This window comes from Homo sapiens, chromosome 19, assembly GCF_000001405.40.
Source record: "Homo sapiens chromosome 19, GRCh38.p14 Primary Assembly".
Lineage (NCBI taxonomy): Eukaryota > Metazoa > Chordata > Mammalia > Primates > Hominidae > Homo > Homo sapiens.
In genome coordinates this window covers 57,309,472-58,413,072 of record NC_000019.10, presented here as the reverse complement: position 1 = coordinate 58,413,072, position 1,103,601 = coordinate 57,309,472, and the positions used below count along the sequence as shown (strand labels likewise).

General features: G+C 46.6%; 48 protein-coding genes, 15 long non-coding RNA genes, 3 other non-coding genes and 15 pseudogenes across 335 annotated transcripts in view, besides 131 other annotated features; 30 read left to right on the top strand and 51 right to left on the bottom strand.

Annotated features, from left to right (window-relative positions):
* Positions 1–11,515, bottom strand: part of ZNF584 (zinc finger protein 584) — a 16,770-nt gene extending 5,255 nt beyond the window's left edge. For 2 of the 8 annotated variants that reach the window (NR_134461.2, NM_001363680.1), the window contains exons 1-2: positions 3,908–4,424; positions 2,982–3,067 (exon numbers count right to left, since the gene is read on the bottom strand). Coding sequence is in view for 7 of the 8 variants with exons in the window: in NM_001363680.1 (NP_001350609.1) it covers positions 2,982–3,015 (34 nt within the window). In the remaining variant the exon portion in view is untranslated. Of the gene's footprint in view, positions 1–2,981; positions 3,133–3,907; positions 4,425–11,410 lie in introns of those variants that run through there. The other 6 variants (XM_047438392.1, XM_047438391.1, XM_005258630.6 and 3 more) reach the window with 3 other exon arrangements.
* Positions 4,296–4,355: a silencer, noted in NCBI's record as "silent region_11082". NCBI's record gives its function as "represses an Ori minimal core promoter by ATAC-STARR-seq in GM12878 lymphoblastoid cells {active_cell/tissue: GM12878}" and the evidence as "EXISTENCE:reporter gene assay evidence [ECO:0000049][PMID:35858748]".
* Positions 4,592–5,237: an enhancer, noted in NCBI's record as "OCT4-NANOG-H3K27ac-H3K4me1 hESC enhancer chr19:58919203-58919848 (GRCh37/hg19 assembly coordinates)". NCBI's record gives its function as "activates a minimal SCP1, AML or CMV promoter by ChIP-STARR-seq in naive H9 embryonic stem cells {active_cell/tissue: H9 hESC(naive)}" and the evidence as "EXISTENCE:reporter gene assay evidence [ECO:0000049][PMID:30033119]".
* Positions 4,592–5,265: a biological region, named in NCBI's record as "OCT4-NANOG-H3K27ac-H3K4me1 hESC enhancer GRCh37_chr19:58919203-58919848".
* On the top strand, positions 4,610–9,869 carry ZNF584-DT (ZNF584 divergent transcript). The gene has a single exon (NR_186337.1). It is a non-coding gene; the product is annotated as a ZNF584 divergent transcript (long non-coding RNA).
* Positions 4,616–4,665: an enhancer, noted in NCBI's record as "active region_15197". NCBI's record gives its function as "activates an Ori minimal core promoter by ATAC-STARR-seq in GM12878 lymphoblastoid cells {active_cell/tissue: GM12878}" and the evidence as "EXISTENCE:reporter gene assay evidence [ECO:0000049][PMID:35858748]".
* Positions 5,216–5,265: an enhancer, noted in NCBI's record as "active region_15196". NCBI's record gives its function as "activates an Ori minimal core promoter by ATAC-STARR-seq in GM12878 lymphoblastoid cells {active_cell/tissue: GM12878}" and the evidence as "EXISTENCE:reporter gene assay evidence [ECO:0000049][PMID:35858748]".
* Positions 11,274–11,403: an enhancer, noted in NCBI's record as "active region_15195". NCBI's record gives its function as "activates an Ori minimal core promoter by ATAC-STARR-seq in GM12878 lymphoblastoid cells {active_cell/tissue: GM12878}" and the evidence as "EXISTENCE:reporter gene assay evidence [ECO:0000049][PMID:35858748]".
* Positions 11,414–11,863: an enhancer, noted in NCBI's record as "active region_15194". NCBI's record gives its function as "activates an Ori minimal core promoter by ATAC-STARR-seq in GM12878 lymphoblastoid cells {active_cell/tissue: GM12878}" and the evidence as "EXISTENCE:reporter gene assay evidence [ECO:0000049][PMID:35858748]".
* LINC02560 (long intergenic non-protein coding RNA 2560) lies at positions 12,394–12,870 on the bottom strand. The gene has a single exon (NR_149054.1). It is a non-coding gene; the product is annotated as a long intergenic non-protein coding RNA 2560 (long non-coding RNA).
* Positions 12,871–15,993: 3,123 nt separating this feature from the next.
* Positions 15,994–17,417, bottom strand: RNF225 (ring finger protein 225). The gene has a single exon (NM_001195135.2). The coding sequence runs from the start codon at positions 16,981–16,983 to the stop codon at positions 15,994–15,996; it is 990 nt and encodes a 329-aa protein (NP_001182064.1). The 5' UTR covers positions 16,984–17,417.
* Positions 17,866–18,065: an enhancer, noted in NCBI's record as "active region_15193". NCBI's record gives its function as "activates an Ori minimal core promoter by ATAC-STARR-seq in GM12878 lymphoblastoid cells {active_cell/tissue: GM12878}" and the evidence as "EXISTENCE:reporter gene assay evidence [ECO:0000049][PMID:35858748]".
* Positions 18,269–25,804, bottom strand: RPS5 (ribosomal protein S5). Its single transcript, NM_001009.4, has 6 exons — positions 25,734–25,804; positions 24,828–24,936; positions 19,888–20,097; positions 19,586–19,714; positions 18,478–18,576; positions 18,269–18,391 (listed from the first exon to the last, which is right to left on the bottom strand). The coding sequence occupies exons 2-6, from the start codon at positions 24,933–24,935 to the stop codon at positions 18,323–18,325; spliced, it is 615 nt and encodes a 204-aa protein (NP_001000.2). The 5' UTR covers position 24,936; positions 25,734–25,804; the 3' UTR covers positions 18,269–18,322.
* Positions 19,627–19,709, bottom strand: MIR10394 (microRNA 10394). Its single transcript, NR_162103.1, has one exon. It is a non-coding gene; the product is annotated as a microRNA 10394 (primary transcript).
* Positions 25,494–25,543: an enhancer, noted in NCBI's record as "active region_15192". NCBI's record gives its function as "activates an Ori minimal core promoter by ATAC-STARR-seq in GM12878 lymphoblastoid cells {active_cell/tissue: GM12878}" and the evidence as "EXISTENCE:reporter gene assay evidence [ECO:0000049][PMID:35858748]".
* Positions 25,737–26,031: an enhancer, noted in NCBI's record as "tiled region #7872; HepG2 Activating DNase unmatched - State 1:Tss, and K562 Activating DNase unmatched - State 1:Tss". NCBI's record gives its function as "activates a minimal TATA promoter and a strong SV40 promoter by Sharpr-MPRA in HepG2 and K562 cells {active_cell/tissue: HepG2 | K562}" and the evidence as "EXISTENCE:reporter gene assay evidence [ECO:0000049][PMID:27701403]".
* Positions 26,215–26,303, top strand: MIR4754 (microRNA 4754). Its single transcript, NR_039910.1, has one exon. It is a non-coding gene; the product is annotated as a microRNA 4754 (primary transcript).
* Positions 27,094–27,163: an enhancer, noted in NCBI's record as "active region_15191". NCBI's record gives its function as "activates an Ori minimal core promoter by ATAC-STARR-seq in GM12878 lymphoblastoid cells {active_cell/tissue: GM12878}" and the evidence as "EXISTENCE:reporter gene assay evidence [ECO:0000049][PMID:35858748]".
* Positions 27,184–27,403: an enhancer, noted in NCBI's record as "active region_15190". NCBI's record gives its function as "activates an Ori minimal core promoter by ATAC-STARR-seq in GM12878 lymphoblastoid cells {active_cell/tissue: GM12878}" and the evidence as "EXISTENCE:reporter gene assay evidence [ECO:0000049][PMID:35858748]".
* Positions 31,782–32,291: a silencer, noted in NCBI's record as "silent region_11081". NCBI's record gives its function as "represses an Ori minimal core promoter by ATAC-STARR-seq in GM12878 lymphoblastoid cells {active_cell/tissue: GM12878}" and the evidence as "EXISTENCE:reporter gene assay evidence [ECO:0000049][PMID:35858748]".
* Positions 31,782–32,777: a biological region, named in NCBI's record as "H3K27ac-H3K4me1 hESC enhancer GRCh37_chr19:58891663-58892204".
* On the top strand, positions 32,043–45,450 carry ZNF837 (zinc finger protein 837). 2 transcript variants are annotated; one of them, NR_049780.2, is made up of 3 exons: positions 32,043–32,132; positions 43,145–43,356; positions 43,712–45,450. NR_049780.2 is itself a non-coding variant. In NM_138466.2 (3 exons), exon 3 carries the CDS (start codon positions 43,741–43,743, stop codon positions 45,334–45,336), a length of 1,596 nt encoding a protein of 531 aa, NP_612475.1. In that variant the 5' UTR covers positions 32,043–32,132; positions 43,145–43,254; positions 43,712–43,740; the 3' UTR covers positions 45,337–45,450. The 2 variants fall into 2 exon arrangements, 1 of the variants encoding a protein (NP_612475.1); NM_138466.2 differs by having other exon boundaries at positions 43,145–43,254.
* Positions 32,236–32,777: an enhancer, noted in NCBI's record as "H3K27ac-H3K4me1 hESC enhancer chr19:58891663-58892204 (GRCh37/hg19 assembly coordinates)". NCBI's record gives its function as "activates a minimal SCP1, AML or CMV promoter by ChIP-STARR-seq in naive H9 embryonic stem cells {active_cell/tissue: H9 hESC(naive)}" and the evidence as "EXISTENCE:reporter gene assay evidence [ECO:0000049][PMID:30033119]".
* Positions 32,642–32,701: an enhancer, noted in NCBI's record as "active region_15189". NCBI's record gives its function as "activates an Ori minimal core promoter by ATAC-STARR-seq in GM12878 lymphoblastoid cells {active_cell/tissue: GM12878}" and the evidence as "EXISTENCE:reporter gene assay evidence [ECO:0000049][PMID:35858748]".
* Positions 32,732–32,961: an enhancer, noted in NCBI's record as "active region_15188". NCBI's record gives its function as "activates an Ori minimal core promoter by ATAC-STARR-seq in GM12878 lymphoblastoid cells {active_cell/tissue: GM12878}" and the evidence as "EXISTENCE:reporter gene assay evidence [ECO:0000049][PMID:35858748]".
* Positions 32,732–33,319: a biological region, named in NCBI's record as "H3K4me1 hESC enhancer GRCh37_chr19:58891121-58891662".
* Positions 32,778–33,319: an enhancer, noted in NCBI's record as "H3K4me1 hESC enhancer chr19:58891121-58891662 (GRCh37/hg19 assembly coordinates)". NCBI's record gives its function as "activates a minimal SCP1, AML or CMV promoter by ChIP-STARR-seq in naive H9 embryonic stem cells {active_cell/tissue: H9 hESC(naive)}" and the evidence as "EXISTENCE:reporter gene assay evidence [ECO:0000049][PMID:30033119]".
* Positions 34,048–35,490, bottom strand: LOC105372484 (uncharacterized). Its single transcript, XR_936130.2, has 2 exons — positions 34,964–35,490; positions 34,048–34,288 (listed from the first exon to the last, which is right to left on the bottom strand). It is a non-coding gene; the product is annotated as an uncharacterized LOC105372484 (long non-coding RNA).
* LOC124904788 (uncharacterized) lies at positions 38,420–43,266 on the bottom strand. The gene is made up of 2 exons (XR_007067364.1): positions 43,179–43,266; positions 38,420–40,531 (listed from the first exon to the last, which is right to left on the bottom strand). It is a non-coding gene; the product is annotated as an uncharacterized LOC124904788 (long non-coding RNA).
* A 1,044-nt stretch (positions 45,451–46,494) lies between the features above and the next one.
* On the bottom strand, positions 46,495–50,447 carry ZNF497-AS1 (ZNF497 antisense RNA 1). Its single transcript, NR_136527.1, has 3 exons — positions 50,321–50,447; positions 48,474–48,537; positions 46,495–47,039 (listed from the first exon to the last, which is right to left on the bottom strand). It is a non-coding gene; the product is annotated as a ZNF497 antisense RNA 1 (long non-coding RNA).
* On the bottom strand, positions 49,501–49,575 carry RNA5SP473 (RNA, 5S ribosomal pseudogene 473; annotated as a pseudogene).
* ZNF497 (zinc finger protein 497) lies at positions 50,322–58,716 on the top strand. Of its 2 annotated transcripts, NM_198458.3 has the most exons (3): positions 50,322–50,396; positions 54,488–54,584; positions 55,424–58,716. In NM_198458.3, exon 3 carries the CDS (start codon positions 55,438–55,440, stop codon positions 56,932–56,934), a length of 1,497 nt encoding a protein of 498 aa, NP_940860.2. In that variant the 5' UTR covers positions 50,322–50,396; positions 54,488–54,584; positions 55,424–55,437; the 3' UTR covers positions 56,935–58,716. The 2 variants fall into 2 exon arrangements, with proteins under 2 accessions (NP_940860.2, NP_001193938.1); NM_001207009.2 differs by lacking the exon at positions 54,488–54,584.
* Positions 50,487–51,035: an enhancer, noted in NCBI's record as "H3K27ac-H3K4me1 hESC enhancer chr19:58873404-58873952 (GRCh37/hg19 assembly coordinates)". NCBI's record gives its function as "activates a minimal SCP1, AML or CMV promoter by ChIP-STARR-seq in naive H9 embryonic stem cells {active_cell/tissue: H9 hESC(naive)}" and the evidence as "EXISTENCE:reporter gene assay evidence [ECO:0000049][PMID:30033119]".
* Positions 50,628–50,757: an enhancer, noted in NCBI's record as "active region_15187". NCBI's record gives its function as "activates an Ori minimal core promoter by ATAC-STARR-seq in GM12878 lymphoblastoid cells {active_cell/tissue: GM12878}" and the evidence as "EXISTENCE:reporter gene assay evidence [ECO:0000049][PMID:35858748]".
* Positions 53,834–55,024, top strand: LOC100419840 (zinc finger protein 446 pseudogene; annotated as a pseudogene).
* Positions 57,890–61,103, bottom strand: A1BG-AS1 (A1BG antisense RNA 1). The gene is made up of 4 exons (NR_015380.2): positions 60,029–61,103; positions 59,599–59,694; positions 59,216–59,359; positions 57,890–58,704 (listed from the first exon to the last, which is right to left on the bottom strand). It is a non-coding gene; the product is annotated as an A1BG antisense RNA 1 (long non-coding RNA).
* Positions 59,581–67,890, top strand: A1BG (alpha-1-B glycoprotein). The gene is made up of 8 exons (NM_130786.4): positions 59,581–59,669; positions 59,746–59,781; positions 59,876–60,145; positions 60,518–60,790; positions 61,386–61,682; positions 62,422–62,703; positions 65,433–65,720; positions 66,044–67,890. The coding sequence occupies exons 1-8, from the start codon at positions 59,636–59,638 to the stop codon at positions 66,049–66,051; spliced, it is 1,488 nt and encodes a 495-aa protein (NP_570602.2). The 5' UTR covers positions 59,581–59,635; the 3' UTR covers positions 66,052–67,890.
* Positions 64,982–65,061: an enhancer, noted in NCBI's record as "active region_15186". NCBI's record gives its function as "activates an Ori minimal core promoter by ATAC-STARR-seq in GM12878 lymphoblastoid cells {active_cell/tissue: GM12878}" and the evidence as "EXISTENCE:reporter gene assay evidence [ECO:0000049][PMID:35858748]".
* Positions 65,252–65,581: a silencer, noted in NCBI's record as "silent region_11080". NCBI's record gives its function as "represses an Ori minimal core promoter by ATAC-STARR-seq in GM12878 lymphoblastoid cells {active_cell/tissue: GM12878}" and the evidence as "EXISTENCE:reporter gene assay evidence [ECO:0000049][PMID:35858748]".
* Positions 65,252–65,778: a biological region, named in NCBI's record as "H3K4me1 hESC enhancer GRCh37_chr19:58858661-58859161".
* Positions 65,278–65,778: an enhancer, noted in NCBI's record as "H3K4me1 hESC enhancer chr19:58858661-58859161 (GRCh37/hg19 assembly coordinates)". NCBI's record gives its function as "activates a minimal SCP1, AML or CMV promoter by ChIP-STARR-seq in naive H9 embryonic stem cells {active_cell/tissue: H9 hESC(naive)}" and the evidence as "EXISTENCE:reporter gene assay evidence [ECO:0000049][PMID:30033119]".
* Positions 65,779–66,279: an enhancer, noted in NCBI's record as "H3K4me1 hESC enhancer chr19:58858160-58858660 (GRCh37/hg19 assembly coordinates)". NCBI's record gives its function as "activates a minimal SCP1, AML or CMV promoter by ChIP-STARR-seq in naive H9 embryonic stem cells {active_cell/tissue: H9 hESC(naive)}" and the evidence as "EXISTENCE:reporter gene assay evidence [ECO:0000049][PMID:30033119]".
* Positions 65,832–66,111: an enhancer, noted in NCBI's record as "active region_15185". NCBI's record gives its function as "activates an Ori minimal core promoter by ATAC-STARR-seq in GM12878 lymphoblastoid cells {active_cell/tissue: GM12878}" and the evidence as "EXISTENCE:reporter gene assay evidence [ECO:0000049][PMID:35858748]".
* Positions 67,891–70,740: 2,850 nt separating the features above from the next.
* On the bottom strand, positions 70,741–86,079 carry ZSCAN22 (zinc finger and SCAN domain containing 22). Of its 6 annotated transcripts, none has more exons than XM_011526917.3 (3): positions 84,534–86,079; positions 77,868–78,321; positions 70,741–74,819 (listed from the first exon to the last, which is right to left on the bottom strand). In XM_011526917.3, exons 2-3 carry the CDS (start codon positions 78,268–78,270, stop codon positions 73,747–73,749), a joined length of 1,476 nt encoding a protein of 491 aa, XP_011525219.1. In that variant the 5' UTR covers positions 78,271–78,321; positions 84,534–86,079; the 3' UTR covers positions 70,741–73,746. The 6 variants fall into 6 exon arrangements, with proteins under 6 accessions (XP_011525219.1, XP_006723255.1, NP_862829.1 ...); XM_006723192.4 differs by having other exon boundaries at positions 85,689–86,079; NM_181846.3 differs by having other exon boundaries at positions 85,959–86,079.
* Positions 74,061–74,562: an enhancer, noted in NCBI's record as "H3K4me1 hESC enhancer chr19:58849877-58850378 (GRCh37/hg19 assembly coordinates)". NCBI's record gives its function as "activates a minimal SCP1, AML or CMV promoter by ChIP-STARR-seq in naive H9 embryonic stem cells {active_cell/tissue: H9 hESC(naive)}" and the evidence as "EXISTENCE:reporter gene assay evidence [ECO:0000049][PMID:30033119]".
* On the bottom strand, positions 78,322–78,385 carry MIR6806 (microRNA 6806). The gene has a single exon (NR_106864.1). It is a non-coding gene; the product is annotated as a microRNA 6806 (primary transcript).
* Positions 85,452–86,194: an enhancer, noted in NCBI's record as "H3K27ac-H3K4me1 hESC enhancer chr19:58838245-58838987 (GRCh37/hg19 assembly coordinates)". NCBI's record gives its function as "activates a minimal SCP1, AML or CMV promoter by ChIP-STARR-seq in primed H9 embryonic stem cells {active_cell/tissue: H9 hESC(primed)}" and the evidence as "EXISTENCE:reporter gene assay evidence [ECO:0000049][PMID:30033119]".
* Positions 85,779–86,108: an enhancer, noted in NCBI's record as "active region_15184". NCBI's record gives its function as "activates an Ori minimal core promoter by ATAC-STARR-seq in GM12878 lymphoblastoid cells {active_cell/tissue: GM12878}" and the evidence as "EXISTENCE:reporter gene assay evidence [ECO:0000049][PMID:35858748]".
* On the top strand, positions 85,825–98,123 carry LOC105372480 (uncharacterized). Its single transcript, NR_144444.1, has 3 exons — positions 85,825–86,250; positions 87,712–87,901; positions 98,037–98,123. It is a non-coding gene; the product is annotated as an uncharacterized LOC105372480 (long non-coding RNA).
* On the bottom strand, positions 92,584–93,796 carry LOC100887072 (zinc finger protein 470 pseudogene; annotated as a pseudogene).
* ERVK3-1 (endogenous retrovirus group K3 member 1) lies at positions 96,261–107,696 on the bottom strand. The gene is made up of 4 exons (NM_001396080.1): positions 107,628–107,696; positions 106,857–106,985; positions 100,611–100,907; positions 96,261–98,325 (listed from the first exon to the last, which is right to left on the bottom strand). The coding sequence occupies exons 3-4, from the start codon at positions 100,902–100,904 to the stop codon at positions 98,290–98,292; spliced, it is 330 nt and encodes a 109-aa protein (NP_001383009.1). The 5' UTR covers positions 100,905–100,907; positions 106,857–106,985; positions 107,628–107,696; the 3' UTR covers positions 96,261–98,289.
* On the bottom strand, positions 97,416–134,107 carry ZNF8-ERVK3-1 (ZNF8-ERVK3-1 readthrough (NMD candidate)). The gene is made up of 7 exons (NR_144447.1): positions 132,464–134,107; positions 127,230–127,356; positions 126,868–126,963; positions 117,492–118,975; positions 106,857–106,985; positions 100,611–100,907; positions 97,416–98,325 (listed from the first exon to the last, which is right to left on the bottom strand). It is a non-coding gene; the product is annotated as a ZNF8-ERVK3-1 readthrough (NMD candidate) (long non-coding RNA).
* Positions 102,076–102,370: a silencer, noted in NCBI's record as "tiled region #7439; HepG2 Repressive non-DNase unmatched - State 12:CtcfO". NCBI's record gives its function as "represses a minimal TATA promoter and a strong SV40 promoter by Sharpr-MPRA in HepG2 cells {active_cell/tissue: HepG2}" and the evidence as "EXISTENCE:reporter gene assay evidence [ECO:0000049][PMID:27701403]".
* Positions 106,990–107,490: an enhancer, noted in NCBI's record as "H3K27ac hESC enhancer chr19:58816949-58817449 (GRCh37/hg19 assembly coordinates)". NCBI's record gives its function as "activates a minimal SCP1, AML or CMV promoter by ChIP-STARR-seq in naive and primed H9 embryonic stem cells {active_cell/tissue: H9 hESC(naive and primed)}" and the evidence as "EXISTENCE:reporter gene assay evidence [ECO:0000049][PMID:30033119]".
* Positions 107,705–107,974: an enhancer, noted in NCBI's record as "active region_15183". NCBI's record gives its function as "activates an Ori minimal core promoter by ATAC-STARR-seq in GM12878 lymphoblastoid cells {active_cell/tissue: GM12878}" and the evidence as "EXISTENCE:reporter gene assay evidence [ECO:0000049][PMID:35858748]".
* Positions 110,282–134,118, bottom strand: ZNF8 (zinc finger protein 8). The gene is made up of 4 exons (NM_021089.3): positions 133,926–134,118; positions 127,230–127,356; positions 126,868–126,963; positions 110,282–118,975 (listed from the first exon to the last, which is right to left on the bottom strand). Exons 1-4 carry the CDS (start codon positions 133,989–133,991, stop codon positions 117,537–117,539), a joined length of 1,728 nt encoding a protein of 575 aa, NP_066575.2. The 5' UTR covers positions 133,992–134,118; the 3' UTR covers positions 110,282–117,536.
* Positions 133,523–133,572: an enhancer, noted in NCBI's record as "active region_15182". NCBI's record gives its function as "activates an Ori minimal core promoter by ATAC-STARR-seq in GM12878 lymphoblastoid cells {active_cell/tissue: GM12878}" and the evidence as "EXISTENCE:reporter gene assay evidence [ECO:0000049][PMID:35858748]".
* Positions 133,993–134,042: an enhancer, noted in NCBI's record as "active region_15181". NCBI's record gives its function as "activates an Ori minimal core promoter by ATAC-STARR-seq in GM12878 lymphoblastoid cells {active_cell/tissue: GM12878}" and the evidence as "EXISTENCE:reporter gene assay evidence [ECO:0000049][PMID:35858748]".
* ZNF8-DT (ZNF8 divergent transcript) lies at positions 134,331–155,800 on the top strand. Of its 7 annotated transcripts, none has more exons than NR_187494.1 (4): positions 134,331–134,550; positions 146,048–146,205; positions 149,640–149,737; positions 153,382–155,800. It is a non-coding gene; the product is annotated as a ZNF8 divergent transcript (long non-coding RNA). The 7 variants fall into 7 exon arrangements; NR_187492.1 differs by lacking the exon at positions 146,048–146,205 and adding an exon at positions 138,220–138,408 and having other exon boundaries at positions 149,644–149,737; NR_187491.1 differs by lacking the exons at positions 146,048–146,205; positions 149,640–149,737 and adding an exon at positions 153,168–153,284.
* ZNF544 (zinc finger protein 544) lies at positions 135,618–184,159 on the bottom strand. Of its 60 annotated transcripts, NM_001387416.1 has the most exons (9): positions 183,817–184,159; positions 183,503–183,605; positions 182,611–182,679; positions 170,765–171,110; positions 169,017–169,108; positions 166,646–166,772; positions 166,279–166,362; positions 136,644–136,750; positions 135,618–135,890 (listed from the first exon to the last, which is right to left on the bottom strand). In NM_001387416.1, the coding sequence occupies exons 4-9, from the start codon at positions 170,865–170,867 to the stop codon at positions 135,822–135,824; spliced, it is 582 nt and encodes a 193-aa protein (NP_001374345.1). In that variant the 5' UTR covers positions 170,868–171,110; positions 182,611–182,679; positions 183,503–183,605; positions 183,817–184,159; the 3' UTR covers positions 135,618–135,821. The 60 variants fall into 60 exon arrangements, with proteins under 60 accessions (NP_001374345.1, NP_001374348.1, NP_001374328.1 ...); NM_001387419.1 differs by lacking the exon at positions 170,765–171,110; NM_001387399.1 differs by lacking the exons at positions 136,644–136,750; positions 170,765–171,110 and adding an exon at positions 175,739–175,824 and having other exon boundaries at positions 184,127–184,159.
* Positions 183,457–184,283: an enhancer, noted in NCBI's record as "H3K27ac hESC enhancer chr19:58740156-58740982 (GRCh37/hg19 assembly coordinates)". NCBI's record gives its function as "activates a minimal SCP1, AML or CMV promoter by ChIP-STARR-seq in primed H9 embryonic stem cells {active_cell/tissue: H9 hESC(primed)}" and the evidence as "EXISTENCE:reporter gene assay evidence [ECO:0000049][PMID:30033119]".
* Positions 187,716–188,567, bottom strand: LOC100419847 (zinc finger protein 436 pseudogene; annotated as a pseudogene).
* Positions 196,252–197,039, top strand: LOC105372479 (uncharacterized). Its single transcript, XR_936125.4, has 2 exons — positions 196,252–196,341; positions 196,848–197,039. It is a non-coding gene; the product is annotated as an uncharacterized LOC105372479 (long non-coding RNA).
* RPS15AP36 (ribosomal protein S15a pseudogene 36) lies at positions 196,462–196,926 on the bottom strand (annotated as a pseudogene).
* Positions 197,040–199,510: 2,471 nt separating the features above from the next.
* Positions 199,511–230,012, bottom strand: ZNF274 (zinc finger protein 274). 13 transcript variants are annotated; one of them, NM_001278734.2, is made up of 8 exons: positions 229,631–230,012; positions 229,075–229,152; positions 227,235–227,376; positions 226,031–226,126; positions 205,871–206,353; positions 203,000–203,112; positions 201,387–201,513; positions 199,511–200,912 (listed from the first exon to the last, which is right to left on the bottom strand). In NM_001278734.2, exons 3-8 carry the CDS (start codon positions 227,266–227,268, stop codon positions 199,930–199,932), a joined length of 1,836 nt encoding a protein of 611 aa, NP_001265663.1. In that variant the 5' UTR covers positions 227,269–227,376; positions 229,075–229,152; positions 229,631–230,012; the 3' UTR covers positions 199,511–199,929. The 13 variants fall into 13 exon arrangements, 11 of the variants coding, with proteins under 11 accessions (NP_001265663.1, NP_598009.1, XP_047294032.1 ...); NM_133502.3 differs by having other exon boundaries at positions 227,235–227,361; XM_047438076.1 differs by having other exon boundaries at positions 227,235–227,361; positions 229,739–230,012.
* Positions 228,976–229,687: an enhancer, noted in NCBI's record as "NANOG-H3K27ac-H3K4me1 hESC enhancer chr19:58694753-58695464 (GRCh37/hg19 assembly coordinates)". NCBI's record gives its function as "activates a minimal SCP1, AML or CMV promoter by ChIP-STARR-seq in naive H9 embryonic stem cells {active_cell/tissue: H9 hESC(naive)}" and the evidence as "EXISTENCE:reporter gene assay evidence [ECO:0000049][PMID:30033119]".
* Positions 229,160–229,349: an enhancer, noted in NCBI's record as "active region_15180". NCBI's record gives its function as "activates an Ori minimal core promoter by ATAC-STARR-seq in GM12878 lymphoblastoid cells {active_cell/tissue: GM12878}" and the evidence as "EXISTENCE:reporter gene assay evidence [ECO:0000049][PMID:35858748]".
* Positions 229,600–230,019: an enhancer, noted in NCBI's record as "active region_15179". NCBI's record gives its function as "activates an Ori minimal core promoter by ATAC-STARR-seq in GM12878 lymphoblastoid cells {active_cell/tissue: GM12878}" and the evidence as "EXISTENCE:reporter gene assay evidence [ECO:0000049][PMID:35858748]".
* Positions 229,600–230,401: a biological region, named in NCBI's record as "NANOG-H3K27ac-H3K4me1 hESC enhancer GRCh37_chr19:58694039-58694752".
* Positions 229,688–230,401: an enhancer, noted in NCBI's record as "NANOG-H3K27ac-H3K4me1 hESC enhancer chr19:58694039-58694752 (GRCh37/hg19 assembly coordinates)". NCBI's record gives its function as "activates a minimal SCP1, AML or CMV promoter by ChIP-STARR-seq in naive and primed H9 embryonic stem cells {active_cell/tissue: H9 hESC(naive and primed)}" and the evidence as "EXISTENCE:reporter gene assay evidence [ECO:0000049][PMID:30033119]".
* LOC124904784 (uncharacterized) lies at positions 235,484–257,860 on the bottom strand. The gene is made up of 2 exons (XR_007067360.1): positions 257,096–257,860; positions 235,484–236,536 (listed from the first exon to the last, which is right to left on the bottom strand). It is a non-coding gene; the product is annotated as an uncharacterized LOC124904784 (long non-coding RNA).
* A 108-nt stretch (positions 257,861–257,968) lies between these two features.
* ZNF329 (zinc finger protein 329) lies at positions 257,969–286,825 on the top strand. Of its 12 annotated transcripts, none has more exons than XM_011527310.3 (5): positions 257,969–258,338; positions 269,875–269,968; positions 270,412–270,516; positions 280,397–280,434; positions 283,562–286,825. In XM_011527310.3, exons 3-5 carry the CDS (start codon positions 270,494–270,496, stop codon positions 285,193–285,195), a joined length of 1,695 nt encoding a protein of 564 aa, XP_011525612.1. In that variant the 5' UTR covers positions 257,969–258,338; positions 269,875–269,968; positions 270,412–270,493; the 3' UTR covers positions 285,196–286,825. The 12 variants fall into 12 exon arrangements, with proteins under 12 accessions (XP_011525612.1, XP_011525615.1, XP_006723447.1 ...); XM_047439443.1 differs by lacking the exon at positions 257,969–258,338 and adding an exon at positions 258,352–258,645; XM_011527313.3 differs by lacking the exon at positions 269,875–269,968.
* Positions 262,148–262,207: an enhancer, noted in NCBI's record as "active region_15178". NCBI's record gives its function as "activates an Ori minimal core promoter by ATAC-STARR-seq in GM12878 lymphoblastoid cells {active_cell/tissue: GM12878}" and the evidence as "EXISTENCE:reporter gene assay evidence [ECO:0000049][PMID:35858748]".
* A 7,821-nt stretch (positions 286,826–294,646) lies between the features above and the next one.
* Positions 294,647–329,231, top strand: ZSCAN18 (zinc finger and SCAN domain containing 18). 11 transcript variants are annotated; one of them, XM_011527239.4, is made up of 8 exons: positions 314,842–314,899; positions 319,675–319,845; positions 322,687–323,208; positions 324,236–324,385; positions 325,669–325,757; positions 326,065–326,167; positions 326,807–326,899; positions 327,694–329,231. In XM_011527239.4, exons 3-8 carry the CDS (start codon positions 322,806–322,808, stop codon positions 328,386–328,388), a joined length of 1,533 nt encoding a protein of 510 aa, XP_011525541.1. In that variant the 5' UTR covers positions 314,842–314,899; positions 319,675–319,845; positions 322,687–322,805; the 3' UTR covers positions 328,389–329,231. The 11 variants fall into 11 exon arrangements, 10 of the variants coding, with proteins under 10 accessions (NP_001139014.1, XP_011525539.1, XP_011525541.1 ...); XM_011527238.2 differs by having other exon boundaries at positions 314,842–314,958; NM_001145542.1 differs by lacking the exons at positions 314,842–314,899; positions 319,675–319,845 and adding an exon at positions 294,647–294,725.
* Positions 342,785–343,103, bottom strand: RN7SL526P (RNA, 7SL, cytoplasmic 526, pseudogene; annotated as a pseudogene).
* Positions 343,318–353,834, bottom strand: ZNF135 (zinc finger protein 135). 13 transcript variants are annotated; one of them, XM_006723362.5, is made up of 5 exons: positions 353,763–353,834; positions 353,038–353,104; positions 351,367–351,493; positions 349,532–349,627; positions 343,318–346,368 (listed from the first exon to the last, which is right to left on the bottom strand). In XM_006723362.5, exons 2-5 carry the CDS (start codon positions 353,068–353,070, stop codon positions 344,612–344,614), a joined length of 2,013 nt encoding a protein of 670 aa, XP_006723425.1. In that variant the 5' UTR covers positions 353,071–353,104; positions 353,763–353,834; the 3' UTR covers positions 343,318–344,611. The 13 variants fall into 13 exon arrangements, with proteins under 13 accessions (XP_006723425.1, XP_047295318.1, NP_001158002.1 ...); XM_047439362.1 differs by having other exon boundaries at positions 343,318–346,332; positions 353,038–353,099; NM_001164530.1 differs by lacking the exon at positions 353,038–353,104 and having other exon boundaries at positions 343,318–344,665; positions 345,506–346,332.
* A 2,736-nt stretch (positions 353,835–356,570) lies between these two features.
* On the bottom strand, positions 356,571–379,048 carry ZSCAN1 (zinc finger and SCAN domain containing 1). 3 transcript variants are annotated; one of them, NM_182572.4, is made up of 6 exons: positions 378,912–379,048; positions 377,062–377,103; positions 374,867–375,345; positions 372,529–372,623; positions 360,445–360,583; positions 358,442–359,644 (listed from the first exon to the last, which is right to left on the bottom strand). In NM_182572.4, exons 3-6 carry the CDS (start codon positions 375,234–375,236, stop codon positions 359,022–359,024), a joined length of 1,227 nt encoding a protein of 408 aa, NP_872378.3. In that variant the 5' UTR covers positions 375,237–375,345; positions 377,062–377,103; positions 378,912–379,048; the 3' UTR covers positions 358,442–359,021. The 3 variants fall into 3 exon arrangements, with proteins under 3 accessions (XP_006723212.1, XP_047294586.1, NP_872378.3); XM_006723149.3 differs by lacking the exon at positions 378,912–379,048 and having other exon boundaries at positions 356,571–359,644; positions 376,580–378,330; XM_047438630.1 differs by lacking the exons at positions 372,529–372,623; positions 374,867–375,345; positions 377,062–377,103; positions 378,912–379,048 and adding an exon at positions 365,767–366,114 and having other exon boundaries at positions 356,571–359,644.
* Positions 363,526–364,027, top strand: HNRNPDLP4 (HNRNPDL pseudogene 4; annotated as a pseudogene).
* On the bottom strand, positions 364,822–368,633 carry LETM1P2 (leucine zipper and EF-hand containing transmembrane protein 1 pseudogene 2; annotated as a pseudogene).
* Positions 373,704–374,586: an enhancer, noted in NCBI's record as "H3K27ac-H3K4me1 hESC enhancer chr19:58549855-58550737 (GRCh37/hg19 assembly coordinates)". NCBI's record gives its function as "activates a minimal SCP1, AML or CMV promoter by ChIP-STARR-seq in primed H9 embryonic stem cells {active_cell/tissue: H9 hESC(primed)}" and the evidence as "EXISTENCE:reporter gene assay evidence [ECO:0000049][PMID:30033119]".
* Positions 373,704–374,672: a biological region, named in NCBI's record as "Sharpr-MPRA regulatory region 748".
* Positions 374,378–374,672: a silencer, noted in NCBI's record as "tiled region #748; K562 Repressive non-DNase unmatched - State 23:Low". NCBI's record gives its function as "represses a minimal TATA promoter and a strong SV40 promoter by Sharpr-MPRA in K562 cells {active_cell/tissue: K562}" and the evidence as "EXISTENCE:reporter gene assay evidence [ECO:0000049][PMID:27701403]".
* Positions 379,049–387,483: 8,435 nt separating the features above from the next.
* Positions 387,484–400,988, top strand: VN2R19P (vomeronasal 2 receptor 19, pseudogene; annotated as a pseudogene). The gene is made up of 2 exons (NR_171678.1): positions 387,484–387,944; positions 399,647–400,988. The product of NR_171678.1 is annotated as a vomeronasal 2 receptor 19, pseudogene (transcript).
* Positions 403,010–403,069: an enhancer, noted in NCBI's record as "active region_15177". NCBI's record gives its function as "activates an Ori minimal core promoter by ATAC-STARR-seq in GM12878 lymphoblastoid cells {active_cell/tissue: GM12878}" and the evidence as "EXISTENCE:reporter gene assay evidence [ECO:0000049][PMID:35858748]".
* Positions 403,080–403,129: an enhancer, noted in NCBI's record as "active region_15176". NCBI's record gives its function as "activates an Ori minimal core promoter by ATAC-STARR-seq in GM12878 lymphoblastoid cells {active_cell/tissue: GM12878}" and the evidence as "EXISTENCE:reporter gene assay evidence [ECO:0000049][PMID:35858748]".
* ZNF606-AS1 (ZNF606 antisense RNA 1) lies at positions 405,867–410,179 on the bottom strand. The gene is made up of 4 exons (NR_036508.1): positions 410,027–410,179; positions 409,737–409,862; positions 408,373–408,690; positions 405,867–407,166 (listed from the first exon to the last, which is right to left on the bottom strand). It is a non-coding gene; the product is annotated as a ZNF606 antisense RNA 1 (long non-coding RNA).
* On the top strand, positions 409,727–436,020 carry ZNF606 (zinc finger protein 606). 5 transcript variants are annotated; one of them, NM_025027.4, is made up of 7 exons: positions 409,727–410,293; positions 411,703–411,784; positions 412,334–412,390; positions 413,177–413,265; positions 424,352–424,478; positions 424,771–424,866; positions 432,794–436,020. In NM_025027.4, the coding sequence occupies exons 2-7, from the start codon at positions 411,754–411,756 to the stop codon at positions 434,770–434,772; spliced, it is 2,379 nt and encodes a 792-aa protein (NP_079303.2). In that variant the 5' UTR covers positions 409,727–410,293; positions 411,703–411,753; the 3' UTR covers positions 434,773–436,020. The 5 variants fall into 5 exon arrangements, with proteins under 5 accessions (NP_079303.2, NP_001334951.1, NP_001334954.1 ...); NM_001348022.3 differs by having other exon boundaries at positions 410,253–410,677; positions 432,794–435,997; NM_001348025.3 differs by having other exon boundaries at positions 410,253–410,677; positions 424,352–424,483; positions 432,794–435,997.
* Positions 409,902–410,321: an enhancer, noted in NCBI's record as "active region_15175". NCBI's record gives its function as "activates an Ori minimal core promoter by ATAC-STARR-seq in GM12878 lymphoblastoid cells {active_cell/tissue: GM12878}" and the evidence as "EXISTENCE:reporter gene assay evidence [ECO:0000049][PMID:35858748]".
* C19orf18 (chromosome 19 open reading frame 18) lies at positions 438,539–454,636 on the top strand. Its single transcript, NM_152474.5, has 6 exons — positions 438,539–438,761; positions 438,870–438,974; positions 440,569–440,610; positions 446,441–446,543; positions 451,522–451,682; positions 454,356–454,636. Exons 1-6 carry the CDS (start codon positions 438,641–438,643, stop codon positions 454,469–454,471), a joined length of 648 nt encoding a protein of 215 aa, NP_689687.1. The 5' UTR covers positions 438,539–438,640; the 3' UTR covers positions 454,472–454,636.
* Positions 457,954–458,121: a silencer, noted in NCBI's record as "fragment chr19:58466320-58466487 (GRCh37/hg19 assembly coordinates)". NCBI's record gives its function as "represses an EF-1alpha promoter that drives an FKBP-Casp9 reporter gene in an ReSE screen in HepG2 liver carcinoma cells {active_cell/tissue: HepG2}" and the evidence as "EXISTENCE:reporter gene assay evidence [ECO:0000049][PMID:32094911]".
* On the top strand, positions 459,278–459,986 carry RPL19P19 (ribosomal protein L19 pseudogene 19; annotated as a pseudogene).
* Positions 465,129–465,218: an enhancer, noted in NCBI's record as "active region_15174". NCBI's record gives its function as "activates an Ori minimal core promoter by ATAC-STARR-seq in GM12878 lymphoblastoid cells {active_cell/tissue: GM12878}" and the evidence as "EXISTENCE:reporter gene assay evidence [ECO:0000049][PMID:35858748]".
* Positions 465,289–465,388: an enhancer, noted in NCBI's record as "active region_15173". NCBI's record gives its function as "activates an Ori minimal core promoter by ATAC-STARR-seq in GM12878 lymphoblastoid cells {active_cell/tissue: GM12878}" and the evidence as "EXISTENCE:reporter gene assay evidence [ECO:0000049][PMID:35858748]".
* ZNF256 (zinc finger protein 256) lies at positions 465,367–472,240 on the top strand. 2 transcript variants are annotated; one of them, NM_005773.3, is made up of 3 exons: positions 465,367–465,631; positions 469,013–469,139; positions 470,426–472,240. In NM_005773.3, the coding sequence occupies exons 1-3, from the start codon at positions 465,599–465,601 to the stop codon at positions 472,147–472,149; spliced, it is 1,884 nt and encodes a 627-aa protein (NP_005764.2). In that variant the 5' UTR covers positions 465,367–465,598; the 3' UTR covers positions 472,150–472,240. The 2 variants fall into 2 exon arrangements, with proteins under 2 accessions (NP_005764.2, NP_001362332.1); NM_001375403.1 differs by lacking the exon at positions 469,013–469,139.
* Positions 465,879–465,958: an enhancer, noted in NCBI's record as "active region_15172". NCBI's record gives its function as "activates an Ori minimal core promoter by ATAC-STARR-seq in GM12878 lymphoblastoid cells {active_cell/tissue: GM12878}" and the evidence as "EXISTENCE:reporter gene assay evidence [ECO:0000049][PMID:35858748]".
* Positions 477,386–478,268: an enhancer, noted in NCBI's record as "NANOG-H3K27ac-H3K4me1 hESC enhancer chr19:58446173-58447055 (GRCh37/hg19 assembly coordinates)". NCBI's record gives its function as "activates a minimal SCP1, AML or CMV promoter by ChIP-STARR-seq in primed H9 embryonic stem cells {active_cell/tissue: H9 hESC(primed)}" and the evidence as "EXISTENCE:reporter gene assay evidence [ECO:0000049][PMID:30033119]".
* Positions 477,671–491,191, top strand: ZNF418 (zinc finger protein 418). 38 transcript variants are annotated; one of them, XM_047438198.1, is made up of 8 exons: positions 477,671–477,738; positions 477,938–477,993; positions 479,171–479,256; positions 480,427–480,643; positions 482,516–482,645; positions 485,026–487,450; positions 489,784–489,881; positions 490,444–491,191. In XM_047438198.1, exons 4-6 carry the CDS (start codon positions 480,578–480,580, stop codon positions 486,921–486,923), a joined length of 2,094 nt encoding a protein of 697 aa, XP_047294154.1. In that variant the 5' UTR covers positions 477,671–477,738; positions 477,938–477,993; positions 479,171–479,256; positions 480,427–480,577; the 3' UTR covers positions 486,924–487,450; positions 489,784–489,881; positions 490,444–491,191. The 38 variants fall into 38 exon arrangements, with proteins under 38 accessions (XP_047294154.1, XP_047294163.1, XP_047294153.1 ...); XM_047438207.1 differs by lacking the exon at positions 480,427–480,643 and having other exon boundaries at positions 477,938–478,042; positions 490,444–490,608; positions 490,816–491,191; XM_047438197.1 differs by having other exon boundaries at positions 477,938–478,042.
* Positions 477,704–477,793: an enhancer, noted in NCBI's record as "active region_15171". NCBI's record gives its function as "activates an Ori minimal core promoter by ATAC-STARR-seq in GM12878 lymphoblastoid cells {active_cell/tissue: GM12878}" and the evidence as "EXISTENCE:reporter gene assay evidence [ECO:0000049][PMID:35858748]".
* Positions 495,561–496,416: an enhancer, noted in NCBI's record as "H3K27ac hESC enhancer chr19:58428025-58428880 (GRCh37/hg19 assembly coordinates)". NCBI's record gives its function as "activates a minimal SCP1, AML or CMV promoter by ChIP-STARR-seq in naive H9 embryonic stem cells {active_cell/tissue: H9 hESC(naive)}" and the evidence as "EXISTENCE:reporter gene assay evidence [ECO:0000049][PMID:30033119]".
* Positions 496,105–496,164: an enhancer, noted in NCBI's record as "active region_15170". NCBI's record gives its function as "activates an Ori minimal core promoter by ATAC-STARR-seq in GM12878 lymphoblastoid cells {active_cell/tissue: GM12878}" and the evidence as "EXISTENCE:reporter gene assay evidence [ECO:0000049][PMID:35858748]".
* Positions 496,435–496,724: an enhancer, noted in NCBI's record as "active region_15169". NCBI's record gives its function as "activates an Ori minimal core promoter by ATAC-STARR-seq in GM12878 lymphoblastoid cells {active_cell/tissue: GM12878}" and the evidence as "EXISTENCE:reporter gene assay evidence [ECO:0000049][PMID:35858748]".
* Positions 496,481–507,299, top strand: ZNF417 (zinc finger protein 417). 5 transcript variants are annotated; one of them, NM_001297734.2, is made up of 3 exons: positions 496,481–496,694; positions 500,887–501,013; positions 502,959–507,299. In NM_001297734.2, the coding sequence occupies exons 1-3, from the start codon at positions 496,662–496,664 to the stop codon at positions 504,521–504,523; spliced, it is 1,725 nt and encodes a 574-aa protein (NP_001284663.1). In that variant the 5' UTR covers positions 496,481–496,661; the 3' UTR covers positions 504,524–507,299. The 5 variants fall into 5 exon arrangements, with proteins under 5 accessions (NP_001284663.1, NP_689688.2, XP_011524775.1 ...); NM_152475.3 differs by having other exon boundaries at positions 500,884–501,013; XM_011526473.4 differs by having other exon boundaries at positions 496,481–498,469.
* Positions 507,300–507,944: 645 nt separating this feature from the next.
* ZNF814 (zinc finger protein 814) lies at positions 507,945–543,692 on the top strand. 3 transcript variants are annotated; one of them, XM_047439309.1, is made up of 4 exons: positions 507,945–511,416; positions 524,065–524,306; positions 536,031–536,157; positions 537,847–543,692. In XM_047439309.1, exons 2-4 carry the CDS (start codon positions 524,271–524,273, stop codon positions 540,249–540,251), a joined length of 2,568 nt encoding a protein of 855 aa, XP_047295265.1. In that variant the 5' UTR covers positions 507,945–511,416; positions 524,065–524,270; the 3' UTR covers positions 540,252–543,692. The 3 variants fall into 3 exon arrangements, with proteins under 3 accessions (XP_047295265.1, NP_001138461.1, XP_016882686.1); NM_001144989.2 differs by lacking the exon at positions 507,945–511,416 and having other exon boundaries at positions 524,036–524,306; XM_017027197.2 differs by lacking the exons at positions 507,945–511,416; positions 536,031–536,157.
* Positions 524,049–524,591: an enhancer, noted in NCBI's record as "H3K27ac hESC enhancer chr19:58399850-58400392 (GRCh37/hg19 assembly coordinates)". NCBI's record gives its function as "activates a minimal SCP1, AML or CMV promoter by ChIP-STARR-seq in naive H9 embryonic stem cells {active_cell/tissue: H9 hESC(naive)}" and the evidence as "EXISTENCE:reporter gene assay evidence [ECO:0000049][PMID:30033119]".
* Positions 524,326–524,375: an enhancer, noted in NCBI's record as "active region_15168". NCBI's record gives its function as "activates an Ori minimal core promoter by ATAC-STARR-seq in GM12878 lymphoblastoid cells {active_cell/tissue: GM12878}" and the evidence as "EXISTENCE:reporter gene assay evidence [ECO:0000049][PMID:35858748]".
* Positions 524,592–525,135: an enhancer, noted in NCBI's record as "H3K27ac hESC enhancer chr19:58399306-58399849 (GRCh37/hg19 assembly coordinates)". NCBI's record gives its function as "activates a minimal SCP1, AML or CMV promoter by ChIP-STARR-seq in primed H9 embryonic stem cells {active_cell/tissue: H9 hESC(primed)}" and the evidence as "EXISTENCE:reporter gene assay evidence [ECO:0000049][PMID:30033119]".
* Positions 525,160–525,892: an enhancer, noted in NCBI's record as "OCT4-NANOG-H3K27ac hESC enhancer chr19:58398549-58399281 (GRCh37/hg19 assembly coordinates)". NCBI's record gives its function as "activates a minimal SCP1, AML or CMV promoter by ChIP-STARR-seq in naive and primed H9 embryonic stem cells {active_cell/tissue: H9 hESC(naive and primed)}" and the evidence as "EXISTENCE:reporter gene assay evidence [ECO:0000049][PMID:30033119]".
* Positions 543,693–544,061: 369 nt separating the features above from the next.
* Positions 544,062–545,313, bottom strand: UBE2CP5 (ubiquitin conjugating enzyme E2 C pseudogene 5; annotated as a pseudogene). The gene has a single exon (NR_144562.1). The product of NR_144562.1 is annotated as a ubiquitin conjugating enzyme E2 C pseudogene 5 (transcript).
* Positions 545,314–547,955: 2,642 nt separating this feature from the next.
* Positions 547,956–563,214, bottom strand: ZNF587 (zinc finger protein 587). 2 transcript variants are annotated; one of them, NM_032828.4, is made up of 3 exons: positions 563,002–563,214; positions 556,840–556,969; positions 547,956–554,497 (listed from the first exon to the last, which is right to left on the bottom strand). In NM_032828.4, exons 1-3 carry the CDS (start codon positions 563,032–563,034, stop codon positions 552,933–552,935), a joined length of 1,728 nt encoding a protein of 575 aa, NP_116217.1. In that variant the 5' UTR covers positions 563,035–563,214; the 3' UTR covers positions 547,956–552,932. The 2 variants fall into 2 exon arrangements, with proteins under 2 accessions (NP_116217.1, NP_001191746.1); NM_001204817.2 differs by having other exon boundaries at positions 556,840–556,966.
* Positions 554,497–562,758, top strand: LOC124904782 (uncharacterized). Its single transcript, XR_007067358.1, has 2 exons — positions 554,497–556,056; positions 562,512–562,758. It is a non-coding gene; the product is annotated as an uncharacterized LOC124904782 (long non-coding RNA).
* Positions 561,573–562,772: an enhancer, noted in NCBI's record as "CDK7 strongly-dependent group 2 enhancer chr19:58361669-58362868 (GRCh37/hg19 assembly coordinates)". NCBI's record gives its function as "activates an origin of replication core promoter dependent on BRD2, BRD4, P300/CBP, MED14 and CDK7 cofactors, with strong dependence on CDK7, by STARR-seq in HCT116 cells {active_cell/tissue: HCT116}" and the evidence as "EXISTENCE:reporter gene assay evidence [ECO:0000049][PMID:35650434]".
* Positions 562,827–562,916: an enhancer, noted in NCBI's record as "active region_15167". NCBI's record gives its function as "activates an Ori minimal core promoter by ATAC-STARR-seq in GM12878 lymphoblastoid cells {active_cell/tissue: GM12878}" and the evidence as "EXISTENCE:reporter gene assay evidence [ECO:0000049][PMID:35858748]".
* Positions 562,967–563,206: an enhancer, noted in NCBI's record as "active region_15166". NCBI's record gives its function as "activates an Ori minimal core promoter by ATAC-STARR-seq in GM12878 lymphoblastoid cells {active_cell/tissue: GM12878}" and the evidence as "EXISTENCE:reporter gene assay evidence [ECO:0000049][PMID:35858748]".
* Positions 563,377–563,436: an enhancer, noted in NCBI's record as "active region_15165". NCBI's record gives its function as "activates an Ori minimal core promoter by ATAC-STARR-seq in GM12878 lymphoblastoid cells {active_cell/tissue: GM12878}" and the evidence as "EXISTENCE:reporter gene assay evidence [ECO:0000049][PMID:35858748]".
* Positions 563,507–563,616: an enhancer, noted in NCBI's record as "active region_15164". NCBI's record gives its function as "activates an Ori minimal core promoter by ATAC-STARR-seq in GM12878 lymphoblastoid cells {active_cell/tissue: GM12878}" and the evidence as "EXISTENCE:reporter gene assay evidence [ECO:0000049][PMID:35858748]".
* ZNF587B (zinc finger protein 587B) lies at positions 566,835–582,774 on the bottom strand. Of its 2 annotated transcripts, NM_001204818.2 has the most exons (4): positions 582,509–582,774; positions 573,924–574,050; positions 571,277–572,235; positions 566,835–568,817 (listed from the first exon to the last, which is right to left on the bottom strand). In NM_001204818.2, the coding sequence occupies exons 1-4, from the start codon at positions 582,542–582,544 to the stop codon at positions 568,731–568,733; spliced, it is 1,209 nt and encodes a 402-aa protein (NP_001191747.1). In that variant the 5' UTR covers positions 582,545–582,774; the 3' UTR covers positions 566,835–568,730. The 2 variants fall into 2 exon arrangements, with proteins under 2 accessions (NP_001191747.1, NP_001363152.1); NM_001376223.1 differs by having other exon boundaries at positions 566,835–572,235.
* Positions 582,775–585,610: 2,836 nt separating this feature from the next.
* Positions 585,611–587,793, top strand: FKBP1AP1 (FKBP prolyl isomerase 1A pseudogene 1; annotated as a pseudogene). The gene is made up of 2 exons (NR_024162.1): positions 585,611–585,636; positions 586,158–587,793. The product of NR_024162.1 is annotated as an FKBP prolyl isomerase 1A pseudogene 1 (transcript).
* Positions 590,408–590,908: an enhancer, noted in NCBI's record as "H3K4me1 hESC enhancer chr19:58333533-58334033 (GRCh37/hg19 assembly coordinates)". NCBI's record gives its function as "activates a minimal SCP1, AML or CMV promoter by ChIP-STARR-seq in primed H9 embryonic stem cells {active_cell/tissue: H9 hESC(primed)}" and the evidence as "EXISTENCE:reporter gene assay evidence [ECO:0000049][PMID:30033119]".
* Positions 593,164–593,393: an enhancer, noted in NCBI's record as "active region_15163". NCBI's record gives its function as "activates an Ori minimal core promoter by ATAC-STARR-seq in GM12878 lymphoblastoid cells {active_cell/tissue: GM12878}" and the evidence as "EXISTENCE:reporter gene assay evidence [ECO:0000049][PMID:35858748]".
* Positions 597,836–597,885: an enhancer, noted in NCBI's record as "active region_15162". NCBI's record gives its function as "activates an Ori minimal core promoter by ATAC-STARR-seq in GM12878 lymphoblastoid cells {active_cell/tissue: GM12878}" and the evidence as "EXISTENCE:reporter gene assay evidence [ECO:0000049][PMID:35858748]".
* Positions 598,160–605,991, top strand: ZNF552 (zinc finger protein 552). Of its 2 annotated transcripts, none has more exons than NM_024762.3 (3): positions 598,160–598,362; positions 599,653–599,779; positions 603,970–605,991. In NM_024762.3, exons 1-3 carry the CDS (start codon positions 598,330–598,332, stop codon positions 605,031–605,033), a joined length of 1,224 nt encoding a protein of 407 aa, NP_079038.2. In that variant the 5' UTR covers positions 598,160–598,329; the 3' UTR covers positions 605,034–605,991. The 2 variants fall into 2 exon arrangements, with proteins under 2 accessions (NP_079038.2, XP_005259324.1); XM_005259267.5 differs by having other exon boundaries at positions 598,160–598,540.
* Positions 600,893–601,544: an enhancer, noted in NCBI's record as "H3K27ac-H3K4me1 hESC enhancer chr19:58322897-58323548 (GRCh37/hg19 assembly coordinates)". NCBI's record gives its function as "activates a minimal SCP1, AML or CMV promoter by ChIP-STARR-seq in primed H9 embryonic stem cells {active_cell/tissue: H9 hESC(primed)}" and the evidence as "EXISTENCE:reporter gene assay evidence [ECO:0000049][PMID:30033119]".
* Positions 608,875–609,488: an enhancer, noted in NCBI's record as "NANOG-H3K27ac-H3K4me1 hESC enhancer chr19:58314953-58315566 (GRCh37/hg19 assembly coordinates)". NCBI's record gives its function as "activates a minimal SCP1, AML or CMV promoter by ChIP-STARR-seq in naive H9 embryonic stem cells {active_cell/tissue: H9 hESC(naive)}" and the evidence as "EXISTENCE:reporter gene assay evidence [ECO:0000049][PMID:30033119]".
* Positions 610,378–610,672: a silencer, noted in NCBI's record as "tiled region #649; HepG2 Repressive non-DNase unmatched - State 15:Elon". NCBI's record gives its function as "represses a minimal TATA promoter and a strong SV40 promoter by Sharpr-MPRA in HepG2 cells {active_cell/tissue: HepG2}" and the evidence as "EXISTENCE:reporter gene assay evidence [ECO:0000049][PMID:27701403]".
* Positions 610,469–610,518: an enhancer, noted in NCBI's record as "active region_15161". NCBI's record gives its function as "activates an Ori minimal core promoter by ATAC-STARR-seq in GM12878 lymphoblastoid cells {active_cell/tissue: GM12878}" and the evidence as "EXISTENCE:reporter gene assay evidence [ECO:0000049][PMID:35858748]".
* Positions 610,689–610,748: an enhancer, noted in NCBI's record as "active region_15160". NCBI's record gives its function as "activates an Ori minimal core promoter by ATAC-STARR-seq in GM12878 lymphoblastoid cells {active_cell/tissue: GM12878}" and the evidence as "EXISTENCE:reporter gene assay evidence [ECO:0000049][PMID:35858748]".
* Positions 614,085–614,632: an enhancer, noted in NCBI's record as "H3K27ac hESC enhancer chr19:58309809-58310356 (GRCh37/hg19 assembly coordinates)". NCBI's record gives its function as "activates a minimal SCP1, AML or CMV promoter by ChIP-STARR-seq in primed H9 embryonic stem cells {active_cell/tissue: H9 hESC(primed)}" and the evidence as "EXISTENCE:reporter gene assay evidence [ECO:0000049][PMID:30033119]".
* Positions 623,531–623,677: a silencer, noted in NCBI's record as "fragment chr19:58300764-58300910 (GRCh37/hg19 assembly coordinates)". NCBI's record gives its function as "represses an EF-1alpha promoter that drives an FKBP-Casp9 reporter gene in an ReSE screen in K562 erythroleukemia cells {active_cell/tissue: K562}" and the evidence as "EXISTENCE:reporter gene assay evidence [ECO:0000049][PMID:32094911]".
* Positions 626,077–626,695: an enhancer, noted in NCBI's record as "H3K27ac-H3K4me1 hESC enhancer chr19:58297746-58298364 (GRCh37/hg19 assembly coordinates)". NCBI's record gives its function as "activates a minimal SCP1, AML or CMV promoter by ChIP-STARR-seq in naive H9 embryonic stem cells {active_cell/tissue: H9 hESC(naive)}" and the evidence as "EXISTENCE:reporter gene assay evidence [ECO:0000049][PMID:30033119]".
* Positions 626,696–627,315: an enhancer, noted in NCBI's record as "H3K27ac-H3K4me1 hESC enhancer chr19:58297126-58297745 (GRCh37/hg19 assembly coordinates)". NCBI's record gives its function as "activates a minimal SCP1, AML or CMV promoter by ChIP-STARR-seq in naive H9 embryonic stem cells {active_cell/tissue: H9 hESC(naive)}" and the evidence as "EXISTENCE:reporter gene assay evidence [ECO:0000049][PMID:30033119]".
* Positions 632,457–643,397, bottom strand: ZNF586 (zinc finger protein 586). 3 transcript variants are annotated; one of them, NM_001204814.2, is made up of 4 exons: positions 643,195–643,397; positions 638,258–638,307; positions 636,404–636,530; positions 632,457–634,322 (listed from the first exon to the last, which is right to left on the bottom strand). In NM_001204814.2, exons 3-4 carry the CDS (start codon positions 636,435–636,437, stop codon positions 633,277–633,279), a joined length of 1,080 nt encoding a protein of 359 aa, NP_001191743.1. In that variant the 5' UTR covers positions 636,438–636,530; positions 638,258–638,307; positions 643,195–643,397; the 3' UTR covers positions 632,457–633,276. The 3 variants fall into 3 exon arrangements, with proteins under 3 accessions (NP_001191743.1, NP_060122.2, NP_001070894.1); NM_017652.4 differs by lacking the exon at positions 638,258–638,307; NM_001077426.3 differs by lacking the exons at positions 636,404–636,530; positions 638,258–638,307.
* Positions 637,182–637,231: an enhancer, noted in NCBI's record as "active region_15159". NCBI's record gives its function as "activates an Ori minimal core promoter by ATAC-STARR-seq in GM12878 lymphoblastoid cells {active_cell/tissue: GM12878}" and the evidence as "EXISTENCE:reporter gene assay evidence [ECO:0000049][PMID:35858748]".
* Positions 643,134–643,673: an enhancer, noted in NCBI's record as "H3K27ac hESC enhancer chr19:58280768-58281307 (GRCh37/hg19 assembly coordinates)". NCBI's record gives its function as "activates a minimal SCP1, AML or CMV promoter by ChIP-STARR-seq in naive H9 embryonic stem cells {active_cell/tissue: H9 hESC(naive)}" and the evidence as "EXISTENCE:reporter gene assay evidence [ECO:0000049][PMID:30033119]".
* Positions 643,163–643,412: an enhancer, noted in NCBI's record as "active region_15158". NCBI's record gives its function as "activates an Ori minimal core promoter by ATAC-STARR-seq in GM12878 lymphoblastoid cells {active_cell/tissue: GM12878}" and the evidence as "EXISTENCE:reporter gene assay evidence [ECO:0000049][PMID:35858748]".
* Positions 654,925–666,258, bottom strand: ZNF776 (zinc finger protein 776). Of its 5 annotated transcripts, none has more exons than NR_145327.2 (4): positions 665,982–666,258; positions 662,162–662,288; positions 657,382–659,782; positions 654,925–656,201 (listed from the first exon to the last, which is right to left on the bottom strand). NR_145327.2 is itself a non-coding variant. In NM_001348007.2 (4 exons), exons 1-4 carry the CDS (start codon positions 666,012–666,014, stop codon positions 656,022–656,024), a joined length of 429 nt encoding a protein of 142 aa, NP_001334936.1. In that variant the 5' UTR covers positions 666,015–666,258; the 3' UTR covers positions 654,925–656,021. The 5 variants fall into 5 exon arrangements, 2 of the variants coding, with proteins under 2 accessions (NP_001334936.1, NP_775903.3); NR_145326.2 differs by having other exon boundaries at positions 658,277–659,782; NM_001348007.2 differs by having other exon boundaries at positions 659,694–659,782.
* Positions 666,197–666,246: an enhancer, noted in NCBI's record as "active region_15157". NCBI's record gives its function as "activates an Ori minimal core promoter by ATAC-STARR-seq in GM12878 lymphoblastoid cells {active_cell/tissue: GM12878}" and the evidence as "EXISTENCE:reporter gene assay evidence [ECO:0000049][PMID:35858748]".
* Positions 685,071–685,296: a silencer, noted in NCBI's record as "fragment chr19:58239145-58239370 (GRCh37/hg19 assembly coordinates)". NCBI's record gives its function as "represses an EF-1alpha promoter that drives an FKBP-Casp9 reporter gene in an ReSE screen in K562 erythroleukemia cells {active_cell/tissue: K562}" and the evidence as "EXISTENCE:reporter gene assay evidence [ECO:0000049][PMID:32094911]".
* Positions 685,103–685,152: an enhancer, noted in NCBI's record as "active region_15156". NCBI's record gives its function as "activates an Ori minimal core promoter by ATAC-STARR-seq in GM12878 lymphoblastoid cells {active_cell/tissue: GM12878}" and the evidence as "EXISTENCE:reporter gene assay evidence [ECO:0000049][PMID:35858748]".
* Positions 685,250–685,750: an enhancer, noted in NCBI's record as "H3K27ac hESC enhancer chr19:58238691-58239191 (GRCh37/hg19 assembly coordinates)". NCBI's record gives its function as "activates a minimal SCP1, AML or CMV promoter by ChIP-STARR-seq in naive H9 embryonic stem cells {active_cell/tissue: H9 hESC(naive)}" and the evidence as "EXISTENCE:reporter gene assay evidence [ECO:0000049][PMID:30033119]".
* Positions 685,293–685,732: an enhancer, noted in NCBI's record as "active region_15155". NCBI's record gives its function as "activates an Ori minimal core promoter by ATAC-STARR-seq in GM12878 lymphoblastoid cells {active_cell/tissue: GM12878}" and the evidence as "EXISTENCE:reporter gene assay evidence [ECO:0000049][PMID:35858748]".
* Positions 685,449–693,322, top strand: ZNF671 (zinc finger protein 671). 4 transcript variants are annotated; one of them, NM_001321376.2, is made up of 5 exons: positions 685,449–685,682; positions 688,610–688,647; positions 689,733–689,859; positions 690,635–690,757; positions 691,376–693,322. In NM_001321376.2, exons 3-5 carry the CDS (start codon positions 689,826–689,828, stop codon positions 692,590–692,592), a joined length of 1,374 nt encoding a protein of 457 aa, NP_001308305.1. In that variant the 5' UTR covers positions 685,449–685,682; positions 688,610–688,647; positions 689,733–689,825; the 3' UTR covers positions 692,593–693,322. The 4 variants fall into 4 exon arrangements, with proteins under 4 accessions (NP_001308305.1, NP_079109.2, NP_001308304.1 ...); NM_024833.3 differs by lacking the exon at positions 688,610–688,647; XM_017027314.2 differs by lacking the exons at positions 685,449–685,682; positions 688,610–688,647 and adding an exon at positions 685,726–686,165.
* A 2,353-nt stretch (positions 693,323–695,675) lies between these two features.
* Positions 695,676–699,205, bottom strand: LOC124904783 (uncharacterized). The gene is made up of 2 exons (XR_007067359.1): positions 699,162–699,205; positions 695,676–695,906 (listed from the first exon to the last, which is right to left on the bottom strand). It is a non-coding gene; the product is annotated as an uncharacterized LOC124904783 (long non-coding RNA).
* Positions 703,642–704,281: an enhancer, noted in NCBI's record as "NANOG-H3K27ac-H3K4me1 hESC enhancer chr19:58220160-58220799 (GRCh37/hg19 assembly coordinates)". NCBI's record gives its function as "activates a minimal SCP1, AML or CMV promoter by ChIP-STARR-seq in primed H9 embryonic stem cells {active_cell/tissue: H9 hESC(primed)}" and the evidence as "EXISTENCE:reporter gene assay evidence [ECO:0000049][PMID:30033119]".
* Positions 703,689–703,748: an enhancer, noted in NCBI's record as "active region_15154". NCBI's record gives its function as "activates an Ori minimal core promoter by ATAC-STARR-seq in GM12878 lymphoblastoid cells {active_cell/tissue: GM12878}" and the evidence as "EXISTENCE:reporter gene assay evidence [ECO:0000049][PMID:35858748]".
* Positions 703,769–703,898: an enhancer, noted in NCBI's record as "active region_15153". NCBI's record gives its function as "activates an Ori minimal core promoter by ATAC-STARR-seq in GM12878 lymphoblastoid cells {active_cell/tissue: GM12878}" and the evidence as "EXISTENCE:reporter gene assay evidence [ECO:0000049][PMID:35858748]".
* Positions 703,869–716,798, top strand: ZNF154 (zinc finger protein 154). Of its 7 annotated transcripts, NR_110975.2 has the most exons (5): positions 703,869–704,134; positions 708,094–708,220; positions 710,285–711,835; positions 711,928–712,085; positions 715,232–716,798. NR_110975.2 is itself a non-coding variant. In NM_001085384.3 (3 exons), exons 1-3 carry the CDS (start codon positions 704,102–704,104, stop codon positions 711,436–711,438), a joined length of 1,314 nt encoding a protein of 437 aa, NP_001078853.1. In that variant the 5' UTR covers positions 703,869–704,101; the 3' UTR covers positions 711,439–716,798. The 7 variants fall into 7 exon arrangements, 2 of the variants coding, with proteins under 2 accessions (NP_001078853.1, XP_047295325.1); NR_110974.2 differs by having other exon boundaries at positions 711,928–716,798; XR_007066984.1 differs by lacking the exon at positions 703,869–704,134 and having other exon boundaries at positions 704,167–708,220.
* ZNF551 (zinc finger protein 551) lies at positions 722,425–731,096 on the bottom strand. Of its 3 annotated transcripts, none has more exons than NM_138347.5 (3): positions 730,829–731,096; positions 727,688–727,811; positions 722,425–726,592 (listed from the first exon to the last, which is right to left on the bottom strand). In NM_138347.5, exons 1-3 carry the CDS (start codon positions 730,907–730,909, stop codon positions 724,785–724,787), a joined length of 2,013 nt encoding a protein of 670 aa, NP_612356.2. In that variant the 5' UTR covers positions 730,910–731,096; the 3' UTR covers positions 722,425–724,784. The 3 variants fall into 3 exon arrangements, 2 of the variants coding, with proteins under 2 accessions (NP_612356.2, NP_001257867.1); NM_001270938.2 differs by having other exon boundaries at positions 730,951–731,096; NR_073102.2 differs by lacking the exon at positions 727,688–727,811.
* Positions 730,656–730,725: a silencer, noted in NCBI's record as "silent region_11079". NCBI's record gives its function as "represses an Ori minimal core promoter by ATAC-STARR-seq in GM12878 lymphoblastoid cells {active_cell/tissue: GM12878}" and the evidence as "EXISTENCE:reporter gene assay evidence [ECO:0000049][PMID:35858748]".
* Positions 730,781–731,404: an enhancer, noted in NCBI's record as "NANOG-H3K27ac-H3K4me1 hESC enhancer chr19:58193037-58193660 (GRCh37/hg19 assembly coordinates)". NCBI's record gives its function as "activates a minimal SCP1, AML or CMV promoter by ChIP-STARR-seq in primed H9 embryonic stem cells {active_cell/tissue: H9 hESC(primed)}" and the evidence as "EXISTENCE:reporter gene assay evidence [ECO:0000049][PMID:30033119]".
* Positions 733,921–761,597, bottom strand: ZSCAN4 (zinc finger and SCAN domain containing 4). 3 transcript variants are annotated; one of them, NM_001384833.1, is made up of 7 exons: positions 761,339–761,597; positions 761,191–761,255; positions 752,943–753,089; positions 742,506–742,828; positions 736,532–737,032; positions 734,994–735,159; positions 733,929–734,907 (listed from the first exon to the last, which is right to left on the bottom strand). In NM_001384833.1, the coding sequence occupies exons 5-7, from the start codon at positions 736,925–736,927 to the stop codon at positions 734,168–734,170; spliced, it is 1,302 nt and encodes a 433-aa protein (NP_001371762.1). In that variant the 5' UTR covers positions 736,928–737,032; positions 742,506–742,828; positions 752,943–753,089; positions 761,191–761,255; positions 761,339–761,597; the 3' UTR covers positions 733,929–734,167. The 3 variants fall into 3 exon arrangements, with proteins under 3 accessions (XP_016881947.1, NP_689890.1, NP_001371762.1); XM_017026458.1 differs by lacking the exons at positions 761,191–761,255; positions 761,339–761,597 and having other exon boundaries at positions 733,921–734,907; positions 752,943–753,611; NM_152677.4 differs by lacking the exons at positions 752,943–753,089; positions 761,191–761,255; positions 761,339–761,597 and adding an exon at positions 743,870–744,138 and having other exon boundaries at positions 733,921–734,907.
* On the bottom strand, positions 748,037–748,781 carry TPRG1LP1 (tumor protein p63 regulated 1 like pseudogene 1; annotated as a pseudogene).
* ZNF211 (zinc finger protein 211) lies at positions 769,032–779,905 on the bottom strand. 10 transcript variants are annotated; one of them, NR_049752.3, is made up of 6 exons: positions 779,637–779,905; positions 779,168–779,287; positions 779,012–779,050; positions 778,318–778,444; positions 773,006–773,161; positions 769,032–772,369 (listed from the first exon to the last, which is right to left on the bottom strand). NR_049752.3 is itself a non-coding variant. In NM_001265597.3 (5 exons), the coding sequence occupies exons 1-5, from the start codon at positions 779,724–779,726 to the stop codon at positions 770,892–770,894; spliced, it is 1,890 nt and encodes a 629-aa protein (NP_001252526.1). In that variant the 5' UTR covers positions 779,727–779,905; the 3' UTR covers positions 769,032–770,891. The 10 variants fall into 10 exon arrangements, 7 of the variants coding, with proteins under 7 accessions (NP_001252526.1, NP_001309235.1, NP_001252528.1 ...); NR_049753.3 differs by lacking the exon at positions 773,006–773,161 and having other exon boundaries at positions 779,168–779,360; NR_049754.3 differs by lacking the exon at positions 773,006–773,161.
* Positions 770,865–771,065: a silencer, noted in NCBI's record as "peak3574 fragment used in MPRA reporter construct". NCBI's record gives its function as "represses an SCP1 promoter by STARR-seq MPRAs in K562 erythroleukemia cells {active_cell/tissue: K562}" and the evidence as "EXISTENCE:reporter gene assay evidence [ECO:0000049][PMID:32103011]".
* Positions 779,586–779,655: a silencer, noted in NCBI's record as "silent region_11078". NCBI's record gives its function as "represses an Ori minimal core promoter by ATAC-STARR-seq in GM12878 lymphoblastoid cells {active_cell/tissue: GM12878}" and the evidence as "EXISTENCE:reporter gene assay evidence [ECO:0000049][PMID:35858748]".
* Positions 780,096–780,145: an enhancer, noted in NCBI's record as "active region_15152". NCBI's record gives its function as "activates an Ori minimal core promoter by ATAC-STARR-seq in GM12878 lymphoblastoid cells {active_cell/tissue: GM12878}" and the evidence as "EXISTENCE:reporter gene assay evidence [ECO:0000049][PMID:35858748]".
* Positions 780,216–780,305: an enhancer, noted in NCBI's record as "active region_15151". NCBI's record gives its function as "activates an Ori minimal core promoter by ATAC-STARR-seq in GM12878 lymphoblastoid cells {active_cell/tissue: GM12878}" and the evidence as "EXISTENCE:reporter gene assay evidence [ECO:0000049][PMID:35858748]".
* On the bottom strand, positions 788,349–798,831 carry ZNF134 (zinc finger protein 134). Its single transcript, NM_003435.5, has 3 exons — positions 798,570–798,831; positions 793,565–793,661; positions 788,349–792,913 (listed from the first exon to the last, which is right to left on the bottom strand). Exons 2-3 carry the CDS (start codon positions 793,602–793,604, stop codon positions 791,670–791,672), a joined length of 1,284 nt encoding a protein of 427 aa, NP_003426.3. The 5' UTR covers positions 793,605–793,661; positions 798,570–798,831; the 3' UTR covers positions 788,349–791,669.
* Positions 798,577–798,626: a silencer, noted in NCBI's record as "silent region_11077". NCBI's record gives its function as "represses an Ori minimal core promoter by ATAC-STARR-seq in GM12878 lymphoblastoid cells {active_cell/tissue: GM12878}" and the evidence as "EXISTENCE:reporter gene assay evidence [ECO:0000049][PMID:35858748]".
* Positions 798,757–798,936: an enhancer, noted in NCBI's record as "active region_15150". NCBI's record gives its function as "activates an Ori minimal core promoter by ATAC-STARR-seq in GM12878 lymphoblastoid cells {active_cell/tissue: GM12878}" and the evidence as "EXISTENCE:reporter gene assay evidence [ECO:0000049][PMID:35858748]".
* ZNF530 (zinc finger protein 530) lies at positions 800,351–813,188 on the bottom strand. 7 transcript variants are annotated; one of them, NR_135924.2, is made up of 4 exons: positions 812,939–813,188; positions 812,294–812,345; positions 808,667–808,796; positions 800,351–800,570 (listed from the first exon to the last, which is right to left on the bottom strand). NR_135924.2 is itself a non-coding variant. In NM_001387563.1 (4 exons), the coding sequence occupies exons 1-4, from the start codon at positions 812,966–812,968 to the stop codon at positions 800,490–800,492; spliced, it is 999 nt and encodes a 332-aa protein (NP_001374492.1). In that variant the 5' UTR covers positions 812,969–813,188; the 3' UTR covers positions 800,351–800,489. The 7 variants fall into 7 exon arrangements, 5 of the variants coding, with proteins under 5 accessions (NP_001374492.1, NP_001308910.1, NP_001374490.1 ...); NR_135923.2 differs by lacking the exon at positions 812,294–812,345 and adding an exon at positions 805,246–807,387; NM_001387563.1 differs by lacking the exon at positions 812,294–812,345 and adding an exon at positions 806,630–807,387.
* Positions 812,721–812,840: an enhancer, noted in NCBI's record as "active region_15149". NCBI's record gives its function as "activates an Ori minimal core promoter by ATAC-STARR-seq in GM12878 lymphoblastoid cells {active_cell/tissue: GM12878}" and the evidence as "EXISTENCE:reporter gene assay evidence [ECO:0000049][PMID:35858748]".
* Positions 812,931–813,140: an enhancer, noted in NCBI's record as "active region_15148". NCBI's record gives its function as "activates an Ori minimal core promoter by ATAC-STARR-seq in GM12878 lymphoblastoid cells {active_cell/tissue: GM12878}" and the evidence as "EXISTENCE:reporter gene assay evidence [ECO:0000049][PMID:35858748]".
* On the bottom strand, positions 819,183–828,928 carry ZIK1 (zinc finger protein interacting with K protein 1). Of its 9 annotated transcripts, none has more exons than XM_011526762.2 (4): positions 828,461–828,928; positions 828,083–828,121; positions 824,408–824,534; positions 819,183–823,062 (listed from the first exon to the last, which is right to left on the bottom strand). In XM_011526762.2, the coding sequence occupies exons 2-4, from the start codon at positions 828,095–828,097 to the stop codon at positions 821,798–821,800; spliced, it is 1,407 nt and encodes a 468-aa protein (XP_011525064.1). In that variant the 5' UTR covers positions 828,098–828,121; positions 828,461–828,928; the 3' UTR covers positions 819,183–821,797. The 9 variants fall into 9 exon arrangements, with proteins under 9 accessions (XP_011525064.1, NP_001010879.2, XP_011525063.1 ...); NM_001010879.4 differs by having other exon boundaries at positions 828,684–828,928; XM_011526761.2 differs by having other exon boundaries at positions 824,408–824,492; positions 828,684–828,928.
* Positions 828,888–829,419: an enhancer, noted in NCBI's record as "H3K27ac-H3K4me1 hESC enhancer chr19:58095022-58095553 (GRCh37/hg19 assembly coordinates)". NCBI's record gives its function as "activates a minimal SCP1, AML or CMV promoter by ChIP-STARR-seq in primed H9 embryonic stem cells {active_cell/tissue: H9 hESC(primed)}" and the evidence as "EXISTENCE:reporter gene assay evidence [ECO:0000049][PMID:30033119]".
* Positions 829,092–829,191: an enhancer, noted in NCBI's record as "active region_15147". NCBI's record gives its function as "activates an Ori minimal core promoter by ATAC-STARR-seq in GM12878 lymphoblastoid cells {active_cell/tissue: GM12878}" and the evidence as "EXISTENCE:reporter gene assay evidence [ECO:0000049][PMID:35858748]".
* ZNF416 (zinc finger protein 416) lies at positions 834,162–841,507 on the top strand. 3 transcript variants are annotated; one of them, XM_024451594.2, is made up of 5 exons: positions 834,162–834,401; positions 834,745–834,826; positions 834,975–835,016; positions 837,143–837,269; positions 839,372–841,507. In XM_024451594.2, the coding sequence occupies exons 3-5, from the start codon at positions 835,002–835,004 to the stop codon at positions 840,952–840,954; spliced, it is 1,725 nt and encodes a 574-aa protein (XP_024307362.1). In that variant the 5' UTR covers positions 834,162–834,401; positions 834,745–834,826; positions 834,975–835,001; the 3' UTR covers positions 840,955–841,507. The 3 variants fall into 3 exon arrangements, with proteins under 3 accessions (XP_024307362.1, NP_060349.1, NP_001340334.1); NM_017879.3 differs by lacking the exon at positions 834,745–834,826; NM_001353405.2 differs by lacking the exons at positions 834,745–834,826; positions 837,143–837,269.
* Positions 834,253–834,472: a silencer, noted in NCBI's record as "silent region_11076". NCBI's record gives its function as "represses an Ori minimal core promoter by ATAC-STARR-seq in GM12878 lymphoblastoid cells {active_cell/tissue: GM12878}" and the evidence as "EXISTENCE:reporter gene assay evidence [ECO:0000049][PMID:35858748]".
* Positions 841,508–848,963: 7,456 nt separating the features above from the next.
* Positions 848,964–853,131, bottom strand: LOC124904781 (uncharacterized). The gene is made up of 2 exons (XR_007067357.1): positions 852,955–853,131; positions 848,964–849,209 (listed from the first exon to the last, which is right to left on the bottom strand). It is a non-coding gene; the product is annotated as an uncharacterized LOC124904781 (long non-coding RNA).
* Positions 851,678–871,235, top strand: ZNF550 (zinc finger protein 550). 7 transcript variants are annotated; one of them, XM_047438312.1, is made up of 6 exons: positions 851,678–852,858; positions 856,716–856,842; positions 860,351–860,446; positions 865,080–866,616; positions 868,490–869,422; positions 869,830–871,235. In XM_047438312.1, the coding sequence occupies exons 2-4, from the start codon at positions 856,716–856,718 to the stop codon at positions 866,096–866,098; spliced, it is 1,242 nt and encodes a 413-aa protein (XP_047294268.1). In that variant the 5' UTR covers positions 851,678–852,858; the 3' UTR covers positions 866,099–866,616; positions 868,490–869,422; positions 869,830–871,235. The 7 variants fall into 7 exon arrangements, with proteins under 7 accessions (XP_047294268.1, XP_047294267.1, NP_001264020.1 ...); NM_001277091.2 differs by lacking the exon at positions 851,678–852,858 and adding an exon at positions 853,210–853,417 and having other exon boundaries at positions 868,490–868,836; NM_001277090.2 differs by lacking the exon at positions 851,678–852,858 and adding an exon at positions 853,210–853,417.
* Positions 851,903–853,102: an enhancer, noted in NCBI's record as "BRD4-independent group 4 enhancer chr19:58071339-58072538 (GRCh37/hg19 assembly coordinates)". NCBI's record gives its function as "activates an origin of replication core promoter dependent on BRD2, P300/CBP, MED14 and CDK7 cofactors, and independent of BRD4, by STARR-seq in HCT116 cells {active_cell/tissue: HCT116}" and the evidence as "EXISTENCE:reporter gene assay evidence [ECO:0000049][PMID:35650434]".
* Positions 852,849–852,958: an enhancer, noted in NCBI's record as "active region_15146". NCBI's record gives its function as "activates an Ori minimal core promoter by ATAC-STARR-seq in GM12878 lymphoblastoid cells {active_cell/tissue: GM12878}" and the evidence as "EXISTENCE:reporter gene assay evidence [ECO:0000049][PMID:35858748]".
* Positions 853,080–853,944: an enhancer, noted in NCBI's record as "H3K27ac-H3K4me1 hESC enhancer chr19:58070497-58071361 (GRCh37/hg19 assembly coordinates)". NCBI's record gives its function as "activates a minimal SCP1, AML or CMV promoter by ChIP-STARR-seq in naive H9 embryonic stem cells {active_cell/tissue: H9 hESC(naive)}" and the evidence as "EXISTENCE:reporter gene assay evidence [ECO:0000049][PMID:30033119]".
* Positions 853,589–853,638: an enhancer, noted in NCBI's record as "active region_15145". NCBI's record gives its function as "activates an Ori minimal core promoter by ATAC-STARR-seq in GM12878 lymphoblastoid cells {active_cell/tissue: GM12878}" and the evidence as "EXISTENCE:reporter gene assay evidence [ECO:0000049][PMID:35858748]".
* Positions 854,089–854,168: an enhancer, noted in NCBI's record as "active region_15144". NCBI's record gives its function as "activates an Ori minimal core promoter by ATAC-STARR-seq in GM12878 lymphoblastoid cells {active_cell/tissue: GM12878}" and the evidence as "EXISTENCE:reporter gene assay evidence [ECO:0000049][PMID:35858748]".
* Positions 871,236–872,196: 961 nt separating the features above from the next.
* Positions 872,197–885,717, bottom strand: ZNF549 (zinc finger protein 549). 3 transcript variants are annotated; one of them, NM_001199295.2, is made up of 4 exons: positions 885,467–885,717; positions 881,965–882,003; positions 877,803–877,929; positions 872,197–875,869 (listed from the first exon to the last, which is right to left on the bottom strand). In NM_001199295.2, exons 1-4 carry the CDS (start codon positions 885,497–885,499, stop codon positions 874,146–874,148), a joined length of 1,923 nt encoding a protein of 640 aa, NP_001186224.2. In that variant the 5' UTR covers positions 885,500–885,717; the 3' UTR covers positions 872,197–874,145. The 3 variants fall into 3 exon arrangements, with proteins under 3 accessions (NP_001186224.2, NP_694995.3, XP_047294519.1); NM_153263.3 differs by lacking the exon at positions 881,965–882,003; XM_047438563.1 differs by lacking the exon at positions 885,467–885,717 and having other exon boundaries at positions 881,965–885,463.
* An 8,918-nt stretch (positions 885,718–894,635) lies between these two features.
* Positions 894,636–913,135, bottom strand: ZNF773 (zinc finger protein 773). Of its 11 annotated transcripts, XR_007066799.1 has the most exons (7): positions 912,960–913,135; positions 908,287–908,416; positions 907,673–907,771; positions 906,480–906,715; positions 904,509–904,553; positions 899,922–900,051; positions 896,650–897,019 (listed from the first exon to the last, which is right to left on the bottom strand). XR_007066799.1 is itself a non-coding variant. In NM_001304335.3 (5 exons), exons 1-5 carry the CDS (start codon positions 912,990–912,992, stop codon positions 900,005–900,007), a joined length of 351 nt encoding a protein of 116 aa, NP_001291264.1. In that variant the 5' UTR covers positions 912,993–913,135; the 3' UTR covers positions 894,636–900,004. The 11 variants fall into 11 exon arrangements, 5 of the variants coding, with proteins under 5 accessions (NP_001291264.1, NP_001291266.1, NP_940944.1 ...); XR_007066800.1 differs by lacking the exon at positions 904,509–904,553; NR_130705.2 differs by lacking the exon at positions 906,480–906,715.
* On the bottom strand, positions 916,975–925,323 carry ZNF419 (zinc finger protein 419). Of its 10 annotated transcripts, none has more exons than NM_001098491.2 (5): positions 925,090–925,323; positions 922,888–922,926; positions 921,476–921,605; positions 920,862–920,960; positions 916,975–920,217 (listed from the first exon to the last, which is right to left on the bottom strand). In NM_001098491.2, the coding sequence occupies exons 1-5, from the start codon at positions 925,120–925,122 to the stop codon at positions 918,983–918,985; spliced, it is 1,536 nt and encodes a 511-aa protein (NP_001091961.1). In that variant the 5' UTR covers positions 925,123–925,323; the 3' UTR covers positions 916,975–918,982. The 10 variants fall into 10 exon arrangements, with proteins under 10 accessions (NP_001091961.1, NP_078967.3, NP_001278673.1 ...); NM_024691.4 differs by having other exon boundaries at positions 921,476–921,602; NM_001291744.2 differs by lacking the exon at positions 920,862–920,960 and having other exon boundaries at positions 922,888–922,942.
* Positions 925,035–925,535: an enhancer, noted in NCBI's record as "H3K27ac hESC enhancer chr19:57998906-57999406 (GRCh37/hg19 assembly coordinates)". NCBI's record gives its function as "activates a minimal SCP1, AML or CMV promoter by ChIP-STARR-seq in primed H9 embryonic stem cells {active_cell/tissue: H9 hESC(primed)}" and the evidence as "EXISTENCE:reporter gene assay evidence [ECO:0000049][PMID:30033119]".
* Positions 934,993–936,192: an enhancer, noted in NCBI's record as "MED14-independent group 3 enhancer chr19:57988249-57989448 (GRCh37/hg19 assembly coordinates)". NCBI's record gives its function as "activates an origin of replication core promoter dependent on BRD2, BRD4, P300/CBP and CDK7 cofactors, and independent of MED14, by STARR-seq in HCT116 cells {active_cell/tissue: HCT116}" and the evidence as "EXISTENCE:reporter gene assay evidence [ECO:0000049][PMID:35650434]".
* Positions 934,993–936,306: a biological region, named in NCBI's record as "MED14-independent group 3 enhancer GRCh37_chr19:57988249-57989448".
* Positions 935,507–943,487, top strand: ZNF772 (zinc finger protein 772). Of its 8 annotated transcripts, none has more exons than NM_001024596.3 (5): positions 935,507–935,796; positions 936,401–936,439; positions 937,287–937,413; positions 937,927–938,049; positions 938,652–943,487. In NM_001024596.3, exons 1-5 carry the CDS (start codon positions 935,764–935,766, stop codon positions 939,797–939,799), a joined length of 1,470 nt encoding a protein of 489 aa, NP_001019767.1. In that variant the 5' UTR covers positions 935,507–935,763; the 3' UTR covers positions 939,800–943,487. The 8 variants fall into 8 exon arrangements, with proteins under 8 accessions (NP_001019767.1, NP_001426146.1, NP_001137540.1 ...); NM_001439217.1 differs by having other exon boundaries at positions 936,401–936,693; NM_001144068.2 differs by lacking the exon at positions 937,927–938,049.
* Positions 935,783–936,306: an enhancer, noted in NCBI's record as "H3K27ac-H3K4me1 hESC enhancer chr19:57988135-57988658 (GRCh37/hg19 assembly coordinates)". NCBI's record gives its function as "activates a minimal SCP1, AML or CMV promoter by ChIP-STARR-seq in naive H9 embryonic stem cells {active_cell/tissue: H9 hESC(naive)}" and the evidence as "EXISTENCE:reporter gene assay evidence [ECO:0000049][PMID:30033119]".
* On the bottom strand, positions 952,953–953,162 carry VN1R107P (vomeronasal 1 receptor 107 pseudogene; annotated as a pseudogene).
* VN1R1 (vomeronasal 1 receptor 1) lies at positions 955,933–958,283 on the top strand. Its single transcript, NM_020633.4, has one exon. It carries the CDS (start codon positions 956,587–956,589, stop codon positions 957,646–957,648), a length of 1,062 nt encoding a protein of 353 aa, NP_065684.1. The 5' UTR covers positions 955,933–956,586; the 3' UTR covers positions 957,649–958,283.
* A 7,688-nt stretch (positions 958,284–965,971) lies between these two features.
* Positions 965,972–984,508, bottom strand: ZNF749 (zinc finger protein 749). Of its 5 annotated transcripts, none has more exons than XM_011526956.3 (3): positions 984,491–984,508; positions 971,062–971,188; positions 965,972–969,782 (listed from the first exon to the last, which is right to left on the bottom strand). In XM_011526956.3, exons 2-3 carry the CDS (start codon positions 971,180–971,182, stop codon positions 967,588–967,590), a joined length of 2,316 nt encoding a protein of 771 aa, XP_011525258.1. In that variant the 5' UTR covers positions 971,183–971,188; positions 984,491–984,508; the 3' UTR covers positions 965,972–967,587. The 5 variants fall into 5 exon arrangements, with proteins under 5 accessions (XP_011525258.1, NP_001308881.1, NP_001018855.2 ...); NM_001321952.2 differs by lacking the exon at positions 984,491–984,508 and adding an exon at positions 977,406–977,748; NM_001023561.4 differs by lacking the exon at positions 984,491–984,508 and adding an exon at positions 977,480–977,748.
* Positions 977,184–977,233: an enhancer, noted in NCBI's record as "active region_15143". NCBI's record gives its function as "activates an Ori minimal core promoter by ATAC-STARR-seq in GM12878 lymphoblastoid cells {active_cell/tissue: GM12878}" and the evidence as "EXISTENCE:reporter gene assay evidence [ECO:0000049][PMID:35858748]".
* Positions 977,864–978,163: an enhancer, noted in NCBI's record as "active region_15142". NCBI's record gives its function as "activates an Ori minimal core promoter by ATAC-STARR-seq in GM12878 lymphoblastoid cells {active_cell/tissue: GM12878}" and the evidence as "EXISTENCE:reporter gene assay evidence [ECO:0000049][PMID:35858748]".
* A 6,630-nt stretch (positions 984,509–991,138) lies between the features above and the next one.
* ZNF17 (zinc finger protein 17) lies at positions 991,139–1,001,912 on the bottom strand. Of its 3 annotated transcripts, none has more exons than NM_001330617.2 (4): positions 1,001,667–1,001,912; positions 999,437–999,477; positions 995,035–995,161; positions 991,139–993,438 (listed from the first exon to the last, which is right to left on the bottom strand). In NM_001330617.2, exons 2-4 carry the CDS (start codon positions 999,455–999,457, stop codon positions 991,592–991,594), a joined length of 1,995 nt encoding a protein of 664 aa, NP_001317546.1. In that variant the 5' UTR covers positions 999,458–999,477; positions 1,001,667–1,001,912; the 3' UTR covers positions 991,139–991,591. The 3 variants fall into 3 exon arrangements, with proteins under 3 accessions (NP_001317546.1, XP_047295267.1, NP_008890.2); XM_047439311.1 differs by lacking the exon at positions 1,001,667–1,001,912 and adding an exon at positions 1,001,593–1,001,639; NM_006959.3 differs by lacking the exon at positions 999,437–999,477.
* Positions 1,001,213–1,001,415: a silencer, noted in NCBI's record as "fragment chr19:57923026-57923228 (GRCh37/hg19 assembly coordinates)". NCBI's record gives its function as "represses an EF-1alpha promoter that drives an FKBP-Casp9 reporter gene in an ReSE screen in HepG2 liver carcinoma cells {active_cell/tissue: HepG2}" and the evidence as "EXISTENCE:reporter gene assay evidence [ECO:0000049][PMID:32094911]".
* Positions 1,001,659–1,001,718: an enhancer, noted in NCBI's record as "active region_15141". NCBI's record gives its function as "activates an Ori minimal core promoter by ATAC-STARR-seq in GM12878 lymphoblastoid cells {active_cell/tissue: GM12878}" and the evidence as "EXISTENCE:reporter gene assay evidence [ECO:0000049][PMID:35858748]".
* Positions 1,001,799–1,001,908: an enhancer, noted in NCBI's record as "active region_15140". NCBI's record gives its function as "activates an Ori minimal core promoter by ATAC-STARR-seq in GM12878 lymphoblastoid cells {active_cell/tissue: GM12878}" and the evidence as "EXISTENCE:reporter gene assay evidence [ECO:0000049][PMID:35858748]".
* Positions 1,006,399–1,006,628: an enhancer, noted in NCBI's record as "active region_15139". NCBI's record gives its function as "activates an Ori minimal core promoter by ATAC-STARR-seq in GM12878 lymphoblastoid cells {active_cell/tissue: GM12878}" and the evidence as "EXISTENCE:reporter gene assay evidence [ECO:0000049][PMID:35858748]".
* Positions 1,008,755–1,009,254: an enhancer, noted in NCBI's record as "H3K4me1 hESC enhancer chr19:57915187-57915686 (GRCh37/hg19 assembly coordinates)". NCBI's record gives its function as "activates a minimal SCP1, AML or CMV promoter by ChIP-STARR-seq in naive and primed H9 embryonic stem cells {active_cell/tissue: H9 hESC(naive and primed)}" and the evidence as "EXISTENCE:reporter gene assay evidence [ECO:0000049][PMID:30033119]".
* ZNF548 (zinc finger protein 548) lies at positions 1,010,081–1,023,219 on the bottom strand. 2 transcript variants are annotated; one of them, NM_001172773.2, is made up of 4 exons: positions 1,022,959–1,023,219; positions 1,018,850–1,018,885; positions 1,015,899–1,016,025; positions 1,010,081–1,014,643 (listed from the first exon to the last, which is right to left on the bottom strand). In NM_001172773.2, the coding sequence occupies exons 1-4, from the start codon at positions 1,022,971–1,022,973 to the stop codon at positions 1,013,184–1,013,186; spliced, it is 1,638 nt and encodes a 545-aa protein (NP_001166244.1). In that variant the 5' UTR covers positions 1,022,974–1,023,219; the 3' UTR covers positions 1,010,081–1,013,183. The 2 variants fall into 2 exon arrangements, with proteins under 2 accessions (NP_001166244.1, NP_690873.2); NM_152909.4 differs by lacking the exon at positions 1,018,850–1,018,885.
* Positions 1,022,962–1,023,441: an enhancer, noted in NCBI's record as "active region_15138". NCBI's record gives its function as "activates an Ori minimal core promoter by ATAC-STARR-seq in GM12878 lymphoblastoid cells {active_cell/tissue: GM12878}" and the evidence as "EXISTENCE:reporter gene assay evidence [ECO:0000049][PMID:35858748]".
* Positions 1,023,582–1,023,661: an enhancer, noted in NCBI's record as "active region_15137". NCBI's record gives its function as "activates an Ori minimal core promoter by ATAC-STARR-seq in GM12878 lymphoblastoid cells {active_cell/tissue: GM12878}" and the evidence as "EXISTENCE:reporter gene assay evidence [ECO:0000049][PMID:35858748]".
* ZNF547 (zinc finger protein 547) lies at positions 1,033,508–1,049,522 on the bottom strand. The gene is made up of 4 exons (NM_173631.4): positions 1,049,370–1,049,522; positions 1,044,494–1,044,529; positions 1,041,165–1,041,291; positions 1,033,508–1,035,945 (listed from the first exon to the last, which is right to left on the bottom strand). The coding sequence occupies exons 2-4, from the start codon at positions 1,044,515–1,044,517 to the stop codon at positions 1,034,888–1,034,890; spliced, it is 1,209 nt and encodes a 402-aa protein (NP_775902.2). The 5' UTR covers positions 1,044,518–1,044,529; positions 1,049,370–1,049,522; the 3' UTR covers positions 1,033,508–1,034,887.
* Positions 1,047,668–1,049,522, bottom strand: TRAPPC2B (trafficking protein particle complex subunit 2B). The gene is made up of 2 exons (NM_001355204.2): positions 1,049,370–1,049,522; positions 1,047,668–1,048,258 (listed from the first exon to the last, which is right to left on the bottom strand). Exon 2 carries the CDS (start codon positions 1,048,237–1,048,239, stop codon positions 1,047,817–1,047,819), a length of 423 nt encoding a protein of 140 aa, NP_001342133.1. The 5' UTR covers positions 1,048,240–1,048,258; positions 1,049,370–1,049,522; the 3' UTR covers positions 1,047,668–1,047,816.
* Positions 1,049,470–1,049,849: an enhancer, noted in NCBI's record as "active region_15136". NCBI's record gives its function as "activates an Ori minimal core promoter by ATAC-STARR-seq in GM12878 lymphoblastoid cells {active_cell/tissue: GM12878}" and the evidence as "EXISTENCE:reporter gene assay evidence [ECO:0000049][PMID:35858748]".
* Positions 1,049,890–1,049,969: an enhancer, noted in NCBI's record as "active region_15135". NCBI's record gives its function as "activates an Ori minimal core promoter by ATAC-STARR-seq in GM12878 lymphoblastoid cells {active_cell/tissue: GM12878}" and the evidence as "EXISTENCE:reporter gene assay evidence [ECO:0000049][PMID:35858748]".
* On the bottom strand, positions 1,053,175–1,061,802 carry ZNF304 (zinc finger protein 304). 5 transcript variants are annotated; one of them, XM_011527145.3, is made up of 5 exons: positions 1,061,376–1,061,802; positions 1,060,338–1,060,418; positions 1,059,222–1,059,348; positions 1,057,662–1,057,802; positions 1,053,175–1,057,043 (listed from the first exon to the last, which is right to left on the bottom strand). In XM_011527145.3, the coding sequence occupies exons 3-5, from the start codon at positions 1,059,253–1,059,255 to the stop codon at positions 1,055,224–1,055,226; spliced, it is 1,995 nt and encodes a 664-aa protein (XP_011525447.1). In that variant the 5' UTR covers positions 1,059,256–1,059,348; positions 1,060,338–1,060,418; positions 1,061,376–1,061,802; the 3' UTR covers positions 1,053,175–1,055,223. The 5 variants fall into 5 exon arrangements, with proteins under 5 accessions (XP_011525447.1, NP_001277248.1, NP_001316385.1 ...); NM_001290319.2 differs by lacking the exon at positions 1,057,662–1,057,802; NM_001329456.2 differs by lacking the exon at positions 1,060,338–1,060,418 and having other exon boundaries at positions 1,057,289–1,057,802.
* Positions 1,060,908–1,061,766: an enhancer, noted in NCBI's record as "H3K27ac hESC enhancer chr19:57862675-57863533 (GRCh37/hg19 assembly coordinates)". NCBI's record gives its function as "activates a minimal SCP1, AML or CMV promoter by ChIP-STARR-seq in naive H9 embryonic stem cells {active_cell/tissue: H9 hESC(naive)}" and the evidence as "EXISTENCE:reporter gene assay evidence [ECO:0000049][PMID:30033119]".
* Positions 1,060,908–1,061,809: a biological region, named in NCBI's record as "H3K27ac hESC enhancer GRCh37_chr19:57862675-57863533".
* Positions 1,061,500–1,061,569: an enhancer, noted in NCBI's record as "active region_15134". NCBI's record gives its function as "activates an Ori minimal core promoter by ATAC-STARR-seq in GM12878 lymphoblastoid cells {active_cell/tissue: GM12878}" and the evidence as "EXISTENCE:reporter gene assay evidence [ECO:0000049][PMID:35858748]".
* Positions 1,061,720–1,061,809: an enhancer, noted in NCBI's record as "active region_15133". NCBI's record gives its function as "activates an Ori minimal core promoter by ATAC-STARR-seq in GM12878 lymphoblastoid cells {active_cell/tissue: GM12878}" and the evidence as "EXISTENCE:reporter gene assay evidence [ECO:0000049][PMID:35858748]".
* Positions 1,061,767–1,062,626: an enhancer, noted in NCBI's record as "H3K27ac hESC enhancer chr19:57861815-57862674 (GRCh37/hg19 assembly coordinates)". NCBI's record gives its function as "activates a minimal SCP1, AML or CMV promoter by ChIP-STARR-seq in naive H9 embryonic stem cells {active_cell/tissue: H9 hESC(naive)}" and the evidence as "EXISTENCE:reporter gene assay evidence [ECO:0000049][PMID:30033119]".
* On the bottom strand, positions 1,082,303–1,092,601 carry ZNF543 (zinc finger protein 543). The gene is made up of 4 exons (NM_213598.4): positions 1,092,202–1,092,601; positions 1,089,265–1,089,391; positions 1,086,345–1,086,440; positions 1,082,303–1,085,369 (listed from the first exon to the last, which is right to left on the bottom strand). The coding sequence occupies exons 1-4, from the start codon at positions 1,092,217–1,092,219 to the stop codon at positions 1,083,808–1,083,810; spliced, it is 1,803 nt and encodes a 600-aa protein (NP_998763.2). The 5' UTR covers positions 1,092,220–1,092,601; the 3' UTR covers positions 1,082,303–1,083,807.
* Positions 1,092,503–1,092,652: an enhancer, noted in NCBI's record as "active region_15132". NCBI's record gives its function as "activates an Ori minimal core promoter by ATAC-STARR-seq in GM12878 lymphoblastoid cells {active_cell/tissue: GM12878}" and the evidence as "EXISTENCE:reporter gene assay evidence [ECO:0000049][PMID:35858748]".
* Positions 1,092,663–1,092,782: an enhancer, noted in NCBI's record as "active region_15131". NCBI's record gives its function as "activates an Ori minimal core promoter by ATAC-STARR-seq in GM12878 lymphoblastoid cells {active_cell/tissue: GM12878}" and the evidence as "EXISTENCE:reporter gene assay evidence [ECO:0000049][PMID:35858748]".
* Positions 1,093,708–1,094,225: an enhancer, noted in NCBI's record as "H3K4me1 hESC enhancer chr19:57830216-57830733 (GRCh37/hg19 assembly coordinates)". NCBI's record gives its function as "activates a minimal SCP1, AML or CMV promoter by ChIP-STARR-seq in naive H9 embryonic stem cells {active_cell/tissue: H9 hESC(naive)}" and the evidence as "EXISTENCE:reporter gene assay evidence [ECO:0000049][PMID:30033119]".
* Positions 1,095,298–1,095,592: a silencer, noted in NCBI's record as "tiled region #10022; HepG2 Repressive DNase matched - State 4:PromP, and K562 Repressive non-DNase unmatched - State 7:EnhWF". NCBI's record gives its function as "represses a minimal TATA promoter and a strong SV40 promoter by Sharpr-MPRA in HepG2 and K562 cells {active_cell/tissue: HepG2 | K562}" and the evidence as "EXISTENCE:reporter gene assay evidence [ECO:0000049][PMID:27701403]".
* LOC100288211 (PPPDE peptidase domain containing 1 pseudogene) lies at positions 1,095,323–1,095,858 on the top strand (annotated as a pseudogene).

Here is a 1,103,601-nt window from a genome sequence, read left to right as displayed (position 1 = left end):
AATTGGCAAATGTTTACCTAGAGTGACAAAAAACAGAGAGAAGACTCAATACTACTTTGAACAGGAATGGAAAAAGGACATCACTAGTAACCTTATAAAAATTAAAAAATAATGAAATACTATGTACAAATGTATGCCAACAAATTGGATAACTTAGATGAAATGGACAAATTCCCAAGTAGACACAAACTATCAAAACTGAGTCAAGAAGAAACAGAAAATCTAAATACAAATGTAACAAAGAGGGTTTTCTTGTTGTTATTAAAAAACATTCCCCCCAAAACACACACAACCCCAAGCCCTGATGGCTTCAAAGGTGAATACTAACAATACTGAAATAAGAATTAACACCAATACTTAAGAAACTCTTCCAGAAAACAGAAGAGAAGGAAACATTCCCAACTCATCCATTGAGGCCAAAATTACCCTCATACTCAATACAGAGACATTATAAGAAAACTACACCACTGGCTGGGTGTGGTGGCTCACACCTGTAATCTCAGCACTTTGGAGGCCGAGATGGGTGGATCACCTGAGGTCGGGAGTTCAAGACCACCCTGGCCAGGCCGGGCGTGGTGGCTCACGCCTGTAATCCCAGCACTTTGGGAGGCCGAGGCGAGTGGATCATGAGGTCAGGAGATTGAGACCATCCTGGCTAACAAGGTGAAACCCCGTCTCTACTAAAAATACAAAAAATTAGCCGGGCGCGGTGGCGGGCGCCTGTAGTCCCAGCTACTCGGGAGGCTGAGGCAGGAGAATGGCGTGAACCCGGGAAGCGGAGCTTGCAGTGAGTCGAGATTGCGCCACTGCAGTCCGCAGTCCGGCCTGGGCGACAGAGCGAGACTCCGTCTCAAAAAAAAAAAAAAAAAAAAAGACCACCCTGGCCAACATGGTGAAACCCCTGTCTCTACTAAAAATAAAAAAATTAGCCAGGCATAGTGGTGCATGCCTGTAACCCAGCTACTCAGGAGGCGGGGGCAGGAGAATCACTTGAACCCAAGAGGTGGAGGTTGCAATGAGCCGAGATCATGCCACTGAACTCCAGCCTGGGCGACAGAGTAAGACTCTGTCTAAAAAAAAAAAAAAAAAAAAAAACAAGTATTATAAGCCATGACAGGGAATTTATCCCAGTAATGCAAGGTTGAACATATGAAAATCAACAATTAGTGTTGGGAGGCCGACGGGGGCAGATCACGAGGTCAAGAGATCAAGACCATCCTTGCAAACATGGTGAAACCCCATCTCTACGAAAAATACAAAAATTAGCTGGGCGTGGTGGTGCACGCCTATAGTCCCAGCTACTTGGGAGGCTGAGGCAGGAAAATCACTTGAACCCGGGAGGTGGAGGTTGCAGTGAGCCGAGATCGCGCCACTGCACTCCAGCCTGGCGACAGAACAAGACTCCGTCTCAAAAAAAGAAAAGGCAATCAATTATTCTAATATACTACATTAACAGAAGAGAGGACAAAAATCACATGATCATTTCATTAGACATTGGAAAAGCATTTGACAAAATCTAGTGACCTTTCTTTTCTTTTTTTTTTTTGAGACGTAGTTTCACTCTTGTTGCCCAGGCTGGAGTGCAATGGTGCGATCTCAGCTCACTGCAACCTCCACCTCCCAGGTTCAAGCGATTCTCCTGCCTCAGCTTCCCTAGTAGCTGGGATTACAGGCATGTGCCACCACACCTGGCTAGTTTTCTATTTTTAGTAGAGATGGGGTTTCACCATGTTGACCACGCTGGTCTTGAACTCCTGACCTCAGGTAATCCACCTGCCTCGCCCTCCCAAAATGCTGAAATTACAGGCATGAGCCACTGCACCTGGCCATGACTTTTCTTAATAAACACATTAAATGAACTAGAAAGAGAAGGGAACTTCCTCACCTGAAATGGGCATCTGCAAAAAACCAACAGCTAACACCATACTTAACAGTGAAGAATAAAGTACTTAGGAATAAATTTAACGAAAGAAGTACCTTTGTGGCCAGGCGCAGTGGCTCACGCCTGTAATCCCAGCACTTTGAGAGGCCAAGGCAGGCAGATCATGAGGTCCGGAGTTCAAGACCAGCCTGGCCAACAAAGTGAAACCCTGTCTCTACTAAAAATACAAAAATTAGCCAGGCATGGTGGCGCGAGCCTGTAGTCCCAGCTACTCGGGAGACTGAGGCAGGAGAATCGCTTGAACCCTGGAGGCAGAGGTTGTGGTGAGCCGAGATTGCGCCACTGCACTCCAGCCTGGGCAACAGAGTGAGGCTCTGTCTCAAAAAAAAAAAAAAAAAAAAAAAAAAAAAAATTATATATATATATACATATATATATATATATACACACATATATATATATACATATATATATACACATATATACATATATATATACATATATACATATATATACACATATATACATATATACACATATATACACATATATATACACATATATACACATATATACACATATATATACATATATATACATATATATACATATATATACATATATATATACACATATATATATATATATATATATATATATATATATATATATTTCCCAAACCGTTCTGATTAAAATTCATGGCTCAAGCCTGGCCCAGGGAGGTCCCTGTAAAATTTCTTTTGTAGGGAGGCAAAACCCAGAGCACAGAGAAGCCATGTCTTCAAGAGAGTCACATGGCCAGGAAAAGGCAGAGCTTGGTGGGATTTGGTGGGCAAACTATGAAACATCTGACCCCCAAAACCTGCTCCACTAGCTCCTGGGGCAAGAGGTGTTGAGGCTGCCAACAGCATTGCTCAGAGAAAGGCAGGGAAAGAGCACACCGCCGAGTCCCACCACCGAGTCCCACCACCCACAATACCTACAACAGGGAATCTGGGAAGGAAAGAGCCCCCATGGTCTGGCTTCGTTATGGACAGAACTTCGCATGGGGAAAATGAGGGGGTAGTCAGTGTGCTGGGGGACAGTGTAAGAGACTTACCCAGTGAGCTAACGAGTGCAAAGTTCTCCAGCATCACATCCCGGTATAGGCCCTTCTGGGTCACATTAAGGAGCCCCCACTCCTCCCTGGAGAAATATACCGTCACATCCTCAAACATCACCAAGCCCTGCAATGATGGGTCCAACTGAGCCTTGGGGTCAATGATGGGCAGAAAAAAACAACCAAAATATGGACAGATGGACACATTCAGGCCCTTGACCTGTATCTCAGGGTCCTATCACATCTCCCCCTGACATTATCTTTCCCTATGAGCTCTAAACTCTTCCCCACCTTACTCCCTACACATACCCTTATACCTTCCTTCTCCTATCCCAGAGGAATATCAGAGCTGCTGGTGTTATTGATGCTTCTGGTGTTACTACTGGAAACTGTGTCCAGCCCAAAGCGACATCAGGTTGGTGACCAGACTGATGCCATCTATGTGCAGGGCCAAGGGCACAGGCTCCACTCTATCTCCTGCCTGCCAATTCCAGTCCCAGAGATCATACCTCTCAGACGCAACCAAACCTATGCTCATCCTTCTCCCTTAGGTCTCAAGTACCTGGTCCCAGGGTCCAGTTTGCCTCCTGCTCAACAGGCACAAAACTGGACAACAGAATGCCTAAAACTGTACACCCCCAGCACAACGTCCCCAGTTTACCCTATAGGCAATTGCCTGGCCTTCCACACGCCGTTCTGCACATGCGTCTCCAGAGGGCCTGGCACAGCAACTACGACCCCATCCTGTCCCAGTCCTGCGGCACATCTCCAATGGCTCCCACTGCCAAGGGCATGCCCCAGCCGTGCATCAAAGACCTCCCCCTGGAATCATACGCAGATCTCCTGCCCTCCTCCAACTCTGCCCTGGCACACGCCGCCCCCCACCTGGTGGGCCCCCTCATTCCTCGGAGGCATCCTCTGCTCACCTCCGCCTCCCCGGCCATTGGACCGTGCGGGCAGAACCCGTGGACTGGACCCACGGCCTCAGCCGAAACGCGTCCCGGGCGCGGAAACCCTCGGCCGCCGTGGAACCTTCCCGGGAAGCTCTCCCCGCGCGGGTGAAATGCGTCCGAAGACAGGGAACCGCTTCCCGGAGCCGCTGGGAAGGAGGACGGTACGGAGGCCCGGGAGACCCACGGCGCCTGTCCGCGAGCGATAAGTCTGAGGAAGATGGAGCCACTCGCCGGTGGGGCACGGCGCGTGGAAGGCGCGGCAAAGGTCCCTGCCCTTCACCTCGCGCAGGGGATCGCGAGGAAGTCACCCCGGCCCACGCAGAGCTGCCTGAGGCGCCGGGACAGCCTTCCCGCCGAGGACTGCGGACTGCCGGGCAACGCCGGAACTCCCGGAACTCCCGTGGCCCGCGCCTCCCCTCGCTCGGCGCCCCTCACGCCACGACCTCCATTCCCGGCTCTCCTCGCGGCGCGGCTGGGTCGTTGCCAAGGCGATAAGGGAGGGCGCCGCTAGCTCCTGAAGCGGGACGTGAACTACATTTCCCATAAGGAGCCTCGACGTGGGGCCGTTCAGACTTGGCCAATGGCGGCCCAGGAACGGGAACGTTCGGGCGGGCCCTGCGTGGGGCGGGGCTTCCGGCGTCGGCTTTCGGCGCTGGCTTTGGGGCGGTTTGCGGCAGTGGGATCATTGGGCGGTGGGCGGTGTGGAGGAGTCTCCGCTGGTCCGCAGAAACGAACGAAGGCGCGAGAATCGGGAAGTTCTGCCTCAGTGACCTGTACGCGTCCTAGCCGCAGTGAATGTTGCTGAACCCCGGTGACCTCACAGTGGAGGGGCGGCCCCATGGGGCCATCGGACCGCGCCGCGCGGGGGCGTTCGCCAGGGCCTCCGCAGAAGCCCGCCTGTGCCCGCAACCGCCCCGAAATTCTCTCCCTGGCACCGTGTCCGCTTTACGGAGCCCGGAGCAAGGCTCAGAAAAATGTCCCAGCCAAAAACATGGTACATGCCTGTCATCAGGCAAGTCTTCAAAGAGCGGCTGGGACCAGGGGCCGAGGGACCTCGTTTAGAGGCGGCTTAGGGGGAAGGTCAGCAGTTGTGTTTCAGTTGTGTTGGGTTTTCGGCGCCCCACAATGCGGGCGACGTATGGGCCACAGGTGTGGATGCCAGGGACAGGTCGCCCTGCACATGGCTGAGGCACGGTAGGCTTGTAGTCTACCCCATATCAGGCCATGGTGATCTCAGGTATGGGGGCCTGGGAGAGGAGAGTGAGTACATGGCTGAGTACGTCAGAGCACGGGGTCAGGGACACATCAGGGGAGGACGCTGGCAGGAGAATAACCGGGCTCCTGGGTGTCCTCCGCTGAATTCAGACGCGTTCATGTTAGAGCAGGTGGGCCTGCGTCCTCCCGGACGAACGGAGTTCTTAGGCAAGGTCCAGAGGAGCTTCTACCTGAAGTGGTGCTGGAGAACTTTGCACTCAGTGCTGGGTGAGACCACTGGCACCATAACTCTCCCCAGCCTCAACTCTGGTTTTTTTCCTCTGTTCTTTCCATGTTCCCCTTGGAAGTCGCTGTTGGTCGTGGCACTGAGGCCCAGATCATGCCACCTCCTCTAACAAGTGGCTGAGTGGACACCCCACACATTCTACCCAAGGGCCGTGAGTGGCCAAGATCGGGGCTCAGAAGTCTCTGAATCTTCACAGCTGGTCACGTTCAGCTCGGTCACTTCCTGTAAGATTCCAGGCACTGCATGCACTGACATGGGTGCGTGTGGGCCCACTGGGTCCTGCCTGGGAGCCTTCCCTGAATGTTCATTTTTTGCAGGTCTGTGTTTGTCTTGGAGTAAGGATTATTCTCGCTTGCTGGGGTCATGGTGTTTTGGCCTCTCCTGGCCTGGACTCTCAAAAACTCATCATCCTTCATAGGTCTGAAGGCTTCTACATTCCCACCAGCAGGTGGACCATATGAACTCAAAACTAGTTGTGGCAGAGGGACCCTGAAGAGATCTACCCCTGGTGAATGCCCCCAGGAGTGGGCTGTTCTCACACCTGGTGCCCAGCCTGTGCCCTCGCAGGTCTTGGTGCCTCCACTCAGCTCAATTCCAGTTTTCTGGCCATGCCCCGCTGTGTCCCTTTCTCTCTCCTTAGTGCCTAGCTGTGCAATGTTTGCCTCTCCTTAACATGTCCTCAGCTGACCCCATATCCTCAGTCCTTGCAACCCTGTTCCTCAGTGACACCTGTGTATTCTCTCCAGTGGAGACACAGGTGGGACACCCCCAAGCTCATGGTACATGCCTGTCATCAGTACCCCTGGACTGTCATGGTGGGTCAGTCTGCCCTAGGCTGGACTGACCAACCTGTTCATTCCCCCACAGGATTGCCCTTTACAGTTCATGAGTTCCCCCAACTGGAGTGCAGACAAGAGCACTGATTGATGGACCAGGTAGACTTGAAACCAGGAATAGCACAAAAGTTATCAAAGAGGCTCAGCCATGGAGATTGCAAGCTGGGGATGGAAGTATCCCTGGAATTGAGCTGTTCTCACACCTGGTACCTGAGTTATACCCCTGGTGTCTGGGTACCAAGGTCACTAGCCTTGCCACTTTTCTATGTTCCTGATCCCCTACTAAACAGTCCACCTTTTCGCCTACTTCCCCTGACTCCTGTACCCTGTCCCCTCTTTCTGCCTAGTTTGAAGACACTGGTCATCCCATAACATGTCCTGGGCTAATACATATCCTCAAATCGTTCTTGAAAATCTGTTCCTCTTCCCTCCTCCCCCTCCCCCTCCCCCCCCCCCCGCTCTTTCCACGGTCTCCCTCTGATGCCGAGCCGAAGCTGGACGGTACTGCTGCCATCTCGGCTCACTGCAACCTCCCTGCCTGATTCTCTTGCCTCAGCCTGCCGAGTGCCTGCGATTGCAGGCGCGTGCCGCCACGCCTGACTGGTTTTCGTATTTTTTTTGGTGGAGACGGGGTTTCGCTGTGTTGGCCGGGCTGGTCTCCAGCTCCTAACCACGAGTGATCCGCCAGCCTCGGCCTCCCGAGGTGCCGGGATTGCAGACGGAGTCTCGTTCATTCAGTGCTCAATGGTGTCCAGGCTGGAGTGCAGTGGCGTGATCTCGGCTCGCTACAACCTCCACCTCCCAGCAACCCGCCTTGGCCTCCCAAAGTGCCGAGATTGCAGCCTCTGCCCGGCGGCCACCCCGTCTGGGAAGTGAGGAGCGTCTCCGCCTGGCCGCCCATCATCTGGGATGTGAGGAGCCCCTCTGCCTGGCTGCCCAGTCTGGAAAGTGAGGAGCGTCTCTGCCCGGCCGCCATCCCATCTAGGAAGTGAGGAGCGCCTCTTCCCGGCCGCCATCACATCTGGGAAGTGAGGAGCGTCTCTGCCCGGCCGCCCATCGTCTGAGATGTGGGGAGCATCTCTGCCCTGCCGCCCCGTCCGGGATGTGAGGAGCGTCTCTGCCCGGCCGCCCCGTCTGAGAAGTGAGGAGACCCTCTGCCTGGCAACTGCCCCGTCTGAGAAGTGAGGAGCCCCTCCGCCCGGCAGCCGCCCCGTCTGAGAAGTGAGGAGCCCCTCCGCCCAGCAGCCACCCCGTCTGGGAAGTGAGGAGCATCTCCGCCCGGCAGCCGCCCCGTCTGAGAAGTGAGGAGCCTCTCCGCCCAGCAGCCACCTCGTCCGGGAGGGAGGTGGGGGGGTCAGCCCCCCGCCCGGCCAGCCGCCCCGTCCGGGAGGGAGGTGGGGGGATCAGTCCCCCACCCGGCCAGCCGCCCTGTCCGGGAGATGAGGGGCGCCTCTGCCCGGCCGCCCCTACTGGGAAGTGAGGAGCCCTTCTGCCCGGCCAGCCGCTCCGTCCGGGAGGGAGGTGGGGGGGTCAGCCCCCCGCCCGGCCAGCCGCCCTGTCCGGAAGGGAGGTGGGGGGGTCAGCCCCCCGCGCGGCCAGCCGACCCGTCCGGGAGGGAGGTGGGGGGGTCAGCCCCCTGCCCGGCCAGCCGCCCCGTCCGGGAGGTGCGGGGCGCCTCTGCCCGGCCGCCCCTACTGGGAAGTGAGGAGCCCCTCTGCCCGGCCAGCCGCCCCATCTGGGAGGGAGGTGGGGGGGTCAGCCCCCCGCCCTGCCAGCCGCCCTGTCCGGGAGGGAGGTGGGGGGGTCAGCCCCCCGCCTGGCCAGCCACCCCGTCCGGGAGGTGAGGGGCGCCTCTGCCCGGCCGCCCCTACTGGGAAGTGAGGAGCCCCTCTGCCTGGCCAGCCGCCCCGTCCAGGAGGGAGGTGGGGGGGGGGGTCAGCCCCCCGCCTGGCGAGCCGCCCTGTCCGGGAGGTGAGGGGCGCCTCTGCCCGGCCGCCCCTACTGGGAAATGAGGAGCCCCTCTGCCCGGCCACCACCCCATCTGGGAGGTGTACCCAACAGCTCGTTGAGAACGGGCCATGATGACAATGGCGGTTTTGTGGAATAGAAAGGGGGGAAAGATGGGGAAAAGATTGAGAAATCGGATGGTTGCCGTGTCTGTGTAGAAAGAGGTAGACGTGGGAGACTTTTCATTTTGTTCTGTACTAAGAAAAATTCTTCTGCCTTGGGATCCTGTTGATCTGTGACCTTACCCCCAACCCTGTGCTCTCTGAAACATGTGCTGTATCCACTCAGGGTTGAATGGATTAAGGGCGGTGCAAGATGTGCTTTGTTAAACAGATGCTTGAAGGCAGCATGCTCCTTAAGAGTCATCACCACTCCCTAATCTCAAGTACCCAGGGACACAAACACTGCGGAAGGCCGCAGGGTCCTCTGCCTAGGAAAACCAGAGACCTTTGTTCACTTGTTTATCTGCTGACCTTCCCTCCCCTATTGTCCTGTGACCCTGCCAAATCCCCCTCTACGAGAAACACCCAAGAATGATCAATAAAAAAAAAAGAAAAAAAAAAAATCTGTTCCTCTGTGAGATGGGCCTGATCTCTCCCACGGGTGGAGCAGAGGAGTAGAGGGTCCAGGGCCTGAGTCTCCCATAGGCTAAGTATTTGCCCTGAGTCATAAAGCCAGTGGGAGGCAGTGCTACAGTTTGATTCCAGGAAGTCTCAGACCAAAGTTCTCTCTTAACCACTTACCTTTCCTGGGCTTAATAGTTAGTTCATTTATGTTTTTCCTGGCACTACTTCATTGGACCTCATTTTAGTTTCTTCTTTTTTTTTTTTTTTTTTGAGACGGAGTTGCTCTGACACCCAGGCTGGAGTGCAGTGCCACGATCTCACAGTAACCTCCGCCTCCCGGGTTCAAGCAATTCTGTCTCAGCCTCACGAATAGCTGGGACGACAAGCGCGTGCCACCACACCCGGCTAATTTTTGTATTTTTAGTAGAGTTGGGGTTTCACCATTTTGGCCAGGATGGTCTCCATCTCCTGACCTCGTGATCCGCCCCGCTCAGCCTCCCAAAATGCTGGGATTACAGGCATGAGCTACCGCACCCGGCCCATTTGTTAACATTGTAAAATGAATATTAGTACATTATTATTAATGTACATTATATGGGTTTTCACAAATGCATAAATTCATGTATCCACCATTACAATATAGTACAAAATACTTTTACTGCCCCCAAAAATTACTTGTGCTACTATTCATTCCTCCCTCCCTCCCTCCCTCCCTCCCACTGAGTCCCTGGCAGTCACTGCTTTACTGTCTCTATAGCTTTACCTTTTCCAGAATGTCATAAACTTGTAATCATACAGTATGTAGCTTTTTCAGTCTGGCTTCTGTCACTTACCAATGTGCATTTCAGACTCCTCCATGCCTTTCATAACTTGGTAGCACAGTTAATTTTATTGCTGAATGATATTCCATTGTGTGGATGTAACACAGATTAGCCATTTATCTATTGAAGGACATCTGGGTTGATTCAAGTTTTGAGCAATTATGAATAAAGCTGCTATAATAATTTGTGTGGTTTTCGCATGGACATAAGTTCTCAACTCATTTGTGCAAATACCCAGGAGTGTGATTGCTGTATCATATGGTAAGACTATATTTAACTTTCTGTAAGAAACTGCCAAACTGTCTTCCAAAGTGGCTATACCATTTTGCCTTTCTATCAGCAGTAAACGAGAGTTCCCATTGCCTCACAACCTTGCTAGCATATGGTGCTATCAGTGTTTTGCATTGTAGCCATTCTAATAGATGTATAGTAGTATCTCATTATTGTTTCAATTTGCAGTTCCCTAATGGCATATGATGTGGAGCATATTTTCATGTGCCTATTTGCCAGCTATGTATCTATTTTTCTTAGGTGAGGGGTCTATTCAGACCTACGGCCTTTTTTTTTTTTTTTTTTTTTTTTTGAGACGCAGTTTCGCTCTTGTTGCCCAGGCTGGAGTGCAATGGTGCAATCTCGGCTCGCCGCAACCTCCGCCTCCCGAGTTCAAGCGATTCTCCTGCCTGTCAGCCTCCCGAGGAGCTGGGATAACAGGCATGTGCCACCACGCCCAGCTAATTTTGTATTTTTAGTACAGATGGGGTTTCTCCATGTTGGTCAGGCTGGTCTCGAACTCCTGACCTCAGGTGATCCGCCCACCTCAGCCTCCCAAAGTGGTGGGATTACAGGCGTGAGCCACCGCGCCCAGCCTTGAATTGTACACTCAAAATGGGCAAATTATATGGTATGTAAATTGTTTTTTAAAAAAATCTGTTATGTTTTGAAAGAACAAGTAGATGTCTGGGAGATTCTTTGGAGAAGTACTTAATGTGAAATTTTCCACAACGATAAAAATGAAAGCACCCATCCCCCTGGTGGGGGGACACAGATCACAGGTAGCTTGTGGCCCCTCTTGGGCACTTCTTCTCCCACCACCCTCTGCTCCTTCTGCAGAGGCTTACAGAGCAGAGGAAACCCCAACCTAGGGCGAGACTCCCAGCTTTGCCACGCCAAGCCGGGCCCCAGGGGAGCCAGTGCGAACTCTAGCCTACTCCCTGGGATGAGAGGACCTCAGCACTAACCAGGTCTGCAAGTGGGTGTGGGGTTAGAGTGGATCAACTATGTGATCCTATCAACCTACGTTCGAATTTGACTGCATTTAAAAAAACACTTTACCCCCCCAAACGGAGTCTCTCGCTCTGTCGCCCGGGCTGGAGTGCAGTGGCGCGATTTCGGCTCACTGAAGCCTCCGCCTCCCGGCTTCAAGCGATTCTCCTGCCTCAGCCTCCCGAGTGGTTGGGACTACAGGCGCCCGCCACCACGTCCGGCTAAAAAAAAAAAAAAATCTTTTTTTTTTTTTTTTTTTGAGGAGTCTCACTTTATATAGGATCCTCACGTTATACTATGTGTTTGGATCTGCGTTAAAATGTATTCATAACTATATGATCTGTACTCAAAGCGACAGCCCCCAGACAACTTAAGCCCGCGGGGCCGGGGACGAGTCTGTGCCACAGACTCGTCCCCGGCGTGGCGTGGGGACAAAACGCGTGAGGGCGCTCGAAGGGACTGGTCTCTCGCTTGCTGCTCACCTGAGGCCCCGCAGCCTCCTGTCCCCCATCCTGGGGTCCCGCAGCCTCGCTCTGCGCGCCGCAGCCTTTCCTCTCGCCAGCGCCATCGGAGTGCTGGTGCTCACTGTTCTCACCACTCGCTCCCCGAGTTCCCCGCGGTTTCAGCCCCCGTCGCAATCTCCAGCGCAACGTGGTCGTCATGGCAACATCGCCCTCGGGTCCCTGATTGGCCGTCGAGTCTGGCGCGCCTTCCCTACCTCACGTAATAGGGCTGCGGCACTAAGGCGACGCGCGCGCGCAGCACAGGCGTGATGAGTTGTTATGGCGACCAGAGTCCCGCCTCTTCAGCCCTACATAGGGCCTCCGATTGGTCCGCGCTTCCTCGAAGGCCTCTCCGCATTCTGGGCGGGGCCCGCCCGGGGCAAGAGGAGGGAGAAGGCAGGGCCGTGACTATGAGGGCGGAGGAGAGAAGTGCGGCTGTGATCTGGGGAAGGAGGGAAACCCAAGGATGCCAGCACGTGCGGTTGAGGTGAGAAGGGATCTTGCAGAACGCTTCCAGGACCCAGATTCGTATGCACGCCCTGCCCAGCTGGTCAGCCTCAGTTTCCCCATCTGTCAGTCTGGACAGTGACGCTCCCAGCGTCCGGCGAAGCCCCGCTCTTGGCCCTTGGTCCCTCCGCCTGATCACAAGAGGGTGCCGCGACGGCCGGGGACGGGTCTGGCGTGGGCAGGGACCTCTCCGACCCTCATTGAGGAAAGAATGGCGGAACCCGAAAACCGGGCCCTGGCGTCCCTCCTGCAAGGTGGGGAGGAGAGCTGGACGGCAGGATTTGGGAAGGGCTTGGGGAGCAGGGCCCCCTGAGGGTGGCGGGGGAGGCAGTGCTACCAGAACCATGGTTCGGTTGGTTCAGCCGCCTGGACCTCATCTGCTCCCTGAGGTTGGTCTTTGCTCCGCACCCTGGTGCGGCCTGGTACACAGAAGGCGCTCAGTAAACACTTGTGGATGAAGGAAAAAGAGAATTTATTGTCGTCGATTTACAGAAAACAGAATCAAAGGCCGTGCCGTGCTGGGCCCTCTGGCACCCGGCTTCACAAGCACCCAGGCCTGCCAGGAGGAGCAAGTCCGGGGCCGAAGTGCCAAGGGGCAGGGTGTACAGCAGTGATGGGGTGGGCAGAGAGAGGATAGGAGGGCACAACTCCAGCTCTGAAGAAGAGAAAGAGGAGATTGGCTGAGGCTGGGCAAGGGTGGGAGGCGTCCCCCTGGGTGGTGTCAGGCAGCCTCTTTGTTTGAAAGCAGTGGATAGGCAGGCAGACATTGGGCACCAAGGTGGTAATCAGCAGACCAGATGCCCAGCAACTCCTAGGCTCAGTCATCAGCCTCATTTTACTGCAAGAGAGAATGAGGCCCCTGGCTCCAAGCTGGTAGAGTGCAGAAGCCACAAAAGCACCTAGGAGCGAGCTGGTTAAGACGGAGAATGCGGCCAGCCCCACCCAATACCCCCAGCCCCACCCCTGGCCTCCCCAGGTCCTCCTGTATTTGTGCAGGCTATGCCACTGGCCTCAATGCCAGCTCCTGAGCATCCTTTAGGATACAGCTCCCTCCTCCAGGCAGCCTTCCTGGTCTACCCTCAGGCACAGAACATCCTCTCCCTCTTCTGTGCAACACCAGGCAAGGGCCCCTTTCTGACTCCCCTGCTTGGCCTGTCTGGGTCAGAAATACCATTGCACACCCCCACTCCCCTAGGTTGGGTGGGAGAGGGAAGCAATGAGGAGGATCTCTGAGACCCTATGGTAGGCAGAATAATGGCCTCCAAAGATATCCCGGTCTGAATCCCTGGAACTTGTGAATCTTTTACCTGACACCACAAAATGGACTTTGCAGGTGTGATTAAATTAATGATCATGAGATGGGGAGACTATCTTGGATTATTCGGGTGGGCGCTATGTACTTGTAGTGTCCTTATAAGTGAAAGAGGGAGGTAGGAGGGTCAGAGAGATCTGAAGATGCTGCACTGCTGGCTTTGAAGGAGCCAGGAGCCAAGGAATGCAGCCCTAGAAGCTGGAAAAACTAATGAAATGAATTCTCTCTTAGAGCCTCTAGAAAGAACTAGCCCTATGGGCAACTCAACTTTAGCCCAGTGAAACTGATCGTTGACTTCTGGACTGCAGAACTGCAAGATAAGAAGTGTGTGTTTAGCCAGGCATGGTGGCCCATGCCTGTAATCCCAGCACTTTGGGAGGCTGAGGTGGGTAGATTACTTGAGACCAAGAGTTCAAGACCAGCCTGGCCAACATGGTGAAACCCCGTCTCTATTACAAATACAAAAAGCCGGGTGTGGTGGCGGGCGCCTGTAATATCAGCTACTTGGGAGACTGAGGCAGGAGAATGATTTGAACCTAGGAGGCAGAGGTTGCAGTGAACCGAGGTTGCGCCACTGCACTCTAGCCTGGGCTACAGAGCGAGACTCTGTCTCAAAAAAATAAATAAATAAATGAAATAAGGCCGGCTGCGGTGGCTCAGGCCTGTAATCCCAGCACTTTGGGAGGGCAAGGCAGGCAAATCACGAGGCCGGGAGTTTGAGATCAGCCTGGCCAACATGGTGAAACCCCGTCTCTACTAAAAATACAAAAATTAGCCAGGCATGGTGGCGGGCGCCTGTAATCCCAGCTACTTGGGAGCCTAAGGCAGGAGAATCGCTTGAACCCGGGAAGCGGAGGTTGCAGTAAGCCGAGATCATACCACTCCACTCCAGCTCGGGCGACAGAGTGAGACTCTGTTTCAAAAATAAATTAAAAAAAATAAACGCGTGTTCTAAATAATTAAGTTGGGGGTATTTTGTCACAGCAGCCACAGAAAATGAATAGACCACCAACTCTGCGGCTGTCTGACCAGGTTTCTTCCCTATGAGGCTGGGCTGTGGCTGCCCAGTGACCCAGTACACTGGTCCCAGCCCCTGTGGGTGACATCGGCATGTGGGTGTGGGCAAGAACTGGTCTGGGAAGACACACTGTGGACTCCCTAGTGTTCCTCCTCTGGCTCCCACCTGGAAGCAGCAGCTCACACCAGAGCTAGCTCTAGACAGTCCTGGGCCCAGGGTGCATTCCCAGGCTGCCTGGGTCACCTGCAATTCTGTCACTCCCTTGTTTGGCACCTACTGTATGCTGGTGCTGAGGACACACGTTAACAAATCAAACAGGAGCCTCCAGCCACATAGAAGTCACGTTTCGCTTTGGAACATGCTGGGTGCCCATTCCCAAAACACAGCACTCCATCCCAGAGTGAGGTGAGGCAGGATTGGGGGGGTGGTGTGCAGGGCCTGGGAGGAAACAGAAGCCCCAGGTTCAGTCTGCACAGAGAATAGCTGCCATCTACCCCCATAACTAACCCAGGAAGACTTCTGGGAGGAAGAGGACAGGAGCCCATATGCCACCTTCCCTGGAGGCTGCTGTCTATTGGGAAGGCTCAGGGTTCACCTCGAGGTACAAGAAAGGAGGCTGGGCAGGACAGATGGAGCCCTGGAGGAAGAAGTGCAGTAACTGGCATCAAGATATTAATCGGGGGTGATGGGGACTCTGGTGGCCAGGGAAAGGGACTAGGATCCCTCTGGCTAACCAAGGAGGTCCAGGACTCCCACCCCCACCATTGTCTGCCTCTGTCTGACCCCTGGGGTGATGTTGGCCTCTGAGCCATGATAAGCACAGCTGCACCACAGCATATTGGGAGGATCCTAGAAGCCACGACCCAGGGGGAAGTGGAGGCTCCCAGAGCAGTTTGGGACTTAGGATTGGGGCGGGAGCCAGTCTTTAAGGCTCAAGTTCCTCCCCAGCCCTGGCCAGGACACCCTGTTACTTCAAGCCTGAGCCCCAGCCCCAACCAGGTGTACAGGATGGCAACTCTACACCCGGGACCAGCATGTAGACAGCTGGAGCCCACCCAGGCCCAGCCTGCAGGCAGTAGAAAACAAACTCCACAGATGGGTGGAGTGGTGGGACGTCCCCTGCAATGAGCCAGTTGGGGAGGAGGTGACCAAGGAAGAATAGCAGCAGCAGCTCTGCCCTCCAAAGATAGGCGGGCCCCTGCAACCTATGGCCAATCCGAAGGATGAGTGCTTTGGCCTCCAGTGCTGGCAAGGACGCTCCCCCAGGAATCTGTGGTGAGGATGACTGGGGGCACTCCCAGCAAGACCCGTTCAAGGATCCGTGTGGGGCTGCCCCTGGCTGGGCACCTGCATGGATGTCAGTCGGGGGCGTCCACAGCTGGACTCCTACAAGGGATGAGGATCAGGGATGCTTCCAACTGCACCCCCACGGAGTAGGGGTTGCGGAGCAGGAGCAAGCCCCAGCAGGACCCTTATAGAGGTCACGGTCAGGGCACCCTCCGCTGGACAGCCACAAGAATGGGGGTCAGGGGTGTTCCCAGAGGATCCTTGTGGGACGACTGCGGTGCCTGCTCCTTGAGAGGGTCCAGCCCCATGGTGACAATGCCAAGGATGCTTGCCCTAAGCCCCAATCTGGAGAAACAGGTAAGTGCTGCGCGCCCTACTAAGGGCCCCAGATAACACGGAGGTGCCAGGCCTGGAGGCAGGACTGCAGTACTGGCGCACTTATTGTGAGCCCCACAGCCTCCTCGCGCCCCGTGGCCACGGGGCCCAGCCGGGGCCAGCCTCTGTGCCCCACGTGCCATCCGATCGCCTGTCCAGCGTCCTCTCGGCCTCCGCCGGGTCCTCGGGGCCCGCCTCGGGCTCCAGCGCATCTTCTGCAGTTCCTGGCAGGGCCGTGTCCAGGTCAGGGCCCGTGGGGCGCGGCGTCCAGGCGGGGGCCCAGGGCGACCCCGGCGGGGGCCTCGGCGGAAACCAAGAGAAGCCAGGCGCTGGAGCGAGCGCCACGAGCTGGGGCCGCGGGGGGCCGGAGGAGGTGGCGTGCGGGATGAGGAAGAAGATGTAGACGCCCGAGACCACGAGGCCCGCGGCCACCAGCACCGCCAGCGCCACGGCAGCGTTGAAGACCCAGGCCGGGCTGGCCAGCGACAAGCGGCGCGACAGCGGGCGGCCCAGGCGCAGAGGCGGCGGGGGCGGCGGGGCGCGGGCCTTGCGCGGCCCGGGCGGGGGCGGCGGCGGCCGCAGGTAGAGAAGGCCGCGGCGCCGGTCGAAGCGCACGGAGCCCTGGCGAGAGGGCGGTGCGCGCGCGTCGCGGGGCAGGAGACCGGACTGCGTGGGCAACGCGGGGAGTCCGCGGCGGGGGGCCAGGCGCGTGGGCGCGCGGCACACCGGACAGGCCACCGCGTTGCCGCCGCCCGCCGTGGCCAACGATAGGCGCGCCAGGCACTCGAGACAGAAGACGTGGCCGCAGTCCAGGCGCTTGGGCAGCTTGAACACGCCGTCGAAGGACGACACGCAGATGAGGCACTCCACCGGGGAGGCGGGGGGCAGGATAGGGCCGGAGCCTGGGCTGCCGTCCCCTTCCTCCTCCTCCTCCTCCTCCTGGTCTTCCCCTCTGCTTGGGGAGCGGGGCGCAGAGAGCGAGCCTGGGGAGCTGGGACCCGAGCCCTGGGGGGCCCGGGAATGGCGGAGCCAGAACGGCCGAGGGCAGGGCATCCGGATGGACCTGGGAGGAGAGGAGGTCAGGCAGGGAAGGAGGCGGTGGAGCCTGGAGCGGGTTCTGAGACCAGCAGGGAATCCAGGGAAGACTGGGGACTGTACTTTAGAGAGGATCCCCCAGTACAGAGCACCCCATCCCGAGAAGGGTGTAGCTAGCGTCGAGGAGCAGGGGAGATGGGGAGGCCCGAGGCGGAGACTGGGGATAGGAATGGACCCACGGGGTACCAGTTCCTGAATTGGAAACGGAGAGACAGACCGCAGTTGAACACGGAGATGGGGAGGACCCCAGACAGGGATGGAAAGGACCTGACCCACAGAGGAGCAGAGATAGGCACCCCCCACAGAGTAATGACAGACCGCAGCCAGCCTGTGGGCGCCTTCCTACCTGTGGAAGCCTCCTCCCTCTGGCCAGTGGCGTGTCCCTGTCTGTTCCTGGCCTGCCAGCAGCTGGGCTCAAAAGTACCCTCCCAGGGGGAGGGTGCTCAACCGGCACCACCCCTCCAGGTCCCAGGTACCCGCTGGACCCGTTTGACTGCCTGCCCCGCCCCCTGGGCCAGCCCCACCAGGATGAACACCAAGCCTGTCTTGGCCAGATGTTGGGGGCGGTGGAAGGGTGATGGCACACGGTGGGTGGGCTTGGGCCCACCCCACCCTTCAGAACCTGATGAGTCTTCTACCAGAGTCACCAGCCTGTGGCCCTGGGTGGGTCCCAACCTGTCCCCAGCAGCCTGATGACACTGCATGGACACTGGCAGAAGGGAACCCGTACAGCCCACAGAAACTGGGTGTGCAGGCCCAGGGTGCAGCCACAACCAGTGTAGCCGGGGAGGTAACCAGGAGCACAACCTCGCCAGTGTGAAACCACCCCACACTCCAAGAGGGGGGTGAAGCTAGGGGTCTGAAATCGTGTGCCCTAAACAGCTGAGCTTTCCTCCTCTCCCCAGTGCTACTTCAAGGTGACAAGCCTCTCAGGATGGTCTTGTGACTACCCAGACCTCACAGGCACCCAAGCCACCCATCCACCCAGACCACAGCAACATCTCATGTGCCACGCCCTCAGAAGTTATGGATAACCCCATCTCATTTCCAGTACCTGCTGGGACACTCCAGGCAGCCTGGCCTGCATCCAGTGCCCCACCTGCTAGCCCTGGGGTGCCATGGTTCTGAGTCAGCAATACTTCCAGGTCCCCACAGGCCAACAGGTCAGGAAGGTGAGCAGCTCCCAAGGCCACCAGGGCTATGCCACCCACATCCCCCCACCGAAGACAGACAACAGCACAGGTGGCTGGGACTGCCCCAAAGGGCAGACAGGTTTATTGGGCAGCAGCTGGGAAAATCAGCGGTTGGACTTGGCCACACGCTCCAGCTCGTCCTTCTTCTTAATGGCATAGGAGTTCGAGGAGCCCTGCAAGGAGACACACAGCTCTGAATTCTGAAGGACCCCCACAAATGCCCAACTTAAGACCCCCCAACCGGAGTGCCCTCACCCACCTTGGCAGCATTGATGAGCTCATCTGCCAGGCACTCAGCAATGGTCTTAATGTTCCGGAAGGCAGCCTCACGAGCGCCTGTGCACAGCAGCCAGATGGCCTAGGAAGACAGCAGGGGTCAGGCTAGAAGGACAGACTGCGGTCCTCCAGCACCCTGGGGCCACTCCCAACTGATGCTGCCAGCCACGTTGTCACCCATAGGCCCACTGAGACAAGAGGTGGTGGCATCATGCCTGATTTGCAATCAGATAGAGGGTCACAAGAGCAAGTGTCCAGACACACACACACACAGGCTGAAGTTGCGTCCCCAGTGACAGGAGATTGAGACCTGCCTCAACAGCAAACTGCTAGACGGCCGGGCACGGTGGCTTGCGCCTGTAACACTTCGGGATGCTGAGGCAGGAGGAACACTTTGGCAGGGAGTTTGAGACCAGCCTGAGCAACTTGGTGAAACCCCACCTCTACAAACAAAAAAACCGACGACAACAAAAAAGGCGGCCAGGTGTGGTGGCTCATGCCTGTAATCCTAGCACTTTGGGAGGCTGAGGGGACAGGATCATTTGAGACCAGGAATTCAAGAACACCCTGAGATTCCATCTCAATTATTTCTAAAAAACAAGGCAATATATTTGCTTTTAACTTGGACCCAATTGACAATGCGCCACTATAAAGGGCATTCTGGCATTCTGGGGACAGATGCTAAATGGAACAACGACTATTGCTGTGAATATAAATTCCTTCCTGGGGGTGACGACGGGGGTAGGTCATCTTTGTTTTTAAAGACACCTGCAGTGTTCAGGGAAAACACAATCAAAATGTCTGCAACTGATTCTCAAAATGTCCAAGAAAAAAAAAAAAAGTACATATACACACAGTGTAAAAATATACACCCAAAGGAAAGAAAGAAGACCTCTGCCAAATGTGTTCCCGAAGAGGACCCAGAGCCTGGATCAGCCCCTATGCAGGGTGGGAATCCAGGAAGGCTTCCTAGAGGAAGTGATGCTGCAGGTAAAACATGCAGACAGAGAGGAGCCTTCCTGCCCCAGGCAAGACCCCACCCACTCCCGTGGCTGTGTCCACCCTGCCACGTGCATAAGCCCCAGGCTCACCTGGTTCACACGGCGCAGGGGGGACACATCCACAGCCTGTCGTCTCACAGTCCCGGCGCGCCCAATGCGTGTGGAGTCCTCCCGGGGACCACTGTTGATGATGGCGTTCACCAGGACCTGCAGAGGGTTCTAGAGAGAAGGGGGATATGAGCCTGACATCCAGCCCCATGCATTCCTCCCCTTTCCTCATACCTAAAACAAGAGTGACCACACCACACAGGGGATAAGCCTGACATACACTCCGTGGGGCTTTCGGGTGTACTGAGGGCACAGCCTGCCCTCACCAGGCCACAGAGCCCTACCTCGCCTGTGAGCAGGTGTATGATCTCGAAGGCATGCTTGACGATGCGCACAGTCATGAGCTTCTTGCCGTTGTTGCGGCCGTGCATCATCATGGAGTTAGTGAGGCGCTCCACAATGGGACACTGAGCTTTGCGGAAGCGTTTGGCGGCATACCGCCCTGCACTGTGAGGCAGGTACTTGGCATACTTCTCCTTCACTGCAATGTAATCCTGGGGCAGCAGGGAGCAGGAAATGAAGGGAAAATGGTCAGGAGCAGCATGGGCGTTGGCCAGACACCAGAGGAGAGATCAAGTACCCATTCGGGGTAGTCCAACAGCTGTCTGGGATCCTGGTATGCCTCAACAGGGGACTTGGATGTAAGCCCCATCCACCATGAGGAAAAAAACCCTGAACAGGTGACTTTACCAAGTCGCTAAAAAGTACACTTCCTTCGTAATGGAAGAGTGGGAATCTAAGGAGACTAGATTTTGGACCAGATAATTGTCTGGGGGGCTGTCCTGCACACTATAGGATGTTTAACAGCCATCTGGTATGCCACTGGCAACCCCTTCAGTTTTTTTTTTTTTGAGTCTCTCACTGTCACCCAGGCTGGTGTGCAGTGGTGCCATCTTAGCTCACTGCAACCTACGACTCCGAGGTTCAAATGGTTCTCCTGCCTCAACCTCCCGAGTAGCTAGGATTATAGGGGCCTGCCACCAAGCCTAGCTAGTTTTTTTGTATTTTTAGTAGAGACAGGTTTCACTATGTTGGCCAGGCTGGTCTTGAACTCCTGGCCTTGTGATCCGCCTGTCTTGGCCTCCCAAAGTGTTGGGATTACAGGCATGAGCCACTGCGCCTGGCCTAGTTTTTTTTTTCCCCCCCTTGAGGCTGAGTCTTGCTGTCACCCAGGCTGGAGTGCAGTGGCGCAACCTCGGCTCACTGCAACTTCTGCCTCCTGGGTTCAAGTGATTCTCCTGCCTCAGCCTCCTGAGTAGCTGGAATTACAGGCACGCGCCACCAAGCCCAGCTAAATTTTTTGTACTTTTAATAGAAAAGGGGTTTCACTGTTTTGAGCAGGCTGGTCTCGAACTCTTGACCTCAAGTGATCTGCCTGCCTTGTGCTCCCAAAGTGCTGAAATTACAGGCATGAGCCACAGTGCCTGGCACCACCCCGGTCAGTTTTCACATCTAAAAATGTATCCAGGCATTGCTAAGTGTTCTCTAAGACAGGAAACCAACCACCCCAGAGTAGGAACCACAGTTTTTTGGTTTTTTGTTTTTTGAGATGGAGTCTCACTGCCTTCCAGGCTGGAGGGCAGTGGTGCAATCTTGGCTCACTGAAACCTCCGCCTCCCAGGTTCAAGCAATTCTCCTGCCTCAGCTTCCTGAGTAGCTGGGACTACAGGTGCATGCCACCATGCCAGGCTAATTTTTGTATTTTTAGTAGAGCTGGGGTTTGGACATGTTGGCCAGGCTGGTCTTGAACTCTTGACCTCAGGTGATCCGTCCGCCTCAGCCTCCCAAAGTGATGGGATTACAGGCATAAGCCACTGCACCTGGCTGAGAACTTTTTTGTTTTTGGGTTTTTTGTTTGTTTGTTTTTGAGATGGAGTCTCACTCTGTCACCCAGGCTGGAGTGCAACGTTGCAATCTTGGCTCACTGCAACCTCCACCTCCTGGGTTGAAGCAATTCTCCTGCCTCAGCCTCCCAAGTTGCTGGGATTACAGACATGCGTCACCATGCTCAGCCCAGTTTTTTTTTTTTTTTTTTTTGAGATGGAGTTTCGCTCTTGTTGGCCAGGCTGGAGTGCAATGGCATGATTTCAGCTCATCCCAACCTCCACCTCCCAGGTTCAAGCGATTCTCCTGCATCAGCCTCCTAAGTAGCTGGGACAACAGGTGCACGCCACCATGCAAGGCTAATTTTTGTATTTTTAGTAGAGACGGGGCTTCACCATGTTGGCCAGGCTGGTCTCAAACCCCTGACCTCAGATGATCTGCCCGCCTCAGTCTCCCAAAGTGCTGGGATTACGGCGCCCGGCCCAGAACCACAGTTTTAAAACAATCATTTAACAAGTCTTCTTATACTTACATAGCCATCCCCACACAAAAATCTAGAAAAATGCCAAAAAGTTAACCTTGAGTATGTAAAGGGGAAGAAAGGAGCTATGTGCATTCGAAGGAGACTGCTGTTGATAGTTCCATTACAAAATGTACCCAAGGCCATTCTATCACTTGCCTCTGAGAATATACACAAAATACCTGTTTCTACAAATACAAGGAATGATGGGAAAAGAACACAGGACACTGAAACTCTCAGTACTATTTCATAGTCTGGCTGCAAGAAAAAAAAAACTCACAGTCTCGTGAAGGGCATTCACGCAGGGCTTTCACTATGCAGCAAAAAATTGCAAACACCAAATTCCCCAGGAAGGGTTTGGCCCAACAGTGGAGCCCTGCACAGGTGTTTAAAATACAGTGAACTCCCATTGATGTTTATTTCCCTAGTGGAACAGGCACTTAACAAACGTTTAATAGATCAAGGAGTTCAAGGCCAGCCTGGCCAACATGGTGAAACCCTGTCTCTACTAAAAAGACAAAAATTAGCCAGGTGTGGTGGCATGCACCTGTAGTTCCAGCTACTAGGGAGGCTGAGGCAGGAAAATCACCTGAACCTAGGAGGTGGAGGTTGCAGTGAGCCGAGATCGTGCCACTGCACTCCAGCCTGGGTGACAGAGCGACTCCATCTCAAAAAAAAAAAAAAAAAAAAAAAAAAAAAGTAACAGTGGCCAGTGTGGCCCACAAAGTCTAAAACATTATCTGGGCCTATAATGAAAATGTTTGTGGGCTGGGCGCAGTGGCTCATGCCTATAACCCCAGCACTTCGGGAGGCTGAGGCAGGAAAGTCGCATGACCCTGGGGAGGCAGAGGTTGCAGTGAGCCGAGATCGCACCACTGCACTCCAGCCTGGGAGGCAGAGAGAGACTCTGTCTCACAAATAAATAAATAACGCCAGGCGTGGTGGCTCATGCCTGTAATCCCAGCACTTTGGGAGGCTGAGGCAGGCTGATCACCTGAAGTCAGGAGTTAAGAGACCAGCCTGACCAATATGATGAAACCCTGTCTCAACTAAAAATAAAAAAATTAGCTGGGTGCGGTGGCATGTGCCTGTAATCCCCGCTACTTGGGAGGCTGAGACAGGAGAATCGCTTGAACCCAGGAGGCAGAGGTTGCAGTGAGCCAAGATCGCACCATTGCACTCCAGACTGGGCGACAAGAACGAAACTCTGTCTCAAAAAATAAATAAATAATTAAAATGTGGCCGGGCAGATCATGAGGTCAGGAGTTCGAGACCAGCCTAACCAACATGGTGAAACCCCGTCTCTACTAAAAATACAAAAATTAGCCAGGCGTGGTGGTGTGCGCCTGTAATCTCAGCTACTTGGGAGGCTGAGGCGGGAGCATTGCTTGAACCCGGGAGGCGGAGGTTGTGGTGAGCTAAGATCGTGCCATTGCACTCCAGCCTGGGCAATAAGAGCGAAACTCCGTTTCAAAAAAATAAATAAATAAATAAACAAACAAAAAATAATAATAATATTTAAAATGTTTTTGGACCCCCCGAAATAAACCCCTGAAGGAAAGAAAAGCCAAGATCTACAAGATATTCAGAGTGAAAAACAAGGCTGAATTATCCATTAGGCATAGTGCCTAAGTCCCCTGACATCTTTACAGACAACAAAAAAGTTTTCATTCTTTATAAAACAAAAGGTAGCAGGTTTGGTGGCATGCATCTTTGGTCCCAGCTAGTTGGAGTCTAAGACAGGAAGATCCCCTGAGCCCAGGTGTATTGAGGCTGCAGTGAACTGTGATCACACCACTGCACTCCAGCCTGGGTGACAGAGAGTGATCTTATCTCAAAGATAAAACTTTAATGATTAAAAAAAAAGAGGAGGAAAGTGAATAAAGTGCAACCCAAGTTATATTCATCTTTATATCAATGCAGTCACAAAATATAATTTCAAACACTTTCTTTTAATGGAGGAAGGGCTCACAAAAGCTAAAGTTCTTAAGGCCCACAAAATTCTTAATGATGCCTTCATGGGGAGGGGAAAAAAAGGGTATGTGTAAAACCGTACGGAGTAGGAACAAAGTAGGACAACTCACACTTCCCAATTGCAAAACTTAATACAAAGCAAGAAAGTGTGGTACTGGCATAGAGACAGACATATAGACCAGTGGAATATAACTGAAAGTCTGTAATGAAACCCATACATCTGGGCCGGGCGCGGTGGCTCACGCCTGTAATCCCAGCACTTTGGGAGGCCGAGACGGGCGGATCACGAGGTCAGGAGATCGAGACCATCCTGGCTAACTCGGTGAAACCCTGTCTCTACTAAAAATAAAAAAAAAAAAATCAGCCAGGTGCAGTGGCGGGCACCTGTAGTCCCAGCTACTCAGGAGGCTGAGGCAGGAGAATGGTGTGAACCCGGTAGGCAGATCGCGTCACTGCACTCCAGCCCAGGGAACAGAGTGAGACTCCGTCTCAAAAAAAAAAAAAAAAAAAAAAAACTACGGCCAGCTGATTTATGACAAGTGGCCAAGGCCATTCAATTGAGGGAAAAAAAACATCTCTTTAGGAGATGGTACTGGATAACTGGATATTCACATGCAAAAGAATGACACTGGATGTTATGTATTTTACTACAAAAACAGTAACAAAAATACCATATGTGAGATGTGATGCTCCTTCTGGTGAAGGAGTCCTCTCATGACAGAAGTTGTAGTCATCTTTGAACAGGACGTAAGAGCAGATGTGGTAGATGTGGTGGTCAAGGGATCCCTTCTTTACCTGTTATGATCTCTATTCTTGACTTAATGGCACAGCAACAAGTTTGATGTGTGCCTTCCTGGAATAATGTCCGCCCCCAGCCAGGAAGGCCAATCACCAAGTTCCCCTCACCTGCAGGGAAATGTCATTGATCTGCACATCATCGGTGCTCCACTTCCCAAAGAGCTTGATGTCTGGGGTCTCTGCCACCGCTGGTGCTGCTGTCTCCCACTCGGTCATCCTGGGACAGGGTGATGACAGGAAAAAAACGTCAGAGCTCAGCTAGCATGGAGCAAAGGCGCACTCATTCCCAACTCTGAGGCTAGCCGCCATCTAGTGATGAACTGGGGGGTCGCAAAGGACCAAGAAAGGCCGTGAACGTGTTTTCAAGCACTAGAAAAATTACTCAGCTGTCAGCAAGAAGCATCTGTCTTTCACCTAGAACCCCTGGGCCCAAGACTTGGCAGCCACCAGTCAACAGCTGCTGCACTGGGACCAAGGTATAATGGCTCAGCAGATGCCATACGTCCTCACACTGCATGGGCTGTAATTCAAACCACAATCTCGCGATTTACATGGTCTTTGACCCAAGTCAACGTTCCGTCTCGGACTGTTTCTTTGGCCGTGAGGCGGGACCGTTATATGACATCAAGGACCACGGTAGGTACCGTGTGGCACAATCAACCCAAAGGTTTCGATTCTTGACCGACAGTATGAAGGCTCTAGGGGCTGCTATTACGGGGGGAAAGTTACACAGAGCAAAAGAGGGCATCGTGTCCCTAAGAAATGGAAACTTCCTATCTCAGAGTACAACCGCATAGTTCAAACCAAGTTCCCCAAGCCCCGCTATGGGGAAAAGCTAGAAGCGGCGGAGCACCAGAAAGAAGTCAAGAGTAACTCGGCCCGCGCCCGTTTCTTCTACATTTTCTTTTCCAGAGACAGAAATGAGACCTAATGAGAAAAGGCCCAGGCCGCGGGGCACTATCCCCGAAAGACCATGAACCGTCCCTAGGATCCCCGGCCCCGCGGCGGTCTCACCTGAGAACACAGCCTGAGCGTCTCTGTCACTCGGCGTAGACCACGCGCCGCCCTGGTACAGACAGGAAGAGGCCGCGCGCCGCGGGCCAACACTTTTAACTGGGAAGAAAACTTCCGGGTCAGCACGGGTGACGCTTGCGTAAAAGGCCATCGTGTCCCTATAGACCAATCCGGAGGAAGGTTGTAGAGGAACCTTTTGGGCTAGACGGAATGGGTGCAGCCCAAGCGCATGCGCAGTTGCAGAAGCGGCCCTAGAAGCGTGCCTGGCGGATGTCCGCTACCCCGTAGTTGCCCTGTCTTGTGGGCGCCTGCAAAAGCGCAGAGATTTCCGTGAGACCAACGCAGCCATGTCTAATAAAGAAAAAAGTCTGGCCAGCGCTCGCTTCTTTGTTCAGCTGCTGACCTTAAATCCCACCTGCCGCGGGAGTAGCCAGTTCAGTTCCCTCTGACTCCTCGCCGCGGCCACAGCCGCCTCACCGGCACGCGCCTGATGCGGACCTGGGTTAGCGGAGTGAGGCCCAGTGGTCACCGCCGCCCTCCGCAGGTCCAGGTTGCCGTGCGCATGTGCCTGCCACACGCGGCCCCTCCCCCACCGCCCGGCCCAGGAGCACCACGCTCGCGAGCCCCGGATCCCGAGCCTCTGGCTGGGCCTGTTTCCCTGCTCGACCTTTCCTGCCATACCACGCTGGGTTCCCCCACAGCCTCCGCGCCCTTCACCTCTGCTATGCAGTAATCTCGCCCGTGGAAGAGGGGAGACCGCCGGCACGAGGGCCCGGGGTTGCGGCGGCGGGAGCAGCGCGACCCGTCTCTGGGTGGAGCGCGGAGGTAGCCTACAGGCTACGCGCGGTGTCCGGGAGGAGGGGGTCGGCAGGTCGGGGACCCTTCGTGTTTGTCCTTGTGTCCTCCACGGCCGGGGAGCCCGCGCGAGGGGTTGCAGCCCCCTGCCCTCAGGGCTCACGTCACGAGGCCCTCGTGTCTGCAGACGTGGCTCTCAGGGGTGCCTCTTGAACTGGCCGACCTCTCCAAGGGTCAGAAACGTAGGTTTCTGGCCAAAGGTTGAAAGGAGGGATGGAAGATTTAGCCATGAGATGAAGGAGATTATTCCCGCCAGCACACAATCCCCTGCCCCCCAACTTCTGTCCCTTCCCCCAGCTGCCTCTGAACAGGTAGGGCCTCTGAACAGCTCAGCCCTGGCTGGGAGCAGACAGCGAACCCTCTCACAGGGCCTGAACTATTGCGTGGGATTGAGGATGTGGGCCTTCGACCCGGGGTCCTCATCCGTGCGTGGGGTTGGCACGGTAGTGAGTGCCCCAGCTCACTCTACTCACTTGGCCACCCTGGCAGCCAGTGTGGACAGTCTGCCTGCCCATGACCCCTTCATACCCCTCTGCCTGTCCCAGCCTCTTAGATCTAGGCTCATGAGCAGAACTGGGACTTTCCAGAGGTAGCAACTACTTTGACTGTGTCTCTGCCTGCAGCAGGCATAGACATAACCTTTACGAGGCGACTCCAGGACCACCTGGGGCCGCCCTGTCTCTGATGCCCATCTCTGCCTCCAAGGGGTTATCCCTCCAACTCGGGATCCGAAGGGCCCAGCCACCTGACCCAGGTCCCAGGGCTGGGCCTGCCCCCTACTCCCATCCCTGAGGCGTGCACATAGCAGGTGCCCAGCAGCTGTGTTTCTTCACTGCCTGACTGTAAAGGCTCTTCTTACCCCAATTCTGGGGCGTTTCTGTCCAAATATGCTGAGGACTCCCCACAGTGGGCCCTTGGACTGTGGTCAGTCACAGCTCATGAAAGGACACATGCCCTGAAGCTGGGCTGGTCAAGGGGTCAGACCTCAGCCTCTGGTGAGGGGCACGGCCTACTGCCACCGCCTAATGGCCTTTACCCCTGCCCTCCATCCTGTGCAGAGTAGCAGCCTTGGGGCTCCCACTGGGGTCTGTGTGGTTGCAGGAGGGGCTAGGTGGGCTTCTCCCTGGTCTTGAGTGAGGGGCATGGGGGTGCTGGTTGTAGGGAGGGTGGGAGAAAACAGGCAGCACTCATCAGGACAGTGAGCCCACCCCTCTGAACCTGTTTTCCCCTTCAGTGTGGAAATGAGAATGCAATGAGGCAACGTCAATGTGAACCCTGTGGCCTGGCTACCATGGTCATTTGATAATGGACATCTTTACAGACCTCATGAGAATGACTCATCGTGCTGCAGAGGGCAGGTGCCCTCAAGTGTGGCGTGGTGAATACTGCAGAGCCGAGACTCATGCACCCCCCACCCCCGCCACCAGGTCCAGGGTGGTCCAGCCTCCCCAGGTCCCCAAGGTGCTACGATAAGATGCAGAGTCTGACCTCATAGATCTAGGGCTGCTGGTGCTGTGTTCTTCAGACTGGATGAGGACCCCAGAGACTCTGCAGAGATCTACCTCACTTCTGGTACATTGTGTCCATCCTGAGTGGCCGGCCCCAGACTGGACTCCTCACTTCTGGGAAGGCACCCTCTGGGCCCTGCTGGGCCACCTGCCCACTCTCCAGGCAGTCACTTTGCCTGTCCACCCTACCAGCCACAGTCTTACTGTTAGCTGATCTTACATCCTTGTGATGGCTCCTTTTTTTTTTTTGTGACGGAGTCTCACTCTGTTGCCCAGGCTGGAGTGCAGTGGCGCAATCTTGGCTCACTGCAAGCTCCGCCTCCTGGGTTCATGCCATTCTCCTGCCTCAGCCTCCCGAGTAGCTGGGACTACAGGCGCCCGCCACCACGCCCGGCTATTTTTTTTGTATTTTTAGTAGAGATGGGGTTTCACTGTTAGCCAGGATGGTCTCGATCTCCTAACCTCGTGATCCGCCTGCCTCGGCCTCCCAAAGTGCTGGGATTACAGGTGTGAGCCACCGCACCTGGCCGTGATAGCTCCTTAATGCCTTTACTGGCACCTTGGTTGTCTGTTGAAGTCCCCAGCCTGATTATCAACTCGTTTGGAGTGTGCTGGATTCAGTCCACCCAGTTGCCTGGCAGAGCCAAGCCTGGCCCTGCCGCATCCCAAACTTGATCTTGTGCCCATGGCTGATACTTCATGGGCTACTTTGGCCTAGCCACTGTCTGCTTCTATGGGATGCCCACCTGTAATGGATTGAATGGTGGCCCCCAAAAAGGTAAGTTCATGCCCTAATACCCAGACCCAGCGAATGTGACCTATTGGAAAAAAATCTTTGCAGATGTAATTTAGTCAAGGATCCCAAGATGAGAGCATCTAGGATTAGTAGGGTGGACCCTAAATCCAATGACAAGTGTCCTTATAAGAGACAGAAGAGGGCCGGGCATGGTGGCTCATGCCTGTAATCCCAGCACTTTGGGAGGCCGAGGCGGGCACATCACGAGGTCAGGAGATCGAGACCATCTTGGCTAACACAGTGAAACCCCATCTCTACTAAAAATACAAAAAAATTAGCCAGGCGTGGTGGCGGGCGCTTGTAGTCTCAGCTACTCGGGAGGCTGAAGCAAGAGAATCACTTGAACCTGGGCGGTGGAGGTTGCAGTGAGCCAAGATCGCACCACTTCACTCCAGCCTGGGTGACAGAATGGGACTCCGTCTCACACACACACACACACAAAGATTCTTAAGGAAATGTGGCCGAGTCATCCAGGATGCTTCAGCCACTGGGGTTTGCTTTCGTGGCTCACCAGCACCTTCTCCCCTCCTGGGAACTGCCAACTTCCATTTCTCCTCTGTTCTTCCAGATCCTACAACCAGGATTCTGTGTTGGGGGCCAAGATGCCCTGCTGAAGCCTCTATTCCCTGAGGCTGCTTCGCAGTAAGCTACCCCAGGCCCTCAGGAGAGGTGTGAAATGGAGCAGAGGCCCTTTGCTGAAGACAGCATAGAGCCAGAGGGGGACCTCTGCGGAGGGATGGCCGGTAGCAGGACAACTCTCCTGGGTGCAGGGTCCCAGGCCTACAGACATAGAATGAGCCCCAGACTGGGGACCTGTGGGATTGGTAAAGTTGGACCCCTTGGGTGGGAGCCCCACTGGAGCTTCCTCTCCAGGTCCTTGCCTGATTCAGTCTCATTCCTGAAATCGCTCCTGTGTAACCATTGTCACAAGATGCTTCTCTGGTGCTGCCCCTGCATGAACCCTGCAGGGTCCACTTAGACAACAGGCTTGTGTAGAAGTGAAGAAAGCCTACAGACTGTCACAGCCCCCATAGCCGGTCCCCTCCAGACAAGTCCCCCGCACCTGTGCCTGCCAAGTGGTTAGGCCTTTCATTGGTGCTTCAAACTCCACTCCAGGGCTGCCAGTCACCCCATGCCAGCCCTGCAGGGACAAGGCCTTTGTGTGGTGGCCAGGCCTGTGGTACCACCAGAATCTTCACTCCAGAGGGAGGCCCTTTCTGTGCCTGGGAGTGGGAAGTTCTTCCACATAGGCTCAAGACTCCTCCAGTAGCAGTGCATCCACAGGTGTGAGAAATCCTACTTGTGTCAGGCCGGGTGCAGTGGCTCATGCCTGAATCCCAGCACTTTGTGAGGCCGAGGCGGGTGGATCATGAGGTCAGGAATTCAAGACCAGCCTGGCCAAGATGGTGAAACCCCATCTCTACTAAAAATACAAAAATTAGCCGGGCGAGGTCGTGGGCACCTATAATCCCAGCTACTCGGGAGGCTGAGGCAGAGAACTGCTTGAACCTGGGAGGCGGAAGTTGCAGTGAGCTGAGATCGCGGCCACTGCACTCCAGCCTGGGCAACAGAGCAAGACTGTCTCAAAAAAGAAAAAAAAAAAGAAATCCCACTTGTGTCCCAATTGGGGCCAGTGGCTGAACCTGTCAGACATCTGCACACCCACACAGAGCCAGCAGCTGCACTCCTTTCTCTGTGACAATTGTCAAGGCCTTCCTGTGCAACTCTCTTCAGCCACCAAGGGACCCACAAGGCGGGCAGCCCTCCAAGTGCCCTTCAGCCTCCTGCTCGCCCTCAATTAGCTTGGTAAGCCCTGAGTTTTGTACTTGGGCAGGGAGATAGACCTCCTGACAAGGCTTTCGATGTGCAGACACCCAAAGGATGGAGAAAGGGAGTGGAACAGTCCCAGCATCCCTGAAGCAGATGCAGTGGAGGCAGAAAGGTGGGGCAAACTGGGTCGTTACATGCAATATATGTGCTGGACTGGCCAACAAAATTAGATGTCCCTATTGAGGGCAGGAGCCACACAATAGATGGGGGCAAGAGCTGGGGGTTACAAATGGGTAGGAGGCGTGACCAGTTCATCCTACCTGGGAGGGCCCGTAGAGTCAGCAACACCCAAAGGGGCTGGGGAGGCTGTGGTTCCCCAATGGGGCCGCACGTGTTAGAATCAACTAGGAGCCGGACTAGGGGCCTGGCGCAGTGGCTCAAGCCTGTACTCCCAGCACTCTGGAAGGCTGAGACACGAGGATCGCTTGAGCCCAGGAGTTCCAGACCAGTCTGGGCAACATATGGAGACCCTATCTCTAAAATAAATAAATAAATAAAAATAAAAAAACTATCCAGGCATGGTGGCTCCCACCTATAGTCCCAGCTATTCGGGAGGGTGAGGTGGGAGGGTCGCTTCAGTACAGGAGTTCGAGACCAGCCTGGGCGACATAGTGGGAGGAGGAAGGGAGGGGGAGAAGGAGGGGGAGGGAGAGAAGAAAGAAAATTAGCCGGGCGTGGTGGCGCGCGCCCCTGTTAACAGCTACTCTGGAGGCTGAAGTAGGAGGATCGCTTGAGCTCAGGAGGTCGAGGCTGCAGTGAACCGTGATGGTGTCACTGCATTAGCCTGGGCGACAGAGCGAGACCCCGTCTCAAAAAAGCAAACCAAAAAAAATACAAAAAAATAGACTTAACTGAGGAGTTTTGACGCGCATATGCTCGGGCCCAGTCCCAGATTCTGATGTTATCGGTCTGACTCGCAACGCGCTCACCAAGACACTTCAGAGCTCCCCAGGTGCTTCCCAGCCCAACTCTCCCACCCGAGGGGAGCCTGCGAACCGCAAGTCGGTTCCGGGTTGGGACCTCTTAGAAATCAGATTGGGAGAGGAGGCTATCAATCATAATCATGACCAGTCACCCGCTTTCACGAGAAGGAATGGGCGGGACCCTACGTCCCCGTCCAGAACGCCGTTTCTTTGGCGACGACTTAGGTCCACGCCCCGCCTTTTAGGTGTAGCCGGCCTCTGTTTCTATGATAACCGAAGCCCAAGCCTCTCCCTACACCGCTTTCTCCGCAGCGTCAAAGCGGGACATGACGGGACTACGTTTCCCAGCAGTCCCCGCGCGGGTTCCCGCCTGCGCTTGCTGTGGCCCGGGTCCCTCAGTGCCGCGGCGGCCCGGAGGTGGCGGGAGGACGGCTCCGCGCTGCATGCGGGGCGGGGACCAGGGACCCGTGCGGGCCGCCTCCAGAGAGTAAGTGGCATTCTGCGCGGACCCGCAACCTCGGCCTGCGAGGCGGGGACCTCCCGGCGCATAGCGCGGCCACCACCCCAGTCCCCTCTCCACCTCCGCGCGCGGGGTCCGGGGCAGAGGCGTGACGCCGCGCACTTCCGGTCCTCGCGCTCCGGGTCCGGACCGGCCACACAGCACTCGCGACCTTGAGTTCCGGGCGGGACGGGCTTCTGTAGTTCTGGCCCCCGCGTTTCCGTGCTGGGTGTCATTGAAGCCCGCGAGGGGAGGCTCCAGGCCCGGGACCCATCCTGGCGGCCTGCGGCTCTCGGAGTCAAGCCCACCTGCTAGCCGAGGCCGACGCCGGCCTCCCTACCGTCTCTGCCCCCGCATCCTGGCCTTTGCACTTTGCTCTTTCCTTGTCTGCAGACCGGTTTCATGCCCCCTCTTCACAGAGGCCCGAAGAATCCGCTGCCTCCCTCCCTGGCGCCCTCGCGCTGCTCCCTGTCTGATGTTCTTCACGTCTTTTTCTCTCTTAAACGGTCTCTTGTTCATTTCTTCTTGTCTGCGGTCCCCTCCTTCACTCACTATTAGAGCAGGATGCAGCACCGTTTGGCCCTGACACAGTGGATGTCCTGCGAGGGTTGAAGCTTGCTAATCCTTGAGGGTGGAGGCACTGTCGGGAGGACAGACACAGAAGGGAGCTGTGCCTGCACTCAGAGGACATTTCTTCTGCTGTACAGTGCATGATGCACTGTTCTTCCCATTGCGTGCACAGTGTAGAATTGGACATAGGGGCTAGAGTCTGTGTCCCCTGGGACTGTCAGTGTGGGTGAGGTTGGTCTGTGGCTCAGAGAGGTGGAGCCACGCTGAGCTGGGCACTAGCCTGTGTCCTCCACACCTCAGAGCCACCAACGTTGACTTCCCTGCACATTCTGTTTTTGTTGTTGTTGTTGTTGTTGTTGTTTTGAGACGGAGTTTCGCTCTTGTTGCCCAGGCTGGAGTGCAGTGGCGCGATCTCGGCTCACTGCAACCTCCGCCTCCCGGGTTCAAGCGATTCTCCAGCCTCAGCCTCCCGAGTAGCTGGGATTACAGGCATGCACCACCGTGCCTGGCGACTTCCCTGCACATTCTCTTGGGCAAATAAGACCTCATTGTGCCGTGTGCAACCTCCATGAGGATGTTGAACCTCACTAGCTTTCCTGTGTGTGCTGTTGCTCTGCAGTTCTGCAGGGCTCAGCCTTGGCCACGTTAACCTCTCAGTCCCCCTAAATTGGTAACTCTGCATCCTGTTCCCAACACCAGAAGCCCTAAGGACAACTAGAAAGGCTGGGCGAGCACCCAGGTGCAAGCATGCTCACCTGGGGCAGGTGGGAGGTCACTGTAAGAACAGCCTGGGAGAGCTGTAATGCACCATCAAGGACGGGCTCCTGGGACCTGGGACCCAGAGCCTCGATTGTGTTTGCTGTGCTCAGCCTCAGATCATGGGTCCATGGCTGGAATGCCACCCACCTACAGGTGGGATAGTTGGACAGTGCATCCTGGGAGCAGATCAAGGAGACGAAGAGACTCGGCCATGGTCCACAGCTCCCACCTGCTGTGTCTGGTGCTGGGAGGCAGGTTCTTGTTGCAGCAGAGGAGCCACCCCTGGGAGCAGGGCATCTGGGGACCAATCCGAAGATGCTGTTAGCACATGGCTAGCAGGTGCCCCTCAGCCCCCACCTCCCACAAGTTCAGGGTCCCTTTCTGCCAAGTGGGGACTGCTGGTTCTTCAGGACAACCCAGCTTCCCCAACCCTCTGTTCAGACACTAAGCAGTCCTCTGACTCCCCATCACTAGGGATCAGGAGAGCCCCTTACAACACACACATTCTGTCGAGGGTGCTAGACCAGTCTCTATTAGTTTCTGTGGCTGCTATAACACACTACCACAAACTGGGCAGTTTAAAACAACAGAAATTTACTCTCACAGTCCTGGAAGCCAGAAGTCTGAAATCAAGGTGTCAGCAGTACTGTGCTCTCTGACGGCTCTGGGTGGGGGTCTTTCCTTGCCTCTTCCGGCTTCTGGCGGCTCCGGGTGTTCCTTGGAGTGTGGCTGCATCACTCCAATATCAGCCTCCATCTTCACATGGACCACTCTTCTCCGTGTCAGAACTCCCTTTGCCTCCTTCATAAGGACACCTGTCATTGGAATTAGGGCACACCCAGGTTATTCAGGGTGATCTCATCACAAGATCCTTAATTATGTCTGCAAAGACCTAATAAGGTCACATTCTGAGAGTTCCGGGGTTAGGACATTGGATATATCTTTTGCAGCCTCCTTCAGTGGAACCTGCCTGATCCTGGGTGACCTCATGTGCCCATCCATTCTTGGGCCTGTCCACTGATTCCATGGTGATCAATTGTCCCTGTTTGGCCAGGCTGTCCCAGGTATGGTCTTTCACCCTGGGAAGTCCTCAGCCCCTAAGTCCCTAGAGTTCTAGGAAGTCATGCTGAGTGCTGGTCCTAGCCCTGCTCATGCCACCAGCTGTTGTACAGACTGTGACATGAAGCCAGCAGCCTTGGAGCTAATAGCAAGGCAGGTGCCCAAGTCCCTCCATCCCTGACATCTGGGTCTCTGTGACCTGGAGTTGTGTCAGAGAGGTCCAGATCCTGGCTGTGGGGCTTCTGGGATGGCACATTGTGAAAGCGGGGCCCCTGACCTCCTGCTGCTCAGCATCCATAGTGGCATGCTCCCTCCTCCGTGTAAAGGGCTGGAGTCCACACTGGTACCCCCATCAGAGTCTATGGCTGGGGAGTTCCCTGCCCTATGTGTGGGGACCTCAGATCCCAGCCTGGCAATGACCCTGGACCAACCCCTTTAGCAGTGGGTCCTGGTGGCTTTCTCAGGAGCTCTTCAGTCAGCCTGGCCTCTCAGAGGTAGACGAGGGAACACTACAAAACCTGCAGTGCTCAGAGACAGAGGCTTGAGAGAGTGTGGGGAGGTGGGCAGGATGGGCCTGCCCCGAATAGCCAGGTCCACGGCCAGCAGATGGACTCGAGAGAGAGAAGCCGACACCTGTGAGAAACGCCAGATACTGTGTGTGGTGGTTGGGAGCCAGCAGGCAGCCTGGGTGTGGACAGAGCTCCATGGTCAGACAGACCAGAATGTGTGTCTCCATGTCTTGTGTCCTGCCCTCAGTCTCCTCCCTCCCGTCACAACTTCCCATGTGGTGGCAGCAGTGCCCTTGGGTGTGTGCCCCTGTAAGGAATTGCCCTGTGCCCTGAATATCATTCCCAGCGAGCATGTTCAGTTTCTAATGAAGAGTTTTCTTTGCTTTCTTTTTTTGAGATGTGGTCTCACTGTGTTGCCCAGGCTGGCGTGCAGTGGTGCAATTGTAGCTCACTGCAGCCTCAATCTCCCAGGCTCAAGCGATCATCCCACCTTAGCTTCCTGACAGCTGGGGCTACAGGCTTGCACCACCACACCTGGATAGTTTTTTTTTTGAGATGGAGTCTCGTTCTGTCACCCAGGCTGGAGTGCAGTGGCAAGATCTCGGCTCACTACAAGCTCCGCCTCCCGGGTTCACACCATTCTCCTGCAGGCGCCCACCACCACACCTGGCTAATTTTTTCTATTTTTTAGTAGAGACGGGATTTCACCATGTTAGCCAGGATGGTCTCAATCTCCTGACCTCGTGATCTGCCCACCTCCCAAAGTGCTGGGATTACTGGTGTGAGCCACTGCGCCCAGCCTTTTTTTTTTTTTTTTGACGGAGTCTCGCTCTGTCGCCCAGGCTGGAGTGCAGTGGCACGATCTTGGCTCACTGCAACCTCCGCCTCCCGGATTCCAGTGATTCTCCTGTCTCAGCCTCCCGAGTATCTGGGATTACAGGTGCGCGCCACCTCGCCTGGCTAATTTTTTGTATTTTTAGTAGAGATGGGGTTTCACCATGTTAGCCAGGCTGGTCTCAATCTCCTGACCTCGTGATCCACCCACCTTGGCCTCCCAAAGTGTTGGGATTACAGGCATGAGTCACCACGTCCGGCCATTTTTTTTTTTTTTTTTAATAGAGACAGGGTTTCACCATACTGCCCAGGCTGGTCTCTAACTCCTGGGCTCAAGCCATCCACCCACCTTGGCTTCACAAAGTGCTGGGATTATAGGCATAAGCCACTACACCCAGCCAAGTTTTCTCTTTGATATGAGTGAATTAACAGACACCTGGTTAAAGAAAATGCTTTTACCCCAGAGCTTAAGCCTCTGATGTGGAAACTATGCTTGGTACTCTGGTATGCAGTTGACTTGGCTGTGTGTGAGAAATTATTTTATTTTTACCTAGAGATTTAAAAGAACTTGTTTTTCTCTTTTTTTTTCCTTTTTTCTTTTCTTTCTTTTTTTTTTTTTTTTTTTTTTTTTTTTTTTTTTTTTGAGACAGAGTCTTGCTCTGTCACCCAGGCTGGAGTGTAGTGGCCTGATTTTGACTTATGGCAAGCTCTGCCTCCCGGGTTCAAGCCATTCTCCTGCCTCAGCCTCCGGAGTAGCTGGGACTACAGGCGCCTGCCACCACACCCGGCTAATTTTTTGTATTTTTTTTAGTAGAGATGGGGTTTCACCGTGTTAGCCAGGATGGTCTCGATCTCTTGACCTCGTGATCCGCCCGCCTCGGCCTCCCAAAGTGCTGGAATTACAGGCGTGAGCCACCGCGCCCGGCCAAGAACTTGTTTTTCTCAATACAAATGTATTGCTTAAAAGAAACCACCTTCGGCCGGGCGCAGTGGCTTGTGCCTGTGATCCCAGCACCTTTGGGAAGCTGAGGCAGGGGGATCACTTGAGGCCAGGAGTTTGAGACCAGCCAGGCCAACAGGGTGAAACCTCATCTCTACTGAAAATACAAAAATTAGCTGGGCGTGGGGGCAGGCACCTGTAATCCCAGCTACTCGCCAGGCTGAGGCAGGAGAATTGCTTGAACCTGGGAGGCAGAGGTTGCAGTGAGCCGAGATTGTGTCACTGCACTCCAGCCTGGGCAACAGAACGAGACTCTGTGTCAAAAAAATAAATAAATAATAAAATAAAAATAAATAAATAAACCACCTTCATCCCATGCAGTGCTTTCGTGTGACCAGGGCTCAAATGACATCCTGGATGTTGCAGGGTGGGCCGACGCCTGACAGGCTGCAGGAAGGAGCACTGTGGCATGGGTGCATTCTGCTTTAAAAAAAAAAAAAAAGATATAAATCAGCTGGGCGAGGTGGCTCACACCTGTAATCCCAGCACTTTGGGAGGCCGAGGCAGGCGGATCATGAGGTCAGGAGTTCGAGACCAGCCTGACCAACATGGTGAAATCCCATCTCCACTAAAAATACAAAAATTAGCCGTTCTTGGTGGCACATGCCTGTAATCCCAGCTACTCAGGAGGCTGAGGCAGGAGACTTGCTTGAACGCGGGAGGCAGAGGTTGCAGTGAGCTGAGATCACACCACTGCACTCCAGCTTGGGTGACAGAGGGAGACTCCGTCTCAAAAAAACAAAACAAAACAAAACAAAACAAAAATATATAAATCATGTAACAAATGAACCATTTTACAATTCAGGTTGGGTTTTAGTATATATATATCTCTAATATATATTTACATTCTATATAAATATATACTCTTAAGTATATATGTAATTTTATATATATATATATATATATATATATATATATATATATATACTTTTTTTTTTTTTTGAGACAGATTCTCGCTCTGTTGCCCAGGCTGGAGTACAGTGTTGTGATCTCGGCTCATTGCAACCTCCTCCTCCCAGGTTCAAGCAATTCTGCCTCAGCCTCTCAAGTAGCTGGGACTACAGGCGCCTGCCACCACACCTGGCTAATTTTCATATTTTTAGTATAGACAGGGTTTCACCATGTTGGCCAGGGTGGTCTCGAACTCCTGACCTCAAGTGATCCACCTGCCTCAGCCTCCTAAAGTGTTGGGATTACAGGCGTGAGCCACTGTGCCCGGCCATGTTTTTGTGTGTGTGTATATATATATATAATTTTTTTTTTTTGAGATGGAGTCTTGCTCAGTCGCCCAGGCTGGAGTGCAGTGGTGCGATCTCGGCTCACTGCAGCCTCCACCTCCCAGGTTCCAGTGATTCTCTGCCTCAGTCTCCCAAGTAGCTGGGACTACAGGAATGTGCCACCACACCCGGCTAATTTTTGTATTTTTAGCAGAGATGGGGTTTCGACATTTTGGCCAGGCTGGTCTCGAACTGGCCTCAAGTAATCTTCCCACCTTCGCCTCCCAAAGTGCGGGGATTACAAGTGTGAACCACCGCCTGGCCAGGTTTTAGTATATTTTTTAGGTTTTAATATATTCACTATGTTGTGCAACCATCACCACTATAATTTCCAGAACATTTTAATTACCCCAAAACTTGATACCCGTAAAGCAATTACTCCCCACTCTTTCCCCTCAGCCCCTGGCGACCACCAGTCTACTTTCTGTCTCTGTGGATTTGCCTATTCTGGATATATCGTATAAATGGAATTATGCAATATGTGGTCTTTTGTGACTCACTGCTTTTACTTTCCATGTTTTCTAAAGTCCATGTTGCAGTATGTGTTAGTACTCATCCATTTTTATGGCTGAATAATATCCCATTCTATGGATATACCACATCTTATTTATGCATTTGTCATTTTATATACTTGGCTTGTTTCTCCATTTTGGCTACTGTGAACAGCGCTGCTCTGAACATCTGTGAGCCAGTGTTTGCTTGAATGCCTGAGTTCATTTCTCTTGGGTGGATACCTAGGGGTGGAATTACTCGGGGTGTGGTAGCTCCATCTTTACCTTTCTGTGGAGCTGAAGGTTTCCACAGCAGCTGCACTATCTATATCCCCACCAGCCAGGTGGGAGTGTGTTCTGTACTTTCCTCTTTTTTGCCATGTCTTCTTGTCCTCAGGGCAAACACTGAGCATGGATGGTGCCAGCTGAGGCCAATCAGCTCACCTGCAGTGGGGGAGCCCCATGATAGAGCTTACTGCCAGCAGCTTTGCCAGTCCTGGGTGTATGAGTGGTGCTTTTTGAAATCTTGTCCCGCCCCCTCCAGCTCATTTACTTTATTCACACAGTGAGTCCGTACTCCACATTCTGGAGAAAGCTTCCCTTGTCTCCCTGTGGGGGCCTGTGAGAACCCCATCCAGACTCAGGGAGCCCAGCTCCCTCTACTCTGGTGTCTGTGGGTTAGATTCATGTCCACCTGCTGTTGGGACGGTCAGTGCCCATGAGCAGGTGAGGCCTGTGGCTGCTTGCCTCCCCATGTGCCCATATCATTCCCCATCCTGTTCTTGGGAAGCTGCATGGTCAAGACCTGAGGGCAGAAGGGACAGAAAGAGAGTAACAAGCTACAACAGCAGCCAACCCCTCACCTGGAAGGAGTAGCCTCAGACTCAGATCCACAAGTGTTTGGGAAGGGGATGTTTGTAACTGAGTGCCCATTCTCTCTCACACCCTTCCACCTGCGTGGGAGGTGACAGGTCACTCTAGGTGCCCTGTGCACAGTCCAGGCCACGGGGCAAAGCATGCTGGTGTTCAGCACCACCCAGATGTCCTCGTACTCAGAGAAGTTCCTTACTTCCAAGCATGCCTCCTTGAGTCCCAGGCTCCAGCTGGCTGATAGGTGGAGAGACCAAGGCATGAAGTGGCAGAGCCCACAGTGGGGGGAGGTGATGGATTTTCTCTAAATTAGACCTGATTAGTGCCACTCTTGAGGGAGGGAGATCGAGGAAGGATCGGCGCCTTTGGGAGTCTGCATCTGGCTCCGGGAAGTCTCAGGAAAACCCAGACCCCGAGTGGCTTTAAGGTGCAGAGGGAGAGGCAGCCTCACCTTTCCTGTCTCACACAGGCCTGGAGGGGACAGGAGGGTTGTGCAGTTATCACGTGTGACAAGTGAGGCTGAGAAACCTCACATCACACCAGAGTCCCCTTGTCCTTACTGTCACCCTGGCTTATTAGCAAATGCCTGGCCTGGGACTGGTACTTGCTGAACCCTTGGCACTGGGCCTTTCTGCTCTCCAGCTCAGGCCAGCAGCCTCCCATACAGCAGAGCAGGAACCGGGCCTGGCTGCTTCAAAGGCCTTTCGTGACCTGCAGAACTTGTCCAACTCTGCATTTTTGTCTTTAACCAGTTTGGTATGTTTCATTTCCACTCAAAAACATTCATCCCCAGAGTGCTGGCCATCAATGCATTTCTGCCATTGTGGTCATGATGTCCAAGAAGGAAATAACCCCCCAGGGGCAACTGGCAGCAGCTTCCTTTGGAGAACTGCAGCCAGTCGCTCTGAAGTGTCCTTGGCTGAAAAGTCAACATGTAGAGTCTTGGTTAAATGCTTCGTGAGTCCTTTTAGTTCCCGGTCAAGTTATTTCAGGCCACCAGGTGGCCCAGGGCAACTGCCTGTTAGAAATCTGCAAAACAGACAGAAAAAGTGACATCAGGTCAAGGACGTCTCACCATGTTGGCAAGGATGGTCTCGATCTCTTGACCTCGTGATCCGCCCCCCCCGGACTCCCCAAGTGTTGGGATTACAGGCATGAGCCACCACACCCGGCCCTCTGAGACATTTAATAAATGGATATCGGCTGGGTGCGGTGACTCACGCCTATAATCCCAGCACTTGGGGAGGCCGAGACGGGTGGATCACCTGAAGTCAGGAGTTCAAGACCAGCCCCGTGAACATGGTGAAACCCCGGCTCTACTAAGAAAAAAATACAAAATTAGCCGGGCTTGGTGGTGAATGCCTATAATCCCAGCTACTCAGGAGGCTTAGGCAGGAGAATTGCTTGAACCCAGGAGGCGGAGGTTGCGGTGAGCTGAGATTGTGCCACTTCATTCCAGCCTGGGCAACAAGAGTGAAACCCTGTCTCTAAATAAATAAAAATAAACAAACAAACAAACAAATAAATAAAGGGATATCTGGCCAGGTACGGTGGCTCACGCCTGTAATCCCAGCGCTTTGGGAGGCCGAGGTGGGCAGATCACAAGGTCAGGAGTTCAAGACCAGCCTGGCCAGCATGGTGAAACCCCATCTCTACTAAAAATACAAAAAATTAGCCAGACATGGTGGCAGGCACCTGTAATCCCAGCTACTCAGGAGGCTGAGGCAGGAGAATTGCTTGAACCCAGCAGGCGGAGGTTGCAGTGAGCTGAGATGGCGCCACTGCACTGCAGCCTGGGTGACAGAGAGAGCCTCTGTCTCAAAAAACACCAAAATAAATAAAATAAAATAAGAGGATATCTGCCTTGCACAGAATAGGGAACACAGGACAAAAGGAGAAGAATCTGAGCTCCTGTGCCGAGTGAAGCAGTGATTTACGAGGGTGCCACAAGTGTGTCCATCTCACGCTCTGCATATGATGTTAGCCATCCGGGATTCAGAGTCTAAAGGCTGTGCTGGACAGATCCATCTTTGTTCTGGAAACAATGAGATCTAGGGAGGGGACAGGAGGATTGTGCACTTATCACGTGTGAGGCTGAGAAACCTCACATCACATCACAATGAGGAAAATATTTATTTATTTATTTATTTTTGAGACGGAGTCTCGCTCTGTCGCCCAGGCTGGAGGGCAGTGGCCCAATCCCAGCTTACTGCATCCTCCACCTCACAGGTTCAAGTGATTCTCCTGCCTTAGCCTCCTGAGTAGCTGGGACTACAGGCATGCATCACCATGCCCGGCAATTTTTTTTTTTTTTTTTTTGAGACAGAGTCTCGTTCTGTCGCCCAGGCTGGAGTGCAGTGGCGTGATCTCGGCTCACTGCAAGCTCCGCCTCCCGGGTTCACACCAGTCTCCTGCCGCAGCCTCCCGAGTAGCTGGGACTACAGGCGCCCGCCACCACGCCCAGCTAATTTTTTGTATTTTTAGTAGAGACGGGGTTTCACCGTGTTAGCCAGGATGGTATCGATCTCCTGACCTCGTGATCTGCCCACCTAGGCCTCCCAAAGTGCTGGGATTACAGGCGTGAGCCACCGCGCCCGGCTCCCCCCCCCCGGCCTTCACCCCTCCCTCCCTCTCTCTCTCTTTTCTTTTTTTCCTTTTCTTTTTTTGAAAGAGTTTCACTTTTGTTGCCCAGGCTGGAGTGCAATGGTGCGATCTCGGCTAACTGCAACCTCCATCTCCCGGGTTCAAGTGATTCTCTTGCTTTAGCCTCCTGAGTAGCTGGGATTACAGGCACGCACCACCATGCCTGGCTAATTTTGTATTTTTAGTAGAGACGGGGTTTCTCTATGTTGGTCAGGCTGGTCTCAAACTCCTGACCTCAGGTGATCCATCTGCCTCGGCCTCCCAAAGTGCTGGGATTACAGGCGTGAGCTACCGTGCCCGGCCGTCCTTTGTTTTCACTTGCTATTCAATTGCTTGCTTAGGAGATGAATATTTATATATGCACGTGTGTGTATCTCAGCAAAGTCCACTGTTGTAAGCAGAATAATGGCCCCCTGAAAGATCTGCACGTCCTGTTTCCTAGAACCTCTGACTATGTTACTTCACAAGGCAAAAGAACTGAGTGTGATGAAGTTTTGGATCTTGAGATGGGGAGATTCCTGGATTATGTGTGGTTGGCCTAGTGTGATCACAAGAGGCAGAAGGGTCAGAATCCTATAAGGAGTATAAGGAGATTTGACAACAAACCCAGAAAGAGAGAGATGAACATGTCTTACTGCTGGCTTGAAGATGGAAGAAAGAAAAGTAGGTGGCACCTAGAAGCTGGAAATGGTCAGCAAACGTCCTCCCCAAGAGCTTCTGGAAGGAACCCACACTACTGAAACCTTCACTTAGGACTTACGACCTCCAGAACTCTGAGATAACAAGTTTGCACTGTCTCAAGCCACTATGGGGTGGCAGTTTGTTAAAGCAGCTTTAACAATAGATAACTAATACAGCCACAGTGTAATTTTAAAATAGTAATAGCAGGCGCCAGGCGTTGCTAATGTTCACACTTGCTTGAATGATCTGGGCTGCCTGTCTCCCTACTCAGCTGGTTATACTTACCGTTATCATACCCATTTTGTAGATGAGGCTGCCAGCCTTGAGAGCACCACCGTTACCTGGTTGAAGAGGGGAGGGGAAGTCCAGCATTGGCCTCTGCAGCGTGGATCTCCCGGCCAGGCTCTCAGCTGTCAGGTGAGTCTCACCTCACACCTCTCAGAAGACATGGACAATGGCAGTGAATGGAGCCAGGAGGACCCGGAGTGTCGGCTTGCCACTGAGAAACGGAGGGCAGGAGTAAGTGAGATTTTGGGGAGCTGGCAGCTGAGCAACGGGGGAGTCCCTGTTGCTTGGGGAAGGGGGACCAGGGAGGGCCTTAGCCAGGGGCACAGTGTTTTAGGAGCTAGTGTTGGGGAGGAACGGTGATGGCGGGCAGGCAGAGCCTGGGAAGCTGTTCTCTGGGGTCTGGGTGGTGACAATTTGAAGAGGGGCAGGACGGGCTGCCTATGTCACTCCATTTACCCTTTCGCATCTGCAGAGAGCTGGGGGCCGCCCAGTAGGTGCCAGCTGTGGGGTGGTCGCTCGTTGGCCCAGTTCTCCACTTCTCTCCTCCTGGGAACCGCCAACCTCCATTTCTTCTCTGCTCTTCCAGATCCTACAACCAGAACTCTGCGCCCCAGGATGGAGGCTCCAGCCCAGAAGGCTGGGCAGGGAGGACTCCCCAAGGCCGATGCCCAGGGTGCCTCCGGGGCCCGGGAGAAGAGGCCCGAGGAGCCGAGGCCCCTCGAAGAGGACCGAGCTGGGAGCCGCCCCACTCAAAAGGGGGACCTGCGTGGAGCGGCGGGCGGTAGGACGACTCCCCCAGGCGGGGGCTCCCGGGGCTGCAGCCTCGGGGTGAGCCCCGGCCCGGGGACCCGGCACAGCGCCGGGACCAGACCCCTCGTGCGGGAGCCGTGCGGCCCCACCTCTTCTCAGAACCCTGAGCTGGTTATCCCCGAGGGGCTGCAAGCCCGGGAGGGCCCCTGTAGGAGCCCAGCGCGTGGCGGGGACTGCAGCAGGAACTCCTGCCTGGCGTGGCATCGCGGGGCGCCCGCTGGGGAGACGCCACCCGTGTGTGACCCCTGTCCGGAGCGGATCCAGAACCACCCCCGGACTCAACTGTGTGAGGTCCACACGGACTGTTGGCCGTGCCAACCAGGGACTGGCGCTCCGACCTGCCCGAGGACCCCAAAGCCGACCTCCCGCGGGAGGAACCCCTTGGTGGAGCAGCCCCGGGCTTGCGCGTGCGGCGAGGCCTTTGCGTGGAGGGCCCTGCGGATCCCCCAGGAGAGGCTGCAGGCGACGGAGGAGCCCCGTCCGTGTGCCCGGTGCGGGAAGCGCTTCCGCCCCAACCAGCAGCAGCAGGCGGGCAAGAGTCCCCCAGTGTGTCCTGAGTGCGGCCAAACCTCGCGACCTCGCCCTATTGTCCCCGACCCCCCGGCCCAGCGACTGTACGCTTGCGACGAGTGCGGCAAGGCCTTCACGCGCACCTCCAGCCTGCTGCAGCACCAGCGCATCCACACGGGCGAGCGGCCCTACGAGTGCGCCGAGTGCGGCAAGGCCTTCGTGCGCTGCTCCGGCCTGTACCGCCACCAGAAGACGCACTCGGCCGAGCGCCACCGGCGTGGCCCCGTCCTGGCGCGGCGCGCCTTCCGGCTGGGGTGCCCGCCCTGCGGGGACTACAGCGAGCGGAGTCCCCGACGGGGGTCGGGAGCCGGGGAGAAGCCGTACGAGTGCGCCGACTGCGCCAAGGCCTTCGGGCTGTTCTCGCACCTCGTGGAGCACCGGCGCGTGCACACCGGCGAGAAGCCCTACGCGTGCCCCGAGTGCGGCAAGGCCTTCAACCAGCGCTCGAACCTGAGCCGGCACCAGCGCACTCACAGCAGCGCCAAGCCCTACGCGTGCCCACTGTGCGAAAAGGCCTTCAAGGGCCGCTCGGGCCTGGTGCAACACCAGCGCGCGCACACCGGCGAGCGGCCCTATGGCTGCTCCGAGTGCGGAAAGACCTTCCGCGGCTGCTCCGAGCTGCGCCAGCACGAGCGCCTGCACTCGGGCGAGAAGCCCTACATCTGCCGCGACTGCGGCAAGGCCTTCGTGCGCAACTGCAGCCTGGTGCGCCACCTGCGCACGCACACGGGCGAGCGGCCCTACGCGTGCGGAGATTGCGGCCGCGCCTTCAGCCAACGCTCCAACCTCAACGAGCACCGGAAGCGGCACGGGGGCCGCGCCGCGCCTTGACTGCAGGGAGCCGAGAGTCGACGCGTCGCCCAAGCGAACCCTGCGTCGAGGAGGGGCCTTTGTCCCGGAAAACCCACCAACGTTTGTAACTTTGATTAAACTTCACTTTGTACACATGGCGTCCACAGGCTTCCCCTAACTCGAGTTTTATTTGACCTTTTCTAACCGGGCGCACAGCATCCGGTTGCAGGCATAAGCAGTAATAATCTCGAGTGGGCGCTGATACGGCCCAGACGCTGTGTCCACGATCTCTAGGGTCTTTTTCTCCGCAGAGCCGCGGAGCGTGTTACTGGGCTCTCTGGTATGCGAGGAAACGGGGCAAAGTGACTCTCCTGAGGCACGAACATAAGACGATGGAGGCAGGATTCGAACCTAGGGTCTCTCATATCCCTTAGGCAGCTTCAGGAGCCTTGGGACCGCGGGGTATTTGCACACCCTCTACCGTAGCCGGCCTGGCACAGCTCGTAACCCTCCAGAGGTGAGACCTCGGGGCAGGCTTCTGCCTGTCCCGGCCCTGGCAGCTCGGTAGTCGCGGCAGAAAGGGTTCCCTTTGGTGAAGTGTGAAGCCCTGGCAAGCTTGCCCTGGTCTGACTGACGAGCGGGGTCGCCTTTATTGTCGCCCCCCGCTGGACTCCAGACTGAACCGCATCTCCCCAAGCCTCCGCGGTGTGAGTGGAAGTGGGTGCCTGAGGTGTCGGCACAACGTCCCCAGCACCGCAGAGGTGAGAGTCCACCGGGATCTACCACAGCATGCCTCTTCCCAGCTATGTGAGTGGCTGTCCATGGCTATGATTCCAGTTTCTCCCTGCATTTCATCCACACTGGTTCCAGACAGACCCAAGGCTCCCACTCCAGAGGCCGAATGGGGCAGGCTGACTAGGGACATATCTGTGTGGAGCACCTTGCCCTTTGGCTGTGGTTTCCTCCTCACACCAGCTGGGAGGGCCGGGAGGATGCTTGCACGTGGCTCAGCTAGAGCCCTGGAGAGGGCAGAGCCCTGGGCCCTCAGGGCCTAGACCTTGTTGCTTCCAATAGGGTTCCCCAAGTGTGGCCTGGGACCCCGAACAGAAGAATCCTAAGTGGCCCCTGCAGCCACACTGGGGACCGCATGTGATGGTCACTGACATTTACCACACTCTGTGGCCCTCATGCTACTGTGCAGATGGGCACCGTTTACGCCCCAGACCTTGGTGACCCTCCATGGAGTACCTCTTATTTGCCCTTGCCAAGGTCAGACCAGGGAAAGCGTCCCTGAAGGGTAGATGCTCAGAGCTTCCAGTGGGGCAGCCAAAGGGCAGGGCCTGAAACCAGCCTCAGAGGCCCCTGGGGAATCCACCCAGGAGAAACTCACCTCACAGTGTCCTCTGTCCTCTGCACCCCCCAAAAGGCTCAGGTCTTGGTTAATCCAGGACTCACCCACCAGGGGCTTAAATCCCTCTGTTGTGGGGAAAGCATCCTGATGAGGGAGGCCCTGCCCATGGTTCCTCCTACCTGGTAGTCTCCTTGATGCTCTCCCCAGCCTCCAGGAGAGGGAGAGCAGTGCTTGCCCTGCCCCTAGTCCCCCAGGACTCTTCTCACACAATTTCCCCAAGCAGCAGCCCTCCTGGTGTTCTGTCGCTTTTATGTTCTGCTCAGTCAGGTGTGGCCAGAAGAGGAGACACAGGACAAGCTCAGGAAAACAAAGTTCATCATGCTCACAGATCCTGGAAACAGGAGGCACGGCCCACAAGGAAGGACACATGAGAAAAGCACCAGCATCTGTCAGAGGCAGCAGGGGCAGGACCAAGGGGGAGCTCTAAGCCAGAGCCTTTACTGGGGTTTCCAAGGGAAAAGCAAGGCAGAGCAGAGCCTACAGCACAGGACTGGCTAGCTGGAGTAATTCCTGTGGGCTTTCAGCTGTGGGAGTGTTCCCCAGCTGCTTGGCTCCTGTTCCGGGGATGATTAAGACAGAGGAATACTGTCTCCTGCGGTGTGTGGACCAGGTAGAGGGGTGAGGCTCTGGATTGGTTAGTTTGCACATCAAGGGCATGCTCCAGGCCAAGCGTGGTGGCTCAGGCCTGTAATCCCAGTGCTTTGGGAGGCTGAGTTGGGCGGATGGCTTGAGCTCAGGAGTTCCAGAACAGCCTGGGCAACATGGCAAAACCCCGTTTCTACTAAAAATACAAAAATTAGCCGGGCATGGTGGCATGTGCCTGTAATCCCAGCTACTTGGGAGGCTGAGGCACAAGAATCCCTTGAACCTGGGAGGCAGAGGTTGCAATGAGCTGAGATCGCGCCGCTGCACTCCAGCCTAGGTGAGAGAGCAAGACTTTCTCAAAAATAAATAAATAAATAAATAAACATTTATCATCGCAAACATTTTCTGGGGGTGGGGAATTCGTGACCAGCTTGGCCTGTGGTTCTGGCTCAAGGCCTCTCACGAGGTTGAAGTCAACATGGCAGCCAAGACTGCAATCATCTGAAGGCCCCACTGGGCTTGGAGTATGCACTGCTCCACTGCCTCTCCACAGGACTGCAGACCTGAGTTTCCTCATGTCCGGGCAGCTGAATTCTTCCAGCATGGGTGATCCAAGACTACAGGCGCACACCACCACGCCTGGCTAATTTTTGTATTTTTGGTAGAGACAGGGTTTCACCATGTTGGCTAGGATGGTCTCGATCTCTTGACCTCGTGATCCCCCCGCCTCAGCCTCCCAAGTGTTGGGATTACAGGCGTGAGCCACTGCGCCCAGGCCTCCCCCCCTTTTTTTTTTCTTGAGACGGAGTCTCGCTCTGTTGCCCAGGTTGGAGTGCAGTGGCATGATCTCAGCTCACTGCAACCTCTGCCTCCCAGGTTCATGCGATTCTCCTGCCTCAGTCTCCCAAGTAGCTGGGATTACAGGTATGTACCACACACGGCTAATTTTTGTATTTTTAGTAAAGACGGGGTTTCACCATGTTGGTCAGGCTGGTCTCGAACTCCTGACCTCAGGTGATCCGCCCACCTCCACCTCCCAAATTGCTGGGATTACAGGCCTGAGCCACCCCACCCGGCCAATAAAAATTTTTTTAAAGCTAAAATTGACTCTCATGCAAATAAGATAAAATGAACATATGTTAAATATTTTAACTTAATGAGAGAAATAGTAAGATGTTACCAGTTACTTGATGATGGAGGAAAGGACGAAAAGCCAAGGAATACATGGAATGCAGCTCTAGGTGCTGAAAAAGGCAAGGAAAGGTTCTACGTTAGAGCTTCCAGAGGGAGCTCAGCCCTGTCAACATCTTGTTTCAGCTCAGTCATATCGATGTTAGACTTCTGGTCCCCAGAACTGGGCGGGAATATATTTCTGCTGTTTTAAGCCACCAAATTTGTGGTAATTTGCTGCATAACCACAGGAAACTAACACACCATCCCTCAGTTCTGCTTTTCTGTATGGACTCCATTCTCTTAACAGATTCATCCTTCAGCGGGGCAAGAAGGCTGCAGCTGCCCCAGCTGACAGATGCTCACAGCCTCAGGTTCAAAGCAGATAGAGGCCCTAACAGTTCAGAGAGAAGTCCCACGATGCTCACAGGTCCAAAGTGACCACTGCCAGGGCCAGAGGGATGGACTGCCCTGTGCTGTGGACCTGGGCCATGTACCCACACCTGCCCAAACCACCTGGGCTGAGGTGAGAGCTCCCTAGTACAAATTGGGAAAAATTGGTACAAAAAGAGCTCGTGGAGGCCGGGTGCAGTGGCTCGGGTCTGTAATCCTAGCACTTTGGGAGGCCAAGGTGGGAGGATCACTTGAGCCCAGAAGTTCAAGACCAGCCTGGGCCATATAGCGAGACCCCGTCTCTAGCTATTCATTTATTTTAGCTTACAGCATCTGGTCTATGTTGTTTTTTGAGACGGAGTCTTGCTCTGTCACCCAGGCTGGAGTGTGCAGTGGCACGACCTCAGCTCACTGTAACTTCTGCCTCCCCGGTTCAAGCGATTCTCCTGCCTCAGCCTCCCGAGTAGCTGGGATTATAGGCACACGCCAACAAGCCTAATTTTTGTATTTTCAGTAGAGACGGGGTTTCACCATGTTGGTCAGGCTGGTCTCGAACTCCTGACCTCGTGATCTGCCCGCCTCGGCCTCCCAAAGTTCTGGGATTACAGGCGTGAGCCACCGCGCCCGGTTTATTTATTTATTTTAGCCAACAGCACTCGGTGTTCCCAGACGGTCTCCCAAGTACTAACCAGGCCCGACCCTGCTTAGCTTCTGAGATCCCGACTCAATTTTTTTTTTTTTTTTTTGAGACGGAGTCTCGTTCTGTCGCCCCAGGCTGGAGTGCAGTGTCGCGATCTCGGCTCACTGCAAGCTCCGCCTCCCAGGTTCAAGCGATTCTCCTGCCTCAGCCTCCCGAGTAGCTGGGACTACAGGCGCCCGCCACCACGCCCGGCTAATTTTTTGTATTTTTAGTAGAGACGGGGTTTCTCCGTGTTAGCCAGGATGGTCTCGATCTCCTGACCTCGTGATCCGCCCGCCTCGACCTCCCAAAGTGCTGGGATTACAGGCGTGAGTCACCGCGCCCGGCCCCCGACTCTATTTTAAAAACCGCGTGGATTCCAGCTTGGTGGGTGTTCCACAGCGCGTGGGTGTGAGACGCAGCTCAGTGGCGTCAACTCAGCAAGGTTCCAGGGTGGTAAAGACGGCCTGGGGCCGGAGGAGGACCGCCAGGGAGAAGCTACGTTGGCCCGACTTGCGTCCGCGACCCGGGCAGCCCCAGGCGCCTGTGTAGCTGTTGGGTGTGTGCCGCAGAGGCTGGCCGGGTGCAGGAAGGGGCGGAGCGCATCCATGGCAACGCAGGACGCCCGAGTAGCTTGGCTGTGGCGCCGTCCCCATGGGAACCAGAAGGCGCGCGCCCGCAGCCGCGGCATAGTTACGCAGGCGCAGTGGGGAGAAACGCGACGCCTTGGGCCGCTCTGCCGAATGCAACCGCGCCCCCAGGAGACCCGGTGCCCGCCCTCCTACCATTCCACGCGGCTCGAGCCCGCGTGCGGGCCTCTTTCAGGCCGCTCCTAGTGGACGCAGAGGCGGGCCGAGGACGGTGAGTGACGCCGACGGACACCCTCGGCCAGGCACAGATCCGCCCTCCGGCTCCAACCACTCCCGCCGCGCGGGGCAGGACGGGCCTCGGCCCTGAGCTGGGCCCTCTGGGACCACCGAGAGATAGGCCTCCGCGCCGTCCAGAGCGGCCCGGAAGTGGCCCTGCACGGGCCAGAGGCGACCGTGGTCGGGACGGAAATGGCTCCCGTTTGCTGTTCTCTCGGTGAACGCGAGCCTTATGGCGATCAGTTCTGTGGCATCGTTCCTCCTGCTCGTTTATTCTTTCACTCATTCACTCATGCCCTGCCGCGCCATCATTTCTTCCCACATTCATTTATTCGTTCATCAGTCCCCAGCCCCGGGTAGTTTCGGAGCTCACCAGGCTGGGCTCGCCTCCCAGCCTCCGGAGCTGCCCGCACAGGCCTCGCGCCACCTGGCCGCAGCTTCCTCCCCTTTATCCACTCCGTATTTGTTTGTCCAGCCTAGGCCTTGGGGGTTGTGGGGGAGACACAAGTACCCGTGACTGGTCGGACAAGTGCCCGTTGTTGGGGGCGTGGGCGCTGGGACTGACGCGGGAGGTGGCTCTGATCATGTCGAGGTGAGGAGGAGGCGTTGAGGCTCAGAAAGGGCACGCAGCGTGGACGTGAGGACGTCGGGGAGGCTGGAGCAGTGAGGCCGACAGGAAGGACCTTACGGGGCTCACATGCTATCCCACGACGAGGACGGACTCAGGACGGCAGCCCTGATAGATGCGGCTGGGGGCTGGCGGGTCGGGGTCGCACACCACAGGATGGAGGGGCAGCGGTGCCTGGCTCCGCCTTAAGAAACATGGGCCCTTGGGGGACCCGGATTTCTGATACTTCAATACACAAATATGGATTTTTATTGAAATCAGATGTCGTTTTTTTAAAATTTAACTTTTGATTTGAGGTAATTATAAATTCACATGCAGTAACAAGTAATGCATACCCTATGTACGCTTTACCCAATTCCCCTAAAGGTGGCATCTTGAAAAACTAGAGGCCAGGTGCGGTGGCTCATGTCTGTAATCCCAGCACTTTGGGAGGCCAAGGCGGGTGGATCCCTTGAGCTCAGGAGTTAAAGACCAGCCTGAGCAACATGGTGAAACCCCATCTGTACTGAAAACACAAAAATTAGGCGGGTGTGGAGGCTGGTGCCTGTAATCCCAGCTACTCGGGAGTCTCAGGCAGGAGAATCGCTTGTACCCAGGAGGCGGAGGTCGCGGTGAGCCCACATCACGCCACTGCACTCCAACCTGGGCAACAGAGCGAGACTCTGTCTCAAAAAAAGAGAAGAGAAAGAAAAACTAGAGTACAATATCACAACTGAGATGCAGAATATTTCCATCACGAAGGATCCCCGTGTTGCCCTTACAGAGCCGCATACCCTTCCCTCCTACCTCTGCTCCCCGTTAACCTCTTTTTGTCAACTAGTAATCTGTTCTCATTTCTACCATTTTGTCATTTTACGAATGTTGCATAGGCTGGGCGAGGTGTCTCGCGCCTGTAATACTAGCACTTTGGGAGGCCGAGGCGGGTGGACCATCTGAGGTCAAGAGTTCAGGACCGGCCCACCGGCCGGGTGCCGTGGCTCACGCCTGTAATCCCAGCACTTTGGGAGGCTGAGGCGGGCGGATCACGAGGTCAGGAGATCGAGACCATCCTGGCTAACACGGTGAAACCCCGGCTCTACCAAAAATATAAAAAAATTAGCCGGGCATGGTGGCAGGCGCCTGTAGTCCCAGCTACTTGGGAGGCTGAGGCAGGAGAATGGTATGAACCCGGGAGGCAGAGCTTGCAGTGAGCCAGGATAGCGCCACTGGACTCCAGCCTGGGCGACAGAGCAAGACTCTTCTCAAAAAAAAAAAAAAAAAAAAAAAAAAAAAAAAAGAGTTCGGGACCAGCCTGGCCAACATGGTGAAACCCCATCTCTACTAAAAAATAAAATAAAATAAAATAAAATAAGCCAGGCCTGATGGCAGGCATCTGTAATCCCAGCTACTGGGGAGGCTGAGGCAGGAGAATCGCTTGAATCCTGGGGGCAGAGGTTGCAGTGAGCCGAGATTGCGCCACTTCATTCCAGCCTGGGTGAAAGAGCGAAACTCCGTCTCAAAAATAGAAAAATAAAAAATAAAAAAATTAGCTGGGTATGGTGGCACGCACTTGATGTCCCAGCTCCTTCGGAGGCTGAGGTGGGAAGATGGCTTGAGCCTGGGAGATGAGATTGCACCACTGCACCCTAGCCTGGATGACAGAGCCAGACCCTGTCAAAAGAAAAAAAAAAAGAAAAAGAAAAAGAAATGGAGTCATACAGTTTTTAAGCTTTTGGGATTGGGTGGTAACTTTTTTAAAAAACATAAATACCATACAATTCATCCTTTTAAAGTGTGTAATTCAGTGGTTTTTGGTATATTCAGTGTTGCACAGTCATCACCACTAATTCCAGAATATTTTCATCACTCCCACGGCTGTATCTCCCATTTCTCTCTTCCCTGCAGATCCTGGCAACCGCTGATCTACTTTCTGTCTCTTACAGACTTATCTGTTCTGGACATTTCACATAAATGGAATAACATAATATGAAGTCTTTTGTGTCTGAATTTTTTCATTTACACTTAGCATAATATTTTCAAGATTCATCCATCTTGTAGTATGTATCAGTATTTATTCTCTTTTTTTTTTTTTTGAGACAGAGTCTCACTTTGTCACCCAGGCTGGAGTGCAGTGGCGCGATCTCGGCTCACTGCAACCTCCACCTCCCGGGTTCAAGCAGTTCTCTGCCTCAGCCTCCCGAGTAGCTGGGATTACAGGCGCCTGCCACCACGCCTGGCTAATTTTTGTATTTTTAGTAGAGACGGGGTTTCACCATGTTGGCCAGGCTGGTCTTGGAATTGCTGACCTCGTGATCCACCCACCTCGGCCTCCCAAAGTGCTAGGACTACAGCCGTCAGCCACCGCACTTGGCCTAACTTAAATTTTTAAAACACTTCCTGGAGGGGACAAACAGGACCCATCTGCTGGTCTGACTCTGGGTGTCCTGTTCACAGTCTCTGTCTTAGTTGTTCTGTGTGTGGGATGAAGGGTGCCAAGGAGACAGGGCAGGGCAGGGACCCTCAAGAAAAGCGGGGAGGCGGGGGGAAGGGATGGTACAAGCAGCCATGGCACCTCAGTGTGTCCCTCAGGCACCTGGACACACAGGTGGGCAAAGATGCTGACACTGGGGGCCAGAAACGCCGATACCCCCATTCTTCCATTTTTACTCAGTCTCAGGTGGTCCCAAGGAGGGGACCTTCGTGGCCTTGCTGTGCTCACAGGCTCACCTTTGTGTTTCCAGCTGCAGAGAAAGTACCCTGGGCCATGCAGCTGCACTCCCCTCCCAGGAAAGGGGCAGGATGGCTGCCCAGATGAGTGAGGCATCAGCCCTGGCCCCCCAGGTCTTCCCGAGTCCACTGGAACTGATGGTGGGTGAGCCCAGCTCCAAGAGCCCTGGCCAGTGCTTCTGGGGGTTCTGCTATGAGAAGGCAGCAGGGCCCCGAGGGGCCCTGGCTCAGCTGCGTGAGCTGTGTTGCCAGTGGCTGATGCCTGAGGCCTGCTCCAAGGAGCAGATGCTGGAGCTCTTGGTGCTGGAGCAGTTATTGGGCACACTGCTCCCAGAGATCCAGGCCTACACGCAGGAGCAGTGGCTAGGCAGCCCTGAGGAGGCCACTGCCCTGGCAGAGCGGCTACAGCAGGAGTCAGCTGGGCCAGGACTCCAGATGAGTGGGGGCTGGTCTGGGGGCTGGGTGTGCTTCCCCTGCTCACGACCCCAGCTGAGCCAGCACTGGGGCCAGTCGTGGGTTGGTGGCTGAGAGGGCCTGGGGGCTGTGGGAAAGTGATGGTGACAGGTGGGAGTTTGGTGGTCTTGGCTTGGACGGCAGAGTCAGAGATCTCCAGTCCACACCTGTGTGCTCCGCATTGTGTCCTGAGAACTGAAGGTGCAGAGAAGGGTGGGTCATGCCACCGCATGCCCCTTGTTTTCTCAGATCTGCTAGGCTGAACACCTCACCCTGCCCTGCTGCCTTCCTGTCCCCAGGTGCCAGCCCCCAGGCCCCAAGAGGAGCTGGTCCCCAGGACAGAGGAGGGAGAGGAGCAAGAGGCTCCCCTGGGCCCCTTCCAGGCCCCACCTCCAGGTATGGCACCATCTACACACTTGTCCCTGCCCTGCCTTGGCAGCGGGGCTGGAGACTACACAAGGATGATAAGGTGCTCAGGGCAAATGAGGATGGGTTTTGCTCGCTGTAGAGACTTCGCTGTGGGAAGGATCGGCTGGACAGGCAGGCATGGCCTTAGGACCAAGGAGGCCCTCCCACCCTTGGCCTCTCTCTCTCTCAGGGATCTGGGCTGCACAGCCACCCCATGCCTTGGACCACCTGGTCTGACCTGCACAGAGGCCTGGTGTGGACATTGCCTGGGTAACAGCCACTGAGATCCTCCAGCCTGGACATGCTGCCCATACTGTGTGGAGGGGACTACCCAGGGATCCGGCCAGGGTGGAGTGGGTGAGGCAGACATAGCTGTGTTTGGGTCAGGCGGTGTCCTCCAGCCTTCAGGAATGGAGACGGGTCCATCGTGTTCCTCACAAACTGGAGTCTCCACCTTCTTGACACTTGGGGCCCCACCCTGTGAAGCAAGGAGAGGAGAGTGGTGCCACAGTAGGGCCAGTGCAGGTGCGTGGGCAACTTTGAGTCCTTCTGCGATGCTGGCGCCCCCTCCCCTCCTGCTGGGCCGGGCCGGGTGTGGGGATGTGCACGTGGCCCTGTCAGGCAGGCCCAGAGTGCTGGCCCATCCCCCGAGTGTCTAGCCCGCCTGCTGGCCTTCCTGCTCCAGGCTCCAGAGGGCATTGGGCATCCAGGGACCTGGAGGAGAAGAGTGGGGGATGACAGCCCACCCACCGTCGTGTCCCCCTCAGGCCCTCTGTCTGGTGTTCTTTGTATTCTCTAAGGTACTTGCCTTTTCTCTCCTGTTTTAGGTCACAGGCGCGAGATGGAGTCCCCAAGAGGGTGGACCCTGCAGGTGGCCCCAGAGGAAGGCCAGGTCCTCTGCAATGTGAAGACTGCCACGAGGGGCCTCTCTGAGGGGGCTGTGTCTGGAGGCTGGGGGGCCTGGGAAAACTCCACGGAGGTTCCGAGGGAGGCAGGGGACGGCCAGCGGCAGCAAGCCACACTGGGGGCGGCGGACGAACAGGGAGGCCCCGGCAGGGAGCTGGGCCCCGCAGACGGTGGGCGGGACGGGGCTGGGCCCAGGAGCGAGCCTGCAGACCGGGCGTTGCGCCCTTCGCCTCTCCCAGAGGAGCCGGGCTGCCGGTGCGGGGAGTGCGGCAAGGCGTTCAGCCAGGGCTCTTACTTGCTGCAGCATCGGCGCGTGCACACAGGCGAGAAGCCGTACACGTGCCCCGAGTGCGGCAAGGCCTTCGCCTGGAGCTCCAACCTCAGCCAGCACCAGCGCATCCACAGCGGCGAGAAGCCCTACGCTTGCAGGGAGTGCGGCAAGGCCTTCCGCGCGCACTCGCAGCTCATCCACCACCAGGAGACACACAGCGGCCTGAAGCCCTTCCGCTGCCCGGACTGCGGCAAGTCCTTCGGCCGAAGCACCACGCTGGTGCAGCACCGACGCACGCACACGGGCGAGAAGCCCTACGAGTGCCCGGAGTGCGGCAAGGCCTTCAGCTGGAACTCCAATTTCCTGGAGCACCGGCGCGTGCACACGGGCGCGCGGCCGCACGCCTGCCGGGACTGTGGCAAGGCCTTCAGCCAGAGCTCCAACCTGGCCGAGCACCTGAAGATCCACGCGGGCGCACGGCCACACGCCTGTCCCGACTGCGGCAAGGCCTTCGTGCGTGTGGCGGGGCTGCGGCAGCACCGGCGCACGCACAGCAGCGAGAAGCCCTTCCCCTGCGCCGAGTGCGGAAAGGCTTTCCGCGAGAGCTCGCAGCTCCTGCAGCACCAGCGCACGCACACTGGTGAGCGGCCCTTCGAGTGCGCCGAGTGCGGCCAGGCTTTCGTCATGGGCTCCTACCTGGCGGAGCACCGGCGCGTGCACACGGGCGAGAAGCCTCATGCGTGCGCCCAGTGCGGCAAGGCCTTCAGCCAGCGCTCCAACCTACTGAGCCACCGGCGCACGCACTCGGGCGCCAAGCCCTTCGCCTGCGCCGACTGCGGCAAGGCCTTCCGCGGCAGTTCCGGCCTGGCGCACCACCGGCTTTCGCACACGGGAGAGCGACCCTTCGCCTGCGCAGAATGCGGCAAGGCCTTCCGCGGCAGCTCCGAGCTGCGCCAGCACCAGCGCCTGCACTCTGGCGAGAGGCCGTTCGTCTGCGCCCACTGCAGCAAGGCCTTCGTGCGCAAGTCGGAGCTCTTAAGCCACCGGCGCACGCACACGGGCGAGAGGCCCTACGCTTGCGGCGAGTGCGGGAAGCCTTTCAGCCACCGTTGCAACCTCAACGAGCACCAGAAGCGGCACGGGGGCCGCGCTGCGCCCTGACCCGAGGACGCCCTGAGCGGGAGGTCGCGGACACACGGCATTGCGGGGTCTCGGGCGTGAGTGCGCTGTCTGCTGGCCCAGACTTTTTCGGGCCGCCGGTGCGGGCGCCCTCCTGCTGGGAGTGCAGGGGCGGCCTTGGGTGTGGAGAACCCTGGCTGCACAGTCCCTTTGACGATAGTCCACCGGCCACCCAGGCCTGTCTGGGGACATGTAGGATGGGCTCTTACCCCAGGGAGGGCGGCAGGCTCCACTTCGGCGAGAGGTTCGTCCATGCAGAGGTGGGCAAGAACTGGGGTCTCCGACAGGTGTGGCTATTTCTTTGAGTTCTCTGGCACTGTCAAAAGCAGCCAACCCACCCCCCAGTCCACATGGTCACCACTGCTGCTACCAGCTGCTCAGTGCAGTGGCCACTGTGTCTCCTAAGGTGCTCGCTTCAGTCAGCACTTCATCTCAGGCAACCACAGGTGACAGTTAAACATGATGAAACCGCATGCTATGGCTTTCTAGTGTCTCATATTCTGTTGGCAAGAAGCTCAGCACTGCATTCCTGACCGAGGTCAGAACCAGATCAATCTCAGAATCTCACCTGTGTAGGTCTGTTTCATGGGACTTTTCTTTTTTGGGGGAGGGGGCAGGGTTTCACTCTGTCACCCAGGCTGGAGTGCAGTGGTGCAATCACTGTTTATTGCAGCCGCGACTTCTTAGGCTCAGGTGATCCTCCCACCTCAGCCTCCCAAGCAGCTGGGATGACAGACTTGCGTCACTACACCTGGCTAATTTTAAAATTTTTTGTAAGGACAGTGTCTCACCATGTTGCCTAGGCGGGTCTCAAAACTCCTGGGCTCAAGTGATCCTCCTGCCTCAGCCTCCCAAAGCGTTGGGATTATAGGCGTGAGCCACCGCACCTGGCCAGGGAACCTTCTTTATACCAAGTACCACACCAGTCAGAGTCAAGTCAGGAAATAGAAACCACACTAGGTATTTCAAACAGAGGGGATATAAGTTAGGGACTGATTGTGCAGGTTTTGCAAGGCTCAGAGAGCAAAAGTGGATGTTGCAGAATCTCAGAGCTGGATACTTGCAGGAAGCTGCTACCACCCTTAGGGCTGGAGAACCCAGGGAAGCTAAGAGGAGGGTGCAACGAGGCTGGTGTTGGGACTGCCAAAGGAAACACAGAATGACAGCTCCATCTCTGCAGACCTCAGATTTGACCAGGCCTCTGGCTGCCTGGGCAGCCTCATTGCCAATGGGCTGAAAGGTTCTGTCACTGTTCAGTGGTCTGACTTCTGAGTTCTGTGCACACCCTGAGCTCTGCTCCTCTGGCCTGGCCACCAGTCCTTGTCTGAGTGCCCCAGGTCTGGTTATGACTTCAGGCCTCAGCACCTGGTTGTCTCTTCTGCAAAGAATGCATTCTCCCCCAGTCCACCCAGAACACACAGCCTCCATCCAGGTACTGGCTCTGAGCAGGACAGAGAGCATGCAGCAGGTGCTCAGCAATATGGAAATGGGACCAAACAGAGGGAGTCTCCACAGCTCCCCGTCCCTCACAGCAGAAGCCAGAGCCGCTGCAGTGCCCAGCTGGTCTTCATCACGTCTATGAGCTCTGCAATCGCTCTGCAGTCGCCTCAACTCCTGGTCTCCTCTGCTCCTTCTCACTGCACCCGCATCTCCCATGTTTGCACTGGCTGTTCCCTCTGCCTGGAATGCTCCTTGCCCAGTTATCCCACTGTCTTCTTTGCATCTGGCACACAGTAGATGCTCAATAAATGCCTGTGGAATGAATGAGTGGGGAGGATGCAGTGCAGGGGGCAGATGAGGGCTAGGCGGTTGCCCTGGGCCCTCACACTCGTAGCGGAGCTAGGCTGGGACACCCAGGGTGGGGACCAGACCTCCCCGGGTGGGAATGACAGGATGTCCATGGAGGCTGAGTGTGAAAGCACCACGGTCTCACCCCTGTCCTGTTCCATCCCAACAGGCTGTGGTGAGGAGAGGGGGAGGCAGGGGAAGCGGGAGGCCTGGCCTCCAGGCAGCAGGCTATAGCCACATGAGTGACCACCAGCAGCTCAGGTAACTGAGCACATGTCACGGGTAGGCCTGGGAAGCGCAGGTCTCAGCTGAATGACCTGGGTGGAAATCCGACTCCAGAGCCGTGGTGGGTCACACCATGCAGAATGAACCAGTGATGGAGAAGGAACCACAGTCCTCAGGAAGAGTGAGGGTGCACCTCCAGACAGCCCATGTGAGGGCAACCGCAGAAAGTCTGAAAAGAGGTGAACCCCACCTTTGGTGTCACATGTGCAGTGTGGTGTGACAGGGAGGGGCTCGCTGGGCTTCAGCCCCGGCACTCTCCACTTGACCTCAGCAGCTCCAGGTAGAGTGGGGAGAACTCAGCGTCTCCTTCTAGAACAGGTTCTAGGATCCATCACTGAAATGAGGATGAGGTGGTTTTAACATCATTTTATCACTCTTGATTTAGTTTATTAATCATACATGATTATTGATTATAATTGTTGCTGGGCATCCTGAGGCCTCAGAAGTTCACCCTTTGCCCTGACCCCATGGGGGCCCTGCCCCCGCCTTCCGGGAAGGACAAACACGGGAAGAGGTCAGTGCCCGAGCCACCCCACCGCCCTCCCTTGGGGCCTCATTGCTGCAGACGCTCACCCCAGACACTCACTGCACCGGAGTGAGCGCGACCATCATGTCCATGCTCGTGGTCTTTCTCTTGCTGTGGGGTGAGGCCTCCTGGGGTCTGGGTCCCTGGGGCGGGAGGGGGCGGGAACAGGAGCCTTACGGGGGCTGTCTCCGCAGGTGTCACCTGGGGCCCAGTGACAGAAGCAGCCATATGTGAGTGCAGGGGTGAGGTCTGGGAATGGTGGGCCCAGGCCGGGGGGGAGCCCTGTCTCTGTGGCACTGAGCTGATCCCAGCCACCCCTTGCAGTTTATGAGACGCAGCCCAGCCTGTGGGCAGAGTCCGAATCACTGCTGAAACCCTTGGCCAATGTGACGCTGACGTGCCAGGCCCACCTGGAGACTCCAGACTTCCAGCTGTTCAAGAATGGGGTGGCCCAGGAGCCTGTGCACCTTGACTCACCTGCCATCAAGCACCAGTTCCTGCTGACGGGTGACACCCAGGGCCGCTACCGCTGCCGCTCGGGCTTGTCCACAGGATGGACCCAGCTGAGCAAGCTCCTGGAGCTGACAGGGCCAAGTGAGCCGGGGCATGAATTGGGGGCCAGGAGGCAGTGGGTAGGTTGTTGACTGGGGGGTCTCCCTTCCTCCAAGTCACCCGATGTCTCTGAGCCCCAAGCCCCAATCTTCCCATCTGTCAAATGGGGATGATGTCTGTGTTGTAAGGAATACATGGTTGTGTCCCCAGCAGGCCCGGCATGCCGTACAGCTCCCACACACTCTTTTTCTCTTGCCGTATGCCTTGTTTCCACTGGTGCCTGCCTGCCTTTTCCCAGCAATGCCCTCCATCCCTGTCTCCTTCACAGTCTTATGAGTGTGGGGCCCAGGTTCTGCTGGGCTTCCCACGTCTCCTGTTATGCAGAAGCACTCTTCAACTCCACCCCACCCACAGAGTCCTTGCCTGCTCCCTGGCTCTCGATGGCGCCAGTGTCCTGGATCACCCCCGGCCTGAAAACAACAGCAGTGTGCCGAGGTGTGCTGCGGGGTGTGACTTTTCTGCTGAGGCGGGAGGGCGACCATGAGTTTCTGGAGGTGCCTGAGGCCCAGGAGGATGTGGAGGCCACCTTTCCAGTCCATCAGCCTGGCAACTACAGCTGCAGCTACCGGACCGATGGGGAAGGCGCCCTCTCTGAGCCCAGCGCTACTGTGACCATTGAGGAGCTCGGTGACTGTGGGAACCATCTCTGGGGGCTGCTGGGGGAGGAGGATACAGGGGGCATGACCACATTCATCCTGACCTCCATGCTGAATGTCCTTGCCCAGGACCAGGTCCAGGAAGCTGGCCACACGGTTGCCTGGGTCTGATGGTTGCAAAGGAGTTTGGGCAGAGGATGCCCAAAGAATGGAAGGGTGAGGCCGGGTGCGGTGGCTCACGCCTATAATCCCAGCACTTTGGGAGGCTGAGGCCAGCGGATCATGAGGTCAAGAGATCGAGACCAGTCTACCCAACATGACGAAACCCCGTCTCTACTAAAAATACAAAAATTAGCCAGGTGTGGTGGCAGGTGCCTGTAGTACCAGCTACTCAGGAGGCTGAGGCAGGAGAATCCCTTGAACCTGGGAGGCAGAGCTTGCAGTGAGCTGAGTGGCGCCACTGCACTCCAGCCTGGGCAACAAGAGCGAAACTCCGTTTCAAAAAAAAAAAAAAAAAAGAATGGAAGGGTGTTCCTGGGATTGCCACCCGGAGGGCAGAGGTCTGGGGACTGGGCAGAGGGCAGCTCCAGGGATGGGGCAGCCTAGTAATGCTGCCTGCATTGCAGCTGCACCACCACCGCCTGTGCTGATGCACCATGGAGAGTCCTCCCAGGTCCTGCACCCTGGCAACAAGGTGACCCTCACCTGCGTGGCTCCCCTGAGTGGAGTGGACTTCCAGCTACGGCGCGGGGAGAAAGAGCTGCTGGTACCCAGGAGCAGCACCAGCCCAGATCGCATCTTCTTTCACCTGAACGCGGTGGCCCTGGGGGATGGAGGTCACTACACCTGCCGCTACCGGCTGCATGACAACCAAAACGGCTGGTCCGGGGACAGCGCGCCGGTCGAGCTGATTCTGAGCGATGGTGAGCCGGGGCCAGCAGGGACAGGGACGCGGCTGGGTCCCTGGGGAGCAGGAGCAGTACCAGGTGTAGAGTCTGGGGAAGTGCAGTGCTCTGGGCCAGGGTCCAATACCAACTTTATCCGCCCACCCGCCGATTCAGGGTCCTAAACTGCAAATATGATGATGAGCGTGACAACCTTCAGGCCCCACAGGGAATAACTGGGTGAACAGGTCTGGCCCAGGCCACAGGGGGCACCACCTGGCAGGTCCCATCCCAGCTGCCAGGTCTAGGTGAGCACTGAGGGCCTCTGCTGAGGCAGCTCCTCCGCTCGCTTGCCTTGGACCTGATGGTATTTAGCAAACTCTGAGCACCGGACAGCGAACCCCATGCCCAGCGGACCACAGGGGCCCCTCCGTGGGGCGGGCATTGGGGCGGTGCTCAGAAGACGCTCGTGGAGCAAATCCACTACTGAGCGGCATCGTGCACCAGGCATCAAGCCATGCACAAAACATGTCCCCGTCCCCGCTTCCCGTCTGTGTCTGTAGACAAACAAATTACTAAGAAACAGTGAAAGGGTGCGTGTGAGATATCCAAGGACTGGGATGCAAAGGTGGGGCGGGCCCGGAGGAGGCGAGGGAGGAAGCTGGCCAGGTCATTGCGGGCAGAAGACTCAGCCAAGGCAAAGAGCGCGAGGCCAGACCACGCGTTAGGGCCGAGCCAGCCGCTGGGCGCCCGGGTCAGCCCGTGTGCTGCTCCGCAGAGACGCTGCCCGCGCCGGAGTTCTCCCCGGAGCCGGAGTCCGGCAGGGCCTTGCGGCTGCGGTGCCTGGCGCCCCTGGAGGGCGCGCGCTTCGCCCTGGTGCGCGAGGACAGGGGCGGGCGCCGCGTGCACCGTTTCCAGAGCCCCGCTGGGACCGAGGCGCTCTTCGAGCTGCACAACATTTCCGTGGCTGACTCCGCCAACTACAGCTGCGTCTACGTGGACCTGAAGCCGCCTTTCGGGGGCTCCGCGCCCAGCGAGCGCTTGGAGCTGCACGTGGACGGTGAGCTGGCGGGGCACCAGCGAGGGCGGGCGCGGGTTCAGTGCCCCTCGGGGCCTCCTGTCTTTCCCCTCTTTCCTTGGGCGTCCGACGGCGGCGCTCTGGGCCTTGGTTCAGCCCCCATCGCCTACCCCGGCGGGGAGCAGGCGATCGGTGGTCGAGGGTCTGGGGACGCCTGGAATTTCGGCTTATTTCCCACGGACGCAAGCCCGTAGGTCACGTGTAGCGTGGTGGTCGGCAGCAGGGAGGCTGGCCCCAGGTTTTCTTGTTCAGATCCCTGCAGCTCTGTGGCTGCCTTGTTTTATTACTGGCCATGTCAGTCGTCATACTGGACCCCCCGCCCCGGCCCCGGTCCCGCAGGCGCACGGCTGATGTGTCCTTCTCCCCATCCCCGCCGTCCCCAGCTCTGTTTGTCCCTCTGATTTCCTCATCGACGTCTCCAGGACTCAGAGCCCAGCAGAGCGTGAGGGCACAGGTCTGACCTCCAGATCTTGAGGTCGTACCCTTTGCTGGGAGCACCGTTTTCTCTTTTCTTTCACTTTCTTTCTTTTCTTTCCTGCCTTCCTTCCTCTTTCTTTCTTTCTCTTTCCTTCTTTCTTTCTTCCTTCCTTCTTTCTCTCTTTTCTTTCTTCTTTTTTCTTCTTTCTCTCTCTCTCATCTCTGCCCCCCAACCCCATCTCTCTCCTTCATTCCTCCCTTTTCTTCTCCTTTTTGTTTTTTTTTTGGATAACTTACTTTTATTCTTGCAGGCCGGAGTGCAGTGGTGCAGTCTCAGCTCACTGCAACTTTCGCCTTCTGGGTTCAGGCAGTTCTCCTGCCTCAGCCTCCTGAGTAGCTGGTATTAGAGGCGCATGCCACCATGCCCACCTAATTTTCGTATTTTTAGTAGAGACCGGGTTTTGCTATGTTGGCTGGGCTGGTCTTGACCTCCTGACCTTGTGATCTGCCCGCCTCTGCCTCCCAAAGTGCTGGGATTACACTTGTGAGTCACCATGCCCAGCCTATTCTTGCAGTGTTATAAGCCACCATCCACAATTGATGAAAAATGTTTAATCTTGGCCAGGCAAGGTGGCTCACGCCTGTAATCACAGCACTTTGGGAGGCCAAGGCGGGTGGATCACAAAATCAGGAGTTCAAGAGCAGCCTGGCCAACATGGAGAAACCCTGTCTCTACTAAAAATACAAAATTAGCCAGCTGTGGTGGCACATGCCTGTAATCCCAGCCACTTGGGAGGCTGAGGCAGGAGAATTGCTTTAACCCGGGAGGTGGAGTTTGCAGTGAGTCCAGGTCATGCCACTGCATTCCAGCCTGGGCAACAAGAGCAAAACTCCATCTCAAAAAAAAAAAAAATGTTTAATCTTTAAATTGTACATCTATATCCTATGACTCCAAATTTTATTTATCACTCTCCTTAAAGTCTGAAGAAAATGATTAATTTACTAAGCTCCAAAGACAACACAGTCCCACTGACATAACATTTAGTATGATGTCCTACTCTCCTGTTAGAATTAAGAACAGCCAGTATCAAACTGGCCTGAAATCTGATTGGGTTCCTGGGCTCAGAATAACTGTAGTAAATTTGTAAATCCACACTAAGACACAAAATTAAACTAGGATGTGTATATCTATCTTACAAGAAAACGTTTCACAGTAAAAATTAACATTATGATTTTACCAAATTTCAACATTATAGTTTGTTAATCCAATCAAGCTTTCAAAATTCCTGATTAGCTTACAATTAATTGCAAATAACTTCATGTAGTTTGGCTAGCATTTCAAAATGGATAGGGAATATAACTTTTAAAATGCGAAAGTATATTATACATATTGCACTTTTCTGCTAGGCTGGGCTAGTATCTTCCATGGCAAGATACTCAAACTATTGAATAAAATACACATTTAAATCAAGCACTTACATGTACTTCATTAATTTCCCTGAAATTATCAACAGCATTACCAAAATCTTCCAGGATTTTGTAACATTTGATTCCTTACAGTTTTGTTTTGTTTGTTTGTTTTTGAGACGGAGTGTCACTCTGTCACCCGGGCTGGAGTGCAGTGGCGCAATCTTGGCTCACTGAAACCTCTGCCTCCCAGGTTCAAGCAATTTTCCTGCCTCCACCTCCCGAGTAGCTGGGATTACAGGCGCACGCTGCCACGCCCGGCTAATTTTTTGTATTTTAGTAGAGACGGGGTTTCACCGTGTTACCCAGGCTGGTCTGGAACTCCTGAGCTCAGGCAATCCGCCTGCCTCGGCCTCTCAAAGTGCTGAGATTACAGGTGTGAGCCACTGCGCCCGGCACCTTAAATACACTTTTAAAGTTAAACTTATGGAGGGAAAACCCTCATCTATTGACATAGATTGTATGTCCTTTTTTGGTCCCTCCATGAAGGAGCACCGTTTTCTCCATCATTTCTTCTTCCCTTCACCCGTCAGAGTGACCGAGGCTGGGGACCCCAGAAGCCCCAGAGCAGGCCCGAATCTGGGACTTCCACGGTCCTGGGGGAGGGGTGCGGGGACACTCACGTGTGGCGCGGATGTCCGGGGTGTGAAGGCAGCGGGCGCAGCTCGGCGGCGCCGGAGGAGCCCTCTGCGCCCAGGAACAAGACAGGGAAGATGAAGCCGGGGCTGAGGCGCAGGCGCGGGCGCGGCCTGGGGTGTGGCCTGGGGTGTGGCCTGGGGCGTGGCCTGGGGCGTGGCCTGGCCCGACCACCCGCCCGCTCCGCCCAGGACCCCCTCCCAGGCCTCAGCTCCGGGCGACGTGGAGTGGGGCGGTCCTGGCGGGCCGAGATGCCGTCCTGCGCTGCGAGGGACCCATCCCCGACGTCACCTTCGAGCTGCTGCGCGAGGGCGAGACGAAGGCCGTGAAGACGGTCCGCACCCCCGGGGCCGCGGCGAACCTCGAGCTGATCTTCGTGGGGCCCCAGCACGCCGGCAACTACAGGTGCCGCTACCGCTCCTGGGTGCCCCACACCTTCGAATCGGAGCTCAGCGACCCTGTGGAGCTCCTGGTGGCAGGTGACGTTTCCCTGGGTCCCGGGTGCTGGTTCCGTCTGCTGATGTTTGCCTGGGCTGTGCCCACCTCCAGGAGGGCCTCTCCCGGCTCCTCCCTTGGGCACCCCTGGTTAGCGCTGGGTCTCCCCAGGGCTCGTGGGGGAATTGCGGGCGAGGAACCGCCCAGCAAAGGCCCTGCAGCTGGAGGCGCAGATGGGGGTCTCGGCTGGCAGCCGACCACGCGCTTCCTTCCGGGGGGGCGTCAGGGAGGTCGGCCTTGATTTCCGCGAGGAGGAGGGCATAGGATTTCCCCTCCTCCACCATTTCTCTTTTCTCCCGTTGTCTAGAAAGCTGATGCAGCCGCGGGCCCAGGGTGCTGTTGGTGTCCTCAGAAGTGCCGGGGATTCTGGACTGGCTCCCTCCCCTCCTGTTGCAGCACAAGGCCGGGGTCTCTGGGGGGCTGGAGAAGCCTCCCTCATTCCTCCCAGGAATTAATAAATGTGAAGAGAGGCTCTGTTTAAAATGTCTTTGGACTCCCAGGGCTGAGTGGGCTGGGATCTCGTGTCCTCAAAGTGGATGGGTTCTGGGGTGGCTCCTGAGGTAGAGGAGTGGAGAACTGGCTCTTAAGAGCACAGTTTTCTTTTCTTTTTTCTTTTTTGAGACAGGGTCTCACACTGTCACCCAGGCTGGAGTGCAGTGTTGCAGTCCGGCTCACTGCAGTTTTGACCTCCCAGGCTCAAGCGATCCTCCTGCCTCAGCCTCCCAAGTAGCTGGGAGCCTGGGCATGCATCGCCACGTCTGGCTAATTATTATTTTTTGTAGACAGGGTCTCACTGTGTTGCCCAAGCTTGTCTTGAACTCCTGGCCTTAAGTGATCCTCCCACCTCAGCCTCCTGAGTAGCTGGGACTACAGGCATGAGCCACCATGCCTGGCCAACTCACATTTTTCTTTCTATTATTTATTTTTTGTAGAGATGAGTCTCACTATGTTGCCCAGGCTGGTCTTGAACTCTTGGGCTCAAGTGATCCTCCCGCCTCAGCCTCCCAAAGTGTTGGGATTACAGGTGTGAGCCACAGCACCTGGCCAACCAACACTTCTCAGGGCCTCTTTCATCTGTGCTCTTCCAGGATGCTGCCTCTTACTCCCTGGGCACCTCGGCCTGGTCCCAGCAGGTATGGGCAGTTGCTTGAGGCTCCAGACATACTCACCTCTACCTCGACCACATCAACCCCATCACCAAGAGGAGGTTCAGGGAAGCTGCATTTTGTGGTCTTGTCCTCCCAGTCCAGGGTGGTAGTGCTGGGCTGTTCCCAGCCTCCCACAGCAGAGCTGGACGCTGTGGAAATGGCTGGATTCCTCTGTGTTCTTTCCCATTATCCCTCAGCTCTGAGTCCTCTTGTGCCATCTGACATCTGATGCCTTCCCAACCACTGCCGAGTTTCTGCCTGGAGCAGGGCCTCAAGGCCCTGGCACACAGAAGATGCGTATCAGTATTATCAACCAATAGTTGATGAATTGTGTTTTTCAACGAATTTGCTAGTGATCTGGTTTACTGCCTTAGTAATATCTAGTTCCTAATATGCCTATGCCTTTTAATGTCTGCACAGTCTATGATGATGTCACTTCTCTCAAGCCTGATGTGTCCTCTCTCTCTTTCTTGCTAGTGGTTTATCAATTTTTAAAACCTTTTCTTGTTTATTTGTTTTTGAGACAGAATTTTGCTCTTGTTGCCCAGGCTGGAGTGCAATGGCGTGATCTTGGCTCACAGCAACCTCTACCTCCTGGGTTCAAGTGATTCTCGTGCCTCAGCCTCCTGAGTAGCTGGGCTGACAGGCACCCACCACCACACCCAGCTAATTTTTATGTTTTTAGTAGAGATGGGGTTTCACCTTGTTGGGTGGCCAGGCTGGTCTCCAACTCCTGAGCTCAAGTGATCCACCCGCCTCAGCCTCCCAAAGTGCTGGGATTACAGGGGTGAGCCACCACGCCCAGCCCCAGCTTAGTTTTTTAAAAAGTTTATTTTAGCCATTCTAATAGGTATGTAGACATATCTAATAGTGGTTTTCCTTGCGTTTCCTTAATGTCTGATGATGTTAAGCATTTTTTCCCCAAGTGCTTAGTTGCCATCTATATAGCATCTTTGATGAAATGTCTGTTTATATATTTTGCACACTTTAAAATATTGGGTTGTTTTCTTTTTTCTTCTCTTTTCTTTTTTCTTCTCTTTTCTTTCTTTTTGAGAGAGTCATGCTCTGTTGCCCAGGCTGGGGTGCAGTGGCATGATTTCAGCTCACTGCAACTTCCGCCGCCCAGGTTCAAGCGATTCAACTCCCTCAGCCTCCTGTGTAGCTGGGATTACAGGCATGTGCCACCACACTGGCTGATTTTTGTATATTTAGTGGAGAGGGGGTTTCACCATGTTGGCCACACTGGTCTTCAACTCCTGACCTCAAGTGATCCACCTGCCTCAGCCTTCCAAAGTGTTGGGACTACAGGCATGAGCCACCGTGCCTGGCCTGTTTGTTTTCTTACTATTGAGTTTTGTTTGTTTGCTTTTGCTTTTTTTTTTTTTTTCCCGAATCTCACTCTGTTGCCCAGGCTGGAGTGCAGTGGTGTGATCTCGGCTCACTGCAACCTCCGCCTGCCAGGTTCAAGCAATTCTCCTGCCTCAGCCTCCGGAGTAGCTGGTACTACAGGCACCCACCAGCATGCCCGGCTAGTTTTTTGTATTTTTAGTAGAGATGGGGTTTCACCATGCTGTCCAGGCTGGTCTCAAACTCCTGACCTTGTGATCCCAACCGCCTCAGCCTCCCAAAGTACTGGCGTGAGCCACCGCACCCGGTCATTTTTTGTATCTTTAGTAGAGACAGTATTTCGCCATGTTGGTCTCAAACTCCTGAGCTCAAGTGGTCTGTCCACCTCAGCCTCCCAAAGTGCTAGGATTACACTGCACCTGGCCTCCAGCCACATTTTTTTTCTTTTTTTTTTTTTTTTTTTGAGACAGAGTCTTGCTCTGTCGCCCAGGCTGGAGTGCAGTGGCGTGATCTCGGCTCACTGCAAGCTCTGCCTCCCAGGTTCATGCCATTCTCCTGCCTCAGTCTCCCAAGTAGCTGGGATTACAGGAGCCCACCACCACGCCCAGCTAATTTTTTTGTATTTTTAGTAGAGATGGGGTTTCAACATGTTAGCCAGGATGGTCTCCATCTCCTGCCCTTGGGATCCGCCCACCTCAGCCTCCCAAAGTGCTGGGATTACAGACGTGAGCCACCGCGCCCAGCCGCCTCCAGCCATATTTTAAAGATAAAATAATTGTGCAATCTCTATTACTATCATTTAATTCCCAAAGTTCCCGCTTTCCCTCTGGTATCATTTCCCTTCTACCAAGAGTTTCCTTTGGCATTTCTTTTCAGGCAAGTCTGCTGGCAAGAAATATATATCTTAGGTTTGTTTCATTTGAGGATGTCTGTATTTTGCCTTCGTTCTTTAAGTGTGTTTGCACTGGATATAGAATTCTGGGTTGACGGGAGGCGGAGCTTGCAGTGAGCTGAGATCACACCACTGCACTCCAGCCTGGGCAACAGAGCGAGACTCCATCTCAAAAAAAAAAAAAAAAAGAATTCTGGGTTGAGTCTTTTTTTTGTTTGTTTTTGAAATGGAGTTTTGCTCTTATTGCCCAGACTGGAGTGCAATGGTGCAATCTCGGCTCACTGCAACCTCTGCCTCCTAGGTTCAAGTAATTCTCCTGCCTCAGCCTCCTGAGTAGCTGGGATTACAGGCACCCGCCACCACGCCCGGCTAATTTTTTGTAGACACGGGGTTTCACCATGTTGGCCAGGCTGGTCGCAAACTCGTGAACTCAGGTGATCCACCCACCTCGGCGTCCCAAAGTGCTGGGATTACAGGTGTGAGCCACTGTGCCCAGCCTTTTTTTTTTTTTTTTTGAGACAGAGTCTCACTCTGTTGTCGAGGCTGGAGTGAAGTCACCCAATCTCGGCTCACTGCAACCTCTGCCTCCCAGGTTCAAGCAATTCTCCTGCCTCAGCCTCCTGATTAGCTGGATCTACAGGCGTGTGCCGCCATGCCTGGCTTTTTTTTTTTTTTTTTTTTGAGACAGAGTCTCGCTCTGTTGCCCAGGCTGGAGCGCAATGGTGTGATCTTGGCTCACCGCAACCTCCGCCTCCTGGGTTCAAGCGATTCTCCTGCCTCAGCCTCCTTAGTAGCTGGGATTACAGGTACACACCACCACATCCAGCTAATTTTTTGTATTTTTAGTAGAGACGGGGTGTCACCACGCTGGTCAGGCTGGTCTCGAACTCCTGACCTCGTGATCCGCCTGCCTTGGCCTCCCAAAGTGCTGGGATTACAGGCGTGAGCCACCGTGCCTGGCCAATTTTTTGTATTTTTAGTAGAGAAGGGGTTACACACCATATTAGCCAGGATGATCTCAATCTCCTGACCTCGTGACCTGCCTGTCTTGGCCTCCCAAAGTGCTGGAATTACGTGTGATCCACTGTGCCCGGCCCAGGCTGGCTAATTTTCGTATTTTTTGTAGACAGTTTCACTATGTTGCCCAGGCTTGCCTCGCACTCCTGACCTCGTGATCCGCCTGTCTTGGCCTCCCAAAGTGCTGGGATTACAGGTGGGAGCCACCGCACCCGGCCTCTTCAAATGTTTTCTATCATAAAGAACGTGTTAGCACTTCCAAGTACACTTAAGGTTTCGTCAGTTTCTCACTGTGATTCTGTTCTACAAGACTCATATTATGTGCCTGGTTTTGAACTATTACATCTTCCTAATAGATTGTTTCTTTTATAAAAACATAGTGACCCCATGATTCTTAAAATGCTTTTATACCTTAATGTCTGTTTTGCGCGACTAATGCAGCTCCATCAGCTTTCTTCAGTTTCATGCCTACCTTGTATATCCTTTTCTATCCCTTTGCCCTCAACTTCCCATATCCTTGTTTTAGGTGTATCTTTTCTAAAGAACATATGGCTGGTCCAAAAAGAAATTCAGTCTGTTAGAATTTGTCTTTACACTTGGTTTGTTGAGTACAGTCATGTTTATTGAAATTGCTGACATATTTGGATATGCTGTCAAATCCTAGTGCTTCCAGTTCCTGGCAGTGTGACTTTGGTCAGTTACATTCTCTAAGCCACTTCCTCCTCTATAAAACAGGGATGGTTGTGTGAGGACTGAGATGTATATAAATTATTTGGTAGACTGGGCAGCACACACAGGCTCTGAGTAGATTCCCTTTTTTCTCCCTCATCTCCTCCCCTTTTAGACAGACATGGACAGATATGTCTCAACGACCAAATGGGTGAAGATGCTCAGAGCATCAAGGGGATGGAGATCCAGTTCTTGTGACAGAGACTGAGCAAGTAGGAGGCAAAGAGAGGTGCTGATGATTGCTGTGAGTCAGAGACAGTGTGCAGGGCCAGGCTTTGGGTCAGGCACTACACAAGGTGGGTCCTGTCCCTGGTTTACATATGAGGAGGTCATGGAGGTTCAGGAAAGTCACTTATCTTAGGTCCCAAAAGTAGCCACAGGGAGGAGTCAGGCTCTGCAGCCTGAATTCAGGCCCATGCCTTTTCTGTTCCCTCCAGCATGCTGGAAGCCTGTGCAATTTCACTAGGAATGTGCATCTCTCCTCTCTGAGTTTTCCCCTAAGCCTGTCATCCCTCTCAGTCTCTCAGCCTCTGGCACACGATATGTGGCCCTCTCTGCCTGTGTCTGGGACTCCCTCAGAGATACTTCCACAAAGTCTCTGTCTCCCTGAGTCTTACCTTCATGTTATGAACGTTTCTCATCAGTCTCTGTGCCTCTATTTACTCTTGACATAGAGGGAATGGGCCCGAAATACAGGGAGATACATATGGAGAGATGGTGACGGTGACTAGTACACAATACGCCAGGTCAAATGGTTCACATATGATGAGACCATCACAGAAACAGAGGCATGAAGAATGATACACTAACAGTAATGAACAGAAGCTGCAGCATCCAGTGATAGACAGGGACCCTAAAAATGGGACAGGGATGCAGCATTGTGAGAGAAGACCAGAGAACACATGGACAGAATGCTGGCAAAGACTAAGTCCATGACACCAGGGGATCTGGGGCCCTAGAAAATGACTCAATACAGTCACATTTTATTGAGGCCACTGCATGCCAGGCTTATTTGGGTGCTGGCCCCCAGGAAAATCAGATTATTCTTGCTCTCCAGGGTTCAAGCTGCTGGGGAGACATCCATGTAAACATACATAAGGACAATGTGGGGCAGAGACAGCACGGTGACTGCCTCCTGGGGGCACCAGTCACATTCATGTAAGAGACATCAGTCAGGGCCTACTGAGTCTTGTGTGTTGTAGATACTGAGAGTAAGACATGGCCCCTGCTCTCAGGAGTTTATGGTATCCTTGGAAAAGGCAGCTCTACAAGGAGCAAATAAGTAAAACAAGGTGGCAGGAGTTGTAAGAGAGGTATCTAGGAGGTGCTCTGGAAGCAGAGAGGGCAAGCTGAAGTCTGCTCCCGGAGAGCAGGGAGGTTTCTTTGGGCAACATTTGAAACACCTTAGATGAAAAAGGAGGGCCAGGTGCGGTGGCTCACGCCTGTAATCCCAGCACTTTGGGAGGCCGAGGCGGGTGGATCACGAGGTCAGGAGATCGAGACCATCCTGGCTAACATGGTGAAACTCCATCTCTACTAAAAATACAAAAAAAAAAAAAAACTAGCTGGGCGTGGTGGCAGGCGCCTGTAGTCCCAGCTACTTGGGAGGCTGAGGCAGGAGAATGGCATGAACCCGGGAGGCAGAGCTTGCAGTGAGCCGAGATCGCGCCACTGCACTCCAGCCTGGGCGACAGAGCGAGACTCCATCTCAAAAAAAAAAAAAGAAAAGAAAAGAAAAAGAAAAAGAAGAGGAGGGTTCCAGGCACAGGTACAAAGGCACATAAGTGGGAAAATGTATGGCTCCTTCAGGGACCACAGTAGTTCCGTGTGGCTGGTGTATGGAAGGTGGAGCCATGGTATGAGATGAGGCCATTTTCACTGCACGCACAGAAAAATGACAGTATTCATACATGCATATGAGGATAACTGGAGAGGTTGCTCGGGGCCCAGAGCAGCCTGCATCTCAGCATACTTATACCCTGTTCAGGAAGCTGTGCTGTAGAAGATGGGTTGGAGAGCTTTCCACCTTGGAGTGACACAGTCAGATCTAAGTAATATCAAGAGTCCCCTGGAGAGTGATACAGGGGCAGAGAATAAAGGCAGGAAGTGGTCAGGAAGGAGACCCCGGCTATAATCCAGGCAAGAGGCAATGAGGGCTCACATAAGGTAGCAGTGGTGGAAAAGGAGGTGAATTACAGATAAGCTTTAGGTTAAAACAATAGCGCTGGTGACTGGTGGGATGTGGAAGGAAAAGGAGAGACAGGAACATGCTGGGCAGGTGTCAAGCAGCACCACTGATTACGACAGGAAACCATGAGAGAGGCAGAGTGTAGAAAAGGCATCGTGGAAGAGGCAGTCTCAAAAGTCAGCCTTGCAGTTAGGCACAAAATAGTCTGGAGTGGAAATAGTAGGTGCCAAGGCACAGAGGTGGGCATGGCAGGTGTCCGTTCTGGGCTAAGCAGCAGAAAAGCAGGCAAGAAGAACCACATGAGAACAAGCTACAGTTGGCCCGCCCAGAGCGTCTTGGGACGCTGAGTTCTGAGAGACATGCGCCTTCATTTGCCCTGGCCCTCAGAACCAGTCTAAATCCTCAGTTCGGCTGCCTTCTCTCTGGGACAGCCCTGAGTGGGAAATAGAGGGTAGCAGTGCAGGGCCCTTCTGGAAGCTTCTCCAGCTGGCCTGAATCACCTTGTGCTCATCAGGGTTCCTCAAATGCAGAGTGGTTCCTAGACAGCCCGAGTCTGCCCTCAGGCACCTATCATTTTGACAACTCATCAATCACCCACCCTGTCTGTGGCTCTTCAGGAACTCAGCGTTTCTCTTAGACCTCGAGCCTCCGAGAAGACGCTGTGCTACGCCCCCAGGGGCGACTTCCGGTCATTGCAGCACCGTGATGTGGATCCGCAAGTGAACCATCAGGGCTGAGCTACGACTGAAGGCCTTCCCACAGTCGCTGCACTTATAAGGCTTCTCTCCCGTGTGGATCCTCTGGTGCTCAATGAGGGAGGAGCTCTGTGCAAAGGCCTTCGGACAAACCTTACACTGATATGGCTTCTCTCCAGAGTGGATTCTCAGATGTCGGATCAGGGCTGAGCAGTCGCTGAAGGCTCGGCCACACGCGTCACACTTGTAGGGCTTCTCCCCGGTGTGGATGCGCTGGTGTTGAGTCAGGTGCGTGCTCTGGCTGAAGGCTTTCCCACACGCGTCACACTCGTAGGGCCGCTCCCCCGTGTGCACCCGCTGGTGCTGGGTGAGGTGAGTGCTGCGGCTGAAGGTTTTACCACATTCCCCACATTTGTAGGGTTTCTCTCCAGTATGAATCCTTTGGTGCTGAGTCAGGTGGGTGACTCGGCTGAAGGCCTTCCCACATTCCTTACACTCATGGGGCTTCGCCCCTGTGTGGACAACCTGGTGCTGGGCGAGGTGAGTGCTCCGGCTGAAGGCTTTCCCACACTCGCTGCAGGCATATGGGGTCTTCCGAGAATGGGTCTTCTGGTGTGCCTCGAGCGCCGAAGCACTCTGGAACATCTTCCTACACTCGCGACACTTGGAGGACCTCTTCCCTGAGTAGGTGTATGGAGGCTCTGTCCCATAAGCATCCACCAGATCAAATTTGTCTTCTGAAGGAGGCTTCTCTTGGGAGGTGAGGTTTGGCCACGCACTAGAACTGTTCCTCGAGGCACCAGATTCACGGCCACGCTGGTCTGTGGGGACATCCTTGTAAGGCCCTGAAGTTTTCTTGAAGTGGATCTGTTGGGTGACAGACTTTGTCCAGATCTCCCCTGATAGTCCAGACCTCTCTGAGCTGCCCTCAGGTTCACATGCCTTGACAAAGGCGGGTCCAAGGGAAACACCTCCCATGAGGGTCTCAGTGACATTTGATGGCTCTGACTCTCCCAGGTCACTCTGCTTGCAGCTTGCCTCTGTGGGCTCGGCTCCTGGATCCCATCCTGAAACAGTCCGAACCACACTGTCACTCCTCCTACCACACCAAGCCTCCCCTACTCTGCCGAGGGCCCCGGTCACACTTTGTAAGGGGAGATGTGGCCCGTTCCTAACATCTGGCCCCAGTTCCAAGGGGAAGTTTCTCATTTGGTGTCTTGGATGACAAAGGGTGCAGGGCTGTCCTCCCACACCATCCAAAACTACACCATGGGTTCTGATTTCTCCTCCTCCCACCAAACTCGCCATCTTTCAAGGCTCCCAATTTTGGCTCAAGAGTCAAGAGGAGAAACCCTGATGTGGAACTGATCTGGAGACAGAGAGAGAGGGAGGGTCTGTCCTTGTCAGGACCCTGAGCACATGCACCCCTGCAGGCTCTGATCTCTGTGGGGTTGCAGTTCTGTCCCTCACACTCAACACCTTGCGTCTAGGCCTGGATGTGTCCCCTGCAGGCTCTGATCTCTGTGGGGTTGGAGTTCTGTCCCTCACACTCGACACCTTGCGTCTAGGCCTGGATGTGTCCCCTGCAGGCTCTGATCTCTGTGGGGTTGGAGTTCTGTCCCTCACACTCGACACCTTGCGTCTAGGCCTGGATGTGTCCCCTGCAGGCTCTGATCTCTGTGGGGTTGGAGTTCTGTCCCTCACACTCGACACCTTGCGTCTAGGCCTGGATGTGTCCCCTGCAGGCTCTGATCTCTGTGGGGTTGGAGTTCTGTCCCTCACACTCGACACCTTGCGTCTAGGCCTGGATGTGTCCCCTGCAGGCTCTGATCTCTGTGGGGTTGGAGTTCTGTCCCTCACACTCGACACCTTGCGTCTAGGCCTGGATGTGTCCCCTGCAGGCTCTGATCTCTGTGGGGTTGGAGTTCTGTCCCTCACACTCAACGCCTTGCGTCTAGGCCTGGATGTGTCCCCTGCAGGCTCTGATCTCTGTGAGGTTGCGGTTCTGTCCCTCACACTCAACACCTTGCCTCTAGGCCTGGATGTGTCCACAGGTGCTCAGTGAATTCTGGCTGAATGAGGGAATCCATCCAGAAGCCCACGATGGTGAAAATTTCTGCAAGTAGAACCCCAGGTAGAATATGGCTGCTGGGGGTGAGTACATGAGGTACCCATCTGGCCTCTCAAGCCCCTACATTGTAAAGTACTATGAAGGCAGAGTGTGGCGGAGGTGCTCTTGGAGATCAGAGTGTGCATGAGGTAGAGGAATGCTCGCACTGACCTGCCCTGCATGGGTGCAAAGGACACATAATCTGGCACATCTACTGGATGGATTCCAGGGAGGAGGCAGAGACAGGTGGAATACCCACTGCTCAAGTCCACAGTGGGGCTCAGCAGTGCAGAAACTGGACTCAAACCCCAGGTCTACCACCTTAATCAGTCCTGCCCTCATCTGGGACTCAGTCTCCCCATCTGTAAGCCATGGATGCTGTGCCGCTGGCCTTCCAGGGCCACTAACCACTATCAGGCTCTTGTCGTGCTGGGCCCCAAGCACAGTGGGTGACTTCCATCGCCTCATTTCAGCTTCGACCTGCTCTCAGAAGGAGGTACTGCTGTGATTCTGTTGCAGATGGGGAAACTGAAATCCAGCTGAGGGAAGGTGTTGAGTAACTGGTACAGGATCACAGTTAGCTAGTGGCCCAGTTGGGATTTCAGCTCCAGAATGTTCTCCTCCAGGTCCACAGGCAGTCTCCCCTGCTCCCCCAGCCATCTGCTTGGCCCTGTCTCCCCCTTCCTTCCTCTATCCAGAAACATCACACCACCTGCTTTTACCAGAATACACCAGTGCAAATCACACTGCCAGGCCTTTGACCCCACCATTCCCTCTGCATTTTACCCTTTCTCTGAGCTTTGGCCAACCCTGTGGGAGGATGGGGCCACTCCCTCCTTCCTCTCCCTGTCTCTGTGACATCTGCTTGGGCATAGACCAACCTCTGTTCCAGAGAGGCCTGTTTCTCCCAGAGCTGAACAAATTATCCTAACAGTTGCAGTTACCATTTATTTAATCTGTGCCAGGCACCATTTCAGGTGCTGCACGGGTATTGCCTTGTATCTCGCAACACCACTAAGGTGGGCGTTTTTATTACAATCCCCATTTTACCCATGAGTAAACTGAGGCACAAGGGAGTCACATGGCCAGGAAGAGCAGCAGCGGTTGGATCTACTGAGCCTTGATGATGCAGCTGTATCCAGACTCCACATTCCTCCTGCACACTGCACGTTTCCTCCCAGTGTGTGGTATGCCCACCTCCTATCTGTTGCCAATAGGCCAGGCCAAGCCCATCTGAGACGAGCCACCACTCCCTGCTCTGGATTGTCCCAAGGCTGGGTCTTCCCTGCATCCCACTGGACCTCCCTGGGTTGGGATGTTTGTGTGGGTCTCTGTGAGTAACAGTGCCCAGCTGAGCCTGGGGCAGGTCTGACCCACCCAAATCCTGGAGGCCAGCCCAGGGTGGGCATAGAGAAGGTACACAGGGACATCTGGTATTTCCGTCACCCCCAACAGCCACCCCAGGCACCCAGGCCCTCGTCTGGTTTCCTCTGAGAAACAGCCAGTTGCTCACTGTTAGTCCCTGGGATTTGGTTGGCCAAACACAAACATAAGATCCCAACCAGGCCAGTGGGGGCTCAGACCAGGGACCTCTTATTGTTATTACCCCGGGGTTTCTACATTGGTAAGACATAAGCCTGGGGTTCCTGGCTATCTTTAACCCCTTTGGAAAGAGAACCTAAAATAAGAATGAAGCTAACACAGAAAAAACCAACTGAGAAACAGAACAAGAGAGGAAGAAGAGAGTTCTGATGCTGTCAACAGATCTTCTGGATATAGCCGTATCTGCTGCCTCCTTACCCTTCTTTGCTTCAGCCCATTTCAGCTCGCTTTTGGTCACCTGCAACCAAAACACACCTGTCTACAACAGTGTGTGAGAGTTACGGTAAAGTACAAATGTGAGAATGGGTGCATGAGCAACCCCAAACCAGAGCCCTGTGCTCCCATGTTCCTGTCCAGGGTGTATCTCTGGTGTGCCGTGAAGCTGCCCACGGCGCCCCTTTACCTCTCTTGTCCAGCACCTGAGTCAGATCCTCCACCAGCACAGCGGCTTCCTCTCCGCTCTTGGGACTCTGGGCTCCCACCCAGGCTTGGATCTCTGGGGGCAGCGCACCCAGGAACTGCTCCAGCACCAGCAGCTCCAGTATCTGCTCCTTGGAGTGCGCCTCGGGCTGCAGCCACTGACAGCACAGCGCTCGGAGGTGGGCCAGGGCCTCGTGTGGACCAGATGCCTCCTCATAGCGGAAGTGCCGGAAGCGCAGGCGTGCAGCCTCAGAGTGAGCAATGTGGTCATGGCTGGATTCTCCGCCCTGGGAGAGGCTGGCTTCCTCTTCCTCCTCCACCTTCACTTGAAGGAAGCTGTCCTCTTCCCACGGCACTGGGCTCAGGGAGTGCTTGGGGATGGCCATCGGGCAGCAGTGCTCAGTGAGACACAGGATGCCGGAGCCTTGGAACTGGGCCTGCAGGAATGTCAGAGCTTCAGCATCACATGGAACCTGGGCCCTGCCTCATGCCTACAGAGCAGGGAAAACACAGGCTTGTGGCCCGTGAGATGTGAAAGACTCTCACAAAGACATAGACAATCCTCATAATTAGGACAGCACCCACTTGGTGCTGAGCACTGTTCTAAGCTACTACTGCTTGCATGTAGACTCATTTAAAACTTACAACAAACACCATCCTGGCTAACATGGTGAAACCCCGTCTCTACTAAAAATACAAAACAAATTAGCCAGACGTGGTGGCGGGCACCTGTGGTCCCAGCTACTCAGGAGGCTGAGGCAGGAGAATGGCGTGAACCCGGGAGGCGGAGCTTGCAGTGAGCCGAGACTACGCCACTGCACTCCAGCCTGCGCAACAGAACAAGACTCTGTCTCAAAACAAAAACAAACAAACAAAAAACTTACAACAAACTCAGGAGGTGGGACTTTCTACCTATTTTATGGATGGAAAAACAGACACTCAGGAGGAAAATATTTGCCCAAAGTCCCTCAGCTAGTGAAGGGTTAACAGAGAGCTAAGCTACAAACCCACGCAAACCTACAGCCAGCCTGTTTAAGGCGTGCTCCTCCCCAACAGAGCCAAGTCTTTCTCCCTCTGTTCCCCAGGTAGCCACATGGTCATTCTCTCACTTTACTTGCTAATTATTTTGTAGTGTTTGAGATTGATACATAATTGACTTTCGCCTTTCCTCTTTTCTAATGCACATATTTAAGGCTATAAATTTCTCTCTAAACACAGCTTTAGCTATACATCACAAGTTTGATATGTTGTATCTTCATTATCATTTAGTTAAAAATATTTTCTAATTTCTGTTACAATTTCTACCTTACTCATTAATTATTTTTTAAAATTTATTTTATTTTTTTGAGACGGAGTCTCCCTCTGTCGCCCAGGCTGGAGGGCAGTGACGCTATCTCGGCTCACTGCAACTCCGCCTCCCGGGTTCAAGCAATCCTCCTGCCTCAGCCTCCCAAGTAGCTGGAACTACAGGTGTGCACCACCATGTGAGGCTAATTTTTGTATTTTTAGTGGAGACGGGGTTTTGCCATGTTGGCGGGGCTGGTCTCGAACTCCTGACCTCAAGCGATCTGCCTGCCTCGGCCCCACAGAGTGCTGGGATTACAAGCATGAGTCACCATGCCCAGTCCCATTGGTTATTTATTTAAAACTCTCCTGCTTCATTGCCAAACAACTGGGGGTTTTCTAGTTGTCTTTTTATTACTGATGTCTAGATTAAGTCTGTTGTGGTCAGAAAACATGCTACAATGGATTTCGATCATTTAAAATTTGCTGAAACTTGGTTTGTGACCCAGTGTATGGTTAATTTTGGTTAATGTTCCATGAATACTTGAAAATAATGCAAAGCTGTCTTAGCTATGACACCAAAAGCATAAGTAACAAAAGAAAAAATAAATAAACTGGACTTTATCAAAATTAAAAGCTTTTGTGATTTGAAGGACCACATCAAGAAAGTAAAAAAGCAGCCCACAGAGTGGGAGAAAATATTTGCAAATCATATATTTGATAAGGGACCTGTATCTAGAACAACTCCATAGTAAAAAGATGAATAATACAATTTTAAAATGAGCAAAGAATGTGACTAGACATTTCTCCAAGGAAGATACACAAATGGGCAATAAATACATGAAAAGATGCTTAACATCACTAGCTACCAGGGAACTGCAAATGAAAACCACAATGAGATAGCACTTCACACCTGCTGGGATGCCTATAATCAGATAACATGTGTAGGCAAGGATATGGAGAAACTGTAATCCTCATATGCTGCTGCTGGGAATGTAAGATGGGATAGCCACTGTGGGAAGTACAGTCTGGGAGTTCCTCAAAAGCTTAAACAGAGTTACCCCATGACCTAGCAATTCTACTCCTACGTATAGACCCAAGAGAAATGAGTATATGTCCTCACAAAACTTTATACATAAATGTGCATAACAGCATTACTCATAACAGCAAAAAAGGAGAAACAATCCAAATGTCCACCTGATGAATGGATAAAATGCTGTATATACCTATAATGGAACACTATTCACCATAAACAGAAATGAAGTACTGATTAATGCTACAACATGGATGAACCTTGAAAACATGATGCTAAGTAAAAGAAGAAAGACACGGCAGGGCACGGTGGCTCACACCTGTGATCCCAGCACTTTGGGAGGCCGAGGTGGGTAGATCACCTGAGGTCAGGAGTTCAAGACCAGCCTGGCCAACACAGTGAAACCCCGTCTCTACTAAAAAATACAAAAATTAGCTGGGTGTGGTGGCAGGCACCTGTAATCCCAACTACTCAGGAGGCTGAGGCAGGAGAATCTCTTGAACTTGGGAGGCAGAGGTTGCAGTGAGCCGAGAGTACACCACTGCACTACAGCCTTGGCGACAGAGGTAGACTCCATCTCAAAAAAAAAAAAAAAAAAAAAAAGCATATTAGTGTTTGTCAGAGGCTGAAGAGAGACAAAAATGAGAGTGGTTGCTAATAGGTTTGGGAATTTCTTTTGGGGATGATAAAAATGTTCTGGAGGCCAGGCGCGGTGGCTCACGCCTGTAATCCCAGCACTCTGGGAGACCGAGGCGAGTAGATCACGAGGTCAGGAGTTCAAGACCAGCCTGACCAATATGGAGAAACCCCATCTATACTAAAAATACAAAATCAGCCGGGCGTGGTGGTGCATGCCTGTAATCCCAGCTACTTGGGAGGCTGAGGCAGAAGAAACCCTTTAACCTGGAAGGTGGAGGCTGCAGTAAGCCGAGATTCTGCCATTGCACTCCAGCCTGGGCAACAAGAGTGAAACTCCATCTCAAAAAATAAAATAAAATAAAAATACAGCTTTTAAAAAAATAATGTTGGCCAGGCACGGTGGCTCATGCCTGTAATCCCAACACTTTGGGAGGCCAAGCTGGGCCGATCACAAGGTCAAGAGATCGAGACCATCCTGGCCAACATGATTAAACCCCGTCTCTATTAAAAATACAAAAAAATTAGCTGGGCGTGGTGGCGTGTGCCTGTAGTCCCAGCTACTTAGGAGGCTGAGGCAGGAGAATCTCTTGAACCCGGGAGGTGGAGATTGCAGTGAGCCGAGATCACGCCACTGCACTCCAGCCTGGCAACAGAGACTCCATCTCAAAATAATAATAATAATAATAATAATAATAATAATAATAATAATAATAACGTCAGCTGGACGCGGTGGCTCACACCTGTAATCCCAGCACTTTGGGAGGCTGAGGCAGGTGGATCACAAGGTCAGGAATTCAAGACCAGCCTGGCCAGCATGGCGAAACCCCATCTCTACTAAAAATATGAAAACTAGACAGGCGTGGCAGCGGGGGCCTGTAATCCCAGCTACTTGGGAGGCTGAGACAGGAGAATTGCTTGAACCCGGGAGGTGGAGGTTGCAGTGAGCAGAGATTGTGCCACTGCACTCCAGCCTGGCCGACAGAGTGAGATTCTGTCTCAAAAAAAAAAAAAAAAAAAGTGCATTTGATAATTGTTGGGTGTTCTCTCCCTTATTTAAGTCAGGCCTCTACACAAAAGACGCCTTATCAGTAAGTCTCTGTGCTTCTACACTGCTTTATTTGCTCTTTACCACCTGATGTGTGATACACGTATGTGGTTACTTGTTTATTATTTACTTGTCCCTGTTGGAGTATCAGCACATTAAGGGCAGGGGTTTTTGTTTAGGTCTTTGCTTTATCCCCAGTGTCTACAGCATTGCTGGGCACATACATCAATAATAATACTTTTGTTCAGCACAGCCCCATTAGGTGCCTACTCTGTGCCCAGCACTGTACTAGGAATGCAAATACGGGGAAGGCATGGGTGCTGGGCTCAATGGCCTCAACGGAAGGACAGCGACCAACACATGATAAGATAATTATGATGATGGATATGGGTATAGTGTGCAACAGGAATAAAAGAAAATGGGAACAGACAGTCAGTGGGAACCTACCGGCTACCAGGCCACACTAGCCTTTGGCATCTGTTATCCCATTCAAGCCTTAGCTCCACCCTGTGAGTCAGTATTACCACTCCCATTTTCCAAGTTGGGGAAAGTCAGCTGCTAGAGTCATCTGGTCAGTAGGAACAAAGCTAGTGTTTGAGCTCAGGCTATCTGCGATCTTTCCTCCACACTCAAAGCCTTTCCAAATTCTAGAACTGTGAGCACTGAATGCTGGTCAGGGACAGCAAAAAACTACTTTCATGTACTATTGGTGAGGGCAATCAATTAGAATATCTTTGGCAAACAATTTGGCAGTATGTTGTAAGAGCTTTAAAATGACTGTGCTCTCTGCCTCAATATTAATTCTACTTCTCAGAATCTAGCCCCATTTCTAGATGGGGGTGCTACCGACATTCAGAGGGAGATAATACTTTCTTTTTGAAAAAATTCTTTTTTTCTCCAGACGGAGTCTTGCTTTGTCGCCCAGGCTGGAGTGCAGTGGCGCAATCTTGGCTCACTGCAAGCTCTGCCTCCTGGGTTCACGCCATTCTCCTGCCTCAGCCTCCCGAGTAGCTGGGACTACAGGCACCCACCACCACACCCAGCTATTTTTTTTTGTACTTTTAGTAGAGACGGGGTTTCACCGTATTAGCCACGATGGTCTCGATCTCCTGACCTCATGTTCCGCCCACCTCAGCCTCCCAAATTGCTGGGATTACAGGCATGAGCCACTGCGCCTGGCCGCATGTAGGCAATGCTTAACTTTTTAAGAAACTGCCAGGCTGTTTTGCAAATTGGCTATACCATTTTGCATTCCCACCAGTTGTGGATGAGGGTTCCAATTTCTCTACATCCTTACCAAGGTATTTTATACTATGGTAGTTCCCCCTTATCTGCAGGGGATGTGTTCCAAGACCCTCCAGTGGATGCCTGAAACCATGGATATTACTGAACCTTATATATTCTATATTTTTTTCTTATTATATACCCTTGATAAAGTTCATAAGTTAGGCATAGTAAGAAATTAACAACAATGACTAATAAAATAGAACAATTATAACAATACACTGTAATAAAAGCTATATTAATGTGGTCTTTCTCTCTCTCTCAAAATATTTTATTGTACTATATTCACCAAAACTGAAGATGAGGGGTGACTACTGTATTACTTTTCTTGACATTCTCTACTTCCCACAGTGAATTTGTTTTCTCTTATAGTCAGGAAGAATACCCTAAATTAAGTGTAACCTCTCCTAGGAGACCTCGACACTTTGCTTTGGCCACATACTACTCCTTACTCAAAGACTTAGCCTCTCCCTCTCCCATCCACGACTCCCACAGTTTTAAGTATTTGGAGTTCTTTTTCCTTTCCTTCAATGTCAGCCAGGACGCTCAGTGTGCCTGGAGTCTCTGCTCAAGGAAGTCACCCTGGACAGAGATGCAGGAGGCCTGAGAAAGAGCAATGGCCTTGGGCACAGGAAGAAGAGAACGTTACTCTAAAACAAGACCCCAATCCTGAAACCTTTTGGTGACCGCTGGTGACCTCTGGTGGCCTCTGGCCAAGCTGCGTTTAAGCCCCTTCGCCGCACTGTAAAGTTCTCCTGGGTCTCTTGTGGCCTTTCTAAGCCCCTTGTCGCCCCTGCTGCTCTCGAGTTCTGAAATCCGTCTCTGACGGATTCCTCTGGGCTCTCTAGGCCTCATCTTAGCTGCCACTTTCCTCAGGTGTCATCCCAGATACCTGGTACTAGTCTAAGTCCTCTTCCCAGAGTGCCCTGGGTAACTCTTTGCTAGTTCTGTACTGTTTCCTCAGAGAGGCTGGGCTGTCCTGGAGCCACAGCACACAGGACTTGCCCTATAGCAGGTTCACAATAAGCAGGCATTAAGCAAATGGAATGACCAGTAAAGGCTGAGCATGGTTACCCAAGAATGTAGGGAATCATGAGGGGAAGGAGGAGCAAGGGTGGCAGGGATGACAATAGATGCTGCAACAGCTTCCAAGTTCTCTTTTGCACCCCTGGAACACCTGTTCTGGAGAAATCCCTCATGACGGTCTCTGAAATACATGTATGTGAAACTTCCTCAGCCTCCTCAGCCAACCTCAACTCCTATCAGGTTGAGGTTCCCCATCCACAGCTGCTTTACCAACCAAGGAGGGTGGTTCTTTTCATTTCTCACACATGGATTATACCAAGCCTGATAATGGTACCTACCTCAGAGGGTTGCTATGAGATTATGTGAGGTGATTTATTATAAGTGTCCAGCACAGGCCTGGTGCACAGTAAACATGCAGTAGATGTATGGATACCATAGCCCCCTGCTACACGTAAGCAAACACTGGGGGACATATCCATAAGCCCAGCTGAATGACCACTAGTCACTCAGTTTCAGCTGCAGACATGGCAAAGCACAAATCCTCTCTCATATGCTTGGTAAACTGTTTGTGGATCACCCAAGTTTTAGTCTCCCTGATAAAAATCTCAGTCAATCAGATATTAACACATATTATCTCAGGTACAGTCTGTCAGCCACAGCCTTCAAAATACCCAGACACAGGAAATATCTCAATGTCACCTATAATCAGTCAAATAAACACAGGCCTGGCCAGGCATGGTGGCTCATGCCTATAATCCCAGCACTTTGGGAGGCCTAGGCAGGTGGATCACCTGAGGTCAGGAGTTCCGGGCCAGCCTAACCAACATGGTGAAAGCCCGTCTCTACCAAAAATACAAAAATTAGCCAAGTGTGGTGGCCGGTGCCTGTAATCCCAGCTACTCGGGAGGCTGACGCAGGATAATCGCTTGAACCCGGGAGATGGAGGTTGCAGTGAGCCGAGATTGCGCCACTGCACTCCAGCCTGGGCAACAGAGCAAGACTCCGTCTCAAAAATAAACACAGGCCCTCGCAGCATTTCCATCACACAGTATTATTCTGATCACAGTCATTCATAATCTTAGTCACCATCTCAAGGACACACAAAGAAAATCAGTCACACTTGAAATCCCACCGTCACACGCTCACCCTCTCACAGTATCTCACAACCCACGTAGGAAGTCTCAAACGGCAACCATCTCTGTCAGTCACACACTCCATGGTTAGTGTTACACTCAACCTATCAGAATCACACACTCCAACCCGTCAGATACACACACCCAAGAGGTGTCAGACACAGAACCGCCTATCAGACACATAAACGGGTCCGCCCCACACCCTCCCAGGCCACTGGTCCTACATTTTATCTGTTATCTGTCCGCCCGCTCCACACTTCGTCCGCCCCACACCCGGTCAATCAGTCCATCCGACACACACTCCGTCAGTCCGACACATTCTCCGTCGGTCCGTCCGGCACTCAGTGTGTCATTCCGCACCACATTCGGTCCGTGAGTCTGTCCACACCGGGTCCGTCAGTCCGTGCACACACGGTCCGTCCACGCCTGGTCCGTCAGTCCGTCACATCCTCTGCGCGTGTGTCCGGCACTCGCAGTCCGTCTACTCACGTCCCCTAGTCAGCCTCTCACTCTCTACCCGCTGGGCGGTACCCCGCATCTCGCTCTGGCCGCCCCAGAGGTTCGCGGCTTCTGGACCTGCTGTGCCCCTCTCCAGCCTGGATCAGGACGGAGAACACCCCCGAAACCCACCTCACCAGCACAGCCGGCGGACCCTTCCGGAGGTGGCCGCAGAGACTAGCCAACTTGCGCGCCCGCCGACCCGGACCACAGCTCCCAGCACACCTCAAGGGCCCACGCCCGCCAGGACTACAATTCCCGGCGTCCTCCGGAAGCTCAAGTGTACCCAGGCGCGGTGCCTGCTGGGAATTGTAGTTGACGTTGGTCAGCACGGAGGCCACAGGATCCCAGCCCGGCCTTTGTGGGACTGAGGTGGCGCTGAGTGGGAGAGCAGCAGGCGATGCGCGAAAGGCGGGACTTGGAGGTGAGGGAAATGTGAAGGCTGAGGGTGAGAGTGCCTGTGTGAGGCTGAGGGTGCCTGTGTGAGGGTGAGGGTGAGGGCGGCTGTGTGAGGGCTGAGGGCTGAGGGTGCCTGTGTGAGAGCTGAGGGTGCCTGTGTGAGGCTGAGGGTGCCTGTGTGAGGCTGAGGGTGAGGGCGGCTGTGTGAGGGCTGAGGGTGCCTGTGTGAGAGCTGAGGGTGCCTGTGTGAGGCTGAGGGTGAGGGCGGCTGTGTGAGGCTGAGGGTGGCTTTGGGAGGGCTGAGGGTGTTTGTGTGAGGGGTGAGGGGTAAGGGTGAGGCAAGAAAATCGGGTCTGGAGGCAGGGAACCTAAGGACTTCCTAGAAGTAAATCAAATGGAAACTGCAGCTATGGTAGGAAATATCCTCTCCATTTATGCAGGGCGTACATGGAGTAAATCACTTTGTAACTTTACTTCGTCCTCTTCATTTACATAGGGCATATACCAAGTAACCAATGGAAACCTCTAGAGGGTATTTAAACCCCAGAAAATTCTGTAACCGGGCTCTTGAGCCCCTATGCTCCGGCCTGCTCCCATACAGTGGAGTGTACTTTCATTTTCAATACATCTCTGCTTTTGTTGCTTCATTCTTTTCTTTGTGCATTTTGTCCAATTATTTGTTCAAGATGCCAAGAACCTGGACACCCTCCACCAGTAACAAGGGTACCTGGGTGAGAGGTGAGGGTGCCCATGTTAGGAGTGAGGGGAGAGGGTGCCTGTCTGAGGGCTTGTGGGTGTGAGTGTCTGTGTAAGTACTGAAGGTGCCTTTGTGAGAGGTGAGCGGTGTGGTTGCCTATGTCAGGGTGTGTATTGAGTGTAGCTATGTGTGGCTCTCTGTGAACACATGTAATCATTTTTATAAATGTGTATCATTTTTTACTGAATTTGAGCTGGGCGTCTGTCTGCATGAGTCACTCTGTGACCAGGTTTGTGGGTTGTTCTGTGTGCTTACTCTGCGTGTGTGTGACCTGTGATTTAATCATCATATGTGATAATCATGCAGCTGTGTTTGCCTGCACCAGGTGTAATTGTGTCTGAGACAGATACTTAGAGGTAATGGGGTGGACCTGACACAGTATAAAGGCCCTAGACTGTGTGTGATGTTGTTACGGTGACTGTGAATGGTAGTGTGATTGTGTGATTCAGTCGATGCCTGGACTGTGTGTGAGAATGTATCTTCTCTGTGTGTGTGTGTATGTGTAAGAGACATTGAGCAGGAGACTCTGGCTTGGGGCCCGATACATAGAGGTTGGTGGCCCAGCCTATGTTCAGGTGAGGCCTTTTTGAGGCAGGGTGTGTATGATTGCTTGGTGGTGCTGGTGGTGTTTCTTGGCCCCAGCCTGTGCTCACATCCCCTATTATTCTCAGACTTTGCCCTGCAGACTGCTAGCAGCTGGAATGAGCATATATTCTTTTCCTTCCACAGATAAATACTGAGCACCCACAACAGGCAGCCAGCACCACTGCAGATTGGATACTGCAATGATGATAAGCATGGCCTGCCTTTATGGAGGTGATGTTATTGTGTGGGGAGGCAGATGGTAAACAAAGAAGTCATTTTTCTGAGAAGTTGGTATTTAAGCTGAGGCCTGAATAGAGCGAAGAACTCAGGGAGAGTAAGTTCAAGGTAGATGGAACACAAATGCCCACGTCAGGAGGAGGCATGGATGAGGAAGACTGGCTGGGGTGGATTAAGGGAAGGAGATGGGAGGGGACAAGGACAGAAAAGGGAGGCCTGTGGGGGCAGATCTTGAAGGGCTTGTGAGCCACATACGACTTTGTTTATTTATTTTTTGTAGAGACAATGTCTCACTGTGTTGCCTAGGCTGCTTTTGAACTCCTGGCCTCAAGCAATCCTCCTGCCTCAGCCTGTCAAAGTGCTGGGATTACAGGCGTGAGCCACCACACTTGGCTCACATACAGACTTTGATTTCCACCTTGAGAGAAGTGGGAGCTATGGGAGGCCTTTGAGCAGAGGAGGGCTGTGCTGTGACTTAGCTCTTCATAGGAATTCTCTGGCCGCTGCAGGAGAAGACTGTCAAGATGAGAGTGGAGTCAGGGAGACCAAAGATGCAATTGCTTTGAGAGTACTGGCACCTGAGGCAGGTAGCTCAGATCAGGGTGGTCAAACGGTGGTGTGGTAGAGATGCTAACAGGTGGTCAGATCTGGATCTGTTTTGAAGGTGTATCAGGGGTGTCCACTCTTTTGGCTTCCCTGGGCCACATTAGAAGAATTGTCTTGGGCCACACATAAAATATACTAATGATGGCGGATGAGTTTATTAAAAATCGCAAAAAAAATCTCATAATGTTTTAAGAAAGTTTATGAATTTGTGTTGGGCTGCATTCAAAGCTGTCCTGGGCCACATACAGCCCGTGGGCTGTGGGTTGGACAAGTTTGGTATAGATGATAGGGTTGATGGGTTGAACTACAGTGTCCAAGGGGTGAGCAAGGCTGACCCAGGTGCCTGATAGTGCCCTCTGATTATGGGTGGGAGGAGGGTGTATTAGTTTGCTAGGACTGCCATAACAAAATACCACAGATTTGGTGGCTTAAACGATAGTTTAAAGTTTATTTTCTGGGCCAGGCACGGTGGTTCATGCCTGTAATCCCAGCACTTTGGGAGGCTGAGGTGGGCGGATCATGAGGTCAGGAGATCGAGACCATCCTGGCTAACAAGGTGAAACCCCGTCTCTACTAAAAATACAAAATAAATAATAAATAAATAAAATAAAATCAGCCGGGCGTGGTGGCAGGTGCCTGTAATCCCAGCTACTAGGGAGGCTGAGGCAGGAGAATGGCGTGAACCCGGGAGGTGGAGTTTGCAGAGATCCGAGATCACGCCACTGCACTCCAGCCTGGGCGACAGAGCGAGATTCCATCTCAAAAAAAAAAAAATTTTTTTTATTTTCTGACAGATCTGGAGGCTGGAAGTCCCCAGATCAAGGTGTCAACAGGTTTGGTTTCTCTTGAGGCCTCTCTCCTTGGCTTGTAGATGGCTGCCTTCTCACTGTGTCCTCACATGGCATTTCCTCTGTTTGCACATGCCCCTACTGTCTCTCTCTCCTTATAAGGACACCAGTCATGTTGGATTAGGACCCATCCATATCTTCTTTAACCTTAATTACTTATTTAAAGGTCTTATCTTCAAATACAGTCATATTCTGAGGTATACTGGGGGTTAGGACTTCAATATATGAATTTTGGGGGGACACAATTCAGTCCATAACGGGTGAATGGACAGTGGCATCAGTGTGGGGATCCTTAGACCCCTTTTCAGGGAGATTCTAAGGAGGAAACGAGCGAGATAGGGCAGCAGCTGGAGGGGACTCTGGTGTCAGGGAGAGGAAGAAGAGCCCTGGTTGACATTTAATGGGTATAGGGTGACTTGGAAAGCCAATGGAATCTCTCCTCATTGGCTCCTTTTCTGCCTAGATTGTGAGTCTGTGCTGTTAGGCCTGAGAGGGGTCCTGCCCTTTACATAGCCGAGGCCAGGGTATCCTTGATGCCTTGTACAGGGCTAGGTACTAAGAGTTGGCTGAGGAATGACTGAATGACTGGCAGACCAACAATGTTCCCTTGCCTGGAGCTGCATAGCTGGATTCTCCTCATTCATCTCCTGCACCCACCATGGCACCTGTAGTCAATACTGCAGACCTTGGAAGGCCCTTTCCCTTGGCCACCCCTTTTGTGCTTGTGCTCTGTTCAATCAGCATTCTGGCCTCTGGACTCTCCTGAGTGGATGCTCCTCCTTTCCTCTCTCCCTTTGTCTCTTTCTTATCCTCTCCCCAGATTTCAAACCTTATCTTTTTCAGGGAGTATTCACTTTAATTTGGCAATTGTATCAGCTATTGCTCTGTAACAAACAGCTACGACACCTCTGTGGCCCACAGCAAAAAAAGTGCTTATTTTTGTCATGTGTCTGAGGGTTGGCTGATCTGGGCTGGGCTCAGCTGGGCTTGGCTCTAGGCTGCAGTTTGGGTCCAGGTCTGCTGTATTTGTCTTGCAAGGCTCACAGGAAAAATTCTTCTCATCCTGATGGCAGAGACACAATGGGCTTTAGGCCTGGACTCAGGACTAGCATGCTATCACTTCCACTTAGATTCTGTTGGCCAAATCAAGTCACATGGCCACACCCAAACTCAAGGAATGGGTGGGGACATCAAATTTGCCTTTACTGGGAAGAACCATAAATATGGCCGTGGGTGTATATATGCAAGGAGCAGTGAAGAATTGAGCTAGTAATTCAATCCACTACAATAATACTTTTGGTTTCTTTTCCTTCCATGTAGAAAGCCAACAAAATCATTTGTGACCCTGGTTTCTTTCAGTTCAAGGCATGTGGTGATCATGCTGCCTAAGAGTATCTTTGTTTACCTGAGGACCTTGGGCCATGCCAAGTATTTGTCAACAATGTGATTTATGGTGAGGATCTTAGGCCACACTGTAACAGTCTGACCACTAGAGGGGTGGGAGACTAAGTGACTAAAGTCAGTCAGGTGGGCACTCCATGCCCACTAGATCATCACCTAGTAAATGTCCTGAACACCAAGGCTTGGGTGAGCTTCCTTGGTTGATGCTACTCTATATTGTCACTCAGCGCTGGGAGAATTCAGCAGTCTCTACAACAGCTGTACCTCCTCTCTTCTGGTTGCTGCCCTACGCATCTTTTATCTTTGTGATTTTAATCTGTATCCTTTGACTATAAACCGTAAATGTTAAGTATATCAGTTTTCTATGTTCCTCTAGTGAATCTTCACACCTGAGGATCTTGGGGACCCCCGCATAGAGGCCAGCTAGAGGCTAGATCTCAGCCTGACAGCCAGAGAACCCCTGAGCAATGTTACAGGGGAGAGTGGGAACACATGCAGGGCTCCCAGGAAGCATTTAATCAACATCTGGATTGAGCAGTGGCTCCCAGTTACTACTTTGCGTTTGCCTCAAGTCAGCTAAATGGGTCAACTTGCTTCTTCAGGTGGAACCCAATCATTCCATTGTCTCCCATGCTCAATAGGACTTTATATTCTAGAACTGCCTCCTCAGTTCTAGAATTCCAGTAAATACCTCTGGGCATTGGTAAAAGGGAAGGAAATACTTCTGCCACCTTGGCCTTATCCATTAACTCAAGTATTTTCGTCCTGAAAAGTGAGTGCCTTTTAGCTAGGGGCACTGGGCAAGTGATTTAACCTCTCAAAGTCTCAGCTCCCTGATGTATGAAGTGGGAATAAAAATACATCCCAGGCCGGCTAAGAGGATGGAATGGGACAATCTACTTAAAGTGCTTCTAAAGTGCTCAGTAAAATCTTAACGAACATCATCACTGTCTCAACTAGTTTTAGTGACGTCCTCATGCTGAAGCTGAGGAACACACAAAATTTTCTTCTTAAAGAGCTAGACTCTGTGACACACACTTCAGCATATAAATTTTACCTTTTTGGTTCTGGGCAATAAAACCCCAAACTATATGGTCTACCTTAATACAAGGCACAAACAACTGCAAAAGCATCTTTTAAAAATATGTATTTTTTTGGGCGGGCGCAGTGGCTCATGCCTGTAATCCCAACACTTTGGGAGGCCGAGGTGGGTGGATCACGAGGTCAGGAGTTCAAGATCAGCCTGGCCAAGATGGTGAAACCCCATCTCTACTAAAAATACAAAAAGCTGGGTTTGGTGGCGGGGGCCTGTAATCCCAGCTACTCGGGAGGATGAGGCAGGAGAATCACTTGAACCCAGGAGGCGGAGGTTGGCAGTGAGCCGAGATTGCGCCACTGCACTCTAGCCTGGGCGACAAAGCAAGACTCCGTCTCAAAAAAACAAAAAAACAAAAAACAAAAAAACCCACATTTTTTAAATTTCATTTTTGTCTTGGCAAAAACTGAAATAAAGTCTTCTAGGACTGCTGAGAGGAAACCTGTTCATACCTGTGTACCTCCTACCACTTGGTTAGCATCCATGGGAATCTAATTAAAGTGGAAGTGGCCATTGTGCCCCTTGATAATTATGGAGAAGTATCTCCATGTGACATCTGAAAGACATATCCTAGGCCCACTCCCAGCTTCCTCACCCGCCCCGGTGACCCTGAAGGGAGAAATGTATAATAGGGGCTTCTCACACTGACCCTGATTTCCTCACACTCACAGTCCCTCTTCACCTGCCACCCCGGTGCAAAGGACAACACACCAAGGATAGATGGGAAGATCTCTGCCATATTTGGCACATGCCCAGTTCACTGACATACAAGAACCAAAGCGTCACTGAGGGCTTTCTGATATCCATGTATTCACATGGTTTTCCCTGGGAATGAATTCTCTGGTGCTGGGCCAGGAATCTGCTTTGGCGGAAGGCTTTGCCACACTCACAACACTCAAAAGGGCTTCTCTCCAGGGAATCCTCTCATGTAGTACAAGAGTTGTGGCCTCCTGGAAGGTTTTCTGACATATATGGCATATGAATGGCTTGGTACATGCATGCACATGCTGGTGCTGCGTGAGGTGTGTGCCACGGCTGAAAGGGTCGTTCCCCAGCGTGTACCTGGTAATACTCGGTGAGGTGTGACATCTGGATGCAGGACTTGCCACACTCATTCCACTTGTAGGGCTTCTCCCCATTGTGAGTCCTCTGATGGAGGGCGAGGGATGAGGTTTGCATGAAGGCTCTTCCACAGTCACCACACATGAAGGGCTTCTCTCCCATGCGGACTTGCTCATGCTGGGTGAGAAACTTGCTGTGGCTGAAAGTCTTCCCACATTTTCCACATGCATAAGGATGCTCGCCTGTGTGCACCCGCTGGTGTAGGACCAGGGCTGAGGAGTCACCGAATGGCTTCCTTTACTCACCACGTATGTACGGCTTCTCACCGCTGTGGATCTTGAGGTGCTGGGTCAGGTAGGACCCCTGGCTGAAGGCCTTTCCACATTCTGCACACACATAGGGCCACTCACCTGTGTGTACCTGCTGGTGCTTGCTGAGGGATGAGCTGTGGCTGAAAGCTTTCCCACATTCCTGACACGCATACAGCTTCTCTCCCGTGTGGCAGCGTATGTGCTCAGCCAGGGACAAGCTGGGGCTGAATGCCTTGCAGCATACCCGGCACTCGTAGGGCCTCTCACCCGTGTAGGTTCCGTGGCATGCAAGGAGGGCCGAGAAGTCAGCAAAGGCTTTGCTGCTCTTGGCAGGCAAATGGCTTTTCCCCGGTGTGGAATCACCAGTGCTGTACAAGGTGTGTGCTCTCGCTGAAGGTGCGTCCACACTCACCACACACGTATGGCTTCTCACCTGTGTGCACACGCTGGTGCTTGGCAAGGGATGAGCTCTCTCGGAAGCACTTGCCACAGTGGCCACACATGTAGGGCTTCTCGCCTGTGTGGACGTGCCAGTGCTTGACTAGAGATGAATTGTTGCTGAAGGTACACCCACATTCCTGGCATGCATACAGCTTCTCACTGGTGTGCTGAACAAGGTGACTTCTCTGTCCAAAGGCCTTGCCACACTCTTCGCACGTACAGGGTCTCCTTTTGTTGGGAATCTGCTGATAGCTCACAAGGCACGTGTTCTTGCCAAAGGTATCTTCCCACCCACTACATGGCAGTACACCCTCCCCAGCGTGGACTCCTTGTGGCTGATTAAGGTCTGGGAAACAGCTGCAGGCCTCCCCACATACACCCTCTCCTTGGCAGGAGCACCCCTGATCTAGGACGGAAACACACGTGAGATCGTTTTCCAGAATGTGGTTAGGGGTGGCTTGTGTCTCTGGGGGAGTGCCCTGATATTCAGTAACAAATGGATGCCAGCTGGAAATTCCTGCCAGGCTCCACTCTCGGCTCTTCATGCCACTGACTGACCATATCCCAGCTCTGGGCCTGTTTCCTAGTTTCCTCACTAAGCTGAGCACATGTACGTCTGTAAAAAATATACATGTATTTTTGAAAGCACAAAGTTTCACATCTCTGCCTGCCAGTCACTTACCAAACAACCTTTGGTTTAACTTTTCTGTGCCCCAGTTTCCCAACCTGTAAAAGAGGGTAATGATGATAGCTCCCCTTTGATTGGTTGAGAGTACCATCAAAGGTGTTTGCTGAGCAGCCTGACCTGCAGGAGGTGCTCAGGAAAGGGGAGCTGCTGCTGTCATTTGGTGGAAGTGGGTCCCCTTATTTGGCTAGCAGGGCCTGAACACTGCCACACTCCAACACATTGTCTCCACGTTAAGGAACTCAGCATCACACAGCAAGCCCTCGAGAAGCCCACAGCCAGAGGCAGTGTGGGGGCAGCAGCATAGATGGCTGTGGCTGCCTGTGGGGACCCAGCCTAGGTCCAGAGGAGGTACCCAGATGAGGTGGGGTGTCTGTGTGGACGGCTTTCTGTTTTAGAGGCAGGCGTCTGAGGCACAGCTCTTAAGCATCAAATCAGGAAGCCTCTTTCTGTGGAGCCCCAAGCCCAGTGACCCCCTTGCCTTCCTGGGAGTCAGGAGCAGAAGGAGGGTGTGCAAGTGGCATGGCTCTAGGCAGCAAAGATGCCATGAGGTGTTCGTGTTCTGTTTCACAGTCTTTCCACAGAGTGATGCCATTCCATCCTCCTGGGAGTCTGTCCCCATCATACTCACCATAACTCAAGGCATCTGCTAGCCAGATAAGGGGACCCACTTCCACCAAATGACAGCAGCAGCTCCCCTTTCCTGAGCACCTCCTGCAGGTCAGGCCACCCAGCAAACACCTTTGGTGGTACTCTCAACCAATCAAAGGGGAGGTATCATTACTCTCTTTTACAGGTTGGGAAACTGGGGCACAGAGAAGTTAAACCAAAGGTTGTTTGGTAAAGTGACTGGCAGGCGGGGACGTGAAACTTTGTGCTTTCAAAAATACATATACATGTTTTACAGAATTACAAGTGCTCAGCTTAGTGAATTTGGTAAATGCACAGCCCTGTGTAACTAGCATTCAAATTAAATTCTAGAATGTTCTGTGAGGATGGAAAAGTTCTGGAGTTGTGCTGTCCAATATGGCACCATCAGTGTCAGGTAGCTCCTGAGTACTGGAAACATAGCTGGTGTGACTGGGACATGGAACTTGTAATTTTATTTGAATTTAATCATAACTACCATATTGGACAGCGCAGGGCTAGGACATTTCAGCACCTTAGACAGCTCCCCTGTAGTAAGTAGCCCTTCCAGGAAAGGTGTCCCAGCCTAATTTTTTTTTTTTTTTTTTAAGACGTAGTTTTCCTCTTTTGTCCAGGCTGGGGTGAAATAGTGCAATCTTGGCTCATTGGAAGCTCTGCCCCCCGGATTCAAGCGCTTCTCCTGCCTCAGCCTCCCGAGTAGCTGGGATTATAGGCACCTGCCACCATGCCAGGATAATTTTTGTATTTTTAGTAGAGACAGGGTTTTGCCACGTCAGCCAGGCTGGTCTCGAATTCCTGACCTCAGGTGATCTACCCTCCTTGGCCTCCCAAAGTGCTAGGACTACAGGCATGAGCCACCGCGCCCAGCCCAGCCTCTTCTTGAACTTCATGAAAATTATGTGCCCTGTTATAGTCTGAGGCCTCAGCTCCATGCTATCAGGCTTCAAGGACAGCAGCCACAGGATACCTCTATGAGGACTATGTGAGAACAAAGTGAGATGTCAAGTGGGTGAGTGCTCTAAAGAGAAAAATTGATCATTCCTGCTGTACTGAATTCAGGTCCTAACAGAGACTCCCAGGAGGAAGGGCAGATGTGGGGCCTTTTGTTCCTTCCCACGAGACAAGAGTACTGAACAGACTATTTGGGCCCTGATTTGCCCATTACCCACACCTTCCTCCCCATCTTATTCCTAAGCTGAGAATGGCAAGTATGATGGTAGAGGCTGTCAGATCTAGGATCAAATCTTCACCACTCTCTGCTGTAATTCTGGGCTGCTCACCTCCCTTGGGGTCTGTTTCCTATCTATAAAATGGAACCTCCTGTGAAAAGCTTTTTGCTCATTAAGGAATGAATTACATTTAACAAAGTTTTGGATTTTATTAATAAAATGTATGGACATGTTTTTCTCTTGTTAGATAGGTACCTTTGTAACATTCTTGGTTTTCTCTCTGAGCCTACAAAGCTGACATTTGCTGCTTGTGTGTTTTTTGTTTGGTTTTTGAGACAGAGTTTCGCTCGTTGCCCAGGCTGGAGTGCAAAGGCACGATCTTGGCTCACCACAATCTCTATGTCCTGGGAACAAGCGATTCACCTGCCTCAGCCTCCCGAGTAGCTGGGATTACAGGCATGCATCACCACGCCCAGCTAATTTTTTGTATTTTTAGTAGAGACAGGGTTTCACCATGTTGGCCAGGCTGGTCTCATAGGCCCAACCTCAGGCCTGCCTCAGCCTCCCAAAATGCTGGGATTACAGGCATGAGCCACTGCGCCCAGCCTGCTGCTTGTGTTTTACAGAAGAGTTTGCCAACCATACTCTGATGGCCTGGGCAGTGATGGAGGGTTTAAAGAGAGGGGTGGCCTCATCAGTCAGGGGTAAAAGACCCTCTCTACCCAATGCTGAGTGGAGAGTGATGAAGGGGGCAACGGGAGGCAGGAGAACCATGAGGAGGTAGTGGTGTAGAGCAGGCTGAGGAAGGCAGGGCAGTGGAATGAAGGCAGCAGAAGCAGGGTGTGTTTTAGAGGGATATCTGGTTTCTGAAAACATCTAGCCCTGTACCTGCCTCCTGTGCCACTGTGACTGCCACCCCACCATCTACCTCACTCGGCACCTCAGGCTCCATCACCTCACCCTCTCTCTGTCTCCACATTGCTTGGCCTCAGCAGCTACAGGGTAGGGGGCACCCGAGGTCTCAGTCCTGGGCAGAGGTCCCAGGTTGCTAGTGACTCTTGCAGAGACAGGTTTGTTTCCAGGGCCACTGCCGCCTTCTCTTTGATCCTACACATCAGTGTGGCTCTAGGCTCCTGGCTTTGACTTCAGGGGCCCAGGCCTGGGATTCTGGAAAATGAAGTATGGCTAATGAGCACAGGCAGCAAGGAGTGGGTGTGGTCATGGCCATGCATACAGGCACTCCTCGGACAAACAGATACACCCAGGCCAGGCTCTTCACAAGCCTAGGTCCCACCCATGGCCTCCCCTTCCCAAATTAAAAATATACATCCACACAAACACCTGTACATGAATTTTCACAGCAGTAGCATTTATAATATCAGAGAGTTGGAAACAACCCCAATGTCTATGAACTAATGAGTAAACAAACTGTGGTATATCCATACAATGCAGTATTATTCAGCCATAAAGAGGAATGAAAAACTGATACATGCTACAACATGGATGAACTCTGAAAACGTTCAGTGGTAAAAAGCCAGACACAAGAAACCACATATTGTATGACTCCATTTATATGAAGTGTCCAGAAGAGGCAAATCTAGACATATAACGTGGATTAGTGGTTGCCAGAGGCTGGAGGAAGAGCGAATAGGCAGTGATGATAAGGGGTATGAGGGATACTCACACACCTGAGGTCACACCTGCACATACAGGTGGCATCAACACATGCAGGACTGTCGCGGTTGCTTCTGGACCGAACGAAGGACGACGAATGCAGAAATGAGACAGACAAAAGGATCTGTTTGAAAGAAGGGGTCAGGGGGCTCCTTGATATTAGGGAACAGGGACCTGAGCTTTTACAGCCCTTCATATTTATTAGGTAGAGTGAATAGGGAGGAAGGGATAACTGTCGGTCAGCTATTTGATTTAACACAGGCCCACATGATTCCTTTCTTTGTTCAACAGGTTCTGGATGTTCCTGTGGATAACCTCAAGGAGCACGGGACCTGGGACATGACTGCCCCCAGCATTCCTTCTGGCGGCAGACAGAGTTTGTCAGTTCGCCAACATCCTGCTTTCATGAGAACAGTTTGCTGTTTGCTCACAGAGCCTCCAGTGGTATACTGAGTTGGTCACGACCCTCATTCCTTCGGCCTCCAACATCTCCCCTTTTGTTTTTGCATTAATTGAATAAAGGTAATTTCAGGCTGTGCAGCTTTCAATTGCCGGTTGGTGGTTCACCCGATCCTATAGACTATGAGCAAAAAAACAGAGACATAACAACATTATTCTTGTAATTATTATAAAAGAGACATTGAAGTTATGTTTAAGGTAGGTCCAAGGGTTGAGGCTTTTTTTTTTTTTTTTTTTTTTTTGAGATGGAGTCTCGCTCTGTCACCCAGGCTGGAGTGCAGTGGCGCCATCTTGGCTCACTGCAAGCTCTGCCTCCCGGGTTCACGTCATTCTCCCACCTCAGCCTCCTGATTAGCTGGGACTACAGGTGCCCGCCACCACACCCAGCTAATTTTTTTGTATTTTTAGTAGAGATGGGGTTTCACTGTTTTAGCCAGGATGGTCTCGATCTTCTGACCTCGTGATCTGCCTGCCTCGGCCTCCCAAAGTGCTGGGATTATAGGCGTGAGCCACCGCACCCGGCCAGGGTTGAGGCTTTCTAAGCCCTGCTGGAATTCTGTTTAAGCTTCTAAAAAGGGCTGTTATTTTTGAGTTTGCTTATTCAAGTTAAGAATTTTACTCTGTAAGTTACTGATATCAAAAGTAATATTGGATGTAAAAGCTCCCTGCAAATGAGCTTTTACAAGGTTCCATGGATATTCACTTTGGTTCTATTCCAAATTGGTCACACAAATATGAATATGATTGAAATGACAGTGCAATTGCTGCTACAATTGCAAACTTTGTACCTGCTTTCCCAGCCACAGAACAGTAGCCTTTAACATTGCTACCTTTGTTTGTAATTCGGTATTAATTTTATTTTGAAGCATCCATGCCTGGTTGGCTGTACATGTCCAATTTTCTACATATTGGGCTGTTTGAATAGAACTATGTAGTGCTACTGAGGACACTACAACCGAGGTTATTAGTGTGACTAAGGAGATTACAGTAAAAATTACTATGTTTAAGGCTTTACGTGCACGATGAGTGAGCTGGGTAAGAAGGAGTTTTACAAAATGTAAAGCAGGGGTGGCAGCCCAAGGTTTGCACAAATTGACAGGGATCCATAATCCAGGGATACGACCCAGAATTATTAGAGTGGATATGTTGTGTGTTTGTATTGTGCTATGATTGAGGCAGTGATACAGTTGACAAGAGTCACAAGTCAACTGGGTGATGTTTACGTGGAGTTGGTCCTTCTTAGATGCTAGAAAAACATAGGGATTAAAAACACAAACTGGCCGGGCATGGTGGCTCACGCCTGTAATCCCAGCACTTTGGGAAGCCAAGGCGGGTGGATCACGAGGTCAGGAATTCAAGAGCAGCCTGGCCAAGAAGGTGAAATCCCGTTTCTATTAAAAATACAAAAAACAAAAAATAGCCTGGCACGGTGGCGGGTGCCTGTAATCCCAGCTACTCGGGAGGCTGAGGCAGACAATTGCTTGAACCCGGGAGGCAAAGGTTGCAGTGACCCGAGATTGCGCCACTGCACTCCAGCCTGGGCGACAGAGTGAGACTCCATCTCAAACAGTTAACAACAACAACAAAAAACCCACAAACCGTAAATTGAGTGGTAATATTTTTTACAAAGGTGATATTAAAACTGTGTTGAGTAATATTACTATTGTTGGATAATGTTCTGACCCAGATGCTGTTATTCATAAATGGGAGTGTTGCCTTCCATATCGATTCCTGAATTGGGCCTCTGTTTCCTAGATGACGTCACTGAGGTAAGGGCGGGTTAAAGCCTGTCCTATACCAAGCAAGTTGTGCAGCCAACTGGGGGACTGAATCCCAGTGTGATGTGATGAAGAGGTGTTGAAGGTCCACCACCAGTGCCAGTGAAGTTTGTGCCAAGAGGTCTGATTTTCATCTCTCCCCTCTAAATGGCCACGGGGACCCCAGTCAATGTTTCCCATTAACATAGACTGTTGTCTGGCCAAGGGGCCAAGACACTGGGTCCAAGGAGGGGGGTGAGAAATATCAAAGGGAGCCCATTCCATATAATCCATACAATTTGAGTGATGGGGCTAGGAGTGATTGGTGAACACGCCAGTAACATTAATAAAGCTGAGGCCTAATAAATACATAATTTTTCCATGGTGACTTAACCATGCCTGAGATTGGACTGCAAGACAGCTGCAGTTGAGTGACGTATCCATGGTGATACATAAAGGGAGTCCTTCCAATGGGCCGGTGTAATTGATGCTATTGCTCTGTGTCAGACGGAGTTAGGGGTCCTGGTGCCCACGCTCCCTGATCATAATATATCTCAGGAGGAGTGTCGCTCCAGAGTACCAGTCGTACTACCAGTGGGTTAGGAACATATGCCCAATATGTTTTTGCCTCTACACAGGGGAAACATACCGCACAGGACACTACAGCTAGCATGGCCAAGAACATGGAGTCAGGGGTTTTTGCCTGACCCTGGCGCTCCAGTAGTTTCTCAGCTTCTTGTGTCGTTTTCTTGATCTGTCCCCATGTTATGGGGTTGGATGTCATTGTGACTCCGGTCGGCCCTTGTTCTGTCTTTGCATTCAGATTCCGCTGGCTCATGGCTCGTACTGGAGGTAACAGGCCCACGGTTGAATACCATGGATCCCTCCGGTCTCCCGTTCCATGGTCACACACACCTGGAGGGCACCCACACGGTTTGTCCATCTCCTGTAAAAACACAAGCATACCCTCGTCCCCACGTCAGCAAATCCACCGGACCTTTCCATTGTCCTTCTTCTGGGGATTTCCATAACACTTTTGGATAAACTTGCCTCTTTTCCTCTAGCAGTTGCCAGTGTCGTTCTGCTGGGGTCTTGCCATCCGTACCAGGAGTCAAACAATTTAAAGTAAACAAGGCTAAATGTAATTTTGTTTGAAGTGGTAATTGGTCCCCTATTCTCCCTTTTTGTTTTTTCAGCATGCGTTGTAGTGTTTGATGTACCCGCTCAATAATGCCTGGCCCTCAGGGATTGTATGGAATTCCTGTTTTATGATTGATTGCCCACAATTGTAAAAAATTGGGAAAGCATGACTAACATAAGCGAGTCCACTGTCAGTTTTAAATTGTTTAGGGACCCCCATATGGGCAAATGACGACAGACAGTATCGTCAGACATGACCAGCTGTTTCCCCAGTTTGGCATGTGGCATGTAACATATGGGAGTAAGTGTCTATATTACATGAACATAGCGGAGTTAGCCAAAGGCTGCTATATATATGTAACATCCATCTGCCAGATTTCATTTGGAGCCAAGCCTCGTGGGTTGCATCCTTCCACAGGTGCAACACCAGGGACATGCTGGCAAGTGGGGCAGGCTTGCACAATAACTCAAGCCTGGCTGCGAGGCAGATGAAACATACGAGTAAGGGCAAGTTGTTCTGATGCAGTAAAGCATGGGAAGCTTGGGCTTGTTGAAATATAGAACTGATGAATTTATCTGCTCTATCATTACCTAGAGATAGTGGCCCCAGGAAGTTGTGTGTGAGATCGGATATGAGAAATATGAAAAGGGGCAGCATGAGAGCGAACAGCTTTTTGGAGTCTCAGAAATAGGTTAAGCAGTTCTGGTTTTAAGGTGCTCTTGTGTGGGCGGCAAGCCATCCAGGCGCCGAAGCAAGAGACAGAGGACACGGGCTGTTCCAGTATAATAAAATATAAAACAAGAATAGTTATACCAGATATAGATCTTAGATATGATTATATATGAATATCATTAATCATTAGTTTGTAGCAATTACTTTTTATTCCAATATTACAATAATCCTTGCTCTATAATCATAGCCTAGGAAAAACCAGGCCATACAGAGATAGGAGCTGAGGGGACATAGTGAGGTGTGACCAGAAGACAAGAGTGCGAGCCTTCTGTTATGCCCAGACAGGGCCACCAGAGGGCTCCTTGGTCTAGTGGTGACGCCAGCGTTTGGGAAGACCGTGGTCTAGCGGTAGCGAAAAGTGTCAAGGAACAACACCCGCTACTTAGCAGACCGGGAAAGGGTGGGGGGCGGTCTCCCTTTCCCTGGGGGAGGTTAGAGAAGACTCTGCTCCTCCACCTCTTGTGGAGGGCCTGACATTAGTCAGGCTCGCCCACAGTTATCCGGAGGCCTAACCGTCTCCCTGTGATTCTGTGCTTCAGTGGTCACGCTCCTAGTCCGCCTTCATGTTCCATCCTGTACACCTGGCTCTGCCTTCTAGATAGCAGTAGTAAATTAGTGAAAGTACTAATAGTCCCTGATATGCAGAAATAATGGCGTAAGCTGTCTTTCTCTCTGTCTCCTCTCCCTCTCTGCCTCGGCTGCCAGGCAGGGAAGGGCCCCCTGACCAGTGGACACATGACCCACGTGACCTTACCTATCATTGGAGATGACTCACACTCTTTACCCTGCCCCTTTTGCTTTGTATCCAATAAATAAGAGCGCAGCCAGACATTCGGGGCCACTACCGGTCTCCGCGCATTGGTGGTAGTGGTCCCCCAGGCCCAGCTGCCTTTTATCTCTTTGTCTTGTGTCTTTATTTCTACACTCTCTCGTCGCCGCACACAGGGAGAGACCCACCGACCCTGTGGGGCTGGTCCGTACACTCTTGATAGTGGCAGTTTTAATGCAACTAGCTACATTTACGACATAGGCTGAATTACAGACAATATTAATAGGAAATAAAGCTGTGAGCTTTAAAACTTGAATAACTGCCATTAATTCAGAGTGTTGAGCTGAAACTCTAGGGGTCTTTATTATTTAAGTATATTTAGGTCCATAAATGGCTGTGTGGCTTTTGGAAGAGCCATCGGTAAAATAGGTCTGTCCACCTGAAATGGGTTTGTGATGAGCAATCACAGGGGGAATAAAAGGGTGAATTTTATAAAACTGCAAAATTTTGTCTGATGGATAATGGTTATCTATTATTTCTACAAAATCTGCGAAAGTGATTTGCCATGCAGTGGACATCTCCCAGGCCGCAGCCTGTTGTTGGGAATCCAAGGTAACAATAATTTTATCAGGATCATATCCTGTAAGCATTTTTGATCTATGCCTGCCTATTGTTATAAGTTGTGTGACTAAAGCAAGATAAACTTGCAAAGATTTTACTGTTTGACTGGATAAAAAAAGCCATTCTATTACCATTATAGTTTTGTCTATGAATTGAGCTAAAAGTCCTGATGGAGAATGGGGGGTAGGAAGAATAAACAAAACCAAAGACTTTTGTGGTTGTAGCCAGGAGGCATGTCGTTGCTGAAGCATCTTTCTACAAGCTGTAATTCAGCTTCTGCCTCCTTAGTAAGTTGCCGAGGGGAATCTAATGAAGAATCTCCTTGGAGGGTTTGATAAACATGAGTGAGTTGATAAGAAGCAATACCTAGCATTGGGCGCAGCCAATTAATATCCCCTAAGTTATTCAGAGTTTGTAATTTGTTCTTACGAAGAGCTACTTTCTGAGGCTGAATACTTTTTTCAGTAACAGTAGTATCTAAGTATTGGTATGAGGAGGTTGTTTGTACCTTTTCAGGAGCTATTTTGAGATTCCATTTAGTTAAAGCCCATTTTATTTCTCTGAATAACTGGTATAATACTTGATCTGTAGGAGTGGCCAAAACAATATTATCCATATAATGAATGATGTAGGTGGTGGAAAACATATTCCGAGGCTCCTTCAATGCTTTTCCTACAAAATGCTGACATAACGTAGGACTGTTGAGCATGCCTGGGGTAATAAAACTTTTCATTGATCACAAGAGACAGGCTCTCTCTGATTAATAGAAGGCACAGAGAAGGCGAATTGAGGCTTGTCCTTCTTGTGTAATGGTATAGTGAAAAAACAGTCTTTAAGATCTATTACTACAAGAGGCTAATCTCTTGGAATGGTTGCCGGGGATGGCAGACCTTGCTGTAATGCACCCACTGGTTTAATTTGTGCATTAACAGCTCTCAAATTATGCAGCAGTTGCCATTTTCCTGACGTTTTGGGGGTCACAAATACTGGTGAATTCCAAGCACTAACTGATACTTTTATATGTCCTGCATCCAATTGCTTTCTTACCAGCTGATGGAGTTGAGTCAGTTTTCTCCTGTGATAGGGGCCATTGATCCACCCACACAGGTTTATCAGTCAGCCACTCTAGCAGCAAGGCAGTGGGTGGAGAAGAAGTATCAATGACCCCTATCAGAAATCCTGATGACCTAGCCCTTTCCTATCTGTTTGCCCAGTTACCGATACCGGACCGGGGTTTCCCTGTAGGAACTTTCCCAAGCCTTTCCCACTCTGATATCCCATTTCCTTCAATATTTTAAATCCTGGATTATCAACCTTTTCATTTGTAAGTCTCACATCCCATGCTGTAAGTAAATCTCAGCCCCAGAGATTAACACGTATATTTGCAACATAAGGTTGAAAAGTACATGGCTGTCCATCTGGACTGACACAAAGTAAAATTTCAGCACTCTGTTAAACACTTTGAGCTGTTCCTACTCCCACTAAGGATGCAGAGGTTAGTAGCAGGGGCCAATTGTTTTTGGATATTACTGAAACATCTGCTCCTGTGTCCATACACCCACAACACTTCTTTCCTTTAATTTGCACTGCACAGGTGGGTCAATTAGAAGCTATGGGTTGGGATAGGTAAATTTCCTGTGTAGTTGTACTCCCAAATTCTTGATTTCCTCTTTTCTCCTTTCGTGAAGAAGGGTGTAATTTGCAGAGAATAATAATAAGCAATAGCTGAGCAATATATTTCCCAGGTTTAAAAACCCAAAGATCTTGTGACATTACAATTACTTGAATTTCTCCTTCATAATCAGAGTCAACAATCCAGGGATCACAGTAATGCCCTGTAAGTTCAGATGGCTTTGGCCTAAAATTAATCCTGTATATCCTGTTGGCAAAGGTTCCCAAATGCCTGTGGGAATTCTGGTGGGTTTGTCTCCTCCAACTAACGTGACCCATTCTCTGACTGAGCGATCTAATCCTGCACTCCCCGGTGTTCCAGAGGAGAGGGAGTCAATGTTCCTCCAGGAACCCACCCCTGTAGCAGGGTTGTGGCCTGGATGGGGAATGCCCTCATTGTTTGAGGGGCCCAGGCCCCATTCTCATTTCCTGAGAGCGGGGTGCCATTCTGATGAAATTTTGAGCAACACTGATTAGCCCAATGATTTCCTTTATTACGGCGAGGGCAAAGTCCTGGTGTTTTTTTTTCTGTGTGTGTGTGTTGGGGGGAGCGGGGCGGGGAGGGGGGGGCGGTATTGCATTGTAAGATCCCTTCTGCCCAGAGGTCTGATGGTATTCTTTTTTGAAATGTCCAATTTTTCCACAATTATAACATTTTCCCACTTTAGGGCTCAACCCTTGGCCCTTTTCAGATTTGTTCACTACTAAATTAGCTATTACTTGAGCTAACACAGTTGAACGATGGAGTTCAGTTCCCACATCCTGACAGGCTTTGAGAAAATTTCCCAAGCTGTTTGTACATCTCACGGGTGCTAATGCACATTTACAATCTGCATTTGCATTTTCAAAAGCTAGGGTCAAAGTAAGCATTTTCGCAGGAGCAGTATGAGGAATCTGATGCCTCACTGACTGTTGTAACTGTGCAATAAATTGTGCAAAGGGCTCCTGTGATTTTTGCATGATATGCGGAAAAGATTTTATTGAGACCCCTTTCTCAGGAATGGTGGCCCAGGCACGCTTAGCGGCCAGGCGCACTGATGGTAAGCAGCATCTGGAAGTGTCAATTGTTGCACCAGATCTGAATAAGAGTCACTACCCAATAGCATTTCCTCTGTAATGTTCCCATGTCCAGCGGTGAGATTCTGTCTAGCCTGGTCTGCACACATTTCTTGCCAATTTAAATTCCATGTCAAATATGCACTAGCAGAGAAACAAGTGCAAGCTAAATGCTTTATATCCAAGGGTGGGAGGCGCATAGTGCTGAATACAGATTCTAACAATCCTAAAGTAAATGGGCTCTGTATTCCATTATTAACCACACTAGCTTTTAATTCTTTCAATAATTTAAATTTTACTGGAGTGTGTTCATGAATAAACTGCTGTGGATTATTTGGATCAGGCCTTAAGGTAATAGGAAAAGTGCAAGGTCCTAGTGGCTCGCCAGCTATGGCCACAGCATGTAGAATTTTTTGTACTGGGGTCTCTATTTCTGCTACTGGAGGGGACAGTACAGGCCAGTTCTCATCCTCCCTCTCCTGTTTATCATTTTCAATGGGCGCTGCTGGTGAGACAAAAGATTCTTTCAATTTTTGAGATTCAGAACATAGCACCTGCTGTCTGGCAGAATAAGAAGAGGACAATGGCAGGAGGACAGTACAGACCAAACCCCAAGCAGAGAAAATAGAAGGATCCACTTTAAGAACTTTCTGATGAGCTCGTTTCAATCTTTCTCCTACTCAGTCTCAATTTTCCACAGCAAGAGTACCTGTCTGCAGAAACCATGGGTTATGTGTAATAACCTCCTGCAGAAGCTTAATGTTTGAGAACTAACCCGAGCACCAGATTGTTTAAGTAAAACTTTAAGCAGCTGCACATAATGTTGCTCCTCAACAGACAGATTCTGCCCCATGTTACCCTGATTCAGAAACCTCCCGCTCCCGATACCTTCTCAGGGAACTGACCTTATATTCTCCGCCGGCAGACTCTCCCGTCCAGGGGTTCGTAGTTCGTCTGATCAGTTTCACTTTCTCTGCTCTGGCAGACCTTCCTCGTTCAGGTCCCTGGTCGGGCACCACTTGTCACGGTTGCTTCTGGACCAAACGAAGGAGAACGAAGGCAGAAATGAAGACAAAGACAAAAGGATCTGTTTGAAAGAAGGGGTCAGGGGGCTCCTAGATTCTAGGGAACAGGGCCCTGAGCTTTTACAGCCCTTCATATTTGTTAGGTAGACTGAATAGGGAGGAAAGGGTAACTGACGGTCAGCTATTTGATTTAACACAGGCCCACATGACTGCTTTCTTTGTTCAGCAGGTTCCAGATGTTCCTGTAGATAACCTCAAGGAGCAGGGGACCTGGGACATGACTGCCCCCAGCATTCCTTCTGGCGGCAGACGCAGTTTGTCAGTTTACCAACATCCTGCTTTCATGAGAACAGTTTGCGGTTTGCTCATAGAGCCTCCAGTGGTATAATGAGTTGGTCACGACCCTCATTCCTTCTGCCTCCAACACAGAATGCTCCCCTCCCACGGGCGCATAAGCGGTGACACCCGGCAGGACATGGCAGGTCGCGCCCTCACGCACCGCGCGCCTCTCTGCCCGCGCCGACCCGGGGTCGCGTTCCCCTCACAGGTCCCACCCGTCCACTCATTCACTCCCACCATCAGCACACTTAGGCCACGGGCGCCTCTCCATCCCTCACAATCACCCTCGCCTCTCCTCCACACACCACTCACCACTGTGGCAGCCTCCTCAGAGAGCCTAGCCGCCCGATAGTCCGCGCGCCCGTGAGCGTCTTACACACTGCCGCCGGCACTTCCGGTACGCACTTCCGCCTGGTGGCCAGCGGCCGCCCAGGACCTCACCTCCCAGAAGGCCCTTCGCCTTCCTGCCTGGAAACGGCCATGCACGGGATACAAGGCCTTCTGGGAAATGGAGTTCACAGCGCTGCGGGGCCGGAAGGGGAGCGTGGGAGCTGCGGATCGTCAGAACCTCTCGGTTCTGCGCAGGCAGCGCACCGGAAGGGAAGTATATTGACATCCATGGTTTTATATGTTCTTTGAAATATACAGCGTATGTACTTTTTTCTTTCTCTACGCGCACACATGTACACACATAGATATAAAAGTATATCGTTTGGAGATATTTTTCCCCCCTGAACCTTGTATATCCTTAAGCAGATGTCCCCTAAGAACACGTACATTCTTCAACTCACCCAAGTAACGACATTGAAGCCTGTACCCAATCCCCAGCCCATATGCTAATTTCTCCAGTTGTCCCAATGTCTTACGTAGTTTTCGTCTTTTATTCAAGCACAAACTAAACACGCATTACACTCTACTGTCTCATTTCAAGTTGCTTTCAATCTAGAATGGATCCTGTTGTTTCTTTATAATGATCTTGGCAGTTTTCATGTATCCAAGCGAGTTTTCCAAAATGCCCTCCAATTTAGGCTTGTCCGTATAGAGTATAAAACAATCATAATATAATTTTACAGGTTTTCTTCCACTGACCCTGCACATTTCTCCACTAAACATTTTTTGAAAACTTTCTGAAACATGGCTAGTATTACACCGTATGAATGCCATTTCTTTATCCCCCACCTCCAGCCATTTAGCTAGAAATTGAGCAACAGGTGTATGCAGTCCCTGTACATTCCTATTTCTGTATGTCCAGGAGACTCTCTGATAACAGGCAGGCCCTGCATGATGCAAATCACCTTAATCGAGGGAGGTGCCGGGGTACAGTGTGGGACATGATAATTCCATCTACACGCAGAAGGCCTGTATGACCTAGTGGAGGAGGCTCCCAATGTGCATACTGACTCGGGTTACACCTCCCTACTCCTACCACAGTCAGATCATCACAGGGGGACTTTAAAAATTCTATCAGCTCTGGGCCGGGCATGGTGGCTCACGCCTGTAATCCCAGCACTTTGGGAGGCCACAGTGGGAGAACCACTAAAGCCCAGGAATTCGAGACCAACCTGGGCAACACAGTGAGTCCCTGTTGCTATAAATGAAAAATTTTTTTAATTAAAAAAATTTACATCTAAATAGCTATACATGACTAGTGGCTACCATGTTGTACAGTGCATTCTGGAAGATGTCCATGTTGGATCTCCTTACAAAAGACCTATGGGAGACTGCTTTTCAGACTGGATGCTGATTTCTTCCCAGTTACCCATTGCAGAAACAACTTGAATACCTTGGAGGACATGAAGATAACACTGGAAATGGGGGACTTGGCTATTGGCTAAAACTTGTATGTAGGGGGCTCTCATAATTGGGGCTCATTGATACAGGAAATTTAACAAAGTAACTTGGAAATGTATGTGTGCGCTACAGCCACCCTCCAGGGACCTTTATCTTGTATCTTTGGTATCATCGAGTTGAAGCTGTTTTACACTCAACTGTTTCTGTCAACTGAACACACACACACACACGAGTATATATAGAACAAGTATGAATATGACCAAGACACACACTCTCTGCTCATGTGAACACTGTATGGGGGATGCAGACAGTAAACAATGAAAGAAATTATCAAACTTACTTTAATTTGAAACAGTTAAGATTTTTGTTTAAATTTATTTTTTGAACTGGTAATAATTTTACATGTTTCAAAATTCCAAAAATATAAAATGATAAAGAGTGAAAATTATTCCTCATCACTGTCCTCCCAATTCTTCTGGCCAACCAGTATGCCACTTTTACCCTTTCAGAGATTATGTGTGTACATATAAACAAATGTTTCTTATTTATTTATTTATTTTTGAGATGGAGTTTCGCTCTTGTTGCCCAAGCTGGAGTGCAATGGCACAATATTGGCTCACTGCAACCTCCACTTCCTGGGTTCAAGCGATTCTCCTGCCTTAGCCTACGGAGTAGCTGGGATTAGAAGTGTGCACCACCACACCCAGCTTTTGTATTTTTAGTAGAGATGGGGTTTCACCGTGTTGGTCAGGCTGGTCTTGAACTCCGGACCTCAGGTGATCCACCCGCCTCGGCCTCCCAAAGTGCTGGGATTACAGGCGTGAGTCACCTTGCCTAGCCTGTTTCTTCTTTACATAAATGGAAACATACTCTACAGTTTGACACCTTGCTTTTATCTACTTAACTATCTTAGAGCTCTTTCTCACATTAGTATAGTTTGAGGATCCCTAATTCAAAAATCTGAAATCTGAAACACTTCTGGTCCTGAGCATTTTGGATAAGGGATACTCAACCTGTATATAAAGAGTCTTCATTTTTAAGGCTATGATCTCCATTCCACCATAAATGACTTAGCCAGTTCCCCATGGTGGACATGGAGGGTTGTTTCCAAATTCTGACTTTTAAAATCAATAGCATAATGAAAACCATGTACAAACAGTCTGCACACATACAAATATATGTGTAGGATTTATTCCCAGCAAGTTTGCTTAGACAAAGGGTTTATGTATGTGTAATTTAGATAGTGGCTGATAAACTGCCCTCCACAGAAGTTGTATCAATTCACATTCCCACTGTAAATGTATAAGAACCCCTCCAATGCCCCCTTTGAGAAAACTCAAGGCTGGTAAAATACTGGGTGGAGAGCACATTGTTACAATCCTCCTGAAAGTTAATTTAAAGAGCTACATGAAATTCATAGAGAAAATCCTCAAAATAGAGTAAGCACATGTTACAAGACAACTAGAAGGGATTCCAAATTTCTAAACACAAGATAACTATACACATATATATTCCTCTGTGTGTATGTAAAATTTAGTGTACACTATGTATGTGTAGACACACGTGTATATTTTAAGAAAAAGCTGCAAGGAAAATTAGTAAAATCCTAATGGTAAGGACCATCTATGGATGGCTAAAGTATGAGGAATTTTACACAAGTTTTCATTTTTTTTTTACTTTTATGCATTTTCCAAGTTTTGCTACAAAGAACTCGCATTACTTTTATGAACAGAAAAAAACATGTCTTTTCCCTAGTTAACAGTAATTTCCACGGAGGAGTTTCTTATCTGTTTCAAAATATCTACAAGGAAATCAGTAGGAATATCATGCTTAGAAAATGTGAACTGAAATGAGAAACAGAAAATATGCAAAGATCTGAAACACTTCTGGTCCCAAGCATTTCGATAAGGAATATTCAAGCTGTATATAGAGTCTTCATTTTTAATGAATTTTTATGATCACCATTCCACCATAAATGACTTAGCCAGTTCCCCATGGTGGACATGGAGGTTCTTTCCAAATTTTTACTTTTAAAATCAATAGCATAATGAAAACCATGTAGCCTGCACACATATAAATATATATGTAGGATTCATTCCCAGCAGGTTTGGTGAGACAAAGGGTTTATGTATTTGTAATTTAGTGACTGATAAACTGCCCTTCATAGAAGATGTATAAGAACCTTCCCACACCCCCTTTGAGAACTCAAGGCTTGTTGAGTTCCAGTTGATTGCTTCATCCCAGCTTACCACCCTGTGGGGCTGCTATAACCTCAGCCAACCCCATGCCCCCTCAGAGAAGTATCAACTGTGACCCCTTCAGGACTGGCCATTTTGGGGGCCAAGGTGGAGGGAATGAGGCAATCACAGGCCTGACTTCCAGAGCTGTCTAGAACCATGCTGTCATTTTTGGTCCCACTGCTTCAGAGGGGAGGAGCTTTCCTGTCTGGATTCCCAAGCCTGTGCCCCAAACTGCTGGTGGAGCAGAAAGGAGGAATGATCCAGAATAGGGTTTTGGTACCAGACTGTTTGGTTCACACTCTGGCTGGGCCACTTGGTAGCACATTACTTCTCCTCTTAGGGCCATCCTGCACTGTTGGTGGCAGTGGGGATGAAGTAAGCAAATCCGAAATGTTTACATGGCAAAATCAACAGGACCTCTAACTCCATGGAGTGGGGAAGGGGAGAGGTCAAGAAGACTGGTTTTCTGGCTTCCATGATGGGATGGCAAGTGGAAACAGCCTCCAGGAAAGGGATCAGGGAAGCAGAGACTAGTCTGGGTGGAAAATGAGTTTTGTTTGGGGTAGGCTGGGTTTGGGGAGCTTTCGGCACACCTCGGGGAGTTGCCCAGTAGCACACAGCAGTTGTTTGGGTCTGAAGCCCAAATCTCAGAAGCACCAGACTGATTTGGTGGTGAGCAGCACAAAGCTAGGGATGTAGATGACACCTGGGGAGGGCGTGGAGCACAAGGTGGACTCTAGGACCCCAGCATTTAGGAAGGGTGACGGGAGGTTGAGAAGTCCCTGAAGAGTTAGAAGGAACCCCACAATGCAAGGAGATGGAGCTCTGCAAAGAGGTTAGCAGGCTTCACAGTCCTGGGGATGAAGAGAGACGACACCAGAGGTAGTACCTTGGACAGTGGTTGCAGTGGGTTCTGTGAAGCAGTGGGGGCGGACAGCAGGTCTGAGGTGTGAGCTGCCACCAAGGGAATAGGGAGCACAAGCGATTCTCCCAAGAGCTTGAAGGAGAAAAGCAGCAGATACGGCTAGCTGCCTCCATCATCCACCAAGGGAATAGGGAGCACAAGCAATTCTCCCAAGAGCTTGAAGAGAAAAGCAGCAGCTACGGCTAGCTGCCTCCATCATCCACTTCCCAGGACTTTTCTCTCCCACCTGTCTCCACCACAGAGGTTAGAAAGGTAAATACGAGGTTTCTAAGCCCCGTTGTTATTAGGGGTGGCCCCCTGACCCATCTGTGGCCAGTGAGACTAAGGGGGGCATGTGCTGCAGGCTTCTGGGAATGTTTTTCCTTTAAACACCATCAGCGGTAAGTGTTGGCCTGCCCATTCCCCCTTCTTTCAGTCTTCACTGTGGATGCAATGGCTGGAGCCATAGGAGTCTCCTCATGACCACAATGGAAAGGTTGAGAGATTGCAGAAAACATCGACTGTGACACAGCTGAGCCACTGAAAAGACAGCCTTTGAACAAAGCCTCATCTGTTTAAGCCATGGTCAGCTGGGTGCTGACATCAAATTCTAACTCCACCACTTCCTAGCTTGGGCTGGTTACTTTTGTTCTAGTTACCACTAACTTTTGTCCTGTGCCAAATTTTGCCTATCTATAAAATGGTACTAACTCACAGAACTATTATTGTGGCAGTGTCGGAGGGTGCAGCATTTAGCTATGCGAATGGAGGTTATCTAAGGAGACAGAAGTGGCGCAGTCCAAGGTAGGAGGCCAGAGTTGCTGTGAAAAGTGAGAGCTGACACGGCAACGTTTTGAGGACAACCCCGAAGAGGTAAGTGCAGAGAAACGAACTTGGGCCATCCACAGGGTCCTGTTGAACCTCTAGAGATGAACCACAAAGCTCTGGCTCTGGCATCCTGGAGGCCAGCTCTGCCTTGATTGGATAGCTGAGTTGTGACACTCCCAGCATCCAAAAAGCAAAAACGGACACGGGAAGTTCTTTTATTTTTTTCGAGATGGAGTCTAGCTCTGTCACCCAGGCTGGAGTGCAGAGGCACTATCTCAGCTCACTGCAAGCTCTGCCTCCCAGGTTCACGCCATTCTCCCGCCTCAGCCTCCCGAGTAGCTGGGACTACAGGCGCCCGCCACCACGCCAGGCTAATTTTTTGTATTTTTAGTAGAGACAGGGTTTCACCGTGTTAGCCAGGCTGGTCTCGATCTCCTGACCTCGTGATCTGCCCATCTCGGCCTCCGAAAGTGCTGGGATTACAGGCGTGAGCCACCGCGCCTGGCCTGACACGGGAAGTTCTGATGCTAATGCGTTCCAATGCTCAACCATTCCAACATGGTTATTCAAATTGCTGTTTTGGGGCCAGGCGCGGTGGCTCACTCCTGTAACCCCAGCACTTTGGGAGGCCGAGGCAGGTGGATCACGAGGTCAGGAGATTGAGACCATCCTGGCTAACAGGGTGAAACCCCGTCTCTACTAAAAACGCAAAAAATTTGCCGGGCGTGGTGGCGGGCGCCTGTAGTCCCAGCTACTCGGGAGGCTGAGGCAGGAGAATGGCATGAACCTGGGAGGCGGAGCTTGCAGTGAGCCGAGATCGCACCACTGCACTCCAGCCTGGGTGACACAGCGAGACTCTGTCTCAAAAAAAAAAAAAATTGCTGTTTGGCAGGGTGCATTGGCTCACACCTGTAATCCTAGCACTTTGGATGGCCAAGGTGGGAGGATCGCTTGAGCCCAGTTTGAAACTGGCCTAGGCAATGTAGTAAAACCCCATCTCTACAAACAATTAAGAAATCTGCTGAGTGTGGTGGTGCATGCCTGCAGTCCCAGCTACAGGGGCGGCTGAGGCAGGAGAATTGCTTGAACCTGGGAGGTTGCAGTGAACCACGTGACAGAGCAAGTCTCCATCACAAAAAAAAAAAAGAAAAAGAAAAAAGAAAAATTCCAACCAAATGCACTGTGTGGATCTTGTTTAGATTATGATTACTATGAAACAAATAGAAAACAAAATTTATGAGGCAACCCAGAACATCTGAACACTAGGTATTTGATGATATCTGTTTAGATGTGATAATGACAATATAGTTCTACTTGAGATTTAACAAAATTAATTTTTCCCGTTTCATCACAGAAATTCAGTGAAAGTAGGCCAGGCACGGTGGCTCATGCCTGTAATGCCAGCATTTTGGGAGACTGAGGCGGGCAGATTACTTGAGGTCATGAGTTTGAGACCAGCCTGGCCAACATGGTAAAACCCCATCTCTACTAAAAATACAAAAATTAGCCGGGTGTGGTAGCGCACACCTGTCATCCCAGCTACTTAGAGGGCTGAAGCATGAGAACTGCTTGAACCCGGGAGGCGGAGGTTGCAGTGAGCCAAGATTGTGCCACTGCACTCCAGCCTGGGCGACAGAGCAATACTCCATCTCAAAAAGAAAAAGAGGGCCAGGCGCAGTGGCTCATGCCTGTAATCCCAGCACTTTGGGAGGCCGAGGTGGGCGGATTATGAGGTCAGAAGATCGACACCATCCTGTCTAACATGGTGAAACCCCATCTCTACTAAAAATACAAAAAAGTAGCTGGGCAAGATGGCGCACACCTGTAGTCCCAGCTACTCGGGAGGCTGAGGCAGGAGAATGGCGTGAACCGTGGAGGTGGAGGTTGCAGTGAGCCGAGATCACGCCATTGCACTCCAGCCTGGGCGACAGAGCGAGACTCCGTCTCAAAAGAAAAAAAAAAAAAAGAAAAGAAAAGAAATTAAGTGAAATTAGCTTTTCTTTTTCTTTACTGCATTTCCCAGTGGAGAAGAATATGAACAACCAACCTCAGGGCTACTGCCCTGCTTTGAACTCAGGCTCAGCAGTTTTACCTGCCATTGCTTTCACACTATCAGTGCACAGCAAAAATGTGAAATGACAGCTTAGTATGATTGTGAAAATGGTTTTGTCCCAGTGGACAAACATGGTTATATATATATCCAGGGAAGGAGAATGGTGGGGAGGTAGATGGGAGTACCAGCAAAAATATATGACTCATGTTTGAAAATGTCCACAATACATCCTTAAAGGTTACTCAGAAAAATAAGTGGCTGGGCACAGTGGCTCATGCCTATAATCTCAACACTTTGGGACGCCAAGGTTCGAGACCAGCCTAGGCAACACAGTGAGACCCTGTCTCTGCAAAAAATAAAAAAAATCAGGAATGGTGGCACATGCCTGTGGTCCCAGCTACTTGGGAGGCTGGGGTGGGAGGATCACTTGAGCCCAGGAGGTCGAGGCTGCCAAGTGAGCAGTGATTACAACACTGACTCCAGCCTGGGCAAAAGAGTGAGACTCTGTCTCAAAAAAAAAAAAAGGATTATCTTCCTTATTTCACATCAATTATGAATGCTGCAAAACCGTAAAGGATGTACTAAAAAGTACATCATGTATAAACTAGCTAATGATGCCATCTGTTAAAATCAAGCTTATATGATTTCTAGTCTAGTCCAGCCCTGATTAATCAATTTGAAGGTTTTTTTTCTTTTCTTTTTTTTTTCTGAGACAGAGTCTTGCTCTGTCACCCAGGCTGGAGTGCAGTGGTGCAATCTCGGTTCACTGAAACCTCTGCCTCCCAGGTTCAAGCGATTCTCGTGCCTCAGCCTCCCCCAGGTAGCTAGAATTACAGGCGCATGTCACCACACTTGGCTAATTTGTGTATTTTTAGTAGAGATGGGGTTTCGCCATGGGCCCAGGCTAGTCTCAAACTCCTGACCTCAAAGGATCCGCCCTCCTCAGCCTCCCACAGTGCTGGGATCACAAGCGTGAGCCACCACAGCTGGCTGCAAGTTTTAAAAATGTCAGCTACATTTCTGGGCTGGGTTTATACCCAGGTGGCTTCTCCACCTTGGCACTATTGACATTTGAGCTAGAGAATCCTTTGTTGAGGAGCTGTCCCGGGCACTAAAGGATGTTGAGCAGCGTCCCTGGCCTCTACCCACTACATGACGGCGGCACCCTTCCTCCAGGCACAGCAACCAAAAATGTCCCTAGATGTCACCAAATGTGCCCTGGAGGCAAAAGCACCACCAGTTAAGAACCTCTGGCTCAGCTGGGCATAGTGGCTCATGCCTGTAAACCCAGCACTTTGGGAGGCCGAGGTGGGTGGATCACGAGGTCAGGAGTTTGAGATCAGCCTGGCCAACACCCCATTTCTACCAAAAATACAAAAATTAGCTGGGCGTGGTGGCAGGTGCGTGTAATCCCAGCTACTCGGGGGACTAAGGCAGGAGAATTGCTTTAACCTGGGAGGCGGAGGTTGTGGTGAGCAGACTGCGCCATTGCACTCCAGCCTGGGTGACGGAGCGAGACTCCATCTCAGACAAAAAACAAAAAAAAGAACTTCTGGCTCATAGCAACACCAGATGTTTTTCAAGAGGAGCTGTGACACTCCCCTGCACGGAATGCTGTGAAATTTCGTGGGGGCTGGTCACGTAATTGGGTTGGGGGTGTGGTTGAAATGTGGGCAGGAGCCATGCATGCTGCCAAGATGGTGAGGAACAGAACTGCCCCCAGTGGACCACATCAACAGATGTGGAATAAGCAGTTTTCAGGGTATGAACTGAGAACCTAACTGGACTTCACACATAAGCACAAACTAATTGCTGCATGCTTGGAATTTACCCAGAATTTCCCAGAAATGCAATAGCATATTATGTTGTTAAAAACTTTTCCAAGAGTTAGTCACTACTTTGGAAGGTCACGTTCCACATGGGAAGGCCCCTCACAGTATTGCCATGGTCAACATCATACCCTCTACCAGTCCACAAGCAACAGGCTATTGCCCTAGGTCTCCTGGCAAAATTGGGCCCACAGTGACAAGGAGAAATACTGCACCAAGTCAGTACACGTTACTCTACAATTTACTCTACCATAAATTACTTTCATTTTAATGATCCTTTACAAAATGGGGCCGCATATTGATTTTTTTTGACATTACACAGGTGGGTAGGTTATATTACCTGTGAACTCACTGTGGTGTAATGGAAGGAATGTCACAAAATATGTCGCTAAAGAGGGCACTGAGTTTGATAGATTTGGGACCAACCAACCTCGGGTGCTTGGGAAGCATCATTTCCTTAGAAAGTCAGAAGTCACCCATGACATTTCTACCCCCAGCCCCTCCTTCCATGAGTACACTATGTGGACTTACCACATTTTTTACTTGTGGTTAAAAGTCATCAGCAAAGTTTCTCTCCTATGTGGATTCTCTGATGTCAAATAACATGGAAGCACCCACAGAAGGCTCTTCCACCCCAATAACGTGCACAGGGTTTTTCTCTTGCATGATTTTTTGGATGTCAAACAAAGCCAGGGCTCTGCTTTCCGGCTGCCCTGCCTTTGCTCCGCCTGCAGAGCTCTTTCTGGAGTTCGGGTGTTGATGCTGAACCAGGTGTGAGTTCCTGCTCGAGGATTGTTCACGCCGCCGGCTTCGCCCATGGGGCTGCTCCTCTCTGGTGTGAGTTATCTGGTGCCGGATGAGGTGAGAGCTCTGAATGAAACACTTCCCACACTGATTACATTTGAAGGGTCTGTCGCTTCGGTGAGTCCTCTCATCTTGACTCAAAGGTGGGTCACAGCCCAGGGCTTCTGTCCATTCATGCTTTGTGAGAGCTGGCGTCTGCTCAAAGATCAGCCTCTGGCGGCACTCAAAGGGCTTCTCCCCCGCGTGCTTCCGCTGGTGCTGGGCCAGGGATGAGCTGTGCCTGAAGCCCTTCCCGCAGTGGTTACACTCGTAGGGCCTCTCCTCGGTGTGAGTTCTCAGGTGCAGGAAAAGGCAAGTGGTCCGAGAGAAGGATTTCCCACACACACTGCAGGTGTATGGCTTCTCCCCAGTGTGTGTCCTCTTGTGCCGCCCCAGGGAGGAGTTCTGGTTGAAGGCCCTCCCACAGTCCTGACACTCATAGGGCTTCTCCCCAGTGTGAATCCTCCGATGGACGGTAAGGTGTGTACTATGGCAGAAAGACTTCCCACATTCGGCACACTTGTAGGGCTTGTCTCCAGTGTGGATGCGCTCATGCTGGACGAGGGAGGAGTTCTGGCTGAAGGCTTTCCCACACTCCTTGCACATATAAGGTCTTTCTCCCGTATGAATCCTCTTGTGCACGGTGAGGTGTGCGTTATGGTTAAACGACTTCCCACAGTCAGTACATTTGTAGGGTTTGTCCTGCACCTGGCTTTTTGTGAGTTCCGTAATTGGAATGGCCTGACTGGAATCTCTGTGACAGTCACTGTTTTCACCGGGCTGTTTTCCTGGGGAGCCTGTCTGCTGACTGACTAAGCTGGAGTTATGTTCTGAGTCTGTAATCTGTGAGTCGTAAGTATACAAATACTCCCCTCTAGAGATCTCTGGGAATGGATTTGGGCTTGAACTCAGGACGCAGTTTTCCCTGAGTCTGAGAGTTTTGTAGCCTTGATCTTGAACTGGTGCTTCCTTGAGGCCAAATTCCAACTGCTTCAAGTTATTCTGCTCCTTGAGTGCCAGACTCTGGCTCTGACACTCCCTGTCTTTCCCTAACGTGGTGGGATAAGGAGCATCTGTCGGGAATCCTTCCCTTCCCGTGACATGGGATGGCTCCTCTTCAGGCAGGCCCTCTTCCTTGCGTGATGCTTGGCTTTCAGATCGAGGCTCCCAGGCTGAAAGAAAACCCAAAGATCTCTGAGCTGTTGGGAGAAAAAAACGGAAGGGGGACAGGCCTCCAACACCATAGGCCTGATATTGAAATGGGGTCCTAACCAGCTGCCCTGGCAAGTCCCCTGATTCTCCTCTTATTTTAACATCAAGTGCCCTCAGACACGGCTCCACTCATTCAACAAACATTTATTGAGCACCTGCTGTGGGCCATGCACTGGCAATGAAGTCAAGGTATATGAGTTCCCTGTTTGCTGCTGTAACTTAAAACACACTTATTATCTTATAGTTCTGGAACACAGAAGTCCTAAAATCAAGGTGTTGGCAGGGCTGGTTTCTCTTCGGGAGGTTCTGGGGAAAATCCTTGCATCTTCCCGTTCCTAGAGGCTGCCTGCATTCCTGGCCCTTTCCTTCACCTCTAGAGCTGAGCACAGCATCTTCAGATCTCTCTCACTCACCTCTGCTTCTGCTGTCACATCTCCTTGTCTGATTCTGACCCTCTTGCTCACCCAGTATCCAAGATAACCAGTTCTGGGGATTAGGACAGGGACTCTGTTATAAGCCAGGCTTCCCGCTTTCCCCAAGCCCTCTTCAAGCCCCCTCATCTGCTCTTGTCCTGACCAAAATACAGGTCATGTGTTCATTCATTCTGGGTACACCTCACCGCACTAGAATGTTCACAGCCAGTGCCTAGAAATGACAAGTAGTAGAAGCTCAAAAATATCTCTCAGTGAATGCTGAAGGAACGTATCGAGGGAATGAATGAATGAGAGCTTGACAACGGGAGAGATAATGGAGGAGCTGAGGCTGGCCAGGTGCCAGGCTTCCTGCTCTGTCACCTCTGGCCCCCAAATATGACTCTCTGGCTAGGCCCGGTGGCTCATGCCTGTAATCCTAGCACTTTGGGAAGCCGAGGCTGGAGGATCACTTGAGGTCAGGAGTTCAAGACCAGCCTGGCCAACCCTGTCTCTACTAAAAATACAAAAATTATTCGGGTGTGGTGTTATACACCTGTAGTCCCAGCCACTCAGGAGCCTAAGGCATGAGAATCGCTTGAACCTGGGAGGCGAAGGTTGCAGTGAGCCAAAATCACACCACTGCACTCCCGCCTCGGCGACCAAGCAGAGACTCTGTCTCAAAAAAAAAAAAAAACTGACTCTCTACATAGCACCCAGAGGTTTATTCTAAAATATAAGTCACTTCACACAAAAATTTATACACTAATGTTCATAGTGGCACTATTAATTAATAGCCAAAAGTAGAAACAACCCAAATGCCCCTCAACAAATGCATAAACAAAATATGGTCTATCCATACGACGGGATATTATGCAGCCACAAAAAAGAACAAAGTACTGACATACGCTACAACATGGATAAGCCGGAAAACATTCTGCTGAGTGAAAGAAGCCAGATACAAAGGTCACAAATTGTAAGATTCCATTCGTATGGAATATCTAGAACAGGCAAATCCATAGAGAGAGAAAGTAGGTTACTGGTTGGCAGGGGATGGGAAAGACGGAGAGTGACTGCTATGGACTGAATGTCGATAGCAAAATTCCTATGTTGAAACCCTAATCCCCATTGTGAGGGTATTTGGAGATGAGGCCTTTGGGAGGTGATTAGGTCACGAGGGTGGGGCCTTTAAGAATGAGATTAGTGATCTTATAAGAAGAAATACCACAGGGCTTGCTTCCTCTCTCTGCCATATAAGGGCACAGAGAGAAGGCGGCCTTCTGCAATTGAGGAAGGGGCCCTTACCAGGGCCCGAATCAGCTGGCACTGTGCTCTTAGAATTCCAGCCTACAGAACCGTGAGAAATAAATGTCTGTTGTACAAGACACCCAGGCGGTGGTATTTTGTCACGGTACCCCAAGCTGACTAAGATGGTGATGAAATGTTCTGGAGTTAGATAGTAAAGATAGCTGCACACAATCTGAGAATATACTCAAAACCGCTGAGTGGTACATTTTAATAGGTGAACTTATGGTATGTCAATTTTATCTTGATAAAGCTATTATGCAAAACCAAACAGACCCACCCTCCTCCCCACTGCAAGCCAGCCCTGGTCACTCCTCCATTCACTCTGCAGTCACTTCTGAGGATGGACACGACCCTGTGCCCTTCTCCACCATGCCCTGGCTCGTCTCACCTCCTGACTCTTGCCCCACGCCCACTCTGCTCCACATGGCTCCTCACATCCCTCTAATGCATCCCCCATACTCCTTCCTGGGGCCCTTTGCACCTGCTGCTCCCTCTGCCAAGAACCCTCATCCCCAGACATCTGCCCACCTTGCTCCCTGTGCCCCAGTTTGAGTCACTTTCTCAGAGAGGCCTCCCTGCCAGTCCCGGGGCATGAGCACCCCATCTTGCCCTCCCCAGGTGCATTTCCTTTACGGCCTCATCACTGCCTGGCACTGGCATCCATCTCTCAAGACTTCCATCTCCCAGATGCTGAGTGAGGGCTCAGCCTTTCCTGTCATTCTTTGCTGCATCCACAGCACAAACAGCAGCACATGGCAGGTCCTCAGGAACATCCATGGAACAGGCTCGTGAGCTGGGAGACTGCCTGAGAGACAACACGGACGAAAACACAGAGACTAAAGACAACACTGTGACCCCAGCCAAGACTAACGCTGCCTGCTGGGAGAGTGCGGAAGAACATCCGGAGGAGGGGGACTTGAGAACACTAGTGAACTGGCCTGGCCAGGAACAGCAAAGAGCACTGAGGTTGAGACAGGCTCCAACTCCAGCCTGACTCCTGGCTGCCCAGAACAACTCACTGATCCTGGCACATGGGAAGCCATGGAGTCTCCGAGAGAGAGGGTGAGCAGTTGATGAAGAGAGGAAATGGGAGAAGAGCTGGGACTGTAGTCAGCCAGGAGGTGACCTGCAGCAGGTGAAGCTGAGCAACCGCAAGAGGGAACCAGTAAGGAATGATGCCAGACGAGTGACAGGGGCCAAGGAGGGGCTTGAGATCGCCCAGCCATCCCTGAGCCCACAAACCCCTGTGAGTGCACTGGGAGTGGGATCTGCCTGGACAGGGATTCTTCACCATTATTTTATTTTATATTTGAAATAAGGTCTTACTCTGTCACCCAGACTGAAGTGCAGTGGCATGATCTCAGCTCACTGCAACCTCCTGGGCTCAGCCTCCTGAACAGCTGAGACCACAGGCATGCACCACCACACCCAGCTAATTTTTTTGCATTTTTTGTAGAGATGTGGTTTTGCCAGGTTGCCCAGGCTGGTCTTGAACTCTTGGACTCAAGCGAACCACCCGCCTCGGCCTCCCAAAATTCTGGGATTACAGGCGTAAGCCACCATGCCTGGCCTCTTTTCCTTTATTTTTTAATGCTCTGTTGCTCAGCCTGGAGTGCAGTGGTGCAAATTGTAGCTCACTGTAGCCTTGAACTCCTGGGCTTAAGCAATCCTCCCCGCTCAGCCTCCTAAGTAGCTAGGACTACAAGAACACACCACCATGCCAGGTAATTTTTAAATTTTTTTGTAGAGACGCGGTCTTCTTCTATTGACTAGGCTTCTTTTCCTTAAAAATAATAAAAAAAAAATTTACTCTCTATTTTAATCATGTGGTATGCTGAATAACGGCCCCTCAAAGATGTCCCCATCCCAATCCCTGGAACCTTATGTGGCAAAAGGGATATTGTAGCTGTGATTAAGAATCTTGATGGCCGGGCGCGGTGGCTCACGTCTGTAATCCCAGCACTTTGGGAGGCCAAGGCGGGCGGATCACGAGGTCAGGAGATAGAGACCATCCTGGCCAACACGGTGAAACCCCGTCTCTACTAAAAATACAAAAAAAAAATTAGCCGGGTGCAGTGGCGGGCACCTGTAGTCCCAGCTACTCGGGAGGCTAAGGCAGAATGGCGTGAACCCGGGAGGCGGAGCTTGCAATGAGCCGAGATTGCGCCACTGCAGTCCAGTCTGGGGAAGAGAGCGAGACTCCGTCTCAAAAAAAAAAAAAAAAAAAAAAAGAATCTTGAAATGGGCCAGGCGCGGTGGCTCACGCCTTTAATCCCAGCACTTTGGGAGGCTGAGGCGGGCGGATCACAAGGTCAAGAGATTGAGACCATCCTGGCCAACATGGTGAAATCCCATCTCTACTAAAAATACAAAAAATTAGCTGGGCATGGTGGCACGGCCTGTAGTCTCAGCTACTTGGGAGGTGGAGGCAGGAGGATCGCTTGAACCTGGGAAGGCGGAGGCTGCAGTGAGCCGAGATCACACCACTGCACTCCAGCCTTGTGACAGAGCGAGACTCTGTCTCAAAAAAAAAAAAAGAATCTTGAAATGGGAGATTATCCTGGGGCCCTAAATCTGACCAAAGAGTCCATATAGGAGGGAAGCAGAAGGGTCTGAGTCAGGGAAGCGGTTGTGATAATGGAAATGGGTCAGAGTGAAGCACTCTGAAGATGGAGGAAGGGTCTATGAACCAAGGAGTCTGGGCAGCCTCCAGCTGCTGAGAAAGACAGAAATGCATTCTCTCTGGGCGCCGTCAGAGGAACTAGCCCTGATGAACCATTTTGAACTTCTGACCTCCACAACTATAAGAAAATAAATCTGTCCTTTTTTTTTTTTTTTTTCTTTGAGACAGAGTTTTGCTCTGTCGCCCAGGCTGGAGTGCAGTGGCATGATCTCAGCTCACTGCAACCTCCACCTCCTGGGTTTAAGAGATTCTTGTGCCTCAGCCTCCTGAGTAGCTGGGATTACAGGCATGCACCACCACACCTGGATAATTTTTGTATTTTTAGTAGAAACGGTGTTGTGCCATGTTGGCCAGGCTAGTCTCGAACTCCTGGACTCAAGTGATCCGTCTGCCCTGGCCTCCCAAAGTGCTGGAATGATAGGGGTGAGCCACTGCGTCCAGCCAAATCGGTGCTTTTTCAAGCCACCTAGATTGTGGTACTTTGTTACAGGAGCAACAGGAAACTAATACAAAGCATTACATGGAAAATATGTTTCTGTCTTAACATAAAGCCTTGAAAACCTTCTGCTTCTGGAGTATTTATAACTGTCTAGGTATTAAGTTATTGAAACTGTCCATCATGATTTTGACCCCATACTCCTAATCCATGCAAGCACAACATTTTGCTTAGTATTTATGGGCACACGTTTTAGATCCTGGATTTGGTTATGGCATAAGACTTGTGAGTGACAGGCATATGTCCAGGGTGATGAGAATTTGCTTCCGACATACATGTCTGAAGTAACAGCAGTGACAACCGATGAAAGGGGCAGGAAAACAGGGTCTGCAGCAGATTCACCCGACTCCCAGTTGATAGGTCATACGCTATCATGGGGGCATATGTGTTTTTCTGCAGAATCAGAAAGCCCTGGGTGGCATCAGAAGTATTTGGGTGGGAGGCTAATCTGCAGGCATTGCTGGTTGTACATCCCATGGCCAGATGCTATTTACTCTAGAATGTGGTCAGGGTACCAACACACAAGCCACAGCAAGGGGACCATGACTCGCCCAAGCCAATTATGACAATCTAGACACCCCTAGCTTTCCAGCCTCTCTAGCAACTAGGGTCAGTGCAAGAGGAGGTGACCTAGTTCTGGCTAAAGAGACCCCAGCAGGTGACATCTAGAGTTCTGCCAAAAGGGGACAGATGTGGCTGGCAGAATTCTTCCTACCTCTTCCCCTCCTTCCTGCATGGAGCACAACTGTGATGGCTGGAGCTGCTGCAGCTGCACTGTAATCCCAAGGACAGCCTGGGAAAATCACAGAACAATCAGCCCTGGCACCTCTGAGATGCCAAGACAGTACCAGCAGACTCAGGGCTCCTGTTTTACAAGAAAAATGCTTCTTTATTTTGAGCTGCTCCAACCTGGTTTTAGGGTATTTATAGCTAAACACAATTCTTCCTCATAAGAGAATAAAGAAGGGTGTGGGGAACAAGTTTACAGAATCTAGACATGTGACCAGGTACAGTGGCTCACACCTGTAATCCCAGCACTTTCAGTGGCTGAGGCAGGAGGACTGTTTGAGCTCAGGAGTTTGAGACCAGCCTGGGCAGTGTAGAAAGATCTCATCTCTATTAAAAAAAAAAAAAAAAGGACACACAAACAAACAAAAAGTCAGGCATAGTGGCTTACGCCTATAATCCCAGCACTTAGGAGGTTGAGGCAGGATTGCTTGAGCCCAGGAGTTAGTTTGAGCAGCCTGCAGCCTGGACAAGATGGCGAGACCCCATCTCTAAAAAAAAAAAAAAAAGGAAGAAAGAAAGAAAAAAAAAGAAAAAAAGTAAAATAATTTTTAAAAAAGAAAAAGAAAAAAATCAAAAAAATCAGCTGGACATGGTGGTACACACCTGTAGTAACAGCTACTAGGGAGACTGAGGTAGGTGGAACACTTGAGCCTAGGAGACTAAGATAATGCAACTGTACTCCAGCCTGTGCAACGGAGTGAGACTGTCTCAAAAAAAAAAAAAAAAAAAAAAAGGCCAGGTGCAGTGGCTGATACCTGTAATCCCAGCACTTTGAGAGGCCAAGACAGGAGGATTGCTTGAGCCCAGGAGTTTGAGACCAGCCTGGGCAACACAGTGCAACTGTGTCTCTACAAAAAAATTTAAAAAGAAAATTAGCCAGGTGTGGGGGTACACACCTGTAGTCCCAGCTACTCAAGAGGCTGAAGCAGGAGGATCATTTGTGACAGGAAGGCTGAGGCTGCACTGAGCCATGATCACACTGCTGCCACTCCAGCTTATGCAACAGAGACGGTCTCAAAAAAAAAAAAAAAAAAGCTGGGCATGGTGGCTCACGCCTGTAGTCCCAGCACTTTGGGAGGCCAAAGTAGGTGGATTGCTTGAGCCCAGGAGTTCGAGCCCAGCCTGGCAAGATGGCAAAATCCCATCTCTACTAAAAATACAAAAATTACCAGGGCGTGGTGGTGCATGTCTGTAATCCCAGCTACTCGGGAGGGTGAGGTGGGAGGATCATTTGAACTAGGGAGGTCAAGGCTGCAGTGAACCGTGATTACGCCACTGCACTCCAGCCTAGGCGATAGAGTGAGACCCTGTCTTAAAAACAAAACAAAACACAAAGAATCTGGACATGCAAGAATGAAATGGAGAAGATGAAGGGCAGGTTCACATATTAGAAATGATGCCACAGAAAGGACATGCTGAGAAGGATGGTGAGAGAGGGAATGACCTGGAACCTATAAGGGAAGATGAAGCAGAGAGGGAGGAAGGGGTGGGATTCTCAGCACTGGAGCACAGGTGATGACCTCTGAGCTTAGAAGATGGGGAGCACAGGTGAGAAGGCTATGGAGCACTGTGCAGAAAAGATTTAACAGGGCAGGCCTGAAACCAGCATTCTTAGGAGAAGCCTATTCACAAGGTTAGCCTTTGGCTGCAACTGAGAATTTGGATTTGGGGATGGTTCCCACAACCCTAACTGATGAGAGTGGTTTACTACACCCACACTGCACACACTATGTGGTTTATTCCAAACACTGGCTTTCTCCTGGTAGTCTGGAACCTTGGTCTGTGCTAGGCAGAGAGTGTCTATGTGGCAGCCTCAGTCAAAACTCCTAGCACTGAGTCTCTTAACAAGATTCCCTGGTAGAGCTCATGTCTCATGAGGTGTCACACCTGAGTGCTGGGGGAGCCTGGCACATCCTGAATGACTCCACAGTGAGGGGACTCTGGAGGCTCATGCCTGGCTTCCTCTGAACTTATCCCCACGCGCCTTTCCCCTTTGTTGGTCTCATTATACTGAGAGCTGTCAGCATGACTCTATGCTGAGTCCTGTATACTCCTAGTGAATGGGGTGGTCTTCAGGACCACCAACCACCACCCTTTCCATGAAGTGCATCTCCAGTGACCTGCTAGGCTGCTCCCATTAGCTGCTCCCACATAGTGGGTTCTCACCTGGATGGCAGCCCTGGGTGGTTCCTCTCTCAGCCACCCATAGCTCGGTCCCTTGCTCCAGCTGGGAGATGACTTCAGGCTTCGGAAGCTCAGGACCTGGAAATGGGGAAAAACACAGGAGGTGAGGGGCTGCTCAGGAGAGAAACAACAAGCCCAGGCTCCAGACCAGACTCCCGACTGTGAGGACACGTGGGCACCTCACAACATGGTGAAGCTCTGCATGGTGATGGAAAAGGGCAGACCTCCCTCTTCATGCACTCCCCATAGGGAGTGAGGACCCAAGGTCAGGTCCTCACACCAGAGGCCCCATGACTTATAACCCAGAGAGAATCAGCTATCACACCTTGCGAAGCAGGGCTTACCTATGGAGAGCAGGTGACCAAAGGTCTCCAGCATCACGTCACGGTAGAGGATCCTCTGGGTAGGGTCCAGCTGCCCCCATTCCTCCTGGGTAAAGTCCACAGCCACATCCCGGAAGGTCACTGGTTCCTGAAACATCACACACATTCTCAATCAGCTGGACTATCTCCATCAGTGCTTTCTGGCAGAGGAAGAATGGAAAAGGAGAAAACAGGCAGGCCTGTGTCACGAGAGACTGCACGTTATGAATGATGGGAGTCAGGTCTCACTGGGCACCTATTAGGCCACTACACATAGGTGTGGGTTGTACAGTGAGGACATGTGAGAGGACTCACCAAGATCAACAACGCCAGGCAGAGCTGACCTACATCTAACAAGACAGACGAGGGTACCAGCAGAGACTGGCCTAAACCACTTATTTGCAGGTTTGTGAGCTAAAGAAACAGTTACTGTTTTAAGTAAAACAGATACTGTTTTAGGACAGTGTTACACAGCAGCTAACTAATACACTCACTAATACTTAGATACAAAGTGAAATTGGCTGGGCCACATGCCTGTAATCCCAGCTACTTGGGAAGCTGAGGCAGCAGAATCGCTTGAGCCCAGGAGGTGGAGGTTGCAGTGAGCCAAGACACCACTGCACTCCAGCTGAGGCGACAGAGTGAGACTCCATCTCAAAAAAAAAAAACAAAAAAACAGGTTCACCATCCTTCCTGAAAAGAGAAGCACACAGGGCTGGGGTCAGAAATTCGCCTGCTTTCAGGGCAAGGCAGGCTCACATGACAGAAGTGGGCCAGTTTAAGAGCCCACAAGGACACTTACCTATGAGTGGTGGGACTGGAGGTGATGGGGAGCATGGACCCTGTCTGAAGGAGCAGCAGGGACTCAGAACTCACTGATTACGGGAAAATACAGGTCCCTTTGTCAGAACTGCTCATCTCTGAAGAGAAGCTGAAAATTAGGTCAGATTTTTATGTGAAAAATTATTTTTCTTTTTGAGGTAGAGTCTTGCTCTGTCACCCAGGCTGGAGTGCAGTGGTGCCACCTCCACTTACTGCAACCTCTGCCTCCCAGGTTCAAGTGATTCTCCTGCCCCAGCCTCCGTAGTAGCTGGGACTACAGGAGCGCACCACCACGCCCGGCTAATTTTTGTATTTTTAGTAGAGATGGGGTTTTACCATGTTGGCCAGGTTGGTCTCGAACCCCTAGCCTCAAGTGATCCACCCGCCTCGGCCTCCCAAAGTGCTGGGATTACAGGCGGGAGCCGCCGCGCCTGGCCTTTACGTGAAAAATTCTGATTTTTATAAGTTGATGCAACATTACCTAAAATGTGTCCCATAAACAAAGCCCTTCTGCAGCCATGCTTGAAAGCCAGATATTTCTGGATCAGAGTCTTGGCTCAGTCACTTCGTCCCCAAGAAGCATCTTTGCTTCCCAGTTTCCATGTCAACAAAGCATCACCCCTTGGGGGCTGTATAATGATTAAGTGGTTTACAAACACTTCCTACAGGACATCTGGATAGCCACATGGAAAAGAGTAAAGATAGTCCCTGTCCCAGCATATTTTCTGTTGCTGTAACAGAATATCACAGACTGAATAATTTATTATTTTTTTTTTCTCGAGATGGGAGTCTCACTCTGTCAATCAGGCTGGAGTGCAGTGGCACAATCTTGGCTCACTGCAACCTCTGCCTCCCGGATTCAGTTGATTCTCCTGGCTCAGCCTCCTGAGTAGCTAGGACTACAGGTGCACGCCACCACACCCAGCTAATTTTTGTATTTTTTAGTAGAGACAGGGTTTCTCCATGTTGGCCAGGCTGGTGTCGAACTCCTGACCTCAAGTGATCCTCTCGCCTTGTCCTCCTAAGGACGAAGTAATTTATAAAGAAAGTTGCTTTTTTTCTCTCTCTCTCTTTCAATAACTTTGATGAAGACAGTTTATTTGTGGGCTGGGAGCGGTGGCTCATGCCTGTAATCCCAGCACTTTGGGAGGCCGAGGCGGGCAGATCACGAGGTCAGGAGATCGAGACCATCCTGGCTAACACGATGAAACCCTGTCTCTACTAAAAATACAAAAAATTAGCCGAGCGTGGTGGTGGGCGTCTGTAGTTCCAGCTACATGGGAGGCTGAGGCAGGAGAATGGTGTGAACCCGGGAGGCAGAGCTTGCAGTGAGTCAAGATTGCGCCACTGCACTCCAGCCTGGGCAACAGAGTGAGACTCCGACTCAAAAAAAAAAAAAAAAAAGAGTTTATTTCTTACAGTTCTGAAGGCTGGGAAGTCTAATATCATGGTACTGGCATCTGGTGAGGGCCTTCTTGTTATGACATAAGATGGTGGAGGGCATCACATGGCGAGAGGGCAAGAGTGTGCCAGCTCAGGTCTCTCTCTCCTTCTAAAGCCACTAGTCCCATCAAGGGAGTCCAATCCTGATAACCTTATCTAATCCTAAATTTCTCCCAAAAGTCGCCACCTTCAAATACTATCAACACATGAAATTTGGGAGACACATTCAAACTAACACAGACTTCTATCTTATATCATATATAAAAATTAACTCAAAACAAATTAGGCTGGCTGGGCAGAGTGGCTCATGCTTGTAATCCCAGCACTTTGTGAGGCTGAGGCAGGCAGATCACTCGAGTCCAGGAGATCAAGACTGGCCTGGGCAACATGGTAAAACCCTGCCTCTACAAAAAAAATTTGAAAAAAATTAGCCAGGCTGCCTGTAGTCCCAGCTACTTGGGAGGCTGATGTAGGAGGAGTGCTTGAGTCTGGAAAGTGGAGGTTGCAGCAAGCCAAGATCATGCCACCGCACTCCAGCCTAAGCAACCAGAGTGACATCCTGTCTCAAAGAAAAAAAAAAGAAGAGAAAAAAAAGAAATAAAATAAAATAGAAACAAAGCCATAAATGTAAGAGGCTGGGCGCAGTGGCTCACGCCTGTAATCCCAGCACTTTGGGAGGCTGAGACGAGTGGATTGCCTGAGCTCAGGAGTTCGTGACTAGCCTGGGCAACATGGTGAAACACCATCTCTACTAAAATATCAAAAATTAGCCGGGCGTGGCAGCGTGCTCCTGTAGTCCCAGCTACTTGGGAGGCTGAGGCAGGAGAATTGCTTGAACCCAGGAGGCAGAGGTTGCAGTGAGCCGAGATCATGCCATTGCACTCCAGCCTGGGCGACACAGTGAGACTCCATCTCAAAAAAAAAAAAATTAAATTAAATTAAAAGTAAGAGCTAAAACTATAAAACTCTTAGAGGAAAACAGAGAGATAAATCTTTGTAACCTTGGATTTGGCAAGGGATTCTTAGATATGAAACCAAAAGGATAAGCAACTAAATGTAATCAATTGGACTTCATCAAAACAAAAACTTTTGTAGTTCAAAGGACATTAGCAAGAAAGTGAAAAGACAACTCACAGAATGGGAGATAATAATTGGGAATCACATATCTGATAAGAGACTTGTATCTAGAATATGTAATGAACACATACAACTCAGTAATAAAAAGACAACCCAGTTAAAATAGGCAAAGAATCTGTATAGTTATTTCTTTGAAGAATATATAAAAGAAGATACACAAATGGCAAATAAGTACATGAAAAGATGTTCAACATCATTAGTCATCAGGGAAATGAAAAATCAAAACTATACACCACCAGTGTTGCTGCTAGGTTAAAAAACAAAACAAAACCACATATACTAAATACTTCAATTTTTTTATTTTTTATTTTGAGACAGGGCCTCACTCTGTTGACCAGGCTGCAGTGCAGTGGTGCAATCTCGGTTCACTGCGACCTCCATCTCCCTGGTTCATGTGATTCTCCCACCTCAGCTTCCCAAATAACTGGGATTACAGGCATGTGCCACCAAACCCAGCTAATTTTTGTACTTTTAGTAGAGATGGGGTTGCACCACGTTGGCCAGGCTGGTCTTGAACTCCTAACCTGAAGTGATCCATCTGCTGTGGCCTCTCAAAGTGCTGGGATTACAGGCATGAGCCACTGCACCAGGCCCCAAATACTTCAATTTTAAAAGGACATTTCCTTTTAAGAAAAACATGAGTAGATTAAAAAATAAGAAAGAAATTTTAGTACAGGTAGCAGGTGGCTCTAATAGGAAACATACAGAAAGATGCCTTTGGTTGGGAACTGAGGTCTCTGCTCCTGTCTCTGTGTCTTCGCTTTCCTCCACTCAGAATGCCCACCAATTTTGATTTGTGCTTCCCGTGCCTCCTGCCCCCACCTCCCATCATCACCCATTCTGCAAGAGTCACTGGTGACAGCCTAGACACCACGTCCACTGAGTACTGGTCTGTCCAAGCCATGAGAATTCTCAGTGGCATCATACAAGTCCTTCATGCCTCCTCTTGGCTTCCTTCTTGGAATTCTAGCAGAAGCCCACTCCTTGTTGTCTCATGATGTTCTTTCTGCCCTACATCAGATCCCTGCAGCCTTCCCTCTTGTCTTGCACTTCTGGAGCCTGAAGGGGTGGGGCTGTGCTCTGATGTTTCTCCTTTACATATTCTTTTCACCCCAGCATCAGCCAACACCTGGTCACTGGGCCTAACCACTCCTCTCTTTTTCCCACTGCCTTAGTTGAGCTGCCAGTATCTCCCTTCCCACCAGCCCCTAATGCATAAGTGGATTTTTTCAACCCTATGCCAGTCCTGCTTAAAACACGTGAATGGCTCCTTCTCATCACTGAATACTGGATGGCTCCTCTCAGCCTGGCTATGGTAGACTGAGATATATAATGGCCTCCAAGGATATCCAGGTCCTAGTTCCTAGAACCTGTGAATATTACTATATATGGTAAAAGGAACTGTGCAGATGTGATTAGGATTTTCAAACAGAAAAATTATCCTGGATTATCCAGGTGGGCCCTAAATGCAATCACAAGTGTCTTTATAAGAGGTAGACAAAGGGAGCTATGACTATAGAAGACATAAGGCAATATGATCACTGAAGCAACATGCTACAATGCAGGCTTTGAAGACAGGCAAAGGGCCATGAGGCAAGGAATAGAAGGTCTGTACCTCTCACAGCTGGAAAAGACGAGGAAACATTCTACCCTAGAACCTTGGTAGGGAGGGTAGCTCTGCTCATACCTTGATTCCAGACCAGAAAACCGATTTCAGACTTCTGACCTCCAGAACCTAAGAACAAATGTTTTAAGCCACAAAATTTGTAGTGAATTGTTACAGCAGACACAGATAACCAGATAAAACACTGGACCTTGAAGCTCTCCATTCTGGTCCTTGTCTCCTGTGATGGACAGTCTCCAAGATGCTCCCCCACCACCTCTGCCAATGACCTCCAGCCCTGGTGTGGTCCCCTCCAACACTCAACAAGGTTGACTTTGTAACCAGTAAGACACCGTGGAAGTGACAAGAGTGTGAATTCTGAATCCAGGTCATGGAAGGTGTTACAGTTTCTACCTTGCCCTCTCCTGGATCACTTGTTCTGTGGGAAGCCAGATGCCATGTTGCAAGGATCCCTAGCAGTTCCAAAGAGAGGCCTACATGGAGAACAACTGAGGTCTCCTATCAACAGACATGTGAGTGAGCCATCCTGGAGGTGGATCCTCCAGACTCAGGTCTCAGGTGACAACAGCTATGCTGACATCTTCACTGTAACTTCATGGGCCTGAACCAGAACCACCAGCTAGGACATTCCATTACTCCTGTCAGAACTCGTGAGATATTTATTGTTGTTCCAGGTCACGAAGTTTTGAGTTACACAGCAACAGGTAACTAATACACTTTCTCTCAAGCCTTTCTTACGACTCATTCCTTGTCCCCCATCCACAGCAAGAACAAAATAAAACGTGGTAGCATTTCATGCAAATTTGGAGCAACACACATCTGAAAACCTGCAACCTAAGATTATCAAGTCTCACTTTGTGTACCAAATCTGAAATAATGCAAATCCCCATGAACAAACCAACGACAAAAAATAAAAAAAAGTATAATTTCAAAGTTGCAGAGCTTGAGGAAGGATAATTATTGTTGTTTCCTGCCACGCGAGGCAGCTTTATGGAGAACACAGGCCGCAACCACTTTGTCTAGAAAGTGGAGCTCTGATGGCCAGATGGCCCTGCAAACACTGACCGCCCTGCACTGCAGTTCTCCCACAGTCTCGCAGGGGACGACCCTGGTGGTCACTCTCATCACACTCAGTGCGTGGTGACCCATCATTGCCCCCAAGAGGTTGTGCCCAAGCCCCAGGGCAGGGGCTCCGCGGTGCTGGGGTCCCGGTGGGTGTCCGCTGACTCCACGCGTTAAAGCATCTCTATTCGATGATTCTTGCCATCTGGGCACCCGGCCAACGCTACAATTACTGTTATCAGTCAACACGAGGACAGACCTTCCTGGAATGGGCAAGGGTGTCGGCGGGGCGGAGCAGAACGCAGGAGATGGGCCTGCTCGATTCTCTCGGGAATGACCGACCCCAGCCCTGGGGAGGACAGAGCCGCGTGGAGCATGCGCATTCGGGGGCCAGGCGCCTGGTTGGAATCCCGGCCCCCTCTCTGACCAGCCAGGACGGTCACCACGCCCCGACCCGCGTCTGAGTTTCCCCACGTGTCAAGGGCATTAACAGCGGTGCCGCTCTCATCGCGCCGCGAGGTGAAAGGGTCAGTCTGCGCGGGAGACGCTTGCCCGGAGCCCGCCGCCGTCGTTATTGTTGTTATTGTTACCTGAAGCCGGGCCGCCGGCGGCCCCACAGACATCACTCCCGCTACCCCTTCGTCCTCGGGGTCCATGCTGGATCGCCCAGTGAAGGACAGCGCCTGAGGTGATCCCCAGACCAGAGAGGCACTCCAGCCAAAGGGACCACCCGACTCGCCGAACGCCGGACAATGGCGGCCGCACCGGCGACGCGGCGACTACAACTCCCAGTAGGCCGTGCGGCGAACCACAGCCCTCGGCCAATGGGAGTCTCCGCTGGTCTGGCCTTCGACCAATGGAAGCATTATGGCCGATGGCCAATGGGAGCCCCCACCCGCTGGCCTCTGGCCAATGGGAGCACTCAGCTAAGGCTGGTGGGGGCGGTGTTGCTCGGGGCTGCGATGCCCCTTAGGTTGCGGGCAACCAGAGGCCTCACTCGTGGGCAGGAAGCAAGGGCGGACCCCGAGAGATGACTGATTGTGGGGGTGGGGACCGTCTGCTCCTCCTAATGGCTGGGGACCGTGCACGTCTGCGCGGGCCGGACCTGCTCTTCTCGGGAACTTGCGCGGGAGGAGGCCCGGAGCTGCGCCGCTTTACCCTCTGCTCCCCGGTGCCTAAAACGCACACGCATCAAAGTCACAGGACGAGTTAGAGGTTTGTTCATATAAAAGACTTTGGGCTTAGCGGCTGGAAGCGGGGAGGCTGGGAGCGGTGGTTGTGTTACAGGAAAGGGGTCCGATTCAGACCCCAAGGGAGGGTTCTTGGATCTCGCGCAAGAAAAAATTCAGGGCGAGTCCGCAGTGCAAAGTAAAAGCAAGTTTGTTGAGAAAGTAAAGTTGTGAAACAGCTACCCCATAGACAGTAGGACGTTCCTGAAAGTAAGAGGAACGTATGCACCCTAGGTACAATGCTTGTGTATATTTGGGCTAAAAATAGATTTTGGGGAGATGTGCTCTGCTACAAGGGTTTGTGAAAAAGGATTAATTTTCTTACTGTATTTTTCAAGAATCGATATTATTTTTAAAGCAAAATTAGGAATGCCTTTGTTCTCTAGATACCGGGATATCTGGACACTCCCAAGTCTGGGTCTGTTTTAGTACCCATTATTAATTTGTTCCCTTAACCGTAAACATCTAGAGGTTAGGAATACCTACTTTTCTGGGAATGCAGCCCAGCCTCATTTTCCTAGCCCTCACTCAAAATGGAGTCGCTCTGGGTCGAATGCCTCTGACAGCCCTATTGCTTCTCCCTGTGGGTGTTCACTTTGTGATGTGTCTTTTTCTGTGGGTCTGTTGTAGTCCATTAAAATGTTTATTAAAGGTCGGGCGCGGTGGCTAACGCCTATAATCCCAGCACTTTGGGAAGTCGAGGCGGGTGGATCACGATGTCAGGAGCTCGAGACCAACCTGGCCAATATGGTGAAACCCCGTCTCTACTAAAAATACAAAAATTAGCCCGGCGTGGTGGCGGGCACCTGTAGTCCCAGCTTCTCGGGAGGCTGAGGCAGGAGAATCGCTTGAACCTGGGAGGCGGAGGTTGCCGTGAGCCGAGGTCAGGCCACTGCACTCCAGCCTGGGTGACAGAGCAAGACTCCGTCTCAAAAAAAAAATAAAAAGTTATTAAAAAAGAAAAATGGGGAAGCAGATTTCCATTCAAAAATGTTGCATTCAAACCACAACAATTTTTAACTTTTTTAAATTTTACCAAGAGCCAGACACATAGCAGGGAACAGTATAGTTACTTGTTATTTGCTCACCCCCATGGGGCTGATGGTGTAGTCTGAGGGACTGAAGATCAACCATGACATGGCCCTTCACACCGTGTTGAAGGGGTGAAGACGTTACCAGTGGGGACGGAGGAGCTGACTCCCGAGGGGCTCAAGCTGGCCACACTCTCTCAGATCCTTCTGGCCGACTCCTGAGGGCTCAAGCTGGCCACACTCTCTCAGATCCTTCTGGCCCTGTACCGTCTCTGCTTTTTGCTGGGCCTCGTTCCTGAGAAGGAGCAGGTGTTAGGCAAGTTACACAAAATTATGAGAGGACATGGTTTTGGACTGAGCTCCTGCTCTAGGCCTCATGAGACCAGACCAAACCAAGACAGAGTCACTTAGGCTAAATGCCACATAATCAGACTGATACTTTAAGCAGGTAGATCCCTAAACAAACCAGATTTCCAGTCTACCTGAGCAGCATAATAAGGAAGTCCCCTCTGCTTTAATCCTTACAAGAAAAGTAACCTAGTGTTAACTAATTAGCCTTTTCTCTATCTTACAAAAACCACTATTCTACCATTTGCCCCGTGGGAGCTCTCATTCCGTTTTGCAGAGTGGAGGCTGCCCAGATTCATGAATCACAAATAAAAGCCAATTCGATCTTTAACCAAATTTGTTAAAATTCTGTCTTTTGGCTGGGTGTGGTGGCTCACGCCTGTGAGTGAATCCCAGCACTTTGGGAGGCTGAGGTGGGTGGATCACCTGAGGTCAGGAGTTTGAGACCACCCTGGCCAACATGGTGAAACCTTGTCTCTAATACAAATACAAAAATTAGCCAGGTGTGGTGGCGGGCACCTGTAATCCCAGATACTCAGGAGGCTGAGGCAGGAGAATCGCTTGAAACTGGGAGGCGGAGGTTGCGATTAGCTGAGATTGCGCCACTGCACTCCAGCCTGGGCGACAGAGTGAGACTCCATCTCAAAAATAAAATAAAATAAAAATAAAATTCTGACTTTTGACAGATGTCTTCACTCACCTGAGCAAGTGGCAGCTGCTGTGGGAACTGGATCAGGCAGCCTTCCAGGAGACTAAATCTGTCTTCTATTGGGAGTCCCAAAAAGCTCCCAGGCAGCATCCCCTTCTCTGTAGGCAGAGAAGGTACTAGGAGGATCTATTGCCTTCCCCTGCACAGTGGCCACCAGTGTTGGAGAGGTAGGGGCAGGTGTGCAAAGATCTATTCTCTTTAGGGGAAACCTGTGTGTTCTTTTTTTGTTGTTTATTTGTTTTTTGAGACAGGGTCTCACTCTGTTGTCCAAGCTGGAATGCAGTGCTGCAATCTTGGCTCATTGTAACCTCCACTTCCCAGGCTCAAGTGATCCTGCATCCTTAGCCTCCTGAGTAGCTGGGAGCACAGGTGAGAGCCACCACACTGGGCCAATTTTTGTAGAGACTGGATTTTGCCATGTTGCCCAGGCTGGTCTTGAACTCCAGAGCTCAAAGCAATCTTATCTGCCTCAGCCTCTGAAAGTGCTGGGATTACAGGAATGCGCCACTGCACCCGGCCCTGTGTATTCATTTTGGAGCCAGTCACTGGGCTCAGCTTTCCTCCTAGTTCTAATGGTGTGGAATCTGTGATTTTGATGTCCTATTATTTCCTCTTTCCTTTTTTTTTTTTTTTTTTTGAGACAGGGTCTCACCTGTTGCCCACTCTGGAGAGCAGTGGTGTGATCACAGCTCACTGCAGCTTCAACCTCTTGGGCTCAAGGGATTCTCCCACCTCAGCCTCATGCTACCATGCCTGGCTAATTTTTGTATTTTTTGTAGAGACAGGGTTTTGTGATGTTGCCTAGGATGGTCTTGAGCTCCTGATTTCAAGCAGTCCATCCGCCTTGGCCTCCCAAAGTGCTGGAATTACAAAAACGGTGCCCAGCCTATTTTTTTTTTCTTTTCTAGTTCTTGTTTATCTCCTTGATTATAAGGTAGGAGTTTGTCTATTGCAGTAGTTCTTAAAGTGTGGGTCAGGGAGCCCTGGGCGTTCCTGAGATCCTTTCAAGGGATCGGTGGGTTCAAAACTAAATTCATAATAATAATGAGATGTTGGCTTTTTCTTTTGTTGCCAGAGGGCTCAGGAAGGTCACCGGATGCCAGTGCCAGTTGGTGTCCAGGTTCTTGAAGCCATCACAGGAAAGAATTCAGGGATAAGTCAGAGTAAGCAGAAAGGCAAGAAGCTTTCATTGCAAAGTGAAAGGAAACACGGGAGACAAGTGTGGGGGGGCTCCTGGCTCCTGAGTCACACCCAACATTGTTTGCATTTCTCATTTTATGGGTGTTTAATTATGGGTGGAATAGTCATTCGGTATCTGGAAAAGGAGGGGATTTCAGGCACCACCCTCCCCCTGCCCCACCCCAGTTACCACCCCCTTTCTCCCTTATTTGGGTTTGCCTGGAAGAGTCATGGACCTGTCACCCTGACCAGGGTTTTGGCTGTCTTCTCTCCCTTATTTTGGGTTTTGTTATTCTGTGGTTTCTTTGCCTACTGCTTGTTTTAGTTGTCGTTTGGGTTTTTCCATTCTCCTGGACTACCCAGTGCTATTCCTCTCTCATTTTCATAGGAATATACAATAGAGTTTTCCAGAGGCTGCTGGATGAGTCATATTGTAACAGATGCAATGGGAACATGGAGCTATGGGAACTCAACTGCCTTAAGTGAAGCCAGACATTAAGGAGATTTGAAAAAATATAATACAATGCCACTCTTCTCCCTATTTCTGTTTTGGAAAATGCTGTTTTTCGTAAAGTAGGTGCTTTTTAAAAAATATGTTGTATTAGTCATGAGGGCTCTGGTAACAACATACCACAAATGGGGTGGCTTAAACGACATAAATTTATTGTTACAGTTGTGGAAGCCAGAAGTCTGAGATCAAAGTGTTGGCATAGTTGGTTCCTTCTGAGGGCTACAAGAAAGTATATGTTCCATCCCTTTCCTTAGTTTTTGGTGGTTTGCTGGCAATCTCTGGCATTCCTTGGCTTGTAGATGTCTGACTTTGTCTTCAAATGTCATTTTCCCTGTATGCGTGACAAGTTGTCTGTCTCCAAATTTCTGTTTTTATAAGGACAACAGTCATAATGGACCAGGGCTCACTCTAATGACCTCATTTCAGCTCTTTAAAGACACTGTCTCCAAATAAGGTCTGAGGTACTATGGGTTAGAACTTCAACATATCAATTTTGGGAAGAGACACAGCTCAACCTATATATTAACATAGAATAGATTTTGAAAAATTATATTAATAAAATATATTAATTTTTTTCCGTTTTAATTCCTAATACACCAAATATTGATAGGACCTACATAAACAAAAACTGTTTAGGAGCCGGGCACGGTGGCTCACACTTGTAATCCCAGCACTTTGGGAGGCGGAGGTGGGCAGACCATGAGATCAAGAGTTCGAGACCATCCTGGCCAACATGGGGAAACCCCGTCTCTACTAAAAATACAAAAATTAGCCGGGTGTGGTGGCATGCGCCTGTAATCCCAGCTACTCGGGAGGCTGAGGCAGGAGAATCACTTGAACCCGGGAGGCAGAGGTTGCAGTGAGCTGAGGCCACGCCACTGCACTCCAGCCTGGCGGCAGAGCAAGACTCTGTCTTGGGGGAAAACAAAACAAAACAAAAACTGTTTAGGGTCTTCAGTGACTTTTAAGAGTGTGAAGGGGTCTTGAGACAAAAAACGTGAGACACACTTGTCTACAGAATAGGCTTTTTTTTTTTTTTTTGAGACAGAGTCTCACTCTGTCGCCCAGGCTGGAGTGCAGTGACACGATCTCGGCCCACTGCAATCTCCACCTCCCGGGTTCAAGCGATTCTCCTGCCTCATCCTCCCAAATAGCTGGGATTACAGACACCCGCCACCACGCCCGGCTAATTTTTTGTATTTTTAGTAGAGACAGGGTTTCGGCCTGTTGGCCAGGCGGGTCTCTATCTCCTGACCTGGTGATCCGCCCACCTTGGCCTCCCAAAGTGCTGGGATTACAGGCGTGAGCCATCGTTCCCGGCCTAGGCTTTAGGCAAGCTTTGGTATTTTGTATTCATGTTGATCATTTGATACAGAGTACTTATTTTTACTTAAACAGATGTAGTATTTTTATTTCCTCTTTGACCAAATAGCTGTTTCATATATATTCTAAAATACCCACAATTATTAATTTGTAATTTTGTTGTGCTATTAAAGTATATGATAATATGATTTTCTACTTTTTTGGTTTCTTTCTTCTTTTTTTTTTTGAGACAGAGTTTCGCTCTTGTTGCCCAGGCTGGAGTACAATGGTGCGATCTTGGCTTACTGCAACCTCCGCCTCCTGGGTTCAAGCGATTCTCCTGCCTCAGCCTCCCAAGTAGCTGGGATTACAGGCATGCGCCACCACACCCGGCTAATTTTTGTAATTTTAGTAGAGATGGGTTTCACCATGTTAGCCAGGATGGTCTCGATTTCCTGAACTTGCAATCTGCCCAACTCGGCCTCCCAAAGTGCTGGGATTACAGGCATGAGCCACCGCGCCCGGCCTTTTTTTCTTTTCTTTTCTTTTTTTTTTTGAGAAGGAGACTCGCTCTGTAGCCCAGGCTGGAGTGCAGTGGCACGATCTCAGCTCACTGCAACCTCCGCCTCCCAGGTCCCGGTTCAAGCAATTCTCCTGCCTCAGCCTCCTGAGTAGCTGGATTTACAGGCACGCACCACCACGTCTTTTAGTAGAGACGGGGTTTCACCATGTTGGCCAGGCTGGTCTTGAACTCCTGACCTCATGATTCTCCCGCCTCAACTTCTTCTTGATAAGAATTCTGGAAAATCAAATCTTCAAGGACTAACCCACTCCCTTTAAATCCAAGGGATTATTTTTATTTTTATTTTTAAAGAAACAGGGTCTCACTCTGTTGCCCAGGCTGGAATGCAGTGGTGCAATCTCAGCTCACTGCAGCCTCAACTTCTCAGGCTCAAGTGATCTCACACCTCAGCCTCCTGAGTAGCTGGAACAACAGGCGCGTGCCACCACACCTGGTTTTTTATTTCTTGCAGAGACAGAGTCCTGCCATGTTGCCCAGTCTAATCTCAAACTCACGGCCTCAGTTGATCCTTCCACCTGGGCCTTGGTCTGTTAGGATTACAGGTGTAAGCCACCACACCCATCCAACTCCAGGGGATTCTAGGAAGCCAAGGAACCTTCCTGCCCTGCCTGCTGAAATAAACTCAAACTGGCCAAACAGACAAGTCTGACATCTTTTCTTTATGCTTTTTTTTTTTTTTTTTCCTGTCAAGGAGTCTCACTCTGTTGCCCAGGCTAGAGTGTAGTGGGGCAATCTCGGCTCATTGCAATCTCCAACTCCCGGGTTCCAGCGATTCTCCTGCTCAGCCTCCCAAGTAGCTGGCATTACAGGCACCCACCACCACGCCCAGATAATTTTTGCATTTTTAGTGGGGACAGGGTTTCACCATGTCGGCCAGGCTGGTCTTCAACTCCTGACCTCAAGTGATCCGCCCGCCTCGGCCTCCCAAAGTGCTGGGATTACAGGCATGAGCCACTGCGCCCAGCCTGCTCTTGCTTGATTTTTTAAATTGTCAGATCACTAATACAGAGACACCGAATCAAAAGGAGAGTAGGACAGTTGTTCATAATCCCACAAATCAAATGCTTACCTCCTCATGTACCATTGCTTCTCTCACCTATAGGCACACATTTGAAATAATTTGTTAGTTATCCAAATAAGAAGTGAACCACCAGGGAATTAAATGCTATGGGCTTAAAAGGGAAAGTACTCATCTCCTGCCCCAGTCACTCATCCTCTCAGCCTCCCGACATCACTTTTTTTTTGAGATAGGGTCTCACACTGTCACATAGGCTGGAGTGCAGTGATATAATAACAGCTAACTGCAGCCTCAACCTCCTGGGGTCAAAGAATCCTCCCAACTCAGCTTCCTGAGTAGCTGGGACTTCAGGTATGTGCTACTATGCCCGGCTAATTTTTGTATTTTTTGTAGAGACCAGGTCTCGCCATGTTGCCCAGGCTGGTCTCCAACTCTTAGGCTCAAGTGATCCACCTGCCTCAGCCTCCCAAAGCACTGGGATTACAGGTGTGCACCACCATATCCACTGCACCCACCTCCAGCCACTTTTAACCATATCTGTTCCAATTCTTCTTGAGGACACCTCCGTAATTCTAATCTTTGATCATCTTTAGTCTTTTTTTTTTTTTTTTTCCTGGAGACGGAGTCTGACTCTGTTGCCCAGGCTGGAGCACAGTGATGCAATCTCAGCTCACTGCAACCTCCACTTCCTGGGTTCAAACGATTCTCCTGCCTCAGCCTCCTGAGTAGCTGGGATTACAGGTGCCCACCACCACGCTGGGCTAATCTTTGTATTTTTAGTAGAGACAGAGTTTCACCATGTTGGCCAGGCTGGTCTCAAACTCCTGACCTCAGGTGATCCACCCACCTCAGCCTCCCAAAGTGCTGGGATTACAGGCATAAGCCACCGCATCCAGCCAATCATCTTTAGTTTTCACTAACTTCCTGCTCTGACAGGTGAGGATCTGACTCACATCCGCTGCCAATTCCTCTCATATTACATTTCAAGCTTTAATTTTCATCTTCTAAATAAACTTACATATCATGTTTAAAAGCCTACTTCCTAAAAGGATGGTAAGGGAAACCTCTACTCTCCACTACTACTTTCCCCATCTACTCTCCCACATCTGCAGGTGGGGCTGACATTGTCAGTGACAGGAATAATGACAACAGTGCCCTACCCTACGGCCACTATGAAGTTGTCAGGTCACAGCCATGTGTTACTTCCTAAAAATTAAAAGCCAATACAGGCCGGGTGCAATGGCTCATCCCTGTAATCCCAGCACTTTGGGATGCCAAGGTGGGCGGATCACAAGGTGAGGAGTTGGAGACCATCCTGACCAACATGGTGAAACCCTGTGTCTACTAAAAATACAAAAATTAGCTGGGCGTGGTGGCACGTGCCTGTAATCCCAGCTACTCAGGAGGCTGAGGCAGGAGAATTGCTTGAACCCGGGAGGCGGAGGTTACAGTGAGCCAAGATCGCGCCACTGCACTCCAGACTGGGCAACAGAGACTCCTTCTCAAAAAAAAAGAAAAAAAAAGCCAATACCTAGGGTTCACGTCACAGCTATGCAAATGCCATTCCCTGAAGGGTCAATCAACAATCTGACTGCATCTCCTCCTCCTTTATTCAAATTTCATGAGCTTTTTGCCCCCTCCAGCAAGAATTACTCACATCAGTGTCAAGTGAACACTACTTTCTAAAGTTACCTTCACATAGGAACTATAACCATCTAGCAGAATTTGTATAGTTTGAGCACAATTTACCTTGAAGCCTTCAATTAAAATTACCTTTTTTTTTAAGTTATGGGTGAATAAACATTCCTTTTCTTGCCCTATTCCTTTTCTAGATTAAAGCTATTCCTTTCTTAGATTCAAAACTATTTTCTCTAGAGAAGGTTCTGCCATGCCATTTGCTCTGTTTTGAGACAGAGTCTCATTCTGTCGCCCAGGCTGGAGTCCAGTGGCATGATCTAGACTCATTGCAACCTCTGCCTCCCAGGTTCAAGTGATACTCCTGCGTCAGCCTCCTGAGTAGCTGGGATTGCAGGCATTTATCACCACACTTGGCTAATTTTTGTATCTTTAGTAGAGACAGGGTTTCACCATCTTGGCCAGGCTGGTCTCAAACTCCTAACCTAGAGTGATCCACCTGCCTCGGTCTCCCAAAGTGCTGGGATTACAGGCGTGAGCCACCATGCCAGCCCTGCCATCTTTTTTTTTTTTTTTTTTTTTGAGACAGAGTCTCGCTTTGTCGCCCACGCTGGAGTGCAGTGGCACAATCTTAGCTCACTGCAACCTCCACCTCCTGGGTTCAAGCAATTCTCCTACCTCAGCCTCCCAAGTAGCTGGGATTACAGGTGTGAGCCACCATGCCCGACCCTGACATTTTTTTTGTTTGTTTTTTTTTGAGACAGAGTCTCGCTTTGTCGCCCAAGGCTGGAGTGCAGTGGCACAATCTTAGCTCACTGCAACCTCTACCTCTCGAGTTCAAGCGATTCTCCTGCCTCAGCCTCCTGAATAGCTGGGATTATAGGCGGCTGCCACCATGCCTGGCTAATTTTTGAATTTTTATTAGAGATGAGGTTTCACAATGTCGGCCAGGCTGGTCTCAAACTCTTGACTTCAGGTGATCTGCCTGCCTCAGCCTCCCAAAGAGCTGGGATTACAGGCGTGAGCCACCACGCCCAGCCTGCCATCTGTTTTTAGTCGTGGTGTTCTCAGTTTTCCACGATGCATGGGTCTTATTAATTCTGATAATAATGGCATGACCTGAAAATTTCCTTTCAGCCCTGGGGAAGTTTCCCTTTCTTTTTCTTACTTATTTGTTCAATGTGGAAAGTAAAAGTTCCTCTTCAAAGTTTCCCTTCTTGTTAAAGAATAAATCATAAGTGTTAAAAAATAATAGTTTCTTTTATAAACTAACTTCCTTGAAACCTCCTTGCTTTGTGCTAGTAAGTCTTTGTTAGGCCCTATCCTATGTAGCTGGTAAACATGCTCACAGGCACGTAGTACGTTCTATGTCCCTGTACCTTAACCAAGTTATTTGTGCTGGACATGCTCATGGTCACGTTCCAGCTTACAGCCTATGCTCCTTCCATATCTGGCATAAGCAACTTCCTCTTTTCCTTCGTCTTTCCACTACTTTTACCTATTTAGAAAAGTTTTAAACTGTTAGCTAATCTAGTTTTAGTTTAGATTGTGCAGGCTGGCTCCAGCCAACGGAGACAGGACACAGTAGCAGGGACAAACTGCCTAAGGAATAAAAATTGCTTCCCTCCTTTGTTCAGGTGTGCTCTTGCCATTGTTCCATCTGTGATGAGCACCCTTTCTGCAGAAAGTAAAAACGGCCTTGCTGAGAGAATTAAATTTATGTTTTGAGTGCTATTTCTTTGCAGCACCAGGCAACAAGCATTCTGTTTCTCACTAAACATTGTATCTATAACATTGAACAATCTTACTTGTAATTTCAAAGAGCCTGTTCTGGTTCTCATTGTTCTATTTTATCAAAGTATCTTATTTTTTATTTTTATTTATTTTTTCTGAGACGGAGTTTCACTCTTGTTGCCCAGGCTGGAGTGTAATGGCACTAGACCTCGGCTCACTGCAATCTCCACCTCCCAGGTTCAAGCGATTCTCCTGCCTCAGACTCCTGAGTAGCTGGGATTACAGGCATGCACCACCATGCCCGGCTAATTTTGTATTTTTAGTAGAAACAGGGTTTCTCCATGTTGGTCAGGCTGATCTCAAACTCCCAACCTCAGGTGATCCGCCCGCCTCGGCCTCCCAAAGTGTTGGGATTATAGGCGTGAGCCACTACGCCCAGTCTGTCTTATTTTTTACTGGTAACCCTCTTTTTTTTTTTGAAACGCAGTCTCGCTCTGTTGCTCAGGATGGAGTGCAGTGGCGTGATCTCGGCTCACTGCAAGCTCCTTCTCCTGAGTTCACGCCATTCTCCTGCCTCAGCCTCCCGAGTAGCTGGGACTACAGGTGCCCGCCACCATGCCCAGCTAATTTTTTGTATTTTTAGTAGGGACGGGGTTTCACCTGTTAGCCAGGATGATCTCGATCTCCTGACCTCGTGATACGCTTGCCTCGGCCTCCCGAAGTGCTGGGATTACAGGCGTGAGCCACCGCACCAGACCTTTTTTTTTTTTTTTTTTTTTTTTAGATGGAGTCTCGCTCTGTCACCCAGGCTGGAGTGCAATGGCATGATCTCGGCTCACTGCAACCTCTGCCTCAGCCTCCCAAGTAGCTGGGATTACAGGCGCCCACCACCACACTCAGCTAATGTTTGTATTGTATTTTTAGTAGATATGGGGTTTCACCATGTTGATCAGGCTGGTCTCGACCTCCTGACCCCACGATCCGACCGCCTCGGCCTCCCAAAGTACTGGGATTACAGGCATGAGCCACCACACCCGGCCTTGTAACCCTTTCTTGACTCACTTTTACGTTAACAAAATGCTTTAAATATTTGATTCTGCTGGGTGCGGTGGCTCACACCTGTAATCCCAGCACTTTGGGAGGCCAAGGTGGGTGGATTACTTGAGGTCAGGAGTTTGAGACCAGCCTGGTCAACATGGTGAAACCCCGTGTCTACTGAAAATACAAAAAATAGCTTGGCATGGTGGCACGTGCCTGTAATCCCAGCTACTTGGGACATTGCGGCAGGAGAATTGCTTGAACCTGGGAGGCAAAGGTTGCAGTGAGCCGAGATCGTGCCACTGCACTACAGCCTGAGCAACAGAATGAGACTCCGTCTCAAAAAACAAAGAATATTTGGTTCCTCTGAATATCTGTCTTTTCTGCTGTCTTAGATACCTTCTCTCATGATGGAGACTTTATCTTTTGCTCCTTGCCTCCCACCCATATTGAAGAGACTATCAGAAAGCAGACAGGAAGCTCCACAGACAGGCGGGGCTGCTTTAACAGTACGCTTTGCTCGAGGGTGAAGAGGGCGAGAACCAGCTATCAGGTAAAAAGTTCTGAAATGCCAGAATAAAGCAGCCCTTGCTGCAGAGCAAAATACATCAGATTCCCTTGTCCCCTGAACTAATCTTTTAGCACATGACTCCTTCCCTACTTTAATTTTTGCTACCCACAGCCAGATAGGTAATGCCAGGCAAGAAAAAAAAATGGGGAAGAGTCTGAGTTTCATGGACAGACCTTCGATTAACCCACTTTCTGGTCTATCAGTCTATGGCTCTGCTGGGGCTGCCACATCTGCTGCCACAGCCTCTCCTCGCCTGACCCTCTCCAGCCTTCCTCATTCTGTATGTTTCGCTATTGGCTATACTTCCATCTTTTTTTTTTTTTTTTTTTTTTTTTGAGACCGAGTCTCACTCTGTCGCCCAGGCTGGAGTGCAGTGGCATGATTTTGGCTCACTGCAAGCTCTGCCTCCTGGGTTCATGCCATTCTCCTGCCTCAGCCTCCCTCGTAGCTGGGACTACAGGCACCTGCCACCACACCTGGCTGATTTTTTGTATTTTCAGTAGAGACGGGGTTTCACTGTGTTAGCCAGGATGGTCTTGATCTGACCTCGTGATCCACCCTCCTTGGCCTCCCAAAGTGTCGGGATCACAGGCGTGAGCCACCGCACACAGCCCTTTTTTTTTTTTTTTTTTTTTTTGAGACAGAGTCTCGCTTTTCGCTTTTTTGCCCAGGCTGGAGTTCAACGGCGCAGTCTCGGCTCACTGCAACCTCCACCTTCTGGGTTCAAGTGATTTTCCTGCCTCAGCCTCCCGAGTAGCTGGGATTACAGGCACATGCCATGACACCTGGCTAATTTTTTGTACTTTTAGTAGAGATGGGATTTCACCATGTTGGCCAGGCTGGTCTCGAACTCCTAACCTCAAGGGATCTGCCTGCCTCGGCCTTCCAAAGTGCTGGGATTACAGGCATAAGCCACCATGCTCACCCTCCCATTGGCTCTTATCCTGCTTAAATGTGCAGTAATAGTATGCACTATGGCTCATGCCTGTAATCCCAGGACTTTGGGAGGCCAAGGCTGGAGATCACTTGGGCCCAGGAGTTCAAGACCAGCCTGGGCAACATGGTGAGACCTCGTCTCTAAAAAAATAAATTTAGCCAGGCTTCATGTCACATGCCTATGGTCCCAGCTACTTAGGAGGCAAGGACAGGAGGATCAGTTGATCCAGGCTGAGGCTGCAGTGAGCCATGACTGCGCCACTGCACTCCAGCCTGGGTGACAGAGCAACAGCCTGTGTCAAAAAATAAAAATAAATGCGGCCGGGTGTGGCGGCTCATGCCTGTAATCCCAGCACTTTGGGAGGCCGAGGTGGGCGGATCATGAGGTCAGGAGATCAAGACCATCCTGGCTAACATGGTGAAACCTTGTCTCTACTAAAAGTACAAAAAATTAGACAGACGTGGTGACGGGTGCCTGTAGTCCCAGCTACTCAGCAGGTTGAGGCAGGAGAGTGGCGTGAACCCAGGAGGTGGAGCTTGCAGTGAGCAGAGATCATACCACTGCACTCCAGCCTGGGCAACAGAGTGAGACTGTCTTAAATAAATAAATAAATAAATAAATAAATAAATATGCAGACATGGCCTCTTCTAGTCTCCCCACTACTGTCAATTTACATTTTTTTCTTTTAGGAAACATGTTGCTGAGTGGACCAATTTAAATTATGTGCTTGTAACCTTCTGTGAACATACTACTTGGGCTCCTGTTTTCACATCCCCTGATAAGTATTTTCCATATTAACATGCTGCCAGTTCTGATTACAATCAAACCAACTGAGCAACAAAGTTAAAGCACAACCGAATCCCTGAAATATTCAGAGTCCAATATTTTGTTGTTTTTGGAGACACAGTGTTGCTCTGGTGCCTAGGCTGGAGTGCAGTGGTGTGATCTCAGCTCACTGCAGGTGAGACCATCCCCCCCACCCCCAGGCTCAAGTAATACTCCTGCCTCAGCCTCCTGAGTAGCTGGGACTACAGGTGTGCAGCTCCATGCCCAGCTAATTCTATTTTTTGTAGAGATGGGGTCTCAACATGTTGCCCAGACTGGTCTCAATCTACTGGGCTCAAGTGATCTGCCTGGCCGCTCGGTCTCCCAAAGTGCTGGGATTACAGGCATGAGCCATTACAGCCAGCTCAGGGTTTTTTGTTTGTTTGTTTGTTTTTTTGAGACACAGTCTTGCCCTGTTGCCCAAGCTAGAGTGCAGTGGCATGATCTCAGCTAACTGCAACCTCTGCCTCCCAGGTTCAAGCAATTCTCATGCCTCAGCCTCCCAAGTAGCTGGATTACACATGTGTGCCACCACACCCGGCTAATTTTTGTATTTTTAGTAGAAATGGGGTTTTGCCATGTTGGCCAGGCTGGTCTTGAATGCCTGTCCTCAAGTGATCCACCCACCTCAGCCTCCCAAAGTGCTGGGATTACAGGCATGAGCCACCAAGCCTCACCAGAGTCCTTTTTTTTTTTTTTTTTTGAGATGAAGTTTCCCTCTTGTTGCCCAGGCTGGAGCACAATGGCTTGATCTTGGTTCACTGCAACCTCTGCCTCCCAGGTCAAGATTCTCCTGCCTCAGCCTCCCGAGTAGCTGGGATTACCACCACCACACCTGGCTAATTTTCGTATATTTCGTCGAGACGGGGTTTCTCCATGTTGGTGAGGTGGGTCTCGAACTCCTGACATCAGGTGATCCGCCTGCCTTTGCCTCCCGAAATGCTGGGATTACAGGCATGAGCCATTGTGCCTGGCCTGTATTTTTTTTTTTTTTTGAGACAGTCTTGCTCTGTTGCCCAGGCTGGAGTGCAGTAGTGTGATCTCAGCTCACTGCAAGCTACGCCTCCCATGTTCGCGCCATTCTCCTGCCTCAGCCTCCTGAGTAGCTGGGACTACAGGAGCCCGCCACCATGCCTAGCTAATTTTTTTGTATTTTTAGTAGAGACAGGGTTTCACCATATTAGCCAGGATGGTCTCAATCTCCTGACCTCGTGATCCACCCACCTTGGCCTACCTAAGTGCTGGGATTACAGGTGTGAGGCACCGTGCCCGGCCCCTGGCCTGTATTTTTAATAGAGACAGTTTTGCCATGTTTGCCAGGCTGGTCTCAAACTTCTGACTTCAGGTGATCCACCCACCTCAGCCTTCCAAAGTGCTGGGATTACAGGCATGAGCCACCATGCCCACTCACCTGTGTGATTTTAGAAACTGCAGACTCCTGGATTTTACTGCCAGAGATTTTTATTTAGTTGGCTAGAGTGAGCTTGGTAATACACAGTTTCAGTGCACACTCCAGGCAATTCTGATGCACATGGTCATGAAGCCCCACTCTGAGAGTCATGTTTTGGCCACCTGATTTCTAGTAAACAAGGTCTGGCAGGGAAATTTCCCATCTTGGTTATTATTTATTTAGAGTGTCTCAATCTCTCACAAGGCAGCGGTGTGATGGCATGATCACAGCTCACTGCAACCACCGCCTCCCAAGCTCAAGTGATCCTCCCACCTCAGCCTCCTGAGTAGCTAGGACTACAGGTATGCGCCACCATGCTAGGCTAATTTTTGTATTTTTTGTAAAGACAGGATTTTGCCATGTTACCCAGGCTGGTTTCAAACTCCTGGGCTCAAGTGATCCACCTGCCTCGGCCTCGCAAACTGCTGGGATTACAAGTGTTGGCAACTGCACCCGGCTCCATCTTGGTTATTCATAGAGTTTCTTGCCCATGAGCTTTCTCATGTTGAATAAGGAAAGTATCATAACTGGAAGCTTTTCCACATTTGTTAACATTCACAGGGCTTCTCTCCAGTATGAATTCTCTGCTGCCTAGTAAGTTGACACCGTTGGCTAAAGGCTTTCTCGCAATGGTCACATTCATAGGGTTTGCCTCCAGTGTGTGTCCTCTCGTGTTTACTAAGGGTTGAGCGATCATTGAAGGCTTTCCCACAATCAATGCATTCGTAGGGCTTTTCTCCAGGATATGTCCTCTGATGTTCAATGAGTCACAACCGCTGGCTTAATACACGTCACACTGATAGCTCTTCCCACCGACATGCGTCCTCTGGTGCATGATGAGGGGAGACCTCTGGATGAAAGCTTTCCCACAATGACTGCACTCCTAAGGTTTCTCTCCAGTATGTGTCCGCCGATGCACTACAAGTTGAGATTGCTGCCGGAAGGATTTCCCACAGTCACTACATTCATAGGGTTTCTCTCCAGAATGAATTCTGTGATGGGAAAGAAGGTTAGAGCTCCCTGAAAAGGCTTTCCCACACTGACTACACTCAAAAGGTTTCTCACCAGTGTGAGTTCTCTGATGCATCACAAGGTAGGAGCTCCTTGCAAAGGCTTTATTGCACTGATTGCATTTGTACGGCTTCTCCCCAGTGTGAATTTGCAGATGCCTGATGAGCTGAGTGCTTCGATTGAAGGCTTTTCCACACTCGTTACATTCATAGGGCTTTTCTCCAGTGTGAGTTCTTTTATGTGCAACTAACTGATAGCTTTGGCTGAAGGACTTTCCACAGTGAGTGCAATCGTACGGTTTCTCTCCAGTATGAATTCTCTGATGTATGACGAGGTTAGAGTTCCATCTGAAGGATTTCCCACATTCAATACACTGATACGGTTTTTCTCCAGTGTGAATTCGCTGATGCGTAATAAGTTTGGAACTCTGGGAGAAGGATTTCCCACACAGGTTGCACTCATAGGGCTTCTCTCCAGTGTGTGTCCTCTGATGTACAACAAGGTCATACTTCTGGCTGAAAGATTTCCCACACTGAGTACATTTGAAGGGTTTTTCTCCAGTGTGCGTTCTTTTATGTGTAACTAACTCATAGCTTTGGCTGAAGGACTTTCCACAGTGAGTGCACTCATACGGTTTCTCTCCAGTATGAATTCTCTGATGTACAATGAGGTTAGAGTTCCACCTGAAGGATTTTCTGCATTCAATACACTGATACGGTTTTTCTCCAGTGTGAATTCGCTGATGTGTAATAAGTTTGGATCTCTGGGTGAAGGATTTCCCACACAGGTCACACTCATAGGGCTTCTCTCCAGTGTGTGTCCTCTGATGTATGACAAGGTCATAGCTCTGGCTAAAAGATTTCCCACACTGAGTACATTCGAAGGGCTTTTCTCCAGTGTGTGTTCTCTGGTGTATGAGCTTACAACAGCTGAAAGATTTTCCACACTGATTACACACAGATGGCTTCTCTGTAGTCTGAATGATGTTACAGTCAGAAAAAGATGAGGCCATGGGGAAGGCAGCACAGCGTTCCTCACATCTGAAGGGGGTCTCTCCAGGGCCACTTCTTTCTGTTTGTACAAGGCACAGACTCTCAGAACAGGTTTCCCTGCACTCATCACACTCATACTGACTTTTCCCAAAATGCACTGGCTTCTGTTCATTCAGAGACACACTGTGACTGAAGAGGTTTCCATAATCCTTACAGTCATCACTTTTCTTCACTGAAAAAGTTCTACCATGAAAACAAAGGGAGGAACCATAGTTGAGAGAGTCACCACTGACAATATATTCATAAGGGTTTTTCTTTCCTGTTTCAACGTTTCCAAGTTTACTCAAGTAAATACTCTGACAGAAAGCTCTAGCACACTGATGACTCTCACAGTGCTTCCCATCTGCTCCATTTTTCTCATGATTAATGAAAGCTGAATTTTGTTTCAACTCTTTAACTTGTGAGTTGGGCTTAGGGAAACCTGTACTTGTAGGTAATGTTGTAGGTAGAAGGCTTAAAGTAGAAGGTAGAGAATAACCTCCCCCAAGTTCAAGCTCACAATGTTCCCTTTGAGCAAACAGTCTCTCTGAGGTGAGTACCATGAACCTCAAGGAGTTCTCCTGGTGTTCCCTTAACTGGTTGCTCTGATCTTGCACTTTTCCTAATACCAAAGAGGGTGGCTCCTCCGGTCCACTCCTGTACACTTCCACGTGGTGGGATAGTTCTTCCCTAGCTCGATCTTTTTCAGAATTCAACCTATTCTCCTCAAGGGTAGCTTTCCAGTCTGAAAGAAATCCAAAATGCCTAAGTTACTGGAGAAGCATCAGAGGGGGAGGGGGAGGGGGAGATGAAGGAGACAACTGTTTAATGGAAGTGTCTCTGGTTTGTTTCCAAACTACAAACTGTAATCCGTATGCAGGCTGTGAAAGGGAGGGATGGATCAGCAAACATGGTATCAGTGGTAAAGTGCAAAATACAAGCAAACATAATAAAGAAGTGACTAAGTAACACTAGTCCCCAAATAGAGGGCAGAAGAATAAGAATAAGCAGGGAGGGGCCAGGTGCAGTGGCTCACACCTGTAATCCCAGAACTTTGGGAGGCTGAGGCAGGTGGATCACCTGAGGTCAGGAGTTAGAGACCAGCTTGGTCAACATGGTAAAACCTCATCTCTAATAAAAATAAAAAAAAAATTAGCCAGGTGTGGTGGTGGGCGCCTGTAGTCTAAGCTCCTCGGGAGGCCGAGGCAGGAGAATCGCTTGAGCCTGGGAGGTGGAGGTTGCAGTGAACCAAGATCGGGCCACTGCATTCCAGTCTGGGTGAGAGAGTGAGACCCTGTCTCAAAAAAGAGAATAAGCAGGGAGGTGAAGATAAAAAGAGAAATCCACAGAATGAACTGGGTCTGCAGGATATAAAGCCATTAACCATTGCAAAAAGTATGTATGTTCTAAGCCCCTGGACTCTGTGAATGTGAACTTTTGGGAAAAAGGAACTGTCCAGATGTGATTAGAATTTTATTATTATTATTTACTTAGTTTTCTACAGTCAGGATCTTGCTCTGTTGAACAGACCGGATAACAGCACAATCATGGCTCACTGCAGCCTCAAACTCCTGGGCTCTTGTGATCCTCCCCGACTGGCCTCCCAAAGTGCTGGGATTACAGCCAAGCCAATGTACCCTTCTGTGATTAGTATTTTTATTTTATTTTGTTTTGTTTATTTTTGAGACAGAGCCTGGCTCTGTTGCCCAGGCTGAAGTGAAGTGGCATTATCTTGGCTAACTGCAACTCCACCTCCCAGGTTCAAGTGATCCTCCTGCCTCAGCCTCCTGAGTAGCTGGGATTACAGGTGCCTGCTACCACACCCTGCTAAAAATTTTTAAATGGGGATTTTTTTTCTGTACTATCCAGGGGGGCTCTAAATGTAATCACAAGTGTTCCTATAGGAGAAAGGCAGAGGGAGATTTGAAACACAGAGGAGGTGATGAGAAGACACAGCAGAAGATATCTGAAGACTGGAAAGAATGCTGCAACCAACAGGAGAAGGAAAAGACAGAAATGTGTTTTCCATTTGGAGCATCCAGAGGGAGCACAACCATATCAACACCTTGATTTTGATCCAGTGACATTGATTTTGGACTTGTGGCCTCCAGAACTTTTAGAGAATAAATTTGCATTGTTTTAAGCCAACAGGTTGGTGGAAATTTTTTACAGCAGCCACAGGAAGCAAACACAGACTCCTAACTGGTGCTTAGTCCTAGAATATCAGTTTCTGTTCCACTTCTGGATCTCATAATTGCATCTCAGACATCAACACTGACTTCATATTCTTAATGCACCAATTCTACCATTTCTTCAGGCTGCAAACAGAGAAAAACTTATTTAAGCATTCCAGAATTGACCCAATAGAAGACTCTCCAGAAAAGACTGCATGGTCTCTGAAGCAGCATGATCAGCATGACTGGCTGCATCTGGGCTCCACCGTTTGCCACTTCAGACAGGTCCTTAGCCTCTTAGAGGTTCATTTTCCTTGCTGTAGCCCGGAGTAAGAATGTTTAGCCTACAAGATTTATTTTGAGGCATCAATGAATCACTATGTGAGCCTCACACAGTGTCTGGCACTGATATTACAAAATATGGTTGATCTTGCCATCCTTGTTATTGTCCTGGTGGGGATTCCTCTCTGTTGAAGATACGGAGCCTCTAAAAATGAGTGGCAGAGGCTCCCAGCTCAGGATCCTTGTCCAGGTCCTAAAGATCCTCCACTCTGCTTGTCACTCTGTTCATTATGTTTGCATGGCCACCACGGTCAACACTACTGCGGCCTACCTCAAGTTCTCATGCCTCACTCTCTGAGCTCATGAGGACACAAGGATCCTTTGGCAACACATTAACTACACTCTGTGGCCATCCCTTGACTTCTGAGAGGATGTTTCCCTCCTCTCAATCAAAAGCTCTCTTCCCTCCTGGGCAAGATCCTTGCATGCACCCAGCACCCTCACACCTGGTGCCCTCACACCCAGCACTCTCACACGTGGTGCCCTCACACCCAGCACCCTCACACCCAGCACCCTCACACCTGGTGCCCTCACACCCAGCACCCTCACACCTGGTGCCCTCACACCCAGCACCCTCACACCTGGTGCCCTCGCACCCAGCACCCTCACACCTGGTGCCCTCGCACCCAGCACCCTCACACCTGGTGCCCTCGCAACCAGCACCCTCACACCTGGTGCCCTCACACCCAGTGCCCTCACACCCAGCACTCTCACACTTGCACTGTCCTCATCCCAACTCTGTGGTTCCTCTGGGGAATCACTGTGGAATCCCTCATGGGAGGATGTTTTCAAAAGAAACAACAGCCCAATGAAGGGTATTTGAGGATGAGAAGCAGGAAAGAAGTCAGTGGGTGGCTGAGTTGTGTCCAGGTTTTGCGTGGCCATGGAAAATCAGGTGAAGGACATTAAATATCTTGCAGTGGCTTCTCCATTAGGAGCATGAAATGAGGAAAGGGGCTGTCCTCACAGGCCAGCCAAGAGGGATGCCTATGCCAAACAGAAAGACTGACAGTAAACAGAATCCAGGATGACATGACTGAGGTATGGTGTGCAGGGCATGGCCCAGGGAGGAGGGTAGATAAGTAAGCCTGGGTGCACCTTCAGAGGAAGAAATAACAGAGGCTGCAGGCGAGAGAGTTACAAGGAAGGAGGAGCAGGAAGACACGAGAAAAATTCAGATAAACTCAACATCTCCAGCCTGGGGGAAACGTGAGAGGGTGGTATGAAGATACACACGATGCATGTTGCTTAGTGAAAGCAGCCAGTCGGAAAAGGCTACGTAGTGAATGACCCCAACTATGACATTCTGAAAAAGGCAAAACTATGGAGACAGGATAAAGATCAGTGGTTGCCAGTGAGGCAGGAGAATAGGGTCTGGGGGCAGGGAGCCTAAGGCTGATTCATGCTGACTTCATGAACGGAATCAAAAGGAAAACCCTAAATTTCCATGCCCACGTAACAAAAGGATCAGAGGCTACTCCCTTTGCAACTCCCCCCAACTTTCTGTGTTGCAGATGAAAAATGGAAAGTGCCTCGGATTGGTCCCCTCCTGCAACCAGTCAGACATCTGCATAGAGCGTAACTTTGTAACTTCACTTCAGCCTCTGCTTGGTCACCTTCCACAACCAATCAGACTGGTCATGGGCCACTATTTCATAGGGTGTAAACCAAGTGACCAATGGGAAACATCTAGAGGGTATTTAAACCCCAGAAAATTCTGCGACCAGTGCTTTTGAGCCTTGCTTGGGCCTGCTCCCACTCTGTGAAGTGCATTTTTGTTTCAATACAGCTATGCTTTTGTTGCTTCTTTTGTTGCTTTGTGTGTTTCGTCCAATTCTTTGTTAAAAATGCCAAGAACCAGCCAGGCGTGGTGGCTCATGCCTGTAATCCCAGCACTTTGGGAGGCCGAGGCGGGTGGATCACGAGGTCAGGAGATCGAGACCATACTGGCTAACATGGTGAAAACCCGTCTCTAATAAAAATACAAAAAATTAGACGGGCGTGGTGGTGGGTGCCTGTAGTCCCACCTACTCAGGAGGCTCAGGCAGGAGAATGGCGTGAACCTGGGAGGCGGAGCTTGCAGTGAGCAGAGATCGTGCCACTGCACTCCAGCTTGGGCAACAGAGTGAGACTGAAATGCCTAAGCTTGTTTTTACTCTAACTGGTTACTTTGAATTTTGTCCTGCTTGTCTCTTTAATCACCTAGCCTTGCTTCTCATGTAAATAAGACTCTCTCTAGCTGGGAAGGCCGGACAAACTCCAATTGACCCCTTAATTTACAAGACACTAAGGGCTCCTTACCCAACCCCCTTTCCTAAGGAGTTGGCCTGGGTAAACAGATCCTCAGCATTTCAAAAGAGCCCAATTAACTGATAAGGCACTAACACCAACAATGTATGAAGTTCCCAGGATTTTTCTCAAAGAGATAACAACAGAAAACCTTGAGTTTGTGTCCGGCATAGACCCTATATATCTAATTATAATGAAAGATTTAGAACCTTGCACGTGGTACCGTTGCTCTTCTTGTAACCGTTTAAGTTGTTTATCTCTCTGTAACCATTTTGCTTCTGTTGATTCTTGCATGTTTTTACTTCTGTAGACTTATTGCATTTGAGTCCCTCTCCCCTTCCTAAACCTAGGTATAAAAGTTAATCAAGCCCCTTCCTCGAGGCCGAGAGAATTTTGAGCATTAGCCGTCTCTTTGGCCGCCGGCTTAATTAAGGACTCTTAATTCGTCTCAAAGTGTGGCGTATTTTTAACTCGCTTGGGTACAACAAGACTCCATCTCAAAAAAAAAAAAGTAAAAGAACACAATGCCAAGAACATAGACACCCTCCACTGGTAACATATTTTGGTGAGCCAGCCAGGAGGTAGGCTCGAGGTTTGGGATTTCTTTCTTTTCTCTTTTTGTTTTCCCTTTTCCATATAGGGGAATCCTTTTCTCTCTCTCTTTTTCCCTTTCCAACTTACGGATCCTTGGTGGACAGCACATAAGCATGCAAGCAACTGTAAGTTTCTGGCCGGAGCCACTCTCTGGTGAAACGGAAAGATTTCTGTGTGGAAGTGCCTGACCGCTACCACCCAGTTCGGGTGAAGGACCTTAGTCCTTTTCCTTTTTCTCTTTTTCAGAAAATCTTTCAGCTGCCGTTTCCTACTAGTTCCTTGGTAACTGAGGGCAGCTGGCCAGGGCCACCCTCTGGTGTTGCCTGAAGGCCAAGGCGTAAATGGGGATAGCTGCCCTGCCCAGAAGGGGAAAAGACTCTTTTCTCTATTTTCCAGTTACAGTCCCTGATCCCTATCTGTGATGCAACTGGCAGCGGCAGCTCATCCAGGGCGAACTCACGCATATTTCAGGTGACTTAAATCCTCTTTTCTTATGCAAAATTCTCCTTAAAGTCAGCCTGTAAGGGCAAAAGATAATGTATCTCATGCATTTGACTTACCTTCTCTTACTCGATTTGACTGTCTGAAGACCTTTGGGATCCACAAGCTTCAGTAGACATTCTACATCTCAGACTTCACTGAGGGGATCCCATAGGTTGACGGTCATTGCTTCTGCATCAATTTGCTTTCCCTGAATCTCACAGAAATTCTCAACCCCAGCCAGGTGCAGTGGCTCACACCTGTAATCTCTGCACTTTGGGAGGCCAAGGCGGGTGGATCACCTGAGGTCAGGAGTTTGAGACCAGCCTGGCCAACATGGTGAAACCACAGCTCTACTAAAAATACAAAAAAATTGGCTGGGCATGGTGGCACACGCCTGTAATCCCCAGCTACTCAGGAGGCTGAGGCAGGAGAACTGCTTGAACTCGGGAGGCGGAGGTTGCAGTGACCCGAGATCATGCCACTGCACTCCAGCCAGCCTGGGCAACAAGACCAAAACTCCGTCTAAGGCTGGGCGCTGTGGCTCACACCTGTAATCCCAGCACTTTGGGAGGCTGAGGCGGGTAGATCACGAGGTCAGGAGATCGAGACCATCCTGGCTAACATGGTGAAACCCCATCTCTACTAAAAAGTACAAAAAATTAGCCGTGCGTGGTGGCGGGCGCCTGTAGTCCCAGCTACTCAGGAGGCTGAGGCAGGAGAATGGCGTGAACCCGGGAGGCGGAGCTTGCAGTGAGCCGAGATCGCGCCACTGCACTCCAGCCTGGGCGACAGAGTGAGACTCCATCTCAAAAAAAGAAAAACTCTGTCTCAAGAAAAAAAAAAAAAAAAGAAAGAAAGAAATTCTCAATCTCAGTCTTTCACATACCGCTGGATCCTTCCTTCACAGAGAATACCCCACCAACCTTGGTACTATTAACTCTGCAATGTTTCAGAACCTCCTTAGTCCTGTGAGGAATGCAGGAAGATACATCACACTGAAATTAGTGGGATACTAAAAGTCTGGGATTACGCCCAGGAACCAAAGGAAAGCTCACAGTAGACCATCGCCACTGGAGGGAAAACATATAAAGCAGCACTGGTGCCCACCTAAAGTCAGAGATGTCTGACACTCTAAGATTGGACCCCAAAGGGGGATCCTCTAGGGGATCCAACTCCAGACCTCAACCTCTCCAAAGGGGACACCCTAGGCTGAGGTTCTGAGGAATAGTACTACACCCTCCCTAGGATTTTCTCTCTTACAGACAATAATAGGAAACACTCCATCTATTCCATCTGACTCCCTGCTTGGCTGCATCCTCAACGACTGGAATAAATTTGACCCTGATAATCTAAGGAGGAAACACTTGATATTCTTTTGCAATACTGTTTGGCCCCAACATTGTTTGGAATCTGGAGTTTGCTGTTGAATGGGAAAGTGAGATGGAGTTGCATGTATCCAGGCATTTGTGCTGCTGTTCCTTTTTTTTTTTGAGATGGAGTCTCGTTCTGTCACCCAGGCTGGAGTGCAGTGTCGTGATATCAGCTTACTGCAAGCTATGCCTCCCGGGTTCACGCCATTCTCCTGCCTCAGCCTCTCAAGTAGCTGGGACTACAGGTGCCCGCCACCAGGCCTGGCTAATTTTTTGTATTTTTAGTAGAGATGGGGTTTCACCATGTTAGCCAGGATGGTCTTGATCTCCTGACCTCGTGATCCGCCTGCCTGGGATTACAGGCGTGAGCCACCGCACCCAGCCGACTTAAGTAAATCTTTACTAAAGAAGTTGGCTTTAAAATTATTGGTAAAATGAAAATAGAAATGTCTTCAGAATTGTCAACATATATGGTTTTATATTTGTCTTTGCAAGATATTTTAAGGTGTCAGTGTTTGGCACAGAAGGTTATAAAGGTATTAACCCAGCCAAAACAAAAAATGGTCCTGGTTTGTATGCTTTCTTTGACAAATGAGACTAGTTTGGCCGGGCATGGTGGCTAGTGCCTGCAATCCCAGCACTTTGGGAGGCCAAGGTGGGCAGATCACCCGAGGTCAGGAGTTCGAGACCAGCTTGGCTAACACAGTGAAAACCCATCTCTACTAAAAATAAAAAAAATTAACTGGATGTGGTGGTGCATGCCTGTTGTCCCAGCTACTCAGGAGGCTGATGCAGGAGAATCACTTGAACCCAGGAGATGAAGGTTGCAGTGAGCTGAGATTGTGCCTCTGTACTCCAGCCTGGGCAAAAGAGCAAGGCTCTGTCTCAAAAAATAAATAAACAAATCAGACTAATTTAATGTTGTTAGCTGAATCTTCTGAGTTATTGGCAAAAATACCTGTGTATTTAACTTTGAGGCTTTTTTTCAGTGAGCAAATGATATTCATTGGTAATAAAAAAATGGCTAACAAGGAAATAACTTTAGAGGATGGTGTCTACTATCTTAGTTTTCAGAAGTAATCTAGATAAAATGTTAAAATGAAAGAATTGAGTAAATGAAATTGGGATAAATGTTTTAGGTAAACTCTTTGTGTAACTTAAAATCTTAAAATTGTTTTTGATGTTCATTGGATATCTGGGTCATTTCCAATTAAGAAAGGATTATGGGTTGGGTGCGGTGGCTCACGCCTATAATCCCAGCACTTTGGGAGGCCAAGGTGGGTGGATCACAAGGTCAGGAAATCGAGCCCATCCTGGCCAACATGGTGAAACCCTGTCTCTACTAAAAATATAAAAGTGAGCTGGGTGTGGCGGCACGTGCCTGTAATCCCAGCTACTCGGGAGGTTGAGGCTGGAGAATTGCTTGAACCAGGGAGTCAGAGGTTGCAGTGAGCCGAGATTGTGCCACTGCACTCTAGCCTGGTGACAGAGCAAGACTCCGTCTCAAAAACATAATGATAATAAGTAAATAAAAAGGAAGGATTATGATACGGGGAAATATGTTTCTAAAAGTTGTGGAATTCTTCTCATCTATAAAATGCTCATATCTAATAGTTCAGGATTTCTTGCTTTTTAGGGTTTCACTAAAATTTAAGGTTACTAAGGATAAGAATTCTAGTTAACAAATGATTCTGTATACAAAAGGTGCCAAAAAAGATGTGCTATTGGTAAGAAAGAAATGATTTTGTGTAGTTCAGAGGTTGTCTAAAGGTTGATTCAGGTTGTTGACTTAAAAAAAAGGGTTATTTATGAAACAAGGTAGTAAGAAACCAGTAAGTACGGGAGAGAGAGGTGAAGAAAGTTATGTATATGAAGATGTATTCTTGGTAGGGAAGGATGTAGCAATAATAATTTTGTATGAGACAGGATCCTGTATGGTAAATTCTTGCCCTAAAGTTAAATGAATGGTTGTTTAAAGAGGGATGTTTAGGACAAGTCAGAAAGTCCAGGCATGTCATAGAAGGTCTGTGTAAGTCGTGAAAAGGATTCATGTAAAAAAAGTAGAATGTACTTTTGGTAAAAGGCATGAGAATATGGATTTCTTGCCAAAGTTTGGAGGGTTAAAAGACAAGCTGTAGAAGGTTTATGAAAAATTAATTGTAGAAGGGATTCTGTGTGTGAATATATTGGCTAAAGTTAAAGGGGAAGACTGGCAATTAGACCTCACTGATATGCCAGCTTGCAAAGGATAAAAGTTTCTGCCAGTACTAACAGACACCTTTATTGGCTGGGTTGAAGTGTACCCTACCAGAACAGAGAAGTTTAATGAAGTTATAAAGGTTCTCTTAAAGGAAATAATCCCCTGGTTTGGGTTACCTCAAAGCCTCCAAAGTGATAACAGCCCATCTTTTGTCTCCCAAATAACTCAAGGGGTTGCTAAGGTTCTCAGAATCAACTATTATTTACATTCAGCATGGAGACCTCAATCCTCCAAAAAAGTGGAAAGAGCTTAGCTAACTCTAAAATAGGAGTTCCTATGTCAGGAAACATCAGAAACTTGGATCTGCTTACTGCCCATAGCCCTCTTAAGAATCCATAATTCCCCTAGAGAAAAAATTATTATGAGCCCACACAAATGTTATACAAAAGGCCATTTTTAACTAATGATCTAATCTCTGATCCAGAAACATCCAGTTTAGTAAAATACCTAGTTAACCTGGGATTATTTCAGCAGGCTTTACAAGAGTTTGGAACTCAAAAGCTCCCCACACCAGGAACTAACCACCAACCCAAAATCAGGCCAACAGACAAGGTACCTGTTAAAACATAGAAGGAGGGATCACCTGCTCAATAATTACAATCAAAGTGGAAGGGACCATTTTCAGTACTGGCCATGCCTTCTGGGGTCAAAGTACTAGGATTAGATAGTTGGATACATCTTTCTGGTGTCAAGCCTGTGTTATGTGAAGTCCCAGACCGGGAACCTGAAGCTCCCATCAGCCACTACACCTGTGACTTGTGAAAGACCTGAAGTACCTGTTTAAAAGACAGCCAAAAGATAAGTAAAAGCCTACCAACTTTCCTTGGTGTCTTTGTTGCTTAGTTACTTTAAACTGGATAATAGTAGCCATTGTTATACTTCTACAATTTAATTGCTTTCTTCTAAACAAATGGAATAACTTCCTTTGTAATAATTAAGCAAAGTGTTTTAATTAATTCTTATAACAAGCATTCCTGACAGCATAGGTATCCACCCCTGAAGTTCCTATTCTATAGCACAAAATAACAAATAAGTATTTTTTGGTTCCATAATGGTCACCCACAGCCTGTGTATACAGGACCACGCATAATGGGAATCAGCTTTATTTTACAACAGAGCTTCACTTTACCCCTCCAGCAGTTAATGGATTCTGGGTATTTATTAAAAACTTTACATTTAACTCAAAGACAGTTAAATACCACCAGCCCAGCTCTGGCAAAGACTGTTGGCTTTGGTTATCTCCAGCATCATTCAAATACACTACCACCCCAATCCCAGCCCAATCTTTGGCCTTGGGGAAAAAAACATGAACTACGATGACAGGACAAGCAGTAAACCTTCTCCAGTACTATCAGAGTACCCTTTCTGGGGTTGCATCCCACAGAAACCCATTTGGGGCCCAATATCAATGTACACAGAGCTAAAATTCCAGGTGCCACTTTGTATTAAGAGAAGCCAAAATTTTGGTCAGGCCCTGGGAACCTTGAAAAGTCATCAGTGTAACTACACCCTAGAGATTATTAACCCCTCACATGATTACATAAGCTAGGCAGTTACCCAGACTGTGTCATTTAGAAAACCTGTATGGTTTTCATGGAAACCATCCCTAGATAAGGACACTTCAAAGGATACACAGTCTAAGTACTGCCAAGGTAAGCCCACTAGCTATGATCATATTTTCCCTTGGGAAGACTGCACTAATCCTCAGACATCTAGTTATCTTTTGGTTCCCCAGTACGAAACACCTCTGGATGCTTGTTGGTAGACACTAAGCCTAATTACCTCCAATGGGAAAACAGAACTGCTGGGGCAACTCAGAATATTTCCCAAGGTCCTTTCCAGCCTTTAACTGGGGCCACCTTCATAGGGACCTTAACCACTTGGGAAAGTGAAAACAACAAGCTAACCCACATGTTTACCATAGAAAATTCTTGTCTTGAAAAACTAGGAGCCTTTTACCTGTGTGGAACTAGTTCTTACTTATGTTTACCAGCCAATTGGACTAGAACCTTTACACTTGTTTATTTAGCCTGTGAAATTAATATAGCTCCCAAGAACCAATCCCTCATTATACCTTTAACTGCAATTGCCAGACACAAATGAACCATCCAACTCACATCCCTTTTGGTAGGACTACAAATAACCGCGGGACTGGGAATGGGAGTCAGCCGGGTTGTAACATCCCTATCCTATTACCAATGCTTTTCCAAGGATTTTATGGAAAGCTTGAATGACATTGCCCAAAGTAAAAAAGAAAAAATAGAGACATTGGCCAAAGTATCATCACCATACGAAATCAAATAGATGCCTCAGCAGCAGTTGCTTGGCAAAACAGAAGGGGATGAGATCTCCTAACTGCTGTAAAGGGGGGCTTAGGTCTTTTTCTAGAGGAAGAATGCTGTTTTTATGCCGAACAATGAGGATTAGTAACAAATGCCACCCAAAAACTACCCAACTGGGCCTCTAAAATACAACAACAGCTATCTGAGTCATGGGGCTCCTGGTCAAAAATGCTAAGTTGGGGTTCATGGCTCCTTCCTCTGGCCAGCCCATTAGTAATGACTATACTTGCCTTGGTTTTTGGACCATGTTTGTTAAACTCTTAACCAAATTCATTTCCTGTCACCTAGAGACCATCAAGCTTCAGATGATCATGTGACAATGTTTCCAGCCAGTTCCAGGTGGAGACACCACCCCTGGCCATCAAGAAGCTATCCTGTCTCCACTAGACAGGGCGGGGAGAGAGTCCTGTGATTCCCCAGTACGTAGGGACTGTGCCTCAGGTCAGCATAAAGCAGTTACAGAAGAAAGACTATCAATCCCTTTACCTCCCATAAAGATTTATGAGGATCATGTCTTTCGGGGGGAAATGAGGTATGAGAACAGGGTATGGAGGCAAGAAACCTAAGGGTGATTAATGCTGACTTCCTGGAACTGAATCAAAAGGAAAACCCAAACTTTCCATGCCCCAAATAACAAAAGGATCAGAGGCAACCCCCGCCTTCTGTGTCGCAGATGAAAAATGGAAAGTACCTCTTCCTGCAACCAATGAGACTGGTCACTGGCCTAGTTTTCATCTGCATAGAGGTGTAACTTTGTAACTTCACTTCAGCCTCTGTTGGTCACCTTCCCCAACCAATCAGACTAGTTATGGGCCACTACTTCATTTACAGAGGATATAAACCAAGTAACCAATGGGAAACCTCTCGGGATTTAAACCCCAGAAAATTCTGTAACCAGTGCTCTTGAGCTGCTTGCTCCAGACCACTCCCATTGTGTGGAGTGTACTTTCATTTTGATAAATCTATGCTTTTTTTGCTTCATTCTTTCATTGTTTTATGCATTTTGTCCAATTCTTTGTTCAAAATGCCAAGAACCTGCACATCCTCCACCAGTAACACCAGGGGCTGGGGATGAGGGAGGGATGAATGGGTAGAGCACAGAGAATATTTAGGGTAGTGGAACTACTCTGTCTGATACTATAATGGTGGATACATGACATTGTACATTTGTCCAAATGCACAGAATATACAACATCAGGAGTGAAGCCTGGCCAGGTGCAGTGGCTCATACATGTAATCCCAGCACTTTGGGAGGCTGAGGTGGGAGGATCACTTGAGCCCAGGAGTTCAAGACAAGCCTGGGCAACACAGTGACACTCCATCTCTACAAAAAATTTTTACATTAGCCAGGCATGGTGGTGCATGCTGTGGCACCTGAGGCTGGGGTGCAGAGAGGTGGGAGGATCACTTAAGCCCAGAAGGCTTAAGCTATGACTGCATCACTGTCTCAAAAAAAAAAAAAAAAAAAGAAAAAAAAAAGCATGAACCCTATCATAAACTATGGACTTTGGGTGATAATGATGCCTCAAGGGCAAGGGGTAGTGGCTCACGCCTGTAATCCCAGCACTTTGGGAGGCTGAGGGGGGCGCATCATGAGGTCAGGAGATCGAGACCATCCTGGCCAACATGGTGAAACTCTGACTCTACTAAAAATACAAAAATTAGCTGGGCGTGGTGGTGCGTGCCTGTAGTCCCAGTTAGTTGGGAGGTTGAGGCAGGAAAATCACTTGAACCTGGGGGGCGGAGGTTGCAGTGAGCTGAGATCACACCACTGTACGCCAGCCTGGTGACAGAGTGAGACTCTGTCTGGGAAAAAAAAAAAGGATGCCTCAAGATAGGTTTGCCGATTGTAACAGATGTACAATACAAATCCAAGTTGTTAACAGCAGGAGACACTGCATGTGTCTGTAGGACAGCAGACATGGGTGGGAACTCTGCACTTTCTCGTCAACTTACCTATAAACCTAAAACTGCTCTAAAAAATAAAGTCTATTAGCCTGGGCAACATGATGAAACCCTATCTCCATTAAAAATACAAAAATTAATGGCCAGGTGCAGTGGCTCATACCTGTAATCCCGGCACTTTGGGAGGCTGAGGCAGGTGGATCACCTGAGGTCGGGAGTTCGAGACCAGCCTGACCAACATGGAGAAACCCCACCTCTAATAAAAATACAAAATTAGGGCCAGGCGTGATGGCTCACACCTGTAATCTCAGCACTTTGGGAGGCTGAGGCGGGCGGATCATGAGGTCAGGAGATCAAGACCATCCTGGCTAACACGGTGAAACTCTGTCTCCACTAAAAATACAAAAAATTAGCCGGGCATGGTGGACATGCCTGTAATCCCAGCTACTTGGGAGGCTGAGGCAGGAGAATCACTTGAACCTGGGAGGTGGAGGTTGTGGTGAGCCGAGATTGTGCCATTGCACTCCAGTCTGGGCAACAAGAGCGAAACTCCGTCTTAAAAAACAAAAACAAAAACAAAAGAATTAGCCAGGTGTGGCAGTGTGCACCTGTAGTCCAAGCTACTAGGGAGGCTGACGCATGAGAATTGCTTGAGCCAGGGAGATGGGGGCTATAGTGAGCCAAGACAGCGCCACTGCACTTCAGCCTGGGCAACAGAGTAAAACCCTATCTCAAAATAAATAAATAAATACATACATTAATTAAAAAAAAACAAATCAAGTAAAGAGGCCTAAATGGTTGGGATGATGAACATGTTCTAGAACTGATTGTGGTGAGGGTTCCACACTCAGGGAAGACACTGGAAGCCATGAACTGCATACTTCGAATTGGTGAACTCCTTTGAATGGGTGAACTGCTGCAAAGAGCACCCAAGGAGGCTTCCTCCAAACAAGGCTCCCTCCTTGGCCCCTGGGGCCCTGCGGAGAGCTCTCTGTCCAAGCTTGTTAAACGTTGAGCTGCTCACCACAAGGTCTGCTCTTACCTCGGGGGGCCTCCTGCTCTGCCCTGCACAGGTCCTCTTCTTGCTCCAGCTGAGAGATCACATCAGATTTGGAAAGGAAAAGCCCTGGTCAAAGACGGAAAAAGGACTTGCCCCTCTGCTTGGACACCAAGAACCATGTCCTGGGTCCAAGCTTCAGCCCCTAGTGCTGTCCCGAGGAAACTCCCCACTGTTAGGACTACAAGTCACAAACCTGTCCCAGAGATAGAATGAAGGGCAACCCCTGGGAACTGCACCTGAAAGGGACCTGCTTCCAGTATCTTCCAGCACATCCCAGAACACCCTTCAGAACTTGGTACAGCTTTGAGTCCTAGGGGTAGAACCTCCTTCCATGAGCACAGCCACTTACCCAGGGAGACAATATGCTCCCAGGTCTCCAGTGTCACCTCTCGGTACAGTGTCCTCTGGGCCAGGTCCAGCTGTTCCCACTCCTCCTGTGTGAATGCCATAGCCACATCCTCGAAGCACACAGATGCCTGAAACAGGGCACTTGTTACTGCTCAGAGACCCCAGGTCCTCATGCCCTCACGGAGGTACCTGTTAAGGCCTAAATGTTGGTGTCCCCCCGTAAAATTCATACATTGGAACCTAATACCCAGTGAGATAGTGTTAAGAGGTGGGGTCTTTACAAGGCAATTAATGTCCTCATAAAAGAGGCTTGAGGGAGCCTGTGTTCACCTTCTACCATATGAGGACATGTAAGAGGTGCCATCTATGAGACAGCAGGCCCCAACCAGACCAACTCTGTTGACACATTGATCTTGGACTTACCAGCCTCCAGAACTATGAGCAGTCAATTCTGTTGTTTGTAAATTGCTCACTCTAAGGTATCTTATTATAGCAACCCAAACGGACTGGGACAGCTCCATGTATGTGGTCTGTACCATTCCTTTTCTGGGCATCTCACCTCTTGCCAGTCACAGCAGTGGTCCTGATTTCTAGACTGGAAATGACAGGAACTCCACTAGGAGATCCTCACCCACTTCCTCTCTACAAAAATCACAGATTCGAAATGAGGTAAGAAAGACACTCTAAATCGGGGTGGGAAAACTGCAGCCTGTAGGACAAATCAGGGCTGTGGTGTGTTTTCAAAAGGCTAATGCTATAGAATAAACTGTGTTCCCAAAATTCACATGTTGAACCCTAACTCCCAAAGTGACTGTTGAAGAAGGTGATTGACCGGGCACGGTGGCTCACGCCTGTAATCCCAGCACTTTGGGAGGCCGAGGCGGGCAGATCACAAGGTCAGGAGTTCGAGACCAGCCTGGCCAACATGGTGAAACCCCGTCTCTACTAAAAATACAAAAATTAGCCAGGCATGGTGGCACATGCCTGTAATCCCAGCTACTCTTCCTGGCTGCAGCAGGAGAATCGCTTGAACCTGGAGGCAGAGGTTGCAGTGAGCTGAGATCGCGCCATTGTACTCCAGCCTGGGTGACAGGGTGAGACTCCATCTCAAAAGAAAAAAAAAAAAAAAACCCCACAAACAAGGTGATTAATTTTAACTGTTTAAGAACTGTTCAAGAAGGTGACAGGGGGTCGGGCGCGGTGGTTCATGCCTGTAATCCCAACACTTTGGGAGGCCGAGATGGGTGGATTACTTGAGGTCAGGAGTTCGAAACCAGCCTGGCCAACATGGTGAAATCCCATCTCTACAAAAAATTAGCTGGGTGTGGTGGCGGGCACCTGTAATCCCAGCTACTTGGGAGGCCGAGGCAGGAGAATTGCTTGAAACCAGGAGGCGGAGTTGCAGTGAGCTGAGATTGTGCCACTGCACTCCAGCCTGGGCAACAGAGCGAGACTCCGTTTCAAAAAAAAAAAATGGTGATTAAGATTAAATGAAGTCACAAGGGTGGGACCCTAATCCAATAGGACTAGAGTCCTTATAAGAAGAGGAAGAGGCTGCGCATGGTGGCTCACGCCTGTGATTCCAGCACTTTGGGAGGCCGAGGCTGAAGCATCTCTTGAGTCCAGGAGTTTGAGACCAGCCTGAGCAACATGGCAAAACCCTGTCCCCACTAAAAATATAATAAATTAGTCAAGCATGCTGGTGCATGCCTGTAGTCCCAGATACTGGAGAGGCTGAGGTGGGAGGATCGCTTGAGCCCAGGAGTTCAAGGCTGCTGTGAGCCAAGATCATGCCGCTGCACTCCAGCCTGGGCAATAGAGGGAGATCCTACGTCAAAAAATAAAATAAGAAGAGGAAAAGACACTAAAGGGCATGTGTGCTCTCACTCTCTCTCCTCACTACATAAAGACACAGTCGGACAACGGCTGTCTGCAAGCCAGGAAGAGAGGGCCCTCACCATTTACAGGGGACTCTGCAGGTAGGTAACTACAGTGCTTTAAGGGGACACTCCCCCAGCCAGGGGTGTCCGTGAGGATTGAGGGCCCAGTGTGGCTGTCGGGGTGTGGGGCTAGCTCCATCCACCCTCAAGGGCCTGAGGAGCAACCACAAGCAGAATGTCGGAAGCACAGACCTGGCCTGGTGGAACAGGCATGGGAGACTTGCGCTGGGTCTAGTGCAGGGAGCTCTAGGCTCGTCCATGCTGGTGACGGGTGCCGCGCTTTACTGCAGGGAGCTGGAGCATTTCACTGGGAAGCACTGGCCAGCACTGCGGAGCGCTCCTGTGTGACAGCCTGCAGGGGCGGGTGCTATTCCTGGACCCATTTTACATCTATGGAGACCAAGGCACTGAGAGCAAAGACCCCCCACTCACCTGGGGTGGAACCAGCATAGAACGTGCTTCCATTTCCTCCCTGCACCTGAAGAGGCCGCTGTGTAGAGGGCAGAGGTCCTCAGAAGACCAGTCTGGGGTGGAAAACAAGCAGAGATTCAGCCCCTCGGCTCCTGCAAACCTCCAGGGCCAACACCCACCCTAGAGAACGCGGGGCCGGCCACAAGCAGGGCTTCCCAGGTGCGGGAATGGGCCTCACGCCTGGGGACCTGGGCTACCTCAGGCTCGGGGATGTGCCCAGTCATGTGCTGGGCGTCTCAGCTGTGAGTCCAGACACGCAGCAGCCCCCTCAACAGTCAAGGGCAAGGAGGGGCATTTTTCCTATCATTTCGTGACTAAGGAAGGGAGGTGGAGGCCAGGTGTCTAAGTAATTGTACATTTAGCATATCACAATGGATCATAAGCTGTTTTCAGAAATGATGACAATGGGGGTGTGGGGACAAGGAGGATGTGACACTCCCCAGCAGGGCGGCGCAGGGAACTTCCCTCGGCTCTGGGAGGGGGTGTTGTACAGGGATGCCCTCCCTCGGTCTCAGCTGGAAGTACCAGGATGCTGCCTACTGCCAGGGCATGCCTGTCACCCTCTCTACTGAACTCAGTCACCAAACCCTTCATATCTTCTGCTTGTCTAATCCCCTTGCAGCAGTCACATCACTGTCCTACCGAGAGTTTGGCAAAAACCCTCTTGAATGTGGCACCAAACCCTTCCACACATCTGACTCCCATCGCCACATCGGCACTGAAGCACACCCTCTGCAGGCACCAACAGGTTACTCGAGACCACTGAACATTCCAGAAGCGCATCCTGTATCTCTGCCTTTGCTCATATGACTACGCTCACTCGACCTGATGGTGCCTTTCATTTGCACAATGCTTTCTAGTTCATGAAGAGCCTTGAACTCTGACCCCAAAGGCCAGCATGGTGGCTCAGGCCAGGAATCCCAACACTTTGGGAGGCTGAAGCAGGCAGACTGCTTGAGTCCAAGAGTTCAAGACCAGCCTAGGCAACAAAGTGAGACCCCCCTCTCTATAAAAACGTTAGCCAGCCAGGTGCGGTGGCTCACGCGTGTAATCCCAGCACTTTGGGAGGCTGAGGCGGGCAGATCACAAGGTCAGGAGTTCAAGACCAGCCTGGCCAAGATGGTGAAACCGTCTCTACTAAAAATACAAAAATTAGCCAGGCATGGTGACGTGTGCCTGCAATCCCAGCTACCCAGAAGGCTGAGGCAGGAGAATCCCTTGAACCCGGGGGGCGGGAAGTTTTAGTGAGCCGAGATTGCACCCCTGCACTCCAGCCTGGGCAACAGGGTAAGACATTGTCTCAAAACAAAACAAAACAAAACAAAGAAAACACAAAACGTTAGCCGGGCATGGTCTGAGGTCCCAGCAACTGGTGGGGGTAGGGGCTGAGATGAGATGATCGCATGAGCCCTAGAGGTCAAGGTTGCAGTGAGCTGAGATCACACCACTGGACTCCAGCCTGGGCAACAGAGCAAGACCCTGTCTCAAAAAAAAAAAAGCGAAACAACTCCCATTTGGGCTAGAAGAGCAGATAAAGGCAGCCCCTGCAGACGCTGAACACTTATCATTCTCCCAGGTTTGAACGCTGGCATTTTTCTTGCCCCATAGTCTCAGACAAAAAAAAAAAAATTCCCTGGAATATCAAGTATCAAGCCATGAATTGCAGAAATCTTGCTTTCTCTGTGCTGTATTTTTTAGGCAGTTCTCACCTTTCCCTTCAAAGGCTTGGGAAACCTCTTCCACCAGCATCATCTCCTGCAGATGTTGCGGTGCTGGGGACTCACTCTGGCCAGGAACACAGAGCCTAAGCATGGGCCACCTCACAGCAGCCTCAACACTCGCAGCTGCTGGGACTTCACCCCAGCGATGCTCTCATTTCCCAGGCAATCTCTTCTGAGAACTCTCCTGCTCTCAAACACTTCTGGTGCCTGAGGCCTCCTTTCCTACGCTGAATTCTGCAGGAATACTCTCCCCTCTAGGCATGAGCTTCGCAGGTCCTAATCTCTCTTCTGAACAGACACATAACATTCTTCAGGCAAATCAAGCACTCAAGTCCTCCAAGAACAAGCACAAAGAGAGAGAGAGAGAGAGAGAGAAGTGAACAGCAAATTCAGTGCTGAAACAGAAGACAAAGACAACGCAATGCCAAGAACTGCATGCGACCTCAGTGCCAGGGGGAGGACAGACAAGGCACCAACATACACAAAAGACATGGAATGTAGGCTGGGCGTGGTGGCTCATGCCTATAATCCCAGCACTTTGGGAGGCCGAGGCGGGCGGATCACGAGGTCAGGAGGTCGAGACCATCTTGGCTAACACGGTGAAACCCTGTCTCTACTAAAAAATACAAAAAAATTAGCCGGTGTGGTGGCGGGCGCCTGTAGTCCCAGCTACTCAGGAGGCCGAAGCAGGAAAATAGCGTGAACCCAGGAGGCGGAGCTTGCAGTGAGCTGAGATCGCACTACTGCACTCCAGCCTGGGTGACAGAGCGAGACTCCACCTCAAAAAAAAAAAAAAAGAAATGGAATGTGAATGATTAGAATTGCTATCAGATGACAAGTTTGGGGAGGAGGCATTCACACCCTACCAAAAAAGGTTTAAAGTATAACATAAGTTATGACAAAATATTCAACTTGCAAGACAGAGTTGGTGTATGTACACATTTACCTGACTCCCAACATTAAACTTACTCAAAAGAACAAAGTGGGCCAGGCACATTGGCTCACGCCTGTAATCCCAACATTTTGGGAGGCCAAGGCGGAAGCATCGTTTGAGCCCAGGAGTTCGAGAACTGCCTGGGCAACACAGTGAGACCCTATCTCTACAAAAAAAAAAAAATATATATATATATATATTTAAATATATATATATATTTTAAATTGGCTGGCCATGGTGGTGCATGCCTGTGGTCCCAAGTTCTTGAGAGACTGAGGCAGGATGATTGCTTGAGCCCAGGAGGTTGAGATTGCAGTGAGTAGTGATCGTGCCACCACACTCCAGCCTCGGTGACAGAATGAGACCCTGTCTCAAACAACAACAATAACAAAAAGAAAAGAAAAGAGAAGGAGAAAGAGAAACAGAAGGAGAAAAAGAAAAAGAAAAAAATGACCCCTACCCCAAAAAGGTAAATGCTAAACCCATCATTCCATGATACTGGAATGTTCACACTGCCACATCACACACACATTACAGGGAATGTGCAGGGCTGGTTTAGTAAGCCTGGGTTGTCCACACCCTGTACTTTCTTTTTTTTTTTGAGATGGAGTTTCACTCTGTTGCCCAGGCTGGAGTGTGGTAGCACGATCTCAGCTCACTGCAACCTCCGCCTCCCAGGTTCAAGCGATTCTCCTGCCTCAGCCTCTTGAGTAGCTGGGATCACAGGCGCGCATCACAATGCCCAGCTAATTTTTGTATTTTTTAAGCAGAAGCGGGGTTTCAGGATGTTGTCCAGGCTGGTCTCAAACTCCTGACCTCAAGTCATGCCTATAATCCCAGCACTTTGGGAGGCTGAGGTGTGCAGATCACGAGGTCAGGAGATAGAGACCATCCTGGCTAACATGATGAAACCCCATCTCTACTAAAAATACAAAAAATTAGACGGGCGTGGTGGTGGGTGCCTGTAGTGCCAGCTACTCGGGAAGTTGAGGCAGGAGAATGGCGTGAACCCGGGAGGCGGAGCTTGCAGTGAGCAGAGATCAGGCCACTGCACTCCAGCCTGGGCGACAGAGCAAAACTCTGTCTCCAAAAAAAAAAAAAGAAAGAAAAAGAAAGGTCTGATCCTTGACTGGCTGTAACCTCTGAGCCCTTGGGATATCCCGCCTGTTAAAATGTCTCTGCCTGCCAGGGGCACTGGGCCATGGTGTATTAGGGGGATCTCTGGAGGGCCTGAGTAACCAAAGTAATTTATATAGGCTCCATGCCTACATAACACATCCCTCAATAAAGAAACCTAAGCACCAAGGCTTGGGTGAGCTTCCTGGTCCACATGGTCGTTTGGAGAATTAAGCACTGTCTACGCAACTCCACTGGGAGCTGAATGAGCTGAATGCTGGTCCTGGTCTCTCCCGGACTCCCGTTTACATGCGTGCCTTTGACCACTGTAATTTTTTTTTTTTTTTTGAGATGGAGTCTTGCTCTGTTGCCCAGGCTGGAGTGTAGTGGCGCAATCTTGGGTCACTGCAACCTCAGTCTCCTGGGTTCAAGCGATTCTCCTGTCTCAGCCTCCCAAGTAACTGGGACTACAAGTGCAAGCCACCACACCTGGCTAATTTTTGTATTTTTAGTAAAGACGGGGTTTTACCATGTTGGCCAGGCTGGGCTCAAACTCCTGACCTCGGGCGATCCGCCCACCCCGGCCTCCCAAAGTGCTGGGATTATAGGCATGAGCCACCATGCCTGGCCTTGTAATTTTAATCTGTATCTTTTCAATGTACTAAACTGTAACTGTGAATATAAGAGCTTTTCAGAGTTCTGAGTCCATCTGGTCAACCTGAGAATGGTCTCAAGGACCCGCACACAGTGAACACCAGGCTTACTTAAAGAAACAGGCCTTCAGGAATTTCAAGAAAAGTGGGCCATTTCTTCACAGCAGAGGTCCTCAACTGGGGGCAGTTTTGCTTTCCGGGAACATTGGCCATGTTTGAAGACAGTTTCCAGAGTTTGGTGGGAGTGGAGGGGGGAAGAGGTGTAGAAGGGGACAGCTACTGGCTGCAATCTGGTGGGCAGAGGCCAGGAAGGTGTAAAACATTCTACAGCTCATGGGGCAGCCCTAGAGGATGATCTGGCCCCAAATGCTGACTGTGCTGAGCTGAGAAATGGCTTTACAGGGAGGAAGAACCTTGCGGGCAAGCCTGTGTCAGGCACAGGACTCTTAAGCCTGAGGCCAACCTCACACATCAGCAGATGTGAAGAAAACCTGCAGCCACAGAGCACCCAGCCCTGTTTATTTTCACCACCTTCTCTTCCTGAACGCGAAGGAGAACTCAGAGGCCAGTCAGGACACACTAACAGCAAATGCTGAACACTCTTGCCTCCCCTGCACAAGGAGAAGAAACTCACCCTGATGCCACCAAACCTGTGTCCTGTGTCCCCTCCCTGTTCTGCCTGTCCCTTTGCATGCTGATCAGGGCATTGTAATTTTTTTTTTTTTTTTACCGTGACTTAGTGGGTTGAATGATGGCCATATCCTAATCCCTACAACCTGTGAATATGTGACCCTACATGGAAAGGAAAGACCCACGTTGAGGATCTTTAGATGGGGAGACTGTTGGGGTCACCACAATGATCCCTACAATGAGGGAGGTGGGAGGACCAGAGACAGAGGAGGAGAAGTGACAACAACGGGAGGCTCCTGAGCCAGAAACCCACACCCACTCTGTACTGAGCGCACAGCAGACCCTCACGTACGCACTCCTCTGCCTGGAAGCCTGTGACATCGATGCTCACACGTGTACTGAGCAGTGAGAGGGGAAGTCCTTCCTGACGCCTCCTGCGTGCTCTCCTCACATTCAGCCAAAACCCTGTGTCCCCGTCTTCCAGGCACTATGCACCGCTCCACAAGCCTGCCCCATGCCTGGCTCAGCCACTGTTTCTTGTGCGGGTTACCACGGTGGGTTTGATGGGGTCCTGCCTTTGACTTTTCTCCTCTCTCCCAGGAAGCCGCAGGGACACCACAGAATGAAGCCTGTGTCACAGAACCCTGTGGAGTGCCAGCTTTTCGCTGCCCTTAGGAGAAAGCCCAAATTCCTCCACAATCTCCAGATATCCCTTCCCAGATTAAAAATCTCAGCCAGGCGTGGTAACTCACACCTGTAATCCCAGCACTCTGGGAGGCCAAGGCTGGTGGATCACCTGAGGTCAGGAGTTCAAGACCAGCCTGACCAACATGGTGAAACCCCGTCTCTACCAAAAATACAAAATTAGCCGGGCGTGGTGGTGCACGTCTGTAATCCCAGCTACTCAGGAGGCTGAGGCAGGAGAATCACTTGAACCCAGGAGGCAGAGGTTGCAGTGAGCTGAGATCGTGCCATTGCACTCCAGTCTGAGCAACAAGAGAAGTTTTAAAAATCTCCAGACACTCCCCACAGACCTTGTGACGTCTGTCAGTCTCATGGAACACCTTCCAGCTCCCCGGCCCCACAACACCCCACCTCCAGACGCATTTTCAGGCTTCTCTATCCTCGGGTGGCTCCGCACCTTGCTGCCTCCCCAGGCCCTGCCTCCATGCCGAATACTGGCCATGCCAACAAAGCTCCAGGCTTCTGGCACAGGTCACACACTGGGGTGTCTGCTGCACTCCAACAGCATTTAAGACACAAAAGGAAAATATGAGGAAGACAGGGAAGATAAAAAGCAGCTTGGAAGTCTCCATGGATGAGTGGGGAAAAAAAGCAAAAAGAAGGTGGGTGTGAGGGTCCTACCTGTAGCTGGAAGGGCCCCTCGGACCGCTGGCGGGGCAAGGGTCTGGCTCCGTCAGCCCGTGAGGTGAGCCGCCCTCCAGGCCAGGCTGTGCCTAACACTAGGCCCCAAGATGAAATCAGAGCCACAGCACTCGCAGAGGCTGCCAGGACCAGCAAGCTGCCGGCCTGGAGCGGCTCAGTGTCTTGTGGCCCCTGTAACCAATTTCCACAAAATTGTTGGCTTAAGATGAACAGAAGCTTGAGGCCAGGCGTGGTGGCTCATACCTGTAAACTCTGGGCAGCAGAGGCAGGCGGACTGCTTGAGCCGAGGAGATCAAGACAAGCCTAGGCAACATGGCAAAACCCCGTCTCTACAAAAAATACAAAAATTAGCCAGGTGTGGTGGCGCACACCTGTAGTCCCAGCTACCTGGGAGGCTGAGGCGGGAAGATTGCTGGAGCCTGGGAACAGACGCTGCAGTGAGCCAAGATCACACCGCTGCACTCCAGCCTGGGTGACAGAGTAAAACCCTATGTGGGGAAAAAAAAAAAAAAAAAGGTAAAAAGTTTCATAGAATGAGGCCAGGTGTGGTGGCTCACTTCCGTAATCCCAGCACTTAGGAAGGCCGAGGCGTGTGGATCACTTGAGGTCAGGAGATCAAGACCAGCCTGGTTAACATGGTGAAACCCTGTCTACTAAAAATACAAAAAATTAGCTGGGCATGGTGGCGCGCACCTGTAGTCTCAGCTACTTGGGAGGCTGAGGCACGAGAATTGTTTGAACCCGGGGAATGGAGGTTGCAGTGAGCTGAGATCCCGCCACTGCACTCCAGCCTGGGCAATGGAGAGAGACTCTGTCTTAAAAAAAAAAAAAAAGTTTCACAGAATGATACATACACACAAATGGAGGCTTAAAAATGCTAAATAAGGTCTACAGTCTAAGTAACAATATGTATCGATGTCAATGTCTGGCTTGTGAAAGATGTCACTCTCTGGAAAAGCTGGGTGAAGGGCACACAAGATACTCTGTACTATTTTGCAGCTTCCTATAAGTATATATCTCAAAATGATGGCTTTTTGTTTGTTTGTTTCTGTTTTCTTTCTTTTTTTTTTTTTTTGAGACACAGTTTCACTCTTGTTGCCCAGGCTGGAGTGCAATGGCGCCAAGCGATCTCGGCTCACTGCAACCTCCGCCTCCAGGGTTCAAGCGATTCTCCTGCCTCAGCCTCCGAGTAGCTGGGATTACAGGTATGCGCCACCACCCTGGCTAATTTTGTATTTTAAGCAGAGACGGGGTTTCTCCATGTTGGTTAGGCTGGTCTTGAACTCCCGACCTCAGGTGATCTGCCCGCCTCGGCCTCCCAAAGTGCTAGCATTGCGTGAGTCACCGTGCCTGGCTGTTTCTGTTTTCAAAATAGAGATGGGGTTTCATCATGTTGCCCAGGCTGGTCTCAAACTCTTGGGCTCAAGCAATCCACCTGCCTTGGCCTCCCAAAGTGCTGGGATTACAGGCATGAGCCACTATGCCCAGACATGAAGTTGTTTTTTTGTTTTTTTTTTGAGACAGAGTTTCACTCTTGTTACCCAGGCTGGAGTGCAATGGCATGATCTCGGCTCACTGCAACCTCCACCTCCTGGGTTCAAGCGATTCTCCTGCCTCAGCCTCCCGAGTAGCTGGGATTACAGGCATGTGCCACCATGTCTGGCTAATTTTGTATTTCTAGTAGAGACAGGGTTTCTCCATGTTGGTCAGGCTGGTCTCAAACTCCCGACCTCAAGTGATCCACCTGCCTCAGCCTCCCAAAGTGCTGAGATTACAGGCATGAGCCATCAAGCCCGGCCTATGAAGTTGTTTTTTAATCACACAAATTTTAAAGTTAATTTATTTTTTAATTGACAAATACAAACTGTATATATTTGTCATGTACAATATATTTAGAAATACATATGCACTATAGAATGGCTAAATTGAGGTAATTAACATATGCATTCACATACTTTTTTGTGGTGGGAATATTTTACTTTCTTAGCAATTTTCAAGCATATAAGAGATTATTAACTATAGCCACCACGATGTATAAATCACACACATTTTAGGTTAATTGCATAAAAAGTCAAAGATGTAAATAGCTAAAAGTAACAATAATAAATAATCCAACATCTTAAGAGACAGCCACTGTTACTATTTTGTGCCTACCGTCATGTGCCCCATAATGACGTTCTGGTCAGTGACAGACCGCAGATATGATAGTGGTCCCATATGATTACAATGGAGCTACCCTATACAGGTGGGCCATTTTTTATCTTTTATACCATATTTTTACCGTACCTTTTCTATGTTTAGATATATTTACATATACAAATTCTCACCATTGTGTTATAGTTGCCAATAGTATTCACTACAATAACACGCTGTGTAGCTTTGCAGCCTAGCAGCAAGAGGCTGTACCACATAACTTGTATGTGTATTAGACTATAACCATGTAGGTCTGTGTAAGCACACTGATGATGTTCACACAACAAAGTCACCTAACGACACATTTCGGAACATATCCCCATTATTATGGACTGGTAACTGCATGTCCTTTGAGAAATCTTCCTTAAAACAAACAAACAAAAAACAACAAAAAGAGAGAGAAATCTTCCTGTGTCAATACACACATGTTCACTAATCACCATAATGCATTTCTAGAAAAATGTGATTATAATGTAAACACTCTTTTGAAACTTAGCATTGTAAAGTATCTCCCAATGCCAATAAACAATTTTTGTAATAGCTGTAATCACTGTAATAGCTGAATTTGATGAATGGACTGTAGTTTATTAATAGTCCCAGCTTTAAAGAGTTTAATGTTTCTGAATATTTAGGAGTTTTCCAAATTTCACCCTCACATCAGCCCTATAATGGCCACTCTTGCTTTCATACATGCCTCCCTTTCTGCATGTGTATGTTTAGGTTAAATATTCAAAAGCAGAATTGCCAGACAGCTCGCAGAATGCTGCACGCAGGTACACAGGCAAAGGGAAGAACTGCTCCTTGAGCTATCCTAACACAGTAAGAGAGGAAAAGCAGCAGTGTCACCATCAACGATGATTAACTCTGGGCTCACTCCAAGTGCCAGGCTCCAGGCCAGGGATGTAAGTGGGACCCAGACCCAGCAAGGGCACAACCCTGGCCTGTGGGGCCTTTTCCCAGGTAGCAGGGAGGCCACATGAGCAAACAGGCAACAACAATGAAGTGCAGTCAGCATGGGATCAAGGAAAGACAACAGTTCTAGGCCCACAAGATGAGGTTAAGGGAAGGGAGGCACCCCAATGCACAGGCAGAAGCTGAGGCAGATTGGAAACCTCACCCCAGAGACTGGAACGACCCTGGCCCATCCCGTGACCTGAGCATAGAGAAAGGCAAGGGCCACAGCTAGAGAAAGTCCCATACAAGTTTAGATTCTATCTCAGAGAGAGAGAAGGCATTGCTGGGCTTATGTAGATGTTGGCAGGCTGGAGAGTGGACTGTGGGGAGTAAAGGTGGAATGAGGAGAAGAAGTGGCTATCACCAAAGGCCAGGACTCAAGGGACAGCAAAATGGAGAGAAGTGGGCAGATTCATTCTTTACATTGGAAGTATAATCAGTTATGCAATAGAATTGGGAGTGGAGGCTAAATAATGACATCTCTTTCTAGATTCAAGAACTTGGGAAAGTTTATATCTTTTCCCAGAGTGAACAAGTAGGAGGAGGGGAATCAAGACATGTTAAGGCTGGACACAATTTCCAAGTGGGAATGTTACACAGGCAGTTACGTTTGCCAGCCTGAAGCCCAGAGAAGATACTGGGGCACCACAGTAAAGATATTTAAGTCCATGAGACTCAGCAGCACTTAAACTAAACAGGAACAATCAAGTTACAGAGAGGGAACAGGACTCAGGACCAAGGGAATTCAATGATTTACAGATCTAATATAGGAGGGGCCTTGTGTACACAGAAGAAAATCTGGGTCTTTAAATTTTCTGTGGGCAGAATATATTACAGACAGAAGTGTGTAGATAAATCTATAACCTACCTTGACACCATACTTAAAATAATTTATTATACTCTATTTTGTCTTCCTGATCAAATTCTAAGACATGTGTTGAAGTTTCTCATATAGTCCTTCTCATATTTCCTTTAAGTACACAATTTTTGCTTTATATCTATGCTATGGTGTCTGGTCCATAAACATTCAAGATTAATGTATCTTGTTCCTATAGCCTTTTATCACTAAAGAGGTGATAAGGCCAGGCCTTAATCCTGTAATCATGCCTGTAATCCCAGCACTTTTGGAGGCTGATGTGGTTGGCAGTGTCCCCACCTATATCTCCTCTTGAATTGTAGCTCCCATAATTCCCACGTGTCATGTTGTGGGAGGGACTCAGTGGAAGGTAACTGAGTCATGGGGGCAGGTCTTTTCCTTGCTGTTCTTATGACAGTTTCACGAGATCTGACGCTTTTACAAAGAGGAGCTCCCCTGCACACACCCTCTTGCCTGCTGCCATGCAAGGTGTGACTTTGCTTCTCCTTCGCCTTCCGCCATGATTGTGAGACCTCCCCAGCTATGTGGAACTGTGAGTCAATTAAACCTCTTTCCTTTATAAATTACCCAGTCTTGGGTATGTCTTTTTTTTTTTTTTTTTTTTTTTGAGATGGAGTCTCTCTCTGTCGCCCAGGCTGGAGTGCAGTGGCACGATCTCGGCTCACTGCAAGCTCCGCCTCCCAGGTTCATGCCATTCTCCTGCCTCAGCCTCCAGAGTAGCTGGGACTACAGGCTCCCGCCATCACGCCCAGCTAATTTTTTGTATTTTTTTTTTTTTTTTTTTTTTTAGTAGAGACGGGGTTTCCCCATGTTAGCCAGGATGGTCTCAATCTCCTGACCTTGTGATCCGGCCGCCTCGGCCTCCCAAAGTGCTGGGATTACAGGCGTGAGCCACCGCGCCCGGCCCGGATATGTCTTTATTAGCATGAGAACAGACTAATACAGAGGTCAAAGCAGGAAGACTGCTTGAGCCTAGAAGTTGGAGACTAGCTTGGACAACTAAGTGAGACCAAGTCTCTACAAAAAAATCAAAAAGTTAGCTGGGTGTAGTGGTGTACACTTGTAGTCCCAGCTACTGAGAAGGCTGAGGTGGGAGGATCACTTGAGCCGGGAGGTCAAGGCTGCAGTGAGCTGTGATGGCATCACTGCACTCCAGTCTGGGTGACAGAGTGAGACCCTGTCTCAAAAAAAAAAAAAAAAAAAAAAAGATAAAATTGTCTTAATGCTGTTGCACTAAAGGTCTACTTTATCTGATATTATCTTGCCACCCATTTCCTTATTTGTTTTCACTGATGGATCTATGCTCATCCCACCACCTGTTTGTCAAAGCCTGGATCATCTGACTCTTCTAAGTAGAGCGTATCTTTAACTTTTTATTTTCAGTTCAATTTCAAAGTGTCTACTAAAACAGAGTTCTACCCATCACATTTACTGTGAGAACTAGTCTTATTTCTGGCATTACATATTATATTTTGTATTAGTTTTCAAGTTCAAGACCAGCCTGGACAACATGGAGAAACCCTGTCTATACTAAAAAAAAAAAAAATTAGCTGGGCGTGGCGGCACACATCTGTAATCCCAGTAACTTGGGAGGCTGAGGCACAAGAATCGCTTGAACCCAGGAGGCGGAGACTGCAGTGAGCCGAGGTCATGCCACCATTCCAGCCTAGGTGACAGAGCAAGACCTTGTCTCAAGAAAAAAACAAAACAAAACAAAAAACACACCAGGACTATTTTTTGAACTTGACAAAATATTTAAGCTTCTTTAATGAAAATAGAGACCTACGAAAAAGAGAGGTGACAGTCACAAACAGATAGTTCACAATAAAATAAACTACATGGCTGAAAAATGTACAAAGCTGCTCTGTATTAAAGACATATAATCCCAGCACTTTGTGAGGCCAAGGCAGGAGGCTCTCTTGAGGCTAGAAGTTCGAGACAAGCCTGGGCAACATGTGAGACCCCATTTATAAAAAAATAAATAATAAAGACATGAATTAAAACACACCGGGGCCTATGATCTCAGCTTCCTTCCCTAGCAAATGCCCCAGGCCTTCCTACCTTTCAAAATCCACTGACCACTCAGGCTGTACTTCCTACAGGCCAGGCACTGTACCCTGTCCTCTGCCTGAATTCATGCATTTGATCTTCCTTGTAACCCCACAAAGACAATTAACAGAATTTACCCTGCTTTCTAAATGAGGAAACCAAGGCAGAAAGAACTTGAGTAAAATTTAACTGAGGCCTCGTGGCTGGGGAGTGAGAAGGTGGGAGCTCCATAGCTCATGGCCCTAAGCACACTACCACTCAGGCTCCCAGCCTCCCCGTCTGGTACACCCCACCCCAGCCCAGCCCAATGCCCCTGTTCTTTTTCTTAACATCCTTGGCCTGAGGCCCACCTCTTGGCCTCTCTGATCTGTTTGTTCTGTGCAATCTGCCTATGCCCTTGACTGCCCTCTCTGCCCAACCCTGCTAGTTTCTGAGTTCTGGGTGGTATAGGAGTTCAGGAACACCAGTATCCACTCAGTCACTATCCCCTTACAGCTGCGAGCTCATGCTCTCACACCCTACTTCAGTCCCCTCCCACCACTGTCCTCTCTGTGCAGACAAATCGGCCTTTTAATTCACTCCAAGGGATGACTCTGGACTCTTTCAACCTCCTGGCACACAAACTCCTGCAGGCCTGCACTCATTAGTAGCTCCCTTCAAATTCTGAGCTGAGATGTCTTCTCCCTGGTCAAGATGAATCCATATCCCAGTGCCCCACCCCCTGCCTCTTCTCCTCTCAGGTGAGGCCTGAACAGAGTGACCAACACTCTCAGTTTCCCCCTCCTCATCTTGCCCATCCTGCTCTGCTCTCTCACTCCCAAACACACACACAAACACAAATGTAGACCACATCCAAGAGGTCTGCCCAATATCTTATGTGTTACTATCTTGTCCTGATGCTCCTGGCCTTCCCTGGGGAATCTCTCACTGCCTGTGTCCATCTTTGCTCTCTAACCCTGTCCTTCCTTGTCTGGAGGCATCCAAGGGCAACGGCTGAGAACACTCACTTTGCAACCTGCTGTCAAAGTACTGGCTCCATTACCTGCCACTGTAGGACTCTGAACGGGTCTCTTTAACCTCTCCAGGCCTCAGTTTCCTCATCCGTAGACATCTGGAAAAACAGCAAGACCTGCCTTGTGAGGATGCTAAAAGAATTAATTGAGTTGCATTTACAGAGCTTAACATTGTGTTAACCTGCAAAAGGGGCACAACACATGTATTCATAGTGATTATACTTGGACATAAAATTCCCCATCTGTTCCTCATACTGGACCTGTATGGTGGCTGATCTGGCAGAAGTCCCTCTGGCTGCAGGGCTGGGGAGGGAGTTGCTTTCTCTTTCCTTTTCCAGTTTTCTCCTTCCCTGCTTGTGGGGTGACGTTTCCAATCTGCTCCAGGTTACGTGTCCAGCCCAAACCTCCTGGGCTTCCTGCCACTGCCATTCCCTCCTCCACATTCAGCCATGTCACCCACATGCTCCTCAACTCCCATGCAGAGACTGACCAGGCATACCACATCTTCCTTGCACTGTGACTTCTACCCTGGCTCCACGCTGGAAACAGAAACACAGTCTTCCTCCACTCCTTCCTGTCTTTTGGCATCCCTCCTTACACGGAGTCATTTCCACAATCAGATGTTTCCCTACTCCCTTAGACTCTTGAAATCCAACCCCATGCCTTCCTCATTAGCACTGCCTTGTACGGTCCCCATCAAATATCACCCAACACAAATGGAACCCCGATCCCTAACTTACAGGCGTTACATACACATCCCATCCTGTTCACCTCTGTAGTCTCTCTATGGGGTGCACCAGCATCGCTTAACCAGTGCAGGCCCCCAACACCCCAGTTACCCCTGCCCTGCGTGGACTGGCCTTAATCTTCTGTTCACTTGGAAAATACACATGTTCTCTGCAAGGTTCAAGCTTCACGTACCATTGGAAGAAAATGTGTCCACGTCTGGAGCTGGGATGACCTCTGGGGTCCAATAGGCGTCACCTGCCTGGTGCCGCTGTGCCAGGAGGCTCTTGGCTGCCACCTGTGGATAAGCCGCAGAAGATGAGTTGAGGGAGGAAAAAGGAGCCGGGAGAGGCCCGCTGGGTCGGCAGCCCCAGAGCTCCAGACGCCAGCCTGAATCCCCCGCCCCTGCAGCCCTCGACCCAGGCACCCTCTGTCGGGAGGGCCCACCCAGTCCCACCCAGTCCCACCCAGTCCCACCCAGTCCCACCCAGTTCCACCCCTGCCCGTACCTGCGAGGTACTATAAGTTCCCTCCCAGCTCTGCAGCAGGAGAGCCTCCCGACAAGCTCAGACCCAGCCGGGCGCTCCTGCAGGGGAAACCTGACTGGACCGGCCTTCCCCGTCCCTGAGGCCGGAGAGATCCCGATCCCATCAGGCCCCTGCCCTTGCTCGGCCTCGCCGCATGAGGGACCCCCGCAGGCCCTGCTCGTTTCTCCGGCACGCCCAGATCACTTGGGGCGGCTCTGGCCTGGTCCTGCGCTCCGGCCGCACCCGGCTAACAGTGAAACCTCCGAGCCAACCTTGAGGCCGCCAGACTCACCTGCACGCACCGGCCAATGGCGGTGCTTCCGGTGGCCGGCGGACGTGCCCGCGCTCCGCGCAACAAACAACTCCCAGAAGGCCGCGCGCCGGTAGCCGTTGCTCCCACAGGCATAGTCATTGCCGGCGGGAGCATGGGGCCCCGCGGCGGCGGGATGAGCTTTTTCCTGTGTTCGCGACTAGCATTGTGGCTTAGGGAGTTGCTTCCCGCGGCTCTGCTCCTTGCAGCGCCTGTCCCCTCCCCCTTAAACGGGCCACGCTGGTTCTCATCCAGCAACCGAAGCCGAGACTGTGGAGGCGGCGGTCGGCGTCCAGGGCGGGACTAGCGCCTATGGGGCTCGGCGCTGTCATCTCGGGTGCCTTCCCGGCGCCTTGCCCTGCTGGGGAGAGAGACCAAGACTGAGCCATGAGAACAGTCCAAGGCCGTTAACCGGGAGCTCAGGGGCAAGGGCGCCCGCCAACATCTGCGCCTGTGGCAGGGACTCAGGGACAGCCTGGGCGTGGGGACGCGTCCTAGTGATAGAAACAAAGCCCCGGGAGTGCCCTGCTTGGAGCATTCCGAGTGGAAGGTGGAAGCACGCTAACTGGAGGCGATTCGTCCTAGGTGATCGCTCAGTCGAGCCTATTTGGCTTTCTGTGGTAGCTCCTAAGTGGGACAGGGAAAAAAATAGGGAGGCTGGCAGTGACCAAGTTCTGTTTTGTACCTATTGCTGCAGAAGTTGTGGGACAGAGTTCTGTTATTATAAATGGTCTGATGTTCAGTCTCAGTGCGTTGTGGGGCTCAATGTCTGAGACCCACCACCGCCTGACCCGTCCTGGCTCTTCAATGAGGGAGACCACAGGAAACTTTCCTACGAAGGCCAGGTAGGCGGGAACCACTGTGGCTCAGGCACCCTCAGCTCCTGGACTGTGCTTTTGTGTCTGGGGTGCATCTGTGACTAGCCTTCCTTGGCTTGACTGTTTTGTAGCTGACCTTGTCGATAGCTTTACCCAACAGTCATCATCTTTTTACTTGCTTATTTTCATACCTGGCTAGCACGACCCTGCAATTTTTAGATTCTTCCGGGAAATCTAGAATCTAACTCCCTAAGGGAGGATCTTGATGGATTCTAAGCTAATCAGAATGGACTCAAGCTTCTTGCTGTGTGAATTAGGCAAGGATATTCTGGCCAAGGAGAAATAAGGCTGCTAGGGGTTTCCTGGGAAGGTTCCCTCAGTCTTTTTTTTTTTTTTTTTTTTTTTTTTTTTTTGTGAGACGGAGTCTCGCTCTGTCCACCAGGCTGGAGTGCAGTGGTACGATCTAGGCCCACGGCACTCTCCGCCTTCCGGGTTCACGCCTTTCTCCTGCCTCAGCCTCCCGAGTAGCTGGGACTACAGGCGCCCGCCACCACGCCCGGCTAATTTTTTGTAATTTTTCTTTTTTAGTAGAGACGGTGTTTCTCCCTGTTAGCCAGGATGGTCTCGATCTCCTGACCTCATGATCCACCCGCCTCGGCCTCCCAAAGTGCTGGCATTACAGGCATGAGCCACCGCTCCCGGCCGGTTCCCTCAGTCTTAAAAGTGGACATAAGATAGCAATGTGTCTTCTTTTGCCCCTGGACCGTGATGTCTGTATGTGATGTGTAGGACAATTACAAGCACACTGGCACCATGAGGAAGCCACCCCAGGAGGTAAAGGCAACATGCTGAGAATGGCACAGCAGAAAAATGGAAAGAACCAGTATCCATGATGGAATGAATCCTCTTTGTGCCACTGAATCAACATTGCCTATGCTCACCTCAGGGACTTTTCATTATGAGATAATAAATGATCTTGTTTGTTTTTATTATAGAAAATTTCAGGCCAGGAGTGGTGGCTCACGCCTGTAATCCCAGCACTTTGGGAGGCTGAGGCAGGCCGATCACGAAGTCAGGAGATCGAGACCATCCTGGTTAACATGGTGAAACCCCGTCTCTACAAAAAATACAAAAAATTAGCCGGGCGTGGTGGCGGGAGCCTGTAGTCCCAGCTCCTTGGGAGGCTGAGGCAGGAGAATGGCCCTGAACCCAGGAGGCGGAGCTTGCAGTGAGCCAAGATCACGCCACTGCACTCTAGCCTGGGCAACAGAGGGAGACTCCGTCTCAAAAAAAAAAAAAGTTCAAGTAAATAAGAACTTTGATGTTACATTTCTGTTTACTGTTTCCATGTCTGTATCAATAATGGAGTCGTCTGAGGAACAACTTTCCCTACATCAGTGTTTATATTATTCAGTTTTAGGCTTAGTGCTTAAGCTTAGTGATCGCCTTTTGTAGGATTGTGTCATAAGAGCAAAGAATGACCATATATTGTTACATTAAAAATGTTACCTTTGGCTGGGCACAGTGGCTTATGCCTGTAATTCCAGCACTTTGGGAGGCTGAGACAGGTGAATCACCTGAGGTCATGAGTGCAAGGTCAGCCTGGCCAACATGGCGAAACCCTGTCTCTACTAAAAATACAAAAACTAGCCAGGTGTGGTGGTGGGCACCTGTAATCCCAGCTACTCAGGAGGCTGAGACAGGAGAATGGCTTGAGCCCAGGAGGTGGAGGTTGCAGTGAGCCGAGATGGTGCCACTGCACTCCTCCAGCCTGCCTCTGACTCAAAAAAAAAAAAAAAAAAAGTTACTTTTACCTTGATGTCTAAATAAAAGGGAAGAAAATCTTTTAAAAGTTATGGCTGGGCACAATGCCTCACACCTGTAACCCCAGAACTTTGGGAGGCTGAGGTTGGAAGATCACTTGAGACCAAGAGGTTGAGGCTGCAGGGAGTGATGATCTTGCCACTATACTCCAGCCTGGATGACAGAGTGAAACCCTGTCTCAATTTAAAAAGTTCATTGGCCAGGTGCGGTCGCTCACGCCTGTAATCCCAGCACTTTGGGAGGCCAAGGCAGGTGGATCACGAGGTCAGAAGATCGAGACCATCCTGGCTAACATGGTGAAACCCCGTCGCCACTAAAAAATACAAAAAATTAGGCCGGGCACGGTGGCTCACGCCTGTAATCCTAGCACTTTGGGAGGCCGAGGCGGGCGGATCACTTGAGGTCAGGAGTTCAAAACCAGCTTGGCCATCATGGTGAAACCCCGTCTCTACTAAAAATACAAAAAAATTAGCTGGGCATGGTGGTGTGTGTCTGTAATCCCTGCTACTCGGGAGGCTGAGGCAGGAGAATAGCTTGAACCCGGGAGGTGGAGGTTGCAGTGAGCTGAGATTGTGTCACCACACTCCAGCCTGGGCAACAGGGAGACTCCATCTCAAAAAAAAAATACAAAAAATTAGCCGGGCATGGTGGCGGGCACCTGTAGTCCCAGCTACTTGGGAGGCTGAGGCAGGAGAATGACGTGAACCCAGGAGGCGGAGCTTGCAGTGAGCCGAGATCACGCCACTGCACTCCAGCCTGGGCAACAGAGCGAGACTCCATCTCAAAAATAAAATAAAATAAATAAAAAGTTCATTAACAGTTTGACTCAAGAATGAGTTATCTGGTGCCTGACATGATTAGAATGCTGCCTGAAAGGCCTTTCTGCACTGATTATATGCATACAGTTTCTCTCTATTATGAATGATCTGGTGTTCCATAAGGTCAGATAGTCTCCTGAAGGCTTTTTCACATTTAGACATTCATGTTGGCTTTTGCCCATATGAATTTTTTGGTGCATACACAATAATAATTCTGTCTGAAAGTTTTTCCACGTTGACTACATTTATAGGCTTCTCTCCAGAATGAGTTATTTGCTGTTCAATAAGGTGAGAATTCTTGCTGCGGGATTTTCCACACCAGTGACATTCATGAGGTTTCTCTCTAATGTGAAATCTCTGATGCCATATAAGTAATCAGCTCCAGCTGATTTCCTACACTCAGGACACTCGCAGTTTCTCACCGGTATGATTTATCTGATGAGCAACAAGTGAGAACTCTAACTGAACCATTTCCAACACTGATTACAGTCACGAAGCTTCTTTCCAGTATGAGTTATTTTATGTGCAACAAGGCCAGAGCTGTATAGAAAGATTTCCTACCTTGACTACATTCATAAGGCTTCTCTCTATTACACTTTCCCTGATGCCAATTAAAATCAAGGATGTCACTGAAATATTTCTCACATTGATTACATGGAATTGTTTTTCTTCAGTATGAGTTTTCTATTGCCCAATTAGATGAGATCTCCTGCTGAAAGCTCTCTGACGTTCCCGATGTTCCCAGAGTCTTCAGTATACGTCTAACAAGGTGGGAGCACCAGGCTGAAAAACTTTCCACATTGATTACATTCATAAATTTTCTATCTGGTATAAGTTGTGATGTGCAACTAGGTGAGAGCTCCATCAAAAAGATTTACCATGTTGAATACATCCATGGGGTTTCTCTCCAGGATGAGTCCTCCCCCTTTGAGAAAGGCAAGAGCTATAAAAGAAGTTTTTCTCAAATTTATTATAATCACATGAATTATTTTATTTTTTTTTTTGAGTCTTGCTTTGTTGCCCAGGCTGTAGTGCAGTGGTGCGATCTCTGCTCACTGCAAGTTCCGCCTCCTGGGTTCATGCCACTCTCCTGCTTCAGCCTCTGGAGTAGCTGGGATTACAGACCCCCGCCACTATGCCTGGCTAATTTTGTTTTTGTATTTTTAGTACAGATGGAATTTCACCGTGTTAGCCAGGATGGTCTCGATCTCCTGACCTCGTGATCCGCCCACCTCGGCCTCCCAAAGTGCTGAGATTACAGGCGGGAGCCACCGTGCCTGGCCAAATTATTTTATCTTTTAAGATTCTCTGGTGTACATTTAGGGATATACTGGGGGTTGTTTTTTGTTTTTTCCTTTTGGCCAGTAGAGATCTAGTGTTGTTCAAGTTGTCTATATTTACTATAGTTATAAAATTTTCCTCCTGTATGACTTTTCTTCTGAATATTAAAGGGTAAAACATGGCAGAAATAAAGATTATTGTTGGCATGCTTATACAGTTTATCTTTTGTTTGCTTTCTTATTAGATGATTAAGGTGAAGCTCTGACAGAAAGTTGGTACACACTCATTTTTGCACAATTTTTCACTTCCATAATTTTTTTTTTTGAGACAGAGTCTCGTTCTGTCGCCCAGGCTGGAGTGCAGTGGTGCGATCTTGGCTCACTGCAACCTCTGCCTCCCAGGTTCAAGCAATTCTCCTTCCTCAGCCTCCTGAGTAGCTGGGATTATGGGCGCGCACCACCACGCCCTGCTAATTTTTGTACTTTTAGTAGAGTCGGGGTTTCACTATGTTGATCAGCTGGTCTCGAATCCCTGACCTCGTGATCTGCCAGCCTCGGCCTCCCAAAGTGCTGGGATTACCGGCATGAGCCACCGTGCCCGACTATAATTTTTCTAATGATTATTGAAATAAACTTATTTTTCAAACTTTTATTCTGTGAGCCAGGTTTATGGAAATATTATAGTATGAATTATCTGGAGTGGAAAAAAGTTGGAACTCAGGAAATAACAGAAAATTCAAATAGAAGATGACATAGACTCCCATCCTGAAATTAAATCTTATGTTTTCATTTTTGGATGACTCTCGTTTTTGCCCAAGTGCATGCTCACTTTTACATGTCTAGAAAAACTTCATACCTTGTGGCTGGGCTCAGTAGCTCACGCCTGTAATTCCAGCACTTTGAGAGGCTGAAGTGGGCAGACCACAAGGTCAGGAGTTCAAGACCAGCCTGACCAACGCGGTGAAACCCTGTCTCTACTAAAAATACAACAATTAGCCAGGCATGGTGGCGGGAGGCTCAGCTACTCGGGAGGCTGAGGCAGGAGAATTGATTGAATCTGGGAGGCAGAGGTTGCAGTGAGCCAAGGTCATGCCATTGCATTCCAGCCTGGGCAACAGGGCAAGACTGTCTAAAAAAAAAAAAAAAAAAAGAAAAAGAAAAAAAAAAACTTCATACATTGAACCTTACATTCATATTTTCTCTTAACTAATTATAGCAGACATCACTTTCAATTTGCTCCAGCCTACTTCTTCCCCCTCATCTGCACCTCTTTCAGTGTAAAATCCTAGCATTCACCTCCCACACTCTTCTCTATTTCCAAACACAACATAAACAATACTGTAGTAAACACCCCCGGACACCCAGAATTAGTGCCTTCATTTCTATAGGTCAGAGCCCCTCCAGTGGGACTGCACAAGTTGAAGGATAAGTGTATTTTTGATTCTCTTAGGTATTACCAAATTACTTTCCAAAGTGAGAATAATAGTCCCTATTCTTTCCAGCATTGGGTATTATCCTTTGTATTTTGCCAGTATTTTGGGTAAAAGTAACATTTTGTGTAATTTGTATTCCCTAGCTACTTGTGATTTCAGGATCTTTACATATTCTTACTGGTTATTTGAGGTTTTGTTTTCTGTGTTTTGTCTAATTAATATTTTTTTCTTTTTTGGCACTTTATAGGCGTTCATGATAGTTTATCAATGTTAATCTCGTCTGTCATTTGTGTAACAAATATTTTTCTCAATACATAGTTTATTCTCTTTTTAAATTTATGGTATCTATTTTAGCATACAAAAAATTCTTTTTAGGCCAGATGCAGTGGCTCATGCTTGTAATCTCAGCACTTTGGGAAGCTCAGGCAAGAGAATCACTTGAGGCCAGTTCAAGACAGCCTGGCCAACATGGCAAAATCCATCTCTACTAAAAATACAATCATCAGCCAGGCCTGGCGGTGCATGCCTGTAATCCCAGCGACTCAGGCGGGTGAGGCATGAGAATCGTTTGAACTCAGGAGGCAGAGGTTGCAGTGAGCCGAGATTGCACCACTGCACTCCAGCCTAGGTGACAGAACAAGACTTTGTCTCGAAAAAAAAAAAAATTCTTTTTATGTAAAGTATGTTGTCTACTCTTCCTTTATGAATAGATCTGAGTTTTTTGTCTTGCTTTAAAAAGTATTGCAAGCCACAGATTTTATGTTTATGTAGTCTTCTAAATTTTCTTTTGCACTTTTTAAAACATGCAAATCTGGCCAGGTGCGGTGACTCAAGCCTGTAATCCCAGCACTTTAGGAAGCCAGGGCGGGTGGATAGCTTGAGGTCAGGAGTTTGAGAACAGCCTGGCCAACATGGTGAGACCCTGTCTCTACTAAAAATACAAAAATTAGCCAGGGCATTATGCCACGCGCCTGTAATCCCAGCTACTAGTGGGGCTGAGCGGGGAGAATCGCTTGAACCTGGGAGGCAGAGGTTGCAGTGAGCCAAGATCTCGGCACTGCATTCCAGCCTGGGTGACAGAGCAAGACTCCATCTCAAAATATAAAAAAAATTTTAAAAACATACAAATCATTAGTCTATTAGGAATTACTTTTGTTTGAGGTCTGATGCAGGCATCAGCTTACTGGGAAAGCTAGAATTCTCCCAAAATCACTTTTCAAATAAGCTATCATTTTTCTTCCACACATCCATTTGTCAATTCTTATAATAATACCATTCTGTAGCCGGGAGTGGTGGCGGACGCCTGTAATCCCAACTACTGGGGACGCTGAGGCAGGAGAATCGCTTGAATCCGGGAGGCGGGGGTTGTAGTGAGCCAAGATCGCGCCATTGCACTCCAGCCTGGGTGAGGGAGTGAGACTCCGTGTCAAAAAAATAAATCAATAGGCCGGGCACGGTGGCTCACTCCTGTAATCCCAGCACTTTGGGAGGCCGAGGCGGGTGGATCACGAGGTCAGGAGATCGAGACCATCCTGGCTAACACAGTGAAACCCCGTCTCTACTAAAAATACAAAAAATTAGCTGGGCATAGTGGCGGGCACCTGTAGTCCCAGCTACTCGGGAGGCTGAGGCAGGAGAATGGCGTGAACCCGGGAGGCAGAGCTTGCAGTGAGCCGAGATCGTGCCACTGCACTCCAGCCTGGGCGACAGAGCGAGACTCCGTCTCAAAAATAAATACATAAACAAACAAATAAATAATAATATAATACCATTCTGTTGAGATTATAATGACATTTTAATATCAAGCAAGGCCGGTTCCTTGACTGTTATTTTGATTATAATTTTCTTGGCTGTCAGACTGTCATAAGCATTTATTTTTCCTTTTGATCTTTTAAATCATTTTCTTTTTTTTTTTTTTTTTTTTTTGTGAGACGGAGTCTCGCTCTGTCACCCAGGCTGGAGTGCAGTGGCGCAATCTTGGCTCACTGCAAGCTCCGCCTGCCGGGTTCACGCCATTCTGCTGCCTCAGTAGCTGGGACTACAGGCGCCCACCACCACGCCCAGCTAATTTTTTGTATTTTTTGTATTTTTAGTAGAGATGGGGTTTCACCATGTTAGCAAGGATGGTCTCGATCTCCTGACCTCGTGATCCACCTGCCTCGGCCTCCCAAAGTTCTGGGATTACAGGTGTGAGCCACCATGCCCGGCCTGAAGCATTCTTGCATTCCTGAGTTTAAATATACTGTCATCCTTTTGATAAATTGTTGAGTGTGATTTTTTTTTTGTTTTTTTTTTTGAGACGGAGTCTCACTCTTGTCGCCCAGGCTGGAGTGCAGTGACTCCATCTCAGCTCACTGCAACTTCCGCCTCCCGGGTTCAAGCAATTCTCCTGCCTCAGCCTCCTGAGTAGCTGGGATTACAGGCACCCACCACCACGCCTGGCTAATTTTTGTACTTTTAGTAGAGATGGGGTTTTGCCATGTTGGCCAGGCTGGTCTCGAACTCTTGATCTCAGGTGATCTGCCCACCTTGGCCTCCTAAAGTGCTGGGGTTACAGGCATGAGCCACCACGCTTGGCTCTTTTTTTTTTTTTTTTAAGACAGAGTGTTGCTCCATCACCTAGGCTGGACTGCAGTGTTGTGATCTTGGCTCACTGCAACCTCTGCCTCCCGGGTTCAAGCAATTCTCCTGTCTCAGCCCCCCGAGCAGCTGTGATTACAGACGTCTGCCAGCACACCCGGTTAATCTTTGTATTTTTAGTAGAGATGGCGTTTCACCATGTTGGCCAGGCTTATCTCGAACTCCTGACCTCAGGTGATCTGCCCGCGCCTCAGCCTCCCGAAGTGCTGGGATTACAGGCATGAGCCACTGTGCCTGGCCCTATGTTCTTTCATCCCTCTGAAATTTAACTTTCTGTATGGTATGATGGAGGTCTGACTTAATTTTCTTCCAGACAACTATATACTCTCCCAGCACATTTTCAGAACATTCCCTCTTTTCTGGATAACTTAAAAATGGCTGCTTTATCATATGCCACAAATGCCATCTCTACATAGCTTTGTTGCATTGCTCTGTCTCTGTCTGCTCCAGGGTCACAGTTTTAATTACTTCAGCTTAACAATACACACTTTCATTTTGGTAAGACATTCCGTACATTGTTCTTCCTGTTCAAAATTGTCTTAACTTCTGCCATTTTCCCCTTGTAGATGATGATAATGATGATGATTTTGAGATGGAGTCTCACTCACTCTGTTGTCCAGCCTGGAGTGCAGTGGCATGATCTCGGATCAGTGCAACCTCTGCCTCCTGTGTTCAAGGGATTCTCCTGCCTCAGGATTCTGAGTAGTTGGGACTACAGGTGTGCCTGGCTAATGTTTGTATTTTTGGTAGAGAACGGATTTCTCCAGGTTGCCCAGGCTGGTCTCGAACTCCTGACCTCGAGTGATCCACCCACCTCAGCCTCCCAAAGTTTTAGAATTACAGGTGTGAGCCACTGCGCTGGGCCTTTAACCAACTGTATTTAACTCACGTTTATTTTGGCAAGTAAATAACCAAAAGGCCCCACCCCCCCACCCCTCTTTTTTTGAGACAAGGTCTCCCTCTGCTGGCCAGGCTGGAGTGCAGCGGTACAATCACAGCTTACTGCAGCAGCCAACTCCTGGGCTCAAGCGATCCTCCCAAGTAGCTAGGACTACAGGTGTGTGCCACCATGCCCAGCATTTTTTTTTCCCAGATATGCAGTCTTGCTGTGTTGCCCAGGCTGATCTCGAACTCCTGGGCTCAAGCGATTCACCCGTCTGGGCCTCCCAAAGTGCTGGGATTACAGGCCTGACCCACAGGGCGCGACCCAAATGATCCCTTTTAAATCAGTTTATAAATTTTGAATTTTAACGCATGGATTTAAAAAAATTATTCAGCAGGCCGGGCGCGGTGGCTCACGCCTGTAATCCCAGCACTTTGGGAGGCTGAGGCGGGCAGATCACGAGGTCAGGAGATCCAGACCATCCTGGCTAACACGGTGAAACCCCGTCTCTACTTAAAAAAAAAAAAAAAAATTAGCAGGGCGTCGTGGCGGGCGCCTGTAGTCCCAGCTACTCCGGAGGCTGAGGCAGGAGAATGGCGTGAACCCGGCAGGCGGAGCTTGCAGCGAGCCGACATGGCGCCACTGCACTCCAGCCTGGGCGACAGAGTGAGACTCCTTATCAAAAAGTAAATAAGTAAATAATAAAAATTATTATTCAGCAAATAAGACTGAGGATCCTGGATATGGCAAAACACAAACTGGTGTAGTAAGCATCTCGATATTCCCCCTGCCGGGCGTGCCTAGAGATGCGTGGTCCCGGCAGAGCTACTCACATTTCTTTCAAGTTTCTGCTCAGGACACAGCTCGAGTCCCCCAGCACCCCTACCATCATCACCACTACCACAGCTGAGTGATGCGCAGCCCAACCCTTCACCAAGAGTCCGTGGCCAGGCCAGGCTGGGCGTCTAGGACCGGCAGGCGCTGGGCCATTCCCAAGGTGGGAACGGGATGCTTCTCACCTGTGATTGAGGACCAGGCCAGCTCAGCGCTTGTGCGCCTGAGCCTAATGAGGAGACCCGGGCGGGGCCTGGCGGTTGCACAGACCAACGGCTCCCTAGGGCCCCAATCCCCTAGGAGCCTGTGACCACCTGTCTCCAGTCTGGGCTCTCACTGTTACCGGAAAGGGAGTCCCGATCCAGATCTCAAGAGAGGGTTTGTGGATCTCATGCAAGAAAGAATTCAAGTCCAGTCCATAAAGTGAAAGCAAGTTTATTAGGAAAGTAAAGGAATAAAGAATGGCTACTCCATAGACAGAGCAGCCCCGAGGACTGCTGGTTGCCCATTTTTATGGTTATTTCTTAATGATATGCTAAACATCGGGTGGATTATTCACGCCTCCCCTTTTTAGACCATATAGGGTAACTTCCTGACGTTGCCATGGCATTTGTAACTGTCATGGCCCTGGTGAGAGTGTAGCAGCGAGGACGACCAGAGGTCACTCTCATCGCTATCTTGGTTTTGGTGGGTTTTGGGCGGCTTCTTTATTGCAAGCTGTTTTATCGGCAAGGTTTTTATGACCTGTATCTTGTACCGACCTCCTATCTCATCCTGTGACTAAGAATGCCTTAACTTACTGGGAATGTAGCCCAACCGGTCTTAGCCTTAGTTTAGAGAGTCCCTATTCAAGATGGAATTGCTCTGGTTCAAACACACCTGACACTACCCCCCAGGCCGAGGACGGGGTCCCCAGGGGCAGGCGAGCCTCCACAGATCCGGGGCCATTCATCTCTGCAGCGGCCGCAGCCAGCCGCCAGGGTGCCCTGCTCCCAGGTGTAGCCAAAATGGCCCTGAGTCTGTTTCCACCAGGCCCGGGAGCGAGAAGAGGCGCAAGACGCTGATTGGGCCAGGCACCGGCACACGCAAGTAGCGGTATGGAGGAGGCAAGAATCTGGTTGGGCAAGACAAGGAACTAACCGGGCAGGCGAGACGCTGATTGGATGAGGCAGGTTGCTTATTTGCCAAAGCGTGACTCTTACCCGGCAACGTGTGTCGCCGCTTGATCGCAGCGGTGCGGTGATTGGGTAGGTCAGTTCTGGCGGGCCGCGCGCGCGGGCTTTGGGGACGTGTCGTTTCCGGCCTCCAGCGTGAAGCCGACTGTGGGCTCTGGAATAGTCGGCGGTTGTGTGTCCTGGTGCTCGAAGCTTAGCCGGGCGACGCTTCGGGAGAGAGGCAGAACCAGCCTCCCAGAGTTGTGGGCTCGGCTGGATCGCGACTCCGCCATTAACCCCTCCGCCAACGTCCCCGCTTGTCGTCCTCCCTCGGGCCCTGGTCAGCCTCCCCAGGGCCTGCAGCCTTTGACGCACTTCGAGGTGGAGACCTGGCCTTGGAAAGTACCCGGGGAGCCACTCCGTAGCCTGTGCAATGAGGATGGACCCTCCTCACTCGGACCCATGCTGGCCATGCTGAATGGCCCCGCAAATTCTCGCGAGCTGCGAGGGAAGGTAAAATTTCGCACAGCATCAAATACCACAACCCCGAGTGTGGTTTTACACCTTAAGAAAGAAAGATCACACTATTGGAGGGTAACTTTTGTGTGGTACAAATGTCAGTTATTTTGTTTTTGGATGCACTGTAGTCCACGGAGGCATTTTTTTTTGTAAGCATTACACCCCTAGAAAAAGAATCCCAGGATTTTCCCTTTTGTGTATTTTTGTCTTGCTGCTTCGTGGTCCATGATGCCGGCTGAAGTCAGTACAATGAAACCAAACTGGCAGGATGGAAGCAGATTATTCTGCCGTTTTTCTAGAACTTTGAGTACATCAAATCTGGGGCTGATCATTCCACACTTGTTTAACATGCCTGTGAGGTTCACGACAATTTCCCCAGCTCTGTGATCATCAGTGATGTCAAATTTACCAATGTAACCATGCTTCATCATCACAATTAGAAACCGGAGAATGTCTTTGGAGCACCTCCTAGTAATAATCTGTCTTTTGCCTCTCTTCAGCATTGTTGATCCTCTTGAGAACATCAGACAGGATATTCATCCGCACCTTGACGACGGCACCAAAGGATGGTGGAAAGAGAGATTTTTAAAAAATCAAATCTTCTGTTACTTTGTATTCAGAAGAAAACTATGCAAAGATTAACATAAAATTAAAAGTATGGAAATCCAGATTTTAGTAAAACCTATTAAAATTAATCAGAGTTTGCTCAACTGGCTAGATCCAGGATACATAGTCTCTGCATTAAAAATCAGCCACAAAGGAACAAAGAGAACAAAATTACTTTTTAATCCTTCTTGGTAAATGATACAGACACTCTTGTTGAACAAATAAGTGGATGTGCTGGAATTAATTGGTCCCACTCTTTGGTTCATTCTTGAGAGGTGATATTGTAGAGTTCTGAATGGCTGAAGAGGCTGTTTTTACCAACATCCCTGGGCAAGTTCCTCAACTGCATGTGTTCTCAAAGAAGCTAACATCTTTGTAACCTCTTTTTACAATTTTTAAATTTATTTTTGAGACAAGGTCTCACTCCCACACAGGCTGGAGTGCAGAGGTGCTATCATAGCTCACTGCAGCCTCAAACTCTTAGGCTCGAGCATTCCTCCTACCTCAGCCTCCTGAGTAGCTGGGACTACAGGTGCATCACCACACCTGGCCTTTTTTTTTTTTTTTTTTTCCAGACAGGATCTTGCCATGTTCCCCAGGCTGATCTCTAACTCCTGGCCTCAGATGATCCTCCCAGAGTTCTGGGATTACAGGCGTGAGCCACTGTGCCCAGCGTCATGTACCTTTTCACTGGTGTACTGGATATATGGAACGTGGACCCTCCAGGCATTAATCTTCTTTCTGACAATCACAGACCCAGTGAGGAGCAGAGCCAGGATTTAAACTACATCTAATAATTGTGTCTAGTGGGTCAGCTCCCACATGTGCAGCCTCTCTCCCTGCCTTCCTCTTCCTGTCTTGCAAGCACAGGTGGGGATACACAGTATTTAAAGGTAAATGCTGGCATACTTGTAGACCTTTTTAACCAGAGTTGGCCACCACACTCTCCTGCCTTTCTTAACCTTGGTACTCTCCCTTCAAGAGATGGAGTTTAACCCCCTTCCCACTGAATCCGGCTGGCCTTAGTGACTGGCTTGTAAAGGATAGACTGTCCTGGGGTGACACCATGTGACCTAGGCTGGGTCAGAAAAAGCCATGCTGTTTCTGCCTAATACTGTTGGAACCCTGGCTCTTTGGATGAGAGAACCTAACACAACTGAACTCAGCCTTAGAGCCACCTCAAGCCCAGGTGCCAGCCATGAGATGAGCCATTCCATACCTTGGAATGGACCCACTGGCCTTGTACTTTGTAGTTCCAATCAGCTCTCCCATACCCTAGTATGTTCTCCCCCTTTCCTATTCCTGGGTCCCTTATTTTCCCAGACCCAGCTCAAACCATCATCTCAGTTCCTGAAGCCATCACTAAAACTTTGGACTCACCCCTCAGTCTAGGATTTGGAATCTGGGAATTTTTAGTTTACCAGGTTCTAATCTCAAGGGTCCCATTCTTTGGTTCATTCTTGAGAGGTGATATTGTAGAGTTCTGAACAGCTGAGGAGGCTGTTTTTACCAACTAACGTCCCTGGGCAAGTTCTTCAACTGTGTATGTTCTCAAAGAAGCTAACATGTGCCATATTAAAGTGCTGAAATGACTAGAAGCAACATAGCAACCACAAGCCCTGTGCCCAATGTGTGAATGGCAATAGGGCTGCTGGTGTACCACCATCATTCTCCAGGCACATGGGCTCAAGGTATCTACTCTGGTCCTGTCTCCAAGGGTTTTTCACTTCTGCAGAGAAAGGAGGTACTCTCATCCTAGATGGCACGACTGCACCTCACCCTTGTTGGCAAGACCCAAGGGTTCTAAAGAGGCTATGCAGAGTAGCACTCAACCAGTGTCTTGAACCTAAGTATTTTTGATCCAGAGTTTTATGTTAAATGTTACATGGAACTCAAGAGCAAAGGTGGAGCCTAGAACAAGGAATGGAGCGGGTCATATACTGTGGGCTATGTGACCTGGAGAAAGAATGTGAACTGTGGGCAAGTACATGCTCTAGTATTGCCAGTGTCTTTTTGCTTAACTTAGTGATGGGCTCCTGGCCAGAGCAGTTGCCTTCCTTGTGATAGTCTCTCAGGAAAAATGGAAACACAAACCAAATGAAGCTAGGCATGGTGGTGCATGCCTATAGTCCCAGCTACTTGAAAGACTGAGCCAGGAGGATCTTTGAGCCCAGGTGATCCTTTGAGCCCAGGTGTTCGAGGCTACAGTAAGCTATGATTCTACCTCTGCACTCAAACCTGGGTGACAGGATGAGATTCTGTGCGAAAAATAACAAAAGAAACATGAATATTCCCAGGAAGCCCCACACTTGCCTGGGGTTTCCAGCCCTTTGGGTTTAAATTTTCCTTACCTCCACCTAACCATATCATGACAACCCCCTAAGGAGCAGAAAGATTCAGTCATCCCAACTCACATAGTATCTTGTGCCCAAGGTGCTGCAGCCTTGCACAGAATCTTCTAGAACTATCTGATGATCTCCTTCCTTGTGTTTTAATGTTGCTTAAATATTAATCATTACTATAGAGATATTTAAGCAGGCAGGAAATACACAGGTTCTACACAGACATAGATCAATAGTTTATTTATCCACATTATCTTTTAATCCTTAATTCATACACATAAATACTGTGGTACTGTGGATGTAATATCAGTGCAGATTATTAATTACCTGGCTTTTTAAAGTTATTATATAACATTTTCAGATTTTATTAATCTCACTTTTAATGACTAAATGAGTGAACAAACAATATCAAGTGAATGGGAAATCTTTTTTCCAAATGATGTTAATAACTCCTCACTCATTTTCTTATTTATTCATTATGTGCTGGGCAGTCTCCTCAGTTGTCCTTTGGTTTTGGGAATGTCCTCACTCAATACTTCCCTTTCACATTCAGTCCTGATTCACAAGCAGGCCTGTGCATGTTATATTGCAGGGTCAAGCTGAAAAGGCAAGGTTTCTTCAACTGGCTTGAGAGCTATGAGGTAGGCTGTTTCTTCTTTCGCTTTGTCCTATTGTGGGTTCTCTGGTGCCCAATAAGGTGTGAGCTCTGGGTGAAGGCCTTTCCACATTTGTTGCATGCATATGGGCGCTCCCCGGTGTGAGTCCTCTGATGTCTGATGAGGTGGGAGCTCTGGCGGAAGGCTTTTCCACAGTCCTGACACTTGTAGGGCTTAGCGCCAGTGTGAGTCCTCAGGTGCTGGGAGATGGCTGAGCGATCATTGAAGGTCCTCCCACACTCCTGACATTCAAATGGTCTCTCTCCAGAATGAACTCTCTGATGCTGTGTGAGGGAAGAGCTCTGAACAAATCCTTTCCCACAGTCTTGACACACATAGGGCCTCTCTCCGGTATGGATTTTCTTATGCACAGAAAAGTATCTTGGGTTCCGGAATATTTTACCACATTCACTGCATCGGCAAACTTGGCTCCCCTTGTGAATTCTTATAAACGTAATCTGTTTAGTACTCCGACTGAAGGTTTTCCTACAACCATTGCCTTCCTTGGCCTTTTGCCTTTCACAGCTCTTCTGATGAATTTTTACACGTGAATTATGTTTCATACTTTTAACTTGTGAGTCACGTTTGCGCAATCGTTTTCTAGGAGGAATTTTGTGGAGCAAAACTTGGTTTGTGTCAAGAGCGCCACTGTTTGCCTGGGACTCAGGGTTGTCAATTTTCTGGAGCGAAACTTGGTTTGTGTCAAGAGCACCACTGTTTGCCTGGGACTCACGGTTGTCAAAGTGCTTCTTCTGAGGAAGGTCTTTTTCCTGAGCAGACTCCATCTGCTTCAACACTGTGTCTTGGACTTCCTGGACCCCACCCTGCAAGGTATCTTCTAATGTAGAGGACAAGGCACAATCCCTTGAGGATTCTTGTACTTTCAGGCTGGGGGCTGGTTCTTCCTCAGGAATGTCAGAATTTGGAGCTAACTCTTTATTTTCCAGTGTAGTCTCCCACCCTGAAAAAAATAAACAAAAGATGTGGATCCCATAGAGAGATGTGCTGGGATGGGTCTGAGAGCATGAAATGCATAATTAAGTTCAAAAGTCAGGATTTTTTTTTTCTCCCAAATAGAGTCATGCAACCTGGAGAGAGACTGAAAAGCAATGAAGCGGCAGGGAGGGGAGCACTGACCTTGGTGAACAAGGGACAGGAAGGGCAGGGAGTGTCCTCCGAGCTCTTCGAGTTCCTGTTCTCTCATACTCCCTCAGGAGATAGATAGCAAATCACTCCTTCACCGGACCTAAGGCTGCTTCTGGCCACCCAGTGACCTCACCCCTCTAGGTCTACAGTTCCACTTACAGGCCCTGGATGCAGCAAGGGCCCCTTGAGGGAATGCCCAGTGTGGAGTCTAGAGAAGGTGAACACCCCTGACTTGGGGCTCCTGTGGCCTACCAGCCCTGAGGTGGGTGAAGAGGGGGCACAGCCTTACCCACAGAGACCAGGTGCCCAAAGGTCTCCAGCATCACATCGCGGTACTCGGTCCTCTGTGTCGGGCCCAGCAGCCCCCACTCCTCCCGGCTGAAGTCCACAGCCACATCCTGGAAGGTCACTGGCTCCTGTAACATCACATATGTGTCTATGCTCAGCAAGAGGGTCAGAGGGTTGTCAATGAGGGCAGAAGAAAGGCCAGCTGGGAGGTTCTGACAGAGCTCACGGTGCTAGGGACTCTCCTGCTTTGGGGATTTGCTCAGAGACACCAACCCAGGGCCCACAAGAGTTCTACTGGGTCCAAACCAGGGTCTGGGTCTCAGGCTGGGAGGCAGAGCCCTTGCTTCATAAAGAGCTCCAAGTGCAACAAGCAAACAACTCCATCCTAACCACGGCTCTATCCAGCTTGCCCATTGCTGAAATCTTCCCACTGCAGAGGGTTCTCCATCTATTAATACTGTCTTCCCACTTGGTGGAAATGACAACCAAGCCCCTGCCTTTGTCGACAGGGCTGACCTGGGGGAGGGCAGTCACCCTGGCACAGCCATGACTGGTCCTTTCTGGGGAACTGACCAGGACTTTGGGAAGAAGAGGTACCCCCAACGCTGCTTTGCCAGGATCTGAGGCATTTTGCTTACATGGGGCAGAATCTGCCTAAGAAGAAAGGGGAGTGGCCACGCGCAGTGGCTCACACCTATAATCCCAGCACATTGGGAGGCCAAGGCGGGTGGATCACCTGAGGTCAGGAGTTCGAGACCAGCCTGGCCAACATGGTGAAACCCCGTCTCTATTAAAAATACCAAAAATTAGCCGGGTGTAGTGGCAGCTGTCTGTAATCCCAGCTACTCAGGAGGCTGAGACAGGAGAATCACTTGAACCTGGGAGGCAGAGGTTGCAGTGAGCTGAGATCGCGCCATTGCACTCCAGCCTGGGCAACAAGAGTGAAACTCCATCTCAAAAAAAAAGAAGAAGAAAGGGGAGAAAGCAGAGCCATGAAACAGGTTGGCCAGAGATTCTTCCCATCACCTGGGAGCACCTGGATGCAGCCTTGCCTGAAGCCTACCAGAGAATACATGAGAGCCAATAAATTGACTTCTACGCTTGAGCCAGTATAAGCCATTTGCAGTGCAAACAGGTCTGACCAATGACACATACATACCACTACCCCAGTGGTCAGCGCATCAGGACCAATCTTTTTCACCCACACCCCAGCTCTGGGTTATTCTGAAGCAAATCCCAGATACCAAAGATAAATACCTAAGTATGCATTTCTGAAGGTTGAGGGCTCTCTTGTTCTGACCTGGATACAGATGTGCCTGCCTGTGGTAGTTCCACCTCTCAAGTCTCTGTAAACACTTAGTCCCTTCCCTCTTGCCTCCTGCTTTCTCAGCTCCCGGGTCACCATGCGTTGTCTCCAGTGATGCCACAGTGGCTGGAGGGCAGGGCTGCTCTTCATACTCAGATTGCTTCAGCACAGACCTAAGAGCTCAGAATCTCAGAATGTCCCAGCCTGTGGGAGGTCTTAGGAAAGCCCAGGGCAGAGTGGATGCCTCAGGGGTGGGCCTGCCTCACAGGAGATGCTGTGACCAAAACAGGGTGATACTCCCCGCTTACCTCAGGGAGCACTGTCACTGGGCAGATGGCTGCATCCTCCTGCTTCTCCTCCTGCTGGGCAGTGACCTCGAGGCAGCAGGTGGTGCCCTCGGCAGGTTGTCCTGCAGGAAGTACTGGGAGGAGACACCAGCCAGAGGAGGTCAGCAGGTGTGGGGACCCTTAGGCAGGGCAAGGGTGGCCTCTCTGCAACCCATGGGGCCACCGCACCCCTGCATCGTACTGTGGCTCCATGACAGCCTCTGCTCCTGTCCTCCCTTCCCACCAGCTCTGCTCCCCTCACAGCACGTGCCCGAGTGCCCACACCTGGATGGGCCCGGGATGGCTCACCCTCCAAGGGTCACAGGGCACCAGTGTCCTCACTGCTGAGACTCTGGTCCCACTCCTTCCCTTTCCGGGGGCTGCTGAGGGCCCCAGCCCCTCCTGTGAGGCAGCTGACTGACGCCCCCTCCTTAGAGTCAAAGCCCCTGTTTCCGGCCTCCAAGCCCTGCACCCTGCCTATTTGGGCACCTCTTCCTTCTTCCCTCTCTCCTCCCACCTCATGGAAGGTGAGACTTTCCCTGGACCCATGAAATGCAGCCATCTTGAGGTGAACGTCACCAAGTCTCCTCCACCTAAGAAAACAACAGCTCCACCTGGCCCAAGGGCCCCTGTAACCACGGCTCCTTCATTCTAACCTTCCTCACATGACCCCAAATGGTCCACAGGCTTCCACAATGCTAATCTACCCCCACCATCAAGGTGGGCCACAAGATGACTTAGGCTGGCACACTGGACCATCCCTTTCTCTTGGCCACAGTGATTAGATCTGGGATGAACACAGCCTATAGCCAGATGATTGGAGCCAACAAGGCCTTAGTTGGAACATTTGGGAAAGAGAAATCCCATGCAGGGAGACAGCCTGCCCATGATGAAGCCAGTGGAGGGCAGAAGAGGTAAGAATGAGGGACAGGACAAGTCTGGAGGACACTATTGGAGCTCCTGGGTCCAGCCCTGCCTGATGCTCGAGCACCCTGGAACTTTTCCAATAAATTCTCCTTCTCCCTTGAGCCATTCTGTGCAAGGCTTTGCAGCAGTCACACTCAAGCGTCCCAACTAACACACTGATCACATAATGTGAGATTCTCAGGGTTCTCTGGAAAGCCTCTTCCCATTGTCTTCTGTGGCACTAATTTATTTTATTCACCCCTGAGGTTAAACACAGGGTGAATTCACTGACTTTCACCTCATTAACCCCACAACTGTCTCCTTGGCACCTAACTAACTAGTTTCCTATTGCTGTTATAGTGAATTGCCACAATGCCAGCGGCTCAGATTAATGCAAATGTATTACCTTATGGTTCTGGAGATGAGAAGTCTGGTTTGTGCCTCACTGGGCTAAAATGAAGGTGTCAGCATGGCTATGTTCCTTTTGGAGGCTCCAAGGGAGAATCCATTCCTTGCCTTTTCCAGCTTCTAGAGGCTGCCCCAAACATTTGGCTTATGGCTTCTTCCTCTATCAGCTGCTCCTATCATTACATCTCCTCTGACCCTCCAGCCTCCCTCTCCTAAGGGCCCCTGTGGTTATGTTAGATCCACTCAAATAATCCAGTGCATCTCTCCCTCTCAAGATCCTTAATTGTTTCTGCAAAGTCCCCTTTGTCATGTGAGGCAACTTATTCACAGGGTCCAGGAGTCAGGACATGGACACCTTTGGGGCAATTATTCTGCCAAGTACAGCACCCCAGACTTGGTGCATCTGACACAACTCATGCAAGTGCCTGCCCTGCTGCCTCGGATACCCGATCTCCAGGATGCCCTGGCCTCTTAGAATCCCACCATCCCCCTGCAGGATACCTTCCCCTTTCCTGCAATCACAAACATCAACCAGTCAATCATTCGTTCACATCAGAAACATCTTCTGGGCACCCGTGAAATGTGGAAAATGGAGGTGAGCAATGCAGAAGCATGCACGCTCTGTGAAACTCAGCCTGATGAAGAAACCAAGTCTTGCAGTCTTATTCCCAAATACACACTCCACACGTGTAGTCTCTCCCCAGTCAGACATCACCATCACTCCTATCCAAGACACCACCCCATCAGAGGGCATGGCAATAGCTGCGGGTAGCCTGTGTCCAGCCTCGCCCCCATCCTCTGTCCACCATCCACCACACATGCAGCCTGGTAAATCTCTAAAGGTCAAATCCAGTGGTGCCACCAGTTTCTGGAACTCAGGGATCGAGCCCTACTGTTTTAGAAGAACATTTTGCTTTGCTTTAGGACTAAAGTCCCCACTGGCAGTGCCAGCTCCAACCTCTGCTCCCTTCCATCACAAACATAACCGATTTTTCTGAGTTTTGCATTTACTGTGATCCCTTCCATCTTGGCCCTTACAGGCAGTGCTCCCCTCTGCATGGCACATCTTTCCTGCCCCCTTTCTTTACCCTGGCCAAGTTCCACTCCACACCAGGTGTCAGCTGCAGACCTTCATAAGCCTCACCATCACCTCGAGCTCCTCATAGTCCCAGCATTTTTCTATGCATTCTCATTTGTCAAATCCCTGTCTCTCCTGCTACTGCGGGCTCTCTGAGCTCAGTATTCCCATCTATCTTATCAAGTGCTACAGGGCTTATGGTGCAGCAGGGATGCCAGAGGGATAAAAATGAAGCACTTCATCTGTGTGCTTCCATCAGAAGCCCACGAAGGGCTAAAGAATGCAAGGGTTTCAGTGGCTCTGACTCAGGAACACGTGGGCAACATGGATGTCCTTGGTCTGTATGGAGCGGACACAATCCTTCCCATGACCTTCCTAGGAAGCCTGGAGTTCTTATCTCCCCCACAGGGTACTCCAAGACACCCTCATTAAGCTGTCCCTCTACCCACCCTTCTACTTACCTTCCTCCTCAGACATCCAGGTCACACCCTCTACCAGGGCCACCACCTCTTGGCAGTTCTCTGGGTGCTGCGATTCCACCCATGTCCGGAGCTTCACAGGCAGTGCACCTAGGAACTGCTCCAGCACCAGCAGCTCCAGGATCTGCTCCTTGGAGCGTGCCTTAGGCTGTAGCCACTGGTGACACAGCTCTCGGAGCTGGTCCAGGGCCTCCCGGGGACCTGTCATGTCCTTATAACGGAACTGCCGGAACCTCTGGCGCGCGGCCTCAGGGTCACCTGGATGCTTGCCCTGCTGTTGGACCTGCTCACTGGGGGCATCTGCACTCAGGCTTCCATCTTCAGCATATAGGGCCTGGATCTGGGCATTCCGGGGACCAGCCACCTCCTGGTTCAGTGTGAGGACCTCAACAACCTCAATGTTCATTAGGGGACTCTCAGCAGGAAGAGGATCCAATTTAGGGTCCAGCTGGAGCTCAGGATACTCTGTAAGTCAAAAGCAGAGCAAGACAAATGAGAACAAGCACATGAAAAGATGCTCAACGCCATTATTCACTAGGGAAATGCAAGTCAAAACCACAGTGGAATATGCTTCAAACCCACTAGCATGGCTGTTACCAAAGACAGATGATAACAGGAGAGGATGTGGAAAAACTAGAATGCTCACACACTGTTGGTGGGAACATAAAATGCTGTACCACTCTGCAAAACAGGTTGGTAAATCCTCAGAAGTTAAACACATAGTTATCCATGACCCAGACATTCCCCCCAAGTATATATAGCTAAGAAAATTGAAAGCATATGTCCCCAAAAACTTCTATAAGAATGTTCACCAAAGTGTTATCCATAATAGCCAACAAGTACAAATAACCCATTGTCTATCAACTGAGGGATGTATAAGCAAATTGTGATCTAGTCATATAATGAAATATTGGCAATAAAAAGGAATGAAGTACTACTAATATATGCTACAACACAGGTGAAACTTGAAAACATCATGCTAAGTAAAAGAAGCCAGACACAAAAGGCCACATATTATATGAAATGTCCAGAATATAAAAATCCACAGACAGACAAGTAGATTAGTAATTGTTAGGAAATGGAGAAATTGAGAGGATTGGTGGGAGACTGCTAATGGGTATGCGGTTTCTTTCTTGGGTGAAGAAAATGTTCTGGAATTAGACAGTAGTGACAGCTGTACAACCCTGTGAATATATTTAAAAACACTGAACTGTACACTTTACAAGAGTGAACTTTACAATGTGTGAATTATATCTCCATAGAGCTGTTATAGGGAAAGAACAAAAGGCAATGAGGGTTGAGAAGGGATCTGTGACACTGTACATGTATGCATGGTCACAGGAAAAAGAACCTTCTCCAACCTCCACTGGGGACAAGAACGAGGATATATGGGAAAGGCAGGGGCTCTGGGTCCTGGCACAGAGTCCACAAGAGCACATTGCTAAACTGAACTCCAGGACTGTCCTGAAATGCTGAGGAGGCAGCACAAAACAAGAGGAAACAAGAAAGCTCTCTAAAACTCCCCTTCAAAATGCTAATTCTAAATAATTTGGCCAGCGGGGTGGCTCACACCTGTGATCCCTGCACTTTGGGAGGCTGAGGCAGGAGATTCGCTTCACGCCAGGAGCTTGAGACCAGCCTGGGCAACATAGTGAGACCCTGTCTCTAAAAAAGTTTAAATTAATCAGGTGTGATGGCATACACCTGTGGTCCTAGCTACTTGGAGGCAGGAGGGCTGCTTGGGCCCAATAATTTGATTTTACAGTTATCTATGATTGCACCACTGCACTCCAGCCTTGGCTACCAAGCCTGATATTGTCCCTAAAAAATAAGGCCTTAAAAACAAATATAAAAGTATAAATAACTACAGATTATGACTTACTTTTGATATTTGTAATATTTAGTGGCAACGACAAGAGCAAACCTGCAATTTCACCCTTGCTGTTGTGAATATAAATGGTCAGCACAATTCTACCAGGAAGTAGCTCAGCATGAACTAGCAAAGCCACAGCAAGGAACCACAGCTACTTTCACGGGATGAATCTACTGGAGCTATTCGGAGATGAAGATAGGTATAGAGGCACCAAAGGAATGAATAAAAACACAACAGCCAAACCAAATATAGTTAACACAGCACTGACCCACAACCTCTGGCAACAAGCACAGCTCAGGACTTAGATGACTGCCAATATACCCTTTTACTGCTCCCCGCCAAGCCAATAGGGTTCTCCACTCAGAACCCTTCCTTATGAATGCACGTCTTCTCACTCCCTACCTGCCTTTGACTCTCTCTACAGAACACAAGGGACCGTGGCTGGCTCCCTACTATACCCGGCTCTGAGTCAACCTCTGGGTGTCCTCATCTGGACGGCCTGGTCTTTATTTCCACAACATACCTGGAATATTCCTGCCCCGCGCGGTGTTAGGACAAAACTGGAAGAACGGGTAGTGTTGTAACACAGTTTAAGAAAATTGTTAAAAACTCCCTTGTAAGCAGTAAAACCTGCACTACTTTTAGCGTGATTATTACAGCGCAGAAAAACGGTCGCAGAGCAGAAAATTACTAGTGTGCAATAGCTGCAGCTACGTTAAAAATAAAAAAGCTCGGGCGGAAGCATCTTTCAGAGCCCGGAAGCCGCCTGCACAGACCCCTCCTCGGCCCTGGTCTCTCACGCACCCGCCGAGTCCGTCATCGCGCACTCAGGAATGCGAGGCCACAACCATAAGCTAACCCTTTCGCCCAGAATAGCACCGTCCACACAAGACCCAGTCTCTCAGCCGACGAAATGGGTCGACGCCTACAACGCCTCTAGGCCACGCCTCGAACCCTGCCCCCCCTGGACCCGGAAAAGCGCCCAGAACTACGACACCCGCGGGGCCTACAGCTCCCAGCAGCCTCCGAGACACGGGCTTCCGGTACCGTTCTCCCTAGTCCCCGCTGACAGGGACACGTCCTGGGCCTACATGGGGCAACGGGGCAGTGCGGCAGGAGTTTCCACGCCTGCCCCACCTGAAGGTATTTCTCCGGACCTCGCGGGCTGGGGTAGACGTTCCGCTGAGGCCACAGCAGACGGCTCCCAACCCCTCCCCTCTCCCGTTCCTCGAGTACAAACCCTGGTCTGTCTGGGCTTCCCGTTTGCGCGCTGCACAGGTTTGGCTGGAGGTGCCCACCGCTGGCACGGGCCCAGGGAGTCAGCTCCGCGCTGGGATCTGCCCAGAGCCAGTGCCCGCGCTGCCTTCTCGCAGCCCAGGCCGTCCTTCCAGCGAGGTGGCGCAATTGTAGATCACGACCTGAGCCACGCTTTAAATTTTCGACCATTACCAGTCTACGCTTGAAGTGATTTTTCTTCTTGATAAGATTAATCAGACACACTTGTGCACCTAATTCCAACCTCTTCCCCCAAATAAGCTTTTGAGGTATTTTCATTTTGGGGGCTTGGCCTCTCCAACTCATTTATAAGTGCTCTGATCTGTATTTAATTCCCTTTCTGTTTCTTAGGACTTCTGGGGACTTACTTCGCCCCAAGTAACTTTTCTTAATTTGAAAGCATACTTCATTTATTTTCTTTCAATTACAGCGTTTTTTTCTTTTTTTTTTTTTTTTTGAGACGGAGTTTCGCTCTTAGTCGCCCACGCTAGAGTGCAGTGGAGGGATCTCGGCTCACTGCAACCTCCGCCTCCCGGGTTCAAGCAATTCTCCTGCCTCAGCCGCAGCTGGGATTACAGGCGCCCACCGCCAGGCCCAGCTAATTTTTGTATTTTTAGTAGAGACAGGGTTTCGCCATCTTGGCCAGGCTGGTCTCGAACTCCTCACCTCAGGTGATCCGTCCATCTCGGCCTCCCAAAGTGCTGGGATTACAGGTGTGAGCCACCGTGCCCAGCCCAATTACAGCTCTTAAGGCTTGAATTTTTCCTGAGAAGCAGCTGGGGATAAGATTTACTGGAGGCCCAGCAGCACCGGACTAAGTGCCTAGGACATGGGACATGCACCAACTGAATCTGTACTTCCTGGGGGGGGGCTAAGTGGCAGACCAGCACTGGGCCACCAGTACTATTTTAGGTAACCATGCATGACACTTAAACATCTTAAACGTTACTTCATAAATTTCTAAAATTTCATTTTTGTATTCCTTAATCGAGGGATTTTCATGCCTTGGCCCCTAGGAAAACAACTGTTGGATTCTTCTACTCCACCCCACCCCTTTCTAATGTACTTACTTCTGCTTTAATCTTTATTATTAACCCATGAGGCCCCACACTCTGTTCTGTACACAGTTATCATAAAGCACCTTTTGCATGCTGTGGAACCAAGGACACCACAGTGAACAGAGAGACCACAAACCCAGAAACTGGTGAGGAAGTGATGGACTCATTCTGTGCACCTCAGTCCTCCAAATGTCAACCCATAGACTATCCCAAGACCTTTAGGGCAATCCTTACCACTGTCTATTGCAGGAAATTAGCTGCTCCACTTCATGGAGGAGAAAATGGAAGCTCTTAAGTTCACCACCAGGCAGAGGTGGAACTGGATTCTCATTCCACCCATCTCATTCCACAGACATGACTGACCCAACCCACTCATGTGGAGCTGCATAATCCCTATCAGCTGGAGCTCCAAATGGCTTTCAGTCCAGCAACTGAATGAGCCCGTAGCAATGTAGTCACCTCACCTACAACTGTCTGTCTAATGGGTTGTGAAACAAATTCACTGAGGCTCAAAGCAAGGGGTTTAATCAAGAGAGATTAACTTCTTGAGCCTGAGTTTCTTCACCCAAAGTGATGAGATACCAAAGTCCAGGCACAGCATGTGGTAAGGGCTTGATGGGAGCTGCTGCTTTCTCCCTCTTGACACTATTTTCTTCTCTCAGGATACTTCTACCTCTCTGCTGCTTCCCTTCCAGGGTGACAAACAGGCCTTAGGCAGCTGTCTTCCTCACAGTGCTGTTTGCCAGTGAATGCTGATTAGCCAGGTATACCAGTCCAAAATATAACGAAAAGCAATGATCTTTTTAGCAGCTTGTGGGGGAAAAGTCAGAAGAGTACTTACCCTCAGCTCCCCTAATCCCTGGGCACAGTACCCCATCACTTTTCCTCCTTGTCTGGAAAGCTCTCAGCTCTCCTGTTCTCTCTCATCATTCCCTCAGTGCCCCTAAGCTCCCTGTTGGATTACCTTCTGCATCTGTCTCCTCCAGTGTACCACTGAGGCTGCCAACTGGGACTTGTGGATCTCACACCCCTAAGTAGAGGATCTGCCAAAGGCTGCTGATCATCTTTACGTTACTCAGTTTTTGAATCAATGACAGTACCATCATTTCACGAAGGCTGCCCACAGTCCCAGGAAGCAAATGTACACCATACACAAAAGAAATATGCCTGGTGCGGTGACTCATGCCTGTAATCCCAGCACTTTGGGAGGCCGAGGTGGGCAGATCACAAGGTCAGGAGTTTGAGACCAGCCTGGCCAATATGGTGAAACCCCGTCTCTACTAAAAACACAAAAGTTAGCTAGGCGAGGTGGCGGGCACCTGTAGTCCCAGCTACCTGGGAGGCTGAGGCAGGAGAATCACTTGAACCCAGGAGGTGGAGGTTACAGTGAGCTAAGATCACACCACTGCACTCCAGCCTGGGCGACAGTGCAAGACTCCATCTCAGAAAGAAAAAAAAAAAAAAGAAATTCATGCTGGGATAGGCTAGGAACCCTGCCCAGGGTTGCAGAGTGGATGATCCGGTTTGGTTCTGTGTCCCTACCAAATCTCAGGTTGAAAAGTGATGCTGTGTTGGAGGTGGGGCCTGGTGAACCTTCAAGAATGGCTTAGCACCATCCTCCTGGTGGTTAAGTTAATCACACGAGATCTGGTTGTTTAAAAAAGTGTGGCCGGGCAGAATGGCTCACGCCTGTAATCCCAGCACCTTGGGAGGCTGAGGTAGGTGGTTCGCTTGAGCCCAGGAGTTCTAGACCGGCCTGGGCAACATGGCAAAACCCCATCTCCACAAAAAAAAAAAAAAAAAAAAATTAGCCAGGCGTAGCGGCATGTGCCTGTAGTCCTGGCTACTCAGGAAGCTGAGGTGGGAGAATCGCTTGAACTCAGGAAGTCGAGGCTGCAGTGGGTCATGATCGCACCACTGTACTACCGCCTAGGTGAGAGTGAGACCGTGTCTCCAAAAAAAAAAACAAAACAAACAAACAACAGTATGCGGCACCTTCTTCCTCTCTCTGGCTGCTGCTTTTCCCATGATGTGCCTGCTCCCTGCCTTCCACCATGAGTAAAAAGCTCCCTGAGGCCTCCCCAGAAGCCAACCAGATGCCAGTGCCACCCTTGTACAGCCTGCAGAACTGTGAGCCAATTAAATCTCTTATCTTCATAAATAACCCAGTCTCAGGTATTTACAGCAATTTAAGAACGGCCTAACATAGTGGGCAACAAAGGAGCCGGGTTCCAAACCCTGTTATTTCATGTCCTTGACGCTAAAGGGGTCTCCCACAGCCACCATCTTAGTTTTCCTAGAATATGGCCTTTCATCCAGAGATCCACATGTGCACCACCCTCCTGCCTGGTATAGTCTTCCCCAACATCTTCGCCTGGTTCACCTTCCCCAACATCTTCACCTGGTTCGCCTTTCCCATTCAGGTCTGAGCTCAAACGTCACCTCCTCAGAACCATCTTCCTACTTAGTTCTGAACTACTGCTGCCCACCCGTACCTCGCTTGTCCCCCACCAATGTATCCCATTGTTTCCTTCTCTTTCCAACACTCATTACCATCCCAAATATCTGATTCATTAATTTATCATGTCTATCACCCTATCTAGAGCAGTGCTGTCCAATGGAACTTTCTATAAATGAGATGTTCTAGATCTGTACTGTCCAACATAGTAGCATTAGCTGCAGGGCCAATGAGCAGTTGAAAGGTGCCCAGTGCAATTGAGGTACTGAATGGGCAACTTCATTTTTGTTGATCCAATCAGCCATGGAATGGATGTAGGCCCAATGAAAGCAGGTGTAAGACCTGCCCCACTCATCACTGTGATCCAGCCCTGGAACAGTACCTGGAATCCTGGCAAGTGCTCAAGTAATATTTGTTGATTCAACACAGCTTCTTTGCAACATGAAAGCACACATAGTTTGCACCCCACTTGCTTCTTCTCAGCCAAGCCCATGTCAGGGACTTGTATTTCTGGTCCCATGGTAAAATGGCCCCAGCAGCATTTCTCCAGAGGTTGATGGCTAGAATGACTTCAGGACTCAGGAAAAGGACATCAGTACTTCTAGCCTTTTTAAGCCCTCAAAATAAGTTAATACTTCTATTTATCAAGTCTTCCACACTCCAGCACTTACAACTTTCTTCAAATAGGTCCTGCTCATTCTTTAATAATTTATTCTTTGGTATAACTTTTTAAAGGTATTAATGTATTTTGTATATCCATGTCAAATTTGATATTCCTGGTGTAAACCAAAGCTTTTTCTTTCTTTTTGAGATGGAATCTCGCACCATAAGCCAGGCTGGACTGCAGTAGTGCGATCTCTGCTCATGGCAACATCCAACTCCTGAGTTCAAGCAATTCTCATGCCTCAGCCTCCCGAATTACAGGTGCACGCCACCACGCCCGGCTAAGTTTTTGTATTTTTAGTAGAGACAGAGTTTCACCATGTTGGCCAGGCTGGTCTTGAACTCCTGGCCTCAAGTGATCCATTCACCTTGGCCTCCCAAAGTATCGGGATTGAGCCACTCCAGTACAGGTGTGAGCCACCATACCTGGCCAAGCCAAGCTATTACTATGAATTTATTTTGTAATGTCATTTTGCTGAATCTTTTTTTTTTTAGACAGAGTCTTGCTCTGTCGCCCAGGCTGAAGTGTAGTGGCACAATCTCGGCTCACTGCAACCTCCGCCTCCCGGGTTCAATCAATTCTCCTGTCTCAACCTCCTAAGTAGCTGGGATTACAGGCGCCCACCACCACACCTGGCTATTTTTTGTAGTTTTAGTAGAGACAGGGTTTTGACATGTTTGCCAGGCTGGTCTCAAACTCCTGACCTCAGGTGATCCACCTGCCTCGGCCTCCCAAAGTGCCAGCATTACAGGACTGAGCCACCGTGCCCAGCCAAATAGTATCATTTTAATAGTATTTCAGAGGTGCGCACCCCAGCACACATGGCTAATTTTTAAATTTTTTGTAGAGACCAGGAATTGCTATGCTGCCCGGGGTGGTCTCCAATTCCTGGCTCCAGCAATTCTCCCACTTCACCCTCCCAAGGTGCTGAGATGGGTGAGCCACTGCACCCATCCCTGTCTTTAATGGGAAGTTAAAAAATCTCCACTGCTCAGGGCAGTACTCAGATGCAAGTGGTCAATTTGTTCTAAAAAAAAAAAAAAAAAAAAGTCAAAGTTAATTTTAATATTTCTCCTAGGACTAATTTTGGCAACTCTACACTTTTCCAAAAATCTTTCCATGTTTTGTTTGTTCATTCCTACACTCAACAAATAATTACTGAGCACCTATACTGTGTCAGGAACTGGACCAGGAAGCAGTGACACAACAGGAAGGAGCTACCATTTCCATATGATCACAGTTATGGGCAGCACCTCCGAAAATTAATATAAAATTCCAAAGAAGTCTCCATGTCTTTCCACTGATGATCAACTGACACACAACCATGTTTGTGTGTTCGCACTTGACTATGTATTTTGTTATTTTTAAATTTTTATGCTCATCTTCTGTACTGTTCCAATTTTAGTATATGTGAAGCCAAAGCAAGCACACTTAAATTTTAAGAAATAGTTTATGTATATTTATATATTAAAATGTCATATACTTTAAGTACACACATGTGGTTTCAAATCAATACATAAAGAGGTTGCTCATTCTTTGTAACAGCTGTGCAAACTACTGTAACTAAAAACTACATGTAAAATATCTGTACAGGTTCTTTTCCCCTGTATAGGTTTACTGGTTGGTTATTTATTCTTTACTTACTCAAAGTCATTTTGGCATTCTGCCTATCCAGAAAATGAGCTCTTGGAATATTTTTTTCTTCTCTATTTCTGACTCATTTATTCTTCTTTTTTTTTCTTAAAGCCATTGTTCCTCTTTCTATAGGACTGTTGATGGTATTTTTCTTTCCCCCCAAAAATGTCTGCTTCAAACACTTAGTTCGTTTGTTTTCCTTCTTAATTACTACTTAAGACATTTCAGACTTTGAAGTTATCCCTGAGTACAAGCCCTAGAACACAGGGAGAGTGATCCCCAGATAAGAGGATCACGATTTACACAGGTCTTAGAGATCAGATATGTGGGAGGTGGCAGAGAATGTAAAGTGTTCTTCAATAAAAGATCACAAAGCATGAAATGACTCTGCTTCACTGAATTCCAGCCAAAACATGTTTGACAGCCACCCAACATTCCAGACTCAACCTAGTTGCCAAGAATGTGGGCCCCGCAGAGTTCTTTGTAGCACTCTCTCAAGATTTTCCTTTACCCTCTCTTACCTACCCTTTTGTTTCAAAGCCTGGCCTTGTATTCAGTCTTCTCTTTGAAGACATATTCTTGTCTCCTGCAACTTCTTCAGACATCTATTCACTCAACGTTATGTACTGAGTTCCTAGTAATTCAGTCATTGTGTTAGCAAATGGGGACATACAGAAGTAAAAGAACACCTGCTCTCATCCATATTTTAAATATTTGTTCTAGATGTTCAGGTCAGATAATAAGCAAATTAGAAGAGACAAGACTACATTTATATACTTATCAGTGTTTTATGTAGGGTTTGCCTTCTCTACGACATGATATAAAAATAGGATGAGACATTTCATTTTTATTATTCAACGGGGTTCTTTTCAGTGTATATTTTTTTCGTTCTGTCACATAAGGTGAGAGTTAAGGCTGGTCATTTGTCTGCACAGATTTCATTCACAGGATGTTTGCCCATATGAGTCCTCTGATGCTGAAAACAATGAGGACTCCTACTGAAGGGGTTCCCAAAATGCTGTGTTCAGAGAGGGATCCTTGCCAGTGAGTTCTGGGACACCCGAAGGCTTCCCAGCCCTATGTTCTCAGGTAATCTCTAGTACAACTTCTGTGATGCTGAATAAGGGAGCTATGCATAAAACCTTTCCCACAGCAATTATATTCTCATGGTTTCAGAAGCTCTTAGATGTAATACTCAATGTAAGAACTTTTCCAGTATGAATCCTCTCAAGATAAGACTGAGTTAGGCCAGAAGTCTTTCCTCACGTGATCATATTTCTGAGGTTTCTTCCCTGTGTGAGTTCTCAGATGGTGAAAAGTTCATGAAAAGGACTTACTTCATTTGGGGTGTTTGCTGGTTAATGTCCCGTGAAAGATGGCAAAGACATTAAAGAGGGCAAAAACATTAAAGAGGGCAAAGACAGGCTGAAAGTGAATTTTTTCAAACTAAACACATTTACTCCATCTTATTCTTGGATAAAAGAATGGTATGCTGTTGATCACTCTATAGCCTATGTGACCCTCTCAAGCTATACAAAGGATGGAATCTCAAGAAGAATTTGGCTTTCTTCCTCCCAATAAAACACTCACCTCATCAAACTTATTTTTCAGACTCATGTTTGGTCTATGTTTCAAAAAAGCTGCTAAGTTCTTATTTGTAGGACTCATTTCCTACTTAACTTTGTTTTTTTTTCTGCAGTGGCAGGATCCCAGCTCACTGCAACCTCCACCTTCCAGGCTCAAGCCAACCTCCCACCTCAGCCTCCCAAGTAGCTGGAACTATAGACACACGCCACCATGTGTGGCTAATTTTTTCTATTTTATGTAGCAATAGGGTTTCGTCATGTTGCCCAGGTTGGTCTCAAACCCCTGAGCTCAAATGATCTGCCCACCTTGGCCTCTCAAAGTGCTGCAATTACAGGCATGAGCCGCCGTGCCTGGCCTCTACTTAACTTCTTGACAAGTAAAAAATGTAAAATGCCCTGCAGGGTTTCCTAAATCATGACCTTCATAATAGTCTCTTCCCTGCATTCCTTTCCTAATGACTAAATCTGTAATAGTTTACATCTCAAGTATTCCACCCAAGAGCCACATATATGGCAATGGTTCTTGAAGGGACATTAGTGAGAGCTGAAGATTCGAGTGCCACCTATTTTCCCTACATTGCTTACTGTCACAGCATCATTCCTCATTCAGTGCTTTCCTGAGGATGAATGCCATTTGTCCTAGCATTTGTTTCCCTTCTACTTAAACCAGGGGTCCCCAGCTGCCAGGCCATAAACTGGTACCAGGCTGCACGGCAGGAGGTGAGCGGCAGGCAAATGAGCATTACCATCTGAGCTCCACCTCCTGTCAGATCCGCAGTGGCACTGGACTCTCACAGGAGCATGAACCCTATTGTAAACTGTGCATGAGGGATCTAGGCTGCATGTTCCTTATGAGAATCTAATGCCTCATGATCTGGGGTGGAACAGTTTCATCTCAAAACTATCCCTCCCCACCCCAAGGTCCACGGAAAAACTGTCTTCCACAAAACCGGTCCCTAGTGCCAAAAAGGTTGGGGACTGCTGACTTGACTGCCATTCTTGCTATCATGGGAAGCTCGAGAAGCACACAGAGTTGTCAAAATGGCCCAAGTCTAAACTCAATACCAGTTCTGTCCATTAATGAGATGCACAGCTATGCCACTGTTGGGAGAAACTGACCACTTTAGAAGACAGTTCCCCGTCTCACACTCACAGTAAAGCATTCCATTCTAAACACCTATGACTTCCACACGGATGTTTTTATGTGCTGTGTGGATCTCCTTCTTAGGTCTAAATAGGTGTATTCGACTGGATTTGCAAACCCTTGAGTGTCTCTATGGTGCCTTCTCATTCATCTGTCATTACAAGAATCAGTTAAGACATGGGACAATTCAAAAACTTCAATCAATGTGAAAGCTATTGAGTTATCCATACTATTAGTGTGTATATATATACACACACATATATACACACACATATATGTGTATTTTTTTTTTTTTGAGACAGAGTCTCACTCTGTCGCCAGGCTGGAGTGCAGTGGCACCATCTCGGCTCACTGTAACCTCCACCTCCTGGGTTCAATCGATTCACCTGCCTCAGCCTCCCGAGTAGCTGGGACTACAGGTGCACACCAGCATGCCCAGTTAATTTTTGTATTTTTATTTATTTATTTATTTATTATTATTATTATTTTTTGACATGGAGTCTCACTCTGTCGCCCAGGCTGGAGTGCAGAGGTGCTATTTCAGCTCACTGCAAGCTCCGCCTCCCGGCTTCATGCCATTCTCCTGCCTCAGCCTCCTGAGTAGCTGGGACTACTGGCGCCCGCCACCGTGCCCGGCTATTTTTTGTATTTTTAGTAGAGATGGGGTTTCCGTGTTAGCCAGGATGGTCTCGAACTTCTCAGGTGATCCACCCGCCTTGGCCTCCCAAAGTGCTGGCATTATAGACATCAGCCACCGCGCCCGGCCGAAGAAAAAGATTAAAAATTATTTCAACACAAAAAGTAAAAAACAGACCAGGTGTGGTGGCTCACACCTGTAATCCCAGCACTTTGGGAGGCCCAGGTGGGAGGATCACTTCAGGTCAGGGATTTGAGACCAGCCTGGCCAACATGGTGAAACCCTGTCTCTACTAAAAAGTCCAAAATATCAGCTAGGTGTGGTGGCAGGTGCCTGTAGTCCCAGCTACACAGAAGGCTGAGGCAGGAGAATTGCCTGAACCTGGGAGGTGGAGGTTGCAGTGATGTGAGATGGGGCCACTGCACTTTAGCCTGGGTGACAAAGTGAGAGCCTGCCTCAAAAAAAAAAAAAAAAAAAAAAAAAGGTAAAAAACAAAACACAAAAAACACAGAAAACACAAACCCCTTATTTCCTCCCCTCAGCAAAGTCTAGGTCTTTACCAGACATCCCCACATCCTTGGCTAATGCCAAAAACTCAGAAATAATTGTTCTCCCTTATCATACACACACACACACCCACACACACACATATTTTTGAAACAAAGGCTGGAGTGCAGTGGTGCACTGCAATCTCAACCTCCCAGGCTGAAGTGATCCTCCTGCCTCCACACCCAGCTAATTTTTGTTATTTTTTTGCAGAGACTTGTATTCACCATGTTTCCCAAGCTGATCTCAAACATCTGGCCTCAAGCAATCCTCCTGCTTTGGCATCCCAAAGTGTTGGGATTACAGGTGTGAGCCACCACATCTGACCCTTTTATCTCATATGTGATATAGATATATAGATATAGATATAGATATATTTTTTTGAGACCGTTTCTTGCTGTGTTGCCCAGGCTGAAGTGCAGTGGTACAATCACAGCTCAATGCAGCCTCAAACTCCCAAGCTCAAGCAATCCTCCTGCCTCAGCCTCCCAAGTAGCTGGGACTACAGGGATGCAGCACTGCATCTGGCTTATTATTTTTATTTTTAGTAGAGATGACGTTTTGCTGTGTTTGTCAGGTGGTCTTGAACTCCTTAGTTCAAGTGATCCTCCCACCTTAGCCTCCCTAAGTGTTGGGGTTCCAGTCATAAGCCATCACACCTGGTCCCTTTATCATATTTTTAAAAGAAGCGATGGACACATACAGGCACAGTCCTGTAGTCCCAGCTTCTCAGGAGGCTGAGGTAGGAGAATCACTTGAACCCAGGAGGCAGAGGTTGCAATGAGCCGAGATTGCACCACTGCACTACAGAAGCCTGGATGACAGAGCGAGACTCTCCAAAAAAAAAAAAAAAAAAAAAAAAAGGCCAGGCGCGGTGGCTCACACCTGTAATCCCAGCACTTTGGGAGGCCAAGGCAGGCAGATCATGAGGTCAGGAGATCGAAACCATCCTGGCTAACACGGTGAAACCCTGTCTCTACTAAAAATACAAAAATTTAGCTGGGCGTGGTGGCGGGCGCCTGTAGTCCCAGCTACTCGGGAGGCTGAGGCAGGAGAATGGCGTGAACCCAGGAGGTGGAGCTTGCAGTGAGCCGAGATTGTGCCACTGCACTCCAACCTGGGCAACAGAGCGAGACTGTGTCTCAAAAAAAAAAAAAGAAAAAAGATAGTGACAAAAAGAATGTACAGTTGGACCTGTATATTCTGTGGGTTCCACATCTGTGGATTCAACAAACTCTGGATTGAAAATATTTGAGGGAAAAAAAAAAATGAATGATGTGCCAAACATGGTAGCTAAAGACGGTAATCTCAGCACTTTGGGAAACTGACGCGGGGAGGATTGCTTGAGGCAAGCTCGATACCAGCCTGGGCAACATGGTGACAAAAAAATATAAAACTTAGCCAGGCGTAATGGCGCACACATGTAGTCCAAGCTACTCACGAAGCTGAGGCAGGAGGATCACTTGAGCCCAGGAGTTCAAGGCTGCAGTGAGCCATGATCATGCCACTACACGTCAGCCTGGGTGATACATAGAGTGAGACCTCAACTCAAAAAAATATATAAAAGATGGCTGCAAATGTACTGAACATGTGCAAACTTTTTTTCCTCGTCACCATTCCCTAAACAGTGTAACAACTACTTACACAGCATTTACATCATATTCGGTATTATAAGTAATCTAGAGATGACTTCAGCTATATGGGAGGATGTGAGTAAGTCATATGCAAACACTACACCATTTTATATTGGGCACTTGAGCATCTGTGGATTTTGTTATGTGCAGGAGGTCCGACTTTACGTATGAAATATGTTAGACGCAGTCACCTACGAGAAATTCTTGATGGCTTGTTCTTTCATCCCTCTCAATCACTCACCTAGGTCCACTGAGTCCACCTATGAATCACACACACCTGATTTTCCCCAAATGTGCTGTTACTCTCAGGCCACTTATTACCACATGTTAGCAGGTATTACCAAGTATAACTGCGGGCCCTGCCTGCCTCCAATCTGTGACATACCACAATTCTTTCTTCACAGCCACCCAGAGTGAGCTGTGAAAAGCAATGTCACATCCCTTCATTTTACCTACTCCTAGTCCACTAGGCTCGAAGTGGCCCTCGAAATGCTAAGTTCTTTCCCATCTGACAGTCACCTCAAATGGTGCCTCCATGCCTAGAAGCTGTCTTCACCACCAATCCTATATGTCCACGGACTTATTTTCCTTCAGGAATTGGCTAAAATCTCACCCCTGCAGTGTCCCCTGACTAGGTCTTCTGAAGTAATTCCCCACTGCTCCCCTTCTTTATATCAGGCTTTTTTCCTTCTCAGTACATTTATCACTGTATCTGTGTAACATGTTTGTAAAAGGCCATCATTGTTTAGACTATGAAGTCTAAGATGGTAGAGATTATGTAAGTGCTTTGGTTTATCACCGAAGTTTTTAGTAAGTATATTGCATGGGACAGAAAAGGCCCTCCATAAGTATCTGTGAGGTGGAAGAAGGAGAAGAGGAAGGACAGCATCTAATTAAGGACTCTTTCTGTGACAGAGCAGAGATGAGTTGGACACCCATCACCTCAGGCTGAGACTGCAACAGTACCTCCTGATGAGCCTCCCCTCATGTGGCCTCTGACTCTGGGACACCACCCTGAATCTGTCACCTGTGGAGTCAGCTCTCCCAAGATGTGTGGCACCCACAGTGCCCCAGACATCAGCCAGATTTAGGATACTACCAGATCATCCAGAAGTGTATGGCCTGGAGGTTTGCCCATTCAGGACATGAGTCCTCAGCTCCAAGAAGGATGAAACGCAGACTTGTCACAGCCTGAGTAATCCAGAGACATAAAGACCAAAAGGAAGATCAGGAGGCTGGGCCGGGGGCAGTGGCTCACGCCTATAATACCAGCACTTTGGGAGGCCGAGGTGGGCAGATCACAAGTTCAAAAGATCAAGACCATCCTGGCCAACATGGTGAAACCCAGTCTCTACTAAAAATACAAAAAATTAGCTGAGCGTGGTGGTGTGCACCTGTAGTCCCAGCTACTCTGGAGGCTGAGGCAGGAGAATCACTTGAACCTGGGAGGCAGAGGTTACAGTGAGCTGAGATGGCACCACTGCACTCCAGCCTGGCGATAGAGTGAGACTCTGTCTCAAAAACCAAGGGGCACAGAAACCACTGCAGGCAGATACAAAGTACTTGCATTGCTGGAGACTTTGCAGATGAAATAGTTTAGTGACCTCTTTTGCTAACAAAGATTTTCAGTGAAGGGAATGGAAGGAAAAACTTTGAATGTGGAAACAAAAACCAAAATACTAATGCTGAGCCAGGAAGCTGAAATACGAAGAAATCAGAAACAGGGCCCCCAGAAAGGTTGGGGGTTGGGGAGAGTCACAGAGAAAGACTCTAGCCCTCTATTCTGTGGCAAACAGGTCATCACCAAGGATGGGGGTTAGGTGCAGATGTCACAGCTCAATACTGCCAGAAGTGGGCAGTTCTGATGCCACTTGCACCACAGCACAGAAAACAAAGAGAAGGGAAAGCATTCAGCACACTGACAGAAAAGCTGACCAAGCAAACACACAAAGAAAACCACCTCCCCAACATAATTTATGAATACTGACACAAAAACCCTTTAAAAATTCAAGACTCCAGCAGCACGTTACAAAACTTCTACATCTATTATACTCCTATGTTAACTGCTCAAAGGAGAAGAATTGTGTGACCACTTTAGTATGCTCTAGAAGGGAAATAGAAGATATTACCGATTTTTATTCATCAGGAAAGACAACATGACTATTTGTTAATCCAGATAAAACTGATTTGAATCAAAGCAGAATCTAGCATTAAGCTCATCAAAACCTAGAAACTTTTCCATTTAAGTCAGAGACTAGATACCAACTCTTTAAACTCTGAGCTTCACACAATTTTGGATATACTATCCATGATGAATACAACTACATGATGTAACACAACTGTTACAGATGATTAAAAAATTGGCCGGGCATAGTGGCACATGCCTGTAGTCCCAGCTACTCAGGAGGCTGAGGCACGAGAATCACTTGAACCCAGAGGATGGAGGTTGCAGTGAGCTGAGATCGCACTGCCCTACAGCCTGGGTGGCAGAGGGAGACTCCATCTCAAAAAAAAAAAAAAAAAGAGAGAGATAAATTTTTTTTTTTTTTTTTGAGATAGAGTCTTGCTCTGTCGCCTAGGCTGGAGTGCAGTGGCGCAGTCTGGGTTCACTGCAACCTCTGCCTCCCAGGTTCAAGTGATCCTCCTGCCTCAGCCTCCCAAGCAGCTGGGATTACAGGTGCGAACCACCACGCCCAGCTAATTTTTGTATTTTTAGCAGAGACAGGGTTTCACCATGTTGGCCAGAATGGTCTCGATTTCTTGACCTCATGATCTGCCCACCTCAGCCTCCCAAAGTGCTGGGATTACAGGTGTGAGCCACCGTGCCCGCCCGGCCAAAAAAGATCAAAGAATTTAAGAGCATGACAGGTTCATCTGGAACAACTATGCAAGACCATGAGGCAGGATTAACCTGATCAGGTAATAGTAATAATGAAAACCTAATTAAATGTAATACACATCCCAACAAGATTTTCTCAATGAACACTGACAAGCTGAGAATAAGTGTTCATCTGGAGAAATAGATCGCTAAAGCCAGCTAAGACTTTTTCTTTTTTTTAAATGACAAGGGGAACTACTATATATCAAAGTACAGTAACATGGCATTTACTCAGAGACAGAAAAGATCAAGGGAGAGCCCATAGAGGCCAGTATATAAAGACAGCTATTTAGCCCATGACAAATATGATATTTCCAATAAGCAGAGGATGAACCCCACCCATATATAAAACGAAATTCCAGATAAACTGAACTAAAAAGAAAAAAATTTAAGTGCTGTGATCCCAGCACTTTGGGAGTCTGAGTCAGGAGGACTGCTTGAGCGCAGCAGTTCGAGGTATATAACAAATACCACAACACACTAAAGTGTTTGGATAATCTACCTATATATGATACAGAATCTAAAACAGAAACAAAGACATATTTGAAAAGAAAAAGAAATTATAAAACTTCTGTATAGAGACTACATAAAGGTAGACAATATATGGTCTGGGATATGATATTTCAATATTAACATCCAGAACATAGAGAATTCCCACAAACAAGAAAAAAATGAGAAAATATATGAACTCACAAAAGAAAAAATACAAACAGGCCATAGATTTATAAAATATGTCCAACTTGGTCCGTTGTGCGGAAAATGTGAACTAAATTGAACATATTGTATTTATCCCATCAGATCTGCAAACCTTAAAAAGACCATTACAAATTGCTGTTGATAAAGAAGAAAAAGAGTTGTCATTTACTTCAGCCAACTCTACGTAGGCTGAAGGATTTTTAATTTTTTTTTTTTGAGACAGGGTCTCACTGTCAACCAGGTTAGAGTGCAGTGGCATGATCACAGCTTACTATAACCTCAAACTCCTAGCCTCAAGCAATCCTACTGCCTTGGACTCCCAAATTGCTGGGATTATAGGCATGAGCCCCTGGTGCCTGGCCTATTTTTAAAGATTTATATATATATATATATATATATATATATACATATACATATATATATACACACACACACACACACATCTATTTTTTACATATATATATATATATATATATATATTTTTTTTTTTTTTTTGAGATGGAGTCTCACTCTGTCACGCAGTGGCATGATCTCTGCTCACTGCAACCTCCATCTCCTGGGTTTAAGCAATTCTCCTGCCTCAGCCTCCCAAGTAGCTGGGATTACAGGCACCCACCATGCCCAGCTAATTTTTGTATTTTTAGTAGAGATGGGGTTTCACCATTTTGGCCAGGCTGGTCTCAAACTCCCGACTTCAAATGATCTGCCTGCCTTGGCCTCCCAAAGTGCTGGGATTACAGCCATGAGCCACCGTGCCTGTCCTATTTTATTTTCTTTATAGAGACAGGGTCTCAAACAACCTCCCACCTCAGCCTCCCAAAGTGCTGGGATTACAGGTGTGAGCCACTGTGCCTGGCCTTAAAGGATTTGAGATGGCAATTTGTCACTACCAGATTTTTAGTTTACAACATTGGCTGATCTTGTAGTTCCATATTTAGAAATCCAACCTACAGAAAAACCAACTTGTTCGTGCAAAAAAAAAGTATGCAAGGAAGTTTTCTGCAGTAAATTTAATGTCCACCAAAAGAAGAAAAATCAAATGTGGACCACACTGAAGCTGTTAAGAATAAAGCAGAGGTCGGGCACAATGGCTCATGCCTGTAATCCCAGCACTTTGTGAGGCCAAGGTGGGTGAATCACTTGAAGTCAGGAGTTCAAGAACAGCATGGCCAACATGGTGAAACCGTCCGTTACTAAAAATACAAAAACTAGCCTGGAGTCATGGTGCACACCTGTAATCCCAGCTACTGCAGAGGCTGAGGCTGGAAAATCACTTGAACCCAGGAGGCGGAGGTTGCAGGGAGCTGAGATCACACCACTGCACTCCAGCCTGAGCAACAGAGTGAGATTCCATCTCAAAAAATAAATAAAATAAAGCAGACCAGACAGACACGGTGGCTCATGCCTGGAATCCCAGCACTCTGGGAGGCTGAGGTGGATGGATCACTTGAGCTCAGGAGTTCAAGACCAGCCTGGGCAACATGGTGAAACACTGTCTCTACAAAAAAACAATTAAACGGGCATGGTGGTACATGCCTATAGATCCAGCTACCTGGAAGGCTGAGGTCGGAGGACAGCTTGAGTCCAGGACGCGGAGGGTGCAGTGAGCTGAGATCATGCCACTGCACTCCAGCCTCGGTGACAGAGACCCTGTCTCCAAAACAAAAAGAAGCTGACTTGTCTGTATTATAACACCCCCAAAATGTGTATATATATTCACATACATTCACGTAAGCCTATATAAGAAAGTCTGGCTGGAAATACACACCAGGGTTACCAGTGATTATGAGGGGAGGGCAGTAGACAATGCGTGTAACAGACTAAGGGAGCCCCTACTGTCAACACAAGTATCACCTGCCACCAGCAACAGGTTCACTTTCAACCAAGTAGGACACTGCTGACTGTGGAGCCAGAGAAAAACTTCGAGTTTGGTTCTGCAACTGCTCATCACAGCATCCCACCTGGGGTATCCCAATGTCTACTGCTTTTCCAAGATACTGGTCCCTGACTCATCAGTTGGCCCCTTCCCTGTGGGGGCTTCCCATGTCTGGTTCTCACCTGGAATGGTGTCTTGAGGAATTCCTCTCTCCACTGGCCAGAAATCTTCTGCCTCCTCTAACTGAGATACCACATCTGGTTTGGAAAGCTGATGTTCTGCTCAAAGGAAAAGAGACAGGGCTTGTGGGGGTCTGTGTTCAGGAGAAAATGCTATCCTACTGCAGCACAAGCCGTCTCCAGCTTCTCCCCTGCTAAGGCACATGACTTCTGGCCTAGAGCAGTGAACACAACTCCATCCATCCCTGTTGTTGGCTTTCCTAGACTCCTTTGCCAAGCAGCTAAGGGGTCCAGTTCTGGTCAGCCAGACACAAAGGGAGATCGGTCAGCTGGGAAAGCTTTTGCTTTCTGGTTAAACATGACAGCTGTGAAAGGGCTACCCCTTCTCCTTGTTTCTGCCTTGAACACAGATGCAATGCTTGGAGCCACAGCTGTGCAATGACTAGGGGGAACATGGAAAGGTTCACAATAACCAGAGTTTGAAGGGACAGGCTTTTTTTTTTTTTTTTTGAGACGGAGTCTTGCTCAGTTGCCCAAGCTGGAGTGCTGTGATCTGATCTCAGCTCACTGCAATCTCCTCCACCTCCCATGTTCAAGCAGTTCTCCTGGCTCAGCCTCCTGAGTAGCTGGGGTGCTCGGCTAATTTTTGTATTTTTAGTAAAGACAGGGTTTCATCATGTTGGTCAGGTTGGTCTAGAACTCCTGACCTCAACTGATCTGCCTGCCTCAGCCTCCCAAAGTGCCAGGATTACAGGCGTAAGCTACCGTGCCTGGCAGGGACAGGCTCTTTGATGCTACTCCTAAGCTGTTGGGACACTGGCATCGCATTGTCTGGAATTTCTGTGGAGTTTCTTTTTTTTTTTTTTTTTAATAGAGACACGGTCTATGTTGCCCATGCTGGTCTCAAACTCCTGGGCTCAAGCAATCCTCCTGCTTCAGTCTCCTAAAGTGAGCCACCATGCCTGGCCGGAACTCTTGTTGCAAGAACAATAAGCATCCACTACTGCAGCTGAAAACATCCCTGACAGACCCATCTCCCTGGTATTCAGGGAGGGATGGACTAGGCAATGATTCAGAAGTCATACTGAAAAGCTGCCCTTTTCCTACTGGTGCCCCTGCAGTGTGAGCCCAAGCAGACACATACTTCAGAGGTGCTACATTTGTGCTACAAAGCACAGATCCTTCTTGACCTGGAGGCCAGCCTTACCCACTGAGACCAGGTTCCTGTAGTTCTCCAGCATCACTTCCCTGTACAGGGACTTCTGTTTGAGGTCCAGCAGTCCCCACTCTTCCGGGGTAAAACCCAGTGTTACATCTTCAAAGGTCACTGGTTCCTAAAAATCCAGATTCTTGTTCAGCCACAGGCCATCCGCATCCACGACAAAAGAAAGACAGGGGAGGCTGACCAGGCCAGTGAAAGCACAGAATGGTCTACAAGATGACCCAAGGGCATTTTGGGAGTCTCATCCTGAGTTCCTGTCTTTGTCTGAAACCCCAAGCAAACCCAAGCTTGACTCTATTCAGGTTACAATAAGGAGAGCAACACATGAGATCTCTGTAGCATATGAAAATCTGTCCATTTTATTTATTTATTTATTTATTTAATTTATTTATTTATTGTTTTGAGACAGAGTCTCACTCTGTCTCCTAGTGGAGTGCAGTGGCGCAATCTTGGCTCACTGCAGCCTCCACCTCCCAGGTTCAAGCGATTCTCCTGCCTCAGCCTCCTGAGTAGCTGGGATTACAGGCGCATACCACCATGCCCGGCTAATTTTTGTATTTTTAGTAGAGATGGGGTTTCACCATGTTGGTCAAGCTGGTCTCGAACTCCTGACCTTGTGATCTGCCTGCCTCGGCCTCCCAAAGTGCTGGGATTACACATGTGAGCCACCGCACCCGGCCCTATTTTTCTTTTCTTTTTTTTTTGAGACGGAGTCTCTCTCTGTCGCCCAGGCTGGAGTGCAGTGGCGCCATCTCGGCTCACTGCAAGCTCCGCCTCCCCGGTTCACGCCATTCTCCTGCCTCAGCCTCCCGAGTAGCTGGGACTACAGGCGCCCGCCACCACGCCCGGCTAATTTTTTGTATTTTTTTAAGTAGAGACGGGGTTTCACTATGTTAGCCAGGATGGTCTCAATCTCCTGACCTCGTGATCCACCTGCCTCGGCCTCCCAAAGTGCTGGGATTACAGACGTGAGCCACCGCGCCCGGCCCCCTATTTCTTATTCATTTGAAAATTCTGACTTTGGGAGTGGTGCGTATGCCTCCTAGGGAATTCTCTGAGCTGCACCATCACACCCAAGCCGTCAGCCCCTACCCAGGGCCCTGATGCTTCTTTCTATCTCCTTCACCTGTCAGGGATCCATCCTCACCTGTCTTTTCTACTTGTTATTGAACTCTGCTGCTGTCACCTCTTGCTTGATGCCAATTTATCTGCTGAAATCTAAACATAAGCCTGATCCCTGCATAGACCTTTGGGAGGCCGAGATGGTCGGATCACCTTAGGTCAAGAGTTCCAGACCAGCCTGGCCAACATGGTGAAACCCCGTCTCCACAAAAAACACACACAAAAAATAAAAATAAAAAAAAAATTAGCTGGGTATGGTGGCACACGCCTGTAGTCCCAGCTACTCGGGGAGGCTGAGGCAGGAGAATCACTTGAACCCAGGAGGCGGAGGTTGCAGTGAGCCAAGATCGCGCCACTGCACTCCAGCCTGGGCGACAGAGGGAGACTCCATCTCAAAAAACAAAAAACAAACAAACAAAAGACCTGTCAATTACTCTTCCCAATATAAAGGATACAAGCAAGAGCCTTAACCTGGCCTTCAGAAGCCCCTACAATCTGGTCTCTATTCTAACTACACCCTTGGAAAACCAAGCAACCTGCGGTTCCACCATCACGCAGGATCTCTCATGCCCAACCAATCTCTACCCCCTCCCCGAGGTGCTCTGGAGGATGGGGGTATCTCAGGGAAGGTGGTATCTCACCACCATCCGCATCCTCCCAGGTGCAGTAGCGGACTCAAAAGCTGAAGGAAGCCTCTACTCACACAGGACCAGGCCGTCGGAAGCCTGGAGGCCATAGTTTCCTCCTTCTCAATGTGTCTCTGGTGGAAGTGGGCAGAGTCCTGAGGAAACCGAAGTTGGGAGGGGAGGGAGAGGCTTAAGGTGTCCGCTGGGGAGCTACCGCAGCCTCCGCCCAGGAACGGCTCCCTCAGCGGGAAATGACAAGTCCACCCAAACTGGAAAACGCCCAGAGTGAGTCATAGGACTCCCACAGGACTGGATAGGACCAGTTTTCCCCTCCCCGAGAGGACACCGAGCCTCCTCTGTCCCGCGCATCGGAGGGGATCGCCTCCCTGGCCCAGACCCCACGCTTCCGGAGGCGATCTGTTCTCTCCACCGCGGCGCCCCGAAAGCACTGTCTCCCCTCGGGGTTCCGGGTCACCGACCCCATCCCACAGAGCGGCGGGAGGACTGCAGGCACGGCCGGCTCAGGGTACCCGAGCTCGGCGGAAAATGCAGAGGCCGCGCTCGCCCCCAACTAACGGTTCTGGACCCGCCCAGCGCAGCCCCCGACGGACGCAGGTTTCGCGCGGCACTCACCCGGCGCGCGCCGCACAATGGCGCCCGTCGGCCGGCGGCGAAGTGCGTCAGCCCGCCGTCCCGAACTACAACTCCCAGACGCCCCCGCGGCGCGCCAGCTTGCCTCACCCAGCGGCGGCCATCTTGACTGGCCGGTTAGGGGCGGCAGGCGAAGCCGGGGACAGCAGGAGGAGGATACTCGTCGATGTCCCTCGGCGGTCCAGCTAGGCAAGGGGAGGCCTCTGGTGAGGGACGCTAGGCCGCAGGGCCCCACACTAATGTGGGCGGCGACCCGAGCTGGGAGAGAGTCGTGCCCTGCCACGAAGGCGACCACTCTTGGGGCAGAGCAGAAGCTGGAGAAAGGAAAGGCGCTGGACAGGGGTCAGGCCGGAAGTGCTGGAATGGGTGATGCTTGGTTGGGTGGCGGTGGGGGCGGGATTAATTATGACGTCCCTTGGGAAGAGGAAGGGCGGGTAGGGCCGGAAGTGCAGGGGGCGGGCCTAACTGGCCGTCCATCTGGGTGGAGGGGCGGGGACAGGGAGGGCGGGGAGAATGTAGGAGGCGGGGCTAGAGTCCACGCAACTTTTGGGGAAGGAGGGGGACTGGAAGACGGAAGTCGCGGGGGGAGTGGGGAGAGGTACTGAAGTTCCACCAGTTTCAAAGTCGAGAAAGAAGGGGAGGACTGGGAGAGCCGGAAGTGTGCAGGAGTTGGGACTGACGGCACTTATGTTTCTGGGAGATGGGTCCTGCCTGAAAGTGAGGGTGGACAGGGCCAAGTGTCCACTCAAGGTCAGGGAGGGGAGGGAAACTCGGAGGACCGGAAGTGTGATGGGAACGTGGCCAAACGTCCACCCTAGTTCTGGGGATTAGAGGAAGGGAGTAGGAAGGTCAGGGGTGTGCAAGGGGAAGGAGGGAAGACTAGGTGGACCACAAGTGTGATGGGAATGAGGCCAAACGTCTACCCTAGTTCTGGAGAGATGATCAGGGCTAACTGTACCCCAGGCATTGGGGAGGAGGAGCAGGATCCTCTGCCTAGTGTCCCCCTGTGGTCCAGTTTGCTCCTGGAAGCTGAGGTGCTCATGTCTAGGGAGAGGAAACCTAAGTCTGTAGCTGTCCAGGACCTGGTGTGTGCCACCCATCCTTGGGCCCAGGGTGCTCTCATCTTCCTTGGGAGCTCAGGACAAGGAGGTATTCTCTTGGCTTCCTCAAGGACCGACATCTGGTGTTTTCTTATCTTCCTTAGGTCCCAGGTCCCAGTATGGTCTTGTCTTCTTGGGACCTGAGGGCCCTAATGATCTCTCTCAGTGCTCAGGACCCTGTGTCCTCTTTCTTGATATTTCCTGGCAGGTCTCAGCAGCCCTCTGCCTCCCTCTGGTGGTCGTGTACACTGCCTGCTAAACTTGTTCCACGGGTTGTTGGTTTTTTTGGTCACTGTGGAGGATCCAACCTCAGGCTACACATTGTTTAATTGTTGCTGTTAGTGTGTTGATTTTGGCATAGGAGTATTTACTCAGAGACTGTGCAGATATCTTATAGTCTAATAATATTTCATTGGATTTTTCGTGTCTATTATAGATACAACACCATCCCCAATTAATAAGTAATTTGATATCTTCTTTTTCCATATTTCAACTTTAAAAAATTAACATTGTATAGTCCTAGCTAGTATGACAGAGCTATGTTAAGTAGTCATGTTTACTAATAGTCTTGTTTTGTTCTGGATTTGAATAGGATACGTCTAGCCCTTCATAATCACAAGGAAGCAAACCCCCTTGGAAATTCTTTTTTTTCTTTCTTTTTTTTTTTCTTGAGACAGGGTCTTGCTCTGTCACCCCGACTGGAATGCATTGGTGCGATCACAGCTTACTGCAGCCTCCACCTCCTGGGCCCAAGTGATCCGCCCACCTTAGCCTCTCAAATAGCTGGGACAGGTGCACACCACCACACCTGGCTTTTTTTTTTTTGGAGACAGAGTCTTGCTCTGTCGCCCAGGCTGGAGTGAGGTGGCACAATCTCGGCTCACTGCAACCTCTGCTTCCTGGGTTCAAGCGATTTTCCTGCCTCAGCTGCCCAAGTAGCTTGGACTACAGGTGTGTGCCACCATGCCTGGCTAATTTTTGTATTTGTAGTAGAGACGGGGTTTCTCCATGTTAGCCAGCCTGGTCTCGAACTCCTGACCTCAGGCAGTCTGCCCACCTCAGCCTCCCAAAGTGCTGAGATTATAGGCATGAGCCACCCCGCCTGGCCTCTTTTGTACTTTTTTGTAGAGACAGAAACCTCACTATGTTGCCCAGGCAGGTGGAAATTCTTCTAATGATTTCTTTCTATTTATGTGGTATAGGATAAAACCTGATTTTTGATTAAAAGAATTTGTTTTTGAGACAGGGTCTTGTTCTGTTGCCCAGGCTGGAGAGCAGTGCTGCAGTCATGGCTTACTGCTGGCCCAACCTCCTGGGCTCAAGTGTTCCTCCCATCTCAGCTTTCCAAGTAGCTAGGACTGACTACTGGTGTGCATCACCACACCTGGCTAATTTTTAATAAATATTTGTGTAGAGATGAGGTCTCAGTGTGTTGTCAGGGCTGGTCTTGAACTCCTGGACTCAAGCAATCCTCCCGCCTTGGCCTCCCAAAGTGCTGGGATTGCAGGCGTGAGCCACCATGCCTGACCAAAGATGTTTTGTTTTTTTTTTTTTGTTTTGAGACAGAGTCTCGCTCTTTCGCTCAGGCTGGAGTGCAATGGCGTGATTTCGGCTCAACTGCAACCTCTGCCTCCCGGGTTCAAGTGATTCTCCCTGCCTCAGCCTCCTGAGTAGCCGGGCGTGCCACCATGCCCGGCTAATTTTTGTATTTTTAGTAGAGATGGGGATTTGCCATGTTGGCCAGGCTGGTCTCGAACTCCTGACCTCAGAGGATCCGCCCACCTCGGCCCCGCAAAGTGCTGGGATTACAGGCTTGAGCCACTGTGCCCAACCTAAAGATGGTTTTATATAAGCATATTATTGAAGATTGATTTATGAGAGCCATTTTAATTCAACTTTTAATAACTGCATACTCTTTTCCTGTTTAGCAAATTAAATATGCTGTTTATTGTAATTTGTAAAATAAAAATGACTTCTGAAGAAATGTTAACTATTAAACATGTAAAATGTTGAAAAAATTTATTCATCGTTGTTGGATTTAGACAGTGCCTCGATTGCTTGTTCAAAACCTTCTGAGCCAGATGTATTTTGGAATTCATGATCATTTGGATTTTAGTAGGATGGTAATGTATTTACACCATACAGTGTGTAAATCCCTAAGAGGTGTGGGGTAGCACCTGCCATCAAACACATGAGTATATCTGTAGCAAAATACAAGAAGATTTACACTAGGTGGAAGAGAGACAAAATATAAATAGCCTTGTTCATATAAATTTTGCAGACTCATAACAGGGAGAAATTTTCTGTTAGAAAATATCTGGAATTTTGAATTACATAGAAGGCATTATGGATCATAAGTGAAAATGTGTGTTGTAGAAATAGTAGTTATTTCATTCAATTGCAAAGTTTAATTTTTACTTTTTCTCTCTTAATATAGTCTGCATAGGGCCAGGTGCGGTGGCTCACACCTGTAATCCCAGCACTTTGGGAGGCTGAGGTGGGTGGATCACCTGAGGTCAGGAGTTCGAGACCAACCTGGCCAACATGGTGAAACCCCGTCTCTACTAAAGGGGGCTCCATCTCAAATATATATATATTCCACATAGTCAGGCATAGGTTTATTGAGATACTGAGTTATTTAAATATATTAATATTTTTCCATGTGCTTTTTTTTTTTGAGATGGAGTTTTGCTCTTGTTGCCCAGGCTGGAGTGCAATGGCACTGCAACCTCCGCCTCTGCCTCCCGGGTTCTAGCGGTTCTCCTGCGTCATTCTCCCTAATAGCTGAGATTACAGGCAGATGCCACGACGCCCAGCTAATTTTTATATTTTTAGTAGAGACAGGGTTTCACCATGTTGGTCAGGCTAGTTTCGAACTTCTGACCTCAGGTGATCTGCCCATTTTGGCCTCCCAAAGTGCTGGGATTACAGGAGTGAGCCACTGCCCCTGGCCCCATATGCTTTTTTAAATCAATGGTCTACTGTTGGTTTAAATTAAACAACATATGGCCGGGCGCAGTGGCTCACGCCTGTAATCCCAGCACTTTGGGAGGCCAAGGTGGGCAGATCATGAGGTCAGGAGATCGAGACCATCCTGGCTAACATGGTGAAACCCCGTCTCTACTAAAAATACAAAAATTAGCCGAGCATGGTGGCGGGCGCCTGTAGTCCCCGCTACTCGGGAGGCTGAGACAGGAGAATGGCATGATCCCAGGAGGTGGAGCTTTCAGTGAGCCGAGTTTGTGCCACTGCCTTCCAGCCTGGGTGACACAGCGAGACTCCATCTCAAAATAAATAAATGAATAAATAAATAATAAATAAACAACATATGACTAAGAATAAAATATGTAAAGCTATAAGTTGGCCCAAACCATTATGGCAGCTGGACCATTATGGCAGCTAGTGGTGTTCAACTGAGTCCTAAGCCAGCTGTGCAACTGAATCATGGACCCAGGATTTGATCTCCACTCATCATTCTCTGTCTCTGTTTCATCACACAGAGCATCTCAAATTGTTCCATGTAAAGGGGGATACATTTTAAAATCATTTTTAAAAAGAAGAAAGATGTGTCTTTCCATCTTTGAAATGTGAGCTTTGAGGACACCTCTCTGAACTTCTGAGAGCTTGGGAATGTAAGGTTACAGAAGTATGGATAAATTAATGTGCATTTGAACTATAAATTATTAATATCATAGCTTTTTTCCCAGAAAAGAGGCTCTTTGGTTACTGCTGCTCATTCATTCTTTGCCTGTTTTCCCCAACATCAAAGGTAAACTCACCATCAAGATAATCCACACTGGACATAACACATGGGGGAAAGGCTAAGAATTTGGGCTCTGAGCAGAGGCCGATCACAAACAACCTCCAGAAAACGGCCTGCCTCAAAGAGGAATGCAGGAAGTCCACAGAATGCCGGACAAACCAGTGAGGCAGGTTTGGAATAATCTAGTACATGCCTTTGCACCCTGTATCCGTTAAGGCATGTTTGGTTGGAAATAAATAAAAACCCAAATAACCAACGCCGTTTTCCCACAAAGAAAATCTGCAAGTATAGGTCTTTTCTGGTGCTGGTTAAGCTGCCCACTGAAGTCACGGAGGATGAGGCTCACTCTTTCCCTCTTGCTGTCCTTAGTGTGGGGCATCTTTTCTTTAGGCCATTAGGATGTAGACAAGGAACAAGCCAGCCACACACCTCCTGCTAGTCCTGAACACAACCCATCTCAATATTTCCTGCCTTAGGAAATCGACCTTTTCTTCTCTGATGAGAACTGACTCCTGTCTCTCTTCTTGAGTCTTTTTCTTGTTTATTCCTCCATTCAATAACCGTGGAGGATACACACATCGAAAATGACAGAAATCTGCTCTCAGCAATGCTGAACATTTTCCAGATATTCTTGTTACTACAAATAAAGTATGAGGCCAGGCTCATACCTATAATCCCAGCACTTTGGGAGGCCAAGGCGGGAGGGTCACTTGAGCTCAGGAGTTCAAGACCAGCCTGAGCAACGTAGCAAAACCTCATCTGTATTAAAGCAAAAAATGTAGCTGGATGTGGTGACACACTCCTGTAGTCTTAGCTACACAAGAGGCTGAAGTAGGAGGATCATGAGCTAAGGAAGTTGAAGCTGCAGTGAGCCCTGATTATGCCACTGCACTCCAGCCTGGGCGACAGAGCTTGACCTTGTCTTAATAAATCAATCAATCTGATATGAAATAGACCTGAGTGCTGTAATGATTGGGAAAGGAAACCTAAAAATGCATTTATTAACATTAACATACTTTAAAAACCCAATTGAAAACTTTAAAAATCAAGATTACAATAAGCTAGGCAGAATACAAAAGATGGACAAATCAACACCACAAAGCAATGCACAAAATCTATACCTGCAACAAGTATATTGAAATGGAGGTTCCTGTCACAATAGAATCATAAAAACAAAATGTCTGAAATTAGTTTGTTGGGAAATGTGAAGATAAGTTTTGGAAGAATTACAAGTAAACTTACATAAATGAAAATGCTTATCAAGTTCAAGGATAGATGGCCAATGAGTAAAGTGTCAGTTACCCAAATTCATCACTAGATACAATGAAAGAGCACATAGGATTATAACAGAGCCTTTTGGGAGGCTTGACCCTTGAACTTTCTTTTGTGCTTCCTCCTCCTCCAGTGTGAGAAAGAACTGATTGCTATTCTTCACATAACCAATTGGCTTCAAACTCATCTTAAGGAGAAACGCCTGCAGAAATGACTAGTTCAGGCATGTTCTTTGCTTTTGCCAATAAATTTGGACTTCAGAGCCATCAATAGCATACAGTTCTTATCACGGAGTTATTTAGGGGCCATGGCGAGGAAATCATTTTGTGGTTCAGCAAGTTGGCACAGTTTATTTTGAATGGAAGTGTGTGATTAATTCTGGGCACCTATTTTCACCCAGAGAGGACCCATGCCACACTCTATGAACAGAGAAAGAGAGACAGCATCCACATCTGCATGGATCACTTGAGTCCACCACATCCCAGAGTGTGCTTCCATGTCACACTCTTGGACTTGTGGAATATCTCCTTTCCATCGTTGCAGCCCCTTGGCTGTGCCTCTGAGGCTACCAGGCCCTTCCTTCTGACTGCAGTGGCCTCTGCTCTGCATGAGATGTCTGCCTTGCAGGAAGTGTCTCTGAGTCAGGGCAGCAGGGGCCATCCTGAGCCAGCAGAACTGGTTACCTGTGATGGCTGCTCCTAGGAGTCCCCAAACTGTGGCTTAGCATGACCAAACGAGACTTGAGAGCAAAAGCTGGTGGGGAGCAAGAAAGGGTTATCATGTAAGGTGTAGTTTTGGCAGAAGTGACAGTATGCCACCATTCATGATCTTAAATTTCACTGACTGGGCACAGTGGCTCACATCTGTAATCCCAGCACTTTGGGAGGCTGAGGTGGGTGGACTGCTTGAGGTCAGGAGTTCAAGACCAGCCTGGCTGATATGGTAAAAACCTTTCTCTACTAAAAATACAAAAATTAGCCAGGTGTGATGATGCATGCCTGTAATCCCAGCTTCTTGGGAGGCTGAGGCATAAGAATTAATTGAACCCAGGAGGCAGAGGTTGTAGTGAGCTGAGATTACACCACTGCACTCCAGCCTGGGTGAGAAAGCAAGACTGACTCAAAAAAAATGTTTGTTTGTTTGTTTTTCATTAAGTCCAGGCTGGGCACAGTGGCTCATGCCTGTAATCCCAACACTGTGAGACCAAGGTGGGAGGACTGCTTGAGCCCAGGAGTTCAAAACCAGCCTGGGGAACATACTTGCCCAGTTTTTTGTGTGAGATTCCATCCCTACGAAAACAAAACACTAGTTGCGTGTGGTGGTGTACACCTGTAATCCAGGTACTCGGGAGGCTGAGGTGGGAGGTTCGCCTGAGCCTGGGAAGTTGAGGCTGTAGTCGCACCACTACACTCCAGAGACTCTGTCTCAGCACAAATAAAACTAAAAATTACAAAATAAAAAATGTAATTAAATCCAGATGTAAGGGCTTCTACGGTTGACCCCTGGGCTCAAGTATGAGCTGTAACCAGTCACTGTCCCTCCTTTGGCTCAGCCCTCCCCAGTGTATGGCCTTGGTTCTTTCTGAGGCACACGTCTTTGCAGTCCTAAGATGGTGATTACAGTTCCAAGTCTAGCATTTAGCCGTGCAACATTTGGCTGAAGAAGTTGGCATCAGGAAGTGTATTTGCTTTCTATTGCCACTGTAGCAAATTACCAAAACTTTGTGTCTTAAAACAACAACAAATTTATTGTCTCACAGCTCTGGAGGTCAGAAGTCCAAAATGGGTCTTACTAGGCTAAAATAAAGATGTCAGCAGGACTGTGGTCCTTCTGGGGGGTCTAGGAGAGAATCCATTTCTTTGCCTTTTCCAGTTTCTAGAGACTACCTGCCTTCCTTGGCTTATGGCCCCTTCCTCCAATTTTAAAGCCAGCAGTGTAGCATTTTCAAATCTCTCATTCCATCATCACATCATCTACTCTGATTCCTGCCTCAAGTTATACAAAGACATTTGATTAAATAGGGCCCGCCCCAAGTAATTCAGAATAATCTCCCCATCTCAAGAATCTGGCCAGGCATGGTGGCTCATACCTGTAATCCCAACACTTCGGGAGGCTGAGGCAGGAAGATTGCTTGAGCCAAGGAGTTTGAGACTGGTCTGGGCAACAGAGCAAGACCGTGTCTTAACAACAACAAAAATAGCTGGGTGTGGTGGCATGCATCTGTGGTCCCAGCTACTCAGGAAGCTGAGGCAGGAGGATCGCTTGAGCCCAGGAGTTCCAGGCTACAGTGAGCCATGATCACACCACTGCACTCCAGCCTGGGTGACAGAGTGAGACCCTGTCTCTAAAACAAAAACAGATCCTTAATGGCATCTTCAATGTCCCCTTTGCCATGCGAAGGTAACATATGTATAGGTTCCAGGGTTTGGAATGAGGACATCTCTGAAGGAAAGGGGGCATTACTCTCCCTACCACAAAGAAGTAATACAACATTTTGGCCGGACGCAGTGGCTCACGCCTGTAATCCCAGCACTTTGGGAGGCTGAGGCGGGCAGATCACGAGGTCAGGCATTCGAGAACAGCCTGGTCAACACGGTGAAACCCCTTCTCTACTAAAAATACAAAAAATTAGCCGGGTGTGGTGGTGCGCGCCTGTAGTCCGAGCTACACAGGAGGCTGAGGCAGAAGAATCGCTTGAACCTGGGAGATGGAGGTTGCAGTGAGCCGAGATCGCGACACTGCACTCCAGCCTGGGCAACAGAGTGAGACTTTGTCTCAAAAAAAAAAAAAAAAAAAAAGTAATACAACATTTTCGGAAGACTTCTCTGTTGTTGACTCGCTCTGACCCTGTTAGCCAGGATTGACACATGCATCCATGTCCTGGCTGGGAGAAAAGCTGGAAAAGAGTGTAACTGGTTTTTTTGGCATCTGTAGAAGGCGCCAGACTGTGCTGCAATGAAGGTGGGTGGCACAGCCACAGTAGCTGGCACAAAAGTCTGCTTGGGTGGAGCCCATCTACCCCAGAGACCTCTCCTCACATTAAGTTATAAGGCCACAAACCAGATCCGGATGGAAGTTTCCGGACTTGCTGCCAGCAAAGATCTGGAACTGAGGGTCAACAGCTCATGCCTGCAATCCCAGCACTTTAGGAGGCTGAGGCAGGAGGATCACTTGAGGCCAGGAGTTAAAGACCAGCCTGGGCAACATAGTGAGACTCCATCTCTACCAAAAAAATTTAAAAATTAGCTGGGCATGGTGACATGTGCCTGTAATCCCAACTACTCAGGAGTCTTAGGTGCGAGGATTTCTCGAGCCCGGGAGATTAAGGCTGCAGTGAGTTATGATCAGGCCACTGCACTCCAGCCTGGGCAACAGAGTGAGACCCTGTCTCCTAAAAAAAAAAAAAAATGGAACTGAGTGAAGTCCCAACATCCAGGGAGCAGCTACCAGGACATGGGGACCCTGGTGGAGGATTGAATGGGGTGCTGGAAGGGAAAGATGGCATTTCGCTCAGGTAAGGGAGAAGTGTGAGCTCTCCCTTGGGTATAGGAGGGAAGCCAGAATTTCAAAACGTGACAGAGAGAGAGAGACAGAGAGACAGATTGTGAAATTGAGAGAAAAGTCTTTTTCACGTGAGGCTGCGCGGTGGCTCACGTCTGTAATCCCAGCACTTTTGGAGGCTGAGGTGGGCAAATCACCTGAGGTCGGGAGTTTCAGACCAGCCTGACCAACGTGGAGAAACCCCATCTCTACTAAAAATACAAAATTAGCCAGGCGTGGTGGCACATGACTGTAATCCCAGCTACTGGAGAGGCTGAGCAGGAGAATCACTTGAACCCGGGAGGCAGAGGTTGTGGTGAGCTGAGATCGCGCCATTGCACTCTAGCCTGGGCAATGCCCATCAAAAAAGAGTGAAACGCCATCTCAAAAAAAAAGAAAAAAAAAGATTCATTTGTGAGACCTTTCCACTCATCCCTTTCCTCAGATACACCCCAGAACACCCTCAGAACACCCCAGATACCCTTTTGGGCAGCTATGGGTGAAGCTGCCCCTCAATCTCAGCTCCAGTGGATGGCCCACTGGCCTCATTCTGTCTCCGTTGCTGCAGTGATTAATCCAGGGGCATGCAAGCACTCTGGTCCAAGCCAGTCAGTGCAAGGCACCCTCCTGTCCATGACAAGTGTCAAAGCAATGAACATGGACGGAGAGTGAAGCCCAGGACTTTGATTAAAAGTTAGGAGAGTGTGTTTGGCTGAAAAATGTCCCCCAAAGATGTCAGGCCTGAATTCTTGGAACCTATGAATGTTGCGTTATGTAGAGACAGGGGCTGCATATGTATTTAAAGATCTTGAGAGGGGAGATGATCCTGGATTGTGCATGTAATCACATGTATCTTTACAAGAGGGAGGCAGGGACAGATGTGACCACACATAGGCAGAAAAGGAGAAGGTGATGTGACCGTGGAGGCAGAGACTGGAGCTGTGCAGTCACAAGTCAAAACATGCCAGCAGGCCGGGCGCAGTGGCTCATGCTTGTAATCCCAGCACTTTGGGAGGCCGAGGCAGGCAGATCACCTGAAGCCAGGAGTTTGAGACCAGCCTGGCCAACATGATGAAACCCCGTCTCTACTAAAAATACAAAAGTTGGCTGGGCACAGTGGCTCATGCCTGTAATCCCAGCACTTTGGGAGGCTGAGGCGGGTGGATCACAAGGTCAGAAGTTCAAGACTAGCCTGGCCAAGATAGTGAAAACCCGTCTCTACTAAAAATACAAAAGTTAGCCAGGCATGGTGGCAGGCGCCTGTAATCCCAGCTACTCAGGAGGCTGAGGCAGGGAATTGCTTGAACCTGGGAGGCGGAGGTTGCAGTGAGCCAAAATCACACCACTGCACTCCAGCCTGGGTGACAGAGTAAGACTCCCTCTCAAAAAAATAAAAAAATAAAATAAAAATAGGCCGGGCGGGGTACCTCACGCTTGTAATCCCAACACTTTGGGAGGCCAAGGGGGGGTGGATCACGAGGTCAGGAGTTTGAGACCAGCCTGGCCAATATGATGAAACCCTGTCTCTACTAAAAATTTAAAAATTAACTGGACGTGGTGTTGCACGCCTGTAACCCCAGTTACTGGGGAGGCTGAGGCAGGAGACTGGCTTGAACTCAGGAGGCAGAGGTTGTAGTGAGCTGAGACGTGCTACTGCACTCCAGCCTGGGTGATAGAGCAAGACTCTGTCTCAAAAAATAAAAAAATAATAAAATTAAATTAAAAATAAAAATACAAAAATTACCTGGATGTGGTGACATGCGCATGTCATGCCAGCTAGTCGGGAGGCTAAGGCAGGAGAATCGCTTGAACCCGGGAGGGGGAGATTACAGTGAGCCAAGATCACACCACTGCACTCCAGCCTGGGCAACAGAGTAAGGCTCCGTCTCAAAAAAAAAAAAAAAAAAGCCAGCAGCCACCATAAGCTGGAAGAGGCAAGGAATGAATTCTCTCCTGGAGCCTCCAAGGCTTGAATTTGGCCCAGGTATGGATTTCATGCTTCCGGCCTCCAGAAATGAGAGAATCTATTTGTCTTACTTTAATATTTCTCTTATCTCTTGTTTTAAGACACTGAGTTTGTAGTAATTTGTTACAGTGGTGATAGGAAACTAATACAGAAAAAAAAAGCCCAGTCTCTTGAAAGAAGTTGAGCCATATTGGCCGGGCGTGGTGGCTCACACCTGTAATCCCAGCACTTTGGGAGGCTGAGGCGGGTGGATCACCTAAGGTCAGAAGTTCAAGACCAGCCTAGTCAACATGGTGAAACCCCCGTCTCTACTAAATATACAAAAATTAGCCGGGCGTGGTGGTGGGCGCCTGTAATCCCAGCTACTCGGGAGGCTGAGACAGGAGAATCGCTTGAACCCGGGAGGCAGAGGTTGCAGTGAGCCGAGATCGCGACATTGTACTCCAGCCAGGGCAACAAGAGTGAAACTTCATTCCAAAAAAAAAAAAAAAAAAAAAGAAGAAGCTGAGCCATAAGGCTGTCAGTGGGAGCCAATTTAAGAATAATCAATACTGCAGACCACTGAGGGGAAGGGTGGAAGGAAATTGAGTATTTGGAGACATTGTTGAGCTGCTGGCTCATACTGATCCTGAAGCTATTCTGGCTAACTCTCCAGGCATGTGAGTAAACATTATCTGATGACGTGGGTTAGCTGCTACCAGCCCAGCAAGCATCCTGACTCATAGCACAGCAGTGGCAGAGGCATTTGTTTTGTCTTTGTTTGGAGACTGTTTAAAATGGCAGCATAAGTCCTTTGGATCCCATCATCCCATCAGCTTGCATATAGGTCTTCTTTCCTTCTTTCTTTCCTTCTTTCTCTCTTTCCTTCTTTCTCTCCTTCTCTCTTCCCTCCTCTCTTCCCTCTATTCTTCCCTTCTTCCTTTCCTTTCCCTTCTCTCCCCTCCCCTCCCGTCTCCTCTCCTTTCCTTTCCTTCCTTAGATGGACTCTCACTCTGTCGCCAGGCTGGAGTGCAGTGGCGCAATATCGGTTCACTGCAACCTCTGCCTCCTGGGTTCAAGTGATTCTCCTGCCTTAGCCTCCCGAGTACCTGGGACTTCAGATGCTCGCCTCCATGCCCAGCTGATTTTTGTATTTTTAGTAGAGACGAGGTTTCACCATGTTAGTCAGGATGGTCTCCATCTCTTGATCTCACGATCCGCCCACCTTGGACTCCCAAAGTGCTGGGATTACAGGCGTGAGCCACTGTGCCCGGCCAGCTTGCATATAGTTTTAAAACTTTTATTTATTTCTTTCTTTATTTATTTTTGAGACAGAGTCTCACTCTGTCGCCCAGGCTGGAGTGCAGTGGCGCAATCTCGACTCACTGCAACCTCCACCTCCTGGATTCAAGCAATTCTCCTGCCTCAGCCTCCCAAGTAGCTGGGACTACAGGCGTGCACCGTCTCACCTGGCTAATTTTTGTATTTTTTTAGTAGAGACGGGGTTTCACCATGTTGGCCAGGATGGTCTTGATCTCCTGACTTCGTGATCCGCCCACCTCGGCCTCCCAAAGTGCTGAGATTACAAGCACGAGTCACCACGCCCGGCCGTTTTAAAACTTTTAAAATTAAAGTTTAGTCCAGTCACGGTGGCTCACACCTGTAATCCCAGTACTTTGGGAGGTCAAGGCATTAGGATCACTTGAGATCAGGAGTTCAAGACTAGCCTGGCCAACATGGTGAAACTCTGTCTCTACTAAAAATACAAAAACTAGCCAGGTGTGGTGGTGCTTGCTTGTAATCCCAGCTCCTCAGGTGGTTGAGGCAGGAGAATCACTTAAACCCAGGAGGCAGAGGCTGGAGTGAGCAGAGATCACACAACTGCACTCCAGCCTGGGCAACAGAGTGAGACTGTTGTCTCAAAAAATTAATTAATTAAATTAAAGTTTATATGTAACCTTTATATACATAAACTATATAAGCTTTAAACATATATATACACATAAACATATATATAGGCATAAAGTCCTCAACTTCACAACTTGATGAGTTTTTTTATATATGTCTAAATATATAAATATATAATGTCCATATATAAAAATCCATCACACAGGTCAACAGAAAATATATTTCCAAAACCCTGTACCACTTCCTGGTTAATATCTCCCAGAGTTAACCACTATCCTGATTATCATCATAAGTTTTTTTTCTGTCCTCAAACTTCATATAAATGGAATCATATAGTCTATGGTTTTCTGTGTCAACATAATGTGTTAGAGATTCATCCAAGTTGCTGCATGTATCAGTAGTTAATGTTTGGTAAATTGCTGAGTAGTATTCCACTATGGATGTACCACATTTTGTTTATACATTTTATTATTGATGGACTGCTGGGCTGTATCCAGTTTTGGCCCCTTATGACTAATGCTTCTATGAGTGTCCTTTTAGATGTCTTTTGGGGACATGGCTCATACTTCCATTGTAAGAAATTACTATTATGTTCTCTTGGGCAGTTTTTCCAGAAAGAATACAAATTTTGAATGCTAACAGGTCTGAAAATGCTTACTCTCTCCTCATATGTGTGAATGATATATTTGCTGAGCATCAAATCCTGAAATCAGAGTCTTTGTGTTTCTGGAATCTTCACTTATCTTCTAGTGTCCAGGGTTTCAGAAGAGAAACCAATGCTGCTTATACATACCCTGTGCTCTTTGTAAGGGATTTGCAATGAAACTTGTGAAGTTTGCACTAGTTTTGGAGTATGGGTACTTCACCAGACTATGATGTCTTTTTAACCCTGCCAAGACATTGGACATGCCCTTAGAAATGTGAAGATACGTACAACTCATTTTTTTTATTTTTTTGAGATGGAGTTTTGCTCTTGTCACCCAGGCTGGAGTGCAATGGCACAACCTTGGCTCACTGCAACCTCTACCTCCCGGGATCAACTGATTCTCCTGCCTTAGCCTCCCAAGTAGCTGGGATTACAGGCATGTGCCACCACACTCAGCTAATTTTTCTATTTTTACTAGAGACAGGGTTTCACCATGTTGGCCAGGCTTGTCTCAAACTCCTGACCTCAGGTGATCCTCCTGCCTCGGCCTCCCAAAATGCTGGGATTACAGGTGTGAGTCACCGTGCCTGGCCAACATACAACTCTTTATGATGCTTCTATTCAAGTAGATAGAAGAATGCTATTGGCAAAGTATTAGCAAGTTAGTATAAAGCTCTCTGATTTGTTTGGAGTGATAATATTTGGATTATGCAGAAAAAAATTGATAGCATATCCTTCAGCCCTCATCTAGGACTATCATAAAATTATACACATAAGGATCCCCATGATGCTAAAAGGTGTATGATTCCTGCACCATTCTTCAAGGTTGACGGTTCTTTTATTCATACGTGATGTAGAAAAATAGATACGCTGTTGCCATATGATTCCTGCACCATTCTTCAAGGTTGACGGTTCTTTTATTCATACGTGATGTAGAAAAACAGATACGCTGTTGCCACTGATAACATTTATGGGCAACCCGCTTGGGTCCCCTTCCACACTGTGGAAGCTTTGTTCTTTCGCTCTTTGCAATAAATCTTACTGTTGCTCACTCTTTAAAAAAAAAAAAATTTACATGTGATTACCTATGACAACCATTTCTCTTCTTTTCTTTTCTTTTAGACAGGGTCTCGTTTAGTCACCCAGGCTGGAGTGCAGTGGTACCATCTCAGCTCACTGTAGCCTTGACCCCCTCAAGCAGTCCTCACTTCCCAAGTAGCTGGGACTACAGGAATGCACCACCACGCACAGCTAATTTTTGTATTTTTATTAGAGACGGGGTTTCTCCATGTTGCACAGGCTGGTCTTGGACTCCTGAGCTCAAGTGATCCACCTGCCTTGCCCTCCAAAAGTGCTGGGATTACAGGTGTGAGCCTCTGTGCCCAGCCATGATTATCTATGGCAACCATTTTTTTTTTTTTTTTTGAGATGGAGTTTTGCTCTGTTGCCCGGGCTGGAGGGCAGTGGTGTGATCTTGGTTCACTGCAACCTCCACCTCCTGGGTTCAGCTATTCTCCTGCCTCAGCCTCCTGTGTAGCTGGGATTACAGGCATATGGGAGACATTTCTTTTTCTTTTTCTTTTTTTCTTGTTTTTTTTGAGACGGAGTCTTGCTCTGTCACCCAGGCTGGAGTGCAGTGGCACGATCTCGGCTTACAGCAAGCTCTGCCTCCTGGGTTCACACCATTCTCCTGCCTCAGCCTCCTGAGTAGCTGGGACTCCAGGCGCCCACCACCACACCCAGCTAATTTTTTTTTTTTGTATTTTTAGTAGAGACGGGGTTTCACGGTGCTAGCCAGGATGGTCTTGATCTCCTGACCTCGTGATCCACCCGCCTCGGACTCCCAAAGTGCTGGGATTACAGGCGTGAGCCACTGTGCCCAGCCGCATATGGCCAGACATTTCTATGAGACATTGTTCATCAGGCCTAGACCCTGAGTCCCCATTAAATGGTGTTTCTATGGCAAATTAGGGACATATGTAGAATAGAACTGCTTATCCCTGCTGATCTGTGGCTGCAGGGAGTCACAAGTTTGCAGTCTTGTTACATTCAGATACTTAAGAGTTAAAAAATAACTGGTGGCTTTTGCCTCCTTTATCCCTGATGTCAAATAAAATGGAATTCCAACCAATAGCTTTTCCACATTGATCTTTTTTCAATGAGTTTTTCTAATTTGTTTGAATTTCCTGGTGTCAAATAAGGTAAAAGCCATGGTTGAAAGCTTGCCAATACTGACTGCATTCATAGTGTTCTCCAGTATGAGTCCTCTTACGTTCAATAATATGAGAACAACTCCTGAATGCTCTTCCACGCAAATTACATGTATGGGGTTTTCCTCAGTATGAGTCCTCTGATGTCACATCATAAGGGCTAGGCTACGTCTGAAGCCTTTCCCACGATGACTGTATCCATCACTTTGCTCTCCAGTGTGTCTTCTGTGATTTTTGAGTAGTGGAGGAGCAAAGTGTAAAACCTTTCCCTGAATGATTCCCTTCATAAGGTGTCTCTATAGATTCTTAGCTATAGGGTAAAAGTGTTCACTTCTTTAGAAGAATTTCCTAAATTCACTGCAAATATATAATTTCCCACAAGTATAAATTGTCTCATATTGAATAAGGTATAATTTGTGTCTACAGCCTTTGCTACAGCGATTACATTTATAGTATTGTTCTCCTGTATAAGTTCTGAAACATACTGAAAGAAATATTTCTTAATAAAGACTCTCCAACACTCAACACATTTGTAAGGTCTATTTCCTGAGAGAGTTTGCTCATACATCAGTGGGGTTGAGCTCTGTTTAAAGACTTCTTTACACATACTACATTTATATGGTCTCTCTCCAGTATGACTTCTCTGATGTCAGAAAGTATTTACCATAAACAGGGATTTCTCACATTCAGAACATCTGGAGGGTTTGTCAACTGTGTGAGTGCTCTCAAAACAAAGATGAGAGGAGCTCTGAATACACTTTTCCACATTCCTTACATTCAACTCAACTCTCTCTAACATGAATTCGCTTACATTGACTGAGACTTGTGCTACACTTAAAAAATTTACTACGTATATTTCATATATAAGGCTTTTCTACACTGAACTGTTTGCAAGTCTAAGAAGTTGAGTGTTTTGACCAAAAGCATTCCCAAAATCATAATTTTCAGGGGTTTTTCCCTGTGCATTTATGGTTTATTAAATCTGAATGTTGTTTTACAATGAGTCATGTATGTAGTGGTATTCATTGATAAGAATATTGTTTAGTGGGCCAGGCACGGTGGCTCACGCCTGTAGTCCCAACATTTTGAGAGGCCAACGTGGGTGGATCACAAGGTCAGGAGTTCAAGACCAGCCTGGCCAAGATGGCGACACCCCTGTCTCTACTAAAAATACAAAAATTAGCCAGGTGTGGTGGCGGGTGCCTGAATCCCAGCTACTTGAGAGGCCGAGGCAGAGAATTGCTTGAACCCAGGAGGTGAAGGTCGCAGTGAGCCAAGATCATGCCATTGCACTCCAGCCTGGGTGACAGAATGAGACTCTGTCTCAAAAAACAAAAACAAGGCCAGGCGCGGTGGCTCATGCCTGTAATGGCAGCACTTTGGGAGGCCAAGGAGGGTGGATCATGAGGTCAGGAGATCGAGACCATCCTGACTAACACGGTGAAACCCCGTCTCTACTAAAAATACAAAAAATTAGCTGGGTGTGGTGGCGCGCGCTTGTAGTCCCAGCTACTCTGGAAGCTGAGGCAGGAGAATGGCATGAACCCGGGAGGCAGAGCTCGCAGTGACCTGAGATCCTGCCACTGCACTCCAGCCTGGGTGACAGAGCAAGACTCTGTCTCAAAAACAAAACAAAACAAAACAAAAAAGAATATTGTTTAGTGGAAGAAGGCTTGAATTCTACTTAACATTAGCTGTGCATTTCTTATTCTTGCAACCTCATTCCTGAATCAGTGTTCCTCAAGCATCATTTGTTTGACTCATCTCTCCTGGTCCTCCTTCTGCTTCTCTAAGTGGACCTTACAGTCCTGGTTTCTTCCAAATGTGAAGAAATGAAGCTCATTCTTTGTGAATCTTTCCACTTTCAGGATGGCATTTTTGTTGTTGTTGTTTTTATTTTGTTTTGTTTTGTTTTGAGACGGAGTCGTCCTCTGTCACCCAGGCTGGAGGGCAGTGGCGCAGTCTCGGCTTACTGCAACCTCTGCCTCCTGGGTTCAAACAATTCTCCTGCCTTAGCCTCCCAGGTAGCTGGGATTACAGGTACACGCCACCATGCCCAGCCAATTTTTGTATTTTTTTTTTAGTAGAGACGGGGTTTCACCGTGTTGGCCAAGCTGGTCTCAAACTCCTGACCTTGTGATCCACCCACCTCAGTCTCCCAAAGTGCTCGGATTTCAGGCATGAGCCACCACGCCTGGCCTGGCATATGGTTTTCAGACAAATGTCTTCCTTCCTGGTTATCTCTTTGCTTTTGATGATAGTTTCACAATCCAAAAAAAAAAAAAAACCAGATACATTTGTACATCCCCTACAGTTGTTCACTGAATAAATTATGGCTTGTTCAATCAATTAAAAAACCATAATTTTAAGAGCTGGAGAGAAAATGCTGGTATTAAGCACATCGAAAGCATGTTGATTTGTTTCCAAATCTGTCTTGCCAGGAGCGACTGAGCAAATAAGAATAAGCCCAGTCTCTCCAGGTGGCTGATAGGAAAATAGATCAATCTCTGCTAGTAGTCATTTCTCACTCTCTTTTCTTTTTCTTTCTTTCTTTTTTTTTTTTTTTCTTTTGAGACGGAGTCTCGCTCTGTCGCCCAGGCTGGAGTGCAGTGGCACGATCTTGGCTCACTGCAAGCTCTGCCTCCTGGGTTCACGCCATTCTCCTGCCTCAGCCTCCTGAGTAGCTGGGACTACAGGCGCCCGCCACCATGCCCAGCTAATTTTTTGTATTTTTAGTAGAGACGGGATTTCACCATGTTAGCCAGGATGGTCTCGATCTCCCAACCTCGTGATCCACCAGCCTCAGCGTCCCAAAGTGCTGGGATTACAGGCGTGAGCCACCGCGCCCAGTCTCCTCACGCTGTTTTCAAGATGCTCTTCTGGACCCCAGTGCTTTGGGGGCTTGTCCTGAGCCCTCTTCTCTCATCCACCAGTATGGTCTGTTTTATTCTGCTGGCTTCAAACACCATCTGAACATTGATGAATCACAATTTGTAGCTTCATTCCAGATTCTTTTCTGAGCATGGACATATTTCACCATATTCATACTGCCTGCTGGGAGTGTCTATTCATTTTACAACCATACCTTGTCAGTACTGAGTTCTACTCTCATGCTCTACCTCCTCTTCTCCCAGGTTTCTCCTGTCCATGGATTGCATCACAGTTGCTCATGCCAGTAGCCATGGACCCTTCCACTTCCATTTTGAATCAATCACCAAATTCTGAGCCCACCTTAAACATACATTGAAATGATCCCCTTTTTACTTCCATTGACTCATCCGGTTCCAAGTCATGACACTTCTTGACTGAACTACACAGTAGTGCTTTCATCATCATCTCCTCTTCTGTTCATGACACCATCCCAACACTCAACCAGTGCAACCGTTCAAACATGGAAATCAGGCCAGGTGTGGTGGCTCACCCTTGTAATACCAGCACTTTGGGAGGCCAAGGCAGGAAGATCACTTGAGTTCAGAAGTTCGAGACCAGCCTGGACAACACAGTGAGACCCCCGTCTCTACAAAAAAAGTTTTTTTTTAATTAGCCGGGTGTGGTGGTGTGCACTTATGATTTCGGCTACTTGGAAGGCTGAGGTGGGGGGATTTCTTGAGCCCAGGATTCCAAGGTTGCAGCAAGCTATGATTGCACCACTGCACACCAGCCTGGGTGACACAGCAAGACCCTGTCTCTTTTATTTATTTATTTATTTTTTTTATTATTTTTATTTATATATACTTTAAGTTTTAGGGTACATGTGCACAACGTGCAGGTTAGTTACATATGTACACATGTGCCACGTTGGTGTGCTGCACCCATTAACTTGTCATTTAACATTAGGTATATCTCCTAATGCTATCCCTCCCCCCTCTCCCGACCCTGTCTCTCTTAAAATGTAAACTAGATCATTTAATTCTCTTGCTTAAATTCAACGAGTGACTTCTCATTGCTCTCAAATATTTATGCTTTTTTGTAGAACATCCACATTCACTATGCTGATTGCTACATAAAGGCAGATTCCAAATCTGTTTGCTAATTTCCTTGGCAACAGTACCTAGCATGGCATCACCGTGACTGTTTCTTGGCCAATTGTTTGAGGTGACTTGTATCCCTCACCATTCGACTGTTATGTTGATGACTTCCAAGTCGAGATCACTAACCCTCAGCTTCTGAATTTCCAAAGCCTGTGACTAAATGCCTGCTGGAGATCTTCCCCCACACATCAGGCAGTGCCCTTCTAATGGTGCAAATTAGATCATGTCACTCCCGAGGTTAACTCCACCCCTTCTGGTTTCCTGTCTCCTTCAGGGTGAAGCCCAAACTCCTAATCAAGGTGCACAAGGCCTGGCACATGTCAGCCAGATTTCCCCTGACTCTTCTGCTCTCTCCCCTTGCCCATCCATTCTGTCTTCACTGCCTGCTATTGTTTTTTTTTTTTCCTTGGGGAACGAGTCTCGCTGTCACCCAGGCTGGAGTGCAATGGCGTGATCTTGGCTCACTGCAACCTCCACCTCCTGGGGTCAAGCAATTCTCGTGCCTCAGCCTCCCAGGTGGCTGGGATTACAGGCACGCGCCACCATGCCCAGCTAATTTTTGTATTTTTAGTAGAGATGGGTTTCACCATACTGGCCAGGCGGGTCTCAAACTCCTGACCTCAAGTGATCCGTCGGCCTCGACCTCCCAAAGTGCTGGGATTACAGGCATGAGCCACTCACTGTGCCTGGCTGGTTTCTTGATTGTACCAAATTCTCTCCACCTCAGAGCCTTTGCTAGTGCTCTCCTTCTACCAAAATGCTCTTCCTCAGTATGTTGGCTCCTTCTTTTACTTGAGAAGTCAGATTAACATTGACCTCCTCAGAGAGGCCTTCTTGGACTGTGTAGTGAGCTCAGTAATGGTTTCCAAAAGATGTCCACATCCTCATCCCTAGAACCTCGTGAATGTTACTTCACATGGCAAAAGAATTTTTACAGATGTGAATAAATTAGGAATCTTGAGATACAGAGATTATCCTGGATTATCTGAGTGGGCCCAGTGTATTCACAAGGATACTTAAATGTGGAAGAGGAAGATAGAAGAGTCAGAATCAGAAAACGAGTTTTGATGATGGAAGCAGAGGTTGGAGTGACTCAGGGCCATAGACCTAGCAATGTAAGTGTCCTTTAGAAGCTGGAAAATGGAAGGCATGTATTCTCCACTCATGCCTCCCAAAGGAAAGCCAACCCATTTTGGATTTCTGACCTCCAGAACTATAAGATAATAACTTTATTTTGTTTTAAGCCACTAAATCTGTGGTAATTTGTTACTGCTAGGAGTCAGCAAACTATAGTTTCCAGGTCTGGTCCCGTCTGTTGCCTTTTTGGGGAGGGGATGGCTTATGAACTAAGAGTAGTTTTTATATTTTTTAAAATTCTTTTTTTTGTTGTTTTGGCTGGTCAAACGAAGCAGTGGGAGTGGAGAAGAACAAAGAAATCTGTAACTGGTTGTGATCAATTAATTGTAGTTTTTACATCTTTTAATAATTGAAAATAAAGGAATAATTATATTTTGTGATGTGAAAATTATATGAAATTCAAATTTCAGTGTCCATGAAGTTTTTTGTTTGTTTGTTTGTTTGTTTGAGACGGAGTCTCACTCTGTCACCCAGGCTGGAGTGCAGTGGCACGATCTCAGCTCACTGCAACCTCCACCTCCTGGGTTCACTCCATTCTCCTGCCTCAGCTTCCCGAGTAGCTGGGACTACAGGCGCCCACCACCACGCCTGGCTAATTTTTTGTATTTTTAGTAGAGACAGGGTTTCACCGTGTTAGCCGGGATGGTCTCAATCTCCTGACCTCGTGATCCGCCCACCTTGGCCTCCCAAAGTGCTAGGATTACAGACGTGAGCCACCGCGCCTGGCCCATAAAGTTTTTTTATTTTTATTTTTGTAGGGATGGGGTGTCACTTTGTTGCTCAGGCTGGTCTTGAACTCCTGGGTTTAAGTGATCCTCCCACCTTGGCCCCCAAAAGTGTTGGGATTACAGGTGTGAGCCACCACACTCAACTGTCCATAGGTTTTACTGAAATACAGCTCTGCCCATGTATTATGTATAGTCAATAGCTGCTGTTGTGCTACAACAAGGTTGACAGTTGCAACAGAGACCATATAGTCCCCCAAACCTAAAATATTTACTGTCTGGTCCTTTACAGAAAAAGTTGTCTTCCCTTGTTGTAAGCTGCTATGTTTTTGTTTTTTGTTTTTGTTTTTGTTTTTGTTTTTGAGACGGAGTCTCGCTCTGTCGCCCAGGCTGGAGTGCAGTGGCGTGATCTCGGCTCACTGCAAGCTCCGCCTCCCGGGTTCACGCCATTCTCCTGCCTCAGCCTCTGAGTAGCTGGGACCACAGGCGCCTGTCACCACGCCCGGCTAATTTTTTGTATTTTTAGTAGAGATGGGGTTTCACTATGTTAGCCAGGATGGTCTCAATCTCCTGACCTCGTGATCTGCCTGCCTCGGCCTCCGAAAGTGCTGGGATTACAGGCGTGAGCCACGGCGCCTGGCCCGTTTTTGTTTTTGTGACAGTCTCACTCTGTTGCCCAGGCTGGAGTGCAATGGTGCAATCTTGGCTCACTGCAACCGCTGCTTCTGGGGTTCAAATGATTCTCCTGCCCTGGCCTCCCGAGTAGCTGGAATTACAGGTGCGCAACACCATGCTTTGCTAATTTATTTTAGTAGAGACAGGGTTTCACCACGTTGGCCAGGCTGGTCTTGAGCCACCGTGCCTGGCCTAAGCAGCTATGTTTTGGGGTAATTTCTTACAAAGCAGTGGATAATTAACACAGAACCTCTTCCTGTTCCTTGACTTGGGACTAAAACACATGAGACTAGCTTTAGCAAACAGGATGTTAGCTCATGTGGTGTGAATAGAGGTGTGAGGTATGCCCCCCAATAAACCTTTTGCAGTTCCAACTCCTTCTCAGTATCTACTGATCTTTTTTTTTTTTTTTTTTTTTTTTTTTTGAGACGGAGTCTCGCTCTGTCGCCCAGGCCGGACTGCGGACTGCAGTGGCGCAATCTCGGCTCACTGCAAGCTCCGCTTCCCGGGTTCACGCCATTCTCCTGCCTCAGCCTCCCAAGTAACTGGGACTATAAGTGCACACCACCAAGCCTGGCTAAACAAAAAAAATTTTTTTTTAAATTAGCCAGGCATGGCCAGGCACGGTGGCTCACGCCTGTAATCCCAGCACTTTGGGAGGCCGAAGCAGGCAGATCATTTGAGGTCAGGAGTTCGAGACCAGCTTGACCTACATAGTGAAACCCCGTCTCTACTAAAATACAAAAATTAGCCCGGCGTGGTGGCAGGCGCCTGTAATCGCAGCTACTCATGAGGCTGAGGCAGGAGAATCGCTTGAACCCAGGGGGCAGAGGTTGCAGTGAGCCGAGATCGCACCACTGCACTCCAGCTTGGGCGACAGAGTAAGACTCCCTCTCAAAAAAAAAAAAAAAAAAAAATTAACCAGGCATGGTGGTGCATATGCCTGTAATCCCAGCTATTTGAGATGCTGAGGCAGGAGAAATGCTTGAGCCCAGGAAGTTAAGGCTGTAGTAAAGTATGATTGCGCCACTGCACTACAGCCTGAATGACAAAGCGAGGTGAGGTTCTGTCTAAATAAATAAATAAATAAGAAGGCTTACTTACAGACTCTTGCTGGTGGCCTGAAAAAAGGAAGCTACTGTGAGCTCTACAGCTGCAAAGAAATGGATTCAGGCGGGGCGCGGTGGCTCAGGCTTGTAATCCCAACACTTTTGGAGGCCGAGGCAGGTGGATCACCTGACGTCAGGAGTTCGAGACCACCCTCAACACGGAGAAACCCTGTCTCTACTAAAAATACAAAATTAGCCAAGCATGGTGGTGCATGACTATAATCCCAGCTACTCAAGAGGCTGAAGCAGGAGAATTGCTTGAACCTGGGAGGCAGAGGTTGCGGTGAACCGAGATCGCGCCACTGCACTCCAGCCTGGGCAACAAGAGCTAAACTCCGTCTCATAAAAAAAAAAAAAAAAGAAAGAAAAAAAAGAAATGGATTCAGCCAACTGAATGAACATGAAAGTAGATACTTCTATAATCAAGTCTACAGATGGGAATGAAGCCAGCTGACAGCTTGATTGCTACCTCTGGAGATCCTAAACAGAGGGCCTAGTTAAGCTATGCCCAGACTCTTGACTCACAAGAACACTGAGATAATAAATACACGTGGCTTTCCCCACGAGGCGGAGCCCGCAGTGAGCCGAGATCGTGACACTGCACTCCAGCCTGGGCAACAGAGCACAACTCCATCTCCAAAAAAAAGAAAAAAAATGTGGTTTTTAAGCTGGTAATTTTGTGGTAAGTTGTTACACAAAAACAGTGAACAGGCCAGGCGCAGTGGCTCACGCCTGTAATCCTAGCACTTTGGGAGGCCGAGGCAGGCAGATCACGAGGTCAGGAGTTTTGAGACCAACCTGGCCAATATGGTGAAACTCCGTCTCTACTAAAAATACAAAAAATAGCAGGGTGTGGTGATGCGCCCCTATAGTCCCAGGTACTCGGGAGGCTGAGGCAAAAAAATTGCTTGAACCCAGGAGGCGGAGGTTGCAGTGAGCTGAGATTGTGCGTGTCTGGAAATGGTGGGTTCTTAGTCTCACTGACTTCAAGAATGAACCCACAGACCCTTGCAGTGAGTGTTACAGTTCTTAAAAGCAGCGTCTCTGGAATTTGTTTCTTCTGATGTTTGGATGTGTTCGGAGTCTCTTCCTTCTGGTGGCTTCATGGTCTCCTTGGCTTAGGAGTGAAGCTGCAAACCTTGGTATTGACTGTTACAGCTCATAAATGCAATGCGGACCCAAAGAGCAAGCAGCAGCAAGATATATTGCAAACAGCCAAACAACAAAGCCTCAACCATGTGGATGCAGACCCCAACACGTTACCACTGGGGGCTCGGGCAGCCTGCTTTTATTCCCTTATCTGGCCCCACCCACATCCTGCTGATTGGTCCATTTTACAGAGAGCTGATTGGTCCATTTTGACAGGGTGCTGATTGGTGCATTTACAATCCCTGAGCTAGACACAAAAATTCTCCAAGTCCCCACTAGATTAGCTAAACACAGAGCACTGATTGGTGCATCCACAAACTCCTGAGCTAGACACACAGTGCTGATTGGTGTGTTTACAAACCTTGAGCTAGATACAGAGTGCTGACTGGTGTATTTACAATCCCTTAGCTAGACATAAAGGTTCTCCAAGTCCCTACTAGACTCAGGAGCCCAGCTGGCTTCACCCAGTGGATCCCGCACAGGGCCGCAGGTGGAGCTGCCTGCCAGTCTCGCGCCTTGCGCCCGCATTCCGCAGCTCTTGGGCAGTTGATGGGACCTGGCGCTGTGGAGCAGGGGGCGACGCTCGTCGGGGAGGCTCCGGCCGCGCAGGAGCCCAGGGCGGGGGTTGCGGGGAGGCTCAGGCATGGCGGCCTGCAGGTCCCGAGCCCTGCCACGCGGGGAGGCAGCTAAGTCCCGGCGAGAAATCGAGCGCAGCGCCGGTGGGCCAGCACTGCTGGGGGACCCAGCGCACCCTCCGCAGCTGCTGGCCCGGGTGGTAAGCCCCTCACTGCCCGGGGCTGGCGGGGCCGGCTGGCCACTCAGAGTGCGGGGCCCGCCCAGCCCACGCCCATCCGGAACTCTAGCTGGCCCGCAAGCGCAGCGCGCGCAGCCCAGGTTCCCGCCCGCGCCTCCTCCCTCCACACCTCCCGGCAAGCTGAGGGAGCAGGCTCCGGCCTCAACCAGCCCAGACAGGGGCTCCACAGCGCAGTGGCAGGCTGAAGGGCTACCCGAGCATGGCCAGAGCATACGCCGAGGCTAAGGAGGCACCAAGAGCGAGCGAGGGCTGCCAGCACGCTGTCACCTCTCAGTGCCACTGCACTCCAGCCTGGGCAGCAGAGCAAGACTCCGTCTTAAACAAACAAACAACAACAGAAAACAACAGAGACATGCAAAGCTTAGAGAACATGAGTATCTGCTGGGTGAACGTGGGTGGCGGTGACCTTCTCACACTGATGGTAGAAGACGTATGAAAGGAAATTTCATAATATATAACTAAAACTATTTTAAATATTTATGCCATTCTCGCTAGCATCTAGGAATTGTACTTGTAGCAGTTCTTCCGAAATGTGCTTCAGTAATTAAACAGTGGATTTGCATTGAAGGTTTACCATGCAGAGCACACAGGTATTAGCTAATACAGTCCTCATACATCCCTGTATGTTATACTCTACTCTGATGGTTAAATGACAAAATTTTAGAGAAATGAAATCTTTTGACTCAGTTTATGTAACTAGAAAGCATATGTGCTAATAAGCAGATGCTAATTGGCTTGAATCCATTAGTCACTCATTTTTATTTTTTTCTTGTGAGACAGGGTCTCACTGTGTCACCTGGGCTGAAGTGCAATCACAGCTCACTGCAGGCTTGATCTCCTGTGCTCCAGTGATTCTCCTGCCTCAGCCTCTCAAAGTGTGAGATTACAAGCATGAGCCTCCACGGCTGGCCCATAGTCACTCAATCTCCTGTTTAATTACTATCGAAATAAATGCAATAATGGATACTTGGATCAAGCACATATTGTCGAATATTAATTATCTAACCCAGGGCCTGGGTACGTGGGTGTTCACACAATTTTTTTTTTCTTGTGAGACAGGGTCTCGCTCTGTCGTCCAGGCTGGAGTGCAGTGGTACAATCATTCCTCAACATCCCCGGGCTCAAGGGATCCTCCCGCCTCAGACTCCTGAGTAGCTGGGACTACAGGCGCGCGCCACGAAGCCCGGTTAATTTTTTAAATTTTTTTGTAGAGACGAGTTCTCACTATGTTGCCCAGACTGGTCTCAAACTCCTGAGCTCAAGCGACCCTCCCTTCCCAGCCTCCCAAAGTGCAGAAAGTACAGGCGTGAGCCACTGTGCCAGGCCCACACAATCGTTTCAAATTTTCTGCATGTTTGAAAATGTTCTTAATAAAATGTGGGGGTAAGATAAATGCAATATTTATCAATTTTGCAGTTCTTACCTCTTTGGCTGAGGGAATTGCTTGCTCCTCAGGGACTCTTTCTTTCTCTTTTCTTCCTTCCTTCCTTCCTCCCTTCCTCTCTCTCTTTCTCCCTTTCTCCCTTTCTTTTGAGACTGAGTTTCGCTCTTGTTGCCCAGGCTGGAGTGCAATGGCACGATCTAGGCTCACCGCAACCTCCGCCTCCCGGGTTCAAGCGATTCTCTTGCCTCAGCCTTCCTGAGTAGCTGGGATTACAGGTGCCCGCCACCACGCCCGGCTAATTTTTTGTATTTTTAGTAGACGGGGTTTCACCATGTTGGCCAGGCTAGTCTTGAACTCCTGACCTCAGGAGATCCGCCCACCTCGGCCTCCCAAAGCGCTAGGATTACAGGCGTGAGCCACTGCGCTCGGCCCTCCTCAGGGAGTTTCAAAACTAACTGTCACAAAGCCACTGGTTTTCTCTGTATTAATAAAAAAAACCTGGCAAGAACGCCCAGGATCCGAAAGTGAGCTTCAGTCTCAAGACAGTCAGCGACCGCCCTCCGGGCCAGCGTCGGGGCACTGAGGGGCCTCTGGAAAGTGAATCACAGGGAGCACCGCGGGGTTTCAGGATTTTGGCTGTCCGCTGCCCAAGCCTTGGCATCACGGGCGTCTTTCCCTCTCACGTTGGGGTCCCTTCAAGGTCGGCGCCAGGTATCCTCCCAGAAAACCTGCACACCGCAACGCCCAGCACCCCCACAGCCTCCCTGCTGCCACTGGGGGGCGCCATCGTCGCGGCTAACGCAACCCGAGGGCGGAAGCGGTGGAGCGCCGCGCCGCGGGGTTTTCTGGGAGATGTAGGCGGTGGAAGCACACTCATGCGCAGCAACGGCGCCGCAGTGGGCGCTCATGCGCAATGGAGGGTCCGGCGTCCGCCTTGGCGGGTGGGAGTGATGACCTGCACTCCCCAAACCACTGCGGGATAGAACGGGGCCGAGTGCTCTCAGGGGTGGCCGCTACCGGGGCGGCCCGAGACACGGCTGCGGGTTCCAGCCAACAGGCCCGGAGTCGCGGCCTCGGCTCCGCCGTGGGTGCACGGGCTAGGGCTGCGGGGACTCCTGTGGGCTCCGCGTCTGCGGCTGGGAGGAATGGGGATCGTCCCCAGATCCCGCCTTCCGGGCAGGGCCTCCGCTGCCTGCGATCCTGCCCACAGTCCAAGGATCCTCCTCGCCTCTCGCGGACTGCGGTGTCAGCCGCCCGAGCCGTTCCCCGGACACCTGGCCAGGTGACGGCCCCCGACCTCCGCCTGGGGCGGGGGGGGGGGTGGTCTGCGAGTCCCCCTCACCCCCAGCAGACGTTCCCGAGCTCAGAAGGAAAAAAAGGACGAGGAAGGGGCTGCTTATGAGTGTGTCGGTGTTGATTTAGTAGTTGTGGAATGTGAGCCCTGGGGAAATAAGTGGAAGAGGCATGGACCGTGTGGCTCCACTGGGGCGTTCGCGAATGCCTCCTGGAGGAGGAGACCAACCAGAAAGAAGAGGCAGCGTCCAGCAACTGGACAAAGGCCAGAGGGCCTTTCTGGCAAGAGGACTGGGGTGAGCAGAAGCTGATCCGGCTCTTTATCCCTGGGCGCAAGTGCTGTGTGGCATAGGTCAGTGAAGGCCTGAAAGGGATGTTGAGCCAGCAGCAAAAGGCCTTGAGTGCCCCATTAAATAAGTTACAGCTGTGGCTGACGCCTGTAATCCCGGCACTTTGGGTGGCCCAAGCGGGCGGATTGCCTGAGCTCAGGGGTTGTAGACCAGCCTGGCCAACATGGTGAAACCCCGTCTCTACTAAAAATACAAAAATTAGCCGCGCGTGGTGGCACGTGCCTGTAATCCCTGCTACTTGGGAGGCTGAAACAGGAGAATCGCTTGAACCGGGGATGCAGAGTTTGGAGGCTGCAGTGAGCTGAGATCACGCCACTGCACCCCAGCCTGGGCGATAGAGCAAGACTGTCTCAAAAAAAAAAAAAAATCACATATGTTGGCCAGGCAGGGTGGATCACGCCTGTAACGCCAGCACTTTGGGAGGCTGAGGATTACTTGAGCCCTGGAGTTTGAGAGCAGCCTGGGTAAAATAGTGAGACCCCATCTGTACTAAAAAAATTAGCCAGGCATGGTGGTGTACACCTGTAGTCCCAGCAACTGGGGAGGTCGAGATGGGAGGATTGCTTGAGCCCAGGAGGTCAAGGCTGCAGTGGGCTATGATCATGCCACTGGACTACATCCTGGACAGCAAAGCAAGACCCCATTTCTAAGAGAAAAAAAAAGTGCCATTTTGTAAATGACTTCTGGGATGCTTATCTTGATGTAGAAAGTCTCCTACCCCAAGAACAAACAGATAATTCCTGAACAGGGATTGGCAAACAATGGCCTCAGTGGGCCTTCTGTTTCTGTAAAGTTTTATTGGAATGCAGTCACACTTGTTTGTTTAGTATTATCTATGCTGCTATCTGGAAGAGTTGGGTAGTCATGGCAGAGACCTTATGGTCTGCAAAGCTGAAAATATTTATTATTGGGCTTTTCACAGAAAAAGATTGCCTACATGTGACCTACAAGAATATACACTTGTGGCCAGGCGCAGTGGCTCACGCCTGTCATCCCAGCACTTTGGGAGGCTGAGGTGGGTGGATCACCTGAGGTCAGGAGTTTGAGACCAGCCTGGCCAACAAGGTGAAACCCTGTCTCTACTAAAAATACAAAAATTAGCCGGGTGTGGTGGTGTGCGCATGTAATCCCAGCTACTCTGGAGGCTGAGGCAGGAGATTCACTTGAACCTGGAAGGTGGAGGTTGCAGTGAGCTGAGATCTTGTCACTGCACTCCAGCCTGGGGGACAGAGTGAGACTCAGTCTCAAAAAATACAAAAAAGAATATACACTTGTGCCAGCACAGTACTTAGCACTAAGGATTTCTCTTTGCCACTGAATGGAAAAAACACCCTTGTTATTATTAATGATGTTATGCTTTATTGTTAACTTTATTACTAGATTATTACTTTTACTCATCTCTTCTTGCATACTCTTCTATTCTTCTGATATTTGTGTCTGTATTAGTGCCTATTTGAGCCCATCTGCTTAATATGGTACATTTTAGTATCTAATAAAGGGTGCCTGACTTTTTTTTTTGAGACGAGAGTATAGCTGTCACCCAGGCTGGAGTGCAGTGGCACGATCTCAGCTCACTGCAACCTCCGCCTCCAGGATTCAGGCAATTCTCCTGCCTCAGCCTCCGGAGTAGCTAGGATTATAGGCACCCGCCACCACCCCCGGCTAATTTTTGTATTTTTAGTAGAGACAGGTTTCACAATGTTTGCCAGGCTGGTCTTGAATTCCTGACCTCAAGTGATCCACCTGCCTCGGCCTCCCAAAGTGCTGGGATTACAGTTGTGAGCCACCGCGTCCGGTCTCCGACTGTTCTTTTAACCAGATACTGTTGGACTTTTCTCCATATGATCTTTAAGTTGTTTTATTCTGTGAGCTGGGGGCGGGGGGAGTCTTTGAATTGGAATTGCTATACTTTTGTTTAGTAGTTTTGTGAAGATTTTTTTTTTTTTTTTGAGACCGAGTACTAGGATTGCAGGCATGAGCCACTGTGCCCAGCCAATTTTTATATTTTTAGAGATGGGGTTTCACCATGTTGGCCAGGCTCATCTTGAACTCCTGACCTCAGGTGATCCCCCCAGCCCGGCTTCCCAAAGAGTTGGAATTACAGGCATGAGCCACTGTGCCTGGTCTGATACGGCCTTCATGGAGAAATTAAAAAAATACTTTCCATTCAGGAATAATATGTCAGTGTGTTCTGAACTTAACTTCAGGTCTGTTAATGAGGTTTTTGTATTTTCTTCATGAAGATCCTTTATTGCTTTTGCTAATTGATTTCCAAGTTGCTCCAACCATCACTATTGTGAGTGACAATTTAATCACTATTATGGCTTAGAATTTTTTTTCTAATTTTCATTTCAAAATTGTGAAGTATTTCAACCTGCGGAGAGGTTCGGAGAGTAATAGAATAATCTATAAATAATAAAGATGACACCCATGTATCATCGAGATTTTACCTGTGTTAACATGTAGTCAGATTTTCAGGTTTTGATTTGTTTTTTCCTATCAAGCATCACAGGTGTAACTGAGGTCTCCTTTGTCTCCTCCCCAACTCTTTCCCCTCAGTTGCCACTTTCTTGAGGTTGGACAATCTATCTGGTCCATGTTATTGTTACTTTACTACTTATGTATCAATCTCTGTATAACATATAGATTTTGTGTCTTTTATTTCCAGGTAAGTTGTATCATGTGGATAAGTGCACAGTTTACTTTTCGAACTGTTTTTGGAGAACTGTCTATCTTGTATATAAGTTAGTCCTTTTTTTTTTTTTTTTTTTTGAGACGAAGTCTCCCTCTTGTCCCCCAGGCTGGAGTGTGATGGTACGATCTCAGCTCACTGCAACCTCCGCCTCCCAGGTTCAAGTGATTCTCTTGCCTCAGCCTCCCGAGGAGCTGGGATTACAGGCGCCTGCCACCACGCCTAGCTAATTTTTGTATTTTTAGTGGAGACGGGGTTTCACCATGTTGGCCAGGCTGGTCTCAAACTCCTGACCTTAGGTGAGCCCAGTCCGTTTGTTTTAACCACCCCCTATTGCTCCGTTGCACATACCACAGTTTCTCTCTTCCCTGTCAGTAAATATTTAGGCTTCCCCATGCTAAAGTTTAAGAGAACCACTGAAAGAATGAAAATGTGTAGTTTTCATTTTCAACCGGCTATTGTTACTACAGAGGAAAGTTACTGGCTTTGTTTACATTTCTTAGATCTAGTCATTTTAACAAATTAGGCCTCCCAAAATGCTGGGATTACAGGCGTGAGCCACGCACCCAGTAAATAATTATATTGCCAATGAATAATGAGTGTACTTATTCTGAATTTTAACATTATTATCTCAAAAAAAGATTATAGATAAAGAAATATTTTAGGAAATTATGCAGTAAATAAAAGGAAGGCTCTATAACAAAAGAATGATAGCATCGGGTTAAAAATCAGAGGAGACCATAGGAGAAAGTAAATGCCTGCGCGTCCGCCCCGAGGCAAGTCCACGCCAGGGTAATGAATAACCCGGTACCCGCGGCCGCCCCAGCGTTGGGCGGGGGAAGCTCGGGGACTCCGCGCACGCGCACATCCTTGTCCCGGCAGCCGCGCAAGCGCAATCGCCCGGAACATGGCTGCCGCCGGCCGCCAACCGTAAGTGCCGACGCATCCCTGAGCCCTGCGCTGCCTCCGTTTCCTGCGGAGGGAAGTCTTGGCGGGTGGAGGTCCGCCGGGTCCTTGTGGGGCGGCGAGGGGCGCGTCCGCGGGTGGGTTTCACCTGGGTGGTGGGCATGTCGGGCCCGCTAGGGCGAGGGTCTGGCCAGGGGCGTAGTTCTCCTGGTGGGTGGGGACGCTCCGTGGCGATTGGGGTCACTCCTCTGAGGACGAGGTCGCTCCGGGGCTGGTCTGGACGCCCCCGCTCTTTCCTTAGCGTCACCCGTGAGTTCCGCGCTCGCATCTCTAGCCCGCCCTCCCATAGAGACTGTTTTGCCACGCCTGCTGGGTGTCCTGGTCCGTCTCCGGGGGTAACCCCCGAGTCTGCAGCTTTTCTGTCAGGTGTGAGGGGCAGTGTAGGCTTGGGTCGGCCTCCGGCTGAATTGGCGGCCGTGAGCCAGTGGGCTGAGCCGCTTCCCCTTGAGTCTCGAAGGTGTTAGATCACCTGTGTGTTTTTCCATTTGATATTTGCAAAATCATGTTTTACTGCAATTCTCAGTGAGGGCCGCATTTTTGCACGTGTTTAGTGACCATTTTGCTGTCTTTTCCCTTGGTTTAGTGGCATATTTCCTTTGTGCAGTCTTCCAGTCTCAATATTTTATGACATAAAATGTTGGTTTAGATAGAGAAGCTGAAAGACTTGTGCAGTGAACGACCCGGTTAACGTCTGCTGAACTTACTGTATCCCTTATCTTTCCTTCTGTCCATCCTTTCAGCCATTCATTAATCCACCTATTTTTGGAAACATTTCAAAGTAAGTTGCAGATATCACAACACTTCTCCCTCAAACACCTCACTATGCTTACCATGAATTAGAGTTCAGTAGTGCTTTTTTAAATTTTTTGAGCCAAAATTGACTTTCAGTGAAATGCACAGATATTCCCTGTACCATTGATGAATTTTGACAAATGCAACCTAAACCTTTATTAAAATTACCATCAGCCTGAAAAGGTCCTTTATTTTTTGCCAAGTTAAAAAATTTGGCTATAGGAACTTGGGCTTGTTGAAGTACGTTTTGAATACCCAGTTTTTGTCTGTTTTTTCTTTTTTCCCACAGCAAGTGACTTTCCTCCATTCTACTGCTTGTTTACCTCTCTCTTCACCCAACTTTTCATTTTGAAAAGTTCCGCATTTGCATAGAAGTTGCAGGAATAGTTTAACACTTCTAAAACCATCCAGATTCTAAAATTATTAACACTTTTTGCCACATTAGCTTTATCTTTATCTTCTCCCTGCCTGAGACACATGCATAGGTGTTACCAGAAAGGGGGTCCCGAGCTATAACCCAACAGAGGGTTCTTATATCTTGGGAAAGAAAATTCAGGGCGAGTCCATAGAGTAAAGTGAAAGCAAGCTTATTAAGAAAGTAAAGGAATAAAAAAATGGCTACTCCATAGATAGAGCAGCCCCAAGAACTGCTGGTCGCCCATTTTTATGGTTATTTCTTGATTATATGCTAAACAAGGGGTGGATTATTCATGCCTACCATTTTTAGGCCATATAGGGTAACTTCCTGATGTTTCCATGACATTTGTAAACTGTCATGGTGCTAGTGGGAGCAGGACCAGAGGTCACTCTCGTTGCCATCTTGGTTTTGGTGGGTTTTAGCCACCTTTACTGCAAGCTGTTTTATCAACAAGGTCTTTATGACCTGTATCTTGTGCAAATCTCCTGTGTTATCCTATGACCTAGAATGCCTTAACTGTCTGGAAATGCAGCCCAGTAGGTTTCAGCCTTATTTTACCCAGTCCCCATTTAAGATGGAGGTTTGCTTTGGTTCAAACGCCTCTGACATAGGGTTTTCTTTTTATATTTTACACACACTTGTACACACAGCAGGTGTTGCAGAGGCAGGTGTGATACAGACATATATTTACATACACTTAGTTTTTTTGGCTGAGTTACTGGAAGTATGTTATAGATATCATACCTCACTCTGAAATACTTCAGCCAGGATCTCATAAGAAAAGTAACGTTCTTATTTTTTAATTTTGTATTTTTTATAGAGATGAGATCTCACTATGTTGCCCAGACTGTTCTTGAACTCCTGGTCTTAAGCAGTCCTCCTGCCTTGGCCTCCCAAAGTGGTGGGATTACAGGTGTGAGCCACCACACCCAGCCAAAAAGAACATTTGAACATTTAAACAAAACTAGTGTTATTATCACACCCAAGTATACTTTTTTTTTTTCAAAAAACTAATTGTTTTTTATTTGTAATTTTTTTTTCCTGCCAATCTGAACCTGGAAAAGAAGAAACAGGGAAATTTTTTACCTTCCTCTCTTTTTTTTTTTTTTTTTTTAATTGATCATTCTTGGGTGTTTCTCGCAGAGGGGGATTTGGCAGGGTCATAGGACAATAGTGGAGGGGAGGTCAGCAGATAAATAAGTGAACAAAGGTCTCTGGTTTTCCTAGGCAGAGGACCCTGCGGCCTTCCGCGCAGTGTTTGTGTCCCTGGGTACTTGAGATTAGGGAGTGGTGATGACTCTTAAGGAGCATGCTGCCTTCAAGCATCTGTTTAACAAAGCACATCTTGCACCGCCCTTAATCCATTTAACCCTGAGTGGACACAGCACATGTTTCAGAGAGCACAGGGTTGGGGGTAAGGTCACAGATCAACAGGATCCCAAGGCAGAAGAATTTTTCTTAGTACAGAACAAAATGAAAAGTCTCCCATGTCTACTTTCTGCACAGACACGGCAACCATCCGATTTCTCAATCTTTTCCCCACCTTTCCCCCCTTTCTATTCCACAAAACCGCCATTGTCATCATGGCCCGTTCTCATTGAGCTGTTGGGTACACCTCCCAGACGGGGTGGTGGCTGGGCATAGGGGCTCCTCACTTCCCAGTAGGGGCGGCTGGGCAGAGGCGCCCCTCACCTCCCGGACGGGGCGGCTGGCCGGGTGGGGGGGCTGACCCCCCCCACCTCCCTCCCGGACGGGGCGGCTGGCCGGGCAGAGGGTCTCCTCACTTCCCAGTGGGGCAGCCGGGCAGAGGCGCCCCTCATCTCCCAGACAGGGCGGCTGGCCGGGCGGGGGGCTGGCCCCCCACCTCCCTCCTGGACGGGGCGTCTGGCCAGGCGGAGGGCTGACCCCCCCACCTCCCTCCCGGACGGGGCGGCTGGCCGGGCGGGGGGCTGACCCCCCCACCTCCCTCCCGGGCGGGGCGGCTGGCCGGGCAGAGGGGCTCCTCACTTCCCAGTAGGGGCGGCTGGGCAGAGGCGCCCCTCACCTCCCGGACGGGGCGGCTGGCCGGGCGGGGGGCTGGCCCCCCACCTCCCTCCTGGACGGGGTGGCTGCCAGGCGGAGACGCTCCTCACTTCCCAGACGGGGTGGCTGCCGGGCGGAGGGGCTCCTCACTTCTCAGACGGGGCGGCTGCCTGGCGGAGGGGCTCCTCACTTCTCAGACGGGGCGGTTGCCAGGCGGAGGGTCTCCTCACTTCTCAGACGGGGCGGCTGGGCAGAGACGCTCCTCACCTCCCAGACGGGGTCGCGGCCGGGCAGAGGCGCTCCTCACATCCCAGATGGGGCGGCGGGGCAGAGGCGCTCCCCACATCTCAGACGATGGGCGGCCGGGCAGAGACGCTCCTCACTTCCTAGATGGGATGGCGGCCGGGCAGAGACGCTCCTCACTTTCCAGACTGGGCAGCCAGGCAGAGGGGCTCCTCACGTCCCAGATGATGGGCGGCCAGGCAGAGATGCTCCTCACTTCCCAGACAGGGTGGCGGCCGGGCAGAGGCTGCACTCTCGGCACTTTGGGAGGCCAAGGCAGGTGGCTGGGAGGTGGAGGTTGTAGCAAGCCAAGATCACGCCACTGCACTCCAGCCTGGGCACCATTGAGCACTGAGTGAACCAGACTCCGTCTGCAATCCCGGCACCTCGGGAGGCCGAGGCTGGCGGATCACTCGTGGTTAGGAGCTGGAGACCAGCCTGGCCAACACAGCGAAACCCCGTCTCCACCAAAAAAATACGAAAACCAGTCAGGCGTGGCGGCGCGTGCCTGCAATTGCAGGCACTCGGCAGGCTGAGGCGGGAGAATCAGGCAGGGAGGTTGCAGTGAGCCGAGATGGCAGCAGTACCGTCCAGCTTCGGCTCGGCATCAGAGGGAGACCGTGGAAAGAGAGGGAGAGGGAGACCGTGGGGAGAGGGAGAGGGGGAGGGGGAGAGGGAGAGGGACTACCTTCCTCTCTTGACCAGGTACCACCTACTTTTTTTTTTTAAAGATGGAATCTTACTCCGTCACCCAGGGTAGAGTGCAGTGGAGCGATCTCGGCTCACTGCAACCTCTACTTCCCAGGCTCAAGTGGTTTTCCTGCCTCAGCCTCCCAAGTAGCTGGAATTACAGGTGTGTGCCACTATGCCCAGCTAATATTTGTATTTTTAGTAGAGACGGGGTTCCGCCATGTTGGCCAGGCTGGTCTTGAACTCCTGACTTCAAGTGATCTGCCCACCTTGGCCTCCTACAGTGCTGGGATTACAGGTGTGAGCCACTGCGCCTGGCCCCAGATACTTTATTATTGATACAGAATTCCTGTCTGATATAGTTTGTATGCAGCTGATACAGTTTGTATGGTTTTTGGGTATTTGTTTTGATCCAGGATCCAATCCAGGATCCTGTGTTACATTGACTTGTCATGTTATTTTAGTCTTCCTCAACCTTGAATGGCACTCTCCTTTCTTTTTTTTTTTTTTTCATGAAATTGATATATTTTTAAAAGACCCAGCTGGTGGTTGTGTAGATTGTCACTTGATGTTCAGTTGACATTCCCAATATTAAATTCAGACTCTCGTCTTTGGCAGGGCATTGTCTAAGTGACATCATGTTCTTCTTGGTGTGTCGTGTCAGGAAGCATGTGAGGCTGGTGGTGATCAGGTTTTTGTCATGTGGTTAAAGTGCTCTCTGCCAGGATCCTCCGCTTTTTCCCCTCTGTAATTGATAAGCCATTCTAGAGATGGTACTTTGAATGTTCTTTTAATCTTATGTTCATGGTGTATTACTCATTTTGATATAGTAAGATGTTTCAAATCTTTTTCTTTATGTTTTGTGCCTTTTGTGAGTTGAGAAATTCTTTGGCTTGGCGCAGTGGCTCGCGCCTATAATCCCAGCACCTTGGGAAGCTGAGGCGGGTAGATCACTTGAGGTCAGGAGTTCAACACCAGCCTGGCCGACATGGTGAAACCCCATCTCTACTAAAAATATAAAAATTAGCTGGGTATGGTGGTGGGCACATGTAATCCAAGCTACTCAGGCAGCTGAGGCAGGAGAATCACTTAAACCCAGGAGGCGGAGGTTGCAGTGAGCTGAGATCATGCCACTACACTCCAGCCTGGGTGACAGAGTGAGGCACTGTCTCCAAAAAAAAAAAAAAAAAAAAAAAAGGAAGAAAAAAGAAATTTTTTTTGGCTTGATGTAGTGGTGGCTCACGCCTTAATCCCAGCACTTTGGGAATCTGAGGCTGGAGGATCACTTGAGCTCAGGAGTTTGAAACCAGCCTGGGCAACACAGTGAGACCCAATCTCTACAAAACATTTAAAAAAAAAAAATGGCCAGGCGCGGTGGCTCACGCCTGTAATTCCAGCACTTTGGGAGGCCGAGGCGGGCGGGTCACGAGGTCAGGAGATCGAGACCATCTTGGCTAACATGGTGAAACCCCGTCTGTACTAAAAATACAAAAAATTAGCCAGGCATGGTGGCAGGCACCTGAAGTCCCAGCTACTCGGGAGGCTGAGGCAGGAGAATGGCGTGAACCCGGGAGGCAGAGCTTGCAGTGAGCAGAGATCGCACCACTGCACTCCAGCCTGGGTGACAGATCAAAACTCTGTATCAAAAAAAAAAAAAAAAAGAAAAAAAATTATCCAGGTGTGATGGCATACTCCTATGGTCATGGCTCCTGAGCCCAGGCATTCAAGATTACAGTGAGCCATGATCATACTACTGCATTCAAGCCTGAGCATCAAAGCAAGACTCTGTCTCTTTAAAAAAAAAAAAAAAAAAAAAAATTCTTGGCTGGGCGCCATGGCTCATGCCTGTAATCCTAGCATTTTGGGAGGTCGAGGCAGGCAGATCACCTGAGGTCAGGAGTTCAAGATCAGCCTGGCCGACTTGGTGAAACCCCATCTCTATTAAAAATATAAACAATTAGCCGAGTGTGGTGACGCGTGCCTGTAATCCCAACTACTCGGGAGGCTGAGGCACGAGAGTCACTTGAACCCAGGAAGCGGAGGTTGCAGTGAGCCGAGATCGCGCCACTGCACTCCAGCCCAGCTACAGAGCGAGACTCCGTCTCAAAAAAAAAATATATATATATATATAGATAGATAGATAGATAGATAGATAGATATAGATGTAAAATTAGCTGCGTGTGGTGGCAGGTACCTGTAGTCCTGGCTACTCAGGAGGCTGAGGCAAGAGAATTGCTTGAACCCAGGAGGCGGAGGTTGCAGTGAGTTGAGATCACGCCACTGCACTCCAGCCTGGGCAACAGAGCAAGACTCCATCTGAAAAATAAAAAAATAAAAAATAACAACAACAAAAAAACCCACAATTTTTTTCTACTCTGATAACTCAAAGATATTCTTGTAGTTCTATATTTATTTATTTATTTATTTTTTGAGACTGAGTCTCGCTGTTGTTGCCCGGGCTGGAGTGAAATGGTGCAATCTCGGCTCACTGCAACCTCTGCCTCCCGGGTTCCAGCAATTCTTCTCCCTCAGCCTCCCGAGTAGCTGAGATTACGGGCGCCTGCCACCACGCCTGGCTAATTTTTGTATTTCTAGTAGAGACAGGGTTTCACTATGTTGGCCAGGCTGGTCTCGAACTCCTGACCTCGGGTGATCCACTTGCCTCGGCCTCCCAAAGTCCTGGGATTATAAGTGTGAGCCACTGCGCCCAGCCTAGTTCTATTATTTCTAATCATTCAAAAAAATTTTTTCTCACATACTATTTAGGTCTTATAAGCCTGTGTGTGAGCGTGAGTGAATTTGGAATTGTAATTATTTTTCCATCTGAAAAGACAGCACGAGATATACTTACTTTTGCTAATGTGTGAGGCCACCTTTATCACCTTTTAAATTATTAAATGCCTCCAAGTCTGTTTGGGGCTCTGTCCTTCCTGTACCTTCACTGGGTTGCTTGCTTACTGGAACTTTAAGGAGGAGCCTTGACTTTGGCAAAACAACTACTCCTAGCTCTTTTTCCTCTCTTCTTTTTGTTTTTTAAGGAGTTGTCATGGATATTTCAGGAAGCTGTCTTCTTCAGTGTGAATTTTGTCACGCATCAGTAAAATTATTCCAGAGATTTGCTTGGAAGGCATTGCTTTTACAGGTCTAGTGAGAGTTGTCCTGGTTTCAGTACCCAGCCCTTTCATCTGTGTACCTGGTCTAGCTCCTCTCTTACTCAAATGCCCTCTCAGGTCTTGAGTAAACTTTTTCAAGTTTTCACCACAAAGATACTATATAATTTTTGTTAATTTTTGTTTTCTTTTTTTTGAGATAGGGTCTTGCTGTCTCACCCAGGCTGGAGTGCAGTGGCACGATCACAGCTCACTGCAGCCTTGAGCTCCTGGGCTACCAAGTAGCTGGGACTTCAGGTATGCACCATCACGCCTGGCTAAAGGCATTTCACTACATTGTCTAAGCTGGCCTTGAACTCCTAGGCTCAAGTGATCCTCCTGCCTCAACCTCCCAAAGTGCTGGTATTACAGGTGTTATCCAGTGCACCCGGCTGTGGCTGGGCTTTCACTGTGATTAGGTAATGGGGTTGGGGTTGGGGCTTGCATAGTTTGAACTTCCTGCTGGCACCAAGGAGGAAACTCCCAGACTTTCTTGTTGGCTTGCCCAGATGAGAGGGAGAAGGAGAAAGGGGTTGGGGCTTGAAAGCTGTCAGCAACCATCCAAAATGGAGTCAGACTCTTTATCACACTTGTAATCACATGGCTGACTTTGTCAGGATGGGATTAAAGTTGGTAAATGATTTATTTTTGTTAATGAGTTGTGAACAAGTAAAGTAAACATTATTATGGGTGTCCCACAGAGATGGCTGGAGCCGTGTGGATGGGCATAAATGGCTAATGTCCAGCAACCATCGATGTCAAGTATCCACACACCTGGCCTGAATGGATCCCTCTGCCTTTCAGAGGTGAGTACCAGGGAATGGAAGTCTACATGAGCTCAGCACATCCCTGCAAGGACTGTTATTTCCTTTATAAAGTCCTAAAATACCAGAAATGTGGCAGATGGGGTCTAGACTAGTGGTTCTGACCCTTACAGACTCGACACATACTTACTCTTTTAAACAGCTTTATTGAGATATAATTCACATAGCATACAATTTACCCTTTTAAGTGTACAATTCATTGTTTTTTATTATATTAACTAGCTTGTATATCCATTGCCACAGTCAATCTTCGAATGTTTTCATCACCCCTGAAAAAGAAAACCCATACCATTAGCAGTCACTCCCCCATCTTTCCCAGCCCTAGGTAATCTCTAATCTACTTTCTGTCTTATAGATTTGCCTGTTATGGACATTTCATATAAATAGCCTGCAGTATGTGGTCTTTTGTATGTGGCTTGTTAGACTTAGGAAAATGTTTCATGTTATAGCATGGGTCTTTTTTTATTTTATTTTATTTTTGAGATGTAGTCTTGCTCTGTCACCCGAGCTGGAGTACAGTGGCACGATCAGGGCTCACTGCAAACTGCTTCCCAGGTTCAAGCAATTCTCCTGCCTCAGCCTCCCTAGTAGCTGGGATTACAGGCGAGGGCCACCATACCCGGCTAATTTGTTTTTTTTTTTTTTGAGATGGAGGTTCGCTCTTGTTGCCCAGGCTGGAGTGCAATGGCATGATCTCGGCTCACTGCAACCTCCGCCTCTTGGGTTCAAGCGATTCTCCTGCCTCAGTCTTCCGAGTAGCTGGGACTACAGGTGCATGCCACCATGCCTGGCTAATTTTTTGTATTTTTAGTAGAGATGGGGTTTCACCGTGTTACCCAGGCTGGTCTTGAATTCCTGAGCTCAAATGATCCACCTGCCTCAGCCACCCAAAGTGCTGGGATTACAGGCATGAACCACTGCACCTGGCCAAGAGCATTAGGCCAGGCCGGGCACAGTGGCTTATGCCTGTAATCGCAGCACTTTGGGAGGCCAAGGCAGGCTGATCACCTTAGGTCAGGAGTTCAAGACTAGCCTCACCAACATGGAGAAACCCCGTCTCTACTGAAAATACAAAAATTAGGCATGGTGGCACATGCCTGTAATCCCAGGTACTCGGGAGACTGAGTCAGGAGAATCACTTGAACCCGGGAGGAGGAGGTTGCAGTGAGCTGAGATCGCTCCACTGCACTTCAGTCTGGGCAACACAGCGAGACTCTGTCTCAGAAAAAAAAAAAGAGTGTTAAGCCAGGCGTGGTGGCTCACAACTGTAATCCCAGCACTTTGGAAGGCTGAGGTGGGAGGATTGCTTGAGCCCAGGAGTTCAAGACCAGCCTGGCCCATATAGTGAGACCTCATCTCTACCAAAAAAAAAAGAAAAATTTAGGCTGGGTGTGGTGGCTCACGTCTGTAATCCCAGCACTTTGCGAGGCTGAGACATGCAGATCCCTTGAGGTTAGGAGTTTAGGACCAGCCTGGCCAACATGGTGAAACCCTGTCTACTAAAAATAGAAAAATTAGCCAGGCATGGGGGCATGTGCCACTTAAGAGGCCAAGGCAAGAGAATCGCTTGAGCACAGGAGGTGGAGGTTGCAGTGAGCTGAGATCATGCCACTGTACTCCAGCCTGAGACAGAGTGAGATTCTAACTCAAAAAAAAAAAAAAAATTATGTGTGATGGTGTGCAACTGTGGTCCCAGCTACTCAGGAAGCTGAGGTGGGAGGATCACTTGAGCCCAGGAGATTGAGGCTGTGTTGAGCCTTGATTGCACCTTGCAGTCTAGGCTGGACAAGAGAGTGAGACCCTGTCTCTTAAGAAAGAAAAAAAGGGCTGGGCGCGGTGGTCACGCCTGTAATCCCAGCGCTTTGGGAGGCCGGGGTGGGCGGATCACGAGGTCAGGAGATCGAGACCATCCTGGCCAACATGGTGAAACCCCATCTCTACTAAAAAATGTACAAAAAATCAGCTGGGTGTGGTGGCGGGCACCTGTAGTCCCAGCTACTCGGGAGGCTGAGGCAGGAGAATGGCGTGAACCCGGGAGACGGAGCTTGCAGTGAGCCGAGATCACGCCACTGCACACCAGCCTTAGCAAAAGAGCAAGACTCTGTCTCAAAAAAAAAAAAAAAAGAAAGAGTTTTATAGTTGTAGCTTTTATGTTTAGGCTGATCCATTTTGAGTAAATTTTTATGTAATGTGCACGGTTTATAATCTGTTTTGCAGTGTACTCTAAATTTACTGGTAATATTAAATATCCATATAATTCTTTAAATTCTAAAGCCCTAAGTCTATGTAAAGAATCAATACAATTCTGGGGGCACTAATTCATTTCCCCCAGAACCGATCCAGTCTCATGAGAGCAAGAACTCACTACTGTGAGAACAGCACCAAGCCATTCATGCGGGTTCCACCTCCATGACCCAAACCCCTCCTGGTAGGCTGCATGCCCCAGCACCACCACAGTAGGGATTAAATTTCAGCATGAGATTTGGTGTGGACAAACCATATCCAAACCGTAGCAGTGGAATAGCTGGATCATATGACAGCTCCATATTTTCCTTTTTGAGAATCATCAGACTGGTTTCCAAATTAGCTACACTGTTTTATATTTGCACCGGCAGTGAAAAGTTTCCAGTTTTTCCATATCCTTGCCAATACTTGTTATTGTTTTTGTTTGTTTTTAAATATTGAACATACTAGTGAGTGTAAAGTGGCATCTCACTGTGGTTTTGATCAGCATTTCCCGAATACCTAATGATATTGATCATCATTTCATGTGCTCATTGGCCATTTGTATGACTTCTTTGGGGAAATATCTATTCAGAACTCCTATGGGGTGAATGTAGTGTCCCCTCAAAATTTGTATGTTGATGCCTTATCCCCACTGTGATGGTATTTGGAGATGAGGCCTGTGGGAGGTAATTAGGTCACGAGGGTAGAACCTTTTTGAATGAAATCAGTGCTCTTATAAGAGGAGACAGGAGAGCTCTCAGGAGCTCCTGCTTCCTGCTGTACCCTGTGAAGGCACACTGAGAAGGTGGCCATCTGCAAACCAGGAAGAGGACCCTCACCAGAACCAATCATGCTGACACACTGATTTTGGATTTCCTAGCCTCCAGAACTGTGAGAAATAGATTTCTGTTGTTTAAGCCACCCAGTCTATTTGTTGTAGCAGCCCAGACTAAGACAAGATCCTTCGCCCATTTCTAAAAATTGGGTTTTTGTCTTTTTATTATTGAAATGTAAGAGTTTTCGATATTCTAGATACACATAATATAAATATTTTCTCCCATTTGGTGGGTTGTGTTTTCACTTTCTTGGTGGTGTTTAAGTTTTATTTCAACAAAGGAAGTATCTGTTATGGATGAAATGGACATTCCTTTTGTTCCTCAAGGCGAGTTAGCCTCCCTACCCCCAAGAGAGACGTAATCACAGCCTTGGTTGGTGTCTTGCCAAGGCATCGTTATATTTTTATTTCTAAGAGAATATTTTGTGTGTCTGAAGAAATTCCATAAATGATATCACCCTGTATATGTCTGATTTATCTCATCTTTTATTTTCTTTTTTTCTTTTTTCTTTTTTTTAAATTTTGAGACAGTCTTGCTCTGTCTCCTCCGCCTCCTAGGTTTAAGCGATTCTTGTGCCTCAGCCTCCCGAGTAGCTGGGATTACAGATGTGCACCACCATGCCTAGCTAATTTTTGTATATTTACTGGAGATGGGGTTTGGCCGTGTCTGCCAGGCTGTTCTCAAACTCCTGGCCTCATGTGATCAGCCTGCCTCAGCCTCCCAAAGTGCTGGGATTACAGGTGTGAGCCACCGCACCCAGCCTATTTTATTTCTTTTAACTGTACGTGTGCATCTTCCCTTCACAAACGTGCGGGGAGGTGCTTTCAAGTCCCTTGTTTTCACAGGATGGCCACAGACCATGCCAGGCCCCAGTCTATCCAGAAGATTCAGAACAGGAAACATGTCATGCGGCAGGGCAGCTTCAGGAGCCCTTTCCACGGGAGGGGTCCTTGTAGCATCCAGGGGTGACAGCTGGGAGCATGGTCCTCCTGACTGGCTGGCCCCTCCACATCACTGCTGAATGCTGTGTACATAGCAAGTGTCTAAGGCCTTGGCCTGGACTTGAAAGTAAATGATTCTGATGTTTCCTTTTTTCTGATGTTTAAGGTGTGATGTTCACATTAATTTCCTATGACCCTAATTATTAAGAATTTTCCTTAGGAGTCTGAGGTTTCCTTAAAGTACTTTTTGAATTTTTGAGATAAAGGATCTATTACTTGAATCTGAGAGTATTTTGATCATGAGTCTTGGTGAGATTTTTTTCATATTACTTTCTGAATGTATTGGGATAAGGTGTAAGGGCGCTGTCTTCTACTTTAATCTGATAATATGGGGAATTGTGTTAATAGATGTTCCAATGTTTCCTAGTCCTTACATTCCTAGGATAAATCCAACTTTGCCATTTTGTTAACCTTACACTGTTAGTTAAACCCCTGTCTGACAATTAATATCACTTATGTGTTCATTTTTGCTTTTTAAAAAATTTTATTTATTTATTGAGACAGGGTCTTGCTCTGTCAGCTAGGCTGGAGTGAAGTGGCACTCTCTCCGTTCACTGCAACCTCTGACCCCCAGGCTCAAGCGATTGTCCCACCTCAGCTTCCCAAGTAGCTGGGACCACAGGTGCATACCAGTACGCCTGGCTTTTTTTTTTTTTTTTTTTTTTTGTATTTTTTGTAGAGATGGGGTCTCACTGTGTTGCCCAGGGTGGTCTCAAACTCCTGACCTCAAGCAGTCCACCTGCCTTAGCCTCCCAAAGTGTTGGGATTACAGGTATGAGCCACCATGTCTGGCCTTTTTCTTGCTGTTTTTTAATGGTCTCTTTCATTTGTCTTTTCAAATGACAGACTTGGTTTTCTTCATTTTCTCAACTGGTTTCTTGTTTTTAATTTCCATAATTTCTGCTGCGATTTTTTTTTTCCCCTGAGGCAGTCTTGCTCTGTCACCCAGGCTAGAGTGCAGTGGCACGATCTCGGCTCACTGCAACCTCCGCTTCCTGGGTTCAAGTGATTCTCCTGTCTCAGCCTCCCGAGTAGCTAGGACTACAGGCACCTGCCACCATGCCTGGCTAATTTTTATACTTTTAGTAGAGACGAGGTGTCACCTTGTTGATCAGGCTGGTCTCGAATGCCTGACCTCAGGTGATCCACCTGCCTCGGCCTCCCAAAGTGCTGGGATTATAGGTGTGAGCCGCCGTGCCCAGCCTCTGCTGTGATTTTTATTAACACTTTCCTTCTACCTCCCATTGGTTTAGTCCATAGTTCTTTCCCATAAGTTGTAAATTGAACAGTGAGATCACTAGTCTTCGGTCTTCTTTTCTTTTAGTCAATTATAATCAAGTTAATGGTGAGCCCTAAAAGTACAACTACATAAAAAGTCCCATTTTTTACATGTTTAAACTGTTTTTTTTTTTTTTTTATCTGTACTTACAAGGTGTTGAAGGTGGGACTTACTCCTGAATCTTCTTTCTAGTGGTGGAATAAGGTACATATCACTTTGAGTTTATGGCTTGTCCAATGAGTTTACAAGCAGTAGGTTGTTTATTGTTGGAGGATCATCAGTCATACAGTGAAGCCAACAAGACCATTCTGAGGGCACCATGCGTTACCCACATCCCAGAATGTGTTATTGCCATTCATTTCAATGATACATAGAACCCATCAGCGATGGCCTAAAGAAAATCTGTGGGCAGCCTTGGAGACCACCATGGCTGTTGACTTGCTGCCATCTGTAGCTTCAGGACCCACAGTAACTTCATCTTTAGTCCCTTTTTTTTTTTTTTTTTTTTTTTTGGAGACAGTCTTACTCTGTCACCCAGGCTGGAGTGCAGTGATGCGATCATGACTCACTGCAGCCTTGAACTCCTGAACTTCTGGGCTCAAGGGATATTCCTGCCTCAGCTTCCCAACTACCTGGGACTAAAGGCGAGTTACACCACCACACCCAGCTAACTTTTTTTTTCTTTCATAGAGACACAGTCTTACTATGATAATCAGGCTGGTTTCAAACTCCTGGCTTCAAGTGATATCCCTGCCTCAGCCTCTAAAAGTTCTGGGATTACAGGTGTGAGCCACCATGCCTGACCTAGCCTTCTTTTTAAAATATAGGCATTAAAGACCAGCATTTTCAATCTAGGAACTATTAGCTGCATTCTGCATTCTCATTTGCCACATGTTTTGAGATGTGCTGTTTTCATCATTGTGTAGTTGTAGGTGTTTTCCTTTTCTTTTTTTTCTTTTTTTTTTTTGAGATGGAGTCTCGCTCTGTCACCCAGACTGGAGTCAGTGGCATGATCTCGGCTGACTGCAACCTCTGCCTCCCAGGTTCAAGCGATTCTCCTGCCTCAGCCTCCCGAGTAGCTGGGAGTACAGGCATGCGCCACCATGCCTGGCTAATTTTTGTATTTTTAGTAGAGATGGGGTTTCACTATATTGGCCAGGCTGGTCTTGAACTCCTGACCTCGTGATCCACCTGCCTCTGCCCCCTAAAGTGCTGGGATTACAAGGCATGAGCCACCGTGCGTGGCCTGTTCTAGGTGTTTTGTAATTTCTATCAGGTTTTCTCTTTGATCTGTCAATTACTGAGAAACAAGTTTTTATTTTTCCAAATAAATAGGAGTTTGCTTTACTCGCTGTTTTATTATATTTGGTTTTCTTTCTGTTACTGGCTTTTAACTTGCTGCCTCGAAGTCAAGAGGCTGTAGTCTGGGCTTTGTTGAACTTTTTCTTTGACCTAGTCAGTGTTAGCAAATATTCCACTTGTGCTTAGAAAGAAAGCATTTTATTTTAATTTGTACGTAGATTTTCATCCAGCTGTGTGATCAGATTGGGTAACTACATTCTGTCCTGCATAACTCTTTTCCATTCTTCTGCGTTTTCATTTCTAAAAGAGGTTCATTAAAACCTCCCACCTGCCGGGTGCAGTGGCTCATGCCTATAATCCCAGCACTTTGTGGGGCCGAAGCAGGCAGATCACCTGAGGCCAGGAGTGCGAGACCAGCCTGGTCAACATGGTGAAACCTGTCTCTACTAAAAATACAAAAATTAGCTGGCGTAGTGGTGGGCACCTGTAATCCCATCTCGGGAGGCTGAGGCAGGAGAACTGCTTGAACCCGGGAGGTAGAGGTTGCAATGAGCCGAGATCGTGCCACTGCACTCTAGCCTTGGCGACAAGAGTGAGACTCCGTCTCAAAAAAAAAAATTAAATAGATAAAATAAAACCTCCCACTATGGCTGGTTGCAGTGGCATGTGCCTATAGTCCCAGCTACTCATGAAGCTGAGGCAGGAGGATCGCTTGTGCTCTGGAGTTTGAGGCCAGCCTGGGCAACATACTGAGACCCCCATTATAAAAATTAAACAATTACATTAAAACATTTTTTAAAATTTAAATATAATCTGAGCTACTTGATCAGAAAAAAAAACCTCAAAAAACAGATAAATAAAATTTCCCACTATCCTTAGATTTGCTGTTTTCTTCCTACAAACCTAGCTGGCTTTGCTCTGTGTTTTTTTGTTGTTGATTGTTTGTTTGTTTGTTTTTTGAGATGGAGTTTTGCTCTGTTGCCCAGGCTGGAGTTCAGTGGGTCAATCTTGGCTCACTGCAACCTCTGTCTCCCAGATTCAAGCAATTCTTCTGCTTCAGCCTCCTGGAGTAGCTGGGATTACAGGCATGTGCCACCATGCCTCGCTAATTTTTGTGTTTTTGTAGAGACATGGTTTTACCATGTTGGCCAGGCTGGTCTTGAACTCCTGACCTCAAGTGATCCGCCTGCCTCAGCCTACCAAAGTGCTGGGATTACAGGCATGAGCCACCGCGCCCGGCCTGCTCTGTGTTTTGAGGCATGTTGTTACTGTTACATTGCCCTGTGATCCTCACTTGAAATTTTTCTTTGGTTTGTAAAGAGCCACAAAACCCTTCTTTGTTTGGCATTCACCTGTCCCATCCTTTCACTTTTGGCTTTTATGTCCTTTTGCTTTAGGAATACCTGTTACAAACATGTTTTTTAATACAGTCTAATGCAGTCTTTATCTGACCCATCAAGGCCATTTATATTTATTGTAATTGTTGATACCTTACTTTACACTTTGTATTTAGTCTGTCCTTTTTGTGCTGTTTTTTACCCCTTACCAGCTTTCTGGATTGATCGGGTTTTTTGTCTGTTTGTTTTTGTTTTTAATTCTGACCTCCCTCTACAATGTTTTTCAACTTCAGTACTATGGACATTTGGGGCTGGATCATTTTGTGTTGTGGAAGTCCATCCTGTGCATTATAGGATATTTAGCAGCATCCGTGGCTCCTAGGAACATCTGCCCCCTAGTCAGACTGACAACCAAAATCATCTCCAGATATTGCCAAGTATCTTCTGGAAGTAGAAACATCCCTGGTTAAAAACTACTGCTCTGTGGGCTTAGATGTTTTATACTACATTTATTCTTTTAATTCTGACTTGAGCAGGTCTAACATGAATCATGAGAAACTTGAGGACTTCAGAACACTTGATTCTGTTGCCCCATTCCCACCTCATTGGCCACTGTTGTCTAGTATATTAGTCTATCCCATTAATTCCAAGTCGTGATTTCTGCATTTCATGTGGTCAGCATTGGATTTGATTTAAATATACATTCATCAGTTTTTTTTTTTTAAGAGATGACATCTCACTGTGTTGCCCAGACTAGTCATAAATGCCTGGGCTCAAGTGATCCCCCCACCTCGACCTCCCAAAGTGCTGGGATTACAGGTGTGAGTCACCACACCTAGCCCACATTCATCATATTCATCAATTCCTTTGTTTTTCCTTCCTTCGTTCTTGGGGTTTTTTTGAAGAACAACATTTTCTAATTCCTCTGGCTAGTATCCTTGGAAATGAACTCTGCTTTTGCTTTTCTGAATTTTTTTTTTTTTTGAGACAGTCTCACTGTTGTCCAGGCTGGAGTGAATCATAGCTCACCGCAGCCTCAACCCCTGGAGCTCAAGCAATTCTCCTACTTCAGCTTCCCAAGTAGTTGGGACTAACAGGCGCATGCCACCACACCCTGCTAATTTTTGTATCTTTTGTAGGGACGGGGTTTCACCATGTTGCCCAGACTGGTCTCAGACTCTTGGGCTCAAGTGACCCATCCACCTTGGCCTACCAAAGTGTTGAGAGTACAGGTATGAGCCACCACATCCAGCCTCTGAAACAGTCTTTATCTCACCTTTGCTCTTGAACAATAGTGTGACTGATAGATTTTTTCCTTCAGTGCTTTGAAAGTAGCCTTCCGTTACCTTTGGGTTTCCAGTTTTTCTATTAAGTGATCTATTGTAATAATTTTCGTCATTCACTGGTGGTTTCTCTTCTCTCTGCTGGCCTTTAAGACCATCTATTGGCCAGGCGCGGTGGCTCACGCCTGTAATCCCAGCACTCTGGGAGGCTGAGGCGGGCGGATCACGAGGTCAGGAGCTCGAGACCATCCTGGCTAACATAGTGAAACCCTGTCTCTACTAAAAGTACAAAAAATTAGCTGGGCGTGGTGGCAGACACCTGTAGTCCCAGCTACTGGGGAGGCTGAGGCAGGAGAATGGCGTGAACCTGGGAGGCGGAGCTTGCTGTGAGCTGAGATCGCACCACTGCACTCCAGCCTGGGTGACAGTGCAAGACTCTGTCTCAAAAAAAAAGAAAAAAGAAAAAGACCATCTATCTACGTAGGTATGGATTGATGTTCGTTTATCCAGCTTTCTGACTCTGAGATACCTACCAGTGGAACTGCTGGGTGGTAGAATATACCTAATTTATGTTTTCTTTTTTTTTTTTTTTTTTCAGACGGAGTCTCGCTCTGTCCCCCAGGCTGGAGTGCAATGGTATAATCTTGTCTCACTGCAACCTCTGCCTCCTAGGCTCAAGCGATTCTCCTACCTCAGCCTCCCGAGTAGCTGGGATTACATGCATGCGCCACCGCGTCCAGCTAATTTTTGTATTTTTAGTAGAGACATAGTTGCCCAGGCTGGTCTTGAACTCCTGACCTTAGGTGATCCACCTGCCTCAGCCTCCCAAAGTGCTGGGATTACAGGCGTGAGCCACTGTGCCTGGCTTAATTTTTGTATTTTTAGTGGAGGTGGGGTTTCACCATGTTAGTCAGGCTGGTCTCGAACTCCTGAGCTCAGGTGATCCACCCACCTCAGCCTCCCAAACTGCTGGAATTATAGGCGTGAGCCACCGCGCCTGCCCCCAGTTTATGTTTTCACAGCTGCCACTAAGGTACCCTGCCAAGCACGCTGACCACTTTCCAAGCCCTCTTCCCTTGTGACCTACCAAAGCTTTATATTATTGTACTTCATTTTATTTTTACTCACGTGAAATGTGTATATTTTGTGTTCTTAAAGTCGCAGTTTGGAATTGCCTGAATGATAGAATGAGAAAATAAATATTGATGTTTTCAGGACATTTCTTTTTTTTCTTTCTTTTTTTTTTTTTTTTGAGGCAGAGTCTCGCCCTGTTGCCCAGGCTGGAGTGCAGTGGCGCTATCGCGGCTCACTGCAAGCTCTGCCTCCCGGGTTCATGCCATTCTCCTGCCTCAGCCTCCCAAGTAGCTGGGACTACAGGCGCCCGCCACCACGCCTGGCTAATTTTTTGTATTTTTAATAGAGACGGGGTTTCACCGTGTCAGCCAGGATGGTCTCGATCTCCTGACCTTGTGGTCCACCTGCCTCAGCCTCCCAAAGTGCTGGGATTACAGGCGTGACCCACTGCTCCCAGCCAATGTTTTCAGGACATTTCTATTTTCCCTTCACGAAGTGCTCTTTGATTACTTTGCCCATTTTTTTTCTTTTTATGTGCTGTTCTGTAAGAATCCTCTGTAGTTCTTGGGCAGTAATTCTTTGTGCTTTTAAATCTTATTTTCTCTCTGTAAGAATCCTCTATAGCTCTTGGGCAATAATTCTTTGTGCTTTTAAGTCCTATTTTCTCCCTATCTGCCACTTGCATTTTGTCTCTTATTGTGTCTTTTATTGGATGGAAAATTTGAATGCTGATATCAGACTTCTTAATCCTTGTCTGTTTTTTATTTTTTGGTTTTTGTTTTTTGTTTTTAAGACATGGTCTCTTTTGCCCAATCTGGAATGCAGTGGCACAATTACAGCTCACTGCAGCCTCAGCCTTCTGTGTGGGCTCAAGTGATAACTCCCACTTCAGCCTCCCAGAGTGCTGGGATTACAGGCATGACCCCCAATGCTTGGCCATATGGTTTTTTGGTTAAGTTTTGTTGATCAAAGTCTGCCACACTTATGAAGGCATACTACATTATTTAAACTTTGACTTTATGTTGCAGCCTGTATCCTTCTGAAATGTAAATACACGCGCACACACACACACACACACACATATACACATATACATGTATATATATTTAAATTGCCTAGAATGTAGACATATATGTATGTATGTATTCTGAGGCAAGGGTCTATTTTCATTTTACCTTAAAAAATAGAAAGAAGGCTGGGCACAATGGCTCATCCCTGTATTTGCAGCATTTTGGGAGGCTGAGGTGGGATAATTGCTTGAAGTTTTTGAGATTGAGGCTTCAGTGAACCAAGATCACACCACTGCACTTCAGCCTGAATGACAGAGCGAGACCCGATCCCACCAAATGAATGAACGAATGAATGGACAACCAGTTGTCTTAATATTGTGAAGTCTGAATGGACAAGGATGGTGACAGGAAGATTGATATGCATGAAGACACATGCAACCATTTACAGAATGCCCTTCATCCCCTAGCCTTGGAGACTGCTTTGTACATGATCCAGTTTTTTTTTTTTTTTTTTTTTGAGACGGAGTCTTGCTCTGTGGCCCAGGCTGGAGTGCAGTGGCACGATCTTGGCTCACTGCAAGCTCCGCCTCCCGGGTTCGCGCCATTCTCCTGCCTCAGCCTCCCGAGTAGCTGGGACTACAGGCGCCCGCCACCACGCCTGGCTAATTGTTTGTATTTTTTTAGTAGAGACGGGGTTTCACCACGTTAGCCAGGATGGTCTCAATCTCCTGACCTTGTGATCTGCCCACCTCGGCCTCCCAAAGTGCTGGGATTACAGGCGTGACCACCGCGCCTGGCCGACATGATCCAGTTTTTATAACAACCATGCAGGGCAGTCTTTGACAGTTTTTGTTTTGTTTTGTTTTTTGAGATGGAGTCTCACTCTGCCGCGTAGGCTGGAGTGCAGTGGTGTGATCTCAGCTCACTGCAACCTCTGCCTACCAGGTTGAAGTGATTCTCCTGCCTCAGCCTCCAGAGTAGCTGGGACTACAGGCATGTGCCACCACGCCTGGCTGATTTTTTTTGTATTTTTAGTAGAGACGGTGTTTCACCATGTTGGTCAGGCTGGTCTTGAACTCCTGACTTCAAATGATCCACCTGCCTCCACTTCCCAAAGTGCTGGGATTACAGGAGTGAACCACTGTGCCCCGCCAGGTCATTGACAGTTCTAAGACTTAGACCCAGAACTTTTAGGTCACCAAGCCTGTGCTTTGTCCTATCCATGAATGCAGAACTTTGATGACAGAGCTGGGGTGAGAACTGTTCCTTCAGTGCTGTTGTAAGCTCATTGTGAAGTCAGAGCTTTGGAAATGTGTACTGATGGGCAGTGTGTGACAGGGACAAGAATGCAGTGGCTGGGATGGAATTCTAGGGGGAGCAGGGATGCTTGGCCTCTGGTCTCTCACATCTCAAACTAATCCTTTTGGTGATGATTTATCCCGAGGTCCATTCCTCCTGCCTGCTCTCTAGGAAGATGAAAATGCTACATGGCTCTTTTTGAATCTGTTCTTGGTTCCATTCCTTGGCTACGATTTTACCTCTTCCTTGTATAAATTTGAATTTAAAAGAGAAAACAAGTAAAAAAATACACATCTTTACACCTAGCCCATCATCATTGTCTGTTTCTCTTACAGATAAAGCTTCATATACCTAAGTCTGCATTTTTCTTCTTTTTGCAGTTTGGGATATGAGATTGAAAATGACGACTCGGAATTTTCCTGAGAGAGAAGTACCCTGTGATGTAGAAGTGGAAAGATTCACAAGGGAAGTTCCCTGCTTGTCCAGTTTAGGTGATGGTTGGGACTGTGAGAACCAGGAGGGACACTTGAGGCAATCAGCTTTAACTCTGGAGAAACCAGGGACTCAGGAAGCAATTTGTGAATATCCTGGTTTTGGGGAGCATTTGATTGCAAGCTCAGACCTTCCACCGTCTCAGAGAGTTCTGGCAACAAATGGTTTCCATGCACCTGACTCAAATGTTAGTGGTCTGGATTGTGACCCCGCCTTACCCAGCTATCCTAAAAGTTATGCAGATAAGAGAACTGGTGACAGTGATGCCTGTGGAAAAGGCTTCAACCATTCCATGGAAGTTATTCATGGAAGAAATCCAGTGAGAGAGAAGCCCTACAAATACCCTGAAAGTGTTAAGTCTTTTAATCATTTTACCTCTCTTGGTCATCAGAAAATAATGAAAAGAGGCAAGAAATCGTATGAAGGTAAGAATTTTGAGAACATCTTTACTCTGAGCTCATCGCTTAATGAAAACCAGAGAAATCTCCCTGGAGAGAAACAATATAGATGTACTGAATGTGGCAAATGCTTCAAACGGAACTCTTCTCTTGTTTTGCATCACCGAACTCACACCGGAGAGAAGCCTTATACTTGTAATGAGTGTGGAAAGTCCTTCTCCAAGAACTACAACCTGATTGTGCATCAAAGAATCCACACAGGAGAGAAGCCCTATGAATGCAGTAAATGTGGGAAAGCTTTCAGTGATGGCTCAGCTCTGACACAGCACCAGAGAATTCACACAGGCGAGAAACCTTATGAATGCCTAGAGTGTGGAAAAACCTTCAACCGAAATTCATCCTTAATTTTGCACCAAAGAACTCATACAGGGGAAAAACCATATAGATGTAACGAATGTGGGAAACCCTTCACTGACATCTCCCACCTTACAGTGCATCTCAGAATCCACACCGGTGAGAAGCCCTATGAGTGTAGCAAATGTGGAAAGGCTTTCCGGGACGGCTCGTACCTCACCCAGCATGAGAGGACTCACACTGGAGAAAAGCCCTTTGAGTGTGCAGAGTGCGGGAAATCCTTCAACAGAAACTCTCACCTCATTGTGCATCAAAAGATCCATTCTGGGGAGAAACCCTATGAATGTAAAGAATGTGGCAAGACTTTCATCGAGAGTGCGTACCTCATCAGGCATCAGAGGATTCATACTGGCGAGAAGCCCTATGGCTGCAACCAGTGTCAGAAACTTTTCAGGAATATCGCTGGCCTCATTAGGCACCAGAGGACTCATACTGGTGAGAAGCCCTATGAGTGTAATCAGTGTGGCAAAGCCTTCAGGGACAGCTCCTGTCTGACCAAGCACCAGAGAATTCACACTAAGGAGACCCCATATCAGTGTCCAGAATGTGGGAAGTCCTTCAAGCAGAACTCTCACCTGGCAGTACATCAGAGACTCCATAGCAGGGAGGGTCCCAGCCGGTGTCCTCAGTGTGGAAAAATGTTCCAAAAGAGCTCATCCCTTGTTCGACATCAAAGAGCACACCTGGGAGAGCAACCCATGGAAACATAATGGTTGGGGGCCACATGAGTCTTCCAGTTCACTCTCACTCCTGTGTTTAGGAGGCGTGTCTTAGATCTGACTCCTCTCTGGTCAGTAGAAAAGAATCCTTTAAGCTATCCAGTGAATTGATGAATGTGAGACATTGCTGAGCCACACTGTTAAGTCTGCTCATTGGGGAACTCCAGAGACAACTTAGGATGAGGGCAGAAAAGTCTTTGGGGATGATTCAGTCTGTACCAGACATGACAACACACACACTGGAATGAAATGTGCAAACATGGGGGTGACACCACAGAGAGAACCTGTGAATGCATTCAGAACATGATTGGAATGAAGAGCCCTGTAGTAGGGAGTTTCCACCTTGTACGTAAGCAAACACTGAATCAACTTTTTTTTTTTTTTCGGACAGAGTCTCACTGTGCAGTGGCATGATCTCCACTCACAGCAACCTCTGCCTCCCAGGTTCAAGCAGTTCTCCTGCCTCAGCCTCCAAAGTAGCTAGGATTACAGGTGCCTGCCACCATGCCTGGCTAATTTTTTCTATTTTTAGTAGAGACAGGGTTTCACTGTGTTGGCCAGGCTGGTCTTGAACTCCTGACCTCATGATCCGCCCACCTCAGCCTCCCAAAGTGTTGGGATTACAGGCATGAGACACTGCCTGGCCTGAATCAACCTTTTTTAAGTGTAATCAGAAAGAGAGGCTTTGGCAGGGGCTCTTACTGTGTTTTCTGTAACAACAAAGGTGTACAATGAGAGAGTCCACACAGTGCTGTACTGCACACACCACAGAATGTGTGAGATTTTCCTGTTTGAATGTATGTCTGCATTATACTCCTGCAATAATGCTGAGGACTCGTTGCAGGAGGGCAAACTAGGTGAATAAATTACCTGTGAATGAACAATGAAGTCGTTCCTCTTAAGACTGAAACAAGCAGGCCAGATGTGGTGGCTCACGCCTGTAATCCTAGCACTTTGGGAGGCCGAGGCGGCCAGATCACAAGGTTAGGAGTTCAAGACCAGCCTGGCCAGCATGGTGAAACCCCATCTCTACCAAAAATACAGGAAATTATCTGGGCATAGTAGTGTGTGCCTGTAATCCCAGCTACTTGGGAAGCTGAGGCAGGAGAATTGCTTGAACCTGGGAGGTGGAGGTTGCAGTGAGCTAAGATCGCACCACTGCACTCCAGCCTGGGTGACAGAGCGAGACTCCATTTCAAAAAAAAAGACTGAAACAAGCTTGTGCTAAGATGGAAAGGGCTGCTTCTAACAGATGTGGTTTGTTGCTTTAGTTGTTGAAGCAAAAATACTGAGTTGTTATGTTTATGTTATCACCCCACCACTACCTCCATGGTTGTTCATTTAGGATGCTTCTAATTCAGCCACTGTGAACCATTATAAAGGTTTTATTGCCATGTTGAAAATGTTTATAATATGGCAAAAAGGGGCATCAAATAGAAGATTTACTATTATTCCAGCCATGTAAAAATATGTGCACATATGGATGTATGTTGAAAGTGGATGATGGAGAAATAAAATGTGGTTTTCTTTGGGGACTGGAATTTTGTATCATATTTTTTTCTCTGTTACAGATACTTGTTGGCATAATAATTTGGTAATAAATTAAAAAGTGAAGCCAAAAGGAGGTTAATTTGGGGTTTCTTTGGACCTTTAGTAGTAGGGACTGGATCAGGGCAACAGGGAAGCTGTAAGTGTGGATGGAGGGGCATTGGGCAGTAGCGTCTCTGGAATCAGCATCCCAAAGCCCAGGGCATGAGAATAACTTCCTTCTTTGGGACTTGGGTTATAAGGGGTTGTCAGTGTAGAAGAGAGAGTGAGTCCCAGAGAATGGAGAACAGGAAGCCTGTAGAAAATTTGGGATGACTTTGGAGTGGCCCTTCCGAGGCAGTGCAGTACTGGCCGAGTGAAAGCCAGTCAAGGTGGATGACACAGCCTTGAAGCCCCATGAGTGGATCCCCTTGGGATTTTGCCTCTAGACAATTTCCTCTCCTGGGAGAAGGGACAGGTGTGACGATAGTGAAGATTAGTGATGAGTCAGTCCAGGACTGGGGTCAGCCAGGCCCATTGTATTAGCTGGATCAAGGTTCATGTGTGTGTGACCTGGTGTCTCCATGGTGCTGGTATTCTGAGGTCCGGACCCTCAGGCCAGCTCGTGGGGAGCTTCAAGCAGCCATGCCTCCTTCTCTGTGTGTGTTCTCTTTTGTCTGGCATCAGCTGTGGCCTCCATGGCACTTGCTGTCTCCCATGAGGCAGCCAACCTTGGTATGCCTCTGATAGCTGTGTCATGGGAAGGGTGGGCAGCCAGTCCTGAGAGAGGAATGAGTAGATAGGTAATGGAGGCACGGAGTGAAGAAGGGAAGAGTGGCCCTGAAAGAGCATTTAGAGAAGTAAAGCTCCCCCACACACATTGGGATATGGTGATCTCATGGTGAGAGGTGCAGGGGCATGGAGGACTAGCGGGGACCCTTGTTGAACCCTCTGGAGTCAGGATGGGATGGTGCTGTGTCCCAGGGTGTGGTGATGGATGAAAGGGGACCAGGCTGACTTGTCTTCTCCAGAGAGTTGCGTTTGAGTATAGCTCACATACAGAAAAGTGCACTGCAGACTCTCCTTGACCCAACTTAAATCAGGATCCCCTGAGCCCTCTGACCTTGGGCTTCTCCCTTTCCCTATAGGATCCAGTTTGAGCAAGATGTTTGGATGTGCATAGTAGCTCACACCTGTAATTTCACCACTTCAGGAGGCTGAGGCAGGAGGATTGCTTGAGCCTAGGCATTTAAGACCAGCCTGGGCAACATAGCAAGACCCCCATCTCTGCAAATAGTAATGTAAAAATTAGCCAGGTGTGATGGCATGTGCCTTTAGTTCCAGCTTATCAGGAGGGAGAGTCAGGAAGAAGGCAGAAGAATCTCTTAAGCCTGGGAGTTTGAGGCTACAGTGAGCCGTGATCACACCACTGCACTGTGGGCTGGATAATGGGGCAAGACCCTGTCTCAAAACAGAATCTGATATGGTTTGGCTCTGTGTCCCCACCCAAGTCTCATGTCAAATTGTAATTCTCTTGTTAGGGGAGGGACCTGGTGGGAGATGAATGGATCATGGGGGCAGATTTCCTCCTTGCTGTTCTCATGATAGTTCACATGAGACCTGCTTGTTTAAAAGTGTGTAGCACTTCCTTCTTCATTCACCCTCTTTCCTGCTCTGCCATGGTAAGACATGCTTACTTCTTCACCTTCTGCCATGACTGTAAGTTTCCTGAGGCCTCCCAGCCATGCTTCATGTACAGCCTGTGGAATCGTAAGTCAATTAAACCTCTTTTCTTCATAAATTACCGAATCTTAGGTAGTTCCTCACAGCAGTGTGAGAATGGACTAGTATAGAAAGTTGGTAACAGGAGTGGGGCACTGCTATAAAGATTCCTGAAGCTACTTTGGAACTGGGTAATGTGCAGATGTTGGAACAGTTTGAAGGGATCCGAAGAAGACAGGAAGTTGAGGGAAAGTGTGGAACTTCCTAGAGACTTAAATGGTTGTGACCAAAATGCTAATAATATGGACAGTGAAGTCTGGGCTGTGGTGGTCTCAGATAGAGATGAGGAACTTACTGGTAACTGGAATAAAGGTCACTCTCGCTGTGCTTTAGCAAAAAGACTGGCAGCATTGTGCTCCTGCTCTAGAGATCTGTGACAGACACAACTTGAGCTTGAGAAAGATTATTTAGAGTATCTGGCAGAATAAATTTCTAAGCAGCAGTGTTGGAGAGGTCGCCTGGCTGCTTCTTAAAGTCTGCACTCAATTGCATAATCAAAGAAATGACCTAAAACTATAACTTACATTTAAACTGGAAGCAAAGCATGAAAGTTTTGAAAATTTGCTGCCCATTTTCTGGCAGGAATCAAAGGCTGCAGAAATGTACATAAGTAAAGAAGAGCTGAAAGTTAATAGGCAAGATAATGAGCAAAATGCCTGCAGGGCATTTCAGAGACCTTCTCAGCCGCCCCTCCCATCACAAGCCTGGAGGCCTAGGAGAGAAAAATGGTTTTGTGGGCCAGGGTCCAGGGCCCCAGTGCTCTGTGCATCCTCAAGACTTGGCATCCTGCATCCCAGCTGCGTCAGTTCTAACTGTGGCTAAAGGAGGCCAATGTACAGCTTGGTCTATTGCTTCAGAGGGTGCAAGTCCCAAGCCTTGGCAGCTTACATGTGGTATTGGACCTGTGGGTGCACAGAAGGCGAGAGTTGAAGTTTGGGAGCCTCTGCCTAGATTTCAGAGGATGTATGGGAACACCTGGACGTCCAGGCAGAAGTCTGCTGCATGGGTGGAGCCCTCGTGGAGAACCTCTGCTAAGGCAGGGGGATGGGGGAAATGTGGGGTTGGAACCCCCACACAGAGTCCCCACTCAGGCACTGCCTAGTGGAGCTGTGAGAAGAGGGTCATCATCCTCCAGAGTCCAGAATGGTAGGTCCACCGTTAGCTTGCACCGTGTGCCTGGAAAAGCCACAAGCACTCAATACCAGCCTGTGAAAGCAGCCACAGGGGCTGTACCCTGCATTGCCACAGGAGTGGAGTGCCCAAGGCCTTGGGAGCCCAGCCCTTGCATCAGTGTGACCTGGATGTGAGAAATGGAGTCAAAGAAGATTATTTTGGAGCTTAAACATTTAATGACTGCCCTGCTGGTATTCAGACTTGCATGGGACCTGTAGCCCCTTTGTTTTGACCAAGTTCTCCCTTTTGGAATAGGGGAATTTACCCAATGCCTGTACCCTCCATTGTACCTTGGAAGTAACTCACTTGCTTTTGATTTTATGGGCTCATAGGTGAAAGGGACTTGCCTTGTCTCAGATGAGTCTTTGGACTTGCACTTTTGAGTTAATGCTGGAATGAGTTAAGACTTTGGGGGACTGTTGGGAAGGCATGATTGCATTTTGCAGTATGAGAAGAATATGAGATTTAGGGGTGGGACAGGGATAGAATGATATGGGTTAGCTCTGTGTTTCTGCCAAAATCTCATGTCAAATTGTAATTCCCAGTGTTGGGGGACAGACCTGGTGGGAGGTGATTGTATCATGGGGGTGGATTTCCCCTTTTGCTGTTTTCATGATAGTGAGTGAGTTTTCATGAGACCTGGTTGTTTAAAAGTGTGTAGCACTCCCCACTCCACTTTGATATCTGATCAAATTCCTTGTCCCCCACCTTCAATGTCTTCTTCCCTGGGCCTGCCTTTAGGAAAACTTCTCTTGAGTTGGTCTGGCAAGAATTCACCCCTTATCTCTGAGGTTTGCACTTAGTAATTTTTCATCCTCCAGACACCCTGCTGCTTCTCGGCTTTAAGCCCTCACTTGTTCTTGTCCAAGCTGGAGTTGAGTCTGGCCTCCCAAGCCCCTCTGTAGTAGCTTCTGGAATAAAGCCTGCCTCACCATGTGTTTGTATGAATGGAATTAGATGTCTGCCTGTTGCACAACATTGTGTAGGTTAGACTCATCCATGTTGCTGCAGGCAGCTGTGGTTTCTCCTCAGTGCTGTGTAATATTCCATGGTGTGGGCGCACTTGAACATGTGGATCTATTCACTGTGAGCAGTGGTTCTCATCCAGGGGCAATTTTGCCCCCAGGGGACATATGGAGACATCTGGGTGGTCATGATGAAGGGTGGCATCTGGCAGGTGGAGGCTGGGGCTGCTGCTAAACATCCTTCAAGGCTCATAATGGCCCCCACAGCAGAGTTATCCAGCCCAGGTGTGAGCTGTGCCAAGGCTTAAGTGTATACATTTCTTGTTCATACTTTCAAAAGAATGAACCCCATTATTGGGGAAAAGTCTTACATTCCCAGGATGTGTACAGTTATAAGTTACAGATTTATGTCTCTGTAGAAATGTGTGTATCATAAGACACAAATCCCTAGTGGACTGTCAGGAATGCCCAGGCTGGGCACTTCACTTTGGTGTCTGCAGCTCTCAAGTAAAATATGCAGGTGTTGCAGTTAGTGTCAGCAGCATCTCTACCTCTTGGTTCTACCTTTCAGATTCTGGGATGGACTCATCCCCTGACCAGTTGTGGCCAGAGAGTAAGCATTCTGAAGAAGTGGTGTCAACTATGATATTGGTATGAGCCCCATGGTTTTGTGTGAATTGTATTCCTCTTGATCTTTATTGAAAAAATTTTCTTAGGCTGGGCACTATGGCTCACACTTGTAATCCCAGGACTTTGGGAGGCTGAGGTGGGAGGATCACTTGAGTCCAGGAGTTTGGGACCAGCCTGGGCAACAGACAGAGACCCTATCTCTACAAAATGAAATGAAATAATAATAAATAAGCTTTTCTCAAATTAGCAGGAATCACTGCTGTAATGAACATGTAGTAGTCCTCCCTACCAAATCCAGGGGGATACATTCCAGTACCATGGTGGATGCCTAAAACCTCTTATGACACCAAACCGTATATACAGTTGTCCCTCTATATCTGTGGGAGATTGATTCCAAAACTGCCCTCAGACACCAAATCAGATGATGCTCAAGTCCCTCATATAAGATGGTGTGTATTTACATATAATCTACACACATCTTCCAGTGTACTTTAATGTCTAGGCTGGGCACAGTGGCTCAAGCCCGTAATCCCAGTACTTTGGGAGGCCAAGGCGGGCAGATCAGCTGAGGTCAGGAGTTCAAGACCAGCCTGGCCAACGTGGCAAAACCCCGTCTCTACTAAAAATACAAAAATTAGCTGGGTGTGGTAGCATGCACCTGTAATCCCAGCTACTAGAGAGGCTAAGGCAGGAGAATCACTTGAACCTGGGAAGTGGAGTCTGCAGTGAGCCAAGATCATGCCACTGCACTCCAGCCTGGGAGACAGAGTGAGACTCCATCTCAAAAAAAAAAAAAAATAGTAATGTTTAGATTACTTATGTTCCCTAATACAACGTAAATACTTTGTAATTTTTATACTGTATTGTTTAGGAGGTAATGATGAGGAAAAAAGTCTGCACACGCTCACTACAGATGCAGTGTTTTTTCAAATACTTTCAATCCAAAGTTGGTTGAATCTACAAATGTGGAACCCACGCATATGGAGGGCTAACTGTATACTATGTTTTTTCTTATACTTAACCTGTGATAAGGTTTAATTTATAAAATATTTTTTAAAGTAAAGGTTACTTGAACACAAGTACTGTGATACTATGATGGTTAATTTAATAACCAAGGTGGCTTCTAAAAGTAACTAATAGGGGGTATACAGTGTGGACACACTAGACAAATGCCTGGTTCCCATCCTGGGCGGGATGGTGTGGTACAGCATGGGATTTAATCATGCTACTCAGAGCAGTGTGCAATGTGAAACTTATGAATTGTTTATTTCTGGATTTTCCATTTAATATTTTCAGACCACAGTTGACCTCGGGTAACAAAGGTGGAGAAGTGAAACTGCCAATCAGGAGAGGCTACTGTAATTCAATCACAGAGGATAGAAACTCCTGACCAAAGAGAATATGAGATGTGGACTAGGTGAGTTCCAGATGGATTCTGGGGTAGCCTGGGCCATTGCAAGTTTGGCTGAAATGAGTGGGACATGAGATAGAGAAGAAGGTATCCTGGATTATCTGGATGGGCCCAATCTAGCACACATGCCCTTAAAAGCAGAGATTGTGGGCTGGAGTCAGATGCTGAGGAAGGAGCGAGTAGAGAGCTGAAGTGTGAGGAATCTACTCCCTGTTCCTGGCTTTAAAACTGGAAAGGGGCTGGGCACAGTGCCTCACACCTGTAATCCCAGCACTTTGGGAGGCCGAGGTGGATGGATCATTTGAGGTCAGGAGTTTGAGACCAGCCTGACCAACATGGCAAAACCCATCTCTACTAAAAATATAAAAATTAACCGGGCATGATGTCATGCACCTGTAATCCCAATTGCTTGGGGGTCTGAGGCAGGAGAACTGCTTGAACCTGGAAGGCAGAGGTTGCAGTGAGCCAAGATCGTACCACTGCACTCCAGCCTGGGCAACAGAACAAGACTCCATCTCAAAAAAAAAAAAAAAAAAACCAAAAAACCAACTTATGTTCATCAGAAAGCAATATTATGCAAGTGAAAGGGCAAGTGACAGAGTGGGAGAAGACCATTGTAGAGCCAACAAAAGATTGGCCTCCAAATATATAAAGAACTCAGCATCTCAATAAGAATGCAACTTAATAGAAAAGTTGGCAAATGACTTGAACCAGCCCCCTCATAAACAAGGAAAAGTCCAAATGGCCAATAAGTGCATGAAAGTGTGCCCAACTTTACTACTAATCAGAGAAACCACAATGAGATGCTACTTCACATCACACTAATGGCAAAAATGAAAACAACAGATAGTACCAAGTGTTGACAAGAATGGGGAGCAACTGGGAATCTTATACACCACTGCAGGGGGCACTGTAAACTAGTGTTATCTCCTAACCTGAACAGGTGCACCCATGAAGAGACAGCTGCAGTCCTAGGCATTCACCCAACAGAAATACAAACCTGCTTATCAAAAGATGCACACACAATGTTCACAGCAGGTTCCTTTGTAGTAACTCCCAACTGGAAACAGCCCAAATATCCACTGACAGGAAGGAAAATGAGCAAATGGTGTATTCACAGTGGAGCATTTTATACGATCACATAAAATGATTATTGTGCCCTGGAGGATTACACAACCAAGTGAAGTGGTTATTGCACCATGGAAGATTACACAACCACATGAAAGGGTTATTGTGGCGTAGAGTATTACACAGCCTTGTAAAGTGGTTATTGTGCCATAGAGTGTTATGCAATGGCGTAAAGTGGTTATTTTGGCACGGAACCTTATGCATGGCAATGGGTTTTTGTGCCATGGAGAGTTACACAACCGCATGAAGGGGTTATTGTGCCATGGAGTCTTACATAACTGCGTAGAGGGGTTATCGTGTCGTGGGGTCTTATACAACCGTGTAAATGGGTTATTTTCGATGGAGCATCACACAACTGAGTAAAATGGTTATTGTGCACGGAGCGTTAAACGACCGCATGAAGGTGTCAGCGTCCATTGGCGCGTTCCACACCCCTGTAGAGGAGTGACTCCAGGCCCCAGTCCCCGACGCCGTGAGAGGAAGGAGACACAGCAGCCTACGAGTGGGACCCGTGTGAACGAGATTCTGCCGAGACCACGCGCGCCCAGGGTGGTGCAGGCTCGCAAGCGGATATACGGCTGGTCAACCTGAGAGACAAGGTGCTCGTCCGCAGCGGCTCAAGGCAGCCCACGTGCGCTCCCGGCGTCTTTCCGTCTGTTAAACCTCACCTACCAGCAGAAGCGAAGGACAAAGAACCCCGAAAGGCAGCACTGCGAGCGCTCCCAGGTTCTGGCTGCCAGGCAGCTGCGGCCACGGCCCCGCCCCGGGCCGGCCCCGGCCCCGCCCTCGTCGCACTAGGCCCCGCCCCCAGCGTCCGGTGTCACCGGAATATCGCATCCGGGAACTCTGCGCGCCCATGCGGAGAGTCGGAGGGCGAGCTGACGAGGACGCTACGGCGGCGGGAAGTGAGTTCCGTCCTCTCGCGGCCTCTCGGGTCTGTTTCCTCCGTTCCCGCCCACCGGTCGCGGAGCCAAGGCCTAGTGAGGGTGGGGTCAAGGACTCCAGAGCGGCTGGGGCTGGGCGGTGGCTGCGTGGTCGCTCTTTCTGTCTGTGAGGGTACGCGGCAGCCCTGCTCTGGGCAGGGGCTTGTTAGGGGCGCTGGCTTGTGGTTCCCGGCGGGGCGGGCGTGAGGAACTCTCTCCGCCAGGCGCGGACCGTCCCGCGTGTCTTCTCCCCTTGGCGTGCGGGGCTGGTACGCGCATCTCCTCGCCGGGCGCGGACCCCCTAACGCCTCTCCCCGCAGGGCGCGAGCCCTCTACTCTCCTTTCGTGGTGGGGCGCGGACCCCTACTCCCTCCTCTTCGTTGGGCGTGGGCCCCCATACCCTTCTCCCCAGTGCGGTGCCAACTCCGAATTTCCTCTCCCTTCGCCCTGTGGAGCACGGACCCTCTAACTCTCTCTCCTAGTGGGCGCAGGCCCCCTTTGGGGCGGGGGCTCATTTCTCTTCCTCTACCCTCCCACTGGGGCGGATCCCTTTTTTTTTTTCGCCTGTCCCTTAACCTCAGCCTCCCCAATATTCTCTTTTTTTTTTTTTCCTGCGGGCACAGATGGCCTTTTCTCACCTTCCCAGGGTATGGACCCCTCCTCTCTTCCTGCACAGGTGCGGACGCCCCTCCCTTCTGCCTCTCCTCACAAGATTTGGGCTTGAACAACCTATTCTGCTTCCCGTGTCTTACTCCCAAGGACGCTTTCCCCACTTTTCATCCTACTCCTCCTAACAACCCTGTTCTTCCTCTCCTTTATCCCAAGAGATGGCTTCCTCCTCTGCCCCTTTAGGGTTGTGTGTTCCTTCCCCTTCCTACCCACTGTGAACATTCCCAGCCAGGCTTCCTCCCATCCCTGCTGGGTTCTGACTCCACTGACTTGCCCTTCCTCCCTTCCCTGCGGTTGTATACTGGGCTGCCCTCTCCACAAACCTCTGATGCCCGAATGCTGACCCCCAGGGACAGGCCTCTCAGACTTTGGGATCCTCAGCTGAGCATCTACTCTCCCCCAAACTCAGTCTTTCTAGTCTCTCCAAGTGGTGACTCCCTCCACCCACAATCCTCTTTGTCCACCTGGATATTTCTCTTTTCCCCAATCCCCACATCGTCTCTGTCCAAAATCCCATGGCTTAACCTTTAAGATATTTCCAGAATTCAGTTAGCTGGGCGTTTTACAATGACATAAATTAAAATTCAAAAGTAGTGTCAGAGGATCTCACATGTCCCCTAAAGCACGCGCTTTTAATCCCAGCTGCTCGGGAGGCTGAGGCAGGAGGATCGCTTGAACCTGGGAGGCGGAAGTTGCGGTGAGCCAAGATCATGCCACTGCACTCCAGCACTGACAGAGCGAGACTCTGTCTCAAAAAAATAGAAGTAAAAAAGATATTTCCAGAATTTAGCCACATCACCACACCTCTACTCTCTGGTACGGGCATCTCCTTGCTCCCGTGCCTCTGGCCTCCTCACGATTCAGTGGAAGCCTGTCAGGTCACATCTGTCCTCTAAACACTCTCCTTACTCAGTAACAGGCAGAATCCTCACATGCCCTAGGACTGGGGCTGCTAGGCTAAGGACTGTTTGCTGCTGGGTTGCAGGTGATGATGATGGAGCTTGCATCAGGTGAAATTCCGTGCCCTAGCTTCTTCCTTCGGCAGTTCATTCTCTGAGGTTGCTTGGCTTTTGAGTTGTGGGCAGTGGATAGAGATTGGGACGGTTTGGGAAAGGAGCTGTAACTCAGAAACTGGATTGCAGGTATGTGCTTCCTCAGTTTGCAGAGCGTTTGATAGTGACAGATTCTGCAGTTCTTTGCCTATTCCCATACCAGAATGCCTACTCTGTGAGGTGGAGGTCTTCATCTGTCTGATCCACTGCTGAATTATTGATACCTAGAACAGGTCCTGGCATACAGTACGTGTTCAGTAAATGTTTGCAGAATGAAAGAAAAAGAGCCATCCTTGTGACCACAGGAAGCTGGCCCTTTTCCCACAGACTTAAGATCACAGAGGGGGTGTGTGATGAATTCACTGCACATTTATCTAGTGTGCCCAGGCCGTTTTTTGGGGGTTTTTTTTAGAGTTTTTTCCTTTGTGATATCCAGTGCCTCGGGCAATATGGAGTATGGGGTGTTTGTGTGTGCATGCGTGCGTGTGTTTGAAATTGGCATGCTTTATGTGCTACAAGACTTTGCAACCTTCTTCTCTCCCCAACCTTGTACTAGGTGAAGCTTTCAGTACACCGGCCTTCACTGCTCTATACTATTCTACCTTGTGAAAATGCCACAGTTTTTTTTGTCTTGCCTTTCCTGTTGATGAACATCTTGGAAGTTTCCAGGTTTTCAGCGTTTCCACCAGTGCTTTAGGGAGGCAAGTTGAATGTGTATCCTTGTAAGGGTTTTTCTAGCCTGTAGGTTTTCAAAATTTTCACACAAGCATTGAGAGAAACATGTACATGATGACTTGCATGCATACTAACTGTAACAAAAGTTTGATGAAACCACGCTTGCTAAATGTGAGATCCTCTGATACTACTTTTGAATTTTAATTTGTCATTGTAAAAAGGATGCCAGTGTGGATCCACCACATCTCTTGGCATTTAGAATTTTTTATTTCAACCTAGTTCTTCTGAATTGTTCTTCAGAGAGGCTGTGGCATTTCTTATACTAACAAAGACATGTTAATGTTGTGGGAACTACCCGTAATATAATGTTAACTAGGAAAAACAAAAAAGGACCCAAGTTATATACACACGTTGACTCCACCTGTTTCAAAATGATTCTCTGTGAAGAAAACAGGAAGTAAATGCACCCAAGGCTCAACAGTGAGATTATAGATTATTTTTATTGTCTTTGTACTTATTTATGTTTTCCAGATTTTCTGCAATGAACATGCATTAATTCTGCAGTGATATCTTTAATATAAAATATTTAAATGGAATTTGAAGTTTTATTTAAATAGTAAGCTCCCTGTTGAATCCAGAATAGAATTATATTTGCCCTATTTTCACTTACTTGTCTTCTCAGAAACAATATTTAGCTCACAAACAGATTAAATAGGATTGAACTTGGATCAGCTGCCAACCACTGGGAGCAGCTAGAGGGCCAGTTGATTCCAGGGTTTGCCCCAGGAACCTGTGAGTGCTTTGGATAGCTCTGCCTTGCCCTGACTCCAGTTCTTAGTGGCTGACACTTCTGGCCTTCCTTTAGTGTCCTGCAACAAAACCTATTGCCTGGAAAGGGCCTTACAAACTAGCATTTTCCCAGTTGGTAACTCCATAGTTGTTTTTTAACAGCTTCTAGCGCTAGCATCATATTTTTCCCCCTTGAACACTTACAACCGTCTCTTGAATGCCTTTTGAGAAACCTGTTATAAGTTCACCTCACCAAGGTGTTAATGAATGATGATCCTGGAATATCTCTCCAGGAGGCATTTATATTTCCCCTGCCTACTTTATATTTTGACAAGTTTCTGAAATACTCTAACAGAAAAGTTGAGAAAAAAGAGTATCATGAATGCCCATCACCCACTCCGAGATTCACCAATTAATATTTTGCCATATTTGTTTTATGTGCCTGTAATATATAACACACTATATATTTATTAATGTATATTTGTGCATACGTGTATATATACATACTTGTTTATATATTTGGGGGCATATGTGTGTATACATGTATTTTTGTATGTATATATGTATGTGTATATTGTGTATATATTTATATAATGTACATTTGTATATTTATCTGTGCGTATATGTATTATGTGTGCATGTGTTTAAGTATATGTATGTCTACATGTATATATATTTATTACAAGTATGACACTTTACTCATAAATATGTTGGCACATACATTCTAAGAATAAAGACATTCTTTTGCATAACCATAATACTGTATCACACCTAAGAAAATGAGCAATAATTTCCTGTTATCATGTGATAACCCATCCTTTTCAAAATTTCCCAATTCCTAATTATATTATGACATTATTATTATCATCTTTTTTTTGAGACAGAGTCTCGGCCTGTTGCCCAGGCTGGAGTACAATGGCATGATCTTGGCTCACCACAACCTCTACCTCCCAGGTTCAAGTGATTCTCCTGCCTCAGCCTCCCAAGTAGCTGGGACTATAGGCACGTGCCACCATGCCGTGCTAATTTTTGTATTTTTAATACAGATGGGGTTTCACTATGTTGGCCAGGCTGGTCTTGAACTCCTGACCTTGTGATCTGCCCACCTTGGCCTCCCTTAGTGTTGGGATTACAGGCGCGAGCCACCACGCCCAGCCTTATTATTTTTTGAGCTGGAGTCTCTCTGTTGCCCAGGCTGGACTACAGTGGCACGATCTTGGCTTATGGCAACCTCTGCCTCCTGGGTTCAAGTGATTGTCCTGCCTCAGCCTCCCGAGTAGCTGGGATTTCAGGCGCATGCCACCACACCTGGCTAATTTTGTATTTTTAGTAGAGATGGGGTTTCACCATGTTCCCTAGGCTGGTCTCGAACTCCTGACCTCAAGTGATCCACCCACCTCAGCCTTCCAAAGTCCTGGGATTATAGTCGTGAGCCACTGCGTCCAGCCATTATGGTATTATTTTTGAGCCAAGTCTTACCACGGTTGTGAAAAGAAATTGAATTTTGGGACTCCAAACTCATTTAGTCAAAGAGAAAAGTCAAGCTGGAAACTGGGTCAAGCAAACCTGCCTCCCCTGTTCCTAAATAAGGTGGCTACAAGATGAAATGCTACATGCCTCCCCCATATTTTGCCCACAAAGAAATTCCTGGTGAGCTGTTGTGAAAACTTCACCATGGCAATGCAAATTGATAGCTTATCTTTACAAGTGCAGTCACCCCGGCATCCCAGACACAAATGCGTATCTGATTGTTCCCCTGCCCCATTTTGTCTGTGTTATCCTAATGCAGATTCCCCACATTTTTCTTCTGCCCCGCCTTTTTTTTTTTGGAGACAGAGTCTTGCTTTGTCACCCAGGCTTGAGTGCAGTGGCGTGATCTCGGCTCACTGCAAGCTCCGCCTCCCGGGTTCACGCCATTCTCGTGCCTCAGCCTCCCGAGTAGCTGGGACTACAGGTGCCCGCCACCACACCTGGCTAATTTTTTTGCATTTTGAGTAGAGATGGGGTTTCACCGTGTTAGCCAGGATGGTCTCGATCTCCTGACCTCGTGATCTGCCTGCCTCGGCCTCCCAAAGTGTTGGAATTACAGACGTGAGCCACTGCGCCTGGCCCTTGACCCTTTTGTTTATGTGAAAATTGTGTTTCTCAATATCCTGACCTGTCCCCTTTAAATTCTTTTTTTTTTTTTTTTTTTGAAACGGAGCCTTGCTTTATCGCCCAGGCTAGAGTGCAGTGGTGTGATTTTGGTTCACTGCACCTTCTGCCTCCCAGGTTCAAGTGATTCCCCTGCTTCAGCCTCCCGAGTAGCTGGGATTACAGTTGCCCGCCACCATGCCTGGCTAATTTTTTGTGTTTTTAGTAGAGAAGGGGTTTCACCATGTTGGCCAGGCTAGTCTCAAACTCCAGACCTCAGGTGATCTGCCCCCCTCGGCCTCCTCAAGTGCTGGGATTACAGGCGTCAGCTGAGCTTGGCCTAAACTTTTTTTTCTTTTTTTTGAGACAGTCTTGCTCTGTCGCCCAGGCTGGAGTGCAGTGGTGTGATCTCGGCTCACTGCAATCTCCGCCTCCTGGGTTCACGCCATTCTCCTGCCTCAGCTTCCCGAGTAGCTGGGACTACAGGTGCCTGCCAGCACGCCCAGCTAATTTTTTTGTATTTTTGGTGGAGACGGGGTTTCACTGTGTTAGCCAGGATGATCTCGATCTCCTGACCTCGTGATACGCCCACCTCGGCCTCCCAAAGTGCTGAGATTACAGGCGTGAGCCACCACGCCCAGCCTTGAGTATGTTTTTTAATCATGCCAGGGTGTTGGGGCTAGACGCAATGGCTCACACCTGTAATCGGGACATTTTGGGAGGCCGAAATGGGCGTATCGCTTGAGCACAGGAATTTGAGACCAGACTAGGCAAAGTGGCAAAAACCCCATCTCTGCAAGAAATACAAAAATTACTGGGAATCTTGCCTTGTGCATGTAGTCCCAGCTATGGGGAGACTGAGGTGGGAGGATCACCTTACCCCAGGGCAGTCGAGGCTTCAGGGAGCCATGATTGCACCACTGCACTCCAGCCTGGGTCACAGAGTAAGACCTGGTCTCAAAAACAAAAAAGTAAAATAAAATAAAAAGTAAAGAAAGGCAGGGGTCGGGTTTGGAATTTTGTCCAATGCTTTTAATGCATCATTTGAGATGGTCGTGTTTTTTTCTTTATCCTGTTATTGTGATGTCTTACATTAACTAATTTTCGCATGTTGAAATATCCTTGCATTCCATGAACAGTCCTACTTGCTCGTGGTGTGTAATCCTTGTAATACACTGATGAATTCAACATTTAAGGGATATGGTTTCTAGGTTTCTTGTAGTGTGCTTGCCTGGCTTTGGTATCAAGGTAATGCTAGCCTCATAGGATGAGTTAGGAAGTGTTCCCTCCTGTTTTGGAAGAGTCTGAGAGGAATTGGTATTAATTCTTCTTTAATTGTTTGGTACATGCTGGGCATAGTGGCTCATGCCAGTAATCCCAGGACTTTGGGAGGTCAAGGTGGGAGGATTGCTTGAGGCCAGGGGTTGATGACCAGCCTGGACAACATAGTGAGACCATGTCTCTATTTAAAAAAAAAAAACAAAAAAACAACTTTATAAGTAGCTGCACATGGTGGTGCATACCTGTAGTCCTAGCTACTTTGGAGACTGAGGCAGAGGATTAATTGAGCCCAGGATTTGGAGGCCACTGTGAGCTGTGATCACACCACCGCATTCCTGCCAGGGTAGCAGAATGAGACCCTGTCTTAAAAAAAATTTTTTTCGGGGGGTTCAGTTTTAACCATGCAAACAACCATGAGAGCTACTGTTGAATGACAAGTCCAAGACAAGAGCATGTGGATGGTGCAATCCTGCTCACATGGAGTTCAGGGCCAATCAAAGCAGTCTGTAGTAATGGAGGTCAGAGCAGCGATTACCTCCAGAAAATGGGAATTTTTTTTTTTTGAGACGGAGTCTTGCTCTGTCGCCCAGGCTGGAGTGCAGTGGCGCGATCTCAGCTCACTGCAAGCTCCGCCTCCCGGGTTCACGCCATTCTCCTGCCTCAGCCTCCCGAGTAGCTGGGACTACAGGCGCCCGCCACCACGCCTGGCTCATATTTTGTATTTTTAGTAGAGATGGGGTTTCACTGTGTTAGCCAGGATGGTCTCCATCTCCTGACCTCGTGATCCACCTGCCTCAGCCTCCCAAAGTGCTGGGATTACAGGCGTGAGCCACCGTGCCTGGCCTAAAAATGGGTATGTTTTATATCATGGATTGTCATACACACATGGAGTGTGCATACACATATGAACACTCATGAAAATACATCTAAAGACTCAGTGAGTCATCCACTTTGAATTTATTCTGTTTAAATTATGCTTCAATTTATAATAAAAGGGTGATTATAACTTGGACCACAGTGGTGGAGGAAGTGTAAATTGGTAGGATACTGTGTGTATTTGAAAGTCAAAGCTGATAGCTTAGGTGTGACTTTTGAGAAAAGGGAGAGTGGAGAATGGAGTATGTTCCATCCCAGTGGAGCAGGTTTCTGGCCTCTTCCACTGAGAAAATGGGATGGCTGTTTACTGGGATTGGGAAGACTCAGGGAGAAGCAGCATGGGCCATGCCACAGCTTTTGGTCTCTTCAGGGTGTAATGATGGGCAGATCTCTAAGGGTTGGGTGGCCTAGACAGTCCAGTATGCATGTCTGGATTCAGAGGGGCCGAGTGGGTTGGGAGGCCTGGACAGTCTAGTATGCATGTCTGGATTCAGAGGGGCCGAGTGGGTGGGACAGGTGAAGGAAGAATGGTAATGGGAGTGGAGAGGAGAGTGGAAGATGATTTCTGTTTGGATAGACAGAAAAGCAAAGCATCAGGAGACACTGAAGAAGCATCTTGGGGACAGTTGGAGATCAAGTTCTTCTCAGTGAAGGGACTTCAGAAATACAGCTAGAGGATGGGCATGGTGGCTCACACCTGTAATTGCAGAACTTTGGAAGGCTGAAGCCGGAGGAGCACTTGAGGCAAGGAGTTTGAGACCAGCCTGGGCAACATAGTGAGACTTGTCTCTACAAAAAATAATTTTTAAAAAATTTTCTGTGAGTGGTAACATGCACCTGTGGTCTCAGCTACTCAGGAAGCTGAGGTGGGAGGAGCCTAGGAGATTGAGTTCAGGCTGGGCAACATAACCAGAACCTGTCCCTTTTTAAAAATCATAATATCTAAAGTGATATTTATTCACTATCCTTCATCCATCTTTATATTCTCTTCCTACCATGCAGGTGTATAACTGAAAAAAAATCTATGTTAATTTTTTAAAAATCTGGCTAATTTATTTGGTAGGATGTGTGTGTGTGTGCACATATGATTTTGTAAAAGCTTTTCCTGGAAGTATACATGCTAAAAAATACATAAATGTAAAACTAGAAGTTTTCACAAAGTAAATATACTGTGCACTTTCAGTATATATACTTCCTCTTTCAAATAATATGCCTGAGAAATGTACCCATATTTTTGTGTACTCTTAGTTTATTCACTTTTGTTAATGTGTGGTATTTCATCATGTAAGTAAACCACAAGTTTTCCATTTCCCAGTTGGTGACATTTGGATAGTGTCTAGTCTCGGGCTATTAGAAAGAGTGTTTCTATGAACATACATACACATTTCTTTTGATTGTACCCTTGCAAGTGGAATTGCTGTGTCACAGAATGGGCACAGCATCAGATATAATAGATACTGGCCTGGCTGATTTTAATGTTTACACATTACCATTCTAACTCTAGCAATTTTTTCTCTAAGGATTCAAAAATTTTCCCCTTTTCCTTTCCAGCCTGGGAAACAAAAGTCAAATGGAAGCATCAACTTGGGATGGTGTTGGGAAGGAACTATCCAATTTGGTGAAAATAAAAAGGTTCATCAGGGATGATTCCTGTTTTATCTGCATTAGGAGAGGTCTGGGAATGTGAGGACCAGGTAGAAATGCTCCATAGAAATCCAGAGGTGCATTTGAGGCAAACAGCATCCACACACAAGGACCCAGAGCATCTATGAGGGGCTGTGGTCACCATGACCATTGTGGTCATCTGCTCAGTCCTAGCTTCATGTCAAAGAGGTCCTCAAACAACAGGTTTCTGTGAACATGACTCAAAGGTTAAACATTTTAGTTACATACATAATTGTCAGAAAGGCTCTAACGGTCAAATTCTTGAGGAAAATGATGACTGTAGAGCAGCCATCAGCCAGGGTGGACAACCTAGCCACCTTGATGAAGATCTAACAAGGAGATGAGCCTTCAAAATGTAACGAAGGTGGTAACTCCTTCAGCCTTTCTACACACCTTAGTGAACAACATGTAATTGCCAGAGAAAGGAACAACACAAAGGAGAAGGACACGAGGAGGTGTTTGATAGGGACACATGTCCTTATGAACACAATGGAAGTATCTCTGGAAATGAATACAATGACAGTGAATGTGGACTGTCCGTTAGACCGAAATCTCATTTCATCAGTCACCAGAGGACTCATACTGGAGAGAGCCCTTATACCTGTAATGACTGTGGAAAATCCCTCTCTAAGAATTACAACCTGATTGTACATCAAAAAATCCACACAGGAGAGAAATCCTATAAATGCAAGAAGTGGGAAAGCCTTCAGTGCTGGCTCCACCTTTACCAAGCATGAGAAAACCCACATAGGAAAGAAGCCCTGTGAAAGGAATTGGTATGGGAAGACCTTCAGCTGCCACTCTTCCCTTGTTTTGCATTTCAGAAGTCATACTGTGGAAAAACTATTCGAATGTAATGAATGTGAAAAATCCTTTTCTGATGTCTCCAACCTTATTGTCCATCTGAGAATTCACATGTGAGGGGAGCCCTATGTATGTACTGGGTGTAGAAAGGCCTTCATTGATCACACATAACTTATTAAACATGGGAGAATTCACATTGGAAAGAGACCCTATATGTGTATGGAGTGTGAAAAATTCTCCAACCACAACAGTCAGCTCTTTTGCATCAAAAAAATCATTCTGGAAAGAAATCTCATGAGTTAAACAATGTGAAAAAATCTTTCACTGAGATTATGTACCTCATCAGGCACAAGAGGATTCATACTGGTGAGAAGGTCTGTGGCTGTAACCAGTGTCAAACTTTTCAGGAACATCGCGGGCCTCATCTGGCACCAGAGGACTCATACTGGTGAGAAGCCCTACGAGTGTAATCGGTGTGGCAAAGCCTTCAGGGACAGCTCCTGTCTGACCAAGCACAAGAAGGTACATGCTCAGGCGACCTTGTGCCAGTGTGTCTAGTGTGGGAAAGTTTTCCCAAGTATCTGTGCTCTCGCTAGAAACCAGAGTTGACACATTGGACTGAGACCTATGGGGATTCAGTGAGCATCTGTGGCAGTGACTGATCTGATTTTCTTTGCCTCCTCTTTGTCAGAGACTTCATGTTGAAGAGTTTATGTTGTTTGAAAGTAACAAATATGTTTTTCCATCTATAAATGGAAGAAAAAATCCTGGATGACAGCACATGTGTTTACCGCATGGTGCACTCAATATTTTATTTTATTTTTGAGACAGAGTTTCACTCTTGTCACCCAGGCTGCAGTGCAGTAGTGTGATCTCAGCTCCCTGCAGCCTCTGCCTCTTGGGTTCAAGCGATTCTCCTTCCTCAAACTCCTGAGCAAGTAGCTGGGATTACAGGTACCCACCATCACACTAATTGTTTTGTATTTTTTTTAGTAGAGATAGGGTTTCACCATGTTGGTCAGGCTGGTCTTGAACTCCTGACCTGAAGTGATCTGCCCACCTTGGCCTCCCAAAAGTGATGAGATTACAGGCATGAGCCACCATGCCCGGCCTGTGCTGAATATTTTAAACCCACTGTTGAGACTTCCTCAGAATAAAGATTCCTTTCAAAATATGGCTGCTTGTTGACAAGAGCTGTGATGAAGATGTACAGGGAGATGAATGTTGTTCTCACACCTGCTAACACAACATGTATTCTGCAGCCCATCATAGATCAGGAGTAATTTTGACTTTCCAGTCTCATTATTCAAGAACAGATGTCTTGGCCAGGCACGGTGGCTCACGCCTGTAATCCCAGCACTTTGGGAGGCCAAGGTGGGCAGATCACGAGGTCAGGATTTCGAGACAAGCCTGACCAACATGCTGAAACCTCATCTCTACTAAAAATACAAAAAAAAATTAGCCAGGCGTGATGGTGCACACCTGTAATCCCAGCTACTCAGGAGACTGAGGCAGGAGAATTGCCTGAAGCTGGGAGGCAGAGGTTGCAGTGAGCAGAGATCGAGCCACTGCACTGCAGCCTGGGAAACAGAAGGAGGCTCCATTTCAAAAAAAAACAAAAAAACAAAAAAAACAGATGTCTTTTTTTCTTTCTTTCTTTTTTTTTTTTTTTTTTTTTTTTTGAGACGGAGTCTCGCTCTGTCGCCCAGGCTGGAGTGCAGTGGCGGGATCTCGGCTCACTGCAAGCTCCGCCTCCCGGGTTCACGCCATTCTCCTGCCTCAGCCTCCCAAGTAGCTGGGACTACAGGCGCCCGCCACTACGCCCGGCTAATTTTTTTTGTATTTTTAGTAGAGACGGGGTTTCACCGTTTTAGCCGGGATGGTCTCGATCTCCTGACCTCGTGATCCGCCCGCCTCGGCCTCCCAAAGTGCTGGGATTACAGGCGTGAGCCACCGCGCCCAGCCAGATGTCTTTTTTTCTTTTGAGACATGGTCTCATTCTGTTGCCCAGGTTGGAGTGCAGTGCTGCAACCATGGCTCGCTGCAGCCTCGACCTCTAGGCTCAAGTTGTCCTCTCACCTTAGCCTCCTACATAGCTGGAACTACCAGCATGCACCACCACGCCTGGCTAATTTTTTTTATGTTTTGTAGAGACGGCATCTCACCATATTGCTCAAGCTGGTCTTGAACTCCTGTGCCGAAGTGATCCTCTTGCCTCATCCTGACAAAGTGCTAGTATTACAGGTGTGAGCCATTGTGCCTGGCCTAGAATGCTCTTAATGGCATCTAGCATAGTGAATCATTTCCAGAAGGTTTTTAATTTACTTTCCCTGGATCCATCCAAGGAATCATTACTATCTATGGCAGCTATAGCCTTACAAAATACATACCTTTTTTTTTCTTTTTTGATAAGGATTCTCACTCTGTTGCCTCGGCTAGAGTGCAGTGGCGCGATCTCAGCTCACTGCAGCCTCTGCCACCTGGGTTCAGGCGATCCTGATGCCTCAGCCTCTTGAGTAGCTGGGACTACAGGCATGTACCACTATGGCCGGCTAATTTTTTATTTTTAGTAGAGATAGGGTTTCACCATGTTGGCCAGGCTAGTCTTAAACTCCTAAGCTCAAGTAATCCACCTGCTTCAACCTCCCAAAGTGCTGGGAATACAGGCATGAGCCACCACGCATAGCTGCAAACTGCATTCTTCTTTTTTATTTTTTATTTTTTTGAGACGGAGTCTCACTCTGTTGCCCAGGCTGGAGTGCAGTGGTGCGATCTCTGCTCACTGCAAGCTCTGCCTTCCGGGTTCATGCCATTCTCCTGCCTCAGCCTCCCGAGTAGCTGGGACTACAGGCACCCGCCACCACGCCCGGCTAATTTTTTGTATTTTTAGTAGAGACTGGGTTTCACTGTGTTAGCCAGGATGGTCTCGATCTCCTGACCTCGTGATCCACCTGTCTCAGCCTCCCAAAGTGCTGGGATTACAGGCCACTGCGCCTGGGCCAGCTAAACTGCATTCTTAAATAAGAAGACTGGAAAGGCAAAATTATTACTCCTTGGTCCATGGGCTGCAGAATACACGTTGTGTTGGCAGTTGCGAGAACAACATTAATTTCCTTCTATGTCTTCATCAGAGCTCTTGTCAGTGAGCAGCCATAATTTGAATCTTTTTTTCTCAGGAGGAAGTCTCTCAACAGTGGGTTTAAAATATTCAGTACACCATACTGTAAACACGTACTGTCATCCAGGCTTTGTTTACATTTATAGACAGCACTCAGAGTAGATTTAACTTAAATCTTAAGGCCCTAGGGTTTTCAGAATGGTAAATGAGCTTTGGTTTCAACTTAAAGTCACCAGTTGCATTAGCCCTTAACAAGAGTCGGCCTGTTCTTTAAAGCTTTGAAGCTAGGCACTGACTTCTTTCTAGTTGTGAAAACACTACCTGGCATTTCTTCCAACAGAAGGCTGTTTTCTTTACATTTAAACTGTTGTCTACTGTAGCGACCTTCCTCAGTGATCTTAGCTAAATCTGGAGAACTTGCTGCAGCTTCTGCATTAGCACTTGCTGCTTCACCTTGCACTTTTATGTTACGGAGATGACTTAAACTTCATGAACCAACCTCTGCTAGCTTCAGACTTTTTTATTTTATTTTATTTTATTTTATTTTATTTTATTTTATTTTATTGAGATGGAGTCTCACTCTTTTGCCTAGGCTAGTGTGCAGTGGCATGATCTCGGCTCACTGCCAACCTCTGCCACCTGGGTTCAAGCAATTCTCATGCCTCAGCCTCTTGAGTAGCAGGGATTACAGGCACTTGCCACCATGCCTGGCTAATTTTTTTTGTATTTTTAGCAGAGATGGGGTTTCGCCACGTTGACCAAGCTGTTCTCAAACTCCTGACCTCAGGTGATCTGCCCATCTCTGCCTCCCAAAGTGCTGGTATTACAGGCATGAGCCACCACACCCGGCCCAGACTTTTTTTTTGTTTTGTTTTGTTTTGTTTTGTTTTTGAGACAGCCTCACTCTGTTGCCCAGGCTGGAGTGCAGTGGCACGATCTCAGCTCACTGCAACCTTCGCCTCCCAGGTTCAAGCAATTCTCCTGCCTCAGACTCCTGAGTAGCTGGGACTACAGGCGCACGCCACCATGCCCAGCTAATTTTTGTATTTTTAGTAGAGGTGGGGTTTCACCATGTTGGCTAAGCTGGTCTTGAACTGCTGACCTCAGGTGATCCATCCCGCTTGGCCTCCCAAAGTGTTGGGATTACAGGCATGAGCCACTGTGCCTGGCCGGCTCAGAATTTTCTTCTGCATCTTCCTCGCCTCTCACAGCCTTCATAGAAATGAAGAGAGTCAGGACCTTGCTCTGGATTAGGCTTTGGCTTAAGAGAATGTTAGTTCTCTTTGGGTAGTTTGATCTCCTATCCAGACCATTAAAGCTTTCTCCCTATTGGCGACAAGGCTGTTTCAGTTTCTTGTCATTCACATATTCACTGGAGTCACACTTTTCATTTCCCTCAAGTTTTTCTCTTGGCCATCACAATTTGGCTGTTTGGCACAAGAGGGCTAAGTTTTGGCCTGTCTTTGACACGCCTTCCTTACTAAGCTTAATCATTTCTAGCTTTTGATTTGAAGTTAGAGGTCTGACTCTGCCTTTCACTTGAACACTTAGTGGCCATTGTAGGGTTATTAACTGGCCTAAGTTCAATATTGTTTTGTCTCAGGGAATAGGGAGGCCTGAGGAAAGAGATTGAGAGAGAGTGCGTACCAGCGAGCAATGGCAGGTTGGTGGAGGAATCAGGACACACAACATTTATCTGCTGAGTTCATTGTCTTATATAGGCGTGGTTCCTTTCACTCCAGAACAATTACAATAGTTACAACAAAAATTACTGATCACAGATCACCATAACAGATAATAATAATGCAATAGTTTGAAGTATTGTGAGAATTACCAAAATGTGACACAGAGACACAGAGAGCATATGCTGTTTGATAAATGGTGACAATAGACTTAATTGACACAGGTTGCCACAAACCTTCAACTTGTAAAAAATGCAATATCTGCATAGGATAATTAAGCAAAGTGCAAGAAAACAAGGTAATGCCTATATCTGGAAGTTAGTCGTGACACAGAACCTAAAGACTTACCGTATTTCCTTTATTCTGTGATACATATCTTGCCATATTTTAACATCTGAAAACAAACCAGGTTAATCAGTGATATGGTTTAATTGGCAGCCTTTTTTTATTTTTTTATTTTTTTTTAGAGAGAGTCTCGCTGTGTCACCCAGGCTGGAGTACAGTGGTGCTATCTTGGCTCACTGTAGCCTCCACCTGCCAGGTTCAAGCGATTCTGCTGCCTCGGCCTCCCAAGTAGCTGAGATTAGAGGTGCACACCACCACACCCAGCTAATTTCTGTATTGTAGTAGAGACGAGGTTTTGCCAGGCTGGTCTTGAACTCCTGACCTCAGGTGGTCCACCCACCTCGGCCTCCCAAAGTGCTGAGATTACAGGTGTGAGGCACTGTGCTAGGCCTCAGGCAGCCTTTTATTAGCACATAAAATGTACATGTTACCATCTGTTATCTTGGAATCAATGAAATAAGAGTAATATCAGAAGGAGGAATTGAATGACTAGTGAGAGTCCATTTGAGGAGAAATACAACTCTCAAGGAAAAAATCTTGTTGCTGAGATGACAATTAACATTGACATATCCGATGCAGTACAAAATGGCAAGTCTGTGTGCCATTGTAGTCCTTCCTACCTTGCTGAATAATCATTGTTACCTGCCTTCTTTCTTATAGCCTGTGTCAGCCATAATTGTTATTTTATTGCAAGATTTTTAAAGTTCATAATGTGGGGGGAAGCCAAACAGCACAGAAGAGTATATGGTTTGTTTGTTTGTTTGTTTGTTTGTTTGTTTTGAGATGGAGTCTTGCTCTGTCGCCCAGGCTGGAGTGCAGTTGCGTGATCTTGGCTCTCTGCAAGCTCTGCCTCCCGGGTTCACACCATTCTCCTGCCTCAGCCTCCCTAGTAGCTGGGACTACAGGCGCCCGCCACCATGCCCGGCTAATTTTTTTGTATTTTCTTGGTAGAGACAGGGTTTCACCGTGTTAGCCAGGATGGTCTCAATCTCCTGACCTCGTGAGCAGCCCACCTCGGCCTCCCAAATTGCTGGGATTACAGGCGTGAACCACTGCGCCCGGCTGAGTATATGGGGTTTTTTAGTAAGCTGCCTAAACAGGGAAAAGTCACCGTCCTTATGGAGCTTCTACTCTAGCTTTTATACTGAAATACCTTTTGGTCAGTAATCGTGTGTGTGTGTATGCATGTGTGCATTTTGAGGCTTTTATTTATAAAAGAAAACATAATATGCCTGGAAGCTAATAGGTGCTCATTTAAGTGTGTGATCTCTGGCTGCTTAGAAGGCCTATATAGGAAACTCAACCCTAATTAAAGAAAAAAGTTATGTGAAATTACATGAACACACTGGTGCAGGACCATGTAAATATTAGCAGCATGGTTAGGAGTGAGATTCTGTCTCAAAAAACAAAGAAAAAAAAAAGGCTGGGTGCGGTGGCTCACACCTGTAATCCTAGCACTTTGGGAGGCCAAGGTGGGCGAATCACCTGAGGTCAAGAGTTTGAGACCAGCCTGGTCAACATGGTGAAACCCCGTCTCTACTAAAAATACAAAAATTAGCCAGGCATGGTAGCACATACCTGTAATCCCAGCTACTCAGGAGGCTGAGGCAGAAGAACCACTTGAACCCAGGAGGCAGAGTTTACAGTGAGCTGAAATTGCATCACTGCACTCCAACCTGGGTGACAGAGCAAGACTCTGTCTCAAAAAAAAAAAAAAAAAAGAAGAAGATAAAGTATATGGGAAAGCACAAGACTTGGAATAGTTAAAATAACTTTGAAAAAGAAAAAAAGTGGCCGGGCGCAGTGGCTCATGCCTGTAATCCCAGCACTTTGGGAGGCCAAGGCGGGTGGATCATGAGGTCAGGAGATCGAGACCATCCTGGCTAACATGGTGAAACCCTGTCTCTACTAAAAATACAAAAAAAAAAAAAAAAAAAAAAATTAGCTGGGCATGGTGGCGGGCGCCTGTAGTCCCAGCTATTCGGGAGGCTGAGGCAGGAGAATGGCGTGAACCCGGGAGGTGGAGCTTGCGGTGAGCCGAGATCGCGCCACTGCGCTCCAGCCTGGGCAACTGAGCAAGACTCTGTCTCAAAAAAAAAAAAAAAAAAAAAAAAAGTGGGAGGAATAACTGCACCTGATGTTGTTACTCTGTAGCCGTGGTAACCCAATGTGGTATTGGCAGACACATAGATCAGTGGAACGGAATCGAGAACCCGGAAATAGACCTGCAAAGATATTCCTGACTGATTTTTTAAGGAGCAAAAGCTATTCAATGCAGGAAAGATAGCCTTTTCCAGATGGTGCAAGAACAATTGGCCATCTGTGGTGTAATAAAACCTACATTTCATCTTTTTTCTTTTTTTTTTTAGATGGAGTTTTGCTCTTTTGCCCAGGCTGGAGTGCAGTGGTGCGATCTCAACTCACTGCAGCCCCTGCCTTCCAGTTTCAAGCTGCCTCAGCCTCTCGAGCAGCTGCAATTACAGGCACCTGCCACCATGCCTGGCTAATTTTTGTATTTTTAGTAGAGCCAGGGTTTCACCATGTTGACCTCGTGATCCGCCCGCTGGCCTCCTAGAGTGCTGGGATTACAGGCATGAGCCACCGCGCCTGGCCCTTACATTTGATCTTTATCCCTGGTTCCTGGCACAGAGCTAAAAGCCTTGGAATTTTGTGAATAATAGGAATAGGGTTTGCAATTCATAAGGAGCCCGTTTCGACCACACCTGAGTTTATGCTAATGAGGTGACTCCAGTGGGACCCATAGATATCTTCAGGATGGGGATAGTCACCTTAAAGAAGGTATGGACCCTCTCTCTGCCCCACGATTGAGAGAGCTGGGTTGGTGAACACATCTGAGTGCTGGGAGGATGGCTCACCCAGACGGTACATGGATGCACTGCACCTTCAGTGCCCCTGACCAGACCTTAGCTGTGCATCTCTTCCATTTGGCAGTTCCTGAGTTATATCCATTAAAATAAACTGGAAAGACTGGGCATGGTGGCTCATGCCTGTAATCCCAGCACTTTGGGAGGCCATGGTGGGAGGATTGCTTGAGCCCGGGGGTCTGAGACCAGCCTTAGCATTATAGTGAGACCCCATCTCTTAAAAAAAAAAATTAGCTGGGTATGGTAGCGCACACCTGTAGTTCCAGCTACTCGGGAGGCTGAGGTGAGGATCACTTGAGCCTGGAAGGTCAAGGCTGCAGTGATTCATGATGGCACCACTGCACTCTAGCCTCAGTGACAGAGTGAGACCTTGTCTCAAAAAAAAAAAAAACATAGCTTTCAAAACTGAGCAATTTTTTTAAAAATTAGAAAATGGGCAAAAGATACGAACAGATACTTTAATGAAGAGGGTATACAAATGCCAAAAAAATCATTAAAGTGTGCTCAAACTTGTTAGCAATTAAGGGAAATGCAAATTGAAACCACAATGATATATCAGTACATACCTATCAGAATGGCCAAAATAAAAAATAGCAAAACACAAATGCTGATAAAAATGTGAAGTGGATTCACACATTCATTGGTGGTGGGAGTGTAAAATGGTCCAGCTACTCTGCATGAGAGTGTGGCAGCTTCTTACAACACTAATAAGCACGTGTTCATTGTGTGACCTAGAAACTGCACTCTTGGGCTTTTATCCCAGAAAAGTGAAAACTTACGTTCACAGAAAAATCTGTACACGAATGTTCATAGCAGCTTTATTTTTAATAGCAAAATACTTAAAACGATCCTAATATCTCTCAGTGGGAGAAGGTTTAAACTGCTATATACCATAGAATACTACTTCTCAATAAAATGGAATGAACTGTTGATACATACTACTTCAATGCCTCTCAAAGGAATTATGTTCAGTGAAAAAGCCAATCTGAAGAGGCCACATACTGTATGATCCCACTTATATGACACTGTGAAGGCAAAATTGTAGCAGTGGACTACTTAGATTAGCTGTTCCTGGGGTTATGGGTGGGGAGGGAGTGACTACCAAGAGGCAGCAGGAGGATTTTTGGGCAGTGGAGCTATTCTTTGTCCCGAGTTTGTTGGTGGATATGAGTTAAAATTCATAAAACTGAATACCAAAATGTGTGGTGTATGTAAATTTAAAATATATAAACTGTTCAGATATACATTTTAAAAATCAGTTCACACAAAAACGACCAAAATGGCATCCTCATAAGCGCCTCTATCTGGAAAACTGAAATGGGAAGCAGCTCCTGGCCCTATCCTGCCTTCCAGGGGGGCTACATTTATATGGGGCTTTGCCAAAGCCCTCACCCCAGCTGCCACTCACATTTCCCTCATTTCAGCAGCTCCTGAATCCCTGGGGTGGGTAATCTTTGAGTTCTATCCACTCCTTGAAACTGTAGAACCCATTTTAGCGCATCAGTGTCTCTGGGTCTCCACCTCTTGTCTCCCCAGTACTGGGTCTGCTGGTCCCTGTCTCTGTATCTCTGTCCAGATCTGTCTCAGCCTCGAGTGCTCCTTTTCTCTGGGTCTCTCTCTTTTCCTGAGCCTGAGCTGGTCTCTTTCTTTTCTTGAGCCCATGCTGGTCTTTCCCTTTCTTGATCCTGGGCTGGTCTCCCTCCTTTCTTAACCGTGAGCTGGTCTCTCCCTTTCCGTGTCCGACTCTGTACATCTCTGTTTCGGGGACCCCAGGGCGTCTTGGTCTGCCCCCGAGCGTCTGTGGGCCTTCATGCTTCTCTCCCTCCCGGTCTGCGCGTCTTTTTGTCTTTGTTTCTCCGTTTCTCACCGTCTTTGTTTCTCCGGGTCTCTGGCTGTCAGGGGTCTATTATTTACCCGCTTGTTTACTTCGTTGCCATGGTGCCCAAAATGACGCAGGCGCCGGAGTGGGCGGGACGCCGGGAGGCCACACTCGCGTCTGATTGGCCATGCGCACTGTCACCTGTCACGGCTCCCTTGCTCGCCCCGGTGCGCGGCACAGCCTCGCGGCATTGTGGGAGTCGTAGTCCGCGGTGAGGCCCAGTGCGCAGGCGCAGTTTGCCGGCCGCCATCGCGCACTGGGGCTCCGGGCGGCTGGGACCGGCCTGGGGTAGCTGCGCAGCAGGTGGGTCGGTCCCGGGGATGCAGCGCGGGGGTCAGAGAGCGACCCCAACAGGGTAGACGGTGAGGACGCCTCAGTGGGCAGCGTTAGGGAAAGGGGCCAGGGTGTTCCCGGGGTTGGGGTGCGAGCCCCCGCTGTGCGTCCAGGAGGCCGAGGGTCTGGCATCCCTTCGCGTGGAGTGCGGGGCAGGGGCCGGGTCCCCCCGGAGGTGGCTGAGATCCAGATCGGTGAGGGGCCCTGCAGGCAGGTAGGGAACTAGTGCAACCCCCACCCCGTGTAGGCTCGTGGAGGGGAGGCGCTTAGGGCACCCTGTGGGTGGGAGAACAGGAAGGGGCGGCTCCTGATGGGGGAGAGATGAGGGAGGGGGAGGCTCCTGATGGGGGAGAAAGGGGGGAGGGGAAGGCTCCTGAGGGGGGCGAAAAGGGGGAGGGGGAGGCTCCTGAGTGGGGAAGAGAAGGGAGGGGGAGGCTCCTGAAGGGAAGAGGAGGGGAGGAAGTGGGGGCTGAGGGTGTGAGGATGTGAGGGTGTCCGTGGTGGGGGGACGCTGGGCAGGCTGTGGCCCCAGGGGCTGGAGCAGGGAAGGGATGGAGGGTGCGGGGACCAAAGGGGTGCCTAGAATGGGCATTGTCTCTGCTGCCCCCACCCTTGGAATATCTCGCCTCTCCCCAGTCACCTGGGGGTGGGTTCTGTTTGAGTTAGGTGTCTGCGCCCACCCCGGAGACCTCTCTCGTGGAAGAGGCAAGAGTGGGTGTACTGGCTTCGGTCCTGACCCAGGGGGTTGGGGTGGGGGCCTGACTCACCCTCCCATCACTCCTTCCCCATTTCCTTTCTCTCACCCTCCTGGGCTCCTTCCTTTTCCCAATCCCCCTCTACCCCCGTCCAGACTATCTGGCTTTCCCTGCTCTTGCTCCTTCCTCTCCTGTCTTCTCTCTCCCTGCTACCTTCCCTCCCCGCTTCCCCCATTTCTGTCTGCCCTCCTTCCACTTTCCCATATATTCGCCTGTGTCCTTGCTGACTCCTGGGCGAGGCTGAGTGGCACAGTCACTTGGTTCCATGTCACCTCCTCGGTTCCATTTCACTTCCCCCATCCCATCATGTCCTGCGGATGGTTTCCTGCCCTGGAGTCAGAGCGGGACCACGTGTCGCATCGAGTTGCTGTTTTCTGTGCATGATGCTTGAATCTGTGACTTCCTGGGTATTTCTGGCCTCGGGTTTTCGGGGAGCCTAGGCCAGTTGCGCAGGACATCTCTCTGGTTCTGTCTGTCCTGGCGAGTGGATCAGGGACCACAAAAGGCAGCTGAGATGTGAACGACGACCCTTACTCCATGTTTTTTCATTCTTTTAAAAGCACTTTTACCCCTTTTTATAATGAGTAAGTGATCTGTGGATGAAGCCAGGGCAGACCCTGGGAATATCCGGCGACCCATCAACAACCACATCCCATGCATTGAGCTTCCCTGGCTGATCCTCAGGCCTGTGGCTGTGGGGTGGTTTGCTAGACCCTGCCGATGAGTGTGGTGGGATGGAGAGCTGCGATGAATATTCCTCAGGTGGCCAGGGCTGGGCCCACGGAGGGCCAAACCAGGCTTGAGCTCTGCTCAGCCCAGGATGAAGGGGATTTGCTGCAGGACTCTGGAGACCCACCAGGCTTGGGACCCCTCAGCTCAGCCACCCCTCACCCACCGTGGAGCTCTCTGCCTCAGCTTCTGTATTCCAGGCCTCTGGGTGCAGCAAAGCCTACAGGACTGGCTCAAGACTTGTGCAGATTGCTTCATTTGCTGAGGCTGGGGGGCTGGGCTCCAGGAAAATCCCATCTGAGGCAAATCCTGGACAGTCCCAAGATTAGGGGAGGGAGGTTTGCCCAGTGACCAAGCCAGACTCCAACGAGGTGTGGCCTCATTCAAGCAGGCTGTGGCAGGAAAGGGTCCCAGTGGTATCTCTATTTTGTTTGTTTGTGAGACACGGGCTCATTCTGTCGCCCAGGCTGGAGTGCAGTGGCCAATCACAGCCTCCAACTCCTGGGCTCAAGCAGTCCTCCTGCTTAAGACTCCCCAGGCTCTGAGATTATAGATGTACGCTGCCGCACCTGCCCCGGTGAGATCTCTGAGAGTCCTCTTGACAGTGTGGCCAGGAATGGGGCTGAAGGAGGCAAGAAGACACAGGGCCAGAGATTTCTGGAGGCTCTTGAGATGGCCTCATCCTCCTGGCTGTGAGCATCAGGGTCCCAGTAGGAAGGGAGATGAACAGGGAGAGGCTGTTTTCACAGGAGGCAGCAGCTTCCTTGGAGTTGGGCGTTTTAGGAGACCCCTGGTTCCATGGAAGCTTCTGCTTTGCAGGTGAATGGAGGAAGTGGAGGCAGAGGTGGCTTCCCAGAGAGGCTCACAACTTGTAATGCTGAGGGGGAAGGGCACAGAGGCGAGGAGCTCCCGTTCCTGTCCCCAGGGGCTGACATGTGTCCCCCACTGTCTTGGCCAGTGACCCAGCCGGAGGGTGTCCCGTCCTCCCCACGTCATCCCGCCCCTGCCAATGGCCGAGGACCCTTGCTCATTCTACCTAGACCCCGATGCCTCCACCATGCTCAGAGCTGGGAAGTTGGAGCAGGAGGAGAGGGGCTGGGGGAGCTGGCTGGGATCTGCCCACTGTGGAGGCCATGAGGGCTAGAGGGGAGGGCCGGCAGGAGGCCTCTTAAAGGGCAGGCTTATGGGCCTGGACGGGGAAGGATGAGTGGCAGCGTCACTTTGCAGGTGGGGTCCCAGCCTTAGTGATTGCCTGCCTCGTGCCTCTATTTCCCACTTGCACCTTGGGGCTGCATGTGGTTCCTACCCCTCTGGGATTGTGAGGTTCTGATGAGGGAAGGTTCTGTGCACACACATTATGGAGCTCACAGTTTGTTTTGTGGAGACAGGTTCTCTGCAAGGTGAACAAGCCTCTGGCGTCCTAAGAAAGCCAAAATTACATGCCTGCAGGACCACACCTCTGTCCATGCACCAAGTAGAGCTCTGTGCCTCCATTGCCAGGGGGTAGAGCTGGCGTCACGCCTCCCATCAGGAGAGGCTCCAGAACAGGGGTTAGCGTACCCACCTGCAGGCCAGCAGTGACCTGTTTTGTTTGTATTCATTAGAGACAGGATCTTGCTGTGTCGCTTATGCTGGAGTACAGTGGCACAAACATAGCTCACTGCAGCCTCCAACTCCTGGGATTAAGGGGTCCTCCCACATTAGCCTCCCATGTAGCTGGGACCACAGGTGTGTGCCACCACGCCTGGCTAATTTTTTTTTTTTTTTTTTTTTTTTTTTTTTGCGACAGGGTCTCACTCTGTTACCCAGGCTGCAATGTGGTGTTGTGATCACAGCTCACTGAAGCCTTGACCTCCTGGGTTCAGGTGATCCTCCAACCTCAGTCTCCAGAGTAGCTGGGACCACAGGCATGCACCACTGTGCCTAGCTAATTTTTCTATTTTTTGTAGAGATGAAGTTTTGGTATGTTGCCCAGGCTGTTCTTGAGCTCCTGGGCTCAAGCTGTCCACCTACCGTGGCCTCCCAAAGTGCTGGGATTACAGGTGTGAGCCACCACACCTGGCCACCTGTTTTTGTAAATGAAGATGCATAAGAACATGCCAAACCTGTGGGTACGCACAGGGCTCTGGTTGCTTACTTGCCACGAGGCAGAGTTGAGTAGTTGAAACTGAGACTGTCTGGCCCTTTATATCTGCTATTCTCTGTTCCTGGAGGATGAATAAGAGGATGTATTTCTTTTTTTTTTTTTTGAGACAGAGTCTCACTCTGTCGCTCAGGCTGGAGTGCAGTGGCGCGATCTCGGCTCACTGCAAGCTCCGCCTGCCGGGTTCACACCATTCTCCTGCCTCGGCCTCCTGAGTAGCTGGGACTACGGGCGCCTGCCACCATGCCTGGCTAATTATTATTATTTTTTTTTTTGTATTTTTAGTAGAGATGGGGTTTCACGGTGTTAGCCAGGATGGTCTCGATCTCCTGACCTCGTGATCTGCCTGCCTTGGCCTCCTAAAGGAGAGGATGTATTTCTAATCCCAAGGGAAAGAAACCCTTTTTAAGTGGGTTTCTGAACTCCGAAGTCCAATTTAAAAAATGGTTGAAGGCTGGCTGCAGTGGCTCACTCTTGTAATCCTGGCACTTTGGGAGGCCGAGGCGGGTGGATCACTTGAGGTCAGCAGTTCGAGACCAGCCTGGCCAACATGGTGAAACCCCGTCTGTACTAAAAATACAAAAATTAGCTAGGCATGGGGCAAGTGCCTCTAACCCCAGTGACTCGGGAGGCTGAGGGAGGAGAACTGCTTGAACCCAGGAGGTGGAGGTTGTGGTGAGCTGACATTGTGCCACAGCACTCCAGCGTGGGTGACAGGGCGAGACTCCGTCTCCAAAAAAAAAAGTGATTGCATTAGATAGTAAGAAACATTAGGACATTACCTGTGACCAAAAGACAGCGTGGAGTGAAAAGACAAGCCACAGATGGGGACAGTAGCAAGATAGAGCCAGACAGGGAACTCGTTAACTGGTTGACAGAAAGAGCTGTAAAGAAAAAGTCACGGGAAAGTGGGCAGTTTACCCGCCCTCAGAGATTAAATCATGAGAAAGCGCTCAGTCACAGAGCAGGCAGATGCTTGGGTCTGAGGGTCCTCTGGCAGCAGGTGGAGTGTGTGAGGAGAGAGGGCACCCCGGTGGGGGCTGCCATAAGTAGGTGACGGTCGTGAGGTTGTCCCCTGTGCCCTAGCTATCCTGCTTCTCCATATGTCCTTTAAATAGATCAGAAAGGACCCCACAGAGATGGACATGAGGGTCCACAACTGCCAAAAACAAATGAGGCACAGCCAGCATACCCCTCAGCAGAACTGCACTGTTTGCACAGTCCACACACACTGAGCCAGCTCTGCCCAGGCCAAGGGACCTGCCTGTGAAGAACCCTTACTCTCCTGGGTATGCATTCCAGTGGGGGAGGCGGTCAGTAGGGAGGTAAAAGGCGGGGGCAGTGAGCGGGTGTCAGGTGGGTGCGTGCAAGGAGTGCAGAGGAAAAGTCTCCCGGAGGGGCCAGTTGAGAGCTCAGGCCTATGAGGTAACAAAAGGGTGGGGGTGGGTGCAGTGGCTCACGCCTGTAATCCCAGCACTTTGGGAGGCCCAGGCAGGCGTATCCCTTGAGTCCAGAAGTTACAGACCAGCCTGGGCAACATAGTGAGATCCCTGTCTCTACAAAACAAATTAAAAATTAGCCAGGTGTGGGTGATGTGCACCTTTAGTCCTAGCTACTCAGGAGGTTGGGGTGGGAGGATCACTTGAGCTCAGGAGGTTGAGGCTGCAATAAGCTATGATCATGCTACTGCACTCCAGCCTGGGTGACAGAGTAAGACCCTGTGTTTAAAAAAAAAAAAAAAAAAAGTAGAGGTATCGTGGTGGTGGTGATGATGGCACGGCATGGCTCTGTTCTGCTTGAGGTAAGTGGAAGCTTGTGTAGAATGTCTTCCAACAGCACTTAAGAGTTCCGCACTTCCCTTTAAACTCTGGTAGCCACAGAGAGAGAGGTTGATAGTTGACTCTCTGCAAACTTCTGGTTCTTTTTTTTTTTTTTTTTTTTGAGACAGAGTCTCGCTCTGTCACCCAGGCTGGAGTGCAGTGGCATGATCTCAGCTCACTACAGCCTCCACCTCCCAGGTTCAAGCGATCCTCCTGCCTCAGGCCTCCTGAGTAGCTGGAATTACAGGTACCCACCACCACACCCAGCTAATTTTTGTATTTTTAGTAGAGAGGGAGTTTCACCATGTTGACCAGGCTGGTCTCGAACTCCTGACCTCAGGTGATCTGCCTGCCTCGGCCTCCCAAAGTGCCGGGATTACAGGCGTCAGCCACTGTGCCCAGCCCTGTTTTTTTGTTTTGTTTTGTTTTTTAAACAGCTTATTGAGTGTAATTTACATACTGTGAGGTTTACCTATTTAAAGTGGACAGTTCATTGGTTTTTAATATGCAGTACTCACCGTTGAGCATTTTCACCAACCAAAGAAGAAATCCTGTACCCATTAGCAGTCCCTCCTCATTCCCCCAAACCCCAGCCCCTGGCAACAGCTGATCTACATTTTGTCTCCATAGATTTGCCTGTTCTAGATGTTTCATTTCTGTGGAATCACACACCACACCCCACCCCACAGCGGTGAGGTCTTTGCGCCCCATATTCTGGTGGAGCACTGTCAGAGCAGAACTTGACGACCTGAGAAGGGCTCACAGCACCTGGCCTGGTGTGGTTTACTCTATGGTTTTCCCTATAAAACTGGGCTTGCTGCGGCTGTGGGAAATCCCCTTCCAGCTGTCTCTGTGGACCTTCAGACCCAGGCGGTTCCTGGGAGAAGGTGGACAGCTGCAGTTCACACCCTTGTGTGTCCATAGCCAGTGACATGAGAGCCCGAGGCCGACTGGAGGCCTGGACAGCTGTGACCCGCTGGGTTCTGTTTAGTGAGCTCATTGTTGGTGCACAGTTACAATCAAGAGAGTTCATCCTGAATACTGGCTTCACTTAATGATAGGGCTGCCCTGTATGTGGGGATTCAGCTGAGGGTGGGGCACAGGTTGGCAGGACCTGAACTCTCTCAGTCATTGTGGTCTCCCCCACCCCCCACCCCCCATTGTCCTTGCTCCTGGGTACTTCCTGCCCCTCCCGCCTGGTTCTGTGGATGCTTTGGTCAAAGCCTACATCCTGCACCATTTCCAGAAACGGGGAGGTGGGTGGTTGTTCAGTGGCCTCCAGAGGGAGCCCCCCGCTCCCTACGCTTTTTTCTAAATAATTTTATTTCAGATTTGTGGTGGTTTTAACTGGAGGAACAGTCTTGACACCTAGCTCCTTCATGTTATTAGAAATTGACATCCCTATAATCTATCTTTTTTTTTTTTTTTTTTGAGACAGAGTCTCACCGTTGCCCAGGCTGGAGTGCAGTGACGCAGTCTCGGCTTACTGCAACCTCTGCCTCAGGGTTCAAGCAGTCCTCCTGTCTCAGCCTCCCAAGTAGCTGGGAATACAGGCACCCACCACCACACCCAGCTAGTTTTGTATTTTTAGTAGAGACGGGGTTTCACCAGGTTGGTCAGGCTGGTCTCAAACTCCTGACCTCAGGTTATCCACCCATCTCAGCCTTCCAAAGTGCTGGGATTATGGGCGTGAGCCACCGCGCCTGGCCTATTTCAAGGTTTTTACATCCAGGTTTACATAGAGATTGTCAAGTAATTTTTCATTTTCATCCTATTCATGACTGATTTTTTAAAATTCTGGTAATGATGCTGGGCGCAGTGGCTCACACCTGTAATCCCAGCACTTTGGGAGGCTGAGGCGGGTGGACCATTTGAGGTCAGGAGTTTGAGACCAGCCTGGCCAACATGGTGAAACCCCATCTCCACTAAAAATACAAAAAGTAGCTGGGTGTGGTGGTGCATGCTTGTAATTCCAGCTACTGGAGAGACTGAGGCAGGAGACTCGCTTGAACCCGGGAGGTAGAGGTTGCATTGAGCCGAGATTGCGCCACTGCACTCCAGCTTGGGTGACAGAGGGTGACTCGGTCTCAAAGAAAAAAAAATTCTGGTAATGCACAGAATGAGTTACCCTCCATTTACATGCTACTTTTTATCTACATGAGTACAACACTGAGGTTCTACTGATGCCTAACAAGCGGGTTTCTTGGAAATCTGTGTGAACTCTGGGTGTGGTGTCTTTGTTCTCTGGCAGCTGGGGTGGCTGCGCCCTGGCCTTATGCAAGGCCATTGCCTTGTCCGTGTCCTCTGCAGGTCTGTGGGTTCTGGCACCACCTGAGCCCACTGGGCATCTGGTCATCCCTGGCACCTCTCCTTTGGAGCCACCTTGTCCCTGGCTAGACAGTCACATTTTCCAGTGCCGTTTTGGAAAGATGTTGCCTTTGGAGAAGGCGTTTGCCTCCCCCAGGAGCTCCCCAGCCCCGCCGGATCTGCCCACGCCGGGGTCAGCAGCCGGAGTCCAGCAGGAAGAACCCGAGACCATCCCTGAGAGGACCCCTGCTGACCTGGAGTTCTCCCGCCTGCGTTTCCGGGAATTTGTCTACCAGGAGGCTGCCGGGCCCCACCAGACCCTGGCCCGGCTGCATGAGCTGTGCCGCCAGTGGCTGATGCCTGAGGCGCGCTCCAAGGAGCAGATGCTGGAGCTGCTGGTGCTGGAGCAGTTCCTGGGCATCCTGCCTGATAAGGTCCGGCCCTGGGTGGTGGCACAGTACCCTGAGAGCTGCAAGAAGGCAGCCTCCCTGGTGGAGGGCCTCGCTGATGTCCTGGAAGAGCCAGGTGGGCTGTCACAGAGGAGAAGCATGGCTCAGAGGAGATGGGGAGGGGATCCTGGAAGGCCCCAGTGCCAGCCATGGCTTGCCTGAGATAGTTAAGTTCCCCACACTGCTGAGGCAGCTCCTTGGTCCTCGGGCCAGGACAGATGCCTGGGCTCCTGCCTTCTAGATGTAAGGAAGCCAGAGGAATGAGGGAAAGGGACCAGCCTCTTTTATTTACTTATTTATTTATTTATTTATTTTTGAGACGGAGTCTCAGTCTGTCACTAGGCTGGAGCGCAGTGGCGCAATCTCAGCTCACTGCAACCTCCACCTCCTGGGTTCAAGCAATTCTCCTGCCTCAGCCTCCCAAGTAGCTGGGATTACAGGCGCCTGCCACGATGCCCAGCTAATGTTTGTATTTTTAGTAAAGACAGGGTTTCACCATGTTGGCCAGGATGGTATCAATCTCCTGACCTCGTGATCTGCCCGCCTTGGTCTCCCAAAGTGCTGGGATTACAGTTGTGAGCCACCACACCCAGCCCAGCCTCTTTTTTTTTTTTTTTTTTTTTTTTTTTTTTTTTTTTGAGACGGAGTCTCGCTCTGTCGCCCAGGCTGGAGTGCAGTGGCGGGATCTCGGCTCACTGCAAGCTCCGCCTCCCGGGTTCACGCCATTCTCCTGCCTCAGCCTCCCAAGTAGCTGGGACTACAGGCGCCCGCCACTACGCCCGGCTAATTTTTTGTATTTTTAGTAGAGACGGGGTTTCACCGTTTTAGCCGGGATGGCCTCGATCTCCTGACCTCGTGATCCGCCCGCCTCGGCCTCCCAAAGTGCTGGGATTACAGGCGTGAGCCACCGCGCCCGGCCCCCAGCCTCTTAACAGTAAATATTCTGGGTACTTTGCAGGCTGGAGGTCTCCTGGTCCAAGATGAGGTGCAGGATGGGTAGTGATGTGGCCCTGGAGCCTGCAGGTCCCTGTGGTTTAACTGTGTGATTGTTGTTGGCACGTGTCCTGACCTCTTGGGGTCACAGGTCCCTCCACTGTTGACAGGGATGCTGCTGGGCTCCCCTGCGGGCTCATCCTCAATTCTTAGCGATGGAGTGTACGAGAGGCACATGGACCCTCTGCTGCTACCAGGCGAGCTCGCGAGCCCCAGCCAGGCCCTTGGAGCTGGGGAGATCCCGGCACCTTCTGAGACACGTGAGTGCCCAGCTAGCCTGGCAGCCTCTGCTGGGCCTTAGGTGGGGTGTTGGGCAGAGGCCTGTGGTTGGGAGAGGGCAGAAGGGCAGCCAGGGAGTCAGGGGCTCCATGGTCCATGCTATCATTGGGACTTCCTCCTGTAGTTTCTCTGAATGTTAGACATTGTTTATTAAATTAGTCTTCAGAGATTATGCAGATCATCCATACTTACCACAAATAGTGAAGAAACATCAATACATAAAGAAAAGAATCTCCCAACCCCCGACCATGAACCCTCTGAAAATAAAGGGTCTCAAGTGTCCTGATGCACGTCCCCTCATGTCTCCCTGCACATCACACATGCATAATCAGGGCCTGGGGTCGGGCTCTGTGTGTGTGGTGTGCTGTGTCTGAGTGCTTGCTGTTCGAGGGGTGGGTCCCCCAGGCTGTGGTTGGGTCTGGTTCTTTAGTTGCCCAGCATCGCGTGCTCAGCCCATCCCCATCCTAGAGGTGGGCTCTCTGCCCCTTGGAGTGAAGCTGCCCTGACACCTCCTGACTTGTGTGCCCATATGTGAGGCTCTGGGCACTGTGGGTGGACTCCTCAGGACCACTGGGCAAGTGGTGTGTGAGTTCGACATTTCACATAAAATAGAAACTTCCATGTGGTTTTCCAGAAGTTTTGTGGCTGTTCATTACCAGCACGGAAGGTGCCCACTGGCCTGGATACAGCCCAGCACTATGTGGTGTTGCTTTTTAGGATTTCCACGAAGGCCAGGCACAGTGCCTCATGCCTGTAATCGCAGCACTTTGGGAAGCCAAGGCGGGCAGATCACTTGAGCCCGGGCATTCGAGACCAGCCTGGGCAACATAGGGAGACCCCATCTCTACAAAAAATACAAAAATTAGCCGGGTCCGCACTTTTAGTCCCAGCTACTTGGGAGGCTGAGGTGGGAGGATTGCTTGAGTCCAGGAGGTGGAGGTTGCAGTGAGCCAAGATCATGCCACTGCACTCCAGCCTAGGTGACAGAGCAAGACCCTGTCTTTAAAAAACAAACAAACCAAAAAAAAAAAAGATTTCCATGAATCCAGTGGACTTGAATGGGCATCTCTGGGGCCACCCAAGCCCTGTGGCCACCGCGCTGCTTTGTAAATCAGGGAAAGGTGTAGTGTCCGTTGAGCCTTGGGTGCTGCTGTCACAGAAGCACACTGGGGCCTGTGTGGGAGGCAGCGGGGGCTCCTTGACCCTTGAGGGCACCTGGCCACAGGGAGCTCATTGCCTCAGCTCTGCCTCTCCTTCTCCCCAGCCTGGCTTTCTCCGGACCCCCTGTTTCTGGAACAGAGGAGGGTCAGAGAAGCAAAGACCGAAGAGGACGGCCCTGCCAACACCGAGCAGGTGGGTGGGCACGAGCAGGTGGGTGAGGGGCCTTGGCCTCAGCTTAGAGGCATCCCCCTCCCCATCACCAGTGCTCAGCAGAGGGCTGTGGCCCCAAACGTCCACAGCGCTGAGGCCCAGAACCCACCCTGGTGGGAGCGTGAGGGCGGAATCTTTGTGGTGCGAAGGGGGCTGCCTCCTGCAGTGCACCTGGGTTAGAGTCCCTGGCCAGGGCTGGCTCCTAGCCTGCTCCTGTGGCTGTGGGGCTGCGGCGGGTCCTCCCTTCTCTAGGGCAGGTGGGAGGTCTCAGCCACGACTAATGTTTCAGAAGCTGAAGTCCTTTCCAGAGGACCCTCAGCACCTGGGGGAGTGGGGCCACCTGGACCCTGCCGAGGAGAACCTGAAGAGCTACCGGAAGCTGCTCCTGTGGGGTGAGAGTCGCCTGCCTCGGGGTCACGCCCCACTCCCCATCCCCTTCCGCAGGGGTTGGTGCAGGAGACTGTGACCCCAGGGACTTTGGCTGGGACACTGTGATGTCTTACAGGATTTGAACTTGCACGTGTTGGAGCTTGAATTTATTCGCTGAAGCCCCCACCCTTTCTGATCTAAACATCTGAGTTCTGCCCAGGCCCTGCCTGTAGGACTGAAGCCTCGGAATTTGGAAAGGCCTCCTGGCCCCAAGGCGCCCACATTGCCACCCTCCTTGCCAGATACAGGGCCTCACCTGCATGGCCTGATCAAGGGTCTCCTCTTTTGTAGACGTTCTTGCCCCAGAAACCCTCCTTTTAGGGAGGCCCCCCGACTCAGACTCCTGAGCAATTTTTGTCAATGTCTTTCTTTAGCTTTGCTTTCTCTGAGTCCTGCCTCCGCCTGCCCCGTTGCCCTTCCAGCCTCGCCTTCTTCTTTGCTCCACTGTCCAGGGGCCTAACAGGGAGGTGGCCTTGGTGGGGGTCCCAGTACAGAGAAGAGGAGGTGGGCTGCAGCCTGCCCTGGCTGGCCCACGACACACAACACCCATCAGCCACTCTGTGTTGATGCCTTTTATTTCTTTGGTTTTTAACCCCACTCAGGGTATCAGCTTTCCCAGCCTGACGCTGCCTCCAGGCTGGACACTGAGGAACTCCGGTTGGTGGAAAGAGATCCACAAGGAAGCAGCCTCCCAGGTGAGGTTGGGTTGAATTGGTGTTAGGGCCGGGTGGGGTTTGCTTTTTCTTCAGAGGCTGAGGGGGCCCCTCCCAGCGCCATCAGCCCCAGCAAAGACCTCAGCATTGACTGCTTCACCATTCTCCCACCACCGTGTCTGAGTGAGGCAGGAATCCAGTTACGTCCATGGTCTCTTGCTGCATGACAGACCACCCCAAGACTTGGTCGGTGGAAACGGCAGTGGTGTTAGTTGCCAGGATCTGTGTATGACTGGTCCCGGGGGTGGCCGTTCTGCCCCATTGGAGGCTCTGTGCCAGCACACCAACAAGAACACCTAGAGGCGGACTTGGGCTGGAGGGCCCTGGGTGCCTGTCGCCAGGGGGCTTGTCGCTGGGGGGTTTGGCCTTAGCTATTGACCCCACTCTCTTCGCTGGCAGCCGGGCCCCTCCCTCCAGGAGGGTGCGCTCTGAGCAGGCTCTCCTTGCATCGTGCATCTTGTGGCCAAGCTAGTGGCCAGGTGGAGACCTCCAAAGGCGCGGTTTCCAGAACCCGGGCTCAGTGGGGCTGTCCTTCCTGTCCTGTCGGTGGCCTCCGTTGTTGGAGGCCTCCAGGTCCCACATCTGCAGCAGCAGGCGCGGGGCATGCGCTGCAGGGCTGCCTGGGAGGGACAGCGCTGCTTCCAAACAGCCGTGAGCCCCGCGGGGATCCAGAGCCCGGAGCCCTGTGCGCTGTTCCGGCAGCTGAGGCTCGGCTGGGTCCTCCTCTCCCTGGCCCTGGGCGGGGCGCTCACGCTAGGGCTCTGACCTTGTTCCAGAAGGCGGGAGGCGGCAGGAGAGCGCTGGGTGCGCCTGCGAGGAGGCCGCCCCCGCGGGGGTGCTGCCTGAGCTGCCTACGGAGGCGCCCCCTGGGGACGCCCTTGCCGATCCCCCGTCGGGCACCACTGAGGAGGAGGAAGAGCAGCCTGGGAAGGCCCCGGACCCGCAGGACCCCCAGGACGCGGAGTCCGACTCTGCCACCGGATCGCAGAGGCAGTCCGTCATCCAGCAGCCTGCCCCGGACAGGGGCACGGCGAAACTGGGAACCAAGAGGCCGCACCCCGAGGATGGGGACGGGCAGAGCCTCGAGGGCGTCTCTAGCTCCGGCGACAGCGCAGGGCTGGAGGCCGGGCAGGGCCCTGGGGCTGACGAGCCGGGCTTGTCCCGCGGGAAGCCCTATGCCTGCGGCGAGTGCGGGGAGGCCTTCGCGTGGCTCTCGCACCTGATGGAGCACCACAGCAGCCATGGCGGCCGGAAGCGCTACGCCTGTCAGGGCTGCTGGAAGACCTTCCACTTCAGCCTGGCCCTAGCCGAGCACCAGAAGACCCACGAGAAGGAGAAAAGCTACGCGCTGGGGGGCGCCCGGGGCCCCCAACCGTCCACCCGCGAAGCCCAGGCGGGGGCTAGGGCGGGCGGTCCCCCAGAGAGCGTGGAGGGCGAGGCTCCCCCCGCACCCCCAGAGGCGCAGAGGTGAGCCGCTGTGCTGTCCCGTTCCGGAGGGGCCGCTTTGCCGGCCGTGAATCCCAGACGAGGCATTGGGCCTTTCCACGCCCCTGGGTGGCGGCTTCCTGTGGTGTTTGTGGACGTCCTCTGCCTGTGCCCTGAATCCGCTCCTGAGGCTAAGCGCTCCCAACGAGAAGGGTCCACGGGAAGCCCTCACCTCTGTAAACACACCCTGGGCCAGCGCTCGCATCCGAGGGGAGCCGCCGGATGTGGAAGAAGACTCGGCTTTCCTGCAGCCATTTAGTGCCGCCCCATGCTAGGTTATTTGACATTGTGCAGTGTAGAGTTGCCTTAAAGTGCGTGATCTGCCAGTGCTTTCTTCAAGTCACCCTTGCCCCGATTCCTCCTGTTTGCGCTCCCCAGGGTTGCTCAAGTGGAAATTTTGTCAGCTGTTTAGCCTTTTCGTACTTGGCGTGATGTCAACTTCACTTCTAATCTGCAAAAGCAGAAGCTGTTTCCTAGTTTACCTCGCGTGTGTTTACCTATATGGAGTAGCTCGCAGAGATCACAGAAATGCTTGCAGCCTAAGGCAGGGTTTTCAGACCGTGGGTCCCAGCCCATTTAGTAAAATGGGAAATCAATTAGCAAGTGGTCACCAGCATTACACAGCAATGAAGCAGAATAAAGTAGGCCAGAATGCATCATGTAGTAAAGGCAAATACTGTTTTGTGAAACTTTTCACCCATACATCTAAATGTGAGAACTGGTTGCAATGTAAGACATTTCTTGCTGGGAAGTTGTGAGCAAAATAAGTTGAAAACACTAATAAAGATCTGTCTGTCTGAGCAAAGGAGACTAAACTCCTTGGGCTACATAAGGTGATCTTTTCATTGATTGCATTTATTCTCAAGATTACAGTATCATTCCCATTGCCTGCGCATAAACTTAACTGCTCCCTGCGCATAAACTTAACTGCTCCCTGTAGATACAGAAACTGGTGCCTCTTTTTCTGTCACTGTGTTTGAGCAGGCAGTCTGTTGTAATGACCCCCAAATCACAGAGACTTAGTAAGTACTTATTCATGGGCCGGGCGTGGTGGCTCACACCTGTAATCCCAACACTTTGTGAGGCTGAGGCAGGCAGATCATGGAGTTTGAGACCAGCCTGGCCAACATGGTGAAACCCTGTCTCTACTAAAAATACAAAAAATTAGCCAGCTGTGGTGATGCGTGCCTGTAATCCCAGCTACTCAGGAGGCTGAGGCAGGAGAATTGCTTGAACCTGGGAGGCGGAGGTTGCAGTAAGCCAAGATTGTGCCACTGCACCCTAGCCTAGGTGACAGTGCAAGACTCCATCTCAGAAAAAAAAGAAAAAAAGAAAAAAAAATTATTTACTAACAGTCGATTGTCCTGTGTTGGTGTTGCTGTTGCTTATATATTGGTTTGCACTCTGCTCCATACAGTGATTCAGGGATCCAGGCCCCATCTCTGTTGTAGCTCTGCTCTTCACTGTACCCTTGGAGCATGTAGGGAAGGCCGAACCTGTTCACCTGGGAGATGACACACATCACTTCTACTCACAAATCCTTGGAGAGAAATGATCCCATGGCTCCAGTCACTTGAAAGGGCCTGTGAACTGTCACCTGGAGTGCCTGTCTCCGCAACAGTTACAAGCTTAGTTCCCCTCTTAGCCTATCCATCTTAAGCCCCAAGCTGAGTGTGGTTCTGGTAAGAAAAAGGCTAAAATGGTCTGGGCACGGTGGCTCACGCCTGTAATCCCAGCACTTTGAGAGGCAGAGGCAGGTGGATCACCTGAGGTCAGGAGTTCAAAAGCAGCCTGGCCAACATGGGGAAACTCCATCTCTACTAAAAATACAAAAAATGAGCCAGGCGTGGTGGCAGGCACCTGTGATTTCAGCTACTCAGGAGGCTGAGGCAGGGGAATCGCTTGAACCGGGGAGGCGGAAGTTGCAGTGAGCCAAGATCACACCACTGCACTCCTGCCTGGGGGACAGAGCGAGACTCCATCTCATTAAAAAAAAAAAAAGAAAAGAAAAAGGCTAAAATGTACCCTCCCATTTCTCAGCCGAACCTGTGAGCTCACCTTCTTGCACTGCCACAGGGAGCATCCCCTGTGATGTGTCCCACTCAGCTCTCAGGCTGTGGGTGATCGTCATTTGTTATAGGGCTTCACCACCTTCAGTTTCCCATCTCCTGTCTCATTTAGTGCACAGCCAGATGTCTATGCCTTTTTTTTTTAAAGTTTTCTATTTGGAAATAATTACAAACTTATATTTTAAAAAGGCACAAGAATTAAAATAGTGCACAGATTGGCCGGGCGCGGTGGCTCACGCCTGTAATCCCAGCACTTTGGGAGGCCGAGGCGGGCGTATCATGAGGTCAGGAGATCGAGACCATCCTGGCTAACATGGTGAAACCCCGTCTCTACTAAAAAAATACAAAAAAAACTAGCCGGGCGTGGTGGTGGGCACCTATAGTCCCAGGTACTCGGGAGGCTGAGGGAGGAGAATGGCGTGAACCTGGGAGGCGGAGCTTGCAGTGAGCTGAGATCGCGCCACTGCACTCCAGCCTGGGTGACAGAGCGAGACTCTGTGTCAAAAAAAAAATCAATAAATAAAATACAATAGTGCACAGATCATCCACAAACCCTCATCCAGACCCACCTATTAACATTCGACCCTGCTTACCTGTGGCCTGCATGTGTGCGCCTTCCCCCATCCCATCCAGGGTGCACGGTGTCCACATTCCTCCTGTCAGTGATGTTCTCTTTGCTCACCTGGTTAGAGTGCAGTTTTTCCACTGTATGGCTAACTGGGCCAGATGCAGAGGCTTACACCTGTAATCTCAGCACTTGTGAGGCTGAAGCTGGGCACGGTGGTGCACACCCGTAGTCCCAGCTACTTGGGAGGCTGAGGTGGGAGGATGGCTTGAAACTGGGAGGTCAAGGTTGCAGTGAGCTGAGATTGAGCCACTGCACTCCAGCCTGGGTGACAGAGCAAGACCCTGTCTCAAAAAAAGAATATAGTTAACTTTTTCTCCTTTTAACGAATAAGAATCGGTGGGAAGATACTTTAAGATCATGCAAGTATCAATGATCTTCAGTTGTCACAAAAAGATTAAAGATAATGCAAATATCCTGCTCCTCATCAAAACTTCCCCCTAAATTTGGCTTTCATTTATGATTCTTGCCTGAATCCATCATTACCAGGGTGGTGATTTTCCAACACCAGCCCTCCCTCCATGCTGACCAGCAGGCCCTCAGCATCCTACTGCCAGCCAGCACTCTTCCTTCTCCCCAAGAATTTGTCTTTATTGTTGGAATGGACTCAGGATTTCTGTTTATTCAGTGGTTTATAACTCGCTGCTGATCTTATTTTGGTGCTCAAGTTGTCCTAGATGAGGCCAGTGAGACTCCCTTCAGTTGACTCCTGCATCCTTGTGACATGCCTCCATTTTTTTTTTTTAGCACTTATTTGCTTTTTGGTGTAGTAGGATGTTCCAAGCCCATCTCCTTTCTACCCTTCCTCAGCCCTGAAATTGGCCATGTCTTTGAAGAACTGGTTCCTTTTAGTGGGTAATGGCATTAGAGACCAAGATAGGGTGCCAGTTGAGGTGTCTTCTGCTGAGCTATGAAATATATGTGCATATGATTGCACACAGGTCACACACAAAGGTGTGTCTGTGCACATACACGTACATATCCAGTAAGACCTCCAACTCAATTCATGACTTCCTCCAGCCCATATTTTTATGTGTCTTCTTTAACACTGAGAACCCTGACACCCCAAAATTCAGCATTTTACTAATTTGATGAATCTTAAAATAACTCTAATATAGTTTCAGAATTTCCTTTCCCAAACCACTACCAAAAGTGAACTGATTGAGATTTCAGGATTTGTTTGCTGTTCTCCTACCACTACCACCCTGCCCAGGATGTAAGGAGCACAAATGGATGTTTTATTAAGCTAGACATTCCCACTTGTTAACCTCAGGGGCAGCTGGGCTGGTTCAGGCATTTGAGGCAGTGGGTCTCAGCTCCCATACAACAGTGTGGCAACGTGGACCAGCAAGAAAGATGGGTGGGGTGAGGCAGGAGAGGGTGGCTCAGGTCTGTCCAGTGGAGTTGGCAGGGATGGGATGTGTGCGAAAGGACACAGAGCTCTCTAGGGGGCAAGGGAAAACCCCAGGCAGGTTGGCAGTGAAGAGGGGTAGAGTTCAGGGTGGGTTTATACAGGGTGTCGGAAGGTAGCTGTGTTCTAAGTAAGTAGGAAAAGCAAATGAGAGATGGACACCTGGAAAGATGGGAATACATTTCAATGGGAAAATGCTTAAACACCCTCTGGTACGAGCTGAATTAAATGTCATATGTTGAAGCCTTAACCCACAATCTGATGATATGTGGAGACAAGGCCTTTGGGGAGGTAAATAGGCTAAATGAGGTCGTTGGAGTGGCGCCTGCATCCAATAGGACTAGTGTCCTTATAAGAAAAGCAAGAGGCTGGGCGAGGTGACTCACACTTGTAACCCCAGCACTTTAGGAGGCTGAGGCAGAGGGATCCCTTGAGCCCAGGAGCCAGCCTGGGCAACACAGCTAGACCTCGTCTCTACAAAAAACTTAAAAATTAGCTGGGTGTGGTGGCATGTACCTGTAGTCCCAGCTGCGTGGGGGGCCGAGGTGGGAGGATGACATGAGCCCTGGAGGTCAAAGCTGCAGTGAGCTGTGATACACCACGCACTCCAACCTGGGTGACAGAGCAAGACGCTGTCTCAAAAAAAGAGAGGGAGGACCACGCACAGTGGCTCACGCCTGTACCAGCACTTCGGGAGGCTGAGGCAGGTGGATTACCTGAGGTCAGGAGTTCGAGACCAGTCTGGCCAATATGGTAAAACCCTATCTCTACGAAAAATTAGCCAGGTGTGGTGGCAGGCATCTGTAATCCCAGCTACTTGGGAGGCTGAGGCAAGAGAATAACTTGAACCTGGGAGGTGAAGGTTGCAGTGAACTGAGATCACACCACCGCACTCCAGCCTGGGCGACAGAGCGAGACTCCATCTCAAAAAAAAAAAAAAAAAAGAGATAGCAAGAGACGCCAGAGATTGCTCCCTCTCCATGCACACACAGAGGAAAGGCCATAGGCAGGTGCAGACACAGCAGGATGGCAACCATCTACAAGCTTGGAAGAGAGGCTTCACGTGGAACCCACTCTGACTTCCAGCCTCCAGAACAGGGAGAAAATATTAATAAATTCCTGTTGATTCAGCTTCCCAGCCTGTGGTATTTTGTGATCACAACCCAAGCAGACAAATACATGTCTGCCATCACTATTTGAGTTGAGGAGAGTTTTATGAATCAGTGTCAACTAGTGCAATCATTTTGGAAAGCTAACAGTCCAACTGTATTCAGTAACAATACGGGGCCAGGCACAGTGGTTCACACCTATAATCCCAACACTTTGGGAGGCCAAGGTGGGAGGATCCCTTGAGCCCAGGAGTTCAAGACCTCCCTGGGCAACATAGTGAGACCCCACTTTTTCCTCCACAAAAAGGAAAAAAAAGGACCAAAAATATATATATACACAAGGATGCTGGTTTGCATGAAGTTAAATACTATGACTTAAATATGAATGGTAGAGCCATTCAAAGCAATAGTAAAAAGGCATAAATGATAATTAAGACTAGCAAAATCGAAGAATTTTTTTTTTTTAGACAGAGTCTCGCTCTCGCTCTGTTGCCCAGGCTGGAGTACAATGGCGTGATCTCAGCTCACTGCAACCTCCGTCTCCCAGCTCCAAGCAATTCTCCTGCCTCAGCCTCCGGAGTAGCTGGATTACAGGTGCGCACCACCACACCTGGCTAATTTTTGTATTTTTAGTAGAGACGGGGTTTCATCATATTGGTCAGGCTGGTCTCAAACTCACGTCCTCATGATCCACCCGCCTCAGCCTCCCAAAGTGCTGGGGATTACAAGCGTTAGCCACCGCGCCCGGCGCTGGAAGAGTAATTTGTAAGTGTAGTTCAAGTAGAATGTAACTGTTGATTCTGTTGCAACTGTGTAAACAGTGGGCATTAGTTGTCAAATCCTAGCAGACAAAGTATAGAAATGCAAAGAGTAGTTGTGTTAGGGTCATGAAATTATGAGGACATTTATTTCAGTTTTTTAAATTCCTTTGAAAGTTTTTTTTGTTTTTTTTTTGAGACAGAGCCTCGTTCTGTCACCCAGGCTGGAGTGCAGTGGCACAATTTCAGCTCACTGGAAGCTCTGCCTCCCAGGTTCAAGCGATTCTCTCGCCGTGGTGTACTGAATAGCTGGGATTACAGGCCCCTGCCACCATGCCCGGCTAACTTTTGTATTTTTAGTAGAGATGGGGTTTCACCATGTTGGCCAGACTGGTCTCGAACCCCTGGCCTCAAGTGATCTGCCCACCTCAACCTCCCAAAGTGCTAGGTGTGAGCCACCGCGCCCAGCCATGGGCTTTTATAATAAAGTTCATTTTTCACCATTTTAAAAAGAATTCTCCCAATTATGTAAAAGTTAAAAACACAGATTCGGCCGGGCACTGTGGCTCATGCCTGTAATCCCAGCACTTTGACAGGCCCAGGTGGGAGGATCACCTGAAGTCAGGAGTTCAAGACCAGCTTGGCCAACATGGTGAAACCTTGACTCTAGTACAAATACAAAAAAATTACCTAGGCATGGTGGTGCGTGCCTGTAGTCCCAGCTACTTCAAGAGGCTGAGGCACAAGAATCATTTGAACCCAGAGGCAGAGGTTGCAGTGAGCCGAGATCGTGCCACTGCACTCCAGCCTGGGCAACAGACTACTCCTTTTGACATCTCAGTGTATTTATGTCTCCCAGTCATTTTTCAGGGTATGAGATGTGAGTATAATGTGTTTGGTATATGTGTAGTCTGCGTACATTCTAAGTGTGTCTCTTGGGTATCATGAAAAAATGAGTGAGGTGTCTGATGGGTCTCGGGAATACCCTGTGGACTTCCTTCAGGCAGATACAGAACAGGATAGGGTGATGTGCTTTTGATGCAAAGAAAGGCAGATACTCCATTCTGCCTACCCTGAGTCCAGTGAAGTCAGTGATTTATTAGTAGCTGTTCCTTCAACCTGAGAGGCTCCTGGGATGGGGCCACACTTGGGAACTATGGGCTTCGCAGACAAACTGCTTCAGGAAGTTTGGGCACAGTTCTCACTTGAGGCTTCCGGGTCTGTTTCAGAATCACCCAGTGCCTTGGTGTGCAGATTACCAAACCCCCTCGGACCAACCAAAGCAAGGTCCCAGGTTTAACACCCTCCACCTTCAGGTGGTTTTCACTCACATCAAAATGGGAGATCCATTACCCTTGGCAGTGCTGGGTTCTGTCTTCCCAGTGTCCATGCAGAAGTCTCTAAGACGAGGGTTGCTGGAACCAGGGGTCGATCCAGATTTGTTGGGCCTAAGGCTCACACAACTGAGGGGTCCCTCTTCAGAAGAATAATTCAAAATTACAAAGATAAAATTAGGCGCTTGGTCTTGAAGGGATCCCTGAAAGTGAGGGACCTAGAGTTTCAGCTTACTTTCATGGCAAATCCATGAAGCCAGAGCCTCAAAACATAGTGCAGCCCAGCCTTCCCTCAACTCGAGAGAACATGAATTTGTAGAAAGGTTCCCAGATGTCTCAATGAAATGAACAGCTTTCCAAAGTCCAGCCTCTGGCTGACCAGGTAGCTCTTGAGACACAGGCTCCTGAGGGACCAGCCACATGCGATGGGGGCAACTGCCAGGGAAATCTGCTCAGTGAGAGGGTGGCTTCTGGGACATGGTAAATCTAAGCTCCCCAGCTCCTCACCAAGGCCCCAGTACTGGGGAGGTCTCTCCAGCTGTGGCTCTGCCTGTCTTTTCACGGAGGTTTGCCCTGATGCCATGGTTTTAATGTGACGTCCCTCACCCCATTCACCAAACACAATAATCCCCAAGTTGTTATCATCTCTGGGCTGGTATTCATCTTATCACTTTTTTTTTTTTTTTTTTTTTTGAGACAAAGTCTTGCTCTTGTCGCCCAGGCTGGAGTGCAGTGGCACAATCTCGGCTCACTGCAAGCAATTCTTCTGCCTCAGCCTCCCGAGTAGCTGGGATTACAGGCTTCTGCCACCATGCCTGGGTAATTTTTGTATTTTTTAGTAAAGACAGGGTTTCACCATGTTCTCCAGGCTGGTCTCGAACTCCTGACCTCAGGTGATCCACCCGCCTCAGCCTCACAAAGTGTTGAAATTACAGGTGTGAACCACTGCGTCTGGCCCGTCTTACTGTGTTTTCTCCGCTATGACTCACCTTGCTTTTCTTCTGATGACTTGCTTTGCCTATCTTGCCCACTAACTTGCAACCCACATAGGGCCAGGGGCATTTTCTGTGTGGTTTATACTTGTTTACTCTGGGCTCAAAGAGAAGAATAAACGAATCAATTCCTTTGACAGTAAACCCTGAGACCTTCCTTTAAAGCCCTCACTCTCCTAAAATAAACAGAACTTGGGGGTGAGTGTGTGACAGAAATGCGTGGACCATGGTGGAGTGGTGGCTCATGACTATAATCCAAGTGCTTTGGGAGGCCAAGGTGGGAGGATTGCTTGAGTCTGGGAGTTCGAGACCAGCCTGGACAACATAGTGGGCCCCTGTCTTAATAAAAAATAAAAAATTAGCTGGGCATGGTGGTGCATGCCTGTAGTCTCAGCTACTAAGGAGGCTAAGGCAGGATTGTTTAAGCCCAGGAGTTCCAGGCTACAGAGAACTATGATCACACCACTGCCCTCCAGCCTGGGTGACAGAGTAAGACCCTAAGGATTTAAAAAAAAAAAAAAAGAAAGAAAGAAAAAGAAATGGCATGGAGCGGCCTTTGAAGGCAGAAAAGCCTCCCAGCAGAAATCTAAATCACTGAGTTCAGATGTGAGCCAGCGATGTGTGGTTTCATGGTGTCACTCTTGGCTTCTCCTAAGGACAGCTAAAGCTTAAACCTCCTCCTCTCTATAAGAATGTATACGGTATCTAAATATATACATCTGTGTGCTGCTATATAAAGTATGTGTGTACTATAACAAAGAGACTGTCTTCAGAAACAGCCTCTTTTTTTGGGCATTTAATGGGCATGACAGTTTTACAAGTAACGCAAATGAACGGATGTTTTACATTCACTTTATACTTTGCCACACGCTTTGGGATTCCAGGAGCTCATTTAATCATCACTGCACTTTGAGGGGCAGGTAATTTACCAGTTGTGTGTGTGTGTGTGTGTGTGTGTGTGTGTGTGTTTTCTCTTTTTTTTTTTTTTTTTTGAGACAGAGCCTTTCTCTGTTGCCCAGGCTACAGTGTAGTGGTGCAATCCTGGTTTAGTGCAACCTCTGCCTCCCGGGTTCAAGCAACTCTCCTGCCTCAGCCTCCCAAGTAGCTGGCAGTAAAGGCACGCACCACCACGCATGGCTAATATATATATATATATTTTTTGTATTTTTAGTAGAGACAGGATTTCACCATGTTGACCAGGCTGGTCTCAAACTGCTGACCTCAAATGATCCATCCATCTTGGCTTCCCAAAGTGCTGGGATTACAGGCATGAGCCACCACACCCAGCTTACTAGTTGTGTTTCTTTAATTGGATTGAATTTGTGTTACCTGCCATGGGGCTAAACCAAAAAGGAATGAATTGGCTCAGGTAACTGAGAAGTCCAGAGAGGCTGTGCGCAGTGGCTCATGCCTGTAATCCCAGCATTTGGGAGGCTGAGACAAGAGGATCGCTTGGGCCCAGGAGTTTGAGACCAGCCTGGGCAACATAGCAAGACCTCATCTCTAAAAAAATTTAAAAGTTAACCAGGCATGGTGGCACATGCCTGTAGTCCCACCTACTCAGGAGGCTGAGGTGGGACAGATAGATCATTTGAGCCCAGGAGGTTGAAGCTACAGCCTTCGTGACAAAGCAAAACCCTACCTCAAAAAAAAAAAAAAAAAAAAAAAAAAAAAAGTCCAGAGGACTTGGGGTTTCCCTTCTTCTTTTTTTTTTTTTTTTTTGAGGCGGAGTTTCGCTCTTGTTGCCCAGGCTGGAGTGCAATTGTGCGAACTCGGCTCACTTCAACCTCTGCCTTCCGGTTTCAAGAGATTCTCCTGCCTCAGCCTCCCTAGTAGCTGGGAGTACAGGCACGTGCCACCATGCCCGGCTAATTTTGTGTTTTTAGTAGAGACGGGGTTTCTCCATGTTGGCCAGGCTGGTCTTGAACTCTCGACCTCAGGCAATCTGCCTGCCTTGGCCTCACAAAGTGCTGGGATTACAGGCTTGAGCCACTGCGCCCAGCCTGGGGTTTCCCTTCTTGGACCATTTTGTTTCTACATAACACTTACTGTGTAATGTGCCCATAACATCCTAATTTCTCTATTTTCCATTTCCCCACCAAAATATAAGCTCCTGAGACCACGAGTTTCATCAGTTTAGTTGCCAGAGTCTGGAATTGTGCCTGAGCTATAGTTGGTGCTTGGAAAATACTTGCTGCCTGAAAGAATCTCCCTCTCACATACAGTATAAGAGGAGACTCAGGAGGGACAGTGACTACCACACGTCAGTCCTACCCAGTGCTTCCACAAAACTTCCAACGGCCCTGGCTGTGTTAGTCTGTTTACACGGCTATAAAGGAATACCTGAGGATGGGTAATTTACAAAGAAAAGAGATTTATTTGGCTCACGGTTCTGCAGGCTGTACAGGAAGCATAGTGCTGGCATCTGCACTATGGGGAGGCCTCAGGAAGCTTCCAATCATGGCGGAAGGCAAAGGGGAGCTGGTGCATCATATAGTGAGAGAGAAAACAAGAGAGAGGGGAGGAAGTGCCAGGCTCCTTTAAATAACCATCTCTTGGGTGAACTCATAAAGGGAGAACTCACTCATTACCATGAGGACAGCACTAAGCCATTCATGTGGGATCCACCCCATAGCCCACATACCTCACACTAGGCCCCACCTCCAACACTGGGGATCACATTTCAACATGAGATTTGGAGGGGACAAATATCCAAACCATCGCACCAGCTTTCCTGACTTTTTTTCAGAAACACAATGGGAAGCCAAAGGATACTTAATTCTCTACTTTCTACGATTCTTCCACTCAAGATGCATTTTTGGCTGCCAGTCACCAGAAATCCAACTCAAAATTGTATACACTTTAGGATATTATTTACTTTTTTTTTTTTTAGAAACATGGTCTGGAGTGCAGTGGTGAAACCATACCTCACTGCAGCCTCAAATACCTGGGTTCAAGTGATAGTCCTGCCTTAGCCTACTGCGTAGCTGGGAGTACAGGCACACGCTACCATGACTGGCTAATTTTTTATCTGTTGTATAGATGGGGTCTCACTATGTTGCCCAGGCTGGTCTTGAACTCCTGGGTTCGAGCAAGCCTCCCAAAGTGCTGGGATTACAGGCATGAGCCACCACGCCCAGCTGAGGTTATTATTTATTTGCTGTGAAAGACCAGGATGCAAGGTCCAGGGTGGGGCCCCTGCTTGAATTGTAGATGAGTTTGGGCTTTGCTGTCTTCTCTGAGTTGACTCTGTACAGGATGGTCCTCTCTGTGCTTGCAGGTGGTAGGCAGCATACTTCTCCCTTTGCATCCAGAAAGAGACAGAACCTTTCCTTGCTAAAGAACCAGACCTTCCTCTCAGTCTCATGGCTGCACACCCAGAAACTGTGCTCACTGTGTTAGGCCGTTCTTGTGTTACTATCAAGAAATGCCTGAGATTGAGTAATTTATAAAAAAGAGAGGTTTAACAGGCTCATAGTTCTGCAGGCTGTACAGGAAGCAGGGCACTGGCATCTGCTCAGCTTCTGGGGAGGCCTCAGGAAGCTTTTACTCATGGTGGAAGGGGAAGTAGGAGCAGACATATCACATGGCCAGAGGAGGAGCAAGAGGCAGTGTGGAGTGGAGCGGCTGCCTGCACAGTTAAAAAAACAGACCTCAGGCTGGGTGCAGTGACTTGCTCCTGTAATCCCAGCACTTTGGGAGACCAAGGCGGGTGGATCACCTGAGGTCAGGAGTTTGAGACCAGCCTGGCCAACATGGTGAAACCTTGTCTCTACTAAAAATACAAAAATTAGCCAGGCACGGTGGCACACACCTGTAATCACAGCTACTTGGGAGGCTGAGGCAGGAGAATTACTTGAGCCCAGGAGGTGGAGGCTGCAGTGAGCCTTGATCATGCCATTGCACTCCGGCCTGGGCAACAGAGCTAGACTCTGTCTCAAAAAAAAAAAAAAGGCACATTCAAGGATGACTTTATGACTTTGGTCGGCTCCACCATGTGTGGGGCCTCAGCTGGGAACTTGAAGGCTGAGGTACCTTGAAAGCTGGGAGGCTGGAATCATCTGAAGACTGTTCTGTCACAGGCCTGATGAGGCTGGGGAGATTCAGACTAGGAGTGAACTGACACCCTGAGCAGAGCCTGTGTGGCTTCATCCTCACAGCATGGTGGCCTTGGGCCAGTGGGTTTCTCAAGTGGTGTCTCAGGGCTCCAAGCACAAGTGTTCCAGCAAAAAAAGACAGACGCTGTATGGCCTTTTCTGAACTAGCCTCAGAACTCTCCCTCATTCTTATTTCACCTGCATTCACCTGTTTTCCCACTTGATCTTCTACTTGTGTGCCAATAACTGAGGCGTAGTAAGCAAGGTCCTCTAGACTCAGGAGGGTGTAACCCCCACAGTGCCCTTCCACTGGCTTGGCACCATCAGGGAGAGGAATCTCATCTCTTTCCCTGGCTTAGGAGAGAAGTGATACTGTGGGCACCTCTCTGTAGTACCCAATCCTTGCTGTATTTCCCCTGTGTCGCTGAAGGAGGTCTGATGAAGAGGGGCTGAGTGGAGAGGAAAGAACTCACATTACCGTTTCTTGGTGATTATGCCAATCTAGCACTTTCAAAGGACTGCAAAAGTGCATGTGCCAGATTCCATTTTTACTGAACTGAACTGGAATAGACTGGCCATAATCTCTTTCCTGAATGTAATGTTCTGTGATAAGAATAATATCCTAGGGAGCCTGAAATGAGTAGGCACCTGTCATTCCAATTACCTAAAGCAGCAGATCTTCCTAGCACATTTGGTTTCCTTGAGCACAAGATGCTACACAAGGATAGGAACACAGGGAAAGGCAGGAGGACACAGGTAGTAAAGGGAAGGAGGACAAAACAGCTGACCAAAGACCAAACTGTTGAGCTGCACGTGTCAAATGGGCACTTGAAATGTCGCTATGGTCAACTCTGAGATGTGATGCAAGTATAAGATGCACACTAGGCTGGGAGTGGTGGCTCACGCCTGTAATCCCAGCACTCTGGGAGGCCGAGGCGGGCGGATCACATGAGGTCAGGAGTTCGAGACCAGCCTGACCAACATGGAGAAACCCCATCTCTACTAAAACTACAAAATTAGCCAGGCGTGGTGGCACATGCCTGTAGTCCCAGGTACTCGGGAGGCTGAGGTAGGAGAATCACTTGAACCCGGGAGGCGGAGGTTGCAGTGAGCCAAGATTGTGCCATTGCACTCCAGCCTGGGTGACAGAGGGAGGCTCCGTCTCAAAAAAAAAAAAAAAAAAAAAGATGCACACTAGATTCTGAAGATGTCACGTAACAGAAAGAATGCAAATATCTCAATAATTTTTCATATTGGTATGTTAAACTGCTAACATTTGAGATATATAGGGGTAAATTTTAGTTTCACCTGTTTCTTCTTGCGTTTTCTTTCTTTTTGAGACAGTCTTGCTCTGTCACCCAGGCTAGAGTGCAGTGGTGCAATCTTGGCTCACTGACGCCTCCCAGGCTCAAGCAATTCTCGTGCCTCAGCCTCCCGAGTAGCTGGGATTACAGGTGCATGCCACTGCACCCAGCTAATTTTTGTATTTTTAGCAGAGACATGGTTTCGCCATGTTGGGCAGGCTGGCCTCAACTGATCTGCCCACCTCAGCCTCCCAAAGTGCTGGGATTACAGGCATGAGCCACTGTGCCTGGGCCTCTTCTTGTTTTTTAAATGGGGCTACCAGAATATTTAAAGTTATTTATATGACTTGCATTGTTTCAATGAGACAGTGCTGCTATGCACTGTGTACCCTGGCTTTCTCCAGTGGCTTTTATTTTTTAGAGATGGTGTCTCGCTGTGTTGCCCAGGCTGGAGCACAGTGGCTATTCATAGGCACGATCCCACTAATGATCAGCATGGGAGTTTTTTTTTTTTTTTTGAGGTTGAGTTTTACTCTTGTCACATAGGCTGGAGTACATTGGCACAATCTAGGCTCACTGTAACCTCCGCCTCCCAGGCTCAAGTGATTCTACTGCCTCAGCCTCCAAAATTGCTGAGATTACAAGCATGCACCACCGTGCCCAGCTAATTTTGTAATTTCAGTAGAGACGGGGTGTCACCATGTTGGCCAGGCTGGTCCTGAACTCCTGACCTCAGGTGATCTGCCCACCTTGGCCTCCCAAAGTGCCGGGATTACAGATGTGAGCCCTACCAGCATGGGAGTTTTGACCTGCTCTGGTTCACCCCTACATAGGCAAGCTGGTGGTCATCTGCTCCCAGGAGGTCATCATATTGATGCCAAACTTAGTGTGGACACCCAATCAGTAGAGCACACTACAGCCCAGAACTCCTGGGTTCAAGTGATCCTCCTGCCTCAACCTCCCAAGCAGCTGGGACTAGAGGCAGGTGCAGCCATGCCTGGCTCTCCGGTGGCTTGTAAATGACAAAGGCATTTATCCCAAGAGGCACTCCACAATCATAATGAGAAGCAATATTGGAAGACTATCTGCAACATGGTCTCCCCAAGAGAGAAATTTCAAGTAACTGGAAATTTATATCCCAGCATTGGGATTAGAAAAATCAAATTGATGGATGTAACCACAACTAACAGCTAATAACCAAAAACAGCCAATGCAATTTTTTTTTTTTTTTCTGAGACAGAGTTTCACTCTTGTTGCCCAGGCTGGAGTGCAATGGTACGATCTCAGCTCACTGCAACCTCCATCTCCCGACCTCAGGTGATCCTCCCACCTTGGCCTCCCAAAGTGCTGGGATTACAGGCATAAGTCACCGCGCCTGGCCAGCCAATGCAATTTCTAATGAGGGCAGCAAGTCACCATTTAAAGGTTATAGTTGTCAGAAAGACTGCTATTTGTGGACTTAGGGTTTAACAAAATGTTAAATTGTATGAAAACAATGAAAAAGCAGTTTGAGAGGATTAACTTGAACATATCCCAAAAAAGATGAATCTTGCAAAACAGAAGTTTCTAACATGAATTTGCTATTGCTTATAAGACGATGGTTTAACAAAGGAAAAATCTCCCTTTTTGTAAAACAAATATCTGTGTTTCTAACGCGAGTTCTGCAGAGAAATGTAGAGGGAGAACAGAGCAGCAAAAGCCATCTCAGAATCAGTGAGACTCTACGGAAGCAGCTTTACATTTTGAGTCTTCCCATACAAAGCTTTTCAATCTCATTGCATATAAAGATTAATTGCAAAAATAATGCAGGGATAACTAAAAACCTGTTTATAGTACACTGATACTTTGTCATATGTAATTCCAATCTGTGACTGGCTGCCATGTACCCTGATCAAACAATATACACACAGACAAGACAGCTGTTTACTGAGACAGTCAGTATCCACAGTGATTCCATAAAGATGCCACTCTCATTTCTGGAACACTCTGCCATACTGTCATTTGGGAATGAATATCAGAGTCAACCTGCACCATTCATAAGCACTTTCCCCCCCAAAAATGTGATGTGCAATAATGGCAAATTCTGACTTCATTTGGTTCTCGTATATATGAAAGGCATTTGTTGGGTTTCTCACCAATTTGAACATCTCTGGTTTGGAATACGGTGAATCCTTGGACAAAAGCGTTCCCTGGATCCACTACATTTGTTCCATTTCTTTTTTGTAGGTTCTATAACATAGCACTAATGGGCGTTCAAGGCTGAAGGTCCTGAGTGTTGATTATCTCCACGTTTCCCTACTATTTGGATGCAGAGATGGATGACCTAGAGCTTGGTGGTCCCATGGTCATTTCCCATCAGTGTGAACTCTCTGAGGGTGTCTGAGGGGAGTGCTGTGTGAAAAGGCTTGTGTATGAATGTACGTTTCTCATGTGTATGATTGGGTCAAATCTAGAAAGGGATGAGCTATGGCTTAAGGTCTTCCTATGTCCCCAGCACATGTGGAGTGGGTTTATCCAGTGTGAGTTCTCTGGTGCTTGGTAAGGGAGGAGCTGTGGGTAAAGGCCTTTCCACAGTCCCTGCATGCATATGGCTTCTCTCCTGTGTGGATCCTCCGGTGCTGAGTGAGGTGGGTGCTCTGCCTAAAGGACTTTCCGCAATCGTGACACTCATAGGGCTTTTCCCCAGTGTGCGTCCTTTCGTGCTGGCTGAGCGAGGAGCTGTGGCTGAAGGATTTCCCACACTCATTGCACCCATACGGCTTTTCCTTGGTGTGAATCCTCTGGTGTTCGATGAGAAGGGAGCTCTGGCTGAAGGCTCTGCCACACTGGTTACATTCATAGGGTTTCTCTCCTGTGTGGATCCTCTGATGCTGAATGAGGGGAGCAAGCTGGCTGAAGGCTCTGCCACACTGGTTGCATTCGTAGGGCTTCTCCCCAGTGTGGATTCGCTGATGTTTGGTGAGGGACGAGCTGTGACTGAATGCCTTGCCGCAGTCATTGCATTCATAGGGCTTCTCCCCTGTGTGGATTCGCTGGTGTTGGGTGAGGTGTGTGCTCTGCCGGAAGGCCTTCCCACACTGACTGCACTCATAGGGCTTCTCTCCTGTGTGTGTCCGCTCATGCTGGCTGAGTGAGGAGCTGTGGCTGAAGGTTTTCCCACACTCGTTGCATCCATAGGGCTTCTCTCCTGTGTGAATCCTCCGATGCTCGGTCAGGAGTGTGCTCTGACTGAAGGCTTTCCCACACTCACCACACTCATAGGGCTTTTCTCCTGTGTGGGTCCTCTGGTGCTGAATCAGTGGTGTGATCTGGGTGAAGGCTTTTCCACACTCATGGCACTCGTAGGGCTTCTCCCCTGTGTGGATTCGCTGGTGTTTGGTCAAGGATGAGCTGTGGCTGAAGGCCTTGCCACACTCACCACACTGATAGGGTTTCTCCCCAGTGTGGATTCGCAGATGCTGGGTGAGGTGGATGCTTTGCCGGAAGGCTTTCCCACACTCACTGCACTCGTAGGGCTTCTCGCCTGTGTGAGTTCGCTCGTGCTGGCTGAAGGAGGACCTAAAACTGAAGGATTTCCCACATTCGCTGCATTCATAGGGCTTCTCACCTGTGTGAGTTCTCTGGTGCTGGATCAGTGGGGCAATTTGGTTGAAGGTCCTCCCACACTGAGTGCATTTATAGGGTTTCTCCCCAGTATGGATTCTCTGGTGTTTGGTAAGTGCCGAGCTGTTCCGGAAGCCTTTTAAGCATTCGTGACATTCGTAAGGTCTCTCTCCTGTGTGCGTCCGGTGGTGTTCGATAAGTGCTGAGCTGTGACTAAAGGCCTTTCCGCATTCCTGACATTTGTAGGGTTTCTCTTTTACACAGGTTTTCTGTAAAACATTTAGGTCTGGCTTCTCCCTTTTTCCACGTGTTCCCCATGTGTGGGGGCTTTGTCTTTCAGGAGTCATTGGTTGATGTGGGAGATCAGGGTTCAGACTTATGTTTTCCCCAAACCCATTCCTCTGCCACTGCTCCAGAACAGGCGTCTTCACAGGCGTGAAGGCCACCGGCACTGCCAGGCTCTCTAGACTCTCACAACTCCATTCCCAGTGGCCCTCAGTGTCCTCACCCCTGCAGTACCACAGACCATCCCACAGGAATCTTTCTACCAAGATGACACTGTTGGATATTTCTTCAGAGATGCCTTGCTTTAGAACTGACAGTTTGACTTTGGGTCTAGTTTCCAAGTCTGAAAGAAGCAAAAACTGGAAATGTCCCTTAATCTCTGTTCCACGGCAAAAGAGTTTGTGGTGAGATGGGAAGAGGAAGGATAAAACTAATTATTTTGAAACGTTCAAGGTTCAAGTGGCTTTGACCATTTAAAAATATAGTTTTGCAAACCAGGAAAGGAAGAGAGGGAAACACAGAATAAGGAAGAGGAAAATAAGGAATAAGGAAAGGAAGAGGAAAGAACAGAATAAGGAAAGGAAGAGGAGAGGGAGGAAAAAACAGTTGGCACAAGGAGTATGAATGGAGTCTGTGAGGGGAGCACAGAGGAGGATGCAGAGCGGATGCCCAGGAGAGAGCACTCAGACACACAGAGGCACTGGACTTGGAAGGAGCAGTGTGGCACCCAGGCTCCAGCTACAGTGGCCTCCACAATGCCAGGTGGCAACAGAGAAAAACGTGCTGCATGGGGAAAGTTGGCTGATACCCAGCTTCTTCCCGACAGCATATGCTGTTGTGCCACCTCACTCTAGATGTAAAGGAACCTAACTGCTCCCCACAAACAGGAATAGCTGCAATGTACATCACTAAGAGGAAGAAAAATGACCCGTGGCATATTAGAGTGCTTTGGTCTGCCTTATTTTGTCCATTTCACTAACTGGGAACCCCTTGAGGGTAGGGGTTTCCGTCCACCTTGCTTACCACTGTATCTATAGCCCACAGCAAGAGCTCAATATACATGCTTAATGAATGAACAAATGCATTCCCTCCTCCTCCTTCATGGCAGGACTCTCTTTTTGCCCTGGTACCCAGCCCTCTCTGCACAGCCATGACCTGGGTGTGTGCTGCCCCTACCCTGACCCCACAGTGGCCTAGAGGTGTGATGTGGGCACCTTCCCCATATTGTTATGTTTCAGTGAAAAGTTCAATTAAAAAAAAAAAAGTTAAGCCAGAGTGAATGGCAGAATAGTGGCTTCCCAAGATGCCCACATCCTAACCCTATAACCTGTATGTTTCCAATTACATGGGAGGGAGGAATTAAGGTTGCTAATCAGCTAACATTAAGATAGAGAAATTACACTGGATTATCTGGGTGGACCTGTGTAATCACGAGGGTCCTTAAATGGGGAAAAAAGGCAGAAGGGTCAGAGTCAGAGTGAATATGATGTGACTTGACCAGGCCTTGCTGACTGTGAAGATGGACAAGGCCATAGCCAAGGAATGTGGGTGCCTCTAGAAGCTGAAAAATGCAAAGAAACGGATTCTTAGCCAGGCACAGGGCCTCATGCCTGTAATCTCAACACTTTGGGCAGCTGAGGTGGGAGGACTCCTTGAGCCTAAGAGTTCAAGACATGCCTGGGCAAAATGATGAGACCTTGTTTCTACAAAAAATAAAAAAAAATTAGCTGGGCATGGTGACACACACCTGTAGTCTCAGCTACTCAGGAGGCTGAGGCAGGAGGATCACCTGAGCCCAGAAGGTCAAGGTTGCTGTGAGCCATGATCATACCACTGGACTCCATCCTAGGCAAGATAGCAAGACCCCATCTCTTAAAAAAACAAAAAGGAGAGAAAGAAATAGATTCTTCCCTTCCCTAGAGCCTCCAGAAGGAATGATGCCCTGCTGACATCTTTATTATATTCCAGCTAGACCCATTGTGGATTTCTGATCTCCCGAACTTTAAAATAATTTGCTTTGCTTTATGCTACGAAGTGTAGTATTGTTGACGCTTGAACAATGAGGGGGCTAGGGGCACTGACCCCAGTACAATCGAAAATCTGTGTATAGCCTTTGACTCCCCAAAAACTTAACTATTAATAGCTTATTGTTGACCATACTGATAAAATAAATAGTTAACACTTTGTTTTTTTTGAAACATGGTCTTGCTCTGTCACCCAGGCAGGAGCACAGTGGCGTGATCTTGGCTCATCACAACCTCCACCTCCTAGTTCAAGCAGTTCTCCTGCCTCAGCCTCCTGAGTAGCTGGGACTACAGGAGCGTGCCACCATGGCCAGCTAATTTTTTTTTTTTGTATTTTTTTTTTGTAGAGACGGGGTTTCACCATGTTGGCCAGGCTGGTCTTGAACTCCCGACCTCAAATACCACCTGCCATAGCCTCTCAAAGTGCTGGGATTATAGGTGTGAGCCACTGCTCCCAGCCCTTAATTAACACATATTTTGTATATGTATTATATAATGTGTTCTTAAAGTAAGCTAAAGAAAAAGCTATTTAAAAAAATCATAAGGAAGAGAAAATATATTTACTATGCATTAAATGGAAGTGGACCACCATAAAGATCTTCATCCTCATTGTCTTCACAGTGAGTAGGCTGAGGAGTAGGAGGAGGGGTTGGTCTTGCTGTCTCAGGGGTGGCTCAGGCAGAAGAAAATCCATGTATAAATGGACCCACACAGTTCAAACCCATGTTATTCACGGGTCATTTGTAACTGGTTGCAGGAGGAGCAATAGGAAGCTAATATATTGGGTAAGGGCTGTTATTGATGTGGAGGGACCCTACTGTGACCCTTTCCCACACTGGCCATCCCTCCTGGACTCTGGTGACAGGCCACTCTTCCCACCTGATGCCAATGGGAAATTGCCTGTCAGTGGGCTGGGATACCTCTGCTACCTACCAATCACCCTACAGGCACATGGCGTAGGGCCCAGCCTGGATCCACTGACCCACAGACACATGAATTATAAACAATTATTTGGTTTAAGCCACTGAGGTCAGAGTGTTTTCCTACACAAAAGCTGACTGATGCATGACTTCAGGCCTTTGCACCTGCTGTTTCCTCTGCCTGAAATACTACTGTTCACTCAGACTGCCTCATGGCTCAGGCTTCAAGTCACATGTCACCTCCTTGGAGAGGCTATCCCTCATCTCTCTGCTAAAGTCTACTCATCCCCCTCCTAGTCTACCTCATTGCTCATTTTCATTTTCTCGGCATTCATCACAATCTGTAATCATCCAACTTGTTTTATTATTATTATTTTACCGATTTATTGTTTGTTTCCCCCACTCCCTCACCAAGAATATAAATTCAGTGGAGATGAGGACGTGGTGTCGTCACTCACAGCAAAATGGGTGCTTGGTAAATCTTCACTAAGACTGAGTAGTAAATTTGCTCTGAAGAATTAGAGAGCAGATGCAGAGGGAGAAACCAGGAAGCAAGCATGGACAGGCTTCTCTCTGCCCCGAAGGGCTCCCATCTCACCTGGGTACACGCCTTGGGGAAGTCTAGACTCCACCGCCCACAGCTCTGCCTCTTGCTCCAGCAGGGAGATGACATTCGGCTTCGGTAACCAATGTCCTGCTCAGGGAGAGACCCATAGAGTGAGCATTTGTATCCCAGGACCCTTCCTGAGCCTCAGCCCATTCCACCTTTGGTCTTCCAGGTCCCAGATGGCTGGGGACCCCTGAGTGACTTCAGCTGTCATACCCACAGCCCTGGATGTTCCTCAGGGACTCATTCCCCTACTCTCAGTCCCTGACCCTACCACTGGTTCTGGGGTGGACATGTGACCCAAGCCTGGACAATCAGAACTCTGGTTCCTCCCCTGCCCACTGGCATCAATGATCACTGTGAAGAAGACCTGGCAGCCAAACCAGGACAACCCTGGGACACAGATCCTGTCTTTTCTGCTGGTCTTGGTTGCAGGAAAGGCACCCCAGGCAGTTGTCTTGTCACCTCCAGAGGAGCCTCTCTGGAAATGAAGCCAGAAAGAGATTGCTATGGTCTGAATGTTGGTGTCCCCCTAAAATTCAGGCTATGCATAGTGGCTTATGCCTGTAATTCCAGCACTTTGGGAGGCTGAGGTGGGAGGATCACTTTAGCCTAGAAGCTTGAGGGCAGCCTGGGCAACACAGCAAGGACCCGTCTCTACAAAAATTTTAAAAATTAGCTAGGTGTGGTGGTATGCACCTGTAGTCCCAGCTACTTGGAAGACTGAAATGGAAGGTTTACTTGAGCCAGGAGGTTAAGTGTGCAGTAAGTATGACTGTGCCACAGCACTCCACCCTGGGCAAGAGAACAAGACCCTGTTTCTTAAAAATAAAAAAGGTTCAGGCCGGACGCAGTGGCTCACGCCTGTAATCCCAGCACTTTGGGAGGCTAAGGTGGGTGCATCACGAGGTCAGGAGATCGAGACCATCCTGGCTAACACGGTGAAACCCCGTCTCTACTAAATATACAAAAAAAAAAAAAAATTAGCCAGGCGTGGTGGTGGGCACCTGTAGTCCCAGCTACTCAGGAAGATGAGGCAGGAGAATGGTGTGAACCCGGGAGGCAGAGCTTGCAGTGAGCCGAGATCGCACCACTGCACTCCAGCCCGGGTGACACAGCGAGACTCTGTCTCAAAAATAAAAAATTTAAAAACAAATAAATAAATAAATAAATAAATAAGGTTCAAATGTTAGAATGTAATACCTAATCTGATAGTGTTGAGGTGGGGCCTTGGGGAAGTGATTAATTCATGAGGGCTCCACTCATGAATGGGATCAGTGCCCTTATAAAAGAAGCTTGAGATAACTCCCTTGCCCTTATGGCATGTCAGGACACAGGAAGAAAGTGCCATCAGTGAGGAGCAAGCCCTCACCAAACACTGAATTTGCTGACACCTTGATCTTAGGCTTCCCAGCCTCCAGAACCATGAGCAACAAATATCTATTGTTTAAAATTACCCAGTCTAAGGTATTTTAGCAGCCCTAACAGACTAAGACAGAAGTGCAGAGGGAGGTGTTGAAGAAGGAGGGGCTCCTAACAGCTCTACAGAACACCCTGGTCTACCCTGGGATTCTGTAGTCTTCAGACCCAGTATGTTTCCCTCACCTCATGTTTCTCTGCTTCTGTTGATTTCAGGTTGAGTCTGAGACTTGCTAATATTGGTCTTAATTGATATTTCCTACATTAAAACAGTCAGGTTCTTAAAGCCCAAGACATACAGCCCCAGGCATTTGCTTTTAAAGCTCAGTCCTATAAATATTTAACCTGGTAGAATCAGAATCCGTGTCAGGGACAGATCAACAGATAGGACATGGGTGTGGCCTTACCCACAGAGACCAGAAGCCTGAAGGTGTCCAGCATTACATCACGGTACAGGGTCCTCTGGGCAGGCTTCAGCTGCCCCCACTCCTCCTGGCTGAAGCCCACTACCACGTCCTCAAACGTCACTTGCTCCTGAAACATCACACGAGTGTCCTCAGCCAAGCCAACCCTGGCACTGGCTGCTGGTGGGGTAGCTGGTAAATGCCAGCCAGGCTGGGTCGGATGGAGTTCCCTTTGGTCTGGGGTTTTGGGTCAGGTTTTTCTGTGGGGCCTGGATGGGTGCCCTGCTGATGAGGTGGAGGATCTTAGAATCTAAGGCATCATGCCCGTTTCCAATAATTTGTCTCTTGAAATAAGAAATGGAGGGAGCCAGCAATAAAGGAGTGGACCAGCCCAGCATGGTGTCGCATGCCCGTGGTCCCAGCTGCTTAACAGGCTGAGGTGGGAGGATCACTTGAGCACGTAAGTTTGAAGCACAGTGAGCCATGATTGCATCACTGCACTTCAGCCTAGGGGATAAACAAAGTTATAAAGCTAGTAGCAGAAGTCTAAAGACTGAATCTGGGTGGTTTTTTTTTTCCCCCGAGACGGAGTCTCGCTTTGTCGCCCAGGCTAGAGTGCAGTGGCATGATCTTGGCTCACTGCAAGCTCCGCCTCCTGGGTTCACGCCATTCTCCTGCCTCAGCCTCTCGAGTAGCTGGGACTACAGGCGCCCGCCACCCCCCCGGCTAATTTTTTTTTGTATTTTTAGTAGAGACGGGGTTTCACCGTGTTCGCCAGGATGGTCTCGATCTCCTGACCTCGTGATCCGCCCACCTCGGCCTCCCAAAGTGCTGGGATTACAGGTGCGAGCCACCGCGCCCGGCCAAATCTGGGTTTGTTTTTTAATTTTTTAGAGACAGGGTTCCACTGTCATTCAGGCTGGAGTGCAGTGGCACATCATGGCTCACTGCAGCCTCCAACTCCTGGGCTCAAGCAATCCTCCCCCATAGCTGGGATTACAGCTACAAGCCATCGCACCAGTCCCCTTGTACGGGTTTTCTGACATTCCTACAGGAGGCTGGTTTCTTCTGGTGGCTTATGGGTGGGGTTAATGTCATCATAAAAAGGCGAGTTCCGCCCCCTTGGCCTCCATGACGTCTGAGGAAGCGGCACTCGATGCGCCATCTTGGAGCGCAGAGCATGCTAAGGCCTTCAACTTCAGACTGCAGAGCCGGGGCACCTACAATTTTCTGACATCACCCAGCCTCAGGTATGCAATGACGGCCGCACAAACATAAAGCCCACTCAGACAGGGACCCGTGCCCGCTGACCTCCAGCGCGGCGTGGGCGGTCCTTTCAGAGGCAGGCTGTGGTTGGGGAGCTTGGCGCGGACTTTAGGAGGCCGGGTGTGCAGGTAGAGGCCGGACACGAGTAGAGGCTAGATGTGCAAATAGAGGCCGGGCACGAGTAGAGGCCGGGCACCAGTAGAGGCCAGGTGCGCGAGTAGAGGCCAGTTGTGCGAGTAGAGGCCGGGCACGAGTAGGGGCCGGGCACGCAAGTAGGGGCCGGGCACAAGGAGGAGGCTGAGCGCGAGTAGGGACGGGGTGCAAAGAGGAGGCCGGGCGTGAGAAGGCCGCGCGCGAGGAGGCCGGGCACGAGGTGGAGGACACGCGCAAGGAGGCCGAGATTCTCACCGGGTCTGTGGAGACGCGCACCCCAGGGGTCATGCCCTGGCTTCTGGCAGGAACGGCTGGCCCTGCTCTGTGGGAAAGGGGAGGTGAGCAGCTGGGGCAGGCAGAGGCGGTGCTCAGGTCCCCAAGCCGGGGAACTGCGCCAGAGCCTGGGGAGCTCCGCGGAGAGCCGTCCAGGGCCCCGCGTACCCGTTTAAGCGCCTGCTGTGTGTGGGGCGGCCCTCCGCTCGGAGAAGGGCAGCCTAGGGTTTTCCCGCCTGTCTGAGGGAAGCTGAAGGCCTGGCGGGTGCGGACACATATCTGCTGCGCAGACTCTGAGCCTTAACGCTACAGTGACAAGGGCCGGGTGGTTGCGGTCCCCTGGCCCTGGGCACTATGCCTCAGTTTCTCTCTTCCATCAACAAAGGTGGCGGCCCAGTGCCCGGTGTGGGGCAGAGGTGGGGCCAGGGGCGGGGCGCGCGTTCCCTCAGGGGCCGTCGGAGCAGCTCCTGTCCAGCTGGGCGTTGGGCCCCGCCCTCCTCTCAGACTAGGGATGCCCCGCAAAGCCTGCCCCCGCCAGCCCCGAAACGGCCTTCCCCAGGCCCCGGGCAGCAAAACGGACTCCACACAGACGCGCGCTGCTGGAAACTCGCCCCGCCAGGGCCTCAGGAAGATCCCCGGACCCCCCGCACCCGGCCCGGCCCGGCCCGGCCTGGCCTCCCCTCCCCCTCCTCGCCGGCCTAGCTCACCCTCCTGACTGCGAGACAAAGGCCGCGGCACCGGCAGCCGACACTGCGCCGGCGCGAGCCTAACTCCATTTCCCAGAGAGCCGCGCGCGCATTTCCGGCCGCCCTCCCCCACCTCGCTCTCGCCCTTGGCGTTCGTGAGCTCTCAGTGCTGCTGGAGCTGGAGTGACTGGGCCTGGTGAAACAGGGCGCGCGGGGTGCCTGGGCATCAACGCGGGATAAGTGCCGCTTGGAACGCCGTGAGCTCCCGGCGCGACCACACGGGCTTTCGTGTTGGAAACTCTACCGTCAGTTTTACTGCTGCAAACAAAGCAATGATTTTTTCAAAACACATACTTTCAACCAAAACATTCACCAAGATCGCACACACGGGAGTCTTTGCATTTTCCACACTGAGGCAGCCATGGAGACTTCACACTGTATTTATTACATGGTTATAAGGAACATCACGTGCAAGACACTAACAATTATGACGACTTTGGACATTGCTAGGTAATTGTCAAAATTGTGCATTTGAACAGCAGCAAAATATTCAAAGCTGGTGTGCCCTCGCTGACACGAAATGAATTGTCATTTTCTGAACATTCACCAAAGCCTGCCAGGCGCTAGGCCTAGGTTCAGCAGCACACAATAGTGAAGCCCCCATTCAAGCGGGCTTCGTTTCACCAGCGTACGTCACACGTCCGTGGAGCAGCGAGACCAGAGGAGCTGGGAAAGCCAGGGCTGAGCCTTGTGCTTTTGCCCTTTTAAGGGAGGACAGATTAATTCCAATCAGCCTGGGCTTGGGAGCTGTATTTGAAGCAGAGGAAAAGTTTTAAGACGGGCATTTTTTTTTCTTTGACTGAAACAACTCTGAAAACAGCAGAGAACACAATACGAATTCTCGTACCACACACAGACACTTGCAAAGATTTGGCTGGTTAACACACAAGTTAAGACTTTAAATTTCATAAGCCCTAAAACAGTGGCAATTATGAAGAGATATAATGGCTCAAAATCATAATGCACTGATGTAAACAAAGCAAAGGCAAGCTTCTTGGCTTTTAAGGGCGTCCTGTACATTCCAAGTACTGTAAAGCCCCACATTTGTGACCGTCGCACTGAAAGCCAGCCTGCTTTTCACTCTACAGCAGTAAAGAGGCTTTCCATTATACATAAAATGCCGTTTTTCAGTTCTCGAACTCACAAACCCAAATGCCACAAAACATCTTTTTGTGTATTTTTTCTTTCACAAAATGTATACTCTTGCCCCCCACCCCCACCCCCAACCGTTTCCTTTTACTGGATCAAAAGGTATGAACACACAACTCATGGTGAAGTCTTTTTCCCAAGCGGTCTGATAGTCCTGGTGAGAAGCTGTCAGTGGTGCCACACTGAGCCTGCTCAGCCCTGATGGTGGCCAGGCGGCCCTGCCCAGCTCCCTCAAACTTGCCCCTCTGTTTCCTCCCTCAGACCTTCTGATCCTCTGTTTTTCTCAGCCAGGTTTCTAAACCGTACATGCTTTTGCAGGGGCGGGCTCTTTCTACAGGGGCAAGTGCTGCTTGGCTCCAGCCAAGTGGGGTCGTGCGGACTGGCAAGCCCAGCGTCCCAGGTCTGGATTTCTCTAAAGAACCCAGAGATCAGGATTTCTATGTGAAATCTCTTGATTTTTAAAAGCTGGTAGGGATTTCAAAGGCTTTAATAACACTCTACCAGTCAAATAAGATGAGCTGGAGGCTACTCCAGTGCCACCCTTGCTGTGGTCTGAACCTCCTGCTGTCTCTTGTAACCACTGGCTGGGCCCCTCTCAGCTCCTTCTTGGCTTCCTGTACGAATCTCCAAGCAGAGCATTGCTGGTTGCCTCTCTGTGGCCTGGAACAGGACCCCCCACCATGAGCAGGTGGGCTGCACATCAGTACAGCTTCCAAGCAATCCTGCAATCACAGCATGGATAGCAGAACTGTGTCATGCTGTATGTTAATGTTCAAAAAGTTAATCTGTTCAACACATACATTTAAAATATACTGTAACAGTTACAGCTCCCTGGACATATTTCTCCCTTTAAAAAAAAAATCTTTTTGACAGCTTCAAAACCTGGCAGTGTCCAGGCCTCCTCTGACCCAAGAGACCCTGGCTGCCAGGGAGAAAGGTGGCGTCTGAGACTCCGGTCTTCCAGAGCGTGAAGTGCCCAGGGCTGGGCTCACAGCTCCTGTGACAAGGGCTGGAGGACAGGAGACTGGGGCACATCGTGATGGGGGTGTTGGAGTCTTTGGGGGGTGCTGGCAGAGGAAGGCACAGGGCAAGGGAGGCGTGCTGAGGTGCTGGGGCTTCCACAGCTGGGGTGAACCCAAAGAGAAGAGAGGGGCTAGTGCTCTGTCTCACTGCAGCTCGGGCAGGGGCTTGGGACTGGGCAAGTTAGGTGAAGAACACCACGTGGTGGCTTTCGTGAGTTGCAGCAGCTGCCACAACTGGTCCAGCACCCTGGGCCAAGTCCTTGCTTCTGTCAGCCAAGGTGTAGCACGTGAGAGTGGCCCTCCAGGACCCTGGGCCACGTCCTTGCTTCTGTCAGCCAAGGTGGAGCACACAAGAGTGGCCCTCCAGGATCCTGGGCCACGTCCTTGCTTCCGTCAGCCAAGGTGGAGCACACAAGAGTGGCCCTCCAGGACCCTGGGCCACGTCCTTGCTTCTGTCAGCCAAGGTGGCGCACACAGGAGTGGCCCTCCAGGATCCTGGGCCACGTCCTTGCTTCCGTCAGCCAAGGTGGAGCGCATTGAGAGTGGCCCTCAAGGGGTGGCCCACCTCCCCTCAGAGGTCGAGGGAGGCTTCCCCGGCTGGAAACTGCAGCCCACAATGGTGTCCCGGTGTCTCCACAGGGACTTCCCCTCACTCATTGAGTCACTCATCCCTTCACTCTGTAGGACCTGTTGTATGCTGGGTGTGGTCAAGTATGGCAGTGGAGACTGTTCTAGGCACAGGAGGAGGCCAGGGTGAGAGGCAGTGTGGAGTCAGGTGGAGACACAGTGAGTTAAGGACACCAGCCTCCACCATCCCAGTGCTGGGGGCTGTGGAGGCAGCAGGGCCACAAAGGACACTATAGAGCTACCCTGCTGGGCTTTGTCTTTTCAGTGTCTGCATTTTAGAGGGACCCTGTTGGCTGCAGGATGGGGATGGGGCAGAGGGAACGGGCTGGAGGCAGAGTTTGCTTAGAGGCAGCTGCAGGCATTCAAGAAATGGGGAGAGAGCCTGGGGCTGATGGTGCAGAGGAGAAAAGAGAACTGAGAGGGATTGGGAGCTGGGTTCCCAGGGCAATCAAAAATCCTTGTGGGGCCTTGGAAGGTGGTGGTCCCTCTGAGGGGAGTGGGAACCCCAGAGGGGAGGCAGTTTGCGTTGTTTTCTTTGTTGTTGTTTTTTGTTTTTGCACAAGGGAAGATGAGTTATTTGGACAAACTCAATTGGAGAACTGAGGGACACCAGATGGATGTCTCTGGGGCCAGCCCAGGTAGGCTGGAGCCTGACTGATGCCTCGTGTTCAATGGCACCCACTTTCTTGTGCAACTCTGGCACCAACAAACTGAGCTGTGATTGTGCCTCCAGCAGGTGGAGACCGAGATGGAAACAGCATGGAATGAGCCCCTGGCTCCCAACAAGTGGGGGCACTCGGGAGAGCTATCTCTACACATCCCGTTGTCTGAGACGATCAATCTGCGCCTGAGAGAAGGCTCAGGGGGGCTTCCGAGAGTAATGGGCTGACTGCGGGGCCAAGACCCCACCCTCCATCCTGAGCTCTGTAGAAGAAGCTCCTCCTTTGCAGGATGAGAGAGAAGGTGCCAGGAGGGGAGCTGGAGCCCACCAGCAATTAAGGCATAGGATAGAGCCAGGAGCCCCCAGTGGGGACTGCAGGGAAAAGCTGGGGATGCCTGAGGGAGCCGGGAAGCAAGGTCCGGAGGCGCGGTTAGGGGGCGCTCCGAGAAGGCAAGCGTGAGAAGGCAAGCGCGGCAGCGAGGATGAAGTGAAGGCAGCGGTGGGTCCGTGGGACCTGCACAGCCCGAGAGGGCCATCGGGGACAGAGGCCGAGAGTGGGGGCAGCTTGGTTGAGAAGCAGCAGCAGGCGGATGTGACGTGGGTAAGTCCAAAGGCTTTTGATTTAGAAGGCGACTTGGAAAAATGTCTCTGCCTGTGCGGATTCACAGTCAGCCCAACACTGTGTTTCCAAGTGAAGTCGGGAGGAGAAAAAGAAAAAGGCAAAAACTTTTAAGGCTTTTGCTTGAAAGGGGACGAGTGTCCGACAACAATGAGTTGGGGACGGGTGAGAAGCCGAGTCCGAGGCTGGCTCCCCGCTGTGACGTCACCGCCTGCCCACACTCTGCTCCAGCCTAGCAGGAGAGGCGGGCCCACTCTTTGGAGACCATCTGATCCTTCCTGGCAGACCAGAAAGCCAGATTTTTATGGTTTAAACAAATGTTGGCATCTATCTAAAAAAAAAATCCTTCTGTAAGTCAAACAAAATACAGGCAGGTCAGTTTTGGTCAGGCCTAAAGACTGCGCCTGAAATCCTCAGAGACAGGAAGCAGATTCTGGTTGTCAGGGCGGGCAGGAATGGCGAAGGCGTGCTGAGGACTGTGGGCTCTCTTTCTGGGCAAGACGAAAACATCTTTGGAGCTAGAGAGTGCTGGTAGTTGCACAGTGTTGTGAATGTGCTTAATGCCACTGAACTGTTCATTTTTAATGACTGAAATGGTAAATTTTATGTTGCATGTACTTTACCCAAAAAAGGAAAAAAACAAAACCCTGTTTATCTGTTAGGTTCCAAGGGGGCTAAGCTGGCAGGAGGGCAGCCGGGGTCAGCTGTACCCTTCTCTGGAGTTGGAGCTGCCCAGGCCGGCTCCCACCCTCATGGCCTCAGGGATATCCACAGTGAAATGAAAACCCAGCGGCAGAAGCTGCCGCTGAGTCAGGTGCTAACAGGGAGACCTGGACAAGGCTTCTGAAAGATGGGACGCGAATGAAACTCCTCTTCAAGCCACTTGCAAAACTATAGTGCGCAGGACTGACCAGGCTGTGCTGTGGAACTGCTGCTTCTCAGCTGAGACCCTGGGAAGCCCCATCCCGTGCTTGGCTTCGGAGCAGGTGTCCAGGGTCTTCCGAGAAACAGCTTGTGTCCTTCAAGAGGAGTCCCAAGGTGGCCAGGGGTTGGTGGGGCTGGGGGATGTCCCCCATCTTCTGGGGCCCATCAGCTCCCCCCAGGGACTCAGGGCCGGGTGGCCGAGGCCCGAGGCTGGCCATTCACATGTGGCCGTGGGCCGTGTGGAGCTTCTGGTGGTCAATGAGGTGGACCATCCAGGGGAAGGCCTTCCCGCAGACGCTACACTGGAAGGGTCTTTTGGGGCTGCGAGGGGCCACTGGGCCCTGGGCTCCATCCCTGGGTGGGACGGACTCCCGGGGGCCCTTGCTCCGGGGGGCTTTCTTCCTCGGTGGCTCCAGCAGGTGGATCTTGCCATGCTCAGTGAGGACGGAGTTGTGCAGGAAGACCTTGCCACACTCGGGGCACGGAAAGGGCCCTTCCTCGCGATGGGTCTTCTGGTGCTCGATGAAGTGGGTGACCCAGGTGAAGACCATCCCACAGTCGGCACACTGGAAGGGCCGCCCACCTCGGGGCCCACGCGGCACTACCGAGATGCCTGCAACAGCCTCTTGGGTACCACCTTTGGTGTGCTTGAGGGATGGCTGGTGGCGGCCGCTCTGGTCAGTGTTCCTGTTTCTCCTTCGGGGACTGATTCTCTGAGCACTTGGACCCTTGGGGCTCGAGATCACAGTCCCTTCTGCCCGCAGGTCTGAGGAGGGCCCTGCGAGAAGGTCCTCAGGCTCGTCCCAGATACTCGGCTTCAGAGGCAAGCGGGCCCGGGACCCTGTGGAGGGCGAGGGAGATGGGTCACCTGTAGTGAGTGGATGGCCTTGGCATCTCCCTGTGCTCCCCAGGGGCACGGAGGACCCCAGTGACTGAGCCAAGTCCAGGCCCTTCCTCTGCTCAATACGGCCCCTGTGTCCTCCGTTCTGTCCTTTAAGATACAAGGGCACATGTGGCCGGTGCAGTGGCTCATGCCTGTAATCCCAGCACTTTGGGAGGCCGAGGAAGGTGGATCATGAGGTGAGGAGTTAGACACCAGCCTGACCAACATGGTGAAACCCCGTCTCTACTAAAATACAAAAATTAGCTGGGCGTGGTGGTGTGCGCCTGTAATCCCAGCTACTCAGGAGGGTGAGGCAGGAGAATCGCTTGAACCCAGGAGGCGGAGGTTGCAATGAGCCAAGATCACACCACTGCACTCCAGCCTGGGCAACAGAGCAAGACTCTGTCTCGAAAAAAAAAAAAAAAGGCACATGTTTTGGGAGCAGATCCCACAGCACTGGCCCTTGTTCCTACCTGGCTGGCCCTCTGGGTAACCCCGTGCTCCAACACTCTCAGACTGTCTGCCTTGGCTGCCGTTCAGGTGCGGAGGCTGAGGCCCTTCTCGTAGGGTGAACGATGTACATGGTGGTTCTAGGGGCCCCAGATCTCAGTCCTCACAGGAGGTGTGCATGCTTTCTGGGGGAAGTGTGGAGTTCACCACCGAAGCACCCAACTCAACCCATTAACAAAGTCTGTGGCTTTGGGTTGAAGTCCCAAACTCCATTTCCAACCCTTAATCCACACAGGAGCCAGACTCACCCAGCAAGCCAGGGGCGCGGGGCGCTTCGGCCTCCGCCCTGGTGTGCAGACTCTGCTGGAGCTGGGTAGTCTCCAGCCACTCACTTTCCTCGGGGAGTGCTGGGGCTGCTGCCACTGCATCCAGAATCAGCTCAGACGCCTAGAATGGCAAGCACAGGACTGTTCGGCAGCTGCCCCTCAGGAGCCATCCTCCCCACCACCACCGAACAACCAAGGAACGGGCGTCATCCCCAAAGGCTCTGTCCCAGGGCAGTGCGCGGTGTCGCGCCTGTTGTTCCCGTGCTTTGGGATGCTGATGCTGGAGGATTGCTTGAGGCCAGGAGTTTGGGACCAGCCTGGGCAACACAGCAAGACTCTGCTTATACAAAAAATAAATAACCACTCCTAAAGAGCTCTTAACAGGACCTGAGACAGAATTCGAGGGGCCCCTGTACAAAATGGAAATGCAAATCCCCTTGTTCAAAGATCGTTGATCATTTCAGGACAGTGACAACAGAGCATTAGATGGAGCCAGGGGACCTGTGCCACAGCTCGGGTCACTGTTACAAGCTGGGGCTCCTAACTCCCGTCCCCCAAGGCTGCACTGTCCTTGCCCACAAGCCCAGAGGAAGTGGGCGACTTCACAGACTTCACATCCCACCTGCGACCTATGACCTCTGATGCACCTAACCGTGTCCCGCCCAAAGCGGGGATCACCACTTCCTGGGAGGAGACTGAGCTGTGGTTGAAGAGCAAGAATTCGAAACAGAGGGGCTTGGCTTGGTGTCCAGGCTCCAGCCCTGCTTGTTGTGTGGCCCTGGATGAGGAGCTTTAGCTCTCTGGGTTTCCAGTGAGGATGTGGGTGCTACGTGCCCAGAGCCTGGTACCATCAAGGGCTCGGCAAACTGCAACGGAGTCGTGTCAAAGGAAAACACAGTGACACTTATCAATGCAAATCAGGTTGTTGGAGGAGGTATGTTGAGTCAAACAAAGCATCAGAAAAGACCAGGAGTCAAGCACGCACTGACAAGGTCTGTCTTGAGTGGGTCTTCGCTTTCTGCTGCCCCAACCCTACCTGGATGCACAGGGGCCTAAGGAAGCTGTCCAAGATTCCCAATAGCTGGGCAAAACTGGAGTAGAGGGATTGCTGGGCTAGAGACGGAGGAGGGAGGGAGGGAGGGAGGGAGCTGATGGCAGGAAGGGAGTTAAGGCACAAGATTCTTCCTGCTCTCACGTTGGGAGTATGTGGATGGTGTGTTTGGCTGGGTTATTGATTTTTATTTCTTATCAAATGCTAGTTTTGATTGTAAAACATGTTGAATTCTGAAATCGTAACCAGAGGAGCCACCATCTATAGGAGTAAAGGCGGGACTCCCTTTTACGCCTCTTCCTGGTACCTGGCTACTGGGGGCCATTGTGGACAGTCAGGCTCTTCCCTACTTCACCCACCTTGGCGTCTGTGACTAATCAAGGGCAGCAGAGGGGCTGCGTGGAGAGAAGAGTGGGTGGCATGTATGTGTGGAGAGAGGGGCATGCTTAGTTCCCCTGACTCTCAGGGGGCATCAGAGGAGCTATCGACACACTTGGGTCAGGCACAGAAACCAAGACATTCCCGGGGCCCTATCTGTACCTTCAAATGCAAACACATCCCCATAGCCCCGGTGAGCCACTGGCCACAGATCTGGGTTCTTATCCTTCCAGAGGTGGACCCAGGTTTATTGTTTCAGGGATGACAGGTGGGGAGATTGGAGGCGGGAGGGAGATGCATGTCACACCCTGGGAGAGTCCTGATGCAAACCAAGCAACCAAGAAAAAGAAAACAAGAATAAGGGGCCAGGCGTGGTGGCTCACGCCTGTAATCCCAGCACTTTGGGAGGCAGAAGCGGGAGGATGAAGAGGTCAGGATATCGAGACCATCTAGGCCAACATGGTGAAACCCCATCTCTACTAAAAATACAAAAATTAGCTGAGTGTGGTGGCGTGCACCTGTAGTCCCAGCTACTCGGGAGGCTGAGGCAGGAGAATCGTTTGAACCCAGGAGGCGGAGGTTGCAGTGAGCTGAGATTGCACCACTGCACTGCAGCCTGGCGACAGAGCGAGACGCCGTCTCAAACAAAACAAAATGAAACAAGAATAAAGGAGGAAATATGAATGCCTGGCAACTTACTGTTGTTGAGGAATTATCTTAATAGCTCTATTTTATTTATTTATTTAGAGACAGGGTCTCACTCTTTCGCCCAGGCTGGAGTGCAGTGGCGCAATCTTGGCTTACTGCAACCTCCACCCGCTGGGTTCAAGCGATTCTTATGCCTCAGCCTCCCGAGTAGCTGGGACTATAGGCACGTGCCACCACACCCAGCTAATTTTTGTATTTTTTGGTAGAGACGAGGCTTCACCATGCTGGCCAGCCTGGTCCTGAACTCCTGACCTCTAGTGATCCACCCACCTCGGCCTCCCAAAGTGCTGGGATTACAGGCATGAACCACCGTGTCCGGCCAGGAATTATCTTAATGGTTTTAGTTGGGGCAATGGTGCTGGGTTATTTTGGAAAAAAAAAAAAGGAAAGAGTGGAGCGACATCACCAAGATGGTGGAGTAGGAGATACCAACCTTCATTTCCCCCTCCCACTACCCACACACAAATCAACTACAGACAGATATTCACAAGCCAGAATAGCCCAGAACGCTCAAGGACCCATTGAAGATCTGCAGCAACACAGTGGAGTAAAGTGAAAAAACCCGAGAATGCCCACAAGAAAAAGCTCACCGGTGAGATAATGCATACCTGAGATGCCAGGAGATCGCTATGCACAAAGAAGAAAAGCAGGGGCCACGAGTATCAGCTACGCGGTGGGAACCACCAGGGACCCCAGCAGTGTGTTCCACAGAGGACACTGGCATCACTTACCACTGAGGTTCCAACAGTCATTCCCGCCAGGGCCTCAGGGAGATACGCCCATGGGATCTCAGGGACCTTAGAGTGCTACCCTCAAAGGGCTTCGGGCAGCTACCCTTACAGGCTTCAGGCAGCCCCTCCCCATGGGGTAATGGTGTTTCAGTCAACAATGGACCACACACACCACAGTGATCTCGTAAAATTATAATGACTCTCTTCCACCACCATTTGAAATCCAACTCCGTAGCATAAGCTGCTGCCTGACCCTGAATGTGCACCAGCACCCCCCGCCTACAACTTCTCCACCAGCAAAGACCTGAATGAGTACCACAACCAATACAGAGGAAATCGCAGAGGGATCCAAGATCTGCCGGATGATGGTACAGTGTTACAAGCAAAAAGATCTGACGATGTGTCTTGACTTAGGGAAGTTGCAGATTGCACAGTTAAAACAGTTACTGGAAGATCAAGGGGATTTGTATCTGTGCTTTTGGAAAACGCTGCTAGTGCTCTTAAGGCCTTGGAACGGAAAGAACAGGAGCTGGATGGCAAATTGATAGGATCACCCCCCACCCCTGCTGCAAAGAGCCAAAGCTTGAAAAGGGAAAGAACCCCCCGAAAGGTTTTCGTGGGTGGATTGAGCCCAGCTACTTCTGAAGAACTAACTAAAGAATATTTTGGAGGCTTTGGGGAGATTGAAAATTTTAAAGGCCAGGCACAGTGGCTCACACCTAGAATCCCACCACTTTGGGAGGCTAAGGCTGAGGCTGGAGAATTGCTTGAGAACAGGAGTTCAAGACCAGTGTAGGCAACATAGCTAAGTCCCAACTCTACAAAATTAGAAAATTACCAGGCACTGTGGCTCAAGCCTGTAATTCTAGCTGAGATGGGAGGATCACTTGAGCCTCGGTGGTCAAGGCTGCAGTGAGCTATAACTGTGCTACTGCACTCCAGTCTGGGTGACAGAGTGAGACCCCGTCTCAAAAAAAGGTAAAAAGGGCCGGCCTCGGTGGCTCACGCCATCATCCTGGCACTTTGGGAGGCCAAGGCAGGTAGATCACTTGAGGTCAGGAATTCGAGACCAGCCTGGCCAACATAATGAAACCCCATCTCTACTAAAAGTACAAAAATTAGCCAGGCATAGTGGCGTTTGTCTGTGGGGCAGGAGAATCATTTGAACCCAGGAGGTGGAGGTTGCAGTGAGCCGAGATCATGCCACGGCACTCCAGCCTGGGCAACAGAGCAAGACTCCATCTCAGAAAAAAGAAAAAGAAAGTAACATGGTCTCGCTCCATCGTCCAGCCTGGTCTCCAACTCCTGGGCTTGGCTTATCCTCCGGCCTTGGCCACCTCAAGCAGTGGGATTACAGATGAAAACTTGGCTCAAACCACATCATTTACACTTACCTACATGCCCCAGGGCAGTTAGTATACTAATTAAGAAACACAGCTTGAAACACTTGCAGGGTTAAAGCTATAAAATGTCTATACATTGATTTTTTTTGAGAATTCATAAATATTAAGGATCTAAAACAAACTTCTTTCTCAAATAATTGAAATCTGAAAGGCTTTGGAAGCCAACTGTCCCTGCACAAAGGTTTACAATTGAGAAATATCTCCTGTTCCTATTTTGTCAAGTTTCTTTAATGGCTGAACAAAAAGAAGCTTCAAGTAATGGAGAAGGCATCGTCTGAGCGCAGCTGCTTTCCTGGCTGCCTGTGCCATTCCTATGTCTTCCAAATCCTATGCTTGGAGGCCCCCGGAGGGACATTTTTACCAGGAACCAACCTGACCTTAAAAATATGAGTGTGACACAGCCGGCTGGGCAGGAGGGTGGAGGTGGCCACAGGACACTGCCTGCCCACGCCCTCGCCAGCCCGACCATGCTGCCGAGTGCAGGGAGGCCACCCCACCCAGAGGGCACAGGGTAAACCCTAAGCACTGCGGGTGTTGCCCTTGAAGCCCCAGGGGATGCCCTGTGCCTCGTCTTCGTGCCTCGGTGACCAGCCTGCTTGTTAAAGGACCCCAGGGGCCTGAGCCTGCAACACCACAAGGGGTGAGAAGGGTATGCTGCTGTGGGTGCACTGGACTCAAACCTCACATTAGAAGCTACAAAGAACCCCAAATGTGCTTCAGAGCCCCACCAACCCGAGCCAGGCTCATCCCTGACACAGTAAATCCACTGCAGCCCCCGTGGCGCGCAGCCCAAGCACCACCCAAGGGAGTCCCATGGCTAGGGCTACGTCAGAGTTGCGTGGCTTGGGTCAGAGATGGCTCTTGGGGCAGGCCGACCAGCGTGGGAAAACTCTGTGCCAATCGACTGCTTAAAGAATTGGGGGAAAATAGAAAGTTAAGAAAGAGCTCCGATACACAAGGAAAACTGCAGGTGAGAACCGGCCCTGCCAGCAGGGAGACGTCACTCTCCAGAGGCCACAGAGATGGCAGATACCTCTGTCTCCACAGTGACCCAGATCCAACTAAAAGCATGCAGGAAGACAGGTCTATTGATGCTGAAATCTAGAAAGCAAGGTCCACAGGTGAATGGAGGCATCTTCAGCCCTGAGGGGGCCAGGCTGTGTCTCCTGACGCCTCTGAGGGTGGGCGTAGCAGCCAGCTCCGTGTGGGCAGAGTCCATGTGGTCCTCATTCTCCTCCCTGGGCACAGGGCAGCACAGTCAGACACTGAGACGTGAGGCCACACACAGGGGGGCACCTTCCTGCCTTGGCCCAGCCGCCTCTGGAGCCAGGAGGCCGTGGCAGCCACACCACAGTGTGGATCCAGACAGGATTCTGTGGAGGGATTCTGGGACTCCAGACAGATTGAAGCTCCGTGGAATGATGAAAATTACAGTTTACTTGATTATGGAAGTCTCTGATTTATTCCAGCCAAAGTATTAGATGAGCCACTAAGAATCACCGCAAATCGCTCTCACAGCCCTCACCAGGGTGGCAGTGCAGCAGGAGGACAGGTGCCCACGCCAGTGGCTCTAGCTCTTCACCTCTGCAACCTCCTTCTCCACCTTCTCCTTCTCCACCCTTTCTCCTCTTTTTCCAGTGTTGCTACAATCTCGGCCACCTGACTGGTGGAGACGTGAACATCTTCTTTGTCCACCAGCTCAATCACCTTGATGAGGTGGTCGACGTTGACCTTGCCATCCTTATTTTCATTCAGTGCTGCGGCCAGGCTGGTGAGCTTGCTTTTGGGAATGTGCTTGACTTGCTTCATGGCGTTGATGAGCTCGGCAACACTGATGACGTTCTCCCCCATGGGCACGCCCTTGGCCGGGGCCAGCTTGCTGGCCCACTGGTCCATCTCCAGCTGCGAGATCAAGCCGTTGATCTGCCCGATTATCTGCTGCACCCTTTTTGTCAATCTCTTGCTGGCTTTAGATCCTTCCATGTATTTTTCTTCACCAGTCTTTGAAAGTTCCTTCTTGAGCTCCTGCAAGTCCTCGCTGTAGTCCTGCATGTCCTCCTTCAGCAGCTCCAGCTCCTCCTTCTTCCTGGTGAGTGACTTCTTCTGTTCCTGCAGCTTAGAGCAGGCATTGCTGAGGATGCTGATCTCCTCCTTAGTCATCTCTTCCTCCTTCAAGCCCTCTAGCACGGGGGCAGTGTCCTTCATGGTCTCTGACTGCAGGACAGTGTCAGGCACTTCTGGCTGGGGCTGGGCCCCTGGCCTTTGGGGAGCGCCTTCCACACATTCGGGTTCAACATCCTTCGCCACCTCCGAATGCTTCTGCAGCTCCTTCTCGCGGTGCTCCTACTGCATGGTCGCCTTCTCCTGCAGTGTGGCCTCTAGCTTGGCCTTGTCCACCTGCTTGCCCTCCACCTCGGCCACTTTCACCTGTGCTTCCTTTGCCACAATCTCTGGGAGAGTCTGCAGTGTGGACTTGAGCTGGTCGGCTGGCAAGAGGGTGTCCGGGAGCTACATGGTCCGGGACAGGATGAGCAGCGATGTGGGGATCTCCTGATGCAGGTGCAGGTCCAGCCACTGCTTCAGCTGGCCCCTCAGGTGGTTTTCCCTGACGCCCAGGGCCCGCATGCCTCGTGCCCGACATGCCGCCTGCAGCTCCTTGACGTTCAGGCTGTCCACCCCTTCCTCAGCAAACAGCTTGTCCTCTGCCTTTATGGAGCGCAGCCGCATCGTGAGCTGGAAGCGCAGGAAGCTGTAGCTCCAGCAGCTTGCACAGGGCCACCAGCTGCGGCCGTGTCAGGTTGTCAAGGGTCAGCTCATCCTCAAATAATTTGGAAAAACCCATGATTTCCTCATTGCTGGGCCTCTCCCCCGTCTCCCGGATCTTCTGGAAAAACACAGAGAAGTCTTTGGTGGCACTGCCCTTGGCTGCCTCGTTCTTCAAGGCCATCTCCTGGATGGTGTCCTGGAGGAACTCGGCTAGCTCCAGCTTGACCTGAAGCTCCTTCAGCCTCTTCTCCTTGATGGACTGAGTCTCGGATGTGGATGGCAACATGTTGGGGAAGAGTTTCACAGCAACAGGCAGCAGAAACTCCACGAACGGCACCACCACGAACAGGAGGAACGGCACCAGGCGGAAGAGGTCGGCACAGAACCGGAGCAACTGCCTGCGCGCCTGGCGGGTCAGGGTGTGGCAGTTGAGGATGCGCCAGAGCATGCGTGCTGCGATCTTGGTGTGGATCCGTAGCAGGCGGAAGCCATGGTAGTAGTGCCTCAGCTCGCCCAGCACCCTCTCTGCCCCCGGGACTTCACCACCATCTCTGCGGGGGCGCTGTACACAGGGCCGCCTTCCTCCAGCTTCTTGTTCTTGTCCTTCAAGGACTTGAGGGACTTCTCTACTACCGAGTCATCACCAACAGGGCGCGAAGAGTGCCAGCCGCGGGCAGGAAGGCACCGAGGCCCCAGGACCACAAAACCCACAGAGGTGGAGGTCCATGGCGCTCTCGACACGGTGCGAAGGCACTCGGGCCTCAGAGTCCAACAGCTGAGGTGATCGCCTCTGAAGCACGGGTAGGCAGGGTGGGTGGGAGTGCAGCAGCCAAATGAAACTTTCGGGCAGCTCCTCAACCCCAGGGTGCTGGCAAGCTGAGATGAGCAGGATCCCCCGGACTACCCCGCGGGGCGGTGACCCGAGGCGGCGGCGGGAGGCTGGCGGGCGCCCAGCCGCGGCAGCTCCTCATTAAGATGGACGCCGTGTGTCCGGGCGTGGCGGCCGCTCGGGCCTCCTGCGCTGGCTCCTCCTCCTTCTCCGCGGCGGCCGCGGCTCTTCGCCGTCTCGGTGGCTCCTCAGGCGCCGTCCGTGCGGACGGTTGACGGCAGCGGTTGGCCTCGGACAGGAGGCGCCCAGCTTCGATGTTTTTGGTTTTTAAAAAGGTTTAATCCTTCTTCCGCTTCTTTAAAACAAAGCTTTTATTTCTGCTGCCCCCAGAGCATAACCTTTCTGTGGGATAATGATGTATCATTTATTTATTTTAAAATGACACAGGTTGTTTTTTGTTTTGTTTTGTTTTGAGACGGAGTTTCGCTCCTGTTGCTCGGGCTGGAGTGCAATGGCGTGATCTCGGCTCACTGCAGCCTCCGCCTCCTGGATCCAAGCGATTCTCCTGCCTCAGCTTCCGGAGTAGCTGGACTTACAGGTGCACACCACCACGCCCAGCTATTTTTTTGTATTTTTAGTAGAGACGAGGTTCCACCATGTTGGCCACGCTGGTCTCGAAGGCCTGACCTCTAGTGATCCGCCCGCCGCGGCCTCCCAAAGTGCTGGGATTACAGGCGTGAGCCACCGCGCCCGGCCCCAAGAGTCAGAAAGTTTTTTACGCCAGGCACAGTGGCTCACGCCTGTAATTCCAGCACTTTGGGTGGCTGAGGAGGGAGGATCGCTTGAGCCTAGGAGTTTGAGACCAGCCTGGGCAACATAGTGAAACCCCATCTACACAAAAACTAAAAAAATTTTAAAACATATAAAAATTAGCCGGTGCGGTAATGTGTGCCTGTGTTCCCAGCTACTCAGAAGACTCAGGTAGGAAGATCGCATGAGCCCAGAAGGTTGAGGTTGCGGTGAGCCATGATCGTGCCACTGCACTCCAGCCTGGGTGACAGAGTGAGAGTCAGTCTAAGAAAGAAAAAAAAAATGTAAAGCAAAAACTTACAGTAAGATAAATTATATTGAAGAAGGAAATATAGTTGCCAATTTAGTAGCCTAAGTGCACCATGTTTATGAAGTCCACAGCACAATAACCTCCCAGGCCTTCACATTCACTCACCACTCAGACTCACCCAGAGCAACTTCCAGTCTCACAAGCTCCCTTCCTGGCAAGTGCTTTATACAAGTGTACTGTTTTTTATCTTCTATTTTGTATTTTTACTGTACCTTTTCTATGTTTAAATCCACAAACAACATTGTGTTACCGTTGCCCACAGTATTCAGTGCAGCCCCGTGCTGTGCAGGTCTGTAGCCTAGGAGCCATGGGCTGTGCGTGTAGGTGTGTGAGTGCCCTCTGCGATGTATGCACGGTGACGAAACCGCCTAAGGAAGCATTTCTCAAAAGGCTTCCGATGGTAGGCGGTTGTATGCGCTCAGCGATCGCCAGTCGTGCCCACTCCACAGCGCCTCCTGGCGAGCCGGGCTGCCCCGCGCAGAGCAGCTCCACCTGTCCCTCACCTACGCTCCCGCTAATCCCCGGCGACTTCAAAAGCAGAGGTGCCTCAGGCAGTGTTAGCACCCTGGCAGCGGCAATGCCTGGGGCCGCGCTCACCAGCGCCCCGATCCCGGAGCTGCCGTCTCTCCACGCGGGCGCCAGGCCTCAGGCCTAAGGCCTCTCCCTCCACAAGTGCAGCTCGCTCAGGGACGTTGGGGCACCCTGCTGTGGCTGAGCCCCACAGCCTAAACCAGCGCCAACGAGGATCCTCTCAGCCACAGCGGCCCTGGTGGGAGAGGGGTGGGAGGACCTCAGCAGCCTTCCCCACCTACGACCCCCGCAAAAAGAGAGTCCTTGGAGTTGCCGTGTGGTGAGGGGATGGCCTGTGAGCGCGGCTGTGGTTTCCACGTGGCGTCTGGGATGGGAGAGGGAGTCAGATAAGCACATCTGCCGGCAGCGGCTGAGGAAGCCCGTGGCCAACAACTGTGGTCTACCCAGGTTAGATGCCTCCGTTAGATGCAGAAACAGAAACCACGGCCCACGAAACTTTGTTTTGGTGCAGGAGAGGGGCTCTCATGATGATCTTTAAATCTATTTTAGGGCCGGGCGCGATGGCTCACGCACTTCAGGAGGCCGAGGCGGGTGGATCACGAGGTCAGGAGATCGAGACCATCCTGGTGAACACGGTGAAACCCCGTCTCTACTAAAAATACAAAAAAAATTAGCCGGGGAGGTGGCGGGCGCCTGTAGTCCCAGCTACTCCGGAGGCTGAGGCAGGAGAATGGCGTGAACCCGGGAGGCAGAGCTTGCAGTGAGCCGAGATCGCGCCACTGCACTCCAGCCTGGGCTACAGAGCAAGACTCCATTAAAAAAAAAAAAAAGTAAAGTAGAAGTTCCTCTTCAAAGACTTTCCTCCCCATCTAATTAGGAATAAATAGTAACTTCTCTTAGAAGCAAAATTTATTCAAAGACCTGTGCTAACATTCTTATATATCTGCTAGCCATAATAAAAAAAATCAATGTACTTTATGTTCTTAGCTCCCACAATTTAGCCTAAATATTTGCCCTGGTGTGCCTATACTGGTCCAAGCAAGCATTAGGTCATAGCCTGTTCCTCTTCCTTATTTGAAGGTGTTTTTACCTTTCTCAGCATTCCACAAGTTACTTCCTTCTTCCTTGAACTCCTGAACTTGTGATCCGCCTGCCTCAGCCTCCCAAAGTGCTGGGATTACATGCGTGAGCCACTGTGCCCGGCTGTTGATGTTTTTTGAGTTAGGGTCTCACTCTGTCATCCAGGCTGGAGTGTAGAAACATGATCATAGCTTACTACAGCCTTGAACTCCTGGGCTCAAGTGATCCTCCTACCTCAGCCTCCAGAGTTGCTAAGACTACAGGTGCACACCCCTACACCTGGCTCATTTTTTTTTAAGACATGGGGTCTTGCCATGTTGCCCAGGCTGCTCTTGAACTCCTGGGACCAAGTGGTCCTCCCACCTCAGCCTCCCGTGAGGCCTCACTCAAAGTGCTGGGATTACCGGGATGAGCCACCACACCCAGCCGTATTTTGTTACAGCACCCAGAACGGACTAAGCCAGTGGGAGACACACATGTGCAGTCTTTCAGCCTGTTACTTGGCTGCCTGAGAGTGGGTCCTGGGCCTAGAACATCTCCTTACCAAGAGATAAGGGGTCCCCCCAGTTTGTGCTGGGTGTAGTGCCTCGTGTGGAGGTCTCTGTTTCCCAATGTGTGCCCCTTTGTTCTGCTCAGGCGTGTGCTTCACGTGGCACCTAGACAGCCCCACTGTTAGGTCAGGACCCCTCTAGGAGGGACCTGCTGGCCCCGGCCTGACAGCCACATGGGCAGATGGTGCTCTGGCCCGGTCTCTGGTCTGTGAGCAAAACCTTGCTCCATTCATTGTTCGACCGTGCTGTGTTTCCCTTGGCGGCTCCAATACCAAGATCCAGAGGCAGAAAGTGGTCAAACTCAGTAGCCCTGATCATACGAACACATGCTACTCACTTAGCAGTTCTTACTTTTGTTCTTTTGTGATTTACCCATTACCCCTGGATTTCTCTCATGTGTCTGCGTGTCCCCACCCCTGATTTTAATCTCTCCAGCCACACAGAGATCCGCTTGGCTCCCAACCGAGCCGGGCCCCTCCCGTCGCCTTGAGGCCTGCGCAACAGCAGGTCTAGCTGCAGGGGAGCCCTCAGCATTTCCTTCTGGGCCCGCCCAGAATCCTGGGTTCACTGAGGGAAGATGATCGGGGCAGCAGGACTTTCTCAACACACGCAGCATCTGGTGCGGGTGACACAGGAGGATGGGTCTTAACTGCGAGGCTGGGAAAGGACAGGAGGGGCTGGGGTGAGGCCCAGAGGCACACAGCAAACACACAGCTGCACTGACTGCCCTCGCCCAGCACTGAGCCCCAGGAAGCTTGGGGAATCTGTGGGGCAGGCGGGGAGTTTGGAGGCCGGGCTTCCTGGGAGCGCTGGGGACAACCTCACACAGTCCTTGGATGGGGCATCCTTGAGGCCGTCCCAGAAGCGGCACGCATGCCCTGGGGTGCAGGAGCACGGAGCTGGGGGCCCCGGGCTCACCTGCGATGGTTCTTTCTGGGACCTTGGACTCTTCCCATCTTCCTCCTCACCGAAACTCCAGTCCTGGGGTTCGACCGAGTCCAGAGATACCAGAACTGTGCGGGAGAAAGGGATCGTGAGAGGGGCCTGTTCTTCCCAGAGCCCCCAATTCTCCAGGCCTTCTGGGGAGGGCAGACTTTCCCCGAACATCCCTGCAGCACCCCTGAGGCGCAGGCAAGAGTGGCTGCAGGGCTGTCATTCTGTCCCTCCATGTGGCTGCTGGGCAGGAACCTGTGGTGACACCGAGGGCCGCTGAAGACAAGTACCCTCTTCACTCATACTCCACACCCCTGTGCGCCTCCAGAAGCCCACGAGGACACACACTGCAGCACTGACTAACTAGGGAGGCCCGAGCACTGTGAGCCCTCTGCTCCCCAAGCCCCCCGGGGCTGTGTGCACAGAGTGCACAGAGGACGACTGCTGAAGCAGGGTTCAGGACACCATTGACAGAAGGGTCAAGACGTGGGAACCAGGCCAGGCGTGGTGGCTCACACCAGTAATCCCAGCACTTTGGGAGGCTGAGGCAGGAGGACTGCTTGAGCCCAAGAGTTTGAGAGCAGCCTGGGCAACACAGCAAGACCCCCCCCTATTTATTTTTTAATTAAAAAAAGAAAAATTCAAGATCACGGCCACCTCTGGGGTGTCAGGCAGAGCGGGGGACAACAGGACTAGGAGACGTGCATGGGGGTTCAGCTGATTCCACTGGTTGTTCCTTTTTTTTTTTTTTTTTTTTTTGAGACGGAGTCTCGCTCTGTCGCCCAGGCTGCAGTGCAGTGGCGTGATCTTGGCTCACTGCAAGCTCCGCCTCCTGGGTTCAAGCGATTCTCCTGCCTCAGCTTCCTGAGTAGCTGGGATATAATATAGGCACGCGCCACCACGCCCGGCTAATTTTTGTATTTTTAGTAGAGACGGAGTTTCACCATGTTGGCCAGGCTAGTCTCGAACTCCTGCCTTGTGATCCGCCTGCCTTGGCCTCCCAAAGTGCTGAGATTACAAAGCATTTCCTAGGTTGGGCTTTGATAAGGGTGGGTGGCCGGTGCAGGGCTGTTCATTATACTTGCTCTACTGTTTCATAGGCTCAAAATATGGAATGTAGAAAGCAGACCACCGCTATGGAAGACAGATAGAGAGCCCTTTGCTCAAAAACGTTGAATTTTGAGAGTGACCATGGAACATTAAAACTAGCAAGGGTGGCTCTGGGCTGGGATGGCTGTGAGGTCCACAGAGCGCCAGAAGCCAGTGCTCTTGGGCCCTCTACCCCAGGATCAGAGAGTTCAAAGGGCCAATTCATCTGGCTTCTGCCTTGCAGCTTACAGGGCTACCCTTGAGCCTCTGGAAAGCTCAGCTGTCACAGCTTTCCTAAGTGTGGCACCGGCTGCCCTGGGGCAGTAAGGGGACCCTGGACCCTGTGTTCTGCAAACTGCTTATCACTGTTGGTCTACGGAAATGCTGTAGTGGGAGGGTGCAAAGGGAGGGCCTGTTCCTCTCCCTTGCTCCACCCCTCTTTTCTGTGAGCTCTGATGCAACCCTTCTCACTCCCAGCCTTTGCTCCTGCAGCGTGGCTGCCTGGCACCCTCCTTGCTGGGGCCCTGCTGGGGAAGCCCTCCCGAGGCCACAGTGCCACGACTGCTCTCACCATCCGTGGCTGCCTCTTTTGGCCTCCCAGTGTCCAATCCCTGCACTTTTGTCACTAGGAAAGAAAGAGCCCCACTCATGGGACTGGGCCCTGGGTGGATGGAATCTCGACGTGGGGTCACAGGGGCAAAGATGCAGAAGGACAAAGCCCTGTCAGGGGAGAGGGGAGCTGAGAGAGGAGACAGGGAGGGAGCCCAGTTTCAACCCCAAATTTCCCAGCTCCCAGAGTCGGGATGCAGACCTAAGCGTCTCTCCCCACCATCAGCCAGCGATGGGGCCTGCGCCCTGTGAAGGCTTAAGGATCTCTAGGATTCCTGAGTGTTGCAGGAGGCGCTGCAGGTGGCTGGGAGGAAGTGGCGAGGCAGCGTCCTTCCCAGAGAGCAGCCGTGAGGAGCAGCAGACACAAAGCCACAGGACAGATGGACGCATGGGAAATGGAGGGATCTTTAATCACCGACTGAGTGAGAAATTCGAGGCAGATGAGGCGTGCAGCACATTTATATGTAAAAATAATTAAAAACACAGCCGCGGGGCAGGAGAGGTTTGCTGGTCGGGAGGGGCCGGGCAGGGGTGGGAGCGATGTGGGCGGGAAGGAGGGCAGTTCGGTCCTCGGAGACGTCAGGCCCCCTGGCCCGGCCCGGGGCAGGAAGCCTGCGCCTCTCACCTTCCTGCTGGCACATCTGTGTGAGGTCCTCCACCAGGCTGGCGGCCTCCCTGCAGCTTCGGGGGCCCTGTGACTGCACCCAGGTCCGCATCTTGCTGGGCAGCGCGCCCAGGAACTGCTCCAGCACCAGCAGCTCCAGCATCTGCTCCTTGGAGCGCGCCTCGGGCCTCAGCCACTGGCGGCACAGCGTCCAGAGCTGGCCCAGCGCGAGGTGCGGCCCGCTCGCCACGTGGTACTGGAACTGCCGGAAGCGCAGACGCTGGGCTTCGGTGTCCCTGGGGCTTGCTGGCCCAGGGTCTGCGTCCTGCTCACTCGGGGTTGGGGTCTGGGGGCGTCTGGGGGAGGCAGGGGCTTTGGGCCGTGGAAGCATTTCTCTGGCCACAGTGCCCCTCTGAGGGGTGTGTGTGGACTGGATCCCGAGTCCCAGTGGCTCCGGACAGAGCCGGTGTGGCAGGCGGACAGAATCAGCAATCAGGGGCCTGCAGAGAGGGGCAGGGACAGAGGGGTCACATCAGATGGTGGCCCTCTGTACTCAGGATGCCCCTCGGCTCCTTACTTCCTTGTTCTGACCTCCAGCACCCCAAGGAACCAACCTGACCTCTTCCCACCTTCTGACCTAATCTTCCACATGCCTCTCACAGGCTACTTTGCACTGAGTTCAAGCCACTGGCTGCCCCAGGACCTTTGCACCTGCCATCCCACCCCAGCCCCTCCCCTTCCCACCCCAGCTCCTCCCCTCGCAGATGTCCTGGCCATCATCCTTATGGCACTGTCTTCATAACCTCCATGACTTTCTGAACACAACTTTTCCCCTTACTTAGTGTCTATCTCCCTCTCATTTAGTCATTCAACACACATTGACTGACGAGCTGCGGGAACAAGAATGCCTGCCCCGTGGTGTGGCCAGCACTGCCCAGTGAAGTTCCTACAGGGATGTAAAGATTCTCTACCCATGCAACCACCTACGTGTGGCTAGGAGCACCTGAAATAGGAACTGAATTTTAAATTTAAATTCCATTTAAATGGAAGCAGCCAGGTGGGCTACATAATAATGGATGACACCACCACCAGCAGCAGGTCTACCCATGGTGTTATCTTTGCTGTCTTCCTGACTTTCCTACCAGGTCCAAGCTGGGGGTGGAGACCAGGAAGAGGGCAAGGGAGACTGGAGACTCTGAAAAGAGAGGGAAAGTGGGAAGAGTAATTTTAAAATAACCTTTTGTGGCCGGGTGCCGTGGCTCACACCTGTAATCCCAGCACTTTGGGAGGCCCGGGTGGGTGGATCACCTGAAGTCAGCAGTTCAAGACCAGCCTGACCGACATGGCGAAACCCCGTCTACTAAAAATACAAAAATTAGCCGGCGTGGTGGTGCACACCTCTAATCCCAGCTACGTGGGAGGCTGAGGCAGGAGAATTGCTCCAACCCAGGAAACAGAGGTTGCAGTAAGCCAAGATCGCACCACTGTACTCCAGCCTGAGTGACAGCGTGAGATTCCATCCCAAAAAAAATAAATAACCAAAAATGAGTTGGGCGTGGTGGCACGCACCTGTAATCCCAGCTACTCGGGAGGCTGAGACAGGAGAAATGCTTGAACCCAGGAGGCGGAGATTGCAGTGAGCTGAGACTGTGCCACTGCACTCCAGCCTGAGCGACAGAGTAAGACTCTGTCTCAAAAAAAAAAAAAAAAAAGAAAAGAAAAAAAAGAAGTTACCTTTTGTACATTTTCCAAGCCGACTATGGTGAACATATAACTGAAGAAAACATTAAAAGTTGTAAAAATAAAAATAAGCAGGGAGGTTTCGTTTGTTTGTCTTTAACAATTGTACTCTGGACTGATCCGCTGGTGAGAATATAAATTGGCACGACCTTTCTGGAAAGCACTGTGGCCATTTATATATCAAGAACACTTGGTAGACTGCGTGCAAGATGCGAGATTCAGGCACCAAGATTCACTACAAAAGTGCCCAACAGTTGAACGTGGTGGGATCAACTACCTCCCCCATCATGTGATGGGAGTATTCAACCGTGCCCAGTACACAACACTATGACATGACCACGGGGAGTAGACACATGATGTACAGATGACATGAGGCACAGGGAACGTGGGATGCAGGATGATGCGTGAGTGTCATAGAAAGGGAGTCCTGGGAAGACGCCCATGGGGGGCGGCCAAGTGCTTTGTGCTGTTCATACTTCTCTGAATCTCCTCCAAATGGTGTCGGGCTCCCATGTGACCTTCATCAACATGGAAAAACAAAACAAAACAAGACATCTTTAGGAAGGATTTTTGACCATATGGGAAATGCTTATGACAAGTGAAAAGGAGGGATTCCATGGGATTTTTCCCTCTTCATCCTCTGCTGCATTTTTCATACACTCTGCAGTTCTCGTGCATCTGGTTTTACAATCCAGGAGAAAGGAGAGGTGCAGGGTGGCAGAAAGGCAACTCACGGGGACTGTGCCCAGCCAGCCATCTTCGAGTCAGCGTACCCGGCCACCTGCACCCTGATTGGGAAACTACCAGCTTGGTCTTCCCTGCCAAGGCCACAGGCAAAAATGCTCTCTTATGTTGTATTCACACTTTTATATATGTAGTTTTGAATAAGAAAAAAGGGCCTATTTTGAAGCTCCACAGGTTCAAGAAATCCCTTTGCCCTGGGGCCTCAGACCTTATACTCTCTCAGGTGCTCATGGCAGCTCACCCTGGAGACTCTAGGGAGGGGGGCTGTAGCCCCTCAGCATCCTCCAGGGTCCTGGGCTGAGGTCTGTGGGAGGAGATGCTAAGTTTATCAGGGATGAGGGTAAAGAGGAGGTCTTAGCAGAAGGCACCAGAGGTCCATGGGTGTGTCTGGGGTCTATATGGGGGCTGATGTGGAACACCTAGGCCAATGTGGGGGTACCTGAGCTGATGAGAGTCCTGGACTGATGGGTGGCTGTTTCTGGAAGATGAAGAGGGCCTGGGATGATGTGAAGGGGACTGAGGTCTACATGGCTGGTGAGGAGGATCTGGGCCCCCCCATGGGCAATGCTGTGGTGGCCCTGGGGTCCTAGAAGTCTACTTTGGTAGGGGTCTCTGATTAATGTTGGGGATGTGTGTGTGTGAGAGAGTGTCACTTGGAGGGCTCAGTGCCTGTGGAAGGGCCAGGTTCACCTGGCATGGGCACTGAGATCTGCAGCCCGAGCCCCAAATTCTATTGCGGGGATGGGCAGAAGGGCTTTGCCGCTGATGCCGGATGCTTAGTGACATAGAAGACGTGTTCACTGCGCCAGTCAGTGAATGGTTCTGGCTTTGAGAAGGGGGCTTACAGTGGGGAGGGCGTTGGGAGCTTAGGATGCCACACGGAGGAGTTCCATAATAAACGAGCTGGGGAAGTGTGCAAGGGCAGCGCACTGGGAATACAGGGGAGGGGCAGCGACGACGGCTGTGGACGGCTGGTTGGGGGGAGGATGGTGGGGTGATTGGGTGGGGGATGGGTCGGGGGCGGCTGTTCAGGAGGGAGATGGGCCTGGGGCGGGGAGGGGGAGCTTGTAGGGAGAGAGACGGGTCGGGGGCTGCTGTTCCAGTGGGGGATGGGCCCAAGGGGCCGGGTAGGGAGGGAGATGGGTCCGGGGGCGGCTGTTCAGGAGGGAGATAGGTCCCGGGATGCTGATCAGGTGTGGAAGGGAGAACTTGGACGCGGCCGAGCGGTGTTTGGGCGGGCAATGGGGGTACGTAGAGGGGCTTCGGCCTCAAACGGACAGGCGGATGCCAACAGGGGTCGGGGTCCCTGCGGAAGGGGCGGCCCCAGCCCCCCCAGTCCCCGCCCCGCGTGGCCTCTAGCCTTCCCCTTCCCTCCCCTACGGCGACCTCAGGACTCCCGATGGGCTCTGGAACCCCGGCCCGGCCCGCCCCCTCCCGGGCCCGGGCCCGCCTCCCCCGACGCGCGCCCCTGGACCGCGATCCCGGGCCAGCTCCCGCCGACGCGGCGCCGAGACCCTCCCGGGTGGGCGTCCCGATGGACGCTCTGGCGGGCGGAGGGACGGATGGGCCGCGGCGGACTCACCGCGCGCGGGCTTCGCTCGGGCCTGGGCCACTCGGTCATGGCGACCCCTGGGCTGGCGAGCGCGCCCAACGCCGCGGGCGGACCCCATCCCCGCACCCTGCGCGCCGCGGGCGGCCGCCATTGGTCCGCTGGATCACGCCGGGCGTCGGTGACAAGTCACCGCTGCGGGACTCCCGGGCAGGGGCGGGGCTGTGACGCACGAGGCGGCCGAGGCCAATCAGAAGCCGCCTGGGATGAGCGCCCCGCCCCCGCCGTGCCCTCCAGTTACCTCGGGCCGCGGTTCCAGTCGCCTTGGCAACGGGTCGCGCAGCGTCAGGGACGCTGCTGCGGAAAGTGGAGACGGTGGCGGCTGCGGGGATGCGCATGTACGATGGGGCCGCGGGGCAAAACGACGGCATTCCAGACACGCAACCGTTTTATACAGTGTCCAAGAGTAGTATGTTAAAACATTGTTTTTAATATAAATATGTTTAGTACAAGTATGTCCCAGACTAGGATCGCCACTCTTAGCAAATAAAAATACAGGACGTCGGCCGGGCGCGGTGACACGCCTGTAATCCCAGCACTTTGGGAGGCCAAGGCAGGCGGATCACGAGGTCATGAGTTCGAGACCAGCCTGACCAATATGGTGAAACCCCCGTCTCTACTAAAAATACAAAAATTACCTGGGCGTGGTGGCGCATGCCTGTAATCCCAGTTTCTCAGGAGGCTGAGACAGGAGAATCACTGGAACCGGGGAGGCGGAGGTTGCAGTGAGCCGAGATTGCTCCATTGCACTCCAGTTTTCCAGCGTGGGTGACAGAGCGAGACTCCGTCCCCCCACCCCCAAAAAAAAGAAAGAAAAAAGAAACCTCAGTTATATGTAAACTCAAGAAAAACAAGGAGGCCGGGCGCGATAGCTCACGCCTGTAATCCCAGAACTCGGGAGGCCGAGGCAGGCGGATCACCTGAGGTCGGGTGTTTCAGACCAGCCTGGCCAACATGGTGAAACCCCGTCTCTACTAAAAATACAAAAATTAGCCAGGCATGGTGGTGCGTGCCTGTAATCCCAGCTACTCGGGAGGCTGAGGTAGGAGAATCGCTGGAACTGGGGAAGCCGAGGTTGCAGTGAGCCGAGACCTGCCAACGCACTCCAGCCTTGCCTGGGCAACAGAGTGAGACTCTGTCTCAAAAAAAAAAAAAAAAAAAAAAAAAGAAAGAAAGAAAAAGAAAAACAAGGAATTAGTATCAATGTGTCCTATATTTCATATACTTTAACGAAACCTTACATAAGAACATTTCATATAAATAAGTTTTAATATTAATGTCTACAATGTAACCATGTGCCAGAATAGTAGGGTTCCACAGATACTCGTTTTGTATCTGAAATCAGGTGGGGGTGAGATCATGATGCAAGGAGGGTCCTCAGCTCTGGGACTGAGCTCAGGATAGCTGAAGCTGCTCATTGCTGAAGAAGAAGCAGGAGAGTGTGAGCTAAGAAAAGAGAGGAGGACCCACCTCCAGGGGGTCCAGCATCTGCTGGACAGCTGTTTATTGAGGGCCTATGTGTACCAGGCACTGTTCTGGACACTGGGGTGGGAGCACATCAGTGAGAGGGACTGATAGGGCTTTAGTCCCTTGGAAGCCCATGTTCATGGGGCAAACACCAGTAAACAAAGCAGATGCTTCATGGAAATATAAATACCTAGAATAAAATAAAACGAGGCCTGGAGATTAAGAGTCCCAGGAGTGGCAGGGAGGGGAGGGGCTGCCTCAGCTGGATAATCAGAGCCGTGTCTCCGCATCTTTGCTGCTGGCGGCTGGTCCCTGGAATGTTGTGTGTGAATGCCACTTTGTGCAGAAACCACTATGGGAAAACCAAATTAGGGTGCTAAGGGCTTATTATTCTCCTTCTTGAAAATTAGGCACTTGTAATGACATGGTTCATTTTCTTGGTAGCTGAAATTGGCGTGGCCCTTTGGGGCAGTGAAGGCTCATGTGTGCATTTATAACTGCCACCCATTTGGGAAATCTCCCTTGAGAGAACACTGACTTAGTCTGTCTCTAGAGTCTGGATCTAGACACCATCATAGGCCACCTGGTAACTCTAGATCCATTGGGAGGCAGCCTGGTGTCTAGCAGAGGTTTCAGTTTTTTTTTGTTTGTTTGTTTTGTTTTTTTTAAAAAGAGTCTTGCTCTTGTTGCCCAGGCTGGAGTGCAAAGGCGTGATCTTGGCTCACTGCAACCTCCACCTCTCGGGTTCAAGTGATTCTCCTGCCTAAGCCTCCAGAGTAGCTGAGATTACAGGTGCCCACCACCACATTCAGCTAATTTTTTTGTATTTTTAGTAGAGACGGGGTTTTACCATGTTGGCCAGGCTGGTCTTGAACTCCTGACCTCAGGTGATCCACCTGCCTCGGCCTCCTAAAGTGCTGGGATTACAGGCATGAGCCACCGTACCCGGACCAAAATTTTTTTAAGCAGTAGAAATCTTTGTCCCAAATTAAATCTTACTCGAAATCCCAATTAAAAGTAAATCAGCTAAAAGCAGAACTGTTATGGGTGCCAGGGGCTAGAAGAAGGGGCAAGGGGAATTCTTTTGGGGGCGATGAAAAGATGCTGGAATTAGATTCCAGTGATGATCGCACAATCTGGAGAATGTACCAAAAACTACTGAACTGTAAAAGGTTCGGCTGGGTACAGTCACTCACGTCTGTAATCCAAGCACTTTGGGAGGCTGAGGTGGGCAGATCACTTGAGGTCAGGAGTTCAAGACCAGCCTGGCCAACATAGTGAAACCCCGTCTTTACCAAAAAATTTAAAAAATTAGCTGAGCATGGTGGTGGGTACCTGTAATCCCAGCTACTCTGGAGGCTGAGGCAAGCAAATTGCTTGAACCTGGGAGGCAGAGGTTGCAGTGGGTGAGTGGGTGGAGATTGTGCCATTGCACTCCAGACTGGGCGACAGAGTGAGACTCCATTTCAAAAAAAAAAAAAAAAAAAAAAGAAGGGTGAATTTTATGCTGTGTGAATTATATCTCAATAAAAATGTTATTTTGGCCAGGTGCAATGGCTCACACCTGTAATCCCAGCATTTTGTGGGGCCAAGGTGGGAGGATCCCTTAAACCCGGGAGTTTGAGACCAGCCTGGGCAACATGGCGAAACCCCGTCTCTACAAAAAAATAGAAAAATCAGCCAGGCATGGTGGCTATTTCTGTAGTCTCAGCTCCTCGGGAGGCTGAGTCAGGAGGATGACTTGAGCTCAGGAGTTCAAGGCTGCAGTGAGCTATGATGCATTGCCACTGCACTCCAGCCTGGGTGACAGAGTGAGACCTCATGTCTAAAAAAAAATGCAGAACTGTTTGAGTTGAAGCTATGGGAGAAGACCTAGAATCCCAGTTTGAAGGACCCCTCTTTGAACCTTTCTAAGGAAGACCGAATGTCACCCCCTTACACTCAAAAATCAACTCCAGATGGAACTGGGCCCCATCTCTACAAAAAATTTAAACATTAGCCTGGCATGGTGGCACATGCCTGTAGTCCCAGCTACTTGGGAGGCTGAGGTGGGAGGATTGCTTGATCCCAGGAGTTTGCCAGCCTGGGCGACAGAGTGAGACCTCATCTCTGAAAAGAAAAAAGATAAAAAAGGAAAAAAAAAGCTCACCAAGCCTACCCCAAGCTTAGAAAGATACTACCCTCTTACATACATGGGGCTAACCAATGTGAAGAAAAGTCCCATCTGACTAGTTAGTGATCAGGGACACACAAATCAAGAACGTGGTGAGGTTTTTTGTTGTTGTTGTTGTTGTTTTGTTTGTTTGTTTGTTTGTTTTGGAGACTAAGTCTTGCTCTGTCACCCAGGCTAGAGTACAGTGGCACGACCTTGGCTCACTGCAACCTCTGCCTCCCAGGTTCAAGCAATTCTCCTGCCTCAACCTCCCAAGTAGCTGGGACTACAGGCATGTGCCACCACGCCCAGCTAATTTTTGTATTTTTAGTAGAGATGGGATTTCACCATGCTGGCCAGGATGGTCTCGATCTCTTGACCTCGTGATCCGCCCGCCTCGGCCTCTCAGAGCGCTGGGATTACAGGCGTTAGCCACCACGCCCAGCCTCCTCAGTTCACTTTTTAGTGTGGTATTTTCTCCAAAGTGATAAGGTCTGGAATTTTTTTTTTTTTTTTTTTTCTGAGATGGAGTCTTGCTGTGTTGCCCAGGCTAGAGTGCAGTGGGGTGATCTCGGCTCACAGCAACCTCCACCTCCCAGCTTCAAGTCATTTTCCTGCCTCAGCCTCCTGAGTAGCTGGGACTACAGGCGTGTGCTACTATGCCTGGCTAATTTTTGTATTTTTAGTAGAGATGAGGTTTCACCATGTTGGCCAGGCTGGTCTTGAACTCCTGACCTCGGGTGATCTGCCTGCCCCCGCCTCCCAATATGCTGGGATTATGGCATGAGCCACTGCACCTGCCCATATTTTGCTTTTTGCTTACCTGTCCCTTCACCTTGCTTCTGCTTTTACTCAGTTTGCCCTTTATTTAACCTCCAATTCCCTCTATTTTCCTGCCTCACAGCCGCATCTCCTGGGGTTGTAAGCACTATGTTAGGGAGTCACTTTGCAGCCTACCCTCCACCCTCCGCCTGGAACTGGACTTCCTGACCACAGAAACGCACCAGCTTAGCCTGGGCCAGCCCTCTGGGGGCTGAACATGCTTTACCCTTGCCTGGGACCCTCTGGGAGCCCCCAGGCAGGAGGTGTTAACCCAGGGCCACTGAAGCTCTGGGGATGTCCCTATCTCCAAACACTGCCAACTGAGGCAGGAGGGCTCAGGAGAGTCTTCGCCTCTTGTACCCTCCTTGGGCCTCTCCAAAACCAGTGACCTGGGGACCCTAAGTGCAGCTGCTCCTGGGTTTGCAGAGTCCCTGAGGACACAGTCAGGACTCATCAACCTCCCTCTCTGAAGTCTGCAGATGAGGCCTGGGGGCTGTTACCCCTGGCCTGGGCAGAGACAAAGAAACCACAGGAGGAGGAAGTACAAGTTTTAATGGCCCTGGGACTGAGTGGCCACTGTTCTCCCAGGGCCTGGATGCCTGGAGCTCCATCTGTGTCCCCAGCCCCCAGGTCCTGGATTGAGGGGTGAGCTCCCAGATGAAAGCCCCCCATCACTGTTGGAAGCAGCCCACACGGGGGCTGCCGTTGCTGGCTGTCAGCACACCACAGACATGTTGCTGTGCTCTCTGCTTCCCGCCCTTGTGGGATCTCTCTCTGGGGCTGCTGTTTCTGGCCCAATAGGCTGGCGGTTGCCAGGGAAGAGCCCCCGCTTTGACTGTCCAGGGGATGTGGTGGTCAGGGCCAGCTTCTCCATCTTCCACCTGTACAACATCACCCTGTTTGATTTCACTGCTCCACCAGCTGGCTTGGAGTCTTCAAGGTAAGCAGCTACCAGGGTGTTTGGTGGAGAGCCCCTGAAGGCTGGGCACCTTCAGGAGTGTCCTTCTAAAGCCTCAGGCAGCAGCTGATTCTCAGAATCCCTCCTGGATGGCCGGGACTCATCCTGTCTGTCTGGATGCTGGTCAGCCTGTCTCACCGGCCCTGCCTTAGCACCTCACTCCGTTTTTCCTTCTTGCTTTCTGTCTGTGTCTGAAGCATGGGTTGCTTGTCTCCTCATTGTGCTGCAGCGACTGCACAGGTGAGGCAGAGATTCTCCCCTCTCTTGTCCACCGCCAACCCTTGGCGCTTAGAGCAGCGCCAGGCACAGGTAAGTGTGTTTGTTGAATGAACAAGTGTTTGTGGAATGAACAAATCTCTTCATGAGTTGATCAGCCCAGGGAATTTCTCTTTACCTGTGTGTGCCATCACCCATTTCTGTCCCAGGTTCCCAAACTGTCTCTGCGGACAGTTCTTCACATAGTCCCTCCGGTGATTTTTTTCTTTTTTAAAAAATGAATATGTTTATCATTTTACTTTATTTTATTTTTGGAGACAGGGTCTGGCTCTGCTGCCCAGGCTGGAGTGCAGTGGCTCAATCATAGCTCACTACAGCCTTGACCTCCCAGCTCAAGTGATCCTCCCACCTCAGCTTCTGAGTAGCTGGCACCACAGATGCATGAGACCAGACTCGGCTAATTTTTTAATTTTTTATTTACTTTTCATTTTCTATAGAGACAGAGTCTCACGTTGTGACCTAGGCTGGTTTCTAACTCCTGGGTTCAAACAATCCTCCCGCCTCAGCCTCCCAAAGTGCTGGGACTACAGGCTAGAGCCACCATGGCTGGCCTGTTTACCTTTATTTAAACATTGCCACAATGTTTTCCAAAGCAACCATTTCATTCTGCATTCTCACCAGACATACACAAGACTTCCAATCACTCCACTTGCCATCACTTGATGTTGCCAGGTTATTTTTTCTAATCAATGAATAATAATTGTATATATTTATGGGGTACAATATGATGTCTTGATATATGTATACATTATGGAATGATTAAATTGGGCTAATCAACATATCCATATCCTCACATCCTTATCATTTTTTGCAATGTGAACATTTAAGATATGATCTTTTTGCAGTTTTGAAATATACATTAATTATTGATAACTACAGTTTCCATGCTGTGCAATAGATCTGGAAACCTATTCCTCCTTGTCTAACTGAAACTTGGAGCCCTTTGACCAACATGTCCTACCCCCCGCCCCCCACCCCTTTTTGGCTGTTCTGCCCATTTTGCTATGCACATGTCATGATCAGTGCAAGGTCAGAGATAACCAGGTCCACACGTTCGTGTCTTTCCGCAATGTCAAGTGTTTACTGATGTTATTTCTTTTCTTTTCTTTTCCTTTTTTTGAGACAAAGTCTCGCTCTTGCCCCCAGGCTGGAGTGCGATGGTGTGATCTTTGCTCACTGCAACCTCCACCTCCCAGGTTCAAGCGATTCTCTTGCCTCAGCCTTCTGAGTAGCTGGGATTACAGGTACCCTCCACCATGCTCAGCTAATTTTTGAATTTTTAGTAGAGACGGGGTTTCACCATGTTGGCCAGGCTTGTCTCGAACTCCTGACCTCAGGTGATCCGCCCGTCTTGGCCTCCTAAAGTGCTGGGATTACAGGCGTGAGCCACCGCACCCGGCCTACTGATGTTATTTCAATCACAAAAGCCATGAGCTACATGGAGTTCCCAAGGAGCCAATTATCCCTTGTGCTTCTCATTCACTTGGTAGTCAGAGCCACAGGCACGGAGGCTCAAGCCACTCCACAAGCAGTTAATATTGCAAACCATACATAATAGTATACTTAATATAGAAATGTTATAGGTTAAACATTCCACAACCAACAAAGTGACATTTAACATCAAGAGAAAAAAGAGATAGGAGAAAGAGTTAAGGAACCAGTTCAGAGGCAGCGAAGAAGACAAAAGGCATCCTGGTCTGGGCCAGGCGGTGGGTGGGTGGTCTGTGAGGTCGGTGGTCTGCCATCCTGCAAGGAAGTCTTTGAGGTGGCAGAGCCTTTGGCCACAGAGGCTGAGTTATCATGAGTGACTGCAAAACAGTGTCAGTTAAAACAGCCATTTTGAGCTCCTGAAGGCCTAATTTTCTTTTTCTTTTATTATTATTTTTTAAGACAAGAGTTTTGCTCTGTCACCCGGGCTGGTGTGCAATGGCACGATCTCGGCTCACTGCAACCTCTGCCTCCCGGGTTCTTGTGATTCTCCTGCCTCAGCCTCCCGAGTAGCTGGGATTACAGGTGCACACCACCATGCCCGGCTAATTTTTTTGTATTTTTATTAGAGATGGGGTTTCACTACATTGGCCAGGCTGATTTTGAACTCCTGACCTCAAGTGATCCTCCTGCCTTGACCTCCCAAAGTGCTGGGATTACAGGCATGAGCCACCGTGCCCGAGAAGGCCTAATCTTTTATAGTCACCTAGTAGTCCCCTGGTGAGAACTGGCAGTGGAAGAGTGTGCTTGTGTCCTTACCTGGTTAGGTGCAGTCTTTTTTTTTTGTTGTTTAATAAACAGAACATCCTATCCTTGATGGCAGAGTGTCCTATGAAATATAAAATGGAGTCTTTTGCTAAGATGTAGTTATGTCAAGTCTGATGTATAGGCTACATCGTGCACAAGCGCTTGTGGAGACTTGTGGCCTCATCCCCTTTGAGTGTGCATAAGCCATAGCCTCTGCAGCTACAGCATGCGGTAAGCCTGGGCTTCTCCTTCCCTCAGCGTTTCCACCTGGGGCTACTGGGAAGCCCAAGGATTCACATTTGCCATGGAGGAGATCAACAGGGACGCCCACCTGCTCCCCAGCCTCAGGCTGGGCTTCTCCATCCGGAACTCTGGGTGAGAGGTGAAACCGGTTGGGCTTCCAGGTAGGGTGGTGACTTGGAGAACTTTTCTGTCTAGCTAAAGGATTGTAAGTGCACCAATCAGCACTCTGTGTCTAGCTAAAGGTTTGTAAACGCACCAATCAGCACTCAATCAAAACGGACCAATCAGCTCTCTGTAAAACGGACCAATCAGTGCTCTGTAAAATGGACCAATCAGCAGGATGTGGGTGGGGCCAGATAAGGGAATAAAAGCAGGCCACCCGAGCCGGCGGTGGCAGTCTGTTGGGCTTTCCTTCCAGTTTGTGGAAGTTTGTTGTTTTGCTGTTTGCGATAAATCCTGCTGATGCTCTTTCTGTGGGTCTATACTACCTTTATGAGCTGTTATACTAACTGCGAAGGTCTGTGGCTTCACTTCTGAAGCCAGCAAGACCACGAATCCAACGGGAGGAATGAACAACTCCAGATAAGAACTGTAGTAACACTCGCCGTGAGGGTCCGCAGCTTCATTGTTGAAGTCAGCTACACCAAGAACCCACTGGAAGGAACCAATTCTGGACACAGGGGGACTTCGTGCACGCAGCACTCCATGAGACCATGAGCTTTCTCACCGGGCAGGAGGAGCCCATCCCCAGCTACACGTCTGGGCCCAGCGCTCTCGGAGCTGCTTTGGAGAAACATGCTTGGCGTTGTCTATGCCAATGGCCAGGCTCCTGGGACTCTACAGGTTTCTCCAGGTAAGTACTCAGAGCCGTACCCTCCCCTAATATTTGCTGTGGTATTGGCCACAATGGGGGTGACGCTGAGGCCCTACCACGGAGGGTCCTGGCTCCCCGCCAATGCCCTACAGCCTGACGCCATCCTCCCCCTCACCATGACCTCTCTGTAAGAGAATGGTGATCGCTGCTGCATTCACCAGGACACTGAGATTGAGGGAACTAGCAGTGACACGTTGCAGCTCACCCAGCACTGGGGCGCTGAAGCTGGGTTTTGAGTCCAGGCCATAGGGCTTGTGCCGCCAGCCTCCACACGGCCCCGCCCCGCTGGGGCCTCCTGACTCTCAGGCCCTCGGGTGTCATTCCCATAATAGTAGCTATGTCTAGAGGCAACTTTTTTTTTCTGTTTATTTTATGTATGTATGTGGGTGTATTGAGATGGAGTCTTGCTGTTTCCCAGGGTGGAGTGCAGTGGCACGATCTCAGCTCACTGCAATCTCCGCCTCCCGGGTTCAAGCGATTCTCCTGCCTCAGCCTCCCGAGTAGCTGGGTTTCCAGGCGCCCCCTACCACCTCCCGGCTAATTTTTGTATTTTTAGTAGAGACGGTGTTTCCCCACGTTGGCCAGGATGGTCTGGAACTTCTGTCCTTAGGTGATCTGCCCACCTCGGCCCCACGAAGTGCTGGGATCACAGGTGTGAGCCACTGTGCTGGGGCATTTTAATTTTTTTAGTGATGGGGTCTCTGTCGCTCAGGCTGGAGTGCAGTGGCATGATCACGGCTCACTGCAGCCTCGATTTGCTAGGCTCAAGCAGTCCTCCGGCCTGAGATATAATCCACATACCGCGTAACTCACTCATGGCTTTTGGTATGTTCGAGTTGTGTAGCCATCCCCACAGCCAATTTGAGAACATTTTCATCACCCCACAAGGAAACCCCAACCCCTTTAGCCAGCAGTTTCCATCAGCTCCACCTGCCGGCAACCACTAATGTATGTTTTGTCTGTACAGATTTGCTTTTTCTGGATACTTCCTATAAACGGAATCATACGCTGTGTGGTCCTTTGTGACTGGCTTTTCTCACTAAATATATTTTCAAGGTTCATCCACGTTGCAGCCTGTGTCAGAGCGTCGTTCCCTTCTATTGATTAATTTTCCATCATAGGCTGGGTATAGTGGCCCTGTGGGAGGCCAAGGTGGGAGGATTGCTTGATGTCAAGAGGTCAAGACCAGCCTGGGCAACATAGGGAGACTCCATTTCTACAGGAAAAAAAAAAAAAAATTAGTGGCATGCAGCTGTAGTCCTGGGTACTCAGAAGGCTGAGGCAGGAGAATCACTTGAGTCGGGGGGCGGGGGGGGTGGGTCAAGGGTGCAGTGAGCTATAATCGTACCACTATAATCCAGCTTGGGCAACAGTGCAAGACCCTGTCTTAAAAATCCGTTGTATGAATAGAGCATGTCGTGTGTATCCATTTATTAGTTGATGTATATTTGAACTGTTTCCATTTTGGGCCTACTGTGAATAGGGCTGCTATGAACATTTATGTATCCGTTTTTGTGTGTATGTTCAGTGTGTTTTCAATTCTCTTGGTTGTATGGGTAGAATTTCTGGGCCAAATGTTCATGCTATGATTAACTATCTGAGGAGCTGCTGGAGTGTTTTCCAAAGCAGCGCACCATTTTACATTCCCACCAGCATTGTATGACGAGTCCAATTTAATAGATTCATGTTCCACTGAGAAACCTGTAAATTTGGGTTTACAGGATTCCTCTGCCCTTGAACGCCTTAAATTTGCAAAGTTTGCTGGCCTGCTGGGGGAGAGGCCTGCCTTCCTACCTGTGAAGCAGGGGGCCCTGTAAATCACAGAACAGGTTGGAAGGGTTTTCCTGGGGCGGTGTGAATGTTGGGGCCACAAAGAAAGCTCACCCCTTCACCCCTTACTCCTTCAGGGTGGGTTGTCATGTATTGGGGAGTTTATTCTGAGGTGTGACACTTCAGGTATGGGCTTGATCGTACGATCAATTTAGTCCAGTCCTATCCTGATAAAAAGGAGAGTTGATTTCTATAGAACCTCTGCAAATAACCGCATAGCTATTCTAGGTGCTTTTAACCCCAAAGTATCAAGCCAGGCTGATTTTTTTCCAAGAATTCACCTTGATTACTTCCCACTTGGATTCTTACATAAAATGCTTCTGAACTAGAAGTTTCTATATGTAGACTTTCTTTTCTTTCCTTTTAATTCAAGCACATTTAAAGGATTAGAGACTCAATTTTTTTTTTCCTTTTTGAATTTTTTTGAGACGAAGTCTGACTCTTGTCGCCCAGGCTGGAGTGCGGTGGTGCGATCTCGGCTCACTGCAACCTCTGCCCCCTGGGTTCAAGCAATTCTCCTGTCTCAGCCTCCCAAGTAGCTGGGACCACAGGTGCCCGCCGCCATGACCGGCTAATTTTTGTATTTTTAGTAGAGATGGGGTTTCACTATGTTGCCCAGTCTGGTCTCAAACTCCTGACCTCAGGTGATCCACCCGCCTCAGCCTCCCAAAGTGCTGGAATTACAGGCGTGAGACACTGCGCCTGGCCTTTTTTAAAACAAAACAAAACAAAACAAAACAAAACTCTCCCTGTGTTGCCCAGGCTGGCCTGCAACTCCTGGGCTTGTGATCCACCTCAGCCTCCCAGTGTTGGGTTTACAGGCATGAGCCACTGCGTGCAGCTGCAACTGCATTTCTTGACTGCAGCTCAAGAAGCTGTTTTCCTGTACCTGTAGGGTTGCCAGATAAAACAGTACCCCCAGTGAAATTTGGTTTTCAGATAAACAATGAATAGTCCTTTTTAGTAGAATTTGGTCCCAAATATTGCACAGGACATACAAGACATACTTATGCTAAAATATTAGATGAATTTATCTGAAATTTAAACTTAATTGGGTATCCTGTTTTTTTATTTTCAAATCTGTTAGCTCTACCTGTTGCGTCAGCCTTATGGGTCTGTGTAAACCAATCAGACCAGAGCACCGTTCCGTTCAGACCCCATAACCTTTGCATAGCCTATTTCCTTACTACCCTCTGGCGGTAGGAGAATGTTTTGCACCCACACGAGGAGCGTGTTAAAGTCTCTGATCCAACAGACCCCAGAGACCGAGCAGTTTCATCCTGTGCCTCAGCCACAGGTCAGAAGCAAACACAGACACAAAACCTCGTTGACCCCGATTTCATAGAACTTTATCTTCCGGGGCACGAAGAGTAGTCTCTTCATTGGCAAATCGACAAGCAGGCAAAAACTGACAAAGATCACAGCGTGGCCAAACAACACAAGTAGGTTCCGAGTCATTGCCACTGCCAGTGAAGAACTGTCCGTCCGCGCTGTGTGAACCGTAACTAGAATCCGAACCCCAGGCCCGGCATGGTGGCTCCAGCCTGTAACCCCAGAGTTGTCCACGCTGTGGAAACCGGAACTAGAGTCCGAATCCCAGGCCCCGCACGGTGGCTCCAGCCTGTAGCCCCAGAGTTGTCGGCGCTGTGCAAACCGGAACTAGAATCGGATCCCCAGGCCTGCTGAGGCAGGAGGATCACGTGAGCCCAGGAATTTTAAGACCAGGCTGGGAAACATAGACCCCATCTCTACAAAATAATTTTTTTTAACTGGGGGTGGTGGGTGGTGCACATCTGTAGTCCCCTGAGGCAGGAAGATCTCTTGAGCCCAGTAGGTGGAGGATGTAGTGAGCTGTGTTCCTGCCACTGCACTCTAGCCTGGGTGACAGTAAAACCCTGTCTCAAAAAAAACAAACAAAAACCCAGCTTGGCAAAGGAGCAGAAACGTAAGTTTGAAGTGGGCAAAACGAGAGGAATGAACATTAAGTTCAATTATTCCTTGGGGCTGGGTGCTGCGGCTTACAACTGTAATCCCAGCACTCTGGGAGGCTGAGGCAGGCCGATCACGTGAGGTCAGGAGTTTGAGACCAGCCTGGCCTCAAGTGATCTGCCCACTTCTGCCTCCCAAGGTGCTGGGATTACAGGTGTGAGCCACCACATCTGGCCTTTTTCTTTCTTCCTTTCCTTTTCTCCTTTTTTTTTTTTTCTGTGCCTGCTTGGCTCGCTCTCTCTCCCCTCCTCCATCCCTCCCTCCCTCCCTCCCTCCTCTCCCTCCCTCCCTCCCTTCTTCCCTTCCTGCCTGCCTTCCCTCCTGTTTCTCTGTCTGACTCTGTCTCTCTGTCTCTGTCTCTGTCTGTCTCTGTCTGTCTCTTCCTCTGTGTGTCTCTGTGTCTGTCTCTCTCTCTCTCTCTCTGTGTGTGTGTCTCTCTTTCTGTGTGTGTCTCTTTAGAGTAGGGGGTCATACTGTGTTGCCCAAGCTAGTCTCGACCTCCTGGGCTCTAGCAGTCCTCCCACCTTGGCCTCCCAAAGCCCTGGGATGTACGTGAGCCACCATGCCCAGACTTATGTGGGAATTTTTTTTTTTTTTTGAGACGGAGTCTCATTCTGTCACCCAGGCTAGGGTGCAGTGGTGCGATTTCGGCTCGCTGCAACCTCGGCCTCCAGGGTTCAAGCGATTCTCCTGCCTCAGCCTACCAAGTAGCTGGGATTACAGGCACCCACCATCATGCCTGGCTAATTTTTGTATTTTTAGTAGAGATGGGGTTTCACTATGTTGTTGGCCAGGCTGGTCTTGAACTCCTGACCTCAAGTGATCTGCCCGCCTTGGCCTCTCAGTGCTGTGATTATAGGTGTGAGCTTTCAGTGACAAAATTGGGGGACACACCCAGGGCCACCAGGGACGTGTGGGTCAACCTGGCTTTCTTTTGAACCTGGTGGTCAGCAGGTGCCTGAGCTGCTCCTCACCCCTCCCCATTGCCCTGGCCTCTTCCTGCACAGGTCAGCCCCTCCTCCACACTGGCCAGCCTCAGCGACAGGACCCAGTTCCCATCCTTCTTTCAGACCCTGCTCAGTCACCTCACGACCACCCATGCAGTGGTGCAGCTGATGCTTCACTTCCGATGGTCTTGGGTGAGCGTCCTGGCGCAGGGGGACGACTTTGAGCTGCAGGGCAGGTCTCTGGTCGTCCAGGAGCTGGGCCAGGCTGGGGTCTGCATTGAATTCCAACTCTGCATCCCCACCCGGGAGTCCCTGAAGATGAAAAACATCATCTGGCTGATGGAGAACTGTACGGCCACCATCATCCTGGTTTTCCTTAACAGCTAGCACTTCAGACTCATCCTGCAGTGCCTGGCAGGCCGAGGCATCCTGGGCCAGGTCTGTGTCAGCTGGGACACTCTGCACATGGCGCTGGTCCTGACTGTGCCAGTGCCTTCTGGGTTCTGCAGGGCTCATTCAGCCTCCTGCTTTGCAACAGCCAGCCCCCCGACTTCCCTGCGCCTTGCCAGGACCCCAGAAGACATGTTCATATGGAGATTCTGGGAGGTCACCTTCAAGTGCACATAGCCCCATAGCAGCTGGGGGCCAGCAGGGAAAAGCACAGCGGCTGCAGGAGTCCAGTTCTGCTCAGGAAATGAGAGTCTGAGGGTTGAGCACTACCCTTTCCAGAAGGAAAGCAAAGTACACATCGCCTACACAGTGGTCTATGCCATCGCCCAGGCCCTGGCAGGCTGCAAGCATGGGGACCAGGGGTGTGCCGATGCCTGGGACTTCCAGCCCTGGCTGGTGAGAGGCGAACGTGTGGAGTGGGGCTGAGCATGGTGGCTCACGCCTGTAGTCCCAGTACTTTGGGAGACCAATGTGGGAGGATCATTCGAGCCCAGGAGTTCAAGATCAGCCAGGGAAACACAGTAAGACACTGAATCTACAAAAAAATTTTTAAATCAGCCAAGCATGGGCTGGGCACAGTGGCTCACGCCTGTAACCCCCACATTTTGGGAGGCAGAGGCAGGTGGATTACGAGGTCAGGAGATCTCGAGACCATCCTGGCTAACACAGTGAAACCCCATCTCTGCTAAAAATACAAAAAATTAGCCAGGCGTGATGGTGGGCGCCTGTAGTCCCAGCTACTCAGGAGGCTGAGGTAGGAGAATTCCTTCAACCTGGGAGGGCAGAGCTTGCAGTGAGCCGAGATTACACCACTGCACTCCAGCCTGGGTGACAGAGCGAGACTATCTTTAAAAAAAAAAAAGTCGTGATGGTGCACGCCTCTAGTCACAACTACTTGGAAGGCTCAGGTGTGAGGATCGCTTGAGCCCAGGAGGTTGAAGCTACAGCAAGCCATGATGGTGCCACTGCACTCCAGCCTGGGCAACAGAGTAAGACCTTGTCTCAAAAACAAACTGTGGAGTAGATGATTCAGGGAAGGGGAGACAGCAGGAAACTCACTTGGTCTCCTGGTGGGGAGGACAGGGGCAGTGCTCCTCAGTGAGGATATCTTGTATTCACAGCCCTAAGCCACATCTTAGCAGGAGCACTGGACGAAGATTTTTTTTTTTTTGAGACGGAGTTTCGCTCTGTCCAGGCTGGAGTGCAATGGTGTGATCTCAGCTAACTGCAACCTCTGCCTCCTGGGTTCAAGCAATTCTTCTGCCTCAGCCTTCTGAGTAGCTGGGATTATAGGCATGTGCCATCACGCCTGGCTAATTTTGTATTTTTAGTAGAGATGGGGTTTCACCATGTTGGTCAGGCTGGTTTTGAATTCCTGACCTCAGATGATTTGCCCACCTTGGCCTCCCAAAGTGCTAGGATTACAGGCATGAGCCACCGTGCCGGGCTGAGGAATTTTTTGTTTTGTTTTGTGTTAAGACAGTGCCTTGCTTTGTTGTTCAAGCTGGAATACAGTGATGCATTCACAGCTCACTGCAGTCTCAACCTCCTGGGCTCAAGCGATCCTTCAGCCTCCCGAGTAGCTGGGACTACAAGCATGCACCACCACGCCCAGCTAATTTTTGTATTTTCACCATGATGCCCAGGCTGGTCTCAAACTTCTGGGCTCAAGCGATCTGTCCACTTTGGGGTAAGTGTTGGGATCACAGGCATAAGCTACCATGCCTGGCCAGGATGAGGGGTCTTAAGTCCATGCTAGGTTTGTGACTGAGGGATCAGGATGTCTAGGTGTTCAGGGACTGACCTGTGTAGGTCCCGCCAGGATTTTACTCCACTTGGAGTGTGATGGGAAGGCCAAGGAGGAAGTGTTTGCTCAGACGGAATCCCTGGAGCAGGGGCCACACTGTGGCTTTTGTGCGTTCCTTCCTCCGTGGAAAAAAAAATTCTTAATTCAATTTTACCATTGCCTTGGTCTAAAGATGAATATATCCTGGGTTGGACTCATTATTATATGTTCATTATTACTTTTTTTTGAGACAGAGTCTTGCTCTGTCGCCCAGGCTGGAGCGTAGTGGCATGATCTTGGCTCACTGCAACCTCCGTCTCCCGGGTTCAAGTGACTCTTCTGCCTCAGCTTCCTGAGTGGCTGGGATTACAGGCGTGAGCCACCACGCCTGGCTAATTTTTGTATTTTTGGTAGGGACGGCATTTCACCATATTGGTCAGGCTGGTCTTGAGCTCCTGACCTCGTGATCTGCCTGCCTCGGCCTCCCAAAGTGCTGGGACCACAGGCTTGAGCCACCGTGCATGGCCCATTAATTACTTTTTAATTTTTTTCTTTGCTTTTACAAGCAGTTAACATTAGAACATTTTCATGGGACCCTGCAAATATCACAGCCCTGGGTCTCCCGTGCCTCATGGATACGTTGGCCCTGCCTGAGGCAGCCCCTGCTCACCACGGTGGCTGAGGACCTGATGCATTTTGCACAGGCCCTGGGACTGGCCCTGCCCATCTACAGTGTCATCCATCCTTCCCCAGCTGCTTCGTCCTCTCAAGAACGTGCATTTCAAGACCCCTGATGGGACAGAGATCATGTTTGATGCCAACGGAGATTTAATTACAGAATTTGATGTTGTCTATGGACAGAAGACCACTGAGGGCTGATTCCACTTTGTCCACATAGGCATAGTCAACCCGTGAGCCCCTCTGGGAGACAGAATGACAGTGCATGTGACAAAGGAGGACCTCTAGGTCAGTTTCCAGGGTGCAGAAATGATCCCAGTTCTGGTGTATTCGAGTCAGAGGGAAGCACAGAGGCCAGCGGTGTCCCTATTTGGTACATGAAGTTGGTGCAGCTCTAAATTAGGCCAGTCATAACTCAGCTATGCTGTTTAGGGATACTGAGCCCTTCTCTGAGTGAGGAAAGACATTTGCTCACCACCCAAAATGAAAATATTAGTGTCACACAAGCTGAATCAGAGTCTCCATCAGGAGTTTTTTCTGTAGTATTTTTCAGTGTGTCAGTATTCCAGGATCTGCCCAGTGAATACACTTTGCCAAACACATAGTTAATCTATAATCTGTAGAAACAATGCTTATCACTGGTTTGCTGTCAATAAATATGTGGGTAAATCTCTGTTGGAGGCTCTCAGCTCTGAAGGCTGTGAGATCCCTGATTTCCCACTCCACACCCCTGTATTTCTGTGTGTGTGTCTTTAATTCCTCTAGCACCGCTAGGTTAGGGTCTCCCCGACTGAGCTGGTCTCGGCACTTATTATTAACAGTGGCTGAAAGAGAATGAATAAAGGTCATTATTATTAGGTAAATGTTTTATTGAAATATATAGACAAATGCATAGATCATAAGCGTGCAGCCCAATGAATTCTCACCTGGCAAACATTCCGTGTCCCTGGTCCTCTCATCAAGAAACAGGGCACAACCTGGCCCTCCCAGAAGCTTTCATACCCCTCCCAGCCATTGTCTTCTCCCTGCGACCCATCCACCGCCCTGACTTCTATTGGTGTCAGTGGGTTTTGCTTGATTTTTAAACGTCCTATAAGTGGAATCACACAGTGAGTGTTCTTTTGTGTCTTGCTTTTTCCTCCCAGTTGTTTGTGAGATTCATCCTAGTGGTGGTTATGTGTGGTTGTGGATCTCTTGTTCTAATGACTGGTGAGATCCCATTGTGCGGACGCACCACGGCTGCTTCATCCACTCCAACAGGGATGGGGGATTTGAGAAGCCTGCTGATCAGCGGCTGCAATGAGCCGTGTCTCATTGTTGTGTCTTTTGGGGACATACAGGTGAATTTCTGTTGGGTGTGGCATTGCTGGGCCACAGGTAGACATACCTGCAGCTTTTTTTTTTCTTTTATTTGAGAAGAGGTCTCACTCTGTTGCCCAGGCTGGAGTGCAGTGGTGTGAACGTGGTTCACTGCAGCCTTGATCTGGGCTCAAGAGATCCTCCTACCTCAGCCTCCCGAGTAGCTGGGACTACACGTACATGCCACCCCACCATGCTTGGCTAATTTTTTAAAAAATTATTTTTATAGAGACAGGGACTCATTATGTTTCCCAGGCTGTTCTTGAACTCCTGAGCTCAAGCAATCCTCCTGCCTCAGCTTCCCAAAGTGCAGGGATTATAGGCATGAGGCACCATGCCAGGCCATACCTGTGGCTTTAACAGACACTGGTGGTGCTTCCAGTTCACACTCCCACTGTGAGTGTAGGCAATGCCCAGTTGCTCCCTGCATTAGTTTCTATAGCTGCTGTTAACAAATTACCACAAGCGTATGAAACAAAGCACATTTCTTATCTCACAGTTTTTATGGTTCAAAAGTCCGAGTGCAGCCGAGTGTGGTGGCTCAGACCTGTAATCCCAGCACTTTGAGAGGCCAAGGTGGAAGGATTGCTTGAGTCCAGGAGTTCAAGACCAGCCTGGGCAACAGGGTGAGGCCCCTGTCTTTACAAAAACAATAATAAAAAAAATAGCTGGGTGTGGTGGTGCATGCCTGTAGTTCCAGCTACTTGGGAGGCTGAGGGGGAAGATGGCTTTACCTGGGAGGTGGAGGTTGCAGTGAGCTGTGATCGAGCCACTGCTTTCCAGCCTGGGTGTCAAGAGTGAGACCCTGTCTCAAACAACAAAACAAAAAGAGCAGTTGTTGTTACTACTTGGAAAAAATTAACCATTTTAAAAAAACATGCAAACATGTATACGGGGCGTGTATTTTTCCTTGTGCCTCAGGATCTAATGTGGCCCATCCCATCACTGGTATCTCAAAATTATAAATCTGTGGGGGAAAGAAAGAGATCAGACTGTTACTGTGTCTATGTAGAAAAAGGAAGACATAAGAAACTCCATTTTGATCTGTACTAAGAAAAATTCTTCTGCCTTGAGATGTTGTTAATCTGTAACCCTAGCCCCAACCCTGTGCTCACAGAAACGTGCTGTATTGACTCAAGGTTTAATGGAGTTAGGGCTGTGCAGGATGTGCCTTGGTAAACATGTGTTTGCAGGCAGTATGCTTGGTAAAAGTCATCGCCATTCTCCAGTCTCGAGTACCCAGGGACACAATGCACTGCGGAAGGCCGCAGGGACCTCTGCCTGAGAAAGCCTGGGTATTGTCCAAGGTTTGCCCCCCTGAGACAGCCTGAGATGTGGCCTCGTGGGAAGGGAAAGACCTTACCGTCCCCCAGCCTGACACCTGTAAAGGGTCTATGCTGAGGAGGATTAGTGAAAGAGGAAGGCCTCTTTGCACTTGAGATAAGAGGAAAGCCTCTGTCTCCTGCTCCTCATCCCTGGGAATGGAATGTCTCGGTAGAAAACCTGATTGTACATTCCATTTACTGGGATAGGAGAAAACTGTCTTACGGCTGGAGGTGAGACATGCTGGTGGCAGTACTGCTCTTTACTGCACTGAGGTGTTTGGGTAAAGTCAAACATAAATCTGGCCTACGTGCACATCCAGGTGTGATACCATACCTTGTTTTAATATGAATACTCTCTCTTAGCTGAGAAAGCTGGATGGACTCCATTTAGCTCCTTCATTTGCAAGACCTCAAGGGCTCCTTACCCACTCCCTTCCTCAAGGACTTAACTTGAGCAAGCTGACTCTCAGCATATCAAAGAGTGCAATTAACTGATAAGGTACTGTGGCAGGCTATGTCTGCAGTTGCCAGGAATTCACTGGGGTAATAGTACCCTAAAGCCCCCGCGTTTGTGTCTGGCAGATAGCACCCAGAGCCCCCGCACCTATCACCTTGTGATGGATTTAAAGCCTCTGTACCTGGAACTGTTTGTTTTCCTGTAACCATTTGTCTTTTTAACTTTTTTTTTTGCCTGCTTTACTTCTGTAAGATTGCTACAGCTAGGTTCCCCCTCCTCTAAACCAAAGTATAAAAGAAAATCTAGCCCCTTCTTCGGGGCTGAGAGAATTTTGAGCACTAGCCATCTCTCGGTCACCGGCTGATAAAGGACTCCTGAATTAGTCTCAAAGTGTGGCGTTTCTCTATAACTTGCTTGGTTACATCACAGGCACAGCACCTTTCCTTAAACTTATTTATGACACAGAGTCCTTTGCTCACATGTTTTCCTGCTGACCCTCTCCCCACCATTACCGTGTAGTCCTGCCACATCCCCCTTGCCAAGATGGTAGAGATAGTGATCAATAAATACTGAGGGAACTCAGACTGCTGCTGGTGTGGGTCCTCTGTATGCTGAGTGCCGGTCCCCTGGGCCCACTTTTCTTTCTCTACACTTTGTCTCTGTGTCTTATTTCTTTTCTCAGTCTCTTGTCTCCACCTTGCGAGAAATACCCACAGGTGTGGAGGGGCAGGCCCCCTTCAATCAGTAATGAATAGGTGTGAAACGCTGGTAAGGCTGGTTTAGTGCATAGGGAGCCTTCCTTCACATGGCTGGTGTCATTACGATCCTGTGGCAGACGCAGGGATGTGTGTCTCCCACAGGTACGAAGAGATGTCTTCTGTGCCCAGAGGAGCAGTACTCAAGCCGCACCAGAGATGGCTGCCTGCCCAGGACAGAGACCTTCCTGGCCTTTGACGACCCCCTGGGACTCATGCTCGCCTTGGTGGCGCTCATGCTGGCCAGCCTGGCAGTGCTGGTCCTCAGACTGTTCTGAAGCACCGAGACACACCTGTGGTCGGGGCCAACAACAGAGCTCTCAGCTGCACGCCGCTCACCTCCCTGACCCTCTGTGCCCTCTGTCCCTTGCCTTGCCTTGGTTGTCCCACAGCTGCCACCTGCCGCCTCTACCAGACCACAGTTGCTGTTGTGTTCACCATGGCTGTCTCTTCCGTCCTGGCCTTCAGGGTCACCAGGTGACAGGGTCTGGGTGTGCCTGGGACCTGGCGCTTCCACCTCGGTGGTCCTTGCTGCTTCCTTGGTGCAGGTTGTTCTCTGTGGCATCTGGCTGGGCACTTCCCCACCATTCCCAGATGGGGACATGGCCTCAGAGCCCAGCCACATTGTCATCCAGTGCTGAGAGGGCTCTGCTGTCGCTTTCTCCTGTGTGCTGGGCTACCTGGGCCTCCTGGCTGGGGGCACCTTCTTTGTAGCCTTCCTGGCCAGGGGTCTGCCAGACGCCTTCAACAAGTCCAAGTTCCTCACCTTCAGCGTGCTGCTGTTCTGCAGCTTCTGGACAACCTTCCTGCCCCTGTACCACAGCGCACAGGGCAAGTCCACTGTGGCCGTGGAGATCTTTTCCATCCTGGCTTCCATGGCAGGGCTGCTGGGTGGCATCTTTGCCCCAAATGTTACATCATCCTGCTAAAGCCCGAGCGGAATGCCCCAGACTGGGTGAGGCGAGGACACTGGGATCGGTGGGAAACGTGGAGCCAGGAGCTCCTCAGACCTGCGCCATAAACCCACGAGCCAGGCCTTGTTGAAGATATCAGGGCCCCTGATTTGAGCTCTGGGCTTCTGTGTGGATTAAAAGATAGTTAAAGGATGGGCGTGGTGGCTCACGCCTGTAATCCTACCACTTTGGGAGGCTGAGATGGGCAGATCACTTGAGGTCAGGAGTTCAAGACCAGCCTGGCCAACATGGTGAAACCCTGTCTGTACTCAAAATACAAAAATTAACCAGGTGTCGTGGTGTGCACCTATAATCCCAGCTACTTGGGAGGCTGAGGCAGGAGAATCACTTGAACCTGGGTGGCAGAGGTTGCAGTGAGCCAAGATCATGCCATTGCACTCCAGCCTGGGTGACAGAGCAAGACTCCATCTCAAAAAAAAAAAAAAAAAAAAAAAAAAAGAATAAAAGATAAAATTCAACAATAAGAAAACAAGCAATTTCAGCTACTTTTTTTTTAAAGCCAAGCAAAGCATTTGAACACAGTTCACCACAAAATATGCAAATGGAAAGGAAGTATATGAAAAGATGTTTAATGTTAGTAATTAGGGAAATCAAAACTACAGTGCAATACCCAATACACACCTATTAGAATTGCAAAAAATAAACCATATCATGTTGCCAAGGATATGGAGGAATTACAACTCTTATACAGTCCTTGTCCATGATTCAACTTATGATTTTTCAAAATTATGATGGTATACAAGCTATACAAATTCAGTACTCTCCTCAACTTGACGGATTTATTTGGGTATTGTAAATCATTTGATTCATGGTATTTTCAGTTTACCATGGGCTTATTTGGACCTAACCCTATCGTAGTTCAGGAGCATCTGTGTATTGCTGGTGGGAATGTGAAACGGTACAAACACTTTGGAAAACAAATGGAGAGTTTCTTAAAATGTTGAACTTTCGTGGGGCATGGTGGCTCACGCCTGTAATCCAGCACTTCGGAAGGCTGAGGCGGGTGGATCACGAGGTCAGGAGATTGAGACCATCCTGGCTAACACGGTGAAACCCCGTCTCTACTAAAATGAAAAAATTAGCTTGGTGTGGTGGTGGGCGCCTGTAGTCCCAGCTACTCGGGAGGCCGAGGCAGGAGAATGGTGTGAACCGCGGAGGCGGAGTTTGCAGTGAGCCGAGATCGCGCCACTCCACTCCAGTCCGGGCGACAGAGTGAGACTCCATCTCAAAAAAAAAAAGTTGAATTTTCATTTCCTATATGATCCAGCCATTCTACGCCTAGGCATTTATCCAACAGGAAAGGAAATGCGTGTCCTTAGGAAGACTTGTACACGAATGTTCACAGAAGTTTATTTTTAACAGCCGCAAATAGAAAACAGTTTACATGTCCACGGACAGATGCGTGATAAACAATGGTGGTGCATCCATGAGATGGAACACCACTCAGCAATAGAAGGAATGAGCTACTTACATATGCAACAAAATGGATAATCTCAAAATAATTATGCTGAGTAAAATAAACCAGATCACAAAAGAGTACACTCAAATGTGTCACTGCATTTATATACAACTGTTAGAAAATCCAAACTAATCTGTATATATAACAGAAAGCAGATTGGCGGTGGTTTGAAAGCAGGGCAGAGAGGGGCGTGGAATGCTGAACGGAGGGGCTTCAAGGATCTTGGGAAACCAGAGCTAGTGATGGTTTTGCGGGTTTAGATATTTGCCAAAACGCATGCAGGCGAGCGCCGTGGGAGGGAGGGAGGGCGGGTGCACAGCCGCCGGCCGCCCGGGGCTGGAGGACGCGCTTGCTGCCTGACAGGGTTCCCCCAACATCCCCGGGGCCGCGACTGAAGTGGCTGAGGCCAACCGAGGGCCCAAAGCGCCCGTGGCTTCGGCTGGGCGGGTTCTTAATATTTTATTACATATATATATGCATATATATATTTACGCATATATTTATGTATGTGTACACATACATGTATATATTATAAACTATATACAAATTATACAAAATATATGTAATTAAATATACATACATATGTACATAATTTTATTTATTTTGGAGACAGGATCTCACGCTGTCGCCCAGGCTGGAGTGCAGTGGCAGGATCATAGCTCACTGCAGTCTTGACCTCCTGGGCTCAGGTGATCCTTCCACCGCAGCCTCCGGAGTAGCTGGGAAAACAGGTGGGCGGTAACCCCCCCCACGAATTATTTAAAGTTTTTTTAAGAGATCAGGCGGGAGGGCCATGTCTACCCATGCTGCCGGGGGTGGCGAAACCCCATGTCTACTAAAAATAGAAAAATTAGCCGGGCGTGGTAGCGTGCGCCTATGATCCCAGTTACTCAGGAGGCTGAGGCAGAATCGCTTGAACCTGGGGGGCGGAGGTTGCAGTGAGCCAAGATGGCACCATTGCACTCCAGCCTCCCATAATAGGTGCACCCAAGATGATGGTATGGCCCTGCCTCTGCCACCTCTCCATGCTGCCGGGGGCTCAAGCGATTCTGCCGCCTTGCCCTCCTAAAGTGCCGGGATTACAAGCGTGAGCCACCGCGCCCAGGCCTAGAGGTTTAGATCCACCTAGAGCAAGTGACTAAAGCGGGCGGGCAAGGTACTGCCGGTGGGTCTGGCCTGGTCGTCCTGGATTCGGCCAAGCCTGGATTCCACTGTAGCCACATGACCTAGGGGTCCAGGACCCGCTGGGCTGGTGTTCGGGGCGGCCTGGAGACTACACATCAGGGCGGCGCCACTACGCAAGCGCGGGTTACGTCATCGGCTGGGCGCCGAGCCCAAGCGGCGCGTTACCCAGGTAACCCTCGTGGACGCTGAGGCGCGCGGCTGTTGGCTGGAGCCAGCCTCTAGTCGCTCTGACAGGCTTCTGGTTTTCTGGTCCTCTGGTCTTTCTAGGCGGGACCGAATGAGGTGAGGCAGCCCAGGCCACAGGGTGCGCCACCATCGTCTGGTATTTTGATGCCAAAGAACGGGCAGCCAGACGAGCATCAGCGTCAGGGCGGAGAGGCGCTTGTGCCCCGGAGCCAGGATGCAGCGCCTGGGGAGAGTCATTGCCTCCTGCCGGCATCCCAAGCCCGCCCGCTTCTCCGGCCTAGAATGCGGGGTGAGTCTCCAATCCGTTTGGCCGTGGCACCTTTTCCACCACTGGGCCGCCGCTGCTTGGGCTGGGTGAAAGGTGCCGAGAGGAGCATGGGTGTGGAAGTCCTGTCAGCTAAGAAATAAAAGTTTACCTCAGGGCTCCAAGACAAAAAAACTTACATTACTCACTTCAAACATGTGCAGTTTATCTGCAGTGTGCAATTATACCACAATTAAGTTGATTAAAAAAACAATAGGTAGGATACTATTTTTAGGACCTAGATCTAGTTGGGATCTTGAAAGTAATACATAAAACACAAGCTATGAAAGAAAAAACATTTCTAAAGAATCTTTTTCTTCAAAAGACACCACGGATGAGGTAAAAGGCAAGTCCAGGCTGGGCACGGTGACTCACACCTGTAATCCCAGCACTTTGGAAGACCAAGGCGGGCGGATCACTTGAGGTCAGGAGTTTAAGACCAGCGTGGCCAACATGGCGAAACCCCATCTCTACTAAAAATAGAAAAATTAGCCAGGCGTGGTATCGCGCGCCTGTAACCCCAGTTACTCAGGAGGCTGAGGCAGAATCCCTTGAACCTGGGAGGCGGAGGTTGTAGTGAGCCAAGATGGCACCATTGCACTCCAGCCTCCCATAATAGGTGCATCCAAAATGATGGTGTGGCTCTGCCTCCGCTACCTCCCAGAAGAGAATAGGGTGCTGCCCGCAACACTGGGTAACTGGAGTGGGAGGGAGCTTGGGCCAGAAGGGAGCAGTATCTCCACACACTTGCAACTTACTTCCTCCCCATCAAGGCCCTTGGTGAATAGCTCTGTATTGAGAGGCCTCCTTTATTTCTTGACTCCTTCTGAACATTACAGGCTATATTGCCCCTTATGATGCAAAACCTTGAACCTACGGTCTGTTGGCTCTACCTTTAAAGTATCAGCATGTCCGCAATCCAGCCACTGATCACCAATCTGATCCGAGCGGCTATCATCTTCCACCTAATTACTACATTGGTTTCACACATGACTCTACTGCTTTCCTTGGTTACTCTCCATACAGAGGCTAGAGCTCATCAATGCTCTACTCAGAACCCTGCCAGAGCCCTCATGATGCCTTCAACTTTCTCTACCATCTGGCCCCCTTATTGCCTCTATGACCACTGTTGTTCCCGCAGCTGACTAGGCAGGCCCTCACACCAGGGCTTTTGTTCTAGCTCTTCCCTCCGATGTCTGCATCTCTTATTTTTATTTATTTATTTATTTAGACGGAGTCTTGCTCTGTTGCCTAGGCTAGAGTGCAGTGGCGCGATCTCGGCTCACTGCAAGCTCCGTCTCCCAGGTTCACGCCATTCTCCTGCCTCAGCCTCCCGAGTAGCTGGGACTACAGGAGCCCGTCACCACGCCTGGCTAATTTTTTGGATTTTAGTAGAGATGGGGTTTCACCATGTTAGCCAAGATGGTCTTGATCTCCTGACCTTGTGATCCGCCCGCCTTGGCCTCCCAAAGTGCTGGGATTACAGGCGTGAGGCACCGCGCCCAGCCATCTGCATCCCTTCTTTCCAGTCCTTGTTCAGATGTCACCTCAATGAGGTGACTCTGACTCACTCTTAGCACCCAATTTTATACGGCAACTTGCCCTTCCCATCTGGGCACTACATCACCTACTCTTTTTTCTTTCTTCCAAAGTTGTTGCCTTCTAACTACTCTTTAATTTACTTATGTTTATTGTTTATCTCGTGCTTCCGTAAGTGCAGTGTTTGTTTTTTTTCACTTTAGGGTCTGGCACAGAGCAGGTGCTTCATAAATGTTTGCTGATGATTGAGTGATGTATGATCCTTCTCTTGGGAAAGTCATTTCCTCCGCTGGTTTCCAGAGGATGAAGCACTTCTTGAGAGGCCTTCATCTTGCTGCTGTCTCCAGGGAAGGGGCAATTCTAAGGCAAAAACCCTCTCTCACTGGTCTCACTTGTCCCCCACCAGGGGGCAACAGCTTCATAGCCTCTCACTACTGGGCTGAGAAGTGGAAGCCTAAGGGAGCACCTTCCTCTCTGTTCCCTAGTGCTTCCAAATTCCCCAGTACCCAGTGACACCCAAGTGAGACAGTGGAGCTGGGCTTTTCTTCCAGCCTTCCTCTTCCTATTGCTTTTCTCCTCTTCTATTCCTCCTACCTTTTAATTCATCCAACCATTATCACGCAGGAGATACAGAAGCTGGGGCTACAAATGTGGAAGCAAAAGACACCCCCGTTTTTTCTTTCACATTTTAATTGAAAGACAGTGTAATGCCATTACAGTACACTAAGTATACAGCCTGATGATTTCTTAACACGCGTATACCTGTGTAACCACCACCCAGATCAAGATATAGAACATTTCCAGGCCCCAGAAGACTCCCTTGTACCTCTTTAGTCAATGCTGCCACCCCCAGAGGTAAGTACTTCTTTCATCATGGATTACTTGCCTGTTCTTGAACTTCATATAAATGGAATCATACAGTATTTATCACTATACCTGTGATAATGCAATATTGTTGTGTGGATATGTGGCTAATTATTATTTATTTATTTTTTTGAGACGGAGTTTTGCTCTTTTTGCCCATGCTGGAGTGCAATGGCGCAATCTCGGCTCAATGCAACCTCCACCTCCCGGGTTCAAGTGATTCTCCTGCCTCAGCCTCCCGAGTAGCTGGGATTACAGGCATGCGCCACCACCCCGGCTAATTTTGTATTTTAGTAGAGACGGGGGTTCTCCATGTTGGTCAGGCTGGTCTTGAACTCCCAACCTCAGGTGATCCACCTGCCTCAGCCTCCCAAAGTGCTGGGATTACAGGCATAAGCCACCGCGCCCAGCATGGCTAATTATTTTTATTGCTAAGTAGTAATCCATTAAATTGACGTATCAAAATTTCTTTATCCATTCTCTTGGTTACAGACATTTGGATTATCTCCTGGTTTGGACCGTCATAAATAATGCCACTGTGAGCATTCTTGTACATATCTTTTAGTGGACAGATGTTTGCCTTTCTTTTGAACAAACAGGAGTAGAATCTCTAGGTCATAGTACAGGTTTATGTATAATTTTATAAGAAATTGTCAAACTTTTTTCCAAAGTGACTGTACCACATTATACTCCCATCAGCAGGGTATGAGAATTCCAGTTGGCACCATGTCGTCCCATTTGATGCTGTATTTTTATTTTTGGTCATTCTAGAGGATGTGTAGTGGCAATGTCCTTTATTTTAGGATAAGAATCAGCAATAATAAGAAAAGAATCTATGTAGCAATTACCTTGCCCTTTGTTTATACAGAACAGTTCCAGCTCCTTTACTGGACTAAGATCGAAAACCCCAACTCTCATTGCATTTACCTTACCCCTTCCTATCTCGGGGGTTGTCTTAGTCCATTTGTGCTGCTGTAACAGAATAGCTGAGACTGCGTAATTTACAAAGAAATGTACTGCCTTACGGTCTGGAGGTTGGGAAGTCCAACATCAAGGTGCTCACATATTTGGCGATGATGAGTTCAAGATGGTGCCTTGGACACTGCATCCTCACCTGACAGAAGGTAAAGGGCAGGGTGGTGGAGGGTGGGGGTGGGGGGAGAGAAAGAAAGAGAGAGAGAGAAAGAGAATGCAAGCACATGCAGAATCTCTCCATGAACCTTTTACAATGGCATTGTTGACGAAGAGTCAAACTCTGTAAAATATTTGAAGAGATTTACTCTGAGCCAAATATGGTGACCAGTGGCCCCTGACGCAGCTCTCAGGAGATCCTGAGGACATGCCCAGGGTGGTTAGGGTTCAGCTTGCTTTTATACATCTTAGGGAGACATGAGACATCAATCAATACATATAAGATGTATACTGGTACAGAAAGTTTCCAGGTTATAGGCAGATTTAAAGATTTCTGATTGCCAATTGATTTAAAGAGTTATTGTCAATAGAAAGGAATGTCTGGGGTTGTGGAACTCAAGGTTTTACCAAGCAGATGAAACCTCCGGAGATAACAGACTGTAAATGTTTCTTATCAGACTTAAAGAGTCTGTTCTATCACTAATTCTAGAAGGGAGGAGGGTATAATGAGGCAAGTCCAGCTTCTGCTTCCCATCATGGCCCGAACTCATTTTTCAAATTAACTTTGGAATGCCCTTGGCTGAGAGGAGGGGTCTATTCATATGGTTGGGGGGTGGGGGGCTTAGAATTTTATTTTTTGGTTTACAACATTAATCCATTCATGACAGCAGAGCCTTATGACCTCCATAAATCCCATTAGACCCTGCCTCCCAACACTACTGCACTGGGGAGTAAGTTTCAACATGAATTTTGGAGAGGATAAAAACATTCAAATCATAGCAGGGGTGTTTTTCTTCATCTGGTTTCCTGACACCTTTAGGTCAAAGGTATCTCTCTCATTTGAGTTCCCTCTCAAAAGTGAACAGAGCTACCTCATCTCTCTTTAGAATATGAATTCTAGTCTTATTTTATATGAACATTGAGGTTTGTGTAGCAGGTATTTGGTGATTGCATATCTTAAAACTTGGCTTCTGTACTGTATGAGACTATCAGTTACGATACGAAGAAAATAAAAAGAGAGTAATACAATTGAGAATTAGGGAGATGAGTCACAGCTGGCTGTTACCAGGATGTGACATCTGTGCTGTGATCTGGATGAAAAAAAGAAAACCCTGGGGCTGTACAAGGAAGAAGATTCCAGGAAGAGGAAACAATACGTACAAAGGCCCTGAAGCAGGAATGGACTTACCCTGTTTGAGGAGTGGCTGGGGTCCAGAAATGGGCAGGAATGACAGGAGATGAGCTTGAGGGACTGAGGTGGGGTGTGGGATAGGACAGAGGCCAGTCCTGCTGAGTTTTCTAAGCTGTGAGCTGGAATTTGGATTTTACTTTAATTACTTGGGAAGCCAGTGCAGAATGTGAGGCAAGGACCTGATGTGAGATCCTAAAAGTGCCCTTGGCTGCCTGCTGGAGGATGAGCTGTAGGGGGCTGGAGTGGAAGTGGAGAGACACTCTCTTCTTACTTCTGTCACTCTTCCTTCTCCAGCCTCTCTTTCTCTGCTTGATCCTGAGATGGAAATTGTGGCTGTACCATCCATAGATTGCTTTCCTCTCAGTGCCCACTCTGACTGGGTTCACCTTCCTGCCAGCTGGGGCCTGTCCCAACACCTTGCCCCTTCCACCTTACCTCTCTCATGGTCCTCTCCCTCGAATTCAGCCTGTCCTACTTGAAATTTTCCTCTCCCTTGAATTCAGCCTGTCCTACTTGAACTTTTCCTCTCCCTCTGAAAGGGCTACTCCCCTTTGCCCACCCACAGTGAGTGCCAACACCACCCAACAACAAAAGCCCAACCCACAGGCCAGCTTTTTAAAATGATCCTCCATTACTAGTGGAAATATCTTCAAAATCTCTCTTGCCCACTGCTCACTCAAGTCTAGCTTCCTAAATGGCCATGCTTTCTTTGGTATCACCACCTACAGTCCCTCAGTCCCTTTTTTTGAGACAGAGTCTTGCCCTGCTGCCCAGGCTGGAGTGCAATGGCTTGATCTCGGCTTACTGTAGCCTCCGCTTCCCGGGTTCAAGCGATTCTCCTGCCTCAGCCTCCCAAGTAGCTGGGTACAGGTGCCCTCCACCAAGCCCGGCTAATTTTTGGTATTTTTAGTAGAGACGAGGTTTTATCATGTTGCCCAGACTGGTCTCGGAACTCCTGACCTCAGGCGATCCACCTGCCTTGGCCTCCCAAAGTGCTGGGATTACAGCTGTGAGCCACCGCGCCCGGCCCGTTTTTGTTTGTTTTAATGCCGGGTCTTGCTCTGTTGCCCAGGCTGAAGTGCAGTGGTGCGATCATAGCTCACTGCAACCTTGACCTCCCAGGCTCAAGCAATCCTTCCACCGCAACCTCCTAAGTAGCGGGGACTACAGGCGCGCGCCATCACACCGGGCTAATTTTTGTATTTTTTTTGTAGAGATGTGGTCTCGCTATGTTGCCCAGGGTGGTGTCGAACTCCTGAACTCAACTGATCCTCCCGCCACAGCTTCCCGAAGTGCTGGGACTACAGGAATGAGCCACCGCTCCCGAACCGCTCCATGCATATCGATAGAGGAAAACTCACAGGGTGCGTCGCTGGTAACCCATGCTCCCATAAAGCCTGGCCTCTGGAAAGAGACTTGGGAACGAGCCCTGACGTTCTCAGCCGTCGAGCTTCACAGAGAAGGGTAGCTCGAATTAGGTTCCTTATCTTAAAGAGAATAACAGCAGTCACTTTCTCACAATCTTGCGAACGCCAAATGGAAGGATCCCTCGAGAGCGCTGAGAACTCGCCGAGCTCCTCCCGGGAAACCCGGTACCACGAGGCGCCATTTTGCGGATGGGCAAACCGAGGCCCGCGGGGCCGCGACTTACCCAGGCCTTTTTGCAGTGGGAGGCGACGGTGGAGGAGGGTGGTCTGGGACCGGGACAACAAAGTCCATCCTGCCGCCGGCTTCGACGCAGGTGCCAGAAAGGTCCCAACCCCGCCCAGGCAGGGCGAGGCGGCGCGGCCCAGGAACCTGTCATGGCGGCGCCGCTGCCCGACGCCGGAAGTGCCCGCCTGGAACTACAGCTCCCAGCAGACCCCGCGGCGCGCTCCGGTCGACGCCGGGGAAGCAGCCGCCATTGTCCGCGGCTGAGGTGAGGCCTTTGCTCAGGCTGTGGGGCCGCCGTAGCTGCGGGGCTTGGGGGGTCAGGAGAGCCGGCTGGGAGAGGCGGCGTCAGGGTGGGTCCTGCGCCTGCCCTTTCCGCGCCGGCTTTGCGCCGTCGTTGCCGTCGGTTCTCCAGCCAGCAGCCTGCCTCCGGCCTCCCGCCTCCGGGCGTTCTTCGTTTTCTGGTCGGACGGGCCTGGGTGAACTCTGCTGCACGTCGGCTCCGCGGGCCTTTGTCCCCGAGGCCGCGCCGGGAGCTCCCAAGCGCACTCCTGGGCCGGACCTCGGCGCGGGACAAAAGCCAAACGCCCCAGGCGGGCAGACCCCGATCCTGCTGCGCCGCCTTCAAGGGGGACCGCCGGCCGCGAGCCAGGTGAGGCCGGGACGAGCTTTTGCAGCGTCGCGGCCGCGTCGGTCTTGAGGAGGAAATTTGGGTCGGGAGCTCTGGAAGCAGGTGATAAGGATGCTTCTGAGGCCATTGATGGGACGAATAACCCCGTTCGTTCCCCAGCCGTCGTTTCTCCCCCTGCCAGTTCACACAAAGCACTGTGAAGGACGTCAGACCTGGGTTGGAAACAGCTCCGGGTTCCCTTAAACATGCAGTGACGGCGGCGGTCACTGTCAAGTTGCAAATAATGGTGCAAAGTACGGTTTGCATTCTGCGTTTTCGCGCTGATTCCGGTGCTCCTGAGGCCCACTGTGTGTTCTAGTGCTTTATACACATACCCAGGAATCCATTCGAGAGGTTGCTGACTTGTACAAAGATCTGGAACCTGAGGAGTTAGGGGTCTGGGCGCCAGGCCCATCTCTAAGTCCTCCACACACACACAAGCTTAGGCTTAGTAAATCTTGGAGGTGAATTTTTTTTGGAGGTGGGATTAAATTTGCATAACATAATGTTCACTTTAAGCACTTAAAAGTGTGCAATTCACCGGTTTTATTGTATATTAATAAAGTTGTGCAATCATCCCCATTATCTAATTTTAGAACATTTCATCACCCCACAAAGAAACCCTTGTTCCCCTTAAGCAGTCACTCCCCATTTCATTTTTCCCCCAGCTCTAGGCAACCACTAATATATGAGGATTGCAAGTTGATTTTACAATAATTGTCAGATTAATCCAAAAGTTCCATCTGTGTTGTGACTGGCTGTCTCTTGGGAATAGCTGACAAATTTGTACCCTCTCATTCAGGATCATGCTCTTTTTTCCAGCTTATGCAAATTACCTTTCATTTCTCTCCAGGAATTGTGTTACTTTTTTGACATGTAAATTCTCTTTTCTTACGATGCTCCTTACAAGTTTTTTTGTTGCTTCGGTGGATGGATTCCCTTCTTTGTTCCCACTTGGTCTTCTGTGAGAAAGGACTAGTTTTGTCTTTTTTCACTTTTGTCACTAGGTTGGGATTTGCTGTGTTCCTGGGCAGGTGCCTGGTCAATCAGTCCTCGGGATGGCAGCCATCAACCCGTGGGCCTCCTGGGGTGAGTCCAAGTTGTGTTTCTCCTGGGCCTCCCCTATCATTAGCTGCTGCAGTCATGGGTCAGAGCTGGTGATGGGCTGAGGACTTTTGAGGATGGAAGGGGGTCTGTCTATCTTGGTACAAAATTAGAACTGATTGGTGGTAAAGGAGGAAAATTGTTGGCATAAAAGACACTAACTTTTATGTTTTATAGTCATCTCCTGAGAGGTGTCATTAGTTTTAAGGGATTTTTCTGGTGGTTTGTGGGGTTTCCTAAACAACAGTGATACATATAATAAAATATTGTCTCTACTGCTCTCATATATATTTTTACCTTTATTGTTTTTACTTATATAGCATTGGTTGGTAATTTTAAAACGGTGTTAATTAATAGTGACTCACCTGTGCATTGCCTGTGTGAATCCAGCTTATGTTGCATTTTTTTTACACACCCTTGGGCTCTGTTTATGGAATTTTGTAGTGCCCATTAGCGAGTCAGCCTCCTCTTGTATTTTGTCGCCTTGAATCACTAGGTTTGGTGTCACAGTCCTAACCTGATCCTTCTGTGCAGGTGCCCTTACGGACCAATCTTGGGGGATGACAGCTGTTGACCCATGGGCCTCCTGGGGTGAGTCAAGAGCCTGGTCAGCTGTGGGCTGCCATATTGTGGCCTCTGGCTGTAGTGCTCTGCCACAGCTGGGGAATAGAATGGGGACCAGGTGGGGCTTTAGGGCAGGTGGTCCAGATCTGTCTCTGTGCAGAGCTGGAACAAGGAGGAATCAGAAAACTAGTGGCCAGGCGTGGTGACTCACGCCTACAGCACTTTGGGAGGCCGAGGCGAGTGGATCACGAGGTCAGGAGATCGAGACCATCCTGGCTAACACGGTGAAACCCCGTCTCTACTAAAACAAAATACAAAAAATTAGCTGGGCGTGGTGGTGGGCGCCTGTAGTCCCAGCTGCTCGGGAGGCTGAGGCAGGAGAATGGCGTGAAGCCAGGAGGCGGAGCGTGCAGTGAGCCAAGATCGTGCCACTGCACTCCAGCCTGGGCGACAGAGCGAGACTCAGTCTCAAAAAAAAAAAGAAAACCAGTGAGCAGTAAGGTGATGGTGACATCTCAAGATGCATGAGAATTCATGTGTGGCCGTTTAGGGTTCAGGCCCAGGAAGGTTGTGACCAGACACTGCTTCTCAGAGATGGTACCCAATAGCACAGGGGGGGCCAATGAGAGATTCATGTGTTTAGGTACTTTCCTAACCTTCTCTGAGCCCTAATTCCTTCATCTATAGAATGAGGAAGTGGGTCTCTTTCCTCATTCAAGGGGGAGGGGCAGGGGCTGGTTCTCAGCCCCCCAGAAGAAAAGGTGAGCTCCTGGCAGCGAGAGCTGCCTCCATGACTTTTTTCTCGTTTCCTAGCTCTGTGTCCTCAGTATCCTGCCTGGCACGTGGAGGGAAGCCTGGAGGAGGGGAGGAGGGCCACTGGGCTCCCAGCAGCCCAGGTTCAGGTGAGATGGGGCTGTCCTGTTCCCAGAGGATGATGTCCAGGTTATCCCTGGTCATCCCAGTTGATGCGGCTCTCCAGTTTACAACAGTTGGAGTTTGGGTAGGGAAGGAAGCAACTGGAAGTTAATCCTTCCTGAGAGCAGGTAGGGAGAATTAGGCCGTTTTTAGTGATTCGGAGCCTTAGTGTCAACCAGTCTGTCCACAGTACTGAGCTCCAACTCTCCCTGGCTTGTTGTGGGGCATGAAGGGCAGCCCTTTTGGCTGGCAGCCCCACTTCTCTATTGCCACCTTCACTCATGTCTTTAGCACCCGATTTAGGCTGATGCTGTGCAGTGCCTGCTGTGCCTGCTGTGAAGGGAACAAGGACAGGTGTGAGCCTTCACCCTGAGGAGCTCCCAGACCCTTTTCCAGGGTTATTCACTCAGCTAAGGAGATCTCACGGCCTACCTGGAGCCACACGTGCAGTGTGGGACAGGAGAAACCTGAGACGGGTAGGGTAGGCCTGCAGGAGCACAGTCACCTGATGAGTCGGGAGATGGGACAGAGTCTGTGTGGAGCTCAGCTTTTACTGTGGAGGGGAAGGCTGCTTCGTAGACCTGGGCCAAGAGGTGAAAAGAATGCATCAGCCAGTTGGGCACAGCCTGGTGAGTGGGGGTCTGGCCTCCTGCAGCACCACAGGGGTCAGGGGTGGCAGGCAGCACACTGTGTGACCAGTGTTTGAGTGAGACTGACTCCAGTTAGATTTTAGGCTGGAGAGGCCAGGCCCTGAATGCTTGCTGCAGAACCTCAGAAGTCTTGGGATCAGGCGGCACCAGGGTCCAAAATGTGGTGATGGGTGTGGAAAGAAGAGGGCTGTGGGAAGCAGGCTGGTGTTTCAGGCTTCAGTCTGACCAGGGCCTTGGAGCTATGGAGGAGAGGTATAAGGAAATCAAAGCAGGGGCCTTTGTGATTATGGGGACAGGGTGGCTCCTGAGAGAAATAGGACAATGGAGTTACTTAGGAAAGGTGTCATCTCTCTGCCGTCCTCCTGCCCAGCCTCCTCACCAGATGCAGCCACTTAAAAAAATTTTTATAATAGCTTTATTGAGATGGTACTGACATATTATAAAGTTTATCCTTTTAAAGTGTGTAATTCAGTGGTTTCTCGTATAGTCACAGAATTGTGCAACAATCACCAGTATCTAATTCTAGAACATTTTCATCACCCTAAAAAGAAATCCTGTACCCATTAGTAGTCACTCCCTGTTTCCCCTACTCCCTCCCAACCACTAGTGTACTTTCTGTCTCTATGAATTTGCCTAGTCTGGACATTTCATAAAAATGGAATCATAATATGGCACAGCCTTTTTTGTCTGGCTTTTTTCACTTAGCATAATGTTTGCCTTCTCAAGAGTTACCCATATTGTAGCATTGTGTCAATATTTCTTTTAATGTAATGTAATTACAATGTAAATGTAATAAGTGTAATTACAATGTAATTACATTGTAAAAAATGACTGAGGCAGCCATTTTTAACTTCCTGTTTTCAGTTTTTTAGAGTTGTCTCTGTATTTCTAAATGGGAGATTTTTTAAATTGGTTTTTTCCTAATTCATTAAAGTTATATTTACTCTGTTAACTCCCTGCTATGAAAGATGAAGAAAAAGAGTTTCATTACTTATTTTTAGGTCTTTTATTTTTAAGTTAAGATAATGAATCAAGCAGATGTGAGATACTTGGATATAAAACAAGATTTAAAAATGATGTCTCTACTTTGTGCCTCCCCCTCAAATTAAAAAATATTATTGAAACCGCCCACAGTTTCAAATCTGGTGGGTGAAGTCCATCATAAGTATGCTGTTCCCACTTGGCAGTGTTGCTATCCCTGGTCCAGGTGAGATGGGAAGCAGAAGGGCCTGAACCATATGATGCAAGGTGATTGTTGCCTGGCATCAGAACTTGGGCAACTATGAGGTTTGCTGCTCTTACAATGTACAGTCATTATTAAATCCTAAGACAGAATAATCAGTAGTGAAGCTAGACTAGCCTGAAAGATGGCCCCTGAATCAGACTCTGAGGAGTAGAAGTTAGCTGTAATAAAACACTGCGAAGAAGCCCTGTTAACCACCATGCTACACTCTGCTGTTAATTTATGCTAGGCTTTCTGAGAATTATCTAAGTTAATGCTGAGAAAATAAAACAGAATTAAAAATAACAACACCCTCCAATGTCTGAAGAGTTGTGATTTCTGATAACATGCTCCTGGCTGGCCCCCCTCCCCACACTCTGGATTTTTTCCTGTGGGAAACTCGGATTTGACTGCTGTGTGTTTTTAACTAAGTGAGATCTTCAGGAATGCAAAAGAACCCTGTGTCCCTTTATTGTTCCCTCCAAGTTAAGTATTTATTGAAATAAAGCATTTATCTGGTGAAAACATCAAATGCTGTCATCCCTCATTATCTGAATAGTCCATTCATGGAAGTATGTTGAATAGTGAGGTTTTAACTACAGAAGCCCAGATCCCGTTATTTCTAGGAATAGGGGAAAATAATAATTGTAATGATAATATCTCATTTCATCTAAAAAACCCCAACCAGCCTTTCCAAATACGGAAGCATTCAAACCCCTCTGTTAACAGTCCACCTAGGATATCTGCATAACAAACATTATGTACATAAAACACCAATAATAGTCTGCACCCATGCTTGGTCAGACTTGAGGATGTGCACAATCTATTTATGTTTTCCTTCTCTGCAATGAAATCTACCACAGAAGCCATCTGAATTGCCCCAGGTTCCTTGAAGGGGGAGCAGTTGGGCAAGATCTGTCAGCAAACATCTGAGACCCAGCTCAGCACCTTTGGTCTCTCCTTCAGACTCTCAAAGGGTTTAAATGTGTGGCTGGTTTGTTAGCAGATTCCATGAAGTGCTTAGAATGCCTAGATAAATGCTTATATGTGTGTACAAAGTGATGTGTGCAAGAATGTTTATGAGAATTTGGGTGAAACACTTTTGCAAGTCATCCTAGGATGTGATTGGAAAATACAAATGCAGCTCATGAGGGTGACCTGTGGACCAGAAGGGTTTGCTCCTCCCTGTAGCAGTACTCTTCTCTCTTTAGCACCCTTTCCCCTTAGCATCAGGCAACAGTGAAACCTGCATTTCCTCTCCTACCCTTGAAGGGTCCCTCTCATCTCCACAGCCTGTGAGACTAGGTTCCTGTCTTCCACCATCTCTTCCTTCTGGCCTTTTGGTTTTGCATTTTCCTTTGCAATTCTAGGCTGAAGGTGTTTACTGTGTCCCCTTACCAGCCATTTATTTATTTTTATTTTTGAGGCAGAGTCTCATTGCGTTGTCCATACTGGAGTGCAGTGGGACGATCTTGGCTTGATGCAGCCTCCCCTCCCGGGTTCAAGGGATTCTCATGCCTCAACCTCCCGAGTAGCTGAGATTACAGGTGTGTGCCACCACACTGGCTAATTTTTGTATTTTTAATCGAGACAGGGTTTCACCATGTTGGTCAGACTGGCCTCAAACTTCTGACCTCAGGTGATTTGCCTGCCTTGCCCTCTCAAAATGCTGGGATTACAGGCGTGAGCCATTGTGCCCAGTCCCCTTACCATCCTTGAGGTGAGGCCTCCATGATTTGTGGGCCCAGACATGGTTACATATTCAGCTGGGGGCAGCTCTTTTTTTCTTCCTGTTTTTTAGCCCATGGGGCTTACAGTTTGAAAATGTCCCCTTTTTCATTTCTAAATTTTTAAAAATTTATTTTAGTTTTAATTTTGGCACATTTCATAATTACAGAGAAGTGTAAAAAGGAAGCAAATGGCATCACCATCAGTGAACAATATTACTGTTTTGTCGTATTTGTTGTTTTTCTTCTTTTACTCTTTGTCTTTCCACCATTTCTCAGGCAACCACTCATGGATTCAGTTTGTACACAGCTAATTCATTTTCATATGCATACATAGATGATAAACTATATAGACATAGACAGTCTTTTTCTTTTTTTTGAGACAGTCACACTGCATTGCCCATACTGGAGTGCAGTGGCATGATCTCAGCTCACTGCAGTCTCCGCCTCCCGGGTTCAAAGGATTCTTGTGCTTCAGCCTCCCAAGTAGCTAGGATTGCAGGCGTGTGCCACCATATCTGGCTAATTTTTGTATTTTTAGTAGAGGTGGGGTTTTGTCATATTGGGCAGGCTAGTCTCAAACTCCTGTCCTCAGTGATCTGCCTGCCTCAAAGTGCTGGGATTATAGGTGTGAGCCACTGCACCCAGCCCAACAATCTATTTTTTTTCCCAATGATTTTTTTCTATATGTAGTTTTCCTATAGTTTTCTTTTTTCAACTTTGAGGTCCATCCATGTTGATAGATACAGAGAAGTCAGGCTTGTTCCTTTTGCGCTGCCGAGTGTATCCATTAGAGAAGTGCACCTCTGTGTTCATAGTTTCTTTTATGGGCAGGTTTATAAGTTCCTCTTTCCCCCATTGTTTTTGCTGCTCCAGTGAAAGCTGTGTGAACATTCCTGTGACTTCACTTTGTGCACGTGTTTATGTAGTTTTTATCTAGGCATACCCCTAGAAGCAGAATTGTACCTGGTTTTAGGTATGTACTTTTTTTTTTTTTTTTTTTTTTGAGTCAGAGTCTCATTCTGTTGCCCAGGCTGCAGTGCAGTGGTGCCATCTCAGCTCACTGCAACCTTGCCTCGCGGGTTCAAGTGATTCTCCTGCCTCAGCCTCCCAAGTAGCTGGGAGTACAGGTGCATGCCACCACGCCCAGCTAATTTTTTTATTTTTAGTAGAGGCAGGGTTTCACCATGTTGGCCAGGATGGTCTCAATGGTCTCCATCTCTTGACCTCGTGATTCACCTGCCTCGGCCTCCCAAAGTGCTGAGATTACAGGCATGAGCCACCATGCCCGGCTAGGTATATACTTTCAGTGTTACTAGTGCTGCCGCATGTCTCTACAAGGGGGCGAAGCTACTTGTCAGTCTCCCCACTCTGGGAGAAAATACCCCTTTTCCTGCATGTTTGTCGACACTTGACATTATCAGGTCTTTTAAATGTTTGCTTACCTCAGGACCAGAAAGGTATATTGCATTCCTTTAATGTGCATCTTCTTGATTGCTAGTGAGCTTAAGTACCTTTTGATGTCTTTATTGGCCATCTGTATTTCCTTCTCTCTTTGTTTCTCTTCCCCCATCCCTAGATTTCTAGGGACTGACTTTAATATAGGTATTTCACATGCATTCTGAATCCTAATTCTTTATCACATATCAACTAACTCCTCCCAGTCTGTAGCTTGTCTTAACTGGTGGTGTCTTATCAGTCAGATATTTGAATGTTGGTATGTTTTTGTCAAATGTGTCTATCTTTGTTTATGGCTAGTGTTTCTGTGTGTCTTATTTTAAGAAGTCTTGTGTTATTTAAAAAGTAATAATTCCCTCTTGTCCTTTTCCTTTAGGTTCTCTTTCTGGGCTCTTCTGTTAGCTGCTGGACCTCCTGAACAAATTGCCGTGTCTCTGATCTCTCTATATTCCATGTCCTTTTCTTGGTGGGGGTTGGGGGCCTGATGATCATGTTCTCACCACAGCAGAACTCTCTAGGGCCTCCTGAACTAGTTGCTGTGTCTTCTGTTCTTTTCTTAGTCTGTGAAGGCTTTCCTATTCTCTCAGCCTCTCTTGTAGCATCCTGTCCCACTTTATACTGAAATCACTCTGGTCTGAGAATCTGAGAATAGGAATTAACAGGTCTTTGAAAGTTGAATGTGGCTGTTGTCTGGATTCTCTGGCCTTGTGGCTACTTAGTTCAGTCGCTTTATCTGTGCATCAGGTGTTTCTCATGTCCAGGAGACGTCTGGTCTGTGTGTGTTTCTCAGGGCAGGGCTGTGAGGCTGGAAGTCCTGTTCTACTTCAGCTGCATAGATCTGATTCATGATTGGTGCCTTCCACTCCGCTCTGTGCTCCTGGTGAGGCATGCCCTGGGTTTCGTGGGCCTGCATGGGCCAGGGTCAGCTGGTCAGTTCTGCTTCCAGTTTCATAGATATAGAGCTGTGAGGCCACAGACTCCCTTCTCTTCCCCACCTGGTGGGACTGAAGAGGTCTCCACTCACCTGGGCAGCCTGAGAACCTAGCCGCGGTCTCAAGTCTGAGGAGGCTCCTGGGACTTTTGCCCGTGTATAAGTACATGGCTGCTGGCAGTACTACCCACAGGCACTTGCAAAGCTGTGCGAGTGCAGACTTTCACCTGCCCTGTTTTCAGCCTGACTCACTCCTGCCTCTCCCAGAGTCCTCTTGCAGGAAGCACCTGCTTCACCGTGGTGCCTCCTAGTGTGGGGCTGGAATCGCTTCTAGTCTAGTTGGTCAGCCTTACCTTCATCTATCTGTTCTGCCTCTTGGAGGAATAAGTGGAATTCAAGGTGCTGACGCCCCCATTTTTTTTCACTGGCTGGGTTATTTCTTTAACGTTCTTTAAAAAAAAAGCCAACTGTTTATTTAGGAGATTTTTGAACCCCAAAGTAGAAGATGAACCCTGTATTAGTTTAGTTTTATGTCTTAGTTTAATGTTGCTATTGTAATAGACTACCACAGACTTTATAGCTTAGAACAACATGAATTTATTCTACTGTTCTGCAGCTCAGAAGTCTAAAATGGGTCTGCAGGGCTGTGTTTCTTCTGGAGGCTCAAGGGGAGACTGCTTCCTGACTCATGCCCTGTCCTCCATCTGCAAAGTACATCACTCTGACCCCTGCTTGCGTCATATCTCCTGTGACTCTGACTCCTGCCTCCCTCTCTCACTGATAAGGACTTTGGTGATTACACTGGGCCACCTGGATAATCCAGGGTAATCCCTCTAAAGATTCTTAATTATATCTGTAAAGTTCCTTTTATCATTAAGATAACAGTCACAGGTTCTAGGATTAGGACATGGGCATCCTTTGGGGGGTGTTATTCAGCCTGCTGCAAGCACCCATGTTGACCAGCTTCAGCAGCTGTCAGCTTTCCACTTTCTGCATTTCTTTTCATCTATTCCAACACAACCTTTTTTAAACTGGAGGATTTGAAAGCAAATCTCAGAATTGTATCATTTCACCTGTGAGTGTTTCTGTGTATCTAAGAGATATGTACCCTTAAGGAAGAAACCACAATACCTTTATCATACTCAGCAAATTACCAATAATTCCTCAATGTCACCTGATATCCAGTTCATATTGTTTTCTCTATGTGTCTCTAAAATATGTTTTTACAGTTGTTGGTTTGTTCAAATCAGGATCCAAACAAGGCCCACACACTGCACATGCTTCATATGCTGAAGAAACTAGGTCACTGGTCTTGTTGGTTTGCCTGATTTTTGCCTTCATGATGTCATTGAATAAGTTCCTCCATCCCCTCGTCTCCTGTTAGCTAGTATTTGGACTAGAGGCCTGAGTAGATTCATTTGGTATTTTTGATAAGAATACTTCATAGGTGGTGCTGGGTTCTTCATACTGCATTGCATCAGTGGGCACATGGTGTCTGGTTGTCCCATCTTCAGGTATGATGGGTTAGTGGGTGCAGGTATTGTCAGACTGACCCCTCCATTATAAAGCTCCCTGTCTGCCTTTCACCTGCAGCTGAGCAGTCATTGATGGTCATTGCCACTGTCCACTGTTTTATTAGGGACTGCAGAACTGCTCCAATGATTTCATTCCTCTTGTGTTTATTAGATGTAATTCCTCTATTTTTGAACATATAATGATTCCATTGGGGTCTTGGGAGGGGTGGGAAGTGAATTTGTGGCTTAGTCTACCAGCTGGTCAGCCATTAGGGTGTGGGTTTGCACCTTGTTAAGTGTAGGTGAACATTGAAGCCATCTAAGAAGGTGCCACCCCAGGGAGGTTAGGATGTGTAAGACAAGCACAGGGTCAGAGGCACCCTGGGCCATCAGCACAGCTGCCTAGCTGGTTCCCCAGGTGCCATTGCTCTGTGAAAGTGCATCAAGCATAGGTTTTGTGCACTTCTGTGGCCATATTACATTTATTTATTTATTTATTTATTTATTTATTTTGAGACAGAGTTTCACTCTGTCGCCCAGGCTGGAGTGCAGTAGTGCGATCTTGGCTCACTGCAACGTTTGCCTCCCAGGTTCAAGAGATTCTCATTCCTCAGCCTCACGAGTAGCTGGGATTATAGGCGTGCACCACCATGCCCAGCTAATTTTTGTACTTTTAGTAGAGACGGGTTTTCATCATCTTGGCCAGGCTGGTATCGAACTCCTGACCTCCCAAAGTGTTGGGATTACAGGCATGAGCCACCACTCCCAACTCCATGTTACATTTAAATAAAAAAACCTTACATTACCATAAAATGTAGAAACAGTAGTCATCAAGCATACTGAGGTCTGGGCAGTCTGTAAGAGGAAAACCAAGAAGTTGTCATTGACCATGGGGGTTGGGGAGTGTTTCATAGAGGGAGGTTGTGGCCAGCACTTCCAAATGCTGCATAGGCCAAGAAGGTAAAGGCAGAAATCAAACTTTGGACTTGACAATCACAAGACATTGGGGAGATCTTGGTGAGAGCTTGGTAAAAATAAGAATCATATAATTGTTGCTCCAAGATCCTTCAATATAGATCAGCAAAAATGATAAATATAAAGAAAAAATTTCCAATACCAAGGAACAGGAAAACGGATAATAAAGGCAGAGGAGGAACTGCACTGGGGTAAGGCTGGAAGACAAGGAAGGAGAGAAGGCGAGGGTGCACTGTACCTTGCAGGAGGAGATGGACTGTCAGAAGCAGTGGGACGAGGGTGCAGGAGGCGTCTCTACATGGGGTGTGAGGCTGCAGGAGGGATGATTCTGTGTCTTCGAGGTTGTGAGACACAGAGATGAGGTTCAGCCGTGGAAAAGAGGATGGACAGTCCTTGTCATGGGGCACAGTAAGGCTGAGCCTGGGGGGTCTTGAGCAGGAGTTGACTTTTCAGGGTATGGTATTTATTGGAGCAGAAGCAGTTCTTTGTTTTAAGCCCATCATGTGAAGGTAGAGGGGAAGCAATTGAGACAGAGTAAAAATGGATACACTGAAAATTCAGCAGGGAGGTCTGGCCCAGATCAGAGACAGCAAACTCAGTTCATAAGCTGTGACTAAGAGGGCCACAGGAAACGCTGTATTTGGGTAGAAGTGATATGATGTAGCTGTGAAGAGGAGGGGCACAGGTCCAGAGGACCCTTGGAGTGGGAGCGGTATACTGCACACGTGTCTGTTGAGCGGGTGTCTTGCGGTTGATTTTTTTTTTTTTTTTTTTTTTTGAGACTGGGTTTTGCTCTACTGCCCAGTTTGGAGTGCAGTACTACGATCTCAGCTCCCTGCAGCCTCCACCTCCTGGGCCCAAGCTATCCTCCCACTTCTTCAGCTTTCCCAGTAGCTGGGACTACAGGTGTGCACCACCACACTTGGCCTGAGTTGATTTCTTTTTTTTTTTTTGAGACAGAGTCTTGCTTTGTCGCCCAGGCTGGATTGCAGTGGTGTGATCTCAGCTCACTGCCAGCTCCGCCTCCTGGGTTCACGCCATTCTCCTGCCTCAGCCTCCCGAGTAGCTGGGACAACAGGTGCCTGCTACCACGCCTGGCTAATTTTTTTGTATTTTTAGTAGAGATGATGTTTTACCGCGTGTTAGCCAGGATGGTCTCAATCTCCTGACCTTGTGATCCACCTGCCTTGGCCTCCCAAAGTGCTGGGATTACCGGCGTGAGCCACTGCGCCCGGCTCTTTTTTTTTTTTTTTTTTTTTTTTTTTTGAGATGGAGTCTCGCTCTGTCATCCAGGCTGGAGTGCAGTGGCACGATCTCGGCTCACTGCAAGCTCCGCCTCCCTGGTTCAAGCGATTCTCCTGCCTCAGCCTCCCAAGTAGCTGGGATTATAGGCGTGTGCCACTGCGCTGAGCTAATTTTTTTGTATTTTTAGTAGAGACGGGGTTTCACCATGTTGGCCAGGATGGTCTCATCTCCTGAGCTCGTGATCCGCCCACCTAGGACTCTCAAAGTGCTGGGATTACAGGTGTGAGTCACTGTGCCTGGCGAGTTGATTTCTTAAAAGGACTCGAAGCTGGGTGCAGTGGCTCATGCCTGTAATCCCAGCATTTTGGGAGGCCAAGGTGGGCGGATCACTTGAGATCAGGAGTTCGAGACCAGCCTGGCCAACATGGCAAAACCCTGTCTCTACTAAAAATACAAAAATTAGCCAGGCGGGGTGGTGCACGCCTATTGTCCCAGCTACTCGGGAGGCTGAGGCAGGAGGATCACTTGAACCTGGGAGGCAGAGGTTGTAGTGAGCTGAGATCACACCATGACATTCCAGCCTGGGCGACAGAGCGAGACTCTGTCTCGATAAAATAATTAAAAAATAATAATAAAAGGACTTGAGGGATGTATTCATTGGAAAAATCAGACTTAGATTACCTTTCCTTTTTCCTTCTCGTTTTCCAGTTAGTTTTCTTGCTTTCATTAAAAAAAAAAATCAGTTTAGATTGCTTGTAACTAATGTGCTTTTAATGGCAGCTGTAACCGATTCTCCTTGGCCTGGGCTGCTCTGGGGCATCCTGCTCACCCTTAGCTTCAGTCCTTGGGACAGAGATGAACTGAGAATGGAAACCTCCCCACCATGGCTGGAAAGACAACTTGTGAATGTACAGATCACCCTTTCAGGTCCTTTATCTGGGTGTCGGAGCAAAGACTCCATCCTCAAGGTCTCGCTTGTAGCCAGTGCTCATAGCCTGTTGCTGCACTGGTCCAGGCCTTTTTATATGACTGCCTTTCCAGAAGAGGGGTGTTGCCAAGGTGGGGGACATAGCCAGTGTGCTGGAATTTGGCAAGAGTCTTCGAAGAGACCTGCTCAGCTTTGCTGTGGTTATTGTGGACCCAGGTATCTAATTCCCTAAGAGTATATAACAAATATGAGGTCTTGGGTGGTTCTCAATGAGACCTGACTCACATTAGTCAGACTCTTGAATAACCAGGAGAGTTTCTCTACATCCTGTCTTCTCTCCCCAGGGCTGTCAGCCTCACTCCATCCCTGGAAATATTGGAGGGGGTGGTCACAGGCTGAGAAGGAACGTTTGTGTTCTTTTAGGAACCAGTGACCTTCAAGGACGTGGCCGTGGACTTCACCCAAGAAGAGTGGGGGCAGCTGGACCTTGTTCAGAGGACCCTGTACCGTGATGTGATGCTGGAGACCTATGGTCACCTGCTCTCTGTGGGTAAGGCAGGTGCTGCCCAAGTAAACGAAGCTGTTCCCATGGTAATGCCTTCAGCTGCTCCATGTTTAGAAGCTCATTGCAGGGGCGAGGGTGGTGTCTCAGAAGAGCTGAGATGATCTTGGGCCCTGAGGTTCAGGGATGAAACTCCTAATGCTTAAAGAGCATGGAGTGGGAAGGACCTTGCATATTCTGCCCAGGTTGAGAAGTCACAGGGAGGAATAGGCAAGAGAAGCTTTCTTTGGCTGTCCTGAAGCCTCATGACATGATTTCCATGCTTTTCCTCCATGCATAGGAAATCAGATTGCCAAGCCTGAGGTCATCTCCCTGTTGGAGCAAGGAGAAGAGCCGTGGTCAGTGGAGCAGGCATGTCCTCAACGCACTTGTCCAGGTGAGGGCAGACCCCAGGCTGAACAAGGAACTTCCCCCCAAGCCCTCTTTGTTGAGAAATGGGATAAGGCCATGAAGAGTTACCTTCCTCAGATGCATTTAGAATTCCCTCTAAGGAGCTTTCTTCTCTTGCTGCTTTTGATTTAGAGCAAAGAAGCATCACCATCCTAATAAGGTAGCCATTTTCCCTCGCTGTCGGCTCTTGATGGCTCCTGTTTTCTGCGGTCCCTTCCTCTAAGGTTGCCTCTAAGGTTACCTCTTATCCATGTAGCTACTTCAAATATTTTCCTTATTTCCTGTATTGCCAAACTTGTAACCTATAGCTATAGATGCTTATTTCAAAAAAATAGTCTTTTTGGGCTTTTTAGTTTGTTTGTTTTGAAATAAAGTCTCGCTCTGTCGCCCAGGCTGGAGTGCAGTGGTGCGATCTCGGCTCACTGCAACCTCTGCCTCCCGGGTTCAAGCGATTCTCCCACCTCAGCCTCCTGAGTAGCTGGGATTACAGGCACCCGCCACCATGCCTGGCTAGTTTTTGTATTTTTAGTAGAGACGGGGTTTCACCATGTTGGCTGGGCTGGTCTCGAACTCCTGACCTCAAGTGATCCGCCCACCTCGGGCTCCCAAAGTGCTGGGATTACAGGCATGAGCCACCGTTCCCGGCTTGGGCTTTTGTTCTTTCTTACTTAGATCTTGTGGGTACCAAACAAAATAGATTTTTAAAATATAGGTAATGTTCAAATATCTGAAAGCTACTTAAAATGTATAAGCTAAAAAAAAAATCTCCTTTATTAAAAAACTTAGCTGGGCTTTATGGTGCATGTCTGTGGTCCTAGCTACTCAGGGGGCTGAGGTGAGGATTGCTTGAGCCTGGGATGTTGAGGCTGTAGTGAGCTGTGATTTCACCACTGCACTCCAGCCCGAGTGACAGAGCAAGACCCTGTCTGAAAAACACCACCAAAAATAACTCATTTTTACTCCCTGCTGTTACTCACATTACTGTTATTCCCCCAAAACACAGATACACAGAGGCATACACACAGGTAACTACTTTTCTTTTACTATAAAATCTTGAGTTATTTTCTTGGTAGTTGCCCTGGGGATTACAATTAACATCTTTTGAGACAAGGTCTTGCTCTTCTGCCCAGGCTGGAGTGCAGTAGTACAATCTTGACTTACTGCAGCCTCTGCATTGCAAGCTTAGGCAGTCCTCCCACCTCAGCCTCCTAGGTAGCTGGGACTACAGCCATGCACCGTCATGCTCAGTTAATTAAAAAAAAATTTTTTTTTGTAGAGACAAGGTCTCACTATATTGCCCAGGCTAGTCTTGAACTCCTGTGCACAAGCAATCCTCCTGCCTTGGCCTCCCAAAGTGCTGAGATTATAGGTGTGAGCCACCACGCCTGGCCCTACAATTAACATCTTAATTTATGACAATGTAGTTTGGATTAATACTAGTGTAATATTAATAGTATACCAAAACTTTGTGTATAGCTCTGCCCTCCTCCTTTTATGCTGTTTTGTCACAAATTACATCTTTATACATTGTGTGTTCATGAATATGGATTTATAATTATTGCTTTATGCAGTTGTCTTTTAACAGACTGAAAAAAAGGAGCTAGAAACAAGAATTTTACTTATATTGTCTTTTTATACTTATGTAGCTATCTTTATTGCTGTTTTTTATTTTGAGTTACTGTTGAATGTTCTTTCATTTCAGCCTGAGGAACTCATTTTAGCATTTCCATTTTGTTTTTTGAGATAGAAAAGACACTCTGTTGCCCAGGCTGGAGTGCAGTGGCATGATCTTGGCTTACTGGAGTCTCAACCTTCTAGGCTCAAGTGATCCTCCCATCTCAGCCTCCTGAGTAGCTGGGACTATAGGTGCACACAACCACGCCTCACTGTGTTGCCTAGGCTGGTCTTAAACTCCTGAGCTCAAGTGATGCCCCTGCCTCAGCCTCTCAAAGTGCTGGGATTACAGGCGTGAGTCACTATCCCCAGCCAGCATTTCCTGTCGGACAGGTTTGCTAACAGTGAACTGTGGCGTTTTGTTTATCTGGAAATCTCTTGATTTCTCCTTCATTTTTGAAGGATAATTTTACTGGGTATAGAATTCTTGATTGTCATGTTTTTTTGTCTTTCTTTCTGGCCTGAGTCGTTTCTGAGAAACAAGCTGTTAATCTTATTGAAGATCCCTTGTACGTGATGAATTTCTTCTCTCTGCTTTCAGGATTCTCTCTTCGGCTTTTATTTTATTTTATTTATTTATTTATTGAGACAGACTCTTGCTCTGTCGCCCAGGCTGGAGTGCAGTGGCGCGATCTTGGCTCACTGCAGCCTCTGCCTCCTGGGTTCAAGCGATTGTCCTGCCTCAGCCTCCTGTGTAGCTAGGATTACAGGGGCCCGCCACCACGCCCAGCTAATTTTTTTTTTTTTGTATTTTTAGTAGAGGCAGGTTTCACCGTGTTAGCCAGGGTGGTCTCAATCTCTTGACCTCATGATCCACCCACCTCGCCCTCCCAAAGTGCTGGGATTACAGGCGTGAGCCACCACCCCTGGCCCTAGTTTAATTATTATGGGTATGCATGTAGCCTTCTAGGTTGGAGCTTCTCAGAGTCCCTATAGACATCTCATTCCTCAGCTCTTTCATTCTATCTTTTTGACTCGTGTGTTTTGGGCCCCACCTGTTTGCCATCACCTCAGGCAGTGGTGACTTTAAAACATTGCCTGTAAATGTTAGAAAAGTACCTCCTCCCTAGAGGTTTTGTAACACTATGAGAGTTCTCTGTCAGGCAAAATAAAGACCAGCTTTTCCAGTGGAGTCTTCCAGGGAGCCACTAGGCAGGTCTAGTAATGAGTGTTCTTTGAGAATGAGGCTTTGAAAAAGCTCCAGCTTTGTTCTGCTCACTGAAGTACCAGAAGTGGGGGCTGTCATTTTTCCAAGGCTGTTACTGAGCCAGAGATGGGACCGGGGTAAGTTAGAACACCATATAGCTTACTGTTCTTATTAAAATTTACTTTTCTAGAATACATGTTTTCCTGGTTGCTGCAAGGCTTTGGTTAATTTTGTTTTTTTGTGTTTTTGTTGTTGTTGTTGTTTTTGTTTTTGTTCTGAGATGGAGTCTCGCTCTGTCGCCCAGGCTCAAGTGCAGTGGCATGATCTCAGCTCACTGCAAGCTCCGCCTCCCAGGGTCACGCCATTCTGCTGCCTCAGCCCCCCTAGTAGGTGGGACTACAGGCGCCCGACACCACGCCTGGCTAATTTTTATGTATTTTTAGTAGAGTTGGGGTTTCACCATGTTAGCCAGGATGGTCTTGATCTCCTGACCTCGTGATCCGTCCGCCTCAGCCTCCCAAAGTGCTGGGATTACAGGCATGAGCCACTGCGCCTGGCCTAGGCTTTGGTTAATTTACAGAATTTTGAAAAATTGCCTTCTGACAGTTTTGCCAGTTTTTTAGTTGGTTTTACAGAGTGGTGAAATTTTACATGTCTTTACTTGGCCATTTTCACTGACATTCTGCCTCAGGTAATCACTTTTAGTAATTTCTGTTACATGCATAACAGAGTTTCTTTATGCAGCTACAAGCATGTAGGAATTTGTAGTTATTTTTCATGTTTTCAACAATAGGAGATTATACACATTGTCTTTATCTTATTATTTTTGGCAATGTGCCACAGCCTCTTCTTGAGTCCTGAAGTTGGATTATCTTCCACCCACTCTAATGGAGGGGACTTTTGTGGAGAATCTCTCCAGTTGTTTTCCATTCAGATTGGAAACTTTCCCCTAAGAGCTCATGAATTCCAGGAGCTTTAATTCTTCTACCTTCAGTGCTGCCCATTCTTAGTTACCATCCAGAGCCCTGCAATTCCAGCACCTCTGTCCTTACACTTCTCCCATTTTACAAAGCATCTCACCTGTCTCCTTGATCACAGCCGATAGAACCAGTAATCTTGTCTCTACTTTCTAGATGTTCTCCCATCTTCCTGAGGTGCATTTCTGCATGTCCCCTAAGCTGGAGATTGAGAAGTCATCTTGACTTCGAGCTCTTTCCTCTCCAAGAAGTAATCTCTCTTCTAACTCCCAAGATTTTCTTCCTCTGAAATGTTAGTTACGTCATTCAGCTTCCATCATCACTCTCACAGTCCGGCCCCTTTCTCGTAAAATTCCAGCCCAAGTTGATGAGGAAATTCTCACTTGTTATTAGCCACCTCAGGTACTATTTCTAGATTTATATCCCTGAAATCTTTGATTATGAGATCCCTGTCAGTAAACCTACAGTGATTCTAATTGCCTTGTAACAAAACAACTGGATTTCAAAACCTTCTATTTTTTCTATTGTTTCTCTCATTTCCTGAATAGCTCCTGGAGTTTTATTCAGCAGGTATCCTTATCTTCCTCCTCACACACTGGTCACGCCATGCATGCCTCTGCTCATGCTGAGTGACTAGTCAGTCTGTACCCAGGTCGTGCTTCAAGGCTGAGCTCATGTTGTTTCTCTTGTGTGAACCATCCTCGATCACTTCAGTTAGTGCTGATGTCCTTTTTTGATCTCCCACCCACTTAGCATCTGTTCTATAACCCCACCATCTCAGAGTGATATTTCTTTTTCTTTTCTTTTTTTTTTTTTGAGACGGAGTTTTGCCCTTGTTGCCCAGGCTGGAGTGCAATGGTGTGGTCTTGGCTCACTGCAACCTCCACCTCCCGGGTTCAAGCAATTCTCCTGTCTCAGCCTCCCGAGTAGCTGGCATTACAAGCGCCTGCCACTATGCCCGGCTAATTTTTTGTATTTTTTTAGTAGAGACGGGGTTTCACCATGCTGGCCAGGCTGGTCCTGAACTCCTGACCTCAGGTAATCCACCCGCCTCAGCTTCCCAAAGTGCTGGGATTACAGGCGTGAGCTACCATGCCCGACCTCAGAGTGATATTTCATGTATATTCATCACTGTTTGGTAGGATCTCTCTTCACATAGATTCTGACTTCCAGGGAGACCGTACTTTCTTGCCTTGTCTCTGGTGCTGGAAACTCAGTAGACTACAAGTACTGAGTGAGTATAAAGTTGGACAAGAACTGTTCATTTGGTCTTTCAGTTGGTCTTTCATTTGGTCAGGGAATTGGTCAGCTTCCATTTGTAAAAAGCTTTTACTGGAAGGATTTAAAAATCTATATGAAGATAATTCAGTAACTTTTAAGAGCTGAGCTTGAAATTGATAATAAATGCCAGTTGTGCAGAGTAGAACCTCTGTTATAATGGTCGTGGGGGCCAGGGATGGGGGTTCACATTTGTAATCCCAGTGCTTTGGGAGGCCAAGGTGGGAGGATTATTTGAGCCCAGGAATTTGAGACCATCCTGGGCAACATGGCGGGACCCTGTCACTATAAAAAATTTAAAAACATTTAGCCAGGCATGGTTGTATATACAGGATTCATGCCTGTAGTCCTGTTACTCGGAAGGCTGAGGTGGGAGGATTGCCTGAGCCCAGTAATTTGAGATTACAGTGAGCTATGACGGTACCACTGCACTCCTGCCTGAGTGAGACCCTGTCTCAAAAAAATTAAACAAAAAATAATGGACTTGGGTGGTAAAAGGGGGGAAATTACATATAGTAAAGAGAAAAAAAGAAGCAGAGAGAGAGGGCAAGGTCTAGTTCTTGTTGGGACCTGCCTGGGGCTTTAGACCCTGTAGCAATCTGGATAATGACTTCCCCCACAAAGATATCTGCATCCTAATCTCCAGAATTTGTGAATGGGGCACCTTGTATGGCAAAAGGGACCTTCAGATGAGAGTAAATTAAGGATCTTGCTGTGGGGAGATTATCCTGGATTGTCTGAGTGGATTCTAAATGTACTCACAAGGGTCCTTTTATAAGATTGTGGTGGGAGGGTCAGAGACATGGGAGAGGATGTGATGACAGAAGCAGAGGTTGGAGTGATGAGCTTTGCAGATGGAGGAAGGAGCTGCGAGCCAAGGAATTGGGGCAGCTTCTAGAAGATGGAAAGGGCAAGGATATGGTGGATTCCTTAGAGCTTCTGGAGGGAGCACAACCCGGCCAATAACTCCATTTTAGCCCAGTGAAAGCCGTTTTGGACTTCTGACTTCCAGAACGGAAAGATCATAAATTTGTGTTACCTTAAGTTACTAAATGTGTGGTAATTTGTTACAATAGCAGAAAGAAACTAATATAGCCTCCTTTGGTTGTTAGAGGATTGATACTTAAGCAGTGATAATAGGCAGTTCCTGTGTATTAAACTTGCCAGGAGTTTGGCTGGATTCTGAGTCTCGACTTTAGTCATCAGAAAAGCTCTCTAAGGATAGCAGCAGGGCCATTGTTCACATACAGATTAGCAGACTGTAACTCCTGTGTCTGTTTTTTCACACTATGCTGTCTTCCTAGTCCATCTATCATTGCTCTAAAAATATTCTGTGGTGGATAGAAGTGTAACTTTAGGGGTATCCATAAACTCTGGTGATGTTTGCCCTTTGGGTTGGTGGATCTTGTGTGATTGACTGGATTCTGTGACATAGGAAACAAAGCATTTTGTCATAGATAACATCCTGGCTTGAAGCCTCGCTTGGTGATACTCTCTAAACACCCCTCTCCTCCTTTTTTCTGCACTTGTCAAGATATGGGAGTAGAAGGACATTATAACACAGAAGTGAGAGCACTCATGATGTAAATATTACTTGCTAAAGGCCTTGTGTGCTCATCTACCTAACTTTTGTTAAGATGAAAGGCTTTATTCTTTTTTTTTCTTTTTTAACCTTAATAACATTCACTGGGTCCTTTTGTCAGGGGTCTTCAAGACCACCTCCAGGTTCACTGATTCACTATGAGTACTTATAGGACTCAAAAGTCATTATACTCAGGATTATGGTGTATTACAGTGAAAGGATACAAAGCAACATCAGCAAAGGAAAAAGGTGCATGAGGTTAGACCAGGTGCAAGCTTCCAGTAGCGTACATGGGGCACACTTAATTCCTCAAGCAAGGAGTTGTGACAACACGTGCGAAATTTCTACTAGGAAACTTGCCTGAGTCTAGGAGTCCAGTGTGTTTATTGAGAGGTTGCTCATCCAGGCACACAGTGCCTGCGTGACTCACTGCCATCGCTGAAACTCCAGACCACCCTGAGGGAAAGCAGGTGATCACTATGAATGACATTGTTTGCACACATATCTAAATAAGTTAAAAGTAAATGTGCTTCAATACCTTGAGCATGCAAAACACTCTTACTAGTTAGAACATTCCAAGATCTTAATTCCTAGGAGTTGGCTAAGGGCCAGTTAGGAAACAGGCTACCTTTGCAAGGTTTGAGCACGTCAGGCCTGCAGAGTTAACTCTTTCTTGCACATTTTTTTTTTTTTTTTTTTTGAGACGGTGTATCGCTCTGTCGCTCAGGCTGAAGTGCAGTGGCGCGATCTTGGCTCACTGCAAGCTCTGCCTCCCGGGTTCATGCCATTCTCCTGCCTCAGCCTCCTGAGCAGCTGGGACTACAGGCACCCGCCACCACACCTGGCTAATTTTTTGTATTTTTAGTAGAGACAGGGTTTCACTGTGTTAGCCAGGATGGTCTTGATCTCCTGACCTCATGATCCGCCCGCCTCGGCCTCCCAAAGTGCTGGGATTACAGGCGTAGCCACCTCGTCCGGCCTCTTTCTTGCACATTCTTATACTGGTCTTCCTTTTCATGGAAAGTACTTTTAAATGGTTTCATTAGTTTTCAGTACACACTTTGTATTCTGGTTAACTGTTGTTTACTTTTCACTATTCTTTTCCCTATTATGATCTTTCTCTGAGTTCTAAGCCTGGACTTGAAAACAAATTTATACTAGTGTTTTTGATAATATGGACAGTAAATCTCACCATTCCCACTTTATTCTAATGTCTTTCTCTATGCTCTCATAGCTTTTTTTCTGTCTGTTTCAGAATGGGTGAGAAATCTTGAAAGCAAAGCATTGATCCCAGCACAGAGCATTTTTGAGGAAGAACAATCCCATGGCATGAAGTTGGAAAGATATATATGGGATGATCCTTGGTTCTCCAGGTTAGAAGTTTTGGGATGTAAAGACCAATTAGAAATGTACCACATGAACCAGAGTACAGCTATGAGGCAGATGGTCTTCATGCAAAAGCAAGTACTATCCCAGAGAAGCTCTGAATTCTGTGGACTTGGGGCAGAGTTTAGCCAGAACTTAAACTTTGTTCCATCTCAGAGAGTTTCTCAGATAGAACATTTCTATAAGCCTGATACACATGCTCAAAGTTGGAGATGTGACTCAGCCATAATGTATGCAGATAAGGTTACCTGTGAAAATAATGATTATGACAAAACTGTTTATCAGTCCATTCAACCTATTTACCCTGCAAGAATACAAACTGGAGATAATCTTTTCAAATGTACTGATGCTGTTAAATCTTTCAATCATATAATACATTTTGGTGATCATAAAGGAATTCACACAGGAGAAAAACTCTATGAATATAAGGAATGCCATCAAATCTTTAACCAGAGCCCATCATTTAATGAACACCCAAGGCTTCATGTTGGAGAAAACCAGTATAATTACAAAGAATATGAGAATATCTTTTATTTCTCATCCTTTATGGAACATCAAAAAATTGGTACTGTAGAGAAAGCGTATAAATACAATGAATGGGAGAAAGTCTTTGGGTATGACTCTTTCCTTACTCAACATACAAGCACTTACACTGCAGAGAAACCCTATGACTACAATGAATGTGGGACGTCTTTCATCTGGAGCTCTTACCTTATTCAACATAAGAAAACTCATACTGGAGAAAAACCCTATGAATGTGATAAATGTGGAAAAGTTTTTAGGAATCGCTCAGCCCTTACGAAACATGAACGGACTCACACTGGAATAAAACCCTATGAATGTAATAAATGTGGAAAAGCCTTCAGCTGGAATTCTCATCTTATTGTACATAAGAGAATTCATACAGGAGAAAAACCTTATGTTTGTAATGAGTGTGGGAAATCTTTCAACTGGAACTCTCATCTTATTGGACATCAGAGGACTCATACAGGAGAGAAACCTTTTGAATGTACTGAATGTGGGAAATCATTCAGCTGGAGCTCCCATCTTATTGCCCATATGAGAATGCATACTGGAGAGAAACCCTTTAAATGTGATGAATGTGAAAAAGCTTTTAGGGACTACTCAGCCCTTAGTAAACATGAAAGAACTCATTCTGGAGCAAAACCATATAAATGTACTGAATGTGGAAAATCCTTCAGCTGGAGCTCCCATCTTATTGCCCATCAGAGAACTCACACGGGAGAGAAACCATATAACTGTCAGGAATGTGGCAAAGCATTCAGAGAACGCTCAGCCCTCACTAAACATGAGATAATTCATTCTGGAATTAAGCCCTATGAATGTAATAAATGTGGAAAATCCTGTAGCCAGATGGCTCACCTTGTTAGACATCAAAGGACTCATACTGGAGAAAAACCCTATGAATGCAATAAATGTGGAAAATCCTTCAGTCAGAGCTGTCACCTTGTTGCTCATCGGAGAATTCACACTGGTGAGAAACCCTATAAATGTAATCAGTGTGAAAGATCCTTTAACTGTAGTTCTCACCTCATTGCACACCGGAGAACTCATACTGGAGAGAAACCATACAGGTGTAATGAATGTGGGAAAGCATTTAATGAGAGTTCATCCCTTATTGTACACCTAAGAAACCATACTGGAGAAAAGCCCTACAAATGTAATCATTGTGAAAAAGCATTTTGTAAGAATTCTTCCCTTATTATTCATCAGAGAATGCATAGTGGAGAGAAACGCTTTATATGCAGTGAATGTGGAAAAGCCTTTAGTGGTCACTCAGCCCTACTTCAACACCAGAGAAATCACAGTGAAGAGAAACTGAATTGAATTTATGCGAGTTTTTCGTTTCTTGTACATTTGACAACACATTGAGGAAAACCCTATAAACATAATCAAGAGGGGACATTTTTCATTAAGAGTTCAGTAAGACTTCTCCCACATTATTTACTAGAAAATATCATCTTAGAAGAAACCCCATGAAGGAAAAGAATAGGGAAAAGCTTTCAGCAGTTATTTAGCCCTTACTCAAAATCAGATAATTAACAATGAAGGAAACTCTAAACTCCCCTTATGGTCTACCAGTAATTCATACTTGAGGACCATGACTGTGGGGAATGAGGCATCTTTTAGCAAGAGCTCTCACCAATTGTAGATTGGTGTGAATTGCTAAGGGAAAAACCTTATGCAGAGAAAAGTTTTTGACTGGAAATACACTGTTTTGCATCAAGCTGGAGTACTGGATGGAAAACTCTACAATAACATTTTGTGCATAATTGTAGAAATACAGATTTTGTTGTTATAAGGGGAGGGTCTGGGTGCCCAGGAGTAGAATATGAAGTGCTAAATCTGAATGTAAGAAAAATAATAGTATTGAATGGGGTATTTACTGTTGATTAACCTCCTTAGAGAAAATTAATGAATGAGATGACTAACGGTAGAAAAGTTATTGCCTAGGAGTGTGAGACTGATGTTGCTGGACAGAAAGTGATCCTTAGCCCAGTGTGTCAGCGTCCATTGTTACTCATCACTGCATTGTTGGGCAATTAGTTTGTAATTTGTTTTAGGCAATCACTATAAATTATAATTATGGACACTGCATCAGTATACATAACATGAAGGAATAAAAAGGATACAGAATTGTATATACATACTTACTGTAACACATCTAAAAAAATGTATATGGGTAAGGACCTGAAAGATCCATGGAAAAGTTAACCCAGTTGAGATTTTTAAAAAGTTTTACAAATACATATAACACTTATGTGCTGGGCTTTCTTTTAAATGCTTTCCAAGTGTTAACTTGTTTAGTCCCCTTTACTCTGAGATAGGTACTGTTACCCCAGTTTTACAAATGGCTAAGCTGAAGCAGAGATGTTGAAGGATCCTACCTAAGGGGCACAACTAGTAAGGGAGTAGAGCTGAGATTGGCTCCAGAGTTCTTGTTTTCAGCCACCATTTTATGCTGCCTCTCCAGTGATTTTTTTTCCCATTTTCTTCAGTGTTTCTATAGCAGAGATTTGATAATAAAAAGAAAATCCTAAACAATGAGAAATAAAGTTACCTGGTTTCTCTGTCTCGAAGGATTTATAGTAACATGAGAACTAGTATCCCTTTGGAATATGAAGTCTGTGTTGGACATTCAGAATCACTGCATTTTCTGGGACCTGAGTTCCCTAGAACTTTGCTGCCTGCAACCCCAAGGATAACAGGGCAGCAGGGCCTGGAGGACTTGCTGGAGGACTGGGCAAGTCCCTTGGTGGGTTTAGAATGCCACTTACAGAGCAGAGGGCAGGGGTGTTTGTTCCTTTCCATAACTAGACACCACTGCACTTCAGAGCACCATTACCCAAGGTTTACCTTGAATTCGGTCTTTTATTTTTTTGAAATCTTCTGCAGATGAAAGGCTTACTTGAAGGAGCAGGATTCAGAAGGGAAGAGAGCTAGCCAGTCCACCTAGAGTAATGAAGTCTCAGTGTTCACAGGGGAAAAGGGGAAAGATGGATCAGAAGACTTGGGTGGCTTCTCTCCAGTTCATAAGTATTTCTAAAACTGGGGGCCAAGGATCCTTCCTGGATAGGCTTCAAGGGTATTGAGTGGAACTTGGGCTCATAAAGCTCATCTAATTTTTAAAGGGCCCATGGCTTCCCAGTGGTTGAGAAATGATGGCCTAGTGATGTCATTGGGAGGCTGTTATTTTCACCTTCTGACTCTTCTAGCTTGGGCTCACTTAGGTGTGTAACATTTGATTGTAGTCCTTTCAAGGCCTGACACATTAGTGGTCACCTGATAAATGTGGCAGGGGCAAGTTAGTTATTGATGGATTTTTTTTTTACATGATTTGTGCAAAGGCCCTTGGAGAGAATGAAGTTAGCAGTATTATCTCATCTTGGAGAAAGCAGCATAATATATCCAGAATCATACTACCAGTAGGATGTGGATATTGTATTCTAATAGCCAGAGTGAATCCAAATTATCTGATTTAGAGATTCCAAAGGATTTCATAAGTCATATGCAATATACCACAAGCATCCTGGTAACTTATAACCTTATTACTAAGATTATTATCTTGAAAAAATTTCTAGGCCGGGCACCGAGGCTCATGCCAGCATTTTGGGAGGGACAGGAGGATTGCTTGAGCTGAGGAGTTCAAGGCCAGCCTTGCAACGTAGCAAGATCCCATCTCTGTTTAAACAGATAAGAGTTTTTTTAATGTCTTAAAGGGCCTCCTGGCAGGGCACAGTGGCTCACTCCTGTCACCCCAGCACTTTGGGAGGCCAAGGTGGGTGAATCATGAGATCAGGAGTTCGAGACTGGCCTGGCCGCCAACATGGTGAAAGCCCATCTCTACTAAAAATACAAAAATTAGCTGGGTGTGGTGGCAGATGCCTGTAATCCCAGCGGTTCCAGAGGCTGAGGCAGGAGAATCGTTTGAACCCAGGAGGTGGAGGTTGCAGTGAGCCAAGATTGTGCCACTGCACTCCAGTGTGGGTGACAGGGCAAGACTCCATCTCAAAAAAAAAAAAAAAAAAAAAAAAGGGCCTCCTGTTGGTCAGGTCACATCACGAGTCAAAAGAAAGTCCCAGACTTCTGCTTCTTCCTGGAAGTATTCCCTTCCTCTCACCTATCATGCACAGCCTGGACAGTATTGATTTCAGTGGTCCCTAACATCCAGCACTCCCAGGTCCCCTCTGTCTCCCTCATACATGACATAGTTCATTGCCTTTTTTGAGCCCGTCTTCTATTCCTCCCATCTCTGAAGCCTAGGGCCCACTTTCAGTCATCAGGAGTCCCCCTTTACCTTCCTGCTGTGGGTCTCCCCTGTGCACATTGCCTCCCTTCTAAGGGTGACTGCTTTCCTTCCACTTTCTTTTCTTTCTTTCTTTGTGCAGTGGTACGATTTTGGCTCACTGCTACCTCTGCCTTCTGGGCTCAAGTGATCTTCCTGCCTCAGCCTCCCGAGTATCTGGGACTACAGGTACACGCCACCATGCCTGGCTAGTTTTTGTTTTTGTGTTTGTTGTTTTATTTTTTTGAGACAGAGTCTTGCTCTGTCGCCCAGGCTGGAGTGCAGTGGCATGATCTCAGCTCACTGCAACCTCCACCTCCTGGGTTCAAGTGATTCTCATGCCTCAGCCTCCCAAGTAGCTTGAACTACAGGTGTGCACCACCACGCCCAGCAAATTTTTGTATTTTTAGTAGAGATGGGCTTTCACTGTGTTGGCCAGGCTGGTCTTGAACTCCTGGCCTCAAGCGATCTGCCCACCTTGACCTCCTAAAGTGTTGGGATCATAGGCGTGAGCCACCGTGCCCATTCCTTTTTTCCTGAACATTTTCCAAGTGAGGTTGTTGGAAATCACGGATGGGGAACTATGCATGCGGAGGGCTGACTGTAATTGATTTCTTTCTGCCTCCTCACTAATCTGCACACTGCAGGCAGGGACCTGGTCTCATCATGCCTGCACCTCCAAGCACTGCCCTCTTACACTGTAGTCTCCCCATTGGTCAGCATGGTTCCATGAAGGAACTCCATTATCACAGCAAGGACTGACCTCACACTGGTGGCTCCAAGTCACTGCCCAAACATTCTGAAGGGAGTAGAACTTCTTGATTCCTCAGATAAATAGAGGACAGATGCTGGACTGTAGCTAAGTATTTCCTTTCATCTACGGGATAAAATACTGATAATTTGAGAGTGATGGACAAGGTTCAGAGTGGTTTCCTCATTTTGTTTTTGTTTTTAATGGAATGCCAACTTCATTTATGCTTGCCGTATGCAGATGGACTCCATCCCACTGGAAACATAACAGGCTTACCAGGTAGCTTCAACCACTGGTTTTATGTGACTCAGGGAGAATTGAAAAGCTGTTTCAGGGGAGATAAAAAGAAGGTAATTACATTTCACCGCAAAAAGTTTTCTTTTCAAGGCAGTAAACGGTCACAACCACCCAGAAACATCACCAAAGAGCCCAAAGTGTTCTTTCATAAAACCCAGTTGCCTGGGATTCAAGGGGCTGCCTCGAGATCCACGGGTGAGTCATTGAATTCCTCATTCAGTGGAGTGAGAATCGTAGCCTGGAGTCCTCTTATCTGCCATGTGAATGTGTACTGTGTGCTTGCTGGTAGAAAGGTCCATAAAATAGAGTATAATTAGATAAACATTTGCTTGGAAATTAGATCTTATGCTCTTCACTCTCTGTTAACTGCTTTCTCTTTAGGGATTGCCACTTTCTTCTCTTTTTCATTTCACTTTAATAAGCGCACACAAAAACCTTGATCCCATCCAGATTACACAGGTATGCCTGTCTGACTTGAATTTGGTGCACATTTGGCAGTAGAGCATGCAAGTCTAGACACAGAAGGTTTGTGAGTGTACAGAATTCTTTTTTTTCTTTTTTTTTTTTTTGAGACAGAGTCTTGCTCTGTCGCCCAGGCTGGAGTGCAGTGGCGCGATCTCGGCTCACTGCAAGCTCCACCTCCTGGGTTCACACCATTCTCCTGCCTCAGCCTCCCAAGTAGCTGGGACTACAGGCACCCGCCACCACGCCAAGCTAATTTTTTGTATTTTTAGTAGAGACAGGGTTTCACTGTGTTAGCCAGGATGGTCTTGATCTCCTGACCTCATGATCCGCCCGCCTCGGCCTCTCAAAGTGCTGGGATTACAGGCATGAGCCACCATGCCCAGCCGAGAATTCTTTATAAGCATTTTCTATGGTTCCCTTCTAATTTGAGTACTAGAGGATGTTTGTTTATCTTATAACAGCAAAACCAACCCCGACAATCTTTGAAGCTCAGCAACCCTTTGTGGAGATATATGATGCTTGTAAATAATCTCCATTCCATGCAAGGGAAATGCTGTCTGTGTGATACATTTGCATGTAATTTGTGTCCGAGGAAAGGACACTATTGTTGGTTCCCTGGCCTCTCTGCCTGGCTCTCTGATCCTTTTTTTTTTTTTTTTTTTTTTTTTTTTTTTTTTTTTTTTGAGACGGAGTCTCACTCTGTCACCCAGCTGGAGTGCAGTGGCGCAATCTCGGCTCACCACAACCTCCACCGCCGGGTTCAAGCAATTCTCCTGCCTCAGCCTCCTGAGTAGCTGGGACTACAGGCGCGTGCCACCATGCCCAGCTAATTTTTGTATTTTCAGTAGAGACGGGGTTTCACCATGTTGGTCAGGCTGGTCTCGAACTCCTGACCTCGTGATCTGCCTTCCTCGCTGGGATTACAGGCATGAGCCACTGTGCCCAACCCTTGCTGACCTTCTAATGAGGTCGTAGCCCCTTCAACTCTAAGTCTCTCCAGGTCCTTAATTTGGGCAGAGATTTCCCAACTTGTATGACTGCAAAAGGAGACCAGAAACCAAAAGTATCCTGTTCCTAAAGGTCATTCTTCATGACAGGAAGCACCAGGTGCAAAAAGAACAGCAGGCTCACCAGGCTTCTGCAAATTAACCCACACATTGCTGCCAGGCATTGGGAGGAATGTATTAACACATCCCATCTTAGATATTTGGAAGCTGTGTGTTCGGCGTCCTTCTCTAATGCTAAGTTATTTCCTTGTTTTCCCAAGTTCATCTTAAACCATCTTAAAGTCTCTTCTTTTTGATCCCCTTTGATGGCCTTTTAGCTGCATCCCCTACGAACCCCATGAAATTCCTGAGGAATAAAGGTAAGCCAAGGGATCTGGGAGGGCGGGTGGACCCGCAACATTCCTGAAGCTGTCGTGATGTGTGGCTCCAGAGGGTGCTGGCTGGTCACCAAGGAGCCTGCACACGTGGTGCCTTCATGTGTGTTAGACAAGGTGCCCCCTCTGGAGGGGGATGCGCAGTGACACCGCTTGGGGCAGGTGAGAAGGTGGCTCAACTCCACGGGCTGATGTTGTAGTGAGTAGAGCACAGGCTGTGTCTGAGATCTCTTTGTGGAACACACAAAATGCATGGGCACACACAGCGGCCCTGTCAGCAGCCTTTCTAGCAACTCTCCCCACTGTGGCTTGTCCTGGAACCTCCTCAACACCTCTCGCTTCAGAGTCCTCCAAAGCAGAAGGCACCTTGTGTCCTGCTGCTGCTCCCGCCCCAGAGCATCCTTCCTTCTCCTCTGCACATTTGCTAAGTGCCTGCAACAGGGCGGCTTCTGAGTCAGCTCCCCCACCACCTACCCATCTCCACTGCTTTCACATGTAGCCAGCATTTTATTTAATCACATATGCTGAGTGAGACATGCAGACACAGAAATGACTGTCATGAAGGAAGAAGCCTGATACTCACGGGTCCCTAGAAGCAGGAGTCCACACAAGGAAGCACCAGGGTCTATCAGAAGGCAAAGGGAGCCAGGAAAGTGTGAGCAAAAGCCTTTATTCTGGGCCGGGTGCGGTGGCTCATCCCTGTAATCCCAGCACTTAGGAAGGCCGAGGTGGATGAATCACTTGAGGTCACGAGTTCGAGACCAGCTTGGCTAACATGGTGAAACCCCATCTCTACTAAAAATACAAAAATTAGCCAGGAGTGGTGGTGGGCACCTGTAATCCCAGCTATTTGGGAGGCTGAGGCGGGAGAATCGCATGAACCTGGGAGGTGGAGGTTGCAGTGAGCTGAGATTGGGTCGCTGCACTCTAGCCTGGGCAACAGAGCGAGGCTGTCTTTTTTAAAAAAAACAACTTTATTCTGGTTTTTACAGGAAGGCAGGTAGGGAAGGCGGGCTTGGGATCAGCTTGAGTGATTTGGTGGCTGTGGGGCATGGGGTATGTCCCTGGTTGTCTGGGACCTGGCCCTGGGGTGGTTGGGGGCAGGGGATGGTGGCCTGGAGCATGAGGGCTCCATAGAGATTGTTGGGGTGTAGGCTTTGGGTGTGTCGGCTTGCACATGAAAGGTGCACTTGCAGGCCAGGGTTTACTATCTTCAGGAATTGGCTGGACCTGGGAGGGCAGTCTCTTCAAGGGTCAGTTAAGGCCCCAAGATGTCAAAGTATCAGGAAATACAGAAAATAAAAAACGTGATGAATACATCCATCCACGCCAAACACATTATCAATCTTCCTAAAGCTCAGCTATGACTGTTTCACCTGCCCATTGACACCACCATCACCAAAGCACAGAGCTTGAGTCCTGGCTGGGGTATCAAAGGCCTGCACACTGGTCCTTCTTTTGACACTAGCTCGTTTTGTGTGCTGGTGCTAGAAGGTCACTGAGACCTCTGCCACCCCTGAGCTTCAGGTCCCAGTTGTAGGTAGGATAGAGACGGGACAAAATTGTTTATCTAATAAAGTTGATGGTCCGGGTGCAGTACAGGCTCATGCCTGTAATCCCAACACTTTGGGGGGCTGAGGTGGGTAGATCACCTGAGGTCAGGAGTTTGAGACCAGCCTGGACAACATGGTGAAACCCCATCTCTACTAAAAATACAAAAATTAGCTGGGCATGGTGGAGGCCAGCTACTCGGGAGGCTGAGGTAGGAGAACCCGGGAGGCTGAGGTTGAAGTGAGCAGAGATCGCACCACTGCACTCCAGCCTGGCAACAGAGCGAGACTCTGTAACAAAAAAAAAAAAATTATATGGAAAGATGTCTACCTTACTCATAGTAAGAATTGTGCATTGAAACTGCCAAGCTTAAATAATGAAGTTCGACAAATATGATTAAGTACAGAGTTTATTTGAGCACAAAGCTTGAGGATGTCCACCCACGAGACACTGACTCCAAACTAATGGGGACAGCATTTCCAAAGAGGAGAAGTTATGGTTTCACTTATATGTGCAGAGACTGACATTGTAGCAGGATTGTAACATTTTCCATATGAGACGAGTGCATAAGTTACAGCTATTTGATTGGTTATAGACGGCAACGTTCCAAGGAAGATTATTGCTCTGTGAGGAGGGGAAGCCATCTGAGGGGGCTCTCACAGCTGGCACCTCTTGATCTTCTTATTTACAGGAAAAAAGGCAGAAGTTGCCACTGCATCCTTGTGATTCAGGCTGCATAGCCACATTGCTCTCAGGTTCAGAGTAGTTCAAAGTTCCAACAGCTTTAAGTTTAAATTAGTTTAAGTTTGAATAATTTAATTTCATAAAACTACACTGTAATTCCAGTTTTCAGCTATCCTGTTGAAAGTGGGCAAAATGTCTCATAACTGTATTGGCAAAGGAGCTGGGAAACATAATCTCATGTCTTGTTTGTAGGCTAGCAGTGAGCACAACTTCTAGAGAGGGCAATTGACAGTTCTCATAAAAACAATGCTATTACTTTTTTTTTTTTTTTTTGAGATGGAGTTTCAATCTTGTATCTTGTCGCCCAGCCTGGAGTGTAATGATGCGATCTCAGCTCTCCTGCCTCAGCCTCCTGAGTAGCTGGGATTACAGGCACCCATTACCATGCCCCGCTAATTTTGTGTTTTTAGCAGAGATGGGGTTTCACCATGTTGGTCAGGCTGGTCTCAAACTCCTGACCTCAGGTGATCCACCCGGCTCGGCCTCCCAAAGTGCTGGGATTACAGACATGAGCCACCATGCCTGGCCAAGGTGCTTACTTTGTTTTTTTTCTTGGTTTTTTTTTTTTTTTTTTTTTTTTTTTTTTCTGTTTTTTTTTAAGACAGAGTCTCACTCTGTCACCCAGGCTGGAGTGCAATGGCGCCATCGCGGCTCACTGCAACCTCCACCTCCTGGGCTCAAGTGATTCTCCTGCCTCAGCCTCCCAAGCAGCTGGGATTGCAGGTGTGCACCACCACACCCGGCTAATTTTTGCATTTTTAGTGGAGATGGGGTTTCACCATGTTGGCCAGGCTGGTCTTGAACTCCTGACCTTGTGATCCGCACACCTCGGCCTCCCAAAGTGCTGGGACTACAGGCATGAGCCACCGCAACCGGCTGGCAATTACTTTTTAACCTAGAGTGTTGAAATATACCTGGGGGATTTATTTTAATCAGTTATGGCAAGACTCCCAGACATGCAAATGATCTTCATGAAGGAAAAAGTTTATACTTATAGATTCCTGGAAACAGGAGACATGGCCCACCACACACGGGTACACCAGTAACCTCAGGAAGCACAGGGAGTGAGGGTGAGCAAGGTCCCCGCCTCTACTGGGGTTTCTGAGGGAAGGAATGGGTGAGGCATGGCAGGTACTCTGAGCAAATATAGATTTGAATAGTTTTGGTAAATCATAGGGATGGTTTCTAGTTGTCCAGTATTTGGCCCTGGGGTGATTTAGGGCAGGCAGGGAGAGATTGGCTTATTGTGTGAGTTTGAAAAGGAGATGGTTGGGGTGTGGGCTGTGGATTGGTTGGTTTGTATTTCAAAGATGTGCTTGTAGGGGAGTTATTCGCTGTCTCTAGGAAATAGCTAGCCCTGGGAAGGGAGGTCTCCAGGATTAAGGCCCCAAATGCCAGAGCATCAGGAATACGGAAAATAAGAAAATATAATAAATACACCCAGCAATTCCATTTCTAGTAAATTTTATTAAAAATATGCTATTCATTTTCCTAGTCTATTTCTCCCATCCTGCTTGGTGACTTTCTCATATATTTCTCTAGCTCTGTAAATATCTCAATGTATTCTACCCCAGCCTTGCTCTCCCAGAATGACCTTGTTTGCCTCCTTCACAAACAAAATACAAGCAGTTAAAAGACAGTATCCACACCCTCCTGTCTACCAGCAATCACACCTCCTTTCTCTGTCTCTTGCTGGAAATTGAACCGTCCATGCCAAGGCTGGCCTGTGTCCCAGCTTCCATCCTCTTAGGCCAACTCAAGGACTTTCCTGACAATTCCCTCTCCCTTTCCTGCATGCTCTGGTCTGAATGCTGGTGTCCCCCAACCCCATATTCAAGTATTGAAATCCTAACCCCAAAGGTGAGGATATTAGGAGTTGGGGCCTTTAGGAGGTGATGCGGTCTTGAGGGTGGAACCCCCATGACTGGGAATAGCACCCTTACAGTAGAAGTCACAGAGAGCTGTCTCACTCCTTCCACCCTGTGAGGACACAACAAAGAAGGCACCCTCTGTTGAACCAGAAAGTGAACCCTCGCCAGCCACCAAAGCTGCTGATGCCTTGATCTGGGACTTCCCAGCCTCCAGAACTGTGAGAAACCAATGTCTGTTGTTTCTTTGTTTCTTTTTCTTTTTCTTTTTTTGAGACAGGGTCTCGCTCTGTTGCCCAGGCTGGAGTGCAGTGGCACGATCTCGGCTCACTGCAACCTCCACCTCCTGGGTTCAAGTGATTCTCCTGCCTCAGCCTCCTGAGTAGCTGGGATTACAGGCGTGTGCCACCATGCCCAGCTAATTTTATTTTGTATTTTTATTAGAGATGGGGTTTCGCCGTGTTGGTCAGGCTGGTCTTGAACTCCTGACATCCTGATCCACCTGCCTTGCCTCCCAAAGTTTTTTTTTTTTAAGACAGGGTTTCATTCCCGTCACCCAGGCTGGAGTGTAATGGCGCAATCTCACCTCCCTACAACCTCCCACTCCCTGGCTCAAGCAATTCTCCTGCCTCAGCCTCCTGAGTAGCTGGGATTACAGGCACCTGCCACCGCACCCGATGAATTTTTGTATTTTTGTAGAGTTGGGGTTTCACAATGTTGCCCAGGCTGGTCTTGAACTCCTGAGCTCACGTGATCTGCCCACCTCGGCCTCCCAAAGTGCTGGGATTACAAGAGTGGGCCACCACACCTGGCTGTGTCTGTTGTTTCTAAGCCACCAAACCTGTGGTGTTTTGTTACAGCAGCCAGAATGAACTGGCACCGTAGTATCACGATTCACTCTTTCATTCCCATTCACGAACATGCTGCCAGTGTTCACATGTTAAAAAACAAAATCCATCTCTCGATCCCTTAGACTCCTCCAGGAGCTGTGCCCATTTCTCTTCTTTCTTTTATACAAAGTTCCCCAAAATAATTTTCAAAATTCATGGTCTACAGTTACTTTCTTCTCACTCCCTCCTGAAACTGCTTCAGTTGTGTCCCCACCACACAGCTAATATGGCCTCTGCCCAGGTCTCTAGTGACCTCTTGGATGCCCAATCCCCAATGGTCTGTTTCAGTTTTCTTTCTTTTTTTTTTTTTTGAGACGGAGTTTCACACTGTTGCCCAGGCTGGAGTGCAGTGGCATGATCTCGGCTCACTGAAAATCTAACTTCAGTATTTTCTAAAATTAAGAGTCCTAGCCTGAGCAACGTGGCAAAATCCCATCTCTACAAAAACACAAAAAAATTAGGCAGGTGTGGTGGCGCATGCCTGTAGTGCCAGCTACTTGGGAGGCTGAGGCAGGAGAATTGCTCGGACCCGGGAGGCGAAAGTTGCGGTGAGCTGTGATCATGCACTGCACTCCAGCCTGGGTGATAGAGCGAGACTCAGTGTCAAAAAAGAAAACAAAACAAAAAAAAACAAAACAAGCTATTTTTGAAAGTGTTTCTGGTTTTGACTTCCATTCCCCTCTGTAAGGACAAATATATTAACTGAAAGACATAGCTAAAATGAACATTTTTGAGCACTTCTTTTCTTTTCTTTCTTTTTAGCAATAATTCGGCATAGACCTGCTCTTGTTAAAGTAATTTTAATTTCGAGCGTAGCCTTCAGCATTGCCCTGATATGTGGGATGGCAATCTCCTATATGATATAGTAAGTATCTGCTAAGTAATATCTGCTGTCCTTAAATGAGACATAACAAGTCAACTGATTATTATTTAATGTCAAAGGATGATGATGATACATCTTATAATTGCTAAAGTATTGGTCATTATAAATTTCCAGATTAGTGTTTTTCAACATGTGGATTGTACTCATGTTGAGGCATGATACACATGAAAAAAAAAGAAAGAAAGACACAGGACAGAATACAATTCAGCAGAATAGAAAATATTAGAAAATATTACGCCGGGCATGGTGGCTCACGCTTGTAATCCCAGCACTTTGGAAGGCCGAGGCGGGTGGATCATGAGGTCAGGAGATCGAGACCATCCTGGCTAACACGGTGAAACCCCGTATCTACTAAAAATACAAAAAATTAGCCGGGCGTGGTGGCGGGTGCCTGTAGTCCCGGCTCCTCGGGAGGCTGAGGCAGGAGAATGGTGTGAACCCGGGAGGCGGAGCTTGCAGTGAGCCGAGATCGTGCCACTGCACTCCAGCCTGAGTGACAGAGTGAGACTCGTCTGAAAAAAAAAAAAAGAAAAAGAAAAGAAAATATTACTTAAAGTATTAATGTAAAAGGCTGATTTTTAAACTTTTCAGATACATGTGAGACATGCACACACACACAGACACACGGTTGTGAAATAAAATATATTTCTTACTGGGAGTCATGATCAAAAATGCTTGAAAGACACAGTTTGAGATGCTAGCATCCTCCCAAAATTCAGTATTTTATTTTATTTTATTTTTTCTACTTTTTTTGGAGGGGAGGGGACGGAGTTTCGCTCTTGTTGCCCAGGCTAGAGTGTAATGGTATGGATCTTGGTTCACTGCAACCTCTGCCTCCTGGGTTCAAGCAATTCTCCTGCCTCAGCCTCCCAAGTAGCTGGGATTACTGCAGGCATACGCCACCATGCCAGGCTAATTTTGTATTTTTAGTAGTGATGGGGTTTCTCCATGTTGGTCAGGCTGGTCTCGAACTCCAGACCTCAGGTGATCCGCCTACCTTGGCCTCCCAGTGCTGGGATTAAAGGTGTGAGCCACCATTCCCAGACCCCAGAATTTGGTATTTTAAAATAAACTTGAGGCCGGGTGTGGTGGCTCATGCCTGTAATCCCAGCACTCTGGGAGGCTGAGGCGGGTACATCACCTGAGGTCAGGAGTTCAAGACTAGCCTGGCCAATATAGTGAAACCCCGTCTCTGCTAAAAATACAAAAATTAGCTGGGCGTAGTGGTGGGCACCTGTAATCCCAGCTACTTGGGAGGCTGGGGCAGGAAAATTGCTTGAACCTGGGAGGCAGAGGTTGCAGTGGGCAGAGATCACGCCATTGCAATTCAGCCTGGGCGACAAGAGCAAAACTCTGTCGCAAATAATAAATAAATAAATAAATAAATAAATAAAATAAAAAGAACTTGCTACTCTGGAAGGAATCTCAATAGTGCACAGCAGAAAAGAGCGACCACTCTCCCTTTCACTAGAAATGTGTCAGTGCAGTCTGGGGTGATAGCAGCTTTGGGGGAAGTTACATCACCGTCTTCGCAAATAAAGCTTGGGGTCAAGCTGTTTTGAGTGATGTAATCATTTTGAAATTCACGGTAGAAAAAGGTGAGACACACTGTGATCTCATGCGGTTCTGACCAAACCAACAGATTCTGACTCCTACTGTATGATTCCGTGCTAGGATTCCATTGTATCCCACCAGAAACAGCTTGAGAAGTACAAAATTGCTTGCTTCGTTGAATTAAGTGTGAAAACAAGATATATTGCCATGTGTGAGATATTTTCTGAGGCAGCTATGTTAAGACCACCTTGGAGTAGGTCACATGAAGGCAAAGTGACATTAAAGGTAAAAGGGGAATTTTGCTAATGAGAGCGTAACCTGCGTGCTTGGTTGTGGGTTATCTCCACTACATCCGCTTAATTTATGTAAATGTATAGGCCGGGGGCATTGGCTCACACTTGTGATCCCAACACTTTGGGAGGCCGAGGCGGGTGGATCCCTTAAGCTCAGGTGTTTGAGACCAGCGTGGGCAACATGGTGAAACCGCGTCTATACAAAAAATACAAAAATTAGCCAGGTGTGGTAGCACGCACCTGTAGTCCCAGCTACTCAAGAGGCTGAGGTGGGAGGATGGCTTGAGCCCTGGAGGTGGAAGTTGTAGTGAGCTGAGATTGCACCACTGCACTTCCTCCTGGGCGACAGAGTGAGACCATGTCTCAAAAACAAAAATTATGTAACTGTAGCTTCTGTATATTTCATTATTATAACAAAACTATTAATAAATATAAAGTTTTGTAATGCAACTCAGTAAAACATATCTCCTGGACACTCAGTGTTGAATTGAGTTGCTGAGCTAGTCAATTCTTATTGTTTTCACATTTGTATTAGCACTAAGCTATAGTGGAGCCTGGGGCCAAAACCAAAACCAAAACGAAAACAAACAAAAAAAACAAAACCACCTGTTCAAAAGTACAAGTTTTATGTAATTTTTAGTGGTTCATTTTTTCCAGAAGTAGATTTTGAAAATACTATTGGTAAGTTTGCTTTTATTTAAACCAGGAAAGTAAAATTACAATTAATTTTGTTTAGGGTAGAGATAAAATATTTATTTTTATTTTTATTTTTTTAGAGACGGAGTCTTGCTCTGTTGCCCAGGCTGGAGTGCAGTGGCGTCATCTCAGCTCACTGCAAGCCCCGCCTCCCAGGTTCACGCCATTCTCCTGCCTCAGCCTCCCAAGTAGCTGGGACTACAGGCACCCGCCACCACGCCCGGCTAATTTTTTTTTGTATTTTTATTAGAGACGGGGTTTCACCATGTTACCCAGGATGGTCTCAATCTCCTGACCTCGTGATCCGCCCGCCTCGGACTCCCAAAGTGCTGGGATTACAGGCGTGAGCCACTGTGCTTGGCCTAGATAAAATATTTAAACTTAATGTTGTGACTTTTCATACACCAGTTTTCAATTATTAAATATATTCTGAACTTCTTAAGTGTTTTGGAAAAGAATAAGCATTTAAAAATACATTAAAACGTGTATAGGGACTCACACCTTTCCTTTTGACTCAAGCTCCCCTGTGGTTTAGCACAGCACTGTTTGGATCCTATCTCTGTTTACAATCTTGATATTTGGTATATCCTGGATTTTGTTTTTTTTGCTTCATTTCAATTTTTAAAAATACTGAGTTAAGGACCGGGCGCGGTGGCTCACGCCTGTAATCCCAGCACTTTGGGAGGCCGAGGTGGGCGGGTCACCTGAGGTTGGGAGTTCGAGACCAGCCTGACCAACATGGAGAAACCCCATCTGTACTAAAAATACAAAAAAATTAGCCAGGCATGGTGGCACATGCCTGTAATCCCAGCTACTCGGGAGGCTGAGACAGGAGAATCACTTGAACCTGGGAGGTGGAGGTTGTGGTGAGCCAAGATCGCGCCATTGCACTCCAGCCTGGGCAAAAAGAGTGAAACTCCATCTGCAAAAAAAAAAAAAAAAATTGAGTTAAAATACTCATCTTCATTTTTCACTGTTTGGGGTACCTCCTTACATTTCGCACTGAGGCGAGCACCTCCCTTTTGTCACTCAAATCTTGCTCCTGTCCCAGCCTTTTGAGCAAGAAAAACAAAAAATAAACTAACCCTAAAAGTTTTTTGTTTTTTTTTTTGAGATGGAGTTTCACTCTTGTTGGCCAGGCTGGAGTGCAATGGCACCATCTCAGCTCATTGCAACCTCCGCCTCCCAGGTTCAAGTGATTCTCCTGCCTCAGCCTCCCAAGTAGCTGGGATTACAAGCATGTGCCACCACGCCCTGCTAATTTTGTATTTTTTTAGTACAGACGGGGTTTCTCCATGTTGGTCAGGCTGGCCTCCAACTCCTGACCTCAGGTAATCTGCCCGCCTCGGCCTACCAAAGTGCTGGGATTACTGGCGTGAGCCACCGCGCCTGGCCCCTAAAAGTATTTTTTTAATATATAATTCACACAGTACTGGGAAGGTAAGTATGTTAGGAAAACACTGTCATCCATTTCCACACCAAACAGAAATAGCTGTTCAGTGATCCACTTCCAGGATTGGACCTACAGTGAGGTAGAAAAATCAGTAACACCCATTCTGTCCTATTTTGTTCATCACGGATTTCTTGACATTAATTTTTATTTTGTAAAATATTACACTGAAACATGATTATGGCCGGGCACAGTGGCTCACACCTGTAATTCCAGTGTTTTGGGAGGCCAAGGAGGAAAGACAGCTTGAGCCTAGGAGTTTGAGACCATCCTGGGCAACATAGCAAGACGCAATTTCTAAAAAAAAAAATACAAAAATAATTAGCCGGGCATGGTGCCACGAGCCTGTGGTCCCAGCTACTTAGGAGGCTGAGCAGGTAAGACTGTTTGAACCCAGGAGTTGGCAGCTGCAGTGAACCATGATTGTATCAGTTCACTTCTAGCCTGGGTGACAGAATGAGACCCTGTTCCAAAGAGAGAAAGAGAGAGAGAAAGAGAAAGGGAGAGATACAGAGAGAGAAAGGGAAAGAGAAAGGGAGAGAGAGAGAGAAAGGGAAAGAAAAAGGAAAGAAAAGAAGGGAGGGAGGAAGGAAAGAGAGGAAAGAAGAAAGAAAAAGGAAAAAAAAGAGAAAGAAAAAGAGAAGAGAAAGGAATGGAAAGAAAGATGATTTGTTTGATTATGGATTTTTTGTCAACACCTTAAGTTTGGAACCCAATGTGAGTGCCTTGTTCACGTCTAGTCCTGGCTTTGATCCATGCTTTGGGATGATCGGAGTTACTCCTTACTCCAGGAAATGGCCTGACCATGTAGACAGTTGAGAGCTGACCATGATTAGTCTGGTTTCAAAGTCTTATGTCTGCACCCACTCCACAAGCGACTCCTTTCCTGTCAAAAAGTGGCATGGTTGAGAAATGAATTATTCATCATGAAAACTGTGCTTCTAAATTCATTTATATCATTCTCCAGTCGACTGGCACAGGCTGAGGAAAGACAACAGCTCGAGTCACTTTATAAGAACCTCAGGATACCGTTATTAGGAGATGAAGAAGAGGGCTCAGAGGACGAGGGTGAGTCCACGCACCTACTTCCAGAGAACGAAAATGAGCTGGAAAAGTTCATCCACTCAGGTAGTGTGACCTGTAAGAGCTATTCGCAGGAAAGCCAAGCTGGCAGCGGCAGCTTGCGTTTCTTTTCTTTCTTTCTCAGCGGTGGCTTGCATTTCTTTTCTTTCTTTCTTTCCTTTCTTTCTTTCTTCCTTCCTTTCTTTCTTTCATTTTTTTTTTAAGACGGACTCTTACTCTGTAGCCCAGGCTGGAGTGCAGTGGCGCGATCTCTGCTCACTGCAAGCTCCGCCTCCCAGATTCACGCCATTCTCCTGCCTCAGCCTCCCGAGTAGCTGGGAGTACAGGCGCCCGCCACCATGCCCGGCTAATTTTTTGTATTTTTAGTAGAGACGGGGTTTCACCATTTTAGCCAGGATGGTCTCGGAAGGCAGCTATGCTCACCACTATACCACCAACGCTCGGGTGCCAGGATGGTCTCGATCTCCTGACCTCGTGATCCGCCCGCCTCGGCCTCCCAAAGTGCTGGGATTACAGGCGTGAGCCACCGCGCCTGGCCTGTGGCTTGGTTTTCAAAGGCAAAGATAAGTGGGAGTTAAGGGAGTTTGAAGTAAGAGAGACAAATATTCACAGCCACACTTACGGAAATGAACCTTTCTCATCAAATCTTACAGAGGGGTGAACAGCTGTGGGGTTGCTCAGTTCCTTTTGCAGGGCAATTCCACGGATCTAACAGAGTTCAGGAAACAAACTTTTCCCAGCACAAAACATGTTTCCGTTAAACATACTCATTACCGTGATGTTATCCTGCATTCAGAACACAGACACGCAGATGTTTCACCTGCACCATCTGTCTCCATCTGACGTGAAAATGGGATCCAGACCCACAAAATAGAGGTCACTACCCCAGGGTAAAATTTCCCAGCATGCCATGCCCACCACAGACATGTTCTGCTGTCCTTGTGAGAAGAGGATGAAATTGATTATTTAAAACTGATTTTGTAGAAGTTCTTTTTTTTTTTTTTTTTTTTGAGGCGGAGTCTTGCTCTGTTGCCCAGGCTGGAGTGCAGTGGCATGATCTCAGCTCGCTGCAAGCTCTGCCTCCCGGGTTCACGCCATTCTCCTGCCTCAGCCTCCCGAGTAGCTGGGACTATAGGCACCCGCCACCACACCCAGCTAACTTTTTGTATTTTTAGTAGAGACGGGGTTTCACCGTGTTAGCCAGGATGGTCTCGATCTCCTGACCTTGTAATCCACCCACCTCAGCCTCCCAAAGTGCTGGGATTACAGGCATAAGCCAATGCACCCCGCCTGTAGAATTTATTTTATTTATTTATCTTTTTTTTTTGAGACAGAGTCTCCCTATGTCACCCAGGCTGTAGTGCAGTGGCGAAATCTTGGCTCACTGCAACCTTTGCCTCCTGGGTTCAAGCAATTCTCCTGCCTCAGCCTCCCGAGTAGCTGGGATTACAGGCGTGCACCATGACCCCTGGCTAATTTTTGTATTTTTAGTAGAGACGGAGTTTCACCAGTTAGCCAGGCTGGTCTCGAACTCCTGACCTCAATTGATCCACCCGCCTCGGCCTCCCAAAGTGCTAGGAGTACAGGTGTGAGCCACCGCTCCTGGCCTTTTTTTTCTTTTTTCTTTTTTTTTTTTTTTTTGAGGCAGAGTTTCACTACGTCACCCAGGCTGGAGTGCAGTGGTGCAATATCAGCTCACTGAAGCCCCAACCTCCTGGGCTCAGTTAATCCTCCCACCTCAGCCTCCTGAGTTGCTGGGACTACGGTGCATGTCACTATGCCGGGCTCATTTTTGTTTGTGGTTTCTTTTTGAGATGGAGTCTCGCTCTGTTGCCCAGGCTGGAGTGCAGTGGTGTGATCTTGGTTCACTGTAACCTCCGCCTCCTGGGTTCAAGTGATTCTCATGCTTCAGCCTCCCGAGTAGCTGGGATTACAGGCACATGCCACCACGCCTGTCTTATTTTTGTATTTTTAGTAGAGATGGGGGGTCTCACCATGTTGGCCAGGCTGGTCTCGAACTCTTGACTTCAAGTGATCCGCCCTGTTCAGCCTCCCAAAGTCCTGGGATTACAGGCATGAGCCACTGCGCCGGGCTAGTTTTTGTATTTTTAGTAGAGACAGTTTTCACCATGTTGCCCAGGTTGGTCACAAACTCCTGGGCTTAAGAGATCTTCCCGTCTTGGCCTCCCAAAGTGCTGGGATTATAGGTGTGAGCCACTGAGCCCAGCCTAGAAGTTCTGAGATTCGTGGGTACCTGTTTAAAAAATTCTAGAGAGAAAACTATAGAGAGTGTAGTGTGTGATTCAGACATACTAACCATCCTCACATGGACTCACTCTCTAAAAACTCCAGACATAGCCAGAAAGAGGCAGAACAGCCACAGCAGGAGAGATCACTGATGCTCACTGAGGCAGAGGACTTTGTCATAACCTGTAGAAAACATTTTCCCAATGTCTCTTTACCACATTGGATTATAAATTTTCTACATTCTTCTTCTTCTTTTACTGGGCATTTATACAACTTGAATACAAAATATGGGAAAATAATTTTAAAATTTAATTTTCACCATCCTTGTCAGACAAATAACATTCATTATGAATCCTCTGAAAATTCCACTGTTGGTACCTCTATTTTTCCAGGCTTTTTCCCTCACCCCTTTTGTCTCCATTTTTATTCCTCACTTATTACTATCTCAATAACATCATTTCTACATTTTAGTTATTATATCAAAAAGAAGCAAAAATATTAAGAAGAAACTGAAGGAAGAGCAAAACTCAGTAACAGAAAACAAAACAAAGAATGCGTCACATAATGGAAAAATGGAAGACTTGTGAACGCAGACGACAGAGGTGCCGGCTGAGGCAGAGGAGAAACTATGGGGGTGCTGGGAGACTGAGCCTGTGGGCGTGGCTTGCTCCCAGAGAACCTTATGGAAGAGGACATCAAAGAAAGAAATGCCAGACCTGTATCCCAGAAAATAAAGCCACATGATATAGCAACTCTTGCTTATTGGCTCTCATAGTTGATGAATAATTATAACTTAATTGGAAAATAGAATAGAATCCAACTTTGTTAAGGGTTAAGAGAACTTGTCAGGATTTTCTTCTCTTGCTCCTGACCAGAAATACCGCACAAGTAGTTTTGGGGGGCCATCTCCCAGACTAGCCAGGGAATAGCTTTCATGAAGCAAAACTTTCCTGGTGAGATTACCTGTCAGCTCCATACCTTGTTTCCTTTGTACACATGAGGAAACTGAGGATGTTAAAATAAATATGACTCCGGATTAAAACACACTCATCATTAGTCAGGCATGGTGGCATGCGCCTGTAATCCCAGCTACTCAGGAGGCTGAGGCAGGAGAATCGCTTGAATCCGGGAGGCGGAGTTTGCAGTGAGCCGAGATCGCGCCACCGCACTCCAGCCTGGTTGACAGAGCAAGATCCTGTCTCAAAAATTAATTAATTAAATAAAATAAATAAATAAAATAATTAAATAAAATAAGTAAAACACACTCATCCAGGCCAGTCATGATGGCTCATGCCTGTAATTCCAACACTTTGGGAGCATGAGGCAGGCAGATTGCTTGAGTCCAGGAGTTCAAGAGCAGCCTGGACAACATAGTGAGTCCCCGTCTCCACACAAAAAAGAAATACACACTCATCGCCGTCAGGTTCCAGCTCTCTTGAGGGAAACAGGCCCACAGGCAAGGAGCTAAGAAACACGGCCAGAGGTAGCAAGTGGACACCAAGGGCTGTGGGAATGCAAAGAGGCAAGAGTGAGTGAAACGGTGCGGCTGTTTTGGAAAACAATCTGACGGTTCCTCAGAAAGTTAAACATAGAGTTACTGTATGACCCAGCAAGTCCACTCCTAGGTGTACATGCAAGAGAACTGAAAACACATGTACACACAAAAACCTGCACACTAATGTTCTTAGCAGCACCATTCATAAGAGCCAGAAGGTGGAAACAACCCAAATGTCCATTAACCAACAAATGGATAAACAAAATGTGGTCTATCTGTACAATTAAATATTTTTCAGCAACAAAAAAGAATGAAGTCACTCTGGGAGGCCAAGGGGGCAGATCATGAGGTCAGGGGATCGAGGCCATCCTGGCCAACATGGTGAAACCCCGTCTCTACTAAAAATACAAAAATTTAGCTGGGCGTGGTGGCGGATGCCTGTGATCCCAGCTACTCATGAGACTGAGGCAGGAGAATGGCGTGAACCCGGGAGGCGGAGTTTGCAGTGAGTCGAGATCGCACCACTGCACTCCAGCCTGGGCTACAGACCGAGGCTGTCTCAAAAAAAAAAAAAAAAGAAAAAGAAAAGAAAAAGAAAAAAGAGTGAAGTTCTTACGCACACTACAATATAAACAAACTGAAAAACATTATGCTAAGAGCAAGAAGCCAGACACATATTGTGTGATTCTGTTCTTTAAAAATGGCCAGAATAGGAAACTGTATAGATGCAGAAAGTAGATTGGTGGTTCCAGGAGCTGGGGCAGCAGGAGGGGGAAGACTGCTTGTGGGTACGAGGTTTCTTTATGGGGAATGAAAATGTTAGAGGCTGGGCACAGTGGCTCATGCCTGTAATCCCAGCACTTTAGGAGGCTGAGGCAGGTGAATCACTTGAGCTCAGGAGTTTGAGAACAGCCTGGGCAACATGGCAAAACCCCGTCTCACAAAAAGTACAAAAATTAGTGGGGCATAGTGGCATGAGCCTGTAGTCTCAGCTACTTGGGAGGCTGAGGTGAGAGAGGATGACTTGAGCCCAGGAGGTGGAGGTTGCAGTGAGCCAAGATTGTGCCACTGCCCTCCAGCCTGGGCAACAGAGCCAGACTCGGTCTTAAAAAAAAAAAAAAAAAAAAGAAGAAAAGAAAAAAGAAAATGTTAGAAAATTTGATAGTGGTGATGGTTGTAAACTTTGTGAATATACAAAAAGCACTAAATTGCATATTTTATTATTTTTTATTTTTTTGAGACAGAGTCTCCCTCACTCTGTCACCCAGGCTGGAGTGCAGTGGCACGATCTCGACTCACTGCAACCTCTGCCTTCCAGGTTCTGTTTTTTTGGTTTTTTTTGAGACGGAGTCTCGCTCTGTTGCCCAGGCTGGAGTGCAGTGGCGCGATCTCAGCTCACTGCAAGCTCCGCCTCCCGGGTTCACACCATTCTCCTGCCTCAGCCTCCTGAGTAGCTGGGACTACTGGCGCCTGCCACCATGCCTGGCTAATTCTTTTGTATTTTTAGTAGAGATGGGGTTTCATCGTGTTCGCCAGGATGGTCTCGATCTCCTGACCTCATGATCCTCCCACCTCAGCCTCCCAAAGTGCTGGGATTACAGGCGTGAGCCACGATGCCTGGCCCTCTGCCTTCCAGGTTCAAGCAATTCTCCTGCCTCAGCCTCCCAAGTAGCTGGGATTACAGGCATCCACCACCAGGCCCAGCTAATTTTTATATTTTTAGTGGAGACAGGGTTTCACCACATTGGCCAGTCTGGTCTTGAACTCCTGACCTCAAGTGATCTGCCCACCTCAGCCTCCCAAAGTGCTGGGATTACAGATGTGAGCCACCACTCCTGGCCTGAACTGCATACTTTAAAAGAGTGAACTTTGCACTAAATGAAATAAATCTCAGTCAAGCTGTTAAAAAAAAAACATTAGCCTGGGCCGGGCATGGTAACTCACGCTTGTAATCCCAGCACTTTGGGAGGCTGAAGAGGGTGGATCACGAGGTCAGGAAATCGAGACCATCCTGGCCAACATGGTGAAACCCTGTCGCTACTAAAAATACAAAAAATTAGCTGGGCGTGGTGGTGGGCACCTGTAGTCCCAGCTACTCAGGAGGCTGAGGCAGGAGAATCGCTTGAACCCGGGAGGCAGAGATTACAGTGAGCCGAGATCGAGCCACTGCACTCCAGCCTGGTGACAGAGTGAGACTCCGTCTCAAAAAAAAAAACAAAAAAAAAACCACAAAAAAATTAGTCTATGTTGAGGATGAACTGAACTCAGACTCAGGTCTTCTAACCCTTCCTTTCAGTTTCCATCTTTCCTAAATTAAATTTTAAAAATTAGAACAGACAATGTGAGAAGGCAAAAGTCAGTGTGTATATTAGAAATTGGGACAGTGCAAAGCATTTCTCAAGCCGACAGCTTGGTCCTGCCTGCACAGTGCAGCCAGTAGGAATCACACATGGGATGGGCAGCCCCGGGGGCACAGGACAGAGCGGCCAGGGCACTGTACCAAGGCACAACTCCCAGGTCCTGGACAGGCCTCCATGTCCCTCCCTGCAACTTCAATCCTTGAGGCAAGAGCCATGCCCAGCCCTTGAGGCTCTGAGATCAAATCCTAACTAGGGAGACACTAGCCTGCAAGACTGCAGTTTTAGTTAGCTTGTCTGCCACAGATTGTGTGGCCTAAACAACAAACATGTATTTCCGACAGTTCTGGGAGTTGTAAGTCTAGGATCAGGGTGCCAGTATGGCTGGGTTCTCCTGAGCACCATTATTCCTGAGAGAGAGAGGAAGCTCTTTTCTGTCTCGTCTTGTAAGGGCACTAATCCCATGCATGAGGGCTCTATCCTCATGACCTAATCACCTCCAGAAGGCCTGTTTCTAAATACCATCACATCAGGACACATGAATTGATGGCGGGGAGTTGGGGGGGGATACGTTCAATCCATAGCAACTGCTTTTAAAAACATTTTACTATGCCACAAATATTTGTTGGGCAGCATGTTCCTATGATTGACAATGTGGCAAAGCATGTGTGGATATTTCTCAGCAAAGATCGCGACTTCTAGGGAACCTCTCTAGAAGGCACAGTGTGTTTTAGGGGAGACACCAACCCCAAGAATGTCTCTGCCAGTGCCACCTGGTTTTGCCCACAATTCAAAGCTTTCCTGGGAGCCGGATGAGGGGCAATGGAACCAGCAGATGCAGGGGTAAAATCTATTCCTTCATTGATAATTCTCAGAGCAATTCTATTCCAGGGTCCTAAATCAGATGAGGTGCCCAGGCTGGGCATGGTGGCTCATGCCTGTAATCCCAGCACTTTGGGAGGCAGAGGTGGGCGGATCACCTGAGCTCAGGAGTTCCAGATGAGCAGCCCAGAGAGAGGGAAGACAGGGAGGAGCCTCCTGCATGCCTTGGTGGCTCTGGAATCCACCAGGGACTATAGACTGTGCATGGTCCTCCAGGCAGTGGTAGCCAGCATGGTTCATGCTCCAGTTCTAGTTCTGCTGGGAACATGCCATGCCATACCTAGCCTCCAGCGTGGACAGACTGGGCTGCTTTGTAGCAAATATCAAGTGAACAAGGAAGGGAAGAACATGGATCTTCGTGGGCAGATGTCTATTAGCAAAAACTGCAATGGGAGGCAGAATTATAAGATGGCCCCAAGATTCTCACCCCTCAGTGCACTCAGTTGCCTAATTTCCTTCCATTGAGTGGGGGCTGTGAATCTGACAGACGTCACTCTTGTGATTAGGCCAAGGCAATAAGATACTCCCCCCCTTCACTGTTCTATAAGACTGCCTCAGCACACGGGAGCGAGATCCTCCTGCTGTGAGAGGGCCACGCCACGGGCCCCTAGCAGTTGAGATGGCCCCCAGCAACAGCCGACAAGAAACTGGGAACCTCAGAGCTCTTTCCTTTAGCTGCTGCTGCAGCCGAAGCCATGAGTATGCGCAGGCTTCAGAAGAGGCTCACCTCTCATGTCCTTTGCTGTGGCAAGGAGAAGGTCTAATTGCACTCCAAGGAGACCAGTGAAATCACCAATGCCACCTCCCATCAGCAGATCCAGAAGCTGATCAAAGATAGGCTGAACATCCACAAGCCTGTGACTGTCCATTTCCGGGCTCGATGCTGGAAAAATGCCTTGGCCTGCTGGAAGGGTGAGTACATGGACATAGGTAAGCTAAAGGGTATGGCCAATGCCTGAATGCCAGAGAAGGTAACTTGGATGAGGAGAATGAGGATTCTGCACGGGCTGCTCAGAAGATCCCATGAAGTTAAGAAGATTGACCACCAAATGTATCCCAGCTTGTACCTGAAGGTGAAAGCAAATGTGTTCAAAACAAGCAGATTCTCATGGAGCACATCCTCATGGAGCACGTCCACGAGCTGAAGGCAGAAAAGGCCCAAAAGAAGCTCCTGGCTGCCCAGGCTGAGGCCCACAGGTCTGAGAACAAGCAAGCACACAAGTGGCTGAAGAGTACACTCAGGCCAAGAAGGAGGTGATATCAAGACTTTGTCCAAGGAGGAAGAGAGAAGCAATAAAAGCTCCCCCTTTCTTGTCTGTACATACTGGCCTCCGTGATTACATAGATCAGCCATTAAAATAAAACAAGACGGCCGGGCACAGTGGCTCACGCCTGTGATCCCAGCACTTTGGAAGGCTGAGGCGGGCGGATCACGAGGTCAGGAGTTTGAGACCAGCCTGACCAACACTGAGGAACCCCATCTCTATTAAAAACACAAAAATTAGCCAGGCTTGGTGGTGCATGCCTGTAATCCCAGCTACTCAGGAGGCTGAAGCAGGAGAATGTCTTGAACCCAGGAGGCGGAGGTTGCAGTGAGCAGAGATCGCCCCATTGCACTCCAGCCTGGGCAACAAGAGCAAAACTCCATCTCAAAAAAAAAAAAAAAAAAAAGCAGGAACCTTATTCTTGCAACAAGACACTGAATTTTGCCAACAACTATGTGAGTTTGAAAGAAGGCTCCGAGCCTTGGAAGAAATTGCAGGCTTGGTCAACACCTTGATTATAGCCTTGTGAGAGTCAGGCTCTCAGAAGACCAAGATACTCGGCTAAGCTATCTTTAGGCAATTGTGAGATAATAAGTGGGTATTGTTTTAAACCAATAGCTTTGCGGTAACTTATTACACAAGAGTAGAAAACTAATACACCTGCTTGGTCAGGCACAGTGGCTCACACCTGTAATCCCAGCACTTTGGGAGGCTGAGGTGGGCAGATCACTTGAACTCAGGAGTTTGAGACCAGCCTGGGCAACATAGACCCCCATCTCTACAAAAAAAATACAAAACTTAGCCAGGCATAGTGTGCACCTGTAGTCCCAGCTACTCTGGAGGCTGAGATGGAAGGATCGCTTGAGCTCAGGTGGTTGAGGTTGTACTGAGCTTTGACTGCACCACTGCACTCCAGCCTGGGTGACAGAGTGAGACCCTGTCTCAAAAAAAAAAAAAAAAAAAAAAAAGAATGAAAAGAAAAGAAAGTCATAGAGCTGGAATCACACTATGTAGCCTTTTCAGAATGGCTTCTTTGCTTATTAATACACATTGAAATTTCCTCCATGTCTCTGACAAAGATTTTTCACATCCTACTTTATGATAGTACATAAATAATAGAAAACAACATTTTGTTTTGTATTAGGAAAATAAACATGTATTGATTTGAGATTTGGTGGGTTTTCCCCCCAGTCGAAACTCAAAAATCCTGCAGATTTAGCAAATTTAGAAGGGATCCCTATTAATTGTGTGAAAGTTGATCATATGAATTGGGTCATTCTTGTCATACCCACCTAAAACAGAGTTGAAAGAGCTGTGGGAAAAAAAGCACTCAGGGCATATAACCCTGATCCAAAAATGTAATTCTCCAGAAGCCTGGCTGCTGAAACTCCCTGCTGTAACTTGAAACAAGTTTTATTTAATGGCTGCTGACAGGACACACTGCAACTCTAAAACTAGTTTTGTAACTGAACAGCCTGGCCTGAAAAAGTTTTTTTCCTTTTTCTCATTTTTCCCTAGTCTTGTGATATAACCTTGAACCTTACTGCAGAATCTTTTCTTCTCATTAGTCTTAAAATACAGCCTTGAAATGTACTTTCTTTGAAATACCATGTCCACCGCTTCTCACCATACACTCCCTTAGACCATGCACATTTGTCTAATTGTATGCTAGTATCTAATTATGTGCTTACTTAGAAGTTCCTGGGGATAATCTTGAGACAGACTTGGTAGGCATAGGGACCTATCTGCAAAATTCCAGAGATTACTTCAAGGCAGTTAGTCAACCACCAGGCCATTACTGAGATGCAGCTAGCCCACACTCCAGGTGGACCATGGCTTGAGACAGCCACCAGAACAAGACACGCAGACCTAGTACTCAGCACCCCTCCTGCACACCTCCCAGTCCAAGTTCACATCCTTGGACTCAAAAACTCCGTTTTGAGCGAAACTCCGTCTCAAAAAACAAACAAAAACCAAAACAAAAGAGTTCTGTGAGACCTTCACTTTTTTCACCATCCGATATTTCCCAAACACGATTCTGCCACCATTTTTGAATGACTACATAGTCATTATAATGGCAGCAGTGGCTGATCTGGAGGGGCCGCTGTGATGATGCCGGCTGCAAATGGGGAGGCACGGCCAGGGCTGCATGCTCCGTGGAGCCCACGGGGACTGGGAACAGGTGATCCCAGTGGGAGCCTCGAGCCATACCGAGTTGTCAGGACGGGAGCCCTGTGCTCCCAGGCGCAGCTGCAGCCACCTAGTCGTGGCTCCAGACAGGGCATCCCTGCACTCTTGGGGACCTGGGAAGCACCCTTTTCCCACAGGCCCAGAAGTGCCTGCTCCCACTCCCTGGCCTCTCCCCACTCTCAGCACCTGCTCCACGGCAGAGCAAAGTTGTGGACATGTCAAGATAGCCAAACCTGGGCGCTATCACAACCCAGCCAAATGTGTGTGCCCTCGGGGCAGTGACGACATGCCAGCCCCCCACCATCTCGATTTCCTCCAGAAACTGCTTTTGAGGCTGAAACTTTGGGCACCAAGAAGCATGGGAAGGAGGCCGGGTGGTGGGAGGGGGGCGGCTGAGAGTGGCTCGGGGCAGGCCTGCGGGCAACCTTCAGCATGGACAGCCTGGGCGTCATGGACAGCATGTTGATGGCCATGAAAGGCAGACAGGTTCCTACGTGGGAAGGGGTGGGTTTTCTGTGAAACCCCACCTTCAAGCCACGAATGGCCTGAAGCCTGGAGGCCACGCTGCCAGTTCCAGGTGGAGTCTGTGACCCAGAGAGAGAAATTCCTTGACGCCTTTCGGCCAATGGTATGGTGTTTTTCCCAGGCCCGCCCATGACTGCCCATGGGCCAATCAGCATGCACTTCCTACCACCCATGGACCAATGAGCACACACTTTCTCCATTCTGAGCCCATAAAAAACCTGTAGACTCAGCCAGACTCAGACATCGGAGACTATCTGTATGCAGGTGTGAGCTACTCCCTTCAGGTTTCCTGAGGGCTGTTGGGTTGTCCAATAAAACCCTTCTCTGCCTTGCTCACCCTCCAGTTGTCTGCATAACCTCATTCTTCCTGGACGTGGGATAAGAACTTGGGGGACAAGAACTTGGGACCTAACGAACAGCAGGAGAGAAAGGGGCTGTAACACATTCCTGGCTGAGTAGCCATGCTTCTGGGCTGCATGAGTGAAAAATGGCGACTCTTCTGGAGGCCCAGACTTTGGGATTCCCCGAGCCAGAGCTGTAACACTATAGCCCTCCTGCCCTCAGCCAGCACTGGGTGGCCGCCCCCCACGATGGGAAGCAGCAGCGAGCCAGAGCAGGGCAGCGGGACTGAAAGAGCTATATCACAAACAAGCTGAAAACACACCCCACCCAAAACACACCTCCCCGCTTGCCAGGCTGCAAGCAACGGGAAGGAGAGAAGAGCTGTGGCTCTTCCGGGAGCCCAGGCCTCGAGACTCCGGAGCCAGGGCTGTGACATGCTGCAACACCCTCTTTGGGGTTCTGCTGTTCTTGGTGTCTCCGAGCTTTCCGGCGCCACCATTTTTCCCTCGTCTAGATGCTGGTGCCTGCAGCAGAAGCCGCCTGCAGTATGTCTGGTCCAGTCGCAGACTTGCAAGGAGCCGGCGCCTGTGCCAGCGCCTGGAGCTGCCCGCCCCGCCGCAGCAGCCAGCGTGCCTGGCTGTGTGCACTGGCTGGACCCTTCACTTGCTCGCTCACACACCCCTTGCGGCTCCGCGCCTGGCTCGCCCTTGGTAGGTGTGGGATCCAGGTGCAGCCTGCTGGGCCGAGTGGGTGGAACAAGCCCAGCGGGTGTGAGCAAAACTCAAGCAGAGGCGCGACCACAGAGGTTTCTGGCTGGCGAAGCGACACCCATTATTAGTAGCTTTCTGTAATTTGTATTTTACAATTCTTTTTCTGATATCGTATCAATTTTTTATGCAGAACAGCCCTATAATAATGGGGGCAAAGGGCCGGGCACAGTGGCTCACGCCTGTAATCCCAGCACTTTGGGAGGCCGAGGTGGGTGGATCACCTGAGGTCAGGAGTTCGAGACCAGCCTGGCCAATATGGCGAAACTCCGTCTCTACTAAAAATACAAATACAAAAAAAAAAAAAAAAAAAAAAGATTAGCCGGGTACGGTGGCGGGCGCCTGTAATTCCAGCTACTTGGGAAGCTGAGGCAGGAGAATCGCTTGAACCCGGGAGACAGAGGTTGTGGTGAGCCGAGATCGCACCATTGCACTCCAGCCTGGGCAACAAGAGCGTAACTAATGGGGGCAAAGATAATCATTTCAGCGTTGAGAAGAGATCTTGAATTTAAGATACACCCTACATTTGGGATTCAGAGCACCCTTTGTTCCACCTGTTAATGCTCTAGCTAGCCATCATGCCTTTTCAAAATACCATTCCTTTTGTTGTTCTCTTTCTGAGCTTGATGTCAAATTATTAAAAAGAAGTGAATATAAAGGCATGGAGAAAGTGAGATTAGATTCATGCAAGTGTTGCTTAGTGAATTGGACACAATGTTTGACTACACAGGCACGAGAGGGACCCAGAGACAGGGATCTACTTATGTCCTGCTGCTGCAGGGTGCCTCCGCATCCCACCTTCATCCTCTTTGTCATGAACCTGTGTGGAGTGTTTTTTTTCTTGTCCCTAATCAAACATACAGAGACTGAGAAAACTGACTCCAGTGCTTGAGTGCATGCGTTTGAATTGCAACATAGTCTTTTTTTTTTTTTTTTTTTTTTTTTTTTTTTGAGACAGTGGCTCGCTCTTTCCCCCAGGCTGGAGTGCAGTGGCGCGATCTCGGCTCACTGCAAGCTCTGCCTCCCGGGTTCAAGCTATTTTCCTGCCTCAGCCTCCGGAGTAGCTGGGGACTACAGGCGCCCGCCACCACACCCAGCTAATTTTTCTTTTTTTTTTTTTTTTTGTGGTATTTTTTGTATTTTAGAGACGGGGTTTCGCTGAGTTAGCCAGGATGGTCTCGATCTCCTGACCTCGTGATCCGCCCGCCTCGACCTCCCAAAGTGCTGGAATTACAGGCGTGAGCCACCGCGCCCGGCCGCAACATAGTCATATTTATTTGCTTTCTCAACCAGTGGATATATTTTGTGACTGACTGACTGTATGTAATAATATGTGCATCTGGATATGTGCCTCTGGGAACACATGAAATGACACGTCTCCAAACAAACACTGGCAGACAGCAATCGGTAGAAACCTGGGTACGTCTCCTTTAAGAAAGAACGAAGCCTCGCCTCCGCCCCAACCTGGAGTGTCCATTTCCCAGCGCCCCCTACAGGGGTTTGGCCTTTACTTCCGGAAGGAGGTGGAGGCGACCCTCACTCTCCCGCCGTGCGCCTGTGGGAACATTACCCAGAATGGCCTGCGTTGGGCGACGGCGACCTTCAGCCAATGAGGCCTCCGAAAGGTGGTGTTTCCGTAAGCGCACGCGCGGTCGCGGCGGGACTTCCGTTGTCCTCCTTGTGGCGGTCGTTTTGGCATTTGTCTGGACTGATTACTTGGTAGAAAGCCCCGGAGCGCTGGGTCAGCATCATCCGTGACTGACTGAGAAGGCGCGAGAGGAGTCTTCCCCGCTGCACAGAGGCGTGGCTGAGGCTCGGCGGCGCCCAGGGTACCCAGGCCCGGCCCGGAATAAGGACATCCTCTCTGGCCCCGCTCCGCTCACAGAGTCAGATGGCGGCGGCCGAGCTGACGGCCCCGGCCCAGGTATGTGCCGCGTCCTCTGGGCCTTCCCCGCCCTCCCCACGCTAGTCCTAGCACCCCCGAGGGCGCTTGCTCGCGGCCCTGCTGCCCAGGACAGGACACGGGGGCTCGCCGGAGGGGCTCCCGTTTCCAACACCTGGTGTGCTAGGGAAGGGAGGGCGCGACTGGCAAGGAGCCCCTGATGAGAGGCGCCACTGAGCCCTGGGGCACAGAGGTGACACAGCCATTGCGAGGGCACCCGGCTCCAAGGCCAGGCATGGGGCTACGGGGTGGCTTGAGCCCATCTAATACCGCCATAGATGCTCTTCTCTGAGGCCTGGCTCTTTCTACGTTTCCCTTGGCTGTAAAGGGTTATGAAATCTACGCCAGGAAGGGGAGGGTTTCCCAGTCTCTCACTAGCCCTAACTCCCACCCACAGGTTCTCTGGGTTGTGGAGTGCCATTCCCCCAGCCCTTAGTTCTGAAGACCTTGGGTGAACCCCAAGCCCAGGGTCCTATGTCCATGTTAGCCGGTATATAGAGTTGTTCCAATTTCTGGCAGCCATGTGAACGGGTGTGGAAAGTTTTTCCAGAAAGGTACAAGATGTGCAAATGCTTAGGTGCAGTACGGAGCTGGGTGCATTTATGAAGCCACAAGTCTCCTTGCTTTCTGGTGGGAAGCAAAGAACAGGAGGATAGGCGTCAGGACTGCAGTGGCTGCCTGAGAAGTTGAGTGTGTTTTCAGGAGGTAATAGCAAGTTTGAATCAGAAAAAAGAGGTAATTTACCAAGGTCTTCACAGGCTTCATCTGTGTGCACAGTGGGGCACAAACTGGGGGGTTGAGGGAGGAGGAAGGAAAATCAGGGTAGACTAGTCCAAGTGAGGGTTACTGGCCCAGGATCGTGATTTAGGAGATGTGGTTAGATTCCGGATGTGTGGTTTCAAAAGGGACAACTAAATTACATAATGTAGGTGGTGAGGGAGTGAAACAGAGGGTTCAGAGAAGACTCCAGGGTTTTTGGTATTAGCAGCTGTAGGGAAAGAAGTTTCATCAACTAAGATGAACAAATTGGCAATAGGAGTAATATTCACTAGGGATATCAGGTTTGTTTATGCCATGCTAAGAGTCAGATCTTTCAGAGCCTACTAAATGGAGGCGTTAAGTGGGCAGATGAACGTGCCGGTCTTGAAATCTAGGGAGTGGTTCAGGGTGCAGATATTCAAGATGTGGCTGTTGTGCGCACCAAGGTTAGTGAGCTGTGGGTCACAGTTAGGCGGGGCAAGCTCCAGGTTTTGGTTGTAAAGCTGTTAGTGGGCCAAGACTGGGAGGATGATGATAGAGTAAGTGGTCATGAAGGCAAGGTATGTAAAAGACAGTGTAGTTTGGCAGTGGCCACGGCTCCCAAGAGAAGAATGGACATGAGATGGATGCAAACGCATAGGACACTCAGGCCAAAACTCGTGCTTATTCACCACTTTATGGGTATCCAGGATTTTGTGATAACTTGATGGGGCCTGGGTGTTTCATTCAGGCTGGAAGATTAAGTTAGTGTCATGTGGTCATTTGTGAGAGTCATTGTGTGTGAGATGAACGACCAGTGAGGCTGGGATTTAAATGAGCTTTAGGTGGATATATGACTCTCAAGGGGATGGTAAGTGCAGCACAGAAGTGGAATAGGGCCATGGTTATCTGTGATTCACCTGTGGTTCTGTGTGGCTATGTCTGAGGCAAGGAATACAGCCTGGCAGGGAGGCCTTCAAAGAAATTTTTGAGGCTGCTTCCACTAGTGTAAGCTGTGGGAAGTCTGGGATTTTGGATCCTGTTTATATCCACACTCTGGATGCTGCCTGCCAAGTTGCGGTATAAGGCCGGAAATTAAGGCCCAGTATGATATGTCGCCTTGACATCTGATGAAAACGATACAGCCTTAGATGGCCTGAGAACAAATTCCCCTTCCCACTTTGCTCCCATGAATAAGCTCTCTTAGCCAAATGAACCCTTCTTATCCATTCTTATCCAGGGAACCAGAACAGTTCCTGCTTATTACTTTGTAGTGGGTTTCAGTTCCCTATCAATTTTTTGAGTTATTCAAACAAGCCAGTCCCCTCCTCTGGGGACCAGTGGAGCTTCTCCATCTTGATGCTACAAAACTTACATTCTACAGCACCTGGTTGTTACTCTTTTCTGGAGTACTACCTCCGTATGGCCCTGTGTGGAGTGTGGTATTCTTTCACAGGCTATGAGTATTTGTCTTTAATTAATAAGCTGTTCAGCCAGGCGTGGTGGCTCACGCCTGTAATCCCAGCACTTTGGGAGGCCGAGGCGGGCAGCTCACAAGGTCAGGAGATCAAGACCATCCTGGCTAACACGGTGAAACCCCTTCTCTACTAAAAATATAAAAAATTAGCCAGGCGTGATGGCGGGTGCCTGTAGTCCCAGCTACTTGGGAGGCTAAGGTAGGAGAATGGCATGAACCCAGGAGGTGGAGCTTGCCCCACTGCACTCCAGCCTGGGCGACAGAGCAAGATTTCGTCTCAAAAAAAAAAAAAAAATTAATAAACTGTTGATCTCATTTGTCCAATGTCACGTGTCTTATATTTGGCTGTTGGTTATCCACTCTTTTTTTTTGTTCTTTGAGACGCAGTCTCGCTGTGTCACCACGCTGGAGTGCAGTGGCGTGATCTCGGCTCATTGCAACCTCCACCTCTCCACCTCCTGGGTTCTAGTGATTCTCCTGCCTCAGCCTCCTGAGTAGCTGGTACTACAGCCGTGTGCCACCACGCCTGGCTGATCTTTTGTATTTTTAGTAGAGATGGGGTTTCACCCTGTTAGCCAGGATGGTCTCCATCTCTTGACCTCGTGATCCGCCCACCTCGGCCTCCCAAAGTGCTGGGATTACAGGCATGAGCCACTGCACCCGGCCCAGGTTATCTACTCTTTCACTCAGGTAGCATGTGGGGAAGCCAGGATTTGCCTGTGGTATAGGACGTAGTGGTGGTCATGGTCATGTGGCAGTGGGATCTGGAGACCTGAGGTATGTGCAGTGTAATGAATGATATGCACTTGGAGAGGGAGTGTGCCTGATGGCCCCAGTGTCCTGATTGAGACTTACATGACCTTGGTCATATGAGAGGAATGCTTGTCAGGAAGGAGTGGTTGCCCTTATGCCACGCCCACAGCTTAGATACATGTATTTGTTCACCTGCCTCTTGTTACTGATGGCTGCAACCAGTGACCAAGAGCCCCATTAGGAGACAACAGCACCAGCTGACTGCTTTCTCCTCTGAGCTGGGGAGCTTGGAGAGCTTGGAAAGAGGATGAGCATGGGGTAAATGTGTGAGGGGAAGGATTATGGATCCTGAGAGGAGGAACCGTTTGTGGTTTCATGTGTCCCCATCCTGGCAGGGCATTGTGACCTTTGAGGACGTGGCTGTTTACTTCTCCTGGAAGGAGTGGGGTCTTCTTGATGAGGCTCAGAAATGCCTGTACCACGATGTGATGCTGGAGAACTTGACACTTACAACCTCCCTGGGTAAGGTCCTCACACCCACCTCTATGCCCCGAGCTAGCCTTTGCTCTTACCCTTTCCCCAGAGTCAGATGTGTCTTCACAAGAGGACTATTGACACAGCTTCCTGTTCCTGGGCAGGTGCTGCGGTTGGTAGGGCTAAGGTTGTATGTTGCCTGCTTTTCTCCTTGAGCAAGCAACACCTGCTTCCCTTTCATGTGGAAAGATTCAGAGTTAGGCTTCTTATAGTCGGCCTCATGGATCTCACCTCGTTTGCCTCTCCTGGCCAGGTGACATTGTCCAGATTCGAGGCTCCTCAAGGCCCAGGTTCTACTTCCTTCCTCTAGGGGACACTTCCTCATGCCTGCCTCTGCCAGCAATTATCATCACTGACATTGTCACCACTTATGTGGACTACGAGTGGCTCTTGCAAAATCCTCCTCTGAATTTCTCCTTGTATTATTATTTTTTTTCCTGTAGGCTATCATGTGCAGAGTCATTCTGGGCTGGTCTTGGGTGCTTGCATATTCCAAGTTCCGTGTTCTTGATTGTAGGGGTCAGATGGACAGGCCCTGTGGTTCTGAGGATGGCTGTGATTCCCCACAGCAAGATGGACTCAGAGGGAGCCTGGCCCTAGGGACTAACACCTAAAGGAGGACATTCTATAAGGGTTATGTTCACATCATACCAGAAACATATCCTGTTTGACTAATATTTTGGTGCTAATGACATTTGGGGCCAAACCTCATTACTGCCTTTTCTTTCCCATTCTTGATACTTAGCTTGCTTGTCAGCTGTCCACCTGGTTACTACGTCTCTTACTTCCAGCCTGGGGTTAATCCCCACATCTCTGGACTCCATGTTTCACCCATTTTTCTCACTGCCTTATCTGCAGTGCTCTTCAGTGTTGGCCTCTACATAATATGTTATGAGGTGTCCACGTATGTCAGCCGCTATTTTGTTGTCACATTTTCTTGGGCCTGGACACATACCTGTACACAATGCATGTGTTAGCAGGACAGCAGATCTCACTGAAAATTGTTCTAGAGGAATGAGTTGTATATCCTGCCTCTTCTCCATGTTTCTCATCCCATGGCTGTGTTTTTTAACTCATGAGCCCTTCCCAGTTCTGTGATCTTTAGAGGCCCAGTTCTGCTAGGCAGCCCTATCTTCAACTTGAACCCAACACCTTGGTCCTGAAAACAACCCCATGGACTCAGTTCCTGGGTTTGTTGGATGCACATTTGTCTGTGGGCTACCTCCACTCCACTAAAGTCAGCATGCTCTTCACCAGCATTTTCTTTCTTTCAGGTGGTTCTGGAGCAGGGGATGAGGAGGCACCTTATCAGCAGAGCACTTCTCCACAGCGGGTGTCACAGGTTAGGATTCCTAAGGCCCTTCCTTCTCCCCAGAAGACCAACCCCTGTGAGATATGTGGCCCAGTCTTGAGACAGATTTTGCACTTGGTTGAACACCAAGGAACACACCATGGTCAGAAACTGTATACAGACGGGGCATGTAGGAAACAATTACAATTTACTGCATACCTTCATCAGCACCAGAAGCAGCATGTTGGACAGAAACACTTCAGAAGCAATGGGGGCAGAGACATGTTTTTGAGCAGCTGCACATTTGAAGTATCTGGGAAGCCCTTCACTTGCAAGGAGGTTGGGAAGGATTTCCTGGTGAGATCAAGATTTCTTCAGCAACAGGCTGCTCACACCAGAAAGAAGTCAAACAGAACCAAGAGTGCAGTGGCCTTTCACAGTGTAAAAAATCATTACAACTGGGGAGAATGTGTGAAAGCTTTCAGCTACAAACATGTACGTGTTCAGCACCAGGGAGACCTCATTAGGGAAAGATCTTACATGTGCAGTGAATGTGGGAAATCTTTTAGCACAAGCTGTAGCCTCAGTGATCATTTGAGAGTTCACACTTCAGAAAAGCCTTATACATGTGGAGAATGTGGGAAATCCTATAGGCAAAGCTCTAGCCTTATTACGCACCGAAGAATTCACACTGGAGTAAGACCTCATCAATGTGATGAATGTGGAAAATTATTTAACAGGAAGTATGACCTTCTTATACATCAGAGAGTTCATACTGGAGAAAGGCCTTACAAGTGCAGTGAATGTGGGAAATCCTTTAGCCATAGCTCTAGCCTCATTACACACCAGAGAATTCATACTGGAATGAGGCCTTATGAGTGCAGTGAATGTGGGAAATCTTTTATCCATAGTTCTAGCCTTATTACACACCAGAGAGTTCACACTGGTACAAGGCCTTATATGTGCAGTGAATGTGGGAAATCCTTTAGCCAGAGCTGTCACCTCATTAAACACCGGAGACTTCACATTGGAGAAGGGCCTTATGAGTGTAGTGAATGTGGGAAATTGTTTACTTATAGATCTCGTTTCTTCCAACACCAGAGAGTTCATACTGGAGTAAGATCTCATGAATGTCATGAATGTGGAAAATTATTTAGCAGGAAATTTGACCTCATTGTACATGAGAGAGTTCACACAGGAGAAAGGCCATATGAGTGCAGTGAATGTGGAAAATCCTTTACCTGTAAATCCTACCTCATCTCACACTGGAAAGTTCATACTGGAGCAAGGCCTTATGAATGTGGGGAGTGTGGGAAATCATTTACTCATAGCTCTACGCTCCTTCAACACCAGAGAGTTCACACTGGAGAAAGGCCTTATGAGTGCAATGAATGTGGGAAGTTTTTTAGCCAGAGCTCCAGCCTCATTAGACATAGGAGAAGTCACACCGGAGAAAGGCCTTATGAGTGCAGTGAGTGTTGGAAATCCTTTAGTAACCACTCTAGCCTCGTTAAACACCGAAGAGTTCATACCGGAGAAAGGCCTTATGAATGCAGTGAATGTGGAAAATCCTTTAGCCAGAGCTCTAACCTCACTAATCACCAGCGAATTCACAGTGGGGAAAGGCCTTATGAGTGTAGTGACTGTGGAAAATTTTTTACCTTCAACTCCAACCTCCTAAAACATCAGAACGTTCACAAGGGATAAAGGTTAGGTAACACACATAGGGCTGTTACGGACTGAGAAGTGTCCCTGCAAAATTCACAGACATAAATAAATAAATACGTATTTTCAATAACCATGTTTTATATTTAGTATATGTTCTCTGAATTTTGTTTTATACAAATAAGTTTATATGTGTACATACTACTTTGTCTCATATCCACACAGAAAACCAAATGGTTTCTTTTTTTAAAAAAATTCTTTGTGTTTAAATGGACAAATTATAATTGTACATGTTCCTGGAGTACATAGTGATGTTTTGATACCTATAACTTAGAGTGATCAGAGTAATTAGCATATCCATCACCTCAAACATTCGTCATTCCTTTATATTGGGAACAGTCAGTCTCAATTGCCATTCTCCTAACAACTTGAAATTATATATTATTAACTTTAGTTCTCCTGTAGTGGTATAGAACACTAGAACTTATTCCTCCTGTCTAGTTGTAATTTTGTAGCTTGTAACCAATCTTTGTCTATTCCTGCCTACCCACTACCCTTCCCAGCCTCTAGTATCCTCTGTTCTACTTTTTACTTCTAAGAGATCAACTTTTTTTTGTGGGGGTGGGGGACAGTCTTGCTTTGTCTCCCAGGCTTTTTTTTTTTTTTTTTTTTTTTTTTTTTTTGAGATGGAGTTTCACTCTTTTTGCCCAGGCTGGAGTGCAGTGGCATGATCTTGGCTCACCGCAGCCTCTGCCTCCTGGGTTCAAGCGATTCTCCTGCCTCAGCCTCCTGAGTAGCTGGGATTACAGGCATGCACCACCACCCCGGCTAATTTTGTATTTTTAGTAGAGACAGGGTTTCTCCATGTTGGTCAGGCTAGTCTTGAACTCCCGACCTCAGGTGATCCACCCGCCTCAGCCTCCCAAAGTGCTGGGATTACAGGCGTGAGCCACCGCACCCAGCTTTTTTTTTTTTTTTTTAAAGCTTCCACATATGAGTGGGAATGTGCATGTTTATGTTCCTGGCTTATTTCACTTAAATAATGTCCTCCATTTCCATCCATGTTGCCTCAGGTGATAGGATTTCATTCTGTTCTTTGAATAGTATTCCTTTGTGTGTATAAACCACATTTTCTTTATCCATTTATCTGTTGTTGGACATCTAGGTTGATTCCATATTTTGGCTATTGTGAATAGTGCTGCAGTAAACGGGGTGTAGATGTGTCTCCAATGTGATGATTTTCTTTCCTTTGGATAAATTCCCAGTAGGGGGATTGCTGGATGATATGGTAGTTGTGTTTGTAGTTTTTTGTTTTGTTTTGTTTTGTTTTTTGAGACAGAGTCTCACTCTGTTATCCAGGCTGGAGTGCAGTGGTGTGATCTTGGCTCACTGCAACCTCCGCCTCCCAGGTTCAAGCAATTCTCCTGCCTCAGCCTCCTGAGTAGCTGGGATTACAGGTGCGTGCCACCACCCCTGCTAATTTTTGTATTTTTAGAAGAGACGGGGTTTCACCATGTTGGTTAGGGTGTTCTCGAACTCCTGACCTCGTGATCCGCCTGCCTCAGCCTCCCAAAGTGCTGGGATTACAGGCGTGAGCCATCGCGCCTGGCATATTTGTAGTTTTTAGAGGGACCTCAATACTGTTCTCCATAATGGCTGTACTGGTTTGCATTTGCACCACCAGTGCATGAGTTCCCTTTTCTTGTATTTTGTTGGGTTTTTTTTTTTTTTTGAGATGGAGTCTTTCTCTGTCGCCCAGGCTGGAGTGCAGTGGCATGATCTTGGCTCACTGCAACCTCCGTCTCCCGGGTTCAAGCTATTCTCCTGCCTCAGTCTCCTGAGTAGCTGGGATTATAGGCACGCACCACCACGCCTGGCTAATTTTTGCATTTTTAGTAGAGACAGGGTTTCACCACGTTGGTCAGGCAGTCTCGAACTCCTGACCTCGTGATCCACCCAGCTCGGCCTCCCAAAGTGCTGGGATTACAGATGTGAGCCACCGCACCTGGCCATTAGTTCCCTTTTCTCTGCATCCTTGCCAGCGTCTGTTTTTGTCTTTTTGATAATAATTATCCTAAACGGGGAGAGTGATACCTCATTGCGGTTTTGATTTGCATTTCCCAGATAGTGATGAGTGTGTTTTAATATATTTTTGACCGTTTGTATGTTGTCTTTTGAAAAATGCCTATTCAGATCGTTTGACATTTTTAAATTGGATTGTTTGAGGGTTTCTTTGCTGTTGAAATACTTCAGTTGCTTGTGTATTGTATTCTGGCTCTATTTTTTTTTGAGACGGAGTTGCTCTGTTGTCCACGCTGGAGTGCAGTGGCACGATTTCAGCTCACTGCAACCTCTGCCTCCCGGGTTCAAGCAATTCTCCTGCCTCAGCCTCCCGAGTAGCTGGGATTACAGATGTGCGCCACCACACCCACCTAATTTTTGTATTTTTAGTAGAGACGGGTTTTTGCCATGTTGGCTAGGCTGGTCTCAAACTCCTGACCTCAAGTGATCTGCCCACCTTAGGCTCCCAAAGTGCTGGGATTGCAGGCATGGCCACTGCATCTGGCCTCTTTCTTGATTCTTGATTACACTGTCACTGAGTGGGTTCTACATCAGAAAAAGATGAATAGGCCAGGTGTAGTGGCCGAATCCTATAATGCCAGCACTTAGGGAGGCCGAGGCAGGAGGATTGCTTGAACTCAGGAGTTTGATACCAGCCTGGGCAACATGGCAAAACCACATCTCTCAAAAATTAGCTGGTTGTGGTGGTGCATGCCTATAGTCCCAATTACTCCTGAATGCTGAGATGGGAGGATCACTTGAGCCTGAGAGGTTGAGACTGCAGTTGAGCCTTGATCATGCCACTGCGCTTCAGCCTTGGCAACAGAGTGAGACGCTGTCTCAAAAAGGGGAGAAAAAAATAGAATGTGGAGATAAGCAGATTTCAAATGTGAAGTGAAAAAGAAGCTTTTCATTGTTCAAACCATATTGCTAAGTGAGAAAAAGTACAGATGTGTATAGAATCTATGACTTTTTTCCTATAAGATGAAAAACTTGTAACATAATTGACACACAGAATAATGAAGAAAGGGAGACACAATTCTATGAGGATAATACTATACTGCAGATTTCACCTTCTGTTTTTACTTATTCATTAAATTATTTATTTGGAGACAGAGTCTTGCTCTGCTGCCCAGGCTGGCCTCAAACTCCTTTGCAGAAGTGATCCTCCCTCTAAGCCTCCCAAGTAGGTAGGTGAACAGGCACAATTTTTCTCCACCTTGGTATTGTTCAATGTTTTTAATAAAGAAAAAAAAATCTCAATGACAAAACCAACAAGGGGGACATTTTTAATCACATGCTGACCTTAATTCCATCTCTTCGTAGACATCACTGTTAAAACTTCTGGGCCGGGCGAGGTGGCTCACACCTGTAGTCCCAGCACTTTGGGAGGCCACCTCGGGTGGATCACCTGAGGTGAGGAGTTTGCGGCCAGCCTGGCCAAAATGGTGAAACCTTGTGTCTACTGAAAATACAAAAATTAGCTGAGTGTGGTGGCAGGCACCTGTAATCCCAGCTACTTGGGAGGCTGAGGCAGGAGAATGAATTGCTTGACCCAGGAGGAGGAGGTTGCAGTGAGCTGAAACTGTGCCATTGTACTCCAGCCTGGACAACAAGAGTGAAACTCCTTCTCAAAACAAACAAACAAACAAACAAACACCTGTAAAGTCAGCTGGGAGCAGTGACTTATGCCTGTAATGTCAGCATTGTGGGAGAAGGAGGCAGGCAGGTCAGAGGTCAAGAGTTTGAGACCAGTCTGGCCAACATGGTGAAACCTTGTCTCTACTAAAAATACAAAAATTAGCTGGGCGTGGTGGCAGGCATCTGTTATCCCAGCTACTTGGGAGACTGAGGCAGGAGAATCGCTTGAACCCGGGAGGTGGAGGTTGCAGTGAGCCAAGATGGCGCCACTGCACTCCAGTCTGGGACAGAACGAGACTTTGTCTCAAAAAAAAAAAAAAAAAAAAAGAAAGAAAAACTTCTGTGAAGTGTAAATTTTTTTCACCATCCACTCATGTTTCAATTGACCTATTTCTGTCATCGCAGTTATTAGATAGTCGTTGGTAATAAGTTTCTGTAACTGGCATTTCACCTGTTTTTCTGGTATCATATTAGTTCCTCATGCAGAACACTCCCCGCTGTCACAAGAGAAACAAATGATAATCACTTCCCAGGAAAGATAACAAGCTCGATAATTTAACATACGCCTAGTGTCTCCAGGTGGAGATTATCACCACCATTACCAATACCAAGCTGAGATTTCTCTTTCATTGTTCTTTACCTGAGACTGACTTCAAGTTCCTAAAATGAGTTGAAAATATAAGTTAGAATACCAAGTAAGGGATATTACATGAATAAATGTTTTGCTGAATGAATTGGACACAATAATTGACTATATAAGCAGGAGAGTTGTTTTTCCATGGGAACGACTGATTGACCTTTGTACTCTTTCTTTAGCCTCTCCTCTATCTTCCTTGGCATGGTCCTATCTGGATTAGTTCTCTTTTGTCCCTGGCAGACTGAAAAACCAACTCTAATGCCTCAGAGTGAGGCAGGAGAATAGGGAATTAGGGTAACCAAGAATGAAGGCATAAGCAAAAGAACAGCAGGTGCAGCTAGTTCTAGGCAAGATGAGGCAGCACACAGGCCACGTCCTCACTCCTGTGGTAACAAGACAGAAGTCTCCACTTCAGCCTCTGATTGGTTGTGCACCAGTCCTTCATAGGATTGGAGGCCTTTAAAGAACTCTTGGGGTATTATAAAATTCTAGCTTATTCATGGCAAAAACCGCAATTACTTTTGCACCAACCTAATAAAACCCTAAAAAACATTGTAATCGGGGTTCTTGAGCCGCTTGGTCGCCTGCTCCCACACCTACATTCCACTTCTGTGGAGTGTACTTTCCCCTCAATAAATCTGCGCTTTCATTGGTCCGTTCTTTCGTTGCTTTTTTTGTGTGTTTTGTTCACTTCTTTGTTCAATGCGCCAACAACTGGACAACTCACAGCCAAGACATTCTATCCGGTAACAAGAGTGCATTCATGTGAATTATAACAGAGTAATGTTTATCAGCCTCTGCTTCCAGTGCAAGCATTCTGTGTCTAAACGATTGTATAAAGTGATACACGAATTTGGATTTGTAGCCTTTGGGGGCCTTCACAGTATTTTTAGCGCCTGGGAGCTTGAATTTACAGAAATGTGAATTAATATTTTTGCAAACACTTAGGTGGTCAGTTACAAACAGGGATTCCCCAGGAATCTCAATATGGCCTCTAAGGAGGGGCGAGACCATCCTCTGCCCTAAAAGGGTACGCGCTTTAATGAACCCCCTGAGGTAGGGCTGGGACTTCCCTGCAGAAGCGCCTTTGGGAAGCGGCAGCTTTACTACCTTGGAACCTGGGGAACTACATTACCCAGAAAGCTCTACATTGAATGACAGCGCAACAGAACCAGTAAGGGCTCAGAATAAAGGCGTTTCTGTGTGCGCACGTAACGTAGTGGCGGGATTCTCAGCGTTCTCTGGTAGCGACCATTTTGGTTAATGTTGGGTGTGTTTCTGCGGTTTGTGAGGTGAGAGGCGCTGGAGCTATGGGTCCGAACCGCGGTGTCTGAACCCAGAAGGTGAAGAGTCCTTCTTGCTGCACAGAGGCAGATCTTAGGCCCCGTAACGGCGCCCGCCGCTCCCGGCAGTGCTTTCCCCGCGTACTCGGGATGGCGGCGGCCGCGCTGAGGCTCCCGGCTCAGGTAATTGTGCCTTCCCTGCCCTCAGGTCACCTCATCCTAACCCGAATCCTGAAGCAGCGAGAGAGCGGCGACTGTTCACAGGTCTGCAGCCCGGACCCGGCGTCGGGACACTGAGGCGTTCGCGGGAGAGGTCCTTGTTTCTGACACCTGTGGGATGCGGTGGGGAGAGCGACAGGCACAGGGACCGGCGCGGGCTATGGCCTGGAGGACAGACCCGGGAGGATGGAACCTGGGGTCCACAGGCGCCTGTAGGGAACAACGTGTGAGGCGAAGCTTCTCCTGGAAGAGCAGGCTGGGGGCTGTGTATTCGCTGTGAAGACGCTAGAAGCCATGGAGAGTTTCGAAGAAAGGAGGGATGCGATCCAAGTCCAGGCTTTTAAGGTTTCCCAAAGGCCAAAGGAAGAACATAGTAGAGGAGATGAGGACCTTAGGGTTCTGGGAGGTTGACTCCTTTGTTGATAGATCACATAGGTGGTAGAGATGACATTTTGCACTGAGACACGCAGGTCAACCAGTCTGAGGTCACCTGGCTCCAGCGATAAGAAAAGGTTCAAGGAGACCTGAGCTTATCAGATCCCCTTTGTAACGTCTGCTTTCCCCTCAGACACTCCTGGCTACAAAAGCACGTAAAGAACCCACTGAGGGGGTCGGGCAAGGTGGCTCCCACCTGTAATCCCAGCACTTTGGGAGGCCGAGGCGGGCGGATCACCTGAGGTCGGGAGTTCGAGACCAGCCTGACCAACATGGAGAAACCCCGTCTCTAACAAAAATACAAAATTAGCCAGGCGTGGTGATGCCGCATGACTGTAATCCCAGCTACTCAGAGGCTAAGGCAGGAGAATTGCTTGAACTCGGGAGGCAGAGGTTGCGGTGAGCCATTGCACTCCGGCCTGGGCAACAAGAGCGAAACTCTGGCTCAAAAAAAGGAACCCACAGAGGGAATTAGAGGGTGTTCCATTCCCTCACTGGCCTTATTCCCCATTCACATGTTCTCTAGCTTGTGATGTCCTGGGACTCTTACTTGCCATTTTTTCAGTCCTTTGATCTGAGAACACTGGAGAAACCCTAAACCCAGAATCCTAAGTCCATGACACAGGATGTATGGAGGTATTCCCATTTCTGTCAACCCATGTAAACATACTTTGAAGGTTAACTACAGAGTTGGTACCAGGTCATGAAATGCTTAGAGGTAAAAATTCGGTGGGGAGGCAAGAGGGCGGCGAGGAGGTGATGTTACCACAGTCCCATTTGTCTGCAGGCATCATCTGGCTGCAAAGAAGAGAACACACTGTGTTTGAGGGAGGAGGAAGGAGGATCAGAGTTTAAACTCCTGCCATAATGCAGGTGAGGGTTACTGGACCATATTAATGAGTAAGGAGCTGTGGCTGGATTCAAGATTCACAGTTTGTAAAATGGCAACTAGATTTTCCTTTTTTTTTTGAGCGGGAGTCTCGCTCTATCGCCCAGGCTGGAGTGCAGTGGCACGATCTTGGCTCATTGCAAGCTCTGCCTCCCGGGTTCACGCCATTCTCCTGCCTCAACCTCCCGAGTAGCTGGGACTACAGGCGCCCGTCACCATGCTCAGCTAATTTTTTGGATTTTTTAGTAGAGACGGTTTCACTGTGTTAGCCAGGATAGTCTCAATCTCCTGACCTCGTGATCCATCGGCCTCGGCCTCCCAAAGTGCTGGGATTACAGGCATGAGCCACCAAGCCCGGCCATGCCCGGCTAATTTTTAATATTTTTAGTAGAGATGGGGTTTCACCGTGTTAGCCAGATGGTCTTGATCTCCTGACCTCGTGATCTACCCGTCTCGGCCTCCCAAAGTGCTGGGATTACAGGCGTGAGCCACCAAGCCCGGTCGGTAACTAGATTTTCTAATAGACTGTGAGGGCATGAAAGGGGAATCAGGTATGACCACCAGGTTTTTGGTCTTAGCATCTGCAGTGATGGAAGCTGCATCAACTGAGATGAGCACATAGTAGGTATAATATTCATTGGGGATGTGAAGAATGTTGTTTTGACCATGTTAAGAGTCTGAGATAGTTTAGCCTCCATTATGACATTGACACACTTCAAATTTTCATGGTAAATCTTTTGTGGGGGCCAGGAAGGGGTGGTTGCAGGCTGAGGGCTGAATTTCTTGCTTGGGTCCCTGGCTGACATTGCCACAGGAGAAGGAGGCAAGGGCTCATGAAGATAGGGTATGTCAGACAACATGGTTTGTCAGGGGGCATAGGCTTTCCAAGGGTAGAATAGATAAGAGATGTAAGCAGAAGCATAGAAATAATTGAAGGAAGATGACACTTGGGCCAAGGCTGGTACTTATTCACCACTCTGTGGACTCACCAAGATTTTGAGAAAACTTTGTTGGTGCTTGGGGGTTTTCATTCGGCCTGGTGGATACATGCTCAGGGTAAATTTGGTTATCTGTGACAGACATTGGGCCTGGGGTGGACAGCTGATGGGCTGGGATTTTATTTATTTTTTTCTTTTGTTTTCCACTTTTCTTAGACCATTCTCCATAACAAGGGAGTGGGATTTAAATGACTCTAGGTGGACAGAGGAAAGTCGTCATTGTAGAGGGGTCACCAAGTGCAACACAGAAGTGGAATAGGGCCATGGATATCTAAAGCCCCACCTGGTTCTGTGGGGATGTGGAGCCATGCAAGAAGGCCTTCATAGAATGACTTGGGACTGCATTGCTATTGGGAGCCATGAGAATTCTGTGGTAATATTGGATCCTGTTTGAATTTGCCAAGCATACTCTGAATTCTGTCAGCCACATTGTGGCATAAGGCCGAAAATGAAAGGCCAATGTGATGTGCAACGTTGGTGTGTGGTGATACTGTATGACCTCAAATGGCCTGAGCACAAATCCCCTTCCCACTCTGTTCTATTGGATAATGTATCCTGGCCTAACAACCCTTTTCATTAAGGGATCAGGCACAGTTTCTGGTTATTATACTTTGTACTGGGTTTCAATTCCATTTCTACTCAGAATTATTTAAGCAAGTCAGTGGCACCCTCCTGAGAAATCAGGGGCTATCACACCCTCTTCATCCTACAAAGTGTGCATAACACTGTCCCTGGTTTCCATTTGTTGTCCACAGTGCAACCCCCATGTGGCCCTCTCTGCCAGGCTGTGAGTTATTTGATTTTGAAATTGCTGTGGATGGCATATGTACAGTCTCAGGTGTCAATTGTTTCCCCAACACTATAACCCTAAGGGGAGAATCCCACTCAGAGCAGTAGAAGGAAAAGAAGGGGATTAAAATACTTTGTTGGCCAGGCTTGAAGGCTCATGCTGTAATCCCAGCACTTTGGGAGGCTGAGGTGGGAGGATTGCTTGAGGCCAGGAGTTTGAGATCAGCCTGGGCAACTTAGCAACACCCCATCTCTTAAAAGAAAGTGGTTGATGTTGCACATACGTAAGATCCCATCTCCACAGAAGGCTGAGGCCTGGGGCTAAGGGGTTTGAACTTTCCATGAGCCATGATCACACTACTCCCCTCCAGCTTAGGCGACCAAAGGAGAACCTGACTAAAAGAAACCAAAACTGTAATTTGTGTTAAGGCTCAAAAGAAGCTGATGGTTGGGGGATGTCATGTTGGGCTGGCCGTGACATGTGCCTGTGCTATCTAAAGAATGATGTGTAAGGCCGGGCGTGGTGGCTTATGCCTATAATCCCAGCACTATGGGAGGCCGAGGTGGGTGGATCACCTGAGATCAGGAGTTTGAGACCAGCCTAGCCAACATGGTGAAACCCCATTTCTACTAAAAATACAAAAATTAGCCAGGTGTGGTGGTGGGTGCCTGTAATCCCAGTTACTTGGGAGGCTGAGGCAGGAAAATTGCTTGAACCTGGGAGGTGGAGGTTGCAGTGAGCTGAGATCCCGCCACCGCACTCTTGTCTGGGCAACAAGAGCGAAACTCCATCTCAGAAAAAAAAGAAGGATGTGTATTTAGAGAGGGAGTACGTCTAATGGACCCAGGCAACTGCACTGGGCTTTATGTGAGCTCGGATATACCACAGGCATTAGCTGTCAGGAGGGGGTGGACCCTTTTATGTTAAGAGTACAGCATAGCCGGGCACGGTGGCTCACGCCTATAATCCCAACACTTTGGGAGGCTGAGGCGGGTGGATCACGAGGTCAGGAGTTCAAGACCAGCCTGGCCAAGATGGTGAAACCCTGTCTCTACTAAAAATACAAAAATGAGCCAGAAGTGGTGGTGGGTGCCTGTAATCCCAGCTACTCGGGCGGCTGAGGCAGAGAATTGCTTGAACCCAGGAGGCAGAGGTTGCAGTGAGCTGAGGTCATGCCACTGCACTCCAGCCTGGGTGACAGAGCGAGACTCTGTCTCAGAAAAACAAAAAAACAAGCACAGCATAGATCCCTATTTTTCCCCTACTTCTTAATTGCTGATGGCTATACTGAGTGACCAGTGGGCCCACGAAGAGACAAAGGCACCAGTGGACTAGTTTCTCCTCTGTGCTGAGGATCTTGGGAGGAGGATGGGCAAGGGGGTGGGGGTGTGGGAGAGGTGGATTGTGGTACCTCAGCATAGGAGCTGTTTGTGGTTTCATCTGTCACCATCATAGCAGGGCACTGTGGCATTTGAAGATGTGGCTGTGAACTTTTCCCAGGAGGAGTGGAGTCTCCTTAGTGAGGTTCAGAGATGCCTTTACCATGACGTGATGCTGGAGAACTGGGTACTTATATCCTCCCTGGGTAAGTTCCTCACACCCTACCCTATTTCCTGAATAGATCTCTGCCCTTCCCCTTTTCTCCCATTGGCAAGACTGTCTTTTATCATGTCAGGACCATGGGCACAGCTTCCTTCTCCACTTCTCTGGGTAGGTTTTGTGGTTGGTAGGTCTGAGGTTTGTGTACTGCCTTTTCTCCTTGAGCAGTCCCAATACGTGCTTTGCTGCAGACTCTCAGGGAAGGAGTTAGAGTCAGGTGTCTCGTAGTCAATCTAATGCATTTCACCTTGCATGTCCCTGTGTTGCTGTTTGACTTTGTCCAGATCTGAGACTCCTGTGTGTCCAGGTTCTACTTCCTTCCTTTAGCTGACATTACTTGATGCCTGCCTGTGGCAGGAATTGCCATCACTCCCGTTGTCACTGCCTACATAGACCAAAGGCAAGACCCTCCTTAGAAATTCTGTTTTTAGGCCGGGTGCGGTGGCTCACGCCTGTAATCCCAGCACTTTGGGAGGCCGAGGCGGGTGGATCACGAGGTCAGGAGATGGAGACCATCCTGGCTAACAAGGTGAAACCCTGTCTCCACTAAAAAATACAAAAAAATTAGCTGGGCGTGGTGGCGGGCGCCTGTAGTCCCAGCTACTAGGGAGGCTGAGGCAGGAGAATGGTGTGAACCTGGGAGGCGGAGCTTGCAGTGAGCTGAGATCGCACCACTGCACTCCAGCCTGAGCAACAGAGCAAGACTCCGTCTCAAAAAAAAAAAAAAGAAATTCTGTTTTTAGTAATTAGTTTCCTTTCCTGTGTGTTGTCATGTTTTGAACCACTGTTGCTGAAAACTACCAGCACATATTGGCAGGAGGAAGAGGATAGGGAGTCCAGTGATGTGGCCTTTGTGACCAGCCAGCATTTCAATTTAATCAGGTGGAAATGGCCTTCCTGGCTCATCACTGTTTGCTGCCACAGAGGCTAGTTGCCCCAGTTCTGCCCTATCTTTGCCTTAGTACTTACATCATCCAGGTTCCATGTACTTCATCATTGTGATGGTGGGATGGAGAGTCCTCAGTGCTGCAGAAGAGGCAGTTGAATCCAGGCTCAGCCTGATGTTCTCAGAGGGAGCCTGTCACTGAGGAGTGGCACCTGGTGGGAGGGCATGAGTTCGAGATTTTCTTCAAATCGTATCAGAAACCTATTCTATTTGACTAGTATTTTTGTGGCCAGTAGGCACTGTTTCTGTCTTTTCCTTTCCATTCTTGAGAGCATCAGATTTGTCAGTTGTACACCTTGTCACTTGTACTCTGATGTCCATCCCCCAACGAATCTTCCAGTCTCTGGACTCCACATCTCACCCATTTATTTTCTCATGTTTACTTCTAGAGTGCTGTCCGATACTGGCATACACATTGTGTATTAGCAAGTGTGTACAAATTGTGTTTTGTTTTTGGTTTTTGTTTTTGTTTTTGAGATGGAGTCTCTCTTTGTCGCCCAGGCTGGAGTACAGTGGCGTGATCTCAGCTCACTGCAAGCTCCACCTCCTGGGTTCACGCCATTCTCCTGCCTCAGCCTCCCGAGTAGCTGAGACTACAGGCGCCCGCCACCACGCCCGGCTAATTTTTTTGTATTTTTAGTAGAGACGGGGTTTCACTGTGTTAGCCAGGATGGTCTCGATCTCCTGACCTCGTGATCCACCCACCTTGGCCTCCCAAAGTGCTGGGATTACAGGTGTGAGCCACCGCACCCGGCCAAGTGTGTGCAAATTGTTAAACTGTTCTGACCAAGAGCTGTTGTCTTGTAAATCATTTTCTTAGGCCTGGACATAGCCTTCTATATAGCATTAACATGTCATCAGATAATTTCCCGCAGACAAGTGGTTTGCAAAGGAAAGAGTTATACAGCAGGTGCATTGGCTTACACCTGTAATCCCAGCACTTTGGGAGGCCGATGTGGGTGGATTTCTTGAACCTGGGAGTTTGAGACCAGCCTGGGCAACAAGGCGAAACCCCACCTCTACAAAAAGTAGCTGGGCGTATTGGCCTGTGCCTGTGGTCCCAGCTACTGTGGAGGCTGAGGTGGGAGGATCACCTGAGCCCAGGAGACAGAGATTATGCCACTGCACTCTGTGCTGGATGACAGAGTGAGATCCTGTCTCTCAAGAAGAAAAAAAAAATTGTAGACCTTGGCTCAATTCTCTGTGTTGCATGTATGCTAATGCCCTTCATATCATGAGGCCGACATTCTGTGACCTTTATAGCCCAGTAATGATAGCCTCATCTTCCACGTGAAGCCAACTTTCTGTTCCTGCAAATATTTCCATGGAGTAATTCCTTGGTTTGTCAGACACGCTTGTGGGTGGGCTGTGCCTTCCCACCAGAGTTAACTTGAATTCATCAGCATTTTCTTGCTTTCAGGTTGTTGGTGTGGATCAGAAGATGAGGAGGCACCTTCTAAGAAGAGCATTTCTATACAAAGAGTGTCTCAGGTCAGCACTCCTGGGGCAGGTGTGTCTCCCAAGAAGGCCCACTCTTGTGAAATGTGTGGCGCGATCTTGGGAGACATTTTGCACTTGGCAGATCATCAGGGGACACATCACAAGCAGAAACTGCACAGGTGTGAGGCATGGGGGAATAAATTGTATGATAGTTCAAACCGTCCGCACCAGAATCAGTACCTTGGAGAGAAACCCTATAGAAGCAGTGTTGAGGAAGCATTGTTTGTGAAGAGGTGTAAGTTCCATGTGTCAGAGGAGTCATCTATCTTCATTCAGAGTGGAAAGGACTTTTTGCCCAGCTCAGGATTACTGCTGCAGGAGGCCACTCACACTGGGGAGAAGTCAAACAGCAAACCTGAGTGTGAGTCTCCCTTTCAGTGGGGAGATACTCATTACAGCTGTGGAGAATGCATGAAACATTCTAGCACCAAACACGTATTTGTTCAACAGCAGAGACTTCCCTCTAGAGAGGAATGTTATTGCTGGGAATGTGGGAAATCCTTTAGCAAATATGATAGCGTCAGTAATCATCAGAGAGTTCACACTGGGAAAAGACCTTATGAATGTGGAGAATGTGGGAAATCTTTTAGTCATAAGGGCAGCCTTGTTCAGCATCAGCGAGTTCACACTGGGAAAAGACCTTATGAATGTGGAGAATGTGGGAAATCTTTTAGTCATAAGGGCAGCCTTGTTCAGCATCAGCGAGTTCATACTGGAGAAAGACCTTATGAGTGTGGAGAATGTGGGAAATCTTTTAGTCAAAATGGTACTCTCATTAAACATCAACGAGTTCACACTGGAGAAAGACCTTATGAGTGTGAAGAATGTGGGAAATGTTTTACTCAGAAGGGCAATCTCATTCAACATCAACGAGGTCACACTAGTGAAAGACCTTATGAGTGTGAAGAATGTGGAAAATGTTTTAGTCAAAAGGGCACCCTAACTGAACATCATCGAGTTCACACTAGAGAACGACCTTATGAGTGTGGAGAATGTGGGAAATCTTTTAGTCGAAAGGGACACCTTAGGAACCATCAGCGAGGTCACACTGGAGAAAGACCTTACGAGTGTGGAGAATGTGGGAAATCTTTTAGTCGAAAGGGCAACCTCATTCAGCATCAGCGAAGCCACACTGGAGAAAGGCCTTATGAGTGTAGAGAGTGTAGGAAATTATTTAGGGGCAAGTCCCACCTCATTGAACACCAGAGAGTTCACACTGGAGAAAGGCCATATGAATGTAATGAATGTGGGAAATCATTTCAAGACAGCTCTGGGTTTCGTGTTCATCAGAGAGTTCACACTGGAGAAAAACCGTTTGAGTGTAGTGAATGTGGGAAGTCATTTCCTCAAAGCTGTTCCCTCCTTCGACATCGGAGAGTTCATACTGGAGAAAGGCCTTATGAATGTGGAGAATGTGGAAAGTCATTTCATCAGAGCTCTTCCCTCCTTCGACATCAGAAAACTCACACTGCAGAAAGACCTTATGAGTGCAGAGAATGTGGGAAATTCTTCTCCAGTCTCCTTGAACACAGGAGAGTTCACACTGGAGAAAGGCCTTATGAATGCAGGGAATGTGGAAAAACATTTACTCGAAGGTCTGCGCATTTTAAACATCAGAGACTTCATACTCGAGGAAAGCCTTACGAGTGCAGCGAATGTGGGAAATCCTTTGCTGAAACCTTCAGTCTTACTGAACACAGGAGAGTACACACTGGAGAAAGGCCTTATGAGTGCAGTGAATGTGGAAAATCATTTCATCGAAGCTCTTCTCTCCTTCGACATCAGAGAGTTCACACAGAAAGAAGTCCTTACAAGTGAAAAGAAATTTGGGAAATTCTTTAGCTAAACCTCTGTGCATCTTCTTGATCAGAGGGTTCTTACTGGATCAGGACCTTATGAGTGTGACAAACGTGGGATATTCTTTATGCAGAAGTCTTGTTTTATTACATACAGAAGAGCTCCCACTGCAGAAGGGCCTCTTGAGTGCGATGAATGTGAGAAAGCCTTCTGCCTTCTGTCATTGGATAACAGATTGTTCTCATAAGGAAAACACTGTACACGTACAGGAAATATTATTTCTTGTAAAACATAACACTGGAGGAGATGCCTTATGACGGAGCCATCTGCCTAAATTGACATACCTTCAGCATCTGCATAAACTCAATTATGTTGGAGCTGTGTGGCATTTTTCACCCTGCCGGGTTCCCTTGCCAGACATGATGTCGGTTATCTGGCAAAAGCCATTTTATGTCGGCCACGAGGCAGGTGTTCACTGTGCATCATTCATTCACCCCATGATGTTCTGGAAGTAAACCTTGGTTGTCTTTCGTTGGCCAGAGGAATTGGTGAGTAGTCTCAGCTGTCATTCCTTTCTCATTTCTTTCGGATGAGCGAGACCATGGATCTGTCTCAGTACTGGTCCAGAGGGGTCTTCTGTCAGCTTGAAAAGATGGACTACCTTTTTCAGGGACCTTATGGGTCTCATGTGATATTTTTTTTTTTTTTTTGAGACAGAGTCTCGCTCTGTCGCCCAGGCTGGAGTACAGTGGCGTGATCTCAGCTCACTGCAAGCTCCGCCTCCCGGGTTCACGCCATTCTCCTGCCTCAGCCTCCCGAGTAGCTGGGACTACAGGTGCCCACCACCATGCCCAGCTAATTTTTTTGTATTTTTAGTAGAAATGGGGTTTCTCCGTGTTAGCCAGGATGGTCTCGATCTCCTGACCTCATGATCTGCCCTCCTTGGCCTCCCAAAATGCTGGGATTACAGGCGTGAGCCACCGCACCCAGCGGGTCTCATGTGATTCTTTAGGCTCTTAAGTTCCAACCAAAGAACATTCTGCTTCCCATTGCTCTGATTTGTGCAATGAATAAGGCCTTATTGTTTAAGCTTCCTTCAGTCTTGAGAGTTGTATTTACTCTTTCGGGTGGTTTGGAAACAACTGGGTTCTGGTGTCATAAAGGGGCAGACAGCTTTTGTTGGGATCACTAGACTTTGTGTGCCTCAGAGGGGACAGTATGATGACAGAATATACTGTCTCTTCACTTGTGGCATAGTTTTCATGGCTGCCCAAGGCCTCCAAAGACTCCAGAACTTTGTGGTCCTTATTTGTTGACTAGATACTCCAATAATTTCTGGGTTTATAGATAAACCTGAGAAGGGAACAGTGTTTGTGACATCCTCTGATGCTTCTGAGATCGACACGAAAATTTCCTCTCTTTTACAAGGGATATTGCATTCTGCTCAGTACTGCTGAGGGAAATCTGTTCCCTAGGTCCTGGAATGCAGCCATGTGCTCTGATATCCAGAGTTTCGTAGTGTGGTGTCCCAGGTTATGAGATTATAACAGGAAGTCATAATTTATAGAATTTCTGCATTTATAGGCAGTGGAGGACACTGCAAGAACAGAGTTGGAATGCACGTCATCCACATTGATTCAGTTACTATGTATGTGGTGGACTGTCAGGTACAGAAATTCTCAGAACCTCCATAATTATGAATCTTGTGTAGCTGAGGCCATTGTCAAAGGAAATAATATAAAGGATTCGTGGATTCCTGTACCCTTTCTCGGCTGTTCACCTCAAGGCAATTCCTGCATTGGCAGGAGGAAGAGGATAGGGAGAAGGGAGATCTCTTAGTCCAGTGATGTGGTCTTTGTGACCAACCAGTGTTCCAATTTAATCAGGTGAAAATGGCCTTCCTGGCTTATCAGTATTTGCTGCCGCAGAGACTCATTGCTGCACTTAGGACATGAGGAGATTTTGTATAGTTGTCAAGCATGTTTGTCAAAAATAATAGAAAATCCATGTTTTTCTTTTTTTTTTTTTCTAAGACAAGGTGTTGCTCTGTGACCCAGGCTGGAGTACAGTGGCGAGATCATAGTTCACTGCAGCCTCGAACTCCTCAAGCAATCCTTTTCCCTCAGCCTCCCAAAGTGCTGGGATTACAGGCCTCAGCCATCATGTCCAGCCCACATTTTTCTTTTGAATCAATTCTTTAAAGCCATAATAAGGAATAAATGACATTCTGTAAACTATACATATTTAAACTGTACCATGTGGTAAGTTTAGACTTTCATAGAAACCCATGAAAGTGGCCAGGCACGGTGGCTCACGCCTGTAATCCCAGCACTTTGGGAGGCTGAGGCAGGCGGATCACGAGGTCAGGAGATCGAGACCATCCTGGCTAACATGGTGAAACCCCGTCTCTACTAAAAAAATACAAAAAATTAGCTGGGCGTGGTGGCAGGCGCCTGTAGTCCCAGCTACTCGGGAGGCTGAGGCAGGAGAATGGAGTGAACCCGGGAGGTGGAGCTTGCCGTGAGCCAAGATCGCACCACTGTACTCCAGCCTGGGTGACAGAGCAAGACTCGGTCTCAAAAAATATATATATATGTGTATATATGTGTGTGTGTGTGTGTGTGTGTGTGTATGTATATATATGTATATATGTATATATGTGTGTGTATATATGTATATACATGTATGTATATGTATGTATATATGTATATATATGTGTGTATATATGTATGTGTGTGTATATGTATATATATATATATTTTGCATCCCTTGGCATAAATGGGTTAGGTAAGTGTGTCACTAAATAGAAAAATACTCCCGTCTGCAATGAATTAGAAAGTTGCTTTTGATTCTTTCTTAATTTTTTTTGTTTTTGAGACAGAATGTCCGTCTGTCTGCCCAGGCTGGAGTGGCACGATCTCAGCTCACTGCAGCCTCCACCTCCAGGGTTCAAGCGATTCTCCTGCCTCAGCCTCCCGGGTAGGTGGGATTACAGGCATGCACCACCATGCCCGGTTAATTTTTGTATTTTTAGTGGAGATGGGGTTTTACCATGTTGTTCAGGCTGGTCTTGAAGTCCTGACCTTGTGATGATCTGCCCGCCTCGGCCTCCCAAAGTGCTGGGATTTCAGGCATGAGCCATAGTGCCTGGCCCTTTTTTTTTTTTTTTTTTTGAGACAGTGTCACTCTGTTGCCCAGGCTGGAGTACAGTGACACAATCACAATTCACTGCAGCCTTGACCTGCTGGACTCAAGTCATCCTCCCACCTCAGCCTCCCAAGTTGCTAGGGACAGGCATGTGCCACCACGCACAGCTAATTTTTAAAATTTTTCTGTAGAGATTAGGTCTCACTATGTTGCCCAGGCTGCTCTCAAAACTCCTGAGCTCAAGGGATCTTCCCACCTTGGCCTCTCAAAATGCTAAGATTACAGGATGAGCCACTGTGCCTGGCATGCTTTTGGTTTTTTTCTTGCAATTTAACAAAGTGGTGTCCCATATATTTAAGTATCAAATGTATAACTGAATTTTCTTTCTTTTCAGGGATCTCAAGGGCATTTCCCTTTGCCCACCTCACCTTTTCATATTTGGTAAACTGTATGCATTTGCCTCCAGCCCAAGATTATAAATATGAACTGATTATGATCTGCATGTTCTCTCTTTGGGTTCAAGCATTTCCTTACAGAAGAGCCACCGTGGAAGTCATGGGTAAATATGTGTTGAATTGGTAACTCCCTCTTGGAGAATTTCTTGTGAATTACACAGCAATAGGGGAACTCATTTAACTGGAGACATAATCTCAATTTGTAAAGTGTGGCCCATTTTCTAACATTTTTATTTTGCATACCCTCCCCTCTCTTCTCGATTGATGAAACTAACAAAGAGGTTAATAAAAGCCCATCTCGTCATGTACAGGGACTCATGCCTTTAATTCCAGTGTTTTGGGAGACTAAGGCAAGAACATCCTGGAGGCCAGGAGTTCGACACTGTATAACAGATATATCTGACAGCAGTAACTCAAGCACACCCTAAGAATGACCCTGTGGTCTAAGAAGAGTGTTGGTTCAGCGTTCCAAACGAAGAAATCCAGGAGTGGCCAACCTGGAGGTTTCTGAACCCCTGGCCTGTTCCTTGGAATGAGGCCCTTTGTTTTGAGCTAGGCGGAGGGTGATAAGTGAAAATACTATATAAACTGCATGCTTCTTTCAAATGATAGTGGTTTTTTTGTCCAGCCTGCCGCTCCTGGACTGCCCTGTATCTAAGTCCTCAATAAACCCTATGTCTCATTTTCTTTCTTTCTTTCTTTTTTGAGATGGAGTTTCGCTCCTGTTGCCCAGGCTGGAGTGCAGTGGCGTGATCTCGGCTCACTGCAACCTCCACCTCCCGGTTCAAGCGATTCTCCTGCCTCAGCCTCCCAAGTAGCAGGGATTACAGGCATGTGCCACTACACCCGGCTAATTTTGTATTTTTAGTAGAGACGGGGTTTCTGCGTTTTGATCACGGTGGTCTCGAACTCCCAACCTCAGGTGATCCGCCTGCCTTGGCCTCCCAAAGTGCTGGGATTACAGGCGTGAGCCACACGCCTAGCTCTATGTCTCATTTTCTAGCTCTGGCTCTCATTCAGTTCTTGGACATGGTGCCATCCTTGTTGAAGTCAACAGGGTAGGGATCAAGCATGATAGAGACCAGCCGGGCAACACAGCACAACCCTGTCTCTACCAAAACAGCTGGGCATGGTGGCAAATGCCTATAGTCCTAGCTGTGTGGGAGACTGAGGTGGGAGGATCATTTGAGCCCAGGGATTTGAGGTTACAGTGGGCCATGATTGCCCCATTGCACTCTATCCTAGACAGCAGAGTAAGACCCTGTCTCTCACCTGGCGAAATTAACAGAAGCTTTTCATATTACTTTGCTGAAAGCTCTTAAATTGGTTTTGCTTAACCTATAAACAACTCCTTTCAGAAAACAAGTATTCCGTTGTGAGAAAATTACCTATCATGCCATGAGGTTGGATGGAGGATTGTATGAACCAACTTAATTCAAAAGGGATCGACCAAGCATGGTGGCTAACGCCTGTAATCCCAGCATTTGGTAGGCCGAGGCAGGTGGATCGCCTGAGGTCAGGAGTTCGATACCAGCCTTGCCAACATGGTGAAACCTCGTCTCTTCTAAAAATCCAAAAATTTGCTGGGCGTGGTGGTGGATGTCTGTAATCCCATCTACTCTGGAGGCTGAGGCATCTTTTTATGTATTTATTTATTTTTTTGAGACATAGTCTCACTCTGTCACCCAGGCTGGAGTGCAGTGGTGCAACCTCTGCTCACTGCAACCTCTGACTCCTGGGTTCAAGTGATTCTCTTGCCTCAACCTCCCAAGTAGCTGGGATTACAGGTGTGCGCCACCATAACCATACCCAGCTAATTTTTGTATTTTTAGTAGAGACAGGGTTTCACCATGTTGGCCAGGCTGGTCTTGAACTCCTGACCTCAGGCGAGCCACCCGCCTCAGCCCCCCAAAGTGCTAGAATTACAGGCATGAGCCACCACACCCGGTAGGAGAATCGCTTGAACCCGGGAGGCGGAGGTTGCAGTGAGCTGAGATCGCACCACTGCACTCCAGCCTGGGTGACAGAGTGAGACTCTGCCTCAAAAAAAAAAAAAAGAAGAAGAAGAATCTCATTTTAAAGCCAAAACCATCAGACTGACCATTCCAATTATGTGCTGAGCATAATTTAATCTCTTGGACATTGGTGCTAACATTTCTCTGAGGTCCTAAGCTTTTTCACCATCTACTGATGTTTCCATAGACCCACTTCTGTCAAAACTGTTTAATAATTACCTAGTCAATGTTTTCTTGTTTTTTGCTTTTTATATTTTTGGGGGAGCGGGAGAGAGACGGAGTCTCGCTCTGTCGCCCAGGCTGTAGTGCAATTGCACGATCTAGGCTCACTACAACCTCTGCCTCCCGGGTTCAAGCAGTTCTTCTGTCTCAGCCTCCCAAGTAGCTGGGACTACAGGCACTTGCTACCACGCCTGGCTAATTTTTTTTTTGAGATGCCTAGGCTGGAGTGCAGTGGCGTGATCTCCGCTCACTCCAAGCTCCGTCTCCTGGATTCACGCGTTTCTCTTGCCTCAGCCTCCCCTGTAGCTGGGACTACAGGCACCTGCCACCAGGCCTGGCTAATTTTTTGTATTTTTAGTAGAGACGGGGTTTCACCGTCTTAGCCAGGATGGTCTCGATCTCCTGACCTTGTGATCTGCCCACCTCGGCCTCCCAAAGTGCTGGGATTACAGGCGTGAGCCACCACGCCCAGCCTACCTAGTCAGTATTAATAGGCTTTTGTATCTTGCAATTTACAACTGTTTCTCTTATGTAATATTAATTTTTCATGCAGAACACTCCCTCCTCTCAAATCAATGATAATCACTTCCCATCAATGACATGAACTCATGGCTTTTACAAATGCCCAGTATGAACAGATGGAGAGCACCAACTTTAAGTACTGTTTGAAATGCTTGTTCTTTAGTGCCGTAAAGAAATAGCACTTGACTTGGCCGGGCGCGGTGGCTCATGCCTATAATCCCAGCACTTTGGGAGGCCGAGGTGGGAGGATCACCTGAGGTCGGGAGTTCAAGACCAGCCTGACCAAGATGGAGAGACCCCATCTCTACTAAAAATACAAAATTAGCTGGGCATGGTGGCGCATGCCTATAATCCTAACTACTCAGGAGGCTGAGGCAGGAGAATCACTTGAACCTGGGAGACGGAGGTTGTGGTGAGCCAAGATCGCGCCATTGCTCTCCAGCCTGGGCAACAAGAGCGAAACTCCGTCTCAAAAAAAAAAAAAGAAAGAAAGAAATAGCATTGAACATAAATTTAATTTCCTCAGCAAGGCCATTTTTACTTTCTGCAGAAACGGTATACTCGCCAGCAGTTTTGCTGTGAGATTACACTGAACAAAGGAGACAGGGTCATTTATAACCTGCCTGACGCATCCACCTTACTGCTGTGTCCGGTTTCCACTGGCTAAATACAAATTCACATTCTGTATTTGTCCTGATTGACTAGCAACTTAGAACATTTTTAAAAGAGGCAAAGGCAAGAGGAAAACGAAGGAGGAATTAACTTATGGAATGCTAAGAAAGGCAAAAACACCTTCAAATAAGAGGAACAGGCTATGACAATGCTTGCTTGGACCAGTGTAAACATGCCAGGGCAAATATTTAGGCTAAATTGTGGGAGCTAAGAACATAAAGTACATGGATTTTTTTAATTACGGCTAGAAGATATTTAAGAATGTTAGCACAGGTCTTTGAATAAATTTTGCTTCTAAGAGAAGTTACTATTTATTCCTAATTAGATGGGAGGAAAGTCTTTGAAGAGGAACCTGTACTTTACTTTTTACAGACTGTAGCCATCACTACTACCAAGATACCATTTATTTTATTGTTTTTTGTTTCTTTGTTTGAGAGAGTCTCGCTCTGTCGCCAGGCTGCAGTGCAATGGCGCGATCTCAGCTCACAGCAACCTCTGCCTCCCGGGTTCAAGTGATTCTCCTGCCTTAGCCTCCCGAGTAGCTGGGACTACAGGCGTGTGCCACCACACCCGGCTAATTTTTTTTTTGTATTTTTAGTAGAGACGGGGTTTCACCATGTTAGCCAGGATGGTCTCGATCTCCTGAACTGGTGATCCGCCTGCCTCGGCCTCCCAAAGTGCGAGGATTACAGGCGTGAGCCACCGTGCCCAGCCTTATTGTTCTTTATAAGACTGATGTCAAATTACTAAAAGGAGTTGAATGTAAGTTAGAATATCAAGTAAAGGATACTAAGTGGGAAAAAGTGTTGTTCAATTAATTGAACGCTATAATGATTTGTGAACCCCCCAAATTTGAGACAGGTCTCAGTTAATTTAAATAGTTTATTTTGCTGGCCAGGTGTGGTGACTCATGCCTGTAACCCCAACACATTGGAGGGTGAGGCAGGCAGATCACGAGGGAGATCGAGACCATCCTAAACAAGGTGAAACCCCCGTCTGTACTGAAACTACAAAAATTGGCGTGATGCCACGTGCCTGTACTCCCAGCTACTCGGGAGGCTAAGGCAGGAGAATCACTTGAACCCGAGAGGCAGAGGTTGCAGTGAGCCGAGATCGCGCCACTGCACTCGAGCCTGACCAAAGAGCGAGACTCCGTCTCATAAAAGAAAAAGTTTATTTTGCCAAGGTTGAGGACACATGCCCGTGACACAGCCTCAGGAAGTCCTGACGACATGTGCCCATGGTGGTTGGGGTACAGGTTGGTTTTATACATTTTAGGGGGACATGAGACATCAGTGAATATATGTAAGAAGTACATTGGTTCCGACCAGAAAGGCGGGAACAACTCGAAGCAGGGAGGGGACTTCCAGGTCACAGGTAGACAGGTAGAGAGACAAATAGTTGGATTCTTTTTAATTTCTGATAAGTCCTTCCAAAGGAGGCAATCAGAATAGGCATCTATCTCAGTGAGGAGAGGGAAGACTTTGAATAGAATGGGAGGCAAGTTTGCCCTGAGCAGTTCCCAGATTGACTTTTCCCTTTAGCTTAGTAATTTTGAGGCCACAAGATTTTCCTTTCACAGATTCTATCAGCAGGAGAGTTGTTTTCTGTAGGAATCACAGAGATTCAGCTTTGCACTCCTGCTATAGGGGAGCACATCCCTAACTTCCTTCATTTGCCTTAGGCACTCTAAGGCTTCTGAGGGCCTTCAGACACATTATAACACAACAACGCTTATCAGCCTCTGCTTCCAGTGCAGGTATTTTGCGACTGAACGACTGTTTCAAACGGTGTGGTAATTTGGATTTTTAGCCTTTAGGAGAATCCTAAATAATAGTTTTAGCTTGAGCTCCCTATTATTTACCTTGCGCTCCCCGAAATCTGAAACAGTATTTTTCCAGATTCTTGAGTGATTAGTTACAGACACTAGTCTCCAGGAATCTCAATACGGCTTCTAAGGCTAGGTGAGACCCCTCCTCTGCCCTAGAAAGGCGCCTTTTTTTTTTTTTTTTTTTTTTTTTTTTTTTTTTTTTTTGAGACAGAGTCTTGCTCTGTCGCGCAGGCTGGAGGGCAGTGGCGCGATCCCAGCTCACTGCAAGCTCTGCCTCCCAGGTTCACGCCATTCTCCTCCAGCCTCAGCCTCCAGAGTAGCTGTGACTGTAGGCGCCCGCCACCACACCCAGCTAACTTTTTTTTTTTTTGAATTTTTAGTAGACACGGGGTTTCACCGTGTTAGCCAGGATGGTCTCCATCTCCTGACCTCGTGATCCGCCCACCTCCGCCTTCCAAAGTGCTGAGATTACAGGCTTGAGCCACTGCGCCCGGCCAGAAGGGTGCGCTTTTTAAGGAGAACCCCTGACCTGATGGCGGGCTTTTCCTGCAGATGGACTCTGGGTATCGCTCTTTTTAGCGCCATGGAAAGTGGGGAACTACATTACCCAGAAAGCTCTGCGTTAAACGACAGCCGGTCAGAGCCAATGAGCACTCGGAAAGAAGGCATTTCCACGTGTGCACGTAACGTAAGGCTGAGACTTCCGGGGTCTCTAGTAGCGGCTGTGTATCGGTGACGCGGGTGTTTCCCCAGTTTGTGGCCCCTGAGTGCTGGGGGGGGACCGCGGTGACTGAACCTAGAAGGTGGAGAGGAATCGTCCTCGGTGCCCAGAGGCGGCTCTGCAGCCCCGTGACGGCGACCACTGCTCCCGGGCCGTGCTTCCCCAAGTAGTCCGATGGCAGCGGCTGCGCCGAGGCGCCCGACTCAGGTAATTGTGGCGCCTTCTGTGCCCTCAGGTCACCCCATCGTCACCCAGGTCCTAAACCAGCGAGGGAGCGGCTCCTGCTCACGGGTCTGTAGCCGGTACCCGGCGTAGGAACACTGAGGCGCTCGCAGGAGGGGTCCCTGTGTAACTGTCCAGTGGGGGTCCCTGTGTAACTGTCCAGTGGGTTCACCTTGCCAGCTGCCTAGACAGAGCCGATTTATGAAGACTGGAGAATTGCGATGGAGAAATAGTAATTGACGCAGAGCCGTCAGGCTGTTCTGGAGACAGGAGTTTTATTATTACTCAAATCAGTCTCCATTAGCATTCCGGGATCAGAGTTTTCAACATTAATTTGGCGGTAAGGGTTGGGACCTGAGATGGATTCATAGAGGGTTAAAGTGAGTTTTTCATGCTGTTTTCTGTTCTGGGTGGGATGGCAGAACTGATTGACCCAGATTACCGGTCTGTGTGTTGTCAGCTGATCCATCCAGTGCAGGATCTGCAAAATACCTCAAGCACTGATCTTAGGTTTTACAATAGTGATTTATCTTCAGGAGCAACTTGGGGAGGTTCAGACTCTTGGAGTCAGAAGCTGCATGACCCCTAAACGGTAATTTCTAACCTTGTAGCTAATTCGTTAGTCCTGCAAAGGCAGGCTGTTCTCCAGGCAAGAAGGGGGTCTTTTCAGGAAAGGGCTATTATCAATTTTGTTTCAGAGTGAAACCATGAACTGAATTCCTTCCCTAAGTTAATTCAGCCTATACCCAGGAATGAACAAGGACAGCTGAAAGGTTGGAAGCAAGACGGAGTCAGTAAGGTCTGATTTCTTTCACTGTCATAATTTCCTCAGTTATAATTTTGCAAAGACGGTTTCACCTGTTTCTGACACCCGTGGGATGCGGTGGGGAGAGCAACAAGCACAGGGAGGGGCGCAGGCAATGGCCTGGAGATGGACGGAGCCGGGAGGATGGAACCTGTCTGGAACAAAGTGTGAGGTGGAGCTCTCCCTGGAAGAGTAAGCAGGCCGAGGGCTGTGCATTCAAGGTGAGGACGCTAGAAGCCATGGAGAGTTTTGAATAAAGGAGGGACATGATCCAAATCCAGGCTTTTAAGGTTTCCCAAAGGACATTCAAAGGAAGAATATCGTAGAGAGGATGAAGACTTTGGGGTCTTGGGAGGTTGAATCCTTTTTGTAGCTCACATAGGTGGTAGAGATGACATTTTGCACTGAGACAAGCAGGTCAGACAACCAGCCGTAGGGTTACCTGGTTCCAGGGACAAGAAAGGGTTCAGGGAGGCCTGAGCTTATCAAATCCCGTGACATGTTTGTAATGTCTGCCTCTCCCCTCAGGCACTCCTGGCTGCAGAAGCACTTAGGGAACCCACACAGGGAAGTGGAGGGTGTTCAATCCCCTCATTGGTCTTGACCCCATCCACAGGTTCTCTAGCTTGTGGTGTGCTGGGACTCTTAAGTGCCATTTTTTCAGTCCTTTGATCCGAGGACCCTGGAGAATCTCTAAAGACAGGATACTGAGGCCATGGCAGGTTATATGCAAGTATGCCCATTTCTGTCAGCCAGTGTAAACACTCTTGTAAGATTAACCCAGGATTTGCTACCAGGTTGTGAAATGCTTAGAGATAAAAAGGATCAAAGTCAGAAGGTGATATTACCACAGTTCTACTGGCTACCGGCTTCATCTGGTTGGACCTTGGTGCACACACTATGGGTTGAGGGAAGAGGAAGAAATGTCAGAGATAAGGCTCCTGCCATAATCCAGGTGAGGGTTAGTGGATCAGATACGTGGCAAATCACATGAGTCTGGATACAGGATTCACTTTTTGTAAAGAGACAGCTAGGTTTTCTTTCTGTCTTTTTTTTTTTTTTTTTTTTTTTTTTTGTGGAGTTTCGGTCTTGTTGCCCAGGCTGGAGTGCAGTGGTGCAATCTTGGCTCACTGGAACCTCTGCCTCCCGGGTTCAAGCGATTCTCCTGCCTCAGCCTCCAAGGTAGCTGGGATTACAGGTGCTTGCCACCACGCCCAGCTAATTTTTGTATTTTTAGTAGAAACGGGGTTTCATCATATTGGCCAGACTGGTCTCGAACTCCTGACCTCAGGTGATTCGCCTGCCTCAGCCTCCCAAAGTGCTGGGATTACAGACATGAGCCATCACGCCTGACAGACAGCTAGGTTTTCTAATGCGGATGATAAGGGCATGAAAGAGGAATCAGGCATGAGCCCAAGGTTTTTGATCTTAGCAGCTGTAACCATGGACGCTGCATCAGCTGACATGAAGTTGGTATTGACATAATATTGACTGTGGATATCAAGAGTGTTGTTTTGGCCATATGAAGAGTCAGTGACCAATAAATGGTGGCATTAAATGGATAACTAGACATACAGGATGGGGTATCTGGGAGGGTGTTGATACTGGAGACATCCAATATTTGAAAGCTAATGGGTGAACTTCAGTAAGTTAGTTATGGGTCCATTTAGGAGGACATGCTTCAGATTTTGGTGGTAAATCTTTTCAGGGGCCAGGAAGGTGTGACTACAGGCTGAGGAGTGGATCTCTTACTTACGTCCCTGAGTGATGTTATTGGGCTTCCTAAACACCTGAGAGGGTGTGAGTGAACATCATGGCAGGATGTATCAGACAGTAGAGTTTGGAAGGGGACATAGACATCCGAGGAGAGAATAGATGAGATAGATGCATGCAGAAGCATAGGAGTAAGGAAGATGACACTTCTGCCTGAGTTGGTGCCAAGTTGTAACTATTTATCACTGTCTGGATTCATAAACGTTTTGAGATGACTTTGGGAGTGCCTGGAGAGTTTCATTCAGCTTGGTGCATGTGGGCAGTGAAAAATATGCTCATCTGTGATAGTAGATGTGGTTTGGTTCACAAATCCAGGGGCTGGGCTTTAAACAGCATTAGATGGACAGAGGAGGGTTGCTACAGCTGAGGTCTCAGCTGGTGCAGCACAAAAGTGAAATAGGTCCATGGATATCTGAAGCCATATGTGGTTCTGTGTGGCTATGGAGTCATTCCGGGAGACGTTCACAGGATGATTTGGGATTACCACTGCTATTGTAAACCATGGAAATTCTGTGTTAATATTGGATCCTATTTGTATTTGTCAAGCATAGTCTGGATGCTTATCCACATTTTGGTATAAGGCCAGAATTGAAGGCCCAATATGATGTGTCACTTTGACATCTTGTGAAAGTGGGACAACCTTAAAAGGTGTGAGTACAAATCTCATTCCCACTCTGCTCTCTTGAATAATGTATCCTAGCCTAACAGCCCGTTTTATCAAGGTGATAAGGCAGGGTTCCAGGTTGTTATATTTTGTGGTGGGTTTCAATTCCATCCCTACCAGCAGAGTTATGGAAACAAACCATTGCATATTCCCAAGGGAATCATGGGCCGTTATACCCTCTTCATCTTGTGAAATAATTTTATTTGTGGGGGCTGGGTGCAGTGACCCACCCCTGTAATCTCACTTTTGGAGGCCAAGGCGGATGGATCACTTGAGACCAGGAGCTCAAGACCAGCCTGGCCAACATGGTGAAACCCCCTCTCTACCAAAAAAAAAAATACAAAAATTAGCCGGGTATAGTGGTGCGTGGCTGTAATCCCGGCTACTTGGGAGGCTGAGGCACGAGAATCACTTGAACCCAGGAGGCGGAGGCTGCAAAGAGCCAAGATCATGCCACTGCACTCCAGCCTGGGTGACAGAGCTAGACTATGTCTCAAAAAAAACCCCAAAAAACAAAGTTCTATTTGTGGGGATGCCAGAGAGAGGCTGATGGTAGGGAAAACTCAGGTAGGGGTGGCCATGGGGATGTGTCTTTGCAGTATAAAGAATGATGTATATTTAGAGAGGGAGTTTGTCCAATGGGCTCAGGCAGCTGCCCTGGGCTTTACATGAGCTTGGATATCGCTATTCAGAAGGGGATGGACCTTTTTATGTCAGGACCTCAGCATGGATACCTATTTGTCCACTTACTGCTTATTGCTGATGGCAATTGACCAGTGGGCCCATGAAGAGACAAAGGCACTAGTGGACATAGTTTCAACACTATGTTGGGGACCTTGGGAGGAGGATGGGCAAGTGTGGGTGTGTGGGAGAGGTGGGTTGTGGTACCTCAGCAGAGGGGCTGTTTGTGGTTTCATCTGTCACTATCATAGCAGGGCACTGTGACCTTTGAAGATGTGGCTGTGAACTTTTCCCAGGAGGAGTGGTGTCTTCTTAGTGAGGCTCAGAGGTGCTTGTACCGTGATGTGATGCTAGAGAACCTGGCTCTCATATCCTCGCTGGGTAAGTTGCTCACGCTCACCTTTGTGACCTGAGCTAGTGTTACTGTTCCCCTGTTTTTCATTGACAGGACTGTCTTTCTCACTTAAGGAGCCTGGACACAGGTTCCTTCTACACTTCTCTATGTAAGTTGTGTGTATTGCCTTTTCCTTTCCTTAAGCACCTCCAACACCTGCTTTGCTCCAGGCTCCCAGGGAAGGAGTCAGAGTCAGGAGTCTAATAGGCACCTAAGTGTATCCACTTTGCCTGCTCTCTGGCTGTCAGGTGACTGTCCAAATCGGTAGCTCTTGTGTGCCCAGGTTCTATTAACACTTCCTTCCTCTATCTGACAATGCTTTGTGCCTCCCTGTGCCAAGAATTGCCTTCATTGACATTGTCACTACCTACATAGACCATAGACCATAGACTCTTCTTGCAAGACCCTGCTTAGGAATTCTTTTGTAATACTTACCTTACTCTCCTGTGGGCTGTCAGGTGCTTAGTTGTCCTGAGCTAGTGTTGGCTGTTCATCTCTGCTGTCTCTCCCTTCATAGTTACATCGTCGGGTCCTATGTACTGGGTGTGAGATGGAGAGACCTCCATGTTTGACAAGATGTGGTTCAATTCAGGCTCATCACGATAGGCTCAAAGGGAGCCTGTCCCTCAGGAGTGCCATGCTGGGGGAGGGCATGACTTCAGGGGTTTATCCAAATCATACCAGAAACCATTTATATTTGCCAAGTGTTTTTGTGGCAATATGAGTAGGCACACACTATTTGTCTTTTTCTCCCCATTGTTGAGAGTTTCACACGTGTTAGTTCTGTACCTTTTCACTTCTACTGTGATATCCACCCCAGCACTAATACTCACATCTCACCCATTTTTCTTGTGCTTTCATCTGCACTTGTCTCTGATATTGGTGTATCGATTACATATTAGGAAGTGTATGCCCTATGTTAAACCATCCATGACCACCCTCTGCTGTGTTGTACTCATGTTTTCTTGGTCTTGACATATGCTTCTATATTTATATTTTTTGAGATGGAGTTTCGCTCTTGTTGCCCAAGCTGGAGTGCAATGGCACAATCTTGGCTCATTGCAACCTCTGCTTCCCAGGTTGAAGTGATTTTCCTGCCTCAGCCGCCCAAGTAGCTGGGATTACAGGCCTGCACCACCACACCTAGCTAATTTTTTCTTTTTTTAGTAGACACAGGGTTTCACCGTGTTAGCCAGGCTCGTCTCCAACTACTGAACTCAGGTTATCCACTTGCCTCACCCTTGCAAAGTGCTGGGATTACAGGCATGAGCCACCGCGCCCAGTCCATATGCTTCTACATAGCACTCACATGTCATTAGGAGATAAGGTCCCGTACACAACTTGTGTTTAGAGGAAGGAGCTGTGGACCCTGCCTCTACTCCCTGTGTTGCCTGTATGCTTGTGCTCTTTACATCATGAGGCCTCCTGGATTCTGTGACCTTTATAGCCCAGTAATGCTAGGCAGCTCATTCTTCTTTTTATTATTATTATTATTATTTTGAGATGGAGTCTCGCTCTGTTATCCAGGCTGCAGTGCAGTGGTGCGATCATGGCTCAATGCAAACCTCCACCTCCCGGGTTCAAATGATTCTCCTGCCTCAGCCTCCCGAGTGGCTGGGATTACAGGCGCTCACCACCACATCCAGCTAATTTTTGTATTTTTAGTAGAGATGGGTTTTCACCATGTTGGTCACGCTGGTCTCGAACTTCTGACCTCAGGTGATCCACCCGCCTCAGCCTCCCAAAGTGCTGGGATTACAGGCGTGAGCCACTGCGCCCGGCCAGCAGCCCCATCTTCAACTTGAAGCCAACATTGTGTTCCTGCAAATATTTCTATAGATTAATTCCTCAATTTGTGAGACGTACTTGTGGGTGGGCTGTGCCTTCCCGTCAGAGGTACTTTGCACTTGACCAGCATTTTCTTGCTCTCAGGTTGTTGGTGTGGATCAAAAGATGAGGAGGCACCTTGTAAGCAGAGAATTTCTGTACAAAGAGAGTCTCAGAGCAGGACTCCTAGGGCAGGTGTTTCTCCTAAGAAGGCTCACCCCTGTGAAATGTGTGGCCTCATCTTGGAGGATGTTTTTCACTTTGCTGACCACCAGGAAACTCATCACAAGCAGAAGCTGAACAGGAGTGGAGCATGTGGAAAAAACTTGGATGACACTGCATACCTTCATCAGCACCAGAAGCAGCATATTGGAGAGAAATTCTACAGAAAGAGTGTCAGAGAAGCATCGTTTGTAAAGAAACGTAAGCTCAGGGTGTCACAGGAGCCATTTGTCTTCCGCGAGTTTGGGAAGGACGTTCTGCCCAGTTCAGGATTGTGCCAAGAAGCAGCTGCTGTAGAGAAGACAGACAGTGAAACTATGCATGGCCCACCCTTTCAGGAGGGAAAAACTAATTACAGTTGTGGAAAACGCACAAAAGCCTTCAGCACCAAACACTCAGTTATTCCACACCAGAAACTTTTCACTAGAGATGGATGTTATGTGTGCAGTGATTGTGGAAAATCCTTTAGCAGATATGTCAGCTTCAGTAATCATCAGCGAGATCACACTGCAAAAGGACCTTATGATTGTGGAGAGTGTGGGAAATCTTATAGTCGAAAGAGCAGCCTTATTCAACATCAGCGAGTCCACACTGGAAAGACAGCTTATCCCTGTGAGGAGTGCGGGAAATCTTTTAGTCAGAAGGGCAGCCTTATTAGCCATCAGCGTGTTCACACTGGAGAAAGGCCTTATGAGTGTAGAGAATATGGGAAATCTTTTGGTCAAAAGGGTAACCTCATTCAACATCAGCAAGGTCACACTGGAGAGAGAGCTTATCACTGTGGGGAATGTGGGAAATCTTTTCGTCAGAAGTTCTGCTTTATTAACCATCAGCGTGTTCACACTGGAGAAAGGCCTTACAAGTGTGGAGAATGTGGAAAATCTTTTGGTCAAAAGGGCAACCTCGTTCAACATCAGCGAGGTCATACTGGAGAAAGGCCCTATGAGTGCAAGGAATGTGGGAAATCATTTAGGTACAGATCCCACCTCACTGAACACCAGAGACTTCACACTGGGGAAAGACCTTACAATTGTAGGGAATGTGGGAAATTATTTAACAGGAAGTATCATCTTCTCGTTCATGAGAGAGTTCACACTGGAGAAAGGCCATATGCGTGTGAGGTATGTGGGAAATTATTTGGTAATAAGAACTGCGTGACTATACATCAGAGGATTCACACTGGAGAAAGGCCGTATGAATGCAATGAATGTGGGAAATCATTTCTTTCCAGCTCTGCGCTTCATGTTCATAAAAGAGTTCATTCTGGACAAAAGCCTTATAAGTGCAGTGAATGTGGAAAATCCTTTGCTGAATGTTCCAGTCTCATTAAACACAGGAGAATTCACACTGGAGAAAGGCCTTATGAATGTACCAAATGTGGAAAAACATTTCAGCGAAGCTCTACCCTCCTTCATCATCAGAGTTCACACAGGAGAAAGGCCTTATGAGTGCAGTGAATATGGGAAATCGTTTGCTGAAACATCCCGTCTCATTAAACACAGGAGAGTTCATACTGGAGAAAGGCCTTATGAGTGCTGTCAATCTGGGAAACATCAGAATGTCTGCTCTCCTTGGTCTTAAGAGACTTCGCATTGGAACGGAGTCTCATTCTGTCACCCAGGCTGGAGTGCAGTGGTGCAATCTTGGCTCACTGCAACTTGGGCCTCCCAGGTTCAAGTGATTCTCCTACCTCAGCCTCCCAAGGAGCTGAGATTACGAGTACACCACACCATGCCCGGCCAAATACTTGGTTTTCAGTACCACAAGAGCTATGAGCTGGTTATCCACTTCATGTGGAATCATAAGTGTCCCCAAGTGACAATACGTATAGATTGCTGGGCAGTGAAACAGTTAAGATGTCACCGTAGCTTGCTTTCTATTCAACATCTTTCTAAGATTACCTTACTATTTCTTTTGTTCCAAGTTTGTATTTCCTCAGAGTTCTCACATATGGAAAGGATACACACTTTGTAGAAACAAGAACTTTATGTTATCCAAGTTCTGGGATAGCCATGAGCTCCAATTACCTCAGAGCTCCGAGTCCTCTACTCAGTACCCGTTGAGATTTATGTGTTCTGAGGCTTTTGTCTTCTAGCTACTTACTTCATTCTCCATGGGTAACGTCATTCATCCACATTAACTAATTTCCTCACTCCAAGCTCTTTTCTGGAGATAATCTCCAGTCCCTGTGCAGACACTGTCATTGCACTTTCTGCTGAAATGGTAGTTTCTTGCCAGCAAGGTGAGATTATGGAATCCAGAATCTTTTTTCAGGGGCCACATGCCCATTTCCCCACTTGCATGAATGTCGACACTGTAGCCACAGTTTTGGCCGTAAATGTGAATTTGGCAAGTAACCACTGTTCCCAAATTGGGAAATGTCCCAGTCAGAAGAAGATTATCTGGGACACTGATACTGACAGGGAGATGGGACATTCTGAGGGACCCGGAGGCAGGGAGCCACCTCCTCAGCTTCCCTGAGGGCTGCCTAGAATCTCTCTTGTTTCCTCTCACTCTGAATTATTCTTCCTCTCATGACTGACCAAACACATGGAACCTCACAAAGTCCATTTTAAGAGCTTTATCTTGTGAAGTGAAGAACATGAAGATAGTTTGAATCAAAGTTATTGAGTGGACACTTAATGTCTTTATAACATTTTTTACATATGTGTTTGTGTTTTTTGGGGAGCATAATTTGCAAATGGAATATCTGTTATTTTACTAAGATGCTTCATGGATACAAGAGTTAAAACTTCCTGTCCCATTTAGTGAAACAAAAGGTTAAGAAATGTGGATAAAGCTTGTAAGTTAGAAATGGCAAGATAATCAGCTATATGAAGAATCTCAGCTGGGTGTTTTGGCTCAGGCCTGTAATCCCAGCACTTTGGGAGGCTGAGGTGGGTGGCTTACAAGGTCAGGAGTTCAAGACCACCCTGGACAATATGGTGAAACCCTGTCTCTACTAAAAATACAAAAATTACCCAAGCATAGTGGTGGGTGCCTGTAGTCCCAGCTGCTTGGGAGGCTGAGGCAGGAGAATTCGTTAAACCTGGGAGGCATAGGTTGCAGTGAGCCGAGATTGCACCACTGCACTCCAGCCTGGTGACAGAGCGAGACTCCGTCTCAAAAAAAAAAAAAAAAAAAAAAAAAAATCTCAATCCCTAAATGTTACCTTTTATAACAGCAGGTTATATGGGCTTAGATATTATCCCTAAATTTTTTTTTTTTTTTTTTTTTGAGACAGAGTCTCACTCTGTCACCCAGGCTGAAGTGCAATGGCATGGTCTCGGCTCACTGCAACCTCCGCCTCCCAGGTTCAAGTGATTCTCTTGCCTCAGCCTCCCAAGTAGCTGGGCCTATAGGTTCCCTCCACCACGCCCACCTAATTTTTGTATTTTTAGTAGAGATGGGCTTTCACTACGTTAGCCAGGCTGGTCTCAAACTTGTGACCTCATGATCCACCCCCCTCAGCCTCCTAAAGTGCTGGGATTACAGGCATCTGCCACGGCACTCGGCTTATCCCTAGAAATCCTATGATAGCATGATGTATAGGCACCTAAAGGCATGGCACTTGAGAAATGTGAATAAGATTGTAAGTTACAAATAGCAAGGTACAGTCAGATGTTAACAGTCTCAGCCCCTAAATGTCACCTTGTATTACAGCATGTTATATAAGCACATACAGGCACATACATGAAATAGTGATACTTCATTCTCAGTAATATTTTTCATCCTTCTCACTGGAAAGATCTTTGATGATTTTTAATCAACATAGGAGTTTCAATGATATCTAGAAGTTTAAAAGGGCTCGTTCAAACAAATTATGACCATACACCCTGAAGAGTATGTGTCTGTCTCTTGTGGTGTAAATTTTTATTTTATTACACCCAATTATGTTCCCACAAAACCTTTATAATTGGGAAATTAAGGAGCCTTCCTCGGAAATGGAGGTTGCAATCAGCTGAGATGGTACCACTGCACTCTAGCCTGGGCAAAAGAGCAAGGCCCTGCCTCAAAAAAAACAAAACTTTTTTCTTCATAAACTACAGTTTATATAGGCAAAACTTTCAGTACTAAGCAATTTTAGTCTCTGCAGGCTCTTGTCTTGAATTAATACAACTTTTGTTAATTCTCTTATGAAGTTAAATCTTCCTGCTTGTATGCAACTTATATGTTGAAATTTTTTTGTACAAAAGATTCATACATCTTTCCTGTTTGAAATTATTTTACCGTGCTTCATCAATCTAATGTTTGTTATTTTTATTACACCAGTAATTTCCTCATTGTGTTGAATCTGAAAGTGGCATAGAAATTGATACGTACCTAGAAATGTTTAGCCAGTCGGTGTGTATTTGATGTAGCAATTTTTTCCTTTGAATCACATACTCTAAGAGAAGTAACTTCCTCTTGCTAACCTCTACTTTGCCTAAGTGATGAATTAATCCTCTTTAGATGATTATAGTTATCTTTTCAACACTTAGCAAGAAAGAATCTATAAAGAAGAACTATAAATCTGTAAAGAAGAACTTTCCCAGCCGGGCGCAGTGGCTTTGGTTCAGTGCTTCTCAGCCTTTTGGCTAAGATCAAGTGTGAGACGCAGTTTCACTCTTACTGCCCAGGCTGGAGTGCAATGGTGAAATCTTGGCTTACTGCAACCTCCGCCTCCCAGGTTCCAATGATTCTCCTGCCTCAACCTCCAGAGTAGCTGGGATTACAGGCACCCGCCACCACACCTGGCTACTTTTTTATATTTTTAGTAGTGACAGGGTTTCACCCTGTTGGTCAGGCTGGACTTGAACTCCTGACCTCAGGTGATCCACATGCCTCGGCCTCCCAAAGTGCTGGGATTATAGGCATGAGCCACTGCACCCAGCCCCCAGCATCATTTTCTTCAGAGAACATTCGAGGATTCTTCATGATGGCTGGGCTTTTTTTTTTTTTTTTTTTTTTGAGACGGAGTTTCACTCTTGTTGCCCAGGCTGGAGTGCAATGGCACAATCTTGGCTCACCACAACTTCTGCCCCCTGAGTTCAAGCAGTTCTGCCTCAGCCTCCCGAGTAGCTAGGATTATAGGCATGCACAATCACACCTGGCTAATTTTGTATTTTTAGTAGAGACGAGGTTTCTCCATGTTGATCAAGCTAGTCAGGAACGCTCGACCTCAGGTGATCCGCCCGCCTTGGCCTCCCAAAGTGCTGGGATTACAGGCGTGGGCCACCACTCCCGGCGATGCCTGGGCTTTCATTGGGTATTAAGTCTACAAACAGCACCTTCAATTTAAACTGTCAATTACAGTTCTTAAGATTTAGGAAGTGATGGAGCTTGGAAAGTTACGAGATTACAAAATCCGTGAAAGTCCATTAGAAAAACCACAAGATGGAAAAAAGTATAAACCAGGCCACAAAGAAGCTTCAGAGGTCCCTGCTGTCCCAGGGACAGATACCTGCAGTGTCCAGCATCTCAGTGAACATGACCTGCTTTCAAAGGCAGGGGCTTAAAGCGAGGGTGGCATGGGACCGGTGGAGGCAAAGTGTTGGGGTGATCAGACCCAACACCTGGTCACTGGGGCTATGAAGTCTGGCAGAGTCAAAGGAATGAGACAAGACAAGAGTACATAGGGTGGGTCTCAGGGGCCAACGCCAGTATGGAGGCTGCAAAGGCCCTGAGCTCTAGGAGCCCACACTATTTATTGGTAATCAAACAAAGAAGCAGGTGGAGAGGACGTGCGGATGTGGGGGCAGACAGGTGAGGATGTGGGGGTAGAAAGCGGTGCATCAAGCGTAGCTGTGATGGCTTAGCATATGCTCTGCTACTTGAGATAAGGGAGAATAGGTTCTTCTAATTCAAGATACAATCAATTTATGATCTTGGGAGAACAAAGTGCAAGGGGCCAGTGAGTCTGGACACACTCCAAAGGCTACAGAGGGTTTTATGCCCTGAGCCCTGGGTTCTCTCCAAGCCACAAGGGGTTTCATACCCTGGGTTTAGATTGTACTGCGGCAGGGCAGCCTTCCACCCTTTGGCACAGAGTTTGGTGTTCCAAAGGTCATGAGGGGTTTTAGACCCTGGACCCAGGACATGTTCCAAGACTCTTTTACATTATGTCAGAAAAACGAGCCCTGCCTCAGCTCTTCTGCCAACATGTCTCCCTTTTTTGTCCTGCAAAACCGCCACAGCTATCATTGCTTGTTCTTGGCAGCGGCTTTCTCTCCAGAAGCGGCTTCCGCATCTGTAGATTAAAAGGAGACAGCACAAGCACATAATTATTAGAACAAAATTTACAAGTGTAGAGTTTCCAGTGGTCTTAATCCATTTAAGAGAATTGATTGCAGACAACCCATTGGCTGCCTCGCTGAAAATATCAGTTCCAGGGAGCAGGGTTAAGTGAGCCTGAGAGGCTTCAAAAACCTGCTCTTTTACTTTTACAATATCAAGGGTGAGATTTTCCTCTCTGCCCACTAGATGGCATTTAATTTCCCATTGGTGTTCTGTTTCATTCTAACTATGAGGAGTAACGCAAAAATCGGATGTATTCCAGTCACATTGCATTTGAATTCTAGTTTCTAAACTTATGATGCAATCCCCCATCCAAATTACTGTCTGAGGGAGATCATTAATTTGACTAACTATATTTTGATCTGTTTGGGCCTGAGAGCTCCATAATTTCATAGAATTCTTTTTCCATTTATCAACAAATTTGACAGTTTGCACAGATGAGTGTAAAGCCACACTAGCTACTGCAGCAGTGGTGGTAACTGCAGTGAGGCCAATTATAGCAAATATAAGAGCAACTATAAATCTTTTTGAACGGGATAAGAGTTTTGTAAGGATCTCAGTTATAATGTGAATGGACGGTGATGCCTCCCATGGTCTATTTAGAGACACAGGGATCCAAACTCCTTCTCTGGCTCTAATTAACAAGATAGTTTGATTTTTATCAAGATGTCGTTAATGCAAGTAAACAAGTGACATTCCTGGCAGGTGATAAAACGGGTATTTATGTAAAGAGTAATATTTCCGGCCTGGCGGGGTGGCTCACACCTGTAATCCCAGCACTTTGGGAGGCTGCGGCGGGCGGATCATGAGGCCAGAAGATCAAGACCATCCTGGCTAACACGGTGAAACTCCGTCTCTACTAAAAAAAATAAATAAATAAAAAGCCACAAAAAATTAGCCGGGCATGGTGGTGGGCGCCTGTAGTCCCAGCTACTCGGGAGGCTGAGGCAGGAGAAAGGCATGAACCAGGGAGGCAGAGCGTGCAGTGGGCCTAGATCACACCACTGCACTCCAGCCTGGGGGACAGAGCGAGACTCCGGTCTCAAAAAAAAAAAAAGAAGAGTAATATTTCCTACTGCTAACGTAAAAGGTGGTCGGACACAATTTTGATTCCAAAAGGTCCTGTTAGAAAGAAAAGAGAGAACATATTTATATTTACCTCCCTCCCCTTTATACTTATTATATTTACCCTCCCAAATTGTGATTGAACTTTGAGCCATAGCTAATTTCCATAATCCTGAATGTTCCTGTCCTATGGCAGGAGATATCATTTTTGGAATAGGGGTGATAATGCCACCAGGGCTCCATATAATAGGAACATCAGCTTCCGTCTGAATGTACCGTGTATGGTTCTCTTTCCAATGAGTCCATCAGCTTATTTTATAAGAAGGCCCTTCAGTGCAATTTTTCTTAAAAATCCCCTTAGGGGACCAGTCAATGACGATTCCATAGGAATTATTTTGTAGCACCCCAGCCTTACTTGCTACACAATTTCCCCAATGCCAAGCGTCCACACCTTCAAACCAAACTCTATTTTGTTTACATTCGAGTTTGTCTGGTCAGAACTGCTGAGTTTCAGGGCTGGAATGGTTATATTTTAAACTTTGCCCTGAAATCATATATAAAGTAGCCTGTGATTTATTTTTTCCAGGGATTACTGCCAACCATACTTGTGTGCCAATTTGTAAGCATCCAGCAGCAGGTCCTAGGCATATTGGAGGATATTTATATCCTATTGATATATTCATTTTCATCCCTTCCTCATTAGGATGCATCGGCACTCTGTTATCTATGGGCTCAGGCATCGAGGTTCTGTCATTGTTGTACACCTCAATAATAGGGTCCATCCAACTCACAGACCTAATTAAAGGAGGAAATGGGACATAAGTCCAATAAGTAAAATTTTGAGTTGCTTTTACAGTAGGGAGGCTTACCGCCACAGTAAGTACCACCATCATAGCCACCATTAGGTTACTAGTTGTTTTTGATTTGTTCTGTGCTCTCAGATTGTCCTCTGCATCTGTGCCAGTTTCCTGATTTGTCCCCATGTTGGAGGGTCTGCCTGGTGAGTATTCTTGGTCTTTTCCTTTGTCTCTGAGATTTTCATTCATGCCATCACTCGTATAGGGAGTTCTGGCTCTTCCCAGAGTCCTCTCTTCCTGGTGTGGCTCATGATAGACCTTCAGATGTTTGGTGGGCACCCACAGAGGCACCTGATTGTCACTTGGAGAGACAGAAGCAAATCCTCTTCCCCATGTAATTATTTTTCCTTTTTCCCAACTCTTTGTATGTGCATCCCTCCACTGTATATCTTGTCTGGCATTTTTATTTTCCTTTTGTCCTGTTAAGTGTTGTTCAGCTGCTGTCATGGGCTGATCCTTTTGTAAATTTAAAAAATTTAATGTTAATAAAGCGAGGTGTAATTGTATATGTAGGGTTTTATATACCTGGTCTCCCTCTTTCTGTTTTTGTAACTGAGTTTTTAAGTTAACAATGAGCTCTTTCAACTATCTCTTGTCCCTGTGAGTTATATGGAATACTTGTAGTATGAGTAATATTTCACTGCTGTTAAAATGCAGCCATGGCTGCTGGGCGCGGTGGCTCACGCCTGTAATCCCAGCACTTTGGGAGGCCAAGGCGGGCGGATCACGAGGTCAGGAGATCAAGACCACGGTGAAACCCCGTCTCTACTAAAAATACAAAAAAAATTAGCCGGGCGCAGCGGCGGGTGCCTGTAGTCCCAGCTACTCGGGAGGCTGAGGCAGGAGAATGGCGTGAACCCGGGAGGCGGAGCTTGCAGTGAACCGAGATTGGTCACTGCACTCCAGCCTGGGCGACAGAGCAAGACTCCGTCTCAAAAAAAAAAAAAAAAAAAAAAAAAATGCAGCCATGGCTTTGCTGCAATACTCTGGGCCATTATCGGTTTTGGTTTTTTCTGGGATTCCCATAACTGCAAAGCAAAAAAAAGGTTTTTTAACATGAGCTGTAGCTTCCCCTGTTTGATATGTGGCCCAGATAAAATGTGAATAAATATCTACTGAAACATGAACAAAGGACAATTTTCCAAAAGTGGGAATGTGTGTTATGTCCATCTGACAGATGGAATTTGGAGATAGACCTCTAGGGTTAACTCCTGCTCCCTGATGTGGCAGATGCAGGACTTCACCGGCAGAAAAGTGTTTTACAATCTCCTTAACCTGCTTCCAGGATAAGCCGTATCTTTTTCTGAGGCCTGCAGCATTAAGATGGGTTAAGGAATGGAACGTTTGTGCATCGGCAAAAGCTGCAGAAACCAGTGCATCCGCCCTTTGATTAAGTTAAAAGGACCAGGGAGGTTAGTATGTGCTCTCATATGAGTAATATAGAAAGGGGAATGTCTTTGTTGTACTGCTTGTTGTAAAGAATGAAATAAAAGATTAAGTTGTTCATCAATATTTTGTGTGATTTGCACCACATAAGCTGAATCAGAAACAATATTAACTGGCTTTTTTAAAGTTTTCAGTACTGTAATTACAGCAATAAGTTCAGCCCTTTGAGCAGAAGCAAAGTCAGTTTGAAAAACTTGTTGTTGAGGTCCCACAAATGAGGCTTATCCATTACTAGACCCATCAGTAAAAACAGTAATGGCCCCTTCATTAGGGGCTTTTTGAGTAATAGAAGGCAATATCCAGGATGTTAATTTTAGAAATGGAAATATCTTAGATTTAGGATAATGATTATCAAGAATGCCAACAAAACCTGCCAAATTAACTTGCCATTCCTGGGAATTAATGTAAGTTTGCTGAATTTGTTGTTTGTTTACTGGAACTGTAATTTGATTTGGATCATATCCCATTAACTTTGTTGTGTGCAGCCTTGCTTGTCCTATTAGTACAGCAATTTGATCTGAATACAGAGTAAGCGTTTTGGTTGTATTGTGAGGTAGAAAAAGCCACTTCACCAGATCATTCTGTTGAACAATAACTCCTGTAGGTGAATGTTTAGTAGGAAAAACTAAAAACTGTAATGGCTGCATAGGGTTAATTCGTTTCACTTGTGCTTGTTGAATTTTTTCTTCAAGTAATTGAAGTTCCCCTAATGCCTCTTTGGACAGGGAGCATTTACTGTTTAAGTTAGAATCACCTTGTAAGGCAGAAAAAAGGTGAGACATAGCATAGGTAGGAATGCCTAAAGTTGGACAAATCCAATTAATGTCTCCTAATAATTTTTGAAAGTCATTTAAAGTTTTTAAATTATCTCTTTGAATTTGAACCTTTCGAGACTTAGTAGCACTTTGTTCTACCTTCATTCCTAAATATTGAAAGGGAGTAGAAGTTTGGATTTTATGGGGGGCTATGATTAGTCCTGCAGCAGTTACAGACTTTTCTGTTTGTGGCATAGTGTTAATTCCTCCCTAGTGTCAGCTGCACATAAAATATCATCCATGTAATTGATAATATAACATTTTTTAAATTGTTCTCTAACTGGCTTAATAGCTTTTCCAACATAAGTTTGACAAATAGTTGGACTACTTAACATGCCTTGTGGGAGTACTTTCCAATGGTATCCGCTGATTCTTTGTTATTTATAGCGGGAACAGTAAAAGCAAATTTTTCATAATCTTGGGTAGCTAAAGGAATGGTAAATAAGCAATATTAGAGGCCAGTATTTTGGAATCATTGTTGGAGAGGGCAGCCCTGGTTGCAGTGAGCCCATGGGTTGAATTACAGCATTAACAGCCCTTAAATCTGTTAACATTCTCCAGTTACCTGATTTTTTCTTTTCTTTTTTTTTTTTTTTTTTGAGACAGAGTCTGGCCCTGTCACCCAGGCTGGAGTGCAGTGGCACGATCTCAGCTCACTGTAAGCTCCGCCTCCCTGGTTCAGCCATTCTCCTGCCTCAGCCTCCCCAGCAGCTGGGACTACAGGCACATGCCGCCACACCCGGCTAATGTTTGTATTTTTAGTAGAGACAGGGTTTCACTGTGTTAGCCAGGATAGTCTCAATCTCTTGACCTTGCCATCCACCCGCCTCGGCCTCCCAAGTTCTGGGATTACAGGCGTGAGCCACCGCGTCCGTCTGATTTTTTTCTTAATAACAAACAGGAGAATTCCAAGGAGAGAAAGTAGGCTCTATGTGTCCCTTTTGCAATTGTTCCTGTACTAATTCTTTTAAAGCCTCCAGTTTTTTCCTGTTTCAGCGGCCATTGCTCCACCCAAACTGGTTTGGCAGTTAACCAAACAAGAGGAATGGGAGCTGGAGGCTCAGCAATAGCCGCTCCTAAAAATGATACCCTAATGCGGTTCGATCTGTTCGCCCTTTTAGTTCTAAAGGTTCTGGTTGGTCACTTTCATTCTTTCCTAATCCTTTTCCTGGGAGATATCCCACTTTTCTCATCATTTGTTTACTGTTATTACTATACTGATCCATAGGAATAGATATTTCAGCACCCCATTGTTGCAATATGCCCCTTCCCCATAAATTGACAGGAATAGCTGTAATAATAGGTTGAATCGTCCCTTCTTGGCCATCCAGCCCTAGACATGGCAAAATTAAGGAACTTTGAAAAACTTCTGAAGCAGCTCCTACTCCAACAATACCAATGGATGCCTTTTGTTTGGGCCAGTGTCAGGGCCATTGATTTAAAGCAATAATAGAAACATCAGCTCCAGTATCTACTAACCCTTCAAAGTCCTTTCCTTGGATGGTTACTGTACAAATAGGTCTCTTATCAGACATTCAATTAACCAAATATACAGCTTTCCCTGCTGAGTTAGTACTACCAAAGCCTCCTGTTCTTTTTACAGTGCTGTTTCCCAGTTTTGTATAAGGTAACAGCAACAACTGAGCAATTCTTTTTCCTGGGGAAACAGACCACAGAGTTGAGGAACTAACAACTAGTTGAATCTCTCTGGCATAATTAGAATCAATTATTCCTCTATGTACAGTGACACCTTTTAAATTTAAGCTAGACCCTCCAAGCAATAGACCAACTTTTTCTGAGGGTAAAGGGCCCCTAACACCCATGGGGACCTTCTTTGGTGGCTCCCCAGGAAGTAGGGAGTGGGAATTGTGCTGCAGAGATACATGGCAGCACTGCCTGCTGTGGCGGGGGACAATTGTTGTACGTTTGTAAGGGCACTGACTGTGCGGATATGCCTTGGTTTGTTGAGGGGCCTGAGGTGTGCCCCTCTTCCCTTTTCCCAAAAGAGGTTGTCCATCTTTACTAAATTTAGAATGACACTGTCTTGTCCAGGGATTGCCTTTCTTATACCGGGGGTATACATCGGGACTTTTCTGTTGATTGATGGTAATAGTTTTGCCTTTTGATTTCCTTTTCTACATTCCTTTTTTGTGTGTCCAAATTGCCCACAATTAAAGCAAGAGCCTGAAAAATGGGGCGTATTTTTCCCACCTTTAATCCAGCCATAGCTTGAGCTAAAAGAGTAGCCTTGTGTAAGTTACCCCCAATGCCATCACCAGCCTTAATATATTCAGCCAAATGAGCCTTCCCTCTCATAGGTCTAATAGCATTTTGACACTCTGTATTAGCATTTTCATATGTAAGAAGCTGTATTACAACATCTTGAGCTGTTTTGTCAGTTATGGCCTTATTCACAGCCTCCTGGAGCTGAGCAATAAAATCAGTATATGGTTCTTTAGGTCCTTGTCAGACAGAACTGAAAAAAGGATATTTTTCTCCTGTAACATTTATTCTGTCACATGCCCGTAAGCACACAGTGCATAACTGAACAATGGCAACATTCTCCATTACTGCTTGATTTTCTAATTGACCCCAATTAGGACTGACTCCCTTTAACTGTTGAAAGGAAACAGGCACAGATGGCTGTGCTTGTGTTTTTTCCCTTGCCTGAGTTTGAGCTTCATCAGCCCACCGGGTTTTAAACTGTAAGTACTGAGATAGAGTGAGAACAGATTTTGTTAAAGTATCCCAGTCATATTTTATCAATCTATTATTCAGAGCCACATTTTTTAGTAAAGTTTGTACAAAAGGAGAATTTGGCCCATATTGACTAATGGCTTGCTTAAATTCCATTAATAGCTTAAAAGAAAATGTGGCCCAACTAGCTATATTTTTCCCTCCTTGCTGGGTGATAGTAACAGGAAATTGCCATGCTTCAAGGTCTCCCTCAGCTCTAGCCTTTTGAATAGAATTTTGTATAGCACCACCAATTGCTCCAGATTTTAATGTTGCAACTACAGGAGCAGTAAATTTTACAGCTAATTCATTTTCTCGCCCATTATGGGGAGGGAAAGGAGGTGGCCATTCACTTAATTCAGCAGGTGGAGCTGATGGGTTAGTAAAACATACCCTTTTCAGTTTCCCTTTCTTAATTTCCTCTGGTTTTTGCTCCTCGCATTCAGAATCTGAAGTTAGTTTTTTACACACTTGTCTTCCTCATCTGAATCTGTCTCGTGATCTGTTTGAAATGGCTCAAGAGCAGCCTTTATCAATGCCCACACCAACCAATCAGAAACTGGAATTTTGGCTCCTTCTTTATAAGCCTTTTTAAAATCTCTGCCAATTCTTTTTTTTTTTTTTTTTTTGAGATGGAGTCTCGCTCACAAAAGTGGCTCGCTCAAAGGCTCTCGTGCCCCTTTTTTCAGGTGCGCTCTCATGGCGACTGGCCAAAGAGGCACCCCTCTGTGCAAACGTAAAATTTCTTTGCTAAAAATCGTTTGTTCGAGTGTTCAATTTCCTTAAAATTTTGAGCGTTATTCCTGACACTATGTATAAACAAGTACCTAGGGTGGACGCATTCCTCCTCTGACTTTCGGGAAGAGCCTGCTCTGTCTATGGAGTGGCTATTCTGTCATCACTTTACTCTCTTAACAAATTTACTTTTCTTTGCACTGTGGACTCACCCTGAATTCTTTCTTGTGTGAGATCCAAAGAACCCTCTCTTGGGGTCTGAATTGGGACGCCCTTTCTGGTAACATCTTTCTGGTGAACCTTGAAGGGATGATACTGAAGAAACCCACCGGCCCAAAGGAAATAGGCTGCAGCACTAATTGGCCGACTTTGGGTAAGTGGTGGGGCACCTGGGTAAAGGATGAGATTGGGTTAGAGGCCCAGCTTAGGGAGTTAGAGTCTCTCCTAAGACAGAGAGGGTTAAAGTTTCCTCTCAATAAAAGGCAAGGACGTGGCCAGGTGCGGTGACTCACACCTGTAATTTCAGCACTTTGGGAGGCCGAGGCGGGCGGATTGCCTGAGACCAGGAGTTCGAGACCAGCCTGGCCAACATGGTGAAAACCCATCTCTACTAAAAATACACAAATCAGCCAGGTGTGGTGGCACACACCTGTAATCCCAGCTACTAGGGAGGCTGAGGCAAGAGAATTGCTTCAACCCAGGAGGCAGAGGTTGCAGTGAGCCGAGATCGCACCACTGCACTCCAGCCTGGGCAACAGAGTGAGACTTCATCTCAAAAAAAAAAAAAAGAAAGAAAAGAAAAGAAAAGGCAAGGAGGCTTGACTGACCCTGGGTTTGAGGCCCAATTTAGGAAGGTTAGAGTCCTTCCTAAGATTTAGTCCTTCCTAAGAGTTAGAGGCCCCTCTCAGTAAAGTCCCTCTTGGCTAAGAACTGGTTTGGCACCACAGGATGTCAACTTTGCATTAATCTGTCTTGTCCTCTTTGCTGTATGAATCAATCTCTTGGTTGCTCTGCTTCACTGTCATTTTCAGGGGACTTCATTTAACTTGTCTTAGGGCTTTTATTATACTCTTCCCCTGTGTGCCTTCTGATTTCCATCCATTTGCTTGTGAAACATTGGGAACAAAAAGCATTGAAGGCTCCGTTTCTAAAATTGCGTATTCAGGTTTGGTATTTAACAGCTATGAGCAATAAGATTAGATAGATGTGGCTATGATTTTTTTTTTTTTTTTCTGAGACGGAGTCTCGCTCTGTTGCCCAGGCTAGAGTGCAGTGGTGCAATCTCGGCTCACTGCAAGCTCCACCTCCCAGGTTCATGCCATTCTCCTGCCTCAGCCTCCCAAGTAGCTGGGACTACAGGCACCCGCCACCACGCCCGGCTAATTTTTTTTTTTGTATTTTTAGTAGAGACGGGGTTTCACCGTGTTAGCCAGGATGGTCTGGATCTCCTGACCTCGTGATCTGCCCGTCTCAGCCTCCCAAAGTGCTGGGATTACAGGTGTGAGCCACTGCACCCAGCCGGCTATGCTTTTTGCAGCTATGCCAACTAGGTGTGATCAAGAAGCACTAGGATACAAATCAGGGGACTTTTCTCCTTGCTGTTTTGTTTCATTTACAGACTAAAAACAAAATGAAACAAAATAAGAAAACCCACTTCTTTTCTTTCTTTGATTTGGGCAAATCGGCTTCTTTTTTTTTTTTTTGAGATGGAGTCTCACTCTGTTGCCAGGCTGGAGTGCAGTGGCATGATCTCAGCTCCCTGCAACCCCCACCTCCTGGGTTCAAGCAATTCTCCAGCCTCAGCCTCCTGAGCAGCTGGGACTACAGCCACCATGTCCAGCTAATTTTTGTATTTTTAGTAGAGACGGGGTTTCACCATGCTGGCCAGGATAGTCTTGAGCTCTTAACCTCGTGATCCCCTCACTTCAGCCCAAAGTGCTGGGGTTACAGGCATGAGCCACTGCACCTGGACTTTTTTTTTTTTCGAGACAGAGTCTCGCTCTGTCACCCAGGCTGGAGTGCAGTGGCACCATCTCAGCTCACTGTAACCTCCACCTCCTGGGTTCAAGTGATTTCCTGCCTCAGCCTCCCGAGAAGCTGGGATTACAGGTGCACACCAACATGCACGACTAATTTTTTTTTTTTTTTGAGATGGGGTCTCTCTCTGCCACCCACGCTGGAGTGCAATGGTGCAATCTCAGCTCACTACAATCTCCACCTCCCAGGTTTAAGTGATTCTCCTGCCTCAGCCTCCCGAGTAGCTGGGATTACATGCATGCACCACCACACCCGGCTTATTTTTTCAATTTTTAGTAGAGACGGGGTTTTACCATGTTGGCCAGGTTGGTCTCGAACTCCTGGCCTCAAGTGATCTGCCCACCTCGGCCTCCCAAAGAGCTGGGATTACAGGCATGAGCCCCCGCACCCGGCCATGACTAATTTTTTGTATTTTTAGTAGAGATGTTGTTTCACCATGTTGGTCAGGCTGTTGTCGAACTCCTGACCTCAGGTGATCCACCTGCCTCTGCCTCCCAAAGTGCTGGGATTACAGGTGTGAGCCACCACACCCAGCCAACTGACTGGTAGGAAATTCTTGCTGGGTGCAGTGGCTCATGCCTGTAATTCCAGCACTTTGGGGGGCCCAGGCGGGCAGATCACCTGAAGTCAAGAGTTGGAGACCAGCCTGGCCAACATGGTGAAACCTTGTCTGTAGTAAAAATACAAAAATTAACTAGGCATGGTGGTGCGTGCCTGTAATCCCACCTACTCAGGAGGCTGAGGCAAGAGAATCGTTTGAACCCAGGAGGCGGAGGTTGCAGTGAGCCGAAATCACACCACTGCACTCCAGCCTGGGCGACAGTGCAAGACTCCGTCTCCAAAAAAAAAAAAAAAAAAAATCAATAACAAAAAAGAAATTCTTACCCTTTTGCTGGCATTCCAGCATTCCAGGCTTCTGGTTTGCCTTTCCCTGAGAGCCTCTAGTGACCCAGCTGGCTGCACCACACCCTTGGGGGCCAATCTGCAATACAAAGCTAAATTATCTTTTTCCATTCTGGCCAGAGCAAAATACGTGTGACAAAACATACACATTAGCCACTCGGCTCCGCCTGGAATATCTAACAGGCAAGGCTCAAACTTGCCCTGGTTGGGCCCCATCATCTTTAATCCAACCTCCGACCATGAGTTTCAACTTGGTCTCTGGGCAAGATGGTCACCCTGAATAACAGAAAAGATAAGAAAGGGAAAGGAGACAGAGAAAAACATTGCCTGTGGCAGGGTGGGGAAGGCCAGGAGCTTAGAGAGGCCAGAGAAGCCCCCCCCACTCCCATTGCAGTGACACTGAAAAGTTCAGGTGGCTGCTTGTCAGTAGCAAGGGGATCTTTTCCAGCAGTCCCATCAGCTCGCAAGTTTTCCCTTTTGGGGAGGAAAAAGCTCCCCATGTCCCATGATCCTGTACATTCCTAGTCCTGTCACCCATAGCCATCAGCAAGGCAGATTATTCCAAAGAGAACAGCAGTTAACAGCCCATTGTGCCAAACCCATTCCTAGCCAAGAGGGACTTTACTGAGAGGGGCCTCTAACCCCCTAACTCTTAGGAAGTAATCTAATCTTCCTAATTTGGGCATTGAACCAAAGTTTGGTCAAGTGTCCTTGCCTTTTATTGAGAGGAGCCTTTAACCAGGAGAGACTCTAACTCCACCAAGTTGGGCCTGTAAACCAATCTCATTCTTTATCTGGGTATATGCACCCCACTCACTCAAAGTGAGCCAAGTGGTGCACACAGATGATTTTCCTCTGGGTTGGGGGTTTCTTCAGTGTCAATGAAAAGAGTCAAACTCTGTAGACTATGTGAAGAGATTTATTCTGAGCCAAATATGAGTGACCATGGCCTGTGACACAGCCCTCAAGAGGTCCTGAGAACATGTGCCCAGGGTGGTCAGGGCGCAGCTTGGTTTTATACATTTTAAGGAGGCAAGAGACATCAATCAAATACATTAAAGAAATACATTGGTCTGGGCCGGGTGCAGTGGCTCACGCCTGTAATCCCAACACTTTGGGAGGCTGAGGTGGGCAGATCACAAGGTTGGGAGCTTGAAACCAGCCTGGCCAACATAGTGAAACCGTGTTTATACTAAAAATACAAAAGTTAGCCGGGCATAGTGGTGCGCACCTGTAGTCCCAGGTACTCAGGATGCTGAGGCAGAAGAATTGCTCGAACCCAGGAGGTGGAGGTTGCAGTGAGCTGAGATCATGCCACTGCACTCCAGCCTGGGTGACAGAGCAAAACTCCTGCTCAAAAAAAAGAAAAGAAAGTAAAGGAATAAAAGAGTGGGTACTCCATAGACAGAGCCGCCCGGCTAATTTTTTCGTATTTTTAGTAGAGATTGGGTTTCACCCTGTTGTTAGCCAGGATGGTCTCCATCTCCTGATCTCATGATCCTCCCACCTTGGTCTCCCAAAGTGCTGGGATTCCAGGGGTGAGCCACCATGCCTGGCATGGCTGCCCATTTTTATGGTTATTTCTTGATTTTTTTTTTTTTTTGAGGCGGAGTCTCACTCTGTCACCCAGGCTGGAGTGCAGTGGTGCAATCTCGGCTCACTGCAAGCTCCACCTCCCGGGTTCACGCCGTTCCCCTACCTCAGCCTCCCAAGTAGCTGGGACTACAGGCACCCGCCACCACGCCCAGCTAATTTTTTGTATTTTTAGTAGAGACAGGATTTCACCGTGTTAGCCAGGATGGTCTCGATCTCCTGACCTTGTGATCCACCCACCTCAGCCTCCCAAAGTGCTGGGATTACAGGCGTGAGCCACCGCGCCTGGCCCCTATTTCTTGATTATATCCTAAACAAAGGGTGGATTATTCATGCCTCCTTTTTTTAGACCATATAGGATAACTTCCTGATGTTGCCATGGCATTTGTAAACTGTCATGGCACTGATGGGAGTGTTGCAGTGAGGACGACCAGAGGTCACTCTCATGGCCATCTTGGTTTTGGTGGGTTTTAGCCGGCTTCTTTACTGCAAACTGTTTTATCAGCAACGTCTTTATGGCCTGTATCTTGTGCTGACCTCCTATCTCATCCTGTGACTTAGAATGTCTTCACTGTCTGGGAATGCAGCTCAGCCTCATTTTATCCAACCCCTATTCAAGACGGAGTTGCTCTGTTAAACACTTCTGACAGCTGTGGTTTCTTCCCACAAAGAGGTTGCAGATGGGGTTAGGTTCTTGTTCTGCCAGCTTGGCTCCTTCCCAATTCCTGTTAACTTACTGATTTATTAGGGCCCCATAGATTAGAAATTATCATTTAGGAGTCATGCAGCCAGGGGCCACAAGACTGTAAACATCCCCAGTTGTTCCTAGGGATGGTATCACCATTGCAAAAGCTAAGATTGGTGCTGGAGATATTTTTCAGACCCTGAACTTGATGGATCTGATGGCACCACTCAGATGGGTAAACTGGCTTATCTGGTCTTGTGCCTCCCTCTCCCCCAGAACCCACTCAGCACAAGAGAACAACTTTGACTCCCTATGATTTCATCTCCAACCCAACCAATCAGCATTCCCCAATTCATGGCCCCCTATCTACCAAATTATCCTTAAAAAACCCCAGTCTCAGGAGGCGGAGGTTGCAGTGAGCTGAGATCGTGACATTGCACTTCAGCCTGGGCAACAGGAGCAAAATTCTGTCTCAGAAAACAAACAAACAAATAAACAACAACAACAACAAAAAACCCCAGTCTCGCAATTTTCAGGGAGACTGATTTGAGTAATACTAGTAAGACTCCAGTATGCTGTTCATCCAACTCTGTGTGAATAAAACTCTTTTTCTTTTGCAATTTCCCTGTCCTGATAAATTGGCTTTATCTGGGCAGTAGGAAAAATGAACCCTCTGGGTGTTTACACGTTCATTTTAACAATACAATAATGGTTATTAATCTTTGCATTAATCTTTGCTTCCAGTGGAAGAATTTTGCATCTGAAGGACCATCTGAAATGATAGGTGAATTTGGATCTGTAGCCTTTGGGAACATCTACACTAACTCTGAAATAATATTTTTCCATACACTAGGGTAATCAGTTACAGCCAATAACCCCAAGAAATCTCAATGTGAGTTCTAAGGAGAGGCAGGATGATCCTCTGCCTAGGAGAAAGATCTGCAATCTTTTATTTATTTTTTTATTTTTATTTTTATTTTTTTTTCCAACATGGAGTCTTGCTGTGTCACCCAGGCTGGAGTGCAGTGGCAGGATCTCACTCACCGCAACCTCTGACTCCCATGTACAAGAGATTCTCCTGCCTCGGCCTCCCCAGTAGCTGGGATTACAGGCGCATGTCACCATGTGGGTTAATTTTTGTATTTTTAGTAGAGGCGGGGTTTCACCATGTTGGCCAGGCCAGTCTTGAACTCCTGACCTCAGGTGTTCCACCTGCCTCGGCCTCCCAAAGTGCTGGGATTACGGGCGTGAGCCGCCCGCACCTGGCCCTTATTTTTATTTTTTAGATAAGAGGTCTCGTTCTGTTGCCCAGGCTGGAATGCAGTGGTACGATCTCGGCTTACAGCAGCTTCGAACTCCTGAGCTCAAGCGATTCTCCCTCCTCAGGCTCCCTAACCCTAACCCCAACCTTAGGGCAGCTGGGACCACAGGCCCGCCCGACCACACTCCGCTAATATTTTTTATTTTTTGTAGAGACAGGATTTTGCTTTGTTGCTCAGGCTAATTTCTAACTCCTGACCTCAAATGATCCTTGTGACTTGGCCTCCCAAACTGGTGGAATTACAGGCGGGAGCCACCATACCAGTCAGGACGCACATCTTAAGGATACTCCCGAGGTGAAGCTGGGCTTTTCCTGCAGAAGCGCCTCTGGGAATTGCGCCCTTTACCCTCCTTGTTGCCTAGGGAACTACATTACCCAGAAAACTCAGCCTCGAATGATAGCGTAGAAGACCTCTGAGGGCTCAGAATAAAGGCGTTTCCTGTGTGCACGTGACAATGGGTCCGGACTTCCGGCGCCCTCTGGTGGCGGCCATTTTGATTGGTGTTGGATTTATTTGTAGGAGAGGCTCCTGAGCGCTAGGTCCGCACTGTGGTGACTGAACCCAGAAGTCGGGGAGCAGTTGTCCTCCGCTGCACAGAGGCTACTCTGGAGCTCTGTGACGGCGCCCAGCGTGACCCACTCCTGGGCCAGGATACGGACCGTCGTGCCCATATCTCCTGGCTGGTCGCCCTATCCTCCCGACTCTGCTTAAAACCACGTGGTTCGATGGCTGCCGCGGCTACGCTGAGGCTCTCCGCTCAGGTAATTGTGGGGCCTTCTGTGTCCTCAGGTCACCTCATCGTCACCCAAAAGCAGCGAGGTAGCAGCGCCTGTTCACGGCTCTGCAGCCCGGACGCCGGCGTTGGGACACTGAGGCGCTTGCGGGAGGGGCCCCATTTCTGACACCCGTGGGATGCGGTGGGGAGACCGGCAGGTACAGGGACTGGCGCGGGCAAAGGCCTGGAAGTGAACTGAGCCAGAAGGATGGAATCTGGGGTCCACAGGTGCCTGTTGGGAGCAAATTATGAGGCGGAGCTCCTCCTGGAAGAGCAAGCAGGCTGGGGGCTATGAACTCACGTGAGGACCCTAGAAGGCATGGAGATTTTCGAAGAAAGGAGGGATGTCATGAGCATTGTAAGGGTAGAGATAATCAGGTCCATGCATGTTTGTGTCTTTGCACAGTGTCAGGTGATATTTGAGTCAACAAAAGCCATGAGCTAAATGGAGTTCGAAGGAGGCAATTCTCTTGTGATTCCAGTTCACTTGGTAGTTGGCCATGGGCACAGAGGCTGAAGACACTCCCCAAGTCAGTCAATATAGCAAACAATACACAATAGTATACTTAACATGTAAATGTTAAAGGTTAAACATAACACTGTTGTACCCGGGCGAGTTAGAAAAACGCCACACTTTGAGACGAATTAAGAGTCCTTTATTCAGCTGGCGGCCAAAGAGACGGCTAACGCTCAAAATTCTCTCGGCCCCGAGGAAGGGGCTTGATTAACTTTTATACTTTGGTTTAGGAAGGGGAGGGGAGCTTAAATGCAACAACTCTTCAGAAGTAAAAACATGCAAAAAATTAAAAGGATAAATGGTTACAGAGAAACAAACAATTTAAAAGACAAATGGTTACAAAAAGGCAAGGTACCAGGTGTGGCGCTCTAAATCCTTCATAAGAGTTAGATATGGGCACTACGCCAGACACAAACTCAAGGCTTTATGGTGTTATCTTTTGAGCAAAATCCTGGGAACTTCATACATGGTTTGTTCCCAGTCCCTTATCAGTTAATTGGACTCCTTTGATATGTTGAGAATCTGCTTACACAAGTTAACTCCTTGAGGAAAGGGGGGTGGGTAAGGAGTCCTTAATGTCTTGTAAATCAAGGGGGCCAGGTGGAGCTCGTCTGGCTTTCTCAGCTAAGCGAGAGTCTATTCATGTGGAAACGAGGCTAGGTGATTAAGAGAGCAAAAGGGAGAGTCTAAAAACAGGATTAGTGAAAACAAGGTTGGGCATTACAACACAAGGAACAAAATAATGCTTAGCATCAAGAGGAAAAAGATATAGGAGCAAACGTTATGGAACCAGTTTAGAGGGAGCAAGGAAGACAAAAGGCATCTTGGTCTGGGCCAGTTGGTGGGCAATTGGCCTGCAGTCTTACAAGGAAGAGTCTTTGAGGTGGCAGAGCCTTAGGCAGCAGATGCTGAGTTTTGAGCTGCTGAAGGCCTAATCTTTTACAGTTACAGAATACTCTGGTGAGAACTGATAGTGGAAGAGTTTCCTTGTTTGTGACCTTACCTGGTTAGATGTAGTCTTTATTTTTTATTTTGTTTTGTTTTCTTGAGACGGAGTTTCGCTCTTGTTGCCCAGGCAGGAGTACAATGGTGTGATCTCGGCTCACTGCAATCTCTGCCTCCCGGGTTCAAGCGATTCTCCTGCCTCAGCCTCCCAGTAGCTGGGATTACAGGCATGCGCCACCACACCCGGCTAATTTTTTGTATGTTTAGTAGAGACGGGGTTTCTCCATGTTGGTCAGGCTGGTCTCAAACTCCCGACTTCAACTGATCCGCCCGCCTCAGCCTCCCAACTTGCTAGGATTACAGGCATAAGCCACCACACTCAGCCTATTTTATTTATTTATTTATTTTACTGAGACAGCGTCTCAGTCTGTCACCCAGCCTGGAGTGCAGTGGTGTGATCTCAGCTCACTGCAACCTCCGCCTCCCGGGTTCAAGAGATTCTCTTGTTTCAGCCTCCCGAGTAGCTGGGATTACAGGCACCCGCCACCACACCTGGCTAATTTTTTGTATTTTTAGTAGAGATGGGGTTTCGCCATGTTGCCTAGGCTGCTTTTGAACTCCCAAGCTCAGGCAATCCGCTCGCCTCGGCCTCCGAAAGTGCTGGGATTATAGGCGTGAACCACCGTGCCTGGCCGTCTTTTTTTTTTGTTTATTAAACAAAGCATCTTACCCTTGATGGCAGAGTGCCCTGTGAAATACAAATTGTCTTTTTCTAAGATGGAGTTAGTTATGTCAAGTGTGCTCTATACAAAGGACAGGATCAAAATCTGGATTTTAAAGGTTTTCCGAAGGCCAATCAAAGGAAGAACAGAGTGGAGAGAAGTGATGAGCACCGTGGGGCCCTGGGAGGTTGAATCTTTGTTGTAGATCACATAGGTGGCAGAGATGACATTTTACATTGAGGCATGCAGGTCAGACAAGCAGTCTGAGGTCACCTGACTCCAGGGCCAAGGAGGGGTACCTGGAGGTCTGAGCTTATCACATCCTATCAGGGACACATTCCTGTAATGTCTGCCTCTCCTCCAAGCACTTAGAAGCATTTTAGGAACTCAGATAAGGAAGTGGAGAGTGTTCCATTCCCTCACTGGTACTGACCCCGACCTATATGTTCTCTAGCTTGTGGTGTTGTGGGACTCTTTATTTTTTATTTTTAAAAATATTTTCTTTTTTAAATTTTAAATTTTTGTGGGTATATAATAGGTGTATGTATTTATGAGTTACAGGAGTTATTTTGTTTTTTTGTTTTTTTTTTTTTGAGAAGGAGTCTCACTCTGTCATCCAGACTGGAGTGCAGTGGCGTGATCACAGCTCACCACAACCTCCGCCTACAGGAGATATTTTGATACAGGCAAGCAGTGGGTAATAATCATACTAGGGTTAATGTATCCGTCACCTCAAGCATTATCCTTTGTGTTTCAAACAATCCAATTATACTCTTTTTGTTATTTAAAAATGTACAATTAGGTTGTTTTTACTGTAGTCACCCTGTTGTGCTACTAAATACTAGATCTTATTCTCTTTTTCTAGGTCTTATTCTCTTTTTCTAGATCTTATTCTCTTTTTCTAGATCTTATTCTTTGTTTTTTGTTTTTTTTTTTTTTGAGACACAGTCTTACTCTGTTGTCCAGGCTGTAGTGCAGTGGTGCAATCTCGGCTCACTGCAACCTCTGCTGCCCAGATTCACGCGATTCTCCTGCCTCAGCCTCTGGAGTAGCTGGGATTACATGTGCCTGCCATTGCGGCTGGCTAATTTTTGTAGTTTATAGTAGAGATGGGGTTTCACCATCTTGGCCAGGCTGGTTTTGAACTCCTGACCTCATGATCCACCCACCTCAGCCTCCCGAAGTGCTGAGATTACAGGTGTGAGCCACCACCGCGCCCTCACATTTTCTTTTCTTTTTTTTTTTTTGAGACGGAGTCCTTCTCTGTTGCCCAGGCTGGAGTGCAGTGGTGCGATCATGGCTCACTGCAACCTCCGCCTCCTGGGTTCAAGCGATTCTCATGTCTCAGCCTCCCAAGTAGCTGAGACTAAACACGTGTGCCACCACACCTGGGTAATTTTTTGTATTTTTAGTAGAGATTGGGATTTCACTGTGTTAGCCAGGATGGTCTCCATCTCCTGACCTCCTGATCCACCGGCCTCGTCCTCCCAAAGTGCTGGGATTACAGGTGTGAGCCACTGCGTCCGGCCTACATTTTCTTTATCCATTTATCTGTTGATGACCACTTAGGTCACTTCCAAGTCTTAGCTGCTGTGAACAGTGCTGCAGCAAACATGGGAGTGCAGATATCTCTGTGATATACTGGATTCCTTTTGGTTTATACCCAGCAGTGGGATTGCTGGATTATATGCTAGCTTAATGTTTAGTTTTTTAAGGAACCCCCAAACTGTTCTCCATAGTGGTTGTACTAATTTCCATTCCCACCAACAGTGTACGAGAGGTCCTTTTTCTTCACATCCTCACCAGCATTTGTTATTGCCTGTCTTTTGGATATAAATAAGCCATTTTAATGGGGTGAGATGATGTGCATTCTCTTATGACCAGTGATGTTGAGCACCTTTTCCTATACCTGTTTGCCATTTGTATGTCATTGTCTTTTGTTTGTATTTTTGAGACAGGATCTTGCTCTGTCACCCAGGCTGGAATGCTGTAGTGTGATGATGGCTCACTGCAGCTTCGACCACCTGGGCTCAGGCTATCCTGCTACCTCAGTCTCCCAAGTGGCAGGGACCACCACAGGCATGTGCCACCTTGCCTTGGCTAGCTTTTAAACTTTTTTGTAGAGATGGGGGTCTCACTGGTTAAACAGGGTGGTTATAAACTCCTAGGCTCAAGTGGTCTTTCTGCCTCAGTCTCCCAAACTGCTATGATTATAGCTGGGAGGCACTGCTCCTGACTGTATGTCTTCTTTTGAGAAATGTCTATTGAGATTTTTAAATGGGATTATTAAGGGTTTTTCCTATAGAGTTGTTTGAACTCTATATATTCTGGTAATTAATCCCTTTGCAGATGGGTAGTTTGCAGATATTTTCTCCCATTCTGTGGGTTATCTCTTCACTTTGTTGATTGTTTTCTTTGCTGTACAGAAGCTTTTTAACTTGATCTGATGCCATTAGTCCAATTTTGCTTTGGTTGCCTGTGCTTGAAAGGTATTACTCAAGAAGTCTTTGTCGGCCAGGCTCGGTGACTCACGCCTATAATCCCAGCACTTTGGGAGGCCAAGGCGGGCAGATCACCTGAGGTCAGGAGTTTGAGACCAGCCTGGGCAACATGGGGAAACCCCATCTCTACTAAAAATACAAAAATTAGCTGGGTGTGGTGGTACATGCCTGTAATCACAGCTACTCGGAAGCTGAGGCAGGAGAATCACTTGAACCTGGGAGGTGGAGGTTGCAGTGAGCCGAGATTGTGCCATTGCGCTCCAGCCTGGGCAACAGAGTGAGACTTCATCTCAAAAAAAAAAATAAAGAAATCTTTGCCCACTTCAGTCTTTTTTGGTAGTAGTTTCATAGTTTTAGGTTTTAGATTTAAGTCTTTTTTAATCCATTTTGATTTTTTTTTTTTTTTTGAGACAGGGTCTCTCTCTGTCACCCAGGCTGCAGTGCAGTGGTGCGATCTCAGCTCAGTGCAGCCTCCGCCTCCCAGGTTCAAGCGATTCTCCTGCCTCAGCCTCCCGAGTAGGTGGGACTACAGGTGTGCACTACCACATCCGGCTAATTTTTGTATTTTTAGTAGAAACGGGGTTCCACTATATTGGCCAGAATAGTCTCGATCTCTTGACCTCATGATCCATCCGCCTTGGCCTCCCAAAGTGCTGGGATTACAGGCATGAGCCATCATGCCTGGCCAGTTCTATTTTTTTTTTTTTTTTGAGATGGAGTCTCGCTGTCGCCCAGGCTAGAGTGCAGTGGCGTGATCTCAGCTCACTGTAGGCTCTGCCCCCCTGGGGTTCATGCCATTCTCCTGCCTCAGCCTCCCGTGTAGCTGGGACTACAGGTGCCCGCCACCTCACCTGGCTAATTTTTTGTATTTTTAGTACAGATGGGGTTTCACCCCATTAGCCAGGATGGTCTCGATCTCCTGAATTTGTGATCTGCCCGCCTCGGCCTCCCAAAGTGCTGGGATTACAGGTGTGAGCCACCACACCCGGCCAGTTCTGTTTAATTATTTTAATTTCTTTGCCAAATTTATCTGATAGAATTCTGAATTCTTTCTCCGTGTTTGTCTTGAGAAATTCCTCAAAATAGCTATCTTGAATTATCTGTCTGAAAGGTCATGTATCTCTGTTTCTCCAGGATTCGTCTTTGGTGCTTTATTTAGTTTGTTTGGTGAGGTCACGTTTTCCTGGATGGTGTTGATGCTTGTAGATGTTCATCAGTGTCTGGGCATTAAACAGTTAGGTGTTTATTGTGGTCTTCACAGTCTGGGCTCATTTGTACCTGTCCTTCTTAGGAAGAGTTTCCAGGTATTTGAAAGGACCCGGGTGTTGTGATCTAAGCTGAATCTACTTCAGCGGGAACCCCACACTCAGTAATGCTGTGACTCTTGCAGACTCAGAGAGCTATACCACCTTTGTGGTCTTGAATAAGATCTGAAATATTTCCCTTGATTAACATAACAGGTAGAGACTCTTGTTGGGTCTTCCCTCACTTTGTCCCAGCATGTCTCTGTCAGTGCTGAAGTGCCTGAAACTGGGGGTTGGGACAGAAGCACCCCTTTAGCTACCACCACTGGGACTGTGCTGGGTGAGAGCTGAAGCCAGCACAGCACTGGGTTTCACCCAAGGCTCCTGTGACCACTACATGGCTATCGCCTGTGTTCCCTCAAGGCCCTAGCCCGGTACAGTCAGCAGGTGGCAAAGCCAGACAGGCTTATGTCCTTCTCCTTAGGACGGTGAGTTCCCCAGGCCTCAGGTTGGTATACAGATGCCATCCATGAGCCAGGGATTGGAGTAAAAATCCTTAGAAATCTACCTGGTGTTCCTTTGCACTGCAGCTGAGCTGGCACTCAAACTACAAGCTAGAGCCCTTCCCACTCTTCCATCCCCTTTCCACAGGCAGAGCAGCCTCACTCTGTGGCCACCACCAGCACGGGCCCACAGGGAGTGCTGTCAGACTACCACTGAGGTTCCATTAAGGGCTAAGAGCTCTTCAGTCAGCTTGTGGTGAATGTTGCCTGGTCTGAGGCTGACTCTTCAAGACTCACCCAGGGCAGGTCCAGCAATGTCATCCACGAGCCAAGGCCTGGAATCAGGGACCCCAAGAGGCTTCTTGGTGCTCTATCCCTCTGTGGTTGAGCTGGCAGCTGAGGTGCAAGACAAGGTCCCCTTTACTTTTTCCTCTGTTATTCTCAAGCAGGTGGGGTCTCTGACCGTAACCACCACAGCTAGCAGTGTGCTGTGTTACATCTGAAGCTGGCATGTCTCAGAGTCTCACCCAGTGCCATCGCATACTACCTGGGTACTGCTGCTAGTTATTCAGGGTCCAAGGGTTGTTTAGTCAGAAGGTGATGGGTCCTCCCATGACTGAATTCTTCCCTTCAAGGCAGCAGGTTCTGTTTTGGTCCAGAGTGTGTCTAGAAATATTATCTGGGTGGGCCTGGAATGGGTCCTCACAACCCTGCCCAGTGCCCTATCCTGTGGCTGAGGTGACATCCAAAATGCAAGACAAAGTTCTTTTTGCTGTTCCCTCTCCTCTCCTCGAGTGGAAGGAAGGAGCCACGTAGCCTGGGGTTGCATGAGGGGTGGCACAAGCACACCCTTAGCTACCTCAACTGGTGTCTCAGTAGGTTGTGCTCCCCCAACCCAACCAGGTCCCCTGGCTCGGAGCCCAGCTCAGCACAGGACATGCCTAGGGGTTGCAGTCCTTGTGGCCTCGACCGCCTTTCAAGTTTATTTAGGACTTCAGAGCCCTCCAGCCCACAGTGGCAAGGCTTGCCAGATCTCAAGTCCTGACCATTGGGGTGGGCGATTCCCCTCTGGCTGGGCTGGTCGCTATGCTTACTCCCTGGGTAGGCGTCCGTTGAGTTCAGCCCAGTTTTGCTTTCTGCTATGACAGGGAAGCACTGAGTTCTGTGCAACGTCTGACAGTCACTGCGCTTTCCCTTCCCAGGAGCACAGATTCTCCACAACAGGCAGGCACTGCTGGGGGATGGGGAGGAGTGGCATTGGCAACTCAAGACTCTACAGCCCCTTTTAGTGCCATTTCCAGTAATACAAAATTAAATCCAGGTACTGTGAGTGCTCATTTGATTTTTGGTTCTTACAAAGGTGATTTTTTTCTGTGTTGACAGTGTTTAAATTTGGTGTTCTGGGCCGGGTGTGGTGGCTCACGCCTGTAATCCCAGCACTTTGGGAGGCTGAGGCAGGCGGATCAACTGAAGTCAGGAATTTGAGACCAGCCTGGCCAACATGGCAAAACCGTGTCTCTACTAAAAATACAAAAATTAGTCGAGTGTGGTGGCAGGTGCCTGTAATCCCAGCTACTTGGGAGGCTGAGGCAGGGAGAATTAGGGAGAATTGCTTGAACCCCGGAGGCAGAGGTTGCAGTGAGCCAAGGTAGCACTACTGGACTCCAGCCCTGGTGACAGAGCGAGACTCTCTCTTAAAAAAAAAAAGAAAAAAAAAAGGTGTTCTGTTAAGGGTATGATGGGTGCAGCTTTCTATTCCGCCATCCTGCTCTGTTGCACCTCTCGAGCTCAGTCCTTTCAACCGGAAACACTAGAGAAACCCTAAACCCTAGGCCCTAAGTCCATAACGCAGGTGGTATGGAGGTATTCCCATTTCAGTGAAACTGTGTAAACACTTAGAAGGTCAGCCTTGGATTTGGTAGCAGTATGTGAAATGCTCAGAGATAAAACTGATCAGAGTGGGGAGGTGATGTTACTTCTCTGCCTGGCTCCACATTGGAGAAAGGAACATGGGGTTAAGGGAGGAGGAAGGAAGACAGCGTTGAGGCTCATTCTGTCATCCAGGTGAGGTTTAATGGATGATTGTTGGCCAAGGAGATGTCGCTAGAATTGTGATTTACATTTGGTAAAGGAGCAGCTAGATTTTCTAATGCGGTCGGTAAGGACATGCAAGAGGGTTTCAGGTATGACGCTGGGGGTTTTTTGTTTTTGCTTTTTTTTTTTTTTAGGTGGAGTCTTGTTCTGTCACCAGGCTGGAGTGCAGTAGCATGATCTCTGCTCACTGCAACCTCTGCCTCCCAGGTTCAAGCAATTCTCCTGCCTCAGCCTCCTGAGTAGCTGGGACCACAGGAGGCACACGGCATCACGCCCGGCTAATTTTTGTAATTTTAGTAGAGACAGAGTTTTTCACCGTATTGGTCAGGCTGGTCTTGAACTCCTGACCTCAGGTGATCCACCCACCTCAGCCTTCCAAAGTGCTGGGATTACAGACTCGAGCCACCGTGCCTGGCAACCCTAGGGTTTTTGGCCTTAGCAGCAGCAGTGATAGAAGCTGTATCAGCTGAGATGAGCAAGTTGGGAGTAGGCATAATATAGTCACTGGGAATATAAGGAGGGTTGTTTTCACCATGCTCAGACCCTGAGATGCTTGTCCACATAGGTCGGGATATCTGGGAAGGAATTGATATTGGAGACATCCAGTATATGATAGCTAATGTGTGGACTAAGGTGCGTTAGCCATGGGTCCCATTTTGGAGGGCACACTTCATAATAAGGTAGTAAATCTTTTAGGGAACCAGAAAGGACTGGTTGGAGGCTGAGGACTAGATGTTTTGCCTGGGTCCCTGGCGGACATTATTGGCATTCATAACCTGTGTTATGCATTCACACAGGAGAGGGAGGTAAGTGACAATGAATGTAGGGTGTATCAGAGGGCATAGCTTGTCGTGGGGCAGACTTCCATGGAGATAATAGAGATGAGATGCAGGCAGAAGTACAGAAGTAATTGAGGGAAAGGTCATCATTGCTGAGGGGCTGGCAAGTGTAGCACAGAAGTGGAATAGGGTCATGGATAGCTGAAGCCACACATGGTTCTGTGTTTCTGTGGAGCCATGCAAGGAGGTCCTCACAGAATTACTTGAGACCACCGCTCCTTTTAGGATCCAATAGAATTGCAGTTCTGTGGTAATATTGGATCGGTTTGAATGGGCCATACACTCTGGATGGTGTCAGCTACGATGTAGTGTAAGGCCAAAAATTAAGGCCCAGTGTGATTTGCCACCTGGATGCCTGGTCATATTGGTATAACCACAAATGGCCTGAGTGCAAGTTTCTTTCCCATTTAACTCTCTTTTTATATATTTTAAATTTTTTTCCCTTGTGTGCATGTGTATGTGTGCGTGTGTGTGTGTGCATGTATGTAGAAAAAGACCTTGCTGTGTTGTCCAGGCTGCTCTTGAACTCCTGGAATCAAGCAGTCCTTACACTTTGGCCTCCCAGAGTGCTGGGATTACAGGTGTGAGACACCATGACTGGCCACTTCACACTCTTAAGTAATATATCTGAACAGGTGCAGCGGCTCACGCCTGTAATCCCGGCACTTTAGTAGGCTGAGGCGGGTGGATCATTTGACATCAGGGGTTTGAAAGCAGCCTGCCCAATATGGTGAAACGCCATCTCTATTAAAAATATAGAAATTAGCTGGGCATGGTGGTACATGCCTGTAATCCCAGCTACTGAGGAGCTGAGGCAGGAGAATTGCTTGAACCCAGGAGGCGGAGGTTGCAGTGAGCCGAGATTGCACCACCCCACTCGAGCCTGGTGACAGAGTGAGACTCCATCACAAAAAAAAAAAAAAAAAGGTAATGTATCCTAGCCTCTGAAGCCTTTCGATCAATGGGACCAGGCAGAGTTCCTGTTATAGTTTGTAGTGAGTTTCAATTCCATTTTTATGTCCAGAGTTATTCAAATAAGTCAATGGCATCCTCCTGAGGGAATCAGGCCATTACACTCTCTTCATCTTACAAAGCTTGCATGCCATGGCCATGGTTGCTCTCTCTTATCCACAATGCAACCCCCATGTGGCTCTCTGTGGTGAGTGGTGTCCCTCTTATCAGGCTGTTAATATATTTGATTTTTTTTTTTTTTTTTTTTTTGAGACAGAGTTTTGCTCTTGTTGCCCAGGCTAGAGTGCAACGGCGCAATCTCGGCTCACTGCAACTTCTGCCTCCTGGGTTCAAGCGATTCTCCTGCCTCAGCCTCCCAAGTAGCTGGGATCACAGGCGCCCGACACCACGCTCAGCTAATTTTTTGTATTTTTAGTAGAGCCGAAGTTGCACATTGTTAACCAGGCTGGTCTGAAACTCCGGACCTCAGGCAATCCACCTGGCTCGGCCTCTGAAATCACTGGGATTACAAATGTGAGCCACCGCGCCTGGCTCAATACAATTGATTTGTAGATTGCTCTTGATGACATGTGTAGAATATCAGATGTAATTTGTTTTACCAACATTATAGCCCTAGGGGTAGATATCAACCCACACTAGTTGAAGAAAAAGGAGGGAATTAAGATACTTTAAGCTGGCTGGGCGCGGTGCCTCATGCCTGTAGTTTTAGCACTTTGGGAGGCCGAGGTGGGAGGATTACGAGGTCAGGAGTTCGAGACCAGCTTGGCCAACATGGTGAAATCCTATCACTACTAAAAATACAAAAATTAGCCAGGTGTGGTGGTACATGCCTGTAATCCCAGCTGCTCGGGAGGCTGAGGCAGGATAATTGCTTGAACCCAGGAGGTGGAGGTTGCAGTGAGCCGAGATCATGCCACTACATTCAGCCTGGTGACAGAGTGAGACTCTGTCTCAAACAAACAAACAAACAAAAAAATATACTTTAAGTTGTTTAAAGGCCAGAGAGAGGCCAGTGGTGTGTGGCAGTCACCTGGGGATGGACATGGAATGTACCTGGAAGTCTAAAGAATGAGGTGTGTTCAGAGAGGGTATCTCTGCTGTGCTGAAGGTGCCACATTGGGCTTTCCATGACCTTGGCCATACTAGGGAAAGTGCCTGTCAGGAGGGGGTGGACTCTTACGTCACAACCACCACACAGATACCTATTTGTTCAACTATTGTTGGTGGCTATACCCCATGACCAGTGGGCCTAGTTTCTCCTATGTTTGAGGACCTTGAGAGGAGGATGTGCGAGAGTAGATGTGTGGGAGAGATGGATTGTGATACCTCAGCATAGGGGCAGTTTGTAGTTTCATCTGTCAACATCATAACAGGGCACAGTGACTTTTGAAGATGTGGCTGTGAACTTTACCTGGGAGGAATGGAATCTCCTTAGTGAGGCTCAGAGATGCCTGTACCGTGATGTGACGCTGGAGAACCTGGCACTTATATCCTCCCTGGGTAAGTTGCTCACACTCACCCTGTGACCTGAGCTAGTCTCTGTTTTCCCCTATCTTTCCCCATTGGTAAGACTTTCTCATGTCAGGAGCATGGACACAGCTTCCTGCTTCAGTTCTGTGGGTAGGTTCTTGGTTGGTAGGTCTGAGGTGTACATACTGCCCTACTCCTTTCTTGGAGCAGCCCCAACACCTGCTTTACTGCAGGCTCCCAGGGAGGGATTCCCAGTCAGAAGCCCACCTTGTTAGTCCTGTGGATGTTTGGGTGTCCTTGTCCAGATTTCAGGTTCCTGTGTACCCACAGTCTACTTCCTTTCTCTAGCTGCTATTTTCTTATGCCTTCCTGTGGCAGGAATTGCCTTCACAGACTACATCACTGCCTATATAGACCAGAGGCTGTTCTTGCAAGACCTTCTTTAGAAATTCTCCTTGAAATACTCAGTTTTTTTCTCTCATGGGCTGTCATGGGCTGAGTTGTTCTGAGACAATGTTGGCTGTTCCCTTGTTCTGTCTTTCCCTTAGTCTGTGCATCATTCATGTCCCATGTATTTGGTCATCATTGTGGTGGGAGGCACAGTCCTCCATTTGATCCAGAAGATGCAAATGAATTCAGCCTCAGCATAATAGGCTCAGAAGGAGTGAGTCCCTAAAGAGTGGCACCCTGGGCTGGGGATGGTGGCTCACTCCTGTAATCCCAGCACTTTGGGAGGCCCTGGCAGGTGGATCATGAGGTCAGGAGTTCAAGACCAGCCTGGCCAAGATGGTGAAACCCTGTCTCTACTAAAATACAAAAAGTAGTCAGGCCTGGTGGTACATGCCTGTAATCCCAGTGACTCGGGAGGCTGAGGCAGAGAATTGCTTGAACCCAGGAGGGGAGGTTGCGGTGAGCCCAGATCGCACCACTGCACTCCAGCCTGGGTGACAGAGCGAGACTCCATCTCAAAAAAAAAAAAAAAAAAAAAAAAAAAAAAAAAAAGCGGCACCCTGGAGGAGGTCATGGAGTCAGGGCTTTATTGAAAGCATACCAACAACCTGTTCTATTTTAGTAGTAGTTTTGTGGCAAGGCAAGTAGGCACACATAATTTGTCTTTTCTTCCTCATTCTTGAGAGCATCACACTTGTCTACCTTATCGCTTCTACTCTTTCTTTTTTAACTTTTGACCCACTTGTACATGAACTTGTACCCTAATGTCCATTCTCCTATCTAATCTTCATATCTCTGGGCCCCAGATCTCATCCATTTACATACGTCACCATCTACAGTGTTCTCTCCAGTGTTGGCATAGAGATTTGTGTTAGCGAATATATATACTTTGTTAAACTCTCCTCGAGTAGCTGCTGTGTTGTGCTTGTGTTTTCCTTGGCCTGGACAAATCCCTCTCTACAGCACTCACATGTCATGAGGACATAAATTCTGCAGATGAGTGGTTTGCAGATGCAGGGATTGTAGACCCTGCCTGTACTCCCTGTTTTACATACATGGTTGTGTCCTTTAACTTATGAGGCCTCCTACATTCTGTGACCGTTATAGTCCAGTAATAATACATAGCACCATCTTCCGCCTGAAGCCAACATCCTGTTCCTCCAAGTAGTTCCTTGGAGTAATTCCTCAGTTTTTCAGATACACTTGTGGGTGGTCTGTGCCTTCCCACCAGAGTTAACATGCACTTCACCAGCATTTTCTTGCTTTCAGGTTGTTGGTGTGGAGTGGAAGATGAGGCGGCACCTTCTAAGCAGAGTATTTATATACAAAGAGAGACTCAGGTCAGGACTCCTATGGCAGGTGTGTCTCCCAAGAAGGCCCACCCCTGTGAGATGTGTGGCCCGATCTTGGGAGACATTTTGCATGTGGCAGATCATCAGGGAACACATCACAAGCAGAAACTGCACAGGTGTGAGGCCTGGGGGAATAAATTGTATGACAGTGGAAACTTTCATCAGCACCAGAATGAGCACATTGGAGAGAAACCCTACAGAGGGAGTGTTGAGGAGGCGTTGTTTGCAAAGAGGTGTAAGTTGCATGTGTCAGGGGAGTCATCTGTCTTCAGTGAGAGTGGGAAGGACTTTTTGCCCAGGTCAGGATTACTCCAGCAGGAGGCCAGTCACACTGGGGAGAAGTCAAACAGCAAAACTGAGTGTGTGTCTCCCATTCAGTGTGGGGGAGCTCACTACAGCTGTGGAGAATCCATGAAACATTTTAGCACCAAACATATACTCAGTCAGCACCAGAGACTGCTCACTAGAGAAGAGTGTTATGTGTGCTGTGAATGTGGGAAGTCCTTTAGCAAATATGCTAGCTTGAGTAATCATCAGAGAGTTCACACTGAAAAAAAACATGAATGTGGAGAATGTGGGAAATCCTTTAGCAAATATGTTAGCTTCAGTAATCATCAGAGAGTTCACACTGAAAAAAAACATGAATGTGGAGAATGTGGGAAATCCTTTAGCAAATATGTTAGCTTCAGTAATCATCAGAGAGTTCACACTGGGAAAAGACCTTATGAATGTGGAGAATGTGGGAAATCGTTTAGCAAATATGCTAGCTTCAGTAATCATCAGAGAGTTCACACTGAAAAAAAACATTATGAATGTGGAGAATGTGGGAAATCCTTTAGCAAATATGTTAGCTTCAGTAATCATCAGAGAGTTCACACTGGGAAAAGACCTTATGAATGTGGAGAATGTGGGAAATCGTTTAGCAAATATGCTAGCTTCAGTAATCATCAGAGAGTTCACACTGACAAAAAACATTATGAATGTGGAGAATGTGGGAAATCCTTTAGTCAAAAGAGCAGCCTCATTCAACATCAGCGATTTCACACTGGAGAAAAACCTTATGGGTGTGAAGAATGTGGGAAATCTTTTAGTTCAGAAGGACATCTTAGGAGCCATCAACGAGTTCACGCCGGAGAAAGACCTTTCAAGTGTGGAGAATGTGTGAAATCTTTCAGTCATAAGCGCAGCCTTGTTCACCATCAGCGAGTTCACAGTGGAGAAAGACCTTATCAGTGTGGAGAATGTGGGAAATCTTTCAGTCAAAAGGGCAACCTCGTTCTACACCAGCGAGTTCACACTGGAGCAAGACCTTATGAGTGTGGAGAATGTGGGAAATCATTTAGTTCAAAAGGACATCTTAGGAACCATCAGCAAATTCACACTGGGGACAGACTTTATGAGTGTGGAGAGTGTGGGAAATCTTTTAGTCATAAAGGCACCCTCATTCTACATCAGCGAGTTCACCCTAGAGAAAGATCTTATGGGTGTGGAGAATGTGGGAAATCTTTTAGTTCAATCGGGCACCTTAGGAGCCATCAGCGCGTTCATACTGGAGAGAGGCCTTATGAGTGTGGAGAATGTGGGAAATCTTTTAGTCATAAGCGCAGCCTTGTTCACCATCAGCGCATGCACACTGGAGAAAGACCTTACAAGTGTGGAGACTGTGGGAAATCTTTTAATGAAAAAGGACACCTTAGGAATCATCAGCGAGTTCACACTACAGAAAGACCTTTTAAGTGTGGGGAATGTGGGAAATGTTTTAGTCACAAGGGTAACCTCATTCTACACCAGCATGGCCATACTGGAGAAAGACCTTATGTATGTAGGGAATGTGGAAAATTATTTAAGAAGAAGTCTCACCTCCTTGTACACCAGAGAATTCACAATGGAGAAAAGCCATATGCTTGTGAAGCTTGTCAGAAATTTTTTAGAAACAAGTACCAACTCATTGCACATCAGAGAGTTCACACTGGAGAAAGGCCTTATGAATGCAATGATTGTGGAAAATCATTTACCCACAGCTCTACATTCTGTGTTCATAAGCGAATTCACACTGGAGAAAAGCCTTATGAGTGCAGTGAATGTGGAAAATCTTTCGCTGAAAGCTCCAGTTTCACAAAACACAAAAGAGTTCACACTGGAGAAAAGCCTTATGAGTGCAGTGAATGTGGAAAATCTTTTGCTGAAAGCTCCAGTCTCACTAAACACAAGAGAGTTCACACTGGAGAAAAGCCTTATAAATGTGAGAAATGTGGGAAATTATTTAACAAGAAGTCTCACCTCCTTGTACACCAGAGTTCACACTGGAGAAAAGCCATATGAGTGTGAGGATTGTCAGAAAGTTTTTAGCAAGAAGGACCACCTCATTGCACACCAGAGAGTTCACACTGGAGAAAGGCCATATGAATGCAGTGATTGTGGGAAGTCATCTACCCACAGCTCTGCATTCTGTGTTCATAAGAGAGTTCACACTGGTCACACCACCTTATGAGTGCAGTGAATGTGGGAAATCCTTTGCTGAAACTTTCAGTCTCATTAAACACAGGAGAGTTCACACTGGAGTAAGGTCTTGTGATTGCAGCAAATGTGGGAAAAAAGTTACCTGAAGGTCTTTTCTCCTTGAATATCAGAGAGTTCACACTAGACAAATAAAATACATTTGGGCAATTTTGTAGCCACACCTCTTTGCTCCTTCAAGATCAGAGTTAACACTGGATCAGGGCCTTACCAGTGTGACATGTGAGATATTTATGTAGAAATCTAGCTTCATAACACACAGGAGACTTCCCACTGCAGAAATGCCTTTTGAATGTAATGAATGCAAGAAAGCCTTCAGCCTTTTTATTGGAGCCTCAAACATTGACATGAGAAAAACACCATAGATGTATATGGAATGTTATTTCTTTTTCAATGTAACCCTTTGAGAGTGCCACCTACCTAGATTGAATGTCATTTATTGAGCATCTGCAAAAGTTCCAAGTGTGTGGCAGCTACAGTGCATTTTTCACTATACCCAGGTACCTTGCTAGATTTTTTTTGAGACAGGTTGTCACTGTGTCGCTCAGGATGGCGTGCAGTGGTGTGTTCACATTTCACTGCACCCTTGATCTGGGCTTAAGTGATTCTGTTGCCTCGGCCTCCTGAGTAGCTGAAACCACAGGCATGCACTACCATGCTCCACTAATTTTTTTAAGTTTTGGAGAGACAGGGTCTCACCATGTTGCCCAGGCTGGTCTTAAACTCCTGGCTCAAGCGATCCTTCCACCTTGGCCTCCAAACATGCTGGGATTACAGGTGTGAGTTACTGTGCCTGGCCTTTTTTTTTTTTTTTTTTAACTTTTAATTTCTGATCGAGTCACAGAAGGATTTGTTGAGTAGCTTCAGCACTTCTTCCTTTGTCATTTTTTTCTGTCTGATAAGTCATGCCATGGACGTTACCCATTTTTATCCCAGAGGCCTCTTACGTTGACTTGAAAAGACGGACTATGTCTTTCAGAGATCTTGTGGGTATCACATCAATCTTGACAAATTTTCTACCCTCCAAGTCATGATCCTAAGAACAGCTTGCCTCCCATTTCTCCGGTTTGTGCTATTATGAAGGCCTTATTGTTTCAGCCTTCTTCAATCTTGAGGGTTGTTGTCACTGTATGGGTGGTTCAGAAATAAGTAGGTCCTGTTACTATGAAGGGGGTCACAGCTTTTGTTGGCATAGCTAAACTTTGTGGCTCATGGAACAGTATGAATGCAGAATGTAGCTTTCTCCACTTGTGGACTGCTTTGCATAGCTGCCAGAGGCCTCCAGAGAAGACCTTCAGGGCTTTGTGGTCTTTATCTGTAGCACGGATACTAAAATTTGTGGGTTCATAGGTCAGCTGGATACAGGGCATTTTTTGTGACAATTTCTGGCATTTTTTGAACAAGACAAAATTCTTTTACGAGGTATATTGCATTGTACTTGGTACGGCTGAGGGAAGTCTGTTGCCCAGCTCTTGCAATGCAGACACATGCCCTGATATCCAGAATTCTGTAGGATAACATCACAGATTGTAATGCTATCAGGTGAAATTATAATTTTATAGAATTACTTTATTTATAGGCAGTGGAGGAGACAGAATAATGTAACTGCAACTCATGTCTTTTTTTTCTTTTTTTTTCTTTTTTTTTGAGGCAGAGCCTCACCCTGTTGCCCAGGCTGGAGTGCAGTGGCATAATCTTGGCTCACGGCAACCTCTGCCTCCCAGGTTCAAACGATTCTCCTGCCTCAGCCTCCTGAGTAGCTGGGACTACAGGCACATGCCACCACACCCAGCTAATTTTTGTATTTTTAGTAGAGATGGGGTTTCACCATGTTGGCCAGGCTGGTCTCGAACTCCTGACCTTGTGATCTGCTGGCCTCAGCCTCCCAAAGTCCTGGGATTACAGGTGAGCCACCACGTGCAGCGTAATGCATGTCTTTTAAAAGGGCATCCACAATGATCCAGTCACTACGTATATGATGAATATGCAGATACAGGAATTATCAGGACTTCCATAATGATGAATATTGTATTGTTGAGGCCATTGTCAGAGGAAATAATCTAAAGGTTTTGTGAATTCCTGTACTCATTCTGGGCTGTTCTCCTCAAGGTCATTCCTGCATTAACAGGAGGAAGATGATAGGGAGAAGGGAGATCTCAGTTCAGTGATGTGGCCTTTGTGACCAGCCAGCCACTTAATCAGGTGGAAATGGCCTTAGTGCCACATCAATATTTGCTACCGTGGAGGCTAGTTTTCCCACTTAGGGCATGAGAAGAATTGGTGTAGTCAGTATAGAGTTGCCAAACCTGTTTTCCAAAAATAATGGTAAATCTATATTTTTCTTTTGAACTGCATTTTTTTAATTATTATTATTATTTATTTTGAGACGGAGTCTTGCTCTGTTGCCCAGGCTGGATGGAGTGCAGTGGCACGATCTCGGCTCACTGCAAGCTCTGCCTCCTGGGTTCACACCATTCTTCTGCCTCAGCCTCCCAAGTAGCTGGGACTACAGGTGCCCGCCACCATACCCAGCTAATTTTTTGTATCTTTACTAGAGATGGGGTTTCACCATGTTAACTAGGATGGTCTCGATCTCCTGACCTCGTGATCCGCCTGCCTTGGCCTCCCAAAGTGCTGGGATTATAGGCATGAGCCACCGTGCCCAACCTTTTTTTTTTTTTTTTGAGACAGAGTCTCACTGTCAGCCAGGCTGGAGTGCAGTGGCATGACCTTGGCTCATTGCAACCTCTACCTCCTAGGTTCAAGCAATTCTCCTGGCTCAGCCTCCCATGTAGGTGGGACTGGAAGCATGTGCCACCATGCCCGGCCAAGTTTTGTATTTTTAGTAGAGACGGAGTTTTGCCATGTTGGCCAGGCTGATCTTGGACTCCTGACCTCAGGTGATATGCCTGCCTCAGCCTCCCAGAGTGGTGGGAATACAGGTGTGAGCCACTGCTGCCAGTCTGAAGTATATTTTAAAGCTGTGATGAGTTATAAATGACATTCAGTAAGCTATGCATATTTAAGCTGTAGCATGTGATAAATCTTGAGTTTCATATAATCCCATGAAACCATTAACATAGTCACAATAATGAACTTAACACCTTTATATTTACTTGGAACCTTTTTATAAAGGCTTTCTTTCTGTTCTCCAGACAACCAATGATTTACTTTGCTGTACAGTAGAGTACTTTCCATTTTCTGGAATGTTAGATGAGTGATGTAATAAAGTGTTTCCTCTTATAATCCCTGGGTGCTCTCTCGTATCATTTTTTTTTTGTTTTTTAATGACCAAAATGTTTTCTTTTTGTCTTTTTTTTTTTTTTTTTTTTGAGATGGAGTCTTGCTCTGTGCCCAGCCTGGAGTGCAGTGGTGCAATCTCAGCTCACTGCAAGCTCCACCTCCCGGGTTCATGCCATTCTCCTGCCTCAGCCTCCCGAGCAGCTGGGACTATAGGCACCCGCCACCACGCCCGGCTAATTTTTTTGTATTTTTAGTAGAGACGAGGTTTCACCGTGTTAGGCAGGATGGTCTCGATCTCCTGACCTCACGATTCGCCTGCCTCGGCCTCCCAAAGTGCTGGGATTATAGGCTAGAGGCACCACACCCAGCCCAAAATGTATGTATTTAATATTCATCACAAGGGCTCCACCAAGGTTTAAATTAAAAGACAAAAGAAAAATAGTACCACAGCTCAAGATACAGAGTTCTACACAGAAATCACGGAAAGGGCAGACCATCTAAGGGAAAATTAAAAAGACAACACAAGGATAGGCTGGGCAGCCTGGGTCAGAGCTCCTGGCTGGTGACCTACTTTGAGTAGCTTTCTTGCAGGTACTTCCTTATTTTTATTTTTATTTTATTTTATTTTTTTTTGAGGCAGAGTTTCACTCTTGTTGCCCAGGCTGGAGTGCAATAGCGAGATCTCGGCTCACTGCAACCTCCACCTCCCAGGTTCAAGTGATTCTCCTGCCTCAGCCTCCCGAGTAGCTGGGATTACAGGCATGCGCCACCACACTTGGCTAATTTTTTTATTTTTTTAAATAGGGATGACATTTCTCCATGTTTGTCAGGCCTTGGACTCTCTACGTCAGGTGATCCATCCACCCACCTCGGCCTCCCAAAGTGCTGGGATTACAGGTGTGAGCCACTGCGCCTGACCCTTGCAGGTACTTCTTAAAGCTATGGGGTTTTCCCAGAGCTTGGTAGCATGTGTGTTCAAAGGGCTATCAATGTTGAGTTGTCCTAGCAGGCACTGGATAGAGAGCAGGATGGTCCTGATATCATACGGGGCAGACCACTTCTCCTTCAGGATGTCCAGGCATATGTTACCCTGGGTGTCCACGTTAGGGTGGTAGCAGGGTGTGAGGAACTTCACTGTGGGTGCATCGTAAAGGTGGGTAGTCATTGAGGAACTCCAGCAAGAGCTTATACCTCAGATCTTCATACACTGTGCCAGCTGCTTCATGGATGGTGTCCATTTGATAAGGCTTTCAGGGTAGGCAGAAATTCTTTTGTCACCAGGCATCATGAGGGTCATCAGCTCCTGCTGTAGCCTTTTGGCTACAGGGCCCCAGGCAGTGCCCCTGCTGGGCTCAGCTCCTTTATGGGCGGTGGCGACACTAACAGTGGCTGGGTCAAAGTTTTGTGAGGCTATCTGGGTGGCACTGGCAGAGAGACAAGAACTCAGAAAATGTGACTGCATCTGTGATCATCATGTTTATTTTTTATTTTTATTTATTTATTTTGAGACGGAGTCTTGCTCTTGTCACCCAGGCTGGAGTGCAGTGCTGTGATCTCGGCTCACCACAACCTCTGCCTCCTGAGTTCAAGCCATCCTCTTGCCTCAGCCTCCCGAGTAGCTGGGATTACAGGCACGTGCCACCACGCCCGGCTAGGTTTTTGCATTTTTAGTAGAGACGGTTTCTTCAAAGTTGATCGGGCTGGTCTCAAACTCCCAACTTCAGGTGATCCACCCACCTTGGCCTCCCAAAGTGCGGGGTTACAGGTGTGAGCCACTGCACCTGGCTGAAAAATAATGCGGTGGCTCTGGCCAACATGGTGAAACCCTGTCTCTACTAAAAATACAAAAATGAGCTGGGCTTAGTGGCACACACCTGTAATCCCAGCTACTTGGGAGGCTGAGGCAAGAGAATCACTTGAACCCAGGAGACGGAGGTTGCAGTGAGCCGAGATCACGCCACTGCACTCCAGCCTGGGCGACAAAGTGAGGCTCCATCTCAAAAAAAAAAAAAAAAGGAAATAGTTTTAAGTTCTCCCATCCAAGTAGTAACCAGGCCCGACCCTGCTTAGCTTCCGAGATCAGACGAGATCAGGCGCGTTCAGGGTGGTATGGCCATAGACGGAAATAGTTTTAAGTTCTCAATCAACTTCAACTGAATGGTTAGTGGTCAGTTTTGTAATCACAATGACATTCTTGCAAACAAATACAATGTGTGGCATCTCTCTTTGATATACTGGATAGTTAAAAATTGTTTTAAAGTTTTGCCTAATATTTTGCGATTTATCTCAATGTAATCTGTATAAGTAGTAAAATTATAGATGACTCCTTTCCTTTTTTTTTTTTTTAAGACAAGGATCTAGCTCTGTTGCCTAGGCTGGAGGGCAATGGCATGATCACAGCTTACTGCAACCTCTGCTCCTGCATTCAAGCGATTCTCATGCCTCAGCCTCCCGAACATCTGGGATTACAGGTGCATGATACCACATCCGGCTAATTTTTGGATTTTTAGTAGAGACTGTTTCACGGTATTGGCCTGACTGGTCTCGAACTCCTGTCCTCAAGTGACCCACCTGTCTTGGCCTCCCAAAGTGGGATTACAGGCATGAACCACTGCACCCAGCCTAAATGACTACCTTTTATGTTGCACATTTTAAGTAACTTTTGTCATTTCCATCTTGGGTTGTTGCTTTTTTGTTTTTTGAGACAGAATCTCGCTCTGTCGCCCAGGCTGGAGTGCAGTGGCCTGATCTTGGCTCACTGCAAACTCCGCCTCCTGGGTTCATGCCATTCTCCTGCCTCAGCCTCCTGAGTAGCTGGGACAACAGGTGCGTGCCACCACACCTGGCTAACTTTCGGTATTTTTAGTAGAGATGGGGTTTCACTGTGTTAGCCAGGATGGTCTCGATCTCCTGACCTTGTGATCCGCCCACCTCATCCTCTCAAAGTGCTGGGATTACAGGTGTGAGTCACTGTGCCCGGCCGTGTTGTCACTTTTAATGTGCTTTGGTTTTAATTTTCTGTAGAAAAGTAAAACAAATTTTTCCCTTTAAATTTAATCCTTGCTTTTAATGACTTGTGCACCCCAATTTACTAAGAAAATAAACCATTTAAAAAATAATCTTGAGTTGGGCATAGTAGTTTATTCCTGTAATCCCAACACATTGGGAGGCAGAGGCAGGCTGTTGACTTGAGCCGAGGAGATTGAGACCAGCCTGGGCAACATGGCAAAACCCTGTGTCCACAAAAAATGCAAAAATTAGCCAGGCAGGGTGCCTGTCTGTAGTCCCAGCTACCCAGCAGGCTGAGGTGGCACGATCACTTGAACCCTGGGGGTGGTCAAGGCTGCAGTGAGCCATGATCATGCTACTGCATTCCAGCCTGGGCAGCAGAGCAAGATTCTCTCCAAAAATAACATAAAAAGTATGTGTGTGTGTGTGTATATGTACACACATATATACGTATATATGTGTGTACATATACACACACACACACATATATGTATATATATAAAAAATGCCTTTATGTGTAGGCTTGATTTAATTTTCAATTTTATGTGAAGCATAAATTGAGCAGTTTTTCTATCTCAATTTTTAATCTATTTTAACATTGTATTACATTATCTATTATTTTCTCTCCAAATTGATAAGCAATGTACACCCCTCAGACATGGACTGTGATTTCTTTTTTTTTTTTTTGAGACAGAGTCTTGCTCTGTTGCCCATGCTGTAGTGCAGTGCCACGATCTTAACTCACTGCAACCTCTGCCTGCCAGGTTCAAGCAATTCTATGCCTCAGCCTCCTGAGTAGCTGGGATTACAGGTGCTAATTTTTGCATTTTTAGTAAAGACATGGTTTAACCATGTTGGTCAGGCTGGTCTGGAACTCCTGACCTCGTGATCCACCCACCTCGGCCTCCTGAAGTGCTGGGATTACAGGCATGAGCCACCACACCCAGCCAGGAAAGTTCCTTATAGATTCTTTCTAGCTATTGAAAAGAGAATTATAATCATCTAAAGAGGATTAATTCAACACTTAGGGAAAGTAGAGGTTAGCAAGAGGAAGTTACTTCTCTTAGAGTATGTGATTCAAAGGAAAAAATGTGCCACATCAAATATACATGGACTGGCTAAACATTTCTAGGTACATGTAGATTTATAAGCCACTGTAAGATTCAACACAATGAGGAAATTACTGGTGTAATAAAAATAAACATTAGATTGATGAAACACAGTAAAATAATTTCAAACAGGAAAGAGGTATGAATCTTTTGTACAAAAAAAGTTTGACATATATTTAATTCACATACAAGCAGGAAGATTAACTTCATAAGAGAATTAACAAAAGTTGTATTAATTCAAGACAAGAGACTGCAGAGACTAAAATTGCTTAGTACTGAAACTTTTGCTTATATAAACTGTAGTTTATGGAGAAAATAAAGAATTTTTTTGTTTTTTTTGAGGCAGGATCTCACTCTATTCCCCAGGCTAGAGTGCGATGGCACCATCTCGGCTGATTGCAACCTCCATTTTCCAGGAAGGCTCTTTAATTCCCCCTGATTACAAAGGTTTTGTGTGAACATAATTTGGTGTAATAAAAAAAAATTTACACCACAAGAGACAAACATACTCTTCAGTGTGTGTGGTCATAATTTGTTTGAACGAGCCCTTTTAAACTTCTAGATATCATTGAAACTCCTATGTTGATTAAAAATCATCAAAGATCTTTCCAGTGAGAAGGATGAAGATATTACTGAGAATGAAGTATCACTATTTCATGTATGTGCCTGTATGTGCTTATATAACATGCTGTAATACAAGGTGACATTTAGGGGCTGAGACTGTTAACATCTGACTGTACCTTGCTATTTGTAACTTACAATCTTATTCACATTTCTCAAGTGCCATGCCTTTAGGTGCCTATACATCATGCTATCATAGGATTTCTAGGGATAAGCCGAGTGCGGTGGCAGATGCCTGTAATCCCAGCACTTTAGGAGGCCGAGGGGGGTGGATCATGAGGTCAGGAGTTTGAGACCAGCCTGGCTAACGTAGTGAAAGCCCATCTCTACTAAAAATACAAAAATTAGCTGGGCGTGGTGGAGGGAACCTATAGGCCCAGCTACTCGGGAGGCTGAGGCAAGAGAATCACTTGAACCTGGGAGGCGGAGGTTGCAGTGAGCCGAGACCATGCCATTGCACTTCAGCCTGGGTGACAGAGTGAGACTCTGTCTCAAAAAAAAAAAAAAAAAAAAAAATTTAGGGATAATATCTAAGCCCATATAACATGCTGTTATAAAGTTATAAAGTATAACATTTATGGATTGAGTTTTTTTTTTTTTTTTGAGATGATGTGTCTCTCTGTCACCAGGTTGGAGTGCACTGGTGTGATATTGGCTCAGTGCACCTTCCACCTCCCAGGTTCAACCGATTTTCTGGCCTCAGCCTCCCGAGTAGCTGGGACTACAGGCACCCGCCACCATGCCCGACTAATTTTTGTATTTTTAGTAGAGACAGGAATTCACAATATTGGCCAGGGTGGTCTTGAACTCCTGACCTTGTGATCCGCCCACCTCAGCCTCCCAAAGTGGTGGGATTACAGGCCTCAGCCACCACACCTGGCCAAGATTCTTCATATAGCTGATTATCTTGCCATTTCTAACTTACAATCTTTTATCCACATTTCTTAACTTTCTTTTGTTACACTAAACGGGACAGGAAGTCTTAACTCTTGTATCCACCAAGCATGTTAGGAAAATAACAGAGATTCCATTAGCAAATTAAGCTCCCCAAAAAACACAAATACATATCTAAAAAATGTTGCAAAGACAAGAAGTGGCCAGGGCGTGTTGGCTCACGCCTATAATCCCAGCACTTTGGGAGGCTAAGGCGGGCGGATCACGAGGTCTGGAGATCGAGACCATCCTGGCAAATACAGTAAAACCCCGTCTCTACTAAAGAAAAGAATACAGGCCAGGTGCAGTGGCTCACGCCTGTAATTCCAGCACTTTGGGAGGCCGAGGTGGGTGGATCACGAGGTCAGGAGTTTGAGACCAGCCTGACCAACATGGTGAAACCTGGTCTCTGCTAAAAATACAAAAATTAGCTGGGTGTGGTGGCACGCACCTGTAATCCCAGCTAAAGAGGTGGCTGAGGCAAGGAGAAGTGCTTGAATCCAGGAGGTAGAAGTTGCAGTGAGCTGAGATTGCGACACGGCACTCCAACCTGGGCAAGAGAGCAAGACTCTGTCTCAAGAAACAAAACAAAAAAATTAAGCTGACGTGGTGGGCGCTTGTGGTCCCAGCTACTCAGGAGGCTGAGGCAAGAGAATGGCGTGAACCCGGGAGGTGGAGTTGCAGTGAGCCGAGATCGTGCCACTGCACTCCAGCCTGGGTGAAAGAGTGAGACTTCTCAAAAAAAACACAAAGTGTCCACTCAATAACTTTGCTTGAAACTGTCTTCATGTTCTTCACTTCACAAATATAAAGCTGTTACAGTGGACTTTGTGAGGTTCCATGTTTTTGGTCAGCCATAAGAGGAAGAATAATTCAGAGTGAGAGGAAACAGATTCTAGGCAGCCCTCAGGGAAGTTGAGGAGGTGGCACCCTGCCTCCGGGTCCCTCAGAATGTCCCATCTCCCTGTCAGTATCAGTGTCCCAGATAATCTTCTTCTGATTGGGACATTTCCCTGGGAACAGTGGTTACTTGCCAAATTCACATTTACGGCCAAAACTGTGGCTGCAGTGTCGACATTCATGCAAGTGGGGAAATGGGCATGTGACCCCTGAAAAAAGATTCTGGATTCCATAATCTCACCTTGCTGAGAAGAAACTGCCATTTCAGCAGAAAGTGCAATGACAGTTTCTGCACAGGGACTGGAGATTATCTCTAGAAAAGAGCTTGGAGTGAGGAAATTAGTTAATGTGGATGAATGACGTTACCCATGGAGAATGAAGTAAGTAGCTAGAAGACAAAAGCCTCAGAACACATAAATCTCAATGGGTATTGAGTAGAGGACTCAGAGCTCTGAGATAATTGGAGCTCATGGCTATCCTAGAACTTGGATAACATAAAGTTCTTGTTTCTACAAAGTGTGTATCCTTTCCATATGTGAGAACTGTGAGGAAGTACAAACTTGGAACAAAAGAAATAGTAAGGTAATCTTAGAAAGATGTTGAAAAGAAAGCTATGGTGGCATCTTAACTGTTTCACTGCCTGGCAATCTATATGTATTGTCACTTTGGGACGCTTATGATTCCACATGAAGTGGATAACCAGCTCATAGTTCTTGTGGTACTGAAAACCAAGTATTCAGCCAGGTACAGTGGCTGACACCTGTAATCCCAGCACTTTGGGAGGCCGAGGCAGGTGGATCACTTGAGCTCAGAAGGTAGAGAGCAGCCTGGGTAACATGGTGAAACCCCATCTCTACTAAAATAAATAAATAAAATTAGCCAGGTATAATGGCACATGCCTGTAGTCCCAGCTACTCAGGAGGCTGAGGCAGAATCGCTTGAACACAGGAGGTGGAGGTTGCAGTGGGCCGAGATCATGCCACTTCACTGTAGCTTAGGAGACAGAGCTAGACTCCATCTGGAAAAAAAAAAAAAAAAGAAAACCAAATATTCCTTGCAGCAAAGTGACATCACTGAAGAATGAATGAAGTCCAACATACGTCTTTGTTATTTCATTATTTTTAAATATATTAATGAAATGGGAAATAGATAAAATTCATTTTAAAAAACAAGCCTACAGGTGAGGCCAGGCAGGGTGCCTCACCCCTGTAGACCAAGCACTTTTGGAGCCTAGGCAAGTGGATCGCCTGAGCCCAGGAGTTCGCGATCAGACTGGGCAAAAAGGTAAAACCCTCTCTACAGAAAATACAAAAGTTATCCAGTTGTGGTGGTGCATACCTGTATTTCCAGCTACTCTGGAGGCTGAGGTGGGCAGAGTGCTTGAGCCCAGGAAGCAGAGGTTGCAATGAGCTGAGATTGTGCCACGGTACTCTAGCCTGGGAGACAGAGCGAGACTTTGTCTCAAAACAAAAAAAATGCAAAACATAAACCACTGACTCAAAAGTTATAACCACTTATTAAAATAATAAACAATTTCAAATACTAACCATACTCCCTCTTGGTAAGATAGAACAGAAATTCTTGGACACTGATGGTAGATAGATATACAAATGAGCAATAATTTCATTCTTAAGTCATAGTTTGGCATTGCTTAAAAAGTTGTACATTAGGCCAAGCACAGTAGGTCACACCTGAGAAGCTGAGGCAGGCAGATCACTTGAGGTCAGTTCATAACAAGCCTGGCCAGCATGGTGAAACCCCATTGCTAATAGAAATAAAAAAAAAAGTTATCCAGGCATGGTGGTGCACACCGGTAATCCCTGCTACTCGGGAGGCTGAGGCAGAAGAATCAGTTGAACTTGGGAGGCAGAGGTTGCAGTGAGCCGAAATCATGCCACCTAACTCCCGCCTGGGTGACAGAGTGAGACTCTGTCTCAAAAAAGAGTTGTACTTTAATCTATCACGTGACTCAGGCACTGCACACCACCATATTACCATAGTGAAACATACCTACATGAACAACTGCATTCAAATATAGCAGTTTCATTTATAACAGACAAAAACAAGAAGCATGTCATTCTTTTTTCTTTTTGTAGAGAGGAGGTCTGGCTATGTTGCCCAGGCTGATCTCTAACTCCTGGCCTCCAATGAACCACCTTGTCCTCCCAAAGCATCAGGTTTACAAGCATGAGCCACCATGCCTGGTTCAGCATGTCATATTCTAAGCAATACGAAAAGAATGAAGGCCAGGTGCAGAGGCTCATGCCTGTAATTTCAGCACTTTGGGAGTCAAGGTGGGTGGATCACTTGAGGTCAGGAGTTTGAGACCAGCCTGGCCAACATGGTAAAACCCCATCTCCACTAAAAACACAAAAATTAGCTGGGCGTGGTGGTGTGTACTCATAATCCCAGCTACTCAGGAGGCTGAGGTAGGAGGATTGCATGAACCCAGGAGGCCCAAGTTGCAGCGAGCCAAGACTGCACCACTGCACTCCAGCCTGGGTGACAGAACAAGACTCCATCTCAACACGAAGTCGCTTAAGACCGAGGACAGCAGACATTCTGATGTTTTCCACATTGACAGCACTCATAAGGCCTTTCTCCAGTATGAACTCTCCTGTGTTTAACGAGACGGGATGCTTCAGCAAACGATTTCCCATATTCACTGCACTCATAAGGCCTTTCTCCTGTGTGAACTCTGATGATGAAGGAGGGTAGAGCTTCGCTGAAATGTTTTTCCACATTTGGTGCATTCATAAGGCCTTTCTCCAGTGTGAATTCTCCTGTGTTTAATGAGACTGGAACATTCAGAAAAGGATTTTCCACATTCACTGCACTTATAAGGCTTTTGTCCAGAATGAACTCTTTTATGAACATGAAGCGCAGAGCTGGAAAGAAATGATTTCCCACATTCACTGCATTCATACGGCCTTTCTCCAGTGTGAATCCTCTGATGTATAGTCACGCTGTGCTTATTGCCAAATAATTTCCCACATACCTCACACGCATATGGCCTTTCTCCAGTGTGAACTCTCTCATGAACCAGAAGATGATACTTCCTGTTAAATAATTTCCCACATTCCCTACAATTGTAAGGTCTTTCCCCAGTGTGAAGTCTCTGGTGTTCAGTGAGGTGGGATCTGTACCTAAATGATTTCCCACATTCCTTGCACTCATAGGGCCTTTCTCCAGTATGACCTCGCTGATGGTGAACGAGGTTGCCCTTTTGACCAAAAGATTTCCCACATTCTCCACACTTGTAAGGCCTTTCTCCAGTGTGAACACGCTGATGGTTAATAAAGCAGAACTTCTGACGAAAAGATTTCCCACATTCCCCACAGTGATAAGCTCTCTCTCCAGTGTGACCTTGCTGATGTTGAATGAGGTTACCCTTTTGACCAAAAGATTTCCCACATTCTCTACACTCATAAGGCCCTTCTCCAGTGTGAACAAGCTGATGGCTAATAAGGCTGCCCTTCTGACTAAAAGATTTCCCGCACTCCTCACAGGGATAAGCTGTCTGTCCAGTGTGGACTCGCTGATGTTGAATAAGGCTGCTCTTTCGACTATAAGATTTCCCACACTCTCCACAATCATAAGGTCCTTTTGCAGTGTGATCTCGCTGATGATTACTGAAGCTGACATATCTGCTAAAGGATTTTCCACAATCACTGCACACATAACATCCATCTCTAGTGAAAAGTTTCTGGTGTGGAATAACTGAGTGTTTGGTGCTGAAGGCTTTTGTGCGTTTTCCACAACTGTAATTAGTTTTTCCCTCCTGAAAGGGTGGGCCATGCATAGTTTCACTGTCTGTCTTCTCTACAGCAGCTTCTTCTTGGCACAATCCTGAACTGGGCAGAACGTCCTTCCCAAACTCGCGGAAGACAAATGGCTCCTGTGACACCCTGAGCTTACGTTTCTTTACAAACGATGCTTCTCTGACACTCTTTCTGTAGAATTTCTCTCCAATATGCTGCTTCTGGTGCTGATGAAGGTATGCAGTGTCATCCAAGTTTTTTCCACATGCTCCACTCCTGTTCAGCTTCTGCTTGTGATGAGTTTCCTGGTGGTCAGCAAAGTGAAAAACATCCTCCAAGATGAGGCCACACATTTCACAGGGGTGAGCCTTCTTAGGAGAAACACCTGCCCTAGGAGTCCTGCTCTGAGACTCTCTTTGTACAGAAATTCTCTGCTTACAAGGTGCCTCCTCATCTTTTGATCCACACCAACAACCTGAAAGCAAGAAAATGCTGGTCAAGTGCAAAGTACCTCCGGCGGGAAGGCACAGCCCACCCACAAGTACGTCTCACAAATTGAGGAATTAATCTATAGAAATATTTGCAGGAACACAATGTTGGCTTCAAGTTGAAGATGGGGCTGCTGGCTGGGCATGGTGGCTCACACCTGTAATCCCAGCACTTTGGGAGGCTGAGGCGGGTGGATCACCTGAGGTCAGAAGTTCAAGACCAGCATGAACAACATGGTGAAACCCCATCTCTACTAAAAATACAAAAATTAGCTGGATGTGGTTGTGGACACCTGTAATCCCAGCTACTCGGGAGGCTAAAGCAGGAGAATCATTTGAACCCAGAAGGCAGAGGTTTGTAGTGAGCAGTGATTACGCCACTGCACCCCAGCCTGGACAACAGAGTGAGACTCAATCACAAAAAAAAAAAAAAAAAAAAAGATGGGGCTTCTTAGAATTCCTGGGCTATAAAGGTCACAGAATCCAGGAGGCTTCATGATGTAAAGAGCACAAGCATATATGCAACACAGGGAGTAGAGGCAGGGTCTACAGCTCCTTCCTCTACAAACAAGTTGTGTACAGGACCTTATCTCCTGATGACATGTGAGTGCTATATAGAAGAATATGGGCCGGGCACGGTGGCTCACTCCTGTAATCCCAGCACTTTGCAAGGCCGAGGCGGGCAGATCACCTGACGTCAGGAGTTCGAGACCAGCCTGGCTAATATAGTGAAACCCTGTATCTACTAAAAATACAAAAAGTCAGTCAGGCATGGTGGCATGTGCCTGTAATCCCAGCTACTTGGGAGGCTGAGGCAGGAGAATCGCTTGAACCCAGGAGGCAGAGGTTACACTGAGCCGAGATCATACCATTGCACTCCAGCTTGGGCAACAAGAGCAAAACTCTCTCTCAAAAATATACATATACACACACACATATATATATATACACATACACACATATATATACATCTATATATATATAGAAACATGTGAAGACCAAGAAAACATGAGTACAACACAGCAGGGGTGGTCATAGATGGTTTAACCATGGGCATACACTTCCTAATACGTAATCAATACACCAATATCAGAGACAACTGCAGATGAAAGCAAAAGAAAAATGGGTGAGATGTGGAGTCCAGAAATGTGAGTATTAGTGCTGGGGTGGATATCACTGCAGAAATGAAAAGGTACAGAACTAACACATGTGAAACTCTCAACAATGGGGAGAAAAAGACAAATAGTGTGTGCCTACTCATATTGCCCCAAAAATACTTGGCAAATGTAAATGGTTTCTGGTATGATTTGGATAAACCCCTGAAGTCATGCCCTCCCCCAGCATGGCACTCCTGAGGGACAGGCTCCCTTTGAGCCTATCGTGATGAGCCTGAATTGAACCACATCTTGTCAAACATGGAGGACTCTCCATCTCACACCCAGTACATAGGACCCGACGATGTAACTATGAAAGGAGAGATAGCAGAGATGAACAGCCAACACTAGCTCAGGACAACTAAGCACCTGACAGCCCACAGGAGAGTAAGGTAAGTATTACAAAAGAATTCCTAAGCAGGGTCTTGCAAGAAGAGTCTATGGTCTATGGTCTATGTAGGTAGTGACAATGTCAATGAAGGCAATTCTTGGCACAGGGAGGCACAAAGCATTGTCAGATAGAGGAAGGAAGTGTTAATAGAACCTGGGCACACAAGAGCTACCGATTTGGACAGTCACCTGACAGCCAGAGGCAGGCAAAGTGGATACATTAAGGTGCCTATAAGACTCCTGACTCTGACTCCTTCCCTGGGAGCCTGGAGCAAAGCAGGTGTTGGAGCTGCTTAAGGAGAGGAAAAGGTGGCTGGGCGTGGTGGCTCACGCCTATAATCCCAGCACTTTGGGAGGCCAAGGCAGGTGGATCACGAGGTCAGGAGATCAAGACCATCCTGGCTAACACGGTGAAACCTCGTCTCTACTAAAAAACAAAAAAAATTAGCCAGGCGTGGTGGTAGTCGCCTGTAGTCCCAGCTACTTGAGAGGCTGAGGCAGGAGAACGGCATGAACCCGGGAGGTGGAGCTTGCAGTGAGCCGAGATGGCGCCGCTGTACTCCAGCCTGGGTGACAGAGCGAGACACTGTCTCAGAAAAAAAAAAAAAACAGGAGAGGAAAAGGCAATACACACACCTTACTCCTACGAACCACACAACTTACACAGAGAAGTGCAGAAGGAACCTGTGTCCAGGCTCCTTAGGTGAGAAAGACAGTCCTGTCAATGAAAAACAGGGGAACAGTAACACTAGCTCAGGTCACAAAGGTGAGCGTGAGCAACTTACCCAGCGAGGATATGAGAGCCAGGTTCTCTAGCATCACATCACGGTACAAGCACCTCTGAGCCTCACTAAGAAGACACCACTCCTCCTGGGAAAAGTTCACAGCCACATCTTCAAAGGTCACAGTGCCCTGCTATGATAGTGACAGATGAAACCACAAGCAGCCCCTCTGCTGAGGTACCACAACCCACCTCTCCCACACACCCACCCTTGCCCATCCTCCTCCCAAGGTCCCCAACACGGAGTTGAAACCACATCCACTGGTGCCTTTGTCTCTTCATGGGCCTGCTGGTCAAATGCCATCAGCAACAAGAAGTAGGTGGACAAATAGGTATCCATGCTGAGGTCCTGACATAAAAAGGTCCACTCCCTTCTGGGCTGGGTGCGGTGGCTCACGCCTGTAATCCCAGCACTTTGGGACACTGATTCGGGCAGATCTTGCAGTCAGGGGATAGAGACTATGCTGGTTAACATGGTGAAACCCTGTCTCTACTAAAAATACAAAAAATTAGCCGGGCATGGTGGTGGGCACCTGTAGTCCCAGCTACTCGGGAGGCTGAGGCCGGAGAATGGCGTGAACCCAGGAGGCGGGGTTTGTAGTGAGCCGAGATCACACCACTGCACTCCACCCTGGCCAACAGAGCGAGACACCATCTCAAAAAAAAAAAAAACAAAAAAAGCCCACACCCCCTTCTGAACAGCGATATCCAAGGTCACGTAAAGCCCAAGGCAGCTGCCTGAGTCCATCAGACAACCTCGCTCTCATTAAATATATATCATTCTTTATACTGTACAGACACATGCCCATGGCCACCCCCACCAGAGTTTCCCCAACCTTCAGCCCCTCTCTGGCATCCCCAGAAGTAAAAGTTTATTTTTGGGGGATTTTTTTGAGACATAGTCTAGCTCTGCCACCCAGGCTGGAGTGCAGGAACACAATCATGGCTCACTGCAGCCTCCGCCTCCCAGGTTCAAGTGATTCTTGTGCCTCAGCCTCCCAAGTAGCTGGGATTACAGCCATGTACCACTACACTCGGCTAATTTTTTTTTTTTGAGACGGAGTCTTGCTGTGTCCCCCAGGCTGGAGGGCAGTAGCATGATCTCAGCTCAGTGCAAGCTCTGCCTCCCAGGTTCAGGCCATTCTCCTGCCTCAGCCTCCCGAGTAGCTGGGACTACAGGTGCCCACCACCACAGCTGGCTAATTTTTTGTATTTTTTTTTTTTTAGTAGAGACGGGGTTTCACTGTGTTAGCCAGGATGGTCTCGATCTCCATACTTCCTGATCCACCCACCTCAGCATCCCAAAGTGCTGGGATTCCAGGCTTGAGCCACCATGCCTGGCCTGTATTTTTTTTTTTTAGTAGAGACGGGGTTTCACCATGTTGGCCAGGCTGGTCTTGAATTTCTGGTCTCAAGTGATCCACCAGCCTTGGCCTCTGAAAGTGAGGAGATTATAGGGGTGAGCCACCACACCCAGCGCCTACAAATAAAATTATTTCACAAGATGAAGAGGGTATAACGGCCCATGATTCCCTTGGGAATATGCAATGGTTTGTTTCCATAACTCTGCTGGTAGGGATGGAATTGAAACCCACCACAAAATATAACAACCTGGAACCCTGCCTTATCACCTTGATAAAACGGGCTGTTAGGCTAGGATACATTATTCAAGAGAGCAGAGTGGGAATGAGATTTGTACTCACACCTTTTAAGGTTGTCCCACTTTCACAAGATGTCAAAGTGACACATCATATTGGGCCTTCAATTCTGGCCTTATACCAAAATGTGGATAAGCATCCAGACTATGCTTGACAAATACAAATAGCATCCAATATTAACACAGAATTTCCATGGTTTACAATAGCAGTGGTAATCCCAAATCATCCTGTGAACGTCTCCTGGAATGACTCCATAGCCACACAGAACCACATATGGCTTCAGATAGCCATGGCCCTATTTCACTTTTGTGCTGCACCAGCTGAGACCTCAGCTGTAGCAACCCTCCTCTGTCCACCTAATGCCGTTTAAAGCCCAGCCCCTGGATTTGTGAACCAAACCACATCTACTATCACAGATGAGCATATTTTTCACTGCCCATATGCACCAGGCTGAATGAAACTCCCCAGGCACTCCCAAAGTCATCTCAAAATGTTTATGAGTCCAGACAGTGATAAATAGTTACAACTGGCCAGGCACAGTGGCTCACGCCTGCAATTCCAGCACTTTGAGGCCGAGGCAGGCAGATCACCCGGTCAGGAGTTCAAGACTAGCCTGGTCAGCATGGTGAAACCCTGTCTCTACCGAAAATACAAAAATTAGCCTGCTGTGGTGGCAGGTGCCTGTAATACTAGCTACTTGGGAGGCTGAGGCAGGAGAATTGCTTGAACCCAGGAGGTGGAGGTTGCAGTGAGCCGAGATGGCACCATTGCACTCCAGCTTGGGCAACAAGAGCGAAACTCCATCTGAAAAAAAAAAAAAAACAAAAAAGTTACAACTTTGGCACCAACTCAGGCCTAAGTGTCATCTTCCCTGAATTACTCCTGTGCTTCTGCATGCATCTATCTCTTCTCTATTATCTCTTTGGATGTCTATGTCCCCTTCCAAACTCTACTGTATTAAATGTCCTGTTATGATGGTCACTCACACCCTCTCAGGTGTTTAGGAAGCCCAATAACATCAATTGAGGACGTAAGTAAGAGATCCAGTCCTCAGCCTGTAATCACACCTTTCTGCCCCCTGAAAAGATTTACCACCATAATCTGAAGCATGTCCTCCTAAATGGACCCATAACTAATCATAGTTCACTCATTAGCTTTCATATATTGGATGTCTCCAGTATCAACACCCTCCCAGATACCCCATCCAGTATGTCTAGTTATCGATTTGATGCCACCACTTATTGGTCTCTGATTCTTCATATGGCCAAAACAACCCTCTGGATATCCACAGTGAATATTATGTCAATACCAACGTCATCTCAGCTGAAGCAGTGTGCATGGTTACAGCTGCTAAGATCAAAAACCTTGGGCTCATGCCCGATTCCTCTTTCATGCTCCTATCATCCACATTAGAAAATCTAGCTGTCTGCAAGGCATGGTGGCTCGTGCCTATAATCCCAGCACTTGGGGAGGCAGAGGCCAGCGAATCTCCTGAGGTCAGGAGTTTGAGACTAGCCTGGCCAACATGGTGAAACCCCGACTTTACTAAAAATAGAAAAATTAGCCGAGTGTGGTGGTACATGCCTGTAATCCCAGCTACTCAGGAGGCTGAGGCAGGAGAATCACTTGAGCCCAGGAGGTGAAGGTTGCAGTGGGCTGAGATTGTGCCACTAGACTCCAGGCTGGACAAGAGAGTGAAACTCCGTCTCAAAAAAAAAAAAAAAAAAAAAAAAAAAAAAGCCTAGCTGTCTCGGCTGGGCGCATTGGTCCATGCCTATAATCCCAGCACTTTGGGAGGCCGAGATGTGACGATCACTTGAGGTCAGGAGTTCGAGACCAGCCTGGCCAACATGGTAAAACCTCGTCTCTACTAAAAATACAAAAATTAGCTGGGCATGATGGTGGGTGCCTGTAATGCCAGCTACCTTGAATGCTGAGGCAGGAGAATTGCTTGAACCTGGGAGGCAGAGGCTCCAGTGAGCCCAAGATTGCGCCATTGCACTCCAGCCTGGGCAACAAGACTGAAATTCCACGTTAAGAAAAAAAAAAGAAAACCTAGCTGTCTCTTTACAAAAAGTGAATCCTGAATCCAGACCCATGTGATTTACCACTTATCTGATCCATTAACCCTCACCTGGATTATGGCAGGAGCCTTATCTCTGACCTTTCTTCCTCTTCCCTCAACCCACAGTCTATGCAACAAGGTCCAGCCAGATGAAGCCTGTAGCCAGGTAGAACTGTGGTAATATCACCTCCTGACTTTGATCCGTTTTATCTCTAAGCATTTCACAACCTGGTAGCAAATCCTGGGTTAATCTTACAAGGGTGTTTACATTGGTTGACAGAAATGGGAATACCTCCATATAACCTGTCATGGACTTGGTATCCTGGCTTCAGAGATTCTCCAGGGTCCTCGGATCAAAGGACTGAAAAAAATGGCACTTAAGAGTCCCAGGACACCACAAGCTAGAGAACCTGTAGATGGCGTCAGGACCAATGAGGGAATGGAACACCCTCCACTTCCCTGTGTGGGTTCCCTAAGTGCTTCTGCAGCCAGGAGTGCCTGAGGGGAAAGGCAGACATTACAAACATGTCACAGGATTTGATAAGCTCAGGACTCCCTGAACCCTTTCTTGTCCCTGGAACCAGGTAACCCTAAGGCTGGTTGTCTGACCTGCTTTTCTCAGTGCAAAATGTCATCTCTACCATCTATGTGATCTACAAAACGGATTCAACCTCCCAAGGCCCCAAAGTCCTCATCCTCTCTCTCTATGATGTTCTTCCTTTGATTGGCCTTTGGGAAACTTCTTAAAAGCCTGGATTTGGATCATGTCCCTCCTTTCTTCAAAACTCTCCATGGCTTCTAGAATCCTCATGATGAATGCACAGCCCCTGGCCTGCTTGCTCTACCAGGAAGAGCTCCATCTCACACGTTGTTCCTGACAGATGCCTGTGAACCCCAGGTTCCATCCTTCCAGCTCTGTCCATCTGCAGGCCATTGCCTGCACCCCTACCTGTGCCTGTCACTCTCCCCACTGCATCCCACTGGTGTCAGAAACAGGTGAAACCGACTTTGCAAAATTATAACTGACGAAATTATGACAGTGAAAGAAATCAGACCTAACCGACTCCATCTTGCTTCCAACCTTTCAGCCGTCTTTTTTCATTCCTGGGCATAGGCTGAATTAACTTTGGAAAAGAATTCAGTTCATGGTTTCACTCTGAAACAAAATTGATAATAGCCCTTTCCTGAAAAGACCCCTTTCTTGCCTGGGGACCAGCCTGTCTTTGCAGGACTAACAAATTAGCTACAAGAATAGAAATTACGGTTTAGGGGTCATGCAGCTTCTGGCTCCAAGAGTCTGAACCTCCCCAAGTTGCTCCTGAAGATAACCTTACTATTGTAAAACCTAATGTGAGTTTCTGGGGTGCTAGTTGAGTTGGTCTCCCCTGTGTGAGACACCCATGGGAAGCCATGGGCGGCCTCTGAGGAGAAAAGTCTCCTTATTGCCTTCATGTCTTTATGCCCCGAGAGCATAACTCTTCAGCAGCATTCCATGGGTTGCTCAGGGAGATCACACTCCCTTGAAGCAGTGGAGCATAATCAAACATCTTGGCTCCTCCTGAAACCCGCAGCCACCCGTTTCAGTTAAGTTAAAGATCTTAAGTAGTTTAGACACACGCCTTTGTTCAAGGAAATTCACAGAAACGGCCAGTGCTTTACATCTTATGGAATGACTCACGAGTTCTCCTTTACTGATTAATCCTTTTCCTGATCGCTTCCTCCCCCTCCAATCAGCCATAAGAACAAAGAGCTTGTAAACCAATAAACTGGGTGGAGCCCAAGAGCTCTGGGCCGCCAGGAAGCCTCCAATGCTCTGGCCACCTGGACCCGCCTTTTAAATGCGTATTCTGTCTCTTTCTAACTCCTTTGTCTCCGCAGGACTCGGGGTATCTGCTGGGTGGTGTGGGGCTGGTTTCCCCAATATCTAAGATCAGTGCTTGGGGCATTTTGCAGATCCTGCACTGGATGGATCAGCGGACAACACACAGACCGGTAATCTGGGTCAATCAGTTCTGCCATCCCACCCAGAACAGAAAACAGCATGAAAAACTCACTTTAACCCCCTATGAATCCATCTCCAACCAGACTGATCAGCACTCCCCACTTCCCAAGCCCCTACCCGCCAAATTTTGAAAACTCTGATCCCAGAATGCTCAGGGAGACTGATTTGAATAATAAAACTCCTGTCTCCCGAACAGCAGGACGGCTCTGCGTGAATTACTATTTCTCCATCGCAATTCCCCAGTCTTCATAAATCGGCTCTGTCTAGGCAGCTGGCAACGTGAACCCACTGGACGGTTACAAGGAGAGGCCTCCTGTGAGCGCCTCAGTGTTCCTACGCCGGGTACCGGCTACAGACCCACGAGCAGGAGCCGCTCCCTCGCTGGTTTAGGACCTGGGTGACGATGGGGTGACCTGAGGGCACAGAAGGCACCACAATTACCTGAGTTGGGCGCCTCGGCACAGCCGCTGCCATCGGACTACTTGGGGAAGCACGGCCCGGGAGCAGTGGTCGCCGTCACGGGGCTGCAGAGCCGCCTCTGGGCACCGAGGACGATTCCTCTCCACCTTCTAGGTTCAGTCACCGCGGTCCCACCCAGCACTCAGGGGCCACAAACTGGGGAAACACCCGCATCGCCGATACACAGCCGCTACTAGAGACCCCGGAAGTCTCGGCCTTACGTTACGTGCACACGTGGAAATGCCTTCTTTCCGAGTGCTCACTGGCTCTGACCGGCTGTCGTTTAAAGCAGAGCTTTCTGGGTAATGTAGTTCCCCACTTTCCATGACACAACATGGTTACCAGGTTCTGAAATGTTCATGGCTCAGATGCACCTCCAAGCCTTTGTACCTATTGGTTCCTCTACCTGTATTACTCTAGCTGGGGTGAAGCCTGTAATACACAGCATTTACCTGAGCTAGGTCCCTCAGTGTGGCTGCTGCCATCAACTGTGGGTGGAGCAGGCATCACCCCAGCCAGTGCCTATGAGCCTCAGACCTGCCACTTGGGAGCAGAGATGACTACTCCTCTTGTGCCTTCTCAGTCCCAACCCAGTACTCCCTGGCCTGACAAGCATGCCCAGAAATCCCTCATCCTGGGCCTTGCAACTAGCGCCTTCTGGGTAAAGTACTTCCCAGAGCTCTCAGCCAACAATGGTGGTATCCTCCAAGAGCAAACCGAATGCAGACCATGTTACATTCTGAGGGCTGCTGGAAAGCCCTGCTCACACCTCAAAGGAGGAAGATTATTGATTCTTTGTAAAAGCATCAAATAGGTATCACATCAGACTCTAGGAAGCTCATCCTGCACCCAGAGAATAAAAATACTATTTGAGATGCTCCCAAACTTTACTTATCTAAGTGGCCATATCATTGGCATCATTCAGACTTACAATGTGTGCACTCAGAGCTGAGAACATTAAGTATTGATTGCTCTTTAAATTCACGTAGACTGAATCATTACAGTCAGTTTTGCGAGTTTCATTGTTTTGTTGGGAACAAAAGAAAATTCTCCATAAGACATGATGACAGGATGGGTACAAAAAACAGTGAGCAAAAATGAATAAGACCTAATATTTGCTACCATAACAGGGTGGCTATAGTCAAAATAATTTAATTATATATTTAAAAATAACTAAAAGAGTATAACTGGACTGTTTATAATACAGAGGATAAATGTTGAGGTGACTGAGACCCCATTTACCCTATGTGATTATCACATATGGCATGGCTACATCAAAATATCTAATGTAATCTACAAATATATACACTACTATATACCCACAAAAAATAAAAATAAAGGCCAGACATGGTGGCTCACACCTGTAATCCCAGCACTTTGGGAGGCCAAGGCAGGTGGATCACCTGAGGTCGGGAGTTCGAGACCAGCCTGGCCAACATGGAGAAACCGTGTCTCTACTGAAAGTACAAAATTTTCCAGGCATGGTGCTGCATGCCTCCAATTCCAGCTACTCGGGAGGCTGAGGTAGGAGAATTACTTGAACCCTGGAGGTGGAGGTTGCGATGAGTCGAGATCATGCCATTGCACTCCAGCCTGGGCAACAGGAGTGAGACTCTGTCTCAAAAAAAATAAAAAATAAAAAATAAATAAATTGCTGGGTGCAGTGGCTCATGCCTATAATCCCAACACTTTGGGAGGCTGAGTCAGGTGGATCATGAGGTCAGGAGTTCGAGACCAGCCTGACCAATATGGTGAAACCCCATCTCTAATAAAAATAAAAAAATTAGCCGGGCACGGTTGCTCACGCCTGTAATCCCAGCACTTTGGGAGGCCGAGGTGGACAGATCATGAAGTCAGGAGATCAAGACCATCCTGGCTAACACAGCAAAACCCATGTTAAAAAAATTGCTGGGCATGGTGGCAGACACCTGTAGTCCCAGCTACTCGGGAGGCTGAGGCAGGAGAATCGCCTGAACTCTGGAGGCAGAGGTTGCAATGAGCTGAGATCGCATGACTGCACTCCAGCCTGGCGACAGAGCTAGACTCCGTCTCAAAAAAATAAAATAATAATAAAGATCTAATGACAGGGAAATAGACGGATGTTGGTACACCCTGAAGCAGGTAGTGAAGCTGGCAGTTGGCCACTGGTTCCCACAGAAAATTGCTCTAGTGATGCTAGCAAATCCCAAAATTGGGGCTCAATCCAGGAGGGTTCCTGGCTTCATAAAGGAAATAATTCAAGAGCAAGCCAAGAGTGTAAAGTGAAGGCAAAGCAAGTTTATGAGAGCAAGAGAACAGGAAAATGGCTGCTCCACAGACAGAGCAGGGCTACTCCACAGGCAAAGTAGCACCCGTGGATTGTTGGCTAGCTATATTTATAGCTACTCCTTAATTATGTGCTAAATAAGAGGTGGGTTATTCATGAATTTTCTAGAAAAAGAGTGGGGAGTTCCCAGAACCAGGGGTTCCTTCTCTTTTAAACTACATGAGGTAGCTTCTGGGCATTGCCATAGCATTTGTAAACGGCCATGGTGCTGGTGGGAGTGTCTTTTAGCATGCTAATACATTATAATGAGCATATAATGAGCAGTGAGGCAATGAGGGTAACTAGAGTTCATATTCTTGCCATCTTAGTTTTACTGCTTTCAGCTGGTTTCTTTAGTGCATCCTGTTTTGACCAGATCCTGTTTCATCATGAGCAGGGTCATGACCAGTGCTCAGAACACAAGTCCTGCTGATCTATGTCACTATGAGGATCACTATGTCAATATGTTTCTTAATTCATATGCTAAGGTGTACTCAATTTCTTTAATCACATTGACATCTATCTCAAAGGACGAGCAACTTAGCCAATGCCATTGTGGTACACACATCAGTCGCTACAACTTTCACCATTAAAGCACAGGTTAAAAAGGCCATCTGAATAACAATATAAACACGGCATCTGAGCTCCAAAATTTCATCTCCTTACAAGAAAGTGGTTATTATTTTCCAGTGACTGCAGGAATAGTTTCACACTGGGAACTGGGATTATCTCAGAATAAATTTTTTTTTTTCTTTTTTGAAACAGAGTCTCACTCTGTTGCGCAGGCTGGAGTGCAGTGGTGTGATCTCAGCTCACTGTAACCTCTGCCTCCTGGGTTCAAGTGATTCTCCTGCCTCAGCCTCCTGAGTGAGTAGCTGGGATTACAGGCATGCGCCACCATGCCTGGCTAATTTCTGTATTTTTAGTACAGATGGGGATTCACCATGTTGGCCAGCCTGGTCTCAAACTCCTGACCTCAAGTGATCCACCCACCTGCGCTTCCCAAAGTGCTGGGATTATAGGCGTGAGCCATCGTGCCTGGCCTCAGAATCAATTACAGGTGCGGTGGCTCATGGCTCAGGCCTGTAATCTGAGCACTTTTGTAGGCCAATGCAGGCAGATCACTTGAGGCCCAGAGTTTGAGATGAACCCGGTAACACAGTGAAACCCCATCTCTACTAAAAATACAAAAAACAGCTGGGCATGATGGCTTACGCATGTAATCCCAGCTACGTGGGAGGCTGAGGTGGGAGACTCACTTGAACCTGGGAGGTGGAGGTTGCAATGAGCCAAAATCACACCACTGCACTCCAACCTGGTAGAGAGTCTTGAAAAAAAAAAAAAAAAAAAGTATGCAGCAACTAAAATATCCATAAATGGATGGATGAATGAATGAATATACAATGACATTTCACGGCAGACTATACTTCTCAGCAACATAAAACGAATGAACAACTCATATATCTACAATGACATCAAAATAAGCATGATGCAGGAGAGCACCCAGGGATTATAAGAGGAAACACTTTATTACATCAGTCAGAAAATTCCAGAAAATGGAAAGTACTCCATCATACAGCAAAGTAAATCAATGGTTGTTTGAAGAGCAGAGAGAAAAACTTTATAAAGGCTCCAAGTAAATACAAAGGTGATAGATTAGATAAATTCATTATGGTGACTCTGATGATGGTTTCACGGGATTATAATAAAATTCAAGACTTATCCTACAGCTCAAATATGTGTACTTTATTGGATGTCATTTATATCTTTATTTTATTTTTAAGATGGGGTCTCACTCTATCACCCAGGCTGGACTGCAGCGTTGCAATCTTAGCTCACTGCAACTTCTGCCTCCCAGGCTCAAGCAATCCTCCCACATCACTAAGACTAAGGTACATGCCACCATACCTGGCTATTTTTCCTAGAGACAAGGTTTTGCCATGTTCCCCACACTGGTCTCAAGGAATCTGGCCTCCCAAAGTGCTGGGAATACAGGCATGAGCCATGATGCTCAGCCTATACCTTATTACAGCTTTTATAACACGGTTTAAGAGAAAAATACAGATTTGCCATCATTTTTGGTGACAGGTTTGGCAATTTTATGTTGACTTTACCAATTCTTCTCATGCCCTAAGTGGGGAAACTAGCCTCCATAGAAGCAAATATTGATGTAGCAGGAAGGTCATTTCTACCTGATTGAACTGGATCACTGGCTGGTCACAAAGCTACATCACTGAACTGAGATCTTTTTCCCTATTCTGTTCCTCCTGTTAATACAGGAGTTACCTTAAGGTGAGCAGCCCAAAAGGTTACATGAATTCACAAAACCTTTAGATTATTTCCTCTGACCAAAGCTTAGCTACACAACATTCATTATTATGGAAGTCTTGAGAATTTCTGTATCTGCTTATCCATCACAGACACAGTGACTGGATAACTGTGGACACTCCTTTAAAAGACATACATTTCAGCCAAACACAGCGGCCCACACCTGTAGTCCCAGCACTTTGGAAGGCGGAGGTGAGCAGATCACCTGAGCTCAAGAGTTGAATTCAAGACCAGTCTGTGCAACACGGTGAAACCCGTCTCTACTAAAACCACAAAACATTAGTGGTGTGGTGGCATGCACCTGTAATTCTAGCTACTTGGGTGACTGAGGTGGGAGAATCGCTTGAACCCAGAAGGCACAGGTTGCAGTGAGCCGAGATGGTGCAACAGCACTCTAGCCTGGGTGACAGAGTGAGACTGTGTCTCAAAAAAAAAAAAAAGATATATTTCAAAAACTTTATTGCTGTCCCCTCTGCTGACTATAAATGCAGTAACTAAGTAACCATAAAATTATAATTTCATCCTATAGCCTTACAACCTGTGATGTTGCCTTACAGAATTCTGGATATCATGGCACATGTGTGCCTTGTAAGATCTGCTGAACAGAGTTCCCTCAACAGTACCGAGCACAGTGCAATATACCTCATAAGAGAGAATTTTGTCTGGTTCAAAAAAAATCACCAATCTTTCAGTGTGATATTGACACTAAAATAAAAAACCCACCAGAGGTTGTTATAAAAACTGCCCTGTACCCAGCTGACCTATGAACCCACAATCTGTAGTATCCATGCTACAGATGAAGACCACAAAGCCATGAAGTCGTCCACTGGAGGCCTTGGGCAGCTATGCAAATAGGCCACAAGTGAAGAAAGCTATATTCTGCATTCATGCTGTCCCTTGGGCCACGCAGTTTAGCTATGCTGTCCTTCAAGGTAGCAGGACCCAGGCTGGAGTGCAGTGGCATGATCTCAGCTCACTGCAACCTCTACCTCCCGGGGTTCAAGCAATTTTCCTGCCTCAGCCTCCTGAGTAGCTGCGGCTACAGGTGCGCCACCATGCCCGGCTAATTTTTATATTTTTAGAAGAGACAGGATTTCACTATATTGCCCAGGCTGGTCTTGAACTCCTTCCTGTCCTTGTGATCCACCCACCTCGGCCTCCCAAAGTGTTGGGATTACAGGCATGAGCCACCATGCTTAGCCAAAATAGTCCATCTTTTCAAGTCAGCACAAGAGTCCTCTGGGACAAAAATGGGGAAGGTCCATGGTGTAACTTATCAGAAAGAAATGAAAAAGCAAGAAGTGCTGAGGCTACTCAACAAATCCTTCTGTGACCAGATCTGGAATTAAAAATTAAAGAAATAAAAAAGTCCCAGCATGGTGACTTATGCCACGCCTATAATCCCAACATTCTGGGAAGCCAGGCAGAAGGATCACTCGAGACCAGCAGTTTGAGACCAGACTGTGCAACACAGCAAGACCCTGTCTCTACAAAAAATATAAATTTAAAAAATTTTTAAAAAGGCCAGAAGCAGAGGCTCACACTGTAATCCCAGCACTTTGGGAGGCCAAGGCAGGTGGATCACGAGGTTAGGAGTTCAAGATCAGTTTGACCAACATAGTGAAACCCCATCTCTACTAAAAGTACAAAAATTACCTGGGTGTGGTGGCAGGCACCTGTAATCCCAGCTACTCAGGAGGCTGAGAAAGGAGAATTGCTTGAACTCAGGAGGCAGAGGTTGCAATGAACCAGGATCACACCACTGCACTCCAGTATCGGTGACAGTGAAACTTTGTCTCCAAAAAAAAAAAAAAAAAAAACAAAAAAAAACAACCAACCAACCAACCAACCAACCAAACAAAAAACTTAAAAAAAAAATCTCTCGTGAATGGGAGACAACCAAAATATACTTCTAGAATACGAAATAGGTGAATGATGCAATGTGGGTACCTACCAAGTAGCTGAGATGTAATGGCTTTTGCCAGATAAGTGGCAGTCACATAAGTCTAGCAAGATAACAGGGCATAGTAAAAAATATAATACAGATGCCACATGCCTGGAGTTTTTTCAATTTGGGCACATGGTGCCCTCAAAGGATCTCCTCCCATGTTACACAGAAAAACATAATTGGCTGAGCACAGTGACTCAAACCTACAATCTCAGCACTTTGGGAGGCTGAGGTGTACAGATTGCTTGAGCTCAGGAGTTCGATACCAGCCTGGAAACATGGTAAAACCCTATATCTACTAATATGAGAAAATAGCCAGGCATGGTGGTGCATGCCTGTGGACCCAGCTACATGGAGGCTAAGGTGGGAAGATCACTTGAGCCTAGGGGGCGGAGGATGCAGTGAGCTACGATCGCAGCACTGCACACCAGCATGGGTGATGGAGTGAGACCGTCTCTCCAAAAAAAGGAAAAAATAATAACATTCCCTATATATCTAACCTATACATCTACAGTGTTTTTCTCATCTCAGTGTTCTAGGATTCAATGACAGAAGGCACAGTGCTTTTTTGCAAACATTACATTCAAAAGGCATTTCCGTAGTGACAGCTCTCCTGTGAGTTTTGAAGCCAGACTTCTGGATAAATAGCCTATATTTGCCACACTAGTAAGGCCTTCATTCAGTGTTAAATATAATCCTGAAGGAATACAGAGGTGTGGCTACAAAACTGCCAAATTTATTTTACTTGTAAGGACTTTTCTCTGGTGTGAACTCTCCAATGTCCAAGGAGAGCAGACTTCTTTTGGGTAAACATTTTCCACATTTGCTGCAATCACAAGATCTTACTCAGGTGTGTGCTCTCCTGTATTTAATGAGACTGGACTCATTCTCTGCACTCATAAGGCCTTTCTTTCATGAACTCTCTGATGGTAACGAAGTGAAGAGCTTTTCCTAAATTTTTTTTCACATTCACTACACCCATAAGGCTTTTCTCCAGTGTGAACTCTCCTGTGATTAGTGAGACTGGAGATTCCAGCAAAAGATTTCCCACATTCACTGCACTCATAAGGCTTCTGACCAGTGTGAACTCTCCTGTGACTAGTGAGATAGGAGCTTGCAGCAAAAGATTTCCCACATTCACTGCACTCATAAGGCTTCTGACCAGTGTGAACTCTCTTATGAACAATGAATGCACAGCTGTGGGTAAATGACTTCCCACAATCACTGCATTCATATGGCCTTTCTCCAGTGTGAACTCTCTGGTGTGCAGTGAGGTGGCACTTGTGCCTAAAAAATTTCTGACAAGCCTCACAAGCATATGGCTTCTCTCCACTGTGAATTCTCTGGTGTACAAGGAGGTGAGACTTCTTCTTAAATAATTTTCCACATTCCCAACACATATAAGGCCTTTTTCTAGTATGGCCATGCTGGTGTAGAATGAGGTTACCCTTGTGACTAAAACATTTCCCACATTCCCCACACTTATAAGGTCTTTCTGTAGTGTGAACTCGCTGATGACTCCTAAGGTGTCCTTTTTCATTAAAAGATTTCCCACAGTCTCCACACTTGTAAGGTCTTTCTCCAGTGTGCATGCGCTGATGGATCCTAAGGTGCCCCTTTGAAATATAAGATTTCCCACATTCTCCACACTTGTAAGGTCTTACTTCAGTGTGAATGCGCTGATGGTAACTAAGGCTGGGCTTCCGACTAAAAGATTTCTCACATTCTCCACACTTGTAAGGTCTCTCTCCAGTGTGAATGCGCTGATGACTCTTAAGGTTCACGTTTGAACTAAAAGATTTCCCACATTCTCCACACTCATAAGGCCCTTTTCCAGCGTGAACTTTTTGATGGCGCCTAAGATATCCTTCTAAGCTAAAATATTTCCCACATTCTTCACACCCATAAGGTTTTCCTCCAGTGTGAAATTGCTGATGTTGAATGAGGCTGCTCTTTTGACTAAAAGATTTCTCACATTCTCCACATTCATAAGGTCTTTTTCCACTGTGAACTCTCTGATGATTACTGAAGCTAACATATTTGCTAAAGGATTTCCCACATTCACAGCACACATAACATTCTTCTCGAGGGAGAAGTCTCTGGTGCTGACTGAGTATATGTTTGGTGCTAAAATGTTTCATGGAATCTCCATGGCTATAGTGAGCTCCCCCACACTGAAAGGGAGACACACACTCAGTTTTGCTGTTTGACTTCTCCCCAGTGTGACTGGCCTCCTGCTGGAGTAATCCTGACCTGGGCAAAAAGTCCTTCCCACTCTCACTGAAGACAGATGACTCCCCTGACACATGCAACTTACACCTCTTCACAAACAACGCCTCCTCAACACTCCCTCTGTAGGGTTTCTCTCCAATGTGCTCATTCTGGTGCTGATGAAAGTTTCCACTGTCATACAATTTATTCCCCCAGGCCTCACACCTGTGCAGTTTCTGCTTGTGATGTGTTCCCTGATGATCTGCCACATGCAAAATGTCTCCCAAGATCGGGCCACACATCTCACAGGGGTGGGCCTTCTTGGGAGACACACCTGTCACAGGAGTCCTGACCTGAGTCTCTCTTTGTATATAAATACTCTGCTTAGAAGGTGCCGCCTCATCTTCCACTCCACACCAACAACCTGAAAGCAAGAAAATGCTGGTGAAGTGCATGTTAACTCTGGTGGGAAGGCACAGACCACCCACAAGTGTATGTGAAAAACTGAGGAATTACTCCAAGGAACTACTTGGAGGAACAGGATGTTGGCTTCAGATGGAAGATGGTGCTATGTATTATTACTGGACTATAACGGTCACAGAATGTAGGAGGCCTCATAAGTTAAAGGACACAACCATGTATGTAACACAGGGAGTAGAGGCAGGGTCTACAATCCCTGCATCTGCAAACCACTCATCTGCAGAATTTATGTCCTCATGACATGTGAGTGCTGTAGAGAGGGATTTGTCCAGGCCAAGGAAAACACAAGCACAACACAGCAGCTTCTGCTTGAGGACAGTTTGTAACAAAGCGTATATACTTGCTAACACAAATCTCTATGCAAATACTGGAGAACACGCAAATGGTGACATATGTAAAATGGATGAGATTTGGGGTCCAGAGATGTGAAGATTAGATAGGAGAATGGATATTAGGGTACGAGTTCATGTACAAGTAGGTCAAAGCTTAAAAAAAGGAGTAGAAATGATAAGATAGACAAGTGACAAGTGTGATGTTCTCAAGAATGAGGAAGAAAAGACAAATTATGTGTGCCTACTTCTCTTGCCACAAAAATGCTACTAAAGTAGAATAGGTTCCTGGTATGCTTTCAATAAAGCCCTGACTCCATGACCTCCTCCAGGGTGCTGCTTTTTTTTTTTTTTTTTTTTTTTTTTTTTTTTTTTTTGGAGACAGAGTCTCGCTCTGTTGCCCAGGCTGGAGTGCAGTGGCGTGATCTGGGCTCACCACCTCTGCCTCCTGGGTTCAAGCAGTTCTCTGCCTCAGCCTCCTGAGTCGCTGGGACTACAGGCACATGCCATCATGCTCGAGTGATTTTTTTATATTTAGTAGAGACAGGGTTTCACCATCTTGGCCAGGCTGGTCTTGAACTCCTGACCTTATGATCCACCTGCCAGGGCCTCCCAAAGTGCTGGGATTACAGGAGCGAGCCACCATCCCCAGCCCAGGGTGCCACTCTTTAGGGACTCACTCCTTCTGAGCCTATTATGCTGAGGCTGAATTCATTTGCATCTTCTGGATCAAATGGAGGACTGTGCCTCCCACCACAATGATGACCAAATACATGGGACATGAATGATGCACAGACTAAGGGAAAGACAGAACAAGGGAACAGCCAACATTGTCTCAGAACAACTCAGCCCATGAGAGAAAAAAACTGAGTATTTGAAGGAGAATTTCTAAAGAAGATCTTGCAAGAACAGCCTCTGGTCTATATAGGCAGTGATGTAGTCTGTGAAGGCAATTCCTGCCACAGGAAGGCATAAGAAAATAGCAGCTAGAGAAAGGAAGTAGACTGTGGGTACACAGGAACCTGAAATCTGGACAAGGACACCCAAACATCCACAGGACTAACAAGGTGGGCTTCTGACTGGGAATCCCTCCCTGGGAGCCTGCAGTAAAGCAGGTGCTGGGGCTGCTCCAAGAAAGGAGTAGGGCAGTATGTACACCTCAGTCCTACAACCAAGAACCTACCCATAGAACTGAAGCAGGAAGCTGTGTCCATGCTCCTGACATGAGAAAGTCTTGCCAATGGGGAAAGACAGGGGAAAACAGAGACTAGCTCAAGTCACAGGGTGAGTGTGAGCAACTTACCCAGGGAGGACATAAGTGCCAGGTTCTCCAGAGTCACATCACGGTACAGGCATCTCTGAGCCTCACTAAGGAGATTCCATTCCTCCTGGGTAAATTTCACAGCCACGTCTTCAAAAGTCACTGTGCCCTGTTATGATGTTGACAGATGAAACCACAAACCACCCCTATGCTGAGGTATCACAATCCATCTCTCCCACACATCTACTCTCGCACATCCTCCTCTCAAGGTCCTCAAACATAGGAGAAACTAGGCCCACTGGTCATGGGGTACAGCCACCAACAATAGTTAGTTGAACAAATAGGTATCTGTGCAGTGGCTGTGACATAAAGTCCACCCACTCCTGACAGGCACTTTCCCTAGTATGGCCGAGGTCATGGGAAGCCCAATGTGGCACCTTCAGCACAGCAGAGATACCCTCTCTGAACGCACCTCATTCTTTAGACTTCCAGGTACATTCCATGTCCATCCCCAGCTGACTGCCACACACCACTGGCCTCTCTCTGGCCTTTAAACAACTTAAAGTATCTTTTTTTGTTTGTTTGTTTGTTTGAGATGGAGTCTCCCTCTGCTGCCAGGCTGGAGTGCAGTGGCACAATCTCGGCTCACTGCAACCTCTGCCTCCTGGGTTCCAGCAATTCTTCTGCCTCAGCCTCCTAAGTAGCTGGGGCTACAGGCACCCGCCACCACATCTGGCTAATTTTTATATTTTTAGTAGAGACGGGGTTTCATCATGTTGGCCAGGATGGTCTTGATCTCTTAACCTCATGATCCATCTGCCTCGGCCTCCCAAAGTACTGGGATTACAGGCTTGAGCCACTGTGCCCGGCCACAATTTAAAGTATCTTTTTTTTTTTATTTTTTTTTGAGACGGAGTGCAATGACACGATCTAGACTCACTGCAACCTCTGCCTCCTGGGTTCTCCTGAGGATTCTCCTGCCTCAGCCTCCTGAACAGCTGGGATTACAGGTGTGCACCACCACACCTGGCTAATTTATGTATTTTTAGTAGAGATAGGATTTCACCATGTTGGCCAGGCTGGTCTCGAACTCCTGACTTTGTGATCCACCCACCTCAGCTTCCCAAAGTGCTGGGACTACAGGCATGAGGCACTGTGTCCAGCCAACTTAAAGTATCTTAATTTCCTCCTTTGTCTTCTACTAGTGTGGGTTGAAATCTCCCCCTAGGGTTACATTTTTGGTAAAACAAATGACATCTGATATTCTACAGATGTCGTCAAGAGCAGTTTCCAAATCAAATGTATTGAGCCAGGCGTGGTGGCTCGCACCTGTAGTACCAGTGCTTTAGGAGGCTGAGCCGGGTGGATCGCCTGAGGTCAGGAGTTTGAGACCAGCCTGGCCAATATAGTGAAACTGCGTCTCTACTAAAAATACAAAAAAACTAGGCCGGGGGCGTGGCTCATGCCTGTAATCCCAGCACTTTGGGAGGCTGAGACGGGCAGATGACGAGGTCAGGAGATCGAGACCATCCTGCCTAACACGGTGAAACCCCGTCTCTACTAAAAATACAAAAAATTAGCTGGGTGTTGTGGCGGGCACCTGTAGTCCCAGATACTTGGGAGGCTGAGGCAGGAGAATGGCGTGAACCTGGGAGGCGGAGCTTGCAGTGAGCCGAAATAGCACCACTGCACTCCAGCCTGGGCTACAGAGCGAGACTCCATCTCAAACAAAACCAAACCAAAAAAAAAAAACAAAACAAAAAAAAAACTAGCTGAGCGTGGTGGTGGGCACCTGTGATCCCAGCTACTCAGGAGGTTGAGGCAGGAGAATCACTTGAACCAGGGAGGCGAAGGTTGCAGTGAGTCAAGATCGCGCCATTGCACTCCAGCCTGGGCAACAAAAGCAAAATTGTGCCTCAAAAAAAAAAAAGGTATCACATATATTAACAGCCTGATAAGAGGGACACCACTCACCACAAAGAGCCACATGGGGGTTGGATTGTGGATAAAAGAGAGCAACCACGGCCATGGCATGCAAGCTTTGTAAGATGAAGAGAGTGTAATGGCCTGATTCCCTCAGGAGGATGCCATTGACTTATTTGAATAACTCTGGAGATAAAAATGGAATTGAAACTCACTACAAACTATAACAGGAACTCTGCCTGGTCCCATTCATTGATCGAAAGGCTTCAGAGGCTAGGATACATTCCTTTTTTTTTTTTTTTTTTTTTATGACGGAGTCTCACTGTCACCCAGGCTGGAGCGGGGTGGTGCAATCTCAGCTCACTGCAACCTCCGCCTCCTGGGTTCAAGCAATTCTCTTGCCTCAGCTCCTCAGTAGCTGGGATTACATGAGTGTACCACCATGCCTGGTTAATTTTTGTATTTTTAGTAGAGATGGTCTTTCACCATATTGGGCAGGCTGGTTTCAAACTCCTGATGTCAAATGATCCACCCATCTCGGCCTCCTAAAGTGCTAGGATTATAGGCATGAGGCACTGCACCCGTTCAGATATATTACTTAAGAGAGTGAAGTGGCCAGTCATGGTGTCTCACACCTGTAATCCCAGCACTCTGAGAGGTCGAAGTGGAAGCACTGCTTGATCGTAGGAGTTCAAGAACAGCCTGGACGACAAGGCAAGACCATGTTTCTACATACATACACGAGAGAAAAAATTTTAAATATATAAAAAGAGAGTTAAATGGGAAAGAAACTTGCACTCAGCCATTTGTGGTCATACCAATATGACCAGGCATCCAGGTGGCAAATCACACTGGGCCTTAATTTTTGGCCTTACACTACATCGTAGCTGACACCATCCAGAGTGTATGGCCCATTCAAACCGATCCAATATTACCACAGAATTGCAATTCTATTGGATCCTAAAAGGAGCGGTGGTCTCAAGTAATTCTGTGAGGACCTCCTTGCATGGCTCCACAGAAACACAGAACCATGTGTGGCTTCAGCTATCCATGACCCTATTCTACTTCTGTGCTACACTTGCCAGCCCCTCAGCAATGATGACCTTTCCCTCAATTACTTCTGTACTTCTGCCTGCATCTCATCTCTATTATCTCCATGGAAGTCTGCCCCACGACAAGCTATGCCCTCTGATACACCCTACATTCATTGTCACTTACCTCCCTCTCCTGTGTGAATGCATAACACAGGTTATGAATGCCAATAATGTCCGCCAGGGACCCAGGCAAAACATCTAGTCCTCAGCCTCCAATCAGTCCTTTCTGGTTCCCTAAAAGATTTACTACCTTATTATGAAGTGTGCCCTCCAAAATGGGACCCATGGCTAACGCACCTTAGTCCACACATTAGCTATCATATACTGGATGTCTCCAATATCAATTCCTTCCCAGATATCCCGACCTATGTGGACAAGCATCTCAGGGTCTGAGCATGGTGAAAACAACCCTCCTTATATTCCCAGTGACTGTATTATGCCTACTCCCAACTTGCTCATCTCAGCTGATACAGCTTCTATCACTGCTGCTGCTAAGGCCAAAACCCCTAGGGTTGCCAGGCACGGTGGCTCGAGTCTGTAATCCCAGCACTTTGGAAGGCTGAGGTGGGTGGATCACCTGAGGTCAGGAGTTCAAGACCAGCCTGACCAATACGGTGAAAAACTCTGTCTCTACTAAAATTACAAAAATTAGCCGGGCGTGATGCCGTGTGCCTCCTGTGGTCCCAGCTACTCAGGAGGCTGAGGCAGGAGAATTGCTTGAACCTGGGAGGCAGAGGTTGCAGTGAGCAGAGATCATGCTACTGCACTCCAGCCTGGTGACAGAACAAGACTCCACCTAAAAAAAAAAAAAAAGCAAAAACAAAAAACCCCCAGCGTCATACCTGAAACCCTCTTGCATGTCCTTACCGACCGCATTAGAAAATCTAGCTGCTCCTTTACCAAATGTAAATCACAATTCTAGCGACATCTCCTTGGCCAACAATCATCCATTAAACCTCACCTGGATGACAGAATGAGCCTCAACGCTGTCTTCCTTCCTCCTCCCTTAACCCCATGTTCCTTTCTCCAATGTGGAGCCAGGCAGAGAAGTAACATCACCTCCCCACTCTGATCAGTTTTATCTCTGAGCATTTCACATACTGCTACCAAATCCAAGGCTGACCTTCTAAGTGTTTACACAGTTTCACTGAAATGGGAATACCTCCATACCACCTGCGTTATGGACTTAGGGCCTAGGCTTTAGGGTTTCTCTAGTGTTTCCGGTTGAAAGGACTGAGCTCGAGAGGTGCAACAGAGCAGGATGGTGGAATAGAAAGCTGCACCCATCATACCCTTAACAGAACACCTTTTTTTTTTCTTTTTTTTTTTTAAGAGAGAGTCTCGCTCTGTCACCAGGGCTGGAGTCCAGTAGTGCTACCTTGGCTCACTGCAACCTCTGCCTCCGGGGTTCAAGCAATTCTCCCTAATTCTCCCTGCCTCAGCCTCCCAAGTAGCTGGGATTACAGGCACCTGCCACCACACTCGACTAATTTTTGTATTTTTAGTAGAGACACGGTTTTGCCATGTTGGCCAGGCTGGTCTCAAATTCCTGACTTCAGTTGATCCGCCTGCCTCAGCCTCCCAAAGTGCTGGGATTACAGGCGTGAGCCACCACACCCGGCCCAGAACACCAAATTTAAACACTATCAACACAGAAAAAAATCACCTTTGTAAGAACCAAAAATCAAATGAGCACTCACAGTACCTGGATTTAATTTTGTATTACTGGAAATGGCACTAAAAGGGGCTGTAGAGTCTTGAGTTGCCAATGCCACTCCTCCCCATCCCCCAGCAGTGCCTGCCTGTTGTGGAGAATCTGTGCTCCTGGGAAGGGAAAGCGCAGTGACTGTCAGACGTTGCACAGAACTCAGTGCTTCCCTGTCATAGCAGAAAGCAAAACTGGGCTGAACTCAACGGACGCCTACCCAGGGAGTAAGCATAGCGACCAGCCCAGCCAGAGGGGAATCGCCCACCCCAATGGTCAGGACTTGAGATCTGGCAAGCCTTGCCACTGTGGGCTGGAGGGCTCTGAAGTCCTAAATAAACTTGAAAGGCGGTCGAGGCCACAAGGACTGCAACCCCTAGGCATGTGCTGTGCTGAGCTGGGCTCCGAGCCAGGGGACCTGGTTGGGTTGGGGGAGCACAACCTACTGAGACACCAGTTGAGGTAGCTAAGGGTGTGCTTGTGCCACCCCTCATGCAACCCCAGGCTACGTGGCTCCTTCCTTCCACTCGAGGAGAGGAGAGGGAACAGCAAAAAGAACTTTGTCTTGCATTTTGGATGTCACCTCAGCCACAGGATAGGGCACTGGGCAGGGTTGTGAGGACCCATTCCAGGCCCACCCAGATAATATTTCTAGACACACTCTGGACCAAAACAGAACCTGCTGCCTTGAAGGGAAGAATTCAGTCATGGGAGGACCCATCACCTTCTGACTAAACAACCCTTGGACCCTGAATAACTAGCAGCAGTACCCAGGTAGTATGCGATGGCACTGGGTGAGACTCTGAGACATGCCAGCTTCAGATGTAACACAGCACACTGCCAGCTGTGGTGGTTACGGTCAGAGACCCCACCTGCTTGAGAATAACAGAGGAAAAAGTAAAGGGGACCTTGTCTTGCACCTCAGCTGCCAGCTCAACCACAGAGGGATAGAGCACCAAGAAGCCTCTTGGGGTCCCTGATTCCAGGCCTTGGCTCGTGGATGACATTGCTGGACCTGCCCTGGGTGAGTCTTGAAGAGTCAGCCTCAGACCAGGCAACATTCACCACAAGCTGACTGAAGAGCTCTTAGCCCTTAATGGAACCTCAGTGGTAGTCTGACAGCACTCCCTGTGGGCCCGTGCTGGTGGTGGCCACAGAGTGAGGCTGCTCTGCCTGTGGAAAGGGGATGGAAGAGTGGGAAGGGCTCTAGCTTGTAGTTTGAGTGCCAGCTCAGCTGCAGTGCAAAGGAACACCAGGTAGATTTCTAAGGATTTTTACTCCAATCCCTGGCTCATGGATGGCATCTGTATACCAACCTGAGGCCTGGGGAACTCACCGTCCTAAGGAGAAGGACATAAGCCTGTCTGGCTTTGCCACCTGCTGACTGTACAGGGCTAGGGCCTTGAGGGAACACAGGCGATAGCCATGTAGTGGTCACAGGAGCCTTGGGTGAAACCCAGTGCTGTGCTGGCTTCAGCTCTCACCCAGCACAGTCCCAGTGGTGGTAGCTAAAGGGGTGCTTCTGTCCCAACCCCCAGTTTCAGGCACTTCAGCACTGACAGAGACATGCTGGGACAAAGTGAGGGAAGACCCAACAAGAGTCTCTACCTGTTATGTTAATCAAGGGAAATCTTTCAGATCTTATTCAAGACCACAAAGGTGGTACAGCTCTCTGAGTCTGCAAGAGTCACAGCATTACTGAGTGTGGGGTTCCCGCTAAAGTAGATTCAGCTTAGATCACAACACCCGGGTCCTTTCAAATACCTGGAAACTCTTCCTAAGAAGGACAGGTACAAATGAGCCCAGACTGTGAAGACCACAATAAACACCTAACTGTTTAATGCCCAGACACTGACGAATATCTACAAGCATCAACACCATCCAGGAAAACGTGACCTCACCAAACAAACTAAATAAAGCACCAAAGACGAATCCTGGAGAAACAGAGATACGTGACCTTTCAGACAGATAATTCAAGATAGCTATTTTGAGGAAATTCAAAGAAATTCAAGACAAACACGGAGAAAAAATTCAGAATTCTATCAGATAAATTCAGCAAAGAAATTAAAATAATTAAATAGAATTGGCCGGGCACAGTGGCTCACGCCTGTAATCCCAACACTTTGGGAGGCCAAGGCGGGCGGATCACAATGTCAAGAGATTGAGACCATTCTGGCCAACATGGCGGAACCCCGTCTCTACTACAAATGCAAAAATAAGCCGGGCATAGTAGTGCATGCCTGTAGTCCCAGCTACTCGGGAGGCTGAGGCAGGAGAATGGCATGAACCCGGGAGGTGGAGCTTGCAGTGAGCCGAGATCGTGCCACTGCGCTCCAGTCTGGGCGATAGAGCGAGACTCTGTCTCAAAAAAAAACAAAAAGAAAAAGACAATTTGTATTTCACAGGGCACTCTGCTATAAAGGGTAAGATGTTTTGTTTAGTAAACAAATAAAAAAATAAAGACAGCCAGGCACGGTGGCTCACGTCTGTAATCCCAGCACTTTCGGAGGCCGAGGCGAGCGTATTGCCTGAGCTCGGGAGTTCGAAACCAGGCTAGGCAACATGGCGAAACCCCGTCTCTACTAAAAATACAAAAAATTAGCCGGGCATGGTGGCGGGTGTCTGTAATCCCAGCTACTTGGGAGGCTGAAGCAGGAGAATCGCTTGAACCCGGCAGGCGGAGGTTGCAGTGAGCCGAGATCACGCCACTGTACTCCAGGCTGGGTGACAGACTGAGACTCTGTCTCAAAAAAAAAAAAAATAAATAAATAAAATAAGCTGGGCTCGGTGGCTCGCGCCTGTAACCCCAGCACTTTGGGAGGCCGAGGCAGGTGAATCACCTGAGATCAGGTGTTCGAGACCAGCCTGACCTACATGGAGAAACTCCATCTCTACTAAACATACAAAAAATTAGCCAGGTGCAGTGGCGCATGCCTGTAATGACACCTACTCGGGAGGCTGAGGCAGGAGAATCGCTTGAACCCAGGAGGCGGAGATTGCGGTGAGCCGAGATCACGCCATTGCATCCAGCCTGGGCAACAAGAGTGAAACTCCGTCTCAAAAAAATAAAAAATAAAGACTGCATCTAACGAGGTAAGGTCACCAACGAGCACACTGTTCCACTATCAGTTCTCACTAGAGGATTCTGTGATGTAATGCCCAACCTTGTTTTTACTAACCCTGTTTTTAGATTCTCCCTTTCCTTTAATCACCTAGACTTGTTTCCACCTGAATTGACTCTCCCTTACATAAGAGAGCCAGACAGACTCCATCTTGGCTCTTTCACTGGCAGCCCCTTCCTCAAGGACTTAACTTGTGCAAGCTGACTCCCAGCACATCCAAGAATGCAATTAACTGATAAGATACTGTGGCGAGCTATATCCGCAGTTCCCAGGAATTCGTCTGATTGATAACGCCCAAAGCCCCCCATCTATCACCTTCTAATAGTCTTAAAGCCCCTGCACCTGGAACTGTTTACTTTCCTGTAACCATTTATCCTTTTAACTTTTCTTGCCTACTTTACTTCTGTAAAATTGTTTTAACTAGACCCCCCCTCCCCTTTCTAAACCAAAGTATAAAAGAAAATCTAGCCCCTTCTTTGGGGCCGCGAGAACTTTGAGCGTTACCCATCTCTTGGCCGCCGGCTAAATAAACGGATTTTTTTTTAAATAAACGGACTCTTAATTCGTCTCAAAGTGTGGCGTTTTCTCTAACTCGCTCAGGTACAGTGACTATAAAAGATTAGGCCTTCAGCAGCTCAAAAGGGCTGTCCTGACAGTCACTCCTAATAAAAACTCAGCATCTGCTGCCTATGGCTCTGCCACCTTAAAGACTCTTCCTTGCAAGACTACAGGCTTTTGGGTGATGATGAGGTGACCTGAGGGCATGGAAGGCACCACAATTACCTGAGCAGAGAGCCTCAGCGTGGCCACCACCGCCATCGAACCACGTGGTTTAAAGCAGGGTTGGGAGGAGAGGGTGACCAGCCAGGAGATATGGGCATGACGGTCCCTATCCTGGCCCAGGGGTGGGTCACGCTTGGCGCCGTCACAGAGCTCCAGAGTCGCCTCTGTGCAGCAGAGGACAACTGTTCTCCGCCTTCTGGGTTCAGTCACCGCAGTGCCGACCTAGCGCTCAGGAGCCTCTCCGACAAATAAACCCAACACCAATCAAAATGGCCGCCACCAGAGGGCGCCGGAAGTCCGGACCCATTGTCACGTGCACACAGGAAATGCCTTTATTCTGAGCCCCCATGGCTCTTCCACTCTGTCATTCCATGCGGAGTTTTCTGGGTAATGTAGTTCCCTAGGTAACAAGGAGGGTAAAGGGCACAATTCCCAGAGGCGGTTCTGCAGGAAAAGCCCAGCTCCACCTCAGGAGTATCCTTAAGATATGCGCCCTGACTGGTATGGTGGCTAGCTCCTGTAATTCCACCAGTTTGGGAGGCCAAGTCAGAAGGATCATTTGAGGCCAAGAGTTAGAGATTAGCCTGAGCAACAAAGCAAAATCCTGTTTGAAGGGGGCCTGCCCCTCCATACCTATGGGTATCTCTCATCAGGTGGAGACGAGAGACTGAGAAAAGAAATTAGACACAGAGAAAAAGTATAGAGAAAGAATAGTGGGCCCAGGGGACTGGCACATTCAGCATGTGAGGACCTTCACCGGCGCCGGTCTCTGAGTTCCCTCAGTATTTATTGATCATTATTTTTACTCTCTTGGTGAGGGGAGTGTGGCAGGGCAACAGGGTGATGGTGGGGAGAAGGTCAGCAGGGAAACACGTGAGCAAAGGAATCTGTATCATGAATAAGTTCAATGAAAGGTACTGTGCGTGGATGTGCACATAGGCCAGATTTATGTTTCACTTTAAACAAACATCTCAGTGTAGCAAAGAGCAACAGAGCAGTATTGCTGCCAGCATATCTCGCTTCTAGCCACAGGGTAGTTTTCTCCTATTTCAGAATACAACGAATGGGAATGGTTGGCTTTACACCATGACATTCCATTCCCAGGAATGAGCAGGAGACAGAAGCCTTACTCTTATCTCAACTGCAAAGAGGCCTCCCTCTTTCACTCCTCCTCCTCAGCACAGACCCTTTAAGGGTGTCCGGCTGGGGGATGTAAGGTCTTTCCTTTCCCATGAGGCCATATCTCAGGCTGTCTCAGTGGGGGAAACCTTGGACAATACCCAGGCTTTCTCAGGCAGAGGTCCCTGCAGCTTTCCGCAGTGCATTGTGTCCCTGGTTAATAGAGAATGGAGAATGGCGATGACTTTTACCAAGCATACTGCCTGCAAACATATTGTTAACAAGGCACATGCTGCACAGCCCTAAATCCATTAAACCTTGATTCAATACAGTACGTTTCTGTGAGCACAGGGTTGGGGCTAAAGTTACAGATTAACAGCATCTCAAAGCAGAACAATTTTTCTTAATACAGATCAAAATGGAGTTTCTTATGGCTTCCTTTTCTACATAGACACAGTAACAATCTGATTTCTTTTCCCCATATCCTGTCTCTGCAAAAAATAAAAAATATTAGTGGGGTGAGGTCAGGCAGGCCAGTGGTCCCAGCTGCCCCAAGGTTGGGGTTAGGGTTAGGGAGCCTGAAGGAGGGAGAATCGCTTGAGCTCAGGAGTTTGAAGCTGCGGTAAGCCGAGATCGTGCCACTGCACTCCAGCCTGGGCAACAGAGCAAGACCTCTTCTCTAAAAAATAAAAATAAGGGCTGGGTGTGGGTGGCTCACGCCTGTAATCCCAGCACTTTGGGAGGCTGAGGCGGGTGGATCACCTGAGGTCAGGAGTTCAAGTCCAGTCTGGCCAACATGGTGAAACCCCGCCTCTACTAAAAATACAAAAATTAGCTTGGCATGATGGCATATGCATATAATCCCAGCTACTCAGGAGGCTGAGGCAGGAGAATCTCCTGAACCCAGGAGTCAGAGGTTGCGGTGAGCTGAGATTGTGCCACTGCACTCTAGCCTGGGCGACAGAGCAAGACTCTGTATTGGAAAAAAATAAAATTAAATAAATAAATAAATAAAAGATTGCAGATCTTTCTACTGGGCAGAGGATCATCCTGCCTTTCCTTAAAACTCCTATTGAGATTTCTTGCAATTATTAGCTGTAGCTGATTACCCTAGTGTATGGAAAAATATTATTTCAGAGTTAGTGTAGGTGCTCCCAAAGGCTATAGATCTAAATTCACCTATCATTTCAAGTGGTCCTTTGATGCAAAATTCTTCCACTGGAAGCAGAGATTAATGCAAAGGTTAATAACCATTATTGTATTGTTAAAATGAATGTGTAAACACCCAGCGGGTTCATTTTGCCCACTGCCCAGATAGAGCCAATTTATCAGGACAGGAGAATTGTAAAAGAAAGAGTTTGATTCACACAGAGTTGGATGAACAGCAGACTGGAGTCTTATTAATATTACTCAAATCAGTCTTCCTGAAAACTTGGAGACTGGGTTTTTTTGTTGTTGTTTATTTGTTTGTTTGTTTTTTTGAGATGGAGTTTTGCTCCTGTTGCCCAGGCTGGAGTGCAAGGTCATGATCTCGGTTCACTGCAACCTCCACCTCATGAGACTGGGGTTTTTTAAGGATAATTTGGTAGATAGGGGGCCATGAAGTGGGCAGTCCTGATTGGTTGGGTTGGAGATGAAATCGTAGGTATAGCAGGACAAGCTGCAGACTAAACCCCTCAGACACCGAGTTAAAGAAGGAAGGGCTTTATTCAGCTGGGAGCTTCGGCAAGACTCACATCTCCAACAACTGAGCTCCCCAGGTGAGCAATTCTCGTACCTTTTACGGGCTCACAACTCTAAGGGGGTCTGTGTGAGAGGGTCGTGATCGATTGAGCAAGCAGGGGGTACATGACTGGGGGCTGCATGCACTGGTAATTAGAACGGAACAGAACAGGACAGGGATTTTCACAATGCTTTTCTATATAATGTTTGTAATCTGTATAACATTACTGATTAGGTCAGGGGTCGATTTTTCTTTTTTTTGATTTGAGTCTTGCTCTGTCGCCCAGGCTGGAGTGCAGTGGCATGATCTCGGCTCACTGCAAGCTCCACCTCCTGGGTTCACGCCATTCTCCTGCCTCACCCTCCCGAGTAGCTGGGACTACAGGTGCCCGCCACCACGCCCGGCTAATTTTTTGTATTTTTAGTAGAGACAGGGTTTCACCATGTTAGTCAGGATGGTCTCGATCTCCTGACCTCGTGATCCGCCCGCCTCGCCCTCCCAAAGTGCTGGGATTACAGGTGTGAGCCACCGCGCCTGGCCAAAAAAAAAAAAAAAGTCCGGGCCCAGTGGCTCACGCCTGTAACCCCAGCACTCTGGGCAGAGGTGAGGGGATCACGAGGTTAAGAGCTACAGACTATCCTGGCCAACATGGTGAAACCCCGTCTCTACTAAAAATACAAAAATTAGCTGGGCATGAATCCCAGCTACTGGGGAGGCTGAGGCAGGAGAATCGCTTGAATCCGGGAGGCAGAGGTTGCTGTGAGCCAAGATCGTGCCACTGCACTCCAGCCTGGGTGACAAAGAGAGGCTCTGTATCAAAAAATAAATAAATAAATAAATAAATAAAAGCCAAGGGTCTAGCCAGAGCTGTGGAACCGCCGCCAGGTCGCTGTTGGTCCACACCGCCCGTCGCGCTACCCGCCCACCCAGCATCGGCCGCCGCCATGGGAGTGCAGGTGGAAACCATCTCCCCAGGAGAGGAGTGCACCTTCCCGAGGCACGGCCAGACCTGCGTGGTGCACTACACCGGGATGCTTGAAGATGGAAAGAAATTTGATTCCTCCCGGGACAGAAACAAGCCCCTTAATTTTTAGCAGGAGGTGATCCGAGGCTGGGAAGAAAGGGTTGCTTAGATGAGTGTGGGTCAGACAGCCCAACTGACTATATCTCCAGATTCTGCCTACGGTGCCACTGGGCACCCAGGCATCATCCCACCACACGCCACTCTCGTCTTCGATGTGGAGCTCCTAAAACTGGAATGAAGGGAATGGCCTTCTCCCTCAGCTCCCTGTTCTTGGATCTGCCATGGAGGGATCTGGTGCCTCCAGACGCGTGCGCATGAATCCATATGAAGCTTTTCCTGAGGTTCCACTACACTCTGTATAGACATCTGCCCTGACTGAATGTGTTCTGTCACTCAGCTTTGCTTCCGACACCTTCCATTTCCTCTTCCCCCTTCTCCTTGTGTGTGTGTTTACCTAAACTATATGCCATAAACCTCAAGTTACTCATTTTATTTTGTTTTCATTTTGGGGTGAAGATTCAGTTTCAGTCTTTTGCATCTAGGTTTCCAATTAAGTACATGGTCAAGTATCAACAGCACAAGTGATAGATTCACTTTAGAATAGGAATTGGTGTTGGGGGGGTGTTGCAAGAATATTTTAATTTTTTCGATGAAATTTTTATCTATTAGATACTAAACATTCTTTCTGCTGCGCTGCAAAGTCATAGCAGATATGAGGTGCTGTTGAGGGATTAATTATTGTCCAAGTTGAGAGATGTCCTTCAGTTAAATTAAAATCCCTACCTAAAACCAAGGTGGTGATGGGGAGAGCCTTTGCTTCCACCAGTTCCCCCCCTTCCCTCGCTTTAAGCCCCTGCCTTTGAAAGTAGATCATGTTCACTGAGATGCTGGACACTGCAGGTATCTCTCCCTGGGCCAGCAGGGACCTCTGAAGCTTTGTTGCCTGGCTTATTTTTTTTTCCATCCTGTGGTTTTTCTAATGGACTTTCCGGAATTTTGTAATCTCATAACTTTCCAAGCTCCATCATTTCCTAAATCTTAAGAACTTTAACTGACAGTTTAAATTGAAGATGCTGTTTGTAGACTTCACACCCAATGAAAGCCCAGCCATTGCCGGGCACGGTGGCTCACGCCTGTAATCTCAGCACTTTGGGAAGCCAAGGTGGGTGGATCACCTGAGGTTGGGCGTTCGTGACTAGCCTGATCAACATGGAGAAACCTGGTCTCTACTAAAAATACAAAATTAGCCGGGCATGATTGTGCATGCCTGTAATCCCAGCTACTCGGGAGGCTGAGGCAGAATTGCTTGAACTGGGAGGCAGAGGTTGTGGTGGGCCGAGATCGTGCCATTGATTGCACTCCAGCCTGGGCAACAGGAGCGAAACTCCATCTCAAATTAAAAAAAAAAAAAAAAAAAAAGGAAGCCAAGCCATAAAAAGATTCCTCGAATATTCTCTGAAGAAAATGATGCTGGGGGCCGGACACACTGGCTCATGCCTGTAATCCCAGCACTTTGGGAGGCCTAGGCAGGTGGATCACCTGAGGTCAGGAGTTCAAGACCAGCCTGACCAACACGGTGAAACCCTGTCTCTACTAAAAATATTAAAAAGTAGCCAGGTGTGGTGGCAGGCACCTGTAATCCCAGCTACTCCGGAGGCTGAGGCAGGATAATCACTGGAACCCGGGAGGCGGAGGTTGCAGTGAGCTGAGACTTCACCATTGCACTCCAGATGGGGCAATGAGAGCGAAACTCCATCTCACACTTGATCTTAGCCAAAAGGTGGAGAAGCGTTGAACCAAAGCCACTGTGCCCGGGTGGGAAAGTTCTTTATAGATTTATAGTGCTTCTTTATAGATTAGTTCTTGCTAAGTGTTGAAAAGAGAATTGTAATTATCTAAAGAGGATTAATTCATCACTTAGGAAAAGCAGAGGTTAGTAAGAGGAAGTTACTTCTTTTAGAGTATGTGATTCAAAGGAAAAAATGTGATACATCAAATATACATGAACTGGCTAAACATTTCTAGGTACATATCGATTTATAAGCCACTGTAAGATTCAACACAATGAGGAAATTACTGGTGTAATAAAAATAACTGAGAGAGTGAAGGGGTGGCCTGCCCCTCCACACCTGTGGGCATTTCTCATCAGGTGGGATGAGAGGCTGAGAAAAGAAATAAGAGACAGAGACAAAGTATAGAGAAAGAAAAGTGGGCCCAGGGGACCGGGGCTCAGTATACGGAGGAACCCTGATGGCACTGGTCTCTGAGTTCCCTCGGTATTTATTGATCATTATCTCTACCATCTCGGAGAGGGGGATGTGGCAGGACAACAGGGTAATAGAGGCAAGAGGGTCAGCAGGAAAACCTGTGAACAAATGTCTCTGCATCATAAACAAGGTAAAGAAAAAAGTGCTGTGCTTTTGATGTGCAGATACATAAACATCTCAATGCATTAAAGAGCAGTATTGCCTCCAGCATGTCTCACCTCCAGCCCTAAGGCGGTTTTCTCCTATCTCAGTAGATGGAATATACAATTGGGTTTTACACTGAGACATTCTGTTGCCCAGGGATGAGCAGGAGACAGGTGCCTTCCCTTATCTCAACTGCAAAGAGGCCTTCCTCTTTCACTAATCCTCCTCAGCACAGACCCTTTACAGGTGTCAGGCTGGGGGAACAGTAAGATCTTTCCTTTCCCATGAGGCCACATCTCAGGCTGTCTCAGTTGGGGGAGACCTTGGACAATACCCAGGCTTTCTCAGGCAGAGGTCCCTGCGGCCTTCCGCAGTGCATTGTGTCCCTGGGTACCCGAGACTGGAGAATGGCGATGACTTTTACCAAGCATACTGCCTGCAAACACATGTTTACAAAGGCACATCCTGCACAGCCCTAACTCCATTAAACCTTGAGTCAATACAGCACATTTCTGTGAGCACAGGGTTGGGGCTAGGGTTACAGATTAACAGCATCTCAAGGCAGAATAATTTTTCTTAGTACAGGTCAAAATGGAGTTTCTTATGTCTTCCTTTTTCTACATAGACACAGTAACAGTCTGATCTCTCTTTCTTTCCCCCAGAGGAACCCTGCCTCATTGCCTTGATAAAAAGGGTTGTTAGGCTAGGATACATTATTCAAGAGAGCAGAGTGGGAATGAGATGAGATTTGTGCTCACACCTTTTAAGGTTGTCCCACTATCACAAGATGTCAAAGTGACACATCATATTGGGCCTTCAATTCTGGCCTTATACCAAAATGTGGATAAACATCCAGACTATGCTTGACAAATACAAATAGCATCCAATATTAACACAGAATTTCCATGGTTTACAATAGCAGTGGTAATCCCAAATCATCCTGTGAATGTCTCCCGGAATGACTCCATAGCCACACAGAACCACATATGGCTTTAGATATCCATGGCCCTATTCCACTTCTGTGCTGCACCAGCTGAGACCTCAGCTGTAGCAACCCTCCTCTGTCCACCTAATGCCGTTTAAAGCCCAGCCCCTGGATTTGTGAACCAAACCACATCTACTATCACAGATGAGCATATTTTTCACTGCCCATATGCACCAGGCTGAATGAAACTCCCCAGGCACTCCCAAAGTCATCTCAAAACGTTTGTGAGTCCAGACAGTGATAAATAGTTACAACTTTGGCACCAACTCAGGCCTAAGTGTCATCTTCCCTGAATTACTCCTATGCTTCTGCATGCATCTATCTCGTCTATTCTCTCCTCGGATGTCTATGTCCCCTTCCAAACTCTACTGTCTGATACATCCTGCCATGATGGTCACTCACACCCTCTCAGGTGTTTAGGAAGCCCAATAACATCACTCAGGGACGTAAGTAAGAGATCCACTCCTCAGCCTGTAGTCACACCTTCCTGGCCCCTGAAAAGATTTACCACCAAAATCTGAAGCATGTCCTCCTAAATGGACCCATAACTAACTTACTGTAGTTCGCTCATTAGCTTTCATATATTGGATGTCTCCATTATCAACACCCTCCCAGATATCCCATCCTGTATGTCTAGTTATCCATTTGATGCCACCACTTATTGGTCTCTGATTCTTCATATGGCCAAAACAACCCTCTTGCTATCCACAGTGAATATTGTTGTCAATACCAACTTCATGTCAGCAGATGCAGCGTCCATGGTTACAGCTGCAAAGATCAAAAACCTTGGGCTCATGCCCAATTCCTCTTTCATGCTCTTATCACCCACATTAGAAAACCTAGCTGTCGGCCGGGCACGGTGGCTCACACCTGTAATCCCAGCACTTTGGGAGGCTGAGGCGTGCGGATCACCTGAGGTCGGGAGTTCAAGACCAGCCTAACCAACATGGAGAAACCCCATCTCTACTAAAAATACAAAATTAGCCAGGGTGGTGGTGCATGCCTGTAATCCCAGCTACTGGGGAGGCTGAGGCAGGAGAATCACTTGAACCTGGGTGACGGAAGTTGCGGTGAGCTGAGATCACGCCATTGCACTCCAGCCTGGGCAACAAAAGCAAACTCCGTCTCAAAAAAAAAAAAAAAAGAGAGAGAGAGAAAACCTAGCTGTCTGCCAGGTACGGTGTCTCATGCCTGTAATCCCAGCACTTTGGGAGGCCGAGGCAGGTGAATCACCTGAGGTCAGGAGTTCGAGACCAGCCTGGCCGACATGGTGAAACCTCGTCTCTACTAAAAATACAAAAATTAGCCAAGTGTGGTGGTTCATGCCTGGAATCCCAACTGCTCGGAAGGCTGAGGCAAGAGAATCACTTGAACCCGGGAGGCGGAGGTTCCAGTGAGCAGAGATCATGCCATTGCACTCCAGCCTGGGTGACAAGACCGAAACTGCGTCTCAAAAAAAAAGAAAGAAAGAAAGAAAGAAAACCTAGCTGTCTTTTTACAAAAAGTGAATCCTGAATCCAGACCCATGTGATTTACCACATATCTGATCCATTAAGCCTCACCTAGATTATGGCAGGAGCCTTATCTCTGACCTTTCTTCCTCTTCCCTCAACCCACAGTCTATGCAACAAGGTCCAACCAGATGAAGCCTGTAGCCAGGTAGAACTGTGGTAATATCACCTCCTGACTTTGATCCGTTTTATCTCTAAGCATTTCACAACCTGGTAGCAAATCCTGGGTTAATCTTACAAGGGTGTTTACATTGGTTGACAGAAATGGGAATACCTCCATATAACCTGTCATGGACTTGGTATCCTGGCTTCAGAGATTCTCCAGGGTCCTCGGATCAAAGGACTGAAAAAAATGGCACTTAAGAGTCCCAGGACACCACAAGCTAGAGAACCTGTAGATGGCGTCAGGACCAATGAGGGGATTGAACACCCTCCACTTTCCTGTGTGGGTTCCCTAAGTGCTTCTGCAGCCAGGAGTGCCTGAGGGGAGAGGCAGACATTACAAACATGTCACGGGATTTGATAAGCTCAGGCCTCCCTGAACCCTTTCTTGTCCCTGGAGCCAGGTGGCACTCAGGCTGGTTGTCTGACCTGCTTGTCTCAGTGCAAAATGTCATCTCTACCACCTATGTGAGCTACAAAAAGGATTCAACCTCCCAAGGCCCCAAAGTCCTCATCCTCTCTCTCTACAATGTTCTTCCTTTGATTGGCCTTTGGGAAATCTTAAAAGCCTGGATTTGGATCATGTCCCTCCTTTCTTCAAAACTCTCCATGGCTTCTAGTGTCCTCATGATGAATGCACAGCCCTCAGCCTGTGTGCTCTTCCAGGAGTAGCTCTGCCTCAAACTTTGTTCCCGACAGGTGCCTGTGGACCCCAGGTTCCATCCTCCCAGCTGCCTCCATCTCCAGACCATCGCCTAGGCCCCTCCCTGTGCCTGTTGCTCTCCCCACCGCATCGCACTGATGTCAAACACAGGTGAAACCGTCTTTGCAAAATTATAACTGAGGAAATTATGACAGTGAAAGAAATCAGACCTAACCGACTCCATCTTGCTTTTAACCTTTAAGCTGTCCTTGTTCATTCCTGGGCACAGGCTGAATTAACTTAGGGAAGGAATTCAGTTCATGGTTTCACTCTGAAACAAAATTGATAACAGCCCTTTCCTGAAAAGACTCCCTTCTTGCCTGGGGACCAGCCTGCCTTTGCAGGACTAACAGTTTAGCTATAAGATTAGAAATTACCGTTTAGGGGTCATGTAGCTTCTGGCTCCAAGAGTCTGAACCTCGCCAAGTTGCTCCTGAAGATAACATAACAATTGTAAAAGCTAAGATCAGTGCTTGAGGTATTTTGGAGATCCTACACTGGATGGATCAGCTGACAACACACAGACCGGTAATCTGGGTCAATCAGTTCTGCCATCCCACCCACAACAGAAAACAGCATGAAAAACTCACTTCAACCCTCTATAAATCCATCTCCAACCTGACCGTTCAGCACTCCCCACTTCCCAAGCCCCTACCCGCCAAATTAACTTTGAAAACTCTGATCCAGAAATGCTCGGGGAGACTGATTTGAATAATAATAAAACTCCTGTCTCCCGAACAGCCGGCTCTGCGTGAATTACTATTTCTCCTTACAATTCCCCTGTCTTCACAAATCGGCTCTCTCTAGGCAGCTGGCAAGGTGAATCCACTGGACGTTTACACAGGGACCCCTCCTGCCAGCGCCTCAGTGTCCCTACGCCGGGTACCGGCTACAGACCCGTGAGCAGGAGCCTCTCCCTCGCTGGTTTAGGACCTGGGTGACGATGAGGTGACCTGAGGGCACAGAAAACGCCACAATTACCTGAGTAGGGCGCCTCGGCGCAGCCGCAGCCATCGGACTACTTGGGGAAAGCACTGCCCGGGAGCAGCAGGCGCCCTCACCGGGCTGCAGAGCCGCCTCTGTGCACCGAGAACGGTTCCTCTCCACCTTCTGGGTTCATTCACCGCAGTCCCACGTAGCAGTCCGGGGCCACTCACTGGGCAAACACGCGTATCGCAGATCAACGTGGCCGCTACAAGAGGACCCCGGAAGTCTCGGCCCTACATTAGGCGCACACACGGAAATGCTTCTTTCCGAGCCCTCATTGGCTCTGACGGCATTCATTCAACGCAGAGCTTTCTGAGTAATGTAGTTGACCAGGTTTCAAGGCTGTAAAGAGGGCGCTACCCAGAGGTGCATCTGCAGGAAAAGCCCACCGTCATGTCAGGAACTCTCCTTAAAAGCGCGCCCTGAGGCCGGGCGCGGTGGCTCACGCCAGTAATCCCAGCACTTTTGGAGGCTGAGGCGGGCGGATCGCGAGGTCAGGAGATCGAGACCATCCTGGCTAACACGGTGAAACCCCGTGTCTACTAAAAATTCAAAAAAAAAAAGTTAGCTGGGCGTGGTGGCGGGCGCCTATAGTCACAGCTACTCTGGAGGCTGAGGCTGGAGGAGAATGGCGTGAACCTCCTTGCAGTGAGCTGGGATCGCGCCACTGCCCTCCAGCCTGCGCGACAGAGCAAGACTCTGTCTCAAAAAAAAAAAAAAAAAAAAAAAAAAGGCGCCTTTCTAGGGCAGAGGAGGGGTCTCACCTAGCCTTAGAAGCCGTATTGAGATTCCTGGAGACTAGTGTCTGTAACTAATCACTCAAGAATTTGGAAAAATACTACTTCAGATTTCGGGGAGCTCAAGGTAAATAATAGGGAGCTCAAGCTGAAACTATTATTTAGGATTCTCCCAAAGGCTAAAAATCCAAATTACCACACCGTTTGAAACAGTCGTTCAGTCGCAAAATACCTGCACTGGAAGCAGAAGCTGATAAGCGTTGTTGTGTTATAATGTGTCTGAAGGCCCTCAGAAGCCTTAGAGTGCCTAAGGCAAATGAAGGAAGTTAGGGATGTGCTCCCCTACAGCAGGAGTGCAAAGCTGAATCTCTGTGATTCCTACAGAAAACAACTCTCCTGCTGATAGAATCTGTGAAAGGAAAATCTTGTGGCCTCAAAATTACTAAGCTAAAGGGAAAAGTCAATCTGGGAACTGCTCAGGGCAAACTTGCCTCCCATTCTATTCAGTCATTGCTCTCCTCACTGAGATAGGTGCATAGTCTGATTGCCTCCTTTGGAAACACTTATCAGAAACTAAAAAGAATCCAACTATTTGTCTCTCACCTACATGTGACCTGGAAGTCCCCTCCCTGCTTGGAGTTGTCCCCGCCTTTCTGGTCAGAACCGATGTAATTCTTACAAATATTCACTGATGTCTCATGCCCCCCTAAAATGTATTAAACCAGCCGGCGCGGTGGCTCAGGCCTGTAATCCCAGCACTTTGGCAGGCGGAGGTGGGCAGATCATGAGGTCAGGAGATCCAGACCGTCCTGGCTAACAGGGTGAAACCCCGTCTCTGGTAAAAATACAAAAAAAAATTAGCCATCCTGGTGGTGGGCGCCTGTAGTCCCAGCTACTAGAGAGGCTGAGGCAGGAGAATGGCATGAGCCCAGAAGTCGGAGCTTTCAGTGAGCAGAGATCGCGCTACTCCACTCCAGCATGGTCGACAGAGCAAGACTCCGTCTCAAACAAAACAAAACAAAACATACAATCTGTGCCCCAACCACCTTGGGCACGTGCCGTCAGGACTTCCTGAAGCTGTGTCACGGGCATGCATCCTCACCTTTGGCAAAATAAACTTTTTTTTTTTTTTAGATTGAGTCTCCCTCAGTCGCCAGGCTGAAGTGCAGTGGCGAGATCTTGGCTCACTGCAACCTCCGTCTCCCAGGTTCAATCGATTTTCCTGCCTTAGCCTCCCGAGTAACTGGGCCTACAAGCGCGCAGCACCTTGCCCAGCTAATTATTATATTTTTAGTGGTTTCACCTTGTTGGCCAGGATGGTCTCAATCTCTTGACCTCGTGATCCGCCTGCCTCGGCCTCCCAAAATGCTGGGATTACAGGAGTCAGCCACTACGCCTGGCCGGCAAAATAAATTTTTCAAATGAACTGAGACCTGTCTCACATTTGGGGGGTTCACAAATCAATTGTAGCATTCAATTAATTGCACCACACTTTTACCCACTTAGTATCCTTTACTTGATATTCTAACTTATATTCAACTCCTTTTAGGAATTTGAAGTCAGTTTTATATATATAAACAACAATAAAGGATTTGGTAGCTTGATAGTGGTAATAGCTACAGTCCTTAAAGGTAGTGCTCTCCATCTGGTCATACTGGGCATTTGTTAAATCCATGAGTTCATGTCATTGATGGGAAGTGATTATCATTGATTTATCTTAAGAGAGCAGGGAGTGTTCTGCATGAAAAATTAAAATTACATGAGAGAAACAGTTGTAAAATGCAAGATACGAAAGCCTATTAATACTGACTAGATAGGCCAGGCATGGTGGCTCATGCCTGTAATCTCAGCATTTTGGGAGGCCGAGGCGGGTGGATCACCAGGTGAGGAGTTTGAGACCACCCTGGCCAATATGGTGACACCTCGTCTCTACTAAAAGTACAAAATTAGTTGGGCGTGGCGGCACGCACCTGTCATCCCAACTACTCAGGAGGCTGAGGCAGAAGAATCACTTGAACCCAGGAGGCAGAGGTTACAGTGAGCCAAGATTGAGCCGTTGCACTGTAGCCTGGGCGACAGAGCGAGACTCTGTGTGAAAAAAAAAAACAAAAAACACTGACTAGGTAATTATTCAACAGTTCTGACAGAAGTAGTTCTGAGGAAACATCAGTAGATGGTGAAAAAACTTAGGGCCTCAGAGAAATGTTAGCACTGATGTCTAAGAGATGGAATTATGCTCAGCACATAATTGGAATGGTCACTCTGATGGTTTTGGCTTCAAAATGAGATTCTTCTTTTTTTTTTTTTTTTTTTTTTTGAGGTGGAGTCTCACTCTGTCGCTGTATAAAATGGACCAATCAGCAGGATGTGGGTGGGGTCAAATAAGGGAATAAAAGCTGGCCAGCCAGTAGCAGCAACCCGCCCAGGTCCCCTTCCACACTGTGGAAACTTTGTTCTTTCGCTCTTCGCAATAAATCTTGCTGTTGCTCACTCTTTGGGCCCGCACTGCCTTTATGAGCTGTAACACTCACCGCGAAGGTCTGCCACTTCACTCCTGAAGCCAGCGAGACCACGAACCCACCAGAAGGAAGAAACTCTAGACACATCTGAACACCTGAAGGAACAAACTCCAGACATACCATCTTTAAGAACTTTAACACTGCCCGTGAGGGTCTGCGGCTTCATTCTTGAAGTCAGCGAGACCAAGAACCCACCGGAAGGAACCAATTCTGGACACAATACCTTTCAAACAAGGGACCTGTCCAGGCTTCCTTCTGATGACCAACCCACCTCTAATGCTGGCCAGTCTATTTCACACAAAGTTCTAAGTTTTCCTGGTGTCATAGTAACACTGTAATCTCCCTTAAATCCTTTCTTGAAATGTTTCAACATAGTTCCTAGTGAAGTGGGCTTACTTTGTGCCTGACCCATGCTTCTTTGAGACAAAACACCACGCTCACACCACACGCACACCACAAAACAAAGAACAGGTAAAAAGGGCACACATACACTTTTACCGTTTACACCAAACCAGAATCAAAATCCAAATCAGAGTATCCAGAAATCCAAGCCAGGTCAAAACCAAAACGAAAGTATCAAGCAATCCAAATCAAGTCAAAAACAAAAACCAAAGTGCCGGTACAGGCATGCCGTGGGTGATCAGGCCACCCTTCCACTCAAATGGAGTGGGCAAGTTCCAAAGACTAGTCTTACCAAGTTTCAGATGTCCGGACTCCAAGTGCCTGTTCCTTCCCAGTGTTCAGCCGCTGCATTGATCCTCTGTGGGGGCCTGCCACACGCCACTCTGGCGAGGTGTTCCACTGGGGCAATTGCCTACCCGGGAGTGCTCTCAGGTTCTGCGTCCCTCAAGCTGGCCAGAGTCCCCTGTAGGGATGCTCCACAGGGCAGGCCTAAGCTGCCTAAGGGGCTGCCTCGACTATCTGTTAATCACCTGGCTTCCCAGTCAGGGAACCAAGAAATGTAGCAGGACAAGCCGCAGGGCTGTATTCAGCCTGGAGCTTTGGCAAGACTCACATCTCCAACTACCAAGCTCCCCAAGTGAGGAATTCCTGTCCCTTTTAAGGGCTTACAACTCTAAGGGGGTCCACATGAGAGGTTTGTGATCGATTGAGCAAGCAGGGGGTACACGACTGGGGGCTGCATGCAGTGGTAATCAGAACGGAACAGAACAGGACAGGGATTTTCACAATGCTTTTCCATACAATGTCTGGAATCCATAGATAACATAACCGGTTTGGTCAGGGGTCGATCTTTAACCAGGCCCAGGGTTGGCACCTGGCTGTCTGCCTGTGGATTTCATTTCTGCCTTTTAGTTTTTACTTGTTTCTTTGGAGGCAGAAATTGGGCATAAAACAATATGAGAGGTGGTCTCCTCCCTTAACAGCACAAACGCTTAATTAACATTTCTTTTTCTTTTGAGACAGGTTCTGTCGCCCAGGCTGGAGTGCAGTGGTGCAGTCATAGCTCAGTGCAGCCTGGACCACCTGGGCTCAAGCAGTCCTGACACCTCAGCCTCTCAAAATTTGGGATTACAGGCGCGCGCCACCGTGCGGGTCAGGAGGCTTCCCTGAGGGCCCCGGAGGTGGAGCTGGGCTTTTCCTTCCGAAGCGCCCCTGGGAATCTCTCTCTTTACGGCCTTGGAACCTGGGAAACTACATTACCCAGAAAGCTCTGCGTCAAATGACAGCACGGCAGAGCCAGTGAGAGTTCACATTGAAGGCGTTTCCGTGTGCGCAAGTAAGGTAGAGGCGGGACTCCCGGCGCCCTTTAGTAGCGACCATTTCCATTGGCGTTAGGGAGTCCTTGGAGCGCTGTGTTGGGACCGTGGTGGTGACTGGATCCAGGAGGTCGAGAGTCGTTCTTCTCTTTGCACAGACGTGACTCTGCAGCTCTTTAACGGCGCCCGCTGCTCTCAACCCAGCTTACCCCACGTGGTCCCATGGCGGCGGCCGCGCTAAGGTTCCCCGTTCAGGTAATTGTGGCGCCTTCCGTGCTCTCCGGTCACCTCCTAGTCACACAAGTCCTAAAGCAGCGAGGGAGCGGCACCTGTTTACGGCTCTGCAACCCGGACCCGGCGTCGGGACACTGAGGCGCTCTCGGGAGGGATCCCTGTTTCAGACACCCGTGGGATGCGGTGGGGAGAGCGACAGGTACAGGGAGGGGCGCGGGCAATGGCCTGGAGATGGACGGATCCGGGAGGATGGAACCTGGGGTCCACAGGCGCCTGTAGGGAACAACCTGTGAGGCGGAACTCCTCCTGGAAAAGCAAGGAGGCTGGGGGCTGTGAAATCATTGCGAGGACACTAGAAATAGGAGAATTTCCAAGAAAGAAGGGACTGGATCAAAGTCCAGGCTTTTAAAGTTTCCTAAAGGCCAAATAAATAACAGAGTAGAGAGGGGATGACGTTGGGGCCCTTTGAGATTGAATCCTTGTAGATCATATAGGTGGTAGAGATGACACTTTGTGCTGAGACACGCAGGTTAGACAATAGTCCAAGGTCACCTGGCTCCGTGGACACAAAAGCGTTCAGGGAGGCCTGAGCTTACCAGATCCTATCAGGGACACAGTCCTGTAAAGTCAGCCTCTTCCCTCAGGCCTTTATGGCTGTAGAAGCATTTAAGGAACGCATACAAGAAAGTGGAGGGTGGGGCCGGGTGCAGTGGCTCACTCCTGTAATCCCAGCACTTTGGGAGGCCTAGGCGGGTTGGTCCGGAGGTAGAGACCAGCCTGACCAACCATGGAGAAACCCTGTCTCTACTAAAAATACAAAATTAGCCAGGCGTGGTGGCGCATGCCTGTAATCCCAGCTACTTGGGAAACTGAGGCAGCAGACTCGCTTGAACCCGGGAGGCGGAGGTTGCGTGAGCCGAGATCGCGCCATTGCACTCCACCCTGGGTGACAGAGCGAGACTCCGTATCAAAAAAAAAAAAAAAAAAAAAAAAAAAAGAATGAGGTGCGTTCAGAGAGGGTATCTCTGCTGTGCTGAAGGTGCCACATTGGGCTTTCCATGACCTCGGCCATACTAGGGGAAGTGCCTGTCAGGAGGGGGTGGACTCTTATATCACAGCCACCGCACAGATACCTATTTGTTCAACTAACTATTGTTGTTGGTGGCTGTACCCCATGACCAGTGGGCCTAGTTTCTCCTATGTTTGAGGACCTTGAGAGGAGGATGTGCGAGAGTAGATGTGTGGGAGAGATGGATTGTGATACCTCAGCATAGGGGTGGTTTGTGGTTTCATCTGTCAACATCATAACAGGGCACAGTGACTTTTGAAGACGTGGCTGTGAAATTTACCCAGGAGGAATGGAATCTCCTTAGTGAGGCTCAGAGATGCCTGTACCGTGATGTGACGCTGGAGAACCTGGCACTTATGTCCTCCCTGGGTAAGTTGCCCACACTCACCCCTGTGACCTGAGCTAGTCTCTGTCTTTCCCCCTCTTTTTCTATTGGCAAGACTTTCTCATGTCAGGAGCATGGACACAGCTTCCTACTTCAGTTCTTGGTTGGTAGGACTGAGGTATGCATACTGCCCTCTCCATTCTTGGAGCAGCCCCAACACCTGCTATTGAGCTCCCAGGGAAGAATTCAGAGTCAGAAGTCTTACAGGCAACTTAATGCAGGCTACCTTGTTTGTCCTGTGGATGTTTGTGTGATTTCATCCAGATTTCAGGTTCGGGATCTAATTCATTCCTCTACCTGTTATTTCTTCATGCCTCCCTGTGCCAGGAATTGTCTTCATTGACATTGTCACTGCCTACATAGACTATAGACTGTTCTTGTAATACCGTCCTTAGAAATTCTCTTCATAGGTCTGGTGCAGTGGCTCATGCCTATAATTTCTGCACTCAGGGAGGCCAAGGTAGGTGGATTACTTGAGGCCAGGAGTTCGAGAACAGCCTGGCCGACATGGTGAAACCCCATCTCTACTGAAAATATAAAAATTAGCCAGGTGTGGTGGCACACGCTTTTAATCCTGGCTACTTGGGAGGCTAAGGTGGGAGGATAGCTTGAACCCAGGAGGCAGGGGTTGCAGTGAGCTGAGATTGTGCCACTGCGCTCCAGCCTGAGCAACAGAGCAAGACTCCGTCTCAAAAAACAGAAATTCTTTTTGTAATATTGTTTCCTGTCTGCTGTCATGTGCTGAGTTGTTCTAAGCCAGTGTTGGCTGTTTCCTTGTTCTGTCTTTCCCTTTGTTCTTACATCATGTATGTCTCATGTACTTGGTTATCTTGGTGGTGGGATCATCTTCTGTGGTCAGAAGATGCAAATGAATCTGGCCTCAGCATTATGGGTTCTGAGTCCCTGAAAAATAGCATCCTAGGACAGTGGTGCATGATGTCAAGAGTTTTATTCAAATCATGACAGAAACCTCTTCTATTTCAGTAGTATTTTTGGGGCCAGACAAGTAAGCACACATGATTTCTGTATCGTCTTTTCTCCTTCATTCTTGTTTTTGGTTTTGTTTGTTTGTTTTTTGAGAAAGGGTCTTGTTCTGTTGCCCAGGCTGGAGTGCAGTAGCTTGATCTCTGCTCACTGCAACCTCTGCCTCCTGGGCTGAAGCACTTCTCCTGCTTCAGCCTCCTGAGAAGCTGGGAATACAGGTGCATGCCATTATGCCCAGCTAATTTTTTTTTTTTTTTTTTTTTTTGAGACAGAGTCTCACTTTGTTGCCCAGGCTGGAGTGTAGTGGTGCGATCTTGGCTCACTGCAACCTCCACCTCCCAGGTTCAAGCAATTCTTCTGCCTCAGCCTCCCAAGTAGCTGGGACTACAGGCGTGCACCACCACGCCTGGCTATGTTTTGTATTTTTAGTAGAGATGGGGTTTCACCATATTGGCCAGGCTGGTCTCAAACTCCTGACTTCATGATCCGCCTGCCTTTGCCTCCCACAGTGCTGGGATTACAGGCATGATCCACTGCACCTGGCCTTCTCCATTGTTTTTTTTTTTTTTTTTTTTTTTGAGATGGAGTTTCGCTCTTGTTGTCCAGGCTGGAGCGCAATGGTGCGATCTGGCTCACCGCAACCTCTGTCTCCCAGGCCCAAGCAATTCTGCCCTCAGCCTCCTGAGTAGCTGGGATTACAGGCATGTGCCACCATGCCCGGCTAATGAAGGGTGGCCTGCCTCTCCACACCTGTGGGTGTTTCTCGTCAGGTGGAATGAGAGACTTGAGAAAAGAAAGAGACACAGATCCAAAATATAGAGAAAGAAAAGTGGGCTGGGTGCGGTGGCTCATGCTTGTAATCCCAGAACTTTGGGAGGCCGAGGCAGGCGGATCACGAGGTCAGGAGATTGAGACCACGGTGAAACCCTGTCTCTACTAAAAATACAAAAAAATTAGCCAGGCGTGGTGGCGGGCGCCTGTAGTCCCAGCTACTCGGAGAGGCTGAGGCAGGAGAATGGCGTGAACCCGGCAGGCGGAGCTTGCAGTGAGCCGCGATTGTGCCACCGCACTCCAGCCTGAGCAACAGAGCGAGACTCCGTCTCAATAAAGAATAAAAAATAAAAAAAAAAAAGAAAAGTGGGCCCAGGGGACTGGCGCTCAGCATACGGAGGAACCCTGCCTTCCCCCTGCCGCCACCAGTCTCCGAGTTCCTTCAGTATTTACTGATCATTATCTCTACCATGTGGCAGGTCAATAGGGTAATAGTGGGGAGAGGTTCAGCAGGAAAACATGTGAACAAATGTCTCTGCATCATAAACAAGGTAAAGAAAAAAGTGCTGTGCTTTTGATGTGCATATACATAAACATCTCAATGCCTTAAAGAGCAGTATTGCCTCCAGCATGTCTCACCTCCAGCCCTAAGGCGGTTTTCTCCTATCTCAGTATATGGAATATACAATTGGGTTTTAACACCCAGACATTCCATTGCCCAGGGATGAGCGGGAGACAGATGCCCTCCTCTTATCTCAACTGCAAAGAGGCCTTCCTCTTTTACTAATCCTCAGCACAGCCCCTTTACTGGCGTCGGGCTGTCAGGTCTTTCCCTTCCCATGAGGCCATATCTCAGGCTATCACATGGGGAGAAACCTTGGGCAATACCTGGCTTTCCTAGGCAGTGTTTTGTGTCCCTGGGTCCTTGAGAGTAGGGAGTAGTGATGACTTTTAACAAGCATGCTGCCTTGAAGCACTTGTTTAACAAAGCACGTCCTGCATAGCCCAAAATCCATTTAACCTTGAGTTGACACAGCACATGTTTCTGGAGCACAGGGTTGGGAGTAGGGTTACAGATTAACAGCATCTCAAGGCAGAATAATTTTTCTTAGTACTGAACAAAATGGAGTCTCTTATGTCTGCTTCTTTCTACATCGACACAGTAACAGTCTGATCTCTCTTTCTTTTCCCCAAAGGCTAATATTTTGTATTTTTAGTAGAGACAGTGTTTCTCCATGTTGGTCAGGCTGGTCTCAAACTCCTGACGTCAGGTGATCCGCCCAGCTCTGCCTCCCAAAGTGCTGGGATTACAGGCATGACCCACGACACCTGGCCCTTTTCTTCTCTCTTCTCTTTCCTCTTCCCTCTTCTCCCTTTCCCTCCCCTCTCCTCTCCTCTTCTCTTTTCTTTTTTGAGACAGGTTCTCACACTGTCATTTTTGTTACCTGGAGTGCAGTGGTGTGAATATAGTTCACACAGCCTCAACCTCCTGGGCTCAAGTGATCCTCCAGCCTCAGTCTCCTGAGTAGCTAGGACTGCAGGTGCACACCATCACACCTGGCTAATGTTTGTAGAGAGGTTTTGCTGTGTTGCTCAGGCTGGTCTTGATCTCCTGGGCCTGAGTGATCCCTTTGCCTTAGCCTCCCAAAGTGCTGGGATTGTAGGCATGAGTCACCATGCTTGGCCATTTTAAAAATAATTTCTGTAGAGACAGGGTCTCACCATGTTTCCCAGGCTGGTCTTGGATTTCTGGGCTCAGGTGATCTTCCTACATTGGGTTTACAGCTGTGAGCCACTGGTACTGGCCTCTTCCCCATTGTTAAGAACCTCAGAATTGTCAGTTGTACTCCTTGTCAGTTGTACTTTTTTTTTTTTTAAATCCTTTAACTGATTTGTACATGAGCTTGTAGTCTGATATTTATTCCCCTGAATAATCTTCACATCTCTGGACCTCACATCTTAATTTTATTCACATCTTCATCTGCAGTGGTTTCCAGTATTAGCATACAGGTTTTGTGTTAGCAAATGTGTACACTTTGTTAAACTGTCCTCAAGCAGAAGCTGCTGTGTTGTGCTTGTGTTTTCCTTGGCCTGGACAAATCCCTCTCTACAGCACTCGCATGTCATGAGGACATAAATTCTGCAGATGAGTGGTTTGCAGATGCAGGGATTGTAGACCCTGCCTCTACTCCCTGTGTTACATACATGGTTGTGTCCTTTATGTTATGAGGCCTCCTACATTCTGTGACCATTATAGTCCAGTAATAATACATAGCACCATCTTCCACCTGAAGCCAACATCCTGTTCCTCCAAGTACTTCCTTGGAGTAATTCCTCAGTTTTTCAGATACACTTGTGGGTGGTCTGTGCCTTCCCACCAGAGTTAACATGCACTTCACCAGCATTTTCTTGCTTTCAGGTTGTTGGTGTGGAGTGGAAGATGAGGCGGCACCTTCTAAGCAGAGTATTTATATACAAAGAGAGACTCAGGTCAGGACTCCTATGGCAGGTGTGTCTCCCAAGAAGGCCCACCCCTGTGAGATGTGTGGCCCGATCTTGGGAGACATTTTGCATGTGGCAGATCATCAGGGAACACATCACAAGCAGAAACTGCACAGGTGTGAGGCCTGGGGGAATAAATTGTATGACAGTGGAAACTTTCATCAGCACCAGAATGAGCACATTGGAGAGAAACCCTACAGAGGGAGTGTTGAGGAGGCGTTGTTTGCGAAGAGGTGTAAGTTGCATGTGTCAGGGGAGTCATCTGTCTTCAGTGAGAGTGGGAAAGACTTTTTGCTCAGGTCAGGATTACTCCAGCAAGAGGCCACTCACACTGGGAAGTCAAACAGCAAAACTGAGTGTGTGTCTCTGTTTCATGGGGGAAAAAGCCATTACAGCTGTGGAGGATGCATGAAACATTTTAGCACCAAAGATATACTCAGTCAGCACGAGAGACTGCTCCCTACAGAAGAACCTTCTGTGTGGTGTGAATGTGGGAAATCCTCTAGCAAATATGACAGCTTCAGTAATCATCAAGGAGTTCACACTAGAGAAAAACCTTATACGTGTGGGATATGTGGGAAATTATTTAACAGTAAGTCCCACCTCCTTGTACACCAGAGAATTCACACTGGAGAGAAGCCATATGAGTGTGAGGTTTGTCAGAAATTTTTTAGGCACAAGTACCACCTCATTGCACACCAGAGAGTTCACACTGGAGAAAGGCCATATGAATGCAGTGATTGTGGGAAGTCATTTACCCACAGCTCTACATTCCGTGTTCATAAGAGAGTTCACACTGGTCAGAAGCCTTATGAGTGCAGTGAATGTGGGAAATCTTTTGCCGAAAGCTCCAGTCTCACTAAACACAGGAGAGTTCACACTGGAGAAAAGCCTTACGGGTGCAGTGAATGTGAAAAAAAATTTAGGCAAATCTCTTCACTTCGTCATCATCAGAGAGTTCACAAAAGAAAGGGCTTATGAGTGCAGTGAGTCCAGTCTCATTAAATATTGGAGAATACACACCTGAGTAAGATCCTGTGATTGCAGCAAATGTGGAAAATGTTTACCCAAAGGTCTGCTCTCCTTGGATATTGGAGAGTTCACACTAGAGAAGAGTCCTTACAAGTAAAATAAATTTGGGCAGTTTTGTAGCCACACCTCTGTATTCCTTCAGGATTATAGTTAACACTGAATGAAGGCCTTACTAGTGTGACAAATACAGGATATTTATCCAGAAGTCTGGCTGCATAACTCACAGGAGAGCTGTCATGTGGGAGGATTGCTACATGGGAGGATTTGCTTGAGCCTGGGAGGCAGAGGTTGCAGTGAGCCGAGATTGCAACACTGCAGTCCAGTCTGGACCACAGAGTGAGACCCTGTTTCAAAAATAAAATATATAAATGACATCCAATAAAGTATGCATATTTGAGCTGTAGGATAAGTCTTGAATTTTCTTTTTCTTTTTTTTGAGACAGCCTCGCTCTGTCACCCAGGCTGGAGTACAGTGGCATAATCTCGGCTCACTGCAAGCCCTGCCTCCTGGGTTCATGCCATTCTCCTGCCTCAGCCTCCCTAATAGCTGGGACTACAGGCAACCACCACCACTCCTACCTTTTTTGTATTTTTAGTAGAGATGGGGTTTCACCCTGTTAGCCAGGAAGTTCTCAATCTCCTGACCTCGTGATCTGCCCGCCTTGGCCTCTCAAAGTGTTGGGATTGCAGGCGTGAGCCACTGCTCCTGGCTTGAATTTTCTTATAATCCCATGAAACCATCATCAGAGTCACAATAATGAATTTATCTAATCTATCACCTTTGTATTCACCTGGAGCCTTTATAAAGTTTTTCTCTATGCAGACAACCATTGATTTACTCTGCTGTATAATACTTTCCATTTTCTAGAATTTTCTGACTGATGTAATAAAGTGTTTCCTCTTATAATCCCTGGGTGCTCTCCTGCATCATGCTTATTTTGATATCAATGTAGACATGAGTTAATTTGTTGTATATTGCTGAGAAGTATAGTCTGCCATGAAATGTCATTATATATTCATTCATCCGTTTATGGATATTTGAGTTGCTGCTTGTGTTTTTTTGTGTTTTTTTTTTTGAGGTGGAGTCTCACTCTGTCCCCCAGGCTGGAGTGCAGTGGGGCAATCTCAGGTCACTGCAAGCTCTGCCTTCCGGGTTCACGCCATTGTCCTGCCTCAGCCAGTCCTGTGGACTACAGGCGCCCGCAAACACGCCTGGCTAATTTTTTGTATTTTTAGTAGAGACAGGGTTTCACTGTGTTAGCCAGGATCGTCTCGATCTCCTGACCTTGTGATCCGCCCATCTCGGCCTCCCATAGTGCTAGCATTACAGGCATGAGCCATCGCGTGCGGCTGCTTTTTTTTTTTTTTTAAAGACTGTCGACCAGGTTGGAGTGCAGTGGCGTGATTTTGGCTCATTGCAACCTCTACCTCCCAGGTTCAAGCGATTCTCCCACCTGAGCCTCCCACATAGCTGGGATTACATGCATGAGCCACCATGCTGGCTGTTTTTTGATTTTTAGAAGAGATGGGGTTTTGCCGTGTTACCAGGTTCATCTCAGACTCCTGGCCTCAAATGATCTGCCTGCCTTGGACTCCCAAAGTGCTGGGATTACAGGCCTGAGTCGTGAGCCACTGCGCCTGTAATTGATTCTGAGGCCAGGCGTGGTGGCTCACGCCTGTAATCCCAGCACTTTGGGAGGCCAAGGTGGGTGGATCACTTGAGGTCAGGAGTTTGAGACCAGCCTGGCCAACATAGTGAAACGCCATCTCTACTAAAAATACAAAAATTAGCCAGGCGTGGTGGCACATGCCTGTAATCCCAGCTACTCAGGAGGCTGAGGCAGGAGAATCACTTGAACCCAGGCAACAGAGGTTACAGTGAGCTGAGATCACACCACTGCACTCCAGCCTAGGCGACAGTTAGACGCTGTCTCAAAAAAAATAAAACAAAAACATTTATTCTGAGATAATGCCAGTACCCAGTGTGAAACTATTCCTGCAGTCACTGGAAAATAACCACTTTCTTGTAAGGAGATGAAATTTTGGAGCTCAGATGCCATGTTTATGCTGTTATTCAGATGCCTTTTTTATCTGTGCTGTAATTGTGAAAGTTGTAGCCACTGATGTGTACCACAAAGGCATTGGTTAAGTTGCTCTTCCTTTGAGATAGATGTCAATGTGAAAAAAGAAATTGAGGGCAGGGCGTGGTGGCTCACGCCTGTAAACCCAGCACTTTGGGAGGCCGAGGCAGGTGGATCACGACGTCGGGAGATCGAGATCATCCTGACTAACATGGTGAAACGCCTTCTATAGGGAAAATACAAAAAATTAGCCAGGCGTGGTGGTGGGTGCCTGTAGTTTCAGCTACTCCAGAGGCTGAGGCAGGAGAATGGCGTGAACCCAGGAGGCAGAGCTTGCATTGAGCGGCAATTGGCGATCGCACCACTGCACTCCAGCCTGGGCGACAGAGCGAGACTCCGTCTCAAAAAAAAAAAAAAATTGAGTGCACTTTAGCATATGAATTAAGAAACATTGATATAGTGATCCTCATAGTAACTAAAAAGTAAAGTAGAGGTTCCTTTTCAAAGACTTTCCTCCCTAATTAGGAATAAATGGTAACTTCTCTTATAAGCAAAATTTATTCAAAGACCTGTGCTAACATTCTTAAATATCTGCTAGCCGTCATAAAGAAATCAACGTACTTTATGTTCTTAGCTCCCACAATTTAGCCTAAATATTTGCCTTGGCATGCTTATACTGGTCCAAGCAAGCATTAGGTCATAGCCTGTTCCTCTTCCTTATTTAAAAGTGTTTTCACCTTTCTCAGCATTCCACAAGTTACTTCCTCCTTCCTTTGTTCTCATCTACCTTTGCTTCTTTTAAAAGGTTCTAAATTGGCTGGGCGGTGGTGGGGGGTGGTGGCTCACGCCTGTAATCCCAGCACTTTGGGAGGCCAAAGCGGGCGGGTAACGAGGTCAGGATATCAAGACCATGTGGCTAACACATGAAACCCCGTCTCTAGGAAAAATACAAAAAATTAGCCAGGCATAGTGGCGGGAGCCTGTAGTCCCAGCTACTTGGGAGGCTGAAGCAGAAGAATGGCGTGAACCCGGGAGGTGGAGCTTGCAGTAAGCTGAGAACCTGCCACTGCACTCCAGCCTGGGCGACAGAGTGAGACTCCATCAAAAAAAAAAAAAAAATTCTAAGTTGCTCGCCAATCGGGACAAATACAGAATGTGAGGCCCCATCCCAGCCAGTGGAAACCGGACATAGCAGTAGGGTGGACGCGTCAGGTTATAAATGACCCTATCTCCTTAGTTGTGTACTCTCGTGCCAAAACTGCTGGCTGAGTGTACCCTTTCTGCAGGAAGTAAAAATGGCCTTACTAAATAAATTTATGTTCAAGTGCTATTTCTTTATGGCACCGGAGAACAAGCATTTCAAACAATTTGGTGGCAATCCGTACGGGGATACATTCTTCTCTAGGGGCGGTCTCCAGTCCTCTCTCATGGGGTAGCGCTCCCCTACTTCATTGCAAGGTCCTCATAGGTAAGAAATTGAGACCCACCCGGTGTGACGAATAAACCTGGGCTCTCAGCAATGGGGGCAAAAAAAAAAAAAACTGGCCAGCAACCTAGCTTAAAGATCCTCATGTAATGGAATGACAACTGTGCACAGACCAAGGAAGGAGAAGCCGCAGGAGCCGGTAAAGTATTTCCTTGGTGGTCGGGACTAAGGAAAAAGCCGGGATGGTAAAGCATTCCTTGGTTAGGACATACCAAAGAGAGAAAAACCGCAGGGGTGGTAAAGTATTCCTTAGGATGTCTTAGAGGTGAGAAATCCCTATTGTTGGGGGGGTTGAACCTCACACAAACCTCCAGTAGTAAGAAAAATATTCAGAACTCCCCTTTTCTTTCTTCTCAGGGAAAGAAACAGTAGCTCCACTCCTGCCGGTCCCTCCCCTAGGGGAGAGGGAAGCAGAGGAGAAAACAGCAGCATAGGTGGCTGGCAAAGACAAAGGAAAGACCAGTAGAAGAGAAAGAAACCAAAAACAGCAAGCGCAGAGCCAAACAGCCAGGCAGGCAGGCCAAAGGTTAAGTCCCTCTCCCCAGCCCTGCGGTTTGTGAAAAAGAGGGTGGGCACCGGCTCCGGGAGGAGAGCAGAGGAGGTGAAAAGGCGTAATTCTTGCAATTTGCGGCAGGCATATCTGCCAAGCCTCTAGGCTAGTGACTGCCCGGGGCCCAGACTGCAGCCACGCAAATCCCACTCAGCCCAAGAAACTAAGTGTAAAAAGAAAAGGAAAAAAAAAAAAGTAAGAGGGGAAATCAGGGGGAAAAAAAAGAAAAACAGCAGCGCGGGGTCGGGGGCGGGGCCTGTGCGGTGGCCCAGCCCTGCTTGCGGCAGGAGCGGGAGAAGTCCGGAGAAGAAAGGGAAACGGGATGAGAGAGCGGAAAATAGAGTGCAAATGAGAGAAAGAAATAGAAGGAAAGAGTAAGAGAGAAACTGGAAGAGACAGAAATCAAAAGAAGACAAAGGAGGTGAAACTAGGAAAAAAATAGTGTAAAAGGAAGGCAGAAAGTTAAGACATGTTGAAGATTGTGAAAGTCGTAAGAAAAGCTATAAAAGGGAATGTATGCAATAAATACTGTATAATTTAAAAGTAATTAGGCCTCCTGGATATAAAATTATTATTAAACAGTTTACAAGGTATGTAAGAAAAATAAAATATACTTTTAATAAGATTACAAGGAGGCATAAGAATATGGATTTTTACCTACACTAAAGGTTAAGACAATTTTTTTGTTTTAAAGGTTTAAGCAAGTTTTAAAATGTTAATTGTCAAGGAAATTCTGTGTGTAAACATACTGGCTAAAGTTAAGAGGGTATCAAATTCTGTGTGTAAACATATTGGCTAAAGTTAAAAGGGTGTCATCCAGTTTTTCTGTGAACTGGACGTTAAAATTAAAGCACGATAGATTTTTCTTAAAGCACCAACGTGCTCTTTAACAAAAATTATAAAAACAGTCTGTAAAAGTCTTGCCTTATAGTCAGACATTAAAATTAGATAATGTCTATAAGATCTTACTAAAATTAAGTTTAATATTAGTAGCATATTAATATAAAGATAAATTTATTTATTTATTTACTTTTTAGTTTTAGTAGAGGCGGGGTTTCACCATGTTGGCCAGGCTTGTCTCGAACTCCTGACATCAGGAGATCCACCCACCTCAGCCTCCCAAAGTGCTGGGATTACAGACGTGAGCCACCGCGCCTGGCCACTAAAGATAAAATTTAACTTATTTGATATAAAATCATACAAAAAAATTGACAAATATACAATGGTATTTAGCTTTCTTAAGGCCCTAAGATGGCCAGGTAAGTCACAAGGCCCCTCATCCTGAAGGCCACAGTGAGCAAGGGTGGTGAAGGCCACAAGAAGGCCAAGACATTAAGAAGGGGCAGGGCTGCAGCCTCCCCTGGGTGGCGCTGAACAAGAATGGAGCAGGAGGTGACACCATGACGCCTAAGGCCCCAGAATATGCAGCAAAAATCCTATACTTAATTTATCTTCCACTTTCACTTCCCTCGGACCTAAAAGTCTTTTAGCACAGGTACCACCCCTAGAATTTCCAGTACACCAGCACCAGCCTGAAAACCACGTCCTCATCAAAAGCTAGAAAGAAAAAACTCAAACCAGCCTGGGAAGAACCCTATTTTACGCTGTTAACCCCTGAGACTGCCGTCCACACAGCTGAGGAAAAAAAAAAATGGACCCACCACACTCAAGTCAAGAAAACATCTTCCTCTCAGAATCATGGGTTACTGTACTAGGATCAAGCCCTACTAAGTTAAAGAAAGATTAATTTTCATATACCTTCTATACTGCTTCCTTTTCTTATTCTGTTATTAGCTCCTTTGTTATTAATGTAACTAAGTCTGACTCACTCAGACTATTGCCTTTAATGCTTGCTTTGTCATACCTTGTAGAAATGTAAAAGATCAACAGCAGCTAGCCTTTTCACACAAATATTTATATCCCAGCCCTTTAATTGACACAGTTATTCCTAGCACTCATTGTTGTAATGACCTGCAGCCAAGACACCAATTTTCTGCTCCTACTGCCTGGCAACATTGTAGTAAATAGGACTGCATCACTCAAACTACCCAATAGCAAAGTTAGACTTCCACAAAAAGGTTTGTGCAGACCTAAAACCCCTCATCTATTTCACTAAAAGGACTACCCCTTCTTACTGTCAGCCTTGTCAATATAACCCTGTCTTTCTCTTTATCACCACCTCCACCTTAAGGAACTCTAGACACGCCCTTAGTCGCTTCTATGGTATAAAAATTAACATAAGTAGGCTGGGCGTGGTGGCTCATGACTGTAATCCCAGCACTTTGGGAGGCCGAGGCTGGTGGATCACCTGAGGTCAGGAGTTTGAGACCAGCCTGGGCAAGATGGTGAAACCCCATCTCTACTAAAAATACAAAAATTAGCCGGGCGCGGAGGTGGGTGCCTGTAATCCTAGCTACTTGGGAGGCGGAAGCAGGAGAATTGCTTGAACCCGGGAGGCGGAGGTTGCAGTGAGCTGACATCGCGCCACTGCACTGTAGCCTGGGTGACGGAGCTAGACTCCGTCTCAAAAAAAAAAAAAAAATTAACATAAATAAAAAAGACCCCCCAGTTATTTTAAAAATACACATTATTCCCTCATCTTTCCCTTCTTAAGCTGCCTCAGATCTAGATCCCACACCAGTTGCTCCTACATCTGGTAAAACTAAGGTGTCTTGTAAAAATAAGAGATCTAAGACAGACAGACCTTCGCTGTCAAGACAAAATATCAAGATGCAAATGCCTGGCTGAAATGGATTAAATAATCCATTAGCACTTCAAATAAAAGCGATTATTACACTTGTACGCACAGTAGGCCAGAATCCCAGATTATCCCCTTTCCACTCAGATAAGGACTGTATGGTGGCTCTTTTTCAAAATCCCATTGCTTGGGATAATCCAACATACTGAGCTCTCTCTGCTATTTCCTGAAATTTAACACCCTGCAGGTCAGCCCCCTATGGCAATCCGGCTTCCACCTCTGAATGCTGAATGCTGAATGCACAAAGTTTACTTTGTGCGTCTCAGGTCAGGAGGAAAATTTAGTGTTCCTTGGAAGCATTAAACGATGATGGAAAGAGCTCAAGCCTTTCCAAGACTTTGCCCATCAGTCCATGCTTAGCCATCCCCAAACAAATGTATAGTGGTAAGTGGAAGACCTTTACTGGACACTCTGCCAAATAATTGGAGCAGTACTTGTGCTGTAATCCAATTGGGTATCCCCTTCATCCTGGCATTTCATCAATCTACAAAGGTAAAAACAAAACACCACAGGCCAAGAAAAACGTATGAGTCCTTTAATCCTCAGGTTTACATAAATGCTATTAAGGTCCTGTGAGAAGTGCCCGATAAGTTTAAAGCACAAAATCAAATAGCTGCAGAATTTAAATCCACATCATTCTGGTAACTATAAAAAAATGTAGACTAAGCTATGTTACAATCACCAACAATTCATAAATTACACTGAGGATACCATCAAACAGATAGCTAAGCAATTAGGATCTACTAGCCAGATGGCGTAGAAAAATAAAATAGCTTTAAATAATTAGCAGAAAAAGGAGATGTTTGTGTCATAATTAAAACTCAGAACCTCTGCAGAAAGAATTGATTCCTCAGCAGTGTCATGAAAGCAAACCAATTAATGTTGGTGAAGCTACAAAATTAATGCCTCAGTTGTAACAGAGTGGTAATGCGTCTAATTCCCCACAAAGACCAATAAATTAAATGTTTTATACAAAACTCAGTATTGTACCTTTGTTCCTAATAATACTGCCCCTGATAGAACTATAACAAAAGCGCTACCAAGGTTAACAGCCCTATCCGATAAATTTGCCAAGAATTGTAAAATAAATAACCCCTTTTCTAAAATAATAAAACATTAGTTCAGTGAATAAAAAGAAATTTTAACTTCAATTCTCACCTTGTTCACTCTTGTTATTAGTGTACTTATTCTTGTAGGCTGTTATAATATTCCCTACCTTCAAAGTTTTATACAAAAACTTGTCTCTGCCACTGTTACAGAGTTAACTGCTAACTCTCCTCCTCCCTATTAAAAAAAAATTACTTCTCTTAGAAGGACAAAAAAAGCAATTAAGTCAAAACATTAAATAAGTTTGAAGAGGAATTATGAAATAAAAAGAGGGGGAATATTGTTAAAAGTAAAGTACAGTTTCCTCTTCAAAGACTTTCCTCCCCATCTAATTAGGAATAAATAGTAACTTCTCTTAAAAGCGAAATTTATTGAAAGACTTGTGCTAGCATTCTTAAATATCTGCTAGCCATAATAAAGAAATCAATGTACTTTATGTTCTTAGCTCTGACAATTTAGCCTAAATATTTGCCCTGACATGCTTATACTGCTCCAAGCAAGCATTAGGTCATAGCCTGTTCCTCTTCCTTATTTAAAAGTGTTTTTACCTTTCTCAGCATTCCACAAGTTACTTCCTCCTTTCTTTGTTCTCCTCTACCTTTGCCTCTTAAAAGGTTCTAAGTTGCTAGCCAATCAGGACACATACAGAATATGAGGTCCTGTTCCAGGCAATGGAAACCGGCAGGAGGGTGAACGCCTCAGGTTATAAATGACCCTGTCTTCTTTGTTCAGTGTGCTCCTGTTGCAAAACTGCTGGCGAGTGCACCCTTTCTGCAGGAAGTAAAAATGGCCTTATGAAATACATCTATGTTCAAGTGCTATTTCTTTCTTTTTTTTGAGACGGAGTCTTGCTCTGTCGCCCAGGCTGGAGTACATTGGCACGATCTCGGCTCACTGCAAGCTCTGCCTCCCGGGTTCATGCCATTCTCCTGCCTCAGCCTCCCCAGTAGCTGGGACTACAGGTGACCGCCACCACGCCCAGCTAATTTTTTGTATTTTTAGTAGAGACGGCGTTTCACCATGTTAGTCAGAATGGTCTTGATCACCTGACCTCGTGATCCGCCGGCCTCGGCCTCCCAAAGTGCGGGATTACAGGCGTGAGCCACCATGCCTGGCCTCAAGTGCTATTTCTTTATGGCACTGAAGAATAAGCATTTCAAACAGTGACATAGGTCAGCAGGACTTGTTTCTGAGCAGTGGTCATGACCCTGCTCATGATGAAACAGGATCTGGTCAAAACAGGATGCACTAAAGAAACCAGCTGAAAGCAGTGAAACTGAGATGGCAATGAACATCAATTCTAGTTGCCCTCATTGCTCATTATATGCTCATTATAATGTATTAGCATGCTAAAAGACACTCCCACCAGCACCATGGCCGTTTACAAATGCTATGGCAATGCCCAGAAGCTACCTCATGTAGTTTAAAAGAGAAGGAACCCCTGGTTCTGGGAACTCTCCAACCTTTTTCTAGAAAGTTCATGAATAACCGACCTCTTATTTAGCACATAATTAAGGAGTAGCTATAAATATAGCTAGCCAACAATCCACGGGTGCTACTTTGCCTGTGGAGTAGCCCTGCTCTGTCTGTGGAGCAGCCATTTTCCTGTTCTCTTGCTCTCATAAACTTGCTTTGCCTTCACTTTACACTCTTGGCTTGCTCTTGAATTATTTCCTTTATGAAGCCAGGAATCCTCCTGGATTGAGCCCCAATTTTGGGATTTGCTAGCATCACTAGAGCAATTTTCTGTGGGAACCAGTGGCCAACTGCCAGCTTCACTACCTGCTTCAGGGTGTATCAACATCTGTCTATTTCCCTGTCATTACATCTTTATTATTTTTTTTTAATTTATTTTATTTTTTTGAGAAGGAGTCTAGCTCTGTTGCTCAGACTGGAGTGCAGTGGCGTGACCTCAGCTCATTGCAACCTCCACCTCCCGGGTTCAAGCAATTCTCCGGCCTCAGCCTCCTGAGTAGCCGGGACTACAAGCACCTACCACTATGCCCGGCTAATTTTTGTATTTTTAGTAGAGACGGGGTTTCACCATATTGGTCAGGCTGGTCTCGAACTCCTGACCTCGTGATGCGCCTGCCCCCAGCCTCCCAAAGTGCTGGGATTACAGGTGTGAGCCACTGTGTCCAGCAATTTATTTTATTTTTTTATTTTATTATTATTTTTTGAGACAGTCTCGCTCTTGTTGCCCAGGCTGGAGTGCAATGGCACGATCTCGGCTCACCGTAGCCTCCACCTCCAGGGTTCAGGCGATTGTCCTGCCTCAGCCTCCCGAGTAGCTGGGATTATAGGCATGTACCACCATGCCCAGCTGATTTTGTATTTTCAGTAGAGACGTGGTTTCTCCATGTTGGCCAGGTTGGTCTCAAACTCCCGACCTCAGGCCTCCTGAAGTGGTGGGATTACAGGTGTGAGCCATGGCACCCAGCCTTTATTTTTATTTTTTGTGGGTATATAATAGTGTATATATTTGTAGATTACATGAGATATTTTGATGTAGTCATGCCATATGTAATAATCACATCAGGGTTAATGGTGTCTCCATCACCTCAAGCATTTATCCTTTGTATTATAAACAATCCAATTATACCCTTTTAGTGATTTTCATATGTATGATTAAATTATTTTGACTACAGCCACCCTGTTATGGTAGCAAATACTCGGTCTTATTCATTTTTTCTAACTGTTTTTTGTACCCATCCTGTCATTATGTCTTATGGACAATTTTCTTTCGTTCCCAACAAAACAATGAAACTCACAAAACTGACTGTAATAATTTGGGTAACATGAATTTAAAGAGCAATCAATACTTAATGTTCTCAGCTCTGAGTGCACACATTGTAAGTCTGAATGATGCCAATGATATGGCCACTTAGATAAGTAAAGTTTGGGAGCATCTCAAATAGTTTTTTTATTCTCTGGGTGCAGGATGAGCTTCCTAGAGTCTTATGTGATACCTATTTGACGCTTTTACAAAGAATCAATAGTCTTCCTCCCTTGAGGTGTGAGCAGGGCTTTCCAGCAGCCCTCAGAGTGTAACATGGTCTGCATTCGGTTTGCTCTTGGAGGATACCACCATTGTTGGCTGAGAGCTCTGAGAAGTACTTTACCCAGAAGGTGCTAGTTGCAAGGCCCAGGATGAGGGATTTCTGGGCATGCTTGTCAGGCCAGGGAGTACTGGGTTGGGACTGAGAAGGCACAAGAGGAGTAGTCATCTCTGCTCCCAAGTGGCAGGTCTGAGGCTCATAGGCACTGGCTGGGGTGATGCCTACTCCACCCACAGTTGATGGCAGCAGCCACACTGAGGGACCTAGCTCAGGTAAATGCTGTGTATTACAGGCTTCACCCCAGGTAGAGTAATACAGGTAGAGGAACCAATAGGTGCAAAGGCTTGGAGGTGCATCTGAGCCATGAACATTTCAGAACCTGGTAACCATGTTGTGTCATGATCACATAAGTCCAGAAGTTTAAGACAGGCTTGGGCAACATAGTGAGACCCCGTCTCTCAAAAAAAAAAAAAGGCCCTAGTAAAAACTGAAGATGAGCCAGAGTCACACCTGTATTGGTTGTCTTAGGGGTTGTGCCTTCAATCTGAGTGTCCTGGGATGTATGGAGATTTGTGAACAGAAGAGGGTCATGTCCTTGGTAGAACTTTAAAAGTTTACAAAAGCCTCTCAGAGAACAGACTGGAATAAGGATGATGAGGACAATGAGGCACTGAGAAGTGGAGTCTTCTTTCTAGGCCATAGGTGGTAAGAAGGAGCACTGAGGATTGAAATCAGTTAATTAGTTAGCCCCAGGGCCCCTGGCTTTACGGTTGTGTAGGGATCAATGGAGGTTTGATCAGCTGGAGCTGGTCACAGTTGCCTTATTTTCATGGGTTCTGAACACTGAAAATGCTTATGGTGCCAACACAGGGAAAGAGAAAGTGTCCCAGTCTCTCCCTGAACCTGACACTACCTGTGTGGTGTCTGAGATTATGGTGTCTTGAGTGTTCACTTGATGTTTTCCCAGTTCTTGGCGTGGAGAACCTGTGGATACACCAAGCTCAGAGTCCTGAGTACCAGCCAAGGATTAATAGAAGTGTTCTTATTTCTGGCAACCAATGGAAACAGGTGTAGAAAGCTATTTTAGGAATTCATACCATTTTGTGCAAATGCTTTGAGGTGTGACTGAGCTGGGACCTATGTACGACAGGCATCTATTCTTTCTCATAGGAACAAGAAGCCGGGTCAAGATTCAGGCCTGTAATGTGGTTGCCTGAAAAGCTGGGCATCTGTTTTGGAGATGCTGGGATGCTTGGATGGGGAAAGAGGTGGTCTAATCCAGATGTTCATAGGATCTATCTGGTTGCACACTGGAGGAGAACAGACTCCTGGATTAATGAGGAGGCAGTTAGCACGGAGGGAAGTTTACCAGCATAATTCAGATGAGTTGATGGACCAGGTGAATGCCGTGCAGATGGGAGAAAAGGAGACATTCTACCTATATTTTTAATAAAGGAACAAGTAGATCTTTGCATGTTGTAGGTGAGGGAGAGAGAGAGAAGGGTCAATGATGTGACCCCTGGTTTTTTTTTGTTTTTTTTTTTTGAGACGGAGTTTTGCTCTTGTTGCTGAGGCTGGAGTACAGTTGTGCCATCTCAGCTCACTGCAAATTCTGTCTCCCAGGTTCAGGTGATTCTCCTGCCTCAGCCTCCCGAGTAGCTGGGATTAGCCCGCCACCATGCCTGGCTAATTTTTGTATTTTTAGTAGAGATGGGGTTTCACCATGTTGGTCAGGCTGGTCTTGAACTCCTGATCTCAGGTGATCTACCCACCTCGACCTCCCAAAGTGCTAGGATTATAGGCGTGAGCCACTGGCCCAACCATATTTTATTTCTTAATGAAAACGGAAATAGGCAAAATACATTTGAGAAGAAGAAAATGAGTTGCCAGACATAGTGCTTTGAGAGGGTGAGGTGAGAGGATTGCTTGAGCCTAGGAGTTTAAGGCCAGCCTGAGCAACATAATGAGATCCTGTCTCTACAAAAAAATTTAAAAATTCGGTGGGTGTGCTGGCATGTGCCTGTAGTCCCAGTTACTCAGGAGGCTGGGGTGGGAGGACGCTTGAGCCCAGGAGGTTGAGGTTGCAGTGAGCTATGATCAAACTACTGCCCTCTTGGCTGGGTGACAGAGCAAGATCTTTTCTCTAAAAATAAATAAGAATTTAAAAAGCAAGCAAAATATATAAATAGACATTTTACTAAAGAAGGAACATCCACTTATAAAAAAGGGTAAAAATTTAAAAGACTATCCATATTCTCTGCTGGGCACGGTGGCTCACACCTGTAATCCCAGAACATTGGGAGGTTGAGGCGGGCAGATCACAATGTCAAGAGATTGAGACCATCCTAGCTAACAGGGTGAAACCCCATTTCTATTAAAAATACAAAAAATTGGCCGGGTGTGGTGGCCCACGCCTGTAATCCTAGCACTTTGGGAGGCTGAGGTAGGTGGATCACGAGATCAAGATCCTCCTGGCTAACATGGTGAAACCCTGTCTCTAATAAAAATACAAAAAAATTAGCCGGGCGTGGTGGCATGCATCTGTAGTCCCAGCTACTAGGGAGGCTGAGACAGAAGAATTGCTCAAACTCAGGAGGCGGAGGTTGCAGTGAGCCGAGATCACGCCACTGCACTCTATCCTGGGCGACAGAGAGAGGCTTTGTCTCAAAAAAAAAAAAAGACTATCCATATTCTGTATCGATAAAAACATGAAAGTGGAATTCATGGACACTGGTGACAGTAACACTAAAGGGAACAACCATATTAATTTTACAGTACACTTTGGTGTTGCCTAAAAAGCTATACATTTGCTGGATGCAGTGGCTCATGCCTATAATCCCAGCACTTTGGGAGGCTGAGGTAGGTAGATCACGAGGTCAGGAGTTCAAGACCAGCGTGGCCAAGATGGTGAAACCTCACCTCTACTAAAAATACAAAAAAATTAGCTGGGCATGGTGGCATGTGCCTGTAGTCCCAGCTACTTCGGAGGGTGAGCCAGGAAAATTGCTTGAACCCACGAGGCAGAGGTTGCAGTGAGCCGAGATTGCATCACTGCACTCCAGCCTGAGTGACAGAGCGAGACTCCATCTCAAAACAGACAAACAAACAAAAAGCTATAGATTTACCTATTCTGATTCAGTTATTGAACCCCCAGATAGTAACACATAAAAAAGAAACATATTTACATAAAGAACTGTACTAAAGTGTCTGTAGTTTTATTTATGGAAGCCAAAAATGAGAAATAGATTAATGATGTATAAACAGATGAATGAATATACAGTGATATTTCATAGCATGTCATCTCAGCAATATAAAAAGGAGTGAACTACTCAAGTATCATCACTGACAAATCTCAAAATAAATATACCGCACGATACCATCCAGGGATAAAGATTAAACACTTCACGACATCAAATCACGTATAAAAATGTAGAAAATGTAAAATAATCTATTATAAAGCAAAGTTATCAATGGTCATCTGGAAGGCAGAGGTAAAGACGTTACCAGACTCCAGGTAAATATGAAGGTGATGGATCATATTACAGGCTTATTAATGTCAAAACTTATCACACTTTACAGTTTAAATATGTGCAGTTTTGGCCAGGCACGGGGGCTCATGCCTGTAATCCCAGCACTTTGGGAGGCCGAGGCAGGCGGATCACATGGCCAGGAGATCGAGACCATCCTGGCTAACACGGTGAAACCCTGTCTCTACTAAAAATAGAAAAATTAGCCGGGCGTGGCTGTGGGCGCCTATAGTCCCAGCTACTCAGGAGGCTGAGGCAGGAGAATGGCATGAACCCAGGAGGCGGAGCTTGCAGTGAGCTGAGATTGTGCTACTGCACTCCAGCCTGGGCGACAGAGCCAGACTCTGTCTCAAATAAATAAATAAATATAAATAAAAATAAATATGTGCAGTTTTTTTGAAAGTCATTTATTTTGGCCAGGCATGGTGGCTAATGCCTGTAATCCCAGGACTTTGGGAGGCCGAGGTGGGCGGATCACCTGAGGCCAGGAGTTTGAGAACAGCCTGGCCAACATGGTGAAACCTCACCTCTACTAAAAATACAAAAAATAGCTGGGCATGGTGGCAGGTGCCTGTAATCCCAGCTACTCGGGAGGCTAAGGCAGGGGAATCGCTTGAACCTGGGAGGCAGAGGTTGCAGTGACCCAAGATCGTGCCACTGAATTCCAGCCTGGGCAACAAGAGCGAGACTCCATCTCAAAGAAAAAAAAAAGTGATTTATTTCTTATTACAGCTTTAAAAATGTAATTTTAAAAATCTGGACTTGATTTTTCCAAGAGGTTTATTAACTATTGCTGTATCATCTCCTCAACCTGAGTGAGGCAACTAGCCTTCATGGTAACAAAAACATGACGAACAATAAAGACCATTTCCAGATGATTCAGAAAGAATGACGGCTGGTCACATGATGGGCCACGTAGTGGTCTAATGGACATCCCTGCTCCCTTTCTTCTTCCTCCTGCCTATGCAGGAATGACCTTTAGGTCAATTAGACTAGAAGGACTACCACAAATAACAAAATCTTTAGGTTATTCTCTCCAGCAGTGACCTTAGCCACATAAGATTCAATTAAGAAGGTCCTGAGAATTTCTGTTTGTATTCATCCTTCACAGCCATGTCTGGATCATAGTAGAAGCCCTTTTAAAATGCAGTAATTCCGAAAAACTTATCATTTCCACTATAACCTCACAACCTGTGAAGGTACCCTCAACAGCACTGAAACATAATGCACCATCCCTTGTGAAGTAGAGAACAATTTCATGTTGCTCTCAGAAGCACCAGAGATTGTGATGAAAACTGCCACCCTTTCAGGTTGACCTATGAACCCCAAAATTATGGTATTTTTGAGATAGTTTCGCTCTTGTTGCTCATCCTGGTATGGGGTGGCATTACCTGAGCTCACTGCAGCCTCCACCTCCCAGGTTAAAGTGATTCTTGTGCCTCAGCCTCCCAAGTAGCTGGGATTATAGGCGAATGCCACGATGCCTGGCTAATTTTGTATTTTTAGTAGAGATGGGGTTTCAGCATGTTGGCCAGGCTGGTCTGGAACTCCTGACCTCAACTGACCCTTCTGCCTCGGCCTCCCAAAGTGCTGGTATCACAGGCATGAGCCACCATGCCCATCTGCAAATCCAGTGTTCAAACAATTCCACACTGTAAATACAGCTCTCAAGATTGAAGGTGTCTTAAGCAGCAGAGTCTTTATTATAATACAAACAAGGGAAATAGGCGGCAGGCAGGCTGTCTGATTTGTGACTGGCAGGCTGGAAAATTCTATCTTAAGAATGCTGTGAGGGCCGGGCACGGTGGCTCACGCCTATAATCCCAGCATTTTGGGAGGCTGAGGCAGGTGGATCACGAGGTCAGGAGATCGAGACCATCCTGGCTAACACAGTGAAACCCCATCTCTACTGAAAATACAAAAAAAAAAAAAAAAAAAAAATTAGCCGGGCGTGGTGGCGGGCACCTGTAGTCCCAGCTACTTGGGAGGCTGAGGCAGGAGAATGGTGTGAACCCGGGAGGTGGAGCTTGCAGTGAGCCGAGATTGCGCCACTGCACTCCAGTATGGGTGACAGAGCGGGACTCCATCTTAAAAAAAAAAAAAAAGAATCCTGTGAGATCCAAGAGATCCCTGAAAAAGGTAGTCCATCTTTTCAAATCACCAGAAGAGTTCTCTGCACCAAAAATTAGTCAGGTCCTTGGCCTACCTCATCAGACACAAAGAATTGAGAATGGAATGAGTACTGAGGATACTAAAAAATCCCCCTGGTGAATGAAAGAAAAAGTTACGTCTGGATCATAATGAGGTAGGGGAGTGATGAAACTGTGAGTACCTGCCAAGTGGTAAAGGTGAAATGCTTTTTGCAAGATAACTGGCAGTCACATAAGTCTGGCAAGGGACACAGGCAGGCTGAAAAATGCAATGGGGGCGGGGCGCGGCGGCTCATGCCTGTAATCCCAGCACTTTGGGAGGCCGAGGCGGGCGGATCACGAGGTCAGGAGATCGAGACCATCCTGGTGAACACGGTGAAATCCCGTCTCTACTAAAAATACAAAAAATTAGCCGGGCGTGGTGGCGGGCGCCTGTAGTCCCAGCTACTCGGGAGGCTGAGGCAGGAGAATGGCATGAACCCGGGAGGCAGAGCTTGCAGTGAGCCGAGACTGCGCCACTGCACTCCAGCCTGGGCGACAGAGCGAGACTCCGTCTCAAAAAAAGAAGTCTTAGATCTGCACAGTCACCCAGAAAGGCAGAAGACAACCAAGGTGGGATGCATTAGGGTGACTTTAAGACTCCTGACCCTAACTCTTTCCCTGGGAGCCTGCAACAAAGCAGACTGGGGCTGCTCAAGGAAAGGAGAGGGCAGTACATGTATCTCAGTACTACCAACCACAGAACTGATCCAGAGAATTGGAGAATGAAGCTGTGCCACAGTCCTGATGTGAGAAAGACGTTATTACCAAGAGGAATAAAGGGGAGGGGCAGAGACTAACTCAGGTCACAGTTAAGTATGAGTACCTTACCCAGGGAGGATATAAGTGTCAAGGTCTCCAGCATCACATCATGGTACAGGCATCCCTGAGCCTCATTAAGAAGACTCCATTCCTCCAGGGAAAAGTTTACAGCCACGTCTTCAAAGGTCACACTGCTCTGTTATGATGGGGATAGATGAAACCATAAATGGCCCCTGTGCTGAAGACCCACAATCCACTTCCCCAACATATCTACCCTTGCCCATCCTCCTTCTCCCAGGATCCCCAACTCAGAGGAGAAACTTTGCCCACTAGTGCCACTGTGTCCTCATGGGACCACTGATCATGACACATAGCCATCAGCAACAAGAGGCAGATAAACAAATAGATATCTATGCTGTGATCCTGAAATAAGGGGTTCCATCCCCTCCTTTCTAGCAATTCCCCTGGTATAGCAAAGGTCACATGAATCCCAATGCAGTGCCTAAGAACCTTCAAACATAATCCCTGTGTACCTATACATCCTTCCCATCTTTGGACACCAAAGACACATGTCAATTGCCACCAACACCTAACTCCCCCACACCATAGACCTCTCTCTGGCCTTGCCAGAAGTTAAAGTATTTTATTCCCCCTTTCTTCTACTGATAAGGGTAGGAGTCTTACCCTAGGGTTATAGTGATGGCCAAACACACAACACCTGATGCTGAACATAAGTCATCAAGAAAGTTAATTAATCAAATATGCTCACAACTTGAGAGAAGAGGACACCACTCACCACAGATAGCCACATGGGGGTTGCACTATGCATAAGAGAGAGCAACCAGGGACTGTGGTATGTAAGCTTTTCTGAATCAAGAAGGTGTGATAGCCCCTGATTCCCTTGAAAGGATGCAACTGGCTTGTTTTTAATTTTTGAGACAGGGTCTCGCTCTGTCACTCCTGCTGGAGCGTAGTGGTGCAATTACAGCTCACTGCAGCCTGAACTTTCCAGGTTTCAGGGATCCTCCTACCTCAGCCTCCCGAGTGGCTGGGACCATAGGTGTGCGACACCACACCCAGCTGTAACTGGCTTGTTTGAATTAACTCTGTGTGTAGAAATGAAATTCAAACTTGCTACAAATAAATAATAAACAGGAACTCTGCTTAGTCCTCTTGATTAAAAGGGTAGTTAGGCTAGGACACATTATACAAAAGAGCAGAGTGGGAAGGGGGATTTGTACTCAGACCATTTGAGGTAATACTAGTATCACCAGATATGAAGGTAGCACATGATATTGACCTTAAATTTAGGGCTCACACCATAATGTGGCTGACATCATCCACAGTAGTCTTGGTGAATTAAAAAGCAATCCAAAATTATCACAGAATTCCAATGGTTCCTAATAGCAGTGGTAGTACCAAGTCATTATACGAAGCCCTCCATGCATAAATCCACAGGAAAAAAGAACGTTAGTGTTTTCAGGTATTCATGGCCCTATTCCACTTCTGTGCTGCATTTGTTATCTTCAGAAATTATGACTTTCTTCTGTCCACCTAACTCCATTCAAAGCCTAGACCCATTGGCCGTCAATCTCGGGCCTAGTGACTCTCACAAGGTGACCTTATTTGCCTCCATATCCACCAGGCTGAATGAAACACCCCAGGCCCCACAAAAGTCATCTCAATATCGTGGTGTGGCCACAGAGTGGCGAATTAGCACAAGGTCCAGGCTGAGTGTCATCTTCCCTCAGCTACTCCTATGCTTCTGCTTGCATCTCATGTCTATTCATTCCTTGGAAGCCTATGTCACCTGCCAAACTAGGCTACCAGATATATTCTCCCTTCATGGCCATTTACCTCCCTCACCTGTTTTCTGAAGTACAATACCATCACCAGGTACACAAGCAGGCAACCCAACCTCCACTTCCTGTCTTCCTAGTAGTGTCACCACCATAATCTGAAGGTTGCCCCTTCCAAATGTGATCCATGACTCACTCATCTTGCTCCACACAGTGGCTACCATATATTGGATAGCTCCAATATTAACCCTTCCCCAGATATTTGCATCCATGGGTTTAGGTGCCCATTTGATAGCTCCACTAAGTATTATCTATTACATTTCAGAATCTTAACATGGCTGTGGTATTGTGAAATATATATTTGGTCATCTCCTTTCCTGGCATGGAACTCCTAAAATTCATGAAACTCTCAAATTTATAAGTGACTTTGAATGGTAATGAGTTGAATGATGGTTGGTAACCCCTAGATAACTTCAGGATGGAGACTGGTCAGGGAAAAGACTGTCAGGATTTGAGCATCTGGACTAGGGCAGTAGCTTCCAGTTTGATCTTCCTCCTCCCTCAACCCCACAGTCTGTTGTCCACTCTGTAACCAGACAGAACCTGTTAAAACACTGGTAACATCATTTAACCCCCTCCAGTTTCACTTTCTTTTTTTTTTCGCGATGGATTCTCACTTTGTTGCTCAGGCTCGAGTGCAGATTGGCACAATCTTGGCTCATTGCAGCCTCCATCTCCCAGGTTCAAGGGAGTCTTACACCTCAGCCTGCGAGTAGCTGAGATTCCAGGCACCCGCCACCATGCCCAGCTGATTTTTGTATTTTTAGTAGAGACTGGGTTTTACCATGTTGGCCAGACTGGTCTAGATCTCCTGACCTCAAGCGATCCACCCGCCTTGACCTCCCAAAGTGCTGGGATTACAGGCGAGAGCCACCACGCCCGGCCTCTCCAGTTTCACTTCTAAGCCATTTCCACATCCCAGTATCATTCCTGGGTTAATCCACCACATGTGTTTCCCACCGGTCGACAGACATGAAAACACTTCTCCATAGCCTGTGTCAGTGACTTAGGTTTGGGGTTTGAGGATTTTGCAAGATCCCCAGATCGAAGGACAGGAGAAATTGCACTTAAGAGTCCTAGGAGGCCTGGCCAGACCAGCGGCTCACGCCTGTAATCCCAGCACTTTAGGAGGCCAAGGCGGGAGGATTGCTTGAGCCCAGGAGTTTTCGACCATCTTAGGCAACATGGCAAAACCCCGTCTCTATTAAAAACACAAACATTAGCCAGTTTCTCGGGAGACTGAGATGGGAGGATCACCTGAGCCTGGGGAGGTCAAGACTATGCTGAGCCATGATCGCGTCACTGCACTCCAACCTGGGTACCAAGAGTGACACTCTGTCGCTAAATAAATAAATTCCCAGGACATTAAGATCTAGACATATAGGTGAGGATGAGGACCAGTGAGGGACTAGAGCATCCTATACTTCCTTCTGTGGGTTCCTTAAATACTTCCATAGCCATGAGAAGGTGTGCCAAAAGGCGGAGCTTTCAGGAATGTGTCCCTGCTGGGATTTGATAGACTCAGGTTTCTCTGTAAGCTTTTTTTGGCCCTGTAGCCAGGTGACCTCAGGCTGAGTCTCTAATCTTGTGGCCCAGTGCTCAATGTCACCTCTTACCAGCTACGTGACCTTGAGCAAATATTCAACCTCTCAATGCCTCACTGTCCTCATCACCGCCTTACACTCCGTTCTTCCTTTGAACATCTTTTCGGAATCTTTAACTCTAACACAGATTTCCTCCTTTGTTCAAAACTGTCCATGGCTTCTACGGTCCTCACAAAGATCAATCCTCAGCCTGGTACTGAGGAAATAACTCCGACTCATACTTTGTTCTCAGTGGACACAAGATGTCCCTGTGTTCCGAATCCTCCTGGCGCAGTCGTGCCTCCAGGCCTTTGCCTAAGCCGGTCCCTCGGCCAGTCTCGCTCTCCCGACCGCATCAACCGGTGTCGGAAACAGGGATTCCACCCGCCGGCGCCTCTAGGTCCCTGACAGAGGCCTGAGCTGCAAGGACGCGAGGAAGCGCCCCTCACAGTCAGGGGTCTCAGGGTCTGTGTGGGGATGGCGGGTGAGGCCTGGAGGTCGCAGGGCTCACTTGAGCGGCCGCCGCCACGACTTCATGCGCGGGCGGGGACGCAGGCCAGGCGGTTCCTGTGCTCGTCCTGTCCCAGGTCGCGACCAGCGGCGTCGCCAAGCCTCAGATCCGCCTGTGTGCAATGGGCACAACCACTCCTCTCGCGCGCTCTCGGTCCTGACAAAGAGGTACAGACGCAGCATAGGTGGATGGTCCCGACAAGCCAAAATGGCCACCGCGGCGAGGACGCAGGAAGTCCCTGCTTGACGTTACGTGCCTCCGCAATGGCGCGGCTTCTCTGAGGCTTCAATGGGCTTTCCAATTCACAGAGACGATTCCGGGTAATATTTAAGTTCCGAGAGACGCGCGGCGCTTAAAGGCCGCCTCCAACCTGACTTTCGGAAGAAGGGGCTAAGCTCCACCGCGACGGGCGTTAGGAAATGGCAACTCCAGGTCCAGTTGCAGAGGAGGCTCCCCCATCTTAGAAGAGGCCATACGCGCATTTCTGCGGGTACTGTGTGCAACCGATTACCCGTGTGTTTGGAGACTTATTTCAGAATTTGTGATGCTGAGCTTCTTCGCAGATCTAAGACATCATTTGAGATGCCATCAAGAGCCACGAATCAAAATGGACATTTCATTACATAGGGTCATAAAGACATAAATTGCATCTACTGGAAGCTAAAGCTAGTGTGTGTGTGTGTGTGTGTATATATATATATATATATATATATATATATATATATATTTTTTTTTTTTTTTTTTTTTTTTTTTTTTTAGAACGGAGTCTGGCTCTGTAGCCCAGGCTGGAGTGCAGTGGCGCGATCTCGGCTCACTGCAAGCTTCGCCTCCCGGGTTCACGCCATTCTCCTGCCTCAGCCTCCCGAGTAGCTGGGACTACAGGTGCCCACCATGCCCGGCTAATTTTTTTGTATTTTTAGTAGAGACGGGGTTTCACTGTGTTAGCCCGGATGATCTTGATCTCCTGACCTCGTGATCCGCCCGCCTCCGCCTCCCAAAGTGCTAGGATTACAGGCGTGAGCCACCGCGCCCGGCATAAAGCTCATAAATATTTTTAAAGGCTATATATACATATAATACATATGAATGTATATGCATGCTTTGTACTACACATAAATTTGTAAAAATTTCATTATGATTTGAAAATTAACCAGTTATTTTAAATGGAATGAGAATTAAAAAGTATTACAGTAACATTCTGACTTAGAATATTGACATAATATTCATTCATTACTTATATATATGTTTTGTTGAGACGGTGTCTTGCCCTGTCGCCCAGGCTGGAGTGCAGTGGTGTGATCTCAGCTCACTGCAACCTCCGCCCGGAGGGTTCAAGCAATTCTCCTGCCTCAGCCTCCCAAGTAGCCAGGATTACAGGAATGTGCCACCACACCCAGTTAATTTTTGTATTTTTTAGTAAAGACAGGGTTTCACCATGTTGACTCGGCTGGTCTCAAACTCCGGACCTCAGGTGATCCACCTGCCTTGGCCTCTCAAAGTGCTAGGATTACAGGCGTGAGCCACTGCTCCAGGCCAGTAGTCACTTATATTTTATCAGGCACATTTTACTGAACTGGATTTTATTATCTTATTTATTTGAGATGAGTCTCACTCTGTCGCCCAGGCTGGAGTGCAGTAGCACATCTCGGCTCACTGCAACCTCCGCCTCCCGGGTTCAAGCAAGTCTCCTGCCTCAGCCTCCTGAGTAGCTGGGTCTACAGGCACATGCCGGCTCGTCCGGCTAATTTTCTGTATTTTAGTAGAGACAGGGTTTCACCGTCTTGCCCAGGGTGGTCTCGAACTCCTGAGCTCAGGCAACCCGCCTGCCTCAGCCTCCCAAAGTGCTGGGATTACAGGCGTGAGCCACCGCACCCGCATGAACTGAATTTTTTTAAAGAGACTATGTCGCCCAGGCCTTACTCAAACTCGAGCTCATGTAATCCTCCTGTTTCAGCCTTCTGAGAAGCTGGGACTACAGAGCCATGGTGCCTGGCTTTAAAGTAAATTTCTTAAGAGTCTAAAATTCTCCAGCTTCCTAGTGCATTCAAATGAAGAATGATTGAAATAAAAATGCTACTTGTTTTCCCAAGTTATTCTCTGTTGCTAACATTTTATTAATTTGAAAAAGTAAAACTTGCATTAAAATTCTGGAAAGAAAAAAAAATGTCTCCTAATAAACCAGAAACTTAACTATGGAAACAGAAGATTCAGTATGTAGAATAATGTACTCTAACAGCATTTGCCACTGTGCATTTTAGGATCATGAATTGGATCAGTTTAAAGATATTTGAAAAATAATTAATTAGGCTGGGCATGGTAGCTCACGCCTGTAATCCCAGTACTTTGGGAGGCCGAGGCGGCTGGATCACCTGAGGTCAGGAGTTCAAGACCAGCCTGGCCAACAATGGTGAAACCTCATCTCTACGAAAAATAGAAAAATTAGCCAGGCGTGGTGGCAGGCACCTGTAATCCCAGCTACTCGGGAGGCTGAAGTAGGAGAATCACCTGAACCTGGGAGGCAGAGGTTGCAGTGAGCTGAGATTGTGCCACTGCACTTCAGCCTGGGCCACAGTGAGACTCCGTCTCAAAAAAAAAAAAAAGAAAAAAAAAAAAGAAAGAATTAATTAACCAGGTAGACCAAGTAGAGGTTAGTAAAGTTACTTGTTTTAGAGTAAGTAATTCAAGGAGAAAATATACTACAACAAATTTATTTATTTATTTATTTTTTTGAGACGGAGTTTCACTCTATCACCCAGGCTGGAGTGCAGTGGAGCCATCTTGGCTCACTGCAACCTCCACCTCCCAGGTTCAAGCAATTCTCCTGCCTCAGCCTCCCGAGTAGCTGGGACTGCAGGTGCATGCCACCACACCCGGCTAATTTTTTATTTTTAGTAGAGACGGTTCGCCATGTTGGCCAGGCTGGTCTCAAACTCCTGACTTCAGATGATCTGTCTGCCTCAGCCTCCCAAAGTGCTGGGATTACAGGTGTGAACCACCATGCCCGGCCAACAACAACAAATTTACATAAATTATGTAAAAATTTATCAGGGAATATATTGATTTATATATCACATTAAAATTGAACAAAACTAAGAAATTACTAGCATAATCAAAATACCAAAAAGTTAGAATGATAAAGCACACTAATATATTGAGAATAGGAAGGAAATCTAAATATTTTGTACAGAAATTTTCTTTTTCTTTTTTTGAGACGGAATTTTGCTCTTGTTGCCCAGGCTGGAGTGCAACAGCGTGATCTCGGCTCACCGCAAACTCCACCTCCCAGGTTCAAGCGATTCTCCTGCCTCAGCCTTCCCAAGTAGCTGGGATTATAGGCATGCGCCACCAAGCCCAGCTAATTTTGTATTTTTAGTACAGATGGGGTTTCTCCATGTGGGTCAGGCTGTTCTCGAACTCCTGACCTCAGGTGATCCACCCACCTTGGCCTCCCAAAGTGCTGGGATTACAGGCGTGAGCCACCAAGCCTGGCCTTATACAGAAATTTTCACATAAATTTTAGTCATATATAAGCAGAACAGGCCGGGCACGGTGGCTCACGCCAGTAATCCCAGCACTTTGGGAGGCTGGGGCGGGTGGATCACCTGAGGTCAGAAGTTCAAGACCAGCCTGGTCAACATGGTGAAACCTCGTCTCTACTAAATATACAAAAAATTAGCTGGGTGTGGTGGTGGACAACTGTAATCCCAGCTACTCGGGAGGCCGAGGCAGGAGAATCGCTTGAACCCAGGAGGCGGAGGTTGCAGGGAGCCAAGATCGTGCCACTGCGCTCCAGCCTGGGCAACAAGAGCAAAACTTTGTCTCAAAAAAAAAAAAAAAAAAAAAAAAAAGAAATGTTGTATTAATTATACAGACAAGAGCCTACAGATCCTAAAAGTGCTCTCATTACTAAAAACTTTGTCTTTATAAACTACAGATTTTCTCTGACTACAAAGGTTTTGTGGGAATATAATTAGGGTGTTATCAAGAAAATTTTGGTTGGGCGTGGTGGCGCACGCTTGTACTCCCAGCACTTTAGGAGGCTGAGGCAGGCGGATCATCTGACGTCAGGAGTTTGAGACCAGCCTGGCCAACATAGCAAAACCCCGTCTCTACTAAAGATACAAAAATTATCCGGGCATGGTGGTGGGCACCTGTAATCCCAGCTACTCTAGAGGCTGAGACAGGAGAATGACTTGAACCTGGGAGGTGGAGGTTGCAGTGAGCTGAGATCACGCCATTGCACCCCAGCCTGGGCAACAAGAGTGAAACTCTGTCTCAAAGAATAAAAAATAAAAGAGAAAATTTCACTCTCCACGGAAGTGACAGGAAGATATGTATCAGCGAGTGTGAGTGGTCATAACATGGTTAATCTGAATAAGCCATTTTATGACTTCTAGATGACATCCCACACACCTGTATTGATTCAGAATCACTGGACATCTTTCCAGCAAGGGAATAAAATACTAGTAACTGAAAATAAAATGTACCTATAAAACATGATGTCATTAAGTAACATTTAGGGATTGACATGTTTTACATCCTTAACTATCTTGCTATTTGTAATTTACAATTTTTATTCATGTAACTTAAGTATTTTTCCATTCACTAAATGGGACAGGAAGTTTTAACTCTTGCATTCAACACGTTAATGCAATAGCCCTGCAGCTCGCATTTGTAAATCATGTTCCCAAAAGGATAAAAATGCATATACAAAAAATGTTATAAGGACACTAAACATCTACTCAAAAAAGTCTTCTTGTTCTTCACTTTATGTGAGTAAAGCTTTTTTTTTTTTTTTTTTTTTGAGACAGAGTCTTGCTCTGTCGCCCAGGCTGGAGTGCAGTGGTGCGATAATTTCTCATCATCCACCCTCCATCACTTCTAAATTGTCTAAGATATGACAATTTCTTCTAAGATTTTGACACTTATCTGGGAATAGTAATTGTTTATTAAATCAATATTTGCCATGGTGGTTGCAATGCTGACATTCCTGCAGGTGTGGAATAAGACCATCTGATTCCTGAGAAATTATCTTGTATTCCATGATCCAACCTCCTTGCTAGGAAGTGATTATCATTTCACCTGTAGGTGCAGTGATAGTGTCTGCATGAAGACTGGGGATTATCTCTGAAAAACAGCTGAGGACTAAGCTAATTACAAAGTTATTAATGTGGATTCAGAGAGTTATCCATTGACAATGGCATAAGTAGCTAGTAAAGTTTCTGTGATGGCCAAGAACACATTAAGTCTCAGTGGATAGTAAGTAGAGGACAGTAAGCTCTAAGTTCTCAGATAATTAAGTGAAACTCATGGCTATCCTGAAAACTTGGCTAACATGAAATTCTTATTTCAATGAAGTGCGTATCCTTTCCATTTATGGGAACTCTGAGGAAGAACAAAAACTTGGAGAGAAAGAAATAGTATGGCAGGAGTTGAAAGATATGGAATAATAGAAGGGAAGCCATAGCGTATGTGTAGAAAAAAATAAACTTTTCCTCTATTGTCTGTCACACAACACAACAACAATCAATATGGAATAATTCTGTGACCAGATGTGCAGGGTGTTTTCCACACACACCAAGCAATCCTCCCGTGGACACAAGCTGGGGGTCCTCCAGTTCAACTCAGTCATTATCTACCTGCAGATAGCATCACATCCCCCAGTTTGAGGACTCAGTCACCAAGACTGAGGCTCCCATTTCTGATGACAATCAAAGCCCCAGAGCCTCTGCTTTTGACTGATGAGCTATAAACCACAAATCCCGTGGACCCCACAACTGGATTTGACTAATTTGATAGAATGGCACATAAAACTCAGGGAAAATAACTTACTGGTTAATTATAAATAGTACAAAAGATGCAGATAAAGAGATGCATAGGGTAAAGTATGAGAAAAGCACTTGGAGCTTCCATGCCCTCCTGCAAAGACTGAAGGTGTCTTAAGCAACAAGGCCTTTATTATAACACAAATCAGGGCAATAGGTGGCAGGCTGTCTGAGATTCATGACTGGCAGGCTGGAAAATTCCATCTTAAGAACTCTGTGAGATCCAAAAGATCCCTGAAAAAGGTAGTCCATTTTTTCAAGTTATCAGAAGAGTCCTCTGTGCCAAAAATGAGTCAGGTTCATGGCCTAACTCATTGGAGAGAAAGAAATGAGAATAGAATGAGTGCTGAGGATACTAAAAAATCCCTCTGTTGAATGAAACAAAATCAAAGTTACTTCTGGATCATGATGAGTTAGGCGAATGATGTACTGTGGGCACCTGCCAAGTGGTAAAGGTGAAATGCTTTTTAGAAGAGAACTGTAAGTCACAGAAGTCTAGCAAGAGACCTGGGCAGGTCGAAAAATACTATGCAGTTCCCACATACCTGGAATGTATGCAGCTATTTGATGTATGACATTCAATTTAGGCAGATGGCATCCTCATAAGGGGTTTCCTCCAGTGTTATATTGAAGAAAAAATAATATTACCTCCACATCTGTGGTATTTTCCTCATGTAAATATTGTGGTAACCAATGAGAGAGGGCTGAAGGCTTTCTCACATTCATTGCACTCAAAAGGCACTTCTTCAGTGGGAGCACTCTTTTATGTAAAGAAGCTAGCATTCTAGCTAAAGAATATTCCCCATTTGTCACACTCATAACACCTTGATCTGGTGTGAACTCTCTGGCCTTGAAGGAGCAAAAAGCCTGGGCAAGAGAATTTCCAAAATTTGCTTCACTTATAAGGCCTCATTCCAGTATGAACTCTCTGATGGCGACGGAACGAAGAACTGTGGCGAAATGATTTTCCACAATCAATGCATTCATATGGCCTTTCTCCAGTGTGAACTCTCAAGTGTTTAATAAGGCTGGAGTTTTCAGCAAAGGATTTCCCACAGTCACTGCACTCATAAGGCCTTTCTCCAGTGTGAACTCTCAGATGTATAATAAGGCTAGATTTTCGGCTAAAGGATTTCCCACACTGCCCGCACTCATGCCTTTCTCCAGTATGAACTCGCTGATGGTGAATGAGGTTGGACCTTAAGCTAAAGGATTTCCCACATTCACTACATTCATAAGGCCTTTCTCTAGTGTGAACTCTCTGATGCTGCAAGAGTGAAGAGCTTCGGCGAAATGATTTTCCACACTCAACGCATTCATAAGGCCTTTCTCCTGTGTGAACTCTCAAGTGTTTAATAAGACTGGAGTTTTCAGCAAAGGATCTCCCACATTCACTGCACTCATAAGGCCTCTCTCCAGTGTGAATCCTCCTGTGTTTAATGAGACTAGATGTATAAGCAAAGGACTTCCCACATTCATTGCATTCATAACGCTTTGCTCCAGAGTGAACTTTCCTGTGGTTAATGAGACTGGACTTTTCAGCAAAGGCTTTCCCACATTCAATACACTCATAAGGCCTTTCTCTAGTGTGAAGTGTCTGACGCTGCAAGAGTGAAGAGCTTTGGTGAAATGATTTTCCACACTCACTGCACTCATAGGTCTTTTGCCCAGTATGAAATCTCTCATGAATATGGAGTGTAGGCTTTTGGTGAAATAATTTCCCATATTTGCTGCACTCATAAGGCCTTTCTCCAGTGCGAACATTCCTGTGTTTGTGATCTCTTCTGGGTTCAGTGAGGCAGGACTTGTTCTTAAATAATTTCCTATATTCCCCACACTCATAAGGCCTTTCTCCACTATGACCTCCCTGGTCTTTGTATATATGTATACACGTGCTCTGCTTAGAAGGTGCTGCCTCATCTTCCCCTCCATGCCAACAACCTAAAAGCAAAGAAATGCTGGTGAGGTACATGTTGACTTTGTTGAGTATGCAGCCTACCCACAAGAGTATCTGACAAACCAAAAAACTAGTCTATGGAATTATTTGCACAAACAGGGAGTTGGGTTCAGGTTGAGGTTGGGGCTGCTTAGCATTATCACAGATATAGAAGGCCTCATATTGTCAAGGGCATGACTAAATGAGTCAACAGACAGAATAAAGGCAGGGTCTATAACTCCTTCATTTGCAAACAACTTGCCTGTGGAACCTTATTTGCTGATGACGTGTGAGTACTATATAAATATGTCCAGGCCCCCCCCAACATGACTAGAGCACAACATCCTTTGGTCAGGGACTGTTAAGAATAGGTATATACGTGGCCGAGAACCGTGGCTCATGCCTCTAATCCCAGCACTTTGCGAGGCCGAGGTGGGTGGATCACAAGGTCAGGGGTTTGAGACCAGCCTGGTCAACAACCAACATGGCAAAACCCCATCTCTACTAAAAATAAAAGTTAGCCAGGTGTGGTGGCATGCACCTGTAATACCAGATACTCGGGAGGCTGAGGCAGGAGACTTGCTTGAACCTGGGAGGCGGAGGTTGCAGTGAGCCTAGACTGTGCCACTGCACTCCAGCGTGGGCAACAGAGCAAACTGTCTCAAGAAAAAAAAAAAAAAAAGATTATATACTCCATAGAGGCTGGGCGCGGTGGCTCACACCTGTAATCCCAGCACTTTGGGAAGTTGAGGGGCGTGGATCACCTGAGGTCAGTTCAAGACCAGCCTTGCCAGCATGGTAAAACCCTATCTTTACTAAAAATACCCCAAAAATTAGCCGGGCGTGGTGGTGGGCCCCTGTAATCCTAGCTACTCAGGAGGCTGAGGCCAGAGAATCACTTGAACCTGGGAGGCGGAGGTTGCAGTGAGCCGAGATCGCACTATTGCACTCCAACCTGGGAAACAAGAGCGAAACTCCATCTCAAAAAAAAAAAAAAAAAAAAAAAAAAGAATGGGTATATACTTCGTAATACAAAATACATGAGCCAATATTGAAGACCACTGCAGACAGAGCCGTGAGAAAAATAGGTGAGACGTGGAGTCCAGATATATGAAAATTAGTCCTGGGCTGGATGTAACAGCAGAAGCAACAAGGTGTAGGACTAATAAACTGGCACTCTCAAGAATGGGGAAGGAAAGACATAAAGTGGGGCTACTTCTATTGGCATGAAAATACTAGTCAAATAGAAGAGGTCTATGGCATAATTTGAATAGAGCCCTGATGTCATGACCTTACTCACATGCTATTCTTCAGAACCAAGCTGCCCCAAGTCCTTGCTAAGGCTGGACTCATTTACATCTTAGGGACAACCACGGGCTCTTCATTTCACCACCAAGATGAGCAACTACATGGAAACTCGATAATGTAAGTACTAAGGGAAAAATAGGACAGACGAACAGCCAATGCTGGCTCAGAACAACTCTGCATTTGATATTCCACAGGAAAAGAAACTAAATATTACAAAAAGAATTCCTTCCTATATATTTTTAGAGATGAGGACCTGCTATGTTGGCCAGGCTGGCCTCAAACTCCTGGGCTCCGAGTAGCCTCTGAAGAGCTGGGATGACAGGTGTTATTGTGCCTGATGAAATACTACAAAAAGAATTTTGAAGTAGGGTATTGCAAGAATAGGCTGTGGTTCATGTACATAATGACCACATCAGTGACGACAATTCGTAGCATGAACAAATGTGAACTAAAGGAGGGAAACGGAACTTGAGACAAACAGAAGCCTTGGATCTGCACAGTCACCCAGACAGGCAGAGGACAACCAAGGTGGGAGGCATTAGGGTGACTTTAAGACTCCTGACCCTGACTCCTTCCCTGGAAGCCTGCAACAAAGCAGGTTGGGGCTGCTCAAGGAAAGGACAGGGCAGTACGTACACCTCAGTCCGACCAACAACAGAACCTCTCCAGAGAACTGGAGAATGAAGCTGTGTCCATGGTCCTGGTGTGAGAAAGAGATAAGGCATAAAGGTGAGGGGCACAGACTAACTCAGGTCACAGGTGAATATGAGTACCTTACCCAGGGAGGATATAAGTGTCAAGGTCTCCAGCATCACGTCACGGTACAGGCATCTCTGAGCCTCATTAAGAAGACTCCATTCCTCCAGGGAAAAGTTTACAGCCACATCTTCAAAGGTCACACTGCTCTGTTATGATGGGGATAGATGAAACCACAAATGGCCCCTATGCTGAAGACCCACAGTCCACTTCCCCAACATATCTACCCTTGCCCATCCTCCTCCTCCCAGGATCCCCAACTCAGAGGAGAAATTTTGCCCACTAGTGCCACTGTGTCCTCATGGGACCATTAATCATGACACATAGCCGTCAGCAACAAGAGGCAGATAAGCACACAGGTATCTATGCTGTGGTCCTGAAATAAAGGGTTCCATCCTCTCCTTTCTAGCAATTCCCCTGGTACAGCAAAGGTCACATGAATCCCAGTGCAGTGCCTGAGGCCTTTCAAACATAATCCTTATGTACGTACACATCCTTCCCATCTTTGGACACCACAGACACATGCCAATTGCCACCACCACCTAACTGCCCACACTATAGGCCTCTCTCTGGTCTTGCCAGAAGTTACAGTATTTTAATCCCCCTTTCTTCTACTGGTAAAGAGTAGGAGTTTCACCCTAGGGTTATGATGATGGCCAAACACAACACCTGACGCTGAACACAAGTCATCACGAAAGTTCATTAATCAAATATGCTCAGCGCTTGAGAGAAGAGGACACCACTCACCACAGAGAGCCACATGGGGGTTGCACTATGCATAAGAGAGAGTGGCCGGGCGCGGTGGCGCACGCCTGTAATCCCAGTAATTTGGGACGCCGAGGCGGGTGGATCACCTGAGGTCAGGAGTTCGAGACCAGCCTGACCAACAAGGTGAAACCCCGTCTCTACTAAAATACAAAAATTGGCTGGGTATGGTGGCATGCACCTGTAGTCCCAGCTACTCAGGAGCCTGAGACAGGAGAATCATTTGAACCCAGGAGATGGAGGTTGCAGTGAGCCTAGATGGCACCACTGCACTCTAGCCTGGGCAACGGAGCAAGACCCTGTCTCAAAAAAAAAAAAAAAAAAAAGAGCAACCAGGGATTGTGGTATGTAAGCTTTGCTCAATCAAGAGGGTGTGATAGTCCCTGATTCCCATAAAAGAATGCAACTGGCTTGTTTTTATTTTTAATTTTTGAGACAGGGTCTTGTTCTGTCACTCCTGCTGGAGCATAGTGGCACAATCACAGCTCACTGCAGCCTGAACTTCCTGGGTTCCAGCAATCCTCCCATCTCAGCCTCCTGAGTAGCTGGGACCACAGGTGTGCGATACCACACCCAGCTGCAACTGGCTTGAGTAACTCTGTGGGTAGAAATGAAATTGAAACCTGCATTGGGTGCGGTGGCTCACGCCCACGCCTATAATCCCTGCACTTTGGGAGGCCGAGGTGGGCAGATCACGAGGTCAGGAGATCGAGACCATCCTGGCTAACATTGTGAAACCCCGTCTCTACTAAAAATACAAAAATTAGCCGGGTGTGGTGGCGGGTGCCTGTAGTCCCAGGTACTCAGGAGGCTGAGGCGGGAGAATCATGAACCCAGGAGGCGGAGCTTGCAGTGAGATGAGATCTGCCACTGTACTCCAGCCTGGGCGACAGAGCGAGACTCCGTCTCAAAAAAAAAAAAAAGAAAAAAAGAAACTGAAACCTGCTACAAATAAATAATAACCAGGAACTCTGTCTAGTCCTCTTGATTAAAAGGGTAGTTAAGCTAGGACACATTATCCCAAAGAGCAGAGTGGGGAGGGAGATTTGCACTCAGACCATGTGAGGTAGTACTGGTATCACCAGACATGAAGGTAGCACATGATACTGACCTTAACTTTAGGGCTTACACCATAATGTGGCTGACATCATCCACAGTAGTCTTGGTAAATTAAAAAGGAATCCAAAATTACCACAGAATTCCAATGTTTCTCAATAGCAATGGTAGCCCCAAATCATTCTGACGCCCTCCATGCATAAATCCACAGACAAAAAGAACCACTAGCATTTTCAGATATTTATGGTTCTATTCCACTTCTGTGCTGCATTTGCTATCCTCAGAAACTATGACTTTTTATTTATTTATTTATTTATTTATTTATTTATTTATTTATTTATATTTTTGAGATGGAGTTTCACTCTTGTTGCCCAGGCTGGAGTGCAATGGCGCGATCTCAGCTCACCGCAACCTCCACCTCCCAGGTTCAAGTGATTCTCCTGCCTCAGCCTCCCGAGTAGCTGGGATTAGAGGCATTAGCCACCACGCCTGGCTAATTTTATATTTTTTAGTAGAGACGGGGTTTCTCCATGTTGGTCAGGCTGGTCTCCAACTCCCGACCTCAAGTGATCCGCCCACCTCAGCCTCCGAAAGTGCTGGGATTACAGGTGTGAGCCACCGCGCCCGGCTGACTTTTTTTTTTTTTTTTTTTTTGAGACGGAGTTTCACTCTTGTCACCCAGGCTAGAGTGCAATGACACAATCTCGGTTCACTGCAACCTCTGCCTCCCAGGTTCAAGCGATTCTCCTGTCTCAGCCCCCGAATATCTGGGATTACAGGTGCCTGCCACCACGTCAGCTACTTTTTTTGTATTTTTAGTAGAGATGGGCTTTCATCATGTTGGCGACGCTGATCTCGAACCCCCGGCCTCACGTGATCTGCCCACCTTGGCCTCCCACAGTGCTGGGATCACAGGTGTGAGCCACTATGCCCGGCAACTATGACTTTCTTCTGTCCACCTAACCCCATTCAAAGCCCAGAACCACTGGTCATCAATCTCATGCATAGTGACTCTCACAAGGTGACCATATTTGCCTCCACATCCACCAGGCTGAATCAAACACCCCAGGCCACACTAAAGTCATCTCAAAATCTTGGTGAGGCCACAAAGTGGCCAATAAACACAAGCTCCAGCCTGAGTGTCATCTTCCCTCAGCTACTCCTATGCGTCAGCATGCATCTCAAGTCTATTCATTTCTTGGAAGCATTATGTCACTTGCCAAACTAGTCTGTCAGATGTATCCTCCCTTTCCAGCCTAGCCAAGATGGTGAAACCCTGTCTGTACTAAAAATACAAAAATTAGCCAGGCATGGTGGCAGGCACCTATAATCCCAGCTACTCGGGAGGCTGAGGCAGAAGAATCACTTGAACCCAGGAGGCGGAGGTTGCAGTGAGCCGAGATTGCACCACGGCACTCTAGTCTGGGCGACAAAGCAAAACTCTGTCTCAAAAAAAAAAAAAAAAAAAGAAGAAGAAGAAACAGATGTATCCTCCCTTCATGGCCATTTACCTCCCTTACCTGTGTTTCTCAAATCCAATACCATCACCAGGTACACAAGCAGGAAACCCAAACTCTACTTCCTGTCCAACAGTGTCATCAACATAATCTGAAGGTTGTGCCTTCCAAATGTGAGCCATGACTCAATCATTTCAGTCCACACAGTAGTTACCATATATTAGATACCTCCAATATCAACGCTTCCCCAGATATTTGCATCTATGTGTCCAGCTGCCCATTTAATAGCTCCACTAAGTAGTATCTAATACATTTCAGAATCTTAATATGGGTGTGATATTGTGAAATATATATTTGGTCATCTCCTTTTCTGGCATGCAACTCCTAAAATTCATGAAATTCTCAAATTTATAAGTGACTTTGAATGGCAATGAGTTGACTGATGGTTGGAAACCCCTAGATAACTTCAGAATGGAGACCGGTCAGGGAAAAGAGACTATGTCAGGATTCGAGGTCTGGAAATTTCAGCCCCATACCCCAATCTCCAGAAAGGGGAGAGGGGGCCAAAAGTTAAGCTGATCAGCATTGACCAATGATTTAATTAATCATGCCTATGTAATAAAGCCTCCATAAAACCCCATAAAGACAGGGTCTGGGGAGCTTCCAAATAGCCAAACACATGGAAGTTCCTGGATGGTGGTGTGCCTGAAGATCATAAAAGCTCTGGGTCGCTTCCCCTTATGCATCTCTTCATCTGTAACCTTTGTAATAAATACTCTTTAAAATAAACTGGCAAATTAAAGCATCTCCTGAGGTTCTGTGACTGGCTCTAGCAATTTAATGGAAGCCGAGGAAGGGGTCATGGGAACCTGATTTTTATCAAGTCAGTCAAAGGACAGGTAAAAAAAAAAAAACATCCTGGGGCTTGTGATTGGCATCGAAAGGGGTTGGCGGACAGTCCCGTGGGACTGAGACTTCACCCTGTGGGATCTGATGTCCACTGCAGAACTACTTGGTGTATGAGGAAAACCATCCACACATTATCTAGTCACAGAAGTACTCTGTGTTGATTGTTGTGGGGGAGAGCAGAGCAAAAGCAATTTGTATTTTTTTCCACGCAGAATGGCCAAAACAAACCTCCTGATAGCCTCAGTGAATATTACACCTGCTATCAACTTGCTCATCTCAGTTGATGCAGCTCCCATTGCTACAGCTGCTAAGATAAAAAACCCAGGGGTGTTTCCTGAATCCTCTCAAGCTCTCACTGTTCACATTTAAAAATTGAGTTGCCAGGCTGGGCACGGTGGCTCAAGCCTGTAATCCCAGCACTTTGGGAGGCCAAGGCGGGTGGATCACGAGGTCAGGAGTTCGAGGCAGCCTGGATAATATGGCGAAACCTAGTCTCTACTAAAAATACAAAAATTAGCTGGGTGTGGAGGCGCGCGCCTGTAATCCCAGCTACTTCGGAGGCTGAGGCAGGAGAATCGCTTGAACTCAGGAGGCGGAGGTTGCAGTGAGCCAAGATTCCACTATTGCACTCCAGCCTGGGCAACAGGTCCAGACTCCATCTTGGGAAAAAAAAAATTGACTTGCCCCTCTAAAAAACACAAATCCAGATCTAGCCACATTGCCTAAGCCACAACTCTAGTCCATTAATCCTCACCTCGACTAGGGCAGTAGCTTCCAGTTTGATCTTCCTCCTCCCTCAACCCCACAGTCTGTTGCCCACTCAGTAACCAGACAGCGCCTATTAAGAAATTGGTAACATCACCTCACCCCTCTAGTTTCACTTCTAAGTAAGTATTTGCACACCCCAGTATCAGTTCCTGGGTGAACCCTCCACATGTGTTACATTAGTTGACAGACATAGCAACAACTCCCCATAACCTATGTCACTGATGTAGGTTTGGGGTTTGAGGTTTTTCCAAGATCCCCAGATTGAAGGACCGGAGAAATGGCACTTAAGTGTCCTAGGAGGTGCGGTAGTTCCTGCTTGGCATCCCAGCACTTTGGGAAGCCGAAGCAAGAGGACTGCTTGAGCCCAAGGGTTCGAGACTAGCCTGGGCAACATGGCGAAACCCCATCTCTCTCTCTCTCTTTTTTTTTTTTTTTTCAGACGGAGTCTTTCTCTGTCGCCCAGGCTGGAGTGCAGTGGCGCGATCTCGGCTCACTGCAACCTCTGCCTCCCGGGTTCAAGCGATTCTCCTGCCTCAGCCTCCCAAGTAGTTGGGACTACAGGTGTGTGCCACCAGGCCTGGCTAATTTTTTGTATTTTTAGTAGAGGGGGGATTTCACCGTGTTAGCCAGGATGGTCTCAAACTCCTGACCTCGTGATCCGCCCGCCTCGGCCTCCCAAAGTGCTAGGATTACAGGCGTGAGCCACCGCGCCCGGCCGTGAAACCCCACCTCTACTAAAAATACAAAAAGCCAGTTACTCGGGAGACTGAGATGAGAGGCTCTCCTGAGCCCGGAGAGGTCGAGGCCGTGCTGCGCCGTGATCGCGTCACCGCAACCCAGCCTGGGTGTTGAGTGAGAACCCGTCGCCGAAAAAAAAAAAAGATGCCAAGATCTAGACATGTGGGATAGGATGAGGACCAGTGAAGGACTAGAGCATCCCCTACTTCCTACTGTGGATTCTGTAAGTGCTTCTGTAGCCATGAGGTGTGCCAAAAGGCAGGGCTTTCACAAATGTGTCTGTGCTCGGATTTGATAGACTCAGGCTTCTCTGTAAGCTTTTTTTGGCCCTGCAGCCAGATGACTTCAGACTGAGTCTCTAATCTTGTGGCCCAGTGCTCAATGTCACCTCTCAATGATTCAACCTCTCAATGTCCTCATCACTGCCTTCAACTCTGTTCTTCCTTCGAACATCTTTTGGGAATCGCAACTCTAACACAGATTTCCTCCTTTGTTCAAAACTGTCCATGGCTTTTAGCGTCCTCACAGTCAAAGTTCAACCCTCAGCCTGGTACTGAAGAAACAACTCCGCCTCGGCCAGGCGCGGTGGCTCACGCCTGTATTCCCAGCACTTTGGGAGGCCGAGGTGGGCGGATCACCTAAGGTCAGGAGTTCGAGGCCAGCCTAGCCAACATGGTGAAACCCCGTGGTGGCGCATGCCTGTAATCCCAGCTACTCGGGAGGCTGAGGCAGGAGAATCGCTTGAACCGGGGAGGTGGAGCTTGCAGTGAGCCGAGATCGCGCCACTGCACTCCAGCCTGGGCGACAGAGTGAGACTCCGTCTCAAAAAAAAAAAAAAAAAGAAATAACTCCGTATCACACTTCTTTCCCAGTAGACACACGATGTCCCCGTGTTCCGCATCCTCCTGCCTCAGTCGCGCCTGCAGGCCTTTGCCCTCCGCCAGTCTCGCTCTGCCGACCGCATCAACTGGGTGTCGGAAACAGGGATCCCACCCGCCGGCGCCTCTCCGTCCCTGACAGAGGCCTGGGCTGCAGGGACGCGAGGAGGCGGCCCTCACGATCAGGGGCCTCAGGGTCTGGGTGGGTAGGGTGGGTAAGGCCCGGAGGTCGCAGCGCTCACCTGAGCAGGCGCCCTCAGAGCGGCTGCTGCCGCCATGACTCTGGGCGGGGGGGGAACGCGGGCTCGGCGGTGTTCCTGTCGTTGTCCTGTCCCGGGTCGCGACCAGCGGCGTCGCCGAACCTCAGATCCGCCTGTGTGCAATGGCCACAACCACTCCTCCCGAGCTCGTCCAGACCCAGCATCGCCGGATGGACCTGACAGGCCAAAATGGCTGCCACGGCTAGGACGCCGGAAGTCCTGGCTTGACTTTACGTGCCCCGGCAATGGCACGGCTTCTCTGAAGCTTCATTGGCTCAGCCACGTTACCATTTCGCAGGGCGGATTCTGGGTAATGTAGTTCCCAGACATGGGCAGCGCTTAAGGTGGCTTTCTTCCGACTTTCCGAAGAAAGGGGCAAGCTCCACTGCGAGGGGCGCTAGGAAATGGCGACTCCAGGTCCAGATGCGGAGGAGGGTCTCCCATCTTAGAAGAGGCCATACGCACATTTCTGGGGGTACTGTGTGCAACTGATTGCCCGCGTGTTTGGAGACTTCTTATTTCAGAATTTGTGATGCTCGGCTTCTTCCTTTTTTTTTTTTTTTTGTCTTTTTTTTAAGACATAGTTCTCTCTGTCACTCAGGCTGGGGTGCAGTGGTGTGATCTTGGCTCACTGCAGCCTATGCCTCCCGGGTTCAAGCGATTCTCGTGCCTCAACCATCCGAGTAGCTGGGATTACAGGCGTGTGCCACCATACCCTGCTAATTTTTGTATTTTTAGTAGAGACGGGGTTTCCTCATTTTGGCCAGGCTGGTCTCGAACTTCTGGCCTCAAGTGATCTGCCTGCAATGGTCTACCGAAGTGCTAGGATTACAGGCGTGAACCACCGTTCTCAGCCCATTAGCAACACTTTTATTTATATCTTTAACCTACAGATTCCTCTAGAAATCTGATATCAACATCAAAAAGCTAATGAGACAAATGCTATTATGTTACAGGACAATGGCTGCGGTGTTCAAACATGGAGTATGTATGCATGAGAGAAGAGAGAGACCCTCTCACATTGTTTTATATTCAGTAAAAACAACAAGGAAGTAAAACCAAAGACAGGCAACCCCGCGCCAGGCCCGAAACCAGGCCTAGGCCCGCCTGGCCTAAACCCAGTAGTTAAAAATCAACTTATGATTTAGAAGCCGATGTTATTCATAGATTCCTTAGATTGTATAGAAGAACATTGTGAAACTCCCTGCCCTGTTCTGTTCCTCCCTGACCACCGGTGCATGCAGCCCCTGTCACATACCCCTTGCTTGCTCAAATCAATCACGACCCTTTCATGTGAAATCTTTAGTGTTGTGAGCCCTTAAAAGGGACAGAAATTGTGCACTCCGGGAGCTCAGATTTTGAGACAGTAGCTGGCCAATGCTCCCAGCTGAATAAAGCCCTTCCTTCTGCAACTCGGTGTCTGAGAGGTTTTGTCTGCGGCTCGTCCTGCTACATGCACAGGGTGCTTTTACACTGAGATATTTCAAGTGCCTTAAATCCATGCGTTCACCTCTTTGCTGGCAAGTGCTTATCATTGTCAGTGGCATTGGAATCAGAGTGACTCCATCTTGAAAATGGGCTGGATAAAGTAAGGCTGAGAAATACTCGGCTGCATTCCCAGGTTAGGCATTCTTAGTCACAGGATGAGATAGGAGGTTGGCACAAGATGCAGGTCACAAAGACCCTGCTGATAAAACAGGATGCAGTAAAGAAGCTGGCTAAAACGCACCAAAACCAAGATGGTGATGAAAGTGACCTGTGGTCATCCTCACTGCTCATTATACGCTAATTATAATGCATTAGCATACTAACTCCCGCCAGCGCCATGACAGTATACCAATGCCCTGGCAATGTTTGGAAGTTACCCTATATAGTCTAAAAAGGGGAGGGAACCTCAGTTCTGGGAAATCTCCACCTCTTTTTTTTTTTTTTTTTTTGAGATGGAGTCTCGCTCTGTCACCCAGGCTGGAGTGCATTGCTGCGATCTCGGCTCACTGCAACCTCCGCCTCTTGGCCAAGTTCAAGTGATTTTCCTGTCTCAGCCCCCCGAGCAGCTGGGATTATAGGCGCCTGCCACCGCGCCCAACCTGTAAAATTTTCTATACTTAAAAAAAAAGTTGGCTGGGCGCGGTGGCTCACACCTGTAATCCCAGCACTTTGGGAGGCCGAGGCGGGCGGATCACGAGGTCAGGAGATCGAGACCATCCTGGCTAATATGATGAAACCCCGTCTCTACTAAAAATACAAAAAAATTAGCTGGGCGTGGTGGCAGGCGCCTGTAGTCCCAGCTACTCCGGAGCCTGAGGCAGGAGAATGGCTTGAACCCGGGAGGCGGAGGTTGCAGTGAGCCGAGATCACGCCACTGCACTCCAGGCTGGGGGACAGAGCGAGACTCCGTCTCAAACAAACAAACAAACAAACAAACAAAAAAGTTGGCCGGGTGCGGTGGCTCATGCCTGTAATCCCAGGACTTTGGGAGGCAGAGGTGGGCGGATCACGAGGTCAGGAATTCGAGACCAGCCTCACCAACATAGTGAAACCCCGTCTCTACTGAAAATAGAAAAATTAGCTGGGTGTGGTGGCGCATGCCTGTAATCCCAGCTACTCAGGAGGCTGAGGCAGGAGAATCACTTGAACCCAGGAGGCGGAGGCTGCAGTGAGCCAAGATCGCGCCACTGCACTCCAGCCGGGGTGACAGAGGACAGAGTGAGGCTCCGTTTCAAAAAAAAAAAAAAAAAAAAGCTTTCTTGGATTATGCTTTGTATAAATTAAATTGGATATTTAGTGTAAACTTTATTCAGTAATGGAGGTGAGGGTTTCCAGTAGTATTTCTTTCCCCAAACAATCATTTTCTCAGATTTCCCGTGAGTTGGCTCATAAACATGTTGTACCATAAGAAATTGAAATCTCAAAGGCAAGATGGGTCTCCTGTTGGGTCCACACCAAAATTTGTAAATGGGGGAAAAGCATTACCGCTTTGTTAGCCATATCTACTTTTTCTTATCTGAAGCCTCTTTTTGAATCCCTTGGAGTTCCTGTTCAATGGCACTTATTTTGAATGTAGTGACTTTTATAGTTTCATGTGATATTGGTGTCAAGAGAGTCTTTTTGCTGCTGCATCTGCGAAATAATTTTTTTTTACTCTTTGGAGAGGTGAGTTTGAATGTTCAGGAACGTTAATAAAACATTCTTTTTTGATAATCGGATGGCTTCTAAATGATCAGAAACTTGAGAGCCATGTTTAATTAGATATCTGGGGGAGGTTAAGTAACCTCACTGGCCAGGCACAGTGGCTCATGCCTGTAATCCTAGCACTTTGGGGGACAGTGGGGGGGTGGGGGGTGGGGGGGCGGATCATGAGGTCAGGAGTTCGAGACCAGCCTGACCAACATGGTGAAAACCTGTCTCTACTAAAAATACAAAAATTGGCCAGGCATGGTGGCTCATGCCTTTAATCCCAGCACTTTGGGAGGCCGAGGTGGGCAGATCATGAGGTCGGGAGATAGAGACCACGGTGAAACCCCGTCTGTACTAAAAATACAAAAAATTAGCTGGGCGCCGTGGCGGGTGCCTGTAGTCCCAGCTACTCGGGAGGCTGAGGCAGGAGAATGGCGTGAACCCGGGAGGCGGAGCTTGCAGTGAGCCGAGTTTGCGCCACTGCACTCCAGCCAGAGCGAGACTCCATCTAAAAAATAAATAAATAAATAAATTAGCCGGGGGTGGTGGCGAGCGCCTGTAATCCCAGCTACTCGGGAGGCTGAGGCAGGAGAATTGCTTGAACCCGGGAGGAGGAGGTTGCAGTGAGCCAAGATTGCACCACTACACTCCAGCCTGGGCAACAGAGCAAGCCTCTGTATCAAAAAAAAAAAGCCTGATTCCATAACATCCCAAGGTCATGAGCTACACCAATAGCATAATACCTTTAAGTATAAATATTATCCATTTGATTTTTGGCCAGTTGACAAACTGGTGAGTGCTGTTAATTCAGCTAGCTGTGCTGATTTTACTTGAGGCAAGTGATGGCTTTTTTTTTTTTTTGCTTTTTTTTTTGAGACAGAGTCTCCCTCTGTTGCCCAGGCTGGAGTGCAGTGGCGCAGTCTAGGCTCACTGCAACCTCTGCCTCCCAGGTTCAAGCGATTCTCCTGCCTCAGCCTCCCAAGTAACTGGGACTACAGGCGCCTGCCACCACACCCGGCTAATGTTTGTATTTTTAGTAGAGACGGGGTTTCACCATATTGGCCAGGCTGGTCTTGAACTCCTGAACTTGTGATCCGCCCGCCTCAGCCTCCCAAAGTGCTGGGATTACAGGCATGAGCCACCGCACCCGGTGGGATTGCTCTTTCTGATGTCCACAAGAGACACAAGGTTGTAGCCTGCTCAGTATTTTCAAAATGTATCCTTTAGATCCGATCCATCTGTGAACCAGATAATATCAACATTTTTACATGATGTGTCCTATAAATCCTGTCTGGACACCAATTCTGTGAGTAGAATACAGTGATGAAATATTTCATCTGTTGTTTCAGGAAGTTGCACTGCAGGATTAAGAGTATTACAGATAGAGAGGGCAGCATATGAAGCAGACAGTGTAAGTTTGTCATAAGAAACCAATCTATTAATGGAAAATTGCTGTGTATTATGTGAATTCAAAAGAGCTTCTATAGAATGAGGAGCCTCCATTACAATTTTCTGAGTAATCGTAAGGAGCATGGCAGTGGCAAAAATGGCCCTCAGACAAAGAGGTCACCCATGTACTACATGGTCTAATTGCTGACTATAATAACCAATAGCCCTACATTGTCCTCCAGGTTTTTCAATTAGAACACCCAGGGAACTGCCATGCCTTACATGAACAAAAAATCGCAAAAAACAAAGAAAGGAAAAACAGCAGCTAATAATTTGCATGGGCCAAAGCGGGGGCTTGTAAGATTTTTCTTTATTTATTATTTGTCCTTCTGATGTCCAGTGTATGAGGTTAGGCTGATCTTTCTACAATGCATATAAAGTCTGTGGCATTAGAGAAAAATTGGACATCCAGCTATGACAGTAGTCAGCCAAGCCTAAAATCCTGTTGTCTTTTTTTTGTTTGTTTGTTTATTAGATGGAGTTTCGCTCTTGTTGCCCAGGGTGGAGTGTAATGCTGCGACCTCGGCTCACTGAAACCTCTGCCTCCTAGGTTCAAACAATTCTCCTGCCTCGGCCTCCCGAGTAGGTGGGATTACAGGCATGCACCACCACACCTGGCTAATTTTGTATTTTTAGTAGAGACGGAGTTTCTTCATGTTGGTCAGGCTGGTCTCGAACTCCTGACCTCAGGTGATCCATCCACCTCAGCCTCCCAAAGTGCTAGGATTACAGGCGTGGGCCACCGTGCCTGGCCAAAGCTGTCTTTTACTTTTTGGAGTAGGGTATCCAAGAAGTCCGGTTACTCAATCCAGATGTATCTGTAGTTTCTCCCTAGGAATTAATTGTTCCAAATATTTTAGTTCTGTAAGGCAAAACTGGAGTTTTTCTGTAGATAGCTCATAAAGCAAAACTGGAGTTTTTCTGTAGACAGCTTATGACCTCTTTTTGCTTTTTGTTCCAGGAAGTGCAAGGAGTCCTTTTTATAATTATGCAGATTGGAGAAGCATAACAAGAGAAATTTAGCTCAGCTAGGTCAGCCTTTAATATGTGTGAAAAATAAGTTGGGCTTTTGGTGTAACCTTGAGGCACAACAGTCCAGATATATTGATATCCAATCTAGGTAAAGGCAAACAAATACTGTCAGGGTGTATTGGTATGCCTAAAAAGCACTGCATAAATCAACACCAGTGACATATTCACAGTTTACATGTACATTGGATAAAAGAGTGTGGGGGTTTAGAACTACTGGTTGATGAGGAATCACAGTAGTATTTTTTTTTTTTTTGAGACAGAGTCTCACTCTGTTGCCCAGGCTGGAGTGCAGTGGAGTGATCTCAGCTCACTGCAAGCTCCGCCTCCCAGGTTCACACCATTCTCCTGCCTCAGCCTCCCGAGTAGCTGGGACTACAGGTACCCGCCACCACACCTGGCTAATTTTTTTTCTATTTTTAGTAGAGACGGGGTTTCACCGTGTTAGCCAGGATGGTCTCGATCTCCTGACCTCGTGATCTGCTCGCCTCGGCCTCCCAAAGTGTTGGGATTACAGGTGTGAGCCACTGCGCCCGGCCGAATCACAGTAGTATTAATAGTTCTCAAATCTTGTATAAATCTTCATCCTTTCCTGTGAGGTTTTGTGTCAGGAAGATGGGACTATTAGGACTGGTGGAAGGGATAATCAATCCCTTTTCAAGGTAATCTTTGGTTATTTGTTTTATTCCTATTATAGCTTCTTGTTTTGAGATGATGTCTCCCTATGTTGCCCAGGGTGGCTTCAAATTCCTGGGCTCAAGGGATCCTCCTGCCTCAGCATCCTGAGTAGTGTTACCTGAAAAATACCAGGTTCATTCACCTGGTGCATAACAAATGACTTTCCATGAGAACACAGGTTTTTGTTTGTTTGTTTGTTTGTTTTGAGACGGAGTTTCACTCTTGTCACCCAGGCTGGAGTGCAATGGCGGGATCTTGGCTCGCTGCAACCTCCGCCTCCCCAGTTGAAGTGAATCTCCTGCCTCAGCTTTTGGAGTAGCTGGGATTACAGGCACCCACCATCATGCCCAGTTAATTTTTGTATTTTTAGTAGAGGCAAGGTTTCACTATGTTGGCCAGGCTGCTCTTGAACTCCTCACCTCAGGTGATCCATCCGCCTCAGCCTCCCAAAGTGCTGGGATTACAGGCACGAGCCACCTCGCCCGGCCAGAGAACACAGGTATTGATCAATACTTTTATTACTTGGCTCAAGTAAAGAGGACACTGGGAGTATTCTCCAAAGCAGTGTCTCCCTGAGGACAAGTAACAGGAGAGTTTTATGGTATAATGGTGATGGGAGAAGGTGCATCAGTGCATGTAGAATTGGGGTCCCAGTTGCACAGATGCAGTGAGTCATACCAGCACATAGAAAGCATGTTATGGTAATGAAGCTATAGCTCCTTCCAGAGTGGAGACTTCAGCATGTTAATAAGGAAAGTTAACTTGGGTTCATCTACACTGCTTGGGGTCTGTCAGGAGCTGTTTTAGCCCAACAAGGTGACTGCATTCAAACCATGGTTTGGAGAGGTACAGGCAGAAGGGGAGGAGGCTGTAAAACAGGGTAATTGCTCAAGTTGATTATATTCCTATAATCCATGGAGATCCTCCCTGTCTGCTTACAGAGGCTAAAACTACAGGTGTGCAACACCGTACCCAGCTTATAGCTTCCTGCTTCAATGAATACTGTTTAATATTGGGAAGTGGTTTATTTGGAGCCACCTGTATCTGTACTGGTGTGGCCATTAAAATTTTCCCTAAGTCTGTAGACAATTGACACTGTCACCCGAAAAGCGGTCTTGATCCAGACCTCACGAGTGGGACTTTGTCTCAAAAAAAAGAAAAAAAAAAAAGAATTAACAGAATTGACCAAGTTGAGCCGGGCGCATTGGTTCATGCCTGTAATCCCAGCACTTTGGGAGACCAAGGCAGGTGGATCACAAGGTCAGGAGTTCAAGACCATCCTGCCTAACATGGTGAAACCCTGTCTCTACTAAAAATACAAAAAAATTAGCCAAGCGTGGTGGCAGGCGCCTGTAGTCCCAGCTACTCGGGAGGCTGAGGCAGGAGAATGGCATGAACCCGGGAGGTGGAGCTTGCAGTGAGCTGAGATCACACCGCTGCACTCCAGCCTGGGCGATAGAGTGAGACACCATCTCAAAAAAAAAAAAAAAGAAAAAAAAAAAAAACAAGAATTGACCAAGTTGAGGAAAAAATCTCAGAGCATGAAGGCCGGCTCTCTGAAACAACTCAGGGAAAATAAAAAACAGGCCTGGTGCGGTCGCTCACATCTGTAATTCCAGCACTTTGGGAGGCCAAGGCGGACAGATCAAGAGGTCAGGAGTTTGAGACCAGCCTGGCCAACATGGCGAAACCCCATCTCTACTAAAAATACAAAAATTAGCTGGGCGTGGTGGCAGGCGCCTGTAATCCTAGCTACTCGGGAGGCTGAGGCCGGAGAATTGCTTGAACCAGGGAGGCAGAGGTTGCAGTGAGCCGAGGTTGCGCCATTGCACTCCAGCCTGGGCGACAAGAGCAAGACTCAGTCTCAAAATAAAAAAAAGAAAAGAAAAGAAAAAACAACACAGAAGAAAACCTTCAAGAAATATGGGATTATATAAAGTGGCCTATGACTCTTTGGCATGCCTGAGAGACAGGGAGAGAAACCAAGCAACTTGGAAAACATATTTCAGGATATCACTCATGAAAATTTCTCCGACCTCGCTAGGGAGGCCAACATTAAAATTCAGGAAATGCAGAGAACCCCTGCAAAATACTACAAAGAAGACCATCCCTGAGACACATAGTCATCAGATCCTTCCAGGTCGAAATGAAACAGAAAATATTAAAGGCAGCTAGATAGAAGGGACAGGTCACCTATAAAGGGAACCCTGTCAGGCTAACAGCAGACCTGTCAGTAGAAATCCTACAAGACAAAAGAGACTGGATCCCATATTCAGCATTCTCTCTTTTTTTGATTTTTATTTTTGAGACGGAATCTCACTCTGTCACCCAGGCTGGAGTTCAGTGGTGCAATCTCGGTTTACTGCAACCTCTGCCTCCTGGGTTCAAGCAATTCTCATGCCTCAGCCTCCCAAACAGCTGGGACTACAGGCACATACCACCACAACTGGCTAATTTTTTGTATTATTATTATTTTTTTAGTAGAGACAGGGTTTTGCCATGTTGGTCAGGCTGGTCTCAACCTCCTGGCCTCAACCGATCTGCTCACCTTGGCCTCCCACAGTGCGGTTAATTCTTGTGATTGCATTATGAAATTCTTGTAGAGCATTTTTCAGCTCTATTAAGTCAGTCTGGTTCTTTCTTATAAAGGCCATTTTGTCTATCAGCTCCTGTATTATTTTATTGTAATCAATAGATTCCTTGGATTAGTTTTTGACTTTCTCCTGTATGTCAATGATCTTGATTCCTATCCATATTTTGGATTTTATTTATGTTATTTCAGCCATCTCAGTCTGGTTAGGAACTACTGCTGGGGAACTAGTGTGGTTGTTTTGAAGTAAGAAGACACTCTGGCTTTTTCGGTTACCAGAGTTCTTGCCCTGGTTCTTTCTCATCTTTGTTGGCTGATATTTCTTCAATCTTTGAAGTTGCTGAACTTTGGATGGACTTCTTTTTCTTTTATCCTTTTTGGTGCCCTTAAGAGTTTGTGGTATAATGTGGCTCCAGTCAACTGTCTTAATTTCTGGAGCATTTTAGGGGTCCAAGGCTCAGCTCAGGACTACTAGACTGTGTGCTCTAATACACGGGGCCTGGTATCAGGCATCCAGCTTTGTCCTATGATCCCTGGAGGTCAGAAACCTGCCATGCTGGAGGGTCAAGTTGTTCCCAGACTATTGGTAACAACACTCTGAAGGGCAGTGCCAGCCCCAGTGCTTAGGGTGGTGGCAGCAGGATCCATCCTTGTTCCCACATGCCAGCAGCAATGGCAGTGGTGGGGTGTACGTTTATTGGCTGCGATGGAGTGCTGGTGGGTGTAGGGGTGCCAGCCTCCACGTGAGTGTTCACAGTGCTGGTGGTGGCAGCACAACATGGGGGGGTAGGGAAGGGGGTTCCATTGATGTCCCAGTACACATTCACACCAGCAGTGGAGTTAATATGGAGGCAAGGTGCTGGCAGGTGCAGGACTGTTTGTACCCTCTGTGCATGCATTCACGTGGGTAGCAGCTGATACTGGTGAGTGGAGTGTGTCTGCTCGTCTGTGTAGTTTTGTGCTGGTCCAGGGGTGGGGTGCTGGCAGGTGCGGGCTGGCAGTCTCTGGGATCGCAAATGCTCTGACAGCAATGGTGGTGCAGCGAAAAGTTGGGGGGATGAGGTGTGCTCACACTGGCAGCTGTAGCATGACAGGGTGCACATGCACACGCATGCTGGTGGAAAAGAGAAGGCAAGGTCCACTTGCATGCACATATGCTGGCAAAGCAACGTCGGGGGTGGCCATAGGTGAATGCATGCAGGCAAAGTGTCTCAGAGAGGCCGCAGTTTTGGGAAGGTGCAGGTGGGCTGTTGCACGACTATGGGATTTATCAACTGCAGTTCACCAGCACAGGAGCTATGATGTACACCCCCATAAGGGACCCCACCTGGGCAACCGAGGTCGCACTGCAAGCAGGTGTGGGTAGCCTGGAGCCCTGGGAGAGGCCAGCTGACCAAGAGGTGCTCAGGTCCAACCATCCCCAACTTATCGGCAAGAACGCCCTGCACTGATCAGGTCTGACTTCCCTAGGGCTAAAGTCTGTTAGGGAAGCAAGGCGAACCTTGAAATATGGGCGTGTCTAGCTGTGCTCCACTAGAGATGCTCCCACCCCAAATCCTCTGGGCTCTGCACTGGCTGGAGTTCTGTCCCTACCACTTCTCTAAGCAGCTCTCCCTGCCAGCTCAAGTGTTCATGGGGGTCATTGAGTCTCCTGCTGGCAGGTTTCCAAAGTTTCTTTGTGCTGAGCTGCCTTTAGCTGGAGGAGCAGTAACACAAGTACCCCTGTGCCACCACCAATGGGACTATGTGGGGTCAGACCTGTAGCCAGCAGAGAACTGGGTGCTGCCCAAGGCTCATACTGACCACTTCCTGGCTACTCCCTGTTTGTTCAAGGCCCTAGGACTCTACAATCAGCAGGGGGCAAAACCAGCGAGGTTTATGTCCTTCCCTTCAGAGTGGCAAGCTCCTCCCCATCCTAGGCACATTCAGAAAAGCCATCTGCGAGCCAGAGCCTGTAGTGGGAAACCTTAGGAATCTATCTGGTGTTCTACTGCAGGTGAACTGGCACCCAAGCCATAAGACAAAATCCTTCTCACTCTTCCCTCCTGTTTTCACAAGCAGAGGTGTCTCTCCCCATGGTCCTCACCAGTCCAGGACTGTGGGACTCACAGGCTTGTGGTGAGTGCTGCCAGGCTTGGGACACTGTTCAGGGCAGTGGGCTTTCCTCTGGCCATCCAAGAGCCAAGGCCTGAAATTAGGGACCCTAAGAGCCTACTTGGTGCTCTACCCTACTGTGGCCAAACTGGTATCTAAGCGGTAAGACAAAGTCTTCTTTACTCTTCTGTTTCTCAAGCAGGAGTCATTCCTGAAAGCCATCACAGCTGGGAATGTGCTGGGTCACACCTGAAGCCAGCGTCTGAGTCTCACCAATGGCACATGGTGAGTACTGCCTGTGTATTACTGCTGATTATTCAGGGCCCAATGACTCTTTAGTCAGCAGGTGATGGATCCTCCCAGGACTGGATCCTCCCTTTCAAAGAAGTGGGTTCTCTTCTAGCCCAGGGTATATCTAGAAATGTCATTCAGAGCTAGGGCCTAGAATAGGGGCCTCAGCCTGGTGCCCTATCCTACTGTAGCTGAGCTGGAACAAGTTCCAAGACAAAGTTTTCTTTATTCTTCCCTCTCCTCTCCTCAAGTGGAGGGAAGGAGTCTCTCTTGGAGCTGTAAGCTGTGCGGCCTGGAGTTGGGAGAGGGGTATACATTCATCTACCATGTGAGTTGGGCACTGCACACCAAGGCATTCAAACAAGAGAAATGAAACCTTATCTATATGAAGAATTGCATTCAAATGTGCTTAACAAGCAGTTTTATTCCTAACAGACAAAAATAAGAAGCAATAACATATCCATAAGCAGATGAATTCGTATACAGTGATTTCCATAGCATGTCATATTCTAAGATAAAAAGAATGAACTACTCATATATCATGATTGATGAATGTCAAAATATGCATCCCTGCTATGTGAAATAAAAATAATAATAAAGAAAAAAGAAGAACATCTAAATAAATAGGGCTCAGGAGAGTACTCAGGTATGAAAAGAGGAAACATGTTATATCAGTCATATAAAATTCCAGAAAATTGACATTAATCTACTGTTAAGCAAATATTGTAATTCAGTGATTGTCTGGAGCATGGAGAGGCCAGAGAGAAAGATAGTATTTATTTTTTAAGAGACAGGGTCTTACTATGGGACCCAGGCTAGTCTCAAACTTCTTACCTCAAGCAATACTCCCACCCTGGACTCCCAAAGTGTTGGGATAACAGGCATGAGTCACCATGCCCAGTCTTATTACAGCTTTAAAAATTTAATTTGAAAGAACTATCTGGATTTAACATTATTTTTGACAAATAGGTTATGTGATTTTACATTGACTCTCCTAACTCTCATCACGCCCTAAGGGGGGCAATTAGCCTGTGTGATACCAAATACTTATGAGCCAGGAAGATCATTTCCACCTGATTAAATTGGAATGCTGGCTGGTTGCAAAGGCCACATCACTGGACTAAGAGATTTCCTTTCTCCCTATCCTCTTCCTCCTACTAATTCAGGGATGGCTTTTTGGTATGCAGCCCAGATAGGCTACAGAAATCCACAAAACCTTTAGATTTAGTCTGACAATGACCTAAGCTACACTAGATTCATAATTATGGAGGTCCTGAAAATTTCTGTACCTGCTTGTCCATCACAGACATAGTGACTGAATCATTGTGGATGCCTTTTTAAAAAAAGTATATCCCAACTATTCTGTTGCAGTCTGCTTCACTACCTAGAAATGCTAATTCTACAAAAATTATTTTTGGGCTGGGCATGGTGGCTCACACCTGTAATCCTAGTGCTTTCAAGGGCGTATGCTAGAGGATTACTTGAGGCCAGGAGTTGAACATCAGTCAGGGTAAAATAGCAAAACCCTATCTCTATAAAAAATTCTTAAATTACCTGGGCTAATCTCAGGTACTCGGGAGGCTGAGGCAGGAGGATCACTTGAGCCCAGGAGTTTGAGGCCGCAGTGAGGTATGACCATGCCAGTGTATTCCAGCCTGAGTTTCAGAGTGACATCATTTCCCTAAAAAAATAAAAATTAAAGAATTATGATTTCTTTCTCCAGGCTTATAACGTAGGACACTATCCTACAGAATTCTGGACTTCAGGACACATGAATGCACTGTAGGACTTGAGAACAGATTTCCCTCACCAGTACTGAGCAGAATGCAATATCCATTATAAACAAGAGAATAATTTTGTGCTGTTCTCAGAAGCACCAAAGTGTGTCACTAAAACTGTCCCCTACTCAGGTTGATTTATGAAAACACATATTATTGCACTATTTCATCTAAAAATAAAGATCACAAAGCCCTGAAGTCTTTATTTGGAGGCCTTAGGCAGCCATCCAAACTAGGCCACAAATGCAGAGCTATATTCTGCCTTCATACTGTTCCCTAAGAGTCACACAGTTTAGTAACCCCAACAAACTTTCATGGTACCAGAATCCTTCATGGTACCAGAACCATGTTGTATCTAAGCCACACAATGCAGTGAGTATACAATTCACACAATACAGTCAATACAATTCCCAAGATTGAAGGAAGCTTAAATAAGGACTTCATCATAGCAGAAACCAGAACAATGAGAGGCAGCTTGTACTTGGGTTGGTGAGTTAAGAGGCTGGAAAATTCCATTTTAAGAATCATGACAATCATGAGATTCCTAGGAAAGACAGCCCATCTTGTCAAGTAATCAGAAAAATTCTCTAGGCCAAGCTGGTCCAACCCGCAGCTTGTGGGCCGCATGTATCTCAGGACAGCTTTGAATGCAGCCCAACACAAATTTGTAAACTTTCTTAAAACATTATGAGGGTTTTTGTGTGATTTTTTAAAAAAGTTCATCAGCTATCATTAGTGTTAATGTATTTCATATGCGGCACAAGACAATTCTTCTTCCAATGTGGACCAGGAAAGCCAAAAGATTGGACACTTCTGCTCTAGGCCAGAACTGAGTCAGGTCCATGGCCTAACTCTTCATAGAGAAATGAGAAAGGAACGAGTGCAGAGGCTACTCAAAAATACCACTGCTGAATGGGAGACAACTTGAACTTTTTTTCTGGAATATGATGGAGTGCATGAGTGATGCACTGTAGGTACCTGCCAAGTGGTAGAGATGAAATGGCTTTTGCCAGAGACCTAAGAATGAAATAAATCTGGCAAGGACATACGCAGGATAAGAAATGCAATACAGCTCCCATATACCTGGAATTTATGCAGCTACTGGACATATGACATTCAATATAGGTTGATGGTGTCCTCATAAGGGCTCTCTCCCACAGTTACACTGGACAAGAAGTAATATTCCCACACATCTATGTTATTTTTCTCCTGTCAACATTCTGGTATCCAGTGAAAGAAGAGTGAAGCCCTCGCAAATGCTCTGCACTCAAAAGGCACTTCCACAGCAGGAGCTTGTCTGTGCATAATATGTTAGACATTTAGATAAAGAATGTGCCATATTTGTCACACCATAAAGCCTTGATCCAGTGTGAACTCTGATTTTGAAGGAGCATAGAGGTTTGACTAATCAATTTTCCAAATTTACTTCACTGAGAAGGGCTTTCTCTAGTGTGAACTTGCAGGGCAGAGCTTCTAGTGAATGTCTTTCCATATTTGCTACACTGTTGAGGCCTTTCTCTAGCATGAACTCTCCTGTGTTTAATGAAACCAGAGTTTTCCCACAAAGGATTTTCTACTCGCTGCTCTCATAAGGCTTTGTCCAGTGTGAACTCTTACGAACATGGAGCGCAGAGCTGTACGGAAATGATTTCTCACATTTATTATGTGAGAAATTATTATGTGGCCTTTCTCCATTGTAAATTATCTGATGAATAGTAATGCAGCTCTTCTGGCTAAATAATTTTACAAATTCCTTACAGTCATATGGCCTTTCTCAACTGTGAACTCAGTAGTGTTCAGTGAGGTGGGACTTCTTGTTAGGTAATTTCCCAAATTCCCCATAACTATAGGGTCTTTCTCCAGTGTGACCCTTCTGGTATTTGGTGAGGCAAAACTTCTATGTACAGGATTTCATACATTCTCTACACTCAGAAAGCCTTTCCCCAGTGTGATCTTGCTATTGTTGAATGAGGCCAACCTTTTGGCTAGATGATTTTGCACATTCTCCATACTCATAAGTGCTTTCCAGTGTGATCTCACGAATGTTGAATGAGGGTGCTCTTTTTACCAACAGATCTGCCAAATTTTCAACATTCATGATGTCTTTCTCCCGTGTGAACTCGTTGATGTTTAATGAGGTTTCCCTTTTGACGAAAACACTTTCCACATTCTCCACACTCATGTGGCCTTTCTCCAGAGTGAATCTGCTGATGTCGAATGAGACTGCCCTTTTGATGAAAACATTTCCCACATTCTCCACACTCATGTGGCCTTTCTCCAGAGTGGATCTGCTGATGTTGAATGAGACTGCCCTTTTGATGAAAACATTTCCCACATTCTCTACACTCATATGGCCTTTCTCCAGTGTGAACTCTCTGGTGTTCAGTGAGGTGTGACTTGTACCTAAATGATTTCCTACATTCTTTACACTCATAGGGTCTTTCTCCAGTGTGAACTCTCTGGTGTTCCTTTAGGTGGGAGTTGCTCCTAAATAACTTCCCACATGCCGTACACTCAAAAGGTCTTTCTCCAGTGTGAACTCGCTGATGCTGAATGAGGTTGCACTTGTGATTAAACGATTTCCCACATTCTCCACACTGATAAGGTCTTTCTCCAGTGTGAACTCGCTGGTGGTGAACAAGGCTGCGCTTATGGCTAAAAGATTTCCCACATTCGTCACATTCATAAGGTCTTTCTCCAGTGTGAACTCGCTGATGGTCAACAAGACTGTGCTTATGACTAAAAGATTTATCACATTCTCCACACTCATAAGGTCTTTCTCCAGTGTGAACTCTCTGGTGTTCAGTGAGGTGGGCCTTATACCAAAATGATTCATCACATTGTCCACACTGATAAGGTCTTTTTCCAGTGCGAACTCCCTGATGATTATTAAAACTATTACTTTTGCTAGTGAATTTCCCAGAATCACTGCATACATAAGGTCCTTCTCTAGGGAGAAGTCTCTGGTGAAGGACAAGTGAGTGTTTGTTGCTAAACGGTATTGTGGACTCTCCACAGATGTAATGAGTTTTTCCACCCTGAAGGGGTATCCCATGCTTAGTTTCAAAGTTTGACTTCCCTGAAGTGTGAATGTCCTCTTGTTGGAGTAATCTCAAGCTGGACAAAAAGTCTTTCCCAACCTCATGAAAGATAAATGGCTCATGTGACATATGGAATTTACAGTTCTTTACAAAAGATGTTCCCTTGGCATTGCTTCTGTACGATTTCTCTCCAATGTGCTGCTTCTGGTCTTGATGATGGTTTGCATCGTCATCCAATTTTTTTTCATATGCCCCAAACCCATTCAATTTCTGATTGTGTTGTGTTCCCTGGTGTAAGATATCTCCCAGGAGAGGGCCACACATTCCCCAGAGGTGGACCTTCTTGGTACATACACCTGTCCAATGTGTCCTGAGTGGGGACTCCTGTTGTATAGAAAGGGTCTGCTTAGAAGGTGTCTCGTCTTTTGCTCCATACCAACAACCTAAAAGAAATAAAATGCTGGTAAAATGCAAGGTACTTCCGAAGGGAAGTATTACTAAGCCATACCTGATCAACAGCTGCTTTGTTGTACTTATATTTACTTGGGCCTAGACATATCCTTTTATATAGCACCCACATGCTTTATGAAGGTCCTTTAGATGTTTGCACAGGAAGGAATTGCCTCTGCTTCCTGTAGTGCATGTATTGTTGGCTCCTTCACATCATGTGGCCCCCTACATTCTGTAATCATTCTAACCCAGTAATATGAAGAAGACTTATCTTCAACCTAAAGGCAACATTCTGTTTCTGCAATTATTTCCATGGAGTAATACCTCTGTTAGATACACTTGTTTGTGTGTCACAGGAAAATACGAGTACAACAAAGATACACTTGTTTGTGTGTCACAAGAAAATACGAGTACAACAAAGCAGCTGTTGGTCAGGTATGGCTTAGCAATGTGTACACACTTCCTAATACAAAATTGATATGCCAGTATTGGAGTCCACTGCAGATGGAAATGTGAGAAAAATGGGTCCAGGTGGGATCCAGAGATGTGAAGATTAGTCCTGGGCTGGCATCAGAGGAGAAGTGACAGGGTATAGAACGGTGAAGTCTGAAACTCTCAAGAATGGGGAAGACAGAAACAGCATATGGCTCGTCATGTTGCCAGGTAAATACTTGTGAAATCAGAGAGCTTCTAGCATGACTTTCCTAAATCCCTAATGTTATGTCTTCCTCCAGGGTGTTACTCCTCAGAGGTGGCCTCCCTCTGGGCCCATCATGCTGAGCCTGGGTTTAGCTGCAACTTCTGGATCACTGAGAACTCTCAGTCCCACTGCAAAGATATACATGGAATTTACATGAGACATGGATGACATAAAGAATAAGAGAAAGACAAGAGAGAAGAATAGCCAACCAACAGTTCAGAAAAAATCAGCACATGATAGCCCATAGGAAAGAAAACTAAATACTACAAAGATAATTTTTGGCCAGGTGCAGTGGCTCACACCTATAATCCCAGCACTGTGGGAGGCCAAACTGGAAGGACTACTTGACCCTAGGAGTTCAAGACCAACCTGGGTAACATAATGAGACACCATCTCTACAAAACAAACAAATGAGGCCGGGCACGGTGGCTCACGCCTGTAATCCCAGCTCCGGGAGCCCGAGGCGGGTGGATCACAAGGTCAGGAGATCGAGACCATCCTGGCTAACACGGTGAAACCCCGTCTCTACTAAAAATACAAAAAAATTAGCCAGGTGTGGCAGCATGTGCCTGTGGTCCCAGCTACTCGGGAGGCTGAGGCAGGAGAATGGTGTGAACCTGGGAAGCGGAGGTTGCAGTGAGCCGAGATTGGGCCACTGCACTCCAGCCTGGTGGCAGAGCAAGACTCCGTCTCAAAAAAAAAAAAAAAAAAAAAACAAAACCAAAAATACAAATGAACAAAAATTAGTTGGGCAGGGTGGCATGCTCCTGTAGTCCCAGCTACTTAGGAGTCAGGTGGGAGGATTACTTGAGCCCAGAAGGCTGAGAATGAAGTGAACCATGATTGCATCAGTAGACTGCAGCCTGGATGACAGTGAAACCCTGTCTGAAAAAAAAAAAAACAAAAAAGCAAAAAATACTCAGGGCACACTGGCTCATGCTTGTAATCCCAGCACTTTGGGAGGATGAGGTGGGAGGATCACGTGAGGTTGGGAGTCAGAGACCAGCCTGGGCAATACAGCCAGACCTCATCTCTATTAAAAATAAAAATAAAAATTAGTGGGATGTGATGGCAGAAGCCTCTAGTCCGAGTTACTCTAGAGGCTGAGGAAGGAGGATTGCTTGAGCCTGGGAGATTGAGGCTACAGTGAGCTATGACTGCAGCACTGCACTCCAGCCTGGGTGACAGAGTTAAGACTTTGAAAACAAAACAGAACAAAACAAAACAAACAAGATAATTTATAAGGAGGGTCTTGCAAGAACAACCTATGGTGCATGTAAGTATTGAGAACATCAGTGATGGGAGGAATTCCTAGCACAGGCAGTCATGAATAAATGTCACCTAGAGCAAGGAAGTAGAACCTGTGCATACCAGTCTCTGATCTAGAAAAATTACTCAACAGCCAGAGGGCAAGCAAGGTGGGATGCATTATGGTGCCTGTAAAGCTCCTTCTCTGGGAGCTTGCAGCAAAGCAGGTGTTGGGGCTGCTCAAGGAGAGAGAGGGCAGTGCACACACCTCAGTCCTACATACCACATAGAACCTACCCAGGGAACTAACAGAGGAACCTGTGCCCAGGCTCCTGAAGTGAGGAAAACAGTCTTGCCATGGGGAAAAAAGATGGGGACAGACAGACAATAGCTGAGGTCATAGAGAAGAGTGTGAGTGCCTTACCTAGAGAAGATATAAGTGTCAGGTTCTCCAGCATCACGTCATGATAAAGGCATCTCTGAGCCTCACTAAGGAGACTCCATTCCTCCTGGGAAAAGTTCACAGCCACATCTTCAAAGGTCACAGTGCCCTGCCGTGATGATGACAGATGAAACCACAAACACTCCATATGCTCATCCACTTATCCACCCTTGCCCTTCCTCCTCCCAAGGTCCTAAACTACAAGGAGAAACTAGGCCCACTGGTGTCACTATCTTCTCATGGGCTCACTGGTCATGGTGTACAGCCATCAGCCACAAGAAGTGGGTGAAACAATAGATTTCTATGTTTTGGTGCTGATATAAAGCGGTCCATAACTTCCTGATAGCCAATGCCCCTGGTAGAGATGAAGTCATGTAAATCCCAATGCAGCATCCTCAGTCTATCAGACATACTCCTTCTCTAAATACACATCATTCCTTTTTTTTGCTTTTTTTTTTTTTGAGATAGGGTTTCACTCCTGTTGCCCAGGCTGGAGTGCAATGACATAATCTCAGCTCTCTGCAACCTCTGTCTACTGGGCTCGAGTAATTCTCTGGCCTTAGCCTCCCGAGTAGATGGGATACAGGTGCATGCCACCGTGCCGGCTAATTTTTTTTTTTTTTTGTATTTTTGGTAGAGAGAAGGTTTCACTATGTTGCCCAGGTTAGTCTCGAAATCCTGAGCTCAAGTGATTCACCCACCTCAGCCTCCCAATGTGCTGGGATTACAGGCATGAGCCACTGTGCTAGGCCAAAATACACATCATTCTTTAGACTGCACAGACACATGCCCATGGCCACCCCCACTAAACTGCCTCCCACATTGGCCTCTGCCTCCCCACAAGTTAAAGTATGTTTATACCCTCTTCTTCCTTCTACCAGTAAGGGTGAGATTTTCACCTTACAGTTATATTAATGACCAAACACATGACATCAAACACTAGACAGGTGCTATAAATATGTTTAAAAATCAAATACACTCAAAGTCTAGAAGAGGACATCCCTCATCATGAAGGACCACATAGGGGTTGCACTATGGATAAGAGTGCATAACCAGAAACTATGATATGCAAGCTTTTAAAATGAAGAGGGTGTGATGACCCCCGAATCCCTTAGGAGGATGCAACTGGCTTGTTTGAATAACACTGTGGGTAAGGATAAAATTGAAACTCACTACAAAGTATAATAACCAGGAATTCTGCCTGGTCTCCCTAATAAAAGGATTATTAGGCCATGCTGATTATTATCTAAAAGAGCCTAGTGGGAAGGGAATTGGTTCTCAGGTCATTTGAGGTCATACCAATATCACTAGATGTCAAGGTGACACATCATATTGGGCCTCCATTTTTGGCTTTATACCACAATATGGCTGACAGCATCCAATATGCTTCACATATTCAAACAGGATCCAATAATAACACAAAATGACCATGGTTCCCATTAGCAGTGGTAGTCCCTAATAATTCTATGAATGCCTCCTTGCATTACTCCACATCCATGCAAAACCACATGTAACTTCAGATATCCATGGTCTTATTCCACTTCTGTGCTACAATGGCTTACCCTTCAGCAACACGGACCAACTTCCATTCACCTAATACCATTGCCATTTAAAGAGCAGTCCTGGATGGGCATGGTGGTTCACACCTGTAATCCTAGCACTTTGGGAGGCTGAGGCAGGTGGATCATGAGGTCAGGAGTTCGAGACCAGCCTGGCCAATATGGTGAAATCACATCTCTACTAAAAATACAAAAAAAAATTAGTGGGGCGTGGTGGCACGCAACTGTATTCTCAGCTACCGGGAGGCTGAGGCAGGAGAATCACTTGAACCTGGGAGGTGGAGGTTGTAATGAGCCAAGATTGCGCCACTATACACCAGTACACCAGCCTGGGCGACAGAGTGAGACACCGTCTCAAAAAAAAAAAAAGTCCTGTTTTTAATCCATTTAAGGCCCAAGACCTACTGTCACAGATGACCATATTTCTCCCTGAGCATATTCAGCACGTGTAATGAAACCCCCCACACACTACCAAAGTCATCTCAAATCTTGATTGCACAGAGTGGTGAATAAGTACCACTCTGGCCTAAGTGTCATCTTCCCTCAATTTGACTACACTTCTGCATATATCTATTTCATGTCTATTCTCTCCTTGAAAGTCTATGTCCCCTGTCAAATTATGCTGACAGGTATACCCTACCATCATGGTCACTTACCTACCTCTCCAGTGTTTAGGAAGCCCAGTAACATTACCCAGGGACCCAAGCAACAGATGCAGTCCTCATCATTCAACCACTGCTTTCTGGTCCCCTAAAAGATTTACCACCAGAATCTGAAGTGTGTTCTCCTTAATGTGACCCATGGCTCACTCACCATAGCATACACATTAGCTACCATATATTAGATGTCTCCAGTGTCAATCCCTTTCCAGATACCCCAACCTGCATGTCCATAGCCATTTGATGCCTACACTTATTCGTCTCTGACTCTTCATATGGCCATAACAGTCATCCTGATATTTGCATAATATTCTAATTATGTTTATTACCAACATGCTCATCTCAGCTGATGCAGCTTCCATAGCTACAGCTACTAAGACCAAAAACCTCGGGATCCTGATTGCTCTCTTCATGCCCTTACTTTGTGTATTAGGAAACCTAGATGCTGTAACAAAATATCAACTTTGAATCCAGCCACATCTCCTTAGCCATGAATCTTAGTCTGTTAACCCTCACTTGGATTACGGCAAAAGCCTCAACTCTCATCTTATTTCCTCCTCTCTCAACCCCACAGTCTGTTCTCCACTGTACAGCCAGAGGAGACTACAGCCAGATGAAACTGTGGCAACATCACCTCCTCCCTCTGGTCAGTTTCACCTCTAAGCATTTCACATCCTGGTACTAACTCCTGGGTTAACCTTCCAAGTATGTTTATACTGGTTGACAGAAATGGGAATACCTCCATATATCCTGTGTCACAGACTTTGGATCCTGGGTTTAAGGTTCCTCCAGGGTTCCCATATCAAAAAACTTAAAAAAAAAAAAAAAAAGGTACCTAAGAATCCCAGGACATCCCAATCTAAAGAGCATGTGGATAGGAGTTAGGGCCAGTGAGGGAATAACACCCTCCGCTTCCCTGCGGAGGTTCTGCAAGTGCTTCTGCAGCCAGGAGTTCCTGAGAGGAGAGGCACAAGCTACAAGAATGTATCCCTGATGAGATTTGATAAGCTCAGGCCTCCCTGAACTCTTTCTTGGCCCTGTAACTAGGTAAACGCGAGTTGGTTGTCTGAACTGAGCGCCTCAGTACAAAATGTCATCTCTTAGCACCTATCTGATCTGTAGAGGTTGAACAAGAATTCAACCTCCCAGGGCCCAAAAGTCATCCCCTGTGTTCTTTTTCGACTGGACTTTGGGAAACCTTTAAAGCCTGGACATTGATCTTTTCCTTCCTTTGTTGGAAGCTGTCCATGGCTTCCAGCGTTCTCAGGGTGAATACACGGTCCTCAGCCTGCTCTTCCAGGAGGAGCTCTGCCTCACACTTTGCTCCCGACAGGTGCCTGTGGACCCTAGGTTACGATCCTCTCGGCTCAGTTCATCTCCAGGCCTTTGCCTGCACCGCTCCCTGTGCCTGTAGCTCTCCTGAGCGCATCCCGCGGGTGTCAAAAACGGGGGCCCATAGAGAGCGCCTCAGTGTCCCGACGCCGGGTTCAGGGTGTAAAACCTTGAGCAGGCGCCGCTTCCTCTCTGCTTTTGGACTTAGGTAAAGATGAGGTGACCTGAGGGCACGGAAGACGCCACAATTACCTGAGCCGGGGGCCTCAGCGCGGCCGCCGCCATCCGACTGGGTGGGGAAAGCGGGGTCGAAAGGAGGGGGCGAGCAGTGCAGGTACCCGGGCACGGTGGTCCCGATCCCGGCCTTGGTGCGGGTCACGCCTAGCGCCTTTAAGGAGCTGCAGAGCAGCCTCTGTGCAGTCGGGACAACGTCTCGTCTCCACCTTCTGGGTTCAGTCACTTCTACACGACCCAACACTCCGCGGTCTCTCACTGGAAAATACACCCAACACCAATCAAAATGGCCACTAGTAGAGGACGCCGGAAGTCCCACCTTTATACTGTTTCCGCGGAAACGCCTTTATTTTGAGCCCTCATTGGCTCTGACGCGCTGTCATTCGACGCAGAGATTTCTGGGTTATGTAGTTTCCTCAGGTTCCAAGACAGTTCCAAGGCGGTAAAGAAGGCCTTCTCAGAGGCGCTTGATTGCACAGAGTGGTGAATAAACACTACTCTGGCCTAAGTGTCATCTTCCCTCAATTTGACTATACTTCTGCATGTATCTATTTCATGTCTATTTTCTCCTTGAAAGTCTATATCCCCTGTCAAACTATGCTGTCAGGTATACCCTACCATCACGTTCACTTACTTGCAGGAAAGGCCCAGCTCCATCTCAGCGGCCTGTCCTTAAAGTGCATGTCCTTCTAGGGTAGAGGATAGTCTCACCTAGCCTTAGAACCCGTATTGAGATTTTTGGAGATTAGTGTCTGTAACTGATCACTCAAGTATTTGAAAAAATATTATTTTAGATTTTGGGGAACTCGAGCTCTCCGATGCTAAACTTATTATTTAGGATGCCCCCAAAGACTAAAAATCCAAATTATCATAACGTTTTGAACAGTCTTTCAGTCGCAAAATCCCGGTACTGGCAGCAGAGGCTGATAAACATTATTGTGTTATAAATTCACATGAATGCACTCTGAGGCATTAGAGTCAGTTTCTCAGTCTGTCAGGGACAAGAGAGAACTAATCCAGATAGGACAAGACAAGGAAGATAGAGGAGAAATGTTGTGTTCCCTAAAGCAGGAATACATGCTGAATCTCTGTCTGTGATTCCCACAGAAGACAACTCTCCTGCCTATAAAATCAATCATAGTGTCCAGTACATTGAGCAACACTTTTATCCACTTAGTATCCCTCGCTTGAGATTCCAACTTATATTCAATTAATTCTGGATTAATTTATCTAAGATTTATCAATCTTACAGGAAGACCAATGAAAGAAATGCTATTTTGGTAGTGATAAATGGCTGCAGTTTTCAAAGGTGGGGCACGTATGCAGAAGATGCTCTCCACCTGTTGATATTGGTTGTGTCTTAAATCCAGGAGTTCATGTTATTGCTGGGAAGTGGCTATTTTTTTTTTTTTGTATTAGATAAAACAGACTTTATTTATTTCTTTTCTTTTTTTTTTTTTGTGACTATTCTTTATTTCTGTTTCCATGGCAAGGAGTGTTTTGCCTAATAAATTAATGTTATGGATGGGATTACAGGCATGAGCCACCATACCTGGCTAATTTTGTATTTTTAGTAGAGACGGGGTTTCTCCATGTTGGTCAGGCTGGTCTCGAACTCTCAACCTCAGGTGATCCACCTGTCTCGGCCTCCCAAAGTGCTGGGATTAAAGGCATGAGCCACTGTACCCAGCCGCTCAGTTCTTAAAAAACCTATGTCTTCTATGTTCAGGGAGAAGAGGCATTTAGAGCAAGAGCTTACTCATTCTCCATTTCTGCTCAGAAATAAAACTTGCTTGCCTTTTTTTTTTTTTTTCCCAAATTGGGTGTTCTTTTTTTTGTGACCAATACAAAGTAGGGAAAGAACTCAGTTTATTGGTAGTACAACTTAAAAAAAAAAAAGCATGTTTAACATTCCAACTTTCATAGTCCTGTCAACTTTTACTTTATGTTGTAGTCCCAGGACTCTTCTCTCCAGACCATTTTACCCTTTCTTGTGCAGATGTCTTCAGGTTTCCACCCAGGGTTCAGGCCAGGAGACTTTGGCCTTTTTTCCAAGTGCTACCTTGATTAACCAGTCTAACCATCACCCTAGGCATTCCAGGTGGGGTTTCTCATTATATCTTTACCTTCTGGCTTTTAAAATTTATCCAAACTTCAGGAACTACAGCAACTTAGCTTAAGGCCCTTTAATGTTGGGGGATCAACAGGAACTTCCTTTGGTCCACCCAACCTTCAATAGTGTTATATTCAGAATTTTGTTTTAATCCGATCAGTTTTTATTTTATTCATCTAATTTCCATCTAATAGCCATCTAAAGATTTCCACCATGCTGGGATGAGTATCATGATTTCCCCCTTTTCTTTTTCCTCTTAGTTTCATTCCTATCCATGTTTTCTTTATTTGTCTTATTTCTTTATAACTATTTAAAAATTTCTACCTTCCTGGAAGGAGCTGTTTGACTCTCCCCTGTACCTTTCATCATTGTCTATCTTATTAATTAATCTAATGGTTTTATTAGCATCTGAAAGGCCCATAATAGGAAGCAAATTTGGTAAGACTGACTATAGCTCAATTTTGCAGCAGTAAGTTTACATAAGGTGCCCAAGAAAATGGGGTTCCCCAAACCAAGACATTTACCATGACCTGGGTAATAAACATATTCAGTAGGTAAATATTCCTATCATCATAATGCCAGTTCCACATGGCTTGCATGGGAAGCATATTAAGCTGGTTCATCTGGGGAGCCCCACTTGGCATTTATAGGGGGAGTCAGACAGTCCCGCTTTTCCGAGTAGACAGACTTCAGAGTAGCTTTTATACACCCACCCAGGCTGGCTGTTCCTTCAGGAATAAACTCTTGTGTGTGTGGATGATACATACCTATCTGCAATTGTTGAAGAGTGACCTGTAGGTACTACATCAACCCAAACATGTTCTTCCACTCTGCATTATTTAAAACCAAAGATGTTTCCCCTAAGTTAGTTATTCTCACTATCCATGTTAGTAAAGGTTCCTGAGGAAGCTGACGATACTGGTCTATAAAATGAAACAATTCCTCCACACTATTGATATAGAACCAGGCCTGTTCTGTCCATCTCACAGTATGCCAATCACTGAGATGATGAGTCTTGCAGCAGAGAAAGCATGTATTTACAAGGCTGCCAAGTGCAGAGGTGGGAGAACAGTTCTCAAATCTGCCTCTTTGATGATGGGATTTAGAGATATTTATGGGATAAAGAAGCCTGTCGGCCGGGCGCGGTGGCTCATGCCTGTAATCCCAGCACTTTGGGAGGCCAAGCCAGGCAGATCACAAGGTCAGGAGTTTGAGACTAGCCTGGCCAACATGGTGAAACCCCGTCCGTACTAAAAATACAAAAATTACCTGGGCATGGTGGCGGGGGTGGGGGCACCTGTAATCCTAGCTACTCAGGAGGCTGAGGCAGAAGAATTACTTGAACCCGGGAGGTGGAGGTTGCAGTGAGCCGAGATCGCGCCACTGCACTCCAGCCTGGGCAACACAGTGAGACTCCATCTCAAAAAAAAAAAAAAAAAATTGACCTGTTCTATCTCCAAAGTATGCCTGTATAAAGTTATTGATGCAAGAACATATTGTACCTTTTGTAATGGATTTTTCCAAATATATACACAAATACAAAGGACTATGTAATGAAGTCCCATGAATTCTTCCTCAATGATCCATTATTATTTATCATTGCATGGTGGTTTGTTTTTTTTTTTTTTTTTTTGAGACGGAATCTCGCTCTGTGACCCAGGCTGGAGGAAGTGGCGTGATCTTCGCTCACTGCAAGCTCAGCCTCCCGGGTTCATGCCATTCTCCTCAGCCTCCCGAGTAGCTGGGACTACAGGCGCCCGCCACCACACCCGGCTAAGTTTTTGTATTTTTAGTAGAGATGGGGTTTCACTGTGTTAGCCGAGATGGTTTCGATCTCCTGACCTCATGATCTGCCCGCCTCGGCCTCCCAAAGTGCTGGGATTACAGGCGTGAGCCACTGCGCCCGGCTTTTTTTTTTTTTTTTTTGAGACAGAGTCTTGCTGTGTCGCCCAGGCTGGAGTGCAGTGAGGCAATCTCAGCTTACTGCAACCTCCACCTCCTGGGTTCAAGCAATTCTCAGGGCTCAGCCTCCCAAGCAGCTGGGATTACAGTGCCATTACGCCCGGCTAATTTTTTTTTTTTTTTTTTCTTTGAGACGGAGTTTTGCTCTTGCTGCCCAGCGTGAAGTGCTATGGCACAATCCTGGCTCAACACAACCTCTGCCTCCCAGGTTCAAGCAATTCTCCTGCCTCAGCCTCCCGAGTAGATGGAATTATAGGCATGTGCCACCACGCCCGGCTAATTTGGTTGTGTGTGTTTTTTTTTTTTTTTTTTTTTTTTTAGTAGAGATAGGGTTTCTCCTGTCTCTACTAGAAAAAAAAAAGGGTCAGGCTGGTCTCCAACTCCCAACCTCAGGTGATCCATCCACCTCGGCTCTCCAAAGTGCAGGGATTACAGGCATGAGCCACCACATCTGACCGATTATCTATTCTTAAGTGTATTACTATGCTGTTTTACTTATAATCCTGATATCTCTCATTTTTGTTATTTTTGAGACGGAGTTTCTTGCTCTTGTTGTCAGGCTGGAGTGCAATAGCACCATGTCAGCTCACTGCAACCTCTGCCTCCTGGATTCAAGTGATTCTCCTGCCTCAGCCTCCCTAGTAGCTGGCTAACTTTGTATTTTTAGTAGAGACAGGGCTTCTCCATGTTGGTCAGGCTGGTCTCAAACTCCTGATCTCAGGTGATCCACCTGCCTCAGCCTCCCAATGTTCTGGGATTACAGGCATGAGCCACCATGCCTGGCCTCTAAATGTTATCTTGTATGACAGCATGATATATAGGCACATAAAAGCAAGATGCTTTAGAAATGTAAATAAAAGATTATAAATTACAAATGGCAATGTAATCAGGGATGTAAAGAATCTCAATACCTAAATGTTACCTTGCATGACAGCAAGTTATATAGGCATATTTCATCTTCACTATCAGTAATATTTTGCTTTCTTCTTTCTAGAAATATCTGTGATGATTCTTAATCAACATAGGACTCTACAGTAATGTCTAGAAGTTTAAAATTGTGTGTTCCAATTATATTATGACTACACACACTGGAAGGTATATTTCTATCTATTGTGGAGTAAAATTTTCTTGATTATACCCTGCTTATGCTCCCACTAAACCTTTGTAATCAGCAAATTTAAAAGCCCAAGTCTCTGAGTAGCATTTGTGCTTCTGTGTGGCCAGTATGACCCCACCTCCATTCTGTCTAACAGCCCCTTGGGGTTCTGAATATGCTGGTTGTGTGGATCACATCTCTCCCTCTTGGGTTTGTTGTCAGTGTGGTATATATTTATGTCGGCTCAGGCTGTCAATAGGTGCCAGTACCCAATGCCTCTTACACAGAGTCCTATAGGTATAACAGGGGCACCTCTAGGATGGACTGAGATTTTTTTTTTTTTTTTTGAGACAGGGTCACTCTTTTCCCCAGACTGGACTGTGGTGGCATGATCTTGGCTCACTGCAACCTCCGCCTCCCTGGTTCAAGCAACTCTCCTGTATCAGCCTCCCGCATAGCTCGGACTACAGGTGAGCGCAACCCATGGCTAATTTTTGTATTTTTAGTAAAGACAGGATTTCTCCATGTTGGCCAGGCTGGTCTCAAACTCTTGACCTCGTGATCCACCCACCTCGGCCTCCCAAAGCGTTGGGATTACAGGCGTGAGCCACCGTGCCCTGCCGGACTGAGGTCTTTAAATACTGCACACCTGTCACACAGGGTCCCTGGGATATGTGTTTTGTCTATAGGCTGTGCTGCAGTATAACCCTCAGGCACTTGTCACACACCAGGAGCATACACTCTTTGAAATTTTTGCTTCCAGACTGTACCACAGCATGCTGGGAGAATGTAATCCAACTGTGTGTTTCTGGCTGTGTCATAATCACACACTTATGTGGGACTACCCCTGAATCACCCATTTCAAGAATATCTAGTTTGCTTATGGCTTATACATGTGTAAACAACTTAAATCATATCAGAGATATGCACAAAAAATTAGAGTATAATAAATTCTAATACAAAAATTACACAATTTCAAGAAATAAATAAAATTTTGGCCAGGCGCGGTGGCTCACGCCTCTAATCCCAGCACTTTTGGAGGCCAAGACGGGTGGATCATGAGGTCAGGAGTTCAAGACCAGCCTGGCCAAGATGGTGAAACCCCGTCTCTACTAAAAATACAAAAATTAGCCGGGCGTGGTGGTGGGCGCCTGTAATCCCAGCTACTTGGGAGGCTGTGGCAGAGAACTGCTTAAACCTGAGAGGCGGAGGTTGCAGTGAGCCAAGATTGCACCATTGCACTCCAGCCTGGGTGACAGAGAGAGACTCCGTCTCAAAAAAAATAAAAAAATAAAATAAAATTTAAGGCCAGGCATTGTGGTTATGTATGTAATCCCAGCACTTTGGGAGGCCAAAGCAGGTGGATTGCTTGAGCCCAGGAGTCTGAGACCAGCCTGGGCAACATTGTGAAACCCAGTCTCTACAAAAAATAAAAAATAAAAGCTTAGCCAGGCATGGTGGTGCTTGCCTGTAGTCCCAGCTACTTGGGAGGCAGAGGTGGGAGGATCACCTAGCCCAGGGAGGTCCAGGCTGCAGTTAGCTGTAATTGTGTCACAGCACTCCAGCCTGGGTGACAGAGTAAGACCCTGTCCCACACCCCGCACAAAAAAGGAATTTTAAAAAGGAAAGTCATACCTGTAGATTAATAGAGATATATGAGACAGAACTACTAAAAGTCATGGGGATAAATTTGGGAATTTCTTTCTTTTTTTTTTTTAATTTTTGTATTTAGTAGAGACAGAGTTTCACCATGTTGGCCAGGCTGGTCTCAAAATCCCAACCTCAGATGATCCACCCGCCTCAGCCTCCCAAAGTGCTGGGACCACAGGCGTGAGCCACCACGCCCACATTTGGGAATTTCATTGCAATGAAGCTGCTTAAAGAACAAAGATATTTTTGAGACAATAGAAAAAATGGACGATGATAACATATTTTGTTATGCTTTAAACATTTCTGATGGAACCAGTTGTAGGTGTTATGAAAGAGCCCTTGGACTTTGGAAATACCCTGTGAAGAGATTATGCATTAAGCGATGTCAGGAAGCTGGGCGCTGTGGCTCATGCCTGTAATCTCAGCACTTTGGGAGGCCGAGGTGGGTGGATCACCAGAGGTCAGGAGTTCTAGACCAGCATGACCAACATGGTGAAACCTTGTCTCTACTAAAAATACAAAAATTCACTGGGCGTAGTGGCAGGTGCCTGTAATTCCAGCTACTAGAGAGGTGGAGGCAGGAGAATCACTTGACATGCTGGGATTACAGGCGTGAGCCACCACGCCTGGCCTAGATTCTTTACATATCTGATTACCTTACTATTTCCAATTTACAATCTTTTATTCATGTTTCTGAAGTGTCTTTCCTTTCACTAATGGGAGAGGAAGTATTAACTCTTTCACTCATCAAACACAAGTTAGTAAAATACCAGAGACTCAATTTGCAAATCATGCCCCCAAAAAGACAAAAATGCATAACCAAAAAATGTTATAAAGACACTAAATGGCCACTCAAATACTTTAAACAGTCTTCTTCATTTCCCACTGGTAAAGATCTTACAGTGGACTTTGTGAGGCTTAATATTTTCAGTCAGTAATGGAAGGAAGAATATTCAAAGAAGGTTTCAGAGGAAATATAGAGGAGAGGCATAAGGCAAGGAGAGGAGGTTGCACCATGTCTCCAGGTCCCTCAGAGTATGTCTCAACCTCAGAGCAGAACTGGTTCCTTCTGATTGTAACACTCTGTAGGGACCAGCCCCACAGGGTCGGTGGGTCTCTCCCTGTGTGCGGTGACGAGAGAGTGTAGAAATAAAGACACAAGACAAAGAGATAAGAGAAAAGGCAGCTGGGCCCGGGGGACCACTACCACCAATGCGCGGAGACTGGTAGTGGCCCTGAATGTCTAGCTGCACTGTTATTTATTGGATACAAAGCAAAAGAGGCAGGGCAAAGAGTGTGAGTCATCTCCAATGATAGGTAAGGTCATGTGGGTCATGTGTCCACTGGACGCGGGGCCCTTCTCTGCCTGGCAGCCAAGGCAGAGAGAGAGAGGGAGAGAGAGAGACAGCTTACACCATTATTTCTGCATATCAGAGACTTTTAGTACTTTCACTAATTTTGCTACTGTTATCTAGAAGGCAGAGCCAGGTGTACAGGATGGAACATGAAGGTGGACTAGGAGCGTGACCACTGAAGCACAGCATCACAGGGAGATGGTTAGGCCTCCGGATAACTGCGGGTGGGCCTGACTGATGTCAGGCCCTCCACAAGAGACGGAGGAGCAGAGTCTTCTCTAAACTCCCCCCGGGGAAAAGGGAGACTCCCTTTCCCGGTCCGCTAAGTAGCGGTTGTTTTTCCTTGACACTAAGGCTACCGCTAGACCAGACTTCCCAGATGCTGGCATCACCGCTAGACCAAGGAGCCCTCTGGTGGCCCTGTCTGGACATAACAGAAGGCTCGCACTCTTGTCTTCTGGTCACTTCTCACTGTGTCCCCTCAGCTCCTATCTCTGTATGGCCTGGTTTTTTCTAGGTTATGATTATAGAGCGAGTATTATTATAATACTGGAATAAAGAGTAATTGCTACAAACTAATGATTAATGATATTCATATATAATTACATCTATGATCTAGATCTAGTATAACTCTTGTTGTTTTATATATTTTATTATACTGGAATGGCTCATGCCCTCGGTCTCTTGCCTCAGCACCTGGGTAGCTTGCTGCCCACAACACTCACCTGGGAATAGTTGGTATTTACTAATTCACATTTACAAAACCGTGGCTGGAGTGTCAGCATTCCTGCCATGGGGAAAGTGGATATTTGAACCCTGAGAAAAGATTCTGGGTACAATAATCTCACCTTCTTGCTGGGAAGGAACTATCATTTCAGCAGTAAGTACAATGATAGTTTCGGCATGGGGACTGGAGATTACCTCTGGAAAACAGCTTGGACTGAGAAAATTAGTTAATATTGTGGATAAATGAAGTTACCACTGAGAATGACATAAGTAGCTAGAAAAGTTTCTGTGAAGTCTGAGAACACATAAATCTCAATGGATAGTGAGCAGAGGACATGGGGCTGTAAGTTCTGAGATAATTAAGTGGAGCCCATGGCTATCCTAGAGACTTGACTAACATGAAATTCTTATTTCTACAAAGTGTGTATTATTTCAATTTCTGAGAACTCAGGAAAAACCAACTGAGAGCCAAGGAAATAGTAAGGTAAGACTAGAAAGATGTCATAGAACAGAAAGAAAGCGATGGTGGCATCATATTGATTCAATGTCTTGGAATCTGCATCTTGTCACCTGGGGACACATTCTTTGATACAAAATGGAGGACCAGCTCATAGCTCCTGTGGTATTGAAAAACAAGTACTCCGGCCAGGCGTGGTGGCTCACGCCTGTAATACCAGCACTTTGGGAGCCCGAGGCGGGCGGATCACGGGGTCAGGCCATCGAGACCATCCTAGTCAACATGGTGAAACCCAGTATCCACTAAAATACAAAAAAATTAGCCAGGCGTGGTGGCGCACTCCTGTAGTCCCAGCTACTTGGGAGGCTGAGGCAGGGGAAATCACTTGAACCTGGGCGGAGGAGGGTGCAGTGAGCCGAGATCGCACCACTGCACTCCAGCCTGGTGACAGAGCAAGACTCCATCTCAAAAAAAAAGAAAAAAGAAAAAAAAAGTATTCCTTACAGTAAAGGAATGATATCACTGAAGAATATATTAGGTTCAAATATGTCTTTGTTTTACTTTTTCTTATTTCTTATTGAAATGGAAATAGAAAAAAAATTATTTTAGTATCAGGGTAATACCAACCTTGTATGATGAATTTAGAAGTATTTTCTCCTCCTCTTATTTTTGGGAATAGTTCGAGTAGGATTGGGGTTAGTTCTTTAAATGTTTGGTAAAATTCAGTAGTGAAGCCATTGGGTCCCAGGCTTTTCTTTGCTGGGAAAATTTTTATTACAGCCTCAATCTCATTGCTTGCTATTTGTCAGTTCAGGTTTTGGATTTCCTCATAATTCATCTTGGTAAGTTATATGTGTCTAGGAATTTGTCCATTTTTTCTATAATTTCCAATTTTTGGCATACAGTTGATCATAGTAGCCTCTAATGATCCTTTGAATTTCTGCAGTATTGGCTGTAAAGTCTTCTTTCTCACTTCTATTTTATTTGGTTTATCTTTCTTAGTCTGGCTAAAGGATTTTTTATTTTGTTTACTTTTCAAAAAACCAATTTCTCGGCCGGGCGTGGTGGCTCACGCCTGTAATCCCAGCACTTTGGGAGGCCGAGGTGGACAGATCACGAGGTCAGGAGTTCGAGACCAGCCTGACCAACATGGCAAAGCCCCGTCTGTATTAAAAATACAAAAATTAGCCGGGCATGGTGGTGGGTGCCTGTAATCCCAGCTACTTGGGAGGCTGAGGCAGGAGAATTGCTTGAACCCAGGAGGCAGAGGTTGCAGTGAACAGAGATCCTGCCATTGCACTCCAGCCTGGGTGATAAGAGCAAGACCCCATTTCAAAAAAAACAAACAAAAAACAAACAAACAAAAAAAATCATTTTGTTGAACACATTTGTATTGTTTTCTTTGTTTCAGTTTCATTTATTTCTGCTCTAATCTTTATTATTTTATTTTCCTTTTTTTTTTTTTTTTTTTGAGACAGAGTCTTGTTCTGTTGCCCAGGCTAGAGTGCAGTGGCGTGATCTTGGCTCACTGCAACCTCCACCTCCCGGGTTCAAGCAATTCTCCTGTCTCAGCCTCCTGAGTAGCTGGGACTACAGGTGCCTGCCACTACGTCTGGCTAATTTTTATATTTTTAGTAGAGATGGAATTTCACCTTATTGGTCAGGCTGGTCTCGAACTCCTGACCTCCGGTGATCCACCTGCCTCAGCCTCCCAAAGTGTTGGGACTGCAGGCGTGAGCTACTGCGCCCAGCTATTTATTTTCTTCTACTCACTTTGGGTTTGGTTTGCTCTAGCATCTCTAATTCTTTAAGATGCATTATTAGGTTGTTTATTTAAAGTTTTTTTTTTTACTTTTGTAATGTAGGCACTTATAGCTATAAACATTCTTCTTAGTACTTATTTTTCTGTATCCCACAGATTTTGGCATGCTGTGTTTCTATTATCATTTGTTTCAAAAAACTTTTCTTTTCTTTTTTTTTTTTTTGAGACAGAGTCTTGCTCCATCATCCAGGCTGGAGTGCAGCGGCGCAGTCTCGGCTCACTGCCACCTCCACCTTCTTGGGTTCAAGCAATTCCTCAGCCTCATGAGTAGCTAGGACTACAGGCGCCCGCCACCATGCCCGACTAATTTTTGTATTTTTAGTAGAGACATGGTTTCACCTTGTTGATCAGGCTGGTCTCGAACTCCTGACCTCAGGTGATCCACCTGCCTTGGCCTCCCAAAGTGCTGGGATTACAGGCATGAGCCAATGCGCCTGGCCTCAAAAAACTTTTCAATTTCTTTCTTTTTTTTTTTTCTCTTTGAGATGGAGTCTCACTCTGTCTCCCAAGCTGGAGTGCAATGGCGCAATCTCCACTCACTGCAACCTCCACCTCCTGGGTTTAAGCAATTCTCCTGCCTCAGCCTCCTGAGTAGCTGGGATTACAGGTGTGTGCCACCATGCCCGGCTAATTTTTGTATTTTTAGTAGAGACAGGGTTTCATCATGTCGGTCAGGCTGGTCTTGAACTCCTGACCTCGTGATCCGCCTGGCTCCACCTCCCAAAGTGCTGGGATTACAGTCGTGAGCCATCATGCCCAGCCCAACTTCTCAATTTCTTAATTGACCCACTGGTCATTCAGAAGACGACTGTTTAATTTCCATGTGTTTGTAGCATTTTGAAAGTCCACTTGTTACTGATTTCTACTTTTATTGCCTTGTGGTCAGAGAAGGTACTTGATATTATTTCAATTTAAAAAAGTTTCAAGACATATTTTATGGCCTAACATATAGTATTTCTTTGAGAATGATCCATGTGCTGAGAAGAATAGGTATTCTGAAGCTGTTGGATGAAATGTTCTATAAATATCTATTAGGTCCATTTGTTCTATAGTGCAGATTAAGTCCATTTCTGTCTGGAAGGCCTGTTCAATGCTGAAAGTGGGGTGTTGTCATCTTCAGCTATCACTGTGTCAGACTCTATCTGTCTCTTTAGCTCTAATAATATTTACTTTTATATCTGGGTGCTCCAGTGTTGAGTGTATATATATTTACAAAGATTATGTCCTCTTGCTGAATTGATCCCTTTAGCATTATATATAATGACTTTGTCTCTTTTCACAGTTTTTCTCTTGAAATCTATTTTTCTGATATACATGTAGTTATTCCTGCTATTTCGTCGTTTCCAGTGGCATGAAATATCTTTTTCCATCCTTTTATTTTAATCTATGTGTGTCTTTATAGGTGAAGGGTGTTTCTTGTATGCAATAGAGCATTGGGTCTTTATTTTTATTCATTCAGCAACTCTGTGTGTTTTGATTGGAGACTTTAGTCCATTTATATTCAATGTTTTATTAATAAGTAAGGATTTACTGCTGCCATGTTGTTTGGTGGTCTTCTCTTCCTTCTTTCCTTCCTTCCTGTCTTCCTTATTGTGAAGGTGATTTTCTCTGGTTGTATATTTTAATTTCTTTTTAAAAAATTTTTTGGTATCTGTTGTAGGTTTTTGAATTTAGTTTACCATGAAGCTTCCATGGTAAACTATATCTTATAACCCATTATTTTAAACTGATGACAACACTGATCCCATAAACAAATAACAAACAAGAGAAAAACTAATAAAAACATTACACTTTAACTATGTCACCCAGCTTTTAAATTTTTTGTTTCTATGTATATCTTATTGTACTGTCTATGTCTTGAAAACTTGTTGGAATTGTTTTTGATAGGTTCATATTTTAGTCTTTCTACTCAAGATATGAGTTTACACATCACAGTTACATTGCTACTATATTGTTTTTTTTTTCTGTGTAGTTACTATTACCAGTGAGTTTCGTGCCTTCAGATGATTTCTTGTTGCTCATTAACATCCTTTTAGATTGCAGAACTCCCTTTAACATTTCTTGTAAGACAAGTCTGGTGTTGACAAAAATCTTTCAGCTTTTGTTCATCCAGAAGAGTTTTTATTTCTCTTTCATGTTTGAAGGATACTTTCAGCAAATACACTATTCTAGGATAAAAGTTTTTTCCTTCAGCACTTTAAATCCATCATGCCACTCTCTCCTGGCCTATAAGGTTTATACTGGGAAGTCTTCTACCAGGCATATTGGAGCTCCTTTGTGTGTTGTTTCTGTTCTTTTGCTGCTTTTAGGATCCTTTCTTTACCCTTGACCTTTGGTAATTTGATTACTAAATGTCTTGAGGTAGTCTTCTTTGGGTTAAATCTGCTTGGTATTCTACGGCCTTCTTGTACTTGAATATTGATATCTTTCTCTTGGAAAGATAATCCTTCCTAATATCTTTGGGAAATTCTCGATATTATCCCTTTGAATAGACTTTTTTAAAATTATTATTATACTTTAAGTTTTAGGGTACATGGGCACAACGTGCAGGTTTGTTACATATGTATACATGTGCCATGTTGGTGTGCTGCACCCAGTAACTCATCATTTAGCATTAGTTATATCACCTAATGCTATCCCTCCCCCATCCCCCCACCCCACAACAAGCCCCAGTGTGTGATGTTCCCCTTCCTGTGTCCATGTGTTCTCATTGTTCAATTCCCACCTATGAGTGAGAACATGCAGTGTTTGGTTTTTTGTCCTTGTGATAGTTTGCTGAGAATGATGGTTTCCAGCTTCATCCATGTCCCTACAAAGGACATGAACTCATCATTTTTTATGGCTGCATAGTATTCCATGGTGTATATGTGCCACATTTTCTTAATCCAGTCTATCATTGTTGGACATTTGGGTTGGTTCCAAGTTTTTGCTATTGTGAATAGTGCCACAATAAACATACACGTGCATGTGTCTTTATAGCAGCATGATTTATAATCCTTTGGGTATATACCCAGTAATGGGATGGCTGGGTCAAATGGTATTTCTAGTTCTAGATCCCTGAGGAATCGCCACACCAACTTCCACAATGGTTGAACTAGTTTACAGTCCCACCAACAATGTAAAAGTGTTCCTATTTCTCCACATCCTCTCCAGCACCTGTTGTTTCCTGATTTTTTAATGATCGCCATTCTAACTGGTGTCAGATGGTATCTCATTGTGGTTTTGTTTTGCATTTCTCTGATGGCCAGTGATGATGAGCATTTTTTCATGTGTTTTTCGACTGCATAAATATCTTCTTTTGAGAAGTGTCTGCTCATATCCTTTGCCCACTTTTTGATGGGGTTGTTTTTTTTCTTATAAATTTGTTTGAGTTCATTGTAGATTCTGGATATTAGCCCTTTGTCAGATAAGTAGGTTGTAAAAATTTTCTCCCATTCTGTAGGTTGCCTGTTCACTCTGATGGTGGTTTCTTTTGCTGTGCAGAAGTGCTTTAGCTTAATTAGATCCCATTTGTCAATTTTGGCTTTTGTTGCCATTGCTTTTGGTGTTTTAGACATGAAGTCCTTGCCCATGCCTATGTCCTGAATGGTATTACCTAGGTTTTCTTCTAGGGTTTTTATGGTTTTAGGTCTAACATTTAAGTCTTTAATCCATCTTGAATTAATTTTTGTATAAGATGTAAGGAAGGGATCCAGTTTCAGCTTTCTACATATGGCTAGCCAGTTTTCCCAGCACCATTTATTAAATAGGGAATCCTTTCCCCATTGTTTGTTTTTTCAGGTTTGTCAAAGATCAGATAGTTGTAGATATGCGGCATTATTTCTGAGGGCTCTGTTCTGTTCCATTGGTCTATATCTCTGTTTTGGTACCACTACCATGCTGTTTTGGTTACTGCAGCCTTGTAGTATAGTTTGAAGTCAGGTAGCATGATGCCTCCAGCTTTGTTCTTTTGGCTTAGGATTGACTTGGCAATGCGGGCTCTTTTTTGGTTCCATATGAACTTTAAGGTAGTTTTTTCCAATTCTGTGAAGAAAGTCATTGGTAGCTTGATGGGGATGGCATTGAATCTATAAATTACCTTGGGCAGTATGGCCATTTTCACGATATTGATTCTTCCTACCCATGAGCATGGAATGTTCTTCCATTTGTTTGTATCCTCTTTTATTTCATTGAGCAGTGGTTTGTAGCTCTCCTTGAAGAGGTCCTTCACATCCCTTGTAAGTTGGATTCCTAGGTATTTTATTCTCTTTGAAGCAATTGTGAATGGGAGTTCACTCATGATTTGGCTTTCTGTTTGTCTGTTATTGGTGCATAAGAATGCTTGTGATTTTTGCACATTGATTTTGTATCCTGAGACTTTGTTGAAGTTGCTTATCAGCTTAAGGAGATTTTGGGCTGAGACGATGGGGTTTTCTAGATATGCAATCATGTCATCTGCAAACAGGGACAATTTGACTTCCTCTTTTCCTGATTGAATGCCCTTTATTTCCTTCTCCTGCCTGATTGCCCTGGCCAGAACTTCCAACACTATGTTGAATAGGAGTGGTGAGAGAGGGCATCCCTGTCTTGTGCCAGTTTTCAAAGGGAGTGCTTCCAGTTTTTGTCCATTCAGTATGATATTGGCTGTGGGTTTGTCATAGATAGCTCTTATTATTTTGAGATACGTTACCATCAATATCTAATTTATTGAGAGTTTTTAGCATGAAGGGTTGTTGAATTCTGTCAAAGGCCTTTTCTGCATCCATTGAGATAATCCTGTGGTTTTTGTCTTTGGTTCTGTTTATATGCTGGATTACGTTTATTGATTTTCGTATGTTGAACCACCCTTGCACCCCTGGGATGAAGCCCACTTGATCATGGTGGATAAGCTTTTTGATGTGTTGCTGGATTCGGTTTGCCAGTATTTTATTGAGGATTTTTGCATCAATGTTAATCAAGGATATTGGTCTAAAATTCTCTTTTTTTGTTGCATCTCTGCCAGGCTTTGGTATCAGGATGATGCTGGCCTCATAAAATGAGTTAGGGAGGATTCCCTCTTTTTCTATTGATTGGAATAGTTTCAGAAGGAATGGCACCAGCTCCTCCTTGTACCTCTGGTAGAATTCGGCTGTGAATCCATCTGGTCCTGGACTTTTTTTGGTTGGTAAGCTATTAATTATTGCCTCAATTTCAGAGCCTGGTCTATTCAGAGATTCAACTTCTTCCTGGTTTAGTCTTGGGAGAGTGTATGTGTCGAGGAATTTGTCCATTTCTTCTAGATTTTCTAGTTTATTTGCGTAGAGGTGTTTATAGTATTCTCTGATGGTAGTTTGTATTTCTGTGGGATGGGTGCTGTTATCCCCTTTGTCTTTTTTTATTGCATCTATTTGATTCTTCTCTCTTTTCTTCTTTATTAGTCGTGCTAGTGGTCTATCAATTTTGTTGATCTTTTCAAAAAACCAGCTCCTGGATTCATTGATTTTTTGAAGGGTTTTTTGTGTCTCTATTTCCTTCAGTTCTGCTCTGATCTTAGTTATTTCTTGCCTTCTGCTAGCTTTTGAATGTGTTTGCTCTTGCTTCTCTAGTTCTTTTAATTGGATGTTAGGGTGTCAATTTTAGATCTTTCCTGCTTTCTCTGGTGGGCATTTAGTGCTATAAATTTCCCTCTACACACTGCTTTGGACGTGTCCCAGGATTGTGGTATGTTGTGTCTTTGTTATCGTTGGTTTCAAAGAACATCTTTATTTCTGCCTTCATTTCGTTATGTACCTAGTAGTCATTCAGGAGCAGGTTGTTCAGTTTCCATGTAGTTAAGTGGTTTTGAATGAGTTTCTTAATCCTGAGTTCTAGTTTGATTGCACTGTGGTCTGAGAGACAGTTTGTTATAATTTCTGTTCTTTTACATTTGCGGAGGAGTGCTTTACTTCCAACTATGTGGTCAATTTTGGAATAGGTGTAGTGTGGTGCTGAAAAAAAATGTATATTCTGTTGATTTGGGGTGGAGAGTTCTGTAGATGTCTATTAGGTCCGCTTGGTGCAGAGCTGAGTTCAATTCCTCGATATCCTTGTTAACTTTCTGTCTTGTTGATCCGTCTAATGTTGACAGTGGGGTGTTAAAGTCTCCCATTATTATTGTGTGGGAGTTTAAGTCTCTTTGTAGGTCACTAAGGACTCGCTTTATGAATCTGGGTGCTCCCGTATTGGGTGCATATATATTTAGGATAGTTAGTTCTTCTTGTTGAATTGATCCCTTTACCATTATGTAATGGCCTTCTTTGTCTCTTTTGATCTTTGTTGGTTTAAAGTCTGTTTTATCCGAGAGTAGTATTGCAACCCCTGCCTTTTTTTGTTTTCCATTTGCTTGGTAGATCTTCCTCCATCCCTTTATTTTGAGCCTATGTGTGTCTCTGCATGTGAGATGGGTTTCCTGAATACAGCACACAGATGGGTCTTGACTGTTTATCCAATTTGCCAGTCTGTGCCTTTTAATTGGAGCATTGAGCCCATTTACATTTAAGGTTAGTATTGTTATGTGTGAATTTGATCCTGTCATTATGATGTTAGCTGGTTATTTTGCTCATTAGTTGATGCAGTTTCTTCCTAGCCTTGATGGTCTTTACAATTTGGCATGTTTTTGCAGTGGCTGGTACCAGTTGTTCCTTTCCATGTTTAGTGCTTCCTTCAGGAGCTCTTTTAGGGCAGGCCTGGTGGTGACAAAATCTCTCAGCATTTGCTTGTCTGTAAAGTATTTTATTTCTCCTTCACTTATGAAGCTTAGTTTGGCTGGATATGAAATTCCGGGTTGAAAATTCTTTTCTTTAAGACTGTTGCCTTCTTTAGAATATTTATTTAGGGTATTGTGACAAAGTCAAAAGGTGATGCAGGACAAAAATCATTATATGCAGGACATGTCCTGTATGTATAGGAATCTTGGAAATTTTATTAGTGATGTCTTTCATGCTACTAACACATTTGAAAAACACCTACTGAGAGCTCGTATGTGTTCCTTGGATGTGTATTTTAACAGTGAATTATCAAGACAGCACAACTTCACTGTTGATTTTTACCATTCTGATATCTTCTTTACAATTGCTCAGCATTTTCAGGAAAAAAGAGTCACATTTTGTTGACAAAGTGTGGTCAAGATCACAACACAACCATATGCTTAACTTCATTCTTTCACTTATACTTTAGTATTCAGGCTCAAACTTTACTGAGATCTTAACTTTGTCCATCTATCACAGATATTTCCTTAGAGCAATTTCTTTCATTATCTTCAAATAACTACGGAATCATTATTAATAGCTGTCAGGATTTTTCCCCCGGGGATAATCTCACCTCCTAACACAGACACCATACTTACAATGACAATGACAGGTTAAATGGTAATTGCACTGTGTTTTGCTGTGATGGAGACATCACTGATTACCCAGGCAGGAAGAGTTTTCTGAAGAAATCTGTCCACTGGTTTCAGGGAGACTCCACATCATCCCTCTTCCTTCTTCCACTCCAAGGCCTTGTTTGGAATATTTTCTCTTCCGTCTCTGACCAAACTGAAGCTCACAAAAGTTACTGTAAAGCTTGAGTGCACACATATTTAAAAAGCAACAAGGTAATAGTTATTAGCTTCTAGCTGTGAGTGTACGCAAAGAGACATTGTGGTGTGGTGTATCTATTTAGTTTTGCAGCTTTGGGGAACATCTGAAATGTCTCAACATTTCTGCGATCGGTGCATACTACACTCCAGGGAATCTAGGTCCAGGCCTTTTAAGAGGACAGAAGTCAGCCGGGCACCATGGCTCACTCCTGTAATCCCAGCACTTTGGGAGGCCGAAGCAGGCAAATCACAAAGTCAGGAGTTCGAGACCAGCCTGGCCAACATGGTGAAATCCCGTACTCTGCTAAAAGTACTAAAATTAGCCTGGCGTGGTGGCGGGCCCCTGTAGTCCCAATTACTTGGGAGGCTGAGGCAGGAGAATCGCTTGAACCCGGGAGGCGGAGGTTGCAGTCAGCCGAGATCGCGCCACTGCACTGCAGCCTGGGAGACAGAGCGAGACTCTGTCTCAAAAAAAAAAAAAAAAAAAAAAAAGAGGACGGAAGTCCTGTCAGCCCTTTGAAACTCGGGTTACTTTTCCCAAACAACTTGGCCCTCCTACTTCGAGTTTTCCCAAGAGCCCAGGCCGAGAATCCCCTGCCTTGAAGGATAGCTCAGTGGGAACCACACTCTACCCACAAACCTATACGTTGCATACCCAATGAGGGCCCAGGAGAGGGGTGTTTCAGTGCCTGCGGGGGGTGCGTGGGCGGGACTTCCGGCTCCTCCTTGTAGCGGACATTTTGTTTCTGTCAGGCTGTCCCTGGCCGGGGTTCTGTAACGCTTGTGTGGGCCGCAGGTGGAGGTGTTGGGAAAGCGCGGAGGAGATGTTGTCCCCAGTGTCCCGAGACGCGTCTGATGCTCTGCAGGGACGGAAGTGCCTGCGTCCCCGATCGAGACGCCTGCCGCTCCCGGCAGCTGTCCGCGCCCACGGTCCTATGGCGGAGCTAACGGACTCCGCGCGGGTGGGTGCTGCGTCCTCCGGGCCCTCAGTCACCCTTTCTCCGACTCCGAATCGTAAAGTGCCTGCAGCCCCTGTGTCCCAGGACAGCGACGCACTCTTGGGGCGGGGTCCTATCTCGGTGTGGGTGGGTGTGGGAGAGTTACGGGCGGAGGGGACGGCGCAGGTAAAGGCTCGGGGGTGCTGCTGACCCCCAAACATTTGGGAGACAGGGTTCTCATCAACACAGAGCAGAGTTTGAGGAACTGTGACTGGAATGGCAGGCTGAGAAGTTGTCGCTTCATTCTGAGGGCGTTGAGATTAACTGAGGGTTTTGAATAGAAGGACGTGATCTTAGCTGGGATTTTAAGTGTCTCGAAATTTGCTCAGGGGAGAACATTAGTTTGGGGTGGGGACTGCGAGGATGGATACGAGGAGACCGGTAAGGAGGCTACTGCAGTGGATTCCAGGAATGCTTTGGTGGTGGATGTACCAAGAGTAATGGCAGGTGAGTGGGTAGAAGTGATCATATTCTGGGTAGGTTTTAAATTTGAAACCAACAGGATTTTCTGCTCCATCATATGCAGCTATGACTGAAAGTAAGGCATGAAAGAGCAAGGTGTTTTTGTTGTTTTTCCATGAACGTTTGGATTTTGGAATGGTGACTTTGAGATGTCTCAGAGTGGAGGCTTCCTCACTTAGGCAACTAGAGAGGAAGGTCTGAAGTTGTGGGGAAGGGGCTGGGCTTAGAATATCTTTGGGGTGAAGGGAGCGGTCTGGAGTAGGTCAAGGCCAGGAGGTCAGATTTAAGTGGGGCAGTCTTAAGTATGTTATTTCATATCTCTGGGGTAAGAGATGAGAAGGCTGGGACTGCAGGGCAGGGAAGAGGGAGTGGGCATTCTTGAGACTCCCCCCAGAAGAGAAGGGTCCTGCCATTTGAAAGGGTTCTTTTCAGTGTTTGCAGGAGGAGAGAGCTGTAGGGTATGAGGAGTTTGGCCTGGGATGGCAACGATGGGTGGTGTGCTATTGCTACTATCTGATTATCTCACCCTCATTTTGTGTGTTTTCTTTTAGTTTTAGTTTATTTATTTTTTTTATTTTTTTTGAGACGAAGTCTCACTCTGTCGCCCAGGGTGGGATGCAGTGGCTTATTGCAACCTCTACCTCCCGGGTTCAAGAGATTCTCCCGCCTCAGCCTCCCAAGTAGTTGAGATTACAGGTGCCCACAACCACCCCTGGCTAATTTTAGTATTTATAGTAGAGACGGGGGTGGGGAGGTGGGAGGGGTGGGGTGGGGTGGGGAGGTGGGAGGGGTGGGGTGGGGGCGGGGGAGTGGGGGGGACGTTCACCGTGTTGGCCCAGGTGGTCTTGAACTCCCGACCTCAACTGATCCACCGGCCCCAGCCTTCCAAAGTGTTTGGATTACAGTTGTGAGCCACTGCACTTGGCTTTGGTTTTATTTTATTTATTTATTTTTTTTTTGGAGACGAGTCTCGCTCTGTCACCCAGGCTGGAGTGCAATGGTGCGATCTTGGCTCACTGCAGCTTCTGCCTCCCAGATTCAAGTGATTCTCCTGCCTCAGTTTTCCCAGTAGCTGGGATTACAGGCATGCATCACCATGCCCAGCTAATTTTTGTATTTTATTAGATAGAGTTTCACCATGTTGGCCAGGCTGGTCTCAAACTCGTGACCTCAGTTGATCCACTCCCTTCGGCCTCCCAAAGTGCTGGGATTACAAGAGTGAGCCACCATGCCTTGGCCAGGTTTTGTTTTGTTTTGTTTTTTTGAGATGGAGTCTTGCTCTTGTCACCCAGGCTGGAGTGCAGTGGCGCGATCTCGGCTCACTGCAACCTGTCTCCTGGGTTCAAGCAGTTCTCCTACCTCAGCCTCCCGAGTAGCTGGGATTACAGGTGCCCACCACCACACCCCGCTAATTTTTCCATTTTTAGTAGAGACGGGGTTTCACCACGTTTCCTAGGCTGGAGTGCAGTGGCACAATCTCGGCTCACCGCAACCTCTGCCTTCTGGGTTCAAGCAATTCTCTTGTCTGCCTCCTGAGTAGCTGGAATTACAGGCACCCGCCACCACGCCCAGCTAATTTGTTTGTATTTTTGGTAGAGACGGGGTTTCACGATGTTGGCCAGGCTGGTCTCGAACTCCTGCCCTCAGGAGATCCACCCGCCTCGGCCTCCCAAAGTGCTGGGATTACAGGTGTGAGTCATCATGCTTGGCTGAGACCCCATTTCAAAAAAAAAAAAAAGTTCACTACTTCTCCCAGTCTTGCCTAGTGTAGTAGAAGGATCTCACGAATCCATCTGGCCAAAGATTTAAGGTGCTTCTCTAATCTTTGTGTTTGTCCAGAATGCTGTCTCTGTTTTTGGTAACTCTCTGGAACTTAGGATGTACTACATTCTGTCATTATCCTAAGGCCAGAAGGTAGGAACCAGACTCTTTTGATGTAGCTGGAATGTGTTGAGGGTGTTGAATGTGTTCCAGTTTCTTCCGTTTTCATGATGCAGCTGAGCATGGGTATTTATCTCCTGCTGCCTGCATTAAGTTAGTTAGAGATCTGTGTCAAATGCCTAAAGTCGGCCAGGCGCAGTGGCTCACACCTGTAATCCCAGCACTTTGGGAGGCCGAGGCGGGTGGATCACGAGGTCAGGAGATCAAGACCATCCTGGCTAACATGGTGAAACCTTGTCTCTACTGAAAATACAAAAAATTAGCCGGGCATGGTGGTGGGCGCCTGTAGTCCCGGCTACTCGGGAGGCTGAGGCAGGAGAATGGTGTGAACCTGGGAGATGGAGCTTGCAGTGAGCCAAGATCGTGCCACTGCACTCCAGCCTGGGCAACAGTGCAAGAATCTGTCTAAAAAAAAAAAAAAAAATTGTTATGTGTCTTCTGACTGCCTCACTGACCAGCTGATCCCCATCCTTCTCCCTCTCTTTAAGCGTTCCTATTCCCTGACACACAGCAATATTGAAATCAGGTCAGTTAATAACCCTACAGTGGCCTCTAAGAGTTCAAGTTAAAGGAGTAGTTACACATCTCTCACTTTAAATCAGGGGTGTCCAATCTTTTGGCTTCCCTGGGCCTCCAGCACTAGGGGTTGCATTTCAACATGAGATTTGTAGGGGATACACATCCAATCCATATCAAACAGTGGTACAATGTGCAACAAAGAAATGGAAGAGGGTTGAGGATACCTGAGATCTGCATGTGGTTTGAGGTGCCTGTGATTGAAAAAAGGAACAGGGCCAGATTGGGAGGCTTTCAGAGCAACAATAGGGCTTTCCTTGGCAATGGGGCCATTGATGGTTTGGAGCAAGATGGGATACTGATTGTTGGCAAGCACTTTTTTTTTTTTTTTTTGAGATGGAGTCTCACTCTGTCGCCAGACTGGAGTGTAGTAGCATGATCTCAGCTCACTGCAACCTCTGCCTCCCAGGTTCAAGCAGTTCTCCTTCCTCAGCCTCCCAAGTAGCTGGGACTACAGGCACACACCACCATGCCCAGCTAATTTTTGTATTTTTTTTTTTTTTTTTTTTAGTAGAGACGGGGTTTCACCATGTTGGCCAGGATAGTCTCGCTCTCTTGACCTCGTGATCTGCCTTCGGCAAGCACTCTTAATGCTATGTGTAGAGTGACATTTGGGGAGTCCAGGGAGATGGGGTGGGCCAGTAGGGTGGGGGGGAAGCTGGAGATGTGAGGGAGACATAGTCCAGAGTGATGTGTATGAGAGGAGGGAGTGTGAGCTGACGGTCCTGTGACTTGGGGCTTAACTGAGAAAAATGAGCCTAGGTTCATACCTGGGATTTGTGATCTTGGGTACCCCAGGGGAGTTGGCTGGCTCAGAGTGTAAATGGCATTTATCTGTCAGCCTGTCTGTTGTTGTGGTGGGCTGACACAGTGATTGCTGGGGTGATCAGGAGAGAGTGAGGATCAGTGGTACTAGTGCCTGGTATCTCTGACTTGGGAACCTGGGAGGTTAGTTAGCAGGATGTTGTGGGTAGGTAGACTGGGGATCATTGGTCAAGAGACTTTTTATGGTCCTTCCTGTCCCTTTTGTTGCAGGGCTGTGTGGTCTTTGAGGATGTGTTTGTATACTTCTCTCGGGAAGAATGGGAGCTTCTTGATGATGCTCAGAGACTTTTGTACCATGATGTGATGCTGGAGAACTTTGCACTTTTAGCCTCACTGGGTAAGGTCCTCATGCTTTTCTGCCTTTACCACTCTGTTCTTCCTATGGTGGGATCATGAGCACCGCTTCCTTCACCAGTTTCCTGGAGTAGGTGCTCAAGATGCCAGGGCTAAGCTGTATGGAGTGTCCTCCCTACTTGCTGAGTAGTCCTGAAGCCGTGCAGCCAAGGGTTTGGGGTCATGAGACTTGTGGTTTGCCCAGTGGATCTCACTAGGTCTGTTCGCTTTCTGTACTGGTGACTCTGTCCAAAATTATGATGCCTCTGTGCCCAAGGTTCTGTCCCTTTCTCCAGGTGACATTTTCTTTTCTTTTTTTTTTTGAGTCAGGGTCTGGCTCTGTTGCCCAAGCTGGAGTGCAGTGGCATGATCTCAGCTCATTGCAACCTCTACCTCCCAGGCTCAAGCCATCCTCTCATCTCAGCCTCCTGAATAGTTGGGACTACAGACACACACCACCACGCCCAGCTAATTTTTCTGTAGAGATGTGGTTTTGCCATGTTGCCCAGGCTGGTCTTGAACTCCTGAGCTCAAGTAATACCCTGACTTGACTTCTGAAAGTGTTAGATTACAGGTGTGAGCCACTGCGCCCAGCTCAGGTGACATCTTCTAGGGCCTGACCTTGTCAGGAGTTATAGGCACTTACATAGTCACTTATAGGGACCTTTGGGTTATTCCTGCACAACTCCTCCCAGGTTATTTTTCTTACCTGAAGTCCATCATAGGGTGGTTTGCCATGGGCCAGTGCTGGCTGCTCACCTGTTCTGACTTTCCCTTAGGAATTGCATTTTCCAGATCACGTGCAGTCATGAAACTAGAGCGAGGAGAAGAGCCCTGGGTGTATGACCAGGTGGATATGACTTCAGCCACAGAAAGAGAGGCCCAGAGGGGACTTAGACCTGGTGAGTGGACATCGGGGAAGGGCACGATGTCAAAGCTGGGTTCAAAACTGGCAACATTAACTGTTCACATCAGTGTTTGTTTCCAGGGCCAGTGGCCACACAGCGTTTCTATCTGTCCTTTCCTGTTCTTGACACGAAGATATATCATTTCTAGTTTGTTAGCCCCTTGCCACCCTCACCTCTGGCCTTCACCTTACACCCATGTTTCACCACTTCTCTGTCTACATTTTTTGGCAGTATTGACCTGCAATTAATGTTCACAAGATGTGCATATATTCTTAAATAGTCTTTGAACACCAGCTGCTCACTTGTAGTTGGATTTTCCTGGGACTGGATACATTTTTCATAGCACTCACGAGTCACTAACAGTCAAGGCCCTACTGGAAGCCATTTGTTTGGTTCCATTCTTATATCCTGGCCCTTCATTGGCACTCCCCCATGGTATGACCTCCAGAGGCTCACTACCTCAAAGCCATTCCTTCCTCACTCTGACCATGCCTCTCATTCTGAAAACAGTTTCATGAACTTATTCCTGCATGTGTCAAATGCACATATACAATGAGGTTGCCCCTTCCCACCCGTAAATATGCATTTAATCAGCATTTGTGTGTTCTTCAGGTTGTTGGCATGGAGTGGAGGATGAAGAGGTATCTTCTGAGCAGAGCATTTTTGTAGCAGGAGTGTCAGAGGTCAGGACTCTCATGGCAGAGCTGGAGTCTCACCCATGTGACATATGTGGCCCAATATTGAAAGATACCTTACACCTGGCTAAATACCATGGGGGAAAAGCCAGGCAGAAACCATACTTGTGTGGGGCATGTGGAAAGCAATTCTGGTTCAGTACAGACTTTGACCAGCACCAGAACCAGCCCAATGGAGGGAAACTTTTCCCAAGGAAGGAGGGCAGAGACTCTGTGAAAAGCTGCAGAGTCCATGTGCCAGAGAAGACCCTCACATGTGGGAAAGGTAGGAGAGACTTTTCAGCCACATCTGGCCTTCTTCAGCATCAGGCCTCTCTCAGCAGCATGAAGCCCCACAAGAGCACTAAGCTTGTGAGTGGCTTTCTCATGGGACAGAGGTATCACAGGTGTGGTGAATGTGGGAAAGCCTTCACCCGCAAAGACACACTTGCTCGGCATCAGAGAATCCACACTGGAGAAAGGCCTTATGAGTGTAACGAATGTGGGAAATTCTTCAGCCAAAGCTATGACCTCTTTAAACACCAGACAGTTCACACTGGAGAAAGGCCATACGAGTGCAGCGAATGTGGGAAATTCTTTAGACAAATCTCCGGCCTGATTGAGCACAGGCGAGTTCACACGGGTGAAAGACTCTATCAGTGTGGCAAATGTGGGAAATTTTTTAGCAGTAAGTCTAATCTCATTCGACACCAGGAAGTTCACACAGGAGCCAGGCCTTATGTATGCAGCGAATGTGGGAAAGAGTTCAGTCGGAAACACACACTTGTTCTGCACCAACGAACTCACACTGGAGAAAGGCCTTATGAGTGCAGTGAATGTGGGAAGGCCTTTAGCCAAAGCTCCCACCTTAATGTACACTGGAGAATTCACAGCAGTGATTATGAGTGTAGCAGATGTGGTAAAGCTTTCAGCTGCATCTCCAAACTCATTCAGCACCAGAAAGTTCACTCTGGAGAAAAGCCTTATGAGTGCAGCAAGTGCGGGAAAGCCTTCACTCAAAGACCCAACCTCATCAGGCACTGGAAAGTCCACACTGGGGAAAGGCCTTATGTGTGTAGTGAGTGCGGGAGAGAATTCATCCGGAAACAGACACTTGTTCTGCACCAGAGGGTTCATGCTGGAGAAAAGCTTTAAGAGTGTAGCAAATGTGGGGGAAAGTCTTAGGCCAATGCCCCTGACTTACTATATGGTGGGGAACTAGCAGTAGTTAATGAGTGCAGCAGATGCAGGAAAGCCTTCCCCTGGAGGCTGAACCTTACCCGCCATTGGGAATTTCACACCGGACACAGGCCTTAGCAGTCTAAGCAATGTGCTGTCTCTGTTCAGCCCAACAGCTCACCCTAGAGTGGAACTCTGGGAGCAGCCATTGGGAGGGAACCATCAGTAAGAAGTGAAACTTCATAGATATGGACATTCCCACTGGGGAGATTCCCTGTGAGTGTCAAGTATGTGAGATGCTTTCAGCAGCTGTGTTGCACTTTTTAAATGGCTATTGGCCTTTGCTGGGGCAGGAGCCATCTGCTCCTACCATCTGGCAGAATCATACTGCGTTTACCATTTACCCCAGCATGCTTGTGACGGGCAGACCTCTCTTCTCTCCCCAGTCCCTAAAAGGTGTTGTGAGTGGTCTCACAGCCCACTAGGGGTCTTAATTTCCTCTCTTTTGATGTAAATGGCATGGAAATAATCAGCTTTGTTCAAGAGGACACAGAAGGATTCTGCAAATAGCCTGCAGAGACTTACCTGTGTTGATTGATTTCATATGATGCTCGTTATGGATATATCCAATATCCAAGTCACCCAGCTCTGGAACTGCCTGCTTCACATTGCTCATGATAATAAAGGCCTGTTCTTTAAGCCACCATTAATGTTGTGGGTTCTGTTTATTGTTTGGAGTCTATTGAGGAAACAGGTGTGTTCTCAGCATGAACAAGTTAACAGCTTTTGTGGGAGTCCTTGTTTTCTGTCCCTTAGAGCAAATGGCAGAGAACAGCTCTGATTACAGCTTTGACCTAATTTGTGTTGCTGTTCAAGCCCTTCTAAGACAGACTGCAGGGCTTTGGGAGACAAATCATGTGACCTGGATGCCAGTTTTACTGTAGGTTTGGAGGTAACCATGAAGAGAGATCAGTTGTAACAACTTCTAGAGCACCTGGGAGCATGAGTTTGGTCACTGGTTCCCATCCAGTGTTCCATATTTCCAAGCACTTATTGGGAAGCTGGCCCCTGCTTCTTGTCAAGGAGTCTGTGTTCAGAATTTAATAGGCAGGTGTCCTTGTCTGGAGGACCTCTAGGAGCCAGGTGGTAATTATAATTGGTATAGAAACACTGGGTATGACTAATAGGGAGTTGAGGAGATTGCGGCACACTACAAGGGATGTGCCACTTCTTTTTTTTGAGATGGAGTTTCATTCTTGTTGCCTAGGCTGGAGTGCAATGGCGTGATCTTGGCTCACTGCAACCTCCACCTACTGGGTTCAAGTGACTGTCCTGCCTCAGCCTCCTGAGTAGCTGGGATTATAGGCATGCATCACCTATGCCCGGCTAATTTTGTATTTTTTTTTTTTTTTTTGAGACGGAGTCTGGCTCTGTTGCCCAGGCAGGAGTGCAGTGGTGCAATCTTGGCTCACTGCAAGCTCCACCTCCCAGGTTCTTGCCATTCTCCTGCCTCCACCTCCCGAGTAGCTGGGACTAAAGGTGCCCGCCACCACACCCGGCTAATTCTTTTGTATTTTTTAGTAGAGACGGAGTTTCACCATGTTAGCCAGGATGGTCTCGATCTCCTGACCTCGTGATCCGCCCGCCTTGGCCTCCCAAAGTGCTGGGATTACGGGCGTGAGCCACTGCGCCCAGCCCTAATTTTGTATTTTTAGTAGAGACAGGGTTTCTCCATGTTGGTCAGGCTGGTCTCAAACTCCCGACCTCAGGTGATCCGCCTGCCTCGGCCTCCCGAGTCCTGGGATTACAGGCGTGAGCCACGCACCTGGCCTGGGATGTGCCACTTCTAAAGGTACATGCTCAGATGTTCCCATACTATGGCTATATAGGATGAGAGTATACAGAAAGTTTCAGAACTTCCACAGCTATGTCTCTTTTGTGGTCAGCATCACTCCCAGGGCAAATCTAAACATTTTGTGGATTCCCATAGACTCTAGATGGCTCAACTCAAGACCACTGCTGGGGCTGGGTGCAGTGGCTCACGCCTGTAATCCCAGCACTTTAGGAGGCTGAGGCGGGCGGATCACGAGGTCAGGATATTGAAACCATCCCGGCTAACACGGTGAAGCCCCGTCTCTACTAAAAATACAAAAAATTAGCCAGGCGTGGTGGTGGGCATCTGTAGTCCCAGCTACTTGGGAGGCTGAGGCAGGAGAATGGCATGAACCCAGGAGGCGGAGCTTGCAGTGAGCCGAGATCGCACCACTGCACTCCAGCCTGGGTGACAGAACGAGACTCTGTCTCAAAAAAAAAAAAAAAAGAAAAAAAAAAAGACCATTGCTGGGTGTGTAAGTGGGTAGGAAAACCAAGATTGAAAGAAGGAAGATCTAGCATTTCAGGGACATGGCTTTGCAACTTAGCCAGTGTTCCTGGTGAATCATGTGGAAATAGCTTTCTTGGTTGCCACTTTTTGCTGTCACTGAGGCAGGGCTGCTCCTGAAGCAAGAGGCAAGAGAGGATAGAGTCTATATAGGGTTGCCTATAGGATTTGTCTGTGTTTTCCCAGTTTTCTTTTTTGTTTTGAGACAGGGTCTCTCTCTGTCAACCCAGGATAGAATGCAGTGGCACTATGATAGCTTACTGTAACCTTGAACTCTTGGGCTCAAGTAATCCTCAGCCTCCTAAGTAGCTGCGATTACAGGCATGTGCCATCACACCTGGCTAACTTTTTTGTTTGTTTTTGTTTTTGGAGATGGAGTCTCACTGTATTGCTCAAGCTGGTCTTGAACTCCTGGCTTCAAGTGATCCCAAAGCACTGGGATTACAGGCATGAGCCAGCATGCCTGGCTGGTTTTCCTAATTTCTTAAAATGAACTGTCATTTATTTGTGAACTCTCTTCTTGTATAATAATATAGGCTATAAATTTCCCTGTAAGTACTGCTTTAGCAGTATCCCCCAAATTTTGATATAGTGTGCACTTGTTTTGTGTGAGATGGAATTAGTTTAAAATTGGACTGGAAAAGCTCTAGTTTTGTCTGTAGGGACTTTAGGTATCTCATTTTGACATTTAAATGCAGTGAGCTTTATTATTATTGTTTAACATCTGGAAGATCCCATGACAATATGGAGGGCAAGTTTGACTGCTGATGGTTTCTGGTTGGCATACATGATTAGGTAGGCACTCTGGCTCAACTGTGTTACCCCAGAAGGGTATAAAATCCCTGCTGGGATCCTCTGACTTGAGCTCTCCTGAAGCCAGCATTTCTCTCTCAGATATTGGTGGCTTGATCTGGAAGTGAATCATATCAGTGTATGAATGGGAGTCTGGAAAACTGCCTGGATTTGTGTCTGACATAGCATATGGGCACGCATTCTTTCTCTTGCTGCACCATATCCTTTGCCTTAACAAAACCTCACGCGAGTATTCTCTGTGGAGTTTTGTGAGTATTTTCAATTACATTTTTGAAATTTTTTCATTTGGTGATGAAAATGGGATATTTGCTATGATCTCTGAGTCCATTTTAAATAATAATGGCTAAGGAGTTATTGGGCAGAATGAAATATGGTAGAGGCTGGTGAGGAAGATTTTTTGTGAATAGGTTGGCTTCCAGTCCTTGGATTGAGATTGCACAAGTTATGTGATTCACTCACAAACAGGAGGAAGAATATAAGTAGGACCTGGAGTCTGTGGGTCGGAGGGGATAACTAAATGTCCTGCAAAACACCCAAACACCTCCCATTAGGCCCACCTCCAACACTGGAGGTCACATTTCAACATGAGATTTGGAAGGGACACACATCTAAACTATACCAGCTGTAGATTCTAGCCTGTAGTTAAGTACACTACCATACCTTTTCCTAACTCCATCCTGCAGACCCAGCTAATTGATGTCATGGTAAAAGGGGAGGCAACATGATATGAGGCTTGATGTTATGGACCTCCTTATTGAGCTGTCTTGAATAAGACTTAATACTGGAGGGGGAGGGAAAAGTAAGAATCATTCAGAAGAAAAGTAACTAAAAATAAAAGAGATGAGATAGCCTGGCGCGGTGGCTCATGCCTGTAATCCCAGCACTTTGGGAGGGTGAGGTGGGCAGATCACCTGAGGTCAGGAGTTGGAGACCAGCCTGACCAACATGGTAAAACCCCATCTCTACTAAAAATACAAAAAAATTAGCCGAGCATTGTGGCGCGTGCCTGTAATCCTAGCTACTCAGGAGGCTGAGGCAGGAGAATTGCTTGAACCTAGGAGGCAGAGGTTGCGATGAGCCGAGATTGCACCATTGCATTCCAGCCTGGGCAACAAGAGTGAAATTCCATCTCAAAATAAATAAATAAATACATACATAAATAAATAAAAAGAGATGGAAGAAACCTCAGGAAAACAGAATTGGATAAAAATGTTTAGATGGTTGATCAAAAATGACCTTAAACAAGAAAGGAAGATGGAGTAGTTACTAAAAATATTGAATCCCTGTAAAAATAACTGGTCTACTGAAAGATCTGGAACTAATTAATTCACCCTAGTCTTGATAATTTTTCAAAATGTCAAAATTATAAAAAGGTGACAAGTATAATCTCTTCAGAGCCTGCTCTGATTATAACCAGGGAGAGAAATGGGGAGTATTATGACTGAATGATGATGTCAATTGAAGAAAATGACAAGACAAGTCTCAATCATTTTGGAGACTTATTTGCCAAAGTTAACGACCCACCCGGGAGACAAGTCTATGCTTTTCTCTGAAGATGATTTTTAGGGCTCCAAATTTAAAGAGGAAAGGGTGGGATATTGAGAAGCACACAGTTTTCACATTAAAAAAGGGGGCAAAAGAAAGATGTGGGGAATCTGCATTTTACATAAGATAACACAGAGGAAATGGGGTAGGCATTTTGTGTCTGACAGGCTGGGGTGACCGCACCTGTAAAGATAAACTATCAGTTTGCATTTCCATGGTGAAGTTTTTTGTTTGTTTCTTTTTTTTTTTTTTTTTGTTTTTAGATGGAGTTTCACTTCTGTCGCCCAGGCTGGAGTGCGGTGGCATGATCTCGGCTCACTGTAACCTCTGTCCCTTGGGTTCAAGTGATTCTCCTGTCTCAGCCTCCCGAGTAGCTGGGATTATAGGCACCTGCCACCACACCTGGCTAATTTTTGTATTTTTTTTTTTTTTTTTTTTTTTTTAGTAGAGATGGGGTTTCACCATCTTGGCCAGGCTGGTCTTGAACTCCTGACCTCGTGATCCAGCCGCCTTGGCCTCCCAAAGTGTTGGGCTTACAGGCGTGAGCCACCACGCCTGGCCACCATGGTGAAGTTTTAACAGCTCACCAGTAATTTCCTTGTGGGTAAAATATGGGGAAAGTGGGTAGCTTTTCATCTTGCAGCCATTTTATTTAGGAACCAAAAGGTAGAGGCAAGTTTGCATGACCCAGTTCCCAGCTTGACTTTTCCCCTTGGCTAAATGGGTTTGGGGTCCCAAAATTTAATTTCCTTTGACAATGGATCTCATGACCTTGTTAGGGTCTCATGACCTCTAGCTGGGACTTCAAGTTCACTTTCATTGGAATGAAGTAAATGGTCTGCAGGCAGTGAGAAAACTTTACTACAATTGATGATCGATGTCGCTATAACTTAGTTAGCTAATGTAAACTTAAAAGGAAATACAATTACACGAACATAGTGATACAGCTAGAGAAGGCTTGCAGCTGGAGAAATATGGTCTATAGAGGCATTTATGGACAGAAATTATGTATGATTTTTGCTTCACCATTACCACAAGGCATTATTGGAATTGATAGGATGCCATGTAAATCTGCTTTTAGTCCTGTGTTAATTGAGCATGCTAGATGGAATCTTTAGAATCAGCTAAGCTCACTCAAGTGATTATAACACCATAGAATTCCTGGGGGAAATAAATGTTGACTTGAATTAAGGATCTTTTAGATGCAGGTATATTACTAAAATTCCCTATTTAGTAGTCTAGGATGGGCTGGGTGCGGTGGCTCACACCTCTAATCCCAACACTTTGGGAGGCCAGGGCAGGAGGATTACTTGAGCCCAGCAGTTTGAGACCAGCTTGGGCAACATAGTGAGACCTCCTCTCTACAAAAAATTTGAAAACGTATTAGCTGAGTGTGGTGGAACATGCTTGTAGTCTTAACTATTCAGGAGGCTGAGGGGAGGATCACTCAAGGCCAGGAGTTTGAGGATGCAGTGAGCCATGTTTGCACCACTGCACTCCAGCCTCGGTCTAGGATGGCCTGGAAGAAAAGCTGATGGATCTGGTAAATTAACTATAGATTACGGAAGACTTGATAAATTGATGTCACCCCATTTGATCAGCTATATCTGATATGGCATCAACAACTAAAGCTGTGCTGCAAGCTCAGAGAGATCAGTATTCTGTACTAGATTTGGCTCATGCCTTCTTTTCCATTAGGAAGCCAAAGCCAATTTTCATTCATTAGGGATAGTCCCCAATATGCATTTACTCTGCCCTCAGAAGAACATTTAAATTCTCTGGATGGGCTGAACATGGTGGCTTATACCTGTAATCCCAGCACTTTGGGAGGCTGAGGCTGGTGGATCACTTGAAGTCAGGAGTTCGAGACCAGCCTGGACATCATGGTGAAACCCCGTCTCTACTAAAAAAAAATACAAATATTAGCCAGACATGGTGGTGGGTGCCTGTAATCCCAGCTACTCAAGGTGGAGGCAAGAGAATCACTTGAACGCAGGAGGCAGAGGTTGCAGTGAGTTGAGATCGTGCCACTGTACTCCAGCCTGGGTGACAAAACGAGAGTCAAATAAATAAATAAAAATAAATTCTCTGGATGATACTTGGCCCTGGATTTAAACCCTTTTGTAGGACAATATGTGGTATATGAGCTGCTACTTGGGAGGCTGAGGTGGGAGGATCAGTTGATCCCAGGAGCTCGAGGCTGCAGTGAACCATGATGGTGCCACTACACTCCAGCCTAGGTGACAGTGAGAACCTATGTCTAAAAAACATATATATTTGGTATACGGGCAAGAACCCCAATTTGAAGGAAAGGTGGAGAATATACTGTAATTTTGACTTATTTTGTAATGATCATGATCAGACTCATAATGTTATCTGCTATTTGGTGTAATACTGGTATATCTGGTAAAATTAATTTGATGTGTTCTGATATGGTTTGGATGTAAGTTCCTTGCAAATCTCATGTTGAAATGTGACCTTCAACGTTGGAGGTGGGCCTAGTCAGAGGTCTTTGGGTCATGGGGGTGGATCCCTCATGAATGGGTTGGTGCTGTCCTCATGGTAGTGAGTGAGTTCTCACTGAGTTCATGCAAGATCTGGTTGTTTAGAAAAGCCTGGCCCCTCCTGCCTACCTCTCTTGCTCCCTCCCTCACCATGTGACACGCTGGCTCTCCTTCACTTTTTGCCAAAATTGTAAGCTTCCTGAGGCCCTCACCAAAAGCAGATACTGGCACTTTCCTTCATGTACTGTCTGCAGAACTGTGAGCCAAATACATCTCCCTCTTTTTTTTTTTTAAATAAATTACCCAATCTCAGATATTCCTTTATGGCATCACAAATTGACTAACACATTTCAAACAAAGCTTATGATAAGACTGATACAGATTATAAAATGAAGTGAGAAATTGAATTAAAACAACCACAAGATGTTCTATCCGTGGAAAATATTGGCTAGGAGAGGAACTAGAATTAACTTTGAATTGAATGGGTCTATTGATACTGTTATTAAAGTTGATGATGGAAGGAGGTAAAATAGTAGCCAATCTTGTGCATGATTATGAACCTTTGTGCTGGGCTATTTCATTTTCTGAAATATTTTGAAGCAATACCCACTTCTCAAATAATGCACACAAAGTATTTTGACAGCTGCCCTTTTTGCTTGTTCTGTTCTATAAATAGTGAAAATGATGTAGGGTAATATTAAGAAGGAGTGATTTGTAATTAAAAATACCCAGCCAACAAAGGGATGACTGTGGAGAACAGATAACACTTTATAGCTGGAATAGGACAATTTTATGCTTATCTCTGGGGACATCTGGATACCTAGTTTGACTTTTAGCAAAGAAAGGCAGTGGGAGTTACAATGTGCTGCTTAAACTCTGAAATTTTTTCGTGTCTTTACAGCTGGCTTTTACCTGGCATAAATGGCTAGGTTGGCTTGGGTCATGCAGCCAGAGGGACATAAAAGTCCCTATTGGAAATTTCTGTTATTAATTCTTCTGAAATCAAGCTCCATCCCATATATATTAGTGGCACAGTCCAGAGATGAAGCATGTCCACTTGTGAATAAGAATCCTGAGGGTCATGGGTCCAGATCTTTCTGAGCCCTGATGCCTGTTCTGTCTTTCTCTAGCTGTACTGTATGCTTTATATTTAAATAAAAGCCTTATGAGAGAGTGCTTTCAGTCCCATGAGTCATTTCAAATATCTGAATTTTTCAAGTCTTTGCAGATGTAAATATAGATGTAGAAATAAATTTGTATAGAAATGTGTGCAAGTGGCCGGGCACGGTGGCTCACGCCTGTAATCCCAGCACTTTGGGAAGCCGAGGCGGGCGGATCACGAGGTCAGGAGATCGAGACCATCCTGGCTAACACGGTGAAACTCTGTCTCTACTAAAAATATACAAAAAATTAGCCGGGCGTGGTGGCAGGCGCCCGTAGTCCCAGCTACTCAGGAGCCTGAGGCAGGAGAATGGCGTGAACCTCGGAGGCTGAGCTTGCAGTGAGCCGAGATCGTGCCACTGCACTCCAGCCTGGGCGACAGAGCAAGACTCTGTCTCAAAAAAAAAAAAAAAAATGTGTGCGTGCATGTGTATGTATCTGCTTTCTCTCCAAGAGGACCTAATAATCAATGATTTACCAGTAGAAAAGAGCACAGCTAATGCTTACTAATATTTACAAGCATTGTTATCTATTGAAGAAAACCAGAGCTCCTTGAAAAAGAGGCTGATTCTGGGGCTGGGATAGCAAGGGTACAACATGAGCCTGAAAATATTTTTGGATTAGAAAGTAATGAAATTATCAATAATATTGACATAAAAAAGCAGAGAGCACAGCTTTAATGAGTTCCCACTGTCCAAACATCTGGGAGAATCTGAACATTAAAATAAATGTTGGGGCCGGACGCAGTGGCTCACGCCTGTAATTCCAGCACCTCGAGAGGCCGAGGTGGGTGGATCATGAGGTCAGGAGTTCAAGACTAGCCTGGCCAAGATGGTGAAACCCTGTCTCTACTAAAAATACAAAAAATTAGCTAGGCATGGTGGTGGGCAACTGTAGTCCCAGCTACTCGGGAGGCTGAGGCAGGAGAATGGCGTGAACCTGGGAGGCGGAGCTTGCAGTGAGCCGAGATCGCGCCACTGCACTCCAACCTGGGTGACAGAGCAAGATTCCATCTCAAAAAAAAAAAAAAAAAAAAAAGTACATTACCTTGCTGAGAATTAAAAAGAAAATTTTATATTCGAGTGCTATTTATTTTGCGGCTCCAAAACTTTATAACAAAGCAGCAGAGATTTCTCGGCCAGGCTCGGTGGCTCATGCCTGTAATCCCAGCACTTTGGGAAGCCGAGATGCGTGGATCACCTGAGGTCAGTGGTTCGAGACCAGCCTGGCCAACATGGTGAAACCCCGTCTCTTCTAAAAATACAAAAATTAGCTGGGTGTCATGGCGTGCGCCTGTAGTCCCAGCTACTTGGGAGGCTGAGGCAAGATAATCGCTTGAACCCAGGAGGTGGAGAGGTTGCAGTGAAACAAGACTGCGTCATTGCACTCCAGCCTGGGCAATAAGAGTGAAACTCCATCTCAAAAAAAAAGAAAAAAAAAAAAGAAGAGATTTCTCACCTATATACCCTGAGTGTCTCTGCAGCCAGCAAAGCAGATGAAGGCCTGCTGGGTTGGAGCCCTAGGCCCTCCAATGCTGAAATGCCCTGTGAAGTCTCCATCCATCCAGGCACTCTAGTAACCTGCTTCTTCTGCCTGGAATTTATTCTAAAAATACCCACATGGCTCATTTCTCACTTCCTTCAAGTGCATTTCACCGGCTTTCTGATTAAGAAGTCCCACCTCTCCCCTTTGTCTCTTATCAAAGTAGCATTTCTTTCATTGTTTTTTGAGATTGATGTTAGACTTCTAGAAGGAATATATCTCAGATATCAAGTAAGAATTATGAAATGGATAAAAGCGTTGCTCAGTGAATTGGACACAGTTATTGACTGGACACAGTAATTGGACACAATAATTGACTATGCAGGCAAAAGATGTTTTCTGTTGGAATCAGACAGAATTCTACCTTTGTACTACTGTTTCAAGGTGATCTAACATTTCTCTTCTATCTTCTAGAAGCACTATCATGCCACTATCTGAAGTAGTTTTTCACCTGTCCCTGACCAAAAGTGCACAGACTGACTTCAATGCTTCGGAGTGCATACATTTGAAATGTAATATGATAGAGGCTGGGTACGGTGGCTTACGCCTGTAATCCCAGCACTTTGAGAGGCCGAGGCGGGCAGATCACCTGGGGCCAGGAATTTGGGACCACCATAGTGAAACCCTGTCTCTACTGAAAATACAAAAAATTAGCCTGGCGTGGTGGCGCGCGCCTATAGTCCCAGCTACTTGGAAGGTTGAGGCACGAGAATCGATTAACCCGGGAGGCGGAGGTTGCAGTGATCCCAGATGGCGCCGCTGCACTCCAGCCTGGGGGACAGAGGGAAACTTTGTCTTAAAAAAAAAAAAAAAGGAATAAACTTATATGGTAATGTTTATTAGCTTCCCTACTAGTGGATATATTTCGTGTCTGAATGGCTCTATGGAATGATGTACATATTTGGATTGGCAGCCTTAGGGAGCGTCTGATAATAATTTTAGCCTCTGGGAGCCTGCTGAACTTTATGAAGTTTGAAATAATATTCCCCAAACACTTGGGTGATCAGTTGCAGATGGCACCTCTAATATGCTGTCTGATTACGACCCATTTAAGAAAGGGCGAAGTCCCTCCACTGCCCTAGGACTTGGATAAGCCATTTCTCATCGCCCAGCGCCCTGGAGCTTCGCTTTTACTCCAAGAGGTTGGTGCAAAGGGTCCCCGGCACCCACCTCGGGATCTATGAAAACTACATTACCTAGAATGCTCTGCGTTGAACGCCACGCTACTAAGCCAGTAAGAGCTCAGAAAACCGACTTTCCTTGAGAGTCACAAAAAGAAAGGACGGGACTTTTGGGGGGGCCTCTTCGTGGCGGCCATTTTAGCTTCTCTGAGGTGTGTTCACCGGATCAGAGATAGCAGAGCGCCGAGTTGGGGCCACGAAGGCGTGAGGGGAGTCGTCGTCCCTCCTGCACGAAAGCGTCTAAGCCTTGGCGACGCCGCCCTGGGGGACCCACGTCAGGCCTGGGATAGGGACCGCTGTCCCCGGGTCCCTACCAATGTCGCCCGTCGCTCCCGGCCCAGCTCTACCCGCAGAGTCTGATGGCAGCGGCCACTCTGAGGACGCCAACTCAGGTGAGTGCGGCGTCTTCCCGTCCTCACACACCTTCCCCCACCCACGTTCTAAAGCCATCAGTGAGGGGCGCCTGCTCGAGTCCCCGCTGCCCAGGGTCGGGGACACTGAGGCGTTCGTGGGTGGGGCCCTTTTTTTGACACTGCGTGTGACGAGGTGTGGGAGAGCGTGACAGGCGGAGGAACCGGCGCGTGCAAAGGTTGAGGCGCGACTGAGCCAGGAGAATTCGGAAAGCTGTTTTCTGCAGGGAACGAAGAATATGAGGCGGAGTTACTCCTAGGGTTGTACTGTCATTGTGAGGATGCTAGAAGCCACGGAGAGTTCTGAACAAAGGAGGGACGCCATTTATGTTAGTTTTTTTTTCTTTGAGACGGAGTTTCGCTCTTATCGCCCAGGCTGGAGTGCAATGACGCGATCTCGGGTCACTGCAACCTCCGACTCCCGGGTTCAAGCGATTCTCCTGCCTCAGCCTCCCCAGCAGCTGGGATTACAAGCCTGCAGCTGGGATTACAACGTCCGGCTAATTTTTTGTATTTTTAGTAGAGACGGGATTTCACCATTTTGGCCAGACTGGTCTGGAACTCCTGACAAGTGATCCTCCTGCCTCGGCCTCCCAAAGTGCTGGGATTACAGGCGTGAGCCACCGTGCCCGCCCTATGTTAGGGTTTAAAAACTTTTCCAAAGACTGTTCACAGGAAGAGCAGCGATGGGGCGATGAGGACATTGAGATAGTGGGAGGCTACATCTTTTTTTCATTGCCCTACAGTTGGCAAGAGGTGACAGCACTGAGACCAGAAAGTAAAACAGCCAGCCTGAGTTCAGGGCCAGGCAGGGCTACAGGGAGGCTTGAGCTCATCTAGCCTCACCAGGGATGCATTCCTCTTTCCCTGGTTCTCCCAGTTGTAGAAGGGCGTATGGAACTCACATAGGGAAGTGGAGAGTGTTCGGTCCCTCAGTAGCCTCTACCCCCATGTTCTTGGGATTGTGGTTTCCTAGTATTCTTAAGTGCTGTTACCCCAATCCTGGGTCTGGTGCCCTGGAGAAATTCCAAGCCCAGGGCTCTTAAGTCCATGCCAGAGGTTACAGGGGTTATACTGAGGTGTTCCCATTTTTGTCAGCCAGTGGAAACTTGTGAAAGGTTATCTCTGGCACTGGTATCAGGAGGCGCAAGTGCTTAGTAAAACTAAGCTGAGATTTTTGAGGAAACCATAGATCTGTTTCCTTTTAGCTGGGAACAAAGAGCAGGGGGAAGGAGTCAGGACTGCAGTGGCTGCCTGAGAAGTTGGGTACCTATTCTGGAGGTAATGAGAGATTTGGGTTACAAGAGGGAGGTGATCTTACCAAAGTCCTAACAGGGTCCATCCCGTTAGCGTGGAGAGCAGACTGTGGGGTTGAGGGAAGAGGAAAGAAGATCAGAGTGGAAGCTACAGCCAGTCCAGGGTAATGGACCAGAGTCATTGATTAGGAGATGTGTTGCATTCTGGATGCAAATTTTTAAAGGGAGCAACTAAATTTTCTGATGTAGACAGCGAGGGAGTGAAACAGGATTCAGCGATGACCCCATGGTTCTTCAACTGAGATGGAGAAGTTGGTATTAACAGTAATATTCACTGGAGACAACAGGAGCTTTATTTGGTCATGTAAGAGTTTGAGATGTTTCAGAGACATTAAGTAGGCATTAAGTAGGTGGCTGAACACCCAGGTCTGGAAATCTGGGGAGTGCTTCAGAATGGAGACATCCAAAATGTGGTGGTCATTGTGTGGACTAAGGTGAGTGAGCTGTGGATTACATTTAGAAGGGTTGTTCTATTTTTTTTTTTTTTTTTTGAGATGGAGTGTCTCTCTTGTTGCCCAGGCCAGAGTGCAATGGCGCGAGCTTGGCTCACCACAACCTCCGCCTCCCGGCTTCAAGCAATTCTCCTGCCTCAGCCTCCCGAGTAGCTGGGATTACAGGCATGCGCCACCACGCCCGGCTAATTTTGTATTTATTTAGTAGAGACAGGGTTTCTCCATGTTGGTCAGGCTAGTCTTGAACTCCCAACCTCAGGTGATCCACCCGCCTCAGCCACCCAGAGTTCTGGGATTACAGGCGTAAGCCACCGCATCCGGCCTACAAGGGTTAATCTTTAGGCATGGTGGTACAGGTTATTTGGCCAGGAAGGGCAGAATGGGGGCTAAGGACCAAGCCTTTTGGTTGGATAAGTGGGTGATATTCTTGGGCTTTCTAAACAGAGGTAAGGGAGGTTAGTGGCTATGGAGGTAGGGTGTTTGGAGAGGATAGTTGGGCAGGTGGCATACACTTTCAAGGGAAGAGTGGATATAAGGTGGATGCAGAGGCATAGGTGTATTTGAGGCAAATGGCTGTCCTTTTTTTCCTTTGTGCTTATTCAGCACTCTGTGGAATCACCAGGATTTTTTGATGACTTTGATGGGGCCTAGGGTGTTTATTCAACCTGGAGGATAAGGCCAGGTGCCAATGTGGTCATCTGTGACAGTCACTTGGCCTGGGGTAGGTGATCAGTGGAGCTAGTCTTTGAGTGTTAAGTGGACAGAGGAAGGTTGTTACTGCTGAGGGGCTAGCAAGTGCAGCACGGAAGTGGAATAGGGCCATGGGTATCTGAGATGCACATGTGGTTCTGTGTGGCCTAAATCTGAGGCAAAGAATGGAGCCAGCCAGGGAGCCCTCATAGGATTTGGGGCTGCTACCACTAGTGGATGCCCTGGGAGATCTAGGGTAGTATTAGATCCGTTTGAATCTGTCGAGCATACTCTGGACGCTGTGTGCTAAGTTATGGTGTAAAGTCTAAAATTAAGGCCCAGTATGACATCTGGTGAAATCAGGGTGGCATCAAATGGCCTGAGTACAAGTTTCCCTCCCTACTCTTCTCCCAAACAGACAACCCTTTTAATCAAGGAGACCAGGCACAATTTCTGCCTATCACTTTGTAGCAGATTTCAGCTCCCTACCAGGTCATGGAGTTTTCCAAACAAGCCCATTGTGGGAACCAGGGGGCAGTTGATCCTTTTGTTCTCAAAGTGCTTGCATCCCACAGTTTTTGGTTATTCACTTTTTTTCTGGACTAGACCCCCATGTGACCCTGTGTGGTACATGTTGTCCTCATCTCCCAGGTTCTATGTACATATGATTAATAAACTGCTATATCATCTTTCTTTTTTTTTTTTTTTTGAGACGGAGTCTCGCTCTGTCGCCCAGACTGGAGTGCAGTTTCGCAATCTTGGCTCACTGCAACCTCCGCCTCCTGGGTTCAAGCAATTCTCCTGCCTCAGCCTCCTGAGTAGCTGGGATTACAGGTGTGCTTCACCACGCCCGGCTAATTTTTGTATTTTTAGTAGAGATGGGGTTTCGCCATATTGGTCAGGCTGGTCTTGAACTCCTGACCTCGTGATCCACCCGTCTTGGCCTCCCAAAGTGCTGGGATTACAGGCATGAGCCACCATACCCAACTGCTGTATCGTCTTTCTAGTGTCAGGTATTGTGTGTTTGTCCATATCCATAACCCTAGTGTGGCAATCCTGCCTTCGCTAATGGGGTAAAGAGGAAGAGATTAAAACAGTGACATGGGAGGTAAGAGCAGGGAGATGCCTATGGTGTGGGCAGTGAGGTGGCAGCCCTGGGCTTGGGGCTGTGGTGTCTGGAGATAGGAGGGATGTGTATTCTGAAGAATGATGTGCATCTGGAAAGGGAGTAAGTGACAGCTGCAGGGCCCTGGTATTGAGACTTAGATGACCTTGGACATTTCAGGGGGATTTCATGATGGGATAGTATGGATCCTTCCATGCCAGGCCCCCAGCTTAGATGCCTATTTATCCATGTGCTGGTTTCTCCTCTCAGTTGGGGAGCTTGGGAAGAGAATGGGCATGGGGTAAAGATGTGGGGGTATGCATTGTGGGTCCTTGGGATAGGGGCTCTTGGTGGTTTCATCTGTTCCCATTGTGGCAGGGCACTGTGACCTTTGAAGATGTGGCCGTACACTTCTCCTGGGAGGAATGGGGTCTCCTTGATGAGGCTCAAAGATGCCTGTACCGTGATGTGATGCTGGAGAACTTGGCTCTTTTAACCTCTCTAGGTAAGGTTCTTTTACCCTTTCCTGTGCCCTGAGCTAGTCTGTGCCCTTCCTCTTTTCTCTATAGGCAGGTCTGTCCTTCTCATGACAAGACTATGGGCTCTGCTTCTTTCTCAGTTCCCTGCATAGTTCTGTCATTGGTAAGACTAAGGTGTGCATACTGTCTTCTCCTCTCCTTGAGGAGCCCCAGTACCTGTTTCCTCACAGCCTCACAGGGAAGGATTCAGAGTCTGCAGTCTTGCAGTCACCCTAGTGGATCCCACCTTGATTGTCCCCTCCATGTCTGGGTGACTTTTTCCAGATTTGAGGATCCTGTGTGCCCCAGCTACTACTTCCATCCCGAGCTGGCATTTCATTATGCCTGCCTATGCCAGGAGTTATTGTCACTGACATGGTCACTACTTATGTAGACCATGGACTCTTCTTACAAAGTATTCCTCTGAAATTTTCTTTGTAGTATTTGTGTGTGTGTGTGTTTTTCCTGTGGGCTGTCATGTGCTGAGTTTTTTGTGGGACAGTGCAGGCTGCTCTTCTGTTCTTTCTTCCCTTAGTACTTACATTATCCAGATGCTGTATCAGAGCAGCAACCTGTTCTGTTTGGCGAGCATTTTGGTGCCAATGCCAGTGGTCACAGCTCACTTCCGGTTTCCCTTCACCATTCTTGACATTTTGCTGACAAGTCAGCTCTACTACTTGTCACTTCTGCTCTTAACATCCAGCCTGGGGCTAATCCTCACATCTCTGGACTCCGTATCTTATCTGTTTTTCTCACTGCTACACCTGCAGTTCTTTCTAACGTTAGCCTCTATATAGTGTGTCATGAGGTATGCACATACTCTTTTTTTTTGAGACGGAGTCTCACTCTGTCACCCAGGCTGGAGTGCAGTGGCATGATCTCGGCTTACTGCAACCTCTGCCTCCCAGGTTCAAGTAATTCTCCTGCCTCAGCCTCCTGAGTAGCTGTGATTACAGGCGCATGCCACTGCACCTGGCTCATTTTTGTATTTTTTTAGAGATGGGGTTTCACCATCTTGACCAGGCTGGTCTTGAACTCCTGACCTTGTGATCCACCCACCTTGGCCTCCCAAAGTGCTGGGATTACAGGTGTGAGCCACTGCGCCTGTCCTTGCACATACTCTTAAACAGTCCTTGAAGGCCAGCTGCTGCATTGCAGTCGTATTTCCATGGGCTTGCATATACTATTCTACATAGCACTCATGTGTCGCCAGCAGATAAGCTTCTGCTAAAGTTGTTTGCAGAGGATTTAGTTTTAGACCCTGCCTCTCTCTTTGTGATACCTCATGGTTGTGGCCTTTACCTCTTGAGATCTCCCACATTCCTGTAATCTTTTTTTTTTTTTTTTTTTTTTTTGAGACGGAGTCTCCTTCTGTCACCCAGGCTGGAGTACAGTGGTGCAATCTTGGCTCGCTGCAACCTCCGCCTCCCGGGTTCAAGTGATTCTCCTGCCTCAGCCTCCTGAGTCCTGGGACTACAGGCACCCACCACCATGTCCAGCTAATTTTTGTATTTTTAGTAGAGACGGGGTTTCACCATATTGGCCAGGCTGGTCTCAAACTCCTGACTTTGTGATCCACCCACCTTGGACTCCCAAAGTGCTGGGATTACAGATGTGAGCCACCGCACCCGGCCCATTCTTGTAATCTTTATCCTAGAATTGCTAAACAGCCTCATCTGCAACTGAACCCAACTCTACTGTCATGCAAACGATCCCATGGACTTGTTCCTGGGTTTGTCATACACACACTTGTATAAGGGCTGCCCCCTCCCACCATAGTTAATGTGCACTTCACTAGCATTTCTTGCTTTTAGGTTTTTGGCATAGAGTGGTGGATGAGGAGGCACCTTCTGACAAGAGCATTTCTTTAGAAGGAGTGACCCAACTCAGGACTTCTAAGGCAGATCTTTCTCCCTAGAAGGCCCACCACTGTGAGACGTGTAGCCTGGTCTTGAGAGACATTTTGCTCTTGGCTGGGCCCTAGGGGACACATCATAGGCAGAAATTATATAGAGGTGGGGCATGTGGGAAATAATTGTATTTCATTGCAGATGTTCATCATCAGAAGCAGCACCTTGGAGAAAAACATTTCAGAAGCAATGTGGGCAGAGCCTTGTTTGTGAAGACCTGCACATTCCATGTGTCAGGGGAGCCTTCCACCTGCAGAGAAGTTGGGAAGGACTTCCTGGCCAAGTTGGGATTTCTCCATCAACAGGCTGCTCACACTGGGGAGCAATCAAATAGCAAAAGCGACGGTGGGGCCATCAGTCACAGAGGAAAAACTCATTACAACTGTGGAGAACACACAAAAGCATTCAGCGGTAAACACACACTTGTTCAGCAGCAGAGAACCCTCACTACAGAAAGATGTTACATATGCAGTGAATGTGGGAAATCCTTTAGCAAAAGCTACAGTCTCAATGACCATTGGAGACTTCACACTGGAGAAAAGCCTTATGAATGTCGAGAGTGTGGGAAGTCCTTTAGGCAAAGCTCTAGTCTCATTCAGCACCGGAGAGTTCACACTGCAGTACGACCTCATGAATGTGATGAATGTGGAAAATTATTTAGCAACAAGTCTAACCTCATTAAACATCGGAGAGTTCACACTGGGGAAAGGCCATATGAGTGCAGTGAATGTGGGAAATCCTTTAGCCAAAGGTCTGCACTCCTTCAACATCGGGGAGTTCACACTGGGGAGAGGCCTTATGAGTGCAGTGAATGTGGGAAGTTTTTTACATATCATTCCAGTCTCATAAAACACCAGAAAGTTCACAGTGGATCCAGGCCTTATGAGTGCAGCGAATGTGGGAAGTCATTTAGCCAAAACTCTAGCCTCATTGAACACCATAGGGTTCACACTGGAGAAAGGCCTTATAAGTGCAGCGAATGTGGGAAATCCTTTAGCCAAAGGTCTGCACTCCTTCAACATCGGGGAGTTCACACTGGGGAGAGGCCTTATGAGTGCAGTGAATGTGGGAAGTTCTTTCCCTACAGCTCCAGTCTCCGAAAACACCAGAGAGTTCACACTGGATCAAGACCCTATGAGTGCAGTGAATGTGGGAAATCCTTTACTCAAAATTCCGGCCTCATTAAGCACAGGAGGGTTCACACTGGGGAGAAGCCTTATGAGTGCACGGAATGTGGGAAATCCTTTAGCCATAACTCCAGCCTTATTAAACATCAGAGAATTCATAGTCGATAAAAGCCTTATGAGTGGCAAATGTGGAAAATCTGTTAGCACCCTGGAGAAAGTCCTTGAGTACACAGTGAATGTCAGAAAGCTTCAGCTGAAGGCCATATCTCATTGAGTGCCACACAGTTCACAAGGGAAAGACACTTTTGATATGTAGGGATGTCCAGTTGATATAACAGCTCTGAAGGAGATCCCTTATGAGGGTGGCATCAGCCTGAATTGAACATCCTATATCTGAACATCTGCATAAATTCCAGGTATGTGTGAACTGCATTGCACCTTTTGCCCTGCCCAGGGCCCATGTCAGATTTATGTCTCTGCTGATACTATAGTGGAAGCCATTTTACCTCTACTGCCTGGCAGGTGACCACCAGTGTGCACCACTCACCCATCCCAGTGTATTCAGGTAAGTGAACCTTGGTGTTCTGTTCATGGGAGGAATTTGTAAATAGCCTAAGCATTTATTCCGTTTTTTTTTTTTCCTTTCTGATGAGTTAGGCCATGGACCTGACCCAGTTTGGCCCAGAGGACTCTGCTGGTGACCTGAAAAGAGGGACTACATATTTCAGGATATTGTTGGTCTCACATGACTCTTGATAGAGTTTGCCAGCCTTCAAATCACCAACTGTGGGAACCAACTGCCTCTTATTGCCTTGGTTTGTACAATAACAAAGGCCTTATTAATCTTGGGGGTTCTATATGTATGGGTTGGTTTGAAAACAGTTGGGTTCTGCTAACATGAAGGGGTGAATAACTTTTTTTGGAGATCCCAAACATTGTGTAGCTCAACAGGGACAGGGACAGGGACAGTAGGATGGCAGAATATAGCTCTCTCTCTAGTTTGAGCCTAGTTTTCATTGCTATTCAAGGCCTCTGAGAAAAAACTACAGGGTATTGTCCTAATTTATATCCTGGATGCCATAGAGGTCAGCCTGAGGAGGCAGCAGTTACTTGACATCCTTTGATGTTTCTGAAAGCAACATGAAATTGTTCTCTTGTTCACAAGGAATACTGCATCGTGTTCAGTGCCAGTGGGGGAAATCTGTTCCCCAGGTCCTGTATGCCTTGATATCCTGAATTCCACAGGGTAGCACCACAGGTGGTAAGATTATAGTAGGAATTATAATTGTTATAGAAGTACTGGATTGATAGAGAGTGGAAAACTGCAATAACACTGCAATAAATAGAATGTGCCCCTTTTACAGAGGTTTCCATGATGTTCGTTATTATGGCTCTTAAGGATGAGCAGGTACAGAAATCCTCAGGACCTACAGAATTGTGTATCTTGTGTAGCTGAGGTCATTGTCAGAAATTTTATGGAATCCTGTAGCCTCTGGGATTTTCACCTCAAGGTCATTGCTATGCAGGCAGGAAAACAAGGATAGAGAAGGGAGGTCTAGGCCATTGATACAGCCTTTGTGATCCAGCCAACATTTCTGTTGAGTCAGGTGGAAATGGCCTTCACTGTTCACTTGTATTTGTGATCACTGAGGCAAAATCCTCTCCCAGGACATGAGGAGAGAGATGGTGGAATCAACATAGGGTTGTCAAACCTGATTTTCCAAAAACAATAGGAAATTCAGACTTTTATTTTGAACCATATTTTGTTAGGTTGGTGCAAAAGTAACTGTGGTTTTGAACCATGATTTATTTTTATTTTTATTTTTTTTTGAGTCAGAGTCTTGCTCTGTTGCCCAGTCTGGAGGGCAATGGCACTATCTCAGCTCATTGCAACCTCCGCCTCCCAGGTTCAAGCGATTCTTCTGCCTCAGCCTCCCAGGTAGCTGGGATTACAGGCACCCGCCACCACGCCCATCTGAGTTTTGCATTTTTAGTAGACATGGGGTTTCACCATGTTGGCCAGGCTGGTCTTGAACTCCTGACTTCATGTGATCCACCCACCTTGGCCTCCCAAAGTGCTGGGATTTACAGGCATGAGCCACTGCGCCCAGCCAAGCTTTTTCACCATTCCAATTTCCTTCAAATGCTGAACAGCCGTGGAATGGTTGACATTGAGTTCTTAGGCAACTTCTCATGTAGTTGTAAGAGGATCAGCTTCTAATATTGCTCTCAATTGGTCATTGTCAACTTCCAGTGGCTGGCCACTACTTCTCTTCAAGGCTCTTGTCTCCTTTGCAAAACTTCTTGAACCACCACTGCACTGTACATTCGTTAGCAGTTCCTGGGCCAAATGTGTTTATATCGTGAGTTGTCTCTGCTGCTTTACGACCCATTGGGAACTCAAGTAAGAAAATCTCAGCCGGGTGCGGTGGCTCACGCCTGTAATCCCAGCACTTTGGGAGGCTGAAGTAGGTGGATCACAAGGTCAGGAGTTAGAGACCAGCCTGACCAACATATTGAAACCTCATCTCTACTAAAAATACAAAAATTAGCCGGGCGTGGTGGCATGTGCCTGTAGTCCCAGCTACTTGGGAGGCTGAGGCAGGAGAATCACTTGAACCCGGGAGGCAGAAGTCACAGTGAGCCAAGATCACGCCACTGCACTCCAGCCTGGACGACAGACAAAACAAGACTCCGTCTCAAAAAAAAGAGGCCAGATGCGGTGGCTTACACCTGTAATCCCAGCACTTTGGGAGGCCGAGGTGGGTGGATCACAGGTCACGAGTTCGAGACCAGCCTGGCCAACATGGTGAAACCCCGTCTCTACTAAAAATACAAAAATTAGCTGGGCATAGTGGCATGCACCTGTAATCCCAGCTACTGGGGAGCCTGAGGCACGAGAATTGTTTGAACCCCGGGAGGTGGAGGTTGCAGTGAGCCAAGATCATGTCACTGCACTCCAGCCTGGGCAACAGAGCAAGACTCTATCTCAAAAAAATCGCTGAAATTTGAGTTTTGTCTAACATTTCCATAGTCTAAAATAAACATAAACAGCAAGTAGTAAGTCAGCAAAAAAACATAAAGCGAGAAATGCCTATTAAAATGATGTATAACCACATTTATTTAAGAATGTTTTCCAATATAAAATGGCAAAATCCAACATGCAAAAACGGCAATTACTTTTGCACTAACCTGATAATAATTTTAATAAGAATAAATGGTACATATTTAAACTATATAATTTGATCAGCTTTGATATTCATATTAACCTGTAATTGCTCCCACCATGCCAATTTTGAAACTGCCAACATGTTACTGAATGTAGAATTGGGAAGAGTTGCTGATAGCATCCTAATATATTCTGTTTCTACCATACTGATACAGTGGCCACGAATAACCTCAAGAATGTAGAAAATAAAATGTAGTGAAATGATTAGGAAGAAGTTGTTTCTTCACAATCATGACAATGAACGTGTCATTCCACAAGTTACCTCATTGTCCTTTAATAATTATCTGCCTATAGGCAACTATTGATTTACTTTCCATTATAATACATTAGTTTTCATTTGCTAGAATTTTATATGATTGAAACCATAATGTATTTACTCTTTTTTAATCCCTGGGTATAGTCACGTATTTATTTTGAGATTCATCATTATACCTCTATGAGTAGTTTCTTTTTTTTGTATTGCTGAGAAGTATGATGTTCTGTGGATATACCAGTATTCGTTTATTCATTCATTCATTTGTTATGGATATTTTGAGTAGTTTTTTAAAGTAGTTTGAGGTATAATGGAACTTAAAGTGCTTATATTTAAAATGCATATTTTGATATTTTCATACATGCTTACACCCTGGAACGCAGTTTCCTTCTGTCTTTTTAGTTCATTCTCAACATATAAAATTAATTTTCATTGTGTAAAATTACTGGTACAATGACATATTTTGTCTCCTGTTACAGCTGTGTTCAATTACAAAAAAAGATGGAAAAGACTGTTATGAAGCCAGATGAACCTTTCTCCAGTCTTCCTTCACTATTTTTTTTTCCTTCACCATTTATCATTTCATAGTCATTTATGTTTCATCGGTCCTCATGTGTACTAGTGCGTTATTTTACTTATACTCCCGGATATCATATTATTTAATGCATAGCCTCTTCAGAATGCAATTTTAAAATGTAAAGGCTCTTTTATAACCCCCCAAAAAATCACACAAATATATTTTAAAATGTAAATATTTTATCGCTTCTGTTTTCTCAGTTGTCTAAAACAATGTGTTTCTTAAGGAAGATCATTTTTATTCAGGATCCAAATGTATATTTAATAGCTTTCAGTAGTTGTATCTCATAAGTCTGTAACCTACAGGTTCCATTTACCTTTGTTTTCTTATTTCTTGAAGTTGCTGAGTCATTTTTTAATTAGAATTTGCTGTATTCTAGATGTGGCTTATTGAATCTCTAACATTGTTTAACTTGTACACTAGATGTTGATGAAATCGGTGATTGAGATTTTGTCCCAGCAGACAGGTGTGTGATGGCAACAGTGAAATAAATACAAAACCTTCTCCCAACCCAGAAATCCTCTCCACGAAGGTAGAGACAGAAAACGCTTTTATTAAGCATTAAACCAGAATGTGATGCACATCACAGACAATCCACTAAGAAATTGCAAGGTAAGAAAAAAGCCTCACTCCTTCATATGGCCTAGCAGATGTAGCCCATTACACACGTTTTCAAGATAAACAACAACAAGTCCTCAAATACGAATTTGACAGCACCATTTGTCACACATAGTTCATCCTAACAGGTGATGCTCTATTACCTTACTGGCTTTACCTAGAGGAAAAGCAAACATCATATCTTTATGACAGAGGATAATGAGGGGAGCTGCCTTGGGGCTGCTGGATGATACATCGGGACAGGACAGTGCGAGCTTCCAGCAAGGCAGCTCTAGTTGGAGCCCTGATTTCTTTCCAAGGTGAGGAGAGGGTGATGATAGTATCCTTGGGAAGGGGAGTGAAAAGTGCTGAGGGACTGTATTTATAGCTGAGGGATTTCCTGGGTGCTGTGGGTCTCTTGTCTTTGCCACTCTGCCTCAACACTGAAACTGTCCATTCCCTACTTGGAGGCTGCACCCAAAACCTCCCTCTGCCTTCATGCTCTGGCCTCCCCCTGCAAGTTACCACCCTGGGTCTTGGTGCTTGCAGCACTTCCGGTGCCTGGCTGCCCCAGGCCCTCTGCTCCCTCTGCTGCCTGGGTTTAATCCCTCCTCTGCCACTGCCCAGCATCAGGACTCTGCTGGTTTTGCAGCCTCTTGGTACCTCAGTTTTATGTTTGTGGAATAGGAGTGCTCACAGTACTCTCTGGGATCCTGGCAAAAGGTGTGGTAGGCAGGTGGTAAGCAGGGCCGAGCACTATCCCCAGCACCTAGTGAGTTGATGCCTTATCATTTACCTGATCCAGGCAGGTCTTAAGGTACAAGAGAAAGAGAAATGGGGCTTCTTAGAACCCCCTGACCCCACAGCTTCTACTTGGATGGAATTTTTGGAAGAAGCACTGGCTGCAGAGTCCAGAGATCTCAGTGTGAATTTCTGAAGGACTCCTTCCCAAGGAAGTGACCTTGAGAAAGTCCCCAACAACCCCTGTCAAGGACTTGACTAACAGCTTCTCTAATGTTTGTCTCCCTTTCCAATTTAAGAACAAATGGATGAAATCAAGTATGTGTCCCTAACCAATGACAGAGTAGGCCCTACTTGTAGTTAGCCTGCCTTCGGCTTCCTCAGACCCACAGACTCCAATTAGCACACCTAAAGCCTTCCCTTTTTTCTACTCTGAAGAATTCCAGCTGGGCGGCGCGGTGGCTCACACCAGGGACAGGGGCTGAGTGGGCTGGGGCGGGGCTGGGTTAGTGACTAGAGACCCTCTTTGAACCTCAGTGGTTGATTAGAATAAAACGAAGGGAAAAAGAGGCTGGGCTCGGTGGCTAACGCCTGTAATCCCAGCACTTTGGGAAGCCAAGGCAGGCGGATCACCTGAGGTCAGGAGTTTTGAGACCAGCCTGAACAACATGGAGAAACCCCATCTCTACTAAAATACAAAATTAGTCAGGTGTGGTGGCACATGCCTGTGATCCCAGCTACTCAGGAGGCTGAGGCAGGAGAATTGCTTGAACCTGGGAGGTGGAGGTTGCAGTGAGCTGAGATAGTGCCACTGCACTCCAGCCTGGGCAACAAGAAACTCCGTCTCCAAAAGGAAAAAAAAAAAAAAAAAAGGAATTCCGGCTGGGCACAGTGGCTCACATCTGTAATCTCAGCACTTTGGGAGGCCAAGGAGGGTAGATCACTTGAGGCCTGAAGTTTCAGACCAGCCTGGCCAACATGGCGAAACCCTGTCTCAACTAAAAATACAAAAATTAGCCAGGCATCGTGGTGTTCGCCTGTAGTGCCAACTGCTCAGGAGGCTGAGACGAGAATGGTTTGCACATTTCCCTGGATGCTGACAATCAAGACTACTACTTTCTTTTCTTTCTTTTTCTTTTTCTTTTTTTTTTTTGAGATGGAGTCTCCCTCTGTCACCCAGGCTGGAGTGCAATGGCACAATTTCGGCTCACTGCAACCTCCGCCTCCCGGGTTTAAGCAATTCTCCTGCCTCAGCCTCCAGAGTAGCTGAGATTACAGGCGTGCACCACCACGCCCAGCTAATTTTTGTAGTTTTAGTAGAGATGGGGTTTCACCATGTTGGTCAGGCTGGTCTTGAACTCCCAACCTCAGGTGATCTACCCACCTCGGCCTCCCAAAGTGCTGGGATTACAGGCGTGAGTCACCGCGCCTGGCCAAGACTACTGTTTTCATGTGGAGCTAATATTGACCCACTTCCTAAGGATTACCTCCTTACTTATTCCTTCTTCCCCCCAAAAAGAGTAGAGAGGAATGATCATTCCTGTCTCTTAATGTATCTGCAGTTCAGAGAGGGCAAGCAACATCCATACACGACCACAGCTGCCAAGGGTGGGAAAATATTTTAAATAGCCCATTTTCAAGGCATGATAAATCTAAGTACTGGCAGCCAGCCTGCAAATGTAACAAACCACACAGCTCATGCATCTAGAAGGTCACAATAGGTACACAGAATGTAGAGGAGGGGTCAGGCCATGAAAGGGAAGAATGTTTCATTATTGGAAATCAAAACTTAAGCAGGGAAGGGGACCGGGGTTTAACGTTATAAGGGGGATAATGAAACTTAGACGACATCTGGGAAGACTGTAACCTCATAGTACTGGACCAATGAGTATCTTGGAGGAGGGACTTGCAAGCAAGGAGATAAATTACCTGTTGTGACTACCCTAGATATGCCTGCCTACACCAGTCCCCTGATCTTGCAAGACTGTTACTGAAAGTCTCACTTTCGCTGTTCTTCGTGTCTTTTAGTCCATTCTTTGGGTTTGGATGGGTGAGTGTGTTTCTCACACAAGCAGCTGAGGTCTACGCTGAACTGGGTTGGCTTGCCTTGGTCCCTTTACTCCTCTGACTGGAAATGCAGGAGACTCTGGACAGATTCCTCTCTGCCAAGTCTGCTAAGCCCAGAACATGAGTAACCACACTGGGACACTGCCACCTGGGGCCTCAAGTCCTTCTCCACAAACTTGCTTCCCATGGTCAGCATTGCCACTGCCTGAACACCTCCAACAGGGTCCCTGGTGTCACTCCAAACACATCGCTCTCTCACAACCCCATGCAATGATTCATTCCTGGGGTCCTTTCGGTCTTCCATCTAAACACCACCATAGGATGCTTCCTCCACACCATACTGAACTGTCACTCAGTTATCAGTCACTACTGCAGACATTGGGAGAGAAGATGAAGAACTGAGAATGTCCAGCGTGACCATCGCGCGTCTCTGTACCCATGGCTTTTGCCTCCCAACCCCTGTAGCAGGTGTCCTTAGTCCCAACTGCTCCTCCCCAGCCCTGTGTAAAATCAATGACAGACAATGAGTACTAATCCCCTAGAGTGTTCCTTCTCCCACCTGTACTTGACCAATTACTTCTGAAACTGGCTGAATCTGGCTGAGCCCTCCTATAAAGCCCATAAACATCCTATTCTCCTGCTTAGGTCAAACCTGCTCACACGTGTATTTCCAGGTTGTGCTGGGGTATGAACCAGTTCCCTCATCAGTACATCATCTAGTATGCAGTGATGTGTGTAGGGAGTAGTAGTATCACATCAGGTTGTGCCTGCCTCATCACAATTGCCCCACAAAGATAGTGCAATTGTGTTTGTGGCCCACACATCAGATTTTTTTTTTTTTTGAGACGGAGCCTTGCTCTGTTGCCCAGGCTGGGGTGCAGTGGCGTGATCTCGGATCATTGTAGCCTCCGCCTCCCAGGTTCAAGTGATTCTCCTGCCTCAGCTTCCTGAGTAGCTGGGATTACAGGTGCGCACCACCACACTTGGCTAATTTTTCTATTTTTAGTAGAGACGGGGTTTCACCATGTTGGCCAGGCTGGTCTCAAACTCCTGACCTTGTGATCTGTCCGCCTCGGCCTCCCAGTGTGCTGGGACTACAGGCGTGAGCCCCGCGCCTGGCCCCACATATCAGATTTTTGGGTATCCCTAGCATATGTCCGTCCCACAAGTCTCTGTGGAGACTGCTATGGTGTGTCAGTATCTCCATCCCGTCTCACAGGATCCTTGCGTGTTTTGCACATACCTGTGTGTGTGTTTCAGGTTTGTCATACATCTTTTCTGTTGCGGATGTGGCATACACAAATGGCTCCAGGCTGTGCTGGGGGGTGTCAGTTTCCTACATCTGTCAATGTATGCCACAGATGTATGTGTATCTTGCTAGGATGTGCTGTCACTACTGCACACCTGTCTCACAACCAGCACACACAATACCTGTAATGTTTATTTCCAGGCTGCTCATGTTGTGGTAGCAAAAGGCACACTGTGTTTCCAGGTTTGTCACCAACATAAACCTGTCCACTTGGAACAGATCTTAATCACTCATTTCATCAATATCTAGTATACAGGAAATACTGGGGAATGGGGGGCGGAGTGAGCGGTGAACACACTGAACAGAATCTGAGATTTAATAAGCCAAATCAACAATGTGGGAAGTTCGTTTTGTTTTTTTTTTTTGAGACGGAGTCTCGCTCTGTCACCCAGGCTGCAGTGCAATGGCACGATCTCGGCTCACTGCAAGCTCCGCCTCTCAGGTTCACGCCATTCTCCTGCCTCAGCCTTCCCAGTAGCTGGGACTACAGGCGCCCGCCACCATGCCCGGCTAATTTTTTGTATTTTTAGTAGAGACGGGGTTTCACCGTGGTCTCGATCTCCTGACCTCGTGATCCGTCCGCCTCGGCCTCCCAAAGTGCTGGGATTACAGGCATGAGCCACTGCGCCCAGCACAATGTGGGAAGCTAATGGACAAGCAGTTTAGCAACGTTACATAAATATTAAAGAAGTAAGCAGTACGTATAGGTTAATAAACTCAAAGACACACCTACTAAACATCAAATATATTTTGTATGCTGATAGCAATCTGTCTTAAATAAGCAGCAGTTGATACAATTCAGTACTGTATATAAAACATTTATAATTTTGTACACATACAATTTTTATTTTGTATGTTAATCTTATAGTTACGAAACGGTCTTTAAATTTTAGAAATGCAATCTGAAGACTTTATGCCTTTAACGAAATATCTGATTATAAATCCACATGGGGACAGATGAAACAAGAACAACCATGAATTGCTTGATAGTTTATGCTGAAAAAAAAAAAAGAGAATGACAAAATGATAAATCCACCACTACACTCCAGCCTGGATAACAGAACGAGACCCTGTCTCAAAAAAAAATAAAAATAAAAATAAAAAAAGATAAATGATAGAAGACTGGGAAAGGGTTCATCAGGTTTTATAATGATGTCTTCCATTGATGGACATTTGTAAATAGCCCCTACAAAAGGCAGAATATGTCCTTCTATCAGTAATTTATATGTTGCAAAGGATAAATTGAAAAGGGCTGGAAGAAACATTTGGTTTTGGGAATGTACGATGTATAAAAACATCAAAATATATATTTTAAAAATATACAACTGAATCCCTTCTAAGGTGAAAGATAAAAACCCATACAATTTAAGTCCATTATATCTCAATAAAATTGTTTAAAAAACAAATATTTAAAACTTGCCACTTCCTGATCATTTTACTGTTTTATTGTCGTCTTTATTCTTCTGGCTATCTTGGATACTCTACCAGTGTATTGGAAACAGAATACAAAGGTGTGTTACCAGAAATTCTTCCCAACTCCAGGTTCAGTGACATCAATATGGCAGTTTGAAATTGACCACGGTGGCTGGGTGCGGTGGCTCACACCTGTAATCCCAGCACTTTGGGAGGCCAAGGCAGGAGGATCACAAAGTCAGGAGTTTGAGACCAGCCTGGCCAATATGGTGAAACTGTTTCTACTAAAAATATAAAAATTAGCCGGGCATGGTGGTGGGCGCCTGTAGTCCCAGCTACTTGGGAGGCTGAGGCAGGAGAATCACTTGAACCCGGGAGGCGGAGCTTGCAGTGAGCTGAGATTACAGCACTGCACTCCAGCCTGGGTGACAGAGTGAGACTCTTGTCCCCCCCCAAAAAAAAAAGAAAAAACAAATTGACCACAGCTGGGGCTGGAAAGTAGGAAAAATGCTTAAGGCCAGGAGTTAAAAGACTAGCCTGGGAGACCCTGTCTGTGTGCGCGTGCACACACACACACATACATGCAAATTCTGGAATGGGTGGTGAGGAATTTTTAAAAGAAAATTTAATTTTACCAAAGAAGTTACACAGGTGGCAAATAAAAACATTAAAAAATGCTCAATATCAGGAAGTTTTAGGGAAATGCAATGAAAACCACAGTGAGATACCACTATTCATACATTCAAAGAGCTAAAATAAAAAAGATTAGCCACATGAAGCACTGGCAGGGATGTAAAGGAACTGGGACTCTCATACACCCTTGGTGGGACTACAATAGGAAACATCCATTTAGATCAAATTTGGCATTTCTTAAAATGTTAAACATTCACCTACATTGTAACTAAGACATTACAGTTTGAGTTATTAACACGAGGAAAATAAAACACATATCCATATAAAGAAATGAATTCAAGTATTTACAGCAGCTTTATTTGTAATATACAAAAATCTATAAATAATATAAATGTCCCTAAACACATGGATAAACACTGACTTATCCATAGAACAGCATGATACTCAGCAATACAAAGATTCATCATTTTTGAATCTCAAAATAATTATACAGCATGAAGAAAACCAGTAAGTATATATATATACACACACACATATATAAACACATATGTATATATATACGTATACGTATATGCGTATACGTGTGTGTGTGTGTGTGTGTGTGTGTGTGTATGTATCTCAGTAAAAACTCCAGAAAATGCAAACTAATTTACTGTAAAGGAAATCAGTTGAACCTGAAGAGCTGGGGAAGGGAGAAAGATTATAAAAAGATACAAGGTAAATATATGGGTGACACACAAATTCATTTTTATGGTTGTAATGATGGTTTCATGGCTTTACCAAACTGTACACTTTGGATACGTGTACTTTGTTGCATGTCAGTTATACAAATTAGACCTTCAAAAAGCTTTAAAAAGTGGCTCAAAATTAAGAGCCTAGATGTTCCTTTTTTTTTAATCAGGGTGGCAACCTGATATGGACTTCACCATCTCTCTCTCTCCTCATGCCCTGAGAGAGGCAACCTTGCCTCAGGGGCAGCAAATTTTGGCAAGCAATGAAGGCTGTTGCCACCTGAATTAATAGGAATGTTGGCTGAGTCACAAAAGCCACATCCCTGGACCGCGGAATGATCCTTCTCTCTATTCTTGTTCTCCTACCTGCATAGCAATGGCCTTGAGGTGAACAGCCCAGACAGGATACAAGGAGCCACAAAACCTTTATAGACTATTTTCTTTTTTTTTTTTGGAGACGGAGTCTCACTCTGTTGCCTGGGCTGGAGTGCAGTGGTGCAATCTCAGCTCACTGCAACTTCCGCCTTCTGGGTTCAAGCGATTCTCCTGCCTCAGCCTCCCAAGTGGCTGGGACTATAGGCGCATGCTGCCACGCCTGGCTAATTTTTTGTATTTTAGTAGACATGGGATTTCACCATGTTGCCCAGGCTGGTCTTGAACTCCTGAGCTCAGGCAATCCGCCCGCCTTGGCCTCCCAAAGTGTTAGGATTACACCATGCCCGGCCAGACTATTTTCTGATAATGATCTCAGCGATAGTAAACAGAAGATCCTGAGAATTTCTGTATGCACTGATCCTACACAACCATATTCACTGGAAAATTTGTAGATGAACTTTTAGAAGAGTCATTCCATCTAATTTACTGCAGTCTTCTCCACTCCCCATTTACCTGGAGTTTCTGTCCCAATTACTGTTGAACCTGTAATTTCACCTCCACACCTATAGTCTGACAACAAATGGCACCAGTCTACACTGACTTATATGCCATGGCACCTGGCTCCTTTGCAGGACCTGGGCAACAGATTCCCCTCACCAGTGCTAGGAATTATGTGGATCTCCTGTGGACAACTGAACAAAATTCACGTTCACAGAAGCACTGGGGATTGTCACAACTGCCTCCTTTTCATGGTGACCTCTGACCTGACAAAAATGGCACCAGGCCACAATACAGGAACACAAAGCCTGGCAGTCTTTACTTTGAGGCCTTGGGCAGCAGGCCAATTAGAGCAATACAGAACAAAGAGCTGTCTTCTGCCATCACATTGTCCCTTCTGAGTACAGAAAGTTTGAGATCTCCACAAAATCTATTCACCCCTTCATGCTGACATCACTATTCTGCTTACAAGTCATTCTATGCAATGAATAGAACACCCAAGATTAAAGGTGCGTAAATTTTTTTAAAACCTTTATAAAAACATTATAAATTAAAGCAATGTGCACCAAGCAGTTTCCAGGCTGGTGAATCAGAATGTGGAAAAATTCATTACAAGCATCATGTGAGACCGACAATGTTCCTTAAAAAAGTAATCCTTAGAAAGCTGACAGCACAACTCAGATTCTCTGGACCACAACTGGGTCAGGTGTATACTCTAAAGTCAGAGAAAAGACATGAAGACCCTACATGCTTGGGCTATTAATAATTTCCCCAAGCAAATGGGAGAGTACAGAGGTTTGCTTCTCTGAGCACTGTGGGGAAGTGACTCATGCACATGGTGTGCACCTGCCAGGTGGTAGGGGTGAAATGTGAAATGGCTTCAGCCTCAGAAATTGGCAGTGACATAAATCAGGCTATAGGCCTCGGCAGATTAGAAATTACAATGAACCTCCTCAGAGCTTCCCACATACCTGAAACTTATGAAGAATACCCCACTGTGGGTGCTCAAAGTTTAAATTTACGAAGATGGCTACCACAGTCTCCTCCAGTGCTATTATACTGAATAAAGAAATAGCACATTCCCTTCACATTTAAGGCCTTTCTTCAGTGTGAACTCTCCGATGTCGAATGAGGTTAGATTTGCGGCTAAAGGATTTCCCACATTCACTGCATTCATAAGGCCTTTCTCCAGTGTGAACTCTTTGGTGCTGAATAAGGTCTGATTTGTGGGTAAAGGGTTTCCCACATTGACTGCACTCATAAGGTCTTTCTCCAGTGTGACCTCTCTGGTGTTGAATGAGGCTAGAGCTCTGGCTAAAGGATTTCCCACATTCACTACATTCATAAGGCCTTTCTCCAGTGTGAACTCTCTGGTGTTGAATGAGGCTAGCACTTTGGCTAAAAGACTTTCCACATTCACTACATTCATAAGGCCTTTCTCCAGTATGAAGTCTCCGGTGCTGAATGAGGCCAGAGCGCTGTCTAAAAGATTTGCCACATTCACTGCACTCATAAGGTCTTGTGCCAGTATGAATTCTCCGGTGTTGAATGAGGTCAGATTTGCGGGTAAAGGATTTTCCACATTCACTGCATTCATAAGGTCTTTCTCCAGTGTGAACTCTTTGGTGTTGAATCAGGATAAATTTGCGGCTAAAGGATTTCTCACATTCACTGCACTCATAAGGCCTATCACCAGTGTGAATGCTGCGGTGTCGAATGAGGTTAGAGAATTGTCTAAAGGATTTCCCACATTCTCTGCATTCATAAGGTCTTTCTCCACTGTGAATTCTCTGGTGTTGAATGAGTTCCGATTTGCAGCTAAAAGATTTCCCACAATCACTGCACTGATAAGGCATTTCTCCAGTGTGAACTCTTCTATGTCGAATGAGATTGAAGATTTGTCTAAAGGATTTCCCACACTCACAGCACTGATAAGGCCTTTCTCCAGAGTGAACTCTCTGGTGTCGAAAAAGGCTAGAGCTTTGTCTAAAGGATTTCCCGCACTCGCCACATTCATAAGGCCTTTCTCCAGTGTGAACTCTCTGGTGTTCAATGAGGTTAGATTTGTAGCTAAAGGTTTTCCTACATTCACCACACTCATGACGCACTCCTCCAGTGTGACGTCTCTGGTGGTGAATGAATTCAGATTTATGGATAAAGGCTTTCTCACGATCACTGCATTCATAAGGCCTTTCTCCAGTGTGAATTATCTTGTGTAAGATTAGGTGGCACTTTTTGCTAAAGGATTCCTCACATTCACTACACTCAAACATCTTTTGTCCAGTGTGAATTTGCTGGTGCTGAACAAGTGTGTTCTTGCAAGTGAAGGCTTTCTCACATTTGCTACACTCATAAAGCCCTCCTTCAGAACAGACACTCTGATGCTGAACAAGTGTGTGTTTGTGGCTTGAAGCTTTTCTGTATTCACCCCACTTGTAATAACTTTTTGCATTGAAAAATGCCTGTATATGCTTGCTGCTGCTACTGTGTGGCTCCTCACCACTGGGAGTGGCTTCGTGTTGGAGTAGGTCCGTGGGGGCTGGGAAGGCCTCCCCACAGGTGAAATAATTCAACACATGGAATCTGCAGCCGGTCACAAATGTAGCCTCATCCACCTTCCTTTTCCAGGGCTCTTCTTCATTGTAATGCTTTTGATGCTGGTGAAGGTCAGCACTGAAGCAGAAGCCTCTCATGCTTGTGCTACCCAAGTATGACTTTTGCACAGGGGATGTGGTTTGGTGCTCAGCCGCAGGCAAAATGTCTTTCAAGACTGGGACACACATCTTAATCTCACTGAGGTGAGTTTTCTGGGTGGGTGTATTGCCCTTAGAAGTCCTGACCTGTATAGATACACTCTGCTCAGAAGCTATCGCCTCATTCTCCATTCCATGGCAATAACCTGAAAGCAGAGAAATGCTGATGAAATGCATGCTGACTTTCATGGAAGGAGAAAGATGTATCACAAAAATGTGTGAGACACAAGAACTGAGTGCATGGAACTGTTCTGAGAACAACGGAACTGGGGAGGAATAGGCTGGTTTGAAGTACTGGGTTTTTTAAGATTTTAGAGATGTCATCTCATCACGCAAAGGATACAAGGATGAGGTATAGCACAGGAGGAGAAGGAGGGTCTCCAACTCACTCTCTGCCAAAGCCCTCAGCAGGACTTTGTCTGCTAGTGATGTATGTGCTGTACAGAAGACTGCTGTTGTCCAGTCCTAGGAAAATCCAATTGAAACTTGATAGCTGGTGATCAAGGAGGACTATTTGAGGCTGTGTGCATACCTCACAACACAGTGAGTCAAGACTGAACAACACTGAAAAGAAGTGAGCTGTGGAGACGAACAAGTGACACACTGAGACCACGAGGGTGGAGGTAGCCAAACACTGGAAGTGACAGATGAAACAACAATTCAGCACAGTATTGTATAGGGAAGTAGAAGTAGAAACGAGTTATGGCCAGTGGCACTTGCACCAAAATACTGCTGGACACATCACAGGTTCCGGATATGATTCTAATACAACCATGATGTCATGCCCTTCCCCAGCTGCCACTCACTGGGGCCAGGCCTCCTCTGAGACCATCTTGCTTTGTTCACTCTGTGAAGCAACTAGGGCTCTCCCTGCAGCCCTCATTGTGCTACCACATAACACATGAATGATGTAAGTCTTAAGGAAAGAGAGGACAAGGGAGTGACCAGCACTCACAAAAAACACTCAAAGGAGAGTCTTGTAAAAAGAGCTCCATAGTTCACATAAGTAGTAACTATGACAATGCCTGTAATTTCTGATATAGGTGGACATAAGGAAATGGCAGCTAGAGGAAAAGGGCAGAAACTGGGCCACAAGGTACCATGAATCTGTACACAGTCATCCTGACAGGGGGAAGACAAGAAAAATAAGATCCACTAGGCTGACAGCAAGACTCCTGAGACAGAGGTAACTCTGGGGTCAAAAAGAAAAGCAGACACTCGGAGGGATGCTAGGGCCTTACCCAGGGATGTTACATGTGCAAAGTTCTCCAGCATCACATCGCAGTACAGGAACCTCTGAGACTCATCAAGGAGCTCCCACTCTTCTTGGGAGAAATAAATGGCCACATCCTCAAAGGTCATACCCTGTCACAGCAGGAATAGTTCAATCCACGATCAGACCCGGAGTTCATTATCCTCTTGCCCCCAACATCCATCCCCAGGTCACCCTATTGCCCACCTCAGCGGAGATAACCAGCCACAGTGCCACCGATGCCTACCCTCTCCCCACAGTTCCACTGATACTGAGTCCTCGAATAGCAACAACAGGCCTATGAACAGATAGATGCTATCTAAGCTCTGGGCATGGCAGGTAGGCTATACCTCTCGTTACTCACAAACACCAGCTAGAGAGAGAACTGGCCATAGACAGGGTGTGAGTGATCTGACGTTTGTCTTGTCAGGCAATACCCGTGAAGTCCCCAAGATTGATCTTCCAAGACACAACTAACACGGGCTTACCCTTTACCCCTCTGACTCCCGTTCACCCATATGGCCCTCAGTTTATTCTCTCTCTTCTCATGTACATCACTCTTTGAACCACACCTGTCTCACACAGCTGCATTCCCACAGCCACAACCTCAAAGGTCACACAGCTTTTCCATGATTGGGACAGTTCATTCCATTATGAGTATCTCTCCTAGGACCCCAAATTCATCCCTGCTGCATCTATCCCCTGTTCATCCTCCTCTCCATCTTCTCATTTGAAAGAATGCAACAGGGCCTGGTGACACTAATGCCCCCTCTCTCCTTATGGTCCCATTGGTCATTGTGTTCTCCCACAGCAACAACAGGCAGGTGGGCAAGTATCTAAGCTCTGAGCCTGCCATGCAAGGAACCATACTCTCTTGTAAGGAAACTCTCCTGGAAGACAACAGACCATGGCTCCCAAACACAACCAAGGGTCTTGGTTCATACTTCACCCTTGTGTCCTCAACACCAAGGAGCCACCACTTCACATTCTTGTCTCCATGTGCACAATACTCTACCACACTTCTCTCACAGTGTCACTCCCACAGCCACAGCTTACTTCCTGCCTCATACCATGAGCATCTCCTTGGCCTCCCAACTGGTTACTCAGCATATGGGGCCCAGAGAGTGGCTGGCAAATTCAAATACGGTTCAGTACTATCCCAGATCTCTAACTGCACCTAAAGTTAGGGGCAGCCTCAAGTCATACCATGAAGGCCTTTCTACCTGACTATTCCTTGCTTCAACCTCACCCATCAAGAATCACCTGTGGATCTCAGATAACCAAGGCCTCTTCCACTTCTGGGCTGTGATTGCTGTCCCCCAACCAGTCACAGCCTTCCTCTCTCCAACTACCACTAATTCAAGGTCCAACCCCAGTGGCTCTCTACCCCGGGCCCATCGAGTCCCACAGATGGCCAATTATGCCCCTAAGATAACGTGACAGCCTGACTGAAACTTCCCAGATCCCACCAAGAGTTAATATAAAACCCTGGTCAGTCTGCAGAGAGGTGAATACGCACCAGTCCTAGCATCATCCTGTCTAACTCCTATGCCTCTACATTCATCTCATGTCTACTCACCCCTGAGAAGCCTTGGCCACATGCTAGATCATAATCTCTGTACGACCCTCACCGTGAACACTTCTGTCCAAGACCTGTGTTGCAACACCTCACACAACCAGGGGCTCACACAGGAGACCTGTCCTTGACCTTCCCCTCCCCTTCCTTGACAACTATTATTATCATTGTGAGCAGGCTTCCCCTCTACTAAATGTGATCCACAGCTCCACCCCGGCCCACAGATTGTCCACTACCTTTTGGAAAAGTCTCCATTCTGAATCTCTCCTCACTGTTCCTGACCTACAGTTCCAGCAGCCCATGAACCATTCTCTGAAAGCTCTCATACTCTTAGCAGGTCAAAAATAAAACTTCTGATATCCCAAATGAAAACTACTCCTACTATGTACTTCCCCATCTTAGTTGATGGAGCTTCCACACTTCTAACTGCCAAAATAAAACCTTTCAGTCATCCCTGACTCCACTCTCTTTCTCAAAACTAAAAATTCAGGCAGCCCTACTTAAAAAATGAATCCAGAATCCAACTGCTTCTCGCATCTTCACAGCCACCATTTTGGCCTATCACATTCTATCACATTCACCTGGCCTATCCCAGTAGTCTCCTCCCAGGTCTCCCCACCTCATCCTTCAGTTGGCTTCCCATGCTGCAGCCACAGGGAGCCTAATAAGACCAGAACCAGATCACCTCCCTCTTCCACTCCAAACCTCCCACTGTTACTATTAAGTAACGAATAGACAACTCAACTTCTCAGGGAACCATTCCGGGTCTGACTTCTACTACACTGCTCCCTGTTCTCATGAAAAGAAAATAATTGTAGGTTCCTGAACTATCTTAGCCTCCTCTCCAAACTTAGCATATACTGGTAACTTTGCCTTGGACAACCTTCTACATCTCCTTTCCCCCGGCTGCCAACAGCTTCATATAATCTAACCTGGACTTAAGACTCTGGGCTTTGTATTTGCTCAAAGTCTCAGGGCCCAAGGCTAGACGAGTGGCGAGGCTCAGGTCGCCCAATGACCCTGGTCCAGTTTTGGAGCCAGGTGGCCTGGGCTGGCTGCACTATCTCCGCACCTCAGTTCTCAGTGCTGACTTTACCAGCTGCGTGAGCTTGGACAAGAACTCAGTCTTCCTATGCCTAACTACTATTACCTCTCTTCAGCCTGTTCTTCCCCTGAGCAACTTTTGGATAGCTTTAGGAAATCCTAGCCCAGTGTCCCTATCTGTTCACAAATCTCGAAGGCTGCCAGTGTCCTCAGAATCGTCAAATTCGTCAGGTGCAACTCTGCCTCACTCTATGTTCCTGCAGACCCGAGACGGACCCCAGGCTCCTGAATCCCCCCCAGCTTAGTCGCAGCTCCAAGTTCTGCACGCGCCAGTCAACTGCCCGTCACATTTCCGTACACACTGGGCGTCACAAACGGGTCCAATCCACAAGCGCCTTCTTGTCCAGGGTACTGGGGCCTGGGCTGCAGGGCTGTGAGCAGGCATCCCTCACTGGGCCTTAAGGCTTCTGCTGGGGGAGGTAGGCGAGACCCGGAGGACGCACAACTCACCTGAGCCGAGTCCCTCAGCGCGACTGCCGCCATTGAGCTCCGTGGACTAGGCGGGGAGCGGCGGCCGACCGGGGCGGGCATTCGAACACAACAGTCCCTATCCCGGGCCTGGCGCAGCTCACCCGAGGTGGTGTCGCAGAACCTCTGGCCCACTTTCGCGACTTCTCTGTCCCGTCCCTCAGTCGCGACCTCCACTGCAGAAACTGGCGGGCTGGACAAACAGGACAGAGGCCAAAATGACCGCCACGAGGAGGACGCCGGAAGTTCCGGCCCGTCGCGCTGCGCGTGCGCGGAAGTGTTGCTATCCTGGGCTGTCATTGGCTCAACTCCGCCGCCGTTTTGCGCTCTGCACTCTGGATAATGTAGTTTCCAAAACTCCACGGAGCTCTTCGGAGTGTGTCCACTGCTTTGACCTCTGCGAACTTGTATTCTGAGGTGCTGTGCCCCGTGCAGGGAAATGGCGACTTCGGCCTCTAGGGGAGAAGGAGGTATTTACTCCTTCTTAAAGGGGCTTTTCCCAGATTTCTGGGAAGTGTTTTCCGTAACTGATCACTTAAGTGTTTAGAGACATTATTTCAGACTCCACGAAGCTCAGGGTGCCCCTAGAGGCAAACAAATATTATTTCAGGGGGTTGGGCGCGGTGGCTCACGCCTGTAATCCCAGCACTTTAGAAGGCCGAGGCGGGCGGATCACCTGAGGTCAGAAGTTCGAGACCAGGCTGGCCAACATGGCGGAACCCCATCTCTACTAAAAATACAAAAATTAGTCGGGCGGGCCGGGCGCAGTGGTTCACGCCTGTAATCCCAGCACTTTGGGAGGCCAAGGTGGGTGGATCACGCGATCAGGAGTTCGAGACCAGCCTGGCCAACATGGTGAAACCCTGTCTCTACTAAAAATACAAAAATTAGCCGGGCATGGTGGCGAGCGCCTGTAATCCCAGTACTTGGGAGGCTGAGGCAGGAGAATCGTTTGAACCTGGGAGGCAGAGGTTGCAGTGAGTCGAGATCACGCCATTGCACTCCAGCCTGGGCGACAGGGGGAGACTCCGTCTCCAAAAAAAAAAAAAGAAAAAAAAAATTTGGATTTTGGAGCATTTTGGATTTTAGATTTTTGGCTCAGGGATATTCAACCTGTATTTTGTTCTCATTAAATAGGTTCCTCTTTCACTTTGTTATTGTTTGATATACTAAAGTTTTAATTTTCATGAAGTCTAATTGGTCTATTTTTCTTTTGTCACATGTGTATTTGGTGTCAAATCCAAGAAATTATGGCCAAATTCAATGTCATAAAACTTTCACCCTATATTTTCTTTTAAGTGTTTTATAGTTTTGGGTCTTATGTTTAGGTTTTTAGTCCATTTTGAGTTCATTTGTGTTTTTGGTGTTAGGTAAGGGTTCACCTTCATTCCTTAGCATGTGAATATTTCATTTTCCCAGCATCATTTGCTGAAAAGATCATCGTTTCCCCATTGAGTGGTCTTGGTAGCCTTGTTGAGATCATTTGACCATATACATTACTATTGCAAATGATATTGTTTTCTTAATTTCCTTTTCAGATTTTTCATTGTTAGTGTATGGAAGGGCATATGAGTTTTACATGTTGACTTTTGCATGTTGACTTTGAATTCAGCTACACAGGTGAATTTGTTTATCAGTTCTTTTTTTTTTTTTTTTTCCCAGACGGAGTCTCACTCTGTTGCCCAGGCTAGAGTGCAATGGCTTGATCTTGGCTCACCACAAGTTCCACCTCCCAGGTTCAAGCAATTCTTCTGCCTCAGCCTCCCAAGTGGCTGGCACTACAGGCGCCAGCACCATGCCCGGCTAATTTCTGTATTTTCAGTAGAGCGAGGGTTTTACCATGTTGGCCAGGCTGGTCTTGAACTCCTGACCTCAGGTGAGCCACTGCGCCTGGGCTTTTTTGTTTTTGTTCTTGAGACAGTGTCTTGCTCTGTCTCCCAGGGTGGAGTGCAGTGGCGCGATCTCAGCTCACTGCAACCTCTGCCTCCCGGGTTCAAGCGATTCTCCTGCCTCAGCCTCCTGAGTAGCTGGGGTTACAAGCATACACCACCATGCCCAGCTAATTTTTGTATGTTTAAATTAATCAAAGTTGCCAGCAAAAAAAAAAAAAAATATTAATTCCTCCCTTAGAAGTTACAATAAACATCTTTTTAAAATTTTTTTGAGCCTGTCACCCAGGCTGGAGTGCGGTGGTCTGTTCTCAGCTCACTGCAACCTCTGCCTCCCAGGTTCAAGTGATCCTCTCATCTCAGCCTCCCAAATAGCTGGGATTACAGGCGCATGTCGCCAAACCTAGCTAATTGTTTTTTTGTATTTTTTGTACAGATGAGGTTTTGCCTTGGTGCTCAGGCTGGTCTCAAACTCCTGGACTCAAGTGATCTGCCCGCCTCAGCCTGACAAAGTGCTGGGATTACAGGCATGAGACACTGTGCCCAGCCTAAACATCTTTAATCTAATTCGACCTTCAAATAACTACTGGATTGCTTCACATGTAATGCAGGGACCCTGTAACAGGACCTTTGGGGATGAATTCTTTAGTATTTGTGTGAGAAAAGCTTTATTCTCCTCCACCTTTGAAAGATAACATTGCTGGATATAGATGTTAGGGTGGGGTTTTATTTTTTGTACTAAATTTTGAACTTTCACTCCATTCCCTTCTTGATTATCTGGTTTCTGACAAGAATTCTACTCTAAATCTCATCCTTGTTCCTCAGCAGGTAAAGTGCCCTCTCCCACCTCCATCTTCTTTCAAGAATTTCTCTATCTTTGGCCTTCTGTAGTTTGAATATGATGTACCTAGTTGTAGGTTTTTGGTATTTACACTGCTTCCTCTTCTCTGAGATTTCTGGATCTGTGGTTTGGTGTCTATGATTAATTTTGGACCTCCAAGTGGAGGTTGCAGTGAGCCAAGATCACACCACGGCACTCCAGTCTGAGCGACAGATCAAGACTCTGACTCAGAAAAAAAAAAAAAAGCCGGGCACGGTCACTCACGCTTGTAATCCCAGCACTTTGGGAGGCCGAACCACTGCGGCCGGCCCCATCTCTTTTTTTAAAAAAGGATATCAACATTATGGATTCATTCATTTATTCAACAGAAATTTATTGGTTCTTGGAAATGTTCCACTTTCCCAACCACTTGGAATACTTTAGTGAACAAAACTGACAAATTCCATGCTCTCCTTAGCCTTACATTTTAATGAAGCAAGACAATAAATTGAAAGCATAATCAGGAGATTATATCTTATATCCTAAGTAGATAAATACTATAGGAATATACATACTTGCATACATATTTATACACATTATCAGACCAGCAGCTTAGGAAGCTTCTGGTGTGGAGGGAACACTTGGCAGGGTAATTTTCTCATGAGTCCTCATATGGCGGTGGTATGTGGATGACTGGCGGTAGCTTGTCTTACAAAAGGGACATGTATAAGGCTTTTCTCCTGTGTGGATTCTCTCATGAGACCGCAGGTTGGTTTTGTGGCTGAAGGACTTTTTACACATGCTGCATGTGAAAGGCTTCTTTCCTGTGTGAATTATCTGATGCACCCGTAGGTCTGATATCTGGAAGAAGCCTTTTTGACACTCGGGACAAACAAATGGCCTCTCATTCCTGTGTCTTCTCTGGTGAGCTAATAAGTGACAGAGATACTTAAAGACCTTGGGGCATTCTTCACATTTGTATGATTTTTGGACTCCATGGGATCCTTTCTGATGTACCTCACATGTGGAATTTCCCTCATTGCTCTGGTGGGTAAGGGCAGACTCAGGGGAGGACTGCTCTGGTTGAGAGATACACCCTGCTCCCATCACCATAGGGACACCTTGGAAAGTGATTCCATTTATGGACCCTTCCTGAGATCTAGCAGTGACTAGCTCTGCTCTTTTTGAGTTGTATGGGTTGTCAGAAGAAACACCTCCCTCTTCAGGCCTAGGACCGTTCTCTTCCTGGATGATGATTAGGGAAACTATTTGATTGCCTTGATTAGTAATATTTTCATTTACTCGAGTAGTTTTCGAAGAACTGTTCCAGCCATCTTGTTCATCTTCATATCCTGTGAAAATAGACACTCAATGAAGTTGTACTTAAGAAGGGGTCCACATAGAACACTCCTCAGTTGTGCAGATTCACCTGACTTACCTTGTCCTGTTTCTAAGGAAGTATCTTGGGAAGTCTGGGAGGGTGTCCCCATGTTTGCTTCTCTTGTGGTTTGGGCATTCACTTGTTTTGTGAGATGAACAATGACATCTCTTAAGGGCATATCCTCAGAAAAGAGAGCTTCCTGTCCCTGCATGTGGACGTGGACCTGTAAAGAAAGCCAGATCACTGTTGTATCTGAATCTGTTGTGTAACAGAAGACTTTTTGGAAAAGTGGTCCTTAACAGGCTCTCACAAGCTCCCTCAAGTATTGGCTATCACATATTTTGTCCACCATCTCTGATGGTGTTATTCTTGTTACTACAAGCTCTTATGTTTAATAAAGTCACATGGACATTGAATTTACAAGTACTGAATCATTTCCCCTAGGAAAAATTCAGGGTTAGTTTCCTGTGAGCTTCTGGCTACATTATTTTTGTCAACTGATCAATACATGAGTTTGTTTTATGTGTGTATATGTTCAAAGACACCCCATTTAATATATATTATTGATTAATCCTGAACTCAGAGGATCCAACACATGTATTATCTCCATAATACATAGCAACTTTCCTGCACTTAGGAAGACTAGACAGTGTTTCAGCATTTTACTTCAGTGTCACTTTAAACAACAAAGTTATCAATAAAAAGCAAAAAAAAAAATGTGCCACTAAATAGACTGTGAAAAGGACACTTATTTACACTGTAGGAACCAAAATAGGAAGTGAGGTTGTGGCCTTGTTCAACCTCACCTGGAAACATGCACCTAAGGTAAATCAAATATTTTACCACCTGCACATATCTGAAAATGACGGAGAAGATGCCTCAGGTATTTATTTTAAGCTTACAAATAAATTTTAGCAATTTTGCAAATATGGGCTCTGAGAATAAGGATCTACCGTAATTGCTTCTTTAGAATGTCTTTCTTGATTAGAGTTCCCTGACAGAAGAACAAGCTCTTGTCAAGACATTTCTTCCTCAACCTTGATGTCTTCATTTAAATGTCAATTTCAGGCTGGTCTCACACCTGTAATCCTAGCACTTTGGGAGGCCAAGGCAGGCGGATCACTTGAGGCCAGGAGTTCGAGACCGCCTGGCCAACATGGTGGAACGCTGTCTCTATTAAAAATACAAAAATTAGCCGGCCTTGGTGGAGCACGCCTGTAATCCCAGCTACTCTGGAGGCTGAGCCACGAGAATGACTTGTGCCTGGGAGGCATAGGTTGCAGTGAGCTGATATCATGCCAAAAAGTCAATTTCTCAGAGTCTGCCATTATGCAGACTAAAATTAAGTTAATCAAACATCAATATGTTTGGCTCCTATATGTCCTACAGAATAAACAGATATATACCTTTTTGCTTTTTTTCTTGAGAACTTAGGACATTGAAGATTATTCTTTGTGAGAATGGTGGGAGAGTGTGAGCTGACTAATAACTGGACCTCCAATAGCTTCTCTAACTTCCAGACAACTCTAACTGACTGTGATTTATTCCTTACTTTCCTTTGTCTCTCATCCCAGAAGTTAGAACCCTGTACTCACTAAGGCAGGTGGATTTATGCTGTCATCAGTCAGGTCTTCTATGAATCTCTCCAAGTTTTTGCCACTTGATTTCCATTTCTCTTTCACACTGGCTTTGTCATTGCAGTGGCCACCAATCATAAACTGCTCCAGGACTAATAGAGAAATAATTTCATCCTTGCTGTGCTTTTCTGGTTGCAGCCATGAGTGAAAGATCCTATAAAGTCTTTGCAATTCCTGCCTTGCATATGAATTATTGCTGTCTTGAAATGAATTGAGCACCATTCTTGAGAACTCAGAAATCCCTTCTTCTCTCTGAACAGCAGGTCCTTGGCTTTGTTGAAACGCTGAATTTTCTGATCCAAGATTATTCTCGGATGGTTCACACTGAAATATGGTTCTTAGATCTAAAGCCATTCTTAGCAATAATTCTCAGAGAGACTTTACTTTGATGATTCAGTCTCTTGCCTTGTGTCTCTAGGGATTTGTTTCAACAGTTGGTGGATTCTTTAAAACTGCAAGCTAGAAATAGAAAAGAGATGAGTAATTAATTGCACCACTGGCATAATTAAAGACAAATCAACCAAAAAGTTAGGCCTACATGGCTCTATGGATGAATTCAAAGAAATAATTATAACTTAACATAAACTCTCCCAGAGCATATAAGAGGAAGCACTACCCACTTTAGTTACTGAGGTCAGCACTTCCTGATAACAAAATTTTACAAATACATTAAAATTATCCAAAACAAAATATTTGAAAATAAAATCTACTCACATATACATCGCAAATGGTGTTCATTTCCAAAATGCAGGAAGTTTGGGTTAAAATTCAAAAATCAATGCAATTTACTTCGTTAACGGGATATGGATACAAGAACATAATAAAATCATCTCAATGAATGCATTTAAAATGTTTAAATGCCAATGTTTATTCCTGAAAAAGGCACTTAATAAACTAGAACTATTAGGAAATATCCTTGGCTGGGCACAGTGGCTCACTCCTATAATCCCAGAACTGTGGGAGGCCGAGGAGGGCGGATCACTTGAGGTCAGGAGTTCGAGACTAGCCTGGCCAACATGGTGAGGCACCATCTCTACTAAAAATACAAAACTTGCCGGGTGTGGTTGCTCATGCCTGTAATCCCAACACTTTGGGAGGCTGAGGCAGGTGGATCACCTGAGGTCAGGATTTCGAGACCAGCCTGACCAATATGGTGAAACCCCATCTCTACTAAAAATACAAAAATCAGCCAGGCATGATGGCATGCACCTGTAGTCCTAGCTACTCAGGAGGCTGAGATGGGAGAATTGCTTGAGCCCGGGAGGTGGAGATTGCAGTGAGTCAAGATTGCGCCACTGCACTCCAGCCTGGCTGACAGAGCAAGACTCCGTCTCAAAAAAAAAAAAAAAAAAAAAAAAGCCACACGCACACACAAAACTTAGCTGGGTATGGTGGCACGTGCCTGTAAACCCAGCTACTTCAGTGGTGGAGGCAGGAGAATCCCTTGAACCCGGGAAGTGGGCGTGGCAATGAGCCAGGATCATGCCACTGAGCTCCTGCCTGGGTGACAGAGTGAGACTCTTAAAAAAAAAAAAAAAAAAAACTTGATGTGAAAAATATTTTATAAAGTAGTTACAACAAAATTTATTGTTAAAAGTTTTCTGCTTGAGCTATCATCTCTATGAAACATTGGATTGCTCCCTAACCAGTGAAATAAGGAAAGAAAATATTTCAAACATATTTATAGAGTCTTGATTTTGTTTACAAAGAGTATTCAATAAATTTGGTGGGGATGCAAATCAGTTAACCTCTATGGAAAACAGTATGGAGATTTCTCAGAGAACTAAAAATAGAACCATCATTTGATCCAGCTCAGTATCTACTCAAAAGGAAAGAAATCATTATATAAAAAAAGACACCTGCACTCATATTTTGATTGCAGCACTAGTCACAGGAGCAAAGTCATGGAACCAACCTAAGAGTCTACCAGTGGTTGACTGGATAAAGAAAATGTGAAATACATACCATGGAATATTATGCAGCCATAAAAAAGAATGAAATTAGTCCTTTGCAGCAACATAGTTGGAGCTGGAGGCCATTATCTTAAGTGAACTAACTCAGAAACAGAAAACCAAATACCGCATGTTCTCACTTATAAGTAGAAGCTAAACAGTGGGTACACATGGACATAAGGATGGAAATAACAGATGCTGGGGACTCCAGCGGGGGAGTTGGGAGGGAAATGGGTATTGAAAAATTACCCATTGGGTACAATGTTCACTATTTAAGTAATAGGTACACTAGAAGTCCAATTTCCACCAATATGCAGAATACTTTTGTAACAAACATGCACATGTACTCCCTGAATCTAAAATAAAATAAAATATTCACCAAATATTAGCCTAGGTGAATTTAGGGAGATGTCTATTACAATGCCAATAAACCAAAATGAACTGAATATTGTAATATTGTGTTATCACAAGCAGTTGAAATTAAAACAAAAAAACTCTTTTCACTGTGGCTCACACCTGTAATCCCAACACTTTGGGAGGCCGAGGCGGGCAGATCACTTGAAACCAGGAGTTCAAGACCAGCCTTGCCAACATGGCGAAACCCCGTCTCTACTAAAAATATAAAAATTAGCCAGATGTGGTGGTGCATGCCTGTAATCGCAGCTACTCGGGAGGCTGAGCAAGGAGAATGGGTTGAACTTGGGAAGCAGAGGTTGCAGTGAGTTGAGATTGGGCCACTGCACTTCAGCTTAGGCAACACAGAAACTCTGTCTCAATAATAATAATAATAATAATAATCATCATCATCATCAGAAAATAAAGTATTAGAAACTGAGAGTAGAAGGGTGGTTGCCAGGGGCATGGGGTGGGGCATATGGGAAGATGTTGATCAAATGGTGCAAACTTGATTTATTTTGAGACAGGGTCTCCGTCTGTCAGACAGGCTAGAGTGCAGTGGTGCCATGACAGCTCACTGCAGCCTCAGCCTCCTGGGTTCAAGCGATCCTCCTGCCTTAGCGTCTTGAGTAGCTGGGACTACAGGCACGCACCACACTCAGCTAATTTTTTAAAAATTTTCTTTTCGAGACTTGGTCTCGCTATTTTGTCCAGGTTGTCTTGAACTCCTGGACTCAAGTGACTGCTCCTCACTCTAGCCTTTCTGGGATTACAGGCGTGAGCTACTATGCCTATGGCAAACTTTCATTTATAAAATAAATATGTGGCCGGGCACGGTGACTCGCGCCTGTAATCCCAGCACTTTGGGAGGCCGAGACAGGCGTATCACTTGAGATGAGACGTGGTGAAACCCTTTCTCTACTAAAAATACAAAAATTAGCTGGCTGTGGTGGTGCACACCTGTAATTCCAGCTACTCGGTAGGCTGAGGCAGGAGAATCGCTTGAACCCAGGAGATGGAGGTTGCAGTGAGCCGAGATCGTGCCACTGCACTCCAGCCTGGGCGACAGAGTGAAACTCCATCTCAAAATAAATAAATAAATAAATTAATTAATTAAATGTCACCATGTCCTTCTCAGGCTAGGGAAAAAAAATGAATATGCTCTGGAGATCTGATGTACGGCATGGTGGCTATAGCTAATATATATTGTATGCTTGAAATTTGCTAGATTTTCAGTGTTCTCATGATATAAAAAAGATAATTGGCTCACCCCTGTAATCCCAGTGCTTTGGGAGGCAGAGGTGGGCATATCGCTTGAGGCCAGGAGTTCAAGACCAGCCTGGCAACATGGTGAAACCCCACCTCTATTAAAAATTCAAAAATGAGTTGGGTGTGGTGGCATGCACCGGTAATCCCAGCTACTTGAGAGGCTGAGGCACAAGAATCACTTGAACCTGAGAGGTGGGGGTTGTAGTGAACTGAGATTACGCCACTGTACTCCAGCTTAGGTGACAGAGCAAGATTCTGTCTCAAAAAAAAAAAAAAAAGATAACTATGTGAGGTGATGAATATGTTAACTAGCTTGATCGTGGTAATCATTTTGCAAAGTATACATATATATAGAGAGAGAAGTGTCACATTGTACACCTTAAATATATACAATCTTTGTCAATTATACCTCAATAAAGCTAGGGAAAACAAGAAAAAGAGAAAGAAGTGAATGAAATAGAAAAGACAAGCCAGAATCCATACAAATGACACCTTTCTCTGGCTGAAAACTTATTAGGCACAGACATCTGCAAGGCCACTACCAGCTACACCCACTGTGTTGTGAAAGGATACATTCCTTAGGAAACATTCTTAGCACCTTTTCTGCTTGAATTTTTTTCCCATTAACAGTTACCATTCCTTAGAACTTTACTGCTTTAACCAAAGCTACTATTTTATGTTTATCTGTTTTTACTCCCTGTCCTTTCCTACTGATGTTTAGGATTCAGAAGTAAAAGTGAGTTTGCATTGCTTGAAATTGATTTCTAATCCCAAATCAGATTATCTGGACAACTAGAGACACACCCTTTGAAATCCTGAATGGATAAAGAATTTAATCCCTTTTCTGTTAATATATCATTGCTATTTTTGTGTTTTTTCTCCAATTTTATATATGGTTAACATTTCAAAGATTTGTGCAATTTTGAAAAAAGCAAATTTCATGCCATAAAATCAGAAAATGGTAGGAGTAATACGTGGACACACAAAAACCTAACTGATTTCTGTTAGTTAATGTTATTTCCTGCTTTGTGTTAATCTCATCTGGTCTGATTAGACCAGATCTGCTACCCTGATCGCATCAGTTAATAAGGCAGAGGTGATCCTGGTAAAATCTCCTAGGAGACAATGGAACACATTCTTGCCTTTCCCTAACCCAGTTGTCATAATGCTTCCAGTCAACGTTTATAAAATGCTAATCTGCTCACATCATACCCCACTCTACTCTCTGGATGGCTCCCCTTTGCCCTCAGGGAAAAGCACTGAGTCCTTGTCCTACGAGGCTTTCCTGGGCCAGCTCTACACTTCTCAAGCTCCATCTTAGGTGTTGTGGCTGGTTCTCTATATCCAGGGACATTGGTCTCTCTCTCTCTCTTTTTTTTTTTTTTTCCTGTGGAACCCATGGCTTCCCCTTCATTTCACTTCCCTCCAAGTTCTCTTTTTGGATTACCCACCCTTTCTCCCCTATGACACACAGACCACATGTTCACACTTGGAGACATGCACTCCGTCCCACATAGACAAGACTGCAAAGTATTATGGCTTATTTCCCAGAACCTGGGAATTCAAAACAAGGCTACCGGAGCTCTAATCTGGAGTCTGGCAATTACAAACTGTGACGCAGGCATGCTACCCGTCAGGTCTGGGTCTGTATCCTGGGCTTTATGATCTCTAATGACACCCAGCTACATATTTCATATAATGCAATACAAAGGAATTACTAAGCTGGGCACAGTGGCTCACATCTGTAATCCCAGCACTTTTGGAGGCTGAAAGTGGGCAAATCACTGGAGGCCAGGAGTTTGAGACCACACTGGGCAACATGGCAAAATCCTGCCTCTACAAAAAATAGAAAAATTAACCTGGTGTGGTGGTGTGCGCCTGTGGTCCCAGCTGCTCAGGAAGCTAAGGTGGAAGGATCACTTGAGCCTGGGGAGGCTGAAGCTGCAGTGAGCTGTGATTGGGGCTACTAAACTTTAGCCTGGGTGATAGAGATCTTGTCTCGAAAAAAAAAAAAGAATTACTAGAACATAAAGTCATACGATAGACTTTTTGAAGAAAAATCTTCAGTCACACCAGGCCTTTATACAGAGTTCACAACATCAAGCCCTTTTGGGTCAGAGCTGTTGTAACAAAAGACCATTCCCTACACCTGGGAGACCCCCATATCTCTGTAGTTAGGAATTTTCCTGAAATAGCTATGCCTACATACACATGTATACACACTCAAAGACACAAAATTATGTATACACACTCAAAGACACAAAATGTATACACACTCAAAGGCACAAAATTTTCCTTCCATTATGGAAGCTTACCTCCTTGGTTGACTGGGTAATCCCGGGCCGAACACTGAGCTGATGTGTGACTAGCTTTCCACACTGGGTTTATCTGATGTGCCTCCTAAGGCTGCTCCCTTTTATAGGGGCTGGGATCAGTGATTGATTTAAAGACGTGATTGGATAACACTTGTCTGTTGATTGAATTACTGATGGAATCTTCATCCAGCCCCAGCTCCATGTCAGTGATTGATTTAAAGACGTGATTGGATAACACTTGTCTGTTGATTGAATTACTGATGGAATCTTCATCCAGCCCCAGCTCCATGTCTCTAATACAGTGTTCTATACCATCACTGGTCCTGGGTCAACAGGTCATAAACAAACACATTAATATTTCTGCAGGCTAGGTGCAGTGGCTCACACCTGTAATCTCAGCACTTTGGGAGGCTGAGGCAGGCAGATCACCTGAGATCAGGAGTTCAAGACCAGCCTGGCCAACATGGTGAAACCCTTTCTCTACTAAAAATACAAAAATTAGCCGGGCATGGTGGTGGGCACCTGTAATCCCAGCTACTTGGGAGGCTGAGGCAGGAGAATTACTTGAACCTGGGAGGCAGAGGCTAGAGTGAGCCAAGATTGCGCCACTGCATTCCAGCCTGGGAGACAGAGCAAGACTCTGTGAATCCCTAGCCTGAGCAACAAAGCAAGACCCTGTCTCTACCAAAAATAATGTTAAAAATGTTAGCCAGGCATGGTGGCATGTCTGTGTAGCTTGTTTGAGCCAGGGAGTTCATGGCTACAGTGGATTATGACCGCCCTACTGAACTCTGGCCTGGGAAATGGAAGGAGACCAAGTCTCTAAAAAAAAAACAAAACAAAACGAACAAAAAAAAAACCATGCCTGTAATCCCAGCACTTTTGGAGGCCGAGGTGGGCGGATCACGAGGTCAAGAGTTCGAGACCAGCCTGGCCAATATGGTGAAACCCCATCTCTACTAAAAATGCAAAAATTAGCCAGGCGTAGTGGCGCGTGCCTGTAGTCCCAGCTATTCAGGAGGCTGAGCAGAAGAATTGTTTGAACCACAGAGGCGGAGGTTGCAGTGAGCTGAAATTGTGCCACTGCACTGCAGCCTGGGCGACAGAGGTAGACTGTCTCAAAAACCAACAAACAAACAAACACACACAAAAATACAAAATCTGCGGTAAAATGTAACAAGGTCCACATTAAATGAAAATATAAAGACAGGCTGGGTGTGGTGGCTCGCGCCTGTAATCCCAGCACTTTGGGAGGCCGAGGCAGGTGGATCATGAGGTCAGGAGTTTGAGACCAGCCTGACCAACATGGTTAAACCCGGTTTCTATTAAAAATACAAAAATTATCTGGGCGTGGTAGCATGCACCTGTAATCCCAGCTACTCAGGAGGCTGAGGCAGAAGAATTGTTTGAATCCAGGAGGCAGAGGTTGCAGTGAGCCGAGATTACGCCACGGCACTCCAGCCTGGACGACAGAGCGAGACTGTGTCTCAAAAAAAAAAAAAAAAAAAAGGAAAATATAAAGACAAACGTTAGTCTCACAAATTCTGATCAAGTTTTATTATAAATTACTCATAGAAACATGACAAACTTTTGCTCAAACTTTTAAGTTTTCAGAGATTTATGAATTACAAGGGTGGCAGAGGGCAAGGCTAATGCTGTGACTCCTGTGCCAATTCCAGGCTGGTGAAACAGAGGGGGCCCGGGACCCAGAGAAGGCATTCCTAATCCATCAAAAAGATGACAGGGGTTGAGACTAGGATTATATCAGTGGAAAGGGAGAAATTGGTGCATATTTTATATTGAGAAAGCATATGATGTTTGATAGACTTAACATGAGGCTTGAGAGAGATGGAGGAGTTAAAATGGTGAGAAGCGCCTGGTCACCTAGTGTGGTGGAAGCTGTGCCTTCTTCCCTGCACTCTCCCTCCCCACTTTCCACCCTCATACAGGCTGAGGCTTTGGTGGAGTTGAGAACGTATCGAAGGGGTGGGAGCTAATTACAGCCATGTGTTTCATCTGCTCCATCAGGCATGCAGCCTCTTGGGGCTTAGATTGTCCCCCTATCACTGTTGGGTACAGAGTTTGAATCTCCTGGTACTCCACTGATGAAATGTCTGCTTGACTTCCCCACATTAGGAATTATGTTCTGAATCCTCACATTATAAGACTGTGTACTAGTCCATTTCTCCAAGGAGTTTCATCCACATATACTCCATACAGAGAAGTATCCCTGCTCCCATCAAGAGCCAATTTTCCACTGGTGGTTTAGGTCCTGTCACCAACTATGTCATTAAACCAACTGTGACAGGAAAATTGGCTCTTGATGGAAGCAGGGATACTTCTCTGCTACAACAATGAAAAATGGGCTGGGCGCAGTGGCTCATGCCTGTAATCCCAGCACTTTGGGAGGCCGAGGCGGGTGGATCACCTGAGGTCAGGAGTTTGAGACCAGCCTGGCCAACATGATGAAACCTCGTCTCTACTAAAAAAATACAAAAATTAGCCAGGCATGGTGGCAGGCACCTGTAATCCCAAGTACTCGGGAGCCTGAGGCAGGAGAATCACTTGAACCTGGGAGGCCGAGGTTGCAGTGAGCCAAGATCGCACCACTGCTCTCCAGCCTGGGCGACAGAGTGAGACTCTGTCTCAAAAACAAACAAACAAACAAACAAAAAACAAACAAAAAAAAAACAATGAAAAATGTAGACAATGTGAGTACCACTGGAGGCCAGTTGTTAATTTGTGGTGGGTTGAAAGCATTTCCTGTCTGCTTCTGCAGTCTCAAGGAGTTCCTTGAGCTCTGTAAGGAGCTGTAAGGAAAAGGTTTGGGGAAAAGCTGGCAATTTCTGTTTGGAGGAGGTTATTGGATTTTTGAGTTCAGATATACAGCCAGCTGTTGGACATGCTGGTGTGTAACTCTGGGAGCAGTTAGACCTGAGGCACGATGATATCAGTAAGAGTAGTAATAGCATCAGGGATCATAATAACTAACCTTTAAGCAGTCAGGGCATATTTGACTCTGTTCTCAGTGCTTTCTGTATGTTAACCCATTTCCATCACAACAGTCCTGTAAAGTAGATCCTAAATAACTCCATTTTAACATCAAAATAACAGAGGCACAGAGAAGTTCAGTACCTTGGCCAGTGCTACATAGCCTGTAAGTGGCTGGGCTAGGATTTGATACCTGGCTCCAGAGTGGGACTCTGAATGCTACATTAAGAAGGCAAAGACACACAGCCACTGTGTAAAACCAGCAGCTTTCTAGGGAATGGGCTAATGGAGGAGTGAAGGGCATGAGCAGGAGGATTTATCCTTGGGGAAACACAGATGGTGGAGGAAATGACCTGGTGATACCCCAACTTAGGCATAGAATAAACAGGCACAAAACAATAAAAATAAATGTGAAATCCACATAGTAATTTAATCAAATAAGGATATTACAAAGACAACTATCAAATGCTTTTCTGATCAATTGGGAAGGCAGGTAGTGCTGCCTTTGGTAAAAATAGATGACCCGTTTACATCCAGCATCATCTCAACTTGTGTCTGGTGAGTATCCCCGCTCCAGTGTGAGTGAGGAAAATAACCTTTGTTTCCAAGAAGACAAAGCCAATCCGCCTCAGTATGTAGGAAACAGTGATTTCAATTAGAATAATAATAATAATAATAAAAACCTGGTAGGAAAATAAACAAAACTGTTAACTTTCTATTTTTTTCGAGACAAAGTCTTGCTCTGTCGCCCAGGCTGGAGTGCAGTGGCACGATCTTGGCTCACTGCAACTTCCGCACCCAGAGTAGCTGTGATTAAAGGCATGCGCCACCACACCCGGCTAATTTTTGTATTTTAGTAGAGACGGGGTTTCACCATGTTGGCCAGGATAGTCTCAAACTCCTGATCTCAGGTGATCCGCCCACCTCAGCCTCCCCAGGTGCTGGGATTACAGGCGTGAGCCACCACACCTGGTGACTTTCTTTTCTTTTTTTTTTTTTTTTGAGAAAAAATATTTAGTCAATTTATTTATTATTTATTGATTTTTGGTTGTTGCACCTACTTTAATAACAACTTCAAAAAAGGAACAACATTCATCCGGTTCTAAATGTCTTTATGAACGCAAAGACTGGGGTCCCCTGCCAGCTTCCGAGGCAGCCCTGCACCTCCCGTAGGTGGCCGCACTTGGACCGCACCACTCCATTAGCTAAAAGCTACAACAGTCGTAAAGAGAAGGAAAGAACTGGAGAGCCAGCACGCGAAGCTTATCCAATGCTTCCAGTCATACAAGCAAGCTGCAGGATCTCATGGAGGTGCGTGGATCACCCCGTGGAAATTCTCCAGGGCGCATCGAAGCTTAGCATGTTTAGTGGAGACTTGGACAAAGCCCCGAGTCTGTACAGGACCTGTAGGAACCATGGCAGGCATCGGCTGCTTCATAAGGATCTGATATGGTTCCTTTTTAAAAAGCGCATTCTTCAAAAGGCAAACTACCCAATTTCCTTTTAAATATGAATACAATACAACTTATAATACATACACTTGTCAAAATTGTGTGCAAAGAACTGCCAAAGTGACTTTCTCAAATTAAAAAATTGTCCTAAGATGATTTTCTGTAAACCTACTTGGGCCTCGCAAAGATATTTTAAGTATCAGTATTATTATTGAGACGGAGTTTCACTCTTGTTGCCCAGGCTGGAGTGCAGTGGCACGATCTCGGTTTACCACAACCTCCACCTCCCGGGTTCAAGCAATTCTCCTGCCTCAGCCTCCGGAGTAGCTGGGATTACTGACGTGGGCTGCCCAGCTTATTTTGTATTTTTAGTAGAGATGGGGTTTCTCCATTTTGGTCAGGCTGGTCTCGAACTCCTGATCTGGTGATCCACCCGCCTCAGCCTCCCAAAGTGTTGGGATTACAGGAGTGAGCCACCGCGCCCGGCCTTGGATTAATTTTAGAAAAAGGGTGACTTTAGGTCAAACACACATTTACAAAAGAACAATGATTCACCCAGGAGCTGACAGGTGCAGACTGATGTCAGTGAACTTGTCTGCTGGCTGCTTTTGTATGAGCTTTAAAAAAAAAAGTATTAAAATTTAAAATACAAAATTTGACACCAAGTGTAAACATATTTGTGTCTGCAGACACTGGAGATACCAGGTGCCTCCCTGTATTTAGCAGCCTACACAAATGGTAAGGGGTGTGCTGCGGGATTTAGCCTGCTGGAGTGGCTGGGATGGGAAGAACCGCCAGAAGCCAAGTAGATACACTCCAGGAAAAGTATCAGAACTGAAGTTACAGAAAATGGAATCCTAGCAGCACAGTGGCAGCTAGATTCTTTTTGCTTTTGTCTGTAGCTTGCATTAGCAGAGTGCAATATGCAATTACTATCCACTTTACTATTCTAATCGTGCAGAGATCCCAAAAGGTAAAAGACCCCTATGCTTCCAGCCAGCAGCGGCTTTGCATGAGGACTGCCAGGCTCTCAGACCCCACATCCCTTGGCCTTCTTAGTGGGGAGAGCTCCCAGAATGCCGCTGGCTAAAAGCCTATTTTGCCCCTGGTCAGTCATGGAATAGCCCAGTTTAGCCTCATTGTTAATGAAGGACATCAATCCCAGGCCGGTCTCCATGAGGAGGGGGCGCTCCACGACCAGCACGCGTGCGCTTGTCCTGGAAAAGGACTTTCCTTTTTGGCGTTTTTGACCTTGGATTCACAGAGCCTTGAAGCTTTTCATCTGGCAGAGTTGCTGTGTTCTCATCCGCAGCAGCCATAGCGTGTTGTATGAAATTGGCACAGGGTACGTTTGTGGACCAGGGATTCCATCTGTTTAAGAAGGAAAGGCGACTTCGCTTGCCCCACTGAATTCGAATCCCAAAACCTTCTCGCTTGTTGAGCGATTTAGGGGGAAATTGGAATTCTCCGCAGGAGACGGCATGCCATCCGGGCCGCCTGCCAGCCCTGGAGTCAGATGAAGCCGTCTTTACCGCTGAGCGCTCCCTGCCCCGTGACTAGCTCCCGCCGCTGCTTCTCACTGTCCCAGGGGCCCCTCGGCCTGCAGCCGCAGCCCCGGGTCTCGCTGTCCTCCACGGCCGCACGACCGCGCCGACTCCTCCCCCGCCCCGGGTGCTGCGGGGCGGGAACACCAAGGATTCCCTGACCTGGGCGGCGCTGGGTCCCAGACGCTGAGCGGCCACAGCGCCTAGAGCCGCCCCGCGCCGCGCCCCAGCTCCTCGCCCGCCGCCAGCAGCGTCCTGGGGCTCTTGCTCGCCGAGTCCACCGAGCCCCGCAGCTGCGGCATCGCCGCGCCCGACCCCGACCCCCGACCCCTCACTTTCATCTGCCCAGGAATTTCTTTTCCCTCCCTCCCTTCCTCCCTTCCTCTCGTCCTCCCTTCCTCCCTTCCTCCCTTCCTTCCTTTCTCTTTTTCTTTTCTCTTCTTTTTCTTTTTTGACGGAGACTCTCTCTGTCGCCCAGGCTGTACTGCAATGGCACGATCTCTGCTTACTGCAACCTCCGCCTCCCGGGTTCAAGCCATTCTCCTGCCTCAGCCTCCTGAGTAGCTGGGACTACAGGTGCCTTCAGCTAGCCCGGCTAATTGTTTTTTGGTGTTTTTAGTAGAGACGGGGTTTCACCATGTTGGTCAGGCTGGTCTCGAACTCTTGACATCAGGTGATCCGCCTGCCTTGGCCTCCCACAGTGGTGGGATTACAGGCGTGAGCCACAGCGCCTGGGCTTCTCTAGTAATTTCAAAATCGTTTTATTACAATTCAATAAAATTTAAACAAATCAAAATTTAAAGCATGCAATGAAGAGGATTTGTTCAATAAAGATAAATTCAATTACCAATAGCTTTTTTTTTTTTTTTTTTTTGAGACAGGTTGTCACTCTTGTCACCCAGGCTGCAGTACAGTGGTGGGATCTGGGCTCACTGCAACCTTTGCCTCCCAGGCTCAAGAAATCCTCCCACCTCAGCCTCCCGAGTAGCTGAAAGTAGCTGGGATTACAGGCTCATGATACCACGCCCAGCTAATTTTTTTTTTTTTTTTTTTTTTTTTTTAGAGACATGGTTTTACCACGTTGTGCAGACTGGCCTCGAACTCCTAGGCTCAAGTGATCCTCCCGCCTCGGCCTCCCAAAGTGCTGGGATTACAGGCGTGAGCCACTCGCCCCCAGCCTATAGCATTTTCCTGACATAAAGGTCTACCATTATCTTAATGGTATAGAAAGGAAATGTGTGTGTATGTGTACATAAATGTAAATATTGGGACTTATTACCTAGTAATAAAATAGTATTAGTTGAAATATAGAAGTGATTTTTTTTTGCCTCAGGTCTTAGCTTTAAATAACATGTGGGATTCAAAGTGAAGAATAACAATCCCGGGTGCGGTGGCTCACACCTGTAATCCCAGCACTGTGGGAGGCCGAGGCGGGCGGATCACTTGATTTCAGGAGTTGGAGACAGCCTGGGAAACATGATGAAATCCAGTCTCTACAAAAAGTACAAAAATTAGCTGGAAGTGGTGGTACGTCCGTAGTTCCAGCTATTGGGGGTGGGGGGTGAGGGGCAGAAAAGGGGCTGAGGCAGGAGGATCTCTTGAACCCAGGAGGTTGAGGCTGCAGTGAGCTGAGATCGTGCCACTCTACTCCAGCCTGGGTGACAAATGACAGCCTGTTAAACAACAACAACAACAAAAAACCCAAAGTAAAGAATAGTCTTAGGCTGGGTGTAGTGACTCACGCCTGTAATCTCAACACTTTGGGAGGCCAAGGCAGGTGGATCACTTGAGGTCAGTAGTTCAAGACCAGCCTGGCCAACATGGTGAAACCCATCTCTATTAAAAATACGAAAATTAGCTGGGCGTGGTGGCTCAAGCCTGTAGTCCCAGTTTCATGGGAGGCTGAGGCAGGAGAATCACTTGAACCAGGAGGAGGAGGCTGCAGTGAGCTGACATTGTGCCACTGCACTCCAGTCTGGGCAATAGAGTGAGACTCCCTCTCAAAAAACAAAAACAGACAAACAAAAAACCAAATCTCTCAGCGGTAAAAATATTTGTATATTTTTACAATCTTGGATAAGTAAGCCATTAATATGTAAACACTGAAAAAAGGCAATTTTTAATAAAATGAAATATTAATGAAAAATAATTGCAAATTAAAATAATCTAAATAAGATATTTAAATACATAGAATGTAAAAGAGAAAGTTATCAATCACTTTACTATTGTTAATAGCCAGATAAAAGAAAAAAATACAACATATAAAAAGATATAATCCTGAGAAAAAAATAAAAACATAAAATGTTTGGCTCACATTCAAATGAAATTGAAATGACTTATTTTAATTGTAGCTTGTATTACTTTGCTCAAACTTTGTTATGGGTTAAATTCTTCTGTAAGAAATTTTATGTTTCTTTTATTTTCTATCATAAACTATAATTAAACATGATTTACAAATTTACAATTGGCAGTTCTTTTTTTCTTTTCCTTTTTTTTTTTTTGAGACAGAGTCTCGCTCTGTTGGCCAGGCTGGAGTGTAGTGGTGCAATCTCAGCTCACTGCAGCCTCTGCCTTCCAGGTTCAAGTGATTCCCCTGCCTCAGCCTCCTGAGTAGCTGGGACTACAGGCGTGCACCACCACATCCAGCTAATTTTTTTATTTTTAGTAGAGACGGGTTTTATCATGTTGGCCAGGCTGGTCTTGAACTCCTGACCTCAGATTTTCTGCCCACCTCAGCCTCCCAAAGTGCTGGGGTTACAGGCGTGAGCCACCGCGCCCAGCATGGTAGTTCTTTAAAGTAAGCTAAAACACTTAAAGATGTCAAAATTCTGAGTACAGAATATTCACAGACTTGTATTTATACAGGTCTACTTTTATCACTCACTTTTACCTCAATAGCATTTTTAAAGAATCTCTAATTTTTGTTTCTGGCACATTTTATTTAGGCTTTATAAAAATAAAAAGTTTTCCTTTTTGTGATTATAGTTTAGTAGTTTTTATTACAGTAAACCACTTATGCCATTGAATAAATAGAGCAAATGGCATTACTTTTGGGAGGAGAAAACTCCCTGTTGATAAATATATACATCAACCTGTGGAGACAGACGTGTTGGAGTTGAAAGCATTGATTCTACCAGTAACAATCATGTGTGATTTATGGTCACTGATTAGCACGTTACATGAAGGGAATATGGAGAAAGAATTTACTCAGCAGTAAGTCAAGCAGAGGTGAGTTAAGGGAGATCTTGCAAAATTTATGTAAATTAATGGAAATCTATCTGGAAGGATCCTCACCACTTGTAGACAGTGTTCCTTCCTTAGGTTGAGGTTGTGGAAGAAGGAGGGGTATAGTGTGTCCCAGTGAGTATTCACCATAGACACATACGTTTATTCCAAATATTCATTAAAATATTTTAATATTAAGAGAAGTTATGAAATTACTGGTAAAATAAAAATATAGGGGATCAATGAATCAAAAGAGGAGAATAACTGGAAAACTTTTGGAAGAGAAATCTTAAAATGAATTTAAGTAACAAAATGTAGGTCAGTAGACATAGTGTGGGCATGAATAAAGTTTCTCTAAAGTCCAAACACTGTTGCTGTGGTTATCAATCACACCAATTCTTCAAAAATCGTAGTAACTAGTAAGGAAGGCTCAATTTTATCCTGATCTGAAGGATTCTGTGTAGACAGAAGAGGAATCTACACTGGGGGCCAGGGGAGGTAAAAATGCCCTTCACTCACAGCCTCTAGTCAACACTTTTGTTTGCTAAAAATCCACTTAAACTAGGCAAGGAAGGGAGGAGGGAGGCAGAATAACAGAGGAGACAGGAACAGAGAAGCAATTCAGAAACTTTGAGGATAGAGAAGAGTACTGTGAGTACATGAGAATGAGAATGTCAAGACACTTTTAGAAATATAATTATCTGTTTGCAGGGTGAGATACTTAGGAATTTTTAAGCTCCATGAATTTTTCATGGCTGAAACTCACAACCCTCCTCTACTCCCCCATATTTATCTGTAAGTAAAATTTGCATTATTATAAATTGGATAATTGAGACTCATTTAAACGGTAGAAAAATGTTCAGAGTCTTCTGCTGATGACAGAATGTGGAGACATTACAGATTCCAGTTTGCACAACCTGCTGTTTCACAGAAGAAATGCACATATCAGCACCTCTCTCACAGACACCAGGTATCTGCACAGTACCAAGAGCTTACCATTGTCATCTAACTGTTCTTAACATGTCTGTAGCATCAAGTCTTTATCTGTGGCATATAGACAGGATGCTATGTGTGTCTAGTTTTCTCAGCAAATGACCTTCCTGCTATATAAACTCTTTCGTGTTCCAAACCCAGAAATGTTTTACAGAGAACAATTAATACTGAATTTTCTGAGATAGTTTCCATCTAAGGACCTGAAACTTACTTGAAAAGCATGAGTTACTCACTTGGCATCTGGTGTCAGAATGATGGAGTGACGGCATCTGTACAGGTGTGGAAAGGACATCTGAACCTGAGATAAAGATTTGGAACTCCCTGATCTCACCTTTTTGCTGGGAAGTGGTTATCACTTCACCTGTAATTGCAGCGACCATCTGTAAGGAGAATGGAGGTTATTTGCGAAGAACATTTGAGTATTGTGTATATTACTGAAACTATTAATGGTGAATCATAAAGATATCTAATAGGAATGACAGAAGTAGCTGAGGAGCACCCTATGTAGGAAAAAATGAAAAAGTAAAAATAAAATTGATCTGTAGGGTAGGTAAGCAGAGGACAGCAAGATCTAAGGAGAAAGAGAATGAAGGTGAGAATATGGCTCTGCTGGATTCCTGGCCGCTTTGAAGGTTTTGGTAGCAGAATATAGAGCTGTGTGTGAGTTTTTTAGTCATCCCATAGAACAAAGGTAACTTGAAGGTAGAGACAGTGAATGAATTAGACAGAATTTCTGGAGAGGTAAAAATGAATAGGAAATTGGTATGTCATATTTCTTCAGTGTTTCAAAAACTATTTATTGAGACCAGGTGCAGCGGCTCCCACTTGCAATACCAGCACTTTGGGAGGCAGAAGCAGGAGGATCCTTTGAACCCAAGAGTTTTGAGAGTTCGAGGCTGCTGTTAGCTGTGATCATGCCACTGAACTCCAGCCTGGACAACATAGCAAGGCTCTGCCCCTCAAAAAAAATTATTGCATATTTTTTGTGGGTCAGGTCATTTTTTCATTATATGGGGTATATCAACACACAAAATTAAAAAGAAAATTGCCTACATGGAACTTAGACTTAGTTGATAGAAACAGACAGTAAGCAGTAAGCAAAGCACCCATGTTATTCGGCTGATAGTGTATTAGAAAATGATGGGTCCTATAGAGCAGGATACAGCTGAGAAGTAAAGTTGGTAAGGATGGGGTGAAACAGTAAATCAGGTGTTCATAGTAGGACTTACAGTGAAAATGACATTTAAGATATATTTTAAGGGGGCGAGGAACTTAGCTTTCTTTCTTCTTTACAGATTATATATTTCTTGTCTCACCTAATTGCATGAGACAGGACTTTCAATATAATTGACTATATGTGCAGACAGTGACCATCCTCCTTTGGTTTCTGGTCCCGAAAATATTTTAATAATGGACCATGAGTTATTGTATTTACTCTAGGATTTTGCAGATGTTCTTTATAAGATTAAGGAAGAGTATTTTTGAGAGCAATTTGGGAATATATTACTTCTTTTTTTTTTTTTTTTTTTTGAGACACAGTCTCACTCTGCTGCCCAGGCTGGAGTGCAATGGCATGATATTGGTACACTGCAACTTCTGTCTTCTGGGTTCAAGTGATTCTCCTGCCTCAGCCTCCCAAGTAGCTGGGATTACAGGCACGTGCCACCATGCCTAGCTAATTTTTGCCTTTTTAGTAGGGACGGGGTTTCGCCATGTTGGCCAAGCTAGTCTTGAACTCCTGATCTCAGGTGATCTACCTGCCTCGGCCTCCCAAAGTGCTGGGATTACAGGCCTGAGCCACTGCACCCGGCAGGAAGTATATTACTTCTTGAGCCGTGAATATTTTTGGTGTGTATTATTATTTTCCTTAAACAAATTTAGTGCAGTATAATACAAATAGGATGATCCCCAATTTCCAGTGTATAATTTGATGAGTGCTGACAAATATAAACAGCATGTAACCACTACCACAATCCTGATAGAGAAGGTTCTCCTCACCCTATGTACTCTTCTGCCCTTTGCAGTCCGCCCCTTCCTCCTAGGCCCAGATCTGAGGATCACTCATTTGCATTTTGCCACTTGAGTTTTACCATTTCTAGATTTTTATCTGAAAGAAATTTTACTCTGTATAGACCTCTGAGTTTGGTTCCTTCACTTGTGCTTTTGAGATTCAGATTAATGTTTTTTTCCCTCCTTGACATTTATGAGGAATATTCTATTTATAAATGTAACACAGTTACCCATTCAGATGTGCATAGACATTTGTTTTTGTTTTCCAGTCTTTAGCTTTGAAGAAAATTGTTGATAACACGCAAAATCAGTTGGCTTTCTATATCCATGGGTTCTGCATCTATAGATTCAACCCACTGCAAATTGAATATTTGGAAGAAAAATTGCATCTGTACTGAACATGCACAGACCTTTTTTGGGTCATTACTCCCTAAACAATACAACTATTGTGTAGCAGCTATTTAAACAGCATTTACACTGTATTAGGTGACAATGTATAGCAACTATTTAAACAGCATTTGCATTGTATTAGGTATTATAAGTAATTTAAATTATAATTTAAATTATGTGGGAGGATATACACAGGTTATATGCAAATACCACATCATATTATATAAGAGACTAGAACATCTTCAGGTTTTGGTATCCTTGGGGGTCCTGGAATCAGTCCCCCATGGATACTGAGGAATGATTATACAAGTATTTCTATGGACACGTTTCCATCTCTTGAGGTTATACTTAGGAATGAGATTAATTTATCAAATGATAAGTGGACAACTAACTTTAATAACGGCTACAGTGTTTTCCAAATTTATTTATTTTGCATTTCCACCAGCAATGTATGAGAGCTCCAGTTTATTTCATACCTTCAACAGCTAGGTGTGATCATTCGGTTAATGTTACTCATCAAAATGAGTATGTAGTGGTATCTCATTGTGGTTTTCATTTGTAGTTCCTTAAATAGTAATAATTCTGAACTTATTTTCATGCATTTATATACCATTCATATATCATCTTTAGTGAAAAATGTGTTCAAATATTTTGCCTTTTTTTTTTTTTTGACATGGAGTCTAGCTCTGTTGCAGACAGACGGAGGGCAGACGGAGTTTCACTCTTGTTGCCCAGGCTGGAGTACAGTGGCGCGATCTCAGCTGACTGCAACCTCTGCCTCCCGGGTTCAAGCAATTCTCCTGCCTCAGCCTCTTGAGTAGCTGGGATTACAGGTGCCTGCCACCACTCCTGGACACTCCCGGATAATTTTTGTATTTTTACTAGAGACGAGGTTTCACCATGTTGGCCAGGCTGATGTTGAACTCCTGTCCTCAAGTGATCCGCCTTCCTCAGCCCCCCAAAGCGTTGGAATTACAGCTATGATATCTCACCCTGTTGCCCAGGCTGGAGTGCAGTGATTTGATCATAGCTCACTGAAGCTTCGACCTCCCTGGAATCAGTGATCCTTCCATCTCAGCCTCCCAAGTAGCTGGGGCCACAGGCACACACCACCATGCCCAGCTTATTAGCTAATTTTTGTAGAAACAGTGTTTTGCCATGTTGCCCAGGCTGGTCTTGAACTTTTGCCTATTTTTAAATTGTGTTGTTTATGCTATTTGTAGGGATGTTTTACGTATTCTGAATACTCATCATTTATTAGATAGAGGTTTCACAAATATTTTTCCCAGGCTGTAGTTGGCCCTTTCCTTTTTTTACAGGGGGTATATGGGTGAAGTCAACTTGCCAGTCCTGTTCTGGGAAATGGCCTCATGCCTGATGAGTGGAGAAAGGAGGTGGTTTAAGAGCCCCTTCAGGGGAAGTCTGACCACAAACTGGGCAGACTGGTTAAACATTCAAGGTTGGTTGTCATGGTGGTGGAGTGTGTGTAAGTTTTTAAAAACTGGGGTATGTGGTAATAACCAGCATGGAAGTGGTTGTGGATGTGGGAGGGAATAGAGAGTTCTTGAGATTTGGGCAGGATGAGTTTGTGTCAAGATAACATCAGCCTTCCCTTTGGGTAGCCCCAGTGTTAGTTTGACTTGTTCCTCCTGGGTGTATGAGGGATGTCTGCTGGGAAAATGGACAACAGTGATGGGATGTTGTGGGCCACCTGCCAGGCTGCTGAGTCTGCCATAATGTTTCCCTTGGTTATGGCATCTGTAGCTCTCTGGTGTCCATTGCAATGGATAATGGTGGCCTCTAATGGTAGTTTAGCTACCTCCAGCAACCTGTGTATCAGTTTGCCATTTACTATGCAGGTCCCTTTGGTACTAAGAAAAGCTCTTTCCTGTGAGATTAAGGCTTGGGAGTGTAGAATGTGGTATGCATACTTACAGTTAGTGTAAATATTGACCCTTTTTCCTATTGCTAGGGTGAGGGCCCTAGTTAGGTCGACTAATTCTGCCTGTTAGGAGGTGGTAGGGGATGCGACAGTATTGGACTCTAGGAGCTTGTGTTTGGCAACGATGGTGTAGCCTGCTGCAAGACATGGCTCTTTAAAGGAGCTCCCATCAATGAACCATGTAGGTGTCCCCTGTAAGGGGGTCTCTGATATGTGTCGGAAAGGGAAGGAAAGGGAATCTAAAAAGTCCAAGCAGGAGTGACAGAGTTCAGAGTCAAAGGTCCTTATAGGGAAGAGGGTGGCTGGGTTGAGAACTTTACATCTTTGGTAGGTGATTAGAAGGTTGTTTATGTAGGAGGTGTGTGTTTGTTGTAAGTAAGATAGCAGGAGGGAAAGAAGGGAGCAATGACTCATGAGTTCCTGTAGGTTATGAGAAGGTGCAATGGTAATGTATTGATAGAGGGTGAGTTTTTGAGCTTCTGAGGCCAGCAGCATAGACACACATAAGATCCTTAAACAGGGTGGCCAACCTTAGATGACTGAGTTCAGTTGTTTTGAGAGATATACAATGGCTTGTGGGGTACCGCTGAATGTTTGACAGAGTAGCCCAAGAACAAGGCCTTGGTTAGAATGAACATACAGAGTAAAGGGCTTGTTGGGGTTGGGTAGTCCCAGTGCTGGCGACATTGAAAGGGCATTTTTCAGTTTTTTGAACTGGGAGTCAATGGTACAGACTGGATCCAGGTGTTCTAGGATGGGCCCACGTGATGTGGTGTACAGCAGCTTGGTCAGCAAGTTGGGAATCCATAGCCAGAAGTATCCCACAAGGCTCAAGAAGGAAAGGAGGTTCTTTGTATGAGAAAGGGGCATATCCCGGATTAGCTTCTTCCATTGGGTTGGTATGGCCTGAATATTAGGGATTAGGATAAGTCCAAGGTAGGTAACCTGGGGTTGGGTTACTTGAGCCTTTGTGAGTGAGACCTAATATCCCCAAGAATGGAGAAAGTTTAGAAGCTGAATGATGTGTTGGATGGATAGATAGGTTAAGGGAGGGGCTACAGAGAAGGGTGTTATTGATGTATTGGAGGAGGGTGCTAGGAGCAAGGGGAAGTTTAGCCAGGTCCCTGGTGAGGGCCTGTCCAAATAAGCAGGGGCTATTCCAGCCCCCCTGTGGGAATATAGTCCATGTTAGCTGTGCGGATGTGTGAGTATCAGGATCTGTCCAGGTGAAAGCAAAAAGGCTTTGGGAGGCTGGATCCAAGGGGATGGTGAAAAAAGGTGTCCTTCAAGTCCAATACAGATAAATGAGTGGTGGAGGTGGGGGGATATGGGAAAGTAAAGTGTAGGGATTGGGGGCCACCAGATGGATGGGCACCACTGCCTGGTTAATAAATAAAAAATCCAGGTAGTTGGACCCATCAGCTTTCCAGATGGCCAGGATAGGGGTGTTGTGGAGAGATTTAACAGGCTTGAGAATTTGGGCTTGCAGGAATTTCCAACGAATGAGTTTGAGGTCTCTGAGGCCAGCTGGGCTAAGGAGGTACTGGGCTGACAAAGGAATGTAGAAGGGTTTTGAAAGGTTATTTTGTCTGGGGTGTGGTATGCTGCTATTGTTGGCTTGGAAACATCGCAAACCTTGGGGTTGACAGAGGCTAGCAAATTGGATAAGGAAGATGAGGGAGAGGAGAGGGAAGTGTCCAGTTGACAGAGTAAAATAAAAGGGGTAGAATGACAGGGGGTAAATTCTATGGAAAACTGGAATTGATTAATATATTCAGTCCCAAAATAGGGGTGGGACATTGAGGGATGACCAGGAATGAGTGGGTGAAGCAAGTGTTGACTAGGTTACATAATAGGGGGCCAGTCTGTTTATGTTTAGAGGGTATTCCATCAACTCCTAAAATAGTGATGGAAGAACTGAGGAGAGGTCCAGAATATTCTGGTAGAACTGAGTATGTTGCCCAGTATCCAACAGGAAAGACATGAGCTTACCAGAGACTGACAGTGTTACCCTGCGTTCTAAGGTGGTGATGGTAGTGGGTGATCCTGTCAGTCTTCAGTGGCCAGGCCAAGAATGCTTGCCAGACTGGGATCTGGAATGGGGGACCTGTTTGAGTTAGAGGTGGTCAAGCAGGATGAAGCGTCTTGCTGAGCACAGTCTGACTTCCAGTGTCCCTTGATACCACAGATGGGGCAAGGTTTTGAGGGCAGCCTGGGATTAGGGCAGGCTTTTGCCCAATGACCCTGTTGGCTGCACTTAAAACAGGCTCCTGGTGAGGGCTGTCCTGAGGTTGAGGATTTTTGTATGCATTGGGAACCCTGTTGTATGGCATCTGCCAGCACCTGGTATTTAGCCTAGTACCTTTTGAACTTTTGGGTTTTCGGTTCTTCCTCCCTATTGTTAAAGACTTTGAAGGCCACTTTGATTAAGTCTCTGGAGATTTTGAGGGCCATCTTCCAGTCTTTGGAGTTTTTTTCTGAATATCAGGGGTTGACTGGGAAATGAAATGTAAGTGGAGATAGATTCTGCCCTTGTTGGCCTGAGGGCTTTAGGTGGTGTATTTAATCATGGCTTCTGAAAGGCGAGAAAGAAAAAGAGCAGGATTTTCTTTCCTTTTTTTTTTTTTTTTTCTTTGAGATGGAGTCTCGCTCTGTCACCCAGGCTGGATTGCAGTGGAGTGATCTCAGCTCACTGCAACCTCCACCTACCAGGTTCAAGTGATTCTCCTGCCTCAGCCTCCTGAGTGGCTGGGATTACAGAGGCGTACCACCATGCCCGGCTAATTTTTTAGTAGAGGCAGGGTTTCACCATGTTGATCAGGCTGGTTAAGAGCAGGATTTTCATCAAGGCCTTGAATAATTTCCTTTATCTTTTCATAGTTGACTACCTTAAGAGTGGCTTTATTCATGCCTGCCAGGAGGCATGTTATCTTATGATCTTGCCTTTACCTGTCTGGGGAAGTTGGCTGATAATCCCACTGGGATCAGTTCTGGGGACAACGAAGGCCCCAACTGGGTTATGAGCTGCATCTTGGTGGTGGAGAGCATCAGTGTGAGCCTGAGCAGCTGTCCAGACATGTCCCCTGTCCTCAGGGGTAAGAGGGGAGGAGAGGATGACATAAAGGTCATGCCAGATTAGGTCATAAGATTGAGTGATGTACAAAAATCTCTTACAGAAGGAGGCAGGGTCTGTGGAAAAAGAGCTGAGTCTCTTTTCAATTTGGAAGAGGTCAGCTAGGGAAAAGGGAACATGGACTCAGACTATGCCTTCAGCCCCTGCCGTCTCCCACAAGGGAAGGACTCTGAAAGGGTTTTGGATGTGGGCATGGCCTTCAGCGGGAGGGTGTTAGGCACAGGACTGTGTATGCAGTGGAGAAAGAAGGGAGAATGGAGGATGATGGTAAGGGGGTGGAGGAGCCAGAGGGGGAGATGGAACCAAAGGAGAAGGAGGAGGATATGGTGGTGAGGAGGGGTTCAAGGGCAGAGGTTCATCGACTGGGTCAAAATCGGAGGAGGAAGGCTTGTCCGAAAGAGGAGGTGTTTTCGTGGGTCTTTTGTTGAAGAGGAGGATTTGAAAGGGTGAACAGGATTGACAGAGAGAGGACCACAAACAGAGATAAACAAAGGCCTGAATATAGGGCACCCCGGACGATTTACCATTGCATTGGAGAAAGCTTTTTAGATCACGTTGAATTTGGAAGTTCAATGTCCTGTTTTCCGGCCATCAACTATCATTGTCCAGCTTATATTGGGGCCAAGCCACATTACAAAGGAAAATAAGGCATTTGGTTTTAATGGAGTGCACCAAGCCCAGGGTTTTGAGGTTCTGGATGAGTATCTGAGAGGGGTGTCTTGAGGGGGTTTTTAGGAGCCCTGCCCCATATTGGTGGCCAGGAGGGTGAGATAGGTGTGTGGGGTGGTGAGTATCCTGATTCCAATCATGAGGAGGGATGGAGAAGAGCTGGGGCATCCCTGAAGCTTTTCACAGTCCCTTGGGGGTTGGAGCAGTGAGCATTCTGAGGACATCCCCTGAGAAGGCAGGTCAGGGTTACCCAGTGGTGACTGGGGAGTTCTCTCACCTGGCACTGGGCTTTTCTGGAAATATGAGAGGAATCCAGAGGGGGAAAGGGGGAACTCACCCAGAAATCGGAGACTGGTGTTGGATATGATGTCCAGTAATTGGAGTGATCCTTGCTGGAGCCTCCTAGTGGAAGAAGGAGAGAAAAGGGAAAGTGGTAGGAAGACGGGGCTGGGAGTGAAGGGTCTAATTAGGATCTGGGAATTCACCTGGGATGAGCTGCCGCTGCTCACTGCTTCCCAGGTTGCAAAAAGGGATTCCTCCAAGTGAACCCAAGCGTCGTCCCGGGTTTCAGAACTGAGAGCAAGGAAGGGAGAAGGAACGGAATGGAGATGGCTCTATGGCAACACAGGTTTATTGAACAAAGGCCTGTAGACGGGGACACCAGCTAGCGCTGGAGTCCACCCCTGCTTACAGATTGGGGTAATTATAGGTCTAGGCGGGAGAGGTCTGGGCTTGTTGTAGACTGGGGTGGGGCGTTGTGGTTAGCTGCTGATAAGGGAGGGATTTCCTGCAGTCAGGTGGTTAGGCTTGGGACTCGTCTGGCAGGATGTTTCTCACAGCCAAAGACCTAGTGGAATTTTCCACTCTGTCCAGGGTTTATGAAATGGCACCGTTTGGGCTAACATTATCTTTATTTATTTATTTATTGAGATGGAGTCTCACTCTGTCCCCCTGGCTGGAGTACAGTGGTGTGATCTTAGCTCACTGCAACCTCCACCTCCCAGGTTCAAGTGATTCTCCCATCTCAGCCTCATAGGCAGCTGGAATTACAGGTGTCTGCCACCATGCCTGGCTAATTTTTGTATTTTTAGTAGAGACAGGGTTTCACCATGTTGGCCAGGCTGGGCTTAAGTGATCCACTCGCCTCTGCCTCTCAAAGTGGTGGGATTACCGGTGTGAGCCCCTGAGGCTGGTGGAAATTCATGTTAAAACTTAATTTCTAATGCAATGGTATTATGAGATTAAGAGATAGGGCCTTTAGAAGGTGATTAGGTTGTTATGACAGCTCCTCCCTTAAGAGTATGATTAAGGCCCTTATAAAAAAGAGACTTTGGCTGGGCATCGTGGCTCACACTAGTAATCCCAGCACTTTGGGAGGCCGAGGGGGGCAGATCACCTGAGGCCAGGAGTTCGAGACCAGCCTGGCCAACATAGCAAAACCTTGTCTCTACTAAAAGTACAAAAATTAGCCAGGGGTGGTGGCAGGCGCCTGTAATCCCAGTTACTCAGGAGGCTGAGGCAGGAGAATCGCTTGAACCCAGGAGGCAGAGGTTGCAGTGAGTCGAGATCGCACCACTGCATTCCAGCCTGGGCAACAAGAGCAAGACTCCATCTCAAAAAAAAAAAAAAAAAGAGGCTTCATCCTCATTAGTATAGTGGTGAGTAACCTAACCCTTCTGAGTAGCTGGGATTACAGGTGCCCGCCACCACACCCAGCTAATTTTTGTATTTTTGGTAGAGAGGGGGTTTCACCATGCTGGTCAGTTTGGTCTCGAACTCCTGACCTCAGGTGATCCACCCACCTCGGCCTCCCAAAGTGCTGGGATTACAGGCGTGAACCACCACACCCGGCCGAAAATTATACATTCTGATGTAGAAATATACAGAACAGTGAACTATATACACTGTGGAAATATACGGAACAGTGAAAAATTTTTAAGAATTTATTTTGAAGTACAGATATGCAGGATGTTGCAAATGTAGTTGTGGGATCAGGAGCAAGAGCGAAGTTGGAGGTGCCACACACTTTCAAACAGCCAGATCTCATGATAACTCACTATCGTGAGGACAGCACCAAAGGGTGGTGCTAAACCATTCAGGGGAAACCACCCTCATGAGCCAATCACCTCCTGCCAGGCCCCACCTCCAACATTGGAGATTACATTTCAACATGAGGTTTGGGCAGGACAGATATCCAAACCATATCAATAGTGCAGAGTACCTTTCACCTACTTTCCCCAATAGTAACATCTTATATAACCTTAGTACATTACCAAAACCAGGAATGCGACATTGGTTCAATCCTCAGACCTCTTTCAGAGCTCACCATTTTATACACTCGTTGTATGTGTGTAGTTCTATGCTTTTTTTTTTTTTTTTTTTGAGACAGAGTCTCGCTCTGTCACCCAGGCTGGAGTGCCATGGGGTGATCTTGGCTCACTGCAACCTGCATTTCCTGGGTTCAAGCGATTCTCCTGCCTCAGCCTCCTGAGTAGCTGGGACTACAAGTGCGCGCCACCATGCCTGGCTAATTTTTTTTTTGAGACAGAGTGTCGCTCTGTCACCCAGGCTGGAGTGCAGTGGCATGATCTCAGCTTACTGCAAGCTCTGCCTCCTGGGTTCACACCATTCTCCTGCCTCAGCCTCCTGAGTAGCTGGGACTACAGGCGCCCGCCACCATACCCGGCTAATTTTTTGTATTTTTAGTAGAGATGGGGTTTCACCGTGATAGCCAGGATGGTCTTGATCTACTGGCCTCGTGATCCACCCGCCTCAGCCTCCCAAAGTGCTGGGATTACAGGCGTGAGCCACTGGGCCCGGCCATGCCCAGCTAATTTTTGTATATTTAGTAGAGACAGGGTTTCGCTGTGTTAACCAGGCTGGTCTCAAACTCCTGACCTCGTGATCTGCCAGCCTTGGCCTCCCAAAGTGCTGGGATTACAGGCATGAGCCACCACTTCTGGCCAGTTCTATGCAATTTTATCACGTGTGGAGATACATGTAATCACCATCACAATCAAAATACAGAACTTTTTTTGGCAGGATAACAAAAGGTTATATTTGGCCCCAAAATGCACATAGTGCAAGTCAAATTAAGAGAAGTCTGAGATTAAGGACTCAATAACTTCAGAAGCGAGGGGTATTTCGGGAAATACAACCAATAAGTTCTCAGGGGCTAAAGTCTTGGACTTGGTATTTGGTATGAATTATTGCCAGTGAACATTTTGGTCAGACATAATAGTGGGTCATCTTGAATAACTGGAGTTGGCATTTTTAAGAGAAGTCCAGGAGAACAAGTTTAGGTTTGAGGTGTGACCAGCCAAATAGATTATGTGTGGAGAGTGTGTGGAGAGTGCCATGGTAAGGCTTACAGTCAGCTGAATAAGCTGTGACATGGTGAGGCAGTTGAAAGGGAGCCTACGGCGCACACACACACAGGTGTACAAAACTGCCAATGAGGTAGGGGGAGCCTGCGTTCCTTAGTGGAGGATGCTGTTAGACAAATTCAGTTTTGGTCTTTGCTGGCCTGTTATTGACACGGTGTGGTTGTGGGTCTTGGAGCCATGATTTCTCTTTCCTGAGTGAGATCATTATGGGCATTTGTAATTAAGTATCCTTTATAACCAAGAATATTTGGCAAAACTCCTGCCTTAGGCGACTCAACGTTAGCAGGGTGCCAGATGGCTCTGGCAGGAAGCCAAAGGGGCATTCATTCATGAGGATCATAACTCACAATCCACCCTCAGTCTGTCTTTCTTTCCAGTCAGGATGGGGACTGAAAAGTGATAGCAGAAAGAGGAAGAACAGGAGGAATGCCTAGTTCAATATGATCTTTGTAAGCTCTGTTATGTGAAGTGTCACCACAGAGGGCAATGAAATCTAATGGAGATGTTTTCAGTGCATTTTGGCAGGGAATAGAGCTGGGAATTTAGTATAATAAGGTCTAATGGCAGGAAAAAGACCCATCTATAAGACCATATGCTATTTCATAATTTCTACTAAGTTTTAAGTAAGCCATTGTGGCATTCTATAAAACCAGCAGCCTGGGACTGATTGGAATGTCGCAAGTTCTCTCAAATGCTTTGTCTAAAATGAGAGCTTTGTTCACCGCTGTTGTCGGGAACTCCAAAGGGAATAGGAGCGTTTTGTGGTGCTGTATAGTAGCTTCAGCAGTGCCATGTCTAGTGGGGTAAAGTAAGATGTCGGCGGTAGGCATCAACCACAGTCAAAGCATAACAAGTGGCACTGGTAGACAGAGGCAGTGGCCTGGTAAAATCTACCTGCCACATGACTAAAAGTGGGATCCAGAATAGCACACCTCAGTTGTCTTGCCAATGACAGGTATTCCCACAGAGTGCACTGACCCGTCATCATGTTGGCCATGGTAGAGGGGTGGGGAAACACTTTGTGTTTAGCCCCAGTCTTCAAGATTGGGTTCCTCATAGAGGTTCCTCTATGACTGTTGTTTCATGGGCCTATTGGGCCAAAAATAAAGGAATGGGCCTGGAAGGTCATCCAACAAAGTTTTGGTCCTAGTTTTTGAAAATTGTTGTAATCTACCAGCTTGGGAATTAAGTTAGGCTTCAGCAGTCTGAGCCTTGGTGTGGGCGGAGACATACATGATCTTAATTTATATCTTTGATATCTGAGAGGCAAGAAATTCCTGAAGTTGTTTACCCCAAGAGTATGATCTTGAACGAGAAATTGTTGCCATTGGTTGCACCAAATGACTAGAAGTGTAATTGAGGTAATTTCTTGGCCAAGGTAGCCTCCAGCGCTAAAATGACTGCCTGCAGTTCCCATCCTTCAGCAGTGTGTCTTGTTTAGAAGAAAAGCAGCAGACCTCCAGAGAGCTCCAGCTCATGTAGTGGTGGCATTACTGTCAACAAAGTATGTGTTCTCCCCTTGTTGTTTACTTACTTGATTCCAGGGCTGCCAAGGGCCCAGGAGAGAGGAGACTTCCTTCACCATGGCATCTGGCAAGAGACTGAGGACAGAGAAGGCCACCTCTTTTTCCAAGTGAGATACACCAGGGGGCCCAGGTTTGGCTCCATCCTGTATCAAGGCCTTGGTGATCAGGCTGAGCTTGTAGGTGTTGCTTTCATGACCCAGGTAATAATGTGTAACTGGGTGGAGTGTGCCATGGTTCAGGTCCTGTGAGAGCTTCTGTTTCTAAGAGGTCCCAGTATGTAGCTGGCAGTTGTTGCTCTAATTGCATGTTACATGAGGACAAAACAGGCAGTTTTTTGCACCAGAAGCCCATGGGCAGCTTATGGCCAGATGTGTGGTCCAGAGTCTAAGAAGAGAGTCTAGTGGGTAGTCCACCATGAAGGAATCTCCAGGAGGCACTAAAGGAAATGTCTGTTATATGGTCATCTGAACTGACTCTAGGGCCTTCTGTTGTAAAGGCCTCCAAAAGTGGGCTGTTTTGTGGATGGGTGAATAAATAGGCCTGAGTGGTATTTGTAAATGGAGACTATGTTGCCTCCAGGAGCAAAAGAGACCCAATAGGTGCTTGGCCAGCTTGGGATTGGTTGGAGCTGACAAAGTTAGAAGTTGCCTTCTAACAGTATCAGAAATGGAGTAATGCTAAGCACACCAGATGATGTGCACCTCAAGTGATCTGCCCACCTCGGCCTCCCAAAGTGCTGGGATTACAGGCGTGAGCCACTGCGCCCAGCTGAGAACTGTTGAAATCACCTTCGAAGGTGAATGTGTATGAGAGGCTGTTGGAATAGGTAATGAATAGAACATATATAACAGGAAAGTATTTGCCAGTGGAATAATGAATGGCTTTGTTCATGTCAACTATGTGAGGTATAGGGGATTTAATGGGTGAGACCAAAGTAGCAGAAATCTACAGTGAAATACCGTTTAATTACATTCTCTTATTTTGTGTACTAAAACTTTTCTAGAATGTTCCTTCAGTTTTTACTTCATGCTTAAATTTTTCTTTCAAATACATATAAATTTAACATACTTTCTGTTCTACCTGTGTAACACTAGAAGTAAACACTTATCTATGATTGATGATCCTTCTGGAGATAGCCTGATTTACTTGAAAACAAACAGTAGCATCTCTTCTGATTCTCCTCCACCTGATTTCCTGGTTGTTTGATTCATCCCACAGTGCTCTTCCTGGCCAAATGTCTACAGACAGCTGTGTGATCAGTTAGTGAGATGTGCTCCTCATTATCTAGCCCTGGTTCTGTGGGAAGGAGGCAACAAGTAGCTATTTTCTTCCCCAAAACATTAGTGCTATTTGTACTTTCCGTTATCACAGAATGTACCAAATATATAATATGGACAACTAAAATGTGACTGAGAGTTCTTTATCAGTAAATCCTAATAAATCCCAATGTATTTGCACTAGAAAACTTTATGTTACAAAATCCCAGAGGATTCATAATGAAAATAGACTTTGATTCCAAAATAAATGTTGGCAAATTTCATCTCAATTGTTAACTTCCATTCTTTCTCATGTTTTGTCAAGGCATTTTCAGTTCATGAAGATGAATAGAGCAAGAACTGCCTGTATTTCAAATATGTTGCCTACTTTGTTTTTTGGACAACTGATGTATTTAACAGAATAACTTAACTGTTAACTGTTAACAGTATTACAGATTGTCTTTTCACTTGTTTTCAATGAAATTTTTGATTTTAAGGGTATAAGCGTGTATCAAAATATCAAAATGTACATTTAAAAATATGTGCAGTTTGCATTGTCAATTATACCTCTTTTATATTTTTTAAAAAACAAATATTCAAAATTTGTCACTTCCTAATCATTTTACTATGTTTTATTGTCTACATTCTAGAGGCTATTTGCAGGTAGTAAACTTGCAAATAAATTTATTTAGAAGTAAATTTAAATATGGATCACTATTATGGAAATGGTATGTTTCTGATGGCTCTTCCCAACCCCAAATTCAGTGACATGATGACAGTTTGAAATTGGCCACAATGGGAAGTTTTACACCAGGGAAACTGGCATCACTATAAACCATAGCTTGATTCACTGTACTACTAAGTGTCTAGACTTAAGAATGTGATAGAGAATATGTGAATAATACAGATTAAATTTAAAAGTGTGTGGTATATATGGTAATTACACTGTGCATAGCATGAAATTAATTGTGGAACAAAAACTAGTGATTTGTTAATGAAAAGCAAAATAGACACAATTCCTAACAAACAGATAACGTATATGAACAGACATTTTATCAAAGAAGATATACAGTTGGCAGGCTGGGTGCAGTGGCTCACGCCTGTAATCCCAGCACTTTGGGAGGCCGAGGCGGGCGGATCACGAGGTCAGGAGATCGAGACAATCCTGGCTAACATGGTGAAACCCCATCTCAACTAAAAAATACAAAAAAAAAAAAAAAATTAGCCGGGCATGGTGGCAGGCACCTGTAGTCCCAGCTACTCAGGAGGCTGAGGCAGGAGAATGGTGTGAACCTGGGAGGCGGAGCTTGCAGTGAGCCGAGATCACGCCACTGCACTCCAGCCTGGGTGACAGAGCAAGACTCCGTCTAAAAGAAAAAAAAAAAAGTGTAAAAAAGAAGATATACATTTGGCAAATAAACACATGAAAAAATGTTCAACATCATGAATCCTTAGGGAAATGCAATTAAAACTACTGCACACTTATTAAAAGGGTACATTCTAAAAGATAGACCATGCCAAGTATTGGCAAGGATGTGAAACAGCTGGAATTCTCACACATTCCCAGTAGGTAAGCAAGAGCAAACAGCCATTTTAGATCAATTTGGCCATTTATCTTTTCTTTTTTTTTTTTTTGAGATAGAGTCTCACTTTGTTGCCAGGCTGGAGTGCAGTGGTGTGACCTCGGCTCACTGCAACCTCCGCCTTCTGGGTTCAAGTTATTCTCCTGCCTCAGCCTCCCAAGCAGCTGGGACTACAGGCACGCACCACCACGCCCAGCTAAGTTTTGTATTTTTAGTACAGATGGGGTTTCACCATGTTGGCCAAGATGGTTTCGATCTGTTGACCTCGTGATCTGCCTGCCTCGGCCTCCCAAAGTGCTGGGAGTATAGGCGTGAGCCACCGCACCCAGCCCATTTTTGGCCATTTCTTAATAAGTTAAACATTCATTTATCCTGTGTCTCAGGCATTGCACAAGAGAAGTGAAAAAAATGCACATATGAAGAATTGTACATTTCTAGCAGCTTTATTTGTAATAGCCAAAACTAGATAAAACCTAAATGCTTATAAACAAATGGATAACAAATAGTATATCCATAAAAAATATACCACTCAGCAATAAAAAGAATGACCACCACATATAAGCTCCATTGAAGAATCTCAAAATAATTATGCATCATGAATGAAACTGGAAAAAAAGACATTTTATTAATAAAATCATATATTATAGAAAATACAAACAAACCTATTATAAATGAAGGTATAAATCAATGGTTGCCTTGAGGGCCAGAGAGGGGAGGGAGAGCTTAGAAAAAGGCCTGAGGTAAATCCGAGGTGACTGATATGTTCATTGTAATAATTATAATGATGGTATAATGTGTTTTTGACTAGGTTTGGTAACCCTACATTAACTCTCTTTCCTGATGACCTTGGAGGGACACCTTGCCTCAGTGGGCAGCAAATACTGGTAATCAATGAAACTGATTTGAATTCATTTAAACACAGGATGATGGTAGGTTACAAAGTCACATTCCTGGAAGGACATCCCCCGCCCCTTCTTTCTATGCTTGTTTTCCTGGCCTATGCAGCAATGTTCTTGAGGTGCACATCCCAGAAAGGCTATTGGAATACACAAAACCTTTAGGTTGTTTATTATTTTTTGACAGTCACCTCAGCTACAAAAAATACACATGCCTGGAAATTCTAAGAATGTCTGTACACACTGATCCTGCACAATTACTAGAACATATTACAAGGAGCACATTCCATCTAGTTTGCTGCAGTCTCCTTCACTCCCTAGTAACCCAGTGTTTCCACACCAATTATGGTTCCCCCATCATTTTACAGTGACAGTAGCCTACTAAATTGTATTGGGGCACTTGGCTCCTTGGCAGCACTGGGGGTAGACTGCCTCAACAGTGCTGGGCAGTATGTAATAACCCTTGTGAATAACAACAAAATTCATCTTGTTCCCAGAAGCAATGGAATTTGTCACAATTTCCCACTTCCTCAGGGTGTCCTTTGAGCCCACAAAAAATCCTTGCATCCAGTCCACGAATTAAGACCATAATATCCTGCAGTATTTCCTAGAAGGCCTTGGGCAATAATTCAAATTCAGATTAGGCCAAAGCTGGAAAGACAGTTGTATTTTTCCATTATACTGTTGTCACTGAGGCATATGACACCTCCCTCTCCCTCCAAAGGTGTTTACTCTGTAAAGCTGGCAGGGCCCGATTCTGTTTTTGAACCACCTCAAAGAGTGAATCAAATGCCAAGATAAAGGTAGCTTAAATAATAATGCTTTTATTATTGTAAAAAACAAAGCAACGTGAGACAAGCAGTTCCCAAGTTGGTGACTTAGAGGCTGGAAAAAAATCCATGGAGGTGTCACATGAAACCAGTATGTCTTGAAAAAGACAGTCCTTCTTGGCAAGCTGCCAACAACACTCATATTGGGTTCTCTGGCACAAAGCTGGGTCAAGTCCATGCCCTAACTTGTCAGAGAGGAAGACTCAGACTATTCATGATTTCTTCTAGCAAATGGGGAGAAGCAGAGGTCTGCTTCCTTGAGCAGGTTCAGGAGGTAAATGATACACACTGTGTGGACCTCACAGGTGGTAGACATGATACGGCTTCTGCCTCAGAAACTGTCAGTGACATAAACGGCAAGAGCCATAAATGGCAGGTGAGAAAGTCTAACACTTTCTAAATGGCATGTTAGAAAGTGTAACACATACCTGGAACTTAAGGGGAATCCGCCCACTGTATATCCTTAGATGTTGGGGCTTCCAAATCAGGTACTTGTCTCTCTCACAGGTGTACTCCTTCAGTATAATTACACTAAAAGGAAATTGCATATTCTCAGTACAGCTAAGGCTTTTCTCCAATGTGAACTCTCTGGTGTTGAATGAGGACAGATTTGCAGCCAAAGGATTTCCCACATTGACTGCACTGATAAGGCCTTTTTCCCGTGTGAACTCTGCGGTGTTGAATGAGGCTAGAACTTTGGCTAAAGGATTTCCCACATTCACTGCACTCATAAGGCCTTTCTCCAGTGTGAACTCTCAGGTGTTTAATGAGGTTAGATTTACAGCTAAAGGATTTGCTACATTCACTGCACTCAACAGGTCTTTCTCCAGTGTGAACTCTCTGGTGGTTCTTAAGGTTGGAGCTATGGCTAAAGGATTTCCCACATTCCCCACACACATAAGGCCTTTCCCCTGTGTGGACTTTCCGATGTGAACTGAAGCTGGAGCTTTGCTTAAATGACTTCCCACATTTACTGCACTCATAGGGTCTTTCTCCAGTGTGAAGTCTCCGGTGGTGAATGAGGCTGGAGCTTCGGCTAAAGGATTTTCCACATTCATTGCACTCATGAGGTCTTTCTCCAGTGTGAACTCTCTGGTGGTAGATCAGGCTAAAGTTTTGGCTAAAAGATTTCCCACATTCGCTGCATTCATAAGGCCTTTCTCCAGTGTGAACTCTGCGATGCTGCATGAGGTTGGACCTTTGGCTAAAAGATTTCCCACATTCCCCACATTCATAAGGCCTTTCTCCAGTGTGAACTTTCCTATGGCTATTGAGGCTGTATATCTGACTAAACGATTTCCCACATTCAGGGCACGCATAAGGCCTTTCTCCAGTATGAACTCTCTGATGTATAATGAAACTGGAGTAGTAGGTAAAGAATTTTCCACATTCATTGCATTCATAAGGCCTTTCTTCACTGTGGACTTTCTGGTGCTGAATGAGGTTACATCTTCGCGTACATGCTTTCCCACATTTACTGCACTCAAAAAGTCCTTCTCTAGTGAGGATTCTCTGGTCCTGAACAAGTGTGTCTATGTGGCTAAAGGCTTTACTGCATTTTCCCCAGTTGTGATGACTTTTTCCACTGTAAAAGGCCACCGCACACTTGTTACTGTTATTTGGCTTCTCCCCTGTTTGAGTGGCGTCTTGATGGAGAAACCTCATGTTGGCCAGGAAGTCTTTCCTGATCTCCCTGCAGGTAAAGGGTTTCTCCGACACATGGACTATGCAACTCTGTGTAAACGAGGCAGTGTCCACATAACTTCTGAAAGGTGCCTCTGTAATGTGCTGCCTCTGGTGCTGTTGAAGATTTGCACTGATGTAGAATTGTTTTCCACATGTGTGTAGTTTCTGCCCGCAGTTTGTTCCTTGGTGTTCAGCCAAGTGCAAAATATCTCTCAAGACCAGGCAACATATTTCACAGGAGTCGGCATTCTGGGAAGATGAACCTTCTTTGGAAGTCCTGAACTGTGGCACTCTTTCTCCAGAAATTCTCTGTTCAGAAGGTGTTTCCTCATGTTCCACTCCACACCAACAACCTAAAAGTAAAGAGATCATGGTGAAGTACATGTTACCTTTATTAGGAGGAGACAATGCAATTGCAAATGCACATCAGTTACAGCAAAGAACCAGTATATGGGCCTGTTTTTAGGAAAAGTGAGTTGGGGGGTCAGGTTGAGGAAGCAGCTGTTGTGCATTACTTGTCCCTAAGGTTACGGAATAGGGTAGGCCCTCCCAGGTACAGTGCACAAGGCTAAGGTATGGCCCAGGACTAAGAGGCATGTTATACAATTAATTCTTCTGATAATAGCTTTTAGTGGGATCACATCTGCTGGTGACAAGTGATGCTGTGAAGTGTATGCCCAGGCCCAGGAAAATCTCACTGGAACAGTAACTGGTGTTCAGGGACTATTAAGGGAGATATGCACACTTCAGGACAAAATAATATTAAAGAACACTACAGAGGGAACAGTGAAAAGAACAGGTAGGATAAGGAGTCCAGAGAGGTGAGGATTAGCGTTAGCTAGAAGTCAAAATAAAAATGACAAGTAGTAGAAATAACAAGTTTGTAAACTGTTAAGAGTGAAGAGGGGAAGGTCGAAGTGAAGTGTCTCTGGCAATGGCATCAAGACAAGTCAAACAGGACAGGTTCCTGGTGCAATTTAAACACAGACCTGATGACATGCCTTTTCCCAAGTGCCATTCATGTAGGCCAGGCCCTCTCTGATCCCATCTTGCTGAGGCTGGAGTCATGAACATCCTGTGAAGAACAGAGGGCACTTCCCCTAGCCCTAGTTGAGCAACTACATGAGACCAGGATGATATAAGTCCTAAGGGAAAGACAGGACATGTGAGCAACTAACACTGGCCCAGAACAACACGGCACAAAAAAGAACAAGGAAAGTTAAAGAAGTTAAGTTTGTATAAATTCAAGTTAGAGTGTTGTAACTTTAGGATGTTAAATGTAATCCCCATGGTAACTATTTTAAAAAAAGAGCTACATGAAGTATACAAAGAACTGGGCGTGGTGGCTCACACCTGTAATCTCAGCACTTTGGGAGGCTGAGGTGGGTGGATCAACTGAGGTCAGGAGTTTGGGACCAGTATGGCCAACATGGTGAAACCCTGTCTCTACTAAAAATACAAAAATTAGCTGGGTGTGGTGGTGTGCGTTTGTAATCCCAGGAGGGATTACTCAGGAGGCTGAGGCAGGATAATCGCTTGATTATGGGAGGCAGAGGTTGCAGTGAGCCGAGATCGCCCCACTGCACTCCAGCCTGGGCAACAGAGTGAGACACCATTAAAAAAAAAAAAAAAAAAAAAAAAAAAAAAAGTACATAAAGGAAATGACAAGGGAAGTTTCACTAAAAAAAAAAAAAAAAAAAAGTGAGCCAAACACAAAAGAAGCAGTAATGCAGGAAATTAGGATCAAAAAAGCTATAAGGCTATAAGACATGGGGAAAACAAAGAGCAAAATGATAGAAGTCTGCCCTTCCTTATCAGTGATTACCTTAAACGTAAATGCCTTAAATGCTCCCAACTTTTAGCTTAAACTCTGCCAAAAGACAAAGATTGGCAGAATGGGTTAAAATAAAAACAACCCATGATCCAACTTTATGATGTCTACAAGAGATTTGCTTTAGATCCAAAGATGTAAATGAGGTGAAAGTGACAGCCTACAAAAAGATATTCCATGCAAATAGCAAGCAAAAAAGAGTAAGAATGGCTACATTAATATCATACAATAGAGATTTTAAATCAAAAAGGGTAACAAGAGATATAAAAGGATATTATATACTAATAAAAGGTTCAGTAGAGCAAGAAGATATAACACTTATAAACACTTATGCACCTAATAATAGACCATCAAAACACATGAGGCAAAAATGGACAGAACTGAAGGGAGAAATGGATAGTTCTACAATAACAGTTAGAGACATCAATACCTGACTCTCAGCAGCGGATAGAACAATCAGAGAGAAGAGAGAAAACAGAGGACCTAAACAACCAACTAGCTCTAACAAATATATAAAGAGCATTCTACCCAACAACAACAGAATGTACATTCCCCTCATGTGTACCAAAAACATTCTCCAGGACAGACCATAAATTAAGCCTCATTTGATTTAGACACACATCATACAAAGTATCTTCTCCAACCACAGTGGGATGAGGTTGGGAACTCTTAATAGAAGGAAACTAAAAAATTTACAAATCTGTAGAAATTAATACAATATTGAAAAACCAATGGGGCCATGAAGAAATCAGAAGGGAAATAAATTGGAGATGCAGTAAAAGCAGTACTAAAGGGGAAATTTATAGCTATAAACATTAAAAAGAAGAAAGATCTCAACTCAACAATCTATTTTTACAACTTAAGGGATTATAAAAAGAGGAACAAACTAAAACCAAAGCTGGCAGGAAAAAAATAATAAAGACTAAAGTCTAGATAAATAAAATAGAGAAGAGAAAAACAATATAAAAAAAAAATCAACAAAACCAAAAGGTGTTTCTTTGAAAAGGTTATCAAAATTGACAAACCTGGCCGGGTGCAGTGGCTCATGCCTGTAATTCCAGCACTTTGGGAAGCTGAGGTGGGTGGATCACCTGAGGTCAGGAGTTCAAGACCAGCCTGGCCAACATGGTGAAACCCCATCTCTACTAAGAATACAAAAATTAGCCAGGTGTGGTGGCATGTGCCTGTAACCCCAGCTAATCGGGAGGCCAAGGCAGGAGAATTGCTTGAATCCAGGAAGTGGAGGTTGCAGTGAGCCAAGATCACACCACTGCACTCTAGCCTGGGTGTCAGAGCAATACTCTGTCTCAAGAAAAAAAAAAAAAAAAAAGACAAACCTTAAAGAAAAGCCCTTGACTTGATGGCTTCACAGATGAATTCTACCAACCATTTAACTAAGAACTAATACTTATCCTTTTCAAATTCTCTCAAAAAACTGTAGCATACACACATCTAAACTCATTCTGTATGGCCAGCATTACCCTGATTCCAAATGACACAAAGATTGTGTAAGAAAATAAAACTACAGACCAATATCCTTGATGATTATTAATGCAAAAACCATCAACCAAACACTAGCAAACTGAATTCAACAGCATATTAAAAGGATTATGCACTACGACCAGATAGAATTTATTCCTGGAATGCAAGGATGGTTCAACAAACAAAAACTGATCAAAGTGGTGGCTTACACCTGTAATCCCAGCTACTTGGTAGGCTGAGGCAGGAGGATCGCTTGCGGCCAGGAGCTTAAGACCAGCCTGTGTAACATAGCAAGACCCCATCTCTAAAAAAATTAAAACGATCATCTCAGCTGATGCACTGAAAGCATTAGACAATATGCAACACTTTTTCGTGGGGAAAACACTCAGAAAACCAGGAATACAGGGAAATTACCTAAACATAATAAAATCCATATGCAAAAAAAAAAACCTACAGCTAAAATTATACTCAACAATGAAAGACTGAAAGATTTTCCTCTAAGATTAAGGACAAGATAAGGATGCTACTTTTAGCACTTCTGTTCAACATAGCAATTAGGCAAGAAAAAGAAAGAAAAGGGACCAAAATGGGAAAGGAGGAGTAAAATTATCCCTGCTCACAGATGATATACATGGAATACCATAAAGATTCCACTGAAAAACTGTTACAACTAATAAGGAAATTCAGCAAATAGGAGAATATAAATACAACATGCAAAAATCAGTTACGTTTCTATACACTAATGGTGAACAATTTGAAAAGTAAACAATTCCACTTATATCAAAAAGAATAAAACATTAAAGATTAACTTAACCAAACAAGTAAAAGCCTTGTACACTAGAAACTACAAAATTTTGCTAAAATGAATTAAATAAAACATTAATAAAATAGATCACATGCCTGCTCATGGACTAGAGTGCTCAATATTGTTAAGATGTCTATACTAGCCAAAGTAATCTATAGAAAGTGCGATACCTATCAAAATCCAAATGACGTTATTTTGCAGAAATAAAAAAATCCATCCTAAAATTCATTTGAAATATCGAGAGACACAGAATAGCTAAAACAATCTTGAAAAGGATGAAAGTTGGAAGACTCACAGTTCGTAATTTCAAAACTTACTGCAAGGCTATAGAAATTAAAACAGTGTGGTACTCCCATAAAGAAAGACATATAGATCAATGGACTAGAAGAGACCCCAGAAATAAACCCTCAAATATCTGGCCAAATGATTTTTGACCAGGAGAAAGAAGACAAATTTTTAACACATGATGCTAGGAAAACTGGATATCTACATGTGAAAGAATGAAGTTGGTCCCTTACCTGACACCACATATAAAAATTAATTCAAAACAGATCAAAGATCTGAATGTAAGTACTAAAACTATAGAAGTCTTAAAGCAAGGAAAAAGCTTCATGACATTGGACTTGTTAATGATTCCTTGGATATGATATAAAAAGCATAGACAATAAAAGTAAAAAAGTAAAACTGAATTCATCAAAATGAGAAACTTGTACATCAAAGGATCCTATCAACACACTAAAAACGTAACCCACAGAATAAGAGAAAACATTTGCAAATCACATATCTGATAAGGGAATATCTAGAACACACAGATAACCCTTAAAGCTCAATAAAAAATTATATTTAATACTTCTAATTATAATTAATAAAACCTAATTTAAAAATAGGCAAAGGACTTGAATAAGCAATATCATTTGAAGATATACAAATAGCCAATCAGCACATGAATAGATGCTCAATATCAGTAATCTGCAAATCACAACCACAGTGAGATATCACCTCACACCAATTTGGATGACTTATCAAAAAAATCAGAAAATAACAAGTGATGGTGAGGGTGTGAAGAAACTGGAACCTTTGTCAGCTGCTTGTGGGAATGTAAAATGGTGCAGCTGCTATGAAAAACAATTTTAGTGGTTCCTTAAAAATTAAAAATAATTACCTTATGATCCAGAAATTCTACTTTTGGGCCAATACCCAAAAGAATTGAAAGCAAGGACACAAATACGTATCTGTACACCCATGTTCACAGTAATATTATTCACAACAGCCAGAAGGTGAAAACAACCTGTGTCCACTGATGAAGGAATGGATAAACAAACTGTAATACATACAAAAGAATATTATTCAGCCTTAAAAAGAAGCAATTCTGATATATATTACAACATGGATGAATCTTGAAGATATTATGCTAAGTGAAGTAAGCCAGATAGAAAAGAACAAATATTGTGTGATCCCACTCATATGAGGTACTTACAGTAGACAAATTCATACAGACCAAAAGTAAAATGGTGGTTGCCAGGGGATGGGAAGAGTTATTATTTAATGAGTACAAAGTTTCAGTTTTATAAGATGAAAAAGTACTATAGAAGGATGGTGGTGATGGTTGCACAATAATGCGAATGTACTAAATGCGCTGAACTATATACTTGAAAATGATTAAAATGGTAAATTTTGTTATATATATTTTACAATTAAAAACAAAGAAAAACACCTTGAAGGAGGTTTCTATAAGAACAGTCTGTGTAATGTCTCTGCGGCACAATTTGTTAGAGTGTTCTGCTGTTAATGGAAAGGTTGGTGGTTGAAGAACAGTCTGTGTAAATAGTGGCAATGTCAGTGACTACATTTCATGTCACAGTCTAGCACAAATAAATGTTAGGTACACGAAGGGAGGGAAAACTGGGTGCCATAGATCTAGAAAGTCACCAGACAGGGAGAAGGCAAGTCAGGTGGGATCTATTAGGCTTACTGTAAGACTACTGATCCCAAATCCTTACCCAAGATGCTTTTGGGCTGGGACGATAAGGGAAGTAGGCTTGCACTCAGTCCACAACATCTACCCAGGGAACTGGGGAAGGAGGCAGTGCCTATAGTCCAGATATGAGGACAGAGCTGCTCCTGAGGAAAAGGAGAAACAGAGAGCCTAGTCCAGGGCACAAGGGTGAGTATGAGGGCCTTACCCAGGGAGGACGTAAGTGCAAAGTTCTCCAGCATCACATCGAAGTACAGGTGTTTCTGAGCCTCATCAAGGAGATCCCATTCCTCCCAGGAGAAGTACACGGCCACATCTTCAAAGGTCACACTTCCCTAGCATAATAGGGATTGATGAAACCATGAACAGTCTCAATTTGGAAGACTCAAAATCCATGTCCCCATACATTCTCCTCCCAAGATCCCCAAGTCAGAAGAGACACCAGACCTTGGTGTCATTGATCCCTGCTGTCTCTTCACATTCCCATTAGTCACTGTGTTCATTCTGTTTTCCACTCTGTATCCTGTCAACACTTGGGTTAGATAAATCTCCCTCCTCTGATCCCAAACTCCAACTTCCTCACAATAGATGCCAAACTTCACAGAAATAAAGGAAACCTGCAGTTCCCTGAACCAGCTCAGCCTCACCTCCAAGGAGTTCCAAAAGCTGGTACCTACCTGTTTCTATCATAAATTTTCACCCATCTTTCCATTGGCTGCTCCAAATGGAAACATTGGCCTGGACTCAGGGCCCTTAGCTCAGGGATTCTCCAGGGTTCCCAAACCAAACGCTGAGAGAATGGTAGGTGAGTCCCATGACACCACAAATCTAAAGAAAATATCTGTCTGGGGAGGGTGGAGGGACATTCCAGACCAGTGAGGGGCTGAGATACCTCCACTTACCTGTGTAAGTTTGAAAAGCACCTCTGTAGCTATGGGAACCTGTGGAAAGACGCAGGCCTCAGAGGAATGTGATCATGGCAGTGCTCCATGGGCACAGGCCTTCCCTGTACCCTTGCCCCGGCCCAGAGCCACGTAACTTTGGGTCGACTGTCTAACCTGTGCGCCTCGGTCCTTAGTGCTGCCTCTCACCAGTTGTGTGGCCTTGGAAAAATATTCAACCTCCCTCTGCCTCAACGTCCTCATCCATCTCTAAAGTCTTTTCTTCCACTGAACAGCCTGCAGAGGATTTTTCAAATTTAACTCAGATGGTGTCTCTCGTTTGCGCAAGCTCTCTATGGCTCCCACGGCCCTAAGAATAAAGGTAGATCTCTCTCAAACTTTGTTCCCTGCAGTAACAATGTGGAGCCCAGGTTCCTGAATGCCCCCTTCTCGGTTGCCCGTCCAAGCCCTGCACGCGCCGGTCCTGTCCCTTGTCCCCCTGCCCACCACATCGGATGTCAGAAATAGGGGCCCCACCCACGAGCCTCAGTGTCCCCGACCCTGTGCTACAGAGACGTGAGCTGGTGCCTCTCACTTGGGACTTAAGAATCTCGGCCGGGGGAGGCCCGGAGATCGCAGCGCTCACCGAAGCCGGGTCCCTCAGTGCGGTCGCCATCCGAGTCTGTGGGCGGAGCTGGACCGGGAGCTGCGGGCGACCCGGGGGGAACCCGAGCATCGCTATCCCCAGGCCGGCCTCGCGGGCGGCTCTGCCCCCGACCCTCAGACCTGACTCTCGCGCCTTCACGGTCCGTCACTTCGATCCCGATGCAGCGTACCAAAGCGGCTGACAGACAGAACGGACCTCCGGGAGGGCAGCCAAAATGACCGCTGCGAAGACGCCACAAGTCCCGCCCTGGGGGGGGCGGGGGTAGACCCACACGGAAATGCCCCTGTCTTGGATTTTCATTGGATCAAAGTACTGCCGCTCGACGCAAGGCTTTCTGGGTAATGTAGTCTCCCCCAGGCTGCGACGGAGGGCGCCTTGTGTGCAGACAGCTGGGAGCGCTAGGAAGCTGCGTCTGCTGCCTTCCAGGGCGACTGAGGGGCTTCGGTGTTTGAGGTCTTAAGTAGGTTGACACTTGAACAACACAGGTTTGAGCTGTGCGGGTCCATTTACACGTAGGCGTTTTTTTTCCCCAATAAACGTTACTTCGAGTGTGCTCCTTTTCCTGCCTCTTCCAGCTCCCCGACCTCTTGCCCCAGAGACAGCAAGACCTCATTCTCTTGCCCAGCATGAAGAACACAAGGATGAAGACCTTTATGATGATCCACTTCCACTTAATGATTAGTAAATGTATTTTCCCTTCCGTATTCTTTTATTTTCCTTTTTTTAATTGGGTGTAATGTCAACGAGCCTCTTACAATTTTCCTGATACCCTTTCTCTGGTCTGTTTTAGTACAAGTATAGTTCTTATACTAAAATATATATAATGCATATATCATACAAAATGCATATATCATATATATTATGCATATATCATGCATATATCATACAAAATGTGTTAATCGACTGGGAGTTTATGTAATTCATAAGGCTTCCGGGCAACTTCATAAGGCTTCCGGGCAACAGTTGGCTATTAGTAGTTAAGACCTAGGGGAGTCAAAAGTAATACAAGCATTTTCAATTCCGCAGGGGTCGGTATCCCTGACCCCTGCGTCGTTTAAGGGTCAGCTGTATATCAGTCTCTAGTGTAGAGGTTCACTTCAGTATTTAGACATCATTTCAGATTCCATGCAGCCCACCCCAGCAGATCTCCACTGGTAGTGGGAAGCGAAAAAACGTTATCTTATTGCTCTTCAAATGCATGCAGCCTGAAGTGTTAAAGTCACTTTTTGTAGGTTTTGTCAGGGACAAAAGACACCAGACAGGGCTACAATGGGAAGATAGTGGAGGGATAGTGGGCAGCCCTGAAGCCAACGGACAAGGGAAGTTCCCTGCTTCTGGTGCCCCCAGAAAACGCTCTCCTGCCTGCAAAGTCAGTTTTGTTCATAAAACATGAAGCTTTAATACATGAATGTTCATTTTCCTTGTATAATCAAAACATTTAATTTTTTTTTGAGACAGGGTCTCACTCTGTTGTCCAGGCTGGAGTACAGTGGAACAATCATAGCTCATTGCAGCCTCCACTTCCTGGGCTCAAGTGATCCTCCCACCTCAGCCTCTTGAGTAGCTGGCACTACAAGCACACCACCACACCCGGCTAGTTAAAAAAAAAATTATTGTAGGAATGGAGTCTCCCTATAGGGCCCAGGCTAGTCTCAAACTCCTAGGGCCATGCAATCTTCTTGCCTCAGCCTCCCAAACTGCTGAGATTACAAGCATGAGTCACCATGCCCAGACAAAAGTTTTTAATGCATAAAATATCAAATTATTATCATTATTTTAAACAGGGCCTCACTCCGTCGCCCAGAAAGTTTATATTATTTTAAGGTACATATATGCACATTGTTAAATGTACACATATACATTTTATATATATTAGATAGATCAAATTTTACGTTTCACAATAAAAATGATCCTTTAGGACAAATTAATACCAGTAAAATAAAATAAAATTAAAAGTTGTGAAATGATTTTATCAAATATATAATGTATTTGTTTACACATTTACTACAAAAATTTATAAGTGGAATGACTACTATTGTACATCTGGTTAGATCTCACAATGGGCTTGTCATTGTTTTTAGGAAAAAGGTTAGAGTTCTTGGCTGGGCCTATATTACAGAACCAACCATTACATATTGCTTCACCTCCTACCATGTATCTCCTCTATATCCTACACATGCTGAATTTCCTCAGATCCCTGAAAGCTGTGTGTGCATTCACATGCAGGGATCTTTCCAGGTTACCTTTTTCCTACCTGAGACTGCTGAATCCTATTGTGCTTTAAAAATTCATACTTTCAGGTAATCAACTGAGAAACTAGTGAAAAATGACATAACTGGCTGGGCACAGTGGCTCACACCTGTAATCCCAGCAGGTGTGATTGCTGCTCCCACCTTGGGAGGCCGAGGTGGGCGAATCACCTAAGGTCAGGAGTTCAAGACCAGCCTGGCCAACATGGTGAAACCCCGTCTCCATTAAAAATTCCAAAATTAGTCGGGCGTGGTGGTGGCACCTGTAATCCCAGTTACTCGGGAGGCCGAGGCAGGAGAATCAGAATCACTTGAACCTGGGAAGTGAAGGTTGCAGTGAGTCGAGATCGTACCACTGCACTCCAGCCTGGGTGACAGAGCAAGACTCCAAAAAAAAAAAAAAAAAAAGGACACAACTCTTTATGTCCAAATTCAATGTTTCCATCCATTGCACGTACTCAAAACTTCCCAGTACTCCTCATGAGGTAATGAAGCATAGGTTAAGTAAGTTTTGTATAATTGTGTAAATTTTTCAGGGCCGGGCTTGGTGGCTCATGCCTGTAATCCCAGCACTTTGGGAGGCTGAGGCAGGCAGATCACAAGGTCAAGAGATCAAGACCATCCTGGCCAACATGGTGAAACCCTGTCTCTACTAAAAAATACAAAAATTACCTGGGCGTGGTGGCGCATGCCTGTAGTCCCAGCTACTTGGGAGGCTGAGGCAGGAGAATCGCTTGAACCCAGGAGGTGGAGGTTGCAGTAAGCCGAGATCATGCCACGACACTCCAGCCTAGTGACAGTGTGAGACTCCGTCTCAAAAAAAAAAAAAAGAAAAAAAAGAAACATCTTAATTAAAAAACGAAATGGGCAAAGACTTTAGGTTTAGATACCTCACCAGAGAAGATACACAGATGGCAAATAAGTGTATGAAAAGATAATCCCCATCATATGTCATCAGGGAAGTAAAAATTAAAACAGCACTGAGATACCACTACACATCTATTAGAATGAACAACCTCTGTAACACTGACAACTGCAAATGGTTGAGAAAATGTACAGCAACAGGAGCTCTCATTGCTGACGGGAATGCAAAGTTGTACAGCCACTTTGAAATGGAGTTTGGTGGTTTCTTACAAAACTAAACACACTTTTACCATACAATACGGTAACCATATTTTTCAGAATTTATCCATATGAGTGGAAAATTTATGTCCACACAAAAACCTGTACATGTGTGTGTATAGCAGTTTTATCCAAAATTGGCATACTTTGGAAGCAACAAAAATGTCCCTCAGTAAGTGAATGGATTAGAAACTGTAGTATATCGCCAGGCGTGGTGGCTCACGTCTGTAATCCCAGCACTTTGGGAGGCCGAGGTGGGCGGATCATGAGGTCAGGAGATCGAGACCATCCTGGCTAACACGGTGAAACCCCCGTCTCTACTAAAAATACAAAAAAAAAAAAAAAAAAAAAAAATTAGCTGGGCATGGTGGCAGGCACCTGTAGTCCCAGCTGTTCGGGAGGCTGAGGCAGGAGAGTGGCGTGAACCCGGGAGGCGGAGGTTGCAGTGAGCCGAGATCACGCCACTGCACTCCAGCCTGGGCGACAGAGCGAGACTCCGTCTCAAAAAAAAAAAGAAACAAAGAAAGAAAAGAAACTGTAGTATATCTAGACAATGGAACATTACTCAATGCTGAAGGTAAATGAATCTTCAAGACGTGAAAAAACATGGAGGTACCTTGTATGCATACCACTAAATGAAAGAGGCCAATCTGAAAAGGCAATATACTGTATGATTCCAATTAATGACATTTGAGAAAAGGTAAAAGTATGAAAGAGTAAAAAGATCAGTGGTTGCTGGGGGTTTAGAAGGGTAGGAGGGATGAATTTGTGGAGCACAGAGGATTACTATTTTAGATGACACTCTAATAGTGGACACGTGTCATTGTACCTTTGTCCAAACACATAGAATGTACAACACTAAGAGTGAACCCTAAAGTAAAGTAGGGACTTTGGATGATAATGATGTGTCAGTGTAGGTTTATAATTGCTACAAATGTGCCACTGCGGTTGGGGTGAGGGGCGCTATGCTTATGTAGGTGCAGGGAGTATATGGAATATCTCTTTACCTTCCCCTTAATTTTACTGCAAACCTAAAAGTGCTCTTAAAAACCTAGTAATAAAAAAGATTGTGTCAGCACCATAAGGCAGGGTGGGAAAAAAAGATAAATTTCAAAAAAAAAAAAACAAAACAAAACTGTGGCTGCCTCAGAGCCATATTCTGCATCCTCTTGAAAGATAGTTGGGGATCAAAATTTTCCCCATAGGTGAAGTCACAAGTGGCATACCTTGTAAACCTTTTTATGAGGAGGAATAAGTGTCCAAAGAACAAGTATTTTACAGGATAGCAGTCCATGACCTGGCAATGTGATCAAGGGCAAGGAAGAATATGTTTGAGAAGACAGTTGACAAGGAGGTCTGAGATAATGGCATGTGAATGGATACATGGGTAATTGTGCACATTGGGGAGATTTTTGATGGTATAAAAACCATCACCAGTCACTCTTGAATTGTGCTTTGACCACATGATTTTTCACTTCCAGGCTTTTTGGACACTGTACTGGCTATTTCTTTTCCATAGCACATTTTCTCTGTGTTTACAAATCACTCTCTCTCTGCTGTGCTTTAAATATATGCTCAAATATTATCTCCACTATAAGGACAACCCTGACTATAGAAATTTCCTATAGAAATTCTACCTACTTCACGTGTTCGTTATTACTTGGTGCTGGTATTCTGATATTTTCCATAGAATCTGTCTCTTTATAACTTAGTGTATATTTTCCAATATTTTCTTTATTATTTCCAGACCACATCTCTTAATTTGAATAAAGCCTACTTGAGAATACATTTCTTTGTAGGTTGTTCACTGCTGTAAATACAAATCTAGATGAGCCTCTGAACCAGATAAGATGTTGAGTAATGCTTTCCCTCAACTCTTTCACCTTTGTACTCTCACTCTCTTTTTACTATTTCTTTCCTTCCAAGTTTGTTATTCCTCACCATTCATATGAATGAAAAAATGTCAGACTTTGTAGAAATAAGAATTTCGGCTGGGCGCGGTGGCTCACGCCTGTAATCCCAGCACTTTGGGAGGCCGAGGCGGGCGGATCACCTGAGGTCAGGAGTTCAAAACCAGCCTGGCCAACATAGCAAAACCCCATCGCTACTAAAAATACAAAAATTAGCCAGGTGCAGTGGTGGGCGCCTGTAATCCCAGCTACTTGAGAGGCTGAGGCTGAAGAATTGTTTGAACCTGGGAGGCGGAGGTTGCAGTGAGCCGAGATCGCGCCATTGCACTCCAGCCTGGGCGACAGAGCAAGACATCTCAAAAAAAAAAAAAAAAAAAAAAAAAAAAAAATTTCATAGGAGCCAAGATTCCAGCATAACCAAGGGTTCAACTTACATGTCCCATGTCTTAGAACTGTTTCCTCTATTTACCTTTATTTGTTCCCATTTCACAGATAATTTTCTCTTTTAGGTATGATGTCATTCTAAATGGATAACTCCAGTAATTAATGTTAATAACTTTCTACAATTTTCTAACTTCAAAAATTTTTTTCAGAGATCATCTCCAATCCTCTTGGAGACACTGTCACTGCAATTACAGGTGGAAGAATAAAATGACCATCACTTCCCAGCAAGGAGATGAGGTCATGGAATCCCAAACCTTATTCTCAGAGTTCAGATGCCCATGCCAAAAACTGATGCTACTTTCCTAGTAGCAAATACCAGTTTGGTAAGTAACCACTATTTCTACATAAATGTCATATTCTTCAAAAAGTAGATTATATCTTGGAGAATCCAGTAAGAAATGTTATACAAAAAATTGTAATTTTGAGGTTTAGAATACAAATACTCAGAAGGAACATACTATGAGGGACTCAGAAGCATAGACCACCTCATGCATTTGCTTTAGTGCCCCTAGAATCTCTATTCCATATTTTCTCTTATAACGTGTCTGGATTAGCCTCCATTTCATCCCTGACCTAATACTCTGAACTTCACACAATCACTCGAAGAGTTTATTTGCCTGTGAAGTGAAGAGCAATAAGACAATTTGTTTTACTCACAACTACTGAGTGGACATTTGGCATCTCTGTAGCAATTAATTGGAAATACACACTTTTGCTTTTTTTAAAACCATGATTCCAAAATAGAATCTGTAGGGGTATTTTACTAAAGATTCTCAGACACCTGCGAGACCAAACATTCTTTCTAATTTAGTGTAAGAAAAATATTTGTAAAAAGTAGTAAGTTACAAATAGATAATCCTGAATACAAGGACTCTGAAGCTATAATTGTTAGGCAGATTTGAAAGCATGGTTTGTTTTTTTTGTTTTTGTTTTTTTGACGGAGTTTTGCTCTCGCCGCCCAGGCTGGAGTAATGGCGCAATCTCTGCTCACTGCAACCTCTGCCTCCCGGATTCAAGCAATTCTCCTGCCTAATGTTAGTATTTTTAGTAGAGATGGGGTTTCACCATGTTGGCCAGGCTGGTCTGGAACTCCTGTCCTCAGATGATCCGCCTGCCTTGGCCTTCCGAAGGGCTGGGATTATAGGTGTGAGCCACTGCACCCAGCCACAAGCATCTTTTATAAGTATACAGTAATGTAATTATCAGTGTTTTGCTATGTCCTATGTTGAAGTAGCTCAGGTAATTTTGAATCAGCATAAGTATTTACTGTGTCATCTAGACGTCGTAAGATGGCTTATTCTGGTCACATACACTCTCTGATGAATATCTAGTTTCCTAAAGACTGTAATTTTCTTTCTTTTTTTTTTTTTTGAGGTGGAGTCTTGCTCTATCACCCAGGCTGGAGTGCAGTGGTGTGATCTCGGCTCACCACAAGCTCCGCCTCCCGGGTTCATGCCATTCTCCTGCCTCAGCCTCCCGGGTAGCTGGGACTACAGGCGCCTGCCACCACACCCGGCTAATTTTTTGTATTTTTAGTAGATATGGGGTTTCACTGTGGTAGCCATGATGGTCTCCATCTCTTGACCTCGTGATCTGCCCGCCTCAGCCTCCCAAAGTGCTGAGATTACAGGCATGAGCCACCGTGCCTGGCCTAAATAACGTAATGTTAAGTTAAATCTGAACTGTGCTCCCATAGTACCTCTGTACCAGAAAACCTTGAGCCTTTTTGAAAACTTGAAGTTTGTAAGAGGCTTAGTGTTAAGCCTAATCTTAGGATTTGCAGACTCCTAGTCTTTTTCCCCAATTAATACACTCTTTGTTAATCTCACAAGTTAATTTGGCATGCTTGTATATGGCTTAAATTTATTTCATACATTTTGATATTAAGTAATTTCATTTCTTTCCTTTTCATTAGTCTCTTATTGTGCTTCATCAACCTAATTGTTTGTTGTTCTAATAGTATTTTTTTCAATTTTTACAGTGCTATATAATTTACTGTTTTAAACAAATCTATGCATATGTGGCATATTATCCTCTCTGAATTGCTTACTCTGTAATTTAGACTGAGATCACTATTGTTAATTTTCCCAGGAACAATTTTATTCATTTTCAAATATACTAGGAACTCCATTGCTAATCTCTGTGGTAATTGCTCAATTGTCTTCCACAGCTCTTTAAACCAATCCCAAAAGGCCAGGCACAGTGGCTCATGCCTGTAATCCTGGCACTTTGGGAGGTCAAGGCAGCCGGATCACCTGAGGTCAGAAGTTCAAGACCAGCCTGACCAACATGGAGAAACCCTGTCTCTACTAAAAATACAAAATGAGCCAGGCGTGGTGGTGCATGCCTGTAATCCCAGCTACTCAGGAGGCTGAGGCAGAAGAATCGCTTGAACCCAGGAGGCAGAGGTTGCAGTGAGCTGAGATAGTGCCATGGCACTCCAGCCTGGGCAACAAGAGTGAAACCCCATCTCAAAAACAAAATCCCATTTATGATTATGAAATTCAAAATGATCAAGGCTATTAACATGTTATCCCACACACCAGAACTGTTGTCGAGTTTTCAGTTCACCAATAGGTATTTCCCCTCAAAAATTTGATGCCTTTTACTATTTTATGATTTTTTTTGAGACAGTCTCGCTTTATTGCCCAGGCTAGAGTGCAGTGGCGCAATCTTGGCTCACTGCCACCTCTGTCTCCTGGGTTCAAGCGATTCTCCTGCCTTAGCCTCCTGAGCAGCTGGGACTACAGGTGTGCGCCTCCACACTGAGCTAAAGTCTCCAATTTCATCTAAATTGTCTAAGTCCAATATGGATGAGGCTCTAGGTATAATCCCATCTTGGGGCACAATTCTTCTCTGTGTTGCTGGGGGGTTCGGGGGGGTCTCTGGACATTGTTGGTGAGATCCCAGCCCCAGCAGCATCCAGGTTCTTAACACCATTGAAAGAATTCAGTGACGAGTCACAGTGAAGCAAAGGCAAGCAGCTTTTATTGTGAAGCAAAAGTACACACAAGAGAGAAGTGTGGGAGTGCCCCTGAGAGCAAGTCATGCAAAACAAAGTTTGGGTTTCTAATTGTATGGGTGTTCCTTTAATAGGGGTAATCATTAGGTATTCTGGGAAAAGAGGGGATTTCAGGGACCCCTGATTACCACCCCTCCTCCCTTATTTGGGTTTGCCTGGAAGAGTTACAGACATGTCACCCTGACTGGGGTTCTGGCAGTTTTCTCTTTTGTTTTGGGTTTTCTGTTATCCCACGGTTTCTTTGCCTAGTTCCCGTTTTAGCTGTTGTTTGGGTTTTTCTTTTTTTTTTTCAGCTGCACCAAAACCAGGGTGTTGAGATTTTCCATCCTCCTGTGACCACCCAGTGCTATTCCTGTCTCATTTGGATCTGTAAAACTAGAAAACTAGTTATCTGCTCCCAAACAAAAGGTTGGGAAAGACCTAGGATAATAGTTATATGTATATGCATTGTTTCAAAAGGGGAGGAAATGGAAGGGGGGAAAACAAAAAAAATGGAACCACCAATCCCAAGAAAATCTGAAATCTAGTTTGGCAAATGCCACTGGGAGTCAAGACATGGGAATATCACATGGTTCAGGACTCTGCCCACTGGACTCTCCTCTGCTCTGAGTCATCCTTCCTTTCTCATGAAAGGTAGCAAGGGCTTGCACCTGTTTCCGCAGCCAGTCCCATGTATAGAATATTACAACCTTTAACTTCACACTTTACATGCCTACACCCTTTAACTTCATACTTTCAAGGTCCCTTTAGACCCAAGGTGAGCATTTCCACTGGTATAAAATTTTCAAGAATTTTGTGAGTCTCCTGTACATCACTGAAATTCACAACATTAGAAAAGAGGTTTATGCAGATTATTCCTCCTAGGGAATCCCCTATCTATATTTTTGGCTTTTGCTGAGATGAGTGATAGTTTAAACTTCTTATAAATTGTTTGTATTGAGGGGATCTACAAGTCACATTTAATCTCTTCAAAGAGCTTTTTGTGTGACAGTGTTCTGATGTATGTTTTGATCCCGGTATCAGCAAACATCCTTGGCTATCTCTCTAAAACATCTCTCTCTCTAAAACATCTATCTTTCCTAACAATGAATCTCTTAATTTCAATGGTTTGTTTTTTTTTTCCAATTAAGATGGGCTGAGAATTTCCCAAATCATCAAATCTTAGGTCTTTTCTGTTTCACAGTTCTTCCCTGTATGTATCTCTTTTCCAATATATTTTACTATAATTAGTAAGATATATGGTCACACCTTCAAAACCTCTGCTTAAAAATGTTCTCAGCTAAGTGTCCACATAAAGACTCATGCATCAATATTTGCAGCAGCTTTTTAATATTTAAAAATGGGGGTGGAGTACAGACATCAATTAAGATAAATGGATAAACTGTGGTATATCCATACAGAATATGACTCAGTAATTTTAAAATGGACTGTTCATACATACCATGGACAAATTTCAAATTATGTTGCATGAAAGACAGCATGCAAAATTAACACTTTATAGGCAGACTTACATAAAATTCTAGAAAAGACAAATTTACCTACAGTGAAAACTACTCAGTGGTTGCCTAGGGATTCTGGGGGAAGGCGAGCACTGAGAGAAAGGTTAAGGGCCTCAGGTTAACTTTGGGGGTAACAGATATGTCCAATACCACTGATAGGGTGATAGTTTCAAGTGTGTGTGTGTGTGTGTGTGTGTGTGTGTGTGTGTGTATCAAGACTTAACTCGTACACTTTAAATATGTGCAATATATTGCATGTTGATTACACCTCAGTGAACCTATAAAAAGTTATCCCATTTAAAAATCTGGATCTCCCACTTCTATTGGAAACTGGACAACTGGACATCACTAAGAGTGACTCTACCTCACTATGGTGACTCTTATCACTCCAAATATCTTGGGAAGACAATCTCTTCCTCAGTAGTAAGAAAAACTGGCAAACAATGAGGACCATTGCCAAAAGAGTCACCAGAAACTCCAGCTGGTCACAAAAGCTACTTCCTTGGACCACACCTCTTTACTCCCAGGGTTACCGCCTGTGCCGCAAAGACATTAGGTAAAGAGCCCAGGGAGGGAGAGGAATCTAGAAAAACTACATTCGTTGCTGCACCAGTGACCTTGACCTAACAGTAACATGGCCCTGGAGATCCTGAGATTTCTGGATACCCTGATCCCATTCAGCCTTAGTGCCTGGACTGTCTGTGGATGTGTTTTTACAATGGGCACTTCCCCTCTAGTTTGCCACAATCTCCCCAATCCCAATTACTCACACTCAATATTTATCAATTTTGTTTCCCTACTGGATGCTTTAGATCTTACCAACAGTGGCCTGTGAAACAGATTCAGGCCTTCAGGGAATATGGCCACTCAGCAGGTCCTGAGGAACAGCTTTCCCTCAACAGTGTTGGGGAACATGGGACACATGCTGCAAACAAGACACCCAATCCATGCTGTTTCAAAACACTGCAGGCTGTCACAGCAGCAGCACCCTCCTCAAGGTGAAATATGGGCTCTCAAATAACTCTAAAATCCAGACAAATCAGGTCTACACAAGATCTTAATTCTTACTTAACAAGCTTTGTCAGCTATGGAAGTTAACATCAAAACTGGACTAAGAACTGTTCTCCCTCAACCCACTGTCCCATTTGAGGCAAAGTTGGAGGCACCGCACAAAGGCTGTCTTCAGTTTGGCAGAGCCTGTTTTCAATCCACCCCAGACCATAAGAAGAAGCCCCAAGATTAAATGTGGCTTAAACTGTAAAGCCTTTATTATCACAAACCAGAGCAACATGAGGCAAGTACTTTCCCAGGCCAGGTGACTTGGAGGCTGGAAAAACTTGATTACAAGTATGTGAGACCAAGAATATCCATGAAGAAAGTAAACTTTTTGTATAAGCCACCAGCAGATACAGCTCAGACCCTCTTGGCTAAAAATGGGTCATATCCATACCTATACCTGTCATACAGAAGGGAATGAGGACCCCCAATGAACTCAGGCATTTCATGATTTTCTCCAGGGACTGGACAATACAAAACCCTGCCTTCCCCAATGCTGGGGTATCTTAGCTGGTAGAGTTAAGATGGTTTCGGCCACATGGATTGACAGTGACATAACTCTGGCAAAAAACCTGAGCAAGTCAGAAAGTGCAACATATCCCTAGAAGGTTCCCACGTACCTGGCACCATAAGGTATCTCCTTTGTGTCAATGTTCAGATACATGAAATTCAACATCTGATTGATGAGTCCTGTTGTATTCAAAGCACTCCTAAAGCCTGCCTGCAGTGTGAACTTTCTGGTGCCGATTGAGGTGGGAGCTTAAGCTGTAGGCCTTCCCACATTCACTGCACTCATATGGCCTTTCTCCAGTGTGAACTCTTTGGTGTCGAACAAGGTGGGAGGTTCTGATAAAGTCTTTCCCACATTTACTGCACACAAAAGGCCTTTCACCAGTGTGAACCCTCTGGTGTGCAATATAGTCAGAACTTCGACTAAAGAATTTCCCGCATTCAATGCACTCAAACGGCTTTGACTCAGTGTGAATTCGCTGATGTTTAATGAGGGTGTATTTGTGGCCAAAGGATTTCCCACAATCACTGCAATCATAAGGATTTTCTCCAGTGTGAATACTCTCATGCTGAACAAGTGTAGATTTGTGTCTGAAGACTTTCCCACAATCACTGCACTTATAAGGCCTTGCTCCATTGTGAACTCTCTGGTGTACAATTAGATTGGAGTGATGGCTAAAATATTTCCCACATTCATTGCACTTATAAGGCATTTCTCCAGTGTGGATTCTCTTGTGCTGAGTAAGGTTGTCTTTTCGACTGAAGGTTTTTCCACATTCGCTGCATTCATAAGGCCTTTCTCCAGTATGGATTCTCTGATGCTGGACAAGTGTAGCTTTGCGGCTGAAGGCTTTCCCACATTCGCTGCACTCATAAGGCTTCTCTCCACTATGAATTCTCTGGTGCTGGACAAGTGTGTCTTTGCGGCTGAAAGCTTTCCCACATTCACTGCACTTGTAATGCATTTGTTCACCATGAAATGCATCCCCACTCTCAGTGCTCCTGTGTGTCTTCCTCTTACTGTGGATGGCCTTTTGTTGGCAGCCACCCAAAGTAGCCTGGAAGTTTTTCTGCTCCTCCTTACACGTAAAGGGCTTCTCTGACGGATGAGGTTCTTTGCTAACTGTGCAGTTCTTCACAATTGAGGCCTCACTTTTATCCCTTCTTAAGGGTTGCTCTATACTGTAACACTTCTGGTACTGATGAAGGTTTGCACTGAACCAGAATTGTCTCCCACATGCCCCACATGTGTGAAGTTTCAGTCCATGGTGTGTACCCTGGTGTTCATCCAGGTGCAAAATATCTTTCAAGATGGGGCCACATATGTCACAAGGGAGAGCCGTCTGTGCGGGCAAACCTGCCTTGGAAGTATTAACATGTGACACTGCTATAGAAATGCTCTGTTCAGAAGATGACTCTTCATCCTTCACTTCATGCCAACAACCTGAAGGCAGAAAAATACTATTGATGTACATGCTGACTTTGGTGGGTGGGGCAACTACATCACAAATATGTGTCTGCTGTACCCAGGACTGAGTACCTAAGTTTCCTGGTGGAACAGAGCTAGGATCAGGTTGAAAAAAGGGCTGCTGTACAGTACTGGAATCTAAGAGTCACAGAATGGAGATGGCCTCACAAGAAACAAAGACACGAGGATGGGGTGTAGTACAAGGTCTCCAACTTAATCCTCTGCAATGACTTTTAGCAGGACCTTGGCTGACTGTGGGTGACAGGTGACTCCTATGCGAAATGTGAGTACAGGCCCAGGAAAATGTGATTAAAAATAAGTAACGTGTTCAGGGACTATTTACAGATATGCACACATCTTATGACACAATAGTGTAAGTGTAGTACAATATTGGAAAGCATCGCAGAGAGAGCTATTGCTCTACTAGAGCCCCTCTGGTAGAGAATGGGAGAAGACAGCCCTGGGTCAGAAGTCAGATTAGAAATGACAAGAGTGTACAGAATGGGGATAAAAAGGTAGAAATAAGTTAGGGCCTCTGGCCTTGGCACTTGTGATGGGCACAACATAGGTTTCCGGAACTACAGGAACCCAGCCCTGAGGTTATGGCGTCCCTCAGCTCCCACTCACCAGGGCCTGTCCAAGCCCCTCCTGCTGTGACTAGAGTCATGCCCTCTCAGGCAGCCAGAGTTCTCTCTCTTGTTACAATTCAACAACCACAGAGGATCTGGAAGATACAAAGCATAGGGGAAAGGTGAAACAGGCTGAGAGCACTAGCCAGAGTAGCCCACCCATGCAAAATTGCAAGAAAACAAATGCTACAAAATGAACCTCAGAAAATTGTCCTGCAGGAACAGTGCAGTGGGCCCACAAGTGGTGACCATGATGACTGAAATTGAGGACACAGGCAGACTCAAGGAAATTACAATTAGAGGAAGCGGGTGGAGCCTGGAGTCCAGAGGTGTCATGAGTGTGGACAGTCACCTGGCCAGGGAGAGGCCAAGCAGAATTCACTGGGTCACCTTAGGACCCCTGACCTCCAAACCCTTCCTGGCAAGGCTTCAGGGCAGCAGGAGTTGAGGAACACAGGGAAGAGAGGGGCCAATGCATCTAGCTGAGCCTAGGCACCCAGGGGACCTATGTGAGGGAATCAGAGAAGAGAGCAGTACCCATGCTCTAGCTATGGAAAGGAAAGAGCAACCCCTAGGGCAAAAAGGAAGAGTAGGACCCAGCCCAGAAAAATGGGATACTGGGGCCTTACCCAGGGAGACTATAAATGCGAAGCACAGAAGCCATTATTTCATAATAGAAGAGTCTCTGAGCCTCATCCAGCAGCTCCCATTCCTCCTAAGAGAAGTAAACAAATAAATCCTTGAAGGTCACATAGCCCTGTGTGAGGTGGACAACTGAGCTTAAGGACAGCCTCTCTCTCCAGGACTCCTTGTCACATCTAACTCAAATGAGATAACAGGCCCTGGTGTGATTGGTGCCTGTTCTCGACTCATATTCCATTAATCATTTTGTCCAGCTCAGAACAGGCAAGTGGACAGATAAAACACCATGGGCCTGGTATGTAGGACCCAACCCTTCTCCTATCAGCCAGCTCCCTGGGGATCAACAGATTATTCCTCATACACAAACCTGAGCTAAGCATTCTTTCAGAAACCCTCCATACCAAAGCTCTGGGCTCATGAATTCACACTCCATCTCCATGTGCACATCACCCTTTTGGCTATACCTCCTTTACATCTATGGACACCCACAACACTGGTACCTCCATGGCTTCCCCACATGCAAATCTGCACACAGCATCCAGAGAATGCTTGGATAATGCATCCAGGATTACATCTGGTCCTGATCAACGGCCACACTGCCATGGGTTGCCCTGAATCCACCTATTAAATCTTCCCCTCCTGGCTCTATTTCATGGGTCAATTCAGCAATCCAGAACCATGTGCAGATCCCAGATAAACTCAGCCCTTTTCTGCTTTGTTGTTGTACTACTGAGGTCAGTCACAGGCTTCTCAACATTTAACTCATTCAAAACCTACACTCACTGGGCACCTACCCCAAGCACAGGGATTCTGCCTACTGACCCAATCTGTCCCTGGGCTAATTCACTAGCTTGACTGAAACTCCACAGGTCCCACCAAAGGTCACCATGGAAGCCTGAGGAGCACATAAAGAGCTGAATAAGCACTGGCTCTGGCCTCACTGCCACCTCACTTCTATTACTACAGTACTTCACCTCACATCCACTCTCTGCCTGGAACGCTTTGCCACCTGCCTGACCCTATTATTCCCCTTCCTCCCAGGGACATTTCCCTCCCTCTTCTAGACTCTAAGATGGCCCCTACCTCTACCCTGCTGTGTCTGCCCTTACAGTGTGCTGATGGCACTGTCACCATGACCTAAAGATTCTCTCTCTAAATTGGAAGCAAAGCTCCATCCTGATCCACATGCTGGCTGCCACCCTGTGGATAGCTCCAACCTGAATCCCTTCTCTGAACTTCAGATCTCTGTGTCCAGCTGTCTACTTGACACCTCCACTCAAGTGTCTTTGGAACATGGTAGATTCCACATAGCCAAACTGCACTCCTGATATTACCTCTGAAAGGTACTCCTACCACCAACTTTGTCACTTCAGTTGATGGCATCTTTATATCTTCTCAGACTAAAAAATCCAGGGTCTTCCTTCACCCCTTGCCTTTTCTTTCTCATCTTCCACATCAGAAAATCTGGTTGGTCCCACTTTAAGAAAAATGATTCAGAATCCATCCACATCTCCCACCTCTACAGCGACCACTCTGGTCCAACCTGAACTGTTGCATTAAGCTCCTCAGTGGTATTCCTTCCTTCATCCTCACTCCCACAGTCTTTTTTCACTGTACAGAGGAAGTTGGTTAAGACCAAAGTCAGATCACTCCCTCCTAGCTCCAAACCTGCAGTGGCTCCCAATTCTCTCAGCATACAAACCCAGATCCTCAGGCTGCCATTTCTGGGCTGAATCCTGTCCCTGCTGTCTGATCCCACCAGACATAATGGAGGCCTGAGGTTCCCTGAACACTCCTAGTTTAGCCTTAAGTTAAGTATTTGCACATGCTGGTTCCTATGCCTGAGATAATGTTCCACATTTCATCCCATTGCTTGCCAGAAATAGAAACCCTTCCACATAATTCCAAAACAGAATTTACAACACAGAGCTTTGGGTGACTGCAGGACCTCCAAGAACGGTAGGCAGAAGGGACACTGAAGAGTCCCAGAACACTATCATTCTCCACACTGAGTTGCTGAGATAATGGGGGTGTGTTGGGCTAAGTGAGGGCCTGAGACAATCTACTCTCATCTAGGTAGGAATCATAAGTTTCTGCCACCATGGCAACCTCACAAGAGGAGGGAAGCTGGGAGTGGCAGGTTCCCACAGTGGGATCTCATCGACTGAACTGTTTCCCTAAGCCCTGCCTACCCTGCCCTTTGGCAGGAATGATTTTGGGTTACCTCTCTAACTTCAGATACTCAGATCTCAGTGCTGGCTCCCACCAGCTGTGTGAACATAAAGACCAGCGTCTGAGTGTCCTCATCTTAAAAGTGGGGATAATAATGGCACCCACCTCATAGGGCTACTGTTTGTATCAGGCTTGTCTGTACATCTCAAGTGCCTTTGAAACAGCTACTACTATCCATGCAAATGAACTGATGAGTTTTTGAAAAATTAGGTTTGTTTTGCCTGCTTTAAAGCTTTTAAGAAAATTTGGTTAAGATTTTTCCATTGTAATAAAATACTTCAAGGCAACTTAATATTTTGACCAATCATTAAGTGCTAGTATAAATTTCCCTTACTTTGTACATACATTTTTTAGTTCCTTCTGCGTACTTGCAAGGTGTACACTAGCCCTTGCACTAAACCAGCCTACCTGATACATATTCCTCTGAAGGGGAGCTGCAGTGATCCTTCATTAGAGATGTTCATCAATTCTGCTTACCTGAGGGTTTGGGTAACTGAGGCACCAATGCACTGGTTGGGGATGGGACTGCTCCACAGGCAGCGCCCATGAAGGCATGCTGAGCCTGTAGGGTGGCAAACCTACTGCATCCCTCACCTTGGTCTCCAGTGCAGGCCAGGCTACTTATGCTCTACAGCCCTCTCCTCTTGCTGACACTATAAGATATAATAAAATTCCTCTTCAAAGGTTTAGCCTGTTAACTTCCTTGTTCTTTGTTCTCAAACCTTTCTTGTTCTCCATGCCTCCTTGCCCCTAGTTACTATAAACAACCTTCCTGTAAGCACTAACCAATAATTCACATCTGTTCCCTTACTCACTTTGCACCCATTGCCCCCGCCAAAACCACACGTCCTACACAACTCACATGTCCCACCACTGTAACTCACCTTCCCCTTCCCTCTTCCTTATTTGGAAAATACTCACAAATACCCAATTGGCTCAGCTTAGATTAAGCGGTCCGACCCCAGCCCATGGGGGAGTGACACAGAGGAAGGTAGGGACTATGGGTTAGAGATAAAAACCCCTTCCCTCCTTTGTTCAGTGTGCTCTTGGGATCGTGATTAACACAGGCAGCACACTTGCACAGAAGTAAATTGCCTTGCTGAGAAAACTTTTGCCTGAGTGCTGGTTTCACTTTGCAGCACCAAGCATTGACTTCCAACAACACCATCTAGAATGCTTTCACATGCCAGGACCCCTCCTTTCTGGAAGGAATCTTAAGTGTCCACCCCTTCATCCCTGGCCTTCCACCCTAAACCCACCTCTCACTTCAGAGACCACACAAAATAACTTCCTTGAAATTCCACCCTCTAAATCTGATCTACTACAGGCTTTGACCTTATGCCTCACCCATTGAAGTCTCTAGCACAACTCCCTCTCTAGAACCCCAGACCTGCATGTTCAGCTACCCGTGATGAACCTCCAGTGCAGAACACCTTAGATTCACCAAGTCCAAAACCCAATTCCTGATGCCCCTGAAACGTGCTCCCTGCTGTGACTTACCAATTTCCATTCTTTCACACGTTCAGGAAGGAAAACAGGCCAAAAAAACCCTGGATAGCCCTTTCCTCCCTACATTCACTCACGACCACATCTGATGCGGCAGGAAACCCCATTGGTTCCATCTTTAAAAATCTACCCAGAATCTCATGACTTCCCCACCCAACCCCTCCTGCCACTGCTCTGGCCCAGCCACCACCGCAACACTTCTGGAGTTTGTTGCAGGGACCTCCTCAAACGTCTCCTTGCCTCCATCCTCATCGTTTCTACCTCACTGTAGTCGGTTTCCTCCTCAGCAAACATTGGAATACTTTAAAAATCCTTTTTCGGATCCCTTCCCTCCACCATTCAAAACCCGCCATGGCTCCTATCGTCCTCGCAATGAAGGAGCAACTTCTCCCCTCGACATTGCAGGCCTGACTACGGTTCACACACGCTCCCGACTGCTACGGGCTCAGTCCAGCTCCAAACCTATGCTCAGGCTGCCCCTCTGCCAGTCACACTCGCCCCCACCCACCAGCGCCCCGCTGCCTTGGACACTGGGGCCTGCGCTGCAGGGACTCAGACAGGCGCTCCTCATTTGGAACTTCAGGATTTGGGGCGGGCGAAAGTCTGGGAAAGGCAGCACCCACCTGCGCCGGGCCCATCACCGCGGCCGCCGCCATCACAGTTCGTAGACCACCCGGAGCCGCGAGGGGGTCCCAGGTCGCGGGACCCTGGCACCGCGGTCGTCCGTCCCCGGGGGCGCAGGCGGGGTCTTCGCTGGCGAGCCACTCCGCAGAGCGAACAGCGACTTCTCCCGCACCCTCCCGCTTCCGTCACCTCGGAACCGCCCAGCAACCCCGAGCTTCTGCTCCGATGGTTCCACCTAAGAGCCGACAAGATGTCCACCGCGAGGAAGATACCGGAAGTCCCGCCCAGAGAGCTTCCGTCCGCAGGGAGACGCCCCTAAGAGTGCCGCCGCCGGGCGGCGCACAGGTTTCTGGGCAATGCAGTTCTCATGTGCACTTGGCCGTGGTGACGGCTAACTCCCCTGCACGCTGGGCAAAGGCCAAATGGTACTGCGAGGGGCGCTGAGAAATTATGCCCTGAGACTCTGAGGTCAGGGCGTGGCTTCGCTCCTTTTAAAGGACCCTCAACCAGGTCTTGTGTAGTGAGGTCTGCAGGGATCCCCGAAATATTGGGATATATTCTTACAGATGTTCCCTGAAGCCACACCACCAAATGGACACACAACATCCAATGTCACTCTGAGTCCACTCATAGTTCAGTCAAATTTCCTTCATTTAAAAAATATGTGTACTGTAGAGGGAAGCTTTGAGTCAGTTTTGTGAGCCTCAGTTGGGTCAGAGTTAACAGAGAATTGTCCCCAGGCAGGGCCATGGAGTGGAAGAATGGTCTCCAGACAGTGGCTATGGAGGGATGCTGGAGCTCCCTGAGGCAAGTGGACTAATATAGAGCTCTTCCTCTGGTTTCCTCAGAAAAAAAATACCTGAGAGAACCATGAGGAGGAAGACAGGCGAGAGAAGGTGGTCAAGGAAGGCACCTTTCCTGCCTGTATGGTCACTAATGTCCAACCAAAGGAGAAATATTCTTTTATCCAAATGAGAGTTCCTAGCCCAAAAGTTGAGATATATCTATTTCCTTTTGGTGATGTTTCTTATCTGAAAAGAAGAACCATTATAAATGCTTTTATATGCCAAGACAGGGGCTGAAAATGTGGTGTCTGAACCCAGAAATAAAGATTTGGAAAATTGGGATCAGATTTCTTGGCTGGGAGGTGATTCTCATTTCACCTGCAATTACACCGACAGTGTCTGAATTGAGAATTGAGATTTATTTATGGTTTTAAAAAAGAAAAGGGCGAGTGTATGGGGAAAGAAAGACAAAAACATTTGTGAATTGTTTAAATTACTCAAAAGTTGTTTTGTGTTTTTTTTTTTTGAGACGGAGTCTTGCTCAGTCGCCCAGGCTGGAGTGCAGTGGTGCGACCATAGCTCACTGCAGGCTCCGCCTCCCAGGTTCACACTATTCTCCTGCCTCAGCCTCCGGAGTAGCTGGGATTACAGGCGCCTGCCACCATGCCCGGCTAACTTTTTGTATTTTTAGTAGAGATGGGGTTTCACCGTGTTAGCCAGGATGGTCTCGATCTCCTGACCTCGTGATCTGCCCGCCTCAGCCTCCCAAAGTGCTGGGATTACAGGAGAGCCCCCGCGCCCGGCCAAATTACTCAAAGTTAATAATTCTGTAGTTATTCACAGATACATGACGAAATGGACCTGGAGAAACATATCTGTGATAAGTGAAAACGGTTAAGATGACAGCAAAATTTGAGCAGGAGACATTGAATTCTGAGAAGTGAGCAAATGAAGCTGAGCACACAGCTGTGTTAGAACTATGACTACAAGCAGCGTTTAGTCTCCAAAATGTAATTTTATTTATTTATTTAATTTTGGAGACAGGATCTCACTGTGTTGCACAGGCTGGAGTGTAGTGGCACGATCATAGCTTGCTGCAGCCTCAAACTCTTGGGCTCAAGGGATCCTCCCACCTCAGCCTCCCAAAAAGTTGGGATTACAGATGTGAGCCACCATGCCAGGCCTCTTTTCATTCTTGAAAACACTCAATAATACCTGGAAGGAGAAGTAAAGAAAACATTTAGAAAGTGCTATCAGAATATTAAGGTGAACAGGGATGCTGTAGTATTATGCTTATTCATAGTTCTAAGAAATATTCAAGGAACACCTACTGTATTTCAGACACTATCTTAACTGCATGGGACATTTACAAAACAAGAGACAGACCCCAATAGCTTACGCTGTACTCAAGAAAGAGGAGGAAATATGAAAAAAATGCTAAATTATATGGAATGTTAGAATGTGGCAGGCATAATGGAGAAAAGAGAAGGTGAAGGCATTGAGAAGTGCTGGAAAGATATGTAATATTACATAGCCAAGAGAGGCCAATTTGTGGATGGGTCTTTATTGGAAAAGGACATGGAGAGCTCAATGCCAGTGAAATAAAAGTTTAATGTTACTCAGAATTTCCCTAGAAATGGGAAGTACAGTATGCCATGCAGGGCCACAGGAGGAACAGGTTTCAGTCTAAAGGAAGAAGCAAGAGCTAGGGGAAAGCCTAGGCCAGATCAGAGCAAACAGCTGAGTACTGGCTAGTCTGAATAATTCTGGTTGGCTTCGATTTACAGGGGTGGTCTCTAGTTGCCTCATACCCTCACCCTGGTGTTAGAGTAGGTAGATAAGAGTAGGGCAGGAGAGAGGGACCCCAGGAATGTCAGGCAATTTTGGAGTCAAGGACAGGCAATCATAAATCTTTTCCTCTGAGATAATAAACAAAACAAGAGAGGGACCCCCGAGATGTCCAGCTCTCATTGGGTGAAGGACAGGAAAGCATAAAACTATCCCTCTGAGATGATAAGTGGCCATGATTGGTACCAGGAGGGAAAAGAGTTTTCCAACAGATAGAAAACACCTGGAGCCAGTGAACCACAACCCCTGATAAGGTTTCGAGCATGCACAAAATGGGGCAAGATGGCAAAATTTGACTGGTATTTGACCTTCCTCTGGGGGTGCATGACTTGTTAAGGGAAGATCACCCCAAATGAGTATATGTATGACTTCAGTAAACAAACTGCATGCGGCCCCTCCCAAGTACTGGCAGACCACTGTGCATGCAGTAGTCAAGCAACAGCCTACCGAAGGAAGGAGAATAAAGAGCCTGGGAAATAAGCAAATGTATAAAGTCCCAAGCCAAGGATCAAGTGGGGCACTTGACCTCTCAAGTTATCCACTTGGCCCTTTTCCAAGTGTACTTTGATTCCTTTCACTCCTACTCTAAAACATTTTAATAAACTCTCACTCCTGCTAAAAAAAACTTGCCTTGGTCTCTTCCTGTGCCTTAAGCCAACCTCTGCCTCCTCGGTTGAATTTTCTTCTGAGGAGGCAAGGACCAAAATTGCTGCAGACTGCTGCAAAATCACTGGCAGTAACGCTGGGATGATTTAGTGCAGGGAAAGTATTGGCTTGGTGAGTAAGAGTTAGATAAAGAGGGTAGTTGGCTTGCCTTGCTCTCAAGGTAGTTGTTTACTATTTTTAGAAATTAGCTACCTCTGGTAGGGTAAGTCTCTCTGTCACCAGCAAGAATTTTAAGATGTCAAGACATATAATACAAAAAACAGAAACCATGATTAATACATATGCTTCCTTAATGAGAGGGTGGTTGAAAAAAAAGGTTGAGGAATGACAGCCCTGAACAGACCATTTCACAATTATAAACATAAAAATATTCACTTAATATGTGTGTTCTTGGAAATTATAAGATGTGCACAATGAATTTGGGGGCTACTGATTCAGGCAAGGTTTTAAGCTCAGAATTTTGTCCAAAACGGTCACCTTGTTACTTTTCTGGCCTTCAGGGAATATGGCCACTCAGCAGGTCCTGAGGAACAGCTGTTCCTCCCTGTTTCCTGAGGAACAGTGTTGGGGAACATGGGACATATGCTGGAAACAAGACACCCAATCCATGCTGTTTCAAAACACTGCAGGCTGTCAAGTTGTCCAGTTTCCAATAGAAGTGGGAGGCCCAGATTTTTAAATGGAATAACTTTTTATAGGTTCATTGAGGTGTAATCAACATGCAATGTACTGCACATATTAAAACAGTAAGTATACACACACACACACACACACACACACACACACACACATATGTACACTTTTGAAATCATCACCCTATCAATGGTGTTGGACATATCTGTCACCTCCAAAGTTAACCTCAGGCCCTTACCTAAGGGGAAGTTTTATAAATAAAAGCACAAAAAAATACACACTTTATGATGTCTAAAATAAAATTCCAGAAAATTCAAGTCAATCAATTGTAAAGGAATGTTAAAAGTTGCCTGCATATTCTGGAATGTATTATAAAAGAGCAAAAGTAAAATATGCAGGTGAGATATGCTCATTCTTATGATTACAACAATGCTTCCATGGGTTTACATTTATGTCAGAACTTATCAAGTTGTACACTTTAAATATATATAATTTATTCCACATCAATTATAACTTGATTTTTTTTTAATGGATGCAATAACAATCTTGGTCATTGACACTTCAAAAAGTCTGGTTTACTAAGTCTCTATTGACTCTACCATCTAGCTCCCCAGGCCACGTAGAGGCAGACCTGCTTCAGTGGCAGGAAATACAGGTGAGCAATGAAGGCCATTTCCATCAGCGTTAAGAGGATTGCTACTGGATCACAAAAGCCGCACCAAGGACAACCGAATCTCTCTTGACTTCATCCTTTTTTTTTTTTGTCTGTGCAGCAATGGCCTTGAAGTAAACAGGCCAGAGAGGCTACAGGAATCCACAAAACCCTTGTTGTCTCTAGTAATAACTTGAGCTACAAGACACACATTTCTAGAGATTTCTGCACACAGTGATCTTGCAGTCATAGTCACTGGAACATTTGTGGATACTTTTTTTTTGAGACAGAGTTTCGCTGTTGTTGCCCAGGCCGAAGTGCAATGGTGCGATCTCGGCTCACCTCCCAGGTTCAAGAGATTCTTCTGCCTGTCTCCTGAGTAGCTAGGATTACTGGTGCCTGCCACCACACCCAGCTTTTACTTTTACTTTTTACTTTTACAATTTTTGTACTTTTAGTAGAGACAGGGTTTCGCCATGTTGACCAGGCTGGTCTCGAACTCCTGACCTTGGGTTATCCACCCACCTCGGCCTCCTAAAGTGCTGGGATTACAGGCGTGAGCCACCACGCCCAGCCTTTTTTTTTTTGGAAACAGAGTCTCACTCCATCACCCGGGCTGGAGTGCAGTGGTGTGGTCTCAGCTCACTGCAACCTCCACTTCCGGGTTCAAGCTATTCTTGGTGCGTCAGCCTTCAGAGCAGCTGGGATTATAGACGTGCACCACTGCACCTGGTTAATTTTTGTATTTTCAGTAGAGATGGGGTTTCACCATGTTGGCCAGTCTGGTCTCTGACTCCTGACCTCAAGTGATCTGCACGCCATGGCCTCGGAAAGTGTAGGGATTACACGCATGAGCCACTGTGACTGGCCTGAATGGATCTTTTTTTTTTTTTTTTTGAGACGCAGTCTCGCTCTGTCACCCAGGCTGGAGTGCAGTGGTGTGATCTGAGCTCACTGCAACCTCTGCCTCCCAAGTTCAAGCAATTATCTGCCTCAGCCTTCCAGGGTTTCACCACCTTGGCCAGGCTGTTATTGAACTCCCGACCTTGTGATCCACCCACCTCAGCCTCCCAAAGTGCTAGGATTAAAGGTGTGAGCCACTGCGCCCGGCCGGATGAAACTTTATATGAGGAACAGTCCATCTAATTTGCTGCAGTCTCCTCCATTCCCTATTATTCAACCCAGCGTTTCTTTACCAATTATGTTTCGCTCCAGCCCCATGGTTTTATAGCTAGGGACACTAGCTCACTGAATTCTGTGTTTCAAGGGACACAGCTCCTTCACAGGACCTCATTAAGGGATTCTAAACATTGCAGGGCATTATGTGATATCCTCACTCAACAAGAAAAACTTTGTGTTGTCTCCAGAAACAATGGAAGTTGCCACAACTGCCCCCTCTGCAGAATGACCTCTGAGCCCACATGCAGGCAAAAATCAGAGCCAGAAAGCCCTGCAGTGTCTCCTAGAAGGCCTTGGAAACAATGCGAAATAGGCCAAAAATGGAGCAAAATCTATATTCTGTGAGCATACTGTCCCCTCTGAGGCAAACAAAATTTGAATCCCCACAAATGTTATATACCCTTTTAAGCTGACAGAGTCCTATTATGTTTCCAAACTACTCAACAATTAATACAACTTACAAGATTAAAGGTACTTAAACAAAAGGCCTTTATCATTGCACAAGCCAGTTAACAGGCAGTTCCTGGTAAGTGGTGGAAGCTAAAAAATGCTTCATCACAAGCATCGCCTGAGATCAACAATGTCCTCAAAAAAGGCAATCCTCTGGAAGCTGCCAGCAGAACTCAGATCAGGTCCTGGGGCCAACACTGGGGTAGTTATATGCACTATGTAGCCACAGGAGGAAATGAGAAACCCCCCTAAGAGCTTAGACTACTCGTGCTTTCCTCCAACTAATGGAAGAACTCTGCCTCCCTGAGCATGTTGGGGTGGTGACTGATGCACACTCTGTGGGTCTCCCAGCGGGTAGTGATGAAAAGGCTTCAGCCGCAGAAACTGGCAGTGACACGAATCTGGTAAGGTCCCTGGGCAGGTTTAGAGAGTACAACATAGCTACACATGCTTCCCACATACCTCAAATTTATGGGAAATCCATGGATGTTTGGATACATGAGTCACATCAGAGAAGGCTCTTCTCAAAGGCTAGCCTCCAGTGCCGTCATACCAAGTTAAAACAAACTAACAAGCAAAAACACATTCACAGCATATATAAGGCCTTTCTTCTTTGGGAAATCTTGTGTTAAATGTCACAACACAAGCCGGACATGGTGGCTCACGCCTGTAATCCCAGCACTTTGGTAGGCTGAAGCAGGTGGATTACCTGAGGTCAGGAGTTCAACACCAGCCTGACCAACATGGTGAAACCTTGTTTCTATTAAAAATACAAAAATTAGCTGGGCATGGTGGTGGGTGCCTGTAATCTCAGGTACTCAGGAGGCTGTGGCAGGAGAATCACTTGATCCCAGGAGGCGGAGGTTGCAGTGAGCTGAGATTGCACAATTGCACTCCAGCCTGGGTGACGAGCAAAATTCCATCTCAAAAAAAAAAAAAAAAGTGACAAAATAATTTCCCACATTCACTGCACATGAACTCTTCTGTGTCTTAAGAGGCCAGAGCTTTGGCTAAAGGATTTTCCACATTCACTGCATTCATAAGGCCTTTCTCCAGTGTGAACTGTCTTGTGTTGAATGAGGTGATTTTTGCGGGTAAAAGATTTCCCACATTCTCTGCACTCATAAGGCCTTTCTCCAGTGTGAACTCTCCTATGCTGAAGGAGGGCAGAGCTTTGGCTATAGGATTTCCCACATTCATCGCACTCATAAGGCCTTTCATTAGTGTGAACAGTCTGGTGTCGAATGAGGTGGGTTTTTCGGATAAAAGATTTCCCACATACACTGCACTCATAAGGCCTTTCTCCAGTGTGAACTGTCTGGTGTCGAATGAGGTCAGTTTTGCAACTAAATGATTTTTCACATTCACTGCACTCATAAGGCTTTGTTTTAGTGTGAGCTCTTCTGTGTCGAAAGAGGCCAGAGCTTTGGCTAAAAACTTTCCCACATTCACTGCACTCATAAGGCCTTTCTCCAGTGTGAACTCTTTGGTGTTGAATGAGGACAGATTTCTGGCCAAATGATTTCCCACATTCACTGCACACATAAGGTCTTTCTCCAGTGTGAAATCTTTGGTGGTGAATAAGGTAGATATTGCAACTAAATGCTTTCCCACATTCACTACACTCATAAGGCCTTACTCCAGTGTGAACTCTCCAGTGTCGAAAGAGGTTAGTGCTATGGCTAAAGGATTTTCCACATTCACTGCACTCATAAGGCCTTGTGCTAGTGTGGGCACTCCTGTGACGATAGAGGTTAGTGCTGTGGCTAAAAGATTTCCCACATTCACTGCACTCATAAGGCCTTTCTCCAGTGTGAACTCGTTGATGTTGAATGAGGACAGATACCTGGCGAAAGGATTTGCCACATTCACTGCAGTCATAAGGCCTTTCTCCAGTGTGAACTCTTTGGTGTTGAGTTAGGTGAGTTTTGCGACTAAATGATTTCCCACATTCACTACATTCATGAGTCCTTGTTCTACCGTGTGCTTTCCTGTGTCGAAGAAAGCCAGAACTTTGACTAAAGGATTTCCCACATTCACTGCACTTGTAAGGCCTTTCTCCAGAGTCAGCTCTTTGGTGTTGAATGAATACAGATTTCTCTCTAAAAGATTTCCTGGATTCAGTGTATTTGAGAGGCTTTCGTCCAGTGGGAACTCTCAAGTGTCTAATCCTGCTGTGTGGTCTCTCAATGGTGGGAGTCACCTGATGCTGGAGAAGTCCTGAGGTGGCTGAAAAGTCCCTCCCGACTTCCCCAAACGTGAAGGGTTTTCCTGACACATGGAACCTGCAGTTCATCATAAATGAGGCCTGGTCCCCATCCACTTTAAAGAGCTTCTCTCCATTATCAAGCTTCTGGAGCTGGTGAAGGTTTGAACTCATCCAGAAATCTCTTGATGCTCCACCCAAGTACAATTTCTGTCCACAGGGTGAGGCATGGAGCTCAATCATTTGTAAAATGTCTCTCAGGACTGGGGTACAAATCTCACAGGGGTGACTCTTATCAGTGGATGTATCTGCCTTTGGAGTCCTGCCCTGTGACAGTTCTTCCACAGAAACGCTCTCTGCAGAAGGCGTCCCCTCATCTACTGCTCCACACCAGCAACCTGAAAGAAGAGAAATGCTGAGAAAACACAGATTTACTATGGTGTGAGAAGTTACATCAAAAATGTGTGTCAAAGAATGAGTCTAAGAAAATGTTTTTAGGATATGAGAGCTGGTGGAAATTTGTGGAAAAAAGCCTCTACAAGTCACAGAACAAGGGAGGCCTTATGAGATGAAAGACACAAAGATGGGGCACAACTCAGAGAGAACAGGTAGGGTCTCTGACTCACTATTCTGCCAAAAGCTTTTATCAGGACTTCCTCCCCTGATGAGAAGAGAGGACTTCGGTACACTGCACAGAAGATTATTGGTGTCCAGGCCCAGTAGACACCCATGGGAACTGAATACTAGGTGTGGAAGGACTATTTAAAAACATGTGCACATCTGACAACATATTACATGTGGGTCAGTGTTAGAGAACACTCTAGAAGTTGCACTGGAAAGGAACAGGTGACACATGGAGGCCAGAAATTGGTAGCAGCTAAGGGCTGGAAGTCATGGATGAAATAAAAATCAGAACATGTGTAGAAAAGAAAAAAAAGAGAGAAATGATATATGTCCTATGGAATCAGCACCCAATCACTGAGAACTCAGGACAGGTTTATGGTGTGATTAGAAACAGCCCTAGTGTCTTGCCCTCCCTTAGTTGTCACTCATTAGGGCCAGGCCTCCTCTGAGACTATCTTGCTGTTTGCACCCTGTAAAGCAACCAGAGCCATCCTCGAATCCCAGTTGTGCAACTATACCAGACCTATAAGATGTATGCCCTAAAGGGAAGACCAGAGAGGTGCACAGCCAGCACTGGCACAGAGCAACTCAGCACATGACAAACTACAGCAGTGAAAAATAATGTTACAAGAAAATCTTTCAGGTGGATCTTTATGAAAAGCCTATGGACCAGTTAAGTAGTTAACATGATGATACCTGCAATTCCTGAAACAGGCAGCTTGAGATTTTAGTTAGAAGCAAAAGGCAGAACATGGAACAAAGAGCATCCTAGAACTGGAGAAAGCCATCCTGTCATGGAGAAGGCAAGGACAAATCCTTTAGGTTGAAAGAAAGATCCTGTCTCCCAGACCCTTCACTGCATACCTAGAGGAAACAGGTGTTAGGACAGTCTGAGAGTGCCTTGCTTGGCGATGTCCCTCAGAATACATATGCCAAGAAAGTGGGAAGGTCTGTAGAGCTCAGGGTCTAACTGAAGAAAGGACAGAGCTGCCTCAGGGACAGGGGAAAAGGAGAGACCCACAAAGGAAACTGGGAGGAATAGGAGGGCCTTACCTAGGGATGCCATAACTGCAAAGTTCTCCAGCATCACATCGCGGTACAGGAGCCTCTGCATCTCATCAAGGAGCTCCCACTCCTCCTGGGAGAAGTAAATGGCCACATCCTCAAAGGCTACAAAAACCTGCTATGATGGGGACAGTTCATTCCATGGTCAGCATCTTTCCTAGGACCCCAAGTTGATTCCCCCAAACATCCATCCCTGGCTCACCCTCCTCCCCATCTCCCCACCTCAGCGAATACAACAGGCCCTGATGCCACTGATGCCTACTCTCTCATGGTCTCATTGGTCACTGTGTTCTCCCACAGCAACAACAGGCAGGTGGACAGATAGAAACCACATTCTTGTGTCTATAAATTCTCCTGGAATCCCTCAGACCATGGCTCCCAAACACAACTGAAGGTCTGGGTTCACATTTCACCCTCATGTCCTCAATGTCCAGACTCATGAAACAAAAGCTCACACTCCGTCTTCATATGTGCATCACTCTTTCCACCACACCTCTCTTACCCAACTCACTCCCTCAGCCACCTCCACCCCGATCCCACAACACAGGCATCTCTCCTGCCTTCCTATATGTTACTCAGCACAAGACATCTAGAAAGTGCTTGCAAATTCAAACAAGTTCCAGGACTACCCAGACCTATGATGGTCCCTACTGCCACAGGCAGCCCCATATCCTGCTCTGAAGCCCTTCCTACCTGAGTCTACTCCTTTCATCAACCTCAGCCACCCAGAACCACATACATATCTCAGATACACATGGCCCTTTCCAACTTGTACTGCACTAAACAGTAACTGCACTAAACAGTAACAGTAACAGTAACTGTCTTGCTACCCTTCATTCAAAACCTTGCCTGGTGGCCCTCCACCCAAGGTTAAGTGATGCTCCCAGATGACTACTTCTGCCCCTAAACTGATCCACCAGCCTGCATGAAACTCCCTAGGCATAGGAGCCAGTCATAAGATCCTGGTGAGGCTATATAGCAGTAAAGCATTAGGTCTGGCTTCAGCCTCATCTTGTCTGAAATCCCATTATGTCTCTAATATGGTTTGGCTGTGTCTCCACCCAAATCTCATCTTGAATTGTAACTCCCACAATTCCCATGTGTCATGGGAGGGATCCAGTAGGAGGTACCTGAATCATGGGGGTGGGTCTTTCTTGTGCTGTTCTCGCAATAGTGAATAAGTCTCACGAGAACTGATGGTTTTAAGGCTGGTTGCAGTGGCTCACGCCTCTAATCCCAGCACTTTGGGAGGCCAAGGCGGGTGGATCACTTGATCAGGAGCTTGAGACCAGCCTGGCCAATGTGGTGAAACCCCGTCTCTACTAAAAATACGAAAATTAGCTGGGTGTGGTGGTGGATGCCTGTAATCCCAGCTACTTGGGAGGCTGAGACAGGAGAATCCCTTGAGTCTGGGAGGTGGAGGCTGTAGGGAGCTGAGATCTCACCACTGCCCTCCAGCCTGGGGAACAGAGCAAGACTCCATCTCAAAAAAAGAAGAACTGATGGTTTTAAAAAGAGGAGTTCCCCTGCACAAACTCTCTTTTTGCCTGCTGCCATCCATGTAAGATGTGACTTGCTCTTCCTTGCCTTCCACCATGATTGTGAGGCCTCCCCAGCCATGTGGAACTGCAAGTCCATTAACCCTCTTTTTCTTCCCAGTCTCAGGTATGTCTTTATCAGCAGCACGAAAATGGACTAATGCAGCCTCCACATCCATCTTATATTCACTCATCCTTCATAACCCTTGGCCACCTGCCTGGTATCCTCTCTCTGTATTATTCCTAGGGCTGCTTCCCTCTATAACCTGTATTTGTGATTTCCACAACATCCATCCAGATACCCAAGTATGGTACCCTCTTGTGGCTCCCACCCTTCCCCTTCCTGGCCTGCTATTAATATTATCATCATGACCAGGAATCCCACTACTAAATGGGATCTATGATGTTATGGGCTTAATGTTTCTGCCCCACGCCCACCCACAAAATGCTTACATTGAAGCACTAACACAATGAAGCCTAATATAATGTGATAGTATTTGGAGATGGAATCTTTGGGTGGTAATTAGATTTAGATAAGGTCAAAAGAGTGGGGCCCTCATGATGGAATTAATGCTTTTGTAAGAATAGAAAGAAAGAGATTCCTTGCTTTCTTTACATACTCCCTCCCAGGAAAGGCCATGTGAGGAAAAAGCAAGAGGGCAGCCACTGCAAGTCAAGAAGCAGCCCATCACAAATAAGTGAATCTAGAGGCACCCTGATGTAGAATTTCCTAGCCTGCAGAACTGTGAGAAACAAATTTTTGTTGTTTAAGCCACCAATATAGGTTATTTCATTATCAACCCAAGGTAAGACACTGATATAGCCTGGATATTTGTCCCCTTCAAATCTCACCTGGAAATGTGATCCCCAATGTTGGAAGTGGGGCCTAGTGGGAGGTTATCTGGGTCATGGAGGTGGATCCCTCATGAATGGCATAGTATCCTTCCAACAGTAATAAGTTCACATGAGACCTGGTTGCTAAAAAGAGACTGGTGCCTCCCTCCTGCCTTGCTGGCTCCCTTTTTGCCTTCTGCAATGATTGGAAGCTTCCTGAGGCCCTCACCAGAAGTGGAGACTAGCGCTAAGCTTCCTGTACAGCCTGCAGAACTATAAGCTGTAATAAACCTTGTTTCTTTATAAACTACCCAGCCTTAGGTATTTCTTTATAGTAATGCAAATGGCCTAACAGACATAGGGCTCCATCCTAGTTCAATAATATCCTCCACTCTTTGTAGAAGTCTCTATCCTGCACCCTTCCTCAGAGTCCAAGACCTGTGTGTCCACCTAGCCACTTGATATAGCTACTTACTTATTCTCTAAAACATCTCATATTTTTAACATGGACAAAACACATTCCTGATGTCCTGAGTGAAAAACAATTCTACTATCTACTTGGCTCTCCCAGTAGATGGAGCTTCTATGCTTCCAGCTACTAAACTCAAAAAGCCTTGAGTCACCCCTTCTTATCTCTCAGTCCCAATACCAGAAAATCAGAGCCGACCTACAATCCAAAATTCAACCATTTCTGCCACACTGTGGCCACTACTCTGGCCCACATCATCTACACTCACCTGGACTATTGCAGTAGTCTCCTCTTTCCTCTTTGGTATTGCTACCAACTCCCTTAAACCCACAGTCTGTTGTCTGTGCTCAGCCACAGGAGCCTCATGAGGCCTGGGGAAGATCACCTCCCTCTTCTGCTCCAAATCTTCATTGCTGCCATCATCTCCAGAACAAAGACATCTGAGACAGCCATTTAGTTTCTAACTCCTGTACCTCTGCTCTCTGTTCCCATGAGAAGGAAATGAGACTTGAGGTTCTCTTAACCAGCTCAGCCTCACCTCCAAGCAGCTCCAAACACCTGTACTTATCTCTGGGACAAACTTCCACATTCATCCTATTATTTGCCAGCAACAGGCACCACCTCATATAATACTCACCCTGGACATATTTTTGTTCAGAGTCCCTAGGCTCAAGGCCTGGAAAAGCGGTAAGTAAAGAATCCCAGGTCACCACAGTCCCAATCCTAGAGATCCCATTGCTGGAATCAATGAGCTTCTGGATTTCCTCCACTTACCCTTGTAGGGTCTTCAAGTGCTTCTTACGGACCTGTAAGTACTAGTGGCAATCTGTGGGAGGAAACATGTTCTGAGAGGCAGGTGACCAAAGTGTGGCTCCATGGACTTCTGGTTCCAATGTGGAACACCAGAGCCAGGTGTCCAGGGATGACTGCTTTGTATCTGGGTGTCAGTCCTTGGTGCTGACTTTTACCAGCTTTGTGACCTCGTAAAAAGACTAGGTCCCTCCATGCCTGCTATCATCACTGCCCTTCCAGCGCGTTCCTCTGAACAGCTTTTGTGAAACTTTTAGAAGCGTGACTGGGGCCGTGCCCCTCTTCTGTCCTACGCGCTGTGGCCCTCAGTGTGCTGGTGAAACTCAGTGGGGCCAATGCAGCGCGGCGCTGCCCCACCCTCTGCTACCTGCACGCGTGAGGCCGGCCTGGGTCTCCCCAGCCTCCCGGCTCAGGCGCAGCTCCAAGCTGTTGCCCGCGCAGCCCCCTGACCGTGTCGCTCTCCCGCTCCCTGCCACACTACCAGAAACGAGATCCAGCACCAGCGCCTCACTGTGCCGGACAGTGCGGTCCGGGCTGCAGAAAACCCTTCACGCGTCCCTCAGTTTCGGGTGGGGAGGGCAGAGGAGGCCGGGAGGACGCAGCGCTCACCTGGGTCGGGGCCCTCAGTGCCGCCGCCATCGGACTCTGGGCGGAGCGGGCCGGGAGCGGTGGACGATCCGGGCGGAGACAAGAGCAAAGCTGTCACCACCGCCGGCGACCGTCAGGCCCCGGCTGTGCAGCTGAGAAAACGACTCTCCTCGCGCCTTCTCGCTGTCAGCACCTAGGTCCAGATCCGGCACCCGCGGATGGAACTGACACAAGCCAAAGTGCCCGCCACAGGGAGGACGCCGGAAGTTCCGCTCCGACAAGTTGGACAGAGCGGAAATGTCCCTCCCCTGAGCCTCATTGGCTCCACGCCAAGAACCTGGCTCACGGGCCTCTGGGTAATGTAGTTCTCACCGCTTCTTGGGCTGGCAGAGGTCGCCCTTCTCCTGGACCTCAGGGAGGAATGACCCCGTTGCTATGGAGAAAGGTGGAGGGGAAGGCTGAGAGGTGGTGTCTCCAGCCTCCTTGGACAAGGGAGGAGCTTCGCTGCTTTTTTAAGGTACCATACAGAGATTTTTGGAGGGTATTGTGTACAACTAGTCACCTAGGTAGTCAGAGTTATTCAGATACAAAATGCCTCTACCCTTGGCGAGAGCCTAGTAAACATTACCTTCTTTCTCCACACATTTATGTAAAGTAGAACGTTAGAGTCAGCTTTGTGAGTTTCATTATGCTCAGTAAGGAATAAGGGAAATAGAGTTTACATAGCGCCATGACAGGAATGATAAAACATCCGTTAGATCGCACCGAAGCTGGAGGACGAAAGAGGAATTTTGTCTCACAGAAAATGCCTCTCCTGCCTGTGTAATCGGTGAGTGTGTCTAGCCCTGTAAGGAACAGTGTTGTATTCATATAATATTTCTTCCTCCATATTCTTAGATATGCTTCTTTTAGGATTGTAGCAACTTTCTAAACAGAAGAGCCACTTAGCATATGCCATTTTAAAGTAGAACAGTGTCTGTAGTGTTCACAGTCAGAGCACTTGTGCAAAGGGGACATCAGAATACCAGAATAAAGGTTTGGGACACCTAGCTTTCATCTCTTTGATGGGAAATTTTGATCATTGATACTGTTACTGCAGGGACAGTGCTTGCATGGGGAGTTGAGATCATCTTAGAAAAACAGTTGTGAAATGAAAATTACTGAAACCTATTGTATTAGTCAGGATTCTCCAGAGAAACACAGAACCAATAGGATACATAGATGTACAAGAGGGGATTTATTATGGGACTTGGCTCATCCAGTTATGGAGGCTAAGAAGTCCCAGGATATACCTTTTGCAACCTGGTAAGACACGAAGGTGGGTGGTATCATTCAGTCTGCATCTGAAGGCCTGAAAACCAAGGGAGCCTATGGTGAAATTCCCAGTTGGAGGCTGAAGGCCTGAGAACTGGGTGAGGGTCATTCTTGTATGTTCCAGAGTCCAAAGGCCCAAGATCCAAGAACTTTAATGTTGGAAAACAGAAGGTGGATGATCCAGGGCAAGAAGAGAGTAACTTGCTCTTTCTCTGCCTTTTTGTTCTATCTTGGCTCTCAAAGCATTGGATGTTGGCCCCTAACACTGATGAGGCCAGATCTCCTTTACATTGTCTACAGACTCAACTGCTAATATCTTCCATAAACATTCTCACAGACATATCCTGTACTAAGGTTTTCCCAACTATTTGGGTAGCCCTTAATGCAGGCAAGTCGACACAAAACATTATACGTCACAACTATTAATAATCTTGTGGCTAGGCCAAGCGCGGTGGCTCATGCCTGTAATCCCAGCACTTTAGGAGGCCAAGGCAGGTGGCTCATGAGGTCAAGAGATCAAGACCAGCCTGGCCAACATGGTGAAGCCCTGTCTCTACTAAAAATACAAAAATTAGCTGGGTGTGGTGGCGTGCGCCTGTAGTCCCAGCTACTTGGGAGGCTGAGGCAGGAGAAGCGCTTGAACCCAGGAGGTGGAGGTTGCAGTGAGCCGAGATCACACCACTGCACTCCTGCCTGGTGACAGAGTGAGACTCCATCTCAGTAGAGAGAAAAAAAAAAAGAATATTGAACATAATTAATTGAACTGAACATAGACTTACTTTGCTTTTTTTAGTGCAGTCATATATAAGTCTATAAGTACATTTGGCTTGGCTCTGGAAATGTTTACCCTGAAGACACATAGAGCAGATAGCTCTTCAGTTGCTGAATTTAAGTCCTGTCTGAAAAGGAAAGGGAGAAGGTGTGGCTCCAGCATGATTTCATATAGAAAGGTAAGTGGGGAGCCCTTCTGAGTGACTCCACAAAGGACTCATTTTGCCTGCATATTTGAGTGTCTAATGGTAATTTTTTTTTTTTGAGGAAGAGTCTTGCTCTGTTGCCCAGGCTGGAGTGCAGTGGCAGGATCATAGATTACTGCAGCCTCAAACTCTTCGGCTTCAGCGACATTTCTGTGTCAGCTTCCTGAGTATATGGGATTGCAGGCACTCACTACTGTGCCCAGCTAATTTTTAAAATATATATATATTTTTTTTTTACAGACAGGGTTCTTGCTATGTTGCCCAGGCTGGTTTAAAACTCCTGGTCTCAAGTGATCCTTCCGCCTCAGCCTCCCAAGTAGCTGGGGCTACAGGTACACACAGCTCTTATGGCAATTTCTTAGGCCAATAGTCAAAGTAGGGAAATAGTGAGCTTGGAAAGTGCCAGAAAATCTGTGTATCTACTTGTTTTTGTTGTTTAAGTAGATAAATTAACTAGGCTGCTCATGGAAATAACTGGCTTGCCAAATTCAATTTGTTAAAATTAATCTCCCTTGAGTTATACAAATACACAGCACAAACATTGCAAAATACATATTTTAAACTAATTTGCAAATTAGTTAATTTTAATTTTTTTAGAGACAGGGTCTCACTCTGTCATCCAGGCTGGAGTGCAGTGGCACAATCAGAGCTCACTGTAGCTTTGAATTCCTGGGCTCAAGCAATACTCCCACCTCAGCCTCCAGAATAGCTGGTAACAGACATGCACCTGCACCACCATGCCCTGATAATTTTTTGATTTTTTGTAGGCACGGGGTCTCGCCATGTTGCTCAGGCTGGTAAAGTTTTAATAGATTATTTTTTAGAGCAGTTTTGGTTCATAGGAAAATTGAGCAAAAAATTATAGAGCTTCCACATATCCCTTGTCCCATGCATGTACAGCCACTCCACTATAAATATTCCCCACTAGAATAGTATATTTGTTACAATTGATGGTACGCTGGCATATCATTATCATCCCAAATCCATAGTTTACATTAGGATTTACTCTAGCTGGTTGTTATATGGGTTTTGACAAAGGCATAGTGACTTGTATACACACCACGGTAGTATCACAGAGTAGTTTCACTGCCCTAAAAGTCCTCCGTGCTCCACCTGTTCATCCCTTCCTCCCTTCCCCCAAACCCCTGGCAACCACTCATTTTTTACTGTCTCCATAGTTTTGCTTTTTCTGGAATGTCATATAGTTCAAATCACAGTATGTAGTCCTTTTAGTTTGGATCCTGTAATAGTCCGTTTTCGCGCTGCTGATAAAGACATACCCGAGACTGGGCAATTTACAAAGGAAAGCGGTTTAATGGAGAACTCACAATTCCACGTGGCTGGGGAAGCCTCACAATTATTGCAGAAGGCAAGGAGGAGCAAGTCACGTCCTAGGTGGATGGCAGCAGGCAAAGAGAATAAGCTTGTGCAGCTAAACTCCCGATTTTAAAGCCATCAGATCTCGTGAGACTAATTTACTGTCATGAGAACAGCGTGGGAAAAACCCACTCCTATAATTCAATCACCTCCCACTGGGTTCCTCCCATGACATGTGGTACTTATAATTCAAGATGAGATTTGAGTGGGGACACAGCCAAACCATATCAGATCCTTTCACTTAGAAATATGTATTTAAGTTCTTCCATATCTTTTATTATTTATTTTAATGTGGATAAATATACCATTTTCTAAATGTACCACACTTACCTGTTCACTTACTGAAGGACATTTTGGTTGCTACCAAATTTTGCCAATTATGAACAAAGGTGCTATAAATATTCATGTACAAGATTTTGTGTGGACATAAATGTTTAACTCATTTCAGTAAAACCAAGAAGCAGTATTACTGGATCTATGGTAATTGTTTTGGCATTGTTTCACATTTCAAATCAGTTGAGAAACCTTCTCAGGTATCTTAGAGGAAGCAAAAACAAAGTGCTTCTTCCTTTTTTACTTTTTCAATAATCTCTAAGCCTCCAGATGTCTGTGAATGTCACCTTTTGAATAGACATACACATACACACAACACAGTCACACTGCATAAGTGTGTTACTATTGCACACCTATCTGCAGGACCAGAGTTCAGTTACCCATTTCCTTAATATCTAGTGCACAGGAATATGGAGAAAGGGTCAGCATGTTAAATGACATCAGAGAGACACAAAACAAAAACACGCACCATTCCAGAATGTGGCAAATTCTGGACAAATGTCTCATCAACTTCAAGAATAATAATAAAAAGTGGTAGCTGTGTATTATTATAGACTCACCAGATGAAACTACTAATAGCCATATAGATTCATTTTGGATCTGATTGCAATGAATTTGTCTTAAAAATCAATTTTGGAGACAATTCGAGGTGACTGAGCACTGATGATATATTTTATGATGCCTTAAATAATGATTGATAAAGTTATAGGAATTATGAAAGAGCTCTTATGCTTGAAAATGCATTCTGAAGAGGTGCAGCATTGAATGACAAGATGTGGGAATTGTAAGTAAAATAATTATGTGTGAAAAGAGTTGAAACAAGAATGGCTACTAAATGATAAGTAATAATGGAAGATTTAGAAAGGTTTCATAGTGCATCTGAACACAGTCCTTTCCATTTGTGTATATACTTGAAAATATCCATTAGAAGAGGAAAAATAAGTTTTTGTACCCATTACTTGTTAAGAGGGATGGACTAAAAAGGGCAGGTGGAAACTTATGGTTTCGAGTATATATTAAAATAGAAATTGTATACTTTAAATATGCAGAATTTAAGACAACTAGATTTCACTTAAGCCACTTTTAAAAACACAAGTAATAAATACTCAAAAGTCAATTCTTAATCATTTTACTGTTTTACTCTTATATATACATTGTTCTATAGTGAGCAGGTGTATGAAAATCTATCCCAAAGGCCAACGAAGCTGAAAGGCCAAAGAAGGAGGAAGAGGCCAAATTGTTTTCAGAAACATTTCATAGGGACTCATGAACAGAAGTGATGTCTTGTGCAGCTGTGAGACAATGGATCCCTGTATCTGCCCTCCAGAAGGCAGTTTCCTTTACATCCTTTATAGGACCCTTTTTGTAGTGGTCAACAAGGCTGGAGTTTTTTGTTTGTTTGTTTTTCTAGACGGAGTCTTGCTCTGTTGCCAGGCTGGAGTGCAATGGCGTGATCTCGGCTCACTGCAACCTCCACCTCCTGGATTCAAGTGATTCTCCTGCCTCAGCCTCCCAAGTAGCTGGGATTACAGGCACCCGTAAGCCACCACAACCGGCTAATTTTTCTATTTTTAGTAGAGATGGGGTTTCACCATGTTAGCCAGGATGGTCTCCATCTCCTGACCTCGTGATCTGCCCACCTTGGCCTCCCAAAGTGTTGGGATTACAGGCAAGAGCCAACACGCCCGGCCTGGAGTTTTTAGGGTAAAACGTGCAGCTCTTCACGTCTTCAGACTTTCTTGCCAAGACTCATGACCATTGGGGGAGAGAAGCATTTTGATGATATCTATGCTACTGCTTCAGAACATAGGTGACCATGACAGCTTCACTTCAAGATGGCATCAGTCTTGCCACACCACAGGCTGTATGGTTCCTACATACATGATCTTCAGGTTATCTGCGGCTACTGTATTGGCATGGTGAAAGTAGAATACAGTGGTGTGACGCTACCCACTTCTTCTCAATTCATGTTCAGTGACATTATTTTGACACCTTGTAATTGGCCATGGTGGGAGTATTTTACCAGGGAAATTGGCAAATATTAAAAACCAGGGCTTATTTGTTTCATTGAATGGTTAGACCTAAGAAAGTGATGGAGAATTTGTCAATGAAGGTAGTGTTTCAGGTATATAGTGTCTGTAGTTGTTACACTGTGAATAGACCAAAAAACTGAGAAATTATTTTCCCAGTATTTGAAAACAATTTTATCATTTAGCAAATAAGTGCATCACATTACTGAAGAATGAGTAAAGTTTCAACATAAGTCTTTGTTATACGTCTATTTATTAATGAAAAAGTATCACCAACATCCATTTAAAAATAAGCAAAAGACATTAATAAACATTCTTCCAAAGAGGATATACAGGTGGCAACTAGATACAAGATGTTCAAATGTTCAATACCATAAAATACCAGAAAAATGCAATAAAATCACAGACAGATGCTATTATACAGCTATTAAAACAACTAAAATTAAAAAGACTAACCATACCAAGTATGGCAAGAATGTAGAGAAATAAGAAGGTTCACATACTGTTGATGAGAATGCAAATGGTACAGTTAGGTTATAGTCTGGCCTTGTCTTTAAAAGTGACGCATTCACGTACACTGTACTACTGACACAGGAGAAATAAAGCATTTCTGCATATTAAGAGTTATATGCCTATGTTCATAGTAGCATTATTTGCAACAGCCCAAAACTGGAAAGCATCCAACTGTTTATCCAAATTGTGACATATCCACAGACTATTTCTCAGCAATACAAATGAACTATTCACATAAGCAATATTGATAAATCTTAAAAGTAATTGTGCATCAGCTGGTGTGGTGGCTTACGCCTGTAATCCCAGCACTTCGGGAGGCTGAGGCGGGCGGATCACGAGGTCAAGAGATCAAGACCATCCTGGCAAACATGGTAAAACCACATCTCTACTAAAAATACAAAAATTAGTTGGGCGTGGTAGTGCATGCCTGTAGTCCTAGCTTCTCAGGAGGCTGAGGCAGGAGAATCGCTGGAACCCAGGAGGAGGTTGGAGTGAGCCAAGATCATGCCACTGCACTCCAGCCTGGTGACAGACTGAGACTCCATCTCAAAAAAAAAAAAAAAATTGTGCATCATCAGGAAAAATGGAGTAAGTATTTTACGTTTCAATTCACATAAAATCCTAGAAAACACAAACTATTCTCCTGTAGGGAAAGTAAATGACAGGACTCCTGAAGGCCTGGAAAGTACACGCAGAGATTGTAAAACAGCAAGAGGTGAATCATGAATATGTTCATGATCATGATTATGGTTTCACAGGCTTGTATGACAAACTCTTCAAATTATACACCATAAATGGATGTAAACTATGGCATGTCACTTACACATCAAGAAAGTTTGTAAAACATGTTTCACAATAAAGTATCTGATCACCCAACTTTCAGAAACCAGAATGCCTAGCAATCTCATGTTGACTGCACTCTCTCTTCAGGCCTGGGGAAGGGCAACCATGAGTCCCTCCATGCAGGAAATGTTGGCAAGCAATGAAGGCTGTGGCAATTTGAGACAACAGCAACACTGGTGGAAATCACAAGAGCTATCAATACATCCCTGGCCTATAGGACTTCTGTTATCTTTATCCTCCTTTTTCTGCCTCTACAGCAATGCACTTGAGGTGAACAACCTAGAAAACCAACAAGAATTAAAAAATAAAACCCTTTAATTATTTTTGCTGAAAATAACCTCAGCTATTGGACATACACAGATTTCTAGGTCCTATGACTGCTCAAAGCCACAGTCACGGGAAGATTTGTAAATGTACTTTTATAAGAGGCACATTCCAACTAGTTTGCTACAGTACACACAGTACAGAAATACCCAGGTATTTCTGTACCAATTACAGTTCACATGTGACTCGCGTTGTCTTCTGCGTGACATCGGCCTATGGAATGTTTGATATCAGGGCATGCCTCCTTATAGAACCCCATGAAAAGCTTCTCAGCAGCACTGGGCATCATATGACATCCTCTGGAAACAATGGAATAAAATTGTCCTATTCCCTGAAGCACACATGCTTGTCATAACAGCTGGCCTCTCCTCAGGATGACCTCTAGTCTCACAGAAAGAATAGGGATCCAGGCCACAAATTAGAATAACCAAAACCTTGCATTTTTTCCTAGGAGATTTTAGGTAGCAAAGCAAGTATGACCAAAACCAGAATTAGAATTACTCTGTCATCTTACTTTCCTGCAGAGGCCCACAAAAGCCATCCATTCCTTCATATAGAGTTGAAGTCTGTCTCCCAGCCACCCCACACAGTAAACAGAACCCCAAGACTACAGGTAGATTCAAATATAAGGCTTTTATTAGTGCACAAACTGGAGCAATGTGAGGCAGCCATTCACCACGTGGTGACATGGAGGCTGGAAGAATGACCAAGTGTCATGTGAGACCAAGAATTTACATGAAGGGAATCCTTGCACATAAGTGTCCAGCAGAACCAAGGCTGGGCCCTCCTGACCCAAACTGGGTCACACGTATGCTGTGATCAGTCAGAAAAAAGAATGAATTTTCTCTAAAGGCTTAGACTGCTCAAGATTTCCTCCAAAGACTTAAGAGAACACACAGATGTCTGCCTTGTCTTAGCACATAGGAGTGACCAGTGCCCACTGTGCAAGGTGGTAGAGGGTAGATGGTTTCTACCAGAGAAACAAGGAAGAATGAGGTTCAACTTCAGGCAGATGGCTCCCTCACAAAGGCTCTCTACTGCTACAATACTACAGAGACAGCACTTTCCCTGTAGGTCTAAGGCTCTACTTAAGTGTGGACTTTCAGGAGCTAAATGATGATAGATCTTGAGTTGAAGGCGCTTCCACATTTGCTGCATTCATGAGGCCTCTATGTGTTATGACATTTTTGGTGATGTATGAGGCTGGAGCATTGGCTAAAGGAATTCCCACATTTGTTGCACTCATAAGGCCTTTCTCCAGTGTGAACCACTTGGTGTTGAATGAGACCAGACTTTTGGCTAAAGGACTTTCCACACTGGCCACACTCATAAGGCCTTGCTCCAGTATGAATTCTCCGGTGTTGAATAAGGATGGAGCTTTGACTAAAGGATTTCCCACAGTCACCACACTTATAAGGCCTTTCTCCAGTGTGAACTCTCTGGTGTTTAATGAGGGTAGCTTTTTGACTAAAGGATTTCCCACACTGGCCACACTCATAAGGCTTTGCTCCAGTGTGAATTCTTCGGTGTTGATTAAGAATGGCACTTTGACTAAAGGAATTCCCACATTCACCACACTTATAAGGCCTTTCTCCAGTGTGAACTCTTTGGTGTTTAACAAGGGTGGCTTTTTGGCTAAAGGATTTCCCACACTGGCTACACTCATAAGGCCTTGCTCCAGTGTGTATTTTCTGGTGGTCAACAAGGCTGGAGTTTTGTCTAAATAATTTTCCACATTCGCTGCACTCATAAGGCCTTTCTCCGGTGTGGATTCTCCGATGATCATTCAGGTGGGAGGTTTGGCTAAAGAATTTTCCACATTCATTGCACTCCCAAGGCCTTTCTCCAGTATGGACTCTCTGGTGCTGAACAAGTGAGTACTTGCCACGGAAGGCTTTCCCACATTTGCTACACTCATAAAGCTTTTTTCCAGTGTAGACTCTTGGATGGTAAACAGGAGTGTGTTTGTGCCTGGAAGCCTTCCCACATTCACCTGACTTGTAATGACTTTTTTGACTGCGAATGTCCTCCCCACATTCAGTAATTGTGCCGGGTTTCTTGCCTCCAGGAAAGACCAGGGACCTCAGAAGCCGCAACATGGCTGGAAGGTCCTTTCCAACCTCCCATTTGCGAAAGGGCTTCAATGACATACAGAATAGGCAGCACTTCACATATGAGGCTCTGTCCATGTCCCTCTTCAAGGATTTCTTTGCACTGTGATGCTTCTGGTGCTGGTGATGGTTTGTACATTCTCCAACCAAGTATGGTTTCTGCCCAGGGAGATCAGCTAGATGCAAAATATCTTTCAGGACTGGGACACACATCTCACAGGATTGAGTCTTCTGTGTGGATGAACCTGCCTTTGACTGTGACACTCCTACAGAAACATTCTGGTCAGAAGGTGTCTCTTCATCCTCTGTTCCATGGCCACAACCTGAAAGCAGAGAACCGCTGATGAAATATACATTGACTATGCTGAGAGCAAGAAGCCCCATTACACACATACCAAACGAATGATTCACCAGGTTTGTTTTGAGGATAATGGAGCTGGGGGCAAGTTGAGGAAGGGGTTGCTTTGCAATACTGGATCTCTAAAGATCACAGAATGAGGGAGGCCTCACCAAATAAAGGACACAAGGATGGGATGAAGGACAGGGAATGGCATTGCCTTCAAACCATTCCTCTACCAACAGCCTCAAAAATTATCCTTGAGTAGCCTTCCAATTCCTAAAACTCACCACATAGTCTTCAGGAGGACCTTGTCTGCTGGTGACACCTGCATGCTGTGCAGAAGGTTGACTGTGCCCAAGCCCAGGAAAATACAATTGAAACTGAGTAGCAAGTGATATGATCACATATCTTCATGTGGTCATATATACATACTTCATGAGACATTATGTGTGTGTCAATGTTGGAAAACATTGCAGAGGGAGCAGTGCAGAGAAGCAGATGATGCATGAAGATCAGAAAGGTGGAGGTAGCCAGGTGCTAGAAGTCATAGATAAAAATAATAAGAGAGAGAAGTGTCAAGTACTGAGAAGAAAATATAGAAATGAGATTTGGCCAGTGGCATGTGCACCCAAACAGTGGTGAAGACAGGACAGGCTCCTTATGTGATCGGAAAACAGCCCGGATATCATGCCCCCAACCAGTTGCCACTCAACAAGCCCAGGCCTTCTCTGAGACCATGTTCACCCTATAAAGCAACCAGGTTTCTCTGCACACCCTCAGTTGTCTAGCTATGTGGGACCTTCATGAAGCCAAGTCCTACCAGAAAGACAGAACATGTGAGTGATCAGCACTGATGCAGAACGACTCAGCACACAACAGCCCATGGGCAAGAAAGTTAATATCATTAAACAAACAAACAAACAAACAAACTAGAAGGAGTGAGTAAGAAGAGCCCATTGTCCCCATAAGTATAGACAATGACAATGACTACAATCATGACACAGGTAGCCACAAGAAAATGTCAGCTAGCAGATGGGGGTGCAGGGAACTTGGGACACAAGGTGTCATGGATCTGAACACAGACACCCAGCCAAGAAGAGAGCAAGGAACAGAGATCCATTTGGCTGACTGAAGAACACCTGCTGCCCAGTGGCAGGTGTTCCCAGACCACTGGGCAGCAGGTGTTCCCAGACCACTGGGCAGCAGGTGTTAGGGCTACTCAGGCAGTGCACAGTGCTGGATCCCATAGCACATATCCCAAGAAAGTGGAGAAGTCAGCAAAAGACCATAGACAGACCAGGACACTGGAGTTGGTATTAGGGCCTTACCCAGTGAGGCTACAAGGGCAAAGTTCTCCAGCATCACTTCAAGGTACAGGAGTCTCTGAGCCTCATCAAGAAGTCCCCACTCGTCCTGTGAGAAGTAAATGGCGATGTCCTCAAAGGTCACACAGCCCTGTCATGATGGGGACAGGTCACTCCACAATCAACGCCTCCACAAGTTCATCCACCCACGCAATCATCCCCACCTTAAGGAAATACAGGCCCTGGTGACACAGATGCCCACTCTCTTTTCATGGTCCCAATGATCACTGTATCCTTCTACAGCACCAACCAGGAGGTGGGCAGGATGCACCACATCTAAACTTTGGGCCCGGTATGTAGGAGTGTATCCCTTCTTGTCAGGCAGTTCCCCAAGGGTCTTTCAGATAGTGCCTCCTAGACACAATCAAATGTGGCTTCACCTTTGACCCTTAAGTCCTCAATGCCAGGGGCCTGGGTCCTTCAGTTCACACTCCCTCTCCATGTACACATCATTCTTTGAACCATACTCGCTCAGTCTCACTCCCACGGCTACCTCCACCCCTCTGCCTGCCAAATTGAGACATCATCCAGTGCTACACAGACCTCTGATGGTTCCTACTGTCATAGACAGCCCCCACCCTGCTCTGAAGGGCTATCTTCCTGACTCTGTTCCTTGCTTCAACCTCAGCCACCAAGAATCACCTGATGTCAGACACCGATGGCCGTCCTCCACTTGTGCTGCACTTGATGTCCCCTCTTCAATCAACAACCTTCTTCTCACCTCTTAACCCTCATTCAAAATCAGTGGCCTCAGTGGCACAGACTCTCAGTGGCTCTCTACCTCCAACCTAATGACTCATACAGATGAACACTTGTACTCCTAAACTTATTCAACTGCTTGACTCACACCCTCCCCAGACTCACCAAGGGTCACAACAAATTCCTGGCGAGTTTTTACCATGGTGAATAAGCACTAGTCCTAGTGTTTTAGTCAGTTTGGCCTGCTAGCATAATACCACAAACTGGGTGGCTTATCAACAACAGAAATTTATTTCTCACAGATCTGCAGGCAGGAAGCCTGAGATCAGAGTGCCAGCATGGTCAGGTTCTGGTAGGGACTCTTTCCAGGTTGCAGACTGCTGACTTCTTGTATCCTCACTTGTTGGAAAGAGCACTAGATAGTAGCTCTCTGGCCTCTTTGTTTAAGAGCACTCACTAATCCCATTCATTAGGGCTCCACCCTCATGACCTAATTATCTCCCAAAGGCCCAACCTCCAAATACCATCACACTGGAATTAGGCTTTAAGCATATGAATTTTGCGGGGACACAGTCCACTGTACCTGGCCTCAGTGTCATCTTCTACCAATTATTTCTTTATCTCCATGTCTGTCTTATGTCCCTAATGCCTTGGAAGCCTTGACCACTTATCAGATGATATGATTTGGCTGCGTCCCCACCCAAATCTCTTCTTGAATTGTAGTTCCCACAATTCCCATGTCATGGGAGGGACCTGGTGAGAGGTAATCGAACCATAGGGGCAGGCCTTTCCCATGCTGTTCTCATGATAGTAAATAAGTCTCACAAGATTTGATGGTTTTATAAGGGGGGAGTTCCCCTGAACAAGTTCTCTCTTGTCTGCTGCCATGCAAGACATGCCTTTCACCCTCCACCATGATTGTGAGGCCTCCCCAGCCACGCGGAATCATGAGTCCATTAAACCTCTTTTTCCTTACAAATTATCTAGTCTCCAGCACATCTTTATCAGCAGCATGAAAATGGACTAATACAGTAAATCAGTATGAGTAAAGTGGGGCTGTGCTGTAAAGATAACTGAAAATGTGGAAGCAATTTTGGAATTGGGGAACAGGCAGAGGTTGGAACAGTTTGGAGGGCTCAGAAGAAGACAGGAAAATATGGGAAAGTCTGGAACTTCCTAGAGACTTGCTGTCTTTATCAGCAGTGTGAAAATGGACTGATACACCAGATCATCCTCTTTCCTACAATCTTCCCATGACCACTTTTCTCTCACAACTGTTTGTGATGCTCACCACCTCTACCACGTGTCCAAGCATGAGACACAGTCATAGCCCCAACCTTCCCTTTTCTGTTTTTTTGTTTTGTTTTTGAGATGGAGTCTCACTCTGTCACCCAGGCTGGAGTGCAGTGGCGTGATCTTGGCTCACTGCAACCTCCGCCTCCTGGGCTCAAGCAATTCTCCTGCCTCAGCCTCCCTAGTAGCTGGGATTACAGGTGCCTGCCACCACGCCTGGCTAATTTTTGTATTTTTAGTGGAGACGGAGTTTCACCATGTTGGCCAAGCTGGTCTAGAACTCCTGACCTCAAGTGATCCGCCTGCCTCGGCCGCCCAAAGTGCTGGGATTACAGGTGTGAGCCACCACACCCAGCCCTTTCCTGCATTATAAATAGCATTATCTTCAAGACCAGGATTACCCACTCCTAATTGTGACCCATAGCTACTCTGGGCCAAACACTGGCCACCACCTTTTGGATTTCTCCATCTTAAACCACTTCCAGAATTCTAGATGTACATGGACAGCTACTCACCTGATGTCTCCATATATCATTCTTTGGAATATCTCAGACTATGATAATAGCTAAAGACAAAACTCCTGTTATCCTTAATGAAAATTAATTGGCTGGGCATGGTGGCTCACGCCTGTAATCCCAGCACTTTGGGAGGCCAAGACAGGTGGATCACCTGAGGTCAGGAGTTTGAGACCAGCCTGGCCAACATGGTGAAACCCTGTCTCTACTAAAGATACAAAAAAAAAAAAAAAAAAAAATTCGCTGGGCATGGTAGCACGGTAGCATGTGCCTGTAGTCCCAACTACTCAGGAGGCTGAGGCAGGAGGATTGCTTGAACCCGGGAGGTGGAGGTTGCAAAGAGCCAAGATCGAGCCACTGCACTCCAGCCTGAGTGACAGAGTGAGACTGTCTAAAAATAGACAAATAAATAAATAAAATAAAAATAAAATCAATCCTATAACATGCTATTTGATGGAGATTCCATCCTTCCAGATGCTAAATTCAAAATGCCTGGAGTAATGCTTGACCAGTATCTCTTACCCTCAAAATCTGAAAATGCAAGCAGGCCTAATTAAAATTCTGACCCAGAATCCAGCCACTTCTTCTACCTTCACAGCCACCACACTGGTGAAGCCACTATCAAAACTCACCTTGGCCACTGCAGTAGCCTCCTCCCTGGTCTTTCTATCGCCTCCATCACACCCACAGAGTATTCTCTATGCTGCATTAACAGTGAACCTGATGAGACCAGTGTCAGATAACCTCCGTTCTCTTCTCTAAACCTCCCATTGTTCTCATCACCTCCAGAAAAAACACCCAATTTCTCAGAGCCATTCCAGGCCTGAGTCCTGCCCTGCTGCTCTGAGTTCCCATGAGAAAGAAAGGAGAGTTGTGTTTCCCTGAATCAGCTCAGCTTCACTGCCAACCTTACACATTATTGTACGTAGGCGGGGCAACCTTTCACACCTCATTCCATTGTCTGCCAGCAATAAGAACGTCTACAAATAACCACCAGTCTAGAATCAGGATGTCAAGCTTCCAGTTTGTGAAGAGTCCTTAGGTCAAAGAACTGGATGGTGGCAAAAAGATCCATGAAAAAACCCCAGGATGGGGCCAGGACCAGTGAGGGCCTGGGACACCCTCCACTCACCTTTGTGAGGTCCATATGTGTTTCTGGAGACACAGTAACCTGTGGAAAGCCAAAGATCATGAAAGGCAGGTGACCATACAGGGCTCTACGGATTCAGGCTTCCCTGGATTCCTGTCCAGGCCAGAGCCAGGTGGACTGAGGATGCCTGCATTATTTCTGAGCCTCAGCGTTCCAGTCCTCAGTGCCAACTCTTAGCAACTGTGGGACCTTGCACAAGAACTCAACCTCCCTGTGCCTCTGTGTTATTCCATTCTATTCTAGTCTAACTCCATGAGGTTTTTGGAAAACTTCGAAAGACCTAACTCAGACCATATGCCGCTTCTGTACACAACCCTCCACGGCTCCTAGCATCCTAAGAATTGAGGGAAAACTCCTCACCTTGGCACTCCAGGTATGAACCTTCTTCACTGTGTCTCCAAGAGTTTAGAAACGCTGGTCCCTTTGCCTGTAACCCTCTTCCGTGCCCCATCACCCAAGTTCTGGAAATAGGGACCCCACCCACGAGCCCCCACTGTACTGGACATGAGGATCTCGACCGTAGTGACCCAAGAAGGCACTAATTTGGGGATGGAGGGTGAGGCCCAGTAGAGGCAGCGCTCACCTGAGTCGGGGCCCTCAGCGCGGCCGCAGCCATCGGAGTCTGTGGGCAGAGCGGGGCCGGGACCCGACAGCTACGGGCGGAGGGACCTAGGCAAAGCCGTCAACCCCGCCGCCGCCGACCCTTAGAACCCCCACTGTTCAGCGGGAGGACCCCTCCCCTCGCGCCTTCCGACTGTCGCCAAACAAAGCGCTCCCAAAGCTCTGACGGTCTGGATGCACCCAAGCGCTGCAAAAATGACCGCCACTGAAGTGATACCGGAAGTCCCTCCCCGACCCATTGGTCCCAAAGCGGAAACGACCCTTTTCTCAGCGCGGATTGGCTCAGCATCCCTGCGGCTGGAGACAAAACCTTCTGGGTTCTGTAGTCCCCGCTGGTCCCCAGGGCTGAGGGAAGGATGCTGCCGCCCAGCGTCACCTCAAACAAAAGCCAAGCGGCCGCGCTGGGGGCGCAGGGAAATGGCGTCGCCACAATGCAGGAGAGGGCTGGGCCTTGTCGCTCCTTAAACAGGCCGCTGGTCGATTTCTGTGGTCCCGTCGCGGCTGAGCGCCCACGTGATTAGAAGCATTGATTCAGGCTCAGGAAGCTGAGGCCAGATCCACACCGACGCGTATTCCATACGTATTCGACGCTCCTGCGGGAGCAAAGGAGCCTCGTGCCCCTCCCTTGCGGGGTCAAGGCGTTCGAGGCCGTGCCGGGGCCAAGGCTATTCTGTGAAAGGAGCGACTTAGGTGTCGCGCTGTGGGCACGTGTCCCGGGAGGCCACGTGGGGGCCGCGCCCCCGGCTGCTCCTGCTCTGACCTGAGCCCTTTGACTGTACCCAGAGGCGGGAGGCGGGGCCGAGACGTCCCATGGGAAGGGGTTCTCCGTAGCTCCACCCCGGGGGACGTCTCCTCCAGGGGGGCCGGGCGAGCTGGGAAGGCCCCAGAGCCGCCGAGGAAAGCGCCTCTGCTTCCCTGAGTCCCCTCCTGGGTCTAGGAGCCGTTCCTGCGTTTTCTGACGCCCTCTCCACCGCCCCTCGGCTGAGAACTGGGTCCAGATGAGCCTTGGACCCCGTTGAAGACGTCTCCTACCTCATCTCCCACACCTGCTGGGACCATCTCCAACCGCCCTCAGGGCAGTAGGGAGGTAGGCGGGTTCCCAGGGCACCCCAAGCGGTGGCGTACAGTGGTAGGAACAAGGCCTCTGGAGCCCAAGAATGGGATTTAGTCCCCGAGGGGAAGTCCATGCTCTGCCTTACAGCGGCTGGTATGGGCTTCTGGGGGCACCCTGAGACTCGGCCTGTAGGGATACTCATAATGGCCTCCATGAAGGTGCAGGTTTAACCACTGGACCAGTCTCATCTGGCCATCCTCTGTTGGTAACATAATGTCCAGTTATTTTGCAGGCACAGAGCTAAAGAGTTGCAAGTTACACAGCTAGAGAATGTGCAGAAAAGAAAATGTCAGGCCCAGCGCGGTGGCTCACACCTGTAATCCAAGCACATTGGGAGGCTGAGGTGGAAGGACCACTTGGGCAACATAGCCAGACCCCGTCTCTACAAAAACTAAAAAATTACCCGAGTATGGTGGTGCACCTGTAATCCTAGCTACTCAGGATGCTGAGGTGGGAGTATCGCTTGAGCCCAGGAGATCACGGTTACAGTGAGTTATGATTATGCCACTGCACTCCAGCCTGGGCAACGGAGCCAGACCCTGTCTCAATAAATAAATAAGTAAATAAATAAATAAATAAAAAGAAAAGAGAAAAGAAAACATTGACCCAACACTCGGAGCTGAAGTCTCACCTACCAGACTCCACCCTGTCACCACAGGAAACCAAAATATCAGGCTATGGCTGGAACCCAAGTGCTGAAACACTTCCGAAAGCAAGGGGTCTGTTGTCTCTGAATGTTGGGTGATAACAACCCCATCCCCGCCTTGCCATCAATAGATTTGTTTGAAGTCCTTCCAATCAAAATCCACCCTTCCAGTGCTTACCAACCTGTCCTTCCTAATCCTTAAAAGCTGCCCCAAACCCCATATTGGGGAGACAGATTTGAGCTGGACTCCTGTCTTCTTGTTTGTCGACTTGCAATAAAGGTTTGCTTTTCTCAAAAACCTGGTGCCATGGCATTGGCTTCTGTGTGCGTCGGACAGCAACCCTTTTCCTTATTAACACTGGCACCCTCTAGGTGACACGGTTGTGCACCTCATTACCCTCTGGTCCCAGAGGCCAGCAGCCCCCACAATGGCCACCTAACACCTGCCCTCACCCTCACTGTCCTTTCAGAGTTGCCACATCACATCAAACATGGCTCCCCAAACTTCAAGCATGTGTGTCCATCTAGGCATAGAACTAGCGGAATTGCCTGGATAACTTGGGGAGGAGGGATAGCCTAGTTCGGAAAACCTGCTCTGTGTGGCATGCCCAGGGGACAAATGACCCACCTACTCCTGAGGCCCAGTCCTTCAGGGAGAAGCCCAGCCAGAGATGAGGGAGGCTGCCAGTGGTCACAAAGCAGTAATAAATTCCATCTATGGCTAAACTTATGTGAGACCAACAGTCAATAAGTACCTAAAGAGAAAGCTGAAAAAACATTGAAGATAGAGTGCAAGAAAGTGTGAAGCCCTTAGGATGTGGATGGGTTGTTTTGTGTTTTCTTTCTGTGTTTGTCTATTTGGCACAGCTATTCAAGTATAGCTTGGCAGCGTCATTCATATAGTCCACTAACTTCGATTACTGTTCACCCAGTTAATCCCAAGGGATTCCGCAGGTGTGGGGAGTGTTGACCTCAAGGACCATGACATCTAGCAAGGGACTGAAGATAGTGGAGGCCAGCTCCATCTGCAGGTAGAACATTCCAGAGGGCCCAGGTTTAGCTCCATCCTGTCTTTATTTTTTTGATTTCTTATCTTTAGTCTTTAGGGGTACATAGTAGGTGTATATATTTATGAGTTATATGGTGTAGTTTGATACAGGCACACAGTGTGTAATAATCACATTGGGATAAATGGTATTCATCACCTCAAGCATTTATCATTTCTTTGTGTTATAAGCATTCCAGTTATACTCTTAGTCACGTTTAATTCTTTTTTTTTTTTTTTTTTTTTGAGACGAAGTCTTGCTCTGTTGCCCAGGCTGGAGTGCAGTGGCGCGATCTCAGCTCTCTGCAAGCAACGCCTCCCGGGTTAACGCCATTCTCCTGCCTCAGCCTCCTTAGTAGCTGGGACTACAGGTGACCACCACCACGCCCGGCTAATTTTTTGTATTTTTAGAGATTTATTATAGAGATTTGATTTTAGAGATGGGGTTTCACCGTGTTAGTCAGGATGGTCTCGATCTCCTGACCTTGTGATCTGCCCGCCTCGGCCTCCCAAAGTGCTGGGATTACAGGCGTGAGCCACCATGCCCGGTGAGTTATGTTTAATTCTACAATAGATTGTTGTTGACTGTAGTCACCTTGTTGTGCTATCAAATACTATGTCTTATTCCTTCTATCTGACTATATTTTTGCACCCATTAACTATCCCCACTTTCCCTTCCATTTCTGCTATCCTTCTCAGCCTCTGGTAGCCATCCTTCTAAGCTTAATCTCCGGGAGTTCAATTGTTTAAATTTTTAGCTCCCACAAATAAGTGAGAACATGTGAAGTTTGTCTTTCTGTGCCTGGCTTATTTTACTTAACATAATTTCCTCCAATTTCACCCGTCTTCTTGCAATTGATGGGATCTCATTCTTTTTTTATGGCTAAATACTACTCCATTGTGTATATGCATCACATTTTCTTTATCCATTTATCTATGGACAGTTAGGTAGCTTCCAAATCTTGGCTGTTGTGAATAGTGATGCAATAAACATGGGAGTGCAGATCTCTATTAGATATACTGATTTCTTTTCTGGGTGGTGTAAACTGTATCATATGGTAATTCTATTTTTACTTCTGTGGGGAACCTCCAAACTGTTCCCCATAGTGGCTTTACTAATTTACACTCCCACCAACAGCGTATGAAGTTTCCCTTTCCTCTCTGTCCTGGCCAGCATTCATTATTCCCTGTCTTTTGCATAAAAGTCATTTTAACTAGAGTGAGATGATATCTCATTGTAGTTTTGATTTGCATTTTTATAGTGATCAATGATGTTAAGCATGTTTTCATCTACCTGCTTGCCATTTATCTGTCTTTTAAAATTTTTAGTTTTATGAGTACATAGTATGTATGTATATTTATGGGATACGTGAGATATTGTGATACAGGCATACAATGTGTAATAATCATATCAGGGTACACAAGCATTTATCATTTCTTTGTGTTACAAACATTCTAGTTATAATACTCTTTTAGTTGTTTTTAATGTACAATAAATTACTGTTGACTGTAGTCTCTCTACTGTGCTATCAAATACTAGATCTTATTCATTCTACCCTGTCTTAAGGAGGCCTTGGTAGCCATGCTGAGGTTATGGGGTGCTGCTTCCAAAACCAAAAGTATTATGGGCAGCTGGTATGAAGGATCATAGGCTTATGGTCTGTGAGATCCTGTATGTTTAAGAAAGCCCAGTCTTATTGCCAGTAATTACTGTTTTAATGGTGTATAGCATGAGGCTGAAAGAGACAGTTTCCTGCATTGGAAGCTTTTACTCAACAAATGGCCGTTGTATGTGGTTCAGAGATTCCAAGAGGCATGAGAAGTGTAAACCAAAAATAAAATTCCCAGCCCCCCAACCATCTGAATGCATCCTTCCTCTTGGCCAAGGGCATTCCAAAGTTAATCTGAAAAACTAGTTCAGGACGTGATGGGAAGTGAGGGTCAGACTTGCCCTCCTCCCCTTGGAATTCAGGCACAACTGACCAGCATTAACATTAAAACAGAGATTTTAAGACTTCTTGTAGCAATAAGACAGTGAATTCCAGCCTGATTGTAGTATAGCATTACATGACAGATAGCAGGCCCTGAAAGGAATTGAAGTATTTTACTCTAAACTTTATTTATTTGACATATTTTGAAGAGGCCCTGCAAAGGTGTGTCTTGTGGAATCTGCATTTTGCTGAGAATCCCCTTTCCTCTCCAGGGTTTTTTTATTTTCATGGTCCAGGAAAGAATTAAGAGTCTGGCACCTTTCAAAGTCTGATAGGAAACATTTACAATCTATTCCCTCTGAAGCCTGCTGCGTGAAAGCTTCATCTGCTTAATAAGAACCTTGGTCTCTACAACCTCTTATCTTAACCCAGACACTCCCTTCAGTGGGTATGGGACTGCGGAAATCGGCCAGCGGCCCCTTTAAGGAGCAGCAAGTCCCTGTCTCGCTCTTGGTGTCGCGCCTTTTCCTAGCGCCCTCCGCGGGCCGCTTAGCCCTTGTTCCGGGTGAATCTCAGGGAGGGCACCGGAACCCTGGGCTTCTGAGAACTACATTACCCATAATGCCGAGCGCCAAGCTGCAAAGACGCGGAGCCAATCAACGTTCAGGAACGGACCTGTCTCCGTTTGTTGCATACGGTAAGGCGGGACTTCCGGCACCGCTCCGAGATGGTAATTTTGGTGGTTCTCTACCTCGGCCCACGCCGCCTGAGTTAGAAACGCTGCCTCCGGCACAGAGCGGGGGTCGCCCCGCTGCGCATCAGCCGGTGGGTCGCTGGCGCTGGTGGCAGCCGTGCCTGGGTTCCCGCCCCGGGTCGCCCGCCGCTCCCGGCCCCGCTCCGCTCACAATCCGATGGCGGCGGCCGTGCTTAGGGATTCGACTTCGGTGAGTGCTGCGTCTCCCGGGCCTCACCTGCCCTCTCCGCCGGAAATCCAACACCCTGCATGAGGGGCGCCTGCTTGCGTCCCTGCAGCCCGACCCTAGAGTCCAGGACTATGAGGCCCTCGCGGGTGGGGCTCCCATTTACAAGCCTGGTGTCGTGGGCTGTGGAGGGTGTGGCAGGCGGAGGGGCCGGTTTCTGTGAATCTTGCTGGGACGATTGAGCCAGTAACGTTCACGCCCGAATGGTAAAATGAGGCTCTTTCTTTTCAAGACGCTGAGAGCCATGGGTGGTTGTGAACAGACGAGGCACATGGTCTGAGTTAGACTTTTCAAATTTTTTCTAAAGTTACTCAGAGTTGGAACAGCCTGGAAGGGGGATAACACCGAGGCACAGGGAAGTTGAGTCCTTGTGCAAGGTCCCACAGCAGGTAAGAGTCACACGGAACTGAGGAGCAATAATAATTTAGTCATCACCAAGTCACCTGGCTCCAGGGCTGCGCAGGGAAACAAGGAGGCATCAGCCCATGGAGCTTCCACCATAGTTACCTGCCTCTCATAGCCTTCCTCTTCCCGCAGGTTCCCGTGACTGCAGAAGCTAAACTTATGGGCTTTACACAGGTGAGTGGAGAGTGTTTCGGGCCCTCACTGATGCTGACCCCAGTGTTTGTCTCTGAGATTGTGTTCTGGGACTCTTCTCTTGGCACTCTTTGGGTCCTTGGTTCTAGGAATCCTGAACAAACATCAGTCCCAGGGTCATACATCCAGGCTGGAAGCTGGTATAGAATGGTTCCTATTGCTGGGAACCAGTAAAGTAAGGTGTGGAACGTTGTCTCAGGCTTAGATACCAGATGAGCAAGTGCTTGAAGGTCAGGCTGAGCTGGTTTAGGAAACTACAGCTGTTTTCTTTCTCATGGGAACTGAAAGCTGGGATGCAGGAATCAGACAAAAAATGGCTGTCAGTTGTCGGGTGTTTCTTCTGGAGTGTGTGATGAGCAATGACAGTTTGGGGGCAGAGGAGGTATGTGATCTGATCCAGGTCTCATCAGGTTCCCTGTGTGTGGCCAAGCTGAGAGAACAGGCTGAGTGTGAGGTATGAGATAGGAAGATAGTGAAGAAGGCTGCTGCAGTAGTCCAGGTGAGTGTTACTGGTGGCTGGACTTGTGTGGTGGCTGTGGAGGTGGTAGTTGGATTTTAGATCAGTTTTTTTAAGTAGGGAAGCCTGGATTTTGAGATAGAAAAGTAGGATTTAGGGGTAAAAGCAAGGTGTTTGGGTTTAGCAGCTGGAAATATGGAAGCTCCACTAGCGAGGATTGTAAAGTTGGTAGTAGAGTCAGTTATCTCTAGAGATAATCAGAAATTTTGATATGGACCATCTTTATTTTTAAAATTTTTTAATAAAAATCATCTGAACATGGCCCAATGGGACATCTTTTAGAGTCTGAGATGTTTCAAAGAACAGTTAGTTTAGACATGAAGTGGATAGTTTATCCTACAGGACTAGAACTGTGTTGAGGGATTCAGGATAGAGACATTTAAAAGGTGGTGGCCACTACTTGCCTAGGGGTATAGCTTGGGACACAATTAGGAGGTGGAATCGTGATCACTTTGGTAATGCTATTACCAGCCCAGGGAAGGAAGGTTGGGGGTCACTACTGGCTCTCCTGCTTGGGGACATGGTTGGTCATGGTGGGAATCACAAAGACAGGTATGGGAGAGAGGTGGCTATGGTAGGGTGTGAGAGCAAGGATGATCTGGCAAGTGGCCAAGGATCTAGGAGAAGAGTGGGCATGAGATCAATGCTTGGAAGTAATTGAGACAAGATGACACTGAGACCAGAACTAGTGCTTACTCAGCACTCTGGATATATCTACCAGGGTTTTGTGGCAACCCTTGAGGTGTCAGGAATTTCAGGGAGGTGGATAAGTTGAGGGGCACAGGTGGTCATCTGGGAGTTATTGGGCCTGAGGTGTGGGGGTCCCCTGGGGCAGACTTTGAATGAGGGTTAGCAGGAGAGGAAGGCTGTGACTTAAGAGAGGACATCAAGTGCAGCGCTAGTGCAAGAGGGCCATCGGTGTCAGATCCCCAGGTATTTCTGGGTGACTGAGGATGTAGAAAGGGACAGAGTCAGGCAGGGAGGCCTTCAGAGCAGGGTCTCTGAAGGGCTGCCTTTGGCAGTGGGGACCATTCAGCCTGAGTGGCACCGGACCTCATTTCAGTTTGCCAAGCACTTTCTGAATGTTGCATTCCAACTATCGTGGGGATGCCAGAGAGATGCCTATGGTGTGGGGCAACAGGGTGGAAATAGCCGTGGGAGTGAGATTGTTTGAGAGAGTGTGTGCTTCAAAGAGTGATGTGCATATGGAGAGGAAGTGTGAACTGAACAACCCATGGCCATGGCATTGAGGATATAAGAATGATGGCAAACCTCATCATTGTTTGTATGTGAGTGGCATAATTTTGGAAACCCCAGGAGAACTGTCTGACAAGACAAAATCCAGCCCTATATGCTAGACCCAGAGTTTAAAATGGCATTTCCTGGCCCACCTGCCTGTTGGTGCTGTGGGAAGACACAGTGATGATGGGACCATGAGGAGAGGGCAGGAATCAGTGCCACCAGGTCTTGGTATCTCCTCTGAGGTGGGGCTTAGGTATGGGGATAAGCAGGGAAAGGATGTGTGGGGGGCATGAACTTGGGGTCCTAGGAGAGAATCTGATCATGGAAAGATCTATCCCCATCATGGCAGGGCTGTGTGACCTTTGAGGACGTGGCCATTTACTTCTCCCAGGAAGAATGGGGGCTCCTTGATGAGGCTCAGAGGCTCCTGTACCGCGATGTGATGCTGGAGAACTTTGCACTTATAACTGCGCTGGGTAAGGCCCTCACACCCACTCTCGTGTCCTGGTCTTCGTCTATCCTCTTTTTCCTCAGAGGCAGCTCTGCCGGACCGTGGGCTTTGCTGACTTCCCCACTGTCTTGGCGTATGTGCTGTGGTGTAAGGAATGAAATCATTGCACTCCTTAATCAGCCCTGACATTTGCTGTCCCAAAATGCACAGGGATGGGTCTGGCTGTTAGGTGTCTTGAGTCAGCCTAATGCATCTCCGTTTACTTCTTCACTTCCTCTTTGGGTGGCTGTGTCCATATTCATGGTACTTTGTGTCTCAAATTCTGCCTCCTAGATGACATTTCCTTTGACTACCTGTGTTAGGAATTTGCAGAATTTTCCTCATCAGTATTTACATGGACCATGAGCTGTGGTTGCCAGAACCTCCTTCAAGGATCTGTGTGATATTAATTTTCTTTCTTGTGTTCTCAAGGCTGCTGACTTGCTCTGGGCCACTGCAGGATACTCACCTGTCCCAGCTTTCCCTTAGGACTTGCTTCATTCAGGTCCCAAGTAGTGGCACATCTAGAGGTGGTGGGAAAGCCCTGGTTGTTGGAAAGGGTGAAGATGGGAATATGGCTTCAGAGGAAGCCTGGCCTCAGTCAGTGGCACCTGGGTGAGGACATGGCATCCAGCCTGTTTTCTAATCTTACCAGGAATTTGCCCTGTGTCATCCAGAGTTTGGTGCTAATGCCACTGGACACATCTCATTTCTATGTTTTCTTCCTCTTCCTTGACACTTTGCTGGCTTATTGCTTCATCTGGGACATCCGGCCTCGTGCTGCCCCCATCTTCCTGCCCTCCATGTGTCACCAGTTTCTCTGCACTGCCCCCCAGCATGTTTTCCAACACTGACCCACTCACGATATGTTGTGAGTTGTGCACATGCCAATTAAATATTTCTTGAACACAAGATCGCAATTGGAATCTCCCACTCACTTCCAATTGCATTATCTTGGGCCCGAATAATGCCAGCTTTCAGCACAGCATACACGTGCCACCAGCTGACAAGATCTTGCCACAGGATTTGGCAAAAGAATAGATTGGAGACCCTGCCTCTCCTTGTGTACTGTACCCCATTCTTACGTCCTGTGTTTGGTGAGGCCTCCCCATTTTGTGATCTTTAGAGGCCCACTACTGCCAAGCAGCCTCTTTCTTATCCTGCTTTCAGTTCCTCAATATTGCTTCAAAGCAATACTGTGAATTCATTCCTTGATGTATATGTGAAGGTGCTTCCCATTTCCTGTTATGTACCCACAGGATTTTAATTAATGGAGGTAGTAGAGTGCCAATACAGAGAGGTTAATGTCAGTGACATAGGAATTTATCACCTGCAGTAGCAAGAGCATGTGAACACCATGCCATGCAGGGCCACATGAGGAAGTGCTCAGTGGTCAGAAGGTAGAAGCAAGAGAGGAGGGAAAATATTAAGCCACAGCCTTTATTGGGGTTTCTGCAGGTAACACAAGACATAATAAACAGTTTAGGATTGGGTAATTTGAGTAGTTTGCTTTGGGGCAAAGGGGCTCACTAGGCGTAGTTGTCTCCTGCCTGACCTTGGGATGACTAGAGCAGAGGAATATTAGCTCCTGAAGCATCCAAGTCACATAGAAAATGTGATTGGGAGTATGGGCTCTGGATTGATGGTGTATTTGTTATGCTCCTTGCTGAGCCCTTTGCTATCTCTTTAAGAGTTGGCTCACTCTGGAAGCACCATTCTCTCCCCAGCCAGCAATGTTTTTTATTTTGTTTTGTTTTGTTTTGTTTTTGAGACAGTTTCGCTTTGTCTCCCAGGCTGGAGTGCAGTGGTGCGATCTGGGCTCACTGCAACCTCTGCCTCCCGGATTCAAGCAATTCTTGTGCCTCAGCCTCTTGAGTAGCACCCACCACCACGCCTGGATAATTTTTTGTATTTTTAGTAGAGCCAGGGTTTCACCATATTGCCCAGACTGGTCTCAAACTCCTGAGCTCAGGCCAGCAAAGTTTTTAAGATGTCAGAACACCAATTATTCAGAAAATAGTTTTTTAAATGACTAATACACTCCCATCATAGTCAACGTGCATTTCATCAGTGTTTCTCTGCTTTCAGTTTGTTGGCATGGGATGGAGGATGAAGAGACACCTGAGCAAAGTGTTTCTGTAGAAGGAGTACCTCAGGTCAGGACTCCAGAGGCCAGTCCATCCACCCAGAAGATTCAATCCTGTGACATGTGTGTCCCATTCCTGACCGACATTTTGCACCTGACCGATTTGCCTGGGCAGGAACTATACTTGACTGGGGCATGTGCGGTCTTTCACCAGGACCAGAAGCATCATAGTGCAGAGAAACCCTTGGAAAGTGACATGGACAAGGCCTCATTTGTGCAGTGCTGCCTGTTCCATGAGTCAGGAATGCCTTTCACCAGCAGTGAGGTTGGGAAGGACTTCCTAGCCCCATTGGGCATTCTTCAGCCGCAAGCTATTGCTAACTATGAGAAGCCAAACAAAATCAGCAAATGTGAGGAGGCCTTTCATGTTGGAATAAGTCATTACAAGTGGAGTCAATGCAGGAGAGAGTCCAGCCACAAACACACTTTTTTTCACCCTAGAGTCTGCACTGGAAAAAGGCTTTATGAATCTAGCAAATGTGGGAAAGCCTGCTGCTGTGAGTGCTCCCTTGTTCAGCTGCAAAGAGTCCACCCTGGAGAAAGGCCTTATGAGTGCAGTGAATGTGGGAAATCTTTTAGCCAAACCTCTCATCTGAATGATCATCGGAGAATCCACACTGGAGAAAGGCCTTATGTGTGTGGTCAGTGTGGGAAATCATTTAGCCAAAGAGCCACCCTCATTAAACATCACAGAGTTCACACTGGAGAAAGGCCTTACGAGTGTGGTGAATGTGGGAAATCTTTTAGCCAAAGTTCCAACCTTATTGAACATTGCAGAATTCACACTGGAGAAAGGCCTTATGAGTGTGATGAATGTGGAAAAGCCTTTGGGTCCAAATCCACTCTTGTTCGACACCAGAGAACTCACACAGGAGAAAAGCCATATGAGTGTGGTGAATGTGGGAAATTATTCAGACAAAGCTTCAGCCTTGTTGTACACCAGAGAATTCACACTACAGCAAGGCCTTATGAGTGTGGCCAGTGTGGGAAATCATTTAGCCTAAAGTGTGGCCTCATTCAGCACCAGTTAATTCACAGTGGAGCTAGGCCCTTTGAGTGTGATGAGTGCGGAAAATCCTTTAGCCAAAGAACCACCCTCAATAAACACCACAAAGTTCACACTGCAGAAAGGCCTTATGTATGTGGGGAATGTGGGAAAGCTTTTATGTTCAAATCTAAACTTGTTAGGCACCAGAGAACTCACACTGGAGAAAGGCCTTTTGAGTGCAGTGAATGTGGGAAATTTTTTAGACAAAGCTATACCCTCGTTGAACACCAGAAAATTCACACTGGATTAAGGCCTTACGACTGTGGACAGTGCGGGAAATCCTTTATCCAAAAGTCTAGCCTCATTCAACACCAAGTGGTTCACACAGGAGAAAGGCCATATGAGTGTGGCAAATGTGGGAAGTCCTTTACACAACACTCTGGCCTCATTCTCCACCGAAAATCTCACACTGTGGAGAGGCCTCGTGACAGCAGCAAATGTGGAAAACCCTACAGCCCAAGATCTAACATTGTTTAACTCTTGAAACTCCAAACCTGAGAAAAGCCTTAGACCTGCAGGGAATGTGCCATGTCTTTCTTCAGTGTTATGGCTATAGAGAGCCTTTGTGAAGGAGCCGTCTGCCTAAAGTTAAACCTCATACTTCTAGACCTCCCGATGGGTCAGACTCCCATTAGTTCCAGGCATATGTGTCTTGCAGGAGCTCCTTTGCATGTTCTAAACTGCTGGAGGCCTTTGCCAGAGTTAAATCATTAGTCACCCTTGCATACTAAGGCGAGGCAGATACACCTGTGTTCTCCCAACCCTTGGAGGAAATTCCTTGAGCAGTCTGAGCCTTTAAGGGGAATTCCTTCCCTTTTCTGACTGATTACAGCATACATCTGACCAGTTTTGGCCAGAAGGGCCCAGCCTGGGTTCTGCTGGAAGCTGATGTGGAAGGCTTCCCTTCATGGAAATTCTTGTTTTCACACAACACTTGGTAGTTTTTCCAGCCTCCAAGTCACCACCTAGTAACTGGCTGCCTCACATTGCTCTGGTTTGTGTGGTAATAAAGGCCTTATTTTTAAATCTATGTGTGGTCTTAGGGTTTGGTTTACTGTGTGAGGTGGCTGGAAAACACATTTGGGCTCCTACATAAAGGCATGGACAGCTTTTGTGGGGCCCCAATGTTGCTGGCCTGTGCAGGAAAAGTAAAATGACAGTAGTTCTTGTTCTGGTTTTAGTCCACTTTGCCTTGCTGCTCAAGGCCTCCTAGGAAACAATGCAAGAATTTTGTTGTCCTAATTTATGGCCTGGATCCCTACACTTTCTCTGGACCAGAGGTCATCCTGAGGACAAGTCGGCTGTTATGACAGGCTCCTGTGCTTTAGGGAATAAGATGGATTTATTGCATTGTTCTACAGGCTGTAATGCCCAGCACTGTTGAGACGAAGCTTTTTCCCAGCTTCTGCAAAGGAACCTATGTGCCCTGATGCCCATGATTCCATAGATGGTGGTACTCAAGCTGATGGGAGCTAAGCATGGGACATAATTGGTACAGAAATTTTGGGTATGATTAATAGAAAGTGGAGGAGGTAATAGCAAAACAAATGTGCCTGTGGTAAAAGTGCATCTACACATCTAGTAACTGGCTGTGTCTATTTTTACAACACACACAATCTCCTTGTACAAGGTGTGACAGTGTAGGCATAGCCTGGCTTAGAGGGAACAGCTCCATTCTGCAGCATGATTGTCAGAGCATGGAGCCAGGCAAGCAACCTGGAGGATTACTTGGGATGATTTAATGTGAGTGCAGGAGGACATGTGGGAGGTAGAGAATCAGAAGGAGCCTGGGTAGCAGAAACCTTAACTTGGAAATGACATCCCCCATCATAGGCTTTATCCTCTGCCACAGTTACCCTATTTTCAGAGGCAGTGTCCCTCACCCTTGTGCCCTACATGGAGCTCAACCCTCAGATGTCCTGGTTCTCTGTGCCTTTCCCAGTGACCAAGCAATAGGTTCTAATATCTAACAGTCTGAGGTCAACTTTCTGTTTGACTTGCCAGGCATTGGTGCCTTTCAAGGTCATGGCCCTGACCTTCATCTGGTAGAAATGTGGATATTTGGGCCTGGCCCAGAGGACACTGCACCAAGATGTGAGGCTGCAGAACTGTGGGCTCTTGGTCTTGCTGGGTAAAGCTTTATTTCTGTCCCATGTGGGTGACCCTAGTCCTCTGATTCCATCCTCTTGCACATACTGCCTGGTGAGAAAGGCATCTCAAGCCCTTCTCCCTCTACCCACAGGTCCTGTTGTATTCTCTGTTTTGGTCTCACATGCTTTTGCCTGGTCTCCCTGTGTCTGCACTGGGGATCACTGGGGTAGAAACAGCCCTTTAAACACAAATCCTCACCCTAGTGCCCAGCACACTCTGCCCTCTGTCTGAGGTCCTTATTCCAGAATTCAGGCAAGAAAACTTGATCTAGCCTGGTTGGGTCAGGTATCCCCAGAGATTGGTTAACAGGACTGTGGGTAGTGGATTATTCTCGAAGAAGGGGCTGAGCTAGGCAGGACTCCAAGGTAGCATGTCCATCAATATCCCCCAGGTATCTTATTATATAATGCTGCCTCTTTTTTTTTTTGATGGAGTCTCACTCTCGCCCAGGCTGGAGTGCAGTGGCATGATCTTGGCTCACTACAAACTCCACCTCCCAGGTTCAAACGATTCTCCTGCCTCAGTCTCCTGAGTAGCTGGGATTATAGGCGTGTGCCACCACACCCGGCTAATTTTTGTATTTTTAGTAGAGATGAGGTTTCACCACGTTGGCCAGGCTTGTCTCAAACTCCTGACCTCAGGTGATCCAGCTGCCTCGGCCTCCCAAAGTGCTGGGATTACACGCATGAGCCACTGCGCCCAGCTGCTTTTTTATTTTTTAAAGAGCTCCTTATGTCAGCATGAATTATCCTCATTTCCTGAGGCCTAAGTTATATTCTTCCAGTGGTAAGGGAGATGGTTTTAGAAAGCACAGAGGTAGGACATCAGGTGGCGTTGTAGGGCAGGTGAGCCCCAAAATTGGGGCTTAGTCCAAGAAGGTTCTTGGCTTCACTCAGGAAAGAATTCAAGAGCAAGCTAGTGGTAGATGGAAAATAGCTTTGTTGAGGCAGCAGGGTTACAACTCTGTGGCTGCTCCTACAGAGCAGGGCAACCCCATAGGCAGTGTGTCGAGTATCAGCTCAGGGGGCAGCTCTGCAATCATATTTATACCCGCTTTTAACTACATGCAAAGGGTGGGTTATTTGGAAATTTCTAGAAAAGGGATGGTAATTTCCGGGTGTTGTCATGGTGATGGTAAACTGCCATGGCACTGGTGGGTGTGTATTATGTAGATATGCTCTTGGTGCCTGTTCCCTGTTTCAGCCAGTCTTCAGTCTGGTATGGAGTCCTGCCTCCTATCTCACTCTCCCATCAGAGATTAGATACTCCTCTTTAATCTTAAGGGGGCTCTGTGACTGCTTGCTGCTGATTTTGTGGGCCTAGGCCCTGCCTAGCACTAAAGGAGTAAACATCCCTGGATACCACATATAAGGTCCCCAAAGGAAGGACACTTCCATTCTCTGGAATAGTAGACAAGGATGGGTTGGAAGCCTTGTGCCAGCATTGTCTTTACCTGGAACTAGAACAGGATACCCCAACCCCTCTCCTGTGGATACTGGTCCATGTCCTGTTAGGAACTGGGCTGCACAGTAGGAGGTGAGTGGCAGGTGAGTGAGCATTACTGCCTGAGCTCCACCTCCTGCCAGATCAGTGGCAGCATTAGATTCTCATAGGGGTGCTAACCTTATCATAAACTGTGCATGCAAGGGACTGGGGTTGCACACTCCTTATGAAAATCTAGTACCTGATGATCTGAGGTGGAAGAGTTTCATCCTGAGACCAGCCCCCAGCCCCAGCCCCACATACCCCATCCATAGAAAAATTGTCTTCCATGAAACTGGTCCCTGATGCCAAAAAGGTTGGGGACTATTGATCTAGAAAACACAAACTTTACTAAGAGGTTAAACAAGCAAGAGCCAAAGAAAATATACATAACAGGGTCACTTGCTTATAGATCTTTTGAATGTTAACCTATCCAGAGTTGCTAATATATGTGCAGCAGGTTTTATTAACTGCACAGACTTTACCTTGTTCCGCTAGTAGATAATCTAATGCCAGTGTGTTATTGAGAACTGCATTTGCCAAAGAGTCTAGAGATTCTTGAATTGCTGGTAGTGCCTAACCTGTGTTGGTGGCTAAGGATTCTAGAGTTTGAGTCAAGTTCTTTAGGGTTGACTTGTGGTAGGCAAAGCCACCCTAGGGTGCTGCTTGTCCTATGGCTGCCCTGATTCCCACCAGAATTAATCCTATTGCTTGTTGACTTCTGGTGTTCCTGGGCCTTATTGGGTTATAGACTGTGACCCTTGGAGGGGCAAGGGTGGTCAACATACATTTATCTTTGTTCCAAGTTTTTGATATATAAGGGAAAGCTACTCCTAAAAGAACAGATGGCTCCCTGGGGAGCCAGGAGTAGTTACAGCATGTGACTTCTCATTCATGGCCACAAACAAAAATGAGTCCAGTTGGAGCATAGAGGTCCTACAGGGTGTAATGTCTATCCTTTGCTGCCAAGTTGGGTCTATAGAGATATTCTTCCCCTGTTCCAATGGGGGTGGTCAAACAAACCTTGTTTTCCAGAAGCGAATAGTACTCCCACCCTCCCAGATTAGGCAGTCATTTTTTCCCGTGTGTTCTGGTCTGGGAGAAGACATCATATATGGTCTTCTTGCCTACAAGTGAAATACCATTTACCTTGCTGTTGCCTTGGAAACTTGGTAACTATAGTTAGATCAGAGCATCACAGGGAAACGTCTGCTTTTGTGTCATTAACATAGTAGTGAGTGCAAAAGAATCATTAATGCACTGGAGATATACTCAACTTTTCAAGTCCAGGTATAATGGCAAGTGTGGAAGGGGACATTCAGGTGGAATCCATTAAGTGAAGGAGAGTTCCACTGAATAAGTAGGGGTTTTGGTACTTTGGGATTGCTATGGTTAGTTAGAAGTACTGGGTAGATGTCTGTGAGGTTTTCCAGATAGGCCAGAAGATGGAACTCTAGATCCTGGGGATGTTGATGACAAGTCCAGCAACCATGAAGATGATTCCCTGACACTATAATTTTTGAACTGTTTACTATAGAGGTTTGATCTAATTAGAACAATTAGAGGATTTCTGTCTAAACTTTCACCTAGTGAGAGCTTTTTGTCCCTAATGACAGACATTCATGGCACTGTATAGAGGGGATATTTCATGCTGAGTGAATACCCTTCTCCCTCTCCATTTGGGTTGTGTTTTTCCTCCATGTAAAAGCTCAGGACTGCCCAATGAATCTAGACAGTTCCATTATGAGACAAGTTAATTTTCTTCTTCTGGAAGGCATACAATGGGGACAGCCTATTAAGCCCAAACCTCTCTTTCTAACTTCTTCCTGGAAAGAATTTGGAGTCAGAGTTCTTATTTAACATTTCAGATCCTACAGCGCCACCAAGTGAAATAGGATTTTTTCTCCATAAGGAGCCCTATCTGCCCTTTGTGCAAAACCATTAGTTCCCCAATTCCTCTCCCTCCTGTGTGCCTCTGTTAGGGACTAAGCTCCATGCTCCATCTGTTAACAGCAAAGCTGTACCTTTAACAGTCGGGAGAACAGCCACTCAATCCTTATGTTCTTTTGAGTCACCTGTTCTGCATTGAACTACACTGGCATTTAAATAAAAAGAAGATTTCATATTTGGAAGTCAATCGGTCCCATTCTCTGGGATTTCAATGTTTTGCTAGGGCCATAGCAAGGGAAGCCAGAGATAGTATTAAAACACTCCCTCCATTAAAGGGTCTCACCCAAATACAATATCTCCCAGACCACTAGGGTACCCTGGGAGCCTTATGGGCCACTTGGGACTAGGAAACCAGCAGCGTGGAGAGTCAGGTCCTCATACAGGTAAGCATGACTATTACACCCAACTAGCTCTTCCAGATCCACGGGTGAAGGTCATGCTTGCATCCATGGGTGACACCTATGATGGTGGCCAGGACCCAGAGTATGGGAAGAAAGAGAAGTGGGATGCACTTTCGATCTTTCCCTCCACCCTGGGTCACACCAAAAAAAGGAAAAAGACCAAGGGACGCCTTTTCTCCTACTCTTTTTAAAACAGGTAACAAACCATCTTCAGTCTGCACTCCTCTTGAGTGCATCCTGAGACACTGAGACTTTTAACCCTGAGACTGAAGAAAAATGGCTTATATTCTTCTGTACGAGGACATAGCCATCTTACCAGCTCCAGGATGGATAGGCCTGGGCTGCTGAGGGAAGTGTTAATTTCAATAATATCCAATAACTAGATCTTTTCTGCACGTGGGAGGGCAAACGGTCTGAGGTCCCCTATGTGCAAGCCTTCTTTGCCCTGTGAAACAGCCCAGCTCTTTGTAAGCACTGCAAAATTGACTCTGCCCTCTTAAGAGTCATATCAGACAAGCCCACAGTGGACAACACCGCAAAGTCAGAAAACCCCCTCAAATGCAACTTCTGGATGCTCTACCTCCCCATCCCTTATCTGGGGCCTCCAATAGCCAAGCATCAGCTCCTCCAGCTGTGCCACACAAGAAAACTCAACTTCACTGTTGACCCTGCAGGAAATGCCCAATGGACATGGTGCCACTAGAGTTCAAGTTCCCATATCATTGCAGTACCTTAGACAAACAAAGGGGGTCTTAGGCAAGTTTTTGGATGACCCTGATAGATACATAAAAGCTTTCTAAAATCTAACCCAAATGTTTGATCTTGCATGGGGAGATGTTATGTTACTCCTAAGCCAAACTCTAACTGCTGCTGAGAAACAGGCAGCCCTAAGGCAGCAGAGAGATTCACCGACAAACAGCATGTATCCTATAGCCAGTCAAAAAAGAAACCCAGTCAAAAGGGGAAAGAGGGTAAAAAAGAGACAGGATTCCCATTCCCAGTAGGAAGATAAACAGTGCCCCTTGAAAACCCTAAGTGGAGACTAGTCATCGCATAGATGAGTGGAATACACTTTCTGATGTGCATATTAAAAGGCTAGCAAAAAACAAAACCAAACCTCTTAATTACTCTAAACAATCCATGTTAAATCAAAAATCAGATGAAAATCCCTCAGCCGTTATGGAAAGGCTGAGAGAGGCCTTAGTGAAACACACCTCCCTGTCTCCCAATTCAATAAAGAGCAGGTTTATTACTCAGGCACCCCCCGATATCAGAAGGAAGTTGCTGAAACAGACCCTGTCCAAATGTTTTTCTAATTTTTCTCACCCTCAAGTTTAAACTTTGAAGTATATAAATGACAGTCTCCTCTGTGCTCCAACCAAGGAAGTAACAGGAAAGCACTGAGGCTCTCTTCAATTTCTTGGCAGAAAGGGGATATACGACTTCAAAATCTAAAGCTCAGCTCTGTCAGACTTCAGTAAAGTACCTAGGTCTAGTCTTATCAGAAGGGACAAGAGCACCAGGTAAGGAAAGGATTAAGCCCATTTCCTTTAACAGTTAAGGGGATTCTTAGGAATTACTGAATTTTGCAGACTGTGGGTACCTGGATATGGTGAAATACCTCACCCTTTATACCACCTCATAAAAGAAACTCAAGCAACTAATACTTGGAATCTTAAAACTCAAAAGCCTTAACCAGTTAAAACAAGCATTACTTAAAACACCAGCCCTCAGTCTTCTCATAGGGAACACATTTAATCTCTATGTATCAGAAAGAAAGGAAACGGCCCAGGGAATTTTAACAAAGGCTCGAGGTCCAGCTCAACAGCCAGTGGGTTACCTAAGCAAGGAACTTGACTTGGTGGTTAAAGGATGGCCAGCCTTCCTCCAAGAAGTTGCATTGGTGGCTTTGCTCGTGCCAGAGGCCACCAAGTTAATAATGGGAAATAACTGTTTGTTTGTTTTTTGTTTGTTTGAGACAGAGTCTCGTTCTGTCACCAGGCTGGAGTGCAATGGCGTGATCTCGGCTCATTGCAACCTCTGCCTCCTGGGTTCAAGCAATTCTTCTGCCTCAGCCTCCTGAGTAGCCGGCACTACAGGTGTGCACCACCATGCCCTGCTAACTTTTGTATTTTTAGTAGAGATGGGGTTTCACTATGTTGACCAGGATAGTCTTGATCTCTTGACCTTTTGATCCACCCACCTCAGCCTCCCAAAGTGCTGGGATTACAGGCATGAGCCACCGCACCCAGCCGGAAAATAACTGTTTAGACCCCACATAATATAGCAGGACTGCTATCCTCTAAGGGAAGTCTCTGGCTAACAGACAATTGCCTCTTCAAATATCAGGGCTTGCTGTTAGAGGGATCTACAGTCCAGTTAAAAACCTGTCCTTGCCTGAATCCAGCCACTTTCCCCAAAAGTAAACTGGAGAACCTGAACATGATTGTGAACAAAGAGTGATGCAAACCAGTAAAAAAAAAAAAAAGATAAGGATCATTGTTTATATTATCTGTAAAGTTTTAATTAGTAAAGAAGAATTTTATGAAAGAGCACTCAGCTTAATTAAAAGTGGATACCCAAGTTATAGGTGTCCTTGAAACGCCTTTATGTTTTTCTCTTCTTAGATCTTGTTTTTCTGGAAAAGGTTTGTATCTCAGTCAACTGAATTACTTTTCTCCACTCTGTCTTGCCAATCTTGGTGCATGCATGAAAGGCTCAAGGATGACTTCTGGTGGCCTTGGACTCCTTGAGAAAACAGACAAGGTGCCACAGATTCAATTTGGGGGAAATCTGTTTTCCTCATGGAACCCCAAGAATTAGAGATGGATAAATCCCTCTCAAAATCTGTTTTGGCCTTCGAGCTATGCCTGTTTATTAGGCCCCAGAAACTGCATGCTTTTGTAGCCTTATTCTTAAAGGGCTCCACCCTGAGCTGCTGGATCTTCTTCTGTCTGTGTAGTCATATATGTGTTGTGTGATGTCTATAAAAAAGAGCTGTAATTGATTGGCCTATAAGCACTTAGATCAAATAAAATTCTTTTTTTCCCAGACTGAGTCTTGCTCTGTCACCAGGCTGGAGTGCAGTAGTGCGATCTTGGCTCACTGCAACCTCCGCCTCCCAGGTTTAAGCAATTGCTCTGCCTCAGCCTCCCAAGTAGCTGGGATTACAGGCACGTGCCACCATGCCTGGCTAATTTTTTGTATTTTAGTAGAGATGGGGTTTCACCATGTTGGCCAAGATGGTCTCAATATCCTGACCTTATGATCCACCCACCTCAGCCTCCCAAAGTGTTGGGATTACAGGTGTGAGCCACTGCGCCTGGCCGATCAAATCTTTTTTGAAAGAATAGTAAAAACTGTAATTTCTCTTAGTTCATGTGACTTTAATCTTTAAAAATAAAACAGTCTTAGGGATTATTGGTAAAATACAAATGTACTCAAGATGTAAATATGTGGTCTAAATTATGCAGGTCAGATGGTAGGTTTGCTAAATGTTTTAAGGTTGTACTGCTCCTTTGGCCTTTAAGAACTGTTCAACTTGCCTGCTTCACAATGGGTAAAGTCTGGGAACATATGGAAGTAACCAAGCCCCTAACTTATTCTGGAAGGAGTTAAACTTTATCTGCACCCAGCAAATAATTAAAACAACTTACCAGGTTTTACACTAAAGTTAAAAATTGCTAAGAGGTAGGGCCAGGCGTGGTAGCTCACACATGTAATCCTAGCACTTTGGGAAGCTGAGGCGGACAGATCACGAGGTCAGGAGATTGAGACCATCCTGGCTAATGCGGTGAAACCCCATCTCTACTAAAAATACAAAAAATCAGCCTGGCATGGTGGCATGTGCCTGTAGTCCCAGCTACTTGGGAGGCTGAGGCAGGAGAATCGCTTGAACCTGGGAGGTGGTGGTTGCGGTGAACCAAGACTGTGCTACTGCACTCCAGCTTGGGTGACAGAGCAAGATTCCATCTTAAAAAAAAAATTGCTAAGAGTTACCATTATGACATGTAATTGAGACTACTGAATAGATTTACATGCAATGTGTGTAAAAACAGTAAAATGTGTTTTTTGTAAAAAATTATAAGAAGGCATGGCAATGTACGTTTTGCCTAGGGATAAAGAATTGTCTTAAAGTAGATAAAATACAACTGAAGGTTTAAGCAAACTGGGGAAAAAATTGTAAGAATTAATCTTGCAAAGGAAACTCTGTGTGAATATATTGACTACATTCAAAAGGGTATTATGTGGTTTTCTGTAAATTGAGCATTGAAATAAAAGCACAACAAAGAACTCTTAATGCATGAATCTACTCTTTAGCAAAATTTGTAAAGGGTTATAAAAGGTTTGTGAAAATCTCACCTCATTGTCAAACTGGTTAAGATTGGATAGAATTGCCTATAATTGTTTCATTAAAAATTGTGGTTGACATTAATAGTACACTAATGTAAGGGTGAAATTTGGCTTTCTCTCTCTTGAACACAATTTTCATGTAATAGTAAAGGCTAATGAAAGGTTTTTGCTTTTTCAAATTTTTGAGTCATCATTTTGGCAAAATAAATAACTTATAGTAATCTGGAATTCTAGTACATAACATCAAATATTTTAAGCCTGTTAACATATTTAACAGGCTTCCACAAATCAATTGTCTTTCTTGACACCTACGTTTTGGATGCTACAGAGGGTCCCTGGGGCATCCAGAAAAGAGGCAAGCAGGATTATTTGACATGTTTTGTTACATGGGATTGCCAAAATGATGTCTAATCTTCTTCAGGTTATATTTCAGCAAATACTATTAATATGTGTTCCAAAACTGCATGGGATTTAGAAAACTCTAATGTGAAAGTATACACTATCAACCACAATTAAGGTTGTTATGTTGTTATTGTAAACCACGGAGATAACCAAATTTTTTTTGTCAATCATGTTTTTGACTAACCACCCTGGACATTTTGTCATTTACAGACAATTGTTGTCTTGTTTTAATCCTCTTCAAAATATGGTTCATAATCAGATGTAGGAATACTTTAACAGGTATTCCTAAATGCAGGTTTCTGATAACTGAAAAACATACAGGACTCATGAAAAGCTAAAATGTTTATAAATATCAAGCAGAACAAGAGTTAACAGAATAGGCTGAACTAATAGAAAAACTGAAATAATCTTTTTGACTTTTGCTTGGAACATTGCTGATCCTTGTTTTGTTTTTCAGAGTCAAGGAAACTTCTTTTGAGCTAGCTACAGCCTTTAACAATTGAGTAAGGTTTACTCCTGAGAACAAAATTTGGAACATGTTTGTTTCTCTCTGCCTTATTGGTTCTTTAAGGACCACTGCAACATGGTCTTGGGAATTATACTTCAAGAAGCCTATAAGGTTAAAGGGTGTTTATACTCACAGTGATATAGGAATAGCACTGGGTGGTTGCAGGAGGATGGAAAAATTCGAACAACAAATAAAAACAAGAACTAGGCAAAGAAACCATAGGATAACAGAAAACCCAAAATAAGAGAAAGAATGGCCAAAATCCCAGTCAGGATGACATGTCCATGACTCTTCTGGGCAAAGCCAAATAAGAGAGAAAGGGGGCAGTAACCAGGTGGGTCCCTGAATTTCCCTCCTTTTCCAGAATACCTAATAATTATTCCACTCTCTAATTAAAGAAACACCCACAAAATAGGAATGCTGTGTGGTCACAGGAGAAGGGGGAAAACATCAAGCTGTTAAAATTAGCTACTCCAACAAGAAGACTGGGCTGATGAGACCTTAACAAACAGGATTGGGGCTAGGCTGTCCCATGACGCTAGATTTGACCCATTTCCTACCCCAGACCTAATTATACACTCATTGCCACATTAAATCACACACCCACCAGTGCCAGGCCAATCCAAGCACGCCCACATTTAGTATAAAAATGGTTGGCACCCCAATTCTAAGAAATTCCCACCTTTTCCTAGAAAAACCTCATGATTATCCCACCCCCTAATTAGAAGAGCCCATAAAATTAGAAACCCAAACTCCATTGTGCATGACCCGCTCTCCCTCGTACGTCCGCATTTCCCTCTTCTCTTGGGAAAAGTACACTCTTCTCAAAAATGTGTACTTTTTCTTCCCAATAAAAGCTTCTTGCCTTTGGCTTCATTTTGACTCATCCCTGCATTCTTTCTCACGATGGTGTCACGAAGCTGGACTCCGGAAGCGGGCGGGGACTCACGGCCCCTGGAGACCTTCCTGAGCCCTGGGCAACACCAGTCCACACAGAGGAGGCAGACGTCCCACAGACGGAACCCCACGAGCATGTCCCGGGAATGGCTCCACGCGGGAAGCGGGGGTCCAGATCCACGCCAGTCCCAGGGACAGTGCCTGGCGTCAGGGTGGAGGAGGACGCAGTAACCAGGCGTAAGATTTTACTGGTACATGGGAATGTCACTGGGTCACTCAGAGGAGGCAAGCGGGGAACCTCGTGGCAGGGCCCCCTTTATCAAACTCGTTTACCTGGGTGCCTGGGCGAGTGCTCACAGCCTGCTTGTAGGGACGTTGAGGCATCCGAATAATAGGAAGTTTTAAAAATTTACAATCCAGTGTGTACACTTGCTCCGCTAAGATCATCTGAGATATACAGAAACATGGTGTGCATAATAAAAAAGGAAAAAGAGCCAAGCCTGGCCTCTTACGGGACAAGACTACATTACCTAGAAGGCAGTGGGCCGGCGCAGGAAAAGGCGTGGCAGGCGACCGCGACACAGGGGCGGGACTTCCGGCCTCGCTGGCGTGGACGTTTGTGGTGGGGCGTGTTGGTCCGCGCTCTCAGAACTGTGCTGGGAAGGATGGTAGGGCGACTGGGGCTCACCTCCGCACCGTTGTAGGACCCGGGGTAGGGTTTTGAGCCCGTGGGAGCTGCCCCACGCGGCCTCGTCCTGCCAACGGTCGGATGGCGGAGACGAAGGACGCAGCGCAGGTGAGCAGACTGGCTCGGCTCCCCGCGGCCACCCGGCCTCAGTGTCCCGGGCCCGACGAGCGGAAGGACGGCGTTTCAGGGTCGTCCTCAGTGCAGTCCCTGCCGTTGCTTCTTAGAGGCCTAGAAGGGGGTCGCGCGGTCCCGGGTCCGGAATGCAGGCCCGCGGTGGCGTGGGGAGCGTCCCCGTTTCTGGGGTGCGCGGCGTTGTGGTATGAAATAGGGCTTTTAGGGTCCCGGAACCCCTCACAGGTGAGAGGAGCGACCGCAGTCCTCCTCGTGGCTCTTCCAACCATGTCCTTTCTCGGGCCTGCGACCTTGAACAAGTCCCGTTACTGTCCTCGTCCTTCATTTTTGCGCGCGCAAAGTAGAAATATTTACTCTTCCCCCCCCCGGGGTTGAGGAAGCTTGAACGGCTCCCTGGGTGATGTGTGTGTGTCCGTCTCAGTGCACAGCACGGTCCGGGGACGTCGCTCAGGATGTTGTTTCCGGAGCTGCTCCCTGGGCCTGTGCTAGGTTTGGAGACTCAACCCCAGCAGGAGTCTGACCCTCTGGCCTCCTTGGCCTCCTGTCTCTACAACACGAAGGGCAGCGGCTGAAAGAGGTGGGAGGAGCGTTTCTGCGGTTGCTGCTATGCCAGGGCAGAAAAGGTGGTAGGGCAGGCTGAGGAATTTGTCTTTCAGTTTAGGGCAAGGGACGCTGGGTTGCAACTAACAGTATATTTTCCTGTTTAAGACATTTAGTTACAGGTGAAAAACGAGTCCATTAAAATGTTCAGTGGCGATGGTATGCAGGATGTAGTGTCCCTTTGGAGATAACACATGAGGCCCAGGGTTACTCTCTAGCAGTCACTCTGATTACTTTCATGATAGCCCAGATTACTGTCAGCTCCTGTCGTAGTTGTTAATTTCTCATCCACCTCTCCCTCCTTTGCTTTATTTCTGACTCCCTCTGGTGTCCGCTGCTTAAAGAGGTCTCGTCTGTTGCACCGTTTAAAGCTGACCAGAGTCTCTTTGGTCTCCTTGCTCTGTTTTCTTGTCATCTGAATCTTTAAGGCCATCTGACATTGCCTTACTCATTTATTTAGTTGCCTGTTTAGGATCTTTTTCCAACCCTGGAATGTGAGTGCCTGTTGCTTCCCTCTCCCAAGACCCAGAACAGCCAGGCTTAAGTACATTTATTGTACTTAATAAATGGTTGATGATTGAATAGGCCTCTCTTATAGGGACTCTCATCACATTTCCAATAAATCCACCCCCTCCTACCAGCATGGTCTGCAAGGCTGTACTTGGTTTGCCCTTTTGACCGCATCTTCTTTCTCCTCTTCCATTGTCCCCTTTCTCACTGCATTCATCCAGGGAATCCTGAGCTTGCCAAGCTCTTTCCCATTTTCAGCCTTTGCCCTTGCACTTCCCTTTGTCTGAGACATTGTTCTCAGGTCTCTGCGGGGCTGCAGTTCCACACCCATCCTGGCAGTGCTGGCTGTAGCTAAAAGCACCCCTCACTCCCACCTGCCTGCTCTCTGGCAGCTTGGTGAGGTGTTTTAGCGGTGCTCAAATGCTGCTTTTGCTTTTTAAATGTGAGGCTGTGCCTGATTTCTAAAGCTCCCTGAGCCTTTGCTGACTGTGAAATGGAAGTGATAACGACATTTACCTCTGGGCCTGTCAGGGGATTAATAAAGTTCCCAAACACATCAGGCACTTACATGTGCTAGGCACTCCACTGATTGCCTAAGTGAACATTTTCTGTTTAGTTCTTAGAGCTGCCTGCTGAGATGGGAATAGTTATTGTGTTGATTCGGAAATCGAGCCTTAGAGAGATCATGTGACATCGTCATAGTCACATAGCTGGCAAGTGTCAGATTCAGGAGGCCTGATTTAAGTCAGGCCTTTATTTGCTTTACCACGGCTAAGGAAGCCTTAGCCTGGCAGGGACACAGTGAGGACCAGAGGACTTAGTGAAGGGTGCCTGCCCCTCTACACCTGTGGGTATTTCTTGCAAGGTGGAGATGAGAGACTGAGAAAAGAAATAAGACACAGAGACAAAGTATAGAGGAAGAAAAGTGGGCCCAGGGGACTGGCACTCAGCATATGGAGGACCCACACCAGCACCAGTCTCTGAGTTCTCTCAGTATTTATTGATCACTATCTCTACCATCTCCATGAGGGGGATGTGGCAGGACTATAGGGTAATGAGTGGGGAGAGGGTCAGCAGGAAAACATGTGAGCAAAGGACTCTGTGTCATAAATAAGTTTAAGGAAAGGTGCTGTGCCTCGATGTGCACGTAGGCCAGATTTATGTTTGACTTTACCCAAACATCTCAGTGCAGTAAAGAGCAGTATTGCCGCCAGCATGTCTTACCTCCAGCCATAAGGCGGCTTTCTCCTATCTCAGTAAATAGAATGTACGCTCGGGTTTTACACCAAGACATTCCATTCCCAGGGACAAGCAGGAGACAGATGCCTTCCTCTTATCTCAACTGCAAAGAGGCCTTCCTCTTTCATGAATCCTCGTCAGCACAGACCCTTTATGGGTGTCGGGCTGAGGGAAGGTAAGGTCTTTCCCTTCCCACGAGGCCACATCTCAGGCTGTCTCAGTGGGGGGAAACCTTGGACAATACCCAGGCTTTCTCGGGCAGAGGTCCCTGTGGCCTTCCGCAGTGCATTGTGTCCCTGGGTACCCGAGACGGGAGAATGGCGATGACTTTTACCAAGCATACTGCCTGCAAACACATGTTTACCAAGGCACATCCTGCACAGCCCTAACTCCATTAAACCTTGAGTCAATACAGCACATGTTTCTGTGAGCACAGGGTTGGGGCTAGGGTTACAGATTAACAGCATCTCAAGGCAGAAGAATTTTTCTTAGTACAGATCAAAATGGAGTTTCTTATGTCTTCCTTTTTCTACATAGACACAGTAACGGTCTGATCTATTTTTCTTTCCCCCACACTTAGCTGCTGCTGTTGCTGTTATTGTGGTTGGATTAGTATCAGTCATTTTCCTCCATTCTTTTAATATGCCAGAGTACTTACTCTCTGCTTCCCATAGTCCTCGTGGGATTGCCATTGTTTGTGTCATCTTCAACAGCTTCCCCATAGAAGGCTTTTCTCTCAGGCACAATTGCATTGTCAAAAGGCAGTATCTGCCTCCCCTTTGAGCCCTGCACGGAAGTCAGCCCAAAGGAGACCTAGTTGATTCAGACCTGGATCTCTCTGCACATTGACTAGAGACTGAGTGACAGGTTCTGATCCTATGCGACAACACAAGGCCAATAGCATTACTTCTGTTTGACTTTCCAGATGTTGGTGACCTTCAAGGATGTGGCTGTGACCTTTACCCGGGAGGAGTGGAGACAGCTGGACCTGGCCCAGAGGACCCTGTACCGAGAGGTGATGCTGGAGACCTGTGGGCTTCTGGTTTCACTAGGTAATGACTCACCTCTCATCCCTGAGGAGGACCCTAACCCTGATTCTTGGCCAGGCAAAAAGGTCACTGGAACTGCCCACCTTTCTCTTGACAGACCTTTCTGTTCCCACCTCTTCCTGACTGGTCTCCCTTTGTCTGCATCAGAGATTGTCGGGGTAGAAAATGTCCTTTTAACACAAACCCTCACTCCAGTGCTCAGCCCATTCTGAGGTCCTTAATCAAGATTGCATAAGAAGGAAGCTGATTGGCCATCCTGGTGGGGTCAGCTGTGGCCACAGCCCTATTAAGCAGGGGCCATGGGTGATGGGCTGTTCTTAGAGAAAGGGGTGAGTCAGGCAGCCCCCCAGAAGACATTTGTCCTCAGTGCCCCTCGGATATCTTCCTAAGCAATACAATCTCTGTAAAAAGGCATCTGGGTGCCTGCATGGTCATTAGTTGTTTTCTGATGCTTGATATCCATGCTCTGTTGATCCAGGAGGTGTTTTTAGAGGGTACACAGGAATGTCCTCAAATGGCATGGTTTGATACCCTGATAAAGCCATTCCTTTTACTTTCTCTGTCCAGCACGCTAATTCTTGTCATAAAAGTCTCATCAGCTGGGTGTGGTGGCTCACGCCTGTAATCCCAGCACTTTGGGAGGCCGAGGCGGGTGGATCACGAGGTCAGGAGTTCAATACCAACCTGGCCAAGATGGTGAAACCCCGTCTGTACTAAAAATACAAAAATTAGCTGGGCGCAGTGGTGCGCGCCTGTAATCCCAGCTACTCAGGAGTTTGAAGCAGGAGAATCGCTTGAACCTGGGAGGCGGAGGTTGCAGTGAGCCAACATTGCGCCAGTGCATTCTAGCCTGGGTGACTGAGCAAGACTCCGGCTCAAAAAAAAAGAAAAGTCTCAGATCAGCGCTGAGTCTTTCATTTTCCTTTCACTCCCCCAGTGCAGTTCATTTCTTTTTTTTAACAGAGGGGACAACCTCCAACTTAGCCCTAAGAAACATACAAGGGTTTCCTGGGACTTAGTGGCATTGTTTTGATTTTGTTGTGTTGTGATTGCAGACTTCTATTTGTAGGAAGGGAAATTGACTTTCTCACTTACCAGAGCAAAACAAGGTTCCCTTTTAGAATACAATATTTAACAAAAGTGGGTCAGGATAAAGAAGTTATTAGAATTGATGGCACACTCTGAGTTCAGTTGGGAAGGTGGACATCAATCCATAGATGACAACTGAAATAAGTTCTAGAAAGAAAAATGAGGGGAATTTAGGAATAAATAAGCAGGATGTCATAACCTATTGTGGGAGTTCCAAAGAGGGCATCTCAGGAAGTGACAGTGGAGCTGAGACCTGAAAGCTGAGTAGGAGTTAGCTGGATAGAAGGAGGTGGAAGAGGGTAACAGTGTTCCAGGTGGAGGAACCAGCGTGTGAAAAGTGACAGGGAGCTCAGCTCTTGGGAGAGCCAAAGGATCATCTGATTCACCTTTCCCACAGCCCTGTCCCAGAACTCAAAGCCAGGCATGTAGCACACATTGGTGGACCTTACTGTGACATGTCTGAAGGAATCCTGGGCTATGGTTCAGAATCTGCCAGTCGATGTTTCTGTGGATCCTTGTACCTCAGTCATTGGTCTTCTATACAGAATCCTCCTGTCTTTTACTCACCACATCTAGTGGAAAGCATTTGGCTGCATATAACAGAAAACCAGATCAAACTGGCTTCACCTGGAAGGAAATTCACTAACTCGCCTGATGAGAAGCCTGAGGTGTGGTTGGCTCCAGGCTTGTTCGGTGCCGCAGCCCAGTGACGCCATCAAGGATGTCTTGGTTCTCTGTTCCTTCTTCTTGGTTCAGGCTTCTGATTGTCCTCAGGCTGGCTCCTCATAGGGATGCTGGGTGCTGCAGCCTTGACTGGGGCAGCAGGCCCCCATGTTCAATCCATCCTCCCACCTTGGAATAAATGCTTTCTTTTCACAATGAGAATCCAGCTTTGGTCACCTGCCTAATGAAGACTCTTGCATTACCAATTTATTTCAACCACTGGTTTTTCTTTTCCTTTTTTTTTGAGATGGAGTCTTGCTCTGTCATTCAGGCTGAAGTGCAGTGCCATGATCTCAGCTCACTGCAGCCTCTGCTTCCTAGGCTCAAGCAATCCTCCCAACCTCATCCCCTTGAGTAGCTAGGACCATAGGTGCACACCACCATACCTGGCTAATTTTTTATATTTTTGGTAGAGACGGGGTTTCACCATGTTGGCCAGGCTGGTTTAGAACTCCTGGCCTCAAGTGATCCTCCTGCCTCGGCCTCCTATAGTGCTGGGATTACAGCATGAGCCACCATGTCCAGCCTCAGCCAGTGGTTTGCAGCCCCATCTGGGCACCAGAATTTTGGGGGGCACATTTTGGAAGTACTGATGCCCAGGTCTCACACGAAGAAATTTTGTTTCATTTGGTTTGAGGTTGGAATCACGCATCCCCAAGTGGTTCTGAAAGCACGAGGTGTTTGAGAAGCAATGATTTAGATTTGTTAGAAAATGCCTCCTGGGGCCGGGTGCAGTAGCACCTTGGGAGACTGAGGCAGGAGGATCACTTGAGGCCAGGCACTCGAGACCAGCCTGACCAATATTGTGAATCCCAGTCTCTATTAAAAATACAAAAACTAGCCAGGCATGGTTTTGCATGCCTGTAATCCCTGCTACTCGGGTGGCTGAGGCACGAGAATCCCTTGAACCTGGGAGGCAGAGGTTGCAGTGAGCCGAGCACTGCACTCCAGCCTGGGCAACAGAGTGAGACTCTGTTTCAAAAAAAGAAAGAAAGAAAGAAAGAAAATGCCTTCTGGAGGAAGCAGCACACCTTTGCCGTGTCCCATGGCTGTCAAAGTGTTGTGTGCCTGAACAACGTTGGCTTCCATAGACGGAGGTCATGGGCAGTGGGTGTTGTGTAGACAGATAGCACTACCCTCCATGGCAGTTGTAGCCCAACAGTGGGATTTGTGCCTGTCTTTTATCTCCTTGGCTGCCATAATAAAATGTCATGGATTGGGTGGTTTAAACAACGAGAGTTTATTTTCTTATGCTTCTGGAGGCTGAGAAGTCCAAGATCAAGGTGTCGGCAAATTTGATTCCTATTGAGACCTCTCTTCCTGGCTTGCAGATGGCTGACTTGCTGTGTTCTTACAAGGTGGAGGGACAGAGGAGAGATCTCTCTCTGTTTTTATGAGGCCATAATTTTATCAGATTAAGGCTCCACCCTTGTGGCCTCATTTAATTTTAATTACCTTCTAAAGATCCTGTCTCCATATACAGTCACGTTGGGTGTTAGGGCATCAACATATGATTTTTATGGGGAACACAGCTCACTCAGAGCAATGCCCTTGATTTTCAGGGCTCACATCAGCATTTTGCTTACTTTGGGAGCAGCTGCATTCATGTCTGGACCCTGTCATGAAGTCCTAGGCAAGATGGAGAGACTTTCATTTTCTCATTAAATTACCCCTATTCTATTTCTTTTGCTATCAACAGGGCATCGGGTTCCCAAACCAGAGTTGGTCCACCTGCTAGAGCATGGGCAGGAGCTGTGGATAGTGAAGAGAGGCCTCTCACATGCTACCTGTGCAGGTAAGCAGCCACCAGCTGGTCATGTGGAGTCATGGCAGTCTTCAGATAATGTGAGGGCACCACTGCCTCTGAATTTCTGTGTGAAACTGCTCATTGTGGCTTTCCGGGGGCCTGGTTGTTTCTGACTCACTTTGGGTCATAGTGTCCATCATCAGGTGAGCACTGAGCCACACAATTATTCAGAGACACAGGTACCTTTTGCTGTGAACAGGAATCTTTATGGTTGCTCTGGCTCAATCCAGCTGGTAGAAGGGGAACAAGAAGAAGGGGAGAAGTCATACCCAGTTGTACACATACTTGACAACCACATAGTCTTGACAAGAACTAGGCATTTGGCCACACCTAGATGCTCAGGACTGACAAATGTGATTTGGCTATGTGCCCATGGAAAAGAATTAATGGGTTTGGTTTACATCACCTCAGACTCCTCTACTCAACAAAATCAGAGTGATATAATTTCTGTGTCATTGAGTTGTTAGAGGATGTAGAGATAACACATGACACTGCTTAGTTCAGTTCCTGGTCCATAGGATCAACAAATGTCAGCTAGTTAGTATTATGCATGAACAGTTTTAATCATCATAAATGTAATGTCATACATTTCTTTCTGGACTCAAGAGAAAGGGGACTTTCCTCCCCTTGATATTACTGTCTGCATTATGCTGTGAATCCCACTCTTTTCCACCCTCTCCGTCCACTCATCCATCCTCCAGTTAGACCATCAGAGACTCGGAAGCAGCCCTTTGCTCCATATCTTCCTGCCCCTCTTGCCCTGAGAAACACCAAGGTGACATTTGGCCTTCTCTGCCCTACATCTGTGCTGATGAGTGTAGCTGGAGCCATTTGCCTTGTGGATTTGTATCACCACTGAGTCATGGGCTCTCCCCTTGGGCTTCTTGGCCAGCCCCATCTGCAACCCTGTGTTCCAAATACCTCCCTTCCCATTCCCTCAATCCCACATCTCCACTTAAGTGTCTCAGAGGCACCTTTAGCTCCTGATGCCTAAAAAGACACTCAGTTCAGAGAATGTCTTACCATCCAAGCAGGTTAGAAGGCTGGAAACACACCACATAGCTCCTGGACTCCACCTACCTTCATCAAACCCAGCATCCATTCATCCCTAGTCCTGCTCATTTTAAATGATCCATATCTCCTAAGTCCATCACTTCCACTGCTTCCCTTGGCTCCTTCACCAACACCCTAGTCCGGGCTCTCATAATCTTCTGCCTGGGCCATACCAGAGGCTCCTGACAGGTCTCCCCACATCTGCCCCATTCCTCTGGGCAGCTCTTGTCCCTGCACCGGCTCCTGCAGCCACTCAGATGTGTTTCAGATTTTCACCACTTCCCCAGCAGCTGATGTTTCAGTATATAATTAATTTCATGTTAAAAATAGGATGTGTATTTAATGTTCTTAAAGATTCATCTGCACGGTCTCATACTTGGCTTCTCTTGTCCTCTATGGAGGAGATCTTACCTCTAGTCATGGTCAGTGTCTTTGCCAGTGCCTGCATCATACCTGCTGTGTTCTCAGGGAACTTGCTTTTTTTAAAAAAAATCTCTGCTTTGTCTGTACCTTCAACTTATCTATATTCAAATAAAAAGTGTGCACAATACAAAACCAGAAAGTGAATATAAGTTTAAACAAACAAAAAAAAGTGTACTCAAATTGCTTACACTTGGCGAAAACAGACAAAATGCTTTTTCACCTACAATACCCTGTAACTTGTGTTGACCCCACTTGTAAAGCCAAGCTTCTTGGAGTTGTCTCATGTTTGGAAGAGATGTTTACACTTGACTTTAATATTTTTTTGTTTAAAATTTCTCAAACTAAAAAAAATCTTATGTATACAATAATAAGTACAAATTTGAAGGGCTCAGCTTAAATTTTTGCATTTCTGCAAATTGAATTCTTCATCTAGGTCAAGATTTACAATATTTCCAGCACCTCGGCAGTTTCTGTTACCCTGTCTTTGTCAATAGCTCCTCCTGCAGTGGGAGCCACTGTTTAGACTCTCTCCCTAGGGACTAGTTTTTAATTGGTTGTGAATGGGCATAATTGGAGCCCCAAAGCAGTTTCTCTTTTGTGTATTTCTTCTTTTCACCATCATTGTGTCCATGAGCTGGGTTTATCCTATATGCTGTGTACCATAAAATTATGTGAAAACATCAGGATCTGTTTCTTCACTCTCCTATTGGTTGACATTTGTATTGTTTACCTTGTTTGGAGATTATGAAGAATGCTGCTATGAATACTATTTTCCATAATATTTAGTGGATATAAACACTCATTTCTGTTGCATATACACCCAGGAGATGACTGGTGGAGTCAAGAGACAGATCTGTGCTCAGTTTTAAGTCAAACCCCCAAATATTTTTCCAGAGTAGCCGCACCATTTCCCATCCCCACCATTCCAGGTATGAGACTGCTGCTGCACTCGGGTCTTCTAAGCATGCGATGCTGGCCACTTCATGAAGCACAGCTGCTAGCTTCCTCAGATCACAGCACTGAAGTTGTTCTTGCTAGTGTCACTGGCATTACCCAAATTGCCCAGCGCAGCAATGAAAATAATAAGGGTAATGTCCCACAATTTAATGAACACTTGCGCTGCATCAAGAACTGTGCATTTTCTCATTTAACCTCATGACAGCCTGAGAAATTGAGTCTCCTAGTCTCTTAGTTGAGGAATTGGAGACCTGGTGGAGAAAGTCATCCTCCAGTATCAACCCACTTGACACAGGCAGGATTTGAACTGAGTCATTCTGTCTCCAGTACCCTCTTGTCTGCCATGCATTGTGCCTCCTGACACAGCAGAAACTTGTCAGATCTTACTACACTAGGCCTTTTGTACCATTTGTTCCTGTGTGTACTTCCATCCCTTTTGTGCTGGAATCTTCATTTTCTTGCTCCAACTCTAATCACCCTTTTATATTGGTTTCACCAGGCATCTGGTGCCCAAAGGGTGAATCTACCCATTTTTACTTCCTCACCTTCAACCCATTGCCCACTTCCTCTCTCTGGCAATGACTCTGGCTTCTCTTTTAGGACTCAGCTTATGGGACACCTCCTCTAGAAAGCCTTCCATGATCTCTTTTTCTTTCCAGTCTCATTAGGTGCAACTTCCCTAAACTCTTATAGCACCAAAAGGCTTCATTTATTTTTATTTTTCTTTTTCTTCTTTGAGACAGAGTTTTGCTCTTGTTGCCCAGGCTAGAGTGCAATGGTGCAATCTCGGCTCACTGCAACCTCTGCCTCCCGGGTTCAAGCGATTCTCCTGCCTCAGCCTCCCGAGTAGCTGGGATTACAGGCATGCACCACCACGCCTGGCTAATTTTTAATTTATGTGGGTACATAAGATATTTTAATATAGGCATACAATGCATAATAATCACATCAAGGTAAAGGAAGTATCTGTCACCTCAAGCATTTATCCTTTCTTTGTGTTACAAACAATCCCGTTATACCCTTAGTTATTTCAAAGTATAGAATAAATTATTTTTGACTATAGCCACCCGGTTGTGCTATCAAATACTAGGTCTTATTCATTCTTTTCTAACTTCATTTTGGTACCCATTAACCATCCTCACTACTCCATGGAGTAGGATCCTACTCCATCCTACTGCCGTTCCCAGTTTCCAGTAACCATCTTACTACTCTCTCTCCATGAGTTCAGTTGTTTTGATTTTTAGTTCCATCCCTGTTGTTGCAAATGATAGGATCTCCTTTTTTATGGCCAAATAGTACCCCATTGTGTATACACACCACATTTTCTTTGTCCATTCATTGTTGATGGACCCTTAAATTGTTTCCAAATCTTGGCTATTGTGCCTAGTACTGCAGTAAACATGGTAGTGCAGATATCTCTTTGATGTACTGATGTTTTTTTTCTTTTGGGTATATACCTCCACTGGGATTGCTGGATCATATGGTGGCTCTATTTTTAGTTTTTTGAGGAACCTCCAGATTGTTCTCCATGGCAGTTGTACTAATTGAAATTCCCACCAACAGTGTATGAGGGTTCCCTTTTTTCCACATCCTTGCCACCATTTGTTATTGCCTGTCTTTTGGACAAAAGCCATTTTGACTAGGATGAGATGATACCTTATTGTAGTTTTGATTTGCATTTCTTTGATGGTCAATTATATTGAGCAGTTTTTCATATACCTGTTGGCCATTTGTATGTATTCTTTTGAGAAGTGTCTATTCAGATCTTTTGCCCATTTTTAAATCAGATTCTTAGATTTTTTCCTATAGAGTGGTTTAAGCTCCTTATATATTCTGGTTATTAATCCCTTGTCAGATGGATGTAAGCGTTCAATTCTTAAAGCAAATGCCCTTCAGACAATGTCATCAAAACTCTATTATCTCTTCCTTACTCTGAACTGTAAAGAGAAATGTCTTTACTCCGGATCCTCTGTCCCCCGGTCCAGCCTGCCCTCCAGATTTTCCCTTTAATGGTGTCAAGGATACAAGGACCGTAAGCAGTATTTGGTAACCTGGGTTAGAGATGTAAAAATGCAGCAAGTATCATAGGCACTATTTTCATCTTCATTTTCCTACTGAAGTGGTTATTTTGTGTTTTTCTATATTTTATCACTAAAAGACCCCTCCTTTGTTTGTTGATGCCCTTCAGGTGACAGAGCACAAGTTCATACCAGAGAGCCAACCACTTACCCGCCAGTCTTATCTGAGCGGGCCTTTCTCCGGGGAAGCCTGACTCTGGAATCTTCAACCTCAAGTGATTCGAGGTTGGGGAGAGCTAGGGATGAGGAAGGGCTTTTGGAAATGCAGAAAGGTAAAGTGACACCGGAGACAGACCTCCACAAGGAGACCCATCTTGGGAAAGTGAGCCTTGAAGGTGAAGGTTTGGGGACAGATGATGGTCTGCACTCCAGGGCATTACAAGAGTGGTTATCAGCAGATGTTCTCCATGAATGTGACTCACAGCAACCAGGGAAAGACGCCTTGATTCATGCAGGGACAAACCCCTACAAATGCAAGCAGTGTGGGAAAGGTTTTAACAGGAAGTGGTATCTCGTTCGACATCAGAGGGTTCACACTGGAATGAAACCCTATGAATGCAATGCATGTGGGAAAGCCTTTAGCCAGAGCTCAACTCTCATTCGGCACTACCTCATCCACACCGGGGAGAAACCATACAAGTGCCTTGAGTGTGGGAAGGCCTTCAAACGCAGGTCGTACCTCATGCAGCACCATCCAATCCACACTGGAGAGAAACCCTATGAGTGTAGTCAATGTCGAAAGGCCTTCACCCACCGGTCTACTTTTATTCGCCATAATAGGACCCACACTGGAGAAAAGCCCTTTGAGTGCAAAGAATGTGAGAAAGCCTTTAGCAATAGAGCCCACCTAATTCAACATTACATCATCCACACTGGAGAGAAGCCCTATGATTGCATGGCATGTGGAAAGGCCTTCAGATGCAGCTCAGAACTCATACAGCACCAGCGGATTCACACTGGGGAGAAGCCCTATGAATGCACCCAGTGTGGGAAAGCCTTTCACCGGAGCACGTACCTCATTCAGCACTCTGTCATCCACACTGGGGAGATGCCCTACAAGTGTATCGAGTGTGGGAAGGCCTTCAAACGCAGGTCACACCTTCTGCAGCACCAAAGGGTCCATACATGAGAGAACCCTATTGCTGCAATGAATACAGCAAGGCCTTTACCCACTGTTATTTTATCATTCATAATGGGACCCACACTGTAGGAAGAAGTCCTTCGAATGCAAAGAATGTCAGGAAACTTTTCATTTTTTTTGTCAGCTCTTTCTTAACTAACACATGAGCAGTCACTTTGGAGAGAAGCCCTGTGAATACAGTGAATGTAAGGATCCCTTCAGTCACCACTCAGTTCTCACTCATTGCAGAAGGATTCATACCAGGGGGAAATGTGGAAGGCATTCCATCAACATCAGAGAACTCATGCTGGAGAAAGACATTCCAAATATAACTATTAAGGACAGTCTTTGGCCAGAGCAGAAATCTTACTATCTGAGAATCATAATGAAAAGTTACTACATAATTGTTATTGATGTGAGAAAACTTTGTGACCAGGTTGTCACTTGCTTGTCCTATAAAGAGCCATGCTGGAATTTGACCCACCTTGGGATTTTCTCTATGAACTTATGAAAACCTTCAGTTACAGGTATCTTCTTGCTTTATGTCCTTACAGACTTCCCTGTAAGATCAGTTTTATTTTTTGGTAGGGGAATGTTTGAGAGGTAAAGGGGTTTTATTCCTTTTTTTTTTTTTTAACATACATTCACTGCCATCCTTTGTCAGAGTTAGACAGTGAGGGCAGCTCTTCAGGCATTTCTTGGAAGTTGCCTTTGATCCAGACATCTCTGGGAGGATATCCATGAGGAGAGTAATTCTTTGTGAGAAATATGAAGGCTTGTGTCATGAGATTCTTGAATTTAGTAGAAATTAGAATACTGAGAACATCTTCATGTGACACTTCTTTTTTATATCTAGGGTGAGAAGAACCCATGTACAGATGGCCACATTAAAATGTGCACCACATTAAAATGTGCAATACCTAAGACTGTTTAAGGCTTTGATTTTTATTAATAAACTCATTATTTTTTAAGAGACAGGGACTTGCTCTGTCACCCAGGCTAGAGTGCAGTGGCATGATCATAGTTCCCTGTAACCTCGAACTCCTGGGCTCAAATGGTCCTCTTGCCTCAAGTTTCTGAGTAGCTTGGGATACAGGCATACACCACTACGCCTGGCTAATGTTTGTAATTTTAGTAGAGACAAGGTTTTACCATGTTGGCTGGGCTGGTCTGGAACTCCTGGCTTCAAGTGGTCCACCTGCCTTGGCCTCCCAAAGTTCTGGGATTACAGGTGTGAGTCACTGCACCCAGCCTTAAATTTTTTTGTATAGATGAGGTCTTGCTGTGTTCCCCAGATTTGTCTCAAACTGCTAGACTCAAGTCATCATCCTGCTTAGCCTCCTAAAGTGTTGGGATTACAGGTGTGAGCCACCACACCTAGCCTAATATGGTTTCAAATGCTCAGCACTCTCACATTTTCCTGATTCCATTCTGTCTGTTTGTTGTCTTTATTTTCTCTGGCAACATAGTGATCACTTTGTACTTGCTTGGCCTTCTCAGATGAGTCCTAATTCTTTCTGGTGTTTATCAGATTCTTTAATCCTGTGTAGAGGGGTATTTTTAGGTCCCCCTCAGCATTTTTCTAGGGATTGAATTATAGCTAAAACAGGCAAAATAAAACACACAACTAAGATGAATCCATGGTAAACCCAGTAAACCCAAGAAAACAACATGGAGAGGAATCTCATTGTCTGATCTTATAAACATTTGCGTGAAGTTTTGCTACAAAATAAAGTGCCTAGCATTTTAACAGGTGAATCAGGATATACGTGGGCAGGTTTACGTGAGTTTCATAGTTAACCACCATGACCTTAGTCCCTTGGTGCTAGCACTGAATATGGTAATTAGTTTTGTTGTGTTTTGAGATGGAGTCTCACTCCGCTGCCTAGGCTGGAGTGCAGGAGTGCGATCTTGGCTCATTGCAACCTCTGCCTCCCGGGTTCAAGCGATTCTCCTGCCTCAGCCTCCCAAGAAGCTGGGATTACAGGCATGTACTACCATGCCCAGCTAATTTTTGTATTTTTAGTAGAGACAGGGTTTTGCCATGTTGCCCAGGCTGGTCTCGAACTCCTGACCTCAGGTGATCCACCCACCTCAGCCTGCCAAAAAGCTGGGATTACAGGTGTGAGCCACTGTACTTAGCCTGAATCTGGTAATTTGAAATTCCTTTTGTGAGATTTTCTTTTAGTTTTCAAGCTACATGAGATAATGTTAGGTTAAAACGTGTGAAAAATAGAAAATTATCATTTTCTCACTTTGAGCTTTCCTCACAACCTTTTAAAGCACTGCATATATATTCATGTTTTCATAGTGGGCATGTACCTTTTACTGTGGTCCTTTTGCACATATTATAAATAGAATTCTTGGTGAGTTAAGAGTTCTCTGTTTTTGTTTTTTCAGGACAGAGTGCACAGTTTCCTCTCCTGTGGGAAGGAGAGTTGACTCTTGAGGACCCCCACCCTCCTGCATCCTCTCTCTGGAAGGCTGCATGTATTGTAGCTGTGGCTGTACTTGTACCTAAGGCCCTGGGTTCAAGAGAGTTGGAGAAACCCCTCTAGAAACATATTGGCTGTCATCAAAGGGTTCTTTCCAGGCCTGAGGACCTAGGCCCCAGTTTGTCCCAAAGCAGGAGTGTTTTCCATGGGATAAAGGACACCCTAGGTTTTTCTTAGCTTCCAGCTCTTTCCATACAGTCTTCACTGAAGTGTTTGGTACAAGGATCTACTATGAACTTGCTGCTGTGATAGGCAAGAATCTCATGAGACACCTGTCATTTAGCTCCATGGCCACTCACTGTTGTGGTCATACTTAGAAGAGTGGGATGCAGTGGATGGCTGGGCTATGGGTCCTGCCCTTGAGCAGGGAAGGAACTTACTGTCTAATATAGGAAAAACACATGAGAACAGGTGCAATATATTGACTTAAACTTGTTTAGCACCCGTTTTTAAGTCAGTAGAAGTTTTGAACTTACAGTAAAAGTTGTGAACTTCTGTATGTTTTCCACAGTTTATGATTGAGGTAAAACATGTTTTTTGTTTTGTTTTTGAGACAGAGTTTCACTCTTGTTGCCCAGGCTGGAGTGCAGTGGCGCCATCTCAGCTCACTGCAACTTCTGCCTCCCGAGTTCAAGGGATTCTCCTGCCTCAGCCTCCCGAGTAGCTGGGATTACAGGCGCCCACCACCATGCCCGGCTAGTTTTTTTGTATTTTTAGTAGAGACGGGGTTTCACCATGTTGGCCAGGCTGGTCTTGAACTCTTGACCTCATGTAGTCCACCCGCCTCTGCCTCCCAAAGTGCTGCGATTACAGGCGTGAGCCACCGTGCCCGGCAGAGGTAAAACGTTTTCATGTTCATGTTTTTGTAACTTTGTTACATTTAATGAACAAATTAGATAAAAAGCACTATGCTCTTATGCTGCTTAATCTGTGAGAAATGATTGTGGGGGTGGGACTAGTTATGACCATTCACAGTTGGTGCACTTCAATCAGTAAATGTCACAGAGGAAATGTGGACGGTAAATTAACTCGGCAAGTCGGTCATGCAAAGACGAATTAGAAATCTTAATATTTGTAAGCAGACAAAAAATGTGTCTGGAAGGATCCTCACCCAGTTAAATGGTATTTGCTCCTTGGGTGTAGAGGGAGGGAAGGGATGGGGTAGAGGGGAATGTCAGAGTTCACTTTAACTTCATGCACATGTGGAAATGTTTGAAATGTTCACAGTAAATTTTATAATTTCAGAAAAACTGCTTAAGGTTGAAAAGAGAAATTTAAGAAATTGCTGACGGAATAAAAACATAATAGAACTACAACACCGAAGGAAATGAAAGAAGCAAGAAGGAAAGCACCAGAAGTGATTTGGAAGAGAAATCCTAAAATGAATGTGAACAACAGAGTGATCAGAAGAGTGTAGGGAATTAATAGTTTCTTTAAACAAGCCATCTCACAATGGAAGCCTGTGTGTCTTGAAATTGCTGTGGTTATTATTCACTCTGCCCTTTGAAGAACTGCAGAAATTCATAGGGCAATGTTAAGTGTTTGTGTCTCCAAAAAAGATGTTGGAGTCGTTACCCTCAGAACCTCAGGTAATCATGTTAGTTAATCCATTAGGTTAGTTCCTAATTGACTATGACTGTGTCCTTAGAAAAATGGGAAATTTGGTCACAGAGGCAGATGTACAGAGGGAAGACGATGTGAAGACACAGGAAGAACATCTTCAAGCCAAGGAACACACGGGGCTACCAGAAGCCGAGATAGAAGCATGGAACATATGTTCTAGTAAGAAGTGTCTGGGTTGTTTTGGTTTTTTTTCTTTGGAGTTTTTGTGGTATTAAATTATTTTTAAATTATGTTTTATTGTAGACCTCACAATTCTTTTTTTTTCTTTTTCACTCAAACTACAGCAAAATATTATATTTCTATCCTATATTTCATGGGCTTACCTCTAGCCAATTGTTTTTAACTGCCATGTAATATTTTACATCATGAAGCTTTCATCCTTGATTCAAATCCTCTGATTATGGACATGTATTTCCTCCATTTTCCTGCTATGAAATATATCACCACCAGCTTGATTCAACCTTAAAAATAAGGTCATCAGTATTATGTTCTAAATAAACTTATGGCCATACATGAGAAATGTACCTTGCAGCTGAATGGCTAGGTCATATGGTGATCTAGTATGTAACTGGAATTATGTTATACATTGCCCTTCCTCTCCCATAAGATGGACAAAAGTGTTTCTGTATCACTGTGTCCCAGACAATATTTAGAATTACCCAGCTTTCCAGTTTTTACTTTAGAAGTTTAAAGTGATATAGAATATATCTGGTATTTCTCATATTGAAATACATTTGAACATTAGTTCATATCCTTTCATTGCCTTTTGTTTTTCCTCTTCTGTCAATGGTCTACTCATATGTTGGCCTGTCTTTATTTGTATCTTGACTTTTTATTGTGTATTTTGTTTATGGTGGGGTACTTTATTGGTGATTAATACGATTTTCAAGTATATTATATGGGCTAGTCCCTTGATACTATTGACACTGTATTTATCTTCAGTCTCTTGTTGGTATCTAACTTTGGTTCTGAAGTTTATGGAATGGAAGTATTTAATTGGAAAGATTAAACATATTGATTTTAATTAATATTTTTGACTTGTTAGGATTTTTGAATACTCAGGCATAACTCACAAAATTATGCTGCTGGCTTTAAAATTAGTTTTACATTGATTCTTAGAGCATCTTAATCATTAGTAAGGATTAAATCCAAAGTACACACAGTGAAGATAATTTTAAAACTATTTAAAATGGTAAATTTACCTATTAAAGATGAAGCATGAGAACGGGGCAGGAAATGTCATATAGTTCCACTTTTATATGGATTTGCTCAGAGAAACCCCTGAGAATGAGACTGATGAGAATAATGGCATAAAGGTTTTGGCAGACAAGCTATATAGGAAGTGGGAATAACAAGGGCAAATTTTCTTGTCTGGTTAGCTCTTTTAAAAAATAAAATGATCTTGTAAAGATAATTGGAATTTGGCAAAATAACAAAAATTAAGTATGCGTAAGGGATGGCGAAGCAAAATTAAGAACTCTTTCAATGTGTTAAGGTCAGAATAACAGCAGAGAAATACTGTAGGCTGACAGAAATTCTAATATTGCAAATAATTTACAAAATAAATACCTTATGTAATATCAGTTGAATAACAATCTTTCCAAAGTTCCTATAATTACACAATTTTTTTTTTTCGAGATGGGAGTCCTGCTCTGTCGCCCAGGCTGGAGTGTAGTGGCGCAATCTTGGCTCACTGCAGCCTCCGCCTCCTGGGTTCAAGCAGTCCTCCCACCTAGGCCTCCCAAGTAGCTAGCTAGGACTACAGGCGCCCACCACCATGCCCAGCTAATTTTTGTATTTTTAGTAGAATGGGGTTTTGCCATGTTGGCCAGGCTGGTCTCAAACTCCTGACCTCAGGTGATCCGGCCCACCTTGGCTTCCCAAAGTGCTGGGATTATGGGCGTGAGCCACCGTGCCCAGCCAAGGAATAAAATTTTTTTAATAGCACCAAAATAACAGTAAATGAACAAACAGACAAATTAGACTTCATCAAAATTAAGAACATTTCATTTGGAAGACTGAATGAAATAAGGTGAATGAAAACACACAAAATAGAATATATACACACGTATTTCTTATCTGTTCTTTTTGTTTTTGTTTTTGTTTTTTGAGAAGTGTCACTCTGTCGCCCAGGCTGGAGTGCAATGGCGCGACCTTGGCTCATTGCAACCTCCGCCCCCCAGGTTCAAGCAATTCTCCTGCCTCAGCCTCCTGTGTAGCTGGGATTACAAATGCACGCCACCACGCCTGGCTAATTTTTGTATTTTAAGTAGAGACTGGATTTCACCATGTTGGTCAGGCTGGTCTCAAACTCCTGACCTCAGGTGATCCACCTGCCTTGGCCTCCCAAAGTGCTGGGATTACAGGCATGAGCCACCGCACCCAGCCTATACACACATATTTCTAAGACAAGACACTTACTGAGATAACATGACTATCAAAACCCATTAACTGGGCAATAAACCATACAGACAGTTCTTAAAAAGATAGAAGGTTTTGTGTATGAAAACTGCACCTCAATGTTTTAAGATAAATGGTTCCACACAAAAATATGCATCTACCTCTCCTTTTGGAAAACCAGACTATAGGATAACACAAGATTTACTTATTATTAAGGATTCATCTCCTCACAAGTTAGGAAGGACAGCCTTCTCAGCAGTGGCAATAAACGGGAAGTAATAAAGATAATTCCTAACTGGCACAACAGATCTGGGTGAATCACAAAAACCACATATCTGGAAGGCAAGGTGTATGTTCTCTCAAATCCTGCTTTCCTGCCCGTGCAGCAATCATCTCAAAAACAGTACATAAGTTATGAGTCCACAAAATCTTTAGATGCCTTATGCTGACGATGTGTGTTGCTAAAGGAGAATCAAAGGTCTGAGGTCCTGAGAATTTCTATATACCCCCAAACCATGAAGCCATAGTAACACAGACATATCTGGATGCACCTTTGGATGGGACACATTCACTCTTCTTGGCCACAATCTTTTCTACTCTGTTTATCACACCTACCTGTCTGGGCCAATTACTGTTCTTACCTGGCCCCAGTAGGTCTTACAACCAGTGACCTACCTACCAATTCAGTCCTTCAGTGCCCATGGCTACAATGAAGGACCTGGGAAATAAGATACCATGAACAGTGCTGGGAAATATGAAGCATCACTGCAAATAAACAATTCATGCAGGTCCCAGCACTTGAGTTTGTCACAAATGCCTCTTCTCAGGGAGACCTCTGGACCTACAAATAAATCTGGCATCGACACCATGATTAGGACCACACAGCTCTGCTCTCCTTCCTAGGAGACCTTGGAAACCAATAAAAATTAAGACAAACAGGACTAAGAACTATTTTCCGATCTCATACTATGTCCCTGGGGGGACATAAAGTTGGAGCTGTTCACCCTTCACACTGGCAGAGCACATACATCAGCACATGGTAAGACAGCCCATTTCCCTCTTGGGTAATGTGGGAGAGGGAATATCCCACTATGGCAATCACATAAAAAAAAAAAAAACCTATGAAGAAGGTAAACCTCCATGGGCTACAAGAATCCAGATTGCTCTTCTTGGTCAAAGTTGGGTTTTGTCTTTGCCTCGAACAGTTCAGCAAGATGGAAGAGGACCCTCAACAGGCTTTTATTATATTATTCCCTTCAGAATTTGGTAAGCACAGTGGTCTGCATTCCTTGAGCACATGTGAGTGACTGATGAAAACGGTGAGGATATGCCACATGGTAGTGTCTGTTGTAACACTGGGCAGATTAGAAAGTACAAGTAATCTCTAGAAAGCTTCCCAAGTACTTGGACCTTGTAGTGAATCTTTCAACTAGTGATATGCAGATGTATGAGGGTGAATTTCTGTCTGTTGGATCCCTTGAAAAATCAGCTCTCTGGTGTCCTACAGTGAATAAGACAATTACACATCCCAACAATTGCTAGGGCTCTTCTGTTATATGTACCTTCTGGTGCCTGACAAGGGAATATCTTTTGTTGAAGGCTTTCCCACATTTACCACATTCATACGGCTTTTCTCCGGTGTGGATTCGCTGATGCTCAACAAGTTTGTTTTTATAGATAAAGGCCTTCTCACATGCAGTGCAGTTATAAGGCCTCTCTCCACTGTGAACTTTCTGGTGTTGAATGAGGCTGGTGCGGTGTCTAAAGCATTTCCCACATTCACTGCACTCACAGGGCTTTTCGCCAGTGTGAACTTTCTGGTGCTCAAGAAGTCTTTTTTGGTGGCTGAAGACTTTTCCACATTCATTGCACTCACAAAGTTGTTCTCTAGTATGGATTCTTTGGTGCTGAAGAAGTTTAACCTCAAGGTAGAAGCCTTTTCCACATTCACTGCATTCATAAGGCCTTTCTCTAGTGTGGATTTTGTGATGCTTAAGAAGTGTTTGTTTGGAGATGAAGGCTTTCCCACAGTCACTGCATTCATAAGCCCTTTCTCCAGTGTGAATTCTCTGGTGTCGCATGTAGTCAGACGAGCGGATAAATGATTTCCCACATATGATGCACACATAAGGCTTTTCTCCAGTATGAATTCTCTGGTGCTCAAGAAGTCTTTTTTTGTGAATGAAGGCCTTCCCACATTCTTTGCACTCATAAGGCCTTTCTCCCGTGTGGATTCTATGGTGATCAAGAAGTGACTGTTTGTATATGAAGGATTTCCCACATTCACTGCACTGATAAGCCCCTTCTCCAGTGTGAACTCTCTGGTGTCGAATGCGGTCATAGGAATGAATAAAAGATTTCCCACATTCCATACACACATAAGGCCTCTCTCCAGTGTGGATTCTCTGCTGATGGCCAACAAATGTTTGTTTGTGGCGGAATGATTTCCCACATACATTGCACACATAAGGCTTTTCTCCATTATGGGTTCTCTGGTGTTCCACAAGTGAGTATTTGGAGCTCAAGGATTTCCCACATTCGATGCACACATAAGACCTTTCTCTAGTGTGAATTCTCTGCTGGTGCCCAACGAGTGTTTGTTTATGGAGGAATGATTTCCCACATATATTGCACACATAAGGCTTTTCTGCATTATGGGTTCTCTGGTGTTCAACAAATAAGTATTTAGAGTTCAAGGATTTCCCATATTCCCTACGCTTATAAGCTTTTTCTCCAGTGTGGACTCTCTGATGCTCAGTAACATGAACTTTCTCATTGAAAACTTGCTCACATTTGTAACGTCTTTGTTGAAAGGTCTCCCTGCTTCTATGTGCATACTCTTGTCTGCTGTGGGTGGTCTGGTGTTGGAGAAGGCCCAGGATGGTTGGAAAATCCTTCTCAACATCTTTGCATGGGAAAAGATTGTCTGACAGAGGAATTTTGCAGCTATTCAGAAGCAAGGCACTGCTCTCCTCCTTTCTGATGTGTTTCTCTCCACTGTCCTGGTTCTGGTGCTGTTGCAGGTTAGAACCAAATGAAAACCATTTCCCACTGGCCACAGACGTATAAGGTTTCTGCCAGGGAAGTGTCCCCTGATGCTCACTGAGGTACAAAATGTCTTTCATGACCAGGATACACATCTCACAAGAATGAGCATTTGGGATGGAAGGACCTAGCTTTGGAGTCCTGGCCTGTGACACTCCTTGCGCAGAAAGAGTCTGCTCAGAAGGGGCCTCCTCAGCCTCTATTCCATGCAAACAACCTAAAAGCATAAAAATGCAAGTGAAGTATATGCAGACTTTGGTAGAAGGGAACAGCTCCATTACAAATACCTGTGGAACACAGGGAGGGACGAGTCCATGGTTTTTCTTTGAGATAGGGTCTTGCTCTGTCACCCAGATGGGAGTGCAGTTGCAGTCATATCTCACTGCAGCCTTGACCTTCCAAGCTCCAGTGACACTCCCATCTCAGCCTCCCAAGTAGCTAGGACTACAGGCATATACCACCATACCTGGCTAATTTTTTTTTAGAATTTCTTGTGGAGATACAGGTCTCATTATGTTGTCGAGGCTGGTCTCAAATTCCTTAGCTCAAGTGATCCTCCCACCTCAGCTTCCCCAAGTGCTAGGATTATAGGCACGAGCCATTGCACCCAGGCCATGGGTTTGTTTTCAGGACAAGGGAGCTGGAGTCAGGTCAAGGAAGATAATACTTGCAGTATTAGGCCTCTTAAGGTTACCATGTAGGGGAAGACCCATAACCAGCAAGAGAACAAGGAATGGGGTACTATGGTGGGAAGAGAGGCAGGGGGCATACAACTCCCTTCTCTGTCAATGGTTTTCAATAGGACGTCATCTGATGGAGACAGGGGAGACCTGCATAGAATGTGTGTCACCCCAGGAAAATGCAATTACAACTGGATAGCTGATGTTTGAGAGCTTAAGTAGACAGTCTTTGATTTATAATGGTTGAACTTATGATTTTTCCACTTTATGATGATACGAAAGTGACACATTCAGTAGAAACCATACTTTGAATTTTGAACTTTTCCCAGGCTAGTGATACGCAGTGTGTATACTCTTGTGATGCAGTGGTAGCAAGCTGCAGCTCTCAGTAAGCCATGCAATCACCAGGCTAAACAACTGACACTCTACTGTGTTGCTAAGCTAGGATGTCTAATAAGTTGGGTGTATTAAATGCATTTCTGACTTACGATATTCTCAACTTACAATGGGTTTATCAGGATATAACCCCATCACGAGCTGAGGAACATCTGTATCTGCACAGCTCATAATATTAAATACATTAGGTATAGGCTAATGTTGGAGAACACTGCAGAACAGGAACAGGAGAGATGTGGAGAACAGAGGTAGGGGACAATCACAGTAGAAACGACAAGTAGGCAAATTGTCAAGCAGGCAGAGAAAAGAGAAAAATGAGGTATGGCCATGAGCCCTGGCACCAAAATAGTGGGGAACATAGGACATTTGCCTGGTATGATTTGAGTTCAGCCCTCAAATCATGCCCTCCCACTGCTCCTACTCACAGGTCCCAAACCCTGTTAACCCCCCTTGCTGTGGCTGAAGACTTCACTACGCTTTCAGGAACACAGGCCTCTCCCCTGTCCCCAGCTTAAGTCAGGAGACTATCTGGGTCCTGGAAGGTAGAAGAAATCCTAAGGGAAAAACAGGGAGGTGGGTCAACAACACTGGCCCAGGGTGCGCCAACCCATGACAGACTACAGGAGGGAAATTTATTACAAAAAAACCCTTGGGAGGGGGTCTTGCTGTCATAGTCTAGGGTTCCCTACAAATAGCAACCATGTAAGTACCTGTAATTCCTGAGAAAGGCAGGTCCAAAGACACGTCTACTAAAGGCAGGGGGAGAACCTGTAACACAGGTCCACCACAGAACTGAACAGTCACCTTAGCAAGGAGTGGCAAAACCAAGTGGTGTCGGTTGGGCAAGTTACAAGAGTCTGAACCCAAACTCTTAACTAAAAGGCTTCAGGACAGTAGATGTTGGGGCAGAAAAAACCCAGGCCTGGCAACCACAACGCCTATGTCTTCCACAGGTCAAGAACCAAGGAAAGAAGAAGGGCCCATGTCCAACTCTGGGAAAGACAGGAAACTCCTGGAAAAAGGGGAAGAGCAGAGTCCAGCAGAGGTTGATGGTGTGGTTTTAAGAGATCTTACCTACTGAGGCCATAAGCGAAAAGTTCTCCAGCATCACATCATGATACAGGCACCTTTGAGCTTCATCAAGGAGGCCCCACTCCTCCTGGGAGAAGTACACAGCAATATCCTCAAAGGTCACATGGCCCTGCATGATGGGGGCAGATGAAATCATGAGCAGACTCAATCCCCAGGAACCCCAGTAAATCTCGCTCCTCCCTAGTTCTCCAACTCAGAGGAGATACCAGGTCCTTATGGTGTCTCCCACTGGGCTCTGGGCCTTACATCATGGAATCTCATCCATGCTCCTGCTAGTTCACCTCCCTGGAGACCCAGATACTGAAACCTGTGCTTACCATCTTGGTTTAAAGTGCCAGTACGAGGATCCTGAGTACAGCCATACTCCCTCCCCGGTTGCACACCATTCATGGGAACACATCTCCAGATCGTGACTGCTACACCTTGAACTCCACTGCCCTCAGCATCCATGACACAGGTACTTCACCTGGCTTCTCCACATGCCACTCTGCTCAAGGGATCCAGGCAGCGCTTGCTAAATGCAACAAGGATCCAGCACCACCTCACATCTTTGTTAGACCCAAGTCAGAGGCAGTCTCAGGACTGTTATGAAGACGTCCCCATGTGGCCTGGCTCTTTGTTCCAATTTCAGCCACTCAGACCTTGTGTGAGCTCAGGCTGCCAAAGTCCACTTCCTCCTTAGTGTTGCCTGTGCTGTCCCCACACCAGTCATATCTTTCCTCTCTCCACCTATACTCAGTCAAAGCTTGGCCCCCAGCTGCTCCCACCACAGGCTGAATGACTCTCCCAGTCAATCTCATTTGCTTTTAACCTAATCTGTCACACCGTCTGAAACTACTTAGGCCCTACCAAGAGTTACCAACAAAAGTCTGAGCCAGCAAAAGGGAGGAAAAGCACCAGCCCTGACCTTGGTGTTATTTGACCTCCATTACTGCTTTGCCTCTGAATGAATCTCTTAACATTCCCCATTTAAAGACTGTGCCAACAGCTGGACACCCGTTTCATCCTACCCCCACACACCCATGGTTACTACTCTTCTTTATCTGTCTTAGTGATGGTTCCCACTTCTATCTAGGTGACCATGCAAGAGACCCAGTCATTAGAGAATACTCTCTACATCCTTCCTCACTGATGGGACTGCCACTATGACCTGAAGAGTGTTCCTCTTAAATCTGCCATGGTCCACAGGCCAGCCACTGGCTGACGGATAGCTTTCACTTGGATCCCTTCCCTGAACTCCACGTGTCTGTCTCTTGCTGTGCACCTAACACCACCACCAAGAAGTCCCAACATGAGACTCCACATTGTGAAGGCCTAACTCCTGGACTTTGGTTTCTATTCTGCATGTAAGGAGCTTGGAAGTGGCCACTCTATCACAATAGCAAGTAAAGAGTTAAACAGACTGAAAAATGGACAATTCTAGGATCCACACAGGAAAGATAAGGGCACAGCACACACTGCTGCCCACAAGATTGGAGAGACAAACGAGGGCATACAGGAGAATCAAGGCTCACAGGAGCAGAAACTCATGAAAGGAAACCATCATGCAAACCAGTGCTAGGTTAGGAAAACCCAATCTATAATGCATAAATTGCTGGAAGGTCTGTGTGGACAATTCTGTGAGCTGAAAATTCAGGAGGCACTCTGATAGGGGGCCCCCACAATCTTGCAATATTTACCTCCAGAAACTTAACCAAGTTCTCATGGTGAATACTGGAAAAAAAAAAATCCCCTTGTGCTTCCAGCAGAGAGGGGAAAATGAATCATTTTAAAATATGCCATAGCAATGTGTTCCTCTAAACAAAGCCTGCCCTTGGGAGACAACAGTTAATCAGAGCCTAACCTGCAGAGGTATTATCAGAGCCTAATCTATCTGGGGGAAGGGAAATAACCAACTACAACCCACTCTAGTATTCCTCTTCCACATAATGGGAGAGAAAAAGCATAATAAACACAATTTAGAAACACATGTGAATTTCAGTCAAGAGGAACAGGCTCACTAAAACACTGAGACCTAACTGTGGGACTTAAAATGCTTCCCCTGCCCGCTGACACACCTCACCACCACATTATTAAAGGCCTATTTACAGCAATTCCTTTTACTGAGCTCATCATGTGTAGCTATCAAGAAAACATCACAGGCACTTTGGGAGGCCAAGGCGGGTGGATCACCTGAGGTCAGGAGTTCGAGATCAGCCTGGCCAATGTGCAGAAACCCTGTCTCTACTAAAAATACAAAAATTAGTTGGGCGTGGTGGCGGGCGCCTGTAATCCCAGCCACTCGGGAGGTTGAGGCAGTTTCCAAAAAGATACAAGAATCCTTAGCACATACATGCCTGACCACAGAGCATCAAACTATATGAGGCAAAAACTGACAGATCTTCAAGGAGAAACAGATCAATCCACCATCATAATTGAAGTCTTCCACACTCTTTTCTGTTACTGACAGATACAGTAGGCAGAAAACCACTAAACTTAACTGAATTCAACAACACCATCAATCAACTGGACATAATCACCATCTTTAGATTACTTTGTCCAACAAGAACAGAATACATGCTGTTCTCAAGCTCACACGGAATATTCAACAAGACAGACCACATTCTGGGCCTGTTTTATATATCTTTAAAACTTCCTATTTTCCTGATGCTTCAACATCCCCAATACATTATGAGCAACCCACCCCGGTGACCAGGTCCCCAGCATGCTAAGACTGGTCCCTGTCACAACCTCCCCTTCTTTTCATCCTTTGACTGTGACTGAATGACATTCAAACACAGTAGGAAAGGCACCTGCCCACAGGTCCTTGCTCTCCCTCTTGGCTCCCTGCCTGCTTGGTTGAGTCCACTCCCTGAGAGCTATTTCCATATGGCTCCATGCATGGTTTGCTGTGCCACCCTCTATGAGGACCTATGAATATAATAAATCCTTTATGCTTCTCAGAGTTTCATTTCCACGGCAGTGTTGGAATGATCCTAGAGACCCCACGAAGGGCATTTACTCCCCAGTTTACAATACACAGTTATAAAACACATCTTAATAAATTTACTAGAAATAATACAAGGTCTGCTCTGCAATCACAATGGAATTCAACTAGAAAGCAGTAATGGAAAGAGAGCTGGCAAATCCCAAAATACCTGGGAGATGTAAACAAGACAACGCATGGAACAAAGAAGAAATACTCAAGATAAATTTAAAAATATTTTGAACTAAATGAAATGAAAACACAACTTAGAATTTGTGAGATGCAGTCGAAGCGGTGCTTAGAATAAAATGTATAGCACTGAATACATATACAGTCGTCCCCGATCTTAGCCACAATTTTGTTTTCCATGGTTTCACTTACTACTGGTTAACTGTGGTCTGAAAATATTACATGGATAATTCCAGAAATAAACAACCCAAAAATTATAAATGACGTGCTTCTCTGAGTAGTGTGATAAAATCTTACACTGTCCCACGCTGTTCTGCCCAAGACGTGAATCATCCGTTTGTCCAATAGATCCATGATGAATACACTACCTGCCTGTTAATCACTATGTGGCCATCTTGGTTATCATATCAACTGTCTCATTATCACAGTGCTTGTGTTCAAGTAACGCTTATTTTACTTAATACCCCCAAAGCACAAGAGCGATAATACCAGCCATTCAGATATGTAAAAGACAACCTGTGAAGTACTTCCTTTAAGTGAAAAGGTGAGAGTTCTTAACAAGAAAAAAAATATTGTACTCTGAGTTTGCTAAGATCTACGAAAAGGACAAATCATGTATCTGTGAGATTGTAAAGAAGGAAAAAGAAACTCATGTTAGTTCTGTCACAGCTCAAACTGCAAAAGTTTTGGCCACAGTGCACAGACTTGCAGTTCCCTATATATGCCCATATCATTCTCATCTCTAAGCATTTGGACATGCTGGCGCCTATGCCCAGGAAACCTTTCATCACTTCATCCTATTGGATGCAGAAATGGGAACATCTCTGTATAACTCCTGACCCTGATTAATCATCCTGGGCCTGAGGTGGCCCCAGGGACCCAAGATGAAGGAAAAAGAGTCCCAGGACATTATTGTTACCTGCATCTGTGGGCCAGACCCATGGCTTTAGGGAACAGGGCCAGTGAAGACCTGGGACTTCTTCCACTTACCTGTGATGGTTTCACAAACTCTTCTGTTACCATGGGAATCTGTAGGAAGAGGGAGGCTATGAAATACAGGTGTTCAAGGTGGCATTTACAAAGGGTAAGTTGCTCTTGCCAACTGTGTGACACTAGACAAAGACCTAACCTCTCTGAGGTTGCCTTCATCTGTAAAATGGAAACACTTAATGGTGGCTATCTCGTAGTGCCATCGTAGGCATCAAACTCATTCATACGTGTCCAATGCTAAGATTTAGCTAGTACTGACTATTGCATTAAGATTTCTGTAAACATTTTTTAAAACTCTGGTGTTTCTTACTTGCCATTTAAGTCTTTATGTGAATGTGGTATCTTTTCAAATTATGAGAGGCTTCTGTGCTTCTTTGATAATAAATATGTAGTGTCTTTTCCCACACCATTCTCTGATTCTGATACCAACTAGGTGTCCTACAATTCAATCCTATTCTAACACTAACTACCTGGAGTTGCAGCTAAACCAACAGGTTTAAGGGCTCAGTCGTACAAAACTGCCCTCACTTCATATGGCAATTGCAAGCCAATGTCCAGACCACTGTAATTTTCTCCACTTGGCTACACATTTGGGGGCTGCCATGACCTCTCTCCTTACGTTCAATAATTTGCTAGAACCACTTACAGAACTCAGGAAAATATTTTACTTATGTTTACCAGTTTATGATAATGGATGTAACTCAGGAACAGCCAAATGGAAGCGATGCATATGGCAAGGTACTGGGAGAGGGGGTAAGGCAGAGTACTTCCACGCTCTCTTACGTCACTCTCCCAGCACTTCCAAGTGTTCACAACCTTGAAGCTTCTAGAACTCATTGTTCAAGATTTTATATAACCTAATCTCCAGATCTCTGCTCCCCTCCCTGGATGCCAGAGGTGGGGCTCAAAGTTCAAATTCTATAATCACTTGATTTTTCTGGTGACTGACTCCACTCTGAGGCTATCTAGAGACTCCACCTTGTCTGCTCACCCTAAGCCATCTCATAAAACTCAAGTATAGAAGTCTTCCCTTATCAGCTGTTTTGCTATTTGCAGTTTCAGTTACCCACACTCAACTTCAGTGTGAAAATTATAAGTATTAAATTTCAACTTCAGTCTGAAAATAGTAATATTAAAATTCCAGAAATAAACAATTCATGTTTTAAATAGTGCACCATCCTTTATTTATTTATTTATTTATTTATTTTATTTATTTATTTTTGGAGACGGAGCCTCGCTCTGTCGCCCAGGCTGGAGTGTAGTGGTGCAATCTCGGCTCACTGCAAGCTCTGCCTCCCAGCTTCACACCATTCTCCTGCCTCAGCCTCCGGAGTAGCTGGGACTACGGGCGCCCACTACCACACCTGGCTAATTTTTTGTATTTTTAGTAGAGACGGGGTTTCACCATGTTAGCCAGGATGGTCTCGATCTCCTGACCTTGTGATCTGCCTGCCTCAGCCTCCCAAAGTGCTGGGATTACAGGTGTGAGCCACTGCGCTGGCCAACAGTGCACCATTGTAAGTAGTGTGAGGAAATCTCACTCTATCGAGTTTAGTCCCTTCTTCATCACAAGGGTGAATAGTACAGTAAGATATTTAGAGAGATACCACATTCACATGTTTTTTATAATTTAACTTTTGCTTTTTTATTGTCTCAACTGCAGTTACTTAACTTTTATTAACTTATAAAGTATAACTGTTCTATATTATTTCCAGTTATTATTGTTCATCTCCTATACTGCCTCATTTATAAACTGGATTTTATTACAGGTATGTAGTCTAGGAAGAAACATAGTATATATAGGTTGGGTACTATCTGCAGTTTCAAGCCTCCGCTGGGGTTCTTGAAAGGTATCCTCTGAGGATAAGGGGGAACTACTGTTCAGACATTCATTGTTCAACTACTAAATGGTATAGCCTATTGCTCCTAGGCTACAAACCTGTACAGCAAGTTACTATACTAAATACTGTCAGCAACTGTAACACAGTGATAATTATTTGTGCATTTAAACATTTATAAACTTAGAAAATGCAGTTTGCCTCCTGATCAGAAAGAAAGAAAATGAAAAGGTACAGTAAAAATATGGTATCATAATCTTATGGGACCACCGTCACTGATGTGGTCAACACTGTTGTTATGCGGTCCATGACTTATCACAAGACACTTTTCACTGAGGAAATTACAACGATTTTAGGAATTCTGTGCCAGGAAAGCATGACAAAAAACAAACATTTATTTTTTATTAGAGCACAGAGTTATAGTGACATTTTATTCGGTTAACTAATTGCTTGCATAAATTTAATTTGTTAAATCTATACAGTCTAAACTTGTATTTTCCTGGGAGAGCTGCTCTTGCTGGGCTTGGGCTTCTCTGCTAGTCTGGCTGACCTTTCTCTGGCTCCACATAGAGTGAACAGTTCGCCAAGTCTTCTGAATGGTGACTCTACACAGTGTCCCACCCTCAAATCCATCCTATGCAGTGTGTATTCCTTACACATTCCCTTTGGAAGTACCCCCGGAACCCCATGGCCCTCCTATCTGCAGGCAGCTTCGCCAAGGCCGACCCACACTTTCCCAGCCTCCAGCCTCAGCCCTCCCTCTCTTCATCTCAAAGTAAAACCTTAAGATTTCCCGTCTAAATTTAAGGCTTGGCTTGAGTCTACGCCCCAGCCTGTCTCCATTTACACATCACTGAGTCAGTCCCCTCCCATGAATTTTCTACTTATGATTCCAACTGCCCATGTAACAACTTCACTCTGTGGCAATTTAGAAACACCACGTCCAAAATTCAACTCCTACTATTTCCCTGAAACCTGCTCCCTCACCAGATTTCTTTGTCAACTCTTCCAGATGTTCAGGTAAAAGAAAAACTTGGGATCATACTTCACTCCCACTTTTGCTCATAGGCACAAATGATGGAGCAGAAAATCCTGCTGGCTTTACCTTTAAGATCTACCAAGATTCTTATTACTTAGGTCCCTTCAGCAACCCGTCTGGTCCAGAATCCACCATAATCCTCCTGGAGCCTACTACAGCAGTCTCCTCACCAGTATCCCTGCGTCCACCCCCATCACTCCGTAACAGTCTGTTTTCTCCACTCATTGCCTTTGAAATATTTTTTCAGACCCTCACTCAGATCGTGTTCTCCTTTAGTTCACAACCCTCCATGGCTCCCAAAGACTCAGAATTAAAAACCCCGGTTGCTCAGGCTGCCATGGCAGCCGTGCCTTCTTCTCCTCATTCTCTCTGCTCCCTGCAGACACAGGTCCGCCCCCAAGTTTCCGAATGCTCGCGACCCCGGCGCACCTCCCAGGCTCTGCGCGTGCAGCCCCCACGGTACGCAACGCTCTCCCTTCTTCACCTCACCGCCCGTCAGCTCTGAGGACCCCACCCAGAACTCCTCGCTGTCCTGGAGAAGAGGCCTGAACTGCAGAGACCCACGCAGGTGACCCCAGTCCGGGGCCTCAGGACCCAGGTGAGGATCCGAGGACTCCGCTCTCACCTGCGGCGTAATCACTAGCGCTGCCTCGGCCATGGGACTTTAGGCGGGGCGGGGCCTGGAAAGGCGGGCGGTAAAGCCCGGGATCCGGCGTGCGTGCGGTGGCAAATCGCTGGGCGACGCTCAGACCGAGACCAGGCAAGCTCCTCTGCGGGCGGACACCACCTCCACCGGTTTCCGGCTCCAGTTACCTGGCCCGGACCCAGCGAGCCGGAAACGCCCAGCCCGCGGACGCGCTCGCAGGCAGCAAAAACGACCACCACCGGAAAGACGCCGGAAGATTCTGGCGTATTGCGCACTTACGGAGGTGCCCCTTTCCTGGGCAATGATTGGTCTAAGGCCCCGGCACGCTCGGCGCACAGTATTCTGGGTGGTGTAGTTCCTACCACGCCGCAGTCCGCCGCGCTGTGAGGACTCAATCCAAGAAAGAGAGGACAAAGGAAAAAACCCATCAAACTAGGGTCAGCAAAGCCTATTACATACACAGGATAAAAGAATACGATTTGATCTTCATTTCTCAACACAAAAGTTGACATATATTGCATACAATACATTAAAAATGTTGACAATTGAGAATTGACGCGACCCTTAATTTTTTTCTTTTTTTTAATGTAGAAACTATAACCAAAAATAAAATTCAAAGGCCTCCCAACTATCTGAATGGACCCCCTCCTCTCAGCATTATAGAGTTAACCTGAAAATCTAGTTCAGGCCATTATGGAAGAAGGGGTTGGACATGCCTCATTCTACCCCTACAGCAATAACATCAGCATAGACCTTAAGTCTGATAAGAAACATTTACAATCTATTTCTCTGAAACTTGCTACCTGCAGGCTTCATCTGTATGATAAAACCTGGGTCTCCAACCAAGGTGATCACTAACAGTGGGGTCAGCATCCCCTTATCCCACACGTTTGTGTTTATTCTGTTTTTTTGCCCTCAAGTGTTAGTGACTTAAATTACATAATGTATCTATTATCATAAGTGGAACTGAAATGAGATTGCAGAAACATTATATCTTCTTTTTCTTTTCTTTTTTTCCTTTTTTTTTTTTGACAGAGTCTCACTCTGTCGCCCAGACTGGAGTACAGTGGTGCAATCTCTGCTCACTGTAACCTCCACCTCCCAGGTTCAAGCGATTCTCCTGCCTCAGCCTCCCGAGTAGCCGGGACTACAGGCATGCGCCACCACCCCCGGATAATTTTTGTATTTTTAGTAGAGACAGGGTTTCACCATGTTGGCCAGGCTGGTCTAGAACCGGCCTCAAGTGATTCGCCTGCCTTAAAGTGCTGGGATTACAAGCATGAGCCACCATGCCTGGCTTTTTTCCCCCATATTTAGCAATTAGCTTTTGTTGCTATCCATTGTCTTCATTTCTCTTTAGTTTTTAATTGTTTATAATTTTGACATTTTATAATTACTTAAGAAAGGTTAGAAAAATTACCATTTAGATTGGAGTCATATTAAATAAGACACCTATATTGTAAAAATATCTTTATGAATGTAATCTTTGGCTATAGTGTTGTAACCGAGCGAGTTATAGAGAAATGCCACACTCTGAGACTAATTCTGGAGTCCTTTTATTGCCAGCGACCGAGAGACAGCTAGAGCTCAAAATTCTTGGCCCCGAAGAAGGGGCTAGATTTCTTTTTATACCTTGATCTAAATAGGGGAGGGGGAGTTTAGCTGAAGCAATTTTTACAGAAGCAGAACAGGCAAAAAGTTAAAAGATAAATGGTTACACAAACATTTACAGGAAAATAAACAGTTCCAGGTGCAGGGGCTTAATTATCACAAAGTGATAAACGCAGGGGCTTTGGGTACCATTAACTGAGTGCGTTCCTAGGAGCTGCTGGTACAGCGTGCCTCAGTGTCTATCAGTAAGTGCATTCCTGGATGTGCTTGGAGTCAGCTTGCACTAGTTATGTCCTTAAGGGAGGGGGATAAGGGGGCTGCAAGTGAAGAAACAAAAATGGAGTCTGTTTGGCTCTCTCAGCTGAGAGAGACAATCAGGTTAAAACAAGGTAGGGCATCACAATCGTTTGTCTCCACTATTATTTATTTCTGATCCTTTTATTTTTTTATTATTTTTTTTTTTTGAGATGGAGTTTCGCCCTTGTTGCCCAGGCTGGAGTGCAATGGCACGATCTCGGCTCACTGCAACCTCCACCTCCCAGGTTCAAGCGATTCTCCTGCCTCAGCCTCCCTAGTAGCTGGGATTACAGGCATGTGCCACCACGCCCAGCTAATTTTGTATTTTTAGTAGAGACGGGATTTCTCCATGCTGGTCAGGCTGGTCTCGAACTCCCGACCTCAGGTGATCGGCCCACCTCAGCCTCCCAAAATGCTGGGATTACAGGCAAGAGCCGCTGCACCCGGCCATGATCCTCTTATTTTAAGAGTTTTACGGGTCGGGCGTGGTGGCTCACGCCTGTAATCCCAGCACTTTGGGAGGCCGAGGCAGGCGGATCACCTGAGGTCAGGAGTTCGAGACAGCCTGACCAAAATGGTGAAACCCCGTCTCTACTAAAAATACAAAAAATTAGCCGGGCGTGGTGGTGGCGCCTGTAGTCCCAGCTACTCGGGAGGCTGAGGCAGGAGAATGGCATGAACCCAGGAGGCAGAGCTTGCAGTGAGCAGAAATCGTGCCACTGCACTCCAGCCTGGGCGACAGAGCAAGACGCCGTCTCAAAAAAAAAACAAAAACAAAAACAAAACAAAACAAACGCAAAAAAATTTAGCCGGGCGTGGTCGCGGGCTCCTGTAGTCCCAGCTACTCAGGAGGCTGAGGCAGGAGAATGGTGTGAACCCAGGAGGCGGAGCTTGCAGTGAGCCGAGACCGTGCCACTGCATTCCAGCCTGGGCGACAGAGCGAGACTCCGCCTCAGAAGTAAATATATACATAAACGAATGAATAAATCTTACTTCATTCAAACTTTGTCACATTTTTTCTTATTTGTGTTTTTCTAAAAGTTCACATATTCTCTAAATATCTCTTTCATTTATTTTTAAAGAGTAATCTGCAAAGCATTATTATCCTTCATATTACTTTAATTTGCACCAGCTTTAAAGTGAACAATCAGGTAGGTACTTTACGTATTGACTGTTTAAAATATAAATGAATATCTGCATTAAATATGATTTAGTGGAATATTGATATTGACTTATTTTATTATATTGACCTTTCTGCTATTTTTAAACAACTTTCTTGAAGTATTGGTTGATATTCTAGAAGAAATTCCATCTCTTTTAGTTAGCTTGCAATATTTAGTTTTGAATTTCAGAAAGCTACGCAAAGAATCCATAATACGGAAAATATTGCTTCCTTCTTTACATGTGTTTATATAGTTATCAGAAAGTTTGAAGTAATCATTCTTGTTGTGATGCATGAGTAATTACTCAGAGTAGGACTTGAAATAATTTATCAGTCTCTATTATTTCTGTTCATTTGGTTCTTGCCATTCCTGTGACATTGTTTTCACATATTCTAGGCCCACCATAATTATCTCACTTCAGACCTTGATATTAATTATCCTTAGATATCTCTATATTGTGGGGCATGTGACACTATCAGGAATATTTTTGCTATACGCTTGATAGACTTATTGTTGCTGTTTGGCCCCAAAATTCCTTCCTCAGCAGGGGAGTTCAGTAATGCCCCAGAGTCAGGACGCTTTCTGCCCCGAATCTCTTCTTTCCTTTACAGCAGAAACTTAAATGCTTCCTGTCATAGCTGGAAGTTCGTGTAGCCTAGTGCCACATATGTGAGGGTGGAATCTTGGTGCATTTAGGGAAACTGTTGGTAAACAATTAAGAATTCCAAAGAGAAACCTCCTATGACTCATTTTCTATGTAAAGGCAATTATTTTGTCATCCTCTTCTATGGAAATGTACCTTGAAACTGTAACGCCTGTGATCCATGTTGTCACATCCCCAGGTAGGAAACCAACCCAAAGAGACACAAATGAACAGAAATTTACTGAGGAAGCTCTAAGGGCCTCTGAAGTGTAGGTCATGCAGAGGTTTTTTTTTTTAAACCCAGAATTACATCGTCTATCCATATTGTTATGAGTCACATCTTACCAGTCCTACACTCCAGGCCACATGTGGCACATATAGCTACATACCACCATCTTGGTCAACCTGAGGGATTTCTGGTGAAAAAGAATATGAAGATGAAGGTAAAAATAAAGATAAAGATGTAAAGGGACAAGGAGCAGGAAGAGAAAGAACAGAAGGAGGAAGAGGAACACGAGGAAGAGGAGGAGTAGGACCAGGATGACAAGAAGCCACCACTAGACTTAAAAGACATCTCTCCAAATGAAGATATGCCACTGAGAATTAAGCAAAAGAGTACAAAATGCAAAGATGAGCAAAATATATGTTAGAATACAGAGCACTAGAAATCATAAATTCTAGGAGTTAGAACCCATTGGTGAATGAAGGGGATTTTCATTATTGATTGTGGTGCTAGTTTAAGAGATGTGCTGATATTGAGAATACTCACTGGGTTGTGATGTGTTTGCTTTACTGAACGCATGTGTATCATGCAAGCCTGCCACTTCTCTCCATATTTGTTCTTCACTTTAGCCCAGTGGTCACTTCTGCATCCTCAGGTCACTTAACCTTCATGAGTTTTCTATGAAATCTTCCAATTTACTAATTTAAACCTTCCCAACCATCCTTACTGTTACCTGAGTTCTAGATTCATTTTTCCAATTTTTTTCCCTGACCTTCCAATTTGCCTCTGTGATAGATATTTAAATGTGCTCCAAAATGAGCAGTTTTCTCAGCTTTTATCACCAAGTCTAACAGTCACTTTCATCTCTATGAATAACACTATCATCTTGCTATTTGCTTTCATTTTCCAAAGAATGTAGCAATTTTTATCCTTAATTTACCACTTTTCCTGACCATTTAACCCATGTTCCAGCAAGTTCTATGCTAAAAATTAACTTGAAATAATTCATAGACATAAATGTAAAACCAAAAACCATACAACTTCTTTTTTTTTTTTTTGAGACTGAGTCTTGCTCTGTCGCCCAGGCTGGAGTGCAGTGGCGCGATCTCGGCTCACTGCAGGCTCCGCCTCCTGGGTTCACACCATTCTCCTGCCTCAGCCTCCTGAGTAGCTGGGACTGCAGGCGCCCGCCACCACCCCCGGCTAAATTTTTTGTATTTTTAGTAGAGACGGGGTTTCACCATGTTAGTCAGGATGGTCTTGATCTCCTAACCTCGTGATCCGCCCGCCTCGGCCTCCCAAAGTGCTGGGATTATAGGCGTGAGCCACTGCGCCCGGCCAAACCATACAACTTCTAGGAGATAATGGAGGAAAATCTTTGTGATCATAGTGAAGCAAATATTTCTTACATAAAAACACCAAACAAGACTGTAACAGGAAAATTAAGAAATTAGATTTTCTCATAATTAAATGCAATGCTCTTCAAAATATCTTGTTAACATTAAAAAGAGGAGCTACAAATGATTAGCATAAAATATCTACAAATAACACAGCTAGTAATGAATTTGTATGCAAGATATATATCTAATTTCTTAGATAATAGGCCGTGTCCAGCCTAAAATTTTTTAACCAAATACTAATCATTTTTATTTATCTTGTAACATAAACCATTAAGTTATATGAATAAGCAAAATCTCAGTTATGGTTAGAAATCTCTCACTCCGCCAGGTGCGGTGGCTCATGTCTGTAATCCCAACACTTTGGGGGGCCGAGGTGGGTGGATCACCTGAGGTCAGGAGTTCAAGACCAGCCTGGCCAACATAGTGAAAGCCTGTCTCTACTGAAAATACAAAAAATTAGCCTGTCATGGTGGCAGGAGCCTATAATCCCGGCTACTTGGGAGGCTGAGACAGGAGAATTGCCTGAACCGGTGAGGTGGAGGTTGCAGTGAGCCGAGATAGGGCCATTGCGCTCCAACCTGGGCAACAAGAGCAAAACTCCTTCTCAAAAAAAAAAAAAAAAAAAAAGAAATCTCTTGCTCCATTAAAATGTTTTGTGGTACTGTAAGAAAGTGCAAAATCATTTTTACCATATCTATCGTTGTGAAAATATAATTCTGACGAAATATGATTTTAAAACATGTAAATATGGTACTCATGAATTTTTTTCAGTGTTGGAGTCTCCTCCTGACTGGGTTGTTTACATTCTCTCTACTGTTTTTTCTATATAAATGCAAATAAATAGAAGAAAATTTTTTTTTTTTTGAGACGGAGTCTCTCTCTCTCGCCCAGGCTGGCTGGAGTGCAGTGGCACGATCTCGGCTCACTGCAAGTTCCGCCTCCCGGGTTCACGCCATTCTCCTGCCTCAGCCTCCCGAGTAGCTGGGACTACAGGCGCCCATCACCACGCCCAGATAATTTTTTGTATTTTTAGTAGAGACGGGGTTTCACCGTGTTAGCCAGGATGGTCTCCATCTCCTGACCTCGTGATCCGCTCACCTCGGCCTCCCAAAGTGCTGGGATTACAGGCGTGAGCCACCGCACCCGGCCAGAAGAAAGATTCTTTAGAAATATATAAAACTCCTTTTCCTCATTAATCTTTTACTTCACCAGTTTAGCTCTCATTGATGATTTTCTATCTCCATCTATTTTAACTGACATTTTACTATAAAGTATAACTTTTTCTTTCCTACTTCATTCATTCATTCATTTATGTCTGTGGACTCATGGATTATTTTTTTCTCTTTAAGCAGATTTAATGAAGTGTAATTTACACACAATAAAATTTGCCAGTTTAAAATGTACAGTTCAATGAATACTGGTCAATATATACAGTTGACCCTTGAACAATGTGGGGATTAGGGATCCTAATTTAAAGATTCTTATGACTCCATCATCTTTATGCCAAATTAGAGGGTGTTTAGGATCAAGTAGACCACTTCCACAACTTTGGTGTTGATCTCATGGGGTTCTGGCTGGCCAGGGGCATTGTACAATGTCAAAAGAACTTTAAAGGCAATTACTTTCTGTCAAGGCACTTCCTGACTTCAGGAACAAAGCATTAATGGGAACAACCCAGAAAAAATGGTTCTCATTGTCCAGGCCTTCTTGTTGTACAACCAAAAGACTGACAGCTTGTGCAAGGGTTTGGGGTTAGCAGTTTTATAGATAAGGGCAGTCCTTATCATAAAACCAACTACATTTGAACAAAACACTGGAGTTAGCCTATCCCTTTCTGTTTTAAATCTTGGTATGTTCTTCTCTTACTTACTAATAAATGTCCTTTGTGGCAGTTTTTCCCAAAACAGGGCACTTTATTTGCATTAAAAGCCTGTTCAGGCCGGGTGCAGTGGCTCATGCCTGTAATCCCAGCACTTTGAGAGGCTGAGGCGGGTGGATCACCTGAGGTCAGGAGTTCAAGACCACCCTGGCCAAGATGGCCATCTCTACTAAAAAAAAACAAAAAAATTAGCTGGGCATGGTGGCGGGTGCCTGTAATCCCAGCTACTTTGGGAGGCTGAGGCAGGAGAATCGCTTGAACCTGGGAGGTGGAGATTGCAGTGAGCTGAGATCGTGCCATTGCACTCCAGCCTGGGCAACAAGAGCAAAACTCTGTCTCAAAAACAAAACAAAACAAAAAACAAATCTGTTCAGGTTGATATAATTTCTTGTCAGTGGTTCTCTTAATGGCACCTGGGACATTGTTGGCTGCCTTGTAGTCAGCAGAAGTTGCTTCTCCTATTATCTTGACATTTTCAAAGCCAAACATCTTTCTAAAATTATCAAACTTTCCCTTGCTGCCATTAAATTCTCCAGCTTTAGATCCTTCACCTTCCTAATGCTTTGAGTTGTCATATAATGACTGTTTCTCAAATCGTATTTGAGTCTCTCTGTATGCCTTACCCATGGCAATTCTGCACCCACATGAAAGCTGCATTTTTAAATGAGATAAAAGATATATTTTGCAGAAAATGCAAGATTTTTGTGCCTGCTGGCATAGCTGCAGCAATGTCTTTATTTCCTTTTTTGTTTGTTTTTAACAATGATCCTCATACTGGATTAATTTATCTTGAAATGGTGGGCAACTACAGCTGCAAACCTCAATCTATAGTACATATCAAGCAGTTCAGCTGCTTCTTATAATGTCATGACTTTTCCCTGCTTCTTGGGAGCACTTCCAGCATCACTACTGGCACTTCATATAGGCCATATAGCGTTACTTAAAGTTTACAATATCGCACTAAACACTATGAATAATATATTAGAACCTTGAGAGATCACTTTTTACTGCAATATGTGATTTACTGGAGAGATGAACTGCTCATGTGGAGATGATTAACATCATGGGGTTCTTTAAGTGAATACTCACAACACTGTGAACAACAGGAGATGTCTACAAAATTATTATGGTACTGTAGTATGTCCTGTAGTTAATTTTATCAGCCCAGCATGATGGCTTATGCCTGTAATCCCAGCACTTTGGGAGCTCAAGGTGGGAAGATTGCTTGAGGCCAGGAGTTGGAGAGTAGCCTGGGCAACATAGCGAGACCCCTGCCTCTACAGAAAATTGTTGAGACAGGGTCTTACTCTGTTACCCAGGCTGGAGTGCAGTGGCACAATCACAGCTCACTGCAGCCTCAACCTCCTGGGCTCAGGTGATACTCCTACTTCAGCTCCCCGAGTAGCTGGAACCACAAGTGCGTGGCACCATACCCAGCTAATTTGTCTTTGTTTTTTTGTAGAGATGGGGTCTTACTATATTTCCCAGGCTGGTCTCAAACTTCTGGGACCTGCCAACCATCCCAAAATGCTGGGATTACAGGTGTGAGCCACCATGCCCAGCCTGTACAGAAAACATTTTAAAATTAGCCAGTGTGGTGGCATGTGCTTGTGGTCTCAGCTGCTGGGGAGGCCGACGCAGAAGGATCACTTGAGCCCAGGAGTTTGAGTATGCAGCAATCTATGATCATGTCACTGCCCTCCAGCCTGGGCGACAGAGGGAGACTCTGTCTATTCAAACACACACATACACACATGCACGATTATGACTTAATACTGCATCTTTGGCTGGGTGTGGTGGCTCCCAGCACTTTGGGAGGCCGAGGTGGGCAGATCATGAGGTCAAAAGATCAAGACCATCCTGGCCTATGGCTGTCGGTTTGGGACTGAACAAAAGAGAACAAATGCAGAAATGAAGACAAAGACAAAAAGATCTGTTTTAAAGAAGGAGACAGGCGGCTCCTTTCTTCTAGGGAACAAGGGCCCTGAGCTTCTACAGCCCTTTGTATTTATTAGGTAGAATCAACAGGGAGGAAGAGGTAATGGTTGGTCAGCTGCTTGATTTATCACAGGCTCACATAATTGCTTTCTTTATACAACAGCCTCCAGATGTTCCTATAGATAACCACAAGGAACACTGCACGTGGGGTATGACTGCCCTCAGCATTCCTTCTGGTGGCAGATGCAGTTGTCAGCTTGCCAGCATCCTGCATTCATGAGAACAGTTTGCTGTTTGCTCATATAGCCTCCAGTGGTATACTGAGTTGGTCACGACCCTCATTCTTTCGGCCTCCAACCTCCCCCCTTTTCTGTTTTTGTATTAATTGAATAAAGGTAATTGCAGGCTGTGCAGCTCTCAATTGCCGGTTGGTGGTCCAGCTGATTTTACAGACTATGAACAAAAAACAGAAACATAATAACATTATTCCGATAATCACAAAAAAGACATTGAGGTGCTGTTTGAAGTAGGTCCAAGGGTTAAGGCTCCCTAAACCTTGCTGGAATTCTGCCCAAGCTTTTAAAGAGGGCTGAAGCACTTGAGTCTGCTTATTCAAGTTAAGGATTTTACTTTGTGAATCATTAATATCAAAAGTAACATTGAATGTAAAACTCCCTGTAAATGGGCCTTTACAAAGTTCCTTGGATATTCACTTTGATTATATTCCAAATTAGTTACACAAATATGAATAGGGTTAAAATGACAATGCAATTGCTGCTGCAACTTCAGGCTTTGTATTTGTTATCCTAGCCACAGAACAGTAGTCTTTAACATTGCCACTTCTGTTTGTATCTTGGTGTTAATTTTATTTTGAAGCATCCATTCCTGGTCGGCTGTGCACATCCAATTTTTCACACATTGAGCTGTTTGAATGGAGCTGTGCAGTGCTACTGAGGACAACACAGCAGAGGTTATTAGTGTGACTAGGGAAATTATAGCAAAAATTATCATGCCTAAAGCTCTACGAGCACGATGAGTAAGCTGAATAAGAAGGAGTTTTACAAAATGTAAAGCGGGGGTGGCCTCCCAAGGCTCGGACAGATTTACAGGAATCTATAATCCAGGAATGTGACCTAGAATTATTAGGGTGGATATGCTGTGTGTTTGTATTGTGCTATGATTAAGGCAATGATACAGTTGACAGGCATCACAAATCGATTGGGCATTGTTTACCCGGAGTTGGTCCTTTTTTGCTGCTAGAAAAACATACGGATTAAAAATACAAATTGTAAACTGTGTGGTAGTATTTTCTACAAAGGTAACATTAAAACTGCATTGAGCATTATTACTATTATTGGATAGTGTCCCAACCCAAATGCTGCCATTCATAAATGGGAGTGCTGTCTTCCATATTGACTCCTGAATTGGACCTCTCTTTCCTTGATAATGCCATTGAGGCAAAGGTGGGCTAAAGCCCATTCTGTGCCAAGCAAGTTGTGTAGCAGATTGGGATGTAGCGAAGAGATGTTCAAGTTTCGCCACCAGTGCCAGCAAAATTTATGCCATGAGGTCTGATTCTCACTTCTCCCATCTAAATGACCATGGGGACCCCAGTCGATAATGTCTCCCATTAACATGGACTGTTGTTTAGCTAAGGGGCCAAGACACTGAGTCCAAGGACAGGGGTGAGAATTATCAAAGGGAGCCCATTCTGTACAATCAATACAATTTGGGTGATGGGGCCAGGAGTGATTAGTAACTACACCAGTAATATTAATAGAGCTAAGGCCTAATAGGTACATAATTTTTCCATGGTAACTCAAGCATGCTTGGGACTGAATTGCAAGGCAACTGCGGTTGAGTGATGCATCCTGGGTGACACATAAAGAAGTCCCTCCAATGGTGCAGTATAATTGATACCATTGTTCTGAGAATCTAATCACTCTCTGTCAGGGGGAGTTAGGGGTCCTGGTGTCCATGCTCCCTGATCATGATATATCTCAGGAGGAGTGTTGCTCCCGAGTACCGGTCGTACTACTGGTGGGTTAGGAATATATGCCCAATAAGTTTTTGCCTCTGCACAGGGAAAACATACCGCACAGGATATTACAGCTAGCATGGCCATAAACATGGAGTCAGGGGTTTTGCTCCAGCAGTTTCTCAGCTTCCTGTGTGGTTTTCTTGAGCTGTCCCCATTTTATGGGGGTTGATGTCAGTGTGACTCCAGTCGGTCCTTGTTCTGTCTTTGCATTCAGATTCAACTAGCTCATGGCTCGTACTGGAGGAGCTGGGCCCACAGTTGAGATCCATGGATTTCTCCAGTCTCCCGTTCCATGGTCACACACACCTTGAGGGCACCCACACGGATTGTCCATCTCCTGTAAAAACACAAGCAAACCCTCGTCCCCATATCAGTAAGTCTACCGGGCCTTTCCATTGTCCTTCTTCCGGGGATTTCTGTAATACCTTTGGGTAAACTTTCCTTTTTCCCTCTAACATTTGCCAATGTCATTCTGCCAGAGTCTTAATATCCATACCAGGAGTCAAAAAATTTAAAGTAAATAAGGCTAAATGTAATTTTGTTTGAGGTGGTAGCTGGTCTCCTAGTCCCCATTTTTGTTTTTTCAACATGCATTGTAATGTTTGATGTGCCCACTCTATGATTCCTTGTCCTTGAGGATTGTAAGGAATTTCTGTTTTATGAGTGATTGCCCATAACTGTAAAAAATTTTGAAAAGCATGACTAACATAAGCAGGTCCATTGTCAGTTTTTCATTGTGTAGGGACCCCCATATGGGCAAAAGGTGACAGACAATGTCATCAGACATGACCAGCTGTTTCCCCAGTTTGGCACGTGACATGTAGCATATGGGAGTAAGTGTCTGTAGTCACATGAACATAGCTGAGTTTGCCAAAGGCTGCTATATGTGTAACATCCATCTGCCAGATTTCATATGGAGCCAAGCCTAGTGGGTTACATCCTTCCATGGGTGCAACGCCAGGGACAGGCTGGCAAGTGGGGTAGGCTTGCGCAATAGCTCAAGCCTGGCTGCAAGGCAGATGAAACATACGAGTAAGGGCAGAGGTGTTTTGATGCAGGAATGCATGAGAAGATTGGGCTTGTTGAAATACAGAACCGATTAGTTTATCTGCTTTATTGTTACCTAGAGATAGTGGTCCAGGAAGTTGTGTGTGATAGCAAATATGAGAAATATGAAAAGGAGCAGCATGAGAGTGAACAGCTTGTTGAAGTCTTAGAAACAAATTATACAGCTCTGGTTCTAGGGTGCTTTTAATAGTGGCAGTCTCAATGTGACTGGCTACATTTACAATATAGGCTGAATCACAGACAATGTTAATAGGAGATAAAGCGGTGAGCTGTAAAACTTGAATAACTGCCACTAATTCTGAGCATTGAGCTGAAACTCCAGAGGTCTTTATTGTTTCAGTATGCTTAGGTCCATAAATAGCTGCACAGCCTTTAGAAGAGTCATCAGTAAAATAGGTCTGTCTGCCTGGAATAGGCTTGTGATGAGTGATTACAGGAAGGGTAAAAGGGTGAACTTCATAAAATTGCAAAATTTTGTCTGATGGATAATGGTTATCTATTATTCCTACAAAATCTGTGAGAGTGATTTGCCATGCAGTCGACATTTCCCATGCTGTGGCCTGTTGTTGGGAATCCAAGGGAACAATAATTTTGTCTGGATCACATCCCATAAACATTTTTGATCTATGCCTACCTATTGTTATAAGTTGAGTAATTAAAGAAAGATAAATTTGCAAAGATTTCACTGTCTGATTGGATAAAAAAGCCATTCTAATACTATTACAGATTTGTGTATGAATTGGCCTAAAAGTCCTGTTGGAGAATGGGAGGTAGGAAGAATAAACAGAAGCAAAGGCTTTTGTGGCTGTAACCAGGTGGCATGTTGTTGCTGAAGCATCTGTTCTACAAGCTATAATTCAGCTTCTGCCTCCTTAGTAAGTTGCCGAGGAGAGTCTAATGAAGAATCTCCTTGGAGGGTCTGATAAAGGTGTTTGAGTTAATAAGTAGCAATACCTAGCATTGGGTGCAGCCAATTAATGTCCCCTGATAATTGTTGGAAATCATTCAAAGTTTGTAATCTGTCCCTACAGATGACTACTTTCTGAGGCTGAACACTTCTTTCAGTAATAATAGTGCCTAAGTACTGGTATGGGGAGGTGGTTTGCACCTTTTCAGGAGCTATTTTGAGATTCCATTTAGTCAAAGCCTGTTTTGTTTCTCTGAATAACTGATGTAAGATTTGATCTGTAGGAGCGGCCAAAAGAATATCATCCATATAATGAATGACATAGCCAGTGGGAAACACATTACAAGGCTCCTTTAATGCCTGTCCTACAAAATTCTGATATAATGTAGGACTGTTAAGCACGCCTTGGGGCAAAACTTTCCATTGATAACAAGAGACAGGCTCCCTTTGATTAACAGAAGGCACAGAGAAGGCATATCCAGGCCTATCCTGCTGATGTAATAGTATAGTAAAAAAAACAATAAGATCTATTACTACAAGAGGCCAGTCTCTTGGAAATGCCTGCCAGGGATGGCAGACCTTGCTGTAATGCACCCATTGGTTTAATCTGTGCATTAATAGCTCTCAAATCATGTAGCAGTCCCCATTTTCCTGACTTTTTTGGTATTACAAATACTGGTGAATTCCAGGGGCTGACTCTTCAATATGTCCTGCATCCAATCGCTCTTTTACTAGCTGATGGAGTTGAGTTAGTTTCTCCTGTGAAAGGGGCCATTGATCCACCCATACAGGTTTGTTAGCCACTCTAGTGGCAAAGCAGTGGGTGGAGGAGAAATATCAATGACCCACATCAGAAATCTGACGACCTAGCCCTTTTCTATCTGTTTGCCCAGTTATTGATATAGGATCAGGGTTTTCCTGTAGGGACTTTCCTAAGCCTTGTCTGCTCTGATATCTCATTTTCTTTAACATTTTAAATCCTGGATTGCCAATAGTTTAATTTGTAAGTCTCATATCCTATGCCGTAAGCAAATCTTCACCCCAGTTTTCCACATCAAGAGTGTCTGTCTGTGGAAACCATGGGTTATGCGTGATAACCTCCTGCAGCAGCTTAGCTAGTGTTTGAGAACTAACCTGAGCACCAGATTGTTTAAGTAAACCTTTAAGTGACTGCATATAATGTTGCTCTTCAGCAGACAAATTCTGCCCTATGTTACCCTGATTCAGAAACTTCCCACTCCCAGTACCTCTTTAGGGCACTGACCTTATATCCACTGCCAGCAGACTTGTCCTGGGGTTTCTCATTCTTCTGGTCAGTTTCACTTTCTCTGCTCCAGCAGACCTTCTTCACTCACGTCCCTGTTCGGGCGCCACTTGTGGCTGTCGGTTCGGGACTGAATGAAGAAGGACAAATGCAGAAATGAAGACAAAAAGATCTGTTTTAAAGAAGGGGTCAGAGGGCTCCTTGCTTCTAGGGAACAAGGGCCCTGAGCTTCTACAGCCCTTTGTATTTATTAGGTAGAATCCACAGAGAGGAAGACGTAACAGTTGGTCAGCTGCTTGATTTATCACAGGCTCACATAATTGCTTTCTTTATACAACAGACTCCAGATGTTCCTGTAGATAACCACAAGGAACACTGCACCTGGGGTGTGACTGCCCTTAGCATTCCATCTGGCTGCAGACACAGTTGTAGGCTTGCCAACATACTGCATTCATGAGACTAGTTTGTTGTTTGCTCATATAGTCTCCAGTGGCATACTGAGTTGGTCATGACCCTAATTCTTTTGACCTCCAACACAGACCAACGTGGTGAAACCCTGTCTCTACTAAAAAATACAAAAATTAGCTCAGCGTGGTGGTGCACACCTGTAGTTCCAGCTACTCAGGAGACTGAGACAGGAGAATCACTTGAACTTGGGAGGCAGAGGTTGCGGTGAGCCAAGATCATGCCACTGCACTCCAGCCTGGTGACAGAGAGAGACTCCATCTCAAAAAAAAAAAAAAAAAAAAAATACTGCATCTTGTGTTTGTTTACATTTCTCTGGAAGCACCAAGTACAGTCTGTGTTTATGTGACTCTTGACTAATTTTAACCTTGTATAATAGATTTATGTATATTTTATGGTAGTAAATGATAAAATAGTACCTACATATATTTTGTATTATGCATTCTTGACATACTTATTTCAATGAATTCTGGTTTTTGGAAATTGTCTCAAATATTCAAAAAACTTTCCAATATATTTATTGAAATAAAATTCACATATAATTGGACCTGTACATTTCAAACCTGTGTTATTTAAGGGTCAGCTGTACTGTCATGAAACCACCAACACAGTCATGATAGAGAAAATTACCATTGCCTGATAACATTTTCCTGTACTCTTTCAGTCAGAACCTTCACCCTCAGACCACAGGCCCAATAACCAGTGATCTGCATTCTTTTACTCTAGTTTTGCAGCTTCTTCATTTCATATAAATGGAATCATACTGTATGTCAACTTTTGTGTCTGGCTTCTTCCACTCAGCTCAGGGCTTTTTTTTATCTATGCTGTTTTTGCTTGTATTCATAGTTTATTTTTTATGTTGTTGAATGGTATTTTAAGGATATACCATAATTGATTATTCCTTCTTCTGTTCATGGACATTTTAGTTTTGAGTGTGTGTATGTGTGTATGTGTGTGTGTGTGTGTGAAAAACAGCTTCTAGTGTTTGGCTTTTATAAATAAAACTGCTGAGCATGCAAGTGTAAGTATTTCTAGGACACATGTTTTTGTTCTCTTGGGGATATCCCTATAGGTAAGATTCCTAAGCTATATGGTAAGTTTATGCTACCTTTAAAGCTGCTACACTGTTTTCTGAAGTTGTTTTACTACTTTTGCAACTTTGTTGAAAAGAGATTGACAATAGAGTGTTGTGTGAGTGTATTTCCGGGTTCTCTATTCTCTTCTGTTCATCTCTATGTCTGTCCTTTAGCTAATACTTTACTCTCTCAATTACCGTACATTCATAAGTCTTGAAGTCATAAAGGTTTTCAAATTTATTCTTATTTATAAAATTGTTGGCCGGGCATGGTGGCTCACGCCTGTAATCCCAGCACTTTGGGAGGCTGAGGCGGGCAGATCACGAGGTCAGGAGATCGAGACCATCTTGGCTAACATGGTGAAACCCCGTCTCTACTAAAAAATACAAAAAAGTATCCGGGAGAGGTGGCGGGTACCTGTAGTCCCAGCTACGCAGGAGGCTGAGGCAGGAGAATGGCATGAATCCCAGGGGGCAGACACAGCAGTGAGCTGAGATCATGCCACTGCACGCTAGCCTGGGTGACAGCGAAACTCCGTCTCAAAAAAAAAAAAAATAAATAAAATAAAATAAAATAAATAAAATTGTTTTGGCAATTAGTCCAGGCCCTTTGCATTTCCATGTAACTTTTTAGAATACATTTGTAAATTTTTATTTAAAAGATTAGGTTTTTATTGGGATCGTCTCAACCTATAGAACAGTTAAAGGAAAACTGACAACTTAAAAATATTAAATCTCAGATTCAGGAACTTCTTGTGTCATTTATTTATGCCTTCCTTAATGTCTCTCAGGAATGTTTTATTTTTATAGTTCTTGAACATATTTTGTTAAATTTATTTCTAAATATTTCATATTTTTATGCTATTGTGAAGTACATTTTTTCAGTTGCCAAGCATGTATTTGCCAGCTATATACCAACTTAGAATAGTGATATATACTTTGTATACACTGGCCTTTTTATCTTAGGACCTTGCTAAACTCAATTATTAGATCTAGTAGCTTTTTAGTAGACAATTTAGAATTTTCAATATTATCATGTTATATGTAAATAAAGAGTTTGGGTTCTGCCTTTACAATCTTAAGACTTTTTGTTTTTAATGAGAAGTGATAAATGTTGACATATTTATGTTATTCCTAATGTTGGGGAAAATCAACTTATCAAATATTTGATCACATATATATCAAATGTGCTGTTAGCTGTTTGTTTTTCATAGATGTGCTGTATCAGGTGGAAGAAATCACCATCTTGTTCTAGTTTGCTGTGTGTATCATAACCGAGTTTTGAATTTTGTAAAATGCTTTTATTACATTTTGAGATTTTCATTTTAGTCTGCTAATACAGATTAACAAAGAGTTTGAATTGTTGAATCTAACTTCTATTCTTGATAAACCTCACTAGGTTATGATTTATTATTGTTTGTATATGGCTGGATTCAATTTGCTAAATGTCTTTTTGTTTTGTTTTAGCATGAGTGCAAGTTTATTTAAAAAGGCTTTACAACAAGAAAGAAAGGGAAGTATACTTGGAAGAGACCCAGCGGGGTGATTTGAAGGACAAGTGCCTCAATTTGCTAAAATTTTGTTAAGGCTCTGTCTATATTCATGTGGTTATTGGTCTATAGTTTTATGTCATTGCCTCTTTGCTGTCCTGTTAATGATAACTTTCATATAGTTCAGAAGTGTTTGAACTTTTCTCTTTTTGGAAGAGTTTGTATATAATTGGTATTACTTCTTCCTTTAATATTTCATAAAAGTTCTTACATGTTTTAGGAATGACCCTCAGCTGATGCCATCAAGAAAAAGGAATCTCAGTCCTACAACCACAAAGAACTTAAATATGCTAACAACTCAAAATAAGCAAGAAACAGATTCTCCATGAGACTCTAGAAAGGAACACAATCATGCCAACACTTTGATTTTCACCCAGTGATACCTGTGTTATACTTATGACCTAAAGAACTGTAAGATAATATATTTGTGTTGTTTAAACCGTAAGTTTGTGGTGATTTGTCAGGATAGCAATAGAAAGCTAATACATCAACATTATTCTGTGAGCATCTCTTTACTTTCCAATGCAATATTTCCTAGACTCATGTTGTACCTTTTCTGCCACAACCAGAAAACAGCCTCTTCTCTAAGGAGTTCTGCTTCCTTTTATTAAAAAATTATATAAGCCAATAACTGGGCATTAAATATGCTCAAAGCTACTGGAATGCCACTGCTTGCTAGGATATCTCACAAAAGATAGGGAATATGTACACATTATCTATATACATCAAATTCTTTATCTGTAGTTAAACCTACAAATATTTCAGAAGTTGGATATTTAAAAAGATTCCTAAGACTACAGTAGCATACTCACATAAGGCTTTTATTTATAGGCAAAGATATGGTATAGTAAGAGAATAGAACACCAAATGCACAAGGAATAAGATAACAAATGGATAAACTGGGCTTCATAAAAATTAGGACAATCTCCTCTAGGAAAGATACTGTTAAGAACTGAAAACAAGGCCAAGCATGGTGGCTCATGCCTGTAATCCCAGCATTTTGGGAGGCTGAGGCAGGATGATCACTTGAGGCCAGGGGTTAGAGACTAGTCTATGTAACATACCAAGACCTCAACTCTAATTTTTTAGAAAGAAAACAAAAGCCACAGACCATGAAAAAATACTGCCAACGCTTATATCAAATAAGGAATTTGTCTTCAGAAATGTTAACAACTTGCAACCAAATATTTTAAAAAAACAGGCAAAAAATACCAACTGACATTTGACTAACGAAGATATACGTGTGACGAATAAGCACATTTAAAAATGCTCAAAACTGAGTCATTCGAAAAATACAAATTAAGAACTACAATGAAATACTACTGCACACTTAGTAAAATGGTTAAAATGAATGGCCTATGACTTCCATACATGTAAACTGTCAGTAATATGAAGAAATGGAAAATCTAATATATTCCAGGAGGAAATATGAAATGCTAACCATTTAGAACACAATTTGGCAAGTTCTTAAAATTTGAAACATTTGGATCAACTTACAGAATATCTGAGTGAGGAGATTTGCCGACCTGTTACGCAGCCAAACTGGTGAAAATTATAAAAACACAATTCAGTCTCTGGAAGCGGACATAAGGGTTTATGGCAAGTAAATATTTATTAAAGAAGATCTAACATTCATAAGAACAGCAAAAGTGAGTAACATCTGAATCGAGACCACTCCTTTCCTCCCCCAACTCCAAACTCAGTGAGATTAAAACTCCATTCGACTGGTGCAGCCAATACAGGGCTCCCTCTCTCTGGAGCTCCAAGACAGAGGGCTATTTTCTCAGGAGGAACAATCTATCAGGAATTCTCATCCTGCCTCCAGTGTGCATATTTGGATGAATGATGTTCAATTGCCAGCTCCCTCATAAAGATCACCCTCAGAGTTTCTGGGTTTTTTTTGTTTTTTTTTTTTTTTTTTGAGACGAAGTCTCACTCTGTCACCCAAGCTGGAGTGCAGTGGCGTGATCTCGGCTCAATGCAACCTCCGCCTCCCGGGTTCAAGCAAATCTCCTGCCTCAGCCCCCCAAGTAGCTGGGACTACAGTTGCCTGCCACCACGCCGGGCTAATTTTTTTTTTTTTTTTTTTTAGACAGAGTCTCACTCTGTCACCCAGTCTGGAGTGCAGTGGCGTGATCTCAGCTCACCGCAAACTCTGCCTCCTAGGTTCATGCCATTCTTCTGCCTCAGCCTCCTGAGTAGCTGGGACTACAGGCGCCCACCACCATGCCCAGTAAATTTTTGTATTTTTAGTAGAGATGTGGTTTCATTGTGTTAACCAGGATGGTTTCGATGTCCTGACCTTGTGATCCGCCCGCTTCAGCCTCCCAAAGTGGTGAGAATAACAGGTGTCAGCCACCACGCCTGGCTGTTTCTGCTTTAAGTCAGGTCATATTGATTCAGCGACAGTCTAAGGCCTTTCTCCAGTCTAAACTTTCTGGTGTTGAATACGGTTAGGCCTTTGGCTGAGGCCTTTTACCATATTCACTACATTGTCCACTCTGTGAACTGTCCAGTGTTGAATGAGTTTGGAGGTATAGCTAATGGATTTCCATTAGTAACCTTCAAGACTTTTTTACACTGTGAACTTTCTGGTGTTGAATGAGGTTGAAACACCAGCTAAAGGATTTCTCACAATCATTGTATTTCTCCAGTGTGAATCCTTCGATGTTTAACAAGACTGGAGCTGTGGCGAAAAAATTTCCCACATTCCCTGCACTCATAAGGCTTTGCTCCAGTGTGAACCCTCTGATGTTTAACAAGGCTGGAATTCTCACTAAAGAATCTCCCACATTCATTGCACTTAAAAGGTTTTTCTCCAGTGTGAACTTTTCGATGTTGCATGAGGCTTGAGCTTTGGCTAAAAAATTTCCCACATTCACTGCACTCATAAGGCCTTTCTCCAGTGTGAACACGCCAATGATTGATAAGGCTGGACTTGTGGCTATAGAATTTTCCACATTCACTGCACTTATAAGGTCTTTCTCCAGTGTGAACTCTCTGATGTTTCATGAGGCTGGAGTTGAAACTAAACAATTTTCCACATTCACTGCACTCATAAGGCCTTACTCCAGTGTGGATTCTGTGATGCTGAACAAGTGTGGAATTATGCCTGAAAGCTTTTCCACATTCACTGCATGTAAAAGGCTTTTCTCCAGTGTGAACTCTCTGGTGTTGAATGAGGTCAGCATTACGGCTAAAGGATTTTCCACAGTCACTACACCCATAAGGCCTTTCTCCAGTGTGAACTATTTGGTGTATAAAAAGGTTGGACTTATGGCTAAATAACTTCCCACATTCACTGCATTCATAAGGCTTTTCCCCAGTGTGCAGTCTCTGGTGCTGAACAAGTAAATATTTCTGACCAAAGGCTTTCCCACATTCACTGCATTTGTAATGCCTTTTTCCAGCATGAAAGGCCTCCCTACTTTTGGAGCTCCTATGTGACTTCTCTCCCGTGTGAGTCACCTGGTGCTTGAGAACACCTGAGCTGGTCAGAAGATCCTTCCCAACTTCCCTGCTTTGCAAGGACTTCTCTGATAGGTGGACTCTGCAACTCCTCAAAACTGGGACCCTGCCCTCTTGTCTTTTTAAGGGTTTCTCTCCACAGTGCTGCTTCTGGTGTTGCTGAACGTTTGAACTGGGCACTTCTACAGAAGCACTCTGCTCAGCAGCTGCCTCAGCCTTGGCTCCTTGCCAACTACCTGAAAGAAGAGAAATGTTGATGAAGTAAATGTAGTCTTTGGTGTGAGAAGGCAGCACTCTCACACGTGTCTGACACACCTGGTAATTAGCGTGTGGGACTGCTTGCAGAATGAGGGGGCTAGCGCTTGGTGGGGAAGGGCCTGCTGTGCAGTGCTGAACCTGGCTAGCTCACAGATTTGGGGAGGCCTCATGAGCACCAAGGATGCAAGGATGTGGTGTAGCACAAGGAGGAGAGGCAGAGTCCCCAACACAATCCTCTGCAAATGGCTTTCCACAGGGTTTTGGCTGCTGGAGACACAGGAACACGGCACAGAAGGTTATATCCAGGTCCAGAAAAAAACAACTGCAGGATGGGCGCGGTGCCTCATGCCTGTAATCCCAGCACTTTCGGAGGCCAAGGCGGGCAGATCACGAGGTCAGGAGATCGAGACCATTCAGGCTAACATGGTGAAACCCAGTCTCTACTAAAAATACAAAAAATTAGCCAGGCATGGTGGCGGGCGCCTGTAGTCCTGGCTACTAGGAGGCTGAGGCAGGAGAATGGCATCAACCTGATAGGCGGAGCTTGCAGTGAGCCGAGATCACGCCACTGCCCTCCAGCCTAGGCGACAGAGCAAGACTCTGTCAAAAAAAAAAAAAAAAAACAACTGGAATGAAATAGTTGGTGTCCAAGGACTATGCAAGAATAAGCGCCCCACCTCACCACACATTCAGTGAAAGCCACTGCTGAAAGGTGCTGCTGAGGATGGGGTGAAACATGGAGTACAGAGAGGTGGGGAATGGCCCTGGGTCAACTATCAGAATAGATATAAATGGGTGACTGAGGAAGAAAAGATAGAAATCAGCGACGACACCTTGCCTTGGTATCAAAATATCTGGGCCCACTGGAAAGACTCCTGGTATGATACAAACCCATACCCGAGTTCATACCTCCCTGAGCTCCACCCACCAAGTACCTCTCAGTATGGCTGAAGTCACAACTTCCCAAGCAGGCATGAAGGGCTCCTCCCATGACTCCAGCTGGGTTATTTCATGGGTCTTGGAAGATGCAAGTCCTAAGGAAAACGACAGGTGAGTGGCAGCACTGAGCCAGAATGACTTATCTCATCATGGACCACAGGAAAGAAAACAAAATAGTACAGAAAGAACCTTGGAGGAGGGTCTTGCAGGAACAACCCAGTCAAACAGCAATCACATTGGTGACTCAATTGCTGGCACAGACCGACACCCAGGTATGTTGGCTAGAGGAGACAGGCAGAATGTAGGGGAATAGAACTACCACAGATCTGCACAGTGTCACCAGGCCACAGAGAGGCCACCAGGGATAAGATCCATCAAGCTGACTGCAAGACTCCTGACCCCCAAACCCTTTCCTGCACAGCTGTGGGGCAGCTCAGGGAGAGAAGGTGGTAGTATACACAGCCCAGGCCTATTACAATAGCTACTTCAGGATACTGGAGAAGGAATGAGTGCCCACAGTTCAGCTTTGGGAAGAACAGACCTCTCCCTAGGAAAAGGAGGAAAAGCCAAGTCCAGCTCAGGATGCTGGGGTGGGGTGTGAGAACCTTACCCAGAGAGGCCAGAAGTGTAAAGTTCTCCAGCATCACATTGCGGTAGAGGAGCCTCTGAGCGTCATCAAGCAATCTCCATTCCTCCTGGGAGAAGTAGACAGCCACGTCCTCAAAGGTCACATAGCCCTGCTAAGATGGACAGAGTTGAGTTTATCTGCGGTCTCCTTACTGGGGAATTTAGGCATCCCCCTAAACATCCACCCCTGCTCACCCTCTTCCTTAATCCCCATCTCAGAAGAGAGACCCTGCCCCAGAACCACTGATGCCCACTCTCTCCTCATGTTCCCACTGAGCAAGCAGAGGCAGGTAGGCAGATAAAGTCCATCTCAGCTCTGGGCATGGTATGCAGAGTCCTACTCTTCTCTTGCCAGACAACTCACCTTGGATCCCCCAGATTGTGTTTCCCAAATACAATCAAATTTGTGTCAGTGTTCTCCCTGAAGCACCCAATACAAGGTCCCTGGGGACATCTGTTTACACTCATTAGAATGTGCACATACTCTGTACCACAACCACTGCCCCCTGCACCACCTTATGTGCCTCCCCTAGCGTCACCACATTCTAGTCTACACATGGCATCCAGAGGGCACTCACCAAATGCAATCAGAACTCCATCCCTTCCTAGACCTCCAATGGCACTGACTACCAGGGGCAACCCTCAGCCCCACTTTGAAGGCCTCTCTACTGGGCTCTTTTTGTTGCTTCACCTTCAGCTACTTGGAACTGCACGCATATCTGGACACCTGTGGCACTCTTCCATTTCTGTGTTGAAAAGCTGTTCCTGCCCAATGTCAGCGTTCCTCTGACTCTCATTAGAATCGAAGGCCAGGACAGGCATGGTGGCTCATGCCTGTAATCCTGCCACTTTTGGAGGCGGAGGCAGGTGGATCACCTGAGATCAGGAGTTCGAGACCAGCCTGAACAACATGGAGAAACCCTGTCTCTACCCGAAATACAAAATTAACCTGGGGGTGGTGGCGCATGCCTGTAATCCCAGCTACTCGGGAGGCTGAGGCAGGAGAACAGCTTGAACCCGGGAGGTGGAGGTTGCCGTGAGCCAAGATCTTGCCATTGCGCTCTAGTCTAGGCAACAAGAGCAAAATTCCATCTTAAAAAAAAAAAAAAAAAGCCCACGTCTCCCAAACCAGGCCCAGCAATTCTCTCAGATGACCTCATTTGATCTTGAGCTAATCCAGCAGCCTGAGAAACTCCCCAGGTCCAGGTAAAAACAAAAGCCTTGTGATCCCACAGTTGGATGAATAAGCAGCAGTGCCTGCCTTCCTGTCATCTTACCTCATTATAGCTTCATCTTCATGTCCATCTCATGTCTATCCCCACAGGAACTTTGGCCACTAGTCAGACCCTCCTTACCCCTACATCCCTTTCCCCATGGCCACCATTCTCCCTCATGTCCTTGTGAAACCCACCACTCCCATCCAGGTATCCAAGCAAGAGACCCAGTTCTTGGCCCCTATACATTCTCCCTTATTACCTAATGGCATTACCAATAGGACCTCAAGATGCTCCCTCCTAAATCTGCTCCACTGCTCCATTTGGTCCATACACCAACTGTATCATGTGGGTTTCCAATCTGAACCCTTCACCTGAACTCCAGACTTCTCTGTCCAGGTGCCCACTCAATGAATCCACTCAAGGGTCTCTGGAACATCTCATATCAACATGGCCAAAACCTAACTTAATTATTCCCACTGAAAATTACTCTTACCATTAACCTCTTTCTCCCACCCTACACTTTAGAAAATCTGCCCATATCTACTTAAAAAACACAGACTCTGGCTAGGCGCTGTGGCTCATGTCTGTAATCCCAGCACTTTGGGAGGCCAAAGCGGGCGGATCATGAGGTTAGGAGATCGAGATCATCCTGGCTAACACGGTGAAACCCCATCTCTACTAAAAATACAAAAAAATTATCTGGGCGTGGTGGCAGGTGCCTGTAGTCCCAGCTACTCGGGAGGCTAAGGCAGGAGAATGGCTTGAACCAGGAGGCGGAGCTTGCAGTGAGCCGAGATCATGCCACTGCACTCCAGCCTGGGCGACAGAGCGAGACTCCATCTCAAAAAAACAAAAACAAAACAAAACAAAAAAAACGCAGACTTCAACCACATCTCCTACGTCCACAGCCACCACTCTGGTCCAGCACTCACACAGACTACTGTAGTAGCCTCTTTGCTGGACTCCCAGCCTCCACCTTTAACCCTACAGGTGTTCTCAAAGCAGAAAAAGCTTGTTAAGATTGGGCCGTAATCCCTGTGTAGCCTTCCCCATTTCCATCCTTCCTGATATCCAGGAAAAAACAAACAAACAAAAATACAAACAATAGAGGCCCAGCTCCTCAGCCAACCACTTCAGGTCTGCCTTATACCTGCTGATGCTTCCCCCAGTCATAATGGAGATCTAAGGTTGCCTAAGCATTCCCAGCTCAACCTTACCTCCACGTATTTTCTAATGTTGATCACTATGCCTTCTAAATCTCCTGTCATTGGTTGCCAGAAATGAGAACCTCTCCATATAACATATAATCTGGGCCAGGCGTGATGGCTCATGTCTATAATCCCAGCACTTTGGGAGGCAGAGGTGGGCGGATCACCTGAGATTGGGAGTTTGAGACCTGCTTGACCAACATGGAGAAACCCCGTCTCTACTAAAGATACAAAATTAGCCGGGCGTGACGGCACGTGCCTGTAATCCCAGCTACTTGGGAAGCTCAGACAGGAGAATCGCTTGAACCTGGGAGGTGGAGGTTGCGGTGAGCCGAGATTGTACCATTGCACTCCAGCCTGGGCAACAAGAGCTAAATTCCGTCTCAAAAATAAATAAATAAATAATAATATGTAGTCTGGACTCAGGACCCTGACTGTATGACCATTTTGCAGGGAACTCAAATGGAAGGGGAGGGAGAATAGCCAGCAAGGAGTCCCAAGACACCATAATTCTGAAGACCATGTAGGTAGGAGTTGAGGAGGGTGAGGGCCTGAGACATCCTCCACTTACCTTCTCATGGTCTATAACTAACTCTGAAGTCACAAGAACCTATGGAAAATCAAGACCATGAGAACCAGACAGTGATGTTACCAAAGGATCATCCAAGCCCCCTCGTCTAGCCTGGAGTCAGGTGTGCCTGACTATCTGCAATCTGGGCTTTGGTTCTTAGTGATGCCTCTTACCTGTTGTGTGCCCTTGGAAAAATGCTCAACTTCCCTGTGCCTTGGTATTGCCATCTGCAACATGGCAATAATGGTATTCACTCAATAGGACTATTGTTTGTATCAAACTCATTCTTATGTGTCTAGGACTAAATATCAACTCTTACTGTACACATAATTAATGCTTCTGTCAACATTTTCAGTGCAAATAAACTGGTAGGTTTTCAAAATGTGGGTTTCTGCCTGGGTGCAGTGGCTCAAGCCTGTAATCCCAACACTTTGGGAGGCCGAGGTGGGCAGATCACAAGAGCAGAATTCTGTCTCAAAAAAAAAAAAAAAAGAAAGAAAAAGAAAGACAATGTGGGTTTCCTTTTGGCAATCTGGCTGCCTGCTATATACTCCCCTGAAGACCATCCTGCTGAGAGCCCTCCCTTCTACTGGAGCAGTTGATCATCCCACCTGTGCTGATAGCTAGGGAAACTTAGGCACCAAAGGTGCTGCTCCACCAGCCTGGCTGACCTTTCCTTTTCTCCATATGGACTGGACATGAGGAACTACTAAGCCTGGAGTGGCAAACCTATATACTACCCAACACTGCGGTCTCCATCCAGTCCTGGGTGTTCATACTCTATAACCCTCCATTCCTGCAGGCACCAGACAAAATCACTTCGGACCACGAAACTCCAGGCTGTAGAGGCTGCCCCATCCTACAGGCCCATCTCTCCCTTCCCTCACCTCAGGGACCATCTGAAAGAAAACTTTAAGATTCTCCCTCCTAAATACGAGCCCCAGGCCTTCCAGCTGCTCATGTGGACATGACACCTCCACTCTGGGACATCTCAGGATCACCATGCCCAAAACCTATTCCCTGCACAGCCTTACCCATCTCCATCCTTCCTGATATTCAGGAACAAACAAAAATACAAATAAAAATCCAGAATGGCTCTTCATTCCCTACTTTCTTTCACAGTCACATCTGATGCAACAGGAATTCCCGTCTGTTCAGTTTTTGAAATCCATCCAAGATCTGATCACTTCCCCTCCTCTGTGGCCCAGTCCCAGTAGACTCTCCACTAGTCTACTGAATTTACCTACTCACAGGTCTGTCTTCACCCGCCTCACCCCCACCCCAGTCTGTTTTGACTTGAAGGGCCTTTGGCAAACTTTGAGAAACAGATCTTGTCACTCTTCTGTCTCCAGCCCTCCGCGGCCACTGTGGCCCCCTCAGGATGAAAGCGCAGCTGCTCGGGCTGTCGCTCGACACGCGCCTCGTCCCTTCCCAAGCTGCCCACTACAGACACCAGGAGGCCTCAGGTTCGGGACTCGCTGAATGCGCCTCACATCTTTGCGAGCCGGGCCCCTTGCCCTCCATTGCCACCCCATCACACTGCGTGTCAGAAACGGGACGCCGCCCACGAACGCCCCACAGTTCTGCACCCGGGGACCTGAGCAGGCGGCCCTCACAGGGCTTTAGGATTCGGGGGAGGCCGGGAGGACGCGGCGCTCACCTGAGCGGGGTCCCTCAGCGTGGCCGCCGCCATCGGAGCCTGTGGCGGTGAGACAACGACCGAGGAAAGGGCCCGGGCCACCCTGGGCGCCGCCACCGAGCCTCAGACCCGCCTCTGAGCTGCGAGAACACAGCGCGTCCCCACCGCGCTTTCCGGAGCTGGTCGCCGCAGCGAACAACCAGCTTCCGGCAAGCTGAGTTCTCTTGAGGGCAGCGAAAGCAACCGCCGAGGGGAGACGCCGGAAGTCCCGCCCATTGCGCGTCGCACTCTCGGGTAGACCTCTTTTCATTGGCCAAGCATCGCGGCTCACGGCGCGGCGCCTTCTGGGCAGTGTAGTTCGCGTGGCTCCAAACTTCGAGGAAGTGGGCATAACTTCGGAGATGGAGATTGGAGACGGTAGATGATGGAGATGGAGATGGAGATGGAGATGATGGAGATGATGGAGATGGAGATGATGGAGATAGAGATGATGATGGAGATGGAGATGATGGAAATGGAGATGATGAAGATGGAGATGATGGAGAAGATGGAGATGATGGAGAAGATGGAGATGATGGAGAAGATGGAGATGGAGATGATGGAGTAGGAGATGGAGATGGAGATGATGGAGATGATGGAGATGGAGATGATGGAGATAGAGATGATGATGGAGATAGAGATGATGATGGAGATGGAGATGATGGAGATGGAGATGATGGAGATAGAGATGATGATGGACATGGAGATGATGGAGATGGAGATGATGATGAAGATGGAGATGATGGAGAAGATGGAGATGGAGATGATGGAGTAGGAGATGGAGGAGAAATGAGTGTCGAGAACTCTCGGACTCATCTGGAACCTGTTGTAATTGGAGATGGGCCTGGATTTCAGTTTCCTGCAGCTGATACTCCAATCTTTCCTTCTTTTGAAGGACTTGAAGAGGATCTTCAGGGCCACCATAAAGAGGTTTCACTGGGCAAAGCCACGTATACCTTCCTAAATTTCCTTTGGCAAGGGGACACCCAATATTAATGCCTGATGTATGATAATAAGAAAAGGCTCTGAATTCTGGATGTAGGTGATGAGAGAGTAGGGGAGCCCAAGGATTTACGTTCCTCTTTCACCCCATTCTCATTTGTGTTCTTTCCTTCCTCAAGGACCCAACATTGGTGTAAAGGCACAACAACAGGCAGCAAACCCATAAGCCAACTCCCCCTCAATTTCTCCCCTTCATCCATTTCTGCTCCATATTCCTGTCACAGTTACTATGGGACTGAACGAAGGGGAACGAATGCAGAAATGAAAACAAAGGCAAAATAAATCTGTTTTAAAGAAGGGGTCAGGGGGCTTCTTGCTTCTAGTGAGGAAGGGCCCTGAGCTTCCACAGACCTTCATATTTATTGGGTAGAAAGAGTAGGGAGGTGGTGGCTTACGCCTGTAATCCCAGCACTTTGGGAGGCCAAGGCGGGTGGATCACAAGGTCAGGAGATCGAGACTATCCTGGCTAACACGGTGAAACCCCGTCTGTACTAAAAAATACAAAAAATTAGCCGGGTGTGGTAGCAGGTGCCTGTAGTCCCAGCTACTCGGGAGGCTGAGACGGGAGAATGGCATGAACCCGGGAGGTGGAGCTTGCAGTGAGTGGAGTTCATGCCACTGCACTCCAGCCTGGGCGACAGGGAGAGAATCCGTCTCAAAAACAAAAAAAAAGAAAAGAAAATATCGCTCTGGTTTTGTAATGATAAAATAGAACCTACATATATTTTGTGTTATGCATTCTTGGCATACCTATTTCAATGAATTCTGGTTTTTTGAAATTGTCTCAAATATTCAAAAATTTTTTCCAGTATATTTATTGAAAAACATTCACATATAATTGGACCTGTGCATTTCAAACCTGTGTTATTTAAGGGTCAGCTGTACTGTCATGAAACCACCAACACAGTCATGATAGAGAAAATTACCATTGCCTGATAACGTTTTCCTGTACTCTTTCAGTCAGAACCTTCCCCCTCAGACCGCAGGCTCAATAACCAGTGATCTGCATTCTTTTACTCTAGTTTTGCAGCTTCTTCATTTCATATAAATGGAATCATACTGTATGTCAACTTTTGTGTCTGGCTTCTTCCACTTGGCTCAGGGATTTTCAGATTTATCTATGATATTTTTACTTGTATTCATAGTTTATTCTTTTATGTTGTTGAATGGTATTTTATGTTAAGATATACCATAATTGATTATTCATTCTTCTGTTCACGGAAATTTTAGTTTGTGTGTGTGTGTTTTAAAAACAAATTCTGGTGTTTGGGTTTTATAAATAAAACTGCTGAGCATGCAAGTGTAAGTATTTCTAGAACATATGCTTTTGTTCTCTTGGGGATATCCCAATAGGTAAGATTCCTAAACTATATGGTAAGCTTATGCTACCTTTAAAGCTGCTACACTGTTTTCTGAAGTTGTTTTACTACTTTTGCAACTTTCTTGAAAAGAGATTGACAATAGAGTGTTGTGTGAGTGTATTTCTGGGTTCTCTGTTCTCTTCTGTTCATCTCTGTCCTTTAGCTAATACTGTACTCTCAATTACTGTACGTTTGTATGTCCTAAAGTCATAAAGATTTTCAAACTTATTCTTATTTATAAAATTGTTTTGGCAATTAGTCCAGGCCCTTTGTATTTCCATGTAACTTTTTAGAATACATTTGTAAATTTTTATTTAAAAGATTAGGTTTTTATTAGGATAGTTAAAGGAAAACTGACAACTTCAAAGTATTAAGTCTCAGATTCAGGAACTTCTTGTGTCATTTATTTATGCCTTGTTTAATGTCTCTCAGGAATGTTTTAAAGTTCTTGAACATATTTTGTTAAATTTATTTCTAAATATTTCATATTTTTATGCTATTGTGAAGTACATTTTTTCAGTTGCCAAGCATGTATTTGCTAGCTATATACCAACCTAGTAGAGACACCTACTTTTTATACACTGGCCTTTTTATCTTAGGACCTTGCTAAACTCAATTATTAGATCTAGTAGCTTTTTAGTAGATAATTTCGAATTTTCAACATTATCATGTCATATGTAAATACAGACAGTTTGGGTTCTGCCTTTACAATCATTAGATTTTTTTTTTAATGAGAAGTGATGAATGTTGACGTATTTATGTTATTCCTAATGTTGGGGAAAATCAGCTTATCAAATATTTGATCACATATATATCAAATGTGCTGTTAGCTGTTTTTCATAGATGTGCTGTATCAGGTTGAAGAAATCACCATCTTGTTTAATTTGTTGCATGTATCATAACCTAGTTTTGAATTTTGTAAAATGCTTTTATTACATTTTGAGATTTTCATTTTAGTCTGCTAATATAGATTAATAAAGAGTTTGAATTGTTGAATCAAACTTGTATTATTGATAAACCTCACTAGGTTATGATTTATTATTGTTTGTATATGGCTGGATTCAATTTGCTAAATGTCTTTTTGTTTTGTTTTAGCATGAGTGCAAGTTTATTTAAAAAGGCTTTAGAACAGGAAAGAAAGGCAAGTATGCTTGGAAGAGACCCAAGGGGGTGATTTGAAGGACGAGTGCCTCAATTTGCTAAAATTTTCTTAAGGCTCTGTGTCTATATTCATGTGATTATTGGTCTATAGTTTTGTTTAATGTCATTGCCTGCTTTAGTGTCCTGTTAATGCTAACTTTCATATAGTCCAGAATTCTTTGAACCTTTGTCCTCTTGGAAGTTTGTATACAATTGGTATTACTTCTTCCTTTTTCATAAAAGTTCTTATATATCCTAGGAATGACCCTCAGCTGATGCCATCAAGAAAAAGGAATCTCAGTCCTACAACCACGAAGAACTTAAATATGCTAACAACTGAAATAAGCAAGAAACAGATCCTCCCTGAGACTCTAGAAAGGAACATAATCATGCCAACACTTTGATTTTAACCCAGTGAGACTTCTGTTATATTTGTGTTGTTTAAACCATAAGTTTGTGGTGATTTGTCAGGATAGCAATAAAAAGCTAATATGTCAACATTATTCTGTGAACATTTATTTATTTTCCAATGCAGTATTTCCTCAAATCATGTTGTACCTTTTCTGCCACAACTTGAAAACAGCCTCTTCTCTAAGGAGTTCTGGTTCCTTTTATTAAAAAATGATATAAACCAATAACTGGGTATTAAATGTGCTCAAAACTACTGGAATGCCATGGCTTGCTAGGCTCTCAGTAAAGATAGGGAATATGTACACATTTATCTATATATTGAATTATTTATTTGTAGTTAAACCTACAAATATTTCAGAAGTTGGATATTTAAAAAGATTCATAAGATTACAGTAGCATACTCACATAAGGCTTTTTTTTTTTTTTTTTTTTTTTTTTTTTTTTTTTTTTTTTTTTGAGACAGAGTCTGGCTTTGTGCCCCAGGCTGGAGTGCAGTGGCGCAATCTCGGCTCACTGCAAGCTCCGCCTCCCGGGCTCACACCATTCTCCTGCCTCAGCCTCCAGGATAGCTGGAACTACAGGCAGCCGCCACCACGCCCAGCTAATTTTTTGTATTTTTAGTTGAGAGGGAGTTTCACTGTGTTAGCCAGGATGGTCTCAATCTCCTGACCTCGTGATCCACCCGCCTTGGCCTCCCAAAGTGTTGGGATTACAGGCGTGAGCCACCGCACTCAGTCAAGGCTTTTATTTATAGGCAAAGATATGGTATAGTAAGAGGATGCAACACCAAATGCACAATGAATAAAATAACAAATGGATAAATTGGGCTCCATAAAATTAAGACAATCTGCTCTAGGAAAGATACTGTTAAGAACTGAAAACAAGGCCAAGCATGGTGGCTCATGCCTGTAATCCCAGCACTTTGGGAGGCTGAGGCAGGATGATCACTTGAGGCCAGGAGTTAGAGACTAGTCTGTGCAACATAGCACGACCTCATCTCTAAATTTTAAAAAAGAAAAGAAAACAAAAGCCATGGACCATGAGAAAATATTGACAATGCTTATATCAAATAAGGAATTTGTCTCCAGAAATATTAAGAACTTGTAACCAACCAAATGTTTTAAAAAACAGGCAAAAAATACATTTGACTAAAGAAGATATATGGGTGACAAGTAAACACATTAAAAAATGCTCAAAACTGAGTCATCGGAAAAATACAAATTAAGAACTACAATGAAATACTACTTCACACTTAGTAACATGGCTAAAATGAATGGCCTATGACTTCTACACATATAAACTGTCAGTAATGTGAAGAAATGGAAAATCTAATATATTCCAGGAGGAAATATGAAATGCTAACCATTTAGAACACAATTTGGCAAGTTCTTAAAATTTGAAACATTTGGATCAACTTACAGAATAACTGAATGAGGAGCTTTGCAGACCTGTTACACAGCCAAAAGGGTGAAAATTATAAAAACACAATTCAGTCTCTGGAAATGGTCATAAGGGTGTATGGGAAATAAATATTTATTAAAGAAGATCTAACATTCACAAGAACAGCAAAAGTGAGTCACATTTGAACCAAGACCACTCCTTTCCTCCCCCAACTCCAAACTCAGCGAGATCAAAACTCCATTCGACGGGTACAGCCAAGAATACAGGGCTCCCTCTCTCTGGAGCTCCAAGGCAGAGGGCTGTCTTCTCAGGAAGGACAATCTGTCAGGAATTCTCATCTTGCCTCCAGTGTGCATATTTAGATGAATGATGTTCAATTGCCAGCTCCCTCATAAAGGCCATCCTCAGAGTTTCTGTTTTAAGTGAGGTCATATTGATTCAGAGACAGTACATAACCTGTCACCCTAAGGCCTTTCTCCAGTGTAAACTTTCTGGTGTTGAATAGGGTTAGGCCTTTGGCTGAAACCTTTTTCCATATTCACTACATTGTCCACATTGTAAACTGTCCAGTGTTGAATGAGACTGGAGGTGTGGCTAACGGATTTCCATCTGTTACCTTCAAGATTTTTTCCACTGTGAACTTTCTGGTGTTGAATGAGGTTGAAACGCTGGCTAAAGGATTTCACACAATCACTGCATTTCTCCAGTGTGAATCCTTCGATGTTTAAAAAGACTGGAGTTGTGGCGAAAAAACTTCCCACATTCCCTGCACTCATAAGGCTTTGCTCCAGTGTGAACCCTCTGATGTTTAACAAGGCTGGAATTCTCTCTAAACAATCTCCCACATTCATTGCACTTAAAAGGCTTTTCTCCAATGTGAACTTTTCGATGTTGCATGAGGGTTGAGCTTTGGCTAAAAAATTTCCCACATTCCCTGCACTCATAAGGCTTTGCTCCAGTGTGAACCCTCTGATGTCTAACTAGGGTGGAATTCTCTCTAAAGAATCTCCCACATTCATTGCACTTAAAAGGCTTTTCTCCAGTGTGAACTTTTTGATGTTGCATGAGGCTTGAGCATTGGGTAAAAAATTTCCCACAGTCGCTGCACTTGTAAGGCCTTTCTCCAGTATGAACACGCCAATGTTTGATAAGGTTGGACTTGTGGCTATAGAATTTTCCACATTCACTGCACTTATAAGGTCTTTCTCCAGTGTGAATTCTCTGATGTTTCATGAGGCTGGAGTTGAAACTAAACAATTTTCCACATTCACTGCACTCATAAGGCCTTACTCCAGTGTGGATTTTGTGATGCTGAACAAGTGTGGAATTATGCCTGAAAGCTTTTCCACATTCACTGCATGTAAAAGGCTTTTCTCCAGTGTGAACTCTCTGGTGTTCAATGAGGTGAGCATTACGGCTAAAGGATTTTCCACAGTTACTACACCCGTAAGGCCTTTCTCCAGTGTGAACTATTTGGTGTATAAAAAGGTTGGACATATCTCTAAATAACTTCCCACATTCACTGCATTCATACGTCTTTTTCCCAGCATGTAGTCTCTGGTGCTGAACAAGTAAATATTTCTGACCAAAGGCTTTCCCACATTCACTGCATTTGTAATGCCTTTTTCCAGCATGAAAGGCCTCCCTACTTTTGGAGCTCCTATGTGACTTCTCTCCTGTGTGAGTCACCTGGTGCTTGAGAACACCTGAGCTGATCAGGAGGGCCTTCCCAACCTCCCTGCTTTGCAAGGACTTCTCTGATAGGTGAACTTTGCAACTCCTCAAAACTGGGACCCTGCCCTCTTGTCTTTTTAAGGGTTTCTCTCCACAGTGCTGCTTCTGGTGTTGCTGAATGTTTGAACTGAGCAGTCCTACAGAAGCAATCTGCTCAGGAGCCTCCTCAGCCTCGGCTCCATGCCAACAACCTGACAGAAGATAAATGTTGAAGAAGTAAATGTAGACTTTGGTGTGAGGAGGCAGCACTCTCACAGATGTGTCTAACACACCCAGTAATTAGTGCCTGGGGCTGCTAGCAGAAATAAAGAGGGCTAGCTCTCAGCAGGGAAGGGCCTGCTGTGCAGTGCTGAATCTGGCCAGCTCAAGGATTTGGGGAGGCCTCATGAGCACCAAGGATGCAAGGATGGGGTATAGCACAGGGAGGAGAGGCAGTGTCCCCAACACAATCCTCTGCAAATGGCTTTCCACAGGACTTTGGCTGCTGGAGACACAGGAACACGGCACAGAAGGTTATGTCCAGGTCCAGAAAAAACCAACTGCAACCAAATAGCTGATGCTCAAGGACTATGCAAGGATAAGCATCCACCTCACCACACATTCAGTGAAAGCCACTGCTGAAGGGTTCTGCTGATGACTGGGTGAAACATGGAGGACAGAGAGGTGGGGAATGGCCCTAGGTCAAACATCAGAATAGATATAAATGGGTGACTAAGGAAGAAAAGATAGAAATCAGCGACAACCCCTTGCCTTGGTATCAAAATATCTGGGCCTACTGGTATGATATGAATCCATCCCTGAGTTCACACCTCCCTGAGCTCCACCCACCAACTACCTCTCGGTATGGCTGAAGTCACAACTTCCCAAGCAGGCATGAAGGGCTCCTCCCATGACTCCAGCTGGGTTATTTCATGGGTCTTGGAAGATGCAAGTCCTAAGGAAAACGACAGGTGAGTGGCAGCACTGAGCCAGAATGACTTATCTCATCATGGACCACAGGAAAGAAAACAAAATAGTACAGAAAGAACCTTGGAGGAGGGTCTTGCAGGAACAACACAGTCAAACAGCAATCACATTGGTGACTCAATTGCTGGCACAGACCGACACCCAGGTATGTTGGCTAGAGGAGACAGGCAGAATGTAGGGGAATAGAACTACCACAGATCTGCACAGTGTCACCAGGCCACAGAGAGGCCACCAGGGATAAGATCCATCAAGCTGACTGCAAGACTCCTGACCCCCAAACCCTTTCCTGCACAGCTGTGGGGCAGCTTGGGGAGAGAAGGTGGTAGTATACACAGCCCAGGCCTATTACAATAGCTACTTCAGGATACTGGAGAAGGAATGAGTGCCCACAGTTCAGCTTTGGGAAGAACAGACCTCTCCCTAGGAAAAGGAGGAAAAGCCGAGCCCAGCTCAGGATGCTGGGGTGGGGTGTGAGAACCTTACCCAGAGAGGCCAGAAGTGTAAAGTTCTCCAGCATCACATTGCGGTAGAGGAGCCTCTGAGCGTCATCAAGCAATCTCCATTCCTCCTGGGAGAAGTAGACAGCCACATCCTCAAAGGTCACATAGCCCTGCTAAGATGGACAGAGTAGAGTTTATCTGCAGCCTCCTTACTGGGAAATTTAGGCATCTGCCTAAACATCCACCCCTGCTCACCCTCTTCCTTAATCCCCATCTCAGAGGAGAGACCCTGCCCCAGAGCCACTGATGCCCACTCTCTCCTCATGCTCCCACTGAGCAACAATAGGCAGGTAGGCAGATAAAGTCCATCTCAGCTCTGGGCATGGTATGCAGAGTCCTACTCTTCTCTTGCCAGACAATTTACCTTGGATCCCCTAGACTGTGTTTCTCAAATACAATCAAATTTGTGTCAGTGTTCTCCCTGAAGCCCCCAGTACAAGGTCCTGGGGACATCTGTTTACACTTATTAGAATGTGCACATACTTTGTACCACAACCACTACCCTCTACATCACCTCATGTGCTTCCCCTAGTGTCACCACATGCCAGTCTACACATGGCATCCAGAGGGCACTTACCAAATGCAATCAGAACTCCGTGCCATCCCAGACCCCCAATGGCACTGACTGCCAGGGCCAATCCTCAGCCCCACTTTGAAGGCCTCCCTCCTTGGCTCTTTTTCTTGCTTCATCTTTAGCTACTTGGAATTGCACACATATCAGGACACCTCAGCTCAGCTCCTCAGCCAATCACTTCATGTTGGCCTTATACCCGCTGATGCTTCCCCCAGACATAATGGAGATCTGAGGTTGTCTAAGCATTCCCAGCTCAACCTTACCTCCATGTATTTTCTAATGTTGATCACTATGCCTTCTAAACCTCCTGTCATTGGTTGCCAGAAATGAGAACCTCTCCATAGAATACATAGTCTGGGTTGGGCACGGTGGCTCACGCCTGTAATCCCAGCACTTTAGGAGGCCAAGGCGGGCGGATCATCTGAGGTCAGGAGTTTGAGACCAACCTAACCAACGTGGAGAAACCTCTCTACCAAAAATCCAAAATTAGCTGGTGTGGTGGCGCATGCCTGTAATCCCAGCTACTCGGGAGGCTCAGACAGGAGAATTGCTTGAACCCAGGAGCCAGAAGTTGCAGTGAGCCGAGATCGCGCCTTTGCACTCCAGCCTGGGCAACAAGAGCAAAACTCTGTCTTAAAAGAAAATAATAAAAATAATATATAGTCTGGACTCAGGGCCCTGACTGTGTGTGACCATCTTCCAGGGAACTCAAATGGAAGGGTAGGGAGAATAGCCAGCAAGGAGCCTCAAGACACCATAATTCTGAAGACCATGTAGGTAGGAGTGCAGGAGTGTGAGGACCTGAGACATCCTCCACTTACCTCCTCATGGTCTGTAAGCAAGTCTGCAGCCACAGGAACCTATGGAAAATCAAGACTATGAGAACCAGACAGTGATGTTGCCAAAGGATCATCCAAGCCCACTCGTCTAGCCTGGAGTCAGGTGTGCCTGACTATCTACAATCTGGGCTTTGGTTCTTAGTGATGCCTCTTACCTGTTGTGTGCCCTTGGAAAAGTGCTCAACTTCCCTGTGCCTTGGTGTTGCCATCTGCAACATGGCAATAATAATGGTATTTACTCAATAGGACGATTGTTTGTATCAAACTCATTCTTATGTGTCTAGGACTAAGTATCAACTCTTACTGTACACATAATTAATGCTTCTGTCAACATTTTCAGCGCAAATAAACTGGTAGGTTTTCAAAATGTGGGTTTCTGGCTAGGCGCAGTGGCTCACACCTGTAATCCCAATGCTTTGGGAGGCCGAGGTGGGCAGATCGTCTAAGGTCAGGAGTTTGAGACCAGCCTGGCTAACATGGTGAAACCTCGTCTCTACTAAAAATATAAAAATTAGCTGAGCGTGGTGGTGCATGCCTGTAATCCCAGCTACTCAGGAGGCTGAGGCAGGGGAATCGCTTGAACCAGGGAGGCAGAGGTTGCAGTGAGCAGAGATTGCACCATTGCAGTTTAGCCTGGGCAACAAAAGCGAAACTCTGTCTCAAAAAAAAAAAAAAAAAAAAAAGAAAGAAAGAAAGAAAAAGAAAATATGGGTTTCTTAAACTTACTTTTAAATTAAGAATGTGATACTTAAGGTGCTTTATTTTAATCAAATACTTTCCAGTATACTAACTTTACAACCAATTATGAAGTGCTTACATCAGTTTAACTTAATAAATCCGTGTTGTTTTATTTGCCCCTGTGTGTATATGAACTATGATCAATTAGTGCTTAAATACTTACCTCATAAATTCACAAGTTAATAAACTGGGACCTGGGTCTGAGAAACCTGAGCACATACCATTCCTTTTGGCAACCTGGCTGCCTGCTATATACTCCCCTGAAGACCATCCTGCTGAGAGCCCTTCTACTGGAGCAGTTGATCATCCCTCCTGTGCTGACGGCTAGGGAAACTTAGGCACCAAAGGGGCTGCTCCAGCAGCCTGGCTGACGTTTCCTTTTGTCCATACGGACTGTACATGAGGAACTGCTGAGCCTGGAGTGGCAAACCTATATACTACTCAACACTGCAGTCTCCATGCAGTCCTGGGTCTTCATACTCTATAACCCTCCATTCCGGCAGACACCAGACAGAACCACTTCTGACCACAAAACTCCATGCTATAGAGGCAGCCCCGTCCTACAGGGCCATCTCTCCCTTCTCTCACCTTAGGGCCCATCTGAAAGGGAACCTTAAGATTCTCCCTCCTAAATAGGAGCCCCAGGACTTACCCTAGTCCAGGCCTCTACCCAACCAGCCCATATCTACCATATCTCCAGCCCAGATCCCTCCCCAAACTTCCAGATGTGAGTGGGCAAGCTGCCCATGTGGACACGACACCTCCACTCTGGGTCATCTCAGGATTACCATGTCCAAAACCTACTCCCTGCACAGCCTTACCCATCTCCATCCTTCCTGATATTCAGGAACAAACAAACAAAAATACAAATAAAAATCCAGAATGGCTCTTCATTCCCTTTCTTTCAGTCACATCTGATGCAACAGGAATTCCTGTCTGTTCAGTTTTTGATATCCATCCAAGATCTGATCACTTCCCCTCCTCTGTGGCCCAGTCCCAGTAGACTCTCCACTAGTCTACTGAATTTACCTACTCACAGGTCTGTCTTCACCCGCCTCACCCCCACCCCAGTCTGTTTTGACTTGAAGGGCCTTTGGCAAACTTTGAGAAACAGATCTTGTCACTCTTCTGTCTCCAGCCCTCCGCGGCCACTGTGGCCCCCTCAGGATGAAAGCGCAGCTGCTCGGGCTGTCGCTCGACACGCGCCTCGTCCCTTCCCAAGCTGCCCACTACAGACACCAGGAGGCCTCAGGTTCGGGACTCGCTGAATGCGCCTCACATCTTTGCGAGCCGGGCCCCTTGCCCTCCATTGCCACCCCATCACACTGCGTGTCAGAAACGGGACGCCGCGCACGAACGCCCCACAGTTCTGCACCCGGGGACCTGAGCAGGCGGCCCTCACAGGGCTTTAGGATTCGGGGGAGGCCAGGAGGACGCGGCGCTCACCTGAGCGGGGTCCCTCAGGGCGGCCGCCGCCATCGGAGCCTGTGAGTAGAGCTGGAGGGGAGACAATGACCGAGGAAAGGGCCCGGGCCACCCTGGGCGCCGCCACCGAGCCTCAGACCCGCCTCTGAGCGGCGAGAACAGCGTGAGTCGCCACCGTGCCTTCCGGCGCTGGTCGCCTCAGCGCACAACCAGCTTCTCGCAGGTTAGTTCACCTGAGTCGCGAAAGTGAATACCAAACGAGACGCCGGAAGTCCCGCCCATTGCGTGTCGCACGCTCGGGCAGACCTCTTTTCATTGGTCAGGGATCGCCGCCTCGCGGCGCTGCGCCTTTTGGGCAATGTAGTTCCCGTGCCTCCAAACTTCCAGGAAGTGGGCATAACTTCGGAGATGGAGATTGGAGATGATAGATGATGATGGAGATGGAGACGGAGATGGAGATGATGATGGAGATGGAGATAACGGAATAGGAGATGGAGGAGAAATTAGGGTTGAGAACTTCTCTCGGACTCATCCAGAAACTGCTGTTTTTGGAGATGGGCCTGGATTTCAGTTTCCTGCAGCTGATACCCCAATCTTTCCTTCTTTTGAAGGAATTGAAGAGGATCTTCAGGGCCACAGTAAAGAGGTTTCTCTGGGAAGAGCCACGTATAGATCCCCAAATTTCCTTTGACAAAAGGACACCCAATATTAAAATTAACGGTGGCCAAGCAATGCCTGATGTATGACAATAAGAAAAGGCTCTGAATTCTGGATGTAGGTGATGAGAGAGTATGGGAGCCCAAGGATTTACTTTCCTCCTTTATCCCATGCTCATTTGTGCTCCTTCCTTCCTCAAAGACCCAACATTGGTGTACAGGCACAACAATAGGCGGCAAACCCATGAGGCAACTCCCCCTCCATTTCTCTCCTTCATCCCTTTATGCTCCATGTTCCCACTGCTCTTCCATTTCCAAATATAAAGCCAGTTCCTCACAGGTGGGTAGAATGCTAGACTGTTGTTTACAACACACAACTATTGATAAAAAAAAGATGTCAACCCTTTATTATGTGTAGTCCCACTACATCCATTCCCATTGAATCTAGTCCCCTCGTGTCAATCTAATTTCCCTACTTCTTTTCCTGCCCCTTCCATCTGTTGGCTGAATAATGATCAATTTCAACACAGCATTGGAGTGACTTATGAGGACAAGAGAAAATGAAGCCCTCCCTCCTTCTTGGAGCTTTCTGGAACTGGGTGTTCAGTACTACTTGACTCTGAAAAGGAGGAGGGGAGTCAATATTGGGATTGAGAACATGGTAGAATAGAGAGAGACACAAGCTCTTTACCCCTTCCATGGCAGCTATGGCATTAGTTATTTCAGTTAGACCATTATGTGGCATATGGAAGGGAGGGGAGGAGGAGAGTGAGGAGAGATGAGTCCATGACAGGAGTGGGACAATATGTAAATAATATCCTCCTTCTGAAACCAAGCACAGGAATAAATGTTTCACTTCCTTGAGAACATCTATTAGAAGAGCAGATTCTGGATTAATCATCTAATAGATTATGGAAATTAGCTTACCATCATGACAGGAACCTTTGTGGACAAACCTAAAAAACATATTATAGAATCTAGTCACCCATACAGTGTAAAATGTATAGAAAATTCAGAATCTGGAAATAAGAAACAGTATATCATTTAGGAAAATATATGTATGTAGTAAAACTATAAAGACATTTATAGAATGATTATCAAAATGATTAACAAAAATGTCATGCAAATGTTAGCTTAATGGGGTGTATCAGGCATGTGAGGTGATGTGAAAAGAAAGGATGCCTAGGAACTATATTTTTTAGCCAGGCGTGGGGGCAGGTGACTGTGATCCCAGCTACTCAGGAGGCTGAGGCAGAAGATCACTTGAACCTAGGAGGGAGAGGTTGCAGTGAGCTGAGACTGTGCCACTGCACTCCGGCCTGGGTGACAGAGCAAGACTCTGTCTCAAAAAAATAAATTAAAAAAAAAAAGAAAGAAACTATGTTTTATCACTACTGGTTGTTTCACAGATGTGGTTTTAATTAAAAAACAAACTATACCTCTTTTGAAAGTTGTAGTGAATTGTGTGATAGTTTTGAAATAAAGAGTATATGTAGACATTTTAATTTTATCACAGGAAGAGACAACCCACTAAAGCAGGCTCATATGTAGAATTGCAAATAACATGACTGGTGAGGACCAAGTAGACTATCTAATTATTTGGTTTAGGTAAAATCATTATCTACATAAGAAATTCACTTATATCTCATTGAATTCACAAAAAAATCCCATGAAGCTATTTTATTTTTTAAAAGCAACATATGCCGGGTCTATATGTTTTCTCTCTAACTTCTGGAATCTATTTTTATTTCCAACCTTTAGGAATATTTACATGTCTATAAGGAGTGTGAACATCAAAGTTTGAGTCCAAGACTCTACCTTTGGCCATATCTCCTTCAGGGCTAGCAAGCACATTCCTCTGTGTTTGGGAAGTCTAACCCATCCAAGATGGCATGAAAAGCAGATGCACCTCAGGGTCTAATCACAAGTCAACCCTCAACACATGAGCAGCTGCAGGGAATGAGGGAAGGCTGAGGGCTGTAACCAACTAAACAAATTTTGATGACATCTCCTGCCCTCCCCAAGGTTAGAGCTTAACGGAAGAAGTCACCACCCAGCAGCTCTGGAAACTCTGGACTTCCATGGAGATGGCTACCTGGTCCTCAGACACTTGAAGTCTGGTCGCCTCAGCTAGAGAGCCAAGACTAACCCATCTGAACTATCCTTATAAGGAAAAGTAGGCAGGGAGATGAGGCCACAGGATGGGAAAATATAACCATTTCCTCAACGAGGAAGGAGACTAATATTTCAGAAGAGCAGTTCTGCTCTACAACAGGTAAGCAGCCCTATGTCCTGTTATTGCCCAAACATAGTCTTATGCTCAAAGACACCATCCCAGCAGATGTTGGCTTGGTGATTATAAACTCTTCGGAAGCTCCAGTGGAACTGAGGAACCACGATCACCAACTACTCAAGAGTACAGCTATTCCTAACCACTACAATCATCTACTCTTCCATAGATACCACATCTTTGAGACTTACCTGGATGTCCTTGCTCTGCTGAACACTGACTCACCAGAAAATGACTGAAAATACTGAGAAAAAGTTTTTTCCTCTGCTCATACCACCCAAATACACCATTCTCTCCTCCCAGGTCAAGCCTTGAAAATATTGGTCTGGTTTTGTAGAATTTGCCAAGTCCACATTCTACCTGGAAACTGAACCTAGAATGGTAAAAAAACAGACAAACATAAATAACAAATGCCAGAAGTTGTTCTAAGTAGTGATGAAAATAATAGGGGATATGAAGGGGAGAATGTGAGGGAATGGCAGTTGTATTGAGGACAGAGTTGGAAATGTTTAAACTGAAGGCTGAGGACACTGCCCATTCAGATGAGTTGGATGTGGGTGGCTTTCTTGAAGGTGATAATTGAGTTGACACCAAAAAAAAAAAAAAAAATGAGAAGGAGGCAGCTATGAAAGAACCAAGTTTAACATATTCAGGTAAAAGGTAGAGCAAGTGCCAAAGAGATGTGGTGGGAGAAAACTTAGTGAGCTGCAGTAACAGGAAGGAAGACACAGTGGCTGGACCAGGGCATGCGGAAAGCAGTGATGTGAGAAACTGGACATGATTGTGCTCAGTGGTCAGTTTGCAGCTCTCTCCTCCTCTCTCATGCCACTTTGAGGTTAATTCGTTCCCCTACTCCTGGCCCCAGGATCATGGATGTGATTTCTGTCTTCTTGGAGTTTTAGGAACGTACACATTTCCAGGGTTACATACGTGGAATCCAACAGCACGTAGCTTTTGCAGTCTGGCCTCATTCACTTAGTGTAATGCATTTGTGATTCACCCTTGTTTTGTGTAGCAATGCTTTATTTATACTGCTGAGTAGTATCCCATTGTCTGTATATATCATAGTTAATACACCTCATGTGTTAATAATTTGTCAGAAACTGTACATTAATAATAAAACCACTGTATATTTGCCTTAGGATTAAAGAATTTTTTTTCTTACAATTCTACCAGATCACTGGAAGAATTTTTTTTTTTTTTTTAAAGTTTCCCATGTCTACTTCTTTCTACACAGACACGTCAACCATCCGATTTCTCAATCTTTTCCCCACCTTTCCCCCCTTTCTATTCCACAAAACCGCCATTGTCATCCCGGCCCGTTCTCAATGAGCTGTTGGGTACACCTCCCAGACGGGGTGGTGGCCGGGCAGAGGGGCTCCTCACTTCCCAGTAGGGGCGGCCGGGCAGAGGCGCCCCTCACCTCCCGGATGGGGTGGCTGGCCGGGCGGGGGGCTGACCCCCCAACCTCCCTCCCGGACAGGGCGGCTGGCCGGGCGGGGTGCTGATCCCCCCACCTCCCTCCCGGACGGGGCGGCTGGCCGGGCGGGGGGCTGACCCCACCACCTCCCTCCCGGACGGGGCGGCTGGCCCGGCAGAGGGGCTCCTCACTTCCCAGTAGGGGTGGCTGGGCAGAGGTGCCCCTCACCTCCCGGACGGGGCGGCTGGCCGGGGCGGGGGCTGACCCCCCCACCTCCCTCCCGGACGGGGCGGCTGCCGGGCGGAGACGCTCCTCACTTCCCAGACGGGGTGGCTGCCGGGCAGAGGGGCTCCTCACTTCTCAGACGGGGCGGCTGGGCAGAGGCGCTCCTCACATCCCAGACGGGGCGGCGGGGCAGAGGCGCTCCCCACATCTCAGACGATGGGCGGCCGGGCAGAGACGCTCCTCACTTCCCAGATGGGATGGCTGCCGGGAAGAGGCGCTCCTCACTTCCTAGATGGGATGGCGGCCGGGCAGAGACGCTCCTCACTTTCCAGACTGGGCAGCCAGGCAGAGGGGCTCCTCACGTCCCAGACGATGGGCGGCCAGGCAGAGACGCTCCTCACTTCCCAGACGGGGTGGCGGCCGGGCAGAGGCTGCAATCTCAGCACTTTGGGAGGCCAAGGCAGGCGGCTGGGAGATGGAGGTTGTAGCGAGCTGAGATCATGCCACTGCACTCCAGCCTGGGCAACATTGAGCACTGAGTGAACCAGACTCCGTCTGCAATCCCGGCACCTCGGGAGGCCGAGGCTGGCAGATCACTCGCGGTTAGGAGCTGGAGACCAGCCCGGCCAACACAGCGAAACCCCGTCTCCACCAAAAAAGTACGAAAACCAGTCAGGCGCGGTGGCGCGCGCCTGCAATCGCAGGCACTCGGCAGGCTGAGGCAGGAGAATCAGGCAGGGAGGTTGCAGTGAGCCGAGATGGCAGCAGTACAGTCCAGCTTCGGCTCGGCATCAGAGGGAGACCATGGCAAGAGAGGGAGAGGGAGACCGAGAGGGAGAGGGGAGAAGGGAGAGGGGAGAGGGGAGAGGGGAGAGGGGAGAGGGGAGAGGGGAGAGGGGAGAGGGGAGAGGGGAGAGGGGAGAGGGGAGAGGGGAGAGGGGAGAGGGGAGAGGGGAGAGGGGAGAGGGAGAGGGAGAGGCAGAGGCAGAGGCAGAGGCAGAGGCAGAGGCAGAGCTGGTCTTAAAGGGAGAAGAGCCGAATTTTTCTTAAAGACAGTTTTTCATTTCAATCAGGCAAATACCCAAGAATTATTATTTCAATTGGGTAAATGCCCAAGAATTATTAGTATTATTATTAATTATTATTCCACATTGGAGAATAATATATATATTATTCTACATTGGAGAATTATATACACACACACACACAAACACACACGTATATATTTGAGACAGGGTCTCCTTCTGTTGCCTAAGCTGGAGTGCAGTGGTGCCATCCTAGCTCACCACAACCTCCACCTCCCAGGATCAAGGAATCCTCCCACCTCAGCCTCCTAAGTAGCTAGGACCACAGGTGCAAGCCACCATACCTGGCTAGTTTTTTTTTTTTTTTGCGGAGACGAGTTTTGCCATGTTGCCCAGGCTAGTCTTGAACTCCTGAGCTCAAGCCATCTACCTGCCTAGGCCTTCCAAAGTTCTGGGATTACAGGCATGAGCCATCACATCCAGCCTGCATAACAATATGGAATAGGCACTTCGGGTTTGTTAGCATGAACTTTTGGTAAATTTTAATTTACAAATGACATTCACAAAAATTAACATGTAGTTGTACAGCTCAATGAATATTCCCAAAGTCAACACATCTCTAAAAGCAGTGTGCCAATCAAAAAAGAACAGTGTTAGTATACCAGCATTTCTTTTTTTTTTTCTTTTTTGAGACAGAGTCCCACTCTGTCACCAGGCTGGAGCGCAGTGGTGCAATCTCAGCTCACCGCAACCTCCGCCTCCCAGGTTCAAGCGATTCCCCTGCCTCAGCCTCCCGAGTAGCTGGGACTACAGGCACGCACCACTATGCCCGGCTAATTTTTTGTATTTTTAGTAGAGACGGGGTTTCACCATGTTGCCCAGGATGGTCTCGATCTCCTGACCTCGTGATCTGCCCACCTAGGCCTCCCAAAGTACTGGATTACAGGTGTGAGTCACTGCGCCCAGCCATACCAGCATTTCTGTAACCCCCGCTGTAAGTCATTCACCCATCAAGGAGGTCTAATTTGTGGCATGTCTGATTTCTTACATTGTCATCTAACATAGTTTTGCCTATTTTTCAGTTTGCATTCATTTGAATCTGGTAAATGCTCATCCACCTCCTTCATTAGAATTCTGTCAGGATGATTACTAGAATTTAGAGCTGTATGTACTGCATATGGCTTAGAATATATGTCTGATGAGAAATGACTCACAAGGATGTGTGGATAGCAGTACAATTATTGTTTTTTTAAAAAGACTGTGCAATGTGCAATGGCCCATCCTTCATTGAGCCTTAGGGCTTCTGTGAAGTCCTGCTCCTTTTGTTTTTTAGCTTGGCTTCCGTCTTGGGATTGAGACAACAAGGATGTTCTAGTTTCAAAGCACAGGAAAACAAAATCATTGGCTTTAAATGGAATAGGAATTATATGAGATTTTTATTTGAGAATTCTTTTTAAAAAAATTTTGAGAATTCCTAATTGAACACCATCCATCTGCATATTGGATTAAACAGTTACTCTAAATGTACCAAGATTGCACTCTCACATAAATGGCACATGGCTATGCTCTCTCTGCTGGGAAGTGGACTCAGACCCTCACTGAGCTTTCATGTTCCATGAAGTGTGAAGGGCAGCACCAAATCGATAACATGGTTGTGAATCTCCTGTTCGCTGGCCTAGGTCTGCAAGGAAATGATTTTAGTTCTTGCTGTAAAGGAGAGAGGAGGAAGAGAATGTGGATTGAGTCAGGGGCATTACAGGAGTCCTCTGCTGAGGAAGAAATCCTAGGGGCTGGACAGTAGCAATGAGCCTGACAAAAAAGACAACATAGAAATTACTGGTGGGACCACTGAAAATGCAGGACAGGTTATAACCCTAAACCATGTTATAACACTAAAGTTTGGAGGGAAGCCCTTCCCCCTCTAGCCACCAACATGCTTCTGATTCTCCCAAATAGAACCTGATTTGTGTTGAAGTCATCTTCTGCATGATATGTGGAGAATGAACTAAAGTAGAGAAAAAACTGATGTAGGATACAAGGCAGAAGGCATTGTGTAGCTCAGGAATGTTGGCAGATTGGCCCAAGGGCATGAAATTGGAGGTGTTGAGAAGAAGATGACCTGAGACATATTAGGAGGCAGAGGTAACAGGATATGTGGGTGGTTGGGATGATACGGTGAGGCTCAGGCAATAACATTTCACCTATCAAACCCTCTGTATTTGTGGGCCAGCAGGACTTTTCCTGTTTTGATTCTTGATTGGCATCCAAGGAACCCACGTTTAGGGAATAAATGAAGCTGAAGGTTCATGTTTCTGTGGTGAAGAAAAGGCAAGACACATTCTTGTCCTCATGTCAGCTGCCTGGGACATTGAATTTTTCATAGCCTTGTTTGTCTAACATAGAAAGGGCTCTGAACCTACCCAGATAGATGACCTAGGGTAGGAGGCCATGCTGGGAAGTAGTTAGTCATGGCTCCTTGGACTCCATTGCCAACTATGCCACTTAACAGCTACAGCTGAAAATAAATTATAGACCCAAGAAACCTCAGTTTCCTCATATTAATTTAGGTGACAAATCCACTTTACAGGGCAAAAGTGCGTAGTGTTTATAAAAGGTCTGATAGAATGTCTAGGATATGGACATTATTAAATGTAAATTATTGTCATCCTTATCCCACCCCTGTATGAATAACCAGAAGATGCTGATGATATGCAGTTCCCTGATGACATCTCAGCCCAGTTGGGTGAGTCAAGGGCCTGGTAACCTTCAAGCGTAGGTCTTGGTTTCTCTAAAGCAGATTTTGGACGTTTCTAACTACAACATGATTCTTTTCTTACTGACAGAGTAGGGAGTCTGGGAATGTTAGTTGTGCTTTCAATCACAATTCAAATTCTGTGGAAATTCACTGAAGAAAAGAGAATACCTCGTGAAGCGTGTTTTGGTCCATCAAAAATTACTAACTGCTTATTTGAGTATTTATTGCATAGTCATTTAGGTTTTGCAAAAGTTGTCAAAACCAAAATGAGTAACTTGTGTAAAATAAATAAATAAGTAAATAAATAAATAAAGCCAGGAGGCTGAGAAAAGAGGGCACTCAAACACACATGCTTAAGATAAGAGCTATTACTGTCTCTGAGGGCTCTTAATGCACATATTCCCGTTAAAAGAAGTTTTGACAAGAACTTCTCAAACCGCAGCTTGCTACAGGAGTTACAAGGACAGCTCTAGATGTAGTAGAACACTTGCCTGACAGATTGTCTCCACTAATGAACTGGTGTTAACCTCTGCCATAAACATCTGTGACCAATGTTCTTTTTATCTCAAAACAAATTATATATACTTTTCCCTTTTGCCTTTGAAAGCTTCTCCTTGTTTCAAGCTCTCTGGATATGCCTATAGTCCCTATAGCCTGCATGTCCTGGATTTGCAAATCCCCTGTGCATTCCTGAATGAACTCAACATCTTTGAAGAATCTCTGTTATTTAGGTTGACAGTTTAAATATATCCTACATTGTGCTTTTCTTTGCCTCACTTCTTCCACTTATTTTACTATTATTTTACCTTTCTATTGATTATTTATTTATATTCCAAACATTTCCTCTTCTAGTTTGAAAAGTATATACGCTGACTGTATTTATTATATTTAGGCTAAAAATTACAAACGTTTAACACATTAGCGTGCCATACAGGATTGTAATACATTTGCTTTCCACTTGGAAATATAAAAAATTTAAAACTTTGAGCAACTAGCCTCCTTTCAATTTATATGTAGTTGAGGTTACGCACGGGAATTCCATCATTCTAACTCAATAAGTATATCTACTTATGTTTTACACTGTAATATGCTGTTATTTTAATCAAAAGATGCACTTCTTTTCATCTTCATTTCTTCTCTCATTGCAGACTTTTCACCTGAGATCAACTTTCTTTGGCCTTGAGTATTATTTTAAACATTATTTTTTGTGTAAATGTATTTCCATTACATTTATCATTTTTGGTTTCAAATAGTTTTATATCACACTTCCATAAAAGACATTTTGTTGTGTATAGACATCTAGTTTGGTGGTTATTTCTTCTTTACAGAAAGTGTTCATGTTGCCCTTTTCATTGCCATATGACATTTGATGAATTCTGTCTTTTCAGACACTTGTAAAACACTTAAAATATTGAATACATCTCTGTATATGGAGTATGAAATACTATCTTGAACAAGAGTATTACTTGTTGGGTTTGACACAATCACTGCTGTATAAGCAGGATAAATATTTTCTGAGGTAACAGACAGAAGGGTTATTCACTTACTTCAAGGCCACCAAACATCCCCACTCCACGTTCCACATCATGGTGTCTGGAGTCTTTTCTTTCTTGTGCCTGACAGAAAATGCTGAGGCTCGCCAAACTAACTCTGGAGCATCAGGCTACACGCATTTGAAAACAATATTTGTTAACTTCCAGCCATAGAAATCTGAGTGACGTCAGTGTATGGTGTGTCCATTTTATTTTTTGATGAGCATTCTCTGCGTAAGGAAGGCTGAAATCATGTCTCTAAACATTCCTTTGATGTCAAACACGACGTTCACCAGAAATACAGATATGGCTCCTTCAAGAGGAAGCTAAGCTCCGTCTGGGCCTTGGAGACGAGGGACACCATTTCCACGCGCCCCTGGCGGTCTTCTCTGGGCTTTTAACCTGGAGGTGAAGCGAGACGCCGCTTACTAGTGTTGGTGCCGTGGGAACTACATTACCCAGGAAACTTGGCGGCTCTGGGCCAATGAAAACCCAGGAAATAGGCGTTTCCGTTGGTCCTCACCAACGTCAGGGCGGGACTTCCTCTACCATCCTCGGGTGGACATTTTGTTTGCTTTTCCATTAATCCACTGGTTTAGTTTCCAGAACGCAATGTCAGACCTGAGGTGACAGAAAAGGGAAAACGTGAGAGAGTGTCTTCTTCCCTGAAGAGAGGTGGGCCTGAGGCTTGACAGTGGCGCTGCCTGAGTGACCTAGCCGCTGGGCTGGGCCCTGGACAGCTGATCCCAGGTTCCTGCACTTGTCGCCACCCTTCCGTAGTCCACAGGCCTGATGGCGGCGGCTGAGCCGATGGGCCCGGCACAGGTGGGTGCTGCGTCTGCGAGTCTGCGCGCTGACCCCCATCTCTGAATCCCAAAGCTTCGAATGAACGATTCCTCGGGTTACTGCAGCTCAGGCCCCTGTATCTAGAACAGTGGGGGCGCTCGTGTTTGGGACCCATTTTGACAGCACGAGTTGAAGGACGTTCCAGGCAGAGAGACCAGTGTATGCAAAGGCTCAGAGATGGTTCACAGCTGGAGCATTTGGGAAAACTGGGCCTTTAGTGTCTGAAAGGATCAGAGCGCTTTATAAGTGATTGCACCTGGAATATCATCCTGAGCAGCTGGGTCTCTATTCTGAGGGTGATGGGAGCCATGGAAGGTTCTGAACAGAGGAGAGCCAGAATCCGAGGGTTTAAAAAGTATTCCATAGACTGCTCATGGAGGGCAGACTCTTGTTGGCCATGGGGGCGGATAATGAGCACTGTTCCGAGCTAACACAGTTAAGAGGTATCCTTGAAGATGGAAGCACAGAGGGTAGACATTCAGCTCCCAGGCACATTGTAACTGGGTAGGAATATGGGATGGGGTTGAGCCTTTGGGGTTCCTTCAAGATTGCTTGACTCGCATAGTCTCCCTCTTCCCCACAGGTTCCCATGAACTCAGAAGTAATTGTGGACCCTATACAGGTGAGGGGAGAATGTCCATGCTCTCACCGATCCCACCCCCACCCAATACGCTCTCCAGCATTGTGGTGTTATATAGAACACTCTCCTGCTACTCTCCGATCTCTTGGGTCTGAGGACTCTGGAGAAGCCCCAAGCCCAGGGTCCTGACTCCGGGCCAGGGGTTTTATGGAGGGGTTTCCATTTCTGCCAACCATTGGAATAAGGTTGGAAGGTTGTTCCAGGCACAGGAACCAGCCTGTGCAAAATACTTAGAGGTGAGACTGAGAAGGGAGTTTTCAAGAAATTGCAGGTCTCTGTCATGTCTGGTGGGAACCAAGAGCAAGGGGGCGGGAATCATCCTGAAATGGCTTAAAGATGATTATGTAGATTGGGAGTTAAAAGAGAATATTCATTTCACAGTGGTAGTGCATTTAGTGAGCCAGGAAAGTGATGGTGGAGAGCCAGAGTTGTGAGATAACTGTGATCCAAAGAGTGATGTACATATGGAAAGAAGTGTAGACTGATGACGTCTGGGCTTAAAGGAGAAAGGCAAGCCCATCTTTGGTTGTCTGGTAAGCATGATGTTAGTGACCCCAGAGGAATTTGCTTACAGAAGGGTGAGGCCCTGTATGCTAAGCACAGAGCTTAGAGGGTGACAACTTCTTCACCTGCCTGTGGTTGCTATGGGTAGACACAGTGATCCATTGGGACCATGAGGCGAGAGAAGACACCAATGACATCTGGTCCTGATATTTCCTGAGTTGAGGAGTTAGGTAGGAGGGTGTACAGGAGGGAGATGTGTGGGGGCACGGATGGGGGTTCTTGGGAGAGATGCTGCTCATGGACTTGGCTCTCCTGATTGTGGCAGGGGCAGGTGAACTTTGAGGACGTGTTCGTGTACTTCTCCCAGGAGGAGTGGGTGCTCCTTGATGAGGCTCAGAGGCTCCTGTACCGTGATGTGATGCTGGAGAACTTTGCACTTATGGCCTCTCTGGGTAAGGCCGTCACATCCACCCCAGTGACTTGGACTGGGTCCTGCCCTTCCCCTTTTTTTCAGGGCATCTTTGTCCTTCCTACATCAGAGCCGTGGACACTGTCTCATTTCTTAGTGCCTGGAGTAGGTTCTGTGAGTGCTGGGCTTGGGCTGTTTGCACTCCTACTTTCTCCTTTTGAGCATTCCCAGCGCTTGCTGTCTCAGAGCCTTGCAGGCATGGATTCAGGAGTTATGCATTGTATTGTCAGCCCAGTGGGTCATATCCATCTTGTCCTTTCCCTGTCTGAATTCCTCTGTCTGTATCCATGACACCTCTGTGCCTGGGATTCTGCGCTCTTCCTTTAGCTGACATTTCCTGTGGCCTGCCTATGTCAGGAATTGTAGGGACCATTATGGTCGCTACTTGCTAGGACCACTGCACTATTCCTGCAAGACCTTACTCTGAGATTATTTTAATAATATTTAGTTTTCTATATGGGTTACCCAGACCAGTGCTGTTCTATCTTTCCCTTAGGACATACATCTTTCATGTCCCACATAGTTGCCTCACTGGTGATGGGTAGTGAGCCCTGGGTACCTGACTGGGTGGACATGACCCTAGCTGTTGCCACAGAGACTCCAGGTGGGAGTGACCCTGGTGAGTAGGAGCTGGGGAAAGGTGTGATGTCAGGGCTGGGTTCATATCATTCCATAGCCTCTTTGTGCCTACAGTTGTATTAGTGCTAAGGCCACTGGCCTTTCATACTCTGGCCTTTGGCCTCTGGATGTTCCATACCTCTGCCTTCATGTCTCACCTGTTCCTCTCCATGGCTTGTTCTACAGTGCCTTCCAGCATTGGCCTGTACTTAGTGTTTCATGAGATGTGTAGCCCAAATAGTCCTTAAACACCAACTACTGAGTAGCAATTTGATTTTCTTTGGTATGGACCATAACCTTCTGCACAACTCTCACCTGTCCCCAGCAGCCAAGAAAATCTGATTGTGAATGACTTTGAGACCTGCCTCTTTTTTGTGCTGTACCCCACATCTTTGTCCTCTCCCAGTTGAGGCCTTCTCCATTCTATGACATTTAGATGCCAACTACCGTATAGTACACATTTGCTGAACTTGAGTTTGGACCCTTGTCCTAACAACAGTCCTATGACCTTGGTCTTAGTTGTGTTAGACACATATTTGTAGTGAGGCTTCCCCTCTTCCACCTGTGTCAATTTGTACTTCACCAGCATTTCTCTGCTTTCAGGTTGTTGGCATGGAATGGAGGATGAAGAGATACCTTTTGAGCAGAGCTTTTCTATAGGAATGTCACAGATCAGGATTCCCAAGGGAGGTCCTTCTACTCAGAAGGCTTACCCCTGTGGGACATGTGGCCTGGTCTTAAAAGACATTTTGCACTTGGCTGAGCACCAGGAAACACACCCAGGGCAGAAACCATACATGTGTGTGCTGTGTGGGAAACAGTTCTGCTTCAGTGCAAACCTTCACCAGCACCAGAAGCAGCACAGTGGAGAGAAACCCTTTAGAAGTGATAAGAGCAGGCCCTTTCTTCTGAACAACTGTGCTGTGCAATCAATGGAGATGTCTTTTGTGACAGGGGAGGCTTGTAAGGACTTCCTAGCCAGCTCAAGCATTTTCGAGCACCATGCCCCTCACAATGAGTGGAAGCCACACAGCAACACCAAGTGTGAGGAGGCCTCTCACTGTGGAAAAAGGCATTACAAATGCAGTGAATGTGGGAAAACCTTCAGCCGCAAAGACTCACTTGTTCAACACCAGAGAGTCCACACTGGAGAAAGGCCTTATGAGTGCGGTGAATGTGGGAAAACCTTTAGCCGCAAACCCATACTTGCTCAGCACCAGAGAATCCACACTGGAGAAATGCCTTATGAGTGTGGCATATGTGGGAAAGTTTTTAATCATAGCTCTAACCTTATTGTACATCAAAGAGTACACACTGGAGCAAGGCCTTACAAGTGCAGTGAATGTGGGAAAGCCTATAGTCACAAATCTACACTTGTTCAGCATGAGAGTATCCATACTGGAGAAAGGCCATATGAGTGCAGCGAATGTGGAAAATACTTTGGTCACAAATACAGACTCATTAAACATTGGAGTGTTCATACTGGAGCAAGGCCTTATGAGTGCATCGCATGTGGGAAGTTCTTTAGCCAAAGCTCTGACCTTATTGCACATCAAAGAGTTCATAATGGTGAAAAGCCTTATGTGTGCAGTGAATGTGGAAAAGCCTTTAGCCACAAACATGTACTTGTTCAGCATCATAGAATTCACACTGGAGAAAGGCCATATAAGTGCAGTGAATGTGGGAAGGCCTTCAGGCAGAGGGCTTCCCTCATCCGCCACTGGAAAATTCACACTGGAGAAAGGCCTTAGGATGGGAGATAATTCCGTTTCCTTGTTCAACATAATAACTGACATCAGAGAGAAGCTCCAAGCATAGCCTTTATGTGTAGCCGACAGCCAGAAGTAGAACTTTATACACTCAAACACTCACCCTGGGGAGGTTCTTCCGAGTGCCAGCTATATGGGAAGCCTTCTGGAGCTATGCTGAATTTTCTAGACTCTTGCTGGAATTTCGTCAAGGCAGTGCCTGTTAGAAGCCATCTGTCTTTGTGCTGGAAGAGTCCTGCCTTGTGCCAAAGTAACCCCAATGTGTTTCAAAAGACAGACCTCTGTACTATTCCCTTCCCTGGAGGGAATCATCAGTAGCCTGAGGCCATCAAGGATTCTCACTTTTTTTCTGCCCCACTACTGGTTTAAGCATGAGCATGACCCAGTTTTAGCCAGAAAAATGGGAGCTTTGTTCTGCTGACCACTGGCAGAGGTTTCCCTTCATGGATATAGTTGATCTCACATGGCACTTGGGACGAATTTTTCTAGCCTTCAAGACACCTGACCTGAAATTGGCTGCCTCATATTCTGGTTTTGCAACAAATGCCTTAATTTTTAGACTATCTGAAATCTTGAGGATTCTGTTCGCTTTGTGGGTTGGGTTGAGAACAGAATTGAGCTAAGCCAGTATGAAGGGAAGAACAGCTTTTGTGAGAGCTCCAACTATCTGTATCTCTGAAGTGATAGTAGGATGGCAAAGACTAGCTCTTATGCTAGTGTCAAGCTAACTTACTTGACTGCTTCAGCTCTCCTAGGAAAGAATGCCAGTCTTTGTAGGCCTAATCTTTTGGTCTATATGTTAAGATTTTTTGTGTAATTGAGGTCACCCTAAGCAGTGGGCATTTGTTGTGATAATCTCTAATGTGTCTGGGAGCAACATGAATTACGTCCCTTGTTCCCAGAAGATACTTCATATTCCCAAGGCTTCTTGAGGAGAATTTGAACTCAGTGGACATGTCAAGATCTCTGAAGTCTATTTTTCAGTAGGCAGTTGATATTGGCTGTCCTCCAGAAGGCCCAGGTAGGAATCATAGTTGGTGCAGAAACCCAGATTAATAAAGGAATGAGAAAACTGCAGCAAACTATAGGGAATATGACCCTTCTAAAGGTACATCCACATGTGTTTCCATTACTCTGGCTCCATTATGAGGGTTTACAGAAATATTTCCATACCTGTGTCTCTTATGGCTAAGGTTACTGTCCAGAAGTCAGTCTAAACATTTTTGCAATAAACTGCACATATTTATAGTGTACCATTTGATAAGTTTTGATACATGTTGGCACTTCTCAAACCAAAAGTTTCCTGATTCCTTTTATATTTTCTCCCTTTCCTTCACCCATCCCCAGGCAACTATTGATCCGTTGTCACTGTAGATTTGTTTGTATTTCCTAGAATTCTACAGAGATAGAGTAATTTAATATGTATTCTAATGTTTTTGGCTTCTTAAACTCTGAAATTAAGGCTCATGGTGGTGTTCTGTGTTTCATAGTTCATTTCTTTTCATTTGTACTTTGCTAAGAGTGTTCCATTGTAGAGAAATAGTTTCAAAGCAAGTGATCCAGGAGAGAACTCACACAAGAACAAAGCCACAGTATCTGTCATTACCTTAAACTGAAAGTGATGAGCCGTCATTTCTGCTATATTTCATAAGTAACCCTAGCTAATCCTGGTTAAAAGTGGAAGAGAACTACACAAAGGTGAAAATAGGGATTTGTGGGGCGTTTTCTTGGACTCTGGTGACCATAATCCTATATGGTTTTTTTCTTTTTCTGTTTTAGTTGTTTAATATGAATTACATTGACTGATTTTTTTAAATGTTAAGCCAACCTTGCATTTCTGTAATAATTCCCATTTGGTCATGATGTATTAGTCATTTAGTATATTGTTGAATTTGATTTGCTATTTTGTTTTGTTTTGTTTTGTTTTTTTGTAACAAGTTTTGCACCAATGTTCACGAGTGATATTTGTCCCTAACTTTCTTTCTTGCTTGCTTGCTTTTTTTTCTTTGTAATTTTATATCTTGCCCAGGTTTGGCTTTGGTATCAGCATAATGCCAGCTTTATAGAGTAAGTTGGGAAGTATTCCTGCTCTTCAGCTCTCTGGAAGAGTTTGTGAATAATTGGTATTATTTCTTCCTTAAATGTTTGGTAGAATTCACCAAGGAAGCTGTCTGGGCCTGGAGTTTGTTTTGTAGGAAAGTTTCTAACTATAAGTTTGATTTCTGTGGTAGATAGAGGGCTGTACAAGTTATATGTACATCTGTCTGTGTGTGTGTTGTCTGTCTGTCACTCTGGCCCTGAAGTGTGTTTTGTAGGACAGCATCTAACTACAAGTTTGATTTCCATGGTAGATGGAGGGCTATACTAGTTATATATACATCTGTCTGTCCGTCCATCTGTTTGTCACTCCATCCATCCATCTATCTCTAGAGTGAGCTTTGATGGTTTGTGTCTTTCAAGGAGTTTTTCTGTTTTATTTAAGTACTCAAATTTTTCAAAATATTATTTTCATACTTGTAGAATTTGTAGTGGTGCAACCTCTTCTATTCCTGATACTGGTAATGTCTATATTTTTCTTTTAACCTTGATTGGTTTGGGTAGAGATTTATCAATTTTACAATTTTATTGATCTTAAAGTACTTGGTATTATTGAATTTTCTGTTTTCTGATATTTTGGGATTTTTCTTTTCCATTTTGAGTTTTACTAATGCCTTCCGCTTTTATTGGATTTCATTTCTTTTGCTACTTTTTAACATGGAAGCTGAGGTCCTTCATTTCAAACCTTTGGGTTTTTTTCCCCTAATATGGGGAAGAGATGTTAATGTTAAAAATCTATCTGAGAACTGCTTTAATTACCTCCCATCAAGCTTGATGTGGTTTCATTTTTTTTTTTGAGACAGTGTCTTGCTCTGTCATCCAGGTTGGAGTGCAGTGGCGCGATCTCGGCTCACTGCAAGCTCTGCCTCCTGGGTTCACACCATTCTCCTGCCTCAGCCTCCCGAGTAGCTTGGACTACAGGCGCCTGCCACCATGCCTGGCTAATTTTTTGTATTTTTAGTAGAGACGAGGTTTCACCGTGTTAGCCAGGATGGTCTCGATCTCCTGATCTTGTGATCCGCCTGCCTCAGCCTCCCAAAGTGCTGGGATTACAGGCGTGAGCCCAGCCGATGTGGTTTCATTTTAGTTGAGTTTAGGATGTTTTCCAGTTAAAAAAATTCTTCTTGACACATGGCTCTTTTTAAATGTATGTTATTTAATTCCTAAATATTTGGGGATTTTGCTTATCTTTCTGGTAGTTTCTGCAATAATTCCATTGTGGTCAGAGTACATTAAGACTTGAATTATTTACATTTATTGAGATTTGCTTTGTGGCCCAGAATATGGGCTATCTTGGTATGAGTTACATGTTCACTTGAAATGTATACTGTACTCTCGTTTGATGAAGGGGTTCTACAAGTGTTGATTAGGTAAAAATGGTTGATGTTATTTAAGTTTTTTCTATCTTTATTGACATTCTGTGGTTTTGGTTCCAGCAATTATTTTAAGAGGATTGTTGACATCTCTGAATATTAAATTGGATTTACTTCTCTGCAGTTCTGTCAGATTTTGCTTCACATATTTTAGTATGTTTTTATTAGGTGAATAATAAATATTTCCTATTTTATGTCCACTTGATGTGTTGACCACTTTATCATTATGATCCTGTTAATCTCTGGTAATATTCTTTCTCTAAAATCTCCCTTGTCTGATACTGTTAACATGGTTTAATTTTGAATGGACACTGAATTTTAGGTACTGATTTTTTTTTAATTTTCTATAGATATTCTTGATTTCTTTTTTCTGTTACATGGTTAAGTTACTTGGAAACAATATGATCTTTTGGGGAGTCTTGATTCTAAACATTTCTCGATGAGATTATTGCAGCATACATTTTAAGACAAATTCCCCTCCCATTACTGAGACACAACCTTCCTATATTCTCTACCTAATGCTTCATGAGTTATGAGTTTTTTTTACTCAAGCTGGTTGAAATGAGAACTATCATGTTTTCTGTATAAGCCTTGGGAATTGCTTCCCGTATAATCCTTTCAGGTGGTTCTTTACCCATCCTCTGGTCTTTTTCTATATGCAAACACAGATTATACTCAGCTGAATACTTGGGGATGGCCCTCTATATCTCTGAAGTTTTTTCTCTCCTGTACTCTGCTCTGTAGACTCCAGCTACCTTGGCAAACCGAGACTCTTAGCTATGTCTCCTTAACACAGGATGACTTTTGGGCTCTGAGCTCTCCATCTTTGTACTAGGGCCTCAGAATTAATTTTCACAGTAACCTTATTTAGTTTTTTCTTTTTTGAGAAAATCTATGAACCCATGTTTTTTCTTTCTGATATAGTGGAAGGTCTATCAATTTTAATAATTTATTCAAGGTGTCTCCTTTTTTTAATCAGAAAGAACGTAAATCACATATTACAGATAGGAGCAATGAAACATAGTATAGTACTAGATAACTTTGAAACATATAATGGATAATGTGTGATTGTTTTAAACAACCCTTTCTCAGTAAGTTGAAACTTGGAAAACAAAAATCCATTGAAAGATACCAACTGACCAGGCTCACTCGAGATCTGAAAAATCCTCTACTAAAGATATTTAATACATATATCTATATATCTCTTAGAGAGAAAGAATAAGTCATATTCTAGTGAGATTTGTTAGGATTTTTTTTTTTTTTGAGACGGAGTCTCCCTCTATTGCCAGGCTGGAGTGCAGTGGCGCGATCTCAGCTCACTGTAACGTCCGCCTCCTGGGTTCAAGCAATTCTCCTGCCTCATCATCCTGAGTAGCCGGGATTACAGGTGCACGCCACCATGCCCAGCTAATTTTTGTATTTTTTGTAGACACAGGGTTTCATCATGTTGGCCAGGATGGCCTTAATCTCTTGACCTCATGATTTGCCTGCCTCGGCCTCCCAAAGTGCTGGGATTACAGGCGTGAGCCACCGCACCCAGCCTTGAGATTTGTTAGGATCTTAAAGTTGGTTTAACAGTAGAAAATCTATTAATTATTATATTAAATACAGTCTGTGGTGTAATAAAAAATATATCTGGATCTTTGTCCCAGGCTTAGTACTACAAAAATCTTGTAATTCTTTGAGTGAGAGAAGTGTATTTTTTATACTAACGAAGTGATTCATTATAGGCTCCTAGAAAGGTTCAGAATGGGGGCTCTTCATCAGAAAGACCAACCATGTAATAAGAGGGTTGAAACTTTGAGCCAGATTGACCTTTGGGGAGAGGAAAGGAACTAGAGATTGAAGTCAGCCATGTGGTTGTGATTTAATCACAGCTACAAAATGAGATACCCCCTCCTCGTTCCTCCCTACCAACTTAGAACTCTTGACGCAGAGGCTTGGTGGAGTTTCCTGGTTGGTGAACATGTTGATGTACCAGGAGGGTGATGTGCCTTGACTTTGTGGGGAGAAGGTATGGAAACTTCACATCTAACCAATAACTAGAACACTTAAAAAAAATTCTCAAATGACCATCCATAGGTGAATGAGTAATTGTATTAATTTTCTAGGGCTGCCATAACACAATACCAAAGACTGGGTGGCTCAAACAACAGAAATTAATTTTCTAACAATTCTAAAGTCCAAGATTAAGATGCTGGCAGTGTTGGATTTCTCTGAGGCCACTCTCCTTGGCTTGCACATGGCTGCCCTCTTTCTGTCTCTTCACAAGGCCATCACTGTACGCATGTGTACCCCTGGTGTCTCTGTGTGTCTTAATTTCTTATAAGGACACTGGTAAGATTAGGGTCCAACCTAATGGGCTGATTTCAACTTAATTCTTTAAAGTCCTACCTCCAAATACATCACATTTTGAGGTACTAGGGGGTTAGGATTTCAACATATAAATTTTGGGTATGCACAATAATGTCCATGGCAGCAATCGATTGTAGCATCTCTATGAAATGGAACACTATCCAGCAATATAAAAGGATGCCTATACATAATATGGACAAATCTCAAAAGCCTTAAGCTCAGTGAAAGAAGCCAGATGCAGATGATTACATGTAGTATCATTCAATTTATGTAAAAATCTAGAAAAAGAAAAATCAGTGGAGCAAGAAGGCCAAAGAGAAACATTCATCAATTTTCTCCCCACAGGAACACGAGCTGAACAACTACTCATGCAAGAAAGCACATTCATAAGAACCAGAAAACTAGATGAGTGATCGGAGTACCTGATTTTAACATAATATCAAGAAGAAAGGCATTGAAGTGGGTAGGAAAGGTAGTCTTGCATTGCTTAAACCACCCCTTTCCCATCCCTTGGCAGACCAACATGCAGAGAAAAATCTGTGTGCTTGTAGAAGAGAGCACGAAGTGAGTGTGGGACTGCATTGGAACCTGGTGCTGCCCAGGCACAGAAGAACACAACACGGCACAATTCTACTTGTGCCCATGGAGACAGCATTTACACCAGCCTGGGGCCAGAAGCAAATTCCTTTCAACCCCCGTGAAAGGAACCTGAGTCTCAGCTGGCACCACCAACAGCTGACCGAAGTGGCCTGGGGCCCAGAATAAGTTTGAGTGGCAGTTAGGTCACAAGGACTGCAGTCCTTGGGCAAGCCCTGGTGCTGCAGTGGTCTCTAAGGCTGTGGACTTTGGGTGCATGTGACCCAGCATGACACCAGCCGTAGCAGCCAAGGGAGTGTGCCACACCCCTCCCCCAACTCCAGGCAGTGTGGCTCAGAAAGAGACTCCTTCTGCTTGAGGAAAGGAGAGGGAAGAGTACAGATGACTTTGTTTTTCAACTTGAGTACCAGCTCAGTCATAGGAAAATAAAGCGCCAAGTAGAATCCTGAAGCCACCGATCCCAGGCCTTTCTTCCTGGACAGTGCGGCTAGACCCAACCCAGGCCAGAAGGGAATCTGCTGTCCTGGTTGGTTGGACACAAGTTCTGGCTGGTTTTACCACCTGCTGACTAAAGTGGCCTCAAGCCTTGAATAAACGTCAGTGGCAGTCAGGTAGTACTGACTGTGGACCTTGGGCAATCCCCAGTACTGTGCTGGTCATAGAGTCCATGGGTTTAGACTAGCATTACTGTGATGCCAGCTGTGATGGACACAGGAGTCCCTGTGTCACGTCTCCCCCAATTACAGGCAGCCTGGTATATATAGAGGGACTTCTTATACTTCGGGGAATGAGAGAGAAGAGAGTAAGGGACTTTGCCTGGGAACCCAGAACATTGTCTTCTCTTTCCCACATCTATCTAGGCTGGGTATCTAGGAGTCTGCAAGATTTATTGCATACTTGGGATTATGGCACCCTCTAGTGCTGAAATGGCTGCAGTGACCACAGCTTAGGGAACTCAGCACTCAGTCCCCTTTGAATTCTTTGAAGGCCCTCTGAAGAAGAATGAGTACAAGCAAGGCCAGACTGTGAAGACTGGAATAAATAAGAAACTCTTCAGTGTTCAGACATGTACAAATATCCACAAGTATTGAGAACATTCAAGAAAATATGATCTCATCAAATGGACTAAATAAGCTGCCCAGTGACCAGCCCTGGAGTGATAGAGATCTATCAGATAGGGAATACCTTTCAGACAGGGAATTCAAAATATCTGTCTTGAAGAAGCTCAAAGAATGTCAAGAAAACATGAAGAAAGAATTCAGAATTTTAGCAGAGAAATTTAACAAAGAGATTGAAATAATTACCAAAAAAAAAAAAAAAAATCAAACAGAAATCCTAGTGCTGAAAAAGACAATGGATGAACTGAAAAATACATCAGAATATAACAACAGCATAATTGATTAAGCAGAAGAATTTGTTAGCTTAAATACAGGCTATTGAAAATACAGAGGAGAAAAAAGAAAAAGAATGAACTGTGCTTAAAAGATATAGAAAATAGCCACAAAAGGGCAAGTCTAAGAGTGATTACCTTTAAAAAGGGAGTAGAGAAAGATGTAGGGATAGACAGTTAATTCAAAGAAATAATTATAGAGTACTTTCCAAATATATATATATTCATATATATGATTCATATTCATATATATATTCATATAGATATATGATTCATATTCATATATATATGAATATCCAGGTATAAGAAAGTCAAAGAATGCCAACCAGATTCAACACAAGACATATAACAATCAAACTCTCAAAGGTCAAAGATGAAAAAGAGGAAAGGTAGCAAGAGAAAAGAAACAAATAACATATAAAGGAACTCCAGTAGATTGGCAGCAGTCTTCTCAGCAGAAATCTCATAGGCCAGAAGAAAGTGAAAAGACGTATTTAAAGTGCTGAAGGGAACCATCTTCAACCAAGAATATTCTAGTCATCAAATATATTCTTCAACCATGAAGGCGAAATAAAGGCTTTCCCAGCAAACAAAAGCTGAGGGAATTCATCAATACCAGGCCTGTCTTACAAGAAATAGTAAAGAGAGTTCATCAGTCTGAAAGAAAAGAATGCTAATGTGCAACAAGAAATCATCTGAAGGAGTAAAACTTACTGGCAAAAGTAAATACACAGACAAATTGAGAATATTTTAACACTGTAGTTCTGGTGTGTGAACCCCTCATATCTTTAGTGTGAGCACTAAAATACAAATCTGTCAAGAATGATGACTGAATAGCTTTTTAGGAGATATATAAAAAGATATAAAGTGAGACAACGAAAAGAAAAGGAGTGATGAGTTATAGTGTAGAGATTTTTAGTTTATTCTTTGCTTATTTCTTTTCATTGTGATCAAAGTCAAGTTGTCATCAGTTTAAAATAACTTGCTGTAACTGTAAGATACTTTTTATGTCTCATGGCAACCATAATGCAAAAATTTATAGTAGAGATACTAAAAACAAAAAGCAAAGGATTAAATCATACTACCAGAGAAAATCACTTATCCACAAAAAAGGGAGTAAGAAAATTAGAGAAGACTTAGAAAACAAATAACAAAATGGAAGTAGTAAGTCCCTAACTATAAATATAAGATTTAATGTAAATGGATGAAATTCTTCAACTAAAAGACATAGAGTAGTTGAATGGATTGAAAAAAAAAAAGACCCAACTATATGCTGCCTACAAGAAAACTCACTACACCTATAAAGATGTACAGACTGAGAGTGAAGGGATAGAAAAAGATATGCCATGCAAATGAAAACCAAAATGGAACAGGTCTAGCTATATTTATATCAGGTAAAATAATTATTTTTAAATAATGCAGTTTTTCAAGTTAAAAACTAAAAAAGAGAAAGTAATTATATAATGAAAAAAGTCAATTTAGAAAGATGTAACAATTGTAAATATATATGACCCCAACATTAGGGCACGCACAAACACATAAAGCAAATATTAGTAGATCAAAAGGATAGACTTCAATACAGTAATACCAGAGAACTTCAACACCTCATCTTCAGCAATGGGCAGATCATTCAGAGAATACATTAACAAAGAAAAAAACCCAAAAGAAACTAAAGCAAAAAACCTAAAACTAAAACAAAGAAGAAAACTAAAACAAAGAAATTAAACTCAAAATTGGTAGAAGGAAATAAAGATCAGAGCAGAAATAAATGAAATAGAGATTTTAAAGTACAAAAGATCAACAAAACGAGTTTTTTTTATTTTAATTTTTAGTTCTGGGGTACATGTGCAGAATGTGGAGGTTTGTTAAATAGGTAAACATGTGCCATGGTGATTTGCTGCACCTATCAACCCATCACCTAGGTATTAAGCCCAGCATATATTAGCCATTTTTCCTAATGCTCTCCCTCCCCCAGCCCCATCCCTCGACAGGCCCCAGTGTGTATTGTTCCCCTCCCTGTGTCCATGTGTTCTCATTGTTCAGCTCCCACTTATAAGTGAGAACATGTGGTGTTTGGTTTTCTGTTCCTGCATTAGTTTGCTAAGGATAATGGCTTCTAGCTTCATCCATGTCCCTGCAAAGGACATGATCTCATTCTTTTTTTTTTTTTTTTTTTTGAGGTGGAGTTGCACTCTTGTTGCCCAGGCTGGAGTGCAATGGTGTAATCTCGGCTCACCACAACCTCTGCCTCCCGGGTTCAAGTGATTCTCCTGCCTCAGCCTCCTGAGTAGCTGGGATTACAGGCATGCGCCACCACGCCCGGATAATTTTTTGTATTTTTAGTAGAGACGGAGTTTCTCCGTGTTGGTCAAGCTGATCTCGAACTCCTGGCCACAGGTGACCTGCCCACCTCGGCCTCCCAAAGTGCTGGGATTACAGGCGTGTGCCACTGCGCCCAGTCTAGCTCAGTACTTTGTATGAACACATAGTTTGCATTAAGGTTGAACTGCATATATGGTTTTACTTAAGGGTATATGCTTAAGTGAAAAAGGCATGGGTCAGAAGAGTGTACAAAGGATGCTGAATTATTTGAAGCCAGCAGAGGCATATGTATATAGGGACAGACAGGTGGGGAAACAGAAATGAAAGTTAGGATTCTATGGAATTATTCTGTGATATATCTTTGGGTTTTTACAAACATAAATACTTTATATAATTCCTAAATAATGTTCAATTAAAATGAAATTATAAAATCCATAAAACTCAGGGGTTCTACACTCACAAAGGAATAGAAATAAAACAAGGGAAATATTTAAAAGATATAAGATCTATCAAAGTTAATAACATTATTGTGATATTATACTATAATTTGCAAATGTAACCATGAGGAAAAACTGGGCGATATGGGCCAGGCTCTTTCTGTTTTATTTCCTACAACTGCTTGTGAATCTATAATTATTTCAATAAAATTTTCAATTAAATAGCCCAGTGATATGTAAGATGAAAATAAGATATTGTAAAACCTTGTCTTAATCATATCTTGGTAAACACCATTGGGTATTGATGAATTGAAACAAATAAACCTACAATGTAATTGGTAGCAAAGCTTTCACCATAGAACAAAGCAAGTACAAATGCTAACTCAAATAATTTAAATAATCTCTAAACTACAAAAATTTTTGGAAGACTAAACTAACTCATTTTATTTTAAATATATATTTTGTATTAATTTCTATAGAAAATACATTGTGATTTGACTGCATAGTAATAATCATTGTAATCTATAAATTAATCATCAAAGAAATAGCAACCACAAAGATTGGAATCTCAACACATATGTTAAAAAGAAGTCCTAGGCCGGGCGCGGTGGCTCACGCCTGTAATCCCAGCACTTTGGGAGGCCGAGACGGGCAGATCACGAGGTCAGGAGATCAAGACCAACCTGGCTAATATGGTGAAACCCCGTCTCTACTAAAAATACAAAAAATTAGCCAGGCGTGGTGGCGGGCGCCTGTAGTCCCAGCTACTGGGGAGGCTGAGGCAGGAGAATGGCGTGAACCCGGGAGGCGGAGCTTGCAGTGAGCCGAGGTGGCGCCACTGCACTCCAGCCTGGGCGACACAGCGAGTCTCCGTCTCAAAAAACAAAAACAAAATACCAATACTATGCTGTTTTGGATACTATGGCTGTGTAAGGTGTTGAAGTCAGGTAGTGTGATGCTCCAGGTTTGTTCTTTTGGCTCAGGATTGCTTTGGCTATTTGGGCTCTTTTGAAGATCCATACAAATTTTAGAATTTTTTTCTATATCTGTGAAAAAATGGCATTTGTATGTTGATTGGGCTTGCATTAAATCTTTAGATTGTTTTGGGTAGTACTGTCTGTTATTTTAACAATATGTATTCTTTGAATACATGAGCATGGGATGTCTTTCCATTTGTTTGTGTCCTCTTCAGTTTATTTTATCAATGCTTTGTAGTTTTCCTTGATGTCTTTCCCCTCTTGATTAAATATTTCTCAGTGTTCTATTTTATTTTATTTTGCTTTTTATAGCTATTGCAAATGGAATTGCCTTCTTGATTTCTGTTTTGGCTATTTCATTATTGGTGTACCGCAATGCTACTGATTTTTGTATATTGATTTTGTGTCTTACAACTATATTAAATTTGTTCCCCAGTTCTAAGAGTTTATAAGATCATATTACAACAAAGAAAAACAATTTTACTTTATATTTTCTCACCCGAATATCTTTTATTTAGTTAGCTAGGTATTTTTCTTGCCTGATTTCTCTGGCTAGGACCTCTAGTACTATACTGAATAGGAGTGGCAAAAATAGGTATCTTATACATGACATTCAGAAATGTGCACACATTATAGTGGTATGCTTCAATACATTTTTCTTGTAGGTCAACACATCTCTGAAGGCAGGACACATTCAAAGAAAGTCCAAAAAGACCAACACCACATGGTCATGGTCTCACTTGTATGCAGAATTTAGGCAAGTTGAGTTTATAAAAGTAGAGAGTAGAATGGTGGTTACCAGAGGCTAAAGAGATAGAGGGCAAACTGAAAAACGGGAGGTTTTTGTGAAAGCATACGAAGTTTCAGTTAGACACAAGGAATGTGTTCTAGTGATCTGTTGCACGGCGTGGTGACTATTGTTAATGTCTATTCCAAAATTGCCAAAAGAGTAGATTTTAAATGTTCTCATCAGAAAGAAATGATAAGTATGTGAGGAGATGTGTATTAAAACATAATGACGGACAAGGTTTTATAATGCCTTATTTTTGCCTTACATATTCCTGAGCATTTTTACTGACCATTTTATTAACAATAATTTTAATTTAATTTTAGACTCACAAGCAGTTTAAAAAATAACTCAGAGAGCCTCTACACATGGCCCAGTTTCCACCCATGGTTACATTTGGCAATTACAGTATAATATCACAATGATGATATTGATTTTGATATATTCACTATCATCTTTTTTTTTTTTTTTTGAGATGGAGTCTCACTCTGTCGCCCAGGCTGGAGTGCAGTGGCGCGATCTCGGCTCACTGCAAGCTCCACCTCCTGGGTTCATGCCATTCTCCTGCCTCAGCCTCCCGAGTAGCTGGGACTACAGGTGCCCGCCACAATGTCCGGCTAATTTTTTGTATTTTTAGTAGAGACGGGGTTTCACCGTGTTAGCCAGGATGGTCTCTATCTCCTGACCTCGTGATCCGCCTGCATCGGCCTCCCAAAGTGCTGAGATTACAGGCATGAGCCACCACACCCGGCCCTCACTATCATCTTAATATTTTCCTAATTTTACTTATACTGATTTGAGGAGAGTCTCTTGCTACAAATGTGTTGGACTTGCTGCTTGTGTCTGTATAGGACAAAGACTATGGAGCCACTGACCCACACCAAGAAGCCAAAACTCAAAAAGTCAGGAGAAAAGTATATAATTGTATATAAGGTGCCAAATATTTCTTGCATTGCCCAGGAGCAGACTCCATAATTGTTTTTCACACTAAGGTTTTTGCTGTTCAGTGGGCTGTTATTAAAACGTCAAGAAACAACAGATGCTGGCAAGGTGGTGGAGAAATAGGAATGCTTTTCCACTGTTGGTGGGAAGGTAAATTAGTTCAACCATTGTGGAAGACAGTGTAGCAATTCCTCAAAGACCTAAAACCAGAAATACCATTTGACCCAGCAATCCCATTACTGTGTATATATCCAAAGGAATATAAATCATTCTATTATTATCATTCTGTTATAAGGATACATGCATGTATATGTTCATTGCAGCACTATTCACAATAGCAAAGAAATGGAATCAACCCAAATGCCCATCAGTGATAAAGAAAATGTGGTACATATACACCATGGAATACTATGCAGCCATAAAAAGAATGAGATCACGTCCTTTGCAGGGATATGGATGGAGCTGGAAGCCATTATCCTCAGAAAACTAACACAGAAACAGAAAACCAAACACCAAATGTTCTCACTTATAAGTGAGAGTTGAGCGATGAGAACACATGGAGACAGGGAGGGGAACAACACACACTGGAATATGTCAAAGGGGTCGGGGGATGGAGCACATCAGGATAAATAGCTAACGCATGCTGAGCTTAATACCTAGGTGACGGGTTGATAGGTGCAGCAAACCACCATGGCACACGTTTACCTATGTAACAAACCTACACATCCGGCACCTGTATCCTGGAACTTTAAAAAATTAAATTAAATTGGCGCGGTGGCTCACGCCTGTAATCCCAGCACTTTGGGAGGCCAAGGTGGGTGGATCACGAGGTCAGGAATTCGAGACCAGCCGGGCCAACATGGTGAAACCCCATCTCTACTAAAAATACAAAAAAAATTTAGCCAGGCGCAGTGGCAGGCGCCTGTAATCCCAGATACTCAGGAGGCTGAGGCAGGTGAATCGCTTGAACGTGGGAGGTGGAGTTTGCAGTGAGCCGAGATAGCGCCACTGCACTCTAGCCTGGGCAACAGAGTGAGACTCTGTCTCAAAAAAAAAAAAAAAAGAAAGCAAAGAAAGAAAAAAAAATTAAATTAAATTAAAAAAAAAAAGGAAAATCTGTCTGAAAATTCTCACCAGTTACCAACACTTCTTTCTGAGGCTAGGAGGAGAAGGAGGTGGTATGTTAAAGTCAATAATCACACTAACTTTATACATACAAGAAGCTTTCAAAATAGTCATAGTAAAAATGGTACTTTATAAGGAGAAGCTGAAAAAATAGGAAACCAAATGCATATTGGAAATAAATTATACAACTAGGACAATGGAGCAAAATAAGAGATTAAAGCAAAGAATCAGGAACTATCTTGAAAATAAATGATGAGTTCATATAAATAGGAAAAACATTTGTCAACAAGTGGTTTGTGGGAATCTAAAAGGTTTTCATACCTCAGAGCCTGAGTTTTTTTTTTTTTTTTTTGAGACCGAGTTTCACTCTTGTTGCTCAGGCTGGAGTGCAATGGCATGATCTCGGCTCACTGCAACCTCCGCCTCTGGGGTTCAAACGATTCTCCTGCCTCAGCCTCCCGAGTAGCTGGGATTACAGGCATGCGCCACCACCTCTGACTAATTTTTGTATTTTTAGTAGAGACGGGGTTTCTCCCTGTTGGTCAGGCTGGTCTCGAACTCCCGACCTCAGCTGATCCACCAGCCTCGGCCTCCCAAACTGCTGGGATTACAGGCGTGAGCCACCTCTCGCCTGAGAATCTTGATACTGCTGTGTTATTGATTGCTCCACCCCTAAAGAGATGTAGTTATTCATGGGAGAAAATACCTCATAATTTTCCCTGATGATAGCAATTCCATAGAGACACCAAAAGAATCTAAATTATGGCCGGGCGAGGTGGCTCATCCCTGTAATCCCAGCACTTTGGGAGGCCGAGGCGGGCGGATCACGAGGTCAGGAGATCGAGACCATCCTGGCTAACACGGTGCAACCCCGTCTCTACTAAACACACACACACACACACACACACACACACACACACTAGCCGGGCGTGGTGGTGGGCGCCTGTAGTCCCAGCTACTCAGGAGGCTGAGGCAGGAGAATGGCGTGAACCCAGGAGGCTTCAGCCTCCCGAGTAGCTGGGACTACAGGCACGCACCACAACACCCAGCTAATTTTTGTATTTTTAGTAGAGACGGGGTTTCACCATGTTGGCCAGGATGGTCTCCATCTCCTGACCTTGTAATCCACCCGCCTCAGCCTCCCAAAGTGCTGAGATTACAAGCGTGAGCCACCGTGCCTGGCCGCAGTTACTATTTCTTTTGTGATTGATATATATGAATATTGTGCAATGAAATTCCCTCCCAATTGAATTATCTTTCCCTAAAAATAAACCCAAGCTTTCTGGAACATATTGAATTTCCTATTTAACAAGTTTTAAGGATATCTTAGGTGTTTCTGGGATTAGTATTTATTTTCAGGATCTTTTGCATTTACTTGTGAGAAATGGCATTGAGATAAAAATGTGTGGGCTCAAGGTGGTCATGGTTATTTCTACGGAGTCAATTCACAATCTCTAGACCTGTCCGGTGGAAAATAACAGAAATATATGTGCTTAAAATAAAATATACCATGATGCAATGTTGATTGTTCCAAAAATTATAGTTTTTAAAAATTCTTCAAGTTAGCATTTGTACTGTGCTGAAGGCCTTGTTACCAATTGTATTGTAGCGTTTTTTTAATTTCTTTTTTTTTTTTTTTTGAGACAGAGTCTCGCTCTGTCGCCCAGGCTGGAGGGCAATGGTTTGATTTCAGCTCACTGCAACCTCTGCCTCCCAGGTTCAAGCGATTCTCCTGCCTCAGCCTCCCGAGTAGCTGGGACTAGCACGCGCCGCCATGCCCGGCTAATTTTTGTATTATTAGTATTTTGTATTATTAGTAGAGACAGGGTTTCACCATGTTGGCCAGGATGGTCTCCATCTTGGCCTCCCGAAGTGCTGGAATTACAGGTGTGAGCCACTGCACCCGGCCTAAAATTTGTTTCAATGCATCAATAACAATGGTGTTTACTAAAATATTAGTGTGGAAAAGGTTTTATGGTGTATTATTTTTGCTTTTCATATCTCCAGGCTACTTAATTGAAGGTTTTATTGAAATAAGTGTAGACTCACAAGCAGTCATAAGAAATAATACAGAAAAAGCCCTGTCCATATTACCCAGGGTTCCGTCATGATTACATTTTGCAAACTATAGTATAATATCACTCTAATGATATTGACTCTTCTGTGTTCTGTTTTTATATATTTCCCTAGTTTTGCTTGTATTTACTTGTTGCATGTGTGTAAGCCCTGAGTTTTATAGGTTTGATTTGTGGATCTGTTGTGCGGTTGAGCCCTCATTCATTCACCTGCTTCTCTGCAGTTGGACACACAAGCAATTGCCTTTGCACGAACAGGGACAATCTTAATTTCTGTTTAAGATGAGAAAATATGGTTGGAGACACATTAAAACTTCTGTCTCCACTGATGACAAGATACTTCTTTCTGCTTTTTTATTCTACTGATTCTTCAGACCTCAATGAAAATCAACATCCCCTAGATTTTGATGAAATGGCTTTTGGAAAAGTAAAATCAGGGATTAGCTTCCTCATTCAGACTGGAGTTGGGATCCTGGGAAATTCCTTTCTCCTTTGTTTTTATAACTTAATTTTGTTCACTGGACACAAGCTGAGACCCACGGACTTGATTCTCAGCCAACTGGCCTTGGCTAACTCCATGGTCCTTTTCTTTAAAGGGATACCTCAGACAATGGCAGCTTTTGGATTGAAATATTTGCTGAATGACACTGGATGTAAGTTTGTCTTTTATTATCACAGGGTGGGCACAAGAGTTTCCCTCAGCACCATCTGCCTTCTCAATGGATTCCAAGCCATTAAGCTCAACCCCAGTATATGCAGGTGGATGGAGATCAAGATTAGATCCCCAAGGTTTATTGACTTCTGTTGTCTCCTCTGCTGGGCCCCCCATGTCTTGATGAATGCATCTGTTCTTCTATTAGTGAATGGCCCACTGAATAGCAAAAACAGTAGTGCAAAAAACAATTATGGATACTGTTCTTACAAAGCATCAAAGAGATTTAGCTCATTACATGCAGTCTTATATTTTTCCCCTGATTTTATGAGTTTGGGCTTCATGGTCTGGGCCAGTGGCTCCATGGTCTTCTTCCTCTACAGACACAAGCAGCAAGTCCAACACAATCACAGCAACAGACTCTCCTGCAGACCTTCCCAGGAAGCCAGAGCCACACACACCATCATGGTCCTGGTGAGCTCCTTTTTTGTTTTCTATTCAGTCCATAGTTTTCTGACAATTTGGACAACTGTAGTTGCAAACCCAGGCCAGTGGATAGTGACCAACTCTGTGTTGGTCGCCTCATGTTTCCCAGCACGCAGCCCTTTTGTCCTCATCATGAGTGATACTCATATCTCTCAGTTCTGTTTTGCCTGCAGGACAAGGAAAACACTCTTTCCTAATCTGGTTGTCATGCCATGAGTCTTTTCTCTTCATGGAATTCAGCTATTTATCATAACTCTTGCTAAGATTTAGGAAATATTAACTACTAGTTATTTGTGATAGCAACATACACATGGCCAGTAATGCTCTTGTCCAGGAAGATCTAATACCAGAGCTAAAAATGAAAGTCATGGATACTGTTACACAAAGAACACTCTATATAACTGTGTTAAGTCCTTCAGACAAGTTCAGGAAATCAAAAAGTTTAAAAAGGGAATTCTTTAGAGATTTAGGGGAGATTTCTCATTTTTGTACTATGAAGAATCATGGAATGTTTTAAAAATATTTTTAAAGCACAGTTTGATTCAGGTGCTTCTTGAACAGCATAAATCCCCTGGAGAGTCCACATGTAAGAAAGACATGTGCAGGCCGGGCACAGTGGCTCACGCCTGTAATCCCACCGTTTTGGGAGGCTGAGGCACTCCCAAATGCCTCAAGTGATCCACTCAAGATGACTTGAGGCCAGGAGTTCGAGACCAGCCTGGCCAACATGGCAAAAACCCTGTCTCAAATACAAAAATTAGCCAACCATGTGGCACACACCTGTAGTCCCAGCTACTCCAGAGGGTGAAGCACGAGAATTACTTACCAGCTTGGGTGACGGAGGGAGACTCAAAATAAAAATAAAAATAACTAAAAGTGGCTGGGCACCGTGGGTCACGCCGGTAACCCCAGCACTTTGAGAGGCTGAGGTGGGCAGATCACTTGAAGTCAGGAGTTCAAGACCAGCCTGGCCAACATGGTGAAACCCCATCTCTATTAAAAATACAAAAATTAGCCAGACATGGTGGCAGGTGCCTGTAATCCCAGCTACTCAGGAGACTGAGGCAGGAGAATCCTTGAACCCAGTAGGCAGAGGTTGCAGTGAGTCGAGATCCCACCACTGCACTCCAGCCTGGGAGACAGGGCAAGACGCCGTCTCAAAAAAAAAAAAAAAAAAGAAAGAAAGAAAGTGCTTCTGCACTCCAGCCTGGACAATAGAGCAAGACTATCTAAAAAAAAAAAAATTAAAAATCAATATCAAAATAAATGAGTATTCTCATAAGCAAGACAAGCCTAAAGAAATGTGAGTACTAACTGTAATGTGGTTACATTTAGAGACACATGAAAAAAAATAAATAAAAGAATAAAAAATAATAAAATAAATGCAATGTGGTATCCTAGGTGGAATTCTGGAACAGAACATGTATTTTGGTAAAAACTGAGGAAATCTCAATCAAAGATGTACTTTAGTTTAATAATGTATCAAAACTGTTTCACTAATTGTAAATAATGCTGTATACTAATATATGACTATATATTAGTAACAACTAGGTGTGCTTGTAAATGAGATATCTCTGTACTATATTTGCAATTTCTCTGTACATCTTAAAATGTTCTAAAATTAAAACTCTATTAAAATAGAAAAATAAGATTTTTTTTTAAAAAAAGGGAAAAGATTTAGAAATTTGGCCAAATATACAGATAACAAATAAGCATATAAAAACTTATTCAGCATCATTAATTATTAGAGAAATGCAAATTTAAAAACCACACTGACCACAACACATCTATGAAAATGGTTAATCTTTAAAATACACCATAACCATCATGGACAAGGAGGTATAACAAATGCAATTCTGCTAAATATATTCATATAAACACTTGTATATGAATGTTCATGGGTCTTTGTTAGTTTTTTAGTCCAACACTAGAAACAATCAAAATATTTATTAATAGATTAATAAATTGTGGTATATTCAATGCAATACTCTTCATCAACAAAAAATGAATACGCTTAACATGTATAAATATCAAAAAATGCTCCATATGAATGTAATGTAGGATTTCATTTGTATAAGATACTAGAAAATTTATAGGCCGGGCATGGTGGCTCACGCCTGTAATCCCAACACTTTGGGAGGCCAAGGCAGGTGGATCACTTGAGGTCAGGCGTTCGAGACCAGCCTGGCCAACATGGAGAAACCCCCGTCTCTACTAAAAATACAAAATTAGCCAGGCGTGGTGGCGCATGCCTGTAATCCTAGCTACTCAGGAGGCTGAGGCAGGAGAATCGCTTGAACCCAGAAGGTGGAGGTTGCGGTGAGCTGAGATCGTGCCATTGCACTCCAGCCTGGGCAACAAGAGTGAAATTCTGAGAAAGAGAAAGAAGAGAAGAGAGGAGAGGAGAGGAGGAGGAGAGGAGGAGAGGAGAGGAGAAGAGAAGGAGGGAGGGAAAGAAACAAAGAAAAAAGAAAAGAAAAAAGGAAAAAGAAAAGAGCAGGAGGGAGGGAGGAAGGAAGGAAGGAAAGATGTATATAGTGACATAAAGTAAACCAGTGGCTACCTGAGCATAAAAATTTGGGTAGGACTGTGAGCGAGAGAGAATAGAAAAGGGTACAAACAAACTATTGAGGCAATGGATATGTTTATTATCATGACTTTGGTGATTGTTTTTATATATTTTACACTTTAACAATGTGCAACTGAATGTCACTAATACCTCAATAAAGCTGTTAGAAAAGAAAAATTCCAAATAAAATCTGGATTTCTCAATCCTCTTTTATAACCTCTGGCAAAGCTGTGTTGATTCCATCATTAGCCTCTCCTCATGTCTTACGTGGGTCAACTCTGATTTTATAGTATCAAAAACTGGAAGCAATGTTGTTGGAAATTCAGAATCTCGGGGAAGAAGAACTGGAGACAAGGAAGGTTATGTCCACCTGAGTCACCAGGAATTATGTTTAGGTTTAAAAAAAAAAAAGACTTATCTCAGAAGTATAGAATCTCCCTTCATTCAGTCATGAGGCTCCTACCTGTGCAGTAGTGGTTTGAATTAACAGGCTTTATGTCTGTGTCTGTCTTCCACTACTATAGCAAAACACCACAGATTGCGTAATTTATAAAGTAGTTTGTTTCATACAGTTCTGGAGGCTGGGAAGTCCAAGGGTATGGCACTGGTATCTGCTTGGCATCTGGTGAGGGCCTTGTTACTCTGTCATAATATGACAGAAGGGCAAGTGAGCATGAAAGACAGAGACAGCTGATTTTATAAAAACGTCACTCTCGGGTTAACAAACCCACTCTTATGATAAAGGCATTGATTCCTTTATAAGGGCAGAGCCATCATGACCTAATCACCTCTTAAAGGTCCCATTTCTCCACACTGTTAAAATGGCAATTAAAATTCAACATACGTTTTATAACGCCAGAGACACAAGAATCCATAACACCTTTGGATTACTTGCTCTGACAATGACTTTGCCTACAGGAGATACACACGTCTGTAGGTCCTCAGAGTTTCTGTATACCCTCATCTCACATAGCCATAGTTACTGAAACATTCATGGATGTCTCTTTACAAGGCGCTCATCCATTCCACTCTAGTTTGCTGGTGTCTCATACTTCATATTAATACAATCACTGTTTCTGTACAGACTATGGTTCCCAAACTGCTTGCTATGGTTTGACCATCTCCTCCAAAAGTCACATTGAAGCTTAATCTACAGTGTGGTAGTACTGAGAGGTGCGACCTTTAAGAGGTGATTGAATCATGAGGGCTCTATCCTCAGGAATGAATTAATCAATTTATGGGTTGATAGACTAATGGGTTATCCTGGGAGAACTGGTGGTTTTATAAGAAGAGAAAGGGCCAGGGGCCGTGGCTCTTGCCTGTAATCCCAGCACTTTGGGGGGCCAAGGCGGGCAGATCACCTGAGGTCAGGAGTTCGAGACCAGCCTGATCAACATGGGAGAAACCCTGCTCTACTAAAAATAAAAACTTAGCGGGGTGTGGTGGCACATGCCTGTAATCCCAGCTACTCAAGAGGCTGAGACAGAAGAATTGCTTGAACCCGGGAGGCAGAGGTTGCGGTGAGCCAACCCAGGAAGCGGAGGTGCAGTGAGCCAAGATCGCGCCATTGCACTCCAGCCTGGGCGATAAGAGCGAAACTCCGTCTCAAAAAAAAAAAAAAAAAAGAGAGAGAATGATTTGCGCTAGCACGTTAACATGTGAGCACACTCAGCAGCCTCACCATGTGATGCCCTGTACCACCTTGGGACTTTTTGCACAGTCTACCAGCAAGAAGGCTCTTACCAAATGCGGCCACTCAACCTTGGACCTTTCAACCTCCATAACTGTAAGAAATAGATTTTTCTTTATAAATAACCCAGTTTCAGGTATTATTTTATAAGCAATGGACAACAAACTAATGCACTCTTACATTTTACATCCAGGAACATAACCTACATCATTTTTGGGTTCAAGACACATAGCTCATAAGGCACATCACAGGAGCAAGCTATCCCTAAACAATACTGGAGAATATGGGACATGCATGGGTACAAATACCCAGCTCTCACAGCTGCCATAAATCCTGACAGTTGTCAAACCAATTGTCCTGGCTGCAAGCTGACTGTGCAACCATAAATAATCTTCAAATTCAGGGTAAAGGATTTTGGATAGAAATCCTTCTTTTTCCCAGGAACCTTCTGAAGCAATATACATCAGGCGTTTGTGGATTGAGTTGTTTTTTTTTTTTTTTTTTTGGTTTTTTTGTTTTTGCTATTTCCTTGGAAGTACATAAAATTGAAAACCTCACAAAACCACTCACTTTTTCATTTTGGCAGACTCCAATTTTGCTCTCAACCCACAGCACACAGAGAATAAAACTGCAATGAGTAAATGTAGCTTAAACAATGACTTTATCATCACTAAAACCAGTATAGTCACGTGGAAATTGACTGGGTTTGGGCAGCTTGGAAGGTGAAAAATCTATCACCAACATTATAAGACAAGCAATAATACCCATGAAGAAAGGAAAATCTTTACAAGCTGCCAGCTCAAGCCAGCCTGTATCCTCTGTCCAAAGTTGGATGATGTCTGCACCCAAACCAGCCATGGAAGTGGGAATGAGGCCTCGCCCGAAGGGATCAGACTCAATAACTCCAGATAAAGGTAGAGAGCACAGCTATCTGCCCTCCCTAAGCATTTTAAGGTGATACACACTGTGATATCAGCTAATAGTGGATGGAAGTCTTTTGTAGTACACACTTTCAGTGACTTAACACTGGCAAGGATCCCAGGCAGGTCAGAAAGTGCAAGGTAATTCACAAAAGCTTCTCATATAGCAGACAATTACAACAAACCTCCCTTGTGTGGATGTTTGGATGTAAGATTCCATTTCTGGTTGAGGTCTCCCTCACAAAAGCTAATATCCACAGCTTTACTATTTTATCTGCTGGCAAAAGCACTTTGCCTGCCTGCATTCCTAAGGTCTTTCTCCAAGATGGTTTACTGGTGCTGAATGAGGTTAATGGCTGAAGACTTTCCAACATTCGCTGCACTCATGATACCCTTCTGGGTATGTAGTTTTAAGATTTAGAAGTTTTCTTGATGTCAGGACATGACATGACAGATAGATGAAAGGTGGAGCATGTTGTAACTTACAACTCAGAACCAGAGGACATGATTCAGGGCTGCACCGGAGTTGTGAAGGAATATAGATAGTAATACAGCAAACTGGAGTTGTAGGAGGCAGCTTGTGTGTGGCAAGTGGATTCGGGTTAGCTAGATTTTCTGGGCTTTCTATACTTGGCCAATTTGAGTAATTTTACACATTTCAGGGCATAGGAGTTGTCCCCAGATGTCTGATACCTGCTCCTGGGGTGACTGGGGCTGATATATATTGACCCAGAGTTTGACAGCCTGTTAAGGAAAGTGGTTGGAAGTGTACTTAATCAGCTGTTCCAAATGTAGCACTGTCAAGCCTCTAGCAAGGGCCTCAACAGTGGACAGAAACATTATTCTTTTAAAAGAATTATGTATCAAAACACCTTGGTACTAGCACAAATGCATACATATAGTGGAATAAAGAGGCCAGACGGAAGTCCTCATACTTATGCTCAGATTTTTGACAAGAGCGCAAAAACTTATTAAGGAGTCTTTTCAACAAATGACTTTCAAAAAGCTGGATATCTATATGCAAAAGAATGAAGTTGAACTCTTACCTTCCTCCATTTACTAAAACAAACTGAAATAAATCAGACATAAAAGTACAACTTAAAACTATAAAACTCCTAGAAAATAACATGAAAAAAGGTTCATGACACTGGATTTAGCAATAATTTCTTGGGTATAATACCAAAAGCATAGGAAACAAACATAACATATATTGGACTCCATTGAAATTTGAAAACTCCTGTGCAAAAAAAAAAAAAAAAGACATGAACAGAATGAAAAGGAAGCAGACTGAATGGTAGACAGTATTTGAAAAACACATATCTGCAAGGGGTTAATATTTAAAATACGTATACAGAATATGTACATATATAATACGTACATGTTAACCACTCAACAAAGTATATATACTTCACATCATGTTGTACACAACAAAAGCATACAATGTTATCTGAAAATTTACAAAAACTTTCTTCAATGGGCAAAGACATTTAACAGATATTTCTCCAAAGAACCTATACAATTAGTCAACAAGCAAATGAAAAGATGCTCAACACCAATACTGAAATGCAAATTAAAAAACCATAATAAAATAACATCTTACACCCATCATGATTAAAAAACAAAGTGTTGGCAATAATGTGAAAAACTAGAACCCCTGCACTGGTGAGAATGTAAAATGGTGCAGCTGCTATGGAAAATAATTCCCCCCACAATTTAAAATAGAATTAACGGGAAGTGGCCAGGCGTGGTGGCTCACGCCTGTAATCCCAGCACTTTGGGAGGCTGAGGCGGATGGATCACAAAGTCAGGAAGATCAAGACCATCCTGGCTAACACGGTGAAACCCCGTCTCTACTAAAAATACAAAAAATTAGCCGGGCGTGGTGGCGGGCACCTGTAGTCCCAGCTACTTGGGAGGCTGAGGCAGGAGAATGGCGTGAACCCGGGAGGCGGAGCTTGCAGTGAGCCGAGATTGTGCCACTGAACTCCAGCCTGGGTGACAGAGCAAGACTCCGTCTCAAAATAATAATAATAATTATTATTATTATAATTATTATTATTAACGGGAAGCACCATTTCCACTTCTGGGTATATGTCCAAGAAGAATTTAAAGCAGGGCCTCAGGAGGTATTTGTATATTCATGCTCATAGTGGCATTAACAAGAACAGAAGAGTGGAAGCAACCCAAATGTACACTGAAGAAAGAATACAGGAAAAGTGGCATATACATATACCACAGTCATATGCCACACATTTCTGTCTACCATGGACCACATGTATAACAGTAATCCCGTATTATAACAGAGCTAAACAACTCCTATCACCTAGTGCCACCACAGCCACTGTAACTCAATCCCATTACTCAAGTGTGTGTGGTGACACTGGTGTAAACAAACCTACTGGTCTGCCAGTCATATAAAGAGCACAGGCCGGGCGCTGTGGCTCATGCCTGTAATCCCAGCACTTTGGGAGGCCGAGATGGGCGGATCATGAGGTCAGGAGTTGGAGACCAGCCTGGCCAACATAGTGAAACCCCATCTCTACTAAAAATACAAAAAATTAGCCGGGCATGCTGGTGGGCACCTGTAATCCTAGCTACTCGGGAGGCTGAGGCAGGAGAATCGCTTGTACCCGGGAGGCGGAGGTTGCAGTGAGCCAAGATCACACCACTACACACCAGCCCAGGCAACAGTGCAAGACTCTGTCTCAAAAAAAAAATAAAGCCAGGCGCGGTGGCTCATGCCTGTCATCCCAGCACTCTGGGAGGCTGAGGCGGGCGAATCATGAGGTCAGGAGTTCGAGACCAGCCTGGCCAACATAGTGAAACGCCATCTCTACTAAAAATACAAAAAATTAGCTGAGCGTGGTGGCAGGCACCTGTAATCCTAGCTACTCGGGAGGCTGAAGCAGGAGAATCACTTGAACCCAGGAGGCAGAGGTTGCAGTGAGCCGAGATTGTGCCACTGCACTCCAGCCTGGCAACAGTGCGAGACTCTGTCTCAAAAAAAAAAAAAAAAAAAAAGTGTGAGGCAAGGCTTCAGAAAATATTCCAGAATATTGTTATCATAGGAGATAACAACTCCCTGTTATTGAGCCTGAAAACCTTCTAGTGGGACAAGATGTGGAGGCAAAAGACAGTGATATTAATGATCCTCACCCTCTGTAGGCCTTGACTAATGTGTGTGTCTGTGTCTTCATTTTTAACTTATTTTTTACGAAGTTAAAAAATTAAATAGAAAAAGTTTATAGAATATAAAGGAGTACTTCTATACAGGCTGTATAATGTGTTTGTGTTTTAAGCTATTATTACAAAAGAGTCAAAAAGCTTTTTAAAATTTTAAAAGTTCATGAAGTAAAAACGTTACAGTAGACTAAGGTTAATTTATTACTAAAGAAAAAATTAATTTAGAGTAGCCTAAGTGTACAATGTTTATAACATCTACAATAGGGTACAGTAATGTCCTAGAGCTTCACATTCACTCACAACTCACTCCCTGACTCAACCAGAGGGGTCCCGCAAGCTTCGTTCATGTTAGTGCCCTATAAAGTTTTTACCATTTTTCATACATTTTTACAGTACCTTTTGGAAACTTAGATATGTTTAGATACACATTTACTTATCATTGTGTTTCAATTACCTACAATATTCAATACTGTAACATGCTGTTAAGGTTTATATCTGAGGCGCAATGGACCATATCATATAGCCTAGGTGCGTAATAGGCTGTGCCCTTCAGGTTTGTGTAAGTACACTCTTTGTTCACACAATGACAAAATCACCTTAAGATGATTACTCAGAACACAGTCCTCTTGTTAGGCGACACATGACTACAATGGGATTTTATTCGGCCTTTAAAAAAGATGAAAATCATAAGCTATGCTACAACATGGATAAACCTTGAAGACATTTAGGGAAATAAGCCTCAAAATAAGTCACAAAAGACTAAAACTTAAGTTTCCTCATATGAGATATTTATAGTAAAATTCATACAGTAGTATTGTCAGGGGCTGGTTGGCGTAGGGAATGAGGAAGAGGAGTAGTTTAAAGCAGCGGTCCCCAACCTCTTTGGCACCAGGGACTGGTTTCATGGAAGCCAATTTTTCCACGCATCAGGGACAGAGGAGGGGGCAGACAGTTTCAGAATAAAACTGTCCCACCTCAGATCATCAGGTATTAGTTAGATTCTCATAAGGAGCACACAACCTAGATCCCTCACAGGCACAGTTCACAATAGGGCTCAGGCTGCTATGAGAATCTAATGCTGCTCATCTGACAGGAGGTGAAGCTCAGGTAGTGATGCTGGCCCGGTTCCTAACAGGCCACAGACTGGTACCAGTTTGCAGCCTGGGGGTTGTGGACCCCTGGTTTAAAGGGTATAATGTTTTAGTTTCATTAAGTTGAAAAAACTTCTGGATATTAATTGACAACAATGCGAATGACTTAACACTACTGAACAGTACAGTTAAATATGGGTTAAGATGGTAGATTTTAAGTTACCTGTAATTTGCCACAATTATAATTTTTTTCTTTTTGAGACAGAGTCTCGCCCTGTCACCCAGGCTGGAGTGCAATGGAACAATCTCAGTTCACTGCAACCTCCGCCTCCCAGGTTCAAGTGATGCTCCCTGCCTCAGTCCCCTGAATAGCTGGGATTACAGGCACCTGCCACCATGCCCAGCTAATTTTTGTATTTTTAGTAGAGATGGGGCTTCACCATGTTGGCCCGGCTGGTCTCAAACTCCTGACCTCAGGTGATCCACCCACCTCTGCCTCCCAAAGTGCTGGGATTACAGGCGTGAGCCACCACGCCTGGACATAAATGTTTTTAATGTAGTTCCCAGCAGGAAATCCTCGCAGATTTCCATCTGAACTCTTTCAACATTAGATTTACATATATTAATAGGTTCTTGGTCCGATGTGAACCTTTTGGTGCTGAATGAGGTGACAGTTTTGGTGACTTTCCTGCATTCACTCCACTAAGGCCTTTTTCCAGTATGAATTATCTGATGTTTAATGAGGCTGGAGTTGTATTTAAACACTTTGCTGGATTCACCACACTCATAAGACCTTTCTCCAGTGTGAGTTTTTTGGCGCTGACCAGTATTACATTTGTTGAAGTCTTTCCCACATTCCCTTAACTTAAAAGGACTTTCTCCAGTGTGAGACTGCTGATGTATAATAAGGCTCGATTTAGTCCTAAACAATTCCCTACATTTACTGCACTCATGAGGCTTCTCCCCAGTGCAAACTTTATGATGTTTAATGAATGTAGAGCGGTATCTAAGAAACTTCCCACAGTTGCTGCATTCATAAGGCTTTTCTCCAGTATGAACTCTCTGATGAATAATGAGTTTGTAGCTATCTCTAAAAAATTTCCCACATTCACTACACTCATAAGGTCTTTCTCCAGTGTGAACTTTCTGATGTCTACTCAGTGTACAGCGATATCTAAAGAATTTCCCACATTTGCTGCATTTATAAGGCTTTTCTCCAGTGTGAATTCTCTGATGAATAACAAGTTTGTAGCTGTCCAAAAAGAATTTCCCACATTCATTGCATTCATAACGCCGTTCTCCAGTCTGGATTTTCTGGTGACCATCTAGATGAGCCTGTGTAAGGAAGGCCTTCCCACATTCACTACACACATAAGGCCTTGGCCTGAGGTCAATCCTCTTGTGTTGAATGAGGTCAGACCTTTTTGAAAATGCATCAGTGTGGATTTTCTCATGCTGAACTAGGTGGGACTTTCTAACAAAGGCCTTCGCACATTGAGTGCATTCATAAGGCCGTTCTCCAGTATGGATTTTCTGGTGACCAACCAGATGAGCCTGTGTAAGGAAGGCCTTCCCACATTCACTGCATGTATAAGGCCTTGGCCTAATGTCAATCCTCTTGTGTTGAATGAGGTCAGACCTTTTTGAAAATGCATCAGTGTGGATTTTCTGGTGCTGAACTAGGTGGGACTTTCTAACAAAGGCCTTCTCACATTCAGTGCACTCATAAGGCCGTTCTCCAGTATGAATTTTCAGATGCTGAACAACATTATGTTTGAGGCTAAAGGCTTTCCCACATTCGCTACACTTATAAAGCCTTTTGCCAGCATGAACTCTCTGGTGCATATTGAGTGTGGAGCGGTGACTAAAGAATTTTCCACATATGCTGCATTCAAAAGGCCTTTCTCCAGTATGAACTCTCTGATGTCTACCGAGTGTGAAGCTGTCCATAAACAATTTCCCACATTCACTGCACTCGTAACGCCTCTCCCCAGTGTGAACTTTCTGATGTCTGATGAGTTTGGAGTTATACATAAAAAACTTCCCACACTTGTTGCATTCATAGGGCTGTTCTCCAGTATGGGTTTTCTGGTGACCAACCAGATGAGCCTGTGTAAGAAAGGCCTTCCCACACTGGGTGCATTCATAAGGTGTTGGTCTACTGAGAATCTCCTGATGTTCAATGGGGTCAGACCTTTTTGAAAGAAAGCCTTCACTGTGAATTTTCTGGTGCTGAACTAGGTTGGACTTTCTAATAAAGGTCTTTCCATATTCAGTGCCCTCATAAGGCCTTTCTCCAGCATGATTTTGCTGATATTTAATAAGGTTGGAGTTGTACCTAAACAATTCCCCACATTCACTGAACTCATAAGGCCTCTCCCCATTATGGGTTTTTTGGTGCTCAAACAGCCCATGTTGGTGGCAAAAGTCTTTCCCACCTTGGCTGGAGTTGAAATCATTCTGTTCACCTTGAAAGGCTTCCCCATCCTGGGTATCCCTGTACAGCTTCCACCCACTGTTTAAGACCTGTTGCTGGAGAAGGTCTGAGCTGGCAGTAAAATCCTTGCCACCCTGCGTGCATGTGAAGTTCCTCTCTCCCACGTGAGCACTGTGGTTCACAAATGAAGGCCTCCACTCATCACTTCTGGTGAGCTTCTCTCTAATCTGCTCCTTTTGGTGCAGGTCATGCTCTGCTGCACATGTGTACAGCCCTTGCTCAGGGTGTGTTCCATCGTGCTCAGCCAGGTGCAGAATGTCCTTCAGAATTGAGCTACACATCTTGCAGGGCTGGGCCTTCAGGGTGGACAAAGCTGGCTTTGGAATTGTGACCTGTAACACTCTTACAGAAACACACTGCTTGGAAGGTACCTCCTCATCCTTGGCTCCATGCCAACAACCTGTAAGAACAGAAATGCTGGTGAAGTGCACGTGAACTCCGGAGGGAGGAGACAGCCCCATCACAAATGTCTGTGAGACACACCCACAAATGAGGGCACAGGACTGGTCACAGGCAAGGAAATAAGGCCAGTGAGAGGAAGGCCCAGTGTTCAGAGGTGGGCCTGTGAAGTGTGTGTAGTGGGGGAATCCTGGTGGTAAGGACACAAGGGAGAAGTACCATGCAGGGAGGGCAGGTGGGGTCTCCAACTCACTCCTCTATAAATGGCTTTCAACAGGCCATGACGGTTGTGTCCAGATCCAGAGAGATCTGATTGTGTGAGAGCGAGTATTCATGGACTACTGAAGGATACACGCAGACCTCATAACACCTAAAGTACAGGTCATACATTAGACAGCACTGCAAAGGGAGAGGTGGAAGAGAATGGTGGAGAGATGAAGGCTGGAGAGGAGGGGTCAGAGGTGGAAGCCAGGGGTCAGAAGTCAGAGTAAAAATAACAACAGGGAAGGAAAGGAAGAGTGACGAGTGGCCAGTGGCCCTGCATCAAACAATAGTGGTCACAAGGTAAGTTCTCAATGTGATTTGAACCCAGCCTTGATATCACATCCTTTCCCAGCTTTCACCCACCAGGGCCAAGTCCTTCTGAGTGTCTCTTGCCATTAATAGAGGACTATCCACTCTGCCAGGCACCCAGAGACCTCCCCCTTGCTCAAGGTGAGCAACTATCTAGCTGCGGCATAAGTCCAGCTACGGGAAAGGCAGGGAAAGGGAGGGGACAGCATGTACACAGAGCAATAAACCCAGGACATGCTGCATTCTAAAGCTACCAGAACACCCAGTAGAGCGTCCTGCAGAAATAACTTCACAATCCTCACAAGTGGTGACCAGGGAGGTGCCTGAAATTCCTAGCACAGACACTGTCTCCAAGTATGTCAGCAAGGGGAACAGGGAAACCCTTGGACAGAGGTTTCACACATTTGGACAGAGTAATCAAACCAGGGACAGGCACCGCCATTAGGATATCTTAAAGAAACCTGAAGATTTCTGACTTCCGAGCCTTATCTTGTAAAGTTTCAGAGCAACAGAAGCTGGGGCTGCTTAAGGGGAGGTGGTACAGTATACACAGCCCAGCTCTGGCTGCCTTATCACATTTGCCAGGAAACCAGGAGAGGACAGGACGTAGCACTCACAATCTGGTGTGGGAAAGACAGAGTTGTCATGGAAAAGAGCAAAAAAACAGCACCCAGCACAAGACACCAGAGTAGGTATGAAGGCCTTACCTACTGATGACAAAAGCGCAAAGTTCTCCAACATCACATTGCTGTGCAGGTGTCTCTGAGCATCATTAAGGATCCCCCATTCCTCTTGGGAGAAATATATGGCCACATCCTCAAAGACCATACAATCCTGCCAAAATTATGACACTTCAGTCTATGAACAACTTCTTATTCTGTGTTTCCTTAGATCTGTATTTATCTACTTAAAATCTAAGAATTGGAGGGCCAAACTAACAGCCAATGTTTTTACATTTCCCTTGCGATCCAGATCCCATATGCTGAACCACTATCTAATGCTCATACATGATTATTTCTCCTGTCCTAATCAACACAAGCCCTGTCACCACACAATAAGGGATAATCTCTTAGCCCTAAGGCTGCCAGACTTATGCAAACCACTGAGTTTTAAGCTCCTCATCCCACCCTGCATGCCTTTCCTGCCAAAACCCCAATACAGTCTCTGATATATGCTTTCCCTTCAGTCATGCCTCTGCCTCCTAACCAAATCTAGTATTTCCCGTGGCCTGGTGCAGCACGGCATTCCCCCTGCACTAAGGAAATGAAAGTAATTAAAATTATTTCAATGCCATTAGCCTCTCTGTCATCACTCACTCTTTTCCAAAAATGAAAATCCAGCGGGTCAATCACTGATACACTTCCCTCTCCAGAATCTTCAGTGCTTCCCCAGTACCCACACACATCCATCCCCTGCTTAGCCTCCACCCACTTCCCAAGGAGGAAGAGACTCCACATCCTGGTAGCATTCGCACTTCTCTCGCCCCCACTGCTACTGATTGCTGAGTCCAGCACAGCACAAAGATGGGTGGGGAGAAAGCAAAAGCATCATCAATGCCTAGCCCAGGGCGCCCTACCCTCTTTTTTTTTTTTTTTTTTTTTTTGAGACAAGAGTCTTGCTCTGTCACCCAGGCTGGAGTGCAGTGGCTCACTGCAACTTCTGCCTCCCAGGTTCAAGCAATTCTCCTGCCTCAGCCTCCTGAGTAGCTGGGATTACAGGCACCTGCCACCACTCCCGGCTAATTTTTGTATTTTTAGTAGAGACGGGGTTTCCCCATGTTGGGCAGGCGGGTCTCGAACTCCTGACCTCGTGATCCACCTGCCTTGGTCTCCCAAAGTGCTGGGATTACAGACATGAGCCACTGCGCCCGGCCGGCCCTACCTTCTTTTGTCACCCCATTTCCTTGGGGTCTCCAGATCTTGCCTCCCAGACACCCAAACTCAGGCTCACTCTTCTCCCTTACGTGCCCATTGCCAGGGCTGGGACCACGCATTCATGCTCCTCCTCACCTTCGCATCTCGCTTTGGACAGTACCTCTCTCATGTATCTAATGCCTCCACTCTTGCAATACTAACAGCAGCCCTGGCCCAACCAGGAGCATTTCCATGGCCTCCCAAGATGCCACTCTGTACATGGAGTCCTGCAGTGCACCAGAACCCTATTTGCTCCTGGGCTGCCCAGAATATAATGTTCCCTAGCGCCTGGGGCAGCACCGAGCCCTGTTCTGAAGGTCTCCCTTCCCAGTCCTGTTTTCTGGTTTAACCTCAGCCCCCCCAAAACCCAAGTGACAACCTCACAGTTCTTGCATACCTCCTCTGAGTTCCAGATCTTGGCTGTCTCCCCCTTTTGCAATGTACATGTTTTCCCATAAGCAGTCACAACATTCTCTATCCCCCTAATCCTAATCCAAAGCCCAGATACACTGACCTCCCCAATGCTATCCCCACCCCAGGCCTAGCAATGCTCCTTGCTGATCCCATCTTCCCCTAAAGTAGTCTCACAGTTTGCATGAAACTACCCAGGTCCAAGCAAGACTCACCATGAAACCCTGGTGAGTTTGTGGAGATGCCTCACCATCCATCTCATGGCCACTCTCCCCTCAAAAGCCCTTCCTTATACTCCACAGGCTGCCCCCAACATAACACACAAACATACACACACATACCCTCAGTCGATCCACTCTCTCATCTGTCTTTGTGACACCCACCAACACCATCCAGGTGCCCAGTGGAGACACCCAGTCCTCAGTCTGTTCCTTCTCCTTCCTTCCTACTAACACCATTGCTTCCTAAATCTGACCCAGTTTCACAACAGTTCAGCTATCATGTAGTGGATGTCTCCTTCCTGAACACCTCCAATGAACTCCATTCCTGTGTGTACAACTGCCAGCCTGGCACCTCCACTCAAAGTCTCTGAAACATTTTTTGTGTATTTTTGTTTTTGTTTTGGCTTGGATTTTTGTTTTTGTTTGTCTTACTCTGTTGCCCAGGCTGGAGTGCAGGGGCACAATCATGGCTCACTGCAGCCTTTACTTCCCAGGCTCAGGTGACCCTCCTGCCTCAGCACGCCGATTAGCTGAGACCACAGAGAGACGCCACCACACCCAGCTATTTATTATTATTTGTAGGGACAGAGTCTCCCTATGTTGCCCAGGCTGGCCTCAAGCAATCTTCCCACCTCTGCCTCCCAAAGTGCTGGGATTACAGGTGTGATCCACCATGCCTGGCCACTGGAACATTTTTGACTTGGCCAAAACTTGGTTCCTCATATGCTCTACTATATAAACACTCCCCCTACTACAGAACTTACTACATCTTAGTTGCTGGGACATCCATCCTTCCAAATAAGGCCAAAACTGTGGGGCCATTCCTGACCCCCTCTTCCATCTCAGCTCCCAAGCTTCCTTGCTCTCTACGTTATAAAATACAGGCAGCTCTAGATCAAACACATACAGAAGCCCCCCACTCCTCCCACTTCCACCACCGCCACTCTCGTTCAGTCACCAACAACCTCCACCTGGGCTGTTGCTGGACCCATCACCCAGGTATCGGTGGCTCCACCCTCACCTGCACGTGGTCTTCCATTCTGCAGGCAGAGGGAGCCACTAAAACCTGGGTCAGGTCACCTCTTTTTCCCCCCTCCTCAAACCTTCCCTAGTTACCATCGCCCTCAGATGAAAGGCCCAGAACCTTAGACTGCCATTCCATGCCGATCCCGCATGCCCTGTATGCCCCAACCTCCTACCCTGCTGCCATACTCTATCACGACCAGATACAACATGGATTTTCAGTTCACTAAACATCCCAGCTAAGTCGCACCAGTAAGCATTTGAACTTTCTATATCCCGTGCCTGAACGCCCTGCCACATCTTATCCCATCAGTTGTCGGAACTAGGACCACTCTATAACCAGAGGCTGAGTTCTGACTCCTGGTTGTCGTGGAACCACAGTCTTCAGACCCAAGGAAGGGAAAAACATGAAGTTTCAGGACACCACCTTTCCCTATATCAGGATGCCTAAAATAACGGAGAGATAAGTGGTGGGGGCCTGGGGTAGAGAGCCTGAGAAATCCTTGACTTACCTGTGCAGGGTCCTTATGCATTGCTGCCACTGCAATGGACCCTGTGGGAAGATGTGGCAGACTTGTACAGTTACTACTTGAGACCATCACTACGACAGTTACTGTTACTACTTGAGACCATCATTACGAGACTGAATGAAGGGGGACGAACGTAGAAATGAAAACTTAAGACGAAAGAAACTGTTTTAAAGAAGGCGAACTGGGGAAGAAGAGAGCTCCCTGCTTCTAGTGAGCAAAGGCAGCCCCTGAGCTTCCACAGCCCTCCACATTTATTGGGTAGGATGAAAGGGAGGAGGAGGTAACGACTGGTCAGCTGCTTAATTGATCACAAGTTCACATTATTGTTAACAGGCTTCAATTATGCCTAATCACAAGAAACACTTGTGCCTGGGTCGTGACTGCCTTCAGCATTCCTTCTGGGTGGCAGACGCAGTTTGTCAGTTTGCCAACATCCTGCTTTCATGAGAAACAGTTTGCTGTTTACTCATATAGCCTCCAGTGGCATACTGAGTTGATCACGACCCTCATTCTTTCGGCCTGTAACAGGAAGAAGCAAGCCATGAGTATCAGGACAGTACTGTGGCATCCTACAGGCTGAGCTGTACAACCATCTCTGCCCTGTACTGGAGCAAAGTAATCTGAAGCTACAGCAAGTCCTAAGTTCAGTGCTGCCTCTTAGCAGCTCTGTGTCTTTGGACAAGGACTGAACCTCCCTAAGCCTCAGTGCCCTTATGTGTAAAATGGAGATTAAAAGGGTTCCCACTTCACAGGGCTCATATTGACAAGAAGCATAAGTAGTACACACTATGTATAAGCATTACTTTCTATAGGATTAATGGTTTTGTACATGTTTTCAGCACAAAGTAGAAGGGTTTTGAAAATTTGAGTATTTTTCCCTTTTTTTTTTTTTTTTTTGAGACAGTGTCTCGCCCTGTTGCCCAGGCTGCAGTGCAATGGCACAATCTCAGCTCACTGGAACCTCCACCTCCCGGGTTCAAACGATTCTCCTGCCTCAGCCTCCTAAGTAGCTGGGATTACAGGCGCCCGCCACCACGCCCAGGTAATTTTTGTATTTTTAGTAGAGACAGAGTTTCACCATGTTGGCCAGGCTGGTCTCAAACTCCTGACCTCGTGATCCGCCCACCTTCGCTTCCCAAAGTGCTGGGATTACAGGCATGAGCCACTGTGCCCAGCCCACACTTCTTAATGTTTTAAGGAAATGTGATATATATATAAAGCTTTGTACTATAAGCAGAGTTACAGGTAAATTAACATTCTAACAATAAATATTTTAATACATTTAAATTATTGATTACATCTATTTCCAATTGCCTATGTGTACATATTTAGAAGGATATTGGCTGAGGAAAAAAAAAAATAGCCCAGACCTGTCTGACCTACACAAAATGTATCAGGCTCAGAGAGGCAAGAATATATGAGATGTCAGTCACATCCCTGAACCTATGCCTGAGGACAACTGTTTTAAGACATTCTGTTCCTGACTAGCTGTCTCACCTATTATCTTCATGTTTCTGTAATCTATAATATAAATAAGAATGTATAGCCAATAAAAACTTATCTTATTTTAACATAAGTTATTGGTAAACAACTCAGAAACTGCTTCTTTTTTCCTTAAAAAAAAAGCAAACACTTGTCACTGTGGTAATTGAAGTGTATATTCAGGACAACTTGAATCTATGGTCCCAGATGGCTATCATCAACATGTGAACTTGAATAAACTCTCTTTAAACTAGATTCTGACTTGCTTGGTTATTTAAGATTGATATAGTTCCTTACTGTTTAAGTCAATTACCTGTTTTTACATCCCTAAGTTAATGAGTTGTAGGATGGGGCTGAGCAGTCAATCAGTTACTGGTCCGTTCAGCAAACAGGTCAGCCTGCCATATAATGCAGTAAAGGGAGCTTGCTGGAGGCCCTTAACTGTGGTGGAGGATGTGAGAAAGCCCTGCCCAGTTTTGGACCCAGTTGCTGCATGGCCTTATCTTGTTCCCTAAAGAGTGGCCCTCAGGGCCAGCTGAGTTAGAAGGGTGGAGTGACTACAATTATCTCATGCCTCAGTCTCTGTATTCCAGGGCAACTCCTTATCCATCCAGGCCTCTTTTTCAACAGAAACAGACCAGACTCTTAGCCCATATCTGCTCCCTTCTGCAGGGAGTATCAGAGATGCCCTCCCTACCATGGTCTTTCCTCCAAATCTGAGCCCTCCCCTACCTCAGCCCATATGAAAAAACGATGTAGGATTCTTCCTTCTCAATCTGATCCACAGGCCAACTTCTCAAGTGCACAACTTCTAACTCATTTAAAGCTCCAGGCCAGCTACCTTCCCTCACCTTTGGAAATTACGTCCACCTACCCATGTGATGTCGCCCAAAATCCAACCCAGGATCTTCTGTCTGAAACCCGCTCCTTAAGCTGATATCTCTAATTCCATTCTTTCAGATTTTTCAGGCCAAAACAAAACCTATGGAAGACACCATTCACTACCGACTTTCCCTCACAGCTATGTTTGATGCAGCAGGAAATCCTGTTGACCCTATCTCTGAGATCCATCCAGAGTCTCATCACATCTCCCCTCTACTGCAACCCCTCTGGCCCAGCCCTACCATAACTCAAGGGGTCTCCTCAGCGGTCCCCCTGCCCCCGTTCAACATCCTGTTTTCCCCAACTTTAAACTTCTAACTCTGGGCGTGACCCTCCCATTCGTCCTCCCTGCACAGCCCTCTATGGCTCTCTGCGGCTCCACTGCCCTTCCAGGGGAGACTCCGCCTCAACCTCTGCTCCTTGGAGACAAAGACGCTCGGGCTCCCCAGTGCCGCCCGTTCTGCAGTGCCTCCAAGCCCCAGAGACGTGTCGGTCTCCGACGGGAGCTCCCCCGCCTCATCGCACCGCAGTCCCAGTCCCGGGCACCCCACACAAGAACGCCCCTCTCTTAGAGACACAAGGGCCTAACCTGCAGGGCGGCTCCTTGGGACTTCAGCACTGGGAGGAGGGGTTGGGCGGGGCGGCCTGGGACGCTGCACGCACCTCGGTCAGGTTCATCGGCGCGGCCTCCTCCAGTCCACCCAGGGAAGAGCGGGGCGGGAACGGCGGTCACCTGGACGCTGACGGAGGCAGGGGCGCCTGCAGCCGACTCAGCCGATCCGCACTCTAGCCTCTGTGTAGAAGGAACACCGCTTCTCGCGTTTTTCCGCTCTTTCACCTCAGTCCCGACCCAGAGCTCTGGGACCCTCTAAATCAGTGAACAGATCCCTAGGTAGCCATGCTAACGCAACCATGAGGGCGCCGCCAGAAGTCCCGCCCACACAATTGAGACCTCATTAGTCGTCTCTCTGCTAGACCAATGGCTACACTCGCTGCCCTGCCCCCGCAGTGTCTTCTGGGTAATGTAGTTCTCACGTTGCTGCCTGTGTCGCCCGCAGTGTCTTCTGGGTAATGTAGTTCCCACGCTGCTGCCTGCCTCGCCTCACAATGCTGGGCGCGCGGACCTTACGGAAAAAAGCTGGAGGCTCCTGGAGGAGCGTTAAGAAATGCAGTTCCGGGGCTCTTAAGGACGTGGAGGGGCTTTGCTGACTCCTAAACTGCAAGTAACCAGATTTTCCCGGAGAGCAGTCTAGGACAAGTCTGAGAAATATTTCAGAGACCTGTCGTTTCAGATTCTCTGAAGCACAGCAAGTCCCGAAAGGAAGAACATCAGAAGCGACATGGCTGACCATAATGAACTGGTCCTCCATTCATAGCGGTCAGCTCTTTTGTGCTTGTCAAGTACACACATACTGAGGCTCTGGAGACTTTTTTTTGATCGTTAGTGTGCTTCTGTTGGGACAAGAAAGAAAAGACCCACACAGGATGTGATGGAGAGTTGAAGGAGGAATATCTTTCTGTCGACGAAAAGGGTGGAACTTTGTGAAATAGTTGAAGAGATTTATTCTGAGACAAATATGAGTGACTAATGGCCCATGACACGGCTCCAAGATATCCTAAGAACATATGCCCAGGGTGGCCCATCTACAGCTTGGTTTTAACAATTTAGGAAGACGTAAGACATCAATCAATACATGTAAAATGTACATTGGATTCCTCTGGAAAGGCGCAACTGGAAGGGAGGGGCGGGGCTTCCAGGTCAGGTGGGTTCAAAGATTTTCCGATTGGCAATTGGTTGAAAGAGTTTGTATCTAAAGACCTGGAATCAGTAGAAATGGTTGTCTGGGTTAAGGGGTTGTGGGCCGGGCGTGGTATCTCACGCCTGTAATCCCAGCACTTTGGGAGGCCGAGGTGGGCGGATCACCTGAGGTTGGGAGTTCGAGACCAGCCTGACCAACATGTAGAAACCCCATCTCTACTAAAAATACAAAATTAGACGGGCATGGTGGCACATGCCTGTAATGCCAGCTACTCGGGAGGCTGAGGCAGGAGAATCGCTTGAACCCGGGAGGCGGAGGTTACGGTGAGCCGAGATCTCGCCATTGTACTCCAGCCCGTGCAACAAGAGCGAAACTCCGTCTCAAAAACAAAAAAAGACAAGGGGTTGTGAAGACCAAGGTTATATCATGCAGATGAAGCCTCCAGGTAGTCTTATAAGGCCTTATGATAAGGCCTCAGCTCCTGAGCTAAAGCTATCTTCCCACCTCAGCCTCTAGAGCAGCTGGGACTGTAGGTACAGGACACCGTCCCTGGCTTTATTCAGCTTTTTACAATGCACTACAAAAAGTCGGCATTTAGAGCTATTTTTCTCTCACTGCAATTGAGTAGCAGTGAGAGAAAAATTGAGTAGCAATAGTATTGCCATCAGGTGGTGGCAATACTACCTGAAAACCATGCCCCCAACAAATGAAGATTTGGATAATGCCTTATGGTCTCTTCTGCAGGATTAGTGAAGGAAGAACAAAGAAAAGACCAAAAATTAAAACCCATTCTCTTTATATTCAGAAAAGGAAAGGGCTATTTTTTGGCCAAAGCGTTACAATTTAGTTTGCCAACCAGTTTAAAAAAAAAAAAAAAAGGAAAAATTAACTCTGCCCAACTGAAGGTCTGGCAAAAACAAACCTTTGAAAGGGTTGTGGGAAATTAATGAATATTAAACTAATTTTCAACATAACCAGTTAAAAATAAGAAATCCCACTAACGTGGATAGTTCCTTATTTAGGTGTGAGAAATTTGCTATACAAATGGACAACGGCTACACCAAATATAAAAATTGACTCTGACCCATAATCTACACCAACCCATTCAGAAATCTAATGTGGTATCTACAGTAACCACTCCCAAGTCAGAATACTATGTCTAGCAACAAGGCCAGGAAGCCAGACAACATCCCACATAACAACTCGCTTAAAATGGCTAAGACATGACTAAGAACTGACAGCTTTCTAATTGTTGCCCATATGTTCAACTTAGGACCAACTGGAGAAAGTCAGTGCATCACTAGCCAATCACATAGGATGTCAACCTTCTAAATAACCCCTTCACACACACACACACACACACACACACACACACACACACACACTCCTCAAGACTATAGCCTCCAGTCATGGCATACCTAATACTTTACCTTTTATCTACTATGAAGCTTTTTACACCTCTGCTTGCCTTTCAAGCTCTGCTGAGTGCAAGAGATTGTGGATGACTCCTTTACTACGGTGTGGTCTGATTTAATAGGCTATGTTTGTTCTCATTTGGGTCTTCATTTATTTCCAAGTTGTCTGTTTGCAGTCCATGAATGCTACCATTAAGCATACTTCTTACTAATGAAGGTGCAGTGAACAAAGGATTGATATAATTAGATGTGACCATTGTAGAAATTATGTTACAATGTATCATACTTACAGAGGTCCCAGTGAAATAACGTCTAACCTGTTCATCACCATGGGCCATAGTCATCAAACAGGTATAGTAACCACAGAGGTCCTTTATGCTTTGCTCTTCACACCTTGTCAAATCCATGATGACATGTTAAGTTAGCAACAAGTTTGAACACTACTGTCTTTGCACTGGGTTTCTTGGCTATTTAGACTCTGTTTAGTCCCCCCCACCTTTTTTTTTTTTTTTTTTTTTTTAAGACAGAGTCTCACTCTGTTGCCCAGGCTGCAGTGCAATGGCAGGATCTCAGCTCACTGCAACCTCCACCTCCCAGGTTCAAGCAATTCTCCTGCCTCAGCCTCCCGAGTAGCTGGGACTACAGGCTCGTGCCACCACACCTGGCTAATTTTGTATTTTTAGTAGAGACATTGGCCAGGCTGGTTTCGAACTCCTGACCTCAGGTGATCTGCCTGCCTCAGACGCCCAAAGTGCTAGGATTATAGGTGTGAGCCACCGCGCCCCGCCTCCTTTTTTTTTTTAATTGGCTCCCGTGACATTGCCATCCTTGATAGTATCACACCATTTCTTTTCATCTCTTTTTGCTATCTTATATGTAACAGTTTAGTGATGTACTTTCTTAAAGCATTGTCATGAAGAGGATAATAATAGGGTAAAACTCAAGCATAGGCTGGGCGCGGTGGCTCATGCCTGTAATCCCAGCCTTTTGGGAGGCCGAGGCAGGCAGATCACCTGAGGTCCGGAGTTCGAGATCAGCCTGACCAGCATGGAGAAACCCCATCTTTACTAAAAACTCCATCTTTACTAAAAAATACAAAATTGGCCAGGCATGCGCCTATAATCCCAGCTACTCGGGATGCTGAGGCAGGAGAATTGCTTGAATCCAGGAGGCAGAGGTTGCAGTGAGCCAAGATCACGCCATTGCACTTCAGCCTGGGCAACAAGAGTGAAACTCCGTTAAAAAAACAAAAACAAAAAAAACTCAAGCATAGGCTCTAGTGACTTGTTTCAGCTAATATCACAGACCAAGGGTTTTCTGATTCTCAACAGACTGGTGACCATTTGGACAGACTTTGCTTTGGGTCACTGATAAAATGGGATAAGATTCTCTTATCTTCTTTTTCTTTTTTTTTTTTCTTTTTTGTCCAGAGAATTAGGCATTCATTCAGAAAGAGTATTCTCAGATTTTCTGCATGCTGAGGTGTGAAGATTGTCGTGTTCTTGTGGGGAAGTAGCCACCTATCATGCTGTAGAACCAGGCCTAAGGTACATAATCATTACACTCCTCTCAGACAGTGCCAGCACTTATTGGATCGTCTAAATTGAAATCGTCTCCTTTCCAGGAAAGTCTCCTGCATGTTATATGTACTCTGATTACAATCACAATTCTAGTGTTTAGGTTTCTAAGTGGCATAACTTCACCCGGATAATTTTTGCCTTCAGTGGCTACTAGGAGGAACATTTCAGTTGAAAAGAAAACAAAAACTGTTAATTTAAGAGATGCATTAGAAAAGAAAGAAAACAAAATTTCTCAGGCCCAGTAAGCAGTAGTTTTTTATTGGAATGAATCGTATTTGTACAATCTCCAAGGTTCTGAATAAAAAATTGTTTCAGTAAAAATTTCCTTGAATAAAGCCATTGAACAATTTGGCAAACTTAAGCAATATCCTCCCCCTCCTATTCCTCTAGTTGCTGCCTTATATCTAACTCTTCTACTTCCCCTTTACCCTTCTAATCTTTCTCTTTTTTTTTTTTTTTTTTTGAGACAGAGTCCTGCTCTGTCATCAGGCTGGAGTGCAGTGGCACAATTTCGGCTCACTGCAATCTCTGCCTCCCGGGTTCAAGTGGTTCCCCTGCCTCAGCCTCCTGAGTAGCAGGGACTACAGGCACGCACCATCACGCCCAGCTAATTTTTTGTATTTTAGTAAAGACGGGGTTTCACCATGTTGGCCAGGATGGTCTCAATCTCCTGACCTCGTGATCTGCCCACCTTGGCCTCCCAAAGTGCTGGGATTACAGGCGTGAGCCACCGTACCCTGCCTAATCTTTCTCCTTCTGCACCTCCTCCCTCTTCTATCCTTTGCCCAGGCCCCCTTTATTTTCCCAAAAAATATCCTAAAATTCCAAAATGCCAATTACCTCTAAAGATCTATGCTTTCAAGAGCCAAGTATGTAGGCAACTGTCAGATGTAAACCTTGGACCCAGGATGAATTAACAGCTGCAACTAAAGATTTCTCTAAACCCAAATAAGACTAGCATGTGTTCATAGAGAAATTTCGAATTCTTTCATATGCATATGACCCAGAGTTATGTGACTTACACCATGTTATGGTTTAAACCTTTGTCTTCTCCAAACTCATGCTGAAATCTAATTGCCACTGTAACAATATTAAGAGGTGGAACCTTTAAGAGGCTTCAGATCATGAGGGCTCCACCCTCATAGGTGGACTAATGCTATCATCGCAAGAATGGGTTCTTATTCCCTCTTGCTGTCTCTTTGCTCTTCTACCATTTGATGGCTTCTGTCATGTTATGATGCAGCGAGAAGGCCCTCACCAGATGCTAGTATCTTGGTATTGGACTTCCCAGCCTCCAAACTACGAGCCAATAAATGTCTCTTCTTTGTAAATTACCCAGCCTGTGGTATTCTGTTATAGAAGCACAAAACAGACTAAGACATGCCACTTGTATACATGTTGGTGTGAACCTCAGATGATAAATCCTGAATGATGAAAGGTGATTAGACTGACCTGGATAGGCAGCTACAGGGCACCTTTTTCCACAATAAACCACAATAAAACTATAGGTCAAAAAGGCTAGGAAATTAAGATCAAGTCTCCTAAAAGCCATACCTCAAATGTTTTCAATCAAAATCCATTCGAACAGAGTAGCTACAATTAAAAGAAACAGAAGAACACAACAAGTGTTGTCAAGGATGTGGAAAAATTAGAAACATGTGCCTTTTGATAAGAATGTAAAATGATGCAGCCACCATGGTGGCTGTGCACCTGTGGTCTCAGCTACTCAGGAGGCTGAGGTAGGAGGATCACTTGAACCTGGTATTGGACTGTGGTAAGCTGAGATTACACCACTGCACCACTCCAGCCTGAGTGCCAGAGGAAGACCTGCCTCAAAAAATAAAAAATAAAAAAAATTCACCAGGCATGGTGGTGGCACACTTTTAGTCCTAGCTACTTGGAAATCTGAGGCAGGAGGATCTCTTGAGCCCAGGATGTCAAGGATGCAGTGAACTGTGACTGTGCCACTTACTCCAGCCTGGGTACAGAGCAATACCCTGTCTCCAAAAGATAATTTAAAACTAAGAAAAAATTTTAAAATAGAATTATATGTGATCCAGCAATTTTACTTCTGGGTATATACAAAAAGAAATTAAAGTAGGGCTTCATGAAGATAGTTCCACACCCATGTTCACAGTAGCCAGAATGTGGAGACAATCAAAGTGTTGATTGATGTGGCTGGGTGCAGTGGCTCACGCCTGTAATCCCAGTACTTTGGGAGGCCGAGGCAGGCAGATCACCTGAGGTCAGGAGTTCGAGACCAGCCCGGCCAATATGGCAAAACCCCATCTCTACTAAAAATACAAAAAATTAGCCAGGCGTGTTGGTGGGCACCTGTAATCCCAGCTACTCAGGAGGCTAAGGCAGGAGAATCGCTTGAACCCAGGAGGTGGAGGTTGCAGTGAGCTGAGATCGCCATTGCACTCCAGCCTGGGCAACAAGAGCGAAACTCTACCACACACACACACAAAAAAAAGTATTCATTGATGAATGACTGGATAAAGAAAATATATATACAATGGAATATTATTCAGCCTTAGCAAGGAAGGAAATTTTGACACACACAGCAACATGGAAGAACTTGAGGACTTATTGTAAGTGAAGTAAGCTAGTCACAAAACAATACATTTGTATGATTCTACTTGTATAAGCTACCTCAAGTAGTCAAATACATAGGAAAGTAGATAGGGGTTTCCAAGAAGTGGGAGAGCAAAAACTAGAAGTTCCTCAATTCAGATCACTGAGTGTCTTATGAGGAAAGGTAGTGTCTAATATCTTCCCATACACTTAAACGCTCAGATTCAAACATAAATGTACCTGATCATCCTCATCTATTCCTGGTAGATAACAGGTGCTATACTTTCTACATTAAATCTTGTCAAAATAATAATAACAGTAGCCAAGTGTGGTGGTGCTCACCTGTAGTCCCAGCTACTTGAGAGGCTGAGGCAGGAGGATCACTTGAGCCCAGGGGTTCCAGGTGGCAGTGAGCTATGATCATGCCACTGTACTCCAGCTTAGGGGACAGAGTGAGATCCTGTCTCTAAAAACAAAGTAAACAAAAAAAAAAAAAAAAAAAAGAAAGCACAACAAAACAACAGTAAGAAATTTATTTTCTTTACAAATTACCCAGTTTAAGGTATTTTGTTGTAAGCAATGGAAAATGGACTAATGCACTGTTGTTGTATGTCTGACATGCCCCAGGGATATAACATACCTGATTTTTAAATTCAGGACACATAGCTCCTGAGGCAGGATCTAGACACCAGCTATTCCTATGCAATGCTGGAGAATATGGGACATCCATATGTACAGATACCCACCTCATACAGCTGCAACATGCTCTGACAACTGTCAAACCAACAACCCTCAAGCTGACTGTAGAACTACCAATAATCAAATTCACGGCGCGATTTTGGATAGAAGTCCGTCACTTTCCCAGGAACTCCCGAAGCAATGCAAATTGGGCCTGATGTGGATTGAAAGCTATTTTGTCTTCTTATTTCTTCAAGAGCACAAAAAGTTGAAGGCCCCAAAAACCATTCACTTTTTCATTCTGGCAAAGCCTAATTTTGTTCTCAACCCGCAGCACACAGTGAAGAGAACCCCAAGAGTAAATGTAGCTTAAACAATATGACCTTTATCATCAGAAGAAAACAGCAATGCTTAGGTGGAAATTGACTGGGTTGGGAAGCTTGGAAGGTAGAAAATTTATCATCAACATTATCAGTATCAGACAACTAATAATACCTCTGAAAAAAGGAAATCTCTACAAGCTGCCAGCTGAAGTTGGCGTGTGTTCTCTGTCCAAAGCTGGGTGATGTCCACACCCAAACCAGTCAGGGGACTGGGAATGAGGCCCCCAAAGGGAACAAATGACTGAATATTCCAGATAAAGGTAGAGAACACAGCAATCTATGCACCACCCCCCCACCCCCCATTTTTTAAAAACATTTAACCAGAAGTCCAGACCTTATCACTCTCTAAGTAATTTAAGGTGACTAAGGTGATGCACATTGTGGCACCATGACAGCTAATAGCAGGAGTCTTCTGTAATGCACACTTTCAGCAACTTAACTCTGGAAAGGCCCCAGGCAGGGTCAGAAAGTGCAACATCATTCACAAAAATTTACCATATATCTGACAATTACAACAAATCTCCCTTGCGTGGATGTTTGGATGTGAGATTCAATTTCAGGCTGAGATCTCCCTCAACAAGCTAACACAGGGTCATCCAAGGGAAAGAATACAGTCATGGGTTCTTAGTTTGTTTCTAGCTGGGCCAGTAAAGCTCCTTTCTCATCTCATTCCTCTTGTCCACCTACCACTAGAGACAGAAACAAAACCATGGCTTCAGGCTAAAAGCCTAAAACAAAACAGAGCAACAAAAAAATAGGGTGAGTAAGACAAGCTCGATAGAGCTTTGCTGTTTTTGACCTGTTGACAAAGGAAAAAAAGTATATTGCCTGCATTCCTAAGGACTTTCTCCAGGATGAACTTACTCTTGCTCAGTGAAGTTAGGCTGAATACTTTCTAACATTTGCTGCACTCATAATATTCTGCTGGTTGTATAGTAATAACATACAAAGGTGTTTTTCTGATGTCAGGACATGTCACAATGATAATCATAAAATGTAGACCACTTTGCTACTTACAGCTTGAAACCTAAGGACATAGGCAGGGCTGCAAGAGTTATGAGGGAACCCAAGATAACAGCAAGCTGGAGCTTAGGGGGCAGCTTGTGTGTGCCATGTAAATTGGGGTTAGCTAGGTTTTCAGGGACCCCTGTGCATTGACCAATGGAATAATTTTACAAGCTCCTGGGCACAGAAGCTGTCCCTAGATATCTGATTCCTGATCCTGGGGTGATTGGGTCTTACATATTGTGGCCCAGAGTTTGAGAGCCTGATAAGGAAAATGGTTGGGAGTGTGGACTTAATCTGCTGCTCCAAAATTGTAACTGACAAGCCTCTACCAAGGGCCTTAATGCTAGGCAAAAACATTATTCTTTTGATGTTAAAAAAAAAAAACTGGATATCCACACGCAAAAGAATTAAGTTGCTAAAATGAACTCAAATGCATCAAAGACTTATAAAACAGATATATTAGACTCCATTTAAATTCAAAATTCCTGTGTAAAAAAGGACATAATGGACAGAGTGAAAAGGAAAAAGACTCAATGGGAGAAAGTATTTGAAAACCACATATCTGAGAAGGAATATCTAGAATATGAGGGGTCTTCAAAAGTTTCATGAAAAATGAGAAAAAAATGTATATTATGAAAAAATTGGCCAGGGGTGGTGGCTTAAGCCTGTAATCACAGCACTTTGTGAGGCCCAGGCAGGTGGATCACCTGAGGTCAGGAGTTCGAGAGCAGCCTGGCCAACAGAGTGAAAACCCATCTCTACTAAAAATACAAAAATTAGCTGGGCGTGATTGTGGGCACCTGTAATCCCAGCTACTCAAGAGGCTGAGGCAGGAGAATTGCTTGAACCCAGGAGGCGGAGGTTGCAATGAGCCGAGATCATGCCACTGCACTCCAACCTAGCGTTAGTGAGACTCTGTCAAAAAAAAAAAAAAAAATTATGTATGGATTTCAATTTTTTACACCAAAGTGAATTTGTAATAACTTGTTCTAACAAGTATGAACAGGATCTAGTTTGAGGCACTAAGAACGGCATCAGTTTGAAAACACCTTCTATCAGAGGAATGTGAATTCAGCTAAGGTTGAAGAAAGAACAAATATCAAATATATAGTAAAGCTTGGCTCTAAAAATGGTAAAACCGGCCGGGTGCGGTGGCTCGCGCCTGTAATCCCAGCACTTTGGGAGGCCGAGTTTGGGCGGATCACAAGGTCAGGAGTTCAAGACCATTCTGACCAATATGGTGAAACCCCATCACTACTAAAAATACAAAAATTAGCCGGGCGTGGTGGCGCATGCCTGTAATCCCAGCTACACAGGAGGCTGAAGCAGAAGAATCGCTTGAACCCAGGAAACGGAGGTTGCAGTGAGCTGAGATCGCGCCACTGCACTCCAGCCCAGACGACAGAGTGAGACTCCGTCTCAAAAAAAAGAAAAAGAAAAGTTTATGGGCACAATGACCCAGAGAAATCAGAGTTTACAAACTGATAACCTGTTTTCTTTTTTTTTAGACGGAGTCTCACTCTGTCGCCCATGCTGGAGTGCAGTGGCACGATCTCCACTCACTGCAACCTCCGCCTCCCGGGTTCACGCCATTCTCCTGCCTCAGCCTCCGGAGTAGCTGGGAGTACAGGCGCCCGCCACCACGCCCGGCTAATTTTTTGTATTTTTAGTAGAGACGGGGTTTCACTGTGTTAGCCAGGATAGTCTCGATCTCCTGACCTCATGATCCACCAGCCTCGGCCTCCCAAAGTGCTGGGATTACAGGCGTGAGCCACCGCGCCCGGCCTGATAACGTTTTAAGAAGAGATGAGATGATGTTGACCACGCAGCCCACAATGGCAAACCATTAATAACAATTTGCGAGGAAGAAATTCATCTTGCTCATGACCTTATTGAAGAAGACTGATGATTAACAGCAGAAACAGTAACTGACACCACAGACATCTGAATTGGTTCAGCTTACACAATTCTGACTGAAAAATTAAAGTTGTGCGAACTTTCCACTCAATGGGTGCCAAAGCCACTGAATCCAGATCAGCTGCAGACAAGAGCAGAACCTTCAATGTAAATGTTAAACAAGTAGGATCAAGATGCTGAAGCATTTCTTTGAAGAATTGTACAGATGAAACATGGCTTTATTATTAATTACTATTTGAGATGGAGTTTCACTCTTGTTGCCCAGGCTGGAGTGCAATGGTGTGATCTCGGCTCACTGCCACCTCCGCCTCCCGGGTTCAAGCGATTCTCCTGCCTCAGCCTCCTGAGTAGCTGGGATTACAGGCATGCACCACCTCGCCAGGCTAATTTTTGTATTTTTTAGTAGAGAGGGGGGTTTCTCCATGTTGGTCAGGCTGGTCTCAAACTCCTGAGCTCAGATGATCCGCCCAACTCGGCCTCCCAAATTGCTGGGATTACAGACGTGAGCCACGGCGCCCGCAATGAGAGTGTTTTGAGAAAGTTAGCTAAAGCTTTAGCAGAAAACCCATGGGAAAGCTTCACCAGGAGTCCTTCACTTCAATGCTCCTGCTCATTCCTCTCATCAAATAACTGCAACTTTACAAGAATTCTGATAACCCTAAGGCATCCACCTTACAGTCCGGATTTGGCTCCTTCTGACTTCTTGTTTCCTACTTTTAAAAAATCTTTAAAGGGCACCCATTTTTCTTTAGTTAATATTAAAAAAGATTGCATAGACAAGGTTAAATTCCCAGGAACCTCACTTCTTTAGGGATGGACTAAATGCCTGGTATCATCACTTATAAAATTGTCTTGAACTTGATGGAGCTTATGTTGAGAAATAAAACTTGTTTTCTTTTTGTATCCTTTACTTTCATGTTTCCACAAACTTTCTGAAGTCCCCACATATACTAAAAAACTCCTACATCTCAAAACCAAATAACCCTAAAGAAAAAAAAAAAACTCAACCCAGTAAAACTACTAAAAAAAAAAATTAATAATAAAGTTAAATTAAAAAATGATGCAGCTGCTATAGAAGAGTCCTCAAAAATTTTAAAACAGAATTAACATAGAATGGGAACATTGTGAGTCAGAAATTTAAAAAATTAAAAATATTTTTTAAATGAACATAGGGGGACAGGTGAGTGGATCATGAGGTCGAGATTGAGACCATCCTTGCCAACACGGTGAAACCCCGTCTCAACTAAACATACAAAAATTATCTGGGCATGGTGGTGCATGCCTGTAGTCCCAGCTACTTGGGAGGCTGAGGCAGGAGAACTGCTTGAACCCCGGAGGCAGAGGCTGCAGTGAGCTGAGATCAGGCCACTGTACTCCAGCCTGGCGACAGAGCGAGACTCCCGTCTCAAAAAACAAACAAACAAACAAACAAACAAAAAAAAAACATAGAAAGCACCAATTCTACTTCTGAGTAAATCCTCAAAAGGAATTTAAAGCACAGCCTCAAAGAAACATTTGTACATTCATGCTCATCTGCTATTAACAACAGCTGAGTGGAAACAACCCAAATGTCCACTAATGAAAGGAAAAGTGGCACATACATATATAATCATGCACCTCACTTTTCAGTCAACAATGGGCCACATTCATGACAGTGGTTCCATAAAATTACAATGAAGCTGAAAAATGCTTATTGCCTAATGACATGATAGCAGTAGTAAGGCAATATATTAATCACATATTCATGGTGATGCTGGTATAAACAAACCTACTGTGAGGCCAGTCATATAGAAGTATAACATATACAATAATGTACAGTAGATAAAACTTACGAGTTACTAGCTTATGTTCTTAGCATACTACACTTTTTATCATTAGGTGTTCTCCAACAGTAGAGTATATATGGAGTTGTGTGTATGTCTATAAATATACAGGTGTACATACACACAAACTGTAACACAGCCTCGGGCAGGTCCTTCAGGAGGTATTCCAGAAAAAGGCATTGTTATTTTAGATGACAGCTCCATGTGTGTTACTGTCCCAGAAGATCTTCTGGAACAGGTTGTGAAGGTGGAATAAAATGACATTATCCTGATCCTGTGCCGGCCTAGACAAATGTGTGTATCTTAGTTTTTAACAAAAAAAATTTAAGAAGTTAGGATATAAAAAATATTTTTGTACAGTTGTACAATGTTTTAAGCAAAACATTATTACAAAAGTCAAAAAGTTTTTAAAAATACAAGCTTATAAAGTAAAAAATGGTCAGCTAAGGTTAATATATTAAAGAAAAATTTCTATAAATTTAATTTTGTCCAGCCGGGCACGGTGGCTCATGCCTGTAATCCCAGCACTTTGGGAGGCCAAAGCGAGTGGCTCACTTGAGGTCGGGAGTTTGAGACCAGCCTGGCCAACATGGTAAGACCCCGTTCTCTACTAAAAATACAAAAATTAGCGGGGCATGGTGGTGCATGCCTGTAATCCCAGACACTTGGGAAGCTGAGGCAGAACTGCTTGAACCAGGAGGTGGAGGAGGTTGCAGGAAGCCAAGATTGCACCACTGCACTCTAGTCTGGGCAACAGAGCAAGATTCTGTCTCAAAAATAATAATAAAAATAAAAATGTATTGTCGTCTAAGTACACAATGTCTATAAAGTCTACAGCACAGTAACAACCTAGGCCTTCACATTCACTTACCACTCACTGACTCACCTAGAGCAACTTGCAGTACTGTAAGCTTCATTCATGGTAAGTTCTCTGTGAGTCTATCATTTTTTCTTTTATACTGTATTTTTACTGTACCTTTTCTGTTTAGATATACTTAAAAACAATTACTTACCATGTGTTCCAACAGCCTACAGTATTCAGTACAGTAATATGCTATACAAGTTTGTAGCAAGGTGCTATAGGATATACCATACAGCCTAGGCATTCACGCAACCCCCCCACCACCAAAAAAAGAAAGAAAATCACCTAATAACACTTTTCTCAGGACACTTCCCCACTGTTAAGCAACACATGACTAACAGAATTTTATTCAGCCTTTAAAAAGGATGGAAATTCTAATGGATTAGAACATGAAACCTTAAAAATATAACGTTAAGCAAAATAAGCCACAAAATAAACCACAAGAAGACCAAAACTTAAGTTTTCTTATATGAGGTACCCGGACTAGTAAAATTCATACAGAGCGGTGCTTGTCAAGAGGCTGGATGGAGTGAGGAATAAGGTTTTAAAAGGTATAGACTTAGTTTCATAAGTTGAAAAGACTTCTAGATATTCATTGCACAATGTGAATGACTTAACAGTACTGAACTATACACTTTAACATGGTTAAGATGTTAGATTTTATGTTATCTGTATTCTACAAGAATACTTTTTTTAAAACGTAGGTCCCAGTGCTAAATCAGAGTAGATTTCTGTGTGAAGTCTTTCCCCATCTGCTTTATATATACATTCTTTATCTGGTGTGAACTTTCTGGTGCTGAATGAGATGAGAATTTTGGTTAAAGACTCTTCCACATTCACTGCACTGATAAGGTCTCTCTCCAGTGTGAATTCTCCGATGTTTAATGAGGCTGGAGTTGTATCTAAAGACTTTCCCACATTCACTGCACTCATAAGGCTTTTCTCCAGTATGAACTCTCTCATGACTAATGAGTGTGGAGCTGTCCATAAAAAATTTCCCACATTTGCTGCATTTGTAAGTTCTTTCCCTAGTGTGAACTTTTTGGTGCCGAATGAGGTGGGAATTTTGGCTAAAAACTCTCCCACACTCAGTGCACTCAAAAGACCTTTCTCCAAAGTGATTTCTCCGATGTCTAATATGATTTGAGTTGTGCCTAAAGAATTTCCCACATTCACTACACTCATAAGGCCTTTCACCAGTGTGAATTCTCTGATGTGTATCAAGTGTGGAGCGACATCTAAAGGATTTCCCACAAATGCTGCATTCAAAAGGTCTTTCTCCAGTGTGAACTCTCTGATGACTCTTCAGTGTACAGCTGTCCACAAAGAATTTGCCACATTCACTGCATTCATAAGGCCTCTCTCCAGAGTGAACTCTCTGATGTCTATTCAGTGTGAAGCAATACCTAAAGAATTTCCCACATTTGTTGCATTCATAAGGCTTTTCTCCAGTATGAACTCTCTGATGAATAATGAGTGTGGAAGTGTCCATAAAGAACTTCCCACATTCACTACACTCATAAGGCTTTTCTCCAGTGTGAACTTTCTGATGTCTAATGAGTGTGGAACGGTATCTAAAGAATTTCCCACATTCGTTGCATTCATAAGGTTTTTCTCCAGTATGAACTCTCTGGTGAATAATGAGTGTGCAGCTGTCCATAAAGAATTTCCCACATTCACAGCAATAAAAAGGCCTTTCTCCAGTGTGAACTTTCTGATGTCTAATGAGTGCTGAACTGTACATAAAGTATTTCCCACATTCATTGCATCCATAAGGCCGTTCTCCAGTATGAATTTTCTGGTGACCAACAAGGTGAGCCTGTGTAAGGAAGGCCTTCCCACATTCACTACACACATAAGGCCTTGGCCTGGTGTGAATCCTCTGGTGCTGAAGTAGGTGAGACTTTCTAAGAAAAGCTTTCCCACATTCACTGCACTCATAAGGCCTTTCTCCAGTGTGAATTTTCTGGTGTTGAACAACATTGTATTTGAGGCTGAAGGCTTTTCCACATTCACTACACTTATAAGGCCTTTCTCCAGTATGATTTCGCTGATGTTTAATAAGGTCGGAGTTGTACCTAAACAATTTGCCACATTCACTGCACTCATAAGGCCTTTCCTCTGTGTGGATTTTCTGGTGCTCAAACAGTGTATGTTGGTGGCAAAAGTCTTTCCCACATTGGGTGCAGCTGTAATTATTCTGTCCACTTTGAAAGGCCTCCACACCATGAGTGTCCCTGTGTGGCTTCCACCCACTGTGAAGAGCCTGTTGTTGAAGATCTGAATCACCAGTAAAATCCTTGCCACCCTGCATGCATGTGAGGTTCCTCTTTGCCAGGTGAACACTGTCATTCACAAACGAAGGCCTCCCTTCATCACTTCTGGTGAGCTTCTCTCTAAGATGCTCCTTTTGGTGCAGGTAAAGCTTGGCTGTACGCTTGGGGTGTGTTCCGTCATGCTCAGCCAGGTGTAGAATGTCCTTCAGAAGTGAGCTACATGTCTCACAGGGCTGGGCCTTCTGGGTGGACAAAGCTGGCTTTAAAGTTGTGACCTGTGACACTCCTACAGAAACACATTGCTTGGAAGGTGCCTCCTCATCCTTGGCTCCATGCCAACAACCTAAAACAGAAATGCTCATGAAGTGCATGATGACTTTGGAGGGAAGAGGCAGCCCCATAACAAATGTCTGTCAGACCAACTCACAAATAAGACCATGGGATTGGTGACAGGCATGGGACATTAAAGCCAGTGAGAGGAAAGCCTACTGGGCAGAACCGGGACTGACAGAAACCCATAACGAAAGAGTCCTGATGATGGGGAACAACATAGGGAGTGGTACAGTGCAGAGCACAGAAGTGGAGTCCCCAAGTTACTCCTCAGTGAATGGCTTTCAACAGGCCATAGCTTCTGGTGAACAATGTGTAGAAGACTGTGTCCAGACCCAGAGAGATCTGATGTGACAGTAGAGCTGGTGTTCAGGGACTGCTGAAATATATACATCCAGACCTCACAACACCTTAAGTACAGGTCATATGTTGAGGGCACTACAAAGGGAACAGTAAAAGGAACAGGTGGCTGGGTGCAGTGGCTCACACCTATAATCCCAGAACTTTGGGAGGCCAAGGCAGGCGGATCAGCTGAGGTCAGGAGTTCGAGACCAGCCTGACCAACATGGAGAAACACCGTCTCTACTAAAAATACAAAATTAGCCAGGTGTGGTGGCGCATGCCTGTAATCCCAGCTATTTGGGATGCTGAGGCAGAAGAATCGCTTGAACCCGGGAAGCAGAGGTTGCAGTGAGTCAAGATCGCGCGCACCATTGCAAGAGCGAAACTCCATCTCAAAAACAAAAACAAAAACAAAAAAAAAACAAAAAACGGGAACAGGTGAGAGGTGGAGGCCAGAGACGTAGGGTCAGAGGTGGGAGCCAGGAGATGAAAGTCAAAAGAGAGATCACAATAGGGAAGAAAAGAGAGACATGCGGTGTGGCCACTGGCAGGGGCATCAAACTGGATTGATTCCCAGTGTGATGTGAACCCAGCCCTGTCATCACACCCCTTCTGAGCTCCCATCCACCAGGGCCAAGTCCTTTTGAGCATCTCTTGCCTTCAATGGAGTAATGTCCACTCTGTCAGGCACCCAGGGACCTCTACCTTGCTCAAGGTGAGCAACTATCTAGGTGTGGCGTTAGCCAAGCTAGGGGAAAGACAGGGAAAGGGAGGGTGTCAACAGCATGTACACAGAGCAATAAACCCAGGACATGCTGTATTCTAAAGTTACCAGAACTTCTAGTGGAGAGTCCTGCAGAAATAAGCCCACAGTCCTCACAAGCAGTGACGAGGTAGGTCCCTGAAATTCCTGACACAGGGTATCCCTATGTCAGCAAGAAGAATGGAGAAAGCCTTGCACAGAGAAAGTGTCATGCATTTGGACAGAGTAAACTAACCAGGGACAGGCAAGGTCATTAGGATATTCTTGAGAAACCTGAGGACTTCTGACTTTTGAGCCTTATAAGGCTTCAGAGTGACAAGAGCTAAGCTTCTTAAGGAAAATTGATACAGATCACACAGCCCAGCTGTAGCTGCCACAACACATATGCCAGGAAACCAGGAGAGGATGCAGCATCCATGACCTGGTGTGAGACGGAGATGCCAAGGAAAAAAGTGAAAAAACATTGCCCAGCACAAGACACTGACGTAGGTGTCAGGGCCTTACCTACTGAGGACAAAAGTGCAAAGTTCTCCAGCATCACATCGCTGTGCAGGTGTCTCTGAACGTCATTAAGAATTCCCCACTCCTCCTGGGAGAAATGTATGGCCACGTCCTCAAAAACCATATAATCCTGCCAAAATTATAACAGTTTAGTCTGTGAGCAACTTTTTTTTTCTTTCTTTTTTTTTTTTTTTTTGAGATGGAGTCTCGCTCTGTTGCCAGGCTGGAGTGCAGTGGTGTGATCTCGGCTCACTGCAAGCTCCGCCTCCCGGATTCAAGTGATTCTCCTGCCTCAGCCTCCTGAGTAGCTGGGATTACAGGCGCGTGCCACCATGACTGGCTAATTTTTGTATTTTTAGTAGAGATGGGGTTTCACCATGTTGTTCAGGCTGGTCTAGAACTCCTGACCTCGTGAACTGCCTGCCTTGGCCTCCCAAATTGCTGGGATTACAGGCATGAGCCACCACGCCCGGCCCATGAGCAACTTCTTATTCTGTTTCCTTAGATCTGTATTTATCTACTTGAAATCTAAGAATTAGAGGACCAAAATAACAACCAGCATTTTAACATTTCTCTTATAATCCAGATCCCATAGACTGAACTGCCTCCTATCTAACAATCACACATGATTCTTTCTCCTGCCCTAAATCAACACAAGGCTTGTACCACAAAAGGAGGGATAGTCCCTATACCCCAAGGCTGCCAAAATCATGCAAACTACCCAGTCTTAAGCTCTTCACTCTCCCCTGCATGCCTTTCCAGCCAAAACCCCAATAAAGCCACTGATATATGCTCTCCCTTCAACTGTGCATCTGCCACCTGACCAAATCCGCTATTTCCTCTGTGGCTTTATGTGATGTGGCATGCTCCCTGCACTCAGGAAATGAAAGGAATAAAAATCATTTCATCCAGGTATGATTTCTCACCAATTGAAAAAAAAAATTATTTCAATGTCATTGGCTTTTCTGTAATCACTCACTCTTGTTCACAGATTGAAATCCTGTGGGTACAATCACTGATACACTTCCCTCTCCAGGACCTTCAGTGCTCCTCACCACACCCACACACATCCACACCCTGCTAGCCTCCACCCACTTCTGAAGGAGGAAGAGACACTAGGTCTTCATGGCACCTGTACCTGCTCTCCCCTCATTGCCACTGATCACTGACTCCAGTATAGAACAAAGATGGGTGGGGGAAAGAGACTGAAAAGCGCCATCAAAACCTGGCACATGGCCGGGCATGGTGGCTCATGCCTCTAATCCCAGCACTTTGGGAGGCTGAGGCAGGTAGATCACAAGGTTAGGAGTTCAAGACCTGCCTGGCCAAGATAGTAAAACCCCATCTCTACTAAAAATACAAAAATTAGCCGGGCATGGTGGCAGGCACCTGTAATCCCAGCTACTCGGGAGGCTGAGGCAGAGTACTGCTTGAACCTGGGAGGCAGAGGTTGCAGTGAGCCGAGATCGCGCCACTGCACTCCATCCTGGGCAACAGAGCTAGACTCCATCTCAAAAAACAAAACAAAACAAAAAAAACACCTGGCACATGGGGGCCTACCTTTCTTTTGTCACTCAATTTCCCTAGAGTCACCCAGATCTTGCCTCTCAGATAACCAAACTTGGACTCACCCTCCTCCCTTAAGTGCCCAGTGCCAGAGGTGGAACCATCTATTCATGCTCCTCCACTCAGGCTTTGGATGGCACCTCCCTCATGTATCCAACACCTCCACTCTTGGCAACACTAACAACCACCACAGCCCAACTGGGAGTATTTCCATGGCGTGTTACCATGCCACTCTGCACATGAAATCCTGCAGTGCATGACAAATGCAACCAGAATCGTATTTGCCCCTAGAATGACCAGAATGCAATGTTTAGGAAACATTGCTTTGAACGTCTCCCAACCCAATCCTGTTTCTTTCTTTGACCTCAGCTTTCCAAACCCACATATTCTTGCACACCTCCTTTGAGTTCCAGATCTTGGCTGTCTCCCCCTTCTACATGTATATGTTGTCCCATAAGCAGTCACGACTTTCTCTATCCCCCAACTCTAATCCAAAGCCCAGATACACTGACCTCCCCAACACCATCCCCACCCCAGGACTAGCAATGCTTCTAGATGATCCCATCTTCTGCCAAAATAGTCTCAGAGTTCGCGTGAAACTACCCAGGTACAACCAATATTTGCCACAAAACCCTGTTGAGTCCATAATAGGGTACTAAGCCCCTCCCAGACCTCACTATCATCTCACCTCTTTTGTGGAGATGCCTCACCATCCAACTTTTATGTGCACTCTCCCCCTCAAAAGCCTTTATTTTCCAAAGGCCATCTCCAACATAAACACACAAATACACACACACATATCCTCAGTCCATCCACTCCCTCATCTGTCTTTGTGATGCCCAGCAACCCCATCCAGGTGCCCAACAGAAAGATCCAGTCCTCAGCCCCTTCCTTCCCCTTCCTTCTCCCTAACAGCATTGCCTCCAGAATCTAAAGATGTCTATTCCTAAATCTGACCCACAGATTTACCATGGTGTACACGCTGGCTATCATATAGTAGATGTCTCCATCCTGAACACCTCCATTGAACTCCATTCCTGTGTGTTCAACTGCCAGTCTGGCACCTCTACTCGAGTCTCTGGAACATTTTTGACTTAGCCCAAACCTCGTTCTTCATATGCTCTATTAAACTCCCCCTACTACAAAATTTACCACATCTTAGTTGCTGGAACATCCAACCTTCTCAACAAGGCCAAAACAATGGGGCCATTCCTGACTCCCTCTTGCATCCTACCTCCCGAGCTTCCTCGCTCTGTACATCAAAAAATGTGAGCAGCTCTAGATCAAAACCTACAGAAGCCACCCACCCCTCCCACCTCCACAGCCGCCACTCGTGTCCAGCCACCACCAACCTCCACTGGACTGTGGCAGGAATTATCACCCAGGTATCCTTGGTTCTTCCCTAACTCTCACTCTGTCCTCCATTCTGCAGGCAGAGGAAGCCTCTTAGAATCTAGGTCAAATCTGGCTGGGTGCAGTGGCTCAGGCCTGTAATTCCAGCACTTTGGGAGGCTGAGGCGGGCAGATCATGAGGTCAGGAGATCGAGACCATCCTAACACGGTGAAACCCTGGCTCTACTAAAAAATACAAAAAAAAGTTAGCCGGGCATGATGGCAGGTGCCTGTAATCCCAGCTACTTGGGAGGCTGAGGCAGGAGAATGGCGTGAACCCAGGAAGCGAAGCTTGCAGTGAGCCGAGTTCACGCCACTGCACTCTGGCCTGGGCGACAGAGGGAGACTCCGTCTCAAAAAAAAAAAAAAAGAATCTAGGTCAAATCACCTCTTTTTTCTTTCTCAAACCTTCCCTAGCTACTACCCCCCTCAGATTAAAGACCTAGAACCACTGGGCACGGTGGCTCATACCTGTAATCCCAGCACTTTGGGAGGCTGAGGCAGGCAGATCACTTGAGGCCAGGAGTTCGAGACCAGCCTGGCCAACATGGTGAAATCCTGTCTCTACTAAAAATACAAAAATTAGCTGGGTGTGTTGGTTCATGCCTGTAATCCCAGCTACTTGGAAGGCTGAGGCAGGAGAATTGCTTGAACCTGGGAGACAGAGGTCGCAATGATCCGAGATCACATCAATGCACTCCCGCCTGGGCGACAGAGTTAGCCTCTGTCTGGAAAAAAAAAAAAAAACAAGGCCAGGTGTGGTGGCTCAAGCCTGTAATCCCAGCACCTTGGGAGGGCCGAGGCAGGCAGATCACGAGGTCAAGAGATTGAGAACATCCTGGCCAACATGGTGAAACCCCATCTCTACTAAAAAATACAAAAATTAGCCGGGCATGGTGGCGGGTGCCTATAATCCCAGCTACTCGGGAGGCCGGGGCAGGAGAATCGCTTGAACCAGGAAGGCGGAGGTTGTAGTGAGCTGAGATCGCGCCACTGCACTCCAGCCTGGAGACAGAGCAAGATTCTGTCTCAAAAACAAAACAAAACAAAAACAAAAACCTAGACAACCTCAGGCTGCCATTCCATGCCTGATCCCTGCATGCCCCGACCTCCTGCCCTGCTGCTGTGCTCCTTATCCTTGCCAGCTAGAACATTAAGCTACAGTTCTCTAAGCATCCCATCTAAGTCTCACCACCAAGCATTTGAACATTCTAGATCCTGTGTTTGAGATGCCTTGCCAAATCTCAAACCATCAGTTGTGAGAACTAGAACCACTCTATATAACCAGGCACTGAGTTTGGAACCCAGGTCTGGTGGAACTACAGGCTCTCCTTGGACCCAAGGGAGAGAGAAGAAAAGGTGAACAGTCTCAGGATAACACCATTCCCTATATCAGCATGCTGAAACCATCTGGGATGGGTGAAAGCTGGAAACACTCTCCACTCACCTGTCCAGCATCCATAAGCATTGCTGCCACTGCTATGAACCCTGTGGGAAGAGGCAGGCCATGAGGATTAAGACAGCATTGCAGCATCCTACAGGCTGACTGTACAACCACCTCTGGCCCTGCAACTAGAGCAAAGTTATCTGAGGGTACACAGTAAGTCCTCAGGGTTCAGTGTCTTGATGAGGACTGAACTTCCTTAAGTCTCGGTGCCCTTATGTGTAAAATAGAGATTAAAAGGATTGCCAACTAATAGGGCTTATATGGGCATCAAATATAAGTAGTACACACTATGTATCAGCAATTTCTTTCTACTGGATTAAATATTTTTTACATGTTTTCGGTACAAATGACATGGAAGGGTTTTGAAATTTTGGGTGTGTATTTTTCCCACTTCTTACGGTGTTAAGGAAATGTGATACATAAAACTTTCCATTGCAAGCAAATAGAAAAATTAACATTCAGCCGGGCATGGTGGCTCAAGCCTCTAATCCCAGCACTTTGGGAGGCCGAGGTGGGCGGATCACGAGGTGCAGAGATCAAGACCATCCTGGCCAACCATGGTGAAACCCTGTCTCTATCAAAAATACAAAAATTAGATGGGCATGGTGGCGCATGTCTGTAATCCCAGCTACTCGGGAGGCTGAGGTAGGAGAATCGCTTGAACCCGGGAGGCAGAGGTTGCAGTGAGCCGAGACCACGCCACTGCACTCCAGCCTGGCGACAGAGCGAGACTCCGTCTCAAAAAAAAAAAGAAAAAAGAAAAATCAACATTCAACAATTATTAAGTGAATAAATTTAACTATTGGTTACATTCATTTCTAACTGCCGACCTATGTGTACATATTTAGAAGGATACTGGTTCATTAGTGGTTAAATAAATGTTTTATACATTCGGCCGGGCGCGGTGGCTCATGCCTGTAATCCCAGCACTTTGGGAGGCTGAGGCGTGCAGATCATGAGGTCAGGAGATAGAGACCATACTAGCTAACACGGTGAAACCCCGTCTCTACTAAAAATGCAAAAAATTAGCCTGGCGTGGTGGCGGGCACTTGTAGTCCCAGCTACTCGGGAGGCTGAGGCAGGAGAATTGCTTGAACTCGGGAGGCGGAGCTTGCAGTGAGCCGAGATCGCGCCACTGCACTCCAACCTGGGCGATGGAGCGAGACTCTGTCTCAAAAAAAAAAAAAATGTTTTACACATTCATAAATAAATAAGTTGCAGGGAGGGGATAAGCAAGCAGGTCAGTTACTGGTCCCATCAGCAACCAGGCCTGCCTGCTACAAATTCAGTTGCTGGAAGCTTGCTGGAGGCCCTTGACTAGATGTGAGAAAGCCCTACCCCCGTCTGGACCCAATGTCCCCACTAGTCTGGATGACCTTCCTATTGTTCCACAGAGTGGGCCTGGGGGGCTGCTGGGTCTGCAGGTGCAGAAATCTAAACCACCTCACACCTCAGTCTCCAGCCTAGGCCAGTTCCTTAACCCATTCAGAACTCCGTTTTTGCAGATATGAGCCAGAATCCCTCCTATGACAGGTCTGCGCCTTTCTAAAGGTAGCGTCAGGCTTATGGACCCACCCATGATCTGCCCTCCAAAACTCAGCCCTCCAAAATGCAACTCATAATCCTCTCTGAAACCTGCTCCCTAAGCTGACTTCTCCAACTCCATTCTTTCAGATTTTCAGGCCAAAACAAAATCCATGGAATAGACCCTTCACTACCCTCACTGCTACATTTGATGCAGCAGGAAATCCTGTCGACTCTATCTCTGAGATCCATCCAGAATCTCATCACACTTCCCCTCTACTGCAACCCCTCTGGCCCATCCCTACCATAACTCAAGGGGTCTCCTCAGCGGTCCCCTTGTCCTGGTTTAACATCCTGTTTTTCCCAACTTTAAACGTCTACCTCTGGGCATAACCCTTCCTGCACAGCCTTCTACGGCTTTCAGCAGCTCCGCTGCCCTCCCAGGCGAGACTCCGCCTCACCCTCAGCTCCGTGGAGACAAAGACGCTCGGGCTCCCCAGTGCCGCCCGCTCTGCAGCACCTCTAAGCCTCGCACGTGCAGGTCCCTGACAGGAGCTCCCCCGCCTCACAGCACCGCGGACACCGGTACCCCACACAAGAACGCTCCTCTCTTTGGGACACAGGGGCCTGACCTGCAGGGCCCCTCCTCGGGGCTTCGGCACTCGGAGGAGGGATCGGGCGGGGCGCCCTGGGACGCGGCACCCACCTCAGTCAGGTTCATCGGCGCAGCCTCCGCCAGCACAGCCAGGGAAGAGCGGGGCGGGAGCGGCAGTGACCTGGACGCTGACAGAGGCACCAACGCCTGCAACCGATTCAACCGAGCCTCACTCTAGCCTCTGTACAACGGGGAAACCTTTTCTCGCGTTTTTCCGCTTTTTCACCTCAGTCTCGACTCAGCCTGAAGGTGAACAGATCCCAACGCAGCCATATTGACAACCCCAGGAGGCGTTGCAGGAAGTCCCGCCCACACGCATTGCGAACCCCCGTAGACGCCGCTCTGCTAGGCCTTCATTGGCTACACTCGCTGCTTGTGTCCGCCGCTGTGTCTTTTGGGTAATGTAGTTCCCAGGCCACTGCCTGCCCCGCTTCTGAACTTAAGTTAACTCGCGTTCAGGATGAAAGCCAGGAGGATCCTCCTGAGGCTTTGAGAAATGCAGTTGCGGGGCTCCAAGGACGTGGAGGGGCTTCATTGGCTTTTAAACGGCAAGCATCCAGATTTTCCCGGAAGGCAGTCTAGAACAAGTCAGAGAAATGTTTCAGAGACCTGTCCTTTCAGATTCTGTAAAGCACAGCAAGTTCCCAAAAGACGAACATCCGAAGGAACATGGCCAACCATAAAGAACTGGTCTTCCACGCATAGCGGTCAGCTCTTTTGTGCTTGCCAAATACACACAGAACGAAGCTCTGGAGACTGTTTTATGATCTTCAATGTGCTCTGCTGGGCACATTGAAAAGACCCAGACATGGCATGATGGGGAGTTTGAGGAGTAATATCTTTCCTTTCTGAATAATCAGTTATTGTCTTTCAGCCTACCCAGCAACACTTTATTCACATGATACTTATTACTTTATATCTGAGATATTTTCCACTTATTTTAAGAGACTGAAACCTAACTGAAAAGGAAAAGCGACTTATCTACCATTATCTGCCAGAATAGTGTGGCCTTCCACCAGTCAAAGCCCTTGTGCAAAGAAAGCATCTTACTCCTGAGATAAAGGTTTGGGAATGCATGATCTCATCTCATTAGTGGAAAGTGATTTATCATTTCGCCTGAAATTGTATCAACAGTGTCTGCACAGGGAGTTGAAATTGTCTCTGAATAACTCTTGTGAAATGGCTATTACTGAAACTATTAATGACGATTATGTAGATATCCAAAGAAAGTGGCAAAAATAGTTATAGAGAAACATATTTGTGATAGGAGGAAAAAAGCTAAGGTTGTCCTGGAACCTTGGACACACTCAAGTTTGGTGTCCAAAATCTGATTCTTTTTCAAACTTGAAAACATTGTGCATTAACAGCTTGAAGGGAGAGGTAAAGACTATATATTAAAAGAGTTACCAGAAAAGTAAAGCTGAATAGGGAAACTGTGCTGTCGTATTTATTACTCTAACATATTTGATGAACACTCATTCGATGCCAGGTACAATACTAAGTGCATGGGACACATTAGGAGTAGGGTTGCTAGCTGTCTGTGGTCCTCTAAGACACGTAAGACGTATTTAATGAATTAGTCCTCAGTCCTGTATTGACCTTGTCAGGTCACTTTAAATGTCCTGTATTCCGCTTTTTACAATAAATTACAAAACCTCAGAAGTTAGAGCTATTTTTCTACCACTATAATTGTAAATTAAATCACTTAGCAGCTATGTTAGCTGAAAATCATACCCCCACAAATAAAGATATGGACATAGTCTTGTGATCTCTCCTGCAGAATTGGTGAGGGAAAAATAAAATGGAGCACTGAGATATTCAGTAAAGGAGAAGACTGTTTTTTGGCCAAAGTCTTGAAATTTGGTTTATCAAATTACAAAAAGAAGGAAGGAAGGAGAGAGAAAGAAGGAAACGAAAGGAAAAGAAAAAACCACCCAACTGAAGGTCTGGAAGAGTTAAAGCTGTTCAGTAGTGCCAGCTACATGGAAGTTAAGACGGGAGGATTACTTGAGTTCATAAGTTCAAAACCAGTTTGGGCAATATAGTGAGATCCCCGTCTCTGAAAAAACTGAAAATTAAAAACATGTTAATCATTTACCAACAATACATCCCTACCATCCTACAATTCTATTTCTAGATATTTACCAACAGAAACTAAACAAACTTTTTTTTTCTTTTTTTGAGATAGAGTCTCTCTCTGTCGCCCAGGCTGGAGTGCAATGGCACGATCTCGGCTCACGGCAACCTCTGCCTCCCAGGTTCAGGCGATTCTCCTGCCTCAGCCTCCTGAGTAGCTGGGATTACAGGCATGGCCACCACGCCTGGCTGATTTTTGTACTTTTAGTAGAGACGGGGTTTCACCATGTTGGCCAGGCTGGTCTTGAACTCCTGGCCTCAGGTGATCCACCCGCCTCAGCCTCCCAAAGTGCTGGGATTACAGGCATGAGCCACCTCGCCTGGCCCAAACATCCATCTAACACTTGGTGACAGGCCACATATCTTTGTGTATGTGTATGTATATATATATATATATATGGAGAGAGGGAGAGAGAGAGAGTCTCGCTCTGTTGCCCAGGCTGGAGTGCAGTCACACGATCTCAGCTCACTGCAACCTCTGCCTCCTGGGTTCAAGCAATTCTCCTGCCTCAGCTCCCGAGTAGCTGGGACTACAGGTGTGCACCACCACACCTGGCTAATTTTTGTATTTTTAGTAGAGACAGGGTTTCACCATGTTGGCCAGGCTGGTCTTGAACTCCTGACCTCATGATCCACCCGGCTTGGCCTCCCAAAGTGCTGGGATTACAGGCATGAGCCACCATGCCCAGCCCTTTCAACATATTTTATTAGGTGTTTCGCTACCTTTTGAAATTCCACTTTCATGTAATGAGCGGCTGTATGGTGACAATGGCCCAGGAGGCTCTGGACAGTGAGTGGACATTCTCTCCTTATGTCCCCACAAGGACCTCGTCTTGTTCAATGTTCCGACGTGTTTCCACTCATTCCTGTTCCTCACACTTCATCACCCCACCACTTGTAGACAACAATTCTAAAGGTCTGTTGTGTGTTTTTGTATTTACATGTGTTTTAGAAAGAGGAGCACTGTTACTTTTTGTGTAGTTTAATTGTACTGTACTATAGACTTCTTTCTCCCTTTGTTGGTACTCAAAATGTGTGTTTAATATGTATATATACTCCTGTGTCAAAGTCTACTTAAATGCTAGTAACTGCCCTGTTGTACTTTAGTGTGGACATTCAGTCTTCTACTTCACTCATAGATGTCTTTGGTCCTCCTCTTACACTTAATGCTACAACATATTGTCTCCATGTCCCTGCTGCCTTGAACAGTATTGTGAGAAAACTTCTCTCACATAAGAATTTATGGACTTGACTGAGAGATATACCAGAAACAGGCTTTCTGTGTCACATGATATTCTAGAAAATCATTTTTTTTACAGTACCTGTGCAGATTGCTTTATGAAACTGCTACAGTCTTTGACTCTTCCATGAAATATACATGATTGCAGCTACATCACCCCATATTTCTTTCCATAGTATAGTAATTTATAGAACTTAAAGTAACATGCAATAATATCTAATTTGCATTTCTCTGACACCGAGTTTGAATATCCATTCATATTCTTGATAACCATCTGATTTTTCTCTCTTGTTTATTGTATGCTCGTGCTTTAGTTCATTTCTAAGATCTCTGACTTTATTCCTTTAAGAAGAATCTGAAACTTTGGCTGGGCACAGTGGCTCATGCCTGTAATCCCAGTACTTTGAAAGGTGGAGGTGGAAGGATCATTTGAGTCTAGGAGTTCGAGACCAGCCTGGGCAGTATAGTGAGATCCCCGTCTCTACCAAAAAAGTTAAAAATTAGCCAAGCATGGTAGTGCGCACTTGTAGTCCCAGCTACTGGGGAGGCTGAATGGGAGGATTGCTTGAACCTGAGAGGTGGAGGCTACTGTGAGTGAAGATCACGCCACTACACTCCATCCTAGGTGAAAGAGACCCTGTCTCAATAAAAAAGCAAAAAAATCTAAAACTCGCATGCCTAAAACCGTAAAACTGGGCACATTTAGATATTTTAAATGTCTTCTCTGAGTCCCTGAACTCACTCAGTTTTGACTCATAATCTTTATGAAATAGAAAGCTTGAAATTTAGATGTAATTATATTAATTTGTTTTTTCATGTAACATTTTGTGCACTCTGGGATCAAAGAAAGACTTATCAGAGGGTAAATTCTGAGATCATTTTGTAGGTCTCACTCCAAAATTGTTTCCTTTCCATTTTCTATTTCTTACTCCCTGTTGACCTTTGTTAATTTTAATTTTTTCTGACATGAGTAGCTTAGTTGGAGGATAATATGAGATGGTGCTTATGAATGCTCCTAACTCCGGGCATGTCACATCATAGGTATTAAATATAAATAAAGTTTTTCCCTCTGTTCTTTCTGTATTATTGTATCTTCATTTCTTTTTCTTCTCTCTCCTTTTCTTTAAACTCCTAGTTTTGCCTGTTTTTTTCCCCATACTCTACCTTTAATCAGTAGGAGACAAAAATTCTAAACATCCCATTCTCAATTGCAAAATAAACTTTTAAAATCCCCCAGAGATTGCACAACCTAGTCCACCAAGTGAAACACCTGAGCACTCCTAGGGCGCTGAGGTTAGGCCTAAATACCCTACTGCACCCACTTCAGCCATCTCCTGCCTACAAGCGCCATCTGCTGGTCTAGTGGCTGGCCCACAGAGCCCGCTGCAACCACTGCTAATGAGCACAGCAAGTGCGACCCAGAAGAGTTTCGCACCACTGCCACCACCATCACGGATGCCACACCAGCAGCCCAGGGGCTCAAGAGTGCACTCACATGCTTGGTACACTGCTATCACAACCAGCATCTAAGAAAGCCAACCAGAGGCCCAAGAATCGGCCTGCCTAGAACTGCCAACACAGGTACCAACATTCAGCACCGCAAAGTACAAGGATAAACATACATAGCTCACCACCAGTACTGCTGAAGCCTGAAGACAAGCTCATCTGGCATTCTGTTCCCAGCACAACTTTACCAAAACCTCCACTAATAACTAACAGTGTGCACCCTAACACACTTGAGAAAACCACTTGAACTGTTTAAAGCCAAGGAAATCATAAAAAAAAAACTTTACTGCTGCATGCACTCAGAAGTAAAGCTAAAGTGCCCTACTCAACCAAAATCATTGATACATCTTCAAAACCCCCACAAACAACAGTAAATTAAAAAATAGAGAGATAAACTATTTTTTAAATTTGTTTAAGATGGAGTGGCCAGGCACAGTGGTTCATGCCTGTAATCCCAGCACTTTGGGAGGCCGAGGCGGGCAGATCATGAGGTCAGGAGATCGAGACCATCCTGGTTAACACGGTGAAACCCCGTCTCTACTAAAAATACAAAAACTTAGCTGGGCGTCGTGGCGGACACCTGTAGTCCCAGCTACTCGGGAGGCTGAGGCAGGAGAATGGTGTGAACCTGGGAGGCAGAGCTTGCAGTGAGCTGAGATCACACCACTGCACTCCAGCCTGGGTGACAGTGCAAGACTCTGTGTCAAAAAAAAAAAAAAAAAAAAAAAAGATGGAGTTTCACTCTTGTTGCCCAGGCTGTAGTGCAATGGCGCAATCTCGGCTCGCCACAATCTCCAACTCCTGGGCTCAAGTGATTCTCCTGCCTCAGCCTCCTGAGTAGCTGGGATTACAGGTGCCTGCCACCACGCCCAGCTAATTTTTGTATTTTTAGTAGAGACGGGGTTTCACTGTGTTAGCCAGGATGGTCTCGATCTCCTGACATCGTGATCCGCCTGCCTCGGCCTCCCAAAGTGCTGGGATTACAGGCGTGAGCCACCGCGCCTGGCCCAAGACTGAGTAATTTTTAAAGTAAAAAGGTTTAATTAACTCTGTTAGTTAAACGCAACCTATATACAACCCTCTTGTTTCACAGTGGAAGAACCCTGTCAGTTGCAGAGGACAGATTTATTAATTCACCAGGCATGACATGACACACTTCAACAGAATAAAAAAGCACTCATGTAGCTTGAAACAAGGAAGATGTTCCGACACACAGGTGATGGGGCAGCACGGGCTATGTAGGCTTTTTATCTTTAGGGAAGGCTCAAGGCCCATCACTATGTAGATGATGCAACTATGGTTTGAAATTTATAGTCCAGGGAGGCTACAGGAATTCATAAAATCATTGATTTAGTTGTTCTGACATTGACCTTGGCTACAGGAGGTACACAGCTCCTTAGGTCTTTGGAATTCCTGTAATACCCCACCCCACACAGCCATAGCTACCAGGGCATTTGTGAGTGCTCCTTTAGAGGGGACTCATCCACTCTACTGCAGTCTCTCCCATGTCCTATTAATCCAACCACTATTTATTATAGAATATGGCTTCTGGCCAGGTGCAGTGGCTCACTCCTGTAATCCTGGCACTTTGGGAGGCTGAGGTGGGCGGATCACGAGGTCAGGAGTTTGAGACTAGCCTGGCCAATATAATATGGTGAAACCCCATCTCTAATAAAAATACAAAAATTAGCCGGGTGTGGTGGCGTGCACCTATAGTCCCAGCTACTCGGAAGGCTGAGGCAGGATAATTGTTTGAACCCAGGAAGCGAGGTTGCAGTGAGCTGAGATCATCCCACTGCACTCCAGCCTGGGCAACAGAGCGAGACTACGTCTCAAGAAAAAAAAAAAAAAAAAAGAATATGGCTTCCATCTAGCCCTAAAGGTCAACAGCCAGGAACATATACCTAGATAGTGTTTTACTTCAGGACCCATAGCTTCCAGCAGGTCACAAGAAACAGCTATCCCTCATCAATGCAGGGGAAATATGGGAAATATGGGTAGGGATACCCAATGCATACTGTTGCCCAATGCCTTAAACATCAAGGCAACTGTTTTCTCCTCAAATTGTACTTTTCTGAATACAAATAATCTTTGTACTCAGGGCTTGAAATTTTGTGCAGAAGTCCTTCAGACTTTCCCAGGAGGCTTCTCATGGCAATGCAAATTGGCCCAAATCTGCATACGAGCTGATCTTTTGCTTCCTACTAGTCCCTCTGGAGCTCACAAAGTAAAGGTCCCACAAAAAACCATTCATGCTTTTATTCTAGCAGAGACCAATTCTGTTCAAAACCCACTGCATACGGTGACTAGATTTCCAAGAGTTAAGGTAGCTTAAACAATGTGACCTTTATTATCACAAAACCAACCAGGGTATGTGTGTGCATTAGGGGTGAGAAGGAGTTCACAGTGTGGGTGACTGGCAGGTTGGAAAATTCCATCCCAAGTGTCATGATGACACAAGATACTTTCAGTGCCACTTCACCAGGCAGAAACCTCCATGGCTGAAGCACTTCTGCCCAGACATCACTTGGCCTGCTGGACTCACTCAACTAACTCAGTCCGACAGGCTGTGCTTGGCTCATGTTACCAGCCGGATCCTGTGCCCACCATGGCTCTGTGCTTGGCCTACAGCTGGTCCAGGCGTGCTGCGACCGGCTTCTGCCTTGGAAGCTGGTATCTGGACAAGGGGGACATGGCAGCGCCCAAAAACTCAGAGACGCCAGCAACCACAGAGCCCCAAGGGGTGTTACAGCTTTTGCTCAGGGAATCCCAAGGTCTGAGCCCCAAGGAAGCATTACAGCTCATTTGTGTTACAGCTTGTCTGTTCCCACCATCCACACACTTCAGTGAATGGGGGTGTGTCACAGCTTGTTTGGTCCTGCCACCCTGCTCCAGCCCATGGCTCATGGGCTGGCCTGGCCCTGCTGCCGCTGCTTCCTGTCACATGGGGTGGCTGCCTGGGGCTGGTGGAAGGCAGGAGGGCTACAGTGTTACAGCTCCTTTCACACCCGCCATTTGGCAGTTTCCGAGTTCTTGTCCCATGACCAAGAAGAATGATGTTATGTGGACACCAGAGAGTGAGCAAGGCAGGGAACTTTATTGAGTGGCAGAAAAGCTCTCAACAAGAGGGGACCTGAAAGTGGGTAGCCCAATGTGTAGCTGGGCCCAGGGTTTTTATGGGCTCAGAATGGAGACTGCATACTGATTGGTCCATGGGTGGGCCTGGAAAAAGCACCATTTGATTGGCTAAAAGGCATTGAGGAAGTTCTCACTCCAGTCATGGACTCTACTTGGAACTGGCAGCTCAATTTTCAGGCTTTAAACTGTCGTTGGCTTGAAGTTTGGGTTTCACCAGGGACCCGTCCTTAGTCTGCCTAGCAATGTATCTGCCTCCTACCACTATCAATGAGATAACCAATACTTTCCCCTGGAGAAAGGAAATTTCTGCAATCTGCCTGCCAAAGCCAGTCCATGTCTTCTGTCCAAGGCTGATGTCTATGCCCTAATCAATCATAGGAGGGGGGTGAGGACTCCAAAGTGTTCAAGTGACTAGTGAATTCTTCAGATAGAGAACACAGCATGCTGCCATAACTGCATTTTAATGTGACTAAAATGCTACACACCATGGCTCTTTGCCAGTTGGTAGAAAAGAGATGACATTTTTAAATAGGCACTGGCAGGGGCATAACTCTGGGAAAGGCCCCAGTCAAGTTGAAAACTGCAACACAGTTCACAAAATCTTCCCATATATCTGGCAGTACAGACAATATCCCTAGTGTGGATGTTCAGATGCAGGAGGCTCAACTGCTGGCTCTCTCCCTAAAAAGCTAATCTCCAAAGCATTGCTCTACTGAGTTATCATGTTAACAAGGAAAGATGACATTGCCTTCACTTCTACTTTTCTCTAGGGTGAACATGCTGGCACGAAATGAGGTTATGCTAATGGCTAAAGATTTTCCAACATTCACTAGATTCATAATACTTTTCTGGGTTCTTCTGATAGCAAGAAACAACCCAATGTCACTTGGATACACAAAATCAGAACAATTTATTACCTATAGCTAAGAATGAGAGAACTTGGGTAGGGTCCCACAGAGGGTTGCATCTGAAACACAGTAACAGCAACCTGAGGCTGCAGGGGACAACTTAGGTAAGGCAAGCGGATTGCATTAGCTACGTTTTCCATGTTCCCCATGGATTGGCTAATTTGAGTAATTTGGGCTGGAATACAGCAGTCTGGAGTGTGAAAGCCCACTAGCCTTGTCCTCAACACTGAGTCTCACACACACACACCTAAAATGTGTGGTACTGACATAAAGACAGACATATGACCAATAAAATAGAGAATCCACATATAAACCATGGCATATATGGACAAATGATTTTGACAAGTGTGCCAAGACTACTCAACAGAGGAAAGATGCTCTTTTCAAAAAATGGTGCTTGGAAAACTGGATAGCCACATAAAGTGGACTTTTGCCTTAAACCATATGCAAAAATGAACCCCAAGTAGATTAAAGATCTAAATGTAGCCAGGCACAGTGCATTACAACTCCTGCCTGTAATCTCAGCAATTTGGGAGGCCGAGGCAGGGGGATCACTTAAGGCCAGAAGTTTAAGACCAGCCTGGCCAACATGGCAAAACCCCATCTCTACTAAAAATACAAAAATTAGCCAGGTGTGGTGGTGTACACTTGTAATCCAAGCTACTTGGGAGGCTGAGGTGGGGTGATGGCTCGAACCCAGGAGGCGGAGGTTGTAGTGAGCTGAGATTCCACTACTGCACTCCAGGCTGGGTGACAGAGCAAGACTCTGCCTCCAAAAGAAAAAAAAAAAAAAGACCTAAATGTAAGACCTTCAAATATAAAATTCTTAGAATAAAGCATAGGGAAAATGCTTGGCATTGGATTTGATACTAATTTTTTTTAATATATAACATCAAAAGCCCAGGTAACAGAAGTAAAAATAGATAAAATGCACTACAGTCATCCCTTGGTGTCTGTGGGGGACTGATTCCAGGACCCCTTGTGGATACCAAAATCATCTGATGCTCAAGAGGTCCCTCACATAAAAAGGCATAGTGTTTGAATATAACCTACACACATCTTCCTATATAGATTATCATTAGGTTATTTATAACTTCTAATACAATGTAAATGCTATGTAAATATTTATTATACTATATAGTTTAGGGAATAATGACAAGAAAAAATGTCTGTTCATGTTTAGTACAGATGCAACTACCCTTTTTGTTTTCCAAATATTTTTGATTAATGATCACTGCAATCCATGGATGCTCCAAATACTTTTGATCCATGGTTGCTTCGATCCATGAATACAGAACCCACAGACAGAAAGAGTCAACAGTACATCAAAACTTAAAATTTCATCAAAGGACACAATCAACAGAGCGAAAAAGCAACCTATGGACTGGGAGGTAATATGTAAAAAGCATATATTTGGTAAGGAGTTAATATCCAGAATGTATAAAGAACTACAACTCAACAACAAAAAGCAAATAGTCCCATTAAAAATGGAAAAAAAAGACTTGAATATTTTTCCAGATACACAAATGCCTAACAAGCACATGAAAAGATCCTCAACATCATCAATCATTCACAAAATAAAAATGAAAGACACTATAGATTCCACCTCACATCCAACAAGATAGCTGCTATCCAAAACAAAAGGCACTACAAAAAACCCCAAAAACAGAAATAGAAAATGAACAATGTTGGTGAGGATGTATATAGATTGCAATCCTTGTGCACTGCTGGTGGGAATGTAAAATGGCACAGGTACTATGGAAAAATTTTCCCAAAAATATTAAAAATAGAAATCCTGGCCAGGCGCGGTGGCTCACGCCCGTAATCCCAGCACTTTGAGAGGCCAAGGCAGGCAGATCACAAGGTCAGGAGATCAGGACCATCCTGGCTAACACGGTGAAACCCCGTCTCTACTAAAAATACAAAAAAATTAGCCAGGCGTGGTGGCAGGCACCTGTAGTCCCAGCTACTCGGGAGGGTGAGGCAGGAGAATGGCATGAACCTGGGAGGCGGAGCTTGCAGTGAGCCAAGATCACAGCACTGCACTCCAGCCTGGGTGACAGAGCAAGACTCTGTCTCAAAAACAAACAAAAAAAAAAAATAGAAATCCTATATGATCCAGCACCACCATTTCTGAGTATATACCCTATAAGAATTGAAAGTAGAATCTTGAATAGACACTTGTACACTCATCTTCATAGCAGCATTATTTCAATAGGCAAAAGGTGGAAGTAGCCCAAGTATCCACTAACAGATGAATGGATAAATAAATGTGGTATATAAATACCATAGAATATTATTTCACCTAAAAAGGAAGGATATTCTGACACATTATACAACATGGGTGAACCGTGAAGACCTTATCCTAAGTGAAATAAGCCAGTCTCAAAAGATAAATACTGTAGAATCCACTTATATGAGGTACAAATATATATCAAATTCATAGATATCTATTGGTACCTCATATAAGTACCATAGAGTATAGAAATATAGTTGAGACATTTCTGGGGAAGTAGGGAAGGGGAATGAGTTGTTGTTAATGGGTACAGCATTTTACTTCTTGGTAAGAGGAAAAATGTTCTGGAGATTAGTTGCATAAAAATGTGGAATTTATATAACATTACTACCCAATTACAATAGTCAATGGTAAACTTTCTCCATTGTGAAATCTCTGATGTTTAATGAGGTTGGAGTTTTAGCTAAAGAATTCCCCACATTCATGGAGCACACAAGCCTCTCTTCACTGTGGATTTTCTGGTGATGAACCAGGTGAGACTTTCTAATAAAGGCCTTCTGGCATTCGCTGCACTCATAAGGTCTTTCTCCACTGTGGATTTTCTGGTGCTCAACAAGTATATGCTTGTGGCTAAAGGCTTTCCCACACTCTCTGCACTCGTAAGGCCTTTCTCCAGTGTGATTTCTCCAATGTTTAATGAGGTTGGAGTTGTAACGAAAGAATTTCCCGCATTCGCTGCACTCATAAGGCCTTTCTCCCGTGTGGACTCTCTGGTGTCTAATGAGCCTGCAGTGGTACCTAAATGATTTCCCACATTCACTGCATTTATAAGGCCTTTCTCCAGTGTGATTTCTCCAATGTTTAACAAGGCTGGAGTTGTACCTAAACAATTCCCCACATACACTGCACTCATAAGGCCTTTCTCCAGTGTGAATTCTCTGATGTCTAATGAGTGTGGAGATATACCTAAAAAATTTCCCACAATCATTGCACTTATAAGGTCTTTCTCCGGTGTGAACTCTCTGATGTTTAATGAGTGTGGAGCTGTCCATAAAGAATTTCCCACATTCCCTGCACTCATACGGCCTTTCTCCGGTGTGAACTCTCTGATGTCTAACAAATGTGGAGCTGTACCGAAAGAATTTCCCACATGTGTTGCACTCATAAGGCCTTTCTCCAGTGTGAACTCGCTTATGTCTCATGAGTCGGTAGTTGTACATAAAGGATTTTCCACATTCTCTGCACTCATAAGTCCTTTCACTAGTGTGAACTGTCTGATGTTTCATGAAATTGGCACTGTACTTAAAGAATTTCCCACATTTGTTACATTCATAAGACCTTTCTCCTGTGTGGATTTTCTGGTGCTCAACAAATGAATAGCTGCAGGTGAAGGTTTTCCCACATTCACTACATTTGTAATCATTTTGTCCAGTCTGAAAGGCTTCTCTGTCCTCTGTGTCCCTGTATGGCTTCCACTCGCTTTGAGGGCCCTGGTGCTGGAGAAGGCATGAGGTGGCTGGTAAGTCCTTCCAGCCCTCCATGCATGTGAAGATCTCCTCTGCCATGTGAACTCTGTGGTTCTTCCCAAATGAAGGTATCCAATCATCCCCTCTGGAAAGATTTTCTCCAATTTGCTGCTTTGGGTGCTGAAAAAGCTCTGCCTCACAAATATATATGTGTTGCTCAGGATGAATTCCATTGTGCTCAACCAGGCACAGAATGTCTTTCAAGGGTGGGCCACATGTCTCACTAGGGTGGACCTTCTGGCTGGACAGACAGGGCTTTGAAGCTGTAACCTCTGACACTCCTACAGAAAAACCTTGCTGTGAAGGTGCCTCCTCATCCTCAGCTCCATGCCAAGAACCTGTCAGAACAGAAATGCTGGAGAAGTGCATGTTGACTCTGGTGGGAGGAAGCAGCTCCATCACAAATGTGTGTCAGGCACACACACAAATAAGGCCATGGGATTGGGGACATCATGGACATTAAGGCCAGTGAGAGGAGGGTCCACTATGCAGGGCTGGGCCTGGCAAGGCCCCATAATGGGAGAGCCCTGATGATGGTAAGCATACAAGGGAGGGGTATGGTACAGAGAGAGAAGGCAGGGTCTCCAACTCACTCCTCTGAAAACAGCCATCAACAGGCCATGGTTGCTGGAGACTGGCAAGCAGTGTGTAGAAGGTTCTCTCCAAACCCAGAGAGATCAGACTGTGACAGAGGAGCTTGTGTTCAGGGATACATGCAGACCTCACACCATGTTAAATACAGGCCACGTGTTGGCAGGCATTCAAAGGGAGCAGTGGAAAAGAATGGTTGAAGGGTGGTGGCCCCAGAAGTACAGACTGTGGGGCATTGGAGGTGCAGGGGCCAGGAGTCATACTAGAAATGATAATGGGGAAGAAAAGGTAGAAATCTGTGGCCAGTGGCCCTGGCAACAAACAATGGTGAACACAGGACAGGTTCCCAGGGTGATTTGACCCCAGCTGTGACATCAACCCTTTTCCCAATTCCCAGGCACCAGGGCCATGTCCCTGAGCCTCTAATGCCATTGTTGAAGTAATATCCACCCTCTCAGGTGCCTGGGGCCCTCTCTAGGGGAAAGAAAGAGAAAAAGAGTAAAGAGCACATGCCCAGAGAGATCAAGCCCATGGCATCCCACATTCTATAATCGTAAGAACTTCACAGAAGAGTCCTGCGTCCTGCATAGTCAACTCAGCAGTCCCCAAAATCAGTGACCAGGGCAGTGCCTGAAATTCCAAGCACAGGAAGGCACCAAGAAATATCAGTGAGAGAAAGGGGACAACAGAACACAGGTCTCATGTGTTTGGACAGAGTAACCTGACCAGGGACAGACAAGGCTGGTGGGGTCTCTATGCCAAATTCAACATTTCTGGCTCTTGAGCCCTTTCTTGTAAGCCTCAGAGCAGCAGGGATGGGGATGCTAGGAAAAAGGGGGTATAAAACACACGGCCCAGCCCTGCCTCCCACAGCATATATGCCAAGAAACAGGGAAAAGAAGCAGCACCCACGGTCTCACTGTGGGAAACGCAGAGCTGCCTTTGGGTAAAAAGGGGTAACACAGCCTAACCCAGGACACTGGGCAAGTGTGAGGGCCTTACCTAGTGAGGACAAAAGGGCCAAATTCTCCAGCATCACATCACGGTACAGCAATCTCTGAGCCTCATCAAGGTGCCCCCACTCCTCCTGGGAGAAATATATGGCCACGTCCTCAAAGACCACACGGCCCTGCCAAATTGGGAAAGATGAATACATAAGCAGCTTCTTTTCAAGCTGTATTTACTTAAGTTCTCTATTTTCTACTTATATTTACCACCCATTAAACACAGGGCCAAACTAACAGCCAAATGTGTTTCCATCTCCCCTACCACCCTGGGCCCATATTCTCAAACCAAGCCAATATTTCCCGTACTCTAAATCAACCCAGGGCCAGGTACTGCAAAACTAGGGACAGTCCCAATAGCCCAGGTGTCCTGGAATTATTTAAACTAGCCAAACTATCCTGACGCCCAGCCCTGCATTGCTTTCCCTTGGAAACCCCAATAGCGTCCGTGGACTAAACTAAACTTTCCCCTCACTCCAATTTTCCTCCTGACCAAATCTGGTGCCTCACCATGTGGCCCTGTGTTATGTGGTATGTACCCCCCTTGGGGAAATGCAAGGAATAAATATCTTCTTTCAGTCATTGGCCTGTCCCCAGCATCAATCACTCACATCCATAAATTAAAACCCAATAGGTAAAATGACTGCTACATTTCTCTCTCCAGGATCTCATCGCTGTCCCCTACGCCTCCATTCCTTGCTCAATCTCTTCCACACCCTCCCAATGTGGAAGAGAAACCACATCCAGGTGGCATGAGTGACTTTTCTCTCCATATTGACATTGGCCACCGTGTCCAGCACACAGAGGAAACAGATGGAAGATAAGGTAGAAAAGGAATGTGGGCCTCCCGTGGGGGGATCCATCCTCTCCTGCCAGCCAGTTGCCATGGAGTCACCCAGATCTTGCCTCCCAAGACAACCAAACTCAGACTCATCCTCCTCCCTTGAGCTACCAGGGCCAGGGCCTGAGGCCCTCCATTCACACTCCTCCTGCCTGCACATCACTCTTTGGACAGCACTCCAATCCCATCTCTCACACCTCCACTCCAGTCAATTCCACAGACAACTCCCAGCCCACACCACAGGCATTTCCTTCACCTCCTAACAGGCCACTCTGCACACGGAAACCAGGTGGTGCACGGCAAATACGCTCAGCATCCAATTCATTCCCAGTCCTGCCCCAGAACACCAAAGTCCCCTAGCACCGGGGGCAGCCCTAAGCCCTGGGTTGAAGGTTCCCTACACGGCCCTGTTTCTCACTTCACTGTCAGCTGCCCAAACCATGTGAGGACTTCCCATACTCTCAGCTGTGTCCTGCCTCATGGTACACTCTGTCCCATAAACAGTCAGGAAAATTGCTCTCCACCAAAACCTCATTCCAAGCCCAGCTGCACTGACCTCCATATTTCCACTCCTGATATGGTTTGGCTCTGTGTCCCCACCCAAATCTCATGTCAAATTGTAATCCCCACGTGTCAGGGGAGGGACCTGGTGGGATGTGACTGGATCATGAGGGCATATTTTCCCCTTGCCTTTCTCATAATAGTAAGTTCTCACGAGATCTGGTTGTTTAAAAGTGTTTGGCTCTTCCCCCTTCATTCTCTCCCTCTCTCCTGCTCCATCATGGGAAGATGTGCCTCGCTTCCCCTTCACCTTCCGCCAGGATTGTGTTTCCTGAGGCCTCCCAGTTATGCTTCCTGTTAAGCCTGAAGAACTGTGAGTTGGTTAAACCTCTTTTCTTCATAAATTACCCAGTCTCAGGTAGTTCTTTACAGCAGTATGGAAACGGATTAATACAACTCCCATCCTCACCTCCTCCCAACTGATAGTTAGCAACTCTCCGACCTCACCCTATTATCCCCCCTCAGCAACCCCATCATGTCCACTCTCCTTCAGAAGTCTTTCTCACTCCTATACCCCACCATCTCACATACACTCATCCCCACAAACACTCCATTCCCTCATTTGTCTAGTGACTCCTCCACCACTGCACAGCTACCCAGTAAGAGACCCAGTTCTCATGCCCCATTCCAATTCTCTGTCTTCGAACAGCACTGCCACCATAACCTAGAGATGCTGTCACCTAAACTGAATCCATGGCTTCATCCTGGTCCATACGACAGCCACCATAGTGTGGACATCTCCAACCTGAACTCCTCCATCAGGAGTCTCTGAGACATCTGTGGCTTGAACAAACACTGACTCCTCACACTCACTCTGAAAATTCCTAATACTGCTGACTTCTCCCATCTTAGCTGATGGAGCATCTATGCTTCCAAACAAAAACCATGGGGCCACTCCTGATTCCCCTTCTATCCCACCTCCCCAGCTGCCTCACTCTCTGTATCATAAAATGTGGGCAGCTCTAGTTAAAACTGAAGCTATGACCACTCTTGACAAGCCACCACCAACATCCACCTAGACTGCTGCAGGAACATCCTCTCAGATCTCCCTTCCATTACCCTCACCTCCACAGTCTGTCCTCCACTCAGAAGCCAAAGAAAGTCTCTTAAACTGGGGTCCTATCACTACCTATTTTGCTTCAAATCTTCCCCGTCTCCCACTTCCCTTAGATTACAGACCCAGGACCTAGGCTGTCATTCCAGGCCTGATGTTTGTGTGCCTCTAGCCACCTCCCATTCTGCTCCGTATTCCTACCAGATGTAACAGACATTTGCAGTTCCCTAAAAACCTAGCTCAGTCTCTCCTCCAAACATTGAAACATTCTGAATCCTGTGCCCAAGAGGCCCAAACATATCTTATCAGATCAATTCTCAAAAACGGGGACCAGTCTATGTAACCCAGCAGCCAACTTGTAATACTGAAACTAACTGGTGAAACCACTCACCCTTCAGACATAAGAGAAAGACAGGAAAAGAGGTTTTGTCACCTGCCAAAACCATCTGGGAGATAACCAGGGTGGGTGAATAGTAGGAAACACTCTACTCACCTGTGTAGGGTCCATTTCTGCCATCGCCAGGGGACCCTGAGGGAAGAGAAAGGCCGTGAGAAATTGACAGCCATGGAAGGATCCTTCAGGCTGAGATGGACCACCACCTCGTCTGCCCTGCCTGGGAGCAAACTGATCTCAATTCATTGAATAAAGTTCCTCAGGCCTCAGTGCTGCAGCTCTGTGACCATGGAAAAGAACCAAACCCACCTGAGCTTCAGTGTCTCCATCTGTAAATAGATTGCAAGAATAGCTGCCCCCTCACAGGGCTCATATTAGTATCAAACATCAGTAGCATGTACTATATATATCAGCGGCTATGGTCCAAGATTAATGGTTTTGTACATGAGTTCAATGCAAATGAAAGAGTGGGGTTTTGAAATTTTCATGTATGTTTTTAGCTTAAGATTTTAGAGGATGCGATATTAACTTTTTCCAAGGAAAGCAAACGAGATAAATTAACATCAAACCAATTATGAACCACTTTCTCCCCTCCCCTCCCCTGCCCTCCCCCCTCCCCTCCTCTGCCCTCCCCTCCCCTCCCCTCTCCTCTCCTCTATTGTGAGACAGAGTTTTGCTCTTCTTGCCCAGGCTGGAGTGCAATGGCGTGGTCTTGGCTCACTGCAACCTCCGCCTCCTGTTTTCAAGCAATTCGCCTGCCTCAGCCTCCTGAGAAGCTGGGATTACAGGCATGCGCCACCACACCCGGCTAATTTTGTATTTTTAGTAGAGACAGGGTTTCTCCATGTTGGTCAGGCTGGTCTCGAACTCCCGACCACAGGTGATCCACCCACCTCGGCCTCCCAAAGTGCTGGGATTACAGGTGTGAGCCACCACACCCGGCTCACTTTTAGAAATTTAACATAATGACTTCACTATTAACTGCCTATCTGTTTGCACACACTTAGAAAGATACTGTCTAATTGGGGTTTAAATCAATAAGTGTTTCATACATTATTAAGTTAATGAGTTATAGAGAAGGGAAGAGTAGGCAGGTCAGGTACTGGTCCTTTCTGCAACCAGGTCTACCTGCTACATAATCTTCTAAAGTGAGCTTGCCAGGAGACCTTGGCTGGAGCAGTAGATCATCCCCTGTAGCCCTGACATGTAGAGAAGGGGAAAAAGCAGTGCTCTGATCTGGAACCCAGCTACTCCACCAGCCTCAATAACATTTCTCTTGTTCAACAGAGAGTGGCCCTGAGGGTCAACCAAGCCTGCAGGTGCAGGATCGAAACCACCTCACACTTCAGCCTCCATCCCAGGCCATATGCTTACCCAGTCCAGGCCTCCCTTTTTACAGATGCAATCCAGAATCCCTGTTATGCCAGGTCTGCACCGTTCTGGACAGAGTATGATGTCTGTGGAGCCACCAATGGTCTGGCCCCCAAGTCTCAGCCCCCTGTTCTCTCAACACAGAGCCCACCTGAAATGACAACCTCAAGATTTCCCTCAAATTAAGTCCATCTGACTTCAAATTATACTACAAGTTGTTAGTAACCAAAACAGCATGGTAATGGATAGAAATAGACACATAAGGTGTACAGCTCAGTGGTAAAGCATTTGACTGCAGAAATAGACACATAGATCAATGGAACAGAACAAAGTTCCTAGAAATAAAGCCACATATCTATAGCCAACTGATCTTTGAGAAAGGCAACAAATATGCACACTACGGAAAGGACACACTTTTCAATAAAATGTGCTGGGAAAACTGGATTGCCATATGAAAAAGAATGAATCTGGACCAATTTCTCTTGCCATATACAAAAATCAACTCAAGATGAATTAAAGATTTAAATGTAAGACCTGAACGAAGAATACTAAAGGAAAACTCAGGGAAACCCCTTCTGGACATTGGTCTAGGCAAAAAAATTCATGAATAAGACTTCAAAAGCATAAACAACATAAACAAAAGTAGACAGGACCTAATTAAACTAAACAGCTTCTGTATAGCAAAAGGACTAATCAACCAAGTAAATGTACAACCTGAAAAATGGGATGAAATATTTGCAAACTATGCATCTGACAGGGTACTAATATCCAGAATTTACAAAGAACTCAACAACAAACAAACAAAACATAACAAAAAAACAACAACAAAAAATCTCATTAACAGTAAGCACAGGGCTGGGCGCGGTGGCTCACACCTGTAATCCCAGCACTTTGGGAGGCCGAGGCAGGTGGATCACCTGAGGTCAGGAGTTCAAGACCAGCCTGGCCAACATGGTGAAACCCCGTCTCTACTAAAAATACAAAAAATTAGCTGGGCGTGGTGGTGGGCACCTGTAATCCCAGCTACTTGGGAGGCTGAGGCAGCAGAATTGCTTGAACTAACCTGGGAGGTGGAGGTTGCAGTGAGCCGAGATCGCGCCACTGCACTCCAGCCTGGGCGACGGAGCGAGACTCCATTTCAAAAAAAAAAAAAAAAAAAAAACAGTAAGCACAGGGCAGACATTTTTCAAAAAGAAGACACATAAATCGCAAGCAGGCATATAAAAAAATGCTCAACATCATTAATCATCAGACAAATTCAAATTAAAACCACAGTATCTCCTTACACCAGTCAGAATGGCTATCATTTAAATGTCAAAAAACAACTGATGTTGCCCAGGATATGGAGAAGAGAAAAAGGTTACACACTGTTGGTGAGAATGTAAATAAGTACAACCTCAATGGAAAACAGTATGAAGATTTTTCAAATAACTGAAAATAGAACTGCCATTAAATCCACCAATTCCACTACTGGGCATCTACCCAAAGGAAAATAAATCATTACATTAAAAAAAACATGTATTTTTATCACAGCACTATTCACAATAGCAAAGATAGGGAATTAACCAATTATCCATCAATGTATGACTGGGTAAAGAAAATGTGGCATATATATACACAAGGTAATACCACTAGGCCACAAAAAAAAAAAAAAGCATGAAACTATGTCTTTTACAGCAATGTGGATGGAACTGGAGGCCATTATTAAATGAAACAACTCAGAAACAGAAAGTCAAATACCAAATGTTCTCACTTACAAGTGGAAGCTGAATAATGTGTACACATGGACAAAGAGTGTGGAATGACAAACATTGGAGACTCCAAACAGGTAGAAGGATGAGACGAAGATGAGTGATGAAAAATTACTTAATGGATACAATGTACATTATTCAGGCGATGGATACATTAAAAGCCCAGACTTGACCACTATGCAAATATATCCATATAACAAAACTGCACTTGACTCCTTAAATTTATGCAAACAAACAAACAAAAAAAACCCGAGACCGACCTACTCAATCTGATCCTCAGACCATTCTCTGGCCCAGTCCAAGCCCTCCATCCGTCTGGTATCGCCAACCCAATCCCCTTCCTCAGACTCCACACCTTTATGTCCACCTGTCTGTGTGACATATCCATCTTGAGACATTTGAGAATCACCATGTCCAAAATCCAACCTGTGATCTTCTCCCGGAAATCTGCTCTTTATGCTGACTTCCCCAACTCCATTCTTCCAAACGTTCAAACAGAAAACAAAAAACAAAACAAACACTTGAAACGGTTCTTCACTGCCTTTGTTCAGACATAACTGAAGCACCAGGAAAACCTACGGGCCCTATCTTTCAGGCCTATGAAGAATCTCATCACATCTCCCTCTACTGTCACTGGTCCAGCCCCAACCATAATTCTCCTGGGTCTACTGCAGTGGCCTCAGGGCCTTTTCGCGTCTCCCTGTGTCCATTCCTAACCTGGTTTTCCTAACTTGAAACTTCGAACTCTGGACCTGCCCCCTCCAACTGTCCCTCCCTTGACAACCTTCCATGGTTACTGGCTGCTCAGGTTGCCATTCCAAGCGAGAATTCACAAAACCCTCTCTTTCCCGCAGAAACAACACACACCCCTGACGCCCCAACACAGCCCACTCGGCAGCGCCTCCATGCTCTGAACCTGAGGTCCCTAACGGGAGCTCTGAGGCTGCATCAAATCGGCTGATACGGGGACCCCACACAGGAACGCCCCTCTCTTCGGGACAAGGGGCCTGACCTGCAGGGCCCCTTCAGGGGGCTTCAGCACTGGGAGGACCGGTCGGGCGGGGGAGCCTGGGACGGGACACCCACCTCAGTCAGGTTCATCAGCAAGGCCTCCGCCAGCCCAGCCAGGGAAGAGCGGGGCGGGAGCGACAAAGGCAAGACAAGGACGCCACTGTCCCCAGCGCTTGTCAGTTGACTCACTCCCGCCTCTCCGTGGTGGGAACCGAGCCGCTTCTCGCGCTTTTCCGTTCCGTCACTTCGGTGACGTCAGACAGAGCCATAGGCCGAAGTTGGTGAAACACCACACAGAACCAAAACGACCACCACCAGGAGGACGGCGGAAGTCCCGCCCTCCGACGGTGCGCACGCACGCAAACGTCCCCTTCTAAGCCTTTATTGGGTAAGTCGTGCCGCCGAGAGCTGCAGTGTCTTCTGGGTTATGAAGTTTCGACACCGCTTCCGGACTTGTCTTAGAGCGTTGATCAGTCCTTATATGGCAGATAAAGGCCCAGTGGCACTGTCAGGGGAGCTGGGAAACGGAGTCCCCGACTCCAAAGACAGGAGGGGGCTTGGCTTGCTCTTAAAGGCAACATACGGTATTTTTTTGGATTGTAGTATAGGATATTTACAGAAATGTTAGCAACTTATTACTTAAGACTCTATTAAGCACAGCTAATTCCCAATAACTACAGGTCCAAAGAGACACCCCATACCATAAAGGCAGTCTGCCTCTACTCATGCCTGCCAGCCATATTATTGCTTTTCAAATACACATACAGTTACGCTTTGGCGTCTGTTTAGTAAGCTTCAATATGTTTGGTCCAGAAGAAGAAAGAAAGACTACGCAGTTAGGGCTATGGACTGGAATTTGTAGGAAGGATGACAGGAGACGCTGAAGTAGGTTGAAAGGGTGAAGCTATGCCTCTGGATCAAAGAGAATACATCTTACCTGACTGTAGAGTCAGCGATTGTGTTCCTACGAAGGGTGCAACGCTTTTATTCTAATAATACTTACTACTTCATATCTGAGATATTTTCCATTTATTTTAAGAATCACAATCCTATCTGAAAATGAGAGTGACGACCAAAATGAGTGATTGAGGCATAAGTCACAAATCATGGAGGATTACTGGACCAGCCTAAGGGCACATCCAGAAAAATGTAAGTCACAGAAGCATCTGTGGCTGGTTTTTCCAAAGAGGTTCTTAGGAGGTTTAGTATTTATTATACATTTTCCTTAAAAAGGAAGAGGGGTTGGCAGTGAGACAAATGATTACAGACATGTGAAACTTTAGTTAGTGCCCAGTAAATCTACATTTTACATAAGATAGAGTAAACACGTGAGGGGAAAAGGGAATAAAGAAGATGTCTCAGAGAAGGATGAAGGAATGAATAATCTCATCTTCTCTCTGTTCTGTACCTTGGAAGATAAGCTAGTAGTCTTCTGAAAAGGTTGATTTCTATTTAGCCCTTAGGGAAGAAAACCTAATGATTGTAGTGTGGTAGGGGATATAATGAGGTGTGTCTGATTTCCCGTTCCTCTATAGTGGTGAATTCAGCTTCCAAAGTTATTCTAGGGTTCTCATGGTCAAGAGGGCATCCATTCAGTCAGTTAGGGGGTGCTTAGAATTTTATTTTTATTTCTCAAGAGCAGCTGATACATGCCATTTCTGGACAACATTGTCTACCGTTTTCATAGTTGAAGCATATGCACATCTTATCCTCAAAAAAGGTGTGGAATTCCATGATGTTATCTTCTTCCTCAGAAGTGATTTAAAATTTCACCTGTGTTTACAACTGTATTTGCACAGGGAGTCGAAATGTGAAAAACACTTGTGAAATAAAAAAATTACCGAAATCTATTAGTAATTATGTAGGTTATTCCAAAAGAAAAAAAACCAGAAGCCCTAGAGAAATCGATCTGTAATGTGAGAAAAAGATAAGATCTCAATGTTTGAGTGAGAGACAGCAAATTCTGAGAAGTCAGAGAATGAAGTTGAACCTGTGGCTCTGCTGGACACTTGGACACACTATGCTTTTGTTTCCAAAATGTAATTTTTTTACACACTTGAAAACATTGCTCATTAACTGCTTAGAGGGGTAAGTACAGATGATAAACTGAAAGACTTGCCACAGATAAAAATGAATAGAGAAGCTGTGTGATAATGTGTATTTACTTCTCTAGTAAATGTTCAATGAGCACATATGTATTGGGTTTCAGATCAATGATAGGTGCATGGGACACACTGGGAATAGGTTTCCCAGCTGCTATGTGTATACAGGACTGTTCTATGTTTTCTTAGATTCTGTATTTGTCTGTTTGATATTCATTAATCACAGGGTCAAACTAATAGAACCAAAGTTGTTTACTTTTTTTCTTGCAAGCCACTTACTCAAGTGCATGAAACTCATATAAAACCCCCCAACCACAAACACTAAAATGTGTTTTTCCTTCCTGCCCATCGACGGTATCTCTACCTCATCATTCTCTGCCACTTTAGTTATAAAGACATACTTCCAGTTACTCTGTTTTCTCTTTCTGCTTTCCAGTCTCTGTATGTAATAAGGTTTCTTGTGGCCTGTGTGGTGTTCAGTGCCTCTTATTTCCAGGGAACTGTAACATTAATCTTTTCTTTTGATGGCAGTGTCCCCTCTGTGTCATTGCTAATTATTAATTAAGACCTGGGCACAGTTTAAGAATATGACCTATATATAACGATTTTTCCTGAATCCTGTATTGACTTATCAGAATGGCCTACATATCCTACATATCAGCTGGTTGTAATATATTACAAAGAATCACCAGTGGGAGACACATTTTTCTCAGACTGTAACTGGCCGTTAAATTACTCATTGGCAACATGAGTTGAAAATCATATCCTCACAAACAAATATCTAGATAATACTTATGATGTCTTAGTCCAGTTAGCGTTGCTATAAATGAATACCTGAAGCTGGTAATTTATAAAGAAAAAAATGTTTATTTGGCTCAAAATGTTGATGTGTGGAAAGTTTAAAATTGGGCATCTGCATCTGGTGAGGGTCTTCGGCGGGTTCTATTCATGGTGGAAAACGAAAGAGAGCTATAATGCGAAGGAATCATATTGCAAGAGAGGAGGACAGTGGGTGGGGAGTGTATCAGGCTCTTTTCAACAACCAGCTTTCTTGGGAACTAATAGAGTGAGAATTTACACATCTTCAAGTGGGGGTATTCAGGTAGGATCTACCCTCATGACCAGAACACCTCCTATTAGGCCCCACCTCAAACATTGGAAATTAAATTTCAACATGAGCTTTGGAAGAGACAAACATCCAAACCATAGCATATGATTTCTTACAAATTCTGGCTGTTGGGAAACCAAAAATGGGGAATGAGAATTAAGTTGCTGGCTTATGTTCAAGTAAGGAAAAAATTTATCTCTGCCCCAAATCCATAATCATAAACAAGAAACCACCATTAATTAGAGATAACTTGGGATGTGTACCTATGCTTTAAAAGTCAGCTAGTCAGCAAAAGCTTCACCCCAGTAATTAACCAGAAACTTAGCAAATCATTGTTAGGCCAAGATTCTAAAATTTTTCCAATGGGGGTAAGGCCCAGTACTAAAGATGGTCAATCAGTGGCAGCCCCAGGCTGCTGGCAACAACTAATCCACAAGTGCCTCCTGTCAGTAATCCTGTTTATGAAAGCCAGTTGGTAAATGGTTGCATTTACACTAACATACCTGAAAGTCCATCAGTCTTTCAACTCTGCTGCTTCTGAAAGTCCTCAGTCCCTGAAGGCCAGCCTTCCTAAAAGCTCATATAATAGCAGTTTTGGCTTTGTTTGAGGAGACTGCCTGACCACTACAGCTCTGCCCTGCAGACAAATAGGAATATCACTTTTTTTCCCTTGAGATATCAAAATCTATTTATTCTTTTTTTTTTTTTTGAGACGGAGTCTCACTCTGTCGCTGGGCTGGAGTGCAGTGGTGTGATCTCGGCTCACTGCAACCTCCGCCTCTCCGGTTCAAGTGATTCTCCTGCCTCAGACTCTCAAGTAGCTGGAACTACATATGCACGCCACCACGCCCAGTTAATTTTTTTGTATTTTTAGTAGAGACGGGATTTCACCATGTTGGCCAGGATGGTCTCGATCTCTTGACCTCATGATCCGCCTGCCTCGGCCTCCCAAAGTGCTGGGATTACAGGCATGAGCCACCACGCCTGGCCCCATTTATTCTTAATTGAATATAAATTATTACTTATATTTTAATTATATGAATATAATTTAAAAGTTTGCAAGCTTTCAATGGTTCCATCTGTTTGTAATTAGTTATGAGTTTGGATATGAAATGGTAGACTAACTGACCCAGACATACATTGTAAAATCCAACGTTTTCTCCAGTGTTTTCTTTTTTCTTTCTTTTCTTTTTTTTTTTTAAGATACAGTTTCACTCTGTCACCCAGCTGGAGTGCAGTGGCGCAATCTCGGCTCACTGCAACCTCTGGCTCCCAGGTTCAAGTGATTCTCATGCCTCAGCCTCCCAAGTAGCTGGGATTACAGGCGCGTGGCACCATGCCTGGCTAATTTTTTGTATTTCTATTAGAGATGGGGTTTCGCCATGTTGGCCATACTGGTCTCGAACTCCTGACCTCAAGTGATCTGTCCGCCTAGGCCTCCCAAAGTGCTGCGATTACAGGCATGAGCCACTGTACCCACAATGTTTTTCAACTCTTGTAGAAGTTGCTATTGTCTATATTTTGAGTATATTGAATGCAAAAAATGTCAAAATGCAAGTTTATAATTTATGATGAACTGAGGAGTATTTAAAATTCCCTTTGAAGGTCTTCGACTCTATGTAATTGCCCATTGACTAATGAAAATGGTGGACAGTCAAATATATATTAACTTTGGAAGGTGCATGATTTTCTCAACTAGTTCCAAAGAAAGAGACAAAATAACTTTTTTGTTAAAATCAGATGGAGATGGTAGAATAATTATAATAGAGTTTGTAATGTTTTCTACACTGTTTATCATCATGAGTCTTTAGGCTCAGAATGCTACTGTTGAGTGTGTTTCTCATTAATGAATGTCCAATAGATAAAGGAATGAAATAAGTTGAATATGACAAATGACGAAGGTTTGTCACAACATAAATGGCATCAAGACTGTAACTGCAGGAATTCTGTAAGCAAATTATATAAAACAAGGAATTGTTAAGTAGAAGCAAATTATCAGGGAAAGAGTTATGTCATTAGAACTGTGATCCCCAAGCTTTTTAGTACCAGGGACCGGTTTTGTGGAAGACAATTTTTCCATGGATAAGGGAGAGGGGTTTGGGGGCAGATGGTTTCAGAGGCATTAGATTCTCATAAGGAGCATACAACCTAGATCCCTCTCTTGTGCAGTTCACAGTAGGGTTTGCACCCCTATGAGAATCTAATGCTGCTGCCGATCTGACAGGAGGCGGAGATCAGGCAGCAATGCTCACTCATCTGCCACTCACCCTCTGCTATATGGCCCCATTCCTAACAGGCCATAGTACTCATCTGTGGCCCCAGGGGTTGGGGACCCCTGATTTAGAATGTATTTCAGATAAACAACAAATAATTTTATGATGAGTATGTCACATACAATATTTATCTTTTATCTCACTGCACATATACATAGGGAATTAGAAATAATTCAAATTTAACCAGGTCAAGTATCAGTTACAAAATTTGACAATTCTTTTCATCGTAATTTTTTTCTGAACCTATGCATTATATTGAGCATCCTCATTTTTGAACCTAGTAACTCATTCACAGAATTTCTGCTACCCTTCTTCTTTTTTCTTTTTTTCTTTTTTTTTTTTTGAGACAGAATCTTGCTCTGTCACCCAGGCTGGAGTGCATTGGCGCGATCTCAGCTCACTGCAACCTCTGCCTCCCGGCTTCAAGCGATTCTTCTGCCTCAGCCTCCTGAATAGCTGAGATTATAGGCGCCCGCCACCATGCCCGGCTAATTTTTTTTTTTGCCCTGTCGCCCAGGCTGGAGTGCAATGGCATGATCTCAGCCCACTGCAACCCCCTCTTCCCGGGTTAAAGCAATTCTCCTGCCTCAGCCTCCCGAGTAGCTGTGATTACAGGCACGCACCACCACGCACAGCTAATTTTTTGTATCTTTAGTAGAGATAGGGTTTCACCATGTTGGCCAGGCTGGTCTCGAACTCCTGACCTTATGATCTGCCTGCCTCGGCCTCCCAAAGTGCTGGGATTACAGGCTTGAGCCACTGTGTCTGGCCACTTCTTCTTAATTGTAAATTCTGCTGGTTGGGGGCCCTTTGTTCCAAGGAAGGAGAGGTTCCACCAGAAGTAAATATTATTACATTTAATTGAAGGGTGATACAGCTACTTGTTCATCTGGGGATCCTTGTGTCACTTAAGCAAGAAGGGATTGCTTTTTTGCTTTGGATGAGTTAGGCTGAGTTGCTGCCATGGAATGGGAAGCATAGAGAGTTATGTCTGAGACCAGGGGATTTCTGGGGGATGTTTTGGTAAGTTCATGTTCAGAAATAAAACTAGCAACTCATCGAAGGGAGGACTTCTAAGAATCAGAAGTTTAGGTTTTGATATTTGGGGACATCCTCCAGGTTAAAAAACAAACAAAACCAAAATGCTACCCAGCTGAAGATCCGGCAGAGGCAGAAGAATGGGATGGTGGGGGGAGGGGGGAGCGGGGAGGAGAATGAAAAATCAATTTTCAACCTAAGACCAGTTAAGAAAACAAGAAATCTCAATATTATAGCTATCTTCCTTGTTTACATGTAAGAAATTGACTATAGAAATCAACAATGGCCAAGCCAAATATAAAACAGAACTCTAACCCACTACTGCACTGACCAGCTCAGGAAGCCAACCTGCTATCTACACTAACCAGATGAGGAAATCTCTCTCCCTCTCTCTCTCTCTCTCTCTCTCTCTCTCACTCAAGAGTTTTAAGAGGACAGATTTATCTCAGGTCTAAAATTCTGCCTTCTTTTGTAGTGCATTACCTGATATCATTGGTTTTGGGGGGTACCAGAGATTACTTTGTCCTGTGAAAGAACTTGACGTTTTTGTGCGTAATGGCTGTCACAAGCAAGAGCTGCAGTGTCAGAAGCAGCTGGTGGCAGTTGTTTACAGTAAATGGTTATTACGACAGGAGGCTACTCATTTCTTTGCATGTTTAGATATAAAAGGCATGCTCTAAACACTTACAAAAATGTCTTTACATCAACGTGCTCTATCAAAGTATTGTGCAGCCCAGTGCCATGATGTTTACTATGTGTTTTTTGTGAAGAAGCTTATATTTAAAAAATGAAGATGTGGTTTTTGCTAAAGAAAAAGTAATTCTGGGCCGGGCGTGGTGGCTCACGCCTGTAATCCCAGCACTTTGGGAGGCCAAGGCAGGCAGATCATCTGAGGTCAGGAGTTCGAGACCAGCCTGGCCAACTTGGTGAAAACCCGTCTCTACTAAAAAAAAATACAAAAATTAGCCAGGCGTGATGGTAGGTGCCTTAATCCCAGTTACCTGGGAGACAGAGGCAGGAGAATTGTTTGAACCCGGGAGGCAGAGGTTACAGTGAGCCAAGATCGGGCCATTGCACTCAAGCCTGAGGAACAAGAGTGAGACTTCTCTCAAAAAAAAAAAAAAAAAAGAAAGAAAGAAAAAAAAAGGAATTCTGTCTAGTTTAGGGGTTATGTAAAGGTCGTTTCAAAATGAAAGGAAAATAATGTAGATAAAAGTAAATAGATCTAGGACTGGGCGTAGTGGCTCAAGCCTATAATTTCAGAACTTTGGGAGGCTGAGGTGGGTGAATCACTTGAGGCCAGGAGTTTGAAACCAGCCTGGCCAACATGGAGAAACCTCATCTCTACTAATACAAAAATTAGCCGGACATGGTGGTGTGTGCCTGTAATCCCAGCTATGTGGGGGGCTGAGGCACGAGAATCACTTGAACCTGGGAGGTGGAGGTTGCAGTGAGCCAAGATCAAACCACTGCACTCCAGTATGGGTGACAGAGTGAGATTCTGTCTCAAACAAAGGTAAATAGATCTAAAAATTGGGGAAAGAGAAAAATAGAAAAAAATTTGTAAGAAGGTATAAAAGGTTTACGGAAAAATCTTACCTTGTGTGGTCAAAACCTGATTAAAATTGGATGGATTTGTTTATAAGACTTTATTCAAATTAGCTTTAGTATTGACAATACACAAATATAAAAATAGAATTTCGGCTGGGCGCAGTGGCTCATGCCTGTAATCCTGGCACTTTGGGATGCTAAGGCGGGCAGATCACAAGGTCAGGAGATTGAGACAATCATGGCTAATATGGTGAAACCCCATATCTACTAAAATATAAAAAATTAGCCGGGCGTGGTTGTGCGCACCTGTAGTCCCAGCTACTCAGGAGGCTGAGGCAGGGGAATTGCTTGAACCCAGGAGGCTGAGGTTGCAGTGAGCCGAGATCACATCACTGCACTCCAGCCTGGGCAACAGAGCAAGACTCTGTCTCAAAAAAAAAAAAAAAAAAAAGCTGGGTGCGGTGGCTCCACCTCTAATCCAAGCACTTTGGGAGGTGGAGGCAGAGGCGGGCGGATCACGAGGTCAGGAGTTTGAGACCAGTCTGGCCAACATGGTGAAACCCCGTCTCTACTAAAAATACAAAAATTAGCCAGGCAAGGTGGTGCACACCTGTAATCCCAGCAACTCAGGGGGCTGTGGCAGGAGAACCACTTGAACCCGGGAGGCAGAGGTTGAAGTGAGCCAAGATCGCACCATTGCACTCTGGCCTGGGCAACAGAGTGAGACTCCATCTCAAAAAAAAAAAAAAAAAAAGTAGAAGTTCATTTTCTATTTTGAACACAATTTACATATATTAATAAGAGATAATAAAGTTTTTTCTTTAACTTTTGAATAATCCTCAATTTAAAAATGGGTGGAGGATGAAAAACCTTTGATTCCTTAGTGGCCAAATGGCCATACATGGTATGGAACTGTGGCTGTCTGTGCTCAGTTACTAAAGGTAAGAGTTACCATGGAAATTTAGAGATGGATCCAGCTCCCAGGGAGTTGGTACACTGGATGCATAAGAAAATGCAAACTAATATGCAAAAAGCAAAATATTCAATCTCTGGTTCACTGGATGCATAAGAAAATGCAAGCTAATAAGCAAAAAGCAAATTACTCAATCCTTTGTTATCTATAACAGCTAAAAAAAAAAAAATTAGAGAGTGCTGGGTCCAAACTTGATGCTAGATCAAGCTTAGATTTCAGTCCATCTGAACGAAAGCCACCAGCCAGCCTAAAAGCCACCTCCCACCAAGGGCAGAATCATTTAGGGACAACAGAAAATGCCTCTGAGACCTACGGCTACCAAGAAGGTAGTCATTGTGGGGAAGAACAAAACCAAGTAACTATTCAAACCAGAGAGTATAATGTGAAGAACTTGTTTTACTTTATAGATTGAAGTAGTCAGTTTCCTGAGGAACCATTACTAAAATGGATTGTGAGAGTTAACTAATTAAGGGACAGCATCTTTGGTTTTAAATGCTGCTGGATGGAAGAGCACGTTTCAGTTGATGCAGAACCTGAAACCACCTTTGCAGAACTATGAATAATGACAGAAATCTAACATGACTGTCTTGCTTCTGACCTCACAGGCTAAATTTTTTTTTTTCTTATTTTAGCTCAGATTCACATAAGGAACACAACTTGATCCCTCGTATGCACAGTTCACAATAGCACCTTTGCTGTTTATGTGGCTCTATTACATGACACAGAACCTGGCTTACTCTAGAAAAATTAGATGGAATAACTTTGACAATAGACTAGTCAAAGAGAGAACCCAAATAAAATTCCCCAAATCCCATTTAACAGCAATCCCCAACCCCTAAACCACAGACCGTACCAGTCCGTGGCCTGTCAGGAACTAGGCCACACAGTGCCGCACAGCAGGAGCGAGCATTCCTGCCTGATCTCCACCTCCTGATCAGCGGCGGCATTAGACATCATAGGAGCACAAACCCTACTGTGAACTGTTACATGCGAGGGACCTAGGTGCACTCCTTATGTGAATCTAACTAATGCCTGATGATCTGAGGTGGAAGAGTTTCATTCCGAAACCATCCAGCCCCCTGCACTGCCATCCACAGAAAAACTGTCTCGCATGAAACCAGTTCCTGGTGCCAAAAAGGTTGGGGGACTGCTGTCATACAAGATCATTTAGAATTTGGCATAATTTTCAAAATGACACAACCCCTGATAGGTTCTGTGGCTTTGGCACCTAAGCTATTCTATCTGTTGCCTAGAACCCATTAAGAGGAATGCTCAATGGCATGCACACCCCATGATAGGTACACACCTGGAAAGCAGCAGTAAGAGCACAGAGGAATGGTCAGTGGCATGCACACCCCATGATAGGTACACACCTGGAAAGCAGCAGTAAGAGCACAGTCATTGGGACTGGATGGCCTGGGTAGAGGGCAGGTCCACAGGTAAATTGCTGTATTTTGTGACCTGACTTAAAGTCCTTTAAAATGTATTCTTACCATGATGTATTCTCATACAACATTATACACCACTAAATATCTACATAGATTGGGGGAGAAAATGATCCAAGGGCTACAGAATGCAATTGGTATTTTGCAAAGATTTCTGTTTTGTATCAAAGATGACAAGCTATTTCCTGGTTGTAAACACTGGGAAAAATTAACAAAATGAAAAGGCTCACAGGATAGAACATAGAAACAAGGGGTATTTACAGAGAAGCTCTGCATTGTTATAAAAATGGGATAGGACAGTTCTCAAAATGTAGTCCCTACATCAGCAACAACAAAATCACCTAGAAACCTGTTAGAAATGTTGCCTTCTATGGATTAGAATGAGGACAAATCACAACTTTTGTGGAATGTTAGGAATGTAAAACGGTGCAAGTTTTATGGAAAAGTTTCTCAGTTCATCAAAGAATTAAAGTTAGAAGTACCATGTGATCCAGCAGTTCCACTTTTTGGGGTACCCAATAAGAATTGAAAGCAGGGTCTCAAAGAGATATTTGTGCCCTTATGCTTGTAGTAGCAATATTCACAATAGCCAGAGGTAGAAGTAACCCAAGTGTCCATGAATAGATGTCAGAAATAAAGGAAATGTGGTAAATGCAAACAATGAAATATTGCTCAGCCTTAAAATTTCTGACACATGCTAAAAAATGAATGAACTTTGAGGATATTATCCTAAGTGAAAAAAAATAATGAAAAACACTCTAAGATTCTTCTTCTGAGAAGTACCAAGAATAGTCAGAGTCATAATGACTTAAAAATATGGTGGTCGCCAGGGACTGAAGAATGTGGGAATGAGTTGTTTTTTTAATGGTGGTTATAGAGTTTCATTTTACAAGATAAAGAGTTCAGGATATTCTTTGCTCAACAATGTTAATGTACTTCAAGTATTAAACAAGACATTACAATAGTTAAGATGGCAAATTTTATGTGGCATGTACTTCACCATTGTTTTTTAAAAACCATATAATACTAGTTCTCAGTGCTAAATCACAGATTTCTGGGTGTTGTTCGTCATTTTGGCTACATTCAAGGCACATACGTGGCCTTTTTCCAGTGTGAACTACATGATGTCTAAGTAGTGTGGAGTAGTAGCAAAATAATGTCACACATTTGCTGTACTCAGAAGACTTTCACTAGTGTGGATATTCTGAAGCCCAATAAGTACAATCTTGCATGTTGAATCTTTACCACTTTCTACTTTATTGAAAAGACTCTTCTTCAGTGTAAACTCTCCAATGTCTAATGAGATGAGAGTCAAACCAAAATAATGTCCCGAGTTTGCTGAACACACATTTCTGCAGTGTGAATTCTCTGATACATAGCGACTGGAGAGCTGTACCTACATAATTACCCACGTTCACGGCATTCAGTCTTTCTCCAGTGTGTACTGCCTGCTGTCCAGCCACAATATGTTGGTGACTGAAGGCTTTCCCATATCCACTGCATTCATAAGGGCCTTATCCAGTGTGGACTTTCTGATGTCTGAGAAGTGTAGAGTTATACCTAAAGAATTTCCCACATTCACTGCACTGCTTTGCTGCAGTGTGAACTGTCTGATGACAAATGAGGTGGGACTTTGTAAGGAAGGCCTTCCCACACTCACTGCATTCATAAGGCCGTTCTCCAGTGTGAACTCTTTGGTGTTGAATGAGGACGGATTTCAAGCTGAAGAATTTCCCACATTCATTGCACTCATAAGGCCTTTCTCCAGTGTGAACTCTCTGATGTCTACTGAGTGTAGACCTTTCCATAAAGAATTTCCCACATTCACTGCAACCATAAGACCTTTTTCCTGTATGAATTCTGTAATGCCTAAAGAGGTTTGAGTTGCACTTAAAGAACTTCCCACATTCACTGCAACCATAAGGCCTCTTTCCAGTGTGAACCCTCTGATGTGTAATGAGTGTGGAACTCCACATAAACAATTTCCCACATTCACTGCACTCATAAGGCCTTTCTCCAGAGTGGATTGTCTGGTGACGAACAAGGTGAGACTTACAAAGAAAGGCTTTCCCACATTCATTGCACTCATAAGGCCTTTCTCCAGTGTGAGTTCTCTGATGTCTATTGAGTGTGGACCTTTCCATAAACAATATCCCACATTTGCTGCACTTATAAGTTCTTTCTCCAGTGTGGATTTTCTGATGGTCAGAAAGTTTATGTTTGTGGCTAAAGGCTTTCCCACATTCACTGCACAAGAAGGTCTTCCCTGCCATGTGAACTCTGTGGTTCTTCACAAATGTCGGTCTTCCTCCATCCCCTCTAGAAAGTTTCTCTCTAATCTGCTCCTTTTGGTGCTGGTGAAGATGTGCTGGACACGTGTACAGTCCCTGCTCGGGGTGTGTTCCGTCATGCTCAGCCAGACGCAGAATGTCCTTCAGAAGTGAGCTACATGTCTCACAGGGCTGGGTATTCTGGGTAGATAGACAGGGCTTTGGAGCCATGACCTGTGACACTCCTACAGAAACACCTGGCTCTAAAGGTGCCTCCTCATCCTCAGCTCCATGGCAACAACCTGTAAGAATAAAAATGCTGGTGAGGTGCATGTTGACTGTGATGAGCGGAGGCAACCCCATCACAAATGTCAGTCAGACACCCCATGAAAATGATCATGGAATTGGTGACAGGCATGAACCCTGGTACTGTGGCAGGCCAGGTCTCACTAACAGCTGAGCAGGCAGGCTTCCATGACAACGGTTTCAGCACTGACTGAGTGGTTAAGTTGATTAAAAGCTGATAGAGCCAGTGCCCTCATGTACAGGCTGGAATGTAACAAAAGCCCACCAAGAGTTTTGCCTAGGCCTTTCCTGGGCCTTAAAGGATGAAAAGATAATGAAGGAATTCTTAACAGGACTCGTTTAGGATTAAATACATTTTATTGGGGGTCTGAAGAAACTCCCCAGGCCTCCACGAATAAGTTTATTGGGGTTCTAAGGAAACTCCCCAAACCTCCATGATTTAAAAGGAGACAAGATAAGGGTAATCACCCCAGCACCTGGACCCATTTAGATTAAGTAAATTTACTGAGGCTCCAGAGGAAGGTCTTCAGGACTCAGATCTTGGTTACAGAGAAGTTAATCACTTATATCTTTAGATGAATGCAAACCCACATGTAGACAAATAGCTTAGAAGGTATATAAGCTCTGCAAAACTTTGTAATTTTGAGTTGGTTTGGCAATAATTTCCAGGCCTTCTCCCTGTAACCGGTTACAGAAATAAAAACTCTCTTTTTCCCCAGTTCATCTGCATCTCATTATTGGGCTGCAAGAATAAGCAGCCCCACCCTCGGTTTGGTCTGGAAACAATATGGTTAGGCTCTGCGTCCCCACCCAGATCTCATCTTGAATTGTAATCTCCATAATCCCCACGTGTCAAGGGTGGGACCAGGTGAAGGTAACCGAATCATGGGGACGGTTGCCCCATGCTGTTCTCATGATCATGAGTTCTCCTGAGATCTCATGGGTTTTATTTATTTATTTTGAGACTGAGTCTTGCTCTGCCGCCCAGGCTGGAGTGCAGTGGCACGATCTCTGCTAACTGCAACATCTGCATCCTGGGTTCAAGTGATTATCCTGCCTCAGCTTCCTGAGTAGCTGGGATTACAGGCACGTGCCACCACGCCTGGCTAATTATTGTATTTTTAGTAGAGATGGGGTTTCACCATGTTTGCCAGGCTGGTCTCAAACTCCTGACCTCAGGTGATCCGCCCTCCTCGGCCTCCCAAAGTGCTGGGATTACAGGTGTGAGCCACTGCACCCGGCCAATCTAATGGTTTTATAAGCATCTTGCATTTCCCCTGCTTGCACTCACTCCATCCTGCTGTCCTGTGAAGAAGATGCCTGCTTCTCCTTTGCCTTCTACCATGATGGTAAGTTTCCTGAGACCTCCCAACCATGCGGAACTGTGAGTCAATTCAACCTCTTTCCTTTATAAATTATCCAGTCTCGGGTATGTCTTTTTTTTTTTTTTTTTTTTTTTTTTGAGACAAACTCTCATTCTTTCCCCGAGCCTGGAGTGCAGTGGCTTGATCTCAGCTCACCGCAACCTCCGCTTCCTGGGTTCAAGCAATTCTCCTGCCTCAGCCTCCCAAGTAGCTGGGATAACAGGTATGAGCCACCATGCCCGGCTAATTTTTGTTGTTGTTGTTATTCTTAGTAGAGACGGGGTTTCGCCATGTTGGCCAGTCTGGTCTCAAACTCCTGATCTCAAGTGACCCGTCCACCTCAGCCCCCCCAAGGTGCTGGGATTACCGGAGTGGGCCACCAAGCCTGGCCAAGTATCGCGTATCTCTTTGAGACAGAGTTTTGCTCTGTCACCCAGGCTGGAGTGCAGTGGCACGATCTCAGCTCATTGCAACTTCCACCCCCTGGGTGCAAGTGATTCTCTTGCTTCAGCCTCCCGAGTAGCTAGGATTACAGGCACCTGCCACCATACCCGGCTAATTTTTGTATTTTTAGTAGAGATGGGGTTTCACCATATTGGCCAGGCTGGTCTCAAACTCCTACCTCAGATGATCCACCTGCCCCAGCCTCCCAAAGTGCTGGGATTACAGGAGTGAGCCACTGTGCCCAGCCAGGGTATTTCTTAATAGCAGTGTGAGAACGGACAAATATAGTAAACTGGTACTGAGGTAGTGAAATACTGCTGTAAGGATACCCGAAAATGTGGAAGTGACTTTGGAACTGGGTAACAGGCAGAGGCTGGAACAGTTTGGAGGGCTCAGCAGAAGACAGGAAATGTGGGAAAGTTTGGAACTTCCTAGAGACTTGATGAATGGTTTTGATCAAAATGCTGATTTAGCAATATGGGCCATGAAGCCCAGGCTGTGGTGGTCTTAGATGGAGATGAGGAACTTGTTGGGGACTGGAGTAAAGGTGACTCTTGCTATGCTTTAGCAAAGAGAATGGCAGCTTCTTGCCCCTGCCCTACATATCTGTGGAACTTTGAACTTGAGAGAGATGATTTAGGGTATCTGGCAGAAGAAATGTCTAAGTGCTAAAGTGTTCAAGAGGAAGCAAGGCAGAAAAGTTTGGAAAATTTGCAGCCTGGCTATGCAATAGAAAAGAAAAACCCGTTTTCTGGGGAGAAATTCAAGGCTGCTGCAGAAATTTGCATAAGTAACGAGGAGTGGAATGTTAACCACGAAGGTGATGGGGAAAATGTCTCCAGTGCCTGTCAGAGACCTTCCCGGCAGCCCCTCCCATCACAGGCCCAGAGGCCTAGGAGGGAAAAATGGTTTTGTGGGCCTGGCCCAGGCTGTTCAGTGCAGCCTCAGGACATGGAGCCCTGCATCCCAGCTGCTGGCCCTGGGTCCCCCTGCTCTATGCAGCCTCGGGACATGGCGCCCTGCATCCCAGCTGCTTCAACTCCAGCCATGGCTAAAAGGGGCAAGGTACAGCTCCAGCCATTGCTTCAGAGTTTAAGCCCCAAGCCTTGGTGGCTTGCACATGGTGTTGGGCCTGTGGGTGCAAAGAAGTCATGAACTGATATTTGGGAGGGAACCTCCACCTAGATTTCAGAGGAGGTATGGAAATGCCTGATGTCCAGGCAGAGGTTTGCTGCAGGGGTGGAACTCACGGAGAACCTCTGCTAGGGCACTGCAGGAAGGGAAATGTGGGGTCGGAGCCCCCACACAGACTCCCTACTGGGGTACTACCTAGTGGAGCTATGAGAAGAAGGCCACGTCCTCCAGTCCCCAGAATGGTAGATCCACCAACAGCTTGCAACGTGTGCCTGAAAAAGCCAGAGACACTCAATGCCAGCCCATGAAAGCAGCTGAGGGGGGGTCTGTACCCTGCAAAGCCACAGGGGCAGAGTTGCCCAAGACAGTGGGAGCCCACCTATTGCATCACTGTGCCCTGGATGTGAGAGATGGAGTCAGAGGATATCATTTCAGAGCATTAAGATTTAATGACTGCCTCGCTGGGTTTTGGACTTGCATGGGGCCTGTAGGCTTTGTTTTGGCCCATTTCTTCCATTAGGAATAGGTACATTTATCCAGTGCCTCTATCCCCATTATATCTTAGAAGTAACTAACTTGCTTTTGATTTTACAGGCTCATAGGCAGAAGGGACTTGCCTCATCTCAGATGAGACTTTGGACTTGGACTTTTGGGTTAATGCTAGAGTGAATTAAGAGTTTGGAGGACTGTTAGGAAGGCATGATTGGTGTTGAAATGTGGAAGGGACATAAAATTGGGTGGGGGGGGCCGGGGTGGAATAATATGGTTAGGCTCTCTGTCCCCACCCAAATCTCATCTTGAATTGTAATCCCCATAATCCCCACGTGTCAAGGGTGGGACCAGGTGGACAGAACTGAATCATGGGAACAGTTTCCCCCATGCCGTTCTCATGAAACTGAGTAAATTCTCATGAAATTTGCTGGTTTTATGTGTCTGGCATTTTCCCTGCTTGGACTCATTTGTCTTGCCGCCCTGTGAAGAAGATGCCTAGTTCTCCTTTGCCTTCCGCCATGACTGTAAGTTTCCTGAGGCCTCCCCAGCAATGGGGACCTGTGAGTCAATTAACCTCTTTCCTTTAGAAATTACCCAGTCTTGGGTATTTCCTAATAGCAGAGTGAGAATGAAGTAATACAAACACTAAGGCCAATGAGAAGAAGGCCTGCTGTGCAGAGTTGGACCTGGCAAATACCCATAATGGGAGAGCCCTGATGATGGGTAAGAACACAAGAGAGGGGTACAGTGCAGAGAGGAGGAGGGTCTCCAAGTCACTTCTCTGCAAATGGCTTTCCACAGGCCATGGCTGCTGGTGACTAGTGAGCAGTGTGTAGAAGGCTGTGTCTAAACCCAGAGAGATCTGATTGTGACAGAGGAGATGGTGTTCAGGGACTACTGACAAATACATGCAGACCTCACCTTAAGTACAGGTCATGCAGTGGATGGCACTGCAGAGGGAGCAGTTGAAGAAAATAGGTAACGGCTGGAAGCCAGGGATTAGAAGTCAGAGTAAAAATGACAACGGGGGAAGGAAAAGAAGAGTGAGTTGTGGCAACCAGTCTTCAACTAAACAACAGGGGTCACCAGACAGATTCCTAGTAATATGACCCCAGCTGTGATATTACACCTTTTCCCAACTCCCAGGAACCAGGATCATGTCCCTCTGAGTCTCTACAGCCCTTCAGGGAGTAATATCCACCCTCTTGGGTACCAGGGCCCTCCCCATTGCTTAAGGTGACAGTCTGTGAGACCTGAAAGAGACCAGTCCTAGGGGAAAGACACAGAAAGAGACAAGACAGCACATTCCCAGAGAGATCACCTGATGATATCTCACATTCGATAATCACCAGAACTTCACAGAAGATTTCTACATCCTACACAATCAAGCCAGTGGTTCACCAAATTAGTGATCAGGTCAGTGCCAGAAATTCCAGGAACAAGAAGGGACCAAGAAATATTGGCAAGAGCAAGGGAACAACAGAGCACAGAGGTCTCATGCATTTGAATAGAACACAGGGCCAGTGGGTCTCTATGTCACCTTCAACATTTCTGGATCCTGAGCCCTTTCTTGCAAGCCTCAGAACAGCAGAGGATGGGGCTGCCAGGAAAAAGGAAGCACACAGCACATATTGCAGTCCTGACTCTCATGGAACATATGTCAGGAAACAAGGAAAAGAAGCAGCACCCATGGTCTCACTGTGGGAAACGCAGAGCTGCCTTCAGGTAAAAGGAGACAACACAGCCCAACCCAGGACACTGGGCAAGTGTGAGGGCCTTACCTAGTGAGGACAAAAGGGCCAAATTCTCCAGCATCACATCACGGTACAGCAATCTCTGAGCCTCATCGAGATGCCCCCACTCCTCCTGGGAGAAATATATGGCCACGTCTTCAAAAACCACATGACCCTGCCAAATTGGGAAAGATGAATACATGAGCAGCTTTTCAAACTGTATTTACTTAAGTTCTCTATTTATTTTCTACTTATATTTACCACCCATTAAACACAGGGACAAACTAACAGCTAAATGTGTTTCCATCTCCCCTACCATCCTGGGCACATATTCTTAACCATCTCCATCTCTAACTTTCTCAAACCAAGTCAGTATTTCCCATGCTCTAAATCAACCCAGGGACAGGTACTGCACAACTAGGGACAGTCCCAATAGCCCAGGTGTCCTGGAATTACTAAAACTAGCCAAACTATCCTGACAGCCAGCCCTGCCTTGTTTCCCTTGGAAACCCCAACAGCATCTGTGGACTAAACTAAACTCACTCCAATTTTCCTCCTGATCAAATCTGGTGTTTCACCGTGTGGCCCTGTGTTATGTGGTATGTAACCTCCTTAGGGAAACGTAAGGAATAAATATCTTCTTTCAGTGTCATTGGCCTGTCCCTGGCATCACTCACTCACATCCATAAATTAAAACTCCATGGGGGCCAGGCACAGTGGCTCATGCCTATAATCCCAGCACTTTGGGAGGCTGAGGCGGGCAGATCACCTGAGGTCAGGAGTTCAAGACCAGCCTGGCCAACACAGTGAAATCCCATCTCTACTAAAAATACAAAAATTAGGTGGGCATGGCGGCACATGCCTGTAGTCCTAGCTACTTGGGAGATTGAGGCAGAACTGCTTGAATCCAGGAGGTGCAGGTTGCAGTGAGCCAAGATCATGCCACTGCACTCCAGCCTGGGTGACAACACAGCAAGACTCCATCTAAAAAAAAAAAAACAAAAAACCCCAATGGGTACAATCACTGCTACTTTTCTCTCTCCAGGAACTCATCCCTCTCCCCTACACCTCCTTTCCTTCCTCAATCTCTACACCCTCCCAATGTGGAAGAGAAACCACATCCAGGTGGCATGAGTGACTTTTCTCTCCATATTGACATTGGCCACCGTGTCCAGCACACAGAGGAAACAGATGGAAGATAAGGTAGAAAAGGAATGTGGGCCTCCCGTGGGGGGATCCATCCTCTCCTGCCAGCCAGTTTCCATGGAGTCACCCAGATCTTGCCTCCCAAGACAACCAAACTCAGACTCATCCTCCTCCCTTGAGCTACCAGGGCCAGGGCCTGAGGCCCTCCATTCACACTCCTCCTGCCTGCACATCACTCTTTGGACAGCACTCCAATCCCATCTCTCACACCTCCACTCCAGTCAATTCCACAGACACCTCCCAGCCCACACCACAGGCATTTCCTTCACCTCCTAACAGGCCACTCTGCACACAGAAACCAGGTGGTGCACGGCAAATACGCTCAGCATCCAATTCACTCCCAGTCCTGCCCCAGAACACCAAAGTTCCCTAGCACCGGGGGCAGCCCTAAGCCCTGGGTTGAAGGTTCCCTACATGGCCCTGTTTCTCACTTCACTGTCAGGTGCCCAAACCATGTGAGGACTTCACATACTCTCAGCTGTGTCCTGCCTCATGGACACAGGATTGTAAGTTTCCTGAGGCCTCCGAGTTATGCTTCCTGTTAAGCCTGAAGAACTATGGGCTGGGTGCGGTGGCTCACGCCTGTAATCCCAACACTTTGGGAGGCTGAGGAGGATGGATCACGAGGTCAGGAGATCAAGACCATCCTGGCCAACATGGTGAAAGCCCATCTCTACTAAAAATACAAAAATTAGCTGGGCGTAGTGGGGTGAGTCTGTCGTCCCAGCTATTCAGGAGGCTGAGGCAGAAGAATCGCTTGAACCTGGCAGGGAGAGATTGCAGTGAGCCGAGATTGTGCCACTGCACTCCAGCCTGGGCCACATCTCAAAAAAAAAAAAAAAAAAAAAAAAGAACTGTGAGTCAATTAAACTTCTTTTCTTCATAAAGTACCCAGTCTCAGGTAGTTCTTTGTAGCAATATGAAAACAGACTAATAGAATTCCCATCCTCATCTCATTCCAACTGATGCTTAGCAACTCTCCGACCTCACCCTATTACCCTCCTCAGCAACCCCATCATGTCCACTCTCCTTCAGAAGTCTTTCTCACTCCTATACCCCACCATCTCACATACACTCATCCCCACAAACACTCCATTCCCTCATTTGTCTAGTGACTCCTCCACCACTGCACAGCTACCCAGTAAGAGACCCAGTTCTCATGCCCCATTCCAATTCTCTGTCTTCGAACAGCACTGCCACCATAACCTAGAGATGCTGTCACCTAAACTGAATCCATGGCTTCATCCTGGTCCATACGACAGCCACCATAGTGTGGACGTCTCCAACCTGAACTCCTCCACCAGGAGTCTCTGAGACATCTGTGGCTTGAACAAACACTGACTCCTCACACTCACTCTGAAAATTCCTAATACTGCTGACTTCTCCCATCTTAGCTGATGGAGCATCTATGCTTCCAAACAAAAACCATGGGGCCACTCCTGATTCCCCTTCTATCCCACCCCCCCAGCTGCCTCACTCTCTACATCATAAAATGTGGGCAGCTCCAGTTCAAAACACATCCTGAAGCCACCGCTACTCTTGACAAGTCACCACCAACATCCACCTAGACTGCTGCAGGAACATCCTCTCAGATCTCCCTGCCATTACCCTCACCTCCACAGTCTGTCCTCCACTCAGACGCCAAAGAAAGTTCCTTAAGCTAGGGTCCTATCACTGCCCTCTTCTGCTTCAAATCTTCCCCATCTACCACCTCCCTTAGATTAGAGACCCAGGACCTAGGCTGTCATTCCAGGCCTGATGTTTGTGTGTCTCTAGCCACCTCCCACTCTGCTCCCTATTCCTATCCGATATAACAGACACTTGCAGTTCCCTAAAAATCCAGTTCAGTCTCTCCTCTAAACACTGAAACATTCTTAATCTTGTGCCCATGACACTCTGACAGATGTTACCACGTCAACTGTCAAAAATGGGAGCCACTCCACATAATCCAGGGCCATCCAGGTAAGGTGTCACAGTAAACTTAAAACAATCAAACAAAAATCCCAGACCTAATTTAAGATACTAGAACTGGTGGAATCACTCACTTTTCAGACATAAGAGAGGGAGAAAGACAGAAAGAGAGTCTCTGGACACCACTTTTCTTTACATGGAGGTGCCAAAACCATCTATGAGATAACTGGTAGGTGAAAGGTAGAAAACACTCCACTCACCTGTGCAGGGTTCATTTCTGCCATCGCCAGGGGACCCTGAAGGAAGAGGGAAACCGTGAGAAATGGGCAACGATGGGAAGATCTTACAGGCAGAGTTGGACCACCATCTCTTCTTCCTTACCCTAAAGCAAACTGATCTCAAGTTGATTGTATAAACTCAGCTCCTCCGACTTCACTGTTGGCTCTTAGCAGCACTGTGACTCTAGAAAAGAACTGAACCTGCTGGAGCTTCAGTGCTCTCATCTGTAAATAGGTTGTAAGAATGGCTCCCACCTCATAGGACTCTTACCGGTGTCAAACACTCGTTGCTCATCATATATATCAGCTATTACTGTTCTTGGATTAATGGTTTACTATATGTTTTCAGTATAAATGATGTAGTAGAATTTCAAAAACTGAGGTGTATATTTTTAGCTTTTAAAATTTTAGAGGATACTAAAATTTTCCATGGTATGTTGATAATTATAGGCAAATTTGGGTCAAATCAATTATGTAGTGTTTGCAGGAATTTAACTCAATGAATAGCTTCACTTCTAACTGCCTATGTGTACACATTTAGAAGGACACTGGTTAGTGCTTATACCAATAAGTGTTTCATATATTCTTAATGAGTTGTAGGGAAGGGCTGAGCAGGTAGGTCAGCTACTGGTCCTCTGCAACCAGGCCTGCCTGTTACATAAGGCTCTGAGGGGAGCTTGCTGGCAGACCTTGACTGGGGCAGTAGATCATCCAATCTTGCCTTGATATGTGGAGAAGGGGAAAAAGCAGTGCCCTAGTTTAGAACCCAGCTGCTCCACTAGCCTGGATAACTTTTTTCTTTTCCCACAAAGAGTGGCCCTGAGGGTCAGCCAAGCCTGTAGGTGCAGAATATAAACCATCTCAAACCTTAGTCTCCATCCCAAGCCCATTCCTTATCCCACCCACGCCTCCCTTTTTCTAGGCAGAGGACAAAATCCTTCCTATGGCAGGTCTGCGCCTTTCTAAAGTAAGCATCTGGCTTATGGCTCCACCTATGGTGTGAACCCCAAGTATCAGCTCTCTCCTCCCTCACCACATAGCTTGCAGGCAATGACCTTTAGACTTCCCTACCAAATTGGATCCTCAGGACCCGGTCCAATCTACACCCTCTATTCTTTTTTTTTTTTTTTTTTTTCTTGAACAAACCATTTAAGAAATCAAATAGGGTAAAAATGAAGGTAGCAATTTTACACAAGGATATAAGACAAAGCTTAGAATTACTTGCTGAAAAGTTATTCAGAATGGAACAAAATTGTTCAAGTGCTCCCAGTTAGCACAGGTTGTGTTACTTGCTTTTCAATGGACATTTACTATTTTACAGTAAGATCTACTTATCATAGGAACAAACAGACAATTCCCAGCCCCCTCTGGTGTATTGCCTAAAAGGCTGAGTACAAATGTTAATGTAATCCAAGCTTTTCTTTGACAACAACCCTAAAAATTGCCTTACAACTTTTCACAAGTACAGGCATCAACAGTTGATTGTCTGAGGGAAAGGAAATATAAGAATATAAAGTGACAGAAGCAACACACTTCACTGTGGCCTGGAACTGCTCCCAGCCTCCTATTTTACAAACATGATTCAGGTTCTCACATTATAGCAAGATCACTATTCCTAGCCTCTGGCAGAAGCAGACATGTGACACTTAGCACTGCACAAGTGTTTCTTTGGCTTCTTGAGTAGTGCTATGTATACTGCCAATACATTTTTATAACATCTCTAAATGCATAACGTCCACGTATGTGCTATGACATTTCACTTCCAATGGCAGAATATTTTAGTTTTAAATCTATCTACCAAATCTTGACTATGACATTTGTTTCTGGATTGTTATAAGATCAACCTATCTGGGCCGGGTATGGTGGCTCACACCTGTAATCCCAGCACTTTGGGAGGCTGAGGCAGGAGAATCGCTTGAAGTCAGGAGGCAGAGGTTGCAGTGAGCCAAGCGCCACTGCACTCCAGCCTGGACGACAGAGCAAAACTCCACGTCAAAAAAAAAAAAAAAAAAAACAATTTATCTGAATTGGGCAAGTCGAAAGCTTATTCCCAGCCAGGCGCAGTGGCTCACACCTGTAATCCCAGCACTCCGGGAGGCCGAGGCAGGCAGATAACCTGAGGTCAGGAGTTCAAGACCAGCCTGGCCAAAATGGCGAAACCCTGTCTCTACTAAAAATACAAAAATTAGCCAGGCGTATGCCTGTAATCCCAGCTACTCTGGAGGCGGAAGGAGAACTGCTTGAACCCGGGAGGCAGAGGCTGCAGTGAGCCAAGATCGTGCCACTGCACTCCAGCCTGCATGACAGGAGCAAGACTCCATCTCAAAAACAAAAAAACAAAAACATACACACACACACAAAAAAGCTTATTCCCAATTTTTAAGTAAAAAATATTTCATGGCCAGGCGCAGTGGCTCACACCTGTAATCCCAGCACTTTGGGAGGCCGAGGCGAGCGGATCACGAGGTCAGGAGTTCAAGACCAGCCTGACCAATATGGTGAAATCCCGTCTTTACTAAAAATACAAAAATTAGCCAGGCGTGGTGGTGCATGCCTGTAATCCTAGCTACTTGGGAGGCTGAAGAAGGAGAATTGCTTGAACCCGGGAGGTGGAGGTTGCAGTGAGCCAAGATCGTGCCACTGCACTCCAGCCCCTGCACAACAGGAGCCAGACTCCATCTCAAAAGAAAAAAAAAAAAGAAAGAAAGAAAGAAAAAGAAAGCTTATTCCCAATTTTTAAGTAAAAATATTTCATGGCCGGGAGTGGTGGCTCATGCCTGTAATCCCAGCACTTTGGGAGGCCGAGGCAGGCAGATCACGAGGTCAGGAGTTCAAGACCAGCCTGACCAACATGGCGAAACTCCGTCTCTACTAAAAATACAAAAAAAATTAGGCAGGCATGGTGGTGGGAGCCTGTAATCCCAGCTACTCGGGAGGCTGAGGCAGAATTGCTTGAACCTGGGAGGCGGAGGGTGCAGTGAGACGAGACTGTGCCACTGCACTCCAGCCTGGGCAACAAGAGCAAAACTCCGTCTCAAAAAAAAAAAAAAAAGAAAGAAATTAATTATTATTGATAATGAGTTCTTTATAAATAACATTGTTCACAAGGAAATACTAATTGATCTACTGATATGTGACATGAGACAGAATGTACTATTTTTAAATATAAAAGAAATTTCATTAAGTTTAGATAAGCTGAGAATACACAAAAGATTTCCAGGCTATTTAATCAAGTAATTTACAATGTACACATTCCTGAGTATACACCATTGTGGTGATATAATTTATTTTGGAATTTTCTCCATTCAGCTTAAAAGGTGTTTCTTCCCAAGAAACTGAACTTTTCTGTCAAATGCACTTGATCGAATAGGAGAATTGGGTTCATAAAATGGATTCATTGAAAATTTTATATATAAATCATAAACATCAGTAAAGAAGTTCTTTATTCCATCTTCTTGTCTTATGTCATGAAGCATAATAAACCTCATATGCCCCGCGGTGACAAATGCTGACACAAACCACTCGTTGAACTTGTCCACAGTTTTCAAGTACATGTTGTTCGACAGCCACATGTTCTCATCTACGAGGTCGAGAGCAGCATGAGCTATGAACTGGTTCAGATGACGATGGTCGTCTTTGGATTCTGCCTTCCCAGCTGGCAAAAACTCCATTTCAAAAACTGGATTATCATGGTGACCAACAATTACAAAGTAGAAGCTTCCAGACATGGTCTTCAATATATGGCTCCTGCAGCGGGAGGCCGACAACGGAAACGCAATGTCAGTTTCCGCGGAAGAGACCCGCGCTCCGCACCTTTTTTTGACACGGAATCTCGCTCTGTCGCCCAGGCTGGAGTGCAATGGCGCGATCTTGGCTCACTGCAATCTCCACCTCCTGGGTTCAGGCAATTCTCCTGCCTCAGCCTCCCGAATAGCTGGGATTACAGGCGCGCGTCACCACCCCCGGCTAATTTTTGTATTTTTACTAAAGACGGGGTTTCACCATGTTGGTCAGGCTGGTCTTGAACGCCTGACCTTGTGATCCGCTCGCCTTGGCCTCCCAAAGTGCTGGGATTACCGGCGTGAGCCACCACGCCCGGCCACCCTCTATTCTTTTGAAGAATCTACACCAGTTCTCCTCTGTAGACTCCACACCTTTCTGTCCCCCTACCCATGTGACATTTTCAACTTGAGACGCCTGAGAATCACACTGGCCAAACTCCAACCCATGATCTTCTCCATGAAACCTACTTCTCATGCTGCTGACTTCCCCAACTTCATTCTTTCAGATGTTCGGGCAAAAAAAAAAAAATGACCCTTCACTCCCTATTTTTGCTCACAGACATATCTGATACGGCAGGAAAACCTGTTGGCTCTATCTTCCAGGTCTATCCAGAATCCCATCACATTGTCCCTCTTATACCACGGCTCTGGTGCAGCCTCTGGGATCCACTGCAGTGGCCTCTTCTGGGTCTCTCTGTGTCAATTCCCCATCCTGCTCGTTCTAACTCTGGACCTGCCCCTCCCACTGGTCTTCCCTTGACAACCTTCCATGGTTATACCGGCTGCTCAGGCTGCCATTCCAAGAGAAAATTCACAAAACCCTCTCTTTCCCGCAGAAACAACCCACACTCCGGGCTCCCCGACGCGGCCCACTTGGCAGCACCTCCATGCTCTGAACCTGAGATCCCCGAAGGGAGCTCTGAGGCTGCATCAAACCAGCTGATACGGGGACCCCACACAGGAACGCCCCTCTCTTCGAGACAAGGGGCCTGACCTGCAGGGCCCCTTCTATGGGCTTCAGCACTGGAAGGAGGGGTCGGGCGGAGGTGGGGGGGGGCCTGGGACGGGGCACCCACCTCGGGTTCTTCGGCGGGGACTCCGCAAGTCCAGCCAGGGAAGAGAGGGGCGGGGGCGACAAAGGCAAGACAAGGACACCGCCGTCCCCAGTCCTTGTCAGCTGAGCTTCTGCCACTGTCAGTTGTGCCTGTGTCACTACCGCCTCTGCGTACAAGGAACCAAGCCGCTTCTCGCGCTTTTCCGCTCCGTCACTTCGGTGACGTCATAGAGCGCCAAAGGCCGGAACTAGTGAAAACACCAGAGAAAATCAAATCAACCACGGCAAGAGGACGCCGGAAGTCCCGCCCTCCTACGATGCGCGAGCACGAGGACGGACGCACGCACGCACGCACGCACGCAAAGGTTCCTTCCTGCACATTCATTGGGTCAGTCGCGCTGCCGAGAACCGCAGTGTCTTCTGGGTTATGAAGTTTCGACACCGCTTCTGGACTTGCCTTAGAGCGTTGGTCAGTCCTTATATGGCGGATAGAGGCTCAGTGGCACCGTCAGGGGAGCTGGTAAACAGAGTGCCGGACTCCACGGACAGGACGGGGCTTGGGTTGCTCTTAAAGGCGACATAACCAGATTTTCTTGAAGTAAGGTCTAGGATACTCACAGAAATGTGAGGGACCTATGATATCGGATTGTGAAGCACAGCAAGTTCTCAACGGCTACACCGCCAAAGGGACACACTATACCACAAAGGCACTCTGTCTCTACTCATGCCTCTCAGCCATATGTTGCTTTTCAAATACACATACAGTTAAACTTTGACTTCTATTTATTAAGCTTCAATATGGTTGGTCCAAGAGAACAAAGAAAGACTACATGGCTGGGAATTTGCACAAAAGAAGACAGGAGATACCGACGTAGATTGAAAGGGTGACGCTGTGCCTCTGGATCCAGAAGAAAACATCATTACTGTCTGTAGAGTCAGTGATTGTGTTCCTACCAAGAGTGCAATGCTTTTATTCTAATAATACTTATTACTTCATGTCTGAAATATTTTACATTTATTTTAAAAGTCTCAATCCTGTCTGAAAATGAGAGTGACTGATACATGCCATTTCCTGACAGGACATTTTGTGCCATTCCATAGTTGGAGTATATGTACACAGGGAACGTATTATCCCCAATAAAAACTGTGAACTTTCATGATCTTATCTCCTTCCTGAGAAGTGAGTTATCATTTTACAGGGAGTTGAAATTATCTGTGAAAATACTTGTGAAATGAAAATTACAGAAATCTATTAATAATAACTGTTAGGTTTTGAAGGGAAGGCGAGGGTTAAAGAAAGGCAGAGTTGGCAGCTCTACAGCAATGCAGGTTTTATGTCCAGCACGAGACCTGTGATGGGGAGAACTAGCTTAGTGCCAGAACCCCTCACTGCTTACAGGCTGGGGCAATTATAGGCCTGGATGAGAGGGGTCAGGGGTGGGGGGCAGGGGGCGCGGCGGGAGGGTATGACTTGCTGCCCAGGAGGATGGTGGGTTTTTTTTTGTTTTTGGAGGAGTCTCGCTCTTGTCGCCCAGCCTTGAGTGCAATGGCGTGATCTCGGCCCACTGCAACCTCCGCCTCCCGGAGTTCAAGCGATTCTTGAACTCCGCCTCCCGAGTAGTTGGCTTTACAGGCGCGTGCCACCACGCCCGGCTAATTTTTTTGTATTTTTAGTAGGGACAGGGTTTCACCATGTTGGTCAGGCCAGTCTGGAATTCCTGACCTCAGGTGATCCGCCCGCCTCGGCCTCCCAAATTGCTGGGATTACAGGCGTGAGCCACAGCACCCGGCCAAAGGATGTGCGTAAGATGTTCCTGAGGCAGTTTGGCCTTTTATCCGGCAGGATGTGATAGTGACCTTCCTTGGATCTTTTCCCAGAACGATGTGATAAGAAAGTCAGGCAGTTGGGCAGGATGTTTCTCAAGGCCCTCACTCCGTGGAATGCTTCACTCTGACCAAGGTCTGTGAGATGGCAGGGGGCTTACAGGATGGTGCAGTTTGGACTAACAGTGATTATGTTATTTCAAAACTAGTGGCAGAAATAGTCCTACAGAAATCTCTCTGTGACATGTGAAGGGGGGAAAAAGCAAGGTTACAGTAGAGTTTGAGCAAGAGTCTGAGAAGTCAAAGAATGAAGTTGAGACTGGCTGTGCTGGAACCTGGACACATTATGCTTCTGTCTCCTATATGTATTTCTTATTTCATACTTGAAAACATCGCTTATTAACTGTTTGGAGGGATAGAGATAACAAATGGAAACACTTGTCAAAAAATAAAAATGAAGGCCGGGTGCGGTGGCTCACGCCTGCAATCCCAGCAATTTGGGAGGCCGAGGTGGGCGGATCACGAGGTCAGGAGCTCAAGACCAGCCTGGCCAACATAGTGAAACCCTGTCTCTACTAAAAATACAAAAATTATCTGGGCATGGTGGCGGGTGCCTGTAATCCAAGCTACTTGGGAGGCTGAGGCAGGAGAATCGCTTGAACCCAGGAGGTGGAAGTTGCAGTGAGCAGAGATCGCGCCACTGCACTCCAGCCTGGGTGACAGTGCAAGACTCCGTCTCGAAAAATAAAAATAAAAATGAGTAGGCAATCTGTGTGATGATGTGTATTTACTGCTCTACAAAATGTTCAATGAGCACGTACAAACTGGGTTTCAGGTCAATGGTAGGTATATGGGACACACCGGGAATAGGGCTGCCAGCTGCTGTGTGTATACAGGACTGTTATGTGTTTCCTTAGATTCTGTATTTGTCTTTTTGGTATTCATAAATCACAGGTTCAAGCTAACAGCCAAAGTTGTTAACTTCTCTGTCTGCAAGCCACTTACTCAGAGGTGTGTGAAACTCACATAAAAAAACCCCAGCCAGGCTGGGCGCAGTGACTCACACCTGTAATCCCAGCACCTTGGGAGGCCGAGGCAGACAGATCACCTGAGGTCAGGAGTTCGAGACCAGCCTGGCCAACATGGCGAAACCCCATTTCTGCTAAAAATACAAAAATTAGCTGGGCATGGTGGCGGGTGCCTGTAGTCCCAGCTGCTTGGAAGGCTAAGGTGGGAGAATCGCTTGAACCCGGGAGGTGGAGGTTGCAGTGAGCCGAAATCATGCCACTGTACTCCAGCCTGGGCAACAGAGCAAGACTCCATTTCAAAACAAAACAAAACAACCCTGCCTTTAAAAAAGATACTTATTGTGTGTTATTAGGGAATTGCAAATAAAAGCAACAATGGCATACCACTACACACCTATTTGAATGGCATTTTAAAATCCAAAATACTGAAAATGCCAAATGCTGATTAGGATGAGATGCAAGAGGAATGTTCAATCATTGTTAGTTGGATGCAAAAATGGTACAGCCACAGCCCGTTGCAGTGGCTCACCCCCGTTATCCCAGCACTTTGGGAGGCCGAGGAGGGTGATCACTTGAGGTCAGGAGTTTGAGACCAGCCTGGCCAACATGGTAAAAACCCATGTCTACTAAAATAGGTGGAGGTTGCAGTGAACCAAGATCATACCACTGCACTCCAGCCTGGGTGACAGAGTGGAGACTCTGTCTCAAAAAATATATATAAATAAAATAAATGGTGCAGCCGCTTTGGAAGACAGCTTGGCAGTTTCTTACAAGACTAAACATGCTATATGACAGAGAAAATTGCACTCCTTGGCACATATCCAAATGAGTTGAAAACATCTCCACAGAAAAACTATACAAATATGTAGTAGGTTTATTCATAACTGCCAAAACTTGAAAGCAACCGTCCTTCAATAAGTAAATGGATAAAGAAACTGAGGTGTATTTATAGAATGGAATATCATTCAGCCATAATTTGCACACAAATCTTCAGAGGTTTATTTGTAATAGCCAAAAACTGAAAGTTACCCAAACATCCATAACAATTAAGTTGACAAAGAAGAAAAATTGTGGTATACAATGAAATACTGAAATACTACGCAGCAATACAAATGAGCAAACAATTGATTCATGCAACAAGATAATGGATTAACCTTAAAATAGTTATGTTTACTGAAAAAGCCAGAGCCCCACCCCCTAAAAAGTACACACCATATGGTTTCATTTATAAAATTATAGAAAATGCTTGCTGTTGCTTGTGAATTGTGGAAAACAAGATAAGGAAAAATTGAGGATTATAAAGGGACAATCTTTTGTTGTGTTGGATATCTTGACTGTGGTGGTTTCATAGGTGTACACACATGCTGAAACAGCACATTTTACACTTTACATATTTGCAGTTTATTGCATGTTAATCATACCTCCATAAAGCTATTAAATAAATGTTCCTCATTAAAATCTATATATACTGTTCCACTAGGAAAGTTAGATCTGTCAACTATTTTGGCTTTACCATATTCCTCTCCCTACAATTTAGGAGAGTGAGCCCTGCCTCAATGTTGGTAAAAATTGGTAAGCAATGATGTCCACATCCACCTCAGTCACTCGGAATGCTGGCTGGGTCAGAGAAGACCCATCCCTGGATCTCTCTTCTGTCACTGCTGAGGTTCCTGTCTGTGCAGGTCAACTGCCCAGGGAGACACAGGAATCCACAAACATTTAGATTATTTCCTCTGACAGTGGCCTTGGCCACAGGAGATACAGATGTCTGAAGGTCCTGAGAATTTCTATGCACTCCCATCCCACACCATCATAACTGCACCGAGACTTGTGGATGCCCCTCTAGAATGTTCGAATCTCCTTTTGTTTGCCACAGTCATCCCCACTCCATTATCTCAGTGCTTCTGTAGCAATCATGATTTTCACATTGCCCTACAGAGGTCTTACAGTCAATGTTACTTGCCTATGGGGTTCTGGATATCAGGGACTTGATCCTGTACAGGTACAGAAGACAGCAATCCCTCAACAGTGCTGGGGAGTACGTGACAGTTAAGGGACCCAACTTATGTTGCTTCCACAAGCACAGGAGATTTTCGCACCAACTATGCCCTCCTCACTGGGCTCACAGGAAATCCTGGCAGCCAGGCCACAAAGTTAGGCACAAAAATTTTTTCAGTCTTTCCTAGCAAGCCTAGGGCAATAGTGTAAATTAGGTCAAACTAGACTGAGAACAGTTTTCTGCCATCCTTTGGTCCCCTCTGAGGCACATAAAGGTGGTGCCCACAAAAGGTGCTACTCCCTTCATGACAGAACCCAATTCTTTTCTCAATCCACTCTACACAGTAACAAAATCCCCAAGAGTAAAGACTGCCACAATAGGCCCTTATCACTGTATAAATCAGAGCAGCATGGGACAAGCAGTTCCAAATTTGGGCGATTTGGCAGTAAGACAAGTAAGTCACAGCTATCACGTTTACAGTTAACATTGTCCATGAAGATGGAAAATCGTGTCAGGAAATCCCAGCAGACCCTAGCTCAGGTCCTTTTGGTGAGAGCTAGATCATGTTTGCTCAGAACCTAATCATGAGGGAAAAGATGAGGACCCTCAATGGTAGGGGGTGAAGTGGGGGGGGGGGGAAGTCCTTGAAAATATTCATGATTACCTGTAGGGAACAGGAAAGAAAGCACAGAAGTCTGCCTTCCCTGAGCAAAATGGAGTGATTGACACACACAGCTGGTAGCAATAAGATGGCTTCCGCCACAGGCACTGGCAGTGATATAATTCCATCAAGAGCTCTAGACAGTTACAAAGTGCAACACACCTCATGAAAGCCTCCCACATATGTGGTGCTTATCAGGAATCTCCCCAGGGTGGAATGAATATACGGTGCTCATCTGCTAGCTGATGGTTCCCTCACAAAGGGTACTCACAGAGCATTGCTCTGGTGTGAGTCCTATGAGGATGAACAAGATGACATATTTTCTGCATTCATAAGGCCTTTCTCTTGTGTGAATTTTCTGGTGTTAAACAAGTTTAAGAGATGCAGCTAAAGGGCCACCAAAACTGTTGCACTCGTGAGCTCTTTCTCCAGTGTGAGCTTTCTGGTGACGAACAAGATGGGAGCTTCTGCTATAGGCTTTCCCACATTCGCTGCATACGTAAGGCTTTTCTCCAGTGTGAACCCTCTGGTGCAGAATGAGGCCAGAGTTGCGGCTAAAGAATTTCCCACATTCACTGCACTCATAAGGTCTTGCTCCAGTGTGAACTTTCTTGTGTTGAACAAGGTGGGAGCTACTAATGTAAGCCTTCCCACATTCACTGCACACATAAGGCCTTGCTCCTGTGTGAACTCTCTGGTGCAAAATGAGGCTGGAGTTGTGGCTAAAGCATTTCCCACATTCATTGCACTCATAAGGCTTTGCTCCAGTGTGAATTCTCTGGTGTACAATAAGGTTGGAGCTATGGCTGAAGAATTTACCACATTCACCACACTCATAAGGCCTTTCTCCAGTGTGGATTTTTTGGTGTTGCACAAGTGTGTCTTTACGGCTGAAGGCCTTCCCACATTCACTGCACTCATAAGGCCTTGCTCCAGTGTGAATTATCTGGTGCTGAACAAGTGTGTCTTTGCAGCCAAAGGCCTTCCCACATTTGCTGCACACGTAGGATCTTGCTCCTGTGTGGACTCTCCGATGTTTAATGAGGCTAGAGTTATGGCTAAAGAATTTTCCACATTCTATGCATTCATAGGGCCTTGCCCCGGTATGAATTCTCCAGTGCTCAATAAGGTGGGAGCTTTGGCTAAAGAATTTTCCACATTCACTGCACTCATAAGGCCTTTCTCCAGTATGAAATCTCTGGTGCTGAACAAGTGTGTCTTTACGGCTAAAGGCTTTCCCACATTTGTTGCACTTATAAGGCCTTTCTCCTGTGTGAATTCTCTGGTGCTGAACAAGGTGGGAGCTTCTGCTGTAGGCTTTTCCACATTCACTGCAGTCATAAGATCTTTCTCCAGTGTGAACTCTCTGATGCTGAACAAGTGTGTCCTTGCGGCTGAAGGCCTTCCCACATTCACTGCATGTATAGTGTCTTTTTCCAGTGTGAAATTTCTGGTGCATTTTTAGGTGGTGCAAGTGAATGAAGGCTTTTCCACACTCCTTACACACATGAGATATTTCTCCACTGTGGATTTTTCTGTGATTAATAAGAGCTGATTTCTCCTTGAACACATTTCCACATGGTAGGCATCTGAAGGGTCTCACCTCAGCATGAGTCATCTGGCTGTCAAGAAGAGTAAAGGTGTCCAGGAAGGCTTTCCCTTCATCACCGCAACTGAAAAGCATCTGTCCATCATAGTCTCCTTGGTGTTGCCTGAGACTGGAGCTGTGTGGGAAAGACTCCATGCATTCAGTCCTTCTGCATGGACTCACCCTATTGTAAGTGGTCTGGTGCTGGAAAAGGCCAGAGCTATCTGGTAAGTCCATCCCTTCCTCCCTGCACGTAAAGGATCTCCCTAACATGTGGACTGTACAGCTCTTCACAAATGAGGCCCCTCCATCATCCCCTCTGAAGCAATTCTCTCCATTATGTTGCTTCTGGTGCTGGTAAAAGTTTGCACTGAACGAGAATCTTCTCCTACACAGCCCACGTGTGCACAGTTTCTGTGTAAGGTGTGATCCCTGGTGTTCAGCCAGGTGCAAAATGTCTTTCAAGAGTGGGTCACACATCTCACATGGGTGTGCTTTCTGGAAAAGACCTGACTCAGCAGTCCTGACCTGTGACACTCCTTCTACAGAAACGCTCTGCTCAGAAGGTGCCTCATGTTCTGCTTCACACCAAAAACCTGAAAGCAAAAAAGAGCTGGTGAAGTGCATGCTGACTTTGGTGGGAGGCAGCAGCCCCATCACAAATGTGTGTCTAACACCAGTGCGAGTCCACTGGCTTGTTGGCAGGACAAGAGGGCCAGGATCAGTGTAAAGAAGGGCTGGTTGTCAGTATAGGGCCTCACAGAATGGAGGAACCCTGACTATGAGGTAAAGACCTAAAAACAATGGCATAGAGTATAGGGAGTATAGGTGAAGCCTCTACCTGATTCCTCTGCAAGAGAGTTTCAGCAGGGCCTTGGCCGCTGGTGTCAGGTGAGCTCTGTGCAGATGGGTATGTCCATGCCCACGAAAATCTGACTCCAAATAAGTAGCTCATTCTCACGGACTATTTAATGTGCAGAACTCATGACACATTAAAGTAAGCTAGTGTTGAAGAGAGCAATTGAAACACGGAGGCCAGAAAAGTGGGAAAACACCCAAAGGATGGAAGACACGTGAGAAATGACAAATGGAAAAAGTGCCAAGAATGAGGAAAGTAAAGTAGATGTGAAGAATCACTATGGGCCTTGGCAACAAAACACTGACAAACACAAAACAAGTTGAAGGTTCGATTTGAACCCAACCATAACAGATACCCTCTTCCAGCTCCCATTCAGCAGGGCCATGCCCTCTGTAGGTCTCCTTTACTGTGGCTGCAGTGATGTCTGCCCTGTCAGGCACCCAAGGTTTTCTGCCCCCTCCAACTGCGCAACTGCATGGGACTGGGAAAATGAAAGCTGTAACGCAAACAAAGGGCAGGTGAGTGGCGCAGGTAGACCCACTCCACAGAGAAAATAGAATGTTTAGAAAAAATACTCTCCAAGGCGGATGTACCAGGACAGCCCTGTAATCACCACAAGAAGTGACTGTGTCAGCCCCTGAAATTCCTGGCACAGTCAGGCCCCAGGAAATGTCAGCCAGAGGATGAGGGCAGAATCTAGGACAAAGAGGTGCAAAGATCATGACACGGACTCAGGCAGTGGGCACCTGAGCTGTGTAGAATCTGCTTAGCAGACTGAAAAACTCCCGAATCCTAACCTTTTCCTGCAAAGCTCTAGGGCAACAGATGTTCAGATTACCCAGTGAAGGCAGAAACACTGAACACAGCCAGCCCTAGAACCCACAGCACCTACTCTGGGAAACAAAGAAGGGAAGGAGAAGAGTCATGGATCTGGATGGACAGAAAGAGTGGCCCATGGGGAAGAGAAGAAGACTCAAACCCCACCAAGGACACCGGAGTGGGTGTAAAGGCCTGTGGAACACAGCCTCTGAGATGGTCCCAGTGATCCCTACCTCTTGGTACTCTTGCCCCTGTGTAAGCCTCCTCACTTGATTGTAAGCTGGATGGACTTACTTATTTCCAAGGAATAGAATATGGCAAAAATAATGAAATGACACTTTCAAGATTAGGTTACAATCCTGGGCTTCCATCTTGAACATTCTTTTGGTCACTTGCTCAAAGAGAAGTTAGCTTCTGTGTCATAAGGTACAATACAGACAGGCCACCTGAGGGAGGACTTTGGCCAACAGCCAGCAAGGAACAGTGCTCACAGTCCAACAAGCCACAAGAAACTAAATCTTGCAAAAAGCAATGTGAGTGAGCTTGTAAGTGGATTCTTCTCAGGTAAGACCACAACACTGGCTGAGAGCTTGATTAAAACTTCATGAGAGCCAAAAGCACCTGCATAAGAAGGTGTGATCAGGCTGGGCACACTGGCTCAAGCCTGTAATCCCAGCACTTTGGGAGGCCAAGGAGGAAGGATCGCTTGAGGTCAGGAGCTCTAGACCAGCCTGGGCAACGTAGCAAGACCTTATCTCTACAAAAAGTAAAATAGCCGGGCGTGGTGGCATGCACCTATAGTCCCAGCTACTCAGGAGGGTGAGGTGGGGGGGATCACTTGAGCCCAAGAATTTGAGGCTGCAGTGAACCATGATCACAACACTGCACTGTAGCCTGGGTGACAGAGTAAGACTCTCTGAAAAAACAAAAAACAAAAAACAAAAAAAAAACCCTCAAAATAATAAACAACAAAAAATGCTCTAACCAGATTACCAATGCACTGAAACTGGAGAGATAATTGATTTTTATTGTTTGCAGTTACTAAGCTTTGGGATAATTTGCCATGTAGCATTAGATAACTAAAACACAGACTTACCTAGTGTAGCCACAAGTGCAAAGTTCTCCAGCATCACATCACGGTACAGGAATCTCTGTGCCTCCTCAAGGAGTTCCCACTCCTCCCGAGAGAAGTACACGAACACATCCTCGAAGGTCACACAACTCTGCCATGATAAGTACAGCTGAGTCCACAGTCAGCATCTCTCCCCAGAACCCCCTCCTCCCCAGTCTACACACTCACACACCCACTCTCTAGTCCCTCGCCTCCCCAGCCTCCCAACTAAGAGGAGATAACAGACCTTGGCACCACTAGTGTCTGCTCTCTCCTCATGTCCCTCTCACCACTGTGTCCAGCCCAGAGCAGAACCAGGCAAGTGTGCAGACAGATGCTGTCTCAACTCTGGGTCTGGCATGAAGGGTCCCAAATACTCGCCTACCAACCAGTTCTCCTGGTGTTGTCCAGACGATGCCTCTAAACACAACCAAACTTCAGCTCCATCTTCTCCCATGAGCTGCCAATACTAGAGTCTTAAGGGCATCAGTTCACACTCCTCCCAACGTGCTCATTACTCTTTGGACTACACCTTCCTCACATCTGAGATCCCCACCGCCACTGGCCCATGCCATATGCACCTCCATGACATCCCTCATCCCCCATGCCACTCTGCAAGCAGTGTCCAGGAAGCGCTCGCGTCTTCACACTATCCACCACTGCCGTCCAGGTGCCTAAGCAACAGACCCAGTTTTCTCTCAGTGTCCAGTTTCAACTTTCTTACTGAATAACAGCATTACCACCATGATTTGAAGATACCCCATCCCACTCCACACACTGGCCACCATTTTTTTCAACTTCTTCAACAGAACCCTTCCCCAGAACTAAAAACCTGTGTGTTTTCCTGAGGCCTCAACTAAGATGACAACTGAGACCTCTTAACCTAAACATGACCAAAGCCTAACTCCTGATATAACCACTAAAAATCATACCTGCTGCCAACTTCTCTATCTCAGTTGATGGCATTTTCATAATTTTACCAGCTACAGCAAAAACAAACCAACCTTAGGGTCATCCACGACTCTCCTCTCTTTCACCTTTCGCATCAAAAAATCCAATCACCCTACTTTAAAAAACAGAAAATTTACCAACTTCTCTCACCTCCACAGCCACACCTCTAGACCAGACACCATCAACACTACTGCAGTAGCTGCTCCCTCATGCTCACAGTCTGTTCTCAACCTGAAAGCCAGAGAGAGCATGTTAAAATCTGAGTCAGATCATCTCCCTCCTCTGCTCCAAATCTCCCACGACTTTTACCACACTCAAGACACCTCGGCCAGCCATTCCTGCCTAACTCCTTCCTCTGATACCTGTTTCCAACAAAGGTAATTAAGACCTGAGATTCCCTGAGCGCTCCAAACTCAATCCTACAAGCATTTGAGCGTACCTGTTCCTAGGTCTGATATACTTTTGCAGTACTCATCCCATTGGTCGCCAGGTGGGGACTTCTCCACATAACTCCATACAACTCATGGCCTGGATTCAGGACACTAAACTAGAAATGACCTCCATTCACTGCCCCCTGTCTCAAGTGAAGACAGTCATGTGAAGAATCCCAGGATATCATCACTATGTCTCATCAGAGAATCTGGTCAGCCTTCCTTATAAAATACATACAAAACCCAAAACCCATACATTCTCTAACCTCTGCTGCCACCACTCTGGCCCAGACCATCAACGCTCACCTGGACTATTTCAGTAGACTTCATCTTGATCTCCCCGTCTACCCTATAATCCCTAGTCTACCCACTCTGCAGCCAGAGGGAGCCTTTTAAGAACTGCGTCAGAGGACCTCCCTTCTCTGTACCAAACCTTGCATGACTCCCAGCACCCTCAGAAGAGAGGACCAGCTCCTCGGGCGGCCATTCCAGGCCTACCTCTGACCCCCTAGTCCCTGTTCTCACCAGGCACAGAGAGTTCCCGGAACTCCCCAAACTCATTCTCCTCTCCATGCATGCATTTGTACGAACTGCCCCTGCGCCTTCGAGTCCGTTCCACACCTTATGCCACTGATGAGGGGAGCGGAACCCCTCCACATAATGCGACGGAGTGAGCACCCTGAAGTGCGCGATGAGAGCGAACATCCCAGGACACACCAACCAGGCCGGGGTGCGCTTGAGGGATGCCCCCACTCACCTGAACCCGGTCCATCAGCACCGCCGCTGCCATGAGAAGCGGATGAACAGTCTGTGCCCTGTGGGCTCAGCCGAAACCCCACGCCTCCACCGCGCTGGACGCCCTCGGGCTGAGTGTAGCACTCCAAGTCTCAATCTACCCGGTGTAAAAACGCTCACAAGACTAAGGCGGCTGCTTCTGGGGGAGACAAGGACAAGAGGACGTGTGTGGAGGCCTCGGTAAGAGCCCAGCCCCGGCAGACACCTCCGCGAGAGGCCGCCCGTCCCACGACAGGGGTCATGGATTGTAACAAAAGCGCGAAGGAAGGTCCTGCAGTCTTCACTGTCTTTCTTTGCTAGGTTCCACGAGAGCCGCGTAGAAAGCCGACCCGATCTCTAGAACTCAGCCTTCACAACCAGAATGCACGGACCGGGCATAGGAAAAATACGTCACGACGGCGACGCCAGAAGTCTCGCCCCTGCAGCCCAGAGCAGCAGGAAACGCCCAGTTTCTGGGCTGTCATTGGCTGCACGCCGGCTAACAATGAGCTGGGCACAGATTTCTGGGTAACGTAGTTTGTACCCTGCATCCAACCAGGCAACGAGCGCCTTTCGGGTTCTCCCGGATGTCTGCCAAGAGGCGTCGTGCAGGGAGGGGGAGAAAAGACTGGGAAAACGATATCTCGGAGGCCACAGCTGCTTTTAAAGGGTATGCACCCTGATTTCCATGGCCACCTGGGACAATGCCACGCCACTGAAGTCGCCAGCAAGGGACCCATTCTTCAATCCTGCTTCTGAGGCCCTGGGAAACCTGCTTCACCTCTCTCAGATTTGGGGATTGAAACGTATTAATAAATTGAACGTTGTCTGTATTTCGTTTGTGGGCCTTTTTGTAAAACATTGAATGTCCTTCTAATTTTTCTAACATATAAAGAAAAGAGATGTAATTAGCTACCTTTCTGCTGGCTGTACAGGAAGCATGGTGCCCGTATCTGCTTCTGGTGAGGCCACAGGGAACTTTTATTCATGGCGAAAAGTGAAGGAGGAACTTACATGTAACATGACGAAAACATGAGCCTCTTCTAATTCATTGCTTCCCAATTTGATATGTAGTTTTACAGCATCAGCTTCACTATGAACTTAAAAAACCTGTGAATTCTTGGACCCAACCTATACCTTCTGATAAACTCTGGGGATGGGACCCTAGCTGAAGTTCAAGAACTGGAGGTCTTTTAAAGTCATTAGCCAAAAACAAAACAAAACAAAAACAAACAAAAAAAAATCAGTAAGATGAAAAACACTACAACCAACCTCATTAGGAATATGGGAAGTGAGGTAAAAAGTACTTAACACCAGGCCTGGCACATCGTGCTAAATACATACAAGCTGTTATCAGTCTTCCTCAACACAAGGTTCTCACATACACTGCTTTAGGAAGATAAATCAAAGATCCACCTTTTCAGGATCAGTGTGATTTTGAAAAAAAAAGAAAAAAGTACAATTATTCCCTCACTCATCAAATAGCATCATAGATAATAGTTATAATTTTTTTTTGAGACAGAGTTTCACTCTTGTTGCCCAGGCTTAAGTGCAATGGCACGATCTCAGCTCACTGCAACCTCTCCCTCCCAGGTTCAAGCGATTCTCCTGCCTCGGCCTCCCGAGTAGCTGGGATTACAAGCATCCGCCACCATGCCCGGCTAATTTTGTATTTTTAGTAGAGATGGGGTTTCTCCGTGTTGGTCAGGCTGGTCTCGAACTCCTGACCTCAGGTGATCCAACTGCCTCAGTCTTCCAAAGTGCTGGGATTACAGGTGGGAGCCCCTAATGGTTATAATTTTTGCACAAAAGCACACCAATATATCAATAGACTCATTTAATTGAAAAAAATCACATGCAAGAGGGTTTCATAAACTACAGGTAGGTCTATCGTCCAGAAGACACATTCTTATAGGCTGTATGATTCAAAACACAGAACTATCAAGACTAATTGCTCTTCATAATTTTTAACTCCACTGTCCACTTAAGAGTCACTGTAGTTAAAATTTTATAACCTGGTTTATTTTATGAGATGACATAGAAATAATTCATATCTTTGAGAAAAAATATATATACACACATACACACAGCATTTATATATATATACACATGTAGTTTATATACACACATACATAATTATATATATGTATAATATAAATTATCTGTCTCCACTCAAAGCCAATATAAATTTAGGTGTCAGGAACACATGGAATAACATACGGAGTCAGTTACAGATATAACTGCCAGCAGATTTCTATGCACGACAAATGCACTGGCTAAGAAAAACTGAAATAAGACTATTTGAAGCCCAAAATGAGAAATTTAATGGATAAAAATAACTGGCATAAAATAACACTTTTAAGATCCTTCTTAAGGTTGAAGGAAAGTGATCCCAGGTGATGGTCTGTGATGATAGAAGAAATGAGGATCTGAGAGAGGAGTGCATCTATGGATTAATGAGACCACTCATTATCTGTATAAAATATTAATACTGTTGGGCGCGGTGGCTCACGCCTGTAATCTCAGCACTTTGGGAGGCCAAGGCAGGCGGATCACGAGCTCAGGAGTTCGAGACCAGCCTGTCCAACATGGTGAAACCCTGTTTCTACTAAAAATACAAAAATTAGCCAGGCGTGGTGGTGGGCGCCTGTAATCCCAGCTACTCAGAAGGCTGAGGCAGGAGAATCACTTGAACCCGGGAAGCGGAGGTTGCAGTGAGCCAAGACTGTGCCACTGCACTCCAGCCTAGGCAACAGAGTGAGACTGCATCTCAAAATAAATAAATAAATAAAAATTAAAATAAAAAATAAAATAAAATATTAATACTTCTGGAAACAGAATGGTGGAATTACCATGCATATCCTCAATAGTATATAAACTCATATGGGCAAATTAACTAACATATAAGTTTCTTATATTTCTTGAGGAGAGCAAATACATTAACTCTATAATGTATTAAATAACTGTTTTAAAGCTTAAACATTAACTGAATCAGAGTATATATCTTACAAATTTAAAGAAAATGTAAATGTAAAGAAAACATTACAAAAAATAAAGTACACACAATAAGTAAGGCAAAGAAAAGCACACACACAACCAGAGGATGTATATAAACCCAAATATATCAGCTATCTCATGAAATGAGTATGGAATAAATTCTTAAATTAGCACTTAGTAAGTTTTGATGTGTTAAAAATTTCCAAAAGGCCAGGCACAGAGGCTCATGCCTATAATTCCTGCAATGTGGGAGGCTGAAGCAAGAGAACTGCTTGAGGTCAGGAATTCTATTAATAGATCAGCCTGAGCCACGTAACAAGGCCCCATCTCTACCAAAAAAAAAAAAAAAAAAAAAAAAAAAGTAATAGCAGGGTGTGGTGGCACAAGCCTGTAATCCCAGCTACTCAGGAGGCTGAGCCAGGATGATGACTTGAGCCAAGGCTGCACAGAGTTCTGATGGTGTCACAGCACTCCGGCCTGGGAGAGACAGTAAGACCGTCTCTCATAAAGAACAAAAACAAAAAACAGTAGTATGGGTACAAGAAACACTTGTAGAGTATAATATTAGAAAACTATATGAAACAGCTTTGGGAAAAATATATTTAATACAACAAAGAATTAACACATGAAAATGAAAATTTATATCAGAAAATATCAGTATTAAAGAAACGATCACTGGCCAAGTGCAGTGGCTCATGCCTGTAATCCCAGCACTTTGGCAGGTCAAGGCAGGTGAATCAGGAGTTCAAGACCAGCCTGGCCAACATGGTGAAACCCCGTCTCTACTAAAAATACAAAATTAGCTGGGCGTGGTGGCGGGCACCTGTAGTCCCAGCTACTCAGGAGGCTGAGGTGAGAGAATCGCTTGAACCCGGCAGGCGGAGGTTGCAGTGAGCCGAGAGATCACGCCATAGCACTCCAGCCTGGGCGACAAGAGCTAAACTCCATCTCAAAAACAAAAAAAAAAAGAAAGAAAGAAAGAAAGAAAACAAAAAAAGAAAGAAATGATCACCAAGAAATTATATTTTGAACTCTATGTAATGTATAATGCTGACTTGTATTACATAAAGCAACAATTTGTAAAAGGATAAAGACATAAATCTATGAATATGCTGAGCATTTTTATGTCCATTATCTCAGCAATTAGTAGAAACAATATAAAATTGTTAAAGTTCTAGTGAATTCTCATGCCAAGATTGATAATTCTGGTCTAATAAATACAAATATGGGGTGCTTATATTTAGTACAACTGAATATTTACAGAACTATCAATATAGATGACTGAAAACTATCTTCAATTCACATAGAGTGAAATAAGACACATGATGCTATCAAGATATGAATCAATAAAAGAGATACATGGAAAATATGAAAAGAAGTAAATATACTCTGTGGGAGGCTAAGCCTCAGCAGGATCTTTGGCATTTATCAAAACATAAAATACAATAACACCCTAACTCAGCAGCTAGCCTCATAGGTATGATTAAAGATTTTACATGAAAGCACACATTTGGGTTATTTCTTCAACAGTTCAGAAAAAGTGTGCCTAAAACCATAGGTAGGCATGCTGCTCAAGAGACTCGTTATTACAGGCCACAAGATTCAAATTTTTGGACTGTAGTCCCAGTTATTCGGGAGGCTGAGACAGGAGAATGGCTTGAGTCTAGGAGTTCAAAGCTGCTATGTGCTATGATCCCGCCACTGTACTCTAGCCCGAGCAACAGAGCGAGACCCTGTCTCTAAAACTAAAATTTTAAAAAGAAGATTCTAATTTTGGAAATAGCAGGACTAATTGCTCTCAGACCTAAGTGGAGAGTAGAATTCATCCCGTTTCAAGTTTGTGACTTTAGAGGACACTTCCTTATTCATCTTTCATTCACAGTAACCGAAACCTGCCTCTCTACCTCTCGTTCTCCCTTCTGGCACTCAAGGCAGGTAGATCCAATCACAAACTTGATTATGAGAGGGTCCTGCCTGAAACTAAGAGACATAAGTCAGGTCCTGTCCTCATCAAAACATCACCAGCTGGGCGTGGCGGCTCACGCCTGTAATCCCAGCACTTTGGGAGGCCGAGGCGGGCAGATCACCTGAGGTTGGGAGTTCAAGACCAGCCTGACCAACATGGAGAAACCCCGTGTCTAGAAATACAAAATTAGCCAGGCCTGGTGGCATATGCCTGTAACCCAAGCTAGTCGGGAAGCTGAGGCGGGAGAATTGCTTGGACCCGGGAGGCGGAGGTTTCGTTGAGCGGAGATCGCACCATTGCACTCCAGCCTGGGCAATAAGAACGAAACTCCATCTCCAAAAACAAAAACAAAACACAAAAAAACCACCATCACCGCTGAGTACAGTGGCTCATGCCTGTAATCCCAGCACTTTGAGAGGCCGAGGTGGGTGGATCACTTGAGGTCAGGAGTTCAAGACCAGCCTGGCCAACATGGTGAAACCCCGTCTCTACTAAAAATACAAAAATTAGCAGGGCATGGTGTTGGGTGCCTGTAATCCCAGCTACTTGGGAGGCTGAGGCAGGAGAATCGCTTGAACCTGGGAGGTGGAAGTTGCAGTGAGCCGAGATTCTGCCATTGCATTCCAGCCTGGGCGACAAGAGCAAAACTCTGTCTCAAAAGCAAAACAAAAGCAAAAACAAAAACAAAACAAAACAAAACACCACCGCCATCAAATTTTGTTTCTGTAGCACAGGAAGACTATAGTCACAATATAAATTGTCTCCACTCACATCCAGTATATAGTGACTCATGGATGTAGTGGAAGGATACAGTGAAGTTACTGAAGAAATAAGTGCAAACCTAGATTTCTATTCACAACAATAGTGTTTTTCAAGAAGCAGTATAAAATAAGACCATATGAGGTAAAAAATGAAAATTTTAGTTAAAAAGGTAACCCAAAAGGTTATATTTAAGGCAAAAAAAAAGTGATTCCAGGTGAGAGATCTGCGTGATATAAGGAATGCATCTGCGGATCAATACAATTATTCATTATCTGTATAAAACATGAACAATATCCCCTTGTTGAGTAGAACAATAGAATTAACGATGCCTCAATACCACTACATGATAACATGCCTTATATTATCCAAGAGGAGGGTAAAGGTATTAATAACTCTATACCCTGATGTGTTAAATACATGTGTTATAATTTTCAGCTTAAAGACTAACAAAATGAGTATATACATTCCAAACTAAAAGGAAAATTAAGAATATTAATAATCTATACATGTTTTTAAAAGAAAGCACAAGAAACAAAACTGAAGAAAAGATAAGCACAAAATAAGAAGATGCATTTAAGCCCAAATATATTAGCTATCACAAGAAAAGAACATGGAATAAATTATTGAATAAGTAGGCAGTAATTTTTGATGAGTTAAAAATATCCAGTAATAATTAGTTCATAGCTTACACATCTAAGGTATAATGTCATAGAAATATATTAAATCGAGGTCTAGAAAATACATACCTGTAATTATTAAACACAAACACACACAAAAAAATGCACATTTGTATCGGACAAATAGAAATAAGGGAGAAAATATCAACAGGAAAACATACTTTACAATTTTAAACATGAATTCAAATTACATAAAACAATTTTAGTATAATGAGAATAAAGGGTTAAATCTCTAAACAAACCAGTCTGCTTTGATATTCGTTATCTCAGTAATAATATCAAAAAGGCAGGCATAACATTGGTACAGTTCTGTTGGATTCACATACCATGATGAACACATTTGGCCTGATAAATCCATATAACATAACAGACACCAATTGCAGCATGTTTTAGCACAGAGTACAAACAAAACTGAGAATAGCTAGGACAATTAAAAATCTCTTTAAACTTGTGTAAAATGAAATAAAATAATTCAATCAGGGTACAGATCAAAAATAGAAGATAACTGGAAATTTTTTAAGCTGTGGTTGCATATCAAGTCACAAAACGCTAAGTAACCCATGCATAAAGAAAACAAAGATAATCAAAATTTGAGAATATTTTATTTGCAAGATGGCATCTCCAACACCAATTTCATAGGTCTTTTAAAAGCAGTATAATTTACAGTATTCTGACAAGTTAGGAAAAATAGATGGGGTCGGCCTTTATCTTAGAGTGTGGGCTTCGGCTAGTCACCTGACTTCTCTGTACCTCTGTATTCTCACCATTACATTAAAGGAGTCTCTATGGTCCCTTAAAGTGCTCAAGCTCTATTATTAATAGTATAATTTTGTGGTTTTAAATTATCATAGGATATTCAACCTGAAGTTTTGCTTTACAATGTACCAAAACTAATGTCATTTCTACATATTCTCATGAGATTCAATGAATTTTAAAGCAATCCCATTTAATGTACATGTTATCAACAAAGGATGATAATTAGAAAGATATACATTCATTTCAAACATCTTTAAAAATAACAGAAAAATATATCCCGGTAATATGAAAAAACATCTCTACAAGCATGATTCCATTAATATAAATTTCAAAATCAGGCCATAATATAATAGCTATCATTATTGACACATATTTAAAGTGTCAAACTATGAAGAAATCTTGATAATAGCATCCTCTGAAGCGTTGGATGGAATTTGCAATCTGGCAGACTCATGCTGGGCATGCTGAGATTTTGTTCCATATTTTCATTGGAGGGTGTGGAGATTCACTGTATTGGTTTTAATGTATTACATTTATTCTTTTTTCCCATTTCTCATACATGTATAAACCTATAGATTAAGTAAACAAATCTTAAATTTATAGCTTGAAGACTACCTACATGTGTTTCCCATGTAATTCCTAGAACTGCAAATGAAGAGAACATTTCCTCCCTCTCAGGCACAAATTTGCCTTCTCTCAGTTAATGCTGCAAAAATGTGAACATTATTCTGTTTTTTTAAAAAATCACCATTTATGAGGTTTGTCTGGTTAAAAAAGTATCAATAAAATTCTACTGTATTTGCTACTGTGTGTTTGGCGTGTCACTGCCACTCGAGATTTTCTGAGGTGGAGGAGACTATATTTTTTATCATTAGTAGTTAATCCACTTCCATAACTACCATAAAACCCAGGCTAACAGTAGTGAGTTCTGGAGGTAATTACACCCACTCTAGATTTTCTGATTATAATCACTACCTTTTCTCTTAACCTCAAATGAAAACCCAGACTCATGAGGTCTCCAACCCTGACCTTTCATTCCTGGCAAATACCACGGCCAACTATATTACAGAAAGGTTTTTCATAGGAGAACACAATTTTGTGTTCCCCAAATCCAAACCCTTCACTTTGCTCTGTGAGGCAGATGGCAACCCCAAACTACAAACAGGTTGGGGCTTCCACAAGCCCCAACTCAAGTATTCCTTCCTGGAAAATTCATTCATCTTGTTGGACAAAAGTAACAGTTTTAATCTGTGTGTTTTCTTCCACTTTATGACTGTTTCACAATTTACTTAAATATCTTACAGATGACTGTCATTTGAATTATTTATAGTTGTTGATTATTGTGAAATTGTTATAAATCTTTGTGTACATGTATTTTGGTGTAAGAAAGCCCTCATTCCTAATGGTTATGTCCCCAGAGTGATTTGTTGGGTTATAAAACACATTTAATTTAATGTGAAACCCTTACCTCAGATCATATATAAACGTTAACTCAGGCCGGGCTCAGTGGCTCACGCCTGTAATCCCAGCACTTTGGGAGGCCGAGGTGGGTGGATCACCTTGAGGTCAGGAGTTGGAGACCAGCCTCACCAATAAGACAAAACCCCATCTCTACTAAAAATACGAAAATTAGCTGGGCATAGTGGCATGTGCCTGTAGTCCCAGCTACTTAGGAGGCTGAGGTACGAGAATCGCTTGAACCTGGGAGGCAGAGGTTGCAGTGAGCCAAGATTGTATCATTTTGCACTCCAGTCTGTGTGGCAGAGCGAGATTCCGTTAAAAAAAAAAAAAAAAAAGGGTCTCAGACCACATAAAAGATCTAAAAATATAAAATGCCTAGAAGAAAACATAAGTCAAAGCTTTGCAACATTGCAGTAGGCAAAGTCTAATTAGACAGGACACACACAAAAAAACATAAAGACAAAATATTTTTATTACATCAGAATTTAAGACATCTACTCTTCCAAAAACACTGCTAAGAAAATTAAAAGGCAAGTCAAAGACTGAAAAAAAAAACAATTTGCAAAACATATAACTGAGAAATGACTATAATATAGAACATTTAAAAAGGAGAAAATTAAAGCAAAGTTATGTAATTTCGTGTTAAGAAGAAAAAAGCAATTAAAAATTGAAAAAAGATTTGGACCAGCTGGGCGTGGTGGTGCGTGCCTGTAATCCGAGCTACTCAAGAGGCCGAGGCATGAGAATCAGTTGAACTTGGGAGACAGAGGTTTCAGTGAGCTAAGATTGCACCATTGCACTCTAGCCTGGGAGATAGAGCAAGATTCTGTCTCAAAAAAAAAAAAAAAAAAAAAAGATTTGGACAAATAACTAAAGATATACAAATCAACAATGAACACATGAAAAGATATTCAATATCATGAGTCATTTTAGCAATGCAACTTAAAACCCAAATAAAATACTGCAACACACCTGCTGAAATTAGTAAAATGTTTCAAAGTGACAATAAATACCAAGTGATGACAAAGATGCAGCACTGGACTCTCATACATTTTTGATGAGAATGCAAAATGATAGTCATTTTGGAAAACAACTTGACAGCTTCCTATATAGGTAAATATAAACATACCATATGATATACCAATTCTACTCTTAGTTATTTACAAAAGACAAGTTAAAATGTTTCCATCCAAATATCTGTAGCAAATATTCATGAACGTCCTATTCACGACAGCCAAAAACTTGGAAAATTGTTCACGAACAGGTGAACAGATGAACAAATTGTAGCATATCCACAAAATAAACTACTCTATATAAGAAACAATATGAAATAAAATGAATAAATCCCAAAATCATATGCCAAGTGAAAATATCTGAAAACCACATATTATATGATTCCATTCACTTCACATTCTAAAAAAGGCAAAAAGAGAAAAACCTAAATGAATGGGCCTTATAGCTGGAGTTTGGGAGACAGTTTGACTATATCAAGGAATATTTTCTTGTGATGGAAATATTTCACAGCTTTAATGGTGGTTTGTGATCACAAAATCATGTATTCATCAAAATTCACCAAAAATATTCTTAACAGGAGATTACTGAATGCAAAGTTTACTTCATTATCTTTTTTAAGAAAAATTAATAGGACTGAACATGATGGCTCATGCTTGCAATCCTAGCACTTAGGAGGGCAGAGGCAGGAGGATAGAATGAGCCTAGGAGTTCAAGACCTGCCTGGGCAACATAACAAGACCTCATTCTCCACAAAAATAAAAAAAGGCAAAAAAATTAATAGAAGAATATTTAAACTTAGAGATAATTCAAGACTACACCTTAGATATTCCCCTAGACCTGTCCAAAAAAAAAAAAAAAAGGAATGATATATAAAGAAAACATGCAAGAAAACAATGCAAAATTTGAACTTCCTTTAGAGTAAGTGAAAACATAGGGATGGCTGTATAGATTTAGGAAAGACAACCATACATCTGGCATATCATTTTATATACTAAAAATATTAATTTTGCAAAGAGAAAGTTGTACAGAGCCATGTGGGGGTTTGCACGCAACTCATGGGGAGACACTGGCTGCCACAATTTAGGAAGACTAACAGAAAACTTCATCTGACATTCCTTTAATTGGTGTGGATAAGTGATTTCCCCCAAAAATGGCAATGGCAAGGCCAGAAAAATACTGGGCATCTGAGAAACTGGATCCTCCAGAGATTTTAGTTCACTGAGGGATGGGAAGAGGTCTGTGGGGTGGTGGAAATGGGGGTTAAGGTTTTTCCCAGAACTTCCAAACAGCCTGGGTCAGCTCAGAAAACGTTGGACTAATGTTCAATCTAGGTTTAGAGCTTTGCATGGTTGAGTCCCACAGAATGGGGCAAAAAGAGGAAGACATTTCAGAAAATGAGTATGAAGTAACGATCTACAGAAGTGAGAGGGGAAAGAATGTGAAAATTGGGTGTTCATTAATAGAAAGAATGTGAAAACAGAACTTCTTACTTTTGATATTCTATGGCAGTAAACTGTGAGATGATTACTGGAGTACAGGGAGTTTATCTGAGATATGAACTCAGGATGCACAGGAATGAAAATGAGGCAGTGAGACGGAAGAGGGGGCGCAATAAAACTTTATTAGTGGCCAGGCACAGTGGCTCACACCTGTAATCCCAGCACTTTGGGAGGCTGAAGAGGGTGGATCAATTGAGGTCAAGGGTTCGAGACCAGCCTGGCCAACATGGTGAAACCCTGTCTCTACCAAAAATACAAAAATTAGCCGGGTGTGGTGGTGGACACCTGTAATCTCAGCTACTAAGAAGGCTGAGGCATGAGAATCACTTGAACCCAGGAGGCGAAGGCTGCAGTGAGCCGAGATCACACCACTGCACTCCTACCCTACAGCCTGGGGGACAGAGCCAGACTCTGTCTCAAAAAACAAAACAAAACAAAAACTTTATTAGTGAGCAGGCTGACATCCTCCCAGAGGTCATTTGATAAGACTTGTAGGAAGATGGGTTGTACAGAACAAGACATCAACAGCGTTAGCTACAAACCCTAATCCATTTGTGTCTACATTGTGATTGGATCTTTAAGGTAATGACCAGCCAGTGTTGGTATATGAAGAAGTCAATACACTCCCTTATAATGGTTTCAGCAAAGGCTCTGTTGGCAGGGAAGTTAATGTCATATCCAGAAAAAGCAGCAATGCCATTAAATAAGAATCAATGCACTGTCTGGGAGGAAAAAGGTCTGACGTAAACATGTCACCAAGGGGCAGGCTGTTCTCTTGTAGGGATTACACCATATACTGTCTTAGTGTTGGTCTTCGTAAATAGTAGGTAAGGAGCGGAGCTATTTTAGTTGTGGTCAGCAGGATGCCATGTTGTTGGGCCCTTTTAAAACCTCCATTCCTGGCTGGCTGCAGTGGCTCACGCCTGTAATCCCAGCATTTTGGGAGGCTGAGGTGGGTGGATCATGAGGTCAAGAGATCGAGACCATCCTGGCCAACATGGTGAAACCCCGTCTCTACTAAAAATACAAAAATTAGCTGGGCATGGTTGCAAGCGCCTATAATCCCAGCTACTCAGGAGGCTGAGGCAGGAGAATTGCTTGAACTCGGGAGGTGGAGGTTGTAGTGAGCTGAGATCGTGCCACTGCACTCCAGCCTGGTGACAGAGTGAGACTCCGTCTCAAAACAAACAAACAAACAAAAAACAATAACAAACAAAAAAAACCCTCCGTCCCCTAACACCTTGGTGACTATATTTTATATCCCTAGAGTGCAAGGACTGGGATGGCTGAGGACTGAGCCTGGTTAACCTTAACTACTAGGTTCCCCTCCCCTCTTCTGCAGTGGGTTTCTTTTTATAGGCACTGACGTGGGACATAAATATCCACTCACTTTGCCCACTCCAGTAATTTCATGCCCTTGTTCTATATATACTTGTCACTGATCTGCAGCACTTCTGAACAACGAGACAAACCATTTCCCACAAAAGCACACATGTATCTTTACCTCAGGGCACTTCTCCCAGCACAAAGGTAACGCCCACTTGTACTGGTCCAGCTTCAGGCCATGGAGAGGATTTCTCTACATCCCTGGCCACATCACAGCCACTCAAGGCAGGATGTGATGTATCAATCTATTTTTAGCTTACTCCAAACATCAAGATAATCCATCTATAAATAAGGCTGGGTTTGTTTTTTTTCCTATTTTTCAGCCAACCAAAAGTATGACAGTCTGATTCCATTTTTGTTTTATGGGTTTTTTTTTTTGTTGTTGTTTTTTAGACAGAGTCTCACTCTGTTGCCCCGGCTGGAGTGCAGTGGCACATTCTTGGCTCTCTGCAACCTCCGCCTCCAGGGTTCAAGCGATTCTTGTGCTTCAGCCTCCTGAGTAGCTGGAATTACAGGCATGCGCCACCATGACCGGCTAATTTTTTGTATTTTTAGTAGAGACACGGTTTCGCTATGTTGGCCACGCTTGTCTTGAACTCCTGGCCTGAGGCAATCCTCCCTGCTCGGCCTCCCAAAGTGCTGGGATTACAGGCGTGAGCCACCGTGCCTGGCCTCTGACTCCATTTTTGATATGTGACATTTGATTGTTGCCAGTTTAAAAGCCCCACCTCCCCTTTGGCCCACTTTTAAGCAACCTGATTTAAAAAGTCTACATGCTCCTTCCCTTTGCACAGCAGGAGAGCCAAACTCCCACCCCTAGCCAGTAGCAAGGCAGAAGGAGGCAGTCCAAGGCAATGCTAGTTGGCATTATACTTTCACTTCCAGGATAGCGCCATCTCAAGGCAAGCAGTGAGAGTCGTCAGCACTCCACTCCCTGCAGCCCTCTCCAAAGACAGATCAAGGTCACAAAACTTAAAAGAAGAGCGCTTCAAGGACATTTGGAACAGGTAAAATAGAGACCTAACATTTGAAACAATTAAAATAGAGGCCTGACATTTGGAACAATTAAAATAAAGACCTCACTCAGTTTTTCTGAGTTGCAAAAAGGGGGAAGGGAGTGGGAATGAAAATATTTGAAGAAATAAAGGCCAAACATTTCCCAGATTTGGCAGAAGCCATACACCTGAAGACTTGAAAAACCGAACAATCACGCAACAGGATAAACATAAAAAAATTCCACACTAGGACACATCATAATCACATTTCTGAAAACTAAAGACACACATTTTAAAAGCAGTTAGAGAGAAATGACACATTAGTAAAGAAGAAGAACAGTTCAAATGGAAGCAGATTTCTCATTTAAAACCAGAGGCCACAGGGAAGTGCTGCAATGTTTTTCAAGTTTTCCAAAAGAAAAGACTTGTCAACCATGAATCCTATACCACACAAAAATTTCCTTCAAGAATTAAGAAATAAAGATATTCTCAGATAAAAGAAAACAAAGAATATTTGTCACAGGTAGACTTATTCTAAAAAAAATGGCTACAGGAAGTTCTCCACATGCAAAGAAAATGGTAGAAGGAGGCTTCAAGATAGAAGAACAATGGAAAGGGTAAGAAATACAGGCAAAGAGACTATTCTTGTCCTTTCAACAAAGTCTGACATTATGACATAGGACTAGAGATTTTAAATAAATAGGTTTGACAACAGAAGCAGAAATTATAACATCATTCAATATGGTGCTCAGCACATGGAGAGTAAATGCTCAAGACAATTGTATTAAAAGAATAATGGGGCCGGGCGCAGTGGCTCACGCCTGTAATCCCAGCACTTTGGGAGGTTGAGGCGGGTGGATCACGAGGTCAGGAGATCAGGCCAACGTGATGAAACCCCATTTCTACTAAAAATACAAAAATTAGCTAGGCATGGTGGCAAGCGCCTGTAGTCCCAGTTACTGAAAGGCTGAGGCAGGAGAATCGCTTGAATCTGGGAGGTGGAGGTTGCAGTGAGCCGAGACTGCACCACTGCACTCCAGCCTGGCGACAGAGCGAGACTCCGTCTCAAAAAAAAAAAAAAAAAAAAAGAATAATGAGTATAAAGGGACCTAATAAAAGTAACATTTCTACAAATCACTCAAATTGCTATAATGTTGACAACCAGCAGATTGTGATTAAGTTACATAAATACATTTTAATACATAAAGTAACCACTAAAATAATTATACCAAGAAATACACTTAAAAAAGCACTATGTTAGAGCTTGCTGTTAAAATAAAATTTAAAAATTTAAAAAACACTACAGACAAACCAAAACTGAATTCTTAAAATTGTACAGGTATCCAAAAAAAAAGGCAAGAAAATAAAATATGCCAAAAACCAAACCAACACAGAAACAAAAAAAGAAAAAAAAGGAAAAAGAGGCCAGGCATGGTGGCTCACGCCTGTAAACCCAGCACTTTGGGAGGCCGAGGTGGTAGATCACCTGAGGTCAGGAGTTCGAGACCTGCCCGGCCAACATGGCGAAACCCCGTCTCTACTAAAAAAATACAAAAATTAGCCAGGCGTGGTGGCACATGCCTGTAATCCCAGCTACTCAGGAGGCTGAGGTAGGAGAATCGCTTGAACCCGGGAAGTGGAGGTTGCAGTGAGCCGAGATCATGCCACTGTACTGGAGCCTGGGCAACAGAGCAAGACTCTGTCTCAAGGGGGAAAAAAAAAAAGGAAAAGCAAAGGAAAAAAATGATATATTTAGTGCAACATATCAATAGCCACCTTAAAGATAAATGGTTTAATATACCAACTAAGAGAGATTTTCAAAGTGAAAAAGAAAAAGAGCAGGACCCAACTACATGTTGTCTACATAAAATTTACTTCAAATATAATGATGTAGGCAGGTTGAAAATAAAAGAAATGGACAAAGATAAGCCATGCAAACATTAACTTTTAAAAATGCAGCAATTATACCTTGTATTAGTGTAAGACAAAGTATACTTCAGAGCTCAGAAAATGAACATGGACAAAGAGGAAAGTTTCATAATGATAAGAGGGACAATACATGAAGAAGATATAATAATCATAAATGCATATACACCAAACAAGAGAACATTCAAATATATGAAGCAAAAAGTGATAGAACTGAAAGAAGAAATAAAAAATTCCACAATTACTGTTGGGGACTTTAACATCCTTCTTTTAGCAAAATATTAGACAAAAAATGAGGAAAATATAGAAAGTCTGAATAACATCATTAATCAACAGGATCCATAAACACAGAATATTTTACCAAACAACACCAGAATATACATCCTTTTTACAAGTACCTACGGAATACTCCACAAGCATGTTGTTTATGGGCTTTTTGTTTATGGCCCCAAAACAAACTTCAACAAATATAAATGTTTTGAAATTAAACGAGCTTGTGCTCAGGCCAAATGTGAAACTAAAAATAACAACATGATAACAGGAGTATTTTAAATACTTGGAAATGAAAGAGCACACTTTTCTTTTTCTTTTTTTTTTTGAGACAGAGTCTTGCCCTGCCGCCAGGCTGGAGTGCAGTGGTGCGATCTCAGCTCACTGCACCCTCCGCCTCCCGAGTTCAAGCGATTCTTCTGCCTCAGCCTTCCGAGTACCTGGGATTACAGGAGCCCGCCACCACGCCAGCTAATTTTTGTATTTTTAGTAGAGATGGGGTTTCACCATGTTGGCCAGGATGGTCTCCATCTCTTGACCTCATGATCTGCCCGCCTCAGCCTCCCAAAGTGCTGGGGTTACAGGCGTGAGCCACCGTGCTCGGCCAAAAGAGCACACTTCTAAATAACCCATGTGTCACAGATAATTTCTTAAATGGAATCGAGAAATAGTTAAGCTGAATGAAAATATAATTACAATATAGGAAAATGTAAGATGGAGCTCAAACAGTGCTGAGTTTAGCTTATAAAACTAAATGCTTATGTTAGAATAAAGTCTCTAATGATAATCTAAGCTCCCACCTCAAGAATCTACAAACAGCAATATACAACCAAAACAAGTAGAAAAAGAAAATAATAATGATCAGAATAGAAATCAAAGTCAGAACACATAGAAAATCAATGACACAGAAAGCTGGTTCTTTGAAATAGTCAATAAAATTTATAAACATCTAAGAAGATTAACAAAGATAAAGAAGACACACATAACCACTATTAGGAATAAAACAAAGGATACAACTATAGAACCTTCTGTCATGAAGGGAATAATAAGGGAATACTTCAAATAAATAACTCCACAAATTTAAGTTACAAAACTTAGATGAAATGGAACAATTCCTCAAAAATAATAATCTATCAAAACCCACCCAATATGAAATAGTTTGAGTACCTATTAAGTTGAATGACTACGTAATTCAAACCTTCCACAAGAGAAACCTCCAGACTTAAATGGTTTCACCAAAAAATTCTACCGAATACTTAAAGAAACAACACCAATTCTACAAAATGTCATGCAAATAAAAAGGGGGTGGCACTGGAGGAAAAATTCCCAGTTGATTTTGGGAGGCCAGTATTAGTCAAACACCAAAATCAGATAAAGTGAAAACAAACAAATAAAACTACTGACCAACATTGCTCATTGTAGTGGTCCCCAACTCCCCTTTCTGTGTCCTGGCCTAGAAGTGCAAGGTGCCTTGACAGCTCTGTGACCCTGGACCAAGTGCATGTCTTCCCCTGCAGGCTTAAACGTAAGCTAGGGATTGGAATGCCCAGGCACTGACAGTTACATTGTTGCCCGAAACACTGAGAGATCAAACATGTTGCTAAACATGTAGAAACTGGCCCTGGATCTGAGCCAAATTCCTTAAGCCCTCATATACTCTCCATAACCCAAACTTCTCATTGCAGACGTACACAAGTAGAGCTTTTTTTTTTGTTTGCTGTCCAACACAAGGACACACTGCAGCCCCCACAACCCTGTATGAAAGTTCCTCCGAACAATGATTTGAACTGATTACCCTGGTGTTTTATGCTCCTTTCTTTGGAATCCCAACAGGTCCTATCTCAGGACTTTTTGAAACAGTCCCTTCTGGGAACCCCTCTGCCACTTTTGATGAAATTCCAGCCACATATTTGGCCAGATGGAATACTCATGATTTCAGATACAAAATTTCTCAATAAAATACTAGCAAATGGAATGTTGTAATTAAAAGAAATCATATTCCAATTAGCCAGGCATGGTGGCACATGACAGTAGTCCAAGCTATTCGGGAGGCTGAAGCAGAAGAATCGCTTGAACCTGGGAAGTGGAGGTTGCAGTGAGCCGAGATCGTGCCACTGTACTCCAGCCTGGGTGACAGAGACTTCGTCTCAAAAAAAAAAAAAAAATCATATTCCATGACCTGGTGGGGTTTATCCCAGGAGTGCAAGGCTGGCCTACATTCAAAAAGCGGCCAGGCATGGTAGCTCATGCCTGTAATTCCAGTACTTTGGGAGGCCGAGGTGGGCGGATCCCTTGAGGTTGGGAGTTCGAGACTAGCCTGGCCAACATGGTGAAACCCCATCTCTACTAAAAATACAAAAATTAGCTGGGCATGGTGGTGCACGCCTGTAGTCCCAGCTACTTGGGAGGCTGAGGCAAGAGAATTGCTTGAACCTGGGAGGCGGAGGTTGCAGTGAGCTGAGATTGCTCCACTGCTGCACTCCAGCCTTGGCGAAAGAGTGAGACTTGGTCTCAAAAAAACAACAAAACATTCTAAAATCAGTTAAAGCCATCCATCATAACAGGCTAAAGAAGAAAAATTACATGATCATATCAATTGAAGGGGGAAAAGCATTTGGCAAATTACATGCCCATTCACAATAAAAGCCCTCAGCAACTCAGAAGGGAAACTTTCTAAAGAACATGTACATAAAAGTCTACAGGTATTATATTTAACGATCTACACTGAATGCTTTCTCCCAAACATCAAGAAAAAGGCAAGTATGTCCTCTTTCACCATTTCTATTCAACATCACACTGGAAGTTCTAGCTAGTGCAATAAACACAAGAAAAGGAAATAAAAGTAATATAGATTGGGTAGGTGAAATAAGATGTTTGGGCCAGGAGCAGTGGCTCATGCCTATAATTCCAGCACTTTGGGAGGCTGAGGCAGGAGGCTCACTTGAGCTCAGGAGTTTGAGACCCGTCTGGCAACATGGTGAAACCTCATCTCTACAAAATACACAAATATTAGCTGGGCATAGTGGAGTGTGCTAGTAATCCCAGCTACTCGAGAGGCTGAGGGTAAAAATTCCTTGAACCCGAGAGGCAGAGGTTGCAGTGAGCCAAGATCGCACCACTGTACTCCAGCTTAGGTGACAGAACAAGAGTGTCAAAAAAAAAAAAAAAAAGTAGAAGTAAGATGTTTGATGTTTGCTAATAACATTAATATTTATGAAGAAAATCCTAAGAAAGCTATTAAAAAATGTTGCTGGAACTACTGACTTCAGCAAAGTCACAGAATACATATAAAAATTCTAATTTATATATTTCTCTATAATTGCAAGTATCAAGTGCAAACTGAAATTTAAAACTCAATACAACATATAATGGCCCTCTAAGAAACTGTCTAGATTTTTAAAATATGTCCATAATCTATAAGCTGAAAATTACAAAACCCTTATGAAATAAATCAACGAGGACCTCAATAAACAGAGGGACGTACCATATTCATGAACTGCAAGACTCAACAAGATGTCAATTCCCACCAAAACGATCTTTAGATTTAAGGCAATTTATATCAAAATCCCAGCAACATATTTCATAGAGACAAACATGCAATAAAATGTATATACAAAGCCAAAGGAAACAATTGATATGAAAGCCAAATCAATTTTTATTTTTTATTTATTTTTTGAGACAGGGTCTCACTCTGTCACCCAGGCTGGAGTGTAGTGGCACCATCTCAGCTCACTGCAACTTCCACCTCCCGGGTTCAAACAATTCTTCTGCCTCAGCCTCCCGAGTAGCTGGGACTACAGGCGCCTGCAACCTTGCCTGGCTAGGTTTTGTATTTTTTAAATAGAGACGAGTTTTCATCATATTGGCCAGGCAGGTCTTGAACTCCTGACCTCATGTAATCTGCCCACCTTGGCCTCCGAAAGTGTTGGGATTACAGGCGTGAGCCACCATGCCTGGCCCCAAATCAATTTTTAAAAAGAATAAAGAGTGAGGAATAAGTTTACCCTATTTTAAAATTTAGTAGATAGCAATAGTAATCAAAATAGAGTGGTATTGGCATAGGTTTAGGCTCGAAGACCAATGGAATAACATAGAGAACCAAGAAATAGACCAACATGAATATACTTAAATAATTTTTTGCTAAGGTGTAAAAGCAATTCAATAGAGGCAGAATAGTCTTTTCAAGAAATGGAGCTTAAAAAAATTCATGGGCAACAACAAAAGAAACTAAAGTTCATACTGTAATACAAAAATTAACTTAACATGAATCAGATCCAATGTAGAAGATAAAATTTGTAGGAGGAAATACGATAGAAAACCTGGTGAGGAGTTCTTAGACATGACATAAAAAGGACAAGGAGGGCCAGGCGTAGTGGCCACGCCTGTAATCCCAACACTTTGGAAGGTTGAGCCAGGCAGATCACAAGGTTAAGAGATGAAGACCATCCTGGCCAACATGGTGAAACCCCATCTCTACTAAAAATACAAAAATTAGCTGGGTGTGGTGGCACAAACCTGTAGTCCCAGCTACTTGGGAGGCTGAGGCAGGAAAATCACTTGAACCCGGAAGGTGGAGGCGGCTGCAGTGAGCCGAGATCTCACCACTGCACTCCAGCCTGGGCAACAGAGCGAGACTCCATCTCAATTAAAAAAAAAAAAGGACCAAGAGATGTCTTCAAAATAATGACATGAATTAATGCAGTACAAAATGGCTTTGCCTACAATAGAAAACTATACAAGTGTTCACTAAAAGGCTGTGAGCGCTGGGCGCAGTGGCTCACACCTGTAATCCCAGCACTTTGGGAGGCCGAGGCAGGTGGATCACCTGTCAGGAGTTCGAGATCAGCCTGACCAACATGCAGAAACCCCATCTCTATTAAAAATACAAAATTAGCTGGGCGTGGTGGCGCATGCCTGTAATCCCAGCTACTTGGGAGGCTGAAGAAGAATCGCTTGAACTCGGGAGGCAGAGGTTGCAGTGAGCCAAGACTGTGCCACTGAACTCCAGCCTGAGCAACAAGAGCAAAACTCTGTCTCCAAAAAAAAAAAAAAAAAAAAGGCTCTGAGGAGGGAAGTCCCACTTGGACACCCCTCTCTTCTCAGAAGAGAGCTAGTCTCTTTTCTCTTTCTTTTGCCTATTAAACCTCTGCTCCTAAACCAAGTAAGTAAATAAGTAAATAAATAAAAAAGGCTTTGAGGAGTTCAAAGTGAATACATGATTATTTTTACTTCTGTACAATATATTTAATATGAGGTAAAACTATCACATGGCTCAAAATCTAGTCTTAAAAATATAAAAAAGGAATTACAAAACGCTCTAAATGTGTAGCATTTTAATCAAGCCTAAGTCCATGGTGACAACTGTGAAAGTCACACATCCCTACATATATGCATGCCGGCTTGCCTGTTAAAATTCCAGTTAAAGTGAATTTTCACACACTCTTTAAAAAGATTAAAAATGACATTCCTTCTATGTTTGTTCTTCTGAGTTTATCATGATCTTTCAAAGGAATTCAGCTACATACTGTATTTTTGGGGGGGCCTTAATTTGACCTTTAGAAAACTGAGGTGGACCTAACTCAAAGGAGAGGTAAAGAAGCTGAGAAACCACAATCATAGGAAAAAACTAAGATTCCCAGGATTACTGTGGGCATGAACAATTACACTATCATCCCTATCCCAGGAAAACTTAAAAAAAAAAAAAAAAAGTAAATCCACATCAAGAAAAAGTATGTGTATTGGGTAAAGACACATGGTGAAACATTTTTTTAAACAAGCATCTGAAGTGGACAATGTGTCCAAACATATGTACATCCTTATCTCCTTATAAAAGTGTTTCATAACTCAAGCCTCCATATTTTTTATAAAGATGTATGCTTCTGCACCTCGAGAGTGGAGAACGTTGCAGGACTAAGCAAGTTTTCACAAAATGTTTTCAAGCCCTCGTTTGTATAACTGTTCTGACACTGGGCAGCAGTGAATGCATACACAGAAAAATAAAGGGGATGAGATCTTTCGTTTCTGAAACATTTCCCTCTCCCACATAAAATAACAAAGGGACGACAAAATTGCCATAGGCTTGTCAGACAAGTCTAAAAGAAGCTGTGGTTTCTTTCTCTTCCCTATATTTCCTCTTCCTTTGTTTAAATATCCCTGAGATGGCCGGGCGCGGTGGCTCACGCCTGTAATCCCAGCACTTTGGGAGGCTGAGGCGGGCGGATCACGAGGTCAGGAGATCGAGACCATCCCGGCTAAAACGGTGAAACCCCGTCTCTACTAAAAATACAAAAAATTAGCCAGGCGTAGTGGCGGGTGCCTGTAGTCCCAGCTACTTGGGAGGCTGAGGCAGGAGAATGGCGTGAACCCGGGAGGCGGAGCTTGCAGTGAGCCGAGATCCCGCCACTGCACTCCAGCCTGGGCGACAGAGCGAGACTCCGTCTCAAAAAAAAAAAAAAAATATCCCTGAGATAATATTTCACTGTAAACTAAGAAGAAAGATGTGGCTGAAAGTTTTCCTAAGTGCATAGCAACCACTGGGTCTCTCTCATGGGTGAATTCTCAGGTGGAGAATAAGACTCCAGGCTGGTTCAATTTCTAACTTGATTGTTTAGACGACAAATGATCATCTATTACACGTTTTCTCAAAGAGAGGATGCTTATGAAGTTTCTCTTCAGTGTGAATGGCCAGATGGTAAGATGTTCCCTTTCACCACAGATTTTCTTCAGTGGTGATATTCAAAAACTCTTTCCCTAATAAAAGTTCCTGGATGTTGACTGAAGTCTGTGCAGTCATAAAAGGTCTTCCCACATCTGTTACAATGGTAGGGTTTCTCCCAGTATGAATCCTTTGATGATGTGTGAGGGATGAGCCGCGATTAAAAGCCTTTCCACACTCACTGCATTCATACGGCTTCTCTCCAGTGTGAATGATGGAGTGTCGAATAAGGTTTGCGCTCCGGCAAAAGGCTTTCCCACACTGGATGCATTCATAGGGTTTCTCTCCAGTGTGAATCTGTTGGTGCCTCGTGAGGTGTGAGCTGCGGTTGAAGGCCTTTCCACACTCCACGCACTCATAGGGTTTCTCTCCAGTGTGGATGCTGAAGTGGCGAATGAGGTCTGCCCTATCACTAAAGGCTTTTCCACATTCTTTGCATTCATAGGGTTTTTCTCCTGTGTGGGTCCTTTTATGCAAGACAAAAGTGGAGCAGTGGGTGAAGGCCTTTCCACATTCACTGCATTCATAAGGCTTCTCCCCAGTGTGAATCCGTTGATGCTGCTTGAGGTGTGACCTACGGTTGAACGCCTTCCCACACTCCATGCACTTATAGGGCTTCTCCCCAGTGTGGATAATGTAGTGTTGAATGAGGTCTGCACTCTCGCAAAAAGCTTTTCCACACTCGTTGCATTCAAAGGGTTTCACTCCAGTGTGAATCTGTTGGTGCCACGTGAGGTATGACCGGCGGTTGAAGGCCTTCCCACACTCAATGCACTCATAGGGCTTCTCTCCCGTGTGGATGATGTAGTGTCGAATGAAACCTGGCCTATCTCGAAAGGCTTTGCCACACTCTTTGCACACAAAGGGTTTTTCTCCAGTGTGGCTCCTGTGATGCAAGACAAAAGTGGAGCGGTGGGTGAAGGCCTTTCCACATTCACTGCACTTATAAGGCTTCTCTCCACTGTGAATCCGCTGGTGCCGTGTGAGGTGTGACCTGCGGTTAAAAGCCTTCCCACACTCCATGCACTTATAGGGCTTCTCCCCAGTGTGGATGATGAGGTGCTGAAGAAGATGAGTGCTCTTGCTAAAGGTTTTCCCACACTCTGTGCATTCATAGGGCTTCACTTGAGTGTGAATCCGTTCATGCTGAACAAGGAGGGCATTCTTTTTAAACACTTTCCCGCATTCCTCACATTTATAGGAATTTTTCTCTTCGCGAATCAAGGCATCTGTAACTGGTCCATGTGAATCACATTCATAGAGATCACCTTCTGTTGAAACTTGTTTCTGTGTAATCTTTGTACATACACCATCATCTGACCCCAAACCATCACGTTCAGAACTCATTTTCTCCAGCAGCTTCCCCCGCTGGGGGCCTATCCCTATTTTCAAGTGGACTTCTTGCATTTCAGATGGCCCATCCTGATCCTTGGATTGCCCTAATTGGGAGTTCTTTGAGGCTCCTTGTGTCAGTTGTTCCTGGAGTAAGACTTCCTCAGGCAAGGCCAGGTGAGAAAAGGTAGGCTCTGTGGTCTTGGGTTTTGTGTTGTCACCTGGAACGAACACAATACACAAAAAGGCTTATTAGAGATGGCATTATAGAAAAAACAAAGGCCAGGGACAGTGATTCATACCTGTAATCCCAGCACTTTGGGAGGCCAAGGCAGGCAGATCACCTGAGGTCAGGAGTTTGAGACCAGCCTGGCCAACATGGTGAAACCCCGTCTGTGCTAAAAATACAAAAATTAGCTGGGCATGGTGGTGCACGCCTGTAATCCCAGCTACTCAGGAGGCTGAGGCAGGAGAATCACTTGAACCCAGGAGACGGAGGTTGTAGTGAGCCAAGACTGCACCATCGCACTCCTGCCAGGGCAACAGTGGGAGGCTCCATCTCGGAAACAAACAAACAAAAAGGGCCAAAAATAGAGTCTGCCTTGTAAGACTATAGTGAAGATGAAGTGAAACACTACATATACTATCGTCGGCAGAGAGCAAGGCACTGAGTAAGAAATAAATACATGTTAGCCATAATTTTTTATTATGCGTTAGTGAAATATATACATCTGGGACCTAACTTGGAAGTACTTAAATTTAAGATGTAAGAGGCCAGGCTTGGTGGCTCAGCATTTTCGAACACTGAGGCAGGAGGAGAGCTTGAACCCAGGAGTTTGAGACCAGCCTCAGCAACATAACAAGACCATCTCTATAAAAAATTTTAAAAACTCAGCCAGGCATGGTGCATATGCCTGTAGTCTCAGCTACCCGGGAGGCTGAGGTGGGAGAATCCCTTGAGCCCAGGAGGTTGAGGCTGCAGTGAGCTATGATCACATCACTGTACTCCAGCCTGAGTGACAGAGTGAAACCCTGTCTGAAGGCGGGTGGGGGGGGGCGGGCGGGGAGAGGCTCCATGGATCCCAAGCACCCAGAGAGACCACAATAAGAAGATTGCCCACAAAATTCAGAGGCAGTGTTCACTTTTCCATGTGTAAGCTGCCATGACCCCCACCTTCCCAGCTGTTGGCTCCTACCTGGATAGGAGCTTTGGGAGAGGTCTTTTGTAGCCATCCATAGCTCCTGTCTGTGATCCAACTGGTAGATCAGCTCTGGTTTGAACAAAGGACAGCCTGTGCATGGAGAACAAAAGAGGACACAGGGAGTTAGGTTAGAAGAAAGAAACCTGTCAATCTGATCTGGGACTGCAGGATGGGGAAGACCATGAAGTGAAGCTATTCTCAGCCAAGCAAAGAAAACGTTGAACCGTGACCATAAAACAACCACAAAAACACCATCTGGCAGGGCACAGTGGGTCATGCCTGTAATCCCAGCACTTTGGGAGGCCAAGGCAGGTGGATCACCTGAGGTCAGGAGTTCGAGACCAGCCTGCCCAACATGGTGAAACCCCATCTCTACTAAAAATACAAAAAGTTAGCCAGGTGTGGTGGCGGGTACCTGTAGTCCCAGCTACTCGGGAGGCTGAACCCAGGAGGCGGAGGTTGTAGTGAACCGAGATCATGCCACTGCACTCCAGCCTGGGCGACAAGAGCGAAGCTCCGTCTCAAAAAAAGAGAAAAAAAACATCCTCATTGGGCCCCAAAGACTGTAAGCAGTAGTGCTGGCTGTGTGATAGTACCAATTACTTTTAATCTCCATCCTACAAAAATCTCAACCCTGTTAAGACAAATTTTCTGAAGGGATTTTATAATTAGTCCCCATGGCAGTAGAAAAGTCCTGGTCTCCATCATCTTGCAAATGGCAACCCTGATCAACTGTACTCTGAGGTAGGCAGGTGACCTATACCAGCCACTCCAAAGAGAGAAAAAACCTTCTCTTTCAGGAAGGGCTAAATGAGGGAGGCTGCCACTCCTGCTGCCATGCAGCATCCTGGGAATTCTGTGAGGGAACCTGCCTAAAAACCTTACCAAGAAGAGGGAGCAAAGAGGCTGGGCACAGTGGCTCACGCTTGTAATCCCAACGCTTTGGGAGTCTGAGACCAGCTAGGGCAAATGGTGAAACCCCATCTCTACTAAAAATACAAAAAGTAGCCGGGTGTGGTGTCATGCACCCGTGGTCCCAGCTACTTAGGAGACTGAGGTGGGAGGATCACTTGAGACTGGAAGGTGAGGCTGCAGTGAGCTGAGATCGTACCACTGCACTCCAGTGTGGGTTACAGAGTGAGACCCTGTCTCCAAAAAAGAAAAAAGAAAGTGGGAGCAAAGAAAGACAACTGGCTTGACACCCACCAACCCAGGAGCCAGCCTTACCACTAAGCTTATTAGGTGAGATAATATATTTCCTTCAGGGTTAAGACTGTATGAGCTGATCTGCACATATAGCCCAAAACTTTTCAAAATATAAGGGGGTAAAAGACATAAGTACTCTATGGAGAAGTTAATGGCACAGGCAGTAGGACCCACAAAAACACAGGGTGGGATTCATCAGTCATCTCTAAGCAAATGTTCACTCATTTTTGCTATGTGCTTGGCACTGGGTTCAATGACAGTGCAGTGAAAAAGGGGAATCAGACCTTCCTTCAGCTTTGTCAGGATCATGCTCTTCACCACCTCAGGGCCTTTGCACATGCCAGCCTGCCTACTTGGAATACTACTTGCTCCTCTATCTTGCTCCTTCTAATCAACTCACTCTTTGGGTCTCAGCTCAAATGTCACTTCTTGGAGAGACTTTGCTGCTGTGGCTCTCAAATCCAAGTCCTTAATCAATATGCCACCTGGCCATAGAACTTTACTCCTAATAGTATGTCAATAACTGATATTTATACAATGTAACTATAACCTAGGGAATATGCCAAGCAATTTAAATGCATTGTATTTTATAAACACTCAATTAAATTTAGTCATTAGTTTAGAAAAGAAATAACATATTTGAGATACTGAGTCTCCATTCAGGAGAAAGGTAAGTTTCTTCACTGACCTAAGGCTTTTTTTTTACATTCTAAGCAAAGCATTACATTGCTACTCCTATGGTCCCTGCATGAAAAATTCTATTTTAGGATTTCTTCACAGGATGCACATTAAGAATGTACTGCAATCAGGACCACATTATAGATGAAGAGATCGAGGCTCAGGCAGATAAAGTGACTTGCCAAAATCTGGGAAATGGCGAATGGCCAAGCCAAAATGTACACCTGAGTCTAGTCATCAAAAGCATCTGGCCAATTTAACTAAAAAACTATACAAAGTTGTTCCAAAAACTGCGGAGTCCAAGTGTGATACTGCTGATTATGAGGACAATGATTTAGACAGCAGTGACAATAGTGACAGCAACAGAGGTCACAATTGCTAACCTGCGCCCAGCCACCTATCACAACACACTCTACTGAACCATTTGCCCTCACACTAGCCCTATGAAACAAATACTATATTGGCCTTTTTTTTTTTTTTTTTTCAGACGGAGTCTCTCTCACACTGTCGCCTGGGCTGGAGTGTAGTGATGAGATCTCAGCTCACTGCAACTTCCGCCTCCCGGGTTCAAGTGATTCTCCTGCCTCAGCCTCCTGAGTAGCTGGGATTACAGGCACCCGCCATCACACCCGGCTAATTTTTTGTATTTTTAGTAGAGACGGGATTTCACCATGTTGCCCAGGCTTGTCTCAAACTCCTGACCTCCTGATTTGTCCGCGTCGGCCTCCCAAAGTGCTGGGATTACAGACATGAGCCACTGTGCCTGGCCTGGCCCTTTTTATTCATGAGAAAAACTGAGGCACAGAGGGATTCCTTAACTTGCCCAGGAACACAGGGATCATGAGCAGTGGAGATGGGAGTGGACTCCTGGACACCAGACCCTGGTCTCCCAAGTGCTACGCTCAGAGCCAATGGTGAACACCCCTGCGTGGTGCCAGGAGCCTCAGAACAAGTGGGCTGTGGAGGAGAGAGGGGAACATGAGTAGGAGAACTCAATCCTAAGGGAGCACAGGACCAGAAGGGGCCTTACCCAGAGACATGAGAAGTCCGCAGGTCTCCAGCATCACCTCCTGATACAAGGTTCTCTGGGCTGCATCCAACTGTCCCCACTCCTCCTGGGTGAATGTCACAGCCACATCCTCAAAGGTCACAGACACCTGGAAAATTAAACAGAGATAGTAGTGTTTCCCTTGGAACTGTGGAATACAACTAGAACTTGTCACTTCAGCACTGCAAAAGATGCGCAGTGACCCAAGAATCAAATCACCAAGCATCTCTAGAGGGCCATGATCTGTGCCAGGCATGAGGGGAATGTGGACATTGCCTTGGATAAATTACAGCAGTGTCGGTCAGGCGCGGTGGCTCACGCCTGTAATCCCAGCACTTTGGGGGGCCATGAAGGGCAGATCACGAGGTCAGGAGATCGAGACCATCCTGGCTAACATGGTGAAACCCCGTCTCTGCTAAAAATACAAAAAAATTAGCCGGGCGCGGTGGCGGGCGCCTGTATTCCCAGCTACTCGGGAGGCTGAGGCAGGAGAATGGCGTGAACCCGGGAGGCGGAGCTTGCAGTGAGCCGAGATCGTGCCACTGTACTCCAGCCTGGGTGACAGAGCGAGACTCGTCTCAAAAAAAAAAAAAAAAATTACAGCAGTGAAGAGAGAGAAGCCTCCTATGCAGAAAGCCACTTCACACAGAAATAAGGTTAGGACAATCCTAAGGGGACTGAGAGGCAAGACAGTAAGTGCTCTGAGACATCAGAGGAATGGGAAAGAATAATAACAAAAACAACACCAGCAACAACAACAAGAACAGCACCTGAGTCTTACCGATCCTCCCTGTGAGCCTGCCTCATGCTAATGGCTTTACATGCCATGGTAAAGTGACTAAAAGTCCCCAGCTCAGGAGTCAGACTCCTGAGGTTTAAAACCAAATTCCTGAAATCAACACAAGCCTGCTATGTGACCTTGGAAATCTCATTTCATTTATCTGAGCCCTGATGTCCAGGTCAACACAACAGGGTTTTCCACTTCACCAAGAATAGTCAAAAGATCTGAAGAAAAGCTGTAAAGGAAACACTGGGGCAAAGGGCCACAGCTCCTGAGTTCACCATCATCATCTCCATGTCACACTCAGAGACTTGAGGTCCAGGACCTCCACTAGTCTACCCAAAGTCACATCTCTTATCAGGAGAGACAGAATTTGAACCCAGGGCCCTATGGTCTATGTTCTAATCATGCAACCCGACACTCCTTCATTAGCAAAGTTAATGCACAGTTAATGAGGATGGGAAACATTGAAATACATCCATTTGAGCCACCCTGAAAATATTTTCAGGATTTTTTTTTTTTTTTTTGAGACAGGGTCTCAATATTTTGCCCAGGTTGGGCTTGAACTCATGATCCTCCTGCCTTAGCCTCCCAAGCTGGATATACAGACACATGCCACTGTGCTGGGGTTAGCCACTTGAAATATTTTCATGGACCTGGGCAGAGCAGCATAGTCATAATCACCTACCTCACAGAAGAGTCACCTGAGGTGGTGGCACCTGCCTCAAAAGTGGCAGGGCCTGGACCTGCATCTGCTGCCTCGGACACTTCTGGGCCTCACAGATGCCCATTCTCATAGGAAGAATCCACAACGAGCTATCACTACCTTTTCCTGTTTGAGTCCTACCAACAAGTATCCCTGAGGTCAGGATACTTCAGGAGCAAGGAACAAGAGTCACAGAGGACACAGCAGGTTGTAGCCATGAGAACATGGGCCCCTGACTGGCTATGTCTGTCCTGGCTAAGGAGGAAGGCACATCTAGCAAAAGACCACAAAATCTTGTGTCCCAAGACATGTGTCAGCTGGTATAGGAGAAAACCACTCAGGAAACCACTGTGGAAGCCACACGGGTCCCCTGCGGACTCCTTAAACAACCAATAAACCATTTTTTTTTAGTCCACACAGTTCCACCAGCATGAAATGCCATGACTCCTCATGTCCAAGACCACCTGCTAGAAGGAAGCCTGCTCAACTTGCAAAGTTTACTTTAGGTGTCACCCCCAGGCCTCCCTAACCATTGCGGGCAAAGAAGAGGGTAAAAACACAGGCTGTGATGGTAGACACACCAGTTGTTAGTTTCTGATACTTAAGAGCTACAGTGATGTAAGGCAGGTAATTGAACCTATGTGAGCCTCCAGCTGCTCTTGTGTAAAACAGTGAGGACAAGAGAACCTAATTCTAAGGAGTTCAGGATTAAAGGAGCTGAGGGTTAAATAATGCCTGCCAATCAGCCCACAGCAAGGACTCTTTATGATCAGCTGTCACTCTTTGCAATTATTTCGTTTCTCTTTGTTCACATAACATCCTAGACCAACTCAAACGGCAAGCTTCTTTAATATCGTCAGATTCTCTATACAAAAATGCCACACATTGCCAAAAATGGGCAAGTGCGTAAGGCGCCACTTTAGCCGGAATTGCCAAGAAAGCCACCTCCAAATAGGTGACATCTGGACAGAGGCCAGAAAGATATGAGAGGGAGGCCCTGCGAAGTTATAGGGGCAGTGTTCAAGGCAAAGGGAAGTGCAAAGAGAAAGCCTGGAAAAAGGAAGAAGACTGCACGGTCAGGTTGGTGGCTCTGAAGAGCAAAGGACAAGGGAAAAATGGAGAGACAAGGTCAGGGGTGGTTGGCCAGGTGGATGGGGTAGGGGCTGGCAGGCAACAGAGGAGGTTGGATTTAAGGGAAGTGTGATGAGATCCATGAAGGAAGCATCATTCATCCTTCTACCAAGGACTGAGCACCTGTCGGAGGCCAACACTATTGCAGGACTGCGGATAAAGGAAATGACAAGCTACGGCCACTTCTCTTAAATAAACGACGGCGACAAAGAAACATCCTGTGGCTGTCTTGGCTTCTGCCTGCCCACGAGGCCTCCAGAAGTAGCAGAGCAGCAGCAAGGCCAAAACCTCGTCCACTCACCTGCGCCGAGGCTGCCATCCTGAGACCCTGCAGCCCTAGCGGGGCCCGGGAATGCCGCGGCTCAGCCGACCCCCAGCCCTTCTCTGTCCTGGGCGGGGCGACCTCGGCTGACTTTCGCACTCGGAGCCTCAGTTTCCCCAGAGAAAAATGCGCACAAAGCGGGCGCAGCGTCGGGGCTGAGGAGACGGAGGGCGGCTGCGGAGGCCTAGGCCTCGGCAGGCGCCGGTGGAACACCCCGTTAGGGAAGAAGCGGGGCGTCAGGCTCCCGCCAAGATGCGGAGAAGGCGCGTAACAGCCTCATTACCCTCCCCTGCTCAGGCCGCTGGACGCGCCTACCCAGCGGTCCAGGCCCCACACTGTTCCAGGGCCAATCCTGCTCACGGAGATGACGTCACGCGACGAAGCGGAAGTCCCACCTCCGCCGCCCTGGCCCGCAGAAATCGCCCGTGTCCTGGCCCGTCATTGGCCTAGAGTCCGCGGCCGACGCAAGGGGTGGTGCCTTCTGAGTAAGGCAGTTTTTCCCTCACATCTACCGGGTGTGGGAACTCACCAAGCGCAGCCGACTCCATTTAAGTGCGCACAAGGACCCCCGCGTCGTCTTAGGGCCGCCGCTTTACTATGGGCACAAGTCGGAGGGTCGAAAGGTCCTTTCTAGCTTAGGAAAATTGAGGTCAGGAGGCGGGGATATTCGCCCCGATTGAGATCATGGGCTGGGCCCAGAGCTTCTGGCTCACTTCCCTTATTTTAGGGAGGTAGCTCATATATGTAATCTCAGTGCTTTGGGATGCCAACACAAAATAATTGCTGAGGTCAGGAGTTTGAGACCACCCTGGGCAATATAGTAAGATGTTATATCTACCAAAAAAAAAAAAAAGAGCAAGGCATGATGGTGTACACCTGTAGTCCTAGACACTGGGAGGCTGAAGCAAGAGGATTGCTTGAGCCCAGGAATTTGAGGTTATAATGAGATATGATGAGAGAAAACACACACACATAAACACACTGAGATGCCATCTTATACTGGTCAGAGTGGCTATTATTAAAAAGTAAAAAACCAACAGATGTTGGTATGGATGCAAGGAAAAGGGAACGCTTATATGCTATTGGTGGGAATGTAAATTAGTACAACCTCTATGGAAAACAGTATGGAGATTTATCAAAGAACTGAAAATAGAACTGCCATTTGATCTGGCAATTCCACTATTGGGTATTTACTTAAAGGAAAATAAACCACTATATCAAAAAGATGCCTGTACTTACATGCTTACTGTAGCACTATTCACAGTAGCAAAGTCATAGAATCAACCTAAGTGTCCATCGACAGATGATTGGATAAAGAAAATGCGATATATATATGTATATATATGTATGTATATGTATATATGTATATATATGTATGTATATGTATATATGTATGTATATGTATATATATGTATATATGTATGTATATGTATATATATGTATATATGTATGTATATGTATATATATGTGTATATATGTATGTATATGTATATATATGTATATATATGTATGTATATGTATATATATGTATGTATATGTATATATATGTATATATATGTATGTATATGTATATATATGTATATATATGTATGTATATGTATATATGTATATATGTATGTATATGTATATATATGTATATATATGTATGTATATGTATATATGTGTATATATATATACACTCCATGGAATACTACTCAGTCATTAAAAAAAATCATGGCTTTTGCAGCAATATGGCTGGAACTGGGGGGCCATTCTCTTAAGTGAAATAATTCAGAAACAAAGTCAAATACTGCATGTTATCACTTATAAGTGGTAGCTAAATGATGTATACATATGGAAATAGTGGAATAATAGACACTGGAGATTCAAAAAGGTGGGAGGCATTGCCGGGGACCCCTCACACCATGGTGCTTCACTCACCTACACCACAGCCATGCCACCCCATTGGCACACACTTGCAGGTAGCCCCCCTCTACTGCCCAAGTGGTGCACACTTGCCTGTGGCCTCCCCATCCCCCAGCCACAGTGCACTCTCTGCAGTCCCCACAATGCTCTGCTGGAGCACTTTTGCCAGCAGACTGAGAACACCTCAGCCCCTCTAGCACAGCAGGTGCTTCACCCCAAGCAGCCAGAGAACAAAGCCAAGGGCTTAATCCCCTCTACCCAGGTTTACAGCATGCAGCTCAGGAGTGCTCAGCTGAGCCTTGGCCTGTGAAAGCACCCATAATTGAAACCATGAAACTAAACCCAACTTATACCACAGTAAAACTCCCAAGGGCATCAAATAATATAAAAGCAGAAAGCCCCATCCAAAGGAGAGCAACTTCAAAGATTCAAGGAACATCAGCCCACACATATGAGAAAGAACCAGTGCAAGATTTCTGGCAACTCTAAAGGTCTCCAAACGACTGCACTAGCTCCCTAGTGATGGTTTGGAACCATGCTTAAATGGCTGAAATGACTTAGAATTCAGAGTCTGGATGGCAAGGAAGGAAAAATCCAAGGAAACCAATAATGCAATCCAAGAGTTTAAATATAATATTACCATATTAACAAAGAACCAAAATGGGCTGGGCACGGTGGCTCACGTCTGTAATCCCAGCACTTTGGGAGGCTGATGCGGGTGGATCACTTGAGGTCAGGAGTTCGAAACCAGCCTGACCAACATGGTGAAACCCTATCTCTACTATAAATACAGAAATTAGCTGGGTGTGCTGGCAGGCACCTGTAATCCCAGCTACTCGGGAGGCTGAGGCACAAGAGTCCCTTGGATCCAGGAGATGGAGGTTGCAGTGAGCCAAGATCATGCCATTGCACTCCAGCCTGTGCAACAGAGCAAGACTCCGTCTCAAAAAAAAAAAAAAAAAAAAAAAAAGAAAGAAAAAAAAGAAAGAAAAGAAAAAGAGTCATCAAACTGAACTTCTGGAAATAAGAAATTAACTACAGCAATTGCAATTTCATAATGTAACTGGAAGCGCTAACAACAGAATAGACCAAGCTTAGAAAATAGTCTCAGAGCTCAGTTTTTCCCCATGTGTCTGCCGCCTAGGGGAGGTGCCTCATCCGGAGCGGGCCGCCAGCTGTCCGGCCCTGTCCGCACAGAGGCTCCTGTCGTTGGCGCCCGGGAGTGGCTTGGCTGCCCGATGCTTCTGCCCCGGCTGCCACGGGCAGGGCTGTACGCTTAGTGCCCGGCTCAGGCCCCTTGAAGCGCCCGCGGGGGTGGGAGCGGCCTCCGGCCCCGCGGAGACCGAGCGGCTTGAGGACTAGGCGGCGGCCGCGGGGAGGAGGATGGGGGCTAACCAGTTAGTGGTGCTCAACGTGTGTGACATGTATTGGATGAAGGAATATACCTCATCCATTGGAATTGGAGTTTTTCATTCAGAAATTGAAGTCTATGGCAGAGAATTTGCTTATGGTGGCCATCCTTACCCCTTTTCTGGAATATTTGAAATTTCCCCAGGAAATGCTTCTGAACTAGGAGAACCATTTAAATTTAAAGAAGTTGTTTTAGGGAGCACGGACTTCCTAGAAGATGATATAGAAAAAATTGTAGAAGAACTGGGAAAAGAATACAAAGGCAATGTTTATCATTTAATGCATAAAAACTGCAATCATTTTTCTTCAGCTTTATCAGAGGTAAACTAAATTTTATCCTAAAAGTTCTTCAAATAAGTGTTTGCTATCCCACAAAAAAAAAGAAAATAATCTCAGAGCTCAAACACGACTCCTTTGAACCAATACAGCAGAAAAAAATAAAGAAAAAAGAATTTTAAAAAATGAATAAAACCTACAAGAAATATGGGATATGTAAAAAGACCAAGCCTATAACACATTGGCATTCCAGAAAGAGATGGAGAGACAACAAGGAACTTGGAAAACATATTTGATGATACTGTCCATGAACATTTCCCCAACCACACTAGAGAGGTTGACATGCAAATTCAGGACATTCAGAGAACCCCTGTGAGATGATATTATACAAGATGACCATCCCTAAGACACATAGTCATCAGATTCTCCAAGGTCAATACAAAAGAAAAACATTAAAGGCAGCTAGAGAGAAGTGGCAGGTTACCCACAAAAGGAACCCGATCAGGCTAACCGTGGACCTTTCAGAAAGTTTACAAGCTGGAAGAGACTGGGGGCCTATATTCAGCATTTTTAAATGAAAGAAATTTGAACCAAGAATTTAATATCCAACCAAACTAAACTTCATTAAGTGAAGGATAAATAAAATCTTTTTCAGACAAACAAATGTTAAGGGAATTCATTACTACCAGACCTGCCTTACAAGAAGTCCTTAAAACAGTGCTAAACCTAGAAGCAAAAGATGAGTATCTGCCACCACAGAAACAACTTGAGCACATATCCTGTTGATACTACAAACCAACTATACAATAAAGTCCACATAACAACCAGCTAACAACATAATGACAGGATCAAATCCTCACTTATCAATATTGACCTTGAATGTAAATAGGCTAAATGCCCCACTTAGAAGGCACAAGGTGGCAAGTTGGAAAAAGAAATGAAACCCAACTGTGTATTCTCTTCATTAGACACATCTCACATGCAATGACACCCATAGGCACAAAGTAAAAGGATGGAGAAAGATCAAGCAAATGGGAAAAAAAAGAGCAGGGATTGCTATTTCACACGAAACAGACTTTAGACCAACAATGATCAAAAAAGGCAAAGAAGGGCATCACATAGTGATAAAGGATTCAATTCAACAAGACTTAACTATCCCAAATATATATGCACCAAACACTGGAGCACCCATATTCATGAAACAAGTTCTTAGAGACCTACAACAAGACTTAGACAACCAGACAATAATAGCAGGAGACTTCAACACCCCACTGACAGTGTTAGATGCATCACCAAGGCAGAAAGCTAACAAAGGTATTTGGAAGCTAAACTGGACATTTGACCAAATAGACCTTACAGAAATCTACAGAATACTCTACCCAACAACCACAGAACATACATTCTTTTCATCTGCACATGTCACATATTCTAAGATCAATCACATACTTGGCCATAAAGCAATACTCAACAATTAAAAAAAAAGTCATACCAACCACACTCTCAGACCATAGCACAGTAGAAACAGAAATCAATACCTAGAAGAACTCTCAAAACCATACAATTACATGGAAATTAAACAATCTTCTCCTGAATGTGTTTTAGGTAAAGAATGAAATCAAGACAAATAAAAAAATTCCTTGAAACTAATTAAAACAGAGATACAACATACCAGAATCTTTGGGACACAGCTAAAGCAGTGTTGAAAGTTTATAGTGCAAAATGCCTACACCAAGAAGTTAGATAAATCTCAAGTTAACAAAATAACATCACACCTAGAGGAACTAAAAGAAAAAAAAAACAACCCCAAAAGAAAGAAAAGCAGCAGAGAAAAATAACCAATATCAGAGTTGAACTGAATAAAACTGAGATGTGAAAATCTACACAAAGATCATAAAACCGTAAGTTGGTTTTTCAAAAGAATAAACAACACTGGTAGCCCACTAGCTAGATTAATAAGGAAAAAAGAAGATGCAAAAAAACGCAATCAGAAATGTTAAAGGTGACATTACCACCTACCCCACAGAAGTACAAAATTCTCTCAGAGACTATTAAGAACTAAAAACTTAGCACACAAACTAAAAAACCTAGAAGAAATGGATACATTCCTTGAAACATACAACCTCCTAAGATTGAACCAGGAAGAAATTGAAATCCTGAACAGACCAGTAATGAGTTCTGAAATTGAATCAGTAATTAAAAAGCTACCAACCAGAAAAAGCCCTGGACCAGGTGGATTCACAGTTGTATTCTACCAGATGTAAAAAGACGTGGTACTAATCCTACTGAAATTATTCCCAAAAAATCAAGGAGGCGGGACTACTCCCTAACTTATTCTGTGAGGCCAGAGTCATCCTGATACCAAAACCTGGCAGAGGCAAAATGAAAAAAGAAAATGTTAGGCCAATATCCCTGATAAACATAAATGCAAAATTCTCAACAAAATACTAGTTAACTGAATCCAACAGCATATCAGAAAGCTAATCCACCACGATCACCACACTCAAGCAGGCTTTATATCTGGCATGCAAAGTTGGCTCAACATATGCAAATTAAGAAATGTGATTCATCACATAAACAGAACAAAAAAACAAAAACCACATGGTTATCTCAATAGATGCACAGAAGGCTTTCAATAAAATTTAACAACCCTTCCAACCCTCCACAAACTAGGCATTGAAGAAACAGACCTCAAAATAATAAGAGCCATCTATGGGCCAGGTGCAGTGTCTCACACCTATAATCCCAGCACTTTGGGAGGTGGAGACAAGCCTGGGCAACATAGCAAAACCCCGTTCCTACAAAATACACAAAAATTAGCCAGGTGTGATGGCATACACCTGTAGTCTCAGCTGCTCGAGAGGCTGAGGTGGGAGGCACTTGAGCTCAGGAGGGCAGAGGTTGCAGTGAGCTGTGATTGCATCACTGCACTCCAGCCTGGGTGACAGAGCAAGAACCTTGTCTCAAAGCAACAACAAAAGCCATCTATAACAAACTCACAGCTAAAATTATACCAGACAGGCAAAAGCCGGAAGCATTTTCCTTGGGAATCAGAACAAGACAACGATACTCACTCTTACCACTCCTATTCAAGATAGTACTGGAAGTCCTAGCCAGAGTAATCAGGCAAGAGAATGAAATAAAAGGCATCCAAATAGGAAGAGAGGAAGTCAAACTATCTCTCTTTGCAGAGGATATGATTCTATACTTAGAAAACCCCATAGTCTCTGCACAAAAGCTCCTAGAACTGATAACTTCAGTAAAGCTTTAGTATATAAAATCAATGTACAAAAATCAGCATTTCTATGTACCAATAATATACAGTGAATGTCCAGTCTGAGAGCCAAATCAAGAATGCAATCTCATACACAATAGTCAAGAAAAAGAATAAAATACCTAGTAATAAAGCTAGCCAGGGAGTGGAAAGATCTCTACAACAAGAATTACAAAACACTGCTGAAAGAAATCAGAGATGACCAAAACAAATGGAAAAACATTTCATGCTCATGGATAAAAAGAATCAATATTGTTAAAATAGCCATACTGCCCAAAGCAATTTATGGATTCAGTGCTATTTCATCAATCTGCCAATTTCATTTTTCACAGAATCAGAAAAAATATTCTAAAAATCACATGGAACCAAAAAACAGTCCAAATAGCCAAAGCAATCCTAAGCAAAAAGAACAAAGCTGGAGGCATCACAGTACCCAACTTCAAACTATACTTAAAGGCTACAGTGACCAAAACAGCATGATATTGATACAAAAACAGACATATAGACAACTAGAACAGAATAAAGAACCCAGAAATAAAGCCACATATCTCCAAACATCTGATCTTTGACAAAGTAAGCAATAACAAGCAATAGGGAAAGGACTCTCCTTCAATAAATGATGCTGGGATAACAGGTTAGCCATAGGCAGAAGACTGAAACTGGACCCCTTCCTTTCATCATATACAAAAATCAGTTCAAAATGGATTAAAGACTTAAATGTATGACCTAAATCTATAAAAAACCTTAGAAGAAACCTACAAAATATCATTCTGGACACAGGCCTTGGCAAAGGTTTCATGACAAAGTCTCTAAAAGCAATTGAAACAAAGGAAAAATAGACAGATGGGACCTAATTAAACTGAAGTGTACAGAGAAAGAAACCACCAACAGAGTAAACAGACAGCATACAGAATAGGAGAAAATATTCACAACCTGTGCATCTGACAAGGTCTAATATCCAGAATCTATAAGGAACTTAAGCAAAGTAACAAACAAAACAACAACCAATCTCATTTAAAAAATTGAGCCAAGGACATAAACAGACATTTCTCAAAAGAAGACATACATGTGGCCAACAAGCATATGAAAAAAAAGGTTCAACATCACTAATGATTAGAGAAATGTAAATCAAACCACAATGAGATGCCATCTCACATCAGTCAGAATGGTTGTTTTAAAGTCAAAAAGTAACAGATATTGGCAAGGTTGTGGAGAGAAGGGAATGCTTATACACTGCTGCTGGGAAAGTAAATTAGTGCAGCTATTCAGGAAGGCAGTTTGGATGTTTTTCAAAGAACTTAAAACAGACCTTCCATTTGACCCAGCAATCCCATTACTGGTTATGTACCCAAAGGAATAGAAATCGTTCTACCAAAAAGACACATGCACCTGTATGTTCATTGCAGCACTATCCACAATAGCAAAGACATGAATCAACCTAGATGCCCATCAACAGTGAAATGAATAAAGAAAGTGGTATGTATACACCATGGATTACTATGCAACCATAAAAAACATCATGTCCTTTGCAGCAGCATGGATGGAGCTGGAGGCTATTATCAGAAATGAATTAATGCAGGAACAGAAAACCAAATGCTGCATCTTCTCACTTATAAGTGGGAGGTAAACAATGAGAACACATAAACACAAAGATGGGAAAAATAGCTACCAGGGCCTACTTGATGGGAGAGTGTGGGAGAAGGGTAAGGGAAACACAAAAAACAAAAAAACTTTCTGTTGGGTGCTATGCTCACTACCTGGGTGACAAAATCATTTGTACATCAAACCCCAGTGATATGCAATTTACCCCTGTAACAAGCCTGCACATGGACCCCCTGAGCTTAAAATAAAAGTTGAAAATAAACCCACAAAACAAGGGAAAAAAGGTGAAAAATGAGAAATTGTCTATTGGGTACAATGTGAACTATTTGGGTGACAGTCACACTAAAAGCCCAGACTTCACCAATACATAATATATCCCTATAACAAAACTGCACTTGTACCCCCCAAATCTAAAAAGAAACAGTTTACTGAAAGACAGATAAAAAATAAACACATACCATATGATTACATTTATATAAAATTTCAGAAAATACTAACTAATGTATAGTGTCATTAAACAAATCAATGGTCACATGGGGATAAAGTATTGGAGAATAAGAGGAGATTAGTAAGGGGCATGAGGAAACTTTTGACATGTGTATACATGTCGAAATTTATCAAATTATACAATTTCAATATGTCTAGTTTATTGTATGCCAATTATATATCATTGATGTGTTAAGAAAAAAAAGTTTCCACATAAAAATCTGAATCAATCAATCCTGTATTTATTCAACTCTCTCCCTCTTCCCATATCTTGAGTCAGCCCTCCTTCAGTGGCAGCAAAAACTAGAAAGCAATGAAGGCCATCACTTCCCACATGCTGACTGGGTCACAAAAGATGCACGATCGACTCCAAGCTCTCTTTTGTCAGTCCTGGGGTTCCTGCCTGTTCAGTGATGACCAAAATGTCAACAGCCCAGGGAGGTACAGGAATTCACAAACTTTCAGATTGTTTGCTCTCACACCGGCCTCAGCCATAGGAGAAAAGGAGCTCAGCCGGTCGTGAGAATTTTTGTACACCCTCATCGCAGAGTCATAGTTACATTAAATTTGTGTATCCCCCTTTAGAGTACACACATAACTTCTAGTTTCCCAGTCTCCACTACTCCCTACTATCCAATGTTTCTGTATGTAGTGTTTCTGTATCTGTTTCCTGCTTAGCCCCTGTAGGTCTTACATGCCTACCAGATTTTAGATTTCAGGGGCAATGTCCTCTGCATAGAGGTCCTAGGAGACAGCCACCCCTCAACAGAATTGATGGAATATGACACATCCTCTGGGAAAAAGGGACTCAACTTATGCTGTTTCTAGAAGCACTGGAGGTTGTCACACCAACTACTCCCTCATGAGGGTGAGCTTAGGGCTCACAGAGATCCTGACATCCAGGTCACAAGATCAGTCTCACAATGCCCTACAGTTTTCCCTAAGAGACGTTGCGTAGCATTGCAAAACAGGCCAAACTAGACTTAGAGCTACTCTCTACCATCCTGCTGTCCACTCTGAGGCACATAAAGTTGGTGGTCCCTGCTAGCAAAGCCCTTCTTTTCTCAATCAGTCCCACACAATGAACAGAACAGATTGAAGGGTTAAACACTATGGCATTTATCTCTGCACAAATGAGAACATCATGAGGTGGGCATATCTAAGGTTGGTGGATTGGGAAGCTGGTTGGAGAAATCCATCTCAGCTACCATGTGGGGTCAACACTGTTTATTAAGGATGGGGACCTCTTGAAATCCACAGCAGGCCCCAGCTCAGATCTTTTAGGCTGCAGCTGGATAATATCCACGCTGAAACCACTAAGGGGAAATAGATGAGGACCCCATTTGTTTCTGATCACTCATGCAGTTGTAGGTAATCTCCACAGTGTGAATACACATATGTCTGAGGTTCAAATCCTGGCTTAGAGCTCCCTCTCAAAGGTTACTCTCAGAGATTTTCTCTTAGGATCATGCCATGTTAAACAATGAGCACATTCCATGAACTCTTAAGGCCTCTCTCCAGTGTAAATTTTCTGATGCCTAATGAGGTTAGGCCTTCACTGTATGCTTTCTTATATCTGCTACAAAAGGCCTTTCTCTGGTTGACTTTCATTTGCCAAGCAATGTGGGAATTTCTGCTTTCCCACATTTCCTGAACACACAAGATCTTGTTCCATTGTGAATTCTCTAACATGTTACAAGATAGTCCATTACTCCATTCTCACACTGCTATAAAGACATACCTGAGTCTGGGTAATTTATAAAGGAAAGAGGTTTAATTGACTTACAGTTCTGCATAGCTCGGGAGGCCTCAGGAAACTTAAAATCATGGCAGAAGGCAAGAGAGAAGCAAAGACACGTCTTACGTGGAGGCAGGTGAGAGAGAGCGAACGAGCGAACAGGAAAGAGCCCCTTATAAAACCATCAGATTGAGGGCTGGGCTCGGTGGCTCATGCCTGTAATGCTAGCACTTTGGGAGGCTGAGATGGGTGGATCACCTGAGGTCAAGAGTTCGAGACCAGCCTGGCCAACATGGCGAAACCCCGTCTCTACTAAAAATTCAAAAATTAGCTGAGCCTGGTGGCGCACACCTGTAGTCCCAGCTACTTGGGAGGCTGAGGCAGGAGAGTCACTTGAACTCAGGAGGCGGAGGTTGCAGTGAGCCAAGATCATGCCACTGCACTCCAGCCTGGCCAACAGAGCAAGATTCCGTTTCAAACAAACAAACAAAAAACCCCTTAGATCTTGTGAGAACTCACTATAGGAGAAGAGCATGGGGGAAACTGCCCCCATGATCTAATCACCACCCACCAGGTCCTACCCTGGTCACTGGGGATTATGGGGATTACAATTCAAGATGAGATTTGGGTGGGGACACAAAGCCTAACCACGGTAAGAATTGTGGCTTTAGAATGTCTCACGTTCACCACA

Excerpts from the sequence above, each read along its gene's own strand:
- RNF225 (NM_001195135.2), bottom strand. The coding sequence starts at position 16,983 with ATGCCCTGCCCTCGGCCGTTCTGGCTCCGCCATTCCCGGGCCCCCCAG.
- RPS5 (NM_001009.4), bottom strand. The coding sequence starts at position 24,935 with ATGACCGAGTGGGAGACAGCAGCACCAGCGGTGGCAGAGACCCCAGAC. Across the intron at positions 20,098-24,827 it reads TCAATGACATTTCCCTGCAG|GATTACATTGCAGTGAAGGA; the intron begins GTGAGGGGAACT and ends CTGCTGCCCCAG. Across the intron at positions 18,577-19,585 it reads CCCTGCGCCGTGTGAACCAG|GCCATCTGGCTGCTGTGCAC; the intron begins GTGAGCCTGGGG and ends CTGTCTTCCTAG.
- ZNF837 (NM_138466.2), top strand. The coding sequence starts at position 43,741 with ATGGAGGCTCCAGCCCAGAAGGCTGGGCAGGGAGGACTCCCCAAGGCC.
- ZNF497 (NM_001207009.2), top strand. The coding sequence starts at position 55,438 with ATGGAGTCCCCAAGAGGGTGGACCCTGCAGGTGGCCCCAGAGGAAGGC.
- A1BG (NM_130786.4), top strand. The coding sequence starts at position 59,636 with ATGTCCATGCTCGTGGTCTTTCTCTTGCTGTGGG. Across the intron at positions 59,782-59,875 it reads AGTGACAGAAGCAGCCATAT|TTTATGAGACGCAGCCCAGC; the intron begins GTGAGTGCAGGG and ends CACCCCTTGCAG. Across the intron at positions 60,791-61,385 it reads TGTGACCATTGAGGAGCTCG|CTGCACCACCACCGCCTGTG; the intron begins GTGACTGTGGGA and ends CCTGCATTGCAG.
- ZSCAN22 (XM_011526917.3), bottom strand. The coding sequence starts at position 78,270 with ATGGCCATCCCCAAGCACTCCCTGAGCCCAGTGCCGTGGGAAGAGGAC. Across the intron at positions 74,820-77,867 it reads TCAGGTGCTGGACAAGAGAG|GATGGGATCCAGGAGCCGAG; the intron begins GTAAAGGGGCGC and ends GGACTGTTTCAG.
- ERVK3-1 (NM_001396080.1), bottom strand. The coding sequence starts at position 100,904 with ATGGACAAACCGTGTGGGTGCCCTCCAGGTGTGTGTGACCATGGAACG. Across the intron at positions 98,326-100,610 it reads TAGCTGTAGTGTCCTGTGCG|TCTATAGGATCGGGTGAACC; the intron begins GTATGTTTCCCC and ends TTTTGCTCATAG.
- ZNF8 (NM_021089.3), bottom strand. The coding sequence starts at position 133,991 with ATGGACCCCGAGGACGAAGGGGTAGCGGGAGTGATGTCTGTGGGGCCG. Across the intron at positions 126,964-127,229 it reads TGGTCACCTGCTCTCCATAG|GTCCTGAGCTTCCGAAGCCT; the intron begins GTAAGCCCTGCT and ends CCCCATTTCCAG. Across the intron at positions 118,976-126,867 it reads CACCCAGGGCTGCCATCCAG|CCTGGGAGCCTCGATCTGAA; the intron begins GTGAGAACCCAC and ends GTTTTCTTTCAG.
- ZNF544 (NM_001387413.1), bottom strand. The coding sequence starts at position 170,867 with ATGCTTAGGCTCTGTGTTCCTGGCCAGAGTGAGTCCCCAGCACCGCAA. Across the intron at positions 169,109-170,764 it reads CCAAGCCTTTGAAGGGAAAG|ACTGGTCTTCTGAGGACCTC; the intron begins GTGAGAACTGCC and ends TTTCCACCCCAG. Across the intron at positions 166,773-169,016 it reads CTATGCTGGTTCCACCCCAG|GCATCTGTGTGCTTCGAGGA; the intron begins GTGAGTGGGGGG and ends GCCCTGTTTCAG.
- ZNF274 (NM_133502.3), bottom strand. The coding sequence starts at position 229,107 with ATGGCCTCCAGGCTTCCGACGGCCTGGTCCTGT. Across the intron at positions 227,362-229,074 it reads TTCCGACGGCCTGGTCCTGT|GAACCAGTGACCTTTGAAGA; the intron begins GTGAGTAGAGGC and ends CTGGATTTTTAG. Across the intron at positions 226,127-227,234 it reads CAGGAACCTGGTCTCAGTGG|AACATCAGCTTTCCAAACCA; the intron begins GTAAGGCTGGCC and ends TCCTTTGAGCAG.
- ZNF329 (XM_011527313.3), top strand. The coding sequence starts at position 270,494 with ATGGATCCCTCTGCCTTTCAGAG. Across the intron at positions 270,517-280,396 it reads GATCCCTCTGCCTTTCAGAG|ACGGAGTCTCGCTCTGTCCC; the intron begins GTGAGTACCAGG and ends TTTTTTTTTCAG. Across the intron at positions 280,435-283,561 it reads CCCCAGGCTGGAGTGCAATG|TTTGGGATATGAGATTGAAA; the intron begins GTATAATCTTGT and ends TTCTTTTTGCAG.
- ZSCAN18 (NM_001145542.1), top strand. The coding sequence starts at position 294,677 with ATGCGGAGAGTCGGAGGGCGAGCTGACGAGGACGCTACGGCGGCGGGA. Across the intron at positions 294,726-322,686 it reads GGACGCTACGGCGGCGGGAA|GTCTGTGGGTTCTGGCACCA; the intron begins GTGAGTTCCGTC and ends TGTCCTCTGCAG. Across the intron at positions 324,386-325,668 it reads CCCGGCACCTTCTGAGACAC|CCTGGCTTTCTCCGGACCCC; the intron begins GTGAGTGCCCAG and ends CCTTCTCCCCAG.
- ZNF135 (NM_007134.1), bottom strand. The coding sequence starts at position 353,831 with ATGGAGTTAGGCTCGCGCCGGCGCAGTGTCGGCTGCCGGTGCCGCGGC. Across the intron at positions 351,494-353,762 it reads TTTGTCTCGCAGTCAGGAGG|GAGCAAGTGACGTTTGAGGA; the intron begins GTGAGCTAGGCC and ends GTGATGTTTCAG. Across the intron at positions 349,628-351,366 it reads CAGGCTTCTGGTCTCTGTGG|GACATTGGTTACCGAAGCCG; the intron begins GTAAGGCCACAC and ends CTCCCTGAGCAG.
- ZSCAN1 (XM_006723149.3), bottom strand. Across the intron at positions 372,624-374,866 it reads ACAGATGTGCCAGCAGGAAG|TTCTGGTATCTCTGGACTCG; the intron begins GTGAGAGGCGCA and ends TCTCCCGCACAG. Across the intron at positions 359,645-360,444 it reads CCGCGCCCCTGGCTTGCTGG|GGTCCCGGGCCCGCTTGCCT; the intron begins GTGAGTCTGGCT and ends CGCCCTCCACAG.
- ZNF606 (NM_025027.4), top strand. The coding sequence starts at position 411,754 with ATGGCAGCCATCAACCCGTGGGCCTCCTGGG. Across the intron at positions 412,391-413,176 it reads TGACCCATGGGCCTCCTGGG|CTCTGTGTCCTCAGTATCCT; the intron begins GTGAGTCAAGAG and ends CTCGTTTCCTAG. Across the intron at positions 424,867-432,793 it reads TCCTCAACGCACTTGTCCAG|AATGGGTGAGAAATCTTGAA; the intron begins GTGAGGGCAGAC and ends TGTCTGTTTCAG.
- C19orf18 (NM_152474.5), top strand. The coding sequence starts at position 438,641 with ATGGACAAGGTTCAGAGTGGTTTCCTCATTTTGTTTTTGTTTTTAATG. Across the intron at positions 438,762-438,869 it reads AAACATAACAGGCTTACCAG|GCAGTAAACGGTCACAACCA; the intron begins GTAGCTTCAACC and ends TTTCTTTTCAAG. Across the intron at positions 438,975-440,568 it reads GGCTGCCTCGAGATCCACGG|CTGCATCCCCTACGAACCCC; the intron begins GTGAGTCATTGA and ends ATGGCCTTTTAG.
- ZNF256 (NM_005773.3), top strand. The coding sequence starts at position 465,599 with ATGGCGGCGGCCGAGCTGACGGCCCCGGCCCAG. Across the intron at positions 465,632-469,012 it reads AGCTGACGGCCCCGGCCCAG|GGCATTGTGACCTTTGAGGA; the intron begins GTATGTGCCGCG and ends CCATCCTGGCAG. Across the intron at positions 469,140-470,425 it reads GACACTTACAACCTCCCTGG|GTGGTTCTGGAGCAGGGGAT; the intron begins GTAAGGTCCTCA and ends TCTTTCTTTCAG.
- ZNF418 (XM_047438198.1), top strand. The coding sequence starts at position 480,578 with ATGCAAGAAGGCCTTCATAGAATGACTTGGGACTGCATTGCTATTGGG. Across the intron at positions 480,644-482,515 it reads GGAGCCATGAGAATTCTGTG|CAGGGCACTGTGGCATTTGA; the intron begins GTAATATTGGAT and ends TCACCATCATAG. Across the intron at positions 482,646-485,025 it reads GGTACTTATATCCTCCCTGG|GTTGTTGGTGTGGATCAGAA; the intron begins GTAAGTTCCTCA and ends TCTTGCTTTCAG.
- ZNF417 (XM_047438222.1), top strand. The coding sequence starts at position 498,230 with ATGGCAGGTTATATGCAAGTATGCCCATTTCTGTCAGCCAGTGTAAAC. Across the intron at positions 498,470-500,883 it reads AGGCTCCTGCCATAATCCAG|CAGGGCACTGTGACCTTTGA; the intron begins GTGAGGGTTAGT and ends TCACTATCATAG. Across the intron at positions 501,014-502,958 it reads GGCTCTCATATCCTCGCTGG|GTTGTTGGTGTGGATCAAAA; the intron begins GTAAGTTGCTCA and ends TCTTGCTCTCAG.
- ZNF814 (XM_047439309.1), top strand. The coding sequence starts at position 524,271 with ATGGCTGCCGCGGCTACGCTGAGGCTCTCCGCTCAG. Across the intron at positions 524,307-536,030 it reads CGCTGAGGCTCTCCGCTCAG|GGCACAGTGACTTTTGAAGA; the intron begins GTAATTGTGGGG and ends ACATCATAACAG. Across the intron at positions 536,158-537,846 it reads GGCACTTATATCCTCCCTGG|GTTGTTGGTGTGGAGTGGAA; the intron begins GTAAGTTGCTCA and ends TCTTGCTTTCAG.
- ZNF587 (NM_032828.4), bottom strand. The coding sequence starts at position 563,034 with ATGGCAGCGGCTGTGCCGAGGCGCCCAACTCAG. Across the intron at positions 556,970-563,001 it reads TGCCGAGGCGCCCAACTCAG|CAGGGCACTGTGACCTTTGA; the intron begins GTAATTGTGGTG and ends TCACTATCATAG. Across the intron at positions 554,498-556,839 it reads GGCTCTCATATCCTCGCTGG|GTTGTTGGTGTGGATCAAAA; the intron begins GTAAGTTGCTCA and ends TCTTGCTTTCAG.
- ZNF587B (NM_001376223.1), bottom strand. The coding sequence starts at position 582,544 with ATGGCGGTGGTGGCCACGCTGAGGCTCTCTGCTCAG. Across the intron at positions 574,051-582,508 it reads CGCTGAGGCTCTCTGCTCAG|GGCACAGTGACTTTTGAAGA; the intron begins GTAATTGTGGTG and ends ACATCATAACAG. Across the intron at positions 572,236-573,923 it reads GGCACTTATGTCCTCCCTGG|GTTGTTGGTGTGGAGTGGAA; the intron begins GTAAGTTGCTCA and ends TCTTGCTTTCAG.
- ZNF552 (NM_024762.3), top strand. The coding sequence starts at position 598,330 with ATGGCGGCGGCCGCGCTAAGGTTCCCCGTTCAG. Across the intron at positions 598,363-599,652 it reads CGCTAAGGTTCCCCGTTCAG|GGCACAGTGACTTTTGAAGA; the intron begins GTAATTGTGGCG and ends ACATCATAACAG. Across the intron at positions 599,780-603,969 it reads GGCACTTATGTCCTCCCTGG|GTTGTTGGTGTGGAGTGGAA; the intron begins GTAAGTTGCCCA and ends TCTTGCTTTCAG.
- ZNF586 (NM_017652.4), bottom strand. The coding sequence starts at position 643,230 with ATGGCGGCAGCAGCCGCTCTGAGGGCGCCTGCTCAG. Across the intron at positions 636,531-643,194 it reads CTCTGAGGGCGCCTGCTCAG|AGCAGTGTGACCTTTGAAGA; the intron begins GTGAGCGCTGCG and ends CCATCATAACAG. Across the intron at positions 634,323-636,403 it reads GACACTTATATCCTCCCTGG|GTTGTTGGCATGGAGGGGAA; the intron begins GTAAGGTACTCA and ends CTTTGCTTTTAG.
- ZNF776 (NM_173632.4), bottom strand. The coding sequence starts at position 666,014 with ATGGCGGCGGCCGCGCTGAGGCCCCCGGCTCAG. Across the intron at positions 662,289-665,981 it reads CGCTGAGGCCCCCGGCTCAG|GGCACTGTGACCTTTGAAGA; the intron begins GTAATTGTGGCG and ends TCATCACGGCAG. Across the intron at positions 659,783-662,161 it reads GACACTTATATCTTCTCTAG|GTTGTTGGTATGGAGCAAAA; the intron begins GTAAGGCACTCA and ends TATTTCTTTTAG.
- ZNF671 (NM_024833.3), top strand. The coding sequence starts at position 685,545 with ATGTTGTCCCCAGTGTCCCGAGACGCGTCTGATGCTCTGCAGGGACGG. Across the intron at positions 689,860-690,634 it reads TGCACTTTTAGCCTCACTGG|GAATTGCATTTTCCAGATCA; the intron begins GTAAGGTCCTCA and ends ACTTTCCCTTAG. Across the intron at positions 690,758-691,375 it reads CCAGAGGGGACTTAGACCTG|GTTGTTGGCATGGAGTGGAG; the intron begins GTGAGTGGACAT and ends TGTGTTCTTCAG.
- ZNF154 (XM_047439369.1), top strand. The coding sequence starts at position 707,950 with ATGCCTATTTATCCATGTGCTGGTTTCTCCTCTCAGTTGGGGAGCTTG. Across the intron at positions 708,221-710,284 it reads GGCTCTTTTAACCTCTCTAG|ATGTTCATCATCAGAAGCAG; the intron begins GTAAGGTTCTTT and ends ATTTCATTGCAG.
- ZNF551 (NM_138347.5), bottom strand. The coding sequence starts at position 730,909 with ATGCCCGCCCCGGTCGGCCGCCGCTCCCCGCCTAGTCCACGGAGCTCA. Across the intron at positions 727,812-730,828 it reads CGCTGAGGGACTCGGCTCAG|GGTATGACCTTTGAGGATGT; the intron begins GTGAGTTGTGCG and ends CTGCTGTGACAG. Across the intron at positions 726,593-727,687 it reads TGCACATGTAACATCCCTGG|GTTATTGCCATGGAATGGAG; the intron begins GTAAGGCCCTAG and ends CTCTGCTTTCAG.
- ZSCAN4 (NM_001384833.1), bottom strand. The coding sequence starts at position 736,927 with ATGGCTTTAGATCTAAGAACCATATTTCAGTGTGAACCATCCGAGAAT. Across the intron at positions 735,160-736,531 it reads GCATAAATCCACCTGCCTTA|GTCCACGTCCACATGCAGGG; the intron begins GTGAGTACAGGG and ends CTTTCTTTACAG. Across the intron at positions 734,908-734,993 it reads TTCCTTAGAAACAGGACAAG|GATATGAAGATGAACAAGAT; the intron begins GTAAGTCAGGTG and ends CTATTTTCACAG.
- ZNF211 (NM_001265597.3), bottom strand. The coding sequence starts at position 779,726 with ATGCTCGGGTTCCCCCCGGGTCGCCCGCAGCTCCCGGTCCAGCTCCGC. Across the intron at positions 778,445-779,011 it reads TGCTTTTCAAACTTACACAG|GGAAGTGTGACCTTTGAAGA; the intron begins GTAAGTGGAGGT and ends CTATTATGCTAG. Across the intron at positions 772,370-773,005 it reads GGGAAAAGGCATGTCATCAG|GTTGTTGGTGTGGAGTGGAA; the intron begins GTCTGTGTTTAA and ends CTTTACTTTTAG.
- ZNF134 (NM_003435.5), bottom strand. The coding sequence starts at position 793,604 with ATGACTCTAGTCACAGCAGGAGGGGCTTGGACAGGCCCTG. Across the intron at positions 792,914-793,564 it reads AGGGGCTTGGACAGGCCCTG|GTTGTTGGCATGAAGTGAAG; the intron begins GTGAGTGGGAGC and ends TTCTGCCTTCAG.
- ZNF530 (NM_020880.5), bottom strand. The coding sequence starts at position 812,968 with ATGGCGGCGGCACTGAGGGCCCCGACCCAG. Across the intron at positions 808,797-812,938 it reads CACTGAGGGCCCCGACCCAG|CAGGTTTTTGTAGCCTTTGA; the intron begins GTGAGCGCTGCG and ends TCCCCATCATAG. Across the intron at positions 807,388-808,666 it reads TGCAGTTATGGCATCCCTAG|GTTGCTGGTGTGGAGCAGTA; the intron begins GTAAGGCCCTCC and ends CTCTTCTTTCAG.
- ZIK1 (NM_001010879.4), bottom strand. The coding sequence starts at position 828,716 with ATGGCTGCGGCCGCGCTGAGGGCCCCGACTCAG. Across the intron at positions 828,122-828,683 it reads CGCTGAGGGCCCCGACTCAG|GTTACTGTGTCTCCAGAAAC; the intron begins GTGAGCGCTGCC and ends GGCTTTCCACAG. Across the intron at positions 824,535-828,082 it reads CACATATGGACCTCACAAAG|GGCTGTGTGACCTTTGAGGA; the intron begins GTGAGTGGAGGG and ends CCATCATGACAG.
- ZNF416 (NM_017879.3), top strand. The coding sequence starts at position 834,369 with ATGGCGGCGGCCGTGCTTAGGGATTCGACTTCG. Across the intron at positions 834,402-834,974 it reads TGCTTAGGGATTCGACTTCG|GTTCCCGTGACTGCAGAAGC; the intron begins GTGAGTGCTGCG and ends CTCTTCCCGCAG. Across the intron at positions 837,270-839,371 it reads TGCACTTATAACTGCGCTGG|TTTGTTGGCATGGGATGGAG; the intron begins GTAAGGCCCTCA and ends CTCTGCTTTCAG.
- ZNF550 (NM_001277092.2), top strand. The coding sequence starts at position 853,391 with ATGGCGGAGACGAAGGACGCAGCGCAG. Across the intron at positions 853,418-856,715 it reads AGACGAAGGACGCAGCGCAG|ATGTTGGTGACCTTCAAGGA; the intron begins GTGAGCAGACTG and ends TTGACTTTCCAG. Across the intron at positions 856,843-860,350 it reads TGGGCTTCTGGTTTCACTAG|GGCATCGGGTTCCCAAACCA; the intron begins GTAATGACTCAC and ends TGCTATCAACAG.
- ZNF549 (XM_047438563.1), bottom strand. The coding sequence starts at position 882,123 with ATGAAGGCAACCTCAGAGAGGTTAGGTCTTTGTCTAGTGTCACACAGT. Across the intron at positions 877,930-881,964 it reads AGTTTGTGAAACCATCACAG|GGCCATGTGACCTTTGAGGA; the intron begins GTAAGTGGAAGA and ends CCCATCATGCAG. Across the intron at positions 875,870-877,802 it reads TTCGCTTATGGCCTCAGTAG|GTTGTTTGCATGGAATAGAG; the intron begins GTAAGATCTCTT and ends TTATGCTTTTAG.
- ZNF773 (NM_198542.3), bottom strand. The coding sequence starts at position 912,992 with ATGGCGGCGGCCACGCTGAGGGACCCCGCTCAG. Across the intron at positions 908,417-912,959 it reads CGCTGAGGGACCCCGCTCAG|CAGGGCTATGTGACCTTTGA; the intron begins GTGAGCGCCGCG and ends TGTCCATCTTAG. Across the intron at positions 906,716-907,672 it reads GACTTCAGCCATACTGAGAG|GTAGTTGGCAAGGAGCCAAG; the intron begins GTACTTGGTGGG and ends CTCTTCTTTCAG.
- ZNF419 (NM_001098491.2), bottom strand. The coding sequence starts at position 925,122 with ATGGCGGCGGCCGCCCTGAGGGACCCCGCTCAG. Across the intron at positions 921,606-922,887 it reads TGCTTACAGACCATGAGGAG|CAGGGCTATGTGACCTTTGA; the intron begins GTAAGTGGAGGA and ends TGTCCATCTTAG. Across the intron at positions 920,961-921,475 it reads TACACTTCTGGCCTCTCTGG|GACTTGCATCTTCCAAGACC; the intron begins GTAAGGTTCTCA and ends CGTTTTCCTTAG.
- ZNF772 (NM_001024596.3), top strand. The coding sequence starts at position 935,764 with ATGGCGGCGGCTGAGCCGATGGGCCCGGCACAG. Across the intron at positions 937,414-937,926 it reads TGCACTTATGGCCTCTCTGG|GACATACATCTTTCATGTCC; the intron begins GTAAGGCCGTCA and ends TCTTTCCCTTAG. Across the intron at positions 938,050-938,651 it reads TCCAGGTGGGAGTGACCCTG|GTTGTTGGCATGGAATGGAG; the intron begins GTGAGTAGGAGC and ends CTCTGCTTTCAG.
- VN1R1 (NM_020633.4), top strand. The coding sequence starts at position 956,587 with ATGGTTGGAGACACATTAAAACTTCTGTCTCCACTGATGACAAGATAC.
- ZNF749 (NM_001023561.4), bottom strand. Across the intron at positions 969,783-971,061 it reads TGCGCTTTTGTCATCAGTAG|GTTGTTGGCATGGAGCCAAG; the intron begins GTAAGGCCTTCA and ends CTGTTCTTACAG.
- ZNF17 (NM_001330617.2), bottom strand. The coding sequence starts at position 999,457 with ATGCTTATGGATGCTGGACAG. Across the intron at positions 995,162-999,436 it reads TGCTTATGGATGCTGGACAG|GATTATATGGTTTTTGAGGA; the intron begins GTGAGTGGAGAG and ends TAATTTTGGCAG. Across the intron at positions 993,439-995,034 it reads TGCACTTTTGTCCTCAGTAG|GTTGTTGGCATGGAGCCAAG; the intron begins GTAAGGCCCTGA and ends TTTCTGTTTTAG.
- ZNF548 (NM_001172773.2), bottom strand. Across the intron at positions 1,016,026-1,018,849 it reads CAGAAATGGACCCTACACAG|GGCCGTGTGGTCTTTGAGGA; the intron begins GTGAGTAGAGTG and ends CCAATTTGGCAG. Across the intron at positions 1,014,644-1,015,898 it reads GGCCCTTTTGTCCTCACTAG|GTTCTTGGCATGGAGCTGAG; the intron begins GTAAGGCCCTCA and ends CTGTTCTGACAG.
- ZNF547 (NM_173631.4), bottom strand. The coding sequence starts at position 1,044,517 with ATGGCAGAAATGAACCCTGCACAG. Across the intron at positions 1,041,292-1,044,493 it reads CAGAAATGAACCCTGCACAG|GGTCATGTGGTTTTTGAAGA; the intron begins GTGAGTGGAGTG and ends CCAATTTGGCAG. Across the intron at positions 1,035,946-1,041,164 it reads GGCCCTTTTGTCCTCACTAG|GTTGTTGCCATGGAGCTGAG; the intron begins GTAAGGCCCTCA and ends TTATTCTTACAG.
- TRAPPC2B (NM_001355204.2), bottom strand. The coding sequence starts at position 1,048,239 with ATGTCTGGAAGCTTCTACTTTGTAATTGTTGGTCACCATGATAATCCA.
- ZNF304 (NM_001290318.2), bottom strand. The coding sequence starts at position 1,061,408 with ATGGCAGCGGCGGTGCTGATGGACCGGGTTCAG. Across the intron at positions 1,059,349-1,061,375 it reads TGCTGATGGACCGGGTTCAG|AGTTGTGTGACCTTCGAGGA; the intron begins GTGAGTGGGGGC and ends TTATCATGGCAG. Across the intron at positions 1,057,044-1,057,661 it reads TGAATGGGAGCTGGAAGAGG|GTTTTTGGTGTGAAGCAGAA; the intron begins GTATCTGTTATG and ends TTTTGCTTTCAG.
- ZNF543 (NM_213598.4), bottom strand. Across the intron at positions 1,086,441-1,089,264 it reads CGGACTTCTCATGTCTCTGG|GCTGTCCTTTGTTCAAACCA; the intron begins GTAAGGCCCCTT and ends CTCCATGCACAG. Across the intron at positions 1,085,370-1,086,344 it reads CTCCCAAAGCTCCTATCCAG|GTGACAACACAAAACCCAAG; the intron begins GTAGGAGCCAAC and ends TGTTCGTTCCAG.